Below are 1,153,433 nucleotides of genomic sequence, written 5' to 3'. Positions count from 1 at the left end.
CTAAACCTCCCCTGGCACAACTTGAGGCCATTTCCTCTTGTTGTATTGCTAGTTACTCAGGAAAAGAGACCAACACCCACCTGGCTACACCCTCCTTTCAGGTAGTTGTAGAGAGCCATAAGGTCTCCCCTCAGCCTCCTTTTCTCCAGGCTAAACAAATGCATTTCCCTGAGCCGCTCCTCATCAGACTTGCTTTCCAGACCCTTCATTAGCTTCATTGCCCTTCTCTGGACACACTCAGGTAACTCAGTGTCCTTCTTGTTGTGAGGGACCCAAAACTGAACACAGTATTTGAGGTGCAGCCTCACCAGTGCCAAGTACAGGGGCACATTCACTTCCCTAGTCCTGCTGGCCACACTGTTTCTGATACAAGCCAGGATGCTGTTGGCCTTCTTGGCTGTCAAAAAACATCCCCAGCTCCTTTTCTGCTGGGCAGCTTTCCAGCCACTCATCCCCAAGCCTGTAGCGTTGCATGGGGTTGTTGTGACCCAAATGCAGGAGCCTTGTGTCACAGGCAACTGAGCCTTGTTGAACCTCATACAGTTGGCCTTGGCACTCGATCCCCTCATCCATATCATTGATAAAGATAATTAAGAGAAGTGGCCCCAATACTGAGCCCTGGGGAACACCACTTGTGACTAGCTACCATCTGGATTTAACTCCATTCACCCCAACTCCTTGGGCCTGGCCATCCAGCCAGTGTTTTACTAGTGAAGCGTATGTCTGTCCAAGGCATGAGCAGCCAGTTTCTCCAGGAGAATACTGTGGGAAATAGTGTCAAAGGCTTTACTAAAGTCCAGGTAGACAACATCCACAGCCTTTCCCTCATCCACTAAGTGGGTCAGCTTGTCATACAAGATCAGGTTAGTCAAGCACGTGATCTTCTAACAAGATCAGAATTTATCAGTCATATCCAGTATGTCCTAGCCAGGCATTCAGGTTTTGCTACACTGAAAATACCCCACAGTATTATTTCCCACCTTTTGGCTTTTTATATGTCATATGCAGCTGATGACATTAAGCTATTAATGCTTTTGTGAGTCTTCATGTTCTTCCTTTGCAATGAAACAGGTGTCCCTGACCACAAGCATCACATAGTTCAATGGTCAAGTATTACAGTTGTTGATAAGCAAAACCAAGGAGGATTACAGAAAGCTGAGAATATGGTAGAGTGTGATTTTAATTTTAAATTAATACAAATATATGCAAAGTGAAGAGTACAATGACATTTAAACCTGAATTAACTTGTAAGCTTGACACAGTCTGATCTGAAACTTATTATTCAAGCACTTAAAGCTAAGATTTGTAACATAGTTGCTGTCAATATTTTAATGGTGTGTTTGGGGTTTTTTACTTGTATCTTTCTCCTGGTTCATTTACTTTGCAATGCACGAATGTTATCAACAAATAGATGCATAACCACGTGCTCTTTCAATATAATATTATAGTGAGTGGGCGATTACAAGTTTTCTGGCAATTAATTTTGGTAACTGGCTGTAGATATCACAATATGCATAGAACTCACGAGTTCCTTTGTTAAAAGGTTAACACTCAAAATGAGGGATTCTGTATATGTTTAACAAGGCATTTGACTTAGACTTGATCATTTCATATGTGCTAAATAAATGCTAGTTTATTTTTTATGAATTTGTAAAGATTCAGCAGGAATATAGAAGCAATGAGGAATATATTCATGGAGAGTATGAGTTTCCCCAGAATTAATCTCCTTTCAGAGAATTCCTTGTATTTTTTGTCCCTATAGATATCAACCATAAGATAAAAGGAAAGGCAAAAATCAGAAATGCTGCAAGGCAAAGATTTATTTTTATTTAAACTGTGATAATAGACTTTTTTGGGGGGAATGATATCTGCAGTCAGGTTCCTTGCTTAGATGTCAAGATCAGAGTTAACCTCACTATGTGGTATTTAAAAATCTGTCATCCGTAATCTTTGAGGATTTTGATTTAGCTTACTGGAGAAATTCTGACAGATTCAGCATGGCTACAACGGACTTCTCCAAGTACGTCTGATTTTTCCTGAATTTCACAGTGATTAATTTTTGGGCTTTTTTTCTAATTAAATTAATACATAAACTGTTTTGCTTCATTTTCGAGTTCCTAATTGCTGACTTGATTTATAGAAGTGTGGGAGACACATGGATACACTGACAAAGCTTAATCTAATTGCTTAGTGGTTGAGTGATCGACCAATTTGGGTTACCACTGTATAAATATAGTTTATCACTGAATCATAGAAGCAATGGTTTGGGTTGGAAGAGACCCATAAGGATCATCTAGGTCCCACCCCGCTGCCATGGGAAGGAACACCCTCCACTACACCAGGTTGCCCAAAGCCCCATCCAACCTGGCCTTGAACACTCCCAGGGAGGGGGCATCCACTTCTCTGGGCAACCTGTACCAGTGCCTCGCCACCCTCACAGTATCACAGAATCACAGAATCATAGAATATCCTGAGTTGGAAGGGACCCATAAGGATCATCGAGTCCAACTCCTGGCTCCACGCAGGAGCAGCCGAATCAGAGCATATGACTGAGAGTGTTGTCCAGACGCTTCCTGAACTCAGTCAAGCTCGGTGCTGTGATCACTTCCCTAGGGAGCCTGTTCCAGTGCCCGACCACCCTCTCAGTGAAGAACCCTTTCCTGATATCCAACCTAAACCTCCCCTGTTGCAGCTTCGTTCCATTCCCTTGGGTTCTATCGCTGGTCACCAGAGGGAGGAGATCAGCGCCTGCCCCCTCGCTGCCCCTCGTGAGGAAGCTGTAGGCCACGATGAGGTCTCCCTTCAGTCTCCTCTTCTCTAGACTGAACAAACCAAGGGACTTCAGCCTCTCCTCATACGTCTTCCCCTCTAGACCCTTCCCCATCTTTGTTGCCCTCCTTTGGACACTCTCCAATACTTTTATGTCCTTTTTGTACTGTGGTGCCCAAAACTGCACACAGTACTCAAGGTGAGGCCATACCAGTGCAGTGTAGAGTGGGACAATCACTTCCCTAGGCCGGCCAGCAATGCAGTAAAGAGTTTTTTTCCTTATATCTAATCTAAATCTACAGTTTAAAGCCATTACCCCTTGTTCTGTCACTCCATGCCCTTGTAACCAGCCCCTCTCCAGCCTTCCTGTAGGCCCTCTTTAGGTACTGGAAGGCTGCTATAAGGTCTCTCCAGAGCCTTCTCTAGGCTTTCATTAAGCTGTAAAATACTTTACGTTACTGTTATATAAGTTCCTTTGGATTTATATAGAACTTGCAGAATCACTAGGGATGATGTGCACTTTTGTTTGTATTTTTTTTTTCTTAAAGCTGTTGTTTGGTTGAATCTTAGTAAAATGCGCTTGACTTGTTAGATAAGTACTTATATATATTCAGACACCAGCTTTGATAAAGGTGACAATCTTTTAACTGATTCCTGTTATATTGGTTTACTTCTGTGTATCTATGAAGTAGATTTTTTTTTATAATAAAAAGCATTAATATGATTCTTCTGCCATGAAGTACTCTAGCAACATTCAAAATGCAATACATTGCCAGAAGTTGAAAAAATTGGAGATTAGGAACAAGATGGGATGTGTTTCTAAGTAGTATCATGTGTAAAAACATAATATGACTAAATAGTAGCTTGTATCATGGCAGAAGTTTAACAACATTTTGATTTATGTTTAGTTTGTTAATCAGGGACATGGGATAAACACTGAAAAAGCAAATTTTGCAGGTGATTGTAATGCAGGTTATTAAAGGTATAAGAAAATATAAGAAAGCTGAGGGAGTAAATTAAGTGAATGGGCACTATGATACTGAATGAAATTAGTGTTGATGACAACAGTCCTGTTGGAGGATGGGATGACACCCTGTAACTACGTAACTAGTATAGAATTCAAAATTAACTGCGTGCTCTCCTGAAAGTGATCTAGTTACTAAAGTGGAAAACTCCCTAAAGGTTGATCAATGAGCAATTGAGTTCAAAAGTAAGAACAAAATGCTTAATGAGAACCTTAAGTCTGTGACTGTATTACTTATAAGAAAAGCAATAATAGGGGATCTCATCTCAGAGGTCTCAGAAATTGCACTGACAGACTCACTATAAGTGTGATGTGAAGTGGATGAGATAGTGTTTATTTTTTTTAATCTGAGGAAGGAGATGTATAAGAAGCAGCATGATAAGAATGTAAAATCAGAAGCAGTTTAAAGAAGTTAAATTGGATAGGGAGGATAGAAGAGCAATAGGGTGGCAATCTACCATTCCGTTTGCAGGCTTCTTCCATTATTTATCTAAAAATACATCTTTAAAATCAGGGTGCTCATGCATTCATACAGATTTTAAATTTTGCAGGTGTTAAAATGTGAACTTCATTGGGCTGTAAAGGGGCACAGGGACCTAATCTGAGAGAGCTATGGAAGTATTTCAGGTGTGAACTATGCAGGTCTGAATTAAAACTCAAACTGCTGGAAGTAAAAAGCACAAGTTGATTTTGGTTGGATCAAGGTGTGAATACTTCTATTAACATACATATAGGTTTGGCCAGCAGGGCTCTCAATTTATGGGCATCATGCAGGTCTAAGCTCTTAACCAGGCACCCTTTTCAGACATCGTCTTACTTCATAGTACGCATTTGAGCTAACAGTCATGTTCCAGGCAAGCAGGCAGTGGCATAATTCAGCACAAAAATTTAGCGGACTGACTGGGAGATATACACGTCCAGTGAAGAGTTCTTTTAAAATATATAGCCAGTAGGCCTGGAAGTCACTTTAAATCTGCATGAATAGAGTACTTTCTCTCTGAAATAACCTGATCATTTGTCCATAATTTGTGTCCCATGTTAGTCTATATATTGCCTGACTACAAAATAAGTTCTCTGGAATGAAATCCAACATGTCTTAGAATGGTATTTGAGTTTAATGTGAAAATCAGTTGCTGATTAGCAGGCTTGTCTGCAGAAAACAGTACATTTCTGTTCCATTAATTCCAGAAGCTCTCCATCTGCTTTTGAGCAAAACTAGACTATTGTGTGTGATTTTTGGTTGAATCATCTTTAATTTCAAATTAGTAATTTCTAGTTTTCTTATTTTAACTATTTTGTGAAATTAGATTTAAGTTTGAACCTTGACATGAACATCATACAGAATTGAGGGATCTGGCTTTTCAGACCAGCTGAAACCATCCAGATCTCAACAGTCTTTCAAAATTACCTCAGCCGTTGTTCCTTTTTGTAGACAACAATAAAATATTCAATTGAAAAATGACATTTCACAAGGACATTTATAGCTGCTTCTTCATCTGAGATCTAAAATTTTGTGCCATAAGTGAATAGTAGTAATTAAAATCCATGGCTGAATTTGAAAGTTATGTCTTTCCTTGAAGCCTTCTCCAGTAGTAAACAAATTAAACAGAATATTCCTCCTCCTTTTTAACCATGTTTTAAAGTTTATTTTATCACAGATCATTGATACTGTTTGCCAGCCATGAACATTGGCCCATTACTTTCTTCTTGTTATGCACCATTGGTTTATATGCTATTTAAAATGCAAATCCAAATTAAGCACTGTTGAAACATCCCACAAAAAAGGAAATGTTTTATGAATAATGGAATAAAGGAAACGATTACTCAGCCTAGAATTTTAGAATCCTATTTCTATCTTGTAGCTCAACAGATCTAGCTATAATAAAGACAGATCTTTAATGCCTAGAAACACTTGTAACAGAGTCTGTTTTTCATATATTAGTAACAAACTGAAATGCTGCTTTAGAACCTAAGATCATGATATGACTGAAATGTGGAAAGAAACCCAGCCTCAGTTAAAGCAAAGCTGTCCTGTGGGCTGTACAATTGCCTGAAAAAAAGTTTAAAAGCAGTTGAAATAAGAAAAAGGTCTGATTAGATAATAGAAATGACCTTTGGATTGCTTGTTTATTTTATTATGAGACTTGCAGATAGGTGACTAATTTCACTTTTCAAAACAATATTTTACTATTTGGTGCTATGAAAGACTTCGTTGTTAATCTTGGGGGGGGGGTGGGTTGTTTTGGTTTGTTTGTTTGTTTTTCCTGTTGAAACTTCAGTGTGGCTTTTAGGAGTACAGCAAAAAAAATACATAAACCTACCATTTTTATCTTGGCTTACTCTCTTTTCATAAGGTCCTGATATGTATATGCATTTCTTTTTATTATGTGTAGACTCTTCTATTCTCTTTATGACATGAAAGATAACTTATGATCTGAGTCAAGCTTTGACATGCAACTCATTTTACATGTCATTATGACTACAAAGCTATAAAAACATTAGGAAAGGTCATTTAAAAAGCTTCAGATTAATCAAACTTTTGTAGTTAAAAGGTTAAGTATGCCTTTCTCACTTAGCAAAATGTGAGTCATCTTACTGGAATCAAGAGTTTCATTTTATGGATAGTATAAATTGGTGCAACTTCTGTGCTATTACTTCCCTACTATCAACTGTATTCTCCCTCTTTTTACATTTAAATTTCAGTGAAAATAGCTAAAATAAATAATGGAACTAGTTAAAAGAACAATGAAACAGTTATCAGCATTATCTTTTAAACAGTCGCCACATCAATGTTTCATGTGCCATACACCACTCTTCTGAAAGCTTCTCTTCAATATATAGAAAAAACTGTTGAAGATTACCTGCTGCTGCACACTCATAAAACTTACTTGTTGAAACAGATACTTTCATGTAATGCAGATTCACTAACATTTTCTTATGGATTTTAACAAAGATTTGATCCCTGTATTCTCCTCAATGCAAGGATTATTGCGTCCTAGGAGCGTTAACTGCTTCATAGACTATAAGGAAGAGACTCTTCATTTTCTTCCCTCAGCTGGGTGTCAAGATAAGGTTAAATGGCATCATTCTAAAAGGTGATGCAAAGCACTAATTAGTTTTTCAGAGAAAGCTTTCCTGTGAGTAGTCTGGCCGTTATCTTTCAGTTATAAGCTAGCCTTGAGCACATAAGTGCATAAATGACAGCAGAAAACTTCTATTTCCTTTTAGAGCTATTGGAATAAGTTAGTTTTTTTGGATTAGAAAGAGGACCCTTACAGATCAAAAGTAACTATCCATAGGAGGCAAACAGGCATAGGAGGAACAAATTCTTTTTGAATCCTTCAGAGCAACAAAGGTTTTGGTATAGATTTGTCAGATCATTTTGAATCTATTCAAGATATATTTGAAGAGGTAACAGCATGAAACTTGTCCTACCTGAAATAGCAGAAAAGTGAGGGGAAAAAAATACCTGTTAATGTATTTGTTCATACCAGATACTAACTTGTATGTTCTCCTAATAAAACCTAGTCAAGATAATTATGCTTTCCTCTCATTAGTTGCAATAATTCTGTTAATTTCTGCAGTTTGGGAATCAAAAGATTGTGTAAACATCTAACTACACCTTAATAATTACGTTTCTTCCTTACATACGGCAATATATACAGCAGTAAAGTCTATTCAAGCATTTTTAGGTTGCTTTTAAATTATTCTTCCATTTCTATGAACAGTGGGAAAACCTCCACATTAACATTAAATAATGAACAAGATGGTGGTTTTCTGGTTTATAGTTGGTTTTTGTTTGTTGTTAATGGCTGTAAGGAGAGCCTACATATTTATTTTACCATCGAATTCAATAAAGTATTTCCATGAATTTCACTTTCTTGCAGAATATCCAGCCTTAAATTCCACATCTCAAATTTACAATAAGACACTTCTGAAATACCTAAGACTCAAAATTCCATTGGCAGGAAAAAGTGAAGAAGCAGCTACTTTCAGAAATCAGTGATTCCTTAGCTGACTACTAAATGGTGTTTCAGCTGCCTTTGACATTGAGACAAGATGTATAATTACATGGAAATAGATTTAATCCAGTATGACAGTTCTTGGGTTTAACAAAAATCATACATGTTGCTTCAGATGACATTATTTTTCTAACATTTACATTAAATTACCCCAAATAGTATTTAAAGGTGTGATTTGAGATTAATAACTGTGCTGTATCCAGTAAGACATTCACATAGATCCTTGAGAAATGGCCTGATACTCATTTTCTCTTTAACTCTTAAAAGGATGCAAAGGCAAATGTTAATTCTAGGGGTACTACAGGCCAGCCAGTCTCACCTGGGTGCCCAGCAAGATCATGAAACAGATCCTCCTGGAAACTATGCTAAGGCACATGGAAAAGAGAGAGGTGATTGGTGACAGCCAACATGGCTTCACTAAGGGCAAATTGTGCCTGACAAATTTGGCGGCCTTCTACAACAGCGTTACAGCATTGGTCGATAAGGGAAGAGTGCCTGACGTCATCTGCCTGGACTTGTGCAAAGCATATGATACTGTCCTGAACAACATCCTCGTCTCTAAAATGCAGAGAAATTAATTTGATGGGTGGAGCACTCAGTGGAAAAGGAATGGATGGTCATATCCAAAAAGTTACAGTCAATGGCTCAATGTCCAGGTAAAGACCAGTGATAAATGGTGTCCCTCAGGGGTCCATATTGGGATCAGCATTATTTAAACATCTTTGTCAGGGACATGGACAGTGGGATTGAGTGCATTCTTAGCAAGTTTGTGGATGACATCAAGCTGAGTGGTGTGGTTGGCACATTGGAGGGAGGGGATGCAATCCAGAGGGACCTTGACAGGCTAGAGGTGGCCCATGTGAACCTCATGAAGTTCAACAAGTCCAAGTGCAAGGTCCTGCACCTGCATCAGGGCAATCCCAACCATGGATACAGGCTGGGCAATGAGTGGATTGAGAGCAGTCCCGAGTAAGAGCAGATCACCAAGGCACGGGAGAGCCATTCCTCAGCGACGCTCGATTCAGGCTCTCAGGGAGCGGTTTATATACCCTTCCTCCAGGGTCTCTGTGGTCACTGCCCAGTGGCATCATGTTGCTGCTGTCGGGCAAGCTCGGGCCTAGCACAACTAGAGGTCAGACCCCCAACCAAAGCACTGCTGCTTGGTGTGGATTGTATCCTCACAACCTGCTAGAGCGAGTCCAAAGGAGGCCACAAGGATGATCAGGGAGCCGGAGCCCCTCTCCTGTGGAGGCAGGCTGAGAGAATTGGGGTTGTTCAGCCCAGAGAAGAGAAGGCTCTGGGGAGACCTTACTGCAGCCTTTCAGCACCTAAATGGAGCCTACATGAAACACAGAATCATAGAATCATAGAATGGTTTGGGTTGCAAGGGACCTTAAAGATCATCTAGTTCCAACACCCCTGCCATGGGCAGGGACATCCTCCACTACACCAGGTTGCCCAAAGCCCCATCCAACCTGGTCTTGAACACTTCCAGGGAGGGGGCATCCACAACCTCTTTGAGCAACCTGTTCCAGTGCCTCACCACTCTCACAGGAAAGAATTTCTTTCTAACATCTAATCTAAATCAACCCTCCTTCAGCTTAAACCCATGGGGAGGGACTCTTATCAGGGACTGTAGTGATAGGACAAGGAGTAATGACTTTAAACTGAAAGAGTGTAAGAGTTTCTCCTAGCTAAAACTGATTATATGATACCTCTGACTCCTACTAAGTAGGAGATTTGGGGGCATGGAGAGGAGAGTTGGTGATTGTATCACTGTTGTGAATTATTGTCTTCTTTACTTAGTAAGTTAGTGCTTCCTAAAAAAAACCTTCTTATTTATGCTTTCAATCTTTTTTTTGACAGCACTGGAGCAAGAACTGGGCAGGCAGGGTCTTGTGCTTAGATTTGTGGTGACCTTGAATAGTAACATCTTTCTAAAATGGAAGCAATACAGTTGACCTAGGTGGGATAATGAAATTACACATAAAACACATTGATACATTGATACGATCCACAGGAAAGTGACAGAAAAAAATCAGTGTATTTAGTTCTCATTCCAGGGAAGAACAACGTCATCATCATCTTTATAGCCTATCTAGGCTCTTTTTTGCCTTGCACAGATCAGCATTACTTCAGTACACAGATGTTCATTTTATGCTACAAATTGAGTGGCAGTCAGTCAGGATTAGAGATAAACAAACAACCACTAGCAAAGAAAATGTTCTTTCACTGAGAACTCAACCGAAAACATACAACTAGTCTATACCCTAAAATTTGCAAATAGCACAAGTTTGTGTGCAGACAGGGCAATAGTATACAAGTGCAGATTTGCCTATGTAATGATATAGTCTTCATATCCAGTGGCTTCCTGTGCATAATTCACAAATGCTTTTTGTGTATACTTGATTATTGTTCCCAGCAGAATTACAAATACAACAAGAAAACTCCCCTGAGTCACATATATATAAGAAGCTTGTTACTTAAAGATCTCTAAGAATAAAACTTCATCTGAGGGCTTGAGGCCATCATATAATTCCCTGAGGATATTCCACCATGCATTCATTAACTATGTCTGCCTCCTCTTTCCATCTCAGTCCTGAGAGAAGTCAGTATGTGCCCAGGGTTGCAGGTAGGCGTGGTGGGTTGACCTTGGTTGATCAGGCACCCACTCAGCTAATCTTTCAAGCAAATGTTTTAATGAAGTGTTTACACTAACCTAAGTTCTATAAAATTGTGGTGGGTTGACTGTGGCCAGATGCCAGAGCCCCACCCAGGTGCTCTCTCAGTCCCCCTCCTCAGCAGGACAGGGGGGGAAATAAGATGGAAAAGCTCATGGGTTGAGATAAAAGACAGCGAGATCCCTTACCAACTACCATCATGGACAAAACAGACTCGACTTGGGGAAAATTAATTCAATTTACTGCCAATTAAAAATAGTTGGATGGAGAGAAAAAAAAGTCAAAAAACCAAAATATCTTCCCTCCATACCCCTTCTTCTCAGGCTCACCTTCACCCCTCCAGACTCAACTACTCCCCAAGGAGTGCAGGGGGATGGGCAATGGGGAGCTGCAGTCAGCCCATGACAGCTCCTCTCTGCTCCTCCTTCCTCCTCACGCTACCCCCTGCTCCAGCCTGGGGCCTTCCCACGGGCTGCAGGGAAACACCCGCCCCACCAGGGTCTCTCCTGGGGCCGCAGGGGCACCTCAGCAGGGGCGCCTGGAGCCCGTCCTGCCCTCCTCCCGCTCTCCCCTCGGGGCTCGCAGGGCTGTTTCTCACCCCGTTTCCCTCAGCCCTGGCTGCCGGGCAGCGCTTTGCCCTTTCTTACCCAGGCTTTCCCCGAGGCGCCCGCCCGTGGTTGAGGGGCTCAGCTGTGCCCTGCGGTGGGGCCCTTGGAGCCGGCTGGAACCGGCTGTGTCAGGCACCGGGCAGCCCCGGCTGCTCCACACAGGGGCCGCCCCTGGAGAGGCCCCGTTGCCGGCATCTGGGCACCTGTGCCCAGTACGGTGTTATGTAGCAAATTACCTTTGCTTATCTTCTTCAAAAAAATATTGAATAGTGTATAAACATTTTGCGTCTTCGTGTTGCGTATGTGTACCTTTCACTGTGGAATATTTTTCTAAACTGAAAAAGCTGACAAGTCTTTGGAGGACAGCTATACTCAGTGTCACTATGTCACAACTGGTTACTGAAACTGTTAACGGCCTTGCAAGTAAAAAGCTAGAAGCACAGAGCTAACCTCATTCTGCAGGATTCATGCTTAGTGATATAGTATAAATGAAACAAATGTTGAAGATTAAAAGAACTGTTTCTGGCCTCCATCTATGGGAAATTCCCTCTAGAGCTCACGATCAGTCCTGTAGGTTCGGTACAACGTGTGCCATAAAGTGATATGGAAGATATTAGAAAACGGTGTGAGATGAAGCGTAGTTTCTTGATCGTAATTATCAGAAAGATTTCAGGTCAGGAGCTTCCAGTAATTTCTGTTCATGTACCTCAAAAGGCATTATGAATTTTGATGTATTTATTTAAAAGCTGGATACAGTTATTAATGTACAGGGATGGTAGAATTAATGGACTCATAAAACATAAATGTTTTGCACAAGCTATTTATTTGTAAGTCTTCTGAAACTACACTCTTGTTCTTAGTGAAACTGAGAAAAAAATGAGTAGCATTATTGACAAATTCAATTAAGTAAAAAAAAAAAAAAAAAAAAGAAATTGCCTGTACAGAATACCAAATATGTCCTGGGTCTGTAGAACAAATATTACTTTCAATAAATGTTTGTTTAAGCAGCATAACATTTCAAGCTTTCATTACAGAAAGCCCACAGTCAGTAAACTTTAGAAAACATCGTCTGAACTTTAATAGAAACAAGTACGCTAGTGAAGTTTTAATAAATGAAGAGGTGCTGGAGGTTAAGAGGGTAGGAGTTTTTTGATTATGATCAGTGCGTCATTTTTTCAATTAAAAAAATACGATAAATGTTTTATGTAGTCTGTTACTGTATCAGTTTTTTGTCTTATCTCACATATTTTAAATGTCACTGAAACTAATACAAAAACCTGGACCTTACATTGTGGTTGAGGCTGAATGCTGAGGCTGAATGCTATGGCTGCATTCTGTTCCAAAGACATAAATAGCTTTATAATACACAGGCAGTGAATATTTGTTCTTTAAAATTTGTTTGATTCTATGCTTCTCTTGGGAATGACTCCGTAGCAAAAGGCATGATCTCTAATTTGAGTTCTTTGTGACTATTGCTGTCCTCTGGATTAAAGCTGTGTGGGGCAGTGTAGAGATACCCATGGTAACTCTAAAAAAAATTTTGTGTAGACAACTGTGTCTGGCTAAAGTAGATTTTTGCCCAGAGGAATTATCTCTATGAACAGCTGTAGTTTATACCATCAGAAGTCCATCAAGACCATTATCACTTCTCCACTGTAAAGCACTAGCTCCTGTGTAGCTAAGGTCTACCGAGAAGAGTTGGTTGCTGGATGAGTCTTCCTGTAATACCAGATGAATATTTTGTGGCTCCCTTCCATCTCTTCTGATCTCCTTTGGATCTGTATAGATACTTACAGTTTCCATGCCTAATACCTACTAAGTGTTAGAAGTAGAAGAGAGTGCCATGGTCTGCTGGTATTTGAGAAAGTTATGAGACATGTGTGGGATGGAGCACAAATACTTAATTTGGACCAGATTTTTTTTCTCTTCCTCTCAGTATTTCTGTTTGTGTCTCTATCAAGCACGCAAAGAGTATATGAGGGAGGGAAAGAAAATAATTTATGCTGGCACATCTCATGGCTGCACAAATGCTTGTATTGGCATAAGTAAACAGGTGGTGTAAAATGTGATTTTGTACTGGTTTTGACTGGGATAGAGTTAATTTTCTTTGTAGTAGCTGGTATAGCGCTATGGTTTGGATTTGTGCGGAAAACAGTGTTGGTAACACACCCATGTTTTAGTTACTACTGAGCAGTGCTTACACAGTGTCAAGACCTTTTTGCTTGTCACTGCCCTGCCAGTGAGTAGACTGGGGGTGCACAAAAAGTTGGGAGGGGACACAGCCAGGACAGCTGTTATTTTTTTTCCTCTTTTCCTTACTTTTTAAAAATTATTATTTCTTTTTAATTATTAAACTTTTTATTTCAACTTAGCAGTTTTCTCACTTGTACCCCTCTGATTCTCTCCCCCATCCCACTGCGGGAAGGGAGTGAGCAACCAGCTGCGTGGTGCTTAGTTGCCAGCTGGGGTTGTTAAACCACAGGTGGTTTAACATAGATATGAAACTTTGTCTTTCTTGCTGCCAGATGTATTTTCAAGGATGATTTCAATATCCTTGTACTTTAGTCTTCTTGAGTACAGAAATCTTTCAAGATTAAATTACAATTTCAAGAGTGTACTGTAGCCATGATCAGATTCTTTGCAACCAGATTGTTTGGGATTTTGAACAGGTACTGCTCATATAAACTCAGTTACCACAAGTAAGAACAAATTGTAAGTGTAATATGTACCTTGGTTACTGGTCTAGTCCCAAACAGGCAAAAGAACTCATTTTACTAATCCAGCTGTGGATATTTTACTGATTCCTATGTGGATATTTCAGTCAACTTCTGTTAATTCCAGGTGTTGCTCAGATTTGGTGTCAGTTTATCACCTGGACAGTATCAGTGGAGCTGGTTAAAATGTGTACAGCATTGTACTGTTAGAAGTAAAATACTTTAGCATAGGAAAAGGAAATTGATAAATTTTGCTGGGTGTTTTTTGAGATGCATGTAAGTGAAAAAATCAATTACTGAAAAGAAAAAGACAAAATTACTTTGGGGCAGACATCAAATAAGTATATGTATTGGGTTTGCATGGCAAGGTTTTTGTAGCAGGGGGTCTACAGGGGTGGCTTCTGTGAGAAGCTGCTAGAAGCTTCCCCTGTGTCTGACGGAGCCAATGCCAGCCGGCTCCAAGATGGACCCGCTGCTGGCCAAGGCCGAGCCCATCAGCGACAGTGGTAGCGCCCCTGGGGTAATATATTTAAGAAGGGAAAAAACAAGTTAGGGAGAGCTTTTGCAGCCGGAGAGAGGAGTGAGAAGATGTAAGAAACTCTGCAGACACCAAGGTCAGTGCAGAAGGAGGGGCAGGAGGTGCTCCAGGCGCTGGAGCAGATATTCCCGTGCAGGCAATCGTGGGGACCCCATGCTGGAGCAGAGGAAGAGTGTGAGGAGTCCTCCCTCTGAGGAGGAAGGAGCGGCAGAGACAATGTGTGATGAACTGACCACAACCCCCATTCCCCGTCCTCCTGTGCCGCTGAGGGGGAAGTAGGTAGAAACTGGGAGTGAAGTTGAGCCCAGGAAGAAGGGAGGGGTGGAGGGAGGTGTTTTAAGATTCGATTTTATTTCTCATTGCTCTACTCTGTTTTGCTTGGTAATAAATTAGATTAATTTTTCTATAACTTCAGTCTGTTTTTCCTGTGACAATAACTGGTGAGTGATATCTCCCTGTCCTTATCTCGACCCACAATCCTTTTGTTATACCTTTTCTCCCCTGTCTAGTTAAGGAGGGGGAGTGACAGAGCAGCTCTGGTGGGCACCTGGCCTCTAGCATATGTATATATATGTGTGTGTGTGTGTAACCACTGGGATTTTGAAAAGACACCTATCTGCCTCAGTGACGAAATATATTTTGTCTGTATACTTAGGACCAGATTTTATTGATGGCCATATTTCAAATGGAATATGTGATTATATACACTTTGGTGCCTCAGATGTATGTTCTTCTCATCATTAATATCACAGCTGCCATTCCTTTTTGACAAGATTAGTAGCAAAATTTAGAAAGAAGCTGAGCATGATCACATTTTTGGATTTGTTTCCTACAAATTTGTAGTTTGGTGAATACAATCAGGTTCACTGCTGCCCTCTAGGTCTTTCAAGATCTAGATGTCTCAATTCTACAATGCATTTTTCAGTTATAGATCATTACAAAAATCAAGTCTCTAATCTAAATAATAATGATAATTAAAAAAAAGAAGGCAATAATAAAGAAATGTTGAAAGTAATGAGTATCCTTGTGTAAATACATACTGTCTTTAAACTCTTCATTTTTGTTTTCACTTTAGTCTATGATCAAATAAATTTGATGGAGCAAATAATCAGGCTCAGAAGGTTGTGATAAGTGGCATAGACTCCAGCTGGAGGCCAGTCCCTAGTACTGTACCCAAAGGGTCAATACTGGGTCCCCATACTGTTTAACCTCTGTATATTGAACTGCATGATGGGACTGTGTGCACCCTCAGCATATGATACAAAATCGGGAGTGGCTGGTACACCAGATGGGTGTGCTGCCATTCAGAGGGACCTCAACAGGCTGGAGAAGTGGGCAGGCAGTGGCTTCATGGAGTTCAACAAATGGAAGTTTGGAGTCCTGCACCTGGGGAGGAACAACCCTATGCACCAGTACATGCTGGGTGCCAATCAGCTGGAAAGCAGATGTGCAGAGAAGGACCTGGAAGTCCTAGTGGACAACAGGTTGAGCATGAGCTAGCATTGTGCCCTTGTGGCAAAGGCAGCCAATGGCATCCTGGGCTGTCTCCTTTGTCTGACAGAAATATTCCATGTGAATCCAAAAATAGAAGGCAGGTTATATCAATCATATGAAATGCAAAATCAATTTGATAAGGCTGTTTTATTGAGGTCAAATTAAATAAAAATATAATTGTAGACTTCTTGCACTGTAAGCCAGATTTTTTTCTCTTATATTGCTGTACAAAACCCCATAATATTTCTCTTATAGAGGTCTTACTGCAGACTACTGCATCGTGTAAAGGCTGGGCTTCATGATACAGACGCAGGACTGTTTTCCAAGGTTTAGACCATTGCCTGATGTTTTCTTCCCATAGCTACTGTAAACTGCTAAGGACTGAGCTTTATTCTAACCCTGTTATTAGTTGCATTTTTTGGACAGACTGTGAATGCAGGCAAAGATTTGCTCAAGGATAATCAATTAGTATATCACAAATGAGTACTTTCTACATTGCATACACAAACTCTCAGTAGAAGGTAGGAAGAATCATGGTGAAATGGTCTTAGGAATTTATTATGATGGAGGACAGTGATATCAGTTCATCTCTCGCCTTGTTAATTTCAAATGTGGTTTTCTGGCAGTACAGAGTTTACTTGCAGGCAATATTCAAGTACAAGCAGAGTACTCTGTAGAGAGCCACAGAATTTTATTAACAGAAATTTTTATTAGCCAGTCTAAAAAAGGAGCTGAAAATAAACATCAATAAAACTCACAGAACACAGTATCAAACATAAAATAACAAATTCCTGCCTGAAAACTTTTCATTGTTAACTCTCTGGATTTCTGGGAAGTGTCTCATGATGGCAGATGTGACACAATAGGCACAGTAGCACTAACTACTTAGCTTCTTGCCCAGTACTTTTCATTACATTGCACCAAAGAGAATCTGAAGATGAAAGATGAATTAAGATTTTAAGTTGATTTTTTTTCCTCCCCAAAAAAGAAGTATATTCACGGAGTATTTCAGCAAAATGTTCCTAGTGGATCTTTAAACTTTGTGTCCTGGAATTGTCTGTCAGAGCCAAGTACTGTCGAGGCACAAACATAAAGTTTGACAAGGACAGGTAAACCCCTGGAGAGGAAAGTCCTGTGTTAGGTGTCAGTCATTCCATATTCATGAATCCTGTTCACTTGCATTTTGGGGCCCTTTTTCCATATTTATTTCCAATCACTTTCTCAGATCTCCACTTACTCATTTCCCTTGTTCCCCAAATAATTTTCTTCCACTGTATGCCTTACCCATACCTGAAATTGTTGGTAAGACTTTCTTTCCTACGCTGATAACAAAATATCCATTTCACCCAAGCTAGAAAGGTAAATGGAATCTGTATACAATACAGTTAGACTAGGACTGAAGTGTAATTCCACTAAAGAAAGCTGGTAGCACTAGATACAGCAAATAGATTTCTGCCAATAAAACTCTAATGTTAAATGCACTGTGCAAAGCCTGCAAACTGAGCTGTCTGAGCTTTACATTTTTCTCATATATGTGGGGCTGGGAGTAGCCTTTAACTGATTACATGAGCAGAGCTGCAAATTTCATAACAAAATTAAGTGTATTTATACTTGGGCCAGTCCTCTGTGAATTTAAAATACAGGGTATTCCAGTCACTGTGTAAAGTATTAATCAGCTGCTACCTAAGGTGATCTAGTGACAGAATTCAACAATTGCAAAACTTATGAGACTGCTCCACTACCTTGAAAATTAATTCCTTTTTACTTTATATACTCATCTTTTGTGTTTGCTTTATTTGAACACTGAATATTTTGTTTGCATAAATGCTCACAGAAAAAGCACTCCAAGTTAATATATGCAACTTCTCTGAATGCTTAGTGTGTATCCACAACAATCCATCAATAAAATTGTGAATAAAATGAAGTGTTAGTAAATAACTCTGTTTGAATCATCTTTGTTTGTTTGGCTATATGTTGTTACTTGCAGAGTATTTTTCAAATCATCTGCCTTCCTGGAGAACGGCAAGCAATCTAACTTCCTATGGGGATAGTTCAAAGGTTATTTTGTCATGGTAAGTACATTTTTCATTTGAAGGCTTAGAATAGTGGAATAAACTATGTATATGTTAGTTTATCTCATAAAAAGTCTCAAACTTTTTAAAAAAATTGATTTCTGAGAAGCACTGTGTACCCTAAGCCTGGTCTGGTAAAAGTAACAGCTCCTCACAGGATGAGGCACAAAAGCAATCCGTACGGAAGGATTGGATGCTGATACTCAGAAACAGATCAATATTTAATGCAACTTTCGGAACATTCACAGTATTCTGAGGAAAAAAATAATCATTAGACTTGACATATTTTCTCCTGCAATTGCTAATGCTGTTTGGGTTATCTTTTTACTTTCTAAATAATATGCCTGTATTATGGTTTAGTACAGAACGTCCTAGACCTGCTACAATTGCTGTATGTTGTAAGTCAGATTCTGTCATTGTTCTGCATAATATCTGCTTGAAAAATAGTCCCATTGCTGGTATGGGTGAAATTCTTTTTGTCCAATTTAAGACATCTAGTGTATGTGTCTGAATTATATGCCTCATTAGCATGTCTCTTTGAATGTACTTGGAATACAGGCTTGTACCTCTGTCACGCAGGTGTGTGCCTAAGGTTAGGCAGCGATGGATCTGTATGCATAACTGGAAAGTCTACTGATTTACTATTAAGGGCTTTGATCTGCAAAATTTGGATAGAAATAGGGATTTTGATTGTTTGAAAGAGAAACACTGCAACTAGAAACTGTATTTTTTTCAGTTTTAATAGAAGTTATGTGCCTGGAAACTTTTGATCCAGCCATGGGTTTGGATATCAAATACCTCTGAAGTTCATTGGTATTCAGATCTAGAAATATTTAACCTGTCTCTTGCCCTTAAGAGATTCTCTGTAAATGTTTTGCATCTTCAAATCTGATACATATTTTCAGTGCCCATTTGCATGATTTTCACTAGTAGTTTTTTACTATTGTAATAAAATATTATGTAATATCTTACATTATATCCCAAGTAACACATTTAACAGTTTCTCTGAAGCAATCCGAGCACCTGTGATACCTAAAAGATGTCAACAGACAATATATAATGGAATAGAGGAAGAGTGGGAAGGACACTGATACACAACATTGACCACAATAAATTCTTTGGCTTTTTCTGGTTTGATAGCTGGATTTTAAAGAATTTGGCTGGAGATAGGCCAGCACTGGAAACAAAGTAAACAAAAGAGATGAGAAAAATCATTTGAGAGATGAGAGATTATGCAGCTTAAAAGTTCAATGAAGCTGTCTTATTTGGGAAGTTAGAAGTTTGCAAAGGAAGCAGATACCTAGAAAATAATTTAAAAAAAAAAAGTCAGAGGCAAGTCTCAGTGTTAGGATTTTGAAATTGTTTGTTTTCAGAAGAAAAATCAGATTTGAGTTTGATGTAGGAATAAAAGGGAAAGCAGGAGAGAACTCAGGAATACAATAGAAGGGAACATTGTTTTATTAGTGAAACAAATTATCTACATACCTGTAATACAGTTATTGAAGTTTTTTGTCATGGACTTGGTACTCTTGGCAAGCGTGATGGTATTTTTTGTTTTGTTTTTCAGTAAAGGGCTCAGTTAAAAGAAGGTCTTCCAGATTGTTTGAGATATTGACTTTATTAGGGGACACATGCCAACCTCTACAGCATGTGATGAAGAATGATAGAATGCTTTTGAGTGGAACTGAGTGGACCAAGCTTCAAGGTATAGCTTCTACATAAAAGTAAATTATTTGAATAGAGAGTCACTAAATCAAACCTGAAAACACAGGATATAGAGACATATGTCTTGAACTATCTGGTTTCTGTAAAATTGACACAGACATTTTAAATGCTGTTTCAGTTTAGGAAATACTTCCATTTATGCTGGTTGTTTCCAGGTGACTTATACAGTAATTAATGGTGTATAAATAGCACTGTTAAAGATGTGCTTAGTACAATGTGAGGGGTTTGTAAATTCCAGAAATTTGCATCTCAAATAATCCCATATTACATAGATCCATTCTAAAAGTCTGCTCAGGCCAATTCTGCTGAGTTTGGGTAAGTCTTCTCAGTATTTGCATTCCAAAAGTACTAGTTATTTGTTACTCAAACAAAACAAAACAAAAAATCCTAAAAACCCAGCAGATGCATTTGTTTGCTTCTGGTGGAATAAGGATGTTCCTAAAAGCATTCAGAAAAGTTGCCTGTATGTGTAATATTCTTTGTCCTTTCTTCAGCATCGCTGTCAGTCAGTGGTCCAGTTCAGAGACACTTCATAGTTGATAGGTTCAATGAACATTGTATGAAGCAAGAAGATCTTTTAACATGAATGTACTTCTAAAGGTGTCAACATTTAGTGTGTTCCTTGACTAGGTATTAATGCTAGCTAATCCATCAAAATTGTACACTTAATATTCTCTCCTGATTTACAGCCTTTTCTAACAATAACAGTAAAGCTTTTATCCTCATGCTACTGGGCTTTAAAGACATCAGCATAAATCAGAAGATAAATGTTTGTGTGGTAGGTTCATAATTCCAGGTGATTATCTTAGCCTGTGATGGATGCAGATATATTGATTTTACAAGAATACATCTCTGTAAGCATAAATTAAATTACCCGATACAGTCATTGGAAAAAAAAAACCCGCTTCATTTTTTTTTCAAGTAAAAATGTAACTCCTCCTCTTCTTTGCAAAAACATTTGTCTTGAAACATCTGACTATTGTATTCAAACTTCTGCATTGTTCAATTTCCTTCAGTCAGACCAAAATAATGAATAGATCATACAGTCAAGATTTAATTTCCTTATTCACTGAATCTGTATAATACTTCTATTGTATAGCTGTATAAGCTAACATCAAGTGAGAATAAAGCTGCCACTCAGATGCACATTAGAATGCACATGAACATCTATAGAATGTTCATCATCAATCTATAGGCAAATAGCACTAGTTAAATAAAAAGGCCTGACCTTTATTAAGTGATTAGAACATTATTTCACTGCCAATATATATAACTTTCCCAAAGGATTCAATCTGACAGACTAATTTGGTAAGAGACAAAGCAGGTGCATTTGATTACAGAAAATATTTTGGTGTGTGTCAGCTGAACAGTTAGTGACTTTTACCTCTTTGAGAGGATAAATTAATCTGTCAACTGCTTCAAAAGCCCTTCATTATTACTGGTTTCTGACTTTTGCTTTTGCTTAAGTTTTCTAAATTTTGTTATGTATACTTCATAATCTGAAGTGCTGAAAGAGCAGATGGAAGAAATTAGGGCCGGAATCTCATACTCAGGCTGAGGACAACATTAGTCAAGGTGTGGTTTCATCAGTTTCAGTGGAATTACTCATAGAATAAAGAACTAATGTCATCTGAGTAAGAATACAAACATCCTGTAATAAATCTGACTGTGATTTGCAAAGAGTGATCTGTGACATTGTTGTGCCTTACAGAATAACTAAAAAAATTGCCGTCTCTTACTGAAGTAAAGGGTATACCATCAAATTCTGCTACTAGAATAGAATATGTCCCTCCTAACATTACTTCTTGGTATCAGTAAGCAGTAATGGATGGAGTGTGCAGAACAGATTAAATATCAGGTATTTGATGATTGTGATAGATGACACTTTTCAAATATATTCAGAAACATAGTACAATCTGAAAAGTTACCAAATGAGGTCTTATTTTTCATAATAACATAGAATCATAGCATTCGATTTGGTTGGAAAGACCTTTAAGATTATCAAGTCCAACCGTTGACCTAGCACTGCGAAGTCCACCACTAAACCATGTCCCCAAGCGCCACATTTACACATCTTCTAAATACCTCCAGGGATGGTGACTCAACCACTTCCCTGGGCAGCCTGTTCCACTGATTGATAGCCCTCTTGGTGAAGAAATTGTTCCTACTATCCAATCTAAATTCTCCTGCTGCAACTTGAGGCCATTTCCTTTTGTCCTATCACTTGTTACTTGGGAGAAGAGACCAACACCCACCTGGCTACAACCTCCTTTCATGACTTGCTCCAGGTGCAATTACAATATATATTTACATACTTTCTGACAAACTGGTCCTCACAGTGCTGAGACAGACATGAATTAGGAGATGTACATAAAAGGATCTCCTCTGATCGGATATTTGCTCTTCTGGTGCTCTGCTTGACTATGCTTTATCAGAGCCTGCATGGACCCTCATTCCACAGGATTTAAGTTTTCTTCTTCTGCTTCTCTAAAGTTTGTCCTTGGCAGACCAGGTAGTCTTGAACCCATAAGGCTTATTATGCTATTCAAGGTTAGGAAAATAATCATTGTAATATCAATTAATGAAATAAGAAGGAAGCCAGTTCTAATTTAGGCAGCTCAGAAAAAAAGATATGTTGATCGAACACAATTACTTAAAGGTGACTCAGAGAAGAAAATTGGGTCTGTGCCCTTTTTTTGCTTCATTATGAAATATAACCAAGGTCAGAAAGTTTGTTATTTGTCTTTAAATAAATGTTGCTTGTGTTCACATTAAAGATTCAAAAAAAAATTAAAATCTCTTTTTTGTGGAACAGTTTGTAGACAAACTGGTTAATACTGTTGAATAGCAGGCAGCTTATTTCAATGTCAAACATCATGTAACCAAGATTTAAAAATGTTCTCATATCACTGACGTGAGTCATGCATAGGTATGAGTATTGTACATTTATTACCTGATACTTTTGCCAACAAATCTCAACATTTTCTGTATCTCTTGATACTTTGGTTGTAGAATATTGTTAAGCAGAACCTGTCAAGCATATTGAACATGGCAATGAGACTGACACTGAATAAGGTGTATTTCATATGTGATCTTAATTTAGGGTAGTGTGCTAACTCAGTGACTCAGTCTGTTGGTCAAGTATAGTAAGCATAAGTTGATGTAGCATTTTTACTAACATCAGATTCTTTTTTATATTACAATGTAGTATCTATAGTAGAACTCAAAGTATAGAAAAAGCCTGGAAGTTCAGACCTGTTCAAGAATGCACATAGGATACACATAGCAACTCAAATTTGTAGCATGTCAATAAAATTTCATATGCCAGTCATTAAAAAAAAAAATAATCTAGTCTTATTTTCATAAGCAGTTGAAAAAAAACACTATATTATTAAGACATTTGTACAATTTTACAAAACCCTATACATAAAAGGTCTGAAGTTCTCCAAAAATCGAAGTGAGACTTCAAATCCAAACTTCTTGTTTGATCATACTGCTGAAAACATAATTCACTTACCAAGGACAAAGATAAAAACTCCAGGGATATAGGTGGATGGATGACCTGCTAGTGTTTGCAGCCAGCTTTGAAACTGGTCCGTAACTGGTCTAAAAATTTACATGCTTGCTTCTCAGCTAACCTGAAAGCATTTCCAATTGATTTTAGCGTGTTGAAATCTATGTCTTCATTATTCTCTCTGCTATCAACATCTACAGCATTTGTAGAGTAAGTGCAATAATGGTACCATTGCCATATTTTATGAGGCAATAATAATGATTACAGTGAAGTTAAAATGAAGGGATGTAATAAAAGTAAGGATATATGTCCAGGTGTGTAATCATGTCCATTTTTTTCCTTATCCTGACTGAAAGAATATCTCTTTGTGAGCAGACAGATTTAGAAACTGCTCTTATGAGAGGGGAAGGTAAAGAAAAGGGTAGTGTGTAGTAACAACTACTCTGTAACTGCAAAGGGAACATTCTCAGCTGGATGGAAAAAGATGAAGATTACCATGTCATAAATTCTTAAAGACTCTCATTTTCTCCAGCGTTGTCACAAAACTCTGTTTGTTGAAGAATAAGGAAATAACAACTTAAAGTAGCTGGAAGCTGTCACCATCAGCAAGGACGCCAGTTATGGTTTTTGGAACACCCTCTTACTACACCATCTGGATGCCTTTAGTACAAAGTCCAAATATGAAATCACATGAGACCACATTTCTAACAGGCACGCTTCTTTGAGAATAGGGAATATTTTGCAATATTTATGTAGTGCTTTTTTCCTCCATCCTTAATAATGTACAAATAAATTGGATTTATCATCTTTTGATAGCATACTTCTCCACATGCTTTTTCTTAAACATCTTTAATAGTACATGGGATGTACATGAATGCTGTACTGTGGTTTTAACACACACTGCAACATCATGAGAGGTGTGGAGAGAATAGACAGGGATCACTTCCTTGTTCTTTCCAGTGTTAGATCTGTACTCTGTACAATCTTACGTCTTGTTCATGTTTGCACAAATGTTAAATATTTTACTGTCTGGTATTAATTGTTTGCTTACATTTTCACAATACACCCTTTTCTCTTCCTTCTGGAGATATGTAATGGAAATACAATACATTTTCAAAGCTAATGCTCATTTCATTGGAATTTTTTGATCAAATCTTACCAATTCTTTTCAAAGTGTCAGCTATTGCTAATGACAAGTAAGAATCTGTGGCTTTGCAATATTGAAGACTGCAGTCTTCACAGTAATTGAATATTTGATGACTGAGGCTCATATCTGTCTGTTACAATCACATGTTGAAACAGCAGTTTTTGCAATAATTTACACCTTGTGCAACTTCCCTGCTTAGAGTCTCTTCTGAAATTAGGCTAAATAAGTGTAAAAGTGTTAATCCACTATGATGGAGTATTACTATTAAATTTTCAGTTATGCAAGCAGGATCACAGTTTTTCTCAATTCTGCCTTTCACCTCTAGTCCTTCCTTATGCAAAAGCAGAAATAATAAAACTATATACTTTGTTACTCTGCTTAATTTTATCTTCATTATAACTTCTAAATTGACTCTCACTTAGCTAAATAATTCCATTTTGAAGGTGTAAAATAGCATCAAACTTTGAACAAACTTCAGATTTTTCTGTGTGTTTCTATGTCACCTAACATATTTGGTGGTTAATACGAATGACTGCAATTTGGACTGTAAATAGAAATCACTTCTACCTGCTAGATATTTTCATTGCTGTAACTAGAATCAAAGCATTATGTATGTTTGTATTTTTTGCTTGTGAAATACAAACTTAAAAATATATGAGGTGAGATATAATTCACTAATAAGGCCTGGAAATAAAATCACATAAAGGCTATCTTAAACCAGAGACATTAGGCTTTCTGGAAAAGACTTATAAGCTCAGGGTAGTTTTCTGATTGTTTCAGTTTTTCTTGTTGTAAACAATCTAAAGTCAGTATACAGCATGGTGTGTAGTTATTTGTACACACTTAAACAGTACGTGCAATTGTGGTCCGAACCTGCATGTAGTGGGACAGAGTGTGTTCTTTTGTCAAGTCCTCAGTTAACAAAAGATAATGTCTCAATTTGTGCATTATCTTAGTTGTAGTTTCTTTGAAATCAATGTACTTGTATATTCATTTATACTTGTATATTCATTTATACTTGTATTCATTTATACTTGTATTCATTTAGACCACCTGAATACCTAAGTACTTACACAGTAGGTGCAGTACCAATAAAGCAAAAGGAGAAATTGCTGAGCTGCTTGTAGTCTAGTCTGACATCATGTGTTATGAAGCCATGGTATAAAGCAACATATTACTCATATATAGATATTTCTATGTAATTGTATTTTAGAATCAAAATCCTGAATTGCCAGTGCATCCTACTGTGCAAGTAGAATTTCAGTTTTACTGGAATTGCACTTATTGAAATAGAAATCTGAAGAGTCCTGTTTGTATGCTTTACAACATTACTTATGTATAGAAAAAAAGGAGCAGAGGATTTTTTGATACATTTCCTATACAGGTATTGAACTTTGAACTGAATATTTTGTGAAAGGAATGGAAAAGGTGGTCTTGGCTTTTTCTCCTGTAGCTTCTCGCATTGTCTTTCTTTTGCATTAAATTGCATATCATCTCAGTTCATGACAAACAATGGAGTAGTCTATCTTTGCCTCATTTATCAACTATATTATGGCAACTGAGCATCAGTAGAGTATCCAGAAATACCAGTTATCTAATAATAATCAGATTATGTGATCAAGGTGTTTAAAATAAATGCAATATACTGTGAAAATGAGGTTCATTTACAATGGCATCTGTAACTGATACTTTAGTTACGGGGTTGTCCTAGTTTCATTTGTTCTTATAATTTCTAAGCCCTATACTTCAGCCATAAGCATTGCTTGCTATACCATATGAAACATTTCTTCTTGGATAGGCAAGAAATCTTGTTTTTCCAAATTAAAAAAAAAAAAAAAAAAAAAAAGAGGAAGGAAACAATCCAGAGGCTTAAATATATTTTCATTTTTTACTTCCTGTTTCTGATGGCTTCAACAGCTATCAAGTTATCAGCTACCAGCTGGAAGTCAATAGATAAGATCTCTGGTACTTTCAATGTTTTCCATCTTCATACTTAGGCACAGTTAGCTTCCAAATTGTGTGTGGAAATTTATCTTAAGTCAGGAAGTTTCTTATAAATGGCACTTTCAAAGTCCTTAAGTTATAGGAGAAAAAATAATGACCTGTGGTTTGCAATGCCAAATGAAATGAATAGGTAGGAGAGTCAGATGCTAAGTGCCTCTGAAAAATCAGTCTATCGATCTCTGTGTGCATTGACTTCCAGAAATGTAAAACAGCAATAACAGAAACTCCCTACAAGTTGGTGCACTGAGACATAATTCAATGATGTTTCTGAGATGCTCAGATACTATGGTGATGAATACTCATAGATACAATGGTAAATAATAGAAGTAACGTGAGTTAATTATTAATTTCTGTGATGGTCTCTTCTCTTTTCACTTGTGTCTGTTGAAACAGACTAAAAATTAGATTATTTTAAACAATAAAATAACTGGTATTTTCCTTCTTGAAAAATGCAGTTATACAGAGTTTAAAAGCTGACTCTAAAATGTTCGTGGCTATGTCAAAAAACATTTCAAATTTGTCATCTTCATTAATGTGTAGACAACTTCAATTAATAGTACTGATAGCTGTGAATTTAAATTATCAGGCATACATTAACAAAACATGTGCACATTATTAATCTTTACTTTCCATTTTAGTCTCCAACTGTATGTTGTGTTAAAGGCAGACGTTGAAGAGATTTACTTCTAGTTTATTCTCTATTTAGTTGTTATGTGCAGCATCAAATCAAAATCTTCCTGTATTTTCTTGTCCAAGTGAACTCTATAGTGTTATTTGGAAGACAGCCTCTTGGTGGCTCCCCTTTTTTGCCTTCTTTTCATATTTACTTCTTCAGTGAAAATTGTTTTAGAAGAATTATAACATAGAAGAGTAGAGTTCCCCTCCCCACCAAAAAAAAAGGCAATGAAATAGCATGCCATCTCTGAATAGCAAGAAGATGGCTGGACATAAAAAGGAGATATGTCTGTAATATATAATGCATACCTAAAGAAAACATCCCAATCTTGGTGTAAACTAGTGAACATTTGAGTGAGAGATGTAGACCAGACACACGCACAGGAAGTTTCTGTCCTTCTTCACCTCTTCTACTTCAAATACCACTTCACATTTTGGACTAGTCAAGAAAGCAAGATCTTATCTTCCTGCATTTCTCTGTCTTCCTTTCTTGAGTATCCTTCATCCTTCCTATTGAATACTATGTAGGCATGTTGTCTCACAACCTCAGACAAATTAACTCAGCTTACCTGTAACAACATAGGTGATTTGCACTAGCTGGAAATGGAATTAATCAGATTTCTGGAGCAGTTCTAGTTGACTTTCACACCTTTCAGTTTATTCTCTCCTCTCAGAGTATGACTGGCTATTATCTGTTTCCTTTGGGACTAATAAGTTGATATTGACCCAAAAGTGCAGAATTCTCTGGCTGCATAGTCTGGCAACAGCTTAAATGTTTTAGTGCAAAAGGTCAGATATTCTTCATTTTGGAGTGTGGTGCACTTCTGTGATGTTGTATTTGGCATCAGTTACAGTTGGCTTACTTTTTTAGTTGTGGCAGATTATATCAAATTTATAGCACTTAAGTTGTTTTGTAACCACATTATCACTAATCATATAAATTTACTGTCACTATTTCTGTGAACAGTGAAGGAACAATGATCTCAGTAAATATGGTATTTAGTATAGTACCCATGATTCTGTAAGGCATGTCTGCAAGCCCATGTCATTTTAAAGCAAATATAATACGTGAAAAGACCTTAAATTTTACTTGTGGAAAAGACATCCAGATTTTTAATTCTGCTCATTATGAATCTCTAGTCTTCAGTCTGGATGTTTTCTATGTGGACAACATTTCTCTTGTAAGTCTACTTCTATCCATATCTCAGTAACAGAGTTCATGAAATCGTGGGTGGCCACTCAGCATTTGGTTTGATGGGTTGACCCCATCTAACAGCCAAACACTCACATAACCACTCAGTCACTCCCTTCCCTTGTGGTTGGGGAGAAAAAAAAAAAAAAAGAAGGTGATAAGATTCATGGATCAAGATAAAAACAGTTTAATAGGTGGGAAAAAAGCTACATCTGCAAACAAAGCAAAGAAGGAATTATTTACAGCCTCCCATCAGCAGGCAGATGTTTAGACACTTCCTGGAAAGTAGGGCCTCAGCTTGCATAATGGTTACTTGGGAAGAAAACGCTGTAACCATCAACATCCCTGCTTCTGTATCATTTCCTCAAGCTTTTGTTGCTGGACACAATGCCATATGGTATAGAACATCCCTTTGATCAGTTGAGGTCAGCTGTCCTGGCTGTGTCCCCCCCCAGATCTCTTGCTTACCCCCACCACACTTGCTGGGGGAGCAGAGTGGGAAAAAGAGAAAGTTTTGACTCTCTGCAAGCACTGCTCAGCAACAGCCAAAACACTGATGTGTTATCAACACAGTTTTAGTCACAAATCCATCCTGGCTGCTCTGAAGAAAGTTAACTCTATCTGAGCCAGAACCAGAAGAGTTGGTGATGTGCAGAAGGCCAGAAATCTCTCTGGATCTTTCCATATGACAGTTCTTTTGGTTTGATGCTTTGTTGCATTAAAAGGCTGATGGGACATGTATTTTCATCATACTTTTCTATTTCAGTGCCTGCTGTTAGGAAAAGAATTTTATTTCACCACAGGGCCTGCAGTATTGTGAATGGCAAAGGAGAAGTTTGTAAGACAGTATCTTCGCAAAGTACTGTGTGCTCTCTGAGGTTTGAAAGGACCGTTGCTGTAGCATAATGTCACTGAACATATGCAACTACTGTACAAGTAACAGAAGAACTTTCTTGTTTTCAATTCTCTGTGCATCATTAAATATACATACAAACTAGCAAAATTCGTTAAACAACAGAGACACTTCCCCCTCGTCCCAGCAGAGAGCCAGGGCTGCATTTCACAAGCACAAGAAGTGGGTGAGGGAGGTCGCTGGGCTGGGCTGGAGACTCCCAGACACCAGAGGAGTCAGTGGGGAAATTCTTCTATCACAGCAAGGTGTGTTTTACTTACTTGCGTCACTTTGCTAATGAGTATGCCTTGTCTACAGAATGACATAAAATATCAGAAATTTTAAATGCACTTCCTCTAGCACAATGGCTGCTGTGAATTTAAATTGAAGGAAAAAACCCACAAACCCACAAAAACCCCATGAAGTGGAAGACCTAGGTGAAAAGTAAAATGATAATTTTTACAAACCTTTTTGTTGTATCTGCATTAGAAACCTTTGAACTTTTAGTCTGTCTAGATATTCTGATAACAAATACAGTATTCGTCGCTCATGTTTAGTGTTAACTGTAAGACAGATTTCATTGTCACAGTTTATAAAGTTTAAACTTAGATTGGTCCCTAAACATACCATTCTTAAACATTTTCTTTTTGTGCCTGTCTTCCTCTGTTTGTCTGTCTCCAAAATCCATACCTTATTTTACTTCTTTCAAAAGAATTAACTGCTAACAAGAGCTCCTAGGTTTGTCAGTTAAACTTCCCAGACAGTTTAACAAGCTACTTATTACAAATCTTCTTAGAGAAAATCTTGTTTAAAATTACATATCTCACATTTGAATTCATAATGCTGAAGTAATGTCAGTGTACAGGTTTATAGGAATAATAATAATAAAAAATTAGAAATAAGCTGTGTAAGGAACATCTCTTCACTTTGTCTAAAGAAAAAGCTACAGTTTAGAGATCAGCTGTCTGCAGACACATGGTCTCTGATCAAACAGCTGGATGAAATCCTGAGTTAAAGGATGTCTTTTGCTAAGCATCTTATAAGAAATATCCATACACTTGCATAGCTAATCCAAATAACCAATCTTCAAAAAGGCATGACAATACAACACATGGGCTGTAACTTGTTAAAATGTCCATAAATCATTATGACATGAATAATAAACTTAGCTGAATGCATGGTTGTCAATTCTATAGGATTAGCAAGTTCATTTGAAGGGTTTAATTTAAAGGGTTCATATAAATATCCCTAAGGCCTGGCATTAATGCACATGTCACTCTGCAAATCTGCTTTTTAAATTGCCAATGACAGCAAAAATAAGATTTTTTTTTTCCTCTGGATAAAACCTTTACACAAATGACATAAAGCCTACATGAAACGAGGACTGAGACTAGATCTAATGAAGAACCTAAGCACCTACAATTTACGTGCCACAGTGTCTTTATGGTTAGCACCTCCTCACTAGAAAAACAAAATCCAGAAAGAGACACTGGGTTTGTTTCAAATAAATAGGGCATTCAGGTTCCACAGCATTGTCATTTGAAAATCTAGGTGCTCAGCAGGCAATTTTAGAGTTGTAGAAAAAAAGTGCCATTAGTTTTCATTCACTCTGAAATCATAGGATCATAGGAAAATTGCTCAGATGAAGTTGCTCAGGGCTTTATGCAGTCAAGTCTTGAAAATGTCCAAGGATGGAGACTGCATGGCCTTTCTGGGCTGCGTCTTCCACTGCTTGATTTTCCCCAAGGTGAAAAACATTCTCCTCACATCCAGCACTCTTTCTCCTTATGCTTGTTGTCTCTCATTTCCCCACTGTGCACCACTGCAAAGAGTCTGACTCCGTCTTGTCAATAAACTCTTCACAGGTACCAGCAGGATGCTGTTAGTTCCTCCCAGGGCCATTTATCCTTCAGGCTGAACAAGCCCTCGTCCCTCAGCCTCTCCTCACAGGGCAAGTGCTCCAGACCTCAGCCAGCTTGAGGGCTCTCCCTCTTTCCTGTGCTGGGGACCCAAAACTTGGACAGAGTATCCAGATGGAATCTAATGGGTGCTGAGCAGAGAGGGTTAGTCGCTCCCCTTTATATCCTGGCTGTGCTCCTGTGAATACCTCCCAGAATGCCGCTGGCCATCTCTGCAGGCAAGGCACACTGCTGGCTCATGCTCAGCTGGTGTCTGCCAAGGCCTACGGGTCCCTTCCACCAGCCTGTGCCCTTGCAGCAATGCTTCCTGTCCAAGGGCAGTGCTGACTTTGTCTTTATTGAATGTTGTAAAGTTCAAACGAGTATTTCTAGCATTATGAACTGCCTGAAAATATATACCTAGTGTTATCTCTCAAAAGACTGAGAATGAAAACCAGCTCATTTAAAAAGCAGATGAACCAGCAATCCATCATTGCTGCCTGTTCTAGAGTATTGAACTGTGGTCACATACTTTCTGCATTTTTAGTATGGTGCCTTAATTCTGTCTGAATCCCATTTTAGATTAATATATCTTTTACTAAATGGTGAATGATAGTTTCTAAACATAAGCTCTTATAGAAAAACATTTGAAAGACCCTATTGCATTCAAACCAATTCCAGCACTGCACTGCTCTTAGTTTAAGACTTTTAGAATGTTTTCTTTATTGTTTCTTTACAGTTTTATTTTGTCTAGCAATGTTTGTTTTCCTCAGACAGTTTCCCATAGATAGTGGCAAGGCATACCATTCTGGTCAGCCTCAGTTATCAATAAACTAGAATGAAGCATTTCTGCATCCACCCTAAAAGTGAAGTACGCTGTCAAAATTTAGCCTTAGACAGGAAACTTCCAGAGTTATCCAGAAATAAAGAGATAAATATGCTGCCACTGCTCAAAGTAATGAAAAAAGCAGAAATTCCATGAATTTTCAGAGCCAGTTTTAAAGTGAAGATGAGAAACAAGATAGCCTTTTCAAAGGAATCTCAAATGCTTCTCTGCTGGAATTAAAATCATCTGGCTGTCAATGTATGGTCAAAGAGTGTATAATGTTAGTTAAAATAAAATTCTCTAAATCCATAGCCAGCTGGCAGTAAACTTGTATTTCTGTACTTTAATGGCTAATAGAACATTGAACTGTGACTTTGCTATGAGTTTCAGTAAGGTTTACTCCAAGTTGTCTTTAGAGTTTGGGAGTTTTTTGACTTGAAAGCTCATTTGGGAGTCATAACAACAATCAATTAAGTTTTTTGGGTTTGGGTGGGGTTTTTTTGTTTTTTAAAAAGGTAGACCTTTAAAGCTCTTTTCTCAGAATGAAATACGGGAATGACAAAATGTCATAATGGAGTCTTCCTTTGTTTTTTTAGCACTTTCTTCTCTTTCTGCCTTCTGCTGAAAAATGCTGGATTTTTTAGGTTTTTTGTTTTACCTAATACTGAATAGCTCAGTATATTTTCTATAGAGAACTTTTTATTTTGTTTTATGTTATGGACTTTGCCGTTGAGCTTGGTACAAGATATTTCCCTGTAGTATTGCTCTTCTGGATGGTTCAAAATGCCTATGGAAACCCTAGATAAGCAGAAGTAACTAACTGTGTCTCTGTCACAGATCAGTCCCAAGAGTACTGAGGGAGCAGGCGGAGGAGCTTGCCAAGCCCCTCTCCATCATTTATCAACAGTCCTGGTTAACAGGGGAGGTTCCAGATGACTGGAGGCTTGCCAATGTGATGCCCATCAACAAGAAGGGCCGGAAGGAGGATCCGGGGAACTACAGGAAGATTATGGAGTAGTTCATCTTGAGTGCACTCACCAGGTATGTGCAGAACAACCAGGGGGTCTGGCCCAGCCACCATGGGTTCATGAAAGGCAGGTCCTGCTTGACCAACCTGATATCCTTCTATGACCAGGCGACCTGCCTAGTGGATGAGGGAAAGGCTGTGGACATTATCTACCTGGACTTTAGTAAAGCCTTTAATACTGTCTCCCACAGCATTCTCCTAGAGCAGCTGGCAGCTCATGGCTTAGACAGGTGCACTCTTCACTGGTTAAAAAACTGTCTGGAAGGCCGAGCCCAGAGAGTTGTGGTGAATAGAGTTAAATCCAGTTGGTGGCCGGTCACAAGTGGTGTTCCCCAGGGCTCAGTCTTGGAGTCAGTCTTGTTTAATATCTTTATTAATGAGATCTGGATGAGGGGATTGAGTGCGCCCTCAGTAAGTTTGCAGATGACACCAAACTGGGTGAGAGTGTCAATCTACTCAAGGGTAGGAAGGCTCTGCAGAGGCATCTGGACAGGCTGGATTGATGGGCCAAGGCCAACTGCATGAGGTTTAACAAGGCCAAGTGCCGGTGTGGTGGGTTGACCCTGGCTGGGGGCCAGGTGCCCACCAGAGCTGCTCTGTCACTCCCCTCCTTCACTAGATGGGAGAAAAGGTACAACGAAAACCTTATGGGTCGAGATAAGGACAGGGAGAGATCATTCACTAATTATCGTCACAAGCAAAACAGACCGAACTTAGAGAGGGAATTCATCTAATTTATTACCAGGCAAAACAGAGTAGAGCAATGAGAAGTAAAACCAAATCTTAAAACACCTCCCCCCACCCCTCCCATCTTCCTGGGCTCAACTTCATACCGCCTTCAACCTCCGCCCCCCTCAGCAGCACAGGGCAGGGGGAATGGGGGTTACGGTAACTTCATTGCACGGTGTTTCTGCCGCTTCCTCATCCTCAGGGGGAGGACTCCTCTCATCCTTCCCCTGCTCCAGCATGGGGTCCCTCTCATGGGAGACAGTCCTTCACGAACTTCTCCAACATGAGTCTCTCCCACGGGCTACAGTCCTTCATGAACTGCTCCAGCGTAGGTCTCTTCCATGGGGTGCAGACCTTCAGGAACAGACTGCTCCAGTGTGGGTCCCCCACGGGGTCACAAGTCCTGTCAGCAAACCTGCTCTGGCGTGGGCTCCTCTCCCCACGGGGCCACAGGTCCTGCCAGGAGCTTGCTCCAGCGTGGGCTTCCCACGGGGCCACAGCCTCCTTCAGGTGTCTCCACCTGCTCCGGCGTGGGGTCCTCCACAGGCTGCAGGTGGAATCGCTACACCCCCTCATCCTTCCTCCATGGGCTGCAGGGGGACAGCCTGCTTCACCATGGTCTTCACCACGGGCTGCAGGGGGATCTCTGCTCCGGCGCCTGGAGCACCTCCTGCGCCTCCTTCTGCACTGACCTGGGTGTCTGCAGATGTTCTTACATCTTCTCACTCCTCTCTCCGGCTGCAAAATCTCTCTCTAACTGTTTTTCTTAAATATGTTATCACAGAGGCGCTGATGGGGTTGGCCTTGGCCAGCAGTGGGTCCATCTTGGAGCCGGCTGACATTGGCTCTATCAGACACAGGGGAAGCTTCTAGCAGCTTCTCACCTGTAGCCCCCCCGCTACCAAAACCTTGCCACGCAAACCCAACACATCCGGGTCCTGCACTTGGGTCACAACAACCCCATGCAACACTACAGGATTGGGGATGAGTGGCTGGAAAGCTGCCTGGAGGAAAAGGACCTGGGGGTGCTGGTTGACAGCCATCTGAATATGAGCCAGCAGTGTGCCCAGGTGGCCAAGAAGGCCAACAGCATCCTGGCTTGTATCAGAAATAGTGTGGCTAGCAGGACCAGGGAAGTGATCGTGCCTCTTTACTCAGCTCTGCTGAGGCTGCACCTCGAGTGCTGTGTTCAGTTTTGGGTCCTTCAGAACAAGAAAGACATTTTGGTGCTGGAGCATGTCCAGAGAAGGGCAATGAAGCTGGCAAAAGCACTGAAACACAAGTCTTATGAGGAGCAGCTGAGGGAACTGGGGTTGTTTAGCCTGGAGAAGAGGAGGCTGAGGGGAGACCTTATCACTCTTTACAACTACCTCAAAGGAAGTTGTAGCCAGGTGGGTGTTGGTCTCTTCTCCCAAGTAACTAGCGATAGGACAAGAGGAAATGGTCTCAAGTTGCACCAGGGGATCTTTAAATTGGATATTAGGAAAAATTTCTTCACCGAAAGAGTGGTTAAGTATTGGAACAAGACTGCCTAGAGAGGTGGTGGAGTCACCATCCCTGGAGCTGTTCAAAAAATGTGTAGACGTGGCATTTTGGGACGTGGTTTAGTAGACATGATGGGTTGATGGTTAGACTTGATGATGTTAGAGATCTTTTCCAACCTTAAAGATTCTATGATTCTACTTTTTATAACAGACATCATACTAGAATCTTTGTGCTGAATTAGATCTGTACACTAATGTTCACAGATATCCACGGTACACTCTTCTGTGCTTATGGAGAGCTTTTTCTTTATAGGAGTGGACTTAGGTGTTCTTTTGCATACAAGCATCTGGAATGTACATGCAATATCTTTACCATTTCAGTTATAATGAGAAACTTTGCTCCTTAAGGAAAGACTTGGAGTATGCTTTAAGCATGATCTAACTTTGTAGTAGTATAGTATTTGTTAACTAATATGATAACTTACCAGAAGTAAGTATATATTTGTATGTATAGTATGAGTGTAGGGTTATTCCATCTATTGGAACACTCACTCTTCCATTGAATCCAGATTCTTGTATGTGTTTAAATGATCATAAAGTGTGCAGCTATATATCAAGGCACTACTTATTTCATAGCTTTGCTTGTTCTATATTTTCATAATAATCTTGCACTGCTTGCCAAGTTTAATAGTAATAATACAGAAATAATAAGTCACAAGATCCAAAATGATGAATGGCAGACTGGTCCAACAGTTTTCAAGCAAAATAGACATTTCAATACTTGCCTTTTTTGTGTTAAATGCCTTTTTTTTATTGATGGTATCTCACAGTTCTTAAAATCATGCTACTAAATGAAAGCAATTGAAATATTAGCAAAGTCTTTGGGGGATTTGTAGAAATATTATTAAGAGTGGCCAGCTTTTTTTTCCCTACTGTTTCTGTAATTAGATGTCGGTTACAGAACTGGAGTTTTAGAAATTAATAGAATGTGGAATACTCAAACATGCTAGTGTCATATGAAGAAAAATTGTAAAAAATGGAAGTGAACTTTAAATCTTCTAATGAAAGGAAAATAGTAAGTCATTAAGTGAATGGCATGGCACTGTTTAACATCTTTGTTGACAACAAAGTGGGGACAGTGGAGTTTGCATCCGCAGCAAGTTTGCTGATGACACCAAGCTGAGTGGTGCAGTCGACACACTAGAGAGAAGGGATGCCATCCAGAGGGACCTTGACAGGCTGGAGAGGTGGGCCTGTGAGAACCGCATGAAGTTCAACAAGGCGAAGTGCAAGGTCCTGCACATTGGTTGGTACAATCCCAAGCACAACTACAGGCTGGTCGGGGACTGGATTGAAAGCAGCCCTGAGGAGAAGGACTTGGGGGTGTTGGTGGATGAGAAGCTCAACATGAGCTGGCAGTGTGCGCTTGCAACCCAGAAAGCCAACTGTGTCCTGGGCTGCATCAAAAGAAGCGTGACCAGCAGGTTGAGGGAGGTGATCCTGCCCCTCTACTCCGCTCTTGTGAGACCCCACCTGGAGTACTGCATCCAGCTCTGGGGGCCCCAGTAGAGGACTGACATGGAGCTGTTGGAGTGAGTCCAGAGGAGGGCCGTGAAGCTGATCAGGGAGCTGGTGCACCTCTGAGGACAGGCTGAGAGAGTTGGGATTGTTCAGCCTGGAGAAGAGAAGGCTCCGGGGAGATCTAATTGCGGCCTTCCAGTACCTGAAGGGGCCTACAGGAAAGCTGGTGAGGGACTGTTTATCAGGGAGTGTAGTGACAGGACAAGGGTTAATGGGTTTAACCTGAAGGAGGGTCAATTTAGATTAGATGTTAGAAAGAAATTCTTTCCTGTGAGGGTGATGAGGCACTAGAACAGGTTGCCCAGAGCAGCTGTGGATGCCCCCTCCCTGGAAGTGTTCAAGGCCAGGTTGGATGGGGCTTTGGGCAACGTGGTCTAGTGGAGGGTGTCCCTGCCCATGGCAGGGGTGTTGGGACTAGGTGATCTTTAAGGTCCCTTCCAACCTATAACATTCTATGATTCTATGATATGCAGATCAAAAAGGAAATAAAGGATGAGAGAAAAAATATCTTCCAAGTTACAGGGGTCTAAATGCTTTTAAAAAGTAGGCCAAGAGAGTATTTTTACAGAAGTATTTAATACTATTGTAATCTAATACAATAAATATTGAGGAATTTATTCAGCTTCTGATACCAAGCCCATCAGGATCACATATGATTATTGTGCATAGGTTTTAAGTACAGTTATTTAAATAGGAAATTCAGTTTCTAAATCTCTTACATTCTTCCAATAGCTTCCTAGGCTGATAAACAAGTTTTTATTCACCTGTGTTTTGGATTTGATACATATTGTTGATATAAATGTTGCTTTTTTTAAAAAAAAAATTAGCCTGGTATAAATGCATGAAAAAGTACTTACATGTTTTTAATACACAAATTTTGTTACAGAAGTTCTAGCTACTAATTTGTGACTTTTTTATTTGCTTATCTGTGTTCATTCAAGCAAATCTAGCCAATGGTTTTGGGTTTTGTTTTGTTGGGGTTTTTTTCCTTAATTCAAATTCTTGTCACGTTACAATTTTATAATTGCATTAAAATATCCAAATATGGTATTCCCTGCTGTCCTACCAAATCTATTATTGAACTTTTATGCTTAAGATTGAAGCTGGTTTACTAAATTCTTTCAGAACTATTTTGCATAGAAATGCATTATTTACTCAATATGATTATTCATCATGAGAATTTGAAGGAATAATTTCCAACAGAAAAAAACACAACCAAAACAATTTAAAGATACAGCTCATTTAATAAATAAATAGAAGCAACATCATAGCTCTTATATCACCAGTTATACAATGGTACAGGCAAAAGTATTGTCCAATGTATTCAACATCATGTCCAGTATTTAGACCATAAGTTTTAGACATATTTAAAAGTTGCTTTTGCTTTGTTGTGTTAAAGCAACCTTTCAGTTCTATAGCAATTATTAGTAAAAAAACAATTTTCATTTAGTTTCTCACTGTGCTTCTGCAGGTTGGGATCCTCCAGAAATATAAATAATATACTGCGATATTACTATTTTTCAGAAGTAATGCTGCAAAGAAAAAGTATTCTTGTGGATGATATGTCGTTACTTTAGATGTGGCATTCTGCCATTGTTTTCTTGGAAACACTGATGTTGGCTTGAATATATGATGGGTAAAGAGACAGTCAACAGATTAATGTCAGGACTGTGGGTGATCAAGAGCATGAGAATGTAAGACAGTATATTCAAATTAAGAGCAATACATGGTACTCTTTTTATAGTCTCATTAAAGCTGCAAAAATAATTCTTATCGGGGTCTTCACAGATCACCAGCTGTTACTTTTCATCGACTCAACACTTCTGTGTATAGCTGCTGCATCTGCTTAATCTCATGAACTTGAAATCTGCAACTATATATGAACTGAGTTATTTGTTCTTGAATTTTATATTCACACTCTTTTTATCATGAGGACCTGTCATGACACCTATAAAAAGCATTTAATTCTTAATTTTTTTCAGTGTAGTCTCTGAGATATCCTTTTAATTTCATTGGATTTTAACAAGAATTTACATTGTTTCAAATTAATCCAAACCCTAAATTCTGTATAGATATTGTAAGCTCTTGAAATAATCTTTTTAAAATTTAATGGAGCTTAATGACAGTTTTTAATACAGAGTGGTTATCAAAAAGGTGTCTTTTTTTGATTAGTATAATGTTCTTGCCTTCATCAGTATAGATAGGATGGTCAGACAAATGATTAATTCTTCACTTAATACAGATAGTCTAGTATTTAAATGTCCTGCCATATAAGTAATCAATTATTTCAATTATGTATTGGCATAGTTGCATGTACAGTAACCTGCAGTGATATCACTGAATAGTTATATAACTAACAGAACATAAACACACTGAATGAGAATCAATCATTCTGATCACCTGAAGTCAACAAAATTTTATCCCTAGAAAGAAAATATAAACTATTTTCTTTGAGAAGCTTTTCAAATGGAAAATTTAATGAATTTTATAATTAAAGGGTGTTATAAAAACAAACAAACAAACAACCCCCACTAAATTAGTTTCCTTTGTAGGGTTTGCAAAAACTCCATTTAAGGTCCAACTTAGTAGATCAGACTTTCTCCTGAACCAGTAAATCACGTAACCATATACTTAAGCATATGGTTAGTCCTGCTGAATCACGAGATTTTTCAGGAAAAAAAGGATTATACAAATGAAGTTTAGCTGGCTACAGCTTTATTAGCTTTACTGTTATGTTAATTCTTCTTAAAAGTCTCATTCAGATTTTTTTCTGCAGTGTCAAACACTTTGAAAGGATCGCTATAAACCTTTGTCTCCTTTCCCTTTTACACAGTAGCAGAATCATTGTGGGATTTCCAGACATGCCTCCCTTGTATGATGAAAAAGGAAATAATTCTCCAGTGAATTACATATGAAAGGTCTGACATCCCCTGTGAAGGAATGCATTTTCCTAATTCCATTTCCTGTTCTGCACAGTTAAGGAGGGAAGACAAGCCCTTGTTTTAGATGAAGCAGATCATCCAAGTTGACAGTACAATTTATTCTAACAAATCGGTCTTTTCCTGCCACTCACCTCCAAAAGAAACACAGACAAACTCTTTTTTTAGTTCAGAGAAGAAAAACAGGTCACTATGTTTGTACATGACATTCAGGTGAAATGAGTATAAATATCATCATAGTCATACAGACTGACAGCACTAGGATGAGAAGTAGTCAATATCTGTATTTCCCTACGTGATGCATTCTTCTTCCTTTAGGATTCCAAGGATTTCTTGTTAGTGTAATTTTTCTGTCAACAGTCACCTTTCTTACTACCCTTTCTCTGTGCTCCAAACTATACATGTTGTTCTCATTACAGTTGGCCTTTATACTTGCTTCCTATAGTGTTTGCTTTTATTTGTCTAATATTAAATTAACCCATATGTGCCTATCATGCCAAATCAGTTTCATAATTTCAGAAATGATTTCTCTGTGTGAATGGTTGCATGAAGTGAACATGAGAAATGTGTAGAATTTCTGAAGATATGGAATGTTTCCCACATTTGATAAATGTCTTTATTTGCTCTGGTATTTTGTGTCACAGGGAGAGATACTAATTAAATCTTTTTTTTTTTTCACATGCTTTTATTCATGCAGACTATCTATATTCAAATCGCTCATTTTGCATGTTGTGTTGTCATTGCTGAGTCTATTAAATATGAATTTAGCAAGGAAGATGATTTTTTTTGGTGTACAAATTATTAGAATGCCTATAGTCAGTGCGTCTGGGAATGTTCGCAAAATAATTTTAAAAAAAGCCTACACTTTTATTTCTGCCAGTCTCTCACATTTCCATTTGTGGCACAGTGAACAGCTTATTCTTGATTCTGTTCTATAACTTGGAGGTTGAACTACAGATCAAACTATGTAGGCATTACTACAAAGAATGCATGCATCTCAAATACTCTAAGATATAGCATCCAGGTATAACTGAGAAAATATCACATTAGGGAAATATCATGTTAAGGAAGATGTGATTATTTTCAGAACTATCCCGACATTGTACCTAAATATTATTTTCCCCCTAAATTCAAGAGTAATTTATGAAGGAGAGCCAATGCTTTTCAATATCTACTAGGTTGCATAATGCTAACGTGTCAGAAAACTGCTCATGTTTCTATTCTTTGAAATGCTCAGGTTTTTCAGTGCTGCTAATTTATGGATCAAATGGATAATGACTTCCAGCTCAGCATTTTGTCAGCCAGGTTTCTACTCTCCTGTTCCCTGGCACCATGTCATTAGTAGCAGGGTTAGTGCTCCCTACAGTCTTTCAATCAACTACATCTCCAGAAGAGCTTTGCAAGTGTCCAAGTGACTTTAGTTAGTTAGATCACCTCTTTGGAGTGATATCGAACTGCAGAGAACTGAGAATTACAGTATTTTGCAGACACATTTCCATGTCCCTGTGTCCTTACTAGGAACGTACTAGTAAAAAGATTGTTTAAAAAAGTCTCATCTAAGAAATTACTCAAAATGCAATATCCAAGCTCATTAAAAAAATCCCTTCATCTGCTTCACTCTGAGCACAGTGTTTGTTGGCAAAGCTGAGATTTAACAGACACTATTCTGTCAAACGATCTGCACTGTAGAAGAGGAACAAGAAAGTTATCTGCAGCTGCAGGCTGACAGACTGCATAGACAGCCCTAGCTACCCTGGCATTTTAGTACAGCACTGTGTGCTGACATGACAGAAATGAGAAGAACTGATAAAAAACCCATAATATAAATGTGCTATTTTAAATCCAGTAATTTAAGTCTGTATACACTTCAGCACACTTGGTTTTATAGGAATTTGCTGTGTGAGCATTTATTATGCTCTAAGATGAGATCCCACACCAGCCAGACTGTTGAGGTAGAACTGTGTATTTTTCTTAAAGGACACCAAGAGACATCAGAAAGCTTTTCATATTTAATGATGTCATATTACATCATCATCTATATTGAAATTAATTTTGAATTAAAGAAAATTCAGTTTTGCTGGTAGATAGTAAGGGAGAAGTAGAAGTTATTTCCTCCCTCTGCCTCAGCCCTGCACACTGTAATCGGACAAATTATCACTTCCAGACTTGCTCTCATTTATCAAGTGTTAAGGGTATCCTAGGCTGGAAAAGCCTTCACACAGTTATCATTGGGTCTTAGGAAAGTCTGGGTTTATTCTTGTCACATCAAAGTTTGGCTCACAACTGCTCTGCTGCCACCATAGGAAATTGCTGCCTCTTATGGGCAGTGCTCTCCATGCCTGTCTGGGGTCTGGTGTGGTCCACTGCTCTCGAGGAAAGATGCAGTCTCCTTCCACCTCCTAATAGTTGTACCTTACCCAGCATGCAGCAGCAAGAACATAGTAGAGTCAGTTGTTCTCCCTGCTTTTAGTTAAATATAGCATGAGGTTAAGAGTCAGTCAGTCAAATTATTGTCTTGATTATAAGAAGCAAGCCCATGGTCCTGCTAGGCATACAGTTACCCACCTGCCAGCTAATGGTTGTGCACTCAGTTAAAAAAACCCAACAAAACCAAAAACAAAAACAAAAAAAAAGAGGAGATATGAGGACAGTTCATACAACACTTTGAACAACAGTCACTCCTCAGCCATGTCTTGGGCAGTCAGTATTATCAGGCAATCTAAAGAATTTCCTGTCAGGAAACTTCTAAACTTCATATTGGAACTGGAGCTTAATGTTGCAATGAGCTCACACAAAGGGCAACTTCTCCTAACTAAAGTGCACTCCTAGAAGTTATGATCAATTGAAATAGTTTAAAAATAAAAGTCCCCATACATGCACCATCATACTTTTGCTTCACATATCCATAACTAATTCAGTATTGATATTCATTATTCTCAGGTATTGTCCTGTTTTTTGGCTGGGATAGAGCTAATTTTCACAAGAAAAAGGGGCACAGCCAGGACAGGTGACTTAAATTAGCCAAAGGAGTATTCCATACCATATGATGACATGCTCCGTATATAGAGAGGGCTGGCCAGGAGGAGGAGCTGCTGCTCAGGGACGGGCTGAGCATCTGGCTCCAAAGGTAAAGAAATTGCATTACGTATCGCCTGCTTTGTATATTCTAAGTATTGTTGTTATTTTCCTCTTCCTTTGCTGTCCTAGTAAACTGCTTTTACTCCAAGCCATAAGTTTTACCTTTTTCTTCTGATTCTCCTCCCCATCCCACTAAGGCGGGGTGAGTGAGCGAGTGGCTACATGGTGCTCAGTTACTGGCTGGGCTCTGGCCAGTATCTACCAAACATTGCTCAATATTAGGCAGCACCCTCAGGGGGAAGAGAGGGAAAACAGAGCGACAGGCACTGTGGCTACTCCAACACCAGCGACAGGCACTGCGGCTACTCAAACCCCAACTACAGGCACTGCGGCTGAACCAAAAACAACAACCCATGTCAGTTGCCCCTATACAGAAGAAGAAACACACAAAAAAAATCAGCTCACTCAGTAAAGGGTAATGATGAACCAGGACCATCATGAGAACAGGAGGAAGAGCCAGAACAAGAAGTGATCACCTGATCCCTGTCCCTGACTGAGTTGCAAGATATGCGAAAAGATTTCAGCTGCCTTCCAGAGGAGCACATTATTACCTGGCTGCTCCCATGCTGGGATAATGGGGCCAGTAGCCTGGAATTAGAGGGTAGGGAAGCCAAGCAACTGGGATCCTTGTCTAGGGAAGGGGGCATTGGCAAGGCAATTGGGAAAAAGACACAAGAGAATGCATATTCCAAATTACAGACTGATTGTAAGCCCTCTCTATCTGGTCACCTGGAAGAAGAACAATTTCAGATGAGGCCCTGAGTAACAAGAGGACTTTGAACAAATTAAATGGGGCCAGTCCAGGCAGGACAAGGTGTTAAAAATGTGCTCTAGACCACAGCTGGGGAGAATGGCCCTATCTGGAGTCTCTGGCAGAAAGCACCACGGGAGGCTCGAGGCCAACCCCTGGGGTTTTGGAGTTGGGGATACAGAGGATCCACTACACTTCAACTGAAAAAGAGAGATTGGCAGCACATGAAGGGGTTCGAGCCACTTTGGAAGTGATTGGTACTGAAGCACAGCTCCTCCTGGCACCCCAAGTGCCGGTGCTGGGCTGGGTGTTCAAAGGGAGGGTGCCCTCTACACACCATGCAACTGATGCTGCGTGGAGTAAGTGGGTCACACTGATCACACAGCGGGCTCGAATAGGAAACCCCAGTCACCCAGGAATCTTGGACACGATCAAGGACTGGCCAGAAGGCAAAGATTTCAGAATGTCGCCAGAGGAGGAGGTGATGCATGCTGAAGAGGCCCCACTGTATAATAAACTGCCAGAAAATGAGAAACAATATGCCCTCTCATATTGTGGGAAAGCATTGGAGGTGGAAGGCTGCTGTATGGAGTCCTACATGATGAGTCACAGAAGCTGCTGAAGAAGGTGGTGAATAAAGCCAGTTTGTGGAAGTGAAAGCCATCTAACTAGCTTTAGACTTTGCTGCATGAGAAAAGTGGCCGGTGTTCTATCTCTGTTCTGACTCACAGATGGTGTCAAATGCCCTGTGGAGGTGGTTGCAGCAATGGAAGCGGAGCAACTGGCATCATTGTTACTCCCTCTGGGCTGCCCCATTGTGGCAGGATATTGCTGCCCAGCTAGAGAAGCTGGTTGTAAAAGTACATCACGTAGATGCCCACATACCAAAGAGTCGGGTCACTGAGGAACATCAAAACAACCAGCAGGTCGATCAGGCTGCTAAGATTGAAGTGGCTGTCCTGGTTTCAGCTGCGAGAGAGTTAATTTTTGTTTCTAGTAGCTGGTATAGTGCTGTGTTTTGGATTTAGTATGAGAATAATGTTGATAGCACACTGATGCTTTTAGTTGTTGCTGGGTTGTTGTGTCTACACTAAGTCAAGGACTTTTCAGCTTCCCACACACTGCCAGGTGCACAAGAAGATGGGAGAGCACAGCCAGGACAGCTGGCCCAGGCTGGCCAAAGGGATATTCCCTACCATAGAATGTCATGCTCCATATATAGCTGGGGAAGTGAGCCGGGAGGCAGATTTGCTGCTTGGAAACAGACTGGGCATCAAGATTGTTTCATTTTTCTTTCACATGTGGTCACCAATTGCATTCACGCATCACTCGTATTATTATTATTGTTATTGTTGTTATTGTTGCTATTGTTTCTATTATTATTATTATCCTCTTCCCTTGTTATCTTATTAAACTGTCTTTATCTCAACCCATAAGTTTGGGGTTTTTTCCATTCTCCTCCCCATCCTCTTGCAGTGGGAGGAGTGAGCGAGCGGCTGCGTGGTGCTCATTTACCAGCTGGGGTTAAACCATGACAGTGGCTCAGGTGGATTTGGACTGGTAACGTAAAGGTGAATTATTTATAGCTCAGTGGGCCCATGACACCTCAGGCCATCAAGGAAGAGATGCAACATACAGATGGGCTCGTTGTGATCAAGGCGTGGACTTGACTATGGACTCTATCTCACAGGTTATCCATGAATGTGAAACGTGCTGCAGCCAAGCAAGCCAAGCAGTTAAAGGAGGACAATGGCTGAAACCTAAATACGGGAAGGCCTGGCAGATTGATTATATCACTCTCCCACAAACCCACCAGGGCAAGCGCCATCTGCTTACAATGGTGGAAACAACCACCAGATAGCTGGAAACATATCCCATGCCCCATGCCACTGCACAGAACGCTATTCTGGGCCTTGAAAAGCAAGTCTTGTGGTGACATGGCACTCCAGAAAGAATTGAGTCAGACAACGGACTCATTTTCAGAACAACCTCATAGACACGTGGGCCAAAGAGCATGGCATTGAGTGGGTGTATCACATCCCCTGTCATGCACCAGCCTCCAGGAAAATTTAATGATACAATGGACTAAGAGCAATGGGTGGTGGGACCTTCCAACGTTGGGATACACATTTAGCAAAGGCCACCTGGTTAGTTAACACAAGGAGGTCTACCAATCGAGCTGGCCCTGCACAACCAAAACTTCCACGTACTGTAAAAGGAGATAAAGTCCCCATAGTGCGCATGAAGAATGTGTTGGGGCAGACAGTCTGCGTTAGCCCCGCATCAGGCAAAGGCAAATCCATCCATGGGATTGCTTTTGCTCAAGGATCTGGGGGCACTTGGTGGGTGATGTGGAAGGATAAGGAAGTCCAATGTGTACCTCAAGGTGATTTGATTTTAGGTGACAATAGCCAATAAATTAGATTGTATTATGTTAATTGCTAAATAACCCTGACATTATATGTCACCACTACTACAGTTGCTATATGCTCTATCAATGGTATTATAGTAGGAATCACCCAACTAAATGATGGATGAACTTTGATGAAATCGAGCAAAGTGCTCGATGATTGAACTAGAACTGACTTCGGCAACTTTCTGTGAGAGACACTCAGCTACTCTAAAGTATACTCTATACTAGATTAAAATAACAGAAGTTCTCTTCTGTATTCCTTTGCCCCCCTTTCCTTAAGTTAACAAAGACTAAATGCAGCACTTTCAAAGAGACAAATGGAAAACAGGCCCACAAATTACATTCATTCCCAACTCTGATTTCTGTCCTCAAAACTGTGATCACTTGTACAGGCTCTAGCTCAGTCTGGCCTCATACCTTTATTCGGGATGTCTACTTTAGCTCTTTAGCTCCTGCAGATGGTACAGGCTAGGCAGAATAATGTTGAAATTTACAATCTGCAAATGTTAGAACACACTATTGTATATTCCATAATTGAAACTGTTACTGTGTCCTGTATATCCTGCAACCTTTTTGTACACGCAGCCATTGTTATCCATTTTCTATAAAATATTATCCACAAAGGTTCAGAAAGTTTCATTAGGGTTGCCATAAAAGTCAGCTAAACCATGTTTTATGTCTTCTCTTAAGTTGAAGTATCTTGCAACTAATAGAAAACACTTTGTAGACCACTTGCTAAATGAGTGTATAACAGACATGCAGTATAGGTGATTCATTTTTATATGGAGTGATGATATTAGAAAAGTTAGAAGCTAATTCATCTTTAGCTAATGATTTTTCCTTTGTTTTCAGCACATGAAACATTATTTCATGCATATTTTTCTATCTCTGCAAAGCATCTCAACCTGCATTTGGACTGAAATTATTTTTATTCAGTAAGTGAAATGCAGAAGTGGGTTTTTTTTGAGAGACAATGGAGACAGATTGCAAATTAAAAATTTGGAGATAAGGAACACTTAGCTCACTGATTTTTCCCCTGTATATCAGGCAAAGGCCTTACAGGTAGGCTATGGTTTACAGAGGAGAAAAATAGTGCTGGATAATTGAGATTGGTCATTAGATGTACATGAGAGATATATCAACATGTTTTTCTTTTCTGGGGTAGATAGTGTGAGTCAATCAGATGTAAGAAGAGTCTGGCTCACTTTTGCGAGTTAAATTGAAATATAAATGACTTACGAAATGTCCCCATGAAGATTTTTCATCACAGGCAGGGCAAAAGCAGTAGGATTTTGATGCTGTAGTAATTCCTGCTTTGTGAGCACTGAAACCACTTAAACTTTCTCATGCCTTGCTCAGTGTCATTCTCCAGTATATTATATTAAATGAACTATAGCTATTTGGTTGATAAATTATAAAGTCATAGTCTTTCTAATAATTTTCTTTTATTTTTTAAAGCACTAATCAAAAATTTCATATATGACAAGTAGAAATGAGAAGGGAAGAAAGAGGAAACTGCACACAAGAAAAAGGTTTCAAAAACATAGGATAAAAAGTAGCACTAGACAGCCAGCTTGAAATTAGAGTTCATATGTTCATACAGGGACACTGACCCCTATATAGTACGATCTCCCTTTCAGCCACTATCCTTTTCTATTTCTTTGAAGTCTGTGGCAACACACTGACTGGTTTTACTACAGGAACAATACTGCATGCACTGATACTTGTTGAAAATCCCATCCTACTTAGTCAAATAGCTTTTTTATTTATTGTGGTTGCAGGACCAATAGATAAATAAATATGCTTCATTCTTGTGGAAATACAATGCTGAAATTTGTGATTCCCATTAAATAATAACTTCCATTTTACTAAAACATGCAAATGTGTCTTTTGATGGGATGGATATTTGAAAGAATATTGAAGGGAAGAAAGGAGTAAATTTCAAAAACTGTTTTATTTCACAAATGATACAAGGAGATGTTTGTGATGTTCCTTTTTTTTTCTAGTAACTTAATAGGTGGGACACTCATTATCATGGATACATGCAATTTCTTCTTGTGCTGGAATCTTACAGATCCAGGATTTAATGTCTTCATGCCTGTATATTCTGGTTCGGTAGGAGAGTTCACTGCCTCTTCCAGGGTTGCTCTTTCCACTTATGTAAAATAATTAGGATAGTCCCATAGAATAAATGAGAATACCTCCTAGCTTTATCCTAAGACACTCTCATGGGAAGCAGGCCTTTAGACTCTGCTACAGTTAATGTTTATTCATTCTTAGAGTATGGAGCTTCACTAATAAGAGATTAAAAAAAAAAAAAAAAAAGTCTTTCCTTTAGCCAAGATGCCTGGCAATCCTAGGACTATGGCTTCAAATATCACCAGGTGGATGAGGAAAGTGAATTTGGCTGTCCTGCAATAGAGCCCTAATCTTTTAGCTCTTAAACAAAAAGGAAATAATATTTTAATAATACCTGGGGGTTTTGGAACAGATAGAACTTTTTTAAACGAACTTTACATCTGTTTTCAAAATCAGCAATGCCAAGATATTTATCTTTAAATATTTTGTTTACTGATAAAAGTGCCCAGCTCTGATCTTAACGGAGTTATATTTTGTTAGCACAAAGTTTTCCAGCAAATCAGTTTAATCCTGTAAATCCTTAATATAGACAGGGCCTATTTCAGCACAAGTACATACAGCTGTGTTAGCACTATTGTGGTGAAGGCTACTTTAGGTAGAGCAAATAACCTCCCTAGGGCAGCAAGAAGGAAAGAAAGAAAACCTGAGTTGTAAAATAATTTTCCAAATATTCCTGAACAGAGGTTTGGAAACCCTTTCAAAGAGCTTTTCATTTCTCAGCAGCCACCCGGTGTCAAAAACTTTAATTTTGCTTAAGGGTAATATGTAATTTGGCACCAAATGACCTTATCAAATTTTATCAAAAGGAAAAGCAATACAACTGGATACCCTCGAGTAATTCCTTTGAAGCACTTTTAATATAATTTTCAACTAACGATTATTTTTTTTAGTCATTGTCTTTTAGCACAACTTTAGCTGGGACTATGTTAAATTGAACACTTTCATCTACCGTAGCTCAAACATCCACTTGTTCACTTAAACATGTCATGTTTTATTTTTAAAAATTCTGTAGAAACATATGTGTAGAACATTTCTGCTCTTTGTACAACTTCTTTGATTTGTATATAGAAGTAGCTGAAAACAGACTGAAGAATACATGAAGGTAGTAGGCTGCAACTTGTTACCTCAGCCTACAGAAATACAAGGACCGTATCTTGTTCAAAAGTTAGAAAACTACAAGCAAAACACCCCTAGCATGAATAAATTCTTCTTTCCTTACTCAAAGAGTTTAGTTCAGGCTCTGAATCTTTATTTCCGTTCTTCCTGCAAAGGATGCATAATGATTGAGATGGAAGAATTTAGTCTTTGAAGACTTCAGAAGCAGCCCTTCTGCCACTATCATGAAGAAAGGTCCAACATGAAATTTTGAGGCCTCTAATTCTGAAAGCTGACTTTTGACCTCACATTTGTGCTGAAGGTGGACAAAAACTCTGAAAAACTTGAGCATTCTGATAAGCTTGATGACTTATATCCTAATGATCTAAAATTTGATTATAACCAAATAACCATAGCTCTGTCATCTGTAATAAAAGTGGGAAAAAAGACAACTCCAGATTTGTGTGCACATGTATATGCAAATACATGTATATGTTACATATATTTGCATACATATATACATATATGTGTGCATGTATATTGACAGTCTGGTAGGGAAGACTTTCTTTTGGTCCTGAGATGGGCTCAGTCAGACTAGAGAGGGAAAGATGTCATAGAGAATATGAAGCTTCAAACACTTTCACAGCTTTAGAGTGTTAAGGAAGAAAGACTTCCAAATGCAAAACCAACATACAACCAACATGATTTGTGCAATACACCAACATGATTTATGCAATATTTAAAGAATGTGGCCTATCTGTATTTTTAAAACTGGAGACTATTACACATTTTTACTCTGTTGTCTTCTGTAAATTGTTCTGTGTATCTGTCTGGAGTTTAAGCTTCAGTGATGTTTACTGGATTACAAAGTAATAATTCATCACAGTTTTGGATCAAAGGAGCTAGCTGAAATGTTTATTTCCGTGAATAACCTGTTATATTTGGTAAGATCAGATATAGCATTGCATTCTGCATGGAGATCAGAAGCTACATATCAAAACAAATATAGGAGAAGTTATTACTGTATAAATTCTCTCATGTTTATGTACCCACACCCAAAAAGTGAGACACTCTTTAACAGCCAAGCATCCAGTCAAATCCCCTTTGCACTAGATAATGGAAGTAAAACTGAATTGCTTGTGCAGTCTTAGATAATATGGTCTCTTTCACAAGAACACTGTAGAAGAAGAGTGACTTAAACTGACAGCTGAGAAGAAATTCAAATGTAAGTAAAAATTAGCAGCTGACAAGCACAACACATTTTGAAATATTTTGGGGTGAAAAATTATCTCCATCAACCTAATTTGGGCTCAAAGTGTTTCAGTCTTAACCTCTTGGAAGTAAAAAAATAAGCAGAGCAGGAGAATAGAACAAACATGAGCTGGTGCTTACATTATGAATCTTTGTTAATGGCTGGAAGACAACATAAAAACATATTTCTTAATGTCATGTCTGGCTTATAGCCAAGAGAATGATTCTTGGGTGAAAAACTCCCAACTCATTGATATGTAATGCTAACATTTGCTATAGGCATTTCCTCTATTACTGCTGAAAAACAGTCTTCTGATTTTGAAAAGCTTTTGTAAAAAAAAAAATCAGATTAAAAATTGACATTTTGAACAAAGAAACATTAATATTTGAAATATTTTGTTTCATGGGCTTTTTTTTATTTTTTAGAAAGAATTTCTGAGGAAAATTATATATTAACTCACAGTTGGAGAATTCCTTAGCAATGTATATTATTACTGTGAGCCTGGCTTCATATGCAATAATACTTAGGTAAATGTCAAACTCTTTGACATTCCAGGTTGAGTATTTGGTGTTGGAATGTTTTCCTTTACAGTGTTTAATAATGTAAATCCCCTGTATATTGTAACTAAAAGGATCTTAAATTTGTAGATAAGAATAATTACCTTTCCAAGAAAGGCAGATTTAAAAAAGCTTTAAGGACTGGCTGAAACCAAGCAAACAAAATTAAAAACCTTTAATGACATTTCTCTTGGTCTGTTGAATCTGTAAATTCCAATTTTATTTTGTAAATGTATTGATATATGAATAGTTTTGTTCATGCTTAAACTTGAGTGTCAAGAAACAAGACATAAAAGCCCTGTTGCTCTCTAAAAATAAATGGAAAAAATAATCATAGTATTGTTGCAAAGAACACACAAAACCATGAACTGTACTTCTGTTACTTGCTGGAAGGTGATTTCAGACAGAACTTGAAGATCATACTTTCATCAACATTTATAAATCTACTCAATATAGAAACTAAGTTTGCATTCATTAATTTAAGTTATGTGTATGTTTATATTAGGAGAAAAGCCCACTTGCACTGAATATAGAACCAATAAAAAATTCTGGCAACAGAATGGATGCATCTTTTGGACACAGTTTATATACAAATACATATATATATGTATATATACACTTGTATTTACATATATATGCATGTAAATATATATGTAAATAGATATATGTACATATACATATAAGTCACGATCTTCAATGTCCTAGTAAACATGATGCTAAGTTCTAATAATATTTTAGGCACTTTTATTATCTTTATTTTGAGTATAGACTGTAATTTTAAAAACATGTTTTAAAAATATTAAACATATATCATTGTTTAAACTAAGTAAACTGATCTCAGATCACATGATCTAACTCGACTGCTTCCTTTTGTAAACATGGCCTCAGTGTGCTAGCTACAGGTTATAAGTCTAGGTCTGTGATTTTTGTCATAAATCTAGGCATGAATTAGCAGGAAGAGTATCAGCCACTGTCGGAGAAGATCAGGTTCAAGAATATCTAAGGAACCTGAAGGTGCACCTGAAGGGACCTGATGAGATGTATCCACAGGTCCTGAGGGAACGGGCAGATGAAGTTGCTAAGCCACTCTCCATCATATTTGAGAAGTCGTGGCAGTTTGGTGAAGTTCCCACTGACTGAAAAAGGGGAAACATAACCCCCATTTTTAAAAAGGGAAAAAAGGAAGACTCAGGGAACTACAGGCCAGTCAGTCTCACCTCCATGCCTGGCAAGATCATGGAGCAGACCCTCCTGGAAACTATGCTCAGGCACATGGAAAATAAGGAGGTGATTGGTGACAGCCAACATGGCTTCACTAAGGGCAAATCATGCCTGACAAATTTGGTGGCCTTCTGTGATGGGGTTACAGTGTCGGTGGATAAGGGAAGGGCAACTGACGTCATCTACCTGGGCTTGTGCGAAACATTTGACACTGTCCCGCACGACATCCTTGTCTCTAAATTGGAGAGACATGGATTCAATGGCTGGACCACTCAGTGGATAAGGAATTGGCTGGATGGTCATACTCAGAGCTGTCAATGGTTTGATTTCCAAGTGAAGATCAGTGACAAGTGGTGTTCCTCAGGGGTTGGTATTGGGACCAGTGCTGTTTAGCATGATTGTCGACGACTTGGACAGTGGAATTGAGTGCACCCTCAGCAAGTTTGCCGATGACACCAGGCTGTGTGGTCGACACACTGGAGGGAAAGGATGCCATCCAGAGGGACCTTGACAGGCTGGAGAGGTGGGCCTGTGCGAACCGCATGAAGTTCAACAAGGCCAAGTGCTAGGTCCTGCACGTGGGTCGGCACAATCCCAAGCACAACTATAGGCTGGGCGAGGAATGGATTGAAAGCAGCCCCGAGGAGAAGGACTTGGGGGTATTGATTGATGAGAAGCTCAACATGAGCCGGCAGTGTGCACTTGCAGCCCAGAAAGCCGACCGTGTCCTGGGCTGCATCAAGAGAGGTGTGACCAGCAGGTCGAGGGAGGTGATCCTGCCCCTCTACTCTGCTCTTGTGAGACCCCACCTGGAGTACTGCATCCAGCTCTGGGGGCCCCAGTAGAGGACTGACATGGAGCTGTTGGAGTGAGTCCAGAGGAGGGCCACGAAGCTGATCAGAGGGCTGGAGCACCTCTGCTATGAGGACAGGCTGAGAGAGTTGGGACTGTTCATTCTGAAGAAGGCTCCAGGGAGACCTTATTGCAGCCTTCCAGTACCTGAAGGAGGCCTACAGGAAAGATGGTGAGGGACTGTTTATCAGGGAGTGTAGTGACAGGCAAGGGGTAATGGCTTTAAACTGAAGGAAGGTCAATTTAGATTAGATTTTAGGAAGAAATTCTTCATTGTGAGGGTGGTGAGGCACTGGAACACCTTGCCCAGAGCAGCTGTGGATGCCCCCTCCCTGGAAGTGTTCAAGGCCAGGTTGGATGGGGCTTTGGGCAAGCTCATTCTGAAGCAATGAAGCTGATGTATTTCCTGGCATTTTCAGAACGGAAATATGGACAAATGTTTATATAGTCTTCCTGATAATTGATACATCCCAGAATCATTCAGTAACCACATTTCCTTGTAAGAATATGCCAATTGTTTAAAACTATGTAAAATTCTAAGCTGGCAGATATCTGTTTCCATCAGACATATTAAAAATAACATAAAGGACACAAATATTATTAATTGCTTTATCTGGTCAAGTTAAAATATTAAATAATTTTTTAAAAATTAAAAAATACATGGTATTTGATACATTTAGAAGCTATTGTTTGTACTTATTTTTTTCACCAGCAATTCCTTGAGTGGCAAGGATTTTGGACAGCATCACTTCAAAACCCTTTTGTCTAATCCTATGTCTAACCAAATGCACATTCAAAGTGTAGTAAAAAGTCAAAAATAAAATGACTGAGCAAAGAAAAATGAACACTATTATCAAAATTAAATTAATTTTACTAGACAATTTAGTTTAATTCCAACATAATTACATGTAGTGGTATGGGTAATTTTTACGGTCATTAGTCTGTACACATGCACTTACATTTCCAATAAATTTATATGCAAGAAAAAAAGTATATCTGTAAATCAAAGGAGAATTAAGAAAGTAAAACCACAAGTAAGTATACTAGAGATGGAAATCATGACAATCAAAATGTAAATGCCAGGAAGCATTGAAAGGAGAGGATTACATAGGAGAACTAGTGAGAGAAGTAAAAATGAGGCAATGAAGGAAGAAAATAAGTCTGGCATTTGCTGTAGTTTATATAATTTGATAAGCTTGTAAGGTAAAATCCTAGCTTGACTAGAATTAAGGCAAAGCTCCCTCTCTAACAGAATCAAAATTCCACCCCTTATGCCTGCATTCTTTAATCTATACTATGTCATTCAGACATGCCATGACAAAATTAACCCCTGATATAATTCAAATGAAGAAAAGGAACAATGTATGGGATGCATTTTCTTCTGGTTTGTGCTAGTTCCTTACAACACGAATGTAGGTATTTGATATTACAAATCTGTATTAAGATTGATCTCTTATTTATTGGCAAAATAGCCATGAAAGGCTTTTACAGGTTTTTCTTCCTTGAATGACTAACTTGTTTATACTTCAGATTTACAAAATATGAGTAGGATTATTAAATCAAGAAAACATTAACATTCATGTATTCTAACTTCCAAAAAAAAACCCCTCACCTAATAATTAATTAGATTATAAACCGAATACTGTTTGAGATTGATACTCAGGATGAAAGTGATCATGTTGCTGAAAAGAGAGATTGAGAATAAGTGGGAGCAAAAGTGTGACATATAAGAGAAAGGACTAAAACTGACTTTTAATGAGAGGAAAGTTAATAGCTCATTATGGAAACAATGCAGGAGGGACTAGGTTACAATGTAACTATTGTATGAGGCAAATAAATCCGAGCTGTCAGTAGGTGACTGTAACAGAATAGCACTTAGTATTACTAAGTAAAATTTAGGTTTAAATTCCTGTAGTAAAAAAATAGCAAGAGAAAATTACAATTATTTGGAAGATTAATCTTTGCCCATCTTAGCGAAACTTTATAGAAGGGAGTATCCATGCTCTCCAAAAGTACTGCTATTAACATCAAGGTATAGCTTTACTTTTTGTCATTTTGAATGGTTGATTATTATAAGTAGAGATCAAGTTTCCATTTGTTACTCTGTTTCACATACCGCTGTAGAAACTAATATTCTGAAAATATTAATTACTTTGGTACTCTAATAAGGAGGTTAACCCTGTGGCACATTCAAGTTGTAGTTAATCATCTGTATTTTGTTTGCTTGTTTGTTTTTTTAGAGTAATGAATGTAGCACTTTTTAAAAGCAATAATTATTACTCTGTACATGTGCGAACTTTTCCATGAAATGTTGCCTGAGACAGTCTCTATTCAAAAGTCAGCATTTGAGAGTTTACCCCACAATTGACTCAGAGATATTGTAAAGGGTGTTGGCCAGAAAGCTGACCAGAATTTTCTTTCAAAATTTTCCTTTGATGAAAAAATTCATTTTTCTTAAAGTATACTTTCTTTGTTTCTGATATGTGTTAAGAATTACTGTTGGGAGTCATTTGAGAGGGAGTCATTTGGTTTGCTGAACCAGATTTCTTAGTGCAATTTGTAGCACTTATAAAAATGAGGGCAATTTTGTTTACATTTTTTAAAAAAGATTTATAAAATAAATGCTAGTCATTTTCAAACCTGAGTATTGGCCTATTTCTGACAGAATTGTCTTTAAAAAATACCCGCACTTTACCCCTAAACTAACCCATTCATCTCTGCACTAATACAACTCCTTCCCTAAAATACAGAATAAAAGAGGAAATGAAACCAAAGTTCTTTTTTCTTTGAAGTAATTAAATTGCAAAACCTGATTGAAGTTTTTTTTAACTCTCCCCTCTCCCCCCCCTTTTTTTTTTTAATTGGTAAAAACTACAGAACTCCACAAAGATTATTAAAATAAGCATAACCCCTATATTGACTCATAATGTATGGTGTTGGATATATCATTGTGATTTTCTTATCCTCAAATATTTTCCTTTACCTCAATTGCCAGTTGTATTGTGGATTCATAGATATTTCTCTCACATTTTTTCAATGTGCAAATTAATTCAGTAATGTTAAAGTATTTCATGAAAAAAAATATCTTTTTACCTTAAATTCTTTTATTTTGATAGACGAGTGTTAGAATCAATTACATGTATGTCACTTCTTTTTCCAAACAAAATAAATAACACTTTGGAGTATCATGCAGAATAACTTGCTTCTAAAAATGCTACAAAAAGATCAGTGTCAGAACTATTAATAAGGTACAAATCTTATTTAATCTCTCAAAAGTAAGGGAGGTAATTGAAAAAATAAGTCATCATGGAATTTTTAATCAAATTTAATGTATTTACCTCTGCTAGTCTGTCAAAGTACTCATATTTTACTAGCAATTTATTCTGAGAAAAATGATTTCACTGAGCATTGTATTACATACAAATTCAACATGCTGTAGGTGAAGTAAGAAGTCTGGGCTGCTGTGGAGTTATTTTATTACCTTCCTGATTGTCTCAGGTTCCAGCATGTAATGTTCTCTGTAATAAGAATCCTGCCTATAGACAGAACATCCTTTATTATTCTCAGAGTTTATAGGGTCTTTTTTTTTTCCAGTTTTTAAAAAAAAAATCAGAAGCTTTTGAACATCTTTGAAACCACATCCTGTAACTGATGGCAGTATAAATATGCCTAACTGACGATATGCCTACATAATGTCACCAAATAAATATTGACTTTTTTTTTATTTTTAAAATGGAACAAAATGATGCTACAAAACTGGTGATGATAATGTCTCTAAAGCAAGGTCATATATTGGCTACTGGGGGATAGAACCCTCTGAATCTTTGAGAGGCTTAATGTGAAGAAATTACAGCTTAAAACACCTCTGATTAAGATAACGCTATTGAGATAAAAATTCAAGGCCTGGTTCACTCCAGTTTTTCATCAGTGTATCCCAGTGAGATCACTTGAGTAAAGTTGATACATGTAATCTCCCATAGTTTAGAAACATTTATTAAATTGTTTATTCCTTTTTTCCCAGTGCACAGAAAATCCAGTCATTTCTTCTATTTCTGCCAGTCTTATTAAAGCCCATTAGTATTTTGCCAATAACTTAATAGGGTTGCAAGTTTTAATCCAGTGTTTAAAATGAAGCGATCCTTGAATATTTTCTGACAACAGGTTTTAATTGTGCTGGTTTTGGCTGGGACAGAGTTAATTTTCTTCATAGTAGCTGGTATGGGGCTGTTTTGGATTTGTGCTGACAACTGTGTTGATAACACATCCATTTTGTAGTTACTGCTGAGCAGTGCTTACACAGAGCCAAGGCCTTCTCTGCTTCTCACACCACCCCACCAGTGAGGAGGCTGGAGGTGCACAAGGAGTTGGGGGGACACATAACTGGGACAGTTGACCCCAGCTGACAAAAGGGATATTCCATACCATGTGACTTCATGCTTAGCATATAAAGCTAGGGGAGGAAGAAGGAAGAGGGAGGCACATGTTCGGAGTGATGGCATTTGTCTTCTCAAGTCACCGTTACATGTGAAGGAGCCCTCCTGTCCTGGGGATGGCTGAACACCTGCCTGCCCATGGGAAGTGGTGAATGAATTCCTTGTCTTGTCTTGCTTGCACATGTGGCTTTTGCTATACCTATTGAACTGTCTTTATCTCAACTCAGGAGTTTTTTAACTTTTAGTCTTCTGCTTCTCTCCCCCATCCTGCTGGGGGGAGGGGAGTGAGTGAGCGGCTGCGTGGGGCTTAGTTGCTGGCCGAGGTAATACACGATATTAGGTTACAGCTTACAGAGGTACCTAAAGAGATGAGTGCAAGTAGTCCTACTCTTACTCTCATGCTATGAGCTAATTGTCTATGAACAGCATCAGTTCTCATAGCTATCTAGCCCAATTAGCACAGTAACGAAGCTGAAGAGGCATGTTTATAGTCTCAGATTTGGCACCACAGTAATGTAGTTTGACACCTACCAGACCACAGCTGACTGAGAGAAAGTCCCTTTCCAAATAACAGGCCTCTTTTCCTACAAGTTAATGTTTCAGTCTGAAGAGAATAATACCAAGTAAAACCACTTTCCTCTCAGTATTGCTTTTCCCTTTATTTTTTCTTTCCTTCATAGAGATATTTATGTATTTTATAATTACACATGAAAAATATTGTTGTTAGAGGAGTATTAGATTAAACATTTAAAAGCTAATTCTTCTTAATAATAAAAATAACTCAAAAGCTAATAACTTGCTATACATCTAGACCCATGATAGGTGCAGAAATAAGGCAAATTATGGGATAAACTACATTATCATACACTATTTTTTCTTTAATTGCGGCCATCCATCCAGCTTACTGAATGAAACGGAGGTTAAATAGAAAGAATAGGATTCATTACAGACTGTAACATTGTATGTAATACTTTTTGTAATAAATTAGCAAAAAAGAATTAAAGGGAGGTTGCACATTCTGGGACATAAGTACATAAGAGTAATCATATCAGTTCAGATGTCCAACAAGCCCTGAATCCATTTTTCAAGAGTGGACAATAACTAGATACTTAGGAAAGAGCACTAGGACAAAGAAATTGTATAATGACACTCTTCCAGCCACCAGTGATTTTCAGCTTAGAAACATCTTGAGCCAGAGCTGCCATCTATGTGCAAATAATCAGGTTTTTTATTTATTTTATTTTTTTATTATTATTAAATGGATTTATCTAATTGCTTTTCCAGTTCTTCAGTATTCATAATAACTTATGGTAGGGAGTTTCATGACTTAACTAGATCCTGTGTAAAGAATCACATCCTTTAGTGTGTCTTGAATGTCACTTCTTGGATTCATGTAATATCCTCTGGTATATTTATTAGAGGTGGAAAATAAGTCACCCAGAGTTCTCACACTTTTCTAGACTGCTGTCTCTTCCTACCTTAGTCATCCTTTGTTTTTCTAAATGGCAGAAGTCTAGCCTATCCGTTCCACAAACATCAGGTGTTTCACACCTGTGATCATCATTGTTATTTTCTTTGAGTATATCCCAGTTTTAGTACATCCCAGTTTCTGAGATGGAAGCACCAAAACTGCAAGAAGTGTTCAAGATGAAAGTTGATGCACAATTGTAGGATGGCAGTTTTCTTTTCTCCTGTGTTCCCTCTTCCTTCCTGGATGATGTCTAACATTCTTTCACCTTCTGCCCAGGGTTTCCTTTCAAGTAGCATTTACCAGCTCAGAGCCAATCTTGTCTTAGGTAAAATTAGGGTTCTCATTTTGGAGGCATGGCATTTCTCATCTATCTATGCTAAAATCATTTGCCATTTTGTGACAGAACTGTCTGTATTATGAAATCCCTTTGCAAATTCGTTATGTTTGGGTAACATCTTTCCCACCTTGAATTCAGTACTGTCAGCAAGCATTTTTATATCAGAAATTCTAATAGTTCCAAACTATTCCTACTGATGTGCTTAGTACAGACATTTGATTTAATGTCTTGGAGTCTCATAAAGCTGCCTAGACTCTTTTCTAATAATCGACAACCTATCAGCTGCCTTCCAGTAGAACAACACTGGGCAGTGTTGAGAGGAATTTCATATGAAGTCAGTTATTTTGTCCTTTGGGAGTTTTTGCTGATTATCTTCTGATCTTCATGACTTATTACAGTTCTCGCTAGCTTCCACTGAATATCCTTTATCAGCAAGTTTTTAATTTAAGACAGAACTTCCCATGGGCCACCTGTGTTCTGACACGAGTCCTTCCCTTTCTGCTCCTCTTGTACTGTAAAAAGTTTTCTTCTTATTTTTCAGACTTTTAGAAGTTGGTCTTCCATTAGTTTGTTCATGTTTATCTTTTCTGTATTCTTTATATTGACACAACTTAATCTTTAGGATGAGTGCTTAAAGTAACATAGAAACATTAAAGTACTATCTGTCAAATGTACTTGGTTATTCTTAATTCTCAGCTTTCCCTTTCCTCTTATCCCAAAATCTTCTGTAGCCAGCTGGCTTTCCTTACCCTCGCCATTTCTCACAATCCTGATCAGACTCCCAGGTCTAGCCTGCTTCTAGACACCTAGTCTTCTTCAGAAAGGCTCAGATCCTTTACTATAACTCTTGGTCACAGTTTTACTCCACCAAATTTTATTTGAAGACTTGTCCGCTGACCTGTGATTTAATTTCATCATCTGTGCATTCAAGTCTTACTCTTATACTGACACCCCCCCCCCAAAAAAAATGTTGAAGTGAGGTGAATTTGTAAGCAATTGGAAGTGAGATCATTTCATGGTATCTGTTGGCCAAAAACAGAAGGTGAAAACAACTTGCTTATAAAAAGGTAAATTAAATAACAAAATATCTCATTGATACTTATGAAAAGCTGTTAGATCCACTATGTAAGCACACCAATATGTGTTTTACAAGCTGGCTAGTTTCCTTAATTGTGAAATGGAGCTTTCAATGAAAGAGACACTGTTTCTCCCATCATGCAGGGCGGGAAAAAAAAAGAGAAAAAAAAAAAAGAAAAAACACAAAATAAATATTTTTATTATTTGAAACCGCATTGCAGTTTTCTGGATTGCTTGCAAACTTTGTAAGTCTAATGATCATACTGTGAAGTATGAGTGACTTAGATTAGAAATCCGATCATAATATGCATCTTTTTTATTACTGGCTAAACATAAATCTAGGGATTATCTTACTGGCAGTGATGTGTCTTTTGATTCTGAAATTCGTTTTACAGAAATATTTCACAATATTCCTATCAGTAAACATTCCTTACTAGAATAATTCCAGAAAGTGATCAAAATGAGGATCACACAGTTAAAATTAGGTTATTAGAAAAAAGATTACTGTTTGCCTAGCTGCAAGTAAGATATCTTTTGTTTACACTTCTTTCTTCATCCCTTAAGCCATACACAGCTACAAAGGAAAAAACAGCTGCCAGAATCAAAACCTGGACCCCTTATGACAGTGCCTTACCAGCAGACCTCAAAAAGCAAAGCCTAGTTCTGAGTAGTAAAATGCAAATTCAGAGACAATGATGGACAAATTAATATCTAATGTTAACCATAACTTTTGCCTTTAGGAATTTTTAGGAGTTTTGAGTTGCACTATCATGCTTACATGTTTATGTTGTTACTTTTATTTGAATTGTATACATGAAATATAAGTGAAGATACTGATTTATTTCTTACCTTCTTTGCCTGTTCATAGCATATTTGTCAAACTTTTCCTTTGGAAGAAGGCATCGCAAATCTCTTGAGGATTTCTTAATAGACGAAATGTATCTAACATTTTTACATCTTATTTTCTTAATCATTACAGTTTTACATTGAAGTTATTACTGTACCAGTTCTCAAAGACACAGAATTTTGTTGGTTATCTGTAAAGACCTCCTAGTAGAGTCTGCTTATGCATCAAAAAGAAGTGTTCCATTTATGGACTATTATTTATGTACAGAGTTGTCCTTCTGCAGCTACCTACAAGAGAAAAATCTGTATTACACATAGACCTAGAATAAACACAGAAAAACATTTAGGATACAGTACCTAGCACCTTTTATAGGAGGAACAGAAAGGAAGAAAGGATAATGGGTGGCTTTAAAGACAGCAGTGATAATTCTGGGTTTGACACATTTATCATCTTGATGTATTTGACTTGGCTAAGGAAAAGATTGTTTAAACTTTTATTTCAGTACTCAATCTCAGTTCTTTATAAATGAGATGAACATTATGTGAAATTAAGAAAGAAGCTGATACAGGGAGTTACATTCCTTCATTGCAATGAGAGGTGAGGACAAATGGAAATACAAGAGGACCTCCAGTGCACTATCTACCATCACTGATGGATTATCTCGTCTATTTTGGTAAAGATACACAGCCTCTCTGCAGTTAAGTAAATGAAGTATGATATTAGTTACTTGAGTCAATATCTACTTCTGTCACTGTCCATTAAACACATCAGCTGTTATACACGTAATATATATTTGTGTGTAGTTATTTTTTTAAATGCAGAACCATTTTTTTTTTTTCCATTGGAGCACATAATTCAACAGCCAGCATATCTTAACCTATTATCACTAATTTTTGTCTCTACTAGATTCTACATATATAGCATAATCAGATCTCTTTTTTAAAAAAATAGAAAAAAAAATTAATTAAGTGTTTGTATAGAGAGCAGCTCCTGTCCATTTTATCTAAGTTTACTTATTTAAAGGAAATCTGTAGCTTGGCACCTTTATTTAACACTTTACTGTGGTAAATTATTATTCAAATTATCTGCAGAGTACATGTTTTTGTTTATATCTTGGGGGTTTTTTGTTTTGTTGTTGTTGTTTTCTTTAAGCTATAAAGTTATTGTAAAATCTGCTTTGTGTGTTTTGTTCTTTTTAAAAATAAATATGTGCAATAGAAATTAGAAAATAGTATAAATCTGTAAAACTTAACTGATTTTTGAGTGACACATTAATACAGACAGATAATGAAAATACAGTAGAACAAATGCTTCTTGGTCATAGACTAGCTTTTTCATTTATAATGCCATTATTCCTTCTTTCATGTGTGCAGACAAATACTGAATAGCAGCCTTTGTCTTTCTGCTCATGTCAGTATAATTGTTGTGAACATCACTGCCTCCTTTCTCCCTAAACACGGCAAAAAAAGCAATGATACTGGTTCTGAGTTACATTGTTTTGGTAGCAATAATGACTGATTTGCTTGGGGGAAAACTGTCAAGTTTTTGTGTAAATTATTAACAAACACAATTCTGTATTATTAATAAGAAACTGCAAATATGGCTTAATGATAATTTAAAATTATGGCTTTAGAAAACAATTGTGTCTTTACAGTTCTTATTGACAAAAGCAATTTGCCATCTTTATATCAGGGAATATTTCACAGAGTATCAAAGAAAAGCACAATTTTAATAGCATCTTAACATGATTTTTGCATTTACCTCAACGTTTTCTACCTTTTTATAAAGCTAACTTTTATTGTAACAGACAGGAAAAGTCTGAGGAAAGAGAAGAGATTCACATAGGGTGAAATTAGCTTTTCTGTGAATGTAACTAAAATGTATTTTTCAGTGTTTGCAATTTAATCATATTATATTGTTCCTTCCTGATGAAAATCATGAGGAACATGCACATATGTGAATAGTATCTCTTAAGTTCAAAAACAATCTAGGGAGTACTACATTAACATTTAGGTGCTGCACAAGAGAGGGAATGTTAAACACACGCTGCTTTTCTGCTGAACATCATAGAGAAAGGATGGTTTTACATGTCAAGAACGGTCTCTTCCACAGATACCCCCTCTCAGCTTGGACAAGTAACTCACCCTCTCTGTGCCTCTGTGTTTCTGATTTTAAATTAGTGGTCTATACGTAAGGCGATGCCAACCTGTATTTACTAATTGTACGGCACTGTTTCCATATTAATAGGATCACTGAAATAGTATTTTAACTGAAGCACAGTCTGACTTTCCTCTGGGACAAGGACGTTTACATGAGCTTTTATAAGAAAATTGGCAATTCAATTGTGGTAAAGAGAATCAAAGATTATATCACTTATCTCAAAAACATTTTTTTCCTTTAATCAAGATTTGTAGCTTTACTTTGAATTTGTTTGAAACTGTAGTAACTCCTCAGATTTCTTTTCTTCTGTTTTTGTGCATGTGCCATATGCTGTCAAGGAGACTTCCTCAGTTAGTTGCAATTAAACTAGCAGCTCTGGTAAACTCTGATAGCAATCAGGTGAGATGTCTTAATTGTAAGGCATGAAAACAAGATGTTTAATGGTTTGTTGGACATGTGTAGGATGTAATTATTTAAAGGAAACAGGTTTTATGTTGATGTAATTATCTCTTTAGATACATCTTTGCTTATGAATCATCTTCTGTAGATTGAACTTTGTATTTAATAATACTTCAAAGGTATATATGGTGAAAAGCAATATTCAGTGGCATCTAGCTTTATTTTTAACAGTTGGTCTCTCTTGCATCTTTTTCTTCATTAATGGCCATTGGAAGGTGAAGAGAAAAACTTTCTTTGACAAGCAATAAAAATATGAAGTTCTGTTTTGTTAATCATCAATCTGTTTGGGTTTTTTTTTTTTTATTAGAGCCAAATTTGACTTTGCAGAAGGAATCTTTATGACTGTCTGGAGCAATATTACCTCTCTCCAAACTATTTGGTCTTAATCAGCAATCAGGAGCTGCTGTGAAGCCAACATAGGAAATTCTTTATTCACTTCAGCTGCATGAAGACAAAGTGTCCAGAGTCTTTGTATCATTATCCTTCTTTTGCTACTATAGCTGCAAAATTTCTAATGGAATTTTTTCAAATTAATGGGTAAGTATAGACAGCATTGACAGTGATACAAGAAGATAACATCCTTTAACCAGATTGTGTCTACTGAAGTTCTGGGCAGTGTAGACAAATGGTTTATAGCAGCCTTATTTCCATCCATCTGTCCATATTTTTTTCAGGGCTGACTTTGTACATGAAAGAATCTGGCCAGAGTCCAGAATTTTGTAACAATTTTCTGGCATGGAATTTTGAGAATCAGCGCATATTATGACATTCTTCTGGCTTTATGTCTTGCACTTGGAGCAGAGGTATAAAAATATTCTGAATATAAGCAGTGTTTTAACAGCACAATGCTATTTTGCTGCCTTATGTCATACTTCATTCTTCTTTCAAATGGAAGGACACAATACATGAAAGCCAGAACCATTAGTCAAATATTAGTAAGCATTTCTGCTGGGCTTCCCTTCCCTCCATTAGACAAGTTATTCAAAAGAGAGTTTGAGAAGAAAAAATCAACTTGTTCTCTAAAACAGAATTTCATACATTTTCACCTAGGACTGTATGAGAAGGTTTATAGGCAATTGAAAAAGATATATACAAATGATGATACTGACTTTTTTAATATTAATGAGGTGAATGCAGCTGTAAGAGAAGCTAATAAAAATATTTTTAATCCATTTGCTTGAAAGGTAATAAAAATCCTTGTTCCTTGGTGGAATAAAAGTGTAATACAGCTATTAAAGATATTGCAGGGAGAGGGAGATCTAAATAAAGCTGAGACGTCACATTTAGTAGAAGGCTTAATGGAATATAAGAGGCTCAAAAGGTTATAAGGCTGAGAGAAAGCATAATTATATTGGCATAAGTTTTATTCAAGTGTTAGATGATATACAGTGTCATCAAAACTGAGATGAAGAAAAGGTCTATCTACAACGCTAAGATAAGTAGAGAAGATAATTACATAAAAAATGTATTACTATGTGAAATTTAAACTGTGATCATATATAATGGAAGGCTTCGTTATAGAATGAATCCATGGCGCCTTTTGATGCATTAGGACAGGAGAAGGATAAGGAATGCTTTGAGCAGCCAAAGAAGACACTCTGCTAAGAAGCAGATACATCTCTATATTAAAAATAGCTGCTACATTTGGTTCATTAAAACTCACCACTTTGGAGGAGAATGATATATGGAACATTTCAGCTATAGACATCTTTGAGTCTGGCTTTATGAGAGTCAGAAGTTGAATCTAAATGTTTTCCTTTAAAGCTGATCCTTCCAGTAAGGAGAGATGTCCCTCAGCAGAGCAATGCAGGAAAACACACTCCTACTCACCATGGTCTGTCTGAAAACCACACTGCTTTTATTCCTTCCACTTTGAGCGCATCTGCATTAGCATTTTGGTTTAGATCAGGAGTCATCTTTTGCTGTGAATCTCCTGATTCACACCCACTTACATTATTTTGATTTTTAAATTGAGTGATCTTAGAGTTCATGAACTGTATTTCTCTTGAACGATGCTAAACCACAGATATGCTTCAGCACTCTTGGTACACTGCATCTGCTAATGGACCCTCAGGCCATGAGAACAAACCAGAGTCAGTATTATGCACTCTCTGCATGTGGATGTTGGTCTTCAATGTCAACTATTGTTCTTTATAAATTTGCTCTTATTGGTACAATCTAGTTACTAAGATAGACGTAGCCTTGGTGTTCAGTAAAGGTCATCTCATGATTTGAGGACTTGACAATAAAGAGGCTGTAAAGCATTGTCATTTAGTAAACAATTACACAGAATCACAGAATGGTAGGGGTTGGAAGGGACCTCTAGAGATCATCTAGTCCAGCCCCCTGCTAAAGCAGGATCACCTAGAGCAGGTTGCACAGGATCACATCCAGGCGGGTTTTGAAAATCTCCAGAGAAGGAGACTCCACAACCTCTCTGGGCAGCCTGTTCCAGGGCTCGGTCACCCTCACAGTGAAGAAGTTTTTCCTCACATTCAGGTGGAACTTTCTGTGTTCCAGTTCCATTGCCCCTTGTCCTCTCACTGGCCACCACTGAAGAGAGTCTGGCCTTTTCCTCTTGACAGCCACCCATTAGATATTTATAAGCATTGATGAGATCCCCTCTCAGTCTTCTCTTCTCCAGGCTAAACCAATCCAGCTCTCTCAGCCTTTCCTCCCACAAGATACTCCAGTCCCCTCATCATCCTCATAGCCCTCCACTGGACTCTCTCCAGTAGTTCCCTGTCTGTCTTGAACTGGGGAGCCCAGAACTGGACACAGAACTCCAGATGTGGCCTCACCAGGGCAGAGTAGAGGGGGAGGATAACCTCCCTCAACCTGCTGGCCACGCTCTTCTTAATGCACCCCAGGATACCATTGGCCTTCTTGGCCACATGGACACATTGCTGGCTCATGGAGAACTTGTTGTCCTCCAGGACTCCCAGGTCCTTCTCTGCAGCGCTGCTTCCCAGCAGGTCAACCCCTAACCAGTACTGGTGCTTGGGGTTATTCCTCCCTAGGTGCAGGACCCTACACTTGCCCTTGTTGAATTTCATTTGTTTCCTCTTTGCCCAACTCTCCAGCCTGTCCAGGTCTCACTGAATGGCAGTGCAGCCTTCTGGTGTGTCGGCCACTCCTCCTGGTTTTGTATCATCAGCAAACTTGCTGAGGGTACACTCTGTCCCTTTGTCCAGGTCATTGATGAATATGTTGAATAGGACTGGACCAAGCACTGACCCCTGGGGCACACTACAGGCCTCCAACTAGACTCTGCGTTGCTTATCACAACCCTCTGAGCTCTGCCATTCAGCCAGTTCTCAATCCACCTCACTGTCCACTCATCTAACCCACACTTCCTAAGCTTGCCTGTGGGGATGTTATGGGAGAAAGTGCCTAATTAACTATTAGGCATAGTTAATGGAAATGGCTATAAAATTTTTATGTTTATCATTAAATCTTACAGATTTTTTTGCTTTATTAAAATAATCTTCTCGTTCAAAGTTTTTTTCAGTTCACAACTGGGGAAAAAATTTGACATTGAGTATGTCCTGGAAAATTTTGACAAAAAAGGGTTTATTTCATTAATAAAACCCCATTTCTTTCCCTCCGTCTATTTATAACAAATAAGCAAACATTATCAAACATTACTGCAGCTGCAAACACTCTGTTTACCTAACAGAAGGAATGGCTGTGTAATTTATCGTACGCTTCTAGTAGTGATTTATTTGCTAAACCTGTTCAGTCATTTTGTTGTAAGTCTACTTTGAACATACAATACTGAACTAACAGTGAATAGATGTAATTTGTATTAGTTTAGTTCACTGGGGTAAACAGGACACGAAGACCCTAGTGAAAGCACTGTTTGTATATTGCATAACTGGTTAATCTGTAGTTGATGATAGAGCTTATTTTGGCTCAGCAGACAGTTCTGAAGGACAATTAAATACCAAGTCCAAAAGTGAAGTTTGAATGACTTCTTCATTTGACCTTTATATGTATTTTCTCGTTGAAGAAAAAATGAAGAGCAAAGACATCTTCTTATAAAAGCACAGGAAAATTCTCATGACCACTTAATTTTTTAATTTTTTTTTTTTCCTGAGGTAAATATTTTCTATTTATCCTGTTGAAGGAAATTAAGAGGCTATGAAGTTTTAAATTGGGTTAAACCATATGAGCCATATGGGAAGCAAAAATCTTCCTAGTTAAAGAAATGGTCTCAAAAAAAGTAATTAAATTGCAACTAAAGTATTTTCAGGGAACACAGATTAGTGAATCCCCCAAAGTAGAGAATATATAATTTTATACAATAGTAATACTAAATCTGATGATAAAAACATAATGTGGGCTCATAATATAAATCTCATTCATCATGAAAAAATTGCCCAAACAGTTCTCATCAGAATCTTCATATTGTCTCAAATTTCTTGATTTATGAAGACCTCTTTAAAATCCTGACTGTGATGCTGTATAAAGTAAAAGATGATCAAATAATTTAGCAAATGTTTTAATACAGTATTCATATTAACATGCATTCTAACAAATTGTGTTGGGTTGACCTTGGCCAGATGCCATACCCCCCACCCAGCCACTCTCTCACTCCCCCTCCTCACAGGACAGGGCACAAAATAAGATGGAAAAGCTCGTGGGTCGAGATAAAGACAGGGAGATCACTTACCCATTACTGTCGTGGGCAAAACTGACTTGACTTGGGGAAAAGTAGTTTCATTATTGCCAATTAAAATTTTAGTTGGATAGTAAGAAACAAAGACAAAAGTAAAAGTCATCTTCCCCCCCACTTTTGACCTTACCTTCCCCCTTCTCACTCCCTGTCCTTACCCTGCTGAGAGGGTGAAGGGACGACAGAAAACACAGCATTTTTCTCCTTCCCTACACATTACACTGTTATGTAGGAGGCTTACACAAAGCAGAGCTACAGATTGTCTTTCACCAGCTTTCCCACTAGCCAAAGAAAACCACTGAATTTTTAATTCGAGATGATGCGTACCTACCACAGTGAACTACTCTGAGATATGAAGTCAGAGCTAGAAGTGATAAGAATTTTCTGAGGGAAAGGTTTTTTCATTGATATATACTGTTATCAGAGTTTTTGACAAAAGCAAGTGGCCCAGTTCCTCCAGTGATAGATTTCTAACCAAAATAATGGAGGCCTCCATTCTGAATACACAATACTGTATTGTTTTTATCATTATGAATTGGGGTAATTTTGAATTCAGGAATATAATTTACCACATAGCAGTAGTAATAGTGACCACATATAAACTACCTTTTCAGGAATGACAGAGATGTGTTTTGGGACTGGGTATGTTCTCTTTGCAGAATGAAGTCAAAATAACCTGAGAACAGGTCTGTATTAGGAAGTCACCAAGCTATGTGCTGTGCACCAGTATTACATGACAATCCTTCAGTTCTTTCCATGCCAAATAGTAGAAATGCTTTTTAATCCATAGATCAAATAGAAAATTGGTCTAAATATATGTATACATACTCATGTAGGTGAATGCTTGCACGTTTGTGGTACAAGCTTGCAGAACAAGACTTTTACCTTAAAGTTCTGTCTTGAAGATGACCCAGTTATTGTATCCATTTCCATTCACATGTGCCAGCATTAGATTTTTTTCTATGTAAGTGATCATAGCTAGACATAAAAATGTTAGGAGAAACAAATCTAGCTGTATTTCTTAGTATCAGTTTTTACGGTGTTTATAGAGTTCTTGGCTCTTTACAGATATATTAGAAGACAACTTTTCTGCTGATTACTACTAAAGAAGCTATAGTTGACCTAACACTTCTGATGAAAACTTTTACAAGATATTGCTGAATCTTATTCACTACTAAAAAGGCTATATAAACTTTTTTCTAAGAGCTGAATGCACACTGTTCCTATTTGAGAGGCTCAAACTTTCATTATCTCTGTGCTTTTAGGTTCTCTTTCTCACTACCCTTATTTCATTTTAAGTAATCAGATTTAGCAGACTGCTACTACCCTTAGGTATTATGCTTTACTCCTCCACTCATTTTGCCTTCTGTATTTTATTATGCTAGTATTTCTGTTCATTGCCCTGGAGGATTTCTTTTTCATTATTTTGACCAGAATTTGCTTATTTGTCTGTATTAAAAATTTATGTATATAGTATTTGTAAATAAGAACAAACCATATAGCTCATCTCTGGAATCAGCACAGCGATGCTCTGCACAGACATAAAAATGAGCATTTAATGTGGTCACTGGTATAAAGGAATGCATGGGATTAATTGGCAAAATAACACCTGGGAACAGATTTAATAAAATGATATTTCAGATAGGAAGGAAAAGGCCCTAACACATCACAGCTGTTCTGGGAAGACTTACAGGATACAGAAGTCTGTCAGAACAATAACAGAGTATGCTAAATACCAAGCCAAACGGCCAGCAATTCCTAACCCAACATGACTTTTAAAAAGATTTTAAGCCCTGGATGAAAATATAGTACTCATATATACCTTTCAGAAGGTATATCACTCTACCCAGAAAGGCAGAAAATATCTATCCACACACAAAGTAGATACATATATGATAGTTTGGCTGTTGCTTATTCTCTTTTTATAGATATTCAATCGTCTGTTCAACATTTTACATATTAGTTAAGTTCCCTGCTTGGAGATTAGGAAAATAAATATGAAATCATGTTGCTTCTATATCCTGTATATTTATCATTCCATCTTTTATTTCAACCCATCTTTTATTTCAACCCATCTCCATTGTCAGTATTTTCCTTAAACATTTTCTTGCAGATGCCAGTCTGTTTTCTCATCTCTATTTTTCCTTAGGTCTTCATATCGATTTCTTCAACTATACGATGCTTAACAACCCTTGAGTTCTTGGAAACCATGCTGCTCAGGAGCCAGAAGAGGCCAGGCAAAAGTGCCCTTCTCATTAGATCTTTGATTGCAAGGTAAGCGCACCGCACAGAGTGCCAGCAGGCAAACAGCCCACAGCTAGACAACTGAACCCTGACTATAGGGCAGGCATTTGGCTTAAAGGGCTCCAAGACAATCAGAAAAGGTGGCTTCCTCCCATTTGGGAGCCACCCTTGTTGGGTCCCTACTAAGCATGTCTCCTCTGGAGCACAACACCACTGGTGTCTGCACCAGTTGCATCACACCCAGACCCATGTTACTGGGTGGTCTCATGGCTCCTACTTCAAAACGGCTCCTTCCTCCCCAGCAGAGGTTACTTCCACCCTGGTCACTCTGAGTGGGGTAGGATGTACCGAGGGGTAGGATGTAATGAGACCATGTGAGCAGAGAGCATGCCCATAGAGAGGCAGGGTCCAGGCTGCCCATGGGGATGGGGCACCAGGTTGCCTATGGTGACAGGAAGACAGGCAGCTTTGAAGAAGGAGGGGGCTCAAGAGCAACACTGAATGCTTATCTGCTGCCGAGCCTGGGGGAAAAAAAGTATCTGGATCCCTTTTGCTGCTTCTCACCATTCTGTGACCTGGCTCCTACTGACCTGCAGTTTCTTCAATAATTTATTTACTTCAAATTTGGGTTAAAAGCAAAAGAGAAACTGCACAGATTTCAGTAAAACTGCTATAATCCAGACCCCAATGTTAATAATGTCAGCAAGTGCCTAAGACTCCTGGGAAGCAGTCACTGAAAATTCATTTGTGTCAGCTCAGTACTGTGCAGGGGAGCACTGAGCTTCCTCAACAATAAGAAAAAATTCTGTATGGATCGTCTTACATAACTTAGATTGTAAAATAAGCTCATCCTTTCTCAGTTTATTCCCCTTTTTAGTCTGAGGTCCAGAGGAAGCCAGTGTGATGCCACTTACTATAGACCCTTTTTCTGTGCTGAATTTCTCTAAATCTATGATGACAACCCTGATTCCATTTTGGCAATCTCATCCCATGCTACTTTTTTACAGTCATTTAACATTACCAATATTTTAGAGGATGGCAACAGGCTCACAATGGTATTGTACCAAAAGTAAAAAATCCCAAGCTTGAAGAATAAATGCTTTCTGGTTGTTTGATGATTTCTGTTTCTTTGTTAATTTGTTTATGCTGTATTCAAACTAAACAATGGGCTGGGACTCACAGAGAGAAAACAAAAAAGGTGACAGGGCAGAGGGAAGGGTAGAAATGGTCACTTAAATACTGAAGAATTACTTTTTCTGATAAAGCTGTAAGAGTGCCAGAGATCATGGTTTTTATATGGGGTCCATCCTGCAGTGTGGTAATTACATTACTGAGAGCTTGAGACTCTTGTACATTATGGAAACAGAATACGAGCAAGTACCAGCAATCTCAAGTCTTGGTCCTTGTCGCCCCAATCTTCCCTTTCTCACCCTGTAGGAAGGGATGATAAGTCAGGACAGGGGAGGCCTTCAAAGGGAGGTCCATAGCATATATTGGATAGAGAAGGAAAGGTCACAAAGGCAAAATCATGTCTGTTCGCACAGCTGCCTGACTTGACACACGATTATCTCTGTTCCTTGCACCAGTAGGACTCTAAAGTTCATCAGCTGAAAGCAGCCTTTTGGGCTGGAGTAACCATGGTTCTACATCAGCAGGACATGTAAGAGTGGCATGATCATCACCATGATCATCCAAACACTGTATATTGACATAGAAAGATGCTATAGATGGAGCAAAAGCATGGCATCACGTGTGATTATGTAATTGTTAAAGAAGCATTGAGTTTATACAGATATTGAGGTTGCCTTGGGAGAACAGAGTGTCCCTGGCCAGGGAAAATGCCTGTGACAGCCAGCCCCTTCTCTCTCTCTCTGGGCACAGACACTGATTTATCCAGTTGATGCCCAGGTCCTTTATGTGGAGCAGATCACATTTCTTTTACTTGGTATCATCACAATGTATTGACACTTGGTCAGCAGTTACTGTAGAGCGGATTATGCATGGCAGCCTGTAACCCTGTAGTAAAGCAGGGCTTCATCACACATAACGGTCACTTGGGAAGACAAACGTCATAACTCCGAATGTGCCCCCTTCCTCCTTCTTCCCCACAGCTTTTACTGCTGAGCATGATGTCATATGGTATGGAATATCCCTTTTGTCAGCTGGGGTCAACTGTCCCAGTTGTATGTCCCCCCAACTCCTTGTGCACCCCCAACCTCCTCATTGGTGGGGTGGGGTGAGAAGCAGAGAAGGCCTTGGCTCTGTGTAAGCACTGCTCAGCAATGACTACAACATGGATGTGTTATCAACACAGTTGTCAGCACAAATCCAAAACATAGCCCCATACAAGCTACTATAAAAAAAATTAACTCTGTCCCAGCCAAACCCAGCACACTAGTGCATATGCAGACAGCCCAAGATGCTAGCAGGCCACACAGATTGCAAAATTTGTGGGCAATACTTGGCCTGTGGTATAGGACTGCAATATAAGTGCTAAATTTAAAATAACTTAATATCTGGCATAAATTAAGTGAATTATCAAATAGTAGGCAAAACCAATACCTCCATCCCAATTCACTGTGCATTAAGAATGTATTGTGCAAATTTAGAATGATTTATAAGACATCATCCTTAAAAAGAATGAGCATTTGAAGCACATTATAATTTTGCCATTAACTATATATTTGAAAGTCTGTGTGTCTTCCATTCAGCAACCTTTGCTCTCCCTTTTCAAATCGTCCTTCATTGCAATGTTACGTGACTCAGAAGACCTGGAAGATGGAGGCCAACCTTGCTATAAAAATCAGGCCTCACACACAATACAAGCTACTGAATGGATCTTTTATGGAAGAAAAATAATTGATGAAAGAGGAAAAGTTAACAGCTAACTGCTGGCTTTAGTAGTTTGAAGTAGCAAAGAGGAAGAAGATCTGTATTTCAAGATCACAGAAAATTGCATATCTTCAGAAAACAAGATTAAAAATACATGAAATATGTTGTGGTATAGCAGTTACTTTCATATAAGAAGAAAGCATAATCACTGTCAAGCTTCTCTCTTTTTTTACAGCTTTATTGGCTTTTTTCTCATTTGGTTAAAGACAGAACTGACCTCGTGGTTTGAGAAGTAAGTGATAGCATTAATGTATATGAATTTAATATGTATAATGTTTGAAATGTAAAGTGAGTAAAGATCGTGAACCTTCATTGCTTGATTTCATAAATTCTCATCAGAATACTATAATAATACTGAAAAAGATACACCTTGTGAATGCAAGTTTTTAATGGCCACACATTTTTCCTGCAATGATTGCATTTGAACAAGCTTTAGTGAAACATAAGAAATTGCTAAAGCTCTCACAGGCTTCAGACTTGTCAAAGTCCTTTTCATTCCATGTGAGTAAGAGCAAAAGATGAATGAGCTGTAAGCCATTTAAGTCCACACAGAAGGTAAAATGAAACCACCACTTTCAAAAACCCATCTACAAATAACTTTCTCACTAACTAAATTGCACCACATAGCAATATCAGAATTGCTGTCTTATAAAATCCAATAACAACCACACACAGAAGACCACCTACATTTTTCCACAATTCACACTGAGTCAATACACCTGTCTCAAACCTTATCTCAAAATCAGTAATTACAAAAGTACTTCACTTTTACACTAGCATCAGTCTTTAACAATAAACACAGACTTCTGTTTAATTTTCAAATTATACGTGAGCATCTGTAAATACACAAAATACACAGTCAATAGCCACTTAGATCAATGTCAGTTAGAAAACACTGACACAATAGATGCAGTCTTGCAGTGACCCTTTGGCACAATTTTGTTGGCATGGCAGTGAAAGGTGGGGCTTCAAAGGCGGGGATTAGGAGGATGCTTTATTCACTCATTTCCTGCCTGCTTTCTTCAAGTACCACAGGCAGCTTTATTACTTTGGGTGCTAAAAAACCCCGTGCAACCTCGAGTGGGTGCCTTTGCAAATAGGTATGTGTGCAGACATGCCTTTCTAAATACTAAGGTTCAAATCTTCAAAGCCTAACATCAAGCAGGTTATGAAGAAATGGCAAAGATCAAGTTTCAGAAATTAACCTTAAGACCCATTTCCTGCTCTTCCTACCAGTTACGTGAATGCATAACTAGTGAGGACTGATCCATAGACCATCTACAGAGACATCTATTCTTGGCAGGCCTTGTGGAGGGGCAGGTCCTGGGCACGGATGGCTGGGAAGAGTGTGGGCAAAGTCCTGGCAGAAAAGACCCGCTCCTTGCACAGAGCGCTTCCTGAGCAAGGCTGGCAAAATATCCCAAGCCCAAGGTGCTAAAGGAAACATGAAAGGAAAGAACAGTAGGAGAACGAACATCGCCATCAATATTTGTGGGGGTTTTGTGTTCCTACTTGAGGTAAGTTCTAACAGAGATTATGCTAGTTATTTGTTGATCTGGCTTAGAAATGACCCGAAACTTAGTATGGCAAATTTGTAGTAAACCCTGCTACACTGATCTGTAAAGCAAATGATAATTTGGGTAATCTGAATAAATACAGTTACATCTCATTAGTTCTCATCAAAAGCATGAGGTAAAAAAAAACAAAACACAAAACCTTAAAATAAACAACTCCAAAACAAAAAAAAACCCAAATCCCTAAACATTAAAACCAGTTACCCTTTAAAGGAATTGTTCTGAGATAGGCCCATCAATTAATAAAAGTCCTTCTAAGTGTAAACTGAAGCCTTCTATTCACCTTCTACACTGTAGGCTAGCTCATGAGTCCAGATATGCACAATTAAAACAATTTCCTGTTCAAAAATTGCTAACCTCTTTAATTCAAAGGGCATTTCATTACCCAGTAAAATAATAATAACAAACTAAATATAGACCCATGGTAGTGCTAATAGTTGTTTGTTGCCTGCCCACATTAAGTTCCTCATGAGAGTGAGATTTGTACTTAAGATTACTTCCCCTGACACTTAGCAACTTGGTTGCTTCTTCCAGTACTTATCACAGCTAATTTGCTTCTACAAGTAAGTTTAGAACAGGAGTAAAAAGAATGTGAGGGAAAGAGTGACTTATTTAATCAGTTTAGGAGGGTTTTATAATTCCTCCTTCCATAAACTAATGAGAAAGAAGAGTATGCTTTCTCAGGGTGCTATTTCATATTACAGCTGAATGGACAGCTTGCTTTCATCAAAAGATCTCATTTCCAAATTCTGGCTCACACATATGTTTCCTAGTCTGTCCTATACCAACTCTGATGCTTATCTGAACATATAGTAGTAAATTAAATTTGCTAAGTTGGCAAAGAAACAAACACCCACTCCTGAAAACAGAAAAGCACTTTTTCATGGGTTAGTTTTCTGCCATTTTAGTGACTTGATCAGATAAGCTTCAAGTCAGTATAAAATTAGCAAAAGAACAGAATAATCGGACATATGACTTTTGTCTTTCAGAAGCAAGCTGTTAATTTATTTCTAGCCATAAGAAGAAACTTCTGTTCCTTTCCAAAATAGCTAACTTCAGCTATCAAGCTGTCGTCAGGTTAATGACTATACAGTATATACCTACTTGCTGCTATTTTCAGTACCAATTTGTCAAATTTTCATAATATTTTGCTTTTTCATTTAGTGTGCTTGCTGAGAAATTTATTTTTCTTAACAGAAGTTGGAACTCCTCTCTCATTAATTCCAGAAAGACTCATTTACTAATCCATCTAAAAAATAGTGTGGGGATTGGTTTTTTTTCCTTATTTGATTTCTAAGAACTTAAAATGACAGAAATAAGATGTTTTCTTTTCTTTTGAAGAAATTTTCAAATTGACTATTTTGTTTTCTATGAGCTAGTTAAGGAAAATGATTAAGCACTGACACTTAAATAATTTCTTTAATTAGTAGCAGTATTTTTCCATGCTGAAATGTGTTCTATTAGTAGTAATCAGATTTAACCTTGCTGCATTAAATAGAAGCTTCTAATTTTCTAATAACTTACTAACCTAAGTAATTATTATTAGAAATATTTGCATTAAGGTATAGGATATCTATAATCACACACTTTAAGAGGTGTTTGTCATCTCTTACAACTCCTAGTATGCTCTTGGACATGTGTTTGACAGAATATCTTCCAAAATTTCTGCAATTATAAGTGTTTTGATTAAAATTTGAAGGTTTTTTGTAAATGTTTGTAGAAAAAAACCCTGGACACTTCATATTAGCCCTATTTCGCTACTCTCCTTGCAAGGAAAAAAAAAAGGCCCTTTTAGTGATATGGCTTATGACTCTGACAACGCATACTTCTCAAACAGAAAGTCTCTATTCAGGAGATTTGCAGTCTCTTTTAAAGGACTCTTTTAAAACCATGTTTGTCCTACAGTGACTGTTTTGTAGAGATAAAGATTACATCTGTGCTGAACTGCTTTGAGTTTCATTTACTTTATTCTTCTTCAAGGAGCCTTGTTCTTGAAGAAGATACACATATTGATTGCTAGTGTGTCAACCAAATACTTCCTTTACAGTCTTTTGGGTTTTTATTCATTCGTAATGTATATAGGTTAGTTTAAAAATTGTTAGATGTTTTACCCAAAGAACAAATGCAAAATTAAAAAAATTAGAAACTATGACAGTAGTTATAAAAGCTCCATAGCAGAGTGCTTATAACATGTTTGCTGTATTATAGTCATGGATGTTATTTCTGTTACTAACTGAGACTCATCCTAATGTTGCAGAAAGGAAAATTCTCACAGAATTCCTCTGAATACCTGGAACACATAATTTGATCAGACGACCAGTCAAAACATTAATATATGCTTTTCTTCAAATGTTTTGAGTACAAAGATAATTTTAAATGTCCCAAAATGAATGATTGGATATGTTTACCAATATGTTTAGCATTATTACAGTATAATAAATTTATCTGTTATTGTATCTACATTAGCAGCGAGGTTTGCCCTGGCACCATGTTAATTTTCAAGTTACTGTGCATGAATTCTGCTTGTCACAAAAAATACAAGCAAAGTCTGACTTTCAGTGATTCTGAGCATAAAAAATTCTATTTGTTTTAGTGGGACCAGAAATGCTCAACAATTCCCCCAACGTAAAAATCTGACTAAATTCACCACTGCTGAGGCATCCAAAAAGAATGATCCTGTGGAAATTGAGGCAACGAATTCCTTTTTGTCCTCTTTTATAATGGGTAACACAAGTATTTCCCAGGGAATTTACAAGGTCCTATTAATTAATGCTTATTAATTTATTTAAAATCCCTGAAGAAAAGCCATTATGGAATTGCAAAATATTATCATTCCTTCTTCAAAGTACGAGCTTCATTCCTCATTTTGCAAGTGGAGCATTCCATCTGCTTTTCTTCTGGCTAATTGCCAAAGTGGGAAGCCTTTTAATTACCTGCTAGAGTGACAAGGGCCATTAGGCAGCTTAGGGTGCAGCTTCTCTTTGAAAAAATGGTGCTTCCAGTCTACAGAGGATTATGTGTGCCATCTACTGCACGAGTCAATTAATAATTTGAAATTTCAACTAAAGAAGGGAAGGATGAGCTGTGATGACATTATGTTAATTGATTCCTGTAGTTGTAATGAAGTGAGTGATAGCACTATATTCCAGAATTAGTGCTTCAGATGGATTGAAAATATTAGATGAGTACCATTTCTTGTAAAGCTCATTTTGTATATCTAACCTCTGAATAATGATTTTTAAAGTGTTGCCATTTCCTGCCATGTATTGATTACGTTAATTGAAAAGCGCTCTAGTATCTCAGCGAGAGCACAGAAATTACACATTAATCTGAGCATGTTTCATGTGTAAACAGAAACCTTGTTCTCCATGATACTCATATTGACAGTTAATTTTAATATCTGTTAATATCCTCGAACATATGATTTCTATCCTACCATTTCCTACTATACCAAAACACTCCATATACATGTGATTCTCAACAGACATCTTATATATATGTATAATATATATACTGTTGGTCCATTTGATTTACTTGCTGTTTACTTAGTATTCACCAATACTGAAGAAAGGAGAGAAACATGGAGAGAAACCATTTCCTACCTTGATTTTTGGGTACCTTCTCTGTAATACTTTCACAGTGGTTCAAAAAATAGATTTACACATGCAGTATTATTAAAAAAAATTACAAATTCAGAAAATGTGATCTTCTAAAGGCTGAAGAATGTTTACTCTCTGGCCTGTGTGACGTTGAGTAGTAGGAACTGAGTGTATTATCGTATCTCATTAAATCTTCTTGTACCTATTTTACAAATAGCTGGGACCTTGACAGGCTGGAGAGGTAGGCCCATGCGAACCGCATGAAGTTCAACAAGGCCAAGTGCTAGGTCCTGCACGTGGGTTGGCGCAATCCTAAGCACAACTACAGGCTGGGCGAGGAATGGATTGAAAGCAGCCCCGAGGAGAAGGACTTGGGGGTATTGATTGATGAGAAGCTCAACATGAGCTGGCAGTGTGCGCTTGCAGCCCAGAAAGCCGACCGTGTCCTGGGCTGCATCAAAAGAGGTGTGACCAGCAGGTCGAGGGAGGTGATCCTGCCCCTCTACTCTGCTCTTGTGAGACCCCATCTGGAGTACTGCGTCCAGCTCTGGGGGCCCCAGTACAGGAGAGACACGGAGCTGTTGGAGCGAGTCCAGAGGAGAGCCATGAAGCTGATCAGAGGGCTGGAGCACCTCTCCTATGAGGACAGGCTGAGAGAGTTGGGATTGTTCAGCCTGAAGAAAAGGCGGCTCCAGGGAGATCTAATTGTGGCTTACCTGTATCTGAAGGGGGCCTACAGAAAAGATGGAGACGGACTGTTTATGAGGGAGTGTAGTGACAGGACAAGGGTTAATGGGTTTAACCTGAAGGAGGGTCGATTTAGATTAGATGTTAGAAAGAAATTCTTTACTGTGAGAGTGGTGAAGCACTGGAACAGGTTGCCCAGAGAGGTTGTGGAGGCCCCCCCCGGAAGTGTTTAAGATCGGGTTGGATGGGGCTTTGGGCAACGTGGTCTAGTGGAGGGTGTCCCTGCCCATGGCAGGGGGGTTGGGACTAGGTGATCTTTGAGGTTCCTTCCAACCCAAACCATTCTATGATATGATATGATATATGATTCTATGAGACTTCTGGTTCAACAGCAAGTCCCTTGATCACCTGCAATTCAGATATTCCCAGTACACACTGTTATGACTCAGTCAGATGGAAATGTTAATTATGAGTTAACTGAAATCAGGCATGCTTAGCCAATAGTAATATGAGTCATTTATATCTCATTGATTTATTTGGATCTTTCCAAATATTACTCACAGTTATGAAGGAGGGAGAATGGGATATGAATAGAATAAACAATCAATTGCTCTTGAATAAACAGTCAATTACAGAAATTATAGCAGTAAGTAGAGGCTGTCACAACTGCATTTATCAGATGCAGGTGCTAAGAAGGGATGTAGCTGGGAACCCCACAAACAACAAATCTAGCCTTTCTAAGCAATTCATCAGCTATTATTTATCATCAACTTTAGCATAGTCATGCCAGGCAAAAGTTGGGTACATGGTCGCTATTTACTAGCAAGTTAAAAATTTATATCCCACCCTTCTTAAGTGGGATAGTACTTGAGTTGTATTTTTACAATTGGTGAAGCAGTGGATATTCTTTAACAAATTTGAGAACAATACTGCCTGGAGTTCTGATCAGAACTGTGCTAGACTGTGGCTGCAATGGGAAGGTAAACTACAGAGCAGGGTGAGCCCATGACTACCAGAAAACACTGTCCTGAATTAATTATTCCTAGCTATTTTCTACTGTGGTCCTCCCTTTCTGGAGCCTGCACTAAAAGGTAGGAGCTTCCACCACCATGGATTCCTTCTGCAGGGTGAGCACTGCTTCTTTTTATTTTTCCCAAGCACAGCCTTCTTCATCCCCTGGTCCTGCCTCCATGGCCTCTGTTTGTGTGCATGTTCTGTTCCTCTCGGCTGATTGTTCATGTTCCCACTTTCTTTCAACCTTGGGATACTTCTCACTAGGCTGAATTTCCAGGAAAAGTAAAAGAGCTCTCCAATAGGAGAAAGGGGCTTTTCAGAGTGGTACAAGGTAGAGGCTTGGGAAAAAAAAACAAAAAACTTCTGACCTAGTTTCTCTGACCTAGCTATTTAAGAAAGAATATTGCTTGTCAGAGAAATATTGACACAGCATGATGTTAGTCTTTGATTGGAGCTTGTACCTATTAATAGGACACAAAATAAAATTTGTCACAGCTCAAGTTATATGATGCAGTCATTCTCTGATATGAGGAAGAAATAAAGCAAAGGCACCTTTTCTTTGTGTTCTCTTCTTTTTCCCCTTTTTTTCTTTCTTTTTTTTTTTTTTTTTTTTTTTTTTTAAAATTTGCTACACTGCTTCTTCGGGCTGTATAAGTAGTTCTGATATTTTCTTTCTGGTATAGCTGGAGGTGTCCACCCTTATACTTGAAGGATAGAACACTGCTGTTATAGATTAACATAACACACTCGGCCCAGTCATGCTTTCATTTCAATGGGACCTGGTAAGGTATGCAGTAAGAACATTCTTGTGGTTTTCGGAGGAAACTAACTTGGTTGATCATCACAATTGTTAGAAGGATCGTACACTGACTGGTTATGTTATTTCTTAAAATCCAGGGTATAAATTCTTATCTCCTGCTCCCCATTGAGAGATTGAAGAGTTATTTAAATTTCATCTCTTCCTCTGGTAACAGCTGGGAACACTCACGTTGCAGCTCACCTCCTTGGATTGGATTGTGCTTCATGGGCAGCCCACCAGTTGTAGCCATTTCCCCCTCAATCTATACAGGGTAGTGGGGGAAGAGATGCTCTAGCCATGCAACTGGAGATACAGAATAGGGTCATGTTTCATTCAGAGTCAATGAGTTTCAGCGTGCATCAGGAGCACAGGGTTTCTCAGAATAAGAGAGAACAGAACCAAGGAAAGGCTTCTGACTCTCAAGGGTAGGGAATGGGGACTGTGTTGGAAGAGAGGAGTCCTGCATTACAAACCACATCCTCTGTTATCTCCATGTCTTATATGACAACTCATAAATGAAAAATGTATAAACAGACTGTAAAATACTTTTTTCCAAGCAGAAAAAGGGTGTACTCATTGCTAAAATTGGGATCCTGATAACTCTTGCCTCTACTGTCTGCATGGCGTTAATCTTGCGTTCCAAGACTTAGATTGTAAAATAAGTTTGGATCTCATAAAATAACACTTCCCTTTGGTTTAATCTAACAATCCCGATTATTGAGTTAGTGGTGTGTCAGAAATTATTAAATGGGAACAATCTTGCCTGGTTCAGGTATATTCAACCCTTCACAAGTGATCTTCCTCTTCTGGATATGCTATCATATATAATTTCTAGATGGAAAGTATAGTGTTAGCATCCCATTGATCACCACACATGTCCTTAAGCCAGCCAACAGCAGGTAAAGGATAGAAGCAGGAGGCAGCTCCACAGGTAAGCTTTGTCTAATTTGTGCCGAGTTGGATGCAGTACGTGTATGTAGGGAAAGCTTCTGTTTGGTTGTATGCTTGGGGTTTGTTTTTGTTGTTTTTAACCTCAGGCAGCTGTTTGCCTTTGAAAGCACATTTGCAGGTCAATTTTGTCTACCTAGTTTCACTGTCACCAATCTCCACAGTCAGTGAGTCCCATCTGGATCTCAGTAGGAGATTGAAATGTTTTATTTTACATTGTTTTCTTGAATCACAAATGATCTTACTTCTGGGGTGACTCAATATTTGTATCACTGCCCTTTCCTGCCTCCCACGTCCCCAGAATATCCTTTATGAAATGTTTTAAATTCTGCTTTGCCTTTCATTCCATTATCCTAATTTTTCTGCTCACAGAGAATAGTGAGAAATTCTGCAACAAGTTGGCAAATGGTATCTAAATCATGGCAGGAATGAGATTTCAGTGGGTAGATAGATTTTTGTGAGATAGAAAAGAAATAAGAATGAGGGAACATTTTCTTTTTGTCTATTCCCATCTGTTTTGAAATAAAATACATGCAGCCTTTGTAAGTGCAGGAGAGAAGTGACTGTAAAGGACATATACAGTATTTTTGACCAAAAAAAAAAGGGTTAGGATTTTTTTTCTGCACAGGGACTATTAATGGTAATTGTTAGCACTTACATGGAATTCTATTTTTCTTATTTTCAGGGACTCTGAGCCACATTTCAACAGGAAATAAATAGCTTATTACTTTCTGGGTCAGGAAATAACTAATATAGAGATTGTTGACTGGAGAGATGAGACTTCTCTATATATGGAAAGAAATGACTTGTGTGTCATTATTCATTTCATTCTATCTGTATTAAATTATTTTAGAAGTGCTTAATTAAGAGAGAAGCTGCTTTTCTCCAGCCATTTCTAAATGATGGAAGGCCTTTCTTTTGCAATGGAATTAGTTTTGTACTCTTCTAAAGGAATCTTATTTTGCAAAAGTTAGCTAGCACCAAATCTGCCTCTTATTGCCAAGTCGATTATGTATAAATTAGGTGTGGAAAGGAGAACATAAACATTTTTGTTAAAAGGCCAGATAATGAAGCAAGTGATCCAGTTCCCTAATAGCTTAGCTCTTAAATTATCTCTACTAGCATAAGCAAGAACACAGGTTACATCCAGCTGGCCCTGTGAAACATGAAAGGAAAAGTGGGTGTCGTGGTTTAGGCCCAGCCGGAAGCTGAGCGCCACGCGGCCGCTCACTCACTCCTTCCCCAGCGGGACGGGGAGGAGAACGGGAAAGAAACCAATGGCAAAAGCCTCGAGGATTGGGATAAGGGCAGTTTACTGGGACAGCAAGGGAGAGGGAAGAAACAATCAACAACAGTGCTGATAACAAATATTAACAATGGGTGATAACAGAGAACAATTTACCAAACCAAGGACCGACCGACCAGACACTCAGCCCGTCCCGGAACCGCACCGAAACCGCGCCGCCCCTCCCCTACCCGACTAGCCCCCTTTTATGGTGAGCATGATGTCACATGGTATGGAATAGCCCCCCGGCCAGCTTGGGTCACCTGTCCTGGCTCCTTGGGAAATTAACTCTATCCTTGCCAGAACCAGGACATTATCCACCCCTTATTCCATACCATCTACATCATGCCCAGATTATTTCACTGACACCATTCTCTTACTCCATGGGCCATCGCTCTATAAAGTGTCCATTGAGTTCATTTAGTCCATGGCTTTGGGTTCCATCTGCCATTACAGTGTCTCAGAGCAGGAACAATGGTGCGTGCTGCTGGATTGTTGCACGCTGCATCCGGAGTATTTTTTTTTTTTTTTTTTTTTTTTTTTTTTTCATGGCTGGTGTATCTGGTATGGTCCATGCTCGCAGTCTGGAGGTCACAGATGTAATTTTTCGATGAAGTTCCTGGGCACAAGTTGAAGTCACTTCCAAAGTCCATCCTTCATTAGTTTTGGGTGATTCTTATGGTCATACCATTGATACAGTATATCGCTATTAATATCATGCAATTTAATTTATTGGCTATTTTCACCCAAAATCAGATCCCCCTGGGGTACACACCGGACTTCCCCATCCTTTCTCATCACCCACCAAGTGCACCCTGGTCCCTGAGCAAAAGCAATCCCGCAGATGGGCTTGCCTTTGCCTGAAGCAGGGATGACCCAAACTGTTTTACCCAACATATTCTTCATGCGCACTACAGGAACTTTATCTCCTTCTACTGGGCGTGGAAATTTTGATTGGGCAGGGCCAGCTCGATTGGCAGATCCCCGAGTGTTAACTAACCAGGTGGCCTTTGCTAAATGGGTGTCCCAGTGTTTGAGGGTCCCACCACCCATTGCTCTCAGGGTAGTTTTTAGCAGTCCATTGCACCTTTCAACTTTCCCAGAGGCTGGTGCATGATAGGGGATGTGATAGACCCACTCAATACCATGCTCTTTGGCCCAGGTGTCTATGAGGTTGTTCCGAAAATGAGTCCCATTGTCTGACTCAATTCTCTCTGGGGTGCCATGTCGCCACAGGACTTGCTTTTCAAGACCCAGAATAGTGTTCCGGGCAGTGGCATGGGGCACAGGGTATGTTTCCAGCCATCCTGTGGTTACTTCCACCATTGTAAGGACATAACGCTTGCCTTGGCGGCTTCGCGGGAGCGTGATGTAGTCGATTTGCCATGCTTCCCCATATTTATATTTCAACCACCGCCCTCCATACCACAGAGGCTTTACCCGCTTGGCTTGCTTGATTATGGCACATGTTTCACATTGATGGATGGCCTGTGAGATGGCGTCCATGCTCAAGTCCACCCCTCGATCACGGGCCCATCTATATGTCACATCTCTTCCTTGATGACCTGAGGTGTCATGGGCCCACCGAGCTAGAAATAATTCACCCTTACGCTGCCAGTCCAAATCCACCTGAGCCACTTCAATCTTGGCAGCCTGATCCACCTGCTGGTTGTTCTGGTGTTCCTCAGTGGCCCGACTCTTGGGTACGTGGGCATCTACATGACGTACCTTTACAACCAGCTTCTCTAGCCGGGCAGCAATATCTTGCCACAGTGGGGCAGCCCAGATGGGTTTGCCTCTACGCTGCCAGTTGCTCCGCTTCCACTGCTGTAACCACCCCCACAGGGCATTGGCCACCATCCATGAGTCGGTATAGAGGTACAGTGTTGGCCACTTTTCTCTTTCAGCAATATCTAAGGCCAGCTGGATGGCTTTCACCTCTGCAAACTGGCTCGATTCACCTTCTCCTTCAGCAGCTTCCGCAACTCGCCGTGTAGGACTCCATACAGCGGCCTTCCACCTTCGATGCTTTCCCACGATGCGACAGGACCCATCAGTGAAGAGGGCATATGGTTTCTCATCTTCTGTTAGTTTATTATAGGGTGGGGCTTCTTCAGCACGTGTCACCTTCTCCTCTGGCGACATTCCAAAATCTTTCCCTTCTGGCCAGTCTGTGATCACTTCCAGAATCCCTGGACGATTGGGGCTTCCTATTCGAGCCCGTTGCGTGATCAGTGCAACCCACTTATTCCATGTAGCATCGGTTGCGTGATGTGTAGAAGGAACCCTCTCTTTGAACATCCAACCCAGCACTGGCAGTCGGGGTGCCAAGAGGAGCTGTGCTTCGGTGCCAATCACCTCTGAAGCGGCTCGAACCCCTTCGAAGGCTGCCAATATCTCCTTTTCTGTTGGAGTGTAGCGGGCCTCGGATCCTCTGTATCCCCGACTCCAAAACCCCAGGGGTCGACCTCGAGTCTCCCCTGGTGCTTTCTGCCAGAGACTCCAGGTAGGGCCATTTTCCCCGGCTGCGGTGTACAGCACATTTTTTACATCTGGTCCTGCTCGGACTGGCCCAAGAGCTACGGCATGAACTATTTCTTGTTTAATTTGTTCAAAAGCTTGTTGTTGCTCAGGGCCCCATTTGAAATCATTCTTCTTCCGGGTTACATGGTAGAGAGGGCTTACTATCAGACTGTAATTCGGAATGTGCATTCGCCAGAAACCCACAACACCTAGGAAGGCCTGTGTTTCCTTTTTGGTGGTTGGTGGGGACATGGCTGCTATTTTGTTGATAATATCCATTGGGATCTGCCGCCACCCATCATGCCACCTTATTCCTAAAAATTGGATTTCCTGCGCAGGCCCCTTCACCTTACTTCGTTTTATGGCAAAGCCAGCCTGCAGCAGGATTTGAATTATTTTCTTCCCTTTCTCAGAAACTTCTTCTGCTGAGTTGCCCCATACAATGATGTCATCAATGTACTGCAGGTGCTCTGGGGCTTCACCCTTTTCCAGTGCAGTCTGGATCAGTCCATGGCAAATGGTGGGGCTGTGTTTCCACCCCTGGGGCAGTCGATTCCAGGTGTACTGGACACCCCTCCAAGTGAAGGCAAACTGCGGTCTGCACTCCGCTGCCAAAGGGATCGAGAAAAATGCATTAGCGATATCAATTGTGGCATACCATTTGGCTGCCTTTGACTCCAGTTCATACTGAAGTTCCAGCATATCTGGCACGGCAGCACTCATTGGCGGTGTGACTTCATTCAGGCCACGATAGTCTACTGTCAGCCTCCACTCTCCATTTGACTTCCGCACTGGCCATATGGGACTGTTAAAGGGTGAGCGGGTTCTGCTGATCACTCCCTGACCCTCCAGCTGACGAATTAGCTCGTGGATGGGAACCAGGGAGTCTCGGTTGGTGCGGTATTGCCGCCGGTGCACAGCTGTAGTAGCAATTGGCACCTGTTGCTCTTCAACCCTCAGCAACCCTACAACAGAAGGGTCCTCTGAGAGACCGGGCAAACTAGACAATGGTTCAATTTCCTCCGCTTCCAAGGCAGCTATTCCAAAAGCCCACCGGTAACCTTTTGGGTCTTTGAAATACCCTTTCCGGAGGTAGTCTATGCCCAGGATGCACGGAGCCTCTGGCCCAGTCACAATGGGGTGCTTTTGCCACTCATTCCCCGTTAGACTTCAGCCTCCAACAGAGTCAACTGTTGGGATCCCCCCGTCACACCAGAAATAGATATTGGTTCCACCCCTTCATAATTCGACGGCATTAGGGTACACTGTGCACCAGTGTCCACTAGGGCCTTGTACTCTTGTGGGTCTGATGTGCCAGGCCATCGGATCCACACAGTCCAATACACTCTGTTGTCCCTTTCCTCCACCTGGCTGGAGGCAGGGCCCCTCTAATCCTGCTCATCATATTCACTGCTCATCTCTTGCAGAAAGGACTTAGAAGTCCCTTCAAGAGGGTCGTAAGTGCGGTCAGGCCTTCCACTTGATCTGGGGGGCTGCCTGGTGGAAACTGGAGCAGCATCCTTTCTGGAAGAGTCCCTTCTTACAGCTGTCTTGCCTTGTAGCTCATGTACGCGTGCCTGCAGGGTTGAAGTAGGCTTCCCATCCCATTTCCTCATGTCTTCTCCATGGTCACGCAGGTAAAACCACAGGACACCTCGTGGTGTGTATGCTCTATATCCCCTCTCCGGAGCAGAAAAACGCTTACTCCTAACAGCTGAAATACGGGTCTGTACAGGTGGGGAGTACGATATATCCTCTTTGAGTTGCCGGACATCCTGGGACAGCTTCTCCACAGCCGAGACGAGGGAGGAAGAAAGGCTCTCTTCATATTGCCGGAGTCGGCCAGCCACTTCGTCCACCGTGGGTGCCTCTTCACTCTTCCAGTCAATTACTGCCAGTGAGTTGGCGTACGATGATGGTGCACTTCGCACAAATTTTCGCCACATGGGTCGGGTACACTGGACTTCATCAGGGTCTGTGGGCAACTGTGTGTTGTCTGGATCGTAATAAACCATCTCCCGCACAGCTAATTCCCTTAGATATTGGATACCTCTCTCCATGGTGGTCCACTTGCCCGCCCGACATACGACATCTTCGCTGAAAGGATACCTTTCCCTCACACTTGACAGGAGTCGCCTCCAGAGGCTGAGGGCCTGCGCCTTCTTCCCAATTGCCTTGTCAATGCCCCCTTCCCTAGACAAGGATCCTAGCTGCTTGGCCTCCCTGCCCTCCAGTTCCAGGCTACTGGCCCCATTATCCCAGCAGCGGAGCAGCCAGGTAATGATGTGCTCCCCTGGAAGGCGGCTGAAGTCTTTCCGCATATCTCGCAACTCACTCAGGGACAGAGATCGGGTGATCACTTCTGGTTCTGGCTCTTCTTCTTGTTCTCGTGATGGCCCCGGTTCATCATCATCTCTCACGATGCGAACCGATTTCTTCGTGTATTTCTTTCTGTGTATAGGGGCGACTGATATTGGTATGGGTTGATCTTTTGGCTCAGCTAAAGTGCCTATTGCAGGGGCCTGGGCAGCTGCAGTGCCTGTTGCGGGGGCCTGGGCAGCTGCAGTGCCTGTGGGTCCGCTCTCTCCCTCTGGGTGGTGCTGTCTACTGTCAAGCAGTGTTTGATAAACTGTGGCCAGGGCCCAGCACAGCGCAGTAAGTTGTGTCTCCTTAGAATCCCCACAGCATTTTCCTTTCAAATATTCTACCATCTTATCAGGGTCTTGCAATTGTTCAGGAGTGAAGCTCCAAAGCATTGGGGGTGAAAAGGTCTCTAGATACCCACCCTTACTCTCCCACATGCCATGCCAGCCCTGACCATTCAGTCTTGGGGAATATCCCTGGGTGATATTCTTGAAACAATTTTTGCTAACCCTGAACAGGAGTTGGAAAACATTCAGGAGACCTAACAATAGGAATATACTGACCTGAACATTCCAAGGGTATTCAAAATTCTCAAAAATTGTTGTAACCAACCAAAAGGGAAAAGAGGAGGTGAAAGAGTGGGAGAAGGTATCCCCCCCTGTTTTCCCCATAGATCTGGTGCAATTATTAATCAATTCTGAAAGATACTGACTGAGGTACAGGCCTGACCGAAATGCTACGTACAAGTACCAGCTCAGACTCATCACTGTCGATGATATCTTATCATAAGTCATTATCACACAATACAAGAACATGAGAACAGGAACCCCTCTCCCAGAGGTGATCAACAGCACCGCAGGGATTGCATAAAGTAAACACGGGTTTACAAACCAGAGCCATGTAATCAAACAGAACATCATTATGACCAGTGACTGTTTCAATAACATCATAAATTCTTATGACAATTTTCTTTAACACACTTGGGTCAGACTTGTCCTTATCACAACCCCTCGGGCTCCACGTTGGGCGCCAAAAAAGGACTGTCGTGGTTTAGGCCCAGCCGGAAGCTGAGCGCCACGCGGCCGCTCACTCACTCCTTCCCCAGCGGGACGGGGAGGAGAACGGGAAAGAAACCAATGGCAAAAGCCTCGAGGATTGGGATAAGGGCAGTTTACTGGGACAGCAAGGGAGAGGGAAGAAACAATCAACAACAGTGCTGATAACAAATATTAACAATGGGTGATAACAGAGAACAATTTACCGAACCAAGGACCGACCGACCAGACACTCAGCCCATCCCGGAACCGCACCGAAACCGCGCCGCCCCTCCCCTACCCGACTAGCCCCCTTTTATGGTGAGCATGATGTCACATGGTATGGAATAGCCCCCCGGCCAGCTTGGGTCACCTGTCCTGGCTCCTTGGGAAATTAACTCTATCCTTGCCAGAACCAGGACAGTGGGAAAGGGTAGTCTACCAAAGTTGTAAAGACTAGGTCAGAGATGGCTACTCAGACACAAAGCCTAAAAGTATTGTTGCGAGAGGATTACAGAGCTGGAAGGAATAGAAAATGAGTATTGGATTCAACAGGATGTGTCAAAAAATACAGGAAGGAGTAGATGGTGGCAGGAGAGACAAGATGGAAAGGAACAAGAGACACAGAGCCACAAAATGCACTGAACTCAGAGGCATGGAATTCAGTCATTTTTTGTTTGGTTGAAGTTGCTGAAGATACTGTTCCTTCCAATCACTGACTGAGAAATAAAGGCACAAGCCTAGCACATAAAATAGTCAAATCATGTTGCAGAAAACCTCCATTGTCAAGACAGTTTTCCACCAGGGCACTGCAAGATTAATAAGACATTTTGCCTTAGCAATTTATAATCTGTATCATTACTACACTACTGGTTATAAAACATTCTTTTCTGAAGTTAACAGAAGCCCCTTAATCACTGCAGAGAGCATGCTGTGATACTGCATTGGTATTTTCTAACATTACTACATATATGTCATAATAAAAGCAGAAAAAAGAAGAAAGATGATTTAAAAATATTTTTGCAGAGTCAATAAATTGCATCACTGCATTTTTAGCCAACTATGGAAATGCATTAAACAATCTGTCCTGAAAAGGAATATAATTTTTGCTATAGACAAAGAATACTCACTCTATTGTAAAACATAATGCTTGATATTTTTCTCATGTGATTTGCATGGAATTTATGTGTGTTAGGGCTCTCCTGATATGATAGAGTGGTCATGTTTGGGATTGGTGTAATTGGAACATTTGAGACCCCATTTTGATCTGGCATTTTCACACTCCGACTCATCATGTCAGCAAAAACTTAAGTGCTAGAGATGGACATAATGCAGCAGTGTATTTCAGTTTAGGCATACTGTATTTTGTTAACCCAGAGTTTTTTGCTGCCATTGATACATTTAAATATTTTTTCTGATCCACCCAACCCACACTCACTCATGCGTGCAAAAGCTATTAAAGATTTTCTTGCCCCATATTGTTTGCTGCCCTTGGCAAACACCTGTTTTGTCCATATGGTAAAATAGGCACTATCAGGATTAGTGTTTCCCACCAATCATTATTAATTAGACTTATTTAACACGCCCCCTCCCCAGACCAAAAAAACCCCACAGACTTAGTTAAATGATTACATTTGGGGTTAAAGTAATTTGGAGGCTTTACCTACTCTTTTCTTCTATAATTTTGTATAATATTTAGAGTCATTCTTTGCAGCAATTGATAAATCCATTTGCTTTTCCCAGAAGTGAGGTTTAAAAAGTCTGTCCTGAAAGATCTGATTTTTGCAGTGCTCCAATAGTAGCTCTTTCAATATTCTCCTACCTACCTATACGCCTGCTGAATTTTTAATTTCACTCCAAAGGTTACACGGGTTCTTAACTTTCATAGTTTCTTTTAATGTCGAAGCACATTTATATGACAAGTAAACATTTAAATGAGCTTAGAAAAGACCTTGCTTAACTTGCACTGGCTGATCTTTTTAGCTTTGCAGATCTTAGCTTAGGTAGCACGATGCTACCTGCACCACAGCCCTCTCCTGTAACGTGCTGGGACCTACAACTACTCCCTTAATTGCCCTACGTGCAGTAAGCCGATTGCTTCTTCCTCGCGTTTCCGGATTTACACAGCAAGGTCCGTGCGCAGGCTGCAGCACGGCTTGGTCTGAGAAATGCTTGGGAAAGACAACAGCTCAATGTGGGCTACTGCTGCCTGAGCACTTCAAGCAGACCACCGGAGCCAGACTTAAATGAGCAGTTCAGATAGGTGCTAAGGTCACAGCGATGTCTCCTTGAGGCTTACATGAACTTTGCTCTATCTAGAAGGCGTGTTTGGAGCGTCTGGGAAATGGAGGAAAGCTTGAACTAAATAGGTACTTTGTGTAAACGTCTTTACGTTAAATTAACTATCTCTTGTAATGATAAAACATTAACCGTATAGGCTATTTCCATTACAGGGTATAACAAAGAGGTACTAGCTTGTGTGCAGATATAAATGTAGCACCTGAGACAATTATCAAGATTACAAGGCAAGGTGGTGCCAGCCCTTTTTTTCCAGTGTAGACAAAAAAGCCAGTCAGTACCCAAGAGAATTCTTTTGAACTTTTCTTTTAGCACAAAAGGGCCATAAGATTGCCCTTGCTGGGTAGCTGTGGCTTCCTTATGCTTGGTCTTAATTCCTGCTCCCTCCAGTATGGGAATTTTATTGAGGCTGAATCTGAAAAATAGTGCTCAGGGGAGGAGGGGGAAGAAAAGTCAGGTCTTCTATGGAGGCCTTTGCCTAGTAAACCATTCCCAGGAGGCCAGGTAAACTGGGACAGGCCCCGGCAATCCTAATGACAGTGCAGAGCAAAAAAGGAGTACGTAAGGGCATCAGACTGCTCCATTGGAACACATATCTGTGACTCTTACACTTTGTTGAGCAGGGACAGAAAAAAAAGCTAGTAAGTTATAAATAACTCAGACTCTTGTGTGAGGCTGCTTTTAGGTGGTAATGTATTGATTGCAAAAAAAGATTCTAGTTGTAAAGCAGCAGACTTTAATGAAGGTTCTGTCTTAAATCACGGTATACTATGAAATTGCTTCATATACGTTGCTAAGAAACTTTCTATGGGTAGTTACCGAGTTCATTGCTATGAGATATATCATTTAGTACTATCCATAAATTACCTAGAGCCAAATGCGTAAAGAGGTAATGCTGGAATTATATTATTGGACTACTGCAGGCATTATTAGCACTAACCAGAGTAATAGAAACACTATCTCCGTCTCTGATTAACAACCCAACTTTATAGAGTCATAGGCATTTCTAGCAAAGCTCATCTATCACGCGAATTCAGAATGATAGTGGTCCTGTCGCTGCGGATAACTACAACACTGCCAATGCGCGGCAGTGCCCTAGCTATATCATTTATGAACACAACGGGGTTTAGAACATTTATTTACAGTTATGGTGATGTATCAGGGTCTCAGATGGCTTTAATCATTGGAAAACCAACTACAAGAGGTGTTCAGTGAAGAAGGCATGGCACATCTCTTTCATCTGATAGTCAGTTCTGAGAAAGCAGAGTTACAATTAGGAAGACTAAAGAATGAATTGTCTTTATTTGTGGAACTGCCATATACTGACAGTCTTCCCTTTGCCCATTTAACCTTGAAGAAGGAATGCAAAGAAAAACGAGCCAGTCTTTAACTGACAAAGCCCCTGACCCCACAGTGCTCTGGGGGCACAGCATCTGGGGCCTCTGGGGCCAGCCTGGCCCTGCTCCGGGTGGCTGCTGGCCACCCTGACTGCCTGGGTGTGAGGGACTCTCACCTCCCTGGGGTGACCTGGGGCCATGCGATCCCACCTGCCCCAAAGACATGAGCAGCCACGGTCATCACAGAGTGACAGACCCCAGCCCTGGGTGTCCCCGGGGTGGGGGACAGCCGGTGAGTGCTGGCCATGCTGCCCTGGCTGCCTGGAGACGGCAGTGCCGTGTGCTGAGGAATTATATAAAAAGTAAATCCAAGTAGACTCCAGTATTAAGGGGGAAGAAATTTCTACCATGAACATCAGATTCTTCTTGACAAAGACCTCAGGGTGCTGATGGTTGTCGCAAAAAGCCAGTGTCAATCAATAAATTCTTGCAATCAAAGTAACTGCGCAGAAATGCAGGCATAAGAGTATGAATAAAAGTTTCTTCTCTGATATTAATTTTGTCCAGTTGCTGCAGACTGAGGATTTTCGTAATTTTGGTGAACTCTGTATTCTGTCTCTGCTCATCAGTATACCTAACTCAGGCTTTTGTTTAATTGATTATTAATAACTAGTTCCCATATAAACGACACTTCTCATCAAAGCACTTTGCAATCGAGGTCAGTGTCATTAATTTTACTTTGCAGTCAGTGAAACTGAAGCACAGAAGGTGATTGCTGGGACCCTCATCTGCTGGGGTCACAACTTCGTGATTTAGCTACACGCTGGAGTTAAAAAATAAAAATGAAAAAAATCTTGGTGAAAAAAGAAAAAGCCATTTTAAAAAACATCAAAATGATTGACAACTTTGTTAGGAATCATGTGCTGTTTACTACCTAAACTTAGTAAATCAACTCTGAAACTAGAAAGGAATAATAAAATCCAGAAGCATTCTTAAGTACCACAAGTGATATTCAGCCGTAAAATTTGTATTTTGTTAACAACAACTCTTTGGGTAAAAAAATCACTATTTGATATCATGTTTGCTGTCAGTCATTCTGTGAGTGCTAGTTACTAAAAAATGAGGACTCAACATTGACTCAGCCTACAAAAAAAAGAACAATTATTTTTTAATCTGAATTGCATACACAAGCCAGAGCAGTTTTCTTCCTAATGTTATAGAATATATTACTGCATAGCTTGGCTTGCTGCTATAGCCAACCTTGCCTGTTGCATTTTGTTTAAAGAGAATTTGTTCATAGTATTGAAATCTTTATGATTTCTAGACTTAAGGAGGGGATTGTTTTTCTTATTGTTTATTCCAAATTTATTTAAGTCAGGGAAGAATGGGAGAGAGGGAATGACTGTGAATCTTAATGAAAATCTGAAAGCTTCAGATTTTTTGGAGGAAATTCCTTTATAAGAATGAAGAAAAAAAATTTCCATCTTCACAGCAGTTTCCCTGAGAAGTTTTTTGAGGTTTGTTGTTGTTTTTTTTTTCCAATTTCACTTTTGAGAGTGGGAAGTTAATTTGGCATATGCTTTAAAGGACAGGTAGCCAAATAATCATCACTGACTTTTAGACAGAATATTGCATTTTTCCCTTTTTTTTTTTTTTGTTTGTTTGTTTGGTTTTGGTTTTGGTTTTGTTCCCCAGGAATGACAGATTTATTTCAGCTTGAACATGCAGTTTGTCATGCCTTTGCAGGACTTAAGAATTTTTAGATTATGAAATAGCAGCTTCAGAAACTTGAGTCAAAAGGAATGACATGCACATGTGGAGGAAGCTGGAGATGCTACTAAGAGAGATGGAGTGTTTGAAAGAGGATGTTATCGCACTAGCTGACAAACTGAAGGTGCTCTGATTGCCGAACCTAAACTGCATGCACTAAAAGTCCTGCTTTTTTGGCCTTTTCCAGTTCACGGGTTTTTACATATTCTGCTGGAGGGTTTTTTCATGTTAGCTTAGATCAAGCTTTCTGGTTCCAAGCCTATACTTTAAAGTATTCTCAAATTGATATACAGACTTACTGTTGTGGTGGTAAAAATTTTTATTTAATTAAATATTAGCAGGAGTTCTCTCAGCTGCTCATGTAGGCCTGGTCTGTATGGATGGTGTCAGCTGGACACATTTTCTTCCATTCCTCAGTGGCAGAGACAGCTGATCAACTACTTATCTAGATAGAAAGATGAAAAAACAAAACTGTGGAAAAGTGACTGATTTATTTAATTGTATCTTCGGGTAAATAAAGAGAAAAGCCATTCAGTGATTAGGACTTTAGCTTGAGTCTTTACTTTCCCAACTTCATGGAAGACTCACTGTTTTATCTTGAGCATGGCATTTATTCACTTGTCCTTCAGTTCTGTTTTTAAAGTGGAAATACTAGCATTTGTCTACATCAGAAACTATTAGAGACATACATAACCATTTATATACTACTATTTATACCATGTTTATACCACTATTTTACTACATTTATATATTATTACATTTATATACCACTACTGATTCTCAATGAAGCATCAAAAGACATATAGGTATGTCTACATACGTAGAAACAAACACTGCACATTGCATATCTTCATTCTTACCAGAAGTGTACTGTTTACATATGCATAGAATTAATGGGAAGACTGTTAATTTAAAAATTTCTATGCTTTCATTCCCTTATCTTTTTTTTGCTTCCCTTGCTTTCACAGACATAAAGCTGACATACAAAGGCAATCACATTAGTGTTTAGAACATTAGCTTGTTGTGCGCGTGCACAAAAATTCATTAAATGGTATTCTGAACAAAGCTGCTAGGCATAATCACAGAAAAAAAAATTAATGCACCAGTTTATCTATAAATACGCATTTTTCCACACATAGATTAAGTTAAAGAACAAAAAACTATTTTGTGCTCAAATGTAGTTAAAATTATATGTTATAACTCTACACATTTCTGCCTCTGACATGTGTATCTGTAAATCCATCGGAAGTGTCTTTAAACTCAGACTATTTGTATGTATAACTAAGTGCTGGTTACAAAATTATATTACTCATCTTCTCTTTTCTCTTTTTACAACTTCCAGTGTTATTCAGAAGATAGAATTTTTATTTCACCCTCTTATTATCTTTTTTTTAAAAATTATTATTATTTTTTTAAAGCTAGTAATATATAAGTTGTGGGTTTTTCCTTCTTTCAAACAAGGGTAAGAGCAAAAGGGCAGTGTATAAACTGAGATCGATTTTTCTCAGCATGACCAATGAGTACTATGGCAGAGACTCTTAGAAAGTGGTGTCCTGCATTGAGATACCTTTTGGAAACATCAAGGTAATCTGTACCATTTCAGAGTAGCCTGCAGGGAAGAACATCATAAAACCAGTGAAGTGCATCACATGACAGTTATTTGTACTGTAGAGCAACAGAATAATCCCTGATAACATGCTTTAGATGCACATGCCATATTACTAAACCACCCGTAGAGAACAATCAGACAAGGTCAAAGAGATTCCAATAAAGTGGAAATAGTGAAAAAGTTAACAAGAGGTAAGTATTAAGCTAACTGCTGGCATCTGTTTGTTCCCTTATACTACAGCACCATTTCTGACTGAAGAAAAAGCTTGAAACACCACTGTGCTAATCCCAGCCTAAAATGAGAGTAATGTAGATATGGTGTCAAGAGCAAACCTGTTACATCCTTGCACTTCAGCATTTTTCCACAAACTTACATTACCTAATTTTTTATGTTTTCAAAGTTACATTAGGCATGGACTTACCAAAACTGCTGGAATGGATTTTTCACCTTCACCTTTCCGGACCAACCTGTAATCCTGCATTGTGTGCCATGGTCATGGCTACATACCTTCTCCCATTCAGGTAGGGGCTGTATCCATTGCTGTCTGCTGTATGGTACTGTGATGTGACAGTCAAAGTGTAAATTGTCAGTCTATGAATATATATGTGAAGGGAATAAAATTGAAGCACCAAATGCATAATATCTTGACAGGAGGAGTCCAGAAAATAAAGAGAAATATTTATCTCCATGCTGACATATTGCAAAAGATCTATGAAATAGAAGGTAAATGGAATCTTTCTCACCAGATTCTCTGTGGCTGTTGCTTTAATGGCATGAGGGTGTGTGGGAGGAAGTAGTCTATGCCAGTAATGAGGTGAAAAAAATATAGATGTTAATAAACTCCCATATTTTAATTTGACTCACAATCATTGGACTAGGTTTTGACCCATGGCTATTAGCTTTACTCTGGTGATCGAGGTCCTGAAGAAGACAGATTTTAATTTTTCCAGCAATAAAGCTGAGGAAAGAAAAGCAGTTGGAATAGAGGTGTGAAAGAAGTTCAAATAGTAAAAGCTGCTTCTGGCAGGAAGTCAAATCTTGGTTTATCAGGACTATGGCACAGGCAGAATCAGGAGCGAGCTAGCGCATGGGAGGTTTGTTTTGCCTCACAGTAAATCACAGTGTGATATACTCAAGGGTTTTTTTTTTTCACTGAGGCAAGGGATCATCTTCATCAAGTTTTGATTCATGTGTGGTCTTTATCTGAAACATAAATATTAAGAAACTTTATTTTAAAGTTTTGGTATCATTTTGGACTATAATTTGCTCAGCTGACAGAGTTTTGATGTAATGTAACCACTTTCCCCTTCTTTTTGATTCTTTTTTTGGATGGAGAACCTGTAAACCTACACCCAAATCTTCTTCTACCCATTTTCTGAATTACACATTGGTTTTTTTCTAAATAGTTTAATTTATTTTCACTGAATTAATACATACAAGAAATGTTGAAAATTATCTAAAAATAATTTTCATATCTGAATAGATAAGGAAAAACTAGAGATATTTCTTTTAGATCATGTCTTTGCATTGAAAATCTCTAACCATAAATATCAGAGGAAAGCTAATACTGTGGGTTTCGCTATTTATCCCTTTACCTGCAGTGTTCATCCTTTTGATTTGTGTTTCACTAGTCTAATTTCTTTACATTACTTTCAGCATTCAACCCCACTTCCCTGAACCTCAAACTGAAAGCTTCAATCCACCTTAAAGGAAGTTGCAATTACCTACTAGGTAATCTGATCCCAACACTTACTAAAAAAAGACCCCAAAACTGCTGGACTAATTGTACAAGACTTTCCACAGACAGTCTATGAAAACTTCCCAGAAGCACTGTTCTGTGACTTGTTTAATTTCCCTCCTGCCTCATCAAGTATTTAAAAATGAATGTGAATTTGAAGGAAGAAAAGATGACAGTGCAAAGATGCCCTGCAGCCATCTATGATCTCATCACCTGAATGAATTTAAGTGTGATCAGGGACTTCTAACGAAAGCCTCAATTCAATAATCCCTATTCTATATTGGGAAATTAATCTATTTGTCTAGGTAAAAGACACTACTTTCAAGAAATCTTTGACATAAAATGGAGCGTGACAGACACAGCTAAATGGCTTTCTCCATTCCATTCCATTCCATTCCATTCCATTCCATTCCATTCCATTCCATGCATTAGTTTATATGCTCTGGCTGTCATATCTACTACTTAAAAATGGCCGTAAAACTTCTTTTCAAAAGAAGGAAAAAGGAAATTGCAAAGTAATTTTTCCTGTATCTCAACTTTTTTATGCACTTGTTCAACTGTCTGTGTTTCTTCAATTTTACATCATGTTTCAATTCCCCTCATTACTTCAAAAGTCTTCTACATAAAAAAAGCTGAAAGACAGTGTTTTAAGCACACCTGATTTCATCTGGTTTGGTTTTGCTGTCTGCTAGTCTGCTGTTTGATTAAGGAGTTGATGCTGTAAGACATTTTTTCATGACCTATGATAGGGACTAGCCTTTTGCAAAGTGATTATGTGGATGGTATAGCATAAATTAGCTGGTTTTACAAGAGAGTCTGGATCAAACATGGAAGGATGATACAGGAAAGAGTTTTCTCATCAAAAATCTCATCATGATTTTTTATCAATTACTCCTGTACTAAGCAGTGATAATTGGTAAAGTAAAAAAAAAAAAAAAAAAAAAAAAAGAAAGAAAGAAAGAGTCACTCCTTGGAACTCCATAATCTGAAAACCAAGGAGGAGGAAACTGGATGTATTGGCAAGCCTGGAAGCCGGACTCTAAACTCATAGATTGTTATTCATTAGCAGCAACAAGGCAGTCTTTAGCAGAGAATTACACGTGAAGAAGTAGATGACTTAGAATTTCAGGACTAGAGGCAAGAATAAAAAGGATGCTTTTCCATTATAACTGAACAAAATATGTGCAGAAATAGCAAATGGAAGATACTAAGGTGCATCTATGCATGCCCTGATTTTTCATAGCTTTTTATAATTGACTACCATTGGTCACTGTCAGAGCCATCTTACTGGACTAGATGGATCTCTAGGCTGACCCATTTGTGTAGCCTAACTTGAGGCTGAGGTTGCGGATGTATATTTATTTCTAAGTGGCATATGCTGCAATTTCTAACATACACCTTTTAAGTACTCATATATGAAAAATGTAACCATAACTGTTAACTCTGCAGTTCTCTTAAAGAAAATTTCTAAATTATGGCAACAGGCAGACCCAGGTTTGTCTTCTGCATTAGGCAATGTACGGATCAAGAGGCATTGAAGGGATTGCTCTACATGCACAAAAGAATTTACATGTTGCAAAGACTTAGGATTCCACTATAAAAATGTTCTTTGGAGGGTAATCTACGATAGAAGGGAATACTCCATGCAAAAGAATAGTTATGGGAAAATTTCTTTTGACTTTTGTAGACAGTGCACTTGTCAGACAGTAGAAGGAGAGGCTGAGGCATGTAATTAGGTTATTGGTGTGGCAGAGGGTCACTCAGCAGAAGCTCTTTTAGGGGACAGCTGTGCAGTCATTTATAAGATTTCCTATCTGAAGTCAATAGGAGGTCTGAGTCCATCTGGGATTCAGAACAAGCTCATAGTAGGAATGAGAAGAGACAGGAAGTCAAGTGTCTGTTGTTTGCTCACTAGGAAAGACCTAAGGGCAAGGAAGATCAATACAACTGGAGAACTGGAGTTAAAAGGAGGATTTATGAATTATTTCTCAGAGTCTTCTCTGAATTAAGAGAGAAAAAGCAAGTGTCTCATTTTCTTGTCTCAAGGCTTTTTTTTTTTTTTCCCCCTTCTGGCAAATATCAAGCATGTAGGTAGGCATTTTATTGATGCATAAGTTAAGAACTGGAAGAATTTTCAGAATTATAGTTTCACTAAGTTCTTTAATCTCTCATTTATTTTTTTTCCAAACCAGCTCAAGGTCAAAAACCTAATCATATCTTCTTTTCCCCAGTCTAACTTAAACCTAGGCATTCTTTCAAGGATCATTAAACTTCCCTAAACACATCTTCAACACTTGAAGTGCAATAGGTAGGCATCCTGCATGTGTATATATATTTATCTGTCTCGTGTGTGTGTGTATTTAAAGAGATAAACATTTCTGATATCCTTTGGTTATTTGAGCTACCCTAGAGGTATAAGGTATTAGTAAATTTAACATATTTTTAAAACATGTCAACCATTTTAATTGAAAAAAAAAAGACTATTTTCAGTGAGTTTTAGACTTCCAAGCGGAGATTATTTTACTCTACCTTTGACATCTAGATATCCTTAGTAGTCAGTAGAAATAGGTAGATACAGACTCTGTAAATGCCTGTTTTTCTTTATTGTTTATAGGGGGAGCTTAGATGAATCGCTTAGACAAAACACTTAAGTTTTATAGGTGATATTAGTTCTTCTGCAATTGCATTCATCTTGAAAATGGGACTACACATTTTTAATATATGACATATTTATTTATAACATTAGTAGTGATATAGGCAATAAAACATGTTCTATTATGAGTTAAAAAATAATAACTTTCCTTTGTACATTGTTTTTGTTTACGCATTATCTCTACAATTGTAAACTCACGTTTTATGTTATGCACCACTTAAAACTTGAGAACACTTATCATCTTACTGTTTGTCATTTACGGAAAAGAGAAGAGGAAGAAAAATAAATCTTAGACAAAAGGAGAAATGCCAAAGAAAGGAGTGGTAGAAAAGTCCTTCAAAAATCTCTTCATATATGAAATACTGGAGTCTCATGATGACTTACAAAAAAGATCATTTAACCATAATGAATGTAATACATCTGTAGTACTCTAGCAGTAGAAGAAACAAAATAGAAATTAATATTGAACATACTTTTATTAATTTATAAATCAATAAGCAGAATTGGAGTAAAATAATTATTATAGAAGAAAGTTTAGTTATATTGTTAAGAGCAAGTAAGTCCCCTCCCCCATTAATAGAGGGGTTCCTTACAGTTAGTTTTATGCAGCTCAATGAAACTGCTGTCCTAAGCATGTTTTAAAGAAGGGCATGTTTTGCACTTATTTTATTGAATTGTACTATTTATAAGTAGAACAATACTTCACACAGTTTCAATGTACAGTTTATTCTATCTTTTTTACTTAAAACATTATTCCCGTCTTATTTATGTGTCATAAACTTGCATCCTTATGTATGTGCATTTATTTCCTTTATGAAAGTTCACCATATAAGAAAATATTCTGATAGCTATATGTAACACCCTAAACCAAATGTGAATCCAAGTTCGGCTCCCCTTGAAAACCAAGTTTACCTCCATTTTTTTTGCATGGCTAGATCTACCATTTTGTCCACACGCTAAGTAAAGGATTATCTGAAGCAATGTCTCTTTTGGGAAGCACCTATTGAAGAAGGTGTGTCTCAAACAACCTGAAGGCACAAATCCTGTCTTTTGTCTCTAGTTCCTTCTGTCAATGGTGCTAAGTTGATGTTGGCTTATAAATGCATTTTACCTGTGGTCCTCAAATTGTTGTGTCCCAACTCACAAACAGGATGTAGTAGGAAGAGTAAGATGACAAAAATTCAGTTGATATTGATATACTTCAACTGATTCAGTTGACTTCAGTTGAAGTATCTTGTAAACAGAAAACTGGGAAACTGCATTTGGTTGTTGCCTCTGTCTGATTTTTTTTGTTTATTTTTTTAAATTAAGCTGACTAAATTCTTCATGCCTAAGAAACTCTTCTTGTTTCTTCAACCCATGGTGAGTAGGAGTATTTGTAATTTGGATTATTTGTGATTATGATAATTTAAAATTAAGATATCAGGACAGAACAAAATCTTCCTCATTAGTACAACAGCTTCTCCATATCAGCCATCCCATTTTTAGTCAACTGAATTCCTAATACAATCAAGGACAGTCCAGTACCTATCTCCAAGTCAGGCCTGTAAGGATTAGCAGCAGGAAACAAGTGAAAATAAAATATACAATAGGAAAGTTTAAGTGATGTTAAGTGAGTTTTAGCTGTGTGCTAGCACACAAAATATTGTCCCAGTTAGTTAGTGCATTTTGCCATTTTTTCCCCTCAGTCTCTCTGTTTTCTTTCTGTGACTCATGTTAGTTTAGAGCTGTGGTGATATGAGAAAAAAGAAACCCAACAAAAATAAATCCTCCAAGCTGAAAGTGAGATGATAACATTGATTATTTCTTCTTGAATATTATCTCATGCTTTCAGATACTCATTTCAAGCGTTTCAAGCATTTGATCTTAAAGCAATTTGATTGTCTGTGGCAGGTTGATGAATTACGAAAGCTGACATTCTTCATTACAAGTCTAACAAGCAATGACCTTGAGTTTCAGAGGCCCTTCTTTTGCCTGAGATGAAGTATTTTAGTGATTCTATTTATTATAGGTTCAAACAAACATAATGTACCAATGTTGTGCTACTGTGTATTGGGAGAGGCTGTATGGACAAATGTAGAGTAGAAACCGATCATAGAATAGTTTTGGTTGCCAAAGACCTTTAAGATCATCGAGTCCAACTGTTAAAATAACACTGCGAAGTCCACCACTAAACCATGTCCCTAAGCACCACATTTATGCATCTTTTAAATACCTCCAGGGATGGTGACTCAACCACTTCCTTGGGCAGCCTGTTCCAGTGCTTAATAACCCTTTCGGTGAAGAAATTTTTCCAAATATCCAATCTAAACCTCCCCTGGCACAACTTGAGGCCATTTCCTCTTGTCCTTTTGCTTATTACTTGGGAGAAGAGACCAACACCCACCTGGCTACAACCTCCTTTCAGGTAGCTGTAGAGAGCCATAAGGTCTCCCCTCAGCCTCCTATTCCCCATGCTAAACAACCGAGTTCCCTCAGCCACTCCTCACAAGACTTGTGCTCTAGACCCTTCACCAGCTTCATTGCCCTTCTCTGGACATGCTCCAGCACCTCAATGTCCTTCTTGTAGTGAGGGGCCCAAAACTCAACACAGCACTCGAGGTGCAGCCTCACCAGTGCCAAGTACAGGGGGACAACCACTTCCCTGGTCCTGCTGGCCACACTATTCCTGGTACAAGCCAGGATGTTGTTGGCCTTCTTGGCCACCTGGGCACACTGCTGGCTCATATTCAGCTGGCCGTCAATGAACACCCCCAGGACCTTTTCTACCAGGCAGCTTTCCAGCCACTCATCCCCAAGCCTGTAGCGTTGCATGGGGTTGTTGTGGCCCAAGTGCAGGACCCAGCACTGAGCCTTGTTGAACCTCATACAGTTGGCCTTGGCCCATCAATCCAGCCTGTCCAGATCCCTCTGTAGAGCCTTCCTATCCTCAACACACCAGCCCAACCTGGTGTCATCTGCAAACTTAGTGAAGGTGCACTCGATTCCCTTGTTCAGATCATTGATAAAAATATTAAAGAGAACTGGCCCCAGTACTGAGCCCTGGGGAACACCACTTGTGACAAGCCACCAGCTGGATTTAACTCCATTCACCCCAACTCTTTGGGCCCAGCCATACAGCCAGTTTTTTCACCCAGCAAAGCTGGATAAAAATAGAAACTAACGGAGCAAGGACTGAGGAACAGCTAGAGCAGTTAGTGGGATTACTGTGGGAGTGTTGTGGGACCATCTAGTGAAATACAGCAGGAATAAAAAATTAAAATATTTTAAAAGTGGCATGAACCGTAATCATATATAACTTGATCTGGGCCTTCCTATCCAGTAAATCTCGAATATACCAAGGAGTAAGTGAAGAAGAGACTATGAAAAAGCAGGAAAGCCAGCAGCACTAGCAGTTTTATCATCAGAGTAGAAGTCCAAAAAACAGTTATGGCTTAGGAATCTTAGCCTCCTAATCCTCTTCCTTGTTTATGCTTTCTTCCTTTACTACAATTTGTTTGTGAGTAGGCAGAATTCATTCTATGAGTACAAGAAAGTTCAGTTTAATTTTGCCACGATGTGGAGGATCTAATTTGTTTTTTATTAGTGATTTCTTAAATTTGACCCTAACCTATATTCCTGTGAAACAGCTCTTGCTAGAAGTTTACAAATAAATATCTCTATATATGATGGTATAGATTTCTTCTGTAATTTTTTTTCTGAAAAATATGGTAGCTGACCATAAAGTATAGCAAAAGGAAAATAACTTTCAAATTTTATGTGATATATAACACAGCAAAGCTATTCTTGCATCTTCAAATTATCCATTACATTCTGGATGCAAATGCATGCATGTAGCTCTTTTCAATTTCACTGGAGCCTGACTCATTTAAGAAATGAGTATTATCCTGTGTATCAAATTTAGAGGCATTGGTGTAATGAACTGAATACTAAACATGCATTGAATCCTGGGAATTTCTGCATTCCAAGTGCCTGTGAAAATACTTTTTGTGTATCTGAAGATGGAAGGTAAATTTTTAAAAGAGGAAAATTATCTCCTGTCTAAAAATCCTATTCTAATAAAGGGATTAGTAGAATGTCTCAAATAATACAGTAAATCGTATATCAATCTTCAGAATTTCAACCAGCAAACCCTCCCTATGTTACTTAATCTGGACAGTTTGAGCTGCTTCCATTTCCCTACTTTTCTGCACTGCCATTAGCTCATTCTCCGATGGTCAAGACTTTTGGCCCAAGTCCATTACCCTGTTCATATTCCTTTTTATAATGCACCACTTTCAGAGGCAGCTATCTGCCAGCGTTGCTCACATTCACATTCAGTCTCCACAGCACTTTGGCTCACCATCAGCTGCAGATTAGATCCCGTGTGGCTGCTTGTCATTCCAGCTAAATCTTGATGTTTACCATTCAGTTGTTCTTCACAAAAGTCTGACTTTACTGAAGATTTGCACCTTTTCTGTGTTGCTTTCTTGTTATTGGTTTGTTGTTTTGTTGTGTTTGTTTTGTTTTGTTTTTTCCTCAGCGTTGTTACTCAAAGACTGCTTGAGTTTTTTTACTTTTTCACACAAATTCAGTTTCGTTACTCTGAGTTAGCACTTGGATTGTCATAATTTCCCTCCAACCTGAAATGTTTGATGTTGCTCTAAACTATTGTGGTGGGTTGACCCTGGCTGAGGGCCGGGTGCCCACCAGAGCTGCTCTATCACTCCCCTCCTTCTCTAGACAGAGGAGAAAAGGTATAACGAAAAGCTTGTGGGTCGAGATAAGGACAGGGAGAGATCACTCACTAATTATCGTCACGAGCAAAACAGACTGAACTTAGAGAGGGAATTCATCTAATTTTTACTAGGCAAAACAGAGTAGAGGAATGAGAAATAAAATCAACTCTTAAAACACCTCCCTCCAACCCTCCCATCTTCCCGGGCTCAACTTCACTCCCGGCTTCAAACCTCCACCCCCCTCAGTGGCACAGGGGGACGGGGAATGGGGGTTAGGGTCAGTTCGTCACGCGGTGTTTCTGCTGCTTCTTCATCCTCAGGGGGAGGACTCCTCTCATCGTTCCCCTGCTCCAGCGTGGGGTCCCTCTCACAGGAGACAGTCCTTCACGACCTTCTCCAACATGAGTCCTTCCCATGGGCTACAGTCCTTCACGGACTGCTCCAGCGTGGGTCTCTTCCATGGGGTGCAGACCTTCAGGAGCAGACTGCTCCAGCGTGGGTCCCCCACGGGGTCACAAGTCCTGCCAGCAAACCTGCTCTGGCGTGGGCTCCTCTCTCCACGGGGCCACAGGTCCTGCCAGGAGCTTACTCCAGCGTGGGCTTCCCACGGGGTCACAGCCTCCTTCAGGTGCCTCCACCTGCTCCGGCGTGGGGTCCTCCACGGGCTGCAGGTGGAATCTCTACACCCCCTCATCCTTCCTCCATGGGCTGCAGGGGGACAGCCTGCTTCACCATGGTCTTCACCATGGGCTGCAGGGGGATCTTGCTCCAGCGCCTGGAGCACCTCCTCCCCCTCCTTCTGCACTGACCTGGGTGTCTGCAAATGTTCTTACATCTTCTCACTCCTCTCTCTGGCTGCAAAAGCTCCCCCTAACTGTTTTTTCTCTTTCTTAAATATGTTATCACAGAGGTGCTGATTGGCTTGGCCTTGGCCAGTGGTGGGTCCATCTTGGAGCTGGCTGGCATTGGCTCTGTCAGACACAGGGGAAGCTTCTGGCAGCTTCTCACAGAAGCCACCCCTGTAGCCCCCCTGCTACCAAAACCTTGCCACGCAAAACCAACACAACTATCCACCTATCCACCCTTAGGAAATATAGCAGACCGGTTGGGTGATTTTTCCTGGTGATACAAATGACAACTATTCATTTTTATGTAAAGATAGGAAAAGATAGGCTTTGAAGTTGAGTGGAACTATTCTCATTTACTTCAAAAGATAACACTCAAATTTTATTCATTAATTAGCTTCTTTTTTAATATTGTTTCATCTGCTTCTTTGAGTCACCTGTGCATAAATACTCATGCATACCCATGCTCACATTTGCAATTTTTCCTCTCTAGTGCATCACATAAAAATGCATTCTGATCAGTAGTTTTTAATTGGTATTAAGAAAGATTTTGCTTGATTGATTGTTTGACTTACGTACTTTGGATGAATACATTTTTTGAGAGGTCACATCTGTACTTTTGAAGTAATAAATGCTGAGGGATGAAAATATATAGGACAATTAAACTTAAAACACAATATGCTGTTTTAAAAATGAAGGTTTGTGAGGGCTTCTTTGGCAATGAATGCGGTTTAAACATGGGGACAGTTCTGTATTTCCTTCTGGCACATTTCCTACAGTTCTCAATTCTAAAGACAGAAAAGTTTATTCAGATATTTCTGCAGAAATAAGAAGAATGACTACCATCAGCATTTTTGGAGAACATCACTACCCAAAGGACAGTGAAGTTTCTATATGAAAATCAGACCCCTACTGACATGTTCAGTAATGACTTAGTCCCAAATTATTTGATATCAGAACTGACTAAGCCTCTCAAAGCAAGGGGACACCAGAGGACTGGAAGAGGAAGAGAAGGAAATTAATCTCATTAATTTTTCATTTCTGAAGTGCCTGGGATGTTATTGGCAAATACAGCCACTGAAGAATCCAGTACACCTCTAGATATACAGTCCTCCAAATTTGTCTTCTGATGCAAAATGACTAAAAAAGGCCCTTGCACTAAGATTTGTTCATCTGTCATTACCATATAAATATAGTTTATATTATGTGACTAATATGATTATCAAGATCATTTTGATACTTAATTCTCATTGATTGCAGTGCGAAATAGATGAAATAGGCACAACACTACACTTCTAGTGCCACCAACGTCCATTTTTATTTATTTAAGTTTTAAACACAGTTAAAGTTCTGGTGCTTGTCTTCCACCCAGGTTCCATGGAAGATGAAACAATTGCAAGGTGTAAAATGAATGACAAACTATAGACAAATGCAACTCTCTACATCTACCACATTCAATTCAATATCAAATTGATTGAATAAAAGGCTGATGGTGCACATTTCAAATGTGTAGTCTCATCTTTTTCTTTTCAGTTAGTGCCATTTTTAGATTTAGGATGAAGTAGATTACTTGTTGCATTCTTTTGTCCAATCCTATTGTAGAATTACAATGAAATAAATAAGTGGTATTAACAAGAGCTAATCCTACAATTTGAGCTCTGCAATGCCATGTTTTTGTCTAGCAGCTTAGTAATCATATGCTTTCCATCATGCTTTATAGTTACAGCAATTGAATTGCAGCTACAGAGAATCAATCCATGGTCTTAGGAAGAAAGCCTGTTAGGAAAACAAAAGACGGTATGGAAACTGAAGAGTAGGGTGTGCACAATGAAACTTAATACAGTTTAATGGCTTTTAAACATGATACTGGCTGCATTCCGCAGTGTAAATAGAACATAGAATCTCTATGTAATTGTCTTGAAACCCAGACTGAAAACTGATTCCTTTAACTTCAGCAAAGACTGGCATATCAGAGGTGATGACTGTTCCTGAAATATTTTGACTAGCATGATGAACTTTAACTTTGGACCCATCTATGTGAGGACAAGAAGTGTTATCTAATAGTACATGTTTATTCCAAGTTTAATTGTTTGTGATTATTAACTTCCTTGTTCTGTGGATTTCTAAATATTAATCACACCAATGTCTGAATAATCTTCCTTTTTGCAACAGATTGCAAATTCCAAAATACATGACAATACAAATTCAATACATGACAAGACAGATTCCTCTTAAAAAAATAATATAAATGGATGCCAAAGGTCTTTGTAGCTTTTTAGCCCTCTTCCCACAGCCTCCATAAAAAAAGGAGAGGCGCTTCAGAATTAGGAAAAACTTTTTGTTTGATCTATTGTTATACTCAGAGATATGGAAAAATGCATTTCCATCAATCATGCTTGTTTGATAACCCTCATGAAAATCATGTTCATTTGCACTGAAGAGAGTGTTCCCAAAAGAGAACCCCACCTCACATTCTTCTCCACCTCAAAATAGAAAAAAAAATCACTGCATTAATTAATATCCTAAAAAGACACTAGCATTTTAATGAAGTCATCCTGATGCTACAGCCAGCTTTAGTGGTCTTGGTAGGATAGCTATATTTACACCAGTTTAAACTGCAACAGAATCTGACTCTGTGTTCATTGCTTGTAAAACTTTCCCTTTTGTGAAGATAAAGACTTTCCCATCCATAAAGATATGAAACAGTACTGAAATGCATTTTCATATTGGGCTTAAATTTCAGTATACATCAATTTTATATCAGGATTTGATTGGCTTATAAAAGTACACAATACTAAGGAATGAAAGAATAGCTGTGCTTCACTGGAGAAAAAAAAACACAAAAGAGCTTTTTTGGTAACTGCCAAAGCCTTTCTAGCAATGCTTGATACCATTAATATCCCTTAACGAAAATTGATTTTGTTTATGTAGTCATAATGGATATGGCCACATAATTACTATGTGCTGACTGCTAGTTATTAATTAATTATTATATTTTCTTCTATAATTTATTTACCAGAAAAAATCAAGTCTGAAGCAGCATCTGTTTTCAAGTGAAGTCCTGCTTTGACTTAATTTTACAGCTGAGCAGGAAGGCGAACAAAGAGCTTGAGTAACTTGCCCAAGGTCACCTAGACTGCAATCAGCCTTGATTAGAGCCAAGCACAAATTATTTTTCAGTCTCGTGTTGTAGTACTGAAGCTGATGTGTTCTTACTTTCCAACAGCTGTTGCTGAAGTTACCAAGACAGGACACAATCTTCAATCACATTGACTCCTTTCTATGCTTGGCAGCAGGGCAGGCAAAAATTATCAGAAGCTTTCCTTAGACCTCCCTGAAAACTTTAGCGTAAAAGGAGAATGGTTTGAATGTAAAGAGAAAAGGAACTTAACTTAAACTCCACATTTTTGCTGCCTTTTTTTTGGTTTGTTGGTTTTGGGGTTTTTTTGTTTTGGTTTTTTTGGGGGTTTTATGTGTATAAAGAGGCTTTGGATAACAGCAATGCCTGTAACAGAGCTGGCATGGTAGACTAAAATCAACCAGGTGGCTGCAGCTTTAGAGTTGGTACCATCCATTCTGCTTCTGTGATGCATGTCCCTGCCATTAAGGCAGACATAGTTCCTCTACTACTACTAGATCAGTTCCTGAAGCAGCATAGTTTTCAGCCAGGTATATTAAAATAAAGGAAAATAATATGGTTTGCCTTGATATGTCATGCTGAAGATCAGAGAGGTTTAGCAACCTATCCATGAGCTGATCAAATATCCTGGCTTTGGCTGTGACAATGCTCATCCAAGGGCAAAATCAAACAGAAGTAGTAATAGCTTCAGCTAGTTCATCTGAGTCAACCTTTAGGTATGAACCTTAATTTGCAAGATTGCCTGTGTGGTTTAAGTGGATCCTACAAGAAGACACCTCCTGACTCGTCTTGCCGATCAGATATTTGCCAGACTTTCTGTGCAGAATACCCTGCAAGTAGCACCTGTCTTTGCTTGTGGAAGCTGGAATACACGGATCGCTCTGTTCCCCTTCCCTGCTTCTGTAAAGGGGCAGGTATGCTGGCTGCACAGGACAGATCGCATTGTCTTCCTTACAGTACATTATTTAAATCCAGCGGTTATGTTTTAAACAGGGAGGTAGGTCTACATGACTTCCACATTCGCCTCCAGCCTATTTTTTTTTCTTTGATCCTCTCATCCCTCCTACTGAAGACTGTCAGTATGCAAAAAAAGAACAGAGGATTCTTGGGATGAGAAAAAGAATAATCATGAAATAGTCTGACACTCTAGTCCTATCCCTTCCCACCTGTTTGCTAAAGAGAGATTGCCTTTTTCTCTTATTGCTAAAGGAAAACATATTGTAGAACATGCTTTCTGGCTGCTGAAAGAACAGTCTGTCTCCCCTTTCCCTTCCTTTTGATGACTGGAAAGCTATAGCATATATCACTTCTATTGTTTGTTTTTCTAGTCTTTTCATAGCACCAGGCAAGCACATATATAGCAATTTGGATTCAGCTATGAAAGCTTTTTTTTTTTTTTTTTTTTTACAGGGTACTTTATTAATGGCAATTTAAAAAATGAAAAATGTTGCAACACAAATGGATTCTTAATGTTTCTCGGCACTGGTGAGGTTGTACCTTGAACACTGTGTTCAGTTTTGAGCACCTCACTGCTTGAAAGACATTGAGGTGCTGGAGCTTGAGAAGCTGAAAAGTCCTTGACTGCTTAGCAACAACTAAAACATCAGCATGTTATCAACACTGTTCTCATCCTAAATCCAAAACACAGCACTATACCAGCTGCTAAGAAGAAAATTATCCCTGCCAAAACTAGGACAGTTTCATAATACTAAAAACCGGCTGTCCAATATACTGGCTATGATGAAAAAGACAATGCAAACAGAAAGACCAGAAAAAACAGAAATTAAAATAGAATTGGTTCAGGATAGCGTAGCTCTCTGTGGTTGAAAAGAGCATGAATTATGCCGCAGGTATCACAGTTATTGGAATGACAGTGATTGGAACCAAAGATTGAGGAACAGAGAGATGTTCCTATGAACAACCTGAGCTGAAATTTGGCTGACCATTTAATAACATAGAGAGATAAAGCCAGTTATCTTTCATTTGATTCTTTCAAGTACTGTCTTCAAAGCATTAACAACCTCATATATAGGAGGCCTAAAACATAATTAGATACAGCTAGACCTTGAAAAATGCTAATGCCCAAAACATCCTAGTTGAAGAAGCACATGTAAAAGTTAAATATGTTTGTTGTATGGTACAGCAAAGAAAATAAGGTAATTTAAAAGCTAGTATCCATAAGTATCACACATTCTATAGGAATTATGACTGTTTATTGTTGGTGGAGGGTGAGGAAAAGTTACTATGAAAAAGTAGATGGAGCTTTTATAGACAGAGATTTTATATCCCTCTGAAATCTGGTTCTTCAGTTACCAGGGTTCCATTCTTGGCATGTAGGAGGATGCATTTAAAGTGCTTCTCTAAAATAAGTAAATCAACTTCCTAGGACTGCAGGATAGCTTCAAGGTCCATCATCTTTTGAACTCTATAGAATTTATCCAAATGTTGAATTGTGCACTCCAGGCAAGACTTTTTCCAAATTACATGCTTAACGTTATCCTCCTAAATCTGTATTTAAGGATCATAAGTAAGTGGCCTTTTTTTCTCACCAAAATTTAAGGAAAAAAAATCAGATCTTTTGATCCAAAGGCAGATGCTGTACTTCTGATAACCTTACTGTTACTTATTAAGCGTGAATTTAGAAGCCTGAAGTCAGGCATATGCAGCCCCATCCACAGCTCAACAGCTGTGGTGCAATGTTGCTGTAGTCACTGGAGCTGAGCCAGTTTGTACCAGCTGGGGACTCTGTCCCTTGCTACTGAAACTATTTCTTGGCAACTCTTCATTAGTATAAACCTTGGGGTTTTTATTGGTGGTTTGGGTTGGTTTTTTTTGTTTTTTTTTTTCTTTTTCTGGTAGCAAAACTGCCACTAGATGAATGCTAAATAAAGCAAGCCTCATATCCAAAGCAATTTATTTTTCCTTCACCTAACCTGATTGGTTACAGACTTCAGTATCCAAGGGTCAGATCACCCAATCTGTTGGGTATGTGTACAGAACGGACAGTGCAGTCCAATATCTGCGTTGTTTTTAAACTGCTACTGCCAAGCAGATTGTCATTTAAGTCCTGGCAGTCAGCTGCTGCTACTGACTACTGTCATTAACACCATAGCTTTGAGCACTATTTCACTGTTGCAAATGTTTCTTAAATTAGTTTTCCTCCCTTCTGCTGTGTTCCTTTAAAAACAATACCAGTGGGTTTTATTGGGAGTTTTGAAAGCAACTGGCCTCCATGGCATTGATTAGTGGCAGGAAGCAACAGACTTTCGTGGGCTCCTACAGAGAAGTTAAATAGCTTCAAACATTTTCTATCAGCTTAAAGCACTGTGCTTGATGGTGCAAGCACACTTTGCTTCCTTTGCGTTACAATCACCCTGGGATATCCATTCTGAAAATAGATTTGAATGAACTTGAAAATTCAAGATAGACTTGATTGCCAATCTGTCAACAGCCCCTAAAAATAATAATAAAAAGAAAAAAATAATCAAGTAACATCTCAGAAAAGCAAACTGTTTGGCACACTCCATGCCTCGCTCAGTGTTTTCTATCTTGTCAACTATCAATATTTATGTTCACTGGGGGAACCCTGGCCAAATTAGAGAACGTAAGAGGGCACTGCTGAAATCAAAACTCCGCCACAAGTCACAGTTGGGCTTGACTTTTGTTTCATTAAAAATTTAATTGGAACCAAACTGTGCAGTCACAAAGCTCATCAGTGCTTCCCGTTCACAATGTTAAAGAATCAGATGTTCAAACATACCAAATTAGTGAAGAGCATGTTTACATTCTGCTTCCTTATTACTGAAAATTATTATTTGATAAACAAAGAGGTGCAGCCAGGAAGAAACGCAAGCATTTGTTGACAGATTTAGTGTGCCGTGGTGACTGCACCTTATACCACTGGGTGGACCAGGAATGGTCCTTCCATGAGTACTCTTGAAGAACTGATAACTAAAAGAGAGCAGCCAGCTGCCTGTGAACTCTAAATCAACCTCAGAGCAGAAATGGTAAAGGACTCTGACTTCATGCAATAATGGCAGTGCTGCTCTAAACTAATGAGCTTACAAATGTGCATAAAAGGGAAGCTTGTTTGCAACATGCAGAAGGAGCTCAGAGGGCAATCCACCTTTGTAGATAGGATCTGTACTGTGATCAGGGTACGCTGTCTCCCACACTGAGGGAATGCATTACTCACAGGTAGACAGCAGATGTTCCTGCTTTCATTTCAGTGGAAGCTATATAATACCACTGGACTGCTAAAACTGTAACCTTCCCATTTCAAAGCTTACCCAGTCCAGCTATTCTGTGTGGCTGTCCAATGAAAATTAAACTGAGAAAAATAGTTTTCTTCTTTCTGAGGCTTTGAACGGTCAGGCTTTCCCCTGGGAATGAATGTATTGCTGCAAGTCAGAGGAGCTTCTACCTGGTTCAATTTCAAACAGCTTGCAGCTGGAAGACAAACAGAATAATAAAAGTCTCTTACAAAGGTAACAAAACCCAACAGTTCAAGAACAACTGAACGAATTTACATTTCTGTAAAATGGCTTCTTAGCTAAGATCAGGACCTATATGCAAAGTTGCAACTCAGTCAAAATGTAAACATACATGGGTAAATAAAATAAAGGAAGAATAACAGTAAAAGTTATAGTTGTCTGTGGAATTACTAACTGAGAATTCATTAGATTATGTATTTTTAATAAGAAAATATTAATTTAGTAATCAGAAGTGTTAAAATTAATTACTGACTCTGCTAGTTTTATTGCCAGTGGGACTGCCATGAAATTGTTGTACACTAAAAAATATGATTCTTAAAGGTACTTGGAAAGTCTTTCTGTATTTAATTGGGAAGTCCTTAAATCTCCTTAATTGGGTCTGCTGAAGCACAGAGGGAATAGATTTAAGCCCAGAGATAGTGGCAACAATTCCAATTTATGTGGCTTCTATTTCCTCTTAAATGCATTCAAATGATTTTAGTAATGCCTGTCTGTAGGTTGCACGGCAACTACCCATGCAGCAGAGCGCCCAGAGACCCGCTGGGTGCCCGGCTTGGCACCACAAGTGTCTCCTCCTGGCTGCTTGGCATAGATGTCTCCATATTGACGTGCTCCAGGCCTCCAGCTCTGGCCTCTTGCCCTCACTTCTTGAACCGAGCAGGCACCTCGTTACTCCTCAGCTCTCCTCTATTACTCTGCAAGTCTTTGGAATATCATACTACTAACCCATGATTTTTATTAATCACTTATTCATAATAATCCTATTAAAACATTTCATTAAGTCACCCCCCACTCGCCCAGCCAGCTTTTAACGATTGTATAGCTTTTATATTTTCCTGGTTTAGGAATCAGTGCTTTTATTGTCATTTAATTATTGATGAGTTCAATAACACCTGCATTGGCAAAAGTACTCTGTTGCTTGGTGCGTTGGCTAAAATGTTTACTTTTCTTTTATTTTAGAGATTCCAGAAGTATTTTGAGAGAAGTAACCTAAGACTAGCCATACAGGATACTTCTCTGTTAAAATAAACCAGAGATGCTCGACCTGCTTTTATCCTGATGCAAGTAAGAGATGACTATACTGAGAAAGTATCATGTCTATTTTCTCACTGTGAACCAGCTTCAGCTTTAGCCTCTTAACGTGCCTCCCAGCCCATCATGGTTGTATGTGTGAAATATATTCTAAAACATGGTTTAGAAGTATATATACATATCATTGCACAAGGTACAGTAGTCTAGATTTAGTCTAGAATTTTCTTGAATCCACAAAAAATTCTTGCGGTTGCACAACAAAACCTAAGGTCTATCTTCCCACCATACTATAAAACTAAAGCCTGGACCAACTATGTTATTTCCTAAAATACTAATTATATGTTTCACGCTTAGCTTGTCTGGATATATCTGTAACGTTATTGCTGGTGGGGCTAAATGGAAAGTGAAAAAAGATTAAATTACGGTGTACAGAGCTACAGAGTTGAAAAGCAAATATGGTTGTGTAACACTTTTATATTCTCCTGCTTCATAGTATAAATTATAGTTATGTGCATCACGGTGCGGGTGCCCAGGTGCTGGCAGAGGGGCCTCTGCACATGTGGGCCCTGTGTGGAGCGGCTGGGGCTGCCCGGTGCCGGACACAGCCGGTTCCAGCCGGCTCCAAGGGCCCCACCGCAGGGCACAGCTGAGCCCCTCAGCCACGGGCGGGCGCCTCGGGGAAAGCCTGGGTAAGAAAGGGCAAAGCGCTGCCCGGCAGCCAGGGCTGAGGGAAACGGGGTGAGAAAGAGCCCTGCGAGCCCCGAGGGGAGGGCGGGAGGAGGGCAGGAGGGGCTCCAGGCGCCCCCGCTGAGGTGCCCCTGCGGCCCGGGAGAGACCCTGGTGGGGCGGGTGTTTCCCTGAACCCCGTGGGAAGGCCCCAGGCTGGAGCAGGGAGAAGTGTGAGGAGGAAGGAGGAGCAGAGAGGAGCTGTCATGGGCTGACCGCAGCCCCCAATGCCCCTGCGTCCTCGGAGGGAAGGAGGTAGAGGAATTGGGCCTGAAGAGGTGAAGGTGAGCCTTGGAAGGAGGGTGTAAGGGGAAGGTGTTTTAGCTTTTGTCTTTTTTTTTTCTCACCATCCAACTCTATTTTAATGGTCAATAAATTAAATTAGTTTTCCCAAAACATGGTCTGTTTTGTCCATGATGGTAGTTGGTAAGGATCTCCCTTTTTCCCACCGTGCAAGCTTTTCCATCTGATTTTCTCCCCACATCCTGTCGAGGAGGGGGAGTGAGAGAGCGGCTGGGTGGGGTTACGGCAGCCAGCCTGGGTCCTCCCACCGTATTATGAAACTTTAACTTTAGAAAATTAATTCTATGTTTTTCTTTTACACTACTTACCAAACAACAAAAAAAGGCATGTTAATCTGCATCTTTTCATTACTATGCAGCATGCCAAACTTCAGGTAATGTCAGTTTGTGTAGCTCCACATCGGTTAAAAAGAAAAAAAGAGGTACAACTCTGCAGAGACTAAGGAACTGAAATTCAGGGGTGTTTTAACCAAATCTTTATCTTTGCCAGAGAAAAATATATAAAATGTATATCAGTGAATATTAAAGAAGTCGAATCCTGATTTTACATGTTTCTATTGGTGGTGTCAATGGCTGCAGAACTGAGAAGTTTCTACCCATACCAATGTACAAATGCATGATACGGTTATATGGAGATTGACTTCACTGATCTGTCACCTCATGTGGACGCCTACTAGCAGTAGCTCAAAAGGCCATTCCACTACAAAGGCTGATTCCCCAGCAAAGGCTGATTCCTCTGGGATATATAAACTTAAGGAAGAGGACAGTGAGAATGCCACCTTAGTGTTCTGAAGCCACATCCAGAGGCCTGCACAATGATTCAATTAGTAAAACACAACCCCAAATCACCCTCCTTGTCCATGTCAGAAGCAGGAGATACTAGAACTCTGTTAGACATAACTTTGAGGTAGATCTCCTGATCATACTATTGAGCGCAGTTCCTTGCAAGCACCCCACTGAGTTGCAAGGGATTTACATACTCTTTTTTTTTTTTTTTTTTTTTTTAGAAAACTTGCTGTACTGGAATTCACTAAATTTGAGTGAGATTTAGTTTATACGTGTAAGGCAGCTTGTGGAAGTGCTACTCAGCCATTTATCAGTTTAGATGCTCAGGAATTTCCCACCAATAGTTTATTTTGTTAGAAAATATGCTAATAAAATCTGTGGACTTTCTAAGAAGACCAACGTTGAAGTGAGTAAAAATCAGCATCTAAACAGTCTGTAATTAAGTCAGTTGTCTAAAGTCTACAGGAGCAAATGGCTTAGGTTTAGTTCTGACTGCTGTGGCCTTTTCCTATGTCTCTCGTGGAGAAAGGAAATGAAAAATGCAGATGAAATTAAAAACAAATAGTGGTAATTATTCTCCTTCTTTCCCTCTTCCATAGTGCTGTGCCTGGAGACAAAAGGAGGGAGGAAGCCAAATTCAGATTTTGTGAAAATGATAATTTTTTATTTCTTCTCTTAGTAAGTGGCACAATATTTTCTTTGAAATCACATTCTTCTTTGAAGAGCTGATTCCTTCCCTCAGTCTTCTCAAGTCTCTTTAAACGGAAGAAGGATAGAGTAAATCTGTCTTACTCTACCATGGGAATAGTCTAACTCTTAAAAATTAAGGGATTCCAGAACTCTAATATATAATGAGCTTAGCCTATCTAGAATTTGGATGTCTTAAAGGGCAGCATATTCACTATTAATCTATGAATGAAAGCTCTACATTATTTCTTCACTGACTTTACCCAGTTAGGTGACCTATCATCAGCTGACAACTCAACATAAGAATTTCTTCAGAGATAGTATGGTGCTAAAGTAGTGAAGTTATAATTTTACAGTTTTGTAACTTTCCACTCAGAAAACTGAATTAAGTCCAAGTTTACAGGGTTCACTTTTTTCCACACAGTTTTATAATGATCACACTCCTTGAATAACGGATGTTTTATTGCCATTTTAAATGAAAGGGGAATTATTCCCTGTTTTAGTTAATTACATTGCTATAGCAGAAACATGGCTTACTATTCTTTTACTCCCATCAGCTTAATAGAATATTAAATAGTTATTGACTTTGGAAGAGGTGAACCATCATGATTTATTGAGCTGAGAGGTAAATATTCAGCAAGCAGCTACAATTAAGCTTCTGCTTGTGTTCTTCATTTACAGCAAGTGTAGGTGGTAAAAAGAGGCTTATGAAATGTGATAATAACTACATCATTAAAGCCCAATTACAAACTGATCTAAAGAGGATCTGAAGAACTGTAGTTTATAAGTCAACACAACAAAGCTGACTTTTAACAAAAATAACAAAGCACAAAATAATGTTTTCCATCTTTCATATCTCTGATTGTATAATTTTAATTCCTGCCAGACATAAAGAACCCAAGGTAAATAACAAAAAGATGCACAGAATCTTCTCTTACAACATCAAACTACCGTTTAATGTTGTTTAGATGAAGCAATAAATTATTGCAAAGTTGACATCTTAAACTTAACAGTTTTGTTGGGTGTCATTTTTTAGTCACCCCTAATTCATTAAATGGGAAACTGCCAGCATCTGTTTCTGGTTTACAGCTCCAGGAAAGTACTTCAAGTATTAACTGCAGCATAGTAGTATTGTAATCTTCAGGCAATTCAATATACAGAAAGAATATACTGCATTGTGTTTTCCTCCTACCTGTGTATATATTCAGAAAAATACAGTGCTGTCGGAGACTTTGGATGCAAGAGAGATAATTTGTCTTCCTCAGGAGAGACTGTTAAAAGAATTTTACTATTTTAGGTTTAAACTAAAACTGAAATGTTACTGCAACCACCACCATTTCTGATGGCAAGGCATGATCTGTCAATGCACTTGCAGAGCTAATGTTAAGATGTTAAGTGTGATTTGAACGGAAATAGATGGATTCAAGTCTTGGTCTAAGTCACTTACATAACTATCAGCTTAATGAAAGGATCAGTGCAAAGGAAACAATGTCATTTACAAGAAGCTTGTAACTTTTTTCCCTGTTTGTCATATTGTTCCAGGCATGCAGAATATAATTTAACCTATACTAAAAAAAAAAAAAAAAGGTCGAAAATGGGACTGGTAGGGAATGACATTGTCTATACCAGAGGTCAGGTATGTCCCAATCTACGTCCTGTTCCTGCAGACTGAGATGGACTGGACAGCACCATAGCTTCCTCCCTGCCTATGCACCATTTTTCTCCAAAAGAATGGGAACTGCACTAGTGTAGCCCAATTACGATGTTCAGTTCAAACAAATCCAGGCGCTAGGAGGTACTTTTGAGTCCTTTTCTGAAGCAGCCAGTGTTTTCTTGGGCTAGAATGTTTTGTTGACTCACGAAAGAGTCACAACTACCTTTCCTTCCATAGTAATAATTATTGCTCCCATGGACAACTTTTGCCACCCAATGTGAGCTTGAAATCAGGTAAACCACCTACTGGTTTTCTTGCTGCTGAAATTTCATTGAATCACAGCTTTGAGTATTTTAGGCAGAAGCAAACAAGAAGCATTAATTTGTTAGCATAGTTCTCTGACATTTTATTTTAATCATCTGATTCTGTATGTTTCATTGAATGTGTAGAAATGTTGATGATATTCCATAGCAATAATGACTTTATGGGACATTAATGCTAGAGTGTAATACAATTCCTGGTACAGCAAATGTATATGTCAAGCACTCATGTACTAAAATGATTTCATTTTAAATATACTTAGAATGGACAGTCTTATAATACATAACTTAGAATTTTATAGTAATTGTGTGAATGCTCACTACCATGCATAGAGCTTCATTCATATTATGTGAAAAACCTTGCTTTAATGGAGAATAAACATTTCTAGAAGATTTTTTATCTAAATGAATAGAAAGGTATGCAAGTTATCCAAAGACTAGACTGCTTTCTTACTTCCGTTTGGAAAGAGCCAGAGGGGAAGGCAGTAAACTGATTTTTAGAGTGTTTTGTTTGAAGATGTAGTTAAATGACTAACCCTTTCCTAAAGATGTCCTTTTCTTCTTCTGGGAATGTTTTCTACTCCCAGTTGCATACAAAGTTCTAGGCCAGTGCAAATTTTTTTATCTTTTACTTAGGGACAAAAAAGAAAAAAAAAGGAAAAAGAAAAAAAAGTCCCTTGATGATGAATATTGATATTTTCTCTGCTCTGGCTACTGTACACACATGAGTCTCGTGTTAGTGCCCATGGGAGTTATCCACACAGGGGACACAGTGAAAAGCTTTCTATCTGCTCAGACGCCATTAGCTGTAGCTGCTTGAATACTCCACAGGAGTAATTAAACTTTAGTACTGTTCTACCTACACTGAACCTGTCATTCTCAGCAACTGCGGAAGAAATTAATTTATTTAGATAAATAAGGGAGATATTTATTTAGATAAAGGGGAAATAACTCCTCTTATATTCCTTTACTGCAGAGTTTATGCTGCTGTCAAAGATTAAGAAGAATCGTCTCTCCCTCTGTGTACTCTGACTTCTGTGTACTCAGACTTTATTGAAAGAAATGTGTGAGTGTAGTAAGAAGGTAGACACTTCTGCTGATCCATCACTACAGGTTTAAGATAGACACCTCTCCTCTGTTAGTTGGTACTCCAGACTGTGAAGGGACATCCAGGTATTTAATACTTGCAATTTCCACATGATTTAATAAATAACACCATCTGCCTCTAGGTCAAGTACAAAGCACCATTTAGTAGTGGAAGTAAGCAGTAAGCCTTTCACTGGAATTCTGCAAAATTTAGTACGATGTAAAGGAAGTTGTCCTCACTCCTCCTTAAGTAGCAGAGAACAGAACCCTTTGCATAGAAATTTCACTGCTGAAGCTTTTGCATAGTGAAAAAAATGAACCCGTTCAAGGCATGTTCAAAATATATAGTGTAGATGCCTAAATAAGCAGGCTGTATATGTAATTATATATACATATGATATGACATTTTACCTTGGGTAGTATGAAACAGAAAAATTTGTATCTCTAAATTTACTGTGATTTTTGTGACTCATGACTCATAGGTTTTTGATTTTTTTTTTAAAATGTACATTTCTTTTCAGAATCAAGATAGTGCCTGTGGTTACAGTCTTAGCATGGTAGTCTCTTTTCCATGTCCTGAATGATAGGACATGCTCTAGTAACCCTCATGCATTTATTAATCAGTGTTCTTTTGTGATGTGCCTTAGTTTAGCATGACTGAAAATATGATACTACTAAATTATAAGACATAAAAAATTAAAAGCACAAACCAGTGTTAGATACTGTAAGAAATCCACTGTAGATTTTATGAGAAAGTTGCAAGAATACATATTGAACGGGACAAATGTTGAAGGAGATTACATGATAAAAGAAAAAACCAAACACCTTTATTTAATCTATCTACCTTGGGTCAGATTGTTATCGAGGCTTTTTTTGATGAAAATTACTTTGAAATGTATATTGTTATTTTCATATTTTGCAAGGTATTTTTCCTTTTGTTGTTGTCATTGTTGTTGTAATAAACAGCATATGGGAGAGCTACTTTCTGCTCTATGTCTTTATCAATATTCTGGTGACTAAGACAAAATCAAGAAATCGTTATTTGGAAACTACCTACTTAAGTACCTTAATAGGCATAAAAACCATAACTATTAGATGCATACATATTAGATACCAAAGGTACATGACTATTTAGATTTGTAACTTTGTATCCGTGCTTCAAAATTGAGTGGGCACATTGTTCTGAAGCTGTAATCACCATGCATTCATAGACAGACTGGATACTTTAAGAAAAAATCATTAATAAGATGCTAAGAATTGGTAGGTGTTAAGCTGTCCACGGAAAGCTATTGAGACTCCTCGTGCTTTTTTCATCATATCTGTACATGTTCCTACATGCAGAACAGATACTGCCTTTTTTGCTTATCCTCTTCTTTTGCTGAGCAAAGCTGGGAATTATCTAAAAAAAAGAAAAGGTAGTGTTTATTAGAATTTGTGGTGCTACATGTTCTGTTTAATTAGGCTCTGGCTTGGTAGACATACCTTTCCTCCTTCAATCATGTATCTGAGATTCTTTATTACAGCTGCTGTGTTAGGATACCATCCACCGTATAAACACCGGTATAAAGACTGGCGAATTCTGATTGCTGCATCTTCCAGCATGCTGCAAGCACTGTCCTTCAAACTGTTCTTTTTTAAGACTCTGGGTTGGTTCTTCAGTTTTACATCTGTCAAAATCCTCTATCTTATTTTTTTGTGCATTTATGGGTTGAGTTGTTGTTGAGTTTTGGGTTTTTTTGTTATTCACTGAGAAATACTCCCTCCTGCGTTTCATTTCTTGTGTAATCTCAAATACTTGCTCTCATTTCTATCATACAGCTTCCTGGTTTGCTTGCCAAGCCATGGTTACTGAAAACTTGTACAGCTATTACAAGTTCAGGAGCTTTTCAGGGGTGCTGTTGGAAATGAAGCTATCATCTGAAAGTCTTCCTTTTTGCTGACACTTGCTACTGACAGGTACACAAGCACTTCTGTTTCAGAACCTGAGCAGCTTTCTTCTGTATTTCCAGAGAGCTTCAGCTCCAGTGATGTTTTTAGCTGTCCAGTTTTTTCCATGCAAGATATTTTGCTAGGTTTTTCCTGGTATGTGTGTTCCTTAGAAAATACCATCTGAAGCCAAGAAGTCCACCATCAATTTGTTCTGTTTAGTGCTCAAGTTCTAATGGCATAAAATCAGCCTTTTCCTTTTACCACTGTTCTCAAATAGCTCATGACAAATTCTTTCATGTGCTAGGGAATTGTTGTCATTAATACTCCCCTTTGTAACTTTCATGTTTTCCTCTTTTTTCTTAAAAAAGTCTAAGGAACTATGCTTCCTCTGTCCTCATATAGCTAAGCCAGTTGCTAGTCCTCTGGGAAGAAGGAAAAGGTTTGTTCAGTATTCAGTCTTGGTCTTTCTTCAGTTCTGGGTTTTTTTCTTATTTTTACCCAGCCCAGCTGTAATACCCTGTTTCTATGGCTCGGAGTCTCACTGCTATTGTGGAAGGAAGAGTAGCTGCATTTCCTTAGTGCAGATTGTGCTTCTGAGTGCATGTTTTGCACCTAAGAGTTTAGTTAAGTGAATAACTAAATAAATAGTCAGAGGCAGTGTTTGGTGAGAGAACCTGCTGCTTTTTAAAAGAGGTTGAAAACCTAAGGGATGTAGAGACCCTAATTAAAGCTCAGGAGAATTTTGAAGTCAGGAAGACACAGAGCAGCAATAAAAGGCTACTGTAAAGTTTGTGGTCTTAAAAGTCCAATATTAACTATATCATGCTGAAGTGGAGCATAAAATGAGAAATGTCAATGTCTGATTTTAACAATGCCTGATTCTCAGGAGAGAACTGAAGCAGAAGACACCAAGGCACCTAAGAAATCTTTCTTGTGTGGCAGTGACTGTTCATTTTAGTTATTTCTACTAATAAATTACAAAGCTTAAGCTTTGTAACTCTTCAGAGAACTTCAGTTTAACTGCTTAAAAGAGATGCTGAATCAATTTGTGAAACAGTTTTTTAAGTAACGTAGTGTCAAGAATAAGCACATAAATCAATTGCTCTGAAGCAGTATTCAAATACTCGAGGGTCGAGTGAAAAAGCCCAGAATGAGGCATTATTGATGGATCAGATATGCAGGATAGTTTTATTAGACCATGGCCCAGATTTGGATTTCTGGCACACTGCTTTTTATTGAGATAGCCCCAGGGGAGATTCAGAATGGCTGGTAGGGTGCCCTGTGTAAACCAGCTAACAAATACTTGCTCTGCAACGCTGTATGATTAGCTAATAGGATGTAAAAGCCATCATATGCACCTCTAAATAGCCTTAAAAGAAAGATCCCCAAACTAGAATTCTCATTACAGAAGAAACTGAAAGTAGGGATATCTGGAGCCAATTGGCATGGACTAGATAATCTGGATTTTTCTGTGATTGTTTAGTGGAATAATAGTGACATGTTAACTGTCCAGCAGTGGTAGGTAGACATCACACGTGGTTTCTTACTACAGTGTACCTATCAGGTTGGGTTTTATGTTACTGTCACATAAATAGATGCTAGCCCTCACATTCCTGCTCACGTTGTTTAACATTTCCTTTATACAATCTGTATTAAATTACAAGCATACTATTTCTCAAATAGAAAAATCTGTCTTTCTAGTTGATTGTAACATGTTAATGACACTGTCATTTGTTCAAAGTCTGCTTTTTAAATTAAATAGCAAGAGTCATACTGAGATGCTAAAATGAATATATTATAATAATTGAGCTTTCAGTTTACTTAAAGCAAACAGCATAAATGATGGCCAACAACTAGAACATCAGAAACTTTCTCTTTCTGCCTTATGTATCTGATTAGGTTTTTTACAGCTTTGGCAGAATTTTCTCTGCTCTGAACTGACTGGCTTATTGACTTCTGTCCTGTCCTTCCTCTACACTCAGTCTTTCCACTATAGCTTCATGCCTTCCTTTTTCATGCTGAGTTTTGGGGTTTTTTTAATTTTTTTTTCCTCCTTCTTACCTGGTTCCTCCCATTACATTTTTTTTTAGTTCATGACAAAGTTTATCAAAAAGTAATGATGTCATAAAGTCACAAGAAAATAGCTGCCTAAATGTGCACCCAATCAGGTACCATGTCTCTGACAAGCTTTTCCAAAAGGCACCATCAACAGGCTTCTTCAAAATATTTTGGAAACTGAAATTGTGAGTTCACTGATAGCTTGGTCTTTTAGACTCATGTTAGTAGTGACTCTTTTTCCCTCTTGCCTCCTTTCTAATCTCCTGCATTCACATGTCAGGTCATTAAGGGAAAATAATAATAAAGATGATAAAGATAAATGTGACTATAAAGGTTTACTAGAGTGAAACTTTAACAAAAAAAAATTAGGCACCTGTGTGTGAAAGCATTATGTGTAATGATCAATATCTAATTATAACATAATTATGGTTTTCAAATGAATGTAGATAGTTTTAACCTAAAATACAATCAGAGAAGTAGATGTGGAGATGTTTTTAACATGTCCCAGTACAGCCATTACTTTAGTATTACTTTTCCTGTAAATGGGACTGGCTTTGTGCCACACTTACACATGATAGACATATGGTTGTAATATTATAGTAGCAAGTGTTAAATTGCAATCAGAGGTAGTATTTTAATCTATTTGCTTTTTCATTTTCAAACTATTTCCTCCACATCTGTGATCATTATGTGTTTAACCTAATTTGTAGCATTATGTACACTTTATATCCTATTATTTCAAAAGCAGTGAACTCTGGCCTGGTGACAATATGGCCAATTTGTGTTAAAGAGAGAAACATACAACATAGACTGCTGTCTCTGTTCCCTTAATTAGACTGTAAGTACTGTGTTATTGATAATCTGTGACTAAAGATGCCAAATGATTTTCTACATTATTTGTGCCCCTCAATCCAGCATATTGATTAGAAGTCCTTAGGGAATCTTGAACTCCATTTTCTTAGAGTTTTGAATTCCACCCTCTAGATTTAGCATAATTGCAAAAGAGGTTAGGCACTTTGTGAACTGCCTAAGTTGGACAGCAACTAGATGTAGCTTCTCTTTACTGCCATAAGAAGATAGAGAGATAGAAGACAACAAAAACAGGTCAATCATTACACATGTAAACATGCAGAATGGAACTTTACCACATGAATGTTCACATGCTTGTGTATTTCATCTCTTGCAGATTACTTTTCCTGAAGTGTTTTTTTATTTGCTGTTAAGAGGTACAGGAAAAGGTCTATGCATTATCACTTACTTAACCTTTTGCATTTTACACCAAAGAGTAATGTGGAATTTTCCAGTTTTTATACCTTATGACTCTCACCATATAGCTAGGTGAAACCTGGAAGTAGTTTTGGGGGGGGGGTTTGGGGGGTTTGAGGGGGGGAGGACGAGACTTGAATAACTTAAGGACATGAAGGCAATTATTCTGTAGTTTTATACACCCATATATATTTCAGTTGTTTATTAAGATCAAAATGTGGAGTACCACTTTTCAGGAGGAGTAGAATTGCTTTGGTCTGATCACACAGTCACATTAGGAATAAAAACATCAGATACATTAAAACAACATATATGTGAAAAACCGCAAGACACTAGCATCCTATACACTGGGCTCATTACAGTGGAGTTGACCTTTTTGCCCTGATACGTTGAAGCTGTTTAAACCCAACTGGTGCTGTAATCCTTTCAAGCATTCTGTTCGCTCCACTGCTTGATTTACTGCTTGCAGAAACAAGAAGCTCAAGAGAGAATCCATTTAAAATAAACTGCAAAAATAAATAAAACAAATGGAGGAATGAACTCAAGCTTGTTTACTGCCAAACCTCTCTGCTTCTGTACATCAATGAGTAATAGACAAAAATGGTAATATTACTGCTATATTTTTATGAATAAAGGTCCTGTGCTACAGGTAGATGACACTAAAAGCTCCACAGTGAAAAAGGTCTTAGATAACAATAAAAGATTTTTTCAAAGCATTGGAAAGCACTTGGCACTATTTTCATAATACTTGATAAAACCTTGCTATTTGGGTCAGCCTGTTGTTTTCCAAAGGCACACACTCGGCTTTTTAGGAGTAGCTTTATAAGCCAAGAATAAAAATCACAGTTGGCATGGATAGCTTATCAGTGACCAGAGGTAGTGTTGTGCACTGCCAGAGGCAAGAAAGCCACTCTTCCTTCCTTGCTTGTTTCAAGTATTGCTTGTTAATATAGTTAAGCATTCCTTGTATACTATAAAACTGTTGAATTGAGAAGGATATTTAGCTCTTGTCTCTGGGAAAGATTAACTTCTTCATATTTATTTGGCTGTCTTTACAGAAATCAGATCACTACAATCTTTTTTCTGAATTACTGCTACTGTTCTTTTTTTCCACGAGACTGTGAAATAGGACTGGTATAAAACTCTGTTAACTCTGATGGAGCTGGTGCAAAACCTGGAAATAAATGCTAGCTGCTGCTTGGCAGTAGTGTCACAACAAACAGAATTTTTCTTAGCATGCAATCAAATATTCAGTCTTGGAAGTATTTACTGCATGTCTGCTACTATTCCTGGTTTTAAGTAGAGGCAGCAGCACTAGAAAATGGATCTGTACAGATATCTGGAGATTACTCTCCTCCATTTTGTTTAATATAAGATTCTTCTGTTCTGGAGACAGATCCCTGAGCAAGAGCAAATACTCTCAAGGGAGAGTATTGTTCTGAAACCTGTTAGAGGAGTGTGAACATCTACACGGACAAAAGCAAATTACACTGGGGAGATGGACTCTGCACACATTCTGCATTCTTACTCACCGATAAGGTGGCCTGCAAGACTTTTGCTGATTTCTGCTGTTTGATAAAGGTGTTAAAATAGTATGGCAGTGTTTTGTGACAAAGTGACAATATTTTTACTTGTAGGTATTATGTTTGAACTGGCTTTTAACACTGCACAAACATGCTATTTGAGCACTTGAGGAATCTGAAAACATACAGGACTTAACAGCATTTTCTGTTGGAGTATTTGTAAACTTCTAGAGTCTTTACATTTATATGAAAATAGCCTAATTTGGAAACTCACAGTACTTTCCTGTATTTTAATAGATTTTGACAAAGCACATGAAAGTGACTGGAAATGTTGAGATTGTCATAGTTTTTTTTACTGTCAAACCTCTGATTGTGCCACCAGTGTATTGATAACCCAGTTTATTAACGCAGGCATAAAATTACTGCTGTACTGCCTCAAGGGTAGTTTGCGTGAGGAGAAAGCATAGTCACACTCAAGCAGCATTCTGTTTAAGCTAAAAAGCTGAAGCAAAGGTGAGCTCATTCCATGAACAGTTAGTCTGTAAGTTCCTGTGCTGTGCCCCACAACAGAAAACATGGAGCACAGGTCAGGGACACTTGAGCTGGTTTTGCACAGAGCCATTCTTACCCTGTATTCCTCAGTGCTTTAAGCAGCCCTTGAGACTTAAATACTGTGCAAAATCATGTTAACTCAGGCCAGCAAGGCCCCATAAAATCCAGAGCACAGTGCAAAGACAACCAAATTAGGGCAAGAAGAAGCAGTTACCACACTGTCCAGATTGTTCCATGGTAGGCTAACCTTCATGACATCAAATAAGGGACTGTTGAGTTCTTTAAATACTGCAGAAGTCAAATTAGAAAGTTAGGCTGATACCAAACTTAAGCAACCTATTGGACTAAATGATAGGAATAGAAGAGATATATTGGACTTCGATTTCTTTGATGGTAGCTCTGAGACGCACAACTCTCCTTTATAGGCTAGTGCCACACTTGGCCTGCAGCCTGAAGGAATATAGTCTTAGGAAAAGGAATAGTCTGACACTAGTTCTTTGATAAGGCAGAGAAGAAAAGGAAAAACAGCAACTCATATTCTAGTGATAGTTTGCTAGGTTATTCCTGTTCATCAGAAAGTCTTGATAAGAAAACAGGAAAAACCTAAAATCTATATCTAAATGTGAAGTTTTAGGTATAGATGACTTGTCCAAGATCTTTCACGATGTGCAGTTCATCATAAGTATAGGTTTTATTTTACCCAAGCCTTCAATTTGACTGTGACACTCTTCTTACTCTCTGTATAACTTATTTGGCCAATTAAGCATGTTGATTTGGTGAGTTACTGCCTTAATAAAATTGATTAAAAAGCCTTAATGAAATACACACCTGGAAACATTTAATTTATCTGACACCGCTTATAAGTAATTGTGGCTAAATCAACACAGTTAGCTAAAAATACCCAGTAATAAAGAGCAGGCACTGGGATTTATCTTCCAGTATGCAGCAATGAAGCAGGCAAAGTGACCACTGAAACGATGTTGTTGATTTCACGAAAGCGCCAAGAGAGCAGATGATGAAAAATTGCAGGTATATAAAGCTGTTGCTATGGTGTTCAATTCTTGCACTACTGTGTCTGGATTTAGTGCCTTAGACTGAATTACAAAATCATATATTCCAAATGCTGCTTATCATTTCAACGGAGTCTAGTGATAAATGACAGGAAATGTATTACCCAGCCGAGATGTGTAAGAGTATATGAGCAAAGATTGAATTCAGGCTTTCTAAAATGCTCACTATTTTTTTAAAGTGCCATTTGTCCCTCCTAACATATATATCCAGTTTGTAATTCCAAAGCATGAGGTGGTGGTTGAAGAAAAAATTCAGTAGCTGTGAGCAGTTAGGGATAGTGAGAACACAAAGAGGAAAGGATATATAATGCATTTGTAGATCTAATCAAAGTCCATGCTTTAAAGAAGAGGAGGGAAAAAGAAAGCAATCAAAAATTTAAAGTTCAAATATCGCTGCAATATTGCAGGCTTAGTATGGCAGAGTCATATATGCAACGTGATACTACAGAAGACATTGCCAACTGATGAAACTGTCAAATGGACTTGTGAAGATAAGAGTCACAACAGCAGCCAATTTTGAGACAGTGAAATGGGACAGGCAGACCTTTCTGAAAGGGAACAAAGAATGATGGCAGCAATACCATTCCTTGACCTTCACTTCTTCTTTCCTATGCTACTTTTTAATTTCCTCAGTAGTGACACAGATATTTTACTCCTGGTCTTCCCTAACTTTGCCCTTTCTTACGTCTTCTGGTCTCTTGACCTTCCTCATTATTACTTTCATCCTCCCTTCCACCTTTGATTTCACTTACGTCCTTTTCCTTCTCTCTGGTTCTTTTCCCTCAATCTTCTCTGGCCTTTTTCTCATGAGCCTTTTCTCTTCTGAAACACAGAAAAACCCAGTGCAAGTTTCATTATCTTATGCTTTAACAACAGCTCCATCCTGCACAGTGGCCTTCACAAAAGCCATCTTGCCCTATCCATATAACTTGAGAGTACTTTTGCAGAGATGATGTTTATATGCTGTCATCTAGGTTAGCTCACTCTTTCTCTCGATCCCCTCTTCAGTGATTCCCCAGTTTCTGTTGCAGCAAGCCAACATGACATGCCTTTATATCAGCTCTCCCGGGCAGAGTTTCATGCAGTAGTGACTCCCTGTCCCAAAACTCACTGGGACACAGAGTCTTTCTGTGTGGACATCAAATGTGAAAACACTGAGGAGGTAAGCAGGAGAAGTCCTTTTTTCTTTCCATGCATACATGGTTCTCTCATCAAAATTCAGACATAATAAGTTTGGAGCTACGTAAAATGCAGGTTCATGACCCCAGTCCTCTTTTGGACAGTGTGGAAATGTTACCTTAATCTTTGAGTAAAACAAGAATAATTTCATTTCTTCTATCATGCACTTCTAATGGGCTCTCTCTCTTCTACTGAGTGGTTGCAATCAAGACAGCAGACAAAAAGAAAAAAATTAAAAATTGAATCACAGATAACAAAACTCTACTGAGATTTGAAATGACACTATGTAATTTGAAGATAAACTGATTTAGCAGAATAGATTAAACATTGGATTTTATCTGGCAAATTATGCTCGTAGCTAGGGACTTCTAAAGCAAAATAATCTAATATGATATACTAAGTTAATCAAGTTTAATACTATGGTAGTCTTAGCAGAAGCTTGTCTGAAGGTTTTGTGGAACTATGTTTTTTTTGTTTAAGTGTTAAAAAAAAAAAAAAAAGTTACATTAACTATGCCCTGACATCTGTACAGATCAGAGAAATTTCTCATTCTTTCTTCAAAAATCTAAAACTTGAGAGGCATATCAGTGCCTCTGCCTCAGCAAATGAAACCTACCTGTTTCATTGTAAAGTACTGAATTGTTAGTGTGATAAAGGAACAAGAGGGAAATAAAAATAAGAAAATAAAGAGGAAAGAGAATAAGAAATATGAAAAAAAGTGAAACATTGTAAATTACAGTGAATAGGAGAAAAGTAAATATTCTCATATATCAGAGTATACTCAACATTTTACTAAGGAGAATTAGAAGGGCCATAGAATTTGGTCTAATAATACACAGAAGTACAGATTAAGTGATTACTGTTTTCATAGCAATTTTCACAATATAATAAAAACATGTTAAAGCAATTGCATTAAGCAGAATAGTGACAAGATGCTTTCAATAATATTGGGAGATTTGTTTAATTTGCAGACTATATTGAGGTTCCAGTTTGCTAAGAGCAACACTAAGGCTTCCCAGTTTTACATGAAATTTTTCACCTAGTGCAATAACATGTAATATCTCAGCAAAAGAAAATTAATTTTTGCAAGACACTGACATTTGCACTTTCTCCTGTATGTTCATGTTTCAGGTGAGGAACAGTTAGCACAGGGTTGTTCCATGTGTGTCACGGATGAAAATATTTTGACATGCTTATAATTTAGAAGCAATTCAAAATTTATTAGTAGTGTGAGATAAATCAAAGGTTGAATTTTAGCAGCACTCAATGATTGACTAATTTAGAGATTTATGAGTAATTCAGTAAAATATGATCAAAACAGTGATTTAATTACAGATTCAAAGATAACAAGGTTCACAGTAACTTGCTATAAGGTATCTTAAATCAAAGTGTATCAGTACATATATATACACACATATATATATAAAACCACACAGCATGCAGATACATGCAGATAGAAATATTTGGGCCGAGTGATATATGACACTCATGAAGGCACATGTGTATATTTAAACACATAGGTAGGGAGGTGGATGAAGGAAGCTAGCTTATAGTTAAAATTTTCCTCTTCAAGTTTAGAGTAAATAGTCAGAACACATTGGCATTCCTGAACGGGCAATGGTTGAGACTCAAGGAGGCTGACTTCACCCTGGCCTTGCGTTGGCTTTGTTGGCAGACGGTCCTCGAGGAGTACCTGAGAGGCGACCCACCTCAGGGTAGATGCTGGTCACAGCCCGCTGTGATCCAGGAGAGCTCAAAGGGCCTTGGTTAGAATTACTTTTATGAGATCTGAGATAACTGACTTTTGTCAGGTACTTTTCTACTTCAGCCCAGCTCAGATGATGAAATATTCTGGTACTTTCCACCAGTTGTGTAGGACCAGAACTTACTAGATTTTGAAGTTCTGTTATCACCCTGCTTTGGGCCATGTACCCAGCCAGGTACAGATATATCAGGCTGTCAGGAGGTGACTGATTGTCATTACCATTCCCAAGCAATAGGGGAAGCAAGAGCCAGGCATGTCAAGGGATGCCCTAATGCTCTGGTTCGCTGCCTTTCACAATCCGCACCCAACTCGTCCCAGGCTGGCATGTGGCCCAGGAAAGGGTGGGCGAGGAAATCGCACCGAGTACCAAGTGGCTCAGCGTGTGTGTGTGGGGGGTGTGGGTGTGTTGCACCACCACAATGTGATTGTAGCAATATATGTTCAGCACTGATCCCAGAGTATGCATCTGAAAAAGATCTTCATGGGGGTGAACACGAAGCATCAGAGAAACTCTCATACCAGGTCCCATCAGACTGCCAGTTCAGAAATGAATTGTAATTGTGATCTGGGAGGCTGCAACAGTGCTGCAGGTACCTGCCTAACAAATTAAATATTTACAAGCAGTGAAAAGTGGTGCAGGAATCAACTTTGAGGCAAGTATTGATGCTATTTATTCAAAATAGATACTGCGGTTGTGTGTGAAGTCAGGAATTGCTTGAAAATGATACAGTAACTCTATTTGCCACTCATGAACTCATAAGCTAAACCCAAGGAGACAGTCAAATTATATTATTTTCTTGATCTTTCTTCAAGGCAAGTGGTGGTGCAACAGCAGTGCATCTTTGTCATATGAGCGGTGCCATGCATCTGAAGTGATCTGAGGTTTAATGGCTGAACAAGATATGATCTTATTCTTTTCATTATTTTACGACCTACTCTCCAGTGCTCTGACCTATAGAGACAAAATGTGAAATTAAGTCACCTCACAGAACAAATTTTAGTTGCAAAGTTTGCACTGGCAGGGTTGACAGGTTTTGGTACAGTAGTTTTGTGTAGAAGCTACCTACACAATTGTTTAGATGTCAGTGACTAATGCCATCCATGATATCACTGCAAGTTTTCCCTGCAAAATACCTGTAGGTGATACTTTTCCTCAGCAGAAACCAAGGAATTTCATCTGTCTTTTGCTCCTGTCAGAGCCCTGAGTGGGTTCTCCCCCTCTTGCCTCTCCTGGTATTGGGATGCCTGGGCTCAGGGACATATTGGAGCTGTCTGGCATTGAGACACCTCCCCCTGCACTCAGGAGCCACCTCGGAGCCATCAGGCCCTCCTCTGCCCTTGTCATGGGCATCACTGCCTCGATCCACTGCCCCAACCACCTGGCCTGCTGTGCAAAGAAAATTTGTGGTGCTATGTTAAGAGAATTTGAAGTGTTACAGAATATAGTGCTGTGCCGAGTTTGCCAACCCGAAAACTAAGTGGGAAGAGATTGCCTACTAAAGGCATATTAAACATAGATGTAATTGTAGCTCAGGAAATTCATTGATTTTTGAAAGCTGAGAGAGTATATTGAGAAAAAAAATCATTACAATGTTTGACCTGTTATTATACCTTTCTCTAAGCATCCTGTTTTTAAATTGTTACATATATAATGAGATGGATCTTTGAGTTTGACCCAGTGATGGCATTTCTGTGGTTACAGTAGTACAGATGGGAGTCCCAGTACACTGTTGCTGATCCTGTGGAAGTGCAGAGATCACCTGCCAGCATGTACTTCTCCTTTGGTTATCCAATGTCTCTTCTGGTAGACCGTGTCTCAGACATTCCTTGTTTTCATGAGGATTCCCCTCCCTGTGACTGGCTATCCACTGACAGCACAACAGAAATATAAAATGCTGAAAAATAAATACATCTTGTCTAAAATAATAAACAGTGAATAATGGCTGATGTTTTTAAACTTGTATTGGCTCAGTATTTATTTATTTTATGTTTAAGGTATGGATTCAGAGAGGTAAGAATTTCAGAAGAAAAAAGTAACCCCAGAACTCCTCTCCCACAAGTCATTATGAAGAGGATAAAGTGAGAAAGGGAAAAACATGACTTCTTAGCAAAAGTTCTTATAACATCAATTTGTATAAATCTTTCCTAGAATTAAATGATTTATCAGAAAACTGTGTAGAAAAAACAGCCTCCTCCTAAGGCAAATTTGAATCCTTTTTCGTAAGATGACTTTTTGTAATGCACTGGCTGATAGTCTATACCTTTATATTCAAGGAATAGAAAGGGTTTGTATGCTAAAGGGATTGTTTTTGAAAATTTTCTGCCTAAGAATGTCACTGTTACATAATAAAGTTCTTTTTTCTTTATGCTTGTCTCATTTCACAAGTAGGAAAGTTGGGGAAGAAAGATTTATAAGACAATTTCATATTGTCACACTACCTGACCTCAGTCAGTTCTAGCACTGTTTTCTGTTCTGCAATTTGGTCCTGTTCATCCACACCTTTCTCTCAGGATTCTATTTGTCTCTCTGTCTCCCCTCTTTTAGCTTTAGTTTCTAAAGCGAAAAACCCAACCATTTCTACTCAAAGGTTCTTGACCATTTTCTTATAATCTTTCACTGGCACATCTGTGCTAGCCAAGTATTGGTCTACCACCATGGAGTTAAAACGCTTCTCCCAAAACCATACTCTCTGTCATACATGAGAACATAACTAGAATCTGATGTAATTCTTTATTAACTCATGTTAAAATTACATATTTTAGACCTCTCTGGCTAAAGAGTCTAAGTTTGGTATCATAGAAGCAGGCTGCTGAAGAAAGGGTTAAATGAGAGAGAGTTGTATACTAAACAACAGGTTCCCCTATTTGGAAGGTAAGTGAGAAATGAGTATCTAGAATAGCTGGATGAAGCAAGAGGATTATCAAAGTTTGCAACCTACTCAAGTAAGCTTTTAAAACATCCTCACTGCAAAGTAATCTGCCTTTAAGAAAAAAAACCAAAACCCTGAATTCTCTTTGTGCGAACAAACATATGCTGTTTCAAAGCATGCAAGCATAAGACTAAGACTTCTTTTTCAAAAAAATGTGTGAAGCTGGGCTAAGAGCCAGGTTAAAACTGAAGGTAAATTTGTAGTGGTGACATGGTCTAAGTGACACATGGCTCTACATTTTATTTTCAGGACCAATTTCAGCATATTCTAATGTGTCTATGTCAAATTAAAATGAATGAGATTTAGACTTCTTCATTAAACAGCTGTAGAGGACTGCCAGAAACTCATTAAGCAATCTACTTCGTTAGTGCTCTGGCTATGTCTGCATGTAGTACAGTTTATTTCAACTTGTTAGTTCCTGCTGTCAGTAGCTGTGCATCTCAAGCATTCTGTGGACAGATAAAGATGATAGGTCAATGTGAGCACTAAATAAAAAGAAAGGACATAGATTTGTCCGAATCATAAATCATCATGTTTGCAAATGCTGAGAAAACCTGCGTATTCTGGAGATAATTCCAAATGCTTTTTATTCAGTCTGTGGGATGCACGCTGCTTTCCTCAGTGGTCTTGAAGTAAAGTCAGACTATTTGTGTTGAAGTAAACTAGGATCTGACTTCTTCTTCAACATATAAACGTAGTCATTATGTCATTTGTTTCTGGCAAATCGGGATTAGAGTGCATAAATTTCTGTGGTTAGCAACACTGTTAGCTCTGCAAAGGTTTTAGTAACACTCACCTGTTTCAATTCACTTTTCAATGGCAGTACTCCGGACCAGACATGGGACTTTACCATGATGAGCAATGGAGCATTTATAGATGCTAAAATTCCACAAGAAATGTTTGATTCCTACCCCCAAAATGCAATAGTTGAAACCAAAACTACTAAATAGCATCTATTTTAACTGATCTCTGGAGTCAACATGTTTTAATTTTTAAGCATCTTGAACTGAGAAAAACAAGCAGTTAAACAGTTTCAAACTGAAAGAATTTTTTTTTTTAATTACATTTTATTTTCCTGCTTGCTGTAATAACCTTTTTAAGACAATCAGAAGAAACTCCGATTTATCAAAAAGAAAATGCCCCAATTGACTCAACTCAAAGTTATAAGACAAAAAATTATCTTGGAAGTTCTGACTTTTGCTTTGATTCAGGAAAATATTTTCTTATCATGGACATATTAACTCGACTGGAAAACATCCAGCTTTTGCTAATGTGCAGAACCTAATTTCTTAGCTATTTGCTTTTTTTCTTATTTGGTCTTTAGTCTTTTAGTGGAAGCTGTGAGATTGCTGCTGGTCAATCAGCTTTTATTAATATCTGCTCACCAGGAAACATTTGGCAGATTCTTCTTTTGAGAGGTAAGTCAGATACTTCACTTTTCCTTCATGGCTATGATTGGTGGTGAAGAACTGCATCTGCTCATTAGGAAACTGGGAGAATGATAAGGAATATGGAATCTTCTGCACACATGGAAGACATCATATTTTTAGAACCTTGATGTGTGGTGAGCAAAACTTACTTGCAATCCATATTTGAACCAGCGCCTGTTACTTGAACTGTGTTTTACAGAGAGCTATAACCATGGCAAACCTCTCAAAATTCAGACTGGAGCAGCTTTAGTACTAATTAGACCTTCAGAAGTGTCTAGAATCTAAATAGAGTTTTAAATGGTGTGCAGACATATCATTGATCATTCTGCAGAGATTGCATTCAGTTCCACTACAACAGAGCAATATTCATACTCCAGCAGACTTGCTGTATATACATGCATATATATGTGAATGTCTCAGACAGCAAGTATCTACAAGGTCACCTCTGCTTAGTTATTGTGTGTTCTCTTGCTCTAAGTAATGTGAACTTTTTTGATATGCATTGTTAGCTTGTGTTCCTATTTACCTATGCTATTGTGCATCTTTGCTTGTTTGTTTTCTAATTTCCCCTGCAGGCATTCTCTTTTGCCTCTAGGTGTTTCCTTGATAAGTCCGTTTTACCACATTGGTGGCATATCTGATCTCTAGAGTCAACTATTCAGCTACATCTTTTACATCCTCAAGCACTTGGCATTCGTATTTGGAAGCATCAATCATTTTGTACATTTTTATGGGTGGATTCAGCAGCTGAGGGTCCTCAGCTTCCCCCTACTTTTGCTTTCTTACACAAAAAAATGAAGGTAGAAATAAGAACCATTTCCACTATCTCATTTGATAGTTCACAAAGAGCTTATCATTAAACACGCAACATTTACAGTGGTCAGTGAGACTCTTTAGGGCAACCATAAGTTGTGAACACACTTTTCTTTCTTCTTAGATCATATTAGAGTTATGTAGAAGTTGGGCACCAGGGAAAGGGCTGCCCCCAGACTTTCATGAAAACTTGTGAATGACAATTTTCGAAGTTTCCTTTTCTGAGGACACATTTTTCTCATTAAAAAGGCAAAATTGTCCTTTTCTTCCAAAACAAATGAAAAAACTTCAGAGTAACAAAATCCCTGTTTTGATACACTTTACTTCTGGGAGCCATCCCATAATTCTCAGTTTAGCCTACCATGGTGAGTTGTTTGCACTAAACATAGAGCTGAAACGCAGGTCATCTGATGCAAGGTCCTTAAGTAAAAATGTTTTGTAAGAAAATATTTGTATTAAAAAGGATCCCTAAGCAAAAAAAAAATACAAATAATTTTCAGGTACAATTTAAGTGATCCTATGCTTGTCCACTCACATAATGCATCCTCACATTTCATAATATAAGCACAGTTGTACTGTGTATAAAGTTCATCTAGTCCATTAAGCTATTTCCAGTGATGCTTATTAGCAGATTGTGAAAAATACTTCTGTGGTATTCTGTCCTAGCCTCCAGCAATCTGCAGCTCAAGGTTAAGTTGAACCAAAGGCAGTATTTTAATTTAATAATCTTTGTCAGATTATTTCTTTAAGAGCTTTCCTAATCGTTCTTATTTTGAAAAATAGTTCCTTGTTCTTGTACCTTTGTTAAGTCCCTCTTTGTCTAGTTAGGTCTTTAAAAATTAATGATAAAAAAATAAAGCAACCCCTCTGAAATGTGTAATTTTAAGAACATATAACTGTGCTGTCATTTTTTGAAAATTTAACTACTATATTCTTTTTACTTTTTTCCCCTGTTCTTTCCTCCATAAAATTGTAAGTAAGTAGCAGAAAGGCTGTTATGTTTGCTGAGTCCTAGCAAAAACCATTCATGTAAATTAAGCTTGATTAACAGTAATAAACAGCATAAGAACAATGATCGCAGTGAAACTGTGTTTGCCAAATTAAGATTATAGCATCAGACCTTCAGGGAAAATAGCCCAATAGTGAGTATCTTGAAACTTATTCTACAGTTTCCAAGTGCCTAGTTGATTTGTAACTACAGGTGCTAGAATTACATTTGTCCTGGAAAACAAAAGCCAAATCAATGTATTGTAATATGCAATATATGCATTCATTATGGACTCAGCTAATCCATCACACTCCCTGCTTTCTTTTTCCTTTTTCTAGGTCTCAAAAGCTTTTACACGCTTGGGTTTTGTTTTTACCTGAAGTTATAGTTCAGAGGTTAGCTTTCACTGCAGGTGAAACTGGTAATCTGTTTACTTTTCAACAAGATAGTATCGAACATAGGTGCCTTTATGTATTAGATGCAGCTAACAGATAACCAAGAGATGCAGCAGTTTGTGTGGCAGTTCACACAGACAGATGCACAGAACGAGCCAGCAACTGCACAGAACAGCATGTATGACATCGGCAAAGTGCCATGGGGCCTGGTCCCCAGCACAGACTTTCACTTTCTCTGTAACATAAGAGGCCTTGACCAACAGGGCGAGCTCCTGAGTTCTTGGGCTGCAGGTGTGCCTGGCACCTCTCACTGAGGCTAAGGCAGCAGGAGATGATCTAGTCTGAAGCTGATGTACAGGTTGAGGATGTGTGTCACTAGCTGAAAGAGATGTGGGAGGAGGTCAGCAGACTGTGCAGCATCAGAGATGATAAGAGCTTCACTGCGTATTCTCTGAGACCCTGCAGTTTCAAGAGGCCAAAGTCCCAACTGGAGGAGCAGGCAGAGTCTGTGCATATCAGGTTGGGAAATGGAGATTCCTGTGGTGGCAAAAGGCTGGAAGCCTGAGTTTCTGGCAGGAGGAGGAAGGCTCCTGCCCCATCTGAAGATTTGCAGGTGCAAAAGAGGTTCAGTGCCCTTCCAGGAGACGAGCTGCAGGGAGCTCCGTCAATTGAATCATCCAAGTTAGCTGAGCCTGAGCCGTGCACGAGCATCAGGAGGAAGCAGTGAGAGAGAGCAGAGAAAGAGTGTCTGCTGCAGAGAGATCTGTCAATCTAACTGTCATCTGGAGACATTTGCTGTTTGCTTGGAGGTCTGATGTAGGATGTTGTTGAAAGACTGCCAAGGCAATGTTATGCAAATGTCTGTTACAGACTCATCAGGAAGAAGTCACCAAAGTTGCAGAAGGCAAAGGTAGGGGTTGGAAGAATGAAGATCAGATTCGAGAGCATCTAAGGAACATGAGGGTGCACAAGTCCATGGGACCTGATGAGATGCATCCATGGGTCCTGAGGGAACAGGCAGATGAAGTTGCTAAGCCACTCTCCATCATATTTGAGAAGTCATGGCAGTTCGGTGAAGTTCCCACTGACTGAAAAAGGGGAAACATAACCCCCATTTTTAAAAAAGGGAAAAAAGGAAGACCCAGGGAACTACAGGCCAATCAGTCTCACCTCTGTGCCTGGCAAGATCATGGAGCAGATCCTCTTGGAAGCCATGCTCAGGCATATAGAAAATAAGGAGGTGATTGGTGACAGCCAACATGGCTTCACTAAGGGCAAATCATGCCTGAACAAATTTGGTGGTCTTCTATGATGGGGTTACAGCTTTGGTGAACAAGGGAAGGGCAACTGACATCATCTACCTGGACTTGTGCAAGGCATTTGACACTGTGCCACACAACATCCTTGTTTCTAAATTGGAGAGACATGGATTACATGGATGGACCACTCAGTAGATAAGGAATCGTCTGGATGGTCACACTCAAAGAGTTGTGGTCAATGGCCTGATTTCCAAGTGGAGACCAGTGATGAATGGCATTCCTCAGGGGTCAGTATTGGGACCAGAACTGTTTAACATCTTTGTTGGTGACATGAACAGTGGGATCGAGTGCACCCTCAGCAAGTTTGCTGATGACACGACACTGTGTGGTGCAGTCGACACGCTGGAGGGAAGGGATGCCATCCAGAGGGACCTTGACAGGCTTGAGAGGTAGGCCCTTGTGAACTTCATGAAGATCAACAAGGCCAGGTGCAAAGTCCTCCACATGGGTCAGGGCAATCCCAAGTACAACTACAGGCTAGGTGGAGAATGGATGGAGAGCACTCCTGAGGAGAAGGACTTGGGGGTGTTGGTGGACGAGAAACTCAACATAAGTCAGCAATGTGTGCTTGCAGCCCAGAAATCCAACCGTATCCTGAGCTGAATCAAAAGAAGCATGACCAGCAGATCAAGGGAGGTGACTCTGTCCCTCTACTCTGCTCTTGTGAGACTCCACCTGCAGTACTGTGTCCAGCTCTGGGGTCCCTAGTACAAGACATTGAGCTGCTGGAGCAAGTCCAGAGAAGGGCCATGAAGCTGATCAGAGGGCTGGAGCACCTCTCCTATGAAGACGGGTTGAGAGAGTTGGGGCTGTTCAGCCTGGAGAAGAGAAGGCTCCAGGGAGACCTTGCAGCAGCCTTCCAGTACCTAAAGGGGGCCTCCAAGAAAGCTGGAGAGGGACTATTTACAAGGGCATGGAGTGATAGGACAAGGGGTAATAGCTTTAAGCTGAAGGAGGGTAGATTTAGATTGGATATTCAGAAAAAACTCTTCTCTATGAGGGTGGTGAGGCACTGGAACAGGTTGCCTAGGGAAGTTGTGGATGCCCCCTCCCTGGAAGTGTTCAAGGCCAGGCTGGATGGGGCTTTGGGCAACGTGGTGTAGTGGAGGGTGTCCCTGCCCATGGCAGGGGGATTAGAACTAGATGATCTTTAAGGTCCCTTCCTACCCAAACTGTTCTATTTTTCTATGATTCTAAGTAGATGGTGTCTTTTTCAAACAACTAGAAGAAGCACCATGTTAATAGGCCCTGGTCCTCATGAGGGACTTCAGTGATCCTGACATCTGCTGAAGGGGCAGCACTGCAGAGCACATGCTGCCCAGGAGTTTTCTGGAGTGCTTTGATGACAACATGATTGAATTGCTGCTGAGAGAGTAGTGGTCTACCTAATACAAAAAGCAGTCTTGAAAGGGTATAATTACCTTCTGTGTTTGAGCCAAGCTTTGATGAGATTGTATCTCTTCCAGTAATATATATATATATATATATAAAATTTACTAAAATCATCCTAGGAAATCTGGCTAAAATATCAGTGTAGGGACTTTTCTTGCTTAGGCTAATTTAGCAGGGTCTAGGATTTGTTAACATTATCCATTTTCTCTTCCATTCAATTCTTCTCACAGTAGTTGTTGTAGTATATGAATACTTTCAGTCTTCACTACTACAGATTTGATACATTCATGCCTAAACTATCATCTACCCTTTGACGTACTTTGATTTTTGTGTGATTTTAACTTAAGAAAAATAACCTTTATAAATCTTGGAGCAGATATAACTGTTAACTTTTAAATTTTCTCTTGAACATTTCTGCTCATTTCTTGCACATTTCTAACTGAAAACATGACACAAATGAGATGGGTTTGTAGTATGTCCTGCATGACTTTATATTCTAGCAAGAATGGCCAGTTGGGAAACAAACTGGGCAGACTGAAAGGATTCAGAAATGGCAGTTGTATATATACTAACATACAATTTTTGACTGTCACAATTATTACACTTTTCTGATTATGAAAATGCCTTCTTCAAACTGAGTGAAAAATGCATGCCAAAAAAAAGGGACAAATGCACAGTGTTTCTCTTGATGAAGTTAAAGAGAACTTTCCATATTGAGAAAAGGAAAAAAATAAGATTAAATTTAAACAATTTTATGTTTTTATGTGTTGGCACTAATTGTGTTGAACTGAGAATGACTTAGTGAGGTTAAGTTACAAGACCACCATGACAACTAACTTTTCGATATCAATCTGAAGTTATTTATGAACATATCTATTTTTTTTAACATGCCAGACAATGACAGTTAAAATACTGTAGTATGGAAATACAAAATAATATATTTGAGGAAGACAGTGTATAAAATGTCATTTTGTAGATTACAATGATCATTAGCTGAATCCATGTCTCTCCTAGAAAGCAGACTGTGGTCTGATGCTTAGTCAACTGTGTCCAATTTTCCAACTACTTGCACTCCTAAATATCATTTGACATTGTAAAATCAAAGATAAATATGTCAAAAGAGGAAATTTGAATTTGAAAATAATAATTTAAGGCACAGCAGTGTCATGTTTATAGTTTTCAGTCCATAATCATTATCTTCTGATCACCAAACTGATATTTCCACTTATGTCAAATTTTGTCTCAAAAATTTTGTCTCATTTTCTTTTGCTTGCACTGGAAAAGAAAAAAAAAAAGATAGTTCATGATAAAGGTACGGCAATAAAAAAACCACTGAGAAACTCACTAATGTGCTAAGTTATGCTATTTTATTTTTCCTTCCTTAACACAATTGAAGTTAGTCTTCATAGCTAAATTCTGTACTAAGGTATATGTCATATTTAGGTAAATGGAAATATTGTGCATGAATCTAATGATAAATCTTGTCACCTCACAAATACTCAGAATCTCCTTCTTTGAAAGCAGTAAGACAGCTGTATGTCCTCCAGAGGAAAGACTGTTTTATTTTGCTTACTATAATAGAAACTTTTCTTTCCCAGATGCTAGAATTAAAGATTATAAATTAAAAAGAAGCAAAATACCAAAACCCTACATTCTTTATATAAATGTTAGAGTTCCTGAACTAAAGGTTTTTCTGTCTTTTATTTCTCTCTTGTAGGCAATATTAGAAACTTTTTTGCTTTCTTAACCTTGACACAGACTGAGTACTCCTTCAACTATTGCTTGAAATAGAAGGCACTTAACTTTTATAACATATGTGGCAGGATATATGGGATAACAGCTCCTCATATGATGGAACATGATCTAGTTTGACCTACCACGGCTGTCATGTTAGTGCAAATTGAAAGAAATACCACATTGGGGTTAAAAGCAGCTACAAGCAGATAATTGCCCGTGAAATGTGTTCACTTCCTATCTCCAGTGGATTGATGAGGAAAAAGAATCCCTTGAATCTGCCAGAACACCTCTATTATTAGACTGATGGGATAAAAAAAGACTTTATGGAGAAGAGGCCTATTCCAATATTTAGCACCAGTTGAAAGCAATTGTTTTCAAATGAATGAACTGATTATGTTAGGGGCCTCTACCAATTTTATTCTCTGCAGTCAAGAATTAACTTTCATGGCCATCGCTTCACTTTCAAAACAAATCATCCTTGATATCAAGGTCCTTGGCAGTATTACAGAAATTGTACTTTTAGGGAGAGAGATTGCTCTTGAAAAATTTCTTTGTTGTAATAGTTGTAATAAATATACTTAACAGCTTGCAGCAGTTTTCTTTTCCCTACAGTAATTCTCTTCATTTTTTTTTTCCTAGATAAGTACTTCTATGTCAAGTTAGTGAAAACCTTCACAAGAAAAAGTAGTGGTTTAATTTGTGGCAAAAATAATTACCATTTATCAGCAATATCCATTTGCATTTTTTGTTTAAGACTGATGCATGAAAATACTCCAGAGCAGTGATATAAATTCAAATATTCTATCTGCACCTGCACACAGAATCATCATGAAGGTGAGGGCTTTTTTTTTAATGATTGATCACATTGCCCTTGATGAAAACATTATTTTCTCCATTCTACTTCGTTTCCTTGCTTGATAAATTGATTAGTACATTAATTAGCACTGTCAGATTTAAAGTATTATTTTAGCATTGCAGAGCATTGCTGGAACCAAGTTGATGGAGGATCTAGTTCTGTTTCTGTTTTGCTAGTTATGATGGTAAAGTGAAATTAAATCTGATCTCCAGCTATGACCAGAACCTACTCAATTTGCAATACCCATTGTCTAAGTTAAAAATTAGATTCTGGCATAATCCTTCAAATTACACTAGCAGATAACCTATTTCTGCTTCTGTGAATGCTGTAAAATTTAGAATGGATAAAGGCACAGTACAGGAGGAAAAACAGCTGGAAATGGTGTTGGAAGTTCAGTTATCTCAAAACAGGATCAGCTATATGCTGTGTATCTACAGTATTCTTAAAAGCTTCTGATAAGATATATTCCAGATGTCTGTTGCAGCATATGCTAGTGCTTACTTCTCATTAGAAACAATTTTACAAATAATCATATTGATAAAGAGGTGTGAAGGATTTATACTGTTACTGGAGATGGGACAAGAGCAGTTAATTTACTCTCTTTGAAGCACCAGATATTTATGAATTATCATCTCTCTCATTGTGCCTTCTCTAGAAATGACTCCAGTTCTTTCAGTCTTTCCTCATAAGCAAAAGTCCCTAGATCCATGATCACTTACTGCTATATCTTTCAATTTCTCTGTAGACGATTTCTGACAAAGTCTCCACAGAAAGGTCTTACTCTTTTGTCTGGTATTTCAGATCTCTCTGCTTTTTCTTTTTCATTCTTCTTAAAGCTTTTAATATGTGGATAATTAGGCAACTTTTAGTTTTCTCCAAAAGTTATCCTTTTTGCTCCATGTGTCCTAGAGGTAAAGAGAGCAATTCAGTCCCTGAGAGAGAGCATCACATCTATTTAAAGAATGTGTGCAAGGCTGCAGATTAAAAAAATGTTAGGCATAGCAGAAAGCCAAGACTGGTTATTAAAAGAAATACAGGTTTCCCAGATGACAACCTCATAAAAGTAGAGAAACCAAACAAGAGTAGGGGCAACGTTTTGCTGGTAAAGAAGTAATCTTTTCATTCTGTTTAAGCTTGCTTCCTCAGAATATATGCTTTGACACATATGTAAATAAAGGATTTGCCAGCACCTAAGGAGTGGTTAGAGAGTTACTGGTTAAAAGATCCCTCTTTCATCCCCAAATGTGGCTGAAACTTCCTGTCCTCTTTGTAGCAATTTCTTCAGCATTTGATAAGGCAGTGTCTGTCCCCTGTCCTAGCCCTCGGGACTGGGTGCAGCTAGCTATAAAAGCAAGATCTCCCCATACTTTCACCAAGATAAAAGGTCAAAAGGACACATGGTAGTGTTGGAGACAAGGCTCATGACTGGAGCTACAGCTGCTCTTGCATCTCAGAGAGCATGGGGGCACAAGGGTTGAAGAAGGAACATTTGGAGGAAATTTAGGAGACAAAGATTAAAAAGCTAAGCAGAAGAAGCAGATTTAGAAATAAACCCGTCCCTTTTGAATTTAGACTGACTGGAAGATATCATGAGTTAATGGAGTCTCCGCTTGCATACCCACATCTCACTGAAACCTGCTGTAGCCTACTAAAAACCTGTTGATCCCAGCCAGCTCTCCCTGCCCTTCCTTTCTTTGTACCTAGTCTGATATCATTGCAAGGGTAAAGACTTATGTTGTAGGCTGGCAAAATTCAGTTTCATCTCCACTTTCAAAAAGTGCTAAGCCAGCTCTGTTTTTTTCAGTGGTGTTTTAAGACCATCTAATTAAGTGTGACAGATATCTGATGACAGTTGTTTTTCTCTTATGTTGACCTCTTGTTAAAGCTACATCATTTAAAACTCTCTTTGATCCTCTAGGTTTTGAGATGTGTCCAGCATTGTTCTTGACTCCCTCAACTTTCTATTGCAACCCACACAGACTATGATCAGCCATGTTGATTGCAGAGAATGTGTCAAATATATAAATGTCATACTACCGTGACATTGAGCTCTTAATACCTTAATTAGCAAGTCAGTTCCAAGCTCTGTACTTTTTACGAAAAAAAAATCTTCATTTTTAAGTTAACCTTTAAATGGAGAATTAATCTATGTTTTAATGACAATTGCAACAGTTTGCTTGCTTTTTATCCCCAAAGAAGTAATCCGTTCCATTGCAACTCCATTTCAGAGTCTTTAGTTTCCCAGATTTTAATCACCTTTACTGAGTTTTAGTGGTGACTATGAGGTGAATAATTTATCATACTCTAAACAGAGGAAAAGCAGCAGAGTAAATGATCCTTCACAATTAGATTTAGAAGGTGACTTTAAAATCTAGAGGGGATTGGCCAATATATTAAGAGTAGTTAATTTAAAAAATTAATTAGAGAGGTAGAGCCTGGTTTCATGTGTTATATGTGTACTTTAGGTTAACCCTGAAGGAGATTTCATTAACATTTGCTCATTTCTATGCATTTGTGTTTTTCAGATTTTCTTCTTTATAATGGGTCTGCTGCTTTCCTTTTTAGAGAGAGGTAAGACTAAATACACTCAGATAAAACAAATACAAAGCCATTAGTGAAAGGGCACATTTTTGGAGCAGTCAATTAGGATAGTCTGATCTATGTAAGTTCTAGCCAATTTCTTTTCCTTACACATTCATTAGGACAAGGTAGATAAGTCGAGGACTCTATCAAGATCTTCTGAGATCTTTTTCCTTACAGAGATCTTTTCTTTATCTTACCTTTTTTTGCTTACCTTTTCTGTGTAAATATTGCTCCTGAAAAAAAACTCTTTTTATTTTTTTCTTATTTTGTATTGCCAGCTTAAAATAAATCCACAACACTAAATGACCCTAAATCTTGCAGTGTGGTATACAAAAATACTTGTATTATATTTGAAGAAAAGCATGTAAGATTATTATACCTGGGTCTTGGCTGTTTGGTATTTTTTTCTCTCGTAGTATCATGTCTCTCTTCAACATAAAAAAAGACTAATGGTAAATCTTCCTTCACTGCAGGTTTTTTCGTATAAGAGATTGAAAGAATGATGGCAATTCAGAGCTGGTTTTTGATGGTAAATACTAAGTGCTTTAAAAAGAAGATGTTTATATAGCAAAGCTGTGCCCTTGCAGATAGAATCATAGAATAATCCATGAGAACCCTTAAGAACATCAAGTCCAACCATTAACCTAGCACTGCCAAGTCCACCACTAAACCATGTCCCTAAGCACCACATCTACACATTTTTTAAACCCCTCTAGGGACTGTGACTCAACCACTTCCCTGGGCAGCATATTCCAATGATTGATAACCCTTTCAGTGAAGAATTTTTTCCTAATATCCAATCTAGAGCTTCCCTGATGCAACTTCAGGCCATTTCCTCTCTTCCTATATCACTTGTTACAAGAGACCAACACCCACCTCACTACAGCCTCCTCTCAGGTAGTTGTTGAAAGCATTAAGATCTCCCCTGAGCTCCCTTTTTTCCAGACTAAACAACCCCAGTTCCCTCAGCCGCACATAAGTCTTGCTCTCTAGACCCTTCACCAGCTTCATTGCCCTTCTTTGGACACGCTCCAGCACCTCAATGTCTTTCTTGTAGTGAGGGGCCCAAAACTGAATACAATATTCAAGGTGCAGCCTCACCAGTGCCAAGTACAGGGGGACGACCACTTCCCTAGTCCTGCTGGCCACACTATTTCTGATACAAGCCAGGATGCTGTTGTCCATCTGGGTACACTGATGGCTGTTGACCAATCTTCCTATGCCCTTTTCTGCCAGCTTTCCAGCCCAAGCCTGTAGCATTGCATGGGATTGTTCTGACCCAAATGCAGGACCTGGCACTCAGCCTTGTTGAACCTCATACAATTGGCCTCCGCCCATCGATCCAGCCTGTCTACATCTCTCTGTAGACCCTTCCTACCCTCAAGCAGATCAATACTCCCGCCCAACCTGGTGTCATCTGCAAACTTACTGAGGGTGCACTCGATCCCCTCATCCAGATCATTGATAAAGATATTAAACAGAAATGACTCCAACACGGACCCCAGCCACCAACTGGATTTAACTCTATACACTACAACTCTCTGGGGCCGGCCATCCAGCCAGTTCTTTACCCAGCAAAGCACACGCCCGTCCAAGTCATGAGCAGCCAGTTTCTCCAGGAGAATACAGTGAGAAATGGTGTCAAAGGCTGTACTAAAGTCCAAGTAGACAACATCCACAGCCTTTCCCTCATCCACAAAGCAGGTTGCCCTGTCATAGAAGGAGATCAGGTTAGTCAAAACCCATGCTGACTGAGCCTGATCACCTGGTTGTTCTATACATGCCATGTGATGACACTCAAGATAATCTGCTGCATAACTTTCCCTGGCACTGAAGTCAGACTGACAGGCCTGCAGTTCCCCAGATCCTCCCTCTGGTCCTTCTTGTCAATTGATGTCATATTTGCTAACCTCCAGTCAACGGGGACCTCCCCAGTTAGCCAGGACTGCTGATAAATGATAGAAAGTGGCTTGGTGAGCACTTCTACCAGCTACCTCCATACCCATGGGTGGATCCCATCTGGCCCCATAGACTTGTGTGTGTCTAAGTGGTGTAGCAGGTTGCTAACTGTTTCCCCTTGGATTATGGGGGCTTCATTCTGCTCCTCATCTCTGTCTTCCAGCTCAGGGGGCTGGATACCCAGAGAACAATTGGTCTTCCCATTAAAGACTGAGGCAAAGAAGTCATTAGGTACCTCAGCCTTTTCCTCATCCTTTGTCACTATGTTTGCCCCGACATCCGATAAAAGATTCTTCTTAGCCCTCCTTTTGTTGCTAATGTATTCATAGAAGCATCTTTATTGTCTTTTACAGCAGTAGCCAGATTAATTTCTAGTTGGGCTTTGGCCCTTCTGATTTTCTCCCTGCATAACCTCACGACATCCTTGTAGTCCTCCTGAGTTGCCTGTCCCTTCTTCCAAAGGCCATAAACTCTCCTGTTTTTCCTGAGTTCCAGCCAAAGCTCTCTGTTCTGCCAGGCCGGTCTTTTTCCCCACTGGCTCATCTTTCAGCACATGGGGACGGCCTTCTCCTATGCCTTTATGATTTTCTTCTTGAAGAGTGTCCAGCCTTCCTGGCCTCCTTTGCCCTTCAGGACTGCCTCCCAAGGGACTCTGTCAACCAGTCTCCTAAACAGGCCAAAGTCTGTCCTCCAGAAGTAAGTCCAAGGTGGTAGTTCTGCTGCCCCTCCTCCTTACTTCTCTGAGAATCAAAAACTCTATCATTTCATGATCACCATGCCCAAGATGGCCTCCAACCATCACATCACCCACAAGTCCTTCTCTGTTTGCAAACAGCAGGTCCAGCAGGGCACCTTCCCTAGTTGTCTCACTCACCAACTGTGTCAGGAAGTTATCTTCCACACATCCAGGAACCTCCTGGACTGTTTCCTCTCTGCTGTGTTGTATTTCCAGCAGACATCTGGTAAGTTGAAGTTCCCCATGAGACCAAGGGCTAGCAATGGTGAGACTTCTCCCAGCTGCTTATAGAATATTTTGTCTGCTTCTTCATCCTGGTTAGGTGGTCTATAACAGACTCCCACCATGATATCTGCCTTACTGGCATTCCCTCTGATTCTTACCCATAAACACTCAAGGCTATTGTCACCATCATTAAGCTCTAGACAATCAAAACACTCCTTAACATACAGGGCCACCTCGCCGCCCCTCCTTCCTTGCCTATCTCTTCTGAAGAGTTTATAGCCAACCACTGCAGCACTCCCGTTGTGCAAGTCACCCCACTGTGTTTCTGTGATTGCAATTTTATCATAGTTTTCTCGCTACACAATGTCTTCCACCTCCTCCTGTTTGTTGCCCATGCTGCGTGCATTGGTGTAGATGCACTTCAGTTGGGCTATTAATCCCATCATCTCTTTTGCAGAGGAAGCCCTAAATCCTACATGACCATTTTCAGCCACTTCTGTAGTTTCTAACCCATCAATAACCCTTGCATCTTTGCTGGCACATGGATCTCCATCCCCTGCCTCCACTGAGATGGCAGACCGAAGGACCTTGCTAGAACACCATCCTTCAAACATTGGCATGCCACCCCCAGGCTTATCTCTTGTTAGCCTGGTTTTATCCCTTTCCTCCTTCAAATCTAGTTTAAAGCTCTTTCAATGAGCCCTGCTAACTCCTGTGCAAAGATCCTTTTCCATCTTTGAGACAGGTGTATCTGTCTGTCACCAGTAGGTCTGGTGTCATGTAGACTGACCCGTGATCAAAAAACCCCCAATCCTGCCTGTGACACCAGGTTCAGAGCCAGGTATCAATCTGCTGGTTCTTCCCATTTCTCCCCTCATCATTCCCCGCAACTGGAAGGATAGAGGAGAACACTGCTTGTGCCCCTGATCCCTTAAACAGTTATTCCAGGTTAGTCTTTCTTGATTGCCCTTGGACTTCTTTTTGCAACTCCATTGCTGCCCACATGAAAAAGCAATAATGGATAATAATCTGAGGGCTGTACCAGGAGAGGAAGTTTTCTCTTCACATCTTCAACCCGGGCCCAGGGAGGCAGCAGACTTCCCTAAGAAGTGGGTCCGGTCTACGTATTGGGCCTTCTGTTCCCCTCAGAAGAGAGTCTCCTGTGACAATAAGCCATCTTTATTTCTTTATGAACGCAGTTTTGATGCAGGTCATAGGCCAACTTAACCTTGGCGACACCTCCAACCCAGATGGACCATTGTCCTCATCATTGTCCGGTTCCATTTGCAGAGCCTCGTACCTGTTACACAAGGGCACCTGGGAGGGTGGGGAAGCCACAGGGTGACGCGCCTGCTGCTCTGGGCAGGAACTTGTCGCCATTCTGCCCTATCCCTTAAGTTGCTGTGTTCAGCCAGGTGGAGAGGGGACAGGGAATCCTCCGTGTCATGTGTCTGCCTGTGGGGCCTGTCCCAGGGAAGGTAGGGTGTGATTCCAGTATGTCTCTCTCTTGCATTCAACCTACTGACCTCCTCCTGGAGCTCTCTCACCGAGCAGAGTTCCCCTACCTGGGCACACCTCCCACAGGTGTGCTCACTGCTGCTGCCCCGTACTGGTGTAAGAGTAGGGCACAGCCTGCAGCCGGGCACCTGGGTGGCAGCGTGTTCCCACCAGAGCTCTGGCTGGGAAGCTGCATCAGTCGTGGTGGGTGCAGAGCTTAGAGTGCACATGGCCTTCTGTGGGGTGGATACCACTGCTCCCTGGTAGAGCTGGCAGAGCTACAGCGCCCTTCCTGCACACCCTTCCATGCGAACTGCCACACCATGCCCTGTTTGTTCATCATGGTCGCAGCACTCCTGGTCACTAGCGCTGCCCAGGGGCTTCTTTTACAGGTGTGGGAGGACTTGGCCACCATTGCTCCTGGCCCCACCCAGGTCTCATCATCCACCGTCACATGAGCTGTGGGCTCCTGGCAGGTCTCTCCGTTCACCTGAGCCTCCCCCAGTTCAGGAAACCTCCCTGTGCACCATGGTGGAGCGTTCCAGGGCAGCTTGCCTCAGCAAGATACTTCTGTGTCCTGATGACTTTTCTTTCTAATGATATCCAGGCCATCTGTGTGTTTGCAGAGGTTTGTTTTTTTTTTTTAATCTCAGCTTTTAGACTATTGTGTATCCATTTGCTCCTAAAGGTTGTGTTCATCAGAGCTATCAACACTACTAAATCACAGGAAAGGAATGCTGCTTGACATACTTCCCTCCCCTCTGATGGATTATCTGCCAGCCTGTGGTAGAATGAGATGTAACTTGGGCCTCTGAATGATTTTACTGCATTATTCTTTTTTCACTCTGTTAGTAGTCGTTCTCTAGTCAAGTGGATGTAGGGTAACTGCTCTTTTTCTTGAATCATTTTCCCCTTTTCTCACTGCAAAATGGTTACAGTTTAAAGAAAAGCCTGCCTAGGAGTAGAAATTCTGCTCTTAGGCAAGGGTGAGTTTTTGCGGCAGCCAGAAAGCTGAAAGAGGCATGGCTGGAAAAATCTTTCCTTAGAAATACATGTGAATGGCAAGAAGTGAGGGAATGCATGTGTTGTGACATTCCTGAACATTGCTTGGAAAGGAAGCAGTATCTTCTTCCCATTTTGTGAAAGACTAAATCTTCCAAATATGAGAGCTTAAGTTTCTAGTGTAATATTTCTGTGGAGAAATATTCCATGGCTTCACCTGGAATGTGATTTCGCAATCTGTTTTCAATCTGAATTAAAATATTTTTATCTTGAATAACATAGAAAGGGTCAATGTTTTCTTCCACAGCTGTAAATAGCCTTTGAATTTTACCTTTTGAAGAAGACATCAAACATTGGGGTTTTTTTTCATACTATCTTTAGAAATAGGAGAAGATTGAGTCCTTCAATGTTGGGCATTACACTTAGGTTGACAGTTCTGGTGAGTTGCAATATTCACTAGCATCTCTTTAGAAATAATGTGCACATCTTCACAGTGTTTTTAAAATTAGATTTCTTGCTTATTTAGAAGGAGTAAGTGAGACCCTTTATTCATTCTTCTCAGTATCGTTGCCAGTAAAGCTGACTTTTGAATGGGAGAAGACCTTAGTTTTAGAAGCTCAACTCCATCAAATTTATGTTTTATAAGTCAGCTTGCCCTAGAATTCAATAATAATTCAAATTAATAGTAACAATAATAATTTTACCAAGAATCTCTATGATTTTCTTTCAGGAAGAAAAACATAGTATCTGGGTTTTGAAAGAAATAATTGCAGTTCCACAGGAAAATATAGGCTTTTTAGCCCAAGACTGAAGGTTCCCTTTGAGGGGAAGGTGTGGTTCATTACCAATTATAAATACTGTTTATTACATCTTATTTGAATGAAACATGTAGCACTAAGAATGAGATACTGGACCTATTTGAAAATGATATAAATAGTTCCATTGACTTCTGCTAGATGTAAAATTTAATACATAGTCTAACCCAACTTTTTCTTCCCAGTTGAGTAAGTTATATTGAAACCTGTGATAGAAACTTTCCTACAGGAAGCCTATGGGAAGTTGTCCACATTCTGTGGAACCTTAATGAAATTCCATGAGGATCCACTGGTTCGTGTATTTTAGAATAGCTCTGTGATCCAAGAAAATAACATTGCCCCATAATTTGGAAGAAAAAAGAACATGTGGTTCTAAAACACTTAAAAACTCAAAATAGTTTATCAAAATGGCCTCAGATGTTTTCTCACATGACAAACTAGTCAAAAAAGAAAAAGTAAATGGAGTTACACCAGTATACGTCAAGTTTTAATGTTCTATATTCATTTCATTTTAAGACTATGAAAGGCTACACAAACACAACATTAATCGTAAACTCTGAGCAATTGAGAACAAAAAAGAAATAAATTTTTTAGAAGTTCAACTGACTTTCTAGAATAAAAACAATGCAATGCGTATTATAAAACTGGAAAAGAATTACCTGCCATGTGAATGCTGTAATGATTACTTTGTCTTCTAAAACTGTCTTCATCAGCAAGTGTGATGAATGTACGAGTCAGCATGTTAAAGCACCCAGACTCTTGTCAGCATTTCAGTGTTCTCCTTCTGAGATCTCAGTAGGCATAATGCAATGGCTTCTTTCCCTGACTTGTTGGGGGGGGGGGGGGGGGGGGGCGTTTAATGTGAAGGAGAGGAGATGCATGAAAGAAAAAATGCAGGCCAAAAGAAAGTATTAATTGCAGCAGCTGGAATAAATTACAACCAGTCAATATGGGTTGGAGGTTAGGGACACACGAAGGTCTAAGTTATTTCAAGGCTATGACAGATTTTGAGGACATAGCAGTTAGAGCCTTTCCCATTGTGGGTAATACTTTAATATATTTGGAATAGGTTTGGAATTTTCTGTATTCAGTGTAGTGAACAGATTAAATTTTCTTATCTGTGAAATTAAAACTTCGATAAAACCAGAGGAAAACAGAGGCAGTATCTGTATATTACGCAGGTAAATATTTTTTCCTTGATTTTTTTCTTGATTAGACAAGTAGTCCTGACCTATCCAGGACATCATAGAATTTTTGCATTAGAAGAGACTGTTTTTAATATGCCTGTTGTAGTGCTCAACTGAAACTGGTGGGCTTAGTTGTTATGGCAGTATTTTGATTTCAAAAATATACTGAGGGTGTATACCAGTTCTGTGCTACTTTACTATAACAAACAACCCTAAATAATACTCTGGTCATTGGCAATAGATGCAATGATTTCATCATCACTGAAGTCAACTGCAATTGTTGTTTATTAATGTAAACTACCAGTTTACTAATGGCTAGCTAGCAGACTATCCCTAAATTTACAAAATATTGCATGCTCATTATTAGAATAGGTTTACTTAATATCAGTGGAAACTATGTATCTGCAAACCTCTGTAACTCATAAAAGCATGCTACCTTCATTAACATGAAATAATGCTTCAGGAATGGCACTGAAAATTTTGCATTTTAATCTTTGCAAAACAGGGAAAAATATACTAATGCTCCTCAGGACACTAAGAAACAGAACAAGTATTTTCAGAGGCTAAAGTTATATTGGCATTTATAGTTCAGGTAAATAATATTTTATCAGTTCAAAGGCAAAGACTGCAGAGTTTAATATGAAGCTACCATAGCGACAAGGTAAAGATGCTTACAGCAAAATTAGATTGTAACGCAGACTGTGATTTAAACCTAGATCTGTGATCACTTTGGTGAAATTCAGTGACGCTAGAAGTCTGCATGGGGTCTGAAGTTGAAACCCCAGATATTGGCCTTGAGTATTTTATAATACAAACCATGCCCATAGCACCATGTAAGAGTGCAAATAACTTCTGCAGATATCCTACATTTCTTTATACCTGCTTGCTTAGAATATAATCTTACGGGACCAGTATTTTAGGTATTACTTTAGGGCTTTTTCTTTTCTTCTTTTTTTTTTTTTTTTAATGCTTGAACATACTTCAAAACAGAGGAAATTGAAGTGACTAAGAAGTTGTTTCTAAACCTTAACTTCAACTTTTTCTCATGCTTTAGAATTAAACTTTATGAATTTTATCTATAGAGAAGACTTAATATACTCTTCCTTGATAATTTTATTTCTAACACAATAAAGGCTTGCTTTAGGAATAAACCTGTGCATTCTGCTGAATAATGGCAAAATAGGGCTCTTTCACTTAAAAGGAAACAAGAGTAAGTCTTCTGCTATACTGTGACTGGAACTAGTATAACAGTTCTAATTTGAATACGATGATGTATTTCAGTATAAAGAAGTCCTGCGATGAACTGAGGAAAAGGTTACCAATTTTGTGAAATAAAGTGTATTTTTACTAAAATAAGTACATTATGAGAAGTTTTCTTGATTTTTTTCAGTCTTATTTTTGTAGTTGATGAAATAATGATGAATGTAGTAATTTAATATTGCACATCAATGCCAGAACTTAGCATCATGAATCCTGGTCCTTGGGGCAGCAAAACCTTAATTACATAACTGGACGTGTTACCCAAGGAATTTAAAACACACTTTTCCCCCTCAGACCATGCTAAGCAAGGGAAACATGCTATTATACATAAATCTAGATTAGTTAAATGGTTCACATATTTGTTAAAAGCCATTTATTTAAACTACTGCAATTTTAGTAAGGGCACCTACTGCCTCTTAGCTATTGCTTATTGACCAAACAACAGGCACTAAAAGGACTGAGTTGAGATAGATCACAATGCACCACCCCTCCTCAAAAGCACAACCCCCAAGCCACGAACAACACACAACCCTTCTTTTGTGCCTGTACATTTGTTTTGTCTGTTGAAATGGAGGTATTTTTTTCTTGAATGGGTTTATGTGAAAACATACACGTACAGCATAGAGTAAACCTTAGCAAAGAACAAGGTAAACATTCCTTGTTTTGATTTTTCACACGACAGCATCTCATTTATTTATTACCTTGTCTTTTGCTCTCTCTCACTAATTATAACAGTGCTTGTAAAAAGATCTTGAAATCCTTCATGTCAGGAAGCAGGCTTTTAACAAAATTTAATTTCAAAGCAGCAACATAATTGATCTGCCCAGCTGACAGTTTCTTGAAGATGTTGAAAACAATTGCAAATTATCTTGAAGGCAAGTGATTCTCTACTCAATAATCATTGTATGCTCATATTCTTAGGCAATGTTTGTTTCAAACTGAGCTGGCCAACTTCATAATCTCTTCATGCTAATATGCAGAGAGTGAGCAGAGTTTTCCTGCCAAGTAAAAGAAAAATTGATTTGACAGGGTCCTGAACATGGATTTTAGTAGAATAATCAATATTGCACTTGTATTTTCTTAAGGCAGTCCTAACTACATAACACTGGTTAGAACTGAAAACACAATGGCTTAAGTTCTCTAGAATATCTTTAGTAACTTGGTCATTCTCGCAAAGCTTCTAAGCCATTTTAATTTTAGTCTTCTTCCAATAGCTGACATTCAGGAGACCACAGGCATCATGACCTCCTGCCTCCATGCCTCTATGCAAAATTATGTTTTATCAGGTTCTTACTTATCTCATCTCCTTAGCCAGGAGTATTCAATAAAGGGATACATGGGAAGTCATGATGCTCTTTTCATCATAGAATCATGGAATCATGGAATCATAGAATGGTTTGGGTTGGAAGGGAACTTAAAGATCATCTAGTTCCAACCCCCCTGCCATGGCCAGGGACACCCTCCACTAGACCAGGTTGCCCAAAGCCCCATCCAACCTGGCCTTGAACACTTCCAGGGAGGGGGCATCTACAACCTCTCTGGGCAACCTGTTCCAGTGCCTCACCACCCTCACAGTAAAAAATTTCTTCCTAATATCTACTCTAAATCTACCCTCTTTTAGTTTAAAGCCATTACCCCTTGTCCTGTCACTACATGCCCTTGTAACCAGTCCCTCTCTAGCTTTCTTGTAGGTCCCCTTTAGGTAGTGGAAGGCTGCTATAAGGTCTCTCCAGAGCCTTCTTTTCCCTGTCTCCCAGACATTAAAGGTGAATGAAACTGTGAGAACTATCCCTGCCTCTTCCTCCATAAAAATGATGATTCAAAATACAGATGCCTTGGATGTACTGTTCCTGCATTAATGGGCATACTGTTCGAAAAATATTAACATAAATTGGTATAATTATCTCTTTAAAAATATTGACATTAAAATACCCTTCTCTAAATATGTCTGCTGTTTCTTCTGTACACTAACATGTGTCATGTTTGAGTTGAGGCCATACAATTTTATTTGCCATCGGTTTATATGTTTTCTAAATAAAAACAATAGTCAGAGGTCCGACATAAAAAAACATATCCCAACTTGCTTTGCTTTAGGAAAATAAAGTAAGAAACAAATTTACCTGACCAGCAATTGCAACTAAGGTAGTGATGGATGTCAATTGAACTAACAAAATTGAAGGGTATGCACTTGGAATAAACTAAGTACAAAATATTCCTCCCTTTCCCCCTCCCCCCCCCCCCCCGCCTCCAAAGAAATGAGTCCATGAAAAAGTACTAATAGTGAAGAGGTAGTCTGGAGTTCTCGCTTGTGTTGGTTATATAAAATATGCATATGTTAAATTATGTTATTTTTCTAGTTAAGTCATTGTGAATCTACCAAGGCTGTGTGTACCTTTAGCTTATTCTAAGTTGTGGTGGGTTAACCCTGGCTGGGGCCCGCGTGCCCACCAGAGCCGCTCTATCACTCCCCTCCTTCTCTAGACAGGGGAGAAAAAGTATAACGAAAGGCTTGTGGGTCGAGATAAGGACAGGGAGAGATCACTCACTAATTATCGTCACGAGCAAAACAGACTGAACTTAGAGAGGGAATTCATCTAATTTATTACCAAGCAAAACAGAGCAGAGCAATGAGAAATAAAATCAAATCTTAAAACACCTCCCCCACCCCTCCCATCTTCCCGGGCTCAACTTCACTCCCGGCTTCAACCTCCACCCCCCTCAGCGGCACAGGGGGACGGGGAATGGGGGTTACGGTCAGTTCATCACACGGTGTTTCTGCCGCTGCTTCATCCTCAGGGGGAGGACTCCTCTCATCGTTCCCCCGCTCCAGCGTGGGGTCCCTCTCACAGGAGACAGTCCTTCACGAACTTCTCCAGCGTGGGTCTCTTCCACGGGGTGCAGACCTTCAGGAACAGACTGCTCCAGCGTGGGTCCCCCACAGGGTCACAAGTCCTGCCAGCAAACCTGCTCTCGCGTGGGCTCCTCTCTCCACAGGTCCACAGGTCCTGCCAGGAGCCTGCTCCTGCGTGGGCTTCCCACGGGGTCACAGCCTCCTTCAGGTGCCTCCACCTGCTCCAGCGTGGGGTCCTCCACGGGCTGCAGGTGGATTTGCTACACCCCCTCATCCTTCCTCCATGGGCTGCAGGGGGACAGCCTGCTTCACCATGGTCTTCTCCATGGGCTGCAGGGGAATCTCTGTTCCGGCGCCTGGACCATCTTGTCCCTCTCCTTCTACACTGACCTTGGTGTCTGCAGAGTTTCCTACATCTTCTCACTCCTCTCTCCGGCTGCAAAAGCTCTCTTAAACTGTTTTTTTTCCCTTCTTAAATATGTTATCACAGAGGCACTGATTGGCTTGGCCTTGGCCAGCGGTGGGTCCATCTTGGAGCCGGCTGGCATTGGCTCTGTCAGACACAGCGGAAGATTCTGGCAGCTTCTCACAGAAGCCACCCCTGTATCCCCCCCGCCGCCGGTACCAAAACCCTGCCATGCAAACCCAATACATAAGTTTTAAGAAATTCTGTAGCCCATATCGTGCAGTAGGAATAAGGAACAAGCAATATGGGCTTCCTAGGTAACTAGTAGCTATGACTACTCTCATTTTAATGTTTCAGACTGAACTAGAACATATAATTTTATATTGAATCTACTGCTAGATGTAATGATTGCTGTATAGACATGTACGACATACCATTGTAGGGTATCAAAAGTCAGACAAAAGGTCTGTACATTCTTTTGTGAAAATTTCCAGTAACAAAGCAAAGCCCATAGTGAGTCAGGAATACAAATCTTCAAGCCTTAAGTGACTAATGACATATTAGAATATTTGTTTGGTATCTGATTTGTGATAAAACATCCAGTATTCAGGCAGAGATCAGTGACTTATTAATATTAGCTAATTGAATCTTGTAACAGATTGTTCTTTGTGTTGATATGTTTACTATTAGAACCTTTCATCTTCTTAAAATTTTTCACTGCTTTTTTTTTTTTTTGTGAGAACTAAAAAATAAACCTAGTTTAATTACAGTTTCTACTTCTTTGAATAAGCCAGAGTTTCTCCTTCTTGATTTCTGTTGCATGATTTAGTTACCAATCTAGATTTAACGAAATTCTAGTCTTTATTAGGCTGTAATCTGAATGTGTACAATTTACAAGCTAGCAGAATAAAAATCTTAGAAGTAACACAGTATCTTCTGTACTATAACTAGTTTGCCATTGTGAATTTATAGGACAAGGCATTATGGCAACAAGAGAGATTTCAGGACCATGGCAGATTGAGTACAAGAGCCAGACTTGCTTGAAATTGAAATACACCAGCTGAGAAATATTCTTTATAAAACAGTGTAAAATTTAGTTAGGACACTTTTATTGCACAGGAACTGTGAACACTAATAAGCCAGGATTTATGTGTTTGATATAATTGCCCATTAAAATAAGCACAAGACATAGTTTAGTATAAGTTACAAAAAATTATTCTCAATCCTAAGAGAATTTCTGCCAACATCATTTCCTATGGACTGAATAGATAAAGGCTATCTTACCAAGCAAAAAACTTAGTGTGGAACTACTGGCTTTTTGGCTAAAAATTTTCATATAATATTACTCCAGGGAGACCTTATAGCAGCCTTCCAGTACCTGAAGGGGCCTACAATAAAGCTGGAGAGGGACTGGTTACAAGGGCAAGTAGCGACAGGTCAAGGGGTAATGGCTTTAAACTAAAAGAGGATAGATTTAGAGTAGATATAAAGAAAAAACTTTCCTGTGAGGGTGGTAAGACACTGGAACAGGTTTCCCAGAGAAGTTGTGGATGCCCCATCCCTGGGAGTGTTTAAGGCCAGGTTGGATGAGGCTTTGGGCAACATGGTCTAGTGGAGGGTGTCCCTGCCCGTGGCAGGGGGGTTGGAACTAGATGATCTTTAAGGTCCCTTCCAACCCGAACTATTCTATGGCTCTATGATTCTATACTCTTTAGATTTCTGTGGAAAAATATGTATGTAATTAGAATACTGAAAAAGAAAATAATACTGATACAGTAAGAATGGGTATGAGTAAAGAAGAGCAGAAAGAGGAATTTTTAGATGTCCTGGTTCTGGCTAGGATAGAGTTAATTTTCACCAGGAGCCATGACAGGTGACCCAAGCTGACCAGGGGCTATTCCATACCATGTGACGTCATGCTCCCCATAAAAGGGGGCCAGTCAGGGAGGGGTGGATGTTGGCAGTGCCCCTCTGACAGGCCGAGCATTGGGTCAGTTGGGAGATCGGTAAATTGCTTTCTGTTATCACGCGTTGTGTATATTCCATTATCAGTACTGTTGTTGTTTCCCTCTCCTTTGCTGTCCCAGTAACCTGCCCTTATTCCAACCCCCGGGGTTTTGCTTTTGTCTTTCCCATTCTCCTTCCCATCCTGCTGGGGAGGGCTGAGCAAGCGGCCGCCTGGGGCTCGGCTGCAGCTGGGGCTGAACCATGTCATTAGCACATCAGCTCATTTTACTAGAAGCAAAGAATTGAGAAAGGCAAACCTTGCTAGTCATTGTCTCAATAAGAGCTCCCTCTATTTTAGCCAAGCGTTCTTTACAACATTTCGGAAATATGATAGTTAAAAACAAACAACATATTCCATTAGTAATTATATACTATTGACCTTTCCCTTTGCTTCCATAATAATACAAGTGACAGCAAACAAAGCCCAAGCCAAACAGCATCCAGTGGTAAGTAACTATTACTTCCAGTTTCCATTCAGTTTTATTTGAAAACTCTAGCGCCTGGTTTCACAATTCTGCCAAATGCTGACATGACAGTAAGTTCTGAAATATGAAGCTGCACACTGATCTGAGCCCTCATTTCACAAGATGGGAGTAAAATTATTTTTTTAGCTTTCTGTCTGACAAGGTCAGCTATTAGCTACCGTACTATTCTTTGTACTGTACTCAAATATTTTATATGATTAATTTGAATACTGTGAAAATCAAAAAGCAGTCTACAAATGGTGGCTAGTTTCTATCAAACCACATAGATTGCATAGGGTGCAACCCTTAAGGAGCTGATGAGATAATTACATAGATTATAGAAGGTTAAACAAAACAAATGAGGAGAAAATCAAAAGTCCCAGTCTGTAAATTCTTAATTTTGAGGTTGATTGCATGGCATGATAAATTCTAGAAAATCACAAGTATGTAAGTACCTATAGTAAAACTAATGAATTTCAGTCTATGAGTACTCCCGAGATAGACTTGTTGGACATTCTTAATAAATGTACTGGGTCTGGCTGGGATGGAGTTAACTGGAGTCCTGGAGTTTGGATTTGTGGCTAAAACAGTGTTGACAGCACACCAGTGTTTCAGCTGTTGCTGAACAGTGCTTGCACAGCATCAAGGCTTTCTCTTTTTCCCACTCCATGCTCCCAGTGAGTAGGTTTGGGGCAGGCTAGAGACTCAGAGGGGACACAGCCAGGGCAGGTGACCTGAATTGGCCAAAGGGATATTCCATACCGTACAACACCACGCTCAGTAATAAAAAAATGCAGTAGAAGAGGCAAGAAAGGGACAAGTTTTGGCTTCCAAAGTGGCTGTTTTTTTGGAGAATGTCTGGGCATTGGTCTGCTTGTGGGAGGTGGTGAGTGTTTTCCATTGCATTGTTGTTTTTGTGTTTTGTTTTTGGTTTTTTTCCCCCTCTCTTTACTTCACCTATTAAACTGTCTTTATCTTTACACGCAGGTTTTCTCACTTTTGGGCTTCCTATTCTCCCTCCTGTCCTTCTGGGCAGGGGGAGCAACTGCATGTATGTGTGCTTGGCTGTTGGCCATGGGCAACCCACCACAATAACAAAGCAAACTTGAAAAACATTTCCAGTATGGCCATTTATAATTTGTCAATCCCTATAAGTATTTTTGGACACATTGAACATAATTTTCTGTCAGGGAGTACACAAGACATATATGCTGAAAAGACCACTATCTAATCCTACATACAATAATGGAGACAGATCCAGAATACTGAAATAGCATGCTGAAATTGGAGTCCTAATTTCAGTACGAAGATTCATTGGAATCATCTGCATCAAAAGAAGCATGACCAGCAGGTTGAGGCAGCTGATTCTCCCCCTCTACTCCGCTCTCATGACACCCCACCTGGCCCCAGCTCTGGGGCCCCCAACGTAAGAAGGACATGGACCTGTTGGAGCAAGTCCAGAGGAGGGCCACAAAGATGATGACAGGGCTGGAGCACCCCTCCTATCAGGACAGGCTGAGAGGGTTGGGGTTGTTCAGCCTGGAGAAGAGGAGGCTCCTGGGAGACCTTCCAGCAGCCTTCCAGTACCTGAAGGGGCCTACAGGAAAGCTGGAGAGGGACTGGTTACAAGGGCATGTAGTGACAGGACAAGGGGTAATGGCTTTAAACTAAAAGAGGGTAGATTCAGATTAGATATTAGGAAGAAATTCTTTGCTCTGAGGGTGATAAGGCACTGGCACAGGTTGCCCAGAGAAGCTGTGGCTGCCCCCTCCCTGGAAGTGTTTAAGGCCAGGTTGGATGGGGCTTTGGGCAATCTGGTGCAGTGGAGGGTGTCCTTGCCCATGGCAGAGGGGTTGGAACTAGGTAGTCTTTAAGGTGCCTTCCAACCCAAACCATTGTATGATTCTAATTTATGAAATTTTTGGGGAGATCTTGTTGGAAACTCTAGCTTCTGAAAGCAGCAGTCAAATGAGAGGATTTGCTGCAAATGGTCTAGATTTATTTCCTACCATTTTCATTTAAAAATGTTAGTTTTCAGTTGGAATACAATGAATATTTCTGTATTTTTGTATTACAAGAACAGCTGTTCTTCTTTGGGTACATGCCCAATGTCAGTGTCCACAGTGAAGCCTTTGGGATTACCAGTAGCTGGACTCTACTCTAAAAAGAGTAAGTTCAAAGTAAGTGTCTTCATTGTGCAGTGTAAACCCTCACAGCAACAAGGTCAGGAAAGACAAAACTGAAACAATGAAAATAACTCAAAGGATTAGTGGCAGATGTCAAGGCTGCCCAAGAGTAGGATCTCCTCAGATATCCATAATGCAATTCACTGCAGCAGACCCCAAATTTAAGCTATTAAATGTAAATTATTTATTTATTTTTATTTTTATGCAATAGCAAAAGATCTACTAAGGAGACTTTTTATTGAAGAAAGAACTTTTCCCATGATTCTGTTAATCAATTAATTGGTTATAATGAAAAATAACACTTCACACTCCCACAGTGTGAAGCTACAAGAAAAAAGCTGGTGATCAACATTCATTTTACTAAAAATGAGGGAGGAGAAAGACAAACCCTAATGCTACAGTATGTAATTTCCATGCTAGGCACAGTGTGAGAGAGACATCCAAAGCTCATTTGGGTTGGATGGAATAATGAATTAGTTAATTATTAATAATTAATAATAATAATAATAACCACCAGTAACAATTGCAAGCAAATCCAGTAAAGCTACTCTACCATATATTCATTCTGCTAGAGAGACTTGCAATTGTCATAAAAGAGGTGGTCTTTAGGAAAGAAAATAATGAAAAAGGAGGTAGTAAATTCTTATTAAGATTCTTCTTCATTTATGTGAGTATTATCATTAAAGCTAGATGTGTGAAATCAGCTTCTCATTGATGAGACAGCTTATGTCAAGGGCAATCATATTAGGCTGTTTCTCTCTTAAATGTGCTGTTCTCTTAACTAAAATAGCACATTCAAGGTGAGAAGAGAAAACAAAGTCAAGTCTATTTTTAATTCTGATGTAAAAATGGTCTATGGTTTCAGGATGCACAGAAATAGAAGGTTATAAACCAAAACTTATTCTCTCTTTGAAGTGGTTTATATGCATGCATGTATACATATATATGTATTTTCAGACACCATACATCATTAAAACAGCAATATGTTTCCATGCCCAAGAAGAAAATATAAATTTAATATACTTTTTAAAGTTTTAAATGACTGAGACGAGGGAAATACACAAGAGCTTTATGGAGCCGGGTGGGTTTGCGTTGGTTTTTGCTCTAGACTGCAAACCCAAATAATAAGGTAGTTGCTCTTTTAAAGAAAAGAGTAGAAAGTACAAGATGAGTGCACATTGTTTGCATAGAGCTTTTGAGGTACAGATATTTCTGTTTATAGTCTGTAGCTATTTCAAAGCTTTCTAGGGCATAGATTAAGGTTTCCTGTGTAGCTGAATATTGCTCTGGTCTTCTAGGTACTGGTCAGTACCTCAAGCATGCAAAGCTCATATACTGGGCACGGCACAAGCAAAAATAATAAACAAATATAATGATTTTCAAACAAATTGTATTCATTTTCATTTGTCTTTTGGCCTCAGAGGTTTTAGAGAACATTTGAGTTACATTTGTCCTTCCTGTCTCAAAAGCTGTGAGAGCTAGAAACTTCTAAAATCAAGCACAGATTTTCTGCTAATTACATGGCTGGGGGAACTGGAGCTTAAAGTTCGTACAACGTGGGAATTGCAATAAAATTAGGAGTTGACAACTGTGTACTACATAGAAGAAATCTTCATCCAAAAATAACATCTTGACATGAGAAAACCTGGTAATTATTTTAAATGATCGGCCCATAGGCATGCAAGTAGAAAAGATGGAATGGTAGCATCCCTGCAGGGTCAGACATATTGAGAAATCTTTTTTCCACATATTTCCATTTCATCTGAATATAAAACTCTACATTTTTGCCCTCTCATGGTCTGTTTTGTTTAGCTTTCTCATATATTTTTTTTTTTTTTTTTTTTAGCATTATTCATCTTACTTTTCTAATGGAAGTATAAAGTATGTCTTACTCCTAGATTAAGGATTTCTCTGCAGAGGCTGCATTTAGCTGGTCAGAAAGGCCACTGCTTGCAGAATGTCACCGTACACCAGTACTGGTAGTGACTGTATGTGGTGATCAAGTGTCAGGTATGTTTACAGGCCTGACAGAGAATTGCAGCTTACATCATCTGCTCTGATGCAGATGGAGAATTCCATGTTTACAGAGCCTTCCACTAAAATGTCACGAGGACTGAGAAGTCTCGTAACATATAAAGAAGTCTTTTTAATGGTGATATACCCCTGTACAATACCGGATCAACCTACACTCAGCTTGTTAGTGAGATCTGGATGAACAGATTCAGATTAAAATGCCCTTGATAAACCTTTTCTTTTGACACTTTAGCTGTTACTTTACTGTGAAGCTGCTTTACTCAGTTTCTAGGAATGGGCTTTTTAATTTGTTTATGTGCTGAGAAAAATCTGTTAACGCCATCATGACGAAAAATACACACTGCTATGCTTACTGAAGGATTTTAGTACTGAATGTCTTTGTAGCCAGCAGATTCAGAGCAGTTTTGCACAGGTGGTAGTATTCCACTTATTTATTTCAGTCTGATGCTGAGGTGATTATCTTAATGATCAGTGGGATTAGAGCTATTTAATCAAGTGTTGCTACTATATAATGTACTAATAAATTGACACCTTGACCTTGCAACTTAGCTAACTTGTTTGTAATATTATCTATAAGGCTAATCTGAATTATCTAAGAATTTATTTCTTCTTCTGTCCATACTTTCAGGGATCCCAAAAGCACACCTTTTCACAAGCCTTACCACTATATCTTGCCATAAGATGCAGATAGAGCATTGTTGTAAATAATTTATTCTTCCCGCTAAATGAATATACATTTAAAGTCTCCAGAAATTATGGGATGCCCTCCCTCATTGCATACACCCTAGCACCTTTACATTCTAATCATCCCTACTGAAAGTCTTAGGACAAGGTTATGTAAGTTATATCTAACCTCTAAGGAGGTTTCCTTCCCTTTCCATTGGGAAAAAGATGCAGAAATAAACTTGCTAGTGTAACAGTAAGATATATTGCTGGTTTAAAAAAAAATATACTAACATGATTAAATATAAAGGTAATAGGAAAAAATAGCCAGGAAAGGAAACCTATCTTTCAGCTAGGTTTAGGAATTAATTCAGCACTTCCCATCAGCAGGCAGGTGTTCAGTTATCCCCAGGAAAGCAGGGCTCCATCATAACCTGCCTGGGCAGTACCAGCACCACCACTCCACCACCTGATGAAAAGTTATAGACGGTGGGAAGTGAGGGTACATAACAGCATTTATCCACTGGCTCTTGCCTTCTAATGCATTTGGAAACTCTTCACAGAAGCATTGCTTTTCACATCTTGTTTCTGTAGCACTCTACAAAACAGCGTCCTAAGATTAGTATTTTTTCGGTAGCACAGACAACTACTACTGCTGATTATTTTTCTTCTTTGGGATATGTATTGGAACTAAGTCTAGTAGGGATGTCTTAGTAATAACACATTGTATTTCACCTCTAAAAAATAAAACACCAAACAATGAAACACTCCATAGGCTGTATAAACTCTTGGCTTGTCAGGCAGAGAAATATGATTTAATGAAAACTTTTGTGTATGTTCTTTCCTTGCCATTTGGATATGATTGCTAAAACGTTATTTTCAAAAACAAGACATCAGGACTGTCTCAGAAATGGCATGTTGGTGGTGAGACAGCAGAATATTTCACTGAAGATGCATGAAAATCTGTTATATAGATACTATATGAAGCAAAACAGTCTCATATGTACTTGCAAAACAAGAGGAGACAGGAAGAAAGTACAATAACTGGTTCTAATATAAAACTGATGTGAAGACTGTATCAATAACTTTAAGATACTAAGTGGCACAAATAACTATAGATAGGAGCTTTAATAAGTCTGAAGTTGAATTCTACCTTAACTTAGCAGCTGGTCCTGAAGTTGCCTTAAACTACAAGGCTTTTAGCTTTATCATATGTACTAATTAGATCCATAACAATTGTATTCGTCTTTCATGGCATGTCTGAGACATTGTTTTGTTTCCTAATTCTGGATGCTTATAGGTTGGATTTGTCTTTTTCTTTTTCTTTTTTTTTTTTTTTAATTGGGGGGTAGGGGAGTATGTCAGCAAAAAAAGTAAACGTAATTTTAGTGTTTTCCAGCAGCTTTGTGAAGAGATGCAAAGGAACTAACAGAATTTAATTATTTAAACAGTTCTGCTGGTTTTGCATGCATGTTTACTTCAACCAATGTTATGTAGAATTTGACAGTGTTAGGCTTTACCAAGACACAGTGAGTAACTATCAGTGAGACAAAATGCATTTAACTAGGGAATGATGACAGACTAAAAGCACATGCAAAAATACATATGAAATAATAAAATATTTTTCTAAAATCAGAACTCATATGAAGAAAAGTTAAAAGATGCTGATAATGATCAACTTTTTAAAGTAGAGCATTCATTAGTTTGTGCAAACTGAATTCCAAAAGCAAATTTTTCATCTCAAAGTTTCAGTTGAGGATGAAACTGTCTTGTAGAGTTGATAGTGGTGGTAAAAATTTTGAAGCATCTTCCATTTGTAAAACTAAAATTGAAAGTGGCTGGTCTCTCTTCGTACACTTTCAAATTCTTTAGTGATCCAGTAACATAGAGATATTGGCTCTGAAGAGAGCTATAAATAATTTGAGCAATTCACTTTGCAGGAGGAACAACTTTACATATTGCTTTTTAAAAGTCTGTCTTCTATCATACTTCATAAGCACAGGTAAAAAAAATCTGAAGAGCAAGCAGACACTAGAACTATACTCATGATAAGGATGCTGACTGTCAAGCGTAGAAACCCAAGGGAAGTGTGTTGCTCTGTACTGATGCAGAGTCTTTGATCAACTGCATAACTACTGAGTTTCAAGATTACAGTGAATGTCTTGTATGCATTGGTTTTGGAATTTATTTAAAATTGTACTTAATGAGGAAGTGCAACTAGGCTTTTAATCTAACTGCTAGTATGCTGATTTTAAATTGGTATTAATTTCAAACAAGAATTTTGATGTCATTCAAAAGGAGGTGTTAAGAATTTCCTAATACTTTCTTCTTACCATACTTGCCAGTATTCAGGGCCAAAATCTTTATTCCCCTGCTTTTGTATCGCCACCTGAAAAGCTTCATGTCATGACAGTATCCTTTGCTTATAAAACACATTGTATTCTCAGGCTTTCTAATTTATCTGGACTTCAAAGTATGTAGGACCAGTGGTGATTAAGTGTCCAAACCATTGCAACTGAATTGGTTAATAATACACCTCCTTAAATTGTCCTTTAGCAACTCTCTGTAATAGTGCTTTATGAGCTTCTTAAACAGTCATCTTTGTGCATCATTATAGAAATTTCATGCTATTGAGGGGAGGGGGGACCGACAGCATATTTCATGGTGAAATTAAGCAATGTGCTGATCAGATAAGGGAGACTTGCTTTGGATAAATATACTACTTGCTGTAAGAGACCAATATAATTATTACCTTATACAGCCTTACTGCTATGCAAGTCCACAGTTTTCTTTTTCTAAATATATTGCTTCTCTTGGAGCACACAGATTGAGTTGTCATGACTTTTACTATTTCCCTACTCTCCCAAGAACACCTACAGGTCTCTTAAACATCAAGATACAGCACAGTTAGACTCAATTACTATGTCATATACATGCCATATCTCCCAGCCCAAAATGGTGGCTGTGGGTGCTATTTCAACTGCAAGATCACTGACAAGCACAAGAGATGGTCTGTCTTTGTCACTACTACCCTCTCAGCCTTTGGGCTCAAGTTTTCAAGCTTTCTTAGTTCTGTTTTTACCAAGTTATACTACAGTATCTAGTATATAACCTGAGTGCCAGAAGTAGTGACAGTGAGGTCTAGTATGAAACTATATTAGCTGACAAATACTGCAGCCAGAGAATCTGCCTTTCACTCAGGTAGTATATGTACCTATATGTCAACAGAAATAACAGGACAATTATTAGTGCAAGACTTGTAAAACCTAGAATTTGGAGAGACTGTGCTCAAAACAGTGCTAAACATAAACAGTGCTAAGCTTGGGCATCTGTTAAAGGCAACAGCAAACAGCTAGTTAAACTCATGCCAGAAAACCTTGAAGCCTCATATGCAGTTATCAGCAATAACCAGTTAGTACAGAGACAGGAATAAATCCTGCAGTAAGCAGTTATGGTACAACTTTCTCCAGAGGAGCTTCTGTCCTGAACCCTAATATTTTGTTCATCTACCATCTTTAAGTTGTTCCCTGTTGAACTATTTTCAGTAGACATATTTGTATTAAATACAGCAGTGTATCTAAGTCATAGCATGACTGAAGCAGAAGTGAAATATCTACATGTAGAAGCAGCTGTCAATCATCAAAGTACTAAAATGATTAATGCATTGCTCTTTAGAGCTAATATGTATTGATTTAAGACATCCCCCCCCCCCCCCCCCCAGTTCTTGAACAAATGAATACTGTATTAATGACAAGTGTAGAACACCATGCCCTGACTGCCCCCAGAGAGTTGCTACTGAGATTGTGTATTTTGCTTGGAAGTGGATGAGGAATGCCATGGCAAGAAGTATAGAAAGGAAGAAATTGTTCACAAGGGTATTGCAGAGCATCTGACCAGAGACAGTTACATGGTGGGTGAGGTAAGTGTTGCGGAAGGAAGCATTAAAGCTTTTAATTGTACCTAATTAGTATAGTTGGCTGCTTGATAACACAAGACGATAAGTAGAAAGAGAATACCTGATAATTATCTGGGGTGAAAACTTTAAATCTAGACTGACTTGTACAGCAAGAAAAAACACTGTATAGAAATAAAAGCATTTATTTCATTGGTATCTGGTGGCTTTCCTACAGGTATTGGAATATAGATTGCCTGTCTCACTGTGTGTGCTTTGCTGAAGATTTAATGTCAACAAATAAGCAGGATCCCATCTTTTTCAGAAGATGAGCTTGTTGGCTTCTTTAAAAATATCTTTTTATTGGTTATAAACAGCTTTCTCCTCCAGTTTACAAGCCAGGGGAACTAGGTCATATGTTGCTCGGAACAATACAGTGTTTTGAATGACTTGAGAGGCTTAGCTGCTCTTCGCTGCCAGAACCCGGGTAGAAGTTCCTGCCCTGGTTTAGAATCGGACAGACAATATGCACAATTGCACCTAGCTGGCTAAAGAATAATGCAGCTTTACAAATACCTTGGTGAAGACTCAAGGTGTTGGTAATTTCTTTCAGGAAAACACAAAGATAAGCTTGAGCTGTGTACTTTCCCAAAACAACCACTGAGAATTTAATGAGATCACTAGGATTTTCTGCCTCTACAGTACTCAAACCACGAAGAGTGAAGGCCAATTTAAATGTAAATGCAACACATACTGCGGTGATCAGTGCAGAAGCTCTGTGGGAATATAGATCCTTTATAGGTGTCAACTAAAAATACAGTAGGAATGTTGTTTCTTGAATGATAAATAATTCAAATATTAAATGGGACCTTACTATCAGTCTCTCTGAAATTGGGTGTCAGAGTTGTGCACTGTTGTTAACTACTTGAAAATACTGTCAAAGAAAAGTTTACCTATTCATTTTGGTATAATCTGTTAGCAAATTCTGGTGAGCTCTGACACTGCCTGTACTTACGATTTGTTCAGTGACAGCTGATAAAACAGGCATTACTGTCATGCATCTTGTGAAGAAAGTTTTCTGGTACCCACAAAGCCTAATGATCATTATGTAGCTACCTGCAAAGGACTACCTCCTATAAACCATCATTACTTGAACCACTGCACATAGTCCCTCGCCAGGTGATGCTGTTGCTAGTGTTTGACATCAGAGCTGCTGGGTTGGACCCAGATCCCTACAGCCAACCTCAGCTTTGGGATGGGAGGAAGCTGATTAACCACTGGGGAGTCACTGCTTTATTTTTCTAAATAAGGAGGAAGACTCTCTTCCCATGACTTTCTGATCTATGTTGTTTGCCTAGTATATCAAGTGATGACACTATTGCATTTTCAGTTGCTTTCTACGCTTTTGGTGAAGGGTCCTTCAGAAACAAGTAACAATTGTAACAGCTCGCATCTTTTTTGTGCATTTTATTGCATGCTCTTCTAATAGAAACCCCTCCCCAAGCATTCTTCTTCTTAAATATTAATGCTTTTTTCTTACATCTTTGTGTTCCTGGAATGTTTTTTTCAGGTGTAGCCTGTTGTAATCACATACCTTTGTAATGAGAATTATCATACATATAACAATGTGGCAGTTCTACTTATATTGCTAGAAATATTATTGGGTATATACTGTTCATTTAAAACATATTTATCTCGGGTATATACAGTTATGCAATTAGTCTATCATTGAAAACACTTAAAGAACTAGCTCGACATTTTACCAATTAAATAGCTAGGAAGTCTAAACTCAAACATCTTAAATGTACAGATTTTTCAAATAGCACGTTAATGGTGATAAAAGTCTGAGGTGACAGACTTATTTGAGGCTACAGGCTAATTAGTGAGGTTCTGGTTAGAACCACAGAACCTAATGATTTGATAAAGCTGTCTTGTGAGGAATCGATTTCTCTAACTTTTTCTTGAAACCCTACAAATAATTCTCATTAAGTGCTCGTAACATGCCTGAAGTTACACATCAGGATCCCTGGACTGCAGTCAGACCACCTACTACAAAAAAGAATTTTTGCTGAACACTGAAGTTGTTGGATAACTTGAAACAAAGGGGGAAATGATGTTTCGTTACATCCTCACACATCAAGAGTGTATGCAGTACTTTTCAAGAGAACAAAATTGTCTAGAACACTAGCTAGATGATAATTAAGGATGATTCACCAGTGTTACACTGCTATTGATTTATCATTGATCCTTTTCTGTGGTTTGTATTGAGATTCTTATCTTTCGTTTGTTCTTGTTACCTGTTTCGGAGATGAATAGTTGAATGTGAGGACAGAATTCTTTACTGCTTTCTACTATGCATTTATTTTTCTCTAGTTCCAGGAGCAAAACATAGTGATAGATATCTTGCCAAAAGTGTAAACACAGAATTATTCTGGGATGCAGTAAACACTCCTGCACATACGCAATTTTCTTAAAAGGCTCATTTAGTTCTTTTTATGGTATGTTTCAGTCTTCTGTCTGTATTTTGCTAAAAAATCAAACACTACCAAGTGAAGGCAAGGGATGCTGTCAATGCTAATGGATGGAAAGGGTGGGAGAATACTGGTTCAAAATGCTTTTTTTAATTTCTAAGGCATGGAATTGAATTTACATGATGTGGTCCCGTTAAGCAGGTGCATATCTTCCTTTTTACCGAACTCAGATTGGGGCTGACTGTATAGCTGGTGCATAACAGTACTGACAAATGCAACAACTTCTCTGAGGGCAGAAGACAAAAAAGGAGACTTCTAGCAGTCTGATCTTCAGTTCTTGCCACAATACCTATGGCAAGAGCCATTGTCTTCAGAATGAACTGAATGCATTTTGAATTGGCACCTTATTGTTTTATACTGGCGGCAAGGTATGTGAACATACAATTGGTCTGTGGTGCTGTTACCACTCAGTACAAATAAAAAAGGCACCAGCAATGTGTGCAGGAGTGTCTATGTTGCAGACCTTCTCTCTGCACCTCCTGTAGAGATACTTCAGCTAACTGCATCTAAGCCAATATATCTTTGTGGCATTATGCTGTCTAATACAGAAAAACTGATATGTGGGAAGCAGTATACCTGCATAGATATGCTCTGTGCCTGGGATATTTCCATCTGAGATTTATCCCCATAAAAATATTATATAGATGAAGCTGCATTCTGGAATTTGAACTAATTGGAAAACTCTTTGAAAAATCTGTACAAATTGCACAATACAGAGTGCTTAAGTAATCTGCATATACCGTGAGATATTTATGAGGCTTTGATATCTACATTATTTGTCCTTTAAGCCAAGAAAGATCATTCATCCATGAAAGAATCTAACCAAGCTTGTTTAAAAACAACATCCCACATCAAAGCAGTCATATCTTGTTTGCCAGTTTCAATCACATTTAATTGTCTATTCATTTATCTTAAGTATGTTCTTATAACAAAATGCCCACAATTGTTGACTTAGTTCACTGAACAGCATACACTGGTGGGTTGACCTTGGCTGGACACCAGGTGCCCACTAAGCTGCTCTATCATTCCCCTTCTCAGCAGGGTAGAGTAGAAAAGAAGATGGAAAAAACCCATGGGTCAAGATAAAGACAGTTTAATAAAGCAAAAGCTATTTGTAGAAGCACAGGAAAACAAAAGATTTATTCTCTACTTCCCATCAGGAGGCGATGGCCAGGCACTTCCTGGGAAGCAGGGCTTCAGTATGTGTAGTTGTTGCTCTGGAAGAGAAATGTCATAAATAACAAATGTCTCCCCTTCCTTCTCCTTTCCCTCAGCTTTTATTGCTGAGCAGATGCCATATGGTATGGAACATCCCTTTGGTCCATTTGGGTCAGCTGTCCTGGCCGTGTCCCCTCCCAAGCTCTTGCCCACCCCCAGGCTACTGGTGAGGGGGATGTTGGAGAGACAGCCCTGGTGCTGTGCCAGCCCTGCTCAGCAGGAGCCAAAACACCGGTGTGTTACCAACACCTTGCTGGCTGCCGAGACACAGCACAGCGCTGGGGGGGCTGCGCTGGGGAAAATTAACTCCAGCTCAGCCAGGCCCAGTGCATTTATCTTAAGCATGTTCTTATAACAAAATGCCCACAATTGTTGACTTACTTCACTGAACAGCATATGGTTTAAAGGAGAAAAAAAATATAATTCTGGTTTTCAAATGCCTAGATTCTTCAGGAAAAGTGTAAATGGATTCTTTGGGAGTAGTATTAAGAAAGTGTCAACACGCAAGAGGAAATACTAAGGAGTTTGAGGTTATTACTTGAAATACTAGATCTGGATGTGTAATTTCTCTTTAAATTTGTTGTACAATCAAAGCAAAGGGAAAACAGAAAGGATCAGAAACTCTAAGAAATTATATGCAATATATATTGAGGCAAAACCCAAATTGTTTAAGGAATAATTTTTAAAAAGCGCAAAGTGCAGTCATAAATCTTTTCCAAAGACCTCAGATTAAGAAGTGACGACAAAGTGCATAAAGTTAATTGATGAAGGCATAAAAAGAGGACTTAGAGGGTGAGACCACAGCAAAGGAATTATGTGAGGTTTTTTTGCATTGCTGGTCATCATTGAGGAGGTCAGGGACTTCCCACATTGAAATCCTGGTTTTAGTCTGCCAGAGAAATCTGTTAAATTGTTTAGTAGAAAAGCTTATGAAACCTGTAGAGAAAATGAAGAAGAAATTGCGATGACCAGATGATGTTCACCACAGGGTTCTAAAATAACTCAAATGAAATTGCTTACCACAATTCATAGTTCAGTTATCTCCAGCTTTAAGCTACAGTAATATTAGAGGCTGGGAAGTGGCTGATGTGGCACCAGGTTTGGGTTTGGTTTTTTTTAAAGGTTTCAAAGGCGATCTAGGTGACTATAAACTAGTGATTATGCTATCTGTGCAGGGCTAATTAATGGAAACTTTTCCAAAAAGTAAAATTAGTAAACACAGATGAATGACATATACCAGAGCAAATATGATTTTATAAAGAGAAACTTCCTGCCTCAGAAGTTCAAAAAATTATTAGGAAAATAAAGGGAACTCATGGATATCCCTTTGTTCCTTGAAATCTGAGACACAAATTACTGGACTCTATAAAGTATTCTGGGGAATTATTATTAAACTTGTGTATTGTTCTCATTGTTTACTAACCATCCCCTGTTGGATATGGTGAGAGGGAAAAGGTTGAACTGCACAAATATTTAATCAGATTTATTGCAGTCATGGTTTTTGTGGTGAAATCTGATGATAGGAAGGGGTCTTGTGTTGAGCTGGACTTTTTAATTTGGTCAGAACAGATGTCTACTGCTGGTTAGTATTCTGGTTTTTTTGCTGTAGCCCACACAAAACATGAATTTTTTCCAGAATGTGAAACAAGTTACAGATGTACAGATGGCATACAGAACAAATGTATGAAACTTTCACTGCCATTACATTAATCTGTTTTTAATATGCCAGAGAAGTCTGATTTCCGAGATAGTAGCAAGCATGATAGGTCAGAAATTATCACTTCTCTGTGGGCCTTGAGGAACCCATTTGTCTGTGATTTAGACTTTCTGTACTTCAAAGTAAACTAACTGATTGTATATTAATCTCAGTAACAACTAATGGCATGTCATCCATGAAACTCAAGAGTTATACAAACATTGCTACAAAAATAGATGACAGAAATTGGCAAATAGCTTGATACTGACTGTTAGAAATAAGCTACTGTGCAAGGTATTTTGTATGGGGAATCTAATCAGTAATTGCAGCAGTAATTGCTGGCTTTACACAAATAGGTCTGCAAAGATATAGACCATATAGTAAATATTTACCATGACTTGTAAAATGTAAATTGTAGCTCCTGAACTGCATTTGAGTAGTGTATTGCGAGTTATTTGGAAAGTTTTATCTGATATAAGTATATGCCTATATCTTCCAAATCTAATCAACTGAATTCTAAACAAATTTCCTAAAAGATTATTTTTTTGTCCTGGTCTCAGGGAAGGGGACTGTCCTGATAACAATACTTCTATGCATTCCTGCTTGTGGTGGGTTGACCCTGGCTGGGGGCCAGGTGCCCACCAGAGTCGCTCTGTCACTGCCCTTCTTCACTAGACAGGGGAGAAAAGGTATAACGAAAAGCTTGTGGGTCGAGATAAGGACAGGGAGAGATCACTCACTAATTATCGTCACGAGCAAAACAGACCGAACTTAGAGAGGAGATTCATCTAATTTATTACCAAGCAAAACAGAGCAGAGCAATGAGAAATAAAATCAAATCTTAAAACACCTCCCCCCACCCCTCCCATCTTCCTGGGCTCAACTTCACTCCCGGCTTCAACCTCCGCCCCCCTCAGCAGCAGAGGGGGATGGGGAATGGGGGTTACGGTCAGTTCATCACACGTTGTCTCTGCCACTTCTTCATCCTCAGGGGGAGGACTCCTCTCATCGTTCCCCTGCTCCAACATGGAGTCCCTCCCACGGGAGACAGTCCTTCACAAACTTCTCCAACATGAGTCTCTCCCATGGGCTACAGTCCTTCATGAACTGCTCCAGCGTGGGTCTCTTCCACGGGGTGCAGACCTTCAGGAACAAACTGCTCCAGCGTGGGTCCCCCACGGGGTCACAAGTCCTGCCAGCAAACCTGCTCTCGCGTGGGCTCCTCTCTCCACAGGTCCACAGGTCCTGCCAGGAGCCTGCTCCTGCGTGGGCTTCCCACGGGGTCACAGCCTCCTTCAGGTGCCTCCACCTGCTCCAGCATGGGGTCCTCCACGGGCTGCAGGTGGATTTGCTACACCCCCTCATCCTTCCTCCATGGGCTGCAGGGGGACAGCCTGCTTCACCATGGTCTTCTCCATGGGCTGCAGGGGAATCTCTGTTCCGGCGCCTGGACCATCTTGTCCCTCTCCTTCTACACTGACCTTGGTGTCTGCAGAGTTTCCTACATCTTCTCACTCCTCTCTCCGGCTGCAAAAGCTCTAACTGTTTTCCTCTTTCTTAAATATGTTATCACAGAGGCGCTGATGGGCTTGGCCTTGGCCAGCGGCGGGTCCATCTTGGAGCTGGCTGGCCTTGGCTCTATCAGACACAGGGGAAGCTTCCGGCAGCTTCTCACAGAAGCCACCCCTGTAGCCCCCCCTGCTACCAAAACCTTGCCATGCAAACCCAACACACTGCTCTAGTCAGACTTGTTTCTAGCTGTCCTTTACATTGCATGTGCGTGAAACGGGCATTTTAGACTGTCAGTATGAGAAATTGTCACCACCAAACTGTGTGACTTTATAGCTGGCAGTGTGGAAAAGTGATGTGAAAATGGAGCTCAGATAATGGGACTCCATCTGTGGAATTCAATCTAGAACTGCAACCTAATCTTTGTGCCTGAGAGCTCCTAACATGGGTATTGGTAAAGACATTTAGGATTTCTAGTTCAAGTCCTTTGTATTTGCTCAGGTTTTTATACTTTATATTTCAAACTGATTTAATTGAATAGCTCATCCAGAATGACAGTGAATATCCACTGTGACTTTGTTATTCTTGGTATCTGAGAACAAGGTATTTTCATACCAACATATATCTGGCATCAAGGCAGAATCAGCAATCTTGTAGTTAGGGCCATTCGACTGTTCTGTACAGCATCAGGCAATAGGATACAGGGCAGCCAGTGCATTGGAAGTAAAAGCTAATTCACATAGACTAAATCAAAGCAGAAAGGCAAATTTCTCCTTTGGATTAGTGGTAAATCTCACAGAAATGCTCTTCGGGAGCCATGCAATACAACACTTCTTGAATGCTACACAGAACACTAATTGTACTGATTACTCATCAGTTCCCAAAAACCTTTTCAAAAAGACTCTGCTGCAGAGAGCTCTGACCTCTGAAATTTGTATGACCTTACTCTCATCTCACGTGGCACTCATTTTGCTAGCTTATGCCCAATTTATCAAGCAGCCCAGATCACTTTGGATTACCAATCTATCCTCTTAATTAGATTAATTTCCCTAGTTCTTGTGTCATTCATAAATGTTATCAGGGATTAATTTGTATTTCCTTTCAGGTCTCTAATAAAATGTTAAGTAATAGTGGGTTTAGAACTGTTCTCTGAAATCCTGCTAGAAACAGGATTTGATTATTGCTCTTCACTACAGGAAGCTTAAGGAAATATTTATCAGCTTTTTAATCTACTTACTATGTGTCACATTTTTTTGCATGAGTCCTTTTAATTGAAATATTATGCAACAATAAGTTGGTAAGCAAGGCACTAAATAGCAGGAAATAGGTCCTGTTGAACTAGCCAGGTATATCTTTATCAAAAGTAATGTGGTTTTCTCTTGACTGACATTAATTATATTTTAATCCTTTAGTTCTTCAGCATTTTTATTAATTCTTTATTAATAGTCTTGTGTCAGACATTCACTATTTCACCTAGGATTAATATCAGGCTGACAAACTGTTACTGCACAGATTTCCTCATTTACCATTTAATATGTAGGCAAAATTTTAGCTCTCTTCCATTGGGCTTGGAACTTGGTTACCGTGCCAGGTGCTGTTGAACCTCAGCATTTCTGGTCCAGCCTCCCTCTGGAAGCAGGCTGTTTGGATGCAAGCAATCTGGAGCAACTTCTCAACATGTGAGTTGCAGTTGCATATCCATCCTGTGATATGACAATATCACCTCTCTTTCCAACTTGCAATAAAAAAATGAAAATGCATCTATCATTTGCTTGAAATGCATGTCATTTCTATCTAGAAAGGCATTTAAACTATGCTGATTACTTTTATTTCTAACTCTGCAAATAAACATGAGACACTAGCCCCCCCATCCTATTTATTAACTTTGACAATCATTTATTTCTACAGTGTCCTTTGCTTCCTTTACTGATCTCTCCCCCCACCCCCCACTGATTCATAATTTCTCTCATATTCACTGCACTCAGCCATTACATATGTTTTCTGAGATTTCATTAGAGTGCTTTCTTCCCTATGAGCAACATACTGATTTTTCTCTTAAATCCATGAAACCTTATTCAGTCATAGGATTGTGATTTCTAGAGCATCTAGTCAAGTAATGTTAAATAACTTCCAATTATTATTCAGTTTCATTAATATTTTATCAATTGTTTGACCCATTTGTGTTCAGGTTCATGAACATGGTTTGAATGTCTTTCAATTTGTGAATGAAAATAAAGAATGAGCTATTTGTAAAACATAAATGCATAGCTTTTCCAAAAAGTGAAAGAAGCTGGTCTTGTGGTTTTACCCCAGCCGGCAGCTGAGCCCCATGCAGCCTCTTGCTGACTCCCCACCATCGGGATGGGGGAGAGAACTGGGAGAGCAAAAGTAAAAAAACTCATGGGTTGAGATAAAGACAGTTCAATAGGTAAAGCAAAAGCCACATGCACAAGCAAAGCAAGACAAGGAATTCATTCACCACTTCCCATGGGCAGGCAGGTGTTCAGCCATCCCCAGGAAAGCAGGGCTCCGTCACACGTGATGGTTACTTGGGAAGACAAATGCCATCACTCCGAATGCTGCCATCACCCCCTCTTCCTCTTCCCCAAGCTCCTTATAAACTGAGCATGATGTCATGTGGTATGGAATATCCGTTTGGTCAGTTGGCGTCAGCTGTCCCAGCTGTGTCCCCTCCCAACTCCTTGTGCACCCCCAGACTCCTCGCTGGTGGGGTGGTGTGAGAAGCAGAGAAGGCCTTGGCTCTGTGTGAGCATTGCTCAGCAGTAACTAAAACATCCCTGTGTTATCAACACTGTTTCCAGCACAAATCCAAAACATAGCCCCATGCTACCTACTATGAAGAAAATTAACCCTCTCAGCTGAAACCAAGACACCTGGCTATGAAAATGTTAATTTATTTTTCATTATTTCTCTTCCTTAAGTAGAAACTGTAAGAATGGTGGATCCTTCTCTCATAAATTCTGAAGTATTTAGGCCTTCTGGGTTTAAGTTCATGCAAAAACTCCAAAGTATATATAAAGTTGTGGAGTCATCTAAAGGAAACCTTTTAGTTGAAGGCGACTCCTATTTGGCTTCTAAATCTTTGAATAAGAAAATACATAAAATTCTGCCTCACAGCTGCAAATGGTTAAGTACACAGAGTTGCCCAGTGAGATGGACACATATGCTGTGCCCCACTCCCCTCCTCCTTACTGTGGCTGCAGGAAAACAGACCCTGGGAGGAGGCTTTGTGTGAGTGAATTTGGAATAAAATGGAAGCTGCTGACGTAGTATTTGGTTAGTGTCTACTCTGTCTCACATACGTGTTGGCTCTTGAGTGAAAGATGTTAGCATGCAGTATGCAGAAATACTCTAGTTCAGAAGTTTCAATAGAATAAGCTGTTCCTGGGAAGTAACTGGATCTCCAGCATCATCACTGTAAGAGGCTGAGGCAACATAAAAGTTCCCAAGTACAAGGCACTGCTTGTGACAGCTGGTGTGCACAGGAGACGCAGCAGAAAACTGCATGGCACAGCATTTTCTCCAGAATAAAAAATGTGCCTATATTCCAAGAGAACCTGCAAGGCAATATGTAACAGCATCATATGCAATGTAATGAATTAGTCATGTGAAACTATTAATCATACTCCTTTCACCACTTGCTCCTCTATTAATCCATTCCTGCCAGTAATTTAACATTACAAATTCCTCAGACATTTCATACACCTACCACTGTTTAAATTAACCTCAGGCTTTCTCAAATCTCCTTTCCCTTCAAACTATCTCTTTTTCCCAAGGAGTGAAAGACAGCAAGTTTCCCATAGGAGGTTAGTAGTTCTAAATGTTGTGGGAGTCAGTTCGGGCATTATTATCCCAGAATTATTTCATGCTTAGCAATGCACAACTAAAATAGTTAAGCTTTGTAAATTTTTTTTACTAACTAAAAAAAAAAAAAAGGGCGGGGGGACAAATCAAGGTTTCTTTATTTTATGGATGAGTGGGTGCAGCACAAGACCGTGACATCCTCAGTACTTTGCAAGAATCTGAATATGAGTCAGGAGCTGGAAATAGGTATCTGTGTAAGAATAACACCTGGTGATATCTACAATAGCTTGCTGACTTTTGGAGAAATTGAATGTATACCTGGATGAGGTTGCTGCTGATATACTCTGTTGTAAAAATTCAGGACAACTTATTTTAGGAAAACATTTACATCTCAAGAGGATGGTATTGAAACACCAGCACAGCAGAAATGAGACTTTAGTGTCTGATGCCTCTGGAAGGTGATTTGGGTTTTACTGGTGTTACTGTGATGTTTTGGGTTTTTTTGGCCATGCTTGATATGGGAAAATATAAGCATTTTTATAAATTGAATATGGTATCAGAGTTGCAGGATTACAGGATATGGTCATATAAGATCATTCAGGTTGGAAGGGACCTCAGGAGGTCTCTAATCCAAGCTCCTGCTTAAAGCAGGGTCAGCTGTGTGGTTAGAACAGGCTGGTCAGCGTCTTATCCAGTCTGGTCTTGAACATCTCTGAGGCCAGCAACTGCACAGCCTCTCTGAGCAGCCTCCTCCACTGCTGTGCTGTCCTCAGGGTGAATTATTTTCTTTATATCCAGTCTGAACCTCCCAGATTCAATTCATCACTGTTGATCTCAGTATAGACCCTGCCTCTGTCTTTCCAGTAACTCCCTTGCAGGTACGGGCAGAGTGATAGTTAGGTCCCCCAAAGGTAGTGTCTTCTCCAGGTTGACCAAGCCCTGGTCCCTCACCTTCTGCTCACTGGGCAAGTGCTCCAGCCCTTGGCCAACCTTGGGGTCTTCCACTGAACTCCAGCTCATTGATGTCCTTCCTGTTCTGGGGGGGGCAAGACTGGATGCAGTATCTAGAATGAAGTGTACGTGCTGAGCGGAGGGGGTTAGTGCCCACACTGATGTCCTGGCCATGCCCCTGTGAATACTTCCCAGGATGACGCTGGCCATCTCTGCAGCCAGGGCACACTGCTGGCTCATGCTCAGCTGGTGTCTGCCAAGGCCCACGGGTCTCTTCTTTCAGAGCTGCCCTTAATCAGACATGCCCGGCCTGTGCCCTTGCACTGGTGCTTCCTGCCCTGGGGCAGCACTTGGCTTTGTCCTTGCTAAAATTCATGAGATTCCCGTTGGCCTGCTCCTCCGGCCTGTCCAGATGGATGTCCTGTCTGGATGACAGTCATGCCCTCAAGTTTATTGAATCACTTGCACCAACTTGTCACCTGCAGACATGACCAGCATGTCTGCTGTAACCTCCTCCAGGTCATTGATGAAGTTGTTAAACAGGACCAGTCCTAGGGTGGACCCTGTGGAGTATTGACTACTTGGTACTGGTGTATGGCCCATTTACCCCTCTGAAACTAGTAACTCCAACAGGTTTTTACCCATCTGCTTTTTTACTGATCTAGACTAAAATGTCCTAATTTGTTTCCAAGAATATTGTGAGGGACTGCTCAGCTGTGCTCAAGTTGAGGTAACTGACATCCACTGTTCTCTCCCTGTCCACAAATCCACTCATTTTATCATTTTTTTATATCTAATGAATTAAAGGGTATAAGTGAAAACTGAGGCCTTCCTATTTTGCAGAAATTTCTGGAAATACAAAAATAATTATCAGAGAAATCCTTTCCCTGTGTGCAAATCTTGAAGACAGCGAGTCAAACTGATGCATGGAAAACAAAGGAGAAATGTATTTAGATAGGAAAAAACCCAAAACACCACTGGTGCTGTCCTTGTATGTTGCTTTGGAGAAATAACAAAGTGGAAAACAGGGCCTATGAATTGGACAAAGTAGTCTACAGTGTTTTCATTAAAATAAATATTTTAGCTGAAGGCATTGGGATTAAATCTGATGCAAAAACAAGCAAGCAAAAGTCTTTGTTTCTTAAGATACAAATTACTGTCAGTGTATTTGACTCAGCTGGAAGTATCTACAGCTGCTAATTTTTCTGGGCTACCTTTTTATCTAATAGGCACAAAGGGGCATTTTTAGGACAGTTTCTGTCCTGTTTTAGACATCTGATCTATGATGAAATAACTTAGATACAACAGGCCAAACTGATCTCCAGGGTCTATAAAAGGAGTTTAGCGTAACTAGCTTAAAAGTAGTTATCATCTACATCATGGTCAGATGGGGGGATTTGTTTTGCTTTGAAACATCGCTCAATAGGGCACTCCAGTAAGTTCTGCAGCTGATGTTCAGATTGTCCATCAGAGGAAGATTTAGGTTTATGTGACTGCTACCATTTTACCACAGTTGTTCAGATTTTGGTTTGACTACTAATGCAAATTTAAAAGTTTTGATTTCATATGTTCCAGTATGCCACCAATCTGACTATTAGCAAAAGCTTTTGGTGCCACATGCTCTGAGCAGAGAGCATGAGAGACAGCTACCACAAACTGACAGACCATGTAACAGCAGTAAGAATAGATCGTCATGCTCAGGCAAACTCAGCAGTGATAAAATACTGTAAACATTGGAAAATACATTTTTTTAATGTCCTCTCACTCCACATTTGTTTAACTCGTGCCTTTAACATGTGGCTGTTTGGTACAGAAACATCCCAGGATGTGCACTATACTTTAAGGAAAAATAACTCCCCGCTGCAAGTGGTTTTTTGAACTGTAGTGTTGAATGAACACTAATCATCAATAGTGGGACATCATGCTAATGAGACCCAATTGTGCTTCCCCCTGCCCTGCCTCATCAACAGTTGATATCTATAAAGAACCATTACTTGTTATGCCATTGTTCATTGGGTGGATTCTAATGGTTTGAAGAGACTCAGAAAACCCCACCCAAACCCAGTGTAGCTGATCATTGTTTGCTTAATTCACTAAGTAAATTAGAAGTTGAATTTACTTCATAATGCATAACTGATTTATCTAAATAGCTAACTGAAAGCTGGAAGTAGCAAAATAAATGAAATGTTCTGCAGTAACTATGGCAGACTCATTCATCTCCAAAGTCCTCTCTTTAGTATAACTGCTTATTCCCTAAATATTCTTTATTTCTCTGCTAATGAAATATCCCTATACTTAAATCATATACTACAACTTTCCTTACTACTGCAAAATGATAATTGCAGTCAGTGGTTAAGCTGGAGATAGGGGAATACTGTATGTATCTATTACCATGAAAATTTTCATGCATATGGGTAACCCCTTATTTTATTTCAATTGTTTGTTCTGTGAAACTCTTCAGCGCAATATACTAAAAAATAATAGGCGTGACTGACATGTAGTGATGACTATTCTTTATTCCTTGTACTTTATGGTTTCTCTTCCATTCTTTATTTTTATTCAAGAATACAAATAATTCTAAAGTTTACTAATACTGAATAGTGACTTTTTAAATCTATTTAAGAGATTAATTCGAAAAGTCGGAAGATCCTGCCTCTACAGAGACCAGTTCTGAAAATTATGCTTCCGCTTTTTACAAATTCTTTTTATTTCTTATTCATGTGGGTTTTCACAATAGCTAGAATAATATGTTATCTTGTAGTCCTTAGACTGTACTGGAAAAAAAATAGTTTTCCATGAGCCATTCTCTGATATTGAAATCACTCCACTTGTGAAATGGCTGGACGTTTTATTTGCAAAGCATCTGGTAATATTACAAAATCCATACCAGAAGCAACATAAGTTTAAGTACAGAAGAGGTGGTTTGGTTTTGTTTTAGAATTATATGTTCACAGTAACAGCATTTCAATAGCTTTATGGTGGCTGAGAAATGGAAACTTAATAGACCTGAGACCTTATTTTAGGGTCCTTTGATTCCTCTACTGAGATGAGCATGCACTTACATTGTTCTCCTAACCTTACAGCTAAAGTCCATATCTATAAAATAGGACACTTTTGATGTATAATTATCCAAGAATATTTTATCTAGTCTTTATTGCCTGCTATGAACAGTGTCTATATATCTTGATGTTTTCTGTACATAATATATGACCTCATCTGCCATATCATTAGATGTGACTGTTAAACTAGATTGCAAAATGTAGAGTATAATGTTGGGTTTTACCCCATGGAAGTACAGGAGACATCCAGGTGGAACAGCTTGCACACTTTAGCACCATAAATAGTTGTTGACACACATAAAATGTATTGACAGCTTGAAAGAGTTGAGAAAGTGTTGTGTGGTTTTTTGGTTTTTTTTCCCCTCTGTATTTGAAATAACTTATGTTTACGGAAAAGTCATTTTCACTTAATTTTTTTGCATAATGTCTTCTTTTGGACTAAACTTTCAAAGATTTCTTTTTGTGCATATATCATCTCATACCAGAAAAGGTAGGGGAGATGGGACTTCTGCCTCAACCTATTTGGCTCTGAGTTGGCTATTTTCAAGTTCATTTTCTACAATCTTTACTGTAATGTTTGAGGCTTTTTTATATTTTGTAGGAGTTCCATTCTCTTACAATCTCTTGATGTAATTTTTTTTTCAAAATGTGAAATTGTGTTTCACTTTGAGATATAATTTTCTTCGACTTTCAATCTTCAGCTATAATTTTCTGTTTTTTATAGTCACTTTTTCTAACACTTAATTTTATACATTAATTTTAATCAAATGTTATAGATGTACATATTCTGTTTGGAAAAAAGTGAAATAAAGGGTGGAACAAAAAATAAATTAAATTAAAAAAATCAAACTGATCTGATGGATGAGAATTTGCTGATCTCAAATCAAATGCCTTCTACAGTGATAATTGCTGGTGCTTCATATAGAAATTAAATTGTCTGAAATTTCTTCAACCCCAAAGGCCAGATCATAATGCCATACATGCTGTAAAAAGTGTTCTCCCATCTGGATGGTCCCATTCCAGCCACAGAGCTGTCTCAACAGAAACAGTGTGAATTTTTGTGTCATAAGGGCTGCGATACATTTTACAATTTTAAGCAATGCTGGTGTATTTGGATATCAAATGCAGTTATAATCTGAAAGATATCTGAATAATGGATTAAATGTCAGGGTAGCATTTTCTGGCAATGACTCTCTACAATGTGCTCAGCTGACAAGCCAAGAGACCTGTGGTAAGGTTTGCTCTTCCCCCTGCCCCGCCTGTCATGCAAGCTCACGCATGGACTGGGAAACCCACCTACGTTCTTTCTCATTCGTCCACCATCAGCAGTTAGCATTTTTCTTCTTTCTTGCTGAAGAAGAGAGTTCACCTCATACCTCTAGTGTTATGTTTTTGAATGTATAGCAAGCAAAAAACCCCGAAAAAACAACCCCAAAAAACCCCAACCAAACCTACAATTCAAAAGAAGCTCATCTCTAGGGTTTTAAATTCAAACTTGGTACAGACCTAACAGTACCAGTAAACATTCACTTACATGGAGTACAGTCAAACTGACCAGATCTGTGAACTCTTGTTTGCTCTGCTATGAAAGCATTCCTGTATGGTGGATTCTATTGGCATAGATTTTTAGGGAAAGAATGTGCCTTAGTAAAACTGTAAATATAGGAACTAACAATAGTAACTCATTATAGCCATGTTGAAATTGCCTGACTATCTTATAAAGCTTGAGTAATTGAACGGGGAAGAAGAAACTATGTGGGACTCTGAGTCAACAACCACATTCAAGTAAGAAAAGGTCAAAATGAATAGTGATGCAAATGACACCTGGCTCAAAATTCATAGGCTAATTAGCTTTATCTGAAGGAATGCACATGCTGGACATTTTACAAGTTTGTAGTACAAGCTGCTCTTAGGATATAAGCCGTAATCACTGTTTGCATTTTCTTTCTTTCTCTGTGACATTACTTTCTTTAGGCCTGTGTGTCTGAAGACTTAAAACACATTATTTTACATGTAATCTTAAAGAGTTTAAGTTAAGTCTGTAGTCTTCATGTTTTATAAACTACTTCAAATAAATAAATAAAAAAAACCCCTTTTCATCTAAAGGTTTCTATTTCATAGGTCCAAGGTTATAAACAGGTTATTACAATACAAATGCATACGGAGGCCTGCAAATTAAAACTCCAAAGCCTATTTTAAAGCTTTCTGATCTTGTTTAATCAGCAGCATAAGAGCAGTAAATTCCCTTGTGTGCTCCAGTTAACTGAATGTTATTGCTTAGATAAACAGTATACCTGTTCTGATTAGGTTCATGTTTATTCATTGAGTCAAAGAAATTAGGGATGGAAAGACCTCTGAGGTCGTCTTGTCCAATACCTTGTAGGTGTAGGATTGTTCCCAACAGGATATTGTAATCTAGATGTTTTGTACACTCCAGCTTTAACCAATTCAAGTAATGGGGTTTCTGCCACTTCCTGTGAGAGTTATTAAGCAATTTAACAGACTTCAGTCTTAAAAATAAATAATAATAAAAAAAATTGATGATACTCAGTTTGCATTTGAGTTTCTGACTGTTATGTACCCTACAATACAAGCAATGATCAATCTTCCACACAGTGTTTTCAAGTAATGCTAGACCTTTATGAAACTTTTTTCTTATCTGATGAAAAAGGGGCTTTATACAGGTATCTCTTAGTGCTTTTGATATGTCAGTTTGTCTTGCTCTGTCATACATTCTTATCCTTCTGATTTTTTTGTTTTAATGAAGTTTCATCTTAAAATCAACTACTCTGTCTTGCTGAAAACTTTAATGGTAGCCTAGAGATTTTTCTGGGGGGTGTGTGGGCCTCTTGTAGAGGCCTATCTTGTTTACTTTGTGTTTTAAAATATCCACAAGGTTCTCCTTTTTGCTTCTTATCAAGCTTGTGATAAGAAGCCTTTCTGAAACTGCTCAAAACTTGTCCCTGGTTGACTGAGCTTTCATTGCTACAGAGCATATTTTTAAAAGGAGAAAAAAGCCTCCATAAACTTGTTTGACAAATCTGTGTACATTTTGAATAGGTCCCATTTGAAATACGGGTTTAAAAAACAAATACTCAAATCAACTTCAAATTTGTAGCTGAAAGTCTATGTATCAGTAGTTACAGATGGCTACTGGCTTTCTCAGGTGAAGAACAGTGCTTGAGGGACTGCTTAAAAATCCACTGCATCAGCAGTTTTCTGAGGCCTTATTCTACAGTAGCCTAGGTTTTGAACACATAATATTCTTAAGAACTGTATGCCTTCCTCTAGGCACAGAACTGTTTGCCATACTAGTCTTTCACATCAATTACCTACCAACCCCTCCATGACCTTTACTTGTTAAGCAATTAGGAGTGCTGCAGAAACTTAAAGCCTCACACAAACTCACAAGGCGAGGGAGAGGAAGAAAAATGAAGTCACCAAACAACATGCCATGCTTTTCAGCTTGTCCATATCCACAGATCTTACACTGTGTTTGTAAGTCCAGATATTCCTTCTACTACCTCATGATCCATAGTCCTGCCCATTTGCAGTTAATACTGGGAAGCCATCATTTAGTAAAATAGCAACATTAGAGACTAGTTCTGGCTTCTGTCTTGTTCATGTATAGGGCTTTGGGACAAGAACAGCAGAGAGTGCTTTAATATATTAACACTTGTGCTACTGTACAATAGTCAAATGCAGAGTCATACAAGTATTTGAGTCTCTTCTCAGCAATCATCTTGATAAATATTTATCAAAACACCAAATTGGGAGCAGCTGTTGATTCCACGGAGGGTGGAGAGGCCTTGCAGAGAGATCTGGGCAGATTGGAGAACTGGGCAATCACCAACCGCGTGAGGTTTAACAAGGGCAAGTGCCAGATTCTGCAACTGGGAAGGTGCAACCCTGGCTATACATACAGACTGGGCGATGAGATGCTGGAAACCAGCCATGCTGAAAGAGACTTGGGGGTCTTGGTCGACAGCAAGTTGAACGTGAGTCAACAGTGTGCCCAGGCTGCCAGGAAGGCCAACCGTGTCCTGGCGTGCATCCAGCATGGCATTGCTAGCTGGTCTAGGGAAGTGATTGTCCCACTCTACACTGTGCTGGTGCAGCCTCACCTCGAGTACTGCGTGCAGTTTTGGGCGCCACAGTACAAAAAGGACATAAAACTATTGGAGAGTGTCCAAACAAAGGCAACAAAGATGGGGAGGGGCCTAGAGGGGAAGACGTATGAGGCTGAAGTCCCTTGGTTTGTTCAGCCTAGAGGAGACTGAGGGGACACCTCATCGTGGCCTACAACTTCCTCACGAGGGGCAGCGAGGGGGCAGGCACTGATCTCCTCCCTCTGGTGACCAGTGATAGGACCCAAGGGAATGGAATGAAGCTGCGACAGGGGAGGTTTAGGTTGGATATCAGGAAAAGGTTCTTCACTGAGAGGGTGGTCGGGCACTGGAACAGGCTCCCTAGGGAAGTGGTCACAGCACCGAGCTTTACTGAGTTCAAGAAGCGTCTGGACAACGCTCTCAGTCATATGCTCTGATTTGGCTGGTCCTGTGTGGAGCAAGGAGTTGGACTCGATGATCCTTATGGGTCCCTTCCAACTCAGGACATTCTATGATTCTATGAAAACAAATGATTTTTTACTTTTGTTTTGTTACTTAGAAGTAACAAACGCCTTTTGTAACTTCTACATTACTTCTACATGTACTATGAATTCTAAAAACAACTCTCCCTTCTTACTGGGGTGGATCTGTATGTTAAAAATACATCTCAGCCTGTGCAGAGGTCTCTACAGCACTTTTAGCCATGTCTTTAAATGTTTCAATAGTGTGTAAGTGGTGTAAAGACAATGTGCTAGCTTTCAGTAACAGACAAGTTTAACTGCTGACCTGAAGCCTAACTAAAATATATACCTACCCTGCTTCAATGGCAGGGAGGAGGAGAGTAACATCCAAATCCACCACCTTTTGAGGAGTGCCACATCACAACTAATTACATTTTATGTAATCCATTACATTACTGTAAGTGGAATTTCAATCTTGTGCAACTGTCTGAAAGAACAGGGATAATGATTCAATAAATAAATCTATTAGCGTGGACTTTTATTGAGCTGGTAAGATTTTTATATCAAGTCTTTTAGTGAGCTGACTTAGCCAGTATGTATATTTAGCACTATATATTAAGTGCATAGATAGAAATGAAAAAAGATAAATTGAATTGTTTGCCTTTACAAGAATAACATAATCCCTTGCTCTTAAAATTCAACTTTTATTTTCACTTTGATACAATAAGGTCAGTTAGACATAATAATATTTAGCTTCTACCACCTTAGTATTCGCAACAGTGAAATAAAACCTGCAAACACCCATTTTATGCCAGAGGTGAAACTAAATTACCATAGTGGTCCCTTGAGGTCTAAATGCTTTGAGTTGTGCACAGAGAACCATATTGGTGGACCAACTGACAGGATATCATGGAAGTCCCTGTCCTTTATCGTAGAAACTTTTATATTTTCACATGGTCATGGGGGGAGCTGGCTGCTCTGTAGGGTGCAGCCAGCTTTCCACCAGTGTCCTCAAGCAAAGCTTGTGCAGTATGAGTGCAATTCAAGAACATATTCGCCAGGGCATTGGGGGAACACAGGTGGGAACAGGAGGGTCCTGCCTGAGCAGTCAACTGTGTTACTGTCTGAACATGTGCTTAACTAAGTGGTGGTTATTACCTAGAAGCTATTAACAGCTCTTAAATAGGTCTCCACTGGCAGCTAGTGGGGGGGTAAAAAGGTATGGGTGTTGTGTACAACCACTCCTGTTGGCATAGCTTGTGTACCGTGTGAGAGTGAATCTACGTCACAGACTGCAGTAAAAGCTAGATTTGTTGGAAGGAAGCATGGGCTATTATCAATGTCAGCCTTCCTTTCCCTTACCTCTTTCTCCTTGTTTTGGGATAACCCAAGCATGGTACCACATTATATAAGAACACACAGTTAAATAATGCACCCATTTCTCCTGTCTAATCAGAGTACCTGTGCTCCTGGTAGCCAGAGACAGAAAGACATCCTCACAGAGATTTTTCCATCAAAGGTTTGGCCCTGGTCCTTTAGCAGAGATACATAATGGCCCAGCAGCTCTTGGCCCTGACTACCCAATGACAGGTCCCACCTGGAAACAAGTGTCAAGTGGTAAAACATGGTTGGATGCTTCTAAAAAGCAAAATGCACTTCGATTTGCTATCACCTGAGCTTTGACACAATAGAGGGAAGGAAAAAAAAAAAAAAAAGCTGAAGTCCATGCTTAAAATACAGTTAAAAATAACTGGGGACAAAAGCTAAAGACTGAATCAATTACTCCCTGGCTGGGGTTGCATCACTCCCTTTTAGTTCCTTAGTGGCAGACATTTTGAAAGAATCTTGAATATGGAATCCATTTACTTTGCTTTCATAACTGCTTGTGTTCTTAGTTTTCTTACATTGGTTACATCAGTTGTACTCTATGTGCTTCAATAATGTGTAATCAAATAGAATAGGATCATATCCATCCATATTGAATTTCAGAGAAAAACAATTTTTGCATAATGCAGCCTACAAAAAAATCAAGTGGAAAAATTACAGTAAATTGTCAGAAGATAAGAAAAGCTGGAGAAACAATGACTAATCATGCGTAGACTCTGTAGCTTTTATTGAGCTCAGTAAATAGGTCCATAGCTTGTCATGTATGCATAGATCCTTCATTATGGATAAAAGATGCAAAACTAACACTAACATGAAGAAATAAAAATTAAATAATCCTATGAAATCCAGAGACTTCCCTTGAGAAAGGGAAACTAATAAAAAAAATACAGCAATGGAATGAATTAAAAAAAGCAAATACAGTTGTAAACAGGAAAAAGATTTTATGCAGTTATAAATAAGGCTGCTCAGGCACATGGAAAATAAGGAGGTGATTGGTGACAGTCAACATGGCTTCACTAAGGGCAAATTGCGCCTGAACACATTTAGTAGCCTTCTACGGTGGGGTTACAGTGCTGGTGGATAAGGGAAGAGCAAATTATGTCATCTAGCTGGACTTCTGCAAAGCATTTGATGCTGTCCCGCGTGACATCCTTGTCTCTAAATTGGAGAGACATGGATTTGACAGATGGACCACTCAGTGGAAAAGGAATTGGCTGGATGGTCAGACTCAAAAAGTTGCAGTCAACGGCTCGATGTCCAAGTGGACATCAGTGAAGAGTGGCGTTCCTCAGGGGTAAGTATTGGGACCAGCGCTGTTTAACATCTTTGTTGGTGACATGGACAGTGGGATCGAGCGCACCTTCAGCAAGTTTGCCGACGACACCAAGCTGTGTGGTGTGGTCAACATGCTGGAGGGAAGGGATGTGTCTGAAGGGACCTTGACAGGCTTGAGAGGTGGCCTGGGAGAACCTCGAGGTTCAACAAGGCCAGGTGCAAGGTTCTGCACGTGGGTCAGGGCAATCCAAAGCACAACTACAGGCTGAGCGAGGAATGGATTGAAAGAAGCATCTGAGGAGAAGGACTTGGGGGTATTAATTGATGAGAAGCTCAACATGAGCCAGCAATGTGCACTCGCAGCCCAGAAAGCCAACCGTGTCCTGGGCTGCATCAAAAGAGGTGTGACCAGCAGGTCGAGGGAGGTGATTCTGCCTCTCTACTCCGCTCTTGTGAGACCCCACCTGGAGTACCATGTTCAGCTCTGGGGACCCCAACATAAGAAGGACATGGAGCTGTTGGAGCGAGTCCAGAGGAGGGCCACAAAGATGATCAGGGAGCTGGAGCACCTCTCCTGTGAGGACAGGTTGAGACAGTTGGGGTTGTTCAGCCTGGAGAAGAGAAGGCTCTGGGGAGACCTTATTGCAGCCTTCCAGTACCTGAAGGGGCCTACAAGAAAGCTGCAGAGGGACTGTCACTTGGAGTGACAAGACAAGGGGTCATGGCTTTAAGCTGAAGGAGGGTCAATTAAGATTAGATATCAGGAAAAAATTCTTTCCTGTGCGGATGGTGAGGCAGTGGAACAGGCTGCCCAGAGAGGTTGTGAATGCCCCCTCCCTGGGAGTGTTCAAGGCCAGGTTGGATGGGGCTTTGGGAACGTGGTCTAGTTGAGGGTGTCCCTGCCCATGGCAGGGGGGTTGGGACTAGATGATCTCTAAGGTTCCTTCCAACCTATAACATTCTATGTTTCTATGAAATAACTGATAGACAAGAAGAAATGGGACACTCAGCAATATATAAGATAAGGCAAATTAACTTGCAGTAAATTTCCCCAAAATGTACAGCTTTCTTACAAATTTGAAAGCTTTACAAAGTCTTTTTAATAGATTTGAAAAGTCAAGAAAAAGCTAAAGAGAAAGGAAGAAAAATAATCAAGCAGGAATGATACCACATTGATAAAAATGGAGAGGCAACAAATTCATTTGGTCTTATATGCCATGAGGCAAGAACAAGACATCTCTGGATTAAATAGGCCAGTACGAATGCAGAAAATAAGGAAACCAACTAACTTAGAGTGGAATGTGCTGCCTCCAGTTTCCAAGAGAAAAAACAAGTTTCATGCTGTTTCTGTCAGCATTTGAGCATTTCATTACTTGAATACAGTGCAGAACTACTTTCAATAACAGTAAATTGGCAATGCAAATTAGAGGAAAAAATGAATATGCTGCTGTGCTATAAAAAGTTCCTTTTTATTTTTTCAAATATGAGGCGTCACAGACTTATGCATATAGGCTGACAATGAACTGAAAGGTAATAGATGAGTTAAGAGGGAGAGAAAAAGAAGAGAAAAAAGCCTAGCCTTGGACTGACAGGGAAATAAGTGGTTGTTTTAAGGCAGCTGTATGAGAGGCTATCAACACTTCACCTCAGCTAAGTTTTGCTGTATTCATGCACGAAGTAGAGCATGAACAGCAGACTATAACATTATAGCAGACTAATCAAATTATTGCTGGTGAAAGCAGATACTGGCACATTAAGTAATCTTTTTTTTTCTCTCTCATGATACTTGTCACTTCAGGGATTTTCTGATTAGTATAAGCAAACAACTAAGAAAATCCATTCTTATTCATGGTACTTCTTGATGCAATACTTCAAGAATTGGACAAATGGGGCAGTAATCTTCTGTAGATTACAATTTTCACTGCAGAAATGAAAAATACTGTTAACATAATGTAATTGACCTTGTTAAGGTCTGTATTGCTCATCCTGTGTAGGAATCAGGATTAACACTACATCTGAATACTCAATCCAAAATGTTATCTTCTTTATTTTGGCAGTACCTAGATTTACCAAGGTACCTACAATTTTTCTTCTATTCATATCCTACTAATTCCTGGTGCCAAGATCAGAGAACGATTGAACTGAGTTCCTAGATCACCAGTCATCTTAATATATAGGAATAATGACCCAGTTCATTACACAATACTGTTATAAGATGCTTTATGGTATATTGGGACTTGCAATATTGTTACTGTTCATGTACTGATTAAGCACTGAAACTCTGGTGATACCCTGTAACTGCCTACACCTAACCAGAAGTAATAATAGTCTCTACAGCTGAAATCCAACTGTGCTGAAATCCTCCAAAATGGGTATTTTTCCGATCATCTTTCCGAATTGCATAGTTGTCTTGAACTGTGCAGAGACTATAAACAGCAAATCTGTCCCAGTGGTAACAGGGGTCTGACTCGTGTTACTGAATTTAAATCAAAATGCTGAACAACTTCTAAATTTGGCCTCTTACGCCAATTTGAAGACTGGTATTTTATTTCAGTTACATTAACTTTTAAGCAGAGTAACACTGAAAATATCAAAGAAGTGCTCTTACTTTACACCAGTAGGAGGGAAGAGAGTACTACCATCTACTTTTGCTTTTTAGAGTATGTCATTTTCTTTTTTAAAACCATGTACTTAGTCTATATTCCTAACTATAATGTTTTATTCTTTACTAAGCAATTTGAAGTGTTAACAGTGGAAATACTCTTTAAACATAAAGGTACATTTAACAAAGCTCAGTATGATATTCCCCTGGCATGAAGTTAATTCTTCATCACTTGGGAGTATATCTTCTTACATAATAAAAGCAGTAATGCATTAATGTTTAAGGATATTCTTGAAGAGCTAGAATAGACTATTTTGATGTGCTTCATTGCTCTGAAATACCTCTGGTTTAATGATTTCCAAGGCATTTCAAAGCAAACAAGTAAGCAAAGTCTACTCCCCAATCATTGTCTGACACAAAGTTTTCTTTGAGAAATAAACAGTGATACTCATCTTAGTGGTTTACAGCAGTTGACTGAAATAGGCACCGTTTAGCACAGAACAGAGGAGGCAACTTGCTCAACCTGTGAGGTGGGACGATGCAAGAGAGTCCCACTCTGCGTTCGAGTTTTTGAATTTACGTCAGCTCTCGGACACCATGGAGTCCCACCTGTGCCCAGCTAGCTCCTTCCTCTGACCTGTTTGTTGTACTATTGATTATAAAAGAGGTGCAGACCCTACTTAACAAGTTACTCTGTCCTCCTAGATGATTCGGAGATCTGCTTATAAACTTAGAGCCATAACGCGAGATGCAGTCAGTATCAGCAGTCCCTGCGGCCAGCACCTGCCTGGGCCCTGGGCCCTGTGCTCATCCCAGCTGGGCACCACGGCGGGACCTGGGCTGCAGCTGCCAGGCGGGTGGTGAGCGAGGGGTACCTGGGAGATGCCCTCTCAGGAGCCTCCCCTCGTGCTCGGGAGCCACCACAGAGTCCTGGGCCTCCCTGCCCTGACCTCTCAGCCCACTCCAGTATCCACCCCAGGCCCTGTCCCCACTCCCTTACCAGGGAGGGAGGACACAACCCCACCAGCCTACGGGCACCTGCTAGCTTATGCTGGCCCCATCAGATGTTTTGGAACAGGTAGAAGAGTCCTATAACAACTTTAAGAGCTGCCTTGTGACATTCTCATATATAATACTGGCTTATAGAAGTTACAGCTTTCTTCCATGCATAAAGTAGTAAATAATCAAATGTCTTCAGTAGTGGAAAATTCTTTTCCCACAACAAGTGCTTTGACAAATTTATCAATTATTTTCTTCATAGTTTTTCATTTGCTTGTTGGGCCTGTGGAGCTGACTTATAATTTTGTTATAATTTAGTCCATAATTTCTTTGGTTTAAATGAGATGATACATATCTCAATATAAGCTACAATAGAGTCATTCAGCCTATCTATTTTCTTAGTTTGTTGAAGCATAGAATGACCTTTCCAAAGGTATCCTGGAATCCCAGAAATGCAACAATTCCGTGAAGGGAAAAATAGCTCACACATCTTGGTGATATGATCTCCTCCTAAGTCATGTAGGCCATTGGGATTACTCACTTTCTTATAATTAAGTTTATACTTAAATGCTTTGTGCATTTTGTGCACATGCAGAATATATTTTCCACATTCATTTATCTTGCTTACTTTTCTGTGGTAACTAATGATTCTTACTTCTACTAATAAACTCTTCCTTTGACGGTTTTTCAGAAAAACAAATCTTTTCTGTAGGAAATCCTTACCTTAGGACTTAGAGATCTTTTTAGTGATGTAAACAGTTTTTCTAACACCTTTCTGCCAGGAAAGAACATAATTATTTGTTTAAAAAGACTCAAGGGTGAAAGATTAAAGAGAAACGTAAGGGGAGCAAACATAGGTTTGCAGTTCCGGAGTGCAGGGTAATCCTGCTATATGAAATAGAAAGCAAATCTGATAAGCTTATGAAATCTGCAGGCATCATATTATTATGCCTGCTGCTCTTCAAATAGCAATCAAGGTATAGAAAACTGCCTTGCCGTTACTCAAGAATGCTTTCTATTGGAATGTATGATACCTTGCTGAGTAAATATCTCACAATTCGAAGACTGCAGATGGACAAAGGCTGAATGAAATAAAAACACTTAGATAATATTATTTTTAATAAAGATGTATTTGTGTACTTTTCTCTAAATTCAGACTTAACTGTGAGGTGTAACAATCTATCTTACTTTGTCTCTCAGTTCCACAATATGTTTGAATTTCTACTGGGTTTTGTCAACCTGTTCTTAAACATAGCACATACTTTGCTCGATGATTATGATGATAAATCCTTTGTAGTGGGAAACCGCAGGATGAGCCATAGTGTGAGAGCTTGCTTATGAATCTCCTGGTAAATAGGCAGGACTCTTGCCTGTTCCTCACAGACCTGTCAATGAAACCAGTAATGTATCAGTGTGATCTTACACTAGAACAATTCGGATGCTGCTGGCAATAACGATGTGCTCCAAGTCAGTAATTTTTTCTAAAGAGAGTGAGATACCAGATTGTAGCCAGTGAAATCAATAGCTTCTTATGCAAGGTCTGAAAGGCCATTTTCTTAAGTTCTCCCTCTTTTTATGGGGAATGGTCATCAGAGTAGCTGAAATATGTCTGTGATAAATGCCTTCACATCTGTAGTTTTGATATTGGGTAATCCCCTTATGCTTTGCTAGGAAAACAGCAGGTCTGTTTTTTCCATTCCTGTTCTACCTTACACTTACCTTGCATTAGGAAGTATAACCTCTCAGCAAACACGACTGATATATGGAAGCACATGAAACTTGGGAACCATTATAACTGATGTTCAAGGACAGAATAACCATACTGATCCTAACTGTTCATGACACCACTCCTGCATTCTGCATTCTAATGAGACAGCACTTCAAAACCTTTGAAGCAAACCCACACCATTGCTTCAATACCTAGAAGGAGAAAGGAAGGATGATTTTGTTGTGAAATTTAGTGATCAGACCGTGTAGTAAGTTTTTTTGTGCTCTCCAAAGTGTGTAAATTGTTAAAAATACTTTTAAATTTGAGAATTAAAATTAAAAATCAAATGCATGTGATATGGCAATTGCTGGTAGATTTAACATAATAAGTAGTTCCAAAGATATGATGCTTGATGAGAAATTTTGATGAACAGCTCTGGAGCCATTAACCCTGTGACCTCTGTCAGGTGACTGAGGATGTGTTGAGTAACTTAAGATATTGTAGCACTTTTTCTTGTCAAAATTATCTGCTTTCAAATATGACAATGTTAGAAATGCAGTCACAAAGCCTGAGAAACTGTGATGATTTGAAGTATCTTTGGAGATAGCTTGGGGGCTATCCTATAGTTATTTAGCACTGCTAGAACTAGAATTTTACTGATGCATTTGCTGATAACTAGGATTAATAGTCTGTCTTTTTTATATTATTCTGTGATATCAGAATACTGTGACCTTTACAGAATAAACCAAATCTCTAAATGGACTGATGTTACAAGACATGACAAGACAGGCACCAGAGGTCTTTGGGTTAATCCCTTGATGTCATAAATTAATCATGCTCTATGTCTAAATCCTCGCTAAATTAATTTTTATGTCTATATTCTTCTACTACTGTTCAGAATTTCTCAGTTTTGAATAGCAAGAGATTGCAAACTTCTTCTAAATACAATTCCAGTCCCAGAAATCTGCTTTTCTAAGACTACTGTTCAGTTCTAGCCCTCTTCTAGAATGGAATGAGACCTACGCAGTTTTGCTAACTACCTTTGTCTGTTAGTCACATTTTCCCCGCAGTAACTTTTGAATGCACTGGTTAATTTTGGACATGCTTTCAAAAGGATATCATTTTCAAAGTTTTATTTTCAAAGATTCCTACTTATTTTGCGAGAAGGATAGCCGAGTACAGCAGAGATGCAAATCAGTGACCTCTGCTGACAGGAAAAACAAATAGAAATTAGTTCCTGATATACCTGGAGAGTCTAATCAGTGTGTGAAGAGCTTTGGTCTGCTCACAGTGTTCATCCCTTTTTGCCTGCAGGAATTGTCTTGGAGAATGGACTTGGTTCAGTTATGAGGTATAGAGGGAAGTTGAAGTATTGAGTAGGACAACTAAGGACAGAAATACTTCTTGCTGTTCATAGAACAACAACAAAAAAAAATAAATAAATAGTTTCTATAAAAGCTTCAATTCAAGCATTAGCTTTCTCTTTCCCATGAAATCTTACTTAAATGGTCAGATAAAAGGATAGCACATCACTGGCAATGCTCACTTCTGTTGTTTTCTTTTTCATAATAAAGATGAGTTACAATGAGCAGTCTTCAATGTCTGCTGTTCCTGAAACTATGCTAGAGTAATTTATCTTCTGAGGCTTGTGACTAACTGCTTAAACATGACAACAATCAGAAGCGTTTATTTCCATTTTACAGGTTTATAAGGGAACTAAATCTGTTCTATGTAAACAAAGCAAGATGAAATCTTTGTTTATGATCTATGTATAAAAAAGTAAGGAGAAGAAAAAGGAAAGAAAGGTAATAAAATCGTCTTAGGGCCATAGCATTTTCACTTTGAAAACAAGCATACAGTCTGAAACTTAAAGCTTGCCTCAGGGCATAGCACAGAATATCATGAGGCGAATTCAGAAGTTGGAAGCCTTAATCCTTGGTCATTTTCTTATGTGGAGGCAGTCTAATATGGCAGTAGTGTCTTCTTTCCCAACCAAGAAAGTCGTATTGAACACAAGTTAACTCAGAATGGTGTCTTTTTTCATGCATCTTGAGGTTTCCTGAGAGACCAATGAAAGCTTAAATAAGGAAGGAAATTCAGCATAACAGCACTAGCAGAATGTCAGCAGAGTATGAACCGAGGAAAACCAGTTGCCGCTCATCACTGTTTCAGCTGTGTTTGTCATTAAGTCTAAAAAAGAATTAAATGAAAAAGAATGCTTTTGGAACAGTAACTGGGGTGCAGGTATTCCCAAATAATTTTGGAATAAGGATGAATATGTGATTTTTATACTGTAAGAAAATCATCCCAGCTTTAAAGTTCACATAAGTTATGACCTTTATGGTTTAGGCTTAGTTTAATAAAAACTAATTGCACAGTATAAAACATGCTATATCGCCACCTCCTTTTTCAGTTTTCCACCACTCTCTGAAGATTTTAGTTGGTGCCCTTTTTTATTGCTAAACTGTAATACAAATTAATAAAATTAGCTTTTACCTTGAATTTAAATTAATTTTGGTTATTTCTTAATTAAAAAAGAGAATAGCAAATATGCCTTATCTCTTCAAAAATACAAGCCAGCTAGCTCTTTTCCATAAAATGAGGGCCTCCCATTCCCCTCTATGAATACAAATTTTGGGCTGTATCCTATTAATGCATTGACAGTACAATTTGAAATTCATTTGTACTGTGCAAAGTAAGAGAACTTTTATTCTGAATGATAGGAGCAAGAAGTGCTCTGCCCTTGAATTAGCAAGTGCTAGTTATTGGAGTGCATGAAATCATAGATGGAAACACTGCAGGGTTTATTTGTTTTTTCTTCTGAACAGTCATTATATTGGAATCAAATAAATACATTAATTGACCATGTTGATTATAAGTAGATACTTGATCAATCTAGACTGAGTGATCTGCTGAAGTATGGAAGTAGTTCAAAGCAGAATATAGCCAAAGTTTAATTTCACAAAGCTAACACACAGTGTAGCTCCTTTAGTAATACATCCTGGGGACTTAACAAAATATTTGATCCATTTTCTTTATATTGCATCACAAACCTTATTCTAACAGTTCTTTAGCAGAATAATAATAACAGTGATTTAACCTTTATGTAAGTTGGGAAACTGAGTGATCAGGTAATGTATTTTCTGTCCTCCCCAGAGAAAACCTCTGCACAATAACTGTAGTTGTGACTTCTGTCCTAAAGCGTAATATAATTAATTTCACAACTGTCATCTTCATCATCCTATTAATAATGTGTGTTCTTGTTTTTAAAGACTAAAAGTGAATCTACTATTCTTATGAGAGAAATGCATTGTTATAACAAATGGATTGAAAATGAGGGCTGTGACAGCATCAGAAAATGGTGGAATTTTTAATTTTTTTTTCTTTTAATGTAGTGGGAGGAAATAATGACTCCTGTTATTGTTCTTGACTAAAGGCCTGGCAGTTAAAAGCATTTTGTGTTTGTTTGCTGTAGAATTCATGTATTGGAGCTTCACAATCTCAAATTAATTAATCTTCATAACCCTGCTGATAATTATTGTGGCAGTTTTGTGGGTGTCGACACAATGGGCAGAGCACTTGATCCAGCTTCCATGGTTGTCATGGTTGTCTCATTGTCTCTAGAATCCGAATCTGAGCATGTGAAAGTAAAAACTATGCATAATTGTATTTTAATGACAACACAAACCACCGATTCAGCTGAAGATACTGGGAGGAAGGGTTGCTGCTGTCTGTGCACCACTTTGCGTAGCACGTGCCAATGGAGGGCAGGCAGCTCCAGGGATGTGCCGCAGCAATTGCAGCACAACCTCTACATCCGTGCTGTGGCTGTATCTACTAATGCTTAAAAAAAACCCCAACAAAAAAGCCCCTATATGTGTTCCCTGATGAACACTGCTTCAAAAAGAGTTTGAAAGAAGAGTTCAATGGATACACCGGCATAACTGCAGCAGCAGTATTTACGTGTAGTTACTGGCTTTGAGTGAATAAATATCAATTTGCATGCCCATTATGAGGTTTTGCAAGCATAATGTGTGCAAAAGCATTTATGTCAGGCACAGTGAGTATGCCTATAAATCTTGAAAGTAAATGTTAAGAGCAAAGACATGTTTGAAGTTCTGAGTATATGGGGAAGTGGATTGCTTAATAAGCAGCACAGGGGTTGAATGCTTGCAACATTACTTTCTTCAGGTTTTTGTACTGCTGCTGTCACAGTGTTTGAACTTTTCAGATGGTATCCTAAGTGAAATAGTTGCCATTTTTAACATAAGGTCTGTTTTCCCTTTCTTTCATCTCCCTCTTGGAAGGAAGAAGGGAAATTAGCTGTGCATTTTAACATTTTAAAAACCAAGACGATTTTACCTGTTACTGCCTGTGAGCAAGCCAGTACCTCCACGATAGAAAGTGTTTGTGGATATTCAAGTAACCTTCCTTCCTGGCTGATCATTCTTGTCCCCATGCCACCCCCTCCACTGCCAAGGCAAAGCTATTTGTGGAGTTGTACTGTGATCTGGATTAAAGAAAAAATACTGTTTAAATGTAGATTAGTTCCCATATCGTATAATGGTGAGTTATTCTCCCACTATAGAGATACATGAATATAATTGAAGGGCAAGAAACTATGTGAAGAAATGCCTGTTGTTGTCAGAGTGTCACCCCTAAATGTTTTTTTTTCACTATGAAACTATCATCTTGCAGAAGGACTTACATGAGGGCTCTGCATATCCCAGGTCTCTGACTATTATGACTGTACACAAACAAGGGGATCTAGTTACCACTTTTTCAATAAATAGAATTCTGATAACAAGTATGAATGCAGAGAAAAATAATCTTATATTTACCTTAATGTTTGATAAGACTTGGCAGCCATTGAACCTATATGAAATAATGTATGAATGTAGCAATATATAACTACTATACAGCCATTTTTATAAAGCTGAATTTGGCAGACCATCCAAGAGGAAATTGCAATGACCAATAAGAATTATAATGAAAGCATGGGAGAGGATTATTGTAATATTCCAAATAAAAATATATGACAAAATTTCAACATTTCCAGAACAAAGGGCCACTGTAAAAGGGAAAACATGGCAAAATCTTTGGGCTAAGCATAGCAGAGTCTTTTAACAGATTTGCCCAGAGCATAATAGATGTGGTTTAATTAAATTAAATTCCCTAGCATATGTTTACCATAGCCATTCTAATCTGAGAAACAAAATTTCTGTATCATAAATCATTCAACTAGGCATGTTTAAAATGTGAAGCCACAGCATACTCCTAAAAAGAAAGAAATCCCATCATAATAGTTTTAGGTGAATAAATATTCACTAATTGGTAAGGAACTCTTGTAACTTAAATCAGAATTTTTAGTACTCTGAAAGAAATGAAAGTACTAAGTACTTAGAAAGTAATAAGCTTAAGACCAGGTAAGTATGCAAGGATCTTAAATACACTGTAATGTATTTCACAAATGAACAATGTAGCATTCATAATTTGGAACATTAAACCTCCTATAAATGTAAGAATGTATGAAAAAGTAAATGGTCATTGTTAAATTTTCTTACAAGCAGTATTTTTTTGGTGAAGAATTTTCAGGCTAAAGCAGTTAAAGATGTGCAGTCAGACATTGGTGTATCACAGTGGGTCCAGGAATTGTTTTACAGGGCAACAGTAAGCTTCTGAGAAATCCAGTATGGTCATTGGCCCATGTTTCTTTGTCTGGAGGGATACTATGGAGAAAAGGGATAGCTGATATGCAAACTATTTCAGCTTAATATGGCTAGATAATACACTTGGTTGGGTAATTCTCCATTGATTCATTATTCCTTTTTGTATATGTTTTCAGTCATCACAGAAAATGACAGACTGAATTCAGCATATTATCTTTCTTAACAAGTGGTCAAAGAAGTTAGCATTTCCTATTAAATACCATAGAACACACCTCAAGCATTTAATTTTTGTCAGGCCCTAGAGGTCAGCTTTAAATGATATTAGGTATTTTTAAGTTTTCGCCTTAACATTTCCCATCTCTCAGCTCTTTTTTTTTTTTTTTTTTTAACTCTTGTATCTGATGAACTGTGTAAAACACTGCAGAAAGCTACATGAAAAGCACAAGTGAGTATATGGCACTCGTCCCGAAGACCTGCAACTATTGTTGAAAAGTCATTGCTGTGATGTGGCTGTTCCGTTGTGTTTTCCACAGTTCCTTTGGCCTCGTGACATACTCAGAGGGAGCAAACACTTCCTAATGTGTCACTCTTACTCCCTTGAAATCTCCTGCAGCATAACTCATGCTAGTTACTATCTCCCTTCCCATCTGAGAAATAGATAGCAGGGGATATTTTTAGAGGTATGTAGGTTCTGAGAATAATATGAAAGATGGATCGTCCCAACATCAGGCCTCAGCCAGTCAGACAACTCAGGGTATGCCATAGAGGGGAGGAGATGGTTTTTTCCTGATAATGGGAAGCAGAATGAAGGCAGGTGGCTGGTTCATTCTCCCATGCCTTTCAAAACTTTTCAAGGCGCTGTAGGGGTGACTTGATGCTTTTGATGCTGTCCTGTCTCTTGCTACAATTAACCACTTTCCCAAGTTTATGTGAATCTCATGGACTTCCAATTTTGTGGATCAGAGAGGGCTTTTTTGGTTTTGGTTAGTTGGGTTTTTGTCCTATCGGAGCCGATTTTAACACTTGGTAGCAAAGGAATACTCTTACTGTTAGTTTCTGTGCTCTATTCACTTCAAGTAAATGATAAATAGGCCAGCCTCAGAGGTACCTGAGATGGAGATGGGGAACTATATATCTATCAGGAACAAAAAAAAAAAAAAAAAAGACTTGGAGGTTTGGTGGGTTTTTTTATGGTGTTCTCTCTCCTTTGCAAAAGCATACAGAACTCACCTGACCCCTGTGGAATAAGCCAGAGAGAACCTGCCGCACAGCACTGATTACATTACAAGAGCTCTATAGTTCCTCTCTGGATTCAGTAAATTGCCTGAAAAGACAAAGTGTGTGGCCAGTACTTCTCCCCATTGCTGAGTTAAGAAAACTGTGGCCTGCTGCTTAAATTCAGCCTTCCCTCTGTTCATTCTGGGTATCTGATCAATGGAAGCAGCCTGTGACATGAGAAAATCCATTTCTAGTATCCAGAGCTGCATGTGAGCTATTACTGATTTCATAATAGCCGTCTGTCATGCTGCCTACGCAGTCCCAGTCATTAGCAAGTCAACAGCTTTCAAAGCATCCCATGACTATCAAAGGAAGAACAGAATCTGGTTTTGTAATCTTCATTTCCTATAAAAGACAGTGTCGCTTTTACATGAAACTGAGACCCTTAGCACTTGGAATTATTAAAGATGTTCTGCTGCTTAATGCTGGATTAGAGATATTGGTTATAGATCTGGAGTTTGGCTAGATCCTATATAGTCTACCAAAAGTCTGAATTGATCTGTAATATCGCAGCACTCAGCTAAACAGTACATATTCATACAAATTTTTTCAGTGGACAATAAAATCATGTATACTTGGGAAACTATCATGTTAAAGGGCCTCAAGGAGTTTCAAGGGACCATACATGCTTTAAATGTGATCTCAAGTAATGCAGGTAGACACAGATTAAAACAAACCAAAAAAACCAAACAAACCCAACCAACCAAAACCAAAGCACCCCCTACACAAAATTTTACACATAGTTAAGCTTATAAATCTAACTAAAACCATGTTCCTTGTTTCTGATACACTATATTAATGCATCTTGTTAAATTGTTCTTAATGTTTCTTTGCTATGTTTATGTTTTGAACTTGAGTATAAATAGCAAAATCACTGTGTCTCTCTAAATGACTATTTGTAAATTTCCTCTCAATATCCCTCTCATTTTAAACATCAATATTTGTATTTCTAAGAGTGTGCATTGTTAAAAAGAAAACCATACTGCTTAGGGTAATGATAGGTTCCTGTTTTCCAAATTGCTTTTCCCATGACAAAAGCATTACTGTAGAATTTGTAATGCTGCTTTCTGTATAACAACAAATTGTACTCATGTGTCAGGAATATGCATAAGCGGCTTTTTTCTCTTTGTATACAAAATGAGTAGTTTTCTCATTTTCAATTTATCATCCTTAAAAGCAAAATAACTTTCATGTTAGTGCCTTGATGCAGCAAGATAATCAGTAGTGAACCTTACATACTCGGATTTTCCAAGTACTCTCCTAACTCAGGGCCTTTAGATCTGCAAAACCTTCTCCAACCAGAGATGAAAATTATCCTGTGGTTTCTACTAGTCTTACTGTTACAGTGTTTTGTTTTGTTTTGTTTTTATTTTTTTTGTTCAATCTCTATCCTGAGAAAAGAAAATGGAAATTAAGTATTAAACTCACATTGTAAATCAATGAGATATCCACATTTGACTTCTATTCATGCCTTTCAAAAATTGCACCCCAATCTTGCAAAGTACAAGGTGAGTCTTCACACTTGTTGGATTCCATAGGAATTTAACCTAAACTGTGATTTGACATCATAGTTACATAATTCATGTTTTCAGTGACTTTCTGGAATTAAATGTAACCTCAAAACTTGAGAAACAGTTCAGAGGTGTTGAATCATTAAGATCATACTTTTATAAGCCCTCTGAAAACCAAAGTAAATAAATTTCCGAAGCATAAACCACAGAGATGGCTTAAGCCATAGATGGCAGTTGTTGACTGACCTGAATTTTGAAAGAGAACGTAACTAATTTCTGCAAAATTCAGATTTTTGGTAGCTGCTTAGTAGTTTCCCATTGCATTAGGTTGGGAGATCTCAGTGGCAATCAATTTGCAAAGATCAGTGATGTTTCAGGTGGCTCTTGGTGGAGGTTTAAGGGACTTTTCTCTCCAGTTTCTCACACTCTCCAAGGAAATTAAACTTGATGGGCTCTGGGACTGTTTTTGTGGAATTCCAGATTGGATTATCTTGTCACTGAGATCTAGAAAAACACACCAGGGTGGTGAAACACTGGAACAAGTTGTCCAGAGAGGTGGCAGATGCCCCGTCCCTGGAAACATTCATGGTCAGGTTGGACAGGGCTCTGAGCAACCTGATCTAGTTGAAGATGTCCCCGCTTATTGCAGGGGGCTTGGACTAGATGAGCTTTAAAGCTCCTTCCAACCCAAACCAATCTATGATTCTGTGACTCTGATCTTTGTTAGAGTCCACAGGAAGGGGAAACCCAGTGAGCAGCTCTCTTCCTGCCTCTTTCTTGCCTATGCTGAACACCAGCTCTGAACATGCCTTTAAAATAAGGTAGTGTTTTCAGTGTTACTGGAGTTCATGTCTGAAGTCAGAAACAAATTTCATATCTGAAACTTTACTCTGATCACACCGAGTGAAAAGTTGGGCCAGTATGTTAACATTTTAGAAAATGGAGGTAAGGAAAGTCAGTATATCCAGACAAGTGAGGAATATGTCCAGCCATGCTTTCTTTGAAATCATGGTGTGATTTTATTTTCATGGCAAATTTATTTTCTACCTCCTATGCATACCCTACACTTTTTTTATATGGGAGTACTAATATAAGATGGGACTTATTGCCACTCTGAAAGGCTGAAAGGCTTTCCTGTGACAAGCTGTGCAATGACATGACAAGGTTAGAGGGACAGGGTGCCAGTGAGGGCCCTCAGCCTGTTGCTCGGAGACATGCTGAATACACTGCAGCACACTTGAAGCCTCATGGAGATGAGCCAGGGGCTTCTGAGGTAATAGAGGGAAACACCAGTGAAATACCTCAAAGCCAGTCAGTCAGCTTCATCAGGGGCTCAACTTAAGTGCCCCTGTGCAAACACACATAGCATGGGGAATAAACAAGAGGAGCTGGAGATGTGTGCATACCTGCAGGGCTATGATCTCATTGGCATCATGGAGAGGTGGTGGGATGGCTCCTGTGACTGGAATGTTGGAATGGAAGGATACAGGCTCTTTGGGAAGGACAGGCAGGGGAGATGAGGAGGGGGTGTCCCCCTCTATGTCAATGACCAGCCGGAGTTCATGGAGCTCCACCTGGGGATGGACGAGGAGCCGACCAAGAGCTTATGGGTCAGGATTAAAGGGAGGGCAAGGACAGGGGACATTATAGTTGGGGTCTGCTACAGGACACCCAACCAGGAAGCCTGAGTGGATGAGGCCCTCTGTAGTCAGATAGGAGCAGCATCACATTCACAAGCCCTGGTCCTTATGGGGGACTTCAATCATCCCAGTATCTGCTGGAGGGACAACACAGCAGGGCCTAAGCAAACCAGGAGGTTCCTGGCATGTGTAGATGATAACTTCCTCCTCCAAGTGACAGAAGAGCCAACGAGGAGAGCTGCCATGTTGGACCTTGTTCTCAGCAACAAGGACGGGCTGGTGGATACATGAAGCTGAAGGGCAGCCTTGGCTGCAGTGACCATGAAATGGTGGAGTTCAAGATCCTCAGGGCAGTGAGGAGGGTATATAAGAAGCTCGCTACCCTGGACTTCAGGAGAGTACACTTTGGCCTCTTCAGGGACCTGCTTGGTAGAGTACCATGAGATAAAGCCCTGGAGGGAGAAGGGGCCCATGAAACAGATTCACAGATTGGTAGGGGTTGGAAGGGACCTCTACAGATCATCTAGCCCAAACCCTCCTCCTAGAGCAGGATCACCTAGAGCTGGTTAGTATTCAAGGATCACCTCCTCCAAGCTCTGGAGCAATGCATCCCAACAAAGTCAGACCTGTCAGTCTCACCTCTGTGCCCAGCAAGATGATGGAGCAGATCCTCCTGGAAACTGCTCAGGCACATAGAAAATAAGGACGTGATTGGTGACAGCCAACATGGCTTCACTAAGGGCAAATTGTGCCTGACAAATTTGGTGGCCTTCTACGATGGGGTTACAGCATTGGTGGGTAAGGGAAGAGCAAATTATGTCATCTAGCTGGACTTCTGCAAAGCATTTGATGCTGTCCCGCGTGACATCCTTGTCTCTAAATTGGAGAGACATGGATTTGAAGGATGGACCACTTGGTGGATGGACCACTTGGTGGATAAGGAATTGGCTGGATGGTCGCAGAGTTGTGGTCAATGGCTCAATGTCCAAGTGGAGATCAGTGATGAGTGGTGTTCCTCAGGGGTAAGTATTGGGACCAGAACTGTTTAACATCTTTGTTGGCAACATGGACAGTGGGATCGAGTGCACCCTCAGCAAGTTTGCCGGCGACACCAAGCTATGTGGTGCAGTCAGCACACTGGAGGGAAGGGATGCCATCCAGAGGCACCTTGACAGGCTTGAGAGGTGGGCCCCTGTGAACTTCATGAAGATCAACAAGGCCAGGTGCAAGGTCCTGCACATGGGTCAGGGCAATCCCAAGCATACCTACAGGCTGGGTGGAGAATGGATTGAGAGCACCCCTGAGGAGAAGAATCCTATGGGCTTTCACGCAGGCCAGCCTGTGCTGGTTAAAATGCCCCAGACTGACAGTGGCAATGGTACTGACAACCACTAAGAACCTTTACTCTTGGGAAGTGAAAGATAGTTCCAGCAAACTCCATTGAATTATTACTAGATGGATAGTACCTACCTTTTAACTTAACATCTGTCATTCATATTACAACTAAGATTTTTTTCTTTTTGTATCTTACAGGAACGCTGATGCCAAGAAACTGTACATGGGATGACGAGCTATCCTACACTGAGCTGGAGTGTACTCAAGGGTTGTTAATATTTATGGCTGGAGTTACAGCATTATCGATATTGAAGATAATTTGGAAACCAAAATTTTAACGTGGGGACAGCCATGTGGATTATCTTGATCATGTTAATTAGAGCTTTGTTTGAAGAACCAGAGACCCCAAATCTCATATTGCAACTAATTCAAGCTTTCAGGCACATGCATAATGTTAGTCAAATCACAGCATGCCTATCCTTTCCTTAGTCTGCCTCTTCACCAGTGTAAGGTCCTGATAACAACTGAATGTCGCAAACACCCATCTTGACATGGACAGGGATGGGCTGATGATGACCAGGGAGAGCTGAACAAGAATGGGGCCTACGGTGGCAGGATAACGTCTTGTGAGACCACTCCTCTATTCCTGAAACATGTAAACAATGACCCTCTGTGCCCTGTGCACCATGTGCCTGTGACAGATCACCACTCACTTGGTCAGCCCTGAAGGGGGGGGCAGTGAGACACCCCCCCCAGGACCCCCCACAACCCACTGACTCATTTCTAGAACATTTCTGAACATTCCTGAGCACATACTGCGCCTGCTCAGTGATGACTGAGCCTATGGGGCGGGCCCATCAGGTTATAAAAAGGGGAAACATAAGTTTTCAGTGTGCGCCCACCACCTGAAGACTACAAGTACGAACAGAGAACATCGCTGGATCCAAGGGTGGTGATATCTTTTCTCTCTTTCTCTCTCTTTCTTTTCTTTCTTTCTTTTCCTCTCTATCACTCTCTTTGTCTCTAATTTAATTTTCGGCACATTAGGGTAATATCGTCACATGTTTTGCTAAACCCTTACCTTTCATAGTTCTGCTAAATTTTGAGCATTGTTATAACCTTTGCCAAGCCTCTATCTTTTGTAGCTCCACTGAGTTTTAAGTAAATTTATGATTGGTTTGAACCTCTAAAGTAATTGTCGTTACTTCTGATTGATTACCGCGCAGAGAATTAAAAAGTTAACCTCACCCTCACCCCCTGAGTGGGACGGGACAACCAGTAGCCTGAGGAATATTGACCATGGGTCTGACCCAGACTTGGGAGGCTATGTGGAAAACACAAAATCGTACCAATGGCACACTGAGGAAAGGAAATATGTCCTACAATGGACCCCTACGGAAAATGGAACCATGGATAACTGCAATATTACTAAGCCACCACTAATGTTTAAGACTGGTGGTGAAACAGCTGAGACAGTCTATTGTCCTTCTGGGAAACAATGCACCAACACACCATGGGGAACGCGTATACCCAGGGTATGGGGAGCACCCCAATGTGGTTATTGGGACTATATGCAGATTACTGACTGGTGTATTGATTGTAATGGGACCATTAGATTACCAGACAATCCCATACAGGTCGATGTCCAATATGCAAACTTTAATATTTACACACTTAGTCCAAAATGCTATAATTGGGATTGTACTAAAGTTTGTAATTGCAGCAGTTGAGATGTTAAAATTCAGTGACTGGGCCTGATAGCTCTAGCCCTCCGATTAGATTGTATTTGTCGTAACTATACCACTTGAGTTAATGATGCTTGGTCTTATTTGACTAACAATAATACCCAGTCTGATATAACTGGTTCAAAACTCTGTATACCTTCTACGGCATGCGTTGTGTGGGTTAGTAGTGATGCAACTTGGACCACAGACTTATCTGTGGAGGGCCAGTGATGCCAACACACGTTGGGACTGTTAACACTTTGTCCCCTCTGGAGGAAGCAACTTTTTGCACCAGCTCTGTGGTGATGAATCAAAAGAGAATCAGAAGACCCCTGGCAATACCCGACAACAGGAACTGTGGTCAGATGGGTTCTGGAATCAATTTTCATACAGAACAGACTGACCTTAGATTTGCTGTTGCATGAAAATGCAGTGTGCGGATACTTGAACTTGGCCAACAATGCTTGCTGTATCCACATACCAAATGTAACACAGAACTTTAATGAACAATTAGACCACATGAAGCATGTGGCAAAAGCAAGTAAGGACCTTAGAGAAAGCATGGAAGTAGGACGGTTAAATGAACTTTTACTTGGTTTAGGATTCCCACTATCAGGATGGCTTGCTGCTTTATTGCAATTTACATTGATAGTAATCATTGTGATTATTCTGTTTTGTATATTGCTAGCTTGCATCAAATCCATGCTAACCTGGGTGTTAATTTGTCAGCTATGCATGGTGTTCCAGTGGAACAAATTGGAGCCGCGTCCAGGTGAGGAGGAAGAAAATTCAAACATAAGAGATACCCCCAAGATTGACTTTATACAAACATGATTTGGATGTCAAATCAAGTGACTATAGTCACAGGGTGGATAATGTGAGAATTGCACATAAGAAGTTAAAAATGCTGGTGTCCACTTATCTCTTATACAAACATTGTGGATGAAGATCCGCAAGGTCGGCACGAGAAGCAGCTAAAGGAGGGAGTCTTATGGTGGCAAGACGACCCTGTTTTGGCTACAGAATGTGGAATAATCAGATAAATGGTTTCTACACAGAACCTTGAAGACGATGGTGCCTGGAGTGAGACCTTTTGCTTTATTATCTGTTAAATTAATATTAAAGTTGACACCCCTGAGTATGATAATGAGCTAAAAGGAGTACATTCTAAATATATATGACTATAGTACTCGACTCTCCACTCAGATCATGTTATACATCAACCCAGGGAAGGGAACAGCTAAGGTTGGGGTATAAAGGATATTGAGAAAAATACCCCTTGGGTGGAGAGAACACATTGAAGACCCTGGAGAGGCAGTTGGTGGACTGTGCTCCTTTTCCTCCACCTCTAAGACAGGGACGCCTTCTTGGTAGGCATTGCACCTTCACCTTTTGGTGAAGACTACCTGGGATACCACTTTGCTAGCACTATCATATATTAGCGCTACTGCAGTAAGTGTACTTATCAACAGCAGTTCTGAACTTTTGTATCTGTCATCTTAATGAATTATTTATCTTTTTCAACTTTGGGAAACTGACTCAGTGGAAGTCCTTTAGGGGCCTCTGACAGGCAAATGTTGACTCTGATATGTGGCTACACACATAATCCTTTAGACATAAACTGTTGACTAAGTCTCGGACTAAGACTGGACCTAGCTACACCTAGGTTCCTTCCTGAGAAGGAGTTTAGAAAGCAAGGGGGTCCTCTCTGAACCTTGTGACTCAACGGCAGGGCCTCCCTCAGCCACGCATTAGACTCATACCCTTTTATGTGATGGTGTTGGTTGATGAAAAGCTCAACATGAGCTGGCAATGTGTGCATGCAGCCCAGAAAGCCAACTGTATCCTGGGTCGCATCAGAAGAAGTGTGACCAGCAGGTCAAGGGAGGTGATTCTCCCCCTCTACTCTGCTCTTGTGAGAGCCTTCCTGGAGTACTGCGTCCAGCTCTGGGGTCCCCAACATAAGAAGTACATGGACCTGTTGGAACGAGTCCAGAGGAGGGCCATGGAGATGCTCAGAGGGCTGGACCACCTCTCCTATGAGGACAGGCTGAGAGGGTTGGGGTTGTTCAGCCTGGAGAAAAGAAGGCTCCAGGGAGACCTTACTGCAGCTTTCCAGTACTTAAGGGGGCTTACAGGAAAGATGGAGAGAGAGTATTTACGAGGTCATGGAGTGATAGGACAAGAGGTAATGGCTTTAAACTAAACAAGGGTAGATTTAGATTAGATATTAGGAAGAAATTCTTTACTGTGAGGGTGGAGAGACAATCGAACAGGTTGCCCAGAGAGGTTGTGGATGCCCCCTCCCTGGCAGTGTTCAAGGCCGGGTTCGATGGGGCTTTGGGCAACCTGGTCTAGTGGAGGGTGTCCCTGACCATGGCAGGGGGGGTGGAACTAGATGATCTTTAAGGTCCCTTCCAATTCAAACCATTCTATGATTCACAGGTTGTGAAGTGGCTTGATTCTGGCAATTAAAGGTTAAATGGGAACTCGCTGGACCAAGCATTGTCAGAAAGTTGGGAGCAAAATGACTGTTGGGCTTAACTGAAACAAAATTACTTTTTAAAAAACAAAATTCTTACCGTAAATAACAAACACTAAGGAGATACTACTTCTGAAATATTATCTCTTTCATGAATGAAGAGACTGAGAGGCAATGAGAATAAACCCACACACAGCTTTAGCAGTTGAATGAAAAAACACATTAGAAACAGTATTTTTTCTCATTATGATGTAGGGACCTAATTTCATGAAAAAATTATGATCTAATTGTGACCTCAAGGTCAAGTTCTGTAAGCATTAACTTCAAAGTACTGGCCAAGCAGTCAGCATTGTCACCAGAGACTACTATACACCATTGGTCTTTACTCCGAAGATATTTCTGCTGTCTAAAATGATTATGTATCTAGCTTATTCAGTACTATTATGTAGAGAGCTACTTTTTATTATATTATGAGGTTTTAAAACTTTATAGGCCTTTTTGTGTATCTGATGCCTTGTCACAATTTAGAGAGAACTGGTTTTGACAGAAAAATAAGTTTTTCACAAAGAATTTTCACTTTTTGTAAGAAAAGGTTACTTCTGGGAAAAAAAAATCCAAGTCTGAAAACAAATTTTCTTTTAATTTTCACATCCACAGATCCATAGATACCCATGGCAGAAAGACTTTACAGCTTAATAATGCCAACATGGGATGAAATTTCATTCCTCTGTAGGCCAAGTTTCTCAGTCACTGTAAAACATACATCTCCTTGTCTTGCACCATGAAATAACTGTCAGTGTGCTGTTGAAATGTCTGCCTACATGCATATACATATAAAAACCCACTATTATTGCCTTGTAAATATTACTGAAGAGGAAAAGAAAAAAGCATGTCTACCAATCCCCGTTAAAAAAAAAAAAATCATCTAAAATGTTATTTTTTTAGCCTTATGATGTAGAGAAAGTGAAAGGAAATGGAAGAAGAAACTTTGTCTTTATACAAACTGTATAACAAATACAGTGCAACAAATATCAAACCTCTAGAAATTTGAAGAAATGGTTGGGCTTATTTTCCTGGTGAAGGATATGTTTTTGCTTCAGCAATTACTCACATCTCATTGGTAAACCTGAGAGCAGATGAGTTTGACTTTTAGTCTACTGTCAGTTCAATGACTTTAGTAATACTTTAAAGGCTTTAATGTGACTGCACTGAACTGCACAGCCTTTAATAGCAGCTTTCAAAAGCAGTGATGGGTTTGGTCTCAAGCTTGAGTCGTCACTTAGGACTGGAGTTCTTGTAAACAAGTTTAGCAGATGTCTGTGTAACCACTTCATTCATGTAATCCACTCTGCAGAAGCACTTGTTTCTCCTCAGGAAGGCTGAGCACAGATTATTTGTTTCTGTGTAAGCATGCAATCATGTAGTACTCATCCATGGAAGACCACTACATTTGACACAGCATTTGAAACACTAATGGTATAATCTTGGTGATAAGAAGATAATAGGAAGTTTAAGATATAAATTGTGTTTCTAAAATTAATTACATACTTTCTCTCTTCCACACACTTCAGTACAGACACTTGGCAATTCATGGTATTTGTACCCATAAGTAATTATAACTTCACTAGCCTTGTCTTCATCAGCTGAGATCAGAGTGAAATTAGGATTTATAACAAATGTCTTCTGATCAGTTTTGTATTATACCAAAAGTCCTTTTAACTGTGGCAAAGTCAGTGGTCTGGAGAAAAGAAAACTAAACAATTAAAAGAAATAAGAACAACCTAATGTTGCAGTGATTTTAAGATCTTAACATGCCACATGTTCATCTTGATTAGTACTACATGTCCCTCCCAAGAAGAAAGTATTAAAGTAATATAATAAATCAGGATATTAGAGAGCTTAGGTTTTCTGCATGGCATTGACATAGCCTCACTTTTTTTTTTCCTTCTTCTCTATGCCTGCTTTTGAACTGTGGCGTGGTACATTCCTATGTCCAAGTGCATGCGTTGAAGCGTCATTGGCTATGAAATAGGTATTGCTCAAGGAAAAAGCTCCTTGAACTTTCATCTTCCATCGAAAATCGATGTAGTAGATGATACAGTAGCCATAATTCACCATTTAATACGCTGCCTCATTTCATTTCTTAAATCCACCGCACTGTCAGAGTGCCAGGCACCATGGGAGACACCCGGGCCAGCAGGGCAGAGGCCTCTCCAGCCAGGGTCCATCCCACTGCCCCCCTCGGCAAGGGACCAGGATCAGCCGAGCGAGGGTCCCCAGGGTCAGACACAGTCCATCCATCACTAAGTGATGTGGTTTAGGCCCAGCCGGCAGCTGAGCGCCACGCGGCCGCTCGCTCACTCCTTCCCCAGCGTGATGGGGAGGAGAAGTTAACAAAAGGCTCGGGTCCAGATAAGGACAGGGAGAGCTAATTATCATCACGAGCAAAACAAACTGAACTTAGAAAAAGGGATTCATCTAATTTATTACTAAACAGAATAGAGCAATAAAAAAACCAAATAACATCAAGCCTTAAAACACCTCCCCCCACCCCTCCCCCCTTCCCGGGCTCAACTTCACTCCCAGCTTCAAACCTCCTCCCCCCTCAGCGGCAAGGGGGGGGGGGATGGGGGGAGGGGGATGGGGGTTGCGGTCAGTGCAGCGCACGTTGTTACTGCCGCTTCGTTGTCCTCGGGGCGAGAACTTCTCTCATCGCTCCCCTGCTCCAAAATGGAGTCTCTCCCACGGGCTACAGTCCTTCCCGAACTGCTCCAGCGTGGTCTCTTCCATGGGGTGCAGACCTTTAGGAGAAAACTGTTCCAGCATGGGTCTCCCATGGGGTCACAAGTCCTGCCACCAAAACCTGCCCTGGCGTGGGCTCCCCTCTCCACGGGTCTACCGGTCTGGCCAGGGACTTGCTTCAGCCCGGGCTTCCCACGAGCCACAGCCTCCCTCGGGTGCCTCCACCTGCTCCAGCATGGGGTCCTCCACGGGCTGCAGGTGGAATCTCTACACCCCTCATCCTCCCTCCATGGGCTGCAGGGGGACAGCCTGCTTAACCATGGCTTCACCACGGGCTGCAGGGGGATCTCTGCTCCGGTGTCTGGAGCGCCTCCTCCTCCCCCCTCCTCCTGCACTGACCTTGATGTTACATCTTCGCACTCTTTCCCCCTCCAGCTGTAAAAAAAAAACAAAACTTCCCCCTTTCTTAAATATGTTATCACAGAGGCGCTGATTGGCTTGGCCTTGGCCAGGAGCGGGCCCATCTTGGAGCCGGCTGGCATTGGCCCTACCAGACACTGTGGAAGCTTCTAGAAGCTCCTCACAGGAGCCACCCCTATAGCCCATGCCCCCACCCGCTACCAAAACCTTGCCACGCAAACCCAACACACTAAGAAAGTCCAAAGTGGTGCGGCAGGGCTGCGGCCAGGCTGGGATGTCAGCCCATGCGTCAGGGTCCAGATCACCAGGGCCCATGGCCAGGCACAGGCAGAGCTGTGATATGGCTGGAGATATAGCTCAGGTGGGGGCCAAATGGCAGAGGCTCAGCCCGAAAGCTGCTCCTGTGGGCACCCCTGCTCGGGCTGGGGCGTCCCCTGCTTGGCTGATTGGGAGGCCTCTGTCCCAGGTCACTGCAGGAAGGTGATGGCCTGTGCTGGCTCTGAGCCCCAGCAGCCAAACCTCCAGGAGTGGGGGTGCACTTGAGGCCCTGACACCTGCAGTGCAGCTGGAGTGGTTTGAAGGCGTGTTGCACTCAGGTGCAGTTGAAAGTTCATACCCTTTCACCATTCTGTTCTTCTGAATGATAAAAGCCCCTCAGCTGAATTTATTTAGGATTTTCTTCAATTTATTATGGACACTTAGCACAAAGGTACATAAGTATAAAAATTAGTCTTCAGTATTGGGATTATCCTTCTCAGTAACACTGAAGTATTCAGGTACAGTTCAGTCTCTGGATATATTAACCCAAGTGGATTTATACGTGGTAGTCTGTGACCTTATCCTCAGTCTAGTATAGCATACATACAGTGTAGTCTGTATACATTAAGCTTAGTTCTGGCTTTAGCAAAAGTGTAATGAAGCAGAGTAATGTTATTTGCAGTTACTGTGGAACTTGAACCAGATCTTCCCCTGTGAGGGCTTGGCTTGGCAGTGTTCTGTGCAGCTGCGGCTGTCCAAATACCAGCATGTCCAACAGCACATGGCTCTCACTTACAGAAGAAGACTTCTTCTCTTGGTACTTGGGCAGACTGCTGCGCCGCTTTGTAGGACAACAGGAGAAAAAAAGACTTGCTGAGATTTAGGAGAAATGTATGGAGAAGCAGGAAATTGGGCATTCGAGCATCCAGAGGTCAGACAACGTCTGAAGAGAAAGAGCAGAAGCAGGTTTAAAATGATCACTGCTAACTGGGAACAGCAGAACCAGTGGATCATGTTCTCCAAAAAGGTTGCATCTTTTTTCTAATTAAATGTATTAAAAGTGAATGGAAACAATAAATACTATAGAAAATCAGAATAAGTCTTGGAAAAGTGCCGCACAGCGATATGGGCCTTAGGACAGTCCATTGACAAAAATCTAAGTGTTTTACTGACTGTGTCTTATAGTCATCAGAGCCTCCTGTTATTTCCCACTGGAAATAAAAGGTAAAGGCTCTAATTCTGCTGCTTGCTATGCTAATTAAAGTAGAGAAACATCAAAGCAGTCAATATAGTTGAAGTGGTGTGACCTGTCAAACCTAGAATTTGCCAAATAATTTATACAAACCGCTTGCTTTATGGGTAGTACTACTCTTAATTGACCATTGCTTACAAATATATAGAGTGGATTTTAATGTTCCTTATTTTCCAAATAAAATAACTTATGTGCCAGCATGGATTGTCAACTTGCTTTGCATAAAAATAGCTTGGGTCTTTGTAAATTTATCTTGGAATATTAAGTCTTCATGCCACTTTCCAGTGCTGTGAACGCCACTTTGTGATATTTTTCCCATGTATTTTCTAACTAACTGCTTTATTTATCTTCAGCTCCTACACATACTGGTCTGTCCATCAGCACTGGGGCATAAGTTTACACAGCAGGAGACAGTTACTCTAAGGTGCACAGGAAAATAGAAAGAATTGTCCTAACAGCTGCCTTGATGTACAGTACAGTACTCTGGGAATAATGTGCTCTTGAGAGGAGGAAGTAGGCAGTTAACAAAGGCCTCCAAAAATGGTTGGTTCTTCTGTTGCCTTGACTGCAGGAGATAGATGCTCCCTTCAGGAGCACCACCATCTCACTTGAGAGCCTACATCAACAGGATACTGCTTGTGCAGCTGGACTTCCAGGAATCAAAGTGTACCTGTTAAAGAGGCGAGAGAAGAGCCATGTGCACGAACAATGCATTGGCTGTGTGGTTGCAGCATTCTGTAATCCAGGCAGATCACCTTTGCAATGCAAATCATAATTTTACTGTTTCACTAGAGGAGAGAGAGGATAGTCAGAGAATGTCGTTAACATGCCTCTGCTCCAGATTGCGTACAGTCTTAGCTGCCCAGTTACAGCTGTTTTGCTTGGAGTAATTCTAGTGTAATTGTCTGGAGGTGAGTTGGGAAAGCAGCAATTTCGTATGATGAGAGGTGAGATGAAATTCCTATGTAAAAAAGACTTTTCCATATCATAGAGTACTTCCAGGAAATCTGAAACAAAAACATGTTTTGCCAATGAAGTGCTGGATGTAACACTGGAAGAGGCTTGTACTGGTTGATCCTATCTTATCCCAAGGGATAGACATTATTTACAATTCCTTCTGAAGCTCTCCTTCCTCATTTTAGAGAAGCTATGCATTTAATAGTGGGTAAAGAGGAATTCAACAACAGATTATGGCTTGGAAATTATAAGGTGGAACTTTTTTAGGGGGTGGGAGGGAGGGCAAGGGAGGGGGGGGGAAGAATTGTATGAAAACAAAATCCGCTTCATTAAAATGCCTGCAAGTTTTCAGGGATTTCATAGACTGTTTTGGCACCTGACAGGATGTTGAAGAAGATTCATATACACAAAGATGTACTAGTAGAGTCCATACTTGCCACAGCAACACTACTGGGCTTTGCAGATGCAAGGCATGAGACGTGCAGCACCACAAGAGCTACAGTAAGGGAAAATAATGCCGTGGGGGCTGTGGGAGGCACTGCCAGCGCAGGTCGGGTGGCAAGGTGCAGCGTTGCAAATAGCAGGCCCCTAGCACTGCTAAGGCTGAGGTATCAAAGCACCGCTCAACACAGACATCTAATGTCATTTCTGACATACAGACATTATTACTGGGTAACAGAGCATTTGGGGCAGGACAGATGTGGCCATGGCACTGACATCTCCTGCCACTTAGTGGCATTGGCCTTAAGCAAATGGAATACAGGTGGAGGATTCCTCAGAAAAGCTGTAAGACCAAGGAGACTTCATAATATCCATTTCCTTCAGTACTTTCTGAGGGTCATGTCCTATCTGATTCTGAGTTAGCATTGTTGTCTTGCCAACATCTATTTAATCAATGGAAAATTATTATTTGTGAAAACTTTATTTAAGAAGAAAATGATAATTGGCTGGATAAATCAATCTCCCTCCCTCTTTGGCTTGTATCCTATAGCTTCCAGAACTTACAAGACTCAGATGCCTCTGCAATAGTTTCTTGTTTATCCTATTCCCATTTGCACCGCATTTGAATCTGTCTAATCTGCGTTCCACATAAGTACTTTATGACAGTGCTCTGGGAGAGAGGGGTTCCTTTGAAGTACAGAACAAGAAAAAGAAACTTGTCTGAGAATTTCAGTGATGAGCCTACGTTGTTACCTCAACCTCTGCTGTAATGTGGAAAAGTGAACTTTTCACTGAAGGTGGCTCTATGTTGCAGGTACAGTCAGAGTAATACAAATGTGGACAACAAATTTGCATCTATAACAGCTGGATTAGACAGCCCTGTTTGTTTTCCATGTTTATAGATACATTTTTCACTCTCCTAGACTCGTCAGACATAATGAAGTGAATCATGCACACACACACACAAATCACACTTAAGTACTGCTGCTTTGGTAATTTGGGTGGGTTTTGTTTTGGAGGATTTTGAATTTTATTTTTTGGTCCTATAGTCTCATTCCCAGAATAGTCAACTAACTAAAAATGAAAGAAAGATTACAAGGAAAGCAAGCACTTTGAAAATAGGGTTGGGGGGGGGGGGGTGTTGGGTGGTGTTGTTCTCAGAATATGCTCTCACATCTCCTTTTTTTTTTTTAATCTTCATTCTGATGCCTAAAAGAAGAAGAAGTGTCTTGACAGTGCTCTTTTGGGGCTTCTCTCTTTTCTTGCTTCCTGTCAGTTGCTCTCATGCACATGTCTTGGATCACTCCTTAAAGCAAGGAAGAAAATCTCATTACAGAAAGTATAAAAGGGATACAGTGATCTGGTTATGATGGTTTCAGCAGTTTTCACTCTTACGGCAATGTTTTCATTATTATTTTTAATTCAGTCAAGGCTAGTGCTTGAGCCAGAATTTGCAAGGTGGTGTGACTGATGTGAGACTATGAAAGCTTTTGACTTCTGCCGAGGATATTCTGCTCTTAAGAAGGCAAGGACTCTCATTCATTCCCTGTGAAGAGCACAGCCCTTTCAGCTCTTGGAAAGTCATCTTTTTCACCTGAGAACAACATCACAGTGGCAAAGGCAGCACTGCATCCGTGTTTCACTCTCTAGCCAGCAGGGACCACTGCAGTATTCAGAAGTCCACACATCTCCCCATCTTCTCAGTCCTGCTGTCTGAAACAGCCATTTGTCATCGCTTCTGTTACAGCCCTTGGGGCCATACCCTGTAAAAGGCTGAATACTTTTAATTGCCTCCGAATTCACTCTGAAGCTCATGGGAGATATCCCTGGCTTGCTCATTCCTTTTCATCATCACCTGCTCCTTTTCCATGAACCATAAAGATTACCAGGTGATATCAGCTTTTACTCATTGAATCCAGTCCCTGTACATACTGTCAATATAAAGGTGAAAACTGTACCTTACAATCAATGGTCTTGAGCCTTTGAGTCCCCTGAGCTTTTCTGTGTTTAGACTGTTATGGGAAGAGTATCATAATTAAAATTGTGTGAATAAGCTATGATGAATAATTTATCATATAAATTCCTCTATTTTGTCTCTTAGGAATATCTCAAAGTAAATGGACTTCTGTTTGTTTTTGAGAGTAGTTCATTGTCCAAGGAAGTGTTTATCTTTCATGATTAATAGTCAATGCTACCTTTCATCTGCTTCTGTTTTGACTGTTGCTTAGTCTTATTAGCCAAACAAATCACATTGGGGTTTACCTTTCTGTTAGAATAAAGAAACAAAATTTTTGCCATAAATATTTTACAGTGCTGTTGCAAAATTTGTAAGAAAAACAATTAATACTTTTCACTTGTTCTAAGTGAGTGACTGAGGTATCCCTTTCCATAAAAAGAAAACCAAACACATACAAAACCACTAAAGGCACATGATGTAGCTGGTGGCATGGCTGGGTTTACCAGAATACAGATGTCAGTACCTAGACTGAGATCTCAGCTCTCCTGGTTGTTTAGAGGTGTCACTCATTGTCATGTTTTTACTCCAGCTGGCAGCCAAGCACCACGCAGCCACTTGCTCCCCTCTGGCAGGATAAGGGAGAGAATCAGAAGAAAGTGAGAAAACTCGTGGGTTGAGATAAAGACAGTTTAATAGGTAAAGCAAAAGTCGCGCGCACAAGCAAAGCAAAGCAAGGAATTCATTCCCCACTTCCCATGGGCAGGCAGGTGTTCAGCCATCCCCAAGAAAGCAGGGCTCCGTCACGCATAATGGTCACTTGGGAAAACAAACGCCATCACTCCAAATGCCACCACCCTTTCCTTCCTCTTCCCAAGTCCCTTATATGCTGAGCATGACATCATATGGTACGGGATCTCTCTTTGGTCAATTGGGGTCAGCTGTCCTGGCTGTGTCCCCTCCCAGCTTCTTGTGCACCCCCAGCCTACTCACTGGCAGGGCAGTGTAAGAAGCAGCAAAGGCCTTGACTATGTGTAAGCACTGCTCACAGCAGTAATGAAAACATCTCTATATAATAAAATATCTCTATACTATCAATACTGTTTCCAGCACAAATCCAAAACATAGCCCCATACCAGCTACTATGAAGAAAATTAACTCAATCTCAGCTGAAACCAGGACACTCATGCAAACATACACAGAGATTTTTGGACAAGCTTTAAGTAACATCTCAGCTTTAATTTTTAAAGAAATTATTAAAATGTTAATTTACAATATTTCAATCTTTTTTAAAAAAAAAGTTTCTAGTCCAGATCTTATTAACTTGTTGCTGTCACTTTGCTGTGATACAAACTATCATCTGGTATTTAGTCTAATTTTATATTACTTACCTGGTAAATCCGTTGTGTCGCCAGTGATCTTATCCTGCTTCTTTCTTTGAAATCAGTTCTTAAATTATAAAATCAATATACAACTACTAGTTGTAATGGAAGTATATGAGTTCATACAAACTGTACAGTGACAGTGGTAGGCAATTTATATGATCAACCTTCTTAAATTAGAAAATTATTTGCCTTGAGAGGATATATCCTGAATAAGTGTAGCAATATTGGGAGGGTTGCCTTTAAAAGATACCACGAAATCTGTTATATAGCACTATGATTACTGTGCTTCTCTCTTACCATGCCTGAAATAATGTAGCTGTCTTAAGTTCCTGATTCATCATTGTATATTAGGGTATAATGAGATCCACAGCTTTAACATCAGTTGTATAAAGTAGCACAGTTTAGTTGAAATCAAAGGATTTTCTGAGTTAGCTATGTTGCTTATAGCACTGTCTCTAATTGTTGGGATGCCTTTTTTCTTTTGCCACATTTTCTGCTTTGGATTATACAGTGTTCGTGTATAAAGAAGACCTCGTATCTTCACAGTTGCAGAATCCAATCTTTTAACCTTCCACACAAAACTAGTGCATTCTATCTATTAATTTCTAATAAAGAAATAATCCCCAAATGAGCCTGGAAATGTCTTCCAAATACCTTTAAAAACAATCATCTTTCCTCCCACCATCACAGACAGAGTCTAATATGTTATTATGGTAATTGAATATATTTTGTCAGAGAAAAAATACTTCAAAACACAACGCCAACATATAAGCACCTGACGGTGTGCCTTTTGTTTCATTTTTTTGTTCCTGTTGTTATTATTTAAGTCTCACTTTTATGTGAGTTCTCAGCAGGATCCTAAGAAATGCCTTCAGAGGGAGTGGAAAGTCTGAAATAGTTTTGAGTTGAGAGCAGAGATGCTATAAAGTAACTGCCTAAGTAGTAAACATTGCTATCTGTAGCATGTTTTAATTTCTATGGATGAGCCCGAAGATGTGTATGTCTGTCTCTTCCTCCTTCTCACTGCCTTGAAAACTTAGAAAACCTCTGTTTTTATATTGTTTTGAGTAATATGTGATAAGATGGAAGGAAATGATGAAAACACAGAAGAATTATAAATGCAGACTGGAGCAGATGTTTCAAATACGGCAAATGTTATTTTAGGATCATTATATCTTCCTTTTGTGCTTTTTGAGATGACGAGACCTGAAATGTCAAAAAAAGCTGTTTTTTTTCTGGTCTTTATGTAGGATTTTTATTGCTACAATTAAATTGATGAATTTGATAGTGTCTTCTATGTCTGTCTTATATTTGCAAGTATACAAAGATGTTTAAAATCATACTACAAGAAAATGTTTTATGGCATATGTTTTTTATATTTTTAAAAAGGCATATTGCTCGTGACCACTTGATGTTCTTCATACATGAGTTCATTCCCCAAATACAAACAACTTGACATGATTTTGTGCTACTATGTGGACCAGTCATTCATTGAAAGCTGATACTGCTCAATCCAAAGCCGTGGTTAAGGATATTTGCCTGGAGTACCTTGAAGCATGAAGGCCATATCTAAACTGGTCCTGGAGCTTTTTCCAAAGGGCACCCTGGGGAATTTCTTATGGACAGGATCAGTGGAATGGCCTGTCTCCATGCTAGTGTAGAGGTAATATAGATTTGTATTGTATAAGTAAGTTCTCAGAAAAGTTTCTATGTGTTGTAGAAGCCATACTTTGTATGTGAGTAAACTTACTGTAGTATTTACGGCAGTCAGCAATAAGACTTTACAGTAAGTTTACTATTATGCACAGCAATTTATATGGTTTGGTTGGACAGTATCAGTTTAGTTTATTGGTAGAAAAAAAAATGAGTTACACTTACAAAAAGCTATGCCTAATCTTTCATCACTGGTCTTTCACTAAGCACAGATTCAAACTGCCGTATCAAGATGGGAGAGAAAATAGGCTGCTTTTATCTTCTGGACATGAGTAGATGTGCCCGGTACTTGGATGCCTAGTCCCCTATGGGGGGCCACCTATGGGGCCATTCTAAAGCAGGTCTGGGAGCTCTGTTAGATGTATTTGAGCTTTACCCCATCAGTCATCCCTAAGCTATCTGAATTCAGCTGAGTCAAGGGAGAAAGGATGTAACATTCAGCTGCTTCTGGAGCTAAGATTTCTTAAGACAAAAAATTTCCTGCTCCCTCTAGTCATGCACACAGAAGACATAAGTCAGTGATGAATGGACAGAAGTGTGTCTGTCCGTCTTACCAGTGCAATAGCACAGTGATGTTGAATCTACAGGGTTCTGAAATAAGGAGTTCAACATAGTGATTCAAAACCAGTGACATTAAGAAACTACCTTAACTTCAACTCTTCAGGTATTTTAATTTCCTTGCACTGTAAAATCCGTAACAGTGATGCTCTGCAGACGTCAGGGATGCAGATCTGTTCGCAGTATACTCTGTGCGAGACAAACTCCCACCCATGATCCTCATAGACAGACCAGGTTCATTGCTGGGAAGGACATGTGTGCAGAATTGCCTGTAGTAGTTTACTATCCTCAAAAGAGAAGCTGCTAAATGAGTGTTTTCCAGAAGCAGGCAATGGATGGAGTGATTTAAGCAGCATTTACCAAATCACTAGATGGGATTCAGCCAAGCATTTTGGCTCCAACCATGCTGCAGAGTAGACAAAAATGTTCTCAGAGGCAGACACTGGAAGGCAACAAAGATTGCAATCTGCGTATGGTATATCTGATGACAAGGTTGTGTCTTCTGCTCCCGTACAGCAACCATGCCATCCCAGAATGACCCAGTTTACTCTGAACTGTGCTGAAGTGTGCTAACCAGCTGGAATGAAAATCCAGAAATATCCTTGCTCAGATCAGTCTTTCTAGCCCAGTATCTTCTCACCAAGAGTGGCCACAAACAGATGCCAATGGACAAATAAAAAGGAAAGTACAGTAACATTTCCTCTGCACACACTCCCAATTTCCCAATTTCTTTTCAGATCTGAGTGTGTCCTGAGTTTGTTGGGGTTTCTTTGATTTTCAAAGGCCTTTTCCAAATACTTGATTTCCCTTTGCACTTGTATGAACTTGTAGCCTCATCAGCATTAGCTGTTAAGGAGTTCACAGCTGCGCTATTAGGGTGAAAAACCCTGCCTTATTTTGACACTGGCTCTAAACAGCTTCATTTGCTGGCAGATCATTCCCATGTTGGAATAACTGATGAACAACAGAGCTACATCCCCACGAGACCTTTCCCTTATACTGGTTTTGTAGACCTCCCAGCTTAGTCTCTTCAAGTCAGTGAGTCCTAACCCACCCCATACTGTCTCTCAAACAGAGCCTTTTAATGTAATTATCATTTTTGCCTTTCTCTGAACATTTTCCAGTTCTATTTTGGTGTGGGTTGTGTTTTGGTTTTTTTTGTTGGTTTATGAGGGGTTTGGGGGTGGTGAGGGAGGTTTATTTGTTGCTTTATATGGTTTGGGTGTTTTTTGTGGGGTTTGTTTTTTTTTTTTTAAATGAAGGTACCAGAGTTCACTTAGTATTGAGATGTGCCCAAACCATAGATTTATACTGTAGCATAATTCACAGTAATGTCTTGCACTGGAGTAACTTTTTGACCTATGCTGAGGACTGAGCTGCTGTTTTCACAAAGCAGGCTATTATAACCTAAGGTTTTGCTCCGAAGTGGTTGCAGTCACCTCAAAAACGATGGTTTGCATTGGGTAGATGGCACCATGTGTAAGCTGGGCCTTCACCAGCTGCCTAGGGGCTGCCTCTTCCCTTGGGGAGAGCAGGTGAAGAACAGACTGGCTGCGCAAGGAATGCGTACACAGTTAACCACGCACATTGAGTCAGCTTTTCTCTTCAAGCGCCTAGGAGTTTCTGCCTTGCTGCCTGTTCAGAAGTAGCCAGAGGAGAGAACATATAGATTTGTAGTTTATAAGTAAGTCATAGGTAAGTTTATAAGTGGCCTGCTCAGACTGGCCTTGCCCAGGGAGCGACGGGCAGCGACGAACTGCACCTGCGGCCCAGACATCGTCGTTGCAACATGTCCGCCACCGCCCCAGCCGGCACGCTCCATCGAAACCGCGGTGATTGGCTGTTGGCGCAGGCTGTGTTGCTACTGGTTGCTAGGCGAGCTGGATTATCCTAGCAACGGCCGTACGGGCACTGCGGGGCCGGAGAGGCCGCGGGGCCGGCGCCCTCGCTCAGTCGCCGGCAGCGTTTCGGTTGGGGAGCGTCTCTGGAGAGCGGTGCGGGGTGCAGCGGTCGCTGGAGCATCGCGGGGGGCGGTGGTGCGCTGCGGCCGGCAGCTGAGACGTCTGCGGTGGAGCCGCAGTCGGAGCCGGGTGACCCTAGAGTTGTCGCTGCTGCGCCCGGCGTAGTACCCGACCTCCCCCGCTTTCCCCGGCCCCGACTGCTGTGTCGGGGTGTTGTGAACGCCTTGGCGTGCGAGGAGCGGCACGCCCGCAGTGCAGACAGCAGCGGAGCACGGGGGCACGGCCAGACATGGCGGAAACGTCCCGGCAGCGGTTGGGACACAGGGAGGGCAGAGCCAGGGGAAGGAATAAACGCGAAGGTTGCGGTGCCTCGGCGGTCCGGCCTCGAGTGTGCCCCCGGGGTGGAAAACAGCCGGGCGAGGACACGCAGGAGGGAACACGAACTGGGGGAGGCTGTGTTGGGACAGATGGGGTGCCCCGGTGCTGCGGGCCGGCGTACGAGCGGCTGCTGCAGGCTGTGAACCTGTGCTTTCTGAAAAAGACGGTGGGACAGAAAGAGGCCGTTCCGCAGCTGCTACTGTGATGCGTAAGCTGCACTTACAAAGGAGTTTTACTTGTTTGTATTGGCTAAAATACGGCCCAGTATAAACGTAAGAAATGGGTGAAGAACTGACAAATACCAAAGGCCCTGAGTCCTTCTGTGTTTTTAAAGGCACGACTGGCTGCATTTTCTAGTTTTTTCTGAAGTAGATGTACTGCTGTTGTTCTGCAGTGAGAGAAATGAGGCAAAGCTCTGTCCACAGAAGTTAGCACTGCAACTGCAGTAGTGCCGGAGGAATGAAGGCCAACACATTTCAAACGTACCTGCGTGCTTTCTAATCAGAAAGGGCTTCTGTGCAGTAAAATGATGCTACAATTTCTTATTGAGTTGGACTGAGTTGACTGTCCCTGGAACCAGTGGTATAAATAAAACCAATTCACCATAGTAAAACCATGGCAGCATGGCTGTTGCCCCTTGAAACATTAGCCCTTCCCATATGCCAGAAGAAAAGTCGTAATTTAGCTGCAGAGCATTTGAGCTACGCTGGCCGGCTCTCAGCACTGTGCTAGCGTAACTCCATAGCTGCTTGCCAGCAGGAAGCACAGGCAAGGCACATTCGCTTCCATATGGAATATACTGTTTAAACAAGTGCTACACCAGTGTCTCAATTTTTATGCCAGTCTGATTTACATCACTTTATGTATCATCTGGACTGCTGATTATACATACTCATGTTGGATTGGATAATTCTGTATGAGCACTATCTTGTTGATTCATTGTATTATTATGCTCTTTATCTAGAAGATAAGCCTTTAGTAACTGCAGACTTTCATCAGTTTGAAGTAGGTTTAGATTTTCTGCTTTTAATACAGCAAGTTGTTTATAGCTTTTTATAGTTTTTTTAATATATTTATTTATTTTTCTTGAGTTTATTATTGGTATGACTGTTATTTGGTGCAGGACAGCAGACTTCTCCTTCGACATACATAGCATCCGGTTGGAGAAAGTGATGGACCAGACTAGAGCTGCTTCATCTTGATGCTTCTGCTGTGCAGTCAACTTACCTGTATGCCTGTATGATATAGGCTTGGTATAAAGGGGTGTTAACAATTCCAACTATGCTGCACAGCTCCTTCATCCTTACAAGTATTGTGCTATTTCACAAGGTTTTATCTTCAAATATGAAATAACATTCATACCCAGCAAGGTGAAGGAGATTTGGGAGACTGGCAGAATTATAAGAAATACAGACCCACCTGCAAGAATTTGAGAGATCTTGGCAACATTTACTCTACATCTAGGTTAGAAATGGAGCCTGCACTACTATATTGGGTGCTCTATCACATTTATTTCTTTAAAACCTTCATGAATATTTTGTTTTCAGAAATAACTTTCCAGAAGGAGACTTGTAGGAACAGTTGATAAAACACTGTATTTTGAAGTTGAGACATGAATAAGAAAAGAAAATAAGAAAAAAGAGACAATAAACTTCAATTTTGCTTTGCAAATATCAGTTGTAGAAAAATGTAACTGAATCTCTGTGGCTCTCTGATGAAGACAACCAGGAAAGCAAAAATGGATTTTTACTTTGTTTGACACAGGCCAGCACCTAGCTTGGCTTCAATATTCTAGAAAGTAACCTGAAGTCTTCTAAATTGTATCTGACTTTCCCTTAAAGATCTAGAGCTACGGATTTTTGAATAATTATGGCAGCACGGCTTTCATTTCTTTCCTCCCAGCTGTCTGTTCTAAAAGGAATACAATATAGAGCCAAAGGCTTTATTCCCAAAGGCTAGCATTCCCTGATGCTGGAGAAATAGCCAGGTAGGTTGAAGAAGTTACTGCGGGTTTTTTTTTTTTTTTATAATCATAGGAAAACCTCTGCATTTAGTGGGATAGGTTTAGAGGTAGATAAATAACAATAGTTAATATGATATACACACCTACTTTGAAATTTTTCTTATGGCATTCAGCTCTTCAACAGTTTCTTCTGTGTATATAGTAGGTTGAAGAAATTAAGAGGTAGCTAGAGATCAAAACTTCACTGAACTCAAATTTTTAACCCTCCTCCTTCAGAAAATCTTACGGATCTTTTGTTGTTGGTTTTGCTCTCTTTATCCTTTGAAATTATTGCAGAAATTACATGTACAAATGTTTTTGGAATGTATGAGTTTTATATTGCTCCAGCAATTATGCCATATTGCAGCGTAGTTATGCTAATGCTGTATTACTTTTGCATGCAAATAGTTGAAATGAGAACACTGAAATGCAACTACTTACAACATAGATCTCCACTACTAGTTTTCCACTATACAGTGGGTCTGCATCTTTCTGTGTAAATGATTCTGCTTGTCTTGCATTTGTCTACCTCTATTTCATTTGCCTGCGTGCTTGCAATTATGATGTGAGTGTGTACATGTCTGTGAGCTTCTAAGTATGGAGGGGGTTTATGAGATTGTAAGGATTTACAGAAGCAGAAGCAAGCAATACGTTCAATAAATGTAGTTTATTTGGGGTTTTGTGCAAATTCCATAGATTACCTGAAAAATCCAGCATTTATGTTAAATGTATAAAGCAAAGGGAATCACCTGATACATGCTTGATAAGAACATAACCAAATATTGAGTACCGTGAAGAAATTTTTTAACTATAGTAAAAAAACCCAACAAAACCTTCCAAAAAGAATTAACCTCAGCCTCTACAAAGTCCTAATATGCAAAACACTTGATATGAATATTTTGTTGTTTAATGTTATATAATACACTGATTATGTTATTACCTTATCACAATACTATGCGTTATATTAGCAACTGTAATATTATAGTATTATATACATTATAGAATTATGTAATATTATATGCATGGCACTGGTGCTACAATGACTAAAGCTGCTTCCACTGTCCCCATATTTTCCTTGAATTTCAGGAATATACCACTAGTTTTTTGATTCATTACCTCCAGAGAAGTAAAAGCAGTCCAGTTTTTACTTATAACACTGGACAAGGTTAAAAACAGGCTTGCAGACAAAAATTTAACAGCAAAAAACCACAGCATGGGCAAGTATCTGGTATCACTCTCTTTAGTTATCAGTTAGGCTTTACATAAGGTAATCCTTAGCTGTGGGAACCAAACACCTACCTTAAAATTGTTCTACTCCTATAATTGCTTTTCAGAGTAGTGACTGGGTACAGAGGAAAATAATTTAGGGAAATGCATTGTATTTTGACTTTGATTAGTTCAGGGTGCTTTAGGAAAAGGAAATGAATCATCATCTAGGCTTGTCCAAGACTTCAGTTTCTGTTTGGTTGGATTTTTTCCAGTTCTACCTAGTTGGCTTGCAAAACCTTGGAATTCCCCCCCCCCCCCCCCCCCAAAAAAAAAAGTGTATTAACTTACAGAACTTGAAATGTCTCACATCCACTAATATTGAACACTTAATAATCTGCAGTATGTTAATAAGAGGCAAAAAAATCAGCATTAGAGGGATTTTTTCTTGATCAGATTTGCAGATTTTCTGGTACCCTGTGAATTACCTTCTTTCAATAATCAAATATAGTTATCTAATACTATATTCAAACATGTACCTGCATTGGAGTAGTCCTTTATTTAAGACAATTAGATTTGAGAAGAGGCTGGTAGTGTCCCACCACCCCATTTGTACCCTAGTCTGGTTGCAGCACTTAACAAGACGAACATGTTGGTTACAGAGTGATCTGTTCTTTATACAGCTAATATTTTGCAATTTTTTATTAAGAACTTGTCATATCATAGTCCAAAATGTAGGACTCCCCATCCCAGGCGAGTGATCTAGCCACCAAAAGTCGTTATCACTGTTCTTTTGTGTGGCCCAAATGATAATTATCTTTAAAAATAAACCAGCAGCAACAAGGTCATATGCCATCTCCCATAGCAGGTGTTAGGCTGGTTGGCTAAGCTATTACTGTAGAGCAGGTAAAACAGTGTTTCAAATCTTCTCTGGCAAAGGAGAGAAATGAATTGCATTCAGGGTGACTACACATGTACTGTTAGATGAAACTGTGCCAGCATCACCTCCTCCTTTGGCTGTCCTTTGATAGTAAAGACTAATCCTTTTATGTTTTTTCTAAAAGGTGCCGAACTCTGGGTGATTACTCAGAGCTGTGACTCCCAAGTGAAGGACAACCAGGGTAAAGTATCTAATTGTTCCTGAAAGGCAGAATGCTTAAAAGGTCTGTCACGGATGCTTTATGTTACTTTGGGTAGTTCTCTCTCTACACATAAGCTTTTGAAGATTGCATTCCTGTTTCTCTGCATTTTGTATGAGGCGCTAGGGAAGAAGCTGTTACTTATATTGTGTCTGAAGTTGTATCAATTTGGGATATAAATTGATATTATTTGAGAAATGAACTTACTCATATAAATTTTGTGATTTATAGATGTGGGTAATTCCAGTACTGTTAGGACGAATACATTAAAAGCCATAGCTTGCCTTCACTTCAAGGTCTGAAATGTATCACGGATTGAATCCGTGGAAAGTACATTTGTAAATTTTGAAGTTTACTTTTTCCTCTAGCTATGGTTGTCCTTTCTGTGCAGGCAGTGGAACGAGGGACATGTATCCTGGGAGAATATAGGGACACTGCCTGGATGTGTGGGGATGGGATTAGGAAAGCTAAGGCACAGCTGGAGTTGAATTTGGCAAGGGATGCAAAGAATAAGAGCTTTTACAGGTATACAGGGCTTATAAGAAAGACAGAGTTTTTACCAACACCTGTAGTGACAGAGGAAGGGGCAACATTTTTTAACCAAAAAAGAGTAGATTTAGATTGGACATAAGGAAGACATTTTTTACAGTGAGCGTGGTGAGACACTGGAACAGGTTGCCCAGAGGAGTTGTGGATGTCCCATCACTGGAAGTATTCAAAAGTTGGATGGGGCTTTGAGCAACCTGATCTAGTGAATTATGTCCCTGTCCATGGCGGGGGCGTGGAACCAGATGACCTTTAAGGGTCCCTTCCAACCCATACCATCCTTTGATTCTATGATTCTGACTCTATGATCCTAAACCACAATCAACAGAAGTTTTCTACAATAATATTATTCCTACAAACATCTGAAAGATGACTGTGTTCTCATTTACATTCACACTTAGTGGCAACTACTGATCATGCATTTCCACTGCATTTCTGAAGTTATTTGTGATACCATTTTGTTGATACCTATAGAGTCATTTGGGCATAAAAGGGAGGAAAGTGATGGTGAGAAATCTCTGTTGCCACAGGCCAGAGGATTAGTCTTATGATTTCCCAGTTATAGGTCATCTTTATGATAATTTGATACTTGGTTTGTAGGCTGTCATACTGCAATTTGTTCTGTCCTGCGCTCATGTGGATGTGCTCACAGACAGTTAAAGCCGCATCCACTGAAGACCTGGACTTGGTCCTCAAATGCAGAGGGGAAAAAAAAAAGCTGCTGCTGTTTAATACCTAAAATGAGTTCCTACCACAGAGGATTGCCAACTGTTTGCCTGCAAGAGTAGTGATTGAGTTAGGCATGCCACCTTTATGTCGTACAGTAACTAAACCTATGCAAAAAGGATTTTCACCTGTCTTCCCTGTGCCTTTTGTGCTGATGGATTTTGAAAAGACTGCTCTTGTAATTGGGAAACAAAATGGCAGATTTACACAATAGGGAAATGATAGCAGTATTTCAAAGACTAGATGATCTTGCCTATGAAAGAAATAGAAATTGTAATATTTTTGAAACATTGAAATTTGACTAGTTCACAGTGATCTCGGGTCTCTTGGTCTTTTTTGTATTTATATGTATGTACCATAAGTAATGAAAACACATTTCACAGCATATCCACAGTACTAAGATGAGGTTCTGCAGTATATTCAGCATGTGAATTTTCCCTGGTTTCTTTTACCTTTCGTGATTTAAGACTAAAATACAACCCCCAGTATCAATACAGGCTGGAGGATAAAGGGATTGAGAGCAGTCCTGTGGAGAAGGACTTGGGTCTGTTGGTAGATGAGAAGCTCAACATGAGCCAGCAATGTGCACTTGCAGCCCAGAAAGCCAACCGTGTCCTGGGCTGCATCAAAAGTACCGTGACCAGGTGGTCGAGGGAGGCGATTCTGCCCTTCTGCTCCACTCTGGTGAGACCCCACCTGGAATACTGTGTCCAGTTCGGGGGTCCCCAACATAAGAAAGACATGGACCTGTTGGAGCAGGTCCAGAGGAGGGCCACAAAGATGATCGGGGGCTGGAACAGCTCTCCGATGAGGAAAAGCTGAGACAGTTGGGGTTGTTCAGCCTGAAGAAAGAAGGCTCTGGGGATACTTTATTGCGGCCTTTCGGTACTTAAAGGAGCTTCTAAGAAAGATGGGGACAGACTTTTTAGTACGGCCTGTAGCGATAGAACAAGGGGTAATGGTTTTAAACTAAAAGAGGGAAGGTTCTGCCTACATTAGGGAAGAAATTTTTCATGACGAGGGTGGTGAAACACTGGAACAAGTTGCCCAGAGAAGTGGTAGATGTCCCATCCCTGGAAACATTCAAGGTCAGGTTGGACGGGGCTCTGAGCAACCTGATCTAGCTGAAGATGTCCCTGTTCATTGCAGGGGGTTTGGACTAGGTGACCTTTAAAGGTCCCTTCCAACCCAAACTATTCTATGATTCTATGATAATGGGGTCATAGTAACAATAAATACTATTCAAAATGCTCTCTATAGATGTGATCAAAGCACAGAACAAGGAATTGGAAACTCTCAAACTTTATTCCTCACCTCTCTGTTTAGGTAAGCAACTTCTGTTTCTCCTATGTATCACCTGGGGAGGATGACTCTTACAAGCCTCACCAGGTTGTTGTCAGGATTAATTATAATGTTTGCAAAGTGCTTTGAAGATAAAAACTGCTAGGTAAGTGCTAAGTAGTATTTTTATTCTGCTGGAGTCAGAGTAATGTCAAAGAGAATGTTGGCTTCAAAGACTTTGCTGTCAGATCTAGAGGGCTCACAGGATGGATGAAGGTCATTTAATTATATCTGCACATACTGAAATTATAATAGTCAATATAATCCTTTCTTTAATCCAAGTAATACTGAGATGCTTGTATTTTATATAGCTATTTAATAATAATTTTTTGGTTGTACGATTATTAGAAAATGGATGGATTTCCAAAATCTGCTAACTGGAGCCAGTATTAAATAGTACCCAAGACACATGCTCGAGGGAAAGCAACTGCTGCTTATGTGTTAAGAAAATCTACTTTTTTGGGGGGGGTGGCGGTGGGTGGGAGATCTCAAAGGACAAGTTGTTGTAACTATGTTTTGAAGAAAAGTTAAATACAGGTGAAGAAAGAAGTGAAAAGCAGCAGAGGAAATTCGAAATGGAGCTTGAACTAGGTCAAGATCCATGCTTTGTACAAACCCTAAAACAGGAAGTCAGAGACTATTAGTGTTTATGCTTTATATTAAACTCACAGCTGCAGTATGATCTAGTGAGGGATCTAATATGCTTCCCTTACAAATTTTAAAAATACATCTTTCAATTTGACTTGATTCAGTTTTGGCTTTCATTTTAGTTTCATTAGAGGTTTTTGTTTTAGTTTGATTTGCTTAAAATTCATAAAAGTTTTGCTAAAAGTAAACCTTCTCTTTAACATCTTGAAACTTACTCAGAACTGAGAAGATGTGGTTGAGGCTCATGGACTTTACATGCTTTGACATATCTACAAGCTTGAGCTTTCACATCTTGCTTCATGATCACTGGCAGGTTGAGAAGCAATTCTGAAATCTTGGCCCCCAAAATCATGATCCCTCAGATTTTAAAAGTACCTCTGCCTTTAAGGGCACTTGAGTTTGGATTTGAGACAAGTAATTGTGTATTTTAAGAACTGAAAAGGCACTTTTTTCTTCAATTCAGAAATGCAGCTTCACTGCTATTATATAACCCCATTCTGTATATTTTTTTATTTTCTCATATAATTGTTTTTCAGACAATAAAGCAGTAAAAGTATTGTATTTAGTATTTAAGCCTGAGTGGTACTGGGGATGGGAGGTCTCATCATTTCATGGGGTTCAATTATAAATATAAAAAGGAAACTATGTAATCAGTAATTGGGGCAAGGCACAGTTAATGAATAAAAACATCCTAGGGGACATACACCATCTATTGCTGGAGCAAGACACACCAGCTATGTTTTTACTGCCAGATTCAGGGGCATGACCTGTCTTTAAGATCTGTTTTGGAGACTGCATATTTACAAGTAGAGAGACTAACAGTATAGTGTAAAAGATAAAAATAGAGGAATTACTGTCATGAGTTGTAACTGGAGGTGATAAAAAGAAATGCTCATCTTTGTGAGAAACTTGAATTCAGAAGCATGGATGTAAGTGAATTATCCAGTCCATTGACTGTTGACAATGTGCAAACAGTTCAAGTCCACTTCCAATGGCACAGCTACTCATTTGATCCATGAGGTGGCTGTGCATCTGCAGGGGCTTTTGAATTACTCTTAGCCCATGGTTGTAGGAAGAAGTAAGACTGTAGATGCTGCTATGGCTGACCTTGCTTGGAGACCCAGATGCACAACCAACCTCAGCCTCTAGCAAGAACAGAGACCTCTTACTCACAGCGAGAAAATCCTCATTTTCAGAGTTCTACCTGTACTTGGCATTCAGTGCTGTATGGTACACGTAGAAGATTTTCTGGGTTCTCCAGTATGAAGATCTTGCTGCATGGCTCTTACGGTGGGAATACCTGTAGGGAGTGTAGGTATCTTTGTATTCAACTATAGTCCACATTCCTGATTACACAGTGAAATGGATTTACCTTCAACCCACTCTTAACTCAGAATATAGGTAGTTGTGTAGAGGGTTATCTTACCTGAAAAACACATTCACTCTGGTCCACCAAAGCTCGTTTTAACACTGTTGAATCACAGAATCATAGAATATCCTGAGTTGGAAGGGACCTATGAGGACCATTGAGTCCTCCTGATTCCACACAGGAATCCACAACCTGAAAGTTAAACCATATATATCTAAGACCATTGTCCAAACACTTCTTGAACACCAACAGGCTTGGGGCCATAACTGCTTCCCTGAGGAGCTTGTTCCAGTGTTTGAGCATCCTCTCAGTGAAGAACTTTTTCCTAATTGCCTCCTAACCTGTTGGAATAGGAGGAATTACATACTGTTTCTGAGTTAACCTCCTGATTATATATACTGTTAGGGTTATAAACTGAGCCTTATGTTTGGCTTGCTTTCATTTGTCTACCTCAAATGGAGACCCCAAGTTGGAAGCCTGGGTTCATGCACTTCACTGTTTGCATTTTGAAGCTTCCTGCAGCCCATGGACTGGGCTTTGAGTTATAATCCAAATGTTTTGTGAACTCAGAACATAATGGTGCAAGCAGATTTGGGGATTTTTGGTTAAGTGAATGTTGCCTCAGGCAAATGTGACCTTCTTTTCTGTGTGCCACATCTGGCAGGCACAACAATACTTATGCCATTTTCTTTTATCAACATGGGGCAGTTATGTTTGCAGTGTCGTGGAAGGATGGCATAACTGATGTAGTCATTGAAGACTGACGCAAGAAAATTTAGAAACTGTGTCTTGGATACAAATCTCCCCTTGCTTATATCTCCAACTTGCCTCATGAGTTACCTGCAGCATCTCTCCTGGATTTCCAGCTAACAGAAGCAGAAGGTCCTGCTCGCAGCACAGTCTCTTGTGTGTGTGTTTTCTGCAGGCACTGGCAGTCACTAGTAAATCTTGTCCACGCTCAGAGCAAATACCAGCTGTCCTTGCTTGCTCTCTGAACCAGCTGGATGCAAGCCAGCTCTAAACTGGAAGCCATGTAGCTGTGTTAGCACGGCGCTGAGCCTGAGTGCCACATGAGCCTGAAAGCTCTGTCTCCCAGCAAGGCTTATTAGCTCAAACTCAGTGCCATGTTAATTGTACCTCGGCATCTTCTGGTCTGCTGCTGGCTTACATCCAGCCAGCCTGCAGTGCAGACAAAGCTAGTTGCAACTGTCTGTAAAATACCATGTAGTTGCAACCCATGTTTGTTTCCACATCAGTCAGCCTGCCTTTGCCTAAACCGTCTTTAAAATGGGGCTGCAAATATGTAGTAGAAACTTTGTGCTTACAGGCTTATCCCTCTAAGGAAGTGGCTCTTAAAACGTCTGGAGTCAGGTAGGGGAGAATTCTTTGATAAATATATTGTTGATAAATGACTCCAGCTGTTTCTTCAAGAGCTCTTATCTACCATTACCTTTCTTGTTTGATGCTGTAACTGTTTTTCTCTAGTCATTTGGATTCAGATGAAAAAAATGTATCTTTAGTATCTATAACTTGAAAAATTCCTATTAAAAGTCAAACTCCAAACTATATTTAAGCTTCTGTGCATTCCAGAGATAAATTTTAATTAACTTCTGAGTTGCAGAAAACCTTATAACAGCATTTTTCAGGTATTGCATAGTTTATTGTAGCTATACTATTTATTATTGGCATATTAAAAGAAGGCAGGAAGCCTAATAGCTGCTTTAAGGGGATCTTTTAACTGTGATGTTACAAAGATTGTTCAAGTAAAAAGTCTGTTCAGAACTTGAACTGTAATTTGCTTTGAAAACTCTTCTGCACGCTGAGTGAACTCATAATTCTAAATGTTTGTTTCTGCATTTCAAACAGCATAGCTTACTATATTGATGAAGTAGCCACAAGGTAATTTTTACATTTCAGCAATGGAGATCTTATCATAATATCCAAAAGGCACATACTGAGCTGCCATCTGCTTATTTTTTTTTATTATTAAACTGAATGAGAGACCGAACTTTTAAAAAATATTTTTTTAAAAATATTTATCAACACTGCACATCTGTGAATGGTAAATATGGATTTATTTTTAGCTTCAAAAATGTTTTTCACAAAAAATATTTTTGATAATTATGTTTTATACCCATATTCTTAACCCTTAAAGTGATTTTAACACTTTTTTTACATTTTTTTGGTTTTTAAATTAGTTTATTTGCCAGAAACAAACACATACTGAAAAGTGGAAAAACCCCACCAAATGTCAAGGATAAAATAAATGAAGATTCATGAGAGAGGGGGAGAAAAAAAATGTACAACCTAGGATAGAGTTACACCTGCATTCATCATGAGACTTCTGCTAGTAAAAAAGATAGGGTTGAATATTTATAAATGTGATGACAGACAAAAAGACCAACAAACCTGACTGGTTTCAAATCACGTCTGTGGAAATCAATCTGTGGGAACGTCTCCAATGAACTGGAATTATGCTTTTCAAACCTTCTAGCAACATCTGAGGATTTTCTTAAGGACATGCTATTTTTATTTGGTGTTTAATGAATACCTCAAAAAACCACTCTTCTCCCTCACCCTCCAAATGGATAGTTTCTACTTCACCTCCTTTTTTCTTACTACACAAGGTTATTTAAATCCTTATGAAAAGACAAACATGATTTACTGTCTTGTCAACTCCTTGAACAAAAGATAGCTTTCTTTTGTCAGATAACTGGTGACTCAGTGTAAGATACAGAGAAGTATCTGTTCCTGAGAGTTTATTTTCTGACTTACTACTGGAAAACATACTTTGGATTCATTACACAGCTTTGCGGTTTGTTCTGCCTTTTGTATAGATGTCCCACAGTAAAAAGAAAAATAACCCCAACATTGGTAAGCTAGGCATCTGGCTGCACTTCAAAGTGAGACCAGGACTATTCATTTCTGAAAGAGGTTTGGTTTTGGTGCGCGTCCAAAAAAAAAAAAATCTGTAATGACATGGTGCAGTATGCACGTTTCGTTGATAAGACACACATAAAGCATTCATAGATTTACTTCAGATCTTCTCTTGTCTTCACCAATAGACTACCATTCCTAACCATCTACCATAGCGACATCGAGAATTATATTAATAACCTTAAAATGACTTCCAGAACGATAGAAGGTTCTTCTTATAGACAGCATATTGTTTCCAATTCAGTTGCAGTTCAGATATTTTCCCACATTTTACTATTTACATCTACTGCTGTATAGGATGTCCTAGAACTTCTGCTTAGGTCAAGCAGATAAGACTTAAGACTTAGAGGAGAGTATGAAAGAGCTGGTGGAGTCAGGAGCCATACTCTGGGGTTTCTTAAATGGCAGTCAGTGCCAATGCGTAGGCACCTGATTGGTCATCCTTGATGATCAAAAGCATGATAAATTCTTAGCTGCTAATAGGAATGGTCAAAGGTAATTGTGAGTGTTGATTTTCAGGAATTAACAAAGTAACCCTTACCACTTTCTTTGCCCTTTTGATCTCGGTTTAAAAAAAAACCAACACTTGAAGGTTTTCAAAAGCATCTGATTCTGGCCAAATTCTGCCCTGACTTTTCCAAAAAATTTAAAAAGTTTTTTTGCAGGGTAACTATTTATTTCTCATGTCATAGTTGTAGCAAAACTTTCCTGTAGTTTTATTGCTAATTACGTGCATCTTTCAGCTAAAAAGGTCTATACAAGGAAACAAGTTTATGTTGAGACCTTGAAAACTCACTTTCTTGTTAAGTACCAGCAAATAGTCTACCTTTGCATAGTGGAAACCAGGAGTGTAAGAAGTGCATGCTTCTCTGTTCTGCCAATGGTGGCTATTCAGACAGCTAAAACTGTCTCATTTCTGCTCTTTCCAAGTCTTCAATTTCCAAGTCTGATCTTGGAATCACAAGCTGTCATTACAAATTGCTATCGCTCAAATAGATACTTGGATTAAAATCATGCACCTGTTTAAAAATTACTCTCCAGTGATTTACAGTGCTGAAAACCTGATGTGATGTCCTTCATCACTGTCTTGATAAAGCAATTGGATTTTCTGTGTGGAAATATTTGTGTTTTCCCATTGCACAAACCCCAGAAATTGGTCTACAACTAGTAATTTTAGCGGAGATCAGACATTTTTAAAGCCAGGAAATAGAGACTATTCCTCCCTGTTTCTTCCCTCCCTCAGTTAAAGCAGCTCTACCTCGTCTTTCTTCCCTCCCTCAGTTAAGCAGCTTTACTACTAGTACTCTTACGCAGTCAGGGCTTTCTTACATAAATCTTGTCAAACTACAAGGCACTAATTTGGCTCCAATTAATGGTGATTATGATACTTGTTTTACACCTTTCACTTTCAAAAATTTTAACGCTACTTTCCTCATTTCATTAGTTCATTTTTAAGTGATAAGCAATTATGGCAGACACTTGGAAGAATTGCTAAGGTTCTCCACTCATTATGGTCTCCCATCATGGACCTGGATGATTTCTGGGCTGGGAGCAACGTCTTGGATAGTCTGCTCTAGAGATCTTCAGTCACAGAGGATATAATGACTTTTCCAAACCCCTGTGCTTTCCCTGAGATACTGTTTTTCAGAGGAAATAATACCCTAATTCTGTAGCAGATATACTGAGGGTCAAATCTTTTAGGGACCTAATACTTTCAAAGTATCTAAAAAGGCAAGAAATTTGTTTCCTTAGGCAGCCTTGAAGATGTCAACTATAATATCCTATTCACCAGTTAACAGTCATTTCATCCTGATTGTTTCTAATCAGTTCTTCCTCTAAATTCGCAAATTGTTTCAGCAGCTCTGTATCTATACCAGTAATGAAGCACTCCGTAATGAAAGCTCACAAAACATTTGTTTCCTATTTTGATTTTTTTTTTTTAATGAGATGACAACTTATGGCAACAAAAATTACTCATAAAACTCTTTGCTTAGTATAATCTTATGTGTCTGAAACTATAAAACCAAGAATTGCTTGCATTCTTATTAAATATTGTATAGATGTTTCTGTAGAAGCAATATCCTCGAATTTTTAGGAGGTAGGAAGGAGGTATTGTATCCGAATAAACTGTTGATGATGATAAAATGTTTTTACATTTATCGTTACATTAAATGCAAGTCTTGTGTATTCAGCTTCTCTCCTCCTTGTTCCCTGCATAAATGTACATGAATGCAATTTGTGAAAAGATGACTTTTCAACCCTTGCATTATTTTTTCCAGATCCCACCTTTATAAGCAAGTTTGAAAGAAACATGAACTGTAAGACCAAGACGGTCTTTGTCATAATTTAGAATAATCTTCTGCATGGAGGGAGTTTCTATGTACCAAAGCATCACTTAATTTTTTATGATTTATTGTCTATTGTTAAAAAATAACATCTCCAATAAGAAATATTTTATGACACCTCTAAAGAACTTCAATATTTTTGTACATCTTATAGTTAAAAGTTATTCTTAGTTTGTAAGTTAAGCTGACTTCCTCGTTTCCTTAAGGGGGAAGCTACCATTTGTTAATATTAATTGAACTTTGAATATGGCTTTGTTTCTAAGGACAGAACAGAGTTGAAAGGGATGACAGAGTTTACTGTGGTGTGTAGTTCTTGATGTATCAAATGGTGCTCTATAGTATAATTTCATGAAGTTTGGAGAAAATCCAAAGCTTTATCAAAAGCTCAAAATAACAAGTAAAATGGAAGAAAATGGTGCCATAAGAGGAAGATATTAAATGTAGCATTAGAAGGGGTGACAGAAGAACTGGAATGCCACTTTGATGATCTTTTCTGCATTATGACCACTGTTTTCACTGATTATCACCAGACAGCTGGCACCTCTGGAGATTTTCTAGTTCAACCCCTCTGGCTTCAAGCCTGAAGTTATCTGAGACGTCAAAATTAAAAATTTTCAACTCAAAAATCTGTATCATTTAGGACATGCAAAGTTACTCTTCAGCATCTAAGGAGGTTGTTAAACTTGTTTTATGCTGCTTTTTTTAATTCTTTGAATGTGATGAAATTTAGCAGAGGGGAGACTGCAAATAGGTGATGCAGGCAGTTTGGCTGATCTTTCGTGACATGAAGAATTCTATCAGCCTTTTGCCCCTTTAATGTTATCAAAGCATCCCCATTTTTCTTTTGATAAAAGGGGGAAAAAAGTATATATTCCTGAGCCATACGTCATTTCACTTGTGTATGGGAAGAAGGGAAAGGTGAAGTTCCTACTGCAGAGATGATGAAGTGGGATACTAGGTAAGTGAATGCCCCATGCTTAGCAGTGTTGTGGAAATAGGAGGGAATGAGTTTGGCCTTTTTTAGCAGTTCTCTAGCCTCTCTGCCAAAATCTCCCTACCATATTTTATTTAGCCATTAATCCTTTAAAAAGCCACTAGCACATGAGTAATCTTTCTGGAGCCTTAGAGTTTTGAGTTAAGATGGTTTTCATTGGGGTTTGCTGTTCTGGGCTTGTTAAGTGGTTTGTTTTGGGGTGGGTTTTTTGGGGGGAGGTGAGGGGGCGGAGCGGGCTGTATATTGTTTAATTGGTTTTGTGCTCTTCCTTGGTTATATAATCTGTGTGTTTAATTAGGTGCACTGTGACTCATCTAGCCAGTCAGGTCCAGCAGTGTTCTTACTTGCCACTTCATCTCAACTTCAGCAACCTCCTTCCCTCACACAGTGTGCAGTGGACTGATACACACCTTCTTTGTTTTCCTGAGTTCTCAGGGTTTTTTTAATGGCCTTTCTTCAAACCCTGATTCAACTTACACTGGAGTTCATATCTCTGGAAAGTCAACCGTGTGGGGGGAAAAGTAGTTAAGTCTACTCTTACACTCACCCTCCAAGAAGGCTAATGTTTTGCATCCCTCCAGATCCCACTAGCTTGAGTCAACAGTCTCACACACACTCTTCTTCCTGCTACTACAGTCTGTTCCTGTTTTCTTGCATAATCTGCCCACTCTTCTTTAAAGTTGGCCTTCACGATAAAACTATTTTTAAAAACAGTCCACATTTTCTAAGTCAAATCCTGATGCTTCTTTCCCCCCCTGTTATCCTAAAACAAAATAAAAGCAAACACTTCAGTCATTTGTGATAGTAGTAGTATGCCTATAGTTCATTCTTAGAATACTGGGAAAGATTTTCACTGAGAGGACAGGTTGAGTAACAAAAGCATATCCATACAAGCAAGTTGGATCATATGAAAATTGGAAATTTTTAGATAGCTTCTGTTTGTGTTTTGGAAACTAATGAATGAGAGTTTTAGCACTGGTTAATTTATGGAAACTAATAATTCTGGAAAGTATGATGAGATGCACAGCTACATCCACATATGAGGGATGTATATTTAGATTTTATAATGTGATTTTAAGTAGAGGTTATATTATGTGAACCCCTTGTTCAAAAGATTCATGTTCAGATCTCCAACCTACACAGCAAATTGTTAGCAACTTTAAGTTATTAGTGGAATCTAGATAATCAGGAGTTTGGCTCATGAGTGCTGGGCATCTGCTATTCTTTTAGTTTTGTTTCATTAGAAGTGGTTTATCCTGATGAAGTTAAAGGAAGGATAATCTGTGAAGGTGTATAGAGTTCCAAAATTACCATCTATGATTCAGGAATTTCCTGAGTCAGATCTTTAGAACTGGAGAGGCTATAACTGGAAGGTATTGCTATATGATTATTATTTTTTATATACCTTTTCCTGGACATTCACTTTTGTCCACTCTTATAGACACAACACTGGGCTAAATAAGCCTTTGTTCTAATCCAGTACAATAGGTCTTACTAAGCATGTGGTTTTTTTAAGAGTAGCTGATCTTTAAACAGTAAGGAATTAAGTAAGGACTTCATTCTAACAATACCGGCATTTTGTCATAACATTGTTTGCATTCTACTGAAATCCACAGGAAAGAAATTGCTTCACTGCTGTCCCCTACTTGGAATCCTAATAAATAAACGATACATCTGGCAGTGAGTGCTTTCTTAATCTCAGTGACTGGTGCTAAAATAAGAGGTGGCCTGCAATCAGGAAGATATTTTTAGTTAAAAGAACTGCTGCATGAAATGTGGTGTTCAGCACTATAGTGTCAGAAGCAAATCCTTATTGATTCTGACCTCTCTACTTTATACATCTTGCTGATCAACTCTCTGATAGTGCTGCTCTGTCAGACACTGGAGCATGGGATTCAGAGTAAATAGACCTGCCAGAGCAGGTTTCCACTCGGATTGGATCAAAGGCCGGGAGTCATTCTACAATTGCTTCACCGTAAAAATCCTCTCAGTGTCTGTTTGGCTTTTCAAAAAGACCTTAAGCATATCCTGCTATGCAGCAATACTTCAGATTTACTTATTGCTTGTTTTCACAGATGCTTTCTTCATCATCCTCTGGGCACAGCCATTAGTCATTTAAACCACCTGTTAAAATAACATACTTTTAAAGAAAAACATGATTTAGGTCCCATTCAGCTTCATTTACAAAGTGCACATTTGCAAGTTGTGTAGTATCTATGGTGGCTGCTCTGAAAGCCCCACCAATTAATGTTTGTGAATATTGAACAATTTGGTTCTTAAAAATTCTGTAGACATGAAATTAAGATTACATTCTTAAAACAGAGGTGGTGTCACTTTTTCTTTCAGCTTCAGAGAGATTCGGTATTCAAGCTTCAGGAGCATTTTGTGTTTAAAAGGCATGTATGGAGAAGTTATTCATAATGCCATCCCTCTCAAAAAACAGTCTGGATTAATTCATTTGGTTTTCTTAAGCCAAACATGTCTTCTAATTAGTATCATCTAGGTAGCTGCAGGCATCATTGCTGGTCTGTAGTCTTTTGTGCCTGATCTATCTCAAAATTGTCTGTGTTCTCTGAACAAAGGAAAGGTATGTCCATGGTGTGAAAGTAAGTGAACAGATGAAAATTAGAATAATTATAAAATTAAAACAATAAAATTATACTGTTGTGGGGTTTTTTTGTCCTCTCCATACTACTGTTCATAAAGTGAAAATGGATCCTTACCACTCCTGTCTATCAGTTGCTGTTCTTCTGTATTGTGCTGAATGACAATTATGTTCAATTTTCTGAGTTTTCCTTAGGGTTTTGAGGGAACCTCTGTTCCCTTGCTTAGCTGCTTCTGAAGGAGATTCAGTGTCAACATCTGGAGTGCATAACCAGAATATTTCCATTGTTTCCTTCACTGTGTGCGGCAGGCAAATTTATGGTTTTTTTTCCTTCTTTGATTGCTTTGTGGAACTTTGTAGAGAATGCCTAGAGGGTTTGGTGGGGTTTGTTTGTTTTGTAGCACACTTTGATTACCTGACAATGTCATTTAAACGTACTGCTTTCCCATCTCACTTGGATCAGCAAAGAAGTTTGGTGGTTTTTACTTGTTTGGAAGGTTTTTTTGCTATCAGTAGTTATTCTGTTAGTCTACAGTTAAGTTCACAGCAAAAGAAGATACTTATTCTGTTATGATATTATGATACCATGTTTGGATGGTGTAGGCACTCAGGAAGCAGATAATTTGGTGGAGTATGCTAGGGTGACCATGCAGCACTGCTGTAGTTTACAACCCTAAGTACTCTCACTCATTCTAGGTCATAGCAGTCCTGAATTGAGACTATTGGTTTGATCTCCCTTGAGTTATGTTTTCTGTGCTGTGACTCCCAGCTTAGACCAGTGTCATAAAGAAACATTTAGAGCCCTTTGGGAGATAGATATTTAGCAGCCCCAAAATGTACAGCTTATTTGGACAACTAACCTTTGAAGAAAAAAGGTGGGGGAGAAATGGCATATGGATGTCAGCAGCCCCACTCTTGGAGTAGAGGAACGAAGCTGAACAATTTCCTGATAAATTGATTAATCTCTTCCTCCACACAAATACAAAATTTGAAGACCACTTCAAAGCATAGTGATCATCATGCTTCTGGATGCCATAAAATCATTTGAGACTGGGGAGATGAAGGATGCAGCATAGCTCAGAATGTGATGGTAATTTGGCACAGCTGATAGCTTCCTAAGGCATAGGGAGGGTCGTGAGCTTTCACTTTTATTCACATATCTAGCGGAATGCAATGAATAGGCAGTTCGAAATAATATCCTATAGAGGCCATACAAAAGATCTCCTTGTTTACTCCTGTGAATGTGTATAAGCATGAAATTCTGTTAAAAATAGGTAAGAAAATACTAGAGTTAATTTCTATTTCTGATGGGTCCCTCTTCTATTTGTGCTTGCTTGCTTGTTTCTTTGTTTGGACAAAATAGCGGATTCTATTAGTTGAAGCTTTTAACTGCTCTCCACTCACCCCACTCGAGTGAAGCCATGCATTTCCATGCAGGAAGGTTTTGCCTCTTTATTACTTGCTCTGACGTGAGCAGCAGCCCATGGAAAAAACTAGAGTGAACCATATAACATCATTACTATTAATGGGCTCAGAAAGCACAGTCCATGAAAATACACTAGTTCAGCTTGGGGGAAAAAAAAAGTAGAAGTTTTACCACACCTCATTCAAATGATGAATGAAAATGCTGAACCATTTCTACAAGACAGATGAACACTTTGAGCTGAAGAAGGTTGTTCAGGCAGACTGCATCCGTGAAACCTATGGTTATGAAAGATGACTGCAGTATCTTTCTGTATCAGTATTAATGATGCTTAAAATACATTCCTGAACATACACATCTGCTTACAGATATAGATAGATTTGAAGGCATGTCATGCTTTGTGGCTTTTTTCTTTAACTAATAGATTAGTGGCAGTGGCTGCCATAGTTCAGCTTCATAACTTCACTAATGTAAATTGAAAAAGTTTGGTTATAGTTTGACAAATGTTCCTGTCTACATCAAATCCTCTGAACCATAATAATTTTTATCTAGAGATGTGCCAAAGTACTTGAGAATAATTTGGGCAGCTGGCGAACTGTTACCCACTAGTTCACAGACAGAACTTTCACCTCTTCCTTTCTTTCCACTTTGGTGAATTTGGCTAGAAAAATTGTTAGCACAATGGGGGAGACTTTACTTCTCTAAAATATTTTATTTACCTTTTAACATAGTGTTTACTGTAGTCACATGTGCACTGACATACTTATATGGTATGCTACGGAACTGCTGAGATAGATAGTAATATAATATCACAAAATAGACAGTATTACTTTTAACTGATTAAACTGGTAATGAACTGATGTATGTGAGCTGTGCTTTAGTATCCTCTTAGTAGACCAATTTTGAATGGTAGAGCATATTGACTAGCAGAAATACTATGAAAAATTGGCAGCTTGGGAAGCAAGCACAAGAGATGCAATGAAAAATTTCCCATTCCATGTCCTATTGGCAATCCCAGACCTCGACCCAAAAGAATTATTGCTGTTACCAATACATGCTAATTGAGTCTCAATTTAAAGTATTTTCCTAATTTCTAACGTGTCTTAGTGATTTGATGCTCATTGCAACTTGTAGAAAATCAGTAGCATCACCTGTTTCATTTTATAGTAGTAATACAGCATTAATCTGTGCAGATTGTCAAAATAGTTTAAAGACTTGTGGATAGGTACCTATATTAAAGAATTAAGAGCATGCATGAAAGAATACTTGTACATCTGCTTTACTTTAAAAGCAGGTAATTTTTAAAGGCTATTTTTAATGCAATTAAGAAATGTACCATTTTGTAGACATTAGTCTAATGCAAGAATGTTCTGCTGCACTGCACCCTCTGCAATGTGTGGGCTAAAGAACACTTTGTATTTAGTCTTGCCAGTGTAATCAAAGTACTACAAGCAGTTACTGTTATTCTGAATAAAATGATACTAACATATAATATTACAGCTCATTCCCAACAGTAATCCAGTTGATGCTGCTATAAACAAGATTTCTTGTTTCTACACACTGGGTGTTATGTTCACCCTTCCAGGGCGTTCTTATGGCAAGCTGTGAGCACTCAAGTCCTTTTTCTGGAAGGAGGAGAATATTGATGGTGGGGAGTTTTCTTCCTCCTCAGACTTGCTCCACTTGGAGTTGCTTTTCTCTGATTTCAGTCCATTGCTAACACTTCTTCTCTTACCAGTCCACAAGTTTAATTATGCAATGGTTGCTTAGTTTCATTATACCTTTACCACATGTAGTTTAATTTCTTTTAGAAGTAAATTATGCAATTTCAGAAAGCTAACCTAAAGCGAGTTAAGTTATGCTTACTGCACCACCAGGCAATATGCTGTCACAGCTAAAACAAGCGCAGGTGAAGACACAAGCATGACAAGTCCTGAGGCCTTGTGCTGTAATTGGTACAGAGCCTGTGGCATATTATGAGCAGCAGCAATATTGCATCACCTGGGCTTGCAAGGCTACCATTCTAAATAGATGGGAATGTAATACAAAGTCACTCAATCTGTGGCTGTTTTATCCAAAACTTCTGGTTTGCACTGTTGTAGTGAGTTGACTATATTACAGCTGTGGAACAGCTCCTTCATGAACCTTCCCATTCCCCACCTACTCTTTCTTCCAGGCTGGAGTGAAAGAATTCGGGAAATAGTGAGTATTTCCTCCTATCCTCCTGCTGTAAAAAGTTGCAGTTTTCAAATTGAAAATTTTAAGTAACAGCAGAAATTCAAAGGTGTGGTTCTGTGTGGCTTGAGAAGATGTTATTTGGGGATTTAAATGCCAATAAGATGAATTTCTTCCTTGCCCTCCTGTAAGTAGAGAGTAAGATGCATGTACTTCCTGATGGGGAGGCGGGGAGGCCTCCAAGCAGTGAGATTTGCATAGTAAACATTAAATTCACAATGTTCTCAACTCTCAGTCTCAAGTTCTCTGCCTGATAGTACTGCAACTTCTGATGTAGCAGGTTCTGGAGTACTGTTTCTTAGGCACAGGTATGTATGCAAGTGCATATATGCACCCTCTACCATCTATAATGTCCTGACCTAATAATGCCATTACCAGTTTAATGCACCTTTTTAATGCTGAAAGATAAAACACACATTTCCATGTTACTTAAAGCAAACATACAAAATATTTTAACTTTTAGAGTTCTATGAACAAAATTCCAAAGACCTTATGACTTCATAATGGCAAAAATGCTGAGTAAAGAATACATCCCTTTTTCAGATGGCATGAGATATAATAATAGCAAACATTTTTTTTCACTCTTGACATAACCAGACCTAAAGTTCTTTTATGAAGAAGGACATCCCAGCACAATTCAGGAACAGTGGCTCCTGCTTCACAACCATCTTTCCAGGCTTGAAAGGCCAAAGTCATACTAATTTTGAGTATAGGGAAAAAACCCACATTGATCTGAAAACATAAATGGAATAGCACAGAATGACTCTTATACAGGTATGCCAGAAAAAAGCTTCTTAATTGAAATTTACTCTTTCAGCTGAAATGTGGTAATTGACAGTATACATACTTCTAATTCATTGCAATATGAAATAAATTAGGTTTTCTTCAGTCACTTTAAGTTCAATTTTATTATTAATGGAGATTTTTAAAAAATTTTATTTCACTGTAAAAGAACAGAAATTTGAGCATGATCAGGTACCATTGGTTCACCCAAGATGTAGTAACTTAACACATTGGCAAATGGGAAAAGAGAAAAAATATCTAAATGGCAAGCTTGGGGAGTAAAAGTTAATTTACATGATCTGACAAACATTTAAAGGTCCCATAAGCATAAAAACCTTGAGAACTAAAGTTCCTGGAAAATATTTTTATGAAATACTATTTTTTAATTAAATTGGCCTCTTAAATTGGTATTAAAATTCCATTTTTTTTTTAAATTAAAGGATGAGAAGAAAGAGTTGGCATCAAAAGCTGTAAAATTGTACAAAAAAATAAAGGAAAATTAAAATTTCAAGTTCAGGGGCTTTTAATGAAAACTGTGACCTCTTGGCAAACTGTTGGTAATTGTTTTCCTCAGAAACAGAATTAATATTTCCTACTGAGCTTTGTTGAACATTTTCAGCAAGATTCACTAAACATTTGAACCCTTCTAGGATCATAGTATGTGAGTGTGATTAGGAAAAAGACACAAGCTACCCAAATGACAGAAAAAATATTTAAAAGATATATAAAGAACACCATAAAAATACATTGCATTGGATACTGTCTGATGAAGATTTCATACATACAAGTATTTATAGTAAATACAGCAATTAAAAAAGTCTTCTGTCCAATTAGTGCTTATTAGGCTAGAATAGCTACGTTGTGATTAGGATTTCCAGTTGAATTACAATATATTACAATAAGCAAGAAGGTATGTTCTAATTGACAGTGATTTCAAGCCCAAATAGTTGATGAACTCATTTGTGGTAAATTCTGACCAACACATCTTGTGGAAACAATTTTTGAAATGTCATAGCGGCATCAAACAATTAGCATTAAATTGAAGAATACTTATTAAATGAAGTTTATGCTTTCAAAGTAGCCTATAAATTAGGAAGGGAGTTGCATAAAGAAATATCTAGAGTAAATGATGCTAATACTGTCCACCTCTTCAGCAAAACATGTCAGGCTCAAACAAACAGGTAAAATGATCCAGCCTTACAACAGATTGAAAGTAATTCTTCATGGATGGCAAAAAGAAGCAGCACAGATTCTTCCAAGTATAAAATTATATTGTGACTACATAGATGAAATTGCTGCATATGATGGGATTCTTTACAAGGACATTGCTTCAAAATATCATATAACACAAAATATTGCTTTGCTGAAAAATGCTACATGCCAGCTGTAGTGACTGTCTATATATTGAGAGTAGTTTGAAATGTTTTTATGATGTCCAGGCATGAATAGTGCCAACAAATGCTAGGTCTCTAAGCAGAATCTGATGTACCCAGAAAGTAAAATGTAGACCAAGCAAAGTCCATGAATTTCCCTATTAAACTGGTAGCAAATCTTTCACAAACTGAGTTTATTCAACAGAAAATGAATAAACCCAGTAGGACAATAGAAATAGCTCCAAACTTGAAACATAAATATATGAGAATTAACAGTTGTCATTGAAAAGTTGCAATACAAAACATACTATAAAGAAAAAATTCCAGGTGAATTGGATAACAACCGCTCACCATTTAGCAAGAATTCATTCCATCTCTTTGGTATGTCATTCAAGTATCTCCTGTTAACTTCTTACTAAGTATAGATGAACGAAGAAAAGATTAAATACAGCAGTTGAAAATAAGTTAAAAATTAGTGAATTAAATGCAAACTTTTATACAAGAGAGTATCTTAGTCAGCTTTATCAAATTTGCCAGGCTTTATTGCAATCACCAGTTCATATAAGCATGTATTTTAGGGCTAGAATGAACAAATGCAAATCTAGTCTAAATTATATACTTGGGACTTCTTTTATTACATCTAGTCATTTGTGATCATATAAAGTTATAAATATATCCAGTCTCAACTTTAAAATGATGGCAAAGTCGCAATATTCCATAGCAATTTTTTTCCTTTAGTCAACTTATCTTCAAAATGTGTTTCTGATCCACTTCTGCTATTAAATTCTGGCTAAATGGATAGAAGGTCTTGTGTCAGTGTTTACAAACTGTGATCAGTACTTCTATTAACCTTTCACGTCTTTGATAAGATAAATACATTGATCTCCTTGTATCCCTCACTCTATGATGACAATGAGTGAATATAAAATGCAATTGGTAGCTAAAATATTGTTGATGAGGCTCAGCCTCAAAACTTTTCTGCCTGACATTGCTGAGAGCTTTAATTCTGTAAGAAATGAGAACAAGCTCGTTGAGTTCTTGATTCTTTGACTGACCAAGTTCTAACACCACGTTTTCTATGATGCACATATGCATCCTCTGCATCTCTTTATCAAAATCAAGATGCCACTTGGACACAGAATGTTGTTTGCAATTAATGTATTCAAATATATCTTGATTTTTTTAGTAAAATATTTATTCTGTTTTTGCAGTTGTCCAAACAAGCAGAAGATATTTAGCCACTCCAGTCTCTTATTTGTCTCTCCATCCACTTGTCCTTTCTTCTGATTAAGCGTCTCCAGTATAAGAAAATACAAAAGAAATAGCTTAATGTTCTTACCTAATGTATGCAAATTCATCTCATCCTAGGGATTGCTTGCTGTTTACTTTTAAACTCTAATAAAAATGACAATTTTTTGAGAGACATTTTCCAGGACTATGGCTTGCAGCTGCTTCATGATTAGCATCAAAATGAGCTCTGTGTGTGGAACAGCTTCAGGCCACAGCCTGAATTATATCTTAATTTCTCACGTACAAAGTGCTCATATTATTTCTCTGCATGTCACATTATGGGCCTGTATCACTGCTTTACAGATTTACAAAGGATCAAATCTCATTTCGGGTTGTCCTGTAAGTTTACTGGACTACTCAAGTATTAGGCAATGTTTTTTCTTAAGTATTTGACATTGACTGTCCACCAGACCACCCACCCAGCCACTCTCTCACTCTCCCTCCTCAACGGGACAGGGGCAGCAATAAGATGGAAGAGCTCATGGTTTGAGATAAGGACAGGGAGATCCCTGACAATTTTCATCACTGACAAAATGGACTCGACTTCAGGAAAACTGATTAAATTTACTGCCAATTAAAAATAGTTTAATAATGAGAAAAAAAGTAAAAAAAACATCTTCCCTCCATTCCCTCTTATTTCCAGGCTCACCTTCACCCCTTCAGACCCAACTACTCCCCAAGGAGTGCAGGGGGATGGGCAATGGGGAGCTGCAGTCAGCCCATGACAGCTCCTCTCTGCTCCTCCTTCCTCCTCAAGCTACCCCCTGCTCCAGCCTGGGGCCTTCCCACGGGCTGCAGGGAAACACCCGCCCCACCAGGGTCTCTCCTGGGGCCGCAGGGGCACCTCAGCGGGGGTGCCTGGAGCCCCTCCTGCCCTCCTCCCACTCTCTCCTCGGGGCTCGCAGGGCTGTTTCTCACCCCGTTTCCCTCAGCCCTGGCTGCCGGGCAGCGCTTTGCCCTTTCTTACCCAGGCTTTCCCCGAGGTGCCCGCCCGTGGCTGAGGGGCTCAGCTGTGCCCTGCGGTGGGGCCCTTGGAGCCGGCTGGAACCGGCTGTGTCCGGCACCGGGCAGCCCCGGCCGCTCCACACAGCGGGCGCCCCTGCAGGCTCCGCTGCTGCTAGCGCCTGGGTAGGTAAAACCGAGAACAGAGGCATGAAATCAAAACAGAATCCACCAGTTATTCTTTTTTCTTCAACTTTGTGCTGCGTTGTATAGCACACACAGATATGGATGGGAAATTGGAATGAGGTGTGGTTTTAGAGAAATTTTTTTGTGGCAAAAAGAGGAACTGTTAACAGTTTGGTGTGGACGAGTTTAATTCAAAGTGGAATAAAAGTAAGGTTGAGATACAGTGAGTTGCATAGTTAACTGTTGAAAAGTTTATAGGCTAGTGGTAATTTTTGGTCGATGTGTCCCTATCTTACCTTTATTGGTAAGACTTTTAATCTCCTGGGTCTGTCTGTTAAGGAGTTGACAACTGAAGAAATAGAATCATACAGTTTGACATTGTTGTTGTTTATGCTGATAAAATATTTAAATTGCCTAAAGACAAAATAAAAAAAATTGAGGCAGGAAGGAAAGGCAAAGAATATTAGCTCATGGAGACCTCGAGTTTAAGTTTGCTTCACAAAGAGTCAAGCTATTGCTCCAAGAAGGTGTAATGGGACAGTTACCTACTGTCGTGGCACCTCAGAGTGAGAGGCAGTGCTGGCAAGTCCAAGATTAAATTATCCTTGGTTGTTTTGCTCATTAGTGGTCCAAAGAAAATTTTGTAAAATATGAAAATAAAGGTTCGCAATTTTGCACTGATAAAAGCACATACTTTGAGAAAGCTGTTAATGAGACTGAAGGTTGAATGAGGGTTAAGGGTATATTATTTCTCAGGCATATTATTTGGGTAGGAGTATGTAATGCTTAAATAAAAAGTACCAGAGCGAGGCTCAATAAATGTCTGTGAGATTAATTCTGCTGTCCTAAACAAAAGAAATCATCTTGGAAATGCTTTTGGCACAACTAAGACTGATCAGGTTAACTAGTCTTATTTCTACATACCATACTTTTGTGAGGATGTGGTATCTGCTAAAAAGCTGTTAAAATGGGCTGTCATTTGTGGCTGCAAATATCTGTGGCTTGTCCTGGAAATGTCTCCATTTATTTTAAAAAGTACACTTGCTGCTTTTTGTAATATTTGTTATTTTGGTAGTTAGGTGATTTTTAAATGGAGGCAAAAATGTGAAGTAATTTGCTTTCTGTACAGATAACAAATGTGCTGCATGTTGCAACACATTTAATATGAGAATACACAGTACATGAATGAAAAACTTACTTAAATTTCATAGGTGAATTTTACATTGTGCCATCTCACCCATCTCTACATCTCATCTCTACAGAAGAGTTCTGCTCGAAGGAAACTTAGACTATATGACAAACCATGCTACTTTTAACCAAATGGCATATTGTTGTGACTAGATAACTTATGAAGGCTACAGACTACAATGCTCACATATACAGCATATAAGGTTTCGGTAATCTTATTGCCATTATTAATGTTGCATTACATATTGATTGTCATACATGTAGCATTCTTAAGTGATGCATAGCGAGAAGTGTTTGCCAAATTTTGTGAATGAATCCTTAATAGAATAGCAAGTAATCTTAAACCTTTAGATAAAAAGGGTGGAGGAGTAAAGAAAAAAAAGTTGCATATTTCTCAGTAATTTCTTTGCATATAACTGCTTTCTTGACTCGTATCACTCACTCTGGACTCACTGACATTACTGGACACTCTCTGGTAAACTGGAACATTCTGAGGATGCCATGTTTCAGCTCAAGACTTGCAAGTAGTTATTCATACATCTTGCACTTCCATGTGGAAAAATTTGAAGTTAACCACAATATTATTACACATCATCAGTTTACAATGCCTGTCTGTCTATATGCTGATAAACAGAAAGGACAAGAAGTGGTCCTTGATTCTAGAATTGAGTAGCCCAGACTGGCTCACATCCATGCTGCTTGGGGCTTGCTGTCCATAGAATAGACTGGCCATGTCCACACTGCACAGAACAGGGGTGTCAGGCAGTTCTCCTGTGGCCCTAAGATATAACTATTATTTTGGTATGTTCTTTTCAGTTAATTGTGTCTGGATGAATGTGAGACTTCTGTTACTGCCCACCACAGCACTTTCTACAAAATACGTTGGTGTTATGCTGTAAACCTAAGATGTTGTTGTTGCCAAGCGGACAAGGACTTTTCAGCTTCTCATACCAGCCTGCCAATGAGAAGGTGGGGGGTGCCCAGGAAGCTGGGAGGAAGCCAAGACAGCAGACCCAAACTGGCTAAAGGGATGTTCCGTACCATATGATGTCATGCTTGGTATATAAACTGGGGAAGTTGGCCAGCAGGTGGTGAGGAATTGCATTGTGCATCATTTATTTTGTATATTATTTTTTCATAATTATTGTTATTGTTATTACTTTCTCTTCCTTTGCTGTCCTATTAAACTGTTTTTATCTCAACCCACGAATTTTTACTTTTTTTTCTGGATTTTCTCCCCCATCCCACTGGGGGTGGGGAGTGAGCCAGTGGCTGCGTGTTTTGGCTGCCTGCTGTGTTAAACCATGATAGTATTAGCTTCAGTATTGTTTTGCACATTCGTTTCCACTTAAGTTTTTTCATTCTTTCCATTTAAGTCTTTGGAACTTAAAGTCTGACTATGTTTTTCTACCTCTCTTTCTTTAGAATAAGTGGAAGGCTGAAGACTTGCTCCTTAGTTATCACTCGTAAAACAAACCTCGAAAGAAACATCTGTCTTGGGTGCCTGCTTTCCAGTTATACCTGTGAACACTGTCTTATGGCTAGAAATGCTTTTGATCATTTGATGATCATAGGGTTGTTGGGTTTTGGGGTTTTATGTTTCTGGGGATTTTTTGTGGTTTTTTTGGTTTTGGTTTTTTATGAGGGATTTACAATAGCACTGGTTTAAACGTTATGGTTATTTAATCAAGTACTGGACTGACAGTGGTGTGTTTAAAATCATACATTTTGCAAAACATTTGAGATTTTAACAATCTAATTATGATCCACTGTCAACTGCAGCTCCTATGCTCTAGCAGTGCTGTTTCTGGATAGCAGATGTAATAATTAAGAATTAATGTATATTTTCCAATAACTATTTGATCCAAGGATCCAAACCGCCTGTGAATACCTCTGCAGGCTGTTTATATCTGAATTTTCTGATTTCATGTTCCCTGATCTTCTCTCTATTATAAGCTTTCAGCTGAAGTGAATAGAATGTAGTTCTTGGTATAATAAGTGCTCTAATGTATCTGCTTCACTAACCCTTGCTATAAAGTTTTAGGAATGGCCGGTCTGACTACCTTGAACCCACCTCAACTGAAGTGGTGGGGGTGTGAAAGTGTTTTCTTATATTTTTTTGGTGCATCAGAGCTGTATGAGTAATTCCACATTAAAATTACTAGAGATATTAATCAGTTCTATAATGTCTTCCATTGTCTTTTTTGTATCCTCTTTAATCAATCTAATTTTGTCATTAAGATTTTTATTGCCAACATTTTCTAGATGTCTTAATGACAAGACAGTTGAATTCTGTCAACTTAATTTTATATTCTGTTGACAGCTTCCCTGTGCTAGTAAAAAGATCTTGAAATCAATCTTTAACATTTCACTGCCTTTCTACATGGATGGTCCCAGAATCAGATTTAATATTTGATATGTTTTTGACCCATTGTAAGCAAGCCATTTCCTGCAAAAATTACAGATGTCAACATTTTGAGTTTTAGCTTCATCTTTGTATCTCTCACATACCCTGCAGTAGGAAAGATACCCATCAGGTGAGCTAAAGCTTTCCTGTGTATTTTGGGGCAAATACTGTAATGGAACTTCGGCTGTCATACTGACTTGTAGTGTCTAGTTTACAATTACCCAGAGCACAGTTCTGTTGAATATATTAAGCATGTACCGCTCTCTTGAAGATTTCTCATGAACATTTTTCTGTTTGTACACTGTGTGCTGTTTGAATGCTGTGTTTCTTTTTCAGCTCTTTCAGTGCTTTTCCATGTGCTTTCATAAAATTATCTTAACCTTTGCAAACTATGGCCCTATTTCCAAGGCAGAAAACCGCTCAAGTCTGTTGAATTCCATGTTATGTGCTTTTTTTTTTCCTGGCAAACATAGTTTTTCTGCTTTATGAAGACTCTGTGGAAGTGTTCATTAATTCCCTTGGCCCTTATGTATTACTATGTATCTTTGTATTTCCGTCTGATTCCAATTGACATTTTCTTGTCTTCCTACCCAGACTTGTAATATGATACAAAAGTGCTCTGCAGCTTGTAAAATTCTAGCTTCTTTACCTTATCTGGAGTGCTGTCATGGATAGCTATGTACTTTTTAGGAAAGAGAGGCCAGCAAGGCAAGGTGGTGGAGTTGCTCTTTATGTGAGAATGCAACTGGAATGTATTGAGCTCTGCCTAGAGGTGGGTGAAGAATGGGTCAAGAGCTTATGGGTAAGAATTAAGGGGCAGGCTAACATGGGTGACACTGTTGTGGGTGTTTACTACAGGCCACCTGATCAGGAAGAGGAAATTGATGAGGCCTTCTACAGACAGCTGGAAGTAGCCTCATAATCACAGGCCCTGGTTCTCAAGGGGGATTTCAACCACCCTATTTGCTGGAAAGGCAACACAGCCAGGCATACACAGTCCAGGAGGCTCCTGCAGTAACTTTTTAACACAGGTGGTGGAGGAGCCCACAAGGAGAGGGGTGCTGCTGGACCTTGTACTAACAAACAAAGAAGGACTGGATGGGGATATGAAGTTTGGGGGCAGCCTTGGCTGCAGTGATCATGAGATGATGGAGTTCAGGATCCTGGATGGAAGGAGCAGGGCAACAAGTCGGATTGCAGCCCTGGGCTTCAGGAGAGCTAACTTTGGCCTCTTCAAAGACCTGCTTGGGAGCATCCCATGGGTTAGGGCTGTAGAAGGTAGGGGGGGTCCAAGAGAGCTGGTCAGTATTCAAGCACCACTTCCTCCTAGCTCAAGATTGGTGCATCCCGAAGAGTAAGAAATCAAGCACAGGAGGCAAGAGACCTGCATGGATAAGCAAGGAGCTTCTGGGAAAACTCAAAGGGAAGAAGGAAGTTTAGAGCATGTGGAAAAAGGGACTGACCACTTTGGAGGAATGTTTTCAGAGTATGCAGGGATGCAACGAGGCAGGCTAAGGCCCACTTGGAATTAAATCTGGCAAGGGATGTCAAGGACAATAAGAAGGGCTTTTGCAAATGCATCAGCAGCAAAAGGGAGACTAGGGAAAATGGGGACATGCTGCTGAATGAGGATACAGAGAAGGTGGAGTTACTGAATGCCTTCTTAGCTTCAGTCTTGCCTGCTAAGGCTGGCCCTCAGGAATCCCGGACCCTGGAGGTAGGAGAGAAAGCCTGGAGAAAGGAAGACCTTCCTTGGTTGAGGAGGATAGGGTTAGAGATCATTTAGGCAAACTTGACACCCACAGATTCATGGGCCATGATGGGATGCACCCATGAGTACTGAGGAAGGTGGCAGATGTTATTGCTATGACACTCTCCGTCATCTTTGAATGGTCATGGAGAACAGGAGAGGTGCCTGAGGGCCAGAGGAAAGTTGATGTCACTCTGGTCTTCATACAGGGCAAGAAGGAGGACCCTGGAAACTATGCGCCAGTCAGCCTCACCTCCATGCCTGGAAAGGTGATAGAACAGCTTATTCTGGGGGTCATCTCTAAGCATATGGAGAGTGGTCAACATGGATTCACCATGGGGAAATCATGCCTGACCAATCTGATAGCCCTCTGTAATGGCATGACTGGCTGGGTGGATGAGGAGGGGGCAGTGGATGTTGTCTGCCTTGACTTCAGCAAGGCTTTTAACACTCTCTCCCATAACATCCCCACAGGCAAGCTTAGGAAGTGTGGACAGTGAGGTGGATTGAGAACTGGCTGAATGGCAGAGCTCAGAGGGTTGTGGTAAGCAGTGCAGAGTCTAGTCAGAGGCCTGTCATGTTTTAACCCCAGCTGGCAGCTAAAACAACCACACAGCTGTTCTCTGTCACACACACACACCCTGCCCCACAGTGGGATTGGGGGAGAGAATTGAAAATGAAGAAAGTAAGTAAAACTCATGGACTGAGATAAAGACAGTTTAGTAGAACAGAAAGGGAAGATAATAATAGTAATAATAACAACAACAACAACGACAACAATATTAATAAAAGAATATACAAAACAGGTGATGAACAGCACAATTTCTCACCACCCAAAGCCTATGCTCGGCCAAGTTCTCAAGCTGCCCCATCCCCAGGCCAACCCCTCAGTTATTTAACTCTATTATTATTTATTATTTATTTAACTATATCCCTGCCTAAACCAGAACAAGGCTTGTAGCTAGCAGTGTTCCCTGAGGCTCAGTACTGCGTCCAGTCTTGTTCAACATTGTCGTGGTTTTGCCCCAGCCAGCATCTAAGCACCACGCAGTCACTCGCTCACTCCCTTCCAGCAGGATGGGAGCAAGAATCAGAAGGGTAAAAGTGAGAAAACTCATGGATTGAGATAAAGACAGTTTAATAAGTAAAGCAAAAGCCGTGCGCGCAAGCAAAGCACAACAAGGAATTAATTCACTACTTCCCATCAGTGGGCAGGTTTTAGCCATCTCCAGGAAACCAGGGCTCCATCACACTTTGAGAAACAGAAAGGGAGCAAGAGCTATGTGTCTCATTAGGTGCTGACAGAACCATCTTAATAATGAAAATTACTATATGAGAAGTTTTCCATGACTTGCATTTTACCCTAATGCATACAGGACTCAGTATTTATATGACAGCCTTAGCTGACTCACAGGTAACTACTATTGTGATTCAGTGTAGACAGGATGAAGTCTAAGAACATAAAATTGCGACCTTTTGTTGTAGGTATGTAGAAAAGTAGTGTTTAGTTCTTGCTGAGAGCTATCATGGTCCCACAAAAAAGCACTAACAGCAAGAAGTGTTTTCATGAATCAGCCATTTATGTTAAAAAGGTATTCTAGCAGAATAGTGTTGACAAGATCCATTTCAGCTGGGTGAAGATATCAGGTTGCTTTTACTGAATCAACAGTGACATATCATGATACAATAAATCTGTGAGCAACAGGATGGCAATGGCTGACCCTACAGTATCTGTATGAAAATACACAATGTATTTTCTACATTATTAATTTGGTTTGGGAAGAGCATAAGGCATGACACCAGGTGGATCAGGAGTCCTTTCTCAGCATTTATCTGGAAATATAACTGGATGAATTTCTTGTGATAGGAGAGAGCGGGGAAAAGTGATGTATGAATTTCAAAAACAGGATCATAAGCTGTCAGGCAATGATAGCTGTGTGCAATATTAATATATGCATCTCACATGGGACAGTAATAAATGAGACAGCCCTGTGACAAATTGCATAGGCATGTAATAAATAAGTTTACCACATAACTCTGCAATTTATCAGATGCCTTTTTCCATTACCTGCCCACTAATCCATCTCTCAGGGATTTATTTTCACAATCCAGATTCCTCAGCAGCTTGAAACACCCTACTTCCTTTAAAGTTCAACCTGCTAAAAAAACTTTTCTCCTGTTCTCCCTACAGTAACTCTGCCAGAAGCACATAATGAGCTAACCTGGGCTGTTGAACATTAACAGCTTTGCTATGCATGAAGATGTCCTCACAATTCTAACATACATTAGTTCTCAGCACAGGAAATGGGCTACTGAAAATCAGTTTTGCCCACTTCGTAATGGGCCATATAACTCTTTCTTCTATTAAAATCGATTACATACATTTTTTGAAACTAGTTTACATTTCTAGGTGTTTTTCTTTCCTAGTGCAGGTAGCCATGTACTTCTTCAAGTGTGTTTTTGTAACTGTAAGAATAAGGGCAATAATCCAGTTCTTAAGAAATGGGACCAAGTAGCTTTGCCTGCTAAATTAATCTCCCCGAGTTTATTAACACCCCTTCCCGTCCCAGTAAGGCTGAAACACCAACTGCTTCTAATAATAAAATAGGCTTCCCTCTTTCACCTGGCTTTCTTTTCACTGTGGAATTCCTTCTGAAAAAGATCAAAGCCACAAGTCTGGATTACTGATTTCAAATGTGTACCTCACAATTATTACAAGTGAATGTCATTTAACAGGGAAGGACATATTTGAAAAGGATCTGATTTTAAAATTTTTAGGAAAATTATATTTTTTTTTCTTTTATAAATGATGTGATTTTGTGGATATAGCCTCTTTGTCAGAAAATTGTAGATCTTTTTCAAGGTAAGGTTTTGGGGATTTTTTTTTAGCATTTATGAAATTTCTCAAATTATGCATTTTTTTTCCATTGTTAATTTCTCCATTTTATTCTGAGATTTTTCCTCCCCCATTTTCTTTAAAGATTTCTAGGAAGTCTGTCATGGTGCCCTGCCTGGATACACAACAATTCTCTACTGTTTGTTTTTTGTTTGTTGTTTTTTTTTTTTTGTCCTGAATGATATTGTGAAAGTTGACTTCATTTCAGAAATTTGTGATAAGTGTTTCAGTGTCACATTTTAAGAACCAGTTACTCCAGTGTATTTTCTGATCAACTCCACTGTGTCTGAAATAAAACTTTTTTTTCTTCAGCTTGGATTCTGTGAAAATACTTGAGATCTTACATTGTTACGCTCATTCAAGATGAAATTGAAGCTCTAAAAACTGATAAATGTGTATGCTTGTATGTATGAGAGATATAAGTGAAATTTCCATCATTTTTCTAACCATTAAACTTGTTTCCCCAAAAATGTTAAAAAAACCCCATAGTACTTGAAAGTTCTTATGGCTTTGGACATTATTGTCCTGATTTCATAAGACAGACATATACAGAAAAAGTTATTGGAAGTAAATTATGAATATTTTGTGTCTGCTTTTGAACACTGTATGGTTGGATTAGTGGAATTCTAGTATTTTGATTTTATGCAAAAAATACGTTAAAGGAGAAAGTGAATAAAAGCATGTGAACAAAAATAAGTTTGGGTAAACCCATCTATATTTGTTTCTTTCACTGGTTTAGATTTTGTGAACCCTAGCCAAATTCATACTGATTTGTATATTCTGAAATTCTCTACTTGTATATTAAAGAAGTCATTTTTAGATTTGTTCACGTTTATCTATCTAGACAAGTATAGCAATGGTAAGATCTCTTTGAAGGAACTTGCCATCTCCTTGCAATATCATTTACAAATTATAACAGCTTTTCATTTACTTGCAGTTTTAGAAACCAGTTGCACTTGATTTTATGGGCAGCCATGAGTTGTCTTTCTGGATAACCAACAGTAGCTACCCAGAAACTGCATGTGTCTGTGTGTTTTATGTTCATAAACACCAAAAATTGTAATTATGTAAGGTAAACACTTCAAAAATCACTTATCCTGAAAGCATTTCACCCAAGCAGTCTTTAAAGCTTGCAGTTCAATGTATGTTTTGTTTCAGTAATAAATACTGTGTGTTATCGTTTGCTTAAAGATCTGCTGTGTCTAAATGATGGTCCATCACTGGGATAGGGAGGTCACTCTAACTCCTATTTGGCAGTGTTTACAATATATAGACATTTGGCCAGCGCAGTGTTAAAAGGTCATGAAATGCAGGAAGTTTTAGTATGGGACAGGGAGGGAATTAATGAGGTTTATGCAAGGGTGAGTTATTCCTGATCTCTTTGCAAGCCATAGAAAGACTAAACATTGACATGATTCTTGGCATACTGTTCCTCTTGTCTCCCATTTGGCTAGGCTGCTGTACTGTAGGCATTTTTCACTCATAGTGGCACCAAAATAGCTCCTTCTGGCCAGATATAAACTAAATACAGCATGGTGTGGTCTGAACTAAATCTTTCAGAGGTGGCTTTTTTGGTGCTTACATAGTTCTTTTTAATTTCTAATGTCTAGGTTCAGTATTCTAAATACAGTTAACTTTTGTGAGAGGTGGGCTCCAGCTAGCTTTTGAAACTCTGTAGGCATTCAAAGTCATAATTTATGAGATTTAGCTGTTGTAATAACATTCTGTTTTTAAAGGTTAGTGCACATTCATAGAGGCGTGTGCTGTGTATGATCTGCAGACTTTGTGAACTCGGACTGCTGGCTCCTCTCGTACCTCACACATGGATTTCCTACTTTGAAATCAATGTGTGGGAGAGGAGAGATGGATTTTATTGTAGTATAGCGTAGAAAACCAATGAGTTGTGTACTTAGGGAACACAGTTGCACTGTTGTGCCCCTGGTTTAGCTTAGCTGAAAGACCAAGTGAGTTGCCTGACTTTTAGAGGGAGTATTAGTATGGGGAGGATCAGAAAATCAAACCTAATCCTCTTGTGTCCTAGGCTGTAGTAGCTGTTATACCATCCTCCTCCTGTGTATTGTCAGTTGTAGATTGTGAAAGCTTTCTGTGTCCCACGGTACAGCTTGGGTTTCTGTCTGTTTAAGATTTTTACATATCAGAGTTGGTTTATATGTTGAGGGAGAATTTAAATAAGAAACATGATCTTGAAAATAACTTCTTATAGATTTCTGCTAGTGCTACTTGTGAGGGAGGAAAGTAATGTCTTTTTCTTAGTGTGCCATTTATCAGTGAGCACAGTGGCTCAGAGCAATTTTGTGCTCTTCTCTTGTCCCAGGCGTCCTCATATAGATTTTCGCTTCTGCTAGCAGGATGGAACCCTGAAATGCAACCTGATGCTTTGTCTTGGTGACCTGCTATTTATTGACTGCATAGGTATTTATTCTTACAGCACAGGTGTAAAGAGAAAGTCATGTCCTACAAAGCAATCCTTACACTTTTTTGTTTCTTTCAATATCCCATGAGCAGAAGTTAAAACTTTTTGATTAAGAACATTTCATTATTGATCACGAATCTATCTCAACAGGCTAAGCCTTAACTATGAATTTTGCTGAGCACTTGTGATTCCTGAGGACACTCAACAGTAGTAGAATTTTCTTGCACAGCCTGAAATCATTAGCAAAGTTAGAAGGAGAATGAGCTTCCGCAGTTGATTCCATATTAAATAAAATAATTTGTGTGGAGAAGAAAATATGAAGGGTATTTATATTCAGACCCATCAAATTTTAATATCTGTAGCAATCTGTAAAATCTTATTAGTGGCATTTCAAAAGATGTCAGAGGCCTCAGAACTTGTTCCTTTGTATTTATGTCATGAAAGATGGCACCAGGATGTTTTGGAGTTTTCATGAGATTTCAGAAATCTATAATTTGTCATGTACTTTTATTAGTTTTTCTGTTACTTGCAGATACTGGAAAGGGCATGACTTTGATGGGAGTGAAACGTTTTTAGTTTATTTAGCTGCTGTAAACATGAGGTATATTGAGAGAAAATCCAAGCGATGCCTTCTTGTATTTTACTCTTCTCTTTAAACTATGGTTATTTAAAGTGGCACAGAAAGAGCACTAAATATAGATGTTTCCTTCTTATTTTCTTATTATTTGTACTGTGTTGGCCAGGTTTCACCAATAGCAGTGGACTTCTGATGGAGGAAAAAAGAAGCAAAATTATTTTAACTGAGATAATTTCCACTTGTACATTTCATAGCCATGCAATCCCAAACAAAATACCTTACTTTGACCATTTTCATTCAAATTTTGTGTAGCTGTGTTTGTAATAAATCTTATTCTTGCAGTTTTATCTAAAAAAGTAGTGCACCTGATTCACTGGGTAATATGTGAACATCTGTAGTCTACAACTCATGTAATTTTTCTGATTTGGATTTTGGAGCATAAATTTGCACATATTACTTATTTTAAAGATTCTGTACTAATTTGTATCCATGGAGGATGTGGATCTTTATGCAGAAATATTTGAACCCTAATTTTTTTTTTTTTCTGTGTTGCCATCTTTTGCATTAGTTCTATCATGTGCCTTTAAAATTGATTGAGAAAGTGATGAATACTATTAATTTTTAAAAGTTTGAAATAAACTTGTTCAGATAGTGAAATGTACCAAAGTATGAAGGGATATTTTTGTGATGTTACTCCATTGCATTTTTAATATCCCCTTGGCTTTATATTTCATTTGGTATGTATATTTTAAATCAAATAGATAAAGATGTTAAGACCATATTTCTTGTTTTGTTACTTGTTTTGTTGGTGGTAATGTAAGAGATATGAAGGGAATAATTCTGATGAGTTCTGAAAGTAACTAAAGGTAAGGAAGAGTTCTGGAAAATACAAATCAATGTCTGAGTCGTTACCCACTTAAGTGCTATTTGTATGCAGTACATTTTGTTAATACTGTATTCATAATAACGTAAAGACATCTCATTTTGCTGCCAGGGAGCATGGAATCAGATTTAGCATTTATTTAAGCTACACTTCACTTTTATGACTTGGGGGAAAATAATGCATATGTGCATGAATACTTTTTTTTTGGGGGGGGGGGGCGGGGGGAAGGGCAGTAGAGGAGCAGATCGTTCAGTTCTACAGATGAATCATCAGTGTAGCTCTATAAAATGTTAATTTTTCCTGTTCAGTAGCATGTGTAGAAGTACCATTTGTAGTGGAGAACAGAAAAAGATGATAATTTGTGAAGGAACACACTGACATCTCCTTTCTTCTCCTACTAGTAAAATGGCTCTTTGTAGATGAGATCAGTGTGGTACTGAGGGCTTTCTTTGGCTGATATGGGATACAGTCACTGTAGTATCCTTTTTTAACTATTCATAGTGTAAAGTACTAATGGCTCAGTCACTGTCACTCCACATACATAACTAGAAAGAATTATTTTCACAAAAAGATTAATGGCAGCATATGCTGCTGGGAAGTTATGAAGATGATGTTGGCAGTGAGATCATGCCACTCTGAAAGTGAATCTGATCTTTATTGAGTATTGGCACATCCATTTGAATCTGTGAAACAGCAACGAGAAGCTAGCCATAAGGTTCCCAGTGAAAGAGTTGCAGCTGATTATTTACCTCATTCTCCCACAAGAAAAAAAAATATCAAAAAAAAGCAGTATGGTATCTCTATACAAAAAATGGTGTTAAGCATAGTTTAGATGAGAAGATAAGTGAATTTAAGTAACATATTTGTATTATGAAAATATGTCTTAATTGGAAGAAAAGAGTACATGGCAAGGTTTGCTGAATTTTTTTTTATCTCACTAGCTGGTGATGGAGAAAATACCTCTTAGAGCACTATAGCAATCCTTTTATATTTTTTCTGTACAAACAAAATATGATCTCTTCTCTCGTAAGAGAGAAGTACATTCCTCACTTTTGACTGAGAAATGTCATTTAAAGATAACAGTTGTGGTTAATACAGAAATTTGGCATAGGATGTAGCTGTAAGGAAGATAGCATTTCTTTTCTGATCAAAATTATTTTGACTATGACCTGTGTATGTGGATTGACAAAAGTATAGAGCCACTGTCACTTTCCATACTCATTTGAATTCTTTATAGATGTTCATCTGACCTCTCAGGGTCATCTGTATCAACCTCTACTCAAAGCAAGACTAACTTAAAACTGAAATCGGATAGCTCAGGATATTGTCATCAAATTTTAGTATGTTTAAGGGTGGAGATACCACAACGTCACTGAACAACATTTAGCAGTGTTTCACCAACCTCACCATGAAAAGTTTTATCATCTAATCAGAATTTCCTGCGCTGCAGTTTTTGAACATTGCTTCTTTTTCGTGATAGACCTCTAAGAAAAATCTGGCTTCATCTTTTGTGATTACCTCTTATGAATCTCAGGACAGTGATAAGATCTCTCCCTTAGCCGCCTTTTCTTGGCTGAACAAAGCCAGCTCACTCTGCCTTACCTCATGTCCTCCAGTCCCCTTACCACATTGCTAGCCCTCTTGTTGTAGTTACCTCATTTTTTCTTTTTTTTTTTTTTTTTTTTAATACCGTGGAGCCCAAAACTGGACATGGTACTCCAGATGTGGTCCTGTAGTGTCAAACAGAGGGAAAGAGTCACTTTCTTTGACCTGCTGGCTACACTTGTGCTGATACAGCCCAGTATGCAGTTCATCATTGCAAGATACTGTTCGGTACTTGCAAGAATCTAGAAGTATCTATATTTCTTAAATCAAAAGTTCTTAATTCAAAGTAGTACATTGCACTCATCATTCTGCAGGCACATGAGCCATACTTCAGGATAGTCCAACTTTTATTCTTTCAGTGATGTCTGGCCCATAGAGATGATGCCTTCTGACCCATTGCTGTTGTACCAGTGTGAGAAGCAAAACTGCTTCTTACTCTGTCTGCAACCAACCACATGTTTATAGCTGGAAAAGATCACATCCACATGAGAAGAAGAAATAAAGCACTGACACCTGCTATGCCTGAGGATGGCAGAGCACTAAGCAGCACTGACTTTTGTGTTTGCATGGGCTGGTAGGAGAGAAGTAGAAAATTACATTCACTATAGTAATTGCTGAACTAATTTGCATTAATGTAAGCCTGTATATAAAGTAGGACCTACTTGTGGACAGCTGCTATCACTTCTAAAGAAAAAAAAAATACATTTTTAAGTGAGAATATTTGTGGATATAGCTGATAATACCCTTCAGGTACTAATGGACTCACATAGTATTTTCTTTTGGCAACATTTCATACTGCTAGGAAATATTTTTTATAAGTGATATAACATCTTAGATTGATAAAAGTTGATTGTTGACATTTTCACAAGCTAAACACATTAATCCTTGACTGTAGAGGAGATCATGGTGTTAAAAAAATGAGCATGATACTTCTATTAGTGGGTGGTTTATAGTGTTAATTCTGAGAGCAAGCTTCAGTACGTGCTATAAGAGAACACCCAAGGATCCTCCTAATTAGTAGAGAGAGACATAATTCCAAATCTGTCAGAAAAACCTGCTACTCAGTCCTTTTGGTTAGTCTATGCTTTAAGGATACTATGTTGATGGGGGAGGGCAGGGAGAAAACATGGAAACATGTAAAAAATCTCTATGTGGGAAATAAATAATATAAAGTGTCTGTTTCACTGGAAGACTGTTTCTTTTCTTCTTTTCCTCCCAAAACCAAAAATTTTCAAGTTGCCTTTCAAGTTTCCAATAATCTTCTACTACAATGCAATTGTATTCTAACTCAGACCTATTCAAGAAATACACTGATGTCAGACAAGTATTCACTCATTGTTTGCATTATTTACTTAAGAGTTGCAAATATTTTGTGGTTAACTAGTTTCCGGAATGATGGATATCAGTTTTAAACACAACCAGTTCCTTTAAGAAATATTATATATATACTAGCTTTCCGTAACAGGAGAGATAGTAATTAATATCTTTGTCAATCTCATATATTGATCCATTGTTCTAGCTACCTTATAATATGAAATTCATGGTATAATTAGTGACTTCAGTGAACAATTTGTAAATTTAGCTTACTAAATTTAATTTAGTCACTAATTAATGAATTTAAAACCCTGGTAATCTGATGATCAACAGACACAACAAAAAGCCGAGTTTGTGACACCTTTGCTTAGTATTTGTCCAGATGTTTGTCAGTATGTCAAAAATATGTGCTCAGTTGTACAGTTTTGATGAATTTTGTGAGCACCTGTAGGCAGAGCCCTATTGACTTTTGTGATTACTGAAAAGTAATAGGGGAGAAAAGCAGCTAGTCCTTGATATCAAGAGGGGTGAAAAGATGGCATATAAATTGTTTGTAGGGAAGAATCAAGGAATTCTGGGTGTTCTTGTTGTGGGCTGTAGTCAGTTTACTCAGGGAGAAAAGTGCAACTTTTTCCATATGTTAAGTCATACTCCTTTGTTACGATAGAAGAAATGTTATTCTTGAAAATATGCTGGCTCCTGGAGCCAGAGCTGTAGAGAAATATCAGCATGGTATGAAGTCCTGGCTAATTAGGAAGGGGTTATAACAGTGCAGCTTACTTTGGAAGGAAGAGAGTGAAAATGGCTTGGGTTATATTTTATTAGGTAATAACAGAAGGTCATTGAATTTTTATGATTCTCTTTATACTTTCTTATACAAGATTTGGTTAAAATAGCAAAATCTGGAACCTCGGTTGTTTTGGAGGGTTTCCCCTTCTCTTACTTATTGCAGAAAGATGAGTTTATGTTCCCTAACAGTGTTGTGGGTTTTTTCCCCTGCTTTTTTATTGCCATGAATGTTATTTATTTGTTTGTTTGTGTCATTTGCTTAGGAAAAATCTGGTTATCAGGTTGTTTGTTTTGATTTTGGATATCACAGACTTGGAATGAAGAATTTCATCTGTAAAGACACGAGCAGATGATAGGGCTTTCTGTAATGTAGACAAGCTCTAAAGAATAGGCTGCTTTTAAAAACATAATCACTGAAGGTAGGGGGTTTAGTTTAGGTACAGGCATTTGGATGATGCTTTGACCTAGAGGGGTTTGGATTACTGTGTGCAGGAACTCTAGCCAATCTTAAGGAACAGTGCTATAAGAACACAGGCTGCTGCATTGTTAATGTGAGTGATGTTTTGCTGCAGTACTATTAGGCAAGTTGTAATAGTGCTGCAAACCTAGTGAGACAAGGAAAGAAAACCTGTAATTGCGCTAAGTCACGTTCCCACTCTGCTTTGGTAGAGTGGCCCTTTACTGGACTATCATTCTCCATTGCTTCAGAATATTGTCTTGTTCCACAGAGATTATAAATTTGGCACTGAATGAACACAAGTTTAGGACTAGACTTCTGTCTTCCTACCTTCAAGTCCATGATTGTGTCCTTATTATCTCCTGCATTGATTAATGAAATGTATTCCTCCCTAGATTGAGTCCTATGCAAATCACAGCCCTCCAGCTTCCTACACAATTTCGCTATTAGGATTACTTTGTGTACAGACTATTTTGTCTATTTTCTCTTAGCTTTTCCTTGGCCCTAAACAGGAAAAAAATCCATGCCTTAAAAGTTTGAAGCACAGATTAGATTCCTCCAGCATTTTTAAATGCATTACAACATATTCATCAGTGACCTGGATGAGGGGACAGGGTGTACCCTCAGCAAGTTTGATAACAATACTGAACTGGGAGGAGTGGCTGATACACTGGAAGGCTGCACTGCCATTCAGTGAGACCTGGACAGGCTTGAGAGTTGGGTGGAGAGGAACCAAATGAAATTCACCAAGGGCAAGTGTAGGGTCCTGCACCTAGGGAGGAATAACCCCATGCACCAGTACAGGTTAGGGGTTGACCTGCTGGGAAGCAGCGCTGCAGAGAAGGACCTGGGAGTCCTGGTAGACAACAAGCTCTCCATGAGCCAGCAATGTGTCCATGTGGCCAAGAAGGCCAATGGTATCCTGGGGTGCATTAAGAAGAGCATGGCCAGCAGGTCGAGGGATGTTATCCTCCCCTTCTGCTCTGTCCTGGTGAGGCCACATCTGGAGTTCTGTGTCTAGTTCTGGGCTCCCCAGTTCAAGACAGGGAACTACTGGAGAGAGTCCAGTGGAGGGCTACGAGGATGATGAGGGGACTGGAGCATCTCTCGTATGAGGAAAGGCTGAGAGAGCTGGATTGGTTTAGCCTGGAGAAGAGAAGACTGAGAGGGGATCTCATCAATGCTTATAAATATCTAATGGGTGGCTGTCAAGAGGAAAAGGCCAGACTCTCTTCAGTGGTGCCCAGTGACAGGACAAGGGTCAATGGGCACAAACTGGAACACAGGAAGTTCCACCTGAACGTGAGGAAAAAGCTTCTTCACTGTGAGGGTGACTGAGCACTGGACCGGGCTGCCCAGAGAGATTGTGGAGTCTCCTCTGGAGATATTCAAAACCCTCCTGGACACCATCCTGTGCAACCTGCTCTAGGTGAACCTGCTTTAGCAGGGGGGCTGGACTAGATGATCTCCAGAAGTCCCTTCCAACCCCTACCCTTCTGTGATTCTGTGATAGTCTTTTAGCATAATGAAAACAACTTAATCTAACCTAAATGGCCATGTAACATCTGCATTTCTGCCTGTTATAACCCCAAATGAACCAAATTGTGTCTGTTAGAGAAGTCATCTAGTCCATTTCTCTGACCCAAAATTTAAACAGCTGTACATAAACTATTTGACAGGTGTTTGTTTCCAAACCTATTTCCAAAATTCTTTATCATTTAATTACTTTACATTATGTGTGGATCTCTTTGGAGTTGTTTTCACTTCTGATAGCACACCTGGAAGGGCTTTCTTCCTTTTTCATTTAATTGCTTCTTTTTTCTATCATTAAAGACAAATTTGAATGTCCCTTAATGAAGAGCAACCAGTGGAGGAAATGTTAATTGTTTGATTTCTTTAGAAAAGATCCACTGAGAAAAAAATCACATAGTTCAAATTTTCTGAAAAAGAAGAAATTATATATAAATAGGAGGAAATGTCTCTTCAAAACACTATAAATTTACCTCTGTTTCAAAATGATTTATATAATTCCTAGCTTTAAACTGCAACAATTAAGTCAACCTTGCTCTTTCAAAATTTGTTTCAGACATGGTCTACCTCTTTTTTGTGTTTAAACCAAGGAAACTCATGCTATTTTTTCTTTTTATGTTTTACCTGCTTGGCAAACCCAGTTTTAATCTTTCCTTCATTTAAGCACATCCTTCTGCCTTTTAGTCATTTTGTTTTCAATGTGGGGAAAAGGGGGAAAAGTCCTTTATGCTGTGCCATCTCTCTCAGCCTTGAAGTCCTGCCAAACTTCTACTTCAAAGCTGTTTCAAGGCTTCAGTTTTGTCACAAAACCATCATGTACAAAGCTTTTAGCAACCCACACAACAGCTTGTGTTTTAAAGTATGCCCTTATTACTGAAGAAAGGTTAACTCTGGTGATTCCATAAATTATCTCTGCAAGTATAAACTTCTCTCAAATACATGGGAAATATCTTTAGACAATACTGTTGACTAGAAAATGTTTCATCAATAAGTTAAATTACAAAAAAAAAAAAAAGATGATGTTGTATCCTGAAAATTATTTTCACCACGTAGTTTTCTGTGTGACTAGTATTCTGTTTCTAAGCATCTGAAAGTGATTTTAAAGTAAAGTTCTCAATAAATACTCTAAAACTTTTGTGATGTTGATCCAAATTCCTAAAAATTTACCTGGATTTTTAAAGTCCTAACTATTATTTTATACTTAGATATATGTATATGTAAAAGGATCACATATATCAAGTTTAAGACTTTCAAATTCATTTTTATAAGCATATTAATAAGATTAATACAGAGAAAAAAGAATATATTCCTTCTGGTCCAGATACATGTATGTAGATAGATGGAATGTGATCAGTTCATCCTTACTAGAGTAGGAATTCTTCATGAAGGAAAATTTTACATTCACATAACTAGACTCTACATGCAGCAATAAACTGAGCAGGGTCTGACTTAGAGGTCTGAATGACTTACACTGTATACCCAGGTGATATAACCTGTAGTTTGACTCCAGCTTGGCTTTTTGAAGCTTTTCCTAGTAAAAAAGCCCAACTTGGTTTTGACTACAGACATACTCTCAACACTTAAAACAAAAGTAAATATGATAGTTTGTGGTCTGACTTGGTCAGAAAAAGAGCTGAGAATAAAGAAAATATATGATTCTTGATCATGAGCTTTATGGTTCTTTATTGGGTTGTTTGGTTATCTTTTTAGAAGTGGAATCTAATTTTTTTATATTTTTTATTCCTATTCCCAAAAATCAAGGTGATCTGTTTTATGGCTTTTTAAGCAACATAATGAAAAACAGAAAATAAAGAAATGGTGAAAACTACATCTTCTAGGATAGTATGGTATCAACTGCAAAAGTCTTACCCCTGTTTATGGTACTTGAAAGAAACTGTACTGGTCAGGTCCCTAAAGCTGTTTTCTCTACCACCAACTTAAGGCATTTTGGGTTACTACAGTGAGTCTGCTAACACCAAGTGAATGAATGCTACAAAAGATTTTCACAAAGCAGAATGACCACCTGTGCCTGATTAATTGGACAGATTATTGGGAAAGTAAATGGATAATTTTCACTTTGCAATTGCACTTAAGTGAGTTATAGTGTGTATTGAAGAGAGTTATGCACAAGTTAAAACACACACTAAATAGTCATCATCATTAACTGCTTTGATCTACTAACTGAACCCAAATTTAAGGATTATATCAAGTCTTTCATAAAAATGGAAAAATTGTGCAACCCAAGTGCTCTTGAGTTTCTTTTCTCTCTTTTTTTTTTCCTCCCCATGTGCATTACAGAATAAAATATTACTGGTTTTATCTTAATAAACTTGTAAAACATACTACAAACATTTAACTAATTCCTGAAATTTTATTTGTGAACACAGGTGCCAAAGCAATGAATATAGGAAGCTTTGTGACCAAATAAACTTAGTACAAGCTCTGCCAAAGTGAAATTAAATGTCATTGCAAATTCAGTGAAGCTAAATAACTGTCTAAATTGGGTGGTAAAGAAAATAATGAGGAATGCTTTTAGATCTATTAGCAGCTAATGGAAAAATCAAAAAACAGCTTCAGTCTATGTGCCTAATGTGGCAGGAATCAGTAAAACATGCTGACTACTGGATCAACACAAAATAGAAAGGACTGCTAACTAGAAAGGAGTAAAATCTGAGAAGTGTTCCAAATAACTCAGTTGCCAACTATTTCCATACAACAGGTTTAGCTGAACACTCAGGACAGAGATGCACCAAACCGTTATCTGGAGGTATACCTGTGTTCCACGAGTCAGTATTTCAAAAAGTAAAGCACTTCTACTTGATTTATAGCCTCAGGAATACTATCTACGTGTAATATCCATTTATTTATCCAGACTATTGTTAAACCGGAAGAGTACAAATTACACAGGCATGTCACTTTTGAATGAAGGCTGATTACAGTGAAGTACTAGCTGTTCTGATCCTCTGAGATAATGGAAATAATGGTCAATGGTAATAGCAAATCATTAAAAGTAGATAGAAAATAATTTCAACCTTTTCTTTTTTAATTTTTAACATTTTCTTTGCTGCAATTATCTTTAATACAACATTTGTATTTAAAAACAAAAAGTTGCTTTGAGCCAAAAAAATCCAGAACTGCCTGTATTTTCAAATTTATTTCTGAACAGATAAATTTGTCAAAAATAGGTCCTTTGTATGAAAAATCCATTTAAAATGCATCTTACTTTTTAACTAAAAAGGTCAAAAGCAATTTTCACCATTCATAGTATATTCCTAGGAAACTATTAATTCAAAGTACAGTTCAGAATGTAAACACAAGCATATTTCTGTGAGACTACTGTGACTTTTCACCCTTATTAGAGAACAACAAACTTTGAAATACAGTAATTTCCTTCGGGATACAAATATTTGTTCAACTGTAATAAAAAAAAGGATAGAATATATGTTTGCCTCCCTTGTGTGATGGGGGAGGCTGTTTAGAAGGGCTGTTCATACTTCAACCCTACGCTAGTTTCATAATGAGTGGGTCTCAGAATAATTGCGTTCTGCTAATGAACAAGATATATATCTCTTTACTTCAGCTCTGGTGCTTCTGTGGACCCAGCTATCTTCCTTTCTCTTCATATTTTTTACTTAATGTGAAACTTTGTGAGAAGTGTAGCACTTCATACAGGATGCATCACAACTTTAAACTTAATGCTGACACTTTAAGGCCTTGTTGCCCAAGAGCTACTAATTTAATTAGAGACTGCTATGCTGGAATTAGTAGAGAAATAAAATACCCCTTCAGAGAATTTTCATTGAAGAAGATTAAGAGAACAAGGGGAAAAAAGAAAATTACATCCACAAGCCTTTTTCTCTCCAATGACTACAAAAGGAGTGTAGGATGACCAGCGGAGTTGCACATGTCTAATTGTAGGTATCTGATGTTAGCTGAGATGATCTCCCCTTTGTAATTCGAAGACTAACTTTTGGTCTCCCTTGTGTGTAGTCATTGAATTTCAATTTAGATGCTTCCAAGTTTTTGTGATTTTTTTTTTTTTCAGTAAAACATGAAAATTACAAGGAATACAGGAAATACTTGTGTTCATTGGGGCACCTATTTTATTTTTAAGTGAGGCTTCTTTTTAAAAAATTAAGTTTTATGGTTAGTGGCTCCTGTATTTACATAACTTTTCATGGGATTTCGTTGTCATGATTTCTACCTCAATTTTTGTAACTTCTAAAGATCTCAGCTCTTAAAAAGCATCACTGGACTTTCTTGAAAAATGCAATCAAATATTTTCAGTGATCTTTGCCATTCTGTTTGAGGTCAGGGAGGAGTAAAATGAGGACAAGAAAAAAAAAAAGCAATTATTGTAATTGTATTCTAAATATATTTACTTCTTCCATCTTTCCCTGATTTTTTTCCATCAGCAGTGAGATATACCTACATGATATTTAATTGAAAGTAACTTTCAAAAGCACGTTTGTGAAAGTTAGCAGAACTCTGGCTTTATGCGTATGTATCAAAAAATTCACACAAGAAACTGTCATGCCCTTATCCAATTGTAGAACTAAATAACATATTCTGCAGCTCACCATTACTGTTCCAGTTCTGAAGAATTTGTACAACAATTTAAGTTTAGTGTTAAAAATAATTTTGGTATATAATACTGCATGATTAGTGTGAACAAATATAATTATGATGTTTGTTAAATCAGAATGAGGATAGTTGCTAAAAATAAAAAGCCTCTGGGACATCTAATAACTTGATTTTGATCTATTTTTTAATTTATTTAAAATACTGTGAATTTGGAGTAACCCCACTAAAGTATTGTACTAGGGCAAAAGGATGAGACTTGGTATCCCAGGTTTCATGTTCCAGGAGAACATGGGTTGAGACTTAGGCCACTTCTCCTGAAATTCTATCTGAACTCTGAAATATTACCGTCTTTCCTGCTTGTAAAGAAGAAACCTCCTTAACTTGATAACCAGATGCTGATTTAGATTATCATTTTTTTTTTCAGAAGAAGTAAATATCTAAAATAACTCTGTCAAAGATAAAAGCAAAACCAATTTAAGTAGCTGAAGCAGGTAAAGCCATGCTTCCATAGCCCTCACCAGATCCTTTATAATTGTCTTGATGAAATTAGTTTATGCTAATTAAACCCATCATATGTATCAAAGAATAATACTTTTAGTTATGCATATGCAGTAGCTAAATAAATTTTAATATATTTAACATTTTAATAACTAACCTTTTATTTCTCTAAATATGCAAATAAGATAGCTGAACTATCACAACCTCAATTCTCCAGCTACAGATGGTCTTAATGTTGCCAGATCAGTAGGTCAGGAACTTCTCCCCAACTCAACAATGACCTACAACTGACCTGCACTAAATTGCAAAATCGACGTGTATTTTATTGCAGGTTCACTGGAAATCCCTACCCTTAGGCAAAACCTTTACACATTATAAATAGATTCTGAGTACCTCTTTCTTCTTGTCTCTGAAGTGACTACAGCTGTAGGAGATAATGTATAGGCTAAAGAGAAGCCGTATTTAAACCCCTTTACAACTACTGGCATGTCAGGCATGGTAGCACGAAGCTCCCGATGGTGTTGCTAGTGAATTGTTGCAGTCTGTGCCAAATCCTCTGTTGCTGTAACTACACTGGCAACAGCATCTTACGTAGTTTAAATTTAACTGAAATACATGTACGTGAGGTGCATACATAGAACTAACTGCACTGTATGTATTCTTAAGACAGTCAAACCAATGGCAGCCCACCTGCAGGATAATTTTATATATCCTTCGCTAATGTTTTAGAAGAACTGCTGCTGTCAACATTTAAGTGATGTTTAATGGTGAAAGTGGAGGCACAGTGCCCGCTGTGTCTGTGCAGGGCTCCGTGCCAAAAGGCAGGAGCTACCCTGCTGCTTTACCATGGCTGGCGGGAGAGGTGGAGAGAGACCCTGCATTTGGCCACTGACACGAAGAAAACTATAAATCATTTATTCAGTCCCTGAAATAACCTATGTGGTACAACAGAAAAAGCATTTACTTGTTTTCTGTTCTTCTTACTTTATTTTTCCTTCTCCCCCCCCCCCCCCCGCCCCCCAGCTCTAATATGAGGGCTATTCACTGTCTCTTGGCAAAAAGAGCTTTCTATTAGCAAATACAGTTTCATCAGCTTCATATAGTTTTGTGAAAATATACTGAAAGTTTAGGGGGACACCTTTGCAGACGGAGAGGAATGGCACTGGTTTCTTTAAGTGCACTCTAGTGAGTTGGTTCTGTGTTTGAATGTGAACACACTGACGTCTTAGTATATGGGCCCCACTGACGGAGGAACTGTGTTGGCATGTCTTAGTATATCATTCCTTGGAGAGAGAAGGCAGTTAGTGAACAGAGACGGATGAGGCAAAGTTATTAAACTCAGCACTTAAATGTAGATGAGCATGTAGGATGCAAATGGATGGCTGTAGATAGCCATGCATTCACCAGGCCCGTTTTCCAGCCCAGGTGACTATGTGGTGTTACTCTCAAAAGGATGGCACCTTAGAGTGAAGCCAGGAATAAATTTTTGACATAATCAAAAGTTTTAACTGTTGCTAAAATATGATGAACTGTTATTTTTACTAGTCAGTTGCATAGTAACATTCAGTGGATACTAACACTCACAGTACGAGTCATCTACTTAATACAGACAAAATCTCTCTAACAATACTCAAGCTAAAAGTTGCCATACAAAAACACCCTTTCTGGCAAGTTCTCCCTTGTCTCTGGCATTATGCTGACCACTTCACTGTTCCTCTGGGTCCTCAGGTCAGTGATTTCAATGTATGGGGTGGGGTGCAATGTTAATTGAGATGAGCTGTGACCATCCTGAGATATTCACTGGGAAGTTGTTCAGGATAGAAGAGTTCACCTTTTGTGCCCATTGACCCTTGTCCTGTCACTGGGCACCACTGAAGAGAGTCTGGCCTTTTCCTCTTGACATCCACCCATTAGATATTTATAAGCATTGATGAGATCCCCTCTCAGTCTTCTCTTCTCCAGGCTAAACCAATCCAGCTCTCTCAGCCTTTCCTCATACGAGAGATGCTCCAGTCCCCTCATCATCCTCGTAGCCCTCCACTGGACTCTCTCCAGTAGTTCCCTGTCTGTCTTGAACTGGGGAGCCCAGAACTAGACACAGAACTCCAGATGTGGCCTCACCAGGGCAGAGCAGAAGGGGAGGATAATATCCCTTGACCTGCTGGCCATGCTCTTCTTAATGCACCCCAGGATACCATTGGCCTTCTTGGCCACATGGACACATTGCTGGCTCATGAAGAGCTTGTCTACCAGGACTCCCAGGTCCTTCTCTGCAGCGCTGCTTCCCAGCAGGTCAACCCCTAACCTGTATTGGTGCTTGGGGTTATTCCTCCCTAGGTGCAGGACCCTACACTTGCCCTTGTTGAATTTCATTTGGTTCCCCTCTGCCCAGGTCTCTAGTACCACTCACTGCTCTCACCTTCAGGGCCTTTGCTATCCCCCTTTGCCTGTAGGTCTTTATGCTTTATCATTATTCTGTGATCATAGACATTTCATTGTACACAGCATATCTACTTGTTATTCGTATCTATGCCAAAATTCTTAACAGTAGGCACTGCTCCACATATAAAGCTAAGCAAAACTAAAACAAATTAGGCAATAGCTGCCTGGTCATTAGGTGGTTGCTGCTGCAGCTAAACAAGCTGAACAATGTTTCGGGCAAGCCAAAACAAGACAAAGCATAGCAAATCCTGAAGTCCTTGGTAGCCTAGCCCAAAGCCTATGACCTGTTATTAGCAATCATAGTACTATGATTTACTGGTTTGCAGGATTCACATGGCAGTGTGTCTGAGCTGATTACCCCAGTGAAGGGCAGATACCCGGCTTCTCCGGTGAAGTTTATTCACACTTGGCCAGTCTTGAGTGCTAACAGCCTGGTCAGGTGTATGTCTGTGTCTCTGACTTGCTATGCATTGTCCTGAGTGCAGCATTGACCAATAACTATGAAACTATTTAAAAGAACTATTTAAAGAACTAGTTTATGATACTTTTTAGTCTGTGTGCATAGAAGTAACAAGGTGGTGTACCAAAATGTTATCAGAGATACGTACGGTGCTGCTGATTTTGCCAGCTTCCCTAAGCTCAAAGGTTCTGACTTCACTCCCAGGTTTTGCAGAAATCAGGGTTTATCTGCACAAAACCATTTGCTGGATTAGAGCTTGTATTTGGTTAGCACTTTTAAAATAAATTTAAAGAATATATTTTGTCAGCATCAAGAATTGACAATAGTATTTTTATTAGTAATTTCATAAAGCACCTATGCAGTCATGAGTAGTTATATCATGCTGGCATGGAGGTATTATACTGATTTACAGATTTTTTTCCAGAAACATTATTCATCAAACATAGGGAAGCTGACACAAAAAGTGATTATGATTGATCAGCTGACAGGCCCAGTGAAAAGCACAGCTAAGATACAGGTTTAGTGGTTTGTATTTTATTTTAGGAGAGTATGCTTTCCAGAGGACTGAAGAAGGGTCAGTCCTTGAACTCTAAAGTGTTTAGACAGATACATAGACCGGGAGTATGTGTAAGCTGCCTCTGAACTTCTTATAATGCTGTGCTTCCATGTATGGACTGGTTCCAACAAGGAACAAATCATAAAAATGTCTGAACAGTTGATAATGTTCTCTAGATGGGCTGTGCAAAGAAACGCTGTGTGCCTTTTCTGAGAAAATTCAGGGGCACTCTGCATAAATAATTGCAGAAGTGGAACAGTTGGCACCTGAAAGACACAGTTATTTATGTTTTAAGTGTAATGCAAACATTAGCTTATTAATCACAAGAAATTAAAAAAATTGTCCTTCTGTCAGCAAAGAATTTGAATGATGGATACAGAGATGAGAATTTTATTCCTGTTTGAAACAATGCAATATATACTATAAGACTGAAATGGACTAAAGCAGAGCAAGGTGGAGGAAAGGTGTTAGTCTACTAAAGGTGCAGAGAAATGAGAGGACAGAGAGAAGTAATTTACTGAGGGATAAGAAGACAGGGAATTTGTGATGGTGAAACAGAGTTCACAAGGATTTAGGACTCTCTTATACTTCTGTCTCTCACATCCCCATGCTGAATTTTCATAATTCTGATGCCTAATTGTCAGAAGGAACTTGAATGAAAAACTAATATGTTTCTAAGAGGACCAGCTAGGTTCATACTTGACTGTCTTTCCCTCCTCTGTAAATTTGACATGGACTGTGCTGGCAACTACAAAATCTCTAGAGAACCTGAACAGAAAATGTCCTTGGAGAACTTCAATTCAATTTATGTGGAATAGATTGGTTGGCACCAGCTACTGAAAACTGAGTTTAAGCACACTGTGAGAGACAGATAGTCTTCCAAAATTTTGTCTTTTGAAGCAGGGCCAGCGCTTATTATTGGAACTGCTATAATTCATGAGATGATCTCAAGCAGTTTCTTCTATATGGGAGAGATTTCAGAAAGACATCTGAGAATTCATGTCCTCTCCTCTCCAAATCACTGGTGAGAACAACAGTTAGAATTTCATCCAAAGACCATTGCCATCAATGGAACTCTATTATGTTCACTGGACACTATAAAGAGCTCTCAGTCTTGTATAATCTCTTGCAAAGAAATTAAAAATAGGTTGCTGAATAGTGATGCCAGAGTCTAGCCATAGTAGTCGTCTTAGGCTTATAAAAGATAAAAAATGTATATCTTTAATAAAATGTTCTTTGTTTTGTGTTAGGTATGAGAAAATAGCTAAACTATGTCTTGTATAAACCATCACTGACAATGTTAATGTAATTCAAAATTAAAAAAAATATTGCAGGAATGAAATTGTATAGAATGTTCAAATGTTTTGAAAAGAAATTAGGATGTTTCCATCTTTTAAAATTTTATTTTAAATGACAAATATTAAATATTTTGATATTTTATTTCAATTTAAGATTAAAACAAAACTGAATATTTCACATTCTAAAGGAGTATAAATCTCAAAATTCTTGTACTTTTCTACATCTATTTTTCTTAATGGCTATGAAGGTTATAAGTAAGCCAATTTAAATAAAAATATACATACAGGCAAAAAATCCCACAAAGAAACCACAACTTCATATATAAACTGTTAAATTGTTGAAGATTAATATAGTCTAACTAGAATAGCAATAATTAACATATCATGTAGTTTGCATTCTGATGAAGAGCAATTTGTTGCACATACAGAAGATTATTTAATAAATTATATGGAGTTTCTTGTAAATCTGCTGAATTAGGGCTTTTTGGTGGTTGTGGTGCTTGTGGGTTTTTTTCCTTAAGGGTCTAATTCAAGTTCATTGATACAAATGGAAAGCTCCTTTTGTTTTAAAAGGCTATTGGATTCAGCACTCTCTCCCCTAAATTACTTACTGTATATAAAATGAATTGTGAAAAATATCCAGTAAGGTGTTCAAGTTGTAGAATATATTAAAGTGCATGTTTCCTACTGAAATCTATGCTGATCGTTTAATGTGATATATGCGCCCTTATGTTCTATCCTGAAGCACGTAAATGTCTTCAGCTGCCAGACCTTTCTTCACTGCAAAGCTTAACTGGGCTTTTAATTGAGTCCTGTTCACGTATTGAAAATCTCATCTAAATTTATTATTGCCTTCATAGTGGTCTAGCCAGCTTATCTTGGACTAAGGGCAAACATATGAGTTCAACTTCTTCTCTGTCTGATAACGACATGCTTTGCAGGGAAATAATTGCAGTTTAAACCACTGTGATGCAGATGACGGTCCTTTAGTCCATCCTTACAAAGTTCCTAAAACAGATCCTCCAAAAATCCAATAGAAGAGGGATTTGAGGAGTAACTCAGTCTGATTAATCATACAGTGCGTTCGTGTGAGGCTTGAGAAAAAGCACAAGTGAATGCAATACAATAAAAGATGTGGAATGTGATTTGCCCTTTTTAGCATTTCACTTAGAAATGTGTCTTGTATATAGATTATAGGATCATTTTATTTATACCATTCGGTGCCATGTAGGCTATTGTCTGTTAGTCACAGTGTGGTCTGCGATCTTTTAAACTGTAAATATCTGGAGGGGCACATTACAATGAAAATGGAAAGGGCATGGAAAGGGCATGAAAAGATCATGCAAAATGTTATTTTTATTTTTTCCCCTTGATGTTGTTTATCAATAGTGTAAATGCATTGTTGAGCAGATGGCATCCATCCTATAGAAAGAGGGAATGAAAACTACTAAGCACTGCTTTCATCTCTAGTGACAGTGAACAGAAGCAGCAATAACATGCCTAGAACCTTTTCTCATATATCCACTCCACCTAATCCATATGAAAGTCCAGGGTGAAAAGTATAAAACAAGATTGGGCCTCATTCTTAGTAAAGAATGCGACTTTCTGATCAGATTTGGCTGTGATCTGATAAAATGTAGTCCTTGAGGATACTGGGTTAATGTAAAATTCATAGTTATTCTGTCTGACTTTACAGTCTGATGGGAAATCTGGTGAAGGATATGACAGTAAGGAACTGATGTGGAAATACTCTTCAGTAAGAACAAAAGTCTATATATTTATGCCGTATTTTCTGTGTTTGTTCTTGGTTCATTTTTGTTTCCCTGTAAAAAAAAAAGAGAGACAAAAAAAGCTACTTATATATCCAAAACAGTTCTTGAACGTTGCTTGTACACTCCTGCTTTCTTCTCAGAACATGCACCTTACATGCCCTCTGTATGGAACTGAGTAGTGCTGTTGAAGGTGGTTGTTTTGATATTTCTGAAGATGGGTTTTGATACACTATAACAATCAGATTAGGAAGAAATGGCAAAGTTGGATATCCTTGTTTTACAGTGCTCTTTGAAGAGACGTGCACAGAGTCAAAGTAACTATTTTAATACAGTCAAAAGCAGGCATCAGTTTCAACAGTCTAATACCCAATCATCTGATGGATGTGTTGTTCCTACTGATCACCCTAATCCATAATCAGTTTTGAATGTGCATCAATTCAAATGCTGCTTATTTAGGCTATTGGTTTTTGGAGAAGCTTTTTAGCCTGCATAGCTAATTATTCAGAAATCTATTGTGCACTGTGAGACTGTGAAGGAGCTGGTAGGCATTTGCAAATTCTGTATTCAAGGAAAGATGTAAAGGATCATCAAAGCAGAAAGCGCACAGTATGCTGATTTTCAGAAGAGGACAGACTATTAGAAATATCAGTCTCATCTTAAAGCAGCAAGAGTACTTTTTCTCCAAAGCTGAAGAAAGCATGGGGTACACCCACCCAAAATCAGACTGCTTAGAAATTGGGTTGGCAGATACTACCTTTTGAGACAGATGAAGCATTTTCTTTCAGAAATCCATATATAAACATTAAAATCATATCAATACAGGTCAAGAGTCTTTAAATTTATTACAGAAAGAGATGGGAAAAATTCTCTCAGAAAACATTTAAGCGGGTAGGAATTAAAGCAGCATTAAGCTGATGTCTATTCAAGAAATCCACCATCCAGCCCAGGGAGATAAATGTTTAATAGGTCTCTTCTGAGACAATAACCAAATCAGAAAACATGAGAAGAAACCCCTTTAAAGTGTTCCCAGGATGTGGTCATGATTTCTTTAACACAAGAATTGCAAAATTAGTATGAGATCTGGGGAGAGGGAGGAGGCTCGGCAGGGAGAAACAATAAGCATGCAAAAGGAGTCCCAGAGGGTTTTGTTCTGGACGCTTTGGCTGATTCATCTCTGCCTTGTCCTCACAACCAGTACAAGCATCTTCTAAATATTTTTTTATTTAGTTCTTGCAGCACTGCATTATAAATATTAGGAACCAGTGCCAATTTAAACTGACACTGTTACTTTGACTTTGAGGCTGTCTTTGTTGTGCATTGATGGAAAGAAACAATTTAGAAAAAAAATCTAAGAGAAGTTTAGATTGAAAGTTTCTCTCGTGCAAACTGCTCAAACAGATGTATAAAATGGAAGGGTACCAAGTTGGGGAAAATATGGCCAAACCTATCTGGCTGTTGCTTCAGCTGCTCCCGTTGCTCAGATAGAAGAGAAATAGAAGCTGGAAAGAGTTGTGGGAAGAAGGGAAGACCCAAGATATGTGCACAGGTGGGATGGGAGCTAGGAGGCCATGGCAGCATGTGCTGGTTCTTGGTTTGCCTTGTAGTGCCACCTAGAAGCTGACAATGATTGCAGCCTTTTGTTTGTAAAGGTGTCCCATGTCTGATTCGCCAGGACTCATTGTCCTTTGTCTCCCCATATAGGTGTCCTATGTCCCCTGTTCTGTTCTTTAACTTCCTTTTGTCATTTCTCACAGCTTAATCGTTGGTTTAACCTGAGTGTTGGCTTTTCCTTGTTTTAATTTGTCTTATGTTTCCCAAGCTGGGTGTCTCAAGGTGTGCTGGGATGCCGATCATGTGTCCATCTAGGTGCCATCAATACATGCCATTCTTATAGATCTACCTCTCCAGTTTGCTCCTTCTGGTTTTTCCAGATGCAGACATTCCCATTCCTTCTCCGTTCACACCAGTTTTAACATTTCTCTTGCCGTTCTCTACAATAATCCTTCAGAAGATTTTCTGTTGTTATTGTTAGGATATCATGCTTTAGAGTCAGATGTACAGCATGACCTCCAAGAAGTGGAAGTTAAGATCAAGAGGATCAACTTTAGGGATTATGCTATTCCTACATGTGAATGCATCCACTCTACCACAAACCAGTTACTATGCTGGCAGAAATCTGGAGCGCTAGAAATTTAGAAAATTTGAAACTTTATATCCTGATTAGACTGCACCTCATCTAACTCTCAAAAACATATTCTACCACAAATTCTTTGCCTGTTAGCCTCACATTTTAAATCAGAGATAGTATTTGAGGAATGAAATTATATTCAGCATGAATAAAATATCAGAATCTAGACCTCACTGGGAAAAAAAAAATTAATTTAAAAAGTATAGGTAATATCTTTGATTCTAAAATGGAGTAGGACTGTTGCATGTGAACTAAATATAAGAAGATATGATATTGGTACTGTAAAAGGCAGCAGTGATCGAGATCACATTTGAAATACGGTGAGCAGTTCTAATCAGCTCATTATAATAGAGGTATTAAGGAAATGAGGCAGCAAAGGAAAGGGTAGGAAAGGGCATTCAGAATTGAGACTGAAGGATTTTAGTTATTCAGAAGGTTAGAAAATCAAGGTTCAAGTTCTTTAGAAAGAGAAGATTAAGTAGAGACCTTAAGCAGCTATGCAGCAAAGAGACTGGGGAGGACAACTGATACAAGATTATTCAAGCTGGTGTCAAGTTGAAGAACCCGGCAGCAGAAGCTTAAGTCAAGGAATGCAAATTGCTTGAGGAATTCAAGATGAGCTCTTTTACAGCTAGAATAATTCATAAACAAAACAGCAGTAGGAGACACTTTTAAACAATGTGTGGTACTTTCATAGATACTCTGCTTAATGGAATCATTGATAGCACTTTCTTAAAATAAATAGAATCCAAACAAACAAAACACTTTCCAGAAAAAGGATGGTAATTCTTAGGAAGAAGATAATATAAAAGATAATGTTGCTTCTTAAGGTTACACACGTGCACTGCACACACACAAAAGTTTCATTGCTCTATGATTTCTCACTCTGACCCTTGTGCTGCTCTTATTAACCAGGACAAATATAATGGTTTTATCTTTCAGTTTTATCATAAATCTTGTTATATTTAATTTAACAAGATTTTATGCTGTAAAGTCTAGCAGTTAGTGTCTTTTAAAAACACAGTAAACCTCCTAAATGTTATGAAAATCAAAATATGATCTGTGCTATAAATTTTGGAGACTTCTTTAATTTCATCTTTTTCAAGCTACTGTTACAACTCAGAATTTCTATCCACTGAGGATTTGAAAGAATACAAAAGCTCTGTTATTTTTTGATTAGGAAATACAACTGAAATAATACTTAAATTATAATGATCTGTGCATGTGAAACCAGTTTACTCCCTTTATGTTCAGTGAGGTTCTTAGTTCCTTGTTCTTTGACTCCGAAGAGCTTCTGTTACTTCTGTCTCCCTGAGTTGTTCAGAGGTCATTCAGCACCAAGGAATCTGGTGGAGGGTTGCTTCCTTCAGTTCTGCATTCTTCCTGATGCACTGAGCGAGATAAGTCTCTGAACTTGAAGATCTTGCACAGAGCTGTCAGTCACAAGTATTTACATGTGCAGGTGATTCTTTTTAACTAGCTGTATGTGGAGATGATAGAACTAACAAAGAGAAAACACTTTCCTTGTCTGATACCTATGTAAGTTCTCCTTGTCTAGTGTGTATGCAAAAGTGCCCTAAAGTGATATGTGCACCAAATTCTGCTTGCATAGTGTTCAATACTTCTGTCAGGAATTTCTTAGGAACTACAGGTGCATTCAGTCTTGAGACATCTGGAACACTTCAGAAATCTTCATAGATGTACTTCATTTACGATGGGCATGTGTGGGAGTTCCATATGTCCTTCAGCCTAATCAGAGAAACTGTCTTCTGCCAAGCTGTATGTCATCCACACACTTCAGGAAAATATCTAAAATCCTTTTTTCTTTTTTTTTTTTTTTTTTTCTCCTCTCAGCCCAGAATCGTAGGAAAGAGAAGAATTGTTTGTGGAAAACTAGGATGTTTTGTAGCCCTGTCTTACATAAAGAACGTGTCAGTTAAGAATTCTTTGAAAATCAGATTTAAAATAATTTTTCCCACAGAAGTTGATTAGTACACAAGAAACTTTATGTAAGCTTTTTTTACGGTGTATTTCTATTAGGTATGCTATTGTAGACAGGTTTTCAGTTTTGTATTTAAATCAATGGTCACTTGAAAAAACAAGTATTTCAGACAGATTCCTTTCCCTTTTATCTACTACTCAGTCTCTATACACTGTTTTTTGGGACTGTATTCGATATTGATTGTACATCATGCACCATTAACTGATTTTGAAGGCATATAAAGAGGAAATATCTAGAGATGGTTTTGGTTTTCAGTTTTCTGTGTTTAGTAGTTTTTATCTTCCTGAAACTGTAAAGGGGGAAGTTTAGTTGGAACCACCTATATACAATCAAGCCTTTCCCCTTTATGTTTTTTTTATGCCTCATACTTTGTAAGATAGCTCTTATGGCCTAATTTACTTTAGTCTTCAAATACAGAAGGAAATAGCCATGGTTGTTGGATCGTAGACATTCATTTGGCATTAATAAAATTGTAAATCATATGTGTAAAACAACAGCTAGCCTACTATCTATGTTATATATGGATAATATAATATATAGAATCACCCCCCCAAAATTAAGTAAATGTCTTTATTATCTAAAGTTTCTTTCCTGTGTCACTGTATCGCATGGAAGTCTTGTGGGAGCTTTGTATTGTTATCTGGATTTCCATGTTGGATCCTGTGGTACTAAGCAACTATAAAATAAGATGTGGACCTCAACAATTTAGCAGCTTTAGCCTTTGTTCTTCATAGACAAGTCAGCCAAGAGATACTGTCTCAGTGCTGTTAAGAACTACTGCAACCCAGTTCATTCCTCTATTTTGCATTTTCCTATACTCACAGTAATGAAGTTCACTGAGATTTTTGTTTTACAGATGACTAACATACTTTAAAAAAAATTGAAAAGTTTTGATTCACTGCCTTACTCAACAAAACAACCTGTCAAAAATACTTGAGAAAATGAAATACACATTAAACCAATTGTTCTTGAATAATTAGATGTAATTAGAATTAATGCTGTGCAGTGCAAACCCTCTTGCAAGTGACTTTTATCTTCAGTAACGTTTAAAAGGATCTGCTAGAAGTACCTCTGCATAGTGCTAGCTTGTTCCTTCAATGAAGCAGTTAATAGGATTTTGGGGAAGGGGAGTTCCATCCTCATCTTTTAACTAAACTGTCAAATTGCAATGATCTATCACAGTGTTCTGTACATTTTTTAAAATTTATATTAGTAAATATAGGCTCTATGATGCTAATTGTTCGTGTGAACTTACATGGGAAGTCAGAGAAAGATCAGGTTGCAAAGATCTTCTGGAAGTCATGTAGTCCAACATTGTGCTCAAAGCAAATCATGATCTGATTGCTCAGGGCTTTCCTATTTTTGGGGCTTTTTTTCCATTATGTGTGTAAATAGAAGTAGTTGTCAAATTATTCAAGTTCACTATGTCTTTTATATTTATTAATTTGCTGGGTAAACTGCAGACTTCTTAGTATTAGTCCAGCTGAGCAGCTGAGTGTACTTCTTTCAAAGTTCTGATATATTGAATGATAATTTTTAAAGTAGTTACAGAATTCTTTATCTGCCGTCAGATAAAGAATTGAATTACTTCAGTAATTGCAAACGAATAGAAATACTTAGCAAGAAATGAGCCAGAGAGATACATTAAGAGGATTCCTTGATTCAAGCTCTTATACTAATTCCTGAAAATTGTTTTAAACTTTTTTAGTATCATGCTTCTGAATCTTAGTCATTTATTAAGATTAGATTTTATTGCTGGCAGTTTTAGAGCATCATATATATTTTTTTTTGTATTTACAGTATCATTAATCTATTTGAAATACTTAGTACTTAATACTTAGAATCAATGAAAGTAATCAGCCAGACATAATATGAACTCTGTACAGTGTGCATAAAAGCAGCTATTGTAAGAACAAAGGTAGTGTTATTATGATTGTGGATGTGAGAGAGCCTATTTGTCCTTGCAAAGCAAACCTTTCTTAGAGCATCTCTGGTGCCAGCAGGGATCTTCCAAAGCATTGGATCACCACAATATTTAACAAATAATTGTTAAAGAAAAATAGTCAAATTAATCCACCTATAAGTATGATTACCTGGCTGGTGGTATCCATCAACAAGAACAGTAATTTTGAGTTTGGCTTTGTCGTGTATCTAGTACACTGAGAGCTGTTAAGAACAACCGGGCTTTTTTTTTTTGTTTGACCTTTACATACTGAAGTGTTGTCTCTTCACCAAGGAGTTCAAAGCCATACCTGACCAAATGAAGAATCACCAGGTAAACCCATGTCCTTTTATAATTATTGAAACTACGCCAGCCAGATAGAATAGCTTTATAATCTCTTTTTCCATGGTGCAGAGTTGTAGAACAGATGTTCTCCTGCTGTTTCTTTTGATTCCAGGAGACATTAAACAACCTATTCAGTTTCTCTGTGAGATCTCATGGTAAACATAGTAAATACTCACTGCAATTCCTTTCACATGGTTGTACGCTGAGATGCTTGGAGAGTCTCCTTCTCTGGAGATACTCAAAACCCTCCTGGACGTGATCCTGTGCAACCTGCTCTAGGTGATCCTGCTTTAGCAGGGGGGTTGGACTAGATGATCTCCAGAGGTCCCTTCCAACCCCTACCATTCTGTGATTCTGAGAAAGAAAGGTCTAGTGATAATGTGGTTACATTTCTAATTTCTGGAAAGGCAGCTAGATGAAAAGAAATTCAGTGAAGTAGTAGAAGAGGTTTGACAGAAATAATGACCAATGGTTCCTGAAGAATATTATTTTGCCATAAAAAATGATGACAAACTTATCTTTAAAATAAAATAATTTGTATTAATCATATAATCAAATGTGATGATCAAAGCTGGCATAGTTGTAGCAGCTGGGACATTGGAGTGCCTAGATAAAAATATGAATTCCCAGACTGAAAATCAGCTGAGAATGACAATGGTAGGAAGTTGCATTCAGATCAAACATTACATTAAAGTTTTATCTGTCTGCCTGATTCAGGAGCTTGCAAAGGATGATAAAACTCTCACAACAAAGTTCACATAGAGTAGGAGTATATGGGTGGCGCTCTGAATGACATTTCTTTTCTGTTTTTTTTTTTTTTTTTACTCTCAGAAGTGGAATTATAGATTAATTGACACTAACACAAATGCTTGCTGCAGAACACAAAATAATGCTGAGCTCACAAAGGCATTTGCAATTGCCTTTCAGAAACATAATGCATTCCTGTAGAAAATGCTGTTTTAATGTAGCATAAAAATACAATTTAATCTCTAAGCAGGTGTGACTGTAAATGGGAAGAAAGTGTAGTTACTGTTCTTTCTTATCATCAATTCCTCTAATTATTTTGCTTCATTGTAAGAATTATAGTCTTTATAGCATCAGAGTTAATTCATGTACCTAAAATGGATGATGATATTTATCTTTTTATGCAGAAGTAATAATTACACATTTTACATTAACGAGAAACATTACTGGTTGGAATTTTCATTTCTGAAGTTAAATAGCTAAAATGTTAGATGTAGGATAGGACAGATGGTTAAGTGGGTAGAGCATTAAGTTGCTGGGCCATGATGTGGGTGATGCAATACTTAAACAGGAAATGTTCCCCAATCTGGTCACCTATGAGCATACGCATTCCTTCTTTTGCCTTTTTTTGGAAAGCAAAGACTAATTTTTGCAATGATATGCTTATAAACCATTTTATTTTTCTATATCTGCAATACCTTTATTTAAGCAAATTGAAGTTGGAAAATCAAAACCTGAAACTTGGGAAATACGAGAATTAAAATTTACTCATTAACCTTTATTTACCTTGATGTAAATTTATTAATTGCATGAATGCATACTGGTTTTATTCTTATAGAGAATTCATTCACTGTATCTCCTAAACTTTTATTTATATGTTATATTATTATCATTATATATAGGCCTTATGTAATTGATCTTATCCAGCCTTACAGCAATAACAAAATTGTTATTGCAGTGAATATACTACACAAACTATCAACAAGGATTATTGTCTCCTTTGCACTCAATAATTTGTGAATTTTCCTGGATATTTGAAAGATCAGTTTTTATTGGTAGTATTCCAAGTAACTGTTGGAAAACCAAGAAACAAATATTAAGATAAAAAATTGTTAGAAATAGTTGCGAGCTTGAGATAACAAATTTGACTTTTTCAAAATTCTCTCTATACTTTTAAACTAATTAGATGTGACACCAATTCGAGGAATGTTTATATTGACCACAGTTGCAATTACAAGTATATAATATTCTCTATGATGGGCAAATTAATGAGAAACATATAATTATTGACTTCCTGAAAATGTCTGGTTTATGACTTAGATCCTTATAGCTATTTAGATGTTTAAATCCCATTGATGAGAAACCAATGAGAATTAGACTTCTGACTAGAACTCAGGTTTTTACTTTTGAGGATCTAGCATAAGTAATAAATCTTGCATTACTCTGGGCATTGAGAAAGGGAGAGAGGCAAAATCTGCTTATTCAGGATCATATTCAACTTCCTTAATGTGTTTTTTCTGAAATTTTCTGCCTCATTCATTATAGACTTTCCAGTATCTACAACATATGAAGTACAAATCTTGCTGTGAACAGCCACTTTTCATGCATTTTTGAAGGAAAGCATTTCAATGAAGCAGCAGATACCACGGGGGAAAAAGATAGAATGAAATCTGGAAATATACCACTACATAATATAGTCACAAAGTGCTGGAAATAAATTTGCTTTAAGTTTGGTGAACATAACTTCATCTTCTTAATGCTGTTGTAACAACATATTTTAATATAATGTACATGTTAATGCTCTCTTATTCCTGTACTTACTATTTGGGCTACCATAGTACATTGAAACCTCACATAAAGCATGAGGCCTGCAATTGTTAAGATTTCTGAAGAGAGGTCCTTTACAAAGCTTAATATATGAAAACTGATTTTTTTCTGTCTGTTCTTTGCAGAGAATGAGTTAAAACTGATTCTTCTGGCCTAGTTGTTGAGAAATGCAATACTCCCATCTTTTGTCTTCAGTGTCCACTTTTACATTGTCTTTTCTCTGGAGAGATTAAAGTCTAAAGAGATGAAAGGCTCAAAGGGATGGAAATATTATACTGGTTTGGAAAAACTGGAATTTGTGACATGCAGAGATAAAGTGAATGGTTTAGATTTTTAGAAGAAATCTGTGATAAAGCCAGAAATAGGAAATAAGATCCATTGAGTTGCAAAATACAAGAATCCCTTTTAAATAGTACAACTATCATTATCATGCTTTCCATGGCATGCATTCTTAATTTTCTACAGAAACATTAGAATAATTTTCCCATTTATGCTGTGTTTCTTAAGAGAACCTAGGAGATGTTCTAGAAGTGTGAGGCTCTTCATCTTCTTAGTGAGAGACAGGATTAGATGTGAAATCTTCTGTGATATTGGCTCAAGCCCTATTACAACTCCAGTGAATTCACAGCAACTATAGTAGAAAATTAGTATGACGAGTACTTTATATTCATTGACAAGAAAAAATGCTTTTTCAAAGAGTTAATAAAAATCCCCAAAACAACCCAAACAACCCAAACCCACAAAAAAGCCCCAACCCAAAACCTGAAAATCTACCTGCATATGTTCCAGGTTTATGTACAGATTTGGAGCTCAAAATCTTCAAAATCTTCAAGCATCATTCTCCATTTCAAGCAAAACTAGTGGCAGTAGCAGATTGTTATTCTTAGAATGAGCAAAAGGCATTAAGAGAATGTGGTGCCCCTCTGAGCAAACAATCTCACGGTCATGAGGCAAGCAAGACATTCTGGGAAGCATGATCCCAACTTTGTTATTCCTTGTGCTGGAGAGGGAGAAACTGTGCTTATACACAATACAACAGCACCTGCTAGCCCATTCATCTTTGCTTAATTGTTCATAGGTAGCACAGACAAGCGCATAACTTGGTGCATTCAGCCTCAAAGTCAGTGGAGGTTTCTTCACATCTATGTTACCCATTCTAAAGAAGAAGATATGATATTACCATCTTCCAGGTACATCTCTGTGAAACTTTGTTGTGTAATATAGACAGCAAGGAGAATGATAGTGGAAAGCTTCCTCTGCTTCCCAGCCCTAGGTGTTATTATTTCTGTCTACCAATCTATTTCTGAGAATAGAAAAAATATTACATATCATTTTATAATCAAATTCCCATTGGCATCAGCTGCAACTAGTGATTTTTATTTTTTTTTCTCAGAGATTTGTACATGAATTTAATAAGCTTAGGTGTGTGTTTCTTCTCCTCAAGGAAATCTGATACCTACAGAATCATTACAGCTCTTTTCTGTTTGTCCTATGTTTGGAAATTTCATGTTCTATTTCTATTTCTATTCTATTCAGTTTCTGAACATTGTTTTTATGGAGAATGGCAGAACACAGCAGCCTTATGCAGTATGTAAGATTTCAAAAATTGTACTGGGAGAGGAGTAGGTAGGGAAAATACTTAGGGGTCAGAAAAGGAAGAATAAGAACATTATTTTCTAAAGATAATGTTGGGTTTGGATGAATTTTCATGTCATTCTTTCATACTGATTAATTCCATAATACACAAATGAGCATTTGGGACACACTTTTAAAATATCTGACTTCTGCTATCTAATGTGACACATATTAAGTCTCATTGAAAATTGATGGTTCCAAAAGAAATGCTTAAGTGCTTAATCTAAGTTCTGACAATGGAAACAGGTACATAAACTTGTTAAGCATTTTTGAAAATGTTATCCTTTTAGTAGAATTAAATTAATACAAACCCAATGATATTCAAATTTGTAAGATTACTATCCAGAGTGCTACTAGCATGGTAGGATATTAACAGAATTTTATGTTCATCATGGGATGAACCACAGAACAGAAATAAGAGGAACTGACTCTCTATGGAAATTATTTGGAATATACTTAAGTATTGGTTCCCTTCACCATATGAACAGCCCAGTTAGCTTCAATTATACTACTAATCAGAACAAAATGCCCGTGTGTGTGTCTTCGAGAAAATCTCATATAAAAAGATGGAGAAAAGGGCTGAAATGGTTGAAATTATTCATGGATGTTTATGAAAAATGTGAGAAAAAATGGGATCAGGAGAACTTTTTGACATATAGCCCTTTATATGTAGCAATGTGATAAATCTTTCTTAACATCTACCTGTGGAGCTGTCCCACTGAAGTGAATGAATTTGCACTGCTGTGAAATTACCAAAGACATAGAGAGAATAAAGCCGTATTCCTGTCATCAATATATCTGATAAGTATGCTATTCAGCATACTTGTTATTTGATTTGCCCAACCCTAATAAAAAGTCCCATCTGTTTTGTAAGGCCTATGAGTCATAATGCCTCTTGCATAAGTCATCTTTCTGAATGTCTCTCATGATTTTTATTTTTAACTATAAAAGAAGCCACCACAATAAAATGTAATAAATGTGTTTTGTGCTTCTTGTTTATTATAATTGCCTGAAAATACTTTTTATATCATAACTATGCAATAATTTCTCATGCTATTTTATTATATTGCAAGAGTAATCAGATAAAGTGCACAAATTGCCATTAGAGCTTCCGAGTCCCCCATCACTTTCTTTTTTGTATAAAATAGACTACATTAATGTCTCCTTAGCCTTTTCCATTATTCAGTCATGAATATAGTTGAGAAAAGAAAATCCGTGTTGCAGAAATACTGCTTCTTGGGGGTGATTGGGATGTTTATTTTAGTAGTATCCTCATTTCTACGCAGGTTATCATTTGTCAGATGTTTGTCATTCTGTGGTAACAAAACATAGTGACTCATCCAATACAGAAAATTTCAAGTTATTCCCAAACTCTTTTGCTGAAACTGAAAAGCCATTTAATTGAATGCATTTGAAATCCCAGCAAGGGACGCAGGTACTTACTTGCATATGCCGTTGCCCTTGAAATGATAGCGGTATGCCTAACTAAAGGCCACCTACGTAGCTGTATAACAAGGAGAGACAGGAAGAGGCAGATTATGTACATTAAAGCCACTTCGAGTAGATACAATTCCACCTGTAATGTTAATGGAGCAGAAAGAGCAAAGATTTCATTCAGAGATAGGGAAGCAGCTTGCCAAAGCACCAAAAGAGGCTGCATGATGGGGGGCGGGCAGAGCCAGTGCTGGCAATACACCAGCAGAAAGGGAAAGGCTCCTTCTTTTTCTCCTCTCTTTGCTCTGAAGCAAAACCTTCCATTTTCTCATATGCTAATAGGAAGAAGGATAAACAATATACCACTAATGTTTTTAATGTGATAATTTAAAAACTGCAAGAGCATAGTCGTAGGTTTTCAAAATGCCTATTTTAACTGGATTTTTTCACTTCAGGTTTAGTTGGTTTTTTTGAATGCAAGCATGTATGCAACTTAGGGCAGATATTACATGTTTGCAGTGTTAATGTGTGCTCATACATATGTTTTGTGTAGGCTCCTGTCTTTGCCACCACACACACCTATAATACAAAGAATGAGTAGGATCTAATTAATAGGATGACACTACATTTTTCAGCAAGGATGTCTGTTATGGGCAAAATTTGTTTACATCTTCCATATGTAAGAATGCTTTAGGAGAAAACAGATCCTATAGGTAGGGTTTTCTGAGTGCTTTCTTGCAGCCTGTAAAGCTTTCATCACTTGAGGTAAAATTCCTCAGATTTGAATTCTGCCAAAATTCAGGACTCATTTTACTTTTTGTCTTTTGAAGAAAAAAAATAAAGTCAGTATTTCTGCCATCTTTTGAGAGCTGTTATGGAGCCTCAGTGAGCTCAGCTTATATGTGGTCAAAGTCACAGAGAACATCATGATAAGCTGTAGATACTTTCTCTTGGAAGAAGTAGGGAGTGGTTGTTGAAGCTGCACCTGCCTTTGCATGCCTGGCTGAAAGCCCAAAGCTGCCTTTTCTCCCACCGAATTCGATTTCAAGAAAGAAGGGAGGGAAGAGATCTACTTCTTGCCTGTGTGCATGGACCTGCCATTGTAGGAGCTGTTGTATCTGATTGAGAAGAGAAAGAGGAAAGACTGCTGTGACTAAAGCATGTTTGCTTCTTTGTGTGTATTTATGTGCATACATGTGAGAAGAATTGGATAATGAGGGAAGGAAGAAGTTTTCTATTCATGCATAGTCTAATAGAGCCCAAACAAATGCTGCTGCTGCTGAGATTTACCAGTATAAAATTTCCTGTATAAATCATTATTACCATTTCCTGTATTAAAAGCATGTGGCTATTATATTTTCGTGTATTGCTGCATGGTTGTAATACTGGCTTTGGAATCAGAGGCTTAAATACAGACATACCCCTCATTTTACTTTTTACCAACGCCTGTGGTGACAGGACAAGGGTCAACAGTTTTAAACCGAAAGAGGGTAGATTTAGATTCGACATAAGGAAGACATTTTTTTATGATGGAGGTGGTGAGACACTGGAACAGGTTGTCCAGAGTTGTGGATGCCTCATCCTTGGAAGTGTTCAAGGTCAGGTTGGATGGGGCTTTAGGCAACTTGATACTGATAGATGGCCCTGCCTGTGGCAGCTGAGTACACTAGATGATCTTTAGAGGTCCCTTCCAACCCAAACCATGCTATAATCATAATTGTTATGGTTCGTCTTCTCCATAGACTGAGAAACATTGTGATGAGAAGGGAAGGAGTATGGAGAGCTTTAAAAATTTGGAAACCAAACTGCTTCCAGAGTCCACAAATATCTAAAGCATGGACTCCATAGCTCTCTTGGATAACCTTCATAGAGTATTTGTGAACTAGAAGCAAAACCAAGCATCAGTAAGATAACCAATGCATGTTACATCAAATAAGCTTCTCAGAGAAAGTACATTACATTGAATGAAATTACCTATGCCTTCCTGAAAATTAGTTTATGTGTTTACCTATCTTTTCATCACTCTATAAAGATTTTAATGTGGAAAAATATAACTAAGCCAATTCTGTATTTCAGAGTGCTGAAAAGCACAAGTCTTCGGTTCTGATCAAAAAGAAAATATTTCGTTCTCTTTAGCTGAATGTTTATTTATGCTATGCTTCTGGCCGAAATTAAAAAGTAAATTATAAAAGAACTTTTTTCAATATTTTCACTCTACATTTACTGTTCTCTGAATGCTGGCTGATAGCAGTCATATTATAAAGCCATTGCATATCTTATGGCTTTAAATAATCGGAGGAATAAATTATTGTGATTTAGCACATGCTCATGTCTATTGATGAGATATATTATCTCGTATCTTTAATTTCAAAATTGTTCATAATTTTTTTAGATGAGGATAATCCAATGAAATTTTTGAAACATACAAACCCATTTTTCATTAACTGATGATTTACAATGTTTATTTAGATTTCTACAATAATTACTGTAATGAAACTCAGAGGCATATCAAAAGCATTGTATCCAATAAAAAACTTTTGAAAATTTATTTATACACTGTAACATTGAATACAACAAATAACAAAGATCATTAGAGACAAAACTAACATCTGTTTAAGCTTAATTACATTTTTACTGACATTCAGTTTGCCAGTGCCCTCTCTGCTTGAGTTTTATACTTACATGTCACACATTTTATGTAAAGTAAATATAGCTCGAGACAGTTTTTATCATTGCTTATTGCAGAACATAGAAATGATTTAAGCCAAAAGGTTTGCATTTTAGATTTGCCTTTCAAACAGTCCTAATAGTCTGAATGCAGTCAGATGTGGAACCATCACTTTGGATTCATTTCTGCTTACATTCAGTGCCAAAATACAGGCTGTATGCTCAATAGTGAAAAGAATAGCTACAGTCCTTGAGGTATATATGACTCCCATTTTTGCACTCCCTGCCTGCCCACTCAACTATGTTTCTGAAATAATGGACCCTCTCTTCCTCTCCTCAGTTGTATCTTGTGCTGTCAGCCTTCAAGGCTGGACCAGCAAGGTAGGTAGGCATTCCTTCAGTTCTTGGCTTTGATGGCAAAGCCAGCTTCAGACGCTCCTTCCAGCTCCTCCTCTGGTCACTTGTCACTGCCATGACAGTTGCATTAATGTTACTCTTTATAGGCTGTTACACACCATATTACCCAAAGGGTCCATCTTAAATATAACCCCAAATGTTATTTTAATTGTTACAAGTTCCAATTTTTGTTTTACAGTGTGGCCTCAATAATGGCTGTACTGGTGCAAAGGACATTGCACATGAGGTGTAGAAATGATGGATTTGGTATAGGAAATTTTTAACTGGCTTTGAAACAATCTATACCGTGAGTCACAAGACTAACCTGTTCAGTCCATTATCAGGTTACATAAAGCTTTGCAGAGATTGTACCGATGCAATGTGCAATCTTTTCAGTACTCCTTAAACTGGACATTTTTACCTTCATTCAGATTTTTGGTTAAGAGCAAAGAATTGTGCTGGAAAACAAGGTACTAGAAGTGGCAGAATTTTGTATTTTGTTTGTGGATTTTCTTTTCTGTTTTTACTTTTCTTTTTCTCCTTTGATTATTTATATAGGTATTAGCCAGAAGTCACAGTTAAGCCTTCAGCTATAAAAGTCCAAGTCCAAGCATGGCTTTCTGATAGCATTTGTTACAGCATCATGCTAGTCTAAGTTAGGTTATCTTTTACAGATAGGGGAAAGAGTCCAAGTGGTGTTGGATGACTAGAGATTGTAGGGGACTGTATTTCCAGTCACTAATGCAAATCCCAAATAAGTTGCCAAATAAACCCTATTTTAGCCAATTACAAACTTTGAAAAGAATTGCAAGGATTTACACTAAAAATTATTTCAAAGGCAACATAGTATGCATAGATTTATTAATTGGGAAAAATACAATTTAAACAGTAATCCTTGAGAGCAGAATGCCATGACATTTCAGGATATCTAAGTATTTTCTTGGGAATTACCATTTAAAACCAGATTGGTTTCCTATGAGTAGTTCCCTCTGTTGGCAACAACTCATTTAGTGGGTAGCACTTTTGATCTGCCTGTTGGCTGACCAGCAGTGTGTTACAGCAAAGGTTTTTCAAGCAGGGTAAAAATCACTAACCGCTGAATTGTAACAGAGAAGCTGCTGAGAAAAAACAAGCGCCAAAAACTGCCACTAATGTGATTCCAGAGACATTACAAGTCTAAAGGAAGGGAAAATTGCCTTATAAAACCCAGAAAGATGAACACTCATTTTTATGGATAAAAAGAATGATAAGTACAGTAAATATTAATTACTCTTATGAACATATTATCATTCACTTCATAAATTAACTCCAGCCATATATTTATAACTTTAGCTTTGTAGCTACAAAAATATGCATCTTGACACTTTTCAGGTAATAACCATGCTTCCTGAGTATATGTTCACATATATGAATTTGCACAGTAAAACTAATAAATTTGCAAAGAAACTAAAAAATAAGTACATGGTTACAGAATAAAGCAATTTGGAAGAATTGAACAGTTTTACAAAACCCCCAACAAATAGAAACTATAATTGTTGGAAAAACTGAACAAAAACACTCTCTGAAAAAAAAATGATGAAAGTTAAACCATGAACCAATACACAGTTTAAATCACATGCACAAAAGTAGTCCTAGGTATCCTTTCAAAGCATGCATGGAACGAATTTATGTGTAGTATAAGCATTTATATTTTTCCTTTGAAGAATGACCTCTGAAGTAAGGAGTTTAAACACAGGAGGACATCCTTGCAAGAATAATTTAACTTTAATGAGAAAGTTTATTTGAAAGAACAGAAAAAAATATTGCAACTTGTCTTTATGCCTTTTGAGATGTTGCAAACTACATTCTTATGTCACTCATTCACTGCTATTTAACATAGCTTCTTTAGTATTACCCAGTAAAGGATCACAATCTCCATGTATTTCCACAACTACATGATTCATTAATATGAAGGTTAGTTTCTGAATAAGTCGGTAAATTCAAACCTGCACGCACCTATATTCTTTTGATATTGCACAAAACAATATTAGCTTTATGTTATATTTTTCTTACTTGTGTAACTGTGTTCAGAAGGCAGCAACAGGGGATCATCGGACTATTTTACTAGGCCCCTTTCCCAAACAGTGTAAGTTTTCTTTTCCTTTTAAACTGTTGACATACATTCTCTTTCCATAAAACCTGGGAACATGAGAATCTATAAGCTGAATATCCTTTTTACAACTGTAGGGTTTTCTCCCAGCTGCCTTCACTCATTTGACTCGATCTGTGAACAATATTTCTGCGCACCTCATATGCAGAAGTATATGTTGTATATAGATATGAGAGAGGATGGCATTAGGACCTCAATGCGCTCTCCATTTCTTTTCTTTCTTTGAAAAACAAACAATAAAAAGCTGTAATTTGGGTTCAAATCATCCTCAAATATGTAATCCAGTGGATGAGTGTAAAGAAAGTGGCAGAGCTAAGTTGTTGATGTCTAGAGGTTTTGTTTGCTTATATTATGTATTTATTCATGTTAGAAGATATTTTTGAAATGTGCTTCCTAGTGCTTTGCTGTCAACATGCTCATGAGCAGCAAGCACTAGGATTTTTGGATCTCAATAGCTCAGAAATCAGTAGTGGAAATATTCCAATGACTTTTTTGATTTTGTCACTCAATGTGAAGATCTGCTCTCTTCTGTGTAGCATAACTACTGTGACAGAATAGTATCAGTTTATAAGAGCTGTCACTTTAAGCAGTCAGGCCAGATAGATACTTTTTATTTTTATTCTAAGCCTGGCAAGTTGCAGAGCATCAAGTGAAAAACCAGGGAGGGAGTAAAAAGTACCCTATGATTCCGGAGAATACTGTCATTGTTATAGTAATCTATTCTAGTGCTTGATCTTCATAGAAACAGTTTACTTTAAACAAAGAAAAGTATTCACTATTAATCTGATGTAGGAGTAATCATTATGGTTATTAAGGAATATATTGATTAAACAGACAACGTGAGTTAAATAACATCACAGTTTTGACCTGTCTGCTTCCTGCCCCCAAAGTATAATGTTGCAATAACATGATCTTTATTATAAACCACCTCATTCCATGAGCCAGTTCAGCAATTATTTTATTATACAGGCTGTTATTCAGAAAAGGTCACATACCTTAGTTGGTAAATGTTATGCACATCCATCATTTTTAGATTCAGTGAAGTTTCTGGATGTGTACTTACTAATTAATAGAGAACCAATATTTCTGTCATTTTTAGTTTGCTGGCACTCATCACACTATCTGCAACAGCCACAGTCATAATGTATTTTTTGTCGCTGTAAACCCTGAAGGTGTTTTATCTCAGTTACAGTATTGTGGGAGTAGCAAAAGTTTTGCTGCAGTTCTGTTAGAAGGTAAAGTTATTATATAAATGCTTTGGTATTCCCTGCAGCCCATCCGTAGTGAATCTTACTTTAAAGTCTGCAGAAGTATCTCCATATTATATCTACAACAGAGAAGATTTTAAAATATTATTTCAGGAAAAGGCAGCATTAAGATTGAGCAGATTTGTGTTATGGATATTAGACTCTCTGAAAATTTTGTGATAATGGTTTTACCCCAATTATATCTGCTTATAATTGTGCCCATTCTGAGTAAGAGCTGGTGGTTAAAAAACTAACTAGCATTTAAGAAACCCTAACTCAGTTCCCTGCTACTACACAGACTTGCTGCATGACTTTGAGCAAGTACTTCAAACAACTGTGTGAAAGTGTTCAAGGCGGCTAGGGGAAGTTTCACAAATGCAAAGTTGCCCAAATTTTAATACTTAAAGACAGTACACTTTAACTCTGGCTGTTTTATTAGCACACAGTACCAGTAAGAGTGCATCTTTAAAAGTTTTTCTTTTACCGTGTATAAGTATTCTTACATTGCAGTTTGGGTATTAGCTGTTTGAAGGGTTCAAAGGATTCTAACATATACACACAGAATCTGGAATAACAGTTGGCTATTCCCCTCGGTGAATGGACTCTCTTCAAACCTTTTCTACTTAGCCTTTCTTTAGTGGTTATCAGTTTCTCTGGCTGGAATCTCTCTGAAGTCAACAGGTATCCCTTTTGGGCTCTTCACATAATGTATATTAGAGCTGTAAAAATCATAAAAGTTCACTTCAGTCCAAAGGGTAATTGAATAGCCCACTGACATCCATTGAGGGCTATCAAATACAGAGATACCACCTTTGTAGGAATGTCCCTCACCTATAATTTGTTGCAGGCAAAAAAAAAATCTATTTTTGTACAGTAGTAATTCATTTATATACCAATAACTCAGCATATAAGTCTTTCATTAGTCACTTCTCAAGGCATCCAGCCTGAACGTTAGGCAGAGCTCCAGCCTATGCAGTAATGACATGAGTGAGGAGCATGTTCAACTCCTTGGTATTTCAGGCAGCCAACTACAAGTGTTGCAAGTTATGGACCAACCAAAACTTTCCCTTTCCCTGGATTGTCGCTGCCTTTTTTCTACAATGAAGCACCACACAGCTTTTCCAAACATTATCGTTACAGATTTAATGAAAAGGGAAAAAAAAGAGAAAAAAAAAAAGGGGAAAAAAAAATGTCCCTTTGGTTTGACTCAGTATCCTTGTTTTTATGTTCTTATGTCAGTTTCAGCCTGTCTTCTTCTAGGATGATATTCAAATGTTGACAGCCATTTAAGAGTGTTGTAGTGTGGATATCTTATTGTTGTCCATAGTCCTGGATTGCCTTTTCTTTGATGTTTCTTTCTGTTAGAGGATAAGGTCATCGGCTATAATCTTGACTGTCTGAGATTCTTGTGTTTTCTTAGAATAACTTTACAAGTGAATTCATGTTCTGTAATACCTACTAAGAAGACATGAGGAAAATTGATACATCACGCATAAAATGTCAGAACACATTTAGTGTCGCAAGCACTGTGAATGATGTTGCCATTGATAAATCAGGAAGCATGTCTCAATGTAGATTCTAAGTTTACTTAAAGGTTGTCTTGCTATTACGAGTCTGCTGATGAGTACTGTGCTACTGTCAAGGGACGAAACATGCTTCTTCCTTACAGGCTTACTAACTTTTCTTCACTGGCTTTATCTTTGCATTTTTGTTGATGTATACAATGCAGCTTGCCCTCCATGTGAATTTACTGAGAGGATATATTCTCTCTATATTCTATTAGAAAGCTGAACAGAAACTACAGTGATGTCTTCCCTCTTCTAGCACCTCTGTGTGTCAGCTGTTATAAACTTAATGCAGTAACATGTCTTGTTCTGTGAGTTTTTACTGACAGCCTGAATTTATCCACCCACCACAGAAAGGTTTTATTGTGCAACCCCCTAACCTTTGGTCACAATCTTCCAGGCTGCAACAGCCTCGTATTGTTGGGATTACATTGCTGCTGGCTTTACAATGCAGCTGAAGAGAAATGGGTCATTGATCCAATAGCATGACTGTAAATATGGCAGCTGGATGGTTGGCAGCTTTTTTATTGCTTAGTGTACATATTGGAGATGTCTGTGTCTGCTAGAGTCCCACTGTAGATACTCTCCTCTGCTGCAGGTGTGTAGTCTCTATTTATTCTGTATGTTGCTTTGTTATAGAATCATAGAATCATAGAATGGTTTGGGTTGTTTTGGGGGGTGGGAGGTGTTATCTTGCTTAGTTGCTGGGCATTCTTCCTTTTATGTTTTGTGTTTCTTTCTATGCTCTTGACTGGGCTATCCATCCTACCTCCCATATTTTTAAATTTGACCTTTATACTAGTAGCTACAAATACTTATGCTTAGGCAGTAGTGTAGTGCAGATATATTTGAATTATCATTAAACTTGCCAGCAATGAAGCTGAATAGGATGGAGGTTATGCAGGCCTGAGCAGTTATCCGGATTCGCATGACATTTTTCGAGAGTGCATTGAGCTTTACGTTGTGTTGTCTTTACTGCTGTGTCTCTGACTTAAAAGTAACTTTACTGCATCTATTTTTTTGATCTTGGATGATTCAGTTGTGCTTGGTTTTTGGAGGAAGTTTGCTTGTTGTATCTAGCTGTCCTGCTAGATCTCTTTCTCAGAGCCATCACTCCTGTTAGATGATATTATGCGTCCTTCTCTAATTAAGGAAGCTGTACCATTCTAGAAGTTCTCTATGGAGGTCAGCTTTAACTAGTCTTTCACCTTTTGCTTCTTGGTTTCTAAGTGAAAAACTGCATCTCAGTTTTTTGAGGATTATAGCACTCATTAAACACCTTTACCATCTGTAAATATGTTTTTCAGGCTTATTTCTAGCATCAGTCTTACTCTTTTCTCCTTGCTTCTTCAGTGAAATAGAAAAGAATTTACCTTCATCAACTTATCTTTATCTTCCATGCTTAACTCTACATGCAGACTAATTTCTTGGCACTATTTACAATGTTTTCTTTTCCTTTCTTTCTTCATTTCGAAATCTGGTTTACAGTCTAGTCTGAGTTCTTCTGTTCCCTAGTCTGAGTTTCTAAGTGCTGCATAGTTTGACTGTTAATTATTTTTTTCTCGTAGTAGATCTCATTATTCATGGCTGTCAATACCACGCTTCATACATTGTGTGCTGGTTAATAACTGCACCAAACTAGGATTTTCCTTTTCTTCCCTTTCTGTTTCCCTTTCCCTTTCCTTTTCCCTTTCCCCTTCCCTTTCCCCTCTCCCTTCCCCTTTCCCTTTTCCTTAGCATTTCTTATCAAAATGTGGCTATTACAAGCGGAACTGTATATTCACTCAGCTTCACTCTCTAGCAGTCTCTGCTCTTCCATGCAAGTTCCGTGCCATTAGTCAATACTGATAAGAGAGGAAATGACTCTATGGAGTGAGGATGTATGGATTTTTACGTATTCCTTTGGACTCCTGGTACCAAAGTTCCAGAAAATGGGAATAGCAATCAGCCTTTCGCATTAAGGCGATGAGTGAAGTATTTGGATACATAAAGCAATGCTTCATATAAGCCCTCAAATCTGGAAAAGACTAAGAATTTATTTCATTAGAATCTGTTTGGTTTACAGACTAAAATTAAGTTCAGGAACATGGTAAATTTTTTCATAAGTTTCTAGCTCAGAATGTCTCTGTTTGAGGCTAATAGAAGTAGCCACTGTCTATATTTTTCTTCCTAAGATAAAATCAGAAAGAGAAATGTTAAGTGGAAATTCGGGGGGGGGGGGGGGGGGGGGGGGAGAACAAGATACAAAAACAAAATTAATGTGTCTCACTGCTGTACGGGTTTAGGCCGTAATTCAAGATTAAGACTCAGTTTCATTCCACTTTGTTCCATCTTATCTTTCCATTGACAGGGGAATTACTCTATTACAGAGACAAGGTGTATCTAGCACCCCACTTTTACAAAATATTTAATGATAGAAGGAGAGAATCAAAATAATTTGGAATGAAAACAGATACTGAAACTGGAAGACAGCCAATGTGTCTGGTCCTGCCATTTCCTGAATGAAAAGTGTTTGATGTGTATCTGTCTCTCATCATTGTTTTTCTTTTATTATTTTCTTGTCACTGCTTTTGATTCTTTCAGAATCAGTGCAGACATGGTTTCTGTAAATCCATCCAAAACCTCGGTTTTAGCCAGTGTAGAAAGAAATAAATAGTTTCTTTTTTCTCTCTCTAAACAGGAACTCATTGCAATATATTCATATTGAGTCTTCTTCATATTGAATTCTTATCAAATTGAATTTATATAGAATTGATTCTTTTTGTACTCAAAGGTATCTGCATAACATTAACTTCAAGAAACAGTTGTTATCTCCACCTGCAGTGGCCCTGTTGTGGAAGGTGTCGCAGTGCATGCTTCTTTTCAGTAGTTTTTTTCTGGTGGCACCTGCAGTATTTGGCACAACAAACAACAAAGAGAAAAGAGATAGAATATTTATTTTGATTGTCTTTCCTTTTGGGGGTATAAGCACTGTCTTTATATAGCATTTATAAGGAGCTATTTTGCTTTCATTTCATAAGATTTTTTGATGAATCAGTTCACAAAGAATGCAATGATAGACCTTTAAAATTGTGTTCATGTTTAGAATCCAAGTTTATGTTAAGCTCTTTTGAGGCTCTGACTGTTTATTTCATTCCTGCTTTACAGCTTGAATTGGAAATGCTGAAATACCATAAAACAGGCTTGGAAAATTTGATAGTTTCATATCCAGACCTAGAGCTTCAGTACATTCTTGACTGTAAACATGCTTCTCTCTCTCCCAAATTAGTGCCCTCCTGTTTATGTACTGAAAAGGAGGAGAATTCCTATTCTACAGCTCATTAAAGATGTCACGTTCTAGCTTTTCACTTTCCCCTGTTCCCTTTATTTTGCATCGTCATATTGTTTGACATCTGTCTTTTGTTACACTCTGCTGTCCCAGCGCTGATTGTTTCAACACCATCTTACTATGTCTCCTGTGTACAAAGGGCTTTGTACACAGCATGTTCTGGTCAGTATCTCTTGAAAGAAAAGCTGCCTCAGCACATTATTTACTGTTACATGAAAGGGATTGCAGAATTTTATATAGTGTATATACTACAAAATATTACAATGATGGAAGGCTGTTTGTTAGGAATGCCAGAGTTACCAGGATTTTTAATTGAAATAAAATTGGCAATGTTAAATGTAGAGTAAAAAGTTTAATGCAAATTTATTAGTAATTCATGTTTTACAGCATATTATAGGAAAGAAAACCAAATACTTTTCCCTGTTCTGAATCTTTAGAAGATTATCTATTCAGAGCTTTGTCAGAATTAATATATTTCCCTGCAACATGTCATTTCAATGAAGCAGCATTTTCTGATGGAATATGTTTGACTAAGGGAAAAAAAATTAACTTCCTCTAATTGTGACTGAATAGAAAACCCTACTAAATCTAGTTTATGTGCTAGCATTATACCAGTAAAGTGAGTCAAGAGCATAGGTCATGCAATCTGAAATGTATGTTGAATCAAGTTGGATTTTTATAACAATTTTCTTAGCTATAATTTTAATTGAAGTAGTAGACAAAACAGACTGAAAATCATTTTGCCTGATATCCTTGAGGTTGGAAGCTATTCTTTTAATGCTTCTACTAGAAGTGTTATGGGAAATATTAATAAGCTGAGGCTTATGTCCACTTGTTTATGAAAGGACATTTTTTATACAAAATGAATGTTACCTTTCCTACCTAGGTATGCACGTGTGCTTCTCTACCATGAAATACTCTGGTGGAATGCCACCTTTCTTCCAGTACTGCTTTACATTTTTCCCAAATGAAGCACTTCCTATACAATCTTTACTACTCTGGGGATCACATAAATACTGGATACCATCCCAAATAAGTATTGACAACTAAGCAAATTGTGCATTATTGAAATTGAAAATTATAGAGAAAAAGTGTTGGGGTTTTTTTAATCTGACCTGGACCATTTCTAAATATTCACAGAAAATTCTTAAGAAAAAGAAAATCATCATAATCATAATCCATGTGAAATTGTTAGTGACCTGCTACACGACTTAGACACACACAAGTCACAGAATTACAGAATCACAGAAGGGTAGGGGTTGGAAGGGACCTCTGGAGATCATCTAGTCCAACCCCCCTGGTAAAGCAGGATCACCTAAAGCAGGTTGCACAGGATGGTGTCCAGGTGGATTTTGAATATCTCCAGAGAAGGAGACTCTACAACCTCTCCGGGCAGCCTGTCCCAGGGCTTGGTCACCCTCACAGTGAAGAAGTTTTTTCCTCATATGCAGATGGAACTCCCTGTGTTCCAGTTTGTGCCCGTTGCCCCTCGTCCTGTCACTGGGCACCATCCTCTTGACATCCACCCTTTAGATATTGATAAGCATTGATGAGATCCTCTCTCAGTCTTCTCTTCTCCAGGCTAAACAGACCCATCTCAGCCTTTCCTCATACGAGAGATGCTCCAGTCCCCTAATCATCTTTGTAGCCCTAAAAAGTCTATGGGGTTGGATAGGATCCACCCCAATTGTGCTGAGGAAGCTGGCAGAAGTGCTCACCAGGCCACCTTCCATCATTTATTAGCAGTCCTTGCTAACCAGGGAGGTCCCAGTTGATTGGAGGTTAGCCAATGTGATGCCCATCTACAAGAAGGGCCAGAAAGAGAATGTGGGGAACCACAGGCCTGTCAGTCTGACCTCAGTGCTGGGGAAGGTTATGGAGCAGATCATCTTGAGTGATGTCACACAGCACATACAGGACAACCAAGTCATCAGGCCCAGTCAGCATGGGTTTATGAAAGGCAGGTCCTGCTTGACTAACCTGATCTCCTTCTATGACAGGGTGACTCCCTTAGAGAATGAGGGAAAGGCTGTGGATGCTGTCTACCTGGAATTTAGTAAAACTTTTGACACTATTTCCCACAACTTTCTCCTGGAGGAACTGGCTGCTCATGACTTGGATGGGCATATGCTTCACTGGGTGGGTGGCCAGGCCCAAAGTATTGTGATGAATGTAGTTAAATCCAGTTGGTGGCCAGCCCCAGGGCTCAGTATTGGGGCCAGTTCTCTTTAATATCTTTATCAATGATCTGGACGAGGGGATCGAGTGCACCCTCAGTAAGTTTGCAGATGACACCAAGTTGGACTGGTGTGTTGATCTGCTGGAGCGTAGGAAGGCTCTACAGAGGGATTTGGACAGGATGGATCCATGGGCTGAGGCCAACTGTATGAGGTTCAACAAGGCTCAGTGCCGGGTCCTGCATTTGGGTCACAACAACCCCATGCAACACTACAGGCTTGGGGAAGAGTGGCTGGAAAGCTGCCTGGTAGAAAAGGACCTGGGGGTGTTGGTCAACAACTGGCTGAGTATGAACCAGCAGTGTGCCCAGATGGCCAAGAAGGCCAACAGTATCCTGGCTTGTATCAGAAGTAGTGTGGCCAGCAGGACTAGGGAAGTGATCGTCTCCCTGTACTTGGCACCGGTGAGGCCACTGGTTCTAGAAAAATTAACAGGTAGCATTTGGGGTTTTTGAAAAATTATTTCTTCATTCTCTACTTGACAACCTAACGTCACATGCATAAAATGGTGACCACTGCCATCAGCTACCAATATCTGTCCTTTCTGTACTCTATCCTATCCTATTGGTTAAGGTAAAATGCTGTTAAATTTCTATATGTTTGACACTGTGCTTATTGTTTAAATATTTACCCTGCCTCTTCCCCTTCTTATCTTCCTTTCTTGCACAGCCCCTAACCATTTGGAAGAGGTGGGGTAGAAAAGGAGAAAGGGGAGAGGAAGGTATCTTAGAACAAAAATCTATTTATTGTAAACTGAAATTCAGTAGTTATACTCCAAAGGGCATACTGCGGTTTAGCAGTGTGGTGAATTAATATATGTAGTAAGTGGAAGTTTGGGTTTTTTACCACCTCATCAATAAAATATCATCATGCAGTAAAATAATTGTAAAGCTTTTTATATAAACACATTCTGGAAAGGCTTTTATGTCAATATTAATCATAGAAAGGTTTTAATATCAGCATAACTTTTAAAGTCTGTTAAAAGCTGTAAATCCTTTATCAATGTGGTTTCTAAATTTACTATGAGCCGTACAGCAGTGCTATCCAAGTAGAAGCAGCAGGCACATCTGAAAGGGTAAATCACAAAACACAAACAGAGTCACAGCTCAAAATAATTGAAAATTGACCCAATCAGCGATGAACGGCATATTAAAAACAGATAGTGTTCCAGTGCAACCAATCCATTGCAAGTTAGCCTGCTTCCCCTTTGTTTTCCAAACTGGTGGCTTTGCTCTTCCACTGCAGCATATAGTAAGGAAAAACCACTGGCTCAGCAGAACTGTGGGAATCTTTCATGATCCCCCTCTATTTTTACAAAAATTTAATTTCTTGGGTTTTTTGTTTTGTTTTGTTTTTCATTGTAGAATGTTTATTTTGTACATTCTTGAGATAAAGGGTGTTTGCAAAAGAACAAATGCACCAGAAGCTTGGACTCAGTAACACTCCTGTTCCCTCGTTTCTACAGCCTCAACTCCTGTTACACCTGCTCATGCTGTGAAATGATATTCAGTGTACTGATCTTCTTCCCTTTCCTCGGTCTTTCCAATAACAAAATTAATACAGTAACAAACCAAACCAGCATGACATCTGCAATGACAAAGTATTGTTTGTTGTTTCTCTTGCCTTACAGGATCTGAGAATATGAAATTCCTAGGTTTTCAGAGATTTCTACTTTAAAGACTGCTCAACATCTGGTGTAGCATAGAGCAGATAGGGTGCTGGATCAGGAGGAGGTAAGATAGCTTTAAGAATCCAAAAAAGGCTCCTGAGTAGGAGAAGCAATAAGAAAGGATGGAGAGGCCATAGTGGTACCATAGAAAAGGAATGAAAGAAAGGGGGTTGTGGTGCCTGAGCAGAATGCAATTCATGGAAATAAGAACAGGCAAGTTTTATTGTTGGATGATAGGTTTCAAAGCTGACACTCACCTTCTACCTCTCGTACATCCTAATACCCTTCTGCAAATACAGTATGCACAAGGTTTTGACAACTTCAGCATTACAGATATTTAACAAATGCTTTCCTAGGATCAGATAATTATTGTGTGAGTGTCTATTTGAGGCTCAGTATGAATAGGACCTCCTGTGGCAGTGCGGCTCCTTTGAACTCAAACACAGGGTTGCCATGACATCCTAGTGCCAAAGAGAAAAGATTGTTCAATGCAGCTCTGATCCTCTCCCTCTAAATTCTAAAGCTAAATTTGAATAATACCTTTGAGTTGGATAAGAAAGAATTTTTCTTTACTGATAAACTACATAAGTGTTTGTTAAATGTAGAACAGAGCTTAATTTACCTAGAGCTTAATTTACCAAAGAGGTAAATTAGAAAAACATTAAGTTCATTTAGGGGTGTCAAGAGGCAAAGAATATAGTTTTCTGACCATTTCCTTTAGTCCTGATCTGTTGCAAATAATATAGTGTCTTTTTAAAACTAGTTGAATTTCAAACATTAACTACAAATAGAACAGTATGTATTCATCTGTTCTGATTTTAATTTCTCTTGATGATTTTTTCTTTTGCCTTTGGCTACTAGATTCTAGAAGCTTACAGTGTCCAGCATGTCTTTCTCTGTGAAGGCAGTTATACATTGTAACCTAATTGCTTCTCAATTTTATCTATTTTCATTTTGTAATAAGCCACATGTACTGAGTTTTCCTACGCTATACTTTCCTTTGCAAAATATTTCTTGCCAACCCACAAAATGTGTTTTAAACTTTTATCTGCTGCCTTCTGAGTTTTCTGACATTTCAATTGGAAAAGTAAGCAACAAAATCATAGCCAGCATTGCCTTTACTGATACTGCATAGACGTAAAAATACCTCCTTACTTAACCTATTTACCTGCACTTTGGCAAGAACAGTATGACGTTTAAAAAAGACAAATGCAAAGTCCTGCATCTGGGATTAAATAACCAAAAAGCTCACTACAGGCTAGGATGTGTGTGCCTAGGGAGCAGCCTTGCTGAAAGGGACCTGGGGGTCCTGGTGGAGAACAAGCTGAACATGAGTCAGCAGTGCACCGCTGCAGCAACAAAGGCAAGTCAGATCCTGGGCTACACCTGCCCAGGAATTACATTCCCTTAAAAATGACTCCATATGCTCTATTTTGCTACTGTTTAATTTGCCCCCCCCCCCCTTTTTTTTTTTCTTTTCAGAGACATATACTTTTGTTGCATATATATACAAGAAATATTGTTAGGAAAATTTAAAATTAACATTCTTCATCTATACTACAATATGCTATTTGCAGAAGGAATATGGAACAGAGATGGCTATCCTAGATCAGGTTTAGTTGATCAGAATTTAAGATGAAAGTATTATTTTAAAATAACATACTTGATTTGATACTCTGCTCAGTACTTATGTAGGCACACTAGAGAAAGATCTTTATAATCATATGCACCTGCCAAATCAAAAAAAGAATTTGAAACAATTTTGGGCAATATTTACTTGTTCCTTAAGTATTATCTAACTACTTAAATTCCCAACAATAAACTTGTGGATGAAAAGGATGAAAAGCTTTTTTGCAGCTCTTTTCAGCATAGGCAATCTACCAAAAGAACACAGAAAAGATACAGATACACTCCAATACACTTTATGGAAGTGGCCCCCAGGGAGTCCTACTGATATTACAGAGACACTTACAAGTGCAAGGATCTGGCAGAATTAGTTCCAGGTTTTATAGATAATGACTTTGTAAAATATGTCTTAGTTATTTTATTGATATTTCTTTTAAGCAAATGGTAAAATCATGAGTTATAAAAAGATGATGAAATATTTATTTTTAAGTTAATATTAAACATGACAAGCAATAAGTGTTTGAAACCCTATCAGTTATCGTTATCCATTAATTTTGTGCCTTAGCACACCTCAGTAGGTATTATGCATACCTGCTGATCAGAGGGACTTTTTCTTCATATGATTTTGGGTGTTGTAAACAGCATGAACAAATGACAATCTTACCAGAATTTCTCATAAGGCAAACAAAAAAAATTGCAATGATTTACTTTTTTGTCAAGATTCACGAGTGTTTCCAAAATGCAACATGATTTCAGGGTTCACTGTCATTCCTGCCCGCCCCCGGTTCCTTACATTTAAGATTAGTAAGTACAGATTATCCATCAGCATGAGACAAGGAATTATAATGACATGATGTAAACTTTTCCATTAATAATCTTAGCATAAATAATGACTCTAATGGGTATTTTCCTTGAGTTTAGTACTATTGCTGTGATGCAGCCAAGGGGCAGCAGCTGTTAGGAATTCTGGGAACTGCAGAGATTTGACAGTGGAACTAAATAAATGCTTTCCCCCAGTGTAATTGCAAGGGAGCTGTACAAACCTTCTCACAGGGAAGCTGTACTATTTTTGCTCAGCACAGCACTCTGAAAATTTATAAGATGCAAGGCATCTCACACCATATATAAACTGTGAATTGCATTTGGAAATACTTCTTTTTCTGCAAAATTCAGCATTTTGAACATTTTCTTAGTAGCTACCACTGTATTCTTTTGTTGAACTGATTTTGACAGCCTTCCTGTGAATGAGTGTCTGAATAGTGGCATATATAAATGAGGGAAGAGACTGGAAAATGACAGAGTATTGCAGGTGTAAGAGCCATCATATTATGTACAGTGACTGATAGTCACACTAGTGGAGACTTGGATAGCCAGTATTGTCTTAATTTTCCATTAGTAATTTGCACTGTGTGTTTAGCAGCTCTTTCCAGCCTCTTGCTGGCCAATCCAAATGGAATGATGTAGCTGATATCTCACCTCTAGTAAGTCCTGAGTAGGGTCTAGGAAGTCTTCCCTCTTCAAATGATGTCTTGTATAGGTAAGGACTATGGATAAGTTAGAAAAAAAATAGACACAAAAAGTTGTGGACTGAGAGTTTTGTGGGACCCAGTAATTTATTTTAGAGATTGCATAATTAGGTCTGAGAATTGGGAGGGAAGATCTGAGAGGAGAAATAAATTGTGTGATAGGGACAATGTCAAGGATACTCAAGGTAAATATTCAGAGCTGGGAAGGGATCCAAGAATGCTTTGCTCAAGGGAAGATCTAGGGAGTAGAGCAGGTTGGTGTTCTGGGGAGGGATAGGAATCCAGACCAATGAGCATGAATTTCACCACAGATTAGTTACAGGCCTATGGTAAGTCCTGCAATTTGTGCTGAATTGCAGAAGTAAGGTGTTCAATGTTTTTTGAAAGATTCCTGCCTTTTCAGATGGAAATTATCTTCTAAGAAACACTGTAGGAAGGGTCTTAATGTTGTCTGGCAAACAGCATTCATTCACTGGATAGCAGAATTAATTGTCCTAAAGAAAAGAATGGATAGAAAAATTCAGGTAACTACTATTCCCCAGGAAAAAACAGAATAGCCAGCAGAGGGGCAGCAATAAGGACTGCCTGTTATGTGAAAAAGTCCTCTTACCCTCACAATCTCTTTTAATTTTTTATTTTTTTTTAGGATTCACAGTATATTTAGTGATAGTATAAAGTAGCGGAGAACACATTTAAAAAGAGATATCTTGGGAAAGAAGAGAGGGGGGAGTTGCACAAGTGGAAGAAGTAGTAGTGGTCTTGACAATGCACTAGTCCTTAAATGGCACAGAGAAAGCAAGCAGACTCTTGAGACAGTTTGGGATGGTAGTAAGATACTCTGCCTTCCAGGACCTCATTTACCAGCAGCACATCCTCTGTGATACTGAAACAAATGACTGGATGGAATATATGTAAAGCTCCAGAGTGAACCTCCTTACAGTCTTCCTGTAGGCTTGACTGTGCTCAACAGCATGATAGTCATAGATAATCCTCTGGGATGATTTGGGATTACGATACATGAACATGTGTCAATGCCTGACAATGATTTTCTAGAAACCAAAGCTAAGTCATGACTAAGATGGTAGTCTCAGGAAGGTACTTACTAAAACTCTGCATAATTCTTTGTCAAAAGAATAATAAAGGATCCCATATACTTTAATATCTCATGTTGATGAGGTAGCCTGGCATACTCAAATAATGATGCTGAGCGGGAAGGGCAGTGTACACAAGCCACCTCCATATTCTTAACACTGTAACCTTAAACCATGCTACTTGAATCTTGCTGGAATTCATTCCCTATTGAAGTTTCAAGATGCTCTTTTAACTTCTTTTTAAGGCTTGGTTTAAGGTATTTCTACTGAAGTAATCAACTCTGAATTTTATTTTACCCTACCACTTCCTTTGCATGTTACAGAGCTTAGCATTATGCATTTCTACTGAAGTCATCTCCCTCTCCTCCACACGCACCCCTCCCCCAGCCATTTGGCCTCTCATTCTCTAATTTCTCCTTTCTAGAATGTTTTGCCTACTGCCTTTGTGTGGCAGATTACTTGGTAGCCCAGGAGGCCTTTTAGTTATACCACAGGAAAAAACATTAAATTTGTAAAATGCCACACATACCACTGACTTATAGATTTCTAAACCTTACAGAAGAGTTCACCATATAGCATCTGTTAATGTCAGAGGAACTAAAGGAAATCAAATGTTTCACTGGCTTTGATTAACCTTTTTTTATATTTTAATTCAAGTTTGTTTGTGTGCATTTTGAATAGTTTTTCAAAGAGCCAAATTCAATAAAGAAAAATAACAGCTAAGGATCTTGCAGAATACTCTAAGGCTGTCACAGAAATACAGATACACTTAAGTTCTTTCAGTTTCACATCTGTGATAATACCAAATATTTGAATATCTGTGGTATTGACACTCATATTGATATGGGCATAGTTTTATCTACTGTGTAGTGTAGCTATTGCCATAAAGAGTGACACTAGTGAGAACAATGTCCTGGTTTGTCAAGGTACTTGTTACTTTTCATAAACATAGAATACTACAAATGCTGCAAGACAATGATTTAGGCAAAAAGTTATAACCCAAAATAGCACACAAATACATTTATTTGTCTAAATATTTTGCCCTACTCATGCAAACGGAATTGAGGAAACAACCCAGTTACATAATATTCAGATGTAGATTACTTAAAAATATTATTTTTAATGTGTACAAATATATATATCATCACCTCTTAATTTTACTTGCTCCACCACTTCCTTTGCATGTTACGGAGCTTAGCATTGTGTCACAAATACTGTAAAAATTGGGGTCATCAACTGTATTAGAGGTCAGAAGTGATACATTTAATACTTATGTCCAAGTTTTGCAGTACAATGCTTCCAAGTGGCATCTGTTTCTCCAGAGATATGATCTTTTAAATGATTTTGAAAAAAACACACCACCAAAAAAACCCACCCAGCCTACCCACCTTTCTAAGCGATTTAATTGACAAGTAATTAAGAGACAAGCAACTGCTTATCTAAAAAGAAGAAAACTTCAGGGCTCTTTCACCCTAATACAAAAAAGCAACTACTACTTTTTTGTGTTGTCATTGAGGTCAATGTATTAATTCTCTAGTGTTCTCAGTGTGCAAGGCAGTTTACAAGAAATCATAAGAAAAGGGCACAGTTCATCTCCATTGTTCTTCAAAGGCAATGAGAAAAAGAGAGCACAGTTTTGCCCTTTTTGTGAAGGTTATCCAGAGGTTGTCATGCCTAGAAATTCCTCAAAAGAACCCCAACCAACCAAAAAACCCCACAAAACCAGCAAAGCTCTGGACAGTGACTACTCACTGCCACTGTGACCCAATCTCAAATTGGCATATGTGAATATTTCAGACTTTGCTTAGACTTACCTTCACTCCTGAGAAACAGCATGAAGCCTATGCACAATTAATACCGTACTTGGAAAACAAAATAGAATTTTAGTGGATCACACACTAGTAATGGAGTCACTGTACAATCTCCAACTTTACTTACAGTTTGTTCTCAGGGATTATACTAAACATGGATGCTGATAGATAGAGTGTCTGTGGATTTGCTATAAATTAAACCAGCTGGTAAGTCTATCTGCAAAAGAAAAAGAAAGAGGGAATTAGCTGCCGGCATATTACACCAGGAAAAGTAATTTTCCTTTTAAAAAAATTACTGAAATGCCTGCTAGTTTTTGTGCTGTAGATGTCAAACATGCAGAAATAAACCTACTAAATTCCTATTGTGCACTATCCATCCTTAATATTTTTAAAACGTTGTGAATCAATCTTTTGTGATTAATAATATTGCCTGTTTCATTGCACATTTCATTTTGTTAGTGTCTGTCTGTTGTCTATTGTCTTATGCTTTAATTGTAACAGCTTTAGTGTAAAGATTCTTTTGAATTGTATAAGAGGTTGGCTTACAGATAGGGCTTCTATCTGCTACTTTTAAAACACTAACAGTTCTAATCATTTGAAGGAGAGGATGGCTCCTGAAGTCTGGCCCTTGCCACTCCGGTCAAATATTTTGGTCTGGAATATACCATATTGCTAAACATGCTTTGTCTCTTGGAAGCTCTTCTTTCACTCTTACTGAAATAACTACAGCAAAGAAATTAACATAACTGAAATTAAGCTCAAAAGTCCATGCTATGATAATTTATGACTATTCTTTTTTTTATTTCTCAAATAGATCAATTAATATTGCAAAAAGCAAAACCAAACCAAACAGAAAAAAACAAACCAAAAACGTAATACTGAGTTTAGAAAATATATATTATGGTGTATATACTAAAGAAAAATATTCAGGTAGAAATTCAGTACATATTCAGAAATTTTTTCCATACTTCAAATTCCAGAACATAAGGATCATCAGATGATGAATTACAAGCTCCTAATTATTCTATTTGCATATATATGCACACACACACACAAAAAAGGAAAGCTGAATTGCCAGACACGGATAAGTTGATTTTTCCTTTGTTACACTGGAATTATTAAATCATCACAGAACTAAAAGACTGTATTAATTTGAAGGGGTAAGGAGTCAGCTAAGGCATTTGATTTAATGCTTGTCAGTACAATTGTTCTTCTGACAGTACAAACTATTTTACTATATTAAGGTCATAATACCATACTTGGTTGGCATATCTATAAAAGATTTTCAGGAACCATAATGTAAGTTTTGTTTCTGCTATATCTATTGATATATTATGCCTTCTTTTTTTTGCCCCATCTGTACCTGAGTGTGACTACTGTGATTTTTCCTAATTCTCAAATCCCTCTTCTCGCCATGTATCTGATATATGATAAATCTTTGAATTCTTTTATAATTTCAAACTCTGAAGTATTTTTCCACCCACGTACATAAATACTGGGGAAGTTTTATTAAGTAAAACCATCTATGAAAAATGTCTTACAAGGATTATTTCTTACTTCTTCATAGTAGATGGACTTTCGTGATAAAAACATAGCCTCCAAGTCTGGAAAATCCTGGGCTTTGTGTAGGGGGGATTCACTAATAACAATGACTTATTTTCTCCTCAATTTATTTCTTCATTTCAAGCAATAGGAAGAGAACAATAATAGTGAATGCAGTAAATATAAGATTCAGATTACAAAGGCAAAGTTAGCAATTCATTCTCAGACCTACCTCACAGCATTAATGCCTGGAAAAGATGTCCTCCTTAGTAAGTTGTTTACATGTTCAAAATTGTATAATTACAAACATTCCTTGAAATGCATTTATTTTCTTTAGATTAATCCCTTTTAATAGCAACTGAGGATGCTTGCAGGTCTTCAGATGTAGTTCCTTCTGGATTGAGAATACCTCCCTGGAAGCTACATACTTATGGCTTCAATATGAAAAACATTCCTGCAAATAAATTCTGCTTCCTCTCCCTTTGTACCCATAGTTAATACAAATTTCAGTATTTGTTACAAAGCATCTGAGTATATGAATCAGTGAAATGAACAGGGCAAGCTTTATTCAAGACTTCCTGCATGTTTGTGGAGACATTCCTCTATCTGTTTTCTTCAGAACCATAACTGGTGTGAAGTAATTTAACAACACACACACCCCCCCAAATCCCTAAATTCTTAAGAACAGGATACCAGTCCCTGGAAGATGCGGAAAGATTGTATTGTTAAGTGCTAATCTAAGTCTGAGGTCATATCATTTATGTCAAAAGGTCCTTCTCTATTTTTCCACTTAAAACAGACCATTAAAATAGAGGAATTATACAGATTATTTACAGCAAAGTGTCAACAGTTTGACACTGAAAATAAGTTAGATTTAACCTCACAGCATTCAGCTTTGATTTGAGAGGTGCACCTTGAATCAGTTCAAGAAGTTAAAGAAGCTTTCTAATTTAGTCAGATTAAAAACTGTTAATGCTCAAAATCTTTTCATTATGGATGTCATGATTTAACCCCAGCTGGTAACTAAGCACCATGCAGCTGGTTGCTCAACCCTCCCCTTGCAAGGGGACAGGGAGGACAATGGAAAAAACCTCCTGGATTGAGATAAAGACAGTTTAATAGGATAAAAAAGGAAGAAAATAATAATAATAACAACAACAACAACAGTAGTAATAATAACAACAATAACAAAAACAGTAATAAAAACAATAATACAAGTGATGCACAAATGCAATTGCTCACCATATGTGAAAGGAAAATAAAACAACTCAATTCCCAGTCTGTTTCCGAGCAGCAATCCCACCTCCCAGCTCCCTTCCCCAGTTACATCTGGAGCATGACGTTCTATGGCAGGGACTGTCCCTCTGGCCAGCCTGGGCCAGCTGTCCTGGCTGTGCTCTCCCAGCTTCTTGTGCACCTGGCAGGGCGTGAGAAGCTGAAAAGTCCTTGACTTTGTGTAGGCACTACACCTACCTAGCAACAACTAAAAACATCAGTGTGTTATCAATATTATTCTCATACTAAATCCAAAATACAGCGCTATACTGGCTACTAGAAAGAAAATGAACTCTATCTTATCCTAAACCAGGAGAGTGGACAAAGACGAAACAAACTTTATAAAACTAATAATTTATTATTGGTATAATACTAATCTTAATGTTCTGAGCTGAGACTTGTTATTAGTCCAGATCTAAATATTTTGGAAAGAAAAAGAATACTTGTATGCAGAAAAATATTTAGTAATAGTTCAGTAAGAATTATTATACATATACTTCCTAATTGGTACCCTTTTTCCTGAATATATGCTCACCCTTCTATGATCCTTCTGGGTCACAAGATCGATTTCTTCATTCTGGTGTTGGTGGTGGTTTGTTACAGCAAGTCATCAGCATCTGGGGTCCTCATGGGGAGGAATCTAAAGGTGATACTTTCTTCTACTCTTCCTTGCTCCTCCCTCCTTTCTTACATGCCTTAAATTCACCTGGGTCCATTCTTACATGTTTTCTAACATCCTTTTTAAACTTTGCTTTCTTCACTGATCTGCAGCTCCACATTACATGTGCATTTAATATATATGGTGCATTTTGTGGGTGTTAGATGTTATTAGATACCTCAGTTCTCTTTGTTCCTCCTAAAACCAATATCAGTTTTGTATAGCTCTAATCTGCATTTCTTTAACTGACGTCTGGAGAGTTGCTTATAGCCGTGAGGTCTCCAGTGTCCAGCGTGTGTCTCAACTCTTTTCATCCCATGCCTGTATTCCCCTGTGCTGCATCCTGTGTCTCCACTTATCAAGCTCTCTGCTCTCATACCAGGCCTATATTTCTCTATACTGCATCATTATGTTAGTCATAAATACCTCATTCTAAAATAACTGCTCATTACTGTCATCTATATAAAACTATAGTAATTCCACACAAAGATAAACTGAAGTAAACAAATTAGCCATAGCTACTTGGTCAATTAGAAAGATGACGGTTACAGTTAAACTAAGTAAAACAAGTCCTGACAAGTCCTGAGACCTTGCAAAGTCAGTAAAAAGCCTGTGGCCTGTTGTTACCAATGGCAATACTATGCATTACAGGGCTACAGAGTAACAAAGCTCAAATTGAAGATACTTTAAAAAGTCTGCTTTTTTATAGATATTTGTAATTTGTCTACTGTATTGTCACCTAGTAGAACATACTGTAAAGTATATTGACCTTGTCTTTTATGTATCTATGACAACACCTATCTAATTAGACTTTAAAATAGAAAATATACATGTATATATGTCTTACCCTACTTTGGAGATATTCATGACTTGCTTTTATTCTGAATTAGGTACCTGTGGTCTAATTAATTCCATACTGAAAAGAAGATAAAGTAATATATGGTTTGCTGTTGTTTGGTTTTGGGGTTTTTTTTGTTTGTTCTTTGTTTGTTTGTGGGTTTGGGTTTTTTTTTAATTGTGATATCAGTAATTGTACTAGTGTATTTTCCATCCTGGTATATTCTATGGAAATATATTGAAGTAGCATGTTTATGGAAATTTATGTTACATTTATCTAATGTTTTGCCACATACTAACGATACTCATTTGGGATTATATTTGTTATTCTTTGACTGTCTTCTGAGAAGAAAGACTTCCAAGTATCCCAAAACATCATTTCGGTAGGTAAATACTAGTGTATTAGTGTCTTGGAGAAGAAAGACGGTTCTGCTCTGCAAGAGGAGGTAAGCAGGGGGTTAAGGTTGACAACAGAGCAGGCAGGGCAGTGGCCTTGCTGAAAGAGCCTGGTCCCACCTAGCAGGTCTAGTGACAGTAACCATGGCAGCTGTGTGGCCAGAAAACTGCTTAGCTGTGGTGGGGGAAAAGCACCCTTGAGAGACCCTGGCTTTTGCCCTTGGGCTCTGGGCATCCCCTTCCTGCAGGATGCCAGTGATAGGCTTGGTGCATCCACAAGCAGGGCAGGGTGAGGATGACTAGAAAGATGGGTCGTGCAGGATGGGGAGGGGAAAATAATCTCAAAGTGTCTCTCTCAAGGCGCCGTAGTTTCCCTGAGGGGAATGCTCTCACAGGTGATGGACCCTCCGTGGTTCTCCTCCCATCTATGCCAATGACTATGGTTGGGGTGTGGGCTGAGGCTGGGTGGAAATTCTGTCTCTCTTGGCAAACCAAAAGGCCACAAAACTATGGCACACCTCTCCAACCAGCAGAGCGATGGTTTACATGATGCGCTCACCTGGGATGATGAAGGAAGGTGTACTGTGAGGCAGGGGTCTAGTGCCCACGCCTCCAACTACACCCCTTTCTAGTGGTCACAGCAGGGTTTGTTGGGGCAGGTGGCCGTCTGATGGCTATTTATACCAGAATAAAAACATGCCTGTACTCTTGATATCCAGGTAGGGAGAAAGAGCAGCCCCTACCTAAGTGGCACCCTGTTATGAGTGGTGGGGAAGGTGGTATAGAGCTCATTCATGGGTTTGGGTACGCTCTCCTGATGCTCTGGCAGGCATCCTTCCAGGGTGACAGCCATGTCTGACAGCCACCCTATGTTCCTGCGCAGGCCTGCTCTGGGTATCCTCTGTCTGTGGGCCAGAGCCAGCCCAGGAAGGCAGCCATACAGACTGCAGCTCCCAAAGTGCAGCTCCAGAGCAGTGAAGAGGTCTGCAGCACAGGGGCACTGCAGGGCTGGCTCCATGAGGGCTAACCCGGAGAGTAGGGAGATGATGGCCACTGAGTAACTTCTATTGGGAAGGCCCCTGGGGGCTAGGCAAGGACATAGCGGGTGCCAGAGCAGGGCCGGGGCTCTGAGGCGGCTTCTGAGCGCAGAGGGAGGCCCCTGCCAAGGCCTCTCCTGGCTCCCTCTCATTTGGTGCCTCCTGGCAGCTGCAGCATCTGGGCTGGGGAGAGCATGGGGCACAGGCCCCGAGGTGCCGGCCCTGACACACGCTCAGCTTGCAGGGCCCTCTGGTGCACCCGGGGCTCTGGTGGTTCCTTAGGAGAGGAAAAAACAATGATCAGTTGGAAGGGGAGAAATACATAAAATAAATTCACATGATGAAAGTGTTTGCAGAGATCCTGATTTTGATGTAAGATGTTTACTTTGGTGGCAGGCAATTTGGAACATTAAGCTATGTAAACTTTTTATCTTCCAACAATAATTAACTTCTTCATTTTTTTCGTAGCACTTAATCATAGCTTACTCCCTTTTCCATGTTCATTTCAAACCTGAAAAATGTGTTTAGTTCTGTAACAACTCTGTTGAGTATGTTGTGTGAATCTTTATGATATATGAAATGATACAGTACTATAGTGACTGTATTTCTTTGCATTTAATTATTAAAAAGAAAACCATCTCCCAGTGTTATTTTTCTAATGGAAGCTCAGAAGCAACTTCTGCCATTAACCGGAAATTTTGAATAGATAGATTGGTGGTTGGGGTGATTGTTGTAATGAAACACAGTAGTTAAAAAAATGAATGTCTTATGTCTTCAACTGGACACTTTCAAATAGTAAGCAAAATTTAACCAATATTTAGCTTTCTTTTTTAATGTGAAAGAGATTTTGTGTTAATTCTTCTTCACCTTGCTCTTTATCCTATTTTTATTTCAAGGTTTTCACATTTTATTTCATATTGAGTGACATCTGAATCAAAGAGACTGAGTTGGAAAAAATTAATTCAAGTCATAGGCCAAATTTATTCAAACGTTTCCATTTAATTTTAAAAAATGTTTTAGATATATCCTTTCACATTAGATATTTTGCAGTCTTCATTTTGTAAGGTCTTGATCAAACCATTTAGGAATGTGCTTACTGTTTAAATCCCATTAAATTCTATATGTTTCCTTAAGTACTTAATAGCTAAACAAGTGCTGAACTATTACAATGAAGTGAGATTTAGCATTTTTCTACAATCGATTTCTATTTGAAAACAAAGGCTGTGAAGTAGATTATTTTTAATCAGTTTCCAAAGTATTCGTGAAAAGGATGGAATGCTTATTATTTAAATTTAGTGTATTTTTTGGGTGCTATTTGTAAGGGGAAAAAAGGTTAACCTAAATATTACTTGAAAAAGAAAAGCACTATCTCAGTTTTTCTTGCTATTAATATTTCTTTCTCCCTGTGATTCTAATACCCTTAGCTAGTTTGCTGAACATTGAAAAAATCCATTTCCAAGTTTCAAGGTGTTTTTTATTATTGGAATCAAGCAGTAGTATACAACAGGATTTGTATCTCATGTGAGACACAACGCCAGATCCAGTCTTCTGCATTGATGAATGGTGTCGTGTTTCATAATTTCAAGGAAACATATATATCTTATGAAATCATATCCATCACCTTGCAATCTTACTACTGCTGATAAAACTAGTTCAGATATTACTCAATTATCTCAGTGCATTCACCAGTTAAATTCCAGATGTGAGGTGTTAGGAGAGATCTAATGGTGTAAAAGGCTTTCAGTAACTGTGGCTTCAGCTGGAAAATGCAATTTATTTCATCATCTCTGTTACATGGAATGCAAGCTAATATGATGAATTTGCATTCACGTCCTTGAGCCTCTCTCATATAGAAGAAATAAGGAGAAAATTTCACCAATATCATTAGTTTTTACAACAGTTTTTCTGACTGTTATTTGGCCTCCATAATAGAGGTAGAGTTTTTTCCGTCTTTGCATATTCATTCATTTTCTCAATGAAATGGCATTGCTTTTAATTTACATTGGCTAATCAGAAGATTTTTGCAGTTTTGACTACCATGCATAATACAGCAGGCAAGATACTTACCATATCTCTACTAAAAAGCCTGTACCATGAGTTTAATCATGCTATTTAATTGCTAGGCTTAATTTGAAAATAATTGTTCACAGCAATTAAGTAAATGCCCCAATTTCATTAACAGACTTCCTAATTAGAAAGTACAACATAAAAGTGCTAATGTTGCTTCATTAGGCTTGAATTACTGTTTCTAATACTACTTTTTTACTATCTATACAATTTCTTTCTGCAGTAGAATATCAGCCTAATTACTGGTACTAGATTAGTAACAAATTTCCTGGTGTAATATGTTCATGTCCCAGCCAAGTGTGCAATGATTTATTAAAGGGGAGATTTAAATCTAGATTTTAAATTTTAAGTAGTATAGTCTGAACCTTAAGGAAATCTGAGATATAACAATATCTAATCCAAGTACATAGGAGTTAATTGCTTTGAAGAAGAATAAAACAGTTTCTCCAAAATTTAATGTCTCAACACATGTTGGCCACTTGCTATATGAGAAACTGGAATGAAAACTAAAAAGATAGTAAATGTGGCTACTAATAAGATATAGTGATGACAGAAGTAATTGTGGCAGTGTCAGAAGGATTATGAGATGTCATTAATAGCCTTTAACTGTCAGAGCTATTTTTTCTTTAGAACATTCAGGAATCATTTCACTTTTTTACCATATTAAAATAACTGTGTGCTAGAAGGAAGAAGGATATTTCTGTTTCAATCAAGATGTTCCAGTCTTTGATGTTAACACAATTGCTGGAAAGCTTAAGAGCGGTGAGAAAAAGTGATCGCATTAAGACAATTAAGAATAATGATGTTAATTAAACCTTTTTTTTTTTTTTTTTAATGTATAAGATACAAGTGATATATGAATCTTTGTGTATTTTTTTTGAAGAGGGTATTAAATAGTGCCTGCCTGTCCGGACTGTCATCCCTCACTTGACATCATTGCATTCCTTTCTGAATATAAAAATTTCAGTACTCAACAGCTTCATAATGCTATGAAGTGGATAAAGGAAAACGTAGAAGAAAAAGTTGCACATAAAAGCAATAAGGAGAAAATTAAAAGGATGTAGCAGTACCTAAAAGCAAGAAATGAAATAGCCCTTGCTTGTTTCTGAGTTAGCTTCAAGTTTTCTCTCAATTTCCTTTATTTTTTTCTGAGACAGTCTCTTGCTTAAAATATAAGGATGATTAAAAATAAGTTAGCAAGGAAAACATGTTGATGTATTTCTTGTGAAAAACCAGCCAGCTGTCTGATGTGCTGATCATTAGTAGATATATGTAGCATTGGCAAGTTTTATGTAATTATAGATTTTAATATTGGTAAAAATATGTACATAGTTAGGGTTTGGGTTTTTTTAGTTTCGGATTGCAACATTTTGTCTCATTCATGCACGCATATGTGTATAGAAATAGTAAAGCTCACTGATATGCAAAGAATAATTTTGATATACTCTCTATCCAAAAATACAAAATCCTGATTATATATATGGAATATGGCTATGGATAAAAACTTACAAATACATAGAAATGTTGCAAATAGACCATGGATGCGCATCTTATGGGTCAAGAGGAGATGTTCTGTATTGAATGACAGAATCAAACCCTTCTTGGTACTGAAAGACAATACAGCAAAAAATAAATGTCTCCAATTGCAATTTGGCTGGACACTAGGAAAATTATTTTCAGTAGCACAGTAGAGCAAGTTACCCAGGGAGGATCACACCCATCCTGGATGAGCTGGATGAGCTTCAAGGCTCATCAAGACAAAGCCACAGATATCTTGATTTTACAGGTTTAGTTTTATTTAATTTTAATATAGTTGTCTTTATCCATAGTTTGACATTCTCACATGTGAGCATGCTGATCCGTCTCATTCACATCAGGTTATATGACATAGTCCCACCTCAGGACACATCATGATACCTAAATGCAGGACTCTGGAAATACTGCTTATCTTCAGCTCTACCACACTGGAGCTACAACTTTTTTTTCTGAATCTGTGTAAGTTCACAGGACCTTCTGAGGTGCTACAAAGAAGATAAGGCACCAGTATAGGAATTTGTCAATTCCTAGTTCTGTGGTATGAGAGTTGCAAAAAAGATATCTTTAATGGAGAGCTAAGTTTCACAGAACACAAATCCATAGCTGTATTTTTCAACTGAGCCTCTAAGTACAGTATACAATACCCTTTTTGTACCAAAAGACCTATTTTCCATAAACCCGTCAATTTTGCTAATATTCTTTAATTCCTTTCTGAGAGTATCTGCCACAGTCAGACCTCTGCTGCAGTCTACCCCTTGAAGGAATGAGGTTCCCAGTCCAAGACACAAAGTGAGGTTTATTAGTATAAGGCATTTATTAAGTTGATGATAGCAATTACTCCACCCTGTGAGTGAGGGATATTCTGCTTCTATTCCAATTCCTTATAATCTACCTAATGGGTATCACTCACTTCCCAGGAAAGTATCTTGGGGAGATCACCAAGGCGCGGGCCAGCTGTTCCTCAGGAGCACTTGATTTGGGCTCTCAGGGAGCGGTTTATATACCTTTCCTCAGGGGTTCTGTGGTCACAGCCCAGTGGTGTCATGTCGTTGTTGCCAGGTAGGCTCAGGGTTTGCAACTGTCGAGCAAGCTTAGGACCTGCACAAGGCAAGGTCAGACCCCCCAACCAAAGCACTGCTTCTCAGTCTGGATCGTCTCCCCACAATCCACCCCTTGATCACAGAAATCACTATGGAAGACAGGACCCTAAGATCTGTGGAGTGCTGGTGGGAGCAGCTCTTGCCTCCATACATATAAACTCAGAATGTATTTTTTGCTGGCACAGCAATATTAATGCCCAAATGAGATAACAGTTGTGACATTAGACTGGTCTGGTGTAGATTCCACAAATCCTCAGAGTCTTGAGCAACTTTCCTCGTTTTTTCTGCTGAAGCAGAAGTGAGATATTTGGAAGGGAAATACAACAGCCTGATGTTGTGTTGATGAGTCTGCACACTCCAACTTGTTTGAGCAAGAGGGTGTCTAGTGCCAGTCTGTTTTGAAGTATCATCTTGGCAGTGTCTTGCAATTGTGTGCTGACAAACATGAAGGATGTTCTGGTGCTGTTGGCCAGACATTCCAGGTGAACAAGGGTATCTCCGATGATAGGGACTATTTGTAACCATAGTTTAATCAGATGTGATTCCAGCTTCCAGAAATGCCAAACAAACCTGGATTTGAATTAATTACCACACTGTACAATGATTCCATTCTTTATTGCTTTTTGTGCAGATAATCCTTCCTCCATTGTACTATATATATATATTTATATATATATATATAAAAGTTCATCTGCTATCTCGTCTACATCTGTCACCATCTTCCTTCAGATGCTTGACATTCCCTTTTCTTCAGTAGCTGGAACTTTTGCTATTTTATTTTATTTTAATTTAATTTATTTTTTTATTTCTCTTCAGTCTTTATTTACAAGTTATTAAGGCTTGTGCTATAAAGAAAGACAAAAAGCTGTTGCTGTACGGAACTTGGGTTAGGTCTATGGTGGGACCTATATACAACTTCATTTTCCTCTGGGTTTGAATTTCTGAGAACCATATGATAACTTAGGAATGTGTCAAAAAAACCTCAAACCGAAACAAACCTTATCAAGAAAAAAGAAAAAAAGTTCTCCATTTTGATAATTGTTTTTCTAGTTATGCTACTTCAACTCAACATATAATCAATGCAAAACAGTGGGCATAACATCTTTTAGAATCAAATAGAATATTTCAGTTGGAAGGCACCTAGAACAATCATCTAATCCAACTGCCTGACCAAACAGGGCTGACGAAGTTATTAAGGGCATTGTCCAAATGCTTCTTAAAGTGGGCTTGGGGCATCGACCACCCCTCTAGGAAGCCTGTTCCAGAGTTTCAGTAAATAAATGCTTCCTAATGTCCAGTCTAAACCTCCCCTGGTGCAGATTTGCACCATTCCCATGCATCCTGTCACTGGATCCCAGAGAGAAGAGATCCACACCTCCCTTTCCACTTTCCCTTCTCAAGAAGCTGTAGAGAACAATGAGATCACCCCTCAGCCTCCTCTCCAAACAAGACAAAAAGAATTATCAACTTGACTAATGTGACAACAGGAAACATTCTGAGGTTCATACTAACTAATATGAAGCATGTTGAGAATTCTGCTAATAGAAGCATATCCTGAATTTCATTAGGATACTGTCTCTGCTTCATAATACTTTAAGACTGAATTAGGACTAACCAAATTTGTCTCCATCTTCCTAATGAGTTTGACAATTTCTTCCTTGGTTATTATTTCGGGGGACTGTCTGGATTGAATATTTTCTTGATCATACAGTATTATGTTCTGAAGTTTGCATGCCATTTTAGTAGCCATAAATGGCTTAATCACTTATAAAGCCATAGAGTTTCTGCAGCGTATCTTCTGTGTAGCAAAAGAAACTTAGGTTCAGCACTACTGTTGCTATTTTAGAACTCATCCTTTCATTCTCAGAGGCTGCTGCTGCTGTAGATATAAATCCTACAAACATTTTCAGAGGCATGCTCTGCCAAAATTTGACTTCAGGTGGAATTGCGGTAAAAATGCACCTAAAATTATGAGTCTAATTCCTCAAAGGTGAAGAGTTACATTTACTTCAATATGTCATATAAACTCATCTCATCAGTCCCCTGAGAAAAAGGATGTTTTGGAAGCATTTAAACTCTTTAACTGTACACAGGGGTAGTCTACTTGCATGTAGATAGGTCATATACAATTACTATTGAACATCTGTATGAACATCTGTATCTTTCAGTTACTTAAGAATATTCACATGATTTTTTTCCTTATATTAATATGCCTTTTTGCACAGATACTTATGTAAAGTGTGTTTTGGTTTGATTTGGTTTGGTTTGCTCTAATAATTTATTCAGTTCTTGGCATAAGGTAATGATCATATAGGAAATCATATCTCTTGAATAGCATGGTCGAAAGTTGTCTGGATGGTGACCTGTTGTAAATGTCCTTCCATGAGTGTCATCAGCTGGACTGGGTGAGTTTCTCCAAACTGCTGTTCTGCGGAGTGCTTTTAATCCACAGTCCTATGTGAATGCTCCAACACATGTATAATCCATTGCTATTCATCATCTTAACTGCACACAAAACATATCTTAAATAGACTATTTACAAGTGTCTTATCTATTTGATCACTTCATCAGCAGGAATAGCCTGGGAATCTCTGGGTCACACTGCACAGGATGTTAATCAACACTTAGGCATATAGGTTGGACTAGGCACAGCAGGAGTTTCCTGACAAAATCTCCAGAACCATCCAAAATTCCTCTTTAAATTCTTCTATAACTGTCATTCAAATACTTATATTTCAACTTCGTGGAGGTGGCTTGGAGTTCAGCGAATCACCTACTTTCAGGTCATTGGCTGGATGGTCGCACTCAAAGAATTGTGATCAATGGCTCAATGTCCAAGTGGAGAACGGTGACGAGTGGTGTTCCTCAGGGGTTGGTACTGGGACTGGCACTGTTCAACATCTTTGTTGGCGACATGGACAATGGGATCGAGTGCACCCTCAGCAAGTTTGCCAATGACACCAAGCTGTGTGGTTGACATGCTGGAGGGAAGGGATGCCATCCAGAGGGACCCTGACAGGCTGGAGAGGTGGGCCCATGCGAACCGCATGAAGTTTAACAAGGCCAAGTGCAAGGTCCTGCACGTGGGTTGGCGCAATCCCAAGCATGACTATAGACTGGGCGAGGAATGGATTGACAGCAGCCCCGAGGAGAAGGACTTGGGGGTATTGATTGATGAGAAGCTCAACATGAGCCGGCAGTGTGCGCTTGCAGCCCAGAAAGCCAACCGTGTCCTGGGCTGCATCAAAAGAGGTGTGACCAGCAGGTCGAGGGAGGTGATCCTGCCCCTCCACTCCGCTCTTGTGAGACCCCACCTGGAGTACTGCATCCAGCTCTGGGGGCCCCAGTACAGGAGAGACATGGAGCTGTTGGAGCAAGTCCAGAGGAGGGCCATGAAGCTGATCAGAGGGCTGGAGCACCTCTGCTATGAGGACAGGCTGAGAGAGTTGGGATTGTTCAGCCTGGAAAAAAGGCAGCTCTGGGGAGATCTAATTGCAGCTTACCAGTACCTGAAGGGGCCTACAGGAAAGATGATGAGGGACTGTTTATGAGGGAGTGTAGTGACAGGACAAGGGGTAATGGGTTTAAGCTGAAGGAGGGTCGATTTAGATTAGATGTTAGAAAGAAATTCTTCACTGTGAGAGTGGTGAGGCACTGGAACAGGTTGCCCAGAGCAGCTGTGGATGCCCCCTCCCTGGAAGTGTTCAAGGCCAGGTTGGATGAGTCTTTGGCAACGTGGTCTAGTGGAGGGTGTCAGTGCCCGCAGCAGGGGGTTGGAACTAGATGATCTTTAAGGTCCCTTCCAACCCAAACCATGCTATGATTCTATGATTGTTTCAAAGGAGTCCATTATCTTGTCTATCCCGAAGATCAGCATCATCACCTAGGAAACTAATGACTTAAATCCTCTGGGCATACACACAAGCATAGCCCTGATATCCTGCTATGCGTATTAAGATCATAGAATAAAGTTGTTTTTCGTGCCTGTGACTCATTTATGACTTAAATTCCATGGCTCCACTTATAGTTGCCATAAATACTAGTGAAATTGAGTACAACAATTAGGTCCTAAGTGAAACTCATAAGATGCTACAAATTATATTAAAAATAGGTTCCTAATCTATTCTTAGATCATATGCCAACAGAGAGGATCAGACAGAGTAAAAGACTTTTGTAACTGCATTGCTTGGAAAGCTAAGAGTAAAGTGTATTGCACATCCTTTGAATGTCCTTATCAAAGCTAAGCAGAAGAACAGTGAGGAGGGATGGATCTAGCATCATGTCTGGTCTATCTTTGGTCCACCTAAATTAAGAAATGTCTAAGAGGAGCAGTAACATCAGTTGCTGAGGACCTGTGAAAATGAAAGCAAAAAAGGACTTAGGAGTTTTATAAAAGCTGGAGATATTTACCACTGGGTTGCTAATGGACAGCTGTAGGCTGGTTTGAGAGGTGTGGTGGTTGACGTCTGTTTTGTGCGTTCTCACTTTGTATATTATATTCATTAAAAACCCCCTAACTGACCGTGTAACAAAGAGAGGAGAAATTGTATCTTTCCTTGCATGTATTTGAGCATGCTCAAGAGAGAAAAGCTTTCAGATTGCTAGTTGGCTGAAAGAGAAGAGAAGAACATACAGAATAATAGGAAAACAAGAAATTGCAGAGACTAGCAGGGAGCAGCCACATTTTCAGGATTGTATAGTGATGGAAAGAGAAAATTTCTGTGGACCAACGGGAACTGAAGAGTTTCTCACAAACCAGAAGGCCATTATCCTGACTCAAGCCAACTCTGGAAGCAAAAATTTAAGATGGGACAATTTGTTCATAAGTCCTCTTTTCTCCATTTCCATTCTCCCTATTTATGGCTATTCTGCCTTACCTGGTGTATTGGGTCTGGCTGAGACAGAGTTAATTCTCCCCACAGCAGCCCTCATGGTGCTGTGCTGTGTATTGGTAGCTAGCAAACTGTTGATAACACACCAGTGTTTTGGCTACTACTGAGCAGTGCCAGCACACATCAAAGCTGTCTTTCCAACATTTCTTTTTCCCCAGCAGCAGGCTGGGGGTGGGCAAGATCTTGGGAGGGGACACAGCTAGGACAGCTGACCCAAACTGACCAAAGGGATATTCCATACCGTATGACGTCATGCTCAGCAGTAATAAACTGAGAACAGGGGGAGGAACAGGGCGGGAGCATTCATTGTTTTTTTTTAACAATGTTTGTCTTCCGGAGTAGGGGGCACGCATACTGAAGCCCTACTTCCCAGGAAGTGGCCGGACATCGCCTGCTGATGGGAAGTAGAGAATAATCTTTGCTTTTTGCTTTGCTTCCGCGCGCGGTTTTTTGCTTTAGCTACATTAAACTGCTTTTATCTCAACCCACGAGTTTGGGGTTGTTTTCTCCATCTTCCTTTCTTCCCTCCCTGCCTTGCTGAGGAGGCGAGTGATAGAGCGGCTCTGGTGGGCACCTGGCCCCCAGCCAGGGTCAACCCATCACACCTGGTCACATTTGAATAAATCATTTGAGTTTACATTTTAATAAAACAAGCTTTTTGCATTTAGAAATCCTTTCAATCTTCTTGAAGACGTCTAGACAGAGACACTCAAACTTTTGGCTAGTTTGGGTCTAACAACAAGAAGCATATCCTGCCCTGTGACAAAGCATATACAATTCCTATTGCCTTCCCTGCGTGTTAGGTACCCTACACCATGAAAAAATTAGGCCCGAGGATCTTCACCTTAAAAATATCTTCTCTGATAGTCTACCGCAGAAACAAAGACAATGTCATTCTGGCTCAGATTTTGTTCAGTTCATGTGACATCCCACTTTGGCAATATCTGTTTGAAATACAAGCCGTTTTTTTACTGGGATTAAAATTAGTATATACTTTCCATTACCTGCAAGGGTTTCTTACTAGCTAAATGTATTGTTTATATATTAAATTATTCCAATGTCTTCTGGGCTTGAGAGGAATGAGTAATTAAAAAAAAAATAAAATTGTTAATTCCCTTTAACCGTTGTTAATTAATACTATTTTATGCAAGACCAAATATCAACTGAGGTACCCACATTATTGCTTATATATGAGAAAGGAAGTTTATTTTTATCCTTTGCTTTTGGTGAAATGTTGCCTGCTCATCAGCAGCTGGTTTTGATAGTTGTTTGTAAATTACTAATTTGCACTAATAAAAATATAAAACATGGAGGGTTATTAAACCTATTTTTTTTCTCTTCCAGGCTAGATTAAGAAAATGTTTATATGCTTAAAAATGGTTTTGATGCTACAGTCCATCTTTTGTAACATACAAGAGTAAAACCAGAAAGCTGCACAATTTATTCTTCTCATGTTTCTGAGTTTTAACAGCCTTCAAGGTTTGACCTTTCTGGAGGTCCTAGAGTGTTGCTATTCTTTTGTTTCTGTTTGCTGTTACTCGTAACAGGAAAGGAATTTCTTTTAGAAGTCCAACAGCCGGAGTTTAGTTTTATTCATATATTTATTGAAATCTTTGTCATGACAGAAAACTTATGATAATTATCGTAGCTTAAAGTGTCCATCTTTCTGCCCCCATGTTTGTGCATTTTCGTTTACTTATTCATTATTTCCTTGTCTTGAAAGTTTTAAAATATGGGTCTTACTGTGTGTGTCTCTCTAGTTGGTCTGTGATTGCAACTAAGATTCCATATGAACAGACACCACTATTGTAACCCTTTCAGTGACCCCTACAGAACTAAAATTACAGCTTTTATCTTTCCTTTAGGCAGTTTACAATGTTGTTTTCTCCCTTCTTCTCTTAGGTCTGAGCCCGTAGGTTCTTTCTTACATGATTAACATTGTGTAGGGAGGGAGTTGCAGAATCAGGCCTTGTTTATGTGTACATGCACTCACACATTGAGTTTCAATTCCTTTGTTCTCTGTATTTGTTGACAATTCAATCAAGGTGAACAACATTACAAGACAAAGAAAGGGAAATAATAAAAATAAGCCAGATGTTACTTGAATGTTGAATGTGAAATGTAGAGTTTAATGTTTTTTTCTGTTCATGAATAAAAAAGAAAGAAAAGGAAAGAACCTTTCTTGTAAAAAACTGCGAGTAGAGTATTACATAATATTTAAACATACATTCATAGGAAATGGATCAGAATGTAATCAGCTTTTGCTGCTTTTCTTCTTATTTGCATTAAATTTCAATTTGGTTGCCAGAAAGATATTTTATGATTACCATTTTTTTATGGTACATGTTATTTGTCATCTGTGTTATAGAGTTCTTTCTTCAGTGTTTTTTTGCCTCCTTGAAATCCGATATTGTTAAATGAGAAATTTTGGAGGGGAGGAGAACATATTACTCTTTTGGCAAGTGACAAAGTTGTTCATTTAAAAGTTTGCTTTGGAACAGGAATGAAAACCAAATTAAAAATAATTTGTTTCTTCCCAGGGAAATCAGTCAAAAGCCATTGAACATGAAAATGTTTTCTCCAGCAGGAGGGACTTTGTGAAGTCACATGTGCTTATATGTTAAATTGAAAATCAGCCAATTCTCCTGGACCTCTCTTCTCTCTCATAACCATATCCTGTTAAATTCTTCCAAGCAGATCCCTGAACAGGCCAAAGTCTGCTCTCATGAAATCCAGTATTGTGATCCTTTTTGTCTTGTTCCCTTCTCTTGGGATCATATACTCCACCATCTCACAGTTACTCCTGTCAAGGCTGTCCCTGACCTTCACATCCCCAGCCAGTTCTTTCTTGTTTGTAAGTATCAGGTCCAGCAGACCATCTTCGCTTATCTCAGTCACCTATGTCAGAAAGTTATCATTGGTGCACACAGGAATCTCATGTACAGCTTGTGCCCTGCTGTGTTGTCCCTTCAACAGATATTGGAGCAACATAGCTAATTTGATTTCAGAATTATATGAGATACTTTGGCAGTCTGACAAAATTTGAGATTTTGTCATTTTCTTTCTTGTGGTGCACCATGGGAAGCATAATGGGAGCCAGACAGTTATGTGACTTTTCAGTCACATACTTCATCATCAGCTCAGCAGGCAGAAGGTGCCACTTGCAAATTATGACTATCTAACCTAAAGAAAAAGTACTCTATGCCACTAAATGGTCACGATACGAAGCAATTCAAGAAGACATTAATTATGTCATCTTCAGTTGGTTTCACATTGCAAATTACCATTGTGCTATCAAAGAATTTTTATACCAGTTTCAGTAGATGTTCTAGTAACTGACCTGTCAGTATCACTAGTAGCAGGATGTAAAGGACTTGCCCTTCTTGGGTCAAATTTGTTTATATTCAGTGCTGTTGCTGTGAGAAGACTCTGCTACAGACTTTGGTTATCTGGCAATTGCTATGGAGCATCAGAATGACATCAGAATTCCTTGAGAATTTATCTGATGCATCACCAGCAAACCAATATGAAAATTTCTATTGCCCCAGATTGCTACCATACAGAAACATCATTATTTGACTTTACTATACAGATTAATGGGCCTGTTACGATTAGAGAATCATCACTTTTTTAAAAAATGCCGTGGCATAGATTACATAATTTACCATGCTCAAGTTGTGCATTACTTTGCTGACATAGGCTTCCCAACTATACAGAAAGGAGGAAATTTAATTCCTGTCTTTCACCCTTTGCTTTGGCACTGTTTATAAACAGTGCTTTCTCTGATTAAGGATATCTTGTGGAACTCACATGCTTAAATTTATTTGTTCTTTTATTTAGTCCTGTAAACATTAATGATGTTGGTGCTTTTCTTGTTTTGGGAGATCAGTATACCCTCTGCAGCTTTGGCTAACAAAGTCTTTCCCAGAGCACTAAGCATTTCTGCAAATAGTTCTTTAATTGACACCCATGTATTGCAAGATAAAAATTGAAAGCATGTTTTTGGAAGATGGAAAACATTGTGGCATTGCCATGTACCAAGCCAGCAAGCATTGTCTGTGCAGTCTCTACCCGGAATTATAGTGGAATACTATGTTTTCCTCACTACCCTCAAGACTAAAGAGGTCAGCAGAAATCTGAGGTCTCTGAAGTTCTCTATATTCAGAACTTCAAGATAGGCAGCTGGATGTCACCTTCGAGATCTTACTTGCTCGAGTTGTGGGTGCTAGTATTCCTACTTTCAAGATAGGGTCTACTGTTGATATTTTTATCTTACATCTTATTGAACTTGCAAGGCATGGCATTTTGCATGTAGGAGGTTTGACTTTGTATAACTTTAAATAAACTTTTATTAATCACAATTATTTAAAATTTTAATGAATTCAATAAAAAATGTAAGTGCATCTTACAGGAAGAAATGTCAATTATTAAAAATATGATATTTTTAAAACAGAATTTGGTGAGAAACAGGTTACAGCATAAACTAAACAAATTTCGTTTGAAACTTGGCTTGCCTCTAAAGGTTTTGCCTATTTTTTATATAAATATGTAAGTGTGGCTTTCTGCATGGTTACTCTTCTAATGTGTAGCTTGATATACCAGTTTAGAAAGACTCCAGTTGGGAATTTGACGATGGACTTCTAGAAATAGTTGGTCTCACAGACCACTATCCTGGTACGTGGGGGAAAATAATGTTGTTCGTTCAGCACTATGATGTTATGCCACTTCCAATATGCTTTGTTATCTAATGTTAATTGTAAACATGACGTCTAGTGGCTTTTTTTTGTGCTTTAAAAGCTTTGTTGAGTTGGGTTTTTAAGTCATTTTTCCTGCTAAGTCATATCAAGCTTTTGTTCAGTCATAAGCTGCAGATCATGTCATTTCTCTACCCTTCTCCTTTTCAGACCAAAGAACCCCCTTCCAATCCTTCCTAGCCTCTCTTTAAATTCTCCAACCATAACTTCTTCGTCTTCCCTATTTCCTCTTCATATTTGGCAGGTGTTGGAAAACTGATAATTATTCTATTCTTCATGGTCACCCTGACAAATATGCTGGACCTGTAAGAAGTACAGAAAAACCCAGAAGTTATTGGGTTTTTTTTTTAGTTTCCATGGCAGCAAATAATAATAAAAAAAAATCTCAGTTTTGTGTTTCGTTCTAGCTTCTTCCCACTACTAGTGAAACTGTATATGTATGTTACTCCTTTTAATACTATTGTATTTTGGTACCCTACTTGTCTGTCTAATGCCTGAGTTAATTTTGTGGACTTTGTCTGGAGAGCTTGGCTGCAGAGAGTCATTGAATGTTGTAGGAGTGCACTGACAGCAGGGAGCTTAGATGAGTCAGGATAGGGACTGCACTTCTTCAGGAGTGTCTTATGTCAGAGGACTTGGAACTGATTTTTGAGAAGAGAAAGCAGAAAATATACCAGAAAAGAGCAGGATATAGAGCAATATTATGCTACAAGTACTACTGGACTGGAAAGACACCTGTGAGAAGGCAGCTCTATCTCGTAAGAACCAAAGCAGAAGAACTTTATGTCTGACATCCCATGTTACATTTCCCTGTATGAAAGATATACTGTACAGTAAGTTGTATTTTGCAATTATTTTCTTCAGAATAATAAGAGTTAACATTGTTCTTCACATCTTCTATCTCTGTTTCTGTGCATTTGTATTTTTAGGCAACTATGTGCCATGAAATGTGCCCTAAAAGTTTACTGCTAAAATGCTATTCATGCTATCTGGTAAAATGGCTACATAAAATGCTATCAAATATATCTTATAAAATGGTATGATAAAAAGCTGTGGAATATACCTCATATAGTGCTGATACAATGCTATGAAATGTACCTCATAAAATGTTATGAAACCTGTAACATCTAGGCTACTGATCAAACTGTGAAGCAAATTAATTTGAATCATACCTAGTTTTACAGTACTCAAATATATTTACTTAGAAAGTAGTGTAATTCTGATCTCCCAGGTGGAAGTGAAAGAGGAAGGACAGCTCAAAGTCATCATTTTGAGTACATTAAGAGAAGAAAAGGCATGATAGGGTGATTGCCTAGGAGTGAGCTTGACTAGCAATTATAAATAGATAGGCAGAGTCAGAGAACATTATGCAACACATTGTTCTTGTGACAATATAAATCAGTTCCTCAGGCTGACCTAAATGCTGTTTATCCTCTTCAGGCAGGAGAAGAATAACCTTAAAAATACCTGTGTGTATCCACACATCACGGATGTTTCATTTGGGAAAAAAAGCACAGTTTAGCCAATTATACTTTATTATTCATATTACACATAAACAGGAAAAGTTATGATTAACACAAAAGACACTATTTCAGACTTTCTTCACAAAACACGCTGCCTGTGTAGCTTCCTTAGAGTCTGTTTTTAGAATCTGAGGTTGAGAAAAAAATGATGACGTTTAAGAGAGATCTCATTGTCAGAATGATAATGGTATTCCTGCCTTTGGATTTTATTATTCCTGTGCGCACTGCTCACGGTAAAATATGACTTGGTGAGTGCATTCCAGGTCAAAATTTATCCTTGCTTCTTTTTATATAGACATGGTATATAAGCATTTCCCTGAGGTCCAGATTGTATTGTTGGCTTGTGAGGAGCTTTCTCTCCCTTGTTCTTGTTCCAGCATTGCCAGGTATCCTAGGTGTCACTCCTTTGTACCCTTCCATTGTAAACGTGGCTTCATTATTCCAGCAGTTACTTACAAAGGTTTCCGAAATATTTTTCTCTCCCCAGAAAGAAAGGCTATCTAGGACCTCTGCTGATCTCCAAGGAGTTGCATGATGCATGGCATAAAACTCAGTATTACTGCTGTCACAGGGAAAAACTGCTCAGTTCACACGATTTAAACTAAATCAGGGCTGAAGCATTTATTAGCAACAAGTAATTAATCAGTAATAAATGAACTATACCTTCAGGATCAGTGTCAGCAATACAGCATCTAGACCACAATAGTAGACATGTATGAGATGTTCAAAAAGACCTACAAATTTGTAAACATACTTCTATACCTAATTCCTCCCAAATTGTCGCATACACAGAGTGTTACAGACATACCCCTGTGTTGGGTAATTAGTATAAACTGGCCTCAATGTCAGCTGATCCCATGAGCCTGTGTACTACCACAGGAGTGCTGAACACCAGTTGAGGCACCACTTAAGTCAGTAGAGCTCCCCATCTTAGTCTTGTGTTATATGTTTATTATAATCCCATAAGAATATATGAACTGTAGTAAGCCTTAAGCCTGTTAGCCAAAGCAAATTTCAGTTAACTGTCTACATTAACCCAGTAATTAACCTTTAGCCACAAAACCCTTTAGCCTTAAAGCCTGTCCCACATAGCATTAGATTCCCTGAGCTTTGAAGATGCAGGAGGAGGTATGGCTTTGCAGTATTTTATAGTGGGGACAAAAAGACTATATCATATAGAGAGATATGAGAACTAGAAAGCTTACAGGCAATATCATGAAATACATCAAGTCAAATACCCAGAATGCATTTACATAATACTTAGATTTAATTTGATGATTGTCTGAGTTATCTTAGGAAGGCTTATACGTTTTGTTTTCTGTTCATTGAATTTACTATTTCAAAAGGAGCAGCTTTGGGAAAGCTGGAGAATGAAATCCCTTTATCTGTCCACTGAAATAGTTCAACTCTGGCAGCAGCTGTACTTATCTGTTGGGCTTTAACTGAGAGGAAAGAGCTATTCAAGAGAGAAGGTGGTTCTGTCTGCTGAGACCACTGACAAGAATGCCAACTGGGATGCAACTTTCTGAGCCAGTAACTTCAAAGAGAACTGTGCTTTCATTTCAGCACAAGTTAAGGATGTATAGCCAGCAATTTTGCAAAAGGTTTGTGCCTTGGCAGTACCCTAAACTATCTTCTGCCAAGTGTTGTCAGCAGCAAAAAGGTTCGAATGTGTAAGGAGTTTTTAAAACAATTAAGAGATGTTTCTGCCACAAGTTCCCACCCAGAAATCTGAAAAGGCTAGATGCTTCCCTTGAGGGCCCTTATTAGGTGAGGCTTCTAGACTCACAAGTGCTGAATCTATGTACGACACCAAAAAACAACTGTTTCTCAGAAGAGATACAGAATAGATGTGTGTAAGCTCATAAGATACATCAAACTGTCACCTGAAGATGAGAGAGCATATGATAACAAAGAAATCTGCACTTGATTTGTGGGAATATAGTGTGGAATTACAGTCCTTCTAAAAGAAAAGATGACATCATAGATTTAAGGCTGTCCAGTCTGAATGAAAGATCAGATGACACCAGGTAATGGAATGTATGTGTGCAGTTTATTTACTTACAGTGGATGAAGTTCTCTAAAATGCTACTGCCCCCAAACTCTGCCTGTTACTTATTTGTTGATTCTCTGATGATGGACTGTAGAAGGGCTTTTGTGCTTGAAATCTTGTGCTTTTTTTCCCCCAACTATATCAGTATGTCTGTCTAAAAGGTACTTGTCTCCCAAACAACCTTGTCCTTTGTATGACAGTAATATTTAAATAATCAATCAGCGATCAAGGCACCATTGTGCCAGACAAAAAGTGGAAGACAAACCATGCCCTGAGGAGCAATTCTCTGGATATGACAGTGATCTTATTCTGTGTCAGGACATAAAAAAGCATTATTCAGTACTGTAAATGTTACATACAGCAGTCACGGAAAAATCTGCTTTAAACATGGCCAAGTTTTTTAGCTTGTTGTCTTCTATCCTCAAAAGACATGAAACTTAGATCAGATGGTCCATACAGGCTCTGTGCCTATGGCCTTAGGAGATGATCTACAGATGTGAAAAATCCAAGAGAAGAGATGCAGAAGCAGGACAGCAACATTTTTGCTATATGTATAAATAAAATGTTTTAAAAGTGCTGAATAAATATGAAAAGATATGCTAAATGCTTAGGCATTAAAACACATTTTTAAGCTCTGAAACTACTATTTCAAGTGAAAAATATTCCAGAATATTATACTTGAGAAAAGTTCATAGCATATTGAAACACAGATGCAGTCATGCTGTTAGTTTTTGTGTGTTTCTACATGACAAAAGCTAGTTACATACCATAAATATTAATGTCTACCAAAATTATATTCTATTGATAAGTAGCGGAATATATTTGACACAATGAAGAATAAGAACAATAAGGAAAATATAACAATTAACATTGCTTAATGCATTACTAATCATCATTTATTCTTTTATTGTTAATAACTATAGCTTCAGAAATTCAGTATCAAATGACTTTACATTAATTAAATGAAAAATTCAAAAAAGACACATTTTTAGATTGATTCGTCAATTCTTGTATGAATAGGGAATGGCAAAGCGTAATTTTGTGGCCTGTTGTCCTATCTTAAGAAATTCCCCAAAGTCTGAAGGGCCTTCTCCTGAGGTGCAGTGTCAAGAGTGTAGGTATGATTCTGGAGCTCTTACACAAATCAGTAAGTGTAATGGAAGCAAATTTAAGAGAATATTGCCTAAAAATCTCTACTGTGGTAGACCAAATAGACAACCATAAGTACACTGTCAGTGGTTTCTATGGCAGAAGTTGAAAATTATTACAGAGATCATGAAGTATGAAGGAAATTAAAGCTACATAACATGATAAACGCAAAAGTATATGATAAAAGCCAGTTTGTCACCATCAAAGACAGCATTCAGATTTCTGGATAAATTTACTAGGTATTACTTAGATAAATTCATTTATATAAAATCTAATATCAAAGGGGAACGTAGCTTGTCCTACCTGAAAGTGAAGCCTATGTCTGGCCAATGGTTCACTTTATTCCCCAAAAGATTTGCGTATTAGGTAAACTGCATGCACTTTGCATTGACTCACATCACTGAGTCAAAACTCTGCAACACTTCAGTATAACAGGGAAAGCTAATGACTTTTCAAGTTGCTGTGGGACTCGGGCAGTAATGAGTAATAAAAAGAAGGCACATAAAAAATAGTTATGTTGATTTCAGGAAAAATACTGAAGTGTTATCTAGGAAATGTGGATCTTGTCTAAGGAGCTATGGCAAATCAATTTTACTCAAATAAGGTTGCAGAATGCAAACATAATAAACCCAGGAAAACTACTGTGAATACTACACTATTTAAAACTATATAGCGTGAAAACCATGATATTCCTTGGAGAACAAATTCTATTTCTTTCGCTACTACACCTGCTGTGGTAAATAGATTCCCGTGTTCTTCTTATGGGTGTTGGAAACTTAGGAGAGCTGATTCAATAAGAACTCTCCTCCACTCACCCATGCTGTGTCATCTCACACCCACCCACACAAGCTGGGAAGGCACATAACATCCGACATGAGGTATCTGCCTGACTCTGTTGTTACACGTCTTGAGCTTCAGCATCATGGAGACTCTAATGCGTTTGTGGCCTTGTGTACTCAAGCTAAGTCTGGAGTGAAGCAAAGGAGTGGCGTTTGACTCATCATGCAGGGAAAGGTGTTGGATAGACAAGACCAGAACCAAGGCATTAACAAACTGTAGCAGATTATGAAATAGTAAATGCTGAAGTAATTTTGAATGATGGCTTATATTGTGAGTAGCAATTAAGAAAAGCAAAACTGTTATCAATCCATTCTACTTAGTCACCTTTATATTAAATATACAACCACCTGTACACCATCAATGGAATAGTCTGTGAATCCTAATTGGGAATGGTAGAGACTAACAAAAAGACATAGAAACATTTGGCCAAGTAGCTGTGACCTGATCCAGCCCAGAATAGCTGAAAGCAATTAATCCTGGCATCAATGGAAGGTGGATCATGGCCTATCACAGACAGTCTACATTATGGGGGATCCATCCTGTTTTTCAGTACCCATATCCCAAGCATTATAGCCACACAAAGTTTCATCACTCTTTTGCTTCCTAAAGCCATGGCAAGACTGTCAGAATTAGAAGGAAACATTGAGTCTTAGCTCCCAGAAGGAAAAGAGATGTATTAGGAATGGGAAAGTGAGTACACAAGATGTTGTTAAACAGGAAGATTTCAGTGAATTGCGAAGAAAAGAATTTGAGACAAAAAAGACCATGTGCCTGAGATATATTGGAAGCTGAATGTTTCTGAAGCCAGTTAGTTTTGCTTGAGGCAAATTCTGATTTCTCATTTCAAGCAAATGAAATCTGGTCATCTAATATTTGAGCAAGGACTCCTGCTTAAAAGACTGCAAACTTCCTTAAAAGTCACTATAATTATAAATTTGAAGGCCTGAGACAAAGAAACACAGAATACACATATTTAGATACATGTTACCTATTTTAAAAGTAATAATAAATACACAAATTTTCATCAAACAGGAACATATGGCTAGGTCAAAACATGACATGGCCTCTGGGAAAAAAAAACATGCTCAGAGACGTAATAAAAGTGTTAGCATAGTCTCCAAAGCTGCAAACAATTGTCCCTGCATAGAGTCATTAATGGTATTATAATAATCCTGAATAATTTTTACCTTAACAGGGTTCACTCAAATAAATAGAAAACTAATGGATGTAGTGACTAAATTTTTGAAAGTACTGAACTCTAACATTAACTTTTAAAATCAAATATTAATCCTGGTTTTCACCTACCGTTTCAGATTATTTTGTTATGACAATTTATCCATTATTAAAACATTAAAGCATTATTAAAATGCTTTGTGTCCATCTTTTCTTTATCATTTTTGTTTGAATCTGGAACTCTTGCCCCTTTTTTTCACAGTCCAGTGTCTGTATAAATGGTCTAAATACTTTATTTCTTTTCTTTGTCTTTTCTTCAAAAGTGCCTCCTGTATTCTTTACTGTATTTCGTTGTCATACATCACCACTTGTCTCCACCTTTTTCCTCTGTGTTTCTTTGATCCCCTATTAACTTTACTGCCTTTTAGGTCTGAATCTTGATTATGGAGTGAATCAATACTTGCACATGTCAGAAATTGAGGCCACAGATATGTCTTCATTGCCAACTGTTTTTAAGGCACACCTGTTTTTGTAGGCAGTGCAAGCGGGAAGCAGCATACCCAGATTTATATCCACTGGCCTTAGGTACTCCAGTCTAATAATTGGGTACACTGCTGGATATGAATCAACTGAAGATAACTTTCAACACGTGCTCAGAGCAGAGATAGATGTGCTTTCTCATTACACTACTGTGGGAATTTGCACCATGGCTGCGGCTCCGGTAATGTACATGTTTTATTTTAATGGAAACAAGAGCTTTGTTAGAGGACTGAGGCCTCAGTTGCTGCATCCGCTGTAAAACACAGCAAATCACATACGTGTAACTTTGCAGTGAGGTGGAAGGTAGTTGAAGAATATGCCAAAGAAGGGTTTTCTGCTAGCCTAGAGGTACACAGCAGAGAAACAGCTAGGCCAGCTCCATTCTATTGTGTTTATTAGCTAATCCATCCCTGCATATAACTAACAGATTAACATAGTTCTGGAATAAACTAACACTGGAAACACCAGCCTATTAACTACATGTTGTTATGAAGCCATACCTCTCACTCCCTCAAATCCTCTCCCATTTCTATAGCAGCGTGCAAAGACTGACAAATATCAGCAATCAGGGCACCAGTTACTGCCTCAGCTTTCACACAGCTGTACAGGGTGAGGTAATGATGCACAGCTGTGCCCAGTCAGACATGCTTAGGAAAATCAGGCAACTCCATCAAATGTCCTCCCAGGAAATGCATAGGAGAGTAAAATATTTGTGCTTGAGGAGTGGGGATTCCTTCATTCTCTAGTGAGTTGATGTGGTTTTTTTTTTTTTTCCCCTTTTTAGTATTTGTTTGTTGGTATTGGGGGGGGGGGGGGGGGGGGGGTTGCCTGGTGATATTTCTTGTCTGGCTATTTCAATAAGGTAACCTGTAGTTTTATTTTCTTTCTAAAATTTGGTTCTGTTGGAGAAAGTAGTGAAGGACAATGCCTGTTTGTGGTGTTTTGGTTTTATTCATTATTCAACAAAGCAAGCTTATAATGATTATTTGGCTATAAAGGCCTTAAAACCTGTTTATAGTCTGATGTGAATAATTGAGTGTCATTAACTCTCCTGGTGAAGAAAGGATATCTCTTGCTAAGAAGACAATTACTTGCTTTAGAGAGCTGTGTAAATTAAGGCTTTTTCTGAAAAACAGATGAAAAGAAGGTGCTTTATATCTTAAGGTATCAAAGATCTTAGCTGTAAGATGTAGAGAAGGAAACTAGACCTTTGTACAAGGTTCAACTTGTACCTCTGGGTGTACCTGATCTCCTGAAAGACAAAACAGTGGGTGTCTGAATTTCCTTTTATAAACTACCAACTTTAACTTACTGCAAAGTCTAATCTTGCAAGAAATGGTTGTGTAAAATACAGACCTTGTTTCTAATATGTTAGGGTTGCTACAGTTTCTAAGGGAAAGGGTGATATGGTTATCATATGTGAATCAGACTGGCTTACAGACACTTTTTTTCTTAAGGTATTTAGATATCTAGAACCTAGCTTTTTAAAAAGTATCTGAATAGCTGCATGGACTTAAGCTTTCAGATGCTTTTCAGTATCTTTATATGCCTTGCTTGTATGTATAACTGGTCAAATCCTTCTTTTAGCTCTTTTTGTGCACTGAGGAGATTAACCTCCTTGGTAAAAGGAGATAAATCAGGGGCCCAAAGAGCAGGGAAGGTTGCTTATACTGCTGTAGTCATTTATTTAGTAAATGTATTTGAAATTAGACCTCAGTTATATAGCATAAGAGCTGTGTCTTTTTTTTTTTTTTTTTTTGTAATTGATCTTCTGGAGATGCATGAGGTATGTTCTCTTCTCATGTTGGTGTGGGCTCCAACTGTGGAGTACTAGCCTAAATACAGCTGTGGCCTAGAAACCCTATTATACCCAGGTAACATCAGAAATCCTAAATTATGTCTGACACTAGTGCTGTGAAGTCTGCCCTGTACATGCACATGAAAACTGAAAGTGCTTGAAGTATGTAATGTGTGTTATATTTGTACTGTCAGTGTATGTTTAATCACTGTGAGTAAATGCTAATAACCGTATGCTTAGTTTCTATGCATTTATGGTATCCTTGTAGAAATATCTTATTTCTGTCTTTGATTTGCATTATCTGTCATAGTAGTTTATTTGCCATTATAATTTTTATAAAGGAAGAAGTGTTATTGTTCACTTTCTTCATACACTTCAAGATGTTTATGCTTTCTGCTTTTTTCCCTTGAAGCAGAAAAGGCACAAAGTGTTATGCCTCTACATGGAGGAGGAGGTGGCTTGTGATCTTCTAGTTGGTTTGTACTTGGGTTATTTCTGATGAGGAAGAGTGCTCCTTTGCTACAGAACCCTGCCTAGAAACATTCATTATAGAATGACAGGATGCAATTATTATTTAACATCGTGTGTCTTGGCCTTTTTTTTTTTTTTAAATGATAAGTGTTTTACTGTTTCATAGGATCATGATGGAAAATATTTTGTATATAATGTTTTGTGTGTTCTTTAAACAAACTCCTTAGCATGCTCATTAAAGTGTAAAATTTGCTTTCTGATTGTCAATCCGCTTTTACATATTTAGTACTTAACAGAGCTTGGCAAGTCTGTACTCTTGGACAGCTTACTGTTTTGTGGGGTAGGCAACTAGTCACCTTAATGTAATGATGTTTCTTCACTGTTTAGTGGCTGAGATTCTCAAGAGAGAGGATTTAGCAGTAATTTTGCTGGTAGAATAGTAATGGTTATACACAGAAATAACAATAAGTGTGGAAAACAGACACTTAGGAAACATTTGACTGAAAATTCAATTGAAAGCAAACATGAATACTATGCCATAAGGATAGCTAGACTGAACAGCTTTCAGAACAGAATTTTTTGGAATGCAGCTTTTATGGTATTTTTAGCAACTCCAAAATTTTTACTGTTAAATGTAGAACACAGCCTGGACTATCTAGATTGCATTCCCTCTTGCTAGGTAAACACATGGTTTATTTTCTAAAAGTGTTAATTTGACTACGTAATGTATTGTGTTTTTTCCTATTTGCTAGACCTGTACAGAGTATAAGCAATATTAGAAAGACTGGCTTACACAAGAGGCGTACAAACTAAAGGGAAGGCACTGATTATTTTTTTTTCAGTTTGCCACTTTTCAGCTGCTGAAGTTGGGACAAAAGTATATTGGGACAAAAGTATATTGGGACAAAAGTATATTGGGACTTAGCATCCTATAATTAAACTTGAACTCCTATCTCAGTCATAACTGTTTATTGAAGTTGACTGGAGATGCTCTAGGTTCTGGCCTAAGTAATGCATTGCAGATGGAATTAAATGAGCTTAGCATATGAGTTTCTGGAGCAGTGTCTTCAACACTTACAAGTTAGACTTAAACACAGTATTGTGGATACCCTCTAGAGCTGTTGCAAAAGCTCTAAGAAACCTTTTGCTTTGTGGTATGAGTGCTAGAAATGCAGGAATAGTTTATTTTTTTCCAAAGAAACTTGATTCACCTTTTAAACAAGTCATTTATGTATAGAGTTGCTCCTTCAACACTTCAGTTCCTGTTTGCTTATTTCAGTAAATACAAGTTTGTGAAAAGCATTGTGATACTACTGGCTATGCTACTTTGCAGCCTAATTAGCAAGCTGCAGATTCCTTTTTTTTTTGTAGTGCTGAACTCTTCTGAAAACATGCCTTGATAGTAATACTGACCCCTTCAGAAAAAGTGGCTTTAGCAATTTCATCTGCAGCTTTGGCTGCCTTCATCACTGCTTTAATTTGGTTTGGGTCAAAATCTTTTTTTTTTTTTTCTCTCTTAAAATACTGCATTAGGGTTTTTCCTGAGAGTTCTTTTTATCTGTTTAAAGTGGCTCTTGCAGCAGGAGGGGAAAAACATCACTTTCAAGGCAGCCATATCAACACATCAAAAATAGCAGAAAAGGAAAGCACTAAGTGTTTTTTAGTGGGTTTTTTCCTCTGTATAGCCCATATGGCTATCAAGATGCATTGAAGTCAGTGATTTCATTTCTGGAAAGACATACATGTGCTATCCTATGGAAACTTTCTCTATTGACAAAGCTTTCCAGCTATATTTAATGCAAAAGCCTGACTATTTTGACACAGTGGTAACAACAATAACACTCTGTTTATTTGGAGGGTGGGCTGGAGGAATTTCCTCTTATATAAGAAAGTGATGTTAGACATAGCAGGTCCCTTGGTATTACTAAGGCTGAGGCTATTTACGAAAGCACACTGCAGCCTTTCCCTGAAGCTGTTGAGGTAGTGTTTTCCAGGGCCTCTGTGGCAGTATCTGTCTTTCATTTTTCTCGTGTTGTTATTCCCAGATTGTTGGTCTTGTGCTCGGCACCTGCAAACCCTGAGAGCATTGTTGTGGCAGGTTCATAAGGCAAGTGATGGCTACTGATACGAAATTCATCTTTCTCCTCTCTAGTCCTTTTTTCTTGTTTTGTAGCTTTGAGTTTGTACTACTTAGTGCCCAATAAAGTTAGATAGTCCTTTAAATAACCTATCATTGTGTAATATTTATTAAGTCCCTGTATGCATAGATTAACATGCTATACTTGCACCTGGTCAACATAGTCCAATCAGAGCTGATAGCAGCATTAAGCGGGGGCAGCCAGTAGGAAGTTTGCACAGGTCCTCAAGAAAAGTGTATAATAACATAGGGGAAAAGCATGGGAAAAACATGGTGAAATAATACTTTTTTATTAGTAGTGTACTAAGTACTAGATTCTGGCATCTGAGGCAGTGGGTGCAAATGCAGATATGCTCAGGATAAGCTAAGAATTAACTGTTTTCTTGTTCTTACTACTGCAACTTCCTCCTTGATTAGTTACATGAGCATCTAAAAGAAAAAGTTGTTATCTTGCTGTCAGTATCTGGACAGCTTCAGATGACCTGTAATACTAAAATCTTAGTAAAATAGTTATTTGCTTAGAATGGAGGGGGGTTTTTTTTGCTAATTATCACACATTGTACTTGGTGAAATTTATAAGCATTTTCTGCAGTGACCCTTTTAGGGGAAAGATGATCCCTTTTAGGGGGGGAGAGAGGAGACCTGCATAGCAATTTCTGTCTGAGCTTGCAATTTTCCACACACATTTAAGTCAGATGCCTGAATTTGTCACAGAATCTACTTCTTACTTCAAATAAAAAATGTGAACTTCAATGTGCAAGGCTTAATGCATCCTGTCAAAGTACATGCAGAGATTCAACAAGTAAGGTCCTTCTCTGCCGTTGCATATAAATGTTTCATGTTCTAAATATTTAATGGATAAGAAAAATTTTCTTTTCCAGGAAAGGGTGGGAGGAAATCACAAATTAAATCTTTTACTGGTACAGTCAGCCAGCCAAGCAAAAAGATTTTTTTTTTTTTTTTTACTTGAAGGGGGGGTAGGGGGGAAGGGAGGTGCAGGAAGGAAGAATTCATGTCACTATTCTGTCTGCAGGTTAAAATTCCTATGAGCTCTCAAGTTACTTGGCATTGAATTGGCATTGCTATGCCACCATGCTGCTGCAATGACATTCCACAAACAATGTCCCCACTGAATGTGGGATTTTCTGTTGCACAGACATGAAAGAAATACTGTCTTGGTCATAGTGTCTTACTTTCCCTGCACAGCAGCTGCTTCTGTGTCAGGTTGTAGATCTCTCATAAATGTGCTACAGGCTGTCTAGAGTTAAACTACCTCACAGGGCAGAACAGTCATTCTTCCACTGGCTGGATGAAGCATATATTGCAGTCTTATCATAGTTATTGCTGGAGTGCAACGTAAATGTAACACTTCTTTAGCCTTGAGTCCTCAACAAATAAATGTCAGTAAATGTTACTACACTTCCTTAAAAAATAAATATTAAGCTTTTCAAGACATTTTTTCTTCAGTATTCTTCTAACAGTACTGCAAGCCTGTTAGTAACAAATTCAAGGAAAAGTTCCATATTTAGAACAAGACTTTCCTTGCTGAAGTGTATCATGAGGTGTATAACCAAATGACTCTGATTACTTCTGTGACCTATGTCATCTTTACTGGAAGAGTTTCAATACTCTTAAAAGCCAGGCAGCTGACCAAAATCAATGATTACTGACCTAGATTTGAAAATATTGGTAAGACTTACCAAGTGTAAGGTTATCTGATAAAAAGGCTTGTCTCCACATAAAAGAAGAGCACAGAGGCCCAGTGCAAGTCAGGGTAACCCCAATAACTCCAGTAGAGAAAGGGAGCCCCTGTCCAACCCCTCCAAGGGCTGTCACTGGAGGACCATAAGCTGTATGGTCTGCAGGACATCAAGATGAGTCAATGGAATGGTTGTCCTTGTCAACCATTGTCAGCCCTTTGAGGCTGAGGGGGTCCTGCATAAAGGGGTATGGAACTGATGGTGGGATGCAGTTTTTGGGATTGCACAAGACTTACTATGAAATATTTAGAGGAAGGACAAAAGGTGGGGGAAGGGAAGGACTTAAGGTGGTTTTGGGAGGAACAAGCATGGGAAAAGAGGGAGAAGGGAATCAGAGGCCCATTGCTTGTTAAGCAGGCCACTGGTTAGTATTCTTGTCTGGCTACACACCACACAAAATAAGGTTTAAAATAGAGGACATGTGCTTATTTTAATTATTTGCCTGTGTGTGTGTTTGTCCAGGTTAGTATCATGGGAGCCATATATCAAAGCAGTTGCGAGTCTGGCCTGGACATGTATGTGTCCTGCAACTGTAGGAATTGTCTACCAGAGGGACTAGGAGCTCCAGGCCAGCTACTGAAGAGATCATAAGGCCTGGGGATTGATAGACCTGTGCATGAGTGTCTCTGCATGAGACTCCTGGAGACAAGAGGCTCAACAGACTGGCTACTGTGTAGACAGTGTCCAAGGCCAGTTATTGGAGGGATCCACTGTGTGTGTAAGGGGCAGACTCTGTATCGGCAGCTGGTGGGGTGTTGGGAGTCTCAGGGGCTCATATGTCCAAGTGACAGCAGATCATAGAATGGTGGGGGTTGGAAGGGACCTCTAGAGATCATATAGTCCAATCCCTCACTAGAGCAGGATCACCTAGAGCAAGTTGCACAGCATCGTGTCCAGGAGGGTTTTGAGTATCTCCAGAGAAGGAGACTCCACAACCTCTCCAGGCAGCCTGTTTCAGTGCTCAGTCACCCTCAAAGGGAAGAAGTTTTTCCCCATGTTGAGATGGAACTTCCTGTGTTCCAGTCTGTGCCCATTGCTGCTTGTCCTGTCACTGGGCACCACTGAAGAGAGTCTGGCCCCTTCCTCTTGACATCTGCCCTTTACTCATAAGCATTGATCAGATCTGCTCTCAGTCTTCTCCAGGCTAAACCAATCCAGCTCTCTCAGCCTTTCCTCATATGAGAGATGCATGAGTCCCCTCATCATCCTCGTAGCCCTCCACTGGACTCTCTCCAGTAGTTCCCTGTCTGTCTTGAACTGGGGAGCCCAGAACTGGACACAGAACTCCAGATGTGGCCTCACCAGGGCAGAGTAGAGGGGGAGGATAACCTCCCTTGACCTGCTGGCCACATTCTTCTCAATGCCCCCCAGGATACCATTGGTCTTCTTGGCCACAAGGGCACATTGCTGGCTCATGGAGAGCTTGTTGTCCACCAGGACTCCCAGGTCCTTCTCTGCAGCGCTGCTTCCCAGCAGGTCAACCCCTAACCAGTACTGGTGCTTGGGGTTGTTCCTCCCTAGGTGCAGGACCCCACACTTGCCCTTCTTGAATTTCATTTGTTTCCTCTTTGCCCAACTCTCCAGCCTGTCCAGGTCTCACTGAGTGGCAGTGCAGCCTTCTGGTGTATCGGTCACTCCTCCTGGTTTTGTATCATCAGCAAACTTGCTGAGCGTACGCTCTGTCCCTTTGTCCAGGTCATTGATGAATATGTTGAATAGGACCAGACCAAGCACTGACCCCTGGGGCACACTGCTAGCTACAGGCCTCCAGCTAGACTGTGCACTGCTTATCACAGCCCTCTGAACTCTGCCATTCATAATGCTCTAGACAGTTAAAGCACTCCATAACATAGAGGCCCACCTCACTGCCTGTCCTTCCTTGCCTATATTTTCTGAAGTGTTTGTAGTCATCCACTGCAGGACTCCAGCTGTGCAAGTCATCCCACTGTGTGTCTGTGATTGCATCTATATCATAGTTTTCCTGCTGCACAGGGGCTTCCAGCTGGTTGTAGATGGACTTCAGTTGGGCTATTAATTCTGCCACCTTTTTTTTGGTCACATAGGACTTAAAGCTTCTCCCCATTCTCAGGCGCTTCTGTGGTTTCTAACACATCAATAACCCTTGCATCTTTGCTGCTGCATGGCTTTCCATCCCCTACCTCCACTGAGATGGCAGACTGAAGGATCTCGCTAGCACACTGTCCCTCAAACATTGATGTGGGGCCCCCCAGGCTTCTCTAGGCAGCCTGCTTTTCCCACTTTCCCCCTTCATTAGTACTTACTTTCTTATGCTTCCCATCAGATGAGTTGGAACTATTTTTTCCCACAATTCACGTGCAAATAATAGAATATACCTGTAGGTGCTGTTGAAATGTAGTAAATATATAGTATTTTCCTGTAAGTCCTGTTTTACTTGGTAGTTCTATTTTTCTTACAGGATTTTTACTTGAAACTCTTCTTACTTAATATTCACCTGAAACTGTGGAGCAAAACATGTCTAGTGAAGGGAGACATCGTGCATTAAGCTATGACAGTTAGTCAGGGTTAGAGGATGGAGGCGGATACCTAGAAGAACAGAAAATTAATTCTTATCATGACTGTTTTGGCATCAAGAAATTTTATTGCTTTTACCTCTCAGTGGGGAGACATGAATGCCACTTTAACCTTGTTGTTATAAATAGTCTTTTAATACACTATCCTGCTTCAATTGGAGGATATTAGATAAAGGTGTAAATATTTTTAAATAGAGCATTAGAAAAGCACTATAAACCAATAAACAGTTGTTTCTTGGTTCTACTTTCAGAAGACTTATTTCCAAGACTTCTCAACTGTATTACTCCACAAGGGGAATAATACAGCTTCAAGTTACTCCAAAAAGGGGAGAGACTTACTATTAATCTATAGGTTGGTTGACATATGTTACTTACACAGTCTGTTTTTCTGAAAGTCTCAGCATTATGGGAGTAGTCGGTATTTGAAGATGCTTTAGGGTCTGGGATTTGTAATGTTTAGGTAGATTTCTCAGCTTCCTTAAAGCCTTTATGCAATGGTGTCCCTAAGCAGTTTGGTTCCTTCAAAATTTATTGTTTAGGAAAGCGGCTTTCTCTTATTCCATCTACTTCTATTATCTATCCTAAGATGCTGTCATTCTTTAGAATTAATCAGTATATATCTTATACAGTAGTAAGGGGGGCACCTTTTTTGCTAAGTAGTATGAAATATGACTCTTTCGAGCACTTACAGCTTTTTTTTCCCCATGCTGCAGATCGAAAAATAAGAATAAATCTAAAATTGAGGTTTTCTTCATGCAGTAAACCAGTCTGCAATTCTGGTCTCTGTCCTTCATTGATTAATCTTTTTATGAATAACCTTTGAAAACTTGGAAAATGCCTGATTCTTAGATTATATATATAATTCTGGTCATCTGAGTGATGCCAGACTTTTGGCATCTGAGTTTTGTGGTATTTGTACTTTGAGATGTATTGTTTTGGCTGTGCCTTGGGGTGTTGTGCATATTGCCTATATTGGGGAAATTAAACAAGTGTAAGACTGCCTCATGAATACAGCCATACTGTGTTAGCTAGCCTTAATGCCAGAACATTAAACTCCTAGCCTTTAAAAATAAAATTGCTGTGTCCAAATTGGCTTTTGGGAGTAGTTTCTGAATGTTGCCAACTCCTGAATTGTGCCCAGGAATAGTTTGGGAGAGCGCCGGTTAGTCTAGGCAAGAAACTATGCCAGGCAGGGCTTTTGTAACAATTAAAAGGATTGATAATTAAATTCCAATGCCGCGGAACACTTCCTAGCGCTTCTTAATTAAATAGTATAGAACTAGCCAATGTAATATGCTAAAAAGTTTGTTTTGGTACTAACACTAAACTTAAACTTCTCAGTTAACTTAAAAATTGACACTTAAGGTGACACACATACAAACTTTGCTTTAAAAAGGAAAAAATGTAATGAATTTGCCGTAGACTGTAGAAAGCATAATTAATTGATACAGCCTTGAACAGTTCAGCAAGTTTCTTCTGTTGCTAATTAACTACTTTTATAAAATAGCACGTTTCCTTTGTTTTCATTTGTCTCTTATTCTCTGTTGATACTCTGTTTCACTGCCTTGGCTGCTGGATGAGACTGTTCCAAATGTCAGAGTGCCAGGCTCAGCGTTGGATAAAAGTAGCTCTAGTCTCAGGATTAACCAATGGAGACTGTATTGCAGCTATAATCTTCCTATTCATTATTCTCCCCTCTTCTGCGCAGGCTGTAGGTATCTTGAGCATCTCGGTTAGGAGAAGGAACTGAAATCAAAACTTGTGGCTCTTGGCTACATACATCCAACGATATACATCTTTTCTAAATCAGTGATCAACCATGTTTCCCCACTTCTGTACAAATTTCAAGTTTTTATATAGCATGCATTCATGTTCAGTCTTTAAATGTTCACTGTTGTTTCTTGAGCACCTAAAATTTTTGCCATAATTGCACCATTTATAGCAAATAGTCTAGAAAAAGCGCTGTAGTAAAAACTTCACTGTACTATGAGATTATAGAGAAGAACTGGTGTAACTGATATACTGGTAGCATGCATACTTTGTGGAAAATCTGGAAAATATTATCCTCACTGTGGGACTTTGCTGTCTTCACCAGTTTGTACCACGGAAGTTTGTCATCCCTTGTCTGCTTATTATACAGACATTCAATTTTCTCTTTTCAAGGGGATAATGTGAGCTTATTGTGTTGCATTTTTCTGAATATCTGATATACCTTACAGTCGCAAAATTTCTGTGCAGAGTTTATAAACAAGAACGGTCTAAAAGCAGTGTGGACTGATAAATGTGTGGCTTTCAGTTAGGTCTTCAGCGGATCAACTATGACAAGCCGAGTATTTTGAGGGAGAGTAGGCTTACAATGCAATGAAAACCTCAGCCACTGATACTGTTTTCTGACAAAGGATTTCTGAAGTGATAAAGAACTACTTGAGGAGGGAGCTGTTTAATAAAAGCAGGAGAGAAGGGAAAGATTTGGGTATGGTTCTATGAATGATTTAAATATGCTGTTAGAAGAAGCAGTCAATGACATCTCTAGTGTCAGCACTAGCTCTCCTTGATCTGGCTGAAAGCTAGCTGTATAAAATAAAGCTTGAGCTATTTCTCCAGACCAAAATCAACTGTACAAGGGATAGTGTTATGAACCCCTTTTGCACAAGCAAGGAGATTAGAAAAATGAGACCAACAATGAGCTTGAGGGGAAAGGTGGGGCCTCTGTTTCTAACAGCAATCCTAATTGGCTTGTGAAACTGCACTTTTTTGACATTGCTTTGAAAAACATGGGATCTGCCAGAAACACACTGCTGCAAAGCTTTTCTTATAAAGCAAAGAAAAACAAACGCACGCTCAGGCACTTAAAGTTATTTTGAATGTACAGATAAAACCATGTATTTGCAATAGTTTTCTGTTATAGACTTATGTATGCGCTTGTCATCTATCAGCGCTTCACTGATTGATGTCAAAAATCTCTTTAAACTTATCCTGGATGCCTTGACCACAGAATTCTTGCCTTCTGCATTCCAAATGCATAGAAATCACCTAACCGCATCTGATCTCCTCCCCAGAGACTGACAGAAAGGTGAGGTAAGGGAGGGCATTCTTAGATAACAAGCAGATCTGTTTGACACCCAGGATTCACAGCTTACTACTGCATGAAAGCTACATCAGGGACTGGCTGGGCAGAGTATTCAAGGAGATATGCACAGCAAGGGTCTGGAGCAATAACTTTTTAACCTATCACCTTAAAGGAATTTTAGTCTTGCATTAACATCCTGTGGAGAGGTACGGGAACAGCCTAGAGAAATTACTTCAGGATTTCTGCATTTAAAATAGCTAATATGCAACTACAAGGGATAAACACATACTTATTTTACAGATGGTGGGTTTTTATTCAGCAGAATTTGATTGTCATTAGGATGCTTCAAATTCAAGAAGCAGGAAAGAGATGACAAAGGAAATGGTATTTTGCAGCATTGTTGTATTGGAACTTTAAAATGCATGGAGTACTAAAATAGAAAGTTGTTACACATCAGCAAGTAGTATCACAGTTTATTACTGTATATCCTGTTTAAAATGTGTTGGCAGTTTCCTAGTCAGACTTGTCAGCAAGATATTCAACACTTCATGTGAGGCCTTCATTTTATCAGAGTATAACATAATGATTTAAGGAGTAGTGGCATTCAGCATCACTGATCTTAGGATCACTTTAATAATTCTCTTTATGTCATGGTAGAAATTTGTTAACTTTATTAATATATATTAATCTTGCAGGTTCTTCCAGACAATCTGACATTTTGTGCGAAGTAATTCATTAGAATTGCCCATTTTCATTTTTGCCCCCCTTTGGGGTATATTATATTTAAATTATAAAATCATATTTTTAATGGTGAGAGAATTGTCTTTAAGAATGTATCCATTAGTGTCTTATTAGCATACTGTTTTTTCAGGTATCTCTATTTCTTATTCCAGTAGCCGGTAGATGGGGATAAATAGACTGAAAGCCCAACAGGATAAATGATGCTCAGATAAAATAATCCTGTGCAGAGAAGTGAAAGGTGACATCTTGAATCATAATGTGAACTCTTACTGTATGACAGTGTGACTTAATGTAAATGTGATATTTGATAAGTCAAGCTGTCTTTGATTTGTAATGGCTAGCGTTAGGGTGACTCAGACTTGTTCTCTAGTGTAGGAAGGTGTGATGGTTTGGGTTTTGGTTGTGTTTTTTTCCTATGGATGCAGTACCTAACAAACCTATGTGAAATAGGTCAGATAAATTCTAAAGAATATTTTATCATCAATTGGAAGTAACTGAAAAGCCTTTCACACTTCATTTTGAAGTAAAGAAGCATAGTTAGGGTGTTACTTCAATAACATAAATTTACAGGTGAACACTTGTTTGATTACAATTTGGGGTTATGTTAAGTAATAAAAGAGAACACTGAATAGTCTTCTGTGCACATCCATCCTGTTAAAATGCATCAGCCCTCCTTCAGCTTTCTGCTCTGGACATCTCCCCTGTGGGAGTGATGTGGATGGGGAGTTGGAGACACTTTCATACAGGATGGTGTTTGACTGAAAGCAAAAAATCAAAAATAGTTGATCCCAATTTAAGACTCTTACGTGGTTAGGCTGTTGTATATCGTGCCACTATACCTGCAGTAGTTTCTGGCTCTAAGAGCAGAGATCCTATGTTCTTTTGCAGGGGGCAAAGGGTAAACAGTGAATATGTCTTGCCAGTTACAACGGCTCTTAGAAGAGGAAAAAAGTGTCTCATCTTGCAGCCCCTAATAGTAATTTTTTTCTTGAATGCCAGACTTGTCACTTTTTCCCCTCTGCAGTAAGAAACGATCTTGGAGGAAATTGTCCTTGCTGTGGAGGCCAAAACAACAAGGATGTCTAAGGGGTAAAGAACTGAAGCAAAAAGGAAGTGTGACAGAAAAAACATCTCTTTTTAACTTAAAGTATCTTGGCCTTTCCCTCACGTTACAAATTACACTGCACGTGCAAGTGCTACAAGTCATGCTACAAGCATGACAAGCAATGCCACGCAAAACCTGACAATAAAGAAACTTGCTCTACAGTTGAAGGACCACGTGTGTTCTTAAAGAATGGAAGTTGCTCACAGTATTCAGAAAATGTACAGAGGTGAATCAAAGTAATTCTGGTCTTCTAGGGCTTTTTTGTTTAGTTTTTTTAAGAGGTTTCCCATGATAGCTGCATCTAGCTTGTTAATCTCTCCTTGCAGGAGAGAAGTCATGTGCTTTTTCTCTACCTGTAACAACTTTTTGCAACATTAGGAGAGCAAATTACATTTTTCAAAATAATTAGTTCTCATTCTGTACAAACCAGTGGGAGTAAAATTCCTACTGTTATTACTGAATGTTTGTAACTTGGGGGATGGAGAGGGGATGTCAAGAAAAAGCAAACTGTCTGCTACTGGAGGCTGGAGAGAATGCAGTAAGCCTGCCTTTAAGAAGCCTTCAGTAATTCTTCTTACAGTAACCAGCCCATACATTTAATTGCCAACTCAACAGCAGGAGGAGGGGGCTGCGAAGCCAGGAATTGGCTTTTTCGAGCAGTACACCTTGCTAGAACAGCTGGTTGCTGTCTCCTTTGATGTGGATAAAGGAGGCAGTCTGCAGCTCTAGCAGCTTTTTACTTTTTGTTTTAAACAAAAAGAAAAAAATCTAAATACACTGCAATCTGCAGGTTTATAAGATTTGTCATGTATGTCATTCCAACTTCTCTTCATACCACCATTGTGGAAGAGGTAACACCTGCATACAAATGGTTTGAAGTGTTAAGCTGCAAAGCCAGCATGAATTGAATTGGCTCAACACTGCTGAAATTATACCTAACACAGAATGATGTCCTTAGCCAGACTGGCCTCGCTTGTAATGTCAGGGAGTTATCTTAGCCCTTAAGGCAGCAGTGGAAATCTTCCTTAGGACATAATTTGCATGAAGTCTGCAAATACAGGAGTATATTCTGTTGCGTCCAGTAAATGTGCAATCTGTCTTACTAAAATTCTGCAGTTTAAGTAATCTGAAAGGTGTATTTCCATGTATAACAAGAATATGATCCTTACATTGCCATTCCATATCACTAGTAGCCGTACTGAGCATTGTTGCCCACCTGAGTTTGAAATGCTCAGTTCTAATTATGCAGTATTTCAAAGCAGGAAGAGCAGCAGCAACTAGAGTTCTCGGAACCTCAAAATCTGGTGTTTTTACCTGAGTCTCCTTCTGCTTTCTATGCCTCCTACTTTCTGTGAATACCACATTTTGGTAATTGCATAGTTAATATGGTCTTTATTTGAAAGAGTTTAGTGGAAACTTATAAACAGCTTCAGGTGAAGTGAATCTTATTTTGGTACATTTTTAGTGGCATACAATGAAAACATAGCTGAACTTCCTGTGCAATTAGCCCATCTGAAAGTTAGAACTAGCTGAGGCACCAAGAGAATAAAAATCCCTAAGGTTTACTTCCCAGACATATTCAAATTTCTGGTTTGTGTTTCTTGCGTATTCACTTTCTGCAGAATGCTAAACTAAAATCATGGTGTGGTGTTGGTGTTCTGGCCAGCTTCTGATGTCTTCAGCTCTATTGGAGATGACTCGGACTTTTTCCATTATTTTTGTTGAAATATACTTGGAATAAACTAATTTTGTCTCTAAGTCTTGCATGTCTTTTGCATTTTTATCTAGTAAAGCTGATAAAAGACAAAAAGCAAAAGGCAGTGTCAAAGCATGTAGTGGTGCCAGTCTGGTAAGATGATCAAAATAGATTTAGACAAATTGAACAAATTAATAGGAAAATAAAATATGCTAGCTGGCACTTCAGGGAAGCACTGAGGTCTGTGACATACAAAGGCAATCATACACTTGACTTAAAGTCATCGAGGAAGAGGTACACTTATCTGTCTCCTGGGATCAACTTTAAAAAGTCCTGAAATAGTTGACTAACTGGAGAAAACAATAGTAGCTTTGTAAAATTGTGTATAATGTACTGACTTTATAAATGCTGGGAAAACTGTATTGGTGATTGATTTTTATGGAGCGGCTTTTAGCACTTTAAAGTGAATGTAGATGTGAATTTACCACAACAAAAGGGGAAGAGGAGAAACTGAAGGGAGTGAAATACCGAATTGAGCAAAGTACTAAAATACCTCAATGCTGTCCACTTTTCCTAGTATGATGCGTGTAACGCACAAGCAACTTTATCATGTGTCCAGGACAGTCACATCCCTCCCCTACTCCCATTCATTGCATGGATGAATTTAACTCTAAATTTTATACTTGTTCTTTGTATCTTGTTTAAATGTAACCTTTGCTGGAAGGTGCTCTTTCTAACTGAATTTGCCTGATGCTGATCAGTCTAATAGATCTTCCTTTGGTAACTTTGTTTTATGGAATTGGGGGCTGGGGTGGGGAGAATATTTTTTTTTTAACTTAACCTAAGGAAAACTAAGAACTGAGGAAAATCAGAAATCTTCTGTAAATCAGATATAAGAACAGTTATTTGCTAGCTATGATGCATCAAGCAGAACTCTTGGAATGTATATTGCATTACAAAAGGGAGGAGAGAGACAAATTAAGTGCCAAAAGTATTAATTAGAATAATAGGAATGGGGAGAGTTAAGTTGCTACACTTAAACATTGGCTAAATGCAGAGCAAACACCCACTAAGAAAAACATTCTCATACGTATAAAACTTTATTGTTCCAATTCAAGTCATTTTTCCTGAAGGTCTTCCTAACAAGAATTTTCTTTGAAAAATAATTGTGTTGGTATGGAAGGTGTCTGTCTGTCATGCCTTTGGCCTTACCATACCTCTGCAGGGAAGTTCTCCTAGATATAGGAAGAGGAGTGCAATGGCTAAATTACAGCAATAACTTGGGAATAATTATAGCGAGGATCAATATGACACAGGTCAGCTTTTTCCTAAACTTCTTTCCTTGGGTTGCTGCTTGTCATGAGTTCTTTGATTTTATGCAGCTGACCCAGTCTGTAGTTGGGATCTCATGGTACCCCTCTCCTGTGGGAGTCCATGGGTTCTACAACTGTCTCCTTGTTTGCTAGAATCCTGAACTCTGGAGAAATCTTCTCCAGCTGTCTTGGGGAGCTGCCTTCTCAAATCCACTTCAGACTTTTCTGTCAGGTAACTAGGCATCTGTTACAAGGCGTAAGCAGTGCCACAGCCATGCTCAGGTAGTAATCATGGACACAGCAGTGCCTGAAAAAAAGATTATAGGCCATTTAGTGCATTTGGAATGAGTTTTGGAAATGTTAATATGTTCTTATCACTAGAAAGGTGATGCCTTTTTATACTTCTTGTCATTCCGATCACTGAGGGACAGGAACATGCTCCAAACAGCACACTCACCTCATTTTGACACTGCAGCTTTAAGATGCTATAACTTGAGATTTAGTCCCTGAAAATAAGTTGTTATTGGTATCCAATAGGAAAACAATTCTGGAGTCATTTAATTGAAAACTGATTGTGTGGTGCAGCATTTTGAGTATGACCTATACTTGCAGTAAAATTACAGATTTTCTCATAGAAAACTTTTGAGAAGATATTTACCACAAAATACACTTTTATACTATCAAAAACACATTACTACAGCAGATTTTTGTGACATGATTATGTAATGCATGAACAGTGCCCCCAATACCAGAGAACGTGGTGAAACTGGAGTATTTGACAATGGACTGTTTTTTCTAGTACAAATATTATGTAATGCCTTGTGACAGAAATGATTTTACTTTGAGTTATTTTAATTGCAATAGAGGCTTGTGAAAATGAGTTCTAGCCCTCCATTTTAGGTAGGTAGTGACCAAAACCTCACTACTTCTGTTTACCTGAACAGCTTTAAGCTCTCTGATTTACTCTGATAAGTTACTAATTATTTTATTTATTAAATATAAGAATTTAGATTTTTGCCTACTTTATATTCACAATTTTCCATGTCCTGAAATGAAGGTAAACTTATGAAGTATTTAGGCATTATAGTGACAAAAGCTACTTGAGTATGCAAACTGGAAGTGTTGGTTCTCAAGGAGATAAGAACCAGGTCACTGCTTCATATTGTTTAATCTAAGAAATACTACTTAACCTATAATCTCAGAGAAGGAAAAGGAAGAAAGGAAAACAACACATATTGAATAGTGAAGGAAAAATTTCTCTTCATGTTTTGTGGGAGGAATTTCTTAACTCTTGAAATTACCAACTTACCTTTCCAGCTGGTATCTTCCAAAGTTGTCATGTTCTCTCAGTGAAGAGAAGAAAAATGGAACCCTGTTGAACTGAGTAAGAAATAAAAAATATGGTAGTATAGAAGGAAAAAGATAAAAGAAGAAAAAGTTCTTGCCCAATGGTCGTGGATTTCATCTGATGCAGTGATTTCATTTGGCTTTGTATTAAGCTTGAAGATAATCTGTTTGCTGTACAGCTTAGGTATAGTAAGAAGTGAGTGAAATAGTTAAACAAAAGTGCAAGACCACAGTGAAAGGTAACCTTAATAGGCTTTGAAAGGGAGAAGAGATTATTTGGGTAATGGGAGAAAGTAATTTGTGTTTAAAAAAAAAAAACAAAAACCACAAACCAAAAAACTCCCAAACAACAATTAAAAAAGCCCAACAAAACAACACCCACCCTTCTACCCTCCTCACCCCCAACAGGAGAGACTGTTTCACAGAGAATAGCAAGATTAGGTGAGGTAGATGGTCAGTTTTGTGTGCTACCTCACAGCTGCATTTTTAATAATATTGTTCTAGATTTACTGCTATCTTTTGACTGAATTTGCAATGTGCTCAAAACATTAGCATCTAACAGTCAACTTTTCCAGTCAATGTATCAGCAGTAAACAGCTGAATATCTCTGTGCCATATAAGTGAGAAGAGGTATGTGGAATTTAGTCAAATGTGCTCAGTCAGATGCAAGTAGTTAACTGGCCTGTCCAGCACAGCTTATATGGGGTGTCTCAATACTGATAGCACTAGTTACACTAACTAGTTTGTTATACTCATGACACTGAATTGATGCCCATTCAACATGCTTTTATGCAATTCCAAGATGTTTTCTAGTTTGGGTCTTAGTTAAGTGGTGTCTGATTAATTTTTGTGTCCAGGTCTTTATGGTGGCTCTTGGAGCAATTATGCTTGATAGATCACTTATTCCTATAAGCTGTATAATATTGTTGTCTAAGATGAATTTATAAGGGGGGAAAAATAATACTCTAGGCTTAAGTGAGAAATACTTATTTGCATGTTTCACTATTACTGCTTATACAGAGCTCTTTAGATGAGCTCAGGCACACAAGTAAACTCTTGTGAGGGGACAATTAGCTCAGTTGTTATAGTGACCTGTGCTCCTGCTATGACAACATAAAAGTTGCAAGACCACCCAAGCTAACTTAGCACTCCATTTTCAGAACCTAAGCTAACTCAAATTTGTTTCAACAGAAATGTATATATTTAACATGAGAGGTAATTTTTGTTGACTAGTAGACTTGGGTTTTAAGCTGTTAACTTCACTTTCTCTATAGAAAGTCTTCTTGATTTGTCAAAAGGTGAACTGGCAGAGTGAAAACTGGATACTTGCACTGTTATTGAGACTGGAACTGCTGAAGAGTATGATGTAAGGAGACTATGAACACTGTCTCTCAACAACAAAAAAAAAATCACAGAAAAACTCCACAAATAAAAAAACAAACAACAGAATTTATCAGCATGTTGAGTCTTAACCCGACAATCTTAACTAACACTGAAAGATCAAATAAATAATGCATGACAGCTTAATATTGCCAAAGGAGAGAAATATAGATATTTTCATAACTTAGAGGTGTCATTGAAGCTATTCAGAACCATAGTCTAGAAGGTTTAAACATTAAGGTGTGACTACTTACACAACTTTTAATTATCTGATGCTTTTAAGTCTTCAATTCTTTGCTAGTGATCTGGGTGATGGAATGCAGAATAAAATGAAATGTCACTGATCCGAGAGAGACTATACACTTGAGAACTGAAATGTTGAAATTGCAGTATGGAAAATTTGGGAGGAAATATATTAAAGCAGGAATTAAAAAATTGCACAAGTGTAGGATGTCAAACAAACGTACAGGTGGCAGCTATTCAAAAAAGCTCAATAGTGGATCTCTAGCTGAGCTGTAACCTAGGAGAATTCTGCTGTTCTGGAAAAAAATAAGTACCATATTCTGGTATAAGAGAGCCTACAGTCTGTAAAGCCTTTTAAAGTAATCCTTTTCTACTGAGTACTGCCAAGATCTTGCTTTCTGTCCAGTTCTGAGCTTTGCACTGCACAATTGGAAAAAGCTTGAGAGAGGGTATTAAGAATGATCATACATCTGCTAAACATGACTTACAAGAAAAATATGACTTCATTCATCTTATCCTGTTTAAGAAGAGTCTTAAATATGTAAAACACTAGGGCAAAGAGGGCTGGAATAATCCTTTGCTATATCCATGATAAGACAAAAGATAATGAATTAATGAAATGGCAAGGAAGTCTAAGATCAGATATTTTAAAACTTAAAAATGCTTAAGTAGGAAAGCAATAAATTGATTGGATGTACCTTCTAACAGTGGAGGACAAGTAGATAAGCAGATCTCAGAAATGATGCAGGTAGAATGATGCCTTAAGGTAAGGGAGTAGAATTAAATGGTCATGCAATGTGTCTCTAAACCCTGTAATTCTGTGGTAATTGAATAAGTATGTAAGACCTTTAGTTTTAAATAATAAAGCCTTCACTTATCTTCCTCCTACACTTGTCCTGCACCTTTCCTTTTCTCTCACTCCCTAGTTGCTTATAACTTTCTCTGGCTGTTTCAGTCTCAAGCTCCTATATTCCTTGTCTGTAACAAGGCAGCAGTCACAATACTTAAGTCTTTCTCATGCTTTTCATCTTGGGATGCAGGCACTAAAGAGGCTATCCCTTGCTATCACAGTAGAGAATTTCCCTTGGAAATACCCACTGGTGAAGGTAAGGTTGTTGAGGGTTTTTGTTGTGTTTATTTGCTTTTCTCCCTGATATTTTTATTTCCTCCTTGGCCACGAGATTAAGACGAACTTTCATAAATTATAGTAATTCATTTGGTTAACCTGTCTCTGTCCTTCACACACTGTTAAATGTTTGTGACAAGGTTCAAGGATTTTTGTGGCCTTTAACTCTAGGCCCTCATAGCTTTTACCTGGAAATTGTTCTCTGCCAGTAATATAGAGTGTCCATCCTGCTGATCTGAGAAATTTAGCTAGAATGTGCAGAAATAAATAAGTTTCTAAAGCAGAAGATAGTGATTGTTACATGGTATATAGCGTTATCAGTCCAGATGATCTAATTGCTCTCTTTTTCTTCAAGAAAACTGATTGCGTTGACCAGGCTAAAGTTCACTTGACATAGGTATTGCTGCATTTGTTCTTTTAATTCAGTGCTACTTTGAACTGCATCCTGGTGTTATATCAGAAACGCACAAATCTTCCCAAGATCTATAGTCCATTAAAGGTTAAAAATGTATTTGCAATATAAGAGCTGAAGGAAGGTTCTGATCTGATAGCTCATATATCGACCAGTTAGAACATCTATTGTCTTTAAATGACAAAGGCTTTGATCCTGCCATTGATAGGTATTGAGTGGTGCCTTATTGTGCAAGGATTTCTGCTGACTTTCTTGCAATTCCTTTTGTTCTTAAGAGAATCTTTGCTTCTGTGAATTTTATGCCCTGTTGTCTTCCTCTACTTGTATAAAACTTCAGACTGCAAGTCCACCATCCTTATTTGCGGCAGTAATGCTTATATTCCAGGCAATGTGTGGCACCTGCCATTATCTGAAAATGGTTCTAATTAACTTATTCTTCAGCTTCAGGATCATATTAATCAGTTTTTGTTTACTTATAAGCCTGTTGTAACAGAATCGCATTCCTTTCCTTGAGTTACTCTGAAAGAGCACTTGTTGATTTGTTTTTTTTGTTGGGCTTTGTTGCCTGAAAAAAAAAAAATTCCAATAAAGATCTATCTCCTGAATCATTTTTTAAAATAATATATGATAAAACACCTTAGTAAATACATAATTCCATGAAAAAGACAACCTGAGCATTTCGTAGATATGGGCTGGTTTTGTTTCTAACTTCAGCTTCTTTTATTCCAAGATATTATTTACATTTAAACAAAATGTATGTCATAAATGTTGAGACATAATTTTGAGTTTTAATAGTTAGATTATCTGCATTGTGATGAATAACTGATATCTGGACTTTTGGTGGCATCTTACTGATTTTTTTCTGTGTGTAGAAATTATGTGTACAACATACCTACACACACCAAGCTGCAAAGACAAATATACTGACTTTGCTTTAGAAATGACTGTTTTCTGCCTTTCCATGAAGACTTTGCAGATGGCCACAAATTCAAACACACTTGTAATTTTGTAAGATATATATAATTTTCTCCAGACTGTGAGCATAGGGTGAATATATGCACTGAAAAATACCATCTTTATGGTGTTACTAAAATGGAACCATATTTCTGCCTTAGAATATTTTTAAAAATGGTTTTTAGATTTACCATTCATTCCTGGTCTGCAAATTGAGAAAGTTAGTTAAGTTAGAAGTGACTTTCCATTTACAAAGGAGGCATGGGTAGGCCGTTTCCTGAATGGCCTTACTAGTGTCTTGTAATGTAGACAATGAAACGTGACAGGAAAAGTACTTCTGTGTCTTCTAGTCTGTCAGCCCTAAGATTTACCACATTTCTTTCACTGTAGTGGCGTTTGAAGGTCAGCTTCAGAACCTGTTTTTTTTTCTTTCATCTCTAGCTCCCCTACATCAACTTCCTCATAGTGATGATCCCCAGGCTACAACCTCCTCTTTCCTTCCTCCTTCAGGAAGGACAGCAGGGAGACAAAGTAAGCTTTATCATCCTGCCTCTTGCCAGTGTGCAGTTGTGCAAAAAATAATAATAATAAAAAAATATTCTTGACATCTGCAGCTCTGAAGGATACTCTGGTTCTCCAGAGAGGATCTTTCTGTTGATATAGTGCTTGAAGAACTCTGCTGGCCTTGCACACTGTTGCAGATCATTGGGAAGTGGTTCGGAAAATTATTCTATTCTCAGGAAGTGGAAAAGCAATCACTCTGACATGAAGCGACTCCTTTCTCTGGACTAGCTTCCGTAGCTTTGCTCCAAAAGCATTTAATATCTGGATCTTCTCAAGGGAATGTATGAAATCATAACTTAACACTGATGTAATACTCTTCTTAATGGTGTAGGGCTTCAGAATGATTCTTCTGCTTTTATTGTTTATAACAATTCAACCATACTGAGGGTCACGGGTAGGGGGAAATCATTGTCAAAACTGCCTTTTTTTTTTTTTTTTGTAACCCCAAAAGTGTTGGAAAACCTGTATTGGAGACAGTGATTTCAGCTTTGCTTATAAAATTATATTTCTTAAATCTTGCTTATAAATATTCCTGTTCATCTGGTGGTATTCCTGGAATTTGTTATGTTTAGAAACTAATTGCTTGGTTAAGGAAGAGGAGATTTAGGATTACACAACTTATTTACCTGGAACAGCAAAGCAAGGACATAATCCTGCTTCTCTGGAAGTGTTTCAGTAACCTCTTCTTCCATCTTCCTCCCGAACTCCACTTCTGAAATTATGCAAGTGATTGAATGCAATACTGTCTCACAGCCGGATGTTTCATAAGGAGGATTGTATGAAATATAATCATTGGTTCACGTCAACTTTTCCATTTTGTTTCATTTACTTTGTTCTTACACCTGGGATATGTATACCCTACCTGCCTTGTTCTGTATATAACACTCAAATCATGTCCCTGTAAACTAATTGGCAGCTGTTGCTTCTCACTTTGTTTGTGGTTCTAGTTATCAGAATATTTTAGATGTGGGAAAGGTTCTTTGGTTTTTATTTTTGTAGTGGGGTTTTTTGTAGTTTTGTAGGTTGTTGGGTTTTTTTAATTTTCTCTTCCCCACTGACTTCACTTTCATTTATATTATAAATATGCCAACAGGGATAAAAATCAGTTTGTGAAATTCCAGAAACATGTAGTCAGGAATAGTTGCATCCCTAAAGGGCTTGTAATTAATAAACAAAAGTTTAGGAGGAAAGAGTGATGTTCATTATGAACTGGAGGATTGAAGCACAAGATTCCAGTATACATATTCATACATAGCAGTGACTGGCAGGGTAGGCATTTAAACCAAGATCTTCAGAGAATCAGACATCTCTCTCCTTTTACTCTAACAAGTCATTAAACTGCACCCAAAAATTAAAATACAAATTATAACATTTTTCCAAACTGACATGTACAAATTCATCATTATCTATGAGTGATTGGATGGATGATTGAAGCAGGGAACTTGGCATTTATTACAGGGGTTAAGAAGATTTGTGTTCAGAAAAGCTTACCTTTTAATGTCTGGCTAGTTAGAAAATAAGTTTGGAAATGGAAAATATAAAAATAGCACACTTTAAGGGTTATATTATTTTATCAGCATATACTAAACCAATGTTTCTTTGGGAATGTTAAAAATGCAAATAAGTAACAATTGCAGGTGAGAAGTTATCACTTGTTAGCACTGCCCTCTGGGTAGATATGAAATGTCAAGTATGCATATGTAGAAACCCTAGCTATATGTCTGAGATTTTATTAGGCACCTGATAAGAAGCTCTGATCTCCATAAATAAAACCAATGGTGACACTACCCTTTATTAGACAAAAAGCTGCTGCCTTGCTTACCAATGTATTTGTTGTGTATCAATGACTTGCAAGACAGTGTGAAAAATATGAAAGTATGGGTCATTATTAGCCTTTTCATTATCTGTTTTCTGATCAAGAGACTGTATCACATCCTTTTTCAACAAATGGCTTTTCAACTGACACTCATTTTGAGATGAAGTCCTAAGTACCACAGAATTAAATGTAATGCCAACCATGAAGGTGTCGTCTTGGTAATTCAACTTTCATACAACATGGATGAATTCCTTGAATATTCAGTGTTGTGTGCTGTATATCTTGGGCTATATTACAAATGCATAGCTCGTAAAATAGAGGCTATGAACTTTAATTCTTCATACTAAGCAATAAAAAGTAAGATTACTGATATAACTTGTTTAATGATCCTTCTATAAGTTCACCTCTTGTTCTGTTGGTCCGAAGCAGGGATGAGCACCTACTGCTTACTAGCAATTTTGCAACAGAGACTGTTTCTAGGCCTAAGTAGGGTCTGCATCAGCAGGCATCCTTTTCAGTTAGCAGTCCGAGGTTTTTTTCCAAAAGGATTGTGAACTAAGATATAATTTTAAACATGCAATTTTATTAGCATTTTGATGGAGTTTTAAGAACTGACATTCCAGCAAAGAATATTTTCAACTAAGTTTGAAAAACTCGCCTGGCCTGACAAAGGCATTTTAAGAATGGAAACGTTCAAGTGGTAGTAATAAAGCTTTTGATGTATGTTACTGCTATCTTGAAATAAACCCAATGTATAAACACTATTATACTTAACGCTTACTGTAGCAAATAAATTTATTCTTTTTCTAGTTCAGCTTTCTACTTGAAATTTATTTTCTGTGACAACTAATTGTCTGTGTTGTTTACTAGAAGAAAATAACGTACTGATATTCTAAGCCTAAAACAGAAGCTGAGGATCAGTTACCCCAATTTAATTTGCACACCACCTGGTTTTTACTGAACTAATAATAATTAATGAAGATGGTGGCATTTTTAATGCTTCAATTGATACAGAATATAAATTCCAGTGACATATGTATTCTCCATGAAGTATTCCAAGCAACCACCAAAAGGAGGAGAGTTTTTCCCTTCTTTAAAGTACAGATTTGCTAGTTTAATTCAGGAGGGGATTGCCAACCCTACGTAAGCCCTCTCTCTTTTTAATGAAGAGGGTGAGCAGACTATATTACAGGAGGAAGGGGAAAAATTGTAATCTGCAAGGAGCCGTAGGTAGAGGAATTCAAGGGAAAGCTCAGCTCTAGAACTAGCATTGCTGCTGTTGCCACCCCCAACCAAGAGATCTGAGAAGGGAGCTCCTTTGCACTTTCCTATGTGAATATCTTGAAGGTCTCTGAAAATGGTTTTCTAATTGGTTTGTTGCCTTATATAGTCTCCTAAATAAATATTATCTGTAGCATAAAGTAAGCCCAAAGCCCATAATCCTAATTCTGATCATGCACATTGGCTAAGGAAGGAAAAGGGATGGGAGTGAGGATGTTTAATGACATGTTAGTGAAAGGATGTGATGCGTAGACTCTTATTTATCTTTGATAAGTATTGATAATTGTTTTCTGTTTCTTGTTAAGCAACTTCTTTTTATTTGCTTTTTTCTTATTTTAGATTAAGCTGAATGTTTTTTGAAGTTACTTGATAAAACAAGACACTTCTGACATAAAGGTGTGCTGAGTTTATAAATTACAATCCTCAAACACTTTACAAGGTACCACATGTCACTAGAACACACCCCACCTATTGATGTATCCAAACACTAAATGGACCTCTGTTTGAGTGGGAGCAGTCTAGTGAAGGGCTGACTCAAAAGGATCTGAGAGGCAAGCTTAATATTGACTTCTAATAATGCTAAAGGCTTTGTGGCATGCAGTTAAATACTGGGCTATGTACTTGAACCTCAAAGTCACAAGGATAATATCATGTAAGGTAATTGATCAACAATTTTTTTAAAACCCCAATGAATTGAACTGTTAATTTACTAGTCACCTGTCTAAATATATTTACTTTTTATGAAGTACACAAACACAGGATTTGAAGTGTGGACTATATTTTTAGAACACAATCAGTACAATCCTATCTTATTTTTTCACTTTCATAAGTAGACCATTTCCCTTTTTCCTGACAATCATATTTCTTTTGTCTGGTGAAGTCTACTGCAATCATACCCAAAATGCTTAAAAACATAAGAACTGCATGTCTGAACTGAACTTGGTGTTCATTTGCCGATGACTGACTTCAGTAGTGCTCAACAAAGGACAAAAGAGTTTGTAATTGCAATTAGATAGGACGTGGTGAATGAAGCCTGAATCATCAGATATAACAGCTCTTCTAATCTGCTTTGAATTAATAAGAGTACTTTGTCCTCTTTCAATATCTAGTCACTTTTTTAGAGGTCTGTGACAATCACGGCTTTATTCTGCCATCCTGTGACAATGTGCAATGAGGTGGTGGTACATTGTGTAGGAGGAAATAGAAAAATACAGTCAGTTGTTCTAAATTTGCCAACCCTTGCTCTCAGAGGACAGAGAAGTTCTTGTTCGATCAGAACTTCTACCAATGCTATACTACTTGTGCATCCATTCTATTTGGGTTTTGCTGGTTACTTAAAACAAACAAACAAAAAATCTTTTCAAAACCATATTACTAGTGGACTATAGCGGAGTATTCTATATTCTATGTTTTTGAAATTTGTTAAATGATAAGTTTTTTTAACTAGCTGTACAATTGAACCATTATCCTTTTTTTTTCTTTTAATCATCATATAACATGCCTTTAATAATGTTTACTCTCATCCAGTGCTAGAATCAGCTTTTAGAAAGTACTTAAATAAGGAATCATGACTCAAAACAATGAAGGACAATAGTTTGTAGATATAGGTAAATTCATGTTATTGTCAACAAATAGCAAGACTATTCATAATAATCCTACCTTTTCTGAGAAACACATCCTCACTGTGTAATTTAAATAGTAAGATAAAGTTTTAAAAAGTTTATATCTCTCTTCAGCTGGCTGGGGAAGTCTTGAGAGTATATCACAATTACCTTTTTGATGAGCTTTCACTGATCATAGGACCTGACACCATGAATATGCTGAAATCAATGAAAATGTTGCTGATTGCAAATGCTATGCAGTTTGCACACTGCAGTCAGTACAATACAGGATTATATGTTCCTGTGGAGATTTATTTGCTTTCTGACATTAGAGAACACTGTTATTATCAAACTGTAGCAAGATGTGACTTCTGTAACAAGGCTGAAAGCTGAATCTCCAGTGCTTAATTAATTGGAAGATTAATATAAGCTAAGGTCCTGATAATTTCTTGGGAGATGATTTAAGAAATGGTAGGTGCTGATGCCTGCTGATTAACCCCAGATGGTTGATAATCCTTAGGGTAGTCCAACTTTGATATACATATATTTTTTTTTTGCTATTAATTACTTTTTAAAATTATTAACCACCTCATGTGAGTTTAAAAACACTTTCAGTCATTCCATGCCATGTTAAGGCTATGCCAGATCTTTTAAAATAAGTCACTAATTACTATTTTATCAGGCAAAGTAAATAAACACTTCTTAGGACTGGAGATGAGTTGCCCTTAAAAAAAAAAAAAAAATCCCCAAAAAACCCTAATGGCAGCTGATCTACCCAGCTATGTGCTTTTGAACACATTGGCGCACAATTTACTATCCTATTCAAGCTTCATACAGATCATAATGCATTAAACTCCTTTCTTCCACCTTACCAAAGAATCATAGAATCACAGAATGGTTTCAGTTGGAAGGGACCTCAAAGATCATCTAGTCCCAACCCCCTTGCCATGGGCAGGGACACCCTCCACTAGACCAGGTTGATCAAAGCCCCATCCAACCTGGCCTTGAACACTCCCAGGGAGGGGGCACTCACAGCTTCTATGGGCAACCTGTTCCACTGTCTCATCACCCTTGCAGTGAAGAATTTCTTCCTTATATCTAATCTAAATCTACCCTTGTTTAGTTTAAAGCCATTACCCCTTGTTCTGTCACTCCATGCCCTTGTAACCAGTCCCTCTCCAGCTTTCCTGTAGGCCCCTTCAGGTACTGGAAGGCTGCTATAAGGTCTCCCCAGAGCCTCCTCTTCTCCAAGCTCAACAACCCCAACTCCCTCAGCCTGTCCTGATAGGAGAGGTGCTCCAGCCCCCTGATGATCATCTTGTCCCTCCTCTGGACTCGCTCCAACAGCTCCAGCTCTGGGGCCCCCAACATAAGAACACATGAACATGGTACTCACAAGGTGGGGTCTCACAAGAGCGGAGTACAGGGGCAGAATCACCTCCCTCGACCTGCTGGTCATGCTTCTTTTGATGCAGCCCAGGACACAGCTGGCTTTCTGGGCTGCAAGTGCTGGCTCCTGTTGAGCTTCTCATCCACCAACACCCCCAAGTCCTTCTCCTCAGGGCTGCTTTCAATCCATTCTCTGCCCAGCCTGTATTGGGTCAGCACAGTTCCAAGCACCATGTGCAGGACCTTGCACTTGGCCTTGTTAATCTTCATGTGGTTCGCACAGGCCCACCTCTCCAGCCTGTCAAGGTCCCTCTGGATGGCATCCCTTCTCTCCAGTATGTTGACCACACCACACAGCTTGGTGTCATCAGCAAACTTGCTGAGGGTGCACTCGATCCCACTGTTCATGTCACCAACAAAGATGTTAAACAGTGCCGGTCCCAGTACTGACCCCTGAGGAATGCCACTCATCACTGATCTCCACTTGGACATTGAGCCGTTGACCACAACTCTTTGAGTGCGACCATCCAGCCATTTCCTTATCCACTGGGTGGTCCGTCCGTCAAATCCATGTCTCTCCAATTTAGAGACAAGGATGTCGTGCAGGACAGTGTCAACTGCCTTGCACAAGTCCAGGTAGATGATGTCAGTTGCCCTTCCCTTGTTCACCAAAGCTGTAACCCCATCATAGAAGGCCACCAAATTTGTTCAGGCATGATTTGCCCTTAGTGAAGTCATGTTGGCTGTCACCAATCACCTCCTTATTTTCCATGTGCCTGAGCATGGCTTCCAAGAGGATCTGCTCCATGATCTTGCCAGGCACAGAGGTGAGACTGATTGGCCTGTAGTTCCCCAGGTCTTCCTTTTTTCCCTTTTTTAAAAATGGGGGTTATGTTTCCCCTTTTTCAGTCAGTGGGAACTTCACCGAACTGCCATGACTTCTCAAATATGATGGAGAGTGGCTTAGCAACTTCATCTGCCTATTCCCTCAGGACCCATGGATGCATCTCATCAGGTCCCATGGACTTGTGCACCTTCATGTTCCTTAGCTGGTCACAAACCTATTCTTCTCTTACAGTGGGTGGTTCTTTAGTCTCCCAGTCCCTGCCTTTGTCTTCTGCAACTTGGGCAGTGCAGCTAGATCACTTGCTGATGAAGACTGAGACAAAAAAGTCATTGACTACCTCAGCCTTCCCTATATCTTGGGTAACCAGGTATCCCGTTTCATTCTGGAGAGGGCTCACTTTTTCCCTAGTCTTCCTGTTATTGCTGATGTACCTATAGAAGCTTTTCTTGTCCCTGGCTAGATTTACTTGTTATCAGGGCTTTGGTTTAACTTGGCAAGGATCCAAAATACAAGTAGACACCATACAGGTATGGAATACAATTATCAGAAGCAGGAACTGAACTTGTTACCCAGTTTCAGTTTGTATTATGAATTTTATTTGCTTCTTTACACGAGGATTGTGAAGACATTGCACTAATAGATCACTCTGAAATTGAGTTTTGTTATTAACTTTTAGCTTATTTCCAAGCATATATAGTTACAGCACCAATTGTAATATATAACTAACCTTTGCGAGGCCCTGGAGAGTTGAAACAATTTTAGGTTTATGTAAAACAGTGTATGGTAAGGGTGAACAGATAGTGTTGTTGGTAGAAAACTCTAAAGCTCATTTTGATAGAGTGCACTACATCACGCCAGTTTGCTGTTAAGAAAATTGTTACTGGTAACAACCTACCTTTAATTTCAGACTTACACAGTGATAATGAAGAAAAATATTTTTTCCTAGCTATTCTGACTTGAACATGAGTAAAAATTCAGTAAGATCTCAATTTCTAGGATCCTGAAACAATGGCAAAAAAATTGTTTCCATGTGTTACTCTTAAAATCATAGAATCGTTTTGGTTGGAAAAAACCTTTAAGATCATTGAGTCCAACCATAGTCTTCCTGAGTTGCCTGCCCCTTCTTCCAAAGGCTGTAAACTCTCCTCTCTTTTTTTTTTTTTTTTTTTTTTTTTTTTTCCTCTGGAGTTCCAGCCAAAGCTCTCTGTTCAGCCAGGCTGGTCTTTCTCCCCACTGGCTCGTCATTCAGTACATGGGGATGGCCTTCTCCTATGCCTTTGATTTCCTTCTTGAAGAGTGTCCAGCCTTCCTGGCCTCCTCTGCCCTTCAGGACTGCCTTCTGAGAGACTCTGTCAACCAGTCTCCTAAACAGGCCAAAGTCTGTCCTCCACAAGTCAAAGGTGGTAGTTCTGCTGACCCTTGTCCTTACTCTCAGAGAAGTGAACTCTTTCACTTCATGATCACAACGCCCAAATGAGCCTCCAACTCTCACATCACCCACAAGTCCTTCTCTGTTCCCAAACAACAGATCCAGAAGTGCCCCTTCCCTAGTTGTCTCACTCACCAGCTGTGTCGAGAAGTTATCCTCCACACACTCTAGGAACCTCCTGACCCATTTCCTCTCCCTGTGAGATCTGGTGAGTTGAAGTTTCCCACGAGAACAAGGACTAGTGATGGTGAGACTTCTCCCAGCTGCTTATAGAATATTTCAGCTGCCTCTTCATCCTGGTTGGGAACTTTTTGCCTTTGCCTGCTGTCCTTTAAGTCACCATGTTCAGCCAGGTGGAGAGAGCATAGGGAATTTTCTGTTATCATGTGTCCTGTCTGACTGTGGGGCCTGTCCCAGGGAAGGTAGGGTGTGATTCCAGTATGTGTCTGTCTGTCTCAGATTCCGTGATACTCCTCAACCTACTCACCTTCTCCCAGAGCTCTGCCACTAAGCAGAGGAGTTCATCTACCTGAAAGATTTTATTTTTTCTCTTCTCTAGAACTCAGCAGAAAGAAGAACTGGAGGGCGAGGAAGTTCAGATTTTTAACTTCTCATGTTTTTGGTTAAACTAGTAATGGTCAAACAGTAGGAAGTAATACATTAGTAAATGCAGAGCACTTAAATTTGGCACCAAATTAAGTTGGTCATTATAGTTCATCTCTCCCTGTGTTTCCATTGTAATCCTGGCAGATTTTTTTTTAATTATTCTGGGGGAGTCTTTCCATAGGAGAAGCATAGAAAACTAGTCAGCAAAATACAGTTCTAGTTTGACTGGCTACATTTTTACTTAATAGTGAGTGGCATAAATATTCCTAATGGTCGCAACTCCTTTGAAGGGGACGTGGGAGATATAACTCATTGGTTGGCAGACCCCTGTTCTGCACTTGAGGACTTACTTCAGACTTTGCCCCAGCTTTGAGAACTGATTTAAGTTCTCTTACAGACGTGGTAAGGAAGGAACATATGGCACCTAGCATACTGGGATTTCAGTTTTGAACAGGGCTTATACAACGTTACACTACTGCATGTAATAACTTAGTATTACTCTGATACCTAGCCTCTTTTCTTTCCCAGAAGTCCCAACAGTTGTGGATTATTTAATGCCAGCTATGCAGTTCTCAGCCATGTAAATTCATATTCCAGGAGTCCCTTGGAGAAGAACATAAGCATATACCTATGACAGTTTCTGATTTTTTTTATCATAATAATCCCCAGTTATAATTATCCTGAAAAAGGCCGGTGGAATGGATATAGATAAGCACAATCTCTATCCTATTCTTAAAAGTCAGGGAAGCAGTAAATGTGTTTTTGTAATAAATCGCTTCAATAATATTGTAGTCCTCAGCATAGTCAATTGTGGTTGGAAGTTGTGACAGAGGTTTCGAAAGAGTTATAGAATCAGAATTAATTGCTATAGTTTTTCAATGATTTGATTTCTTAAGAATGTTTAAAAGTCTGAGACTCAAAGATTTTGACTGCATTAAGAGTTGGTAGGGACAGGAAGTTCTCTGTCATCAATATCTAGTGTTTGCTTACATGCAGATATTAGAAATTCAGATTTAAATAATCAAACACTTAACTAACTGTAACAGCATAAGTAAACTATGAAGGTAGCACATGATTTAATCTCATTTTAATGAATTTTTTCCCTAGTGTCATCCTTATCTTTGTTTTTGAACTATGATAGTATTAATTATTTCATTTTTTTTAGTGTTCAGAAATGATTTGGCTGACTAAATGGCTTTCTTAGTTGGATAATTAGAGCTGTGACTGAATAAAGTTTAAATTTTGCTATTTACAGCTTTTGAGGTATAAGATGCAAATATTTATGTTTTTATTACTATATTCAGTATTCCTTCATAAAATAAGATTATTACTTAGGTTTCATTTCTGAGGTAAACAAGATCTCATCAAGACACAACAAATGATACTGGAAACCTGGTGCAGTGAAAGAAGTTATTCCCTGTTGAATTAGAGACTTAATGAAGTATGAAAATGATGACATTTAATATCTTAAATGAAAGCTGCTTCAGAGATTGCTTCAGCAGTTTAAACTGGTATCTCATAATTTGATCTCACCTGGCTAATCCAATATCACAGTATAGCTGCCAACTTTTAAAACTTTGTGTAAGTTTCTGGTACTGCTATCAGATTTGGAGGGAAAAAGATGATAGGACAATCTGCAACAATAAACATGACAATTATAGACATTTCTAATCAGGCCATTTCTATGAGCTCTAATATTTCTGCAGCTTAAAAAGCCATTCATTAAAGTATATAATAACATGAGTAGTTCTTCAGTTAGAGAAATTAACCTAGTTGCACCGCTTTTACATTTTCTGGCATTCATGAAATAGAGGGTGAGACCCTCAGGCTTCTGTACCTGGAAAAAGTGCCTTTCTGTTAGGAATTATATGGTGGAGATTTTGGGAGGATCACTAAACCCACAGGAACAATTTCAACAGAAATCAAAACATTGTTATAATTTAAAAGAAATAATTCTATAATGCATCTAGATCTAAGGGCAGTACTCTTTTCTATGTGAAATGTCCCATTATTGCTTGGTAGAATAAGACTAATCTGCTCTTCAAACTGTCACATGCATATTCTTATTGTTAGCTTTTACTACAATAACATATTGTTGGGGATGTCATGGTTTTACCCCAGCCAGCAGCTGAGCACCACGCAGCCACTTGTTCACTCCCCCCCATCGGGATGGGGGAGGGAATCAGAAGAGTGAAAGTGAGAGAACTCGTGGGTTGAGATAAAGATAGTGTAATAGGTAAAGCAAAAGCCGCGCGCACAAGCAAAGCAAGACAAGGAATTCATTCACCACTTCCCAGGGGCAGGCAGGTGTTCAGCCATCCCCAGGACAGCAGGGCTCCATCGTGCATAATGGTGACTTGGGAAGACGAATGCCATCACTCCGAACGCTGCCGCCCCCCCCTTCTCTTCCCCCAAGCTCCTTATAAACTGAGCATGACGTCATATGGTATGGAATATCCCTTTGGTCAGTTTGGGTCACCTGTCCTGTCTGTGTCCCCTCCCAACTCCTTGTGCACCCCCAGCCATCCCGCTGGCAGGGCAGTGTGAGAAGCAGAAAAGGCCTTGGCCCCGTGTAAACACTGCTCAACAACAGGTCCATAGAACAAAAACATCTCTATATTATCAGTGCTGTCTCCAGCACAAATCCAAAACACAGCCCCACACTAGCTACTATGAAGAAAATCAATCCTCTCAGCTGAAACCAGGACAGGGGAAAAAATCTTTTGTTGGGGTTTCTTTTGGTTGGTATTTATGCATGGAGATAGTGTTATGAATATTTATGAATAAAATCTAGCTGTTGCTTGGAAGCCCCTTTGTACTCACAAATGTGGGCAAGGTAAGCAGGTAATTCATGAGATCAGAGACTTTGAGTAGCTTTGCCTTTTAACTAGCGTGGATATGTACTTGGACATATGATGGTAACTTTTAGTATCAAATTTATTGTGAAATGTGTATCATGAGCTTTATTTCAAAAATAGGGGAAAACAGTAAATATATGCATTAAAATAGCTGGTTTTCTCTGTTTCTCAATGCTAGGATGAGGCAAATACCTCAAGCATGGATGGTAAGAGCTGTAGCATATTAGTGTAAGAATACGTAATGGTAATTTTGTGTCCCATTCTGCATTTTCATAAATGCAAAAATTTAGCTGAAACTCTTCCCAGAATATATGTTTCCGTACTAAACTAATGGAACATGCTTTATCTCAAAGAGGAAGAGAAGTATAGATATGGCAATGGAGCATAAAAGTAAGTTGCTGTCATGTTTGATTTGCTCTTAATATTTATAGTATTTCCTACTATTGAACTCATGAACTATTGAGATTTTACACTTTAACTTTCTTGTTCCTTATATTGAAGGCTTAACACTTTTTTGCAATGAAAAAAGAAATACTTAATCACATGAATCAAATGTTTAGGTAAAAATTAAGAAAGAAACATGGGTTACAAGAGTTGAAATGCCTAATGTCATAGGTATTGTACTAAAAGTCCTCAGGTTTAGCACACAGAAAGGTAACTATTAGAGGTAATTTTACCAAGGCAAGCTTTTCTCATTTACATACATAGTTTCAAATTGCAAATTGTTTCCTGTCTGAGGGGGATCATGCCTAAAAGTTTTTTATTTTCTTGCATAGTTACTTAACCAGAAGAAGTTTTTTAGATTTAAATGATTCATACTATAATATGAAATTAGCTAAAACCAAGATAGTTTTAGCAGCCTGTTTTATATCCAGTTTGTAAGCATAAAAACCAGTGTAGACTGTTGGGGAACACAATGAAGGAAAGCATCTTGTATGGCCAACTAAGTATCAATGTAAAGCTGTGAGTTTATACGTGGATGATGTACCTATCAAGTTGTCAAGCTGGAATAAAGAGGGAGAAAGCAGTAGATCTGAAAGAACATTGGTTATGATGCTGGCAATTAGTATGAACTCATCAGTGTACCAAGTGACACTTTTGATCTATATAAAGATATAATTTTTTTGAAAGGGCCTTTTAACTGTAAACTTTAGTCTAGCAGACCCTTATGGTGACCCCCCTGATATTAATGAATCAAATGTGCTTAATTTTGAAAATGGATTCATCTTTCTAACTGTTAATAGTCATCATGCTGGTTTTATAGTTGTAGACCATATTGTTGTTTATAAATAACGTTAAAAAGACTCCTAGGAGAAGGTTCAAGATTTTTTTTAAATAACTGTAAACTATTATAAATAAAGAGAAACGATGATAAGGAATTTGTTCCTGGATGGTGAAGAAGGGCTGGTAAAAACATTTCTTTGGTTTTCATGAAGACAGAAACTAACCATGTTTCATTGTTCCCCTTCCTCAGCTCTTGTTTACTGGAAATTCTGCTTATGATTAACAGGGAAAAAAAAAATGCACTGTGGCTTCAAATCACAACAAACTGCATGGAAGGATTTTGTGGATCACTTTCTACTTTCTTGATAACAAAGACTTCCAAACTTCTATTTGTACTTAATTGTTTGCTTGAATCTTCAAATTCAGTGCTTCTTCCTTGAAAAGTTACAATATGGAATGAAGCTGAATACAAATGTATTCTAACGTTGATTGCAGGCATCTCTTGAACACTTACCACTCCATGAAAAATTCTGCAGCCTGTCTTTATTTGGTAGTTTTCAGAACTGACCTAGGCTAGTACATGCGCTGACTGTAGAACGTTATATCCTGCTACAACTATCTCACTAATCAAATAGATAGACAATTGCAGGAGGGGAAAGGAATATTTTGTAACTCACACATGGATGACCAAGTGCTGAGAACGGGGTCCAGATTTTGACTTGCATTCTAGTCTTTCCTTGGAGTGCTCCCATTCATTTGTTATGGTGATAGTTATTAAAAGAATATATAACTTGACAATCCATGTGATCAGGGGTACTCTTGACAGCATTTCATAACACTTTTAACATAACGCTTTTGACTTGTCAGCTACATACACATCTCTAAACTTATTGATATAGTAAGTATATTAATGGCTTTTTGTTTTAATTCACTTCTAATGGGTGAGAGAAGTGCATGCAAAGTACAATCACAAGTCAAGAGACACCTGACACCCCATGACAGCGCAGCTAATCAATATAAAAGCAGCTGAGACAACACGGCTCTGGCACTGTAATAAAGTCTGTCCTTTAACTGTACAGATCCCTTGTAAACAGTGGAGGCCAAATTTTCAGTTCTAATTAACAATAAACTTCATGGCCTAATCATCTACATCTCAAATATTGACATTTCTTTCTCCAATAAAATATCTGTTTTGACTCTTTCTTCTAGATGTTTCTTCTTGCACAATTGGAAAGTTCACTATGGTATAGAAAAACAGACAAATCATCCTTTCTATTTTGAGCACCTGTATATACATATTAATAAAACTTTTGGATTAAACACTTTTGTTCTTGCAGTCATAAATTGGGTATGCAGGTATGCACTTATTTACATTTAAGAAACTAGGACTTAATAACTGGGATTAATAATTGAGCTCAGACTTTCTGTGTCAGTATTACGTTGATTCCTGTTGCAAGAACGTGAAATAGATAATAGAAGGCCTAAAAATATTTCAGTTTCTCCTTTTGGAGGAGAACTTGAATAAAAGCGAAGAAATTGCTAATGTTATCATACTACTAGAAAAGCACACTGTCTGTGTCATGAGAAGATTTACTTTATTCCTGCCATTTTTCTACTTTCAAGACTTGGTCATGTTTTCTTCAGACACTTTGAATGTGAAACTGAGCATGTGTGTAATGTCATACTTTGATTCTTGTAGTCGTAGCACTTGGCATTTGGTCAGGATCAGGGCAGAGACCAAAAGGGATGTCTTAAGGAGGAGGGGACATCCCATCCCACACAGCAGCCACTTAAAGCTATTTCTACCTTTGTAGAATTTCATATCCAGACAGAAATTGCTTCTAAAATGTCCCCACCAAAAAAAAAAAACAAACCCCCCCCCCCAAAAAAAAAACCCAAAAAAACCAAAAAACCTCTAAGCTTCTGGTCTAATGCTAAAATGTAAAAAATAACAAATCTGATAAAATATACTCAAAAGATATTTTTTATGAGGAAGTCATGACTTGTTTATCTTTCAGTCTGCCCTCACCTCCTTATAGCAATTATTCTATCTGCATATCTCTTCCTTCTCTAACTGTGATTTTGGTTGAAGTGGAGCTTTTGGATATCTTTTGGTGTAGCTTTTTAATTATAAGCACTTCAAAATGGTTGTAGGAGACCTAAATGAGGCTTTCATGTACTTTCTTCTTGTATTGCAATTTTGCAGTGATAGCTGTTTTCAGTAATGGGATAAAAGCTTGTTTTGAAAATAAGTCTGTGAACGTTTACTGCTTCTGCTATAAATGACTACTCAAAGCTATGTCCACAGCTATGTCCAACAGCATTTGGCTGCATCAGAGTAAACCTGGCCTGTGTGTTTAGATAGATCTGATAGACTTCAATTTGATCTAGATAGAACCAGAGGTCAGCCTGTTAGGCAGCTCAATTTCTTTACATGTTCCTTAGCAGAGCAAATGCATTATCTTCAGGAGCAGCATAAACAAGGCTTGATCTATATGCTGGAGTGCTTCCTAATGTTTAGACAGAATTCTGGAGATTAAACCTAGAGCACCATAACATTAGCTTGCAAATACTTGGGAATAGAGATTACAAGTAAGTTAAACAATTTCTATTTAATTTCAATAGTGCTTGGACTCCAGAGTGCCATAATGACATAATAGAGTTTTGTAAAATCATCTACATTTAAAAAAGGGTTGTGGAGGTGGCTGTGGATTCCTGTAATGTACAGAGTCACCTCTTCAGATAAAATTCTGCAGATTGCAGGACTGAAAAGAATGTCCTCTTTTGTTAAAGAGGCCCCTCTTGGGCAACAAACAGGAGGAGCTGGAAGCCATTGTGTGGCAGGGTAGCTATGACTTAGTCACCATCACAGAAATGTGGTGGGATGACTCTCATGACTGGAGTGCTGCAATGGATGGCTATAAGCTCTTCAGAAGGGATAGGCAGGGAAGGAGGGGCAGTGGGGTGGCTCTGTATGTTAGGAACTGTTTCAATTGTGTAGAGCTCAACGATTGTGATGACAAAGTCCAGTGTTTATGGGTAAGGATGAGGGAGAAGGCCCACAAGGCAGATATCCTGCTGGGGATCTGTTATAGACCACCCAACCAGGATGAAGAGGTAGATGAAATATTCTACAAGTGGCTGGCAGAAGTCACACAATCACTAGCTCTTGTTCTTGTGGGGGACTTCAACTTGCTGGACATCTGCTGGAAATAAAACATAGCAGAGAGGAAACAGTCTAGGAGGTTCCTAGAGTGTGTGGAAGATAACTTCCTGACACAGCAGGTAAGTGAGCCTACCATGGGAGGTGTCTCGCTTGACCTGCTGTTTACCAACAGAGAAAGACTGGTGGGAGATGTGGTGGTCGGAGGCCATCTTGGGCTTAGCGACCATGAAATGATAGAGTTTTCAATCCGTGGCAAAATAAGGAAGGGGGTCACCAAAACCGCTAGCATGGACTTGCGGGAGGGCAGACTTTGGCCTGCTCAGGACACTGGTTGAGAGAGTCCCTTGGGAGAAAGTGCTGAAGGGCAAAGGGGTCCAGGAAGGATGGGCACCCTTCAAGAAGCAAGTCTTAAAGGCACAGGAGCAGGCTGTCCCTGTGTGCCATAAGACAAACCAGCGGGGAAGATGACTTGCCTAGCTGAACAGGAAGCTTCTGCTGGGACTCAGGGGAGAAAAAAAAGGAGAGCTTATCACTCTTGGAAGAAGGGGCAGGCAACTCAAGAGTACAGGGACCTCGTTAGGTCATGCAGAGGGAAAATTAGAAAGGCAAAAGCCCAGCTAGACCTCAATCTGGCCACTGTTGTAAGGGATAATAAGAAATGTTTTTACAAATACATTAACAACAAAAAGAGTGCCAAGGGGAATCTCCATCCTTCATTAGATGCAGAGGGGAACATGGCTACCAAGGGTGAAGAAAAGGCTGAGGTACTTAATGCCTTCTTTGCCTCAGTCTTTAACAATCAGACCAGCTTCCCCCAGGGCACTTAGCCCCCTGAGCTGGAAGGCAGGGACAGAGGGCAGAACAAACCCCCCATGATCCAGGAGGAAGCAGTTCATGACCACCTGTGCCACCTGGACACTCCCAAATCTATGGGGCCAGATGGGATCCACCCGAGAGTGCTAAGGGAGCTGGCAGAGGAGCTTGCCAAGCTATTCTCCATCATTTATCAACAGTCCTGGTTAACGGGGAGGTCCTAGACAACTGGAGGCTTGCTAATGTGATGCCCATCAACAAGAAGGGCCCAAGAGAGGATCTGGGAAACTACAGGCCCGTCAGCCAGGGACTTCAGTGCCAGGGAAGGTTATGGAACAGTTCATCTTGGGTGTGCTTGCCAAGCATGTGCAAGACAACCAGGGCATCAGGCCCAGCCGGCATGGGTTGATGAAAGGCGGGTCCTGCCTGACCAACCTGATCTTCTATGACCAGGTGACCCACCTAGTGGATGAAGGAAAGGCTGTGGATGCTGTTTACCTGGACTTCAGTAAAGCCTTCAATATTGTTTCCCACAGCATTCTCCTAGAGAAGCTGGTGGCTCATGGCTTAGACAGGTGCACTCTTTGCTGGGTAAAAAACTAGCTGGAAGGCCAAGCCCAGAGAGTTGTGGTGAACAGAGTTAAATCCAGCTGGTGGCCAGTCACAAGTGGTGTTCCCCAGGACTCAGTCTTGGAGTCAGTCTTGTTTAATATCTTTATCAATGAGATCTGGATGAGGGGATCAAGTATGCCCTCACTAAGTTTGTGGATGACACTAAGTTGGGCAGGAGTGTTGAGGATAGGAAGGCTCTACAGAGGGATCTGGACAGGCTGGATTGATGGGCCGAGGCCAACTGTATGAGGTTTAACAAGGCCAAGTGCTGGGTCCTGCACTTGGGCCACAACAACCCCATGCAATGCTACAGGCTTGGATGTGAGTGGCTGGAAAGCTGCCTGGAGGACAAGGACCTGGGGGTGTTGGTTGACAGCTGGCTGAATGTGAGCCAGCAGTGTGCCCAGGTGGCCAAGAAGGCCAACAGCATCCTGGCTTGTATCAGGAATAGTGTGGCCAGCAGGACCAGGGAAGTGATCATCCCTTTGTACTTGGCACTGGTGAGGCCGCACCTCGAGTGCTGTGTTGAGTTTTGGGCCCCTCACTACAAGAAGGACATTGAGGTGCTGGAGCATGTCCAGAGAAGGGCAATGAAGCTGGTGAAGGGTCTAGAGCACAAGTCTTATGACGGAGGTCATAAGGGAACTGGGGTTTTTTATTCTGGAGAAAAGGAGGCTGAGGGGGAGGCCTTATCACTCTCTACAACTACCTGAGAGGAGGTTGTAGTGAGGTGGGTGTTGGTCTCTTCTCCCAAGTAGTAAGTAAAAGGACAAGAGGAAATGGCCTCAGATTGCTCCGAGGGAGGCTTAGGTTGGATATTAGGAAAAAATTCTTCACTGAAAGGGTGGTCAGACATTGGAACAGGCTCCCTAGAGAGGTTGTGGAGTCACCATCCCTGGAGGTGTTCAAAAAGTGTGTCAACATGGCACTTTGGGACATGGTTTAGTAGACATGGTGGTGTTGGGTTGATGGTTGGACTTGATGATCCTAGAGGTCTTTTCCAACCTTAAAGATTCTATGATTCTAAAAGAAAGATGAAGGAGAGAGGAGAGTAAGCCATGGGAATGCTTTCTTCCACTTGGACACAGTTAGTAGAGGTGAAATAAGTTAATAAAGGTTAACATCCTTAAACCTGACAAGTTGGTTTTGATGTCAGACTGTGGTAGTCTTCACTCATCAACTTCTAACAATCTAACTTCAGGAACTTAAAGCAAGACACCTATGCCCTTTCTAAAATGAATAGCTAGCAAAAAGCCCTTCAAATGGATGAATGATTAGGAGAAGGAATCTCACACAGGCAGGACACCTGTGTAATGCTGTGGAGTGTACATTTTTCTCTCCCTTATTTCAAGTGTTTAAAGCTCACTGTGTGCATATCCTTTCTTTCCAATATATGTGAAATTCTGAACTCATGTTCTGTATGTTGATCATATAACTTGAGCTGTGACTGTAATGAAATAATCCCTCCCCTGGGGAAAACACAGAACCTTCATCTCTTCTGTAGACATTAATCTTTGCTGCGTTATGCATGACCACACTTTCTTCAAAGTGCACTCTGTTAATGTACATCATTCAAAGCATTGTAAGGAATTAATGGTCCTATTAAGCAAAGCACTTAATTCATACACTTCATCTTACAGCTAGAGTAGTCCAAAAGAACATATACATTCAATTATAGCACTTCTACCTGCTTGTACCTATAAGTCACTTTAGAATTTTAAAATGTGTTTGTCTACCTTTACGATCATTGGCAGATGACTGGATGTAGAATTTTAAGTCAACTGAGTATTTCAAGTGTTAAATTATCTCTAAAACGTGTTACTTAAGATACCCTTACGACAGTATTAAAAGTAATGAGAAAGTGAAAAATTAAAGTTCACTACTTGTCTAAATATTGCATGGATCTGGTATATTGAATGGTAATAGTAATAATTAAAAGTACACACGAAGGCTGCTGTGAATAAGTCCAGCTACTCTGGGACAATAGTATGGGAACAAATATTTGGAAAAGTTACCTTAACATCTGAACAAGATTTCATGTGGAAATGGGTGTGTTGGAGATTTTCTGCATTTGGAATTTTGATTTTGCAAAACCAGAGTCCTTTAAAACTTCATTTTACACAAGATTTCTTCACAATATACAATAAAATAGGATAACAATATTTAAAATACAAAGATAACTTGTATATGAAATGTGGAAGGAGAGAAGTTATTTGACTAGATAGTGTATCCCCTCTCTTTCAGGCAGCTGCTTTCATCGTATTTTTTCATATTTAAAAATATGTGGGTTTTGCTTCAGATTTTTGAAAATTACTTTGGTATTCTCATACTACTACATCTAAATCTTGAGTAGATACTTTGACCTGTAAGTGCTGAAGTATTTAGATGTGTTCAGGTATCTTAGCAATATTTTAAGACATATTTGTCTCCAACCATTTGAATAAATGTGTATTTGAAAGTAAACAGCAAATGATTTTGTATAACAAATTAATTTCTCAAACACTGCTTGTATGCATTGCTCTAAAATTTTTTTCTGATGCAAAGATGAAAAGCTTTCAGGGACCTGTTTGCATTGCAGAATATCTAGAGAAAGAATTTTTAAAAATAACACTTTAGAACTTGCAAGTACTGATTTGTAACAGTTTGTATAGATAAAAATCTATGAAATGTTCCCCAGTAGATATATAAATAGAATGTGGCTTTTTTAGTGTTATGGTCTGGGTTTAATTTGTTTTTCTCCAGACTTAATTGTCTAGCAGGTAAAAAGTCTGTAGTTCATAAAATCCTGATAACATTAGAAGACTTTATTTTTTTTTTTTTAATATGAGGGAGGAAGTCAGTAGGACTATATAAAGGTTCTGGCCCAAAGGTGAGTTTGAATAGAAACAACCCACCTTTCGTCTTTATCGTCCGTGTCATCTGAGCAAAGAGAGTTGGTTTACGGATTGCCTAAGGTGATTACTACATTGTTGTAACTCTTTGTCTCAGCTTTGTAGAGCTGTGCTGCAGATCATGAAAATACAATCTGTAGTCTATATCGCTATAATATTTCTCTTCCCTTTTTCCTAGTTTTAGACTTCTGTCATCTAAATACCAGCCACTAAACAACATCCCAGTATGACCCTTCAGGACTATCAGCCCCCAGGATCGTGCTCTTTGCAATACAATTGCCCAAAGCCTTTCAGTGATGTTACTGGGCACTGGGCTACTTTGGACTAATCTACCACAACTGTAGCACTTGAGGGCAGAGAGCCCAGCACAAGTGGTAGGAAGAGTGGTGGTTTAGTTGCCTGTAATTTTGACTTTTCCTTTGACAATGGGGAAAACTTATTGTTAAGTTTTAAATGCAATAAAACTAGCTTCTGTTCCAGGCTGTAGATATGCTGTTCATCCAGCCTGCTAAGGAAAGACAGATATCCAATATTTTTTATTATTTTTTTTTTGTTAGAACCCGATAGAATCGCCCTGCTTGTTGGCTCAGAGATCGAACAAAACAGGCATTACTCCCACTTTGTGTTCCAAGACCTCATATGTTCAATCCACTTTTCCTTCTGGTTTATAGAAGCTTTTGGAGCAAGGCACTCTTCTTATTTCTCATGCCATAAACTTTTCATGTTATGGGATGGGATAGGCAGAAACTGAGTTGTTCAAATACTACTCAAGTCAGTAGAGGAATAAAAGATGGTCCCTGGAGTCCATCATCTTTTGGAGCAGTGTCTCTAGGTGAGCTTTAGTCTTTGGATCTCTCCAGAAAACATGAGCATATGTAACATGGGTTTGCTCTTTCACTTATTAAAATAAATGAGATCTCACAAAATTGTTTTTAACTGAAGAAACTTTGGTCTGCTTGGTTATGGTAATTAGTCTTCTGACATCAAACTAATTGTTGGAACCAATGCTGAGGAAGGTGAAGCAGTCACCAACAGGAAATGTTTAATTTACACACCAGTGTATGGAATAATATAAATCTTAAAACAAAACAAGTAAAAGGGAATGATTAATGTATAATCTATTAACTTTGTTATACAAAAATAAACAGTCCTGAGAAGAAAGCATGAAAGGGACAGAACACTATCTTCTGTGTGGGTTGTATATTACTTATTGCTACAAGACTTCTGTGACCATGAACAACTGCTTAATATTCCCCCCCCCCCCCCCCCCCAATGAAAAACTGGAAATAAAGGGTGGTTTGCCCTTATGTTATGATTTTCATCATTATATGAGATTATTTGTTTTCTGTTAATAGAATCTCTTCCACTGAAGTAAAAAAAAAAAGAAGATTATATTGAACACCTGACTAGTGATTACCCTCGTATCCATAGGAGAGAGCTAAAGGTGTTTGTAAGCTGCTTTGGCTGTAGAGCAAATGGGAATAAAAGTTGCTGTTGCAATTGAAACATGATGATGTAAAAATGCTATTGCCATGAAATCTGGTATAGAGATAAACTATCAAGCAATAATCTATAAGGGTTTTTAACTGGTTCTTAATAATTTATGCTAGTGCATATTTTGCAACTATTTATGGTGACAGTCTATAATAATGGCATTGAATGATGTAAGATAAGTGTTATCCATGTTTTCCATGTCAGGGAACATAGAAAATATTCTGGTTCTAAAAATTAGAGTAAACAGAAATTACCCTCTTCTATTTTTAAATCAAATTAGAGCATGGCATATTTAAGAACTCTTGTGCCTTTAAAATGTGAAAGAAGCAATCTAATCATCATGCTTGTCATGTTAGCGTTCTTTTTTACATTCTGGTAACTACCCTTTGAAAATGTTGAATAAAAAATGCAAACAATATGACTAGTATTGCAAGCTGTTATATTTTGTTCCATTGCTATAGAAAGCTGCTGCCTCACTTCAATATGGGTTGGTGGTTGTAAGGTACAGAATGGTTGTTGAAATAGCTGTGTCCTTGTATAGATAGCAATGAAAACCAAATGCCTTGCCTTTACTCAGCTCTGGAACTATCCTACAAAATTGCTTTAAACATTTGGACGGCTTTGTCAACACTTAATGAATTTTGGCCATCGTAAATCTCAGATGCCCTCACTGAGTAAAACCCAAAATTATCACAGTTTCGTAGCTGAAGCTGCCCTTGCCATATGGTGAGTGCAAATGTTTCTAAAGCAGCAAATGTTCTGTCAAGGGTTCCCAGTGATGTTTTGATTGGATTGCTCTATTATCTGAACAAGTCTGCCAAAAGAAAGCACCTGCACAATGAAAAGTATGCAGAAGCTGCCAGCCTGTAGCAAGGGAAGGAAAGTGAAGCATGTACTGACAAGTTACCTGTCATCAGAAGATATGCTGAGTAGGTTATGATAGATTCTACTGTGCACCTGATATCGCAGAATATCTCCTGCAAAAAAAAGGTGTGAAAGAACTAGCCTAGCTCCAGTAACCTTCTGCCCTTAAAGGTGCCAAGTCACAGCTTAGTGTGCTGTAACAGCTTCTTAGCCAGACCTTTTCAGAGAGGTTATGAAACAGTAACTGGCAGAGATGGTAGATATGCTTCCCTTCCATATTGAGTTTTGTTTCAGTTCTAGGATGCCAATGCTGTATGGAGATTTTCATTCTCTTGGATGATCTGGCCTGGAGCATATCATTCACTTATTATAATTGATAGCTGAATATGCAAATGCATTAAAGAACTGACAGAAGTAAAATTATTTTTTTTTCCTCTTCTGAGGAGGAATACTTAATGAGATCCCTTTGCTACATTCCTCTTTACTGGACTGTGTATCATCACGAAGTAGATTAAAATTGATTTGCACAGAAAAAAGTTTCACATGCACAACATGTGACAACTATTATCAGTTATGTATACAAGTTTACAGATCATTACCATTTTTGTCACTGAAAAGAACATAGTTATACTGCACCCATTTTTCTCAAGAAAATAATGAAAATCAATCTTACTAGTAGCTAGAAGTGTGTGAAGTGTTGCCAGAACATGGTATCTGTGCAAATCCCTTGACTCAACCTTTGTATTATAAATTCTACTGTGTACTTGTCATGGAACTGAGGAGAGGGAAGTGGTCCAGAGAGGTCCTCGTGTATCAGCTCAGGGAAACAGAAGTGATCCTCACCAGAAGGAAAAAGAATAATACCAACTGGATGGTAGGGTGGAGTGGGGGTAGGGAGAATGCGCTTTTGGTCAGGTAGATTAGACCTGAATGGGAGTAAATTAAATATCCAAGGAAAAAAACTTGGGGGGAGCTAGTACAGCTATTGGTATAAACAGTTTTACAAGAGCCTTTTGGGATAGATTTTTGGTTTTAGCTCCACTATAGAGAAGGATAAAATCTGTTAATGGATTTTAAAAGCTCCAATTTAAGTTCAATAAAATTTAACTGTCCTTCCAGACCTACCTTTGCATATCTCAACTCTAAATTTTTCCCATAGTAAATTTTCATGATAGATAAAAGAAAGAACTTGCGTATAATTCAGTGTCTTAAGTAAAACATTATCTCAGCATACCTGATTTCCTACCCATCACAGAGTAGCCGTTACACAGATGCCATATAAAAATGGTAGTTGCACACTGTCCAAATGCCAACTAGATGACTAAATGTTTTGAAAAACTTACGTTGTAGACTATGCCATAATAAACCTTGTTAAATGCTTCATCAGTCTCAGGACCTGGCTTGTTCTAGCCCTCAGTAAAGCATTTTTTTACATAAGCTAATTCAAAATTTCTAGAAGATATGTCTTGCTCTTGAACAGTACAATTCAGAATAAAAGCAAATGTGAGAAAAATTTGTGTTCTTTTTTGAGATCTGAGAGGCAGGGTGGGCTCTCCTACAAGAATTTCTATAATTCATAGACTGTAGAAGTGATATTCTCACTTTCTCCTGCCCAAAGTATTCGTTGGGTGCTTAAAGACTATCCATTTTGTCTTTTCTTTATTCAGCTCCGTGCATCCTTTCATAATTCACCTGAGTTTGAAGCTGACAAAATAGGAGGAGAAGCATGATGTTATTTTGCAAAACCTTCTTTTGGATGCTCATCCTAGCTTCAGTCCACACTTGCCTGATATTTTCCTTCTCTCCTCTGTTAGTGCACTACTAACCAAACCCAGTCATAATCTAATGTGGCAAATGCAAAGTTTTCATTCTCACATCAATGATGTATCCTGTGCATTATCATTATTTTTCATAAGTTTGCACCTTTACAACTGTAACTTGTTTTTCATGGATGCTAAGTATGATTCAGGTTTTCCAGAGTGCTTAAGGCAGTGGAACTGGATATTGTCTGGGTCTTAACCTCGTTTAATGTTGGAATTCATAACTGTTCCCTTCTTTTCAATTATTGCCTTCCTTAAAGTAAGATGTTTCATAAAACAGAAGGGCTCAGAAATAGGGGGGGAAATGTTCTGGGACCATAATGTCTTGAATGCTAAGGACATGCAAGCAGATCACTAAAGACTGTCCTGTACAAAGAGTAGCTCTCAGTTGTCACTGCTGTTTCATGCTAAGGATGTGAATGAGTGATAGGAATATGATGGGTAGGAATATTGATCCAAAAAAAGTACTAAGATTATCCTTTTTCCTGCAAGATCAATTTGAAAAGCAACGAAGTTGAAGCTGATTGAAGGAGATGCATTATTTTTTATTTTTTTTAAAATCTGCAGTAATTTAACTTTCACACATTGTCTAGGTTTTCTTTGGATATATATGATTTGGGGCAGTGGCCAGTGTGTATGCGTATGGATAACCTGCATGATAAGTAACGGAAAACATCTCTGACAGGGTGGATGAATTTCTTTAATTGATAGTCTTGACATTTCCATGAAGCAATAGAAGTTAGCTACTGGATTAATAAACCAGGTTATTTTTGTACGTGTGTCCAGAGATGAAAATGTCTTCTTTTGTTTACACATGCATATTATTTTAAGAACATAGAATTAATACTGAAACCAGTCTGGGTATGGAAGACTGTAGCTCTTCTAGGCCACTGTAGCATAGACATTTATTAAGGTGTGTTTTGAAGAGGAAAGCTGCTAAAGCACATATCTTATAAAGCAAAAGAAACATTTCACTTGCAGCTGTTGCTCAATCGCACAACTGGTACACCTGCGTGACAAGCATTATGTTGTGGTGATGCCTTAATAACGAAGCAGTCTAGGTGCCTGGTGACTGGCCATTTTGCTGTGACACTTAGACACATTAATAAACCAGCAGGTTTATATTAGATATATTAAGGAAAAAATTCAAAAATTTAGGCTGTTGTTCCTAAAAATCTCAGACAACTTTCTACGCTTGTTTTTGTGAGAACAATATGCAGAACAAGGAAAAGGTTATTTCATCCTCTGACTCTTTAATTCAATTATATCCTAGAAGTCATTGTGTACTTCAAAAATAAATTAACTCAAGATGTTATTCTGCTCTCCATCTGCTGCATTTCTTTAAATGTATTCCTTCCACTTCCAGATCAGTTTAAGTGCTATTTTTTTTTCATCAAAAGCCATAGGCATTTTTTCTTGTTTGCTTTTTTAATGCCTCTGTTTCAGAAATTGCCTCATAAACCATGTGACTCTTGTTTTCTCTTTTTTTTTTTTTCCTCTTGCATGAGAAAGGAGCCAGCAAAATGTAGCTGATGGCTGTTTTGTATCTATGTTGCTGTAGCTTGTGTTTCAGCATGCTTTTCATTCTTAATCTGTGGTCTGGCTTGCCTGTAGAAGATGATGTGTGATTGTAGAGCAGGTGACCAAAGTACAGTGGCATTGTTGCCCCTTGATACCGAGAGGCAGAAAATGGTAGAAGAAGGTACTTGAAAGAACCAGATCTTTGGTCTGAATTCAGCTGTTTTCTTCAGAAAACATTCCCTTCTAAAGCATTTCTTTCTTCAGTCTGATCAGCTGCTATTGGTACCCAAGATGTCAACAGTAATATTAGCCATGCTAAATAAAAAAAAAATAAAATGCCTTTATAGCACAGAATGTTTCCTGTCTGCTCTTCCTAATATAAGTACAGTTTTAAGGTCAGAGGAAGGAGTAGAATAAAGTTGCGCAGATTTCTCCCAAATCTTAAATGAATTCTGAATTAGTAGCACAGCTGAGCCTTTATGGTAAACTAATATATCACAATTACACCTGGTTGATAGCAGTTCAAGAAAAAATGTTAATAAATGTCACTAGTTATAAAATGGGGACTAAAAAGCTGCAGCAGTTTTGCTAAAGAACTTAAATACTCTAAGATATAATAGCACTGTCCAACTTTGAAATATATGAATATACATTTATATTCAAAGTATCGTACATGAAAGTCAGCCATGCTTTTCTTAGATTAAGGGTAGCCTGTCCAAGACTTTATCCAGGAAGTCTAAGAACTTGGTACAATTTCCTTAAATACAGTAAATGCAATTTTATTTTGTCAGGCTTAGAGGATTCTTTTTAACCAAGTGTGGTGGGTTAATCCTGGCTGGGGGACCAGGTGCCCACCAGAGCTGCTCTGTCACTCCCCTCATTCACTAGACAGGGGAGAAAAGGTATAACAAAAAGCTTGTGGGTCGAGAAAAGGACAGGGAGAGATCACTCACTAATTATCATCACGAGCAAAACAGACTGAACTTAGAGAGGGAATTAATCTAATTTATTACCAAGCAAAACAGAGTAGAGGAATGAGAAATAAAACCAAATCTTAAAAACACCTCCCCCCACCCCTCCCATCTTCCCAGGCTCAACTTTACTCCTGGCTTCAACCTCCACCCCCCTCAGTGGCACAGGGGGATGGGGAATGGGGGTTACGGTCAGTTCATCACACATTGTCTCTGCTGTTTCTTCATCCTCAGCGGGAGGACTCCTCTCATTGTTCCCCTGCTCCAGCATGGAGTCCCTCTCATGGGAGACAGTCCTTCACAAACTTCTCCAGCGTGGGTCTCTTCCACGGGGTGCAGACCTTCAGGAGCAAACTGCTCCAGCGTGGGTCCCCCACGGGGTCACAAGTCCTGTCAGCAAACCTGCTCTGGCATGGGCTCCTCTCTCCACAGGTCCACAGGTCCTGCCAGGAGCTTGCTCCAGCATGGGCTTCCCACAGGCCACAGCCTCCTTCAGGTGCCTCCACCTGCTCCGGCGTGGGGTCCTCCACGGGCTGCAGGTGGAATCTCTACACCCCCTCATCCTCCCTCCATGGGCTGCAGGGGGACAGCCTGCTTCACCATGGTCTTCACCACGGGCTGCAGGGGGATCTCTGCTCCGGCGCCTGGAGCACCTCCTGCCCCTCCTTCTGCACTGACCTTGGTGTCTGCAGAGTTTCTTACATCTTCTCACTCTTCTCTCCAGCTGCAAAAGCTCTCTCTAACTGTTTTTTTTCCCTTCTTAAATATGTTATCACAGAGGCGCTGATTGGCTTGGCCTTGGCCAGTGGCGGGTCCATCTTGGAGCCGGCTGGCATTGGCTCTGTCAGACACAGGGGAAGCTTCTAGCAGCTTCTTGCAGAACCCACCCCAATAGACCTCCCGCTACCAAAACCATGCAAACCCAATACACCAAGTCTAAATTGTGATTTGCGACATGAATCTTTGTCAAGAACAAAGTAATTTAACAGCAGTGATGAAAATATTGCTGATGCCAATTCCAATTATTTTTAAGAGACAGAAGCCTATTTTCATGACAGATTTAAATAGTTAAATTCCAACAACTCTGGCAGTCTCCTACCTTGCATCTAAAACTGAATGAAAACATCCAGACTTCTTAGGCCTGTGTTACAATTGGTTTATTATCTAACTTTAATTTAAATGTTTCAATATGCTATATGATATCCATTATTTCTCAAAGAATAAATATCTGGTTTACAAATCAGGAACCCTTAATACTAGTATGTCTATTTTTAAGTACAATCATAAAGGTTAAGCTTATTTAGTCAATTGCTTTTTTCACTTCATTGTCACTGACATTTGTCATGAGCAAATTAACTGGTTTTAATCAGAGATTATTTGGGGTTTATTTTAGTATAAGACTTCTATTCAAATCTGAATCTTTATTAAAAATATATTTTCTGTAAAGGAAATTACACAGTTCTATGGGTCATGTTTATGTAATTCCAATTTTGAACTGATATTTTCCTATAATTTCTGTGCCTACTTATCCTATTTCTAATATTTGTATTCAGTACATGAAAGATGGAAATGTTTTTCTAAAAAGCCCCACTTTCCCTCAACTATATCGATATATTTATACAAGTACATTTTAATGAATTTTATAAAACTTATATATCTCTAAAATGCAGGGTTTTAAGGAAGATTACTTAACCTAGTGACCTTACTTTCTTTCAAAATGTTCTTATATAGTAGCTGTACTTTAATAATGTTTTATAACTTTTTCTGAAATTAAACTGTGGAGGGAGCAGATAGAGGCGGTGTTGTCTCTAGTGGTTGGGGCAAATGATTCTGTGGGAAGTTTCCTCCCTGGGGATGGGGTCAGAAAGCAGCCACGGACTTCCCTGGGGCTAGCATCTCGGCTTGAGCAGTAGGACTGACTATAAACTGCTCACATGGGCTTTGCTTTTGATATATTCTTGGAGCCTGGGCAAACCACTTATTCTTGTCTCTGTTTTTCTTTATGAAATACGTGTAGCACTTGTATACCTTACAGAGTTTTTTATGTTCAAATTGCATTTTTTGAAGTGTTTGGCATCCTTAAATGAAGATTTATTTAGAAACACAAAAATTAGCAAATCTCCAAGATAGATGTATGTGCAGTTGAACAGATGTCTGTCTTGATACCTTTATGCTGCTCTAATACTGCCTTCACAGAGACAAAAATTGAACAGCTGTTTAGTTTTCAAATGAATATAGTGAAAATGAGCATTTGTGTCACTCTGATAGTCATCCTAACAACAAAGAAGGCCAGTTTTGTGCCATTGCTGTGGTATTTAGTACAATCGGTCTGAAGAAGTCATATGTAATCTATTTATCATACCTGTGTTTGGCTAAGGTTTTGAGCTTTGACTGCAGTTAATAAAATCTTACCTTCTTCTCAGAGAAGACCACTGCTTTTAAGTCTGATTCATACATTTCATTGCTTGTCAGTTTTTTATCATGCATGGCTTGTGAGATTCAGAGGCTTCTAGCTGAGTTACAGCTGAGAAATTCTAATTTTCATAGTAACGGAATTTGCTTGTAACAACATGGCAGCTGCTTTCAGTTTGTGTTAAAAACAGTTGAGGTTAAAAAAAAAAAAAGACTCTGAATAAGTTCAACACAAACATACTTTTTACATCTAGCTTTCCTCCTTGACGTACGATGGAAAGTTTTATACTGATGAGAGAATGTAGAACTTTTTTATACTTATGTATTACTGCTGGTTTCTTCACATCAGTTAAGATAATATGAATTAAAATATCTGAAGATTTTACCTGTTATGTTTTCATAGTACGCTGATAAAGTGTCCTACTAGCACAGGCTCCATGCAAATTATTTCTCTTTCTAAAAGTTACTTAGAAAGCTGTCTTAAGTTTCTAAGACAAAAATTGCCCACACAGAGGAAACTGGGACACAAAGATTCTATCAGGAACGCATACACTATTTAACTTTTCTGGAGTTTATATCTATGTTTTCCAAAGCAGAGTAAGAAAGACTGTGACTGTAAAGGTCAGAAATCTAATCTGATTTGAATTATATCTTGTTCTGCACAAACTGTACAGCCTAAGGGTGATTCACCCTTTTTTTTTTTTTTTATCAACCAGATTAATTTTCTGAGAAAGCCTGTTGCTATTGTGAGTTCCTACTCTGTTCTCACTTTGACAGAAATACTCTGCATCTCATTGATGATTTAATGCATCCCAAAGCATCCTCCTCAACAGAGGAAGTATTGTGAATTTTCAGGTTTTTTCTTTTGGGAAAGATGACACCTAGTTCAAACAGCAAATTAACTTAGTATAAATTTAAAAGTGACACTACTACCTCTAAAACCACTTACTTTCCTCAAGGCAAATGACTTCCAACATAGAAGGGGAATACTGTAGGTAAATGATGGAGATATTAAGAAATTATTACCATCTTAGCTTCTTAATTCTAAATATAGCTGTTTGTTTAGCTGTTAAACCTTTGTAAGTATTGAGCTATTGTGTATAAGGAGGAGGAAAGAAACTGATAGGTGTTAACCATCAGTGAGATGTAAGAAAGTAGAAACATAAAAACCTCTTCATCTTTAGTGACTAAATGATTCAGTTCACTGACCTATTAATTTAAGAGTAATGGTGACCTTCCATTATAGAGTTTTATTTAATTCTAGTCTGTTTTAGAAAACTATATTTTATTTTTTAGTAATACATTTGTGTATCCCTGAGTTAGAGAAGAATAATTGGATATTTTTGGTACCTTGTCAAGCCCATAGTAGAGTGGAAATAGAACCTGCATCTCCTGAGTCCTCTCTCTTGATCCAGTGACAGAAAATAGTTCTTATCCTACAATTTAAGAAGATTTGTTCCTTGAGTAAACTTACTGGTTCTACTAAAATCCAGAAATACTTCACATTAGTTGAGGCTCTGTTTCATACATTAAGTCACATTTCAGGTACCATGTGATTTACATTAACGTATCACCAATTAGCCTTGATTTTCATTGATCTATTTATACACATATTAAAACTAATATGAGAGGTTAATATTAGGTCATTAAGGCAAAAATTTTCCATCTCCAGCTTGACATTTAAAACCCAGATTTAGGAATTTAATGACTCAGTATAATAGATTTTGATACCTATGAAAAGCTCTGGTATCTGTGATGAGAAATCATGCAGGACCTTATTAGCAGTTTTTTAAATGCTCTCCTGAACCTAGATATCTGATATGAAAATAATTAGGAAGCAGAGGGAAAGCCAGTTTTCACTGCATATGTCTTTGGACTAGGCAGAAAATTAATCAGATCCTAATAGAATATAATGGGGAAAGTAAAATTCTGAATGCTGGGGCTAATCCAGAGTTTTTGCAGTACTAAAGAATCATTGAGAATGTCTTGCAATTTGCCTGTGTTTCTAACTCTAAGCACAATAGCAAATTATTTGGAAACAAAATAAGAATACTCGAGGACTATGTACTCAGCCAATTTCAAGTGTCCAGTCCTAAATTATCCCAAGAATCATCTGTGAAGGAGGATGAAAAATGTCTTGTGTCCAAATTATCATCTCCAAGAAGCTGTGGGATGAAATCCAGATGCAGGAAGTGGATGGCATCCTGCTGCAGTGAACAGCTAGCCATAGAAGGGAGCTGCAGAGGTAACGAAGGAAGGAAAAGGTGAATCCTTTAGGTTTCACCTGTAGGTGAACCTGAAAGGTTATTGAGATGCTTTCCAGATGTCATCTCATGGGCACTTCCACTGGAGCAGTGTGTGGAGGGGGTGGAAATGCAGTACCTGAGAAGAACAAACTTCTTTTGCTCAGTAATGGATTTCCTCCAGTCATTGCTCTTTCACTAACTTTGTGATTGTTTACTTTATTACACATTCATTTCCACAATGAATATTCAGTTATCTTTTTCTTAAGACACCACTAATGCTACCCTTAAGTGTCTACATATGTGAAGAGGAATATTTATTTACTTCAATCATAGTTTTCCTTTTATTGAGAAGAAACTTTGTCAAAGACTTCTACAGAGGAATCTAAACACAGTTTTCAGTCCTTTGTTGTTTGACATAGTTCACAAGGATCGTACTGGCAATGGGCATGTCAGATACTTTGGCAGCTCCTATTGCAAAGGGGTTTTCCTTTAACACCAGTGTTTCTCGGGTTTGTCTGCTTGAATTTATTTCTTCATGGGATGGGGCTTCCTGTCATACGTAATGATCTTTATGATTGCTTCATATCGGATTTCTTTGCTGAATTACTGTGTGACCTTTATATTTCATTTAAAGTGCTGCAATAAACTGCAAAATAACAAGAAAGGCAACTAAAATTTTCCTCACTGACACAAAGCCAACAACATTTTCATTTACCAATGGAAGAAAACAGATCAATGGAAGATTAAAACTTCAAATGGAGATATTACACACAAATGAAACACAAAACGGTTGTTGATGCGTGGACTTTACTTGCTGTCTTTTCCGTTGGTTGGGAAAAGATCTATATCTTGTTGGGAAAGTTGGGTTACAGAACTATGTGGAGAAAGTGCTAAAAACATTCAAAATCAATGGTGTCACTTATTAACTGTTACAGTATAGAAAGCAGTGTAATTGCTAAGACAAACAGTGCATTATTGGGAACTGCAGGACTATGCAAGAGATCTAAAATTCCTGCATCTGCCAACAATTACTGTTTATTTTACTGTTACAACAACTGTAAGTCCTGTTCATGGAAAATAGTCCATTTAAACACTTTTCAGGCTAACAGTAGAGAAATGATATTTTGTAGGACAGGTTGTTCATTTTGATGACTTATTTTAAAATAATTTCTTGACAATACAAGTTCCTCAACTTATGGATTACTACCTAGTTATTATTCTGTTTGACAGAATTTGAAAAGTGCTTTGCTTACATTCCATCTTCTCATCCTTCTATTAAATCAGTGTGTTAATCCCATCAGCTTCAGCTGCTTAATGTTTCTTAAACACAGGATTTTCTGATCACCTCTGCTACTAAGAATTTGATTCACCTAATGACAAATTTTCCTTTGCATGATTATTGCATGTTTCTTGCCATTTTAGGGCAAGATAGCCCTATTTTACAATGCTGGTTGTGCCTGGCTGCAAATTTATTGTCTGGGGGATGGTGAAAGAGGGCCTACAGTACTTAAAAGTTGACACATTGTTTTAGTCATGTAGGAAAATGGTGTATAAGATATGCCAGATCTTGCCTTATGAAAAATGTTAATTGTGCTAATGGACCATCCCAGCTACCTACTACATTTAATGGAATGCATCACTCCATTTCCTTCCTAGTTTAATAGCCATGGCTAATGGTGGTGGCTCCATTTTTTCTTCTAAGGCATTTTCCTGGAAGAGAACAAATACATAACAGAAAGATCTATACATAAAGAATTTAACAAATACATAATGAGACTGGATTGATAAATATAGCTCTATCACTAGAAACATGTATTAAAATTACAATTTAATTTGTTTCATAGTTAATTAAAACATCTGTTCTGATTCGGAGAGAATCTATGAATAAATAATTGGTAATATAAAATTTGTTTCTATAAATTTTCTTGTGTTATGCATTTCATGTGATTATATTTGCATGTGTTAAAATTAAAGTGAATCTTTATGGAAGTAGGATGTTAAAGGGCATAAGTGAAAAACTATTTACAATAAATGTAATAATTTATGTTTTTATAATCTATGCAATGAAGATATAGCCTTGGGTACAAATTTCTTTTACATAAAGAAATCAAAAGTTTGGTTTTGAGGGGCACAGCATTGTTTTTTGGTTCAGACAGTATACTGGGAATCAGAAGATTATGATTTCTATTCCACTCCTTTGTTCCCTAATGTCACAAACAACTCTGTAACCTAGTAAGCAAACCTGCTAGTGAGTCAGTTCACTTCTCAAAATGGGCATACCACCATCTTTCTTCAATCTGTCTTGTTTGTTTAAATTAAAACATATTTATTTTACTGGTTGCCTTTTGTTGTATCGTTGTACAATACATAAATTGTTACTCTAGTTTAGGTGGGAACTTTTAGATGCTATTGGAATACAGAATATAGGGGGTTTTTCCTGATATGTATTCCACAATTTTTGTGAAATGTGTTTTTGATTTTGAAGAAGTCTCTCCCTAGAGAAGTAACTACGGAGGTGCCTGTAAAAGAAAAGTGAGTGATATCATGGTCGAGACTTGCTAATAGAAATATGTGAGTTTAACTGTTGTTCGGATGTTTAGCCATTCCTGACATTCTATCCTAAAACCACAAGACTTACTGAGCCACAGTGCAGTTTACCTGAAGGCACTGGAAACCTAATCCACTAAATCCTAATCCGAAATGATTAACTTGTGTGTCAACTTTATGGCAGATCCAGTATTAACTTTGTTCTGCTTTACAACACCAAATAGTGCAGGTTGAGTAGATTATAGTCATCAGCTAAACTGCATTCACAGCTATTTTGTTTTGCCAGAATAGTATTATAGTAGCTGAAGTACACTCTCCAATATCTCTCTACCTCTTTCCAGTCAGCCCCTCATTTTTCTTCCACAACCACGCCATTCCTCACAAAGACACTGCGTATTCCTTTTCCTTATTGTTATCATATAAGTTACTGCCTCTGACCTTCTAGCTCATCTGTTCTTATTTAACGCTCTAACAGCAGTCCTGAAAAAGAAAGAAGAAAACACATTTTGAAGTCATCCTTCCAAGGACTGGGAATGGCAAAAGGTCTTTAATGGCTGCAGATGCGCACTGGTACGCGTATGCAGGGAGGGAGTTGATGCTGGCCTGGACATGTGAGGGAGATGGTTCAAGGAAATAATTCTTCTCATACTGAAGGTGCCAAGCAAATATAGGAACCAAGTGACAAAATAATATAATGCAGGTGTGAAGTAGCCAAACCCTATTTCTATATGCACATTGTTATGTGTTCAAGTTGTATGCGTGCATACTTGGCAGTGTTTCTAAGTGTTAGACTATCTGCGTAGGGGGAAGAAAAAAGTGTTCAGTAGAGTTGGGTGCAATGGAAAATTACTGAAAATAAATATTTTTACTTATATGGTCATATTGGGCTGCTAGAAATTTGCAACTTAATTTATCCATCTCTAGAGAAATTACCTGAAGCTTCTATTCCAAGAAATGTGCAACAGTTTCCTTCCAAAATGGCTGCTGCACCTCATTGTGCTGAATAGCACTGAAATAAACTGACACCTTCCAAAAAAATCCTCTGCCTTTTGTTATTTCCCCTGAACAAAAAAAGCTAGGAGACACTCCGGTGTCTTGTGCAGCCAGGAGTCAGAGTCGCATTGAGAAGAGTGTGAGGTAGCAGCCATTTTGCAACTGGATAGTCCTTTATGGAGTTTCCCTTTTGGAAAACTTCCTCTGTGAGTCTCTGGTGTTGAACCTTCAAAACCCAGGGAATAAGACAGTAATTAAAGAAAAATTAAGAAAACTATTAATTAAAATTGCCAAAAACAATTGAACAAACCCTTGAAATATCTCAGAATTTAAAGTACAGAGTTTTTCGCTTTGCTCATTAGGGGGAAGAGTTAAGGGAATTGCATGTAGCACTGCTTTTCCTATAGGCTTTGTGTCCTACTTAAAGGATTTATTTGTAAATGGGTACAACTTTCAGTCAACATCATTTTGAATGGAAATAGGTATATCATGAAATCTCCCCAGACCTTCACAAAAGAGGGACAGAGAGCCAGCGGTTCTCTCTCTTATACATCATTAGTATATCTACATATTTGTTATATGGGATATATTCTGGCTGCTTGCCAACTAGAAAGGTGTGCACTGTAGCAACCTCTGCTGTTTTACTTGTGGTTTTGGTTTACCTGAACACCTACTTTGGTAGGAAACTGTGTTCACAGGCATTTAATTTGGACAGGAGTGTGCGTGCCTGTGTGTGTTCAAGAGGGGCTATGTGGCCAAGGTGACCAAGGCCTTTTGGGGTATTATAGACTCATGCATCTTCTCAAGAAGCAATTTGCTCGTTGTTTTTTGTGTGCTTCTTTGAAGGCTGCTTTTAGAGGTTTTTCTTTTTGCTGTTCTGTATTGGAAAATTATGAAAAACCTTTTTTAAGACTGAACAACTTTCCATTTTCAGAATAGGAAAAATATTTTTTTCAAATTCATCTGAGTATTGTCATTTATTTCAAATAACATTTTGCCCTGTGGAGTGACAAATGACTTGTCATAATTCAGGAAACTGTAGTGTATTGGCAGGTGACGGTGTGGGTGGAAAAGAATAAAATACCATTTTGATAGACAATAGTGAAAATTAACATTAAAGATATAGTTGGTGATATTTGGTGAAACACTAATGATGACATGTTGGTTTATGTAATTTTGCATTATATATTCACTTTTGTATAGTTTTCTATTTATTTAATGATCAAGATGGGATATTTTCTATATAGGTGCTCTTTTGTACTATGGCTGAATATTTCATGCCATTTTTTTATTACCAGAACTCCTTATACTTCTTGCTTTTAATTAGGAAAAAAATATTTCACATCTGCACATAAGTGAAAAATTTCATAATCTGTAATGCATAAAGTCATTAGATGAGGTTAAAGCCTGATTGACTTGATACACATTCACAAATCTTGCATCTGCGCTATTTTCTTGTGTCCTTAGTGTTCTCAGGATAGGTATTTATAACTTGATTATTTTCAGATGATCTGAAGTACCATGAAGTGAAATGTTGATACGCAATTGCTATCGAAATTGATATCGAAATATGATAACACAGCATAATGTGACTTTAGACTCAGATTTTGTCAGAAAAAAACAGTAGTGACATCAGACCTGATGTGGCACTGACCAAAGGAAACACACCCCAAAGCTAAGAACTCAGTATCTGAGATTGCACCGTTGCTTCTTGTGCCAGAAGGTCTGTGCTGATTAGTCAGCACTAATGGGCCATTGCTTGTGAACTTCTGCCTGGGGTGAGACTGCTGTACCAAACAAAAAATCCTTTTTGTAAGCTAGAGGCCACCTTAGATGGCAGCTCTTTCAAAACTACTTAAATGATAAGCTCAGTATTACCATTCTTTAACAAAGGGAACACAAAATCTTTTGCATTGTCAGTAGTAAGGAACAGCCGAGGTAAAGTTTCTTATAGATGCGGGAGACAAGTAAAAGGCTTTTTTCCATAATGGAATCAGAGATGAGAATAGTCTTAAAGTGTGAGGACTCTCTTATAATTGAACCTTATTTTGGATGTATGACACAAGGTATTAAACGAGTTCTACATGCCAAAGGAAGGTGTTTCTGATTTACTACCTCTAGCGGTCAAATGACATGGTTTTCTTCTTAAAATTCTCTTTAGAAGGACTTTGTCTTTTCCACATTATAAAAAGCAATTAGATTATGCTGTTGCTCTGGTGATCCTGTCTAATGAAAGTTTTATGTTCCCCTGGCCAATTGGCCCTGCGCAGCTAACATCCAGAGCTGGCTGTTTCTAAAGCAGACTGACTGAATCCTTGCTGAATAGCACTAGTGGGACAACTCTGGATGAGGAATACATCTCAAACACCTTTGTTCTTACTGTCCCATAAACCTTTCTAGCATGGGTAACATATACAACATTTCTCTAGTTTGTGCATGTATCATGCATTAAAATTGAGCTGAGCCCTAGGTGCCACCAGCAATCTGTTACCACTCATGTGATAGTTGTGACAACATACCATCGTTTCCTGCTCCTGCTGCGACCTCTGCTCCAGCTGCTTTCGTTAACCGTGTTCCTGATGGAGGAGACATTCTCACTGTTTCAAGTTGAGAAACCTAACTTTTCATGATGATGCTAGACAAGCTGCTCTAAGATGGGTATAACCTGTAGGAATGGTACCTCCAGGCCTACCACAGATAGAGAAGACAAACAATATATATGTGATGACCCATCACTCACTGTATGTTAGTAGTGAAGCAGTCTGAGTCATCTCCAACAGACAACTTTTTTCTTCTGCTTGGAAGCTGCTGATCAGGGACACAATACCCGCTGGTGGGGCTGGGCAGCAGTCTGCACCTGAGATGGTAGTTATCATTTAGGAGATAAAATATACATATGTGGGGGTCTCCCTAAAAATGCCTTGTTCTTGCTACAGAGCACAAGCTCACTTTCTTTGAACTAATGTATCAGTAAAGAGGTTTCATCAGAAGCCTTTCAATATTTGTGCTCTTTTTTTAAAAAAAGGCAAAATAGAACTGTCTTAATTCCTCCTTTTATCTCACAGATGGGATCCACTTCCAGCTCCCACACTAGCTGTGGCACTAACTAGGAGACTGACAAAGCAACCTCTGTGCCTGGTGATGTGTCCTGAACTGACAGAATATATTTTAATATGTTAACTGAAAAAATGATGTTACTTTTATAACATTTCACATCATTTTGTGTATGAAGTGATGAGTGTAGTGTGATGTATTCTCCTAAGGAGATGTGCTGCTGCACCAGGATGGAGATTCAGCTATGTGTCATGTAATGCTGGTGTAATTGCTGCACACCAGAGGAGCATAGCCTTGTAACCCTCGCACCTGGTACAGCAGGGTCATTTGGTTAAGCTCAGAAACACATGAGAAACTCATTGAGGCGTGAATCAACACATGGAGTAAAGATATGTGAAATAAGAAAAATTTAAATAGGTAAATAACAGGAAGTCGGCAAAGACTCACAGGACATCATTAGTGGAGGCCACCATACTAATGCTTAGCCTAACTCATTAATCCTAGCTCTCTTTATGTGAACTAGCCAAAAAAGGATTGCTTTCTGCTCCTTAAATGGTGTTTATTGTTCTCTCAGAATCTCTTCACACATGGGAAAATTTGCCTGAGCAAAAGTGATACCCCCCCATCCCCCTAAGGGGGATTACAGTAGCCCTGTGGTCTTCTCTGGTCTGCTTGGCTTGTGCTCAGAGGACGCACCACACCTTGTGCATGCTTGTAGGTTGTAGAGATAGCTTAGTGATCTGATTTTTTATGCACAGACAAGCATTTTGTTCAGAAACTTTTTTCAGGAGATTTTTATATATTTATTACATATTTAATATTTATTATATAATTTAATTCTGTTCTTTTCATATTAGAAGAAATATAACTGTTACTGTGATCTGGACACCTGATCTAGAAAAGCTGGACAACCTATTAGTTCTGTATAGACCAGAAACTGACCTTCTGTGGCAGTCATATCCTGCTAAAATTGGCTTATGCTGTCACTGATTTAGAAGCTTTAGAATTGAAAATGGCTTTAAATACTGTATCTTTCTCTACTTTTTCTCCTCAGTTGTAAATTCTGAAACATTTCAGTAGGATTCACCCTAATTATAAAGTATCCTGTCTTTTAAAGTATTTGGGGATTCTTAAATAAATGCATTAAGTTAGCTGAATTGTAAAATATTGTTTTGACTAGATTATAACCATAGGAAAAAAAAAAAATCAAAAGCTGTCAGTAGGTTACTTTGTGTAAACACTATTTGCAAATAAGCCTGTTTGCTGTGTGGAAAGCAAGCAGGTTTCTGTTCAGTTTCCAAGGTCTTGCTGCCAAACTATGCAAGACCAGCTTTTCAGTCCATCCTGTAAATCTACCAACAAACTATAAACACCCTTCAAAGGTAAACTTCTGTAAACTGTTTCCTGTTTTATAAGGGAAACAGCGTTGCTTAGAGGATAATGGAGGATACAGGGCAATGAGAGGAGCCAATATTTCACATTCAGTTGACTGTTTGCTGTGGTAAATAAACTATTACCTATTTGTATATGTAAGTAGATTGTAAGACTTTTATCAAAAGTAAACTCAACTCATGTGAGAAAAAGTGGAATGAGAGACAACTCATTTCTTTAAAAATAAGCAAAATAACCATAGCTCTTTTTTTCATCTATTAATAACAAAGGCACACAGCCTCCAAACTCCTTTCTCTGCAGTAGAGGGATAGGTAATTCATTTATTGATAACTGCATAACAGTTACTGTACTGCGTAATATGTGCGGAAATGTGTAATATCTCTAAATTATTTCTACTGGAGATTAATTGATGAAGTTATGCAAAGGTATGTTAATATACAGGAGCTGAATGGAGAAGTTCAAGCATATAAATGACTGACTGGACAACAAAACCAATGCATTTCAGGTTTATTCCTTGCCTTTTGCTTTAAACCAGACTTGAAGGTTTCTGAGAACAGAACATGCAAACTTGAGCTATGCATAGAACCGTCCATATAATATGATGATTTTATGGCAGTGCAACTCAACTGGAGAGAAAAATCCCTCCTGGAAAGAATGCAAGTGACTCGATCATAAACTCTGTATCCAAAGTTACCTTCCTTACGGCTACACCTTCAACAGCTTAGCATCTAGTAGAAATTATAGGACATTACTTGGGAGTCTTAGCTTCCTCAGAAGAGATGGTTAGCATTTCCAAAAACAGGTGATTAATATCATAAATTGAGACAAATTTTGTGTAGTCAATTAAATGCAGTTAAATGATGGGAAAATAATTTTAAGGTTAAATAGATTTTTAGTGATAGTTCTGATGTTATTTATTGTTTCAGATAAGCACATCCTTCCATCTTTCAGCCTCTGCTTTCTGTATACATTGGATTTTAGTTCCAGATCTTTAGTAAACTTGATAGACCTCTTAACCCTCCAATTTACTTTTAAATGTGCTTTCTCCTTTCATACTCATCACAAAAGCCATCTTTACTGTTAATCTTGTTGTTGATGATGATTTTAAGCAGGCAGGTGCACTTTATTTAAAGATTGAATCAAAGCATAGTCAGATGAAGACAGGCTTTTTAAAGGCTTAGCTTCATAAAGCTGCCAGCCAGCCAGTCAGTACTATGACATTGTTCCCTCAAAAGCCTCCTCCTGTCTTTATTTGAACTTTGTTTCAGTATTACATAAATCAAAAGATGGACTTTTAGCAGGTGAAAACTTTTTTCCACAGGCGACTTTTTTTTGGTTTTTTTGTTTCGTGTGGGAAGTTTTTGGTTTTCTCTGCTGTTTGGACCTGAGGGATGCTGAACAGGCAGGATTCCTGCCGGACATACGCTCCGGTGCGAGTAGCTCCGTGACGGCGTGCGTGGGGAGGAGCGTGATGCGCGGCAGTGGCTCCAAGCTGGGCACCCCGCACCTCGTGCCACCATGCCGGAAGGAGAGCTCCTCGGGAAACTCTCGCCCAGGCTTATGCAGGGCAGTGGAAATGATTCATGGAAATGAATCATTACCTAATTATTCTCTGGTTTAGAACAGACTTGCTGCTTCTTGTGTCTTCAACTACTGTTTACACCTGAACCAGTGTTATATGTCACTGGTCTGATACGGTGACATTTTAAGCATTTTCTGGACAGTCACGCATGATTCCACAAAGGAAGGGGTAAATCAAGCTGTAATTCTGCAAGCCTGATGTTGTTCTTTGAGCCTGATTTTCTTCTAATCCTGTTGCAGTTGATGTAAGAGAAGAAAAAAATTGACTTTGTTAATTTTTGCCTTCAGAGGTTCTCCCATTTTCACTGGATTAACAGGTCAATCACTGTATTTGGCTTGCTTATTGTGCCACTATAAGAACACTTTGTTAGACAATTCGATACTGCAGTCTTATAGTAGGAGCAATTTATGCACTACATTTGAAGTTTAAAATGAGTAATTTTTGAATATTCTGAGTGTTCTGTGAAGGAGGATGGTCAGAACTTTTCCATAGACAAGGGAAAATGATGACCTTATTAAAGTATTTGGCTTTAGACTTTAAAATGTTGTTTCAAGAATGACCTATACAGCTTTTTTTACTGAAAAAGTGAATATTTGTGGAAAATAAATGTAGATCAAAACAAGGAACTTAAAAATGAAACCCTTTTGAAGGTCTACTGCAGTTGCTGGTAGCATAAACAGTTTTGCTTACACCTGCATATTTATTAGTTTCATCTCCTGAAGCCCAGCACGAAACAGACACATTCTTTTTATCTGGTATCAGTGAAAGTGATAACGCTTACTGGTTTCATTGTGTTTTCTAAATGCAGTATTTCCTCTCTATCCTTGTCTAAGGAAATGGTAACCAATATATGGATATAAAAATAATTTCTGATTCTCATTTTTTTTAATTTATTTGTAAGTGTGAGTCTATAGCTGTGTATATGTGAACACATACCCACTATATATATGGTCTATACAAATATAGAAAATGCAAAGGGAAGTTAATTTTTAAAGCTGTTTTGACATTTCCAAATCATATAGCTATGTTAACTTGGCTAATGTTCTTAGCAGATTCTGTGAAGAAATTCACACAATTTATATAGTGTTTTGCATGCAGAAACTCTGTAAAATTATGTAAGCATCTTTCTGCAAATGGTTTTGGAGACACAGATCGAGCACTCAGATTGAATGCATTTACAGTATGCACATGCTAAAAATTATGGACATGTTAAATCCAGATAAGAGCTAAAAATTGATTCTTTATTTGTTTTCTAAGACCCATATATACATAGAAAACATATAGTATTTAGTGACTGCTGGTTTTGAGACAATAAACTAACATTTTTTCCATTCCTGTTACTGAATATTGGGCTGCTGAGTTTTCCTTCTTGCATGTATGAAAATAGAACATACAACAAAATGCTCCAGAATTAAAATATCTGCCCCTTTTTCCAGCTGCAGGTAGCTAGGAGCCCATCCAATACCAGGTATTTTTTAAACAGTAAAGAACCCCAATCTCTGCTGCTTTTTCAATTCTCAAAACAAGGTTGGATTTCAGGCAGATGGGACAGACAATATCTAGCTATCCTTTTTGTCAAACTCATGAATCTTGTTGAAAACACAATCAGAAGTTTAAACTATTGATTGACTACTGTGTTTTTTGGAACATTTTAAGATATATATTTGATATGTATCTCACCTGTACAATCACAAGCCAGTGCTATACCAGATTAAAAACATGGAAAGAAAATTAGAAGTTAAAAGTATAGGCATTGATTCAACATGTGGAAATATTGTGCAGCTGGTTAAAAAAAATAAATCCAAAGGGTGAAAAGAAATGTAGAAAGAAATAATACTGAAAGGCATAAAGTTGAAGTCAGATAGTATGTTGACCTGTACTGAAAAAGGCAATTGTGATTTTTAGCTGCTTTCACCATTGCTTTGAATTAGAGAAGCAACAAAACTTTTTTAACCTCAAAACTTCTATTGCAACTGGGTTGTCGCCTTTTTTTTTTTTTTTTTTTTACAGTATCCTACCAGAATTCTATTCATAAAATGGATTTAGTTCAGAAAAGGGCAATGAAAGTTGTTAGGAAGACAAATGAATAATATCTAGAAGGAGAAAAACAAAAACCCGTCCAACAGGGGGGATATTTCATGTAACTCTACCAAGCTCATACATACATAAATTACCAAGTATTAGCATATATAATTCAAATATTCAGATATTTTAGCAGATCAAAAATTGTTTCAGGTAATCTGGCTCTTATCATAGGAATGTATGTGTAGAGGAATCTACAGTACCATTTTTTTCTACAGGAATCATTACTTGGTAGAAAGAACAATGTTCTAAGAGGTATTTGGAACTCAATTTAATTTTATGTCATCATTCATTCTGTACTGCTAAGCCACATTTTATTTTACACCGTCTCTATATTGAACTGCCTATGGAATAACAGGTGGGCTTTTCTTCACAAACCTTTATTCATCTTGAAAATTTCTCTCCGGGAGAGGTAAGAAATATTATCTCCTTTTGACAGATGGAGAAATGGCACAAGACAAGGTAAAAATTATTCAAAACATCCAATGATTTTGAATCTTAATCTGAAATGACAAAAACTTTTTTTTTCCAAGTAATTTACCATTTTGAATAGCATTTAATAACTTTGAGCTACTTTAGGGATAGCCATGGGTACTTACCAAGCTCTGTCAATAAATTCTATATTTAGCTTATTTAAAGAAATGCAACATCAAAATGATGGCCAGTTATGTCAAGTATTACTGGGGAAAAAAGTTGTTTACTACTGCCCAGAAATTTTGAAAGAAAAGACAGCATCTACTTCTCCAGGACAAAGTGCAGCTGTCCATACTGTAAAGCACTTCCTCTATTTTGTGGGAAGGTTTTTTCAGCATCTTCCTACTCTAAATAAATATCTCCAGCATGCAGTCATTGTTTTGGTCCTTGAAGGTGGCCCATTCTATGTATGGAGATGTGAAAAATCTGCAGAGAATTGACTGTCGAATCCTAAGAAAAATGCCCATTAGAATCGGACAGGCAATTTTAATTCCAGATTTTGTAATCCTTGGTTTTATGACCTTTTTCATATGTGTTCTAAAAAGGGTCAGAAAATGACACCTTTGAAAACTTAGGCCAATGTAAGAATTGTGAGAGACTTACGAGTTGACAGCTACTGGCTTAGGGTGGGGAATGCCAGACCTTACAGATCACAGTTTCTAGTTTAGGGTCAGATCTTTTGGTGTTTAGGAGTACTAATTATTGTAGCCTGTTTCCACTACCTCTTACATTCATTTTTGCTTCCCCCTTTCAATCCTGGTGTAGTTGGTTTTCAAGAGGCAGAAGCACAAGGAGCATGGGAAGAGAGCGCGCAGTCCCATGGCAGCTCTAAGCCGGCGCCCTCCTCTCTTCCCGCTGTGTCTGAACGTGCGTGCTCAGAACGTTTCTACGTGTGCTGGCACAGGTGTTCGTGGGGTTGCTGAAAACAAATACTGCTAAAAAGCTTTTGGCTGGCTGTGCTGCACCCGGGGTTAAGGTGAGAAGGCAGGCAAGAACGCAGGGCCTGGGAGGGAGGGAGGGAGAGACCATGAGGGCCTCAGCTTCGGCTCGTACTGCCATGCAATGACGACATGCACTTTCCTAGTGCCTGCCTGCTGGCTGGCACAACCAAGGCTGTCAGCTGTCAGAGCAGTGATTCCTGAAACGTATCTCATTTTCGGTATGTGCAGAGAAGCAAGGTGAGTGAAACAAGCTTTATGTAGCCAGTCTGCAGAGGCAGAGCCTTAGCACAGGTCTAGTGCAGAAAAGCCCTGCTTGGATACTGTTTTCTAGGGGAACGGCAAAGGGTACATCCCTGACAAACTCACAACTGTGCACTAAATTTCAAGCCACTAGAGCTTCAATGAAGCAACTGTGAAAAAACAGAACAACAAACAGTGTAAGTACTGTTTCTTTATTGTAATTATAGCAATAGCTTCTTTTTGTTGCTACTTAAAAAACAAACTCCCCAAAACCAACCAACCCAAACCAAAACACTTAAGTATTAATACAGTGAGGTAAATGTCTACCATGGAAAGTTTCAGCCTGTATGTATGAAGTTTAACAAAATTATAATAATCTGAAAATGGATCAAAATATTGGAAAATGACATGTAGGATTAAGTACAGGTGAGCTAATACTTATCCTGTGAGTTGAACAATGATCCAGAGAAAATATATAAATTCTGCAGATGAAGGCAAACCTTAAATATTAAAGAAGGTGATGTATCCACATCTTTGCAAGAAAAGAAAGAATATTAGGATAATTTATTTAATATCAAGGCATATGACACTATTTTGACCTGACAGGTGAGTCTATGATGCAATTCTTATGACTTTATTTTGAAATAAAACTGTACTACATAAGGCCTTACAAAGAGTATATAGAGAAATTCAGCATTATTCAGTTTTGCCTTTCATACATTTCTAATGCTGCCAGGTATACTGTTATTCTAAGTGACATTATGGTGTGAGTCTATTGCTGCTTTTGGGGCATGGTATGATATATGCACTACCTCTCCAGCACTGTCTATGCCTGGAACTGCTTTGGGAATGGTTGTTATAATCATATTCATGGTGCATCAGAAAGGTATTTAAAAGATTAATCTTGATATTAGTCAGAATTTCATCCTGGGAGACCTTGAATGATTAAATTAGTAGTTATCTGAAACATTCACAACTCTCTTGGCTTCTGATTTCTAATACAAAAACTTGTTTGTTACGGACAAAGTGTTCTTTGTTAACCTATATTCATGGAAGTCTAGGAAGACTAGAAGACATTAAGGAAATAGGAAGAATTGTCTTCTGAGTTGCATCAATATGAAAATGAGTTTCAGAAGTACTGGGCTAGTTTAAGAGTTGTTCAACTTTTTTTTTTTTTAAACAATGTCACTGAAGCCTTTAATTGTGTATGCTTTATGCCTACACCTGCAATTATCTTAGTTCATTAGCATGAAACTTTGTTAATGTAGAGTATCTCATCCTGTCATGTTCTGAACATCACCCAGTGAGGGAGAGTTCCTGGAGAAGAACCTGAAGCCTTGAAGTTTGGTTTGTCAGAGGCAATATGGCAATTTTTCACCTGAAGGTTTGATTCTGTTTGTAGTGTGAGGATATGACTGTCAAGAGGATTTCTACAAAATGAAACTTTGCCTTTTTCCAGGTGTCTGTTGAGGTAAAGAAAGATCAACCTGAGCATATTTATATCTCCACATAAGAACATCTTTGGCCATCACTGTTGACATATGTAAAACTTGCTGGGCACAACATGAAAGGGCTGTAAAAAAGAAGAAATAGGCCTACTGTAGACACAGCAACTTATTCCAGTTCTTATTAACAAGAACCCTTAGTACACGGAGCTACTAGGTGGTCTTCATTATGTATCTCTTAAAAATTCTGAGATTATGTTGAACTGTGATGACCATCCTATTGAAATACTAGTATTCCTTGCATGGCTAGATGGGTTTTTACAGGAAAAAAAAACCTGTTGAAATTTTGTACCCTATATGCTCAGAGATTATTATTTTTTACAAGGCTTACTCTTTGAATTGGTAGGAATTTCAGAGAACTGATAAAAATATATGATCTTTGGCCCATGGACCACATAAGATATAGCTTAGCCACATGTGCCAGAGATAATTGCATACATTTTACATGAAATGGTCAGTGATCATAAATACTAAAACAGTATTCTCTGGCAGCATATACAAGTACTTGTGCAATAGAACAATACTCACTGATTTCTTGTTTCTCCCACACTGAGTAGTTTCAGTCCTCCTAAACCAGAGTTGTCTTATTTCATCTGCTAATCATACCATTTGTCTTCTGAAATTTGGTATGATTTGATGACAGTTGAAATCACTGTGTGACATTTTCCTTCCTCAGATTAATATGCTAAGTAGAGTGATTGCAATGGATTTTCTCTAAAAATTCATCAAGGTGGGATGAGGAAGATAATTCTTGATTGTGTGACTACAAGAGATTTCTTTGTTTTTCAACTGTTAATTTTCCATGCAATTGAATTAAGACATTTACAACAACTAGCAAAATTGCACACACAGTACATTGACTTTGTATTGCCTAGAAGCAATGCAAAGATCATTATCTGATTAAGTAATAGCTAACTTATTGATCACATCAATATCCTTCTGTGAAAGTTGTGTAAAAATCATCGTCTCAGAGAAGTAACCTATTAAATATGGAAATTATTGGTATGCTAGCTCCTGGCTGCCAGAATCAGACCATACCCAAGTTAGGAAGATTTTATTTTATTCAAGTTTGTTCTCCTTTGTACTGTCAGAAAGTTCAAATAAGATACAGTGTCTGAAGGATCTGGTGAAAAGTGTCTTCTATAAATTTGAATTGCCCTCTTGATCACATTGAAGAGCATCTGACAGGCATAATAGAGATGCAACTTGCAGTGTCACTTGTGGTTATTTAAAATTTAAATTGGCTTCTTGAAATACACTGTGAATGGTTGTGGATACCCAGTAGAAATTTCTATAGTAGTTTTGGAAGTTTCAATTTAGCATGCTCCTTTTAATATCTTTTCTAATTTAAGCTTCATAATATTATTTTAAAAGAACTTTTTCTAGGTGTAGAATTTCTAAATAATCATGCAGATGCATATAGAACACCATTCCTAAGTACTGTTATTCTCAGAATCTTGACTGTCAAGTGTCTTACATGACAAGTGAATACTGCAAAATCCTAGAATACGACTTTGAGAGGAATCAGTGGGGAATACTTAAATAGGTGTTCTGTAATCTTTGCAGATAGTGAACTTGTCACCTCAGAGTAGAAATCATATTTCAGAGCAATGGTGCATGGATCAGAGGATGCTGAGCTGTCACTTAGAGGCATAAATATTCACAAAAAATAAAAGCATAACAACAGCTTTGTCCTTTCTGCTTACTTAGAAATGCATACTTTAGAACTTTCACAATTACTAAGAAAAAAAAAAAACTATTAAAGAAACAAAAGGATTTATTTTTCATGCTTGAAGTAAAAACTACATAAACTTCAGTAATTAATCAAATTCATTCCACAAACCATATATCACATAGCCCGTATTGCAAACAAAATATAATACTTCTGGGCAGTGAACTAAAAAAAAAATTAATAATCTTTATATAACTAAACCAGAAATTTTAAAAGTATTTAATGAATGATAATTATTCTTTTGCCGGGTGAGGTTCCTTCCTTAAAAACAAACAAAACCAGCAAAAAACCCCAAACCTTACACTTTAAGTAGGTAAGTCAGATGTACAGTGAGACAGCAGACTCACAGCAGATACTGCAATGATTCTATCACCATGGGTTTTTTTTTACTTTTACTTGGAAGACTACGATGGTAAGGCAGGGAATACGACAGAAGAGTAGGAGGGTGAAGCAGCAGTGTGGGAAGTGTGAGGGAGGAGAGTTTGTCAGCAGACAGAATTGTGGTTTTATAGATTCACCTCTTTTTAAAAGTTCTTTCTACGTCTTATAAAATCAGTGTTTCCTGCTTTGGCAGAGCTTTCTTCTTAGAATATGCATCTGGATCCTGTTGTCTTGTTTCCCTCGATGACATATGATGATACAGGGACATACAACAGCTAGGTCCTTCCCTTAGCAACTCTCAGTGTAGCAGTAGCATTATGACTATTTTCTGATACCTTTTCAATGCAATAAGCTTTTCTCTACTTCATCTTTATCTGTAGACTGTTCTGTGATACCCCGAGAGAAACTCATAGGTCATACTTTCTCATTCCTATGTTTGTCAATATTCATCATCGTATGATCAATAATTTACCAGCTGCTTTCCTATAGCAACACAAACTAGTGACACAAAACCAGCCCAAGAATGTCTGTGTCAGTCATGGCTCCCTCAGTTGCGTGCTGTTACTGTGACTTCTCAGCAGGGGCTTTATCTACGCAGTTATCATGCTGCTGTCATGGAGCTTTGACCCAAAGCTATGCTTTCATTTGGGTAAGTCACCAGTGCCCATTTTGCACAATCCATTTTACTAAGTGGATACACTACGTGCTGGGAGAAGTGCATTACAGTGATGTATAACAGGGCAGAATCTTAGAGGACAAATTTTTTTTTTTTTTTTTCTTTTTTGTTGTAAATACTTACTAGCTCTGAAACTTGTGCATCATTTATTGTTGACCACATTCTGGTGCTTTTATAGCAGGTGTTACCTTGCTGTATGAATGGTCTGAATCTAGATAGGATAAGAGTATTATCAGCGTAGAACAGCCACACTAACACTCCTTTGTGTAGGAGGAATTGCTGCTCTGGGAGAGGAATGTACTCCCACAGGAGTTAAAGACTATTGTAAGCATTATCTGTTTCATCTAAACAGATAACATGATTTAGAGATGCGGACACATCTTTGGTTGTGCTTTCTCTAGCATAAGCACACAACAACATAGATTGCATATTAAAAAGAAAAGAAAAAAGTCAGCAGTATACCCTTGCAGCGAAGAAATGCAACTGCATCTTGGGCTATATTAGCAAGTATTCAGAAAGTCAAGGGAAGTTATTCTTCCCCTCTGGCATTTATAAGACTATATCTGGAGTACCCTGTCTACTTTTGGGCTCCACAGTACAAGACAGTCAGTGACATACTGTCAGAGAGGGCCACCATGATAAGAGGGCTGAAGCACAATGGGAGAGGCAGAAAGAACAGGATTTCTTCAGTCTGAAGAAGGGAAGACTGAGGGGAGACCATATTGCCGTATAGAGGTACCTGATAGGAGGGTACAGAGAACACAGAGCCAGACTCCTCTAGAAGGTGCACAGTGGTAGGACAAGAGGCAACAAAACCAAGCTGGTCCTTAATAAGGTTTGGTTAGATATTAAGGGGGAAAAAAAAAAAAAAAGTAAATTACTCTGAGTGTGGTCTGACACTGGCACAGATTGCCCATAGAGGTTGTTGGATCTCTATCACGGAGACATTCAAAACAGGACAAGGCTTTAAGCAACCTGGCCTAACTGGATCTGCTTAGAGCAGGAGGCTGGTCTAGATGACCTTCACAAGTAGTTTTCAACATATAAGGCTTAGACATCAATGATTCTATGGAAAAAAGCAAACTCCAGTGTAAATAAAATACTCCAGTAAATGAAAAGAAGGTGAGAAAGAGAATGCTACAGAATTTGGCACCCAAGTTGTCTAAACTGTGTAGCAGATGTCAGTATTTGGATCACAAAGGGAAATATGCAACCATTAAAATATATGAAAATATAACAGTAGATATGTCTACCAAATTTCTTATTTTCATAGTAGCTGAGCAAACAATATCGCTTATTTGGTGTATCCTAGATGTTTTCATTGTAATTGTGCTTGTCATTGCAGTACATTTACATTGCAATTGATGCTCTCAGGTTAAGGTGCTCTGTGGCTGCTGTACAGGCGTAATATTTTATTTTATTTGTCAGCCACAGCATGTGATATGTTATGACATGACATAAAGCCGTGCAACATAAAAACGAAAATAGAAAAGCAAGTCATCCACTCTGACATAATTTCTGTAGTGCAAAACAATTTTTTGCTTCTAATTCAAGCCTCAGAACCAAATACAACATATCAGTTGTCAATCATGACTTGTGTTAATGCAAATATATTACTTCCTAAAAGAAACATAAGGATCCAGAAATACTGTTTTTATTTTCTTATAAACAAAATTATTTGTTTATAAATAACAAAGTTATTTCCTTTGGGTTTATGATATAAGGCTATTAGACTTCCTACATAAAACATATTAAAAGTGCACTTTCAAAATTGTCTTTGTTTTAGCAGCACACTTTTCAAATATTACATGAGTTTCTTTTCTATCATGATGGCTACTGTGGCAGTAGAATATAATCCTATACATTAAATCCTAAAAATAGCAGATCAAGTCAGACTATTTTGAATCAAAACAGAGCCTGAAAAGATAGTGGAATTGGAAGCAGATTCTCTGAAAACAACAAATACCCTTTGAAGAAATTATTTTAATACTTTTCCTCTTAGATAATGTGTATGATCACAGTGTCCAAGTATCTCACATATGTCAATGTGTTTGTCCTCACACACACATTTTCAGAAAGAATTGTAATGTTGTTTGTTTTCTTACTTTTTGATTGACTATTCACAATCTACTGCAGTTCTTAAGTTCATAGTTACGGTAGCTACAGTATTTGGAATTTCTCTGGAAAGGTTGCATATTTATGAAAGCAGCATATTTGAGAGCAGCCCTGAGGAGGAGGACTTGGGGGTGTTAGTGGACAAGAAGCTCAACATGAGCCAGCAGTGTGTGCTCGCAGCCCAGAAAGCCAACTGTGTCCTGGGCTGCATCAAAAGAGGTGTGACCAGCAAGGTCGAGAGAGGTGATTCTCCCCTTTTACTCTGTTCTCATGAGACCCCACCTGGAGTACTGTGTTCACCTCTGGGGCCCCCAACATAAGAAGGACATGGAGCTGTTGGAGCAAGTCCAGAGGAGGGCCACATAGACGATGAGAGGGCTGGAGCACCTCTCCTATGAAGACAGGCTGGGAGAGTTGGGGTTGTTCAGCCTGGAGAAGAGAAGGCTCCAGGGAGACCTAATTTTGGCCTTTCAGGCCCCACCTTCAGGGGGGACATACAAGAAATCTGGAGGGGGACTGTTTACAAGGGCATGTAGTGACAGGACAAGGGGCAATGGCTTTAAACTGAAAGAGGGTAGATATAGATTAGATATTAGGAAGAAATTCTTTACTGTAAGAGTGGTGAGGCACTGGAACAGGTTGCCCAGAGAAGCTGTGGAGGCCCCATCCCTGGGAGTGTTCCAGGCCAGGTTGGATGGGGCTTTGGGCAACCTGGTCTAGGGGAAGGCATCCCTGACCTTGGGGGTTGGAACTAGATGATCTTTAAGGTCCCTTGTAACCCAAACCATTCTATGATTCTATAATTTATATGCTTACACACAGAATATGTACCACTTGTAATGATTTATTGAATATACTGTATTTTAAGGACTTTATTGACAAAAACTTTGTGATTGCCATTGTGATTGTTGTGCTGATAGATGTATAGCACTTTCATAGAAACTAGCTCTTATATTTAAAAGGTAATGCTTCTGGTGATATAAGAATGATTGGCTCTGTAACCTTTCCACTGACCGAAGTTTTGTGAGCAGTAGTGTGTCTTTACACTTCCTGAAAACTTGAAATGTGAGAACCTATGCAAATTTTTTGAAGTTACTAAGAATTGTCAAGACTATAAAGTACTGATACTTCCTTAAATACTTATTGTGTACAATCAGTTGGTGTTTTGCATACCCAGTTTCAGATGTTTAGATTTCTGTCTTCGAATATAATTGCAGCTGTAGGCTAAAGGGAGAACCGAATGCTTGTATTAGGCACAGACAATCTTCAACCAGAATGACAAAGAGTATCAGAGAGAGGAAGAAATTGTCAAATATCTTCTCTGGATAACTTAATGCATGCAACCTAAGGTTACATGTATGAGAGTTTAAATAGCTCTTCTATCCAAAAATCAAGTATGGGCATAATAAAAGACTGGCATCACTGTATATAGGATTTTAAATTTAAGGATTTTTTTTTTCTTAAATTAAGACACAAACCAGTTCTATCAAATAACCCAGGTGACTAAGTAGTGAAGGATTACTACCCTGTATTGTTCTAAGATTTGTCTTGAATAGGTTTAAAGAATTATAATTTGTGTTACACTGTCTCATATACTGTCTCACAGTCCTTATTCTCTGTTGAACTTGCATATATACTTTTATAAGGAATAGACGAGAAAATGCATCCTTTTATGATGATTCACCAGTGTAATCTAATCTTTGCCAGTCATGTTTTCCACAATGAAATTATGGACTTTGCTTTTTAAGTGTAAGTTCAATGAGATTATTTTGGGTGCTACAACATGACAATTAATGAATTGCCCCGATATATTTGTAGTATGTACTGTACTCCTGTTTCAAATGCACCATATGAAATATGCCAGGTTCTAATAAGCCTGGTATAACCAGTTTTTAGTTTTGTATTTTTGAAATTAATTACTTTCGTATGAAACAGACTGGAAAATCTACCCTGTGTATATTTTCTAACATGAATTTGCTTTTCTGTAATAAATATATTTCATTACCTTACTACGGCAAAACTGCACCTTAAAGGCAGGAAAATCTTCCTCTGATTTTTCAACTTCCAACATTCTCTTTTTGTCTTGGAAATTTATGTGAAACTAGCAGTCTTCCTCTGTCATTTCTTTCTCTGACTTTTGAATGATTCATAATCATAGATTAAAAGACAGTGAAGGACAGAATTATATATAAATTTTTATTCGCTGAAGGTTTTCTCATCTAATTTATGTTCTGTGTTTTCCAGCTGAAACTTCAGCATTTAGACTTGAATTTAGTGAACTCTGTTTCCTACAATCCTGTGTCTCCTTACCTGGTCGAGTTTGGGAGATCTGCCTCATTCCTAGTCATGTTTGAGTCATCTGTGGGACCTGTTGACCCAGGAGATGTTCCGTTTTCTAATTTAAGAATGCTAAGCCAGGTAGACCAAACAATTCCTTGGATAGCTTTTACGGAAAGAGCTCTATGTTGTTCTGCTCTTCTACAGGGCTTTCTAATTACTTGCAGTGACACAGCTAGAGTAGCACTTCCTCCTCTTTTAAAATTTGATCTTCAAAGAATCATCATTCCAGAATGATCCCATTAGGTGATCCAAGAAGGAGAATTAAGCTGCTTGTGAAGATGCTAGTAGGGAAAAAACTGAGACATCCCTACAAAAACTGTCAGAGATGAGAGGAATTTTGAAGTCCAATTCTTAAAGCTGTCATTGTTGATGTTGGACTTTTTTTTCTCAAGAAATAATAATGAAATAAGAAAACAGAGCAATGAAAATGTGGTGGATTGACCTCAGCTGGCTGCCAGGTGCCCACTCAGCTGGTCTCTCACTCCCCCTCCTCAGTGGGATGGGGGCAGAAAATAAGATGAAAAACTCATGGACCAACATAAAGGCAGTTTAATTGAAGGAAAGCAAAGGCTGCATGTGGAAGCAAAATGAAGCAAAGCAGAGCAAAAAGATTTATTCTCTATTTCCCATCAGCAGGCGATGTCCAGCCCCTTCCTGGGAAGCAGGGCTCCAATATGTAGAACAGTTGCTTTGGAATACAAATGCCTCTATAACAAATGCTCCCCTCCCCCTTCCTCCTTTCTCTTAGCATTTATTGCCAATCATGACATCATATGGTATGGAATATCCCTTCAGCAGTTTGGGTCAGTTCTCCTGGCTATGTCCCCACTCAACCTCTTGCTGATCCGCAGCCTACTGGCATCTAAGGAGGGGTTGGAGAGACAACTGTGATGCTGTGTGAGCACTGCTTAGCAGTACCAAAACAGTGGCGTCATCAGCACCATTCTAGCTACAAAGCACAGCCCTATGAGGGCTGCTGTGGGAAAGTTAACTCCATTCTAGCCATACTCATACAGAAAGTTTGGAATTTTGGTGGTTATTCATTGTTTATAAAGTGAGAGTGAGCCTAATATACTAGAATGTTAGCTTATGTATCAATCACTTTTACAAATTAATCTCTTACCTAGACAAATATGATGTTGCTTCATGTCTATCCATTGAGTGCTGATACTATATGATTTTATAAGCATTTAAATTTCATCACATTACTTTTCTCTGTCCATCCATTCACTGGCTCCCTTTCTTTTTATGACAAAGTACTACAAGCCTCTCACCTTCACGCTGAGGCTGGATAGTCCATATTCCACCTGTCCTGTCATCTGTAATTCAGTATCAAGAAGAATATTGCTGCAGACCACGAGCCCATGCTGACAGCTTCCATCATGCTCCTCAGATAAGTACAACCAGACTTTTTCTACTGCTGCCTATCAGCCTACCTTACAAATATATGAGCAGTTTTTAAATTGTTTCCCTTCAAATGTGTCCTTAAGTTTTTCTTGTTATGGGCTGCCTACGTGAAGTTGCTAATTGTCTAAATAGTTTTTTGCCTACCACAGTGGTTCCTGTAGTTTCATTGCTTCCTTGAATATCAGATTTCATGAGTTATTCAATTTCAAATTTCTTTTAACACTATTTTCTATGTCTCCTTGTACAGCATCAAGCTCAATGGAGTAGCGGTCTCTGAATGGGACTGTGTGCTATCCTGATAGTTTACTGAAACCCCCCATGATTCACAACTGAAGGGTGGTGTTGTTTGGGGTTTTTTCCTGTTCAAGTAGCTGCAACTATTTGTTAAAAACTTTAGACAGTTTTAAAATTAATGGATATATAAATAGAATAAAAGGCTGCTTTTATTATAAAAGTGAATAATGTTTACTACAGATTTTTATTAGAAGTTAATGAAGAAAATAATAAAGACAGATTTAAGTTAGAGCTATCATCCATAATTCATCTGAGAACCTCTTTTTTCTTATCAGAACTTAGTATTCTTGTATACAAAAGCAGCACACGGTTTTCAATGGAAATCAGAAGTAGGGAAAATTTTTTAAGTGAGAAAACATTCAGTGTGCTTAGTTTGGTAGAGTCTGGTTCTTCTGCCATTCTGGGTTGCTTATAAGGACCATATTATTATTTTGCAGTGTGGTGTCTGAGCAAGTAAGGAGGGGAAGTTTGAAGTAATTGTTTGGAATATTTATTTTTGTTAGTCAAGTCCTGCAAATTATCTTTGTGTTAATAGCAGTTTTTGAATGGTGACAACTGTATTGTTTCCACTGCGTGTGTAATAAGGGAATGTAGTTAGTTTGCATATTTTATAAACTGAAGAAAAAGAAATTAAAGGAAAAAAATGGAATCAGGAAGCAGTCTATATTTCTAAAGGCATTGCCAAAGGATTTCCAGCCTGAAGATTGATAAAAAAAAGAAAACAACTTTTGAGACATTTTAATCTCAGTATAACATGACCATTATTAGCCTGAGGAATGCTGAGTGAGAGATTAAGTATGTTTACTAACTTGAGATCTAATTAAAAAGCTGTATGATGAAAGAAGTGGAGAACATGTCTTATAATAGAATTCTCTAAACTAAATCTTAGATGTTGACAGAACTTGGACTAAGAATAAAGCTGAGAAGTTATACTTTCTTTGAATACAATGTTTCTGTTAGATATCTAACAACTTTCCAGTCTGCAGCAGACTTCAGGAGGTATTTTTCTTCTCTTAGATACGTTTTCAAAGGACAGTAGTGGAGATTTTAGACTCTATACCTAGATAGTACTGCAATATTGCTGAAAGAGTGGTGAGAATACTATTTTTAACAAATAAGTTTGCCAGCTGTTATATATTGATTTTAATGTGTCATTTTAAATGTCACAATATTATTATATGATTTTATGTTTACTTTTCATTTCCATAAAATAATTATGGAAGAACCTATCTACCTTAGGTCTAGATGGGAACACAATTTTAGGCTAATTACATAGATTAATGTCTTTATTATGTATGAAGTCAGTTTCAAAGCACCTATATTTCTCAAAAAAATTAATAGTGGGGAAAAAAAGTTGGAGTATAGAAATCTAGTGTTCTGGAAAGAAATAGAAAGATAATAGCAAGAAGAACAAGGCAGATGCCAGTAACATTTTTCAGAACTTCAGCTTATCTCAAAAGAAAGAGGAATAAAATTATTAATGGTGAAACCACTTAAAGTTGGTCAGAAAGAGCATTCATTATTTTGGAGATGGGAAAGATCAGTATTGGATAGGTTTTATCGGTATTCATTGTGTCTTCCTCTGAGTCTTACTTTGAGGTACGCAGACATTTAGATTGTATACACAGGCTTCTTTAATGACTTGGAAGAGAGGAGAAAGACCATCTGGTGTTACTGCATCCCAAACATTTTATAGCTTAGGGAGGCTATTTAGTGGTTGCCAGGAGTGTCAAGGATTTTTTTTTTTTCCTTCTAATTTCCTTGATTGAAAAGTAGATTCAATCAAACTATTTACTTAAATTTTACATTTTATCAATCAGTATCTACTTTCTAAAACATCTCAACCCTCTAGCACTAAGAACTGTTCACTCAAAGATTTAATCATTTCAGACAGAAAACTGTTGCTGACTTCAGAACTTTGTAAACTGGCATGTAATCCGCATTGCTATTATTTTCCCTATTAGTGGATGATAGCTGATGTTGAGGCTGAACTAGTAAGAATTAATAGGTCTTTAATGCATTTGATAATTCACAGATATTCAACATGAATCAGCATCATAGTGCCTCTTAATTTTCTACTGGCACAGTATTCAGGTGTTTGAAGAGCAAGTGTAGGTTGGAAACCTGTCCAGAAGTGAGAAAGATAGAAAGTGTTAATATTCAATGGCAGAAATCAAACTTTTTCTCCCCTGCTTAAATATTGCCACTTAACATTTTATGAAATGTAATAGCCTATGTTGCCCAGGTGGCTTTCTCCCCTGGTATCTTGATTAAATATTTACTTTGTTTAAGAGTCAACAGAGGACAGAAAAATCTCTGAAAATACATTTTTAAACATTCTCTAAAGGTTCATATTGAAAAGGAATTTTAAACAGAACTCTAATGCATTTTATTTGCATGAAAAAGTATTTCATATCATGTTTCTTGAAAGTTTAGATGGTCGCACAAGTTTAGGTTTTGAATTATTCACATACAGATATTTGCCATGTACAAATATGGAGAGAAAAAACCCACCAACCAAATAAAAAAGGAAAAACCTAGACCCTGCTTCAGACAGCCTAAATGCTAATTATGAATTACAAATAAATTATATTAAACATGGTTACATGAGTTCATCTGCAATTTGTTAAACAAAATGTCAGACAAGTTTTTTTGGAAGGAATTTGTGTGAGAGAAACCTACAAAAGAGTAATGTTACTGCAACATTACAGTAGTATCTAGACTCATCTACAATAGTTTAGGTTCCTTTTTGCTACATTATTCAGAAAGTGGACGTTTCAAAATTTTAAGGAATTTCAAAGAATGGAAAAAATGAAGTATCTACATTTATTTAGATGGGAAACACAGGCATAAATAAGACTTGTCAAAAGAGAGGCAAGTTGTCTGTAGGTAAGCTGTAAGAGAAAGCCTGCTCTTTCTCTGAAGGATTTGCTCAATAACTACTATCAAAACACTAGATTTCTTAGTACTGTGGCAAAATAAAGCACCAGCTCTAATCTGAAGGCATCATTTATTAGAGGTTATAGTGTGGCTTGACCTCTTTTCTGAAATGACCAGATGGCAAGATTTTTCTTTGCATTGACTTTGTACTGTTGTGATAAACACAGTAGTCCGGTAGGAATCACACTGAAATAACCAGGTTTTTTTTCCACAAACCACAGAAGGATGGTTTGATAGTAACATATATTTCCAACATTGCGCCATTGTCAGTCCTAACCAAAAATTTTTAGTTTCCAAAGAATGTATGAACTAACCTAAAACTCATGGGGTTACACATACAATATTGTTAGCCTTAATATTTTGTGTTTCTAGCAGAAGTTCTTGTTCCATATTACAATTGTAAGAATTGGCAAACTACTGTTTGACAGAATTGTTTGACTATAGGAACTACATCTATAAGAATCTGATTCATTACAGATAGTAAAAAAACATGATACAAAGGAGAAGAGGAGATTAAAATATCCATAAGTGGCAAATGTGCAAATCTAATTCCCACAATTTGTGCGCATTCTATCCTTGTAAAAAAAATAGTAATAAAAAAATTTTAAAATCATGTATTAGGTACAGTAGCTACTATGTTCTGTTCCTTTATTTTTCTTGTGGGGCATGATATTGTTTTAATATTTTCCATCTTTTCAGACAATTAAATTTTGTAAGACCTTTTATGTCATTCATCTATACTTATTATGTAGGAGTGAGTTATGTGGTTATTATATAGGACTACATTATGTAAATAAAATGAAAAGGAAACTGCAAAATAACTTTCTTTTAGGAAACTGGAAGTCTGAAATGTAGTAAACAAAAATACTGACTTGAATATGGTGGGCAATGCTGGGAGCAAACTGTATTTACTATCACTTTGATCATTGTTCTACAGTAGTCTTTAGGTGTTGGTCTCTCAGTGGTTTAGTTTGGACATGGGATGCACATCTTCAGCGAAACTTCTAATGGTCACCACTTTACTGTGCTTTTGTTTATACTCTAGGACAGCCTCTTGTGAGCCCGTGCCTTTTCATGTGAAAGAAACAGAAGATAAATCTTGGAAACATGCCTCGGGTACTCTATTCACAAGCAGGGATTCCTTCCTTGAGACCAGATGAGACACCCTTAAATTAGTATATTGAGGACCACTAAGTCATCAGCACAGACTGTTTTGCCCATAGTGGAGCAAAAAATTGCTTATTTAACTTCTTAGCTATATCACACTTCTATCAATTTAAAAAGAAAAAAAAGAACAAAAACAAAACACAAAAAAAAACCAAAATAAAAATTAACTCTTAAAGTAACATTCATAGTCAATGTATGTATCCTTTCTCAGAAGTTAAGGTGAATCAAACCAATATTCAGCCTCCAAGAATGATAGTTCTTAGAAGTTTGCTTACACAGCAAAAAATATGATTAATAAAATGCAGTTCCTCTCTGAGCAGTTGTTAATGTCTGAAAATTGGTAAAATTGCTGAGTTTAAGAAAGAAGAAATTAATGTATTTTTGACAAGTTAACATGAACTCTTGCAGTCCAATTGTATGCTTTGATATATATTTGCCAGCAAGTCACTGTCACTTATTTCTCTTGCTGTTCTGAAGGTCCTACTTTTAAAGTGTGATTTGTAGTGTAATTTATACTTATTCAGGTCTGTTATATATATATGTACAAAGTGCTGAGGGAAGAATGTGTCTTTTAAAAAAGACCCAGAATCACACTTTCCAGAACATCAACAAAGACTTGATTAGCAATAACAAAGCTATCCAGAAAAGTATGCAAGATTTTTAACTATATACCTGATGTACTTATAACCAGGTTTCTGCTTCTTTTGTTTCTTCCTAGGTAATAACGCATAGATATTTGTTCCATTTTCTTGTCTCTTCTTGTACTTGAGGTGATAGTACTTCTGAAATTTGCACAGATAGTCCTGTTACTTGTGAATTGCTTGAGAATTTAAAAATGTCTACTTTAAAATTATGTTGCAATTTACATTTTTAATTTCTGCGTATTTTTTCAGAAGACAGGTTATCTCCCTCCCACTTCTGCCTTTCAATAATATATAGGTTCAGAAGGCTTTCTTAAGGAATACTTAGCATGTATTAAAGTGCATAACTAGATTTCATAGTTCTGGAAGTGTCTGGTTTAATACTTTGGCACCATTTCTTTGATGGACTTTGCAAACCAATGTTGTAGATGATTTTCATGAAAGAGTTCCCTTAGTTGTGAAGTAGCTGATATTTCAGAGTCACAGTTGTCTTTCTGTAGATGTAAATTTGAAAAAAATCTAAGAAGGGGAAGAAATAATGGCAGAAAAGTTTGAAGATGACTTTATAATCAAATAGAAGCTCAATTAGTGTTGCTCTAGTGCACAAACTTTTTTTTTTGGTAGGGATGCAGAAACTGAAATTGTCATTAGCACAAAGGTGGTTACAGGGTTAATCCTGTGTGTTAAAGTGAGAGTGAGCGTAAAATAAGGTAGTATTTTTATATGAGAAAGAGCTAGTTCTAAGAATCATCATGCAGTATGAAGGATGGGATATCCAGATTGTTTTTCCTCTTCTATCAGATAGTAAAAGAAAAAAAGAAAACAGGATCAAAAGTGGGGCAACCTCCAGAGTTGCAACAGGCAAACAAGCACAAAGAGAATTTGGTAAATGAAATCATCTATACTAAGAATCCATGCTGAGGAGTTGGTTACTACTGAGATTTAATTAGCAAGTCAGTACTGGGAGAAGAACCAATTATTCAAGCACGGGGAGTTAACTAGGGAGGCTGAATCCTGACCTGCATCTTTTTAAAAGGTTCTTGTTTATACGTAGAAAGTGGTTTTGCTTTTCTTGTTTGTTTTCAAACAGTAGCCAGAATACTGAAAATTATTCCTGGAAATTTTGGAGGGGAATTTTATTTTGAGTTGCCGTTCAAATTTTAGAGGGGCTTCCAAATGTATTTTAACATAGGGGTTTTTTTCCTAGAAAATAAGCTAAAAACCTTAAGAAAGCATGTTTTTCTCTCCTCCGTGCACTCCCCTCCCTGCCTTTTCCTCTTCATCTCATGGCTCATTGCTATTGGAAAAATAGTAACATATACTGATCTCTCTCTATCTATAGACCTAAGTATAGAGCCAAGGAAACCAGAAAACATGAAAGCTCATCCAGAGTAAAACCATAAATAAATTTTCCTTGGTTTTTAACATGTATCCTGACCTTTAAATCTTCCAGAAATATATTTCTTTTCCTTTTGTAATGTTAGGTGATGCTTATTATTAAAATATTTTCTTTTTTTTTTTTTACTAAAGTACTTGATCAAGGAAAAATAGATTATTGGTAGATTGCTTTGTATTTTGTATTTTGATCAGTAAAGCTAATCAAAATTCTTAATTTACAAGCATTCGATAAATTTCTGAAATGCACATGATTTTAAATACATACGAAGCTCATTTGTAGCTCAAATACCTACTTAAGCTACTACATTAATTTCATCCTCAAATCTCTACATTGATTGTCTGTAGATATACTGAATTAAAGACTGGTCCTTAGTCATCAAATCCTTTAGTCATAAAGATCAAGTTTATCTCTTAGACCTACTGCTACCATGCAATACAGTTCTCTAAGCTGTTCCCTAAGACTAGCAAGTACCAATATATCTAGGACATAGACTGAAGTTCTTGAGAATCTGAAATTTCAGAAGATTTCCATCTGTGAAGTCAACATCCAACTGAGTTCTGAGTGCTATAGGTTACATTGTGTTTTATACCCAAATGACCTGCTTTAGTCTCTTTGTCACATTGCTATAACCAGGTACATAGAAAAAGCAAGCTAAATTAAAACATAGCCATACAAAATTAGCAAAAGAAAAAGGCTCAGAACTCTTAATATCCATTAAATATTCTTTGGACTCACCTTTTGAATGTGACAATGAGCCAATTTTGTATGCAGTTTATGGCAGCAGCCATGTTCGGGACTCGATGGAGCTGCTATTTAGATAGGGAAGATTCTGGACTGGGGAAAGGTGAAGACTCATCTGTGTGTTCCCTCATCATGTGCTCTAGAAAAAATATGTCTTTTTATGCATTTTGCTGGTGACCTGATGACTCCAGCCCTATTAGTCTGCTCATTTCCTCAGAAAAGCTGTCCCTAGCTGTACTTAATAATTTAAACCAGATATAGGTAAAAATCTTAACCATTAGCATGTCTGCTTAAATCACATTTGGGTCTGACTTGTTGACTGGAAGCAGAACGTTGTTGTTCCATATTAATCTCCAGATATCTTAGATTTTATAGTGCTTCATCGAAGCTGCATTAGTTTCTTGCCTGTGTTCCCAGAGTTCTAACTTCTTAGCCAGTGTGTATCTTTCAGACTGTCATTATGTGTATTTATACTGAATTAAAATTACTATCGTAATCATACAAGACAGTGATACTACTGAAACAGATATTTTGAATACCTGTATCTAGACAATTCTGTTTCTGACCAGATCTATATGAATAATATAATTTGGTTTGGTATCTGCACTATAGAAATACAATATTATTTGTGATTAATAGAAGTATTATTTCAATATCAAACAAGATGCTGTGTTTCATTGTGAAATTATCTAAAAAAACCCCAACGCAGTAATTAATTGAAAAAGCATATTTTCTGAGTTGAAATCTGAAAGATTTTGTTCTAAACATCTGAAACAATAATATTTGATATTATTATCATTTATCCCCATTTTATTCAGTAAAAAATATTTGCTAAGTTCTATGTGGATTCCCTCTGATTAATTCTGACTTAATTGTTGTTTCAGTTTATGTTCATGTCTGATTCGCAGCTGTCATTTCTAAATTATGAGAAAAGATTCAAACTTAAAACTATTGTATGGCTGGTCCCTCCACAGGTTCTACAATTCTATTTGGTTGCAAAGTTCAGGAAGTTCTCTAGTGCAGCCCTCAGTTTCCAGGAAGAAAACATCTGGATGCTTAGAACAGGAGGCAATAAAAATTAGCAGTTTCCTAACAAGCAGATTTTAAAATATGCATAGTAATAAATATAATTCCACAAAATATACACTAACAAAGCACTAGGTAATAAATTGCTACTTTGAGATTTGTGTGCTTTATTCCCTGGAAACTATTGTCTGTCTGTATTTAGAGCTAAAAATGGCTGTTCACCTTGTAAGGTTTCATAAAAGTCCCTACTGCTTCTCTAAGTAAATTATTTTTCTGTAGCCTGAAGCAACTAACAGTACTTGAAGAATTAATAATGGTGTTGGCACAGGTCAGTTCGGATCCTGCCAATTCTCTCTCACACTCAGCACACGCACTGAGAGCACGGGACTTGCAGCTCCAGTGGGGTTTATTACATTTGCTGATAGTGATGATGGTAGTAATCTTAAGTGACTAGCAAAACAGGAGGGCACTAAGAAAGATATAGCTAAAATACAGTGATAATCAACAAAAGAAATCCATCCTTAAGTAGAAATTTTCAGGACTCCAGTAAAAAGCCCTTGGAAGAATTTAGGTTATCAGGTAATCCATCAGTGCTTCACTGAGGGAGTTTAATTTCATCCTGTGAGAGCCTGGCAAAATTAACAGATTTTTACCTACCTGAAATTTTATATAGAAGCTTGAAAAAAAAAGACAAGAATGAAATCTGGTGTTAATTCAGAGATGTTACTTGGCTAGTTTCTGGTTTATCAGTGTATTTTCCAGTCTTGTTCAACTTATTCATCAATGACATCAAAGGGACAGAGTGTACCCTCAGCAAGTTTGCTGATGATACAAAACTGGGAGGAGTGGCCGACACACCAGAAGGCTGCGCTGTCATTCAGTGAGACCTGGACAGGCTGGAGAGTTGGGCAAAGAGGAACCAAATGAAATTCAACAAGGGCAAGTGTAGGGTCCTGCACCTAGGGAGGAATAACCCCAAGCACCAGTACAGGTTAGGGGTTGACCTGCTGGGAAGCAGCGCTGCAGAGAAGGACCTGGGAGTCCTGGTGGACAACAAGCTCTTCATGAGCCAGCAATGTGTCCATGTGGCCAAGAAGGCCAATGGTATCCTGGGGGGCATTGAGAAGAGCATGGTCAGAAGGTCGAGGGAGGTTGTCCTCCCCCTCTACTCTGCCCTGGTGAGGCCACGTCTGGAGTTCTGTGTCCAGTTCTGGGCTCCCCAGTTCAAGACAGACAGGGAACTACTGGTGAGAGTCCAGTGGAGGGCTACGAGGATGATGAAGGGACTGGAGCGTCTCTTGTAGGAGGAAAGGCTGAGAGAGCTGGGTCTGTTTAGCCTGGAGAAGAGAAGACTGAGAGGGGATCTCATCAATGCTTATAAATATCTAAAGGGCAGGTGTCAAGAGGAATGGGCCAGACTCTTCTCACTGATGCCCAGTGACAGGACAAGGGTCAATGGGCACAAACTGGAACACAGGAAGTTCCATCTCAACATGGGGAAAAACTTCTTCACTGTGAGGGTGAGCGAGCCCTGGGACAGGCTGCCCAGAGATGCTGTGGAGTCTCCTTCTCTGGAGATATTCAAAACCCGCCTGGACACCATCCTGTGCAACCTGCTCTAGGTGATCCTGCTTTAGCAGGGGGGTTGGACTAGATGATCTCCAGAGGTTCCTTCCAACTCCTACCATTCTGTGAGGGGTTTGAAAAGTTAAATGATATTCCAGTACACTTAATGGGGGTGGGAAGTTTGTGTTTTCTTTAGGTTTACTTGTCAGGGTTTACGAAACTGATCTGGAGACTGGATTTAGAAGTTTTAGGAAAGTTTGATTAATGGGCTCAACACTTTTTGATCATTATTGGTTTTACTTTCTTTTCCTGGTGTGAAACTGAGGCCAGCCCAGGGTCCATTATATAAGTCACTAAACGAACATATAATTAAAGGATAATCCCTGTTGTGTAGAGCTCACAACCCAAATAATAGCCTGACATTTCAACAATGCTAACTTAAAGTATATCAGTGAAATTTTCTTCCTATTGCATAATAGGTATTTAAGCATTAATAAATGTGTATAAATATGAATTTGCATCAGAAATTATTATATTTTAAGTTACAATTTTAATTGTGGTATACTTTTGAAGTGATGACATTGTGTTATACTAAGATGTCGCATTTATTAATTTTTTGCATTAATTTTTTAATGTTTACAAACATTATTTTTAGTGAATATAAGACAAACTTCCCTAGAGACATTCAACTACTTTCCATATGAAAACATGTTGAAAATTCTCCTTTTGGTGAGATCTTATCTTAACTTGGAACTGTTGTGGTTTTTTTTATTCATCAGGCAAATTACACTATTGCTAATCATTCTCAAGATTAAATTAAATCTCATACGCATATTAACAAGAGTTTGTTCACTGCCTTCATTTCTGTCCTATCTAAATGGAAATAATGAATTTTGTTTGGCAAAAAGTATTCTGGCTCAATTTAGATATGTCATCCTAACCTTAGTTACACCGCCAGAATACCTGTAGACAGTACAAGCTTCCAAAAAAGATCAGCTGAAATGGACTAGAATATATGAAAGCAGTGTTTACATATAATGATATATGCTAACAGCAGGTGGTGCTGTACCTTTAAATTAAAGACAAACTGCAGTTTCCCCCCCACCCAGTGCATGGATTATTATTGGTATGAAGGCAGATGAAGCTTGAACCATATTTTAATTTTTTTTACATCTGCATGGATTCACATAAATACGTTTGTGTATATATATACGCATGGTATATGCTATTTCTGGTTTAAAAGATCTTGAGAGAGTTGTCCTCTTGCATTCATGAGGCTTTACAGTGGTAGCAGTCAGGGGGCTTGTGTGTTACTTGCTGCAGTCAGAATTAGTCATCTCAAATGTGACACTTCTCTTCTGGAAGAGAAACCTTCTGGTTATTTTTGTTATGCTCTGAAGCCTGAGGTAGATAAGGCATATAGAACTACCTACAGTAGAACAACTCACATCTATGACAGGCTTTTCTTTGGTGATCTCTCTGTTGTAATAAGTGCCTTGAACATATGTATCTTTTCTTTTTTTTTTTTTTTTTTTTTTTTTTTATTTTTAATGTCAGCTCTACTGAAGGGGCAGAAAAGCAGAGACACGTTACTTAATTTTCCTGGGAAGATTTTGAGCTTCCCTACTCAAACAAGTTTAACCTATGCTCTAGCTGTACAATTTAGTTATGGAATAGCCCTTCTCAGGCTGCTCCCTGATACAGATATCTCTGCAGGTGCTGGTAAGAGCTCTGTATGTAGAGCTGAAGCTGAATTTTAGTGTCTCTGACAGGATTAGACTGTGTAAGCAGTAAATTACAACAAATGACCACGTTCCTAGAGGATCTTGTGAAGATATGCCAGTGAACAGTGAATCATATGAAGTATAAAACATTTCATTTAACCCACCTAAAGGAAGGGCTAACAGTCATGCTAATCAAAAGCACAGGTTATTATAAAGCTTTTAGGATTTCTCCCTCCATAATAATTTCTATTATGAAGTTTTCTTTCTGTATATGTGTAAAATATGTGTATATATGTCCACTACCAAACAAAAGGTTCAACCAGAATATCATACATGGGAAAAAATGTCTACATGCAGTGTATGAAAAAATGTGTATTTATGAGACTTAATAGGCAAATTCTGTGACCTACTGAGTTAAAACATATGAACTCAATCTATGAATTTCCTGCTTGTATATTATTATGAATGATGAGTCAGAGACTGGTATTTTGTTCAAAAATATATCTGCTAATTCAAATCTGCCTTAAGTGATTCTATGTCAAGCTGAACACTACAAAAATATCACTACTGTTGCATTGACTACATCTGTGGAGAGTCCTTTTCTATTTCTATGAGGGGAAAAAAAAAAAAAAAGAGGTTTTTCTTAAAATCTGATGATACCTAAACCAATTACCAAAGTACCTCTTTGAATACCTATTTAAATACTTGCCTACTAAAGCTAAATGAAACACACAGTATTTATTGGATTCAGTTTAGAGTCAAATGGACATAAGGAAGGATGTTATTGACAACCTAATTATCATTAGGAGCTGGATGTGTGATACACTTATTCTGGAAATTTAGAGAGCTTTTAGTTTTATTGATAGAGAAACAAAGAATGATGAATTCTTTCAATAAAAAGAAGCTGCTGTTACATATTGGGCTTAAATTGTGCAATGAATGTTTATTGTTTTGTAGTTCGAACAAAATAAATGCATGTTAATAAGAGACTGATCAAACAAGTTACTTTTTAACATAGATGAAGAAAATAAATGAGAATTCCTAACATTTCTGTAGCTTTCTAATGTATGTTAGTTATAAAAGCTGTTTTGATTTTATAACTATATTCAGGACTGCAGCTAATATTTTTTTTTTTTCTTTAGGTAGGGTTAAAAATTAGGAGAAACCAAAATAAAGACAACTTTTTTTTTTGCCTTGCTGCATATATCTGAGATTTAATTTGGCGTTTTTATATGAGTAGATTAAGACCCTCGTGTTTATCATCCTGTGCCTATATGGTAGGTACTAACAGATAAGCATGGGTTAGAATATCACAAAGGATTTCATTGCTTTTATATGGCTTCTCTTAAGCATATATAGATAAACATGTATTGAAATTGTCACTTAATCTTTGGATAAAAAATACTTACTTTTTTTTTAACAGTGGGTATTACCTGAATAGGCATTATGTTAGTTCCAAAGTGGATGTTACTATAAAAATATATATACTAGAAGGAAACATCCTGGGTTTGCTGGTGCTAAATTCGTAACTCTGCAAAAGACTCATTTTTAAAAAAGCCCCACATAATATGCAAGCTTTATTTTGCCTCCTTTTAGCAATGTTCTTTTCATCATATGCTAGACCTTGTTTAAAGTTAAACATTTTCCTAACTGTCTTTTTGTTACTGATGTTTTATTAATCATCTTACAGATGATCAATAAAATATTATTCTATTAAAATGTCAGAAAATGTTTGGAATGATGTCATGCTTGCAATAAATGTCGCTAAAGTTTACTGCAGCTCTTTTGGAACAAAGTTGATACAGTCATTAGCAGGGAAACCCAGAAACAGCTTGTACAGTTTTAAAAGTATGCCTGTCTAGACAGCAGATGAATGGAGAAGAATTTCTTCCTGCATTGGCCTTGAGCAAACTCTGTACAAAATTGCAAGTACTTATATAAGCCAAGACTGCAGTGACCAGAGAGGAGAGCTTAAAATCCTCAATCTAGATTATATTTCATGTAATCATGACTTTTTTACATATTGTAAATGAACATACATTTCATGTGTTGTGTACTCTGCAATGATATAAGGTATGGCTCACGGAATCTCAATAATAAAAATATATACGTAGAAAGAAATATCCTTACAGCAGGAATAACAATAGCATTCTTCCATCTCTCATTGTATGCCATTCCTGGCAGAAAAAATAAGCTGCAGGATAGAGTCATAAATCAGAGCTCCAGTAGACTCAGCAACATTTGTGGTGGGGCCGCGGGGTGACAAGAACTGTGACGTGGCTCTTCCCCAGTATTCCTTGTACTTGCTTCCCCAGCGTAGACCAAAATGCTCAGTTCCTTTATAGGGAGGTCTCCCTCTTGCTCCAGGGAATTTCAGTCATCCTAAAGAGACTTTGAAACATGGTGAGCAAGGAGATAGGCAAACCCCTAACACAGGGTTCTGTCCAGCAGTCACCAAGAAACATAGCAGAGTTGGTAATGGCTTTCTCTTTCTCAGGGCAAGGGAGCTCTTGCTCAAATATTCCCTCCTCTTGCCCTTCACTAATGTGGTGGCAAATATTTACTCTGTTAGACGTTCACATGTGCAGTCAAAATATGGTATGAACCGAACTAAGGGCATATATCTGCATACTTAATTAATATGTAGTATAGCGTAACCCCTGGTAAAAGAGTTCAGATAAACCATGTTACTTCACAGTTGTTGCAAGCTGAGAACATACAGTGTATATGAAAGATAGCTCAGCTGATGCTTGGTAAGCCACAGTAACTGGATTCATTATCAGATCCCTGGGAAGCTAGGCCACAAAGCATATAAGGTTGCATAGGTTAAAATCTCAAAAGGTTTTAACACATTTCTGATATAATGTACTCAATGTATGACTGTCAACATATTGACATTTGTGAGTTTTAGCTGAACTCTGTTTAAAACAGCTTCAAAAGAGAAATTAACAGTTATGAATGATAAAAGGGTAGAGCAGATATTGGGAGCATCAGAATACGGGGACAAACCTCAGGAATCAAGCAAGGAAGGTATAAGCAACATAGTCTGTAAGTCTTGGCATGGACTTGATAGAAACCTCAGGGGAAAGGAGTGAAAGATTTGAACAGCCGTTTCCACACTGTGCCAACATAACCTCAATGGGAAGTCAAAACTGGACAGAGCGGATCATGTGCAGCCAGCACTCAACCTGGAAAAGTTCCCTTATGTTCACACACACAGACTCTGGTGCCATGCCAAGCAGTATTCTGTATGAGCTACGAGGATAAGCAAGTAAGAATAATTATAAGGAGCTCAGAGCAGCAGCAATCTCACCGTGCCATCTCTGCCACTCAGCTCTAAGCAGAGGATCAAAGATTGCATAGCGACATGCATTAACTAGAGGAAGCTTAATACAAAACATGCATGTATTCAACCCCACTAAGGCAGCCTCTCAACCTGAAGACAATGGCAGGAAAAAGGCATTTTAAAGCATAACATACTGCATGTTTTACTGGGGCCTGTGCTCGTGTCGCTGTCCATTTGCATTGTTAATATCAGAAGTCCAATATACAGAAGTCGTTAGTGACCTGAAAAATCGAATAGGGTCCAGCACACTGGGATGAGCCAAGTGGAGCTGCCACTTTCCAGATTTTATCTGAGGGCTAAATGACTGGTTTCTTCATTCATCCCAGCAGTGACTTAAGCTGCTGACTGCCAACACTTTCTTTAATCCATTCTCAATTGAAAAAGTACTAACCTTTCCACATTCGCCATGTCAGACGCTGTATTTCTTTACACTCGATCTGCTCTGCCCCTAGGAGCTTTTCCACATCTCACTGATTGGAAATCAGAAGAGTAAGCAAAACTTGGTCAGCGAGCAACCATATCCTAAAGTTTCCATTTGCTTCTTGTGCATTTGTTAACTTCATTAAGTCAGTCGGAACAACAACCCAAAAGTTACTTTAGGGAGTCATATTGGCAAAAGGGAAAGCAAGCCACATGTGATAGCTATCTTTATTGCTAAAACAAATAAAAGTTCTGACAAATTAATGGTTACAGCCCTGACACGATAGGCACAAAATGAGGAAGTATTAAGATATAACTTTAGGGGGAATAGTTAAAAAAAAAAGCATTGTTCTTTTTTTCAAATCAGAAAATATTCATGTTTATTAATTCTCTGTATATAATATATGGGACCTGGCAGTAAATTCAGGATAATAGACTTGGTTAATTTATCATGCTAATTTGAATCCATATCAAAATATCATGAAATGCTTTTTTATTCACCATAACAAGTATATTTTCCTCTTTCTAAGGAAGTAAATCTACATACCATTTTTCTCTGAAGTCATTAATGAGCCTCAGACACCTTTAAACCAGTTGGATTTTCTTCTACCAGACCCTGTCTTCTCTTGCTAATTTTAATAAACTTCCCATTTTTTTGAAATTTATTTTTAACTGACAGGTAAAAAGTGAATGGGAGGTCTTGGTCTCAACCCTCTGCCCAAGTTTTCTGTATTCCCAGCTTCCCCAGAAGAGACAGAGGCAAGCTGGCAGTCAGCCTGGAGGAAGAAGAGAAGGGGCTGACAGTCAGGGCACTCAGGCTCCAATAACTTGCCAGAGAAGCCCGTGCCAATTTCACTTTCCCCCTGCAGCGAGAAAATTAGTTGGATAAAAGCCTTTCAGGCAGGCAACAGGCAAACTACTTTTTTTCCCATTTGTATACTCACTCTGGGATTTTTCTAGAAATCTTCCTCTGTCTCCCTTCTCCTCTCTCTAATTTAAAAAAAAATATCTTTATCCCAATTTGCGCCATCAAAAATGCCAACAAAAAGCATGGAAGGAGAAACAGATGGAGGCAGATAGTGTTGGAGAGAAGATAGAAGGCTGAATAGCTTTGTATGGTTAATTGGGCGGTTAATAGCTCATATCACTTTATAGTATTACACAATAGCTTCACCAGATAGACTGACAGCTGGAAGGTTCTTATTGAGGTGGAGATGGTTGGAGGAAGTGCAGCACAGGGTTTCAGCGGTCCTGTGGACTTAGAGAAAAAAACGCTGAGTAGTAAAAAATAAAGAATGTTTAGAAGGACAGCCAAATCATGTAATATTTGGTCTTCTTGATCTAACCTGATTATTTGCTGAAACATGTAATATTAATGGATTCAGTTAAACTTTTATTTGTAGGTCACGAATATAGTCCTGTGAATGCAAATAGTATTTTTGAAGAGTAACGAATGGGGTGTAGGAAGGAAAAAAGCATTCAGCAACTGGGTGCCTAAATAGTATGGAGGAAGGCACTCCATTTTATTTTCTGTAATTGCTGGTTAGAGAGTTTGTTGAATTAATAGACCACAATACTCTACTGTGGTTTCTTACAAAGCAAGGCTCTGAAGAGGTCTTAAATAAATGTTTACAGTTCATCATAAACTTGGAACATGTAGTGCAGTTGCAGATACTCAGTTTGTCACAGTGAAACAACATTTTAAGTTCATATTCCTTGAAGAACAGAATGAGGACTCAGAGCTACTTCAATAGAAGTAGGCAAAATTTGGGTGTCCTCCTATGCTTCTTCACGTGAGTGGTTGACCAGGCGATTTCTGTAACTTCCATTATCAACTGTAAAAAGTGATTGTAGACATGAAGATGATAAACATTGCAAAAAATAGCATTGATATATTTCCAGGGTAATATTGTCAGTCTTTCAATATTTTCTTTAAAAAGCACCCACCGTCCTGGAATCATGATTCTGGGAAATTTTTGGGTTTTGAGATTGCTTAGTTTCTGGGAAAATATGTTGCTAGTTTTTAAATTACTTTTGGGCACCAAAGTGTCAGATGATCAATTGAAAATATAACTAAAATGTTTCCTGTGTTTTCGTTTGGGTTTGTTGAGGTTTTTTTCATTTTAAGAACAAAATCTGCAGAACCTCAAAGCCATGCTTTTTTTCATTACTTTTAAGACAGTCTTGAGATTTTGGGAGGAAAGCTGATACTGAATGCTTGTGACTGCTTATACTATGATAACAAATATGCATTAGTAAAGAGAAAAATTCAAGCAATGTGTCACGTTATTTTGTTTGATTGTGGATGAAGGAATTTAAAATTTGATTCTTGACTCTTGTGGAAGTATGTTGGACTCTGTGCTAATCACAGCCGGGAGGCTCAGACGACAGACAGGAGAGGTTTGTACCTACAAAATTATGAGATGTCTCACAGGCATACCCAGCCCAGCTGCGCTTGCCGAGAATTGGTTTGCATGGGCGCTAGTCAGTGAATTGCAGGGGTACCAGCACTACAGTGGGCTAACAGAGGATTCACCACATCCTGTATCTTTGCTGTCAAAAATGTGATGTTTTTAACTTGAGCTAAGTAGTAGACTAGGTACAATGTTAATGAGGAAAAGATAATTGCTCCAGGAGTGTCAGGGACCAGCCTGGGCCACAGGCCGGCAGGTGCCTGCACGGCCATGCCCTCCTCTCCCCGCCCTGGCAGTTACAGGCTGCAGAGAGTCAAGTGTGGCCGTGGCTGGGGGCCGTGGCCCGGTGACATCCAGGCGAGGCAGTGGTGGCGGCGATGAGGTGAGTACCAGGAAGAGACGGGCAGTCAGGGCAGGGAGACCTGTGGCCGGTGCTGAGGGCTGGAGCTCCAGGGCAGCTCCCAAACGTGGAGAGAGGTGCCTGCCAGGGGCTGTCCTGGCTCCCTCTCACCCAGCGCTGGGCTGGGCTGGGCTGGGCTGAGGGGGCTGTGCAGGCCACCAGACACCAACGAGGCCACTGACATGGACCTTCAAAGTAAAGGTCAATGTGCTTCCTCCATTGCATAGCCTGTATCGATCTCCATGGCATGCAATAGGGCAAGCTGAGCAGTTTTTGCTAGATTTTTACCTCATGTAAACTCCTGTTAAAACTCTGCTGTTTTCTAAGTATAGATACATTTTCATCCAGTCCAAGTGTGAAATATTATACAAGAGGTTGTGAAAGGGCATTGCCATTAGCATTGGGCACAAATTATGCTGGCAGAAGCCAGTGAAGATTTCAGCAGGAGGAAACCAATATGGCACTGCTGTTGTTCTTCGTCAGGCTTCAACTTTGACTGTATATTGCATTTAGTTGTGAACCTGATGGCAGTTTGAGCAACTTGAGGACCTTGTGACGGTTTGGGCAATCAGCACAGTGATGGTGAACGCTGTCATTATGTCTTTCATTTGGATTGTAAGGCCGATCTCTGCCCTTTCACCAATTTTTAGCCTTCATTTTGGGCTAAAAGTGGTATAGACCTGTGAAATACTGACACAGATGATTATTTTTGGTGTTAGATCACTGAAATAGCTAGCTTCTCCAGAACACCTTACATAAAACAATGCACTGGATGGGCTTTGTGCTAGTACAGGTAATAACTTTATTTCTTCTGTAGCTATGCTAATATATATAAATCAAAGATCTTGATGAGGAAATACAGAAATACATAAACCCAAACTTTAGCCTCTAAGCGACCTTATGAGATCTTTCTGGTTATTTATCTGTTTTCTCCTCAGGTCTGTGGTTTATCACTTACATGGTATTTCTGCTTCTTAACTGGACAAGTGACATTCTTTAAGGAGAATAGCTGTGTAAGAGGGAAAAATAAATAACAACACTGTCTTGATTTATGGACATAATATTAAACTTTCTCCCAATTTTATCAGATAGTAATATTTTTAATTCTCAGACTAGCAGTTATGCACATCGTTCGAGTGTACTGTACAGTCAAGAGGTCAGCTGGGCACAGTTGTGTGGTTAAGTCTTAAGGATTACCCCTTGTGGGTGGTTGGTGCTCATTAAAGAGGGACTGAAAAGTGTTCTTGAGGAAGGAGCAGATTCATGAACAACTTCATAATTTCTGGCATCTGAAACCAAAAGACAGTTGTCTTTATTAGACAGTGAAGCTGTTGTAAACTTTTCATTTCTAAAACAGATCGAAGTCCATCCTAAAGGTGTGAGGAGAATTAAATGGAAGTGAACTTCAGAAGAGATTTATTTTGTTGCCATACTAATGATCTACTAAGAAAATAATAATGGTGCGCATGAATGAGTGCGGGTGTGTGTGCGTGCACTAGGGCATGAGAAGCAGACCAGGGCTGATGTAGCAGGTAGAGGATGTCCCCTCACACCCTCAGCAGTTTGCCCAGGTCTCCATTGGCCCAGGGCTGCCATGGGGATCGCATTGCAGGTACTGGGGCCTGATTACAACAGTTTGGTGAAAGAACATTTATTCATGTTTTGTTACATCACAGACCAAATTAGCAGCTGTGTATCTCTCCCTACATCTACTTTTTTCATTCCACTCCTAAAATGCACACTTCTCTGGAGAGAACTGGAATTTGGAAGATCATTAGGGAAAGGTCTTGGAAATGTACTTGAATTGTAGTAGCAAGTTGTTTCAACAAAATGGAGATTTTAAGTGAGGCCATTACACAAGCTATGTGACATGTAATTTAATTTATCCTCAGTGTACAGTTGTTTAGAAACCAAAGATCTGCATGTATCTTTCTTCTCTATCTGAAATTATTCCTCTTCTGTTTGACTGAGAAATTCACCTGATTTGGAAGCTGTAGCAATAAATCTATAGTACTGGCAGAAACCTATTCATAAAATGTGGAGATTTTGCTATAAGTTCTGGAGGGAAGTCAATGTTGCAAAGTGAAGTGTAAAATTATTCCTGTCTCAATGTTATTTTTGAGTCATATATCTCTGCCTTTTATGAACAGCAGGCATATTTGGAAGAATTATGTCTGAGTCATAAATCCCTATTTGCCTGGGACATGACTAATAGGTGTCTTTAACACAGTAAGATGATATTACTGTCTTAGCTTGCAATTTTTTTAACCTCTGAAGCACATAGAACAGATGAAGTTTTAACAGCACGATGACATTAATCTATGGTCTGCCAGAGTATTGTTACCTCCCTCCTTTTCTGGTCCATTGGTTCCAGCCAGTAAATACTGTAATTTATATGAGTCCCCAAATTTATTATTTCAATATTAAGTGAGCAGAATTGACGTGGTGCTTTCAGAACCCGCCAGTTGTTGTGATCCATGGGAGAAAGGGAACAAGCGAATCAAGGGAGGGGAGGAGGGAGGAGATCGTCATTCGGGCACTCCCTCATGCTGTGTCTGCTGGGGCTGCGACCGGGGAAAGCAAAAGTCTATTTAAGTGAATAATGCTGCAAGATCTTTCTGCTGTAGCTACCAGTGGGGGCATGTCTGTTGTCTGCATGCAGTTACCAACCCCTCATGTTTTGAATAGCTATACATCTTGAGTGTAACAAAAAAAAATCTTCATGAGCGGGTTTCTGTCATCCTCATTGTCTTGTGGAAAAGACAGAGACCAATTCTAACAACACATGTAAAATATTAATATTTAATATTTGTGAATATCTATGCTAGTCGAAAGGCTGCCAAGCATTGCTTATGAATAGGTTCTGAATAATAAGATCTTCTGAAGAAACAGAAGATCTTATTATTATAATGGCAAGAACACCATCTTCTCTGCATACCTTTACTAGCTGCCTACTTGTCATTGTCACTATTATTAGCTATGTATTTATCTGTTGTATGTCAGACTGTGCACTCCTGTACAGCACTGTGCACAGTTACACTAGTTGGTGCAGAACTTATGCCTCCCAAAAGCCAAAGCCTCTTCGTGTATGTATATATGTATAATGCGTTACATGATACACTGATAAATGTTATTATATGTAACAGGAATGAACAATACTTGGAGTCTCCTGAACAGCCTCAATTGTTCCGGACAATGTGTTACCTGCAACAGTAATTTATCTTGGCTGTGCAATGTGAAAATACCATCCAGAAGTTTCTTTGTGAAATTTTGATGCAGTTATGTCTTTAATTGTTTGCTCTTCAATATTCCTGGTATGTGATTTGTCCCTTAAATCACATGGCATTGTATTTGCTCAGTCATTAAACGGCCTAAATTCTTAGAAGAAAAATAATTGCTGAGGAATAATGAATGAGGAATAATATATAATACATCATTGATATGGAAATTAATCAAAATTTATGCAGAAATTCACAAGCCCCTCAGCAGTCATCAGCATTTTTTATAAATAAAATGGTAGCTGTCCAAGTATTTACAAACAAATAACAAGTCCTACCACTATTATGGAGCTAACTGATAAGATATATTTGCTAAAGCATCAACAAATTACAGTTTGTGCTGTTCGATCAGTTCTAATTAATTCTAGATGTTCCTCAGGGGAGATTCAGTTCAAATGAACTGATTATTAGCAGTGATGAGAGCTGGATGGTGAAAACTGTATCCTTTCTTACAGCCTTCAGGAATATGAAAGCAATTGCTTGGACATGAAATACAGAAGTGATCTGTGTATTCAAATATGACACATAAAAGAGATTTTCTGCTTCTGGTAGAAAAGATAATCAGAGGCCTTGTGTATTTGAAACTTTTTTTTTCAATGTTTGTTTGCTTTTTTAGCTAGAAACTGATAATGCAAGATAACACTGCAGCACCCTAAAACGTAGAAAGTGACTGGCTGTGGTTTAAACTCAACACATTAGCATCTACCTCCAGATGAAGCATGCTGGTGGTTATTTAGTTTAGCATCAGTTAGGAATTTATATTATTTACATTGGAGGATGACTTTGTGAGCTTTGGGCTCTGCTTGAAGAAGAAATGGCATCTTGAGGTACCAAAAAGTACACGTTTAAAGACAAACAGCTGAAATGACAGCAGCTGTTGCCCCCAGGCTTATCAAGAAGAGCAGCGAAAAGGATGATTTTATCCCTGTGCTGTGGAGACTGTCACTTTCTGATGTAAACAACTAACATGTAACACTTTTTAAGCAGTAATAATTGTAGGCAACATGCCACAAATGAAAGAGAAACTGTGCTACTACATCTGCCAGCCCTTGAAGGCTACAAGTGGTGACACTGGCTGCAAAATTTAGACAATTCTTTTTAATTCGTTTTAATTTAATTATGCTAAACTGTTTTCATGGAAGAATATGAAAAAAATAGCAGCTGTGAGAAAACTGCAAGGAAGAAGTTGATCTTTTTTGTTTTGTCTCCAAAGTAACAACTTCTCTGTTATTGTGCTTAATTTTAAATACATATTTAGACATGTTCAGAGTGTGGATTTCTAGCTCCAGAGCTCTAGCTTCCTCAGACACCATTACTTAATAAGTGGTACTATCAAATATGCATTACAATTTCTTTGAATATTTGCCTTCACTACTGTAATTTCATACAGCTTTTCTACATCAGTTGTATCTTTTGTAATCATTCTGTGTTCTTAATACAATATGTTTTTTTCACAGAATCCCACATTTTACACATTTTTTCACATTTTCATAGGGCATATCACTATTTTATGTCACTTGTAATCAGGAATGGAATTTGGCTGACAAGAATTATTCAGTGCTTGAAATATACCTTCTTTGGAAAGCTAATTTCCTATTTTAAGAGAAATTAAACTCCTGGAGTGACTGCAGATGTTGCTTTATGCTAGTTTTAATCAAGGATATTTGTTAAAGATTAAAAATATCTTTAGGATAGATATTATTTGTCAATTATTTGTTTTTAATTAAACAGGTTATTTTTGTTTCAGAAAGGTAACATCTCTGATCTCATCTCTGAAAATAGATTGCACTTTATTTACCAAAGAACTGTCAGATTGTAATCTCTGGTCATAACCAAACTGAGTTACAAGTGAGCTGTGTTACTGAGTGCCTAGATCAGAAAGTTCACCACCAGGCTCCTAGGTTGCTGAAACCCACCTTCAGGAAGTCTGTTATTTTTATTGTACGTGTAATCACAAAGAAAAGCAGTAAACAAGCCTGTGGAAATTCAGCTTGCAGACAATTTCCAGATTCTTAATAGAAATGTGCTTCAAGAGTGGTCTAAAGCAATATCTCATGAAAGGTTTCTGAAGAACCACTGAAAAATTCAAAGTGTGCTTTTCAAAAGTTTAAGATATGAGATTATACTACTGAGGTAACAAGGGACAAGTATTTAAATTCAAATGTTTGAGTTCTAGTGGAGAGAGAGAGTAAATAACTGCAGAATATTTGAAAAAAAAAAAAAAGTCTTTTCATTTTGACATATGCTGTATATACTATTGTGTCAGTGACCACTAAGGGAGAGAAAAAAAGAGGAAAAATCTCCACCTTAGTTGAAATGTTTTTATATATATACTACAGAGTAGGTGAAATACCATAATCTTGCCAAAAGCAGCTGATTGTTGGCAGTATTATTCCCTATGTGTTTTTTTGACAAAAGTTTATATAGGACCAATATGCTATAGAAAGTACGAAGTTGTCTGCCTTATGTGTTATTAAAGATCTTTATAAAGGCAAGGTCACATGGTAGTAATGTGGGAAGCAGAATACAAATGCAACTTTGTTGTCAGATTTTTGTTTTGGCTGGCATATAAAATTATCATCTTGAAACCCATAAATAATATGTCAGACCAGTAAAGGAGAAAAGGTCTGAGTTGCCATAAGGTTACGTTACAGCATTTTTACTGATTCGAGCTGATTTTTAAAGTCAGAGCAGAATTAGAGAACTTACCTTTTGTTTGTTTTTTAAAATTCTTTGAAGCTATGTGAATATACTGAACTATGTGCATTTTTCCATACCTTTCTGTCTGGATCTTCCCTAAAATCTGAACATAGCTTTCACAGTTTTAATTTTTGAGCTGGTTTTGTTATATGGTAAAAATTGAATAGATGATTTTGCATGTTACTTCCCGTTGCCTAATGAGCTGAAATTAACTCTGGAGCCTAGGAAGAACAGGAAATCCCATCATCATTTATTGTCACAATAGAAGAAATCAAATGTATTGGTTTAGTGAGGATTCAATTCTGAAACCAGTTCCTATGGAGGTTAATAGTCTGATGTAAGAGTACTCTTCTTCTGTAGTAATTCCAGTGGAATACCAACAGACATACATTCCATACAGCTTAAGTACTATATTATTCATTGACGGTCTGGCCTACTGAAATCACTATTGTTTTCTCACTATAGGTTTTCTTCATATTCAGTCAAATATTGTAAGAATGTGTCTGCCTTGCATCTCTAGCCACCAATGGTTATTTCTAAATGATTATTTCTAAAATATTTCTGCCATTTCTAGGATAGAAAAGCTCAGTGCCACAATACTCCCTTTTATTCTTTCTTTGTGACAAATGGGTATCTTTCTGCATTTCTAAGAAAGTGGCAGTGAGTACAGAGGAAGAGATTTTGTTAGGAGCTGAATATTTTTCTGGCAATGGATAGTTTTGATAGTTTGAAGAGGCATTGCTGCTTACCCAAACAAAAAGCTTTTGAAATTCTCCTTCATTAGATTTATGTTTAATTTTACTGTTTGTATATCCATTTATGCCTGCTTAATACATGCTTGCAGTGGTGTGTCTGGCTTATTTGTACCGATAATAGCTTCTTTGTGCTTCCATTTTCCAAAGTTAAAGATACATTTCTACTGAGAGTAATAAAACAAAACCAAAAAGCTGCTCAAGAGCTACTGTATTTCCTCTGTCTTAGATTGATATATAGTCCCTGGAGAGCCTTTACTTGGACTAGACGTTTAGCAGAATCTAACCTCTTTCTGTAGAGAGACATAAGTCTTGCTTCTTTAACTGCCGCTGGCAAGAAGGACATCCTCCATTATCATCAGCGTATTTTTGAAAAAAATTATTTGCCTTTCTGGAAATTATGGTGGTCATCCAAATCTTAGTAGGCTTTTGTACTTTACTGTGTTTCTCTCCAGATTCAGTAAAGTGTGCAGTGAAGTCCCCAAATCAGCATGATTTCACTGATTAAACACATATTTTACTAGAAGGATGTAGGTAAGAATTACTGTCAACCATTTTCTCCAGATTTTTCTCAGCTTCAAATTTCATTAAAACACTAAGAACATCATGACAGTAGAATTTTATCTTAGACATCTAATTTAATAATTTTTTTTCCTCACATACTTATTTAGAAAAAGTAGAGAACATGAAAATTGTGAGGTCAGGCTTGAAGACAGAAAATTGTGCTTTGGATGCAGCAGCAACTTATATACTGTTTTAAGAAAAGTAGTTCATTAGAAGATGTCACTTACGTACTATGGTATATTGTAGTTGGTGGGCTCATGTATATATAAAATATGATTTAAAAGTAAATTGCCTTTAAAAGATCAAATCAGTGTACTCTATTCAGCTCCATACACTTGACTTAGTTGAGTTATTCTTAATGTTTTGCAGTCGCAGTGCAATCAAAATCAAAGCTTTCTAAATGAAACAACTGATAAATATTCCTGTATTTTAAATGGTATTGCTTTCTGTTTCTTTTATTTTCTTTTTATTTTCTTTGCCCTGGAGGTTAATTTTTTGTCCTGAATACAGTCTCTCTGATATGTATGTGAATAGGTAACGTGCTAAAACATATGAGAAATTCCAAATAAAACATCTTTTTCACCCAGAAAATTTCCACACTCCCTCCATGCTTCCGAGTTGCATGCTGTTTTCAGTTTTTCAGGTATTACTTATTCAATATTATCATTATCTGGAATTAGTAAATTAATACTTTATAGTAGCGTCTGTCTCTACCATCTGCTCACTTGTTCTCCTTGCTTAAAGGCTATGTTTTGGAGAAAAGTAGAATAAAACAAAAAGGGAGTAGAAGGAAACAAACACTGAGATAGTCTACCTGTGCAGTTGGGGAAAGAAAGAAAACAAATGGTTCACAGACTCACAAATCACACATTCTGTAATTTTCTCTGTATAGTAACAACCTTCCCAGAAATAAAGACATGCAGTAGCAGTTCCTTGTAAAAAGAAAATATGGATTGCCACCCACCAAGATACTGTTCAGCCCAATCAAATGCTATGAGGTCTCAGCTTTCACTCGAGAAGTGACCGAGTAATGTCCATGCATAAGGGGGATTTGAAAATGAGTTGCACATAGATTTTTCTTCATCTTTGTAGAATCCGGTATTAGATTTTCTTGACTTATTCACTTAAAAACAACATAAGGATTTTTCCTGTGGTCCTCCTTGTTTGTGCTCTTGACATAAAAGGAAGGAGTGGTTAGGTTTCTTTCAGTAGCAGCAGTACTACATGTTGCTGGCTCAATGTTCTTTTGAAAGTACAGTATGGAAGAAATGACAAATATTTCAAGATTTTTAAACCTAATTTTTAGACCATTTTTTCCAATATTCTCTTGGAAAAACAAATTGTTCAAGATTACTTTCAATTAAAAAATGGTATGAGAAAATTAATAATTTTCTAATGTTTGAGACAGATAACAGCTTGTTTCTTCTATTTCTGTAGTGTGTGTGGAGAAAGAAAGAGCAAGGGAGGGAAGGACAGCATTTCAGAAACAAATACAAATCCCACGTGTTTCTTTGATTTCTTACTTATATGTAAAATAAACAGAAAGTGTAGGAGTTTCCTATCTGTAGCTACTAATAGTACTTTAAATGATCTTCTATAGACAGCTGTGTTTTTAATGCTGCAACAGTCATCTAGACCATGTCTGTACAAGCCACTAGCAGAATTTTTGCTCCATCTTATTTTTCAGTGCTCTCTCTTCTAATGCAGTTGGAATCTGGATTAAGCAGTCAGTGTAAATATACAAAATTTGTGTGGACAGTATTGAAAGGATCTTGAAACAAATTCCATAAAGCATTTTTTAAAATATTTAAGTTTAGATATAACAATTTGCACATGCTAAGACACTATAAGCATAATGTTTAAGCTGAAAAATAGATAATTGTTTCCTTTCTTGTTTTCAATAATATTAATTTGAGTCTGTTCTAAGCCTTATAAATGCTCATTATTTTTGGCAGGGATTGTGAAGGATCGCTTGTGAATTTCCTTTTTATTTTCTTTTTCATCTAGCAGTAGTAGCCTATTTTCAGCAAGATAGATGGATGCACTAGCCTATGTACATCAGTAGTAAACAAGGTAAAGAATCAAAGAAATAATTCCCAACTAATAGATGTTTTGTGGACTGTGAACACGTTTCGTGAACATAGGGGTTGGAGGTCCCTTGGTGTTTCTCAGGCATCTTTGTGGAAAATACTGAATGAAATACTACTATGCTATATACTGTATTCACTTATCCAGTACCTGATAAATCTTCTACTTCCAAAAGCCTTAGGAGGAGAGGGTAATGAATTTCAGGGTGATGTAGAGGTATACCATGGAAGAAAAAGGAGGGGCACTCTGTTGTTCAGGCTGACTGATGCTAGAACACAAACTGGATGTGAATAGACTAGAGGAAGCAGGAACTCAGTTGAAATTGCTGCCCCTCAGTGAGAATGCCAGAATAAACACTGAGGCAATACTTCATCCCAGTGTACATATGCTCAGGCTTGACGGGTTTTTACTAAATTGACTGCTAGGAAAAAAACTTTCATTGGTTCATATTATGTGGCACCTTTCAGTGCCCCAGTACCTAACACTTAACTATGAAACATAGCTAATCTTCTCTCAGAATAGCTTCTATTTTGATGAAAGTGTCTGTATTCACATTTCACACATTACTGTACTGTGGTGGCTCGACCCTGGCTGTGGAGCAGGTGCCCCCCAAAGCCGCTCTGTCACTGCCCTCCTCAGCTGGACAGAGGAGAGAAAATGTAACAAAAGGCTCGTGGGTCGAGATAAGGACAGGGGGAGATCACTCACTAATTACCGTCATGGGCAAAACAGACTCAAGAAATTAGTTTAATTTATTACTGATGAAATCAGAGTAGGGTGATGAGAATTAAAACCAAATCTTAAAACACCTCTCCCCACCCCATCCTTCTTCCCAGGCTCAACTTCACTCCCAATTGTCTCTACCTCCACCCGCTGAGCGGCACAGGAGTACAGGGAATGGGGGTTGTGGTCAGTTCATCACACGTTGTCTCTGCTGCTCCTTTCTCCTCAGGGGGAGGACTCCTCACACTCTGCCCCTGCTCCAGCGTGGGGTCCCTCCCATGGGAGACAGTCCTCCACAAACTTCTCTAGTGTGAGTCCTTCCCACAGGCTGCAGTACTTGACGAACTTCTCCAGCGTGGGTCCCTTCCATGGGGTGCAGACCTTCAGGAACAGACTGCTCCAGTGTGGGTCCCCCAGGGGCCCACAAGTCCTGCCAGCAAACCTGTGGGCTCCTCTCTCCATGAGGCCACAGGTCCTGCCAGAAGCCTGCTCCAGCATGGGCTTGCCATGGGGTCACAGCCTCCTTTGGGCATCTGCCTGCTCCAGCGTGGGGTCCTCCATGGGCTGCAGGTGGATATCTGCTCCATCATTAACCTCCAAGGGCTGCAGGGGGACAGCCTGCCTCACCATGGTCTTCTCCACAGGCTGCTGGATCACCTCCTCCGCCGTCTTCTGCACTGACCTTGGTGTCTGTAGAGTTGTTCCTCTCACATATTCTCACTCCTCTCTCCGACTGCAATTGCTTCTGGTGTTTTTTCCACCCTTAATTATGTTATCCCAGAGGCGCTACCACTGTCGCTGATGGGCTCGGCCTTGGCCAGCGGCGGGTCCATCTTGGAGCCAGCTGGCATTGGCTCTGTTGGACATAGGGGAAGCTTCTAGCAGCTTCTCACAGAAGCCACCCCTGTAGACCCCTCGCTACCAAAACCTTGCCGCACAAACGCAATACATGTACCGAGATACACAAATGAGGGGACCCGTTAAAAGCTGCAAGAAACTTCTAAAATAGAGTGTTTATTTTTGAGGTGCTAGTAATTGCATCCAGTTTCATCAGTAGATATTAAATCACTTTAAATAGGTACATATGAAATTTATGCTGCTCTTTTTAGAGGGCTTGCGAACAAGTATGTTCTATGACTTTTTAAAGATCTAGACAGTGATAAATCTGAGGGTTGGTTGCTGTCTCACTGTTCCAGTTCAGTGCTTTAACACTTATCTATACTTTGTCTATAGAAAATAAGTATTTCCTCAGTATTTTTCCTCTGTTAGTTCCTTGTGAAAATAGTGCTGCTACTGCTATGAAAACTAATTTGAGATCTACATGTTTAAAATTGTTATCTGAGTGTGAAGTACTAATATTAAACACATGATGGGGATGAGGGCTCTTAAGTACATAGTTGCAAAGCCTAGGCAGACTCATACTTTTAGCAAGTGTAAAGAACTGCTGTTTATTTGGAAACAATTAAGTTTATTGTGTTCCTTGAGAGAAAAATAGTTGTCAGTCTTTGCCTGTATATATAATCTAGGTAAGTATATGAATTCCATGGCAAGATGTTTTAAATAGTTGCCTTAGAAATTAAAATAACAACAACAAAATGTAACAATGTTTTAAAGATAATGTCTATTGTTTAGAGAAGGTATTGTACTGGGATTTATAAAGAGTTTCTGAGTTGCAGGAAAATAAATTTATCTCTCTGAAATAAATTCACTGTCTTGTTAGAGATGCAGTAAAATAAGAAATGACTAAAAATGGATGACATTAATATGTATGTATTTATAATTGCACTCCTGTGAAAAAGCTTGCAAGATTCTAAAGTTAGTGATAACAATTTACGGAGATGTACTTATTCCTAGAAGAAAACAATGATAACTTGCTGGAGCACAACAGTTTCAATAATAGTATCAAAATACATGATGTGGAAAACTTACCATTTAGGAAGTGTAAGTCAATATAATACATTATTTAAAAGCAAAGTTTGTACAGATATTAAAAATTTCTTAAATATTTTATGAAATACTGCCTATGTATCATAGGGTTGATTTCCATTCTGTGATAACGACATAGTTCTCATCTGTGCTACTGACATAACTTTGTTAATATTTCTTAAAAACTACAGTAGTCTTTGCAGTCCCTCTCATGTTGATAATCTATTTGGTGCTGTTTATGCTAATTAACAGCCAGCTCTGGTGGATGGACTTTAGCTGACATCAATTTGACAGACATCATAACTGTATGATTTAGATACATGATTTTTGTCTGGTTTATTGCTTCCATGAATGCAACAACACATGACTGTTTTACTGGAAAGTAAGATGAGTAATCGTTTGTGTGTGTTGACAATAGCGGTAAGGAGCAAAACTAACTGAATTAGTGGACAGGTGTTAAATGAAGTTAAGCCTCAATAGAAGGATTCGAGAAGAGTGTCCTGATGCTTTGATTCACATTTTCAGCAGTAGGCTGGGCAAAGTGGGACTCAGTGCTGGAATCACTAGCAAAGAAAACTATTCAACTTGTGAAATCTACTCTCCCGTTCTTACCAGTACTTATGTCATTGTCTAAAATATAAGATAAAAAAATAAACAAATCCACAGAACAACTAATATTATAGATTGCAAAGTTAAAAAAAAAAAAAAGGTAAATAGGTATTTTAAATTAAATAGTTCACAAATTAATTGTGGTGCAGGTTAGGTTTTATGTCTTAAAGATTAATCTTCCAATGAGTAGATGGATAAAAACCTCTACAATTTGTGGACATATAGACATTATGGAAAGTAGGCAGTTTGGATGAGACAAAGGTAGTGACAATGACATTGGCAAACTGAAAGCTTTGAGGAAGGATGTAATAAGAAATATGAGAACTTCAAAATGCCTTGTGCAAACACTATTGCATCCTGTTTTATCTGTCATTTCCTGTGTCACGGATGACTATTAAACAGTCAGTCATGCCTAGACTGTTATGTTCATAGTGTGCTGCTGCACTGATTACATCTGAGAGTTCTCTCATTTTTTATTTAAAATGCAAGTTCTTTAGAGAAGGGACTGATTATTAGTATAATAGCACAACAGAGAGAAGAATGGCATTGACCCTGCATAAAGCCAGCGCTCAAATTCGGAAGCATTACATTTCTAATAATCCTCAGGATGTGCCTTACCAGCACTGAGCACAGCAGTCGTACTGTATCCAATATTAGGCATTTAATATTAGGAAACAGGATATCTATTGAATAGAAAGCAGAGCAAAAAGAATTATCAGAATCTAGAAAGCAAAAAGTCCTGTGAAGAGAGGTGGAAGGAATGGGGATTGTTAGAGATGATATATCTGTATTTCATATCTGCATGGTATGAAATATCATAGCAAAAAGGAAGAGAATAATCCACATTATACTAAACCATAGTATATGTAGAGCAAAACCCAGAGGACTTAAATTTTAACCAAACAGTTTTAAGTTAAACACCTGGAAAATCTTTCACTTGTAAACCTAGCTAAAATGTGAAGGAGGCTAGTTGAGAGACTGATTTCCCTGTCCTCAGAGGTTTCTGGGGACAGAATAGACATCAGCTGGAAGTGACACCTCTGTTGCTGACTTTGCCTGTGTTCTTAGGGAGGGACTTCAAATCAGTAATGCTGGATCTCTAGTTGGTTTCTCTAGGTGTCACCATAACAATGTGTAATAACAACTCCAGTAAAATCAGAAGTCTGGTGGTTACATGGATAACTGATGAACAAGGTAGGGCACCACTTAAGAGGTAGGTTAGGTAATGTACTGGTTTAAGTTTAAGTAGGTCTAACTGCTGAAGTTTCAGAAATTATACAAGTCACGATAGGTTGCTAGGAAGTGTACCAATAAAATTAAGCTTTCTCTTGGAATCTTGTCTAGAATAAGGTTGCCCAAACAAAAGCAAATTCTCAGTAAAAGACTGCTTTCTTCATCTTATATATACACATGTGTAAATATTTATTGATTTAGAAGGTCCACAAGTGAAATCTCAGATCCCTTTTGCCTATGATACGCAGCATTTCAGCACTTGGGCTTTTAATCCTAGTTTGACACTGTAGGTGAGTGAATTCTCTATAGAAATTGCTAAACCTTAATTTCTGCCACCTACAAGTCAGTAAGTATCTGCATAAATAAATTCAGTTATTCACATAAATGTGTTTCCATGAGGCTGCAAGGCTAAAAGACTCAGACTTTATTTTGGCTAGAGTGGGAAATCTCTCTTTTAGACTCCATAAAGGGTGTTTGTCCAGCCTGCATCTTCTTAACACAGATCTTTGAAGGACCCTAAGAGGACTCTGAGCATCTAGCCAGAGAAAGCAAGAGGCTTGAGTTATCTGGACAAATACTTAAACAATTTACAGGGGAGTTAGGGGCAGGATTCATTTATGTTTACTTCTACTGGCATGCAAGGACCTTTTCAAAAAGGAGGAATTCCAGTTCCTCTGGAGGCATTCTCCTCCGTCCTACATATTGTGGACCATTTGCAACTTTAATAAGCATTATCTCATAGGTAGCCCTATCTCCACTTTAAAGTGAGACTAAGAAATGAGCTGTTCATAGTTCAGTGGGTTTTTTAAAAATGTTTTTAAAAACAAATGGAATTTTAGACCACACACATACTTCTTTATGACAGACAAATAGAACAAAATTGGAGATTAAAATTAGCAATTTAACTTTGTGGCTTTGCAAAGAGTCGTATGTCTCTATGTAAATGATACTGGTCCATTTTTTTAGGATTTCTTTTGAACTTTCAATTGCCAAACTTTAAATAAAACTGTAAAGCTGAAAAAAGATCATTTAAAGCAAGCTTTTAAATGTTGTAGTGGTTTTGCAGATAGTGTGAGCTTTATTACTGGTATTTTCCATTTTAAGGAAACTTTTTAAAGCTACCTTTATGTTATCTTGAAAGGAAATGCAATAACAAAGTTTTCCTTGTCACCAATTAATAGGATTGACTACAATGAAAATTATATTTGCTGATGATCTCCTAGCTTAAATTATGGAATATCATAAACTCTTCTTCAGTCACTACACTTCTAAAGTACAATGACTTGAGGGCGCTTTCATGGCTTATTCACATGATGGACAGGAAATGACATTGTTTGATTTGTTGAGTCTCTAAGAGTTATTTGAATCTGTCATGACACTCAGCCTTCTCCACACCAAAGGTAAGACTCCATTAGTTGTCTTTCTGAAGAACACTGCAAGAGAACTTAATGGCTTTGGTGATCTGTATAAACAGCTCTTAGGGCATGTGTTTTTTTCTGGTTAACTACCAGCATTTTCACGTACTACACAGTAACTGACTTTTTTGAGGAAGCTTGACTTTGATCAATATCTCACATATTGATTTTGAGCACACGTTGTCTTCTTTACTTTAGCATATGTATCTGTAAGGTATGAGAAAGAGCTACAGGACAGGACAGTGCCTGGACTCAGAGGGCTGACCACCTCTTGTGAAGACCATTGCCCTACCACTGGTATTAGAGTCTTTCTTCTTGATGGGCTTGGGACTTGCTGGGAGGAGAATGTTTTGCTTTTGTCAGGCTCCTTTAGCTACATGATAGCTCCCGAGCTATTAACTCTGGGAGAAGGGATGCCCTATTTCCACGTCGTCTTAGAAATTTCGTTTTAGTTAAATGTAAAGTCAGCAAGTATCAGAGCTACATGCAGTTGGACTCCAATAGTAAAATAGTGTCTAGCATGGGCAAAGATAGAGAATCTTAGTTTGTCGTAGCTTAGCATGGCTTTCCAGCATGCTGGAAAGCCTACCTATCTCCTGCAACTGGAGAGCAATATAAGGTCTTTTCTGCAATATAGCCAGTTGTGTGTGTGTATATATATGGATAGTATAATCAATCTGGCAATGGGTCTTGTGCTTCTGGACTTGATGATGTTGGTATGCTTCAGATACTCTGCACGCTTTTTACTTCTTGCAGCATATATCCTGCATACTTACTGCTTTCTGCAGCACGCTCTCTGACTTGATCTGAGAAGTACACATGAGCAGACTGATACAGACTTTTCCAGGCTTCTCCAATGACGAAGTTTGGACCAGACAGATTTTTCTGTTGGAGGTACCATGCTCAGAACTGGCATCACATTGAGGAAGTAATTTCCTGAGAGTCAGGGAGCTCAAAACTCTGTTGCAGCCACTACCAGAACAGCTCAGTATATCGTACACTCTTGCACAAGTTACTTTTGGAAAAGAGGGCTGCTGACACTGAGCCTACAGGTCATATGGATTATCCTAACAGGCTGCAAATGGCCTGTGAGTCAGAAACCAAACCTTTCTGAACTATGTCTTTGTAATACAGGAGGAGGTATTTATTTTCAGCTTTGGCCATGGAAAGATGAGTGAACTGAGAGGAAGGCCTTAACTACCTCGTGATAGCTGCTTTGTGTTTTACAGTGCAGTTAGCCCCATTTCCCCATTTGACTAAAATTAATGATGTTGCTGCCTGCCACTTTAAAATCCATGCGTGTATCTGTAATTCATTTGCCTGTCTCTGTCAAGTGAGTATTATGTTATATATAGCACTGCACTCTTATCAGCTAAATAGAGGAAACCTAAGCGTGTTTTTACTAGTCAGGCTATCTAATTTGCAAGTGCCAACTTTAGGCTATTGAAATGTTATGAAGATTGCATTGTCCATGTAGAGGAGGCAGAGTTAAGGTTATATGGCTGACTTGCCTCCATGTTTATGTATTTTATCCAGGGTGTGTGTGTGTGTGTGTGTGTTAAAAATTTAATGTAAATCCATTTAAAATGTTTTATCTTGCAGTAATCCATGTAGCATACCTTTGGCTTTTATGTTAGAAAAACAAGCTCTCAGACCTAACATATTTTACAGCAGTACTTCCCTGGAAATAAATGCCAATAAACAAATGAGAAGGTGTCATATTTACTTTGAGGGTCTAAAAGCGAAGTTATTTCTTCAAATGTAAAGCATTCAACATCCTGGATGAAATGAAAAAGTCTTATCCATTAAATAAATTTCAGCACTAGCCAAAAGAAAAATCCCTCTTCTCTAGGCATGTTATTGTGCTTGTGTATGCCACGCTTTAAGTTCTTCTTTCTCGTTTGATTGTAGTTCAGACATGTTTTGTGGTCAGAAATATAGGAAGGCTGCGGGGAAAAATGTGATGATATCTGGATGATAGATTGTAATGTAGTTTCTTTGGGTTTTTCTGTTTGTTTTTGTCATGTGCTATATCTACTAGATTGCAAACACATCATCCTCACAGTAAGCTGATTGCAGTTTGAGATATTTTAGTTTTCTCACTGAATGTTACCCAGCGTTAAAGAGTCCAGGTGGGGATATTTTGGTCAGTCAGAGCTTTTCTTAATGCAAAAAGAAAATGAGAGGTTCTGTAGAGCTCCAAAAGCATAGGGTGGCTTTCAAGCAAGGGGTTAAAACTACTTTTCACAACTAATAAAATTTCAAATGCACGCTGTGTATTTTGGTGGGAGGGGGTTACAGAAAGGGAATCCTCAATACCAATTGGCTAGTCTCTATCAGCTGCAGTTGAGCTGAAGCTGCTGCTGAAGAGCAGTATTGATCTGAAGGGTAAATGTGTAGGGAACCACAGAGAGGGATTCAGTCGCTTCTGAGAAGGGAGCCAACCTCTTCCAGTAAGAAAGTGGTTTCTACCTGTCTTTCCTGCCTGTGAGATCCTTTGTGAATGAAGGGGAACACGAGAAAGGGCAGTTTGTTGCTACAGTGATTCAGAGAAAGAGGTACCGCTGCTGTGCATACCGCTGCTGCTGATCTCGCTGGTGCTGCTGCAGCTTCACGTAGCAGGTAAGGCTGCTTTTTCTGGGGAGGGGGAGGAGGGAAAATTGGGATTGCATCCCTGTGGCTGGGGCCGCGGCGTGGGGGGGTCCCGAAACACTGCACAAAAGGACGCCGGCTCCACGGAGGAGCTGCAGGGGCACACGCGAGAAATCTGGCCGTGTGGATTAGCAGGCAGTATTTTCTGCTCATCCCGGTTTGGAATCACAAAACTTCAATAAGTTCTAAACAAAGTGTGCAAGTCCGCAGTGCCTCAAGGAAGAGGAAGGAGCTGCACCTTTCCCTTCCCGCTTTGCAGGCGTCCAGCCCTCCACCAGGTCGGGCAGTGGCTCTGAAATACATGGGCATGAGTGCAAATAATTTGGTTGTGATGGGTGGTAAGATCAGTGCTGATAAAAAGGAAAATACGTCGTGCCAAATTTGAGACTTGTTTCAGTAGAAAGGGAAAATAAATAAGTGACAGTGTGAAACTTGTGGGACTGAAAATGTATTTGCCATATTTTTAGTCTTTTTTTTTTTGAGCACTCAGTCTTTTATGTGTGTGTGTGAGAGAAGGCAGGAATATGGGGGGGTAGTGGGGGGAGAATTTCTGCAGCATTGGCCTTTAAAGTGATAAAATTCAATTAAAAGAAAGAAGGTAAGGAATGCGAATTCAACTTGAAGCAACTTTGAAAACACCTGAGCAGCTTCATCCCTAAAAAAAAAAAAAAAAAAGCACTGCAGAAATAATTTAATGGTGAGAAATAAAATTTAACCCTGACACACAAGATTTTCGAATGCAAGCCAGGATTTGTTATTGTAATGTTTCAAATTGATCTTCTACAAATTAGTCATGTGATGAGCAGTAGAACATACATAATCTTTATGCAAACATTTTAATGGCAAGTTTAATCCTGAATTACAAATCATGCGCAAGTGCGCCTATAACAGAGATGTGTGAAGGTACTTATGTTGATAAATATTTCATATAATTTTTTACTGGGAATGGCTTTGTGGCTTTGGCATTTCAACTCTAAATATTTAGTCTAGATTAAGAAGGATATGTTTCTTGTATTTTAAATATTCCTTTCAAAGCACACTATGGTGGTGATGGACTTTGTGTTAATTTCTGTGTGTACTGAGTGATGGTGAACGGTGGGTTTTTTCTGTATCTGCAAACATCTATACAGAGCTAAATAGGAAGGCAGACTATTGCTGAATAGCATCCACGAACAGTTGAGGTTATTGGTATTTTTTCCCTATTTTCAAGTTAAAATATAAATCACAAAAAACCTAACTATTCACAAATACTAAATAGGTCTTATGATAATGTACCCTTTGCTGTGTATGTGATTGCATTTGAGATACAAAATAAATTGGGATTAAAATGTTTCCATGAAACCATGCTTTTAGGAAATTCACAGATTGGTCAGGAGGTCTTTATTTCAGTTCTCTGAACATCTTGTTAGACCTTTCATTGATCACAGCGTGTTTTTAAGAGGTTTCAAGGCTTCTTACAAAATATTTCCCCAGATCTGAAAGCCAGATGGTTACATTGCAGAAGTCATAAGCAGTTAATTGCTGAACTGATTTGAGTGCTCCGGAACATATCAGCATGCAGACCAAAGGCTTCCATCTCAGCTGATCAAACTAGTTACCTGACGTTGCTTTTTGCTGAAATTGGGGTCCCTGTTAGAGATGTTAGGAAAAACAGAGTCTCTTTTTTGGGCAGCAAGAAACAAAATGCTTTAGTTTGAAAAGACTTCTTTGAAAAGTGATTTGTTTGTCTTTCTCACATCTATCACATCTGTCATGTTTTTCCTCAAGATTACTTTATTTAGATTAATTTGCTGCTTCCCCCCCCCCCCCAGGGTCTATGATATCTGTTTACCTACTGTGTTGAATGATATACCAGATAAGATATTGTAAGATCTCCCACAATTTCCTTTCTATTCAGGATATGTAGACAGAATTCTCTCACAATGTTCGATACTTTGTATTTTTCCCCAAATATGTAAGAAATACTATTTCAGTTGCAATATAGTTGCACATAGAATAGATAACAGAATGGCAAATATAAATGTTATGGTTGTCTTACTATATGCAGTTTCTCATTTTGTACCCATCAGTTGGAGTTTTGTTCTGAAGAAAAAGATGACATGTAATCAGTATTCAGAAGGAAAGCAAATGCTTATTTTGCTTGCTTTCAATCTTAAATAACCCATTAGTTCAATAGTAGTGCTTGAGATGATTTAAAAATTTTATAGGCTAGCAAATTCCCAAATTGCTTTTTCTTAAATAATTTTTAGGCTAACAGCTTTTTCAGTATTCAAATTATTTTAAATACTTTCCTATATAAGAATGTTTTAGTTATTGTTGACACCTGTGTAATATGAAAATAACATGTTTATAACATGATATGGTTATAAATGCTTTATAAAAGGTTAAGAAGTTGTGTTTAAGTATTTAAACGGTTATCACAGAATTAGAGAAATCGCTAAGTTACATGCAACTGTGCAAAGCATCATTATAAAATTTTTCAAATATTTTCATAATCATCCAGAGCTCAGGTAAACTGTCTTTAACATGCTCATAGGACCTATTAGTGCCTTATTAATCTTTCTAAACTACTCAGACATGCACATTGCAATGTAAAACGTTGCAGTAAAACAGAGAGGGTAAAGTCAGGGTAAAAACTTGCACTGCCTTCTTGTACTGAAGCACACAGGCAAGGGGGTGGGTGCACAGACTTGTATCTGCTGTGCGTGCAGCTCTCATTGGGAGGGAGTGGGGCTTGTCTTCCCACATGCGCCCTACTGTGAAACTGATCCCACCACTCATAGTTTCCTGTGCCTTAACTGACTCTTATAATATGAAAACAAAGACTATTTGGAACACATTTTTCTCGGTAGCCATAACTGATCGTAAATGTCAACTTTCTTGAGGAGGGTGTATAAAAAGAATTTCTGCACATACGTCATTCTGAAGATGACAGTATCTGCCCAGGGGGACATCATACCTTTTGCTCTTGAATATATCGCTTATGCTTATCTTTCTACTTTTAAAGACCATAAGATAGTTCACGTAATCTTTACATCTGTATTCTTATTTTCTAGATAGAATATAATTACTAGAAACTGTTACAGCAAAGAAACAGAATGTGTTTTAAGTTTGGATATATTTACTTTAAAAGCGGTATTTTGGTCATGCATTCTATTACTGATTCTAACAACATATATTAATTTTTATATAACAGTATTCAAAGTTTGATAAAAGTTTTGCCTCTATTGCTTATACTTTAATATCACACAACATAGTTAATAGTATAGATGTGAGAATAGCGTGAAATAATTTTGTGATGACAACTTACATTTTGATTAAGCTACCACAGTTGTCCAATTCACAGTCATGAGTTTCTGAAAAATAATTACTTATATGTTTTTCTATTAGATGATTCTATTGTGTTCTTTTAGGAATACTAAACTCTTTTCTGAATATTTTTCGTAAGTGTGTATATGTACTGATCTATAAACTACAAATAAAAAAAGTAAAGATAAACAAATTGTTGAATAACTCCAGCAGAAGTGTCATCATTTTGTGAAAGTCTGGAAAGGAAACATGGTCAGTTAAGTTATAGTGTAAATACATAGAGAAAAATATTTCTACAAGATCTAAGTTGTGCCATTTTAAACAATAAAATATACTGGTATTTTTTCAGTATGCTACTGAGTAAAATGGCCACATTTTAATCTCTTTTCCACATTGTCATTCATTTCTGACAGCTAATATGTTTGAACCTGTAAATTAAAGAATGTTAATAGAGAGAGGCAGGTAAGAAACACAGAACAAGAAAAAATTAATGCTGATTGCACAGTGTCTTTGATTTTTCTTAATTTGACAGTGGCTTTTCTATTCATGTGTTAAGAGAAGAAACTGTAATACCTCTGCATTTATCTGCTCCACTTGAAATCATGTGTATTTACCTACAGCATCAGTATATTGGTTGGTTTCCAGGCTATTCATTTGCAAAGCACTTGAGGGATCTTGAATTTGAAAATTCTTACATGAAGCCAAATACTATTCTGCTTTTAAATAACTCATAAAAATGCCTTCACTTAAAGCATTTGTATGTATACACAAGTTTGGGTGTGTTTATACGTACCCTTTAAACAGAGACATTTTTATGAGACATTTTAAAAGGTGAGCAGAATGTAAGTTTATATAGCACTTATCGAGTTTAAGGTATCACAAAGAAATGAATTATGGTGCATGGTGGCAATAGAGACTTAATAGACAAATGCTACTAAGAAGGGATGTGTTTGGTTTATTATGTGTTATAACACTGCATTATGAAAAATACTATGTGATTTTTGCTTTTTCTTAGGCTTCTGACGGTTCACTAAAGGAACTGAAATATAACATCTTATATGAAAGATGGCCCCTCTTCTTTTCCACTCTAGATTTCACTTTCCTAAAAGTCCTTGATGGGGAGGGAGGGCTGGGCTCTGCTGTGGGACATTCATTTGTCTCAGTATATTCACTCCTACTGGCCTACAGTTAGGAGCTGTATGATATTTGTAAGTGGTCGTGCCGTAGTAGTAGGAGTAATGTTGGGGTATATTGTCACATGTGTGTTATTTGTATTCTGATACCATCAGATTCCACAGAGTAAACCTGACAGCGTATTTTTTAAGGCAAAAACTAGAGTAAAGGAGTACAGATTCCATCATGCCATGTTAATACAAGTTGCTGTTCAGAGACCTCAATTTAAGAAAGACGGTTAAGTCCATCTCTGTTCAGAATGCCAGTTAAGAGTCTACCTAATATTAATTTTATTGATTTTTGATGATTGATTTGGATTAATTTGATGATTTCCATATATGGCAGCATGGTTTTAAGAAGCTGTCTGCTAAAGAAAGTACTCTTTTTTCCCTGAGATGTACTACAAGAAATTAATCATCTCTCATTACTGAAAAGCCTACATTATCGAATAAAACAGGAGTAAAACGTAGTGTCTTGGGCACTTTGTTTTATTGGATCCTCTTTTCTAATTTCATTGTTCTTTATTGTTTTACCTTGACTGATTTGTTTTCTTTTATCCAGTGAAACCCATTGTAAGGGCCTCTGAAATAATTGCTTTGCTAAACACTGTTTCCGAGTTGCATTTCCCTGACAGATCAGGTGAACTTTATATCATAGCTTATTATAGCTATATACTTTTAAAAAATCTTGCTTCATTTTTTGCTTTGCATTATGTTTCTTATCTGCTTTATCTCAGTATGTAGATTATTACTATCTAGAGCCAAATTTAGTTATAAACTGAGTTTTGAGGTGTTCTGACCACAGGTTCAAAGTAGACTCTCCTGTTGCACTTATTGTCGTTTAGTTACCATTGTCACTTACCAAATGACAGATATTCTCCAAACATCTGTCCTCTGGTAGCGGAGTCAGAGGTGGCAGACTGTACAGCGCTTTCACCCACACAAGTAGTCTCTTTCTCAGTTCTATTTTGTACGTTATGTCTTATCAACCACTGAAAACATTGATAACGGCATGAAGTATGATGTGACTTGTGTGGAATTAAGAGCTGCACCTTGAAAAGGTGCAAAAGCACTTCAAAATAACAAAATGAGTCTCACAGGCAATGTGTTAATGATCTGATGGATTGAACTGCATATTAAAAAATAATGATAGGGAAATGATAGTACTGAAATCCATTCTTGGTTTAAAATACTTAGCAAGAAAAAGAGAAATTCAACCTAGCTAAAGTTAAATAAAACCTCTTTGCTTCAGCTTTCCTGGCATTGATGGAAATACCCTTGGTTCTGGTCTTTGTCAGAGAAAACAAGCTGCATGATTCACTGAAGAGACAGCTCAATGAACAGGCATGACAGGCTTGATTCATCAGCATCCTTCATGTTGCATTCCAGTAGTAATTATTTATTCCTGTAGAAATTGGTTTCAATTTTGGTTGAGCCTAGCCTCTTCGGGAGCACAGAGCAGGAATAAAGCTGGCTTAACCTTGGTTGGAGACTCTCTCAGTTGCAAAGATAATACCGTTCTGTTGTTGGCAAATAGTGGGCATTTGGCCAGGCAGAGAGTACGGCTGCCATGTTGCTGCCCTGCTCATTACTTACCTGCTGGTAAAGCTCCTTGTGGGAGCTGCGGTTAGTACGATTTAGGGAAGACATGAAACTGCACTGTGGATTTCTTTGGAAATGGACCAACAGTCAGCAGAATAGCTTGGGTCTAACCCTCTTCCTGCAGGTGGCAGACTTTGTCAGGACAGATTCTTCTATGAAATTTTTGCTGTCTGACATCTGCACTCGGTTGGGCTGATATAAGAAAATGAGGAATTAATTAAGCACTAGTTAATAGTAACACATAAACTTAATGAAGATTCACCTAAAGTGTAAGGCATGGCTTTGGGTGATTTGTTTCATACCAGTTGCCACTTTCTTACCACCTGTCTTTCCTCTTTTGTAATTTATAAGCTATATTTTAGATCAAAGATTTGGCCTCCCTATCATGTATTTTCTGTCTCTAACCACTGACAAACATTAGGTAAGGTAATTCAGGCCTAAAGCCGTGCTTTTGGTCCACTGTCGGAAGAAGAATACAGATGAATGAGAAAGCAAGTCTGTGAGTGCGTCTAAAGAAGGCTGCTGTGTGACTCAAAAGCACATGATGTTTCAAGCACTTCATTTAATATGTACATTCACGGAAAGGGATATCTCAATCCAGTGCGTAAGACCTACAGTAGCCACTTAAACTAGGCAGAAAGAAATAGGTAGGCGACTGCCTATATTTTTCCAGTTGCTGTTTCTGGAAGCTGTGTCAAGTATCTTTCCATGTTAAAATACAGACACTTTTCACCACATACCACTTAATGAGGAGGCATTTTACCATTTGAAACTTCAGAAGTCTTTCAGATTGTGTCCGTGTCCTGAAACCTAGGTTTTTACCTATTGAACTAATTGAACTCTGATAACTTAAGAAAACCAGCTACTCTCACCAGCCGCAAAGTTGGCCAAAGGCTGTCCTTGACTGCACATACAGATGAATTTCTGATGTATATGGATGTTTATAAAGAGGAATAAGGTCTATAGAAAATGTATTATATAAAAAATATTGCTGTTTATTCTCTATTTTTTATGATAGCATGGCATCTGTTCTCAGTGATAGGAGCAGATACTAATTCTATCCATTTAAAAACTAGTATCAGTAATAGAGAAAAAAACCCAAACATATATATATAAATTTTGCTAATGTTGGGTTCTAAGAACTCATCCAGATAGTTAGGAGACAAGAATGAACTTTTTGGGTCGATGTAACTATTATTTCTACAGTGTGTAACTTGAAAGAAGAAGAAATTATCAGTGTCGTTTTTTTGGCTGTGACAGAGAGAGAAGGTGATCAAAGAATAGATTGCAACTTTTTTGTCCTATATTTCTAAGTTTTGTCATAAGCACTTATGTTGATTTCTATGTGCTCTTCTCTAATTTATCAATTGCCCCCTTACACTGAGAAAATGCATTTTTATTCAATTACTAGATCAAATAGAAATCAGGAAGAAGAACTCATCAGTGGCCTGCATACAGTCCTAACTGTTTAAGGTTAAACAATTTCTACCTATAAAACTTGGTATGCTATTTAAATTTTATAGACAATCATATTAGATCATCAGGTAGATTCCAGAAATACAAGTGTAAGACAGACTTCAAAGTTAGAGAAGCATCTGATACAGTAGCTTACTCAAGTGTCTAACATTCAGCAAAAGCTGTGTGTGGTTCATGGGGACTTCATTATTATGCACAAGAAAGGTATTTCACTGGATTTGGTTCCCAAGGCTGTAGAGTGAATTGAGTTGTTTCAACATGAATATGAATGTCCTTCTTGAAGCCGTGACTGGAGGAAAAAAAATTGACTACCCTTATACTCAGGCTCTTGTCAGTAAAAGCAGTATGCCGTAGTGAATTTCAATCCAGCAGGTAAAAGTCTCAGAGAGTCTGGAGGAGGTATGAAGGAGATGAGTATATAATTTGAGTATATCAAAAGTGAAGTATGCCCCAACAAAGAAATTAGCAAAACAACGTGTATAGTAATATTTAGTAGCTTATTCCGGTACACCTTTAGAAATGTAATCAAAGTTATTCTGTGTGGATGCCCTGGAATTCACAAAAAGGGCAAGACAGACTCCCTTAAAACACCTTAACTGTACTCAGAACAGCTATATAACAGTGTCATATGGGAAGTAGTCACAGATATTTTTTAATTTTTCAAGGTGAAAGTGAAGAAAGTGGAAGCAAATAATCCGTCCTTTCTAGAAGCAAATAAAAGGGCTTTCAGGTGTTAGGATTACTGATTTCTCCTCTATTTAGCATGTTCTGCTGCATATGCTGCTCCTGAATTACCCATGCAGTTCCTGGAGATGTCCTCCTCTCAACTGCTAAAGCTCATTACTACTTTTGTCAGGCAAAACTGGTTTGCTAGGGTATAACAATTTGCTTAATAGACTCATTTATTTACTCCCCTTTTTGCAAAGAATTGCTATAGGTTTTATAGCTGTAAAGATAAAAAGAAAACTTTTTTTTTTCAAGAAAAAAATTATTCTTGATTTAAACTTTATTTCAGGAAAATTTAGGAGGAAAATTATTTCTTCTTCATTTATGATTCAGCAGTCTCAAAGGATGGTATCCATAATTCCTTATTGCATCCACAATTAAATAAAGCTGCCAGGTTGCAGCAAAAAGGTGGAGGGAAATCTTTGAAAGGTTTGTCTTAACTGGTTCTGAAGCTAAGTCCTGTTATCTAAACGGAACAGTGAAGGACTGGTATTAACACCTGGACTTATATCTATACAAAGTCCAGAATTCCTAAAGTAGCAATTAAATGGTTTAATGTTGAAAACCTCCTAAGCTGAATTCTGAAGCTCTTTTCTGAAGGGCAATGTTAATTTGTTATGTAGTGCTGATTCAGATTAACTGGAAGTGCATTAATTTTCACACAGTCCCAGTCTTAACTCGTTGTGCTACAACAGTTTGTGAGGAATAAAACATTTTGAAATAAGTGATTATTGTCTCCCTTCTTTAAGACAAAAGTTAAATTGAGACACATATAAAAATACCTTTCTATATATGTGTAAATAAGTATGTTTCAATGGAACATTCTAAAATTATTCTTGTCTAAATCTTAGGTTTTCCCTTCTTTCTTGCCTATCCTTTAAGAGCATACTTACAATCTCAGTTATACTCAAGCTGTAAGTTCTAATAGAATATAAGTCCTTGGAGCATTAACAAATCTCTCGGCTTTTAAATAGACTGTGACCTATTCATTTACAGGGCTACTTCAATAAAGGAATAGCTCACTTAGGTTAATGATGGATCATGGTGTGATTCGATTTGCAGAGTGCAGACTTGCCCATTATCCCCTAATGTTTGTATGGGTCATGTTATCACATCCAAATAATGATTCATGCCACCCCTTGTTCCTGGAGATATCGCAGTGATTACAGGAAAGCTCGGCATGCTAGTACACAAAGTCTTTAGGGTTCTCTTGGCTGCTGTTGAATTATTATTTTTGGCTAAAGTATGATAAAACAGGAAAGACTCAGGTTTCTCGGTGACTGTGACACCTTCCTCTTGTGATTCAGTTGGCCATCTGGCTGAGCAGACGGGCTGGACATTAGCAGAAATCAGATCTGCCTCTCTGTCTTTTGCTACTTGCTTTTTTCTTTTTTTTTTTTGGTGAGGAAAGTTAGCTGCCCCTGACCTGCTGTGAGAGATTATTTGCAAGTCGAGTGCCTTGTGATGTTTTTTTTTTTTCCTCTCAGCTTGAGTATCTAACATGAAGATGGAGCAATTTCCAACAAGAAGAAAACATATCGATACTTCTGTACTGACTGTAGATATCACACAGGAGAGACTCAGGCTGATAGCCACATTGAGAAGGGGAAAAAAAGAATATGTTTTCTAGTTGTGAATACACTGCAAGTATCAACATCATAATTTCTTTTTCCAGTGCTGCCACACTGTCATTTACTCTGAAGGATTGTCCTCACATAGGCACAGCAATTCAAACAGTCTAAGTGATAGGATAAGAAGTGAAATTTTGAATATGCTTGTAAATGTTTGTAAAATACTCTTATAGTTTATTTTTACTTCTCATTTTTGGGGATGATCTGGGATTTCTTGCCTACCACTGCATTTATACTCAGTGACCATCAGGCTGCTCACTGGTCCAGCTGCTGACAAACACTAAATCTTCTTAAATGCTTCCAATAAAGCTGTCATAAACCTCACTAGCACTGAACCCTCCTAAACATAAACCACTCCTAGTTAATATATAATGCAGCTAAAACATGAATGGGCAGAGGAATAGTTTTCTATATTTTCTTATACAAAAATATAAGACCTAGGGAAATAGAAAAAAATAACTACTTTGCTACCAACTGCACGTGAAACCTAGATAGAGAAAAAATTGCTGTAAGAAATAGTGCTGTTCAAGTGAATTAGTTTTGTTATAGCTGAATTTAAAGATTCTCCAACAGCTTCTGTCATTAGAGAGAGAGAATAGTTGTACATGGTTCAAGAACACTTCCCTAAGGAAAGCCACTGGTAGTGAAAAATCCAAATAGAAAGCACCTGTTAACATTGGTTTTTTCCACTTTCTCTGCTTCTAGACAATGACAAATACAACCACAGTCAACAGTGTCAAGTAGCGATTAACTATTTTAAAATATCCTTTTTTTAACCCTTTCAACTTCTTTTCTCACCCACTCACATATGAAAATTACATTTCCTGAATAGTTTGAATACTATAGAAGGGGCTGGTAGCTTAAATCAGACATCAGAAATAGAATTGTATTTCTGCTGGGCATGGAGTAAGGGAAAAGTTGGGCACTTACAATAAATGAGTAAAGCCATTTCATTACCTTACAATAGATTTGGCTCTCATTATACAACATTTTTATTCTGTTCTAAAAGCATTATACAAGGACCTCCCCAGAAATAGTGCCAAGGATCTCAAAACTGTAAGCAGATTTCAAACCTAAATTAGATTTCCCAGCTGCTTAGTGGTATATACTCACAGTGAAATAGTGAAAAATGGCTTTTGAAATGTTTACTACATTAAAACTCTGAAATGTTTTGCATATTTTAATTTGCTGAGAGTTGCAGCAAATTTAAGACTCGGAAGTCCCTTGTGATAGCTGTCTGAAGCATTAATAGAAAGAGGTTTTCTTCCTTTTCGCTCCCCTCACATCAACAGTATAATGATTTTTGAGGATCAATATTATATGCCTGTGTTTGGAAGCTTAAAGCCATGCAATCTTATTTCTCTCAAGTGTTTTTCTTCCTTAAGCATATAAAGCTTACTGAAATTTGAAAGGGTATTCAAACTCACCATTTGCGAAGACCAAAATCCAGGGTCTTGCTCCCTCCTTCCCAGCTCCTATTTCCAGTGATAAATGTTTCAAAAAAAAAAAAAAAAAAAAAAAAATCTGTTGTTTTGATCATATCTAAGAAACGTTCAGAAGTAGTTCATCTTCTGAATACAATGACCCATCTTTCAAACTCTGCAGACTAATATCAGGGAACATGTGAACTATGGGCACTTTTTACAAGCAAAGTAAAGATTGACATTCAAACCATAACCATAGTTGTAACTATTGCCTAGTAATTTTACAGCAGAGTAATCTTTGTAATGAAACATAAAGGCTTAACATTTCAAGATTTCAAAGTGTGTGTTAATGCTGATAATTGTAGATTAAGTTGTCTGCCAGGTATAATGGAAAAGCATGGGATTTTTCCATTTTGTTTTTATTTTTATCTTCATCTTCAATATATAAATATAATGTGGCATTTCTGTACCATTATGTCCTTATTTTCTTTGTACTGAAAACAATGCAATGAAAAAGATGGCCTGAAAGAAATTGTTGGTTCTGTTGTTATTTTTCATAGAGACTAGTGGAATCCATCCCTAGAAAGAAGAAATTGTAAATGTCACCATGACAAAATATCTACACAGAAATTTGTGAACTATTTTATTTATTTGCTATGTGAAGATATGTGGTGAGAATACATACTTAAGTCATTATTCTTTTTATCATCTTTACTTAAGTCATTATTCTTTTTGTCATCTTTGAGATGATAGTTAGCGTTCTTGTTCATATCTTGATATTTTAAATGGAAAAAGAAGATCCTCAGAGGAATTTAGGGCCATAACTTCCTTCTGCTGAATTCTAATTCTCAAGTAGGAGCTAAGTGCTCAGATTTCCTTAAAGATTTAATTTAAAGCCTTATATAGAGACTGACCCTAGATGAGAAGCAATGCAAGCAAGAAATGATGTTTTTTTATGTCAAATGCAAAGCTTTTTTATTTCTAAGCTATCAAACATCACTTATCTATGTCTTACCTAAATACCCATAGACATGTAAACTTATCCCTGTCATGAGTATTAAGAAGCTCATTAGATCTCCTGTACAACAGAAACACCTGACAGAAAAAAAAAAATAATCTTCCTCTCACAGCTTCTCCTGGAGTTTGCTTTATATCATATACTTTTTCCTCTATGAAGAGAAGACTTTTCAAACTTTTGTGAACTTAGTTTAGAATTATAACGTGGAGCTTTCTTGTCCAATTAATTTCAAATTACAAGGGCAATGTTTATTTCTGCTTCAGTTATAGTTTAACAATTCCAAGAAAAACTTGATACCGTGGTATCTTGGTAAAGGGAGTGGATAAGAGAGAAGAAATTTACTTAATTTCAGTAGCAGTAGTGGTTTTCTGAATACTGCTGTCACTATATCATTTCACTTCAATTTGCTTATTTATTTAAGTAATATAGGAGACTTGTCAGCAGCTAATGCTGTAGGTAATATAAATTATGCGAATCAGTTTATTTTTGACACTAGGCAGCTAGTCCTGATGCCCTTTGCATCCATGTTGTATGTGACAATTTCTACATTTGAAATTTTTATTGTTATTTTTTTATCCCCCTGTTAAAGTTAAGTCACCTAACTGCAGCAGTAACTATTGGCATGATGAGATAATTATTCAAAAGAATAAACCCATGAAATTATAAAACCAGGAAGTTTGAATATTACCTAATAATACTAAGTAAATGTACAAATGTGATTACGCACCTTTCATAGATGGGAAACTGCAAAGAGAGGTGCTGTGAATTACTGAGAATGAGGCAGTTCTGTCAGCCTCAGGATGAGCTGTAGAAGCCCTGGTCAAAACCTTCCAGATGGAAATATTTCTCTAGTGAGAATTTGATTTTCAGCTGGAGAAAACTTTTTGCAAACAGAATTTGCTTTTATGAAGGAAAATTTAAAATAAATAAATAAATTGTTGAAACAAAATATTCCCCAGATAAATGCATGAAAACGGAAAGCATTTAAGTCAGAAAGATTGCATGATGTTGAACTTGGAGTTGTTGCCTCATTTGCTCCTTCTCACTGAAAGACAGAAACACTGTTTGCATTTCTCCCCACATAATGCTTCATGGCCTGGACAGCCTTATTCACTAAGGGAAGTGTTGGTCTGTGTAACAGCATGGGGAATACAGTGGTGAACAGGAGCAGAGAGAAGTGCCATTAAAACAAGAGGAAGACTCTAGAAATCTTGAACTCCATCTATCAGGTGGCATGAAGGAAATATTCCAACTGAGCGTTTTGGCTAAAATTATATTTTGTATTTTGGCCCTTTTTTCTCTGAAAAGCTGAAAGTTTTCAACAGCAAATCCCTATATTTTCAACATCCCTAAACTGTCTTATTTACTACTTTACTCCTAACTCCACATTTTCTGCATAAGATTTAAGCCCCCAAAGTATGTTTCATCTGTTGCTTGTGAACTTAATAATGTGGAAAGCTGTGTTTATCCATCTTCTTTATAGAGGTTTTCACCTCTAATTTATTCAGCACTCTGTTTATTCTATCACTTCTTCACTCCAGATCAAGACTTACAGAAGGACAAATGACACCAGAGACTAAATTGTAGAAGTTTAAGAGCTTGGGAGAATTATTAGGCCTTAGTTGTTGTCTGACAACCTAAATAATTATCTTAACATCAAACTCTGACTCTCTTCTACACTTAGCAGAAACACTGCACACTGTTCCAGCATTCTTGTAACAGCTATGGCTGGTTATTTTCCATCTTTCCTTGAGGACATTTATCAGATAGATAGCTTAATGTTGGTACCTTATGATTTCTTGACAGCTGGCCATAAAACCTGATAAATGCTCCTGCCAACAAAGCAACACGTGGGTTCCAAAAAAAGTTTGCAAATTCTAATAATGTAGATTATTTGATTGATGCGCAGTATGCAATTTAATTACAAAAATAAATGAGGAAGAGGAAATTTGTCACTTCCCCATTCATTATTGCTTAATTAGACTACAACTAATCAGGGTTTATGATTGGCTAAAATAACCTCAGATATAATTTACTGCACTGCCATTACAGTCAGATAAAAAGAAAAGCATGAATTATCCCTCACTGCCAAAACAGCACAAAAGAACAGGGAAACAAGATGAACCTTAAACTATTGTAAACATTACTCTGTCTGCAATCTGTCAGATTAGTAATTTATTGCAACAAATGAAATGCTTCTATTGTGAAATGACAGAGTACATTTTTTTCAGTATGCACCATTTAGGTATATTCAATTTCTGAGTACCAGAGTAGATCAATACTGCACCTGAGACCAATGCATTTATTTTGGTTTTGGCTTGTGTAAATGCATTCTGCATACTTTGCTTAACATCAAAACACAGCAAATGGGCCAAATGGATGGTGATAATAACACAGCTCTGTGATTGTTATAGCTTCATTGCCAAGTCTAAATGTGGAGCACAAAATTCAATTTAGGTGGGGGTTTTTCCTGAGCCAATTATATTTTACCAGTCTGGTTATGCCATGATGTCTGTTGTGTGCTTCTACTACCTGTGTTGCTGGTTTATGTTTTAATGCACGTGTATTAGGGGAAGAAGACAGGATAGAGAGAGAAAGTAAACTTTCCTTATTACGTACTCATACATGCTATTTTCTTGCAAGGGTGACATCAAGTTTACTTATATCCCCATGATACATTCATGCCCATATGAAAAGAGTATATAATTTGTTTATGGGAATCTGATAACTATGCAGGAAAACAGATCAGGTGCGTGTGGTGCAGGGGATGGAAAATTCTGATTAGTCAAAGTTTGTTCTTCTGAGATACTGTCATTGCTTCAAGATGTTTTGTATGTCTGGGATGGAGGAAAAGAGAGATAGGAAGAAAGATGTCACAGCAGAAGTTGGCACAGTGGTTAAGGAATACTTTTGGGATGTAAGAAAAAAGTTTAAATCCCTATTTGCCTTACCCACGCTTTCAGAGGCAGGTGGGGTTTCTGTTTCTGGGCCAAGCAGGGACTTCAAACCTTGGTCTCCCTAAATCTTGGATGAGTTAACTTCTGCGATATTAGCTGGTCTAAAATTTATCTTCAGACTCTTTACAGATGATTCAATATTGTCTGTGAGGAGTGGGAACACTCGAAGTCTGAAAAAGTGTAATGGACAAAAGGTACATTTAACCATCTCTTCATACAAATTTTTTTTTCTTTCTTTTTTTTTTTTTTTCTTTTCACAAGTTCTAATCTAGGGGATGCGTTTTGGCTGAATTTATTTCCTCCTCTATTAGTGTAGACCCAAAATGGTTCAAGAAAAAAGGCAGACAATGGGAAACAAGTATCTATGAAGAAAGATCTGTAATCTTGAATCTCTCTCACAGTGCAAAAACTCTTGAGGTTATGGCTAAAAAATAAGTAATTCATTGAAAAGTGCTTATCTCCTTGTAATACAGCTGCACACAAGAGCAGCTTATGTGCCTTGCTGAGGGCTCAAGCAACAAGCCACAGAGTCATTTTTATTTCCTTTGATGCTATGGCTTGTAATTAAGCAGGTGCAATGTGTAAGGCTGAGTCATGTACAGCCACCTTTGATTATTACTGCTTCAAATAGCGCATAAAAAATGACCAATTCACTATTCTGTCATTGGCAAGGAATCACTGAAAATGGCAGAAAACTGTATACTTGCCTCTGTTTATTTCTGCAGTAAGATTGTTTCTTGTGTTCTTTGTTTTAGGGAGAGCTTGTCCATGATGTGCAGGGCATCTTCTCTATGTGTGTGTGCATGTGTGTGGTCTCAGCATCCTGATAGTGTCCTTATCTTTTCTTTTTTCTCCTAAGCTTCTGATTATTTTTTTTAATTGTGCTTTTTCTTTCTTTTGCACATTTTTTTTTTCTTCTAATAATTTCTGCCTCTTTTGGTCTTTCTGTATCTTCCCTTCTCTCATTCAAAAGAGGTAATGTAGCTCAGTGATGCTACCGTATTAGATATAAGGAGCCTTCTGCTTCATTCCAAGAAAGCTGGGTCACATCTGCAGCAAACAATAGTTCTCAAATGCATCAGATACAGAGAAAGAACCCTGAGGATTTATATAGCGCAAAAAAAAGCTGTAATATTTTTGTAGTTATCTGCATTTGCATCATATCTGTACCTTAGTAGACATCTCTGCCATTTTATTGCACCTCTATTTTTACTTCTCTATTTTGTAGAAATACAGATTGCACCATGGAACTGAGGATGTGAAGACACATCCAATATCTCTGCATCTTTGTCTGTAAATACAAGAAAATCTCCATATCGTATGGTCTGATCTATAATAAAATTATTTAAAGGAGCAAGGTGGAAACTCTTAGGTATATATAATCAATATAACTGGATTTCTGCAAAGATTCTGATAGGATTTTATTGTGCAAAGTGGAATCTTGATACAGATAAATATTAAAGCATTACATATTATGATGTCTCCTTCACTACATAAGCAATACTTCACTAAGAATTTATTTTTTTTCTGTAGAGGCATTTGAATAATTAAGCAACCAGAATAGGTGAAATAAGACAGACTGTGATCTAGACTTTTGATATGCTTTTTAAAAAGGTGCAAAATTATTTTTATTACAATTGTTCACCCTCAGGCACCTCCTGTCTGACCTTGGCAAGACTTGCAGCAAGGGCTTTTACAAAATGTTTCTAAGGAAAACTCATGTGTGTGAAATTTCCACACAGATTCAGACATCTCAACAATCTTTAAAAAATGTGCAATATTTTATTCGTTGAAGTACTTCTGTCAAACATACAGGCTCTGCGTTTATCCTCTTTGATGGTAACTTTTGAATGCTCTCCAGGTGCTGCTCTGCCTCATGACAAACTAAAACAATAGCTTTGCAAGTGATGCCATCTGCCTGCATCCTTTGAAATATGTTAACTGAAAACCAGTAGCCTCGGAAAAGGATGAACTGTTTCAGACCCAAATGTATTAGCTTCAATTGTACTCCTAATACTGTGAAAACCCTAGCTATAACTGGGGCTAGAGAGTCACGCAGGATCTAATGTGTCACTTGGCTGAGACCATGACTGTCACAGCAGGTGGATTCCACCAAGGTCTGCGGCCTTCTCAGCCAAGTAAATCACACAGAATCACAGAAGGGTAGGGGTTAGAAGAGACCTTTGGAGATCATCTAGTCCAACCCCACTGCTAAAGCAGGTTCACCTAGAGCACGTTGCATAGGATTGTGCAGGCGGGTTTTGAATATCTCCAGAGAAGGAGATTCCACAGCCTCTCTGGGCAGCCTGTCCCAGTGCTCGGTCACCCTCAAAGCGAAGAAGTTTTTCCTCATGTTGAGATGGAACTCCCTGTGTTCCAGTTTGTGCCCATTGCCCATTGTCCTGTCACTGGGCACCACTGAGAAGAGTCTGGCCCATTCCTGTAGACATCCGTCAATCTGGACCAAATAGTGTGTAGCTAACAAGTGGTGCCAGTACATTGGCCATTTCATTGTTTCTTAGTTTAGGGAGGCTTTGTATAGGTGAACAAACAAATGCTGCTTCCTGTATTGCTAAATAGGATGGGGCAAGAAGACTTTAAATATGGAAGATGGAGAAGGAGAATCTGGTTTTGAACACTTGGCTATGTGAATAGAGGCTGTGCAGAAGTAATTTGCAAGTTTAAAATTTCTGACTGAGCATCCCAGCAGATATTTCAATGAAAGTTTCTCCCCAAGAAAAACTATCATCACTCTATTTCTCCCCAAATCCTAGTTTTCTGAATGAAGCTTGATCATTATATAGAATATGTTTATATTTTGACGTTTATAATATTTTATTTGCTTATATGGATACAATCTCTGTACAGTAACTTCAAATGTAAGGTGTTGGTCAGAGCAAGGAGCATATTTTATTGGTGATAACTGAAAAAAAAGATGGAATATATTTTTGAAAATATATTTGATTCTGTATTGAATTAAATGAATTGTATAAAACTGCATCTAATAGTTCCATCTGGCATAATTACTCTTAACATAATTACTCTTACTATTTTTCCATATGCTGAAAATCAGATTTTGTCCAGTTTCAGTTTAATCGGAAGACTGCAGCTGCTTAACTTCCTTGTGTTTATGAGTTCTTCCATAGTGGAGTCCCCGTGACATCAAACAAAAAATATCTAGTTGAGCCATCCGCCACTTACCATGTCTTCCTGTGAAGTGGGTTATTCTGAAAATGCTGCTCCATAGCCTGAGGCAGAAGCCTGAGACATGTAAGCAGTTAGGCGTAATAAAGCTGCGGGGCAAGGTGCTGAGGCCATATAGGTGTGGATAGTGTCACAGAAAGTAGGTCCCCTGTGTTCTTTATGTGACTTGATTTTATTTAAAATCTTACTTGCACAATGCAGGGAGTAAGTAAAGAGGAAAGCAATACAGATAAGATGTCATGAACATGGATGGATACAGATGATATTACTTACAGAGTATATATAATAGAAAGCTGAAAGGATAGAAACCCATAGCATTGATAACATTAGCAAATGATTTGCTTACTAGGGATTAAATATAATGTCATATATATACGTTTCCTAGATCATGTTCTTCCTGAAAATTGGTGTAGTCATCAGGATCCGTGACATCTGTGTACCTGCAGGTGACAGCCTATGTGGAACCTGTGAGTTCGAGGAAGGCAGAATGTTGTCTCAGAAGACTATTTCATTACTTTTCATTAATAGAGAATTATCCTGTACTAAATAGAGCAAGCAGATAAGTCTATTTTATTATTTATTGTTACATAATCTGTGCTTCTGGAAATACAGCAAATTTTTTGTTTCAAGGTGTCGTCTTTCTGTGTGTTTTATATGATTATTTGTTCATCTCCAAACATCCAATGTCCCTTAAATTATATTTTACTTAATTTGCTGCCTTATATAAGACTGAAATGACAAAGATCATAGGCCTTGTCTACAGATGAATCAGATCAGTCCTTTTATCTAATTCCCCGTGCATCTGTGTGCAGGTGAAAACTATTAATTCCACCTAGATGGAAGGCCCAGGAGAAGAATACAGACTGATGTGAAGAGAAAGAAGAGATGCCACATAGGTTGCACAGTGTCCTAAAAGCTAAAGAATGTATTAATAGTAAATCCAACATGTAGAGCAGTAGCCTCAAACAATTTGCCCTTTCTAGTTCCCAAAATAATTTCCCTGTTAGCCTAGGCTTTTAATGCAACTTCAGTTCAGCCCAGTGTCTTTGAACAGTAAAATAATGCATCACAATCTTTAAGATACCTCCATGGTGGCTCTATCTGGTCTTGATACGTTGAAAGAGCATTGGTTTTGTCCTCTGAGACCCAAACATTGTGTTGATCTAAGTATTCTTTCAGAAGTGAATGTCTTCCACCACCTCTCGGGAGACCTAACTTAGTGACTTCAAACTTTTGAGAACACGCTGTCCTATGAAGCAAAAGATTTGGTTTGGAAGTAGAAATGTGGTACATGAAAAGGAAATATAATGTGTGTTCTGCAGAACAAAACTAACCATCCAGTAATCTTTTTACTGTTGAAATAACTGAGACATTAATGATTTAAAGAATTTAAGCAACATTAATATGCTATTTCTCAATCACAAACTCCGTATAATTTTTATGCCTTTACCTTTTTCCCTAAAGAATTCAAATTCCTACGATGAAATCAGCATTGTTCCTTGAAAAGCTATGCTTGGACTCCTTAGAAAATGAGATTTATTTTTGTCTTTGTATATCCATCTATGTATTTCACTATTACGTTTGAGCTTACCTAGCATCTTCAACATGATTTAACAGAGAGGTAGGAATAAAAAAAAATTCTTACAATGGGGAAAAAAAAATTATCTAGAGGCAGCATGCAGCCTCCAAGTCCAGTCACTAGGCCTTCCAACAGCTAGGAGCTTGTTCTTTTTGGCTTCTCCAAAAGCTGAGACCAGCCAGCCGACTGCTCAGTTTACACTGAGTCTGCGGCAACCGCAGTTCGTGCTGTTTCCTGCCTGTCTGAGTAAGAGGCCAAGCAAAAGTGGGTTAGGTCACAGAGAGGGCTCAAAAAGGTGATGGGAATATGCCACAGGGGGTGTTACGTACTAGAAAGTGAACTCATAAATCAGTCACACTGACAAATCCACTGAGCATCAAACTTTGTAAATTCCAAAATTCAAGGAAAAACATAGAAGCAGTACTGTGATATTTCCTTACACCTTTCTGTTCCTATAATTATCATAGTTATTACCACCTTCTCTTGGTTACTAGAACATTTAATTCCCACAAAACCACTTTTTCTGTACTAACAGATTTCTGTTTTCATTTTACATTGACTTCATTCATTACATGTTGAATTTAATTAGATCTTCCCAACTTCTAAAAAAGCATTATCCGTTTCTTCTGTAAGGAATACATTTAAGGTCACCTTTCTTATTCCATTCTACTTGACTTGTTCATTTTATAGATGATAGAGTTATCCTCTGTACAACAGTATAAGGCTTTTATTGGTAATTCAGTATGTGTTGCCATGCAAATGTTCAGGTAGTTAAAATAACTTTCTTAGTATGCTTTTTATTAGCAGTAGACAAACGGAAGATCTATCTTTGGTACTTGTTATCGTATTTGGTATGATATCCTTCTTTCTATGGCGGGCCAAGTGCTGAGAAAAAGAGAAGTAGCCGTGAAACAGAGCAGATGGTATGGCAGCTAGAGAGTAACTGGGAGGGTGCTTTTGCAGGCATAATATCTCAGTTAGCAAATACTGTACCACAGCTATCCTCAAAACAGTATTTGACTGTGTGCCCCTTGAAGCTTTACATCTGAAAGGGCAGCAGTGGAATAAAGACAGGCCGAGATGATAATAAACCAACAGCAAAAGTGCTGCTTCTTACAAAAGTTCCTGTTCCCTTAACTCACGTAGGGATGCAAGCCTCAATGAGCAGAATAAATGGAAAGCAGAGAAAATTGTCAGTATTTTATTATCTTTCTCAATCTTTAATTTGTGTTCAAGCCATCCTAATGGTTAAATTATCTTGCTAGTGGGTTTTGGGGGTTTTTTTGTTGTTGTTTGTTTGTTTGTTTTGGGTTTTTTTAAGCTGCAATGTTAACTATTTGGATTTTAATTATCAGTTATTATGAAACTTGTTATAGGGAGGCCTAAGATGTATTTTGCTCCCGTGAACAGTAACTTCTGCACACATTCAGTCAGTACATTTATGCAGTATTGTCTCTGGTTAAAATGACCAGTTTTAGAAAGAAATAACAGTAGAGCAATTAGCATAAAAACATTTTAAGGCAATTTACCATACAATTATTAACAATTTCTCCCATTTCTGGAGCAACGCTTTCTAAAAAGCATCAGGTCAGAAAGCAAAGCCACGTAAAAGAAACTGGTAGCTTCTGTACATCTACTGGGCATAATAGATAAAATCCTTTTCTTACACTGTTTAATAAGCTACTACATATCTTCACAAGCAGATTAAATTTATTGTATGGATTTACATGTCTTAACATTGTCTTCTTCACTCATTTAAGAGTGCTTAAAATGCAGTTAATTTGCAGGTTAAATACCTAGTTGTTGTCAGGCCCTGCATTGATGATATGTGCTTACCCTGTTATTTAGCATTTCAGGGTTTAGAATTTGTGGATTGCTAAGCTGAAGTAATAGAACTAGTACTCAATTTGCCATATAACTCCATGTATTTTATGTTGTTACTTGGGAAGAGAAGAATTAAAATATATCTGGCACTGCACTGGGCAGATAAATGTGACCACTGCTCAGTGGTATTACAAAATCAGAAAAAAAAAAAAAAGGCTAAAAAAAAAAAGGCTAAAAGCCTTTTTTTCCCTTTTCTTTAGTATTCCATGGTATTTTTAAATTCATTAGATCACCTTACTAGAATTTCGGTTACCTTGAAATAACTGCTGCTAAATGACCACTTGAGCTTAGCATTATTAGAAGTCATGGCTTCGAAAGCTTTTGGATGACTGAAAATATGGAGTTTGATTCTGTGTTTATTTGCATTAGTTTTTCAGTAGTGTCACTTGATGGTTTTAAGAAAGTAAGGTTTCAGTTTTGGGCAGTGCAAATGACAGCAAACCAAATCTGAGGTCATTCTTACTTTGAATATGACTGGTTAAAAAAAATGAAAAATAAACATTTTCATGAGACAGGCAATCTGGGCTGTGTTTTACTGTGCTTTTATATTGCAGTTCCTAGCATAAGGAGTTCTCTCTCTTGTTATGGTAGGTCATCCACTAGCCCTACGGTAAAGCCCTAATAAATAAGTGAATCCACAATGCAGGGCAGCTTTCTTGGAAGAGAGACTATAAAGAGTTTTTTGAGCTCAGTTTACATCTGTCTTTCCTGCAGAGATAACAAAGGTGAGATAGAGTGTCTATGTACACTTTCATTAAGATCTTAAAACACCTGAATGTCCCTGCCTCTCAGAGTTACACATCTCACTTCCCTAGGTTCTCCTTAGCAAGATGCCAAAGAGGAAGGATAATTACCCTACAAAACTGTCTAAAACAGTTGGCATACAATTTTTCATACAGCAATACATGTCACTTTATTCACTGGTACCCGCACACTTATTGCTAAGATGCGAAGGAATTTCAAGTGGCAGCTAGTACATGATTTGTCCATTGATCAATCTTGGTCCACTGGGCTTTGGTGTATTAGATGTGTGACATTGTTGGAATCAGCTACTGGAAACTCTGCTACTGGTTTTGTATCCACATCTCCGAATTGCACTTTTTTCTGTGTTCACTTTGCTCTTTTGTGACACCCAAACTCTGAGAACTCACTTAATATAAATGCTAATTGTTCAGTAGTATTTTCAATTTCTTATAGTTTCCCCTTTTGACCAATTCTGTAGAACTTTCCCTCAGCTTTTTCTTTAACATAAGCGATCTTTCTCCTCCTTTCCCAAAGATCTCTATCAGTTTCTCCACTACATATAGCAGCGCTTCCTAGTTTTTGATGTGGTGTATATTATTCAAGATGTATTCATACATAGGACAGGGACCAAGTGACCTGGTAGACCTCAGGGAAAGAGAAACTAAGGAGGGCTTATCCAGTAATGAGTAAGAAAATGAGCAAGGAAAGCAGAACAAATTGTTTCCTCAACTGAAGAAATTACTAAAGACTGTTTTGGGGCAACTACACTAAGTTTTCATTGTCACAGATTCTTGGCAGTAGCTGTCCTAGTTTCAAGCAGCATGAAGTGTCTGAATTTATAGCTGGTGTGAAATTATGTTCTGGTATCAGCAAACAAAAATATTGAGTTCATATCATTCCTAAGTGCTTCAAAATCTAGAGCTTTGAAATAGATGTTTAAGTACCTAATTTTAGGCAGTCTGATTTGAAACCGGACCTGTTATTTGTATATGTTTTGAAGACCAGCTGACAGTTTATCACGCCACTTTAAAGCTCCAACATTTCAGACAGTTTCACAGGGCTAGAAGGTATGATATTTGAAAGACACTTTACTGTGTAAGAAAAGCATTCGTTCTTATTTCAATGAAAGCTGCAATAAATTTGATAGAAGTAAACAGATTTGAAATGTAATAAACTGACAGTTCACTAGTTAGATCTGAAATATCTGACCATGAGCAATCTAAATTACAAAATGGACACAGTTTTTCAGTGTCAGAGAAAGTATTCATTTCTTAGCTGAAGGGCAACTAAAGGGTTCTCCCTCCTGCTCAGGCCAAGCTGTATTATTTTCTGATACAGTAAGGACCAGCATAAAAGTCAGTACTAACTCAATTTTCAGATAAACAACAAGAACAACACTATTGAATGTTATTGATTGTTATATTAAAAATTAATAAAAATTGTCTCCTCAACTGGAGCATTCAAAAGCAGCAACAGTAAAAATAGGTGGTTTCAGTTTTAATAAGTATGCCAACGTTGAAGCTACCACATCATGAATGAACTTGGAGCATTTTGGGAAACAGAACTTGCAGTGTACAGTAGTTCACACAGTTTCAGCACACTGCAAATGACTGAAGAATTCATGCAACACACAAGAATTTCAAAGACTTTTTTTTCTTGAATAATAAAGATAAATTCAGCTTTAAATTTTAAAAATATAGTGAACTATTTACAATTTGTCCAAATTAAAACTTCCCCCAAAAAAATATTTCAAAATTGTTTCAAAGAAGGAATCAAGTTGATGGGATTTTCTTTTTCTTTAACTCCACAATGAATTGCAGAGTTGAGGTTGATGTAACATTAAAAGAAAACCATTTAGCAGGGTGGTGTTTGCCTTATGTTGTAACTCTTTAATAGCATGTATAAATATTTGTTTAAAAGGAGTCATCTTATTAAGAAAAAACAATGACCTTTAAAAAGAATCCTATAAATGTCAAGGCAGAGGCAGTCTTGGGGAAAACAATAATTTCTTGTTAACTGGTACAATCACAAATAAAATAAAATTATTAGAATGGAAAATAATTAAAACAAGCTGATTTGTTTTATGGATGTTTAAAGTGTGAATAGTATCAGAACTTTTGGCAGAATGGCCAAACTGAGAAGATGATAGTTTTTTATTAGAACAATATAATAGCATGGTCAAAATCCTTTTCTTCTCTGCTTAATAAGCTCTTCTTTCCCATACTTGCATAACAGAATCTTTCTTGTGGTAGAAAATGTTTACAATAAGAGAATACGGCTAGTCTGGAAATGCTGGCTTGGTTTGTGGTTTTTTTAAATAGCTTTTTTCCTCAAAACTGTTATATTTCAACAAGGAATTTCTCAGGAAGCGTTGTCAGCTGTAGGATAGCCTCTGAGTGTTACAGTACAGGCTGTGTGTGGATGTCTGTGGATATGCAGGAACCAAAATGTTCACCTCTGATATACAAGTCACAGGCTGAAATCTCAGTTCCATTTGACAGAGCAGGGATTTCCATTTGCATCAAAGTCTCCTGAAATAGGACACTTGTACGGGACAGTCATAAACAGTAGAAAACATAAAATATTTCTTTACAAGAGGTAGTATTTAATTGTTTTTAAAAGGCAGAATAACATAAAATATTAAAGAAGGCATTTACTTTCAAGCTCTGTGGTCACAGGCCTTATAGTATATTAAATCAACAGATTAAATTCTCTAATTGAATAAGGCAGACATTCACCTGTGTCTTCTGTGGCCCAGGTGAGCATTCTAACCACTGTGCGCTTAGCTGTACAGGGACAAGGCAGCACTTTGTCAACAGGAAACATTGCATTGTATTGTTGGGAGAAACCAAGAATGACTGCAGAAGGTACTGACTGTTATCTGTTGAGCAATGGAAGGAAACAAGTTGCAGAGTTACACATAGTCAAACCTGTTTGTAGATCCATTGTGGTTCTGAAGCAACATCTTTTGAATAAAAGTTCCTTGGATCCAATGTTTTTTATCCTTCTTCACTATTCAAAAGATCTGTTTCATTCCAAAATCTCACAATTCCCATGAAGCATCTTGTATTTTGGTCCGTTATACTCAATAGTTTCTATTTTTCTCCTCCAAGTATAGATGTGGAACAGTTCCAGACTGAAATTATTTTTCTGTATTCTAAAAAAAAAAAAATCCCCCTCCTTTTTTTTTTTTAAAAAAAAAAAAGATTCTGCAAGTGCTTTTTGTCTGATCTTACTCATCAGTGGGTTGCAGCTCTGTGCCAACTTCAATAAGGTGTTCTGCTTAGAGATGCAGCTATGACATACTAGGACATAAATTAGTAACGCAGAAGAAAACTTACCCAGATATCTAAGTACATGTGTTAATACACTATATTAATGTATCCAAATAAAAAAAAACTTTTATAATTGGTAAGATAATTTAACCTTAATAACTACTATATGTACAATATCACTCATCCAATAAACCTTGCTTAATTACTACATTGCCAATAAAGCTACATTCAGCTTTAATTTTTTACTCTGTGTATTATTCATGGGACAGTCATGAATTCTACAAGTGTATTAACTATACTTGTGAGAATACAAGCACCTATGGAGTACTTGGACAAAAAACAGTGTTTGTCATTTGGTTGATCTGTGGAAGATTCAATCCGTTTTTTCCCTTTTGCTATTTACTACTTGTGATGTTTGGCTGCATAAGTGACACTGTTTCAGCTTCCAGATTAGGGAGCTGAAATTTTTTTTAGAAAAAAGAAAAATGAACAATAAATTCTTTAGTTTGTATGCATATGTACTCATTACTCAGAGGTTTTTGGTACGAATGACTCTCAGTCCTCATGCATTTCATATATGATCCTTTGTAGATAAAAGTATAGAGAAAGGAAAACAAATCCTGTCCTGACCAGTGGAGCAAGTTTTTTAAGCAGGAATTTTCCAAATGCTTTTTTTTTTTTTTGTGGCAGAAAAAAATCTTGAGGTTTAGTAACAGCAAAACCTCACATCAGACTCAGGGAAGGCCTGATGCACAAATTGTTGAAGGATGGGAGGTGGGAGGATATTCTCGGGAAAAATCACTAGATGCTTGCCATATTCTTCCACTCTTTCCCCAGGCACACTTTGTTGATCACTAGAGGACACAGGATACTGACCTAGGTGAATATTTTATTTGACGCAACTATGTTTTCCAAAGTAACTACTCCCACAATTTCCCAGTCCTCCTATAATAAGGAAACTGCTGACCTATATTATTCCAACCACCCATCCTCTATACACATGTCAACCTGACAGTGACCTTCTTCAAAACTTTTAACACTTGCATGTTTTCATGAGATGATTGATTTAAAAATTTCTCATGAATGAGACATGCTATAAAATTACAAGAACCTGGAGAGTCAGAACTGGGAGTACGCAGACCTTTTAGAATAAAGTATGAATAAAATTAAAATTGACCTATATCTTTATAAAAAAAACAGAGTCACTTGAAAATTAGAAATATTTAAGGGAAAAATATAATTAAAACATCTGTGCTTTCTGGTTGTAGATAAAATTTTGAATTGCTACTCAGTTTCTCTTACTGTAATTAGCATTATTCTCACTGACTTGAATGAAGGTAGAAAACTCTGCAAACTTCTAGGCAGCTTGTTTCTCAAGCCTTCTAAAGTAATTTGTCATCCAGTAAGTATTTTGGCAATTTTGACCTTGGGGCTTTATGTTCAACCTGTCCAAATCAACATACCCATCCTATGTGTACTGATAATAGCTTAAACATTGTTGGAGTTTGAAGATACCTGAATTTCACTTACATTCTTCCAGGAAAACACTGTTGCATGTTTATCAGGATTACTACAAGAAGGATTTGGAAGTATTTTACCCTGTTAGGTTTGCTGCTTCTCTGTCTTCATCTTTATATTGACTATTTCTTCACTGTACAACATCATAAATCAACTGGAAACATTTGTTTGAAGTAGGTTTGTTAAGTTCTTTTATTTTGGAATAATATATCAGAAATTTTACTGTTGCTACTGATGATCTCATGGTTAAACAGAATTGGAGATGGAATGCATTGAAATGTTTCAATGTTAATGAAGTTCAGAGTATGTTATTTGTAATAAAAAATTAATTATCAGGTTTTGTCCAACTTCTCAGATATATGCACTGATAATGCCAGTGGATTAAGTTGACTGTACTCCTAAATCATCCTTAGATGTGCACTGTGCAATGTAAGTTTACACCTTTTCAAATGCTGCAAATCTGTCCTATTGAAATAAAAGCAATGTTCGCAAAACTAACAGCAGCCACTAAAGGTAACAAAAATGTTGAAGAATTGAAAAGAAATACTATAGAACTCCTTTTTTTTCTAATTAGAGTAAGGGCATTTTGACTTTTAAAACCCAAGAAAGACATTTTTAAAGTTAGGATTAACTTGTACATAGTTGTTTCAATGGGTTTCATTGGCAATACAATAGAAAATGAGTTAAACTTTGAAATATTTATTACTTTAATTTTGTTTGGTTCCTTGTTTACAAACATATGTCCGTTTGCTCTCTCTCTTCTGTCTAATGACATCTGGATCACAGGTAGTCCACAGATCATGGGTGAGGTACAGTGCCCTGTAAGAGGGTTATAGGATTATTTTGAGCTAGACAAAAAAACTATTAATAAGATATACATTGTTAGTTCTAGCTATATATGAAGCATGCGTGTCGTGTCACGGAAAGACCTGAAACCTGCATGAAAGAAGCATGTGTTCTATGGTCTTACTATTCACTGTATTTTCTTACTCTAGTAGCATTTAAAAAAAAATTTTGACATTCATTTGAGAGACTTCACCTTATTAAATTATTCTGCAATTTGAATGTATCTTCATGCAAAGTGTAACAAATGTAGATTATACTTAAAATGTAGTGTCAGGCTTTATAAATGAAAGTTTTTCTGCAACTGTGTTGAACTAAAGATCAACAAAGATCTTTACAGACATCTAGACAGGGAAAAACTGAGAGGAACAGTAACTTTTTTCTTTATAGAATCATGGAATCGTAGAATGCATTGGGTTGGAAGGGAACTTAAAGATCATCTAGTTCCAACCCCCCTGCCATGGGCAGGGACACCCTCCACTAGACCATGTTGCCCAAACCCCATCCAGCCTGGCCTTGAACACTTCCAGGGAGGGGGCATCCACAGCTTCTCTGGGCAACCTGTTCCAGTGCCTCACCAACCTCACAGTGAAGAATTTCTTCCTAATATCTACTCTAAATCTCCCCTCTTTTAGTTTAAGGCCATTATCCCTTGTTCTGTTGCTACTTGCCCTTGTAAACAGTCCCTCTCCAGCTTTCCTGTAGGCCCCCTTGAGGTACTGGAAGGCTGCAATTATGTCTCCCCAGAGCCTTCTTTTCTCCAGGCTGAACAACCCCAACTCTCTCAGCCTGTTCTCACAGGAGAGGTGCTCCAGCCCTTTCATCATCTTTGTGGCCCTTCTCTGGACTTGCTCCAACAGCTCCATCTCCTTATGTTGGGGACCCCAGAGCTAAACACAGTACTCCAGGTGGGGTCTCATGAGAGTGGAGTTGAGCGGGAGAATCACCTCCCTCGACCTGCTGGTCACACCTCTTTTGATGCAGCCCAGGACACGGTTGGCTTTCTGGGCTGCAAGCCCATATTGCCAGCTCATGTTGAGGTTTTTGTCCACCATCACCCCCAAGTCCTTTTCCTCAGGACTACTCTCAATCCATTCTCCACCCAGCCTGTAGTTGTGCTTGGGATTGCCCTGACCCATGTGCAGGACCTTGCATTTGGCCTTGTTGAACTTCATGAGGTTTGCACTGGCCCTGTCAAGGTCCCTCTGGATGGCATCCCTTCCCTCCTGCACGTCGACCACACTGCTTGGTGTCATTGGCAAACTTGCTGAGGGTGCACTCGACCCCACTGTCCATGTCACCAACAAAGATGTTAAACAGTGCTGGTCCCAGTACCGACCCCTGAGGAACGCCAGTCATCACTGATCTTCACTTATCTTTTTCAACATTAAAATGAAAGCAAAATCTAATCAGATCCCCTTAATACTAGATTATGCACTGAACATTTATAATAGTTTTAAAAGAAATTATACATAATGTGAACTTTCCAACCATTAAAGGACCAAAAAATAAAGTATATGCTGTATTATTCCCTTAAAACTATATCGTGGAAGAGTTGCTAGAAATTAACATGTTATGTATAAGTCTGCCAATATATCCATAAACAAAACTGATTCCAATTGACTATATGAAGAAATATCAAAGGCGTCTGATGTAATAAAATATTATATGTTAAACAAGGTCTGTTAGGAAGGGATTTCTTTGTAGCACAATAAAGTGGATCTAATTTACTCTTGATTAACAGGAGGAGATAAGCCCCACTTTACCATTGTTTACAAAGATAATAAATTGCATAACTTCCTCCAAGGCAAAGATCTGTCTGAATCATAGTCTGTCTTGGTTTATAACATGTCACTATGTTATCTGATTTTTTGTTTTGTTTTATCTTTATCTTCTCTTTTCTGCATCGCTTACATTTGTGATACACTACTAAACTTATTTATCCCTTTTGTAATCTAAATTCCATCTCCATTTGTATCTTCTTCCTTACAAGATCAAGCTTAACAGTGTATGCTGTGATTAATGTGCCAATTGTGCTTGTTCTTTTACAGCATGTAGTTGCACCAGGGCATATGGCATGAAAGGTCAGTGATACCTGAACTGAAACATTGATTAAAGTGCTGAAAATCATCTCTGGACAGAGATGTTTCCTCTTAAAATCAAGAGAACAGGCTGTCATTAAGCTGTCCTTTTCCATTCTTGTAACTGAATTATTTGTTAACCCCCTAACACTTAAACCTAGGTTACATTAGATTGAAATTTAAATTTAAAGAAACAAATACAGAGAGTTAATTCCTTAAGATCTTGTCTGGTCCATAATCTATTTCATATATTGCAGTAAGACAGAATTATGTGAAGGTGGTCTCTTCAGCCAAAAGAACTATCTGGACTAATATTGTTATACTCTGTTGTATAGCATGTTAGCACATTTACATGTTACAGAAATTGAAATTGTGTCCTTTACAATAATTATAAATGCAATCGCTTTCCCAAGAATTCTGGGAAAAGTATCATAAGATCCCTGAGAGTAATATTTGTTTACTGCTTTCAGATGACGATTTATTAGATTCAAAAGTTCATTAAAGATTAAGGTATGACCAAAAATTAGGGCTATGTGGGTAATAAGAGAATCAAAGTAGTACTTTTTTTTTTTTCCTCTGGGATGAAAACTATTGGGTGGAAAAATTATTTTGCCATCTTCCTAATTCTTTCCCAGCTGAACTGTGGAAAGCCAATAAGTGGACAGTCATTTTCTACCTTAGACCTACATTTACCAGTTTGATTTAGAACATAATAATATTTTTTTTTATGAAATCTCCTGAGAAACGGTATACCTTTTTATTATTGGACATAGTAGTGTTTCATTATTGGACATTTTAGTAATGTTATAGAAATTCACACCTTATATTAACTTCCTTGGGTTTCTTAGGACTACTTGGTTAGATCTCTATATTTTTCACTGACTTTTTTTCACTAACATTTACTGTGGTTGTATGTTCTTGGTAATTTTTCTGTCTAGACGCCCTGATTTTCAGCTGGGTTAGAGTTAATTTTCACAAGAAGCTGGGAGGGGACACAGCCAGGACAGGTGACCCAAACTAGCCAAAGGGATATTCAATACCATGACATCATGCTCAGTTTATAAGGGTGGAGCTGGCCAAGGAGGAGAGATCACTGCTCAAGGACTGGCTGGGCATTGGGCCCTGGGGGTGAGCAAATTGCATTGTGTATCACCTGCTTTGTATATTCTTTTATTAGTATTGTTGTTGTTATTTTTCCTCTTCATTTGCTGTCCTAGTAAACCCGCAAGTTTTAGTGTTTTCTTCAGATTGTCCTCCCCATCCCACTGGGATGGGGCAGGGGAGGGGTGGCGGGAGTGACCGAGCAGCCACGTGGTGCTCAGCTGCCGGCTGGGGCTAAACCACAACACTCCCTTTTGGCACCCATCATGGGGCTCAAAGGGTTGAGATAATGACAGATCTGACCAGAGCATGTTAAAACAAATGCTGTTATATGCATTTATTATATGAGTTAAATAGTCACTGGTCACAATGGTGCTTTGTTTGTTCATGTGGTTGTGTTATGTAAAGCCTTATTTGCTGTATGCATTCCCTGTGGCACTGGTTATCACCTCTGTGAGAGAAGTCAGGATTCTCATTTTGCTGTACTGTGTAATATCAACTTATGATATGATAACATCACTGGTCGTGAGGTTAAGCTGATGTTTGTACATGGCATTGCTGTCATGTCCATACATCAGATGACATCTCTCGGAATTGATTAATAATCACACCTAATCTATAGAGAAGACAGAGGGGGACGCTTTTTCCCCGCCCTTTCACCTTCCCTTTGTCCTTCAGGCTGGTTACAACAGCTTTTCAGAATTTTGAATATCCTTGTGATGTTCAGGCCAGCATGTTCCTATTGCTAGGTCTCCTGAATGTGTTTCGAGTCCTGTTCAGGTCCTGTTCAGGGTTACAAAAAAATTGTTGTAAAAATACCACTCAGAGATCTTCCTCAAGGCTGGATAGTCATGGGTGGCATGGCACGTGGGAGAATATGGGGAGGTATCTAGAGACCTTCTTACCCCCAATGGTTTGGAACTTCACTCCCGAACAACTACAGTACCCTGATAAAGTGATAGAATATTTGAAAGGAAAATGCTGTGGCTATTCCAAAGGGGCACAACTTACCCCACTGTGCTGGGCCCTGGCCAGTATCTACCAAACACTGCTCAGTAGTAAGCAGAACCCTCAGGGGGAAGAGAGGGAAAACAGACCAACAGGCACTGTGGCTACTGCAACACCAGTGACAGGCACTGTAGCTGAACCAAAAAGCCAATCCATACAGGTATCAGTCATCCCTATATAGAAGAAGAAATACACAAAAAAATCAGCTCACTTAGTAAGGGATGGCGATGAACCAGGACCATCACCAGAACAGGAGGAAGAGGCAGAAGTAGAGGTAATCACCTGATCCCTGTCCCTGAGTGAGCTGCAAGATATGTGAAAAGATTTCAGTTGCCATCCAGCTGAACACATTGTTACCTTGCTGCTCCAATGCTGGGATAATGGTGCCAGTAGCCTGGAGTTAGAGGGTAGGGAAGCCAAGCAGCTGGGATCCTTGTCTAGGGAAGGGGGCATTGGCAAGGCAATTGGAAAGAATACACAAGCCCTCTGGAGGCAACTTCTGTCAGGCATGAGCAAAGATGTTGTATGCCATCCAGGCAAGTGGACCACCACGGAGAGAGGTATCCAGTACCTGAGGGAATTAGTCATGCAGAAGATGGTTTATTATGACCTAGACGACATGCCGTTACCCACAGATCCAGATGAAGTCCAATGTCCCTGACTCATGTGCCGGAGGTTTGTATGGAGCATATCATCGTTGTACACCAACTCATTGGCAGAAATGGACTGGAAAGGCAAAGAGGCACCAATGGTGGATGGAGTGGCTGGCCTACTCCAGCAATACAAAGAAAGTCTCTCTTCTTCCCTCATCTCGATTGTGGAGAAACTGTCCTGGAAGGTCCAGCAACTCAAAGACAATATGTCCTATTCCCCACATGCATGGACCAGTATCTCAGCCATCAGGAGTAAGTCTCCTCAAGAGAGAGGATATAGAGGGTACACACCACGAGGCACCTTGTAGTTTTACCTGCATGGCCATGGAGAGGACATGAGGAAGTGGTATGGAAAACCCACCTTGACCCTAAAGGCATGAGTACATGAGTTGCAAGGAAAAACAATCACAAAAGGGGATTCTTCCAGGAAAAATGCCATTCCAGTTTCCAGCAGACAGTTCCCCAGACAGAGTGGAAGGCCCGATTGTACTTATGATCCTCTTGAAGGAACTTCTAAGTCATTATACAATGACCAGGCTTAGAGGGCCCCTGCCTCCAGCCAGGTGGAGGAAAGGGATGACCAGGTTTATTGGACTGTGTGTATGCGATGGCCTGGCACATCAGACCCCCAGGAGTACAAGGCTCTAGTGAACACTGGTGCACAGCGTACCCTGATGCTATCAAGCTATAAAGGGGCAGAACCCATATGTATTTCTGACAGGGGGATCCCAACAGTTTACCTTAGGCTGAAGTGAGTCTAACTGGGAATAAGTGGCAAAAGCACCCCGTTGTGACTGGCCCAGGAGCTCTGTGCTTCCTGGCCATAGACTACTTCAAGGTATTTCAAGGGTATTTCAGGGACCCAAAAGGGTACCAGTGGGCTTTTGGCATAGCTGGCTTGGAGACGGAGGAAATTAAAAACTGTCTACTTTGCCCAGTCTCTTGGAGGACCCTTCTGTTGTGGGGGTGCTGAAAGCTGAAGAACAACAGGTGCCAAACTGCTGCCACAATGACGCACCGGTGGCAATACTGCACCAACCAAGACTCCCTGGTTCCCATCCATAAGCTGATTTGTCAACTGGAGAGCCAAGGAGTGATCAGCAGAACGCGCTCACCTTTTAACAATCCCATATGCCTAGTGTGAAAGTCCAATGGAGAGTGGAGCTGACAGTTGATATTGTGGCCTGAATGTAGTCATGCTGCTGATGAGTGCTTCAGTGCCAGACATGCTAGAACTTCAATGTGAACTGGAGTCAAAGGCAGCCAGATGGTATGCCACAACTGGTATAGCTAATGCATTTTTCTCAATTCCTTCAGCAGCAGAGTGCAGGCCACAGTTTGCCTTCACTTGGAGGGGAGTCCAGTACACCTGGAATCAACTGCCCCAGGGGTGGAAACACAGCCCCACCATCTGCCATGGACTGATCCAGACTGCACTGGAAAAGGGTGAAGCACCAGAGCACCTGCAGTACATTGATGACATCATTGTATGGGGCAACTCAGCAGAGGAAGTTTCTGAGAAAGGGAAGAAAATAATCCAAATCCTTCTGAAAACATAATTACTATTTCCAGTCAAACACCATTCTTGATTTACAAATTCCTTGGTTTGGATGGTTCTCTGCAATGCTTGGCCAATGGATCCAATGGCTAATTACTGCCATTAAGAAAATGAGTGTGTGCTACATTCAGCTAATATTAGCTTCCAGACATTGGTTGTTTTGTCTTTTTTAATAACTTTATCTGCTAGAACAAATATTCTTATATTTGGAGAATGGAGAATGGAAAGTTAAATGGTATCAGAGATCCATGTCAACAGTAAAATAAAACAGTAAATAAAATAATAAAATCTGGTCCATTAGAATATTAAAACCCATGTGTGGTAACATTGTTTTAAGATTATTTCCTCTCTGAATCTCCTTATTTCTATGCACATTTTAACACTGCAGCTATAAATACACCAATATGAAGCTAAGTGTTTAAAATATTTTAATGAGAAGGACAAAGAAGTGTTAAATGACTGTATAAAATGACTGAAAATCAAATGTAAAATGGAAAACCAAAATAGATTGTGTTTTGAATTAGGGGCATATAATTTCCATTGCATCTTATCCTTAACTGCCATTGTCTAGATCAGTCAAAATTAACATGTAAAAGTGACATTTTTTAAAAAGCTAAACCAATAGAGAAACTTTAGACTTGTAGCATAGCTTTCCGCTTCCCCTTCTCCAGAAACATAGGCTTGAGTGTCTTAATATTGGCTGATACTTATGAATATAACCAACATTCATATTGTTCAATGAAACCACTAGGTTGTGAAGTTATGCCTCACACAAAAATCTTCTTATAGCATGTAAAATATTAGCAATGTTTTGTTTTCTTATCAGATGTGACTTATAGTCTTACATAAATCAGGGATATTATAAAATCAAACCCATGAATTGTTGTGTCAACCATGAAATTAATGTTTTGGAATCTCTTTTAGCTCAAAAATATTTTCTGCAACAGAATACTAGGTAGTTTCCACAGAGATGTCTATATTTTTTCATTAATTTTCTTTTACCAAATATAAAATTCATGCTTTTTTCTGAAGTTGAACTTAACTGCACAGTAGTCTTTTCCCATATAGGTCATCAGCACTTTGTGTTGTTACATTATTCCTTTAGTCTTCCCTCCCCTATCTCTCCCATTAGTTACAGAATCATTTTTCTGACTATGAAGTCACATGTAAACTCTCTGTGGTACTGCCCTCCTGTCTAAGCTTTCTGTAATCTTAAATTCATAAAGTCCTCAGTTACAGTGCTTTGCTTTGCAACTGGAGCGTCTGGCATATCCAAGTGGCCTCATGCATGAGCCAGGAACAGGGTGTGTTCACTCTGGTCTCCCTCTCTCTCTCAGGCTCTGGTAATCATAGAGCCCTGGTTCTTAGAGTTTCATCTGTTTTCACTCTTTAATGAATTCATACAACATTCTTTTGAGGTACCAGGGAAGTACTGCTGTTCACATTTTATAGGTGGGTGTTGAAGCATCGTAAAAGAAGTGATATATTTTGAAAGATAATTTTTTTTCTCTTTTGCTTTATGTGAGTTTCAACACTTATATCTCTGAAGTCAAGATTCAAATAAAACCCTCTTAATTCTCTGTGCCTGTTCTTCCATAATGACTGGCTGGGAAGTGGAGTAACACAAAAGCTGATGTGGCTGATGGCCTCAGCTGGTTTGGTAAAAGCTTGCAGTCCTGATTAGTTCAGCTCTTTCCTCATCAGTTGGCCACAGTCACTTCCTGCCTGGGAGGAAACGTAAGTCATCAGTAGACAGAACTTCCAACTGCACACCAATATCAGGCTTAGGCTGCCTTGACTTTAATAGCTTTTTGTGCCATGTATTTCCTTATAGACTCATCTTTTGTATTTAGACCTTTGTCTTCTTGATAGACTGAGATCTTCCAGCTCTTTAATGGTGCAGTGGACCTTAGCCAGATTCTCTTTTCCTGATTTCCATTTTTAAATTTATACCTAACCAATAAAAATATTCGAATTTGAGTGAAATTCTGCTCATTAGTGCACAGGTGACTGCTAAGGAGATGTTTTACACTGTTAAGGAGATATTTTACTAAATCTCTTAGACCTTGCAAAGTTGAGCATTCAAATACTTTAAACAATCTGGAAGCAAGTATCTTTCCCAAGATCAACTTGGAGTGTGGTGTTATGTTTCAAATTGGTCACCTTCGGGACCTTATCTTTCTCCCTTTTTATGCATCCATATCTGGAATGCTTTGTATGGATTCACAAATACCAGTGTATTCATCTTTTATTGTAAGAAAAGAACTGTTACAAGATGAGGTATTGAAAATAAATTCTCTCTTCCACTAAATCCAGGTGTTCTGAGAGCCAGATGAGTTTCTCAAATGTTAAGTCTATATTTTCTCCTTAGTTTCACACCCTAGTTTTCCTAACTCTACCTAATAAGAGTGAATGAAGGTGAATTACAAACATTTTCTTAAAAATAAGTGTGTAAATGGAAAAATATACATATAGGTGTCTTTAAAAATACTTCTGCTGTGGGAATCTGATTCTCTAGCACCATTTACATATCCTCTTTGATGTAAAAAAGAAAAATGAAAGAAAATTTGAAGTTGGATGAGAATGAATATCAAATCTTATGTTTCTGATATGACTTATTTTGAAGAAGGAACCAAAATGTACACCCAGCATTTGTAATATATTAAATAATTGTCTTATTTAGTTAAATTATAATTGGTTAGTTTTTAATTAATACAATGAATTAATATAATGAAATTGCATTAGTCTTAACACTAAGAAAATATTTTTTTGGGGAAAATTTTTCAGAAAGGGATTTGCATTATAGACATCTTTTTATATGTTCAGTTCATCCTTGCACAGTACTAAGAACTCACTTTTTATTTCAATTTGCAACATCCAACTTTCATTCTGACTATAGTTAATTTTCTAACAAGAATAAGAGGGGGTAAAAAACATTTGCCACCCTGAAACGCAATTTGAGTGCCTTAGGGAAAGCTGGATATCCGTCTGATACAGGCAGAACCCAGAGTGAAATGATTGCTAGAGAGTTACATGGCTAAATGGGGAGAGGTGAGAGTCCTGTAGGTGCTGCAGGGAAAGCATGCAGGCTACTGTGACTGGTTTATGAGCTATAGATCACTTCCCACTAAGTCTGAGGATCATGTTTTTGTTTCCAGTAATAACAAGGGTTCAAAAAAATTCAGTTTCTCTATATGACTCTTACTGCACATGTGTGAGGATTGTCAAAATCGGATTTTGAATGTTCTAGCCCAATCCTTGTATTTAAGCTGAAACTCTTCTTAAATTATCAAAGAATGTAAAGAGATGATCAGATTCTTACATAACTTATGGAGTATATCATTAGTTTAACCAGGCATGTGTGTTTCTCCATAGAAGTTAATCTATCCTTTATATTAATTAAATGTTATTGTATATGAGGAATGTTTTTTGTTGCTACATAGGGGCCTATTTATGCGATGTAAAGGCAATTGTCAGGGTTATTGAAGGGCTTATTTGGTATGTTTAGGAAAAGAGAACATTATCAATGTCAATGCCTTGCATTTGATAGAGTTAATATAAATGAAATATTGTGGTGGGTTTTTTCATAGTTAAGTACCATCTCCTTCTTGCATTTTCAGTGGTATGCCCTTTTTCAAGCCACTGCATGAGAACCCAAACTCTGCTGGAGGTCAGCCTGGTGCAGATGGATATATCTTACCTGAAATAATCTTTCATGTTCGTGTCTGTATGCATTTCCACAGACATGATAGCTACTGGTAGCAACACTGAATCTATTCAGAGAAATCAGTTATTCAAGAAACAAAAAGAGAGAGAGGTGAGGAAAACCAGTGTCACTAAGCATAGCAATCTGCTTCTATAGTTCATGTCAGCAAAGCACTTATCTTTGGGCATTTAAGTATCTGCTAATTTAAAGCAAGCACTGAAGAGTTTTGATGAATTTAGACTTCAGAAAGTAGGGTAAAATGACTATCTTACCTATTGCCTTTGACTCAGATAGAATCACCTCCCAGTGTTAAAAAAAATCCATTTTTTACCACTAGGAATAATTTCTGGCAGAATTGTGGGCTTTCAGAATTTAAAAAAAAAAAAAAAAACAAAAAAAAAAAACACAAACCAAACCCAAAACCCTTATATGTATGCAAGAGCACAGGAGAGAGAACACTACCAGATGTAATATTGAGAAATGAGATTTGCATAAGGTCTTGGTTCACAGTGTTTGCAGATGTTGTGACAAGGGCAAAATAAATTATTTAGACATGCCAAGGTGAGGAAAGGACCCATATTTATATTAGAATATTAACACAGAGGATGGAAAACCCAACCAGGGAAAAGAAGAAGGTGCCCTTTCAGGGCAAGAGAGTCTAAACATGAAAAAAAAACAATAATGGCTAAGGAGGACAAAGGCACTGAAAAGAAGGAAATTCTTCTGGGTGAGTGAGGAACAGCTATAAAAATGCAGAATCTAAAAAGAATAAATGATTTCTAAATTTATTAGTGCAAATTAAAATAGTAGAAGAAACAGGAAGCTAAGATGAAGACATTGGATTCAGTGGCAAAGACTAAAAATAGGTAGAAAAAATATATATAAGCAAATTCTGTAAAGATTAAAATATTGCACAAATAATAATAATTTTAAAAGTAAATTAATAATAAAATTACTCAAAATGACAGCTGTCTCTTAATGATTTTGGAAACAAGACATTTGAAATACCAGGAGACCGTAAATGGAATAGCCTTTAAAATGGGAATTGGTCAGAGAATGATGAAACTAATTCAGGGTGGTAACATTGCTCTGTTAGCAGTGATCAAGAGAGTGTTATCTGTTGAGATTTCACTCATTTAATGCTTTGTGCTTTCTCAGGGATACAATAGTGTTACAATTTCAGGATCTCAGAGTGCTGATTACTAGACTGAATGAAAATTAGCCAGCTTGGTCACAGCCAGGAGTTGTACTTGTTTAGGCCCGTATTGAGAACCCATAAGGCCTGATGATCCAGGAGGAACTGAACTCTGTCCCTGTGTGGTGCAGAATTCTTAAAGCATTTATGATGAGCTCAGGATGCAGCTGGCAAGCTGGTGCCTGCTTTCAAACTCAAGGCTTGGGTTATAGGCTTGATAAGCCTCTACCTAAATTAAATAGAAGTGAATTGTATCTTTCTGATCACATCAACAGTTGCTTCAGAACGACACTAAACATTTGAATGCAAGACTGCATCCATATAATCTGAGACAGTTAAAAGGGTGTTCTTCTATATCCACACATAATGTGATTTTTTTAATTGACATAGGAGGGATCATTTTACAGGTGAAATATTTGTCCCATTGAAAAGAATGGACAGAATGAAGGAGAAGGAATTTTAACAAAAGAAAGGGAAGTAAAAAAAGTATTAAAATCCTCTCTCCAAGAACCGCACAATATTTCAGATGTATCTCAGTGTTCTATGCCTTTTAACTAAGAAGAAATATAAATTGGCAGAAAAAAGGTTCATAGGTGAGCCTGGAGCAAAATGTTCTTATTCTTCTGGATCTTCCACTGCATTGGAGAAGACGGCCAGTAGTACCGTTCCTATTTATCTGACAGCTCTGCTTTTCTGCCTAAAGCGAAACAAAAGTGTAGGCAAGAAGGAACTGTAGAATTCTCCACTAATCTTTCAAGAAATGCTGGAAGCTTGCTGCTTCTCAAACTGGAATATTTCAAAGGACAATTAATAGTTTCTGACTCCAGACTAAAATCTTAGTTAAATCTGAATCAAGATTTAACCTAGAAGTTTTGGCTCTTGTCTTATCAGTGTGGGAGAGCTATATTTAGTGGCGTGGAAACAGACTTCCACTTCTTTAAAATATAGGAGTGTCATATAGATAAAAGTACCCACATCAGTTCCTGTATAAACAAGTCTGTTATACAATATTATTGACACATTAAAGAATTCAGAAGTGCACTGAAAATCCTTACATCATGATTCACAGAAGAATTTCAAATCATTACTTTTACTTCACAGACTAGCTGTATTCATTCTTTGAAAAGATGCCAAATACTTCACACGATCTATGTGGATAAAGCAGATATACTGAGTGGATACTAAAGAGTACTACAACCAGGAAACAACAGCCAATAAAAATTAAATGACATCTAGTTGTTAATTATTGTGTTTAGGAGTTTAAATTTCTGGCATTTTGGACTTGTGTTGAAATGGATTTCAAGGTTTACAAGGATGGGCATGGGGAAAATACATCTAGTTTCCAAATGAGATAAAAATCTCTGTGCATACAAAAAAACCCAAAACAACAAACTTGTTTAACAGAACCAACAATAATACAATCTTGTGTTGAATTTTCTTCTTTCCAACCAAAGAATTTTAGAGTTTCACAAATTGCACTATAAGCCCATTCAATCAACTAACGTGAACTCCATCTAGAGGGAAATTATATGATTTTCCAGCACTTAAAATAGCCTGTCAAAAATAATTTACCTATAAAAACTATAAAAGGTATTTGAGGTTAAATTAAGAGAAATATAATTATTACAAGTGGAATTTTGTTTGGGGCATTCTGGTTTATGTAATCAGGAGAAGTGCCCTGCAAGCTTTTCTGTACAGAACTGGTAAAAATTTATCTAAAGGATGTTATTTGCTTCAGCGTGGTGCTTCCCCACACTCAGCTGTGGGAAGTATGGTACAGTTTACAAGATGTTCTTTTGGCTGAATTACCAGCACAATTTGCTGGATGTTCCAGGGATATTTCCCTCATTCAAATATTCATCAGGACTTCCTCATCATTCAACTAGTGTGAAAGGATACGGCTGCAAGCCAAGACAAGAAGAAATACTGAAACATACAGATCCAGGAAGCACTGGATTTAAACTCAAGACTATAGGTATACATATGCAGTGAAAATACCAACACCTGAGATACAGCAGTAATTTCAATATATACTTTATTAGGACACTTAGGACACTAAGTGACAATACTCAGTATATTCAACTTAAGTGAATAGCAGGCATAATTTATCAATTTCTTATAAACTGAATATACAAATAATTTTGCTGTAGTACTGATGTTTATCATTTGTTTACTATGATCTGTTTCAGGAACTGGATGTAGTTCATTTATTTTATTTGTTTTCAAAATGAAGATATTTCACAAGACTATTATCTGGCTGCATAAAGGAAATGAAAATGCTTGATAGAACTAGTATTAATCAGCCTACATCTTATCTAAGTGTGTACACGTATACATGTAGGCATAATTTACATGTGTAAATCTGTATATATAGAATTCATATTTGTGTATAGTGTGCAAATTTGAACACATATGTATCCATGTATTTATATAGATTGCATATATATCTTCAAGTGCAATAACTGTAGATGAGTAATATGAGCAATTACGGCTATGAATTTGTCTACAAAGCATTGGCATTCAGACATTCAAGTAGCTTCCTGGTAGTTAAATTATTCTAATATTCCAAACTTGCAAATAATATCTGTCCTTTTTTTCCCAGTGATGTGCCAGTTTCCTGACTTAGGTAAAATTTATAGCCAAGAGTGGTAACTTTTCAGTTCAGTTTATGCATAAATTTAGTTGACCTAAGCTTGAATGTCAAATTTCTCAGTTATCTCTTTAATTCTCTACAACCTGAGAGCTTCATCCATCTTGATGATCTTCTATTATCCACTGGGAGGTAAGAGGGAAATGTTAGGGAGTCTGGGTTACTTCAGCTTTGTCAGTACTAACCAGTTATTTCTTCTAACCTATAAGCTGCATATTGAGGTTTTTGTAATACCAAGATATACTTCATACCATGTAGTCAGGCAGAAAAGAAATATGGAAATATTTCAGAGAAAGGAGGTAACTATGGTTTCCCAGGGCTTCCTCTACTCTGCTGAAGAATGAGACATGGTGGGATTGCTCCAGACATTAAGTGCAAATGTTTAGCCTACAGCCAGGGCAGTAGGCAGTTTGGCTATCAGCAGCCATTGCTGGCTCATTTCTCTCAGCTGGATGACCCAGTTCCCTTTTGCCCGTACACCACTTTCCTTGTCTGATGTTGTAGCCTCGGCACACAACTGAGCTGCTTGAGCTGCTTGCAGCTAACAGCCACCGGATAGTCACCTCTGACCTAATGTTACATAGATTAAAGAGACAGAGCTTCTTTTCAGAGCAGTCGTACCTGGGAAGACTAAACATTGATCCAACATGGTATATCATCTCTAGCAATGACCAAAAGCTGAAGCCTAAAATAGTATAAACTAGGCAAACACATAGAATCAAACAGAATGATTGAGGTTGGAGGGCACCTCTGGAGATCATACAGTCCAATCTCCCTGCTCAGAGCAGGGTCAGCTAAAGCAGGTTGCCCAGGATTGTATCTCATTGGGTTTTGAATGTTTCCAAGGATGGAGACTCCACAGCCTCTCTGGAAAACCTGTTCCAGTGTTTGACCACCTTCACAGTAAAAGTGTGGGGTTTTGTTTTGGTTTTGTGTTCTTTTTAAGGTTTGAATGGGCTTTCTTACCCTTCTTTTTATGCCAGTTGCCTCTTGTCCTGTCACTGGATACTACTGAGAAGAGTCTAGCTCTTTCTTCTTGACTCTTCCTATCAGGTATAGACATTGATAAGATCCCCCTGAGCCTTCTCTTCTCCAGGCTGAACAGTCTCAGCTCTCTCAGCATCTCCTTCTATGTCACATGCCCCAGTCCCTTAATCATCTCTGTGGCTCTTTGCTGGACTTGCTCCAGAAAATCCCTATCTGTCTTGTACTGGGGAGCCCAGACCTAGACACAATACTGTAGATGTGTCTCAGCAGGGCTGAGCAGGAGGAAAGGATCACCTCCCTTGACCTGCTGGCAGTGCTCTTCCAGATGCTGTTTATCTTTGTCTCAAGCACACAATTGCTGACTCATGGTCAACTGGTTGTCCACCAGAACCCCCAGGTCTGCCAGGAAACACTGCTTTCCAGACAGTTGTCCTCCAGTGTGTACTGATGCAGGGTCTTATTCCCCCCAGGTGCAGGACTCGGCAATTTCCATTATTGAACTTCATGAGCTTCCTGTCAGCCCGTGTCTCCAGCCTGTCGAGGTCCCTCTGAATGGCAGCATGACCCTCGGGTGTATCAACCACTCCTCCCAGTTTTGTATCTTCTTCAAACCTCCACCCATTGCCCAGGTCACTGATGAAGATCATCAACAGTGTTGGTCCTGGTATCAGCCCCTGGGGCGCATGCTGCTCCATCCTCACATTTCAGCTCACTACTTGCTGAGGCATATGTGCTTCCTACAAATTTAGTAGTTCTGTGTGCGTGAGTGTCTCTGTTGTGAACTTTTCTTCACCTCTTTTAAGCAAGGCACTTACTAGCAGAGTTAACTTGCCAAGATGTCAGTGATGCTCAGGATTTTAGACCTGTCAACATAAAAATACAGGAGGGTCAGTAGGGTGCTTTCAATGCCCAACAGTGACGTTATCTTTTCTAAGAACCACTTGGTTACTGAATTTTTGTAACATATTTAGTGCCAGACATCACGTAGTCACAGTTGGTAGATCTATTAAAGTTTCTATTTATAAGGTTAAAATGTGATAGCTTGGATATTGTGGGATATCTTTTGACAAATACTGTCACAAATAGCATCTACTGTATTAGTTCATGAGAGTCTCACTTAATTGTTAGCTTTTTTAAAAATGATTGCACCAAGTTTAAATAAGATTTACATTTTTAATATACCACTTATGAAGAAAATTGCCTCTGGGAACCAGAAAAAAATTATAATAATTCCCTAATTATAAAATAACTTGGTTTGTGTTTCACTGATGCTTTTTCCAAGAGACTGACAAAACAATAGACATCAAAATCAGTTTTGTTGGCTGAATAATTTTGAAGCTCAAATTTCAACTAAATGGTCTAAGTGGAATTAAGTTTATCAGATTTTTTTTAAAACTGATTGAAGTGCTTGTTTGACTGTTATTTCCCCATTTAGAATCTGGGAATTTACTTCCCTTTCTCACTTGAGTTTTGGGAGGAAAAATACATTACTGTAGTACAGGAACACTTTGCAATGTGTAGGAAGCATATAATTATCTATGATAAATACAGATGACTGTGATGGCTTGTGGGACTTCCTTATTAAAATTTTGCCAATGACATCAAAACCGAAGTGATAGAAATTACAGCTCTAAACATACAATTATAGAATGGTCAGCATTTTTCTAGAAAATAAAATAAAAATTATGTGAAAAAAGTACTCTATGCCCCATTATTTTTCTACATTTTCATCGGCTTTTTTTTAATCAGTGACCATTTTTCAGAAACACAGTAATATTATACTTTTTTTATAGAATCTGTCTCTTTCATTGACTCCTGTTTAAAAATTGTTTATACAGTTGTCACTCTGTGGACTTGATACTGTATTACTGAAATATTTGATTTGACGTCAGGGATTTGAAATCATACTGTATCAGAGAAAACACTCCTGTTGGGACTTTTGATGGGTAGAGACAAGGGAAAGTGACAGGGAAAGTCTAACTTATTAAGAGCCCTTTAAAAAATATTTACAGAAAGCCATTAATTTCCTAAATACTTTCACACATTTGTTCTTATTGATATATGATATGATGTGATATGATATGATATGATCTGATAGTGGTGATTTGGAATGCGTTTCCCATGGCAGTGATACATGGCACGCAACAATGACACAAATCACAGTTAGTCTGTGATATCTCTTAACCTGCACCTTTTTTTGAAATATGGTAAATTTTATGGTTAAATCATAACATTCTGTGTCCTAGAATCCGAGGCTGATCTGAGTTCATCATCAAGTAAAGAAACATTCTTTACCTTGAACCCTTTTAGAAAAAAAATTACTGCAGCAGATTCAGTGGCCCATAATCTTTAATAGTTGTGATTAAATAGCAACCATTACAGAAGTCCTTAAGGCTCTGCTAGTACAGTATTTAGAGACTACTGTTATACAGATAAAACTAGCAGGCATACCAATCCTTGAAAGACAAAAAAAAAAAAAAAAAAAGGCAAAAATTTTAAGAATTTAGAAATATATACAGTTTGGGAACCAGTCAGTACCTTTGTACATTTACATTATGTAATGTCTTGTTTTACTGTTTTTCTTAGAATTTCTTTCATAGATATAGCTGGATATAAGCAAGTTTTATTTGCTTTGTTTTGCTGTAAGTTTAAAAGCAAGATCACACCTTTTAGGTGTGCTATGTTAGCAATATTTCTACATAGGCTGTGGACTAACCAATGCAGGAGAGAACTATGGCTTTCATGAGTATTTGAAAATGAATGGCAAGACTTATGGCCCATTTAATATTTTGGAAAGAATGTATCATATTCATATATGTAATCTAACAGACATAGACATTTCTACCTCTGCCCAGATTTCTACTCCAGCTCCCTTGCCTCTCACTCCAGTCCCCCCACCCCACTCTGCACCACACTGGTACTGCCAGGTCCTGTCTCCAGTGCTGATATGTTGTGGTTGCTCACTAGACTACTTGGTTCAGGGCAAAGGGTACTTGGTCACTCGGCCACAGTTCCTGATACTCAGCTTCTGTGCTTCCCCTTCTGGCCCACCAGTTAGGAGCAACCACACTGCTCCTGCCATCCAGTTTTTAGACCTTGCCATTCCTTATTTTAAGGAAAAGCAATTCTTCCCAGAACCTTCCCAGTCCATCATCTGAAAAATATACAAAGACCAAGAATATTTTGAAGACCTACCCTTGCCCATGCCTTTGAGACCAAATAAGATATGAAGTGATTTTACTGGTTTTTTTTAACTAGTTCCTGAGAACCTGAGATAGATAGATAGATAGATAGATAGATAGATAGATAGATAGATAGATAGATGAAAAACTCTACATATCCTGATTTCTGGAAGAGGAAACAGTGTTTTAGCTAATACTTTGCCTGTTGTTGAGCAACGTTGCTGTAGTGTTTAAAGGTGCTTTGTAAACAAAATTGTGCTTGTACACTTAGCTGCATGTACTTGCAACAACAGTAAAGTGCTGAAACTCAGCAGAGTGTGTTTTATTTGTCAATTAATGTACAATTCAGGTGCATTGTATGGCCGAGTGCTTTTAACACCTGAAGTTTGTATTAATAGACTAATAAAACATGCCCTGGAGTGTCTTAATACTATTACCATATGGCTCTTTAAGCATCGATTAATTTGTTTAAACTATCTTTTTAAAACAATTTTTCTCTTTAGATTACTTTTTACTAATAAAATGAAAATCATCTTAGTAGTAAAAGGATAGAATAGGAAAAACACTATTTTACTGCTATAGTGGGGTTTTTTTCTTTTTCATTCATTATATATTATTTTAAAAATCTTCTCATTTGTATTCTCTGTTCTGTATTGTATTACTTACTTTTTCCTTTTCTGCAGCTTAGGTCTGCTTTCTCCTTTCATTGCTTTTCCAGTTCTTCACATACTTTTCTTTACATTAAAGCAAATGTATCTAATGCACAATTTTCCCTGTTTTGATTTTTTACCAGTAACTGCAATTACCCCCATCTATCTTTTAAGCCAATGAATTGCTTTGATGGCTGGGTTTTCAATGTTTTTCTTTCTCCCCCCCCCCCCCGCCCTTTTTTGTCTAAACTCCATTTTTCCCCCCCTCTTTTTTGTCTAGACTCCATCCTTGCAAATATTTGTAAGAGGTAGATTGAAGTTAGCGTATATATGTGACATATGGACATATATCTTGTGCCAAGCTGTTAGTTTATAAGATTACAGTTCTGGTAATTTGAGGGATGGAAGTCTCAGTCAGCAAGATGAGATGTCCAAACTAGTCATTCATTCATTGAATTTCTGAACATTTCACTCAATTCTCCAGAGCTCTTTTCTTAAAGATGTCCTCTAAGAGATATCTTAAGCTTTCCAGAACCTATAGGGCATGTTTGAGAGACACTTCATAAAAATGCCCTAAATGAAAATGGTAGTTACAGAAAGATGAAAACTCAGTACTGAATCCTATATCGACAACTTTTTACTTTGTGGATTGCCCGCCCCCTCATAGGTTGAAGAGATATGCTGGTTATTTCAAGCCCCTGTAGACCATATGAGCTGTGCCCTTTAAATTCTGTGAAAGTCAGTTGTAAAAATGTATAATGTATCTAGGAAAAATATTCCACTTAGGAAGTTGTTATGCAGCAGAATTCTAGTATGTCTGACCTTTTCCTTAGTTGTGTAGATGTCACCATACAGATACAATGAAGTGCAAACTGCCAGCTGCTTTAAACAAAGTACCGATACTGGGCAAATTTTAATCCTTATATACTTCAAAGAAGCATTGCATTTTTTTCATCATCTCTGTAGAATCAGTGTTATCAGGATTAAGACCCTCAACTTCTTACAAATAGTTTCTGTCCACTTCTGTTAGACAGATATTGATGTTGTCACTTGTGGATGGCAATCCAGGCATTGCAGAAATGCAAAAATTGAGTGCCTCTACCATGCATGTCAAAAAACTTCATGATGCCGTCTAAGAATCTTAAAGCCTTTTAAAGTCCAGCTACAACTTTAAGAGCTAAGTTGGGAACTTCCGTTTAGCTTTCTACATGAAATCAAAATGGAAAGTAAATCATTTCAACATGTCTGAAATGCTAAAGAGATGAGCAGCTAAACTTCAAAGAAAATTTTCACCTAGTTCCAGAGTCCACCAGCTACATCATTTTTTAGGCAGCTCGGCTGCTGAGAGACCTGCCTTTCACCAGAGAGGTAAATTAGCTCTCTCTGAAGTGCTACAGCCAGGTAGGAAGGGCAGTTTCTCTTTGAAGTTTGGCCACTAGCACTTCTTTCTCAAGGAACTGAACTTCAAAGAGAAACACTGTTTCTCTTCCTGTTGGATGTTGTATTCAGTAGCATATGAGACACAGCTGCTCTGTGTAGTGGGGGGAAAAACATTATTTTAAACAACATTTCTGTATACATATTAAATTGAAAATTCCAATTAGTTTCTCTATGATAGGATAAGCTGAATAGTGATTAGGAAGAGCTACTAAAGACTTTTAACTGTATACTTTATAGGATTCTGAAAAGAAGCTCAAAGAATGAGTAAGAAAGAGAGAAAAGATCAAGATGCTGATTTTCCGTGCTAACTTTCCATTTTATTGACATGAGGGATAAACCCCCTATCAAAGGAACCCCAAAATCCAATGATTAGGCATCTGGTCTAACTTTTATATGTTTTACTCCATACTGTTTTGGAGTTTGTGATAGAAATGTGGCTAGAAGCACCTCTGGAGGCCATCCAAACTCCTGCTCTCAGCAGGACTATCACTAATAAATCACATCAGCTGTGACTTTCATAGAATCATAGAATCACAGAATGGTTTGGGTTGGAAGGGACCTTAGAGATCATCTAGTTCCAACCCCCCTGCCATGGGCAGGGACACCCTCCACTAGACCAGGTTTCCCAAAGCCCCATCCAACCTGGCCTTGAACACTCCCAGGGGTGGGTCCTCCACTTTGTCTAACAGTCTTGGAAGTTGCCAATGATGGAGATTGTGCTGCCTCCCTAGGTGACATGTTCTAGGGCTGCAGTATCCTCTTTTTTTTTTTTTTTTTTTAAGTTTTTATTTCAAAATATCTCATCTGAACCTCTCAGGCTGCTATTTAGCCACTTTCCCTCTAACTTGGTTGTCTGCCATTGCTGGGAAGAGTTAGGGTCAGTCATCTTTGTCACTTCCTTTCATGTACTTGTAGTTTGTTCTTAGAATGCCCCTTTACCTTGACTTCTCCAGATTAAAAAAGTCCAGCTTCCCTCAACCTCACTTGGAGGTCACGAGCTGACCATCTTGGTGACCTTCCACCTTTTTCAACTGTGGGGCCTGAAACTGGTCACAGTATTCCGGATGTGGCTTCATTTTTACTAGGTAGAGTGGGATAAACGATCTGCTAGCCATAGTCCTCATAATGTCATTTAATGTGCTGGTTGCTTTATCTGTGATGGGAGAACACTGTTGTATTATACTCAGTTTTGTGTCAACTATAACATCCACTTTCTCTTCAGCTGGTTTCCATGAAGCAGTAAAACTATCATAACTGCAGCTGGTCTGATTCATACCAAGCAACCCCAATACCATATACCACTGCAGCTGGGGAAAGAGTTTGTCAATAATACAGTAAGCTGGAACATGGCAGCGTGCCCTTGCAGCCCAGAAAGCCAACCGTGTCCTGGGCTGCATCAAAAGAGGTGTGACCAGCAGGTCGAGGGAGGTGATCCTGCCCCTCCACTCTGCTCTTGTGAGACCCCACCTGGAGTACTGCATCCAGCTCTGGGGGCCCCAGTACAGGAGAGACATGGAGCTGTTGGAGCGAGTCCAGAGGAGGGCCACGAAGATGATCAGAGCGCTGGAGCACCTCTCCTGTGAGGACAGGCTGAGAGAGTTGGGATTGTTCAGCCTGGAGAAAAGGCAGCTCCAGGGAGATCTAATTACAGCCTTCCAGTACCTGAAGGGGCCTACAGGAAAGCTGGTGAGGGACTGTTTATGAGGGAGTGTAGTGACAGGACAAGGGGTAATGGGTTTAAGCTGAAGGAGGGTCGATTTAGATTAGATGTTAGGATGAAATTCTTTCCTGTTAGAGTGGTGAGGCACTGGAACAGGTTGCCCAGAGAGGTTGTGGATGCCCCCTCCCTGGAAGTGTTTAAGACCAGGTTGGATGGGGCTTTGGGCAACGTGATCTAGTGGAGGGTGTTCCTGCCTGAGCAGGGGGGCTGGAACTAGATGATCTTTGAGGTCCCTTCCAACTCTAAACATTCTATGATTCTATGATTCTATGTCAATTTAGGCAAAGCTTAAGTAATGCTCATAAGATTCACATTTTTCCTTTGTGTGGAGGTGTTTCTTACCCATTAATAAAAACCTGAAATTCAGAAGAATGAACACCAATTGTGATGATGGAGAGAGCACTAGTGTCTTGAAGACCTCGTGAATTATCTTTAGAACATTTTTCTCTCATGATTAAGCAGTTATAATCTACACTCACAAGGAGCAGACTTACATCCCTGAAATATTTAAGGGTTTTGTGTAGAGTAGATGATCTGTAAAATTACATAAAATCTTTCACAATTGACCATTTTCAATTAACTTCATGGAGAGATGTTAGGAGTAACTTGAAATTTTAGTACTTGCTGTAGCACTTAGGAACATCAATAGGAAACTCTCTTTGAATTCAATATGTCTGGAGAGAAAGCTAAAATATGGATATATACAATTGCAAATGAAGATGAAGAATGGTGCAGCCCCATGTCCTATCGCTTCTTTCAAGACTAATGTGATACAAAACCAAAACAATAGTAGCACATTTCAAATACTGAAATAAAATATAACTAATTTGGTTCCAAATAATATCCCAGAGAGTTTCTTTTTGTTGTGCTGTTTATTGTTTTGATTGTTTTCTACACTGATGATGAGAGACTTATAGCTGTGTCCTATTTTTGCAACAAAATCTCTCCGACATTAGTTAAGAGTCCCTTTCATCTCTATTATTCTTGTTCCTCTTTTCCTGCCTGGGTGGTTCAGATTGATTTATCAGAGCTCAGTGTTATCAAGAGCCCCTGTGCTCTTCAGAGGCCACTATGGGTCTCCTGGATTTGAGGGCACTTCAGGAAATTCCAACAGTAAAAAAGGCTGCAGTCACGTTCATTGCAGATGTGAAGATGGTAATTGGAATGGGTGCATCTGTGCCAGTAAAATGAAAAAAATATAGGACTGCTCTGTACTGAACAGCCCACATCCACGTTGTTAAGTTTTCTTAGTCACCAAAATAGAGTGGCCGCAGGCAAACTGCTGTTGGTAATGGTCCTTAGTCTGTGTTAACTTCTGTTCCATGTCTTCTATTCCACCTCAAGGAATTGCTTGAGAAAGTGTTGCTTAGCCTATGCAAAAACTTGGATGGGAACCATTATAATGATTCAGCAGGATAGATAAATGCATGGGAATACTCCTTGGCATTGTTTAATTTAGTAGAATAGATATGCCTAATATTTTCAAGTACATAAATGTTTTCTTTGTTTTTACTTAATTGTGTTAATCCTAATTTACACAAACATTTTGATCTTAGGCTAGGTGCTTTTGAATGGTACTCGTTATGTGTAGGACAGACAGAAGCTGCATTGTCTAGCTTCAGAATTACTCTGAAATCTTGTAAAGCAAAAGAATGCAATTAGATATTCTGATAGGAATCTTCTCACTTTTTTTTTTTTTTAATTGTATTTTATTATTTGGGAGTGTGTGGGTTTTGTTTTGTTTTTATTTTACTTCTGAATATGCCAGTGTTGTAGCTAAAGGAACCTAGACAAAAGAAGAAAAAATGTTCTGCAAGGCTGACCATTTGATTACAGCAGTCAAATATGGTACTTTGTTTTCTTCCAGTGTTTAGGTTTCGTATACAGTGTTTCATGACAGATGAGAGTTCTGGCTTACTACTTCTCTTATGGACATACACATTGTTCACTGAGGTAATTGCTGATATAGGAACAGGTTCTTGTGGCAGTCTCCAAGGTTTTCTGTACATCATCCCTGTAAGCAGAACTGTAGAATTTCCTGGGGAACTGAAAAGATTGTGAATTCATATTTTCACCCACTGGAGTTAAAAGTTTAAATGAAAGAGCTGAACAATCTAGCAACACAGTAGTTTGTTTAAAATAATAATAGTAAAAAAAAATTTCTTCAAATTAAAATGTTGTTGTCCCACCAGTGTGTAAGAAAAAGGAAATGAAAACAGTAGAGCTGGCTTTTCTGTCAGATGCAGCTGTAAAGATAAATGTAGGGAGATATATATGAAGTTTATCCAGTTCTTGTAAAAATGTGGTGGGTTAGCCTTGGCTAACAGCCAAATGCCCACTCAGCTGCTCATTCACTCTCATTCCTTTGCGGGACAGAGGGAGAGAATAAAATGAGAAAGCTCATGGGTTGAGATAAAGATAAGGAGATTGCCTACCAGTTACTCTTACAGGCACAACAGACTCTATTTTGGGGAAATTAATTCAATTTCTTGCCAATTGAAATAGATTAAAGCAGTTGGAAACCAAAAGCAAACATTAAACCAATACCTTTCATCCCCCCCTTCTCATGCCCAACTTTGCTCCTTCCGTTGCAAGCCCTTCCCAAGCAGCACTGGGAGGGATGGGGGAGGGAAGAGTGTTACTGTCAGTGCAAAGCAGTTTTCTCTCTGCTTCTCCTTCATTCTCACACTTTTCCCCTGTTCCCGAGTGGGTACTGTCCACAGGCTGCAGTCTTTCTAGATAAATCTACTCCAGCAGGTTGGAACCAGCTGTTTCCAGCAAAGGACGGCCCTGGTCTCTTCCCACAGGAGCCACCCATGCCGTCCCTCCCCCTGCCAAAACCTTGACACCTAGTATGTAAAGAGATTCTGATTTAGCAAAGTAAACCACATTATCTGTTTCAGTCTAAATGGCACTATTTGTATGTCAAAGCACTTGTAACATTTTGCAAGAGATGTGAATGAAGGCACTTGAAATCGAATGTAATACTTTATTGTTATTTAAGTGGAAATAACAATGCCATCATTGTTGCAAAGAGTCTGTGTTCTAACACCCTGGTTTTGTATGACCACTAACTGTGCACACAGTGAACTAGCAGTAGAGATTTGACCATGAACATGGAGTCACATTTCTCTTAAATTAACCAGAATAGAAATTGCAATTTTTATTTAATTTAGCTTTTCATGTCATCTGTAGAGAGGATGCCTTCTTTGACAATTTTTTTTTCAAAATTATTTAAATTGCACATTGAATTTGTAAAAAATAAATGCTTTGTATGATATGATCCACATCATCTATTTTAACCTGAATCTAAATCTGATTCTTCCAGAACCTATGCCAGTTTATCCCTCAATTATCATGAAAAGATACTGAAAAAGACAGACTTTATATATATACACCAGATTGGTAATCTAATTTTTAATGACAATTTTAGACGATATTTTTAAGTTCTTGTTAATTATTTTGCATTTGATTGCTCTACCATTTCTGAATGGCAGTAGCTTGAGATAGTTGCCCTTAAAAATACTCAAAGTATCAGTTTACTCTTAGTATGTTGTACCATTCTATCAAGTGCCTTACTAGGAAATGAGGCAATGTAATGTAACAGAGATATTGTTTCTGAAAAGTATAAGTATTCTAAAGTAGGTGGCTTGAAATGTGTGCCAAGTAGCATGAAAAACAAACCAGAACAAAACAATGCTTCATAAGCTTATGCTTCCTAGGCTGAACTTTATAGCTCTGACACACTGGGTTTTCATTGTCAGTAACCTTACGTTGAAACAGTCTCTGCCTCGTAACACTGAAGTTGTTTTTCAGAAGTCCTCTCTCATTAATTCTTGCTTGAAGCCATATAATTAAAACCTCACAAGGTGTTCCTTGGTAAAAGATGAGTATTTTTTACATGAAGATAGAACACAAATCCCACTCCTAATACAATGGACCTTCTAACCTGGCACTCATAAAACCAAGATGTTGCCAAGTAAATTGGCTGCTAGGCTATCAGCGCCCTGTAGTGCTTTTGTTAATTATCTTACCATAGTGCCTGATGCAGATAGCAATCTTTCCAAAAAGAGCAGGCAGATTTAAAGAGGCAGAATTAATTAAAATTGATTTGTGCAGTCTGTCATGTTGAGCTCTGCTGGGAGAATTTTCTTTCCCCTCCTCTCTCTAATTCATGCTGTAGTAGTACATGAAATAGGTAGTCACCTCACCTTCGAGTACTAATTATGGTGAATGAATAGGATTTGTCCGCCATGATAGGTAATTCACAGGATGAGAAGACATCAAAATTTAGTTCATTTGAGTACCACCCAGAGGGAATACATCTTTCTTCCAACTCTCCGGGTTCATAAGAAAGGGAACTAGAAAGCAAACTTCAAGGTCATAATTTTGCAACTGAGGATGTACTCTGATTTACTAAGTCCAAAGATATAGGGCTGTAAACCTTTGTTGCGGATAGGATAGAAAATGGTGATGCAAGACTAGTGCAAGAATGAAAATACTCCAAGATCATACAGAGGAATCCCAATGTGAACAGTGAATTTATTTTCTATGTATGAGCTTAATTAGCAAGAAATACTACTCAGGAATTACTGAGCTCCTTTATCCAGCTCAAATTTTATGTAAGATTCTTTTTGTATTTATAGAACTCAAAATGTTAAGTGTTATAAATAACCTTGAAGAAGATGACAACTGTTTCTTTTATAGAAATTTGCCTATCATACTGGCAAATGTGGGCAGAATTAATGATTTTTAGGTATTTAAATCAAGTCAGTCCAAGCTGAATTTTCAAGAACTTGCTTTTTGAAAAATCCATATCTTTAAATGTTTTAGATTTAGTATATGGTTTGCAGTCAGATTTTTAAACTTTGATTTATGTGTGTGAAAGTAATTTTATTATTGGGCAAGGTGAGATAGAGCTATTATGAAGGCATAATCCACAGAAACAAGTTTCTCCTTATATTAAACATCTTTTTCCAAAGTTATGTAAGAAAAAGAAATATTTATTTAAAATAAGAACCAGTTTGTTTATTAATGATGAGGTTATTGAGCAGGAATCGGTACTTTTCGTAGATTTTTTTTTTTAAATCCTTTTCTGGATTTTTTTTAACTTCAGAAAGCTACGCCTGGGTTTCTGGTGCTGAAGCTGCTACTTGGAAAGATATCTTGATCTAATTTTGAAGAAGGATTATAATTTGTATTTAATGTGAGAATTTGAATAGAGTATTTTAAGCAAAAAATTGCTTTCATGCAGCAACTCGTTACTGAATCAGAAGTTGAAAAATGTATTTCAGGTGCCCACAACAGTCAAAAACTGAGACAGTAACAGCTGAAATACTAGATGGCGAAAGAAATACATCAGGCAAAAGGCTTACCTTGACAATGATGTATTGGATACATTTGCATAGTGAACTTGCTATCCAGCATCTTCTCAGCACTTTATTCACTATTGAGGCTGCCTCTTTTCCTTATTCTAGTTTCCTCCTCTGCCCTTTTTCCCTAGCATAATTTGTATAAATGCAATTCAACATGAGGCAAATTCTGTTCTTGAATAGCTGTGATTTCAATGGAAACAGTGTGCTTGTTAGACTTAAATATGGAAATAGAAATAATAATTGAAGCATATTGGGCCTGATTCTTCTCTGATTTTCATCCACTCAGAGGACTATAAGAATTCATGAAGGTACAAGACAAATTAGAATGTTATTACTTTACATCTGTTTGTATCTTTCAAGTATGAATTTTTATACAAGGTGCAAAGCAATAAAAACATGTCACTTGCCTTAAGAAATAAATATTCATTAAAATAACACATTTTCCTAAGTAGTAAAATAATATATGTAGTAAATTTTATGAACATAGAAAGTGGAATTGTGCTACTGTATGAATTTATCTCTATTTTCCAAGTATACTTAACGAGGTTTTCCTAGTTATTCTGCTTCAGAAGTTAATACATTCATTACAGAAGCTCTCAGTGGAAAAGCCTCTGTAGTCCATTGAATGCATGCAGTCAATGTTTGACTCTAAAAAAAGCTAGGATGACACAGAACAAGAATTAGACCTAACCAATAGTGTTCTACTACATATATTTTTAATAACTCTGAAATCATATTGTACTGTAAACCCATTATACATTGTTTGATAATTCACTTAAACTCAGTTTCGCTATTTCTAAAGTAGGAGTTTTATAAATATGGATCATTATTTGCTATGGGAGATGCAGTACAAATCTTATCATGAGATATTTGGGATTTAGCAAAAAAATACCTTATATGTTTTTGAACCTAGTAAACTTGGCTTTAGCCTGTTCTGGATCTCTGTCTTCAGCATATGTGCAGAAGGGGAATGCAATGAATAGTTAAAAACAAAACTCTGCTTACTTATAGTTAATCTGGTGTCTAGTCATTTACATAATGTCTCCATCTTTTCTTTTTCCCTCTCTCAAACTTGCTGCTTTTCTTGAAAAAATAATGCTTTGATTGCAAAAAACCCCGAAGTGCTCATCAAAATCCTCATGAAAAAAAGTGCTTACAGCTACTCCAAAGATATTTGATGTTAATTTCATTTTTTTGCTCTCTCTCAATGTCATAAATTATCTGAGAATTTCACTTTCCTTTTTTTTTAGCTGTAGCCATGAACAATTTGAAAATACAAAACCTTTCAGATATCATGTAAAAAAAAAAAAAAAAAATTTTAAACATAATCTCCTGAGAGTACTTCTGAAATAACACTCACATTTCAGACCCAAATTTGCTCCCAACTCAGAGAATGCATGACAATATGCTTTACTACTTGTATCTGTTCCCATAACAATAATAACAGGAATGATACCCAGCTATTCTGTGATGGATTTCTTTAGCAGATATCTAAGCAATTTACAAAGATAGTCAGTAAAAAGCTGCAAAAATTATTTGTATTCTGGGAAACATGTCAGATAGGGAAAAAACCTCCTCATTTATTTAGCATTTTTTCCAAGAAGAGGTCATGTACAACTTTCACACACTCTATGACTATCTAAACATAGGAAAGAGGGATTTGAAATATGGTTTTCCTTTGTTTCTATTGAGAAAAGTGTTGTGGTTTAACCCCAGCTGGTAACTAAGCACCATGCAGTCACTTGCTCACTCATGGGCTGAGAGGAAGACAGTTTAATAGGAGAAATAGAATAACAATAATAACAGTAATAACAGCAGTAACAATAATAACAATAATACAAGTGATGCACAAGTGCAATTGCTCACCATATGAAAAAGGTAAAAAAAACAAACTGATGCCCAGTCTGTTTCCAAGCAGTGATTCCACCTCCCGGCTAGCATCCCCAGTTATATCATAGAATCATGGAATGGTTTGGGTTGGAAGGGACCTCAAAGATCATCTAGTTCCAACCCCCCTGCCATGGGCAGGGACACCTTCCACTAGACCACGTTGCCCAAAGCCTCATCCAACCTGGCCTTGAACACTCCCAGGGATGGGGCATCCACAACTTCTCTGGGAAACCTGTTCCAGTGTCTTACCACCCTCACAGGAGAGAGTTTTTTCTTTATATCTACTCTAAGTCTACCCTCTTTTAGTTTAAAGCCATTACCCCTTGACCTGTCGCTACTTGCCCTTGTAACCAGTCCCTCTCCAGCTTTCCTGTAGGCCCCCTTCAAGTACTGGAAGGTCGCAATTAGATCTCCCTGGAGCCTTCTCTTCTCCAGGCTGAACAACCCCAACTCTCTCAGCCTGTCCTCACAGGAGAGGTGCTCCAGCCCTCTGGTCATCTTTGTGGCCCTTCTCAGGACTCGCTCCAACAGCTCCACATCCTTCTTACATTGGGGGCCCCAGAGCTGAGCACAGTTCTCCAAGTGGGGTCTGAAGAGAGCAAAGTAGAAGGGGAGAATCACCTCCCTCGACCTGCTGGCCATGCTTCTTCTTGCAGCCCAGGATACAGTTGGCTTTCTGGGCTGCAAGCCCACATTGCTGGCTCACGTCGAGCTTTTCATCAACCAACACCCCCAAGTCATTTTCCTCAGGACTGCCCTCAATCCATTCTCCACCCAGCATGTAGTTGTGTTTGGGATTGCGCTGACCCACATGCAGGACCTTGCACTTGGTCTTCTTGAACTTCATGTGGTTTGCACGAGCCCACCTCTCAAGCCTGTCAAGGTCCCTCTGGCATCCCTTCCCTCCAGCGTGTAGACTGTACCACACAGCTTGCTGTCGTCAGCAAACTTGCTGAGGGTGCACTTGATCCCACTGTCCATGTCGCCAACAAAGATGTTGAACAATGCTGGTCCTAATACTGACCCCTGAGGAATGCCACTCGACACTGTTCTCCACTTGGACATTGAGCCGTTGACCACAACTCTTTGAGTGTGACCATCCAGCCAATTCCTTATCCACCGAGTGGTCCATTGATCGAATCCATGTTTCTCCAATTTAGAGACAAGGATGTCATGCAGAACAGTCTCAAGTGCTTTGCACAAGTCCAGGTAGATGATGTCAGTTGCTCTTCCTTATCCACCAACACTGTAACCCCATCATAGAAGGCCACCAAATTTGTTAGGCATGATTTGCCCTTAGTGAAGCCATGTTGGCTGTCACCAATCACCTCCTTATTTTCCATGTGCCCGAGCATAGTTTCCAGGATCTGCTCCATGATCTTGCCAGGCACGGAGGTGAGACTGACTGGCCTGTAGTTCCCTGGGTCTTCCTTTTTTCCCTTCTTAAAGATGGGGGTTATGTTTCCCCTTTTTCAGTCAGTGGGAACTTCACCGAACTGCCATGACTTCTCAAATATGATGGAGAGTGGCTTAGCAACTTCATCTGCCCATTCCCTCCGGACCCATGGATGCATCTCATCAGGTCCCATGGACTTGTGCACCTTCAGGTTCCTTAGCTGGTCATGAACCTGATCTTCTGCTATAGTAGGCGGTTCTTCATTCTCCCAGTCCCTACCTTTCCCTTCTGTGGTTTGGATGGTGTGGCTAGGGCACTTGCTGGTGAAGACTGAGGCAAAAAAGTCATTGAGTACTTCATCCTTCTCCATATCCTGTGTAACCAGGTCTTCCATTTCATTCTGGAGGGGGCCCACATTTTCCCTAGTCTTCTTTTTATCGCTGATGTACCTATAGAAGCTTTCCTTGTTGCCCGTAACATCCCTGGCCAGATTTAATTCTGTCAGGGCCTTAGCTTTCCTAACTTGATCCCTGGCTGCTTGAACAATTTCTCTGTATTCCTCCCAGGCTACCTGCACTTCCTTCCACTTTCTGTAGGCTTCCTTTTTGTGGTTGAGTTTGTCCAGGAGCTCCTTGTTCATCCATGCAGGCCTCTTGGTGGTTTTGCCTGACTTTTTCTTTGCTGGGATGCATCGCTCCTGAGCTTGGAGGAAGTGATCCTTGAATACTAACCAGTGGTCTTGGGCCCCTCTTCTTCCAGGGCTTTGTCCCATGGCGTTCTACCAAGCGAGTCCCTGAAGAGGCCAAAGTCTGCTCTCCTGAAGTCCAGGGTAGCGAGCCTGCTATGAGTCCTCACTACTTTACTACCCTAAGGATCGTGAACTCCACCATTTCATGGTCACTGCAGCCAAGGCTGCCCTTGAGCTTCACATTTCCCACCAGCCCCTCCTTGTTGCTGAGAACAAGGTCCAGCATGGCACCTCTCCTCATTGGCTCCTCTATCACTTGGAAGAGGAAGTTATCATCAACCCATTTCAGGAACCTCCTGGATTGCTTATGCCCTGCTGTATTGTCCCTCCAACAGATATTGGGGTGATTGAAGTCCCCTGTAAGGACCAGGGCTTGCAAATGCAAGGCTGCTCCTGTCTACAGAGGGCCTCATCTGCTCGATCTTCCTGGTTGAGTGGCCTGTAGCTGACACCAACTGTAGTGTCCCCTGTCCCTGCCCTCCCTTTAATCCTGACCCATAAACTCCTGGTTGGCTCCTCATCCATCCCCAGGCAGAACTCCATGCATTCCAGATGGTCATTGACACAAAGGGGGACACCCCCTCCTCGTCTCCCCTGCCTGTCCTTCCTAAAGCGCCTGTATCCTTCTATTCCAACACTCCAATCATAGGAGCCATTCCACCACATCTCTGTGATGCTGATGAGGCGTGTGCACATCTCCAACTCTTTTGTTTATTCCCCATGGTACGTGCGTTTGCATAGAGACATTTAAGTTGGTCCCCCTATGAAGCTGACCGGCTGGCTGGAGTGGCTGGAATTCCTTTGAGGTATTTCCCCGGTGTTTCCCTGTTGGCTTCTGTTGCCTCAGAAGCCCCTGGCTCATCCCCATAAGACTTCAAGTGTGTTGCAGTGTATCCAGCACATCTCCGAGCAGCAGGCTGAGGGCCCTCACTAGCACCCTGTCCTTCTAACCTTGGTGTGTTATCCCACAGCTTGTTGCAGGCAAGCCCGATATTATTCCCCTCACCCTTCAAGCCTAGTTTAAAGCTCTCTCAATGGGCCCCACAAGTTCCTGGGCAAAGACTCTTTATTACCTTTGAGAAAGGGGAATCCCATCTGATGCCAGCAAACCTGGTGCTTCATAGGCCATCCCATTATCAAAAAACCCAAAATTGTGGCGGTGACACCAGCCACGGAGACATGTATTAATAGACTGGGTCATCTGTTTCTCCCACTGTCACTGCCTGCAACTGGAAGACGACAGAAAAAATAACCTGTGCACCAGATTCCCTCAGCAACTGTCCCAAGGCCCTGAAGTCTCTTTTGATCACTCTTGGACTATGCATTGGGGCTTCATCGCCACCCACATGGAAGACGAGTAGTGGGTAATAGTCTGAGGGCCATATCAGGCTGGGACGTTTCCTAGTAATGTCCTTAGCCCAGGCCCCAGGGAGGCAGCAGACTTCCCTAAGAGGAGGGTCTGTCCAGCATATCAGACCATCCGTACCTCTCAGAAGGGAGTTGCCAATAACTATAACTCGCCTTTTCTTCCTCGTGGAGGTGGTCTTGATGTGGGAAACTGGGCCTTTCTGACCTTGGCGATACATCTGGTGTAGATGGGCTGTCATCCATGTCATCCGTTCACTGGCCTTCCACATCCAGAGCCTCATACCTGTTGTACAGAGGCACCTGTGAGGGTGAGGTGGGCAAGAAGGAGGTTCGCCTGCCACCCTAAGCATGGACTTGCTTCCATTCACTCCTTTCCTTTAAGCTACTGCCTTCATCATGGCAGGGAGATGATACAAGGTCTCCTTGATCTTGGGTTCTGTCTGGTGGCTGTCCCTGTTTCTGTCTCAGGGAGGGCAGAGCTTGGCTCCACCAGTCTGTCTCTTTCTCAGCCTCCCTGATGCTCCTTCTCTTTCTACTGCCTCTTGTAGCTCTGCCACCAGGCTGAGCAGATCACCCACCTGGTCACACCTCACACAGCTGTTCTCACTACTGCCATCCATTCCCAGTGACAGGCTCTGGCACTCCCTGCAGCCTGAGACCTGGGGGGCTGCAGGTTTTCGTGGGAGCTCTGTTGGGGTTGCCACATCCATTCTGGCAAGTGCAGAGGACACAGCTTTCTGCTGGGTGGATACTATAGCTAAGCTCCTTCTGAGAGGGTGATGACCACCAATGGAACACACCTCTTGAGCTGGTAGGGGGACTAGGCCCTCCCACACCAGCTGCCATGCACTGGGTCACTCATGCTCCCTAGGCAGCTTTTGGTTGGCGTGGGGCTAGCCATAGTTGCTCTGGCAGTGCCAAGGCCTGGCCAGCAGCTCCTGCAAGAGCTGCCATCTCCTGGCAGGTCTTTCCACTCCTCTGGCCTTTCCCTGCCTCAGGAAAACCTCCCATGTGCTGAGATCTGCCACTCTGTTGTGGGTCAGGCCAGCACTGGAGCAGCTCCTCTCGGCGACTGACTATAAGGAGCATGACGTTCTATGGCAGGGACTGTCCCTCTGGCCAGCCTGGGCCAGCTGTCCTGGCTGTGCTCTCCCAGCTTCTTGTGCACCTGGCAAGGCGTGAGAAGCTCAAAAGTCCTTGGCTTAGTGTAGACACTACAACTGCCCAGCAACAACTAAATACATGAATGCATTATCAACATTATTCTCATCCTAAATTCAAACCACAGCATTGTATCAGCTACGAGGTAGAAAATTAACTCTAGCTGAGCCAAAACCAGGACAATAAGTCAGAATGTATATTAATAGCTGGAATACAACTTTTTAAAAATCAAATTATACTTAAATTAAGGTGCAAAGTACTAAAATGAAGTTATTTTTCTATTGCAACAATTTGCTCAGGGTGGCGGTGGTTTCTTTCTCACTTCTGTTGAACCTAGGTGTTCTTCCTAATAATATTACAACTCATATAGAAATTATAGCCTTAGTGCAGAAATTGCTGTGTGAGGTTCTCATCAGGAATGCTTTAATTTAATCTCAGAATCATAGAAAAATTTTGGCTGACAGTGACCTCAGAAGTTCATCTTATCCAATTTCCTGCTGAAAGCAGAACCAAGTGTGAAGGTAAACAGGTTGAATATCTCCAGCAATGAAGACTGAACGAGCTCCCCGTGCATGCTGATCCAGTGTTACCAACCCATAATCCTACATACTTTTATGTTTCTTGTTGCTTATTTATTAAATATCTATGTGAAATTTCTTCCTTGATACGACACAACTCAGTGGTCAAAAAAGGTACAAATTTATTCAGAAGGTACATTATTTCAAAATTACATCCTCAAACAATAGAAAGCTATTTTTTTAATAAAATAAAATATTTTTTTTAATAAAATGGTTTGGTAGATAGAATTTTTTTCTTGAGAAGATATAAAGTTTTCAGAATACATTTTAAGAAAAAAACCCAAACAAGTGTGTGCTTTGGATTTTTAAAAAATGCTTAACTCAAACCAGAATAGATGTGTGGTAAGCTCTTGTTGGTAATTGCTTTTTTTTTTTTTTTTTTTAACCAGTCCTTTACAAAAGTGAATAACTGTGTACTTTGAAGTCTTCTCATTTTATAAAAAGCATTGATGACTGACAAAATGATTCGGAGAAGTTGCTGATTATTCTGACAAGATATTGTTTCCTTTCAGGATAATAGGTAGTAGCAATAATTGAGATGCTTAGTATGGATAATTTTTTATGAAATGAAAAGTTGATAATATAATAAATTTAATGACATTTATGTATAGACTGAATGAGGTTGAAAGGGGCCTCTAGACATTATTTAGTCTGATCCCAGTACTCCGAGTAGGGTCAGCTGAAGCAAGTTGCCAAGGATGGTGTCCAGTCAGGGTTTGAATATCTCCAAGATATTTAAATTCTCCTATTTGTATCTCCATTTGTATCCATTGCCTGTTGTTCTGTCACCGGATACCACTGAGAAGTCTGGCTGCTTCTTCTTGACTCTCTCCCATCAGGTGTATATACACATTGATCTCCTAAGCCTTCTCTTCTCCAGGCTGAACAGACCGATCACTCTCAGCCTCTCGTGATGTGACAGATGCACCAGTCCCTTAATCTTCTTTGCGGTCCTTTGCTGGATTTGCTCCAGTAAGCCCATGTCTGTCTTTGACTGGGGTGGACGTAGCACTCCAGATGTATCTTACCATGACTGAGCAGAGGAGAAAGATCACCTCTTTTGACCTGCTAGCAACACTTTTTACTTCTGCAGATGAGTTATGTTGTTAGCTGCAAGGGCACACAGCTGACTCATGGTCAACTAGTTGTCCACCAAAACCCTGAAGTCTTTTTCTGCCAAGCAGTTTTACAACCATTTGGTCCCTAGCATCTGCTGGTGCGTGGGTTGTTCCTCCCCAGGTGCCGGACTTGGCAGTTTGTTATTGAACTTCATGAGGTTCCCGTCAGCACAATTTTTCCAGCATGACCCTCTGGCATATCAGCACTCTCTTCCATCATTCAGGTCGTTAATGAAGACATTGAACAGTATTGGCCCCACTATTGACCCTTGGGGTACTCCACTAGTGACTGGCCTTCATCTGGAGGCTGATCATACTTTATGCCATTGAACACAGTCCTTTGAGGTTGGCAGTTTAGCCAGCTCTTAGTCCACTTCACTGTCCATTTATCTAGTCTGTACTTCATCAGTTTGTCTATGAGGATGTTACCAGAGACAATGCTGAAAGTATTGCTAAGGTCTAGATAAGCAACATCCACTGCTTTCCCCTGAATAGTATCTTGACATAGTAGTTTTCTATTACTCCTTTTCAGTAAATGGTGAGATGTATCAAGATTGTTTAAGACAACTTTTAATCTGAAAAATCCATGAAATTGGTTGGTAATCCAAGAAAATATGACTGTGTTTAATAATGATAATTGGAGAGCTTAGAAGTTATCTTGTATTGCCAAAGCAACAGTTTAACTGATCTTAGCTAATCTCTGACAATTTTTAAGTATTTTCAAAATCTTCTCAAGGTTCATAAACTTTCTTCAAAAATTAAGTTTAAAAAGTCTTTTTTGAAGCTAAAAAAATCTTTCAGTAGTATAGATAAGCTTTTGAAAGTGTCTGAAACACAATTTCAGTTCCTGTTAGAGCCCAATGTAACCAAAAAGAAACCTCAAAGAGTTAACTTCATGGAAGAATTAATTCAACCTTAAAAGAAGATAGAAGTACTTCTTACAAGCTGAGAAGAAATCACAGCACCAGTACATTTATAGTAGATTTCCTGTTCCAATTTCTAAAAACTTAACCAATGGCAATACTGAGATAATACAGATCTCATTTTATTCAGATCAAGCCTATAAGAAGAGGGGATTTTTATTTTCATCAACCATCTTCCAGTGATAGAAGGAATTATAACAAACCTTCTAACTGAATAATTTAATTGATATTAAGGTAGAACTCAGCAGATGTAAATATCTTGATGGCGAATAACTTTAAACTACAGATCTATTTAAATTGATTGTCTTGAACTGTATTTGCTTAAAATATTTCTATTCTGATGATTTAAAATACTTTTAAGTGTGGGAGATGATTGTTTAAATAGGGATGAGAAAAAGAGGTTTCACAGCAAGCCTACTAGTGAGTAGGTGTTGCTATGTGTTACTTGTATGTAATACATGAAGTGTTTCCAGGTGAAGGTGATTTCCAGGTTTCTGAATAGTCCTTTAATTATTTCTGAGTTAGAGCAAGCATATACAAGGTTAAAACAGTGAAAAAGAAATGGCATTTTAATTATTTCAACAAGAAGCTGCAAGCTACTCAAAGAGAAGGGATTAAGTTAAAAAATGAAAACTGTGTTATCTACACAGTAATAGAGTATTAGAAACAACCATCAACCAGATTTTTCAGATGATATAAATCAGTATTGACCCTTTAAAATCAGTGAAGTTACACTGACCTACATCAGCTGATAATTAGGATTTCTTTATTTTTAGGAAAGTAACACTGAAATGTTCCTATGAAATGTATGGTACTTTCATAGATCCCAGGTTAGCAGCAGTTTTTCAACCAACCTTGACAAGATTAGTTTTGGGAAACCTGTGCTGTATATCTTTGCTGGCACTTAGGAAAAAGTTAAGAATCAAAAAGGAAAGGAATGGTGTCTTTAGAGTTTCAAGTATGAGAAACTATACTGGAGTTTTTTCTTTCCTAGCAGTGCTAGAAGCTGAATCCAAATCTAGTGAGTGGCTTTGGATAAATTAACTCTACCAGGAAGGCACAACCAAGCAGTGAGCAATTGTTCCACACTGAAATCTCTTAATCATAGCTTTATATGAACAGCTTTTAACTGAGGTTAGAATTGTGACTGGGACTTACCTATGTAAAGTAAATACGAAGTATATTATTCCATATGTCAATAACTAAATTAAGGTAATATACCTACATTTATAATTCATCTTCTGGACAAGATGATCACCTCCAGAGGTCCCTTCCAACCTAAACCATTTTGTGATTGTGTGATTCTCTGAAATAGCCAAGAATATTTAAAAATTATCAGGAGAGTTCCCTTTAAGGATTAAAAGGAATGGTGAATACTATTTAGTCCTCTATGTTACCTTGCAACATAGCTACTTTAACTTAACTACATCTTGTGAAAACTAATTCAAAAATCTGTCAATTCACTTTAAAACACTATCTTTAACAACATCAACTACAAAATTAAAAAAAACCAAAAAATTAGTAAGTTTTAGGCTTTCTGCATTCCAGAAAAAGTCTCATTGTTTCTTTTAGCTAACTAAGTTTGAGTTTATAACACCTCTTCATGAATGTATATAACCATAACAATCTGATGCTTAACAGAAGAAGCTGTTAAATGGTTAAATTGTAAGTTGTTAAATATGCAACGGCTTTCAGATTTCTTACAGGAAAAATTCAAGCTTAGTCTTTGGCAATGCTTTTACTTACATCCTCTACTTAGTCATGTCAGTTTGTGCATAAAATGTGCCAAAGTAGAAGGTTAATGATTCTTGAGTTATCAATAATGCTGACAAATTTTAAATTATCTGTTATTAATGTTGATGTTGGTATGTTAACAAAGTTTTCAACTAGTGCAAGTATTGAGAGAATCATTAATGATAAAAGGATCATTGACAGCACTCTGGGTCATTTGGAAGAAGGACTGTAAGAAATACGCAAAACATTGTCAGATTTTTTTCATAGATTTGAAGAATGTATCATTTTCTTTTCCTATATTGGTCTTCCTGGTCTTTGAGAATACGCTCCTGTGACTGTTTCTTTTACAGACGGTACCCAAAATTGCAAAGGGCAACACTCTGAAGCCCAGTTCACAATTATAGTTCTGTGCAATCAAGAAATCTCAAACCCCACAAAAAGTAACTTAACTTTTAGATACACTTTTATAACATCAAATAAAAATATATGAACCATTAAAGCAGAATAGAAATCTAAAAGCTGAACTTCCAAGTCCGTGCACTGGACCTCAAGATGATACGTGCAAGTTTATGACCCAGCAAGGGGTATTTATCTGGAAGCTTTTCATGCCTGTATCTACTGAAGAAGAACTGAGATTTACCTTAAAGCAGAGCCTTATTTAATTAGCCTGAACTCTTTATTTAATAAAACTAGTAACCAAAGACATGAACTTGTGAATTATTATGTTCTTCCAGCATCATGTCTGAGGAGTAAATGTGTCTCCTACATATCAGTAAGGGCAAAGGCCATTTTATAATACCTAATATACTTTTTTTTTTTGCCTCTGTGTTAAAGTTTATTACACCAAATTACACCTAATTGTTCTACTGTAGGCTTTGGTATCAGACCTGTGCTGATAAATCCCCTCTTCTGCAGATTTTTTGTGTTTTACTAATACTGGGCATTAAGATAGACATTTGTACTTTTAGATTCAGGCAGTTTCAATTAATTCCTTTTGTTGAATATCTAAAAGTATAATGATGTAAATAGTCATCTGATGAAAACTTACACTCAGGACCTCTTTTTACAAGCTTTTGTCTGAGCTACATAACCAGCTCTGTTAGTACACACCCTGAAGCGGATTTAACATCCCACAATCAAATTGTCTTATGGGAAAAAAGATCCACAGAAATGAAGCGTGGATTCTTTGGTCCTTGTTCACCTTTATCCAAGGAGATTTGCCAGGAGCTTCTGAGAGTCTCCTGCCTGAATTCCATCTAAAATACTCATTTAGACCATTGGTCATTCACACTAAGGTTTAAACATGGAACTGCTGAAGTCCTTGTGTAGCTAATGAGTGCAGTGCTCTTCAAAGACATTACGTGAAGTCCCAAAAAGCGTTACCACTGCACTGATGTGCTGTCCCAATATGCATGAACTACAACTCTCATGGTAGTTAACATGGTTATTTTACTTATTGCTCAGCATTTAACTCTTCACATTTTCTGCAGATTGCTTCATTCCGTAACATAGACATGCATTATGCTGTTTAAACATTTAAAGGAGAAAGAAAACTACCCTAAGCAGCACTGTTTACATTAGTAGTCTGTCCTTCTGTCCTCATCCATTTCATCAAATATGTAAAATGGTTTGACTGACCAGCTAAATGTGAGGTACTTCTGCTGTCCTTAGCAGTATTCTACTAAGGAACTGCTATTGCGCACAATGCTTTACATGCCTTGCATGCTTAAGGGTTTGCAGGATAGCACTCTTACTACTCACCAGATTCTTGCATTAATGAATAAAGAGAAGGTTGGTTAGAAGAGAGTAATCTCTCATTAATTGTATACTCTGAATATTCTTCCTGGTAAAAATTACTATTTTTTTCCCCTAATAACAAGGAAAATTTGTAAAAACAGCTTGACTTTTAAGACAAAGCCAATTGTAGGCTCATGTTCCTATGAAGTGAAGTATCCTGATTCTAAATACAAGGGGAACTGTATATGAGATTGTATTATTAACAACACTTTTATTCTGAAGAGATGAAAATTAAAATTGTGTATGTAAACACATTTCATTTTGTAAGAATTCCTATTGGCTATACAGAGAGAGTGTGGAATTTTTTACTTTTTTCTTAAAATAAGTATTTATACTATTATGATAGGACAATTTCTACTAATTTTTAAAAATGTAAAATCATGTCAGATTGAATGTGTTATTTAAGTTCTTTTTCTATGATCTAAGGAAAGATTTAGTGTTTAATGAATAGTGGCTGTTAGTTCACAAGTGGTGTTTTGAACGGTAAAATATATTACTACATATGACAAAGATTTTTGATTCTCGTGTCTTAAATTTGGAATGATTGCTAAACATTTTCGTTTCCCTTTTCCAAGTTTAAATAATTCGTGGCAGAAAATATAGCTGATTGCTTGTACTGAAAAATGTTTCTAATTAGCTCTTAAAGTCATCTTCTCTGAAGGGGGTTAGGACTCACACAGATCACTTGTTGCTTTATTTCTCTCATCCATCTTCTTCAGGCATCTTGACATTTTACAGTGCATTATTTTTTACACACCCTAAATTGAGGCTCTTAACTTGATCCTAGAAAGAATATTTCTCGCTGAAGAGGGAAAAAAATGACTTTTGGTTTCGATCAGACAATCTTTAGGCCACCTGCCTTAGTGTACATGAACAACTGCTGTGCCATACTTCTGTTCAAGTCTGTGTCCAAAGACAATGCCACATAGTCTTCCATTTTTTAAAAAACTGACACTTTTTTCTTGGTGCTTATTAATGAAAAGACACGGTGACCTTATTATTTTCTCTTTTTAAAAATTTTTTCTTGTTTCGGGACTGGGGCTAGAGATAATTGGCATACTTCTTAACAGTCTCTAAAGACCAATTAACAACAGGGAGCCATGTACTCTGCCAGTCTGAGTTTGAATTAAATGTCTGCTCCAGGAGGAGCTAAACTAACACAACTCTTGAACAGCAGTTACACTGTTGATATAGCTGAGTCCACTGCTGAGGACAAAGACTCTTGCTTCATGACAGATGGCCTAATGCTCTGGCAATTAATACATTTTTATGACTTTTAAATCTTTCTGACCTTTTGCTTTTCTCTGCCTGAATTAGTAGGGCACAGTTTTATTAGTGGAATGGAAGTTTAAGGACATATTTATGTGACATCTTTTCAGGTACTCCCTTCTTTTTAAAAAAATGTTAAATGTATTCTGTTGACAAGAATTAACAGCCCCATTTTAATCACTCAGGACTTCAATGTACTAATTCTGACTGTAGGGAAGGTGATGATTTCTGGTGAGATCCTGTTGTTACTATAGCTGGTCTGCCAAGGTAGTTAGAGATTAGAGAATAGTAATAATTAATAAGTATTAATAAGAACTCAGTGACCAGGACACACGTAATGGAATTCAATAATACTTTTATCCTAACTCATCACGTCCTAGAGTTGTATATTTAAAACATAATTTTCCAAAAACAGAAATTCAAGAATCAAATCAATATGGCATAGATTGCCATGTAAAAATTGTCTTTCAAATTACAGAAGTATCTTTAAATTTTGGTTATCTAATAAAATAACTTGGAATCTAAGAAAATGCAGTCAACCTAACATTATCTTAAATCTTTCAAGTATTAAAAATATACCAGAGTTTCCCTAATTTATTTCTTTCTTCCCCCAAAATATAATCAATATAAAGTTAAAATCATCATCATCATCATCGTAGTAGTAGTAGTAGTAGTAGTAGTAGTAGTAGTAGTAAAGTAGAGTAATATATCTCCTCAAGCATACTTCATCCTGAGTCAGTTTTTCAAACATGGCTAGATAAATTCAGATATCTCACCATTTTTTTTTTCCTTTAATAGAAGCACAATGAGTTTCTGAAATAATAATCACTCATAAATCTAGTAAAAAAATAATAGAAATTGTAAGTGTTCAGTATTCATGAAAAAACAACTTGCATCTAAAATCATGGAAAAAGGATTAAAGATGCAAAATATTAAGTGCCTAGCACACACTGACAATGTTTTCAAGCATTACTTATTTACTTAATCTTGTCATTTTTTTGATAGAATAAGGATTGGACTATTTGTGTATGCATTTCCTTTTTGCATAGAATACAATATTTCAATGAGTCATAATATTACCTTTTTTCCCTATTTCTATCCAAGGTACATCATCCAAACAACGAATTCACTGGAAAGAAAACAAAGAACACTCAAAGTTATACATTGACTTTATAGATTACAGAAATGTTATTAGTCTGCTTAAACCTATATTTGTATTCTAAGAACATAAATGATGAAGGCAAAGCCTTTTCATTTAAAATCCATCTATTGTTTGTGGTTTTCCCCTAATATCTGAATATTAACATGATCTGAAATGAATGTTTCATTAATACATAAAAAGGTTTTGATATTATCTTGACTACAGATAACTCCAATGATAAAAATTTATTAATGATAACAGTTAAGTGACACTCAGAAAATCTAGAATATATTTTTTGTTCCATAAAATACGAATTAAAGTTAAAAAATTAACATACTTTAAAAAAACCCACATCCTTAAAAATGGAGATATTATTTCTCCCAAAATTTGTGAAAAATCTTAAAAAAATAGCAACATTGAAGTGTGAAATTAAACCTCTGTCATGCATATCAGTCTCTTGAGGATGTCTTTTATATATATGTTTCAGACATCAATAGATAATTAGACAACTCAATCAAGCTCCTAGTTAAAACAGCCATAAACCTTGGTAGTTATTCAGCTGACCAAACTTACACATGCTCTCTGAAATCCTAACTTTATTGATTACGTCTTTATTTGCCAATGAAAGCTTCTGCAGCTAAATGACATGCAAAGACTTTAATGCCTAACTGTGTGTGTCCAAAAATGGATCTGCTTTCCATCTGTAATTGTATCTAGAAGTAAGATTCTGCTCCTCTCATGGAAAATTTTGAAACAGCTAATTATATTCTAATTTTTAAATACTGAAATATTACATGTAATAGAACCATTCTTTTCTTGGTGGATCAAAGTTGGGGTCTCAATTTTGTATTCATATTTGTTAATCTTGTTCTTTTTGCTATTACTTGTAACTATTTTACTGTGCAAAAGAATTTTAAAAATACACTAAATGGTATGTGGAGAATTAGATGCCTTGACATGTCTAGGCAGGCACAAATTCTGTTTTACCAAGTTTTAACATAAAATCAATCTGAAAAATTGTCTATATGTAATGCAAATGTAAAGACATTCTAAAAAGTTGAAATATATCTTACAGTAAAATTTAGTAAAATAAATAGTCTGTTTTTACTATAAACTCACTTTACAGTCCTGCAGTCTAATTGTCCTTGCTTGGGAATTCTCCCAGCTGTTTTAAAAAATGAAATTTCTGGACTCTAGTTCTGAGAAATATTCATAATTTTGATACTTCCTAGGTATCTTCCCTGATGTATTTGTCTTCCAAGGTCTTTCTGGTAACAACTTTTCGGTGTGCAGGCAAGAATTTAGTGAGATTTTGTCAAAGGAAAATAAAACATAAAAAAGAATAGGACTGAAGACTCCATTCTCCATCTTTGTAAGACTGAGAGTCTAGGTTTTTTTTTTTCTGTTGAAGGTCAGACTATTCAGTGCCAAGGAATTGATACTTCCACATTGTCTGTGCTGAACATGGACACCGCTTATTTTTTGTAGGTGATCAAAAAAAAAAAAATCTAAATGATTGGCTAAAGTGACTATATTGTTCTATTTGTTTTTTGCTGGGTATACATTAGGTCCCTCCGTTCCCAAGCAGGCCTTTTCTAAGCTAATTCACAGTAAGGGAAAGAGGAAAACCAGATGAAGGATATTGGGACCCTTTTTCAGTATAGGAACAGATAAAGTGTGGGTGAATATTTGACCATGTAGAGATAAATGGAAGATTCACCAAGCAAACAGCACCTTAGAATTATGCCTGCAGTTAGGGAAATGGGATGTATTTGGAAGTGATTGAGGTTGGTTCATTGTCTTCAGAAATTTCAGGTACACTATAAAACCTATAATTATTCCCTCTTTGTTAAAAATGGAGGGTTTTTTAGCGCACAGCTTTACAAGTTAATGTAGAATTTTTAATATCTCATCCCATGTGAATAAGCTTTTCATTTATTTGGAAAAGTTTACTTTGCTCTTATGTCTGTGCAAATGTGTGGGTCTTGTTGTGGTTGAATTTCTATTTTATTTTTTTTTCCATCAGTAGTCTTAGATAAGGAACCTGTAAATGGGTAGCAACTTTTAAGTTTTGTCTTTCAAATAGAGTTTGTCTATAGTTTCCTTTAGTCTGTAGAGATAACTTTGTTCATATGTAAGTCTGTTATCTGGTTTTTACAAAGTTACTTCTAATCTTGGCTTTTATCTTTCATAGACTTATGGTTTGGGGGATTTATGGGCATATGAGAAACCAAGAAATATGCATTTTACTTTCCATTTAGGTCTTTACTCTTCCTAGCAAGTGATTATTGAACTGAAGAAATCAGTTTTTATTAATAGCTTGGTTATAATTTTATTGCTCACAAAGCACACCAAGCTGACAGCACTCTAGACTGATACCCTTTGTTTATCCAGGTATAAGTACAGGATCATTAAATCCATGCTTTTCATTAGCCCTATTCAGTGAAACTCCAGCTCCATTTAGGTGTACGATACCTTTGGGACAGAAAGTGTATAACCATCCTGAAAGCTACTTCAGGGTATGTGAAGTTCTAGCTCTATAGTGCATGGTTGGTATGGTTTTATGGAATTTTATCTTCTTTCTGCCTTTCTTTCTTGCTTCCTCCCTTCTCCTTCCATCTTTCCCCCTTTCCTTCCCCTTCCCTTCCCTCCTAAAATAAATCCCATCCCACACAGAACTTTGCACCATTCTCTGCTACCTTAATGAAACAAAATCCATGTTATTCCAATCTACAAAAAGGGCATGAGGGAAGACCCAGGAAACTACGGACCTGTTAGTCTAACTGCAGCTCCTGGAAAAATTATGGAGATTATACTGCATACTATTGAAAGGCATTTAAAGAATAATCCAATCATCAGCCACAGTCAACATGGGGTCACAAAGGGAAAGTCCGGCTTGACTAATTTGATATCCTCCTATGATAAGGCCACCCACCTAGTGGATGAAGGGAAGGCAGTGGATGTAGTTTTTCTGGATTTTAGTAAGGCTTTGGATATTATCTCTCACAGTATCCTTCTGGACAAGTTGTCTAACTGCGGGATGAGCGGGTTCATGGTGCACTGGGTGAAGAACTCGCTGAAGGGTAGAGCTCAAAGGGTTGTAGTGAATGAGGCTACATCTGGCTGATGACCAGTCACCAGCAGTGTTCCGCAGGGTTCAATTCTAGGGCCAGTTCTGTTCAATACGTTTATCAACGATCTGGATGCAGGAGTTGAATGCACCATCAGCATGTTTGCTGATGATACCAAACTGGGAGGTGCTGTTGCCTCTCTTGAGGGACAGGAGGCCTTACAGAGGAATCTAGCTAGATTGGAGCATTGGGCAGTGATTAATGGGATGAAATTTAACAAGTCAAGATGCCAGACTCTGCACCTAGGATGGAGTAACACTGGGCACAAGTACAAATTGGGCGAGGAGTGGCTGGAGAGCAGCCCTGCAGAAAGGGATCTGGGGGTGCTGGTCAACAGCAGGCTCAACATGAGTTACAGTGTGCCCTGGCAGCCAAGGGGGCAAACCCCATCCTGGGGTGCATCAAACACAGTGTAACCAGCTGGTCAAAAGAGGGGATTATCTCACTGTATTTAGCATTGGTTGGGCCTCACCTTGAATATTGTGTGAAATTCTGGGCCCCACAACTTAAGAACGATGTGAAGGTCCTTGAATGCATCCAGAGGACAGCAATGCTGGTGGAAGGAATGTCCTATGAGGAGTTACTAAGGACTTTGGGCTTGTCTAGTTTGGAGAGAAGGAGGCTGAGGGGTGACCTCATTGCTCTCTACAGCTTCCTGAGGAGGCGGAGCAGAGAGGGAGGTGCTGGTCTCTTCTCCCTGGTATCCAGTGACAGGACACATGGGAATGGTTCAAATCTGCACCAGGGGAAGTTTATACTGGACATTAGGAAGTATTTCTTTACTGAGAGGGTGGTCAAACACTGGAACAGGCTTCCTAGAGGGGTGGTTGATGCCCCAAGTCTGTCAGTGTTTAAGAGGCATTTGGCCAATGCCCTTAACAACATGCCTTAACTTTTGGTCAGCCCTGAAGAGTTCAGGCAGTTGGATTAGATGATCACTGTAGGTTGCTTCCAACTGAAATAGTATATATTCTATTTTATCTCAGCCAGGTTTTACGTTTGTAGGGCATTTCATTTGCAAAAAAAAAAATAAATATTGGCAGGTAATTAATTATGTATGGAAAAACCTTTTTCCTTAAAACACAAGGTAATGATGCAAATACATGCTTTTAAATAACAGTGAGCAAAATATCAACTTCAGAGGATTCTGAATATCCCAGTCTTGAATTTTTTCCTACTCCAGTATTGTTTTTAAAGCTGCACTTGTTTTTAGCTTTAAAAATGTTAAGACCAAGATAAGCTCAAGTATTCAAAGGCTACATCTGTTCAAAGCTTACAGATGGTCTTTTGTGTTATCTCTGGGCTCTGTATAATTATATGTGACACTGCTTCTCAGGGAGGTGTTGCAGTGTACAGATAGATTACAATTGAAATGTTCCAAGGGGTTTTCCTTAATACTTATTATTATCTAGTCCTCAGTGTATGCACCATAACCTCAAGAGCAAAGATTAAGTTCTTGGGCATTGATTTGTACTTGTTGCAGAATCCCTGCAGTTGAAAAAGTCTATCTTGTTAGGTTAAAAAATACTGAAAAGCTTTCCTTCTCTTCCTGCGTATTTTAATAAAGAAACGAGATGTGCTTTAAGTTTTTCAAACCACACTACAGGAAATTATCTTTCTGATATTTGCATAAAATGCATAAGATAAATATTAAAAACATGCTTGCTAGTAACATCAACACAAACCTTTTGGTTCATGTTAGCTTCTTTGGTATTCTTTGACTTTTAAGTTGATCTCTTCAGTGAGCATTCCTTCTTTCTGCCTTCTCAAATAAGCTAGCAGTCTTAGAAATGCTTATTCTATTGGACCACAGAATTTCCCTGGTTAAATTTGAAAGGGTTAAATACAGCAATGTGAATGTGAAGTGGGTTGAAGAAGTGTGTGGAATTTCTTATGGATGAAACATATACACCTGAGTATTGAAACAAAAAGGAAGAGAACTATCTTGAATTATTTATTCTCCCAGATTCCAACAGCTCTTTTCTCAAAAAAACACTTTTCTGTTGAATAAATAACCAATTCCCAAAGGTATCCTTGCTACAGTTGAATCTTATTAATCCTAATATGAAGGACAGGGAAACTTTCTTTTAAGCAACCAAAACACCAGGCAGTATATGAGGGAAGAGAAAAGTGGCAATATTGTAGACAATTTTTATAGGAAAAAAAAAGAAAAGCTGTAGTTTATTGCTTAAAGTGTATTAGACTATTTTAAACTTTCAAATCTCTAGATGCATAACTTGAATATTGCTAGTTTTTCAATTTTTTAATAAATCTTTGTACTACAAAGTATATGAAATCACTGTTGTATCAATGCAATTCCATGGTAACTAGTAAACATTCGTATTGTTAATTACAAGAATAAGTAATAACAGGACAATTAGATAACTACTTCTGCTTTCTAAAACAGAGCCTTACAAATAAATGTATAATCTGCTAGAGGTCTATTCTTTTCATCCAACATATTCTCAGTACCTCTTGACACTAATAAGAGTTATCTGCATGCATCAGGACAAGAACTGAGCGGGTTTTATGGTCATTATTTATAAATCTCGCTGCAACTTCATCTGTAACTACTAAACAGACTTTTGCCCACTTAAAAGTATAGAAAGGCAAATATTGGTGAAACCGTGATGTTCTTGCTGTTTTCTGCTGAGTTTTTATTTAGTTCTAACTTATAAATCTTAACTTTTATAAATTCTGATTTCCTAGTCATATTTTAGAGCAGTTCAGCTCTATTGGAGCTATGCATAGTATTCATGGAAGCAGAACTGGAATCATGAGCTCACTAATTAAAACTGCTGTTTTTCAGAAAAAAATTGTCTTTTAATTATATTTTTAAATGTAAAACTTTTTTCAACAGTCTGTATTCAGCAAAATCATCATTAGCATAGCTTTTCTTAATTCTAGTGACTTTGGTGATATCCTGGATATTTTAAAACCAAAAGAATAATTGAGCCTTCCAGTTCATCCCATTCTGTGGAAGTATTTTGAATTTAATACATGCTTTCTTTTCGTTCTATCGTTAAAATCATTACAGTTTAATGGAAGGAAAGAAAAAAAAAAAAAACAAACCAGAATTTGCTGCTATTTTTGAGTTGACCTTTAACTTCATTTACCTTTCAGAATGTGAATCACCACAAATATCTTTTTTACATTAAGCAACTGATGGTATTAAACAGAACCCCTCCATGTATACCTACTAAGTGTATTTATTTTTCATATAGCCATGAAACTGTGCAGTTAACAGGCGCAATGCTGACTTAGGTAAAATGACTTGTACAGTATGAACTTCATTCTGGTAAAAAGCCCAATTTTTCAAAGATTAAGTTTTTTAAAGAATCACACAGCATTTTGACTCAAAGTATATAGTGCTTTTGAGCTTAGTGGTTTATCCATTTCTGTTTAACATGCATTTCTGTAGACCTGCATAATTTTTTGCAGGATTGGGACCTAAAAATGGTATTGGCTTTTGGAACTGGGCTGTGTGAATATTTCGGTTGTTCTTCTTTACTTAAAATAAGCAAACTTTTATAACAAAAAGCAGTGTTAGTAACTGATGAATTACTAATAAATGGAGAGAGAAAATATAGTAACTTAAAATGTCATCCAGGCAGTTTGAAAGTATGTTCCAAGAAGATAAAACAAACAAACAAACAAGTAAATAACAGAGAGAAAAACAAATAAATAAAGCATAATCTTAGCAAACATTGACTTTTGAAAACTATTTCTGACATTTATTGAATATGGAAACTCAATTGTCAATAAAAGTCAAAGCAGCAAGCGAAAGCATTTTACATTTTATCCCATTTCCCTTGAGAAGAGAGTATTTTCAATGGAAAACGGTAGAATCAGATCAGATTTTTAGGAGCACTGATGGCATGTGGACATAATTGTTTTTCTCTTGCTTGCATTACTATCGACTGAGCTAGAAGCTTAAACTTTGTAGGCAGACCTCATGGTAGCAATTTATTCAGTTGTCATCTTTTAACCTATTATCGTAATATGTTTTAAATGGTATTACGCAAAAAGATAAATAGAAAATCTTAATAAACCCAAATGCTATTGTCTGATTTCCTATAGATACATTGTACCAATTCTCTTAGAATGTAGTTTGTTTTGAAAATACTGATTTCCAGATAAATGTCCCTAAGTGTGTTGAGTTTCCACTTTAAGAAGCATTTGTCTTCCCATAAGAGATCAACAGAAGAATGCCGTTTCCAAATGATATTCAATTTATGTCGGACAACCTTGTATCCCCTTGAGTATTCTTGTAAACAAGCAAAAAAGGGAAAGCTATAGTGTTAAAATTGAGGAACTGACGGTCATCCTGATTAGTCCGTTAAAGCAGAACCTTTTCAACAGTTTGATAATTTAAGCAAATATCGGATGCTCATATCACATATTAGAATAAACAAAATTAGATTACTCCATATCTTACCTGAAAACATTTTGACCAAATTCACAATCTTGTGGAAAAAGAAGACCATTTTCTGCAGAAATACCTAAAAAAAAGAATAAAATACCAGCAACGCTCTGCAGAAATACCTTTATAGAAATATCTCATGCCTTTATAGATTATCTGGAACAGAGAATAAACAGTTTATCAATGAAATTGCATATTAAACTTACTAGGGTGGAATTGTCAGCATTAGTCAAAAAAGAGGAATAGGAAACTAAAGGGTATTCAAACATGGAGAAAACCAAGATGAAAGTCATCCTGGGGAAAGAAGCAGTTAATATAACCAAGGAAAACAAACTAGCATGCTCATTGTCAGCTGGAAGGCAGTAACACTGGAAAGAACAAGGCTCACTGTCATCCCAGGGGACAGCTACATTTCCATGAGCACATCAGGAAAAAGCAGCAGAAAGACTAATGTAATCTTGGGCTTTTTGCACAGCAGCAACATTAGTAATGACAATAATAGACCCTTAGAAATGTGGTCCAAGTGTGACCACATCCTGCTATGTTACTTGGATTGATTAGAATTATTCATGCAGTTCTTATAACGCAGTTCAATGAAATAATAGGGAAAGAAACAAATAAAGGTAAAAGATAGGCATTTAATTGCAAACATAATTGTTAATCAGTTTAAATACAAGTCTTTTTTCCCCTATGTGTATAGTGTAAAGACTGCAAACCTTAAAATATCTGTGGAGATCAACCTCTCTCAGCCTCCCTGAGAAGAGGGACTATTTAGTGGGTGTTTTCCATTTTGAATTTGGATGTTCCTAAAAAGAAGAAATAGTTACTTTTGTAATACACACTTAAAGTGTGTCTTCATTCTGTATGCCCATATCTATGGAACAGCTAGGTTTCCAGCACTGGAAGTAGTTTTCCTATATTGCTATGCCACCACATCTACCATGGAAATCACCTGGCCTGCCAAGCAGGATGTCGTTCTAGACAAAGATGAGAGACGGGCACAGTGACATATGGCCGCAGGTAGGGGTTATCTGGTTATTCTATGATTGATGCTGCACACGAAGAAGAATTTATAAAACCTGAAATACTAAAAAAGTTTTCCATTTCTGCCAGCCCTTGTTCTTGGCTTTGTGTCAGCATTTTTGTAAAAGCATTTGTCTAAACTACACTATTATAAGCTGCTTTCAAGTATGAATATTGAATTTTAACATTTCCATTTTGCTTCAAGCAATTTTATGTGCCTCATACAACTCACATTCAGACTAAAGACACGTATCATGCAAGCCGAGTTTTAAATCCCCTCTCCAGAACTTGTCATATCCCAAAGGCAGCTCCAGACTTCAATCTCTGCACCTAGCCAGTTATAACAAAAGAGAAAATACAGCCACTTGGAGTGCTCTGCTAAAAGAGCCACTGAATGCTTAGGTATTTCTCTCACCAAGAGAGAAGCTTTGAAATAAGCAACAACAACAAAAAAAAAAAAATAGTTTGTGGCACAGGTAACTTGTCTCATAGATCCAGTTCTTCTAAAACAAGACCCAAAAGTGGTTTCCCAGCACTTGCTTCTTTGCATAAAAAAAACCAGTGCAGTCTTTGCACCTTCTGAAAGAGGTACTTCTGGTGGTAGGGGTAAGCAGCAGCCAATCATGACCTTCAAGAAAACTAACCCATTAAGATTAAACGCAGATTATTTGTTATCAGTAGAAAAGAGAACAGAGGAACCAGAGAAACACTTTCAGCTTCTTGGCATTAATAAAGGAAGTTGGAGGAGGTGAAAACATAAATCTCAAGGGTCAATGATGTTAACTGTTAACTGTTGTCTAGTTATCTCAGGTGGAGGGTAAAGAGCCAAACATTACAGTTCTGTAAATCTAACTACTATGAAGTATACTTAACACGTACCTTGCAATGGTAAGAAAATTTTCTAATCTATATTTGACTTGTGTATGTATGAGGCGCCTCTGGTGTACCCCTGTGCTGGAAGGACAGGCAGTACAGGAATGTTTTTATTGACACTGCTCTGTACCAACTAACAAAACCTGAGCCCTCCGCCAGGGTGTCCGTGCCACACGTCCTGACCCCTGGCTTGGCGCAGGGGGTGAAGGCAGCGACAAGCCGGTCCCTGGCCCGGAGCCACCGGCTGGTCCCTGCAGGTCGGGCAGCCCCAGCATGAAATCTGCCCTTGGAACAAGCCAGCAGCAAGAGATGAAGCTTCTGCAGAATCAGAGAGAAACTGTTTGTACGAGTCCTCAGTTACTACTTTTCCCCTTGTTTGGAGCAGTGCCTGCAGACTATGCAAAAAAAGTCTTTATCTATTAATGGCTATGAATACCTTAATACAAAAAAATACTGCCGTGACATTAAAGCATTAATGGTATGACTGATTTTTATAGAAATATGCAGTTACTGTAATGTCTGAGCAAATGACTAAAGCTGATCTTGTAAAATGTAGTTAGTTGGTGAAGTTCCCTAAGACTTCCTCTTTTAATGTTTGTTTTTATTAATTTCAATTCAGCAATCAAACCTGCTAAATAATCTTGTGAAACACAAAATGCTGCTTTGGCCAGCCCTACAGAGTGCTAAAGAAATCACAGTTGTACTGTTTTGATATTATAGATGAAAACTATAAAGATACTTCCCTCTACAAAAGTTACTTGTACTCTGTTCCAGTCTTATAGCTGTTAAAATAGTTTAAAAAACAAATCACATAAATCAATACATAGCTTGAATATTTTTTTATATACTTCTATATATGTGAATGACCACACTTAGGTAAGGCATAATTTGAACAACATAATCCAGAGAGATCAAATGTTCAGTCACTGTAAGAATGAAAACACAGGATTAGAATAGCAAAATGTAAGCAAGTTTAACTCTTGTGGCTACTAGTGGTCCTTCTGTAATACTGTTTTCCTGTTAACTTTTAAACTTTTCCATGAAAAAGACTCTTCTACCTGGAACAATTTTGTAGTGAAAGCATAATATAGTTACAAGTAGTGCCCTACGGCTATCACTTTAAGACCTGCTGATTGCCTCAAGCATTAGAAAATGAATATAGAAAGAAGTTTTTCTTATTTGTTTACTTTCAGTGTGCTTTTCTGCCTTTGAGATAATTTGAAATAATTTTAAACAATTATTTTTCTGGGAGTGATCAATCATTAATAAATGGTTCTTGGTATGAACAATTTAGAAAGAATCATTCCTCAGAAATATAAAAGCATCTTTTGCATTTAGCTACAGTATGTGGCACAGTGACTACTACCTGTGACCCTGAACTGGCATCCAGGAATACAGGAAGGACAATGCCAGAGGCATTTTCGTAGCTTGGAGAATGACTACATCTTATTTTGGTCAGTTAGGCTTATTGTGTTGAATGAAAAGCTCCATGAAGTAACACAGTTTTTTAGCAGAGCATTCTTTGATCTGATCCTTTTCAAAATATCATCACTACCACCATTTAAAATACATCATGGATTTATGTAGATATATTTAAAAATTAAAAGTGCAATTTATATGTATTTATATTTAATACAAGAAAATCCAAAGCATTTTTCCCGAAGTGGATTGCAATGATCAGCAGTACTACACACAATCCAAGCAGTGAAAGCATATGGTCTCCCAACTACAGCAATACAGGTTGCTAAAGCCAGTAAAAATGTTAAAAAAAATAATCAGTGTAACCATTCATCAAGCATGAAGAAATTTAGGGGCAGAATAACACATAGTTATCTGTTTAATTGCAGGAGACAGAAGCCTTAAACTTAAATAAAACAATCCAAGGTTCTCATATGCGTATCGTGCTCCCTCCCTCTTTACAGACCTCAAGAAAATTTCTGAATGCAAAAGAAGATATATTGCACTATTACCTAATTGTCATCTCACTGTACTGGTAAAACATCCTACTCTGAATCATGAAGTTCCCATAGTACTGCTATTCCTTTTAGCTCAGGATGAAACTACTGAAAAAAATCATAAAGCCTGTGAGCCTTCAACTTCATTCAGTCTTTGTGTTCTTCACATTTCATGTGTATGGTTTCTTTAGGCTTTTGGGATATCAAGAAACCACTTTCTCAAAAAACTATGAAACCAGAGGACATCTTCATTAGAAGGAAATGGTACAAGGTTTTGAAGAAAATGGCAGATGGTTATCTATGAAAAGACATCTCTCGCGATCTAGTGAAATACATCTTTATCAGTCTCCTCCTGTGCCAGACCTTCCCTGTATTCCCAGGGAATATATATATTCCCAGGATTCAGCTGATTTATCAGAAAAAGCCAGACTAGAGCCACAGTCCAAAGCAACCTGGAGCATTGCAAGGTGTGGGGCGGGTAAGGGCAAATTCAAGACCTAAGTTAACATAGATAGAAAACATAGCCTGGGACCATCAAGATCCCCTGACTTTCAATGAAACCCAAGTTCCAAACTGTTCAAGAGTGCCTATAAAAAATGGCAGTACTTTTTACCAATATTGGCTTATATGGTAAGCTGAAAGTGACTACAACAGAAAACATGCACGATGTCTTAAGCTAATAAATAGCTAAATCAAAATTAGCTTTCCGGCCTCAGAAAGACCAAAAAATATAATTTTTGATTCTAAATCATCATTTATCATATGTTTACCTTTTGCAGTAGGATGTGGTCTTCATCTTTAGGTTCTAGTAAAATGAAAGTGTTAAGTAGTCATATTTACAATAAAGGTGAACAGTTGTACAAACATTTCATAATATTGTTGTCTGTGCCTTCTGACAAATATAGAAGAATTTTAAAAAACAATGGGGATTTTCTAAAGAATATATTTCAATTATTCTTAAAAAAAAAAGTCCCAAATTATAAAAATTTCTTTAAAACTTTACCACATGGAAAACCTAAAACATTCATTCTAATGAGAAAAGAGTACATCCATGTCCTTTTTTTTTTTTTTTAGCACATCTCTAAGAACTTTAGATATTTAGAAGGGCAATACAAGTAATTTTTCCAGCAAAGGCAATTGATTTTTATGTATATTTTACATATTTTTGTGCAGTTGAGAATCTCAAGTCTTAATTTATGGTCATAATCTCTAGAGAAACAAACTGGTATTTCTTCTTTAGATCTAATATGCAGTAAGAAAATAATACATTTTCCTGGCTTTCTATTTCATTTGTTGCTTAACTCTCATTTTCTTATCATACCAAAATGAGGTAGAGATTACAGCAGTGATGAGCGCATGTAAAAGAAAACTCTGCTTGCTGAAGTTAATGGTTCTGAGTGGTTTGCAAGTTACATTAGACTGATTCTGTTTACTTCATGTAAGTTTGGGTAAAATTAATATGTAGAACTGGGTAAAATGTTTTGTTCATTGTCATATATGGCATTAAACCAATTGATTTATTTCAACCATGTCAGAAGTGGAAGCGTGGGCTTACAAAGCCCAGCAGCAGTGACCGTACGTGGAATTGCATGCACATACGTCCCACAATATTCAATTTCCGTTCTTTGGGCAGTTAAATGAGAAGCAGTTATAATAATGCCTCCCGTGAACATAGGGAATACCATCCACGTGAGCTCGTCACAACCAGTTCCTGTTTTATGTGGCTGAGAGGATCAGCTTGTCAAACGGATGTGAGTTCCGGATAACTTCTACTTTTATTGTACAACAAACAGCCTGGGCTATTTTTCTGAATATTTTTATGAGTGTTTTGGTTTTGGTTTTGTTTGGGGTTTTTTTGTGTTTTGTTTTGGTTTGTTTTTTTTTTCCCCCTGGATTATAGCGAAACGCTTTACTATCTCAAATTTGTTATGTTTCTTTATTTTCGGCCTGTAGGGTTTTGCATGGAAATAAGCTGCATGGATTAACCTTAAACTGGAATGACTATAATTAAAAATAAAGTCTTTCCTGTTGAGAGAATCAGTTTGGAACATCCCCATATATTTTAAATTCTAAATTTTCTTTTAAAAATCAGTTAATTAATTTTGGCCTAAAGAATTATGCAAAATAAAGCCAAGATTTCTTAAACTTAATATTAAACTGAATGTTAGGACCTGTGCAATTTTGTGCTCAGAGTAGATAAAAAGTATGGCTGCTTATAATTAGTAAGCCCTTGGGAATAATTCCTGGTCAAGTCAATAATTCATTTATTAATATTCCTGGTGTTTTCTCTTTTGATATAAGTAGCATAGTTTTTCAGACCATGGAGTCAATCGCAAAATTCCTAGTCATACATTACTCAGGGAAAAACCTCCTACTGAAATATCTAGGAATTCTGAGTAAAGGTTGAATACAGATATTAGATTTGTTCCTACAGAAAGCAGAATTACCTACACAAATAAACTTGAATAAGTTCTCTAGATTTCATGTAAAGTAGAAATTCAGACCGCAGTGGACGTATTCCAGGAAATACAGCACATTCCCCAACTAACTTTGCATTCTTCCTGGCAAGAAACAGTTAAGTTTTCCCTAACATGTTAGATGTGCTTTAATCTTTTGCTTGATTGCTAGGGTGTAATCTATGAGCAAGGACTTTTATTTGGCATCTGGAATTACTGCCTCTCCCCATGCCATATTTATATGTAATTATTTTTATCTTTCGCTTCTAAAGAAAGAGTTGCCCTAAAGATATTTTGCCAATGTCTAGCAACAGATATGGTAAAACAGGTATGAAAGAATTTGTTGACATTTAAATACTTTGCATACTTACCACATCTCCAGCTGTTACAACAAACAATTTTCCCAAAGAGAAAATTTAATAGAGAAACATCATTGCATGACATGATTATATTGTTTTAGCTACAGCTTTTACAGTGAGATAAAAACCTTTAAAAATAAAAGCTGAAAACATGAAAAAGATCTTACAACACAACTTTTCCTATACCTCATCCATTTATAAGATCCAGTTCTTGAATGCACTTTCAACATTTTCAAGATTTTTAAGAAAGCCTAAGTAAAAACTTAGGGATAACTGATGAAAAATACTCAGCTTGGCAGAGACTATATATTCTGAAACCATTCAGAAGTCCTTCAGAAATTAGTTTTTCTGGAATGTTAATATTAAACCACAGTATTTCTTTTATTGCAAGCATTATCTCCCAATCATTTTAACTGATGGAAACAGAAATGGAGTACGTATGGTGAGTAATTACAGGAAACTAATAGAGCTATTTCTGAAAAGTAAGCATATTTACCTGCTGAAAAATAAACAGTGACAATAAGACACTGCACAAATGAGTGATGATAATAATCTCAATCTTGTCTCTGATCTTTGTGTAAACTCAGTAACAAAATAACAATGAGTGACAGGGTACAATTAGTTCAAAACAAATACCGTAGATCCATTATTAGAAAAAGAACTTGTTGTTATCTGCTAAACTGTCTTTCTGACCAATTAACCTTATCAAAATATCTTTTTGAAAGATCCAGAACTTTCTCTATTTACAATGCTTTTTCTTCTGTAATTAACAACACTCCCCCCCAAAAAAACCCCAAAAACCTCAAGCTATTTGGAAGATCTTGAAATATTTCAGTAAAATATTTATATTTCCATAAATACCATAACACAATAGTATAAAGAAGTGGAGGATGAAACAGCTTTTCACTGTCTTCCACCACGCAAGAATAAGGGAACATGCAGTGACAGTTTTTGGCAGGCATAAAGCAAACAAAACAATTTCCATTATTTAAAGGTGTGAGATTAAAAGTAGCTCTGATTGCCCCAGAATGTTAAGGCGGCTAAAAGGATGTTTAGTAGCCATACAGCAGTGACTAATAACAAATGTCACCCAGGCATAATCTCATTTTCAGGCATATTCTTAAATATTTAATTATTTATGTCAAAGAATTAGCATTTCCTATGCTGTTTTTCTGCTCCTTCTCGCAGTGGCGGTTACTCACCCTTCTCCGGATTTCAGGCTACACAGACCTTTCATATGGGCCATTACAGCCATTTTTATGTTCACATTATTCCTACTCTGCTCTCTGTCTGGTCTCATTTAGCTCTTTTCCTCTACTTAGGAACTCCATTACAGCCTGAACATCTGTAACTTCCTTTCCTGCGGTTAGACTCAGCGTCTTCCTTCCCAATGAGTCTCATTTCTTTTTTTGCCTCTTAACCTTTTCTCCTAGCAAGAGGAGAGCGCAGTTGCATCCCTGCCCGTTTGCAGCTTTAGCATGGTATTACATGTCCTGGAAGTGCTTTCGGTTGAGCTCGTCCTCATCTCCTTCAGTTTGGGGTTAAGCCGTGAAAAGCCTGTACAGCTGCGTAGCATGTGGGAATTATAACAAGGGTTTCCAAAGATGCCAGCTTAGTGAAATGGAATTGGAGGAGCTGCTAAAATACTGAAGTATTTTCAGGTTTGGTTAGGCCCAGCAGTCCTTTGCTGTCACAGGCACTGTCTTGGGACAGAACAGTCAAAGTCATTTCAGAGTGTTCTCTGATTTCTGCTCTGCAGCGGGACGGGGCGCAGGGACGAACGGCTGCCACCTCCAGACTACCAACCCAGACAGCTGAGGCCAACTGAAGCAGAAAGTGCAACTCCAGTGCAACAGAAAATATAAGAAAAGGTTCTGCATACCTGAGAATTTGTGTATTATCAGCGAAACCTGAGAAAAGATACTAAAGAAATTTCATGTGAAATACAAGACTACTTTTTTTGGATTTAACAGGTTGTTCTTGTCCTCGATAAGTTATCTTAGCTCTTGTGTGATGGGAAATGTGTACACATGGAGAAATTAATCTGCAACCTTTACAGAAAAGAACGATATTGTTTTCTGTGTATCTATTTATGAACCTTGAAAGAGTTCTGGAGGCCAGGAAGTGTCATGTTTTTCTTTTTCAACAGACAGTAATTAAAACAATGGAATATAACAAGTTTTCTTATATGAGTCATTTCTGAGGGGATTTAGCAAGCCTAAGGGGTAGGACTTTTTGTTTCCTACTAAATTCCACGTTGCTTTCTCTATTCTACTTTCTTTCATTGTTTTAAGATGTCAGTTTTTCAAACAAAAGCTTTGGCAATGTTCAAATTTCCATGACCAGCAGTTCTTTTTATGAATTTTGGTCATGATCGCTTTTATTTCCAAGATCTAGTGTATGTGTAAACAAATTAGGGAAATAAGCCCACACAGACACACAGAGAATTACTCATGCATATATTCTGTATGTAAAGCAGGTAAGCCCTTGTGTATCATCTTTTTTATAGAATTTAAGAAGAATTACATCAAATAATAGTCTATGCAAGTTCACTAGAATTCTGTAGTAATGCATTCAAAACCTAGGGGATTTAATGAAGGATTGTAATCATTTCTTTAAAGTTTTAAACCACCTTTAGACTACAATATGAAGTTACAAAATGTAGACAGTCGGTTTAAAAACCCTGTAGCAAGGCCATTCTCCATTAAGTTCTGGGTTTTTTTTTTCTGTGTTTGCCTTTCCAATGTGAGTGCTGTTAGCTGAAGTAACCCACGGCCTAGAGGTTCAGCTGTCTGTGATCCTCAGCCTAGTTTTGGAGTGGCACAGCTGCATGACCTTAGTCCAATTTCAGAGAAAAAATTGTGATTGCCCTTTAATTTTCTCTTTTTTGTCATCTGAATCCCCTACAGATGGATTTTTGGAAAACGCAGATAGTGTCCAGACTTCAGAAATTCCAACCAGGACAAACATAAGAAGTTAATTAGCTTTGGCTGGAGGTGGCGATAGAAGAAAGGGTTAGGGCAGAAGACAAAATGAAGAGCTCTGGGGTGGGGCTGAAGGGAAATGACAGTCCGCAGTGGGAAGAGGTGCAAAACTTCCATGAATGTCACAGACTTCTGGGAAAGTTTTTCTTGGTTGGTATCTCAGGGAAGAGGGTCATGGTCAGCATTCCCTTCCCTCTCGCTAGGGCCTATGAGAGAAGGGGTGTGTACACAGGACTCCTGTCCTCTGTCCTCTCTCCCACTGTCTCCTGTTATAAATTAAAGAAATTTAGTACCCATTATGTCTTGATTATTATGGTTTATTTTCTATTCCTTTTCTCCCCTTATGTTTTCCTCTCTTATTTTGATTTACCTCTCCTGCCTCTGGATCCTTTTGTCTTTCTACTGGCATTCTCTTAAATGCTTTTTCTTACATATTTTATATTACAGTGACCTAGAAGGTTTAGTTTAGCCATGTAATCCATTTGCAGGCAAAAAGTTTTGTTGTGGTTTGTTTTTTTTCCCTTTCCCAGAAGTTGACAATGAATATGATTATGATGCAGGTCTTCTAAACAACCAAATTTGTTCTGAGCCAAATAAAGTACTTTCCAAAATCAGCCTGCAGATCACTTCTCAGCCTGTCATTACTTTCACATCTGCTGCTGATGATAGAATCTTCTGCATTGAAAATGCATGCTTGAAACGAGAGCTGCACACAAATGGCAAGACATAAAGTAATATAATGAATGTAAACGAACAATAAAAAGCACTTTCAAATGCCATTTATGGGCTCAATCCTACAAGCTGCTTGGACTTTTCAGGGAATAAAGGGCAATCTGTACCTCTGAGGAAGTGGTCAGCATCTTACCAGACCAAGACCTGTAAAATGATGACCTTTCCTCCAAAAGCACTGGTAAGAAAAATCTTTCTTTTGCCAAGAGAGAGATCTGACAGAAGACAGAAAATAGCATGCAGGCTTATTCTGATTTGAAAATACAGCTCTATCTTACAAAAACTCAGTAATTAATTGGAAAGATTAGCCACCTTCATTCTGAATCTCTTTTTTAATTTCTAAAATGTAAAAAGGGGGACTTTGATTCTCAAACTGATTTATGAAGAAAATACAGATCAGTGGGCAAGTCTGCCACTGAAACCAAGGCCGAAGTATCTCTGCTCATTTGCTTCCCATGCTGTATCTTTCTGAACTGTGATGTCAAACCACAAACAGTACTTATTTATCTCTTTTCTGTCATAGTACTAGCTGGTTTGTAAATCACAGTAATAACAGGGTGTCAATATTTAATTCTGCATTATCTTTTCTATCATAAGTCTTTGCTTTCATTTGTGTTTAGTATTGCCAAAATTTAACTGATGGGGATAATATACTCCATGTTTGCTATCTGCTTCAGACTTACTTTTTGTGCAACAAAAGACAAATTTTTTCAAGACAAAAATTTTACTAATACACTAAGAAAAAAAATCTGAGTATTATTTATCCCCCCAAAATTCCATTGCTTCTGGGTGTTGGCAAGTTATTTTTAAATCAGGCCAATTCCAGTGTCTTCCAACATGAAGGTCCATCAAGACCACAATCTTTTTGTCCAAAAGATAATACTTATCTCTGAAAATAATAATTTTAATATTTTTATTAACTCCATTATAAGGTAATTCTGTGTACTCCATACACAGTAGGGTACAGTTAAGATTTCTGGCAGGAGTTAAATGTTGAGTGGTCTTGTAATTTGTTAGGCTTTGTTACTCCACAAAAAACTGTGTATGAAGAAATGCATTAATGAGACTATATGTTTTAGTGCAGATTCCTCCATTGACTGTTGAGTGTAGAAAGTTCTATATAGATTAGATGCTTTTGAATTCTCAGTTTAGGAAGCTCTGAGTATTGTTTCACTTGATGATACTGATTATCATCTCAATTTTTCCGATGTTGGAGTTCTACTGATCATTTCTTGCAGAGATCTCTAATGCACACTCCCTACCCCTCCAAATTTTAATTAGCCTGACCGAAGTCTAGTTTATTCAGTGACAAAGTTTTTCACTGTGTTTTGATAAGTCTATAAATATGTCTGCATTGTCAATAACTCTAGGTCATGTTTTCAAAGGACAGGAAAAATATTTAGAAGTTCTGAGGATCAGAAGTTCTCTGCCCATATTGCAAGCAGTTATTTATACTAGAGTAAAGGTCTGGCACGTTTCGTCTACTGGCTGGCTGACAGAGCTTTTCAGTATAGTGTTGCTACCACACAGTATTAATCCAAATGATAGAGATACATGCACAGGCTCCCTAAAAAGTCTATTGGGTAGAAGATGTATATCAGGAGAACAGTATTTTGAACCATGGAAATATGTGAAAGGGTGATATGGGACAAAAATATTTTTCTGTGAGTAGCACTCTACTTTGTGCCAAAGGCAAAGCTCCGTCCTTGTCTCTCTTCCTGAGCTACCAGTGTGACACAGACAAGAAGGAATAGTCTATATACAAAGGGACAAGGCTGCAGAAACAATCTTAAGACTGGTATTTTCGTATTTCTGTACTTCAGTTGTATCATTTGCACTCTTTTAATGTATCGTTGAGTCTGTTTGGATGACTTGAAATGAAAGACTAGACTTCCATTTTTATTAACAATAGAAGGCCTCATTTAGGAGAGGCGATACCTTGTTATTAAATTGTAAACAAAATAATGTGATTGAGTGGTCAATATCCCCTATCCTGTCCTTCTGTGTTACCGAAAATTTAGAGGTACATTTAAAAGCAAAGCCAGTAGGAGCCAGACTGAGTTTATGCGGACTTTAAATTACAGCAAGCAAGTGTAAAGAGAACAAAAAAGAAAAAAATCTTTGGAAAAAGAACGAAATCTCTCCAGAGGCAGTGATGGTATCTATAATTAGTAATATTGGTGATGGCACTTATTCTCAGGGAAGGGCAGATGCCGCTTGTATCTCCGTTCAGCATAATAAAAGATAAGAAACCTGGGGTTTTATTAGTCACTTATTTATTGTTCAAAACGATATATGGACACTATCCATTTGATGAGTGGAGGGGTATCAATAGAAGGAAAAGGTATCAGCGTGTAGCTGCCAGGGAACATCCTCCTTTTAGACCTCTTTATAAAGAACTATACACGTGCACGAAAAACATGTGCAAGCAGCAGAAGACTGCACTCAAAAGTTCCCAACAACAAAAGGTTAGGCAAATTTCTAAAATTGCTACTCTATACTTTCTCCTTCATGCCTCGTAATTGCCTGAGATTTCCGATGCAAATTTGGCTTTCAAAAGTAGGCACATTTGTTTCCCACAGACTGTTTCACTATGTTTATGCACAAGATGGCTGAATTCAGGCTGCACAGAGCATCTTACTTCTGGGATTCCCTACCTTCTCTATGCCAAATTTAAAAATCTTTGAAGTCCCAGTGTATCGTTGTACATTAGTTCGTATACAGAAAACGAGAAAGCAAAAGAATACTCAAAACCCTAATCAATCAGTAAATCTTTTTGAGATTTAAGCTGATTCGCATTTAGAGTCACCAAAGCGTTCAAACCATCAGATGTACAAAATAAGCTTTCCTTCCTGCATTCGTCTGTCAGGCTATTACATAGACCCCTGAATAGGTCGGCTATCAGGTAGCCAAGAGGGAATTTAGCTAACAGTGTTTGCAGTTTAGGATTACAGACTCTCAGGCTTTATGGATTTCTGCAAGAAAATATGTGCCGTTGATTATATATGCCATTTCTTGCCCTTTCCCCTGACTCTTTACTTAATCTTTTGCTCCCCAAACCTCTAACTCCCTCCTTTCTTCATCTTTACTCCGTACTATTGCATTTACATTTCTTACCGAGTTCTGCATCCACGTCTGGCTTCCTGGTCCTTGCTTCACAACATTGGGAGTACTGAGAAAAATACCACGGTGCAACAGGCCAACATCTAGTTATTGTCAATACTTATTTATCAGATGGACTTAAATGTAAACAGTGCCTGGAAAGGTTTTTCTTTGTAGCTTCACAGATAGACAGGAGGTGCTACTGCTGAAATATCACAAAATTGCCTTTTATTATTAGCTTTTTTTGCTAGTTACATTTATGTTATGAACCCTGTATTGCTAAATATTGCCTAGTCATATAATAAAACAGATTTGCCCCAGAAAGTTTATTGTCTAAGATATGTGTTACTCAGCTTTTCAGACTTTAAAGCTTTGAAGATCATTAAAGAAAACATTCAAAATCTAGGATATCTAAATAAGGTACTGAACTTTCTGGCTTTGAACCTCACAAATTTGCAAATAGATGACCTGTAATGTTGTGCTGTCTTCCCATGTCGAGGTATATATTTTATTCATCTTTTTAAATACGCTTCCTCCTGCTAAGGCCATGGCAACACCATACTCTTGCCTGGGTCATTAGCAGTAGGCATAGCCTTTCATTTCTAAAACCAAAAATCAGAAGTGTTTCTGAGCTTATACAAGGCATCACAAAAGGGAACAAACCACCATACCACATGGGTTTGAGTCTGCTTACCTGTAGTCCTTATAACTTTACTGCTTTTCCTGTCACATATTTTCCAATTGAAACTACCTTTCATCTTGCTTTCATTTACAACCTCAATTCAACCTCCGTTACAACTGCAATGTTCCTGCTGCCATCTATTCCAACAAAAGCATTTTCATATATTTCCAGTGAGAACAATGTGACACTATTTTTTTTAATTTTTTTTTTTTTCAGAAAAGGAAATGCTTTACTGACTGAAGTAAGATGCACAGGTTGATGTGCATATCAAACTGATACAGAATAAATTCTAATAGACAGAGGTTTTACACTGACTAAAATATTTTGTTCTTCCCCAGTGAATGCTGCCTTCTAAACTGATACTGGCCATTTAATCAGAAACAACCAAAGCAAATTGTAATGTTACTCTATGATTCTTTGTTTAGCTGATTTGGTAACAAATAGATACCTCCCACAGATTTGAAAGTCAAGTTGGAAGAATAGTCATCTGTATTACACCTCTTAGCATTTGACAGTCTGTCTGAGCTACTTAAGAATGAATTACAAAGCCCTTTAAAAACATAAAGATTGAAAAATAAACGAGTCATCTTCTTTGTCTTTTGCTTCGTATCTCTTTCCTACTCCCATTAACAAGCAGATAATAATCCTGACAGTATAGCAACGTGTTCTGCGTAGATTTTCCAGTTGGGGCTACACCAGTGTATTTCAGCAAGGATCACATCCAATATCCCTGCTGTTGACATGCATCCATTTTGAATTTCTCTCCTTTAGTTTAGCTTAGTTTGGCATAATTTAGTTCAGTGTTGTTATGTTTACTTGAGTTTCATTTTGGTTTGATCTGGTTTGGTTTAATCTGGGGCTTGTTTTCATTACAAGAGGAACAAACATATAGGTAATTTCAGATGAATAGCGCTCTCTAAAGATATTAGGATTAAGCCAACAGTGGAAAAAGGGACTCATTAGAAAGGGAAAAAGGAAATGAAGTTGCTGGTTTAAAGTAGGAACTGCCAAAAGTCAAGTTTGCAGAGGAATTAAAGTGAAAAGCATGGTTTCTCCAGCTATATGCATAAAATAAGAAAAAAATGAAAGAAGTAGTAGGACTGCTATGTAATGGGAATTAAGCAGAAATTAAAGAAAATTCTTGATTGCCTTGATTTTCAGTAAAGATAATAATGGAGAGCATGGAACCAAACCAAAATGGTCTGTAAAGCAGTGCAAAGAAAGGCAAAAATGGAGACATAAGGCAAAACTAAAAATGGATAAATGTAGTCAAGGTGGTGTGGGGTGGATGGATCATAAAAAAATCAGTTCTGAAAGAGGAGAAGCTGAGGGATCAGGGCTTGTTCAGCCTGGAGAATAAATGGCTTCAGGGGAACCTAAGAGCAACCTGCCTGTACCTGTGGGGGTTATTGAGGAGACAGAAGCAGGCGCTTTATGGCAGTGCACAGCCAGAGGAGGAGAGGTAATGGTCATAGATAGAAACAAAAGAGATTCTCATTTCTAATCACTGTGGGGACACTTAACTCATGGAAGATGCTGCCCAGAAAGGCTCTGCAATCTCTGTCCATGGAGACTTTTCAAGACCTGACCAGATAAAGCCCTGAGCAACCTGGTCTGACCTCATGGCTGATCCTGCTCTGAGCAGGAGGTTAGGGGAGGGACCTCCTGGGGTCCCTTCCGGCCTGAATGCATCTGTGAAATGGTGAACAGGGAACATATTGTGCCAAAAGTAAATAAGGCCTGGGAGAAAAACATAGTCACTATCTCTACTTATATCACGTGATGGGAGTGAATAGAAGGAAGAAATGTAAAAAGCATTACTGGCCCAACAACAAATAAATACAGACTCAGAGTATATTCAGCCTGGAATTGGAAGATTTCTAACTGTTAGAGTCACAAAAGTTTTGGAACCACCTTCCAAATGACAGGAGTGAGGCCCAAGACTAAACTAGTTTTGTCTTGGAGTTTGATTCCTATATGGAAAGGACTGTAGTACGGGTCTGCCTGCTACAGAATGTCATTCCAGTTCTGCAGCTAGGCAGATCTTCACAACACACATTTTGTTCCTAAGTAAATTCCTTTGTTGTGACCTAATCTTTACTTCCCAGGGGTTTCTACAGTTACTCTGTAAAAAACTTGACACAACAGGCTTGTAACATCCTCTCCCTGTAGTCAGTCAATTGCAAATGTTATTAGGAGGTAAGCAGAAGAAACCCATACATATATCGAACAGAAAGGTAAATCTTGCTTCTGACGCTCATCCTCAGTTCGTTCTCGTCATGCTCAGTTGAGTAGTACTTTGAGATGCAGGCTGCAGAGGCTACTGCTGCATTGTAGTTAGTGTTCAAGGGTTCAATCCTGTTTTGTTGATATTAAACAGATTTGTTTTAATGTCCTTCCCTTATAATTGAAAGTGAATATGGTAATTTTCAGCATTTTGAGAGTTCTTTAATAAAATTCTGCCGTGTTTTCTTCCTACTGATAAATCTACTTTCTAGGCTTTCCAGTTCTGCAAAAAAAAGTTGTATTTAAACGCTTCTAAAGAATAAAGTTACAGACCCTTTAAAGCAAGTCCTTTCAAAACTTGAGATAAATGCAATCAAAAGCTAAGTAAAGAGAGAGCTGTAGAATTCTGTAATTCTGTAGAATTATTCCTTTCAGATTTCTGTGCTGTACTTATATGTGCAATAATTTTTTAAAAGAACAAACCTAAACCATCTGGTAGCATAATACTTGGTTAGTGCTTCGTGTCTATGTACTCGGTACACAGAAAAGCTTTGATTTACACAATGTCTTTCTGAAGCAAATGAGATACACAATGCATAATTCATGATAGTATGTCTTGGCAATGGATGGCAGTCTCGATTCTGATGTTAGAACCATTTTGCTTTTTCAAAAGATTGTGACTCTGTAGGAGCGTGATTACAGTTAAGTGCACAAATGAGTGTCAGATACAATGAGAGGTTGTATCTCTGTCTTACATCTCTGTTCTGAGCATGTTGTTTTAGAACAGCCATAAGCTGCAGGCCCTCATGCCAGGTAATGAACCATGGATGACTGGCATTACCAGTGTGACTGGAGAAAATTAAATTCGAGAGGAGTTTGTTCTGATGCTTACACATTAAAAAAAAAAAAAAAAAAAAAAAAAGTTTTAATTGAGTTAAAAAAATCATAGCTTTAGAAACTTTAGAAGATCATAGCTTTTGAGTGTGAGCCATGTTACTTCACAAATGGGTTATGTATGCACCTGGTTCATGACACTTGCTAACCCTTACATTCCCTTTAGTCTGAGGAGCATATGGGACTTGGAATGGTTGGAGAGATGCATTTTAGTGCAAGTGTGCTTTGCACTTGAACTGCCTCTTGGCTGGCAGATCAGTACAGGGAATTATTCCCACCGGTATACTTTTGGGTTGATCCTAAGACTAACTTCAGCGACTGTTGACATAAGTATAACACTGAAGTGGCACTTGTGAGCGTTGTCCCATCTGTTCAAAAAGCGCAATGCCTTTCACTGTGGAGAGAAGGAAATGCTTTCCCCACACACATTTCTAGGACTACGTATTTTCTCAGTGAATCCCACTGTATTTCCTTTCTCAATCGCTCTCCTCTCCAGATTCTTTTTTGTAATGTGTCTGTTCACTCTGGTGATGGGAACACCTCCTATAACAAATGTGCTGTTTATGCCTTCTCTTGGATTATTAATGGAGTTGTTACATAAAATAAATCCAACCTCTGAAAAATGCAGTAGTCTAGGAGATTAACATCCAGACTCAATATATGGCAATGCCCTTCAATATCCTTTGTCATCAGCTGCAATGACGTGATCTTCATTACTTTCTAATTGTCCATAACATTTCCCTGTATTTTTCTTATTAAAGATAGCTTTAAAAAGCAGCCCAATAACTAAGATAGTTCAAAATCATCAGTAATGTAACCTTCTTCTTCATGGAGGGTTGCACAATGACAACCCTTTAAATCCTTTATTTAAATTAAGTGAAGTATTGCACAAGCAGCAGTGAACGTGTTTTTTTCCTAGCCCCTCCCCAAGATATGAACAACCTTGAGGGGCAATTCCCCAGGCCTATTTAGTCTTTGGCTTCTCTCATGAAATTGCTTACAAGACTGCAAATTAGCTTGCTAATAATAGTGAGGCAGACAGCCTGTACATGAATTCATGAATATCTTTCCCACTTGTTAATAAAAACCTTTGAAGTCATCAAAGTTAGCTAATATAGGTAACCTTGTGCTTCTACCACTAACATTTTGGTATTAGCTATCTCCATCTTAATGCTTTACTCAAATACCGTTACGTATCCTGCTTATTTTCCCTTTGTATTTGGGGAAATCTTTGGGACATGGCTGTTTCCTATTTCTACAGCATCTAGAAAAATTATTCTCAGGACGTTGACTGGGGTTTCTCTTCTAATAGATTAATACAGATTTCTCAGCATGCAACATGTAATTACTTTCCTAAGATGCATCAGAGAAAAAAATAATCTTACATTATATGGCAAATATGAAAGAATAATCCCAAAAGGGACCATCTTCATCCTCTTGCCCCAACTGTTCCTGACAGAGTTATTTCAAATCCTGGTAAAAACCTCCAATGATGGAAATCTCACAGCCTCAATCTAATTTAGTGCTTAACTGTCTTTACAGTTAAACGTTTTACTAATGTCTAATCAAACTTAAGGCTTCAGTTTAAGCCTCTTACTTCATGTTCTATCCCTGGTGGACCTTAAGAACAATTTATTCATTCCTTGTGCAGAACATCTATGTAAATGTACAAGGCGGTGCATCTTGCTCTTATTCTAAGTCATCCAAAGTGTCCTTTCTCTTCATATATTGCTTTGTATCTTTCCCATCAAATGTTTATACATTTTGGACTCTGAAGACATTGTCTCCTAAATTCTCCATATATGGCATTTCTACATTTGACCACTGAATTAACTTCTTACTCCAGAATTCTTAAATTTTAATATGAATTTCTAAATCCTGAATTTATAAATAGTGTTTAGTAAACGCTAAATATTCTTGTTTCTTGCACCTTTCAAAATATGATTGCTTTCAATGAGATGAAATTGTCTTGAGAGGAGATTCTAGCTGTGCAGTTCTAGAAGTTAAGCACACTGAAATTATTTGGATTAGCAAATTGATCTTTTAGCTACACTTGTGTACATCCCATTCCACTAGTAGATTTATATTTTTTTAACTCAGATCAGAATCTGGAATAGAATTTTACAAAAAACAATTTTTTAAATCTATTAATATAAGTAAGTCAGCCATTATAACGTGAAGTGAGTGTTTGTCAATAAATCTATAATCAGTGCAGTATGTTATAGAACATTAATCTCTTGGTAAAACAGCTTCTTAATTTTGGTATTAAAACATGCTACTTATATTGACTCTTCTTGTCCCTTGTTACCCTGGTAACACCAACTAATCTCAGGGTATCGGACGCTCAACTCAAAAATATATACTTGTTTAATAGAGCATTAATAGATCTGCTTACATCCCACAAAATCTATACATTTGAAATGTTTTTCTTACTTGGGACATTAATGAGGTACATGGAATAAGTAGATTAATCTATTTTTTTATGCAAAGAGCAGGCCCAATTATTTTACTCACTCAAAGTTTAGAAAAATCTATATTAAACCAGTATTTACCAAGGGTAATATTTACCAAGTTTAATGCTTCCCCAGCCTGATTGTTTTTTTGATAAAATGACAGATTTGTGGATGTTACTCATAATTCCTGAGAGCACATCTGGATACTGAGTCCAGTTTTAGAATCATAGAACCATAGAACGGTTTGGGTTGGAAGGGACCTTAAAGATCATCTAGTTCCAGCGCCTCATGAGCAGGAACTGCCAACACGGGGACGACACTGGTGAACTGGAGTGAGCTCAGCAGAGGGACCCCCATGCTGGCTGGGGTCTGAAGCACTTGTCCTGTGAGGAGAGGCTGAGGGACCAGGGCTTGTTCTGCCTGGAGGGATGGCTTCAGGGGGACCCAACAGCAGCGCAGCTCCCACTCCAACAGCAGTGAGGGCGTTACTGAGGAACGGAGCTGGGCTCTTCACAGCAGTGCCTGGTGGGAGTACAAGGGTCAACACACGTGAGGTGAAACAAGAGAGGATCAGACTGGCTATAAGAGGGGGGGGAGAAGTCACCCTGAGGACATTTCAGCAGCAGAGCACGTTTCCCAGAGACGTTGTTCAGTCTTCGTCCTTGGAGGTTTTCAAGACACAACTGGATAAATCCCTGAGAAACCTGATGTGACCCAACATCTGACCCTGCTCTGATAGCCCTTCCAGCCTGAATCATTCTGTGAATACAAACTACGGAAAATTTAGTCGTCATAATTTTTTAACTTCTTGGAAAATATTATGGAAATGCAGTTGCTCAGTTGCTTCTGTGTCTGTTTTGTGCATTTACTTCAGATTAAGTTTAAATATTCCTTATTATTGAGATTTTTTTTTATTTTGCAATTAATTTTACAGCTTTCTTTAGAGATTAGTCAGATTCATGGAATAGGTTGAGGACTTTATTGTGGCACTTTAGTATGTTTGCCTGAGATGGTGAAAGATGAATCGTTAAGGACCTACAGGGTATCATAACCTGTATTTTCTCTCTGCCTCAGTCACTGATTTCTTGTGTCATTCTGAAAAACTCACTTGAATGGGACTTTTAAAAACTGGGTATAATTCATTTCTGAATACTTAAAATGACTGATTTACAGAAGCACTGACACATAAAACCTGAAGTTAACCAGAGCTGTGTTTTAAACATTTAAAGTTATTATAAGAAGTGTTCTGAAAAATCACACAGTTGATGATACTTACTAGATACTTCTGACAATCTTGTCCTTATTTTCACAGTTGTAAAATGAAACTCTATTTCCATGTCACATTACAGAAGTGTTGATATCAGCGTTTCATTATCTCGTGAAACTTTGAAGAAATTGTAAAGAAAAAAGATGTATGGAGTAAGTACCCCATTCACTGGATGAGACAGGGAGTTTGTGGAAAACAGCTATATGTGATAGTGTCATAGTGTGTGCAAAGTGGAAAATAATAAATGGAACAGTTCAGCTCTTCATATTTCTTAGTTTTGCAGTCTATATATTATTATGAAGTAAGTTAGAATTATTTGTTATTTAAAAAATATTTGAGGCTATATTTCATCGTTTTGAGTAAAGAATACCTTCTTTAATCAAATAATGGGAAACCTTATGCCAGTTTAAGAAACTGGTATTTGGTTTGTGCAAGAGAGGCTTGCTCCATTGTCTCAGCACTGAAAGAAAGTTTCTCAATAACCACATTGAAACCTTCTTTTTTCTTTACTTTCTATTTTGGTTTCTTTTATACAAGGGGAGATTCAGGTGTTCACACTTCGTTCATATCCGCATCACTACTTCGCAAGTCAATTCACTCTATTATCTTTCACTTCAATGCACATCTCATCTATTTCTCCAGCAGTATACACAACTCTCTCTCAAGGAGAAGAGCATATCAAAGAAAAAACAAACACCACAAACAACAGAGGCCATCACTAGCCACACATCACAGGTCATTAGTATTGCTGCTTTGCTATCATCCTGTTTTTCTCTCTGTCTTGTCTCTCCTCCTGGGTGGAGAGAGCACATCTGGCCATAAAAATGGGAGGTTTTGTTTACTGAGAAAAACATTTCTATGTCAGAAATTCTTATGACTTTTTCCCCACTGTCATCAACCAACTACCATCTGTCCAACAGTGGTGAAAGTTATGCTTGAAGCAGCATTGTGGAGGACAGATAATTTGCAGAAAGTTTTCTCTAGACACGACAAGCTAAGTAAGAGATACTGAAGTGCATACGTGTAACCTGCTACCCATCCATTCTCTCATATCTAAATCCAAACTTTTAAAATGATTAGTGTAATTGAGCTATCCCTTGTTGCTTCATTCTTCTGGTCAGACCAGTTTTAATACTGGAAATGAAGGCTTTCAAATTCTGCAGCAAAATAATTGAATATTTTTGTAAGTATGTTGTTTATTTAAGGGAACAGAAATCAAACCCAATGTCTCTTAGCCTAGAATTTCATATAAGTAAATGTGTATTGAGACTGTGCTACTAGATAAACATAGTGATACTTTAATTTCAAAGGAGTGTTGCCACCTAATGTAGCATTCAAAACTTGTTTTCTATCAAAACTTGCTTCCTGTACATTTACAAAATCTAGCTTTAAACCAACCAGAAACAGTATGCACTTGGTCCATTTGCATTATGTCACCTTGAATCTTTTCTTCCTGACAATGTAATATAATCTGCTTTTCAGTTTCATGTGGAAAGGAGTGCCATACACAAATGTATCATCACTGTGACAGGTTTCACTGCAATGTTTACCCAGTAGTAATATTCTCTCCACAGTGCTATGCTAGTTTAACCTCTCTCCATTACTGAATTCACCAATTACCTGGGAAGCAATTCAGGGCTAACATAAGGTATTAGCTCTAATCTTATTAATTTGAGTTTATGTAGATATGAGCCAGGCACCTGACCCTACATCGTTATTGAGAATAAACCATAGAAGTGTCAGACAAATTGCAGCTCATTAGTTTTCCTCGGCTGTGAAATTATCCCTTCTCAGTAGTTTTTTGGGCATAACCACTCCCAAGGAGGATGAGTAGAGGTGGAATTGCTAGCCTTGCTCCTTACTGTGCTGGGCTGAAGTAAAGGCTGACGCACAATGTGGAAACATTCATCTGCTGTCACCAGGAGAAAGAAAAACAAAACAAAAAGCAAAAAAACCTAACACTCTATGGCAGTCCCTGAGGAAGAGATGGTCTTTCTTTAAGGTACATGCTCTTCTGTGGTTGGTTTTCAGATGAGTTAAGAGAAGATGTCAGCTCATACCCTGACGTTCTTCAGTTTTCATACCATCTTTCTAATGCTGTGCCCATTCAGAGCTATTCAGTAGTTGGCAGCAAGCAGCTGAAAGTAATTTGTTACAGAGATAGTGGAAGTGGAAGATATAAACCAGATTACAATACATTCTTCAACTGGTTTTGTTAAAAGTTTTTTTTTAAATAGGTAATTTAAAAAATATCTTTCAAAATATTTAACACTGTAGGACAGTGTCCAGTAAAGAAATGAAGCACAAAGGATTTTGTTTGTGATGATACATTTATATTGTCCTTCAGGACTTCTCAGTTGTCTGCAACGTCACTGAGATAATTCTAGTGCTTTCTCATTCAATCAACGTCCAATTACAGAGTTGCCTTCTTTGTTTCTAAAATACATTACAAACTCGTAAAAAACTTTTTCTGCTGATACCTTCTCCTCTTCATTCTTCTTCACTATCTCACTCCCATTATTTAAAGATCTTTTATAATGAAATACATTATTTCATAAGAATGGATTATTCCATAATCTTAGAAAAAATATTTCTACTGTATTGTTTCATCGGTTTTCTATTTTCTTTCAAATGTTGCTTAAAATTATTTTCTTTCACCTATACTTTCTCATCTATACATGATCTAATTTCTGCTTAACTACTAATTATTTTAAAAGCTTTATAACTTTGTATAACTATTATCATCGATATTGAAGCCTTCTTAACCACACTGAAGAGAAAACACTATTATGATCAGCCAGGCCAGTATGATGCATAGAAGGTTCACAATTTGTTCTTATAGGAACAACCACTTATTTTATTTACTCATATTAAACATTAATATATGTATATATTTATCAACTAGGGAATCAGAGATCACTGTAATGGGAATATCTAGAAGACTGATGTTATGGGCTAATTTTAAACCTTAAAAAAAAATTTTACTAAGTTCATTAACAGCAAACTTGCTAATGGTTAATTCATACTCATTATTAATCATCATTGCATATACAGTACAATTAACACTTATATTAGCTGTAAGCATTTAATAGTTTGAGCTGATGCAGTGCGGTAAGCATTGATGTCTGTGGTCCTTGGTGGCAAGGTCACCGAGGTCCAGGTGGTCAAGCTTGAGAGTTCATCAGCTGTTGTCATACAATTGTCCCATTCCCCAAAAGGGGAGTCTCCGCTGCTCCTGATTCTGCTTATCTTGTTTTCTTTCATTTTGCCACCTTTCTTGTGTACTCAGGAGGATGTTGTGCCCATTTGTAGTCCCTTGTGCTTATCCTGTCCTCTCTCTAGCAAATTTGTGTTACTTGGATGCCTCCTATAAGCAACTACACCTGCCTTGCCCCGTTGGTGATCACATTGCATCTGAAATTACTGTACATGGTATGTTCTGCATATGTCGGATGTTTCTTCTTTGCTCCCTCTGTTGCCCTTAAAGCTGATTTTGCCCTCTCCCAAGGCTGCATCTGATTATGACCTGTAATGCTCATTGATGAGCCCTTCATAGCTTCTGGGTCCGCCCTGTGCTCACACCTGCAAGGCTTCTGCTATCACTGCGTGCCTCTACTCCACCGTACCGTTATTCTAACGTGACAGCTCATTCTACAGAGAGTTAATTGCACACTGTCACTGCTTACTGCCTACCAAAATATAAAAAAATTATGACAACAGGCATAACATGCAGTTGTTCAAAGCTAAGCAAAAGTGAAATAAATTAGGCAATAATCATCTGATTGCTCGGATAGCTCATACAGCAAAACAAGCTAAACCAAAGCTCCTGGGAAACCTGAGGAAGCCCAGACAAACCCAGACAGACAGGCCCTGGTCCTCATGCCTTGCAGAGCCCTTACAGCATTAGTATACCGTTACTAGTGATGGCAATATTTTATTTACTGACGTGTAGGGCTACATGTTTCTTAAAAGATGGATTTAATTTCATGCTTATAGTAGCTGAACTACATAATCAATAAGGAAAAGAGTTTGGACAATATATTTAACACTAAATAGCTGTATATAACAGCAGAGATTTTAGTGAAAATAGGACACTTTTTTAGAAAGGAGGAAGAAAAGAGATGATGGATATTCAAAACGTTCACTTTTTTGCTGGTTTTATCCAAGTATATGATATAAAAACTGAAACTTTATTTTACTTACCAATAATTAAGAGGCTGGGTCCAGCTCTACGTGCAAACAGAACTCTGGGAAAGGAATTTATTCGTTTCTCTTGTGTGATCCCAGACGTACAACAAACACTACTGCTACAAATGCTTGTAAGAAAATTACCAGAGAAGGTAACTAAGAAGGAAGAAAAATGACATAACTGGGAGTGGTGCAAACTGAGCTTTTTGTTCATCTGAATATATATAACAGAAAGCCACATACTGGCATTCTCAGGAAATTCTTGTATCTTCCAGCTATTAGCCTCTGCCAAGGCACTTTAACACTATTTCACAGTTAATTGTATTTATGTATTTTCTTTTTAGTTCATCTTATTAAAAACTACTAAATTTAATTTCTTCTACTATATATTCACATAATAATAGCTAAGAACTCACTGCTTGAGACATATGTCTGGCAAGTCTCTGTATATGTAAGTATAAGACACTTCCATATACAGAAAGTGTCATTTGGCTAGCAAAGATGATTTATTACGACAGACACCAGAAGATTTATGTGTTATTGTAACAGTGTTTTGTGGTCTTACAAGCTGATTGATTTAGTACACTATGTTTGAATTTCAAAAGTAAAATTATTTAGGTTTCTAAGAAATGTGAGCAAGTTAAAAGAATTCTAACAAAATAGCTAAAAAATAAAAGCCAGAATGTGAGCCAAGAACTGAATCTGTCTTTGGAGAGCCAAGAACTGTGTCTATCTTTAGATCTTTAAGAATAAATCTGTAGCTTTCATTGAATCTAAAGTACAGGAACCAAGCTTTAAGGTAAGAAAGGTTGTCTCAGCAAAGAAAATACAGCTGTTTGCTACTGTTGATAGTATCTGTTCCCCAGATTTCATAAACAGTTCTTCCCAGCGAAGTATTTATATATTAAAATTTACTGACTATGTGACAATCTGTGACCCTCAAATGCTACAAGGTTTGGGGCTGATCATTTTACAGGTGGGCTGTGTAACAAATAAGACTTTCCACTAACATGTCACTGCCTCTGCAGTGTCTCTGTGCTTTGGTGCAGCTGCCTAATTGAAGATTTTCATTCATAATAATACTCGCCCTTAACACAACCTGGCATTTTCTGCCAATACAATTGCTCAGGTACTGAAATGATCCAAGTTAATTTTTCATATGGATGAACTGCACAGAATTGTCCCCAAGAACATTCTTTTGCTTGAGAGGAGGGTTTGAGAAAATAGGGAAAGACAATTTTATCTATTATTTTAAAACGGGCTCACTTGGTAAAGTTGATAAATCTTCAGAAACACCACAGGGCAGCTGTGGGCCAGACCGGAGGCTGAAGCGTAGGGCTGGGCGTTGAAGGGAGAAGTGGAAAAGGGAACTGGACAGAGGGGCAGGTGGCTGCTCTTGGGTGCTCAGCAGGGCTGGGCTCCCCACTGCCCTGGGACTGGGCGGGAGCTCCCCTGGCACCTAGGCGTAGGCAGAAAAAGAAAAAAAGAAAATCATGCAGGCAGTGATTCCTCAGAGAAGTCAGTTGGAGCTTTCATCAAATTAAGATTGAGATTTTATCTGTTGCAGTGGTGTTTGCCCTGATGGACTGACACTTCATCACCTGTTATCCATCTCATTATGGTAATATCAGTCTATAAGGGAATGTGCTTAAATGATGTTCAGAAAATTTTCCTGCAGACTAAAAGTAAGAACAGAAAAAAATATATATATGTATATTTAAAAAGAATCTGAGAACATTTCTTTTCAGACACATTTTCAATTTTCTATAGCATTGTCTGAAATTAATAATATTTTTAATACATCTATTGCCTTCCAACAGATGGAAGCTAGAAAACTGTGGAAGGGAGCCCCACTTCACCTTTCCTTCTCATTATTCTTCTTTGTCTGCTCTCTCAAGAAAAAGAAATAGACTTAAAATGAGGGGGCCTGGAAAATAAACTAATAAATCCAAAATTACAATTTGAAATATTTGGGTTTTCTAATATGAAAGTGCTATTAGTTGAAGTAAAATGCAACTTTTCATTTTAATTCAGAGTACAAAATAATAATTTTAAGGTTATTATAGATAGTAACTAAACAAAAGTAATCAATGTATTTCAAGCTTTCAAATTAATCTTCTCATCTTTTTTTCTCAGAAAAAAAGTTTTTCAAGAAGTTGTATTACAATTAAATATATGGAACTGTAAATGAAAATAATGTCTTCAAAAACTTGCGACTGGAGGTGACCATAATTTCTTTTTCTCTTATCTTTATATCCATGGGATCTAACTATAGTTAATTCACATCATGGTATAGTAATATAAACATTTGTATTCTGAAATATGGAGAATTTACAAGGGTGATCCAATGAGCTCAAAACATCAATGTTCTGCTTCTGTTTTGCTTAGATTTTAACCCCTCACTGAACTTATCCTTCATCTTCATGTTTATGTCCATAAAGGAAGAAGAAATACCAATTTCTTTTATCCATACTGCTCAATTTCTTTTTTACATTTGTTTAGGGAATAGCAATTCAGCGAAGTAGTACCACAGGTTTTGATTTTTGTGCAGTGAACACTGGAATGTTGGGTTGTGGGTTTTTTTCCATTTGTTTTTGCAATTTGTTCCATGTACAAATGAAATGCCTGAATGGCAGAAGTTCCCTTATTTACTTCAGTTTATTGCCTCTCTCACACCTTACTAGATTCCATTTGTGCTAACCAAAGTCACTGTTTACACTTATTTAACAGTATTGACTGAAGTAACAGTGAATCTCTTCCAGTGAGGGCTGATTTAGCTACAAATCACTGTTCCAGGGCCAAGATCATTAATCAGCCTCAGGCTAGATCCATTATGTGGATATTCAGCATAGAAGAAATATTAACGGCTCCACAGAAGAAACGTTACCATCAGATTAGCTCTGACTCCCTGCTGGAGCAGCAAATTACTCTGAAGTAATAATTATAATACATTAGTAGAGGTTTAATTTCCAATAAGTGCTGTCTGTTTAAGGGATGGCAATCTCACCATAGCTCAGAGAACAATAGATCATGTTATCAGCAAGAACAAACCTACATGGAATTAAAAAAAAGATAATAAAAAATTCATTACAGTCTCCAAATTGAAACAAAAAGTCCCTAGAAGTTTCCTAGCTAGAGTTTTGTGGAAAAAATCCTGTTTATTCTGTTTGCTAAACCTTGCCCTTAATCAGTAAGCAAGGAAACATGTTTTACCTGCAAATAAGGCCTGATTATGCAAACTCCAGCCTTCTTTTCAACAGTCATTTCTGGAACATGCTCACCTCTGGTTTAGGGTATATAAAAAGCAAGAAGAAAGGAAGGTGTGCTGTGCCTGAATTATTTAGTTTGAGTAAGGATAGCACATTGATTTTGGTGGAGTTACACCAGTTTACCATAGCTGAGGGTCTGGACTTCTATGTATGTTCTTAAACCTGGATATGAAACGATTTGATTAGTCTACACACTACAACATGGAGTTTTCATTGAGAATCAGCTACAGCTAAAAAAAATTTCTTTTCTTTCTTGTACCTCTGTGCTGATATTCATCAATTTAAAAATTTTCAAATCAGAAAGTCTAGGCTTAAAAATGTGTCAAGTCCTCATGATGGCATTCTGCGGAAGTAATATGAACTTTTTACACCGCATGGTGGCTTTGCAATATTCAGTACAGCTCTGATCCATGTTATTGTTTGAAATGAGTTACTAGAAACTTTTGAAAAAACTCAATATCTGATAACTGCAGAAGTGTTCCAGCAATGAGTCAGTGTAATGTACTAATTTTCTCCACTTTATGCTTCTTTGCTTGTGAGGTTTGGAGGAGAAAGTAGTAATGGGAGAAACAAAGATTGTAGACTCCAAGGAAAGAGGGGCAAAAAGCCTTTTTTACTGTGAAGATTAAAATATTTAGCTACTAGATATTTATTACTGTGACTTCAGCTGCAACTGTTGGATTATGTCTTTCCATTTTAATCATCAATTCAGTTCCTTTACACAATCAGAAAAACATGATGAAGTTCCAGGAACCTGGGGCTGAGGAAAGCCGATAAGAGTAAATATTATCAAATTAAGTTAAATAACCTCAACCAGCCATTGCATGGCCGCCATCTTTGCCTCAGATGAGACCAGAAATGGCAATAGAGACAGCATGTCTCCTCTTCCTCTGAAGAACAGCTTGGTAACTAGAGTCAGATTTGCTGCCTCAGCAGAAGGAGCCATCTGCTTCGCTGCACATCAAGAAACTGTCAAAAAATGTGGCCCAAGATATGTTTCCAGACAGGGAGCCAAGGTAGATCAGCATGGAAAAAGCCATTGTAGATGAGCTCCCACACTGTCATTCTAAAACAAGAATGACCGTTGTGATTTATCTCACTCTACTTTGGAATGAGAAAATTTAAAAAAAGAATAATCACTGGTTGTTCTGTAGCAAAAATATCTGTAAGGATACTTGTTCAATAATACATAATCTACTTTAAATTCAAATCCTGTTTCACTCAGGCATAATTTTTCCTGTAGAGAGGCTGGTTTTGAAGGTAAATCTGATGAATTCAAGGTTAGTGAGTTCAAGAGCTGCTTCTTCTCTTTCTGTGTATCATACTGACATTTAAACTTTTTTTTTTCCCCATTATTACCTATATCCCATAATGTATTCTGAGAATTGTTCTCCAGTTTCACTCAATCCTTGATTTATGTAATTCTTTCTGGTTCCATTATAACAGTAAAGAGATTAATATCTTTTAATCCTGTAGATTTCTGATTTGATTTATATCTCAAGAATATATACACCTGAAGGTTTTTACTGTTTGGGTTGTGGGGTTTTGTTTTTTTTTTATTTTGGGGAAAAAAAAAAAGCCATACTGTCAAATACAGAATAAATAAAAGCTGAGATGTCTAGATTTATGACACAATTATAAATACTGTGTTAAGAGCAGTTTGGGTCCAGATCACTAAGCCCTGCAGAGTTTGCATTACAGAATTGAATTCATTTAGTTCAAAAAGGAATAGGCTTCTCAGTTCCACCAAAACTGACCTTTCTGAGATATAAAAAAAGTTGAGAGTTCTTATTTCTTTGTGTACTGGCACAGTTTCAAACTAGGCAATAAACCGGAAGAGACTATGACAACACTTCAAGAAATGCTGCTTCCTTTGTATATGTGGTCAAATCAGAATTATTCTTTGGACAGCTTATGGTCAGATTAATTCTTATTAGTTTAATAGCCCTATTACGTTGGGAGAAATCCTTCAGCTTTAAAATGTTTATGTGAGACTCCACTCTGGAGATTTTGGCTTAAATCGTCAAAACTGTATTCACATTTCCATCTATCATACCATCCCATCCAGGGGCAAGTATAATTACACATAAATAAGAGTTTCTGTGAATAGCTGAAATAGTAGAATAAACAGAACATTCTATGAGCTGAAGAGAGACATGGACAATCCTAGAAAATATTTCTTAAAATCCAGTACCTGTGTAGCAATTTGACGTATTTCTGCACTTACCTCATCCAGCATGAATTCATCACTGCTGATTTTCTATGTAGATATGATTTTGACATTCATTAGACCAAAAAAATTATACATTTACAGCTTCATTTTCGCTAGATTAGAAAGAGCACAAATTTAAAGTAAGCTTTACTTCCTCTCCTGCAATAGCGGACAGCAGTCAAATACTGAATAATATAAAATACACTTCAAATACTTGTGCAAAGAATTCTATTTAACTCCTTGTAAATCTCGCCATATTTTAATACAAAATGATAAACCTGTACAATCATAGAAATGCATCTTATCACAAATGTGGTAGCAGATAACTATATTTCAGAAATGCATAATGTACAGCATATATAAAATTAGCAAAATCATAGTTATTACCAAGTGTGAAACTTTGAATTCCTGTACATGTGTAGACTGCAAATAGTTTACTCCCTAACTTCAGGAAAACTGTATTTTATTTCTTTTATTAGTATGTTTTTTCTACGTGAATTGTATTGACTGAAGTTAGTTAGGTCCTGTTTACCTGACTAGCTATTCTGTTGAATCCATGCACATAGTAATTTTCATGAAAAGTGGTCATAAATAATCAAGTACAGATGGGTCTTGGTGTCTTCTTTACTGAATCACCCACAGCTGGCACAGGATGAATGACTATAGCTCAAGAAGAATATGCTGTAAAATAAAGTATTGGAAACGTTTGGCAAGATATGGCTCTTATAATATATTGAACATTATTTTGGAAATTGCATATTTTTATGGCTTTCCTCTTTTCTCCTGGCCATCACTTTAGTGAGAAAGGAAGAAAAAGAAAAACAAAGAGAAGGAGAAAAGAAACTCTCTCTGCCCACGCCCCTTCAAAGACTAGAGAAAACAACCTTTTTGGTATCAAGGAATTGTTTTGTAGACTTCCTTTGCACGTGAGTTAAAACATTTCTGTGTGAGAAAAGGTGATTTTTTTACTATCCCTGAACTTTAACATATCATAGAATCAATCAGAATCATAGAATACCACGCTGGAAGGGACTCAAGGATCATCTGGTCCAACCTTTCTTGGCAAAAGCTCTGTCTAGACAAAAGCACCATCTAGACAAGGTGGCCCAGTGCCCCATCCAGCCAAATCTTAAAAGTGTCCAATGTTGGGGAATCCACCACTTCTGTGAGGAAATTATTCCAATGGCTGATTGTTCTCATTGTGAAAAATTCCTCGTGTCCAACTGGAATCTCCCCAGGAGTAACTTACACCTGTTATCCCTTTTCTTTTCCATGTGACTCCTTGTAACAAGGGAGTCTCCATCTGCTTTGTAGCCACCCTTTAAGTACTGAACATGGTGATGAGGGCACCCCGAAGCTTTCTTTTCTCAAGGCTGAACAAACCCAGTTTGCTCAGCCTTTCCTCACATGACAGGCTTCCCAGTCCTTTGATCATCCTGGTGGCCCGTCTCTGGACCCTCTCCAGCCTGTCCACATCTTTTTTGTATAGTTTTATATATGTTAATGTTGAATTTCATATCCCCATCACAAATAGAATTTCTTTTCAGAAATCTATACAGTTCTGTGCAGGGGAGTGGAAGAAAGTTTAAAAAATCAGTTACAACTCATAGGACCTGAAGCCTTAGATTCCAAAACTACTGATCTGGTCTCATGGTATATGCATCAGAATTGTCTCTGTCAACTATATAGAAGACTACAAACTGAATTTGATAGTTTATTGCACACTTGCCCTGATTTAAGACACATTGGTAAAACTGAGTAGGAAAACTGTTATGCTCACTTTCTATGCTGTCCTCAAGGTGAACACAGAGGATTCTGGTTTCCTCAGCTTGGTAGCATTATCTAAAAGATAATTCCAGGTTTATAGAACACCAATCTGCTCTTTCCTTCAAATATCTGCAATTGCCTCATCCTCTCCTTTCCCTCCTACAACCTCTGACAAATGATACTAATTAGCTGCCAGTCTGAGCAATATGCAGCCACATTTTTCAGTATTTCATCTGCAGGCCCCATAAAAATTTGTTTCTGTAGATTTCAGAAGTAGTTCTTCATACAAATCCAATTCAATATTCATTCTCATTTTGCTAGAGAGGGAATACATTCCATAAGTTTTAGATGAGCATTGCTGAAGGTTAAACTGCAAAAGTAATTTCCATACTTTCACATTCTAACAGTTTTTATTCCTGCTTAAAGATCACTGGTAAAGATATGAAATAAGGTACAGCTTACCAAGAATTAGAATAAAGCACAGATATCTTCGTCCACATCTTCTGAAACAGTGATTTATTCTTCATCTACTGAAAACTAAAGGATGGCAGACTTTCTACTTCTACTTTTGTATTTAAAAAGTTAGGATGATGTTCAAATTTGAAGTATGTTTGTTTTTTCTCTAGAAATTTTCATTCTCTCAAAAGCGACCTTTTTGCTGTACAAAAAACTTAGAGAAAACCTTCAGATGTCTCTATTGATATCTGCTTAAGAAACTGGCATAGGTATGAACATACGTCACAAAATAATGAAAGATCTGATTTCAACTACCTCCAGTTCCATGATCAGGAGCTGTAATTTCATGTTTTAGAACAGTCCTACATTACGATCACAAGCAGAATGTTTCAAAAGACCTTGAGAAAACACTTCAGAACAATCAAAATATTTAGAATTCAAAATTAATTTTTAAAACTTTCAAAACAAAAATGTTTCAAGATGTTTGCTATTATAAAAATAACATAGTTCACACATGCACTGGTTTATTCAACTTTTAGAGAAGTTGCAATCCATTCTCATCTCTACTAGTCCTTAGGTAAGGACTCATTTCTCTGTCCTCGGGTGAAAACCATCAGCTGAACCATTTCAGCAATTTTTATCCTTTTAAACCTTTAGAAATACGAGTCTCTGATTCCTCTTCAAGGTGTTGATATGAGAACAGACTTGCTACCTGAACTGTTTCAGCCACTGGGAATTGTCATTCATTTTATTATTTTCTCTACTGAACAGGGAAAACAAATACTTATGGGCCCCAAGAGAGACACAGGCATGGATTTAGCTCACTAAGACCTGAATGCTCCTCTAGACGTATCTTTTTCTGTCCATTGACTACAGACTGGACCAGCAGTGATTACAATCCTATATTAGACATCTTAATTAAGAACCCAAAGTTAGTCTCATTCAGTGCCTTTTGCAGTGCTGCCCACATTGTTCATGTTTCATAGAGAGCCCCCCCCCCAAAAAAAAGAAAATACAAGAGGAAATAAAACCATTGGTAACTGACATTACAGATTTGTATTTATATGCCACAAGCCTCAAGCATGTCGATGATCTTCCACATCAACCCAAGCCAATTTAGCTGCTGGCTGCAGAACTCCTGCCTTCACCCATGGCTCTGCCTTCCAGCCCCATTGTTCACTGGACATTGAATTAAATCTTTTCAGGAAAATCAACAAAATCTGCCATTCCCCTCCCAAGAACAAACAAAAGCGACATAAAGAATTTAGTATTTTTACATACTCATATTAAAAAAGCTGCAGCTGCAGCCCTAGATATCACAAAAGGAATCGTAAGTGGTTTGTATTTCCTTTTCCTATGCGCTTCTCTTTTTTCTCATTTAAGTGATGAATGTATGTTTTCTTTAATTTGCCAATGATCACAAAAACTGAGCAATTCAGGATCACTTGATGACTACGCTTTGGAGCTCAGCCACTTTCCATATGCATTTTAGATTTAGCTGGATTTAGCATACTAGCTCCACTATTTCCAGGAGTTAATCCAAATTAGACTGTGTGGTCCTGTGCTGAAGGCTGAGCTTCAAACCTCCGAATCTGGCAGAGTTATGAAATCCTCCCTTGATCTATTAGAGTTTCTGCCTTTCAAGGTGGGTGAGTTATGCTGGTGATTGGACTATAAAAATGTGCCTGTACAGGTGAATATTCCTCTCTAAAGGGGCTGGCGGGTTTTGTTATGTGCTCTAAGATTTAAATACCTTTCTCTGAAATGTGTGCTCCTTCTCTCAAAAGACAGACTTGAAAGGTTTTTTTCTGTCCCACTATTTAGTTAGTTTCCCTTTGCATTTTGGCAGAAGTAGAGCATTTCTCCTCTTAAGGTAGAGTCTAGTGGGGATTTTTAATTCCATCCTGTGCCATGATCCATGCTGCAGCGCTCCCTGAATCTGCTCCAAGCAACAGTCCCATTTCAGAGCTCTAGGAAGGGTGCCCTTGTCCAGGATCCCCCAGGCTGTCTGAGGATGTTTTTTCCTCAATAAATAGAAAAGACAATAAGGTTGGAAGTATCATTTTCTGGTGCCATTTTGACATTTTATTTTTCTGTGATTTTGGTACCTCCAATGCATTTTCTTGGAAAACACTACCACAAACAAGCAAGATGTAAAATAGGAAATAAAAATATATTAATCATAAAATAATTATACAAAAATGTCAAGGGCAGTGAAAGAAAAATTATTCCATTTACAGTTTTCAGACTGCAGTCTAGTTACAAGCCTTTCAGGCTTTCTTGTCTTTGAATGCTGCAATTACTTTATACATATTGATATGCCTTGAGAATGTGACACAAAATTAGAAATATAACATCTTTTTTGATAAAATGTCTTGGTTTTTGACTGGAATAGAGTTAATTTTTACAAGAAGCTGGGAGGGGACACAGCCAGGACAGCTAACCCAAACTAGCCAAGGGATATTCCATACCATATGACGTCATGCTCAGTATTTAACTGGGGCTGGGGGGGGCGGGTGCTGGCTGGGGAGGAGGGATCGCTGCTCAGAGACGGGCTGGGCATCGGGTTCTGGGCAGTGAGCAAATTGTATGGTGTATCACCTGCTTTGTATATTCTGTTACAAGTACTGTTGTTATTTTCCTCTCGCTTTGCTGTCCCAGTAAACTGTCCTTATCCCAACCCACGAGTTTTACCTTTTTCTTCCGATTCTCCTCCCCATCCCACTGGGGCTGGAAGGAGTGAGTGGCCGCATGGTGCTGAGCTGCTGGCTGGGGCTAAACCATGACATAAAGGAAAAGAAGAGGGGAAATATGTTTGAAGTATGCAGTTAGTTCTACTTTAATCTAGTTCTACTTTCATCAGATTTAGTCCTTGAGAAAAATCACACTTAACTTTCTTTTAAAGTGACCAATAGTTTATTATAGCATATTCTGACTGCTTGGCCAGGAATTAGTACAGCACATCATGAAGAGAGAGACCTTTTAAAATTTCAATTACTACTAAGCATCCTAATAAGAGATCCAACCACCACACCACCAGGTAGACAATTCAACGCTGTCAACAGGAAAAATATGACTAAGCATAGAGCTATGTATGTTCTGTCTCACTGACTTTGATTTGGTCATCTATTTGCAAAGTACACCACTTTTTGCTTATAATTTCTTTATTGCATTTTCTTATTTTATTAGTTGTGACATTCCTTCACTTATATTGCAAACCAGAGAAGATGATAACATCAATTGTTAAAGTACAAGTCTAAATTTTATAGTCTACATTTTTTATTCAAGTACCAAAAAAAAAATAAATTTCCTTGGTAAGTTACTGGTGAGCCAATTAACCACACAGAAGTCAGATAAAACTACTCCTTGTGTACGGTGGGTGTTGCCACACATAAGCTGTATAAGTGCTCTGAGGGCCTCTACCGTGGCCTCAGGACTGACTCTAATTTCCACCAAGTTGACAGTAGCCCCAAGCAGCCTTTCTGTTCATTTGCTAATGGTCAGAGTAAAATGCTGATCACCTCTCTTTCAGTGAGAATTACTGTAGGCTGTAAACTTTGAGACAGTGGGGCAGGGTGCTGTTATAGGCTTTCTATTACCCAACCAATCGATTCAATCAAATTCATTTCTTGGGAACCAGAATTATTTGGTGTGGCTTGGCATCAGCACGGAGGAGAGAAGATAATGTGAGGTGAATATTTGCAGGAGCATAGGACATGAGAATCACACCTACATCCCTACTAAAACCCTAATGGAGATGGACTATTGTCAGAGGGTATTTTCAGCTATTTGAAGTACAGCTGATGTATTTTTTTCCGTATCTGGAATCACGTAAATATTTATCATGAATTGGAACAGGAACACTGAGCTACTTATGGTTCCAATTTGCTTATAGATCAGACATTCTACTACATAGGACTACTTAGGACCTTTTCTTAGGCTGATTCTAGGAGACATTGACGTACTTCATCAGAGAGAACTGCCAGCCTCACAGGAGTTCACAGGGCCCTAAAATATGCATGGAATCAGTAGTCAGATGCCAAATACATCTTAATTGGCACTGAGTAGAATTATACCTAATGAGTATATTGTTCTTCAGAAAACAACTGGTTTTTTGGTTGGTATTCAGGGAAGTCTGCTCTAAGCTCCAAGCTGTGTGGTCTAACCCCAGCTGGCAACTAAGCACCATGCAGTTGCTTGATCGCTCCCCCTGCAGTGGGATGGGGGAGAGAATCATAAGGGTAAAAGTGAGAAAACTCATGGGTTGAGATAGAGATGGTTTAATAGGTAAAGCAAAAGCCACACACGCAAGCAAAGCGAAACAAAGAATTCATTCACCACTTCCCACAGGCAGGCAGGTGTTCAGCCATCTCCAGGAAAGCAGGGCTCTGTCACGCGTAGCAGGAAGACAAATGCCATCACTCCAAATATACCCCCTCTTCCTTCTTCCCCAGCCCCTTAAATGCTAAGCATGACATCATATGATATGGAATATCCCTTTGGTCAGCTGGGGTCAGCTGTCCTGGCTGTGTCCCCTCCCAGCTTCTTGCACACCCCCAGCCTACTGGCTGGTGGGGTGGTGTGAGAAGCAGAGGAGGCCTTGGCTCTGTGTAAGCACTGCTCAGCAGTAATGAAAACATTTCTGCATTATCAACACCGTTTTCAGCACAAATCCAAGATGTAGCCCCATACTAGCTACCATGGAGAAAATTAACTCTATCCCAACCAAAACCAGCACACAAGGACAGTCTTTGTTTCTTGACTTATCTCTTGGTTCATCCCCTTGAACGGCCACAAATAAAGTTAGAGATATTATAATGGAGTACATTTAAGTAAAACAGACTTGATAGGTCTTCACTGCAACATATGACTGTATTTAAAATTTAATACTCTCTTTCTACACATATATACATATACAAAGTTTGTTATAAGGTTGCTGTCATTATTAGAAGAATCAAAGTCCATTTTATCAGTGGTAGGTATTATATCTACAACTCAAGCACAACACATATGGTAAACAATAAACAAGATGCAAAGCAATCTTGAGTGACAGCTTTCCTTTCTTACCCCTGTTATCCTGGTTTACTCTGTATTCATTACACATGTAGTGTAGCTATAACCCATAGAAAGTATTAATATTGTATTTTATTAGACATTATACCTTCATTCATACAAGCATCATAGTGACATTAGGTATTATTTAAGCTTTCTCTGATTTTTTCTTGGGGGGGGGATTAAACTATTTCAAACAGATGTGGACCTATCTAATTTATATTTTCACACTATCTTATCTAAACTACATACTTGTCTTCCATCTTACTACAAATACTGCTTTCCTTTATTTAGCCAAAAGAAATTCTGATTTGGACTTCATCCAAAATCAGTTTTTCCTTAGGATAGTCTCCAGTCTAAACAAGGCAATTTTTCCCATTTGACTAAGTTTTTGTTCCTCATGTCCCTTCACCCCCCAAAAAAGCTTTCTTTTACTTTCCCAACACTTTGTCACTGTTTTTTCATCTTACCTAGAATTCTTATAAACAAATATCATCACAGAGAACAAGGGCAAACAGTTATACTTCCAGGGACAATTTAAAGTATAACTCCTTCTCGAATACCTTCATTTTACTGAAAAACAGGTTAAGTGTAGGAGAAAGCTTTCATTATAGAGACTACTGAATTAAAGCAAGACACCTGATGTGCTAGATCAGAGAAAAACAATTACTTCTTGTCTGTTCTTTTAACGTGAAGAAGGGGAAACAGCTGGGAGCAATATGAGAGGTAAGGCCACATAAGGACGTGGCAGGTAGGTGGTTTGGTGGTGTTTAAATTGTTGGAGATAGTTGTGGATGGTCCTGGGATTTTCTGTACACTGCTAAATGCTTTTATGGTGAGTTAGGGTCATGGAGGGAAGTTCTGTGTAATTGTTTCTAAAGCCCTTTGCCTTGTGTGGTGGGAGCAGTTGGGCTGCTAGGAGAAGTTGGAGTTGCCTGGTTTCTGTGTGTCTGAGGTTTTGGGGTGAGGGTTTGTTAACAGAGAACTACCTCAGAGCAGCCAAAATGGTACTGGGCAGCTGGAATGTAGCTGGTTTTGTTTGGCAGGCTTGCAAGAGAGCTTAGGAAGGATTTCCTTGAGGATTTGATTCTTTAAGCTTTTGGTTGAAGGCTATGAGCAAAGAAGATTCAAAAAAACCTGTATAGTTCATGTGAGGTGGTTGTTAGTTGTGTTTATAGCATTGATTCTATTGAGAAGTTTTTCTGCTAGCAGCAGGTTTTCTTATGTGCTTTTATTTAATTCTCAGATACAAAAATGAAGAAAAAGGTAGGGGGGTGGGTCTCAGACAATTACTATAACTTTCAGTGTACACTATTTCACTGGCTTCCATTTCTCTTTTTCTATTAATATTAGTAGGACTGAATGTAGCTCTATAGACTTTAGATCTGTTTAGCTTTATTCCTTTCATGGAGACTGTACACCACATATAGCATCAGTCCTAAAGGCTACTACTGTTCAGTGCCTAAGCAGTTGTTTGGTATTTGACTAGTTGTGTTTGGTGTTTGTTTTTATTTTTAAATCATAGTGGTTAAAAAAAAAAACACAACCTTTTCTTTTATTACAATACTGATCAAACCCCTAAAGGTTTAATGCAAGGAGTCTGACTTGTGTCTCTAAAGAGCCTGTGTGGAATTCTTGTTATGAAGGAATGATAATTCAACCAAATATTTGTGTGTGATTAAATAATCAATTACTCATGATTTCAAAAATAAATATACACCTAAGTAGCTTGATTACTAAAGCTTTTCCTGAAAGTCTATATGATGTTAGTAGTTTCACAACATTAATATGAGGGTACTTTGAAAATCAAGCTTGTACCTGTGTGGTTGTCTGGATCCCTAAGAATAGCTTTTTGCATGCATGAGGTATTTGCTCACTTTCTTGCACTCTTCTGGCTTAATTCTGTGAAACTTTTTCATGTCAGCCTAGTGGATATTTTGGAAAAAAACTTTAGTCCCACCTGAAAATTCAGGCTCCTGTTGTATGTATAGTTTTAGACTTAATTGATTCCAAAAAGGTGGTTCACAAAGAAAAACTGGTGTTTAAAATATCTGATATGCTGAGTGAGAAATACATTAGGGATTCTTTTAAGTAATTTCATATTTGTTTGTTTTGGTGTGCCTTCAGTACCTGTCAGAACATATCAAAATCAGTAATACTTTGATTTTTTTTCTACTATTCTTTTTGTTAAAAAAATATTCAAACCCATAATGTTGGACATAATATAGATATGCTATGTTCTAAATTTTTATATTTAACTTCAACTGATGAAAATGCAGCCAAGTTATGTTGTTCTCATTTTTATTTCTTCTCTATGTTCACATATCACTGAATTCATAAATGCATATCCAGCTCACACCAACAGTGGCACATTATGGAGCTTTTTTCTGTCTGCATGCTGTCCCTTGTGAAACTGTCAGAATTTCATCTTGGGTCAAAACTTCTTAAACTTGGATGGTAATTAAAGAAATGAACATGACTTTGCTTTGTGATTGTAACATGTGCAACTTGTTAACTAATTATTTGGGTTTTAATGTTTATTCTCTTTCATATTATAGAGTTATGAAACAAAAAACCCACAGTCCAGTTTCTGATGCTAGTCATGTAACTGAATTGTGTCAATCTGGGATGCTACTGGAAGAGAACAGGCCCTCTTACAAGTGTGTTAGATATCATTAATTAATTAATGACAGCTTAGTCCTGCAGGGTATTAAGATCTGCTCACATGAGAGTCTTTGACTTAATTGGATTTTTTTCCCCAGCCAAAGACTTGAGCTGTAGATAAGAATTTGTAGGATAAACAGAATCTAAAAGATGTAATCTATCATACATACTTTCTAAAATCAAAATTAAGTGGGCATATATGAAATGTCTAAAGCTGTATAAAAATTTTAGGAAGTCAGATGGTAATTATCATCATTGCTCTCTTTCTCGTTTGGGAAGGAAAGAAGAGAAACTTAGTGGCAAGTACATGAACACCTTGGAAAAGAAAGTTTAATTAATCAAAAGGATGCAAAATTATTGCTTTGTTTCCAAACAATTGTTCAGGCAGATATAGTCAAATATGACTGGGTTTCTTCTAATCATTGCTGGGTTTTCTCCCTCCTCTGCCCCCTTCTTCTTTGTGTTTCAGAAGCAACATGCTTTCTGGGTAATCAAGGATGATTAGCAGGTCAATAATTTTGTTGCTTGTGCCTAATAAACTTTTTTAAGTTCTTATGCCAGGATTTAGTTTTGTTACTGAATTTGTTATCCTTGGAGTGTCTGATCCAATTATACAGCCAAGTGGGCTTTGATACAGACAGCTAAATTATTACAGTGGTAGGTACCAAGCTTTAGAATTGTCCATAAACAGAAATGGTTAAGTGTTTTGTTAAACCTTTATTATATTCCACCCCTGCTGAGTAATATCTGTAAAATAATAATCATAAAGGAGTAATTAGGAAGGAAAAGGGACATAATTTCATTTAGATAGCCTAAGGTTTTTTATCTTCTTAACAAACACACCCGCTGTTTGTATGTAAAAGAGAAATCCAGAGGATAGGTACAGAATTTTCTTGTGTTTTGTGGAATTTAGAGATGTAGATATAAATAGGTACCAAGTCCAACTTTCAAATATTTTGCAAATGCAGAGGGAAGCAGACATGTATGTGAGTGGTTAAGTATTAACTAATCTGGCCACTCTGCTGGCTAACCTACATTTGAGGCAACATCTATTTGTCTTCATTATCTGTAAGCTTTATGGCATTTCCTGCTGATTGACTTTTATGTTCAAGACCTGGCTCTTTCAGAAGGAGAGCCATTAAAAAGCTTCTCCTGAGCGCCTTGTAGTGCAGTTCCAATACATGTTCCAACATTAATCTACTGTGCTTTAACATTACAGGAAGCTATATGTTTAGACCATACAAAATTTTTCACAGGCTGGTCTGAAATAGAATACATAGTGTTTGGCTTAAATTTCTAGACAATTTAGTTATTGAGAGTGTTTGTTTGTCTGTCTCAACTCTTCTGTAAACACCGGAGCCTTAGCAGGTGGTATGTGTTGTTATACCTGTGCTTTTTAAGGCTTTCAATTTTTTTTTAAGGGAATATATTCCAGAGAAATGTAAGGGATGGAGGAACAACTATTTTTCCATGTTTCACCTGTAATCAAACTCCTTGGGATGCTTTTGACGCATAGCACGCGGTGATAGAATAGTAACACTTCCAAAATAAGAGATATTAGATCCTGCTGATGCTTATATATCTTCAGTGTCCCAGCATGTAGTTAAATCCGCTGCACCCTTAACTACTGTTGTACTGTGTGGTGTTGCATAATCAGAATATGATGCTGCTACAGCTATAGGCCTTTCATTATGGTTGCTGCTGAATGACTGCATTCAATATTCTGTATTCCACTCCAGGGAGTACTGCAGACGTGCTTTCTACAGATTCTGCAGCCCCATTAAAAACACTTGAATCTTCCTTCCATTCAATGTGGGCTTTAACTGCTTGCATATATGAAGTGATAACTGCACTGAACAAAGAAAAGCATATATGAAGTGATAAGCACTACATTGAACAAAGAAAATTTATAGAGCTTCTGTCCTATTACCATGAATATGAACTATTTTGAAGAGGATATAGAATGTATCAAGAGTAACAAAGTAATATTGAATTTTTTAACATGCTTATTTACCCGGCTCAGGATCAGACAAGGGGAATGAGAGATGTAAGAAAGCAGTTCTCTCTCCATTTCTATTCAATCAATAGTTTGGGTGAAGCTGCCAACCTCATAGAAGCCTTCAGGATCAGTCTAGCAAGGACTGTGTCATGTTAGTGACAGGTATTCTCCTCACCTCTATAGAGCTGGGATTCCCAGCATAACGGAAGGAAGGTTTCCCTGACCTTGTCTGTTTGTTTTTTGTCAGATTAGTGCTGTGATATGATGGACTTGTTTTGGGGGATGGGAATTAAACTTTATTGTCCTTATGCAGACTTATCTTTTTTTCCCAGAATTATCTAGAGATTTAAAAACTGAAGCAACTTCATAATTTTAAAGAGACCATTGTATTCAACCCCTTATGTTGTGGGGGATCTGAAGCCATCATTCTTGCATGCCTTCAGCAAGTGCTGGAGGTCTTTAGGTCTGTTCTTTTTAGTTCCCCTATCTGGTTACCTCATTCATAATTTTGTAAATTTTCGATACATGCTTCTCTTCCCCCCTCATCTCTTTTTTCCCAGTTTTTCTGCAGTAAATGTTTTTTGGGTTTATGTACTCTGTGAAGGCACACCCCCCAGTCACTCTACTCTATTTCAAATACAAGACTAACAGGCCTTTGGAAGTGCAGAATTGACTATTGTAATAAAAAACAATCAAATTTTAATATTAAGTAAAGCAAAATAGCTTGGTTTGGCTGATACTGCAGATGTTTTGGATCATTGAGTTAGGTACTCTGGTTTATACAAAAAAATGCAGATGTTACTAAATTATATATATTATTTCCCAGACAAATCAGTGTGGCTTTATAAGAAGAAAAAACAATCTGGTCATATACACAGAAGAAAAAAACCCACTAAACTTTTTAATTGACTTTTTATATGAAATAGTGGGAAATAGAGCTGACTACTGGTTTCAGCTCAGCTGAGGTTTGTTGTGGTATAGGTCAATTCAGTTCATCTTTCATTAGTGCATAAATCTTCTTACTAAGAAGACTTTCCATCTGGAAGTTACCTAATCTATATGGTAAACTGCAGACTGTGTTTGCAATCATACTGTTTATATATAAAGCATGGTTGTTATATAGTTAAAGTGGATTTACTCAGTGACATTATTAATGTGTTTCCCAAAGCCTCTTTTAAACATTTTGATAAAATGTTTAAAATAAAAGTATAGCTACTGTGATCCTTTAACTGTTAAGAGTTTTCAGAACAACAGAATAATTTGCTTTCTGGAACATGTTTGCACTGCAAAATAATGTGCTGTTAACTCACATTGGATAACTTGAGTTAGCTGTTTGGTTGAGAACGTCAGCTTGTGTCTAACTGGAGTTTAAACCTACTTTTCTCCCTCCTGCAAGAAAAAGAAATAACAAGTTGATGTTTGCGAATCAAGTTCATCATGCAATCCCTTAGCTACTGATCATAACAGCAATGATAATCAGAGGTTTTTCAATGACTTCAGTATGAGGAAAGATTAACTAAATCTTTAACTTTGGGGGGAGGGGGGGAGACAAATGTTTTAATGGCTTATAAAATTATGAATAACCATGAATTAATCACTTTATATTCATTTTTCATGTCTCATGATACAAGAATGAAGGATATAAAAAAATATAATCAAACAGCAGGTACAGAACAAAGAAGTATCTGTCATGTAAAATACAATTAAACTGTGGGATCTTCTTGCCAGCAGTCACTATGGAAAAGCAAAGTATAACGGCAGAGAACGATTAGACAAATTCATAAAGTAAGTTCTTCAAGAGCTATCAAACACCAAGATGAAGCACTAACTCTAGTTTAAAAGGTCCAGTGACTGTAGGTTAACATAGCTCAAAGAAGGGTGTGCCCAAGTCTTTTTTTTTTTCTTAAGCACAGAGTACTCTTTGGTATGCCTGCTGGGTTCCTCAGCCAGACAGGATGGATCCTACTAAGTAAAGAAAATGAAAATTCCCTCTGAGATTATGGAAACCCAAGAAACCAATATGCAGAAGAAAAACTGGGAGTAAAAAGGGGTTGAGGGGAGAGAGAAGAGTCTGCCCAAAGCTTAAAAAAAACCCAACCAGATACCACTGAAAGAGGTAACCAGGTGTCCTGTCCCACTCGGGGTGAGGTCAACTTTTTAATTCTCTGCATGGTAATCAGAAGTAATGACAATTACTTTAGAGGTTCAAACCAATTGTAAATTTACTTAAAATTCAGTGGAACTACAAAAGATAGAGGCTTGGCAAAGGTCATAACAATGCTCAAAACTTAGCAGAACTACGACAGGTAAGGGTTTAGCAAAATGTGATATTACCCAAATGTGCCGAAAATTAAGTTAGAGACAAAGAGTGATAAAGAGGAAAAGAAAGAGAGAGAAAGAGAAAAAAGATATCACCACCCTTGGATCCAGCAATGTTCTCTGCTCATAGTTGTAGTCTTCAGGTGGTGGGTGTGCACTGAAAGTTGTTTCCCCTTTTTATAACCCGATGTGCCTGCCCCATAAGTGGGGCTCTGTCATCACTGAGCAGGTGCAGTATGTGCTCAGGAATGTTCAGAAATGTTCTAGAAATGAGTCGGTGGGTTGTGGGGGTCCTGGGGACTCACTGCCCCCCCCTTCAGGGCTGACCGAGTGAGTGGTGATCTGTCACAGGCACACGGTGCACAGGGCACAGAGGGTCATTGTTTACGTGTTTCAGGAATAGAGGAGTGGTCTCACAAGACGTTATCCTGCCTCCACAGGCTCCATTCTTGTTCAACACTCCCTGGTCATCATCAGCCCATCCCTGTCCGTGTCAAGATGGGTATTTGTGACATTTGCTTGTTATCAAGGCCTTATACCAGGTAGGGAAAACAAAAAAACCCCCCACCCACCACACCCAAAAAAACCCCTAGACCTAAAAACCTCCAGTACTTGCTGAAGGCATCCAAGAAGCCAATATGCTCTGCCCAGAGGCACAAACATGCAGGGAAAAGTAGATCTGTGAATATTTGGGAACTCCCTGACAACCTTCAGGCAACTGGTAATGAAGATCCAATTCCCTAATTATTCTATTTTGGTATTGCATTTTTATGTGTGTTCTCATGCTAATTGTTGACACAGACAGCTTGTTTAATCTTAATTCTGTTCCAAGCTTGTTTGAACATACAACATTTCCAGCATGGGCTATTTTAGCTTTCCTGGGAACTTGTTTATCCTGGGTTTTTTGTCTTCATTTCATCATGATTCTGATGTGCCTTATAGAGCAAGTCCTTCTTTGGAACTACATATGCCAGCTTCTTTGTCTTATTTCTTAGATTTTCACTGTTTACTTGCTCATCCTTCTGTATCTGTTTGTGGCTAGTGCTTTTCTGGCTTCCCAGGTGGCTTGAACCTCTACCCCCCTCGGAGGCCTTCCTTTTAAATAAATTAAAAATAAAAACTGAGAGACAAAGAAGGATGGGGGTGAGTCCCAAAATACCAAAAACTTGGAATAAGTAGAGCTTCCCCAGCAGTACCCTGTGATCCCAGAAGTATCCAGAGAAATGCTGCCCTAGGGATCTGTGAACAGGAGCAGATTCCATCCTGCCTCTCTCTTGCTTAAGCTCCCTGTGACTGTCTGGGCTGGGGAGGGGTTTGAGGAGGAGCTCCTGTGACTTGATAAGATTTTGGAGAGTGGCAGCTTAGGAATTACAATCCCTTGGGAAAGGGGATCTTGCTGAGGTCTGAAAGAAGGGCTGCATCCCAGTGAGTGCTGTGTGGATGCAACAATTCAAATAGCACTGCAGAGGTGCTTGCACCCACTGCTGGAGTGCAGTGGGGCACCACAGCCAAGCCTGACCCGCTGGCTGCTCGGCATTGCCCAATGGTTTGCGAGCTGTCACCTATGTTTGGCTGGAGACACTGGGAATCCTTATGTGTTGAATGTGTTTGTGGTTCCCCCCATGTTCCTCTGCCTGTAAGGATATTCTGCCTAACCTTAGCTGATGTTTCTACTTGTTGGCTGGTTATTTCTTAAAACTTGGTTAGTCTTGTGGCTCTTTTAAAGGGTTGTGCTTCCTGTTCCCTCACTGCCCCCAAAAACTAATCAGCTAGAGTCTCTGCTGCTTTCCTGCTTTGTGGTGGATGTAGAGGAGAGGAATTACTCTGATAGCCTCATCACTTGGTTCACAGTGGCAACATCTCCAGATTATTTGGAGCTGTTACCCAGTACTTTGTTCCCTTTGTTTTACCTCACCAATCTCTGCAGAAGTTTTGGAAGAATAATCTTTATTCCAGTTTCACTGTCTGTAAGCTTTAGGTTTAAAATGTAGCCATATGTGCAGCTGAAATGTTTCTTTCCCAGAAATAATAAACATTTTAAGACCAACAAATGACTCTTTCTTTTCTCCAGACCTTTCCTCTATCCTCCTACAGTCATGATAATACAGTTTACACATATCTGAGCTAGATAAAAGTTTGGCAAACTGCCAGAGTTAGCAATGCTAAACTGTTCTGCTGTGTCCTCCAATATGCTGCATTTCTGACCATGTTAAAAAAATGACTTAGATAATACAGGAAGGAGGAGAGTTGAGATAATAAATTCCAGTAATTGTGTGGAACAGATGAAATATCAAGGCAAAGACTACACAGATTTCAGTTCTTTGGATGCTTTACTAGTTTAAAAATATTAAACAGTTGTTCTGACACTTTCCTTTGCTTATGTTTGCCTATTTCTTCTAAGCTAACTCTGTAAAACTCTGCAATGTACCCAAGCATACTGTTCACATTCCATATATCCAACAACTAACCTCATCAAGTTCTCTATGGTGAACTCCAAGTCTCATGTTTGTTGGGTTTTTTTAAAAATATAATACTCTTGTGAAGAAATCACGAATGAGTTTAGGGGTTTCTAATCCTCTGTTCTGAAGACTGGGAGCGTCTTCACACATTTAATAGACAAATTCCATTTTATCTGCCACAGTCTTGCTTAGTCACCAGGTATAACTACAGGCCAGTGTCTTGCCTCCATACCTGGAAAGGTGATAGAATAGCTCATTCTGGGGGTCATCTCTAAGTACATGGGGGGAAAAAGAAAGCTACTGGGAGCAGTCAACATGGATTCACATAGGAGGAATCATGCCTGACCAATCTGACAGACTTCTGTGATGGCATGACTGGCTGGGTGGATGGAGAGCAGTAGATGTCTACCTTGACTTCAGCAAGGCTTTTGATACTTTCTCCCATAACGTCCCCACAGGCAAGCTTAGGAAGTGTGGACAGAGAGGGGGATTGAGAACTGGCTGAATGGCAGAGCTCAGAGGGTTGTGATAAACAATGCAGAGTCTAGCTGGAGGCCTGTAGCTAGCAGTGTGCCCCAGGGGTCAATACTTGGTCCAGTCTTAGTCAAGATATTCATCAATGACCTGGACAAAGGGACAGAGTGTACCCTCAGCAAGTTTGCTGACAATACTAAACTGGGAGGCGTGGCTGATACACCAGAAGGCTGCACTGCCATTCAGTGAGACCTGGACAGGCTCGAGAGTTGGGCAAAGAGGAACCAAATGAAATTCACCAAGGGCAAGTGTAGGGTCCTGCACCTAGGGAGGAATAACCCCAAGCACCAGTACAGGTTAGGGGTTGACCTGCTGGGAAGCAGCTCTGTGGAGAAGGACCTGGGAGTCCCGATGGACAACAAGCTCTCCATGAGCCAGCAATGTGCCCTTGTGGCCAAGAAGGCCAATGGTATCCTGGAGTGCATGAAGAAGAGTGTGGCCAGCAGGTCAAGGGAGGTTATCCTCCCCCTCTACTCTGCCCTGGTGAGGCCACATCTGGAGTTCTGTGTCCAGTTCTGGGCTCCCCAGTTCAAGACAGACAGGGAACTACTGGAGAGAGTCTAGTGGAGGGCTGTGAGGATGATGAGGGGACTGGAGCATCTCTCGTATGAGGAAAGGCTGAGAGAGCTGGGTCTGTTTAGCCTGGAGAAGAGAAGACTGAGAGGGGATCTCATCAATGCTTATAAATATCTAAAGGGCAGGTGTCAAGAGGATGGGGCCAAACTCTTCTCACTGGTGCCCAGTGCCAGGACAAGGGGCAATGAGGCACAAACTGGAACATGGGGAGTTCCATCTGCATATGAGGAAAAACTCCTTTACTCTGAGGTTGAATGAGCACTGGGACAGGCTGCCCAGAGATGCTGTGGAGTCTCCTTCTCTGGAGACATTCAAAACCCACCTGGACACGATCCTGTGCAACCTGCTCTAGGTGAACCTGCTTTAGCAGGGGGGTTGGACTAGATGATCTCCAGAGGTCCCTTCCAATCCCTACCATTCTGTGATAAGCATGCAATTCCATCTTGGGTTTCTTGTTTTGTAACAGAAACAGTGTGGTATCACTGAGAAATGTCATCCATTTGCTAGCTATTTCCTTTTCCAAATCCTCAACTGCATAGACTCATGAGATTTTTCTACTTAGAAATATCTGTTGTTGTCTTGAGGAATAACTTTTAAACTTTATTTCCTATTGCTTAATTAGTTTCTAAATCAAGATATTTGCCCCTTAGAAAACTACCTAGTACACAGCTGGTGACATAAAGCTAAATAACTAATATCCTTATGTGTAATTAAAAAAAATTAATACTCCTTTAGGAAAGATGTAATTATATTATTTTTGAAAACTGAAGTTAATTAAGCCCACCTTCGTCTACTCTTGCTCCCTTGTTTGTGTGTGTTTGCAAAGAGTAGTTCTATTGAGTTAAAGGAGTGAGATTTATTTCCCCTGTCCCCCTCCTTCCCTTAGTGGAGCCATGCTGGCTTGAGTCTATCAAGTTATATTTATCCAACTGTTCTGCCATCCTATCTTTAATTAGATTCTCTATCAGTTTACTCAGTAATGGGACAAATCTCACCAGGCTGTAAATTCTAGGGTTTTTTTTAGCAGCATTATTTAAAAATAGGTACTGCATTATTATTTCCCCCCTATTTACCAGGAGGTTAAGTGTTTCTGTAAGGACATTCTGCAGATTTCTTTTCAGTAGTCTTCTTTTAATGTTTCATACTGCAATTTCTTCTCAACCTTTTCCTGAGTATCACCCAATCATTAACTCTCACTTCCTGTAGATCAAACTTTTTGTCTGAAATCAAGTAATTGGTTTTAAACTATGATTTGAAGACTATCATGTGTGTCCATAAGGGATACTCAAGACAAGTAGTCTTATCAGCCAGCATCTGAAATTCACAATGGTAGGCTGTTATGTTGTAGAAACATTGTGAGTCTACACTCCTGAAAAGTTGTTTAAAATAACTGTCTTCAGCAGTTTTTCTCTCTTTGTGGTCTTTGCACTTTATAGGTAACTGTGCACTTAGAGTATGCATCCATTTGGAAAACTAAATGCAATGTGAATACAGTCAAATAAAGATGAAATGGCGGTTAATTAAGTGCAAGGCCAAAATTTTAACATTTTAATATAAAAGGAGCAATGTAAATAATTTGATTTACTTAACTTGAGTCCTATATAGCTTCATTCATGTGCATAGTAGGAAAAAAAAAAATCACATTGACTCAAAAGCACTTCTACACTAGCTACTTATTAAAATTTTATTTGCAAAGTAATTTTGGCAAATTTATCTTGAAGCAATATTTTTTCATTATTTTTTTAAACAAATGGAGGTGTGTTTTGGTAGAGTTAGTATTTCAGCTTGGCTTCAACTGAAGTGGTTCACATTGTTCTACCACAAGTACCTTTTCACTGCTGTTTGCATTTTAAAAGTTTACACACTTATATAATACACAGGTTTTTGCTGGAAATAAATACCTTTTTAACTTAATGGTTTTGGTTAAGATCTTACACTTTGTCTCAATCATACTTAATCTGATTTGCATATGTACACATAAACATATTAACACTGCCTTAATATTGAGTACATGAATACTGTGAAAAAGGAAACTAACTGCAACCAAATGCAAATAATTGAGGGAGGATGACTTGTTTTACCTGTATACAGATGAGAACTCTTGAATTTTAGGATTCCTAGCTATGCCCAAGGCATGACAGTAAATCAGAATATCTTTAATCTGTCCTGCAGTTCTGGAGGAAAAAACATGTTTTGGATTTTAACAGTGACCTGCATAGGAATGTCCTGTTGAGGTGGTTAGATATTGACCGACTGTTAGATGTCCACCCAGCTCTCCTCCCCTCTGGGAGGAGAGAGTACGATGGAAAATCTTATGGGTTGAGATAGAGGAAAGAATCCCTTATGAGTTACCATCATGGGCATAACAGACTTGACTTGGAGAAAAGTAATGTATTGACAATTAAAATAGATTTGAGTAGTAAGAAACAAAGACAAACTTTAAAACAACGCTTTTCCTCCCTTGCCCTTTCCTGGGCTCAACTTCTCTCCAGGTGGTACTGTGGGGGATTGTGTTCAACCCATGATAGCTACTCTCTGCTGCTCCTCCCTCCTCGCATTTTTCCCTGCTCCAGGGTGGTTCCTCTCCACAGGCAGGGCAAGGCATGTCCACATGCTCCACTGTGGTGTCTCCACAGGCTGCAGGGAAACACCTGCCCCACTGGGGTCTCTCCTGGGGCTGCAGAGGCACCTCAGCGGGGGCGCCTGGAGCCCCTCCTGCCCTCCTCCCGCTCTCCCCTCGGGGCTCGCAGGGCTCTTTCTCACCCCGTTTCCCTCAGCCCTGGCTGCCGGGCAGCGCTTTGCCCTTTCTTACCCAGGCTTTCCCCGAGGTGCCCGCCCGTGGCTGAGGGGCTCAGCTGTGCCCTGCGGTGGGGCCCTTGGAGCCGGCTGGAACCGGCTGTGTTCCGCACCGGGCAGCCCCGGCTGCTCCACACAGGGGCCACACCTGCAGGCCTCACACCAGCGCCTGGGCACCAGTTGATGTTGTTCCCTCTCCCATGTACTTTGTGTAAACTGGGTCATGTGTCCTAATAATTTTTTTTTTAGGGAAAATAACCAAATCTCTGAAAGAGGGAAATGTTATCTTTTTATTATGTTGGAGAGCTTTTACTTTAGTGAAGGAGAAAGCAGTTGAATTCTTTACCTGTATTACCACTTTGTAATGCCAGTTCTGCTGGCTCCAAGCAACTAAAGAGGATGATTTGGGTTGCTGTGCATAACTTCTGCCCACTATGAGTGGTGGCTTTTTTTTTCTTGGTTTGTTTGTTTTGGTCAGGTTTTTTTATGAACTGTTCGTCTGTTTTAAAAACAACTCACACTGCAATTATGCAGCTTTAAGGTCTCTTCAATGAAAACAATATTTTTACTCGGTAGGTGATAAAGCCCTTTCCTTTCTTTAAAAAAAAAAAAAAAGCAAACACATTTTAGAACTAAAGAGCTTGTATCAAATTGCAATTAGAGAAGTAAAAACCTAGATGTAACGTAATGAGTAAATGAAGAGCTGGATAATGGTGATCCCTTGTAAGAGGTTTTAATGAGGAAAATGCTCTTTAATCATCTGATGATTATGGAAGAAGAGCAGTAATCTGTGCCACTTTGATGTCCTGGCAAGGTAATTTACTGTATTTTATTTTCTTGCTGTGAATCTGAATAGCTTCACTCTGTGCCCACGCAACAATCTGGAAACATCTGGAGTCTGCTGTATTCAGAAGTCCTTTTTTTTTAAAGTGTTCATCCTAAATTGAGTGAATGGAGAGCGTACGCTTTCTACTGCTGATGCACAGAAACATATGAGGGGCTACAGACATGGTTAGAGATAGGATTACTGCAAGGTACGTTTTTGTAAGGATTTTCCTTTTCAGAGATTCTTTATACTTATATCTGAAAGCTGTGTTTTCTCGCGAGTGATCTAAAAGCTGTAACTGGCTGTCTCAAAAAAAAAAAAAAAAAAAGGCAACTCCCCACACCAAATGCTTATCTGTTGCCACAGTGCATGAACATGCCTTTAAAACTACAGGTTCTGAAGTTTTGTGGCCAATTTTTTTTTTTCACAAATGGAAATACTTTTCAAGGCTACAATGTTTGTGTACTTATGAAGGAGTGGTGTCCCATTCTCACAAGGAAAGGCTATAGGTACATGCAAAGCAGCATTCTGACAATGATTTTCTTTTTATTCAGTACTGATCTCTGTAACCATGCTGATACAGTTGTGATTGACTGCTAGCACTGTTCATTAAAAGCTCCAAAAGCAGGACTCCTTTCCTACCGGAGGACTTGGCTGTTTGTGGCACTTTCTTCACATAGTAATATGCGTAAGGTGTGAAGCCTGTGGACTCTCCCTTCCACATCTAAGTCAGAAACTGTAACTTACAAACAAAATCTGGTTGTCAGAACTTAACTGGTAATTTAAATTCAAAGTTTTTCAGCTGAGTTACAATTGCACCATAATGGGTTTCATGGGTTCAGTTTTTGCAGTTGCCCTTCCGGGCTTCAGTTTATGTGTTGCCAAAATGCTTGGTTACACACTTTTAGTGAAAGGGTATCAGTGTCATATGTTGGTAGCACCTATTTCTGATGGTATTTGTTGATATTCAGTGGCATGGTGATTGCACAAAGATAGGCAAAGCACCAATCACACCACGGTGTGATCAACACCTTGTTTGTTACAGAGAGAGGGGGTTTATCTCCTTTGCTTTAGCATTTTTATGGATTCTGGTCCACACAGTTTGAGGTGGAAGCAGCTTCCAGGACTATTCCTGAGAGCAGACTGCTGCTAAAACTAATAACTTCCAAAACTTGCTTTGGACCAATTCTGTACCCTTTGGTGTTTACATTTCTAAGAACATGTATTCAGATTCATAGAATGTAATGTTTATGATGGCAATAATTTAGAAACATTAAAAAAATTAAAATTCACATTAATCTCTCTAAAGTATTTTTCATTGGTTCTGTTACTTTTAAGTTTTCTTGGTGTAAAGCCCCTTTTTATGACTCTTTAGTGACTGGTATAAGCAAAACTCTGAACATGAATGATAGTCTGCCAGTACTACTGCCACATAAATGGTTATTTTGTGTATATAGTATTATACTCTCCTGGCTTTTGATTGTTACTGTTGAATTGTTCTAATTCTAGTAGAACCTAGTACAAAACTCAAAACACCTCATCCTTTAAGAATATTAGACATCAGGCTACCTGAAAACCGAAGTAGACAGTAACATGTGAGCAGTTACGTATGCTGAGTCAAAAGAAGTGCTCTGATGTATTGACTATGGCTAAAGAGAGCATGGAAGCTGCAACAGGAAAAATATCTAATACTCCAGCTTTATTCATGATTTCACTATCAGGACTGCTTCTAGGGCAGTATTTAAATGGTGGATTTGCTGAAGCACTCCTCCTTTTAAAAATAGAAAAAGAGGAAAAAAACTTAAAACGGAGAGACTACACAAAGCCATGGATTCAAACACCTGGGATTTTGTGGGAGGGGTTGTGTTTTTTGTGGGTGTGTGGGTTTTCGTGGATTTTTTTCCCCCTACGTGCTTTGAGAGAAAGAAAACAATGGCTGTGCAGAGCTTGGGTTGAAAAAGCAAAAGCTGTGTAATGAGATTACTACAGCTATCACAGTGTGATTCCATTGTACTGCTATGTCCATGTCCCACTCTTCCAATAAATCATAATAACCAGCTGACAATGCAAATATCACAGCATGTTGTCTGGGAATTATTCTGATTAGTTTGTAACTTGCAAAGGCTCCACTCACTCTCGAGCAATGAGTCCTCCCATAGCTGTTATTTTTCTCTGATACTCTGTGTCATAAGAGATACTGAGATTGCAGTGGCCATAATTCTGGTTCAAAGGTGCTTGTAATAGCTTGTCTTGTTACCTTTCAGGGCTTTTGGGAGCATGCTATTAATACAATAGTATGTTTTTACAATCTTCTCTTGCGGAATATCTATAACTAGGTTTTTAAATCCTCATATAAAGCTTTGGTCTTCAATCTTGCCCAAAGATAAAAAATGTATATTAAACCAGTATAGGAGCATACAGTCTGCATATGTTGTCAGTAACATGTTTGCAATATGATGATATTTGTAGAGGCAGAAGACATTCTTAAATTGTTATCCTTATATATGTATGGTGGTTTTGTTTGTTCTGCTTTTTTCTTACAGAAATAGCAAGTTTCCTGTTCTGGAAACTATAGATTTTTTTAAAAAACCTTTAATATATTTTTGTCTTACTGCAATAATGATTTCTGTGTAATAAATCATGGTGTTCTTTTCAAGCTATTTATTTTTCTACCGTCTGCTGAAGGTCTGTATTATCTGGTGTGGTAAAAGTATGAGACATTGACTCCAATGTAAGTCTTGGAAATATGTGCTAGGCTTGTGGAAAAATTAAAGAGAAAAAAGATTAAAGCATGCAAATGTTTACACTGACACTGTTTTCTCTTGAGGTCTAGTTTAAAGTTTAACAAGAGTTAGTATGTTTAAAGTCATCATAGCATTGTCCTATAGGGTTACCAGGGTGAAGAATCTACCAAAACTAATAGCATTCTTTTCTATTACGAAATAGTTCATCTGTTTAACCTTGTACCGTTTGGGGTCTTGTGTGCTTCATTAATATTCATTATATAATATATTACCTGGGAACCCAGGTTAAGCACCTAGACTCAATTCCTTGCTCTGCCACAAATTTCCCAAGTGATCCTGAGCAAGTAATTTAGCTTTCCTGTATCTCGATTTCCAATCTATTTAATAGAAAGAATATTATTCTTCCCATTGTGAGAGAATACTATCACTGTGGAAATAAATTTATAATGGATTCTGAAATGCATAGGAAGTGCGGGGTGGATCTATACGCCAGAGATGGATGTAGAAAGCCTCAGTTGCATCCCTCAGTCTGGCAAATGAGGGCAATCTAACAGCTTGTCTCAGCTCTACAGAGACTTACACTAGCTTCATATTGATTGCAGGACCCTTGCAGAATTAATAGAGTAAGCTTAGTGTTTCAGTAAAAAGCAAACTGGTCTTTTTTAATGAATTATAGTATTGTCTTCTGCTTGTCATAAATGGCGTTTTTAGCTATGAGCATGTACTTTGTAGTGGAGAGCAAACAAAAGTTTCTTAAAACCATGAAAGTGAAATAATAGGAAATGGCTCAAATCAGTCACTGTATTGCAAGTCAAAAAATCATAGAATGGTTTGGGTTGGAAGGGACCTTTAAAGCTCATCTAGTCCAAGTCCCCTGCAATGAGCAGGGACATCCTCAACTAGATCAGGTTGCTCAGAGCCCCATCCAACCTGATCTTGAATGTTTACAGGGATGGGGCTTCTACTACTTCTCTGGGCAACCTGTTCCACCACCATTCCAGTTTCACCACCCTCATTGTAAAAAATAAAAATTTTTTTTTTAATCTACTCTGAATCTACCCTCTTAGTTTAAAACCGTTACCCCTTGTCCTACTGCAACAGGCCCTACTAAAAAGTCTGTCCACGATGATGTTTTCCACTGGAAATGTATGTGGTTTGTTAACATGGGAAAGGGGAAATTATTGCTTCATTTATTAGAGCATATGTAAAAAAATATATTTACCAGAGAAAAAGATTTTTCTCTCTCCTGCTTTTCTCAAGATACATTCCTGCCAACATACAGATAAAGTTATATGAAAAATCTAAAAAGAGCAAATGCTTCTCTATCAAAATATACAAAGAAGCTCAGTAGAACAAGCAATTTAATTGAGAGAAAGCTAGTGGGAAAATAACTTGTATGAAGCCCCCCTGCTTCAAGATGTCTCTGAAGGACTGCATATAAAAAAAAAAGCCCTATTTTTTCAGAAAGTGTAATGGGCACATCTGAAACCTTTCAGATAAATGTTTTATTGGATGAATCCCATTTCAGTGGTGCACGCTGGCAGCAGGGGTTATGACTGAACTACAGCAAATGCCAAGATTCAGTTAACTATGTTTCAGAATCACTGGGCTGGACTGTAATTACCTACTGTAAAAATAGGAAATTGTCATGCCTGGTAACACTGGAAGCAGCATCAGCAGGAATTTGTGCTTTGAACACAGCAGAAAATCCAAGAGCCTCATGTATAGACAGCCGCTGCTGCTGCTCACTGATAACATAGTGTGCAACTTCTTTTAAGAGTAGGACTTCATTCTAAAATAGGTCAATAGGAGCAGGGAAATATATTGCTACTTAATGTGTAGGTAGTCATCACTGACTATTAGAAGGCCTTTTGTGTGTGCAGACATTATCTTATGCATCTATAAATTTGAGGGTTTTAATTTTTTTATATATTTTTCTTCTGCTTTATTGATAGACTTGTTGAGACTAATGTTCTACTTGATACCTGTATTGTATTTCATCTCTGGTCAGAACACTTTCATCCATCTGTATCTATTAATAGTTAAATGCTAGAGTGAGGGATGGGGAGAGTACTCATCTCCCAAAGTGTTGAATTCTCACTGTTTGTGAGTCCATAGAGCTGGGCAGGAATCTTAAGGGTTTTTTTTTTTCCTGTAGCTTCCCCATCCTGAAGACAACTATGTATTTCTTATCCTAAAAGTCATCCCAAAGAAATACCTGCTGTTGCTGTAACCTAAAAGCAGTTGAAGAGAGTCAATCCTTCCCTTTTGGTTGGTGTTTAGCTTAACACTGAGATGGCTACACTGGTAGCTTATAACAGTGCCTGGGAAACTTCCTGAGTTGTGGAACAAAATTACCTCTATTGGGGGGGGGGGGGGGGGGGGGGGCGGGGCACAGAAAGGACACACATCACTTCTTTACAGCAGTTTGAGTGTTTGAGAATATTCCCAGGTCTACTTAAATTTGTTATTATAGATGTAACATGGGAGTCCTTATTCCCCATACTGTTGAACAGAGATGGAAGCAAAGGTGCCCTAGGTACTGCTCTGAAGGTTAGAGTAGCTTAGTCCTTGATTCATGAGTAGAAAGCTTTTGTCCTGGTTTTGGCAGGGATAGAGTTAAGTTTCTTTCTGGCAGCTGGTGTAGTGCTGTGTTTTGGATTTAAGATGAGAACAATGTTGATACATACATTCTTTGGTAAATGATATTTTAATTTGACAGGTGCAGAAGGATCCCTGAAAATATCTAATTTTTTTCAGTTTAGATAATTTTGGAAATCAAAGTAGAAAAGTTGGAAGTAGCAATAGGTAGCTGAAACTTCAGATCTTCAAGACTATTAGTGGTGTCAGTTTTACTGTAATGTCTTCAAGCCACAACCAGCATCTCACTTTCTTCATGCCAGATACTATTGTACATGTACACAGTAAAAGGTTTCTTCTGTTATGTAGAACTTTTGGTTTTAATTGGCAAACAAAAAACAAATTAAGGTTAGAAGGTCTTTCTTCTAAGCCCTTTTGTACGGAGCTACCCGCTGTTATGCTTTCTTAAATGAGAACATACATACAAAACCTAGGAAATCAAGTTGACATGTCATATTATCTTAGTGAGGATGTTATGTACTCTTACGGAGTACTGCTATCTTAATTGGCTCTTCAGAGCAGAAGTGTTTTGCCTTTTCACTCTGGACAAAATTTTAGAATAAATCTCTGACTTCTGGATAGTATGGCTTCCTTTTCTTGTTACTTGCCAATCACATTAGGATAGATTTCATCTTGTAAATACTGCTGTAGTCTAGGATGCTAGATAAGACAAACTTCCCCAAGCTGCTTGTGCTTTCAGATATAATTTTTTTACCTAATGAAAACCTGTTTGGTGTTGTATTAAATAATGAAAACTTTATTTTACTAGAAATTACTACCTTTACACTGAGCTTTAAGTAATCTTCAGACTAACTGAAAACAGGTGTCTGTATACTCCAGTATTGCAAGTATTAGAGTGTGGGAGTAGGCTATTTTGTTAAAGAAGTGATGCCTGTGCTCTACAGTAGCTGAAAAAAGAGTGAACCAAAAGTAACTCAGCATGTTACCAGCCAAACTTACACCTTCAGTATGACTTGTACTGAACAGTGTTTTTAAGAATAGATCTTCAAGGAACAATGACTGCAGTGTGTTCCTTTTGGTGGCAGGATCACATCATTTAACAATTCTTGGACTTTAATACAAGTGCTGTACAATGATATAGTCTGAGTATTTTCCTTCTGATTTCTAGTTGGGATGGACTTTGGCAGAGCACCCTAATTTTTATTGTTAAGTTAATGAAGTGTGTAGTAATCCCAAAGAGATCAATGGAGAACTGTTAGAGGAAAATATTTCATGCAGGATCCAACAGCCTGAGAGGTGAGGTGAGGCTGCTGCAGCTCTATCTCCCCAGGTTCAGCTAGGAGTCAGGCTAAAGGTGAATTTCCACAGGCACACACACACTTACACATCCCTGGCTGGCCACACAGGTCAGACAGATGCTCAGAGCACCGATGGACTCCTCCTGCTTCCCTCTCTGGCTGGACAGGGTGGAAGCCCATTGATGGGAACATGTATATATATGTACAAGGTGGATTCCTCTAGCAGCTGGGCTCACTGAATTTTTCCAGTAGCTGTCCCTGGATTCCAGCCTCACAGGTTGCTGCTACCTGGATGTGCAAGCCCCCTGAGGCTGCAGCACTGTTCAGTTTCTGGTACAGACTGTGGACGTGTGTACACATGTGCGTATGTACCACCTGCCCACCCCAAGCTGCCCAGGATTCCCCTGGTTCCACAGCTGACCCTTGCTCTGCTCTTGCCACTAGAGACACACAAGTGCTCTTGTACCCAGAGCTGCCCTCGCCTCCTTGGTCCCAAGTCGCTTCACCTACTCACCAACTCATCTGGGTTGATCTTTGATCACATGCCCACTTGCACACCTGTACTTGCTCCAGTCACTGCCACCACAGACACATGGGCTCTCCAACCTCAGTTGCTGCACTCGCACCCCTGTATTCACGTGTGCACACAGCTAGGAAAGAGGTAGAAAGAAGTTTAATAAGACAGGACAGGCTGTGCTCATCGGGCACAGGGCATGGCCAGGTAAGTGTCCTGATCAGCCACCTATTTACATATGACCAGGCCTTTACATCCCCTTACCCCTCTATTTTCCCATTCTTGTTCCTACCCAAATCAGCTAAACTCCCTTTTCCCACCTTTGGTTCGTCCCCTAAACGTCCCATAAGTCCTGCGACCCTGAACTGCTTTTCCCCTGTGTCCTACCATGTGTCCCTTGGGCAGCAACCCTCTTAGCCCGAAAGGTGGTCTCCAGAGCTGCTCCTGATGACTCCTTGTGATGAGTTTCACATCTGGACAATGAGGCTAAGGCTCTGCTGGAACAGCCCTGGGGGGTCCCAGACAGGGTGTTTGTTCCTTGGGAGACCTCCATTTGGGTTCCCATCTGCATTTGTGCATCCTTGTGTTCTTCCGGGCTTGTGGAGTTGGGCTGATGGGTCTGGGAGTAGCTTGGGCAGGGTATTATTTGGGCTCCCCCATCCTGCCATGGTTGCTCTGAGCTCCCTTGTGGGTCTGCGGATTAACTTTATCACATAACCTAGCAATAACAAACACAATATAATGAATAATAGGCTGTGTTTGCTAGTTCTTAGTTATAATGGAGAATTTCTGTTATCCACTTGTAATGTGTGCAAGTCTCCAGAGATGAAGATGTTCCAAGTTGAATTAATTGTAAGTTACTTCTAGATTGTTTTGCTGAGAATATTATGTTATTTGCCTTTGCTTTGTCCTTAAAATACTCTTCATAATTGATCCTTTTGACTTCTGTTTTTTAAGGATTGCTTTTCAGAAGACTCAAACTGTAGCAGGCTCATATGAAACAGCTGACTTGTTCCTGTCTTTCACAGATCGGTATGGAAAAGAGGAATTAAATTTACTTTGTTCTCTCTACTCTTCCCTAGCTGTCTGTCATGTTAGTTATTTACAAGGTCATGCTGTGTTTCCCTAATTGTTGAGTTATTCTGGCATGTCAGTATTGTTTTATGGAGAAGTTTTGCCTGGGATAATGTCATCAGGAAAACGAGTTTAGACAGCCTGTGATACAGAGCTTACAAGGGATCAGTCTCTAGTGCACGAAACTGCCTGTCACTGTCTGAGCAAGATGAAGCTGAATGGGCCATGAGAGAGGGATAGATGTTCTTTAGCAGGGAATTTAGACCTTTCTGAAAGGTGTCAACCAATAGGGGAAATGTAGCATGAGGATGTATGCCCTGCAGACAGAACTTGTCTTGCTGTGTTGTGTTTAGTTTCTGAGGTCAGAGACAAGGTGATAACTACTGGAAAAGGAGCTCATTAGTTAAATGCTCTTTTGGCTAATGCAATACTTAAAATGATGCTTCTAGATTCAGAAAAGCAAAAACAGTAGGCTGGTGTACTGTCACACTATTTTAACTGTAATCATTGAACTGTCTTCTCATTTTCTCTTGTCTGTTTGGGATGGGCATAAGAATTTACCTACAGGTTGGGAATGGTTGGCTCCTCATTGGTTTATCCACAAGGAAGCCTGTAATTTTATAAGAAGGTAGGTGTAAGCCAAAGGAAGTACTTAAAAGTACTTGCTGGAAGCATTTTACATGCTGAGCTTGAGTAATTGGATTTAGCTGATTGGGGTGAAGTAGAGATGCAAAGCTTTCACTGGTGGGTGCCAGGTCTCTGGGATATGTGCTTCAGTAACTTTAAGGGTGCATGGAACTGCCTCTGTTCAAATTGTATCTATATATCACTATTGGTGTGAGAAGCCATGATGAAAGTCTTGAGGAAAACCAGCCTGTATCTGAATTAAATCCCTTTATAACTGTGCTTTCCAGGTCTTCTCTCCTAGGAGGTATTTTGGAATTTTTACAGAATGAGGAAAAAGAGTTGTTAGAATAGCTACTTGTTATCCTATTTAAATTTTCACAGATGATAAAATTTAGTACCCTTTTGATGTTTTACAGTCTCATGTCAACAAAAGTTGGAGTCTTGGTATAACTTTTAATATTCATGTATTCTGGTAGCTGCTTATTAATGAGTTTCTTTTCAACTGTCTTATAACAAATTGTCAATAAGCAGGGATGTGAGGTAGTGATGAGTGTTGCAAAATGATAATATGAGCAGAGAGCTCAATGTTCAGATCCAATGTTTTAATGGCCATTTCTTTTTCTACAACTTTATGGAAGCAAAATGTATCTTTTTCAGGCTTAACTGACTGCAAATTAGCTGTTATTCCATCACCTTTATAAGTCGTCTTATTAGCTTTTTAGATTGTAAATAGGCAGTCTGTGACTACACATATGGTATACAGGCAGTTACTTTTCCTCAACTTGATGGTTATATTACAGTTGTCATCTTTTAAAAAAAGAAGTTGTCAGATTGTCTTTTGAAGTTAGGTTTAATTAACTGAGTTTAGCTTCACCAAAGTGTCTTTCAGTGTTGGGTTACAAAGCTGTTTCTATATCACTAGAGAACCAGTCCACCCAACAGAAAACAGTATTTGAGTGAGTTAGTGTACTAAAACCAGATCTGACAAAGTTTTGCGATATAATAGATGTATCTATGGGTATAGATGTACCTGCTATTAGCAGTTTCATGTGCAGACGCAGCATTTTCAGGAACTCGGCTTATAGGAAGGCAGTGCTGCAATTTTCCAACTTTTATAAAACCACTAGTGGCTGAAATATTTTCAGAAGGCACCATTTCAGCCTTTCTAACTGATATTCTCAAAGGTGAAACTTATTCTTATTTAATATTTGGAAGTTGTAAAATTCTTATACTTAATTTTATAGAGAATATTATAATATTTAGATGTTTTGTTAGATTTTTCTGGAGATTATGTTTAAATAAAAACACACTTTCTGCAACTTAATATTGTACCTCTTAACTCTTTTTTCCTTCTCATATTTCATTAAATACTTTGAAAACATTTTCAGAAACTTATTTAAAGATGATATCATACCTATAATGAAAAGCAAGTGAGTGCTGTAGAAAGAGATGTCTTGAAGAAATCTTAAAGGGCCATATTGTTAATCTCCCTGCTCAATCATTCAAATCCAAGATGCATTGCACTTGGAATATTCAAACCTCCACTTGCAGGCTATATGTGTTTTTTCAGTTGAAATCTTGGATAAGAGTTGTGTGCTATAGCACACAAATTCCAATAACTAGTGTTAATAGACTTCAGAGATAACAGCATAGGAAAACATGTAGTACAAATGTAATTACAAGTTTTAATGATAGTTTATAAAAATATGTGCTTTATGTTGTTTTCTGTTTTCATTCTTGTATGGAGGCCATAAATTAAATGGTCTCCAGAGATTCTTCTCTCTCTCTGAGAGCACATCTAATAGCTAGTATGTAGCTTTCTAATGCTCCATTGTTTGCCTTCCCTTGGGTATGAGCTTTTATCCTGTAAAAATGGGGTTTTAACATTCTGAGTTGAAACAGTTCTCACTATTACCTTTTTCTCCTCTCTATTTTATGCACTGAGTAGCTTGTAACTCAGTACAGCTCATGTTTCCAGCACTAGCACTTGCTTTCAGAAACAAGCTATGCTCTGACTATGAGGGACAGCTGCAGTTGTGCTAGTGGTTGCTACTTAAAATGAGCGCTGGGGAAACAGAAATATTCCTGCCTTCCCAGAGGTAAACAAAAAGACTGACAAAGCAATGTTGCATCTGGATATGAAGTAGTCATACAAGGCAGTCCTCTCAACATAAGATTCACGTTATCAGTCCATGGAAAAACTCTTGTATTTAGGTTAGCAAAATTGATGTATGCGGGATACATAAATCTTCTTCAGTGCTAGGGAATGTACAGAATTGGACAGGATCATCTCTTATGACTTGTCCAGCCTTTCATAGCTGTAATTATAAAGATAACTTCTCCCTGCCATCACTATTGATGCATTTGTTTAAAAAGTGTTTTTATTCCAGAACATGAATTAGAATAGGTTTTTCTGTTTCCCTATGCAATTATTTAAGATTTCTTGTACCTGAGGCAAGAATGAATACTACTTGGAGATTTATCTTTTTTTTTTTTTTTACATAGCATATCTGGTTAGATTTGGTTGGTTTGGTCTTATGTCCTTATTTTCGCGAAAGGAACAATTTTATGTAGATAAGATGCAGCTGGCCATGCCATTAGATATGTTGATGAGTGGCAAATGATATTCAAATCAAGGACAAAGTTATTCTTTCTCATAACCATGTTATCAGTTACACATCATAATGGGTTAGCCCATTTAGGATGTGCTTAATGCATTGCTCTTTGGTGTGTGTGAAACCAGAAACTTATTTTCCAAGGCTTTTTGACTAGAAAGTGGTTGTGTGTGTACTGGTATCACTCTCTAGCTGTACAATGAAAATGCCATCACCATTAACTGAAGGACATCAGGAAATACTCAGGTTCATGCTGTGGAGTACAGAAATATTGCTCAAAGTCCTGCCTAACCTGACCTTGAACACTTGCAGTGATGAGGCATCCACAACTTCTCTGGGCAACCTGTTTCAGAGTCTCACTGCCCTTATGTAAAACAACAACAACAAACCAAAATAATATTAAAAAGTACCCCAAACAAACAATTTCTTCCTTGTATCCAATCTAAATCTTTCAGTTTAAAACTGTTGCCCCTTGTCCTGTTATTATAGGCCTTGGTAAAAAGTCTCTTTCAGCCTGTCATATAAGTGCCCCTTATATACTGGAAGGCCGTGATAAGGTCTCCCTGGAGCCTTCTCTTCTCCAAGCTGAACAACCCCAACTCTCTCAGCCTGTCTTCATAGTGTGGGGGTTTCAACCCTCTGACGGTTATTAGATTTACAGATGTGTTAAGTATTAAGAGATAGTTAATGAAGAATTGTCAAATTATTGCATTGGATGTATAACAAAGACTATAACTATGCTTCATTATTATCAAAGTTATCAGGTGAGTCAATGGATCCCAAAGAATATCTTTATTATTTGGACACATGTACCTGTAGTGCATTGTAAAAGAGAAGAGCCTTTTTTGCCTGTTTCTTTGAAGTCTTTCCCAATAGCACAAAATCTTTCTGAATTAAATTATGTTAATGGTATTTTTTAATGATTTGAAAAATAGATAAATAATCATGATAAAGTTTAATTGGTAAGCAATAGAGACTCATCTGCTGAGAAGGTTGGTGTTTAAGTGGCACAAAGTACAAATATATACAAGTTCTTATAGCTTTGGGTTGGATTTAGAAACCAGGCAAGCATATTAAAATAATACAAGTAGTTAAAATGTGAATTTTTTTAAGTACAGTTCCTTCAGCAACATTATTCCATTTCAAGGTTGTGGAGGATGCCAGCAGGAGAAATGACGCTTTCCCTAAGGTACTGGGCTAAAAATTGGAAAATCTTTCTAATGCTGTTCAGGCAACAATTATTTTCCTAATAACTCTTCAACAAAACACAGTGCTTTTATCTTTTGTGGTCTAAACCTTACTGGAGACTTAAGAAGCTACCTATTTCTTACGTAGTTTTCCTGTAACACTATAGAATTTTCAGTAAAAACCTAGGGTTTGGGAAGTCCATTGATACTGTTGATTGCCCAGTTCCGAAGTTACTACTTGTCCAATGGTGTCCAGGAGGTACCATGAACAACCAGCAATTTTCATAATAATCTGTAAAATTTCTACCACATTGGTAGGGTTTGGAAGGGACCTCTGGAGATCATCTAGTTCAAACCCCTCTGCTAGAGCAGGATCACCTAGAGCCGGTTGCACAGGATCACATCCAGGAGGGTTTTGAGTATCTCCAGAGAAGGAGACTCCACAGCCTCTCTGGGCAGCCTGTCCCCGTGCTCGGTCACCCTCAAAGGGAAGTAGTTTTTCCTCATATGCAGATGGAACTCCCTGTGTTCCAGTTTGTGCCCATTGCCCCTTGTCCTGGCACTGGGCACCAGTGGCCTCATCCTTTTGACATCTGCCCTTTGGATATTTATAAGCATTGATGAGATCCCCTCTCAGTCTTCTCTTCTCCAGGCTAAACAGACCCAGCTCTCTCAGCCTTTCCTCATATGAGAGATGCTCCAGTCCCCTCATCATTTCTGCAGCCCTCCTCTGGACTCTCTCCAGCCTCAGGGCACACTGCTGGCTCATGGAGAGCTTGTTTTTTTCTAAGTGAAGCATTAGTATAAGCTAATTTTCACATGTATTGCATAAATCTGTTTGTAATGGTGGTTTTCAGTTTGCGCTATTAACATGGCAGCACATTATAATGGTCTAATCACTTTCTGTCTGTATTGCACTTCTGGACTATTCAGCTATATTTTTAGAAAATTGATAGCAAATTCCTGAGAACCATTACTTAGTCAATGCATTCTTCCAACAAACCAGTTGATATGGCATGCAACAGCAAAACATGATTTTTCCAGTGGTTTGGTTTTAGGATTGCTTGTGTTTTGCAAGTTCTTGTAATGTTTTTATTAGAAACAAATAATGTAAGAATCAGTTTTCAGCTTTGCTGATATGTCTCTTAAGGCTTGTGTTGGGTTTGCGTGGCAAGGTTTTGGTAGCGGGGGGGGAGGAGGGGCTACAGGGGTGGCTTCTGTGAGAAGCTGCTAGAAGCTTCCCCTGTGTCTGACAGAGCCAATGCCAGCCGGCTCCAAGACGGACCCACTGCTGGCCAAGGCCAAGCCCATCAGCGCCTCTGTGATAACATATTGAAGAAGGGGAAGAAAACTAGTTGGGAAGAGCTTTTGCAGCTGGAGAGAGGAGTGAGAAGGTGTAAGAAACTCTGCAGACACCCAGGTCAGTGCAGAAGGAGGGGGAGGAGGTGCTCCAGGCGCCGGAGCAGAGATCCCCCTGCAGCCCCTGGTGAAGACCATGGTGAAGCAGGCTGTCCCCCTGCAGCCCATGGAGGGAGGATGAGGGGGTGTAGAGATTCCACCTGCAGCCCGTGGAGGACCCCACACTGGAGCAGGAGGAGGCACCTGAAGGAGGCTGTGGCCTGTGGGAACCCCACACTGGAGCAAGCTCCTGGCAGGACCTGTGGCCCCGTGGAGAGAGGAGCCCACGCCAGAGCAGGTTTGCTGGCAGGACTTGTGACCCCATGCTGGAGCAGTCTGTTCCTGAAGGTCTGCACCCCATGGAAGGGACCCACGCTGGAGCAGTTTGTGAAGGACTGCAGCCCGTGGGAGAGACTCATGTTGGAGAAGTTTGTGAAGGACTGTCTCCTGTGAGAGGGGCTCCATGCTGGAGCAGGGGAACGATTCAGAGGAGTCCTCCCCCTGAAGACAAAGAAGCAGCAGAAACAACGTGTGATGAACTGACCGTAACCCCCATTCCCCATCCCCCTGTGCTGCTGAGGGGGGCGGAGGTTGAAGCCGGGAGTGAAGTTGAGCCCGGGAAGATGGGAGGGGTGGGGGGAGGTTTTTTAAGATTTGATTTTACTTCTCATTCCTCTACTCTGTTTTGCTTAGTAATAAATTAGATGAATTTCCTCTCTAAGTTCGGTCTGTTTTGCTCGTGATGATAATTAGTGAGTGATCTCTCCCTGTACTTATCTCAACCCATAAGCTTTTTGTTATACTTTTTCTCCCCTGTCTAATGAAGGAGGGGAGTGATAGAGCAGCTCTGGTGGGCACCTGTCCCTCAGGTGCTAATCCCAAAATGAAAAGATTTTTTGGAACATGTAGATGTTCCCCCCACACACACACTTCCTCTGTGTTTCAATGCAGCAATCTATGGTCTGTAAACTTAATGAACAGCAAATGAATGAAACTAGTGTGTGATAGGCTCTGAAGCAGCCCTACCTGGAAAGAGGAAATCAACAAACTGTTAGGTGTTGGAATTCTTTTCCTATGTTTTCCATAAGCATAGTTGTAACAGTGCATTAAGAAAACACTCATAAGTTTCCAAGCAGAGGAGATAATTAGAATAACAATTACATGCAGCTAAGAAAAAACTCATGTTTGTCAAAGGGAAAGAAACAGGCATATGATAATGAAGAACTTATTCCAAGCATATATGATAAACTATGTGAGATGAGAAGAGGGCGTTCTGTGGAAATAAATGAGGATTATGAGCACAATAAGTAGTGGATGTGTACACAGATAAGTACGGAACTACACTGAAGACAGAGTACAAAGCTGAGTTTTATGCTAAAAAAGAGCATCCTTTAAAGAAAGTGGCAATTATCTCACACTTGCTTTCTGCCTGATGTGATATTAAGATTTTTCATTTTTTCTTTTAAAATATTAATTTGGATTTTTTTTTGTTTGCTGTCATCACTAGTAAGGCAGGATAGATGAGTCTGACTTCCTGACAAATCAGTGCTTCTTCTCACAAATCTATTTTGTTGTTTAGTTGCTGGAATCTATGACATCTCTGTCTAGTTAGCATCAGAATGAGGTGGTAGCTACAGCTTTAGGGAGATTTACTGTCAGCTGCTTTCTTGACATATAACTTGCTCTCAATATTTTATTTTGACTGTAAATGAGAATAAGGTAACTCCTCAGTTTCAACCCACGCGATAGAAAATGGAAGAAATCAGATTTGGGCTTTCGTATTTTGGTAGACTTAGATAAATCTGGCACTGATCCCTCATGCTGCAGAAAAATCTTATGCTGTAAAATGAAACAATATAATGTCTTTCATCTGATAGTAATTGTTTTTTATCAATGAAGCATGCATGATTAGACAATTTGACTTATTCAGTGTCCTCCTTACAGACCTTCCCAGTCATAAAGGCTTTTTCCCCCAGTTACCTTCTTGGATTGGTTTATTTCACATCAGAGCTTTTGTAGCCCATAACTTGCTGCTTCACAACCAGGATGCCAAGCCTTCTTGATTGCCTGCTGAGAGGGTCCCATCCTTGTTATTGATAAGGCAAGGATGCTTATATGAAACTATAACTCAACATAAGTGATTCTATTCTTGCCACTACTCATACCTGCATATAGGCTAATTCTATGCAGAATTAAATATCTTCTTTTACCAGAAGTCTGAAGGGAGTTAGATGAGCTAATCTGGTCTTGTAGCTGAACTAATATGCTTCTGTTGAACTCCAGTCTAAGTGAATGTCTACTTATTTCAACTAAAAAACATTGCCTATAACTTCTCATGATTCTGTCACCGAAATTCGGGAATGAAAGAAAACTCCTTAACACTAATTTAGCATTAAGAAGCAGGCATTTCCTTTATTGCAGCGCTGGGTGTCAGGAGGATAGTTCCTCAAATCAGGCACACCTAATGCTGGTTCTCTTGTCATATTTATACACAAATGTTACAAAGATTACAAAGTGGTACACTCCCCGTTCCAATAATTGGTTCATATTTCTTCGCTTAGTATGCAAACTAGAACGCATGCTCAGTTCTGTTCTCCGCCTCTATCTTTTGAGTAGGTGGTATAATTTGGGTAGGGGGCTTATGGGTCGGTGGTCGTGGGGACCCTGGCCCAAATTACCTTTCCCCTAGTTTCTCAGTATTTCAGTGTTGGTAATTGTTTGCTATACGCCTCAGAAAGATAAGGATGTTGCTGGAGGCAATTAATGTCCTCCCTTTCTGCAAAGTATGTACATAAGGACCTTGAAGTGTCTTGTAGCTCCTCCTTTTTCTCATGATGTGTAGCAGATGCTCATTCTAAGAATTGTTAGCCTTCTACCTAAAGTAATAATGAATAGTTTCTTCTTATTATGTATAATATAAGCAGGCCTTCGTTACAGGCCTATCTTTTTGGCTACAATTCCAGAGTTGAAAAAGAACACCTAAATTAGTATTTATGCTTTATGATGCTTAAATTATGTTTAATTTCTAGAAAAGCGTGTGTCTCAGGTTCACAGCGTACTCTGAAATTTGGAACTGGAATAGATTATGAAGATTGAACTGTTGATCCAAATTGAAGTTGCCTTTTGTTTTTACAATGAATTGACTCAGTATCCTAGGCCTAAAATTCAGGGCTTCGTATCACCCTTCTTTATATGAACTTAATTCACCATCTTGCTTTAATGACAGTACTGTAAACAGCCTGATGAATTGTTTGGTGGTTCAGCACATTCATCCCCTTCAATAATGGAGAAATAAGGTGACTTCTGCTGTGTTATTGAGTCCTGTTGCTGGTGAGAATAGACTTGAATACATGGAACGGGGGGGGAAACATAAAAGAGAATTAAGCCTGAAGTAAAAAACATAGTGTGTAGTGACATACCTGGATCTCTTGCAAAATAGGACCTGGCTAGTAATACATGTGTGTATAACTGCTTGTGTCACTTCATTTCAAACACTAGTGGACATGCGTGTGCATGTGCATAGGTTTAAAGGAACCAGCTGAACTAAGAAACTGCTTGTAGTTTAGCAGTGCTGCACTGGGAGTTAGCTGAGACTTCAGTCACATGTGCTCTTTGCCCTGAAGTTTTTCTTCTATTTTCTGCACTTCTTGAGTGGAGGTAGTTTGTAACTGGAGACTTTACATATGCCTCTTTTGTCTGTTAAAATGAATGTTCAGATTGGTTAAGATAATTACTAAAATCAAAGGCTCTATTTCTGCCAAAATACATGTATATAATTTTGCATTACAATTGTAGAATACTTCAGGCTCAAAGGGGCCTCAGAGGTCACCTAGTCCAACTTCTTGCTCAAAGCAGGATCAACACAGAATTGAGATGAGCTCTTGAAAACCTGCAAGGATGGAAACTGCACAACTTCTTTGGGGAACTTATTCCACTACTTAATTATCCCTATAGTGGTTTGTTTTTGTCTTTTCATCCTTATATCGAACTACAATCTCTTTTTCTTTTGTTTGTTTTTGTTTCTTGTCTCATCTTCCAGCTGCTGCTTCTGCATAGCTCCTTCCCTCAGGGCAAGAGCTTGGTTTAGTCTCCTCCCAGTGAACTTGACCCAGTTGTTCAACATCTGCCTTGTACTGGGGGTCCAAATCTGGGCACAGTATTCTAATTGTTCTCTTGCTAGCAGAGGAGGGGGAACCTACTGGCTGTGCTCCTCTTAACACAGGCCACAATGCTGCTGGCGTTCCTTGCTGCCAGGTCACGCTGCTGACTGAAGCTGAAGTATAAACATGCTTCCTTCTTAGTCTCTTGGGAATATGAAGTTTGCTGTTCTGGCTCAGGCAGTAAGGTCGGAATCAATTCTTTGGAAATAACCAGCATGCAGTATTTCAGATGAAAATAGGAAGATCCATGATAATCTAAATTGGAGCACAATAAATTCTCTGATCAACTTGCTGCTGATGCATGGGTGTTCTGGCCAATCTGTACATTGTTCTAAAAATAAAAAAAATAGCTCTTTTTGTCTATATAAATATTGTAATTGATTTTCACAGCTCCTTTATTAAGGAAAAAAATTATACTGGCTTGCATAAACTGAATCTTTAACTTTTTTTATTACTACCAAAACAATATACTTTGCATTTCTTTGTACCTCAGATGTTAAATACAGTAAAAACATATTCTGATATTTTTTTTTTCACTTCAAGAAAAAAGTAGCTTTTGGGCAAGTATCTAACTGCTAGGGTTGAATTATATCTTTAGGGATATGATGCATCAGCTTTTGAAGTTATATTCCTAGCTGGAAATATTTATTTATTTGAAATTGCTTCAAGCCAATGGAAAACTCCTCTAAGATTTAATCAGAGGTAAATTAAAGTTCTTTGCTTTAGGAATCTAACAGAAAATGAGATTATTCCTGATTTTTTTTTTTTCAATTGCTCAGCCTAAGTATATAGAAAAGTACTCTCCAGTAACATTCTGTAGAATATGCTACAAACAAAGTCCTACTTAAAGACCTTGTTCATAATAGATATGATCAGCAAGAAAGCTCTTTTTGCTACTTTTGAGGCTGCTTGGCCCCTTTCACATTGCTACTTGTAATACATTTCATCTGTTACCATAAAAGAAACTCAGCCAAAGGCAGAAATAATTGTTTAGGAGGAAGACTTTTATCTATTGTTTTGGGGGTTTTGTCTTATCAGCTCAGCCAACAAATATGTCAATAGCATTTCTCTCTGAAACTTCTTGAGCCCAAAACACCAAGGGCAATTATAATGTGGAATTTATAAGATACTATCTTTGAAATTAAAAGGACAGTTTTACTCTAGCAATTTTCTAAAGAATAAAATTTCATATGCAAAACAATTGTTTAATCTGAATTGCAGTTCACTAGTGATTGTTGAGTCGGATATTCTGTTCATGGTTTTCAGTGATAAAATCATCATCTGCTAAATCTACTTGTAAAACTGTTTTCATTTTGCATTTAATTTCTCTTCATAAATCCCTACATTCATATTGGCTTCTTTTGACATTTGAATTTATGTTAGTGTGAGTTGAATTTATGCTAGTATGCCTCGTTCTTCTTATTAATTATATTTCATTTTGAACTTCTGATGGTTCTTTTTTTTTCCCCACCAGTACTTATAAATCATGAAGTTGTGGAAAAATTATTTGTAAAACTTGTTATCCTCTATCAGGGAGCCAACTAATTTTTATATAATCATGTTTAAATGACAAATCTTGACTACTCTGGACTCCTGAAAGAGCCAAAAACTAGTCACAACAGACTTTCATAATTTACCTTGAATCTTTAACTTCTCATTTAGCCCAGAAAGAAGAAAATGTAGGTGTCTGTTAGAACTGGAGAGAGAGAAAAAAATAAGATTTTTAATCCCACAGGGTCTCTTCTAATATTTTGCCTTTCATACAGGCCTGATTTTTTAAATCCTGCTGTAATTTTACTGTAGCTCGTCTAAAACTTTCAGTGTAGATGACCTGAAATTAAATTTTAAGGGAAAGGAAGCAAAAACAAGAAGCAATATTGGTTTTATTTGCCTTCTACTGTATCTCTGTAGCCTCTTATTTTGCATATTTTTAGTGATCTTGTGATCTGCTTACATTTTTCTGTCTTGCTTTTTTTATCCTTAAGGCTTAGTTTCCTCCAGAATATCTGGCTACATTTACCTGTTGTTAAGAGGCAAATATAAGAGGAACTACAAGAGGAACTTGTAATAAAACATAGCATAAATAGTTGAATTTCTGTGTTTAACCATGCTCTCATATAAAGAAACATTGTTCATTGTATCAGATTCTCTTCCTCACACCTTTGCTTGCTGCTCACATAAATCAATATTTAAATACCCTGCAACTTTCATAAAGATGCAACTACCCATTACCAACTCTGATCTGTGAGGCAAGAAAATGCTTAAGTATGTAGAGCATGGTGGTAAAGGTCAAGCTTAAATGGAGTGGGGGGAACCTAATACTCAAAATTACAGAGCTAGTTTACGAATATTTATATTGAAACAAAGTTGGTGCAACAACTTAAGCTACTTTCTGGCTTTCAAGGCTCTAGGAAACTATTCAAGGGTTTGGATTTTGAGAGGCTTTTAGTGTTGTGATTTGTTTGGGTTTTATTTTTTTGTGTTGGGTTTTTTTTCCCCTAACAAAAGACTTCGAAACTCTTCTTTTTTTGTTTGTAAGTTTATGGTTGTTTTGTTTGAGATATTCTTACTACTGGCAGCCAGGCTGGATTGTGCTTCCTTACAAAGTGCTAAGTTTTATTCAAGTCTTAATGTTAGTTTTTAAACTAACTGTTCAAGTACTATTTATATTCCGTACGGTTGCTAATTAAATTGAAAGGAAAAAAAAATCAACACTTGATGACTGCTTCAGGGAGTGCATTCGTAAAACACATAAGGTGTTTTTATGTGACTCCAAAATACAGATTATGGTAGTTCAAATACAGCCAAATTCTAAAAAGTTTCCCTAAGTCCAGGAACAACATCTAATGATGACATAATAACTGGAAATACCATGTCAGTGCTATATCAGGTGCTCATAGTCTTATATTTCTATAACTTTATTTAGTTTCTTGTATAACTGATGTCTTCTCTTTTATCTGCAGTGACGTATGGGGTTTTTTACTTACAATCCTAGGCTGCATATGTTTTTCTTGCATGTTCCCTTGGCAAAAGCTGCTTTATATTCAGCCTTGCTGTGGTGGTTGCTATTGTTAGGGCCCCAGTCTGGTCAAATGTCACTGAGAGCTGACTAAAATGATTGAAAAGACTGTGAGCAGTTTTGATGCCCATCCCTATGGGAGTCAGTGATCAATGCTACAACACTCTGACCAGCACTACCTCTCTATTTGCTAGTGCACTGCTTACTGGCAGGTGTAAACGATTAGTGAGTTGGCAAGATATTGTCTTTCTCTAGTATTAAACTACCAGAATAACACATTCTTGTTACGATTACATGGTAAAGTTTTAAAATAAATGAGTGAATTCAAATCAACAAATGTCTGCATGGTATGATTCAAGAAACTCTGTAGTATTAGATTACTCCTGTATTTTGGACTTGAGGAAGCTACAGTATTTTCACTTATTTTTGCTTTTGACGTAAGGAGAAGTTTTTTGAAAACCCAATGTGAAATTTACAAAAACAAAAAATACTGACTCATTTATTTTGCCAACTGTTTCTTTTAATAACTTGTTCTCTTAACGTATAAGCTAATTAATACAGTTGATGTCTGATGTGGGAAACTTTATACAATGGATAAAATTAAAGAGGAATTTTTCAGCAAATTTAGTTATGTAGGCAATATTACATGTTGAACTATGCAGGTCATAGTTCAAGCCATGGATATGTATTATCTGAAAAAAAAGTCACAAAATAAAGGAATTAAACTGATTACTATTCACTGAAGTTGTTATGTAACTACTGTCAAACTAATAATTATGCAGAGGCAAAAGCATTGCCTCTTGTAGTATAACAGTGAGAACAAGTAATATTTCATCATCACAATACTAATTGATACAAATATATTGAATTTCCTGTTTATGTAGTAATTGAGTTACATGGGGTAAACTGATAGCTGCTGAAATGAACACAAATAACCGGAAAACAATTAATCTTTTTGTAGACAGAATTTAAATACTCCTGTTCCTGCATAACAATAGGAATTAAGATTAATCTTAATGTAGAAAGGAAATTCTGCTCATTTGCATGGTTATCACCATGCCTGGCTTATCCACCTACAGGTGCTGGTAATATGCACAAGAACATAAACCTTACTAAAAATAGTGTCTTTATACTTGCATTATAATGTGCACATATACTAAAGAATTTATATGCTTGTTTCAAGATGTGCACTAGTTAAAATTAAATGCCATATGTTTCATTTCAGAAGGAAAAAAATCACCTTCCTTGACATTTTCAGTGTGTGCCTACATGCTTCATGACAACCTTGCAAAATTGTTGTGAAATACAAAGCTCAAGAACAAAATTTTATCATCATCAATTTACCACGGTTATAAATATGAAGAAAACAAATTCTGCCCTGTCTTACCATTTAAAAAGATTGCTTTAAAGTGGGTGGAATTTTTCAGACCTGTCAGTGAGGAAAACGTTTCACAGTAAGTTGTGTAACTGTCTTTGCAGGCTTGGCAGAAATCAAGCTGGAAGTAACTGCCAATCTTCAAAATCATGTGGTCAATGTTCACTCAATACACTTAGTTGTTCTTTTTGTTAATTTTATGCAGAGCAGACCCTTAAGACTCCCCCCCCCCCCCCCCCCCCCCCCCCCCCCCGAAGATACTAGCTTTTTCCTGTGAATGGCTTCCTAGGATATGTGGATTTATGCTCAAAACTGCCAATGAATGCTAGTTTAAAAGCATCACCTTAGTTTCCTTTATTTCCCTTAAACTTATGCTAGGAAGTAGCTTTGGTAAGTCATTTTTTACTATATAGAAATGAGAAGATAAACTAATTTTACTTTTTTAATAGTTTTCAGGGAGGACCTAATTGATTACAGGATACTGAAAGATACTGTGATAGAGCAGCGATAAGCACCTCATAAGTGCAGGGGGAAAAAAGCTACTTCATGCTGGTATTTGTACTATGAACCTGGCCCACAATTCATAGACTTAAAATACAAAAAAAAAAAACAACCCACAGATTATGTCACTTCTGCTCACAGATCAAATATTAAGACCCATCCAAAGTCTGTCTTGATGTACTTAAAGTATATACCTTAATATACCTATTGTATAGTAATATAACTAGGGTGTATTAAAGTATATGGCTGTCATGTGTGTGAGCATATTCCTATGGATGACAACCTTCGTCACTCACTCATTGTGCTTGTTTTTCCAATAAGCACTTTTACATATTTTTCCATGCTATGCTTCAATAGAAAAGATCATCTTTCATCAAAAATCTCTGACTTGATATATGACCTAGCCCCACTAGTTCCTTGATTCATGAAAAGAAAACCTGGTCTCAATCTTGATATATTTAGCATATGAATGTTATTAAATATATGCATATTATATAGCTAGTAGTTCAGAGTGGTTGGTTATACTGTGGTGAAGGTACAGAACGATACCGTTTGAACAGGGTGTCATGTAGCCTGAGTGTCTGTAACCAGCTCTGCTCTTGTGCTTCTTGATGGTCGAAGGATAAGAAAGGCCTATCTGCACTGACAACACCACAGAACTATGTGTTGCCACAATAACCGCACATCTTCGTTTGTTGTAATAGTGGTATTGGCGCTTTTTTTATGCATTGGTAATACTGCTGAATAATTGGAGCCTGAGTAACTGATGTGAAAAGGATTTGTTGCCTGTCAGGTTTCCTAACTGGGTGCTTACATGCGCACATGTTTGTATACACATATCTCTTTAAATGTGAGAATATATATGTATTAACTATATATTAAACCCCCTCCTCATTTGTTGCGTATAAAATACCATATGTGTGTTATTGTGCTAGTTGGCATTGCAGAAATCAAACTTTCAGTAGAGAATAACTGCATCTTGCTGAATTTACAAGCTGAGGAGGCAGGCAATTTCATACCTACAGATAGCGCATCTATGCTGTTACCCATAGGATTAAATATTTGGCCAGTTGTGATGGATGATTTGTTAAAGGCTAAGGAAGAGCTCTGAGCAAAAGGGAAAATTCCTCTGTAGGAAAGTACATAACAAAGTGAAAGGATTGAGTACCTAGTAAAGGACTGCTAAATCTAGCTTTGCTTTCCCTCATAAGCACCCTCATCACTTTCTCAAGTAGTTCAGTGTGATTGTGTTCCCTCTTCACTCTTGACCAGAGTGCACTGTGGTTGTATACAGGGGTTCAGCAGGCTCTGTCACTGTTTTCAGTGTCACATAAATCTAATCTTTCTGAGAATGAGCTTATATGCCTGAGCAACGTGGGAGTGCTGATCTCTGAGCAGAACAGGACAATGCAGTGGCTGCCTGTTCTATGTGTGCCAAGTGCATGCCAGAATATGTGACTCTTGGCTATGGCATGTCACATTATTGTCTTGTGCTATGTTACCGCCGTAAAGCAAGTGTCCAACGCTTCTTTAGGCCAATGTGCTAGCTATGTTCATACATATGTGTGCATGTAAACGTACATGTGCACACATACACTTTCCCTCTGACTCTCTCATGTCATGATGAAGAGTCCTGTGTCCTTTTATTTGGGTAAAAAAGGTTAAAAATCTTTTTTTTTAAGGTATAATATTTCAAAGAGGAGAATTGATGATTACACTTCTTTATTTCTTGCTTATTACTTGATATCAGTCATTATTAAAAATAGAAGACAATTGAAATCTGTGTTATGTGGTTTAGAGCATTGTTGAGATTAACAGTTTAAAAAGCATAACTAGAGCCATCTCCCCATCTGCCTACTAATTTACCTGTAGCCTTTCAGTGCTTGAAATCTGTATTACTGTGGTGTGGACTATCTGATCTGAGAAGTTTAAGGAAAGTTATGCAGTTGAGTTACCAGGCTGGGTTAAAGTTTCTGGGGATAAGGGTGAACAGCCTATGCCTGTAAAAAAACATCCTGAGTTGAACTGTGCTTCTTCCTTCTCACCTTGTTCCTGTTTACCCAGCGTGGCTGGTTGGCTGCTGATCCGTGGGGAGATGTGGATAACAAAACTCTAGGCTTCCTAAGGGAAGTCATCTTATCTTGTTCTTGCCATTTATGTGGGATTCCCCTCTCACCTGATGGTACCCTAAATATTCACATGTAATTGAAGTTTTGTATCTAAGCCTCCTCTCAAATCATATGTGTTGTGATAAGGACTGTCCCATCAGCCTTGCAGTAGGAAGACTCGCCCTTTTGGCTGTGCTTCTCTTCCTCCAGGCTAAAGACCTCTGGGTTCAGTTAAGATGGAAAGCTGAGGTGGTACAAGCCAGCTCTTACAGCCCTGCTAACTTCAGCTTATTGTGTAGGTAAGGCCTAGATGCATTTATGTCAGTGGTTGGATTTCTTGTCTCTGATGTAAAAGACTGATCCGCTGCATGAAGAAACTTGTAAATTAAGTCATTGTGATGCTCTTGCTAAACCAGAGGGAGCAATTAGCTAGCTTCTTACTTCCTTTCCTTGTAGTACCTTATACTAAGCAGACACTGCATGGAGGTAGAAGTATGAGTAATGCTTTCAAAGCTGCTTAACTTTTCAGTTCTTCATTTAAAATTGTATTTACCTGCTTTACCAGCTGCTGTCAGGCCTTAACCTACAAGCAGCCACTTTAGGGTAACTTAGCTTGCCCCACATTTCATCAGTTACCTATAGGTGCTTTGACCTGTTGTTTTGCAGCAGTTAGCAAGACCAGAGTCTAGGGGGGGAAGGCTGAAAGGAAAAAATGTTCTCAAGTGATGCTGCTTCTCTTGTATTCCGTGAACAGCTTTCGTTAGTACCAGACACTTCTTCAGAAGATATTTCTCTCTGCCTTGTGGCATTAGACACAAAACTGGCAAAGAATTAATGATCAGTGTCATGATCTTTCCTGACTTTTGTGTTTCTTTTTAGTTTGTGCTGTCTCAGCCCAAGCCAAAGTGGTGACTGTGTCCATTATTTTTTCTTTGCTTTCTCTTGCTACAGTTGATTGACTCCACTTTGCTATGAACCAGGGGTTTATAATGAGTGATAAGATTTTGTGAAAATAATATAGGCTCTGAAAAAAGTTGTGACAAATTAAAATGACTAAATGTCTTTAGTTTTCTGAAGATGTTCTGTATTGCTGCTGAAATCTCCTGCAAATGCAACCTTTCGGTCTAAGAAATCAGTGGTAGTGCAGGTAATCACAAATTGGCTAAATAAGACCAATTAAAAAAGCTAAATATATATATCCCAGTCACAAAATAGAAATGTATGTTTAATTCCATGCAATACATACGACGACTTTGAGCCTAAGAAATGTTAGGCGATATCTTTTTGAAAACTCTTTCAGTAATGTTAGTATTGGTGACACTAGACACATCTCCAAGATAAAAAATAAATTATTCTATCATTAGATAAAGATTTTTTTTATCATTAGATTACTGTAATTGCCGTTAAAGGTAGAATTAAGACTATATAGAAAAAAATGTTTGTGTTTGAAGGAGAGATATAAAATTGTATTTTAGGAGACAGTTTGGAGACTACTTCTGATTGTGTGGTAAGCAACTCCTATGATATAGTCTCATTTATCCTTATAAGTAAAACAGATGCAAGTTGGGGAGATGAACGTTAAAATGTAAAATCTCCTTAATGTGGTTGTCATTCCTATGTCAATTGTAGTACTGTAAATGTTGTAGAAGTACTTGACATACTTCTAAGGAAAAAGGAAAAAAGTTAGCATAGTTTAACATCAAATGGAGAGTATTTCATATGTAACTAGTTTATTTTTTCTGAAGGTTTATTTTCCTCTGTTTTTTGTCTACGTTTTAATGTTGTCTTTAAATTCTTTTTCAAATTAAAATTAACTAGATTTATTTTTTAATGTTTTGAGTTTATTGCTTTTGGTGACTGCATCTTACTCTGAGTTGTGTAAATCTGTCCACTCTGTAAGAAGTTACAATTCAAAAGAGAATGGGAAATGACAAAGTACATAAACTTTGTATAGTGAACCAGGTTAGCACTTCTATATTTTTGTTTTATAATTACATCAGCATATTTAAATGTGTATTTTGAAGATGCATTGCCAGCCAATGAAATGACTTAGAATTCTATTGTGATCTGAACACAAGGGAACAGCAGCTGCAACAGAATAGATGGACTATACCAGTATGAAAACAATATATTTTTTTGTGGTTGCTTAGCCATAGCCTGAAGCTGGAGAGGGACGATTATTTCTGACACTACTACATTTGTTAAACTAGTTTTCTTAGAACTTAGGATGCACTCATTGCACTGAGGTTAGGAGAAAAGCATTCAAGGCAGTTTTGGCTGAAGTGTTACTTATCCAGTATCTGTTAATTCCCTGAATCATTCTCTGACTTTAATGATAACATAACCCTGGAATTAATTTAGTAATTGAGCCATATAACCTTAATTACAGTACAAAGTAATGGAACTCTAATTGTACATGAGCTAGGCTATAATGTGACGCGTGCACCCAAGAAGAAAAATCCTGTCAGAGGTGAATGATCTTTGCGGGCTGTGGATATTTAAAAGTACAAGTTGACAAAAAAAAACCCCAAAGAAATAACCAATGCTGCCATTTCTGTAACTAGTGGAAATTCAGTTTAAGAGAATTTGTGTGTGTGTATATATATATAAGGAAAATCTGTTTCAGCATAATTTTAAATGATTTACTGGATTCTTGATATATATTCACAGTGCATGTGTCTGTCAGTTATCTGTGATAGCATTTAATCTATTGGCCAGTTCCTCCTAAATTTGTCAGGCAGTAGAAGCCTGAAGGCAATGAAGGAATTCCTGACAGTCCTGTGAAATTCAGTAGTAGGAGATGAGTCTACGTCTCTGTCGGCACCGAGGGAAGGCAGGCAGAGCGCAGCCTGCCTTTCGCTTCTAGAGAAGATGTAGCTGGGTGGCCGTGCCCCTGTGGGTATGCCAGGCAGGCAGCTACTACCTGCTGGGGCTTCGACACAGATGTGGTTCCTACTTTAAGCTGTCTAGCCAAAAGAGAAGGTAAGGAGTGGGAGGAAGGAAAATGAAAGGCTTCAGATTGTACAGAGGGAAAGGGGAAAAAGTAAGAATGCTGTGGGAAAGATGAATGAGGGGAGGTGAGGCACGCGCTTGTAGTAATTGAAGCTTCGTGGACAGAGGACCATGTTTACTGAAGTGTCCACTGCAAGTCTGCAATTTTGAAAGAAGTCTTAAATACATTTATTGCTGATCTACTGCTGCATATAGAGAAGTGAGGAAGCTGTATCACTGATTGTGTACAGAGATTGGACGACCAGTCTTGAGCTACATACATCAGATGTCCATTCTTCCTAATGCAAATTCATACAAAAAAAAAAAAAAAAGTGTTTCCAGGGGTTCATATGTTTAAAAAAAAAAACAAAAACAAACAAAAAACCAAACTTGAATTGTTTGCTAAAGGGAAAGAAGTTTGTGGAAGATAGATAACTGCTGACAGTATGGTAGATAGAAATGTTGTTTTACCTGTTGTAGCTCTAGGAGATAAATGGGTAAGGCATTTAGACCTGCCCTGCTTCTGACCTCCTCAACTACTCATTTGAATAACCTACAGGGTAAAAAGCATCTGTGTCTGTCCTTTCTCTCTGTAGCTCTAGGAAATATATGTGAAATGTGAACTACGTGTGCTGGGGTAGTGTGAAACGGTCTCCATATATATGTTAAAGTGCTCAGACCATTTTAGAGAACGAAAAGCAGTGTAACAATATGTTAATCTCAATCCCACAAAAAAAAATCAGTATTGTTGAATACTACTTAATAGAACTCATTAAAGACTTTTTTGTTAACCTATTTGGTCCCAATAAAATTAATGTCCAGAGAAAAGGAATTGCATAGAAAAAGAAATCTGTTCACAGAAAAGTTACTTTCTGCTGTCTGATTGCACAGTAAGTATGAAATCTGCATATGATGTGTATATTCAAGAATAATGTATATTTTCAAGGAATAGATAATATGCTGTATTTTTGAAGATTGGCAGTAACAACCTTGACAGGAGAGGTTACAATGTGACAGTGGTGTTGTGTTGCTAGGAGCAACATATGTGTTAAATGTGCTTTAATTAAGGCCGAGTTTTTTTTGAAGTTTACTGCTCTCTCAGTATTGTGCTGACATTTTGCAAAAATGGGCTGGGATTATTAACACAAGCAGCCAGCTAGTCTCTGCCGTGCCCCCCCCCCCCCAGCCCCGATCCCAAAGACCTCTTCTCCAACTCGATACCTCTTGTCCTCTGTGATGAGGAGAGGGGTGACACCCTGCTGAAAGACAGCTAGCGGGGAGGGGTAGGAAGCTCTGGGCTCAGTTAATCCTGTCTTCAAACACATGAGGCAGGTTCACTTAAATACCTTTATGAATTAACTCCAGTGCTTAATTCATGAGCTGCTTTGAAGATGGAAGCCCAGTGAATTCATATGGCTCTGTCTTTTCCAACTGCATTTACGAACTTATACATTGTTTTAATTGTCGTCTTACTATAGAGTTCAGTCTGAGTCACTGTTTGAGACTCTCTCCTGGTTTCTAGAACCTTGACTGGAAAAAGGTTTTGTAAATCCTCAGTACTACCAAATAGAGGTCCTATTTTTAGCTGAAATCCATACTACTCATCACTTCTGCAAGAAAGCCTAGAATTAAGATGTTAGGTTAGGCTATTTTATGGTGACCTGTTTCTAGGGGAAAAAACATGTTGGTAAACTCAAGCTAGTGTGGTGTAGTGCGTAGTTTGTGAGATTTAATCTTTAAACTTTCATCTGTTTAGTGTGCAGGTGTCAGCAATGTTGAATGCATGAATGTGCTTAATGAAATGCAAGGTTGAAACTTTGGACTCCTGTTCCATTCTCTGCACTGTACATATAAAAGTTGGAATACCTGTGTGTTTTGTATATTTTGTGCATCTAAAATGTGCTGGGATTGGTGAGGAAACAGTAACATCTTTCAGTTTGAGGTCTGTCTTAGCTGAAGCCTGCAAAGGGCATTGTTTGACTGCAGACCCCAAGCCTTGCAAATCAGATGCATATCCAAAACTCCCTTGTTATAAATTAGTTGCAAACCAATGAAGTGGAATATCTTGCATCTTATAGCCCCGTGCATAGTCTGAATGTTATTTGTAAGCTTCCACAATTCTACTTCTGCTTGGAAACCCAAGTGCTGGAGGGCCTAAATCCAGCCTCATTCTATTCCCTTCTCTGGCTGAGCAGGATGGAGGCCTGTTACTGGGAATACAGTGCAAATCAAATATGTCTCCCTCATAGCAGCTGGGCTCAGTCTGCCCCGTATCTGCCCCTTTCTTCCCAGTTCCTGGCACCTGGGCACGTGAGCCCTGAGGCCCACAGCCCAGGTGCCAGCAGCATGCATGGACCCCTTTGCACACACCATCACGCACACACATATGCACACCTTGTTGGTCCCTACAACAGCTTTGTACACACAGGCCAGTAGCTGGTCCTGGATCGTTGCTCTTTGCTGGTGCCCTAACCAAAAGAGAGGAAAATGCACATAGATGTATGTGCACACAAATACATGTATGTCCACACAAATATGGGCACACATCCACAAATGGGTCTCACTCCTACAGACCTCCAGACTCCATGGTCTCTCCAGCAGCTGTCCAGGACTTCCCTGGAGTCCCCCGTACCCATGGCCTCACCCTTAGAGGCAGGCACACCACATACCACCCTCCCACCCCTCCCGAAGATGATCTTCAGAGCTGCCGCATTGACTCACGGTGATGGGTTTCTCACCTGAAGAATGGGGATGAGGCTCTGCTGAGATGGCCCTGGGAGGGGCCCAGACAGGGCAGGGGGTGTGTTCCTTGGGAGTCCTCCATTTGGGTTCATGTCTCCATCTGTGCATCCTTGTGTTCCTCTGGGCTTGTAGAGTTGGGCCTTTGATGGGCTGATGGCTCCTGGGAGCAGCTTGGGCAGGGTATTATTTGGGCTCCTCATCCTGCCATTGTTGCTCTGAGCTCCTTTGCATGTGTGGAAATGATCTATTTTTATCATGATGATAATCTATCAAGTCTACCCTAAATGATAGCCAAATAATATCAGAAAAACAAAGCTTCTAACTATCATTTGGAAACCAATCTGCAGCGTGAATACTGGCATGCATCTGGAATTTTCAATTAACTTTAAATATTTATTGGGCTACTAAAATTAAATGATACTGTGTATCAGTTCCCTCCATGCTGGATGTATTTTGATGCCTAACTTGAGACATCTTAAAATTGCTTGATCGTTTTGGAATTTTTTTTCTCATTCTGTAGTCTTCCCACCCCCCACTATAACATTCATGTAGTCAAAATGATGAATTAAAATTACCTAGAAGAGTTCTTTTAGCAGTGTAAAATAGGCATTCAGTATATCAAAATACATTTTTAAATTGGCTATGTTTTTTTTTGTAAGGAATGGAAAATCTTACAAAACAATTGTAAATGGGGGCACCATCTGTTGCAATTTCTGCTGTCAAAGCCTGATAAACATTTTGTATGTCTTGACTTTTAGAGATGAGATTTATCAACTGAATCATTCCCTGATACTATTTTTTAATAAAATGTTATTATTTCTAATGTATTTGTAATACTTTAGCAGTAATTTTGGTCTTGGTGAACTTCTATTTGCAGCAGGTAGCAAATAGCTTCTGCATTTCAGAAATGAGTCTGTTTCACCTTCTGTGTAGCAGTTAAAATATTGGATATACTAGCTTATTTGGTTTTTTAGGTGCATTGGATGAGTAGGATTAATAGGTTTTCTTCTTGTAAAACTGCAAAAATAGTAATAAAAATAGTGGAAATTATAACTAGGAACTGGAGAAGTAAATTTACATAGACTATGTAAAGGACTTTCAATTTCTGTTTAATCTGTGTAATGGGGATGTAGAGTACCCTGTCACTTTTCTACATGGTATAGTACTGTTCACTAAAGGTAACAGGGGATGTTGAGGTTACAGAATATTACTCTAATTGTTATTATTTATGTGGTTGTTGGCAGTTAAGACTTGTAGTATAAGGATGAGGTTGATTCACATGACTGAAAAGTTCACAGATGTGTTTGCAGTTTTGTTCTTTTCTGATACAAGTTGGGTGAATATGGATATGTGGGATGGAGCGTATTAATGAAGAATACTGTAAGTTCACATGCTTTTCAAATGTCAGAAACTATTACTAGATATATTTTTTTTGCTAATTCTTGTGTTCTTTTACCACAGCTTTTTTCATTTACAACTTCTATTCATTAAGGTAGATTTAAACCTAAATTTTTTTGCACCCAATATATAACCAGTTAGCCTCCCACACCACCACTACGAAACCAAATGCAGGTACTACTAGAAAAGGATCATGCACGAATGCACCAATATTGTTCAGCAATACAATTCTTTAATGCCTATTGCCGTTATTTTCTAATAAATCCATTTTCTGCATATGAAATGCAGGACCAATTCTTTTATTTTTAGTGTAAAAAATAGCAGTTGTTAGAAAGCAGTCCAAATTTTTAATTAAAAATTAGATGTTGCAAATTTTCTCTGTTCTGGAGGGTAAAGCTTAATTTCCCTGTTAATGTTTTTGTTGCTATATGACTTCAATGAGCAGAGATACAAAAGCCTGTGTATAGTTCTTGCAGGTATAACTGATAATAAAAAAAACCCCACATGTGGGGAAACAATTCTAAATGAACTTGAAAACTTAGTATCACTCTGAAAAAGGCAATTCATTACTAGACTGTTGAAATGTCAGCTTTCTTTTAATAGAAATTGTGGTCATGGTCCGTAATTGAGAAGAGCTATTTGAAACAGAGTAGGTACTTTTGTTTTAAAGCTGCCAAAATTATAGTAGATATAGTGAGTCATTAGTTTAATGGCTGCAATACCAGCATCGAGTCTGTGAAAGGTGATGTGAGTTCCCTTTGCCATATATATCACCAGTTGGAGCTGTGGCAGAACAAAACAGATTTCTTGCAGGTACCTGAAGCTGGAGTGTTTGTATAGGTGCTCTTGGGAGTGTTGTGCAATGGCCAGGTCAGTAACTCGGTCTTTCAATTTACCGCACTTCTGAGCAGCTGTTACTCATAAGTGAAAAGCATTTACAAGACTCCCTGCATCCACTTGTTTACCCGCAGGGTTCTGTGTGAAGTGTGTGTGATCGGCAATTATGTTACTGTGATTATATAATAGTAGGTTATCAATGAAATGAAAGCGAACCAGGTCAATAATCTATAAAAGGCAAACTTATTGCAATCACTTTAAGAGCTGGATAATCGGTTTAAAGAAAGAAAAAATCAAGTTCTTGTTTTATGAAGAGCCTCAGTAACTGTTCTCTTTGGAGTTTTTATTGTCTGTTTGATAAACAACAAATATTGAATAGGGCAAGTTATGCATCTATGAGACACCCTAACGAAAAAAGTATTTAAGTGAAGCTAAATACTATAGAAATACCATGTAAGAATAAATTGACAGGAGAGGATAAATAGCTCAGAATTGTGTTTTATTGCTTGTGCATGTTAAGAGAAGACCAGTGGACTCTGCGAGTTCTCTTTCCTGCTTTGCTAGAATCAGACGGGGGTCCCCCCCATCCCTTCTAAATGCCAGGCTGCTGCTTTTTCCATTACCATTATTCCTAATTCACTACTGTATAGATCCTCACACACACACACTGTGAGCATGGCTGGCCATAAGCAGATCAATATATGCAGGAGAACATCACCTCTAGCTGCTCAGGCACCACATATCAACAAACAACATTCACATAAGCATGAGCTGTACATGGCCCAATCCTGTTCTTACTGGCTAAAGAGAGGTAAACTCACACACAGAGGTCTCTCTGGTAGCTCTCCTTCGTCCTATGTTCACATCTGTATCCAGTTGTGGACCTATAATCTCTCCAGTCTTCATTTCATTGCTGGCTAGTCAAGCTTGAAACTTGCTAGTGTCTTACATCTGTGCACATACACACAGAGTAGATGACACACTCATGAGGAAAGATAATTTGGAATAGAGTTTAATAAGAAGGTAGGATGAACTGCTATATTCAGGCCCTGGACTTGCATCTGCTTGCATACAACCAGCTGCTTATATCCCCCCCTTCTCTTTTCTTTGCTGTGCATGCTACTTCTGATCCACCTTGATTCCTCCTTTTATCATCCTTGTCTCCTTGCAGGTAAACAACTTGCCCCCAATTTCTTTTTTCCCTTTACAGCCACTGTTGGTACATCCATTCTCCATTTTGCTGTTTCTGGTGTTACCTAAAGTAATCCCAGATTTGTCATAGTCTTGAGATGTTTACCAAAGTTTTGTTGGCTCAGTAAGCCTCTGCTCCCAAAAAGATTTCCAATGCTCCTCATTCAGTTGTCAATGAAGTGTCTGTTTCTCCCGTTACTCCCCCTTGAACCGTTTGTGAAACCCACAGCACTAAGTGTAATTTTTAATAATTTCGTGCTATGGTCTCTCCTGTGTCCAGCAGATTATCACATGATATTCAGGAGTTTCTCTTGCCTTCCTCAATTTAACCTCACTTCAGGACCCAGTTACCTGCCCATATGCCTCAACATTGCACTTGTTCTCTTTTGTTCCAGAAAATATTGAGCTGTAGCCTCCTTTGCCTGAGTTTCACCTAGTTCTCAGTCCAGTTAGCTGGAGCAGCCTGTGCTTAGGTTCAGGGAGATGCTCAGGCTCTCACTGAACCAAGCAATTTTAAATTTCTTTTAATATTTTTTTTTTATTTAGTGGCTATAATATCAAGCACCTTTGTACAAAAATGTCTCACTTCTGCTTAACTGCTGCACATGAATGCATGTGAACTAGAAGTCTGATTTACTTCAAGGTGGGGTAGGAGGTCCACCTGTCTAGAAATAAAGAATCAAGAAAACATAGGTGCAGTGGGCAATTTCTATGAATGCACAGGAGACTGATCCCTTCTCCTCTTTGCAAGCAGGCATGAACTTAAACTTCCCTTTTTAAGGCATCATCCTTGTTGTCAGTGCTCGTGAATTCCTCAGTAATAACAGAAAATTGATTAATGTTAGAGGAGACCAGCAATGCTACTAAGTGTTCCGGATATTTCTGTAATTTTAACTTTGTATGGGAAAAATGTTGTCAGACTTCACTTGCCTACTTCTTGATTTTGATAAATTCAAATTAAATTATTGCAAAACAGCTACCTGGTAGGCCTTCAGCAACTTTACAGTGCATTGCTAGGAAACAAAGGAAAAAAATAGAAAATCTAGAAAGTTGTAACAGACTATTCCTGTTCTCTCTTCATGCAACATCAGCCAGAATTGGGGAATTTCTGAAGAAATACTTGAGACTGGCCTCTGTAGATTTTACATCAGGCAGTAACTGGCAAATAATGTGACACTATTAAGAAAGATTTGAGCTGCTTAATTTTGTCACGAAATAGTGCCACCAATATAATCAAGACAGAATAGCTCCTTCTATGCCATAACCCAGACCACTCTTAACGAGTACCTAGCCTTTCTGGTATATGATGATTAGCATTGTCATACAGGTAGAAACACTGAAAACTTAAATAAGAGTTATCTCATTCTTTCACATAACCCCCTGCTAATCCTCTCAAGTAATGATTGTTGCCAGTTGCCTAGGCTGTATTTGATTTGATGCTTTTTAAGTAAATGTGATCTTTTCCCAGCGTTCCTCGAGCTTTTTATTCTCTTGTACATTCTCATTCAGTTCTATAGCCATTTGTCTCCTTCCTCAGTAGACATATCCATACTTCATTTATAAATTCACTTAACTATTGGATGAATGACACAACTAACTTTATATTTCCTAGTTACTTCACTTGTGGTGGTGGATATATTCTTGATATTTTATTCTCTAACTTGTACTGGTTTATATCTTACTAATTTTTCTTGTTTCCATGTTTTAATCTTACATAATTTATCACTAAATGAAAAGGAAGTATACTGTAGTTGAAGAATATGACTGGCAGAACAATATACTATTAATTTAGTACAATGTTTCCTGCACTGTAGTTCATAGAAAATTGGTAAGTTACTGAGTTCACAAGGCAGCTAGTCAACCATGATATGCAAAACTTATTATGAAGTTCATTATTAGAGCTATGAACCCAGAACAGTAGCACAGTATTTAACAGTGGGATTCTCATTCAAACTGAAGCTAATGATTTGTATAGCTCAGTATTAATTGTCCTCAGCAATGATCCACCAGCCAGGAACCTCCCCCTTGGGAGGAGTAACAACTGCAGTCTTCCATGTTCATAGTGTTGTAAGTTTTTAAAATTAAATAGAAAACTTTAATATTGATAACTGACAAACATAACATGGAAAAGTGAATACACCACAGATAGATACACTTAGAGCCAAGAAATTTTACTACTAGCTTAATTACAATCATATTGAAATCTACATACAAACCCCAGCTATTATTAGTCTATTTGTAATAATACTTGTAGTCCAAAATAATACAGAAAAGTCTCATTAATACTACCTTTGAAATGGTTACACAAGAACTTACTAGCACCTACCCCTGTTCCCCAGCATTATGCCCACTCTACCCATGTCTCTGTGCCCTGACGTGGAGAGTTGCAGGCTTCCTGAAGCAGAGCGGTGGTGAGGCGCTGCAGCCCGTTGTCGGCACCTGGGAAATATTTGATGCTGGTTGTAAGAGCCACTTGTACCCTAGTCTGAGAGCCTATGAGGGGTTATTTTTGTAATAATCTGGTTTTCCACTGGGATAGAGTTATTTTGTACAAGAAGCTGGGAGCGGACATGGCCAGGACAGCTGACCCAAACTAGCCAAAGGGATACTTGATACCATATGATGTCATGCTCAGTTTATAAAGGTGGAGCTGGCCAGGGAGAAGGAGTTGCTGTTCAGCGACAGGCTAGGCATTGGGTCCCAGGTGGTGACCAAACTGCATTATGTATCACCCACTTTATATGTTCTTTTATAAGTATTGTTGTTTTCCTCTTCCTTTGTCCTATTAAACTGTCGTTATCCCAGCCCCTGAGTTTTACCTTTTTCTTCAGATTATCCTCTCTATCCCACGTGGGGTGGGGTGGCAAGTGAGTGGCCACGTGGTGCTTACCTACTGCCTGGCGATAAACCATGACATGGAGGGATGACATTTGAATCTCCTAAAAGGTTTCTGAATGATCTGTTTTGAAAAAGTCTGTGTCCATGTAAAAGTAAAAACATTAAAGTCTGGAAGACTGAGATGGTAACACCTGTGGCACTCACAGGTTGTGCATATATTCCCTGGTATTTAAAAGCTTATGTTGTCATTAAGCATTTGTTTCCGTCATACTTGCTGACAGGGAGTACCTTTGTTGAAACTAATTATTTGAGGTCGGCCCTACAAAACCCACCTTTCATATTTAGTGCCAATGTTGGCTTTTATTTATGAGATAACTTCATATGTTTAATTATAGAATAGTGAAAATGAACTCTCAAATCATTGTGTAACATCTTAATTAGGAGTTTGAAAAGTTTTCATAATTATGAGATTTCTAGGACCTTAAACCTGAACCCGCTCTTTTTCAATCTCTTCATGCAATTTGAGCTAATCTAAGCACCAGAGTTATAAGAACTCTGAAAATGTGATTCAAAGAAGAGAACAGCTTTCTCTTCCCCCTCGCCCCCCATGTTTATTCTTCAAGTTAAAACTGTTCTCTTTAGTCCTGTGGTAGTTTGTTGAAAATTAGAAAGTAGGACACAGAGATGCATCTTACACTTTTGTTCTTAAAAGTAGCTTCTTTGGGTCTTGGGTATTGCAGGGGTCATGATACCTGATGTTTTAATTGTGAAGTTGGCCATACACTGTAAATTTAGCTTTTTTTCTAAAAATCCTGGCTTCTGAAATAAAGGAACAGATGAAACTTAGGTTTCATTTTAAAAGAGCATTCTTCTGATGTCTGTAGTTGAAGAGGAAAGTTTGAAAATATGTTCTGTGCTGGAGAACTGTAAAGACAGTCTGAGAAGAAAAAAGCCTTCATTCTTTCCCTTTCTTAAAAACATGGTCTCTGAACAAGCAGGCTGTACAACATTCCTGGTTTGAAATTTCCTTACAGTGGTATCTGTGGAAGCTTATACTGCTGATATGCCTCTTATATAACTAGTAGGTGAAACCTCTTGGAAATTATTAGCTTTCTACAGTGTGTATTTTAATATACTTGTAGTCCTAAAATGAAAGAAAATATTTAAAACAAACCTACCTTTCAAAATATTCCTGTTTCCTTTTTTATTGGCAATGAATTTTACTGCTTTCTGTATTCCTGTTTGTAAGTAATTCTATGTCGGCTTTAAATATCTAATTTAATACAGATGAAGACCAGGTGAATTTACCTTGCAACTCCTGCATTTGTAGCAGTATCCATGGAGTTGGATTATGCCATGCTGTTGTAGGATAAAAATGAAAAGTTCACTTTTCTATGCCCATGACTTTTTATAAAATGTTAATTACTACTCTACATATATTTTTTGACAAGGTCCAAGTCAGTCAGAATCTTGGAGTATATATACCTGTACCTTTTCTTTAAAATAAATGCAATGAAAATACCAAAAAGCTTCTAGCTGAGGTTTAATAAAACACCAACTAGAGCAATGTGTAGCTTTTCAAACAAATTAAAAGTCAACTTGTGACAGCTGGAAACAGAAGGAACTAGAATCAGTATGTCTCTGCTCATTCTGCCCTTGTAGAGCAGAGGTGTTTGGGATTATTTTTCCCCCATGGCCTTGCTTTCCAAGTGATTTCCAGTTACATCTTCAGTTGCAGCAAACTTCACACATCCACCTCTAGGAGAATGACTATGCCACCTATGAAAACTTGGCCACACATCTCCTCCCTATATCTTCTCAGGACTCTCCCAATGTGCACCCCTTCTGCAAGTTCCTTCTGTGCTGTGTTGCTGTTTCTGCCTGTCTTACCTGGCACTCCAGAAAGCTTTCCCCAGCTGACCACCCTCACTTGTTCTCAAGGCCATCTCTCCACCCATCCAGCAGGTCCCTCCTAACACATCACACAAGCTCAGCAATTCTTGTTGTGCCATGCATCCTTTCAAGAAAAATTGAATGTGCACTAGATTAGTATCTTTTTTTCCTGGTTGTTCATATCCTTCACAATGTGTAAAATACCCCACAGAGACAAACAAGTCCAAAGGCTTGTTCGTTATCACTCCCGGAAGTTCCTGAAATGTTTTATATTGGTTTACACTGTAACAGTATTCAAGTGATTTGATGTAGCTTACCCTTTGTGGCAATTCTCATACAGGAAGTGGGGAGTTATATCCCACACTAGCATCCTTTTCGACAAGGTGAAATACTGAGGGAAACATCAGGCAATACTCTTACAGGAGAAAGTGTTTAGGTTAACATTTTTGTAAGTGTTTTAGGCCATTTTTTTTTTTCCTGAAATGAAGATGTTAAATGTTTTGGCCTCATAGGATACTATATATATTTTGTTCAACAAAACTAATTTTACTGATACAACTACATCTTCCATTTCATATATATTAAGAGCACTTGGAAACAGGGTCTAATTATGCCTGCTGGCAGGCATTGGCAAATGTCTGAAAATGTGTGCATGTTTGTTGTGCTCAGTTTTAACAATAAGTACGCACTATCTTCTGATGTTTTATGGCCTGCTGTTATTTTTTCACTGCAGATTGAGTGTCTGTGTCATAACTCACTGAAACTATGCTACACAGAATATAAATACTGAAGGTAGAACATGTTTTAACAATAGTTTCATTGTAAAAACCTGCATGTCCTATGAAAATAGTTATGGTCCTAGGCCACGATCAGAGTTCAGTCCTTTCCTTCAGAAGAGAACATGGTAACTGGCAAGATTTTCCAGTCTGTCTGCATTAAGGTTTCTTATTTGTTTCTGAATTTCCATATATCTCACCCACATGTTGGAAGCGGGAAAATATATTTACAAGTTGTTAGGCTCTCAACTTGAGATGCATTTAGATACTCTGCATCTTGTATGTATTTGAAACACACAGTTGTGGTCTCCAGGACAACTTATGCTATTCCATTACTAAGGTTTTATGCCTGCGCTAATTAGCTTGGGCGGAAGGCAGTGTTGGAAAAGGCAGTGAGGACAGTTGTGCAGGGCCTCTCCAGGTGCCCTCGTACTGTCTCTGCCAGTTGCAACACTGCTGTTGAGCATCAGTACAGCTGGGCCACAGGAGATTAACCTACTCCTTGTGTAGGGGCGTTGCTATAAGCAAAGCTAGTTAGTGTGGTCATATAACGTAAGCGCCACCATCCATATGAATGCTCTGATTTTGCTACTGCCATTGCAACATTAGCAAAGCAAAAATGAGATGTTTGTGTATACAGACTGACCCAGCCAGTGAGACAAAGACCCAGGATACCACATGCAAAATGGTGACTCTTCAGTGATTAGCACTAAAGCCAAACTCCCCAGCTTTCCTGTAGGCCCCTTCAGGTACTGGAAGGCTGCTAGAAGGTCTCCCCGGAGCCTTCTCTTCTCCAGGCTGAACAACCCCAACTCTTTCAGCCTGTCCTCATAGGAGAGGTGCTCCAGCCCCCTGGTGATCTTCATGGCCCTCCTCTGGACTTGCTCCAGCAGCTCCATGTCTTTCCTCAGAGCTGGATGTAGTATGCCAGCTACTACAGGAAAGAAAAAGACATCCCCCATGCCTGCCCCCCCCAAAACTGAGATTCAATTAGATTCAATAATTGATATAGATGGTTTGGTTTATGTTCTTTATGCTTAACAACATAAACCTTCAGATGCAGTTTCTTATTGCTTAGCTCAGCTCCAAATCCAGTAGACTAAATAAAAACTCTGGTGAAATGTGATTGTATTAAATAAGCTTTGAAGTTCTGCTGCTGCGTATTGTTTGTAATGTTTAGACATATTTGCAAAAATGCATGGAGAGAAGAGAACAACTTGAAAATCCAGTCAAGCATGTGATTGCATGAGAAAAATGAGTGCATAATTGTACATTAATTTGTGCAAAATTCTATTATGCATTAACATTGTGTGTTCCTATTTTCTAGATGGCTAGCTGGAGTTATGCTGTAGTACTTGCATGCTCAGATATCCTGACTGTCATTATTGCATGGAGATTGTATAATAAATTAACTATATAGGTGTACATATAATTGAGAGCCTGAATGTCAAGCTATACAGAGCTAAATAGATCTTAGGCCATAACAGAATGGGGGTTTCTTAAGTTTCAAAGACTTGAAACTAAATTCCCTTGCTAGGTAAAGTACTTCTCCTGGAAGTAATGATTTTTCCTTCATGAACACATGAATGATAACTAGAAAGTTAACTGGGTCTTATTACTATGGAAATACTACCCTTCAGGATGCTCCTAATCAAGTTACATAGAGAATTGTTGATAAACGTTGTCAGGAGCAGAACCAAATCAGCACAGTGATATGGCATTAAAGGAGTACCACCAGTTGGATGCATACGTAGGTTTTTGTGAACAGTAACATCTTGCAAAATAGAAGATTAAAAGCTTGGTGTTTTTTACAAATTCTGATAGGAGCTACTGTCTTCTAAACTGTCTAATTTTTCAATCTTAATTTGCACTTTCAAATCCAGTTTATGAAAGGAAAAATATTCCAAGACTATGTTAAATGCTGATATTGTACACTAACAGGAAAGTGTAGAAAGGCATGAAATTAATGAAACTTTGTGAGCCTCTTGTAAACGCATGGTATACATATTACAGCTGTCCACCCTTGGGGAACTCTAGTAATGGATTATTTTTATTTTAGGGTTCAGTGATAGAAAACTAGTAAACTTTTATTTTAAATGATCCTTCTTTATCAGAACAACTTTTGAGTTACTCAACATAACTAATGCAATGTTTATTTTAGATGAATGCTAAGAATTTGTAGGATTATGACTTCAGAAGCACTGTAAAGCTAGTATAAAACACCATGTCGGTTCCATATGTGGGCTACAGTGACTTTGTCTCCTTCCTGAGTCCAGAGGGGCTCTGTTTGGGCAGGGCCAGGTCATAGAGAAGATCCTCCAGTGTTAACAAGCAGAGTGGCTCCTGCTAAATTTGCTGAGGATACAATCTACTTCAAACACGGTTAACTTGGGCATAATTTTGCTGTGCTCCTTTGAATCTGGAGACAGATCAGGTGGTGGTTTACAGTGCTTGTCTCTGTTTAGCTGCATCTTCCTTGTGGCTCCTCCTGGGTATTGCAATTCTCAGATTAATCTTGCAACAGTTCCAAGAAGAACAAACTTTTAACTGCTTAATAAAAAACCCAAAAAAGCTCTTTATTGGATGCTGATGTAGATTTGAAGGCTGAGTGAAGTGAATGGGAACACACACAGCCCAGAGCACGTATGTTTTACTGTTTGACTATGGTCTTCTAAATCACTCTGACAAACCTCAACTTTTAATTTACCATTTTTAAAACTAAAATTTTAAAATATTTGGGTTTTTTTAAAATGAAAGTTTTTGGGCAGTCATCTTTGATTGTGATAAACTTTTTGTAATAGTTCTGGGGAAACATCCAGGTGGTTCTTTAACTGGAGGGAGTTTCTCCAGACAGGGGACTCAACAATGAAATTTCATTCATGTATTTTGACCACAAAAATTTAATCTTGATATTGCTGCTCTGCAAATGTGATAGATTCTTTGCATACACCCAATACAAGTTGGATTCTTTGGTTTACTAATTTCAGCAAAACTTGTCCCAAGAATCTGACCCAGGTAGAATGGAGAAATTGTTCAACGCAGCTTGATATGTTTTCTTGCAAGCCTTCAAGCAGAGGAAGAGCTATGGTTGTGGATGTAGCAGTTTCTGGGAACATGAACACCCAGTTCTACTATTACATATCAGTTTTTAATTTATCAGGGAGTATGTAGAGACTGATTTCTGCTGGAATTCTGCCAGGAAATTGAATGTACTTTTAATTTCTAATTTCTGTCATCTTTCAGCAATATCCAGTAGGTGGCACAAGTACACAAGGAATTTGTACAATCCTTTTCTTATCGGAGTTCTTTTATGTTTGATTAACTTCAAGGATTATAATTCAAATTTAGTCTAGATCATTAAAGTGCTCTCACTCCATTTATGCATACGTATCTCAAAACTTTATCTTAATTAGGTGTGTGTATCTCTGTTAGTTTTCTTTTTATGCTCCTGTGCTTTTCCTTCCATACCAGTTGGATTCTGTGATAGACAGTAGAGAGAAAACAAAATATTTTTTGCCTGTATTCATAAGGGACTTCTCAGTACATCCCTTGGGAACAGTGGCAGGAAATCCTCTCACACTGCAGTGTACTAGGATCATAAAGTAAACAAATGTTTTTAGTCTAAAGAGATAATTGTTGTTCATGAGAAGTCAGAAGTTTTATCTTAACTCTCCATTCAGCATCCTTTTTTTTTTTTTTTTTTACTAGATCACTTGGTAACTTATTTTAAAAATATTCAGCTTTTCACTTTCTTTACTACGTTATGAAACTTACTACTCCAATTTTCAGGTTACAGTTCCTATTTTGTATGATAGCTGGAAGTTATTCCTTTTGAACACATAACAAACTGCTGTCCTTAATCAGAGCAAAAGCCCTAGAGGTTTCATCCATGTGTAAATCACGTGAGGCTGATTTGAAGCTCTAAGAATGGTGCGGAAGCTTTCACTTCCACTTTCATTGTCATTTGATCTTTTGTAGAGAAATATCTACATGTTGAATATCTACTTCTTCTCATTGTTTTCCTTACTAGTTTCCCTGACAAAGCCATTTAGTTTTCTACTGAAGCACAAGGAAGAATTTGGCTTATAATTTTATTTTCCATGGAGCTAAGCACAGACACAACACATTAATTACAAGAAACAGAGAAAAAGCTGTAGTGTCTTACTGCAGATATACAGTCAAGGCATATTGGCTGTCTACTGATTTCATATTTATTTGTTATTTGTAAAATTATCTTCATTTTCTCTGATTACCAATATAAGAAAAAAAATTTATGGTAGTATGTAACTGTTGAAGCTTGAGACACACACTTTTAAATTAGCGTGTCTCTGCAGTGTAAACCCATTGTATTTATACTGCCCATGTCCACTTGCTTCAGAAGCTTCTTTTGTCTCAGAGTATATTATTGGATATTATTCTTTACGCCAAGAGACACTTAGATATGGTAGCCATAGCTCATCATTTTAGGTACAGAAAGAGAGCTAATCTAGTTTTAAGGAAGTTAGTCATTATGAGAGAAATAAATGGAAGAAGATCACTGAAGAGCTAGCCTTTAATCATTTCAGCAAAAACTTTTTATCATATGGGTAAACTTCATGGGCTCCTGTTGTAATTTGAAAGCTTCAGGGACAAAGCTGTATATGTGATTTGCACTGCCCCCCTTGAGTAGCAAAGGCGTGAGGACTACTCGGTTGAATCGCAGCATCAGGCTTGTAAAAATGTGTTGCCAAAACAGAACCCAATCTCAAGTATCGTGTTGCTTGGCTTGTAAAAATGTGAAGACAGCTATCATACTGTTTTTAATTTACTCCCTTGGCCTGTAACTATGATAGTTCCTGTAACATTGTGTCAGTAATGCTTCCCTTCAGAATACCAATGAGAGATACCGCTGTGGCAGCGGCAGCTACTGCTGCATTTTTCCTTTTGTTTCTTTACTTGCACCTGAACGTCAAGTGTTGGTTCCTTGGACAAGCATGTCTGAAAACCTTATCTGTGTTTTATCTTACATTACTCCTTTAATAATTAAAAAACACGGGGTGAGGGGAGTCTGAACATAAGTTTCAGAAATGAATCCAATGCTGCTTTTTTTTGTAAGCAATATTGTGCTTTGAGTAAGAAGAAACTACCTCCAGGTGATCTACGTACCACATTAACAGAGCCTAACCTTCAACTTTGTTTCTTTGTTACTTTTGCCTTTAAATAAGAAAATAGTCATACAGTTGGTAATTCTGTATAATTTGTATTTGCCTTAAACTTGTAACAAAATCTCCATTAAAATAAGACGATATTCAGGTGATCTGTGCATTAGCAGTTATAAACCTCAGTTTCACAAAAATTAACTAATAGTATCTAATTATTTTAATTTCTTCCATGATGCTTGCTAGAATCATTAAATCAGTTCATAACTTCTTTACTAAAATAATACCAAAAATGAAGCACCTCTATACCTAGAAACTTACTTTTTTTTTTTTTTTTTGAGTCTAAAATACACTTATTTGAAAAAGAAAAAATTCAGAACCTAAGATGTGGAACAACATAAATCAATGTTTGGATTTAATGTTTGGACATTAGATGAGTTCTTTAATACATCTTATGTATGGAAAGGCTTGTTAATACAGAAAGATTTCTTACTACTATGAAAAGCTTTAATTCAAAACTACATTTAAAATGGCAATTTTGTAATTTCAGTATTTTCTACACTCAAAGATAAAAACCCAACTAGAGAAAAGTTCAGTAAACTAAACCTTGTTATATTGATCACTTTCATAACCTAGAAATTTTACACACATTTGTTATTTAAATATATTTCAAACTCATTTTTCATGCACTTTTTGTGATGGCTCCCAAAATTACTTAGTGTTTGCAAAAGAATGTGAAAAACACATCCGTTATCCATCTGCATCAATCTTCCAGGAATTAGGTGGGTTTGGTTTTTGTTTGGGGTTTTTTTTTGGGGGGGTGGGGTGGTGGTTTTGTTTGTTTTTAGAGACTCCAAGAAACTCAAACAAAAAAGAAACAAAAAAGATGTAAATATTAAGAAATGCTGATGAAATTTTTACAGATAGTAGCATTTGACCTTAATCTAATGTGTACCTGAACTGTGTGTTGTATGTAAACAGAGGATTTTGAAGGTGAAATGTTTAATAATCAGTAGGACAATCTGATTTACTAGTTTCATTTCTATCTGAGGAAATGCTGTCAAATAGAATATTTTGTAGTAAGTATTTTTGGTGTGTGTTCTGAATTTTCTCAACTACCTTTTCAAAGCAATAATGAATAAAATGAGTGAATTCTCTCATGAATTATGTTGTCAGCATGCTGACAAAAGTAACATTAGTATTTCCATTTTTATTAATTTATGTTGTTCTCGTCACTGTACAGACAAATAGGTCAGGTCAGTGTTAAGCAATGATTGCAGAGTGCAGAAGTCCTTGCCCTTTCCTTTCATCAATGCCCAACAGTAGGAATGGCCCCAGGAGCGGTCTCGTGGCTGAGGATCCTCCTGTAGTGCCTGAATGCTGCTGGCCAGGCGTGACAGCAGAATGGTGGAAGCACCATCCTTTCCCACCTTTGTGGCTCTCATTGGCCACTCTGGTATATCAGTTTCCTTCAAGACAATAGTAGAGGCTTCATCCAGTCTCAAGTTTTTACTAGTGTCCTGACTCTGAACTAAAATAGGAGAAGAAATTGGTTCAAAATAGTTGTTAGATGGTAAATATTTATTGTAGCCAAATCAAATCCTTACTAATGTAAAATAGTCTTCTAGCAAATGAAGCATTGGCTCTCACTTTCTTATTAAATGTGAACTTAGTAAATATGCCAAGAAAAACTCACTGTATAATGTGGCAATGCCATAATGCACTTCTAAAAATCCTTTCCATAAATAAGACTGAGAGGATTAAAAAAAAAAAACAAAATCCAGATGATTTATCTAAGTTTTGTGGGTTTTGGAGTAGGCTTTCATTCCTTCAAGTGATGATAAAATGAAGCTGGGTGTTTTCCTCAAAGCTGACCTCATATAGCATGTTATCATAGACATCAGTGACTTTCCATCTCTTCCTATCAGTCATAACAGGAAATTATGATACACTAATAATACACTGAGGCAAAATTACCATGTCATGTTGAAATCCACTCCACTAATTTTGTTTGGTCTGATTGTGAAGTGGCTGAAACTTGTATTTAGCAGACATTAGTTCTAGGACTTTTTAGTGAGTTTATCAATAGGATGCTCTATAGAATAAGCAGAATCAATGGGCAACTGCCACAGGAGGACATGAGTACATAAATGTGGCTCCTTAGGACCAAACTGTGGCCATGCTGATAGATTAATGGACACGATAGACCCCTAAATGCTGAGGTTTTGTAGTGAAATACACATAAATAAAATGAGCAGATATTGCTTTTTCTGGTAGCAGATGAAGCAGAAGGGGGTGTGCATATGTTCTGCAGTTACATTACTACAAAAGCTGCCTATTGATATACTAAGAACAAGATTAAAAGACTGTGACAGGTAGGTTAACTCAAGAAAAATGGAACTTACACTCACTCTGCAGTAAAAGTTATTAGTAAAGAAGTACAGGCTAATATATTTGAAATCACCTGAATGCATAGAGAAGGAGCCTACAGGTCAAGTGCTTGAGGATTCCCGGTCACCAAGGGTGGAGCAGCTGCCCTGCAGGTCAGGCATTTGGTTACCTGTAGTATAAGTTGTGTAGGGTTCTCACGTGTTCTGTTAGACATCCCTTTGATGTGAAAGGGTCACACCTAGCTCCTAGCTGGGAATAATAGCTAGAAACTTAAATGGAGTTTCTAGATGACTAACAGTTGCCTACCCGCAGCTGGCCAGAATGCATCTGTTCTTGGCTCGTGATGTGGTCATCGTTAGTGAGTGATGGAGTTAGTTGCCAGTCTCTGTGTCAAAGGTGCATTGCTGTTGCTGCCAATCTGGGGGAGAAGTTTGATTTGACAAAACAAAATATCATTGCACAGAGAAGAGAAAGGAATCAGAAATAGGGTTATTCTCCAGCTGTCTGTTCTGTCTCAGATCCATACTCCTGAAGATAAAAACATTAAAGGACCATCACCTCCTCCCCCTATCATGGATGCTGTGAGCATTGCTAATGGGTGCATTGCTCAGAACCGAGAGGAAACTTGGGTCGGTAGCTACATTTTAATAGAACTGCAAGACATGCCTGGTGTCTCATTAAACACTTCAGTTTGACTTCCTAGCCTCAGACAATGCTATTACTGGCAGGGATGCTTGCTTCAGTGAACTAGGAAAACAGAGACGAGCGTGATTTGCTTTGTTTGTTTGTTCTACTGTTCCAGCTGGATTAAGCTAAATTATTCTCATCTCAGTAACTTGCTGCAGACATAAAAGGACTGTGATTCGTACTCTGTTGAGAAACAAGAACATTACCTCTGCTCCAGAATTTTTCTTCCCCCCCCCCCATACATAGTGTATTCCTCCAATGTTTGGTAGTTAAGTGAATCATAAAGTTTTCATGCTCTGCAGTGGGTATACTCATATGTAAAACTACTACTATGCTTGTCATGAAATTGTAATAGGACACAGCACTTACCACAGCTGTAGACTTTTTCCCAACCATCTGAAACTCCAGGTGTGCCATTGAATCAACAATAACAAGATGATGTGCTACTGTTATACCTTTACTGTATTTTATAATTTTGCTGTCTGGGAAAATTGTTTCACAGGAAGGAGTTAATATAGATACCTGTTCCTAATTTTTCTCAACATTTACATACTTTTACATGTTAGGAAATTAATGTGAAAACATAAAGCATAGAAATCTAGACGACATCTAAAGTTCCATTAACTTTATGGATTAAAATGGTAAATTTCAAGCAAGTAATAAGATCTTTTATAGTTCAGATGAATAAAAATATTCTATAAAATTTGAAGCAAAGCTTTTATATCGTTGAACATAGTTTCTGGCTGCTTAGTTATTTCTATGTCAGTGTAAATAATAGTAGCCTGTAATTAGAACACTTGAATTCCACTTTATTTGCAAGAAAGTAAAGAATGAGAAATATAACTTTTCTGCCTTATGGAAAACTCACATACATGTGGGGTTTTGGGTTTTTTTTTCCAAGCCTCAACCCCCCCCGCCCCCAACCAACCAACTTGGAATGCCATTATCTTTGTTAATACATTTCAAAGCAAAATAGTCCTACAGGGTGAAATTCACCTTATACAGAAGATCATCAGGAGAAAGCCCTTCATTGCCACTACATTTCTAACATAGTTGGAGGAGGAAGGCAGACAAAAGGAACCTTGGGTTGCATTTAGGACCTTACCTATTCCCTCTCTGCTACATCTGTGTAGTTGTGGCTGTTGGCATCACAGTTAAATGGACTTCTGCCACTTTTTCAGATCCTCCAGAGGACATTTGGGCTACTCCACTTTATGCCACTGCTCAATGACTTCCAAATCCCATTATCTTGCAGGGATAGTTGTACAGGATTTTATCTTCACAGGTGGGTTTTTTAGTGATGTTATATTTAATAAACTCTCAAACAGAAGAAACTAATTTAAAAGAAATGAGCAGATTTTGGGGTGTACTTTTTTGCTTGATTTCTATTAGTCTGCTTAGGCACCTGACATTTTGGGAAGGTTTTTAGGGTTTTTCTTTCTATTGATAACTAATAGTGTAGGTGATACAGTGAACTTGTTTTTTTAACAATTCAAATTGCATGTCTACTGTTGCCACATCACATCTGCATAAATTCTGCATATTTTTTTTAATTTCTTAAGGAAATTAATCCTAAGAGATTTTTTTGTTTGTTTGTTTATAATATAGATATCTTGGGGGAGAACACTTTCTAGTGATATGCTATTTTCTGATGGTAGGGGGGGAAGAATCAGTATTTTCTCTCCTCTTTTCTTTTTCTTACACGTATACATATTCATCCACAATTCACCAAAAATGGAGTATTGGAAACATGTTGTTAGTTTGTAAACTACTGTCCTTCCTGTAGTTGGCTTTCCTTTCCTCAAGGTTAAGAATAGCTTGCATTTTTGAGACCAGATTTAGGTATTGAGTCTGCAGAATTTTGGTGGATGTAAGGAAGGAAGGAACCAGTTTTTGGAAAGATTTAGACTTAACCACAGAACTTTAGTGCACAGCCTCTTTAAAGTAAAATCTCCTCATAGTTGCACATGATACTATGTGTAAAAAACCAACCAAACAAAAAAAGTGTATTGTATAGGTATCTTGGGCTTAGCTTTTTTTTTTTGCAGATCGCAGCATTTTTACTTTACCTTAAATTACCACAATACTTACCTGTAAAGTAGCTAGTGCCTAAATCATATAAGACCTGAATTTCATAGACCACATTGTGAATTGCTGATACTCAGTGAAGTGGATTTTGCTTGTGAATGTGGGATTTGAATCTATGAAAGTTAGTGATGCATTTTTTTTCTTGTAAATGACGAAATTTCAAGACTACAGAACTGCCAATATTAGTTGTCAAAATGGAAAATATTTTGAGATACCCTTTCTTATATTTATGGTTTCATAAATTTTTAGCAGAAAACTTGGTCTCTTAAAACTTACAAATCACAGTCATTAGGTATTTAGGTCTGCAATTGTTTACTTGCTCTGGTAAGCTCAGTATTTTCTTCATACTTTGCTGTTATGATGTTAGAAAACCTGCTTTTCCTGAGCTGCTCTAACCAAGCAGTAGACTGATTCTTTTGAGAATCTTTTACTGGAAAAATTGAGCTTTAACTACAGTATAATTTTGAAAAATTAGATGTAGGCTAGAAATTGTTAAAACCACGTACTAATCATCTTTTGATCAGAGGTAACATCACAATATAGTTACTGAGGAATACTGCAATCAATATACAGGGAGGAACACCAGAAAGTCACCAGCTAGATTCTGGTCACTTAGTTATAGGATCTCTAGAAATAGCTTCAGAAATAAACTTACCAAAATATGTTACTCTGTTTGAAATTCTATTTGCCAAGAGCAACCACATAAAAATTTTAAGGCAGACCATCTATTGGGGAAAGTCTTACAAAACAAAAATGAGGCCTAGCACCCCCAGGAACAGTCATAGCCAAAGAAACTGTGCATGTAATGGCGGAATAAAACACTATTAACACTGCCATTATGTTTAGTAGAAGTGCTAGAACAGTTCTCACCGCAGAGGTGAAAGAAAAAATTTAGCTTACTTATAAGACATCACTGTTCAAAGTATTTGGTTGTCAGTTATTTCATTTTATTTTTCCAACTTTAAAATAAAATTTCTGGCATTTTTGTGTCCCAGTAATACCAAAGTGTTTAGTATCTATGTGTCATTGAGAAATGAAACTGTGACGTTTGAAAACCTATTGCAAAATGTTATAAACAAATGAAAATATCTGGTAGTATTTGCAAATTATTTGCAAAGCCATTGCATGGGATCCATCAGGTTATTAGAAGAGTTTCTTATTTATAGGATAGGGCAAAAAAGTTATGAAATGAATGATGATTTTTCATGACAAGCACTGTGTCAACATTGTATTATAGTCAGTCTCATTCTGTCCATGGACATACCAAGTGTTTACAGCCATACTCAACAGTTTACATATGACTAATTTCAAGGATTGTATTTGCATTATTTACCTTAGCTATCTACTTCATTCCTCCTATCTGTTAGTATCATAGCAACAGTGACTTACTGTAGCTATGATCAATATAATCAGGGTTTTTTTGTTGATTTGTTCAGTTTGGTGTGTGTCCTGTATCCGTCCCCCTACCCCCCCCCCAAAAAAAAAAGCACATGCTGTTCTTTTGTACCACTGTCCCTGCCTACAGCTTTGTAGCATGTTGCACTGTTAACTTAAATTTCAGCGCTGGAGTCTAATCTAAGATTTGTAAATGGACAGACTATATGCATACTTTGGAACATTTGGAAAGGTTCGAGTGTGTTGCTGGGGGAAATCCCTGGACTTTGATAACATCAAAGAAATTCTGTGTCTTTCAAGACAAAATGAAATGCAATGCCCTGAAAATCTTACTATGTTTGGCAGAGGTTTTTAGAAGAAAGCAAGCAATTTTGGTTATTTCAAGCTACAGAGTGAGAATACAAACGATTTCAAATCCCAACAAGTTTGCAAAACACAACACAAAGTCGCCGTTGTGCAGGTGGTGTTTAACTCTCGTTCAGAGAGCTTGTTCCTCTACGTGAGCAAACGCGTATCCTGGCTGCGGCTGCCCCACTGAAACTGAAGCAGACTGCTTGTTCATTCAAACTTCTGTTGAATGGTTCTGAGGATGGTACAGAATTACATTGTCACCCTGTTTTCAAAATGGTGTTTGCTACTGTTAATATAAAAATAAATTTTGGGCTGGAAAGTATATTTGAATGTGTGAGATAACGGCCACTTATGAATTCAGCTTGAATCTGTTATACTGCAGTAATAAGACTAACAAAAGCATAGTGATGTCCTATATCAAATGAGAACATATGGCTTTAGTATATTGCATTTCTTTTAATACTATTCAATCTGTACATAGCCCATGTGCTCAATGGAAATACTGTTCAAGTGAAAACAGAGGCAACGTTGCTTTTTTACTGACTTTCAGACTTTTAATATTTTTATCAAGTAAATCAATTAAAATTACAAAAATGGCAAGGAAAGAAAAAATAGCAATAAGTGCTAAATTTAAAGGAAAACGTAATAAAAATCTGTTATCTAGTAGAAAGAAATTAGCTATTTGTACGTGCACTTATGAGTGTGTATGAGTAGGTGTGTACAGAGGGAATGGTGAGAGACTAAGGAAATACCACTTGTTTTGCCACTTAGACAAATTATGTTCCTACAGCCATTAACCAAGTAGACATATGGCATCATTTCGCAGAGGAATTTATGTATAGTAAATTCTTCATCAGTTCCCTGTTGTTCCTGAAAAATGCATTCCGCACAAGTGCTCTGTGAACTATTCCAAAAGCAAGATACTTCAAAATATTTTGAGAGGCCGTGATGATTTATTCTGAGAAGTAAGCTACAAATCTTTAGAAATAATCTCAAAATTCTTCTTTGCTCCCCCCCGCCAAGCAGAACTTTAAAAGGAGCCTCACATTTCTCATGAGGCATATATGTGATGCGAAAGGGGATGAGGAAGACCAAAAACCATCTGAGGAAATCATGATATTCTGGAGATAGCAATAAACTGCTGGCTAGTATTGCAGCCAGTCCAGAATGATCCTAGGTAATCCTGTCATCCTTATCCTTGTACTAAGTGACATCTTTATGGGGCAGGGAGATTAAGGCAGACAAGCTGTAGTCCAGATGATGATATTCAGGAGGCCAGCTATAGATTCTTTATATGTATTCCAATGATTCTTTGAAAATATTGAATGTCTAATCAATAAGACTAAACGCTTTTATATGCCAGATTGGGCTCTGGATGTTTGAAGCCACATGAATTCCTATCTGAAAATTCAGACAAAATTCAGATGTTTAAGAGACCATAAAACAATACTCAGTGTAGCGACAGAGTTCTTTGTCTTAATTCCCAAATAAATCTTGAACAGTCAATATTTAATTTTCAAGCGATATTTATAGTAGTAATTTTATTATGGTTTTCTTGACTCATCTCTGTGAAGAAGCAGCTGTAGGATGGAAGTAAATGTCAGAGCCAAAGGCTTATTTGATTAAACTATGGCAACAGCATTAATCTTCAAAAGGAAATCAAGATAATAGAGGGGGCTGGATGGACCAGGAGATTGATAATTGGTTAGAAAGCTTTTGACCTTTGAGCCGGTAGTTCAGATTCAAGCCAAGTCAGTAGTGACTGAAAATCATTATTCTCTGATAGCAGTGCAATTGCCATGTGAAATGGGTGATTGGTTTCATTCCAGTTCCTAGTGAACTGGTACTCTCATTGCAAAAATAGCTACTCCCGTTGTCAGGGGTTTAAGGAAGGAAAGGACAAGAAAATTTCTTTACTTTCTCATCCTCGGAAGTATTTGGTGGGGGAGAAACTGCAGTCCACTGGCATATTGAAAGCATCCTCAGGCTCTTGTTAAGGAATTAAAGACTGGATTCTGGTTTTGTCCACGTGACACACCTCATTGACAGTAGTAACAGTGGAAGCTTTATACGTAACACAACTCTAAACACATTTATAATGGTATTTCTCATTTATAATAAATTGAATTGTTTTCAATACTTTCTGTAGGAAAAAATGTGTGGCAGTTGACTTTTTTGGATAATTTGCAATTCACAGAAAACTGTTAAAGCAAGTAGTTTATCTGAATGTTTGACCTTGGAATTGTGCTTGACCTGTTTTGAGTCAATGGATGATTCATACCTCAATTGAGCTACTAAAGGTTTACAACTGCTTGTCTATGTCACATTGTGTTTTTCTCTCCTTAATTGGATGACCTGATGTTAATAATTAATGCCACCTGAAACCAATATAATTTAATCCTGTAAGAAATCATTTAGCTTGCTGGCAATCTTAAGAACCACAGAGAGTCATATTAAAATGATGGAGGATTACATTTGTCCTGCTCTCACTCCTCTGAATAAAACTTGGTTACATTTCCCATCTCCTTCACCGTCCGTTTCCTTTCATTCTTTTTACCTGTGAAGAATGTGGCTATGTTGCTTACGTAGGCATGCTTCCTGACGTTTGTTTGTTTCTTCAATCTGTTCCAAGTCCTCTGCAAACCGGGAGGATGTTCTGTTGCCTTGTATTGCCATGTCTTTCGTATGGCTTATGCTTAAATTAATAGTGTTTCTTCTATTCTTGCCTATTTCACTATCTTCCTTTCTTTTAAATCACTTTAAATGTAAAGAGTTTGACTTTTTCCTATGCATTGTCACTGTAAGGTATTAAGTTCCTTTGCTTTAAAAAACACCCACCCTGCCCCATGTGAACTCCCCCAAATCCCCAGTATATAACCTCTGTCTCATTTTACTGTATAGTTAGTCCAAATAGTAGAGTTCACTAGTAGAGATTTTTCGTGTTCTTTTTAGTTCTATGGAAGTCAAAATGTAGGAGACAATAAAAATAACATTGGATCATTTAATACTCAAGTAATGGTCATACTATTGGTAGTTTTTCCCACTAAAAAGACACTGATTCAGAGATTGCTGCATTTTTTTTCTCCATGGGGAGAAAACTGCTTTAGAAACCCATTGGATTTGTATAGGGTCTTTCTGAATCCTTTCAGATGTGTCTTTGTAAAATACAAAGTGCTAAAAAGGTGAACGAATAGGATCATTTTATGATGTACGCTGTTGGTGGTTTTTAGCATAAGCGGTGCATCTCCCTTAAACTGCCAGCAATGGCAGAAAACAGCCTCCACCTACTGCGAGCAGAAGAAATAGCAAAATGCAGGGGTGGATGCAAGGGCTTACCCTGCAGTGCTGTAGTCCGTGGAAGCTTTATTACTGGGTTCTACCACAGGAATTTCAGGCTTCAGCAAAGGAGTTAGTGCTGCTTGTTTTAATATTGATTTGTGAACGAGTAAACATGAAAGCGTTATTAGCTGTACATTGTTGCATAATAGTGTTTGAGAGCATATTTATCAAATAAGCCCAGATGGAAATGTTCTTCTTTACAAAATTGGATATTATGGTTTTGAAGAGAGGTTAAAAATTACATGGCGTTATTGTTTTTCCACTGTGTGTTTGCCAAATTTCTGTAAACACACTAGTGAAGTAAAATGTAAAAAAATAAGAACGTTGAAAAGTACAGGGAGGAGTGAGTGATAGAAAAGCCTTCCAGGCTGTGATCAAGTTCTTTCTAAATGACCTTGCATGTGTGTGGCAGGCCCAAATTTGTATCTTGCATGAAAACCTTTTGTTTATGAAGAATAAATGTTGGTGAAAAGAAAAGTAGGCCTGGATGCCAGCTTCATAGATGTCTCCAAGATCGCAACTGTCATCTTCACCCACAGCTGTGATCCACCTCCCCCCCGGCGGGGGCAAGGGGGCACAGACAGAAAAGCACTATGAAATTTGGTCCATGTACAAAACCAAAAGAGAGTAAGGAACCATAATTTCCTGTGGTACAAGTTAGACAACTACCAGTTACATTTTGAAAAATGTCTGTAAATCAAAGTGAATGGTATTTCACCAAACATACACGTTCTGTATCACTTGGTACTTCCTGCCATTTCATGCATTATAACAATCCCGGCAGCTTTAACTTTCTTTTGTATAACGTGTTCAAAAACTTCTGTGTGAACGCGAGTATATTCCAGCATACTCAAATGGCACCGTAGTTCCTAGTCAGTCTCCTCAGGTGAAATGATTAATCCAAACTGTGTATTATAGTTCTTATGCTGTACTTTTCCTCCAGCTAAGTAAACTGGGTATTTGCAGAAAAGATTTTTTTTTCAAATTTAATTAATGCAACTGAGAAAAAAATCGATAAGGTTTACAAAACCACTCCAGTCCTTATTTGCAATAAGAATCATTGTGATCTCTTCCTCGTTGCCAATGTTTTTGATAAGAAGTACCAAGCAATAAATAACTAGGGCTGTACTCCGCATGTTAACAATATTTTTAAGGAAATGAGAACTTGCAGTGCTAACACCAAAAAAAAGCTGGATTCTTTATTTTTCTTGCCTTTCTGAACTTCCTAATTTATATCTACACTAGCAGACTACAGACTCCTGCGATGTGTGTGGGTCTAGATGCATGCTTCAGCTGCTGTTTTTAACTGATATCGTGTTATTGATCCATGAAGTTAATATTGTTGGTATCAAATCCAATTCAATAACATGAAGAACTAACACTGAGAAAGAACAGGTTGTTTTGTTTTAGTTTGGATTTTTTCTTTTCTATTAGAAAGTAGTTTCCAAGACACAAAAAGCTTGTACAGTGTTGGGACTCTTCTCTCCTTGGACTGTTTTTTTGTTAGTTTGTTTTTTCAGTAGGTATACTCATATTTCAATGTAAGGAGTACAGGTAAATTCTTAAAAGGAAAAAAAAAATAAAAAAGCAAACGTGATTGGTTTGGTAAGTTTGGAGTAAAGCATGCGATTCAAATCTTGCTGGCCTTACCAAGAAAGTCAAAAGGAATTTTCCTAAGTGCGTAGGTTTGGTTCTGGTGCTGCCTCCCTCCCAAATATTGTGAATTTAAAGGGTAGAAGAGATCACCATGTCTTTCTGGTCTGAGTATTTGAATAGCACCAGCTATTGGAATAGGAGTCAATCACTCCTACAGTAAATTGACTCTCAGCAAATAAAATGACTTGGGCATAACAAATTTGTGGTTGTATGATACCAATAATTTCAAAATTAAATACAAATAATTATTGAATAAATATTCCTTCCTCTGAAGTTAAAGGAAATGCTGTGATTTTTTTTATTTATTTTTTTTCTCCCAAATAAGATATTGTAGCTTCCTAAGGTACTGGAAGTGGCTATGTACGAACCCAGTGGAGGAGGGGAGTGGAAGTACTGCAAAACAAGTTATACATCTATAAATAAACAATTTATGTTGTACTGTGCTATTAACTTTTCTTTTAATGTTTACTTAGAGTATGGAGATTTGAGTTATTAATGTCTGTATAAATGGCATATTCCCCTTTGTGTGCAAAATTCATCTGCAACTTCTGTGTCTGTCTGTAAATTTCTAAAAGCCTTAATTTAATATAATCTAATGTTTTGGCACAGAGTGGGTATTATGTCTCTCTCTAGTAGCCCCTTCTCTTGGATAAAAACACTGCCTGGGGTGTGAAAGAATGCAAATAGGTACTCACCAGCTTAGCTGTTTGTCTTCCCTTGAGTTTGCTCTGCTTTTATAGTTTTAGATTTAGATGGCATCTCTCTTTTAATATCCCTTCAGCCTTAGGTTTGGACTCCCTTGTCTTTTAATTTCCTTTTTCTCTTCCCTCATATTCATTTCTCTTTCTATCCATCTGCATTCAGAAATTCCAGCATACAAACAACTGAACAAAAAATAAAAGCACCAAAGAATCCTCCAAGTTTTAGTCCTATTGAAGTAATAGAAACCATTTTCTAGCATTTTCTTGTTTGTTTTTGTTTTCCTAATGATTTAAACATCAGATCAAGGTTCAGATAAGAATGTGTCTGAGCTGTAATAGGAACCAGTTCAGGATGGGGCTGGTTATGGATGTTGCTTCTGTGAGTGATAGGCTTTGCACTTAGAAGTAAAATTACCATCCCACCATATATGATACTGATTTATACCATTACGGTAGTGACAAAATTGGCTGCAAAACTATTGTGAAAAGAACAAAACATTATATGCAATGTCCCTAGCTCATATTATCACTCCTCTATCCTTTTCAAAGAAATCTTTGTATGTTTATTTTCACGCTGTGATGAATGATAGCTGACACAAAGGAAACCCAGCCAAGGCAATGCATACAAATCAGAGCCGTAATATGATGTTCTGCAGTAATGCCTACTGGCAGTAAAAATCCCGCAAGTTTTAGACAGCTATAAGGAACATGAGCAGTTTAATTCGAAATGTTTGCTCAGCGGGGTCCCTCAGCTTCAAGGGGTATATGTGTCCTGCTCCTCACCTTGCCATAGTCATACATGAGGCACAGAAAAAGTGCTGTGTTACCATCTAATTTTTTTTAACGCTAGATTGAGTTCCCTAATAACACACTCCCTGGTTTTTTGCTGTTGTTTTTTTTTCATTCTCATGAGAAACAACGGTTGACAATGACAATTTAACTTTTGCATGTTTTTTACAGACTACAGTGACCCAGTCAGTTGAAGGTTGTGGTGAATGAGGCCAGCTAAAGTCTGAACTCCATTTACGGAACGTCTTGGAAGATGTGGCATCATATTCAAAGGTAGACTTTTTAAAAACTCTGTAGATGTGTCTGTCATCTCCAAGAAAGTTGTAATAATTGTGATCAAATCATCAAGTTTAAACCTAATGGATTCAGTTCTCACCTCTCAGCTATTTTTAATTATTATTTATATATTAAACACAAATTAGTTTTAGGCCCATGAAACTGAGCTGGAGAAATCCAGGAATCCAGTATCTTTGCTGCATGTTTCTGTAAAAATACTTGATGCAATCTAGAGATTGCACTACTGCTGACCAATTGGCTATTTACAAAGGTCTGTGCTGTATGTTACCTTTTTCAGGTTATTTCAATTTACATGTAGATTGGAGAAAATAAAAGTACCTTTACAGTCTGTTCTGCATCTCTTAAAAGAGAGAAACTAATTTTCTCTCTGAGCTTTATTTTTATGATGCTTTTGTCTTGTAATTGCAGGGTGTTATTTTTGTCAAATGGTATTTGTCTCATTTCAAAGGCATACCTTAGCAGAACCTCTTTCACAAGAGTAAAAAACAATGTCATAGGCTTCCTCATGTTTATGAATACACCATTGTCTACTACAGGTATTGCTTATGGAATCCACTGTAAACTGGTTTTACTATGTTCTTGGCAAGAATCTAATGCTGGGAATGACAAAAAAAAAAAATCAGTTAGAGGCAGGTATGAACTTTATAACTTTGAAGTTATCGTAATTCTGTTTTGAGATAAAAGCCTAAATGAGTTTGAAGTACAGTCTCAGAAGATGGCAAAGATAGGTGAGGTTTTTTGGTGTTTGGGGGGTTTTTTGGGGTGTGTGTTTGGTTTTTTTTTTTTTTAGCAGTTTGGTCTATGAAGCATTGTATGCTGGAGAAAAAAGTACAGATGACATAGACTGATTAAATTCAGTAATACTCCATGTATTACAGCTTTGTTGAATGCTTGCTATGAACACTCATTTGCAGGCAGATGTAGAGCAAGATATGAATCCCAATTGTCCTCTGAAGTCATATGGAAAAGGCAAAAGCTGTGGAGAATTATTTAAGGCTGGTCATGGTTTAATTTCAGTGGAAAATAAAATCAAAGCCTCTATATCTTGTGCTTATTTAAAAAAATATTGTTACTTTATATTAAGACATTGTTCTGCCCAAATTCCATTTTATGTAATCCTTTATTTCAATGGATACTGTATTTTTATGCAGCCCAGTGCAGTTTTGTAGCTGATACAAAAGACAGGTTCTTTTACATGTGGCTGCATTTTGGTAGTTGTGTGATCTACCTTATGTAAATGCTTAAAAATACATCTCAAATGCTTTGAGATGTATTTTTGCCATAATATTCTGATGAAAACTTCAGATACAAAATTAGAAGGGTCTGAAATGCTAGGTTTTTTGCTCAAGCCTGTCTTTACTGGTTGATCTTTGGGACAAGTAGCACAATACAATTTTCAGTTACATCCTCTCTTACCAAACTCTGGGCTTCTGACACAGTCAAAAGGAATTAGGAAATGGAGATTATATCTCAGTGACTCTGCCAAATATATAAAAAGAACTTTTCTGATGTCAGTGCTATCAGCACGTTATCTTGACTAGGCTTACTGGCATTTTGCCAAAGGAGCTTGGCATGCGACTATCACTTCTGCTTTGTAAAATAGTTTTGGGATGATATATTGCCATGCACTTTGCCTTTAAAATTGTTACTTTTTGACACCTGGATTGTATTCAAAATTGCGTATTGTTTCAGGGCATTCAGGCAGACAGTATGAAACCATAATGAGAGGGATAATAGAGAGCATGTAATGTGGAATGATTTTATTAAATTTTATCTGAAATGCGACAAGATCGGCACTTAGTAGAATACCTTCTGAGAACACCTGTGTGTGGACAAAGGTGAACCTTGGCATGCTTTGTTGTGACCTGAGAACATACCTGTTGGTGGGAACGGTGATTCAAAGTCCACAAAGGTGGACAAGCACAGAGGATGAATGGAGAGAGACTGAGAGGAAGACACATACTGTAGTAAAAAGGTAGCTGCATCTGTGCTTGGCTGACTGGTTTTTTTCTGGAGAATTGAAATCTTGGACTAGTTACCTTAAACTATGATGACATTGATAATGAGTTTATATTCTCACTGCATATATTATGAAATATAGTTTTAAAATGCAAGATTATAAAATTAGGCATGTAGTTAAAAATCTGGTTTACAATTTTAAACAGGGTAAGTGATCTAATTCTCAGGGTTACGGTACAAATGCCACAGGTTACACTATTTTAGATGCACAAATGTACATCTATACTGCATATGAGCTCAGCTTTTCATATGGGTTAGATAAGCCTATATGAGTTTAATATGTTTATATTGATGTATATGCATATAAGTAGAGATGTGGAAATCAGCATATTAACGAACACGTAATTGAAAGGTATTAGAGCGACAAAAAACTATATATTCACCTCATTCAGAATAAGTTTATGTGCTCAAATGTTTGTTTTAGTCACATGAATTTCTGTGAAGATGCGGAAAATAAACTCTAGATTCTGAAGAGCTTAACGCACAGAACAAACATTATGTAGCTGCCTGCCCTCTCCCTCACAGCCCACTCCCTCCCCTCCTTTTCACTGTGGGTTTTTACAGCTGAACATGTTGTTTGAAAGTGTGCATAGCAGGCAGTAATCCAGGTCATCATAGTATCACCCAGTCTGGCAAAACAGGAGTGATAAACAAGGGAAAAAAAAAATCCTTTTGTTGTTATCAAAGAAATACTACGGGAGAGATGAAGAGGCAGCTTGGTTGTGGGACAACAATCCATAATTTACTTTGCAGATGTCTCTGTAATTTAAGCAGCAGGCAGAACAACCGCACGGTTGTAGAAGCTCTGGGGAAAGGATACCCAGAGCCTCGTAAATCATGGTAAGGATTAAGAGCAATGAACATTCATCTTCTTAACCTCGTAAAGCAATATTGCAAAGCCAAGGATTACAACTTACTCTGCATGTAATCTTTGTTCAGGGATAAAGGGTGTCAACTTTTAAAAAGCTGCTCTCAATTAACAGTAGCACCTACCGTTTTAGAAGGAACACAAAACCTGTTTTAAAACTGAATTTAAAAGAATTCCTACTATTAAAGGAATATTTAACATTTCCCACAAAATAAGGAAAAGAAAAATAGATTCTTGGCTGGTCCCATTGATTCTAAGCCAAACAATAGTTTGTTTTTAAGCCCTGATCTGTTTTTAAGGTTAGTATTTATGAATATGTTTTAAAACTTTGCTTAATAGACACAACACAAAAAAGCAGCTTGCTTTTTCCATTGTAAAATGGTGGAACCCTAAACAGCCCTTTTGCCTTGCTTGACTTCAGATTTTTTTCAAGTGCTAACTATTTGACTCAATTCCTCATTGTGATTAAAGAACGTCGTAATGAAAAACCATACCACGTATTCAGTCTGCTAAATAAGTACTGTAAAGCCTATCTACTTTCAAAATATTGCTAGTATACCTGTAAATAAGTGCTAAATTACCCACCAATGTATTGAAAAGATTTTGAAAAGATTGATCCATACTCAGAATGCCATTGTAGACAGACTGAAAATATTTGAAAGGGAAAAAATTTGAAAGTGCAAAGAGGAGGTCCTTTCATAATCCCTCAAACTAAGAAAATCAGGGAAGCAAGACTTTTTTTTAATGATATGCAACTCCAAATCGTAGACATTTCTATCAGGGTAAAGGAATACAGGAAAATACTGTTGAGTAGAGTCCTGTACCACATCAGTGATGATGATGGTGAACTTCCGATATGTTCTACAAAGAAAACAAAAGGGTGTAAGGTCCTTGTAGGTTTGATTCAAACTAATGGAGAGGATCTGAAGAAGAGCATGGAAACAGAGAGTGAGGCTGTTTATGAAGCAAGAGTTCAGGAGGAGGAAAACAGCAAAATTAAAATAATGTACTTCCTGGAAGCAGATTTCAGTAAGCTCAGATAATTTGTAAGATCATAAGGAATGTAAATCTAAGGAGTTAGAAGGATTGGTAGTTCTTTAAATAAATCCTTTTTAATAGAAGAAAGTGATGAAGAGAAGAAAACCTGTCATGTTTACTGATCAGTGCTTTTATTATTTCATTCAGTCTTTTTCCTATCTGTGATTAGATGGGCATCAGTTAATACCACTGACAATGGTACGAGATCTCAGATTATACAGACCATTTGGTTAAGTAGTTTATTTTCATGCTGTTAGAATGTGATTAAACCTATCCCAGGTTACTGTCATGGTTTAGGCCCAGCCGGCAGCAAGGTACCACGCGGCCTCTCGCTCACCCCTCCCCCAGCACGATGGGGAGGAGAAGTGTAACAAAAGGCTTGGGTCGAGATAAGGAGAGATCACTCACTAATTATTGTCATGAGCAAAACAGACTGAACTCAGAAAAGAGATTCATCTAACTTATTACCAAACGAAACAGAATAGAGCAATGAGAAAAGAACATCTAGTCTTAAAACCCCTCCCCCCCACCCCTCCCATCTTCCCGGGCTCAACTTCACTCCTGGCTTCAACCTCCTCCCCCCTCAGCAGCACAGGGGGACGGGGAATGGGGGTTACGGTCAGTTCATCACATGTTGTCTCTGCCACTTCTTCATCCTCAGGGGGAGGACTCCTCTCATCGTTCCCCTGCTCCAGCATGGAGTCTCTCTCACGGGAGACAGTCCTTCACAAACTTCTCCAACATGAGTCTCTCCCACGGGCTGCAGTCCTTCACGAACTGCTCCAGCGTGGGTCTGTCCCACGGGGTGCAGACCTTCAGGAGCAGACTGCTCCAGCATGGGTCCCCCATGGGGTCACAAGTCCTGCCAGCAAACCTGCTCTGGCGTGGGCTTCTCTCTCCATGGGTCTACTGGTCCGGCCAGGAGCTTGCTCCAGCATGGGCTTCCCACGGGGTCACAGCCTCCTTCAGGTGCCTCCACCTGCTCCGGCGTGGGGTCCTCCACGGGCTGCAGGTGGAATCTGTACACCCCCTCATCCTTCCTTCATGGGCTGCAGGGGGACAGCCTGCTTCACCATGGTCTTCACCACGGGCTGCAGGGGGATCTCTGCTCCGGCACCTGGAGCACCTCCTGCCCCTCCTTCTGCACTGACCTGGGTGTTACATCTTCGCACTTATCTCTCCAGCTGCAAAAACTTCCCCCAACTGGTTTTCTTTTTTTTCCCTTCTTCAATATGTTATCACAGAGGCGCTGATTGGCTTGGCCTTGGCCGGGGCGGGCCCATCTTGGAGCCGGCTGGCATTGGCTCTGTCAGATACAGTGGAAGCTTCTAGAAGCTCCTCACAGGAGCTGCCGCTATAGCCCCCACCTGCTACCAAAACCTTGCCATGCAAACCCAACACAGTTACTTAACAGAGCTAACTAAATCTTTCTCAGACATATTATCTCCAATGTATCTCAGATGTTTCACAGAACATGAACAAGATGGATGAAGTACCAGAAATTCTGAGTAATAAACATACTAAGTACAGAATGCAAAGAGAGGAGACTGAGACTTATAAATTAATCATCTTATCAGTAATTCCTGGGGAAAATAAGCTATTTGTAATCTAGGTGGCATGAAAGAGTAACGTTAAATATGAATTTGCCAGGAACAAAGTGTATCCTTTTGCAACAGGATATTTGGACTTGTGGCTATAGTAAAATAGCAGATATCATCTACCACATGGCTTGTAAGATTTCTCGTAAGGTCTCACATAATACAGTCTAAACAAAACTATACAGAGTATATGGAAAGGCAGTAGGAAAACACCACATGGAGAGCAGTTATCAATTCTGAGCCGTGTGGAAGGATTTTTTTTGAGCACCAATTTTCAGTAACTTGTTAAGAATAAGTATGATTACTAAATTTGCATATGATATTTGGCTAGTAGGCTTAAGAGACAAAGTGTAACATCATCTGCTGGTACCTTTTCAATTTCTTTATTTCCTTTAGACCAAGTCATGCTATCATTATCCTTAGCATGACTGTGTTTCTGTAGGCTTCAGCTTTTCTTCTAAGTGTCCTTATGAGGTGTCCTCTCAGTTACAAATAACAGATACATTTTTGTGACCATTGCTCCTTCTTCTCTTTTGGATGTTTTTAAGAAAGCCTTTAATAAGCCTGTAGTCTCTGGAGTTGTCTATTTCTTTCTTTTGATTCCAAGTATTTATTCTGAGAGTTAGTCCCAGGCTCTGACATGTATTTAGGCAGGGTCGCATATGTATGTATGCAATATTAAGTTAATTTAGAAAACTAATTATTTATTCACAGGCCCATTCTGTCATTAGTATTGCAGAATACAACTGCTTAAAGACCTTTGCATAAATTCTGATCCTTCTGAAATCTGCACTGGAACTGCAAGATTTGGATCATCTACTTTTTAATGCTGGAATTGGAAAGAGGTGTCTAAGTATTATTCCTTTGGGACCTATGAGTAATAACTTTAAAGAAAGCAAGGCTACTTTGAAAGCAAGCGTACTAAATGTTTGAAAGCAGCTATGGAAAACCTTATTTCATTTTTCTTGTTTAAGAAAAGAAAAAAAAATTAAAATCTCTAAAAATTTATTCCATTGCGTAGATCAGCACTATAAACCAACTTATTCTGTGGTCTAGCTTCCTAGTCTTCAATGGTATTGTGAAATGATTCAGTGCTTTGACTATCTGGCTTCAACACTGGTCAAACTTTTGAAAATTATGAGATTTTTGTATCTATTGGTTTTTTTAAAAAAGCAAAAGTATGTATATATGACAAAGTAGGTAGGCTTGAAGACTGCTCTGAGAATTGGAATATAAATACTGACATTTTCTTTGGTAGTTAGCATGATTAATTTAGTGGGAATTTTCTTTCCTTTTTTTTAATTGTTGATTTTCAGATCTTAATAAGTTCTGTTGTATTAATGCTCTACTTATTTCATTCTTACTCACTTCATTACCTGTCCTTTTGTAATTTGACAAAACATTTCTAAAGACATCAGATAAGTGGATGAAAAGACCACAGACCTGGGAAGGACTGTGCTGCTGAAACTGCTCTTCTGTTATAATTTGGGAGACACTGGTCTTCTAGGTCCTCTGTTTACTGCTAAAAAAAATCAATCCACAGAATAGCTTAATATTTATTAATCAGCTTTAAAATTAAATTGTTTCTGAATATAAGTGCTCTAATGTTGAAAAATTATGTTCCAGAGATGTCCTTCAAAATATATTTTTTCCCTTTTATCTTCTTTAGGCATGTAATCATTGCTATCATACAGAATACAACTGTCATACAGCATCTTTAAGCGCAAGATAAAATTGGCCCACATCGTGATTGCCATATTTCTGTCTTAGAATTTTAAATCTTTAAAAATAAATAGAAGAGCTGTCTGTCTAGGTTGAGGCTTCTGGGTAATTCAAACCTTTGGATGTTCTACAGATGCAGACAGACATCCCATTATAATCTTTATATTCAGTCTTTACAAAGAGTCTTTTCTAGAGGGTTTCCTGAGTACTGACAGAAGATCACAATCACAAGAATATTGGTTTGTCAACTGCTTCAGGCCAAACTGTTTAATAGTTGCTTATGAGCAATGCTGTAAAGTTTTACAGGCCTCAGGCAAGACTTTGTCATCTCTTCAGGACAGATCTATCTTCTGATTGTGTCATGAAGATTGTACTGGAAATGTCTTCCCGGGCAGCTTTTCTGTGGTGATTTTTCCTGTAATCTATTTTCCTTTCTCTGCTTTTTTTTTTCTTACATTGAATATATGAAAGTTCATTTCATTTCTAATATTTCCTTGAGATGTTGATTACTCTAGAAATCTAGCTGATAAAACAGATGATGCAGCAAGACAGAACTTGCTTATACATCTACCATGCTAGTCAAGAATGATGCAGTTGCTATAAAACTAAATACTGGGCTTGGATACTATTTGTACATAGACCTTTTTTCTTTCTTTGATTTCATGTAAATTTGAAGATAACTTCTTTCCCATCAGTATTCTTTTTTCATACAATAAATGTGAGCTACATGCACATTTTTCATTTTCATAAAAGCCATCATAATGCATTCATGAATCCTGGAATGGATCACTGGTTAAAGGTCCATGATTCATGAAAAATCATTAAAGTAACACAGTGAAGGAAACACCTGGCTATTTAGTGAACTAGCAAAAACTGTTCTTTGTTAATTTGGCCTAGTGTAAAAGTCTTTATTTTTAATAAAGCCTTCTATAAATTGTACTACGTATGATGGACATAGAACATGCTATTTTAAGAAAGCAGGATGATCAGGTGCTGGTTACAACTGCATAGCTGAGACAGATTTTTGTAATTTTCTCATGCACAAACACATGTACCTTTCAAAACTAGTTATTGATTTGTGATTCTTTAGTTTTTAGTGCCAACTTGAGACAATTTAAAAAGACATTAATTTTCTGAGCATGGGTCATTTTTTATCCTTTTTAACAAGCTGTGATTGAACAAATATTCCAGTTTGAAAGACTATACCTGATTGAATTATGGCTTCCAAAAATGGAGTCTAAAACTAATCCAAGGTAATCAATTTCTTAAGAAAACTCCAAATTTGCTTCACATGGCTGAAATTAAAGAGTTAAGTTAAACTAGACATATACAATATTTTTATTCACCTGAAACAATAGAAAATAGGAAATTGTTGTTGCAATGCCATGGAAGTAGCTGCTTAAAGAAATTGCTTATAAAAGTTTGCAAGGAAAATAGAATGTTCTGGAGCTGTTAAGTTTGGTGGGTTGGTTTTTTTAGGAGTAAAACTTAAGTTACGAAAAAGAGGATGATAAGAGTTTTATTTGGTTTTGGTTTTTAGCAATGAAGAATTACATGGAAGTATTCATGCTACTACTGTATCTTGGTATTTTGAATATGTTGGAAAAGTGCTGGTATCTTTAAACCCCAGGATGAATGAGTAGATTCTAGCAAAAAAATCCAACCCCAGAATCTATTGATTTAGGTAAAAGTAGGACTAGTAGAAAATTAACATCTATCTAAGTCTTAACTATTTCAGAAAGTGGTCTATGATACTGGAGAGTCATGGGCTGCTGCACTTGGAAGCAATTTATACTGCTATCTTACCAATACAGCACCATGCCAAAACTAATTAGTTTTGATGAAAAAGACTTATTAGCAATGGGGTTAGCACTGGGCTGTCAAAACAATTAGTCTTCAACTTCTTACTGGGTGTCCTTATATGGTACTCTATTGTATTATGTGAGCATCTGCTTGCATTCCACTCACTGCAGCGAGCGTGCCTTCAGAAACAAGGGAGTGTGAAAGAACAGCGAGATTTACAGGATCAAAATATGAGATCTGTACAGCGATAAGAGCCAAAATATCAAGCTTGCGATCTCGAGAAGGTGTTCAAAGAGTAGACGGAATTAACTTAAACAGAATCTAATCTGTTTGCAACATGAAGCATTTGCTTTACTCAGTGCTTGGCGCAGTCAAAATTAGCAGAGTCTTCCCAGTGTTAATCCCATATTCAAACGAATGCTATCAAGAATAAAGTAGGAGCTCAATGTACGTTTTGCACATTTTTTGCCTCTCCAAGGAGACTGTCATTAATCAGAAGCTGTACTGATGCAGTTTTCTTCATCCTTGCTATTGAAATGTCCTTTTTAGCTAGGTGGCAAAGGAATAATGTGTCTGGTGATATTGCTTTGCTACGCTGGTTGTGTATGCTCTGAACATGGAATTCACATTAAATCATGCAATTCAATCAAGATGGGTTTAAATATTTCCTCCTACTCTTCTGCGCTGTCAGCTTATAGGTTCAGAACCTATGTGTCCATGAAGGGCCGGTAGGGAGTTCTGTATTTTCCATACAACCCCTGTAGGATTTACAAGGGTAATATGGCTATTTCAATATCCTGTTATTTTTGGGTGTATGGGAGTCTCTAAAGGTGTTGAAAGGTGTTTCCAGAATTTTTTTGCTGCAAACTTGTTTCTTACCTAGGGAGTATGTATGGTAATGGATGCCAAGACTGCATTTATTTATGTGACGGACATCAGTAGCAAGCATATGGGAGCCTCTACAGAGCTAGGTTCTACAAACCCCTGTTTGTATTGGTAAGCTTGGCACTCATCTCACAGTGCTTAGTGGTATTACATAAGTATGAGCTTTGGAAGGAATAGAGCAGAGCTTTTCAATTATATCACATTATATCCTTTTAAGAGTTAGGTAAATATGTATTTCCAGGATGTGATATTACAGACATTTAGATTGTTACAGTCCACTGGGTACATACAACATAAAAATGCTATAAAAATTTCAGTCAAACTTCATGGAGGAAAAACAGTTGTTTACAAAATGCTGTAAAATATTCAAGTGCTTGTTGTGCAAGATTAGGAATATCTGTCACCTCTAATACGAAATACAATCTATTAAAATGTTTTACTATATGGGGAAATTAAGCACATAGACTATAACCATTTAATACACTATGCATGACTCATTCCTAAAACCAAGGAATTTTGATCAATGTTGATTAAAAATCAATGGCAACAGTGTAGGATTTTTTTACTTTCACTACACCTAGGGGAAACTTATTTTTCTGATGTAAATCTGAGGTTTAGCTGAAGTAAAAAACAAAATAAAGTATTTGACTATGAAAATGCAGCCAAAGTGTGGCTGAGTTGCCTTAAACAATTTTGGACTTTTTTAGATTAAAATATTTTATCGTATAATGGAATGACTCAAAATGGTATTCTTTTTTTATATCAAGTATATTTTGCTTAAATTAAAAAAAACCCAAAACCCAAAACAAAATCAAAACCCACAATGCAAAATTGAAGTAAGTGTTATGGACAAGTAACTTGTAAGTAATTATTCTGCCTCTATTTTTGACTGCCCATCTTGGGACATCATGCTTCCACCCATATCTGAAAAAGATTGTTCGGTTAACTGCTGTTGCAACATAGGCCTATTGACTTTGTTTCACAATGACCACATCTAAATTCAGGCTATCTAAATTCACTAATGAGGTAAAACAAACCAAAAAGTCCTCAGTTCCTTTCTTATAACCGTCATTCACTTGACCTCCCCCAAAATCTTTCTATGTTAAGACTGCTGTTGTAAAAGCTATAGATGGAATCAATGTGATCTGTTACGTAGTTTCAATATTAACACATAATGCTTCTGGTTTGCTGATGAGTGTCCTGGTTCTGGCTAGGATCGAGTTGATTTTCACCAGAAGCCAGGACAGGTGAGCCAAGCTGGCCAGGGGGCTATTGCATACCACGTGACGTCATGCTCACCATAAAAGGGGGTCAGGCGGGCGAGGGGTGGCTCCAGGATGGTCTGAGCACGGGCTGAGTAAATTGCCTTGCGTATCACCCGTTGTGTATATTCCAAGTACTGTTGTTGTTTCCCTCTCCTCTTACCCCAACCCCAGGGGCTTTGCCTTTGGTTTTCCCCATTCTCCTCCCCATCCTGCTGGGAAGGGGTGAGCCAGCGGCCTCCTGGGGCTCGGCTGGGACTGAGCCACTGCATGAGTGACCTAATTTATAACAATTTGAGTTCTAAAAATCAGAAAGGAAAACTAAAAAATAAAATGCATGGTAGAAGTATACAGATTATGAATAAATTATGTTAAAGGTCTCAACTCATATAGTCTTATGGATAGAGGAGAAACAGTAGGTGTCATGAATCCTGATTAAGTAAGGATTTCAGTACTGTTTCACATTCTATTTTAATCTGCATTTGATCTAGATAGATCAAGAAAGAGAAAACCTAAAGCTGTTTGCAGAAATGTTCTTCATTATGACCAAGTGGCTTACAGAGTGGAAATGTGCATCATATGGATTTTGTTCTGGTCTTAGACCTGGCTTTATTCAATATCGTCATTAACCTGATGGGTGATGAAATAGAAATATGTATTGCTTATCAATTTAGTAGATAAATTTGACATCTACAAAACTGATGAGAATTAAGAGTATTTAGAGGCTAGGCTTAGTATTCAAAATAACTTAAAGTGGAGAAGTAATCACCAAAAGGTGTAGTGAAACTTAAACAAGTGAAACATCCTTGTACAGAAATCAGAAGAGACAAAATACAGACTGAGGAACAACTGGTGTTAGGTAACTGCTCAGGGGAGTGAGGGAGGAGGGATTCCAAACTGAAGATGACTCTGTAAAATCATGTCAGGATGGAGGATGCAAAATTTGGGACGTAATTTGATGATTGGAGAAAGGCAAATTTTGCACACATCTTCAAAAAAAAAAAAAACAAACCCCGAAAGATAATACAGGGAACTACAGTATGGACATCTCATGTTAGCTTCTGGGGAAATCATGAAATCCTCCTAAAGCCCATGACTGGGCCTGTAAAGAAGATAAGGAACAGTCAGCATGGATTTACCAAGAAGAATTCATGGCTAACGAATCTGACTGCTTTCTGTGATGAAATGACTAGATTTGTGAACATGCAGAAAACCATGAGTGTTATTTACCTTGACTTTAATAAGGCTTTCAACACTAAGTGTTGAACATTACACTCTGTATGGGTGGAAAACTAGATGGATAAAAAGCTGGTTGAACCAGAGAGTATTGGTTAATGGGTTATGTGCTACTTGAAGACCTGTGACATAGTAAGTACCTCAGGAGCCTGGGGGCAACAGAGGTGGCATCTGGACTGTACTTATAGGAACACAGACAGGAGGCTGAGGGAAAAGGATTATCACCTTTCTGTTCAGAACTTGAGACCTCATCAGGATACTGCATCCAGTTTTGGGCCACCCAATAGAAGAAAAATATCATCTAACTGAAGTGTGCTCCAGCTCCTAACCAGCTTGGGGATCCTCTGCTGATCTCATGTCCTGTGAGGAGAGGCTGAGGAAGCAGGGCTTGTTCAGCCTGGAGAAGAGACTGCTTTGGGAGGGTGTAACAGCAGCTTGCCCGTACCAACAAGTGGGTTAGCAGGATGATGGAGCTGGGCTCTTCATGGGTGTGCATGGGGGAGAATAAAGGTGACAGGTGTAAATTGAAACAAGCGGGGTTCAGACTGGATATAAGGAAAACCTTTTAACTCTGAGGACAGGCAAACTGTGGAACAGACCTCAGAGAGGCTGTTTAGTCTCTAGTCTTGATGATACTCAAGACCAGACTGGTTAAAGCCCTGAGCGTGCTGATCTGACCTCACAGCTTACCCTGCTCTGAGCTGAAGATTGGACAAAAGATGTCCTGACGTCCCTTCAGCCGGAATTATTCTGTGTTTCTATATATAGTTTGGGAGACAATTTTTTTCACCTCTGTTCACCTTCAGTAATGCTTTTATAGTGTTTTGGTCCTTATACTTTGAGAAAAACATGAAGTGTTTCCCAAAAGAGCAACCTATCTGGTTAAAAAATAACCAAACACATCACATGACAGAACCTTCGAATAAGTATGGCTTTAAAGTCAGAAGAAAATGTCATAAATGGGAAATCTTCATTTGACATGATAAGCTCTTAAAAAAGGGGAGAATAACCTGTTGTCCAGATTCAGGACAAGCAGGGCAAGAATTAAGTGCTTTCTTTATAGCAAGAAAGACTTGGATTACACATAATTAAAAATCTTATGATGGCAAAAATACCACTGAAATAGGCTGTACAGGAGAAGCATGAAGTCTTCATTATTAGAGACATTTAAGAAAAGAAGCATCTGTCAGAAGCACAGTGATTTCTGAGAGTGGAAAAGAGAATATTTGAATCTATTTCATACCATGTATGCATAGACTACACTAAAATGATTTAAAGCTTTCCTGACTTCAAGCCCCTATTGTTTGCAGTATAACTGGGAGGTAATTTTTTTAAAAAGCCTTCAGACAGTGAGTGTGTCAGGATTTGTTCAAAGAGTGACTTAGCTGTCAGTTTCACTACTTTTCTCTGTAAGATTTATGTCGAATCATGTTAAAATATAACAGTACGTTTTTACACATGACTTTGTACAAAACACACAATCTTCTTAAAATTACAGGAGCCTAAATTCTAACATTCACAGTGCATATCTTTAAGTGTTTCTACTAAAACACTGATATGATGCTAATTTTTTGCAGCTCATTAAAAGTGAAGGGCAAGCCATTATAATTTTTCAAAGTTTGGCTATCTGAAATAGAAATAACAGCTGTAGTTGTAAGAGTTCATCCTCTGTTTTCTTCATAAAGAGCAATTTTTTTCTGTTACCTATGTGTGAAAGTGGCAGTAGTCTACTCTGAAGTGTATGCATGTACAGCCCGAGGAACAGAGTCAGCATAAGGAATGCGGTCTCTTCTCTTCACATGCTGCATCAGATGTCCCTCCTAGTGCAGGATGCTCCTTTGTCTTCTCTGCTGTGTTGCCTGGTACGCTGAGAGCAAAGTTACCTGAGACAAAACCATACTTTTTTCATTGCGATTTGTGCTTTAAGTTGTAGTGTGACATGAGTTATTCTTTCTCTGGAAAACCTTGTATTATCCTGAGAATTTAATGCAGAAATTGAGTCTACTCCTTTGTGTAGACTGAGAAGTCAACTCATGACTGACCCAGGAATAGGTGGTCCTCTTCATTTCACGTGTTTCAGAATCATAACCATTCGGTTTCCACCGTGCAGGCAGGGTAACACAGCACTGTCTGAAGTAGGGGGGTTCTGATGCTGCTTTCCCAGAGCCTTTTGACTGTTTTTTGCTGGAATGCAGACAAGCTAGAGAGATGAGATTTAGGGTAGACTGCTAGTCAGCCTATATGGAGATGAAACTGAAGGCTCTAATTCTTGCAAGAGTAAAGGCTTTAAATGAAATGAATTATAAAGGGAATTAATCTCTCCTATATTTTCAGGTTGAACCTCAGTTTTAGTCTGAGCGGTCCCTGAAGCAGATATATCATCTGTATGTAGACTGAATCATGTAAACCAAGTAATTTTAGAGCAGAATAAGCAAATGAATTGAATTTTATTACAATATGCCCTCTACACTCTGGGGTTTTTTTAGTGTGCTACTTTGCTCCACAGTCCTCTTGCATCTTTTTCTTTCAGTCATACCTCACAGACCCTATTATGAACTGATTAGTCTGCAATTAAAAAGAGTTTTTATTGCTTCTCTGTGAGTTACAGTGATATTTCACTCATTTGATCAGGTGACAGAGGGACAACAGCAAAAAAGCTAAAATACTATTTTAATTTGTTTTAATCTTCCATTGGATGGCTGTTATCGCGCATAATTGATGTGTGCCTGAAACAAGATGTCTCAGAAGGTTTCTCTGTGAAAATACAAGTTTGTACTAAGAAAACACCTGAATATTTGCATGCTAATGGACAGCTGCCACTTTTCTTACATCTATGCATTGCTGTACTTGCCTGTGGGATGACACCATGGGCTTAATGTCTGATGACACAGGAATAGAAATGTGTTTTGATTGACTTGCTTATTCTTCAAAGTTTCAATAATTGTATTTAAAGCTGTGACTTATATGAGATCTCATATATCTGAGGTTTTGCCCTCACTGTTGACAGTATTACGTGATGTTGTGGTTTAACCCAGCTGGCAGCTAAAACAACTAAAACAATCACACAACTGTTTACTCACTCCCCCCTCCTTCGTGGGGTTGGGGAGAGAATTGGGAAAAAAAAAAAAAAAAAACAAACCAAAAACCAGTAAAACTTGTGGGTTGAGATAAAGACAGTTTGATAGGACAGAGAAGGAAGATAATAATGATGATAAAATAATATGCAAAACAAGTGATGCACAGCACAATTGCTCACCACCCAGACACAATGCTCAGCAAGACCCTGAGTCATGCCACCTCCCAGCCAACTCCTGCGGTTATATATGGAGCATGATGTCATATGGTATGGAATATCCCTTTGATCGGTTTGGGTCAGCTGTCCTGGCTGTGTCCCCTCCCAGCTTCTTGGGCACACCCTCTTTCTCGTTGGCAGGGCAGTGCGAGAAGCTGAAAAGTCTCTGACTGCTTGGCAACAACTAGAACTATCAGTGTGTTATCAGCATCATTCTCATCCTAAATCCAAAACACCAGCACTATACCAGCTAAGAAAATTAACTCTATCCCAGACAAAACTAGGACATATGAATACAATGAGTAAGGAGAGCTTCACAGACCCTTTCTATTCTAATTGCCTGATCTAATTACCATGAAGGACATCCTTATTAGACCAAACTAGAGAATTTCTGTTTTTTAGTAAAGTCTCTTGTACTCTCGTCCAGCCTATATTGTTAGATGTGGAGTTTTTGCTACAAATCACAGTTAGACATTTTTATTGCTCATTTGATTTAGTAGCATTTTACATTGATTGATTTCTATTAATAAACATGGTAACGGCTTTCTAAATTTAACTGCATTATATATTATTATATAAAATACTATGTTATGATATTATGCAATTTGTGAACTTTGCAACTAAGGTAATTGATACTGTGGTAACAAGTAAGTTACAGGAAATTTAAAAGATTAACAAGCCCCTGGGGATGTTAGCTTGGATTGATTCTGGTTGTAACCTCACCTACCAAGAACTTTGAAATCTGCAGTTCATTTTGTATCCCATAACTTATGATATCAAGATCAGATGGGCTTGTTGACTTTGAGCTAGACAAGTGGAGTACAGTGAAATATTATTAGCTGAAGCTCACTTAGCTTCACCTGACATATGGTGGTTTCCATAAGCTCTTCTACACTGAACTGGGCACTTTTGTAGTTAAATGTTTCCTCATTGTTCGCTGGGGTTTTTTTGTTGTTTGTTTCGTTTTTTTTTTCATTACTGAGGGTGTGTTTTTTCTTTCAGAAAGCTGAAATATCTGTATCATGCTGAGTGAAGTGTGTGCTTGCAACTGCTACAAATCTTTGAGAGGAGGGTGAAGAATAATCTCTCAGTGAGGTTTTTGGGTATTGCTAGTGAGAAGAATTCTCTGATACTTCTCCTTGGCTCTACCTCTCATTTCAAATGGAAAGCTCAAACTGACCAACTCAAAAGCTTTTTATTCCTTACTTTAAAAAAAAAAAAAAAGAGAAGGAACATTGAAACTGTAATATCTTCGGTGGAAATACCTTGTACAAAATGTCAACTTAGAATTCATGTCTTGAATTTGGAAGAGGGGTAAAATGTTGTTTAGATTCAGAAGTCATATAAAATTTCAGTATTGCAGATCAGACAGGGAGGGGAAATCTTGAGTAAATCAAAATTGTCACAGTAGAAAAATTTATCTTTTTGGAGTCTGTATTGAGTTATATGTTCTTCCACAGTGCTATGATCTTTCTGGGGCACTCAAAATAATGTAATGACTGATTATGAAATAAATGAAAGATGATGAAATTTTAAATTAGACTGTAGAAGTGCTACAATAGCATTCAATTATCCCAGGACTTCCTTAGCTGGAAACAAGGAGTGGACTAGTGAGGCACTAGGAACAAGTAGCAAGATATAAAGCACCTTTCTGCCACAGTCATTTTCTATGAGGTATGAAAGAGTTCTTCTCTGGCTGAGGCAAGGAAGGAGGGGGCTAGAAAAGGTAAATACTGAGTTACGTGAAAGCGCTAACACGCTGAGGAAGTTCTATGCAGAAATCTAAAGGAAAAAGCACACATTAAATGAGCGATGCAATAGATGCCAGCTCTGTCTGTGTCTGGATCCCACCAGGTGGACCAGTAAGAAGCTTAAAATGTTTTGGAAGCAAATATACAAGCTTTAGAAAAAGTTGTGTGTACTTACACGATCGGCTGTTGGTATGAGTAAGAGTAACAGGCCTCTGTGGATGAAAATGGGATATTGAACAAGTGAAAATGAGGCAATAAGATAGCCTGCAATAGCAGTGTTTTGTAAGCTTTAGAGAAGGGGTCCTCCTACAGTACTATGCATTTTTCTCTCTAATGTGTATTCCTGCTGTCCCCCCATACATATGCAGATCGATTATAAGATGCTTCAATGTATCGCTTACAGTTGAGTTTATGATAAATGTTGATATATTTCTATATACTTTTTTATAAATTTATTATATTTTATATTTTTTTTTGTACAGCGTTCAACTGTTCATGGAAAGAAGGTGGTTTTGTTGCTGATTTGTGTTGGCAATGGAGATAATAAATTTGCACAAGTCTTAAGAAATTGAGATGGCTAGTATTTGAGGATAGGTGTTACATGCTTTCATAATACTGGACTTCTGAAGCATGTGTGCATGTTTCTCTGAATCTCTCACAATGCTTTTACAAATTATCTGTATAAAACCATTTTATGAATTCGAGCTTTAAAGACAGTGTCTAGTTTCTTTGAATGCTTTCTTTTAAAGAAAGTTATTAATCAAATTAAGGTTATCTTGTTCCTTCGAATCGAAACATGAGGTACAGTTTTCACAGCTTATAGGGCTACTGTGTGAAATCTCTTTCCCATCTCATGTGTCTTTTTGCTGTGACGTATTTTAAACAAGGAGCATTTCTGATCAGTTTATCAATTCTTTGATATAGTTGGTCCTTCGTAAAAGTATGATGCCAAATTTTCCCATGCATCTGGTAGTGTTATTCTACTTTTAAGACTTTGATACATAAATTGTTGACATTTATCTTTTCATACGTAAGGGCACTGCAGGGACCTGTGGCTGCCTGGGCACTGGGGTTGTGTGTGTCACGACAGGGCCAATGTTTTTATATATGTGTATATATATATTTTCAAGACTGATAAACTGAAATATTTCCTCTCATTTAGAGATATCTTTTGGCAGTTGATTATAAAAAGAGTTGAAAAGTTTTCCTGCACAGGTTTCAAGATCTCGTATATTGGCCATGTGTGGGATATTTTGTTCAACCTTGAAGCATTATTTGGTGCCAGAAAGTTAAGTAATGATCTATGTAGTGAACTGTGGATATTATTATATTATTATGCTGGAATTCCACAGATTTTTGCAGCAGCAAGTTTGTTTTCTATAGTTGCACATTTTAATAATAAGAATTTTCAAGTGTTCTTTTAAGCTAAAGTGGAAGTTTTTATGATCTGTTGTGTTTACATGACTTTTTACACTTGTCAGCCCATTATGAGGAGTTGAAAAGCTACTACTACACCAAGTATGATAAGCTTCGTTACAATTACTCTAATAATAGAGCAAAACAATCTCTAGTCAACCTATAATTATAAAATTATTTTTCTTTTCAATGGCTTTCTTACCATCATAGTTATTGTCATGACCCATGTAAGGAGCGAAGTTGATGTACTAAAATTGCATAAATAATACTTAGATCTTGATCACTGTATTTTTTCCTCAGTATGTACTGACAATAGGTTCCAGAATATGCAGTCAGTATTTAGCACCTGCTAAAATTATAGGATAAAATAATCTTGAATCATAGGTAGAATTAAATACCATGAAGCTACCTATAGAAAGTACTTCCATAAGGACTTTTGGAAATACAGTTAAGATTTCCTTTTTGTATCTAAGTAACAGCTGAAGTATACATGTGGCATCACGTGGGTTTAATTTACATCTGCATAAAATGTAAATTTACTTTTGTTTGACATTGTAGGCTCTGGAGGTCGCTAGTTCAATCTCCTGCTTACAACATGGATAACTTCAAAAGATGCTATGACACGACAGCAAGGCAAATGATGTGACTACTTTTCTGTTCCTCTGCAAAGATAGTAATTTTGTTGTGAAAGGCAATTACCTTGATCAAGTACAATTCACCTCGATACTAGCCAGCATTCATTTCTGGAAATGTCATAGAATGGTTTGTGTTAGAAGGGACCTCAAAGACCATCTAGTCCCAACCCCCCTGCCGTGGGCAGGGACACCCTCCACTAGACCACGTTGCCCAAAGCCCCATCCAACCTGGCCTTAAACACTTCCAGGGATGGGGCCTCCACAACCTCTCTGGGCAACCTGTTCCAGTGCCTCACCACTCTCACAGTGAAAAATGTTTTCCTAATATCTAAATCTACTCTTGTTTAGTTTAAAGCCATTACCCCTCATCCTATCACTACATGCCCTTGTAACCAGTCCCTCTCTAGCTTTCTTCTAGGCCCCCTTTAGATACTGGAAGGCCACCATAAGGTTTCCCCAGAGCCTTCTCTTCTCCAGGCTGATCAACCCCAACTCTCTCAGCCTGTCCTCATAGGAGAGGTGCTCCAGCCCCTTGATCATCTTCATGGCCCTCCTCTGGACTTGCTCCAACAGCTCCACGTCTTTCTTATGCTGACAACCCCAGAGGTGGATGCAGTACTCCAGGTGGGGTCTCATGAGAGCAGAGTAGAGGGGGAGAATCACCTACCTTGACCTGCTGCCTGTGCTTCTTTTGATGCAGCCCAGGACATGGTTGGCTTTCTGGGCTGCAAGCACATGTTGCTGGCTCATGGGGGTGCTGCTGGATGAAAAGCTCAACAAGTCCTTCTCCTCAGGACTGCTCTCAATCCATTCTCTGCCCAGCCTGTAGTTGTGCTTAGTTTTCGTGAGTACTACTCCTTAATTTTCCAAAGAGACTGAGGGGAGCCCAAGAAGCCAGAAGCTCCTAAGATCATTCCTTACCTTGCTTCAGTCACTGGGGAGCTCCTGTTATGTCATGACAACTTTTGAAGGATGGTAGAGTGCAGCCTTGCTATGACATGATTTTCCTTCCTCAGTGTCCTTGAAAGTCTCTCATGTATCCAGTCCCAGGAATTTATCTACGTCCAGCTTAGGTAAGTAGTCTCTAACTTGATCCTCCTCTGCTGAGGACAATAATTCTCTCCCCCATGACTCTACCATTTGATGCAGGGATCTACGAGACATGAGATTTGCCAGTAAAGTTTGAAGCAAAGAAAGCACCTTGTCCTTCTCTACGTCCTTTCTCACAGGATCATCTGTGCCATTCTGCAGAAGGTCCACAGTTTCCTTGTCTTTTTCTACTGATGCACCTGTAGAACTCCATCTTGTTGCTTTTTCTATTCCTTGCCAATTTGAACTCCAGAGAGTTTTGACTCTCTTAATACATATTTAATATTGCCTGGCAATGCTTTGGTATTCCCCCTCATTTGTCTATCTGCTTCCACTTTGTATATGTTTCCTTTTGTGTTTTAACTTTGGTCAGGAGTTCAGGCAAGCTGATTTCTTGTCGTGCCAGCTCATTTTCTTGAGTATTCTTGTGCTTTGAAAAGTAATCGGCTCTTCTGTGTTCCTCCACCCTTCAGAGTGGTCTCCATTTGGATCCTGATTACAGTTTACTAATCAAGCTGAAGTTTTCTCTTCTGAAGTCTTGGGCTGTGTTTCTACATTTACCTTGCTCACTTCTCTCAGGATCTAAAACTCCTCCATCTCATGGTTGCTGCTGTCAAGTCTTCAGTGACTTTCACATCTGTAATCAGGTATTATTTGTGAGTAATGGGTCCAACAGATTGTTTCTCCTAGCTGTCCCATCCAGCATCTACATAAACCACGGTCCTCAACGCTCTCCAGAAACCTCTGTGATTGTCAGGGGCCTGTCACACTGCACTCCCAGCAGATGCCAGTGATCAAAATCCCCTAGGATCTACATTTGTGAGGTTTCTTCTAGTTGTCTAAGGAAAGCTTTGTCCACCCGCTCCTCTTAATCAAACTGTCTGAACTATGTACCCACCACAATGTCTCCTTTGTTGTCCCTTTCTTCTGATCCTGGCACACTAGGGCTCCCTGGACCTGCCACCTTCCCCTAGAGCAGTTTCCTGCATATGTTTTAATTTACTTTTTTTTCAGCTACCTCCCTCCACCCCTACCTTTAAGCACAGTGCAGCCCTCTCCTCTTTCTTCCTCCTTGCCTTTCCTAAAGAGCCTTTCTCCATTATCATGTCTTTACAGTTCTGTGGGTCTGTCCCACAGTGTGAGTTGTCACTTCAGTGAGGGCATAGCTCTGTAACTACTTCCAGTTTCTCCTGTTTGTTTCACAGGCTGTGCAAATTAGTGTACAGGTGCTTCATATGGGCACTTCAACAGGCACTCCAGATTAACATATGTTTTCATGGGCAGTGAGAGAGCAACTTTCATTGCCACATATGCCCTTACCTCTGTATGTCAATTTACCTGCAGGTTTTGGTCTGTATCCCCTGGAAAATCTAGATAAAAAAAACTTCATCACAGTTAGCAAGCTTGCTAGCAAAGATGCTCTTGCTCTGTTCCAGTATGTGGCTCCCATCTCTCCCTAGCAGCCCTTGCTCCTTGAGGAAGATCCTGTGATTCTATAATTTGAAATCCTGAAAGCAGCACCAGCCATCCAGTCAAGTGTCAGTCTGTAGGGTATGTCCCACTCTACCCAGGTTGCAAGTACACTCAAGTGTCTAAACTCAGAAAATAAAGGTGGCTCAGAAAAATTAAACTATTTAGCAAAACTGACTTAAATTCTGTCAGTGATTTCTATGTTTTTTGTGGTTTTGTCTTTTTTTTTCATCCCCCTTGTTCTGACCAAGTTTAGATTACAAGTAGTATTTTCTGTTATATCCAAATGAGACCCCCCATATCATTTTCTGGATGATCTGCTTTTCTCTGAAACCCTCATCCTATAACGAGTCCCAAGGGAAACTTTTTCTTTTCTGTCTTCCATTGCCTGACTCTGAAAATACCCTCTACAGTTTCTTCAGTAGCTTAGAAAACACCAAGCAGCACAGCACAGAAAAAGCAAGAGCTGAAATCCTGCTTTACCTGGTGCTCACTGAGCCTGGATGAAAATTTCAAGAAAGGGCTAGTAATGCTTCCATGCATGAACTTCTAGACTCTACCAGAAGGAACTCGGTTGGTATATGTCTCAAAGCCATGATCTACACATAATACTCATAGAACCTTTTCATAAAAATATAACTTTTGCCTTTGTACAACAAGCATTTTCTGTCAGTGTTATTGTTTTTCTTATGCTAGTTTCCATATGTGGATACAACTATAAAACAGACATCTAGGTTGTACAGGAATGATAAAATCATAAATATAATCTCAAATTTTTTGTTTGTTTTAGTGCATCCTCAGATAAATCTATTCTCTTGCTTTGTTTTGGGGTTTTTATGATGACTACATTTCTTCAGGTGTTCTATACCAAATAAAAATTTAACTAACAATTATACTGCTTTGTGTTGTTCAGTAGTAGTTTACTTTTTTCCGTATTTACGTGACAAGAGAATTATGAGACTTTCTTAAAGAGTTTTGGGGTCCTCCCTACAACACTGTGGGTAGCTGTGTCTTGTAAGCAGAAGGAAGAGAGGGATAGATTTTAAAAACCCCTGTGATTCTCAAGCCATAATTTGACAATCAGTTCATTAAGAAGGCATTGCAGTGAAAGCCTTTTAGGGAGAAGGAAATTCTTTTTCATTTATTTTAATGTGAGCAAAAAGGGGGAGTGCAGAATGTGGTTTTTGGAGAGAGCGGGACTGTAATAAACCCTATATGTTGATACTGAAAGAAATGTTTGTCACTGTCATTTTATTTTGTCCTGAAGTTCAGTATGGAGCATGACCTGGTTATGTGTTCTGGATTGAGATGAAAGAAGTCCCACTGTTAAATGATTAAATACTTATTAAATTATAAGTGCACATATGCTGGAGAGGAGAAAAGCTAGGGGAGTAAAAGGAAAATATAAAAGTCTGTCTCTACTTTTGAAATCTGTGTGTCATGTTATACACTAATAATAATAAAAAATTGGCAAAAAGTTGGTGCTATTTAGCAAAACCTTATGTGGAAGATGTGGAATGGCTGTTAAAGTGGTGATGTCTGCTGTGTGTCTATTGATACCTTTTATGAGACTAGCTCTTTAGTTGTCAGAATCTGGTATCAAAGAAAATAATTCTGCAGCTCACTGAGCCAGCCTAGGTATAAAGAGACTTCATTGAGTTGTGAAAGTCTGGAAATAAAATTATACGCAAGTAATTGATAATAGAATTTTAAATTGAATTTTTATTTGGTACAGTTGTTGCATGAAAGTGTTTTCAGAAAAGATATTTAAAAAGTAGATAACTGGTACTGCTTACTATCTACAATTGCACAAACTGATATTTTTTTCCTTTCTGAGATTTTTTTGCTAATTCTCACAGAAGCTTAGAGAAATACGGAGTAGATATAAATTCCACTTGTGCTCAAGTTCAGATATTTTACCAAATATTTTACATTGTTTACCTTATAGTCCTTAGAGTAGAGTTTGGAAGACAGATCTCCATTCCTGTAAGTGCTTTGCTAGGTCTTGCTTGTTCTATATTCCTCTGTTAATGGATAAATAAAATTGTTATTTTGTAGAATATAAAATTCAACAATAAGTAAAAGGTACCCTTGTGGTATATCCTATAGCCTGCATATGAGATACTCATTAACATGATATATAGAGGGGGCAGCACTACTGTTCTTTCATGTGACGATGAATCTGAATGGTAGTTGGCATCACTGCTACAGTTTTGTGGAGCTCATTCTCTAAACGTGAGTACATCTCCTCATCTCAAGGAGTCTTTGAATGAAGGTAGACATTAAGTGGTCCAGAGAAGCTGAGGCAATTGTGTATGAGTGCATAGACACTCAGGAAATGTAACCATTAAAAATGTACATACTTCCTGACTTTGGATATTTATGAACTTATGCTTGGATTTGAGGGTAAGACTGCTTAACTTGAGAATTCTTTCTAAATGCTGTCTTATTTCTTAATTTTTTAAAATTTCTTCTTGTGAATCTTGTTAGTTCTGTATTTCTAAAAGGGAAAGGGTAGCCTCATTCACAATGAGTCTATGCAGTTAAGGTTCATAGCACTGATGTTTGTAACAGGAAATCCCCTCGCCTCCTCCCTGGAAATGTTCAAGACCAGGTTGGATGGGGCTTTGGGCAACGTGGTCTAGTGGAGGGTGTCCCTGCCCATGGCAGGGGGGTTGGAACTAGATGGTCTTTGAGGTCCTTTCCAACCCAAACCAGTCTATGCTTCTATGAAATCAAAACTTGAGTATGTGGCTATAAGAAGCACCTTTATGAACTTTGTTAGTCACTTCATTTGGGGTGTAGTTTAGCATCTGCCACTGACACATCCTGTATTTTACATATTTTTTTCTTACTCAGTTCCAAGATGCTTTTGCTTCCTGCAGTGATTCTCAGCTGCTTATTTGTTGGCTAGTACGCTGTTCTTAGTCAAATATAGCTTTAAGCTGTTCTTGGAACCCCCTTTCTATCTTGCTATAGGAACATGTGTATTTGTACAACACCTGTTTTGTCTGTTGTAGCTGGCTTTTATTATTGCCTCAAAGAAAGAAGTATGCATAAGATGCGTTAGACAAGGAAAGAGAAAGCAAGGTAGAACAGAAGGGAAGTGTCAGGAGCAAAAGAGAAAGTGAAGAACAAGATGGAATAAGCAATGAAAGCATTAGATTTAGATTTTTTGTTTTTGAGGGGGTAGGGAGGAAAGGTCACAGAGGAAGGAAGGGGCACCCAGCAGTTACCAAAGTGTTAGTTTTGACTTTCATATTTGGAAACATTCTACTTAACTAACCTCCAGCATGAAATCCCACCTTAATGAATGCTGTACATGGAATTTACTGGGTGAAATCATCATCCTGTTGCAATCTGTGAATCAGACAGGGACTTTTACTTATTGGTGAAGAGAATGTTTATTTCTCCATGTCTTCATACCATGAAGTTGTTATCCAAGGTAAAAACCCCAAACAAGTATAGGGGAAGTAAAACAACATTTTCCATCTCTCTTTCCTTTATTTGGAGGTACTTGAAAAACACAGTCTTGATTCTGTGGGTGGGAATGGGGATGGGTGTTCCATATATGACTTCAAAAGCAAGTAAATTTTTTAAGTTTACTATATTAGGGTTCTCTTGATTTGGCAAACATGAGGGGTTTTTTTTTGTTTGTTGGGTTTTTTTTAGAAAAGACAACAAAGTGAAAGAATTAAAATAGTAGATTAACTGATCCTTACATGCTGATGATGGCATTTTACTCTTTTTTTTTAAATTGTAACATTAGAGAAAACGTGCATTAAAACAGTTACATTCAGTGCATGTGTTTAGATATTTTTCTGCTTCTTTTGCAATTATTGAAGCTATTTGCTTCCCAAGTCACTGCTGTCTGCTAGAAAACATAAACCATGCAGTTTTATTGTGATTTGCTGCAAAAACAGTTGTGAAGTCACAGAGTCCACACTGAGACATCAGATCAGGGAACAAATTTATTCAAATAACAATTGATAAATATATGCACTGGAATTGTATATCAGACTGTGAATTGGACCCGATTCCACTTCTGGTCCATAAATGAGCATTAAAGAAACAAATTTTCTCTTATATTTCTAATGATTTCACCATATGTAAACATAAAGTCATATTGTATTTCTAGTAAATGTAAAATTTTCCTTATCTCTGTTATTGTAACTAATGTCTTGGGTGTTTTTTTTTGTTAGAAGTGTTTAGTTCTCATTTTATTATTACTATCTCTGGTTTATATCTGTCACCAAATAATTATCTGGAAATCATGCTTAACCACCCTGATAGCCTCCTACAGTGAGGTCACTAGCTTGGTGGATGAAGGGAAAGCAGTAGATATTTTTACCTCAACTTTAGTAAAGTCTTTCATGCTATTTCTCATAACTTTCTCAGAAAAAGTAAAAAAATACACATTAAATAAGTGGACGGTGAGGTGGATTGAAAACTGACTGAATGGTCAGGGCCAGAGAATGGTGATCAGTGGCACAAAGTCCTGTTAGAGGCAAGTCACTAGTGAGGTACCCCAGGGGTCAAGAGTGGAGCCGATACTGTTTAAGACTATCAATGAGCTGGATGATGGGGGCACAATGTATGTTCAGCAAGTTTGTAGATGATATAAAGCTATGAGGAGTGGCTGATACACCAGATAGATGTGCTGCTATCAGAGGGACTTCGGTGGGCTGGAGAAACAGGAAGAGAGGAATCTCATAAAATTCAACAAAGGGAAATTCCAAGTCCTGTATCTGGGGAGGAGTAACCCCAGGCACCAGTGCACACTAGAGCTGACCAGCTTGAAAGCAGCTCTGCAGAGAAGCACCTCAGGATCATGGTGGACACCAAGCTGATCATGAACCAGCCGGCGTGCCCTCGTGGCAGAGGCGGCCAACAGCTTCTCAGATGGCATGTGGAAGAATGTTGCCAGCAGGTAGAGGGAGGTGGTCCTTCCCCTTCTGCCCAGCATGGTTCAGACCACTCTGGGAGTGCTGTGTCCAGTTGTGGACTCTTCAGCGCAAGAAAGATATGGACTTAACTGGAATGACTTCATTGAAGGGCGAAAAAGATGTATAAGCAATTATAGCATCTGACATACAAGGAGTGGCTGAGAGAGCTGGGACTGTTCAGCATGAAGCAGAGAAGGCTCAGGGGGATCTTACCAACTTGTATAAACATCTGATAGGAAGGAATGAAGGAGAAGGAAAAAAGCTTATGTCAGTGGTACCAAGTGACAGGACAAGGGGCACTGGACGCAAATTTAAAAATGTGAAAATACATCTGAACACAAGAAATTCTATGATTCTGTAAAAAGTCATACAGCCCCAGAAAAGGAATAGAAAAACCTTCCTATGCCTGCAGGTGCTTCCTCATCATACAATTATGACTTCAATTTAGTATAAAACAGAGGTCTTCTATACAGTCCAGTTGTGACACACAGTGAGTAAGAACTCAGTGAGCTCTGATACAGTGTAAGACTAAAAGTCATTGATGTAAAGAACTACCACAATCTATGTTTCTTCATTTATTACTATAATAAATGGATGTTTTATTACAGCAATAAAAGACGGTGCCATCGCTCTATCCACACTTTGAAGAAAGAGGAAAAGCTGAAATATGAATGACCCTATTTATGGTTTATAGTGTTCTTGCCACAGAAACCTGGCCAAAGCTTCAATCAGTCCTGTACATAAGAACAAATCAACCAAAGGGTTATCCCTCCCTAGTCTTGTTAAGGTAAAGACTCTGTTGTCAGGAGCACACTAAAATGAAGGATGGCAAGAGCAGTTCATGTGTGTCTAGCGGAACTTTAAGTGAAACACGCTGGTGTAGTATACAGATATCATTAAATTCATTGTAAGGCTGTTCTGCCTCGTGCATCTTTATTGCATAGAAAACTAAAAATGCCAGTGTTAGTTGTGTAATATGGGATTTATATTTTTCCTTGTCTTTTTCATGAAATGTACACACCAAGCCCTAGATGTGAAAGAGGTTAGGCTTTTTACGTGGCAAGTAAGTCTGGAATTCCTTTACAACATTGTTCTTTCCACAGACTTAAATGAAAATTGTAGCTTGTTGCTTCATTGAAATAAAAAAAAACCAAACAAACAAATCCTTTTGATTTCTAATGTTCAGTATGTAGGATTTAGACAATTTCCAAAGGATCTGAAGATCTAATGTAATCTTCAGCATGTTACAAGCAAAGAATAAAAAAATGAAAAAAAACCTGCAAGATGAGAGCTCGAAAATAAATCAGAATTAATTACGTGAACAAATGAATGAATTGACTAAATTTAAAGACACAATTATATGACAAATTATGCTGCAAATGAAATTGCTCACTGAAATAGGTGGCCTCCAGGGAGCTGCTTCTATGTTGTGCAATACTATCATGAAAAGCACCGATTTAAAATGTCTTTGTTTTATTCAATAGATATATGCATATGGAGAACAAGTTTGATTACTTTGAACTTTTCGTAATTTTTGTGGCTTGTCTCTTAGCACTGAAGTGCCAACACACAACTTTGGGAAAGTAGGGTGGATCATTAGCAGGATTCTTGACTAAATTCAGATTCATTTGGTGAAACTCACTGTTAGAAGTGATCAACATAGATGCTAAATGATGCCATTTTAACAACTTCTTCTAGGGCTCAGCTAAGCATACACACTTCACATTACATAGTGCTTTTAAGAAAACAAAAACCTGCCAATGAAGCTGGCAAATATTCTGAAATATAAACTATTTATCTACTCTGTTAGATTTAGTAGTATAGTCCTAATGTTACCATCTCTGCTTAAAATAGATCTTTTTAGATTAAGCGAGTCTTTTGGAGTAGCTTTACATACTTGCATATGTAGAGAGATCCAGAACTTTCTGATGAAACTTGTTTATAGCCAAATTGAAAAAGTAATTGAAGAACAAATACATCAGAAGCTGTGTCCCTGAGTTGCATGGTTGCTTCTGTCTATGGCTATATTTTTTTGTTTTCTCCTTAATATATGTTAGCATGCATAACTGCGTAGTGTTTATCTATATGTGTATCTGCATCTGTGTATCTTGTTGCGTAAAAATGAAAGAATCTAAAGACCACTAGATAGTGTTGATCTGTTAATAAACATATAAATTGAAAACAAACCCAAAGTCTGTATTTAGTGACTTTGAGGCAATAATAAGAATATAAATGAAGCAAAGTCTTGCTGACTGTCTTTATAAGAAACATGAGAAGAAAAATCAATAATGGTGAAATAACATTAAGATGAAACCTCAAGGAAAGCAAAATCTGTTTTTGAGCCTCTGAAGGAGTATATTGTAAATAGCTGTGAACAACAAAATTTGAAGCTGTTAAGCGGTAGCTGAATTTTCCACTAACCCTTAGTTACCTGGTTATTTTTAGGTATTTTATATCTTATAATGCTGTGTCTCAGAGATTGGAGATCAGCAGAATAAAGGGAAGAAGGGTTCACATTCCCAAAGACAGAGTTCAGGTTTCTATGGAATAGGATTCATCCCTTTGGTGTGTTCTGAATTGTCTTCCTATTCTAGCCTAACATTTCTTTTGCTCTGGATATCAGATTCCAGCTGTCCTTTCAGATCAGATAATAGAAAAGAAGGAAATAAAGCACGAGAAAGGCAAGCAGAAGGAAGACCTTCAGGAAGAAGGTCTGCTGCTGTTATAAGGAGTGTCTGATGCTATAATGAAGGATCGAAGGAGAGGTTGCCAAACTGTCTTTTGGCGCTTTCAGGCGATGCGGTTTGGCAAAGGAGACAAGAAGATAGAGCCCCATGCAAGAGTTCTTTTTCTCATGTCAAGGCTCTGGAGGAAAGAAGTTCATGATAGATTAAACAAAATGGTCAAAAGATTAAAATGATGCAGAAATTTAGATATTGTCATAGGGAAGAATTGTAGTGTTTGGGGAATCATTGTGTATTTTTTTTAATTAATAGCGAGCACAGCTCAGTTAGTAACTTGTCCTGTGCTTGAAGACTAATAGAATTACAACTGTAAAAGCTAAAAGTTACTCTTGCTTCAAGCCACATATACAGACAATTATTTAGCAAAGCAGTTTTGTTCCAAGTCTTGTGTAATTGGCAAAAGGAAGCAACTATAATCTCTAATGTCCTTTAAACAATCTTGCGACTGAGCTACCCCTACCAGAGGCATTAAAGTAGGCATTATTAGTAAGAGTGTTGTGTATCCCTACTGATTGAAGCATGATCCTTGGCAGTTTTTCTACTCTGCTCTCTGGTTCTTCTTAGCCTAGCTCAGCTTGCTCATGTCAGATATGAGTCACTTTGAGGAATGATTCAGAATTCAAATTTAAAATACATGGACGCCATTGCAGGGGTAAGAAATTTATATCTGAAAATTCATAGTAAGGACTCTTTATGGCACCTAGGTAGGGAGAATTCTTTGACCTTACTCAGAAACTGAAGTTTAGATGCTTCTGATTATACCTGAGGAGGAATAAATTGAGATGAGATAATGGTGAGGAAGAAAAGCACCTAGTCCCAATTAACATAGTTCGTTCTTTAGTAACTCAATGCCTTGAAATATGCAAGATTTGCAAGTTTCAGTTCACTGATATAAGAATGAGAAAAACCTTTGTTATTCCTTAGCCCTTTAACCTTGCTAATGGCTTCTGTTTCTTTCAGACCAACACAGATTTGTAGCAAAACATGGTAGAGCCAAAAACATTTATTAAATTCCATGAACAAACTTTCTCTTCCTTTGTTTTTTGAGCAGTTTCAGATCACGCTGGAAGTAAGGTTTGTTTCTGTCGTAGGAAACTGTTCTTTACAATTGATTGTACAGCCTATGTGAAACAAAATACTATGTAATAGTATAACTATATGTAGTGACAGCAGCCATGGATTTGTAATGAATCAGCCATTTTAATAAGATAATTCTGTGTGGATTAAGTGCCTTGTAATTCTGAAAAACTTCTGATAATGCAAGCAAACACATCAGTTTCTTGGGCCATAATCAAAGGAATCATAAATAAGAGGAGCACATAGTGCAACTTATGGCTGAGCAAGGGATTGCTGTCTGAGTTTCTTCCTATTCATATGCAATCTGTAAAAAGGGAGTCATAGCAAAGATTATGGTCCTGCTCAAGTTTCTCTTTGATCAATGTACAGCTGGCCAGCTGTAGTTGTGAAAACAAGTTATGCCACTTAAAATTGTATTCTAGTGAACACAGGGTATTATCTTTACATGAAGTACCACACATGAGGAAGGATTCTGTTGCCTGGCACTTGATTCTGTTGCAAACTTCTCCCTGGGAGTTTTAGAGTGCTTTAACGTCACAGTTTGGGCTTACATTCAAAATATTCACCTTTAAGTTTGTGGTCTGGTAAAATGATCAGTTGTTTCACTAGGTTGAATGCTCATGTTGACATTTCATTGAATACTTAATTGGGTACGTTGAATGTTAGAGAGAATGCTAAGTGGTATTTTCTGTATCAGAAATTGTTCTGAAACTGAAAATGAAGCCACGTAATGGAAATGAGCTTATACACGTGCAAGGTATTTTTTGTACTGGATGAATACACAGGGCACAACTTCTCTGAGTGTAGAGTTGTACAGATGTCTTTCTGGTCTGTCCTGGTTCTGGCAAGGATAGAGTTAATTTCCCAAGGAGCCAGGACAGGTGAGCCAAGCTGGCTGGGGGCTATTCCATACCATGTGATGTCACGCTCACCATAAAAGGGGGCTAGTCGGGCAGGGGTGGGTTCGGCGTGTCGGCGTGGCTCTGGGACGGGTCGAGCGTCCGGTGGGTCGGTCGTCGGATCGGTAAAATCGTTCTCTGTTATCACCCATTGTTACTATCTGTTATCAGCACTGTTGTTGATTGTTTCCCTCTCCCTTGGTGTCCCAGTAAACTGCCCTTATCCCAACCCTTGAGGCTTTGCCGTTGTTTTTCCGTTCTCCTCCACATCCCGCTGGGGGAGGAGTGAGCGAGCGGCGCGTGGCACTCAGCTACCGGCTGGGGCTAAACCACGTCATGGTCACATACCAAAAAAACTCATGAAATTATTCTTGTCTTCCTGCAGCAGTTTGATTTGTGGATGTAGAAACAGAAGGTCCTGTATTCTCACACATGAGAAACAAGCATGGGTTTCTGGAAAGTTTTAATTATTTAACTTTCACCTATGTCAATATTTCTCAGGAAGAATAGTGTCCAGAATAGCCACATGAGGTACTGGGGCTGGATATGTTTGCAATAAATGATGGGGCATGTGCACACCATCTTGAAGCAGCTAAATTACAATATTGCTATCTGTTTATTCTGATTCTTACCTGACAATAAATCTACATCTGATATTGTTCTGTGTCCCATCAATATGAATCTGTGAACAGGCTCACAGACTACTTTCAAATAGAGCAGCCTGTGAAGTGTGCTAATCCATGAGCTATGTCTGAGTAACTAAAAGCCTGTTGTGGTCACACCAGACACCCTTTATATGACTGCTTGTCATACCACAGTTAGGACTGTTCTTGAGGGTAGTCTTTTGCAACAAGCAGGGTAGACAACCATCAGTTCTCTTACATACTCTTGCCATTACTGTATCCAGAATGAAGGGTTATGGAATGTTTTGGGAATTGAATATACTCCATATATTAAATCAGGAATGTACATTAGCTAGTTGGAAACCTTTTCAGGCTATTATAGATGTTTTATAACATGAATGTAGGGAGAAGACACAAAAGAGCAAAGCTCAATTAGAGTTGAAACTGGCAATTGTTGTGTCAGACACCAAGAAGGAGTATATTAAGGATGTTAACAGTGAGGATGTCTAAAGAAAACATTGGACTGACACCTGTTGAGGATGGTCATGTAACAGGGATGAAGAAAAAGTAGATACATGCAAATCTTTTGCTTCAGTCTTTAATAATACACATAGACCTTGGGCCATCCAGCCCTCTGAGTCAGAGGACCATGAGTGTGGGAACAGTGACTTTCCATTTGTGGACACTGCAATTCTAAGGGACCAGCTGTATCAGCTGAATGTTCATAAGTCCATGGAGCCTGATGAGATTCATCCCAGAGTAGTGAAGGAGCTAGCGGATGTTATCGCAGGGCCCCTCTTGATCATCTGCCAAAAGTCTTGGGAGTCTGGGGAGGTTCCTGCTGACTGGAAGCTGGCCAATGTTATCCCATTTACAAGGAGGGTGTTAGGGAAGACCCAGGAAACTTACAGCCCTGTTAGTCTAACCTTAGTTCCTGGAAAAAATGCGGAGAAAATTATACAGCATACTATTGAAAGGCATTTAAAGAATAATCCAATCATCAGCCACAGTCAACATGGGGTCACAAAGGGAAAGTCCGGCTTGACTAATTTGATACCCTCCTATGATAAGGCCACCCACCTAGTGGGTAAAGGGAAAGTGGTGGATGTATTTTTTCTGGATTTTAGTAAGGCTTTGGATGCTGTCCCTCACAGCATCCTTCTGGACAAGTTGTCCAACTGCAGGATGAGTACATTCATGGTGTGTTGGATGAAGAACTTGCTGAAGGGTAGAGCTCAAAGGGTTGTAGTGAATGAGGCTACATCTGGCTGATGACCAGTCACTAGCAGTGTTCCGCAGGGTTCAATTCTAGGGCCAGTTCTGTTCAATATATTTATCAACGATCTGGATGCAGGAGTTGAATGCACCATCAGCATGTTTGCTGATGATACCAAACTGGGAGGTGCTGTTGCCTCTCCTGAGGGACAGGAGGCCTTGCAGAGGTATTTGGCTAGATTGGAGCATTGGGCAGTGATTAATGGGATGAAATTTAACAAGTCAAGATGCCAGACTCTGCACCTAGGATGGAGTAACACTGGGCACAAGTACAAATTGGGCGAGGAGTGGCTGGAGAGCAGCCCTGCAGAAAGGGATCTGGGGGTGCTGGTCAACAGCAGGCTCAACATGAGTTACAGTGTGCCCTGGCAGCCAAGGGGGCAAACCCCATCCTGGGGTGCATCAAACACAGTGTAACCAGCTGGTCAAAAGAGGGGATTATCCCGCTGCGTTCAGCACTGGTGCGGCCAGACCTTGAATACTGTGTGAAGTGCTAGGCCCCACGATTTAAGAACGATGTGAAGGTGCTTGAAGGCATCCAGAGGAGGGCAACAATGCTGGTGGAAGGGCAGGAAGGAATGTCCTATGAGGAGTGACTAAGGACTTTGGGCTTGTCTAGTTTGGAGGGAAGGAGGCTGAAGGGCGATCTTATTGGTCTCTACATCATCCTGAGGAGGGGAAGTGGAGAGAGGTGCTGATCTTTTCTCCTTGGTATCCAGTGACAGGACATATGGCAATGATTCCAATCTGCACCAGGGGAAGTTTAGACTGGACATTAGGAAGCATTTCTTTACTGAGAGGGTGTTCAAACACTGGAACAGGCTTCCTAGTGAGGTGGTTGATGCCCCAAGTCTGTCAGTATTTAAGAGGCATTTGGGAAAATGCCCTTAGCAACCTGCTTTAACTTTTGGTTAGCTCTGAATTGGTCAGGGCAGTTGGACTAGATCATTGTTGTAGGTCCCTTCCAACTGACATGTTCTATTATCTAAGAAACACTGATGTATTAGAAAAAGCATTGGAATATCATCTTCCATGCAACTAAGCTGTGTGGTCCAACACAGAAGCTGAGTAGCCCTTTTATCATAGAATCATAGAATAGTTTGGATTGGAAGGGATCTTTAAAGGTCATCTAGTCCAAACCTCCTACAATCAGTAGGGACATCTGCAACTAGATGAGGTTGCTTCAGAGCCCTGACCAACCTGACCTTGAATGTTTCCATGGGTTTTCTGGGAAACCCGTTCCAGTGGTTCAGCAGCCTCATCATAAAATATTTCTTCCTTATATCTAGTCTGAATCTACTCTCTTTTCAGAGAGGAGGGATTGCTTCTGGGGGATGGGCTGGGCATTGGGTTCCAGGCAGTAAGCAAATTGCATTGTGTATCACCCTGTTTGTATATTCTTTTATTAGCATTGTTGTTATTTTCCTCTCCCTTTGCTGTCCCATTAAACTATCCTTATCCCAACCCACAAGTTTTACCTTTTTCCTTCTGATTCTCCTCCCTATCCAGCTGGGGAGGGGAGGAGTGAGTGAGTGGCCATGCAGTACTTAGTTGCTGACTGGGGCTAAACCACAACAGACCTGCTGGCCATGCTTCTTTCGATGCAGCCCAGGATATGGTTGGCTTTCTGGGCTGTGAGCACACATTGCCGGCTCATGTCCAGCTTTTCATCCACCAGTACCTCCAAGTCCTTCTCCACAGGGCTGCTCTCAATCCCTTCATCCCCCAGCCTGTATTGATATCAAGGGTTTCCCTGACCCATGTGCAGGACCTTGCACTTGGCCTTGTTGAACCTCATGAGGTCACATAGGCCCACTTTTTGAGCTTGTACAGGTCCCTCAGGCCTGTCAACCACAGACCCTCAATATTTTGAGGAGGAAAGTTAGTATGTCTTTGAAGCATCCTATTGAAGCTTTCTGAATCATACCCATATTTCTCACATAACTTCAACATTACTTACACCCCTTTTCTTTTTTCAAGAAATGCTATGTGGACATGAAATTCAAACCATAGGCAGCACATGAGTGAAATGAGAAGACCTATACTAGTTACAGTGGCTGATGGACCACTGTTCCAAAAAGCTCTTCTCTTGTTATTTCCAGTTTTTAGAAGGCATGAAGACGTTGATTATAATATATGCTTGAATAGGCGAACCTATAATAAACAACATCTATCTATATGACTTATGCAGAAATCATGTAGACAATTCATTGGAAAAACTAGAACTGGGGGCTGTTGGACCTATACATTATTCAAGTTAGATCATGTGGGGAAAATTACATTTTGTCGCAGAAATAAATGTACAAGCTGCAGAAAGGTAGTTATATGACTGTAGATTTTGTTAACTAAGCACAAGCAAAATGATAAAGTACAATATAATCATGAACATTTGTATTTTTTGAAACATGAAATATGCATTGCTTTGGCATAAAAAGATGCACTGTGATTCAAAGATGGTTTATAAGGAAGTCTGGTTTTCATTACCTGATTTTGATGATCTTCAGAGACAGGAAGATGCTAGGTTCATTTATAGTAAATGTCTTACCCAGTAACTAAAAAAAAAAAAAAAAAAAGAATCTAGAAATTTCTCAAAACTAACAACTTAATGCAAGTTCTGAAGGTATCAAGTATAGAATAACAAATTTCTCTAATTGGTGTTTTTATATCATGATATTAGACATGAAAGATTCAAGAATGTTTTATTCTTACAAAGTCTACACCTGTGTTTTTGGGGGTTTTTTTGAGGAGAAAACTCAAACCTATCAACATTTCAACATATCAGTCTTGATGTATTTTTGCTGAAACAAGGGACTGTGTGTTCTGTTCTGATAATAACAGGGGAATCAAACAATGAACAACCCTAATGTAAAGCAAATCCTCAAGAAAATCTCAGTACAGCAAGACCAACATTGTATTTGTTGTTTCAGGCTCCCATCTCAAATTTTACTGAATCACTTCTGCTGTATGATATCAAAGGAGTGGCATTCCCTTGAAGTTGTCTGATAAAAGTCTGCCTGGTGCAGGCTGGGAAAGATACCTTGCATGGAGTTTCTTAGTGCCTTTACAAAGTGGCATGGTCTCATTGCTAAAAAGTGATTTTACACTATTGAGAAGATAAGTCAGCAAAAGGAACTAAATTACAGGGAACACTTCAATCTTTAGTTGACAGAACTATTTTCCACTGGGGACTTTCCACTTTCTCAGATGCAGTACCTGGAACAGATAAGAATTTAATTCTACTGCTAAGGGTTCGGTTAATAATACAGGTAATAATTACAGCAGTGAAGTTAATGATCTCATTTTGTGCAGGTCTAGATACTGTAAAACGCGGCTGACTATTACCTGGATGCATCAGATATTCAGTAATGGAATTTCTTTAAGCTTGTCTCTGGTGGAGAGAAAGTGGAAACACTGGAGATAAACATGTTTTTTGTACAAGAATTGTATTTTCACCATGAAAGCAAAGTCACATGGACAATAATGTTTTTCCTTTAAAGGTGTAATTTCAGGCTAATTATCTTCATAAATACTGGTCTCAGTCCTATTTTGGGAAAAAATAGAGAGATCAGATGAGTTATGATAGTGTTTAAAAAATAGTGTCTTAATTTGATTATCTTCATTTTAGAACTTGCCACCTGTTAAAAACCTGTGGCTTATCCAGAACTGAAGGGTAATTCTGGCCATATTCATACCTCTGCATTTTTTATTATTTTTTTATCTGATTCTTATCTTCAGGCATTCCCCCAGAGGTTCTCAAGCTATGTTCAAGGATTATCGATGCTGATATTAGAAGCATATGCAATAATACATTATTTAGTTGTCTTTAGTTTTAAAAGATAGATGTTGAGGTCCAAGAGAAATGCCTGTCCTAACATGCATCAAAACTTTTAGATGTGATTCTTCTAGGAAAAAGAAGTAATTTGGAATACTGTAATTTCTGTATGGATAAACAAGACCAGAATCCTACCTAGCTCTATATACTACTGCCAAAATCAAGCGCTCAGAACTGTGCATCTGGCTTAGAAAGGCATGAGATTAAATTAAAAATCACAAGACAGAAAGTGGAAGTAATCAAATAGACATTGCACATGCATATATATTTTACAGGTATACATTATTAAAGTTACACATGCTCTAAAATACATTTTAGAGGTTGTTACTAGTAGCCTTTGGTTTTGGAAATAAAATTTAGATTTCAAACAATTTTTTTGCAATTGATTCTTCAGAAACTGTCCAAAAAAATGTAAGAAAATTTTGTTGACAAAAGTCATCAGATGCCGTAATACTCTTTCAAACAATATTCTTATGCAACCATTTTGTTATAGTAAGTAGGAAAAATGTTCTGCATTTCATGAGACAGAAAACAAATCTGAAGAATTGTTATTGCTACCTCACACATTTATGTTATCTATAGTAAAAAAATTTCTGTCCAAGTGAGCTTATGCTATAGGCTCTCAGTTCAGTAAAGTATTTTTGTACAGGTAAACTATTATCATCCTTGTTCAAGTCCTACTAAAATAAATATACACTTTGTTAAACTGTTCCTTCTGAATTGATCCTATATAAACAGAGGCACCAGGCATGAGGAGAAGCAGCAGAAAGTTGAAGTGATCTGGTCAAGGGTAAACAGCTGGGCAGAAGTGGGAAAAAAACCCCTATAATCTTAAAATTTTATTCTGTGCTGTGGTTTGAACTATATGCCTATTCCTTCTAAAGTGAAAGGTTGAGGAGCAAATCAGTGTCTTCACCTGCAACTAACATGATAAAAAAAAAAAGACAGGAAGGAAGATGTTTGGTCTTAAGTGTTGAAGAAGAAATATCTATTTTTAGCAGTCGTGCCTAGATTTCTATTGAAAGCTTATATAATTTTTCCTTAAGATTTTTTTAAATTACATTCTACATTGTATTGACAAAAATTATCACAATAACCATAAATGCCAGATGCATGACGTACATTCTATGTGCTTTCAGTGTATCTATAAAAGACTAATACCTTTATTCCTAATAGTGATTTTCTGAGAGAATACCAGTGAATCTGAGGTGGTATTGGTGTGTGGGCCTTGGGGGAATTCATCATTTTCTCTTCAGAATCCTAAAGGTGATAATTTTTGGTGCTCGATGTTTTTCAGTTGTCTAAAGGATTATTATGGCATAGATGTATTAATTTCAGAAGACTTATTGGAAATGTCTTTCCGAGACAGGCAATACCAGCACAGCCAGCCAAGAACCACGTCCTCCCTCACTTAAGCTTTTTCAAGCCAAAGCTGCTCTCTTTACCAGACATAGCCAGAAGAAAGCATTCAACAGATCTTTTGAACAAAGGTTCAACAAACCATTTTATTTACTTGTGTGTATCTGTGTGTGATATACCTGTGCGTATATATAGGATATATATCAGCTATGTGTATATGTATAGGATATAATTATCCTGTTGTGCCAGGTGCGGGTGCCCAGGTGCTGGCAGCAGCAGTGAGGGCCTGCAGGTGCAGACCCTGTGAGGAGCGGCCGGGGCTGCCCGGTGCCGGACACAGCCGGTTCCAAGGGAAGGCCCCAGGCTGGAGCAGGGAGAAGTGTGAGGGGTAAGGAGCAGCAGAGAGGAGCTGTCATGGGCTGACCACAGCTCCCCGTTCCCCTGTGCCACTTGGTCGGGAGTAGGTAGAGGAGTCAGGAGTGAAGGTGAGCCTGGGAAGAAGTTAGGATGGGAAGAAGGTGTTTTAGCTTCTGTCTTTGTTTGTCACCATCCAACTCTATTTTAATGGGCAAGAAATTATTTTTCCTGAAGTCAGGACTGTTTTGCATATAATGGTAAATTGGTCAGGGATCTCCCTGTCTTTATCTCGACCCATGAGCCCTTCCATCTTACTTTCTCTCCTGTGCTGTTGAGGAGGGGGAGTGAGAGAGCAGCTGGGTGGGCATCTGGCAACAGACCAAAGTTAACCCACTATACCAATGCAATGAAAACTAGTAATGGAATATAGATATCAACCTGACAAATGTTTTAAGGGATCATTTTAAAGGACTAATTTCAATAGTACATTTAATATACATGCTTTAAGTGGTGATCCTAGGTCATCTATTTGCTGACCACTATCTTCTGTTTCAACCCTGAAACTAGTATGGTAAAGTAGGTGTGGTATGGTATAGTAAACATACGTGTGCTGTGTTCTAAAATTTGAAATTGAGACAACAGAATGAAACTGTAAAGTAGCATAATTTTCATTTGCAACACATCTTAATCTTCTGGTTGTCTCTGCGTACAAGGAAATACAACAGAACTTACCATAGAGGTGTTACAGCAGAATTAGGACCCATCTAGAATGACTGTCTTATCAGGACCTATAACTTTGGATAGTAGTTTTCATGGTGATAGTAGACTTATTTGAGAGCTGAGGGTAGTCTTGTTGAGAAAAGCTGTGTTGTAGTTGAGGCACCTTCAAATTAAGTACTCATTTTGTCTTCCATCAGCTCTGTTGTTGAATATGTTGTTGAATAAGCAGTAACTAAGTTGTATATACAATTCCAACAAGGCTGTAGGTGATGGGGGAATAGAAACCACAAAATTATGGGAGGAAAAGGGAAATTATCTAGGCACTTGTTCATACTGGGTAGTTTATACATTTGTGCTGTTTCTTATGGTATATTACCAAAAACTCTGCAAAGAATCTTCCAAGTTATTACTGATGAACTCTTAAATATTTAAATATTGTACATCTATTCAAGTGCATAACTATTTTCTTTCTGAAAAAATAAACCTTTCCAAATACTAGAGGGACCAGTAAGTTATTGAATAAAGTATTCCATGCTTTTTATAATTATTAAGAACATAATTAATGCATTAATTATATGACATTTGAATCAAAATTAGTGCTGTGTAGTGTGACAGTTCACATTTTAACAAAAAAAAGTCCCCAGGAGTAAACCCAGAGCTACAGTAAGAAATTAAACCAGCCCTCTTGACCTGCTGATCTCTTGAAAGTTATTGTTTATAAAATATCTCCTTTATACAAATCAAGAGTCTAATCTATAAACCTGCACGTTACAGATAAGACAAGTTTTTCCTTTTGTCTTTTTAATTCATGAGTAAACTTGCCAGTAGACATCCAAGGGCCACTCCTGCCCACTGTTGTTATTGAATAAAGCCTTACAGCTAGAAATAGATATACGGAAAACGTGGTACTGGTCATAGCTCAGCCTTGCCTACAGCGACTTGCAACCAGAATAAAGACTGCATTGAATGATTCAGGAGAGCATGTTGAATGATGGTATAACAGGTTTCTGTGTTTGTTCAGCACCTAATTAACATAATGGTGCTGATCCATAACTAGGGCACCTAAGCAATACAGTAATAATAATAGTGGTGATGATGGCTAGCACAGAAAATGCAGAAACCTCAGAAACAGTAAATTAATGAGTGCAAAACTTACTAGAAAATTTGTCTGGAGGAAAGAGTAATTCAATATTTTAATTTAAAAAAGCGTGAATATTTGTAAACACGTCACACGTTTTTCACTTGCAGAATCTTAGCATGGTACGTGTACATCATATACATGTCTTTTTTTCTGTTATAGATAGGCTCACTGGATTAAATTCTTCTCAGATTAGCATACCAAGTACTGCCCTGTTAATCTGTTAACACCAAAAAACTTTTGCTGTTTATAGAAGTAATCAGAAAATGCTTTGTTTTCACACAAAAAAAAAAAAAAAAGGAAAAGAAAAAAAGATTTGTTTGATTTTAATGAAAACCAAGTAATATCTTACAAATACTGATATTCAAAGAGCTTTGTGGCGAAAAAAAAACCTATCTAGAAACCATTTAGCAGAAACATTGTCACTATTGTTAGATACAAGCTGGATGGTTACTTTGCATGGTCTCTAAATCAAAGTGAATTGTGCAAAGCAATTGAATATTTTATTAACATGTAGTGATAAAGTTTGACATTTGCAATTCAACAATATATCAAGGTAAAAAATAAAAAGTTGTTCTGAGTTTTATAGAATTGCATTTTCCTACCATAATTCTGGTAGGAATTCTGGTAGTCTACTTTTATAGCAGGTGATACTGTTACAGGATTTGTAATGCAGTGATGCAAAGACATTCATGTTTTGAAACGTAGTTTGTAGCCCAGGTTGAAAGTATAATTAATAAAATACCAGATACAAAGACTGAAGGAGATTGTTAATAATGTATTTTACTGAAATCATATGAATACTAAATATATGCTTAGTGTTGGGTGGGTTGTTTTTTTTCCCCTTTCCTTTGTGTTAAAAATCCCTAGAACTAATTAACCTCAGTGCACAACATGTCAGATGTGCACTTTGTTGTTGTTGTTTGAGGAACCCTGACATTACAGACCCCGGACAGGAGAAATTACTGTCTGTGCATTATGTTAAAGCTTATGCACCACCTGGTGGTGTTAGGAGGTGGTTATTTTGCCACACCAGTTCCATCCGAATAGCTGGTGCATCAGATCAGTGACAGTCCAGCTCTGAACAGCCACACCAGCCCTGTATAATGTGGCTTTATGTCTGGCATTGCTTGGTGGAGAGGAAAGATGATGACAGCTCCCGATGAGCTCTGAATTCACAGAGGGGTCTTAAGTCTAGCGCTTTTGCAGATAATTTGCTTTATTTCCACAGTTGCTGCTATTTACAGAGACACGCGCATTCACTAACTTTTCCTCCTCTTCAGTCTCCTTTCCACAATTGCACATGTCCAAGATAATAATCTCAAACAGGGTTATTCCACTAGTTTCCAACCTGTGAACCATTGCGTAGAGCTGTATTTTTTAGCCAAAGCTACTATTTATTCTCATTTATTCTCTCTAGTTTTGATTCAGTGTCTGGCTATATATTTTTAAAGACATGCCCTATTTCCTTTTTTAATTATCTGGGAAGCAAGTAGGAGGACATGGGCATGGAGTCATAACAGTCTTACCATGTAACATGATCGCGTAGAGCTGTGTACTTACTTTTAAAAGAAGTGCTAAGAAATCAGCAAAAAGCAACGTGCAGTATCATCCTCAGTCAAATACACAGTTAGAGAATTGTTGTTTTCCATTCTCTAAGACTACACCAGTGATGTCTTTGTGTACTGGCAACATCAATCTGTTTACTCCTCAAAATAAAGCTCATTTTTCTCCCTCCCGTTATCTTCCAGCCCCACTTTCAGTATTGCATGATAGAATCCTCTTACCCAATTTCCCTTCCACAACTCCAGACATTTGAAACTTTCCAAAGCCTGTTTGGGTTTTTATTTTATTTTTATTTTTTGAAACTGAAGTTAGGCATTTAAAAAAAAAAAAAAATCCACAAAATTAGCTATTTTTCTTCCCTAAGCATTCAAAAAAAATCTAAACAAAAAATTGGAAAAACAGTAGGGTGAAATCTTTAAAAATTCACTCTGAGTGAACATGCTGAACTACAAGCAGAAAGGTAAAGAGAAATAGAACATGTTTGAAATAGGTCTATATAAATCAGAAAATACCAGAATATATTTGCAGGCTAGTTATGTGGCTAATGTTAAAGCAAGAAAAAACCTCAAAATATCCTGCACATAGTCTTCAGGAAAATGTATTGAAAATTAATTCAGAGAAGTGTAGAACCCAATCAAAAAATACTCAATAATTTCAAAGCCTTGCTTTCTTTTATTCTCTTGTTCTGGATTGTAATGTTTTTTAAGGTCTCTTCATCCAGAGACTTATATTTCAGCTTACTTGTGCTTTGCATTCAGAACTGAAACATTATTCCTTTTACTTTTATGTGTGATTTTTTTTCAGAATGGAAAAAGTGAAGTTGGAACTGCAAAGTATTCATAGTTGTTACCTTCATATACTCTATGCACAGTTCGTTGACTGTTAAAATCTCAGGAAACATGGAAATGTATGAAAGAGTATCTTCTAAGCAAAATCATAATGCTGTATAATATTCTAACAGTTTCTTTTTGGTGCAACATACCATTTCAAAATAAGGCTATTAAACTGTTTTATAACTTCCTTGCAATTTATTTCAAGATTGAAAGAAGATACATGATGAATTATGTGTCGTGTTGGTTGTTTATATTCCATATAAATGAAAAAAAAAATTTTTTTAAGAAAGTCTGGGCTTGTATATAACAAATCTCCTATGTTACATTTTTTTTAAAAAAATTATAAATCAAGTCCATTCTAGCAACAAACTTCTGTTTCTTCTCAACATTTGCAGTATTAGTGTAATTATTACTTTCCTGTGTCTGCGTTCCAGATACCACAAGTCTCAACAAATGGGAAAAAGGCAGATGGTAAATAGAGGAGCAATGCTCAGATGATGCAGTTTACATAAGCTGTAGTGCCTCATTAAGGGTCTGTCTAACAATCATATGTCTTTAAGACTGGATCTAAGCAGATAGTAAGGCCACAGTGAGAAGAAAGAAAGTGGGTACTTTTCCATTCTCCAAATATTTTTGGACACAAGGAGATATTGTTAAGTGATTTGTCTGCCTAGTAACCTTTGAAGAAAAAAAAAAAATATATATATACCTTTTCCCATTCACAGTTATCATAGAACTGTTTGGGTTGGAAGGGACCTTAAAGATCCTTCTGGATCCCTCTGGATGGCATCCCTTCCGTCCAGCGTGTTGACCACACCACACAGCTTGGTGTTGTCAGCAAACTTGCTGAGGGTGCACTTGATCCCACTGTCCAAGTTGTCAACAAAGATGTTAAACAGTGCTGATTCCAATACCAACTCCTGAGGAACGCCACTCGTCAGTGGTCTCCACTTTGACATCAAACTGTTGACCACAATGCTTTGAGTGTGACCATCCTGCAAATTCCTTATCCACCGAGTGGTCCATCTGTCAAATCCCTGTCTCTCCAGTTTATAGACAAGGATGTCATGCGAGAGTGTCAAATGCTTTGCACAAGTCCAGGTAGATGATGTCAGTCACTCCTCCCTTATCCACCAATGCTGTAACCCCATCAGAGAAGGTCACCAAGTTTGTTGGGCACAATTTGCCCTTAGTGAAGCTGTGTTGGCTGTCACCAATCACCTCCTTATTTTCCATGTGCCTGAGCAGTTTCCAGGAGGGTCTGCTACATGATCTTACCGGGCACAGAGGTGAGACTGACCGGCCTGTAGTTCCCTGGGTCTTCCTTTTTTCCCTTCTTAAAGATGGGGGTTATGTTTCCCCTTTTTCAGTCAGTGGGAACTTCACTGGAGTACCAGGACTTCTCAAATATGTTGTCTTTAGCAAGGAGTTCTACTGAAGAATGACTTGTTATTGTTGGCTCCTACTACCTTTACTGATGATCACTAGTCTTTTTCTTTTTTTTTTATCCATAAGATGTGGGAGAATATAGGTTTATACAATAGCAGAATGATGTTCTCTCTTAGTTCTTTATTCTTTTGCTCCCAATTCCTAGCAGGGATTTGCTTTTTTGCTACAAAACACCTATGTCTTCTGAGGAAACTCTCCTAACATCAGCCTGTTCCTTCTAATGTTAAACTAGAATTCATTGTTTTATTTGTAGAAGTAGATTTATTTTTCCCCATGTGCAACTTTATATTAATCTATAATGACTTTTACATCTAATTTTGTCGTTCTGTTATTTGGGCCCCTCAGATCCTTCAACAATTCTTTGCAGTTGTCCTTACTCTCTTTAACAGATGCCCCATCCCTGGCAGTGTTCAAGGCCAGGTTGGATGGGGCTTTGGGCAACGTGGTCTAGTGGAGGGTGTCCCTGCCCATGGCAAGGGGGTTGGAACTAGATGATCTTTAAGGTCCCTTCCAACGCAAACCATTCCATGATTCTATGTTTCTATGAAATAATTTCATCAGTAAACTAGTTCACCTCACTGCTTGCCTCTTGTCCAGGCTGTTTATGAGTATGTCAGAGACAACACAGGTGCCAGAACTGGTTCAAGCACAGGTGCTGGAGGAATTCCATTGGTGACTGCCTTCCATTGTGCAAAATAGCTCTTCACTCCTACACTCTTAATTCATATCTTTAAATAGTCTATTCAGTGGCTGCTTAGTTTTCTTAAAAGCCTGAGGGAAGGAACTTTATCAAAAGCCCTTTGAAAATCCAAGGAAGACACAAGAGCTCAGGCACTCTTGTCCAAATGTGTGGCAAAGTCAGGTGACTCCAAAAGTCTTGCAACGTTGGCTTCTGTAAAAAGAAGGACTGTTGTCCCTTCCCAAGTAGATAGTATTTACCCAAATGTCCACAATTATTTTTTTCTTTTTTCTTCTTTTTCCTTTTTTTGTTTATCCTTTATAATACTATTAATAAGGCTGAAGTTTCTTAATCCTTTCAGAACCTTTTTATAAAACTAGTATCCACATTTGCCTCCCTTCAGTCTACAGGTATCAAGTGATTTTCAGTGAGAAGTTATACATCATTTTAATTTCATATTCATTTTTTCTTTCCTCGAGTTCTGCTTAAACTCCTAAGTGAATATCATCTGACTCTGGCAGTATGGTTATTATGTGAGTATCATATGTTATTAAATGTTAATATTACATTCCTTTAAAAGTTGAGCATATATGTGTTACATCCATTTACCTATAGGCCAAGGACTCAGATCCTTTTTAGCTTATATAGCATTGTATGGGATTCCAGGGCTAAGTTATGCCCACTCAGGAAGGTAGAGAATGATGTGGAGAAAAAGTCAAGTCAGCCCCCCCCGATACTCAAACCTAGAGAGAGAAAAAAATATGATGCAATGCTCTCCTCACTCATGTTGTTTATTGTAACTCTTTAATGCGTATACTAGATACTTTCAGTTACTTTTAATGATATACAAATAGATACAGTAGAAAACTAGTTTGAGGGTGTAGCTATAGCTGAGAGAGTCTATGTTGACGTGTGGGGATAAGTTCTCTTTCCGTGCATTAGTCCATTCTTTGATGGAGTCATTTATTGTGTTCTGGTGTAATTTTCTGCCTTCAGGTGTAATTTAGGCAGTGAATTTGTTTCTTTATACACACACCCACACAGAAATAAATATATATGCATTTTTTTTAGTTAAAGAGATGAGAAGTAGAGAATTAAGTGAAATGGTAGCATTGGATCCAACATATTCTGCATTTAAATGTAAAAGAGAAATGAAATTGCTCTATCTTATTGTAAGTGGATTGTCTTCACAGTCTCATGAAGATGAATTCACTATTTTATTTGTACTTTGTGCAGCAAAGCATGAAAAGCTTCAAGTGAAATCTGGGTCACGATGAAAAAATGAGTAAAAATCTAGTTTATGCAATATTTAACTAAAACATTAATTTGCAAAATACAAAAATATAAAATGTCTTGGGTTTGTTCATAGAAATAATTGTGGGAGGGGGAGAAAAAATAAGTTTTGATTTACAGTAACTGAAAGCAAGTTCGCAACACTGACTAGCTATCAATATACTTCCTACTGTGCCTCACTAGCGTATCAGACAATGAGTTTTCTAACCAGTCATGTTTTCCTAAAAAAAGCCTCATTTAGAAATATAAAAATTTCATACAGTGCTGGATGATTTATAATCACATATATTTGTTCTGAATTACAACTTTGCAATTGTATTCCATGACTTTAAGAATCAGTTTGTTAGGATTCACTTTAGAAGCAGGCTTTTGCTCATTCAGCACAGAATGTTCAAATCTGGTAGCTGATTTCAGGTTTAAAGTACTCCATTTTGCAAAGTAAGTAGAGAGTGAATAGGTAAATCTCTCAGTAATCCTGAAGGCCAAGTTTGACACATTAATTATATAACAATTGATGTAAAACTGTTGCAGGTGGCAGTTCTGAAAGAAAACTTAGATAAAGGCAAATTTAGAGCTGTAAATCCCTTGAAGCAATGCTTATTTTTTCATAAGAAACCTTTTCACAGCACAAAACTGCTATGACTTCTATATCCATGTGTGTGTATATATATATATACACAATGTATGTTTGGATTTTTAAAATTGGATACATATAGTAAACTCAATGTTAAAGAATAAGGTTGGAAGGTAGAAAAAATATATGGACAATTCTTAATCATATTCATACTGTATTAAGCACATATATGTTTCTGTAGTTATACCAGTTGAGCATCATATCCAAAGAAAGAAGCGCGTTAGTGCTTACTTTATTTCAATGTTTTATGTAAACACATGGCAGTTGTAAATGAGCTGTAAACAGAGTGAGTTTACTAACCTTCACTGCATGAACATATCATCACTTTCAAGACTAGCTAATGTTTCTAATAAAATAAGTAAAGCTAAATATGAAGTTCCATGGCAATACAAAGATTGATAACATCTTTTAAAAGGCAGCAAGAATCTTGAATAATTTAAAAGCCTTAACCTATAATACTGTATTTTTAACTATTAATTTTTTGTGTTGGGAGCTGTCATTTTCTCCATATTTGTAGAGTGCCAAACAAAATGAAATTTGGCTAGAATATCACTATTAGAGAAATAGCATTAGTGCCATATATATCCTTGATCAACTGAAAAAGATGTGTATGTGCTTCTTGTGTGCATGTACTTGCTTGTAACTGTACTTAAGATATATTTGTTCATTCTTCATGAAAGATTTTATACAATACAATGACTTCTGTCTCAAATCCATTTATTAGCATTAAAAAGAGATCATTTGTAACATAATAGTTTATCCTTTTTATGTTTGTCAGTGTTCAGTGACAGAAAAATAAAAAAGATTTTTTTGCTTACAGTTTTCTCAAGGAAAATTCTTAAATATGCATAAGTATTTTTGAAGAAAATGGAATAGATAAGACCCAATACAGTGCTTTGGACTTGCCAAAACCCTATGGAAAATTAAGTTTTGAGGATCAGTTCATGGGCAGGGCTAACACAAATAACAGTGGTTCAGATTCAGAAATGTTGTCCTCTGCATTAACATTTGAGACATTTGTGTCTGTCTACATCTACTAAAAATCTAGCATAGAGTTTTATACATAAAGATGAGAAAGAAAAGTTCTGTTATGCTTTGCAGCTGCTGAAAAGAAACACAAAAATAGCTGACTATTCATACTTTGGTCTGAAACATTCTCCCATATGTATAAGACAAAGATCAATACAAAGTATATGAAACAGCTGATTAATATCTGTTGTCTCCCTTTTCTGAGACAACTGTTATGTCCCTAAATTCTTGGTTATCTTTAAAGCTATGGGGTTTTTTACATTCACAAGAGGACAGAAAATAAAATGTGTTTTTAAATTGTCCAGGTACCCCTTGTTCCTTCTGAAGTGTTTTCTCCTCCACCATCTATCAGGACACTCATAAAACAAATTGGATTTTAGGATTAAAGAGAAATGAAGGGTCAGAAATAATGCTGTGTGCATAATCTGACCGCTTATGTAGTCCCAGCTGTGTAAACAAATCAGCAAATTCCAAGTCTTTGAAGAAAAGAACACACCAAACACTGCCTGAATATATTCTGTATCTACTTGGCCAACTCAACTATAAAAACGATTATGTGTCCAGCAAATACCTAAGAACAAAAAGGAAAATTAAATTCAGTACTCTTTGGGTAGGTTGGTTTGTTTATGAACAGGACAGGTAGCTCAGGGTGAGACTATCCTTGACGATAGACCACTGACTGGGGAGTGAGGTAAGACATACCAATGCTAACGATAGGAGATAAGACAGCAAATTGATAGTGAGCACCGTGCTCAAGCGCGTAGAAAGAGGCAGTTTCCTCCCCCAAACCTAGGAGGCAAGTGGGGAGACACCACGAGACAGCAGAACTAGTAGGGGTGCAGAGAGGAGGAGAAGATGGCAACAGTGAATTAATTAAATGACAATCTTGGGAAAACAGGCATCACAGCAACACTTTATCTCAGACCAAGAGATTTGATTCAGAAATAGTACCATAGCAGAAAAATTGAACAGTTAGTCTGGAGTTAATTTAGTAGCTGCAGTTCAGATTTAGTGTTTCCACCATGCAAATACCGATAAGCTAGAGCCTCTGCTAAAACATTGTGTGACAAATATGTTATTAGAGGTTTAAAAAAACCCAATCGGTTTCTAGAAAAAAAAGACTCATCTTCAAATAGTTGATAGTCTAGTTTAGCTATTACAAGTGGCAAAAACTCATGTGCTACAGCCACTTAAATGCAAGAGACAAATTAATGTTTATTTCTTTATCAAAAATAAATGTGATTGGACTTTTTCTTGTTCTCACCAATGTATCACATCTGCTTCCTTTATTTTATTAATTGGTGCTATCTGTGGTTTTTTTCTTCTGTTTTCACAAAAGATACCAAGTGGTTATTTTTCGTGATCAGTGATATCACCCCATAATTCATTTCTGTGTTCTCAGTTAGTGAGTTGTTGGTTTATTTTCTGTTTAAAATTCAAGGAGGCTGAGACCTAATGAAAATTTTGGTACTCAATCACGGGTTTATGTATTCATGCTGTCTTTATTTAAAGACAAATTCTTCAACCCTGTATTAGGTATAACTCTTCTACCAGGTATTCAACTTTTCTGCATGCTGTGTAACATGAGTTTGCTTCACAGGACAAACCTGGTTTTCCCTTTGCAGTTCCATAGCGGTTCTTTGGCAGCTATTACAATCTCTTACATGGAAAAATAATATTTAAAATGTACTTATGCAGTTGTAGCAGGTTGATTTTGGGTGAAGTTTTTTTGTGAGATATGACATAAATAAGGAAATCTTGAATCCTTTTCTGCATATGCCACAGCAAATCACCTATAAACTGCAGTCTGAGACCTGTCTAGCTCCCTTTAAAGGCATTACCCGCCACAGAATGTCAGAGCTCACACTGATGTGGAAGACTGCTCTTTCTGTACCATATCTAGTTTTATTTCCAAGTTACTTAAAGGTTGTACGTTCATCATTGATTTCTTCACACATCTCTGCCTGTATTTCTTCAAGCCTTCTCAGCAGTTTTTCAAGAAATCTGTGCAATAGACGCTTTTAACTCTTTCTTCTTTCAAATTTTTCTTTCAGTAACTTGATCTTTTTCATAGATGTTACTAGTTATTAACTAAAATTAAAACCAAAATCAACAAGGCTCAAGCACCAGTATATTACCACTTGTGAACGAACCTTTAAATAACTCTTAAAGCAATCTCTGTACTAGGAAATTAATGAGGCCTAATTTGTCCTATAGGGAGGATTTTGAAGTGTTATTATCTCATAAATTAGGCTGGTGAACCTGTTCACCACGAGAGACAGGATTTGCAGAATTCAGACTTGATCACGAAAGCTATTGTAAGCTATGAACTGGCATCATGCATCGTGAAATGCGGAAGAAGTAATAGCAACCATAAAAATAAATAATACTAATGACAAGAGAGATTAAATACGTAGGTAGGGTGCACTTCTGCACATTTTTCAAGCTTTAAAATGTGTTACATTAGGAAACATGATACTTTTTTAAAGTAAGGGCTTACTCAGTTTTTCACTGACTAGAGCAGTGCAAAAGATAGAGATTTCAAGTAAAGCTTAAATAATAAATAAAGTAACATCAGCAAAGTAATTTAGGAGAAACCATTTTGTTGTCTTTTGGTACATGTGAACAAAAGGATATGGAGAGAGTTCTCCCAAATACATACTTTTTTATTAGCCAAATTAGGAAATAGCAATGATTTAGCCACATCTATAGTTCTTTAGCATTACATTTAAGAAAAAAAGGGAAAAAAATTAAAATATGTTAACATCATGATTTCATGGCACAGCTCATGACCTGCAAAATTATTATTCCTGAGTTCTAAAAGTGAGGAGGTGACTGTTTACATTGGAAATGGTCTGAGAAATAGGGAAGGGATTTAGAGTACACCATAAAAAAATGGGTTATTTTGGTTTTCCTAGAGGCAACAGCCAGAAGAGTGTTAAGATAAGTGAAACAAGCATTGTTCTGCCATTTTTCTGTCTTCAAGTACTATACCTGTTTCTGAAATTTACTATCAGTTCTGGAGACATATAGTGATAGAATGGCATAAGTGAATATCACCAGCGATACAGGTGGAGATAGGTCAAGGACTCGCTGCCCAAACATTGCTCCTTTATTTTTACCTTGAAATCTTTGAAGCAGTTATATTAAGCAGGTAGATAATCTTGTTCAAAGTGAATATGAAGAAAATGACTATTTATGTGACAGAGCTTCGTTACAACACTGCATGCTCTACCATCCTGTAGACAACTGTTTTCACTTTCAAATGAAGGACTCATTTACTTTCTCCATTTTTCCCACAAGTTGGGGGGGAGGGTGTTTGTTATTTTGGGTTGGGTTTGTTGTGGGGTTTTTTATTTTAGTTTAGTTTATTTTTTTATTTTGCAGGGGAAATTACTTTGGAAGGAATATCCATGTAGAGTACTTTATTGCTAACTTAAACATTGCATTCTGTCTTCGCAGTTTTTTATGGATCACACAAAAAGTCATTCCAGGCCTTTACAAATCCTACCAGAAAAATTATCTTTCAAATTTTGCTGTTGAAATAGTGCACAGTAAACTGTTGTACATGTTAGTGTTGTTCTTGCTATTAGCCTAATAGCAAAACCTATCCTACTGTCGTTACTGTGTAGCGAGACATCAATTCATTGAACAGATTGCATCAGAAGCCGATCCTGATCATCAGAGAAGAAAGTCAAACATGGTCATCACTTTTTTAACAAAAAGTAGTTACATTTTAAGACACTGTATAATATTCTATAGAGTTGTGTGTTTGGATGGGAGTAACCGTGATTGTTCCCAACATGTGGAGTTTCACAAAATGATAATACATTTAAAATTTCAAATCCTTTCTGGTTAGAAATCAGTGTTTAGTTTAGGTATATGTTACATGCTTGACAAACACCACTGGAGAGTATTTAATATCAACCATTTTATAAATGATCCATTAGGGTCAGACTTCATGATGAGTCCTGGGAGAAGTATGCATTTATATCTTTGCTATTTACTCACTCGGCTTTTTATTCTGTTGGGAATTAAGAGCTGTAAATTCTCCAGATAGCTGTTTGTAGTCAATGAGAACCTGAGAAGACTGTGGTAGGATGTTGGCTGCTGTGCTCTCCAACCTGCCCACTGCAGAAGGACCCAACTCTCTCAGAATTTTATCAGCTGTGCTCATGGACTGACAGCTTTGGCGAGAAAACTGTGAAGAACTGTACTAAACCATGTTCATCCTTGTTATGAGACCAGACCGTCTCTAAAGTTTGTATTGTATGTAAATAGCATTTCCCTCTTCCAGAATACCTTACGTCCCATACCACAGCCATCTTCTGTCATCTTTATTGATAATCTGCTAGCTCCAGAGTGATATTTTTGCTAATGATGAATTAAACCACATCATCTTCCAAACAATTCTCAGCTGCAGAAAAGTTCATACTGAGATCCAAATTTTAAGTCTGACATCTGTGGCTATTTCTTGAAGGGCCTGGCATTTTCTGCAGGACCAGCTGCTCTTTACAGCCTAGGTGATAAATGTGATATCAGTCAATTAAAGAAAAAATGAGAGAGAGATGTTTAATCACAGAAATTACAAGCTAATGATGCTTAACTCATTCAAAGTATGCTAGATGAGAAAAATATTAACTATTAAAATCTAAATTACATTCTGTGACAGAAACAATCCAGTATAATATTGGATGCATAACTGTATAAGTAATTATAATCCTTTCAAATATGTAACAAATAATGAATAGGAAAAAAAGCGAGGAGAAACCCATTAACACTTTTCAGAGATTTTGGAAGAAATCAATCAAATGGAGATCAAAACTCACTGATGCTGAAGTCAAAAGGGGGTGAAATTATCTATGGCAAAATAAGAATGACATTTTTAGCTCCAGTTTTCCCATTTTCAGCTTATACTTATTTGCTTATATGAACTTATCACCTGGCTTAAAGGATCTTTTTTTCTTAGTAATATTTGTACCAAACCATGTACCTGCAGACCAAAATCTCTCTGAGTTTCTCATTAGAGGAAGTAAGAGGAGTTTTCTTAGTATTTCACTATGTAACAAGTTTCCCATACTTCAAGTCATCCCCATCACTTCTATAAGTGATCTTGCAAATAGCTTTATACGGGTCATATTTCCTCTGGAATTTTAGCAGATCTTCCCTTTACTCATGTACACCTGAGATCAAGTTGGTTTTTCAATTGCTTCATTACACTGTAAGCAACAATCATCTGGTTGTCCACCCTTAAATCCTTTCTAAACAGTTTTAGAGCACTCTTTTTCTCCACTGGTATGACATGTATTCCTAATTTATATGTATGGGATATACCAAATGATATATGCATGTATGTGTCTTAAATGTACCCAGTTTACCTAACAATCTTAATTTCTTTGTAAAATGGCCTCCTCTTAGAATTAACATGCCACTGACTTTGTGCCATCTGCAGTTTCAAAAATTCTTTATTTCCTTATAGCTCATGTAAATAGGCACATATGTATGGACAGAATACTGTGGGGGTTTTGTTTTTTTTTCAGGGCCGTAATAAAATATTTCAGGTTGATTATTCCATCTTTACAAATACATTTTGAGGTCTATCATTGAGAACATATCAATCTTGTCATGGGTTAAAATAGTGCAGAGACAGTAAACACTGCCAATGCTATTATTTTTATTTTGGTATTTAACACAAATGGCTCTAGATACTTCAGGGAAGCTGAAAAGAGGAAAAATTGGTTTATATTTTCCTGTCCATTAGAGAATGAAAGCATCAGCAATCTACATATCCTGCAACCAGGAAATCTAAGAGACAAAGACGCCATAGACAGGCTGCTGTTGCTTTTATGAGAACTGTACTAATATTCATATGAACTATCCCTTAATAATTAAAATATAGTAAGTAAGTCTGCCTTTTCCCATCAGGGAATTGAGATGAGCCATCAAGTTTCTTTATTTTTTAAGATAAAATAATTGTTGATGAAGATCAGCAAAGAAACTTGGATAGAGAGATTATAATTGATTCAGATCTACAGGTCAGCTGTTGTGGATGTTATTTTCAGACTAGAGCTATGACAATGTCGCTGTTTTAAAGATCTTATAATCTGCATTAGAATGCAAGTTTCTAGCCTGGCATGGACTTAGCCTGAGCAATTTCATTGATTGCTGGTGGTCATTTAAAATGCAGTTCTAAGATAAAAAAGTAATGATTTCTTTTGTCCTTACAAAGACTTGTAAAGCCAGGAAAAAAAAATAAATCTCTAATCTGTTTATGCCATTTTTAGATGTATGATTTTTTTTTTCTGCTTCCCCTTCACAACTAAAACTGTAAAAGATTGCTTTGCTTTGCTATACCTTTATTAGTTGATATACACAGGTCAAACATAAACAGGCTAATTATTGATCTCCATGAAAACTTTCCATTACATATCTAAGCCTAAAATAGATTATAAAAGTAAGTAATCTCAGTAGGGTTTTTTGCCTACATGATCCAATAACTGGGCTACATAACAAGAAAGAATATAACAATCCTATTATTAGCTTACTGACAGGAATATAAGTGTGAAACTGAATGCATTTACAGCAGATGAAAAAACTTTTATTTACCAGTGTGTCTAATCAACTGTGGTTGATTACATGAAGAAAGAATTCCTTACTCATCTAAAGAAAGATAAAGGAGAAATGAAGTGCAGAGTCTGTACATTGATCTCTTTCTATGACGTGAGGTTTTTTTGGTCAACTCTGTAGATGGTACATTGAAAAGTTCATCAAATGCATTTCACTGTCAACAAGATGATCTTCCAGTGGACACAGGGGAAAATTTTTAAGGAAGTGTAAACATTTGACCATTTCCTTAAATAAGAAAATTTTCATTTGAAATGTCCTTTTTTATGTTTCAGTGAATATGAAATTTCAAAATTACATACTGTAATGTGGTAAACATTTGACTCCATCCCAAACCGGGATGTGTCTCCCTAGATTTGCCAGAATTACATTGTTTTCCTGAATTATTTTGACTTTATTAAAACTACTGATGTACCCAAAATATAATAAGCAGCACTATGTTTAAGCTGACATTTGATAAAAAGGTGCTATGCTAAAACAGTGACGTTGAAAAGAAATGCATTCTGTGGGGATGGCTGCCAAATAGGTAAGAGTTTGCATTTTGCAATGTGACATTGCATAATGCTTTCTACTTACTCTGCTAGATGCTGATATAATAAATTCAGTGAACCTCAGCTACAGTTTGATCCAGTGACTTTGCTTAGCCTGAGAGCACTACACAGAACTTTTTTTTTTAAAAATATTTTTACTGTACCTATTTTTTCACAGAAGTATGCAGGAGATTTAATTGTCTTTTTCACTGTTCTAATAGCCTTTAGCGAACTAGACGAGCTAACGCATGTTGCAAATGAGAACACCTTGAATGGCTTCCTTTACTGTTAAAGTTTACAGCGCATGCACAAAAGATCCACTGAGAACACTGGCAGTGTTCTTCCAAAAATGAATCCAGTAAATATTGCTCACTACTACTAGTCTGAAACATTTTTAATTAAAAACAAAACAAAAACCAAGGAAGGAGAAAGGGAAAAAAAAAAAAAAAAAAAAGTAGAGCCACACAGACTTGTACATAATGGAATATGCAAGCCTAGGAGGTGTTATTGATCATAATACTGCTTGCATCAAATTGTTTTGGCTCAGCCTGCCTCTAAAAGCAGTTGTCACACTGAGTTCTCATCTGTCTCTGTCAGTTCTCTTCTTTTCATTAAGGTACTGCCTGCCAGCTAAGGATAGGGGAAGAATGCTGCACTGCAGTTTGATTCCTTTACAACCAGCATCACTAGCTCTTTGATAGTGGGCTCCTACTGGACTGTCATGCCCTGATATTAGCAGTGAACCTTCCCTGATGGAGGTAAATGGATCACAGGAAGGATCAAAATACACTGTGAGTATTACAAGTTCCAATGATGAACACAGGGGAAAAAAACCCACCCCAAACTGCAATTTGCCATCTTCTATTTGCAACAACTATTGCTTGAAAATATATTTAAACTTAGAGGGATTTTTTTATCTACTTGAATAGACAGTTATTTAGGAATAGCTGGTTTTCAATAAGTCAGCTATTTCTTCACAAGTAATAATGACTGGGAAAGACTTTTCAATTAATACTCAATTGTCAGTCACAGTTTCACAAATTTTGGCCTCTTGCCCACAAGTCTATTAACAAATGCAGGTTTTCATTCCAGTATAAGCCTTGTGAGGCACACAATTGTGCAATTAAGGAAAAAACGTGTAATGGAAAACATAGCAGTCATTTCCTAACAAAGTGTCTTGAATGTATAGTTTAGCAAGACTCAGAATACTTGTATATTACTGGCCATCAAATACGTCCAGACTGCTGTCTTTCTATTCAGACCAGACTAACCATTTTGTTCCACTGCCTTACATAAAAAATTCACTTTTACTGTTAATTATGCAAATAAGACTTTCATTTCATTAGAGATTAGGCACATATAAAGAACTTCAGATAAGTACGATACATGTCAATAAATATGTTGTAACATTACACCTACAAAGACAGGAAGGGTTGTCAATGTCCAATACATGTCAAGAGGTAGAAATATCTATCTTTTTACCTATTTCCACATTGAAAAATGCTATAAAGTCCAATCTTCATAGTTCCTTATTTCTTGTGGCAAAATACAAAACTGATTTGCTGTCAAGGGTCCTTTCATTGCCTCTCTTGTTATGACCTTTCTCATACTCCTTATCTGAACTGTTGCTCGCCTTTGATTCTGATCCAGCTCATTTGCTACCTGTGACTCTCTTCCACTTAGAATAATGCATGACAAAGATGTTGAACATTTAAGCCATACAAACGATCGTATAAACCATCTGCTATTGCTTGCTGAGGCTACCAGGATTTGATCTACTGGATTTTTGTCAATGATATAGAAAGATGAAAGAACTGAGCCTGGTTGGTTATTATCTGACAAATATTAACAAAAAGTTATCACTTTATTACCATTTTATGCAATTTCAATTGACCTTTAAGCAAGCAAAGCTCTTTCCAAATCAACAAACATGAAAGAGTATAAATTTATATCAAGCTTAGAGTTAATAAGTACCTAATATAAATAATATTCTTAATGAATATACTGTTTTTCACTGTAATAACTCAATTATTTTAAAATCATAAGCCAATATTACCTCCACCACTGAAACACTGAATGATACATGACAACTGTTATAATAAGCACAGTAACAATGATATGTAAAGGTATTACTGTATCTGAGTCAAAGAGTAGGAAGAAATAGGAAGACTTGGTGGGGAATACTTAGGGTGGAAAAGTATAATATTTTGTTATTGAACTTGAGCCAGATCATACTTGTTATTAAGTCGTGTTCATATCTTCCTATGTGTGAGAACAGCAACATTTGATCTGTTTTCTGTATGTGACATCCCTTGAAAAATCAGATGGATCTGGCATATAGTCCATTCTCTTAGCCCAAATAAGCTATTTTTAAAAGCTAAGCATAAATGCTGTTTTCTGATCCTAAATAAGCCAGAATGAGAAGAGGACCCTTCTTCCATAAGCTTCTAAGAGTGATCTTGCCATTATCTGTAGTTTTCTGACCACTTCAGCCTATTTCCTGAATTTCCTTACAAAAGAATGATGGCCATGATTCCCTCTTGTTGTACTACAATGTTTGAAAATAGAGAGAAGAGATATTTTTTCTTTTTTGCTCCTCTGTGTTCCCCATGCATTTTTATTTTTTTTTATAATAAAAAGCTTAGGTGAAACAGTTAATGATAAGAGAATTCATTCAAGCCCCAATTTTTAGTGGTGTGTATTTGATGTCCAATCAAATACAGCTATTAAACTAGAATAAACAGTGATATTTACGACTTGCCTGTAACTTTGCTGGAGTTTAATGTACACATCCTGAGCTTTGGGTGGTGGTACTGCGGGCAACATGGTCCACTTTATACTGTGAGGAAAATTCCTAATGGCTCAGCAAAGCGCTGACATAAAAATCTGTGTGTCAGCATCTAACCTGGTTTGCAGCTAATCTCCCTGTGCAACTCTAACCGTCAGTATGGACACTTAAGAGTTTTAATGATTTGTGTCTTGGTTCTGTTTATGCTCTCTCACTAGAAGGAAGGACCCTCAGGTTACTGCCTGCTTGTATCTTTGAAGGTCCTGTTCCTGGAATGGCCATGACTACATCACATACAACTTAAAGATAGCCTGAGTGAACTGAAGCACTGAGTAGAAATCATCTCTTTGTGTGACCTGCAAATATGTCCTTGCAGGCAGACGTAGAGCTGAGCTCTGCGTGCAGTGTGGGCGCGTTCCCATCAGCCCGGTCCCGTGCTGTTTGCAGCTGGCCTCTCCGTTCTGCTTGTCTCTGTGAGTGGAGCACCTGCATCAAGATGCTCTCGCAGGAGTTGTTAACCTCTGGTTTTTAGCGAGGGAGAAAAGCAGGAGTCTTTTGAAGGGTGGTTCTTGGCTGTGGAACTTTCTTGTTTGGAGGTTTTTTCTCAACTAGAAGGGATTTGAGTCTGTTGATTTTCAAAATAAGTTTCAAAACAAACCATCTCTCTTCATCTGTGAGACAGGACCGGGCTGAAAGCAGTAAGGTCATTGACAGAAAGACTAAGCATCCCGTTGGGTCAATTTGACAATTAAGAGTATAGCCTTTGATGCCTTAGATAATTATTACATGTGCCTAAAATGTAGTATTAGATATATGTTTTACCAAGGATTTTCTTTAAAAAAATCAAAAAATCAAATGAGTTATCTGTTGATTTATCAGTGGAAAAATATTATAGTCTTCTAAGTACCTTGTCTAATAGTTAGTCCTCTAATTACGTGTCTGATGAGTAAGATTGCTTAACAACATTTCAGAGAGACATAAGCAGAACTATTGCTAACCCTGGTTTGTTGTTTGGGGTTTTTTTAATAACGACAGTAAATTAGGTTTTAGAGAGAATGTCAAGCAGATCCTAACCCTACAAACTCTTATTGGGAAGGAGTTCTAATAGTCCCTGTGATATCTTACATTTAGTAACATAACTTAATCATACATTATTTGTATTATAATGTCACTAAAATGCACACCTCTCTTAGTATTTCTAAATCTGGTGTATTTCTAAGAACTGGACATTTATTTACTAAAAAGCTTGAATAAATGCTATCTGACTATGCATTTCCACTGTTTTTCAACAAAGATGAGCTAAAAGCAGTTATATTTCTACCAGAACAGCACCCTTTGATAAATTACCTTCTTAATCTTGGTTACACTAGAAACAGAAGAAAAAATGGGGAGGAAAAGGCGTAGCATCTGCATTTCTTTTATCCATCTGCTCAGCCCCTAACACTGTTTCTAGCAACCCGGAGAATATGTAAGTTCCTTCAAATTACAACATGTTAAACATTTTCTGCCTTACTGATTTCCACAAGTATAAAATCCCCGTTCATCGTGGAGACTATTCTGAAAGTAATCAAAACCCTGTCATTGTCAAGGTTCATGGCTAGAGGACAGAGACTGTGGTATGGAGATATGTAATGCAGTATCTTCCAGTGTAAACAGGAATTAATCTTTGATGTATTGAGCATATTAATCATTATCCAAATAGCAATTCCACAGTAATGCAGCTGGAAGAGGCCTGAAGAAAGGAGTCCATCTACCATTAAAGTGGTTATTGATTGAAGGTTAATGTTGTGTGTCTGGGAGATCACTCTGCATCCTTCTGGTAATCAAATAAGTGCAGAACTGAATGACTGACTAAACTGCTTGGCTAGCTGTCCATTTTACTCAATATGGGATATCAGCATTGATTGTTTAAAGTAATCCAGGGCCTAAAAAGGTTTTATGCCCAGAAAACCACAGCTCTATGTCGACTGGAAATTGTCATATATTCACACGTACCTACCTGAAGATAATTGATATTTTTTTACCTTGTTCAAATTCAAGCTGTGAACCTCTATTGCTTATTGTATTTTAAAGAAGGTTTCACCCCGTTTTCTTCCTGTGAACAGAATGATTTATATACTGTTATACGGTACTGTACATTTCTATGTGATATTCATACAAAAGAGAATGACAAGGTTGGATAAATGCTCCTGAGGGATGGGGAGATGGAGGTGGCCCAGGGAGCAGCTAGAAGGAGGGGAAGGCTCAAGTCTTTGGGGGCTGCAGGCAGCAGCTATAGAGAGCACCGGGGTAAGAGCCAAGCCAAGCAGCAAGCACACAGCACAGAAAGGCTGCTAAAAACAGGCAGCAAACGTGGAGCCAGGTTCCCAGTGCAGAAAAAATGAGAAAATTTTCTTAGAAACACAGAAGGACTGTGCATAGATAGCTGCAGCCTGGGAAAACCACTGAATTGCTGAAATGAAGGTGAGGCTGGGGATGAGAACTTACACTGCTATGGCACAGCGGGAAAGTTTTTCCATTTATTTCTCTTCTGTCCTGCTAGCCAGTCAGAGTTTTCTATGCTTCAAAAGTAGAAAGGGAAAAGGAAAATCTATAATCTAAGCACATAAATTAAAAGACTGTGGTCCCTAACTGCTCAAGGATAATACAGAAGTTAACACAGCATTTGAGAGCACATCCATGAGAAGCCCAATTAAAATTTGCGTGAAGTAGATTGTGTAAATATCATACTAGTCTAGGAGCTGACTGTGTCAACTTGTCAGCTGATATTTCCTCTGCTCTGGTACATTCTCAGTGGATTGACGATTCATTTCTCTGTTTTTCTAGCTTAGGCTGACCTTTATTCCTCAAGGGCCAAATGAATTTGTGCTCCAATCTTCTAGAAACATCACTAGTGAATGCGTTGTGTGCTACTGTTAGCAGAATGTGAAATGAATTCTTCCACAGAAAGAAACGCATGCAAACAAGTGATTCCAAATGAATAGTTTTGTGCTTTTTGTTGTGTGGCCTGAATTTGAGCTTTTAAGCTATATTACACTAAAACCAGTGGCAACTTAGAGAAGGTAGCAAACATTTTTTCCCTTTATCCTTTGTGGCAATAATATCTAGTCCGTACGATATGCATTTCATTTGTTGTGTACCTTTTGATGAGTTTAATTGTTGCATGACATAATTCATAACACTAAATATTAGTCTGTCTGAAAAAAGAAGCTATTTCTATTTGCATGGTAAAGAAACCTTCTCTCAAAAATGCTGAGGATAATCTACACGCTAATGAGACTTTCTGAATGACCTAGCACTATATGTTGGTGGTTCTTGTAATTTAGATCAAACGCTGCTGATAAATATAGGAGAAAATCCTTAATTGAATGTAAACATTCAAACAAGAAAAGAGAGAAGAAATTAGTATAAACCAGAAATGAAAGAAGTTCTGAATGGAAGTTACTGCAGCCAAGATAATTGTATAGGAGGCAGAAATGCATTGCATTAATGTCTATTGATTCACACAACAAAGTTTCTCCCTGATTGTTTACTGAGCTATGTAAAGGCTTTCCAATGGACAAAGTAGCTAGATTTATCCCTAAAAAAAGTGTCTGCATTAAACATCATCTCTTCTTTTGTGTAGTTTCTTGGTCAAATATCTGGTGTCATATACCAATTTATACAAACTCACTCAGAGATTCCTTTGCTTTCAGATCTCCTGTAAAACAAGCTATTCAGCTTTCTCCATAAGGGAACAACATTGTAAAGATCAGAAAAGATTCCAAGGAACATTTTTGATATCTGAGCATATTCACTAAGATAGATGTAAAGTTATGTGTTTATGCTTCTTTTTTATGTACATCTATAATGCGGCATGAGTACATTTTTTAAAGCAACGATACCTCAACTGTCGTTTTAAAAGTAGCTTGTGTTTCTGAGTCTCTAACTTTTGATTTCTTAGGCAGAATAGTTAAACAAAACAAAACAAAAAAAATACTTTTGAAAATATTGATACTAATCCTGAACTTGGCCACTCGCTTCTCCTTGCTGCCTCTAGTGACTGGCTGCCAGGGCTTCACGCTTCCTGACATGGCCTATATTTTCACACATTTCCTTTCCCCTTTCATCATTGCCAGTTGCCCCCTCTTCTCCCTCCTACTCAGGGTAATTATGGATTGTGCTGCCTGTCCTACTTTTGTGTGAGCACATTCAAAGTGGAGAAAAGAGTTTCCTCTCCAAGTGGTTGGTTGGTTCTGCAGCTGAACACAGAAGAGAAAACAGTAGAAACTGAAGAGAAAGTGGTTGTGATGATACCTAGAAACTCCAAAGACCATTCTCATATAGGTAATATTAACATACAAAAGAAGTTATCCTTATTTAAATGACTTTTTAATTTCTTTACCAATATGATGGCATTTGGTAATATAGGAATGCTTCATAAACATCTCTTGGCAAAATAGCATATTAATTTGTAGAAGATATAGGAGAAAAGTCTGTTGGTTGATTATTTTAATTTTTAAGGAGGAGATAGTTATTAACATAAATTTGTCAGTGTTCTATTTTCTTTTCTGGAGTAAATTTCCCACATATACAGCTTTAAAACTAAGTTTCTTGAATTTTATGCATGCAAGCTTCTGCCTGCTACATGTATATTGTTTACACAATGATGTGTTACTCATTTCTCAAGATACTGTAGCATATTATATATCAACCTAAGGGTTTGGTCATTACCTTGATACATGAGATTCATTTTGGTGGCTGTGAATGGTGTGGTTGCTACAGCAGTGTGAATCAAGAGCAAATTTTAGACAAGAACATAAAAGGTTTTTTTGTTTTGTTTTTTTAATAGAATGATGTTATCCTGATGGTAATTTTTCTGTTCTTGAGCAGTCTTTTTAAATGTGCAATGCATGATACTCAGTTGAACGAAAATGTGATTAACTTTCCTCAGCAAGTGGTAGAAGTCTCTGGTAGGGTACACTCAGTACAGGGAAGACATGGAGCTGTTGGAGACAGTCCAGAGGAGGGCCACAAAGATGATCAGAAGGCTGGAGCACCTCTCCTATAAGGACAGGCTGAGGGCGTTGAGGTTGTTCAGCCTGGAGAAGAGAAGGCTCCGGGGAGACCTAATTGTGGCCTTCCAGTACCTGAAGGGGGTTTGTAAGAAAGATGGGGACAAACTTCTTAGTAGGGCCTGTAGTGGTAGGACAAGGGATAATGGTTTTAAACTATAAGAGGGCAGATTTAGACTAGATATAAGGAAGAATTGTTTTACAATAAGGGTGGTGAAACAGTGGAACAGGCTGCCCAGAGAGGTGGTAGATACCCCATCCATGAAACATTTCAAGATCAAGTTGGACGGAGCTCTGAGCTACCTGATCTAGTTGAAGATGTCCCTGCTCATTGCAGGGAGGTTGGAGTAGATGACCTTTAAAGGTCCCTTCCAACCCAAACTATAATTCTATAAGAACATTGTCCTGGTTTCAGCTGAGAGGCTTAATTTTCTTCATAGTAGCTAGTATGGGGCTATGTTTTGGATTTGTGCTGGAAACAGTGTTGATAATACAGAGATGCTTTTGTTCTGTGGACCCGTTGTTGAGCAGTGTTTACACGGGGCCAAGGCCTTTTCTGCTTCTCACACTGCCCTGCCAGCGGGATGGCTGGGGGTGGACAAGGAGTTGGGAGGGGACACAGACAGGACAGGTGACCCAAACTGACCAAAGGGATATTCCATACCATATGACGACATGCTCAGTTTATAAGGAGCTTGGGGGGGGGGGGGGGGGGGGCGGTGTGCAGCAGCATTTGGAGTGATGGCATTTGTCTTCCCAAGTCACCGTTACGCGTGATGGAGCCCCGCTGTCCTGGAGATGGCTGAACACCTGCCTGCCCATGGGAAGTGGTGAATGAATTCTTTGTCTTGCTTTCTTGTGTGTGTGTCTTTTGCTTTACCTATTAAACTGTCTTTATCTCAACCCATGAGTTTTCTCACTTTAACTTTTCCAGTTCTCTCCCCCATCCCGATGGGTGGGAGTGAGCGAGCGGCTGCATGGGGCTCAGCTGCTGGCTGGGGTAAAACCACAACAAACATCTTTCCAGCCGATAAAATTCTTTTCTCCAACTAGCACTTTTCTTGCACCTTGTCCTTGTGTGAGGATAGAGCTCTGGGCTGAGTGAAGTGTAATTTCCAGACACAGGATGAATGGAGAGCAAACACCCTGAGACCCCTGAGTCAACACAAGAGAGAGTGTTTGGCCTGTGAATCATTTTGCCAAATTTGAAACTGTCAAATTTTAACCTCTCTTACTATGAGAATAAACTCCTCCTGCTGCAAAGCCCGTTTTGAAAATAATCAGTTGTTATGTGGAAAGAGCTTTCTCATCTGTGGCACTCCTACATCTTCTGTATCATACAACGGCATTGGTCAATCTCAATAGCTGAGAGAGCTGTTGCCAAGGGGAAAATTATGAGTAGATAATGAGTCAGTGTACCATAGCTCACATACTGCCTTTACTGTCTTAGGAGAAAATGGCTCTAAGACTAAACAAGGAATTAGACTCGATGTGATTAATACTATTTGTGTTCTGGCTTGGCTTAGACAGTGGAAGATGTCCTGTTAGTAAGATCAAAAGTACTACAGAAATACCCATAGATAATTTTATTTATGTATTTATTTATTGTATGAAAGTCATTAGGCAGGAAAAGAGAAGGGGAACAAAATAAATGGAAAACCAAAAAATGAAAAAGGGCTGGGTTTTTTCATATATTTTGTGTTTATTTCCTCCTTCTCTTTCAATTTTCAATGTTAAACATTCTTTACTTTCACTTGTGATTCTCACCTACATAATCACTAATTTTATTGTTGCTATGGTCTTCTTCACATTTTGTTTTTGAAAAAAAAAGAAAAGCTTTTGGTAGTTCACGCATGTAATGCACCAAGTCCACGTACCACATTATTAAAGAATTTTGTCTGAGGAGACAAAGAGATGTTATAATGTATGTTGTGCTACAGGGGTGTTTATCAAGAAAATTGGTAGAACATACAAGGGCCTGAGCAACTTTATTTCCCTTTGAAGTTAGCTGTGCTTCAGCAGGAGGTTGGAGAGATGGTTTCTTTTCCAACCTATATTTTTCTGTGGAAAAGCCTAAATGATGTTTATGGGGATCATATTTATGTATTTATGATGGTTTACACCAGGAAGTAAAAAGTTCCTTTTGCTACATCTGCCTTTGTTTTATAGATATGTTCTGTCCTTAAACAATATTAATAACCTCTGTGCCATAAGTTCCCTAATGGGTAGAGTGATATTTAGCTCTTAGAATCCTCAAGTGAATATTCTCTTCCAAAACCTAAATCTACAAGACTTCTGAAGACACAAGTGAGTAAACATGTAAGTCTTAACAGGATTCCTGATTTTGCATAAAGAAAGAGGATATTTAGAGGCCAGATTTAAAATCCGTTGAAGTTGCTGGGAGTCATTCAGCTAATTTGGAATCTGCAGTCAGTAAATATTTTGCTGGAATTATAATATGTTGTCTATCTCTGTATGAATTCCTTCAGGAGTCTTATGGTTCCTACTACTTTCGCTCTTCTCAACTGGTTAGAAAGGAAAAGGAAACCTTGAATCCTGTGGAGGGTGTTCAGTTTCTTAAAAGAGTACCTGTTCAGGTACATGTCTGTTCCACAAATGGATTTCTCTCTAGGTGATTTTAGAGGCCTAATGAAACACAGTAAGAAATGTACTGACAAATGAGATTCAAAATTACCTGTATTTTGGAGGAGGAAAAAAACCACAAATTATATTTTGTTTTGAAAATACTTAGAGAAGCAGCATTTGAAATGTAACTGTAGGATGCAGGCACAAGAGAATAATAGTACTGAATGAATATGAATTGCTGGAAAGCCACCTGTAAACGTTAACACTAAACTTGTTCTTGCCTTAGTTAGGTTTTTCTTATTTACTACTGTGCTTGGAATTGCCCTCACTGCTGAACATTAGTTTGTCTCTACTATATTGTTTTCTATTAAGAGTACCACAGAATTAATAGCGTAGAGACCTTTGGTGAAACTACGTCTTAGAATCCCAAAACGTGAGTAACATCTCACAGCCCATCACTTGCAATTTCTGTCTTGCCATATTAATGAGTCTCAGACAACGTTAATGCACCTGGAGGACACGGGTCTCAAAAGCCCAAGTGCAGCATAAAGGAAATGGACGTTCGTTTGAGTCTTAGAGCCTCACGGGGCCTTTACGGGTATAAACTTGGCTATAAATTGACATGCAACCTTGTTTGCCCTCAGGCTGTCTGAAACCTATGAGAAGAGAAGTTTGTAATGTTTTTGGGGAAAAAAGTGCTTTAATGGATTGCCATTGTTTAAAATCCAGCTGTGGTACTGTGTTCTGTGTACATAGTCTGTCTTGTTATGGTATGCAAGGTGAATTTAAGCCCACTGGCTAGAGATTTTCATAGCAAGTCAACCATGCTTCTACATTGCTCAGTATTGACCAATTTACATTAAACAGTTACCAGTGTGTCTTGTTTTAAAGGAAGGCTAATAAATAACTACGCAAAACCTTTGCCAAAAGTAACAAAACTTGAAATACTAATGTCTGTCTTTAATGTGAATTTCTGTCAGTCTGTCCTGCTTCTCCGCACTCTGAGGCAGGTTTCTAAAGTTGTTTAGGTATGCAGAATAAGCTTGAATTAAGATCCTCTAGTTGTTTGGTTATATTGCAGAATACAAGGAATCTCAAATAGTCTATTATCATTGTCTCTTTTGGAAAACAGGAAAAAAAAATGTAGAAAGCAGACTGAGGGATTTGTGTTGTGTGCTCGGATAAATACTCTCTTATAATCCTCAAGTAGCCTGCAAGTGTTGACAAGCTTCTTCCTTAGGATTTAACCATTGTTTAGTAGTCAGGTAGAACTGAATTAACAAGGACCATCCAGACAGAAAAGAGTCTTTTCAATGCTGATGCTTTCATGTATTAGCTTCTTTTTTTTTTTTTTTTTTTTCCCCTCTGAGAACTTTCTGCACTTTTGTCCTCTGCCAGAAGCAAATCAGAAATGATTTCAATTGGCACTAAGTCTGATGGCATATCAATAAAGAAGAACAAAAGCACTAGAAGTTTCAAGTAAAAGTAGTTTTTCCCCATTCAGATAATTATCACTCATCCATCAGAACAAATGTTATCCTATTTTTATAGGATAGGGCATTAGAGTGGGATACTCTTCCATTGGTTTTCTCCTGGGCTTTGGACAAGCCACTTCCTCATTATTCTGAATTACAGATATAATTACACTTCCTTTTTTGAGATCAGTAAATAGAAAGTGCTACGTAGTTGTTTAGTGTTATTTTTAGATTGTAACCTTAAACCTCCTTGAAAATAATGTCATATTGTACGTATCATGTTACAAAGTCTGGAAACAGTTTTTTGGAAACTGTTTTGGAAAGTTTTGGAAACAGTTACAGCATTTTATTTAGAATTTTAATAAAGTGGGTAGATAGAATGATTGCAGATATAAGCAGATTATTGTTTTGATTTTTCTGTCTTTCTTTTCCCTGAAAAAATCTAGTTTATACAATAGACATCCTGTGCATTACAGCTGGAACACTAACAATGACACTTTTGAAAGTTCTCTTTCATATTATATTTAAGGCACTGGCTTGTAACTTGATTGGCTTGGTTTTGGCTCTACCAGAGACGTTCTGTATGAGTTTGGTTAACCAAACAAATTGTTTGGTTAATCTTTGCATTACGCATTTACATCACGCATTTACATCTGTAAAAACACAATAAAGATGATTATTTTTTCTATTTGGTTTGGAAGCCTTGTACTGCAGCACACAGTGCTTATAAATAAAAGATGTGCTTGTGAAAGACACTTTTCTGAACTGGAATAGTGCAAGTAAAAATAATCGTGAAATTTCAGGAACCTGGTCTTTACCAGATCACAAGGCAGGGGTAATTGTAAAAGACTTGTCCCTGAAAAGACCAGTCATAACAGCAATAAACCATAAAATATATTTTACAGGTTTCAAAAAACTTTTCCTCTTTAGAGAGATTTTTGTGAAAAGTTTCACATATTGTATTTCATCTATACAGCTTATCTGTCACTAATTGAGATGCAGAAACGTAGAATATCAGGCTGTTCTATAACTAATTCCAGGTTTCTGTGCATTTTGCTCAAGGAAAATTTCTCCATAACCATGAGTTCTTGAACAATTTACATGGAAAAACAAGAATTGTTTGTAGAACAAACATAAATAATTCTCGTGGTGAATGTCCTTTAGGCTACTACTAAAGAAGCTTCAAAACCAATTGTCCCTGAATCTTTGCTGCTGGCCCTAATGTAGTCATAGAAGATCAGTATAAATGAGAACTATAAATATTTTCTAGGCCAGAATGAAGAAAATCAATACAAAATTAATCTAAACTGTTGTCCTTACCCTCAAAATGCTCCAATGGCTAGGAAAAAACCCAGATTTGTTCACTCTGATGTGCTGGATTCCTGGGCAAGACATACTGAAAACTAACAACAAAGTAGAAATATAGATGCAGGATAATCTCCATATCTCCACATTAATTCTCAGTAATACGGTTGACTAAGTAACAACAAGGGGGGGTTCACTTGCAGTGGCTAATACAATGTTTATGCAAATGAACATGTGCAATATTTTGTATGCACTCCATAATATGAAATGCAGAAGAGGTTCATGTGTTGTTCCTTCTGTATCTTTCATCCTCTTCATAGTTTCTTTGGCCTTGGTACACAATTTTCCTTTTAAATGACTGTCATTTGCCTTCTAATATACACTAAGGGTTTGATTTCCTATTGCATTAGACAGTTTTAAGTTGGTGTAACTCTGGTGAAACCAGTGGTGGTGTTGCCTCTGAGAAAATGGCGCAACTCTGTAGTAACTCAGACTCCTAGTTTTAGAAGTTTTACTTCAAACTTTTGTCTAGCTTGGACTGTGGGTGGTAGGAGTGTAAAGGTAGAACAGGCCATCAAAATACAACAAGGATAGATGTGGTAGGAGCCACCTCCCACACTTTGCATTCTAGTAATGAGATTGATGGCTTTTTTCCAATTCAAATGAGCACAGTCACAATTAGTCTTTATTATCCAGAGAAAAAACAAATGGTGAATCATAGCTTCATATCCTAGAGTGTTTGTTATATAATACCTATTGAATTTAATTTACATGCTTTATGAATATATTTATTATGCTGAAAGCTGATTACCCAATTTCTTCTAAAGTCTTTGAAGGCACTGTGCCAGCCCTTCATAAAGTTTGCAAGCATATTGTTTTTGACAGTTAGGAGAGTTTGAGATTTCTGTATTAATTACTCTGTTTACATAAAAATGAGCTTTATATCATTTGTGTATTCCTATTATACGTGTTTTAGAAATTACAGAGTAATTACAGCAATTGCTTAAGCTGCATGTGGTATCTAATTTAATTTAATAAGATGCAGATACATCATTTTTCACATATCATAAAACTACATGTATAAGACAGTGAAGTCATAACGAACTGTTATAACAGTATACATAGAGTTCTAAAAACATTATTTAATTACTTAATGATAATTATTTATATAGTTAAGAAACATTGGTATGTTTGTTCATAATGTACAAAGTATGTGAACGATTGCTACTTCTCACTTCATTACTTTATACAAAGAAGTGCATGTTACCTTTTGCTTCTGCGTAGGTCATAGCCTTTACCGGTTTTAGTCCGGTAACATTAGCTATAGTCTGTGGTAACGCATTTTAGTAAGCCAAAAGGGATGGCCATTTATCAGACTTGACAAGTGGTGGCTGAATAATAACTTTCCTTTAATGCAGACGCTTTCCTGAATGTTTAAGTGCTGATGGTTTGAACATTACAGCTCACCAAATTTTAATTGATTTGAGGTTCACTGCTTTACTGACCTCTAAGTAAGTGCCAGAACACACCGTGGTTTTATTTTCTTTTAGTTGTCTATCCAGATGGATTTACAGTCAAGTATTTGATCCTTTAATGTCCTATAGGTACCCCAGAAATGTACATCCTGCTCAAATATGCAAAGTCATTCCCTGAGTTAGACACACGTGATCTATACATCCAAGAATGCTGGTTTTAGCTGTGTGTGAGATACGTGAAGTGTAAATATGGCTTAGGGAGGGAAGTACTTGAATAATGAGACGTAACTTTTCTCAAGGCTTGATTGCATGGGTTAAGAACGTAGGTTTTACAGTTAGACAGTTGCAGAACAAGGATGAGATTCCAGACTCTGATGCGTGGTTGAGCTAAGGCAGCCTGACTCTGCCTAACTATTGTTGAAAGTTTGACCTGCAGTTTGAGCAATGGTTCCATTTTCCACTCATCCCTCATAGCCCTAATTCTGGAGTTTAAGAAGGGATCATAGCAACTTGTAGCTATGTCCTTTGGTTCCTGCACCAGGAAGTTTAATTTTTGGTTCTTTTTTTCAAAAGTTTTCTGGTTTTAATGCTCACAAATCCCCCAAATATTTTATTTTTTCAGCTGCTTGAGTTTTGTCTCACCTTAACTTCAAGTCATATAGACATTCCTTCCTTTTTAACTTCAAGGAGAAATGAGAATAAAAGCAGTTTTGTGCTCTGTGACCAAATAGGAAGCATTGTAGCGGCAAATACTTCCTGGTGATCAAAAATGTGAACTAAAAAGACATATTTTTTTTTCTGTTTTGGAGCAATTAGTCAAAAATGCTGTGCTTTCTTTAACACCATTAATAAATTTATGGCTTTTTTTTTTTTTTTTTAATCTCAAGGCTTTCCTTGTATGCCATCACTTATGTTTGGAAAAAGCATTTTATGTAAAATTCTCTGTTTCAATTGCAATAATCTATAAAGTTTTTTCTGAAGGTTTCTAGAACTTGTTCCTCCCATGAGACACCTCAGAGTCAATAACAGACATGTGGGCAATAAGTGAGGGGACTATAGACTGTCATTTCTTTCATCTAGACTGTCAGGAGACTGACTTTGTTGTAAAAGAAACCAGGTAATGGAAGTATGAACAAATAGTTTCAGTTTTGCTTTGTATCCTTATAGAAGAGGTGATATAAAAGGTTTAGAAATTGGTAGAAGAAACAAATTCAAATAAGTGTAGATAAGAAGTACTCATTATATTACCGCTTTTCATAGCTACTTTTTGGAGAACAGTGCAATCTTGTCTTCCTCTCTAGATATTCAAATGATGACATACGCAAAAAGATCAGCCATTTACACAGAAAACTCTTAAACTGATAAGAAAAAATGGCTAAAATGGTGAGTACCCAATGTTAAATAAAACTGTAATTTAGACATTTAATTATTCCTACAATGTAGGAAACTTTTTCCAGCTGCATAAAAACATTGCTTTACTTAACAAAACTGCTTTAGCTATTTCTGTCTGCAGCTAAACAATACAGCGCATATATATATATATATATATAAAAAAATAGAACAGGCAAGCTGTAATAAGTTTGCTGCTTCTCTGCAAGTTGAAATATGTACATTTCAGATAGGAGAAAAGGCCCTTCATAGTCTTCCTTTCCTGTGTATTAACATACTTTGTCTTGGGCTTTAGTGTTTTCAACACCAGCATACTGAGTGCAAGTGTGCTGAGTTAAACATCGTGTACTAACCTGCTCTAGGTGATCCTGCTTTAGCAGGGGGGCTGGACTAGATGATCTCCAGAGGTCCCTTCCAACCCCTACCCTTCTGTGGTTCTGTGATACTAAAATTCACACAGTACTGGAGGGATTAAATAGTGAACTTCATGACACAATAAGTCTTAATTAAAGCATATTTGATGTATATCTGCCACTGGAGAGGGGGCCAGGACAGGCAGTTTCAGCATTCCTGGTCCTTCAGCAAGTAGCTCAGGGGTGAGTTGAATCTCTGTAATGTGGAGCTGTCTCACAACTGGAAGCTCAGATAGTAGAATTATTAATATGATACTGTTTCTTATTAAATTGGTGTGGTTTTCACATTTTTTTTATACATAAAACATACCAAAGAGAGGAAGAAATAAATGATGGAAAGAAAAACACGATTTATTACAGCTAAAGAATTTTACTGATTTTCCAAAGTGTATGGTGTACAAATAGGGTGAAAAAGTTTAAATATATAAATAAATATATGTTTAAAGATCTGTTTCCAGTTCTCTCTTTTTAAGCTACTTGATCTGGCCCAATCCTTAAGACCATTCATTTTAGGTACGTAAATAAAATATGTTCAAAAATAGAATGAGATTCAGTGATGTAAACATGGGTATTTTACAATTACTCAGTTTCAGGAGAAAAAAAAACTTGTAATAACCAATATTGTTTCTGTATACTATATGGATTCTAAACTCCAATGGGAAGGAGTTTCTGATAAAGTCTTCTTTACCTTTATATTCATTACTTGCTCTAGGCTCTAAATGGCATGGAGGCTGGTTGAGCTACAAAATTATTTCATATCTATGGGTTTTGCTATTATATGCTGTAGTTTAACCTTATCTTAGACAGTTGTCACAGTAACACTGGTCTAGCTTAGTAATGGGTTTATGCATGTCTTTTGCTAACCTAGTCGTGATTTTCTACTACATATAATATTAACTTGTAGATATTCTGTTCTGCTTCAAACTTATATATATGTGCATATGTGTGTACTATGTTTATTATATGTACATGTGTGTAATATACAGATAAGTACTGTTTATATTTTTTATGTAGATATCTACGTACCTATACACACACAGAGAGTTAACAGTTTTCATTCTTACCATGGAGATGCATTGTTATTCATAGTGGGGCAAATTATCAGTTCCTCACTCAGGCAAATTTTTACTGAGTGAAGACTGACTTACTGGGACTTGACTCGGAAGATTGTCATATGTATTCAGACAAATGTTATTGCACTTTTTAAAGATTCTTTAAAAAATGTAAAAGCAACCAAATGATGGAGTGAGAAAAATGTTAAGGTTGCTGTCTACGTTTTATTCCTTTTTATATATTTTAAATTATTTTCTTTGGTTCTTGAGAAAACAGATTGTCTAAGTTCGTTTCATATGCTAGAAGTTCATAAGAGGAATCATTAACACTTTATTTTGAGAAAGATGATGACACCAAATTCAGATTTTCCAACAGGGATGCTATCCTGCTATATTACTCAAGCTGATTTAATGAGCTCCAACACTATTTTTCATGCCAAGACTTGAGTTCAGATTCTGTTTCATCTGTGAGAGCTGGTAATGTGTGTAACAAATAAAGCACTGTAAATAAATTTCATACTCCAGCTTTTCTTTTTGGTGATAACAATATCAAATATTGCACCAAGATGAATGCCAAGTCAGGTCTTAGCAGCCTGGATGAAAGCTCCCCAACAAGCTTCCTTTTGCATGACCTTTCAGAAGCTGGTAGATTGCTTTTAGCTTTTTATATACTTATATTCTGTAAGTCAAACTGTTAAGATGTATGGAAAAAACAAGACAGAATTTAGTCTACTCTCTTAAAAAGAAGTTGGAAGGCTAAAATTTCTTTTCTTCCAAACTTCAAAAAATATTGTGCTTTGCCCTTAGGGAATTTAGGGGCGGGGGGAAATCACTAAAGCCAAAAGGAACTACAGTCTCATGCAAATAAAATTTGCCAAAGTTTTATGTGTGATGATAACTCCTAGCATTTCTTCCTTCATAAATAAATGTTATTCCCTGAATCATGCATCATATGGGATTTAAAAAGCAGCAGTGAATTCTCTTCCCTCACCAGACTGTGAAATGCCTCGGGAAGTCGATGCACATTCTTACATGCACTTCCCGCTCTCTCCCTGACGTGCCCTCCTGGTAGGACAAGGAGATCCTTATTACACAACCTTTTTATTCAACTATTTAATTCTGAGCTCCTTTTGAGGATTTCTTTCTTTGTTTGCAGTCTCATATACACAGCCTGAGCTGTACTATTCCTCCCTCAGTGTGTCTTTTAGGGGTCAGGCTGTTCCTGTCTGTGACACTGCTAAGAGATTTTTCACAGGAAAACTGGCTGCATTATCTCTGCAGTATTATCAAAGATTAGGACATCATGCAAAAAAAAGGTGTGATTTGTGCTTGATGACTTTAGCTTTGTCTTGAGATCTCACTGAATTGTTTAGATGCTGTTCAGTTAGCTGGGAAACCTTTTTTGAGTTCCTGTTTGGAGACTAGATATTTCTACAGAACTACACATGATCTGGTAACAGTTGTGCTGCTTGTTTAGTAAACTCCACCTGCTTGATAATACAAGCAGAAAAGCTTGTGTTGTTTGACTGACTTGAACACAGACTCAGAGTGATGTTCTAAAAAAAATAATTACTGACACAAAGCCTCTTTGATTAGATAATTATGTCCCCTCTTGGAGCCAACTTCATCCTGTGTTGTTTGGTACTGAGAAGAGGAGGACCTCAGGGAGGCTGGCAAAGTTCCCCTCAGAGCTCTTTTTTTGCATCTACAGCCTAATTCCCTGGTACAAACCAGAAATTTCCTGTGTATTTAGCAATAGAAAGCTGGAGAAAAAGATCTAGTCGCACCACCGACTGGTAAGACCCTTCACCAGGCTGTCCGTCCAAGACGCCACTTGGATTGTACAAGACAAGAGTTCTAGTGATGCTACAGAAGCATCACCAGAAGATAATTGACTGGCACTTTCCCTTAACATTTTTTTTTCAAATATGAAGATGTCTCTGTGAAATATGGTACATACAGGCCTGAGACATCTGTGCAGGAAGTAGGAGGGGAGCAGAATTTGCTAGCTGTATAGTATATCCCAGAACATTTAGATTCCCAGATGTAGTTGCTACTCTCTCCACACCAAATGAGTAGTGTAAAAAGGCCAATTTATCGGCAAATCTACACTTTGATTCTTCTTAAATACTGGAATGAGGTCCTCTGTGACACAGATATAATTTCCATTGATTCCACTCTGAGCTTGGTTTTAGCATCGATCTTGCATTTTATCTTTGATGTACAATGAGCCCCTACATCATGCTACCAAGAAAAGGAATATTTTTTAGGTTTTTTTAGCTACTGCGGTTTGATAGACTTTCCATTAGAAATTAGTGACAAAGAGTCCATTCCAATCTCTGCGTGAGTTCAATATTTTTTTCTTTCAAGCAGTTGTCAAAGCAGAGGAAGGTTTGCACACTCTGGGGAGTTTCCTGAGGTCAGCTTGTGCTAGGTCTAACTTTCTGTTAAGAAAGTAACAGGTTAGTTTAGCTAACTTCACTCAAGCAGGCTTCTTAGCCATTCTCCATTTGTAAGTGGAATGCCCAAGTTCTCTGAACCTCAAACCATCCATCCCTAGTCCCTGGTTTTATAGTTTTATAAATAATACTTACAGTGCTGGGATTTAAAATGCTATTTAGTAAGGTGGGAATTAACACAGACAAGATGAAGAAGCAGTTGCAGATAACTAAGGTATAATAGATAAATATAATAGATTTAAAAAAAAAAATCAAGACATTACTAAGAAAGGTTTGTTTAAGCAAAAGTCTGGAAAGAGTGAAAATCTTATTTTCAAAAGAAGAATAGAAGTAGTCCCCGCGTCTAGGATGAAGCAGTTCCACTGACGGTATTCCTATTAGGCAGCAGTCTCATTCTATCTTTAGCTGAATGCAACATTGAATGTCAGCATCCCCAGCTGAGATGACAGCTTGACTTTGGGTGGGTAGACACTTTATGTTTCTACCACAATTTTTTTTTCTCACTGTTTAGCTACACCCCCAGAGACAATTTTTTGAAAAGCAATGAACAAAACATAAGGATTTTTGACTATAGAGGTTAGGTTTGTTTTTATACTCTCAAGAAAATGCTAGGAAGATGCATATGCTTGCAAAAATAATTAACGATTGGTAGAAAACATGCACTTCTCTTTGTGTGAGCTACCTTTTTTGTTTTGAGATGCTCTATATTTCAGAGAAATGTGAGACGAATAGAGAGCAGGGTAAGGTCAGGCACGGGTATTAAGGGACACTTGTTAAAAGTTAGCAGATCAGAAGAGCTAGAATTATGACTACACAAGAATGTAACAACTTTGTTGCATTCTTTCACCCTTTACCTAAACTAATCACAGAATCAGTCTTCCTTATTCTAATATATATATATATATAAAAGGATAAGTATAAGGATCAGTACAGGCAGTAAAAGCTTGGGGCTTAGCTTGTCAATTTGACAATTTTCAGCTGTAGATATACATGAAAAAGTGAACTATAACTACCATGAAAAATCTGTATTAATTGGGAGTAGTTTCAAGAGAACATAACCAAGGTTGGTTCTCTGGTGAGTACCAGATATGTACATTGATTAATCCTGGGGGTTAGTTGGGGTTTTTTTGATTTTTTATTTTTTTTTACTTCATACGTTTGTATTAATATTTCTATTTATATAACTATTAAATTTTTGTACTATTTTCTTTTTCATGTCCTCCTTATTTTTATAGGAGAAGAGCTGATAGCATTTTAAAAGTGTGCCAAAGGAAATAATTACAAGAAAAGTAATTTCTTGTAGATAATTTCCTTTTTGTTGTGTTGTCATTGTTTACATAGAGAGACTGGAAGAAATAACATTATTCTGCATAAATATAATGGAGCTGATAAGTATATGCCATTTAATACAGCACTTGGTGGTTCAGAACAAGCAGTTATACAATACCAGGCACGTGTAATGCAGCATCATTTCAGAATTAGATCAGGAGATTGGAAATCAGAATTTCTATGCTGTGATTCTTGTCTTTGTAGGAGATACAGGACAAATCACTTAAACTTGCTTAATTCTGCAAGTTAAATGTGATGTGTTATCAAAACAATACTTTGCTAGTTTGCTGACTATTGAGAGATAATTGAGATCGTAAGATTAAATCTTCCCTCCCACCTCCCCCAAGTTTAAGAGGAGAATCATTCTCTCTCAGAAACGGTTACTGATTATTCTTGTGCTCTTTTTTTACATGATTTAAAGAAGTCGGGTTTTCATGAAAACTTGCACTTTTGAGGAATCTTATTTTGTACGAATTTAGCACACCCTCCTGGCTGAACAAGGGTGCCTTGGCCTAATGGTCAGTTACAGGAAACACTATTTGTCTCCTGTGCCTCTGCCTTTCACACACTGTAAAACTGCGGTTGCACAGTTTGCACTTTTGTGCACTGATGGATGGATCAGCCAACCTTGTGTGGATTAGACCTGTAGGATGGCATGCATAATTTGGGAGGCCAAACCAGCCTCCAATTAACAAATAAGCTATTAAAAGCATGAAAGCTGGCCTGAAAGTAGATGTTACTATTGGAAGACAGTGGGAAAAACACATGCATGTTTCAGTGTGTTTCTTTTGTCTAAATTACAGTGTGTGATGTGCTCTTCGACCTCTTCTATTAGTGCAGTTGGGTAGAATGGCTGCCTTCTCTTTACTGCATTCAACAATAAGGTAATCTGCAAAGGTCAGGAAGATGAATATTATATATCTCATTCCTAGCACTGGCATCAGATGAAGGAAAATGGATGCAGACTTTACAGCTTCAGACAAGGAAGGAACTTTGCATTATCCTTGCGGATAATTAGGTAGAAGGCTGCTCTTACTTAGACTGTCTTTTGGTGCTTGGTGATGGTAATGATCACTGGTTAAAAATAGTGAAAGTATTTTGCAGTGATAGTTTACATTCTTGGTCTTATTGTTTCATAAGTGGAAATTGTGAAAAATTGTTGCTCTTGTAGGAATAATTTGAACTTGAAAAATGAGAGCAGCTCTGAAAAAGTCTGTCTGCAAGTTGTAGCCTATTGGAGATAGGGTGGATGATCAGGTTGCATCGCAAAAATCATGTTCATGCTGGATATATTCAAAAGAGTGAAGGAAACTTTTACTGTATCTGGGACTTTGGAAGGGGAAAAAATCTAAACATTTACAAAGTTGATATTAGCTAAAATCTTGAAATCTTTATTTAGTGGTTCGGAATTTACTCAAAATTTACTTGGAATTTTTCCCAAATGCAAACTAGAGACAAGAACCTCACCTGATATAAACTGGCATAGCTCCACTGAAGTCACACAGACATGGTGTTTGAAGCACCTAAGGAGATAATTGCTGCTTTCAGAATGCAGGCTGGTCCTTATTCTTATCACTTCTCTATTTTATTTTTTATTTTTTAATTTATTTTTTTTTCATCTTCAAAGCATTTCCAAGCATTAAATAAAGTTTCTCCTTTAGGTATTTTGGAGTGTATTGGTGAGAAGTATGCAGATATATCACCCTGTGTATTGGAACCAGAATGCCTAACTCATTTATTACCTAAAGTATTTTGTGGTCAAAGGGGAGAGAGGGCTGCAATTTTCTGTGCAGATGGCAGAAGTACTGTACAGAGGAGTCTAGTGTATCTATTAATCTCATCCTTAGAAGCAGAAAGTGAAGAGGTTCAATTCTGTGACAGCCTAACCATTAACAGCATCCCAAACTTGATTTTATTTCTTCACTTTTTCGGGCTGAAAACACTGTGGCTAAGATTTATTATGTCATTGTCGTCTCTGCCTTTCCTCTGTCTCATCTGTATTCTTTACAGAGCCTATAAACATGGGCTGTCAGCAAGCTAAACCTGTCAGATTTCCACTTCCCCCCTCCTCCGTCTGCTACTATGCTGCCCGAGAAACAGCCCTGCACGCTGCACCCTCACTATGATTCTCATCATCACATCTCATTCATCACCGTGACTCCAAACTCAGCTCAACACATTAGAAAAAAGGTCAGGGATATGAAAGGAAAAGAGAAATAAACAACTACCCAGCGGAAGCGGTTGAGCTACAAGAGACGTGGGAGGTAAGATCGGAGCCAATTTCTTTGCCAGCAGCTGTACTGGGCATAAAGTACTTGCTATACAAGTTCTAAGTGTTTTAAGCTGGAGGGTTGTGTAGGGGTTTCCTGCAGGTCCTGGTTTATTTCCCAGCACAGAAGCATAGTGAAAGGATAGAAAACCTTAGTTAAAGATGGAAAGGTTATAAAACTTTTTATAACTGGAGTAAAGATGACGGATTGGTTGCTGAGCGACTAGAAACCTGATAGCATGCAAGATTTGGACTCGAGAGTTCAATAAACATCCTTACAGTGATGAAAGAACAAGTCCTATGTTGACTTTATGAGCAAAACTTGGAGGAAAAAAATTATTTTATATGAAGCAGTAATATTCCTTTAAGTGGGATCTGCTTCTTCCGATGTGCTGTACTGTCAGTGTAGTTAGGTAGAATTTATTTTAAAAATTGTTCTGGCTTAGTGATATCCCTTCTCCATTCTCCTCACTGCTACTTTGGCCATTTATCACTGAGCAGGTTTGTTTTCTTGATCAGGAATTGCAGTTTTTTGTCTTCATGCCATTTATTTTCAAGCTCTTGGCACTTTTCCCCATAAATAGAAAATAGCTATTAACTCTTTCCTTACTTGCATTTTGAAAATCTGTATTTAAAGTATTGATGTGATCTCTTGCCAGTAATTTTTTTCTCTCAGCAAATAAGGGAAATAAGAGAAAATGCTGAGCCTACAATAGATAACTGGCAAAACTCTGTTCAGAAGAGTTTGAAACAAAGAAATTAGCTAGTGCAACCACAATGTTTTTTCTCACAAATGCTAGTCAGCTTGTAAGGACTTTAGTTTGCAGTTTTATTTATGTATGCAATAATTGGTTAAGGATTTTATATGACCTCTGATTATAACATGTTGCCCAGCAAGCATGATGACTTTGGTCAAATAGTGAATATAAATATATTTATCAACTACTAATCTTTAAAAAAAGTAATTTTGACTCTGCTTTATGTGAGCACAGATTGTTTATGTTCTAACCTTTTTTAATATGTTTCTGTCCAGCTCATGCTAAAAGCTTGTTTTTATGCTTTATGTGTTATTTAAGCTAAATAGAGAAGATAAATAAACTCATTATTTGATACTTTTCATTAAACAAAAAAAGTAAAAGGCCCCTAGTGAAATTATCAGTCAAATGATAAAACCAAAAGCATACAGTGATTTAGAAGGGAAAAGGCAATTTCATGGAGAATGGTTCCCATGATGTCCATTAAATGCAATACTTTGGATGCAACCTCTGAATCTGATAATCCTTGTGCCACTGGCTGTTGAAAGGTGAGAAGGAATACTACCCTACATTTTCAATCTATTTCTCATTCTTTCCTAAGCATTTGCTATCTTGCTGAAGCTCAAGACAAAATACAGAAGTTCTTAGTCCAAAACACTATAGCACATCTTACAGACTCACCTGTGAGAAGAATCTGGCAGAATTTGGGGAGAAACTTCTTATAACTCAGAAAAGGAACTTTTGCACATGAAAATAAAAGAGAGGATTGCTATAGCCCTCTACTTCTGTACAAGTGTTTGTGTTTTCCTCAGTAAATGTCACAGCTTTCAGCGGCATTAGGAAGGTCTTTTCTCTATGATCATCATAGCCCGTGGAATGATAGTACAGAAATTCATCAGTTTCGAATATACTGAATATCCTAGCTTTAGGAGGTAGGGGAAGTTAAGATCCCTGAACCAGGCAACTGCATTAACACATTGTATGCATAATAATATAACAGCTGAAAGAGGCAAAAAAGCACATGGAGTTAGGACATTCAGACAACAGACAGTTCAAAGTTGAGCTGAGAATGGAGAAGTTCTAGATTAATGTGAACTGTGGCGAGTAAAATAAATTCTGGAGAATAAGAACCAGGAAAGAAAACATATTAGAACAGAGAGGCACATTTAAGTTCCTACAACTTACTGTATGCTATCGAGTATAAATGCAGCGTCGTGATACAGCAGAGCTCAGTACTGACATGACTAGTCTGGCCCTAATGTGAAAGGACCCATACTCCAAAATAAGGAAACAAAGCATACTAGAAATTTCAAACTTGTGAAGAAAGAGGTTTGAAAGACACGTTGCAGTATACCTATAAAAGAGGCTATAGCTGTAAAACAATTAGGAAATAAATGTGAGTGGCTCTTCAGGAACAACATTGAACTGTAGAAATAGCAACAGCAGTGGCAGTACAAAAATGATGATCCTGCTGCTGAAGGAAAACACAATAGAGGGTAAGATCAGAATAGTAAAGTAAATTGTGGTAAGAAAATGGGAATATTTGAGAAAATAAAGAGGTAAGAGAGTTAGAGTTTAACTTGTAAAATAATATAAACAGTGTTGTTATCTACCGCATCACTGCATATATTATATAGATTGGGTGGAGGATGAAAGGAGGAAGAAGAAAAGTCCAGAATCCAGTACTTGCCTCTTTATTGATGTACTAGGAAGAAGCAAACTCCTAGCCAGTTTATCTGCTGGCATCAAATGAGATTGCTTCAGTTATCTTGATCAATACCAGATGAAAATGAGGTACAAAGGAAAGATTACTTTGCACTGAGATATCAAGTACTCTTTTATGTTTCTCTACCAGAGTAAACTAGTATATTGAACTTGGCAGGCTGAATCTGATAAATACTTCAAATTTAAAGTCAGGTATTGGAAAAATAAATGGGTATCTCACTTTTCCCTCTTGCATATATAGTAGAGTTTGTATTACATGATGCACTGCTGTCTGCATAGCTACTGGCTGTTAGCTAGTAAACGTTGTTTAGAGGGCTACATTAAACTATGAAAAATTGGCTTTAACTGAAATATGAAAGGCAGCCTTTTTAAAGTTGAGGACTGAAAGGCAATTCGGAAGGTGATCTCTTTTAAATGACTAATTCATCTCACCAAGCAAAAATTTGTGTTAGCGTTCACCATCTAATACATATCATGAATGTTATATGACAGAACTTGCCTACTCTTAGTTTCCCTCAACCATCAAAACTAGATTTGCCAGGTTGTAAATCAGATTCCTGTAATGCAGATATGTAGGGATTGGGATTTTTACTCCTATACTTCTTAAGTAGGATTATTTTAGGTGCACAGACTTCACTATCCATGCTTCACAGCTCAGCTGACTGAAATCAATAGTGTGTAGGCTAAGATAGATTTGCAAAATGAACAAAAACATTCCTTCATTACAGATCATTGAAATAAAAATCCACCGTTAAGGTAGCTGAATACATAATTTTATGATATACTCAGAGATTTCTTGCATTTGTGTAAAGAGTCACAATGACTTCATTGCACTGGTAGAGTTCAGGTTTGTGTATTGGGTATGACAGTTATAATGCTTAGAGTGCACTCAAGTCAATGTTTGCAACATAAAAGGATGTGTCACTCTAATGATTGACATGACCATTGACCCGTCTTTATTTTCTGGCAATGTTTACTTCTCATTTGACACAGTCTTAAAAAAACCAATTACTTACCATATGGAATTAGGATAAACATTGAAACACATTCAGATTTCTCTTCAGGAACAATTAGTACTCTTATTTTTCAGATAGAAACCTCTTTCTGGGAGTTCTAACTAGTCTGTTCTTCTATTCCAAACTCTGTAGGTTTTATTAAGACTTCTTCAAAATGTGAAAAGAAGGGGATCCAAATGTTTGCATGTTTAAGAAGTGTTTAGTCTTGATTAATGTTGCATAGCAAATTAAGTAGGGTCTTATTTTTACCACAATTAATTAATTTGATGCTATCTATAATGCTATTTACTCAATAGACATGGTGCTAGTCCAACCACTGAGTATAATCGGTATATTTGGATATTGAATTTTATTTTTCCTTTCAGTTTTCCCTACCAGATTGCCATGGTTCAAAAAGAGTTCTGAGTTCTCTTGCATGTCTCTGGAATGAAAATAACTGTCTAACATCATCAGTGCATACATACTTTGATTGTGCTGCTGATTTCCTCTTCCCCCCCCCCTCCAGCTGAGGCAAACCAAACATTCAAACAAGATTAGCCCATTTCAAACTTCTTGCATGAATATAAACAAAGTTATAATTCAGGAAAGACTGGGTTCTTTTTTATAGTTATATTACTTTGTTTTTTAAATGTCAATGTATGAAATAGTTTAAAGTCATTCATGAGTGACCAGAATAAAGTATTAAATGTATTCTGTTTCCACTTTATTTCATATGCTGCCATGTGAAGATGTATAACAGTCCTTGCCATTTTATTTTCTTCAGGTCATAGCCTGTAATATTTTTAAAGCAGCCCAGTCCTAGATGTATTTAAAGATTTGAACGTCACCCCCTCAAAATACTACTTTTTAAAAAACTATGTCATTATTTCATAATAAACTCGGGAATTAATTAGAATTACAAAATTATACTGAAAAGAGAGAGTGAATAAGTAAAACAATTTTCTTAAAGTACAGCCAGATTATTTTATGGTTAGTCTTACAAGAATTATGCAAAGAAGTTGAAATGCAAACTACTCACTACGTTATGCTTTATATTCATTATTGGTACTGTAGTTAATATGTTCTTGGCATTCTATTGCCCATTACAATAATGGGATATAATGAGATCTTTTTTTTTAAATGCTCCATGTGTACAAAGTATATTATTCAGGATTTCTCAGGCAGCCACCGGAATCTAGTCAACGCTGAGATATGCTTGCTAATAATCGGAGATACTCGGCACCATGGTGTGTAACTTACAAGAGTCTTATACCAGATGGGAAACCTTCTATCACGTGCACTGGAAAAAATCATACAATTAAGGTGAATTGTTCACTCTCCCAAGGAGAACATCCCACCTCCTGTATGTCTTGGCTTGAAGTTTTTAGCAGCAAATATCCTTAAGACAGCATGGGCATGATCTTTGGAGGGACTTAGTGTCCTTCCCTGTCCCTTTGTAAGGGCTTTAAATGTGCAGATGATACCTGTATGCCCAGCAATGGACAAAATATTCTTGTTAGCTCTCCTTCTCCTTCTGCTGTATTTCATAGGTGAGATAAGGAAGAGAGAGCTCTGTTTCAATACAGTTGGTACACTGTCAGTTGCGATTTGGACAAGAAAGATTGTCCTTTAACTTTTTAAAAAAATCTGTCAGGTGCAAAGTAATACAACTTTTATTTTAATTGGACAGAACAGAAATCTATTCTTGACGTACCATGTTGATATGGCACTCGTTAACATTTCAAGAAATACTACAGTGAACTTACTGCTACCCTCTCCAAGGCATGTGGAGTGACAAAACAACTTCACTGAGTGTAACACAGTTGTCATGTACCAACCATTTTCCTGATTAGTAAATTTCTGTCAAGCAAGTTCTTTGTTTAAGATACCCTTATTCCCTTAAGGTTTCGCAGACATATAGTTATTATTTATGATGTAAGGATTGTAAAATGCAACAATTTTGAAACATCAGCTTATTCAAGATACTTTTTTCAATCTTTTAGTTTAAGAACTATACCCCTTTTCTAAGCATTACTTTAATATTACTGAACAGTACATTTTTTATTTTTATTTTGTGATACTATTGCAACCCTAGATTAGCACATTAAAAATACAGGGGATAATACTAAAAATAATTTTAAAAAGGCCTCCTTATAGTATCTTAGAGTATTGCTTCTCCAGAGACATTCTGAAAGAATAGATAAAAATAAAATCTACCGTTGTCCAAAGTCTATTTCTTTGTATATATCCAGAGTGTTTCATTAGTGATAATTTGTTTCTGAGATGGCTTTTTACTACCTTTTTATCTGGATATCCAAGGTAACTGCAATAAAAATGAGCTGGACTCAAATATTGCAGTATCAGTAGAAGTATTTTCTGATTTCAGTTTCATTTTACTTTTTACTCAGAGTAGTTTGTGAATTAGAGGAGGAAATTTCCTACAAGAAATTTCTTCAAATTTACTTTTTTATTTGTCAGCTGATAATGAAAGGAAAGTCTAAGACAGCAAACATAAAAATGTGTAATATTTACATTTTAAGATTCTGTAACGTATTGGAACTACCTAAAAAATAATGATATGAGAAGCTGAAAGAAAATGAATAAACTTCTCAATTTGCTGCTTTTTAGCTTATTTTGAAGAATTTCAGGGGGAGGAAATAGAAATTGATGCATTCCATTGAAATATTTAGATAGTATTAAACCTATTGCATTTTTGATGGGAAAAAAGTGCCACTACTGTTTTATTTTAAAGTGTTTCTCTTAATGGAATATCTGTTCACAATGTTTTAGGCATGTCTGCTTGAGGGACTGACATGACTTGCAGAATCTTTTGCTAAAGAATACATGAACAGAAGAAATTCAGTTGGATTCCAGAGTTTAGAGTAAGCTTCCGCAGTTGGAAAAATCACTCTTTTGTAATGTTAAAAAAAAAAAAATAAAATCTTACAAATATAAAGACAATAACAGGATGGATTTTTTATAATTTCACTGTCAGAGACCGTAACTGTAACAAAAAGTCTAGAAATAAAAATTTTAAGTATTAAATATTTTGTTAAAATCCTTTGGAAATAAAAAAAGCTACCCATTAACATAAAAATTGCTATATTTGTATGTGTTTGGATTTTAGAAATGTGTATTCCTATTCACTAGATTGATTTTCATTTTAATTGGCCTACAGAACAGTAGTAATTTAAATACCCACTTTTTTCCCCTGTGCTTTTCCAAATCTCAAAGGTTAGAAATGTTTCATTTCCTACAACACCATACTAATGAATGTTTTTTCACTGAAGAACATAATCTTATTTAAGAATTTCACTTTACTTTTTTGTTTTCTGGTTAACATCCTTTAATACTCTTTACACTTGGAGTCTGAATTTTCCCCTCTTTAGACCACGACAAATCCAAATGAAAGCATTAGCTATAGCCGTTTTTACTCACTATCAGTGTCCAAATTAAAATTCTGACTATGAGGTTCAGTCATGCTGCTGTTTCTTATTGCTGCTCCCAAGTAGATGAATTTTTTGTTTCTCTTTATTTTTATTTCTTCTTTTGTCCTTTGCCATCCTATACCAATCTTATGTTAATTAACCCCAGCACAGATACCAAGGTATACCTGTTTGCTTATTATTTGCATTGCAATCAGAAGCCTGGTTTTTGTTTTAGATTTTTGTTGCAGAAAATTGTCCTACAATATATGTGTTCATAAAATATTGTTGGGTTACTCTGGTGGATTCAGATGAAAGCACCTATCCATTTCTCAGCTATTTTAACAATTAACCAGAAACAAGACTTAGTCTGCGATTAAAAATATACGGGTTCAACTCTCCAATCCACCAGAAACACGTAGTTATTCTATATCCTATGGGTGAAAGGGGGATTTTATTTCTAGCCTCACAAAGATACTGAGAGCATTAATTCCCTCCAGGTTACAAGGCATTTAAATGCTATGAGAAAAGGAGGAACGGACAGATAAATATATATTGATAGAACTAGATAATGTGCCTATGATTCTTAAAAACACCAAGATGGTGAAATAGCCTATATTCACTGGAAGTCAAACAAAAGCATACACATTTTTATTCAAGAAGGATATCTTGAACTTTGGTCTCATGCTCTATTGTAATATAATGGAGAAATAATACTATTGTCCTAGTTTAAAAACGATGGTAGATGTGTAATGCCATAAATGGTTGATGTGAAGAGGAGCACACTGAGCATCGTGGAAGGAGACAGACAGATGTATCTGCCAGACAGCGGTCTCATATTTCTACTGTCCTTCTGCACTTAAGCCACACATACAGCAACTTAAGGATCTGCATGACTAAGGTAATGCAGACTCTGAAAATCAGCGATTGGTTTATTTCTACCCCTAGCTGCAATACCAGAAAATAATTTTCTTCAGCAGACTTCAATGCCTTTATATAAATGAGCATATGGGACTTGCACCTTTATGTCATACACTTGAAGGCCTGGGGTCCTCTACTGCTGCTACAACCCACAGCTTTCTAATTATGTCACAAAGAACATGAAATGATTATGGATGAGCAACAGAGTAGTTGCTAAGAGATGTCCTGTGCAAGGAGCTAGGTAGGAATTGCTGAGTAAAACTGTTCAACAGGCACCTCTCAACTTTTCACAGGACTAATAAGGAGAATTCTGGGTTAAGGAGCTGCTGATGTAAATATTTTTGAATGGACAATATATTTGATTTCTTTCTTTCTCTCAATGAGCTCAAATCAATAAACAAACAGGGGAAAAGGCTTAGGTCTTCACAGCTTTTTTAGCCTATGAGCAGTCTGTTAGATTCATAAGTTTATGAACATGTTTTGCAAAATACTTGAGTTTGTTAATGCTAATTTTTTTACATTGTGAAAAAGGCAGACTTTTAATTAAGTGTTAATATTTAATATCACTGGTCCTTCTACCAGAAGCAGAATGTAATGAACTGCATCTTACAGCAGTGGTTTCTATTTAGGAATCTTGTTGGTGAAGAAACGCTTGATCTAGCAGTATAGTCTAATACTTCTTTATAAAGTTGAGTATATTTATCTGTATGAAATTTTATGAAGAAGGTGGTGTGAACTTTGATCAAGTCAGTCATTTTGACAAATGGCTAACTCTTCAGCTTATCTCCAAATTTACTAAAAGCTTTGCTTAATTAAACATACCATACTCCATCTATAAATGCCTAACTTCTGAAGCAGTATTGACAGAAAAAGAAAGTAATTCTTCTGTCGTATGGATAATCTGTTCATAAACACTGTGATATCATCTGAACTTTAACAGCATAACCATACCAAATGAGGAATCTATAAATATATCGGCCTAATGTATCTGTATTGAGAACTTTATAATTATAAGGGAAATAATGAATAATATTTCAAAATCAATCCACTTTTCTACTTTCTAACTCTGTGGAAAGACCTCTAATGATCTCACGGTGCTTTCAGACAGTCCCATTCTGACTGAATGGATAAGTAATCATACAGACTCTATTATAAAATGTTTCTTATCTTTTTCTCTAAATGTTTCTGTCTGTCTTCCCATTTTTGCTTACTAGAATACAGACCTATTTAAAATTTGAGATCTCTGTAATTTTGAAATTTAATGCTTCTCCATATATTTGTCATTTTCTAGTATAGTACACATATCATTAATGTAATAAATCATCATGCCATTGCTGATCCATTCTAAATGCTCTCTGCATTGCCACAAACATTGTCTGCCATACAGAACTGATGACTAAAACTGCCTGACAAGTTGCACTGCAATTTCTGGAGAGGCTAGAGTAGCAAATATATAATGCGGGTTGTGCTAATGTTCTTGAAATGATTGATAAGTTTTTAATTATAAATCAAATTTTAATTTAGTTACTCTGTTCACCCAAGTATATCTTATGAAATTTAATTTATGAAATATTAATACATTATATAATTGAGTTTCCAGTGCTGGTAGATTTGGTTGCTTGAGAACACAGAGTAGAACCTTTCATCAGGAATTTAATCCCATAAAAATGTATGCAGGAAACTTCCCCTTTTAACGGTATTACTTGTACTGGAATGGTGTCGTGAAGAAAAGTTACTATGTTTGGGGTCTTGCTGCAGAAAATCTTCCCATCTGTGTCCTAGCCTTGATAGCACTGAAATACAGCATTTTTTTTTATAAGCATTGTGATCCTGTTTCTCCTCTTTGGCACTGTCAATCATAAGTAACTAGATGGAAGGGTAAGAGCAAAGGCAGTTAATATCAGCCAATCTAGGCAAGCTCCATGTTATTTAATTTTCCTTACTAAATATAGACAGTACATCATGTTTTCCCTGATACACCTTTTAGGCTCAATTTGCACACCACTTTGCCTGCATTCAGCTTGATTACTGTGGTCAGTCCTCGCTGGGTTTAAGAACATGCATGTGTTTGCATGGTTGGTAGATGGCTTTATGGCCATTTAATGACATTTATTCCTGACTTTCTCTGGAAGAATGGAAAATAGCAAGCCTCCGTCATACGTTGTTGCTAATGTTTAACTTTCTCCTCTTTTCTAAAATTTCTCTAGTATTTAGCTTCAAAAATCCCCAGAAAGCTCATGAGTCTGCTAGATCTTCATGTCTTTGGTAGTTTAGCCTATGGTATAAATACATTTTTAATGGACTATGTACCCTGTTGGCCAAAGTAACTGTAGGCAAGTCATTTTACTAAATATAATATTTTGAATAGTATATGCTTCATAAAAAATGAACAGCTTTCTTGGAATGATTCTTATGTGTCACAAAATATTGCCAAATATTCGTGATTTTCATAAGTTGAATATGCTGTCTGGAGGTTTCAATGCTTAATTAGAAACTGGTTTTAAAGAAAAGTGAGTATACAAATAGCACTGTGGCTTTTCTTTGTGTTTGTTACTTCACAATTAATTCATGATCTCATTTTTTAAATCACTTTTCATCCTAAACTTGGAAAATTCAGGGCCAAACTTTGTTGACCGTAAGTGAACATCCAATATTCCATACTTTACTACAAGTGATAAATTCACCATTGAAGAGAGAATAACAGTTTATAATCTAGGTAATTAAATGGTGTTACCTTTGCAGTAGAACAGGCACTGAAAGAAAACTTAGATTTCTTCACATCAGTTTTTGAATAGTAAGGGAATTCTCAGCAGAATGGGATATGTTGAACTGGGGGTTTTGATTTAGTTTGGCTAAAGATTGACTTCTGATCTTCTGTGTCCTGGTGTCAGCTGGGATAGAGTTCATTTTCTTTCTAGTGGCTGGTATAGTGCTGTGATTTGGATTTAGGTTGACAATAATGTTGATAACACACTGATGTTTTTAGTTGTTGCTGAGCAGTTGTAGTGTCTGCACTAAGTCCAGGACTGTTCAGCTTCCCCCACCCTGCCAGGCGCACAAGAAGCTGGGAGAGCACAGCCAGGACAGCTGGCCCAGGCTGGCCAGAGGGACAGTCCCTACAACAGAACATCATGCTCCGGATGTAACTGGGGAAGCGAGCTGGGAGGTGGGATCGTTGCTCAGAAACAGGCTGGGCATTGGATCGTTTTATTTTCCCTCTGCATGTGGTCAGCAATTGCATTTGTACATCATTTGTTTAATAATAATAATAATTATCATCATAATCTCTTCCCTTGTTATCCTATTAAACTGTCTTTATCTGAACCCACGAGGTTTTGGTTTTTTTTTTTCCCCATTCTCCTCCCCATCTCCTGGGGGCAAAGGGTTGAGCAACCAGCTGCGTGGTGCTCAGTTACTGGCTGGGGTTAATCCAATCTGCTAGAGATAGGGTTTTGGTGGTTTTTTTTGTTTGTTTGTTTCCTTGCAGATTTTTCTTATTGCAGCCTAATAGTATTGAGATGCCAATGCAGATTTAATATTTAGACTTTTAAAGAGACTAATTCAATGTCTGTTTTTCCTCATTATATTAAGTAACTTTGTGAATAATTACTTGGGTTCTGTATACCTGGGACTTTTTTTCATAATGCATGCATTTTAGTTTAATACTAATGAATATCTCTTCATCAGTGATGAACTAGTTATTTCTTGTTTGGGAACTAAAGATGTGTGTCCTTGAGTTTTCTACTTACATTTGCTTACAATCATTCAAGGTAATGATTACAGAGTCAGCCTTTCAGTCACCAGTTCCAGTAATATTAGAAAAATTCCACATATGTATTTTTCATAGGAAACTGTAGAGTCAAACATGACATATACATGTTTTGGGGCTGGATGAAAGTTATGGTTCTCAATGTTGCTTATAGGAATGCAGATTCTCCATGGACAGGAGATTAATAGTATGTCTTCCAACATTCACAATAAATTAATTTTATATCAAATTAAATTAGCACCATGGAATCCTAATAATCTTAAATACTTCTTGGGACGCTATTATTGGACAAAATGTACAACTCATAATAGTTAATGTACCAGTGATGATAAAGATGTAGCTGTAATTGGAAAAATCCTTCAGCTCTCCTTCCTCACACTATCTTCTACCCTTTTATTCCCTGATGTTTACATTGGTATTTGTAAAAATAATGTTATCACCATGATTCTGTGAAGTTCCTAAAAATCCTACTGTTCAAGTCTCTGTTCAGAGAGTTAAATATCAGAATTCTAAAAGGTTAAATACCTTTAGTTCTCTTATTTTGGGAGTCCTAGCAGATGTAAATTTATAGGAGAATTTTTAGAAAATAAGAATTTATATCATAATGGTTTTGGAGTAGAACTTTAAGGAGGAAATATGCACCTCTGCTTTCTAAGGAAAACAAATGTACAAACTGATTTCCTGTTCTTAGCTGTTCTTATTTCTACTTACTTTTTAGCTCCTGTTTCTACTTATTTTATCAGTCATGCTCAATGCTGAACTCTATGACAGGCATGTTGGGAAAGTGTACCACAGAAAACATGTAGCATGAAATACTGCAACAAAGTAATTTTTCAAAGCTGCTTCCAGGCAGGGAAGAGTCTCTCTTCTTTCCAGAAGATTCCTCCTGGTCCATATTTTCCTTATCCTTTTGTGTCTTTTATGATACTAACTGGTAATATATACAGAGAGATGGAAAAAATGTTTTCTAGCAGGTGGGAAATTTTCACCTTGTAGCTAGCGGGCGGCAGGAGGTTTGTGTGTGCATGCATTTGTGTATGTGTGCACGTGTTTAAGGGTTGTTCCTCCTTTTAAAAAAACCCACTTTTTAGAATTTTTATTCACTAAGTATTACCTGTAGATTTCAAAAGAAAAAGAAATGCAACTTAAACTAGTCAGTACTGTTTCTTTCAACAAAGCAACTCTAACTGTGTCTCAGGAATATCTTTTGCAAAAACTTCCTCTTTATGAGGGTCTCATTGCAGTGCCTGTCAGCCCTAACTGAGTCTCACAGGGGTAGCACTGCTCACAGGATTTCCAGACTTCCATTTTTAGTGCCAGTTTGAAAGCAGGAGACTCTGGGCCATATTTTGAAATATCATTTAGTACCCGTTTGATGGGACTGGAGTCAGTCTTGAATTTATCATCCCCTAAACACTGAATACTAATGCTGGTTTTATTAGAAGAGACTAGAAGCATAAACTTTCTAAAGCAGAGAGCTCAGAACATGACAGAAAGATAAGAGGGTTTGCAAACAGAAATTTCTCTCGCCTTCTTTGTCTTTGCAGAGTTCTCTTCTCCTCCAGGCTTGCTGTTAGTCCAAGGTCTGAGACTGGATTAGTGCAAGTGAATCTTGTTGCTCCCTAGAAAGAGACCAACTCCCATTCTGGATGCCTGGATGTTTGAAAATCCCCTTGTGGTGGGTTGACCCTGGCTGAGGGCCAGGTGCCCACCAGAGCCGCTCTATCACTCCCCTCTTTCATTAGACAGGGGAGAAAAAGTATAACGAAAAGCTTGTGGGTCGAGATAAGGACAGGGAGAGATCACTCACTAATTATCGGCACGAGCAAAACAGACCGAACTTAGAGAGGGAATTCATCTTATTTATTACTAAGCAAAACAGAGTAGAGCAATGAGAAATAAAACCAAATCATAAAACACCTCCCCCCACCCCTCCCATCTTCCCGGGCTCAACTTCACTCCCGGCTTCAAACCTCCGCCCCCCCCAGCGGCACAGGGGGACGGGGAATGGGGGTTACGGTCAGTTCATCACACGTTGTTTGTGCTGCTTCTTCCTCCTCAGGGGGAGGACTCCTCTCATTCTTCCCCCGCTCCAGCGTGGGGTCCCTTTCACGGGAGACAGTCCTTCATGACCTTCTCCAACATGAGTCCTTCCCACGGGCTACAGTCCTTCATGAACTGCTCCAGTGTGGTCTCTCCCACGGGGTCACAAGTCCTGTCAGCAAACCTGCTCTGGCGTGGGCTCCTCTCTCCACAGATCCACAGGTCCTGCCAGGAGCTTGCTCCAGCGCGGGCTTCCCATGGGGCCACAGCCTCCTTCAGGTGTCTCCACCTGCTCCAGTGTGGTGTCCTCCACGGGCTGCAGGTGGAATCGCTACACGCCCTCATCCTCCCTCCATGGGCTGCAGGGGGACAGCCTGCCTCACCATGGTCTTCACCACAGGCTGCAGAGGGATCTCTGCTCCGGTGCCTGGAGCACCTCCTGCCCCTCCTTCTGCACTGACCTTGGTGTCTGCAGAGTTTCTTACATCTTCTCACTCCTCTCTCCGGCTGCAAAAAAATGCTCTCTAACTGTTTTTCTTAAATATGTTATCACAGAGGCGCTGATTGGCTTGGCCTTGGCCAGCAGCGGGTCCGTCTTGGAGCCAGCTGGCATTGGCTCTATCAGACACAGGGGAAACTTCCAGCAGCTGCTCACAGAAGCCCTGTAGCCCCCGCCCCCCCCCCCCCACCAAAACCTTGCCACGCAAAACCAACACACCCCTTTTCTTCTCCACTGTATCCTCTCCCAAGGCAACATTTTTACTGTCCCATGAGCCCCTCACTCACTTGCACACCAGAGAACTTCTCTGGCACCAGGCACCCATGCTGCTTGCAGGAAGGAGTGGTCTCCCCTTCCTCCCAAAGCTCCTCCTGATCCAAGACACACATCCTCCTCCTGCCCGGATCTGGGCTTTTAAAGGAATGGAACACTGTAGTTCACTGTGACGAAATTAAGCAGATTCCACTCTCGGCACCTTCTGAAATCAAAGGCCAGAGGTGCTGAGAGACAGGTTTGCTCAGAAACAGGTTTGTATTGTAACATGAATGGATAGGGAGAGGAGAGAACATAAATGTTTTTCAGTTACAGGTTGTTCATTTTGTGAAGTGACATAGTTTATGTTGCTACCTATGTCTTTCTGATAGGAAAAAACTGTCTACCTTTGTGATTTCTAAATAGTATTTGATGATGTTTGTCAAAGAAGTGATATTTGGTTGCTGCTGCTCATGCTGCAAATATACATAGTGCCTACACTAATGTCCTAGGTAGAGAACAATACCTCAGAAAAGAGGGCTAGCAGCAGGTAGCTACCATTTGTGCTGTGATTTGAGATGTATTCACTGGTGTCTGGGAGGCAAGACTGAACAAAGTTTTCTAGGCTTCCTAAAGTCTAACCAACTGCATAGACAGAAAGCAGCATTCACACAGCCTGTGCTTTTCCACCCTTCAGATGCCTTGTTTTGTTCTCCTGGACCCCTGCCATGATGTAGCCTTGGGTATTAATTCCAAATGCAAAGCGCTTGGTCTGACTTTCTTAGCATTTTCCAGAATGACTGCTAATTACATTGGATGTGGGCTGCTATTGCTGTGCTGCTGCTATGTTTCAGTTTCTGTCTCTTGTGCTCTCGTTTGCTCCCCTTCTTATTTGCCCGAAATAAAAGGACTCATTTAGTGGAAGGCATTTACCTGAAGAATTATGGTTTGGTTCCTTGTCCATAAGCCTGGTTGGAGGCATTTGGCACCGAATCAGTTTCAGTGGATTGCGGCTGCCTGTTCTTGTTGTATAAGGTTGCCAGTTGTAGTTTATAGTCTGCGTGGAGCAACTAATCTCTCTCTGGTGTAAAGGACAGAGCTGGGTTGTTGTATACTATACATTACATCTTACGCCAGCTGGAAAGATTGCTAGGCACTCTGGAAGCTTTTTTCCCCAAAGTAAGGACTTTTACTTAGTTTCTATATGTAGTATTTTCTTCTCTTGATTACCTCTCAGCAACAGGCTTGAGAAGTGTTAAGAAGATTAAATGAATAAATGAAAAAGGACACCAACGGGAATTCTTTTAATTCACTCCAGAATAGGACAAAACAAATGCAAAGAGATGCAGCATTGATCTACAGCTGAGCATCATTCCATCCCACAACTAACCCTTAAAGGATGGAACAATTGCAGATGTATATTATTGACATTTATCAATAATAAATTGTTTAGAAAGACATGGGGGGGGGGGGGTACCTCTCTGGGTCTTTTTCTTAGATGATTATTTATTAATTCAAAAGAAAAATCATAACTGTATTAAAAGTTGTAAGAGGAGTAAAGTGCACTTTAGATTTAATCTATTAGTTTTATTTGAAGTCAAACATGAAAAATAGGCAGTTAGTGCAATTCTTTTTTGGTAGATTGACATTACCCCACCCATAACAAAAAAATAACAATTAAATACATACACTGAAAGTTAGCGATTTTTCATGTTTCTTCTTTCCATGCAATATTTGGAATAGATGCAAAGTAGAGAATTGATAGTTTCGGTTCATGGGCACTTGCAGTAAAGCATAAGGATGGCTATATTGAGTCAGATCTCACATCCATGTAACCTAATATTGCATCCATGTAACCTAATATTCTGTCTCAGAGAGTGATCAAATGTGAAGGCCTAGAAAAGAGTATAGGAAGTGATTGTCCCCCTGTACTTGGCACTGGTGAGGCTGCACCTCGAGTGCTGTGTTCAGTTTTGGGCTCTTCACTACAAGAAGGACATTGAGGTGCTGGAGCGTGTCCAAAGAAGGGCAACAAAGATGGTGAAGGGTCTAGAGAGAAAGTCATATAAGGAGTGGCTGAGGGAACTGGGGCTGTTTAGCCTGGAGCAAAGGAGGCTGAGGGGAGACCTTATTGCTCTCTACAGCTACCTGAAAGGAGGTTGTAGCCAGGTGGGTGTTGGTCTCTTCTCCCAAGTAACAAGCGATAGAACGAGAGGAAATGGCCTCAAGTTGTGCCAGGGGAGCTTTAGGTTGGATATTAGGAACACTTTCTTCACCCGAAAGGGTTGCCAATCACTGGACCAGGCTGCCCAGGGAAGTGGTGGAGTCACCATCCCTGGAGGTATTTAAAAGATGTGTAGATGTGGCGCCTAGGGACATGGTTTAGTGGTGGACTTGGCAGTGCTAGGTGAACGGTCGGACTTGATGATCTTAAAGGTCTTGTTCAACCTAAACGGTTCTATGATTCTAACTGCAAACTCATCTTCCATTAAAAGATTGTCTATGAAGGAAGATGTGATGAGTGGCAAAGGTGGCCTACGTTCAGCGTAGACATGAGCCCTGCTGTGCCTGGACTGCTACAAGAACTCATATACTTTTTTCATTTCATGTAAGATTGGAGACTGTGAAAAGTGTTTCTTTGTGGAGTTTCAGATGTTCTATGTTATTTTTTTCAGCATATAAATGTAATTTTCAGGGAACTTCTGATCCTACATTTCTCTTGAAAAAGGATCATCTTGAATAGCCAGGCTGCCCTTAGTTTCCACCTATGATAGAGCAACATATCTAAGCTAGTGTTAAATTAGCTAGCCAGAATACTGTAAGCAAAGTAGGCAATATGGAAACCAAAACGAGGAATCAGACTTGCCCAAAACACTAAGCTTAGTTTATTATCCCTAGTTCTTCTTTTGAAAGAGAGCACTTAATCAAACCCTATCTACCTTTTCTTCCTTGTTACTTAATTATATATAATTTTACCACAACTCTCAACCTTTTTCTTTCCAGGCTTCAGAGATTGAACTCACTCAGGAATTTAGTGTAGTGAAGACACTCCATCTCTTTGCTCATCTCCAAGCCCTTGAGATGTAGAAAGAGGGGAGGGCCAGAACTGCACATAGTATTGAAGATGCAGATAGACCACAGATTTATACAGTTGCATGGTGAAATTGAAGCAGAGTGTATATTCTGGATTCCTGTATATTTCAGAGAACTCCCAATAGGTTTGTGAGTTGATGCAGGTACAATTTCTCCTCTAGAGATAGATTTAGAGAAGGATCCAACACCACTTGCCAACTAGGTGATTCTGCTACATGCCCTGTATTGTGGAATGGTCCAAAGAAATTAGCCTTGGAGTACCAAAGACGAGCCTAAAATCAAACAAGTAATTTTGCCTGTGTGTGCATTTGTGGCTTCATTACAGTTAAACCAGGTCTATATACACATGAAATAATATAAAATCAGTTATGCATAACCCATCTGCAAGCTTAATTATTGTTCCCTCATTTTGAGTATCACATTTTCATTAGGCTCAAAGAAAAAAAGAAAAAAAAAAAAAAAAAAAGGGCAGTCTGCCCCCATGACAGAGAAGTGATTCAATAGCAAAAATATTATAGGTAAAATACCAGAAGAGTTTTTCATTATTTTTAGAGATGACAATAACTTGGATAATTTTACTGGGGTTTAAGATCTTTTCAATTGTTTGAAGATCTGGGTCAATAAATTCAAGTTAAGTTAAATTTTAGCAGTAAAATTACCATCTTCTCTCTGCTTGTTACAATGAAACGCTTGCTTTACTTTAGGTATGGATGTAAGTTATTTCTAAATCCAGTAGTATATTTTGAGCTGATCTTAAGTATGCAGCACAGACTTAAATGTTTTTCTTAGTTGATTGGAACAAGAGAACAATAAAATAAAAAAGCATAGAGAAAGAATTATGGTAATGATAATTAACCAAAGGACCTGTCTTTACAGGCTAAATGTTATGCTGCTAACTTATGAAGAGTTAACTTAGCAGCAGACATTACTAAAACAGAACATTCAGCAGATAAATATGCTTCAAGCACATTTTTTTTTTAAAAATAGTCTGTTGAAATCCTTAAAGTCCTTAAAACAAATTCACTTTCTAGCCAGAGATTAAGACCATAATGTTATTTGTATTGTTACACTTCTTAAGCAGCACACAATGAGTTTACACAGGCACTAAACAATCTCTTCTTAAAAAGGTTTTATGAAACAATTTGTAAACATCCACAGCAAAGTAAAGCTCAGTGGATCCATCAGCATAGTATTAGCTCTATTTGCATGTCATAAAAATACAGGTACTCATTTAGTGGAACCTGATAATTTTCATAAAAAGAGAACAGGGCTGGTATAATTAGAAAAGAAAGGACAACCAGACCATTGGGGATTTATCAGCACTGTAAAGTTAGTATGACTGGTTACTAAAAGAAGCTTTAATTAACCATTGATCACACTGAACGTTTTATAGATTGCATACATATTGTGATGTATAACATGCAGAACTTCTTGAGGCATCACAAAAAATGTATAGAAACTAGAGTGTCAAGTGTCCCATTAGTTATATTAACTGCTCTTCATCTACATTTATTATTTAATGTAGGGATATGGAATTTATGAAGCCAACGGAGATTAAAATGTGAAGTACTTTGCAGATTCTGGGAATGCTGCAATGACTTTAAACCTTCAGTCTAAAATGATAACTTTTAGTGCTGGAAAACATATGAGCAAAACCTGGGAAATAAAACAGTAATACTTTTTTTTTTTCTTCAAAATAATCTTATTATTACTACTTCTTATTGCCTAAAAGAAGGTGACATATTCGCAAAAGAGCCTAGCCAAGAAGGTACTGTTCTGAAAGAAGGCATTGACCTATTCACCCTTCATATAAAGATTTAGCTCATTGGCTTGGAGTGTCTTATCTTGAAATGAAGGTAAGTATGTTTCTCTGTTAGCTTAACATTCCACATGGCCTATGATTATAAATAATTTCCACCACTAATTCAATATTTTAGCTGTAGGAGGATTTGAGATCCTAATACAGACCAATGGTATAATGTGTATGTATAGTGGCCTAGATTTAAAAATCTGGTTTAAGAAGCCAATTGGGTCTCGCTTAATAGATTCCTAAAACTAATGGATAGAGAAAGAGAGGTACTCTGAATTACTCTCCAATAAATACTGAAGGCTTTTACATCTCTCAAACTTCACTAGGAGATTAGCTGGTTGAATTAGCCAGCAATTTCAGGTGTCTGAGATGCAGTGAAATCAATAGTCCCTTTAATGTTAGAGTGGTGAGGCACTGGAACAGGTTGCCCAGAGAGGTTGTGGATGCCCCATCCCTGGAAGTGTTTAAGACCAGGTTGGATGGGGCTTTGGGCAACCTGGTCTAGTGGAGGGTGTCCCTGCCTGCAGCAGGGGGGTTGGAACTTAGATGATCTTTAGGTCCCTTCCAACCCAAACCATTCTATGATTCTATGATTATGTAGCCTCCTATTTGTGCTGCTATACTGTAGTCTGGCCATCACAAAATTGGTTCTTCATACTCTCAGTTTTCTTAGAGTGTTTCAAGCCTTTACCTAAGGGATAATAAATAAGGGACCCTGATAAATTTTTACTCCTTATCCACAGAGGAGTCAATGATACCAAGTTCTTAATTACTGTAGTGTGAAAGAGCTCATAAAATACCTAAAATGTTTATAATACATCAGATGTCCTACAGATCATTCTTTGTGTTTCTGTAGCAATTCTAGTAATGTATTGTATTATTCTGTGTGTTCTTCATTGTTACCATTGTACAAATGTAATCTAAGACAGTAGAACCCTACACAATTCTGTCACCTTCTGCTATAATAACGTTTTGACGACAGAAGATTAGGTTGCTACTAATCTGCTATCAACCATACTTTTATATAATCTGATGTTATCTGTATTGTGAGATGGCAGTCTTAGATAAAATACTACCGCTTAGTGACCTGTCTGTAAGATGATTGAAATATGTTATACTATAGTACACTATTTTTGTTATTGTTACATGTAAAATAAACCTGTATTTAGGCCTTCTAAATTCTTTAGTCTATCTGTTAAAATTTAACTATACACAAGAAAGCTCTGAAATTTTCCTGCCATCCAGAATACAAAAATTCCACAGAGATAAACTTTTTCTTGAGTATTGTACAGTGTTTATCCTGTTTGTAACTTGAAGTTATTTTCCAGACTTGTAAGTTATACACTTAACAGTGTATCAAACTACATTTTTTTTCAGATGTTGTGAAGGTGAAGGATGAGAAAATATGAGTTTCAACTCTGTGCTCCAAAGACTTGGCATAGTCATCCTTAAATTGTAACCCAGAACTTGTGAATTCCCCCCTAAATCATAATTAATATAATAAAATTTAAGTTTAAATCCTATAGAATTTTGCAGTCTCTATCTAAAAGCCTTGCTTATTTTGACTCTTACATCAACTTTGATTGTGGTGTTTCACTGTGTACTTTTTCCTCCTTTAGTCTCTTCAAATGTGTTTTGTCTAGTCTTGACACCAAATAAAATGGATGGCCTGCCTAGAAAAACACGTTTACTTCTGCTCCATTGAAAGTCTGATTTACTGGATATAGGAAAACTTTATAAAAATTTAGCATATTTATTAAGTGTAATTTGTGTGCCAGTACCCTGTGAATTTGATATTCAATAGCAAAAGATTATGAAATTTATAGATATGACATCATACATTTTCTCAATTTAAGAAGACTGGAGCACTGATATTTTGAAAAGTGGTGGAGTTGTACAGGGAGATTGGTGAATGGGTTCCAATGAAAAATAGGAAAGAAAGCCAGCATTTAACATAGACAGTTAAAATGATGAAGTAGTGAACAGTTTATTTGATTCTTGGAAGCCAAATGGTAATTGGCAGAATTTATTATTATCCAAAAAGACAATAGTCTCTCATTTTTGCTGTTGTGCCAGGTGCTCCTGGGCTAGGAGTACAGAAAGGGTCAGAGGAAGCAGAGATGACTGCTCTATCTTGAGGTTACTTTCCTTCAGGAAATTCTCAGTAGGTATCTTAGGTCATCCATAAATTTCATATAAAAGTTATATATTTCTTCCTGAATCTTTTCAGATAGTTGTGAGTATTAGTGTCTCATATTAAAAAGGCTGCAGCAGATCTGACATTCAGACTATATGGCATTAACAGACAGTTTCTTGCATTAAAATAATTAAAAAAAAATGTTAACTCACACATCCACTACAAAGCTGTTCTTCACTGGGATTTTAGCTAGTTTAGTTGCAAAGTGAGCAACACATCTTTTCTCCTCACAGGAGAAATAAGACTACTAAGCATGAATGCTTCATATCCTGCCTCCTCTGTGTTGGTTCTATGTGATAATTTCAGAATGATCTTGCCTGACCCACAAAGACTATAGGTGTTACATGTCATACTCTGAGTGTAATTCTACTTCTCCATGGATAATAGGTGTGAATCTATCCATGGTAGTTAACTTCTGGGTGCCTGGTTATTTTTAGAATTGAGGATCGTTCAAATACTTTGAAGAATTAACAGATTTCCTATATTCCACCCATATGATAAAATAGATTATTTCTGGTTGCAGATGATCAGATTTTTTTTCATTTAGTCCTGTTTTTATGGATTAGGATATGCCTTTTCTGATTTTTTTTAAAAATTTTATTTTTTTAATACACAGTTTTCCAGGTCAGTGAACTATCTGGGGCAATAGAACTGCCCTAGTAGTGGTTGCCATGTTGACTGCTCTGGCCATTCATCTCCTAAAAGAACATGCTTTTCAAGTGGTGAGGCAGTTTGGAGTATTGCTCCTGCTGGAGGATGGGTTTGGAATAGAAAGGATGGAGGACAGTTACTGCTGAGGGAAGGAGGAGAAGTCTTTCTACTACCACTAATGAGCAGTAATGAGAGTTGCTGCTCCCATCATCTAGAAGCAGCATACTCCTTCCCACCTAAATTTTCCATCACAGACCTTTCCCATTTCTCTCCTTCCGAGAAGTGTGGTTTCAGACCCCTCTTCCCTGTATGCAAGTGTAGATTTGCTCAGGAGATTTTGTGGGAGAATAGGAGAGTTAGCTTCAGAACAAAACATCCAGTACTCCACAAGTGAGCAAACACCTTCACTTTGGTCTCCAGAAAACCTAACTGGAAATTTTTCATGGACAGCCTGTGTCTTCTCTTTCTTGCTAGTTAAAGCTGGCAGTTGAGCAATTAAGCTTTCTGTGGATGGGGTGATGAATCTCCAGGAGCCAAAGACTGACATTTAAACCAAGCCAGATCATAATGCAATGATATCACCACTGTCTTCCTAATTCTTCTCCGTGTGTCATATAACTGTCAGTGATGCCTTCTGTTAGTTTTGGATGGGAGGACACAGACTGTGAGCGTCTTTGTATTTTTCAGAGGATAACTTCCTAAACTAATGTATGCTGAAATTAAAATTTTCAATCCAAAGTCTTGTTAAGAAGTTGTACTTGTACATGATTTGCAGCTGTTTTTTATACGACAAGCATTTGTAAGACAGTTACTTATACAGCAATTGCTAATTAAATATTCCCATAAATCAGAGCAAGAAATTTTTTACAGTACACAGGACAGGATAAATTGGAATGTGCAATTGAATATTGATCTATGGCCAAATAAAAATCTTTTAAATGTAAAGCCTTCACTTAATTTAGGCAGAATCAAAAATAGCATCAATGGACTTGTTACAATTCTCCCAAGACCTTGTCCGGAAACATAATACAATTTTCATGCTGTCCGGTGATGGATCCAGTTAATGGAATAACCCCATAACCTTTAGTGTTCTTATTCATATTCAGGGGTAATATAAATATCATCTGTCCTTCCCTTGGGCTGTAGAACATTAGGCTAATCTCTTTCTTCAAGGCCCAACTTGCTGCGGTTGCTCTATCTGTCTGATGCATTGATTATTTTAAAATAACCAGTGTTATTTTAGGCATAGAAGACTTCTTTACTTGACCTGCAATGTATTAGGGACTGAAAATTGCACTGAAACTTACAAAATTGAATCTGTACCAGAGATGTATCAGACCCAGAGAAAAAATACTATTTATTTATTCAAGGAATTCTCCCTAGCATATTTGTTACCTCTAGTGTTTCCTCATGTGGGTATTTCTGAATTAGAGTTCAAGTAATCATGGTCTTTATTTTCATTTAATGAGCACTCTAGCTTTTCCGTAAAACTTCCTTGTACTGTATTCTCTATAAGTCTAATTTATAACATCTATGAAGAATAAATATAAAATATGAATCTGCATAGCTTTTGATTTAATGGCTTCAGCTTTCACACGATTCACATTTTACAAGTTTAATAGCAAGTTAAACTCCAAATTAGATTATCCTCCGGATGGAGGTCTGAGGTGTACTTGGCTTCTTGGGAAATCTAGAGGGTTCAGCTCTTGTGTGCTATAGTTCCTAGCTGCAGTCTATGAGCAGAAGGGCTACTAAATACCCGGAGCCTATCTAGTAAAGGGAGCATTCAGTCAGGCCTTCTCACTAAAGGCTGTGGTAAACATCTGAGGAAATGAACCCCAGACACTTTTTTTATTAAATAGTCGTCCATCACTACATTATCCTTCCAGCAATGCCAAGGCAAGTATACCCAACTCAGGTTTAATGGAGCTAAGCAGATCTGTCATTCCATACACACAGCTGCCAGTCTGCCTTATGTGTATTCCTACAGCTGTAACGCAGCAGGAAGAGACAGGCATGGGAAATGAGCAGAGCGATGCACTTGAGTTAAGTCAAGGGAAAACTCTGAGCCATCATACCTTGTTTGGGAAGAAAAGTAAATAAGTCAGTAAAGACATTAATTTCAAGGAGGAATTTTAAAATAAGAGGGCTGAACTCAAGGAAGAAATGCAGAGAGCAATGAAATGATAAAATGTAGGATATGGGCAATGAAAAGCTGCAAAAAGGAGACAAGATACAAGATACATAGTGCATTTGTATGGTGATTAAGATGAAGCAAGTGTCAGTCTTATAGCAATGGTAAGTCTTCCTTGGAATGTCCTATTCTATATGAGCTTAAAAAACAGTGCTGGTGGTGGATGAAAAGATATCAGTGTTTTTTCCTTCACCCAGGCTTGTCACACCACCTGGTGGGTAGGTCAAACCAGAAAATTCTAAATACCCTAAGGAAACTGTTGCCACTGAAGGGAGGGAAAAGAGGAAGAGGATGATGTGATGCTTGCTGATAAAGGGGAGGGTTTTTTGGATACAAGGATGGCTAAGTAGTCATTTATTTTCCTAAGATCTTTGAAATTTATGGCAAACTTCCAGCTTCCTGCAGATAAAATGTTTACTTATATGTATCTGTACCTGAGGATGATTGTATATTAATTTATAATTTTTTCCCACCTTATTCAAAGAAGCTTTCTGAGAAGCATTCTAAGAAAAGATTAACTTGCATGAATCTTCACTTGGGCTGATTCTTTGTTCCAGTTCACATATAAAAACATTGAGTTTGAAGCAGGACTCCTCTATGTTTCTTCTGGAATGAGTCAGTATATAGCAGCCAAACAGTCATACCGGGTTGCAGTGATGAGTGCATTACTAGATATATAATGTTCACAGCACCATCAGGTTTTAATAGTTGTTGGTGCATGTAGTGTGTAAAATAAAGTGTACGGCTATGGTTCTGTGCACGTCTCAAATACATGCCTGCTGCCTTTATGCACAGTAAAATAGAGAGGAGAAAGGGGAGGTAATGAACTGGCAAGCTCTCTTTTGGGTGGCTAACAGAGAGAGCACGATCTAAAAGAAGTTTAGAATTAGATGCCAGAACAATCTGTGTCTTCGTCCTCAGCTGTGTATTCACAGTCGATGTCATCCTGAAAATGCTTGTTGTGTCCCCAGACCTGTAAAGCATCTGTGGTTGTGCTTAAGCTTCTAAGCTCAAGTCAGTAGGAACACTCACAGGCTTGAAAAAATTAGACTACTTGTGAGATTTACTGGATTGAAAACCAAGGGTTCATTGCTCTGCAAGACTTAACCATCCCTTGTTTTTCAGATGTGCCATGTAAAATCAACTTGCTGTTGATGTCAGCAAAAATAATCTTTCTGACATTGGACAGTAACATGTTAACTAGCCTGCTGTAGCTCTAGGGGTAAAGCTGGGACTGTTGGGCTCATTTACAGTCAGGATTGAATTTGTGTCTCCATAGCCCTCTAAACAGAATTAAAGGACTATGAGAATTAATTAGCTGATGCCTGTCACATCCTTTGAAGACGAAAAATACTAAGTGCTACTGTGGTCACCATAACAGTCCTTAGCTTTGCAAATGATTACTTGTAACCAAAATGTTAGGACCATTCACAGCACCATTATAACTGTGTTGTATTGCAGAGAAAACACAAGGTTGTACGACGACGAGAGTTATTGCAATGTTCTTTGCCATCCCTTCTGAATTCAGTGTCAGTAGCAAAACGTATTAAGCACAGGAATAGTTATCTTTCGCTCTGAATTCCTAACAAAAAATATTAGATGACTGAGATGGGAAGGGAAGGCTAGTACTCAGTGTGCTCTGGAGTTTTCTTACATTGAGCACTTCAGGAGTGAGCCTTGGGGTCCTGGGAAAATGACCACAATCTAGAAAGACAGATTATGCTGTTACATATTATCCTCTTTATTTTAACTTTTCCCAAGACAAACTGTATTTACCATCCCATATTAACAGAGTTAGATTCTCCGGGACTGTAAAGTGATTTATGGAGGCTTTGTTCTGATATCCTGGCTCTGTTAGTTTTTTCTTTGTGCAACTTCAGCTGCATAACTCAAACAATGCACAGAAATATTTAAAGAAAACAAACTGAGGAAAAATGTGAGAGTCCTTTCCAGCATCAAGATTGTGGGGAAATGACCTTCACACCTCTTGCTGAAACTTTAAAAACATACCCATGGTACAGTATCAGGCAAAATTCTGTAAAGGGAAAGATGGACACAGTATACCTCTGTCTTGGAGTCCTCTTGTTGCCAATTTACTAAAAGTAGTAGTAAGCAAAAGAGAAAAGACATCATGTTGAATGCAAAGGAGTGCTAGGTCACAGTTTAAAGTGGTTCTTCAGCCCCTGTAGGACTAGGAGATGGGAGCGTGCCTTTGTCATATTCTGAGCAGGGCTGGAATTCACATTTATATTTAATTTCCCATCCATTTCTCATTCCACCTATCTGACACTAAGGAGTGGAAAGAGATTTCACTTCCTTTAAAATAATAATTTAAATATATTTAGAGTGAAAAAAGAGTGGAGTTTTTGTCTTATAATACTGTGCATCTATACAAGATCCATACATGAGGAAATCCTACAGACAAACTCTGCAGGGCGGTTTGTAGGTGTAGACTAAGCTGGCAGTTGCCTGGGATGATAAAAATATGGGACACTGATTCTAGGCCACAGCAGCACTACCCAATTTGCTCTTGCTAGAGTTGCAGAAAGCCGTTACTTCCATCCATACCGTGCAAGAGGAGAGGAGGGCTGGGGCAGTCTGATGGTCAATCCAGATTGACTTCTTTCTGGCTTTTGTAGTTTCACCAGTCCAAAACTGACTCCATAAGATTCTTTTTGTGTTGAGTAACTTCTCTTTACTGTGACTCTACTGCTTGCCTCTTTTGTTTTTTGTTGTTTTTTGGGGGGGTTTTTTGGTAGTAGATGCTGTAAAAATCAGTTTTGCTTAAACTGGTGAAAATTCTTGAACCAGGTGTGAAAGCACCTATTTTTTCCTTTTGCCTTCATAACAGAAGAAGAATGTAAAGCCAAGATTGGTTAATGTCATTGGTTTTATTTCCAAACAATATATGCTAGTGTTACGTTTGTGTATTAGACTCTAATCTCAATAGGATTAAGGTTTAGAAAAATCTGCTGTTACAGTGTGTCTAGCTAAGGCACATATTAAATGTTAGCTTCCTGTCTGCGTTGACTCCATGCTTCTCTTACTCTCTAGACTGGCAGGGGCTTGAATTTCAAAAAAACCAAGTGGAGCAAATGAAGCATTGTTAGAAAATAATGTTCTGAGAAAATGTATTTCCTCAGTCTTCCAACTTTTTCAATAAATTCTGGAGCTCTTTTGTGTATTTATTAACTGTATAATAAACAAACGACCTCCACACACACACAAAATAAAAATAAATCCTGTTGTTTCAGTAGACCATGTAGTCCCTTTAAAAATTGTCAGTACATTCATAATTTTTTGTGTGTGTGTTTAATAGGTGTTATTTTCAAAGCTCTGAAATATAGAATTCATGAAAGAATGTTCTTTAAAATCTACTCTTTTAATATTTTGTTAGTTTCTGTTATTGTATGTGCTGTTTCTTTTTGATGGGTTTAGGCAAATATTAAACCAATTTCATCTGTTCATCCAAAATGAGCTTAATGGGCATGTTGTAAAAATTTACCTCACAGGAGCTGTATCAGTTACAGAAATTCTATCAAAGCCACACTGATTATTAGACCTGAAATTGACTTCACACATGAAGTTGAAATAAATAATTTCTATTGTTTACAATAGAGATTTTCAGACATGACTGAAATTTTTAAGGAATGCTACTAAAATATAATTCTAAGTTCAGATACAACCTGCACTGAGTTTCAGATGAGTTTTCAGATGAGTTTTCAGATGAGTTTTCAGATGTTTTCCATTCAAGTGCTAGACAGATCTTGTTGTTATTATTATTATGTTATTATTATTATGTTGAAAGACTGAGTTATTTCTGTTCTTAAGTATATAAAGTTGTTTTTTTAATGAAAACTGTTGTTAACTGTCAAAGAGTAAAACAATTAAAGGATGCTATTCAATTATCTTGTAACTGCAAGTGCTATAGTATGCATTTCTGTCCTGTTGTCATTGCTGTGGCAATGCTATAGTGTAAAATTAGATTGAGTAGGTATATTTAAAGTAATAAGCTTGTGTACTGGTTGCATGGGCAGACAGTGGGATAAACAACAGAAAATTTTTTAGTGTTTTGGGCAAGTCTGATTCCTCGTTTTGGTTTCCATATTGCCTACTTTGCTTACAGTATTCTGGCTAGCTAATTTAACACTAGCTTAGATATGTTGCTCTATCATAGGTGGAAACTAAGGGCAGCCTGGCTATTCAAGATGATCCTTTTTCAAGAGAAATGTAGGATCAGAAGTTCCCTGAAAATTACATTTATATGCTGAAAAAAATAACATAGAACATCTGAAACTCCACAAAGAAACACTTTTCACAGTCTCCAATCTTACATGAAATGAAAAAAGTATATGAGTTCTTGTAGCAGTCCAGGCACAGCAGGGCTCATGTCTACGCTGAACGTAGGCCACCTTTGCCACTCATCACATCTTCCTTCATAGACAATCTTTTAATGGAAGATGAGTTTGCAGTTAGAATCATAGAACCGTTTAGGTTGAACAAGACCTTTAAGATCATCAAGTCCGACCGTTCACCTAGCACTGCCAAGTCCACCACTAAACCATGTCCCTAGGCGCCACATCTACACATCTTTTAAATACCTCCAGGGATGGTGACTCCACCACTTCCCTGGGCAGCCTGGTCCAGTGATTGGCAACCCTTTCGGGTGAAGAAAGTGTTCCTAATATCCAACCTAAAGCTCCCCTGGCACAACTTGAGGCCATTTCCTCTCGTTCTATCGCTTGTTACTTGGGAGAAGAGACCAACACCCACCTGGCTACAACCTCCTTTCAGGTAGCTGTAGAGAGCAATAAGGTCTCCCCTCAGCCTCCTTTGCTCCAGGCTAAACAGCCCCAGTTCCCTCAGCCACTCCTTATATGACTTTCTCTCTAGACCCTTCACCATCTTTGTTGCCCTTCTTTGGACACGCTCCAGCACCTCAATGTCCTTCTTGTAGTGAAGAGCCCAAAACTGAACACAGCACTCGAGGTGCAGCTTCACCAGTGCCGAGTACAGAGGGACAATCGCTTTCCTAGTCCTGCTGGCCACACTGATTCTGATACAAGCCAGGATGCTGTTGGCCTTCTTGGCCACCTGGGCACACTGCTGGCTCATATTCAGCCAGCTGTCAACCAACACCTCCAGGTCCTTGTGCTCCAGGCAGTTTTCCAGGCACTCTTCCCGAATCCTGTATTGTTGCATGGGGTGGTGGTGACCCAAGTGCAGTATCCAGCACTGAGCTTTGTTGAACCTCATAGAGCTGGCCTTGGTTCATCGATCCAGCCTGTCCAAATCATTCTGTAGAGCGTACCTACTCTCCAGCAGATCAACACTCCTACCCAGCTTGGTGTCTTCTGCAAACTTACTGAAGGTGCACTTGATCCAGATCATTGGTAAAGATATTGAAGAGAACTGGCCCCAATACTGATCCCTGAGGAACACCACTTGTGATCGGCTGCCAATTGGATTTAACTCCATTCACCACAACCCTTTGGGCCCAGCCATCCAGTTAGTGAAGTGTATGCCTGTCCAAGCCAAGAGCAGCCAGTTTCTCCAGGAGAGTGCTGTGGGAAATGGCATCAAAGGCTTTACTAAAGTCCAGGTAGACAACATACACAGCCTTTCCCTCATCCACTAAGCAGGTCATCTTGTCATAGAAGGAGATCAGGTTAGTCAAGCAGGACCTGTCTTTCATGACCCCATGCTGACTGGGCATGATCACCTGATTGTCCTGTATGTGCTGGATGATGTTACTCAAGATGATCTGCTCCATACTCTTCCCCAGCACCAAGGTCAGACTGACAGGCCCGTAGTTCCCCAGATTCTCTTTCTGGACCTTCTTGTAGATGAGCATCACATTTCCTAATTTCCAGTCAATGGGGACCTCCCCAGTTAGCCAGGACTGCTGATAAATGATGGAAAGTGGCTTGGTGAGCACTTCCACCAGCTACCTCCATACCTATGGGTGGATCCCATCTGGCCCCATAGACTTGTGTGTGTCTAAGTGGTGTAGCAGGTTGCTGTTTCCCCTTGGGTTATGGGGGCTTCATTCTTCTCCCCATCCCTGTCTTCCAGCTCAGGGGGGATGGGTACCCAGAGAACAACTGGTCTTGCTATTAAAGACTGAGGCGAAGAAGGCATTAAGTACCTCAGCCTTTTCCTCATCCTTTGTCACTGTGTTTCCCCTTGCATTCAATAAAGGATGGAGATTCTCCTTAGCTCTCCTTTTGTTGTTAATGTATTTATAGAAACATTTTTATTGTTTTTTGTGGCAGTAGCCAGATTAATTTCTAGTTGGGCTTTGGCCTTTCTAATTTTCTTGCTGCATAACCTCATGACATCCTTGTAGTCCTTCTGAGTTGCCTGTCCCTTCTTTTAGAGGTCATAAACTCTCCTTTTTTTCCTGAGTTCCAGCCAAAGCTTCCTGTTCTGCCAGGACAGTCTTCTTCCCCCCACCCCCCTCGGCTCATCTTTTGGCATGTGGAGACAGCCTGTTCCTGCACCTTTAAGATTTCCTTCTTGAAGAGTGTCCAGTCTTCCTGGACTCCTTTGCCCTTCAGGACTGCCTCCCAAGGGACTCTTGTCAACCAGGCTCCTAAACAGGTCAAAGTCTGCCCTTCAGAAGTCCAAGGTGGCAGTTCTGCTGACCCCTTCCTTACTTCTCCAAGAATCAAAAACTCTAGCATTGCATGATTGCTGTGCCCAAGATGGCCTCCAAATATCACATCATCCACAAGTCTCTGTTCACAAACAGGTCCAGTAGGATGTCTTCCCTAGGTGGCTCCCTCACCAGCTATGTCAGGATGTTGTCTTCAACACATCCAGGAACCTCCTGTTTCCTCTCTTCTGTATTTTTATTTCCAGCAGACTTCTGGTAAATTGAAATCTCCTGTGAAAACAAGAGCTAGCAATAGTGAGACTTTTCCTAGCTGCTTATAGAATATTTTTTCTGCCTCTTCATCCTGGTTAGGTGGTCTATAACAGTCTGTCACCATGATATCTGCCTTGTTGGCCTTCCTGCTAATTCTTACCCATAACCATTCAATCCTATTGTCACCATCATCAAGCTCCCAAGGTCAAAACACTCCCTGACATACACGGTCCCCCCCCTCACTTTTCCTTCCTTGCCTGTCCCTCCTGACAAGTTTGTAGTCATCCATTGCAGCACTCCTGTTGTGCGATTGATCCCACCATGTTTCTGTGATGGCAACTATATCATAGTTTTCTCACTGCACAATGGCTTCCAGCTCCTCTTGTGTCGTGCATTGGTGTAGATGCGCTTCAGTTGAGCTATTAATCCCGCCACCTCTTTTGCGGGGGAAGCCCTAATTCCTACAGGACCATTTTCAGGCACTTCCATGGTTTTCTAACACATCAATAACCCTTGCGTCTTCGCTGGAGCATGGCTCTCCATCCCGTACCTCCACTGAGATGGCAGACCGAAGAACCTTGCTAGAACACCGTCCCTCAAACACTGGTGTGCCACCCCCAGGCTTATCTCTTGTTAGCCTGGTTTTATCCCTTTTCCCCTTCAAATCGAGTTTAAAGCTCTTTCAATGAGCCCTGCTAACTCCTGTGCAAAGATCCTTTTCTCTCTTTGAGAAAGGTGTACTCCATCTGTCACCAGCAGGCCTAGTGTTGTGTAGACTGACCTATGATCAAAAATCCCAAATTTCTATTGGTGACACTGGGCTCGGAGCCAGGAATCAATCTGCTGGCTCTGTTTCTCCCCTCACCATTCCCTGCAACTGGAAGGATAGAGGAGAACACTGCTTGTGCTCCTGATCCCTTAACCAGTTGTCCCAAGGCCTTGAAGTCTTGCTTGATTGCTCTCGGGCTTCTTGTTGCAACTCCATTGATGCCTACCTGAAAAATCAACAATGGATAATTATCTGAGGGCTGTACCAGGGGAGGAAGTTTTCTCTTCACATCTTCAACCTAAGCCCCAGGGAGACAGCAGACTTCCCTAAAAAGTGGGACCGGTCCACATATTGGGTCTTCTGTTCCCCTCAGAAAAGAGTCTCCTGTGACAATGACATGTCTTTTTTTGTTTACAGAAGCAGTTTTGACACAGGGCGTAGGCTGTCTTAACCTTGGTGACACCTCCAAGCTAGATGAACCATCATCCTCATCATTGTTCTGTTCTACTTACAAAACCTCATACCTGTTATGTAAGGGCACCTCAGAAGGTGGGGTAGTCGAAGAGGAGACTTGCCTGCTGGTCTGGGCAGGAACTTGTCGCCATTCTGCCCTATCCCTTAAGTCACTGTGTTGAGCCAGGTGGAGAGAGGATGGGGAATCCTCCATGTCATGTGTTCTGTCTGCCTGTGTGGCCTGTCCCAGGGAACGTAGGGTGTGGTTCCAGTATGTCTCTCTCTTGCATTCAACCTACTGACCTCCTCCCGGAGCTCTCTCACCGAGCAGAGTTCCCCTACCTGGGCACACCTCCCACAGGTGTGCTCACTGCTGCTGCCCTGTACTGGTGTAAGAGTAGGGCACAGCCTGCAGCCGGGCACCCGGGTGGCAGCGTGTTCCCACCAGAACTCTGTCTGGGAAGCTGCATCAGTCATGGTGGGTGCAGAGCTTAGAGCGGCCATGGCTTTCTACTTCATTGCTCCCTGGTCAAGCCAGCAGAGCTACAGTGCCCTTCCTGCACAAAACTGCCATGCCACCCCCCGTTTGCCCACCGTGTTCATGATGCTCCTGGTTGCTTGCGCCCCATAAGGGCTTCTTTTATAGGTGTGGATGGGGCTTGGCTGCATGACTGCTGGCCTCTCCCAGCTCTCATCAGCCACTGTCGTGTGAGCTGCAGGTTCCTAGCGGCTCTCAGCTTCCGTTGAGGTTCCCTTGGTTGGGGAAACCCCCCTGTGCACGGCGCTGGAGCACTCCATCATGGATTGTGCCAGCAAGGAACTGCTCACCTCAATGACTGACTGACAGTTATATGATTATGAGGCCACAGCTGAAATATCTCAAAGCTATCACAGAATCATGGAACAGCCCAGGTTGGAAGGGACCCTGAAAGATCATCTGGTCCAACCTTTCATGGGCAAAAGAGCCTAGGTGAGATTATATAGCACCCTGTCCAATTGCATCTTGAAATCCTCCAGTGATGGGGCATCTACCATGTCCCTGGTGAGTTTGTTCCAGTGAATGATTGTTCTTACTGTAAAAAAAATTCTTTCTTATGTTGAGATAAAACCTCTTCTGGTATAACTTGTACCAATTGCCCCTTGTCTTCTCCATGTGGCTCCTTGTGCAGCAAGAGCTTCTGTCCTCTTTGTAGCTACCCTGTATGTACTGGAATACTGTGATGAGGTTCCCTTGAGCCTTCTCTTCTCCAAGGAGAAAAGACTTAACTCCTTCAGCCGTTCCTTATAGGGCAGGTTCTTTAGCCCTTTGATCATCAGCTTTGACAATCAGACCCTTTCTCTCAGGTCTGATACTATGTGTGTTTTTATCACTGTGACAGGTCAGATAAGGTTATAGGTCTGTCCCTTCAAGCGTAGCAGGGTCATAAATAAATGTCCAAATATGTTTATCAAAGTGTTTTCCTCTGTCCCTTTTCTGCCATTTTTGTATTATTTGTATATCATGTGTTTAATGTGTGCATGTGTTTTGAGGTGTTCTCCAATTTCTTCTCAAGCCCTTCTTAGTAGCCTTTTCTCTATTGCAGAGCTATGGTGTCATCATAGAAAGTTTTTATGTTTGTATTCCAGGTAGGAGTGTAAATGGTAAATCTGTTGACATCCATGGTTTAAGATAGTGGACACAGTGGTGCGCAGTGACAGGACCAGAGGCAACAGGCATAAACTGAAACACAGAAGCTTCTACCTGAACATCAGGAAACACTTTTTTACTATGGTGATGACCAAGTGCTGGCACAGGTTGCCCAGAGAGGTTGTGGACTTTCCATCCTTGGAGATACTCAAAAGCCATCTGCACATGGTCCTGGGCAACCGGCTATAGGTGTCCCTGCTTGAGCAGGAGGTTTGGACCAAACAACCTTCAGAGGTCCCTGCCATCCTCAACCCTTCTGTGATCCTGAAACTCTGTGATATGGTGGTGAGAAGATTCCGATTAAAATACAAGCACCACATCCTAATGTAACATGAGTGAAAACTTAGCTGCCCAAAAGTTTACTCTGCTGTAAATTATTTTGTGATTGATTTTTACACCTTTTTCAGTCACTGGTCTCCACACAATTGATATAATACTTTTGATCTCTAATACTCACTGTTCACCTAAGGGAAGAAAGGAAGGTATTCACAATACATTCTGTTTGAAAGCTAAGGAGGAAGAAAACAGAGGGAAGAAATATGGTTCTGTAGTAACACAAATTCAGGTATTTCAGTCACCATGTCTGGAGTTTGGCTTTGATTGTGTTTAAGCAGAAAAGCAGATACTTGACTTGTACCCTACTGCATATCAAGAAAACGTTCCTGTAGCAGAGTCTAAGGGTAACGTCAGGTGTACTATGGATAGAGGTTCTGCTCAGCTGCCTGAGTACTGCTTCTCAGGCCTGGGAAGGACTTGTCATAGTGTGAAATGTTTATGGAAGTATAATGTGGAGAAAGAGTCATTCTCTCCCTTAGCCAAATGAGTAAATTTGCCCTGATAATGACTACTGAAACTATATATAAAAGAATAGTGAGTGGCATGTGAATAAAGTATTCTTTTAGATGAGACATTCACTGGTGGTAGCATGATCAGTAAAAATGTGCACTAAATGCTATACTAAATGTTCAAACTTAATTGCTTTTCAGTCTCACCTAAGGTTTTAAATTCTGTAGTTACATGCATAATTATAATATCCCCATCCAGGAAATGGGGATGTAATAAACATTGCAGCATTGACAATTTAGCACAAAAGCATAATTTCAAATCTCAAACTATATAGCTCTTTTCAGCCATTTGCCAGTCTGTGCAAGATTAGCTCAATCATTTTATTACACAGAATATCTGTCATCTCATTTTATCCAAAATGAAAGTACATCATGCATGATTTTTAGACTTTTCCTCTTCATTCTGTGACTCAAGTTCATAATCTTGGTAGTATGCGAGAAAGATTTGGGACAGTTGTTGTTGTTATTATTATTATTATTATTATTATTTACATTATTAAAGGATATCCCCCACCTAGCAAGCAAGAAGACTCAAGTCATTAGACATTTTGCAATTTTTAAAAGAAATGAAAGCTGAAAGTGCTACATATTAATTTACATATCACGAATCATAAGCAATAGCTAGCTTAGGTGTTGTCTTATGTATGCAGTTAAACCTATTTCTAAGCATGAATGAACTTTGCATCCAAATCTGAGGTCAAATATCACCTTTCCATCATGTCAGGTTTAGTTAAGAGATATGTAGATGAGATAATACAGAAGTAATATTATTAGATGCTTACTGAATTACAGTTTATTTTGGTGGGGTTATGAACAGATAAGCAAATTGAAGTAAAATCCAACAAAATCTACTAAGGATGGTATTTTTTGTGAACAGAAGTGGTATGTTATAGGAAACATTGATAAAGAATACAAGCAAAAGATATAATTATTTTATCTGGGACACTTATCTAAATATGACCAGTGAAAGCTGTACAAATAACTGATCTTCTAATTTTTATTGTTTTCTCATCACCAGAAAAATACAAAGAAACCTAGATAGTATAAAGAAGTCACGATTCTACATAAATTGAAATATCAAACAACTATATGACAAATAAACCATCTTTTTACTCAAATTCAAATATTTTCTCTTGAGTTAATCTATTCTTTTTTAAAACATATGAAAATATTTTTTCATTAAAAAAATAAAGATCTTATTTAGAAAAGGCTTTTTATTACTGAGTTGATTTTGTTTTCCAGGACAAATCATACTCGGAATAACGAAAAGTGGTGACAAAATTTTGGCATTGCTTAAACTGCGTGACTTTTTTTTGAAGAATAATAATACCAGATTCACCTATTAAAAATACAGAATAAAAATCAAGTTTGATAGTATATTTACATGTAGTGGTATTTTAGAGTAAAGTGAGCCAATGCAAATGTCACAGTACTTATTAGGGAGCTGCTCAAAAGCCAGTACTACAGTCATAACCATAGCAGTTAGGCACTATCCGCTGTTTTGTTGCAGAATATGGGTTTAACCCAATGCCATAGTACAGTACTAGAAAGCGCAATTTATATGCAGTTCTGTGTCACTTCTTGGAAAAAACACTGTTAGCTTTGAACTGATCAAATTAGTTGGCAGGTTATCTTCAATTTAATTTCCTTAGTTACTGTTTTATGATGTCCAGATGGTTACAGAACATATCCTGAATATTGTCAATATTTGGAGTTGCCAAGGAAATGCATGGAGATCTGTCGCTGCTTCGCTGTACATGTTTGCGACTGCAGCCAGGGTGATGGAGAAATACATATGTAGGAGAATGCACTAACCCTACTATTTAAATACAGTCCTTTTCCAACAGCTCAACACAGTGCTACTACACCAGTATATTCTGTCATGTCTACTCAGATAGATTTTGGCAATCCTGAGCAAGTTTCTGAGCTGTTGGGTCACAGGGCAGAAGTGGTCTGGATGTAGTAATCCCTGTTAGGCCATGCAGTGCTGTATTAATGCAGGACTTACACCTCCAGAGCTCTGCTAATTTCACATCAGATGAAGGAGAGAGCTTGTGTGTGCTTTGCCTAGGCAAAACATTTGTCACTTCAGTATTATCTGTGTTAAGCGATTAGTGTGCTAGTGCTTTAACTATACTTGATTTTATTAAATCTCATTGTAACCAAAATACATTGAGAGAAGCAATTATTTGTGTTTGTCCTTGTCAGCAGCATTAGATCTGCTTCTTGAATTTGTGTTCCCCGCGCTTATAACCACAGTGCTGTCTGAAAACTATAATAGTATTTTTTCCTTGCAAATGATTGGCCCCTTGCAGTTCTGTCTCTGGAAATATTTCTGGTCACGCTGCTACATGATTGGGCACTTTTCTTGCATTAAAGAACGCACCAAAACTGTTTGCTTAGAGTTTTAGCCATAGTTGTGGATAGTCTTCACTGTCAGGATTTGGGGACTAAGACATTTAAGTGCTTCCATTTCCCAAAACTGCTAATTTTATTTTACTGGAATCTGAATGAGGCCCAATGAACAGTTCTATTACAGCTGCTTTTCTTTAGGTGATCATTGGCTTCATTAAAGCCTACACACTTCTCACCAAGAAACATAAGACAAGAGTGGGGATTAAAACAGTATTTTTTTTAAATTTTTTTTTTAAATACAGAAACAGAACCTTGTTAGTAATGTCCAGAGGTTTTCAAAAACTGTATTCCTTTACAGTTCTTCAAGTGAAAATGACTTTCATTTTTAAAGACTTCAAATATCAGCCATTCCCAGGAACGTCCAGTGTGCCAGAGCACTTCTAAGTGTAGTAAGACTAAGTAAAAACTGGACTTGAAGCAATCGTATGATTCACTGTAATAAAAACCTTGGGTAGTCAGGCAAGTTTACAACCTTGGGTAGTCATGCAAGCGAACAAGGGGTGGAATCTCATAAGGGTCCCCTCAACATATTTTTTTCATTTTCAACCTTTTTTATAACCAAATAGGTAGATATTTTTGTTTGGCGAATCAAACATAGATTCCCATGAAATAATTAGTGCTAACTTTTTATTTTTCAATAGCCACTTCTAATTCTTCCTGATGTCAGTCCTTAATTGAGATATAAAGTAATTAGAGATTTTTATTTTTACAGCTTTTTCTAGGTATCCTTAAGATATACTGGTAACTTATTGTGGTTAATGTTGTGATTAATATTAAGTGTTCACGAAGTAGTAAAAAGTCTTAATAATGCATGCACTTGGATAATGCTGTGGGATATGTACTGACCTCTGTTGGTTGCTGACATACATTTGAACATGGGAGGATTAATAATGCAACTCCCTCTGCTCCATTGACATGTCTGCTCTGAATCTGAGAGGAGACTGCTTTTTCTGTAATAAGTAGGATTATTCATAACCCAGTTATACTGAACAGCCATGTATTCTCAACCTGAACGGAAGCTTATTAACCAACCATACAGTCCAGGAATTTTAACTAAAATATTAATATAATATGCTATTCGCTCAGGGCAATTCACATCACCACAATTGAACAGGTTCAATTGCTATATCATAAATTCTGTTTTTTCATCGATTATTGCATACCACATCAAGCTGACTATTGTCATGTAGGATGTTGTCATCTTGTCAATGATTTTTTTTTTTTTCCTGATTAATAGGCTCAAAGTTTCAAAGCATAATATTTTAGAGATTGGTTTGCTTCTATACCTTTACATCCTTAACTTATTTTAATTAATTTAATCATATACTTATTCAAATAATACTACTATAGTGCATAGTACAATGGAGCAATAGTCAATGGAGTGTGAAAAGACTGGTTTCTTTAATGACCCTCATTGTCATATTGCAGTGTGTTGCAATAATCTAGACCATAAGTACAGAACATAAAGACTCAAGAGATCAGAGATTAAGTAAACGGATAGTTCATCTGAGTCTATAAACAATTCCTTCTACTCCTATGGAAAAGCCCAAGAAAAATATTGAAAAAATATTATCTCTTGGGTTGTAGACATTGTATTGATTCCCCAGTCACAAACAGAGTAGCTACAGTGTGTGACTCAGGTACTGTTGCCTATGTGATATTATAAATAGGGATAATTCTTGCACGCACTAAAACCTTAGGATGAACTAAGGAAGGGAAATGTCAGTATAGATATTCTAGTACATCAGATGATTTTATTTTGACACATTGCTTACTTATTTTGAAGAATTATTATCTTGTATTTTTCAGAATTGATTTCTCCTCCTAAATATACTGTCAATGATCTGCATAGCAATATGCTGCAGTCTTACTGAGATTTTTAGCTCTACTCTGAGATGTAAAATTAGGCCTTGAGCACTTTTCATCATAAAAGACTCCTTGGCACTTCTTATAAGGAAGGAAAAGGGTAACCTGCTGAAGAGTGGCTCGCTCTGCTAGCCACTTTCTAGTCTGGGTAATTGATTGCATTTTTCTTATCTAGAAAGAAAAAAGAATTGTCAGATTGTCTGTCCTGATAATGCCATAAAAAGAGTGGTCATCTCTGTTACAAACACCATGTTTTCCCCAAATATAACTAATTTGGTGATTAGTAAGGAAACTATCTGTCCCTATAAGCTATTAATAAAAAATGTCATATGCTGTAATGACTGCAATTTTAAGTTATAAAACAATATGTGTATTACACAGAATCACAGAAGGGTAGGGGTTGGAAGGGGCCTCTGGAGATCATCTAGTCCAAACCCCTCTGCTAAAGCAGGATCACCTAGAGCAGGTTGCACAGGATCATGTCCAGGAGGGTTTTGAATATCTCCAGAGAAGGAGACTCCACAACCTCTCTGGGCAGCCTGTTCCAGGGCTCGTTCAACCTCAAAGAATTTTTTTTCTCGTATTCAGGTGGAACTTCCTGTGTTCCAGTTTATACCCTTGTGCTGTTGCTGAGCACCATTGAGAAGAGTCTGGCCCCTTCTTCTTAACACCTGCCCTTTAGATATTTCTAAGTGTTGATCAGGTCCCCTCTCAGTCTTCTCTTCTCCAGGCTAAACAGACCCAGCTCTCTCAGCCTTTCCTCACACAAGATACTCCAGTCCCCTCATCATCCTCATAGCCTTCCCCTGGACTCTCTCCAGTAGTTCCCTGTCTGTCTTGAACTGGGGAGCCCAGAACTGGACACAGAACTCCAGATGTGGCCTCACCAGGGCAGAGTAGAGGAGTAGGATAACCTCCCTTGACCTGCTGGCCACACTCTTCTTCATGCACTCCAGGATACCATTGGCCTTCTTGGCCACAAGGGCACATTGCTGGCTCATGAAGAGCTTGTTGCCCACCAGGACTCCCAGGTCCTTCTCCACAGAGCTGCTTCCCAGCAGGTCAACCCCTAACCTGTACTGGTGCTTGGTGTTATTCCTCCCTAGGTGCAGGACCCTACACTTGCCCTTGTTGAATTTCATTAGGTTCCTCTCCACCCAACTGATACAAACAGATTAAGGGGAACTGTTCTGGACCTTTCTTGTAACTCTGATTGGGGAATCTGGACCAAAAATTGGCATTGATATTTGGAAGGTGAAGTGTTGCTGTAGGATTTGATATATTGGGGGTGAGGGTAGAGAGAAGGGTTGATATTCAAGTAATTGTATTGAAATATACTGAAAGTATTTCTGAGTTAGAGTTTATTCAAAGATTAACCCTAAATTGTAAATAATGTATGCTTTGTTTTGTTTGTTTTGGGTTTTTTGTCAGTTATGAACGTAGTTCAAGCTATACTTGAGCCTCCACATTATGTAATAGATCCTGCACTGATAAGAGACAGCTGTGACAAAATATGGACTTCCCCAGAGTATTTTGGTGTTAATAGGCTGAAGGGATTAGGATTTTTAATTATCTGTTGGAAACAGAAGTGTCACCATCATATCAGCATGCCGACTCTTACAAATATTTTGTTTTCCATGGTACCTAAATTTGGTTTCAAGATCAAGAGCAAGCCAGCAGGGCATCAGTATGGTTTGGACTGTGTTAAAACAATCAAGAAGTTTGCTCCCAAAGAGAAACTCCTGCATTTGTGATCACTTTTATAGGATTGATTGGTTTCTTTGTATATCCCTTGGGGTCTGCCAGTTCTTGGGGAAATGGAGCTCCTCTCTGTCAAGTTTGCCTGTGTCACTCTTTTCTTTATTATTTGTGTACTTTAATTTTTTTTTATTATGTCAAGGACTCTAGATCTAGAAACTTGCCATGAATTCCCTTAGGGGAGATGTTATTCAAAGGTTGTTTTTTTTCCCCTATTTTCCTTGCAAAGGGATCTAAAAGGTGTTAGAAGAGGGAAAGAACTAGCAAATGGTATAGCTAGATCAATTTACCTTATCACTCTCTGTAGTTCCAGAGCAATATTATGAAACCCCAATTACTATCCTGGAAGCTGCAACATATTTAGTTCGCAAGCACATGGTCCTTTTTTCATTTGTTTTAAAAGTAGGCATTTAAAAATTTGTAGCCTCTTTATGTCATTAATCCTGCCCTGTGCAGACTGACTAGGCCTGGGGAATATACTGCCAGTAGACAAGTCTACTGCCTGGGCATAATTCCCAGCAGTAAACCTGGCATTTGGCCTGCAGGAGTAGATTACTATGGATTGTTTCCCAGGAGCAGCTTTATGAATTATGTCATTTGGCATCAGAACCATATCTTTAGGAATACCCTCTTCATGACTTTCAAAATTCAGTCTGGATATTCACTCTGGACTTAACTTTCAGCATAGTGCTTATAATTCACCCCAAATCATTCCATGTCAGACCCATTTACTATAGTTGCAAACTCATGCAAAACTATCAATCCATGAAGAGTTGGGACCTGGTGATTGAGTGTTTTGGCCTTGGAGTTGAGGAAGCATGCTAGTTAACACTTTAAGGATTCTTCCTTATTGTCCCCATCACTCATCTGAAATGAGTCTCTGCCTATACTATATTATAAAACCAATTACACATCTGTGCTTGGCATTTGTAATTAAAGCCTTTCTTTTTTTCTTTTTTTTCTCTCTCTCTCTCCCCCCCCCCCAGTTAAGACTTGTGTTATAAATTTGTTGAATGTTTGTAGGGAAATGGATCATTATGTTTTCGGGTATGTGAGTATTCTGTCAGAATTTTGCTGCAATTTAGAGAAGCATTTGAGCTGTCCCATCATTCAGCCAAATCTTTAAGCACATGACTGAATTTCATTCATTTAAGAATGCATTAAGGTAAAGAATTTTTTCAAGTGCTTTGGTGAATTAATATTTTAATTTTAAAGTGCAGGCTTAGCTCCTGGTAGAGGACTTCAGTTATTAATAGTAATAATAATAGTGTTAAATTTTGAAACCCAAAGCGATCGTGGTTTGATAGGGCTAACTGCTTCTAAAAAGAAGAAAAGAGTTTCTGCCCCACTCTGGGCATCTCTAATAGGACAAATAAAAAGCAGGAGGAAAAATAGTATTATCTGTACAGTATTATTGGGAAACTGCCATTCAACGAATTTCAGCAACCTGTACAAATGACAAAGGAAGCATACTTAGCAATAGAAATGACCCCTCGCCTTCACAATCTTCAGCCCCCCAAGCATCCATTCATTTTCCCTCACTGCTATCACATCCCTAGAAGCCAGTATGTTCCTTTTTCTTTAATTAAGAGTCAGCTAAAAGATACAAGTCCCTTTTAGAAAGAAGAGACTTGTCTTTGACATCCTTTTTCAGATTTTCTGTAATTGGAAAATCTGGAATGGCTCTGCTCATGGGAGCTAAATGTTAAAATCCAAATTCAGTCTTTAGCCTATTAAAAACCATCTCATCTTCTGTTCCCTCAAGCAGCATTGTCAAAATTTGCTCCCCAGGTGTCTGGATAGATGGAAGTTACAGCTGGTGTCTGTCCCGCTCTTTACATTGATGTTTGTATTTGTCCATCTGACTGAATGCCACCTGCTGCAAGGGCAAGAGGGTGGGTTCACCCATTTCTGAACAATGTCTTTCTGCCAACAGAAGGTTATTCAATTAGGCAATCATTTCTGCTTAATGCCGGATGGGATGATGTCAACCACCTGCACTCTTTCTCTTCCTCACTTTCCACTTCTTGGGGACACTAGCCTTTTCTGTCCCTGGAGAGGAGGGGAAGGTTTTCAGTCTGTTCTCTTTTTATATTAGCTTCACACTGCAGTTACTAGAGTCTGACATTTGTTTTGCTTCCTGACTGGGGCTATATTCAGTACAGACACTTTGTAGAAATATGAATAAGCATTTGGTAATAGATTAATGTTTTAGCACCCCTCCCTGCTCTAGTGGGCTGAATTTTTCTCTTGGTTCCCTCAACATGGGGTTAAAAAATTTCATATGCTTTAGGGCATTACACTAGGATTGGTAAAGGAAGAGTCAGAATTCTTAAGTGCAATGGCACTTATGAGACTCTCCCTGCAATATTGTATGCATTTATATGTTTGGGGTTTTTTTTTAAAAAAAAGGTTTGTTTGTATGGTTGATTGTACTAGAGTTACTCCAGTTTAGAGAAATAGAATCAGTGCTTATCACTGTGGTTACTCTAGCTTCACAAGCAGATACCTTTTGTAGAAGAGTGTTCTCTTTATTTTTAATTAACTGTGGCTTTTCAGGATGTTCTCTGCACCTTACACAGTGGATCTCATTTTGTGAAAAAAAGAAAAAACAAAAACCAAAAAAACCCCATCATCTGTTTCTTATAAACAAATAGATAAGCTCCTTTGTACCCTTTCTTAAACTTTGCAAATTTGTCGATAGCATGTCCAGCAACCATCTACTCCAAAGTTTATTTTAATAAAAGTATAATGACAACTCTTATATCTATATCAGATTAGATAATAATTTCCTGAAATATATAATATTTACGACACCTTGAAATCTTTACATGAATCTGGAAAATTGTCCTCTAAGCATGGTTATCAGAACAAAATTGAGTTTCATTCAACCCTCATATGTCCCTGAGACCCTATTGAACCCAAGTGCCATACTGTTGAATTTGAATTCCATTTGGGTTTAAGTGCACTGAAGACAAGATTGAGTCTGTCAGATCTTATTTTAGGTGAAGGGCATAACTCAAATTATTTTCCTACTCTGGTAATGCTTAACTATTTATTTGTTTGTTTGTTTGTTTATATTTCTCTTGATATAGCCTTCTATTCTGTCAAATATTTCATTTATGTAGACCCTGTTGTGAATGGAAAAGTCCAGTCATTCTGCTAAGTAAACTTTATTAATGTTTTGCTGGTTTTAAAAACTAGTTTTTCCAGTAGAAACACACATTTTACCAACCTGCATTAAAGCAGTGTTCACTGCTTTCAGACTCTGCTGTCTCCAAAGTATTTAACGATCTTATCTCAAATGACTGTTTAAACAGTTTTGCAAACAATACAGAGTTTTCTGAAATTATAGACAATGTAGTTCCCGAAAGAAAGAGGTCATTTAAATTTGCTCCCCTCTCTTGTAAAAGACGGAGAGTCCACAAGATTTGTTTCCTAATTGTCTTTACAATTTTCAATAAATATGTCCTTATATATTTAATTAATGATTAATTGTAAAATTCATTCATTTTTCAGACCTCTCAATAGTCAGTAAAAGTTTTACACTGAGTCTGCGTCTTCTGCCTAGAATACAATAAAAACAGAGATCACAAGGGTTTGTTATTTCTGAATATGCTATGATGAAATTCCAGGACTGTATCCCCATTAGGGGAGTATGTTGCCTCTCACTCAGAGCCTTACTATAGCTTAGTGTTTTGGAATCAAACAGTCTGTTGAGCAATTAATGTGTAATTGCTGCAGAATTTGGGATTCTTATATTAAAAAGGATACACCAGCTTAGAAGGCTGGGCAAAGCCCGATTCCTGTTGACCTATCATGCTTGAAAAAGCATCTAAACTTCTGTAAATAGTTTCCCATTGGTGATTAGATATGTAGTCTGTCTGCTTGCTTACCATAAAAATAATAATACTGCTTCTAACATTGTTATATCCAGTGTACTTAATAAACATGGTAAACCCGTTTTTCATGTAGATAAGTTGAGGCAGAAAAGAAGATATTCAAACAGGTTATTCAATAAGCCAGTTACAGACTACAGGAATAGAATATCTCTACACTGGAGAAGAGGAATGTGTTGGTTTTGCGTGGCAAGGTTTTGGTAGTGGGGGGGCTACAGGGGTGGCTTCTGTGAGAAGCTGCCAGAAGCTTCCCCTGTGTCTGATAGAGCCAATGCCAGCCGGCTCCAAGACGGACCCGCCGCTGGCCAAGGCCAAGCCAATCAGCACCTCTGTGATAACATATTTAAGAAAAACAGTTAGAGAGCGCTTTTGCAGCCAGAGAGAGGAGTGAGAAGATGTAAGAAACTCTGCAGACACCAAGGTCAGTGCAGAAGGAGGGGGAGGAGGTGCTCCAGGCGCCGGAGCAAGATCCCCCTGCAGCCCGTGGTGAAGACCATGGTGAAGCAGGCTGTCCCCCTGCAGCCCATGGAGGGAGGATGAGGGGGTGTAAAGATTCCACCTGCAGCCCGTGGAGGACCCCACGCCGGAGCAGGTGGAGGCACCTGAAGGAGGCTGTGACCCCGTGGGAAGCCCGCGCTGGAGCAAGCTCCTGGCAGAACCTGTGGACCTGTGGAGAGAGGAGCCCACGCCAGGGCAGGTTTGCTGACAGGACTTGTGACCCCGTGGGGGACCCACGCTGGAGCAGTTTGCTCCTGAAGGTCTGCACCCCGTGGAGGAGACTCATGTTGGAGAAGGTCGTGAAGGACTGTCTCCCGTGAGAGGGACCCCACGCTGGAGCGGGGGAATGATGAGAGGAGTCCTCCCCCTGAGGATGAAGAAGCGGCAGAAACACCGCGTGATGAACTGACCGTAACCCCCACTCCCCGTCCCCCTGTGCCGCTGAGGGGGGCGGAGGTTGAAGCCGGGAGTGAAGTTGAGCCCGGGAAGATGGGAGGGGTGGGGGGAGGTGTTTTTAAGATTTGGTTTTATTTCTCATTCCTCTACTCTGTTTTGCTTAGTAATAAATAAGATGAATTCCCTCTCTAAGTTCGGTCTGTTTTGCTCGTGATGATAATTAGAGAATAATCTCTCCCTGTCCTTATCTCGACCCGTAAGTTTTCTTTCATTGTTCCTTTTCTCCCCTGTCTAATGAAAGAGGGGAGTGATAGAGCGGCTCTGGTGGGCACCTGGCCCTCAGCCAGGGTCAACCCACCACAAGGAAGAAGGACCAGGATATTATAAAGTGTTCTCAACTTGATTTGAAACTTCCTTTGGCTCTCTGGGCATACCAAAGTTAAGTATTCTTGTTATCATTACTTAAAATGGTAATAAATGGCAAAAATATACAGAAAGCAAAGCACAACCATTTCTCTAAGTGAAGAATGGTGATCTAAAAAGACTTGGACAAATTCAAAGACAGAAGATGAAAAAAAATGATGTAAAGGCTCGAAAGCTGAAAATCAGTGAATTCCCACAAGTACAAATACATTCACATGTTTCATCATTCAAGACCATCATACACATATCTTTCCACTGTTGACTTTTCGTAGGTTTTTCTCTCAGTCTTCCAGAATACCACGAGATCAGCAGTTCTGCTAAACTGTTTCAGTAGTCATTGCAATGCTTCAATACACTGCTGTATAGAGAGAAAAATATGCAAAGAAGTGGCTGAAGAGCAGGATAGAGAAAAGTGTGATTAGAAGAAGAGCAAGAGGGGACATACTGTTAAGGTAGTGCTAATCGGAAAGCCCTAGAAGTTAGTAAAATGATAAAAAGCCAGAATCAAGGTTAGAATCTCTAATATGTTATAAAAGTTTGTGTGGCTTTCCCCCTCTTGATCACAGTTTTCATCACAATGTAGTAGCTTTACAATTCACCAAACTGACAGAGGCCAAGACAGGTGATAATTCAGCCACTTTATCAGCCAGTATCGTTCAGTTTTTTGGCGTTGCGATGAAGGGAAATGTGCTGTTTCTACAGGATCAAGTCCACTGATCTTTCTTTAACTCAGTGAGATTAGTTTCCAAGCAAGTTTTAAAAAAGGAAGTGAAATAAAGATTTTAATAAATAGGAAAAGAGGGAGGAAATAAATCTTCTCCAAACCAAATAAAACTTCTCCAAACTAGATGACATCACTAGCACTTTGTCTTAAAAATTATGAACGTAAAAAGAGATTAGGGGGGAAAGGAATTGCAGAATCATATAAAAAGTGAAGAAGAAGGAGAAACTTAATTCCAGATGGATAAGTAGAAGGTAGCTTGGAGATGAAAATAACTATATGCAACTATGGAGTTGAAACAGGGCTGAAAAAATATCATAGTAAAATAGAGCAATAAAATCACTGTGGAATTAGCCACTATAACACTCGTCTTGTCTTGCTTCCAAGACAGAGTATGACTTGAAGAAGATGTTTCCAGACCACATTACTTAGTACACGTTACATTTTCAGCTGGACTGGTGCACTTTGTGTCAGATGACTTGACACCATAATTACATCTCTGAGGTAACAGAGAGGTGATTTTTACTTCTTAAATGGTATTGTAGAAGAAGGTGGTTGCACTGTCTTAAGGAGGAGCTTAAGATGCCATTTCATTCTCAGTCTGATGCACAACTTTCTCCAAAGGCATGCAGTTACTGGCAAACCATCCTATGCAAATTTCTGCTAGAAGGAAAGTTGACCCTTTGAAGGACTCTTGACAAATATTTCTTCAAAGCTAGAAATTAATAATATGGCTCAACTCTGTTTTCAAGACAAGAATTTTCTCAGTTGAAATAAAGATAAGAAACCGAGTTAGCCTTGCTGTCAATGGCAATTGCTGAATTAGGTCAAAGATATTATTAAACCCATTGCAGTAGTACAAGGGCTCATCTTCCTAGCACTTATGGAATATTAATATGTATCAGTTTAGAAAATGAGAAATTATATTTGGAACAAGCATTTATTTGACATTTACATTTGTACAACTTAATGCTGTGTGTTGACAGAAGTAAACTAGACTGATTATAAATATCTGCTTTTAGTTTTTCAAATGTGTCCAAGATAAGTAGGAGTCCTCATGGAGATCGTAATGGGCCTGCTGTGCACGCAGAGTCTGTAAGTACAGCCTAAAGGATAAGCCCGTTTACAGTTTCCTGAGCACACAAAGCCCAGCAAGCCCAGAGATTTTTCAGCCAGGTAGCATGCTGACACTCAAGGGCAAACTGGCCACAGCTGGCCACAGCTCTGTGATTGGAACAAAGGTGGTGGAGCATTTTGCACTTCAGCTTCCTTTGGAAAATTGCACCTTCACAGCAGGACAGACATAAAATATAGGTCACGTCTGTAATTCATATAAGCCCGTGTGCATCAGTGGAGATGTTCTATAATGGAATTAGCCTTCAAAGGGAGATGTCAGCTGTAGGGATCACAGAGCCTTCTATTATGCATGTGAATATATAAATATGTATCATATATTTATATATAAAAATCAGTAATATGCAATTTAAGTTGAAGGTTAAGTTTGTCCCTAATGAAAGATGATAGAAATCTTGATGCTGCCACAGATAAGAATATGGCCAACAGTGTTGAGCTTTAAACAGGTAAATCTCTGTTTTGATTTACACTTGCAGCACTGGAAATGGCAGAATCAATTTGTTTGAAAATTGGTAAAACAAATCTGTTGTGGGCTATGACCTTATATGCTGAGCTTCATGCCAGAAGTATTTTTTCTTTATGTTTGAATTATAAATCTCAGAAAAGCAGTTTTTATTGCAGAATTGTTGACATAGCTTTAACTATAATGGTGTGGCAATAACTTTGTTAAACAGTAGGTATGTGTACTGCTAGCTGTTAACTAATATTTCTCAAATAGTAGCGGTTGAACAGAGAAGCCAAAGAAAAAACTGCAGTCGCAAAAACCAGTAATAGATGTGAAGAATTAATAAAAGGGCAAAAAAGTTACTATAGGAATGACCCAGGATGAAAATTATTTGGACAGCTGAAAAAAAAAAAAAAAAAATACAGCCCCCCCCCCCCCCCCCCCCCCCCCCAAGATGTCTGAACCTGAATTATTTGCTTAGGGCAAATACTTGTTTTCACCTGTAGCGCACTCTCTTAAGATTCATAGATTTTATTGTGTCATTTAGTTCAGATTTAAACACAGTGAGAACAGCTGAGATTTGTGTTGCATTCATGTTTTCACTTAATAACTTTCTTTGCTTGTAATCTTAATTAATTAAAAATAATTTAGGGTAAAGTTTCTAGCAAGTCCACATAATTGCTTAATGAAGATGTACCTTTGTGATACTCCGATGAATTCTCTACAAACATTCATAAGAGCTGATGTCAGTAAGATCTTATGCTGAAATAAAAAGAGCCCAGTTAAATTATATCTTCCTTCAGTGGGCCTACATTTTAAATGAAATATGAAAGGATGGGTTTCTTTAAAAACCTAGGAAAGAAACAAGCATATGCACTAAGATTGTTCTCTTTATTAATGTCAAATTGTAAGTTGATAAGCATTCCAATGTCATGATTTATTGAGTGATATTTTTACCTGACAATACAAGGACAACATTTTAGAGGCTGGAAATCTAAGACCAAATAAATTAAAATATTTTGAGATTTTTCTCCTCTTCAAAAGTACTAGAAGATTATGAAGGGTAAGGGACAAGCAGCAGATGTGGCTATGGTGACAGCTTTCTGCATTAGCCACACCCTTATTTAATGTGTAATCACTGGCTTGTCTTGAGGACAGGCTCCATAGTTTTTTCTAGAGATACAGTACTTAATATGAAAAACCAGTAAAACTGGTTTGTGTTTCAACCTGGGTCCAGGGTTTTTCTAAACCATCTTTATCCAAGGCGGGTTAACTTTTATATCTAAATCTAGTGGTCTGGCATCCCTGTACATTTGAAGTATATGGACTTCTGAGGGAGTATATAAACAAGCATACTGGATTAACTGTTCTGTGAATAGCCACAACATACTAACATTTACAAGACACCCTCTTAATTGCTGATTTTCTGCTCTTTCCCTGTATATGCACTTTCCTGATGGTAGTCAGGAGTGAAATTGAAGGGTTTGCCATAGTGAGAATCTCTCTGTCTTTACATTGCAGGAAATTCTGGCCTGTTTAGCCCTTAGACCATGTAAAATTCTACTGTAACATCTTACCCTTCTTTTTGTGGTGTTTCATAGCAACTCATCAAAACTGTTTTCATAGCCTCCCTGACACCTTTTCATCAGTGTGCCTTCCTTCTCTTTAATAATTTCCTTTATTTTCTTTTCTGTTTCCATGATCTTCTGGCCTTGTCTCGTGGTTTAACCCAACAGGCAGCTAAACCAACCACACAGCCCTTCACTCACTGCCCCCGGGATGGGGGAAGAATCAGAAGAGTGAAAGTGAGAAAACTCGTGGGTTGACATAGAGACAGTTTAATAGGGAAAGCAAAAGCCACGCACACAAGCAAAGCAAGACAAGGAATTCATTCACCACTTCCCATGGGCAGGCAGGTGTTCAGCCATCTCTAGGACAGCAGGGCTCCATCACATGTAACGGTGACTTGGGAAGACAAATGCTATGACTCCGACTGTGTCCCCCCACCCCCCTTCCATCTTCTTCCCCCCAGCTTTATATGCTGAGCATGACATCATATGGTGTGGAATATCCCTTTGGTCATTTGGGGTGAACTGTCCTGTGTCCCCTCCCAGCTCCTTGTGCACCCCCAGGCTACTGGCTGGTGGGGTGGTGTGAGAAGCAGCAAAGGCCTTGGCTCTGTGTAAGCGCTGCTCAGCAGTAACGAAAACATCCCTGTGTTATCAACACTTTTTTCATCACAAATCCAAAACACAGCCCCATACCAGCTACTATGAAGAAAATAAACTCTGTCCCAGCTAAAACCAGCACACCTTGCTGACCTTGTACAGCAGAACACAAGGGAAATTCTTGAGCTTTTCCTGTCCTTAGTGACCACTGAATGTTAAAGACAGAACTGCTCTTACTTCCTAAGACCCTGTGTTGATAACACAGCAAGCTAATAAATCTTTTAAATCACAGCTTTAAGGTTCCATTGGTCTGGGAAGTGAGCATCCTACAACATTTAAGTACAATCTTATAGTATCATCAGCTCCACTGAATTTTCAGCTTGAGGCAGTTCGATATGTTCTGTCAGCTCAGGAGCATATTGTTTGACTTGCTCTTCAGTGCAAATCTAATGGGGATTAATGGCAGCGAAGCCAAGAGCTCTCAGGGCCCTGTTCACCCGACTTTGACTCCGAGCAGCTCCCTACAACGCTGAGGAAAGTGCTCCAGCTTAGGTTTGTCGTAACATCTCAGTCAATTCACTAAGAAGTGCCTAATTTAGGGAACCCAGTATTACAGGACAAAAAAGGCCTTGCTAAGTGTGAAGACACTTTTTATGTATTTCTAGTAGCTAGTGCACTTAGAAATTCTCTCAAAATTTTGTCCCTCTGATGCCACAGTGCAATCATTCACTCTATCAAACTGTCCCTCTTTTCTGCAGGTCCGTAAGTTGCATGGCTATGACCAGTTAGAAAACTTTGAAGTTTTATTTCTTATCATTTTCACAGGGGTATAAAGTCAAGAAATAGATTTTACTGAAAAATGGCTTGAGGGAATGTTTCATTGGGGAAAATGAAATTAAAATAATTTTGTTTCCATTTGAGTCAAATGACAAGCTTATTCTTCCAATCCAGAATGCATCAAGGTGCCTTCTTTGACTTCCATAGGAACTCTTACTAGGAATGTAATTCCAGACTCCTTATTTTTAGCTCAAGTGGACAGCAAATGCTGCATCCCAGAACACAGTGTTCTTCTCCTCCGCCTCCTCCAGTATAGACTGTACTACTTTAGTTTAGTTTAGTTTAGCTGGAATTCAGTTTTAACTCTCAAGTTTAGTTGTTACTACTTGTGTAGATGCTCTGCACTAATTGTGTTGGTGCAGAAGAATCTCCCCAAAGTAACTGAAATCACACATGACATAGTACGCAAAAGACCCCCTTGTGTATCCAAGTCTGATATCTGAATACAGGAAGGTTTAAATGTTTAGGTAAAACAAAACCAACCTTCTCTAGAAGCCATTTCTTTTCTCATAAAAACATTGGGAGTATTGTTTTGCAATGAAAGAAATTATTGCAGTCCAATCTATTTCTCGGTTAGAAGATTTTAGTTAATTCATGTTCTTTGCCACACTGATGTTTCACAAATCATCCTAAAAAGTTCATCACAGATCATAATATGTTTAAGTGATATCAAAACCCTGTAGAAATGGAAGTTTTTTCAATGTAGAAGATAAGTCTGTGCTTTTTATCTAGTTTAATGCTTGCTCAAGTGGACTTTATTTTATGAAGTCGTTTATAGTATTTATTTTTCCTTTACCTATGACAAATTATTTTAAAAGTGTCTACTCTGGAAATCTTGAGGAAGAAGATGGATAGACACAAATTAGTTCAGAGTGAATGCCTTTTAGACAGGTTATATTAAAATACTACTACCATGTTTATCCATCACATTCAATTGTGTAATGTGAAGTATTGCCAATTTTTAAGACAATATCAAACACTGTAACTCTTTTTCTGAAGCATAGGTTCCTAATTTTATGTGCTGAAACATCTAACATAGCAGTTTATAAATATTCATTGAATCAGTTAAACAGCTGGTCTGTCTCACCCTCTCTTTTTTTTTTTAATAAATATACATTTGTGAATTTTGCATGCTTTTTCTTCTTGGAAAATGTGCTTTTCATCAAAGCAAAATCTTTTTAATACCAGCATGCCTATTTTGAGAATTTTTCTGAAATCCAGGTTGTAGTGTTTTGATCAAAATGAGAACAGCTTCACTCTCCTACTATGTGAGAAATGCAAGATCAGATTCTCTTTTCAATTGTTATTAAATATAATGATTTACTTTTTAAAAGAGCCATTTTTATAATGATTCATCAAATTTTAAATGACTCAAAAATGGTTTGCTATATGAATAGAATGATCTGAACAGCTTCAGTGAGGGCAACTGAGAGATACTGACCTCAAAATATTCCAGAGCGGCTGTAAGGGAGGTCTCACTTAGGATGCGAAAGACCAATAGATGACGTCGACATTTGCCACATAATAAGTGAGTATTCTCACTTTATCTGTGGTGAAAATCTCTCTGTCTTTCTGTTTCATTCTTTTTTTCTCTGTCTTTTTCTTTCTTTTTCCAGAAAGTCATATAAAAGGCTTTTGGTTTCATTTCAGCGAATATTTCCTATTCTTGATACCTCAGGAATTGGTGTGTTACAAAGATTTCAAGCACTTTAAAATGAAGTATCATCTTTAAATGTAATTTAAAATATTAATATTAGCAGATATTAAATACATTTTACAGAATGCCTTTGGAAATTAGGTACAATTTTCATGTCTCATCTGTTCAAACTCCAAAGTTATATGCAAATATACAAACTGAATTCTGGTAAAACTTCATCTTGCAAGGGGAGCTACCTCTGAGGCAAACAAAGACTAAAGTTTACTTTGTCATGAGAAGTGAAATGGAACAATTGTCTGAACTACGTTTTAGTTCTTCAGTCAATGGTAGATTATATTTATATAAGAGACCAGGATTATATTTATATAAGAGACCAGGATCATCTACTTTTTGTTTCTCTGCTGTATGACACAGCTTGGCCAGGTCATTGATGAGTTAAGGCACCATCTTGGATGGTCAAAGATAAATTATGTTTAGATATATTCTGGAGAAATATAAAGCACGTGAAGGATATGAATCTACTCTCTAATCTCGGTCTAGGTGATCTGAGAGAAGACTGTGAATGGTGCAAATTGTTCTGAGTGCATTTACATCTTACTATCATCACTGTTCTTTGTGAAGTTCCATTTTGTTGAATTGCTTGATTTCCATGATTTACTGATTTTGTTTAAGCTTAAGAAAGCAAGGAGATGTGTATGCTTAAAAAGAGATGGAAAAGAGATGTAAGAATAATATTGTCTACAGTGTCTGCCTAGATTATCTGATCAGTGTTCCTAATTTGGGGTAGCTATTCAGTTGCTGAGAGAGGTTGACTTGAAGGACTTTTCAGAGTAAAGTTTTATGGACATGGGTTGATCTATGGGAAAGGACAGGAAGCAGTTCAGCCCTTTTACTGATTCTTGACATTTCTTAGGAGCAGCCTAAGAAAGCATCTGATAATTTGGTGCTACGTGTATCTGGACCTAATAATTATTTCATAAAATCATAGACCGGTTTGAGTTGAAAGGGATCTCAAAGATCATCTAGTTCCACCCCACCTGCCATGGGCAGGGACACCCTCCACTAGACCAATTTAACCTAATCTCTCACTGGTAAATGAGTTTTACTTGAATTGATGTGGTGTGGATGCCTGTGCTGAATGTCTTGGGAACAATCTCCAGTGAAAATCATGTGGGAGAGACAGTAGGATTCAGTGGAAACCAGGAAGGTCTGAGGTTCTGCTAGGAATATAGTTTGTGTGTGTGAGCGTGGGGATTATTCCTTACTTTTTGACTGCTGCTCAGAAATGCAGACCTTATCAGGGTATGATTCTCAGAGAATGGAGAAAGCAAAAGTCACACCTACGTGCAAAGAGTAGTATGAAATTAGTGTTAATAAAGATTCCAGTATTTAATTTAGTAGAAAATAATTAAAATTAAGCCTGTTTGAAACAAGGATATGAATCAAATACGATATTGTGTTTGAACAAAAATATAAAAGTATCAGAAAAAATTAAAATAAGCTGATTTAACTACATCATTCAAAGCCTATTTCTTACCAGATTTCTAAGAAAGCCCATTTTAGCATCAGTTTTACGTTTCAGTTTAATGTGAAGTATTTTCTGTCAGTTGTCAGAGTAGATGATAGGATGTTTACATGTTACTACAAAAGAATTCAAGGTTCATAAGTACTTTAAGTTTGATATTTCTGGTTGAAGAGGCCTGACTGGCTATAGAGTGAATTGCATTTTATATCCATCTGGTTGGTGTATGGAGCTGGAATGAAACATGAAGAATTAAAAAATGAACAATTAAACTAGGCTTTTTAAATATAGTAGTAAAGAGATAAATCTTGTTTGAAGTGTGCAAATAATGTAATTTATCTTGCAAGACTGACACGTGAATAATTGCAGCTACCCATTTCCCTGGTGAAATAAATTCCACTTACATATCACACCATTGTGCTCTGCAACTCAGTTTTTTTCCACTCTTTCACCATCTAACACTAACCAGCACACATCAATGTGCAGAAAAAATTTCTCTTCAAAGCAAGTCATCCACACGAACAGCCTTATTTGAAAGGCTTAGAGGACGATTAGTTCCTCAGGCTATATTATTATTTTAAAAGGTACAGAAAAGAATATATGATAGTCAGCAGCATGTATGAAATTTAAAACTAGTGAATTTAATTTAATCTTGATACACAAATTAAGCATTCTGTAAAAAATATATATTAAGTTTATTAATTTATAAACATAAATTTACACTTTGAATTTATGTTATTTAAAAACTGTATTTTTCCATTTAAGCCAGAAACTATGTGCAAACCTCTCAAAGACACATTTTCTTCTTAGTGATATATCTTTATTGATTAACCAAAAGCAAAAAAAGCAAAAAGAAAAAACGTTTGAAACTCTCTTTGAACCCTAAGGGGCAGTTATGGTCAGAAAATTGATTGACTGTAAAAGGGTTGTTTTTATGATAGTTTGAATAGACTCTATTTACCTTGTTAGCTAAAAAAGATTTGTATTATTTGCACATATTCATATTGCACTCAGCAGAAAGGATGCTTCTGGGTTTTTGCTCTGGTTTTTGTACTTATCTTGAGGGTGGTGAGGCACTGGAACAGGTTGCCCAGAGAAGCTGTGGATGCCCCATCCCTGGCAGTGTTCAAGGCCAGGTTGGATGGGGCGTTGGGCAATGTGGTCTAGTGGAGGGTGTCCCTGCCCATGGCAGGGGGGTTGGAACTAGATGATCTTTGAGGTCCCTTCCAACCCAAACAATTCTGTGATTCTATGATTCTTAGACTGTTTCATGAAGTAAGATGGAGAGCGGTCACGTAAATCAAACCAGCAGAACAGAAACAGTAGTACCAACCAGTGGGATAGCAACCACTAAACTAGGATCAGCAACATCTGATGTAGTCAGTTTGATCATGCTTTAATATGCTGTATTCTCTATGTGCCAATTACCGAGGCCATGTAAAGCACTACAGCAGATTGCAGTACTCAATGGCTTTTTATTTTATTTAAATTTCTAACTCATTTTTCAGGCTTTATTTCCATATATAGTTTGTTTCTGATCACACTAAGTCTTACTCAACCCACGGTACTATTTCCTGTATAAAAGTAAACTATAAAGTAATAACATTGCTTATCCTAATGTTCACTGACTCTGAAACAGGGATAATTGTATTTCTGATTTGAAATGAGTTTCCTATTTCTTTAAGTAAGCTGTATATTAACTGGAACCATTTGAACATGTCTTCTTGCCGAAGTCCAGAAACACAAAAGTTAGTTAAAAATTTATTCTAAAATAGAAAACGTTCAATACCATACAGTAAAATAATTTCTGGTTTAACTGGTCTATTTGCTAAAAAAAAAAAAAAAAAAAAAAAAAAAAATTAATACGCACTTGAGTTAGATTAACTTATACCTTAAAAAAAAAAAAAACCAAACCCAAAAACAACCAACACCCCCCCCCCCCCCCCCCTACAATTTATCAGTTTGTTTTTTAAACCTGGGGTCAGTTCAGTAAAAACTTGAAATCTTCCACTGACTTTTCTCCTTCCTATTTTTTACTGATAGTTGTGCGGATTTTCTTTGAAGTGTTTTGATGAGCATTAAGGTCCTTTGGAAAAAAAAGGTTTCAGTACAAAAGTAAATTTTCAGCTCAGTTTCTTTCATTAATCTGTTAAAGGGGTTTTGTGTGAAATTATAGTTCTGTGATATATCTGAGGTAGTTCTGACTTTATTAACTGAAATAATTTGGACTGCTTTTGTATAGCATAGCAGAATATTCATAATTCAGTAATCAAACCTGAGCTATCTAACAGCAACAAAATTCTAGGATGTGAAAACACATAGATTAAACTTAAAATGGATTCAGATGTCCTTGTTCAACTTTTGCAATAGCTTATTTCTTGATCTCCTTGCTCAATAGCATTCCTTGAAGTGACCAAAAGAGTCAGAAATTCAGAGCAAAAAACCACTAATAATTGTAATATTTCATTCAACATTAAAGTTCCTTCTCAGATAATTAAAGTGTTTTATTCTTTTTAATTGAGGAAAAGGAAGAACATAATTATTTATTGTTGTTTGTATATTGTCAGAATAAATTGAGACTGAGGAAATAGATATATTCTTTGAAATTTCGTACATGTTGCTAATTCTCAGAATGAGAACTTTTAAAAGAGCTTTTTTTAAAAGAGAGACAGCTTTTTAAAAGTTCATTGTGACAGAAATTAACATGGATCAGAAGAAGCAATTAAAAACTGATCAAGAAATGGATTTAGGTGGCAGTCTATAACTGTTCTGAGAGTCGGGGGGGAATCACTTAACCTCAGAAAAGACAAATGATTGGTGCAAGAGCAAGATTCTATGTCATGTACAGATATCTATTTATTAAATTATCTTTACCTTTTTATGTAGGACCCTGTTCTATTTCAATTCTTTGGTCCTCCTCCTTGAAGAGGATAAAAAGATATAAAATACACATCAGTGGTAGAAGCTTATGATTCCTCTTTATCCATGTTGACCTGGGGGTTAATCAGTCTCTTCCTGGGTCTTTACTCGTTATGTGCACTGACCATCAGGCAGACTTTATGAGAATGCATCCCTGTATTTTGTGCAGTAATAAGTTTCTAGACATAACATACTATGTTTCCACAATGCTGAGAAGGAAATGAAAGCTTTAGACTTATGTTAGTCCAGCAGAGAAAAAAAAAAAAAAATCCATCTCTCCCCATCTTCTCCAAAAAACCTGGGTGGGAAAGTTAGAAAAATAAGGACTATAGGATATCGGCCACCTTTCACATCATGGGACTGTTTCTCCACAGGATTTCCATACACAAAATGATGCAATGGTTTGTTGTCATTAAAAACATTCTGAGATGAGGAATGCTGGGACTGTAATGCAATATAGCGATTATCAATTCCAGTGTATTTCATATTACATTACCAAATTTTCAGTGTATTAATATATCCAAAGAAAGACAGTAGTGTTACAATAAGAAAAATGCGCCTGCTGGCATTTAGCAAAGATTTTTTTTTGTTCATTCTTTGTACTCCAACCCTACAATTACCGTCATTGTTCTCTCTTTTTTCCCTCTCTGCACCTTACTGACTGCTAGCCAACAGAGAGAGACCCTGAAGCCCAGTAAATGTGATTTTGCCGTTACTAGCAGAAGACTCATGGGGCGGAAGACACCCCCTTCATGAACATGGCATGCTCCCTGCTGAAGGGCTGAGCGTGGCAATTTGCTGTGAGTCCCCCTGCTGCCCCCACCTCCGGAGGAAGCCGGACACAGCCCGTGTTCAGGCCCCCAGGAGCCCTGGAAGGGTGGGCATAACCTAGAACCAAGGGTGGAGGATAGGAGGAGGTACGAAGGGTGTGATTTTTACAACAGTTTCAACTGCATGGTTATTGCGGGGGTTTTGTATTTGAGAATGTGGACTGTAAAAGACTGTGAGCACATCAGCTGCACCAGCGGCACTTTGTTAGTACCACAGGCACAACAAGGTCGTTTTGCCTATGACAGGCTTTTGAGGGTAACCAGTCATGGAAAAGGTGAGCAAACCCCTGTGATGCCAGGTACAGTGACATGGTGAGCTACCCTCTGCAAATGCATCTCTGCAGGTGGCCAGGGGTGATGGCAGAAGACTAGAAAGGCAGAGCTTGTGTCAAGTCTGTCAGCTGATTATTTTTATTTCTTTTCTTTTCTTTTCTTTTCTTTTCTTTTCTTTTCTTTTCTTTTCTTTTCTTTTCTTTTCTTTTCTTTTCTTTTCTTTTCTTTTCTTTTCTTTTCTTTTCTTTTCTTTTCTTTTCTTTTCTTCTTTTCTTTTCTTTTCTTTTCTTTTCTTTTCTTTTCTTTTCTTTTCTTTTCTTTTCTTTTCTTTTCTTTTCTTTTCTTTTCTTTTCTTTTCTTTTCTTTTCTTTTCTTTTCTTTTCTTTTCTTTTCTTTTCTTTTCTTATTTTTATTTTATTTTAACCAGTTTGGGTAATGGAGGCTCACCAAAAACCTGAGGAAAGGGGAGAGTTTTTGCCTTAATCTTGCTGTCAGGCTGCAACTCCAGTTGGGCAAACTCTGGTATGGAGCGGAGGCAGGAGGGGCGCTGGTGGCTCACACTGTTAGCCCAAAACCTGAGAGGGAGAAAGAAAAGAGGCAGCATCTGAAACAGTCTGAGAACAGGTGGTACCCAGGTTAAAATCTCAGGGTTGCTGCAATGTGGTTTCTATCTCTGGTCTGAGTTGATCAGAGGTCTCTGTTTTCTGTTCTTTTTTGTGACCTGGTTGAGTCCAGATGTTTGGTCTTTTTCGTAGGTTTTTCTGTGAACTGAGGGAAAGGGCAGAAAGCCAGGCACACCTGTAGGGCAGACAAGAGGAGAAGAGCAAATTCTGGAAGTGTTCAAGGCCAGGCTGGATGAGGCTTTGGGCAACGTGGTCTAGTGGAGGGTGTCCCTGCCCATGGCAGGGGGGTTGGAACTAGATGATCTTTGATGTCCCTTCCAACGCAAACCATTCTGTGATTCCATGATTCTATGAAATTCCCCCACTGTCCTGACCCCATCCTAGATGCCCGCTCTGCTGCTAGATGAGCTCTCAGGGCTGAGCTGAGTAAGGGGGTTATGCGTGGGGAGCCAAAGCCCTGGGGCTGGGCTTATGGCACAGGGCATCCTGCAGTTTAACTGCCCAGAGCTTCCTCTGGGAAAAGTGACATCCAAAGGAGAGAGAGGAGTATAACACAGTAAAAAGGAGGGGAAAAAAATGAGAGGAAAAAACCTTTAAAACACCGGATCATTGATTAAGTGCTCTCTGTACTTAAGTAGCTCTAAGTAACCCTGAAGTGAGGTAGGGCTAACTGTATAAGCCAGCATGTAAACTGTTAAGGGATGATTGTAATTGATACATTCAAATAGGCATTTATTTTTAAAGGAAAGAAGAAAAAGAGGAAGGCAAAAGTTTAGGTACAAGTGCTTGATTTTTTTTCTGTTAAAATATCAAGTTTTATGTGTTTGTTCTAAAAAAAGTGATGAAACCCAGGGGTAAGAAGCAAGGCTATTGGATCAGTGAACAGTTCCTTAAACACACCAAGTAAAATATTCTTACCTAGTAGTAAAGTCATTCATAAAAGATAAGGTAAAATGTATTGAGAAAGCAACAATGCTGCTAATTAGCTGGAATATCACCAGAAACTCCTCCAGAAAGAGGTACTTTGGTTGGGTTGACAAAGATAGCTATTCATAGCAGTCTTGGCTGCAGGTTTTTTGTGGCTGGGTTGTTTTTTTTTTTCATAGGTAGAACAGAAGGATGAACAATCTATTTCAGTCCTATGGGTATTGTTAGCTGTGTAATGCATAGCTTTGCTCTGTTTGGATTTTGCTTTGGTTTGGTTTTTTATTATCATATCCCAATATGGGAAAAACAAAAACTAGGATACTTTTCTCTTGAGGTCAGTTGCCATGGCTGAAGTTAAAAACATAAGAAAAATATGTACCTAGATAAAGAGACAGCACAGGCACAGTTTGAAGTGTGTTTTTCTGTATTAATTTGGATTAGAAGATGTGTAAGCTGAAAATTGTGCTCTCTTACACTCCCTTATATTCATTGAGTTTTTCAGAACTGTTTGCCTACCTGAACTTAAATGATAAGGTCTCAAAGTTGATGCAAATAACAAACTAAGGTGGTAGAGTAGAATATAGATAAATACATTAAATATCATATTTTGTGATAATACTTCTTTGTATCTTTCACCTAATTGTTTTTCATGTGACATCCTAGAGGAATGCACAGACTGGTGATTTGCAGACACAGGTTAAATCTAAGGCATGTACAGGCTTGAACGGATTTACTAGAGAGAGAATGTAGCTTTGCTTGGCCTGCTTGCACTGTGAGGGCTGGCATACATCTTGTATTGTATGATCAATGTGATCTTTGTTTGGCTTCAGAGTATTCTCTTAGCTGGGGCTCTGTTAATATTACTCTGATACAGTCTGTGAGTTGGGAGAAAGCAAAGAGTGCCATTTATGTGAACTTTACATCTATTTGAATTTCTACAAATCTCTGAATTTTGCTGTTTTCTTATCATGGATGGATCCATCTCCTCAATCACTATTATGCACTGAATGCAGTTGTTTTCTCCTTTTATCCAGATACACAACATAACATTGAATTCCATGAACTTTGTGTATAATGAGTTCACTTTTGTTAGATATCCATACTCTATATTCCACAGCTAGACTTTTGATCGTCTTCCATGAGTGAGCTCTCCCATGGGCAGGTAGAGGGTTTTTTTAAAAGATAAAAAGACGTAATACAAGTCAGTGAGCAACCTGCAAGACCAGGGAGGGAAACAGATACTTGCACAGGATGTATAGACTCATTTCTTCTGTTATCAGATGTGAATCTCAAAAAACCCCACAGCTGAATACATTATCTGCATGTCAATATCCCAGTTCACTATTTGAACTTGGACTGTTTGTATATCTACATATTTTTTCCCCCTTTTTGGGTGTTTTGAAGTAGTTTTCATTTGATTTTTGTTCACAGCAAATATCCAGGACTGAATCCTTTTTAGGGCTGCACACCTTTAACTTAGCATTTAGAGCTGAGTTTGCTCAAGGGCTGATATTCTGAGTCTTCAGACTTGCACATTTTCTTCTTATCGATGCTTCAGTACAGTGACCATGTACTTCATGCTCTAGACTTTGCAAATACTTTTAGGATAAAAGCCTATAAAATCAAAAAGAGTTACTGTGTTTATTTAGGGTTTTGCTTTTATCCTCTGCTTTTCCATAGCTCTGTTAGCCTAATATGTCTTTCTATTGAATCCTTTTAAGATGCTCTGAACTATCAAAAATAATCCTACATCTTGTGTTTTGTCAAATCCAATTGATCATAGTGCTAATACTTTCATCTCTCCACACCAACATCCTCCTAAAGCTTTCCTTATGCTGTTGTAGGTTTGTTTCAAAGGCATGATGGGTAGGAGTTTGAATGGTTACTTTGAAACTTTTATGAATTTACAATAAGAGTAAAAATAAGACTGTACTTCATTGAGGAGGTTAGGTTAACATGATCCCATAATTTTCATAAGATGAATAGTCAGGCTGACTGACATCTGGGATAAAATTAAATAATCCACTTCCTTTTATTGGATGTTTTGTTTTCAGTGTGACACTCAGACTTGTCGTTGCATCCCAAAGGGAAAGCTTTTATATACATGGACATGTTTAAGACTTCACTGCTTATGTTTTTGGTTGGTTTTTTAATTTACTTTTTCTGATTTTGGATTTAATGTAATTAAGTCCTTTCCTGAATCACAGGTCTGTAAGTCTCTGAGAACAGAAATGTCTGTCTTCTATTTGGAGTAGTGAATGTGCAAAGTATGAGTAAAATTCAATGTTCACATTTATTTCGAGACAGAGTTTTGCCAAGAGCAGAAGGATAAGAAATATCCATGTGGAGAAATCTACACTGTATGTTCCTTGTTTAGTTTCTAAGTATTATTTTTACCTTTCCTTTCAGAGCAGAAAGGGTTCGAGTGATCTGTAGCAGGTAGCACTCAGAACTACCACAGTCCTCATGACTCCACATCAGCTCCAGACTCTCCTTGTCTTGCTTCAAGGCAGACACAGTACAAATGAATTTTAAAACCTTTTGGAAAAGACTTTAGTTAGGAATCTTTCTCTGAATAAGTTATGTGCCTGCGTAGGTTGGAAATATTCCTCTTTCATTTAACCTTTTTCCATATCTGCTCCATATAAGATACATTAATTCAAGAAATATATATCTAAGTTGGTTTATAATTATATATAGGTTTTTGCAGTTGTATTATTTTTGTGTTGTGTGTAATTGTTGATTCTGTGAAGCTGTGCAGTTGAAAATGGTGTTGCAGGAAAATTTGTGACATTGGCCATTGAGATAAAAGTAGAATAAACTTGTAGTCATGTAACTGAGGGCAGCATATTTTTAAAGTTTGCATTTTGTACAATCTTATTATTATTTCTTTTACACTGAAAATGTTGGTTGTTATTTTTTTTTTTTTTTTCATATCTTGGTAAATATTTTAAACTAAGTTATCAGTTGGGAGGGAAATATCATCAAAGAAAAGGATTTCAGAAAGCTTAGTGGACCAATTTTCCTGACAATATGGGGATGTTGTGGTTTGGAAATAAAGCTGCTGTTGTGAAACTACTACTCTAAACATATATCCCTAGGGGCATACAAGGAGGAATTTTTTTCTATAAACTGTTAGTGTGATGCTCTCATGAATTTCCTGAAAATAATCAACAGGCTGTTGATAGCGTTTCCCACAGAAGATTGGCTATTTTCATAGGCAGTGAACCTGAACAGGGAGTCAGCTGTTCAAAGTGCAGCCTGACTCCAAAGCAGCGGTCTGCAGTTAGAGATGTTACTTTCAGACTGATAGGGAGGATAATACTTGGAGTATAGAAGCCAAAGGGTGATAGCAGTCACTCATACTAGTATTTCTATTTTTTTAAGCGATCTTTTCTGTTATTTGGAAGATTCTTGTCAATTGTTAAACAAAACTGCTTGAAGTAAATGGGGGGTTTTTTAATATTCTCACAAGCAACAGTCTATTATTAATAAGAAGTAAAAATTAATAAAGACCATAATACAAAACTATTTCTATATATCAAATAGACCTAACTAGATAACACCATCTCAATTTTAGCACAATTATTTTACTTTTAAAATTATATGTAATTTAGCATCACAGGAATTGAAAAAAAAATTCCCTTTTTGCAGAGCAAATTTTCCATTGGAATAAATTTGCCACTGGCGATTTTCCACATAAACGCTGCTTTTCATTTTGACACAAGGATATATCAGAAAAATCTACATGAAATATTGCATTCTAAGCAGTTAATTTAAACAAGATTATTTGATTCTGTTCTCTCTCTTTATGTGTGCTCCTGGTCATTTGATCTTTGTTACATTTTAAAAAGGTAAGGGCATTAAACTCCTAAACTTTATTTCCTTTGGAAAAAAACCCCAAACAAAACAAACAAACAAACAAAACACCCAAAAAACAAGAGAGATTAACTTCACTAATGTACAGATTCAAAATTATATATTTTGGGTATTCTTGAATCAGACTGAAGTTTTTAAATTTAAAGAACTTCAGAATATTGTAGTTTGTGATTTTTTAAAATTTTTTTTTATGTTTTTACAAAATGGAACTTTCAGTTTCTTTCTCTGTCTTGGTAGAAAAGATAAATGTTGAAATGTCATATTTCCTATGCAACAGAAATAATGAGGTTTGCTTAACTCTAATTCTAGTATGTCTATTACTCTAGAAGGTAAAAAGGCTTTTGTGAAAAGAATCAATATTTATCCCACCATGAACAAGCAATTTCTAGAGTGAGGTGAAAGTGTGTATTAAAAAACATTTTCATAATGAAATGAGAGTCCCTCAAATTGCTTGGCATTGAAATGTTTTCAATATAGATGATGGAAAATATCAGTTTTACCAGCAATTTTCCAGCATTAATCTAGTACTTAGTTAAGTACTTATATCAAGGACATGGCTGTAATCCACAAATTATAAGTAATGTCTTTTTTACAGAAAGTGATGTTCTGAAATAATTAAGATGAGAAAATAACATTGGAACTCTTTTTAGTGCAAACCCAGAAGTTAATCAAAAGTTCTGTGATAGCTATTGTTTCAATGTGTCCAGTTATTTCCCATCTCAGAGTAGTTAGCAAATAGCGAACACAGCTTGGCTGTTGACACTCCATTGTATTCTTAACTTGTTTTGGATAAGATCCAAAATCAATTGCTATCAATGGCAGTTTTCTGACATATGTTAAGGAGAGTTGGATCTGGCTCTTACTCATCTAAAAATGTTTTATCATTTTCATAATACTGTCTGCTACACTGAAACACTAAACAGTTGCAGGGTTTTGTGCCTTTCTCTGTTTCTTTAGGAGACACAGCATCTCTCTTGACTAATGGGATGGAAATTAGTAATAATAGCAGTTAGCAAGTAAGTAGCATTCTTTGAAGATGTCAAAACCACCACCACCAACAACAGCAACAAAAAAAACTTCAGGGAGAGAATTGGTCTTTTTAGTAATTTTCCCCTAAATGACTAACAGACACAGGGCTTGCCATCTATAAAATAGATTTTTCTTGAATCAGGAGGAAAACAAAACAAAATACATAAACGCCCCCACACACAGAGCCCTCATTCCACTGTGGAAATGAGAAATCCTGGGAACTGAACTTAAGACTAAATGGTACCTCTGCCCTTGTCTATGTGGAAGACAAATGCAGGATTTGGCAGCCCTGAGCCACCATATTTTGGGGATGTTTACTTCCAGAAAGACCAGTCAGAACTGGAGATCATTAACGCAAAAAGTGCCTGAACAGCGTAAAGCACTCTTCAGCAGCCTCAGAATACATGCGAGACATATGAATGTTACAAACTGCTTGTTTCTCCTTTGTATTATAAATGTCAGTCTTCCATTGTCTGGTGGATTTCTTATATTAAACAGGATGCAAATTTGCTACTTACTACAACGATTAGTTTTTCAATCATGATCTCTTGCATCTGTGTCTAGTGGTGATTGCTTATATATTGAGAATTGCTGAGAATTTCTTTTGATTGTGTCTCTCTGTCTTCATGAGCAATACTAGAGCTTTAGATATGTGCCTGACTGTGAGACCTGAAAGGCAGATGTTTTTTGCATTTTCTTCTAAGTTTATATAACATGAATAATGCATTCTCTGTAATAGCTTCCTTTTGCCTAACTTGAAATTCTGATAGGACATCCTTAGGAGAAGTCTTCCTTGCAGATCTTGGTCACTTTGGCTATGTCTGTATCAACAAATGAAACACACCAGGATCATTACGATGAGGGTGATGAAACACTGGAACAAGTTGCCCAGAGAAGTGGTAGATGTCCCACCCCTGGAAACATTCAAGGTCAGGTTGGACGGGGCTCTGAGCAACCCGATCTAGTTGAAGATGTCCCTGTTCATTACAGGGGGTTTGGACTCGATGACCTTTAAAGGTCCCTTCCAACCCAAACTGTTCTATGATTCTATGATTCTCCGGCACTGAGGCTAAAAAGGAGAGAATAGTCTAATAATCTAAGTAAACTCCCTTAGCTTCCAAAACAAGATGATTTCGTGCATACTGCCTGTTGTTCTTTGCTACCTCCTAAGCCATGCATGGGAATAACTTGCAAGGAAACACTGAGACCGCAAGTGTGACAGAAATTATTCAAATAATTTTGTGGTATAAATGATTGAGTTCAGTGCCCAGGAACATTCACAGACTCTGGTTCATTTAATAAAATAAATATATCTTTTGAGGCTGCTAAAAGGTTTGAAGTCAATTTCAAGTGCTTGCTATATTTTTAAATTATAAGATTTTATTTAATGTACAGGTTGGAAGACAGTGTCAGGACACTGGATTATCAGTGGACCTCAACTTCAGGTGTATCAAGATAGAGCGATCACCTGTCCCCTCATCTAGAAGTAGCTTAAAGATGCCAGACTGAAACCAACTGTAATGTTAATACAGGGGTAGCATCAAGTTGGTTGAATCCACCACAGGTGAAGTATAAGACAATTAAAATGATGTCTCGTAAAGAAAAGCTGCCGCTTGCTCCTGAGGCCACCGAAGTGGGATATAGAAAATGATGCGCGTCTTTGTATGAAAAGCCAGGCCATAGTACCTTTTCAGCTTAGATATGCAAATACAGCTCTTCACAAATAAACCAAAGCTACCTCTGAACTCACTGTCTGGGATACTGATAGTGATGTAACTGCAGAACTACAGAGCTCAGTTTGGCCAGCTCCCCTCTTTAGGTGCCCTGTGGATTTCCATTAAGTGCAAAAAGCAAAAGCAAGGCTTAATGCTGATTATTTCACAGATTATGGAGTATTGTAGCAAATAAAGACTGTATTGAATCAAATAACTTTGTATTATATATGGGTAGAGTTTGTACGTTACACACGCATTTTTTGGGTTTTGATTGCTGCACAGCATTTTTTTAAAACATCAAATACCAAAATGACATAGTAAAACTGCAGGAGACTGCACAGTCATCCTATTCGCTTTAAGAAATAATGGTTTTGGAGTACATTGAATATGTGTTCAAACAGCATCTTGTCCTTGTTTTTATTTATGCTGCTGCCTCAAGACCTAAACCATTCCTGTATTTGAATGCTTTATGCTTACCACTTTTGCAGTGTTATTAAAAAATGTCATGTTGTCATCTCTTGCTGCTGCAGAAAGTCACAAAACTGGATGATGTAATGCAAGTATTGTTCCTGGGACACAAGTGGGAGGATCTTCAAATTTCGATTAATCTTCATCCAGCCCTTAGTATTTTAACCCTTCTGTATTTTAATGCTGTATGAAATCCCTGCTTTAAGAGATCCCTGCTTTATGGATGTATAAACAACAAATTCTTTAGTTATATAGTATTACGTATAACTCTCTATAAATGTACGTTTTGTGTATGCTTTTTGGCAATTTTCCCTGCAGTATTATTTTTGGTAACAAGCTGTATCGCTTCATTGGAACTGACTGTATTGGTATGAAATGCTCATGTTAAATGTCAGTCTTTATAGAACCAAAACCTGAAGTCCTTCATTCTGTCAAAATCAACATTAAATGAAGCGAACAGAACGTAATTTTGTTACATTGCATTTGTGATTGGTGTGTGTCAGCAAAATGGAAGCATTTTGGCATTCTGATCCTCAATTTTCTTAGGTCACACCTATGGAGACATTGTCATCAATACCTAAAATTCATAAAACTGTAGAATGGTTGAGGGTGGAAGGAATGTCTGGAGGTCATCTAGTCCAACCCCCTGCTCAGGCAGTGCTCTGTATTGGCTTTCCGTGGCAAGGTTTTGGTAGTGGGGAGGGTATGAGGGTGGCTTCTGTAAGAAGCTGCTAGAAGCTTCCCCTATGTCTGATAGAAAAAATACCAGCCAGCTCCAAGATGGACCTGCCACTGGCCAAGGCCGAGCCCATAAGTGACAGTGGTAGCACCTCTAGGGTAACGTAGTTAAGAAGGGCAGAAAAAAAACCACCAGGAACAATTGCAGCCAGAGAGAGGAGTGAGAAAATGTGAGAGGAACAACTCTGCACACACCAAGGCCAATGAAGAAAGAGGAGGAGAAGGTGCTCCAGGCACCAGAGCAGAGATTCCCCTGCAGCCCATGGTGAAGACCATGAGGGAGGCTGTCCCCCTGCAGACCATGGAGGTTAATGGTGGAGCAGATACCCACCTGCAGCCTATAGAGGACCCCACACCAGAGCAGGTGGAGGTGCCTGAAAGAGGCTGTGACCCCATGGGAAGCCCACGCTGGAGCAAGTTCCTGGCAGGACCTGTGGCCCTATGGAGAGAGGAGCCCAAGCTGGAGCAGGTTTGCTGGCAGGACTTGTCACCCCATGGGGGACCCACGCTGGAGCAGTCTGCTCCTGAAGGTCTGCACCCCATGGGAGACACCACACTGGAGCAGTTGATGAAGAACTGCAGCCCATGGGAAGGACTCACGTTGGAGAAGTTGGTGGAGGACTGTCTCCCATGGGAGGGCCCCCAGGCTGGAGCAGGGGCAGAGTGTGAGGAGTCCTCCCCCTGAGGAGGAAGGAGCAGCAGAGGCAACATGTGATGAACTGACCACAACCCCCATTCCCTGTACCCCTGTGCCGCTCAGGGGGAGGAGGTAGAAAAAATTGGGAGTAAAGTTGAGCCCAGGAAGAAGGGAGGGGTGTGGGGGACGTGTTTTTAAGATTTCAGTTTATTTCTGATTACCCTACTCTGATTTGCTTGGTTTTAAATTAATTTCCCCATGTTGAGTCTGTTTTGCCTGTGATGGTAATTGCTGGGTGATCTCTCCCTGTCCTTACCTCGACCCATGAGCCTTTTGTCATATTTTCTCTTCCCTGTCCAGCTGAGAAAGGGAGTGATAGAGTGGCTTTGGTGCACACCTGGCCTCCAGCCAGGGTCGGCCCACCACAACCACCTAGAGCTGGTTGTCCAGGACAATGTCCAGATGCTTTTGGATATATCCAGGTATGGAGACTCCACAACCTCTCTGCACAGCCTATGCCAGTGCTGTCATTCTCACAGTGAAAAAGTTTTTCTTATGTTCAGGGGGAACCTCCTGTGTTTCTGTTTGTGCCCATTGGCTCTGATCTTGTCACTTGGCACCACTGAAAGGAGCCTGGCTCCATCTTATTTACACCCTGCCTTCAGATAGTTATACACATTGATAAGATCCCCCTGAGCCTTCAATTCCAGTTCTCTCAGCCTCTCCTCATATGAAAGATGCTCCAGTCTGTTAATCGTCTTTGTGGCCTCTCATGAACTCTCTCCAATAGCTCCATATTTCTTTTGTGCTGGGGCACACCCAGATCTGGACATAGCACTCCAGGTGTGGCCTTACCAGTGCTGACTAGAGGGGAAGGATCACCTCCCTCTACCTGCTAGCAATACTTTGTCTAATGCATCCCAAGATACCATTATTCTTCTTGGATGCAAAGGGCACATGGCTGATTTATGTTTCACTTGGTGTCCACCAGGACCCCCAGGTCCTTTTCGGCAAAGCTGCTTTCCCCAGCTGTTCTTTCTGCAAAGCTGTTTGGTCACCAGCATATACTGGTGCATGGGGTTGTCCCTCCCCAGGTGCAGAGCTTCCACTTCCTTTCATTGAACTTTGTGAGGTTCCTACCTGCACATTTCTCCAGCCTGTTGAGGTCCCTCTGGACGGTAGCATGACTCTCTGGAGTATCAGTCACTCCTCCCAGTTTTATGCCATCAGAAACTTGCTGAGAGTATACTCTGCCCAATCATGAATGAAGGTGTTGATCAGGATTGGACCCAGTATTGACCCCTGGGGTACATCACTAGTTACTGGCCTCCAACTAGACTTCACGCCACTGATCACCACCCTTTGGGCCTGGTTGTTCTGCAAGTTTTTGATCCACCTCGCCTACTGCTCATCCAGCCCTTAGTTCAAGAGCTTCTCTATGAGGATCTTATGGGATCTTTACTGAAGTCAAGGTAGACAATATCCACTGCTCTCCTCTCGTCTCTCAAGCCAGTCATTTCACCACAGATGTTTATCAAGTTGATCAAGCATGACTTCCACATGTTGAATCCCTGCTGACTATTCCTCATCACCTTTTTGTCCTTCATGTACTTGGAAATGGAACATCAGGAACTGGGAATGGAGTTATCGGTATCGAGCTGGGATTATATACAGAGGAAGTATTTTATATCTGTTACTTCACACATTACACAGTGACGGGAAGATTAGAGATAGTGATTGGTGTGAGGTGTTTTCTCTTTGTTTTTAATTTACACATAATATGTGAATTTATTTATTACAGTAAGAAGAAAAGTAAATTACAACTGGAAATGGACATACAATTAAATTCTTTAAACTGTTATGGGGTGGGTTGTGTTTGCACAATATCCCATTAACATTACAATCGCTGTTACCAGAATGAATTCATGTTATTCCATACTCTGTTCTCATTATAACCTTTTTTATTTCCACATAACCATAGTGTATTGTTGGGGTAAACAATAGCAAACCGTGTTAATGCTCTGTTTAATTCTGCTGACTGAATTTGCCCAGTGCCTAGTGCTTACAGTGAAGGGCGTAAAAAGGTAAAACAGCATCAGCATCAGAAGGTGAAAGCCTGACCTTATTTAAGTGAATGGGAATTTAGCCATGGGTGTCTTTGTAGGTGAAATGGCTTCTGTTATTTCAAGACAATGCAGATACGAAGTAAAAAATCTTGACTGAAATCAAGCTGAAAACTGTTTTGAATTTGTATTATGCCTACTTAGAAATGAATTAATCAGCCAAACTTTGAAATTATTTTTAAAAGAAACTCAAAAAAATCCCCAAACCCTAAACCCATTTTATTTTTTAGTTTCCTAAATTGATTATAATTGCAATAAAAATACAATACTGAACAAAAGATCAAATATATGTAAACGATATCAAGATGGGAATATTGGAGGTTCATGTACACTTTTAACTTCTCAGAACAAATTATAAGAAAATAAAATTTCAAAGCATTTTAATTTAGGCATGTTTTCTGAAAGAAAAGCTCTTATTAATGTATTTATTAAAAATTTGCATATAACCTGAATTCCCTGGGATGACAATATTTACTTTATGAAATAACATAAAAATTTTATTAGTTTCAGAAAACGTAACAGCTGACATAATGACAAGCCAGGTATGCCACTTATTTTCTGTAGCTTTTTTTTTCACATAGCTGGCATGGATAATTTGTTCAGAAAATAAGATATTGACAAGATATTGTTTAAAAAGTTCTTCCCCTGTCTTTGCTACCTTGCCTTGCCCATCTTTCTCAGCTCTTGAGTAATGAAGAAATATGCCATGTGCCTCAGTTATTGTACACAGAGGTTCTGCATTGCTTCTTTGCTGAGTGTTTGTGAAATATTCAAGGGGAGTTATCTGCCTTTTAAAAACAAAAAAATATCAAAACTGTGATATTTCTTTCCCCTATTTATATATCCTATATTGGAAACAGAAAACACTACAGTTATAGAACAGATTTTTTTCCTTCTGACTATATAAAGTTAAGATCTATAGTCTACACCTAAAAGTGGCTTCAATTCAAATGTTTTAGATCAATTTATAGATGCTCAGAAACTCTGTGTGTCAAATAATTTTCATTTGGGTAGCTACTTGATATTTGTTTGACAATCAAATTTTGGGGATTGATTGATTAATTGATTTTAATTGGCGGTAAATTGGGATGCAAGACAAAGTTTTATTTCAAGGTTTCAAGATTTCAAAATTAGGTTTTGTTTCAATCTGAAAATGTCTCATCTGCATCAGCTTGTGATCTATTCGAAAAAAAAGAAAAATATTTTAAAATAATTTACTTCAGAATTTTCAGGGCATTTTTTCAGTTTTGTCTGAAGAAAAAAAATCATTAAATTCAAACTATTTATAATTTTGGCAGAATTGACAGCTTTTGACAGAATTACACCTTTGCATGCAAGGTGCGATATCAAAGGTTCATATCACAGTACATGGCTTTCCGCGTTGTTGTTTAAGGGAAGTTTTCTGTTCACGGATTCCTCCGTAATATCTTTGGGAAGAAATCTCCTTGTACGTTGATAGGGAAGTATGCATAAAGTCAAGGCTAGCTGTAGAGACTGTATTAGTTGTGGAAAATGTACAATGTATGAATGTGGACACGTGTGTCTGTGTGTATTGTAGTGAAGATACCTTTCAATTTTTAATTGGTTAATCACTGTTATTTGGAAAATTTCCGAGTCCCATGTGCAAAGGTGTTGTAGTTAATGGAAGTATTTGCTTTGTAGGAGGCCTCTGTGCTTCACTAAGTCACAGCTGTTATTGTGATAGGGAATAGATCTCAATTTTTTCAGCAGGAACAGGCATTTTGCTCAGTGGAAAGGTCTGGTTTCTTTGTTTAGTCAGTAAGAGAATGTTATCTAACAACATTTAACCACTATTTCCTTGGAAGTGGAATACACAAATACCATGATCTTGGAAGGAAATTGCTTGTTGCATAACAGCCACGTTAAATTATAAATTATGGGAATTGCGCTGCATACAGAATTGAGGATAAAGTGTTTACAGTGTGATTTAAAAAATGAACGTGGAATACCCATATTGTTTACAGAAACAGCTATCATACATCTACATCTGACTGACGTGAACTTTTAGCTGCGAAATTACAATAGCTATCTTTCACAGCTCTTCTCTCATTTATGAAAGGAACAGATTTATCCCGTGACGGTAGTGCAGCATAAGCCTCTTTTTGTTAAGGAACACAGCAACTCAGCCAGGCTGTCTCTGTTCTCTTCTCACTGGTATCAGTCCTACCTTGTGGTTTACCTCATGTATAGCAGGGCTTCATGGCTATTTAGAGGCAGAAATAGTAGGGACTGAACGGATAACTTCTTACATTGAAAATTTACTCTCTAACAAAAGCATACCTATGAGAAAAGACATAATGACTACTAAGATAACATAGCTCAGATATGAAAGTAAATTTATGCAATTTTATGCCTCATCTTCTTCTACTCCTTCTCCCAGATTGGATCAAAGAGGAAAAATATTTTCAAAATTATCAGAATCTGGATAAAACTGCTTTGATATAAACACAGAAATTCTTTAAAGAGTAAATAGTAGAAGGAGATGGTTTACTTGTTTGACTATATAGCATTAACTAAGTTAAGAAACTTAATGCTGTTCCACTCTGTAAAAGATTTATATCCGTCTAACTAAATGGACTTAGTTGAGTATGTTGATAGCTTGCAATGTGCATTTGGAATCTTAAAGAAGAATACTTATGTTCTGAATTTCTTAAAATTTATTTGCCAGATATTCTTTTGGTTAGCTGAAGTTAGTTTGCTCTGTAGATGTATTACCTGATCATTATTGTAGTAAAGTGATATGGCATAATATTAGTTCATAAAACTCTGTGAGAATGTCTATTTGACAAGCTAGGGAATGTAGCTGTATAACTTGACAGACAAAGAGAAAGCACTTGACAAGAGCATCTTTTCAAAAAACAAGTATCTTTTTCTGTACACTTCTACTAAAGGAAGCTTGTGGCACATAGTGGTGGGATTCAGCTCGCCTAATATTAACTGTCTAAAATTTTGGCAGATGATCTTAGCAAATCGTCTATGATCTTTTCATAATTGAAGGGGGAAGAGCTAGATTCCAGCCAAGAATGATAAATCTCAATTAGAGAAAGATGTCTGTGTTCAGGTGGAAGAAAACTTACTGATGTTCTTCTCTAATAATGGACTATCAGTAGTAAATGACTAACTGAAAATAGATGATTAATTATGATTGTGCAAACAATGAAATAAATCACTCATGAGAGCCTTGTGCAGTTTTAATGATGTTGCAAGGCATACAGGAATGTTGCACTGAATGTGAGACTCTTAGTAGTGAAAATTAATACATTTGCACCAAAGCAGACCTTCTGAAAACTTCTGAATACTTTGGGTTTGGTTAGGATGTTGTACACTCCCTTTTCTTCTTATGAATAATTCCATCTATCTGTACATATGTATATCACATATTTTAGCAATGAGTTGTTAGGAAGTTTCTCATTTGAATTACATGTGTGTGTATATGTATAACCAATGCCTTTTTCGCTCATTCAAGAGTTATGATTCATGAATAATTTGAGTAAACTATGTTTATGAACATGATTATGACATTAGAAGTCAGTCTTGGAAACATTAAAATGCAATTTAATGAGTTTTTTAGGTTTGGGGTTTGTTTGTGTTTTGTTTTGTTGTTTGTTTTGTTGTTGTTGTTGTTTGGTTTTTTGCCTCTTATCTGCACAAATAAGGATAGTGTCTTGAAGAAACGTATGCAAGTTCTGGCCCAGAATCTATTGGCATACAAATTTCACGTGAATAATCTCACTTGACTCACTGGAACAACATTCTTTGAGACCATAATGAAACAAGTTGAAGCATGGGGTGGATTTTTTGGATGGGATGTGAGGGATATGTCCTGCAGTGCTCCTTTGGTCTCAAACTTATTGTTTGCTGGGTGTGATATTGTAAATGCATTTGGGCAGCTAGCTTGCAGTTAGCTCCTTGTGCCCTGCTATGCTGTTACCAGTATTTGAGCTAATTAGGACTAACTCAGAAATGTCTGTGAGAGCTGCAACCATTCCCAGTCTGCTTGCTGCTGAGGATAAAATCACTCGTAAGTTCTGGAACATGAATACATTTGTGTCTGATGTTTTACAAAATGTGATACTCTTGAGCTTTGTGGTATGGGACCTGCGTGAAAAGATTGCTAATGTATATAATGCCAAGTGGAAGTGACTGGAAATATGCCTATTAGTACTGAGAATGAGGCATAGAAACAGACAGCATTGTACTAAAAATTAAAGGGTACAGATGTCATCACTGTTGCCATAGGTTTCCTGTATACTCCAAAAAACAGTTTGGAAAAAAATGCGCCCAAAAAGGAAGATAAATACCATCTGAGCAAGTTTAGATATAAAGGATGAAAAGTTGAGGTGAAGATAGACATAAACCATGGGAAAGCCCCAAACACTTGCAAAGCAACACAACTGGTTAGAAAGGCCACTTTCATAAAGATTTTCCTTACTGGGAGACTGAAACAAGGTAAAAGCCTGTTGGAAGAACAAGAACATACACTTACTTTTAGAAATTGTCCATTTGCGGCCGACATTGCCTGTTGTTTGAGATCCGAAGTTATACTCGGATACAGAACTATTTTTCTGACCCATCCTAGCCATTATTTCATCGTTCTTTGTTTCTCTGTTTTGAAGATTCAGGGTTTGAAGAAGTGATGTGTGTGGATTTCTTGTTCATCTCGCACGTATGTTTTCCCAAATTAGAAAATAAATGACGCAAACTACAGACGCTTTCTTCTATTTTATTTTCAGGTGTTGGTTTTGAATTCTAGACTCTGCATGTCTTTTATTTATACAGAACTTTTTCTCTGAAGAAATAGCACTTTCAGAATTAATGCTCAATGATGCAGCACAGTAAATTAATCCATTATTACAACACACTTCTTATGCAGGTGCTTACTTAGAGATTGTTCCAAGACAGTATTTGACCGCTGTTTATGAGGCATTAGAGTTATTTTCCATGAGTGTAAGTCTGTATTTAATTATTTTCTAAACCAAATTAAAGCAATTTCATCTTGGTATCATATTCATGGAGATCAGGATTATTTATTATTAATACAGTGTTTTCTTCAACAAATTAATATTTTATTATTAATATAATCATAAATAAATAATTTGTATCTTTTATATCATTAATGACATAGGACAAATATGTTTTCAGTTGATTGCAAATGTGCTGCTGTGTAAATGTCAGTGTGATAGAGAGAGTTTACTTTATGCCATTTTCTATAGTTTTAATTAAGCAATAAAAGAAGACATCCAAAATAATTACATACTGTTTCCTGGTTGAAGAATACAAAGCTAAAGCCTATGCAAACATAAAGAGTGCTAGAAAAAGAAAACTAACACTTTCCTGCTTAGCCTAGAATAACCTTAAGTACTTCAAAATATTAGCATCAGCAACATTCAGATTGTATTAACAAATTTTAATTAAAGATGAGCTGATATGTAAAGCTAGTTTACTTGTAGGTCCCAACATCTAAGAACCAGTGTATGCCTTACCTTGATAACCACTCGTTTAACTTACAGCATTGAACTGCATGGCACTGCCTAGTTTTTGACACAGATTTAGATTTAATAAATAAATAAATAAATAAATAATCATTGTTTAAAAGAAGTTGGTTCCTAAACCAGTAATTAAGTTTCTATAACTAGCCCTTCTGAGCTCCGTCCTTGCTCGGCAGCCTCCAAATATATTTCTGAAGACATGTAAATAAAATTTGTATCTTCCTTTTAGAGTTGAAATATGTTTAAGAAAGGGAAAACAAGATGCACCTGCAGCAGCTTATATGTAACCTGGCAGCTGTAACACCCACCTAGGAAGAAACTCAGGGCTTCTGGTCCATATCCTTGCCTTTCTTATGCCTGTTGCATAAACCAGGTTTTTCTCCTCCATGCTAAGCCACATACAGCTGAGCCAGGCTCTTTGTTTTCTTTGCTGCTTTTCCCATCTGCTAAAGTCGTTTCTGTACAGTGCTCCGAATTTCAGCAAGAGTGGTCTGTGGCCTTACACAGACCTCCAATGGGCTGGTCTAAGCAAAGCAAACCTAACCAAACGTCACAGACAAAATGTAATGTTTCTGGCATGATACCCTCATGTCATTCTCAGGAATCCTTCTCATCAGTCCTGTACCTGTGTATGTGATCGGTTACCAAAGTTTTGTGATCATTACTTTTTTGTAATAACATAAAAACCATTGTATCACAGGGGCTAAATAAAAAATTAATCGCTGAATGAAATCACAAGTTTAATAGTGTCATCCTGATCACAGCATGCTGCAGAAGCTCTTCCCAGTCAGTTTTTTTCTCACTGCTGCAAAAGTTGCGATCATAAGTATTAAGTTGCTCACTGTTGTCAGTGATTGGATTGGTAAGCATGTGTAGTGGCTGCAAAGCTTACAAATGCCGAAGCCATGATAAAGTTGTGTTAGTAACATCAAAATAGTGCTGATAAAGGCTTTATCCCACCTTGTCATTTATAGGCAAACTTTTCCTGAATACATGTCTTAAATAAATTTTATAGGGAGAACTGATTTTAAGAGGATGTAGAACTCAGAGAGAAAACTATGATCTTTACTTTCAAAATCTTACAGAAGCAAAGAAAGATATATTTGGATTATTCTTTTTTGGAATAATATTTTTGTCTCAGGTTCTTAGAGCTTGGGAAGCAGATAATTTTCCAAGATATATAACAGGTGTATCTATTCTGTAGGTAAATATATTTCATTCTAAGGGCATGTCCAGACAAGGGAGTAACTTGAGAGAGAAATGCACAGGGTACAGGAGTGGGAGCTCCCCTGTTAGCACTGAACCTTGCAGCACATATCTTACCATAGTGGCTGAAATTAACAGGGGCTTTTTTGGATTCCTCCTCTCTCCTCTTCGTTCTTATTGGGGCTTTCTGTACTCTTGGATATCAGTGTAGCGTGAGAAATTTGAATATGAGAGTATTTAGATTGTTCACTACCTTGCTTCTATCATCACTGATGAGCCCAATACAGTATTATATACAAAATGTCAATATCTGCATAAAGTGCAACTGGAACAAACATTTACCATATCAATGGAGCAGAAAGCAAAACTTCTCAAAGAGGGGCAAAAGTGATCTCAACTTGACCCAATTGTTTGTACAACTGGTATATTTTGTACTGGTCTTAATGTGGGGTGTGGGATTTTTTGGGGTTTTTTTTTTGTCGTTTATTCCCAGTCTGCATGGAGCATAAAGTACTTTGAATATTTTTGCAATCATTTGGAGCTTTTTGATTTGTGTAGGTATGTGTAGTATACTTGTTGGGATTCTACCGCAATCCAAAACCAATCCCCAAGTTCCTATCAGCTGCTACATAGAGAACAGTTTTTGCTCTGAAATCAGTCATTCAGTTCATGGATTTAGCTAGGATATCTCACATCCCCAGTCACTGTCCTAAATTCTGGGCAATGATGTATCTCTTACAGCCTTAATGAAAATGTCTTCCTGTCAGCAGTGCCATGCGATAATATTACCCCATGTTCTCCTGTAGTCCAAATGCAGAAGTGTCTCCTTTGGGAGATTTGGATTAAAAGGAAATTTTTATTGTAAAACTGAAAAGAAAAAGAAAAAAAAGTGAGATACTTAGAAGATTAAGCATAAGTTATTTGGAAACTAGAAAGCCAAGGTTTAAGAGACAAGTCTATTTTGTTACATATAGTTTGAACTAAATCTGAGATCTAGATCTAGTCTTATAGACAGTATGCTTTCCATTAGCCTCCCTAGATGCAAAATGAACCAGGCATAAAAATCCTAACTGAATTTATGCCACTAGTATTGGGCAGTCTTTGCATTTAGTTGATCCAATTTTGAGTAGAGATAGCCCTATGTCAAATGAGATGCCCAGTAATTTAGAATTTTCTAGTTTCGTGACCTCGGTTTGTGCTCATGGTTACTTTAAGATTTTGCCAGTATCTAAGAACAGACTGTGTTTGTTCTAAAAAAAAAAAAAAAAGTGAAAGTGCACAATATGTTTTATTTTTCAGTTCAATTTTTTTATTTGTGGATCCTTTGGCATACTGAGTGACTGTATAATACACGGTAGGGCTAGCACTGCCTGCCCTCCGGTGGTATGTTAAATTCTTCACTGGAATCTTACGATTATTTGCTGAACCATCACCATAATTGTCCCATCTGCCTCCATTTCTCTCTAGTTATAAGCATCTTTCTCCTTAGTCCTCTCCCCTTTCTCTACTCTCCATGGCCTCAGGCAGGTCACTTGCCCTCTCTGCTAATGCTTCTCCATCTGTAAAATGGGAGTAATCTGGGTTGTTGGGAAGATTAATTAGTGAATTAATATTTGTGAAGCACTTGAAAGATGAGAAGCACTAGATAAAGGCTAAGTAGTGTAATTATTATTCTCAGAAGTGCCTTCATGAATGGGGGGGTGGGGGAAGAGATACAGGGTTTCTGCAAACTCTGATTAATAATCAGTATAGATGGTTCAGGAGATAGCTGAACACGGGCTAGTTGGCTATGCTTGTAAAGAGACAAATTAACATGAATGAATATGTAGCGTTTACATTTCTTACCCATCATTTTTAGCAGACAATGTTAATATTACACATTTTCACCTCAATCATGAATCACAACTTGCAACCATGAGAGAAAATGCAACTCCGTGCAGTTTGGAAGCAACGCCTGTACCTTCCAGCTTCCAAATTCTTCTACTTTCATTCCATATACGTGAGTGTCTTTTAAACATGCTACTTATTACAGATGCAAATGGAACTGAGACAGTAACTGATAATAAATATTTTAAGGTAATATCCTACAGTCTCAACTTTGTATTGTGATTATAAGACCATCTTCTCCACCCCCCAAAAGGGAGGTAATTTCCTAGTGCTATAATTAAGCCATCTTTCATTTTTCCATATTCAGAAAAAGGGGAAAGAGAGGCTAATGGCCCCAAATGGATATGATCACATAATGATACTTCCTGTCCAGAAAAGATATAATTATTAACCTGTACACTTTTTTTTTTAATGTAGCATATGTCTTCTGTGTCTAGAGAATTCTTTTCAGTTTAACCACTGGAGGCCAACTTTTATTACTTAGCCAGCTGTCTCAAACCAGGTAATCTTAAAAAGAGATAAAGGGTGGCTGTGCTTTGCGAAGCACGTTCTCTTCCAACATGTTTCCACAGCAAGACGGTATTAAAGAAACTATGTTCCAGTATGCTCTGTGCTGGTTTTTGGCATCAAGCTGCACCGAAGCAGAATTTACGATGCTCCGTCTTTACTCCCTCTGCGGGATACGATGTCTAAGTTTATGTTGCTGGACCATTGCCTCTGCTTCCCTGAGTGAAGGGGCTGCAGCTGAGGCATGGCTTTTGCTTGGGCTGCCTGAGCTAAGGGGGCTGGGTTTTTGCTCTGTTTTCCTCCTGCCCCTTTCAACTTCCTGCTGGCTAGAACTGAGTGTCACATTTCGTATCATGATCTGATTCTGTGTCTTCTGAGCTTTTAAAATGTTTGCATTGCTAGATCCCGTTGGAAATAATGACTATGAGATGGAACAATTAAGAAGACAGTTTTATATATTATTGCTTTTTCATTCTTCTATCTCTGCTGATCATCTAAGGGAAATCTTAGGAAACCTGATAATCTCAAAGGCCCACGAGACCGATGTTTTTGAAGTGCCGGATAGAATCAAAAACAGGCAGATGAGGAATAACATGCAGCTCTGCAGAAGGAAGCAGTAGTTTTGTTCAGAATTTTGTTACGGGCTATAGATAAGCAAACGAATGGGATAGTAATATGTAGCGTGTTGTCTGTAATAGGAGGGCATTGGAAGGGTTAATGATGTGAGTGGTAAAAACAAGAAGAAAACTCTACAGCATTAGGCCCTGCTAATCAGGGTCAGTGTGTGTGCACTAGATGGAAATCTTGGTGTACCTTCGTGTCCAAAAATAAGATCTATATACATTACACAGTTCAGCTTCTTTACGTCATGAAAGCCACTTAACTTATTAGACACTTGGATGCAGTACAGTGCTTTAGGGAGTAATGGTCTTGCCATTAGGCACGTGGAAGGAACTGAAGTACTTACATTCCTGAAAGGCTCCAAAAGTTCTGCTCTGCTCAGAAGACTGGGATGAGGGACTGCCTTACCCTCCTGTCCACCACCAGCTTAGTGCGGTACAGCTTGAGTATTCCCACAGCAGAGTCCAGCCTAAGTGCTAGCCAGCATGGTCACACATGAAGGGAGAGTGCTGACCCCCAATGAGAGCTTGTCTGACTGGCTACTGTTCCCATCAGCCCACTCTTTCAGGGCTTGGCATCAAAATAATGTCAGGGGTACTCTCTATGGTACAATCCAGCCTTCTTCCATGTTTTCTGTGCAGAAGGAAGTTGTCCTTTGGAGCCAAGGGGCTGGTGTCTGTCATCTGAGAGAAAACTTGCTTCAGACCATGAAGAACGAGAGGGAACTAGGAATTAAAAACTCCCCAGTCATGCTCCTTTACAGCATCTCCATCTCCTCCTGAACAGTAGTTGAGGGAATGTGATGCTAAAAGCCATTTTGTCAGCACTTCATTCCTTTTCCTACATAAGAATTATTTGTATGCATATGGAAAAAATGCAGCTGTTATTCTCCCTCTGTTTTCTCCTTTTATACCTATCTATTCTAACACTGCCAGAAAAGGCGGAAGAATACCTTTCCTTTTAAGAGTAACAAGAGAGCAAGAAAACAAGGAAGGAGGACCATTAAGAAAGATGGGGAAAATAATCCTTGGAGAAGAAAGATAGGAAGTTCTTGTGGTGCTGGAGTTGTGTAGGAAGAAACATTAGTAAGGGATGAGCAAGTGAAAAGAGAGCAGGTTAAGGTAAGAAACAGGATGTTTCACATGCCCAGAGGACAAGTATATTAAAATAACTTGAACAGAAAAAGGACATTTTTCTAAGAATTCAGAAAACAGATTAAAAGATGACTCTGAAATGGACAAATTGAAAAAGAAAAGAGCGGCATCATGTAAGGAAAAACTGTCAAGGGTAAAATTAAAAAAACAAAACAACAAAGAACAAATAAAAATAGAAACAAAACAAAATTCCCCAATGTTAGAAGACTGAAAACTAGTCAGAGACATACAAATTAGGATGGAAAGTTTGGTTTAATTAATGTTTACATTTAGTTTATATTTTTCTGAGCTTTTCCAGAAACCAATAATATCTAAACAATCGCAGGCAGAGATGTTGTCATCTCCTAAGATCTGATTTTCTCTAGGTATTATAAAAACCCTGTGGTTCCCCTGAAAAATGGACAGATATGATGGTTTATGACGCTGAAAATGTGGCCCTTAAAGTGTGTTAGATTTATAGTATTAGTCTGAGTAAGTAGCAGTGCAGGGTTCAGCTATAAAAATGCCAGGGAGAATCCCAAGACTAAATTGCAGTTCAGTTTTGTCCCCTTCAAGGGGACAAGCAACCCCTCCTTATTCAGACAGATGGGAACATGGAGGCTAATGGATAGGTATAAGATATTTATGTGGTTACAAGCAGTATATTGCATCCCTGCGCACTACTTTCTGCCTTATTCTCTCTCTCGTATCCCTGCATGCTAAAGCAAGTGGATGGCAAAAGGGAGTGAGTAGACAGAGATTTTACTGGGAAGTTGTTGTAAATTTCTGCTGAGACAGGTCATACCACAAATCACACTGTTCCCTTCACCTGAACAAGAAGGATGTGAGGGAGGAATTGTACTTTAGAAAGGATGTCCCTGAGTCATTCTGTCTCCCACAGTGCTCCTGTGGTGCAACCTGCAGGGCACTCCGTCTTTTTGCTGTTATGCCTAAAGGATGTCTATAGCCCCCAGCAAAAAGGAGACCCAGACCAGAAATTACATGTCACTTTGGTACAAAACCTTGCCCTTGGTTACAGCTGTGCAACTTGTTTTCAGTTGAACCGTATAGGTGTATTGCTGACAGAAATTTTCAGCAGAGAGAAACTAACTTCAGATATAAAATTTCCTCTGTCCTGTAGAGTACATTCTAGTAGTCCTGAGGTTCTCAATTCATACAGACAGACATACCAAACAGACTGAACAGAATTCGGATTCCATGTTTTCCCAAAACTGCCTTTATAATACATATCTGTAACTAAATAGTATTGCAGGCACATATCATATTCAAATAATTGTCCATTCTCTTCTTTTTTTTTATAATTATGGACGATCATAATTCATGTGGTGCTTGAATGTGATCTATATTCCTCTGTGATATATCGTTCTGAGATGGTAGTAAAACTCAAGAGGCATAATCAAAGCAGTGGTGGGCTGTTTCCATTTCATGTCTTTTTTCTACCTTTTTTTTCCCTTTTCTCTTTACCAGATCTGAATACATCCTTAAAAAATTGTGCTTCCATGTGTCCTTTAACTCCCCAGGCTCTGTACCTTTTCTACCCATAAGTTCCCTACTCTTGGGAAGAACAATGTTCTTTAATACCTCCCAGAACTGAACTGAGGAGTACTTAGTCACCACCAGCCTTCCCACTGTCACTATGTTTCTGGAACTGTTCTACTGTCTTATTAGGATGCTCCAGAACTTGCATTGTTTCTTTATGCATTTTATAGACCTTTACTTAAAGCCAGGGTTACGTGTGCCTCCTAAATATCTCCAGCATTGTGGGGATGCCTCCGAGGAAATAGAAAGCACTAACACTGAAATGTCTCAGTCTACCACCCTTGCTTAAATAAAAGTGTACAATGAAGCTCAAACTGTACACTGCAAAACATAATCAGAAATGTCTTAAAGCAATATGCTGTACTACTTTCCTTGGCTTTGGAAGTTTGACCTAAGTAAAAAGAATGGTGCTAATTATTATTGCTAAAGCAAGAGTGAGAACAGTGGTCAGATAAGAGCAAGAGCATGTTGGATTTGTCTGAGCCCCTAGAGCTACCAGAAGGAGAAGCCTGATGAAGTGAGTCATTTTCCACTGAGTATGGCTAGAGTTCAGCTGTTTCCTTCCATCCAGATCACATCTTTACCTTAACATTAAGATCCTGTTGAACAAGGCGTTGAACTAGAGCACTGAATAGTCAAGATTACAGTTTTTGCTGGATGCAAACAAGTTTCCTGTGTTGTCTGTACACACTGTGGCCAGAAAGTTTGGGAAAAAATGATCCATATCAAAAATAAAACTTTGAATGATGTTGCAGGAGGGTGGATCTTTGAAATCTGTTGAAATATTCATTGATGACAAATTCTGTTGCTTTGACATGAGATCTCACTAATTTATAAATCTGCTGGACAGTTCCGCTTAAATCAATGCAGCTATGCTGATGTAAGCCAGATGAGAATTTGGAGTTGAATCTGCTCGGCTTGTGCTTTTGAAATTAATGAAGATAAGAGTAAAAGTTCAGTGCTAAAATGCATGGCAATTGTCAGGTACTACTGAGAGCTATCTAGTCTGGTTGTCCCTGGCTGCCATTGGGAAAAAATGGTTGCCAAAATGCAGAAAATCTGATGGTTGTGAAAGTTCAAATGGTTTTCCTTTTCTTCAAAACATTTTTAATGTGTTTAATTGGTATATTATTTATATGTTTTTCTCTGGAGAGATGAAGGATAAAGATGGTTTTACTTAGTCTCTTCTATAAACTCTTTTATTCTGCTGGTTTTGCTGCTATCCTAGAGTATTCCCACACCAGATTTCTAGCTACTGTTTTCCCAGCCAAAATGAAGCAGACAATACCTCTTCTTATTTATTACTTATTAAAAAATAAATTACTGACCAAATTGACACTCTCGGTAGATCTTGTATAGTATATTTTTTTGATAGCAAAGAATCTTTTTACTGTGGAAAAAGCATAATTCTGTATGTTGAAGCTATGGGTATAGACACAACTCACTTCTATTTCATTGAGTTCCTCAGCATCAGCAGAGCTGAGGCAACCAACTGTATGTGTGATTTGGGCCAGCAGAAAAGTTGTGAGTATATTAACATATAGATGATTCCGTCACTTTTTGTACTGTTCTTCTATGGACTTTTATTCTGTATTGAATTTACATTGATGCATGGTGAAGTGTTGTGCTGCAGTAGTTCATGCCTCTGAAGTGAAGATCTTTACATGAATATTAAAAAACTTACACTAGTATAGTTTTCTGTATTTATTTTGGCATTCAGTCTATTCAAATGACCAATTTGGGAAATACAGCTCTTTTAAAAAATGTTATTCATCTGTTAAAATATACCCCAAAACAACTGAATTATTCTTGTAATGAAGCATGAGTATCTAATGACCTTTAACAGTAAAAATACCATGGCTTATGCAATGATACTGTAAAGGTCTTGTAAATTTTACTACTAAATGATATTAGTTGGTAGAAGATTTTTTCCCCATGATTAGTATCTTGTCTTGCCCATGAGGTAATATTTTTATTTCTTATTGAGGAACAAGGACATTTTTTTGTGTATATATTTTAAATTATTATATATTTTAAATCCTATCATGACTTTAAAATTTTCTCACACATGTATACTTTAATTCTTTGTCATGGCTTGTGGCAGTGAATTCAAAAGATGAATTATGGATTGCATAGAAAATTATTACTTTTTCTTCCTTTTTTTTTTTTTACTGGTTTGATGTAATGTCCCCTTTGTATAAGAATGATGAGCCTAGAAGGGTTTTTTTTGAATTTTAGAAAAAAAAAAAATGTGTATAAGTGATTATATTATCTCCTATTGAAGACATTACTTTTCTGAGATCCTTTTTCTGAACAACCTCTGCCCATTTATTTAGATGACTGATAGGAACTGAATTCAAAATTTTAAGTTATATTTAGGATTGGGAATAGGACCCAAGACAGTTGACTTTGCTTCTGTTATTTAGACTGCAGCAAGATTTATGAGTGATTCAAATTATTGTTTCCTTTTCTTAACACTGAATTTAAAATGCCAGTTTCTTTACCCAATTGTCCAAGTCAACGGTAAGTCCCAATTGTTTCTGCACAAACTTAAATCATGTTGTCACTTTAAATTTTGTCACTTCATGCTTCAGTCCCTTTTCTGGACCCGCTGTTTTCTTTTTCAGACCTTTACTTGCAGTAAAAAACAATTAAAATAATTCAATTACGGACTATTAACTTCTGATGAATGTTGACTTTTAAACCTTAAAAAGACAATCAGAACATTTAGTGAGAAGGATTAAAATTTATATTGTATGAGTAGAATTTTTAGTATAAACCTACCAAAAGAGATTTGAAAAGGGGCTGGTAACAGGAAAAGTGTTCCTAACATGGAGGTCTCTCAGGTCGTGGAACAGAGAAGTGTTGAAAATTCCACGGCTGGTGAGAGTTAGGACTCAACTAAACAAAACAAGAAGAAACCTGAAATTTGAAATTTTCAGGAATGGCAAAGAAATTGTCTTAATACAGTCTTTTTCATATTTAATTTCTTTCATTGTATTTGAAATCATAAATAATACAGTGTTTGTCTGTGGATTACCTGTTTCATGAGGGATGCCGTGTCAGAACAGATAAGATCATAAGTGATGGGATGACTTGCTGCCTGTTCTGTGTACAATACTATGGGTAAAGAAAGAAACCTCTTTTTCAGTGGGGGTTGTAGCAGCAAATCACCTTAGTCTTGACACATTAAACCCATTTAGTGAAGCTCCAGATTGTGTTTATGTTTCATATTAATGTGTGTAAAAGCCTTCTTATTTGATTAATTATTATTTTGTTACCATTAGTCCCAGGTGAAACGGGAAACCCTGGGTGATAGGCATTCTGTAAATCATATTAAAAGATAACCTATGTTCTAAAAAATTTGCTGTCTGAATATGAAATATTGCCAAAGACAGTCTTATATATCAAGATTTTGCACACAGAGGAGATTTTGATCGGTGGGAAGAGAGAGGCACTTCCAGGGGAGGATCATGAAAATTATATAGCTATCACTGTTATGGTAGAAAAGTTGGTCTCTTCCTACTTTCTGTGTAGTGGGAACATGGGATTTATTGCCTGTTTCTCAGGCACTATAGTTAGGGTGGCTGCAGTTAGGGTGAGAAATCATTGCCTTCTGTGTCTTGCTAAATAAATTGGAGATTCAAACTTTTCTGGCTACTGCTGAGTGATCTAAGTCACATGATACTGTTTCCACTGTAATAATAAGATTTCTGATGTGAATGCCTGCAGAAAGTAAATATGTAATCCATTTCCCCTGCCACTTGCTGAAAACTTAAAAATTGCTGTCTTAACTGCTTATCCTACTAAAATACAATTATATTAATTTACCTGAAAAATGGATAGACCAGACCCAAAGTAAATAAATGTGATTAAGATTTAAAGTATATGTTTATGATTATATTTGTTTCAGTATTCATAGAGTGACTTAGGATAACTACATATGAACTAACATTGCTACTACAGGTTCCAAATCTTCTTCTTTAGCTGCTATCAAAATAAAATTTTATCCATTTTATATCACTGCATCAGACCACCATTACTAAACATGTTATTCTGTGAACTCCTCTCTTAGTTACAAACTGCTATTTCCATGGATAAATCTGAATGGAAAATTGAGTCAACTGGCCAGTGCCATAATTGTTGTCCAAGAAGCAGGAAAATAGCAGATGAGGGTAGTTGCTGAAGTTGATATACTTTGGCTGACTTTTGACCCCATAAGCCTGAATACTTGATACACAAAAAATCTAGTTTCCGTAATATCCTAGAACGAAAACTGGGTAACAAATACACCTCATTCTTCTTTCACACTGCTTTCCCCCCCCCCCCCCCATCTAAATTTAAACTGTCATCTTTAATAGATTTATTCGTATCAGTGTAAGTGAAAGGCAAATTAGGTCCTTTAAATGCATTCCTTGTTGGTTTCTTCCCTCTAGTGCAAGCGTGGAAGAGAACTTGTATTGTTGTGCTTTGCTACTGATTTTATCTCTATGTTGAAGAGTCCTTTCTGTAGTAATTTGGCATTCTTTCTCTACATTTTATTTAAATTGCCACATACACTTGTTAATCTGTTGGCTTTAGTTGGTCTTTCCTTTTTCTTTCCCTGGTGATTGATTGCCATCTGGGGGCTAACATGAGCCCACCATGCTAATTCCACTCATTCTACCCCCTAACTGCTATTGTCTCCAGGGTCAGAGACAAATGTATGAATCCACTTTATCTCTCAGCTGACAGAATATCTCATACAGTGAGCCTTGTATTACGAAACGGCTACATCAGCCTCTAATTACTCAGCTCTACCCCTGTGTTGAATGCTGGTGCACCTTGAGAAACAGCACGCAAAAGCACATTTGTTTAAGTCCTCAGATGGTTAACATTGTGCATAACCTCCTCGCAAATTACAGCCTCAGCTGCAGCACATCCATTAGTCTGGAAGAATGAAGATTCCCAAGCGGCCCTGGTGCCTTTCCCAATTCCCTTGCGACCCACCAATCCTCTCAGTGCTTTCCCTGCATGTAGGGAGTGTTCAGAGCTAATCAGGTCAATGATCATCTCACGGCTCAGGGGACATGACAGGAGCCTATCACAGCAGTTACACGATCTTCCAGACCTGAAGCACGCTTGCTGAGGAGCTCATGTTAAGAAACATTGCTTTGGTGCCTCTTCTCTCACTCCCTAGGAGCCTCTGAGGATTTCAGCTTATCTTTCTCTCTCTCTCCTTTAGACAGTGAAGAGTTCAACATCAACGAAAAAAAGGCAGAGCACTATGCAGCTACCCAGAGGGTGTTGATTGAAACTTAGATTACCCCCAAATCACTGTTGATTTGACATGCTCCAGCTTTACCAGAGAAAAGATTTCAATTAAGGTAAGTGCTGCTTTATCTGGCTGACTGCATCGCGCCGAATTTCTGCATGGAAAGTTCAAACCGAGCGAAGTGACAGGCTGCACTGCAGCAAGGGAGAGGGCTGGGGCCAGGGGCGAGCGTCCCAGCCTGGAACTCCTCTCTGGAGGGATTTGGGTTTTAAGCAGCTTCTTGTGAACGGCTGCAGTTATTTCCGATTTGGTGGTTCTCCGAAGCCGGGGGTGGGGGGTGGGGGGGGTGGGGGGAAATATGTTAGAAACGTGCAGGGGTGTGAGAAGGCAGGAGGAAAGGCAAGCACACTTTTCCCCCTTTGTGCTGAGTGCGTTTATTTGGGGAAGCACAGCAGCTGGAAAGCAAAAGTTACCTTATGGTAAAACTTCATTCTCAATAAGGAGCGTCGTTCCTTCGCAAGCAGGAACTCATAGACGCAAGGCTTCAAAGTCCCGTGGCATTTAGACGAGACAGAAAGGGATATTTGAAATGTGAGTCAGGAATATGCATGCAGCTTTCCAGGCTGCCGTCAGACTGAGGGCTGTGACTGGCTTGCGTGGTGTTACACTCGGGGGCCGGTGGGGTTTGGATAGTTGCTTTCGCAGGATTAGCGGTTCTGGGGGGGGGGATAAGGGTGAGTGGGGGTGCTGCTTCAATACGAGTGGCCAGAAAATTAAATTTGTAGTTGCTGGGGGGCGGGGAGGGCAGGGAGTAGTGTTTGATTGAAGAGGGAGAGGACGTATTTTTCATGGGGTGATAGAAAGTGTGGCATATCAAAAGAAATAGACTGATGATTGAAGATCTTTACATAGAAAGAAAAAGAGAGTAGATGAGGGAGGCTGTCTTGAAAGATTGAATGATTAATAAGAAAAAGTCAGAGATGCTTACGCAGCCTGGAGTTAGTTAGATGACCCAGTGTACCTATGGCATATCCACCCTAAAATGTCTAAAGTGAACTGAATTTGATAGTCCGAGTCAACTCCACACTTAATAGCTGTGCTGTCAGGTGACGTAATTAAGGAGCTAGTAAACAGCCCAAACTTTTTAATACTGTAAGGGACCAAATTAAGATCTGTTGTATTAAACAACAGATTTTTTTTTCCATGTTCTTTCTGTTGTCCACAAAAATTAAGACATTGTGTTTAAAAATCTGTCATAATAGGGAGAAAAGATCAATGGAAAGTTAACTGATTTCAAATCCGTCTGTCTTAAACAGATGTATAACTCCTAGGCAGTTTGTAAAAGTATGAATTAATTGCACTGCTTTTTTTCAGCCAATACTGTTATTAAATATCTGTATCATTTATCATCTAATGTTGTTAATACAATTCATAGCACTTTGTCTTGCATTAAAAGCTCAGCTACTCAATACGGAGATATATTTTTTCATCCAAAAATACCTCCCAAGCCCCTGCCCCACTCCTCCCCTCCACCCCTCAAAAAAAAAAAATTAAAAAAAAATAAATTAAACAATTCAGGGAAATGTTGGTTACCTGCAGGTTTGTTACTTATTCCATTAGATTTTTCAGTGAGAAATACCAAGTTCTTTTTCTCACAAAAACATAAGCATATGGGAAAATGACCTGAGGTTTTGGGGCAATGTACTAAGAATGCTGACAGATTTAACTATAAGTACATTCTCCTTCTTGAAAATGATCTCTGAAAGTAATGTCTTTTATAGTGGTGACTCAATATGTCCAGTGTTTTCTTGGAAAGGAAGTTGGTTTTGGAAGTCGTTACAGGCACTGACCCTCATTTTGGTGTAGCATATGGCTCACTTCTTTTTTCATGCTACATTTATATGACATTTACTAAGTTTTGTGCTTCTTCCACCCAGAGATGCAAGTCTTGACCAGGGTAGAAATATTTGAATGCACAAATCAGCTGCCATTATACCTTGTCTTCCCTTTTTTTTTCCTTTCATGAATAATCAATGGTTTCTCAGCATAATTAGTATTCATTAATATACATCAGAGTATTCATTAAAAAAAATCAAAAGACAATAACTTAATGTGCTGCATGGAAAAATTTCTAGTGAAAACAATTCCTATGCAGTCGCAAACATCCAGGTTACATATAAATAGCAGGAACTTCTGTTCCAGTCTTTGACAAGGACTGACTACAAACATTGTTTGACATGATGGCTCTGTTCCCCTTTTGTCTCACAAAGCTGTTGCTGTAAGTAAAAAATAAATAAATCACACTTTCATGGCAGTGTATCTGTGGGTTTCTAAACAAGTCTTACAAATGCACTTACATCTCTATTATTATTTTACAAGATCAGATGTTCTCTCTGCTTCTAAGTGAAGAGCACTCACTTTCCGGTATGCTAGCCTCAGAGATTGTATGAGATGACAGTTCACCAAACACAGGGAAATGCTGGTTTTTCTCTTTTTTTGATAAAAGTAGACAATAATGCTATAATTATTTTCTGATCTTTTCCATTGGTGGATTGTGAGCTTCTTCATATGTAGTGATGGTCCAAAACTGACCTCAGCAATATGGGAAATATCATTCCTCGTTAAACAAGTAATTTGGGGCATCTGACTCACTGAAGCTTTTCAGACTTGGTAGACGTAGGAACACAGGTTACACAGGAAGGCAGTGGAAGATGTGTTAGTATAGCCTAGTTCCCTCTTTTGGACCTTTTTTTCTTACTCTAAGATCATATCAAATAGTATTAAATATATAACTATATGCAGAGTTCAGCTGGTTTTCAGATATTTCAAGTTCTTTGAATGAGGCCAGTGTTAAATTTTTTTGCCTCAAGCTATGTCTCCTTATTACTGACAGAAAAGTACGATTGCTATCTGGCCCAACTCCATTGAAAATTAGCATTTGATGCTAATGCTTTAATCTTTTAAGAGCTTTTTAAGGAAATTTATTAAATTGAGGTCTGGAAAGGGGTAAAGCAAAGGGAGCTATCTGAAAGCTGACATAAACCCAACCATAGAGCAGCAAGGAACAGTCCTGCTAAAACAGTGATAGTGACATGTGAAAAAGAAAACAACTGTTAATGACTATAGTTAATAATCCAGATATTGTAAGGTAAAGAGATATATTATGTCATTTCAAGAGGATGGAGTGAGAGTGAGATAGAATAAGCTTCAGGGGTTAATGAGTTGCCCCAGTTTCCTTTCTTAAGGATATATGGGAATTTGCTTTACCGGAAAGGGAAACTTTCCAAGCCCTGTGTGAACATGTGTCAGAGAACTAACATCAGCTTTCCTAGCAAGACCATTGTGGCCCACAAGACTCTTGTTATCCCTACTCCTTCAGTTATTTTCACAGTCCGTTTCCTGGACACTTATTCTTGGACTTCTGGGTAGCACCTTCCTCTTCCTCTAGCTTCTTTTTCTTCCTAATGATTTGTGTTTCTTTTCATTCTGCTGTTCTTAGCATTCTCCCTCGTTCTTTCCTTTTCTTCATCTACCACGATTTAATGCTTCATCACTCTCACATCCATTCTCTTCCTTCCTTTGATGCTGCTAGGACATTGCTTTTCTCACTTAGTTCACCTGTGTAAATTTTTCTTTTTCATTGAAACAGAAAACCCCTCTGAAAACACTCCAATACTCACATGAATGGGATATATGTGCTCCAACACTTTACCATCTTTTTATCCCCTTTTTTTAATTGTTTTCAACTGTATGCTCTTTGTGTCAGGGGCTGTTTTTCGGTGTAGAGAAGTAGCTAGCTCAGTAAGAGCCAGTTCTGTTTCCAGCTTTGGAGTCTATGTGCGTGTCTACACTGCAGAAATCACGTGCTCCTACCTGGTGCACGGAAACAAAGCTCTGCAAGGTTTGTCTCAGATACCTCAGCATATCATTGCTCTTGCAAAAGCATACCTTACAAATAAAACAGAAACATATATTGCAGTGTATATATTTATATATATGCTTGCAAATATGTACGTTTTCTGCATACTTTCAGGGGTTGTTACTTTCAAGCCCCTGTGAAAGTTGCACCCTCTGAATGACTTCTCGAACTCATAATTAGTTGATTTAGAGGCAAATGTAGTGTTTGCTACTACTTTTTCTTGGCTTCTCTTTTTACTGCTCTTTGTCATAGATGCACCATATTAAAGAATGAGTTTCAAACCTTATCTTCCTTTGTTTGAATAGAAACTTTCACTAAGGTCCACTTGTTTTGCAGAGACATAGCTCACTGAAGGGGTTGGGTTTGGCATCTGTCACTAGATGAATATTTGTTGAGACAATAATGTTGTAGCAAATCTTTGAAGCTGCAGTGGTGTTTTGAGAGGGAGTCTGCTTTCTTGTTGAACCTTCAAGCCTGGTAGTTTGAGGGGAAAAAAACCAAATCTTTCCTGTAGATAATTTCTATATCAAAGTAAAATACAAACCTACATTGCTGTGTTTATTACCAGTCTTGGTATACAGCAGAAGTCAAAGACATATGTTTTACAATGCTAATATTGCAATGGATCATTTAAAGAGGCTTCTTTTTCTCTCAGCCAGATGGGAGCTAAGATATTGCATCATGAGACTTGGTCAGATTACTTTAGGAGCAGCTGTGGTTCAGTTTCTGTCAAATGTATTACTTCAGTTTTGATGGTGAAGAGAGTCTTCCTGTAAAGATCAGACTTGCTGATGTACACCAGACAGTTCTGAGGCTGGAGGGGCATCTTTCTGCTGCAGATGTCTCAGCTGTCAATATTTTTTAAGGCAATGACTGCATTGGTTGACATATGTGTAATGTAAGCTACTTTTACTGTCCTGTGACCCAGCAGAGTGTGATTTGGGGTCTGAGGGTGCTGAAGTCCATCTCTGTGCTGTTGTGCTGAATGGCCCAGACCTGCAATCACAGCTTAGACTGCAAAACTTTACAGAGACAGTCACAAGAAACGTATAAGTCTGAGATTCAAAATAAGAAAGTATCTAAGCACCTAACTCACAGTAAAGTGCTGACTCCCACTTATGTTTAGAAGTTGTATATTTAGGTACCAGAATTATGTTGTCCTCCAACTTTCAGAATACAGTGTATTCAGAACAGTCTCCAAAGCAGATGATAAATACTCAGTTAAATGACCTGGATGAGTAGGTTTTGTTTCCTAATTTAGATCAGATTTATTATTCTTTTCATGCATGCATTTACTCATTGACCGCATCAATACTATGTCCAGCACACCAAATATACTTACAATATACAGTTGTGGCTGACTTGGTTAGAAAAACGTTTTCAATTCTTTTTTTCTTTTCCAGTGAAGGTACATAAGGATGCAAACCCACTCCTTTTCCAGAAAACAGATGAGACTTTTGTCCTTTCTTAACCAACAATGTGCTTCAGCACCGATCCCAAAATCCACCTTTTTGACCTGGGTCATTTAGAGTCTATAAGCATTAGGTAGGCTCTTGGCTGCTGCTCTCTGAAGGCTGCCAGCAAGTGCTAAATGTAATTGTAAATGCAGACACACATTTGCTCAACACTTGTCTGTGGCCATTTATTCATTTCACAAAGATTCTGGGTTGTTTATGCAGTTCAACAACTACCCACAGGGCTTTGTTTGAACTGGTGACCTAGGTTCTGAGTTTCCTTACCGCTCCCTTACGTTCTTCACTCCCCTCGGACCCTTTACATATATGTAGTACAGTGTTTCTGTGTATGGAGTTGAGATGGCAGTTTAAGCAACCCTCTTAAGAGCCTGTACAAAGATCACAAAGTACATGTATTAAGAATAACCTTCTTGGCATTCTGACCTCAGGCGCATTGACTCTGTGTGTGCATGTTACACACTTTTGTATATCTGTTTTATATTTAGTTCAATATATATGTTCCAAAAGGGGAAGAAATAAAAAAAAGCTCCATCCCATGGTTCATTTTTCCTATTTAAGAAAATATTGCAAATAAACCCAATATTGTTAAGTGGAACAAATATACTAGATAGTACGATTTAATGACAGTTTTCTAAGAATATTTGTAGCATGAAGAAAAATTAAAACCTAGTATTTCTTGACTTGATTTCCATTGTCTTGAATAGTCCGAGCAGACTTTTACTCAGTACTTTTGCTAGAGATTTGGTGATGAAGCCATTCTGCCAAATCTGAGCTCACTCAAAATCAGCTTCAACAAGCTTTCTGTGAAAACTCTTCAGGTTCAAGTAATATCTCAGTCATTAAACTGGAGTATCAATTATACAACAAAATGAAAAGCCATTTCATTTCCATTTAGGAAACTTGTATCTTTGTTTGTCAACTATCTTTTCATTTCTCCCTAAAATATTAATAGTAATCTTGGTACTTGTTTACCATCATTTTAAATATTTAACTATATCTCTTGAAAATGGTAAATGGAATATAAATTAATTGCATTCCCTGTCACAAGTAACATTTCTTATTCCTTTTCTGGGTAAATAGCAGTAATTTAGGATGTAAGTATACCTATCTAATGTAGATATACCCTACTGTAACTCTAAACAGATGCTACAGAAGTCCTGATTTACACTGGTAGAAGAAAGAGAAGAAGAAAAACCCCCAAAACCAAACCTATGTGCCTGTCAATAAAGATCCCCTTTTTACAACCCTCTCAGGATACTGCTGTGTTTCATAGTCTTATCTTTAAACAGCTTTTTTTTTTTTTTTTTTTTTTTTTTTTATCTCACCTCCTAGACAGTGGGACTCAGGTTTTCTATAAAACAGATATTTTGGTAATTTGGCCCTTCTACCTCTGAACTGCTACTTGAAGGAGCACATATGTCAAATAAATAAAGAAAATGTGATATTACTGGCTTCTGCTTGAAAGAGTGGTATGTCAGAATAAATACAGAGATTAAGAGGTGATGTTGAGAAGGTAGGTGCTGATAAGGAAAACACTCAGATGAACTTGCTAACTAAAATGGTTTTTGAAGAGTATCACTTCTCTGATGGCTTTGTGATTCAGTGTTAAGACTTCTATCCCATTTTTTGGTCCTCACTGCATATAAATCGATTGAAATTTTCAAGCACCATCACTTTCTTCTGCATTTGTCCTCGTGTCTCCTCATTTCCTCCTCCCTCTCCCCTCTTTTATTATTATTTGGAATGGAAATGTCCTTTGTCTGGTGCGCAGAACATATAAGCAACTAAATTCAAGTCCATCAATGGACTTCAATCCCACTCTGAATTACCTATCAGATGCAGCACATAGCAATTACCTGTCACTCTTTCTCACCCAGAGAGCCAAAATGTATTAGTCAAGGACATATTTGAGTTCCAGCAGCCAAGAACGTGAGTAATCCTAGGCTGAGTGTAGAGGAGATACTATGTATGGCAGAATAGAGCAGAACCATCAGGGTAAGCATCTGGACCTTTTAAATAGGTAAAGTTAAAAAAACCCTATCAACCAACCAACCAACCAACCAAAAACAACCACCAACACCCCCCCCCCCCAAAAAAAAAAACAAACCAAAAAAACAAACCAACACAAATCCACAGGAAGTATTAGAAACTTCCCCCCCCCCCCCCCCCCCCCCCCCCCCCCCCCCATTTTGAACCATTTTTCTCTAAGCTAGTTATTTAAACTGGGTGGGTTGGTTTGGTTATTTGATTAGATTAATTTTTTTACTCTGCCTGGAAATCCCTGGGGCATTATCTTGCAATAAACAATGGGCAATTTTTGCAAATGTTTTCTAAAGGTCACTCTTTTTTAATCAACTCACTTTTTCCGTAACAACTGTATGTCATTTTTTTTTTTGCCCTATTTGTGATCAATGAGCATGAATATTTTAAATAGAAAACTCACACGCTTAACTATCTTTCTAAATGTTGCTGTTACAGTTTTGTGGAGGGTTTGGAAGGGCAATGTTGAACATCCAGAAATACCATTCATTTCTCATTGCCTGGTGGCTGTACAGCCCTTTCTGTGATACATGCCTAGGGATGCTAGTTCAGGTGAAAATGGCAAGATGCTATGTTTTAATTTTCTCTTGAATGGAAGTTCTGTCAACTACTTCTAAATATATACATGTCTTCTGCCTAGTCTAGATAAGAACTGGGTTCATGTTGTTCAGATACCTAGTGACAGATGATGATTTTAACTAAGATATAATCTTACTTATTTGAAAAAGAACAAGTGGAGCTGGTTACCATGCAGCCTACCTCAGTTGTTTTTATCAGCGCAGGCTGTACCAGGCAAAACACAAACTGATCTACCTAAAAATTTTGAATGCAATGTTTAGGTGCATCAGGCATTTCTTTTTCTACCAGCTGTTTTTTAGGTTTTTTTTGGACTGATGACATGATAGAGAAATAGTTTATTATCATTTCAAAGCATACTTTAGCATATATCATTCTTTGACTCTGACTTTGTGTATGTTTTGTGCAAAAATTATTAACTAAGGAAACAAAACTAGATGTCTTGTCCCATCTAAAAGTGCTGAAGGTTATATCTATTGGTGTTGTATGATTTTCCTGCCCTTCTTGGTTTCAGATTTCAATTTTGAAGAATAATGGTCTGATATTACTGATGTCCATAGTTAAACTAGCCATTTTCGGAGTTATTGTTCTAAATGTTCTGATAGGCTATTTTCCCCTTCCCTAGTAAAAGTAGACAATAGCCTTTGTATTGGAAAATGTCTCCTTCATACCTCTTTAGCGATAATGTCCCCAAATAGAAATTGCACTTCTGGCAAAGAAACAAACTTGGGTCAGATGGGTCTAGGTTTCATGGGATATATGGATATATTTTTTAAAGTGCAATTCATAACGCATAAATGTGATGTTTTAAATAGCTTGTCAGAAAAAAGAAGTGATTTTTAATGCAGATCTACCAAATATAATGTTCTTTAGTAGCATCAATATCCCTGAGGGCAAACATTTGAAAAGGCAGAGAGCGCCATAACGCCAAGATAAATGTTGTGAGTAGGATATAAGCCAAAACATAATACAAAGAAATAGAGAAATATCTCCTGTCAAAAAAGAAAGTATTAGTAATCAAAATTATTATTTTAGCTTTCAGTTTCTTTGCAAATATGTAATAAGGCATTGGGCTTTTACAATATTAAGTTTTTTCCCTGTAATTACTTTTAAAACATTGTTAATACAAATGAAAATATCAATACTTATTTTCTTTATTATGCAAAAATGTATATAGCTTAGATACTGAAGCAAAACACAGACACAGGGAGGGACAGTAATTCTAAGTAATCATTTGAAGTATGACTTTGTAATTCTATATGAGAATATAATCACATGTATGTTGGAATTTGATATTCTAAAATTGTAAGAATTCTCAAGCTCTCTGGAGAACCGAATGTTATTTGATAATCATTGATGAGAGATTTATAATCAGATAATCTTATTCATCCCTCTTTGAGACAATACGCTATGTTTTATGGAAGGTATTGTGAAAGCAGCCCTACTGCAGTAAAGCTATAACCTAGCTTTAATTTCATTAAAATGGATTTCATGTTTACCAACCACACAATGGAAAGAAGTTGTGGAGTCTGCTCAGTATATTGCCTCACAGTTAAAAAACCTACAGCAGCAGAAATAACTGGCAACATTTCTTTCACAGAAAAGGCAAAAAATAATTGAGATCAGTCAAACTTGGATGAAGAATCAATTTAACCTTCTCTGACTTCAACAGGACATGAGGGTATGGCTGTGAGGTGCAGTGGATATGATTGATAGGATTAGAAAATCTAACTGAGCAGGTAGGTTTGATAAGCACTCATGAGACTTTTGAAGTTTCACAGACTGTCTAAACAAAGCCAAAGTCTCAGAGCTATTACATCTTGATTTCTACTTTACTGTTATATCTGGGGTTGAAGTGTCATTCAGTGGCCAGGATGTTGAGTAATGGACAAGTTCCTTCTTTGAGTGGTCAGTAAGCCAAAGAAGTGCCATGTGCTGGACAGTACAGCAGCTCTGACCATTTGAGACTAGGTGAGGATGTGATTTACTTGTGTGATGCCATCAGCACTTGTTGAGCTTTTTGTCTCGGACAAATCAAAGTTTATCAGTACTGAAATGATTTTTCTTTGCCGATATTCCTTTGCTATTTAATATTTAACTTGATTTGTCTCCCTTTTCCCCTACGTTGCCCTCAGAGAGGTTTCTCTTCCCAACATTTGGAAAGTGCTCCATCTGCCCAATATAAAGGTCAAGAGATTGTTTCCTTCTTTCATTTTGCCCCCATTTAGCAAACCAAGGGTAGCGGGTTACTATAACTGCTTTCTGGGAGTCATGTTTCACTCCACATCATGTTCCTTTTTCTGTGCCTAAGGAAATAATGAGTCACTGTTTCGACAACACCTAACTCAAACTTTTACAAGAGATTGGCTTGTGCTCACAAATTGCCGTAATGTCAGATATTAACCCTGGGGATTATCATAGCCATAAGCAGAAGCATTTGTAGTTTGGATTAAGGAATTGGTGGGGGAAGAGGGATTGAGGCTATATTTCCTCTTGAATAGGGAAGCAGCATATTTATTTTCACTAACAATGGTAGCCAGTAATTACAGCCTTTTCTCATTCTCCTGCCTCAGGGGAACTGAACTGTTGCTATCTCAGGGGACCTGCTACTGGCTGCTGCCATTTAACACTTACTATTCCCCTTCGAACCTGTTTGTCAACCACTTCTCCTTCCCTGATCGTGTTTCTTTGCTTTCCCTGATAAATATGTTCCTGAAATGCCCTTTAAAGCAGGTTTAGATATCTGTGCAAATAATATGGTTTAAACACCTGGAGGAAACTAGCAAACAAAAATCTTTAGTTCAAGAGAGTCTATATCTGCAACAAATCTCCCCTTCTCCCCATAACTGGATGCACTTTATTACAACTGCAAATAATATGTATGTATTTTTTCCTTGTTTTTTTTTTTTTTTTCTAACACATAATTGAGATTATAGTTGTCTATTTCTTAAATATATCATATGAAACAATATTCTTACTTTTAAGAGTGATCTCTAACTCAAAAATACCAGGCTTCCTGCACTGTTCCAAGAACTGTGTAGATTATCTACAATGCTCAAGAAAAAAAAAAAAAAAGAAGAAAGATTTAGCTTTTACTTTCTAAAAACAGAATAAACATTTTCTAAATTATGCTTATTAATATTCCTGTACAGCTATGTGTCTTCTCTATTATTCTCAGTCTTTCTAATGCCAAAGAAAGAAAATTTAACTAGTTATGGTTTTTACTGACAGATAAGAGTTCCTATTGTGTGTATATGTTAGTAAATGCTTTTGAGAAAAAAAGTGGCATTTCTGTAAGCACACACATACAGAAACACCATAATTTTGCATATTACTGGCAGATTAATCTTTGGTTGAAATTAGTTTAATACCCAAAGTATGAGATGTTTACATGTTCATCCAGTCCTTACATACTTTGGATGACAGAAGTGATACACCCCTCATGGTTTGAATGGACATTTCCTAGTCATTTTTAATTGTTTATTTATTTCCTACTATTTCTTCTCTTGATTATGTCCTCTCTAAAATCAGACTATCTGCTATTCTTTGCAAGTGCTACAGTTGCCATTTCCCCAGGACAGACTCCCCACTTAAAAGAGACTCTTCCTTTCCCCTCAGCTGTGTTCCTCTGCTTAACAGTTACTCCCCAGCACCCATCATTTTAAAACAGACACCAAGTCAAAGGAATAAAGCATGATGTCAGATCAGTTTGTCTTAAAGATCTTTTATATTACACTGGATCCACATATGTTCACATACTGTTTTTAAAAATCTTTGTTCATTCTTGTGTACAGTTTTTCTTCCTGTGTGGTTATTGTAAAGGAATTCACATAATGGGTAAATGGAATGAAAGCAAATATCAATTGAATCATGCATTGTAACTCTTTAAAATCAGAGTGAAACTGGCCCTTTAAAATGTCATTAAATATTATCTGCAAAATATATTTTTATTCCACTGTTTAGAAGGCTGATGCATTTACAGGACCCAAAGAAATGAGAGCTATGCAGGATAGTCCAAAAGAGACTGTAATGGTACAATATAAGGATTAATTGGGAAAGTAATCATGTTAGTTTTCTAATTATTCAAATCTTAATTACAACTGTGTTGGCCCAATTAGTTCAAAACACAAGGCTAATGTTAGGGTTGGGTGGATACTCAGCATCTGTGCGTAAGTAAGAGGCATCTGTTGCCAAGTGGTGGAGTGATGGAAAGTGTCAACTCACCAGCTGTGAAGTCAACAAAGCTCTTAAAAAACAAATTTGAGCCAACACAATGATTTAGTGCACTTGGGGGAGTGTAAAGCTTATTGCACGTGTATACTTTAGCTAGCTGTTGTCACCTAGTGGGACTGAAATCTAGAGCAACTATGCACATTTAAGTCTTTGCCTGCTTCCTTAACAGTGCCCTGCCTGACGGGAGTCTGCAGTGGGGAATCTGGCAGTGACGTTTCTGCCCGTCAGGGCTGCAGAGGGTTGGTGTTTGGTTTTTTTCTTGAGCAAAGCAGAGAACAAAATATTACTGAGCTGTTCAGAATATGCAATGTCTTGAGGTGGTTGCAGCATTTTATAAGTATTACATATGGACGAAAGGATAGAAAACAGTGAACTATTAAGAGGAATGTCTTATTCTTTCCTAACACCAGTTTCCCCATTCTCTACAGTTCTGTAGGGAGAGATGGCTGTATAAAATATCAGTTGTACCTTGTCCATTGTTTGTTGCTATCTGACTAATGATACTGATCTTAGTAATTTCTAGTATCACCTACAGAGATTGAGGATATTAATAGTGTTGCTAACTTTACAATGGTGTGTTTAATATTTATGCAATATTAACATTTAATGGTAATGTGTAAACTTTACTGAAAGATAATCAATTGGCAGCAAGAACAAAAGAAAAAGATGAACATTAAAACCTACGACGGAATTATATTGAACACTAATGCATTCACTTTTGACCTAGTTCTGAATTTTATGGATCTTTTGTCAGTGACTTCATTTGCATTACTTTCAAGTTTTTATTTATTCACATTTCACAAAGTACAGATGGAGGAGTGTTTAGATTCATTGTAGTCTGATAATGTTGTTAATTTACATGAAATGCATAGTTTGGTACTGTACTGCAGTGTAATAGAAAATGAGCTCAACTTTCAACATTGCCTTCACAAGATTTTTCAATTACATTAAAATAAAATTAAACAGAGTTACGGGGCATTTCTAACATTCTGGATCCTGGTTTCCTTATTTGTAAATTACAAGAAGAGAAAGTCTTTGATTTCCTTGCTCTTTGAGCAAATAGCCCTTTTTAGGTATGGTTTGCACTTTAATACAGAGCTTGTGCTTTAAAAAAATGTGTCTATGCCTGTATGGCGATACTTGATGTATCCTATTAAAGCACCACCCTGACTGGACTGAAGAAGCTAAGCAACTCAACCCACCTCTGTAAAAATATCTATAAATAAACACAACTACTTCTAAGCAGATGTAATGAAGTGTAAACTAATGGTTGTAAACTGGGGTCTTTGGTGACTTGGAAAGCACCTTTTTATGGTCACAATTTATTTAGGTGTTTCAACATCTGCACATTCCATAGTCACAAGGCAAATTCAGCATTTCTCTACATTATATTGCAGTCTGTGTATAAGTCTGTGTGCAGTGACGTAATGATACAGACAGTAGTACTACATTAGGTTTAGCTAAGATTATCTGACCAATTTTACTTATGATTGTGAGACTTCAGCAGGAGCTCCTGGAAGATCTAAAGCTGCCACCTCCACCGCTGAGTCACCAGTGTCATGAGCCTGACTATAGTATTTCTGTAAATGGGGAAGAGAAGGAGCATAGTGAGACACATAGCAACTAGTTACATGTGCTTTAGTGTTCTGGATTTCAGCTTCTTGTCTCAGTTGTGGCTGTATTTCACCTGCAAAATGTTCTTTCCTCTTAAATCATCTTGACAATGTGAATAGCACGTGTATACTTTAACTAAACAACTTACCAATTCAAGTGGGTTGCCTCAGCTGTAAGATATGAACTCAGAAGTGATAAAGCATGGCAGTGTTTCAGTAAAATGGAATAAGAAATCATTTTGACAGAGCTTAGATCTTGGTCTGGACTGTTGAATGGGTTTGGTTGTGGGATTTATTATTCTCCCCCCCCCCCCCCCCCCCCCCCCCCCCCTTCCTTTCAAGGTCGATGTTCCTTATTTTTTGTAGAGTACATCTTACATGACAGTACAGGAAGAAATGCAAGCTGGCTGGGTTAATGCTTTTGGAGTCAAAATGGACTCCTGAATGCAGGGAAACAGCACCTCAGAAATGGTGTTCACATGCAGTCACCCCATAAAGGCAAACATTGACTGAACGTCAGATGATCAGACTGCAAGTCTTTACTAGGGGCTTGTTATGAATGATTTTGAAAGTAAGTATTTCAGTCTATCAGTAACTAAAGGAAATACTTCCCCTTTCTTTTGTTTAACTCCCTTAACTGCATGGAATTAAAGGTGAATGGAAGTTGTTGTTGTGATGTTAGAGTAATGATTATAAGTTATGTCTGAGAACTGATTCTCCTTTATTAGGTCTGCAGACACTTTTAAAATAGCAGAAGTATGCAGGCAATTAGCACTAGAAATAATACAATTTTTTTGTTCATTTCCTTTGCTAATGCAGAAAACACGATTAAGGTGAGTAGCAATGATTTTTTTGAAGATGACTTGACATTTGGCTGTGATAAGAACAAATTTTTAAAATGCCTAATCCACAGTCATGCAGATGACTGGCTATAGAGTATCTATAAGACTAGTTCATCTTTTCTGAAGCTCTCTCGGGGCCTGAAAGAAGCAAATCTGTGCTCCTCTGATCACAAAGGGAGATAAAGTTTCCTTTGCTGCTATTCAATCCTACACGCTAGAGCAATGGTAAAGCCTCAGTCGCATGTAAACCAGGCTAGAATAACTCTTTATCTAACACCTGCCCTGTACAACTTGCTGTGACATATACATGTACATAAATAATGCTGCCACATTTGTGGGTAAAAATTGTGCCGAGTTAGAGCTTGTCTCAAAATCAAACATCTTATGATCAATGTGTATCAACTGTTCTACATTTTGCTTTGCAATAAAAGACTGATGTTCACCTAAAACTAATGAGGTAAACTAGAGTAGACAGAACATTTAATTTGACTGCCTCATGTAAGTAAGATGGTATTTCTTTAAATTGTTTGTTTCCAAACCAAAGGCTTGCTCTCTCATCATACTACTCTATCATGTTTAAGTTGTCATTTCTTCCAAGACTTTCTCTATGAAGACCTAGTTCAAATTAGCAGTTGCAGTTTGAAAGTGCATGTTGAAACTGCATACAGCATGTAAACTCTTCTCTCAAGTGAATACAGTCTATCATGTCTCAAACATGCCAACTAAATCAAGTGACCTCGGTGAGGTTATTCCAAAATGTAATTAGTTTCCATAAGAACAGGTACTGGCAGAATCTGTCTGATTGATAGAATCACATCGGCATTTTCTGCTACTTCAGGTTGAATTGGTATTGTCATGTAAATGAAAGAAATTATAAAAGGTCGTATGCCTAGGTGTCTAGACATTTGTTTATATCTCATCTCTAAAAGCTATTCACGCTGAGGTCAATGACACATTTGCTGGGACAATTCCTTAAATAAGTTTTATCAACTGTACTGGCTTTAGAGCAACTATTCAATTTTATTATTTCAATTATACCCGGGGGGGGGGCGGGCAAAGAATATCAGATCTTGATCCAGTGAAACATCTGTCATATAGATTTCAGTGATACTGGATCAAGATCCGATACTCTATTTTTCGAAAGGGAAAGAAAACAGAATCAAGTCTTAAGAACACAGGAGAAGCTGTCTTTGTTGTATTTCTTGACAGCGTCTCACTCAATATTATGTTCATCAATGTCAAAATCACTCCTTCAAAGCAAAAGCAGTCAGAAGAAAACAGCTATGGATACTTGAAAATGTAAAGGTATCAGGAGGCTGTGTGCATTCTTTGTTTATGACAATTGTCTTCTTGTATTGCTCTGTAGTTGAATTTTTCCACTAATAACCTTGAGTCATCAGCAAAGCATAGAGTGTTAAAGACAGCATGAAGCCTTTAATGTAAAATATCATTTTCCAGGGAAAAATAAAATTATGTTAACCATGGCAAAGCAATATGCTGCTATGTTAATCAGTGTAGACTCTTTTATGTCAATTAATTTGAACTTCTACAACGTGTGATCACTAAGAAGGTACTGATTTTATAATGCCCTGCAGTAAAGTTCAGTAGCCATGTAATTCTCATGTAACTTGTATTAAAAGATAGAAGGTGAACAGAAAACTTAGAGGTCAGGTAATGATTTACCCAGTAGGCCAGGATGAAGACAGTACAGACCAGTTATCCTGCATGCCACCCCAGCAAAGATTCTCTTTGGAGTTTTGCTTTGGTGAGTTGAATTTTTTCTGTAGTCTCCTTCAGGACAGGAACAAGTCAGACATGAGATAGCATCAATTCAGTTTCTTAGAGGAAGAAAGAAAATTATGGTGCTTATTCTCTCTGAGACACATTATATTCCAAAAGACATGAGGAAGCAGGCACTATTCTTGCAGGTACAGAATCAAGGAGAACAGTTGTTCTGAACATAGTATGAAGGACACTGATGGTTCTTTTTATACTGCTACAACTTTCTATACATGAACTCAGGACTCTCCCTCCTACCTGCACTACTATATCTGTACGAAATTTAATAACTTGATTTGATTTCATTATGTGAAGCTGTTATGGCAAGAGACCTTTTTTACCTTCTTTCAAGGAGTCTTATAAAACCAACGTATTGGACATAGATCTTCTTATCCCACAGTTCCTATAAACATTCATTTTTGTAACAATTTAAAGAAATAATTTACTGATCTTGCAAATCAAGTGGTGTATATAATGCTTGTGGTAATAGCTGGCCATAACTTTCTCTGTGTTGTTATTAATAAAAGTCCTCATTATTCATAGCATCTCTTCAGTTTCTACCTTCTCCTCCTACTTGCTTAGAGTAACTTTAACTTTATTACAGATAATTCATATTGGTAGTTCTAACTTGCCCATGCTCGTAAGGATTGTTTGAATTGTAAACTGAACATAAGAAGTATACTACCAGCTGGATTTTCTTCTGTGTATTTAGGACTAATTCAAGTCTCAGTGATGTGAATCAGAGTTTTCTTATTGACTTCCCTGTGAGGTAGATAGAGCCCTTAGGCAGTCCTTCTAACCCTCGTTCTCTATCTGCTAATGCAGCAACTAGGAAGAACTAAAGCGTATCTCAGTCATTAACCACTTTTTAACAACACAGAGTAAGAGTAACTGCAAATGTATCATTGAAGAGGGAGGAGACAGTAATTACAGATCATGGTTCCCACTTTCATAATGAAAAAGAAACAGATTTTGTGTTAATAAAACTGGCAAAATAATCTAGCATTATTTCTCCACTAATTTTATATGAAATTCTATAAATAAAATTAGCAGTCATCATAATAGATAAACTGAAGTAGTCAAGGTACAAATCCATAGTCCTTTATACCACTCACCTGTAAGTCTTGGAATTTTAGACATGCTAAACTTGAAATTCCACAATGTCCCCTTATTTTGATGTAACAGAAACTTTCTGTCATACTAGTAATTCCTGTCAGTAGTAATGTTCTTTCTTCTTGAATAGACTGAGAAAGAAAGAGATAGATGGGTAAGGTTCTTAATGAAATGACTGCGTATGTCACTTCCACACACACTGCTCAAACCCTGTCTTGCAGATAGCCTGAAAATGATTCCAGCTTGGTGCATTTTAACTTACCAAGAACAGAATGCTGTGAGAAATACAGAGTTGCAAAGAAACAAATCAGAAGAGTAAGATAATATGCTGGATGTCTTTTTTAACAGTAGAATCATAGAATAATATGGGTTAGAAGAGACCTTTAAAGCTTATCTAGTCCAACCCCAGTGCAATGGGCAGGGACATCTTCAACTAGATCAGGTTGCTCAGAGCCCCGTCCAACCTGACCTTGAATGTTTCCAGGGATGGGGCATCTACCACCTCTCTGGGCAACCTGTTCCAGTGTTTCAACACTCTCATCATAAAGAATTTCTTCCTTATATCTAGTCTAAATCTACTCTCTTTTAGTTTAAAACTATTACATCTTGTCCTATTGCAACAAGCCCTACTAAAAAGTTTGTCCCTGTCTTTCTTATAAGACCCGTTTAAGGAATGAAAGGCTGCAATAAGGTTTCCCCGGAGCCTTCTCTTCTCCAGGCTGAACAACCCCAACTCTTTCAGCCTTTCCTCACAGGAGAGGTATTCCATCCCTGTGATCATTGTTGTAGCCCTTCTCTGGACCCACTCCAACAGGTCCATGTCTTTCCTGTGCTGAGGACTCCAGAGCTGGATGCAGTACTCTAGGTGGGGTCTCATGAGAGCAGAATAAAGGGGGAGAATCACCTCCCTCAGCCTGCTGGCCACACTTCTTTTGATGCAGCCCAGGACACAGTTGGGTTTCTGGGCTGTGAGCATACACTGCTGGCTCATGTCCAGCTTTTCATCCACCAGTACTGCCAAGTCCTTTTCTGCAGGACTGCTCTCAATCCCTTCATCCTCCAGCCTGTATTGGTAACAGGGCTTGTAACCCATGTGCAGGACCTTGCACTTGGCCTTGTTGAACCTCATGAAGTCACATAGGCCCACTTCTCAAGCCTGTTCAGGCTCCTCTGAATGGCATCTTGTCTCTCAGTCATGTCAACTGCACCACTCAGCTTGGCGTCATCTGCAAACTTGCTGAAGGTGCACTCGATCCCACTGTCTATGTCATTGATGAAGATCTTAAACATCACTGGTCCCAGTAGAGACCCTGGAGGGGCACCACTCATCGCTGATCTCCATCTGGACATTGAGATGTTGATCACTACCCTCTGGATGCGACCATCCAACCAATTCCTCATCCACCAAACAGTCCATCCATCAAATCCATATCTCTCCAGTTGAGAGTGAAGGATGTTGTGGGGGACCATGTCAAAGGCCTTACAGAAGTCCAGACAGATAACGTCTGTAACTCTTCCTTTGTCCACTGATGTAGTCATTCCATACACCCATGTCCAATAAGCAAATGTGAGTTTTCTTAGTGCATTTTAACTTTAAAAATTCAAATCTAAGTCATCCTTAAAGAATATAAAATAAAAGACTGTATGAAGCAACTAGTTTAGTAGCTGCCTCTTTCAGACAATAATGATGGAGTTTAAGTGATCTTTGTATATATTGAAGAGGTGGATTTGAAGTGCAGCATGACAGTAGTTTGGGGGGGAAGCCCAAGTGTCTCAGTCTGATAACAGAATTCACTACATATCTTGCACTTACTTACATTTGCAAAGTCATCACCAAAATTGAGACTACTGAAAGCTGAAGCTTATCCTGTGAAAGTGGTGATGATTCAGTTCATATTTAGAAAGGCAAACAAAAAAGTTCTATAAGCTGTATGTCCCCAATACCACTGTGACTTTACTCAAGGCATCTACTGTACTCCCATATCTTCCTTCTTCCAAAGGAAGCAAAAGAAAATATTTTTTTTTTCTTTTATTCACCAGTTAAGTGTTATGCTAAGCCAGGTGCCTAATCAGCTCCCCACATGATCTCAATAGAGCAGAAGGAGGATCAGTCCCACAACCCAAAATTTGTTCGGGGAATTATAGGTTTTCATAAGTGAAAAGTTGAGAGACAAAATTAGGACTCTCTCTTTCTGAAACTTATTACCAATTGCCCATATAGTTTTGGAACACTTAATCTGAAAAAGACAATAGAAGGAAAGAAAAAGTTTGTCCTGCATGAGAAATTCCATATTATTTCTTTCAACTGCCTTTTGGATTGAGAATGCAGGAAGTAAGAGTTTTCCAGAGCTTAATAGGGAGTTTCTGTTAGAGGTATCTCAAAACGGGAAAGGCAGGACAGCTGAGATGTCAAGAGAGGATGTGCTGCTGTGAAAAGTATGGACTGCACTGCTACCTCTCCCTGAAGATAATGTTGAGCATTTGGAGTTCAAGCAGGATATCTGAGACTAACTGTGAATAGAAGCCAAATTTTTAGGCTGACCAAATGTTTCAGAATTTTCTGTTTGACATTTCTGATTCCTGAATTTGGAAAATTATTTTTATATAGAAGTGAAGCAGCATAAAAGAGCTAGCCAAGAACGTATCCATCCCTTTCTAAAGCAAGACAAAACGCATGAGCTTGTAAGAAAAGGAACATTTACATACGGATCCTTCATGAGAGTTCATATTTCTTCTTTCAAGCATGCAAGGAAATTCACGGAATACAGGGATTTCTGAAATAAGTGCACACAACTAACAAACAAAAAGTATGCTGATATTACAGTTAGTTTTGTGAGCTTTTCAATATCTATAGATTGTCAGCAGATCATCAACTCTGTAATGTAATTTTAAAATTCTGATTGTCCAAGGTATTTTGTCTAAAGAAAGGTTTATGTCAAGGAACAAAATATAATCAAGTAGACAAAATGTTGAATGAAAGCATTCATAAAGAAGACTAACAGTTGTTTCATTTGCCTGAAATATTTCCTCTGAGTTCCATTTTGCATTTAATTTGCATTTCAGGCTTTAAAAAAACATTAAAATATCATGGTGAAAGCTACAGAATTGAGACTTTTAAAGAGATTTTTTCCAAAACTCTGGTGAAGATAAGTAGCAGAACTCTAATGCTATCCATCATCTGGTAGGCAACAAGAACTGAAGCCACTGGAAATCATAGAACCATAGAATCATTTAGGTCCAACCGTAAACCTAGCACTGCCAAGTCCACCAATAAACCATGTCCCTAGGCACCACATCCACACATCTTTTAAACACCTCCAGGGATGGGCAGCCTGTTCGAGTGCTTGACAGCCCTTTCAGTAAAGAAATTGTTCCTAATATCCAATCTAAACCTCCCCTGGTGCAACTTGATGCCATTTCCTCTCATTCTATCGCTTGTTACTTGGGAGAAGAGACCAACACCCAGCTGGCTACAACCTCATTTCAGGTAGCTGTAGAGAGCAATAAGGACTCCCCTCAGCCTCCTTTTCTCCAGGCTAAACAACCCCAGTTCCCTCAGCTCCTCATGCATCTTTGTGGTCTAGACTTTCTCTCTAGACCCTTCAAGACCTTTGTTACACTTTTTTGGACACACTCCAGCACCTCAAAGTCTTTCTTGTAGCGAGGGGCCCAAAACAGAACACAGTATTCGAGATGCAGCCTCATCAGTGCCAAGTACAGGGGGACGATCACTTCCCTGGTCCTGCTGGCCACACTATTTCTGATACAAGCCAGGATGCTGTTGGCCTTCTTGGCCACCTGGGCACACTGCTGGCTCATATTCAGCTAGTTGTCAACCAACACCCCCATGTCTTTTTCTACCAGGCAGCTTTCCAGCCACTCTTCCCCAAGCCTGTAGCATTGCATGGGGTTGTTGTGGCCCAAGTGCAGGACCCAGCACTGAGCCTTGTTGAACCTCATACAGTTGGCCTCGGCCCGTTGATCAAACCTGTCCAGATCCCTCTGTAGAGCCTTCCTACCCTCCACCAGATCAACACTCCTGCCCAACTTGGTGTCGTCTGCAAACTTACTGAGGGTGCACTCGATCCCCTTGTCCAGATCATTGATGAAGATACTAAACAGAACTGGCCTCAGTACTGATCCCTGGGGAACACCACTTGTGATCGGCTGCCAACTGGATTTAACTCCATTCACCACAACCCTTTGGGCCCAGCCATCCAGCCAGTTTTTCAGCCTGTCCAAGCCATGAGCAGCCAGTTTTTCCAGGAGAGTGCTGTAGGACATGGTCAAAGATTTTACTGAAGTCTAGGTAGACAACATCCACAGCCTTTCCCTCATCCACTAAGCAGGTCATCTTGTCATAGAAGGAGATCAGTTCAGTCAAGCAGGACCTGCCTTTCATAAACCCATGCTGACTTCGCATGATCACCTGGTTGTCCTGTACGTGCTGCGTGATGTCACTCAAGATGACTCTGCTCCATACCCTTCCCCAGCACCAAGGTCAGACAGGTAGTTCCCCAGATCATCTTTCTACCCCTTCTTGTAGATGAGCATCACATTGGCTAACTTCCAGTCAACAAGAACCTCCCCAGTTAGCCAGGACTGCTGATAAATGATGGAAAGTGGCTTGGTGAGGACTTCCACCAGCTCCCTCACTACCCTTGGGTGGATCCTATCCAGCCCCATGGACTTGTTTGTGTCTAAGTGGTGTAGTAGGTCGCTAGTCATTTCCCCTTGGATTATGGGGGGGCTTCATTCTTCTCCCCATCCCTGTCTTCCAGCTCAGGGGGGCTGGGTACCCAGAGAACAACTGGTCTTGCTATTAAAGACTGAGGCGAAGAAGGCATTAAGTACCTCAGCCTTTTCCTCATCCTTTGTCACTGTGTTTCTCCTTGCATTCAATAAAGGATGGAGATTCTCCTTAGCTCTCCTTTTGTTGTTAATGTATTTATAGAAACATTTTTATTGTTTTTTGTGGCAGTAGCCAGATTAATTTCTAATTGGGCTTTGACCCTTCTAATTTTCTTGCTGCATAACCTCATCACATCCTTGTAGTCCTCTTGAGTTGCCCACCCCTTCTTCCAAAGGTCATAATCCTAGAAATTCTATGCATGCATGCACAGTTAATCAAGAGCCATGGTAAGCAGTTACCTAGTAATCAGCAGTTTCTGTCAGAGGTATGATAGGCATTGGTAGCAATTAAATTACAGTTCACTACCAAGCTTTATTATGTTGTGATGGAAGATTTGTTTGGGTACACTTTGTGTGTAACTGTGCTTGAATAGCAAATGCAATTCAGAAGATCTAGTGGTGTGTAGATTAGATGGTAGTAATGTGTAAGAATTGAGAAATAGTAGATCACTTACACATAAAGCTGTGTTCAAATGTAAATTTAGAAAGTTATTTGCATCTGGAATTGTTTTATTACATTATTTTATCCTTAATGCCTTTAATGGAAATTGGTGCAGAATTTTTCATATCTGAAGTTCATGTTTTTAATTTTCATGATTAATAGGTATATAATTGTTCAGAAACTACTACTTCTGCTGTTGGTGTGAGATAGTTAAGATCTTTAACCAAAAAATTTCCAGACCTATTTAAGCATGTGACTAATGGTGATGAGTAATGTAAGAGTACTGACATGCCTAATTTAAAGCCACACATAAGTGATATACTGGTAAAAAGTCACAAGAAGGTATGGAACTGGATAGTTTTCTGGTTCACTATTTTGAATTGAAGCAGCTCTCCAAAAGCATGTCCTCTGCTGATAAAGAGAGAAAACGTCTAAACAGAATTCCTTTTCTGTCTTGTACCATCACAGTGTGACACCAATAGGTGGTGAGCAGCTGCATCTTTCTCTAAAGTCTGTTTCATAACTCTGAACACTAAATACCTCTTTGCATCAGCACTTTTCTATTTGCTACTTTTGTGTTTTTCTTCACAAAAGTTATAATGAAATTAGCCTGTGTAAAAAAGCTGTAAAATTCAAGACAAAAATGACCAAAGCTGTAAAATTAAAGGGCTCTCTGATTTCTCATATTTTACATTATTGCTATAGAAAGGAACAGCTGGGAAAGACAACAAATATGCAGAATATCAAAGCAAAATTTTTACTAAGAATTCAGACATTTTTTGCCATTTGACTGAATTTAACTCAGTTTAGTTAAGACCATTGTAAATCTATGTACCCAGTTGCATTTCTGGTCTGTGTGAGAAGTTGTGATTTTCACTGTACACTGGTGGCGTGAATTCATATGTCTAGAATTTTTGAGGGGCATATTAGTTACTGAGTAGTAGGTTTCTGGAGAGGGTGGAAAAGGATCCAGAACTCAGAAGGTTTTAACTTCTTTTTTTCTATTAGCACTGGCAGGTGCTAATGTGTCTCTGTGCCATGTGATAGCGGCTCTGTGACCCCCAAAGTCTTTCCCATGCCCTCATGCCCTCCTTTAAACTTCATTAGACATTGATTTTTTAGAGGTGCTTCCAGCTTCCTGAAGGCAAAGTCCTTAATTTTAACTTATTTTACAAATACAGATAAAATTTCTCAAATGGTGATAGATCAATATCTATTGGAAGGAGGAAGGAAGGAAGGAAGGAAGGAAGGAAGGAAGGAAGGAAGGAAGGAAGGAAGGAAGGAAGGAAGGAAGGAAGGAAGGAAGGAAGGAAGGAAGGAAGGAAGGAAGGAAGGAAGGAAGGAGGGAAGGAAGGAAGGAAGAAGAGAGAGAGAAAGAAAGAAAGAGTTAGTTGTGTGGGACATGTTTCCTTTGCATCAAGTATGAGAGCTGCTCAGTCGATTCTTTCTGTGTGTGAGAATATTTGATTGATCTACTTAAGCCATGGTGATTAAGGCATTTACAGAAGTTGTTGGGAAAGGACTAAGTCTCTTCACAGAATTTACAGAAATATAATCATTACTTTTGCCCCGATGTGAATTCTCTGTGGAGAGGCTACAACAGTTATGAACTTTTTTGGTGTTCTATGTTTTCCACTCAGTGAATAGTTTTTTCTCATTAAGCTTCCACCATTAGATTGTTTGCTAATTTTAAAATATATCTATACACTTGCATTGTAACCAAAATAACTTTTTTCACTTTTTTTTATTTTTTTAATTTTTATTTTCATCAGGTAACTGTGCTACTTTTATTGTCTTAATTTTTATGCTGTCTAAATTAAAGTACAGAGCGATGGTCACAACACTAAATCATTTACTGAGTAGTGTAAATAAAACATATGGAAACAAAACTCAAAGTAAAATTCCATGAATTATTACCCACATGTATTTTTGTAAAAATATATATATTTAAAGTCTTTTCTACAATAGGAATTCACAAAAAAGTGAATGCACCCTGAAAAGGTTCTTAAAGATTTAGAAAAAATAATTTACTGACCAGACAAAGACCTTCATGACAGTAACTTTCTAAAGGAAAAATACTTTGTACTTTATGTGAAGCAATAGAACACAATCCAAACCAACTTGCTCAGGAAGGGACAAAAATTCTATTTTATTTTATTTTATTTTATTTTATTTTATTTTATTTTATTTTATTTTATTTTATTTTATTTATTTTATTGTATTGTATTGTATTGTATTTTTTTTTTTTTTTTATTTAGCAATGACTATTGGATTCCATTTCAATTGCTCCCTCTACAATAGAGGACCTTCTTTTAGATTTAGTATATAGCAAATACACAACGCTGGGGGAGGGAGTTTTAGCAACATCTCTCTCTCCTAACAGTTCTATATAATACAGGAGTATTCTGGAAAGAAAATACACAGTTCTGTGTTTAGAATTTTTTGCTTAATACATCTGTGATTACACATCTGGTCAGTAAACATTGAAAGTGCTTTTGGTTGTTTTTATCTGCCTCTATTTTTGCAGAACAGATTAGGAACCTAGTTTTTACCTTTCAGTATTGCTAAATTTTCCAATAACTCAGCTGAGTCCAGCCCTGTGAATTACTGAGATACTAGAAAGATTAGGTTATTTAATTTAGGAGTTGCTGCTGGCAGTGAGCTATTTAGTCCAAATAAGTTTAATTTTGATATGGCTATCTGCTTTATTGTTTTATTTGAGATCTGTTTTAATTGTCTGGAGATCTAACCATGATGAAATTCCTCTCACTGAGTCCAGAGGTACTATGTAAATAGATAAAATTTGACGATACATCCTGGATACAACAGTATATATCTTGGATACTACACTTCTAGCTTGGGAAGGTTGCTGGAATGTTTGCACAGATGTGCGGAATTGGATCAGGAACACAGATTGGCATTGGGAACGGAGTAAAACTGTACTAGAAATTACTTTGAGATCATGAGATTAATTTATTTGTGCATAGATTTTATTTGGGGATTGTCAGAGATGGAGTTTATTTAACTTCCCAACTATCATAGAATCACAGAATGGTTTGGGTTGGAAGGGACTTCAAAGACCATCTAGTTCCAACCCCCCTGCCATGGGCAGGGACACCCTCCACTACAACAGGTTGCCCAAAGTCCCATCCAACCTGGCCTTGAACACTTCCAGGGATGGAGCATCTGTATTTAAGCTTTAATGTGAATTTCAGTACTGACTTTACAAAAAATATTTTCACATGAAGAAATCAGTGGTGCAATGTGTTGTCTGCCTTAAAAAATATTCAGTCTTTACTAGGATGAAAAAGACACCTCAATACAGTACTTCTCTTTCTCCTCTCACTGATTATGATTTTGGTGGAATAAATAAATAAGTAAATAAAGATATGTATATATAAGAAGAAAATGCACCCTCCTGTGAAATCCATGTGTTAATTGCCTTTATAATGTGCATTTTGCCACATGCTCGTGATTCCTTTCATAAATTCTCCCAAGATGGCATCTTAAATTGCAAAACTCCAAGTGTGTGGGATTTTATATGTACACAGCTGTGGTGGGTTGACCTTGGCTGGGTACCAGGTGCCCACCAAGCCACTCTATCGCTCCCCTCCTCTGCAGGACAGGGACTTGTGGGTCACGGCAAAGGCGGTTTAATAAAGCAAAAGCAAAAGGCTGTGCATGGAAGCAAAGGAAAAACAAAAGATCTATTCTCTACTTCCCATCAGGAGGCGATGTCCAGCCACTTTCCAGGAAGCAGGGCTTCAGTATGTGTAGCTGTTGCTCCAGAAGGCAAACGTCATAAATAACAAATGTCTCCCCTTCCCCCTCCTTTCTTTCAGCTTTTTTTGCTGAGCAGATGCCATATGGCATGGAACATCCCTTTGGTCCATTGGGGTCAGCTGTCCTGGCCGTGTCCCCTCCCAAGCTCTTGCCCACCCCCAGGCTACTGGTGAGGGGGATGTTGGAGAGACAGCCCTGGTGCTGTGCCAGCCCTGCTCAGCAGGAGCCAAAACACCGGTGTGTTACCAACACCTTGCTGGCTGCCGAGACACAGCACAGCGCTGGGGGGGCTGCGCTGGGGAAAACTAACTCCAGCTCAGCCAGGCCCAGTACAAGAGCATAGAGCGTGTGCCTACATGCGTGTTTATACCATTTCTCTCTCTCCCCTTCCCCAGTGAGATACTGAGAGTGATGCAACATAATGGAAGAATGGAAGAATCCAGCTTACTGGGTGGACAGCTCACTTTTCCATCACTCCATGGGCTAAAAATATCATCTCTTGAAACTGAAGCATTGTGTGTCTGTGTCAGTGACTGGTTAGATCCTGCTGGGCTTGTGCAGAATTCAGTAGGAAAAGCTCTTTTTTCTTTGTGGGAATGAGGCAGGAAAAACTGTAACACGAGGATATTTTTAGAACTCTTCAAACTTTTTATACGTTTTCAGTCACCTGTATATGTTTCAGACTGGCTAATTGTGGGGTATAGTACAAGGTTACACAAACCTTTATTTAAGATGATGTGTAGAAGTTACTCATGGCTTCACACAGAACCTCGGAAAATACAAGAGAATAGCCGAAAACTGATTTAAAAACTAAAAATTACATTTGTCAAATAGATGGTTTGAACAGCCAATAAAGTGAAACTGTGAAGGAAAGATTAAGAAAAAGGCCTAATCACAGCTGTGAATCATCATCATCTTCCAAATGGGTCTGCACTACTGATCTCTTTTATAGGTACATTTTTACAGGTGCAAATTCTTGTCCATTACCCACAGATATATGTCTTCAATTTTGGAACATGTTTTGACGGTTGGACTTGATGATCTTAGAGGTCTTTTCCAACCTTAAAGATTCTATGATTCTATGACTCTATGAATATTTTCTCTAGGGAAAAAAGGTTTCTACATGTATCAGTCTGTACATTCTTTTTAGTTGTGGAAACAGGCATTGTCTTCACAGTTATGCATCTCAAAACCTAGTCTGGTATCTGTGGACCAGGACTGATGGAAGTGAGTCAGGCAAATGATTACCAGTAAAAAAATGAAGTAGTGGGAAGGTAGTGTATCTGACATAATAGTGGGGATTTGTTTTTGAGATTGAAACTCATTTTCAAATGGAGGTCAGAGTATCATAAGTTTTTCCCTGAGCACATCTTTGGTCTCACCTTGTACGGTGTGTTTTGGTTTTATTTGTGTAATACATTTAAATAATTTTTTTTGATGCTTGTTTTGTTTGAATAAACATGTTTACTGAGCTTAGTGTGAGGTTGCTGTGAGGTTAGGAGGTAATGCAAATTTTGAAGCTTCACCAGGAATATAAGCGTACTGACCTGTGTTTAATAAACAAGAGCAATGATTTATTACAACAGACCTTGGTGACAGCTGTAGGACTTTTTTTAATGATAGGGATGCAATGCGAAATCATGCGCCTGGCATTCAACAGTCGCTCTCTGTCCTGGTTTGCTTTTGCAAGGTCACTCAATGTCACTATGGCTCCTCTTCTCCTCACCAGCGGACATGTACCCTGAGAATAATATTCCTGACTAATACTTTGACATTATTCTGCTTCAAAATTCTCAGCCTACACAGGCACTCCTGGAATGTAAAGTGAAAACCTCAAACGTGTTGACTCACCAACCGCACAAGTGTGCTACAAAATTATGCATTAGCTCACACTGATTAAAATTGGTCTCATCTAAACAAATTAAGGGGTCTGATCTCTCATCCATATGCATGGCTAATTCTCATTAATGCTAATAGAGGATATGTGCATACATGGATGGGAGAACAGACCTCTGAGGCGGACTGTTCAGTTTTGGTTTGGTTTGTTTTCTACAACGGCAACAACACATTCAGTGGTAAGTGTTTCAATAATTTAGAGAAAGATCAAAGGGGAGAAAGGTCAATAATGTACCTTTCCTTGTACTTTACTGTGGTAAATAGAGAAAACAATATATCCTATCTCTTGTAAGCTGGAAGGCAAGTACTATTTTTTACCTGCTACTGGTTTTTTATAGTATCTACTAACAAATTCAGATTTATATGCCTGTGTTTTCAGACAGAAATAAGGAAAACAGCAAAAGGAATAATGCTACAAAGTTTCATTCTCCCCAAACAGTGAAACATTGATTTATATTGAATCTCTTAATGTCATCTTAATTTTACCAACTATAAATACCATTTACTGTATTTGAGCATGTGCCTGTGCTACATACAGCATATCAGCTGTAATGTCATCTAAAGAACTCCTGTGATTTAGTCATTTGATATTCAGTTAAGTGTTCTCAGAACACATTCTGTCAAAACATTTTAAATATTTGTATAATACTGTAAAAATAGTGTCGTGCATATGTTATCAGACAGTAGGAGCTTAATTAGCATTCTTAACAGCCTGAGCTACACTGGGATAGAGAAAGAGGTGCACAGTATAAGGACTGATGCCTCAAGGGAGTTTGTTCTCTGGGTACCAGGTCTTTAAAACAAGCACCACTGCAAGTGTGCGTGAATTGTTTGGATTGTCTGGATTGTAAGAATTGCGAAGTAAGAATTGATTGATTCGTGAGTACTGAAACACACCAATTACAGATTTTTGGCAATGCTGGTACCTAGGTGGCTGCTCTAGGGGCAGTGGAAACCTTGGAAAGTTCAGGATCCCTTCTGGGCTAGACATTCCTTTATGGAAGGCTGCAAAACATTACCATTTGCATCTCTGTTCTTCTCCTAGGCACAATGTGGAGGATCTCTGGTGTGCTGCTGGCCACCTAAGTTTAGGATCCTAGTGGGAAACTAAACCACAGCATACGGTTGGGGCTTACTCCTTAGTGGCATATAATGTAAAACGTATCTATAAGTAGAACGGGATCTCTGTGTAAGGATGTGCTCCATGAGGGGCTATTGTTTTCACGGTTTATTGATTTCTAACATAGCTGGCTGGTAAAAGCCACCAATGGCTTCATTGGTCACATCACCCCAGGCCAATTTCTTTTACTTTCTCCATAGCTAAAGCCAGCTGGACATTGTTACTTGGGTTACTATCACCTCCTGGCTTCCTGCTCCAAATGTGTTACAAGAGTACAAATTTATTATGAGTTCATCTGTGCTTCTCTGTTTCTTTTCTGTGCATACCTAATCATTAGAGCAGGTCAAGTATAGCCCAGGGCTTTGGGTTAAGCCCCTCCATAACAATTATCTGTGCTTGGTTTGTTTTCACAGCACATGCCACAGTCGTGTAACAGTTCAGGCTGAGCACGGGGCAAGTGCAGTCAAGGTCTCAATTACTGTAGCGGTGCTTTTAGGTAGGCTTTACCCTTTTGCGATTGCCATATTTTGAGAACATACTCTGAACTTGCCAATGAGGGACTGAGGCCTTTCATGTTTTTCTGATTAGAAAGATGTATGATGAAGTGATACTTCTTCACTTCCCTGCTTCTTTAACGTAGCCCAGTCTGTAACTTGAAAAGACAGAATTTGTTATATAGCATCACCAGAGTCATCTAGAAAATTTTTGAAAGGTTTGAGATCTTGAGCTCTTCATTAAGGTTAAGGACAGAGCTATTTTTTTTTTTTGTCTTGCATTAGTCTACAAAGGCGCCATGAATTAACCAAAGTAGTAACAATGCGTTTGGGTGGCAACGGGGCCTTTGAAACAAGAGTTCTGTTCTGTATGGTGCTTAAAAAACTCAAGTTAACACCTTTGTGCAGTTAAGAGGTGAATAATATGGATTTGAAACATAGTCAATAATTGTTTCAATAGTGCATGACCCAAAAATGAATCAGTTACTTTTCTACAGCAGTTTAGAACGTGTTCTGCCAGAGGAAAGACAAAAAAAAAAAGAGGAAACCTTGTTTGAAATAGGCTTAAAATAGAAGATGACTAGACTGTGGCAAAAGCAAGTGGTTTTTTATTATTTTTTTTTAAATCAGACCTATGTAGTAAAGCATCAGAAAAGTTAAAATGATATCGCACTATGCAAATACATACAACAGTAAATATTAACAAATAAAGTCCCATATAGATATTACTTTTCATTTGGATAATTATTATTTAAACACAGACATAACAGAAAATATTCTTCCTGCTAACTAAAGTGAATAATCTTTTAGCCAGTTACTTCTAGTGGTGTATTGGAAGACAGTTCTATAGGAACAAACATAACAAGAGTGGAGCTTCTTAAAAAGTTCAGTGCTTCGGAAAGTGCTCACGTGATGGGATGTGAATACTATGTTGGGGAATTTATCTTTAGTTAGAAGAAACCCACTGATTAAAATTGCAGGTTTTGTAGTGTATATTTCCCGCAAATTGTCAGACCTGGTTGTGGCTTAGAGCATAGATCTTTGAAGAAATCCAGGTTTACCAAGAACTACAATCACACAGAGAAAGAGGAATGACAGAGTTTTGCTGTACAAGGACAACCAGTCCTTGACTTTTGGGGCAGAGGAAGGAGGTTGACAAAGGAATTAAGGCATAAAAATTAAAAAGAAGAGGAATTATTTAAGAATGAAGAAGACATATGAGGTACTTCCATTTGCTTTGTGAATGAGACATGTTCTGTGCTGCTGAGCCCCCAGGCATGGGACAGACACGTCCTGCCCCAGGGACATCTGAGGAGCATTTCCTCTGACTAAACGTGCATGCTGGGCTGGTGGGCTATCAACATCTTCTCTCACTTCCTACTTTAGGGTTGGTTTTAGGTAGTTCCAACTCTGTGCTATTGTATTCCTGAAGGCTGCCTGTAGCCAGCTTCTGCAGATTTCCATTTATGATTACAGAAAGGCTATGATGGAGCTGGTTTTGTCTGGGTCTTACAGGGCAGAAGAAAGTTAAAGCCAAGTTAGACTGTAAAGACACATATAAGTCCTTTTTCTGCTGCCTTACTGAAAAAAAGAGAAAAAAAAAAAAAAAAAGAAAGAGTAAAAAACCCCAAACCACTCTCCATATATTTAGAGTGTAACATTTTATTTTTCCTTTTGATTATATAGTCTGTTTCTCATATTCTAATTCTCTTCTCAAACAATTGTCTATATATTGTGGAAACCTGTCTTCTTCCAGGAATTTAAATCAGGCAGAACTGCGAACGTGCTGTAGATTCTAGAGAAATATAATTCTTGTCCAACTACTCATATAATTTATTAAAACTACATCCCTTCATCTTATCTCTTAAAACAAATATGCATGCTTCATTAATTGACCAAAATAAATCAGTGGCAAAAAAATAGCTTTTGCAATTTTCCTTTAATAAGGAGAAAACAAGGACAAACAAAAACAGAATGAGAGAGGTTCATGTGGGAGATTGTACATTGATTTTTTTTGAGATAGAACATGAGGGTTGCATTTCTGTTCAATGCTGGCTCATTGGAGTATTTGTGCTGGTACAAGAACAACATGCTGCTAACAAGATGAGTTACAGAGTGTTTTGTAGTCATTCTTATGCATCCATAATAATGTGAGATGTCATTGAAGAATATGAAAAATTCAAGAATACAATATTTATGGTTTGTTGTGTTAAAATGAAGATGGTTATTTAGATCAATATGAAGACTTGTGACAAGCTTAATTTGTTACACTTTTAAATGAGAGTAAGCCCTTAGAAAGGCAGGAGAGAGAGGTTTTGGAATTTTTATTTTTTTTTCCTGGAGTATATGGTATATACTGGTTTATATTCAATGGAAATTTTATCATTTCCTAATCTTACACTAATACTTTAATTACCATTCTTCAATCAGATCCATGAATCCCTTCTGCTCACATAGAAGCAGACAAGCCTTAGTTGTCTTATAGGTAGCATAAAAATTATATTCATACAAACTTCTTTTGTGGAATTAGATCATTTGGTTATAATATTTTTGAAGATAACATTTTTCTTACACTGTAAGCCTGCTTTTTCCTCTGTTATACTTAGGCAAAGCAAATTTTTTCATAGATGTAGTTAAGGTTAGAGGTGTTCATTAGCAGCTGAATTTCCTGCTGCTTCAGTGATGGCAATAGGATGAGCTTTTTAAATGGCAGGGTTATTTTTCATTCAGCATTATTCCGTTAGCTCTTTATATATTAAAAAAAATTCCCACAAAAATAGCACTGAACAGGATAATTCGGCTTGTGATTGGCACACAGTCTAGGAACCAATTTATCTTTCTGTTCCTGAGTCTCAAAGGTATTTCATTGTAAGGATATGATTTTTAATATCCAATTCGTTTTAAGTGATAGAATTTGGACTGCGTACATTTAGGTACTTAAGTATTTATAAATGAGGTACTTAATAATTTTATTCTTTGGTATGCCGTTTGAAAAAGGTGGACAAGACAACTTTTGTATACCAGAATGTTATAGAAAGTTTGAAAGGAAATGTGAAGTCTTCAGACAAAGTTCAAAGCTATATTAGGATATAATGGACACGAATTTATGAAAGAAGTAATACAGAACCTTCACAATAATATATTGGGTGATTTCTTAACTTGAAACTAGGTTTATCATTGACTCCATGGTTCAAATGACTAAATTCTTGCACTGATTTCACTTACTTAGATAAGTGATCAGAAAAACGGAGCAATTGGTGCCAATGTCTGAAAATTTCTGCTTACACAGGAATTTTCTTGAGTATTTTCCCTAGTTTCAGAAAGAGAGAGAAAATAAGATGGTTGTAGTTCTTACCAAGTATTCTGTTGGATTGCTTTGGTTTCTGAGAAAAAGCAAAAACTTGCACTTTAGCTTTTTTAAATTCTTGATGTTTAGATATAATAGATTTCATGGCTTATTTGAAGTACTGTGATGCTTGAAGGGCATTTTTTTGCAATGATTCTTCATGGCCAAGCTGAATTATTTTGCTCTATGAGAAGTCAGGAGTCTCCCAGTGGTACAGTGAGTTATGGTCTTACATATAACAGGCAGGGAGGATACCAGACATTTGAAAAGAAATGAAAAATAAATTAAAGCAGGCTGCTTTATTCTAAAACAATATTAGGTTGGAAGCAGTGGAAGTCTAGTATTTTGCAAAGACTTCGCAGGGCTTTTTTGAAAGACTAGGAATACATAAAATTCTCTCAAAGTCTTGCTGTAGGCCTTAGTTGAGGGAGATAGCTGGAATTTTCATGAAGTCAGTGGTTTTGCTGGCAAGCTGAGTGCCACCCTTTGGACTGGAGTCGGCAAAAGCCCTGTCTTGTCACAACTTCTAGTCCAAGACCAGGCTTGTAGTCAGGGTAGTAGAAATTCTAGGTTCAGTCTTTGTAGGTCTGGTCTTCCCAACCATGAGACAAAATGGCATTTCCTGGTCTGCTGAGAGCTTCAAACTCCATTGCATCTGGGGAGGGTCTTTCTTCCTTCACTTCCTCCCTTCTTTGCCTCTCTTTCTTTTGCTCTCTTCCTCTTTCTCCCCCTCTTTCTCCCACTTTTTTTTCCATTTTTGTAATATAATTCCCTATACCCCACTTCCTTATTCAGATGCTAAGGCTTAATTTTGATTCCGTATTTTGCTGCATCTTTTCTAATTTTTGAATATCTAAAATACAGGAGCCTTGCTTTCAATGCCCCGGAATTGGATATTACCACATAAAACTTTTGTTTCTTTGTTTTCTCTTTTATAACTCCAGCTACCCTATTGACTTGTTCGGGACAGGGAGATTCCATAGTCTTTGTAGAATTTAATATATAAGCAAATATGAGCTGAGCAGCAGATCTGTTAGCTATGCATGCGATGCACTCATCAGCGTAGCTGTGCAGATGTGAATAACCCTGTCAGATTTGAATAGGGAAGAGTGGGGAGGGAGGGCGGCCATTTGACTCCGCAGGATGTTCACAAGGACAAGGTCTTTGCGGGTTTGAAAGCACCAGGAAACCCGGTCATCACCCCTGCAAGCCCCCACTCTCCAGGCCAGCTGATCCCTGTTCGTTTGCTGCTGCTGCTGCCACCGCAACCATCTGACTTGTCCCTAATGGGAACCAAGCTGTGGCTGGCTTGTGCTTTCGGAGCAGCGCCCTGCTCCCCCAGTGCACCCCGCTGTGCCAGCTCTGAGGCTGGCTCCGATCGACGGGACTGCTCACACACTTGAAGCTAGGGCTGGGATAGAAGCACTTGGCTGAATCAGGGGCTTAGCATGCTGATTGATGTCTGTTCATCATACCTGCATTCTTCAAAGCATTGTCTGTCACTTTCAGTTTATTAATTCATTATTGTAGTTCTGTACCAGTGATCCAAATATCCCTTATCCCTTATCCAGTGATGGAAGCTTGTGTCTGAAGCGTGATAACATTAAGAATGGCCAGTTTGTTGGGGCATAGATGCCATAGATCAAAGCTGAGCTTTCACTGTAAATCTAGGGGAAATTAAATTTTGAATGACTTATGGCTTTGTTTTCAACTCCAAATACTCCAGCAGGATTTCAAGTTAGACTGTTTCAACATTCATACAGTCAAATGGTTGCATAATACAAAAGCATAAAGCTAATCCCTGGAAAAGGGTTTTATTTATTTATTTATTTATTTTTTATTCATTTAAATTTCAGAAGTTTAAGACAGAAGGTTTTTATTTGGTTTTGTAATGAAACAACAGAAAAAGGCACACAAGCCTTCGGTTAAAAGCAAGGTCTGTTTCACCAACAAAGCTTAGTAACAAGGGGAGATAGGGTATTTGAATGGCAAATTCTGTTACAGAAAAAAAAAACCCCTAATTTCCTGAAACCTTTTAAAATGAGTATCGGTAATTAATTAACCCTAGATAGTAGTGTTGGACTACTCCAATGTACACAATAAAATTGATCTTGAAAGTTAAAATATCATGAAAATGTCAAGGTAACAATAGTTATGAAACATAATTACAGAAGGGACTGCGATTTGTTTGACACAACAATGTATAAAGAAAATCAGCTGTAAAGGAACAACAAAACACCATGGAGCAAAAAAAAAATTAGAAAACTATCAAAATGGTTTTGCATTTAACTTTTTCAGGGAGAGACTATTGTAGTATGTGTGATTTGAAGGTAAATAGGCAGTCTCATTAATTTAAACCAATTTTTATGGATGCTAAGGTGATAAATTTAAATTCTTAACACTAATTTGCTCTATTGGTTATTGCTGGATGAATTATTTTGTGTGTTGAGTCTTTTTCTGTCTCTGATAATGGAGTCTTTTTCTCTTAATCAGAAGGTTCTTTTATGATATGCTGAAGAGTGGGTGTTCCACCAGGGCAATATTTTCTTATGAAAGAAAAAGTTATCAGCACTTTTCTTATCAATAATGACAGCCTTGATACAGAAATATGTGTCAGATGCAATCCAGAGATCCATGGCTCTGGGAGGAATGAATGACAGTTGACTTTAGGTTTTAAGACTGGCTAGACAGTTCTCTATAGTTCTTCTGAGAGAGCTGTATACAGCCAGAAAGAGCAGTAGTGATGACATGAACTGAAGTGAAGCCTAATTAAAGCCACTGCTGTCAACAATTCAACTCCACCAGGACATTTTCTCTTTACTTCTCTTGAAGTTACAGGTCTCACCTGAGTGATGCTAATCATTAGTCTACATATGTTAGGTGCATTTGGTTTTCATTATTACTGAATGTATTTATATAATATAACTGTACATATGGTATATATGTATACATCATCAAATACATACACTGTCTTCAAAATGAGGTTTAGATTGTGGTTTTGGTGAACTAGAAAGCATTACAAAATAAGGTACCCCACAGATGTGAAGCAGAGCAGTTACACTGCAGCAGATCCAGGCATCTCTGAAGTGCTCTGATTGTGCCTCCACCCCCTGCCCCTCCAAAATGCAACCAGGTTAATGGAGGCTTGCTATGTTTCAAGAGCTGAGTGTAAATTTTTGAAGCTTCTTGTAGAAGAGGTGAAGCAAACTGTGTAAACTGTGATTCCCTTCTCAGTCACTATAATGTTCAATCCCATAGTTTGGTTATTTTCTATTGTCCATCTCATTTATCAACAAAGGAAGTGTGTTGAGAGAACATCAGAAGCCACTAGTACTCCTTTTCGAAAAAACAAAAGGTGGAATAGGACATGATTCTGGCAATTACAGCTGAGTAAGCAAAAAATCCTGGAAGGCGATTTTTTTTCATTTCAATGGTGTTTTTATGAGATCTTGTAATATAAACACAGATTCACAAACAATTTAAATAGATATTTAAATAATTTTCATATGCTTCCTAATCTGAGATCAGTTTCCATCACACAGTCAGGACCCAAAGTGTAGAAGGTTAGAGATGCAGAGCACTGTGATGGCTGATTAACAGTGGAAATATTGTAATGCTGACTAAATGAAGTACTGCTTATTTTTAGATTTAATTTAATAAGCTTTGTCTCTGAAAGTAAAAGGAATAAACCACCATGAATATATAAAAAATGCATAGGTCCAGGCTCAGCTATTCAGTAGCTTTCTGTCTTTCTCATCTCATCAATGCTGCCTTTTTGTTTTATTCACTTTGGAGGGGAAATTTCAGGTCTTAAGGAGGTGTGCAGTTCAGAGGATAAGAGTTTTATGCACTGTATTAACTACTTGCTGCATATTTAATTAACTAGAAATTAGCTACCTACTGTGACTTGATGATATCAGAAGTGGACTGCTAGAGTTTTATCTTTGGTGTCTTAACAGGACAGTTGTGCTGTACATACATATGTACAATCATTTAGCATTGCTGTTAAAAGAGATTATTTGTTAGAACAGATTTTACATCCTTTTGTGAGCATGAGAGGAAACAGTGAAAACTGAGCTGTTGATGTACACCAATTGGTGGCAAACAGTTATCTTTTTAAGTAACACTGGGCACGATTTAGAATTTATAGCCTACAGCCCCAATTATTTTTCTTAACAATTGTTTGAGCTTCAAAATTTAACTAAAAATCTCTGGAAAAACATATAGACCACTTCCTAGCTACTTCTGATATTAGCACTCTCATTCACATATATATTTTAATGTCCTTACCACTTACGTACTCTACAAAACATAACATTTTTCTTTCAGTGAGTACATTCTGAGTTGTTTATGCTTTATGCTTACCTCTCCTTCTTGCTAGCTTTTCTCTACATTATCATATATAAATGGGAAGTCCCATATATTTATTAAGACTATAAAGCAAAGCAGTAATACCCCCTGTATGGCCCGATATGTGCAACAGCTGTTGTGCATCACCCTCTTCACTCAGTGGCCCCTTAGATCTGAGCACTGTTGATGTCACTGTCATGGTGGTCTGCTCCTTACGGCCTTTTCTCCTATGTCTTGTTTTGCTTTCTTTTGCCTCTTGCCTTTCATATGATTAGCAGCACATCTGTCATGCGACAGGTTCACATTTGGTTGTGCGAGGGCATCACATAGATGTAATTACATCATGTCTTATTGTGTAATTTCTGCTCATCCAGTCACATAAGCATGATCTGTATATCCATCATGTGAGGCACAGGGCAACCTAATTTTTGGTGTTATGAACTTGCTTCTTCCGGTCAAGTAACAGATCAGGAAATATTCCCTTAGCATAAATTAGCATAAGAGGCTGTGTGGCTTCCTGAGCCATATGAAGGCCTGTGTATGAAGAATTTTGCAGATGAATCTAACATGGATGATGGGGAAAACATCAGCAGACATGAAAAAAAAAAGGCTGAAAGAATAATCCAGCTCATGACTGTACAGTTCAGTGCTGTATAGCAAAGAAATCGTACACCTTAATTTGAAATTTGAACCTTATTTCATCCATGTGTAGTTAAATTCAGAGCTGCTTCTTTTTGTTTTAATGCCACCTTCCTATCGACATGCATTCACAAACATTTTCAGGCATAGTCTAGCTAGTCATAAATCATCTGATTTATGATCTGCAACTTTGTGGACTGATATAAAACTAGGTCATTTTTCAATATGTATAGTATTGTATGCAAAACTGAAAGAGTAAGAGTTTGAGAGAGATGCCTTGTTATGATACTCACTGCTCAAAAACCACAAAGTAGATTCTTACTACAGAGAAATGAGATAAAGAAGAAACGTGGAAATCTGTGTTCTGCTCCATCTGCATTTAACTTTGGGCTGGTAGCTTTAACTAGAAATTTAAAACCGAATGAAAAGTAGAAAATACTTAAGATCAGTCCTTTGAATTTGTGTTATTGCTACATCTCAGTACACTAAAGGTAGCTAGAAACTTTAATGGCTTGAGCTTTTCTGAGGTATAAAAGCACTCTTACCTGAAGTTGCTTTTAACTGTCCTTGTGTCGGTCTGATGTGACCAGACCTATGCAGAACTTGAAAAACGCCGTGTTCAGTTCTGTCCTCAGATATGTGACTTCAAGTCGTCCCAAGGAGTTGGAAGGGATTAATGCCCATTTAAATGGATCCAGAAGTGTATGGAAGAGATACAAAACAATAAATCAGACACTTGGACACGCTATCTAGACTTACTAAGTACATGTGCCAGAGTGCTCTGCTTGGATTTCAAAAACTTTCCTATCACTTGTTCCTTGCTTGTTCCTATAGGCTATTTTGCACATAATCTCACTATATGCACCTGGCCATGAGATTTGTTATATTTTTCTCAAAAGGTGAAAACACTGGCTAGGAAACCAGCAAACAGAATTCAGAACATTACCAACAACTCCAGACAAAATACTTGAGGCAGAAGTGCGCACACAGATCAGAATGAACCTAACATTTAGACTACAGCCATGAGTAAATACAAGCCTATCTGGAAGAAGATGGAAGCACTGTAATGGACTACTGCTTTGCAAGGGGTAGTGGTGTTTAGAGACTGGAAAAAGGGAAATACTTCAACAAGAGAAAAATTCTGAGCTGCAACTGATCAATGTTGCAGCTAAAAAGGAATAGATAATCTGCATAGGGAAAACACTTATTAGTTTCAGATTAGGCACTTCTACATCAGAAAGAGTGAAATAGTTGCCAAGCAGGTGACAAGGGAGTAAGAAGGTAAAATTCATGGTTATAGTGGCAATTTTACACATATTGTTAAAGTATCTGAACTACATGTGTAAGTTAATAAACTGGAGGAAGAGTGACAGCTTGTAATAATGTCTTGGTAAAAGACCTGGAATTGTCAAGAGACTGTTTTTATTACATTTCATTACACGATTAATGTAACTAGGGAGTTCCCCTTTCCTTGGGGAAAAGTGAAATTCCATAATTAAGATTTTTGAATAATGAGCAGATGACATGTAGTAAGTATATATTTTTAACCTGTTCTAAAAAAACCCAAAAACAAACAAACAAAAAATCCCCAAAAAACCCAACAAACCCAGCAAACAAAACCAACCACCAAATTGCCTGTACCTCCAAAACAAAATTATGATGGAATTCTTCTCATATATAGTGAGCCAAATGATTAAAGAAATGTGAAAAAGGAAGATTTTTTGCTACTAAGAAAGAAGAAAATCTAGGAGATATGCTTTTTCAATGCTTCTATTTAAAGAAAAAAAAAGAAATCTTCAGATTACTTTTTGGGTTGCTTTTGGCATCTAAAATATCTTCTGGGATAATATACTTTTTTGATATAACAGAGAACATATTGAACATTTAATCTGAGGGGAAGAAACAAATGGAGGAGGATGACCAGAGATTCTGAAAAGCACTGGGAAGAGCTAAAAATTTAGACCATATGAAACACAAATAGGGAAATGGTAAGTAGGGAAAGTAGAGGGAAAAGTAATGAGGAAAATGGTAAATAAAACAAAATGTACAAGTATATCATCAAGATACTTAAGTCCATCTCTGGAATGCTTTAGCAGTGTGTGGGTACAACATATCCATGGATTGGTAAATACAAGAATAAAAAACATTATTTTGATTCTGGAAGATACACGGGACATAAAATGAAACTTTCAGTAAGGATGTTAAGAAACTGAAGGAGTTTCTATTAGAGAGGTCAAGTCCTTCCTATTTTTATAGAAAGCAAACATTGAAGTTGTCTGCTGATTCTTCCAAGTAGGCGATTGGCACAGATATTGTGTCTGGTATTTTTGCAGTAATAACATCAAAGAGAAGCCTTGACTTTGGTAATTAAAATGTGAACAAAAGCTGAAGAGAAACATTTTCAAAATGAGAAAGGGATTTCAGCCATGATCCATGAGAATGTATATATTTTTATAAGAGGATATTAAGGATTGCTGAAGCTGACTGTTATTGATCTAGCAGCTTGGTGAACAGCTCTTTCAGAGTATGAGATTTTACACGAATCATAGAGACCACTCTTTACAACATTTTAGATGCTCAAGGACCAAAGACAGGAGCTTGATTACAGACCTGTCATTCAGTACAGTGCAGTCCAGCTGCAACTGAACATTAGACACTGCGGGTTGTAGTTAAGTCATTAGAGCCTGGGACTTTATAAATACTCCTTTCAGAGTTACCCCATATGTCGCTGTTACTACAAACTAGGATTTTAAACAAAGACAGCAGACTTGTGACTGTGTCACTGCAGAAAAACATATTTTCATAACAGTGGATGGAGTTTATCTGAATTACAGAAAAAAAAAAAAAAAAGTTTGACCTATTTATATGAACCTCAGGTGCACAAGGAAATAGAACAAGCTGTAAAAGTCCATTGCATAGGCCAACAGTGCAAGCTGTAGATTACTGGGCCTAAACCGGTGGTTAGTAAACCAAATAATACCTCTTACTCAGCAATTGTAACACTCCTTGCTTCCAAAGGAACAGTGACTCTCTTAAATTAGTACAAACCATTCCTTGCCAGCTTGCTAGAGACCTTTTCACTTTTGTTCAGAGTATATAAAAGAATCACTCTGAAATGAGATCTCGTAAAAGATGCAGTTTTTTGCTTTACCCCATTCACCACAGAGGTGTAAAAAGAAATCCAGCAACCGGTAAGGAAGGGGAGTCATGCATAGTTTTCAGCTGCTGTCCTGTACTGTCATATACTGAATTAGCAAAATGACAGATTGCCAATAAAACTGAAATAATCACATTCTAGGACAGCATGAGCAATATGAGCAAAGATGTAATCCATTTGTTGGGCTGTGTCTTCTGCTGGTAATGGAAAGTGTATAGCTAGCTGACTCCTAATTAAAACAAAAAAACAAACAAACAAACAAAGACAAGCTAGCTAGTTACATTTTATGATAATAAGACCTTAATTTAGCATCTGTGCTGGGCATGTCCAGTTAGCTAAGAATACATTATACAAACCTGAGTCTTTTGAAAGGCTGGTGGAAAGCAGGCAAGAAAAGTAATGCTCAGAAAGTAGGATTTTAATTACCACCTTCTTCATCTAAAAAATTACTTTCACACTCCTATATTGATATGGTCTTTTCTATTTAGCAATACAAGAGTGGAAAAATTATTTTGACACTTCAGTTTGAGATTTCATGCAGTAAAGTACTGAAGGTCTTGTGTAAAAATGTAAAAATTGACTGTAGACTTCTGTGGGAGTCAATAATCCACATCATAATTCATGCAAAAAATAAAGTGACAATGATCTTCAGCATGCACTAGTGAAAGTGAAAGATTACCTGCTCAGCATTGTACAGGTAAAAGCTAGGTTGAGTCATGAGAAGAAGTTGGACAGTGGCTTAGAAGAAGACATTGAAGATCAGTCATCTAAGAATGACTAATTACTAACATATTTTATCTTAATAATAATAATGAGCTACATATCTGTATAACATTGAAATATTTGTCAAGTATGTTTGTTACTATAGAAGAAAAAAGATACAAAATCCAGTAGCATTTATTGATTGTACGTCACAATGAAATATATCAGTGGTTCACCAAAGGAAGAGAGGGGATGAAATTTCCCTCTGACCAAATAAAAAGTTGTTAACTGGTGAGTCAAGCAGAGGATATAAACCACACATATCTAAGGAAGCAGAAAAGTATTTTATTCAAAAAGCACAGTCAGCTGATTTCCAGTTTAGGTAGCAAATATAGTAATTTTCCAGAAGAAAGACTGAATCTGCCTGGGTGCTTTGGGAGAATTGATGAGGGAGCATGGCTATAGGAATGTAACATTTCACCAGAAGGTAATGATTTTTGATGGAGGCAGTAAAGCAGAGGTTCTCTCCGAGAGTGCTGTCTGGGGTATAGAGTAAGGAAAAGATTGTGAATACCTTAATGCCATCTTCCCTGTGAGATCATAGCAGCTATATCTGGTTTTAAGAGGTAGAGAAAGAGCATTCTGGTTTAACCTTAGCTGAACAGACCAAGTCTCTTGTTTGAACGCATTTGTAAGTAGTAGAGATGAAGAGAGAAAAAAAAAAGTGTTATTTTGAAAGATGGGGGGGAATATGCCTTTAACTTTCCATTAGTGATTTTTAAATATGTTGGTAACTGCTTAGCACTAAGATATTATGAACATAAGGACAGGATGAACCTTAACCTTATCTCTGCAACACAGTGTTTGGGGCATCCAGAAAATAGAGCAAGTCCCCATTTCACACGCATAGATCAAGCACCATAAAGATCAGAAGAGCCAGAAAGGTTTTCCAATTATTCATTTGCCTGCAACAAACTTTGACACACTACTGGGACGCATGTGTGAATGCTGGGGATTCTCAGGGACCATGTCATTTTTGCAAAGTAAATAGGATATGTGTCTATTCTCCTATGAAATAAATCATGGTTTATCCATCATACCGGTCACATGGAATGTTCTAAGTTTGGTTTGTTCTGTTTGTTCTAGAAATTTAAATTAGGGACACTGAAAATACAAGTCTGGTAATAACAGAGAGTCTCTCGGGTAAGCAGTGAGGCTTTAGAATATGCATGTGAACTGCAGTGGTCCCCATGGAGTGTGATGCAACTAAGTATAAGTGAGTGCATGGTAGGGCAGATAGATTTTCATAGTCAGTGTAAGTCCTTATCTGAATTGTGAAAATTGCATACATTTTTTTTATAAAAAAAGTCATCCTTATTTTAATTACAGTGTAATTATTACAAAATAACAATTCCCTAAATTGCTACAATACTTCTTCTGGTTACCAAAACCACTCAATGAGTTGATTTAATCGATATGCCAGTAATGTTTATAGAAATTGCTGTCCTAAGGGGAAGAGAAATACGCTATATAAGACATTGTTTAAAATCACTGTTTTACGACAGTTTCAATTTTTTTAGTCCCCTAACATGTGCCACACAGAAAGCTTCATTAATTCATCTTTGTTTCTTCTTGATTAGCTGTCAAAAGCAGACATTTGTATATCATTGAAGGCCAGTTATGATTATTCTAGGGTGAAACAGGCTTTAAATACACTAGTTGTGAGATTAATTGTGAAGTATGACGTAGTTTTTGTATTTTATAAATCAAACAACCACATCATGCCAAGGTACTTGAGAGCAGAAACCATGGCAAATAAGCATTTATCATCTTACATGAAATCATTAACACTCAATTTGGGAGGTTGGTTTGGATGAGTACACTTATCTTTGTATGGATATGTGGAAGTTTTCTGATCTTCTGCAAGGTTTTGAGAATGAGAAATACCTAAAGAGCTGGTTTTCTCTTTGAGAGTTCCAGGAGGTAGTTTCTGCAACGGCTTCTTGAGCTACAGGTCAGGAGAGTTGAAGTCAAATTCTGGCCCTTTGTTCTTGATTCTGTCTAAGCTTTTGAGCTCTGACACGAGTACAACAGTTACACTCTGCGAAGATTAATACAATCACTTCTTTGGTTATATGGACAATTGAAAACTGAATAGGTAGAGAAAGGTGGAGATGCACTGAGTTCTAGAAAAAATGTATCTGTGATTGCTCTTTAAATACTCTTTGATAGCTTAAAAAGACAACCTGAATTTGTAGTACAGAAAGAAAAACAGAAATATCACAGGGTTTGGAGTGCAAACAATGTAATACGTTCCCTCTCACCAGTGGACTTTGGTTCCTATGTGATTTAACTGTCAATTTACTTTACCTGCTTCAGTCCCTGAATCAATATTTATCAGGGAGTGTAGTGTTAGGACAAGGGGTAATGGGTTTAAACTAAAAGAGGGTAGGTTTAGATTAGATATTAGGAAGAAATTTTTTACTGTGAGAGTGGTGAGGCACTGGAACAGGTTGCCCAGAGAGGGTGTGGATGCCCCATCCCTGGAAGTGTTCAAGACCAGGTTGGATGGGGCTGTGGGCACCGTGGTCTAGTGGAGGGTGTCCCTGCCCATGGCAGGGGGGGGTGGAACTAGATGATCTTTGAGGTCCCTTCCAACCCAAACCATTCTATGATTCTATGAATCCGTTTGTTTTCCTTCAAGCACATTTGATGAAGATAGATGTAAAATAGTTGATGAGATATTTGCTGCTTTTAAAATTTAGTGGAATTTTGGGCTTGCAAAAGCTAAAAAATACCATCTAAGTTATTCAGAGTCCTAATACAGTCTTCTGTAATGCATGTTACCACCGCAATGAGAAATATAGAGTAATAAATCACCTACATTTTTGGTAACCACTTGTTTCCATTTTTCTGCTGCTGATGTGATACAAGCAGCTTTGATTGTTGGGACTACAGAAACATTTTTATTTCTGTATTTTATTAAAGGAGAAAAAAATCTTTTTACTCCATGAGTTGGGGGAAGGGGGAAGTGATAAAGGGTCACATAATCAGATCGTTTACTATCAGCAGGAAGCTGGCTGGAGTGGGAACATAAAGTGGAAGGAAAACAGCCACTTTCACTCATCATGGTAAAAAGGTCAAGCAAGGCCTGTTCGATAAGGAGAGCTTATTGTGAAAGAGAAGCATGGAATGATGTTTCATCTGAGGCATTTTTTTGGTCTTTCTGAGATTTTCATCAGGTGTGAAATTCTTATACGAGAAATTTACTGTGATGTTGACAAACCATTTGTTTATTCTTTCAGTTGTATATACTTCCTAGTGACCATCATGTTATTAGTAGCTAAAATATGCAGAGTTTAAGATCAGCTTAAGCACCTTAAATTTGTAGATAGTATGTGAATTGAATAAGAAAACCAATTTTTGATCAATGTGTAGAAATCAAATTCAAGATAATGCTGTACTATCATGAATAAGTAATACTAAAAATATATAATCAATTTACCTTGAAAATAATGGTGCATTTCAGCAAGCTTCTGTGCGATACAAAAGAATAGCATATATTAAACAAAAGCAGTGAATTACACACAGTGCTATTAAAATGTAATTGTTATAAAAAGAAGTTTTATAGAGGATAATCATCCACTCTCTGTAGGAGGGATAAGAGTTCAATAGTATTCATGACATAGTGCACCTGAAAAATCAAGTTTATTATTCTTTTCTACACAGAATAACTTCCCTTTGAACACTACACAATTTAGAATAGCCACAAATTATAACTCAACAAATAACTTGCTATGTATTTTCTATAGATTGTAATCAGCCTCTAAAATTGAAATGAAGTGTAGCTTTTCTTTTTTTTTCTTTTTTTTCCTTTTTTTTTTCTTTTTTTTTTTTCTTTCTTTTTTCCCCCCCCTTTTTTGTCCCCTGGATGGCTTTTCTTCACCAAAACCTCGTTGGTTTGTGTTTTCATGGAGCTTCTAAGCTGTTAAAGAAACTAGTGGTCTTTCAAATGCTTTGGTTTTTTATTAGGAGTGAGCATTTCAAGGTTACATGTGCGATAGATCATAAAACCAAATGCAAGTTGCATGCTCTGTGCACGTGACTTACTGCAGCATCAACAAGACAATCTTAGAAGTGAAATCTCAGAAGCTGAGGAAAGCATTTGCTGTGCCATGTAGTTTTAAGTCACACTGTCGACTATTAATCCAATTTTGTTTTCTCAGGATGCAGTTTTTAAAAATGACATAACCTTTTAGATATGAACCTTTTGGTTTTTTCATCTACCACTTAAAGCCAAGAAGGAACAAGTAAATGTTGAAGATACAGGGTTGGATTTATTTCAGATCCTAGCTCTGGTATATTCTGTTGCTTGCCTCAGTGGACTTTTTTCAGATCACACCTCTCTACCTTCGATTCTCTCTTTGTGAAATATAGTTGCTGTTATTCATATTCTGTGAGGATCTGTCAAGATGTTTTATTCATTAATGCTTAGAAAGTCATATATGCTACACTCTGAAGTGTGCATACACTGCTTAGTATTATTTGTGTCACTGCTAAGTTTTTTGGTCTTTGGAAGATTAGAAAGCAACTTTTTATGTAGTGAATATATATTTTCTTTAATCTTTAAAAGTTTGATGTGCTTCATGTTCACCACCATCAAATGTGCTGTAAATAACCATGCTGCTATATTATAAACCTCTTTCATTTATGTTTTCTATATATTAGTTATTACTTCCACAAAAATGTTTGTTGTTGTTGTTTGTAGGGTTGGTTATTTTTTTCTTCCTGAACAGGACAGAAAAAATTGAAAAGCAATTTTTGTTTTGTTGTAATGTATATTTTCTTGGTTTGCCTACATAATAGTTATCATGCTGTGTTAGATTTTTTTCTCCCTGAAAAGTTCAGGAATAGAGTTCAGGATAACAGCAGTAAGGTATCTATCAACGTTTTAGCTGTAAAAATTACAGTAGAATTTCACTCGTGTCAGTATTTTCAGAAGGCGCATACTAAGTGTGTTAGATGCAGGGGCCACAAACACTGTTTCCTTTATAATGGAAGGTCTGCCAAAAGCTTATATGGTAAATATTATGAACCTGCTCTTAAAGAACAGTGTATTGAGAAGGTCCATGGAAGGACATTATACCACACAGAAAAGAAAGTTTAAACACCTCTGTAAGTAGAACGTGAAAAAATTCTACCTACATCTTATTCCAATGCAAAACTGAATGGAGGATTATCCATTTTTATTTCCTCAACAGAAAATATAGCAGAAACATTCTCCTCTAACGTATTGTTATTTGTAGTGAATGCAAAAGACTGTAGTATGAAGGTCAAAGAATGATGTTTTAACTGCCTTGTGATTTACAGATTTTTAAAAGAAGAATATTTTTATCATTTTTTTCGCTCTTCCCATTTTTACCAGTCTTTCCCCTGGTTGACTCTGGAAAAGTGTTTCAGTTTCTGAGTTGAGAAATGAGTTTGTGGAATGAGTGAGCGTGTACTTTTGAGCAGAGAAATGAGCGGCACCAGAAGCACCATCAGGCAAAACAGTCCACGTGACCGAAGGAACGTGATACTGTTTACCCAGGGCACCGTGTGCTCACATCCCACCGTGCTTTGCAGCTCTTCTGAACTGAAGAAGTACTGGATGTCCTAGAACGTGTTATCTGCAGTGACCATATGCAGAAAAAAGGAGCTGTAGGAAATTTAGAGGCTTTGTAAGAAGCATTCACAGAATTCCAATTGCACTACATCCTTGAAGCAAATTTGTCCCGAATCCTTGATTAAATTACTGAAATTTGCAGCACTGAGTGTGTATAATGTTTTTCAATCTTTCTAGTATAAGAATGATAGAGCTCAAGTATCAGGTTTTCAGGATATTAGGGACTTGAGGAGTTCATTTAAGGTGACACTGATGTATACTGATTCTTTTTTTCCCTCTGCGAGCTCCTTTTTCTTCTTCTGAAATGCCATTTCAAAATGTCTCCAGATCCTGTGATCACAAAGGTTTGTTTTGTCATTCATATCATTGCTCTAAAATGCATTTGACAAAAGTGGAAAGAAAAGTGGTAAAATATTTGTTGGGCTTTTTTCAGTGTCATTTTCACAAATATTTCCCCTCTTCTCCTTTTCCTTTTTCCTGATCAACTTTAGCAAAACAAAAGGGAGCTAATTAACTCACAGAGATGAATTATAAATGACTGATATGCCATTGACTTCATGACTTATGTAGATGCAAAAGAGTACTCACTAGTACTCAGTCCTCTCTGTGCTTCTTTTTCCTGATGTTTGTCCATCTTGTTTCTTTGCTCTGCATAGGAAAAAATGGGGGTGAAAGGTGGGGTTACAGATCGGTCTGTGATTCTTATTCTTCTTCTTTCTTTCCCCCCCCCCTCCTTTTTTCTATTGTTCTTGCAGGCTGTGTGAATGCTATACTTTTACAACTGTATGTTTCTAGCCTCTTTAATAAGCCTAAGCAGATTTTTGTGTCAGTGACATTGATAAAAATCTGTAACAATACTTTGCTTGTCCTTGGTGTTTGTGTGGAACTCTGTACCTGAAATCCATAAAATCTTTTGGTTTTTATTTTTAGGGTCTGATCACTGACTGATCAGGAGAAAATCCCTTGTGAACTCCTGCAGGCAAGTTTGCTAGATCCCAAATTCAGTTTGATTAGAGTCCAATTAACAATGAAGTGTCAGGTCTGTTGCTGTTTATTGAGTTAAATGATGTTACAAGAAAAAAAAAGGGAGGAAAAAAAAAGCAGCAAAAAACGTCCCCACATCATTGACTTTTAAGTGGCTAGAAATTTAGTAACAAAATAAATTCACAAATTCAGAGAAAAAGTTCCATATTGACAAAAATACCCAGTAGTTTACTGAGATGTATTTACTGGAGAAGGTGGGACTATGACAAAGTGATTTGAGATCAGAAACATTTTCTGTCAGTTTGTCCCATTCCCCACATTTTGTTTTCCTCTGAGCTCCAAAGTGCCGTGCAAAGACAAAAAGCACATCTGCTTCCTTGAGAGGATTCTGTTTCAAGCAATGCCATAACCCACCCAGGCTCTCAAAGTGACATGCTAGACTTTCCCTACCCTTCTCCCTCCTCTATGAAATATTTCACGATGAAAGAGAAGTGTTTGGTTCCTCTGAGTGATTTCTGCTCAGCCAAACTAATTCCATTATCCGTTAGTCATGTTTACATCAGGCTAACAGCTAATAACTCATGTGGAACTCTGTAACCATCTTTAATCTTGTTCTTCATCCAAGTCAGTGCTCCAGGAGCCCGGCTTTCTCTCATTATTGATGGTGATGGGTAAGTGTCCTGTCAGGCTTCTGCTCACAGCATCAGAGAGAGGCACAAGGTCAGCCCGTTCAGATCAGCTCTCTGGAGTGACATATGGTAATGGCAGGTACCCCTCCTCCTAAGGGAAAGAGCTGGCTATCTCATACGGAGTCTCGAAATAGTAATATGGAGCTTGTTCTCTCACACAACCCATTAAGTAGTCGAATTTTCACTTCTGAAAAAGTTGGAGGTAGATGTAGAGAGAATTGTGACTGATGAAAATTCTGCTGTCAGCTCAGTGGCAGGCTGTTTATATCCGAGTGAGTCTTTTTTGTAGTAAAATGATCTTACAGAAGATTATTGAATCCCAGTAGGCACACAGATGCCAAAGGATGCTCTCAGAATGAAATAAAGCAAGGATGACACATCGTGAAAAAATGTCTTTTTAATACTTTTCTGTCAGACTTAAATGATTCAGAGTACCAACAGTATTACAGAGCAATAATTATTTTATAGTAAATTTGTAAAATGTTTATCTAAGAGTACTTGAAGGTATGAATACGTACTATAATTTTCATGCATGTTTATGTGGACAGCAAAGAAATATTAGTCTCAATACAATAATGTCAAATCACAGCTTTAACCTTAGACACTATTGGATATGAGAGACTGAAGTAGGGGGAAGAACTTATTTGAGTAGTTTCTATTCAACGGGGCAAATCTGCTCTCTTGTTACAATCAGAATGAATGGAGCGTAAGTGACTGCAGGGTAAGGGATCACGCTTTTCATCCTAGACAGTGCTCAAGAAGCCTGCCTTTCACTACTGAATAAAGATGATGTGCAAGTATCCTGCCAAGCTTCAGTTGGTGGAACCTGAACGAGGCCAAGAGCAGACCTTGCTAAGGAATCTGTAATTTATGCAGCTCTGAAATGCTGAACCTACTTATAGGGATGTGACTACTTTTCTGATTTATTTATTTATTGTTTAAAAACCCTCAAACTATGAAAAAAAACTTCCACCACAATTATTTGATCATGTGTGTTTGTCAGGAACAAAAAATAAAGGAATCCAAATCATGCCTATCCTATGTGCATGTACTGTGTTCTCCAACAGTCTCTTTTATCCATTCCAATGTAAAATCTTTAAGTCTGAAATAGGCAACCAGATCCTTATCTTAAGAGATATCATATCTGAAAACAGATAATGATTAATTGAATAAAAAGGAAAACATAGGGATATAGTGGGATCTGTGAACTTGTGGATTGTTTCTTGATGGAAGTGGAAAGCAATCTGCTAACTCAGTTAATGTTTAAAACTTGACCACATCACCATATTGTAAAAAGCAATTACAAAAATATAGGAATAGGCTTAATGGATTTCAAAATCTTTTCAGCCATTTGAGTTGATAATTTAAATGTAAAATCTCTTTTCTTCCCTTTTTTCTTTCAAAACATTGATAATTTTCTTCACAAGAATCTAGTTCATTATAAAATTGATACCTGGTAAATAAATAATTTTGGGGACAAGTTCAGAATTCTTTTAACATTATAAAAAGCTAAAATAATTTTGTACAACTCCACAAGTAGTTGAACTAAATGTTTTTGGTATATGATATTGGCATTTTATTCATTATTTTTCCAAGTTGTTGGTTAGTAGCTGTGGGACTGTGGAGGTATTATTTAGGCTTCAAAAATTTTGTGAATGACTACAGAATATAATTAAAATATAGAATAAGAATATAGAACCAGATTCTGATCTCCACTAAGGTTATATTAAATGCAGAATAACATGCCTGATTTTCCTTGCAGCACAAAACTGATATTGGCAATTGAAGCTTTTCAAGTTCTTGATATTTTTTAATTAATGTAATCACTTATTACCTTAGTGGATAAAGAATGAAATATAGAATGATATTCCTAATTCAGACAATGGAAAAAAAATAAAGCATATGGGTAAAATTTATTTTTTTTTTAAAAAAACAAGTTCAAATGCAATAAAGATTAAATTTTATTAAGCATTTTCCACTATTTTTTTTTGGTATAGAATGAAGTCTAATCCGTTTAACCCAATTATCTTTATTGTTTCCCTTTCTTAAGTCAGAAGCACCAGGTTTTGGGTGGCAGTGATTTTGTAAGACAGAAATCTTATTTGACTTAGTGGCGTTTGACTCAAAGCAAGAGCTTTCTGTTACTGTATGTAATGGGAAAAGATGAGAGGAGAACCCAAGTGACAAAAGTGGATGAAGAAAGCAAAGCCAGGCTTATGGGCCCCATGGAGGTTGGTTTGCTAGTCTCAATAGCTAGAGCAGGTGCAAGCATACAGGTTTGCCAGGAAACTTTGTGTTGACACCATGATGGAAATTCATGCAAATAAGTGTTTCCTGTCACAACTCAACATTTGGTACATGAAAATTATGCTGATTTTATAAAATTAAACTGTCATTTTATGGAGAGAAATATTTAGAGCTTCTGTGTTCTAGTGTTCAATCATGTGAACATAAGTATGGGCAGGCTTCATAATCTTTCCCTCCGAGTCCTTGCTCTTCCTGCTGAGTTCCAGGAATGCTGTGGGCTCCTTTGCGTAACTCTTTCTGCTGCTGAGTCTTCTGTGCATGTAGCTGCTGAATTTATGGAGTCTCCAGTTCATAAGGCCATTGCCCATCATGGGGAAAAAGATTTTACCTCTGCTCATATGATGTGTTAAACCATCTGGGCAGACTTCTGGCTTGTGTTCTATATTGAAAATTACTTTTACAGTTTTTTGCCTTTGCTTTGTTGGATGGCATCTCGTAATCGTCTCTCTTCTTTTGCTTTTACTTCAAATGCTTTATTGTATTAAAAACAGGGTTTTTTTTCTCTTTTCTGTTAAAAAATCCCTTTGGAAACAAACCTTGTTTTACAGATGTTCTTGATTTCAACTTAGGGTTGATCTAAAAAGCTGATAATCTTAAAAGAGATTTTTTTTTTTTTAGATAAAGGACAGTTTGCAAAGAAAATATGAAATTTCAAAATGCTATATGAAATGAACATGTAATTATTTTTTTTTTTAGTTTTTGAGTTTTGAGGTCAATGGACATATCTTTTCAATGTTGACTATTTTAATTTCAAAATGGTTTGATTTTAAAAGGTATTTTATGTCTGAAAAAAATCTATTTTGAAAAACTCTGAAAGATAACAGCATTTTTAAAAATACTTCCTCATTTTGTTTCTAAAATAATTTTTCTTTAGTTCTCTGTGGACTAAGTTAGTTTAACTAACTATGCTATTTCTGATAGGAAGATTTCACGTAAATTGTCAGTCATATTTACTTTTCGACAAACAATTGCAGGACAGTTCAGATCTAGAAGGTCAAAAAGAGCTTTCCACCTTACAAAATTTCCTACTTCATATAATCCTAGAAGAGTATATTTTACATTAAATCTAATTTAATCATTTTTGCTGCTGTATGCTGCCTCTCTTCTTTCTTTCCCTCTATTTTCTACAAACTAAAAAGGAAGAACTTAAAAAAGTTACAGTTGGAGATTTTCCTGAGAAGACCTGCCAGATTAAGTCTTCCAGTGAGTCCCAGAATCCCACAGTATAGACATCGCCTCTCCACCCTACACTATCAATAAGCTGCAGCGTTGTGTGGGAGGTATCTTCCCCCCACTCCCTGAAATCCAGATGCTAGTGATTAAATTTTACATGTAAGAGGATTTCCATTAAGTTGAGAGTCCACCACAGTGGTTAGCCTTAAGTTTCTCTGCTGTGACCAGAAATCAAAGCAGTAATTCTACTGCTAGAATTTCCCTGGGAATAACCATCTTCTGAAATCTAAGCTAAAAAAAAAGTCTTCTGAAAACCAGCTGCTAATGGGTTGTTTTCAGGGCTGAGATTTTTTTATGGGTGGAAAGTTTCTGACTCCAGGAGGCACATCAGCTTGTTACAGCTCTTGGGCTTTCTGGCCAGCTCCTTTTTGTGGAAACAGCAGACGTGCATCTCCTGGCATGCAGCAGCAGTAGCTATCTAACACATCCATACAGCTAACAGAAATAATATTCTTTACTGCCCCACCATTGAATGCTACATCATCACTTGAACGTTAAAAGATAAATTTCATCTCATTCTTGCACAATGAAGGACATACCAAGTTTACCTTTAAATAAGGTAGATTTTTAAAATTTTATTTCTCATTGCGGCAATATAATAATCTTACTAAATGTTGTGGTTTAGCCTCAGCCAGTAACTAAGCACCACACAGTCAAAACAGTCAAAAAAATAGAAAGTGCATGTGAGTTTTGTACAAGGAGTTGTTGGGATAATGCATTATATTCAGGGGTTTTTTCAGTGGAAGAATACACTTCATGTTCTTATTTCCACATCTAGGCACTGGAGAACTGCACTTTGTGGAAAGTAGAGGATGTACTAAGTGGCTGCTTTGGGTTTTTTTTGTCACTGGAGAACACCAGATCTATTGTTGAGTCTTTTTTTGTAGTGTATATGGTATGGGAAGGGAAACTTGCACCTGAAAAACTCTGAGGAAGTCATATAATTGGTGGTGTCCTTCAGAAATGATTACTCTTTATATAAATTTTGAAGTAGAAAGGAAATTACAGTGTATTGGGAAGGTTAATTTATGTTAGTCAGCAGTCAATATATTTGGTGTTTTTTCTGACAATTTACCACTCTTAGGCATGCCTGTAAGGGATAAACTTTCATTTTTCTTATGAGGCATATATATATATATAAAAAAATATTTGTATGTATGTATGTGTGAGGAAAATTTGTTGTCCTGAAATTTCTGGCCTAAAGACCAAATCAAATGTAGTTGTCATGAAATCTTTGTCCCGCTTAATGAAGAGATTGAATCATATGAATGACTGAGAATTATTTGGTTTTTGAAATAAGTTGAAGAAAATTAGAGACCTGAGGGTTTTGCCTTGATTTCCTAGGACTATATGAAAAAAAGATAAAAATCAATAAGATCTTGGTAAGAGACTTTGTAATACATGGCTTTGGCTTTTTTTTTTTTTTCTTTTTTTCTTTGGGAGATGGAATGCTTATTCTTTGCAGAACAAAAGGGACATCTAGGAGGTGAAACTTTGCTACCTCCCTTCGGCTGAAAGGGACAACTCTGAAAGTCAATTAAAAAAAAAAAAAAAGTCTTAGTTTTGCTGCAAATACTTGAAAAGATTCTAGTGTTCTTCAGAATCAGATTGGTCACAGTTTGGTCTCTCTGTTTCAAAGATCCCTTCAGACAGTAAGGATGTGAACTAAAGCTTCATTGAGGATGCTGTAATTTTTTTCCAATACTCACACAAGCAGACAAACCCTAAGTTTTAACATGGCATATAGTCCAGCCTCCTATACAAACTGATCATGAAAAGATATATTGTGCCCTATGCTAATATGTATCTAAAAACTTGTCCTGATTTTCCAAAGTACTCTGCACACATAGTCTCCAACTGAGAGCATCTTTGAGAAGCGGACCTCTTTAACTGAGGTGTCCAAGTGTAAACTTAATATTTTATGTTAGCTGTTGCATTTTAATAAACAAGTGTCTCATTTTCTATCTCTTTCCTTTGCTCTCCTCCCAGTACTAGTTCTAAAATTTGCTACAGCAGATAAGAGAGGCAGATAGGAAAGGCGATTAATAAGTCAGCGGTAAAGGGGCGAGTTGATTAATGTGTTGACAAACTGGGATGTTGGTGCTGTATTTTGTTCTTAATTAATGTAACTTGAGCCAGTCAGACAACTGGGATGCTGCACAGTTGCTGGCACTCATCTGTGTATTTATGGGGCAATTAGCAATTCCTTGCACCTTGTCTGCAGGTTCACTTACATAATTGTGGTGTGGTTATTTCTCAGTAATAATAAAATATGAAAGTCTCTGTAATCCGGCTGAAAGGTCTTCTTTGCATAACTATTATTCTTTTTTTTTTTTCTGAACAAGGGCTGAGTAGGTAAGTCTTTTTCATTGATTAGCTGAGAGCCATTTTAGCCACCTCATTAAGAAATAGCCACAATAATTCTTTCTGCTCTGATTGTCTGCTGCTCACAGGAGCTGCTGCCCAGCTGGGCTGCCAACTATTGCCTCAGATGCTAACTAGTTAAATATTTAATTATCATTAGTGATGCTTGAATACCATAATGATGGCTAACACAGGTAATAGAGAAGTAGAGCCTTTTTTACTGAGCTGGGAAGGGCCTTCAGAAGCCATAGTACTTTCTGTATTTGGAGGGGTAGCACCCTAGAGGATGAATTCCTTATTTCATGCTAATGACAAACCTGGATCTTGGAACCTTGTTTTTTTCTTTTTGTTTCCTTGGTGACAATAGATTTGTTTCTGAGCTTTTCATCATTACGCAAACAAGTATAGCAGAATCATCGTGATAAATACTTATACATAAACACCATTCTGAGGTGGGACACGGAACTTCCCAAATGTTTGGCGAAACAGAGAGGAAAAATACAGGGATAGTCCCCTTCCCCAGTAATATCAAAATATAGTTAGGGCTCTCAAGTGGGTGACCTTAGTGCCAGTCCAGGTTTTGAACTGCTCAGCAGAGATTCTGTCTCGCACGTGTCAGGTGAGAGGTGTGTCTGCTGGGCTCCTGTCTGGTCTCTCTCTTGCTTTGGTCCTCGCCAGAAATGCCTTTCTGTCTCTGTGTCTGAATGAAGCTAGCAGGTAAATAGGTGGAAACACATCTGACAGTTTAGTAGATGTTGAGGTATACGGGGTTGCAAGTAGTGAATCAATGAAAAATTCTCATTGATCACATGAGTTTGTTGCATTATGTTTTGTCTGCAGAACCAAAGGAGTAGTAAAGCCAATAATGGTCGACATTGTCTCAAAAGTAAAACTTTATTCAATTTCTAAGTTGCAAGGTTTGGGTTTTAATGCTCTTTACTGCCACAAACCATATAAAAATGTGTCTGTGTATCAAAAGGGGTAAAAACAAAGAATTGTTTCAGTTCTTTTTGAAATGGAAAATAAGACTCTTCCTGGGGATAAAACCCTCCCAGGAATTTCAAAAGCTCTAACATCAGAGAAAATTTTAGCTAAAGTGAGGCAAAGTCATAAAAGCAGTTCAGCTGGAATTTCTCTAAGCGATAAGCTTTTACTGTCTTACATATCATAAATTGCTTTTAACACCTTACTAACACCCAGCAAAGTAAGTACTTGATTTTATGGTGAATTAATTGTTCACTTTATATTTCTGAATAATCTGTCACAAAATTATGAGAAATAATTTTACCATGTCTGTTAGAGAAAAGTAGGAAGCTGAGTACCTTTTTAAAGAATATTAGAGATATAAATGAATTAATTTACAGATATATTTTATAAAACTTACTGTGCAAACTGAGCTTTCTTTACTTGCATATGAAGATTATCCACATAACAATTGTGTCACTAAATAAAGTTTGATTATTGCATTTATGATAAAGTATGGACCAAAAGCATTAAAATATAGAGCTTTATATGGAAAAAATATTTTCATATAAATATTTTAGGTATCATAGGTGAGGTAATCTTTTTGTTTACTAGATTAAAATGCTATCTTCCCACTCTATTTTGTGCATTTAATATCTATTAAGTATCTGCATGTTTATTACTATTCATTTGTAAGTCTTTCAAGTACAGAGCATATTTTCTTCCTTGAAAGGATTCTAAGGATTTCACCAGGCACTTGAAGTCTGTAGTGACTCTGAAAAATCAAACTACTGTTATTTAGAAGCATACACCTATATTTTGAGCTCCCATGTTAACAAATGCAATTACTAGTAACAATAAATAGAGACTAATGCATCTATAAAGAAGAAATTGGGAAATTAATCGAAAAGTGAACTATAACCATCTCTAAAATTTCTTGGGACATTCAGAGACTCCTTTCTAGGAGGAAGAGAAGAGAGTTTGACAAATGAGAGAGTTTATTTTGGCTCACCTACTGGCTTGACGTGAATGACAAAAGCCGTCTTCATGAAGAGACTTGGTCATAGTGCTTGTGGGTGAGGCTTTGAAACTCCAGAAAACCAGGAAGTACTTGCTGCTAATGCAAGGTAGCAAGGGAGATTTCTCCTCAGTGGAGGAGGACTGGGTTGGGAGCACTTTAACAGTCTAGACACACATAAATCCATGGGATCTGATGGGTTGCATCTATGAATGCTGTGGGAGCTGGCTGATGTCATTGCAAGGCCATTCTCAGTCATCTTTGAAAGGTCATGACAATCAGGAGAGGTTCCCAAGGACTGGAAGACAGCAAATGTCACCCTTATCTTCAAGAAGGGCAAGAAGGAAGATCTGGGGCACTAGAGGCCAGTCAGCCTCACCTAAGTCCCTAGGAAAGTAATGGAGCCCTGGAAACCATTTCCAAACAGATGAAGGACAATACTCTCATACTAAGAGTAGTTAGTATGGATTTACAAAGGAGAAATCACGCTTAAGTAACCTGATAGTCTTCTATAATGAGGTGACTAGCTTGGCGGATGAGGGGAGAGTAATGGATGTTGTTTACCTTGACTTTGAAATGGCTTTTCACACTGTCTGGCAAACATCCTCATAGTTTGAGGAACACAGTACATGAAGTACTGAATAGATATGCAGGCAGTGAAGTAGATCAAAAACTTGCAGAATGGACAGGCTACTGGAATAGATTGTCCAGAGAGGTTGTGGAGTCTCCATCTGTGGAGAAATTCAAAATCTGGCTGGGTTGTCCTGGACAATCTGTTGTAGTTGATCCTGCTTGAACTGAGGGGTTAGACTAGATGGACATAAGAACTCCCTTCCAATCTCAGCCATTCTGTGATTCTGTGACTCGGTGATGAGCAGAGCCACACAGTGGGTCACACTTGACCACACATCAGAAGTCACACGGAGGAAAATACATGTTTATTTACACCAAAGCAATAGCTCCCTCTGTGGTTTTTCAGTGCAGAGTATTAGCCTTGCTTCTAGCTTAGTCTTTGGCCCAGGACTCCATTTCTACCTGGACAAATGCATGCATCTCTTTGGGCTGTGTCCTCTAGTAAGGTTAATTCACTCATTTTAGGGAAGTATTTGATTTAGGTTGCTCCACACTAAATGTGTCAATCTTTCTACCTTGAGGCCTGAAGGTATTTTTTTTAGTACAATAGGACTGTGCCCTTAGCGATTACAATATATCTGATTGATTGGCTGCAATCTATAATACTGCAGGTATGACATTATCCTCTCTCCACAATGCTGTTCTTTGTGAGTTCAGCTGAGGTGCAATTTCATCAGGGACTATTTCAGCACTTTGTTTCACTGAGCTTAACCTTAAAAAGGCATTATTGATTTCCTATCTAAACCACAGTTTTGCAAACTGCAGTAACTAGACAAATTTACGCTTATTATAAAAAATAAAAAATATATGCAATAAACAAGCTGCTCATTACATGTCTTGAACTAAGTTATGTAAATCATAAACCACCTATCCATTATACAGTTGCATTTTTACTGTAACATGGAGGGAGCTGAGACAAAAGTAAGGGAAAAACTTTGCTTAAATTACAAACACAAAAGAAAAACAAACCAGTGCCTTTTATGAATACTGAGCATATTGGATGTAATAGTTTTTTTGAAAATGCATGCTTTATTTTAATTAATACTGTTTTATCTAACTTTAAAATAATTCAAAGCAGGATGTTAGGGGAAAAGCATAATAATGTTATATTTTTTTGATTCTAAGTTAAACCAATGCTAACTGAGAATGCCTTATGACTCTTTATGGACATTTTTATTAATAAAAAAAAAAGAGGTGGGGTTTGAAATTGTAAATAAGCTTTCAAAGATTGATGAGATTTTGCATTTCACATTTAAAGTTGTCTATTTCCTGTATTTTTTGTAATTCTGGGAGATGGGGCATTTATGCATGAACCACAAAACAGAGACAAAAGATTACTTGCCTTTAATTTGTTAAATTAAAAGATACTTGCATGACTGAAATTATGAAAATATATTCACCCCAGTTAATAGAGGCCCACTTGTGTAACATACGAGGAAAAAAGGGGTCAGTGAGAGGAAGCCTCCAATAATTTGTTATTGAGTGTGAGTGTTATATACATGAGAAAACCTGTCTCTCCTCTAATATATTATTTTCTTGTCCTTTTAATTTAAAATTTAGAAGGGTAGGAAAGAATCTGCAAGGAAAATTATTTTCACAAATAAGATTTGTGTTTATTTCTCTGGACAAGACAGATAAGGCTGCAGCAGTAGGTGCCACCAAAATGAGCCCTTTACTTCCTCCTGCACCACCTCATCTATTGTCTGCATTGGACCTTAACTGCTGAAATTCACAGCAAGCATCTGTTATAAAATTACTCTAATTCATTAGACTTGAATTTGGGAAATGCACAGTCACACATGAGAGACAGGAGGATTTATAAAGATGAAAGTCAGGCAAGGATATTGTTTTATCTTTTCTAGAGACTGTACACAAAATGCTTCATGGTTGCTTTTAACATTGCTGAGTTTAATCGCTGGCTTACTTTGGGAACACTTCCACATTGACTGGAGAGTGGAAGGTTTTACTTCAGTGAAAGGTTTTAGAAGAGACTAGCTATTCACAGACAGCTGTGATATTTGGTGAGTTTTCATGAAACACATCTCGTTCTGAACAGAAAAAAAAGAAGATTACTTTGGCTGAATTTATTTATAGATAGCTGTACTCTCTAGTTAGAATAGCTGTTGTCAGTCTAACTAGAGCCTGTCTCAGTTGCTGTGATGACCTTATATTCCCATGCTGTAACGGTGGGCAAAACAAAGAAAACTGTTTTAAAGAATAAAAATAGAAGCCCTAGAGTTACTATTTATGATGCTTTAAAACCCATGAAGGATTTTTTTGTTAGTTCATCGAAGATCAGAAAAGAGTCATAGGCTCATTGAAACTGCTGGTCCTAACAGAGCATGTGTAGGTAGGGTGAGAACAAGTCAGAATGAGTTGTGCAAAGAGATACAGTACTAAGCATAGAAGTTATTTATTACTGAGCATTGGAGTAAGTCCAGTGTAAGCTAGAAGATTCCAGAATGTTGAGAGGCCTGAGCTGAATGTTCTCACAGTTAAGAAAATTGATGGGTTATCTCTCAGTCCTGTTGAATCTGGGACTACTTGTTAATATTCACAAGATTAATGGCTTGAAACTTGTTGGGCAAAACTGTTGTTTGTCATTTTTTCCTAAGGAGGGTACCATCCTCTGAAATTACATAATTAAGTATTGTTAGCAGAAACCTATTTAACCTTTCAGAAGACCAAAAATGTAAGAGTTGGGCTGAAAGTACAAGTCAAGCTATGGATTTCCATAATCTATTATGGAAAAGAATATTAAGGATTAAATACTTCTTAATACTATGGTGAGAGACACAGAGACATTTAAAACTATTTTATCGAAATCACAATAATTAGGAATAGGGGGCCCATATTTTCAATTTTAATTGTCTAAGGTTATACACCAAGTTTACATTAGGCAATAATTGTGCCATTATATGTACAATAGACAATCAAATGCCTACAAGGACTCATTTTAAAATATCTATCCTTGAGTTACTTAGGTAATTTAGTATATTTATGTCATCCTTCTAACACAAGAAACTGGAATGGATTGTATCAAATTTATTATAATCAGTCTGACCAATAGCACAAAGTCTATTAATAATGGGACATTAACGAAAGTATGTTTGTAATCTGAAGTAATTGATAGAATGCCTTACAGGTTGGGAAAAATAGAAATACCATAAGGAATAACAAAATGGTATGTTACAGACCACATTGAACCATGCTCACATTCATTCCAGTATCCCATATTACTTACAAAATTATAAATATATTTGAGTTGCAGCCTGAGAGTTGTCAATTCTTCCCTTACATATATTCCTAATGTGTTGAAAGGTTTTTGATTTGTTTGCCTTTCTCTCCTCTCCCCCATCTCATGTATTCATTCAAAAAAACATAGGACAGTTGAATGAAGGGTGATTTCCTGATTGTCTGTGCTTTGACATTGACAGATTCCTACCAGAAATGGAAATGTTTGTAATTTATCAAAAATAAAGATTCTAGATCATTGCAAAGTATGTATAAATTCACCATAGTACTTTCCTGAGACAAGACCAACATAACATGATACAAGATAGAATAAAAATAAAATTGACTATATTACTTCTTCATCTGGCCATCTTCCTGAAGTAAAGGAAACCTTGTACTGTTCTGAGGCATTTTGTTTCTTAATTTTAACTGATGATTAAACTATAGAGCTGCATTATATATTTATTGAGTAGTACTGGCCTGGATTTGAATGTCACCAAAATAAACATTCATTTTTAACCTGTAGTGAAAATTTCATTTTACCTGAGTTAACTTTCAAGAGTTCAATGAACCATGGAGCCTTGTGCATTGACTGATGTATTTTCATTTTTATAATGAAAGTTGCAGTCTTTTTTTTTTTTTTTTGTAGCGATTGTCTCCCTGATGTTCTTATACATGTTTGTGAGTTAGCCATGATAAATTCCCATGTACAGGATGATGGCTCAGTGGCTTATATTTAAGTCATAAGTGATGAAGAAGGCAAAGGCACGGACTGAGAGAATGAAGAACTGCCCACTGTAGGAGAAGATCAGGTTCGAGACTATCTAAGGATCCTGAAGGTGCACAAGTCCATGGGACCTGATGAGATGCATCCACAGGTCCTGAGGAAACTGGCGGATGAAGTTGCTAAGCCACTCTCCATCCTATTTGAGAAGTCATGGCAGTCTGGTGAAGTTCTCACTGATTGGAAAAGGGGAAACGTAACCCCCATTTTTAAAAAGGGAAAAAAGAGAGACCCGGGGAACTACAGGCCAATCAGTCTCACCTCTGTGCCTGGCAAGATCATGGAGCAGATCCACCTGGAAACTATGTTCAGACAGATGGAAAATAAGGAGGTGATCATCCAGGTCATCTACCTGGACTTGTGTAAAGCATTTGACAGTGTCCCTCACAACATCCTTGTCTCTAAATTAGAGAGACCTGGATTTGATGGATAGACCACTCAGTGGATAAGGAATCGTCTGGATGGTCGCACTCAAAGAGTTGTGGTCAACAACTCGACGTCCAAGTGGAGAACAGTGATGAGTGGCATTCCTCAGGGGTCGGTATTGGGACTGGCACTGTTTAACATCTTTGTCGGTGACATGGACAGTGGAATCGAGTGCAGCAAGTTTGCCAACCACACCAAGCTGTGTGGTGTGGTTGACACACTGGAGGGAAGGGATGCCATCCAGAGGGACTTTAACAGGCTTGAGAGGTGGGCCCGTGCGAACCGCATGAAGTTCAAGAAGACCAAGTGCAAGGTCCTGCACATGGGTCAGCGCAATCCCAAGCACAAAAACAGGCTGGGCAGAGAATGGCTTGAGAGCAGCCCTGCAGAGAAGGACTTGGGGATGTTGGTGGATGAGAAGCTCGACATGAGCCAGCAATGTGTGCTTGCAGCCCAGAAAACCAACCATATCCTGGGCTGCATCAACAGAAGGGAGGTCAAGGGAAGTGATTCTTTCTCTCTACTCCACTGTCGTGAGACCCTACTTGGAGAACTGTGTTCAGCTCTGTGGCCCACAACATAAGAAGGACATGGAGCTGTCGGACAGAGTTCAGAGAAGGGCCACAAAGATGGTCAGAGGGCTGGAGCACCTCTCCTATGAAGACAGGCTGAGAGAGTTGAAAGTGTTCAGCCTGGAGAAGAGAAGGCTTTGGGGAGACTTTACAGCAGTTTTCCAGTACCTGAAGGGGCCTACAGGAAAGCTGGAGAGGGACTGGTTACGAGGGCATGTAGTAATAGGACAAGGGAAAAAATTCTTCACTGTGAGGGTGGTGACGCACTGGAACAGGTTGCCCAGAGAGATTATGGATGCCCCATCCCTGGAAGTGTTCAAGGCCAGGCTGGATGGGGCTTTGGGCAACGTGGTGTAGTGGAGGGTGTCCCTGCCCATGGCAGGGTGACTGGAACGAGATGATCTTTGAGGTCCCTTCCAACCCAAACCATTTGTGATTTTATGGTTCTAATGATGACAAAGCTGACACAATATGTATAAATAGCTGTATATAGAACCAGTTTATTGTTTTGCACTTACACAGAATATTTTTATATTGCTTTTTTTTTCATTACATTTTCTATAACCCTTAGCATTGTACAGCTACACATTTTTTGGAAGTATGTATCATCTGATTTTGTTATGTTACCAAACTCTCTTAAGTAATCACTTTTTTATATGCTAGAAAGCCAGTTATTAAGGCATGTCTGTGGAGCTATACCGCTTTTATTATTGTAGTGCTTAGAAATGCCAACCATAATTAGACTCCTCTCCAATGTTAGGCAGTTCATAAATATGTTTATTGGATACTGGTATAGTATATCACATGCTTTTTGTGCTGTAATATATCTTTGTGGCAAACTTCCTATGAATGTGCTACAAGGACAGTCATACTCGAAGATCAGGGACATCATTCTCATCTCACTTTGGTTTTATGCCAGTAAAAACTCAATGGAGTATTCCAGATTCATATTAGTATCACTCCTCATATCTATAGGCATAACTGACATTAGAATTGAACTCTTAACTCAGTATAGAAAATACAACTTTGCAAATAACCATTGAATAGACAGAAAGGGTGGCTTTGGCAGTCAAATCCAAAAATCATAGCCTTAATCAAACTCTTATTTTTCTTGCCAAGTTCAATAATTAATAACTTTATATCAAGGAAAACATCTGACATAAAATATTAGAATTTGGGGGCTTTTTAAATAGAATTTAACAAAAGGAGAGCTAAAGTCACATTATTTCAGGAGAAAGGCCATTATCTGCTTGTTGTCCAGTAGTTCAATCAGTACAGTTCTCCTCCAGATGATGACATATATCTTCCAGAAATATCAAGATTCATCTTCCATTTGTGCGTTTTCTACCCATATTTCTCACATTTTATCAGAGTGTTCTTTTTGCTAAGCTACAGAATATTTGGGGTTGGCATAAGGTACTGGTTTTCTGTTCTTCCTGTTCATCATCAGGTTCATATAAACAACCACTGAAGTAGGGACTGACATTCAGGTGTTCAACTTCATGAAGGGTCAATCTATATAGCTAGAGAGCCATTCTAGGTTTCTATGGCTTATTGTGTCCCACACAAAGGAAGATAAAGGAGTAAATGTTTTGGATCATGTTAAGACCCCAGTAAGTTGAGTGTTTTCTTAGCAGGTAGAACCACTGACAGTTACCTGGCATGGATTCCAGATGTTACACTTACCAAATGGGTTTTGTGGCTGCAGAGGTGGGACTTGCTCAATCACTCTGTTGAAACTTTTCCAACTTGTATGATGGAGAGATTGATAATTACTGTCCTTGGTAGTTTGAGGTTTCTAATCTGTTCACTTGTAATGTCCTTAACTCCCATCTTGGTAACATCAAGTAGTTCCTACCCTAACTAAAAAAGACAAGGTGGAAAATAGGTGGAAAAAATGAAGAATGACTGTTATTTCCAAGGTGTCTAGACAGGTTGTGAAGTTCAAGAAAGTCAAATTCACAAAGATATATGGACATCTGGAGTCTAATCAAATGGGAATTCTTTAACTAAATACCTTTAAGAATACTAGCCTAACTGATTTGCCTAAGGTCAGAGAAAGAAAACATCAAGGTGAGAGAGGAATTGAGGTTTTCCATATCCTTCTACAGTTCCTTTAACCGCAATATATATCATCTCAAATGCTTTAGCAGTTAATTTTAATATACACTGACAGCATAGACTTTTTTTCCATGTTGTTGTATTTTCTTATTTCAAAGTATCGAAGAGAAGCGAGGTTAGATGATAAGCTATTACAGCATATCCACAGTTAGAGATCTTAGCTGTTTTTCCCTCTGGCATGGATCAACCATTTTACAGTACTGCCAAGTTTTTTCATACCTCTTTACGGGTAGGAAGATGGTTGCTCTACATTAGCTTTTGTTTCACATAAGCAAAAGCTTTCTCTATGCTGATAGATTTACGATTGAGGTGGCTGCAGAAATGTTCCCACCGTCAGTGCATAATGGATACTTTGTCAGTAAGCAATTTGCCTCCATTCATGGAGGCACAATTATCAGCTTTGCTGGACTGAAGACAGTTCTAAGTGCTTCATGAAGCTTTAGTGTTTCTTGCTTGTCTGCATGTGACAGTAGCACATCTGCTGTGTGATTGAAGTAGATACTTCATACAGATCTGCACTGGTTTTAGCTGGGATAGAGTTAATTTACTTCATAGTAGCTTGTAGGGTGCTATGTTTTGGATTTGTGATGGAAACAGTGTTAACGCACTGATGTTTTAGTTGTTGCTGAGCAGTTCTTACACAGAGCCAAGGACTTTTCTGCTTCTCACACCACCCCACCAGCCAGTAGGCTGGGGGTGCACAAGGAGCTGGGAGGGGACATGGCTGGGACAGCTGACTCGTACCCACGAAAGGAATATCACATACCATATGATGTCATGCTCAGCAATAAAACTGGGCAGATAGAAGGAGGAAAGAGAGTACGTTTGGAGTTATAGCATTTGTCTTCCCAAGTAATGGTTATGTGTGATGGAGCCCTGCTTTCCCAGAGATGGCTGAACACCTGCCTGCCCATGGGAAGTAGTGAATTAATTCCTTGCTTTGCTTTGCTTGCACATGTGGCTTTTGCTTTACCTGTCAAACTGTCTTTGTCTCAAACCATGAGTTTTCTCACTTTTAGCCTTATGATTCTCTTCCCCATCCCACTCCAAGAGGGAGTGAGGGAGTGGCTGCATGGGGCTGAGCTGCCTGCTGGGCTTAAACCACAACAAGATCAAAGACCATTTAGAGTTTGCTTCCAAAGACTTCTCTAAATCAGGCCTTTTGTGCATACTAGTGACTGCAGAGGATGTATGGCTGTCCACTCTAGACGGGATAACCTTTGCCAAGCTTGGTAAGGTGATTTGTGTCTGTAGTGCATTGGCTGTCTTTGATTAAGAGTTATTGCAGCAGTAATGGCATGTATCAGTTTTGCTATTCCAAAAACATACCTTTGCTCAGGCTATTTAGACTAATGGCAGTACAATTCAGGTCAGTATCAAAATTCTTGCAGGAACACCTTTTATACTGTATTTTGTTATTCTCAATAAATAATTTTAGTAGTGACATTTAATTCATCATTTGAATTTCATGAGTTTCTAAGCCTGCAGTTTTGAGGACAGAATAAATAAGATTAAGATTTCTTAATTGTGGTGTTTTAACAGATTCTCCATGCTTGCTACTGGGTCACTTCACTTTTTCAAACTAGGGAAAAGAGTAAATGTAATCTCAGTGTATAAAAGTGTGTATGGGGGTAAGCTCATGCAGGTTCTCCCTCTGTAGCTCTCTTCATGGGTTAATTAAGTCACGCATAATGGTATGTAAATCTATATAAGATAGTTTGAAGAAATGACTAGCAACAGCTAATCTTGAAGAAAAGCAAGATCTAAGAAAAATCTGGCCTTCTGTATTTTCATATTGTATGGGAAAGAGATGCATTGAGAGTGCATGTCTGTGCACAACTCTTACTAGGTAAATATCTCTTTATGGGCATCAGAGGAAATAATTCCTTAAAAAATTTAGGAAATACAGTACCTTCCTTATGGCTAAATGTTCTGATTGGATTTCTAAATCCTTATCTCCTAGCCCTCGTAACAGTTTTCCAGGCAGGGATATATGAGGGTGCTAGATTTAAATGTTTAATGAGCATATGACAACATAAAAACTCCAAGACACGTTTAGGCATCTTGGCTGGAAGACTAAGACATAACTTAAAAAGAAAATGCAAAAGAATAAACACAGACTAAAATAAATATCAGCCTTAGCCTTTGAATTGCTGTACAAGTTCCAGCTGTGTTATTAAATATATTCTGCCAGGCCACTTCCACCAGGCTTCCTCCAAAGCCAGCACTGAAATACTGGGGAAGAAAAGGCAGCAGGGGGAAACCCTTTGCCTCAGTTTCCTACTGCTCGAGGGTTACCCAGCAGCAAGCTGGAGTGGTTCTCTCAAGTGCCCAAGTACTGGATTCTCAATTATTGGCCCTCTAACTGCTGAGCTATAAATTAAAAAAAAAAAAAAAAAAAAAAGAGAGAAAGAAAATTCTTCATGGTGAACTCTTTTGCGCCTGATGAGGGCATCTGTGCTGCAGTCCTGTACTGCAACACCTATTAGCCTCCCATTTTTCTCTGACCCTCCCGTTCATCAGCTTTTTGAAGCTGTAGGGAAGGAAGCAAGCAGTGGCGTTGCTCTTTCCTGACTCTGCAGCACGCGTTCTGGAAGGCAGTCTGGGAGACCGACAGAGAAGGGGTTAAAGTGCTCTGTGTTTTGCACTTGGTTACTAACCTTCCAGCCAAGGGGGAATTGTTCTCCTTTCATTGAAGTCCTTCAATCTCTTTGCATTACTTTTGGTGCCATATAACATTTTAAAAGCTCCCTGACTGACAGACATGGCCAGAGGCAGAGCTCTGCTGGGAGAACTGTAATGTACAGAGCCTCCTCAGCAAAGAGCAGTGGTATAGCAGTTAAATTGAATACAGCGTGATTTTGGGGTTTGTGAAGCAGTGCAGCCTATCCCACCACTTTTTTATGTTGTTTATTTCCAGCTCCTATCTGTGCCTGGGCAATTCAAAAGGATACTTTGAGTTCTTTGGTTTTATTTTTTTTGCTATGTTTCATTGTTACTATGATTTTGCCATAAAAACTAGGCATGCACCCTGCAACCATGAATTAGGAGAGGCACAGGAGTTGGGAAATCTTGGAACTGAATTATGGATGAACACAGTCTGAACCTGATGTTATATACCATTGAATGCATTGAAGAGAGAAGCACACAAAGTCATGTGAACCATTAAATAAAAAAGCTGCTAATAGAAATACGTAAGAAATACGTTGAGTGCAGTTCTCTGGTGTGATAGGGTCCTGTGTTAAAGTTTCTTTGCTGGAATAAAATCCATAGAATACAAATGGTAATGCAAGTGGGAAGTTTGTACCCATTGTACCTTAGAATATTTTGTTCTAGATGAAAAAAAATAAGAAATGTCTTGAGAGAAAAAAACCCAACAAAAAAAAAAATCTTAGAAAAGCTTTTTTTATTTAAAGGTTCATGAGCAGGTAGGAGTACTTCCCTCATTTTTAATCCTTTCTGAAGGTAGAATTAAAACGTTCATTTAAACTAGATACCATTTCACCAAATTTTTTACTTTCTTTCTTATGAAAACCTAAAAGATAGCCTTTCTAATCAGAACAGAAAATCTTGCCCTAAATTTAGAATAGGAAGTGAAGTTATTTTTCTAGGCTGTTGTTTGGGGGTGTTTTTTCTTCAAAATTTGATAGGTTTTCCAGGCTCCCAGTTATAAATCCTTTGTATTTAGATACTTCATCATGTACCTAACAAATAAGAATTTCTATGTTATTTATTGTTATGGATAGTAATAATATTATTCATAAGGAAAATATAACCTTTGGCAGTGTTTGAAAATGAAAAATATATATGGTTAGGTACTTTACTGTTTCTTCTCTGAGGTCCATATTATGCCATTGATTTTTAAGCAGAACTCTTTATTGATTTAGTAGAAACTTCTACTTAAAAATCAATGACACAATATGGCCCTAACAAAGTGCTGAATTCCATAGTGATATAAATTGTATTTTGGGGGTTTTTTTTACATGTAAATGCATCCATTCTAAATCCTACAAGCTGTGTTTCTTGTACCTGACAACCAGCAGACCGTAGAGTAGGCTGGCACTTCATACCTAGGTTGTAGGTCTCAATGAGACAAGGTTATTAATTCATTCTTAAATCTTGAATCCACAGTGGGATTTAAAATTTGTTAGTATAGAACTGTGGTTTATGGAAAGAAGTTGTCAGAAAACAACTTCGATCCCCTTCTATTCAAGTTAGTGCAACAGGCAGCCTGCCAGTCATCCACCCCTATTGATGAAGAACCACGGAAGAGAAAGTGTATTTGTTAAACAGATGTCCTGGGCCTTATGGAAGTGTGAAGGTTCAGTTTTAACACCTGCATCAGGGCCAGCATAGGCAAGCTTCGTGAAAGCCATTAAGTCATTTTCTCTATTAAAAGAAAGATCAATAGCTTGGAAGAGTGGGGAAAAATAAACACTAAAGTCTTCATGTTGCCTCAGTACTTACTGCTGCCCACCTGAAAATGAATGTAGATGTTGTGTTATTGGTTGTTGTCTAATTCTAGAATAGCCCCATTTATTTCAGCATGGATTCTGTAGATTTAGCAGTCTTCATGGTGTCTTTATTGGAGGCTGGGTCACAGCATTTTTAGATAGTGTGGGTGCTCATTTTCACCAGTATATTGCTGCTGAATTTGGCACAAAGTTGCAAATGACAGCTAGAGCTACATTTTATTGATCTTGTTTCATATTCCATAATATTTAAATATTTACATCCCTAATATTTAAATATTTACATCTTTTAGCACTGTCATTTTATTAATTGCAGGCAATGAATCAGAACGTTTCATAAATACAAAAAGAAAGCACCTCTCTTAATTATACTGTGGCTAGAAAACACAGTATATTTTCCTATCTGTCTTTCTGTTAAAATGGTCTGTGCTGGTATAAACAGAGCAATGTGAGAGCATAACAATTCCTTTAGGGTTTGGGGTTTTTTTCTTCTTTGCTGATGGCATTTGGCTGCTACAAGGATCACCACAGTTTTAATTGTCACCTTGACGTGATAGTTCTGTCTCAGCCCTGTAGTTAGTTAGCACTGATTTATTTTTAATCTCTGTACCTGGCATTTGTCGGTATAAATAAGTATCACTGTCTTATCTTGCTGGCTTCTGTGTTGTTTCATTTTCTACGCTTACTGCAGTTCTACCATTTTCTCCATATATCAGGACTGCATTTTTTAATGTACTTTAGCGTGGTCCTGAAGAACACAGCTATCATTTTGATACAAGGCTTGTCACGGGAAGAGAATGCCACTCATTGACTTCATATTGTGTGTTGGCAGCTTTATGGCATTTAGCTGTATGGGCACTATTTCCCATTTTTTATTTCCCATAGAATTCATACAAATCTATCCTCCAGAGTCCAAGATTCACTATAAACTTTGTCCAAGTCCACCCACAGACAGAAGGGGATGCTTCCAAGATGCTTTTCTGGCAGGGACAACAAGCAAAGCATTCCTGCTCTGGACAGTAGGATGGAAGAGTGGGTCCCTTCTTCCCCAATACGTTCTGTATAAATCCAGAGTAAACTATTTTTTACATCACTGATGGGTGACAGCTTTGTCTGATAAGTGGGTGATAAAGCAAAAGCTACGGGCCTGTCCTCAGACAGACACAAAGGTAATGCTAAGCAGAGCAAGAATGAGCTATTCCTGTAATAACTTTACAATGTTCTAGAGCAGCTCGGTGCTACAATCAAAATAGCAATCTCTTTTAAAACTGTGATTCCTAATCTTTTTCTCTGTCTCTAGAAACTAACTAGGTGTGAGAATTTTGATGAACGCTTCAATGTAATTTTATGTAATTTGATGTTGCCATGTAAATCTCTTTTATAGGTCCCTTTAGATGGAATTTAATGCGGCAAAAACCTTGTCATCAGAAGGATTAATGCCTGCATTAGCATTTCCGCAATAAAATCAGAAGCTAAGTGGTGGAGGCCACAGACACCTCAAACCTGGATTCCTCTGCTCTGCATTAAGTGCTGGAGTTTTTATTACTTGCTGTAGGGAAGCCGTTGCCAATGCTTACAAGGAACTGCTTATCTCTGCTTCTCTGGGTCCTGTTTGATGGAGGTCTCCTAACGCCACTGCATCCACAACCACAACAGACTTTAGAAGCAGAGCCAAGAGAAAATGTTGTCCCAGTGCCAGGGAGGAGGTCATCTGCCCAGCGAGTCAAACGAGGCTGGGTCTGGAATCAATTTTTTGTGCTGGAGGAGTACATGGGCTCCGAACCTCAGTATGTGGGAAAGGTAATTTTTTACTCTTTCTTTAAAAGTTGAAATGACACAGAGAAATAGTAAAATGTGTTATAAATGATTACCTGTTTCTGATGGGGCAAATCTTCTTCAACTGATAGTAGTTCCCTCTGCTCATCCCCTTCACCATTCAGCCTCTCATATAGCCACTATAGAGGCTATTATTATTTTTAGTGCACAGTTTTATAACATTTACTTTCCACCATTGTATGTTTGTCTTATTTCCTTATACTTGGTTTTGGAATAAAACAAAAAAAAAAAAAAAAAAAAAAAAAGGAGTTCTGAGATAAGTTTGTGGTGCACAACTAACTTTAATCGAGTCTACTGTAATAGCATACTTGATTTTTAGCAATGAATATGTCAGACTGATATTAGAGATAAGAGTTAAGCCAGAAATCTCTAGCCCAGAATGCAGAGTCATTTCTGTGATTGGTATGGTTACTCCAAGTCAGTTTTCAGCTAATGAAGATACCTGCTTTTTCCTCTGTTATCTTATGCCTCAGTATAATTTGTTTTTATTTCTGATGGTTCAGATTGTTTTCAAGTATTTCGAATATGTTTTATTGCTTCATAATTCAAACTCTTGCATTATAGCTTTTATACTCTATGTGCAGACATGCACACTCACACATGCAGAGAATTTATGCAATTCTCTCTCTCATTATATGACCACTATTTCTATAATAGGGCATGAGTAATTTGATAGCCAGCTGTTCTAAGGGATGTGGGGGGTGAATTTGGATAACAGAGTTTTCAGAAAGGAAAGGTGAAAGTGAGACCTAAAAAAAAATAGTTAGCACAGTATATAATTGGATGCTATGTATAATTTTCAGTTGAAGGAAAGGTCCTTATTCAATGAAAATAAGAGGTCAGAGATTAATTTCCTGGGTCCCCAAATGCCAGTTCCCTAGACAGTGAGGTTCAAATTTGCCTACCATAAATATGAGGCATCATGCTTCAGTTTCTACTTCAATACCATGTTTTAACTTTTTTTAATGTAAAAACTGGGAATGTGGGTTTTTTTTCTAAATATGAATAAAATTCACAGAAAATTAATTTTCCCTCCTACCCTTCCAGGAGACTATTCTAAGTAGAGAATGTATAAATAAAACAGCCAAAGACTACATGTGGTTCACTAGTTGATTTGACAAACCAGCCAAAAATGTACTCAGATATTACACATGTAGACGTTAGTGTTAAGTACTAAAACATATTAGTCAAAACAATTTACAAAGCAGTATGTTTATATCATAAAGATGATGCAATGAGTTTCCTTTACAGTCTGAAGAGAGGGGGATCACATAATGAAAAGTTGCATCTTTGTGACACCCGTTTCATGCAAATTACACTTTCTCTAACACATATCTTTGTTCTGGCCACTCACTAAAGATGCAAACGAGGACTCTAATCACATTCGATGCTGTAGCGCAGGCAACGTGATTGCTGTGCTTTTTGCCTCAGAAGACAGAGATGTTATTGCTGCACCACTGTAAATCATTAGTCTTTATTCCTTTATGTAAGATACTCTGGGTGGTAATTTAGGGTCAGTTCTAAGCTGCCAAAATAATATTAATTTGCACAAAATTGACTCTAATCGATTCATTTGAATATGAGTTTATACGTAATTTCAGAACTAATGGGATATTTTCATTAAGAGTAACACTTATCACATCACAGGTTTACCTGGCATGTTTTTAACTCTTAGGACTTTTTTGAACTGTTACAAGTTGTGGAAAAGACACTTTTCAAAAATGAGGAAGGATCTAATTGCAGTGTAGTACATGCAATAGTGCTGTTTCATGACAGGATATCATATACCACTGTTACCTAATAAATAAAATAAAGTATGGAAGGATCTTGGTGGTGAAACACAAAATAAATTAGGATGATTAATTAGTACATCAGTAACATTAAGTCAAAAAATCTGCTTCCAGAATAATGCAATTTATTCCAGATGATAATTTTTTTTTAACAATATTTATTACCTGGTTAGCATCCTTTTGATGTTTATTACAATATTTTATCTATATTTAACTACTTGCTTCAATATACCTGAAAAAAGAACTTGCCAGTTTTTAGAAAAGTCTTCTTTGCCTGATCTCTTAAAACAAACAAACAAAAACCCCCAAGATGTAAATGTTAGTGTTTTCCCCTTATTTTCCACAAAGCTCTCAAAGAAAGTAGAGCACTGAATGGGAGAAGTTCTTTAGAGAAATTGTGCTTTGAAATCCAGATAGTGAAAGCCATGCTTAATATATATATTCAGACTATTGTTAACATACTGAAATGCACTCAACAGTGGCAAATCAAGATCTTTAGATCTTATGTAACTTTAAAAATCACAGAAATTTTTTAAGGTACAAAATACAATTGAGTTCTTGATTGATTGCAGAAATAAATTTGGTTTATATTTACCATAATTTAGCTTTATTCCAAAATAATATCTTGTCAAAGTAATTATCTTTAGAATACTGTTGTGCTGTATTTTCATAGAATCATGGAATAGTAGAATTGTTTTGGTTGGAAAAGACCTTTAAGATCATCAAGTCCAACCGTTAACCTAGCACTGCCAAGTCCACCACTAAACCATGTCCCTAAGCACCACATCTACGCGTCTTTTAAATACCTCCAGGGATGGTGACTCTACCACTTCCCTGGGCAGCACATTCCAGTTCTTGATAACCCTTTCAGTGAAGAATTTTTCCCTAATATCCAGTCTAAACCTCCCCTGGTGCAACTTGAGGCCATTTCCTCTTCTCCTATCACTTATTCCTTGGGAGAAGAGACCAACACCCAGCTGGCTACAACCTCCTTTCAGGTAGTTGTAGAGAGCAATAAGGTCTCCCCTCAGCCTCCTCTTCTCCAGGCTAAACAGCCCCAGTTCCCTCAACCACTCCTTATAAGACCTGTTCTCTAGACCCTTCACCATCTTTGTTGCCCTTCTTTGGACACACTCCAGCACCTCAATGTCCTTCTTGTAGTGAGGGGCCCAAAACTCAACACAGCACTTGAGGTGCAGCCTCACCAGTGCTGAGTACAGGGGGACGATCGCTTCCCTGGTCCTGCTGGCCGTGCTATTCCTGATACAAGCCAGGATGCTGTTGGCCTTCTTGGCCACTCGGGCACACTGCTGGCTCATATTCAGCTGGGTGTCAACCAACACCCCCAGGTCCTTTTCCTCTAGGCCGCTTTCCAGCCACTCTTCCCCAAGCCTGTAGCGTTGCATGGGGTTGTTGTGGCCCAAGCACAGGACCCAGCACTGAGCCTTGTTGAACCTCATACAGTTGGCCTCGGCCCATTGATCCAACCTGTCCAGATCCCTCTGTAGAGTCTTTCATCCCTCCAGCAGATCAACACTCCCACCCAGCTTGGTGTCATCTGCAAACTTACTGAGGGTCCAGATCATTGATAAAGATATTAAAGAGAACTGGCCTCAATACTGAGCCCTGGGATCTCCCTGATTAGGCAGGATTGCTGATAAATGATGGAAAGTGGCTTTGTGAGCACTTCCACCAGCTCCCTGAGTACTCATGTGTTTCTAAGTGGTGTAGGAGGTCTCTAACCATTTCCCCTTGGATTATGGGGCCTTCATCCTTCTCCCCATCCCTGTCTTCCAGCTCAGGGGGCTGGGTATCTGGAGATATGGTAAAGTGCAGGATATTTCACATGACCTGAAATCGCAGGGTTTTTATCTTCTTCTTCCAGTCATGATAGCCAGACAAAATATAGTGACATGTGCATTGGTGTTTATATTATTATATAACTGCTACACTAATAATGTCACAGTAATTTATAAATAGGAGTTTAATGTGTCTATTAAATCAGCTGGCAATTTCACTAAACAGTTATGGGTGAGTAGTTAATTTTGGAAGCCACCTGTAAGAGAACACAGATTTACAGCAATAATGTCAGCTCTTATTGGCCAATGCACTTAATTCCTTTTATGTCTGTTTTTAGAAGACTATCTCAAGAAGTGTCAGGTTGCAAATCAAAATATAGCTTAGAAACTGATGGGGATTAGTCTAATTCACAGTTAGAGATCTTGCAATAGTGCTTCATGTTGACTTATTAAATCATTTAACCTGAATATTAAATCAAAGTTTGGAAATCCTCTGCTTGTATAATATGGAAGATCCATAAAAATCCATCAGATTTCAAACAAAAGATAGCCCCCTTTAGTAGACATCCATGTAAGAAGACCCAGGCTAAAAAGCAAAATTGATATATAGTGTTGCCATGTGACCCACAAAAATTGAAAGGATGCTGGAAGGCTTGCTGTAAAATAAGGCTTGCTTATATACTTCCTTTGCTGTGCTTTATGTGTTTTCCTGGTCCTGTGAAGCTCCAGAAGGCCGGGCAAAACAGCATATGTATGAATTAAGATAAAAAAGTTCATGATTCTTTTTTTGTGCCAAAGCTCAGTCTTCACTGAATGGTGACAGAAGCCATCGGAGTATCAGATCTTCAAGCATGGCCACGTCCCAACACAGTTTAGAACCATTAACAAGGTAGCAGTTTTAATTGCCCTTATGCAGGGGTAGCTCAGGGGTGTGCAACCCCATCAGAACTTATAAATCTTGCTGTAACCTTTCTTTATTGTTGTGTTTCAATAGTGTCATGTGGAGGCAGCGTAATAAAATGAAAGTTCAAGAGAACAAAATAGACGAGAACAGTATAGGTTCTTCATTATCAAGATAATACTAATAAAAGTTTTATTTTTTATACATGTAGCATACTTCCATTTATGTATGTGTGCCTTTGCGTTCCTAGTGTGTAAATGCATTATGTCTTTCTTGTGTTGTACATCTGCGCCATTGCTGTTAGCAAGGAGCTGTCTTGCTGGCTGTCCTCAAGCTTGCAGAGACAGGCATTTGGCAATGTGTACTGCACATAGCATAGAAAAAGATTGCAAAGTCCTCTTTGAGGTAACGGCCATTTTTCCTCTGTTTTTCACTGTATAAAAACTAAATATTCTCAGCTTGCCAGATATTATCTTACAAATAAATAACCTATATGTTTTGCAACATTTTGTTCTTTAAACCTCTGTTACATTATACATGCTCACATACAAACTACTACAGATATTTTTTGTTATGATACCCACCAGCTGAAAAATATAATACTCACGACTACCCTATGGCAGTACAGGGTGCACGTAACAGTATGGTATTTTTCATCTGACTCAGTCTTGAGAAAGCCTCATCATCTTCAGGGGTTTCCCCATGTATCAAGACAGAAACAGTGCTGATTTGGAGGAAGCAGAGCTCTGTATCTGTGACCAGAACGAGTGCTTTTCTGAAACCTAATAATTTATCCTCTGCATCTGAAATATGAGCATAGAACTCATTTATGCATTTTATAGTGGGTAGTTCTTAATATAATTAAATTAATGTTGACATCTTCCATCAGTCTTAAATGAACACCTCTTTCTGAATGCACACTCACATTTTACAGTTATTTTCCCTCTTGAGGGAGTGTCTGGATGACAGGTCAGTCGGTGAAGGAAATTTTGCACTGCTTGTGCAGAACCTGTTCTCAGACAAACAAATTTACAGTGCTGTGGGTAGCAGTTTGGTGTTATTCCAACCCCTACGATTCTGTGATTCTGTGATTCAAAAGCACTGAGTTAACTTGAAAGAAAAAATAAAATTAAAGGAAAAGAAATACATTCAGTGAATTTGAAAGCTACTTCTCTTTGAAGGGGAAAAAGAAGATTAAATCTCTGTTCATAACTGTACCCTGATTAATCTGATTTTTTTAAAAAAATATATTTCTGCTAGATTTCTGCTAAGAGGGTGACAATAATATTTATTTAAAGCTGTTGTAAGCATTTTTTCCTAGCTTATCAGATTCTATGCCCACAACTGAAGTGACAATACTAGAGAGAAACCTGTAGATCATTTCCATTAGACATTTGCACAGTGCCATCTTCAAGGAGATGAGAGTTGTTTCAGCGACTGCTGCTAGTAATGTGTTAATTGACTCCCATGATGCAGGACATCACAGTTACTCATTTCTGGATGATTTTAATATGAAAGATCTTCCAAATACTATTTATAAGAATGAGCTTGTTCAGTACATCTTTAACCCGCAGGAATTCACATACACACCTCTGTCTGCAGACATCACAGTGAAATTCTTGTTAGGCCTTAGTGGTCCTTAGATGATAATTTAAAGCATGATCAGGCATGATCATGTTAGCCTGGCTTACTAAACTGACTGACTGAGTTTATACCATGCAGATTTTCAACTGAAAGCATTGTCACAATTTATTACAGATAAGAAAATTGATGAGGAGAAATGAAACAGTAAAAAAAGTGTAAGAAGAATCAGAATGAGGGCAGAAGTCCAGCCTTCTTATCTTGCTGTGTTGAGCTGAGACCTTTGTCTCTCTCACTTATGTCTGGCTGGTGAAAAAAGTGATGACTTTAAAAGCTTTGCATCCTGTATATTGCATAAAGTATGTGAGACACAAAGTAATTTTGACAGCTGCACGTGAAAGTGTGAGAAGGAAGTGGAACCATGGAAATGCAAAACTCCCATAAGCAAGTCAGACTTGCATTTAATGTTTACTTTTGCAAGCTTATCTTTTTACAAGATGTATAAAGACCTAGTTTTATTGTCATGTGTAGTAGAGATGAGCAACTGAAAACATTTCTCATTGATCTAGTGGCTTCACTTATTTATTGATTTACTTAGGGAGCTCAGAGTGGGAAAATTTGAAGCAAAGACCTGATAGTAGCAACAACTTTTGCCCGTGGTCCTTGCATTAATGAAAATTATATGAGGTATTTGGAGATGAAACAAAGATGATAGAAATCATAGAATACCAAATTGGAAGGGGCCTCAAGGATCATCTGGTCCAACCTTTCTTGGCAAAAGCTCCATCTAGACAAAAGCACCGTCTAGACAAGATGGCCCAGCACCCCATCCAGCCAAATCTTAGAAGTGTCCAATGTTGGGGAATCCACTGCTTCCTTGGGGAGATTATTCCAATGGCTGATTGTTTTCATTGTGAAAAATTTTCCTCTTGTGTCCATTTGGAATCTCTCCAGGAGTAACTTGTACCTGTTACTCCTCATCTTTTCCATGTGACTTCCTGTAAAAAGGGAGTCTCCATCTGCTTTGTAGCCACCCTGAAGCCTTCTTTTCTCAAGGCTCAACAAACCCAATTCTCTCAGCCTTTCCTCACTTGGCAGCCTTCCCAGTCCTTTGATGGTCCTGGTGCCCCTCTTCTGGACCCTCTCCAGCCTGTCCACATCTCTTTTGTATAGTAGGGACCAAAACTGAACACAGTATTCCAGGTGTGACCTGACAAGTGCTGAGTAGAGTGGGATAATAACTTCTTTATCTCTGCTGGTGATGCCATTGTTGATACAACTCAGCATCCTGTTGGATTTCTTTGCCATGGGAGCATGCTGCTCACTCATATTGAGCTTGTTGTCGACCAGGACCCCTAGGTCCCTCTCCACAGAGTTCTCTCCAGCCAGGTGGATCCCACCCTGGATTATGTTTTCCCAGGTGCAAGACCTTACACTTGTCCTTGTTGAACTTCATAAGGTTCTTGTTAGCCCACTCTTCCAGCCTATCCAGGTCTTCCTGCAGGGTGGCTCTCCCTTCCAAAGTGTCTACTTCCTTTCTCAGTTTGGTATCATCTGCAAACTTCACCAGGGTGTGCTTGATCCTATCATCCAGATCACTTATGAAGATATTAATCAATGTTGGGCCAAGTATTGATCCCTGGGGAACCAGCCTGTGACATGTTGCAAGTTCAGAAAAGAGCTATTTACCACTACCCTCTGGGTGCGGCCTCCCAGCCAATTCCCCACCCACCACATGGACACTTATCTAGACCATAACACATCAGTTTCTCTAGGAGGAGGCTGTGGGGAACAGTATCAAAAGCGTTGGAGAAATCCAGGCAGACAATGTCCACATCAACCAAGCAGGTTACTTTGTCATAGAAGGTGATCAGGTTTGTCAAGTACGATTTGCCCTTGGTGAATCTGTGCTGGCTTTTCCCAATCACGCGCTTCATTTGACTTGTGATAGCCTCTAAGAGGATTCCTTCCATAACTTTCCAGGGACTGAAGTAAGACTGATAGGCCTATAATTTCCTGGATCCTCCTTTAAGCCCTTCTTGTAGATGGGGGTGACATTAGCCTTCTTCCAGCCTTCTGGGACATCCCCCGATCTCCATGACTTCTCAAAGATTATGGAGAGTGTCCTCGCAACGACGTCAGCCAGATCTCTTAACATCCTCAGGTGGATATTGTCAGGGCCCATCGATTTGTAGGGATCAAGCTACTGTGATAGTTTGCATACCAACTCTTCCTTCGCTGACGGCAGGTCTGTGTTTGCATCAACCTGGATTTTTGTTCCCAAGGCCTGGGGCCCAACAGTGCTGGTAAACACAGAAGTGAAGAAAGTGTTGAGAACATCTGCCTTTTCAGCATCGTTGATGAATAATTCACCTCTCCTGTTTAGAAGTGGGCCAATATTATCCTTTTCTTTCTGCTTGTGGTTTACATACCTGAAGAATCCTTTTTAGGGATTTACGGATGTCAAATCTACAAAGGATTTGACATCCCTGGCCAATTTCAATTCGAGTTGAACTTTTACTTTTCTAATTGCATCTCTTCATGCCCTGGCAATGCCCTTATAGTTGTCAATGGGTATTTGTCTGCTTTTCCATCTCTGGTACGCTTCCCTTTTGGTTTTGAGCAGACTCAGAAGCTCGCAGTTGAGCCAAGGAGGTCTTTTGCTCCATCTGCTTCCCTTTCCTTTAAAGGGGATGAACTGGTTTTGTGCTTCCAGGAAAGCACTCTTGAAAAACTCCCAGCACTCGCTAGCTCCTAGATGAGAACTGTGTTTTAATTAATTGCGTGAGAGGGGAGAAAGAGTCAGTTCAGGACTAAGAGGACCAAAATAAAAAGGATGAATCAACTTCTTGAGCTGTAAGCCATATTTTAGGGGATGTTAAAGCTTGTGATCGTTGTTCTGGATTGCTAAGGAGGTCACAAATAGAAACAGTTAAAACTCTGAAACTCAGCAGGCTGCATTGGCTGAGAATTCAGTGTTCAGTCTAGGAGACTGAAAGCCTGTGGAGATGGTCCTGTCACCAGCTCTCACAAGACCTCTGAACACAGCTGAGCAGATGGTACTAATGGTGCTAGCATGTGCCTGAAGTTTATGTTGTCAACATAGATGGAGAAATACAAATAATGTTGTAGAAATTAAACTGCTAAGGAAATCCTTTCTATCTATCTATTGTATTTTTATTTGAAATATTTTTTGTATAAACGGCTTCATCTGGACAGGAATATCATTTGAACCAGGAAATATGTGAAAGGATAGTTTAAAAAGATTTACAAAATATTTTGGGGGGTTTGGGGGGATGGACAAACCAAAGCATAGTCTCTCTTTTAATCCAAGTGAAATTGAAAATTTAAAATTTGTTTAATATAAATCTGTAATTTGGCTGAGAATTGCTGACTGACCCGGCAGCCGTGAACATAATGTTTCCAACACTCAGATCAGACACAGGCATGTATTAAATATGTCAGCAACTCAAAACTGAATTTAGAACTAGTGAAACATTAGATCATCAATTACAAGTGAACTGAAGTTCAACACGGCCAAGTACAAGGTCCTGTACCTGGGTCAGAGCCATCCCAAATATGAATACAGGCTGGACAATGAGTGGATTGATAGCAGCCCTGAGGAGAAGAACTTGGGGGTATTGATTGATGAGAAGCTCAACATGAGCTGGCAACGTGCTCTTGCAGCCCAGAAAGCCAACCTTATCCTGGGCTGCATCAAAAGAAGCGTGGCCAGCAGGTCAAGGGAGGTGATTCTGTCCATCTACTCTGCTCTCATGAGACCCCACCTGGAGCACTGCATCCAGCTCTAGGACACCTAGCATAAGAAAGACATGGACCTGCTCGAGCAGGTCCAGAGGAGGGCCACAAAGATGATCAGAGGGCTGGAGCATCTGTCCTATGAGGACAGGCTGGGGGAGTTGGGGTTGTTCAGCCTGGAGAAAAGGCGGCTCTGGGGAGACCTTATAACCTACAGGAAAGCTGGAGAGGAATTCTTTATCAGGGCCTGTAGTGACAGGACAAGGGGTAATGGGTTTAAGCTGAAGGAGGGTCAATTCAGATTAGATGTTAGAAAGAAATTCTTTACTGTGAGGGTGGTGAGGCACTGGAACAGGATGCCCAGAGAGGTTGTGGAGGCCCCATCCCTGGAAGTGTTCAAGGCCAGGTTGGATGGGGCTTTGGGCAATGTAGTCTAGTGGAGGGTGTCCCTGCCCATAGCAGTGGGCTTGGAACTAGGTGAGCTTTAAGGTCCCTTCCAAGCCAAACATTTTTATGATTCTGTGAAGGAGAAACTAGTTGAGATCATGAGTTCTCCTTTCTGGAAGAATATCAGAATGCCAAGCAAGAAATTAAATAGGATTAGCCAAACAGCAAAATATGGAAAAGTATTAAATACTTTCCTGTATCTGGACATTCCTGTACCTGGATAATAATGTTTAAACCAAAGTAACAAGGAGGTTCAGAAATGGAATAAAATTTATGATTGCTGCAATGTGTGAGTTTTAAAAAACAAGAGGATAGCATAATACAAAATATACTACAAAAATACAAATTCTGAATTGGAAAATTCAAATTATAGAAATGTTAATGAAATAAATGCTAGATGATACAAGACTAGTTTAAAGCTCAGGATTTCATATCTATGAGAGGCTGTTTTTTTCAAAATGTGGACTTTTTTCTTTCTTTTGCTCATTTCAGGAGATGCTGTCTTGGTATAAAAACACTATTTGCAAAAAAAATTAGAACAGCAAGCTTCAGAAATTTAAATTTATAAATTTTGCTTCATAATTCCACTTAAAATTTAAAAAAATAGATGTTAAAATGTGAATATTTACATCATTTAAATTCACTGTTTTATACACATAATTATTTACATTTTATGAAAAAATAGCATGAAAAATCACCACTGAAATTCAAAAATAATGTATGAGTCTAAAATAAAATACACTAACAAAATTAAAAGTTAAATTCTTTTTTTTTTCAGATCAAATGCCAAATTTCCTGAAACAGAAACATTTTCCCAGCAAGAATAAATCAATTATTTATTAAGCATGCTTTTCAAAAAAAGAAAGAAAAAATTCCAATTAAGTGCCCAGCACCAACCTATAGGACAAGATAAAGAGTTAGATTACTCGTCTTCAGCCACTGCATTTAATATCCTTCTATGTAAGTTACAAGCAGAAATGAAGATCATTGGGACTAGCAGTCTTGTCAGGTGCTGCAGTTACATCTAGCATGGTTTGTGAGTCAGGGCCTTGAGACTCTTTTTACAGCATAAATTCTAAGGTGCGAAACCCTCTGTGCTTCTGAAGTACGTATATCAAACTGCAATTTGTAACTCTATCTGATATGGAAAGCAATGGACTTGGAGCAGGTATTGGGTTTATGGCACGTACCGTTTCGCTCGCTCTCATTCACCTCCATGTCCCACAGACTGTAAATGACCTGTCGTTCTTCTCCCTTTAGAGATAACCATCCTCTAATTCTTCTTTCTGTCTCCAGTACCTAACATCCACTCTGCTGCAAAAGCCACAATCACTTTACTCCTTACAGAGGGTCTGTTACATATCCAATTAAATTCTGAGCAAGGAACCTAACATAGTTAAGTTTGAACTCTGCAGCTTCTGTTATGATTTGAAGTATGCCTTGTGTACCCAAAAGCTTGCTTACATTTTCCATGTACGTTGGTGGAAGCCTGATGAAAGGAACTGCTTTCGTAAATGATCCTTGTATTTGCTAAATATATATATATACACACACACACATGTAAAAAGAGTTTAGATCACATTTTTTCCACCTGGAAAAAAAGCTGCAAAAAACCCAACACGAATCAAAGTCAAAAAATGTGTTATCTAAGAAGAAAAGTGGAATGTGACAAAACTGAGGAAAGAATATTACATTAAAATAAACATATTATTCAGGTGTCCCAGAAGTGGAAAATATTTTTTGGTATAGGAACACTCTTACATAGTTCTGTCTCTATTGCCACTTGTTCCTGAACATTTACTCAATCTAAATATAAATTATAAAATTCCAAATACTCCAGTAATGTTGTAGAGTGTTTTACAAACCAGAGATTATGCAGTTTCTAAGGTTAGAAGATGAACTCAAGCATAAGAACAATCTGGTTGAAAATTGCCCTTCTCTTTTCTTTCCCGGATTATTTTAAAACTCTGATAAATTCCTCGGTATCATTCACTATGTGGTACCAGAAGCATGTGTACTATAACCACTGCAGCGATATATAGGCAAGAGAGCATGACTAAGAAGAAAGGAAGGCACAAACAGAAGTTGACACTGCTGGATAGCATTTCCCTCCCCTACCCAGCGTAGGGTCTGATATCTCATGAAAGGTGAAAAAGGGAGGAGAAAAGCTGAAAGGCAGAATAATGAGTGAAGAAAATATCCATCAGCATTGACACAGGCTGAAAGTAAACCTAATATAGTTTTAGTCACTAGTTGCTAGCTTAAATTTAATTTTCTTCTGGGGAAAGTCATGTTTCAGAAACACACGTAAGAAAGTTTTGTTTCATAATACATGTAAGAAAAAAACCCACCCTGTTGATTCTTGCTACATGACAAAATATCAAAAGGTTAAACTAGAACAGATGAAATAAGATTTAAAGAAACACTCAAGAAGTAAGATGGAAAGAGAGAGCAGTTTTATACAAATTCAGAAATTGTAGCAATAAAGGTGTAGATAGACAGTAAAGGAGGCAGTCAAAATCCTGGCCCTTTTAGAGCTGGTGGGACTCCTGCCGCTACAGCAGGAAAGCAGGATTGCAAAGGACGCCTTGTACATGACATCACAGTATGCAAGCTGTTCTCTTGCTGCACTAACATTTTCCATCAGCTAATTAAACAATGACATTTTTCTTCCTCCAGGCTCACATACCTGTACGTACTGTACTCTGAAATTATTGGCTCCAGTGACGGTAGCCAAAATATTACGAATTGATGCTGTGGTTTAGCCCCAGTTGGCAACTACGTGCTGCACGGCCACTCGCTCACTCCTCCCGACACCCTGGTGGGATGGGGAGGACAATCTGCAGAAAAAGATAAAACTCATGGGTTGGGATAAGGACAGTTTAATAGGACAGCAAAGGAAGAGGAAAAATAACAATAACAATCCTAATAAAAGAATATACAAAGTGGGTGATACACAATGCAATTTGCTCACCACCTGGAAACTAATGCCCAGCCCGTCCCCAAGCAGCAATCCCTCCTCCCTGGCCAGGTCCTCCCCATATATACTGAGCATGAGGTCATATATTATCAAATATCCCTTTGGCTAGTTTGGGTCGGCTGTCCTGGCTGTGTCCTCTCCAAGCTTCTTGTGAAAATTAACTCTATCCCAGCCAAAAACCAGGACAATTGAGCCATAGCAGTGTTTAATAGTAAAAAAATGCTTCAGAAGTACAATGGGCTTTGTCTAAACAGCTGCGTGCAGTAGTTGTTCCTGTATTTACAATATAAAAAAGTATGTAGAGAAAAAAGCCGAGCTTGGAAAAAAACTCCTGTCTTCTAGAACTAGATTTAATTACAGAGATTATTTTCTTGTGTACATTGTATTTATTTTAATTGTCAGTCCCTGAACATGTAAGCTGGAGTTATTATTGATATTGTTGAACTAATGCCATTATGACCTCGCTACTGCTTGCTAAACCCAAAGATGGATTATTCACTCCTAATATAATGAAAATACTTAACTGATCACTGACAAAAAAATATTACTGTGTTTCATCCTGGACATTCTTGTGCTATCTTCAGTAGCAGTAAGGATTTAGGCTGGGGTCTATGTTATTTAACATGATCATAAATGGCCTGGGAAAGGGTGTGAGTATCCAGGTGATAGTGTTTGCTCTTCCTATTAAGCTATTTGAGTTAGTAAAGACAAAGGCTGAATGGGAAGAATGGGAAAAGGACCTTATGAAACGGGATTAAAATAATAGATGAAATTTTACATAAAATGGTACATATCAGGGGAGAAGATGGGATAATTCTAACTTTATTAATAAAATGTTGTGCTCTGAGGCAACCATAATCTCTCTCAAATGAGATCTTGTTTTGTAATAGCTTTATCCACATTTGCTCAGTGTGTTGTGAGTACCAAAAAAGCAAATGGGATGTTAAACATTCTTAGCAGTGGCAGAAGAAAATGAATGTCATTAATACAGCTTTGTATCTAGATTGCTCATGAGCCTGTATCTTCAACACTGTGAGAATTATTTATCTCTGGTCTCAAAGAGGACATGTGTCCCAAAGAACTGGGAAAAGTACAGAGAAGGATAAAAAGGGAATCAGTGCCTTTGGACTGACTCTTTGGTAAGGAATGAGTGAGCAAGATGGGATTCCTTAGCCTGGAAAAGAGACAAAGAGAAGATATGATCGGTCTCCATAACATCTAGAACGGAGTGGTGAGGCTAAAGGGCAAGGAATCTCTCCTTCACCAATGCAAGATGGGGTCATCAAATGAAGCCAACAGGTGGCACATTCAGAGCAAAGAAAAGGAAGTGATTCTTCACAAAATGTATAAATCCAAAATAGGCAGCTCACTGCCACAGGGTGATGTGGATATTAGAATTTTTCATAGAATCATAGAATCATAGAATCATAGAATGGTTTGGGTTGGAAGGGACCTAAAAGATCACCTAGTTCCAAGCCCCATGCTGCGGGCTGGGACACCCTCCACTAGACCAGGTTGCCCAAAGCCCCATCCAACCTGGCCTTGAACACTTCCAGGGATGGGGCCTCCACAACCTCTCTGGGCAACCTGTTCCAGTGCCTCACCACTCCCACAGGAAAGAATTTCTTTCTAACATCTAATCTAAATTGACCCTCCCTCAGCTTAAACCCATTACCCCTTGTCCTGTCACTACACTCCCTGATAAACAGTCCCTCACCAGCTTTCCTGTAGGCCCCTTCAGGTACTGGAAGGTTGCAATTAGATATCCGTGGAGCCACGTTTTCTCCAGGCTGAACAATCCCAACTCAGCCTGTGTTAGAGAAGACCATGAAGAAGTTCATGAAAAATCAATCTGCTGAAGGCCAATAACTACAGAGTCACCACTAATGTCTCCACAGATTACTGGGGGCTTGGAAGTTACACGCTGAAATGTGCTTTCTCTAACCTTATGCTTCTCTCCAGGTATCCGTTTTTGGCCTTTGCCAGAGACAGAGTTCAGGGTTGAAGGCCACTTGCACACAGCACAGCATACCATTCCTCTGCGGGGGTCATTGGTAATAACAGACATTCTCCTCCACCCAGGAGAAAATGTGAATGAGAGACCTTAAATGAGAAGTGTTTATTTTGGTCTTGTTCCCAAAAGTGACTCATTTAACTTTGTTGAAAATCACTTGGACTTTTTGATGGGCAGGAATACAATCAAAGAACAATTCATTCCTAAATAGAAAAAATATACTTACTTAAATATTTTTTTTCCTAGTGAAAACATAAACATTACTCCTTATATCCTTATATAAAATGCAAATATCTGCAGTACTTCACATAGCAAGTACTAATTCTTTAGTGAATGTGGCTATATTAGTAATCACATTAGTTTAGAAAGCTTTAAGACAGTGCAGATCAGCATACTAATGTGACGTTGAGAAAAACGTCCAGCTAGCAAGAGTTTTGTGAAATTGTTGCAAATATTCACACCTTCCAAGCTCTCTTACTACCTACCATTTCACACTAACTGTTTCACTAGCTTTCTAGTCCATGTAGCTGACAGAGTATCTTCCTTTAAGAGGTCCTTAAGAGGAGCTGATCCTGCTCGGCCCCTCCGAGGATCTCTTTCGCTCTAAATCTGGCCTCAGCACTGAGCACCGATGCGAGGCATGGCTGCAGCCGTGTTTTCTGCCCTGTTAACCGAGGGGCTGAGCTGGTGCTGGAGCCTGCACACCCAGTTCTCCCTGCTGCCTCTGGGATTTTCTCTCTCTCTCTCTCTCTCTCCCTCCCTTCTGAAAGGAAGCTTGGCCTATACCTTCTGCTTTACTTCTGTGGAAGAAGTTCTTGTTTATCTTGCAAATTCAAAAACCTTCAAAGTTCTTGATATGCTTGCATACAGTCTATGTACAAAATGAATACCACATACATTGAAGGAGAGTAGCTGTTTTGTGTGCAGGTTGAATTTAGGCCTGTCTGGAGTGTGTACACCAGCATTCTGATTTTAATTTACTTCTCTGGGTCTTTGAAAGTGGTTTTCTGGTGCTCAGTTCTACTTGCCCTTTAAAGAAGCCTAAGGTGAAGCAAGATGGGAGAATTTTCTGTTCCAATATCTTAGAGAATAATGTCAATAAATGTATTTTAATTAGTAAAACCTTTTCTTCCTGTGACTATGGCAGTGAGTAAACCATAGTCCCTGGCAATGACACTGTGCCATTCAGCAGAGGTTGTTCTATTCAATTTTTTGTGGTGTCATTATTTTCAGCAGTGATGTCTTGAGTAAGCTGTTGATCACAGTTGATTAAGAGTCCTTTTATTATTGTGAGAAGTGAAGCATAAACTGTCAAGGAGCTAGCCAAGAAAAAAAAATATCGTTGAAGTTATTACTGCAATGTGTATCTTCTAGAATCTGAGACCACTTTTATCACTTTTTCAGCACTATCATATGAGCCAGTTAATAGGTCCTGCTTGTCAAATCCAGCTGTATCAGCCCAACAGCAGGTAACTCCTTCTAGTGTAACCCTAATTGATGCCAGTAGTAGAGTCCAAGAAAGAAATCGATGAGTGCGGGATCAGGAGGTTCCCACGTAAGCCTAATGAATTCTGGCAGACAACATTTGTGCAGTTTAAGAACTGTAATAAAGATGCTGAAAACTTGAAACACTAACCAGTTTTACTCAGAATTTCTTTTCAGTAAGGGTATGTGTTACTGTGGCATTTTAAAAAATGTACAGTACTTCTTTTGAGTAATTTCTGTGCTGATAGACTAATTTGGTATTATCAAAAAGTTAAAGGGCAATAACACACTTGTTATCTATGTTAGAAACAATAATTCTGGCTTTTTTGTATAGCAAAACACAAAACCAAAAATAATTTCTTCTTTCATGTAAGATACAAACAAGATTGGTTTGCTTTATTTACCATTTTGACATGTTCATTGCAATGCTTCATTTGCCATGTCTGAAAGCTATTGTAAGGCCTCGTTCTGAATTGCACCTACTACATCATTCCTTCTTCAGCGAGCTGAGTGTAGAATTCTGCCAGATGAGCCTGGTAGCAACTACAGCATAATTTTATTACCTAGGGTAGTAAAATTAGATATATTGTCAATTAAAAAATAATGTGTAACCTATTCTTTTGTTTTGGAGGAACTTTTTTTTTTAAGAAATTGTAATTGATCCTACACAAAATGAATTGTTCTGTCCTCTACACTTATTACATCTCTATAAAGTACTGTGATTCAGAGATGTGCTTTTATGGGCCTCATCACTAAGGCATCTGAACATTGCAATGATTATCCTTGCAGTGGCTCTGTGAGGCAAGAAAGCACTAGTTCTCTTCTGTAAGTAAGTAGGGCGTTGAAGCACAGGAAAAATTGAATTATTTTTCAGAGTAATTATGAAAATTATATTGAAACTCTAGAGACTAGAAAGTCCATCCTTCTGATTTTTTTATTATCTTTACATGTGGGGGTTTTTATATAAATAGTGGTCTACAGTTTGATATTGTCTGAATTGATAAGTAGGGAGTTCTGTCTACTCTGAACAGCACAGTAACTGAGGGAGCTGGGCAGATCGGCCTACCTGGAAATGAAATAAAGGATTACTGATTAAATTTCTCTACATCCAGCCACTGCGATGCTCTTTAGATTAAATAGTTAGCTTCCAAGTCCATTCCTAGTCTTGACATTAATAATGTCAAATTTGTAACTGCAAGGTGAAGTAAACTCAAGGGAAAGAGGGAAGAGGAGAAAAGGGCAATGCTGTCAATTCCTTGCTAGCCTACTGTATTCATGGATCATCAGACTAGATGACAAAATTCTTAAAATAACAGACAAAACAGGCAATCAAAAGTATTGGGCTGTTAAACTTATAATAATCTGTCTATCTGCATTTTGCTTTATGCTTATTCACTTGTGTTCCTTGGAATACATTGTTAACTTGTTTCTTTGGGGAGTACAGCCCCAGAGACTGATTCTGAAGTAATGGCTTCCTCAATGTATTAAATAATTCTGACAGGCTGCTCAATTTCCTTAATTATCTCCAAGTATCAGCAGTTAAAAACTTGTAAAAAATTATAGTATAAATAGTTAGCCTATTGACATTGCTTTTCCTATAGGCTATACAGGATAAGAAATGTGTACCTAATTTGATCACATTTTATGCATTATACAGATAATTTTGCATTTTTGGGGAAAATATAAAATGGTATTATTTGGGAGGAAAAAAGTCTGCAGCCCCTCTGACCAATATCCACAAGACAGGAACCAAAGATTCTTTCATTATGCATGTTTGTGTGGGCTCTATTGCCGTGTTTGTTAATGATGGACTGCTGGTATGCTCTGAATTGGATAAATATGCAGAAGTCATTTGCTTCACTAGTTTACCTCCAGTGTTTCTTTCCAGTAGTATAGCTCGAACTACAGGAAAAAAGTAAGTTACAAAAATAAATTTAGGTAAAATTTTGCAAGGACTTTGCAAAGCCATTGACGTTGTATCATGATCATGTATTTAAATAGCTGAAACTCATTTATGGTCTTAATATTCATGGGTGTTATACACCAAAGGACAAGATAAACAGGGGCCTAAAACAATGCCTACAAAGAAAGATAATGGTGACATTTGTCCAAATGCTGCCAATACCCCACACATTTTGACAGACTTCATTAAAACAAATCCTTTTCAGAAAACTGATCTTCAGATTCAGGGATTTTAAAGTAAATTCTCACTTTTCCCTGTTAAATTCCAGTTCACATTATACCACTGCTAATTTTATAACCAGCTGATGAGAGCTGTATATTTTTACTTCAAGAGAAAACACCTTTGCTTACAGTACAAACATAAACTAAAGCCCACTTCCATTTTGAGCAGTGTCCAAAAAATAAATTGGACCTTTCCTAAAAAATTCTTTTTGATTCTCTCAAAATAAAGAAGTGGATATTATCCTACTTAAATACTGAAGTCCTGACCACATTTCAGAACCATGGCATTTGTGCGTTACCTGATAGCTGGTAAATCTCCATGAGGGTTTTCTTGCCAATCTAAAGTGCACTTTTAAGGCAAATCTCTTGATCATTCAGATTTACTGTACTTTTGTTCACATCAGGAGAGGTCACTAGATCACTTCTAGATAAAAATAAGCCGAGAGGATGCACTACATGAATTGGCACTTAGTTCATCGAACCAGATGAGAGCTTGTCCACAGCAAAAAAGACCCTGAGATGCATTTATTGTGGGCATCATTCCTCAGCATCAGCTGCTTCATTCTACAGATCCGCTCTTACTGGTTCATGTTACTTGCTAACACAGCTCGTGTCTAATAATCAATAGATATGGAGAAACTACCCAAGGCTAGGTGAGTGCTGGCATGTTTAGTCAGCCACCTTTCCCTAAAATTCAGCTGAATTTTCCAGTCCTTTTAAGAGCTACCGAGCAGAAGGAATTTGTACAGTCAAGTGTCCGAAAGTGCGGAAGAAATTATGCAGAATAGTGGTATAAAGTAGGAGAGTATGATCACAGTTTTGAAGTAGTTCTTTGTAATATTTATATAAATTTTTATACTTATACAATTTATATACATAAATATGTCATATTTTAATGCTTGTAATGTATACCTCTCATAGTCCACAATCCTTGAAAAGTCTAGGCACTAGAAAATAAGTCTTTATAAAGTTTGCACAAAATCACAGCAGAGACAGGGTACCGAGTTAGAAGAAATGAGCTTCCAAGGTACAGAGGTAAGAGAGGTGTCTGAGCAAAATATTCTATTGCTTGCTCATGTGTATATCCTGCTGTGCTGTTGAATCACTTTTTAAACAAATAACCCCCAAATTATATTCGTGGCATCTAGTGTGTGTGTGTGTGTGTGTATGTATATGTATATATATGCACACATATATATACACATATATACATACATGTGTGTGTGTTTATACATAAACATGTATATATTGACAAAAATGTCTGTGACTTGCATGTGAGGTCTACAGGTGGACTACAAGTAGAAAATAAAACCTCAATAAAAGTTATATTTGCCCATAAGCCTTCTTTTTTTTTTGTTAACTTTGTCGTCTTTGTATTAGAACACAGCTATTACTTTTTGCAATGTGAAAAAACATACAAACCACAATAAAAATGATGAGACAGATCAAATTTATGTTGAAGTCACTAAGAGATTTTCATTTTAATAAATCTTGATTTGATCCTAATTGATTGATAAGACAAAGCATGAAACAGGCAATGCAAAGTTATAAGAATCATGAAAAATTATTTGTTCATGTATTTCGTTTAGGAAATATGGTCTATTTAAATAGATTTTTAATTTTTTTACTGCAATAACAAAAGATATCATGAAGTCTAGGTTTTGTTTTTTTTTTTAAATTGAAAGAAAATTAGAATAGTCCAACTCAAAAATGAGTTTTTCAAGAGGAAATTTTTGGTGTGAAAAAAAGGATAAAAGGAGTTATGAAGAACAGAAATAATTTTCTAAATATTGTTTTATGCTCTTAACAGTATATTTAGTCCTGTACCAGTACTTTCTCCTCATGAAATTATTTGCTGTAATTTTTTCTAAACTACAAAATTAATATTTCAAAACTTTTTATATATGAAAGAGATGAGAAAGTATGCATACATTATTCACAATCTGTGATAGAGAAATCTTGTATGTAGAATCCAGTCTAAAATGCCATCTGTTTTTTCCTTTAAGATTCTCATGAAGTGCGTATTTTTAAAATACTTGGCTATGTAAAATTCATTTGCCCTTTCTCTTGGAAACATTTGCTAGCTGTTTTGCAATATCCATTAGTAATGCATATGATTTACACATGTTTGATCATATTCTTTCTTCTTCTTCTTTTCTCTTTTTTTTCTTTTTCCCCTCCCATGTGTCACCAGGAAAAGAACTACTCTAAAATAAGTATAGGGAAAACATGTGGGTGTATGTGTGTGTAAAACCAGCAGCTGGGGAAACTTCATTTGATTATTTACTTTTGTGCTGATAAATAATACAAATTTTCTTCTCATAGACCTTCTGGTTCTACTGTCTTGACCTTTAGTGTTTTCATCCTTAAATCTTCATTGAACTGTCCCAGCTTCATATGGAAGGAGGACAAGTTTGCTTTAGTTGGTGTTCTTGTTCTCTGTCGAGATTATCATCTCTGCTTTTCTTAAGAATCAGCTGGAGTTACTGGGATTGATCATTTTTCAGATGTTCCCAGCTGAAGTTGTGTAAAGTTTGATTATTCTGCTTCACTTCTCTGTTTAAGGTTCTGTGGCTGGAATGAAAAGCGAACTTAATGCTCATGTACAGCTTCTATTGTGCTGGAAGGCAGCTAAAAGATGGAGTACTGCCATTAAAGTCCTGTATTTTCACTGAATTCTGTTTACAAATTGTACCACTGAGCTACTTTGTACCCTTTTATTTCTTTGTCTGTTTCCCTTCCTCTAAGTAGGGTTGATAATGCCCTCTGTAAATTGATTTACAGTTGTCATCAGTAGCTCTTATATGAACGTGGGTTTGTAGAACCTGAACATCATTAACTTTCCTGTGTCAAAGTCCATAATACCTCCCGGACTTTGACAGTGTGTTGCTACTCAAATTCTACGTACACCCTGCAGCGTTGATATGTGCTGCTAATTTGCTCTTGCCATAACTAGTTTATTACGTTGCCTGTCCATAGGGAAAAGTGCTTTTCCATCCTTCTCACAGCAGGCAGTACTACTGATCAGCAAGGAACTGTAGGAGTTCTTGTGGGCAAAGTAGAGAAAGAGCCCGTGTCTGCTGCCCTGGTGCAGCACAACAGAGGTACTTCTCCTGTGGGAGAGGGGTAGGTGTAGCAGCAGGATCAGCCCACAAAACGTAGTCAGTAATACTGGGAGAGCAAAGGTGTATTCGCATGTTGGGGAAGTCATCTGGAAGCACCTTACAACCTTCCCTCGGTGGCTCTGGTGTGCCTGCGTTGCTGTGCTGAGGAGGGATGTATGTTAGAACGCTGCGCTGCAGCCATGGGCAGAAATATCCTCCAGCTGAGATACGAAACCACTCCTTTACAACCTCTTTATAGATAGTCATGTATCTCTTCTTAGCCGTGCTTTGTCAGACCAGCCTGGCTGAAACTCCTCTTCATCTGCCGATCAAAGTCATGATGTGCACAGATCATGGGCAAGTTGGAGAGCCACTCTGTATAATTTTTTTCTGTATTCCAAAAATGTTTCTTGTTGCTCTTTCTTAAAAATAAAAACAGTGCCTTTCGAGGGCAAACTTGCTTTGGTAGAGAGGGCATGAATCAGAATTTTTTTTTGGGACAGGGGGGTTAATCAGCATTTCTGAGGTTCTTTCATGTGTATGAACAAAATATTTTTTTATTTGTGGAATGAAGGGAGTTCTTCAGATTCTCCCATTGTTTTGTCTTCTAAAATACGGATTCTATTTCACACTCATCTCACACTTAAGAATGAATTTATATAGGTTTATCTTTACCAGGGTAAATATTAGAGTTTTTACTTAAAAAAAGAAAAATCCCAAGGAATCCCATATTCCATGGTCAGTTCCACGATGCTGATAATAAAGGAGTCCCACATGCCTCAAAAGTGTCACCAGGGGTCCACAGTACTGACACAATTGACTACAAAATAGGTGCTTCAGGAAGTCAGAAATGCTACACTGCTGCTAGCTGCAGCTGGTATATCAAATTAGGAAGAAAGTAAATTACTGTTGCTCCAGGTAACAGCTGTTCCAGTAGTGAAAGCTCCACTACTTAGAAGTACAGTTTAAACCAAACTAATTTTAAGATTATTTTTATCTTATGGAAGATTGGTGTTATAATGCCTTGTTAATCATGCTGGCTAAACGCAGTCTAAATAGGTCATTAAGTTAATGAAGAAATTAGCAAAGAAATCTTAATGTATTTATGAATTTCAAAATCTTTAGCAGGGGTGTCTCACTAATTTTATCCATTTTAAAAGAATATTTATAGAACATTTACTATTCAGTTGAATTCTTAGAGAAGAATATCATCCTGATAAGTCTGTAAGTGTGCTGGGACATAGTTTATTCATGATTTCCTAGCATGAAATTTCATTGTGACAGGTGTTTGGCATCCCACAACACCAATTCATGCTTCCTGTAAATGTATCGTTAAAATGAAAAATATGCACTTTTAAGGCACACATATAGTAAATCAAAAGCTCGTTTTTGCTTAAATATTTTCTTTCGCCTGTGCTAGATGATTTTTCAAAGCATATCTTGCAGCACTCAAAACAAGGCCAGCTGGATGCCAGTGAGGGATGAATCTATTCTGAAAGCTTAAAAAGGCACACTACGAGTGAATGCTGTATTCTTTTCATACCGCTAAGCCGGCCTCTCAAAAGACTTAGTTTTAGAGTAAAGGACGTAGCTCTAAATTGGATCTCATAGTAGCTCAACAAGAATGGCTATTTCCCCGTGCAGGTGTGGAAGGTGAGGGTAGGAGAGGGAAGCTCTGTGCATAAAGCCTTTTTCTTCTTCTGTTCTTATTGAGTCAAACTCCCCATTGTTCCTTTAATAGAACAAGCTCTATGGGGCATGTGGCTGGTACAAATAGACCTGTGCCCTGCTGTGGATATGGGGTTTGGTAGTTACGTGTTATCCCCTATACGTAAATAAAGTGCAATACTACAGAGTACAGCCTTGCACGTCTTTCCACGGGTGGCTTGCACACTGTGCTTTCAGAGGCTGCACCTGCTATGTTCTCATTGGCACATCCCACGATCGGTGTCCAGGAGGTAGATCTTGCCCCCTGAATGAGATAGGAAAATATAGCTTGCCTCAGTGCTCGAGAGCAATACTCTTCGGTTACTGCAAGCAATGCTTACAAGAGAATTCTCTGGTAAGGCAGTTTTCACTGCATTGAATCTATACAATACAGTTCTGCAGAAGATAAGTCACCATCAGAGATCTTTGAAAGAAATGAGATTTTCTAACAAATAACTTTGCACTGTAAAGAAATATTTTAGTAATCAATTTGTTAATAGAATTAGAAGCACTAGCTTCACAGACTCAGTAATTTGCATATCTAGAGTATTTTCCCCTAAAAAAGGTGAGCAACAGAAATCACTGCTGTTTTCTGGCTTACTCATTTTTGGCAAATTCTTTAGTCAATAAGTGTAATTACCTGTTCATTCTTTGATTTCATTTAAGCAAAAGCGCTCTGTTTATGTATTACCTTCCTGAATGAATTGGATTCTTGCAGTAATTGACTTATTGTCCTAAGCTAATTAGTCTGCATTATCTTTTATTGTTAAATTCAGTTCAATTTATGGTGCAAATATTGCTAGAGTAAGACTTTCATTAACAAACAATTGCTAATTAGTTTAGGATTAACTGATCTAATTCTAAATAGGTACCAGTGTTCTGTGATCTCATTAACAAATACATACTTTCTATACATATGTCTTTCAGGTATAGTTAAAATTCATCTGTCTCTAGATGATTGTATGTTTTCTTAAAGTGCCTTATTCACAAAAGACATTCTCTATTATTCAGGGAGTAAAAATATTTGTCAGAACAAAGTAGAAATTTGTTCTTTATCATGTCGTGTTTACATTGTCTTTTTAGAGAGGCACAAACATGTTTCTTAATCCTGGTTTCTATATTTGGAGCAAGTGTCGTAAGATGATGAACTTGAGAAATGTGTTGCAAATTCATGAAAACTTAAAGGCATACAGCAAAGGAAATAGATGATGTTTGATGCGTAGGAGGTCTCCAACCAATGAATTTATTACTATTTAATAGCTAAGTCTGTTCTCACATTTGAAAAGGGCATATGCAAATCATCTATCACACCAAAGGAATATTTTTTTAGGAAAATTGCTAAAAACTGCTTGCCTTGGTGAATATGACTTCCTTGATCATAATTAGCAGCTACTGCAAATCCAGGTGAATTTAGCTATCAATAGCTGCAACATTTGTCAGTGAAAGAAGCCTTACTTCAGTGAACATTAATAAACAGATAAACACCCTGTCACATAGCAAGTAACTCCTGCATCAGTGGAAGGGTTTCAGAGTAATTTCTGTCTAACTGAAGGTTTATTGTTAAAATTGCAAAAAGCATTATTCCATCAAGTTTATCCCATCTCTTGAATCTTGAAGCAATCAAATACTATTACTTGAGGTTCTGGAAAAAGAGAGAGAGAGAGTGGATTATTTCCACACAAGAAAAGACTTTTGTTGTTTCCATTTTGAGATCTTCAGTTTGATAAAACTTAAAAGTGGAAACAAAATTTACCTCAATGTGTGAATTGAAACCAAAGAAAAATGTTTCCTCTCACTCTTCAGGAGAGTACCTTGCTAGTAGTCTGCAGGAGAGTACTCTGCAAGTACTTGCAAGCCCCTAATTATTATTGAATAAAATTGGAGACAATGGGAGTTTTGCCATTGACTTTCTCGAGGCCAAGATTTAAGCTTTATGAACACAACTGGGCTTCCCTGGAGCCTGGAGAGATTTTGCCCTCGTAAATTTTTTTCCCTAGGACTTCTGGAAGAACCATATGCAGAAGGATTAGGAACAAATTAACACCTCTGTTGTTTCATTGAGCAGCTCTATTAGAAAAGGGATGGAATATAAACTCTCCCAGACACAGCTCTTCTATGTCGCTTCCTGCTTATTCCCTCTTCCAAGATCTCTGTGGCAATAACCTTGCCACCCTCTGTCTCTGGGGTAAAATGACTCTACGCTCTTCACTTCCTTCTCCATCCCCAACAGCAGCAGCAGAGTTGACTGTTCTCTCATCTCGTCAGTATGAAACATAAGTACAGCCACAGCTATAGAAAACAGAGATCTTACCACAGTCAGTTTCTGTTCCAAATTATAAAGCTCTTTAATGTCTTTATCTATTATACTGTATTCTCTGCTGATTCTTAAGAACATTTTTAAAAACATGAGTAAATCTTGTAAGTAAATGCTATAGCTAGAATATAACTTCATGTAAACACAACACATTTTTTAAAAAATTGTATTGGGACAATCCAGCAGCGACAATCACCATTCAGATTTATAATTAAACTGCTCCATTTGAGCAGGAATGATTTAGGCTGGAGCTGTGGAAGATATTTTTCTTTTGCTTGTTAGTACCTAAGTGTGATTTTTTTATTAAAAAGAAGGCATGCCAATATTCTTACACAGTGCAGCTTAATGATATGTGAAATATGAATATGTCCATAACTTACAATATATACAGGATTTCTGTGATTTTATTCAGTTCTGCATAGTGCCATAAAAATGCTGCTTGTTTTGAATAATACAAACCTGAAGAACAAATTCTGACACTTTACCTGTGTCTTAAGAACATACTTTTATCCCATCCAAAGGTCTATTAATTAAAAGACCCCACTGAAAGAGAAATTTTCTTATTTTTGCAAAACTGCCAAAAAAATTTTCTGTAAGTCAAGCTAGAAGAAAACGCAAACTATACAGCGTGTTACTTATATTTATTGTACCAATTTTGTTGTTTATTATATTCTCTAACTTACTAAGTTTTCATACCATGAATACCACCTCATATACATTCTGTTGAAATGACTGAAGACTGTAATTATATCCAGTTGAGTAAAATAAATGTAGTTATGACCCCTTTGTTATTATTTCTAAGATTCTGAAATTGGACATAAAGTTCATATCCCTGCCGGCTATATCGATAAATTTTTTCGGTTTCTAAGGGAATATGAAAGGAATGCAACCTTTTTCTCAAGTAGGCCTTCTCCCTCTGCCGGTATGCCCTGGCTTCTCCCGCTGATTTCTGTTGTCATTCTCAGTATGAAATGGTGTGATGTTGCATTTCACACATGATGATGCGGGAGGTGACGCACAAGCAGGCCTGCAAGGCGTATGCTCCTTAAGCACTTTCATTCCTCTTCCTCCAGAGTGACCACATTAACTCAGTCACCTCAAAAACATGTTTCTGCTCCTCTTTCTGTAGTAGCTCTTCATTAATCTCATTCTCTTTTTAACTTGTTGAACCTACTTACATTGAGGTCACAAAATTTCATAAGTTGCTACTCTGCTGTTAAGTAATCACTGCTTGTATTTTACCAATTTCTTGTTGGTCCTTGAGAGAAAGAATATAAGATGATCAGACCAGAAAACAGCTTCAACAAGTAATTTTAAAAAGTGGAGGGACTGCTGTTTATTGCATTATTGTTTGAATTATACCTAGACCTCAGTCAATGTTGCAAGAATTTTGTCTCAACACTATAGCAAATGCACAGCATGTTACAGTTTCATGCCCAAAGAATATTAAACCTGAAACCATTTTAAATGTTTTAAATGAGATATAGGAATGGAAGGTACTGAAAGACTTCTGTGCCCGTATGTCTTGATTCCAAGAAAGTGCAATCACAGGAATCATGTTTGAGTTGCAAGATTTCCTCAGAACAATACTTTTAAAGGCTGTATGAATGAAATCGCCTTTTCACACAACAACTGTTGATTTTCCTCAGATTTCAGAAGTATAGGACAGAGTTATGTTGTAACTTTTTTTCTTTTTCTTTTTTTTTTTTTTTTTTTTTTTTTTGTGTGTGTGTGTTGTGGTGTACTTGTTTGCCTGGGTTTTTTTGGCCAACTTAAGACAAGATTAAAAATTCAAAAGATATTCTGTTTTGCGCATAAAATTCTGTGCCTGTAAATGCCTTAAAATTATCCCTCTAATATATGTGTTAAAATTAATATTTTTCACCTCTGTGATAACAACTAAGATTTTTTTTTTTCCTCTTTAGAAAAGAGAAGTGGTCAAATAGTTTATAAGAGTATGCCTTGTCACAGTGATAGACAGGTTGAGGCAGAATCTTTCTACTCTGTCATTCCCTTCCTGTTTTAGCGTGTCATTATCAAACAAAAAGAGACACCTTAACTGACAGGGCTTTACAGCAAGTGTGATTTACAGAACAAGTTTTTTGTATTTAACATAACATTAAATTTAAATATATAGGAAGAGAGTTTTTATATTCATTTGCAATACAGTCACTGAAGAAAAATATTTGAAATAATAAAAAAAAAATGTATAGGGAAAGATCGAAAAGAAGAAAGTTTAATCAGCACCAACAGAATTTAATGGGCCTTTGCTCTAAAATGCCCCGAGATCAAACTGGAATTGAAGAGCATACTGATATAAATAAAAAATGAAACAGCAGAAGATTTATTTGCTACTTAAAGTTCCAATCAATGTCAAATTAAGCATAAGCTTTTGTAATCGGTTTAGAATCCTTGACCCCTCCAAATGCAATGGTCTTAAACTGATACTCTTTCAGCATATGTTCTAACAGTGTGTTTAACCTACAGCTCCAGTCTTTCCTTTCATGCTCTGACTACAGGAACCTGGGGTTTTTTTTTTTTTTATTTGTGACAGAGGTCTTGTTAAAAGTAGTTAAAAGTTGTATATTTATCAGTGATTATTTTTTATTATTATCATCATCATCATCATCATCTCTGGGATATACACACAGAAAAGATTTCAGCATAGATAGAGCACTGGTTGACTCAGCAAGAGTCTGTATGGTGATCTGTGTCCTTTCATGTCTCTGCATGTCGGAGAACTGTGGCATCCTAAAATAGGGTAAACTTAGTTTAGGGAGCCTTACGGAGGGTATGCTGCTAGGAACCGTACTGAGCCTTTCACTTTCCAGAGAAGCTATATCTGGATATTTTGCAGAGCTGAGTCAGGGAGCCAGACTGAGGAGTGGGATTCACTTTATGTGTGGTCAGGTGCACCATGTCTAAGACTATGGAGGTCAGCTAACCCCTTACCACAGTTTTCTGTGTTAGGGACTGATTAACAGTAGCAGATAACTGACTTCATGACTGCTATGCCTTTATATGTTTATGGCTACATAGTAGGAGATATATTTCTTCTCCTGCTTGCAGCTGTAATGTGGAAATGTACGCTGCTCCACAACTACTGTCCCTCATACCAGTTGCTGCCTTCTCAGAAGAGCAACTCCAGCAGGAAGTTTGAGTTTTCCGTAATTAATTTCAGAAGAGCCAGGCTTACAAAGGCCAGCTATTCAACTGCTCTAACCAGATGGGACAGTATGATATAAAGACTTCAAAGGAATTCAGTTAGCTCTGGACATTTGGGGTGGAGAAGTGAATGCCACCAAGGGAAGGAGTGGGAAGCTGCTCAGAGCCATGATCTCCTCCAGCACTGGATGTCATTCCATAGCGCCTATTCGCCATGGCGCCTGTCAGCAGGTAGCTGTCTTTTTGTCTGTCACTTCAGAAGCAGAATGGCATACAGTACGCTGTCTTCCCTATGACATATTCATAGCTAATAATACAACCTACACAAAGGTATTCCCGCTGGCATCAGTAGGGCAATTCCTATGAGAGAAAAAGAGGTCATGCAACTGAGCAGCTGTAGCTATAGCTTCTGTGAGAAATTAAGTCTCAAGAAAAAAGAAAAGTCCATAATGTCATGACCCATTATTAGATGAGATGAGGAATAAATATTAGGAATATATATATTAGGAATATAGGTATATGAGGAATCTCATATATTTATCATGTTCGATTTGGTATTCAAGGATGTGTCCTCTTATGCTAATGGTATTTTCCACGTAAAGCCCAAGCAGTTAACATATGAGGAATATGGAAAATTAACCATGATTTTATGGCTTGTAGCTTAAGACATCTATAGAGTATAATTCTACAGAAAATGGATCGCATTCACACACCCTTGAAAGAAAATAGATTTTGTCACTTCACAAGCATAAACACCTAATTTTAGACTGAAAACATCTAACCTTGCCAACAGCTTAATTTCAGTGACACTTTTCAATATAAAATTCCTGCTTGTTCTCAACTTTTTGAACAGTGGTTATCCAGTGATCTTCAGAGAGACTATTTTCGTAAATATAATTAGGCAGTCATTAGAAATTGTGAACTCTCCTCTAATAGGTGTCTTACAAATTTTATTATAGATATAGTGTGTTTCATGTAAAGGCTTCCTAAGTCTCTAGCATCTATTTTTATTATATTTATTCATACATCATAATTCATATTTTCATGCATTGATCTTTTATATATGTTGCAGAAGGGATACGACAGGGAACATAATGCAAAATAATATATTACTGTCAGTATGTGGCATCCAGAGAGATGCAGGTCTTTTTGACATTCTTACAGTGGTTCATCTTTCAATAAGGAAATACTACCTAAAAAGAGCAGCACCGCTCTACACTTACCATTTTCGTTAATTACAGCAATGCCATTGGGTGTTTTGCAGATCTTGCACGATTAAATAGCAGGAATGTAGAATGTCATTGTAATGCTGTCTTTTGTTCATTTCATTTTCAGAATTAAAAAATAACTATTACCTTGAAAAGGAATGCAAGAATCTGCTGCTGAAAGCTGTAATGATTTTTCCCCAGACCCCTGTTTGTGGCCAATGCCCTTCCCTCATTTCTCATTTCCAGGCATCAGCATTATGCTCCCGCTTAGCCACTGGGACTCCAGCGAGGCACTGGTACAGAGGGAGCGCCAGTGCTTTCATAGGTGTAAATCAAACCAGCTCCACTGGTGCCAGCTGAAATGTATTAATTTGTAACAGGTGATGTCTTGCACAGACTCCTATGAACCAGAAGATAGTTTACCGTAGATTTCAAGCGCACAGTGGTGAAAAGAAAGGAAAAGGCCGCATCCGTGTATGAGGATACAGGGCACAACCTCACCTTTCCCATCTGATGCAATAAGGTCTTTGGACTGTGAGGGTTTCAGATTCAATCTGTTGCTCCATTCCTGTTAAATACTTTGAAAAATTCTGAAATTATAAAAATTTAATGAGATGGTGAAATCGTTTTCCACTGAGCTGTCAGCTGCAGCTGCACACTTCATTGTAGCTGATATTACTTCAGCAGGATGTATAAAATTGCATTGGAGAAAGAAGAAATTGGAAGTTGATAAATTTCCTCATATTTTGTCTTCTGTTGTTGTCTAATGGCCAATACTGGAATTTGTTGTTGGAAGGTGTGATTACGTTGTTACTTTACCATGGTAATACCTAGAGGCCTCAGCAGGTTCATGGTCCCATCAGCTGTTACCATTCTGCAGAACGTTTCTCTCAGGTGGAATTCAACGTAACCGCAGCCTTAAACCTATCAACATACATACACAGAGCAAATTGTAACATGGAAGTATATGAGTTCAGTAAGAATAATTCAATAAAAAAATTACCTCCGATGCTGATTCTTACGTTACAGTTTACTAGAGAGGACCAGGACATGATGTTTCTATCTGCATCAACTCCAGCTGAAAAGGTGATGTAAACTTCATCACCAGAAATATATGTGACTTGTAACTTATATATATAATTACTTGTATAATCAGGTTATAATGAGATATTATTGACAGACTTTTATTCTTTCAATATTTTACTAGTGCATAATTTTTTTTATTTTAGTAATATCTTTTTCTGTCTATGGGCAATCGCATTTCATGAAAAAAGAATATTCATTTTGGAATGTGCTTTTGCAAGTGTTATTACTGAATTCCGCATAATGCAACAAAAATATTCTTCTAGAGTAGAGTAGAATCAAAAAAATAACAATCCTTGACCCCTCAAGTCAGTGATGTTGATAGGGATGAGGATTCATTTGAACTGACCAGGTCAGGTACTGTTTTTTATTCCTTGCTAATGACTTATCTGCCATCATATTACTAACTGGCAGCCACACTCATTATTGGAAAAGTCTGATCTGACTTAGTATGCTTAAACTAAATCCCCATGACAGAAGGAGATAATGTTTTATTTAATTGGATAATCGGTGTTTTAATTTAAATAAAGCTCAGCTTTATTTGCCAAACAGGAATCATTAGAAAAAGAGTAGAATACCTTTTTATTTAATTCCTCTTGAATAAGAAAGTATTCTAATCTAATTTGGACAGTGTACGAAAGATATTTCAAAATATGGAACCATATTGTCTATTACCATTTTCATAAAAATTAGACAGAAGAATGCCAATTCTTGGAAGTAGATATTTTACTAAACATAGGAAAAGAAGTTATAGCAATACATCCCTAAGAAAATTAGTCATGGTGATGGAATATGCACAGCTTGCTAGTTCAAATAATTATTTTCTTATCCTTGGTATATTTTTTTATATATATGTATATATTTATATATTTTAATATTTTAATATATATACACATCCTTTAATTGACATTTTTAATTATTGTTTAAAAATCTCATAGCACTAAGAAAGCCTAGTCAGGGACGTGGATCTCTTGTAAAAGCCCTGTACAAAGCTAGTACAAAGACAGCACTTCCTATTGCAAATAATATTCAGTCTTAAAAGGAAACAAAACCACGTTTTCCAAATGACCTTTAAAAAACATCATTCTTTTCTTTTTTTGTTCATCTGTCTTTAGCCTCATCATTTTGCAGTTGGACGTGGTGATCTTCTATGATTCTATGCTTTCAGTTGCTCTTTGTTTTAATATGCCTGTTTCGCAGATTGTTGTCCATCTGACCCATTTTGTAGTAGTGTCCTAACTCCTCCCAGCACAAGCTTTAGTCTGCAGTTTTGCCTCATCGATGTGTGTTAACTGAATATTCAGAAGATGCCCTAGATAATCTAAATTTTTAGGATCAAGAAACATTTGTACTGTATTGTGAGCAGGTTTTGTCTTGTCCTTAAACATCCTCTGGAGGGAGGTGTGGGCCTAGGGGTATGTGTGGTAGAGAGGGGAGGAAAAAAAAATATTTGATAGGATGTGATGAGCAACAATTGTGTTGTTGTTTTTATTACTCCATTTCTTGAATCTAACACCCTACCCTCCCTTTTACCTCTGGAAAATTTTCAACTTTTATGTATTTTTAAAGGGAAGAAAAAAAATGTGTTTGTATAAAAGCAGTACACTAGAATCTAATTATCAGTTTTTAGAAATAACTATGAAATCTGTGTAGACCATAGAGTTCTTGCCAATAGAAAACACGTGAAGAATCATTATCTTTTAAAAGTGCAATAGTCCAAATAGAAAGTCTTCTCAGGTGGTTACTATCAAAAGTTTCTCTAGGCTTATTTACACCCTCCTGTAGCGGGCATTTACACCGCTTTCCTGTAGTGGGCACCCCTGTTCCAACCCACAGACTTTTGCAGTGGAGGATTGCCAAAATAGCTCTGCTTGCACCTATGTTTTCCATACAACAATGAACTTTTTTTCCTTTCCTCAGTTCAGGGCGTCATTCTGTGCTTGCAGTCTTAGGTAATACTGGAGGTGACTGACTATTTTGATTTCTTGAATAGTTCTCATTGCACATCTTACCCAAGAAAGGGCAGGGGGAGGACCTGGTGGCTACAAAGCAAATGGAGATACTTGGAAGTAGATACAGGCAGAGGAAATAATGGAATAAGGTCCTAAAATATGTTGAATAATGAAAAATGAATGTGAAGATACAGATATGGGATGGATAGCTAGTACTGTTGTGCTTGCAAGGAAGGGTTAATATGTTGGAACATTTAGCAATGTTTTCAGTCCAGATATGCACTGCAATATAGCATTTAAATTGATCTGCTAGCAATAAATAAATGGAACAGTGAAACTTTTTTCAGCCTATGAAATTGGCGATGGAATAAGACTTAGAATCTCAGACTATATCACAGGGTGAATATGTCATTTTAGGGATGATAAACATTTCTTGACATTTAAAACTTTTTTACTTCCTGCTCTTTTCTTTACCTTTATTATTATTATTGTATATGGATGGGAAATTGAGAAAGGGAACCAGTCAATTCATAATACAATTTTTCAATGTCTGTATTGCTATGAAATTAAGATCACAGCAATCCTAGTGAATGCCATAGCCCTTGTTCTTGCATCCTTCGTGAGGGTATAGTGATTACTTCATTTTAAGGCTAGACTATCTTGCAATTCTTTTGCTTCTGATTTCTTTACCTATGTCTGTGAATTCACAGATTTGACTTTCCAATCATTGTAAATTTATTAATACAAGTCATTGAAGTGTTTAAGAAAAGAGAATATGAACAGCTGAGGATCAGATGTATAGGATACTGAAGAGCAAATCAGCACCAAGGAACAAATACTTCTGATCCAAACTACTGCCATGTTGAATTTAGCTAGGAGTATACAGCAGCTCTTGAATTACACTACCTAATACATTTCTTGATCTTTCATGTGGTTTCATATGTAATATCAAATAATTTGTGCAGGTGTATGAATTTTTGAAGTGACACAGAGTTTATAACACTGAGTTATTGAAGCAGTAAGGTCTTAATTTATCACTAAAATATGAATAATCATACTGTTTGTTAGGAATTGAACATAAGTGCCCGAAGAACTGAATAAATAATGTCTCCTAGATGTGCTTGTAGCAAGTTGTTACCAACTTTTTCATCCTCTCTGAAGCAAACTAGCTTTCAGCTAGTTGTAGGCTGAAGCAGATTGCTAGATCACATGGACTTGTAGACTGACTCAGTCTGGCATGTGGTATTGGATATGATTGAAGAACACTGTCATAGTTTTTGCATAGATTTATGCAATGTATTTCACAATAGTCTCCATCTTATTATTCATACTTGATTTTTTTTAATCAGTTATTTGCTTTGCCATATGTGTTATTGTTTGCACACATTAGCAAGAATTATGGGAAGATATGTCTTTATCTGCTGTCACAGAAAAATATTCATGATTTTCTGCACTAACAGAGTTTGCTGCAAGAAATCATTAATTTTATACTTGGGGCAGATTTGCCTAAAGATCTGACGCTAAACTCTGTGTTACTTAGGTAGTGAGAATAACAGCACAGATTTGAGCAAAAGTAGAAATGAATCCCTTGCATTTCCAAACCTTTGTGATATTTTTAATATTCAGAATTTACAGAGAAAACATAACAGTAAGAAAAATCCATGTGAATACAATCATCTGGACAACTACGTTGCGGTAAATTCAAGTAATTCTGAAATGTAAACACCTTGCGGGGGGAGTTGTTAGGTAAGATTTGAGGACTTGTTCCCTTGCCCTATTTTGTTCAAATAGCAGAAGAGCAAGAATTAGAATATAAAGACAAGCATAAGGAGAAATGAGATACAAACCCAAAACTACTGCTGGACACAGTGTAAGAAAAATCAGTCTCTCACAAATCTTCTGTATTTTTTTCAGTACAAAAAAAGAAATGTCTTTTTTTTCCAGTGCAATACAGCTTGGAACACATAAATCAGAGACCCACTAACATATGCTTATTCTACAGTCTAAACTGCTTTCTGGAAAATTTCAGGCATTGAAAGTCATTATTATTTTCTAGTGTTGTGCAAGTCCAACCAATGCTTGTTCCTCTCTCTCCGTCCTTGCATCTGAATCTCAGTATTGCGTGCCTTTTGTTGTTGGAGAATTTAGTTCATTTTAAATTAAATCAATCAGCTATTCCCCTACAGTAATTAGACACTGTGTAATGTTTAATTGCGCCACAAATTGCATAGCTCAATGTGGGTTACAAATAAGCATGCATTAGCCCATTGTGCAGCAATGGCATCTAAGAAGCCTATATCGAAATCAGCAGATTTGCATGACTTGATGAATAAGTACAATGTGACAGAGCCCAGCTAATGCAAAGCAATAGAAGTCTGCTTAAATCAATGGAATGGTTCCTAGGTTAGACTGACTGAGTGATATTTGTGAAGCACAGTAAACACATCTATAACTCTAGAATTGCTAATGCTGCCAGTTATAAGGCTTTTTTGCTCCAATACATTTGAAAAAAAAGCTATGCTTGTGCTCGCCATTGTATTTCACTTTCCTATCTCTTAGGAGGCCTTGTTTTGCTTTTTTCTTGTTACACTTATTACCTTTTCCCCCAACTAGGGGAAGCAACTATAATTATTTCTCTGTAGTACAATCCAAGCACTCAGATAATGCATGCAATGCAGCCTGATTTGTTACTGGTTGAACATAAACCCTTCAGCTGGCAATCAGAAAGACACTCAACCATCTCAGCTTTAGTGCCAAATCTGATGACAGGAGATGGGAGTAGAGACAATATTCTTGGCATGCTTCCCTGTTTACAAATTCTTGCTTCGAAACCATGTTCTTTTGCTCTGTGGTGTTCTTACTGTATGGAACAAGGTAGACTTCACAGTAAAGCCCAGACATATTTTAATACAGGGATACAAGTAAGAAAATAGTGTGGTTCCCTCTATAAAGTTCTAACATTTTTTCTTTGAGCTTTCTCATCGTGGGTTTTGGGTTTTTTTTTCCTTCCCCCCACTCCATGTGTGTTTGTAAGCCTCCACATGATAATGGAAGGAAAATACTGAGTTTTAACTGAGCAAGGTATAATGGAACAGCAGGAAGCTTGTGAGGCACTTAAATTAAAATGATGAGGAAGAAATAGACATTAATTATCTCGGGCTGAATTATCTTTTCATTTTGCAAGCAAGGAAATATTTAACACCCCAGGAGGAAAGGAATTAACTTCCTTTGAATCTTTCCACAGTGAACCAGTGCTCAAGAAGCAAAATGCTTTACTTCGCACTAGAGAGATAATTTAAAATCGCATGCAGGGAGCAGCTAGATGAAAGATCAGAATCTAGTATATTCACTGAGCAGGAATGATGAGATGAAAAAGTAGACAAAGAAGACACGATGCTTGTGTTCGCTCTGTCCCACAAACCATGACCTCTTCCACAGTCACAAGGACCTATTTTCAATTTCAAGGCAATAGCTATAAATGTTAATAATTGCCTTTACCTCTTTCTCTGTAGCTTAGCTTCTTGCCCCATTACCAAAACCATTTAGTTTCTCAGTAATTCATTTTCTACATAATCTCCTTTCATGTCCCATGTTTCCTCTATTGTGTTTCACCTTGGGCAGTACATCATGTAAATAAAGCCTATATCCATAATCACTTTACTATACTGCTTAAGGGAATTCACTCTTGAAAACTCCATTCCAACCTGTGACCATTATAGTAGATCTCTTTAGTCCTCATTAGATGGGACAAGCGGGTGAATATTTTAAAAGCTGTTTCAGCATCAGTGATGTAACCTTGAGTATCTATTCAAAACTTTTAGAGGTATTTAAAGGATGAGCATGAAACAGATAAAGGCATCTGAGAAAGAAGTTCATCATACTGTATTTTGAATTAAAAATTTCCTGCATTTGAAATAGTGGTTAAGGCCACATTATAGTACTATAAAAGCTGATCAAATGGACAAAAACATCCAAGAATTTGTATTCAAGTATTTTTTTTCAAATTAGAAATGAAAATTTAACATGCTAATAGCCTGGAAAATGTGTATGTTGGTATTCAAGGAAGAAATAATTGAGTTAAGGTAGAAATTATTGAGTTTTGTATTCTTCCAATGAGTAAGAGAACTCCTACCTTCACACTGCCCGCAATGTGACTGCCTCAGAAAGGACAGAAACAAATTATCAAATATTTGTGCAGAAAGTAGGGGTTTTTTTAGTTCTGTTTAACGTTTACTGTAATTAAGAGGTGTATATTGTCTTTATTAGACCAGATTTGAGTTTGGGTGTAGGGTTCCATCCAGCTCTTGTGTGTGAATTGAAAATTTGATACTTCCCTTCTACTCCTCTGAAAGCCAAATGCCTGTGAAAGCTTTTGACACTCTTTCATGTCATCTCATGTTTGTTTGATGTGGCTATTGGTGGTTTTCCATCTTTGGTCTTAAATTTCAGTTTATAACAATTCTGAAGCCCTGCTTCATTGCACTTTTAATAGTGAACAGTATTCATGGGAGAAAGGAGATAGAATTTTGAAATGCTTTCTGTGCTGGGTACTAGATGGGGTAAAAAGATTACATGCTACCCACATTTTTTCCATGCACTTAGAGGCAGTTGAGGACTTAGGAAATTGGTTCCTCTAATGCCTTTTATTACACAAGAGAAGAAAAAAAACAACAAACCAAAAATAACAATTGCCTTCCAACCTAGAAAAAAGCCATTAATGTTCTTTTCCTCCTCTTTTTTTTTTTTTTTTTTTTTTTTTTTTTTAATTTTTGTTCTCAAGCTTCATTCTGACTTGGACAAAGGAGTTGGCACTGTTAAATATACCCTTTCAGGAGATGGTGCCGGCACGGTGTTTACCATTGATGAGACCACAGGAGACATTCATGCCATAAGGAGCCTAGATCGAGAAGAAAAACCTTTCTACACTCTCCGGGCTCAGGCTGTGGATGTTGACACCAAGAAACCACTAGAGCCTGAATCAGAGTTCATCATCAAAGTGCAGGACATTAATGATAATGAGCCAAAGTTCCTGGATGGGCCTTATGTTGCCAGTGTCCCAGAAATGTCTCCAGTGGGTGAGTAAGAAGCTTTAAACACTTGATAACTAATTGCATATTACTTAATTGTCTCAACATGCATTTCCTGCTGAGGAAAGAAGGAGATGGCTGAAATGAAAATATAACTTCTAAAACTTATTATTAGAAATGTCTCACTCTGTGCTTAGAAATATACAGATTACAGTTTTGTTTTATCTTTATTTGCCTATTTAAAAACTCATTTTCCTGCAAAATTGGTGCCTGTGACTTTAAGTCTCTAAGGAATGTAGGAGAAAAAAAAAAAAGATATTCAAGGCAGGTATGCTAAGGTCCAGGGGTTCTGCGTACCCCCAACCTGTTATTTCACATGATGAAGTGTGTTCTCCTCTCTTCCTAGTTTATGTTGACTGTTTGCTGTTCAGAATTAAATGGTACAACAGCATCTTGCCATTTACTGTTCTTGTCTTTGTGGCTGTTAAAGTCCAACAGCACTTGCATGATCCCCTGATTATGAATCAGGGAACAATTCTTTATCCAAGTCCTGCTCACTGTGGGTGCTGAAAGTAATGATTGCCCTCACCTGGCTCTCCACAAAGCAAGAGCGGGAGTCAGAGAATCTCAGCAAGACTGTCTCAAGGTCTCATAAACATAATGTCCAAGAAAATATTGAATACATTGTATTCTTTAGTCAAAAAAAAAAAGGACTGACTGGAAGCATGGTAAGTTTTCAAAAAGCTAGTGTACAGGGGAGAGAATAATTTCCTTTCCAAAGAAAGGTGGACTGTAGTAAGGATACCGAAGCATTGGAACAGGTTGGGTTTTTTGGTTTTTTTTTTGAAGAATTTTCACAGCACGATAGACATTTGCTGGGAAAGACATAAAGAGCATTGATCCTGCTTTGGAGCAGGAGAGTAGACTAAACGGGTCCTTCGGGTCTCTGCCTGATGGCTGATTCTGCAGCGGTCCTGAGCAGTTTGTTTGCAACACAAGCACAGTACTTGTGTCCTGCTGCCAGATGGCACTGCGGGCTTCCCGGCGGGCACCAGAAATTAATTCGTTCTGGGCTGTGAGGCCTTTAACTTCCCAGTGCTAGTTTCAGTTTATTGCCATTTTCTCTCCTAAGCTGTCTTTTCCCAGTACTTCACAAGCCAGTACTAGTCATTTAATACTCCCTGTAGTTGCTAACAGTTTGGGAAGTTTTCTGTCTCTGAAATGTGCAGAGGCATCCTGTTGTCCCTTCAGCTGTGCAGCTCAGATGACAATGTTTTGAAAGACAACCAGGAGGCAACTAGCTATCTCCACAAGTTGCTATATGGAATTAATGAGGTAGTATTTTAAATTTTGTGATAAAGAGTGGTAGAATGTGATAAAATGTGATACTAGTAGACTTGTAGAGATTATTGTGTTAATTTCATACAAGTGTAGAGATGAGTTCACTATAGTCACCCACAGAGGTGCATCTATAGATTCACTATATATGCACACTATTGTTGTTACCCCTGCAGAGATGCCTAGTAATATTACTTACGGTTATATTATTTATAGATGGAAAAACATCTGCTGTATTTTCATTTCTGTGGCAAGTTCAGAATAAAATTTTCTCACCAGTGAATGTATGGTTAGTTGTTAAATTGTATTCAAGACTTGATCAGAGAGAAATGAGCAAAATAATAATGAATAATGCTATTTACACAGTGGAATGCAGCATATGCATTCATTCTCTCACTTCGTTGCTCTCCGTTCGTCTTCCATTCTTATTTTCTTCAATATGCATGTGCAGTAGCAGACACAATGCTAACAATGGTTTTATTTCACGGGAAACTCTCTTCAAGGTGTGCCATGCATTATGGCTTTTACATTGAGTGGGAGTTGCATGACTAAATGAGATGCAACTGAGTATGTTGTGTCATACATACAGTATTTTAAAAGAAATGCTTTTCAATTTATTCTCTTTTGGAAAAACATCGGTAGATGCCATGTCAAAAATACATCCTCTTGATCTTCACTTTATTCAGTCATATTCACCACCTCTAGAAGATTTATTAATAACAGTTTTTATTTTCCTCTATAAGAAAAATAAAAGATGGATGAAAATCAATCAGAAAAGTCCAGGCAAGGAAATAGTGCCCTGAATGGAGGCCTAAACTCCAATTAGTGGTTACTAAAGCAGATAGCAATTTTTGCTGTTGGGTTGTCTTGCAGCAAAAATATCCAGAAATGCCTTCTGTTGCCTGTGATGTGCCAGGAGATTGTGCCTTCTCCAGTGTAGGTCTCTCCACTCTCTTGCTCTCTCTTACCCATGCTTTTGCTGCCTTATGCAAGCACAGATTTCTCAGAGGATCTAAAACTACTGCTTCCTATCATCAGTACCATTTAGTTGCACCTATAGAGGTGCCTAGACCTACCACTGCCTGAGGCTGACATTGAAAATCACTTTGATTTTTTAGCTGGTGCAGCATACGGTTGTCTTGGCTTAGGCAAAAACCCTGATAAAGTCTTCTTCTCATCTATTTTTTTTTTTTTTACATTTTCATTTTCTAGTTGCCAGTTTTCAATTCCCAAATGTCCTAAACTTCACTTACTATATTTTTGCAACAGTATTTATTATGAACTGCACTCATGCACACGGTTTCTGTTGTGGGAAGTGCACTACAACATAACTTTTTTTCCCCCTTACTAGTCATTTCTATGAGCCTGGCAAGCTTTTGTGACTAGTGACTTGCTGTCTTTTATTGTTGCATGACACTCACATGCAAAGGTTTAGTCAGTTTGGTAGTTTATCTTAAGGTTTTTTGGTAATAAGGAGCAAAATATGGATGCCAGAGTTCATGTTGAAAGGGGAACAGAGGAGCAGAGAAGTAACTGATAAAATCCTCAAGGCTTAACACCCAGTGTAAACTCACAGCATATATTCCATTTGGACAGTGAAATAAAGTATATTGTATAAAACATACTTGAGGTACCACAGTCTGCAGCCGTAAAAGAGGATTGCATGGGGCTGGGAAGTCTTGGGGAGAAAAGTGTCCTTCAGACCGCTTACATGTATTTTAGAAATTTTCACGGCTGCACTTTTCTCAGTGCTGCTGAGCTGCTTTGGTGGCTGAAAAAATGGCATAGCATTCATCCCTGGATTCAGAGTTCCACTTACAGAGTTATGATAAAATTGTGCATCAACTTTATGCTAGACCTAGGTGATTTTTTACTGAAAAGGTACAAAAAGATGGAAATTCGCAGGATCTTCAATATCTGGTTTTCTGCACATAGATATGATTTAAACTTATCTGTCATATCCAAGTTTTTCATGGTAGATTTTCTAAGAAGTGTTGTGTTATTTTCCATGCCTGTTTTAGGTGCAAAGATATTTTTTTCCTTCAAATTCACTTTGAGGTTATGTTAACGTTTCTTCTACAGTTTCTGTGGACTGTTTTTTTTGTTTGTTTTTCCCTGTCATCAGTACCACTCCTTAAAAAAAGATCATGGTAATGCATATCTTTTAGCTTTTTCTGAAGAAGAGATAATTTTAGGATTGCTGGTTTTACTTAGTGGTGAATTCCTTACTGGGAGCCAAATAACTTCATATGCTTTTTACTATGACAAAAATGTTAGCAGGATGTTTTCTGTATTCTAAAACTCTACTTTAAGCCCATTAAAAACTAGGACGCCTACCTGTTTTAGCCAAAGGCTTGAATGGCCACCTAGTCTCTCTCTTTCCATACGTGCCCTCTTATCTGCTCAGGTATGATGGAGAGGACAGTCAATCACAGATATAAAAAAAAAAAAAAAAAAGACTTCTCTTGAAAAGCCCCTTGGTTGCCAACTGGTGTAACACGCAGGCTACTGTACCCATCTGTGACTTCCATTATTTCTGATGCTTTCTAAGTGCGCATAGTTTCTGTATGGTTGCGGAAGGATATCGGTACTTCCAAAGCTGACAGTGTATTGCTCACATAATAAATGAGGTGCAGAATACTTGATGGTAAAGAATTTATTTTGGAAGGGACAATGATGTGAAATTCCCTGCAGAGAAACTCAGCAGATGGAGTCAGATGACAATGCAGAACTAATATTTTAAGAACAGAGATTGCTATATTCTATGCCTAATAAGAGATTTATAAAAGCTTAAGGGCCAGACTTCTAATATATTTTTTCTGATATTGGATTATTTTATTAACGTCTTTATTTGAAAATATTGTCTTGATTTAATAAGAGTTCCAAAATGTAGAACAAACCAGAAATGGAAATTTATGTGTGAGGACTGAAAAGGGGGCTGTAATTTCCCCATTTGTAAGTTACTATTAGCAAAATATGTTGTCCTTAAGTATAGTTTAATCAACTTTGTTGTTGCTTCTGGCAGCTGTGCCAGCTTCTGTTGCAATATAGTTCATGTAAGCATGCAAATATATGGTGAGTTTAAACCAAGGTTATCCCCTTATTAAAGCTATCGGTCCAGATGACTGAGAGCAGGGGCATGCCAGCCTTAAACACATATTCAAGGAAAGATACTATTATATATCTTTATATATTTAAACATAAAAATGTGCACAGAAATGCATCTGCATTTCTCATGCATTTCTTTCATTGAATATGCTGATTTTAATTGATCCTATGTATACATGTGACAAATTTATAACTTCTACTGTCACAGTCTCCTAATTATTTTCTACGGTCTTTCCATTATTCCTCTATGCTTACACACAGACCAGCTAGGGCTGTACTAAACCCATCAATTCCATAACATATAGATTCCATATGTTCTTTCCTAGGCAATTTCATCTCATACCTTTCCACTAGATTAACTCTTTATTGCTTAGGGGGGCTCTACAAACTCCAGATCACCATGGAAATTATTCTACCTTTTTGGTTATTAATTAATGAGTAATAGAATATGTTCACATTAAATAGCTGTATTACTGATTAGGCTTGAATATTCTATTTGAAACTGCCTCAATTGTAACACCACGTTGTAACACTAAAATAGTCAATGATACTAGGAAGTTAATATCATGTTATTTTTACTAGGTAACCTCCTTGGTGCAAGGCAGCTACTTGAAGAGTGTTATGGATTTGCTTCCCATGGTACTGACAGCCTAAAAATAGTCTCTATAAATTTTCTGGCAGTTTTCCTTCTGAAGTGAATACTTAATTGGCTTATATTTAAACATTGACTTATATTTAAACATTGACAAAAAGGCTTACATATATACGTTCATAAATGGAACATATGTTCAATATAGCCATCTATGTAGTTTCATATGAAAGGATTACAACGTGTAGAAAACTAACCTGATGGACTGGTGGGTAGGAAGCTGCGTTCTGGTTGGGCATAGCTTAGCACCGCGTGCCTGAGTTTAGCCTGAAGCTTACATTGAGCAGTGGCTGGGGAAGGAAGGACTATAAAGCAAATACTGAGCAATCCTTCCCTTGATATAGTTTCCTAGCTTCTGGTGATATGTTTTTAAGGACTTCCAAAAGCGTACCCAGGCTGTTGCGGAAGATATTACTTTGGGAACCTGTGGAGGCCAGAGAGATCTTCGAATGGTATTACACACAGTCATGGAGAGATAACTGGCCGTATAATCTGTCAGGCCCTGCCTGCAGCCCCTCCAGCTCCACCCTGATCTCCATGATTTTTTTCTGGTGTTGTCGAGACCTTAGAGACAATGACGGGAATTGGGTGTCATATTCAAGATATAAAAATCTTGAATATTCTTGTTTATTCTCTTTTCCTTGTCTCATAATTCCCATCAATCATTTTCCCTTTTTTGTCCGCTGTTGATCATTGAGATGAAAACTTTGCAGGATTTTCCACAGTGATCCCGAGATCAAGAGGTAGTAGGTAACTGAGCTACAACCCACCTCTGTGAAAGTACTGATAAGAGGGTTTTTTTCCCATGCCTCTTACTTTGTATTTCTCACTATGAAATCCCTTATCCCCAGTAACTTGTTACGTTAAGATTCCCCTGTAACACTTTGCAGTCAAGCTTTCATTTTGTCGAGCTGTCACCTGCTTATGTATTCTCTTTTACTGGCAACCTATGAGTTCAGATCCAAGTGAGATGCCAGTGGCAACCCCTCTCTCATATAAAGACTGGCAATTTTTTCCTACCATTCGATTTCTATTTGTATTTGGTTGTTATCTTAGAAAAGGCTGTTCTCTCTTAATATATCTTTTAAATTTTTTTCAAGAGCCTTTGCTTAGGAACCTTGCTGAAAACCTTTTGGAAATTTAAACACTGTTTTATCTTTGCAAGTAACCTAGAGCTATATAATCACTGATTCACCCAATAGTTTTAACACAGTTTGTGAAGAGCAGCTTCCCTTCACAAAACTGTACTGACTCCCCCCTTACAGGATCATATCAACATGTCCTCTAATTTGGTACTTTATCACAGAGTGTACAAATTTGTCCATCGCCTGGGTCAGACCTGCTGGCCTAGGTCATGCAGACCACTTTTTAGAAAAATTCATGTCCCATCACCATCTTTAAGTTCTCCATCCTGGTGCTATGTCAGATGGCAGTTGACCCATCACAGTTGACGTTTCAGTGGTTTCTCACTTAGAAGTACTTTGTTAATTACAGATCTTGGGGGGGGTGGGGGGGGGTGGGGGGGGTGGTGGTTATTAATTATTTTAATTGTGAAAAGAAATAGCTGCTGCACTGATCGTCAGACTGGTTTATAGCCACTGTAGAGAAAGGTGAGTTTTAAGGAAGGAGAAAAAGGAAAGGCAGGTTATGGCTGCTTAGCCTTTTGTCAAAGAGTTTTTTCCCATGTATAAGGGACATTGCACAAAAATACAAACCAAAAAATAATTGGAAAAAAAAACCAACATTGAGATGGTGAGAGAAAATTACAAGTAGGCAGTAAATGCTTTTGAAACAAAAGTGTTTCTTGACATTATGATAGATCACTAGGCAACCTAGGCAGCTTCAACTACTGTGAAAACCCTTACAGACAAAACCCTTTTAGATCAAAAGGGAGGAAGAAAACAATGCAGAGAACCAAGGCTTGCTTGGCTAAAGGATTGTGGCTATTGTCATACTCACTGTGAGTTTCTTTTCATACAGCCTGATTGTTGGAAATTGTCAGCAAAACAAAGAAATTTGACAAATACTATTAGGTGGGAGAATCTATGTAAAATGAAAGCTGTGACAGACAGGACCCTACAAACATGCACACAGCAAAATGTCTGAGAAGCTTTTGCTGTTAAAAAGGTGAGATGCTGAATAAATGTTTTCTGCTAAGCTGGTTTCACAGTCCCGAAATGTCAGTGTCAGTGCCAAATTCATGCAGAGCATTTGAGTCTTACTTCATGTATATCCAGGCCTACTTTATTGTGTTTAACTGGAAGCGGGCAAAGTTTAAAACTCATGTCACAGGAGAGAAAGCTATTATGTTCCTATGCACACACTGACTTTAGTCCAGCTTCATAGCATAAATCAAAAAATATTTTATATTTCATCACACCCAAGTCTTTTGATGCGGACCCCTCTGTTAGGTTAACCAACCAATTTTTTCATTATTAAAATTAAGCTATTTGGTTTTGCTCTAAATGTATAAATTGGTCATTTTAATGGTGCTGACTGTTAATTCTTTTGGTATATAAGGAGAAGCTGTGTAATTATTGGTACTGTCTCATGGTTTCCATAATCATCTTTAGGTTCAAGATATATTACATTAAAGTTGTTGGGATTATGTGTTGCCTTTTTTTGTCAATGATACTATTGCTGAGGGGAAGGTATTGGCATGTTTTAGTGTAGTATTGAGAGATGTAGGAATTGTTTTTATACAGGCACATAGCATCTCTAAACATAAAACATGTTGTATTGTTAGTTGTTTTAGTAGCCACTGATCAGCTGTAAATGTTAAAAATTAACAAGAAGTAGCTTTTTCCTTACCACAAAATGACTCTGAACATTAAATATCTTTTCAGCAAGAGCTGTTCTTTCGGCCACCAAGTGGTTTTAAACATTAAACATATTTTAAAAGTATTACTGTTCTCAGCCACTGAGTGACTGTAAACATTAAATATGTCTTATAAAAGCTGCTTTTCAAGCTACTGCCTGCGTTGCTATGAACATCATTTTTCTTTAAAGTTGCTTTCCAGCCACTGAGCCATTTTTTTCTGATAAGCTCAGTTCTATTTATAATTTTTTACAGAAGAAACAAGTGCAAGGTTTCACTGGCGCAAGGCAGCTCTTCATTTATGGCAAGTAATCATGTCCTAGCCATCTTCTCATAAAGACGCTGCAGGTAACGAGAACAGGCCAAAATTAAGTGGATTTTTATGGATATTTTGCATGGACAGTATGTGCATCTCTAGTGTTCTTCTCCCCTCTTTTTGTGTATAACTCTGCAGTAAACCAAAATAATGAAAGCAGACATGAGTGATATTTTGTACTAAGATGACTGGTCTAAGGAATCAGTCACTGATGAATTATGTGGAATCAATCAAGTCATCATCAGCCCTAGAGGAGTACAAAGCAGAAGGCAAAATAGTCTCAAGATTGCTAAGCAAATGGGAGTCACTAAACCAAATATGATTAAGGGCTTTAATTCTGTGTGCAGAAATAACTCCATGTGGCAAATTAGATGTAATCCTAGGAAGGCCTGGAGTGATAAGAAAAGTGTTTGTGAGAATCTGGCTTAACAAGAGCTAAGAGAAAAAAATCACTGATCACAAATACTCTGTTAAGGACAAATTATTCTCTGTTTAGAGAATCCCATAAGGCTTAAAGTCTACAGCAAAGACACTGCAGATAAAAATAATACCTTAGCAAAAAAAAAAAAAAAAAATCTACATTAAACAGAAGTCTAAAAATATCTGCAGAATGAGGAACAGCACATGCTAGAGTATCTTTAAATGGTATGTCAGCCAATTACTAAGTGTACCTGTCTGTTGACCTTGGATTTAATGAATCCTCGCTACTTGTCATTTCTCCTTATTTGCGGCAAGGAACAGCATAGATGGGCAGTCCAGCCCAAAGTCTATCCCATACGCAGTAGATTTTTCCTCACTAAGGAACCATTAAAGATCTTACAGGAACGTGAGCCCGATGTCCCTCCAGCCTTTGATCAACGAGGGTCCCAACGGAGCTGGTTGAAACCTTTCCACAAGAGCCATTTTTGCTAAGTTTTTATAGAACTGAAAGATGCAAACATGTAATTCTGTCAAACCTTTTTATGAAAAAACAGATGGCTGCCTGGTGAGTCATCCCCCAGGTTAGCTGGTGACTGGCAAATTAAACAGGTGGTTCCCAAATTAGTAGAGAAGCATTCTTTATATCAACCTGACAAGCCAAGCACTGGCTGGCTGGGAACCCATAGGCCAGGCAGTCTTCTCTGGAGCTGGGAACCTGGCGGGTTTGTCTGTTCCCTGATTTCACTGCCGCACAGTTGATGACCAGGCAGGTTGCCATGCTTCCCAGACGAGCTAGTCAGTCTGCAAGCTAAACAGGTCATAACTATGTAGGAAGAAGATCAATGGAAATGAAACAAACTGTCCTCTCTGCTAAAAACTCAGCAGTGCCAATATTGTTTTCTGGAGTGTGCAAATAATTTTTTTCTGGACTGAAGTAGGACAAAGTGAAAGGCCAAAACTAAATTATCCCGGTAAATCAATATTCAACTGTCCCGACGTCCTTACTTGCCAGTTATGTCTGGGGACCTTTTGTGCAGAAGCCAGCAGTAAAAGTGAAATCATTGAGGGTTAGAGAGGAGAAGACTGGAAATAGAGATGGGTGCTGATTTCAGGCAAGTGTGAGAGTAAAGAATGGTAGCAGGGAAGAGGAAAAGCTTTACAAATTGTACAGATCTAATTTCAGGAGCTACTGGAGAGAAATGTAACAATTTTAATTCTGCCTTGGACTTGATTCAGACTGGCACTTCTAAAGAGACTGCTATGTTTTCTGTTAACAGACCTCAGGATCATCCTTTTATTTTCATAAGAAGCTTAAAGGATATTAATTCATAAATAAATGACACTGAAGATATCAGTGACACTATTGAACAGTCTTGAGGGAGCAGGGAAACAGCATGAAGCAGGCCAGGTTCCTCCAGCAAGGACTGTCTGACACACCAGTCTGCAGCAGTCATCGATGGAGAATGTTGCAGATGCCCTCAGAGGTGTGATTCCAACCAGCCGTTTGCATCTGGGTACACAATTGTTCGCAGCTGATGATCCTCACTGGAAATAATTGGTTGACTGCCAGTCATTCCGCTGAGGCTGGCATGATGTTTTGGGAATAGAGATTCTAATTGGTAAAGAGTAATATGAATCCCAACAGTCAATCCAATAATAACCAGGTCAGGATATCTACAGCTGGAGAGTATCTCCTCAATCATATCCTTCATCTTCCATCTGTGTTTATTGCTGTTAGTACAGCAAGCATCAATTTTACCACTTGTTCTGATCCAAAGGAGTATCCTAGCTTATTTGAAACGTTAAGGTAATTACATAGCTAGGTTTCCCATATTGTAGGAACATCACCTTAGAGGTCTATCTATCCTCCTCTCTCTGTAAATGGCCAGAAGTAGAGGCTAGGAGAAAGTTAAATGCACTTTTAACGTAAAACGGTAGGTTTTATCCAAGCACACCTTACTTATTTATTGTTTGAAGTCTGTTAAAAAGGGTTGTTGTTAGAGTTCACAAGCATGTCAAATACTTCTCTAATCCCCATTTTGTTAGGTCTAGTGACTGTACATTCTCTAAATCGATCATGTCGTTCTACAAAGCATTTCCTTTTCCTATTTTTGACATTTTTTGACTTTCAATCTGGAAGATAAGATGAATAGGAACATATAATTTAGCTTTGGCATAGTCCTAAGTACTGCATACATCTCTATCATGCCCTGTCTGTTTGTCTCATTTCTAAATTAAAGAGATGACATCTTTAAAGTTCTATGTGGAAAACTTTTCATGTCTCAATCACTTTCACTGCTTGCCTCTGAGCCCCCTTTATTTCTGCTATCTTTTTAACGATAGGGCAACAGTAATCAATATTTTCAACAGTCTGGAGAGAATTCAGATGAGAAAGATGCCTGAAGGGCAGGTTCAAGTGCTCAAGCCTGCAATTTATGGTCTTGCAAGAGATGATACAGACACAGATGCTCAAATTATCAGCCCCACTTGCTACTTCTCTGGTTCAGTAGCTCCAAATTCATCCATTTTTTCTTGCTGCTTTCACTCCATATCACCTCATGCCTGAACACAAACCAAACCCTGTCAGACAGTTTTCAGCAGATGCTTGATAGTCCTGGGATTCTTTCATGGCTCTTGCATGTGATTCTGAATGAATCCTCTGTTCACAGATTTTAAGTCCTAAACCAATATTAATCACTGAGCATAATCCAGTGAGACATAGCACCTTGCTGTTCAAACAGCAGATGATCCTGTGTGCCTTCAAAAGATCATCCAGTTGCTAGTACAGCAGGGAGGGGGAAAAAAATCTTCCTCTGGTTGAGTAGAAACAAGTAGCTTTACTATGATATATTAAAGAACTGTGTTTGGTAGTTTTATTTGCAATACTTGTGGGCGAATAAGGAGGGGAACTGTTAACATTTGTGGAGGGGAGGCAGTGGCTGCACATATGTAAACTGCTGCTTTTATTTGCCACAACCCAGATTCAAACACTGGTGTACCAGGAATTGCTCCAACATAAAATAAGGGGTAATCAGTTCCTACACCAGCTTGTCTTTGTAACAAATAAAATAAAATTCTAGCCTTTCTTTCTGAAGAAAATCTTTCATAAATGACCTGAAAGGTGCCAAGATGTCGGACTGCCTGCCTGGATCAAAAGATGGCAGCCAGGCATCAGCTCCTTAGATTCCAAGTTCCATACGACGCTGATAATTGAACTGGCAAGTTGTAAAGAAGGAATCCTTTCTTTGGGCAACTGCACAGCAGCAAGAGATCTCTGAACTGCTGATTTAAAGGAAAGATCCGGGATAAGAACTGCACCAGCGCGTCCTACTGATTTACTGAAGAGCTGAAGTTGCGGCAGTTCACTAATACCTATGTTGCAGTCTGGACGCTTCATATCTTGAGCCACCTTTATCAATTTGCTTTTGGTAGCACAAGGGGACAGTAACAGTGACGGCAGGATAGGTTTTATGGCAGCATAGTATAAGGGACTTTGGGATACTAACTGACCAGCTACCTTGCAGGGCTGTCCCACCAGTTCATTGCCAGTGCTACTGTTACCCAGACTGCCCACAGCAAAGCCCACCTGAGCCCACGTTGCAAATGTGTTTTATGATTTGAGCGTTGACTTACTTGTGGACACCGTGTGCATCATGTCAGTACTGCTGTCATCAACAACAGAGGTTTTAGACTTGCTAGTAAGATCTTGTTAGTGAATATTTTTCATCAGCATATTCTCAGGCCAGATTTGTAAAGGTAACTTGGTGCCGAAGGAGTTTTATACGCATCTTGTGGGTTTGGGTTTTTTCTTGGTATCGCTAAGTGCAGGGCATGTGAATGGTTTTGAAAACCCTAGTCAGGCTTTTGACTCCCAAATAGCTTTTAATAGCTTGAGCTGTATCACTCAGTTCCTCAAGCAATGCTGAGCATCCCTAATGTATAGGTACCTAAATTTTGCCAGCATATATTATAAAATTGAACCAAAATCTTTTGGAAATTTAGCCAGGTAATGCGAGCAATACCTCTGGATCCCAACCAGATCGGACACAGATCAAATTCAGCACTACGACAGTAGACAATTTGGGGTATTCCATGCAGGGTTAGATGTCCACATGGATTTATTTGTCTAATTCCAACGGAAGTATCTTAGTAGCTGCCTGAACCTGGAAAAAAGTAAGTTTCTATAAATTTGTTTCATGGGTGCCTAAAATGTCACGTAAGCCTGTCCCCAATCTGCTTGTGCACGGAACCATCTGAACTTGACACTGCTGAGCAGCTAGATGCCAATTAATGCCTAAGCACTGTCAGAAATCATAAAGTAGATATACTAAATTCTTTTTCGGAAGCCAGTCAGTGACATTTTCAGGGTTCAGAGTTACATCCCATGCAAAATGTGGCTGGAGGAGAGGTTACATGGTTTTGATTTTGCAGTGAGGTAGGTAGAAAACTCACACAAGGTGCTGCAGATGCAGCTTTAATCCTTCCCTTTTCTGAAACCCCCCTCCTTATGTTTTAGCCACCCGGCCAGAGAGCCTTTCTTAGCCTTTCTCCTTTGTCCTTTTTTTTTTGGGCAGATGAATATTTAATGATCCTATATAAAACAGATCAGCTTCCTCCTTCTTCATGAGAATGATGGTCTGAGCATTCACTTAGAGGCAGGAGATAAGCATTCAACCACCATATAACAGAAGAGTGACTTAATTTGTATCATCTCATGCATCCACTGGGCATTCAGGAGAGACCATTATCTGCTGCTGCATTTTGTCAGAATAAGGTTTGTTTAAGCTGTTAACACAGAAAAGGGTTTAAAATTGCTTTTCCCCAGTAAATTTCTGAGAAAGAAAGTATCTAGGATGCAACTTTTCTCATTGGTGTTTCTTACAGGCTACAGCACCGTTTCACTAATAAGCTCACTTGTATGTATCTTATTGTTAGGCATCTAAATAAGACCAGGTAGTAAAAAACTGCATCTGGGCTTATTGCTTTTTTGCAGTGGCTCTTTTTATGATTCATGCCCTCAGTATCTCTGCACTGTAGTTGTTGTGTATAAAAGCACCGTGTAATGTTGCTTCTCTTTTATAAGTGTAGCCTTGAAGATGGCGAAAACTGAGAATGAATATTCATTGCAGAGCTTGTTTCATAATGCATATAAGTTACCAGGACTGAGTAACCACGGGCAAGCGTGTATGTGCAAGGGAACTGGGGGGAAATTCACCTTCAAAAATAGTGTATCTTTCTTAACATGTTTGTGAAGGAGTCACAGGAAAAAAAAAATAAGTTGAGGAGTAGAAAAAATATGGAATAAAAAGCTAGGAAGTAGCTCATAGGTGAACAACAGGATAAGAGTTTAATGCTCATTAAAAAATTTGAGCATGATTAGTTTAGTGAGTTAAGATGATAACCATATTGTCTGTCTTTATATATATGAGGACTGTGCGTGGATAGCTTTTTTAATAAACCTTTGTAGTTGTGTGGATGTTCACTGTCATGACTCTCAGACCTATATTCCAATGCCCAAAAAGTGCCTCATCGTCAGCTTGTAAATAGTGATCAGTATCCAGCCTCCAACTGATGTAGTGCTGAAAGTCTGATGGGCTCTGATAGTTGGAAAATCTCCTCCTGCTGTCAAGTATGTGTATGGGTGTCAAAAGAAGTGCCATTTAAGCTCTTGGGGGGGGGGGGGGGGGGTTGTGGTTGTTATTGTTTTTATTATTATTATTATTACTATTGCTATTATTATTTTCTTATTGACATTTTGCAGGAAGAGTGACACATTTCCTTTAGCTTTATTCTGAGCAACCAGTCAGGAAACATTCAAGTTATAGAAAGTCAGCAACATAATATATTCCAGTATTTTGTTTTATTTTAATTTTGAAGCGGTGTTGAAAATGGAATAGTTTGAGCAACTATAGGTAGAATTCTAGTTGTGTGATTCAACTTCAAGCTATAAAAATAGTCCAGTTCATTTCAATGATTAAAATTAAGGTTCATCTGTCTGATAATGAATTATAGCCCACTTTTTTTTTTTTTTTTTTTAATGTTATTTTATTTGGGATTGGATAGAATTTTGTTTTGCAGATCTTACCACTCTTGATCTTTGGGCAAAATCAATACCTTAGATTGTAAATTATTTAGAAATTTCAGGGGGAAGAGAAGAGTCCCTGTAGACTGAATGCACTCAACTTTTAGGCAGTTGATATGCAGGCCTGGCTTTGGATTTTAACAGACATAGATTCATCTGTAAAACAATTTCACAACAAATGTTAAGGAAATATTTTCCAAAGAAATGTAAACTTCCCTTTTTTATGAGCTAAGCCATAAGTTGCAAGATATCTAGGCCATATTTAGTTGCATTTAATTTTAGCTTCAGTATTTCACAAGTTCATAATTTTATGTATATCAAGGCTTGCTTATCTCACAGGTTTTAGAATTTATGAATAAACATAAAGAAGTTGGGAAGAGCTGGCATAGAAAGGCAAATTTCTAGAACAGAATCCTCACTACAGTCACAGAAGGGTGAAACTGCACTTCAGCCTGGACAACAGACAAATATGGGCTATCTTTACCATTTCAGTTTTTTCTTTCCTTAGTCTGTTTTTTGTTGTCCTTTTTTTATTTCTTTATTTTTTTTTTAATTTTTGGCCAGTGGTGCCAACTTAAGCATTGCTTTTTATCTGGTCTCCAGAGACAAGTGATTTTGATCATCAAAATAGAGAGAGAAATGCAAAGCAGGGGAAAAAAAAATCCCACAGCAGGTTCAGAATAACTCTAACAAATAAATGATTCAAACCCCTGCCTGGTAAGAATGGTGGAGTTTCTACCTTGATCATTTCAACAGTATGAAGTACAGAGTTAGGCATTTGTATCATCCTTAACTAGAATTTTCTATATCATGGCTGTGCCATACAAATATTGAAATACCTGCATGCATGTACAGTCACAATTCATTTTCTTGTTGTACTGGTCTTTTTTTGTCTTCTGTCTTGTTTAAAGAACATAATTTGTTACAATAAAATTGAAGTATTAAAGAAGCCCTCAAATAAGCTACAAGACCTTAAAATTAAAATTTTAAAAAGGAATTCTGTAGCCTTGCTAGAGAAAGAGCATGCTGAGGCAGCAGCAGCTTATTCCTTTAGATTTTGAAAACAACTGAATTTGGTGTCAGTGTCTGATTTTACTCTCTTTTTTTTTTTCAAAATTCAGGTCTTTGAATTAAGGAAATATTAATTTTTCAACTTGTTTCTTTATAAAAAACAAATTACAAGTGAAATATTTGAAAAATGTGTGTCTATATATATATATATACATATATAGCCGTGTACGCCTTGACTGACATCAGGAGAAAGCTATGTTGTAGTCACCGGTGTTTGCAAGGTGTTAACTTACTAAGTGGAGTAATGCCACAGAATTCTCAAATAAGAGAAATCTACTCAACAAAGAATTGTTTTAAATGCTATAGTAAGGATTTGTCTGTCCATAGTGCAGTGATAGTAAGAGAAGACAAATAAATGTCTTCACCTTATATTTCATAGCTGGGAAAATGAGCAGGTAAGGAAAGTTACTGTGTTACAGCTTGTATTTTTCCTCAGAGCTTTCTGGCTACCAGTTATGCCCCTAAATTTTTGGCTACTGATAAGGAGCAGAAGAACATGATGAAGGCATGACCATGCATTAAGGGAATGAATATATTACCACTAGTACTATATTACCATATATCCTTCAGTCACTCCAGTAATAAATCCCAGTTACCATTTTTTGTATATAATTATTTGGTCTCATTAGCTTCAGTACTTTTAAAAGGGTACTTTAAATTAACCATATGCCTAAGTGATTTCCTGAAGAGTTATGTTCTTAAAAGTTTTTCTTGAAGCCAGGCTTGCTTGCTTGCTTGCTTGCTTGCTTTCAGTCAGTCAGTCAGTCATATTTTACATGGCTCCAAGGAGGTTCTTACCTAAAATATTTGGGCCGTGGAGTCACGTGATAGGATCCATGAGTGGAAACGCTGACCTGGCCTGTCGTTCATCATTTTACCCAGGGATAACTCTCCATGAAGAGAGAATAACTCCTACCGCTGCTGTTTGATGAGTGTGAGCTTTTGGCTGCGCTCGAGCAGCAGGAAAGGGAGGAGGGAGAGCCACCCGGGGTGGCTGGAGGAACTCAGGAAGGAAGAAGCTGGAAGGAAGTCCCAGAAAAAGACACCCTGAAGCCCTCATGCAGGCGAGGTTCCGTGCAGAGCTCCTGCTGAAACTGCTCAGGAGTCCTCGGAGAAAACGCCTGGGGAAATGAGATGTTTTGGATATATATAATTACTGTACCAGAATGGCTGGGATACTGCACTCATGAAGACCATGTAGATGTGAAGTGAGAATATCACATGGGCTTCTGAGAAGTGTTTTTCAACATTAGCTTTCAAATACTTGGATAACAGGCAGAAATTCACAAATGTCGGTGTTATCCTTGGCATAACCTAGAGCTGATGTGCCCCTATGTTTCTGATATTGAGAACACGCCTGTCTCGGCACATTTCAGCTGTCTCAAGTGGTAACAGGCAGATGTACGTACAGGAGCGTGGCAACCCTCCTTGTGACTGGCATAAGTTTCACAGGCCACGCAAAATTGTTTTTTCCCTTCAGGTTGTGCTAGCAAATATTTAATCCCTGTCAGAAAGTTTATCTGATAGAGAATAACAAATACTGTTTTCACTGTTAGAAATATCTTCATTTTTATCATCAGGAAGATAAACCACAGGCATGCCTTTAAAATCCAATCTGTACTATATGCTCATCTATACTGTACTCTGTCTCATCCAAACTAGACACATAAAATGCCATATTAAATTATTTCTCTTGATACCAATATTTAATCTTAACTGTTTGATACCTGGATATGTGTTTGCTTTCTAACATCTGGGGAAAAAAATGGGGGTCCTGGCTTTTTAATTTTTTTTACTTTTTCATTGGTAGCTGAGATGATGCACTGTATTTTTACAGTTTAGCAGATGAAGGGTCTGACGCTGTATTCCAATTTGCAGAACTTAAAATATTATCTACTGAAAGTCAATTGTGATGAACTAATATTTTCCATGGCAATTTCCAAATTTTTCATTCAAACCAGAATCTGACAGGATTTCAGTTTTAAGGTAAAACAATGTCAGAGTTATAGAACTGCAACTGTATTCCCACATGCAGAAATAGATAAACTCAAGCTCTTGGATAGATTTATGAATCTGGGAAACTCAGAACCTCATTTTCTCCTTGGCTGTTTTTCCCCCTAATCTCCTGTCCACATTTAGGGACTCCCTTCTGACAATGAAGTAGTACTGCAATATGAGAAATGGAGTCTAGCCAGAACTCCCAGGCCCATATTAATTTTGTTTATTTATTTTGATTGCTGTTCCATATTTTGTTTCTCCAATTCCACATGAGACATATGATCTTATGTGTGTACATTAGCAACTATGCTTTTTTTGTTTGTTATTTACTTATGGGAAACAAAAAAAAAAATCACATTTTCTGAAAAAGCTCACCGTATTTTTAGAAGGAACAGGTTTCTTCCAATGCAGACAATTTTATGAGACTAGCTGTTGTAAAACCAAGAGGAGTACTGCATGTAGCAGTATATTCTGAAAATACAATTGGAAAAGTTACCAAGAGCATATCTTCTGCTAGGCTGATGAATTCCCATGAACTTTTATTTTTACAGATGTTCACATCAGTTCTGAATATTTTTCCACTGTCTTTGTAAATTAGTTCTACATTTCAGCGTATTCCCAAGTATTCCTACAGATCTTATGCCCCAATTCTGCAAAGCAATGTATCGTCTAATCTTAGCATTAATTTCAAGCGTATTGAAATACTTCTTTAAAATCAATTTAAAGCATGCATCTTTTAATTTTAAACCACTGTTTGTCTAAAATATCCATACTATATGTAAAATAGCAGATGACCCACACTGATTACATGCTTTTTAACCTAAGAATACTGAGGAAAATTCTGCTAGTAGTGTTTAAGATGAGAGGGAAATAATATAACCATGTCAAGCATTTGCTGTCAGAGCTCTTTCTCTTAAGGGATATTTTCTCACCTGTATTTTAGTACAATGCAATTTTAAATTACGCATTATGGTGATGTACAACATTCAGTGTTGGTTTTTTTGGCCACGGGCCATATGAAAGGCTGATGACCTTTAAAGATACTTTTTTTTCATACACTTGCTTTTTTAAGAAGATGCTCACTGTGCCTTTCTTTTACATTTGTACAATAAGAAATGGCATGTCGGGCCTTGGTAATGTACAACATATTCACTTTTACCACTAGTCCCTTTCCTAAAGCAGATCTTTAACTTGTGAACAGAAATTTCATTTTCCTTTCTTGTCCATTTTTCATCTGGAGACCACACTCTGACATTGTATTTTTGTGTTTCACAAATCTATGTTTATGTTTTGAAATACATATGCTGTTGCCCTGGAGACTCATCAAGACATAATCTTATTGGGAAGCCAGAGATGTATGTAAAAAATATTTATCTTTCTTTTAATATTTCTTTTTGTGACATGCAAATAAAAAGAGTTATGACATACAAGCAGGTCTGTACAAGTAACTGTTTTTTCTTAGTTCACTGACCTGGAAGATTAGGGTGACCTAAAAAAAATTACTTATTTTGGAATCAAAGCATGAAAGTTTCAGAACAAAATGCTTTCACCTTTCTAAGTATTATTTCAGAGAAGTTTGTGGTGAAGCAGTTCAGCACAAATTTGGAAATATCTTTGACCTCAGTTTTTCAGTGATTTTTCTACCCTTCAAAATTCAAATAGTGCTTAGGATTGTGTTCCCAAGGTCAAAAAACTTTGCAAAGCCTTGGAAAGACTTTTTACCATTTGAATTTTTTATAACGAAAATGTTAGCTGAAGACCGAGTCTCTTTTGCAACATGGCTATTGCAAACTTCTGTGTAGACTCAGTTGAGCGCTAAGAACTAGATCTGAGATCTGCGTGGAGACTGCATGATGTCTGTTGTGTGTATCAAGATTTTTTAGCAGCAGAGTTCCCAGCAGAAGTGTAAACAGCCTTTTATCCCAGATGTCAGCGTGCAAGAGGTATGTAATTGAAGATCTGTAAACATAGTTAAAATGTTCATAAATATTAAATATTTCTAAGGTTTGGAGGGGGTGTGCATAGACATCTCCCACATTTATAGCCTTTCTCATGTGACAAGTATCAGCAGAGAAAGTAGGGTTTCTTTTCCTCTGGAAGAGGCTTAGAATCACACCCTTTTTTTCCACGTGCCTTGAGTATTTTAAAAGTACAAGCATAACTAAGTGGTTTGCAAGCCACTCACTATTTGGTCTACGTGCCTCTGGTCCCAACCGGCTTACTGCGATCCTGTGTTTGTCATTAGACTGCTGAGCTCCGATCACCCTCGCGACATTGGGTGGATGCACTGTACAGTCAAAGCTGAGGCTAGTGATCTCCAACTGTCTTCAAATTTACTCACTACAGTGGCTTTCACTAATTCACAGTTTTATTAAGCTACCAGTAAGAACCTGACAAATCACCTTTCTATGCCTGAAAACCCCACCGAGCCTGTAAAAGGCAGGTGATAATGCTGAGAAGCTGCATTGAATTCTAATTGAAATAGCGTAACCTGAAGGAGGAATGCATTTTTCTTCCTAAGAATATAGTTAATATTGCCATTGCTGTAGGTAAAAACATCATTAATATTCACAATTCCGTAATGGATTATGTTACACCGTATTCAGATCACCTCTTGTGCAGGAAAATTATAATGCTCGAATGCAAAATATTCAAGTAAAATGAAGTGAGCGATTCTCTGGCCAGGGGGACTGCAACTGGCCACAGCCCCTCCAGAAGTTTACAGAGGACCCATCTGGTGTCAGCCCAGAAGGTGGGTATCTGGAGGTGTCTGTTCACGGCCAGCTCCAGGCGCTGGACAGGCGCTTGCGGAGGCCGAAGAGGAGCGTTCGGAGCCAGGCTGGGCAGCACCTCGTGGCCAGCTCCCTCCCAGCGCTGCTCCCTCTGCTCTGCAAAGCGGAGGCAGGCCAGAGTGAGGAACCTCAGGCACATGACAGAGCAACGGCAGGGGTTTTGAAAGCGAAACATAGCCAAAATCGCTCAGAGAGCAGGTATAAACTCTGTGGCAATATGTTATACCCACTGTGGTTTGTGTTTTTAAAGGCATGGCTGTACTTTAACAAGATGACAGGGCTGGTGGTGACTCTCCTGAGGACAGCAGTGAAGGTGATGAACGAGCTCTGCGGTTGGCGCAGAGGTGAGCCGTCAGTCCATGCCATGTGCACGGCTGGCCCAGACGGGGTTCTACCAGACCCCAGCTCTTCCTTCTTGCAGACTGAAGGAGGTTTAGGATCAATATCAACAGAAAAATGGAATCAAGTTCTCTGACAGGCAGCGGATTTACATCACTTCATCTCCAATAAAACTCAAGTTGCATCTGGTTTTCACCAGTATGAGTTATCTAAAGATGCTGAGTGTTGTCTTTCAGTCTGTGGAAAACGCTAAGTGTTATGCTAGGTGTTTGTGGGAAAGAAACACTGGGAAAAGAGAAAAATAACATTTTTTTTCCCCTGATGCTGTACTGTAATATGTTTAACCTCTGAAAATTAACTTTAAGAGGATTTTTTGGCCAGAGTGTGGGAAACTAAACAGATAAGTTCTGTGTTAAATTTCAGCTGAATAAGATTTGAAATAGAGGTGATATTAAAACCTGAAAATAATAGTTTAAAAATGAAAAAAACCACCTCCCCTCCAGAAAAAGCGGAGGGGGGGGGGAAATCCATACCGTATCAGTCTAAACTGCGCTGCATCAGAAGTATCAGTATGGGACTGCATGTGTTTATTACGTCTCAGTGTGTTGTTTCGCTCTCTTTGTACTTGCTGGTCTGTGTAATCATCGCTCCCTGTTGGATTTCATGTAAATTCCAAATGCAAGCAATACTTAGCTCTTCTGGAAGCATTTTGCTGTACGGAACTACCACACGAGGCGATAGGATATTCCCATTGCTCAGTGGTCCCCTTGTTCTTGCAGCCTTATCTTTCAGCCCTTAGGGACTGAAGCTGCATCTGCTGCGGAGCTGTTTCTGTAATAGCTCTCTGAGAGCCTGTTCCAGGTAGTCTCTAATTAGACACACCCAGATGGTGGGCACTGAGCAGATGTACTGCCAGCTTGGGATGGATATGGAGGAAGGTTTTCTTTTGGCTCCCCATAGTTTGTCTTTCTAATGTTTCTTCTCAATTTTTCTTTACAGTGAGCATTTGAAATGTTTTTTCACAATTTCTAAAATATGAAGCAAACTCAAGCAGTCTAATTTTTATTGCAGCTCTAATCTAAGGTACTAAGCATTCACAATGCTTGGTGTAGTCTGAAGCCTAGACATATCAAACTCATGCTACCCAAATGCTGTCATGAACAAAACTGCTCACTTGTGCTTTGATACAGAATCTTTATCAGCAATTAAGATTTTGTTCTTGGAAACTAATTAACAATTATGTTTATGCTGCCAGAGACATAAGTAAGCACACTCAATCATGTCTATGTAGCCAGCCTTGCAGATCAAATGAATGTAACTAGCTGGAATAGCGTCTGATGTTTTCAGTCACATGAGTAAACACAAGAAGCAGATCTCCAGAGTGCGAAACAGTTATTTTCTGACAGATTCTTTTCACAGTAGAACCATACTTTAAGTGTTTAGCCACATCGACATAATTGAAAAGATTTTGAGGCAGAATACTTACCCAGCAATTCGACCGTCGTGTTCTCTGCACTGTGTTCCATGCTTCGTTTGCCATAAATATTGATGTATTTTTCACAGCATTTGAGACAATGACCATTTTAATTAAAAATTCTGGTATTATTCCTCCATCTTTCTAAGCATGATCTCACACAGAATAATAATGATATAAAAATATAATCACAGCTTATGTGAAACCTCTTGGATTTGCAGTACAGTGTCCTGTAATCACCTATGTTTCAACAGTTTTAACAAAGTCAATCTTCGGGTATCATCTTTCTACTGTATTGTCATTTTTTTAATCCAATGATTTAATTTATTTGAAAGCAATGTTCACAAAATGGCTATGCACCATACTTAGTAGTGTATGATGTAAGAATTTGTACAGTATATAACTTGGGAACTGAAGGTAAACTTGAAATCCTGAAGGCAGCCTTTGTGAATCAGATTTTTTTTTTTTTTTTGAAGAGTTTTTGAATACATCTTTACAACCTGTCAAGAAACATAACTAAAATGTGATTGAGTCATTATTTGTGTGATGCTTGAATGATAAGAGATTTTCACAATCCTTGTGAGGCTTACTGTGTTCCTTCTTGTATATTACTCTCTATTTTGGCATTCCTTGGAAGGAAGTCTTTCAGGCTGTGTTATCTTTGAATATCTTGTATGAGAGAGAATTACAGTGATTGTTAGTTGCTGAATATGTAGGATGGCCACTAAGCTGCTGCTCAGTCATGCTACAGTCAGCTGAAAAGCAAGGAAATATGGTAGGGAAGTGCTATTTATATCTCATGTTTTAAAGAAGAAAGAAGAAAACAACAACAAAACCAAGCCCCATAAAATCATTTGCAAGTATTGGATTTTAGAAGCTAAACTAGGAGAATCTTTTCCACTTTTTCATCATGTGTCCATTATGGAGATGTTGAGACCATCTGACAAGATACATGCAGCGACTTTAAAAGCAATTTCATCAGTAACTATGCTGTATTTAGATATTCTTTAAAAATAGGTAAAGACAGACCTATTCAGTGAAGAGTAAGCATTCTTCTAAAACATTTCTAGAATCAATTCAATTTTGAAAATTCAAAAATACTCTGTAATTAATCTTTATTTCCTATTATTTGATCATTTTCATATGTATCTTCACCTTATTTTCTAATGGAGAGTGGTGTCCAAAATCCTGATAAATCATAAGGAAAAGTGTTTTGCAGTTGTTCCTGGCCAATTGCATGCAGAGTATTAGAAACCTACTTGAAAGAGTCTCCTCTCATGGGTTTTCAAATTCAATCTTAAAGACTCAAAAGATCTAGAAAAAAATTTTTGATTAGCTTTCAGATTCCCAAGTCTTTATCTGATTGAAATCAGAACTCTGAAATTCTTGAAATTCACCCATGACTAGTGAAAATGTGTTATTACACACAGTTACTGTATGTATGGCAAAAAGCTTTTCAAGTTTTTAATCTTAATGTCCACTGAAGCCAGGCTCATGATGCTAACCACTGAAAATACAGCTTAGTAAACTTTGTGAAAATTGCCAGTGTTTTAATAGATTCTGGTTAACCAATGCAGTTGTGCTTCTGATAGAATTTTTTTACTGTTTGTTTTAAGGTCTTAATCAGGCAGTTGCTGCAAAAATAATTATGATGATTTACAATGTTACTGTGCCTCAGAAGTACCATCCTCCCATCTGAGCAAGCAGAAAGAATGACATGAACGCTCCTCATCTGCTTTAGGGGCAAATCATCTGTCTTGGCTTGAGCTGCTCCTGAAGGCTGCTTGAGCTAGGCTGGAGAACATGGCACTGGGCTCAGGTGCAGAGAGCTCCCAGCCAGTGTTCTGGCAACTCAGCTGGGCAAGGTCTGACCTAGAGACGGTGATGAATGCAGGTATGGAAGTACATGGGTGGGAGCAGCTAAAGGCGCTACATCTCCTTGATTACAGGGTGCAGGAGCAGATACGCGGCTGCGCAGCCCATGCCCTTCACGTTGTACCTGCTGTTAACCCTGCCAGCGAGCAGCTGCAGGGCGCTGCGGTGGTTGTTTGGCTGTGGTGGAAGACAACGTTAAGAAAATGGCATGGACATTAAAAGTAGTTTAACCGAAGAGGTAGTTTTGGGGTAGTTTATGTTGCTGTTGTGGTGTTTCTGCTTATACAACTGAACCAAGCTCTCGTGCATCTCAACACAGCATGAAATTAAATTGTGTAGACCTAACCAGGTAATTTTAGATAGCTTAGCTCAGGGGTAGAGGAGGTCGTGGTAGCAATGCATGTAATCCGTCTGCATCACTGCATCCACTGTTACTTCTACGGCTGGTGGGGATTGTACTCCTAGGGTTTGGGGTTTTGGTCTTTTTAGTGTTTTAACTGACCTTCCATCCCTCTGCTCTAAGGGTATTTAGTACCTTCCACAAAGACTGAAAACTTGGAAGCCAAAATGGTCTTTATAAATGTAATTATAACTGAACACAATTTTCCCTTTGTCTTTTAAATGAAACTGACAAAAAATGTACATGTCACTGATCTTAAGTGAATGTTAACTCACAAAATCAGATGAAGAGGAAAAGAATATTCACATTCAGCCTCAGTTATGTCTGTATTATTAAATTATGTCTGCTAGTCTGCCTATTGTTTTGTGCTCTGAGTCCTTTCTTTTCCTGCCCTTGCTCTAATTCTTATCTTCTTCCCCTAAGAATAAGTTATTTATCTGATTAAATGGTAATTAGTGACTTCAGTGGGGTTGCATGTGTGTAACTGAGAACAGAATTTTGCCTAAAGAATTTTTAAAATCAAATGTGTAATAATAAAAGGAAAGTGAAGTGGCACATGGGTTTTAATATAATGACCTAAAAATCCAAGGAATTAAAAACAAGCTTTCTGGAACAAAATCCTTTTTCAGTATGCGAAGTAAGCAGACAAAAGGGCACAGCACAAGTCACATTTGGTAGATTGTCCTTTCATATTTACTTTTAATTTGATAAAATTTAGATGTGCACAGACTAAAGAGAAAGTAAAAATAAAGTCAAGTGCAGGAGTGAAGAGAAGTATGTTTAAATTTATTATAAAATTTGACTCATACCCTATAATTGCTTTGTTCTTTTTAAATTAAAACACGTTAATCATATAACTATTTTTAACACAATGTTTGAGTTGTACAGTACTTATTTTATTGGTTAGTGACTGCAGAGGGCTGGAAAAAAAAAAAAAAAGACCTGCCCATTTGGTTCCTGGATAACATCTGAGGAGGCTTTATTTAGTTAGCTGTTTTACAGGTCGCCAGCTGCTTTATACTTCCTGCAAGCTGAATTCCTGTGTTGCTCGGGAGGCCATCGTGAGTGTCGCCTGAAAAAGCCCACACAGGAGCAGCAGAACCCGAAAAAGCCCACACAGGAGCCGCAGAGGACAGAAAGTGCAGGGAAGCGGGCAGCGGGCGCAGCAGGTTGTGGGCCATGGCTCTTTGCCGCTCCTCGTGCTCTCTTGTCCTGAGCAGCTGCCTGGTTTTCTGTCCCCAGAGCGGCTCTGTAATAAGGTGCTAACAGCCACCTGTCAGCAGCCCCCGAACTTTATCCCTGGGAAGTGAATGGGAGTAATTGGGAATTACTAGGTACATACTGAAAAGGAGGGACAAGAGGTTTCCCAGCCTTTTCTGCAGTCCTAATATCTCTTACAGAGGCTTTTCTTTTTCCTGTGGTAAAAAGAGATGGAAGTGAGTCATTAAATATGCTTACATGAAGGTGTGATTTGGTAAGTCTTTCTCCAACGCCATATCGTGGCATACCAGTAGCTTGTCAAAGATAAATCAACAGCTTTCTCTTCCGTGCACCAAGCAAAAGAAAGCAAATGTGCCAACAATCAATTGTGGAGATAACTGCACGAGCTTTGGCTTTATCAATCCCTGAGCCCAGAGACACCACGATAAATTATCTAGAGCAGAACGTCTGACTTCATGTTTGGTGAAGAGGGATGCTTCTGTAGGAAAATGTTAATTGTATCAAAAGGAAGAAATCTTTAAGTTGCTTGTTTTAGTAACATACAATTAGCTTTGTGCAAGTATGGATGGAGTGCACTGCATTCACAAAGGTGACGGTGTGCTTTACAGAATTTATGCTGGTGCAAGAACTTGTTTCCTTAGTGCTGCTGCCTCTGAGCAGTGGTATTTGTAATTTTTTATCTTGCAAAAAACTAATGGTGAACAGTCCTATGTGGTTTAATAAATATCAGTACAGTGTGTTCAATTCCGGTTTTTCCCTGTCCCTATATAATATATATATATATATATATATAAGGGACCAGGGATTTTGAAAGCTCATCATTTCATGTTCTGTTTTCAAACTAAGGCTCAGTTCTGATTAGAAGTTCCTTTTCAGTGAGCATATGACTTACACAGTAATAATGAGAACACACCTGTAGTTTTCAGTTCTTTCCTTTCATGAGCTTGCACATAAGGAAGTCTGTCCTCCTGTGTGACATCATAGCTTTCTTGCTTGCTATACCAAAAAAGGGATAATTTAATCTATTCCATAGCTTCTTATACAGGAGGGCACAAATTTCTTATTACAAGAGGATGAGAGAACAAAGAGGAGAAATTATTCTATACTTTTTTCAGTATTTCCTTGTAATGATGGGAATAGAAATGTTTCTTTTAGTGTCTTGTAATCAGGAAGTGAAAGGGATGAAAAATGAAACATCATTAGAATAATGTCGTTCTAATGGCCACACCTTGTTGAAGCCAAGTAAGAACATAAAGAGTAGAAATACTGGGAAAAAAGACATTAAATAAACATGTAATTTCAAATAGCTACTTGAAATGCTGTTGAAGAATGTATCCCTTTAAGTGTGTCCTGCCCCAGTTCATCAGTAAGGTCCGTATGGAGTCCTTTGTGTGTGTGGCATGCTGTCAGAAGAATTCCTTGGTGGTTCGTGCCACAATCCCTATAAACATCATTCATTAATCATAGCCAATAACAGTCACACATTCGAAAAAAATGCAAAAAAGAGGTAACTTTAATGGCTTTAGTTTGGGCTAAACCACAGAATTTTCTTTTGCTTATTTAAGGAACTCTGAATAAAGAGCTGGTTATCTTGACACAAGGGCATCAGTATACATAAAACAAAGGATTTCCCAAAGTTAGAGTCTGGTTCAGAATATCGTAATGACCATAATGTTTTAGGTCAAGATATCTGACATCTTTCATTCCTTCTATGTTGACAAAGGACCTACTTCAAGGGTGCTCCTGCTTAACCTTTCTTGCATTGCCACTGTTCTTTAATTAAATGCATTCCCCCAGTGAAAAAAAGGAATAATGAATGCATAAGTCAGCCCCTGCATCACAGTCTAGGAGCAGCAACCAATTTCATTGAAGGCAAATTTAAAAAAAAATATATTCTTTGAATGCATTCATACTTCCCACAATCTGAGGTATGGAAAAGAGCCACAGTCTATAATAACAAATGTGCTGGAGGTAGAAGTCAGATTCTGTCAAATTTTGGATTAGTGCCATGGTACCTGTATTAATTTTTAAACACCATTGTGGCTCCTGTCATTTTAGTTCGATTTCAGAAGACAAGAGCTGTTCTAGAAGTGTACTAATACAATCCATTGTAGAAACCAGCACTGGGCTGAAAAAAAATTTGTCAGGTTCTGCAGATTTGGCTTGCTCCCCATATACCTAGGAACTAGCATGACTTATCTTTCTTACTAGTTTTACTTTTTAAAATTTAAAATTTAAAATTATTATCAATCTTCCTTTTCTCTGATTAGGGAATCATTAGCCTAAACAAAGCTGAAAAACTGTTACAGAATGCTTTTCTAGCAATTGTGTAATTCACCATATACAGTCTTGATACTATGTAGTTTGCATGTGAAAGCCTGTTACTACCACCATGAGTTTAAAAAAACAAAGAAATGAACAAAAACCAAAACAACAACAACAAAACCCAAAACCCCAGGAAACTTGGTACAGTATAAAACCCTATAAATTATAAAAGTGACAAGATTTAGCTTTCTCAAGTCAGTAACAGAATACATATATATACACACACACATATATATACACACTGTATTCGTATCACAAACCCAATTTGTATGCATTTATGTATGCAAAAGTAGAATGTCTGAGTCTGGAAACAAGTTTGACTACAAGTGTCTGTAGAAAGGATATTTAGTTTAGGAAAAATCTGTAGAAAAACAAATAAATTGAGAACCAGTTGTGAGAAAGTAAAAGCTAAGGTGTTCTGAGAATACACCAGGCAGAGAGCACGCTCAGAAAGATGGGAGTCCTGCCAAAATCCATTAGCGTTGTCCTGAGTAAAGCGTGAGAGACTCCAAGTTTAAGTGGGAAAGTCATTTTGAGAAAGGAGGCACTTCGGTTCTTTGGAGGACTCTGCGTTCCAGAGTTGTGAAGAAACTGAAACCAGGCATTATATAAAGGCATTTTGTTGTTTGGGGTTTTTTTATCTCAATGTATTAATTTATTGCATTAGGTAGATAAATGTTTGGTTTGGATCAGTTCAGAGTTTGTGTGCATATGGTAACAGTGCAAAGTCACCACCCCTCACTGCGCGTGCAGCGTGCGAGGCAGCTTTGCTCCCAAGGCTGTTTGTGCTCATTAGCACGCGTTTGTGCAGAGACTGACATGTCCCGTATCTCAGGTGGATAGATTATGCCTGTGTGGGCTTTAGCCCTGTGTTGGCTCATAGCCGTGTAGGAGAGTGTCCAGAATTAGCACCAAACCATTTAGTCTAGGTTTTCTGTTTAATCTGTTTTGCCTGAGCTTTCTCGGTAAGCGCGGTGTTGATGCCTAGATATGTGCCTCGTCCCTCAGGCACCTCAAACCTTCCTGCTGTCAGCTCCAGGTGCGTGAGGTCCGCTGACACTCCTGGGCTGGGAACGGTAAGGACAGGCGGTGGGTTGTGGGAGTCTCTTCTGGGGAACAGAGGAAGACAAAGATCCCCTCTCTGACAAATGCTACATTAAGGCTGAGGAAAGAAATCACGTGCTTTCATTAAGCCAAAAGGAGGTGAGAGTGTAGGACCCTGTGCAATGGTCTTCTGGTGTATTCAAAAGAAGGATCAGGCAAAACTGTGGATACTACTTCAAGTCACATTAAGATGTTATATGAAGATAAATAGAGGATAAAATTCTTGCTAAAATGAGAATCTGGACTTTTATTCGTTATTTCAGTCCTAAGGGACTGGTAAAGCAACAGTAGATGTAGAATGATTCTTCTCTGAGAAGAAGTATAACTAATTTGAAGCTATTATTTAAAGTAAATCAGAATAAGCCTGTGATTTTTTTTATTATTATTATTTAATGGGTAGATCCAGCTCAAGGTTGTGTCAAATCTGAGATCAAATTTTTAAAAAAATTATAAGTATACAATCCAATGATAAGACATTCCGAGCAATTATGTAAGACAAACTTAAGTAGTGATACTGAGGGAAAAAGTAGGGGACTGAGGTATAAGGTTTTGCTTTTCTTTTTACTATTTTTTTCCTTGCTTGCATGCAGGTTTTACATGAGAACATGAGAGCTTTTCCTCAGCAAATGAAAGGTAGGAAGTCTTGAGCAAATGATGACAGCAGACAACTCTACTCCTGAGCAACACACTGAGTCATCTCTGCCCATTTACCCTTCCTTGAGAAACAGGTGCTCTGACAAGTTTAGGTCTTTAAATAAAAGTCACCATAGCATTCATAAATGCATAGGACATAGATAAAATGGTGAACAAGCAAATATTGGTTATTAAACAATATCTATAAATAAGAATTCGAGAGCTTTCATGGACCAAATTCTGTATCCTGCTAGGATAATGGCACCATCTGGTGGATCTTCTCTTTGGAAAATTTCTAATGGAAATTGCAATCATAATTTAGAGGCTGTTCCTCTACCATAAAACTGAATATTTTGTAAAAAGTGCAAAAAATTAAATAAGAGGAGGGAAAAAAGTAGTAGTGTCTAACAACATAATTGTCACAATTGTCCATTGTGGAAGCTTACAGTTATTTCTTGCACAATAAATGCCATTTGAATATTTAAAAGAATAAAAAAATATACTCAGAAACTAAACCAGTTTATTGTTTACTTGAACTCTCGTTCAGAGCTATGAACTGCTAGTAAAGAAATGATTCTGTAATTCTCTGAATTACAGTTTTCTGAACATGGTAATGGAGTACAGGAAATCAAAATAATATATGAATTTGAAGGGGTTTTTTGGATACAAGTGCCCTCATTTACTCTTTCGTTACAGCACAACTCAGCTGATTTTGGGACTTCTGTAGAAGTAATTTTTGATTTTCAAATATGATGACAGTCATTGCTAAATATGCATTCTGTAGGTTACCAGTGGCATGGAAGTCTCGATTAATCGGTCAGTAGCTCCCCTGCAGATAACACAGGTGACCTGAAGGGGTCTCTGAAGACAGCCTATCCTGGCACCTTCTGCCCATCATACTTGCCCTGCTGCATTGCAGCACCTGTAACTAATCAGGTAACTGGGTGAACTGGATATACTCCCAAAGCTCATTTCTGCCTAATCAGCATGCAGTTCATATGATACATTGCTACTGCATGGCGGTCCATGAGAAGAAAGTTTGGGAACCATTACTTTATGAAAATTAACATCCATATCATCTTCATTATACTCTAGAGGAACATGTTCCAGAAGACTTTTCAAAAAATTTGTGTTCATCCTAAATACACAAATGGTATTCTAGGCAATGTAGGTATAGCCAAGCAGGATTTTTCTTTGTATGACCACAACCAGCAACGGATGTGTGCTTATGAGTTTTCAGTGAGAAAATGCTTAAAATTACTTAAGGACAGTGATTTGCAGCTGCAAAATTCAGTCACCGTTGGGAACCCCAATAGTCCCAAGCATGTAATAGAAACATATTGAAAGTGACAAAGGAAAATTAATTAGACATTTTTACACAGTGGTCAAAGAGTACATTCCCTCATTCAATGCAGCCTTTGCATGCCTACTGAATTTTAAGAAAACCAGACTGTATTCTGTATTATATTTTGCTGCAATAACAAAGAAATGAATGAGCCTGTTTTCTCCCCTGTCTTCCTATAAATTTTTCCTCAACTAGCCTTCATTCACATGAATTCACATTTATCTTGGGGTTTTCTACTTTTGATGATAAAAAAAGCATAGAGCACCATAGAGAAAGTGAAATGAATAAATTAAAAACCAGACAATTAGAAGTTGCCTGACACTGCTTAGATTTCTCATTAAAATTTCATATTTTTTAGCTATTTGTGATGCACGCTCATTTTTGCCAGCCTTTTAACATGAAGCCTGTTGTTGGCACTGGATGCCATGGAGCCAGGAAAAAACCTAGTTGTGGTGTCAGTCATTTAGTATGCAGTGCATTTCCAGAAAACACAATCTCACTTTTATTCATCCCACAATTGATTAAAAAGATTAAAATATGTCAAAGAGTTATTTTGAATATCACTATAAAATGAGATTTTAAAAAAGATTAAAACCAGAGAAGTAGGCTGGTTAGAGTCAAAAGATGAAAAAACAGCTGAGCAGCTGAATGTCAGCTGCACCCAGAAGCATTGCTTTCTGGGAAGGAGACAAGACTATAAAAGAGGGGTGTTTTTCTTCTGTAGAGAGAAATCTAGAGAAAGCAGGAGCTGCTTCAGGGACATTTTATTAAGCAGGGCTTGGGCAAGGTTTGAGAATAGAAGACTCAGAGGAGAAAGAGGCAGGTGGAAAAGGGAGATGGTTGCAGAAGAACAGGCACAGTAGGGCACGTAGCAGGAGAAACGAGGAGGAGAAGTGAACGCAGTAAATAAACACGGGAGAGTGCAGATTAGATTGGCTGAATTTGGAGCATACACCCACTTTGTGTGACTCGCCAGCTGGAGTCAATGGGAATGGGAATATGGCAGTGGAAGATTTAGGCCTCTGGAAATTGCAAAAGGTATGAGTCTTCTCAGCAGTCAAGAAGAAGACCTGCAATCAGTCTAGTTAAACTATCACTGTTCTTTAAAGAGGAGAGACTCTTAGCAGCTGCATGGAAGACTTGGCATTTTTATTGTTTTGGTTTTGCAATTAGACAGTAACTTGGCCTCTGACCAGAAGCCTTAATATTTTGTGAGGAAAATTGAGAACTTACTGATGCTGGAAGTTTTAACACCTCTTCCTGCAGCTGCAACATGCACTTGCAAATGCATGTGCTCCACTTCATCTAAAGGGTTCCAGAGTTGTAAAGGAAAAAAAAACCACAAACAAACCCAAACCAAAAAAACCACCACCAAAGTTATTCTGCTGCAGGAATAAGGAACTGTTCAGCTGAACTACAGTATGATCCTGTGCAATATTCAGAATGATGTCAATCGCCATAGGTCTCTAGTAGTTAATAATAGAAAAACAAATGCTAAAAACAGCTGCTGTCTTTTGTCTGAGGATTGTTACTAATTTTCTCACACTGTTGAATAATTTGGATCTCATTTCAGGGATCCGTTAAACTGACAAATGCGATTATGGCTCTTGGGAAGAAAATGATGTTAAAAATATTTAGATTTAGGACACAAATAATAATTTATTAAAGTTACTATTTTTTTGTCTCCTCCATCATCTATGATATTCTTACAGATTGGAGTACATTTCTAAAAACTTTAACAGTGGTCTGAGTCAGTTTCAACTGAATTTGGTAAAAGAACCCTAACTACCACATTTTTCAAAGTGCTAAAAATCTACAAGCTGATCTAGTAATTTAGAGAAATGATTCCTGCAAAAAGAAAACACACATAAAATCTTCTTAAATTCTGCAGAATCTAAATGGGTATTTTTAAAAAGATGCTTAATGTTTAATGTTACTTCTCAAAGGCATACCGCTTTGCAAAAGGGACCAAAATATTTTGAAATTGGATTTCTTGTATGCATTAATAACGAGATGCATACGTGACAGGTGACAAGATGGTTTATATTTTAAGAGTTCCCGTGGAGTTCAATCACATATTTTGGATAGGAATGCATTGTCTCCATAGTTAACGATTTGAAGAAAAGGATTGCAGAATCATGCAAGTAATGTTTCAAGTCAATATTTCCGTGAGAAAGGCTGCTCAAAATCAGTCATTAGCTCACAAAATCAAGTTTGAAAATTTTAATTTTAATCCCATTTCTCTGGTTAGTTATCAGCATGACAAGAAATATCTGGTTTTATCTACAGTGATAGAGCTAGATGGATTTCAAATTTCAAAGCAACAGGGATATCTAAATGTATGGTCCTTCACTATCCAAGGTAACGAGAGCTTTGCTGCTAACTTTAGGATGAACAGGATCTCCCCCTTCCCAAACAAGGCTTTACAATGGGAAGTGCAGAATAACATGAGATGAAATATTCTTAATTCGGAAAAAGATATGGAGCATAATTACATTTTGCCAGAAGATAGACTCTTCGACTAGCTAAGAGAACAGTTTTGTTTGCCAGTCACTGCTAAAAGAAGGAGTTTTGAGAGTGGAGCTCTGGGCTTTTGATTTACCTCTGACACACAAGGAAGAGTGGCACATATGTGAATACAGCCTTTAATATCACCTAAAATAACACCCAGACAGCTGGCTAACTCATCTGGTGTAATTCCAATTTGAAGTTTTGCAGCCACAACCCACTCAGTCAATAACATGGATTATCCCATGAGAATTCAGATATTTATTTTTAGATACAGGATGAGTGAAGATTTAGTTGATAAACAAACACTGTCTACATTTTGGAGTGGGCAGGTACATTAACTTTTAGAGTTTTGAGATTGAAATCTTGAGTGCCTGAAGTTAAATCGTAAAACTTCAGCACACGCAATTGAGACACAGTGATGAAAACAATACTAATTTTAAAATAGAGTAATCTTAGGGTAATAGTCTTCTCTAAGCAGAGGAGGAGAGGGTTTTGCCCAGTACTTCTAACCCCCCTCCCCCATATCCTCCATTACTTTTCTTACTTGCCACGGTCATAGTTTATGCTGGAATCACAGCACTGCCTTTAATCGCTCTTAGGAGATTAAAACTGAGTCACAAAGGACAAAAGTATTACTAAAGGCTTTTTGGTGTTAGTTCTTGCTCTTTCTCTGCTAGCAGTGGTCTTATTCCACCTGTTGTAGGTAAATGGCTGTCTTTCAGTCTCACTTGTTAATATTGTTTCATGTTGCTGAATACACTCAGATTTTCATTGATCAGGAGTGCTCGTACAGAAGAAACTGAGAAGGAGAAAATGAAAGAGAAAGTGCCATTGCATGAGAGTCAGGAAGCTGTCTTAGAATAAAGACATGTAACCTCTGCTGTTGTGAATAATTAAATACATGAAATGTAAAAGTTTATAAGCAGTCACACGTATGAAAGGTAGGCAGCACAAATTTGAACTTCCTCAGATCAAAAATGGCAGCTGAATTGAGAATTCCCATGGCATATGTGAGTGTCTCTTCCACTCCTCGTGCCATACTGGAAACAAGGCTTTCTTGCTCATGCTCAGCATTGAAATGTTTTGCTTGTATTGGAATGCTTGAAATTAACTTAAAATCATGTTTTTGCTCAAGTTTTTTTGTTAAAGCCACACTTTCTTTCTGCTTTCAACAAGGCAAACAAAACAAAACAAAAAAACAAAACAAACAAACAAAACCCCAAAAAAGGAAAGAAGGTATTTGCACAGTCATAAGTTACAAGATGCCTTCTAAAGTATCATAAAGTATTGCCCCAAATAAGCAATATTTTGTAATTCTGCCAGCTCTCAAGATTGTCATTTGACTGCTTCTTGACTGTAGCCCACAATGCTTTCAAAGGTATGAGTTTCAGGAATTTGAAGAATGTGATATACTGCTCTATGTGTCTTAGATTGAGATAGTCTGGTGTTCTGCCCAATGCTACATTTCCAAATTATGTATATTATCATGTCACGACCAGTGATGTAATAGAAGACCTCTCTATTATCACTACACTACGGAACACCAAAAATCACCACACATTGAACTGTTTTAGAACAGCACCTACCGCACTGCAAGTGTGAAGGCTCCTGTTTCCATTTTAGCATGGAGAATCTAAGAAATAGTGAAATACCTTGTTGACCAACAGTCTGCTATAGAAGTAAGAACAGGACAAGATCTCCCTGTTACAGTCTTACGCTTCAGTCACTGTCTTTGCTGATGCTGAGAAAAACTCTGCATCTTGAAACAGAGACGTACTTAGTGAGGCAGAAAAGAGTGAAAAGCATGTTTTTGTGACCTTTTGGCAAAGAACGTCCTCCTAGTTATGCCTGGGAAATATATTCCTCCAGTGAAACACTGACATTTTCTTCGGCTCACTGGGCTTTTCTTAAGAAAACTGGTTCTAAGTCCCTAGTCTGGCAGCACACAGTCCAGAAATTTGCCTGCTGTGAAGGATGCTTGAGGTTTTGTTTAATAATACTGTATTGTCAAAGCATTATACTGATCCAAATTGTGAAGTAAATACAAAATTGGATTTACCGGTCAGATCAATAACAAATCAGACTGGTACACTAGAGGGTTGTAATATGATTTTAGAAAAAAACCAAAACCCAAAATGCAGACACATGAAAAGAAGTGAGTTGTCACACTGATATGTTTGAGTCAGGAGAGTCACGCTCACAGCTAATTTTAAGTGGGTATATTTAAAACTTCCATATGTTCAATGTGACTTTGTGGTTTGAATTTCTTCTCTCTCCTAATCATGAAAATATTCTGTTTTCAATGCTATGAAATTGGCTAAATATGTATAATAGTATTACCATAACACTTTCCATCTTCAGTTAAAACTTTATAGATTTTTGCTAATTAATTTGCAACTGTTCCTTATGTGAAATAATAATGATACCTATGTATTGTTATGGTAATATCTAAAGGCTTTGAAAAGGATTGGAGAAATGTTACTCCTGATGCTGTACAAAGAAAGAGTGCTACCTATGTCACACTAGACAGTAGTATGATGCAATAGATACAGATTTATGTGATGAAACAATGAGTGCTGAGAACTTGGCATCCACAGTATATCTACTATTATAGTTTCAAACAAACTCTCATCTGGCCCCTTGGACTGAACACCTACTTATTAACAACGACGTTGCATCAAGTTCACGCGTACAGCATACCTTCCAGCTTAGCTTCACCCCAAAATAATCCAGTTTGCACACTTTTAAGAGTGCTTCAGATACTAATCAGAACATAGTAAGTGGGGACAAAGGAAAGATTTGCTTCAATGTTCAATCCTGAACCGAATTAAAATGCTAACACAGCACTTCGATCATAGCCACAAGGGCAAGGACATAGCAATACTCCAAGGGGAGGGATGCCTGTTTGTACAGTGCACGGAATCACAAAGCTAGGGTTAGAAGCAATCTGAAATTCACTTAATGCATTTCCATGAGGATCAACCACATATATGTCATTCCTAATGAATGTCTAATCTGTTCTCAAGAACTTCCAAAGTAAAATAATAAAATAAAATTAAATATGTGCTTACCATTACCACTAGGGATCTGTTTAAAATCTAACCACTCTCAACCTGCCTGCACTGTTCTCCGTTGCCAGCTGTTTGGTCCAGCTCTCTCTCAGGAGTTTCTGCTGCAAGGATGATTCAGCTGCTCATGCAAAGTCCACTAAACCGTGAATTATTAAGGAAATCTGAAGTTAACCTCGGTTTGTACCTTTATAAGTGGCTAGGTCATTCCTACAACAGGGATGGGAGTTCTGAGGGGGAACAGAGAGCCCAGCTGAGGAGGAGTCACCACAACCAGCCCTGTGCAAGCTGTCTCTGTTCGTGCGTCAGAAACCTCTGTCTCCCTCGCTGTATGTTCAGTTCATTACTCCTTACCCGGTTCCTTTAGAAAGGAAAATTAGTTCATTAGCTTTGTTTTAGGAAGGCCCAACTATTGTGGTAAAAGAGAAGAGATATTTGGAAGGTATATGATGGCCTGTGTTTCAGGGATTAAACCAATCACTGCTACGAATCAGAGAAGGACTTACATAGAGCCATGTTATATTGAGTGTTTTCAAATAAGGGATTTCTTCCCCCTTTTTTCTGAAATACCATTTGTGATGGAGGCCGAGCCTGATGTCCCTTGGAGTAGCAATGTCTCTTTTACCATTTTTCTTAGTCTTGCAAATGAGTTTGCATGAGGGGAACCTTTTGCAGGGCCTGAGGACATCCATGCTGTTCCAAGTTCTGATGCTCCTTTAGTCAGATTCCTGTCATTAGTGTGTGGGGTTACTGTCCCCTAGCACCGTTGAAGGTGAGTGTAGTTTAATATTGATGTAGGAAGCTATGTAGAATAGTATATAAATTATTACTTAAGTCACTGAATGGATCAGATGACATTTTAAATTTTCATGCAAATAAATGTATAGAGTAAAATTCTATGGATTCTTCAGTGCTTTCATCTTGAAGTAGCAGGAAAGTCTTCAAAGCAATATTCTGATTACATAAATTAAAGAAAAATCAGCACCTTTCACAGAATATCACATTACATACTAGATTGTGTAGAAGTCACTGTTGTGTTCTGAGGTTATTTTTGCAAGTTATCATGTCTCTGCCTAACCCAAGTTTGCCCTTAGGAGATATTTGTAAATTTTAAATAAGAGAAAAGATCTAAAGGTAAATACAAAAAACCATGAAGATAAAAGATGTTCATGAAGACTGCTCTGCATCCTTCTTGAGAGATTTTGCCGCAACACTTTAAGTAGATAGGAAGAGATATGATGCAGGCTAAACAAACTTTAAAAGTGCTCAGTCATCAACCTCTTCAAATCTCTTTTCTTTGAAATATCACCAGATTAGTATGAAATTTGATCCTAAAATTGGATCCTATGTGCATGACTCTTAAAATATAACTGGCCAAAAGAGCCTGATAAACTTCTTTCTGTCATTCAAAACTAGAAAGATTTTTTCACCAAATCCAGGTGTAGAAATAAACTCTATATAATGATGATGATGATGATATAAAGATACCCAGGTGAATATTGAATTAAATTTTTTCTAACCAGGTCCAACATCTGATAAAAATAATTGAAACAAACTAGCCTCCATATACCATCCAAACATCTACTGAAAATCAAACCGTAGTCTCTTTAACTGACATTCAATATGAATGACATTTATTTCACACTAATTTTTAATTCTGTCCTGTGTAAAGCTCAAGTTTTCTTATTACTACATTCTGAATAAATCATTTGACATTTGAAGAATTGATGTGTGAAACTCCTGTAAAATAATGGAAGTACACTATGACATGCTTTCTCCTGAATTCTTTGTGTGATGTTCACCATTTTTGGCATAGTATTGGGGGCGGGGGGGGGGGGGGGGGGGGGGGGTGTCGGGTCACAATTTCAAGACCTTTGCCACGCCTTATGAATCTCCAGGAGCATTTCCATGAGAAAAGTGAATGTCATTTCCTGGATTGCTTAAAAATGCTTCTTTTCCTGGTACTCTTTCATCTGGCAGTAGAAGGATGGTATGTTGTTGAAAGCTACGCAGCTAGTTTAATAGGCGTTGTACAGCTAAACATCATGACTACCATCAAGTTGCATTAGCATTCAAAAGCTAAGAATCAATTCCAATATATCACTTTCCTCACTCAAACTGAGCATAATACTTAGCTTTTCTTTGAATGTTTGCATCTGAAAATATTTTGATCACCGAAACCACTTTACAGATTAATAAGTGAATAGCAAATCTTTCTGCTATTATTCTGGGGTTGACTCTTTTTTTCCTCAAACCCTTAAGATTTCAGTGCATCAGGTATGGATAACATCTATTATTTCACAATTCCATTGAAGAAAACATTTACTTCCCAGGACACATCTAATTTCTTACTGAGTTTTTGGCAAAGTCCTCTAGTTCAGGCAGAGCATTTGATATCAGAAAGGCTCTTTCTTCTAACACAGCTTACACCACCTCCTTGCAAAACATAAACTAAAGCAAAAAATGCTTTTATCAGCACAGAGACATCTACAGTAGGGGTTTCGCCAGCATAGCTATCATGGTTAGAGGGTGTACTGGTTATTTTTATCTCCCACATCCTAGTCATGATGGGTATACTGGCAAAATTAAGTCCCTGTTGAGTCATGGCCTAAAAAGTTATCAAGCTGTCAAGATGATAAAAGCAAAAGTCAAAGCTAAGTTTTTCTATTTGCTGAATTTTATATATGTGAGAGGAACTTCTGTCATATTGGTAAGAGGAAAACAATCCACAGACTTGAAAACAGAAAGGAAAAATCACTCTCAAGAGATGTATTTCTCGAACGGATGGAAATTAAGCTTAGTATTTGCCAATTGGTTCCCGTGCTGCTCTCCTTGCACATTATTTCCAGCAGTTACTTTCCCAGGCTACTCCTTTTTGTGCGTATTTGGTATAGACTATTAGCTGTTATTTCAAGCTCCTCGTTTTCTTCAGAAGTGCAACCTCTGTAAATATTATCACAGCTTTGGGACTGTGTAAGCAGCTGGATGCCTTTATAAATAAATAAATAGCCTAAATTAATAAAAATAAATAAATTAAATAAATATTAAATGCTAACAGAGTCATTATTAGCTTAGCCAGATTGTGTGCCCTTAGTGGCTTAACTCTGGCTGACCCCAACAGATGAGGGTAGGGAAAAAAAAACAGAAAAGAAAATAATTGCTTTGCTAATTTCCAAGCTAAATAATTATCTAAAAAACCCCTCAGCTGTAGGTTTCCTGTGTTTACCCTCCTCATCCATGAGGGAGACAGGGTTGGCCAGGAAAAAGGGCCCTATTAATTAATTTGCAAGAAAGACTTCGAGAGACAAAAACATTGTGGGCAATAAAATATGCTGACTCCTTCTAAAACTTTAGTTCTACTTTATAAAGCATTTACAACATAAGGAAGAAGAAACAAAAAAACTTTCTTCTTCACAATGCCACATCTTCCAATCTGACAGGAAAGAAACCTCACACTTGAAGCACGGTTTTCCAGATGAAATCGGAGTGTTTATGTGTTCAGCTTAACAAAGGCAGCTTCCATACTCCCTGGATTGCTGGCACTGTAAATCAAATGTTATTCTAGAGATACTAGAAATATGTTTGATTATGCGCTAAATGCTGAGACTTGCAACAGCTGCTTTTAGCTACCAGCACAGCAAAAGTAGTAGCAAAAAGCTTCCATTCTTCATCAATTACCACAGGGAATGGCAGTATCGCTTTTGTGGACATGGCTGCTTCTGACAGCTGAGAGAAATATATATATATATGTTCAGCGTGATGTCTGGAATGCAAAATAGGAGAAAAGTGTGCTTCCCTGATTGTGTCTAGTATCCAAGATATTGATGTAGCCAGCAAGTTTGTGTTATTATCAAGGCTGCGCAGCCATGAATATATAAACTGGAAACTGGGTTTTCCAAGTAAAGTATTCCTTCCTCACATTACTTTTGTGGGAGTCAGCCTCAGGAGTATATCTTCAAAACATATTATTGGTAATTTCTCCTATAAAAGATAAGCCCCGAAAGGGCAATGTCAGCATCTCTCTTTACAGATGCACGTGTTCAACCAGTACTGGAGCTTTGCTAAAACTGCTAGTGGCAGGTCAGGGGAATATTTATGGAGACAGAGGATCTCCTGATCTGAATTGCAAGGCAGTGCTGCACTGAGTCATAAATTCACTTTTCCTTTTTTTTTTTTTCTTTTCCCTAAAAAAAGGAAAACACAAGAAAGGTAGATGTTGACTAGGTTTTTACTTGAATTCTGAAAAGAGGATAGACATTGTTCGGGTTGCTAAGGTGCTATTCTTGGCATTGTTTAGGAAGAATATTGTGCAAAATAGTGAGTTTCTGTGCCAGCAGCTATGCCCCTCCTTCCTCCTGCCCAGATGAAAAAATGTTTGCACAGTCATCTGATTTCTTTCAAAAGTACTAGGCACCAACAACTCCCAGCAGAGTGACAAAAAAACAACATGTGGTAGGGGAGAGGTTGTACAGCAGGATGATGACAGCTCTTCTAACTCTACAAGAAAAAAAAAAAAAAAAAAAAAAGAAAAGAAAGCTTATGGCAGAAGTTCCGCTTTCGATCTTTACTCACCATGAGTAGATGCAACTACCATGATAGCCCATTACAAAAAGTAAAAAGTAACTTCTATGAAAATTCACATAAAATGTCTCATACTCATTTCCTACTCACAAAAGACAGGGGAAAAGTGAGTAAGACAAATGGTAAAATCACAGCCCTGGGCTTCAAAAGAGGAGATTTGAGCTTGTTCAGGAATCTGCTTGGCAGGATCCTATAGGAGAATCCAGAGAGGTTGTAGAATCTCTTTCGTAGGAGATATTCAAAATTTGGCTGGACAAGGGCCTGAACAACCTGCTCTGACTGAACCTCTGATCTACATGGAGTGGAGAGAGGCTCCAGCCAGAGCCTGTGGAACACTTACAACGTGCTGAAGTCCTGCTCTCACTTGCAGTCTCCTTTACCTTCTCAATTACCCCCAAACCTTACTGCTCCCGCCCAGCCCTCTCCTGCCTCTTCAAAGCCTCTGAGCGGGTCCCACTAACGTTCGGTGGAAAATAATGAACTACCACTACTTAACTGAATTTTGGCATTTATTACCAAACTTAATGGGATTTGCAAGCCTAGTGAAAGCTGATCTTAATGAGAAAAGACTTGACATATCACCACTTCCTTTCTTCTTCGTCTTTGCAATTCTATTGACTATACATTATTTTTGCAGGAATTGTGTCTAAATAAGTTTGTTGCCTTATCTCCTAGCCTTGAATCTTCTACAGTGAAATAACCAATTTGTCTAGTCGCAGTTGAATTTTGTGAATTCTTGGTCATGCCCTTCAGTTCAACAAACTAAACATAAATTAAGATTTCCTGCTTGGGTTTTTTTGGAAGCCAACAATAGCTCCACAGCCAGACAGATACCCCACCTACACTTTCGTGATGGTAAAACTTATTTCCAAGTTGAAAGAGTACCAAAAGTCAATGTTTTAGTATTTTGTAAGAAGGAAAAAAAAGAAAGAAAGAAAGAAAGAAAGAAAGAAAGAAAGAAAGAAAGAAAGAAAGAAAGAAAGAAAGAAAGAAAGAAAGAAAGAAAGAAAGAAAGAAAGAAAGAAAGAAAGAAAGAAAGAAAGAAAGAAAGAAAGAAAGAAAGAAAGAAAGAAAGAAAGAAAGAAAGAAAGAAAGAAAGAAAGAAAGAAAGAACCCAAGGGTAAAAATAAAATTAAATGTTCTGGTTTGAAATCAGTGATCATCTGAATTTTTGAGTAATATTTTTAACAAATTTTGACTGGTCATTCTTAAGAAATTTGAAACTATCAAACTAGGTGTATTAGAAAATTTTGAAATTTCTTTCTAGTACTTCTTGGATGGGAAGAGATTTAACGAATACTGCTCTTCTTTGAGAGATTCTGTTGCTTTTGGTAAAATAGCATTTTTACTAATGAAAGACTGTCAGAAAAAAATGGTATTAAGTCTAGAAGTCAGATCCTTATTTCAGAAACATTCTCATTATGGTATAAATTCAGTCTTCCTATAGTTCCCCCCAGTCATTCTAATATAAACTACTGGGCTTTCTTAGTGCTATTTTAGTCAGTTTGGCCAACAAGTTAGAGATCTTGGGCCCCATTCTATTTGCAATTGCTGCTGCATTACCTTTGGACTTCACCCAGAGTAAAATTCAGGCCAGTATGCTTGTGATTAAAACAACCATTTACAGTATGTAATATTGTCTGTATTATTTTAAAGAAAATATAATCTTCATTAAAATTCCATACCATTTCCTTGAGCCATGTAAATAGTTTAACATTATTTTTTCTTTTCTTTCTAAAACATAAAAAAATGCTTAAGCACATCATTCCATTGTTCTGCATTTTATAATGCATTACATCAAATAATTGTTGATTGCACATAAAAAAAATTAAAATATAGGTCTTTTAAAATGCTAACATATAAGATATTTCCAAACAACAAAAAATACAGTATTTTTTGTTCATTTGATTACTCCACGTAGTAATGTAATATTTTAATTAAAATGTCATGAGCTATAGTAAATGTGATCCTCCATCACTACCTTTGTGCATTAAAGATTTACAGCTGTAGCGCCATGTATTATTGCCTGGAAGAAACATAATTAGATTTTAGAGTCTACTTTTAAAAGTATATTGGTTTTATGCTTTGCAATAAAATAGAAAGCTTGTTAGATACAATAGACAAATCTTGATAATACTGAAAGGATGAGAAACCAATTTCAGAAAACTCGTTTAGAACATTAGGTGTATATTTAAGTTAGTAAATGACTGGAGGCACATTAATAAAATATGTCTGACCTCTCATAAAAATACGAGTTACATATTATCTGTTTGTTGTAAAAGATCTGACAGATGAATTAATACAGTTGAAACTGCTATCACTGTGAAATGGTGCAGGTTTTTTTTTTTCATATTCAGTGCCTGCTATTTATCAGGCTAAAATATGACTTTGAATGTCTGCCTTAATAAAGCTTAGTTTATAAATCACCATTTTGTCTTTCTTTTGTGTAATAAGGTTGAATTACCTGGAGCATGTACCTAAGAATATGTAAACTAATATTTTTAGACATATAAGAATTGATCTGTGCAGGGATCATCAGGCACCTGAGTCGACAGCAGAATTTTCAGGCAGGCTGATGGTTGCTCTCTGCTTCTTTCACCTTGCAAAGTCACATTTTTGCATGAGAACTTAGACATAGATATGAATTTGGCTGCAGTGTTTCACATGCCTACCTGTGCATCACTGGTACATGCAGAGCAGTGCTACCGAGCTCCCCGTGCCCAGCTGCAGAGGAAGCTGCAGGTGCCTGGCATGAGTGTATGTGGTAGGCTTCTGCATGGTTGAAATCTAGCAACAGGTGACATGAACTCCACTGTAGGTATTGCCATGAAAGCACTCGTTCTAGCTCACAGTCTTTCAGCAAATCTTTGCCTTGGTAAATTCTCTCTGGTGTGGAGGAAGCTGCTGGTGGTGGTGTAGCCTGAGCCACCTGCTGGTCATAGTGGTTTTGGAAAGAAGGGGGGCAGGTCACTGCTCTGTAGAAAGAATAATAATTGGTTGTAAGCTGCTGTTGCTAGAGCTTAGCAAATGATGGAATAGAGGATAAACTCCAAAATTTGTTCTCAGCCACAGCAACTTTAGTACTTAAGAGCACAATGCTTTCTTCTTCAATAACTTCCTTAAAATCAAATCACATTTATGATTTATTTTGTCTCATTGCAGCTTTAATGTATGACTTAATATTGATTTCAGATCTCAAGATTAGTACAATATTAGGTTTAAGAATTCTTTTTTAAAAGAGCTGGCATATAGACTTATGTGGTGTTCTCCATTTGCAAGACGGGTGCAGCGATGCAAAGCACAGGTGTTTGAGTAGGCACTGCTTCCACAACTGTCGTACTGAACCTGGACTTTGGTCTTCTCTAACTCATATCATTCCTCACCCTTCACACCCAGAAAATCAAGAGACTAACTTCAGGCTTTTAGTTAACTGAATCCATCTCAGTGGTTTATTTTCATTCATTTATTCATTGCTAATCTTTTCTTTCTTTTAGAAGTTAATTTTAGTGAAACTTGCCCTCAGCTTAAAAGCGTGATCAGCCCATTGACTTTAAAAAGTGATTGTTAGTTAAATAGCACTTATATTTCTGTGTCTTCTTCAGGAGATAGAAAGAATATCTCTATTGTTCAATAAACAACTGTAACAGGAGCAATCTTGTATGACCAGCCATCATGCAGCAAGTATTTTTATAATGTTAATTCCAAACCCTTCTGCATCACTGTTAATCTGGATGGAGAGATGGAGGGTGGGGAAACTGAAAAAAAAGAGTTCTCCAAACAGCTACCTTTGCTATGAGTTACTTTCCTGTCTAAGTTGTAGGACCTTTCACATGGAGCATCTCTCAGTGAGGCACTCTTAGAAATAAACTTTGACAAGTTCGTTAAGGTTAATTTTAGATTGTGAACTTCCTTTGAAACTTGCCAGTTTTCATTACAGAAAAGTAGCCGCCTTAAAGCGCTTGCAGTATTCCACAGATACTCTTGAAAAAAAAAGTCAGATGACCTCCAAATACAGAATATTTCTTAAAACGAAAGCGCTGGGGATAACCCTCCTCCCTGTGCTCTTTCTCATATAGGTTGCCTTAACCCTCATTCACTCCAAATCAGCATTGCAAATTCCGACATTCATTTGCACAGAAGATCACAGGAAACTATTAATTCTTCACAGATGATGGGAAAGCTTAAATATGTGGCCATTTGTTTTGCTGAAAGCTATAGTTTAAACACTATTTTCATTATGGGGCAGTGGGGAAATGGAGGCAAATGGCTTAGTGACCAGCAGGAGGGACAAGACATTTCTGCAAGACTATTGCAATTAACAGTGAGTTTTCTGTCTTCATGTGCATATCTTTTGCTCCGTGGCATGGGTCCCCTTTAAGTCAGAATACAAAGCAAACTACACTAGGTTTGGTCTATAACCATGGCTGAAAACAGAATATCAAAGGGAGGTTCTTCCTCCATGGTACTTTTGTTTTCTACTGAGCTGTATTGGAAAGGGAAGAAGACTCAAGTCTGGATTTTAAAGTCAACTGACTGAACCAAACACCTAATTTCATTCTACAGTGGGAATGTGAATTCCACCTTTAGGAAACTTGAGGCATAGTTTTTTAAGGTACTTAGACATTGGTTCTCTGTCAGATTCAGGAGCTGCTTGACCAAATACTTGTTTTAAAGGCAACTCACATACTTTACTTCCACAGTTGTCAACCTTTTCACAAAACTGTGGGGCATACTTCTTTTTCAAAATCCAGTATTGCCCTTCCCTGGGCCTCCATTCTATACGTGTTGGGTAAAAAAACTTCTGTAAAAAATGCATGCATCATAAACTGTTTATAAATATCTTCTGATGGTGGGCTGCTTCCCCTTACCTTCCCATTATGCCTCAGCTTTTACCTAGATGGTTGCTAGCATGGAGCTGAAGAATTGACTGTTTATTCTCCTCTTGTTTCCCATGGAACAAGAATTACAACAGAATCCACTAGCAACAGGACTAATGTGTCCAAAATATCCCTGATCACTGCTTAATGTGATTAACTGTGTTTCTTTGCAGGTGCATATGTGCTTCAAGTAAAGGCGACAGATGCTGATGATCCCACTTACGGAAACAGTGCTCGAGTGGTTTACAGCATTCTTCAGGGGCAACCGTATTTCTCCATTGATCCGAAGACAGGTAAATAGTTTATCAGCAACAGTGGAAGATTCAAACTTTGTATTTGGATTCACGTGGACAGTATTAATGAATAAATATGGACTGGGCTGATATGGCCAAAAGTCAGTAGACTAACTTTGCACATGATTCAGTTTTGAGTATTGACTAGTTTTTGTATAATTTACAATCTGTTGTAGAAACAAAAGAAACATGTGCCTCCAATCAGTCCTGAAATATCTAAAATATGTGTACATCGAACATTTCTTTTTTTTATGCTTTACCATTTTTCTATAGCTAAAGCTTTATCTGCTACATGCATTCTATTTTTTTTCTTCTTTCCTGATGATTCAGTTTTGTATCTTGGGTCTACAATCTTTTTTCTCAGCACTTTTACTTGCTGAACTTAACAGTCATAAATTCTCTAACAATGATTGTTTTGCTATATAGAGCTAATTTGAGACTGTGGACCAGCTAATCATCTCCTGCCCTCCTTTTTTCCTGGGGCATAGTATGTTTGTCTGGGGTTACTGGCTGTGTGAGCAGAAAAGGATGATATGTTTAAAGAGACTGAAGTATTTGGGAGGTTGGTAGACATGTTAATTAGGTATCTCGTCCTATATTTCTAAATGTCATTCTTGTTTCTGTATTTAGTAATTCAGTTAAGGAGCCAATAACCTACACAGTGAAAGCCATGCATTGTGTCGTCCTGAATGTGTTACAGGGATAGTTGTCCATATGCTCCTTTCAGCAAATAGTTTCTCCTTCCAATGAAGCTGTTCTTGAATGTCAGATTGTGTGTTAAAGAGCCATTATCCCTGATAACAGTTTGGGGGTGAGAGCCTCATAAGGCTGTTATTGCACAATGTCCAATGGACACTTCCTTTGTCACATGCTCCATTTAGCAGGAGATTGTATTGCAATTTGCAGTGAACAACTTTACTTTTCAAACCGAAATGGGACTTCTTCAAGTGAATTGGAGAAAAAAAAAAAGCGTACTTACCTTTATACTTATTTATTTAATTTCAGTCTTGTAAAGAATGAGGAGGAATTCAATGGCAAGAAAAACCTTTACTGTAACCACAATTGGAGTTCCAGTACAAGTTTCCCAAGAAAAAATTAGTAGTTATTAGTACTTGAATAAGAACATTTTTTCCTGCAGCACTTTGAGTTGCTGTGTCATATGCTCTCATCTATTCCTCATTAGTGAGTAGTGAGTTGACCACAGGTGATGGCGTGCACCCTACTAGCCCTGGAACATCATACAAACCCAGTGTTTCCACATCTGTCTATTAATATCTTTAATGAGTTACTCAGGTGGACTTTGGTGGGGGGACACACACACGACACAGTAAATAATGTACACAGCTGTAAAGGAAGATTCATTAAACAGCTAGCCCAGTATAGCTTAAAATCCCATACCAGGAGAAAAGCATATAGATTAATGCTTCTATGAGCAACAACAACGTGCTGTAACTTGTCTTACATCGGAAAGGTCACAATATGAGAGTTACCTGTGGGTCTAACAATGACTGTAGAGATAACCAGTATGTGAATAACAATGCACAGGATGCTCTAAAATCCAGAAGTCTTGGGCAGCTCTACAGATCTTCTGGCATTTCAAATTCTTTATTTTACAACTGAGGAGATAATACAGTAGTCTTTCATTGTGGAGTTTTACCGCCATATACCTGCCTCAGGTGTCTCTGACAGGAAAGGAGAGGAAAGCCATTTTGGTACAAAATGACAGAGAAACTCAGAACTGCTGGCAGACGGATAATCATTTTTTGAGTTGCTCCTGTTGGGGTTTTTTGCTGCCTCTTGCATTCTAGTGAGAATTTTGAGGCATTCCCTTGTCATTATTTAAAGAACTTAAGAACATCCATACTAGGTCAGACCACAGGTCCATGCTGCCCTGTATCATGTTTCCAAAAGTGATGGCCTGCTCAGCTCTAGAGAAGGATAAAAGAAGTGTTTAGTGATACACCCCCCGAACACTCTTCTAGACTTCAACAACTTGTTCTTACAAAGTTCCTGGGTGATTAGCAGTGTCCATGTAATTAAAACTCTAAAAGAGTTTCTCCTCCATACCTTGTTCACTTCCCAGTAGGGTTAAATTGTCCAGTATCACAGTATCTGCACACCTAGCGACTAGAAATTCCACAGCAAAAGTTTTTTTGAATGAAGAACCAGTTCCTCTTGCTTCTTTGAAACGTGACACCTCTTATTTCATACCTCACACTTACATTGCACGAGACAATGAACATTTAATTCCTATTTATTAGTTCCCCATGACCTTATAGACCTCTGTTCTCCCTCAGTCACCTCTTTTCTAGATTGAAGACTTCTTTAAACAGAAGCCATTCCATAACACCAATAATCCTTCTCCTCCTTCTCGGGATGAGAAAGTGCTCACAGTATTCAAGAAGGAAGCTCATATGGATGTATAAAATGGTTTAATCATAGCACTTTTGGGTTTTATACCTTTCCAAACAGTTCCAAATATTCTGTTTACTTTTTAGCTTCTACCATACAGAAGCTGATATGTTTGTGGAAATTTCTATTACTACCTCAGGATCTCATTGCAAAGCGGTAATGGTGAAACCACTGACCATAACTTTATATGTGAAATAAGAATTGTGTTTGGCACACACATGACTTTACACATACTCCTTTCTCAAATCTTTCCTGATAGACAATAAACATTTACTCTGATATGAATCAGAGTAAATAGTTTTTACCTTTATGGGTGTGAATGTCACAGCTGCCCCTTTTCTCGTCTTCTTTACTGACTTCCTAATTTTTTACAGTGCTTTGCTGGAGGTAAGCAAACTATATGGAAGTGGGAGAATTAGCTTTTATTGCTCTTGCAGGAAAGTTAAATGCGTTACAGTCCCTGCTGGAGAGCAGCTGTTGGACTGGCACATTTTAAGGCCTCAAATCTTATACATGGGGGTTACTTTTTGGTGCTATGAAATTGCTCTTCTGATTTTAATGCAAGTTTTCTTTAACATAGAGCACTTCTCTTAAGACAGATAACCTCCCTTATCTTTTCTCTGTACGTTCTGTTCTGTTACTAAAATGTCCTCTTAACAAACTTCTCTCCACCCAATTTTCTGATGTGTTTATGAGGTCAGTATTCTTATTTATGGATAAATGTCTCCAATTTTTTCTTAGACTCAGTATTCTAGTCCATATTCTGACTTCATTTATATTCTTGAAATCCAAGTTGGTGTCAGCAAGAGTATTGATGTTTATATTTATTCAGGAGCTTTTTCACAGAACCTGGATTTTCTCTTCCACATAAGTGGATGATCTCCTGTTGAATTATGGCTCAATAACTTTGCAGAGTATATCTTCTGGCCCAAGTCCCATACATACTATTTCAATTTTAAGCAGCCTCAATGAGACCATACTTTTATGCACATTTGATATTGATGACATTTGCAAAGAAAAAAAAAAATCAAAATTATTCAGTTCTGGAGCTGAACAATCTTTACTGTAAAATTTCAAAGTAGGAAGACTTAAAAACACTCAGAACACCATTATATGCACATAAGGCCTCTATATTATAATAAGCCTTTTATTTAAAGTTTGGGTATCCTTTGTGAAGCTGAAGCTGGAATGCCAAAATTTGTAGTCCTTTCTTTCCCATGGATTTTTACCTCCATTTTATTTTTATGTTTTGCTGGTTAGATAACTTTAAATCACCTTCATCCTGTCAATATGAACTGCTGATTTTGGTAGAAATGGTATTTTTCAGGGGTTTTTCTATGCTTTTGAAATAGAGTAGGTAGAAAAGTGGAAATTGCCTATGAACTGCTAGACTTGAAGATTATTCTCATTGATTTTTTTTTGCTGGAGACAAAGGGTTTTTTACAGATAAATGTACAGAATGTCCCTATACTTCCAGACAGGAATAAATGATGGGTGACTGGGTACCTTACTGCTGGAGTGATAGCCAATCTTTCATTTTCTGAAGACCATCTGGAATATTTCTAACTGAGAAAGCCAGTCAGTTGTACCTAAAACAGGTGTAACAATCAGAGGAACTGCATGTCCTGCTCACAACCTATCTGTGCATTTTCAGTTTTTCTACTTACTGTTATTTTGTTTTGCTAGTAAAACAAGGGAAGTCTTTCATTCTCGTAGCTCTTTTCTTCTTACAATGAGCATAGCAAGGATATTGTAAAATATTTTGGAACTTACAGTCTTTACAATGGAAAAGTGTTGATTAAGAGATTCAAGAAGAAACCTAGTAATGTTCATCCTATTTACAAAAAGATTCTTTCATTAATATCACACAAATATGAACAAATTTTATATTTTTACAATTCAGGATTTCTGTCTGGAACCAACAAAACATTTAACAGCACTGATTGTTTTCAAAAGCTGAAAAGGATAGTGTTGCAGTATCTAAATGTTTTTAAGTATTTTCTAGTCATATTCCAGATCTATGCAGTACAGTATATGCCATGCTGAGGTAGAAAATAGCAGTTATTATTAATGTTGTTGTTATCATCATCAGTGGTGCAAGTGGAGAGAAAGGAAATTGTTATACAATTCAATTCAACAGGACTATTTAATAGGTTCCAGAAATAGCAGATTTAGGTCAAAGTTATTTCTAGACTCTGAACAAGTAGTATAAGCTAACGGTTTCTATTCTTACTTGTTAACACAGCAGTGGTAAGTTGCTAAAAATATAAGAATGACCCTTAAATTTTGTTTCTTATCATTCCAGACCTATTATAACACCAGGGGGAAAAGACTGCTTTTAAATCCAAATGGTTTAATACTAGAAAATAATATTTTCTAAAAAAATACTAACTTAGAGGAGAAGCATGCTTCCAATTGGTTTATTTTTCAATTGTGCATGTTATGTGCACCAATCTGCACCTAGCCATTTTCTGAAAACTATTGCTGAATATATATCATTTTGCAATTTAATATGCCCTTTAAAAATTTGACAAGGAAATGCATTTTCTCCTCTACGTTTGGTTTCAAGAGAAAGGCTTGAGTGCCCAAAACCTTATAGCTTTTTACAACCTCATCAGCTATTCCTATGATCAGTAGTACCTCTCTCTCTCCACAAGTCTTCCTTCTATCATATACATTCTTAACATATGAGAAGGGACATTATGGCATACCTATTTAGATATCAGCTATCTAAAAATCACAAAAGATTGAGTCATTTGGGTAATGTCTTACCATGATATTTTAATTACATTTATTTAAGAAAACTCCTGAAGTTTTCACTGCATCTATGTGCTATATCAAGAAAACTTTCTCAAGCAAAGGAGAGTCTTCTAATAAGGACCTTCTTTTGTACAGAAGGAATATTGTCTTGGCCTACAATAACTTGTGATGGCAAGTGACTGGTTGGAAGCAACTGAAGATGCAGGCTCTAAAATGCATCACCACCTCTTCCTACATTGCCCTACTCTGCACAATGCAGCGGCTTTTGGTCCTGATGTGGCAAACCTATGCTCATGCTATTCACATCCCTAGTGAAAATGCACCATTCTCTTTCAGCCATTCATGCCCTGATTGAAAAGACACAGCAGTCATTTTGAATGGTTGAATAGTTGAGAAGCACACTTTTGAAAAGCCCAAGTGATTTGCATGTTTCTGTGTGAACTTCTCTCTTATCAACCCTTTAGGAAGATTCCATTCCTGGTCCAAGAGATCCAGTATTAAAACGTAATACTAGATAATCACAGCCCTTTGCTTACTTGTTCTTTCTCTTTCCCCTTTCTTCTTGTAGGTGTAATAAGAACGGCTTTGCCAAATATGGACAGAGAAGTGAAAGAACAATATCAGGTTCTAATCCAAGCCAAGGACATGGGAGGACAGCTGGGAGGACTAGCTGGTACTACCACTGTAAACATTACTCTCACGGATGTCAATGACAACCCACCCAGATTTCCTAAGAGTATGTTGTATTCCAAATGCACTAATTTTCAAATAAGCATGAGTGAAAGTACTAATGTGAAAAATCCTTTAGTTAATGAATTGAGATCCAGGAAGAACAGCATATGATGAAAAAATTTAGAACATACTGTTGGGGTTTTTTTAAATAATATAAAGTTCAATTTGAAAGTATGAATTTTGAATGTTTAAGAGGAAATATATCATCATTCCACAGGACCAGCCTGAGCCGGACAGTTCATTTCATTTACACTTCAAAAATTATTTGGGAAATACTATTTTGTCAAGGGAAACTGGATGATCCCCTTCAAATGACAAAAAAGTTTATAATGTAAGACTTCCAGGTACCAAAGACAAACTGGCTCATGCTAAGCATTGTTCTTAGGATAATCAGGAACAGATTTTTTTAAACATCTTGGCCCAGAAGATTATGTCTGTCCTGTAAACACTTATAACCTCAAAATAATGATCATCCACTGACAATTTATAACATCTCATATCAATTAGTTTAAATGGGGCTTTTCAGAAATATGCTAATTTAAAGAGTTTCATAGTCTGTATATGATTAGCAGGATTGTCACTTACTGCTCTCCTTAAATGTACTGAGGTTTTGTATATTCCATATCTTTGAAATGAAGACACTAATCAAGCATAAACCTTGATAACTATGCCAAAACAATTACCTACTAAAAGTTTTTAGTAAGGCAAATTCATATTAGAACATTCATGTGAATTTGCAGTAAGATCATGGCAGCTTTTTACTTTGTATCTCTTTTCATGCACATGAATTGTAATCCCACTTTATGTATTATAGGTGCTCCTTAGGCACCAAACCACACCTGAAACTTCACAGTTTTGTCTCATATAAAAAATCTTCTTCTTCTTTTCCTCAGTATGAAAATACATTGCATTTCTGCAGGCATGTAAGAATGACAATGTTAAGACAAAGATCCATCTTGCCCTGTCTTCTGTTTGTTACGCTGATGTCTATACAGAGGGTATACATAAGAACGGACCAAACAATACTCGTGAACATTTCCTCAGTTTCTAATGATTTTTAGCCCAGGTGGTGTCTTTGTATTTAACAATCCTCAATGAATTTTTCTTACAACAAGTTGTTCCCATTGCTTTGAAACTTATGTAAAATTTCAGAGTCCACAACATCCTATGTTAGTGAGGTGCGCAGATTAATCATATATTGCACAACAAACAGCTTCCCCTCATTTGTTTTGAATACATTCCTACCTATCTACCTGCATGTTGACTTCCAGAGAATTCAGAAAACATTGCAAAATATGACCTTTAATTGGTAATACTGTGTTGAATTTTTTTTTACCTTATGAGATATTCTCCATGAGTCCATTAATCCTGCTTCTACCATTTTTGCCCTATACATGTCAGTCATATCCATTATTAGCTCCCTGGAAATCTTTGGGGGAAAAAATCGGTGTTACATTAGCACCTCCAAGCCTTCATGTACCACAGTGGTTTGAAGCAAAATATTACTGATCATAATAGTTCACTTATTTCACACTTCAGTCTCTTGGGTATGTAAAAGCTAATCCACATGATGGGTTACTGTTGTGTGTGTTCATTCCACAACTGCTTCTATGAATCCCCCATAAAGAAGGGTTCCAGCATAGAAAAAGTTCCTGAGCTGTTCTACACTGAACACAGAGAAAAAAAATGTATTACGTTTTACATTTGTGATCTTATCTTCTCTGAGCACTTCTATATCTCAATTTTGGGTTGGCTTTACACAGTTCCTCTCAGGCTTTTGCCTCCAGATGTCTTTAAAAGACAATTATTATTAGCTTGTTTGCCAGAGATTTATTCAAACTCATTTTTTGTCTTCTTTATTATGGTTTTATAGATAAAGCAGATTTTATAGTTCTTTCTATTGTCCTCCCTGAGACACAACTTCATTTTTTTGAAAGATGTGTTCTTCTTTTATTAGCTATGTTGTTTACCCTTACTGACTTGCTTTTTAATGGATGCTGTACATTTGCTGTGGGTCTTCAAAATAGTGTCCCTAGATGGCATCCACACTGCCTACAGTGATTTAACTGTCTCAGCTATCCCATTCAGATTTTTTATAGCATTATCCCTCAGTTTTATTTATTTCCACTTTTTTTTTTTTTTTTAAATTTATTTAACTGAGTACAACCACCATGTAATTTTGGCTCTTATTACTCTTGCACGGATATTACATTTCAACTCATTATGGTTGCTGTAAAATTTAGAACTAAAGAACTTTTCCTGACTAGCTAGTGTTAATACTGTTCTCTTCTTTAAGTCTTACTTGACTTAGAGCTTCCTTTAACAACTATCGTTATTCCTCCACTGATAAGGTCTACTTTACCTTTCCTGTGTATTTTTTTCCTTGGTACTGCGCTGTGTGACTGATTTTCTTCTTTTCCATAGATTTTGAACATGCCTATTATGCTGATATTCTTGTTTAGTGTTAGGTATTAAAGCTACCCATACTAGTTCCCATTTTAACCCTCGGCTTTATATTGTGGCTTTCTTTCTCCTCTTTACTGTACCCTAGTTCGATTCTGTGTGCTCTACCGTTCCTGCATTTCCTACTGGATTACCATCACCTTTTGTAGCATTCTTTGGTGAAGAATGCAGAATACTGGTGACTGCACCCTTTATCTGAATGGTATACTTTTGCATTTTTTTGAATTGTGTGCTTTCCAACACCTGCAAAATTTCCTGAACTTTTCAGCTAGAAGCACAATGGTCATAGGAAAGTTTTTAAACTCTCTAAAGCCTGTTTTTCCTATGGTCAAAATGAATTTTGCATCTTCTCTAAGGACACCCATTCTTTAGCAAGTACCCCTACTTTCCAGTAACGTGAATCCCTTCTCTTTACACCTTTTTCTCCGCCAGGCATTTAAAGTCTTGCCTTTCCATCTTCCTCTCCCTGATCATACATAGCGAGACAATTTCAGACTATGCTACTATGAATGTCCTTAACTTTGGCTTTCACTTGCAGCCTAAATTTCACCCCTGAGACCTCTGTCCAGTCTTACCCTATTTTGTCAGAGCTCACATGGACTACAGCCACTGGTGCCTCCTGGTGTTTCCTGACATCCTATCAAAGCACTTGTGGGATGCTCCAAATCTGTTCAACAAGCGAATCATCCCAGAGAGTCGCTTTGACCCAGCATTCCCACAGTCCTCGTCCTCGATGCTTGTTGAACCACCCACCACAGCAGGCTGCTCCTTGCCTTCAGCTGGAACCCCTGCAGCTGGGAGGGTACCACAGGTGCAAGGGGAAATAATGTAACTGCCTGGAAACTGAAAAACTTGGTGCATTGGCCGAGTTCCTTGGGCCCGACGCTCTTTCCCATGTCTGATTTTCAGTTGTATATTTTACTTTCTTTGCTGCTCAGGGCCTTAGCAATTTTGTTTTACTGTATGACTTCATCTGCTGCAGTGTTGCAAAAATACACAAGTCTCACAATGTCGGACAGTTTTCATGACACAGAGAAATCATGGAATATATCATCCTCTTTGAAGAAGATAGCCTTCAGGTCTCCTTTAATGCATGCTCTCTAGTTATGACATCTTTGCCCAATTGTTGCTATGAAGGAGCAAAAAAAAATCACAGGAGACCAGGCTTGTCCTGTGCTTTGCATGCTAATAGGGTTGAAAACCTTTTCTTTCTATTATATCAAATGTCACAGAAGCTGAATTGTAGCACTGACTCTCAGCAAAACAGAAGAGAATAATATTGGAGGTTCATGTTGATATTGAAAATAATAAACATTTAGCATGGCTTACAAAGCTAAAATGTCAGTATGGGGACTCCAGTGTATTGCAACAACCTTGATCAAGGCAGACAGTTACCTGAAATGTTCTGGGGTTTTGGGGATGTTTTACAGGCAACATATTTGTATTCTTGTAAACTAAGGTCTTCTGCATAATCAAAATAGTAAGAGCAAAAATCCTGATCAATGGGGATTTACTTAGTCAGTCCCATTTGGTTAAGTGTATATGAGAAGATGTATAGTGTGCCTGAAATTCACAGAGACACAAAGGTAATTACAGCTAAACAAAAATAATTGACAGGGAAACAAAAAAAATTATTTCTAATATAGTAACTGTATTTTTCAGTTTTGCTCTTTCAAAATGTTGCAATGATTCAGAGTAACTACCTGCCAGGAAATGGAGTTTATCATTTTCTTGACTACCATAGCTAAAAGGATACTTGTGCAGAATTTTAGTTTCTGTGAAAAATAAGCCTTTAAAATCAGGTCTGGGTAGGTGCCAAGTTGGTGGCAAGACCTGAAGAGCCCTTGCTGTTGCTGGGAGTGGAGACCTCCACTATCACACATCACTCAGCGCTGGTCAACAAAGCCAGGAAGTCCAAGTGCAGACTGAAAAAAAAAGGTTGAAGGTCCTTTAACACTAACTGCTGCAGGGTAAATATTTTTGCATCACATCATCAGGACCACAGCTTGCCAAAGTGCTTACACCAAAGATGCTATGTTATAGGTTACCTTATCAAATAAGAAGATATTACTTATCGCAGAATAAAACTTAAATTTATTTTCTTAACTCAGTCAAGATGAAAAAAAAAAAAAAGATTTCACAGCAGAAGTGCGAGAACATATATTATTAATACTGGGAAGAAGCTACATTGATAAATAATACATTACAAACTTGCCAAAAAATGTATCACAGAACACCTTCATCTCATCGAGGGTCCTTTAAGGAGACAGGCAGGTTCAGATGGGATATCAGCATCCAGTGATGAAAAACCACTGACTATCCTGCTGAACATGGAAATTTTTATTTAGAACCTGTGCTTTTACATATATTCAGTGGGGAACTCCCACCTTGCATGTCTCACAGTAATGAGGAGTGTAACAAGGGAAACCTCTAAACATCATATATTTCTGTCGGAGTTGTTTGACCTGCAGGTATCTGTTGGCCCACATTTCAGAAAACTGAGACACTTCAGAAAACTGATATTTTCTTTATAACTGGAAGGGAAAATGAATCTGAATGATATTATTAGTAGAACTTTATTTCCAAAAGTGTTTTATATATGGCTTGCCTGATTCTTCATTAGTACACTGACTTTCTGCATTGCTGTGCATGTTTCATTGTTAAAGATAGAGCTTTTTCATAAATATTAAAAAATGTTTCATACCAAAGTGTGATTCTTGCCAAAACCAGAAAAAGTAAGGCAAAGACTGAAAGAGAAAGTACTTTTCCTATCATAGCAACGATGTTCAATCAATTAAATGAAAATTTATATAACACAACATTACCCTTGAATAGAGAAGAGTGGATAAAAGCTGTTTATCTGTCAGCATGCATCCTGGTCCAGAAGGGAACTGACGGCCTTTCTCTCTCAGCTACTGACGTACACGGTGGCTGGTTAAGTAAAAAGGCAGTTCAGCACATCCTTCCTAGAAGCTAATGGGCTAACCCTTAATGCATCAAGCGTTAGACCAGTCTGAGCTGGCTGCAAGGACAGCTGTGGCTTGTTTCCAACTCTTGAAACAAGCTTCAAGAAAGGATGGATGGGTTATATTTACTTCAACAGTTAAATGACAAAAACTGTATAATTAGTTGGTATAAATTATACTTTATGGAATCAAACCAATTAAGTGAAGTGGTTGATTCATATTTTGTAAGGTTATTGTGCTTCAGTTTTCCTGTCTCTTTCTTTTGTTCCCTGATGACAGAGTGACTATGAAAGCAATTTAGAGAACTAAACCCTTATATGCCGAGCAATAAAAGCACATGCGAATCATTTTAGTCAAAGGAATAGTATGTCTTTTTATTTTAATATGACATAAATATACTTTTAGAGGATAAGGTCCTGATACAGAAGAAATGCAATTGAATTTTAAAATTTATACAGTTTTTATTCTGATATTAGCAAATTAAAGACCATTCTCAAATGTCTTATGAAGTCAGCAATAAGTTGGGTTTATTTTTAAGGTGCCTATTTTTAAAGTCACACTCCCTTAATTTACTTTGTTTTTTATTTATTCAGAAGAGCTATTTGGCCAAAGCTATGTTTTATCCTATCATTTCCAACTCACAGGATAATTCAATAATGTAGGGGAATGATTGAAAACTGTTTTTAACACAAGAAAAATGAATTAAGGTTTGAACTCAATACTTGAATTTTGTCTACTTTTGCACGTCTTGGCTTTAAAAAAAGCAACGCTCTGATGATCAGAAACCATTATCTCAGAGCTTTTTGGCAACCACATTTAAAATGTTCAGCCAGCTATAGATCAACGCCTAGATATCACAAGGGCTGGGGTTTTTTTGCTGTCATTGGTCTTTCCAGAAGCATCCCAGTGAATTCCATCAAGTTAGTTTGCATAAAAGAGCATGGCAAATTTCCAGAAATGCTAACATGCTTGGAAACAGAAATGCAGCTATTCATCTTTCTCGTAACGACACCTTAAATAAGGCAAGGTCGAAGGATCATTCCCAGGACCTTGCACATCATCTGCCTGTCCATACTGTAGAAGTTTGCAGCTAATTGGATTTGAACTTCAAGAGCGGCCAGTACGGCGCATTTCACAGAATGTATTAAAGCCTCCACTGGAGACAGCAGAGGAAACAACAATCTTAAATAGAAAAGTCAACAAATCAGACAATTCAGAAAGTGGGAAAAAATATCTTTCATTGATGCAATTTCAGGAATTTCAGTGCAAGTAAAAAAGACCTTTACAAAAAGAGAAATAGCCTTTCTTCCCTTAGTTATATAACCTTTGCATGCTACTTGAATGATCTTTTATCTGAATGATCTATTAGATAGGTCTATTATCTATTTCACAATTATGATGTTAGGAATAGAGTTTGCATATTATTACCCTTTAGATAGCATCTATTTTCAGTGATTATTTATTGGTTCATAGCATGTTTCAACAGGTTTACTTTCAAGTGGTAAAATCTGTAGAAATATTTTGAAAGAAAAGACCAAGTGCTGAACTTGGAATAGCCTGTCTATACGTCCCTATGCATATACACTCCATGGATTAAAAACTCTTTTTGTAGTTATTTAGTAATATATTCTATGAAGCTTAGTAGATCACAGACATTGCACATACACTATTTAGCAAAGGTTTTACTGTATAAAAGCAGGTCAATTTTATTCACTCAGTAAACTAAATGTCGCTGATTCCATTCATGTGACTTTGAACCAGTCTTGCTCACATTTTATTGCAAAATTAGGTTCAGATGCAGAGTGCAAGTAAAGGGTCTTCTGGTCCACATGAGACAGAAAGAAAAATCTTTTAACCCACTGCTTTGGATGAGTGGCCTATGAGACAGAAGTTCCTCAGATAGTGGTATCTCCCTTTAAAGATTTCAGAAGAATACAACACAGATCCCACCCAGTAGTAAATTAGACATTTACAGAAAAGGACTGTGTGATTAAGAAATTATTCTGTTCACTAACATAAAAAAATAAAATTATGAAAACAGAGGTTTTGATTAAAAAAAAAAAAAAGAGAGAAAGATTTATTTCCTCCCTTCTTGGACAATTTGCTGGAAAACTTACTTGGGGTTAAGGTTCAGAGCTTCCATCTGCCTAATTAAGTATTTTAACAAGTCTGCCCAACTTTCTGGGAAGTTACTCTAGTCACTGCGATTCAGATAGGGAAGTATGGCTTCTGTAGGTACTCCTGTTAAAAGTTGTTGTGCTTTGTATACAGCACTTGCATCTTCATTGGCTCTCAGAATGAAAATGAGCCTATCTTCTATCGATTAAAGAATTTGCCTGCAGACAAGATGCCCTAATTCGGTTCCAGCAACTAATTTCTTATTTTATACCAAATGGGAGATACTTACAGAGGACAGGTGGACAGATTCATTGCAGACTAGCCTGCAGGTAGTAATTAGGTGGGAGACTGAGTCAGAGCTTGCTTTGGATCAGAAAGGGAGGGAAGGCTGAATCCTGGTCTACTCCATCTTTGTAACTTTTATCACCACTATGCCATAAGACATAAAGCAAAAAAACCACCAGCTTGGTTTTGTAAACCAAGCTTAAGTCTTTCCATGTCAGAAAATTTTAAGCAAGTTGGATTTCCATTTACTTGTGAGTTTTGGGTAAACTAAAACTGTGTTTCTGAGTTGAACATATATTTTAAGCAACCATTTCAAGGAGTGATGGAAGACAGGAATGCAAAGACTAGAGAAATGGGCCCAAGCAATTGCAAGCCAATCATGAAACCAGCAGCCATGCAGAGGTCATTATAATTTTGGATTGTAAGACCAGTGAGTCACTTAACTGCAGCTTTAACACTAGCAAAAAATAGTCAAATCAGTACATGAATGAATACTAGCAGACCAGTATTTGCACAGTGCTCTTCCAGGAGTCAGAGAAGAACTTAGGGTAACTCCTCTTTAATCCAGGTTCCTTCCAAGTCTCACACCACAGTACTATCTGTGTCTCCATCTCCCTTCCTCTGGCCTTCTTTTTCCTCCTCACCTTGTCTATCCTTACATTCAACATGCACCCTTCTCCTAAAAGAGACACAATTTTTCCTTGATCTCATTTTCATCTTATAACTACAGCATGGACATCTCCTACTTCTCTTCCCCAAGTGTTTTGGGGTTTTTTTTCTCCCCAATAATAAACACTGCTAAAATAATTTATCTGTTATTAATTCACTTCTGGCTCTGAGTCTGTCCACATTTTGCTATACTGAGATCATGAGTCTTCACCATCCCAGAGAAGCTCTTTACAGCTCCATCTTGCTTGGTTTGGCCACTATACTGTCAGCTCAGTGACCCTTGCCTGCTGTTTCTATTTGACCCACCTGAGTTAGCTACATGTTTGACAGCTGGTCATAAAAAAGCCTCTGTACTTTTTTTTTTCCTACACCGCCACTTAATCAGTGCAATTATAGACATTTTTACATAGACTAATAGAAGGCATACAAAGGCTCATTTTATTTTCCTTTGAAGACTAAAAGAATGACATGAGAGCACTGGGGGAAGTTCCTGGACATTTAAATCATCCGTACTGTTAGCCTTAGCAGAGTCACCGGGCACAGTTTTGACCAAGTAAAGCTTTTTCAGACAAATTCAGGGCATTTGGGGAAATTAGTACAGATCAGGAACTACTCTCTGCAGTCACTTTCCATGAAGCTGACCTATTTTGGTGGGGGTAAAAGAATTTAATAACATGGAAATAGGCCATTCTATACTGGCTAGCTTCCGGGCCGCAGAGTACAGCTGGTACATGAAATTCTTTGTACAGTTGTAGCTTTTTTGAGCCTATGCTTTGCAATGCAGACCATGCAGCCCACCTTGGGTCACAGCACCTGACAGTTCAGCAGGCTTCTGTTACTATTTGTGTGCGTGCAACGTAAAGGAGTTAACATAAAATTCAACATCTATACAGATTTCTGTTTACACTTATGCCAACTTTCTCTTACTTTTTTCTTATATCTTTCCGCATCAGGACTCTTCAAGCATTTTCAGTAAGAGCTGATTTGCCCCCAAAGTGGATGTAGTCTTAGTAAAAGCTCCCTAGAAACCTTTTTTTTTTTTTTTTTTGGTAGCTGTCACTGTTGCATGATCTTGATCATAAAATATCTTGAAGAGTGACACATTTGATTCAGACTGAACAATGACACAAAACCCAGCTAAAGCATAATATTTTGAAAAAAGCCTGAGAAATAAACTGGAGGTAGAAATATTCAGGAGGGAGAAACATTCAGTTACCATATATTCTCAAACCACTAAATATTTAGTAAATTTTACCTGTGCTTCACTTTTTTCGTTTTTTTTTAACTTCCTCAAGAATGCATAACTAGCAAAATTCTCTATTCTTAGAGGACTGTTTGGAGTATTGATTGAATGAAACAAAAGCATCTTTAAAGGTCTAAATTGAGAGAGACAGAACCCTCAGCTGCAAAGCAGAGCATGAAAACAAATATAGCTATTTCTTGTTACTATTCCAAAACCAATGAAAAATATGGGTAATTTGTCACTAGGTAAAATGTAATGCTCTGATTGCACAGTAAGCAGTAGTCTAAGAAATACAAATGAGCACAATAGTGGCTAGAAGTTAAATATTATCTATATTTGTCATAAAAATCTGTTGTTAGTCTGCACTTATCCAATTAATTTCCTCCCATCATCAGGGTTAAGTGGTAATTGATCATTAACAGCAAGATTTATAGGTCAATTATTTTTAAACATGTCATTATCATTGTAGTAGATTATTATCATTAATAATTGTATTTTACATCTGCTACCTTCTGTATAAAAGGTGTAAACAAATATGGTTCATAGAAATTCAACAACCTTTGGCTAGAATCGTGACATTCATTCCACCCCAATGTGTTATCTGTGGGGAGTGGTGAAGAAATTACTCATTCAAAACACAGAGAGTATTTAGATTGGATGCATGAAATTATCCATGATAACCTTGGGATGGCTTAAAAGCACCATGCATCACCTACTCTCTGATACTGAAGAGCAGCTAGGGCTCCAGATTTAACAGCATGGGGTTGCCTTGCAATGCCTCGAGAATTGGTTGCAAAGTGACTCACAGGCTACAGTGTCACTTGTTGCATCACTGTCATTTCTGTAAGAATGTAAGAAATCAACACAGACTTTCTGCTTCTGACTGTGGTGGGCTTGCGTTCTGAAAATTAGGAGGCTACAGTGCAACATGAAGTGAAACAGAACAGACCATTTGTAATTATCAAATTATAAACACAATAGTTTAGACTTGTGATTTTTCAGAAATACCTAACAACCACAATTGTAGTCAGCTTTTCAGGCGTGCTCTGCTCCTTGTAAAAGTATTAAATAGGATGCCCCAGAAGTGCTTGCAACAATCCAGAGGTTGCTACTGACAGCAATAGGAGCTGCAGATACCAAGCAGTTTTGAAACTGTCTTCCTTAAGTCCAAAATACATGTTTAGTTCAATTTTTACATAAAGCAAGGCATTTAAAAAAAAAAAAAAAAAAAAAGAAGAAGAAGAAAATAACAGAAATATTCTAGGGGAAGTCTTTCAAGTTTTCTCTCAAAATCATGACAATGGTTTTTTTCTCAGTGACTTCCACAGCAAAGTTGTTGATCTTATAAATGTGATTGCCAGTGCTCTCAAGAAAAGGATCTATAGTTAAGCACTCAATACCCACAGATTTCATTGCAAAAGGAGCCCCATTTACACAGAGATCTCACCTTTAAACACTTAAATTGGAAAACATAAATATCACTTTTGATAAGTTGATTGTACTCACTGTAAAGTATAAGAGACTGCAAATGTGAGGCCAATTGCTATGCTATTGTATCATTATTTTTTGGTCTGTATCACACACTAAATCTCAGGTATTTTAAGGAAACTGCATGCAGAAACCCAAAACAAATCAAAAAACAGTAAACTATTATGCACTTGTACATGATGATTTCACATTTTTGTCTTTAAAAATAATAATTTTCTGCTTCATACTGTGCCATCATAGTGAAGAAAACTAATACGTAATTTAGGGAAAACCATTTACATAAAATGTACCCAATGAGCATGTGAAAAATCAAAGATTCACAGGGAGTCTTCTGAGTAACACAGATGTTGAGCATGTTTTGTTTAGGTGATTCCAGGCATGCAACTTAGTTGTGAGTCAGAGGACTAAAGACAGGGACCTAATTTCCTTAGTCGATGGAGAGAAAAATGATTCTTCCAATACAGATGATTTAGAGCACTTGGCTTAGATCCTAAAATACATGCTTTGACCACATTCTTAAGAGTGAGTGAATTGTAGTAAAATTGTGTTATTATATTTTGTGCCAGAGTAACAAAGAAAATACAAAAAAGCTCCCACAAGATATTTAAGAAGCAGAGATGTTAAGCAGAGCATTACAAACTCTGTGTCCCATCCTCAGCAATATACTTTTTATCATGTTAATGTTTCCATATATCATGCAATTTAAATTTTATAGAGGGAGTAAGTGTATTGATTTATTTCATGGTGATGGCGTGATCACCAGAATATTACCAGCAGACCTACCTGATAAATGCCAGTTACGTGCTGCCTGACATACTGAAAAAGAAAAGGCATTTTCTCCTCAAAACTATCTTTTTCTATCCTATCTAGCATGTAAGGCATGCTACCCCTTGATTATTCCTTATAATCACTATATAACTTACATAAAAACATTTGATTCAAGCTTTTAGACTATACAAAAATAATTCTTTTTCTCATTGTATTTTGGACTCTTTTTACTGACTTTTTTTGTTTGGTAATAATTTTTTAATCAGTAGACTGGATATTAGCAGAAGAGTTCTTTATTTGTCATGATACATAATGAAGCCGATCATAGAGAACTGGTTTTCCACATAAGCCCTCAGAGATCCATGAGGCACGTTGTCTAACACATGAACTCATTGACAAAGTTAGACTTTGCACAGATGGCCATTTAGCCACCACTTTTCCATATAGCAAGACCAATGGAAGGGGAGGTGATAATGGTGGAATCTTTACTATACGGTAATAACAGCATGATTAAAGTAGTTACTCAGGAATTTGATTTGGTCTCCTCAGCTTGTCAGAGTTCAACTCCATATCGTCTAAGAGAAACTCTTAATTATAAACGTGAGAAAGTTCTAGAAATGAGCATTTTCTTCCCCTCCTAGTAAAACTGTGCCACTACACAAAGAAAATTCAAGATTCTTCAAAGCTTATTATTCTTGCCTAGGTATTAGGACATATGTATATGAGTGTTTGTGGCTCCATACAACTGCTTCTAGAATTATTTCTACCTTATGGTGTTAAACAGAATATTCTCTATTGTCTTTGCTACACCTAGCACTCTTTGGAGACAGAAGCTGTGGGTCTGAATATCTTCAGCTGAGAAAATGAACTGGCATTTCCCCTTTCCTGAACCCTTGCTCCAACAAGGGGGATATTATGCTCTGTGGAATTAGTCTCTGACACGCGATGGGGAGTTTTATTTTTAGAAAGCTTTCTGAAAACAGCTTATCAGTGGAATAAATAGCATCTCTGCAGCCTGGGTAGATGTAGCTCTTGCTAGGTGTGGTCTTTGGGATCCATAGCAGAAAACCAGGAATTTTTAAGAATGGTTATGCTGTATCAAATGAGGCCATAAACCCTAACTTAGAGCAGTGGGTTTGAGGATGGAAGAAGCCTTCCCATAGATGAAGTTTTACCAGCCTATGCCAAGTTACGCGTGACCTGCATCCGAGCGCACGGTGACAAATCACGGCCTTTCTCTTCCCTACGCGAGGTCCCAGCTCCCTGCAGGGCGCAGAGCCGCAGCCAGGAGAGGCGTGGATGTATCTGGCTGCTCTGCTGAATCACGTCTTCCCAGCTTTAGGAGCATGTATGTCAGATGCTGTTAATCATTGGCCTGATTAGCTGTAGCTGGTGTAACAGGTTTAGTATACTGAGTATCTGCTTGTATTTACAGTATCCTTTCTTTTGTCTAGTACACTATTGTTAAAACCCCAGCAGATAAATATGGACTGTTGTCTTTGGATTCTTCCTAAACAGACAGAAATCAGTGCCCTTATAACCTGGGCAAGATAAAAACTGAAATGCTTTGATAATTTAAGATAACAAGAATACAATAATATACATAATCTGAATTATTTTTTTCCTGAGAAAACATTAAAGATTTAGATCAAAGAGAAAGAAATTATTTTCTTTCACTGTTGTTGCCTAGAAGATTCATGCTATCATAATTAACTGCAATGCAATACTTTGGCATCTGCCCAAAAGAACTGAAAAAAATATAGACAAAGAAAAAGCAGGAGAGGATAAGCTTACATATACGCAGTACATGTATGTTGACAGATTAGAAACAAGCTCAAACAGCATTTACAGCTGTTTGGTTGAAGGCCATTATGCATTTAACCTAAGTCCTTAGATCTTAACCTGAGTTATTTCTTAATGGTTGTTTTGCTGATGAGATGCAATGATGGTTTTCATTTCTCATTCTCAGCAGAACTGAAAATCTTTTTGGTAAATGATGGCATACCCATAAATTGCAGGTGTGGAGAAACAAAAAAAAAAGCAACAAAAAACCCACCTTTGTAAGTAAAAATCAAACCCCAGAACAGCTTTTGAGCCTTAAAAACTAAAACTAATCTAATCATGCCAAAAGAACTGTAACTGTGTGCTGAATTTCAGTCAATATGACTGATTACCTGTCACTTACTCAGCTCTGATTTCTTCCCGCTATGCGCTTTCGAACCGTCTTTGTTTTAGAAACTCAGAGGCAGCGTGTATGAGTTGTTAGCTCACCTCCGCCTCGGTTTCCTGAATGCTTTTGGGGCTGAGTAATAAGCCCTATCAGTCATTTCAGCCTAAAAGCTTCAGCAGCAGCATCACTCACTTTTACTTATTTTTATCATCCTCATTGATGCTGCTCAGCCTGAAACTCTGAGGAAGTTTCACACCTTGGGTCACATAGAGACTACACAGACGTTATAAGGGAATGCCTGAATGCTTATGCTAAGATACATAATCATTGGGCTTTCTCTAGTTTTGGATTCTAGGTTGAATTTTAAGTGTAATTTAAGCATGAACTGTTGCATAAGTTAAGCATGTCAACTGGCACATGACTTTTGGCCTTAAAAATAACTTTTTTTTTTTTTTTTTTAAATTACATTTACAACAGAGTGAGAAATCTTGACCAGGCAATATGCATTGCTACTAGCTTTCCTATATGTGAAAATACTCCAACTTGCATGCAATACACACGACTGAAATCAGCAAAAGGGTAACCAGTTGCAGAGTCCAGTTTCGTAGTGCAGTCTGAGGGAAGTAAGGGCTTGCTCCTTTGGGACATCCCATATCACTAATCCTTTACAAAAGCCAGCAGCAAACTTAGAAAACAGATTTAAAAGAGATTTATGCAAGTAGAAGAATAGAATTTTATAGGCAGAGAAGTCACGTGAGACAATCTGCAATATTTGGCAGAACTGTTTGAGCAGCGTAACCAGCTGCTGCATAAGTTTGTCTGCCCCGTTTGTTCCATCATTCCTAGAAGCTGCAGAGAACAAGGTTTTCAGGACCTTCGGGAGTAAAAGGCTGTTACTCAGGCCTCTTCAATATACTCTATAGCAAATGGAGGTAGTAGTATATACAGGCAAAATGGACAATAAAAACTGAATAAAGCTAAACTGTCACAGCAAGTCCACAGCAAGAAGTAATGTCTTCCAGAAACAGAAAAGTAACTCTAAAACTCTACAAAACTGTCTTTCTGTTACATTTTGTGTGCAGCATGTATCTATCATTTCAGATGTCCTCTGTACAAAGGCTGTTTTCGGGGTGTGTGTGGGGGGTGTGTGTGTGTGTGTGTGTGTGTGTGTGTTCATGTTATACATTATATTCTCTTGAAGTTTTTTCCCTGAGCTGGCAACAATATACGTTATTTGTTTCCATTTATTTTATTCTGAAAGTAAGTTGTCACAGTAGCACCATTAACAGCTTCCATATGCTGTGAAGATACTATTACAGGAGGACGATGGCAGTGTAATTACATACTACATCTTCAGAGATCTGACTCTGGCAGAGTTGAAGATTACTTCAGAGTTTCAAATTAATCTGAATGACCCCATCTTTATTGCTGTTGAATTTCTGGAAGTGATGAAATGCCAAGTCATTGAAAATAACTGATAAAAGCCTAAACAATCTGAAATGAGTAATGTAGTGTTTCTTTGACTCCATCCCATGTGCTTTACAGCCAGGTACAATATTTTATAGAGAAATGTTTGTTTTAATGAATCTGAGTGCTCTTCACTTCACTAAGAATAGATCAACTAGGCAAAGAAGGAAAAAATCCATTATCATATGCTCTTACACTTTACGTTCACCAAAATTGTGGCTGTAAAGAGCGAACAGTGAAGCAATGATTTCTGTCATCCAGTGTAAGTGTCTGTAAAAGACCTGGGCATCAGGGCCAGAACTGTGTTGTGGAAACATAATAGAAGATTCAAGTACAGGCAAAGCCCTTTTGGATCCCTTTTCTTCCACCTCTTCTGAATAACTTGCATAGCAGAGACTAATACACGTATTTGTAAGTGACATTAGATAATAGGAGGATTTTGTGATTGTCTCCTGCATAACATCTTAAAATTTTATTCTTTACTCAGAGTCATTGAAGTACGACTAAGAAATAGCTGAGGCTACCCTTGTCTTGATAATATTTTGCATCATACTTCTCCTTTCCAGCTGTTCAAACAAGAAGACGAAGAAGAAGAAGAAGAAAAAGTAAAGCTTCCTTTAGTACATTCCCTTTGAAAAAGAAAGAAAGCTTCCTTTAATATGTTCCCTTAGAAAAAAATTAGGGAAATGATAATTGCACAACCTTTAGTAGCTCAATCAATAAGTACTACAAGGCTACACGTGGTAATGTCCAGATGTGGATGCTGACACAAGCAGACTTTACTTACAGGGATTTTTACAAACAAACAAAGCATGTTTTACCTTCAGATATACTTTGCATGCTGATGGAGAGAGGGAGGAAGCAGACAAACCACATTTTTTCAGAGGCAATCAAACAGACAATTACATAGGTACCATAGCCCAAACTACAAGCTTACAAAAGAGTAGGTTTGCTCCTGATCCAGTAGTGTTAATGTCTTTTTTTTTTTCCTCACCTGGAAATATGATGAAGCTGAAAAAGCTGACACAGCATGCATTGTAAGGAGATAACAACAGGGAATAGCGTCTGCTGTTTAATTCAGCGGCTGGATGCGAAAGTCATCTATCCTGCTGTTCCATGATCTACAACTTCTCAGACCCTTATTTTGTGAAGTGTAACTGAACCACTACCAGGCGGAAATCTCTGAGACATCCCCCAAACATGCCTCCCACTAGTCACAGATGTCTGTCCTGCTATACTGTTGAAAAAGAGGTGTAAATTTTCTCCTACATGTTCACATTTAGAGGAACAGAGAAGGCCATTGCCAATGTTTTCCTGCACCGAAGGGGCTGCTCTGCGAGAGCTGTTGGAAGACGACCCAGGAAAATGGAATGATGGGGCAAGCAAATGCTAGCTTTGTTGAGAGCCAAGAGGAAGCGAATCAAACATCCCGGGCTCGCTGAAATCAGCTCCAAAAGCTGCTGGCAGTTTTGACAGCAGAGGCTGCTGGGTGAAGAGAGGCGAGCGGTACCTGCCCGCTGGAAATACTCGTCGCGGTGATGCTCACTGGCAGCTCTGCCGAGTAACAGCTCCAGCCAGAGGCGCGGCCGAGCAGGAAAGGCAGGTGCTTCAGCAGCGGTGTAATAACCCGGGGCACGGCATCATAAACTGAAGGCCTGCGGCTACTGACGTCGTTGAAGTCAAGGCTGACTCAAAGCACTTGGGACTTTTTCTTTTAGCTGTTTTAACTGTTATGTCCAGCATTTTTTTTTCGAGATAGCTGTTCCCCTCACATATAGATAGTAATGCTTATTTTAAAAGTGTGTAAGTTTCTTGTGCTTTGGTTTTGGTTTGGTTTTCAACTGTTATTACCACTAATAGTAAATAAACTGACAAGAAAAGTGGGCAGAGCTCAGAATTTATGTTTAGCGTTGACATTTTAATAGGAGAACCCTCTGGCGGCCAATGTGTAAACTACAGCTCCCCCCCCCCCCCCCCCCCCCGAGTTGTACGTGTAATTATAATACTGAATATTACAGAAATAGGTGGAAATCCTTTTTCCACTGAATTTTCCCTTTCCACTGTTGTGAAATGCATAGAGATATTTTTTTCTCAAACAAAATAAAAATTCAGACACTATCAGACACTAAAACCTGTTAAACATAGAAGGAGGAAAATGCTTATAAACATGTACTATCTAAAAGTAGAATTCAATTCAAAAGAGTAAATCATGTAGGTAAAATTAAAGATACAAATATAGACAGATAACCCAAGAGATAGAGATGCTAAGAGTCTTACAGTTTCACTGGACCAAATCTAGAAACCAGGGGAAATTAATATGTTCAGTGGGTAAAACATGCATATCTCTTTCTAATCCTTTGTTGTTTTGTTCTCATCATTTTAATTGGATGATTTAAGTCTGTTTATTTTGCACAGGCTCCGGGGTTTTAATCAGGCATACTATGTTAATTATCAAGAAATCCCAAGAATGACTGTCTACCACTTTGTCACAGGTATCTTCCATTTAAAAGTACCTGAATCCTCTCACGTTGGTTCTGCTATTGGAAGGATCAGAGCTGTCGACCCTGATTTTGGGAAAAATGCAGAAATTGAGTACAACATAGTTCCAGGAGATGGAGGAAACTTATTTGACATCACAACAGATGAGAACACCCAGGAAGGAGTCATCAAGCTGAAAAAGGTATGTGGCACCGATGGGGTGTATGTACCTATGGCTCAAGTGAGAAACTAGGTAAGCGAATTAAATATTGTGCAATTATGCCTCATAAGTAACACACAGTAGTTTGTATCTTCATTACAATCTGTGGTTGTCGTCTTAGTCTTAAACAAAATTGGAGTTTAGCGTTTCACTTCATAGCAGGTATGACTTTTCACAAATAATATCAGTTTTTAATGGTAGAAAAGCAATTCTTATTTCTGTCTAGAAAGTATAATTTCTCTTTTATGTGACATTTTCCACCTAAAACCATAGGAAAAATGCTCCAGTTCGGAGCATGGAACGAAAGAGTTATATTTTATGTTCAAGATAATATATTTCATTTTCACTCGTAAGCATTTTATTTTGAAAATTTTGATTTCATGTTTGTTATTTTGATAATGAAGCTGTTGTACAGTACTGTGGTGAACAGAGTTTTTACTCAGGGTAGAAGAGTCCCAAATGGTTGCAAATCAACATGTCCTACTTCCAGTCTCCTAATAGTGTCCCAAATAGCTAGTTAGCAGATATTCAGGCAAGGGAGCGCACTGCATCTCAGCTGTTGATGTTGCTTTAGCGTACTAGAATAAATTCAAGATTACTGAATTTATGAATTTTGAAGATGGAAAGGTTAAGTGTTATTTGGAGTTTAGTGATTAAAGGATTAGGTAGGAGAGATGCAAAACAGGGACAGTCACATTTTAACCAATGGTTGCCTTCTGAACCAGGGCACGTACATGTACACCAATGATCAGCTGGTTTTGCAGAAAGAAATCTGAACCACCAGCTCATTTTGAAAGGCCAGGGTATATTCTATAGGTAGCTCGTGCTTGTAGGTGTAATTTTGTAACATAAACACATCTATGAGCTGATAGGATCTGGGAAGGAAAGATTTCTGGACATGTGTATTAAGACAAGATTTAGGCAAAGAGAAGCTTTAGGTCAAATAAAATTTAGAATGTAGGTACTTAAATTTCCGCCGGCTCTGACCATGGATCTATATTTGCATTATACTCATTCTAACAATGAAATTCCTGGCTTCAGCCTCTTGACCTGCAAAATAGTAAATTATCCATGGGTGCATTAAAGGACCAGATGATGTCAAATCACTTACTTTTCTGCTAGTTTTAGTGACATAAAATGGAAGCTACGATACCCACACAAAGTACTTTGTCAAAGAGACACAAACTCTTTACACCGTTCACACACCCCCTTCTTTTCTGACTAAAAAATTGAACGCATTGCTTCCTCCTTATGTGAACTTGTAAAATTTGTTTAATTTTTAAAAATCATTCTGGTCACCTTTTTCCCTCTATGCAGATCACTCAAAAATAGCTCTCTCTGGAGCTGTCGGGCTGAGCAGCTGCACGCCCCTCCGTACGCACTGCCAGTCGCAAATGGCAATGAGTGGGAACCATTGAAAAAACGAATGTTTGAGTATCAAGAGCAGTGTTTTGATAGGATTCAGTTCTCCCTGGATTAGTCCTAAGCCTCAGCTGTGCTGCTTGTATTTTACACAGCAATGGAATTTTTCCATACTTACGGTTAAGTACGTATATATTTGACTGTATAGGCAAACCATTCAAATTGGCAATGCTGATTCAAATAGCATGCATATAATATTTCTTACTGATGAAGAGCATCCATATATGAATTTGCCTAATACATTTATCTCAGAACCAGCAAAAGCAAAATGCCTGGCCACTTTTGAGACTGCTATATGAGGAATTATATAATATGCAATTTAACCTCTAATAAAAAAAAAAGGGAGGGGACACAATTAATTCCTTATCCAGATACTTTAGAGTTGATCATTGTATTTCATGTCATTTATTTAGCCTTCTCAGTAACAGGATACGGCATATCTGAAATTTTAGGGCACTTCAACAGAACATCGGTTGATGCTGCCTAATGTAAATGATAGATCTCTGTCACTGAACAGGAGGGCAAAAAATATAATCCTAATCCCTTCTTAATCTTCTTCATCACAGTGAGCCTGGGGACAGTGGCAGGCTGTGAAGGTCAGGGAATGCCAATTTTGTTGTATGCAGGAGCGTGGAAAGAAGATAAACCCAAAACACAGGTCCTCCAGCAAAGAATGCCTTTGTACAGACCCTGCCCATTGCCCTTCAGAAAACTTTCCTCGGTGGGAAGGACCCATTCACTAGGCTTTAAATGATGCAAGTGCTTTCAGACATTTTGGAATCATGCAAACCCTATCTGCTTAAGTTCCTTGCTGGATCCCAGGTTAAACAAGAGCAATCTGGATTCTTAAAGATGCTGTTAACTCGGTTGTCTTTTCAGATCCACTACACTTATAATAATATAAATGTGTTTTTATGAGTTACTGTTTTCAGATTTTCAGAAGTTCTGGACATTCACAATTCTGTAGACACCTATTAAAAAGCATGCTACCTGTACAAGCCTGCAACGGCACTATTCATTTGCCTGCACAGAAGCAATTTCACATTGCATGGTATTCAAAACACTGATTTGTTCTTGTGGGATTACTCAAATATTTAAGTTATATATGTATATCAGTCCTCCTTTAAATCAAAGCTAGAGAATGAATAGGACCAAACTTTCAATTATGAATTATAAATAATAAACAAAGCCACGACTAAAAAGTGCCATGTGCTCCAAAACACGTTTGCACTTTTTCCTGTATCATAGCTGTACGTGCTGCCGTAATTCTGCGCTGAGCCATTTCAAAACCAGTTATAAAATTTGCTTTTATTTTTCCTGAAAAAATTCTTGCAACCAAAAACTGTCAGTCACTGCAGAGATGCTTTTTTTTGCTCTGTTGTTATGCAAAAACACATGGAGACATTTCTGTATCAAAACTGAGAAAAAAATGAAGCCTTCTTAGACTACGTTTATTTTTTGTGGAAAATACCTTTGATGATAAAACATTGCACAAGCCAAACTGTTCTTTTCAGCATGCTAAGTGCATTGGCAGAGGCAAAAGGTCATTCTCTGCTTCTCAGACACTACATGCGCACAAACAGCTACAGTTGGACAAGGTGTTCATCTTAAATCATCTGTTTTGGTTGATAATTTATTTTTGTTCTATGATCCAATATAAGCTTGATGACTACTACTCTTGTGCTGTTTACATATATTAAAAATGGAATAGCTTTTCTTATACTTTGCTAAAGAAATGATCCAAATGCCATTTAGCACCACTGTGTGGTTAGTACTGTAATAGCTTCCTCTCTCTCTCACAAAAAAAAAAAAAAAAAAAGGAAACCAGTATCAGTAAAAAGAGGGGAAAATGGCTGGCTTTAGGATAGTGCTGCATACAGTTGTCTATAAGAGTAAGAAGTATTACTATATTAGGAATAGAATGACCATTTTCTTCCCTTGTTTGGTGCTATTTAATACAGTGTTTGTTGGGTTGTATATTTATATAGCATCCGTCATCCTACCTGAATGCTTCAGCAAACTACAGTGAGTGTCAGCTACAAGAAGCAGGGTGACAGAAGGGACCATCTCCTTCGTACCAGAGTGTAGTGGCCTCAGGTGGGGCACAGAGTAGTGCTCCAGGTATGGAGGGAAAATGTGTCAGCCCCAGGCAAGCTCCTGATTTTATTGAAACTGATATGAAATCTTTAATGACCACACCCAACAAAAAAGGAAAACAGAAGGGTCTAAGCTTCACTGAACAGCTGGCACTAAATTTATTAAGCTAAGGATGAGTTTATAGGATAAGCCCATTGTGTGTGCAGAAGCCTCTTGATTGGCTCGGCACGAGCTAATCCAGAAATTGAGGAGGGTTCAAGCACTGAGTCTGGCTCGGACACTGTTTTACTAATTTGTGCAGAGCGTCATTAAAATCCAGGAAAAAACTGTTTCCAGGTTTCACCTGGTATGATCCTACACTGCTGCACTGCACTGGGCGAGCTTCTCCGCGTGGGTGAGTGAGAGCTCAGGGAACATCTGCATCGTATTTTCTATAAGCCATGTACCACTGCTAACTGATGAGGTGACAAAGCTGTATCCATGAAATCACGGCATGTCAGGGAGCACACAGCACTGCAGGATGAGAAGCAGTAACTGTAGTGATGATAAAATGACAGAAACTGGGGGCGGGGGGGATGAACAGACCTGGCAGCTGCAGGGAGTTATTTGGAGAGTACGCTTCCTTGTAACCTCAGGGGCCACTTTTAAAAAGCCTTTAATTGGAGTCAGCAAGTAGAAGTTTGACTGCTGAATAAGCTGAGTTGCCTTGCTCATGGGACAGCCCATGCATGTAGTGCTGGGACATTGCTGTAATGTAAGAGCAGCCTGATGGCATCTGTACGCCGCAACAGCGAGCCTGAGGCAGGCTCCTGACGTGCCTCAGCCAGAATGGCAGCGCTGCTGCTGCTTGCTGTGCTAGCAAGACCGCACCGACTGCTCACTCCACCCCCTCCTTCTCCAGGGGCAGGGAATACCCTCTGCAGGTGTGTGCATTGGCACTGTCTATAACCATAACTCAGGGGTTTGCGGGGGGGGGGGGGGGGGGGAATGTGATGGATCATTTTACATCTTCAAGAGGAAGAGCAGGCGATACTAAGTCCTTCAGTGCAGGCAGAAAGTGGTGAGCCGGGTGTAGATGCAATCATAAAGACCATGGCAGCCACAGAGAAGAATGACAGGAAGAGTGAGGAAGGGGAGAACTTCGGTCTCTGCAGTTTGCAGACACAGCTGTTGGGTTTGTTTTTTCCTGGAAAAGTGAAAGGCACCTGCAGAAATGGGTAAGACGTTTGAGAGCAGCAAGCAGCTGAACCTCTGGCACTGGTCAGCTTCTCCCCTTCTCCAGATACAGAACATACATATATTTTGCCCACTTCCCATCAAATCTTGAAACACTCACTTCAGATTGGGTCAAATCTACAGCACTTGCCTACAGATCTCCTTTTTTACTATGCATTCTCAACTCTGTAATTAATGAATGTTCCTTGTTGATTCAGAGCTTGCTTAAATAAATCAACCTGCTCTATAATATCAATTACTTCCTTGTTATTTAAAATCCACTGCATAAGTGCAGTTACTGAAACCTGTCAATGCACAGTGAATAGTCTGATGGCAGTATTTCACAAAAAATAAAGATGTTCAACCCGTCTTCAAGGGAACAGTGTTGACAGGTTTTGAGACAGGCAGACGTGACACCATTGCGCAACACTAGTATGAAGACAAGCCTAAGTGAATGTGCACTTCCTCTCAACCCAGTGCTACTGTCCGTAACTATCTATATGTCCTGGAGCTTACAGTCTCATCCCAAAATACATCTTTTCCGTCATTGTAGGTGTGGATCATGAAAGCCTCTATCACAAACAAAACTGTTGTATCTGTTATGTGTGGCTAAAAAGCAGAAGATTCTGGAGTTTCTGGTCCTGCTTCTTTGTGAAGAAGAGTAAAGTGACAGGATAGTTCTTTTCCCACCTTTGCCATGCTTCTCCTCAGAATTCATTATACCTTTCAGCCCATTTTTTTTCCTTTCAGTTCTTTAATTCTATATCTATCTATCTATCTATCTAATGCATAAATTTAGATACAGACATATCTATACAGTAGCATTTCTTCTACCTTGAAAATGGGAAACAGTAATATTTCAAAATATATTTATTTCTAACACAGAGTTGTTTATGTGTTTTCCTAGTCTTACTAAATAAGTCTGTTCATGGTACTTCCAGAGTTGCAAGATAAAGTGATTTGTCAGTATGTATTATTTGATTTTGGGATTTGCAGAATGCCCTTGCTGCACATGGCTGTGTATATGCTAATAGTGCTTTACTATGCAACTATGTAGAGTAGCTTGTAACCGCAACACAGGAAAAGGCAGATAAGAACCAGTAGGGGGGCCAAATACATCTATTCTGTCACTGGTACTTAGAGTATCAACTAGAAATACTCCTCTAATTGTTGAATAGTCCACAGTTAATAAGACATTGCCTTAATATTAGCAAAAATGCTGTTTACTGTGGAAAAACTTGTAAATGTGTAAAATAAAAGACATTCAAACTTAGCTTTCTGAATAAAGTTTTTATAGAAGGAATAAATATTTCTACTGGTTATTTAAAAAAACACTTCTATGAAGCCATTCCATTAAAATCTGATTAACTGAAAGCGGTTTTGATAATCTTACAGTTTTTTTCTCTAAGATTCAAACATTCTTCTATGTTTGTACCCTTACCAGTATTCCAGATTTTAAATGAAAATAAGACTGTGCACTGTCAGACATCTATTATGTAACAGCAAAATTGTTTAAAAAAGAAAAAAAAAAAAGACAGGCAGCTAAACTGTTGTGTGGACCACTCATTTCCTTCACCGATTTTAGTGGTATATGCTAAAAAAAATAAATACAAAGAAATGCTATTTTAACATCTTTAAAAGTAAAAATCAAAAAGGTTTTGCCTTTTGCCTGAGAGTTAGGCAGGCATTCAATTCTTCTGTTTTCAGGCAAACTCTGGGCATATAAGACAAATGCCAATATTTGAGACTGTCAATAGCTATTTATATGGCTCAACTGTTCAAAACTGGGAAGACCAGAACTGATCGGGAGACTGTAGCATAGACTCCCCATAAACACGATATACATTAAAACCATACTCTTTTGCTACATGATATATGTTGACAAAATCTTTTTGGTTTTGAAATTAAATCCTGGTTTACCATTTGCAACATTTCCCATCTTTCCACAGATGGTTCAGGTGCAGTTTAGCCTTACTTATATTAAAGGGCTAAATGCTGGCATTTTATGGCAGTCTGCCACTGATTTCTTTCCCTGATGATGGCTCAGCACTTTCAGCCTGCCTCTTCTTAGTTTGAGTGCCATCTGTGCTTTGCATTGGTTGCATATTGTTTAACATCTAACTATTTATCGTCAGACCCATAGAAGGACAAAGAGAATGGGTTGCTCTGAGGTTACAATGGGAAAACATTTTCCTTTCTTGGCGTCAAACTGTCTTTTCAAAAATATACCATAGCATCGCCCCATAATGCTGGGGCAGGGGAGAAGTAATGCAGCCATTTTATCTGACTTCTGGCTAGCTAAGCTGTAAAATATGCCAGCCTGAGCACACCAATACACAGAATTGCTTTCTATGTATTAATGTGTTATCTGTGTATTATCGCTTTCTGTCCATCCCCAAACAAGGACTCTGTTCCCCTTGCATCATGAAAACTGTGACTGGGCACTGGCCAAGGACCATGATCTGCTACTGGTGCCTTGAAGAAGAACTCAGTGAAAGGCAATCTGCAAGGACCGCATGAACTATGGCTCTTGCCATTAGCATATCTATCTGCAAATATACTCATGCATCACAGGAGCCAGTCCAAAAAGTTTTAATGTAATTTTTGGGGTATGAAAGATACATACAAGATGTATGTATTACTACTTAATTGAGAGCTTAGATTTCTTGCTTTCTCTTAGTCATTTATCGCTAGCTTAACCCCTCATACTTAGACTTTTTCTGCTCATGACCAGTTTTTTAAACTCCAGGTCTTCTCCCCTTCATATATTTTTTGAAAATGCATTAACACTTTATATAATCACCTGGAGAAGAGTTGGGGGGGGGGGGGTTGTTAGTTGGTTGTTTGGGATTTTTTTGGTAATGCATAACAGTGAACATGAATAGTATAGGAACTGAAAAGAAAGTGTGACAACAATTTGGATAATGAAGCAGCATGTCCCTTCCTGGAGGGAAGGGATGCCATCCAGAGGGACCTTAACAGGCTGGAGAGGTGGGCCCGTGTGAACCGCATGAAGTTCAACAAGGCCAAGTGCAAGGTCCTGCACGTGGGTCGGGGCAATCCCAAGCATGACTATAGGCTGGGCAAGGAATGGATTGAGAGCAGCCCCGAGGAGAAGGACTTGGGGGTGTTGGTGTATAAGCTCAACATGAGCCAGCAGTGTGCACTTGCAGCCCAGAAAGCCAACCGTGTCCTGGGCTGCATCAAAAGAAGCATGGCCAGCAGGCCCAGGGAGGTGATTCTCCCCATCTACTCTGCTCTCATGAATGTGTCCAGCTCTGAGGTCCCCAGAACAAGACATAGATCTGTTGGAGTGAGTCCAGAGGAGGGCTGGAAGCTGGAGCGCCTCTCCTATGAGGACAGGCTGAGACAGTTGGGGTTGTTCAGCCTGGAGAAGAGAAGGCTCTGAGACCTTATAGCAGCCTTCCAGTACCTAAAGGGGCCTACAGGAAAGATGGAGAGGGACTGGTTACAAGGGCACGTAGTGATAGGACAAGGGAAAAAATTCTTTACTGTGAGGGTGGTGAGGCACTGGAACAGGTTGCCCAGAGAGATTATGGATGCCCCATCCCTGGCAGTGTTCAAGGCCAGGTTGGATGGGGCTTTGGGCAACGTGGTCTAGTGGAGGGTGTCCCTGCCCATGGCAGGGGGGTTGGAACTAGATGATCTTTAAGGTCCCTTCCAACCCAAACCATTCTATGATTCTATAAACCAGATTTTCTTTAAGGTGCCTTCCAGTCCAGGCCATTCTGTGATTCTATGATTTGTAGTGAAGGTCACAGCTTACGGTTTCACTACTGGGGCACAGGATCTGCCACACTTGATTTTGTCTGTTTCTTCTTAGCATTAGTTTCTTCTTAGCCTTAGTTTCTTCTTCTTTCTCTCACTCCAGTCATGAAGATGCAATTCATAATGGCTTTTACTGAGAGTTTTGTCTGTAGGGGGATGGTTGCATGTGGTAGTAGATTGGTTAGTAGTGCTTGGCTTTAAAGTCTGATTATTTCTATGGCATATAGACTTGGATGGCTGATTTTAAATTCCCAGCTCAGAAAAGACTGACCATCTAGTCTATTGAAATTATAAAGTCTTTCAGAAGGATTTAAAATCATTATGCTAGCTGTTCAGCTAATGTAAGTCAAGGTAACTCAATTTTAATGGAGCTACTTCAATTTACCCCAGCCAGTCATATGGCCAATTATGTCCTGTTGTGATAAGGACAGAAAATGGCAGAATTTAAATCTATCCTAGCTGTGACAAATGACTGGAAACACTGTGGTAATGATGGCTGGGGGAAAAAAATTACAGACATTGAAATATTCTTGCTCATACACTTGTGATCCTGCTCTCTTTTCCAGATAGCATATCCTTTCCCGTTAGAAAATTTCCAACTTAACAATTACAGGCAAAACCCACTAGGTGCCAGTGTTACCCAGACATCAGGAAAAGACTGACAGTAACATTAAAAACATGAAGGACAACGCAGTTAAATCCTTTAACTGAAAATAAAGCTTCTGTGTCTTAACAACTAAAAAAGACTGCATTAAGGTTTTTGAGATTATTACTTTTCTAAAACCAAAGGCACTACATTGATGTACATTGACAGAAACCCACGCCAAAACAACCTGATTGCAGGATGCAAAAACCCAGATAGGTAGACAAAAGCTGCTGTGCTGCCTTCAAGACCCTATGGATTACACCTAAGGTCATAAGGCAGAATCAAAGTCTGCATTTTTCAACATACATGCAGCTCAAATATATGGTGCAAATAGCAATCCACTGCTAAGACAGATGTTTTACAGGAAAAACTTAGTTCAGATCAACTTTGAATTCACATTCCAAGCCATAGCTGAAGTTTGGTTTGACCCATTGGTATATATCAGAGTTTTCATTTGGGCTCATTTCCATCATTGTCATGGTCCTCTGAAAGCTTTCCCTGCTAAAAGAAATGGAAATCTTCTGTTTAAGGCACTGGATCAGCTGGAGGCAGCTTATTGCCTGTGCATGGGAGCTGTTAATGCAGATCTCTGGCTAACCTGCCCACAGCTCATTTGCAAGAGGTAAATCTCACTCATTTAACTTCAGACATCTCCAGTGTAACTGTTTGCATCCATGCCAGTCATCTTGATTTTTCTGACGGGGAAAAACAGTCACTTCCTGTGTGACTATTTCAGAAACTATTTCACTTAGCATGAGATGAGCTGCAAAACAAGCTTAGATGATTAGGTCAGGAGCTGCAGTTTGCACTGAAGGTGTCTTAAATTATGCCAGATTAATCCTACCAAAATTATTTTGCAATGTTTAATTTTTAGTCAAATCTGATGTTTTGCTTATGTTCTTTCTACAGCCATTAGACTTTGAAACAAAAAAGGCATACACCTTTAAAGTTGAGGCCTCCAATCTCCATCTTGACCATCGATTTCACTCGGTGGGTCCATTCAAAGATACTGCCACTGTGAAGATAAATGTGTTGGACATGGATGAACCTCCAGTTTTCAGCAAGCCTGTGTACACAATGGAGGTTTATGAGGATACGCCTGTGGGGACCATCATAGGTGCGGTCACAGCACAAGACCTCGATGCTGGCAGCAGCTCGGTTAGGTAAGAAAGCTTTTCCTCCTTCAATAACTCTGACAACCCAAAGTACTGCTGACAGTGAGATTCAGTGGCAAAGAGCTTAGTAAGAAGATACAAAATGTGGCACTGTAACAGATAACTGCTGCTCTGAAATATGTTGAAGAGATGCTAGTTTGGTGGGTTATATGGAAAAATGCATTAAATATCGACAGTTTCTTAACATACAGAGCATATAAGTTACCATGCATTGATATGACTTCAGAGATGGCGTGCTCAGACTTAGGAAGTAAAAACATTGTTTTGGCTGGTGTCTGGGGCTTCCACATAAGCGGCTCTGAAGTACAGTAGTGAAAAAGGAGGTTGTATATGCTCCGTCTGTGGCATACGTCAACGGGTGACAGCGAGCACTGCCCCTCTCACAAGAACCACTCATGCTCTACATCTGGCAAAGAACAAACACTTTGATAAATAATAGCTACATCTGTCTTGGCTAAGGCTGTGGGGCCATGATTGCTGACCAGCATGGCTGTGTTCAGCAGACTTCAGCACAAGTAAACCCCTGCAAAAAAACCCTCTCGTTTACTGGTATGGCTTATTTTCCTGAAATAAAAGGGAGAAAGGAGCTGTTGTACAAAGGTAATATATTGATTTTGCTGATGTATTTCCAGCCACATTAGAAACTATAAAGTGAACCAGACTCACGGGAAGCTCCCGTGCAGACATGGTCTAAGATGTAAGCATTACACATAGTTCCAGTACCAATTCATGCTGGACCTACTTGACTTTAGGAAATATTTTTATTCCTAGAATTTCTTGAGCAATATTGCAGACATAATGAAAGTCATCAATCTTTAAGTATTCATGTTTATTAAATGGGACTACGATGGAACAGGAAAATGTCACTAGTGTCTACCAAGTGCATACACGTTCATGCATATTTGACTACAAATTTAATTTGGACTTTCTAATCCATGTATATTAACTATGTGTATTTTGACTCAGTACTTATATTCTTAAAATGTACAATAAACATGCTAGATGATAGGTTGTAATCATATGCAAAAATTTAACATGCAACAGTGTTTATCTCCTGCTTCATCAATTCACTGTTAATTATTGCTTAAAACTATTACTAATGTTGTTTGTTTCACTACTTTAAAAAAAAAAAGAAATCTTCAATCTTTTCTAATACAGAAATGAATTTGTTCATGAATCTGTGACACATTCCTTCCCTGACAAAGGATCAAAACCTTCACTAACAAAGACTGAAGTGGGAACATTTTTCCCTGGTGGTAGCCTATGAAAATAGCCCCACTGAAGTCAATATTCTGTTGAAAACCATACTTTATTGCAACCGGATAGCAAGCCTTTAATCATACTGTTGAGCAGTTTTTCATATGACAGCAGAATCATTTGAATGTATAACCACTCCTCAGTGAGAGTTTCTTATTTCACATACTCTCCTAGGATACTCAAGTGCTTTAGTTACTGATCCTAAATTTGCAACTGCACAGAAAAAATCATCATCTCACAATGGTTTCTCCATACACTGCGGTCACTGTAATATTGAATCCTAAGCCATTTCAAAATGTCCACATCTACCTTTTTTAACCCTGAAATCATTACTTGTGTGTCCAAATGCCCATCTACAGTTAGAAGATCAGGAATACTATAAAATACCCTTGCATTTTAGTCTCACTGCTCTACTTGCTGACCCCTTACACTGACAAACTACTGAGGTGCTCTCAAGATCATGTTTTATGAACCGATTCAGTTGGTTCGTGCCCAAGGAAAAACATGAACCATGTCCCAGTATTACCAGTTTCTCAGAGGGACCTACCAGAAGCAAGCCACACATTGAATTTGGTGGACTTTGCTTTAAGGATGACTTCCAGTAAGCCAGCTGACATGCTGAGGAGATTAAGCTGGAAACCTCTCCATGCAGCTTCTTTCCAACATTGTAAGATCACTTATTTCTATCAATTTTCATGTTTCAGTCCTGAAATCTCTTCCTTGGCTGTCATTTACCTGAGGATATATTTGATTCGCTGTATTCAGCTTGATGTCCACCTCTTTGAATTTCATTGTAAGATTCTTACTAATTTATTGGAGATCTGACCATGTTCTTATGCTCTGAAAAAAACTACCTGTATCAAACCGCTGACTAGTCCAAGCAGAAAAAGAAATTATATGCAATTGTTAGTTACTGATATATTACTGTTCAATATTCCGTAAGTTTTATATCCTCTAACTGAAAAAAAAAGTACCCGACCAGAAGTTAGAAAAGCATAAATTAGTTTGAAAGAGTTGCATGTGATTACAACTTAACGTATCTTAACCAATTATGCTCTTTCAGCTGTTTGAAATCTAGATCGTCTCATAGATCTAAAGAATGGCTCCATCAATTTAATCATATTTTAAAGGAGTCCAAGCATCTTCTGAATAAATATGCCCTCTAACCAAACATGGAAAAGCAAGTAATGTTCTTTGAGGCAACAGCCCATACAATTTGCTGGGTGGCACAGTTTCTTTACAAATTCATTCATTTTCTCTGAAACGTTTTCCTAGAGCAGTTTGGCCATTAAGATCTCCATTACAACAACAACAAAATCAACAATCGGCCAAACAGAGACTGGGATAAAAGACCAGCCTGCACTGTGTGCAACAGAAGGCAAAACTCTGGAGAACAAAGCAGGCTAGAACAGCTTGCACGAAAGGAAGCAGCACTAGTCACAGCAACTAAATCCGTGTTATCAGACAAAAACTTTAGCTCTGTTATGCTAGACACATCAGGAAGGGGGAGATAACAGCTAAGAATGAAGACAGGATTCAGCTGGTAGAAAAAGAAAAATATTCTGCTGGAAGCCATTGAAAATGTTGAGGTTTATATGATTTTTCTCTCTTCTCCTGTTACTGGAATCAAGTTTTTGCACATCAGGAAATTTAAAAGGTTTGTTTTGTGGGATGATGTTTTTTCGAGATGTTGAAATGAAATGGCACAGAGCACACATTCAGTAAGAAACAGGAAATTAAACACAAGGAGAAAAGGGGCCACAGGTATTCAACACCTGCAAGGGTGACTGGCTTTGAAGCTGTTTTGGAACATTACCTTAGTGCACCTGATTTTCAAACTGTGTTAAATCTGGAGTTTATGTGTCTCAGGAGAGCTATTTTGTCTATTCCCATTTTATCCATAATGTTCCAAGAAATGCTCAGCATAAATGTTAAGATGAAGTCCTATGTACTTTGTGGCCATTAAAAATCCTAAAGTACTTCTGAAAAGAACAATGATCATGTTCTTCTCAGACTCCTCTAGTTTATGATGGTTACAAGCTGTCTGGAAGAAAAAAACCCAACAAAACCCCACCTGCGTTGTAGTGTATTACAATGTATGCAGTTTGTAAATATGCAAATGTTTCTAGTAAAGATCCTTGTACCTCTCGTACAAGGGATTTTTAGGACTTCCTAAGAATCACTTTTATATCTGTCCATACAGCATGAATGTTATAGACAGAGCTGTCTAAATAACAAGAGAGTGCGAATGAATGGCAAGACTGAGTTACCTGCAGTACTTTCTAGAATATGTGAGCTTTATGTGAGCTTCACAGTGTGTGTGAAGTTCAACAACTTTGCACTAACACCTTTGAAGCTGTCAGATTTCCTTGGAGATGATATTCTGGCATAAAGCATTAAAGGATTTTTGCCCCTGATGTGAACCCCAGGTATGACTCCAATTACAATGAGTTTCATATTCCGTGCCACAGCACTGCCCTTCAGATCTCTGATTGACTCTGGAGTTTTGCCTTATGAACCGCAAGAACCACTCAAAGCTGTGGGGACTGTGCATTTTCCTGTCCAGGTCTAGAGCCATGAAACCATGATATTAAAGAAAGAAAAAAATAAGTCTTGTGTGCTAGTCACAGGTCAATCCTGCCCTCAGTATCTGGGGGACAAGACTGTATTCCCTGCATGTGCTTCGAAAGCAAAAGCCTTGTTTATTTTCTGAGCTAGTTTACAGTGGTCCAGAAACTTTTATGGATAGGTTGTTTTCCCAGTGCAATACTTTGTCATGTAAAGATCAAGAAAATATAAATAGTAGATTTCTTCCTGAATCCTTAAACACTTAATGTACAAGCACAAACAAGATGAATTAAAGTTATGTATGTAATGGGAAAGTGCTTGACCTTCCAATCTCATAATTCTTCTTCAAATCCCTGCACCTGTACCTCTCAGTTCCTCCTGCAGATCCCTTGCTATCTTTTTCAGTCCTCCTACTAGCCCACTGTTTTCTTCTATCTCCTATGCCTTGGCAGTCTAATACCAGTCTCCTATTTCACGGTTCACCTTTCTTTCTCCCACAGCTGATTTCTGCCTTTTTCCTCCTGAATCATATCCCGTTAGGTTCATTAGTGTCCCACTCTACTGCCTTCCTTTCTTCTGTTGATGACGGACGTCTTTTTTGATCTCATTGGCTTGATGTATTTTCTTCTCTTTGTTCCAGTTACTTTGATCTTCTTTCTAGAACTATAGAAAATGGGTTTCTATCCCAACATTTTCTCTAAATCCCAAGGGGTATATTTGGCTGACACATCTGTTCTTTCCCCTCCAGCCTCCCTAATTTCCAGTCTCATTTGGCTCAGTAAGTACTCAGCTACCATATACACAACAACATCCCCATCTACCTACCTTCCAGCAAAGCGGGAAATTATACAGGGCAACAAACTCCTACTTCCTCCTTGTATTTCTCCCCAGCTTTCTGACTCTTCCTCTGTTTTCTTCTCTGGCTTCTAGACTTTGTCTTCATGACCTCAGGCAATCACATCCTCCACTCCATCGTCGTCTTCCTGTAAGTTTCTCCCCATACGATCCCATGTACTGCTCTGCCGTTCTCTAAGTTTGCATGAACTGGCTTCCTTGTCAGCAACTGGGTGGTTCTAAGGGACTGAACAGAAAGGTGACTTCTCTTGAAACACAAGGCAGAAAAATCTTCCTCTTCTGTGTATAAACCGTCTTTCAAAAGGAACTCTTTTCTTGAAGCTTAATAAATTCCTGCTCTTCAGCAGAGTCATGGCAACTGACTGTATCTCTCTGCTTTACCTTTACCATGAAGTAAGATGTGTATTACAAATTGTTATGGTAATCTCATTCATGCTAGTTTAAATTAATATGTTTTATTTCACATTTGCAATGGATTAGGTGCACACAAGCAGACAGTTACCCCAGCTCAGTTGACAAGTGACTCAGCTGTGTTAATTCAAGGACTGCGGTACCTCGGTTCCAGTGATCAGCTTGGAGCTACTACAAGTAGCCACTGGGGGAAAAAAAAAAAAAAAAAAAACCCACAAAAAAACCCAAACAAAAAACCCCCCAAACCTGCAGATTTGTTTTAACCTTAACTTTAAATTTATAGACTTAAGGCTGAAGGGATCACATGCCATTCTTCGGAGGGGAAGGTAAACATACTGTCACTCATTAGCCCTCCCTGATGCTGCAGCATGTTCACTGGGAACAGCCAGAGACCTGAGCTAAAAAAACCCTTCTTTGTTATTTTGTAGTACATGTAGACTGACTTTTTGATCCGTGAGGGTTTTCACAGGACTGGCAGGAACATGGAGCAAAGGTGAGTACTTTCTGGCACAAGTCAGAAAGCCTGCGGTAGAGGAAAGTCAGACCTTCCCAAATAAAAGATTGCTAGGATTCACTTGACATGCATAAATCTTCCTAGACTGACTCCTGGAAAGACTTGCAGCATGAAATATTATTTCCTAAGTCCAGCAAGTCAAAAGCAACTGAAAACAAAATTTAAAACTGAGAGAGGCCAGTAACCTTTATTTACAGTCAGTAATTCATCAACTTACTGAAGCTTGTGAAAAACAGCAAGTGATCTTCAGTTGGCATATGCAATCATATTAAGCTATAAAATGTCAGTCAGGAGTATGTGTAGATCCAAGAAGTTTACAGACTACCACTTTCAGTGAATGACCTGTTTGTGAGGGAAGTGGATGCTGAAAATCAAGAAGTGTGCATTCAGCTCTAAGGCAGAAAAGAACAACTTGGCAGGGAAAGCTTTTAAATTAATTGAGAATAGCTAAGAAGCCAGGGTGAGGGAAAAGGAACAATATGACCATAATAGTTCTGGTTTACTTCACAGCACTTCTAACACCTGGTGATGTGATTTTACAAAGCTAGTTCACATCCCAGAGGCACATACTGTAATTTTACTTTAGCTCAAATAATAGTCTTCCTGATTTTTGATCAAGGGCTCTTATTCCAAATTTCTCCAGCAATGGATTTCTCAAGCGTTCTAGAAAGCAATCGTGAGATTAAAACAGAGGTTTAATGGCTGCAGCCGTATCACCTCAAGCTGTGAACCTCTCAGGGCTTGACACTAAGAGAATTACAAAGGGTCAGGACTTAAATCAACATCTAAGAAAAACCTATGTGCTACAGGGAAGCATGTTAGTTGGTTATTCTGCACAGCGGTACATGAAGTCAAACCTGAAACTATCTTCCTAGTATAAAATCAAGCTTCCCAACATTTTTTTAATTAAAGGTCTTTCGTCCCTTTCCAAAAGAATAACTATTTTAATCATTGCAACCTAGTCAGATTCCAAGTCCTTTCAATCTGAATTTCTCCTTTATGTCTGTTTGTAAACATTGGCTTTACTTTCCTGTCCTAAAATGCTCAAGTTTATTATTATGTTTAAACAACTATTGCATATAGAGTTTCTTAGATATTTGTTTGGGTTTTTTTTTGGTTTTTTTGCCTGCAGTCTTCTCGATGAAGTTTAAACTGAAGTTTAAACAACAGCGGTTTTGAGAGTTACATACTTTTTGGTCTATGTGTTTGGAAGTTTCAGTCACATCCTGACTGTAGATGCAGACAGATCTACTTTTACTGCATCCAGTTCTGGGCTCCTTAGTACAAAAGAAACATGGACATACCGGAGAAGGTCAAGCAAAAAGCCATGAAGATGATGAAGGGACTGGAGTATCTCTTCTATGAGGAAAGGCTGAGAGAGCTGGGACTGTTCAGCCTGGAGAAGGGAAGGTTCAGGGAGGTCTTTACGATGCCCCCACCCTGAAGGGAGGATGCAAAGAGGGCTGAGCCAGACTCCTTTCAGTGGTGCTCCATGGCAGGACCAGAGACAATGGGCATAAACTGAAACACAGGAGGTTCCCTCTGAACACCAGGAAACACGTTGTTACTGTGAGGGTGACCGAGCACTGGCACAGGTTGCCAGTGGAAGTGGTGGAGTCTCCCTCCATGGAGACATTAAAAAAACATTTAGACATGGTCCTGAGCAACTGGCTCTAGGTGGCCCTGCTCGAGCAGGGAGGTTGGACCAGATGAGCCTCAGAGGTTCCTTCCAAGCTCAACCCTTCCATGATTCTGTGACACAGGCACAGGATCATCTAAGATGGCTGGGCGTGAAAAAGGAGCAAAGAAAATCTAAATATAATGCTGAGATTCAATATGTTCAAACACTAAAGAAAATAATTAAAAAGACTGCTGTCAGCATTGATGTAAGCAATAAATCTATGGATTATAATAACAGATTAATTTAGGCAGTAAATCTGAAAACAATATGGAGGAAACACCGCACAGAAGTTCCAGCTCAGGTAGGAGGAGAGAAGAACCTGTTTTAGAGGGAAATGATGGGACCTGACTTGTCTCAGGTCAGACCATCAGCATGCAAGGGGAGGCAAGGAGGTTCTTATCCAGCAACTTTTGCCTGGGGCCCTCACGAAATTTGTAAAACTTTTGAAAAGGTGGCCCCATGCTTACATTGATCTTTGCAGATTCTGGCTTCCTTTATAGATGCAGAGGATTGGGGAGGAGAAATTAAAAAAAAGGAAAATGCAGCAGCTCCTGCAGTGTCAGAGCTGTCCTGAATAATCTCTTAATTTATGAGCGCTTCGCCAAACCAGCCTCAAAGCAACAATGCAGCCTCCAATTCCTGACTTCACTGAGCGTTGCCTCTTGCAGATCCAGCTGACAGTCCAAGTGAGTCCCAGCTGAGGACCTGAGAAAGTGATAAATCCTCTATTGTGTGCTGCAGTGTTCTCTAGAGTCAGCATGATTGCTGCTATTTGCTTTTTCTTCGATTGTCTCAGTATCAGCATTTTACTTCAGCTTTTTTCTAGGGAAAAATATGAGAGATTTGTTCAGATTTTAGCATCCAAAAGATATACAACAGAGCTAATATTTACACACTGCAAAAGTAAAGCAATCAAAGATTATTCCTGTTGAATTTATGCCACTATACCTGCTTTCCTCTATAGCAGCTATGCTGCTTATTGTCTTAGCACATTATCAGAAGAAAAAGCATTTGCCAGGCCAGGCATGGGAACAGAGGCCCAGGAAGCATCTCTGTCTTATCCCAAGTAAAAAATAAAGTTTCAGCTTCCACGGAGTTGAATATTTGACAGAGTTATTGCATCTGTTTTCCCCCTCTCAGCTTTGTAAGGGTTGGGGGAGTCCACCCAGATTCATTTGTTCCCTGTTTTTCTATACTCACTCTGCCCATTGGTAGAGATACTGATACACATCCAGACGCCCATCCCAATATACCCTCTCCCCACGTAAAACCAGCAAACAGGGGCTCTGCTCTCCTCTTCCCCAAATGCGAGATGCACCCTCCAGTGCCTGGGTGCCCCTGTGAATGCGGGTGGCGAGTCCTTCGTGCTACGGGCAGGACGAAGGTGGAAAGCACAGACCACGGGCAGCAGTGCACAGAGCAAATGTACAGGGTGAAATGGTGTTTAGGGCCTGTAATTTGCGGTGCTGGTAGAGAAAGTGCTCTGCCGCTTTCCCACTGCAGCAATATTGACTGCTAAGCCTGGAGTGAGGGGGTTAAGTCCAACATGCCTTCTACTGCTGCTCACAGTCCGAACAACTGAGACTTAATTAAACTACAGGATAAAACTTTCCCTCTGCCTGGCTGTCTTGCAGTTCTGCCTGCTCAATGAGGCAAGAAAAACGATGTTAAAACTGAAGAAAAACAATGCGTTTTCCAAATGACAACAGCTTTTGATAAGATACTCAGCTGGTAATGAGAAATGCAGAGCAGACAATAGAGCTGACTGAAGGGTTTGATAAGCAAATGAACAAAACCTTTAAAGGGGGGGGTGTGGGGGGGGAAGCACAGGAATTTGTAGACAGGCGGAAGTGGCAGTTTGGAAGGGCTGATAACTGAACTGCAGCATATTTTATTTCCTATATTGCCTAGAGTGTTTTACTAAAGTTCTTATGTAAGATTTATGAGGCTTATGAAAAGTTTAACAGCTTCCCTCGCTTGACTCTGACCCATCGTTAGAGTCTGGCTGTCTGCAGCCACTGCTTCCCTGTCAATTCTGCATAATGGTCGATTTTCTCCGAAGGAGCAAAGTATAATTTGTTTGCACTGATATTACTCATTCCAGATCAGGTAAGCTACTGACTGCTAAAATCACTAATCCTTCACGCTCCTGATTAAAAATACAGAAGTATGCAGCCATGCATGAAGGACTGTGAACCCAGTCATGTAGTATGCAGAAGACTAAAACTGTGTTATTTTTTCATGTGGAAGATCTTGTGTTATATGAAAGGCATGAAGATGACAGGCGTGGCTTCTTCTCCCAAAGTGTAGCAATTCCATTTGTCCTTCTTTAAGGCATCACTACCTGATGTGCAGTATAGACAAGATTCATTCTGGGAAGACTGGAGTACAGCTCACAGGACACTGTGAGAAATTAGATTGCTGAACTCCTACGGAAAAGGGGACAGAGGAGTACAACAACTTATTTGGGATTCTACCAAAATAATAATAAAAAAATCTCTGCTTTTTAAGCCAAATACAAAGCTATCCTTCCACTAAAAGACTAGATAGATTACTTCAGTGTGATGTTCAAAAACACTCAGCTTGGACTACTGCCATTGCTTTGCATCAGTGCTAAGTACCTTTGAAAATCTCTACAAAATCATAAAAAAATATGGCATTCTGAGTAGGGTGATCAAAGAAAAGTCATGGTAAAACTGACAGAAATATTCTAATATATCAGTAAATTGGGGAGTGTATTTATTTTTAAGTGTGGCAAGTGTGATGTGGTGTAATATGAATGACAATTCTGCCACTTACATAGCATCGCCCACACAGGCAGCTCTAGTTTTTGCTAACTATGAACAAAGCAATGCCACTAAGACCTTTCTACCTACGCTTAACTTGTTTTTCTGTTACTATATGGCAGTAAAGGCACTTAGAGCAACTTAGACCAACTACATTGGCTGCTCATTGGTTCGTTGCATCTGAATATGAAACCTTGAGACTCTCATTTCAAAGCATCACCCAAGAGAGGGTTATCGGCATCAGTTCTGCAAGTTCAACTGCCCATTAACCCAATTTGTGAAACAGGTTAGCTTAGAAAACAGCTGACACCAAAGTACTTCTTTACAAACTGGCCCATTTCATTTTAAAAGGCAATGGCATTTGGGAGGACTGTAGGACTAATACTGGTTGGAAGCAGGGAGCAAGGAGAGGGTGGGAGATAAATCACTTAACCTGGAACAGCAGCAGAAGCCCTTCTGTGATTGTGCCTGACTGGGCAGTTAGGAGAGATGTTAAGATTTAATGGCAATAGTTAGATAGTACTGAATGGTGGTGCTGGTTCCTTTCCACATTTCAGCTAGGTTTTGGGTTTTATTTGTTGGGATTTTTGTTTGTTTGCTACTTTTTCTTTTTTTTTTTTTTTTTTTTCCATGCCTAGTACACCCCCTGCAGGAAAAAAAAAAAAAGTTAAGCACTGAGATTATGTATCTGCATGGGTAGGGCTCTTCTGGGATCCAGCTGGTATCCACGGGATTACCCAAAGGATGAGATCTGACAGCAAACCAGTCAAGGTTTCCTTTGGTTTGACCTTTAACACCTCAGTAGTGTTCTGAAGATATTCAGCAAAGGTACAGAAAGCTTCTGCTCCCATTAAGGGAGATGGCTTAATAAATTATTTAAACATATAAACAAAAAAAAGGCAACCTAGCAGAACAGCATCTGCCTCTCTGGAACATTACCATGTCCTTTACATGTTTTTGGTTAATGACAGGAAAATTTTGCAGCAAAACTTCAAATGTTATTTTGCTGTTATTAGCACTAGATTTTTCTAATAACTCTTACTATTAATATATCAGATCATGTTTTTATGTGACAGTAGGTAAATTTGACTGGATTTACTTCCTCTAAGCAGAATATCACAATATTAAAACCAGTGTATCAAAAGTAGGAGTTCTGCACAAGAGAAGTCCTATTTCTTTTCATTATATTAAGAAATTTCTTTTTTATATTAACAGACTTTTATTCAAGTATTTTTATTTTATTACATATATCTAATGTTATACATATATATAAAAAAAATAGATTGTATGCATGCAGCACAAAAGTTACTGGGTTGTACAGTGTAAAGGGCACTTGAAGAAATATGAGAAGGAACCCTGTGATTGTATTACCACAGGACGACACTAAAGATATGCAAAGACTATTGTCTGCTACTGTTAGGCAAGTAGTACACTGCACCTTATTTTGTATTATCATGCTGCACAGAAGAGAAAAGAGGATATTTACTATTGGTGCTTTTGTAAAACTGTGTGAGACAGCATTTTTAAGTTAATAGAAAATCACAGGACTCAGAATCAAAGGTAATCTTTAAATCAAACGAAGATATGACAAAGAAACTAAAGTAACTGATTCAAGTGTTGCAGCCCCAAGGAAGACTTTGGAAATCTAACTATCCTGTTTAGCCCTAACAGCAGGTAACTCAGATAACCGTATCATCTAGCACAGGAAATAAAATTGTATGTTACATCTAGTTATACTTGTCTGAACTTCATGGCTTCTATAAGTACACGCAGCCTACAGAGGATTTGCTTTTAAAATTCTTGATTTCACCTTTAGCAAAATCATGGCAATCACTCCTCAGTCGTAACTGGAATGGAAGATACTTCCAGTAATCAGTGGAAGAGTTCAGCACTTACATTTGAGAAAAGCAATGAAGAACTGACTTAGTGTTTCAAATATAGATGTATGTACATACGATGATACAAATTTTTTTGGTTTTTACACAACAATAACTCAGTGAATGGATAATTTTAGGAATTGCAGGAAAGAAATCTCAGTGGCAGGATGGGATTTTGGAAGACACAAAGTGGTTTGCATGCTTTAACACATTACATTCTCTAACATTTTAATCTCTTTCAGGCTTACTTGAAGTCTGAATTTCTTGTTTCTCATTGTAGTAGTGATTTTTCTGTTTCTTTACTTTTTAATAACTGCAATCCTAAAAAAAACCCCAAAAAACCAAAACAAACAAAAAAACCCTTTTATGGTTATATTTTAAAATTTTTGGAATTGCACCATGGAGCAGATTTGTAACTGAGTATGATTAGCATGAAGATACTGTTCCCTGTACCAGAGTTTAGCATTACAGGGACTAATAGGATTATTCTGTCCATCTTTCTAGAAATTTCCCTTACTGCACAGTCTCCATTACTTTACCAAGCTTAGCTTTGTGGTGCCAAGTGACAGAACTTGTATAATTCCTCTTGTGTGCAGCATACTCTGCATCACTGCCAGAAAGATTTTGCTGCATAACATAAATTTTTCCTTTCTTAATTTTGCCCCTCTGCTTCTCTGTGCTGAACAAAATACTACTTTTCCTTTCTCGGTGGTTGAGCCCTACAGCTCTCTGTAGACTATTATCATGTCTCCCTTTTATCATCTCTTATCCAAGCTAAACATATTTTAGTTCTTTTAATCTTTCTTTTTAACTCATGATGCCTAGACCCAAGACAGTTTTCCCTTCTCTTCTATAAACTCCCTCCAATTTGTTGATATCTATCCAGTGGTGTTATGCCCAGAACAAAATTCTGCTGTAGAGGTGTGATTTTCTCAACACCTGGTTATATGTAGTAATCTATCAATTTCCAGACACAACACATGATTATTCTACTCATGAAAATTCCTTTGGACTTTCAGGTACTCAAATCACACCCAAAGTCTCATTTGTATTCTTCTAGTCCCTCATCCCTTTTGCCACTCCTGGTTTAGATGTTTCTTTTTTCATCAACTTAATTATATATGTGTTGAAATTACAAAAAATCCTAACTGATCACAATTCCCAAATGAATCTTATTATCTTTCATTTGTGGTTCTAATTTTCCCTTCTACTGTTTCTGATATGATGAGTGGTATTTAACTGCCCCAAGTTGGCATAAACTCTGAATTTCATTTACCTGCAGTTCAATATTTAAATAAATATTTATTTAAATAAATCTAAAAGTGAACACAGTTTAAACAATTTAAGGTCACGTACACAAATAGTGATCTATCACGTTACAGCAAATTGTTATTTCGTCACTCACCTCACCTAGTGAGATAGTGTTCCATCTCACTAGATACCAAACTAACGAATGTGCTTTACATCAGTGAAGTGTGAGTTGAGACAAGTTGAGGTATTTCTATAAAGCACCTCTATCAATCAGGTCATTTGTCTCTCTCAAACTAAAAAATTCAATAGGAATTTTTAAGGAAATATCTATTCTGCACAAAGGCACAATGATCAGAAGCCATTAAAAATCAAATGCCTAATTTCCGGTTATGCTGAGCTCATATTGCCACTGCCTTTTTTTAACTCAAGGATATTCCTTGCAATGACGCACCAAGTAATTTAATAATAAGAAGAGGAATCACTTAAGGCCCTATCTTCTGAAGTCAGTCACTTAGCTATCTCTGAGGATCTTGGCCTACAGATCTAATATTTTACATGATATAAAATGTAGTTACAGGAAAGAAATTACCCGGACAGTTACCCTTTCCGCCTTTGAAGATGAGAGCTAACTGTCTTATTGTTGTTGTTATTCCCATTTCTTCCCATGATCCCTCAAAGCAGAAAAAGTCTGTGTTTCTGTAAATTCTTTCATTCCCTTAATCATTTAAGAGTCATATTCCAGAGTGGCTAATTTGCATATATTAACATTTCATACATATTCCTCATTTGCTTCTTATCAGCAGAACTACTTTCAGTAGCAGCTCTCCCAAAGCATTGGAACTGAAACCTCTCAAGTGGGTAATACCAAACAAACCAGTTCCAAGCACCGAAATACACCAACGATTCAGCCTGGCCTCGGTCGCCCTTACCTCAGTTGACTGAGTTGCCTAAATGGAGACCTCAGGCGTCTGCAGGGTGACACGAGCACCCCCAGAGGTGCCTTAGCCCACCTCAGGGCTGCAGGCACCTCCTCCTCCCACCACTGACGGCCACAGAACCTTTCCAGGGTGGCTGGGCAAGGATGCAGTGCTTGGGGAAGATCAGAAGGGACTGGTGATCCAACAGAAGAGCACCTTCAGTGAAATTAAGTGTAAACAGAGCCCAGCCAGTAAAGAAGCTACAGAAAGAGAAAGGAAGGATCTTTCCTCTTTCCATATGGTTCCCTTACAGGGAAAGGCATTAAGTACATACCTGAAGTTGGAAAAAAATGTGGGCTGGAAAAGTATAGTTGAAACCACAGTTTCTCTTTAGAAATGATACTTCATTTTATCCCATTGCATCAGGAATTTTCTTATATCTAAAATGCTTCATTCCAGTGCTTGGGTTTGACAAGCTGTAGCTGGAGTAGTAAGATGCTTTCTAAGCTGGTGTTGGCAGCTAAATTATTTGGAGTTTGGGTTTTCTTGGATTCACCATCAGGGTCTGCTTAAGGCACAACTTCACAATAGAAACTGAAATACAGACAAGAATATTTATGCTGATGAGTGGCACAGATGATGAAGGACAATTCTGTATCAAATATAAAAGTTAAAGGAATGTATCCCCCTCACCTTTGGTTTTTTTCTTTATTTTTTTCTTTTCTTCTTTTAGAAGGCTGTTTGCAATTACTGTACCGTATTTGTGGAAGAGTAAAATAAAAGGGAAAGCCAGTAATTAAATGTTAAATATGTTACTGCTCACTGAATTGGATGACTCCTTTCCATTTTCATGCCAATTCCAATTGAATAATGTACTTTACTCCATTAGATGATTTTCTGTATGCATGCTGTTGCAGCAGGAGCAAGTTTGGTCTTCAGTTTAACAGCATCTCTAGGGGCATGATCTGTTCTTCCTTTCCCTGCTTACCATGCAAACAACGAAAAAGGGTGTAGACAGCATCTTTTCTTCACTGTTCCTTTCAGCAGCTTGGGCAGGGCAGAGCTCTTCTCCTCATGTTCACCATCGCTGCACCATACCTATCGTAGGTGTTTTAGCACTATGTAACTAAAAGTCCTTTGGAGTTTTACTTCTGTGTAAATCCTTAATCCTTAATCCTTCCAGTCTAGATTTAAAGCAATCTTCTCTTCTTCTAGGATACACACACATACATATGTCTTACCTTGCTCACTTCCTGGCTTGAATTACATGTCTGTAATATCATAAACAAGTTTTAAGAACTGCATATTGCATTTCAGATGGTCAGAGTTTATCCATATTACCAGGTGCTCCATCTATTCATCTTTCAGGTTCAGTATCAGAAAGACAATTTTATGGAAACAAATATTTTTTCTCCAGATTTATAAGTAAGTCCCTTCATACCTCTCATATGCAGTGATATGGCAGAACTACACAAGACTCTTCCTGCTTGTGTTCTTACTTTTTAGGAGGTATGGGAGTATATGGGCAAGATATTGCAACTCTGCTCTTTTAACCAGTCTCTCAGACCTTCCAGTCTAAAATGATGTCAAAGCAGCTTGTCTGAGACCTGGATGCTGCTTTTCAGTATGGATAGACGTAGCTGTCAGCTACATGTGAGCACAAGCAAGGATAAATACACCAGGGTGCCTCTGGGATAGGAATGCATGATAGAGAACCTAGACCTTGATATGACCCAGCTTTCACTGTGCCAACATTGTGCACCTGGTAAATTTTTCTGGTACCTCTTGACTGTCTGTTACTTTTAATTTCTCTACATTTATGACATCCTCTTCAAAAGAAGACTTGAGAATATTTCCGTCACTAGAACAATCCCAGCAACCACAACCAGCTCGTAAGAAGGTGTCCCTATGTTCTTGAAAAGCACAGAACAAAATACTTAGGCCAGTACTTTGTGACTGTCCTTCTTTGGAGGCAATAAAGCCCTGTCAAAAGAGAGCTGAGAAGAGAAAATGATCCTGAACACCAATGGTGGTTGTAACATTTTTTATCTGGCTGAAATATCAACAGAAAATTTTATATATATGTGTGTGTATATGGAATGTAAAGGAGATTTGAGTATGAAACCATAACAGTATAGGTTATTTATTATCAAGGTAATACTAGCAAGACTAGAATATGCAGCTGAATTTTGGAAAACAGAAAAAAATGGCTATTACCCTGTAAAGGACCTTGTAACTTTCTCCTAAGCTCCCCTTGTTGAACTTAGTCCAAGTTGCAATATGCTTTCCTCTACAAATTTGGGAACAGCTGGTGAAAACTCCACTAAGGGCCAATTCATGAGCACAAATATGTATACTCTGTATTGTGTTTAAGCATCAACTAAAAAAAAAAAAATAGTAATATGTTGTAAGTTGTTGCATGCTGTAACTTGTTATATGATTCCTCTGTTGCATTCTGCAACCTCTGCTGTCACGATCAAGATGGAACAACAAAGCAAGACATTGGCAAGGTTTACAAACTTGTGGTGAGGATGGACCTCACTGTTCCCAAGGCTGTCCCTGCTAGGCAGGAGAAGTCTTCCCCTCCACACTTTTAAGACCAAAAAACACAACTCAAGTCCTGAGCTTCACAGACTCCTTAGCTTCCTGCCACCTCCCATCCCTCCTGAGCATGTTGTCACACATGTTTCCACAGCAGCAGCAGGACAGCTGTCCAGTTCTTTTATTCATGGTACAACAGTCTGAGGCAACTACACGTGTCTGCTTGACGGCTCAGAGTTCCTGTTATCCTCACAAGTGTGATTTGCTGTCACTCATGTATTCAACAGCGCTCCATCAAGCACTCTGCTATCTTCTGTGCTGCAGCTAGAGTCAACACAGTCTTCCCCATTGTCCTCTGCTCTTCAAAAGAAGATGAGCTCTCTTTCGGGGGAGTACACTGTGAGACTCCATGAGCTACACATAGCTCCATCATTTAGCCAAGATGAATGCAAATGATTCTCGGAGCTCCTAAGAGGGCACTGTGTGTCTTTGTGTACACTCTGGATGAGAGTCCTTCATGCTTGACTTTTATTATGTTATAAACCAAATATTTCCATTCTGTTTCTTGTATCCTATTTGATGTACAAATACAGCTATTATTGGGAAGATCCAAAGTTAGCAAAAGTATATCCTTCCACGCTTATCCTCCCTCCACTTCAATAATATAACCTGAAATACAATCTTCTGCTGGGAAGTATATTCAGGGAGACATATAGTTCAAAGTTTCTTCCCCATCAGTGAATATGAACAATATATCAATGTCCTGGTACTCAGAGCTGCCAGGCAGGCCTGTTCAGGTGCTTCTGAACAATAATACTGCTGTGTCCTATGTCAACAAGTAAGGCTGCGCCAGTTGTCCCCAACTTTTCAAGGAGACACCTGCCTCTTGGGATTAGTGCAGTTGTCCATGATCTGTCTTGCAGGGACTCTGAGCAGTCAGACAAACCAACTTCAGTTGCTTCAAACTGCTAGACCGTGACTAGAAGATCTAGACAGCTGTCCTAATACCAGTATTTCAACAGTGTTCCTCTTTGTGTCACAATATAACAACAAATGTCAGGCTTTATGTCCCAGCTACCTGGGTTTATCTCTGGAAAGTTACTGATTTTTCTGGTTGGAGACTCTTTTCCCATTTCTTCTCTTCTTGAAAGCATTTTTTTCTGAATAAAAGACAGAGCTTAGGCAATACTGTTGGCCTTAGAAAGAGACTAACTCGTACTGTGCTGCTTACGAAGAATCTCACGTTGAGCATCAGACTGTATGAAAGAGTGCTTTGGGGCTATAAAAGGAACCTACATTTCTTTTAGGGCTTGCCCCAAAAGTTACCTCCCTTTGGGATGTTCCAAAAATTCCCATTTGAAAAGTGGCCAGATGGGGTCCCATTCACTCTTTTAGTAAGCCTTACAGACTTACGGAAGTATCTGGGAGCAGATATTCTGGGAGTCCAGAAGCGCTGTCTGTAAGAGGATCTTCTGCCAGATATGTTTTCATGGGTGCTGCACATGGACAACAAATGACAGGAGGAAGAATGGCTACTTGTTTGCAGTTTTTTCTGTAAATATATATTTATTTTAGGCAACACATCTCCAATACTTCCTCCTACTCTTCTTCCCTCTGTAGTCTAATTGAATATATAGCTTCTCAGGATGAGAGGAGCTGAAATGACTGGCTGTTCCACCTCTAAATTTACCATATATGCAGCACATGGAGACAGAGGGAAGGGATGTCTTTAAAGATAATGCCAAAGCAAAAAAAAAACCAAACCAAACCAAAACCAAAACCAAACCAAACCAAAACAAAAAATCCCCAACAATTCTAACAATGCTGGCATAATAGTTTCCACAGAGCTAATGCAGGCAAAGACAATGAAGTTGGAAGAACTGTTACAGTTCTGTTTTTATGAAGCTGTTCAATTCCCACAGATCCCACTTCCACTGAAGCCGAGAGGAATGCTGCCATTAGTTTCAGCAGGAGCAGTGCTAGTCTTGCAGTGCTTATTGCAGACTTTGATACGCTGATGCTTGTGTTTAGCAGTAGGCATACTGGGCTTGTGCATGAAGTTAATCACCTCTGTGAATGCTTTCAGATAGGCTACCAGATTCTGATCCTACAAATATTCATGCTTGAACTCAACTTCAAACACAACAGTGTTCAAATTGAATATGTTTTCTGTAGTTTCAAAGCCTCCTGGTGAAGGAGGATATCACCTATACTGTTTTTTGAATTAGGTGCTGTACTTTTTTCACTGGCTCATACTGTGGTGTGTAGGGTATTTAGAAAAAGCTCATCTTCCTAAGGGGAAATATAAGCAGTTACTTTCTCTTGCTTCGATCCCATTTATTTGTGTGTGGTTGCATATTTAATTTTGGAAGAAATTATAATCTATTAAACATGGAAATCCTGAAAGAGTAATTTCATTGTTTCTGAAACAGTATCTCTGTGTAATGATAATCTAATACATGGCTTATATATTTTTCATAATTTTTATGTCAACCAAATTTTGAACAATGAGATTGAAATTACAAATGTGGCTAGACAATATTATCATATTCAAGAAAATGTGCCTGCTCAGCTGTGTAAAAGGATACATGCTACCTGTATATAACTTCTGAGGCTTTTGAAATAAAGCAGTGAACTGGTAATGACGCCTGTCAATTGATGAAATAAACTATTTCATGTACAGCTAGGATTTTTTTGTGATTTTTATTAATCAAAATGTCTCCAAAGGAGCATGGTACCTTATTTGTTGGTTTTTTTAGTATTCAGGTCTTCCTGAGCTATTGGTATTCTTAAGTCCCAATCTGAGATGTTTTCTTCAGGAATATGCCTTATACCCCTTTCTACCATTGCTTCCTTCTACAGCAATAAACATAGTGTTTATCATTACATTCCCTATATATTCTTACCATAAACCACACTAATCAGAGAAGGAAATACTAGCTTTGATGCTTATTATATTGGTTTCATGGCAAGGTTTTGGTAGCAGGGGGGCTACAGGGGTTGTTTCTGTGAGAAGCTGCTAGAAGCTTCCCTTGTGTCTGACAGAGGCAGTGCCAGCCAGGTCCAAGACGGACCCACCACTGGCCAAGGCTGATCCCATCAGTGATGGTGGTAGCACCTCTGGGATAACATTGTAAAGAAGGGTGGAAAAAAACCCACCTGCTGCAGAACAGCAGTTGGGAGAGAGGAGTGAGAGTGTGTGAGAGGAACAGCTCTGCAGACACCAAGGTCAGTGCAGAAGGAGGGGCAGGAGGTGCTCCAGGCACAGGAGCAGAGGTTCCCCTGCAGCCCCTGGAGAAGACCACAGTGAAGCACACTGTCCCCTGCAGCCCATGGAGAGGGTTAACAGTGGAGCAGATATCCACCTGCAGCCCGTGGAGGACCCCACACTGGAGCAGGTGGAGGCACCCGAAGGAGGCTGTGACCCCGTGGGAAGCCCACGCTGGAGCAAGCTCCTGGCAGGACCTGTGGCCCCAAGGAGAGAGGAACCCACGCCAGAGCAGGTTTGCTGGCAGGGCTTGTGATCCCCGTGGGAGACCCACGCTGGAGCAGTCTGTTCCTGAAGGTCTGCACCCCGTGGAGGAGACTCACGTTGGAGAAGTTCGTGAAGGACTGCAGCCCATGGGAAGGACTCATGTTGGAGAAGTTCATGGAGGACTGTGTCCCGTGGGAGGGACCCCATGCTGTGGAGCAGGGGCAGAGTGTGAGGAGTCCTCCCCCTGAGGAGGAAGGAGCGGCAGAGACAACGTGTGATGAACTGACCGTATCCCCCATTCCCTGTACTCCTGTGCTGCTCAGCGGGAGGAGGTAGAGACAATTGGGAGTGAAGTTGAGCCTGGGAAGAAGGGAGGGGTGGGGAGAGATGTTTTAATATTTGTTTTTGATTCTCATTACCCTATTCTGATTTCATTGGTAAAAAGCTAAATTAATTTCCCCAAGCAGAGTCTGTTTTGCCCATGACGGTAATTGGTGAGTGATCTCTCCCTGTCCCTATCTCGACCCACGAGCCTTTCGTTATATTTTCTCTCCCCTGTCCAGCTGAGGAGGGCAGTGACAGAGTGGTTTTGGGGGGCACCTGGCCTCCAGCCTGGGTCAAGCCACCACACTTATTCTCACTGTTTTACATGCAATGAGGTGTCATAGGCATAGTCCTCTGGTCTTTATGATCGTCTAAATGTACTTCCTGTTGAGTGCCATTTTGTTCTTATCGCCTACTACTCACAAATGGCTTTCTCAATTTCATCCTGCCTAGTTTTTGAGAAACATCATGAAGGTATGAAGATACTAACAATGAAAAGGAAATTGGTAGCTGGTGGCACTGCATCAGAAAAATTATTATTCTGTTATGACTACAAACAGTAGCATCAAATGTGAAAAGAGACTTTCAAATTAATTAGCATTTAAGGGAAATGGGTTTGGAATAATTATCAGATTGCTTTTAAGCAGCTACATTTACAAGTGCATCTTTGCTTTCTATTAAATCCTTGCTAGGGAAATATAACAAAAAATAACAAATAGGTACACATTTTGAGTTTTGAATCTGTTCTATGTTCATACTTTTTTTACAAAGGCTCAGGAGAATGAAAAAACAATGGTATTTCCCTGTTCCTCACAGCTCCAGTGAAAGTGAAAGTTGCCTATTGTTCCCAAAGGCAAAGAGGCTTTTATTGCTCCTGTATATATAGGGGAATAAGCACGCTCTTCTCCAGCTCCCATACTGTGACTTTTCCAACATCCCTTAGGTGAGGGATCTTTGAGTAGACTGTGCCAACAGCTTGTATATGTCCAGCAGGACACCTCTTTGCAAGCCCAGTGAGGTACCTCCAGCCTACTGCAGCTACAAATGGATGTAAAGAGACCAGATCAGATCCACTCTTCATCGCTATTCATACCTCAAGCACTATTTCAAATATCTTTTCTCTTTTTCCCTCTAAGCCTAGCTACTGCTTTTCAAAGTGACTGGTACAAGTGATCAGGGTCAGAGAAGCTGTGCATCAACTTCTTGGGAGCTCAAAGGTTTCAAATAATCTGAACACCAGAAGTACTAAATCTTTTATTATATCCCATTTTCCCTTGAGCATTCCATCTCTGCAAAAAATAAATAAACAAATCACTCTTTATGGTCTTCTTTCTGCAAGCATCGTAATAGCTGGTAAGAGAAAAATAACAAAACTTGAGCTAGATAGGCTGCTGTTATGATAAATGAGTAATCTTTGCACATTTGCATCTACTTTGTTTAATATTTTTCACACACAGATATTTCATCGATTGGAAGAATGATGTGGACAGCTACTTTACAATAGATGCTACTGAAGGAACCATTGCTACTAATGAATTACTGGACAGAGAAAGCACAGCACAGTACAATTTCTCTATAATTGCAAGTAAAGTTAGTAAGTATGACACAAACTGAATTAATATGCTAATGTGGTATTTTTTCAGAATGTAGTGCTCAGGCATAAATATACTGTGAAGAATGCATGTATTGCCAAGAGGCCTAATAAATATCATTTTGCCAGACTCACTGTGAGGCTAAGTGTGATGTTCTAACAGCCCTGTATAGTAAGGTTTTTCTAGTAGTCCTCATGAAGGCACAATTCCCTCAGAAGCTGAAAAACATTTTGTCAGCATGAAGAGTATGAGGAGCTGCATGGAGACTTTCCAATTCTTATTTCTGATTTTGTAATTCACTCCATATGAAATTAGGTTAGTCAAATAACAGGTCTGTCAATCTGCTTTTTGAAGGCAGAAAAATGTAAAGACTCATTTGATTCTCAGACAAAAAGTACACTGAGTCAAGATTTAAATGAATCAATGTATGTGCTGCATCTTTGCTCTTGTGTTTTCTCTCTGCCTAAGACTTTATGCCTAACCACTTGTCTTCTTTTCCTATATGATTTGTGGTGGTTTGTTTTTCATTTCTTGTCTTTGTCTCTTCTCCTACATAGCTTTTTTTCTTTTTTTTTAATAAGAATTCCCTACTTCTGCTGCATTATGTAACTGCAGCTTTCTTCATTGTCATCCTTCTGTGTAGCACTCTTCCTTCATGATCCTGTCAAACTGAAACTCTCATAGTCATATACCACCCTTTGAATACAAGTCTTTTGGTCACTTACTGGTTGTGTAAAGGCCACACAAGTCTTTCTTTTGACACCAATAGGCTGTAGAAGAGGACCCCTGCTGTACTTCCTATTCATTCTGTATTGTTTATGTGTCCGAAAATGCAAGTTTCTAAGCAAAGAACATGTTTTCCTCAATGTATTGCTTGGCACTGAGTCTTCAAAAATAATACATGCTACTAACAGGAAGAGGGAGATTTTGGAAGCAGAGAAGGTATACATTATTTAAAATAAAAAAATAAACTCTTAGTTGTAGTTATCTCAAAAAGAACCATAGGCTCACTCCCTGGAGCCTGAAAATCTAACGCAGGCACCAGTCAACTGAAAACCTGAATTTTACCCGTAGCTTGGAAAAGAAATACACTAACAGAGGAAACTAATCTAACACAAGTGATTGAGTAGATGGATATACATGTGCATGTGTACATTGACAGAAAGTCCAGCAGAACTGTAATGTGTTTCCAGAGAAACTGAAAGGCAGGTAGATGCAGAGGGGAGGTCTCATAATGGTCTATGCTTTAGTAAAGCTTAACTATTTAGATTAATTGGTGGACAAAGAACATTTGAGATTTGTAATTTTTTTCTGCAGTAAGGCACCAGCTTTAGTAAACTTGCTATGAATCTGTCTATTATTCCTAAGAGTAATTAAAGCTAGCTAAAACCTCAAAGTCTGCTTATCTGTGCACATTCTTGGCACACATATAGTAATATCATGTTTATGTAGAGCTGTAGCAGGTAGGCTGTATTATGAAATTCCCAATTTTAGCAATTGCCTAGTTAAGAATCTACACCTAAGACATATTTGTGATTCATTTCAGCATACCTCAAAATATTTATACATTGACCATTATCTATAGCATTAAAAACAATTGCCATACTGGTACTACACCAGTAGCTGGCAATATTTTGGAGGATTTGAGGTATATTAACCATCAAAACTTTATATGCAGTTTTCTGACTAAGAGCTAGCACAGAAATAAAGGCTGTGTCATTTCACAGAAAGAAATGACACACTGCACACAACCAAAAAAAAGTTAGAAGAGAAGAAAACATCTGAAGAAAAAGAGGACGGGGAAATTACTATACTTGAAGAATTTCTGCTATTAAAAAAAAATGCCACTTGTTCAATGCTGACATAGAAACAGTGAAACTGCCATCTCTTATTAGTGAAAAAAGTGCACTGAACAATGCCTTGACACATACATGGTTACCTAAGGAAAGTGGCCAGGTATTGCAATCATTTGCATAAACTTCTCTCAGGAATGGACACTATAGTTACCTAACTATATATATATAGTTAGGTATATATATTTTCAGTTCTCCATGACCTCATCTCTAAAATAAACAGACTTCAAACTAATAATAGGCATATTAAGTTCTGTTACTTAAAAAACTTTATTGCTAAAATACATATTTTGCCTTCTCACTGTGAGAGAACAACAACCCCCCCCACACCTTTTAGACACATCTTAATGGTCATGGTCATTCTATAAATTATCTTTTCCTGAACAGGCCAGTTGTAAACAAAGACCACCAGATTTATCCCCATCAAGTCACAGACAAAAATAAAGTAAACCACCTTTGCCATCATTCCCCTATACGTGGAAAATGATGCCAAGGTCATGAGCAGGCTTACATGGACTCCCTGCCTGAGCCTTAGCCCTGCTGCTTTCTAAATGATTGTTCCCCTTTGCTCTTCTGTAGCTTCAGAATGAAACCCCTGCACAAATCACAGACGATGATTGCGTTACATTTTTGTCTCACAGACAGTAAAATCTTGAAGTAATATTATGACTTTTGAGCAATCGAGTTACCTTTCAAACAATGGCATAAATGGCATACAGTTTAGATAGCTAAACATAGCAGCAGGCAACTGATAAATATAAATGTAGATATGGAGGCACCATTTAGACTTTTCTTACAAGCTGATAAATCTGGCTATTATTAGCACTAAAGCAACAGAAGTCATAATTTTTAAAGGAATACATTTCAAAAATAAGGCAGAAAAGAAATACCTTGGTTTTATTACAGTAACCTTTGCGACATTGCTTGTTGCGGAGGAAAAAAAATTGTTCAAAAGCCTGGTTGTTTGGGAATTTGCAAATGGTTTCATGTCCAGTGTCCTCATTCTGCATTTATTTGACGTATATCTTCATATATATACTCTGAGTTTATTCTTCCCAAAACTCCAGGTCCTGCCCCTTCATCCCTGCCTACACCAAACATGGTGCAGGTTGGCAGCTTAAAGAGAGGTAGAACTTGGATGCTTAGCAAACAATTAATTATGAAATCTGGTTGTCCTAGGCTTGCTTGTGTCAACTTGCACACTCACAGCCAGGGAAGTCCTGGTTACCCAGCAATAACACAGTATACCTTGCTGGTTCCACAAGGGGAACTGGATTAAGGGAAGTTATTCTGCCCAAGTTATGCAGTGACCAGCTCTGACCATGTATCATTATACTGTGATCTTTATTTCTAACCCTGAAAAAATTCCAAACATCTGATCTAAACACTGTCTGAGAATCTGTCTCCAAATAGCAGTACAACCTTGAGAACATCTCAGAGGTGTACCCAGTGTGGAGTGATGGATAGCCTGCTGTCATGTTTGACATGACATGTTTGTAACTTTATTCTCACCCTTGTTAAAGGAGCCAGTCCCAAAGTAGAGATCTTTTAAAAAGGGAGATGGATGATTGTTCTGCTGACATGCAGATGATGACACAGACCTGAAGACAGCTCAATGCAGAAGATCCCTTACTCATCTGTAGAAATAAAAATTCAGCCTTTGTATAGAACAAAGTGCATGGACAGGGAGAGGATGTTTCAGACTCACATTTTTTTCCCCCATTTCACTTTCCAATTTCTCTCTACTTCTTTTGACTTCCTGACTATATTTCATTGTAGTTTTTTTTCTTCTTAGAGTAAATCAACACCCTAGTAGCCTTCATGGTTGCTGCTTCTGAACATTTTTGATCCCACAGGCTCTGTCCAAACTAATAAATTAAACATGGCTTGCATTTGTTCCAAGCACAAAGGCCAGCTGGCACTGAGTAGCCTATTTCTATGCCATTAAACGCTCTTACCTTCCAAACAGAGTGCCCACATGTAAATCGATTCTTTGAGTGGTCCCTCACCCATACTAACTCACAGCACATGCATGTGAATTGTCTGCAAGACCACTAGTTGCCCCAGGCCAAAACTGTGCCATGGGCTGCTGTAAGAATGTAACGGTATAAAAAAATCACAGTCCAGTGCTCAAAAAGTTCCCCAGCATGCTGCTTAATTACCTAGTTTGGAAATGACTTTTGCATCTTACAAAAGAGGAAATAGATAAGATGCATAAGATCTTATTCCTGCTTTCCCATCCTCAAAGCGCTAGTTAAGGTTGAAAAATAAATATAAAGTAACCATAATCCTTCCTGTCCAAACCATCTTTCCATCTTCTCTAACTCTAGGTCCAAATTTTGTGACTGATAAAGAAACCTCAGTTTAAATCTCAAGATGGGTTTTATCTTCTGCATGCCATAACTGGGATTAAGGAATCACCAGTTCTCAATGGTCACTGTCTATTTTCTCAGATATCTTGGATTTTCGCAAGTTCATTAGTCAAAGTATTTTACATATTTTCTACTACTGCAATATCCTTGAACCATAAAGATGTTAACAGATGATGGTACTTGAGCAAAAGAAGGAAGCAGGGTTGTCACTGTCTTACAGACAGGGAAACTGAGGAGGGAAGAAGCTAATTAATTTGTCTGTATCTTACAGGCAGAATTGGAACCTGAAATCAGTTTCTTAATTCCTAGGCTAATGATTGAACCAATTTATATTCTTACCTGTGTAATCTGGGTTTAAAAGGCATGAGCAGATGTTTTCAGTGACTCACACACTGGTACCAGCAGGCACGTCACTGCCGTGCTCACAGGGCTCAAAAAGATTTGATTTTGAGACAAACAGCAAACAAAACAAAAACAGAGAAAATGGGGGTCAAGTCTGCAAAGTGGTATTTGAAATGCAATTCTTCAGCCTCGTTCACATCAAGTATTACAGATCTTTGTAATTATAGATGAATTCAAAGTTGTACATAATCTAATTGCAGTCTTCTTTATATATATGAGTAATTAAATTGATAACACTGCAAACTAGAAACAAAATTAATCACATAAATAAAGTGAAACCCGGAAGCAGGTCCATCTTATGCTGTAGTAATTCTGTTTACTTTCATGTTTGGGTTTTGCTGACCATTTATGCAAGGCAGAATTCTACATTGCTAAAATACTTAGCAAGTAAAGATTTTAGCCTCTAATATATCTTTCAAAGAATCACACAAAATAAATCACAGACCATCAGTGAGAAATAAATGTAAAAGTATACTCATATTCATGTCTATTTCCAAAGCATGCTATCTGATCATGATATTGAAGGCAGGTAAAATGTCAAATCCCTTTGATAACTTTAAAAATATACAGTCCCATAATACGTACACTGTTCCAAAAGGCTGAAAAAAATATTTAAGTACGATACTTATAAAAAAAAAAGCCTAAAAAGACATAGAAACTGATATGTTTAATAGAAATTATCAAAATCAGCTAATATCTCCTACATACACGATGCATAAATTTTGAATACATTCATTCTTTTACTGGAAAGGCATTACTAACATATTTCTAAGAGGAAACGAACATCCATGCCTGTACTTTCATGGCAATGCATTAATCTCTCATGTGTTTGAAGAATATGTTCTGAACTCCTGTTGTTTAGTGTTGTACCTTACAATAAACACACAAAAAGTAAAGGCAAACCTGAGCTACTCTGTGTGAGTTGCTGTGTTCTTTGCAATGGGTAATGCTAGGAGGGAAGTTTTAAGTTAGGTTGTTTCTGCCAGTAACTGCGTGAACTTGACCTATTCAGGGCTTTTCTGATCTCTGTGTATATTCAGTCAGGGTCCCGATCTCTACTGACTAAAATAACTTCTTAACACTTTTTTGTTTTCTATTATACAAAGGAACCAATTCAACTGTGAGTGAGCAATCTAAATTTCTTCTGGTTCTTCTGGCATGTAAAGAACCACTGCCTAATTCCCAGCTGTTAGACCAAACTCTCTTCGTTCATACTGCCCAGTGCCTTTCTCCACATAGACATTCTGCAAGTAAGGATGATGCTGAATTGGAAATGAATGAGAATTAAAGGAGATGTTATTAGATATGGCCACTATTAATAAGACATGTTCATAGGAAGGAACTACAAATATTGTGTGATTTGGGTAGTGGGTTTTTGATTATTTATTTTTTTTTTAGATTCCAAGCTTAGTTTGTAGGATGGTCAGTTTATCCACTACTTGTAAACAGGTGAAACACACTTCTACTTGCAGCTGGTCCTCATTTAGGAAATCATTGAGGAATACCTTTTGGCTTTGGCAGAGGCCTCTTGAAAACACTTTATTTATTAATTCCTAGGAACAAGAAAGAAATCATGTAAAATTTCTACAGTGCCACCATGAAGAGATTTTGCCCCTTGCTGTGTTAGTTATAAACAACAGAAATGCAAAGGTTTATACAAACTATGAAGCAGCTAATGCAAATAATTTGAAGGGTCTATTTATGACTGATGATTCAAGAAAACTGTGCTTGTACTTAACCATGACCCCATGCTGTCACTCCTACACCACCCTGATTCATAGCACAGATTTCTTGAATAGTTAACTGTGTCTCTATAGTGGCTGCCACTCTTCTGATATGCAAAAGGATAAATTAACTATTCTTTTGACTCACCAGCTAAACTGTTTTTTTTTATGTATCTGCTATCTTGCAAGGGGTCTCAGCATAAAGTAAAAGAGAATATTGTCTGCTTTGTATTGAATTTGTGTGTCCTTTCTGTCAGACATTGCATTTGAAGGTAAACTTGTTTATATAGTGCATGTAGTGACTGATGGAAGATTATCTGCATTGGTAGGACAATGGAAAGAAGCATCATGTATACTGGGTTTTAGCATTTCTTGTGCACAAAAATATTTGCTGCTTGCAAATACTTATGCAGTTAAAGAAATAACTGTTACAACTTAGCCCAGTGGCTTAACCACAAATTGAATGCTAGCTCTACATGTTTCACTGTTAAATTTACCACTGACTCTGTCTGGCTTTCAGCAAGAAGTTTCTTTATATCTTTCTCTCTTACTTTTCTCCATCTTCTAAATGGGTATGGTCCACTTACATCCTTAATATCCTGAAGATGTAAACAGTGGCTAAGTAATAAATACTGATTTTCTGCATTTCATTGTGGAAAACAGAATTCAGGTTTAATCATTGGAAGTGTTTTCCACAGACTCCATGAAAAGTGATCTGAGAAAGTCTGCATCTTTAATTACAGGTACAACTTCACATTACAGGTACAATTTCAAATTCCTTAATTTATGCTCTGATAAACATAATCATGTTGACTGATTCCTTACTCTATGAAAAGTAATGGATCCAAGTTTGATTTCTCCTTAGTACAAATCTGAAATAAACAGAAGTCGAGGGCTTTTAGAAATCACAATACTGGGATCAAAACAGTTTATGACAGCTCATGTGCACTGGTGATGACAACAAACATAAAGAGTATTCCTTAACATTTTTCTCCTAAAAATCATTTATAGGTAACCCACTACTAACCAGCAAAGTCAACGTTATAATAAATGTCCTAGATGTCAACGAGTTTCCTCCTGAAATTTCAGTTCCATATGAGACATCTGTATGTGAAAATGCCAAACCAGGACAGGTATTTCAAATTTGTAATGCTTACTATTTTGGTTTTTCTTTCCTTATTACTCATAGCAATAGAAATTTCTGGGTTTGAAAATGACATCATGATTAGAATTCTTTTACAAATAAAATGTCTGTGTTGGAAATACTCACCTTTTGAAATTCTGTTTGTTGACCTTTATGGTCTATTTATGGTCTATTTATTTTTATTATCCCTGATTATATGGGCCTGAGCCACTCTTTACTTTGCATTTAATAGCTATGACAGGAGAAATAATCCCTTCCTTAAAGACACTTAAATATAAGGGTAAAACTGCAGTGAGTAAATGGAGTAGGATGGATTACACCCATTTCTGTGTCCTATTCTGAGAAAAAGAACCCACAACCCCAAAGACAGTCCTCCTGAAAGCATGTTTTTATAAGCAGTTTCAAATATATACATAGCATGCAAAACCTATTTCAGATTCAGGATATCACCTTATATCATGAGTGATGCCAGTATTATTAGAGCTGGCCCCAGAAGCTGTTGGCACATGCTCCTTCTGCACAGAATTTGTGCAATTAAACACAGTTCCGCAAAGCACCAAGGCTGACCATCGAACATATTAACAGCTAATACTGTTTCTAAGACTTCACTTGTAACTTCAACTATTCAACTTTGAAAGTTACTGCCAGCTGTGGAAGGAATGTATTCAGCCTGCTGTGTAATTAGTGACTTCTCTTTATATGTATGTTATACATAATCAGTCCATGTGATTTTTATTGCCTTTATTACAGATTTGTCCATGACTTCATATGATATTCCTATCTCATCTTTTTTTTTTTTTTTTAAATGTGTTTCAACTAAATACCATACAACACAATTTAACTTCTAGTTTATTGGATACCTTTAGTTAGTACCTTATCCAGGCACTAACAGTAGAAATAGCAACCTTTTACAGGGAAGACCGAGATAAGCACTGAGCTGTCAAAAATTTTAAATATTTAGACCTTCGTTACATAAAAAAAAAATGCCTTCCTTTTTAAAAGATCAGTGGCAATTCTACTAGGAAACATTTTATCTGCGCTATGCTTACCTGAAATCTAGTAGACAGGACTCTGGGAGCCAAAAGTTCCTTCACACCTAGATGGTGCAGATCTTTCAACCCTCTCTACTTCATTTCAAGCTGTAAAATTAAGGTGCAGTTTTGTGAAGTACTACAACATGTACCACTCATAACAGTGATAGTAAAAGTAGCAGACAAAGTAAACTGTCTTTAAGTAATCACTCACCTGAAAACAATCACTAGTATTTTAATACCAAAAAAAAAAAAAAAAAATTAAATACTTCTGCTATGAATATACGGTAAATCTTTCTGATTTCCTTCAGATATGTCAAAGCAAGAACTTCTGAGACATCATGAGTCCTCTGGAGGCTATAGTATTCAGACTTCTTGCGTCCACTGTCCAATATATTAGAGGAATGAGTAATGCAGCAGGATTTCACTTTTGTTGTTTCACTTGATGTTCACTTTGCACTTCTACAAAACTGCTTCTTTTAGAAGAATGAACTGACTTCAGAATTAATCTTAATCTGGTTTCAGGTGATACAGACTGTCACTGCAGCAGACAAAGATTTGTCACCAGCTGGGCAAAGGTTTTCCTTCAGACTGTCAGCTGAAGCGTCCAACAAACCAAATTTCACAGTCCATGACTACAGAAGTAAGTTGCTTACCCGTATCTCTCTTTCAGAGCAGCAGGCTGTGATTGTAATGACAAATATGATTACTTTGTTTTACAGTCGTGTCTACAGACTAACTTTTTTATTTGACATTTCTAATTGTTAAACCATCTAGGACATATATTAATAAAAATTGAGGTCTTGCAACTTTTCTTATTTTTAGGGGACAGGAATTGTCAGAACACCAAAGGCTGAGATTTCCCTACAGGCCTGCAAAAACACTGCTACCTGTTTTATTTTCTTCCTTTTATCATTCAGTATCTCAGGAAGAACTCATATGCCAATGCAGGTATACCTTTAAACAAGGCACTGTTGCTGCCTTGTTTAAACACTATAACTTTGCTAACTGTTTTCAAAGTACTCAGCTATTGTGCTTTCTGGAGGATGCATAGTCCTGCAGAAGAATTAGTTCTAAATATGGACAGTGTTGCTGCAGTATAACATCCCACAACATCCTTAATAATTTGTAGATTTATATAATTAACATTTCTGATTTTTTCCTGCAATTTTTGTCATAACTGATCATCTCTTTTATTTTTTTTTTTCACTCGAATGCTTTTGATAAGGGGCAAAGAATAACCCAAGGTGAAAAAACATCTTTTTTTCTATTGTAAACATCTTCAAGCATGTAGTCTTGTGAACAGACACAGGTAAAACACCATAATAAACTGCAGTAAATTTTCACCACTAATTACTTTAATCAAATCAGGAAAAATATTTAACAATGAGTTTATCAGCTATTAGGTGATCTTTAAAGAACTGTGATATGATAAGCTTTTCATAAAAAAGGGTTTACTCTGCAAAGAAAGAACACCTAAAGCCATCCAATAAAGTTCAGTAGCATTCCTTTCCATATTTAACTATGCAGGTTATAAGTATTACTTTTAAGTATATAATTCCTATTTTTTTAAGAAAATATTAATTATATTCATAATTTTTAATTTAAATTTGAGATGATATTGAGTATGATGTAAAGGTTCCTTACTTGAGAATTAAGTAACCCAAGACCCCAAAAAGGCTAGAAATGGATAATACACAGAATGAAAATAATTGCAGAGGCCGCTTATTTAGCCTTTTTTAAAACCATTTAAGTATATGACTCACATTACTTTTTAAAGCCATACACTTTTGTCAATGTTAGGTGATACAAAATTAAAGCCAACAAAATAAGCACAACTATTAATCATGAAGACATTTATCATAAAGAAAGTTCAGGAAGAAATAAATTTCAAACAGCAGAAAAATAAACTGTGCTTATTTTCTCTTCTTACATAGCTCCTCTGTGAAGATGCCTAGACAAAAATTATTTATTCCCAAACTTATTGTGACTTTTATCTTAGTATGTCATACATAGCTAAAAACATTTTACAGATGAGCGAGGTATTTCACTGAATGATTTGTAAATAAAGCAGCGGAGTGGCAGATCTCGGTGCACAGAGGGTTTTCCTGAGAGAAGGAAAGGCCAGGGCAGCGGAGAGACCTGCCAGGAGCCGGCAGCTCTCGCAGGAGCTGCTGACAAGGCCTGGGCATTCCCAGAGCAATGGCGGCCGGGCCAACGCCTATAAAAAGCACCGTAGGGAGCACAAACACCTGGAGCACCGCGAACAGAGCGTGGAGCATCAGCCAGGGTGTGGCATGGCAGTTGGTGCGGGAAGGTGTGCAGGGAGGGCCTAGTCCCCATACCAGCTCAAGAGGTGACTTCCATTGGTACTTATAACCCTCTGGGAAGGAGGTTAGCTATAGTATCCACCCAGCAGAAAGCTGTGTCCTCTGCACTCGCCAGAATGGATGTGGCAACCCCGACAGAGCTCCCACGAAAACCTGCAGCCCCCCAGGTCTCAGGCTGCAGGGAGTGCCAGAGCCTGTCACAACTACAGGCTCGGTGGAGAATGGCTCGAAAGCAGCCCCGAGGAGGAGGAGTTGGGGGTGTTGGTGGATGAGAAGCTCAACACAAGCCAGCAGTGTGTGCCTGCAGCCCAGAAAGCCAACCGTGTCCTGGGCTGCATCAAAAGAGGTGTGACCAGCAGGTCGAGGGAGGTGATCCTGCCCCTCTACTCCGCTCTTGTGAGACCCCACCTGGAGTACTGCGTCCAGCTCTGGGGCCCCCAACATAAGGACATGGAGCTGTTGGAGCAAGTCCAGAGGAGGGCCACAAAGATAATCAGAAGGCTGGAGCACCTCTCCTATGAGGACAGGCTGAGAGAGTTGGGGTTGTTCAGCCTGGAGAAGAGAAGGCTCTGGGGAGACCTTCTAGCAGCCTTCCAGTACCTGAAGGGGCCTACAGGAAAGCTGGAGAGGGACTGTTTACAGGGGCATGTAGTGATAGAACAAGGGGTAATGGCTTTAAACTTGAAGAGGGTAGATTTAGATTAGATATAAGGGTAAAAATCTTCATTATGAGGGTGGTGAGGCACTGGAACAGGTTGCCCAGAGAGGTTGTGGATGCCCCCTCCCTGGAAGTGTTCAAGGCCAGGTTGGATGGGGCTTTGGGCAATGTGGTCTAGTGGAGGGTGTCCCTGCCCATGGCAGGGAGGTTGGAACTAGATGATTTTTACTACACTTAGTAAAAAAGAAGAAAAAAGAACACTATTTACATAAGGAAGACAGAAAAAAAAAAGCTTTTGTGGAATATATTCGAACTATAAAAGACTTTTTAATTTTTTATGATGTTACAGAACCATTAGAAAAATCTGTCCAAACAGAAACTCTGTACAATATTTTCTGTATCTTCTGCCTTTTGTTTGCCAAAAAGGTGGAAGGTCTGCTCTGTGCATAATTTAGAGGTATAATAACATAACCTTATGTTCACTACAGAAAACTTTTAAAACATAAATACCATTATCTTTTGAGTTATCAATTATGTTAGTACGAAGCAGGTACTTTGTGAAAGGAATTTGATTTTTTTTTTTTTTTGAGGAAACAATCTTGTTCACTGTGTTACAACTAACACTTTTAAATGTAAAGTCATTGTTTCACATTCACCCCGCAGCAGGGTTGTTGGAACTAGATGATCTTTAAGGTCCCTTCCAACCCAAACCATTCTATGATTCTATGATTTTTAAACACACCACTGCTGTTCTATACAGCTATAAGCCATGGGTGGTGTGATATTGCAGCAGGTGTAATACGTTTGTAGTGGACTCAAGAGAATAAACTTTTCCAAGTTCCATAATTCCTCAGAATATAGCTTAATGAGGACAATAGTAACACAGAAGTTCAAGGTTGCCATTTGGAGTCTTTATAAAAATAAATACAGGGAAATGTTATGTTTCTAGACTATGCCTTCAGCAACGCTGAGACCGATCCACCAACTTTGAATAGAAGTGAGAGGCCTTGGTAGAGCTGGAGTGCTTCCAGCTGAACCGCCCACCTTCCTCTTTGCACTTTGCTGGCCCCTGCTCCCTAGAGGGCTGCTTCCCTGTTGAGCACACTCAGTTGCTCATGTAAGAGTGAGAATTTTCCTTCTCTCCAGACTGTCACGCACATCCTGAAAATAAATTTATTGCCAACAGACTGAAGAACCAGAAGCTGTCTCAGCCTCAGACTGCAGCTCCAAGCTGCTCTGTGCAGAGTTCAAACACATGCCTGTGTCCATATTTTCAAAAGGACCTTGAACAATTGAAAGGGGTCGTAGAAGAGCAACAAAAATTGTTCAAAGTCAAAGGCATAAGAGATCGATCTGTTTGATTCTTCTCAAAGGAGAATGGAAAGTCATTTCGTTGCATTATAACATGTATTAAAGTGATCTTCAACATTGCAATTAGAAGAAGAAAAAAGAATAGAAATAATTCTATTAATAAGAATAGAAACAAGATTAAGCTGGATGACTTCAAATTAGATATAAAACTCTTTATACAGTGCAGATGATTAATCATAGAAAGAATAAGCTGAATATGGAAGTTGGTTTGATTCAAACAATTTTGAGACATTTTTCTTTTTCAAAACTAAATGTCACTGAACTTGATGTATCCATGTGCCATGTTTGAGTTTGATAAAAATAGGACTTCTGAAATAAACATTTTATCAGTCAAGTGCATTCTCAATGGTGGCTGATCATAATATATCTGATTTTGGATATTTAGGGTTCCTTCTTATTGTCCTTAATCAGAACTCCACACAAGTATTTGACTGTTGAATTCACAGCTCTTAATCCTTCTACCTAGTGACAAAATGCCAAGAAGGGATGAAAGTCATAACGCAGACAGCAAGTGGCCTCTTCTAAAGATATAGTAAAACACGTGAGAGAGATGGCAAAAGAGTGACTGCTGCAGGCTACCTTCATTCAGATCTGTCAGCTAATTAATTCCCTGTTAATTTCATTTTGGTTTTGCTTTCAATGTAATTCCTTTAATCTGCACATCATTTTCTTGCTACTCTGATTCACGAAAAGCAGCGATAACTGAATATCTACGGGGAAGAAATGATAAAATGTAACTTTTAGGAGTTCTGAATACATTCATGACTACTTGATGGCAAATGTGCTGATTATAAAGTACTCAGTTCATTTCTGTACTTATTTTTAATGGGACAGGAAAATTGAAGGGGTTTTGCATTTTGTCTAGGTGTATTACATTCAGTTCTAAAGGGAAATTAATTAATTAATTGAGACTTGATTCTAAATCCATGTGCAATCAAAGTCCTTTGGATAACACGCTTGGAATATAAGGAGATAAGGAGAAAATAAAAATTGAAAAGCCTTCCTAATCTTATACCTGTAATGCTGTTTTTAATTATTATTTATGTCTTTGAAATTTTAGATGTCATGTTAACAAGTTTACAAGAAATGGAATATTATTTAATGTTCTGCAAGTAATAGCTGTACCAGTCGGAATACAATACCTTCTGTAATGAAAAAAACAAGGCAATTACATAAAGCGTGTCATTCACTGAGTTTCAAAAATGGAATAGCTGCCTATTAGTAAAGGTGATACAAACTACAATGGTGAATTGAAGTACACAATAAAAATCCTGTAATGACTGTGTCATGTTTTACAGACAACACAGCTGGGATTGAAACCAGGAGAAATGGTTACAGCAGAAGGCAGCAAGAGCTGTACTTTCTTCCACTAGTAATAGAAGATAGCAGCTACCCTGTCCAGAGCAGCACAAACACAATGACTATCCGTGTTTGCAGATGTGATTCTGATGGTACCATCCTGTCCTGCAATGTGGAAGCAATCTTCTTACCAGTTGGCCTCAGCACAGGAGCCCTGATTGCAATCTTGTTGTGTATTGTTATACTTCTAGGTTAGTTCTCATGAAATCGTGTGAAGTGTATTACTCTGAATTAATTTGTGTTGTTACTAGCTTCATCTATTGTTTAACGAAAGCCATTGAAAATGTGTGGCAGTTTATAAGAACTTTTATGCTTCTATGGTTCTAGAAAAGCATCCTAAAGCCCTGACCATGACTGTGAATCTGCTAACACCTACATATTTCTTATTGCATGAAGAGAACCAGCTTTCAGTGGAATCCAAACCATATTTTTTTCTCTGAACCAGTTTTGTTCAAATACTTTTCTGAAGAATTAATATTTTTAGATTATTACTAAGGTAGACAAGTCCTACTGACAGTAACAGCAGTAAGGACTTAGTAAGGGCCTTTATTTAATTATTGACACCACCCCGAGCAAAAGGAAAATGAAGAAATGAGAGAGCAGAAAATTACTGTAATGTAGACTATGACTGGTGAGATCCATGTAAAACTTTACAGGAACATTTTAATTTCAGGCAGACATGGATTCTATAAGGTAGCAGTCAGTTGATCTACATAATATTTAAATATTGCCTTATTTATAACATGCCCAAAGCAGTCAATGCTCATATGCATCCTACTTATAATATAGCCTTAATGAACTGATAACAAAATAAAACCAACTTTGTAGCTTACACAGGCACAATGTGGGCTGCAGAATGCAGACTGATTCTTATAGATGCTGGCCTAAGCCTCTTCTTGATACTAGTGGGCTTCCTAGACCTCACCTTATGTAGGTCTAACGCATAGGCAAAAATAGCTGCAGACACAGAATATAACATATGGATACCTCTTTGCATTTGGATGATATAGTAATTTACCACTTAAGTAAATTAGTACAGGCTTACCTTCTGAGTAGCAGTGAGTAAAAGCCAGAATTTCTGTCCTGTGTAAAAAATTTATGTTGTGAGAAGAATGTTGTTTCAAATCAGAACGAGAATGGCAAATGGTCATACTTCCATGGAACAGGAATTGATAACAAATACATCAATTCTGAAGAATTTAAACCAAAACAAAACAACCTTAGGTCAGTTTTTCGGAAGCAAGAAGAATAGTGTCTCCTTTACCGCAATTCCTTTGGACTTCTTTTTTACTTTTAGGGGTTTCCTGGGTAAAAACAGCCAGGTGTGAACCTCAGCATAAAGAAATTCTATTATGAAAAAAGCTTTAACTTATATTCACAAGGAGAGATAAGTCAATTAGAGCTCTGTCTTAAGGCAAGACTCCCAGGATATCTAACCTCTCTGTTACAGAGCAAAGTGCCTAGAAGCACTAAACACCTACCTATAGCAAAGCCTTTCAAGTTTCCACCTTTGTGTCCAGTTACCTGGACAGTGTGAACTACTCTGCAGAGAGCTTGGTGCTCTTGGTACAGAGATCGTTTACAATGGCAGAGTATCTGGGGAAGTGGAAATACGTGAAATCTGAATTTCCCCCAAATTTGCTAGGTTATCATGGAGGCCTTCAACAGAACTATGTTTATGTTTCCCTAATGGTTTGTTGAAATAACTATAATTTTTATTTAAAAAAACCCAGCATATTCAATCAAAAATAATTATACCAAAGAACTCCTTACCAGATCTGCTTCTGATTGACGCTCTTGCATTATACAAAACTAATGAAGATATCTTAATTCCCACTTTGCACTGAACACCAGATTGAATTACTAAGATCATGTTTGGAAAAGAGGTTTTGGTCCTTTAATAACTCCCTTCATTCCAATCAGCCTGGCAATATTACTGAGAAAAACTAATGTATAAATAATGAGATCTCCAGTGCTGTGTGTAACCTAAGAGAATGGCATTTATCTTGCATCCAGACTTTCTCCCTACTATTCCATTGATCAATTTAAAAACTGCTTTTGGATTTTCATTTTTTGCTGTGAACCTGGCCTGACACAGAGTCATTAAAATTGTAGTTGAAGTCATTCTTGTCAAACTCATTTCTACACAAAAGACGGTCAAACATATTACCAGAATCAGGAGTTATTTTAGGCCACACAAGCCTGACCATGAATTTATAATGCTTGCAACTTTTGTACTCATTATTGTGTTACTTCAACAACAGCACATAGAACACTGTCATTTCTACCAAAGGCAGTTAAGGAATTAAAAATAACAAAAAGGCTAGTTTACTAGAAGCAGATTTTGCACTCAATGAAATATATCACCAAAGACAAACTAGTGAAAAAACCCCACAAGCTGATTACCATTGAGTTGCCATTTGGAATAAAACTAGTTTGTAACATCTTGTATTACATAGAATTGCAAAATCACAGTTGGAAGGCACGTCTGAAGATCATCTAGTCCAACCTCCCTGCTTACAGCAGGGTCAGTTAGGGCAGGTTGCTTAGGGACAAATCCAGTTGGGTTTTGACTATCTCCAAGGATGGATATACCACATCTTCTCTGGGCAACATGATCCAATGACTTGAGCACTCTGACAGTAAAGAAGCTTTTTTCTTTCATTTTAATGGAATTTTCTGCATTTCAATTTGTGCCCATTGCTTCTTGTCCTGTCACTGGACACCAGTGAGAAAAACCTGGCTCCATCTTCTTTACTTCCATCCATCAGGTATTTCTACACATTGATAAGATCCCCCCTGAGACTTCTCTTCTCCAGGCTGAAGAGTCCCAGCTCTCTCAGCCTCTCTTCATATGGCAGATGCACCAATCCCTTAGTCATCCTTGTGGCTCTGCACTGGACTCACTCCAGAAAGTCCATGTCTGTCTTGTACTGAGGAGCCCAAAACTGAACCCAGAAATCCAAGTGTGTCTGACCAGGGCTGAACAGAGGGGAATGATCACATCCCTAGCCCTGCTGACAACACTCTTCCGAGTGCAGCCCCAAATGCTGTTGACCTTCTTTGCCATAAGGGCACATTGCTGGCTCATGGTGAACTTGCTGTCCACCAGGACCCTAGGTCCTTCTCTATCAAGCTGCTTTCTGGCCAGTCAGCCAACAGCATTTATGGTATGTGGTTATTCCTCTCTATGTGCGGGACTTGGCATTTCCCTTTGTTGAACTTCATGGGGTTAGTGTTGGCCCATTCCCCCAGCCTGGTGAGGTCCCTTTGAATGATGGCACAACCCCTGTTGTGCACCTGCAAATTTGTTGAGGGTGCACTCAATACCATGATCCAGGCCATTTATGAAGATGTTAAACAAAACTTGTCCCAGTATCGACCCCTGGGGTACATTATTAGTGACTGTCCTCCTTCTGGTCTTTGGGCTGTTGATCACCATCTGTATTACAGCCTGGCAGTTTGGCCGCTTTTGCAACACTCCTCACTGTCTACTTGTCTAGTCCACGCTTTCTCAGTTTTTCTGAGAAGATCATTATGGGACACAGCATCAAAAACTTTGCTAAAGTTAGGATAAAAAATAATGCACTTTTCTCCCTTCATCCACCAGTCACCTCATTGTAGAAGGCTATCAGGTGAGTTAAGCAATTCACCTTTGTAAATCCATGCTGACTACTTCCTGTTCTTGATAGGTTTCAAAATGGTTTCCAGAACTATTTGCTCCGTCACTTTCCTCAGGATCAAGGTGAGGCTGACTGGCCCGTAGCTCCCTAGCTCATTCCTCTTGCCTTTCTTGAAGACAGGAGTGACACTCCTGTCACTCCCAGTCCCCATGACCTTTCAAAAAATATGGCAAGTGGCTTCACAATTACATCATCTCCCTCACCATTTGTATGTGCATCCTGCAAGTTCCCATGTCCTTGTGGGTGCCCAGTTTGTTTCAAGTGCTCCCTAAACTGACCCTCTTACACCAAAGATAAGTCTTTCTTGTTCCAGACTTTTCCTCTGGTCTCAGGGACCTGGGATTCCTGAAGGACAACCTTACCAATAAAGACAGAGGCAAAGAAGCCATTGAGTAGGTTGGCCTTCTCTGTGTCCTTTGTCAACAGGTCCCCTGCCCCATTCAGCAGTGGGCCAACATTTTCCTTACTTTTTCTTTTGCTGCTGTTGCACTTGTACAAGCCCTTCTTGTTGCCAGTCATGTCCTTTGTGAGATTCAACACCAGCTGGGCTTTGACTTTCCTAATTGCATCCCTGCATGTTCAGACGGTCCCTGTATATTCCTCCTGGCTCACCTGTCTCTGTTTTCATCTCTTATATGCCTCTTTTGTTATCTCTGCATTTAGTCAGGAGCTCCATATTCATCCATGCAGGCCTCCTGCTCTCTTTGCTTGATTTCCTGTTCATCAGGATGGACCACTGTTGACCTTGGAGGAGGTGACACTTGAAAATCAACCAGCTCTCCTGGATCCCTTTTCTCTCCAGAATTATATCACATGGGATGTTTCAAAGCAGATCCCTGAAGAGACCAAAATGTGGTCAGCTGAAGTAGTATTATTTTTTCTCAATTTCAAAGATTCCAATTTTTTTTTTCCTCTTTAATACTGTGGTGTGATGTTTTTTTTTTTTTCTCTGCAATGTGGAAATTTGGGGATTTTTCTCTATTTTGCTATGAAGACTTTTTTTAAAAAATCCCATCTCTTTGTCTCCCTGAACTAAAAAGCTGAAGTCCTGTCCAATTCTATTTGTTCGCAAAGCAGACCAGTAGGAAAATTATTTGTTACTTCCTTCAGCCACAGAGCAAGCACTAAGGAGTTAGACTCATACATCAAACAGCAAAAGATTTCTTATTGGTTAAAGCACTGCTATTTTTAAAAGAATATTAGGAGCACATCTTCTAAGGAAAAAAGTCCTTTTGATTGCGTGCCACTTGCAAAGGAAGATATAATGATATATCATCAGAGTACAAAATTATTTCTGTGCGTGTCTTAACTTCAGTTTTCTCTCGTTACAGTCATTGTGGTACTGTATGTAGCACTACGGAGGCAGAAGAAAAAGGACACCCTAATGACCTCTAAAGAAGACATCAGAGATAATGTTATCCATTATGATGATGAAGGAGGTGGAGAAGAGGACACCCAGGCTTTCGACATAGGTGCCCTGAGGAATCCCAAAGTGATTGAAGATAACAAAATACGCAGGGACATAAAACCAGACACCTTGCGTTTTCCACGTCAGAGACCACCAGTTGAAGATAACGCAGACATAAGAGATTTCATTAATCAAAGGCTGCAGGAAAATGATGTAGATCCAACTGCACCTCCTTATGACTCGTTGGCAACCTATGTTTATGAAGGAAATGGATCTGTTGCAGAGTCTCTCAGCTCTATAGACTCCCTTACTACAGAGGCAGACCAGGATTATGACTATCTGAGTGACTGGGGACCTCGCTTTAAGATCTTGGCAGACATGTTCGGAGAAGAAGAAAGTTATAACCCTGACAAAGTCACTTAAGTACAACTACAACAGTGAAATAAAAAGAAAAGTAAACCAACAACAAATTTAAAAGATAAACCTAAGCTTTACAATAGGACAGGATTCCTTTGATTATAAAAGACAGCAACTGTTTCTAGCAAGTTACTACATGTATCATACTGTCAGTTTTGGTTTGATCGGCGAAGGAAAGATAAATCCTGTAATATACACAGTTTTTTGTTGTTGTTATTTTGTTACTCTGGAATTACACTGAGACAAGCTCAGGCCTACAAGGTACAGTTTACTGACCTGACTTAGAAAGAAGATAGCTTTCTGGCATCACGGTGGAAGAGTGGTAGCTTTTTCGTAATTCCACTAAAGTGCCTATTGAAACTTTAATCATTTAAGTGGTAAAGCGTCTGCTGTGATGGTGTTACAAAACTGAATGGTAAATCGGTCAAGAACTTTAAGACAAGAAGCAATAGCAACATGCTGACTTCTTTTAGAACAAAAATGGAGATCACTTCCTGAAGTATATCTAATGACAAAAACTAAGTGGGGGTGTACGTTGTCTTTGGGGGTTGTTTGGTTTTTTTAAAAGAAGAAAACAATATGTCAAGATGTCATAGGTCTTCTTCCAAAATTTCACCGGAATTTTAAATTTAAAATGCTATTGCTCACTCTGAAGATGTAAAGCCCAAATTAAAAAGGAAAAGATCTTAGCATACATCAATGAATATTTAAAATGCTCATGCAAATATTACATTTTTCCAAAATAATAAAAAGATGAAAGCAGCTATTCCTTTATGTGAAGGAAATTTCCCTTGGCTCTCCCTCTTCTTTTAAAATGAGACTATTATTAGAACGTAAAATGGAAAGGGTTTTTTAAGAGTATTATTGTATTTTTAGTACCAAGACATTTTTTCCCTTGTAAGTATCACTAAAGTATATGTAAAGAACTCCATATCACTTTTCTTTGCAATTAGATTGTTACTCTGTAGGTACTATAGGCATACATATTATAGAGGTAGTTATTTTTCAACTGACCATCTGCTACAGTTCAGCATTATCATTGTATTTCGCTGTCAGACCCACATGAGACATTTTAGAGAATGGAAAGCTTATTAATTTGTTCTTGCCAAAATATTAACAGAGGCAGAATAAAAATATAAAACAGGATGTTTGTCCACACTTTATGTACATACACATGCATAAATGTAGCTGTGCGGGTAACAGAAGTATGGATATGTGCAAGGCATTATGCCACGGAAGATCTCCCGTAATACTCCTCCGACTTTTTCTGATGACCTAAGGCATAGGCATTTTGTATAGACAATGGTTTATGGCCCCTGAAGTGCATATATCCTTATATTCTCCTTCTAAAATCTCTGCAGTGCTATACAATCTGCTTGAGCTCTACTCATGATGAATGGCACCGGCAAGGTCAGCCTGAGTCTTTCACGAATCAGTCTTTCATTCTCCTCAGGTCTACAACTTTTTTTTGTACTGTTGAAGAATTAATAACTATCAGGTATACTTAGCTCACAAGTCTGATATTAACATACACAAAGTTCCCTTCACTCTGTTGGGGAAATGTAAAGGTATTTCAAAGTTGCATAAATTAATCTCCTAATGAAACTTCAAAAGGTGTATAGTTTAAATAAGTTTTGGATTGTTCGTTAAAATAGGACAGGGCTACGTTAAAAGCACCATTGGCATAGCTTCTACCAGCAGAGTGCTGAGGAAGAGACATAGCATATGGTAACAAGAAAAGTTTGTGATTTTTTTTCCTTATCAGCAAAGGTATCCTATGTTCCCTGAAAGACAAACTAAGCCAAAAAAAAGCTCTCTTCTCACAGGGCAGGGAAGCAGATGTAGTGGCGGGGCCCATTTGCCAGCATAGCAATTTTCATGTGGAAGGTATTGGGTTTAGTTTTTGCACAACTTGATACTACAGACTGGGCCTAAAACAGAGCTCTGGGGAAAAAAAAAGAAAATGCTACTTGTTACAACACAGGTTTGATTCATGCAAAATTCACACTTGTGAGGTACTTAGCAATGCTTCCTCATGTGGCACATGCATAGCAATGCTTCCTACCCTGCTGCCATAGCTAAAATAAACATCTGACACTGCTCGTTTACAGATGCGCAAATTCTGCTGTAGCCAAATTCTGCTCTTAGTAACTGTGTTAGTCCTTTACATGTATTCTACTAGTAAAGCCAACATAAGTGAGAGCAGGGTTTTGCTTTTTGACGTCACGTGGCATGCTTGCTCCTGGGAAAGCTGCATTTGTAATGGATACTGGGTGAACATTAGGTCTCCTGAATAGGGTGGCATTTGCTCTAAGCAGGACCATCTGTATGGAAGCCTGACTTCCAAAATGGGTAGACAGAAAATGTGGTCTTAAACATGCTGCTACACACAATCCATATTTGAGAGTGAATTGTTGTATTTTCAATTAATACCAAATTGAATATTAAATGCATATTTTTTACATTTAAGAGGTTTGTAACTGAGATGTTTCTATCACATAATTAATAAAACTCCAGGAAGATTTAAAAAAAAAAAAAAAGGTATGTAATTACTAATGGAATTGTCCTATAAAATCATTATTAAAAATTTTTAAGACCTTTTTTTAAAGAGTGATCAAACAATTTTAACTTAACAGGGATATTTTTTGTAAACAGCTCTATAGAACTAAGGAAAATAATTCCTTTTCATTTATGCATAACCTGGGATCCAGGAAAATTGTGTTTAATTCTGCATTCCCTCATTCTCTTTCTAAAAGGTGCTTGTCAGATTTGTAACACTTTATTTTTTAAAAAGGTAATTAGACAAATATGAAATTTACCAGATTTAAAATATATCAGAGCATCTCAGATGACATGAAGTCAATGGGATTAAGGAACCTCAGTGCATTTGTAAATTGTATCAGGTAACTACTTCAGTTTTTAAGCACTATATTTAAAAAAAATCTTCTACAAACCCCTGCACAAACAAGATGTTAAAGTGGATATCTGTCTTTCTCTCAACTGTGGAAAGAGCCATAAACCTCAAATGCTACGAAAGTGACAGGAAGCTAAGATAATGCTTAAAAAGCACAGAAGGGATAGAATCGAGAGAAATACTTCTGGTTAAATTTCCAAATGTAAGATACTGGTGTACAAACATCTAGCACAATCTTAAACGTCTCAACAGTCCTCCCCCTGCAAATCACAAGACATTCTGTAAAATGCCTTCTCCACATGAAGGCATTGAGACACTTCACTGGCACAAAGAAATCCACATTTTAAGTTGAATAGTTATGACATGGACTAGTGATGCTGAAATAAAAGTCTAAATGTAAAGCATTCAGCTAAGAAGGGAAGTATCTAAGGAAATCTAGCTGATAAGCTTACATCGTGGACATACAGAACTGAAGACAAGTTTATAACAGAACACTTGAGAGGAATTTCGGCTAAGAAGGAAAAAGTCTTCCCTGCCCTCCCAAGAAAGCTGAAAATGCCACTACTTAGGAAAGTTCAGATAATTTCTTTGTTGGATCAGAACATAAACGATTGCTAATATTTGGATTTAAGAATGCTACCACATAAATCTGTTATTCTTGAAACACAGATTTGCAATATTGTTAGTGAGTCAAATAGCAAGAATTTGGAAAACAGTGACAGTGGATGATGTCTCTTGCACAAAGATATGTTTGAATATTTTATACTTTCATGATTTTTATTTTATAAATTTGCTCTAAATTTTGCTGTTCAAACTAAAATAACAGTTACTGAGGATTTACTCTAGGTTATGGAAGCAGAGTTCATTGTGGAGCAAAGAGCAATAAATGACTCAGTATATTACTCACAATATTATTCTAGAGACTACCTTGAAAATATTCTTGCCTTAAGATGTCCATATCCACATAAACACAATGGATCCTTCACAAGAGTAAAAAATGTGGTTCTGCAGATGCTATATTCATTTCAGATTTACCTCCATTATTGTTACGAAAGAGTTCTTAAGGCTGTGTTACTATGAAATAACAAATCTCTATTAAATGAATACAGGAAGAAAATATAATAATCCACTAGGTTACAGGCCTTTCATATGACAGTGAGTGGATTTTAATTGCTGAGATTTGGGTTTGTAAATTCTTTGCAGTTATTTTATTAATTTTATTATTATTATTATTAACATAGACATTCAAATCCTGTGTGTATAGAAATATTTTTAAGCTTTATAAACCTTAATGAAAACAAATAATGAAATGGCCCCTAATAATAACCCTATTGAGGCGACATTTAAGTGTGAATGAAAATCAAAGTTTATATTACACCCCTTCACAACCTTCTTTTAATGGCAAATCTATAATAATCTGATTCGTTTTCTCTTCTTATTTAAATCAAGAACCAGATAAGTTGTCAGAACATGAGCAACAGTTCCTATTTTGAGCAAAACTAAGATAAGTTCCTGTTTGGGTTTTGTTTTGATTTTTTTTTGTTGTGGGGTTTTTTTGTTTGTTTGTTTGTTTTTTTGTTAGATTGTTTGTTTTTTTAATAATGTTCTATTTAGTTAATGGATAAACGTCCTTTATTCAACTTTCGTTTGCAACTAAAATCCCCACATAATTTTTTCAACCTGCCCTAACTGACCCTGCTGTAAAGCAGGGAGGTTGGACTAGCTAATCTCCGGAGGTGTCTTCCATCCTCAGCTATTCTGTGATTTATGCTAAAACCATCCTGTGTACTTAGGCTCCTAACCTCTACTAAACTTAATGGCATTAGGGACCTAACTACATATGCATAGTACTGTGACATGTTTTAGAGGGACAGCTCAGGTAGGAGCAGAGGAATAGGACAGCAATCTATAAAATTGCTAGCAATGTGGATAGACTGGAGAGGGATAAATTATTTACTGTCACTTCCAGTACAAGAAGTAAGGGGATCACATGAAACTAGCAGGAGTAAGGATGAAAATAAAAAAACCAGAGGTGATTCTTCACATGATGAGTAGCTGAGATAGTTGTGGAGGTTCAGAGTTTACATCATTTGAAAAAGATGCTGGAGAAATTAAGAAAAAACTAACAATTTGTGGGTTGCTTAATACAGATGAATCACATCTGGCTCAGGGAGTCACTGAATAGTGCTTGATTAACATCAAGGGGAGTCACATAACCTGGTCTGTTCCTACATGTTTTCCTGGGATATCAGCTTATGCCAATGCTGGAAAAGTTTACTACCCCAGTTTGACCAATCTTACTTTCTAATTATGATTTTATTGTAAATTTGATTGATCCTCATGATTCCCTCAGTTCTAATTTTCCAAATTGCATAGATAAAGCCAATTCTTTCTTTTTTATTACGTCACATGCATATATGCATTCATATTTTATCATTTCCCTCAGATTTTAACTATTGTAATTGCCATATTTCCTTCAATTCTGCACACCTTTATACAGTACTTACACACTTTTGTCTTTAACAGGGACACTAACACTGATTGCTGTCAGTGATGATGACACAGTTTGGCTTAGTCTGTTTTTTAAAGAAAAAAAGATTTCATTACTGCGTGAAGATGATAACCTCTGCAATACATGTCACCTTTTGCATGCATTTCACTTCATTAGCTGTCCAGGTTAGTTCCCTGTGTCCTGAGAACACATGAAGAAAGAGAAGGGGGAATGTAGTGACTGCCTGGCTGGACAAGTGGTCAGTGTTAATGTTAAGTGCAGCCTACTGCCCTCCTGCTATGTGTTGTAATGTTAGAGGTGATTTATTGTTCTCACATGTTGAAAATTGTGCATTTACTAGTCAAATGCATGCTCTTCTACTATATGCCTCTGTCAGAAAGGATAATTCAAGAAGCATAAATTAATGCCCTTCTTTCTCTGAAGCTATCAAGGTATATGAGGAGGAAATGGAATCATATTAGGAGAGATCAAAAATAAATATGCCTTAACAGAATGTCATGTATTATTTGGTCACATGCCTGCAGTAAATAGTTACATTTTTAATTTTGTCCTTGGAGTTATTTTTCTCTCTGTAGTCAGTGAAGTCAGGGAAATACATTTAATATTATTCAGAATGCTCCCATTGCCTTCTACCCCTGCTGCTTTAGCCTCTTCAGATTACTTTGAAGTTTGATCATTACCCCCCCCAAGCGTTCATTCCTCTTCCAGTTATGGGTCTTGCTACATATCTGATTACAGATGAACTTCCACAGTAGAAACATCTGACCAAAAAATACATGACACAGCAGTACAGGCACAGAATTGTAGTTTGGGTTTACATAAGATGTGTCAGAATGAACAAACATCAACTTAATGTTCCACAAACTGACATCAGCAGAAACCAGACTATGAACTTAATAAGGAAAAAACTAATCACAATATAAAAACTTTTAGTATATTTTCTTCCATTCTTCTACAGTATGTAACTCACATACCTGCTTTATGTGAAGAGAAGAAGATATAAAGAGAAGGAGGTGAAGGACTCTGGAGTTGTTATGTCCTTTTTTTTCCTGCTATTTGTATTTAGCATTTCTTTGTATATATAATTATCAATCTAACATTTCTTAGCTCAATTCTTTTTTCTTAGTGTTAAATTATGAAATATATATTCTAACTAAGGGAGATTTGGCAATGACAAATGAAATACACACAAATGTTTCAAATGCAATGCAGCAAGATATTACTTTTCAATTCTTAAAAGGAGAAATTTGAGGACAGAAGTTCAGGTTATCTTTTTTTCAGGTTTGCTGAATTTACCTCAACAATGAAAGATTATTGCTCTTAGTAATGCTGTTCCACCATTGGTAAGTGCTTTATTTTACTTTCTAGGACTAAGTATTATAATTGCAATTGTATTGACTTAAATTAAATGATTTCAGATCACATACTTTAGTTGTTGAGCTTGGTCCAGATGATGTGACTGAAAGTACCTAATATCATACCTAGTCAAGAGAGCATGGTGAGCAAACTCAGAAAGTGATTTAATGAAACTATACACTGACCAGAGATATTCAAAAAGACAGATACTGAGCACAGGGATTTGTCTGAATTGTTGCCTATTTGGAAGACAGTATACTGCAGCCCAAGCTGACAGAGGTGCTTGAGGTCTCTCTTGATGGTTATGGAGAGGAGAAAGCCCTGCCAGGGCTCAGATTTTACGAAACAGTAAACTGATTTGACACCTCATCTAGGTAACAGCTCTAGAAAACTATTGTCATGAGCAGAGTGAAACCCCCATTTCAAACACTAAGCAGCAAAGGAAACTTAAGTACATGGAAAAAATGAAATGGGACCATTCTTCCCATTGAAATGGTCTGTAAAGGACTGTAGGGCAGAATGACCTCCCCAGAATCAGACCACTTCTGATCTCTACTTCAGAGACCATTTATGCATTTGCACTAATGCACTGCAGGATTAAATGAAACAGCATAACATGAAACAGATAAAATGTTGTGAGTCATGACTGATCTCTCCATTTGTTAGAATTCTCTGAGCTGAATTAGGGTCCACCATGCTTATTTTCTCTATATTCAGGAATTCAGAAATCTGCCTTCCTTTCTGCATGTGACAGAGCCTCTGTGGTTGGCCCCAGCCAGCAGCTAAGCATTGCACAGCCACTTGCTCACTCCTCACCCCCATGGGGATGGGGGACAGAATAGAAAGAGTGAAAGTCAGATAACTCATGGGTCAAGATAAAGACAGTTTAATAAGTGAAGGAAAGAGAAAGGGGGAAAAGACAAAAACCAAAAGCAAGTGATGGACTCACCACCTCCTACAAGTAGAATGATGCTCAACCAGTCTCCAAGCAATGACTACCTCCGAATAAAAACCCTCCCCCCAGTTTTTTTTTGCTGAGCATGACACCATATGGTGTGGGATATCTCTTTGGTCAGCTGGAGTCAGTGGTCCTGGCTGTGTCCCCTCCCAATGTCCTGTGCAACCCCAGTCTACTAGCTGGAGTGACAGAGGCAAAAATAAAGTCTTGACTGCTCAGCAATTGCCAAAACATTGGTATGTTATCAATGCTGGTTTAGTTACAAATGCAAAGGGCTGCAATGAAGAAAGCTAACTCTATCCCAGCCAGACCCAGTACAGCCTCCAAAGGTGTGATGAAGAACAAGTAACCCAAAACCTCCTCACAGACACCTATATACCATGCACGGCCTCATTTATGCACAACTGAAAATGTGCTCTGAAGAGTACTGTTCCTCCCAAGACAGTGTGCCAGGTTCTTGGAGGAGTTGTCCATACATTTTCTTCACTAACCAAGATAACTTTTCTGTGGAGAATTTTTGGTTAAGGTAGAAAGCCAGTAGCAGAAAAAATCAGAATTTAGTGTAATCCTGAAAATCCTCTCCCACTTCCATGCCTCTTCCTGTTTACATTTGCTGAACTGCCTGTTTCACCAGTGCTCTGTAACACATCTACATCCTGCTGAACTGCAGAAGGAAATCATCCCTCTTCTCAATTGTCAATAGAAATCCCATGTATAACAGGCCTACCATATCACGCAGGCTGCAAAATTCACTTGCAGAAATCAATCAAAACAAAAGAACAAACCAACCTTGCCAAATGACAGAAACTCACTCCTTCCTAAGTAATTGCTCAGCAGTTAAAGCATGCACACAAAGTTTAAAAGCCCCAGTTTTAATAACCCACCAAAGGTTACAGCAAATAAGCCTCTTGCTTCTTCCCAGAGTGTATTGAGGCCACTGTTGTGTTCCTCACACAACTTGCTGAAGCTGTATAAAAATTGTGTGCAAAAGAGTACATGATTTATTAAGCCAAATGCAGAAAACATTATCAACATGCTCCGTAGGAAAGGTTAGGCTCACAAGCAAGGCACTCTGCTGTCTGGTTTCTTTTCCCACTGCTAATCCTGTGCCTTTTACAGGCTCTGAAAAGTCCCTGGCAAACCTCCTCTTCCCTGCCTCAAGAAGGAAGGAACTTTCATTCATGTGTTCCTTCCAGGAACTTCTCTTCCTTCAACAGAAAGATTGAAATACCTATTTTACAAGTTTGGTCTTGATCAATCAAGAATAAATGCAAGCTGGTCTTTAAATTCTTCTTAGGACTGGGACTGAAGATGGTCCAGCTAGATCTAGTCAGGTACTTCCTGATTCCCTCTCAGTGTATGGCTAATAAATTGGCTGCTCTGACTCACCTTTCTGAAGCGTACAGAAAACCTAGGTATCTAATCTAGTCCAACAGCTAACCCTGAAGTACCTCTTTGACTTTTTTTCTGGCCTAAAGTTGCTTTCTGTAACCATCCATTAAAAGAAAAGTTGAAAAGTTTTATTCTAAGTGCTCAATAGCTGTTCATTTTGTCTGTGCTTGCACATGCTGAATCAGCAATATTTAACATAACTGAAGAATTTTGTCCTATTTTCTATTTATAGCATGAGAAGCACTTATAAAAGAGCCTACTGCAGGTAATAATTTTAAAAAATATGCAGAGTAAACTGTTTTATGCATTCCTCCTGCAATGCTCAGACACCAAGAGCTTGAGAAGTAAAATTTAGGAGAAAAAAATCTATCTTTAATAAAAAAATCCATGGGGAAACAGCACGCAATTTTTAAGGAGATACCAGATCACGGTTTTAACTGTATGTGACAGGTCATCTGGATACGCTAGCTAACTACTTAACAGATGATACAAGTATTTTTGAACAATAAAACTTAACAGTCTTTTTTTTACCTACATTGTTTTGCCATATGATATTTTTGAATGCCATGCATGTTTTACAGTAATGTAACACCATGAACTCCAGTAGAGACACTCCTGATTTACACTGACACAAGCCTTGTATATGCAAATAATAGTTATTTTGAGTTGCAAAGTCTGTTCTGGGGTGCAGAACAAGTTTTCACTGAAAACAAGTATATTTTATTATATTAATTATTATTTATGAGATTACATTTAAAAATGATACAAAAGTACAGCAGTCTGGCGTCTCTAGGCACTGGAACAGGGAATATATTTTCAACTGGAAATATGATTAGCACAAATGAACTTACTCAAGCATGGCTTTAAAGCATTTCAGAAAGTTTTAGTATGATTCACAGGACAAACAGAAGTAAAGAGAAGCCACTGAAATCAATGAGGTACAGCATACTAAGAAAAATTGACAGTGACAACATCTTTCAAATTAAATTCCATTGAAAACAGAAAAAACTAATGAAAATTTTAAAGAATAGTACCTATCTAGATGTCACAGTTTAGCCCCAGCCAGTAACTGAGCACCACGCAGCTGCTCACTCACCCTGCCCCCCACAAGGGGATGGGAAGGAGAATGGGAAAAAAATTGTGGATTGAGATAAAGGTATTTTAACCTAATGTTATTAGGATAACAAAGGAAGAGGATAATGACAATTATACAATAACTATAACCATAACAATAACAATCACAATTGATGCACAAACGCAATTGCTCACCACATGAAGAAGGGGGAAAAAAAAAAAAACAACCCAATGCCCAGCCTGTTTCCAAGCAGTGATCCAGCCTCCCGGCTCGCTTCCCCAGTTACATCCGGAGCATGATGTTCTGTTGTAGGGACTGTCCCTCTGGCCAGCCTGGGCCAGCTGTCCTGGCTGTGCTCTCCCAGCTTCTTGTGCGCCTGGCAGGGTGGGGGAAGCTGAACAGTCCTGGACTTAGTGCAGACACTACAACTGCCCAGCAACAACTGAAATCATCAGTGTGTTATCAACAATATTCTCATCCTAAACCCAAAGCACAGCACTATACCAGCTACTAGAAAGAAACTTAACTCTATCTCAGCCGAAACCAGGACACTAGACAAAAAAATTCCTTTTTCTAATCCCAATAAAACTAGGAGTTTTTCGCTTTGCAGTCAGGCTAGTACATTTAGAAATACACAGGAAATAACTTTACTCATCTGGATGTGGTGGTGTCTAATTTCCTTTCTCACACTGTATTTTAAAAGTTTATTGATTTTTCTTTCCCCCAGTCATCAGGAAGTTATTTTTAAGATGTGTTTAATTCTAAATTATTACGTTTTAAACCCAAATGCTCAGTACTTTTAATAAATATTGAAAATTGGCTGAAGTTATTTTTTAATAGTCAATACATTTCAATATATTTATTTCTAAGCATTTGAAGGAACTTAAGGAAATTATTTCATCATTAATCTGGCAATTTTATTAAGATGAATCATTCCAGTATAAAGACTCAGACTGAGATTTCTTAGTTTGGTAAAATGGTTCAAAATCAATGATTCTGTTGTGGAGACAACTTCTGTCCAAAGCATAAATATGTTGCCCTGTCAAAATGAGGTGGGAGGGAATAAGAAGGAATTTGGCAAGGCTTCAAAGCCTTTGCTGCTTTAAAGCCTCTGTTAGCACCACAAAGAAATCTTATCACTGTGTATTTTCACACAAGTCAGGTTCTTACCTTACGATGCCTGACTGGCTAAGTCAGCATGACTGACTGAAAAATGTTATGCTGCTAAGAAATTATGGTAATGGCATGCAAATGGATTGGAAAATAAACACAAATCCAGGACTAATGTATAGCTAGAGTTAGTTTCATCTTCCAGACCTAAGGTTCAGTCTATTTCACTAACCTATTTAAAGTGTCCTCTCTAGAATGATTTCCACTTTTATAGCAAATCGGACAATGGATATTTTTGGTACCAAAGCTTCTTTTGATCTATGGGCAGTGATATGTCACCATTTCTATAGGAGATGTCCACTGATATCCTGAATTACTATTATATTGCTCTGTTCTTAAGCATACATAGGATTACTGATGTGCTGGTACTCTTGATTACTTAAAGGGGATCATGAAATCATTCTGTCTTGGATATAGCCTCTACACTCCAAAATATGTGATTAATTTCTTGTCTGTCCACTAACTCAGATTTTTTGCAACAGTCTGCTGAAGCGCTCACAATAGACCTGCAATCATTACAAATCTTGATGCACTATCGATATGCTCCGTATCATATCTGTTGTGTGGTGCAGTACACTCATGCTTCTACTCACGGGCATTGAAATATTCTTTTGCTGTAACTGTATCAGGTATGCTCTAGCCCTTGCCTCCCTCCTCTTGCTTGATATGTTCTATATTAGAAGAAGAATGTTTGCAGCTATTATTTCATTCGTTCTGAGAAACAGCTGAAGATGACTGCCAGAGGGAAGAAAGGCGAGCAGAACACAAATAACATATGGACTACATATCTCCAAAACAACAGCTGCTGATAAAAGCAATCTATTGTTTGTCTTTGAGCCAGGTCGTATATATGCTTGTGCCTCAAGTGAGGTATGACAGGCATGCAGCCCTCTCCCACACAAAAAAGCGTGGAATGCAGTTTGGGACAAAGTACGTGGCACTTATATAAACACAAAAGGAGTTCTTTGCTGCAAGGACTTGATTCCCTCACTCAACAGAACAGCTAAGGAGAACTCATAGTCTCCCAGCATGTGTAAGGCAACACTAGCGTAAGCAAAAACCCACATTGTTATCTGCTTGAAACACTGAGTTCTAATTATGATTACTGGGGGCTGGGAGTTAATGGATAGGACAAGGGAACTGTGGAAGAGAGATGTCTGCCATTCATCTCTGCTTGCTCTATCTGAGCATTAGCATTACAGTCACACAGTAAAAAAGTTTATATCAGCATTAATAAGAATAATAAATGTAATGATGGCCAGCTTCTCGTCTCTACCAGGATGATGACAGAAGACTAAGAACGTGACCACCATGATCAGTTTCTTGCTCTATGTGATACATGACCAAGTTTCATTCCTGGAAAAGCTCAGATTCTCCTACTACAAATATTTAATGGCTCAGGTAATGTTCATATTTGTCAGCAATATGGTTTCAGAAAATGGCACTATACTGGTTGACAACTACTGAGTGAAGAAGCTTGAAGAACAGGAATTTCATCAACTTTCTAACAACAGCTGCATAGCACCAGCGACATATCAAACCATACAGCTTGCACATTTTAGAATTCTAATTTATAACAAAAGCTTTACATTTCAGAGGAACTTGACTCAATTTTGACATAAATTTTAATGCATTTCATTGTGTTTAGTTGTAAAATTTTCTGTTTAGTACAAGCCAAGGGGGCTGCAGGTCATTCATGCTTATTCATCTAACTTTTATGCATTTCTATTTCTTTTTAAGTTTATTCTCTGATAAGTATGAACACTAGAAAGTAAATATGTAGAAACCTGAAATGTATGCTCTTGCCGTTTAAGGTAAGTTTGTACTGAAAAGGCATTAGACAGTTGGGGGTTCTCTTGGCTCAGATGATAACATAAAGTTTCCATTTGTGGAATGTATAGAGAATTGAAACTTAATAATAAAGATCACGCTATTCAGATGCTTTGTAATCGACGTGACGGAAAAAGCAGGTGTGAATGCAAACAGCAAAGTGTACTACTTGAAAGAACAAATACTACTAAACCAGTACATCACAGGAAAACTCTCCATATTCTGATCCTTAGGAACAAAGGATAAAAGCTTTGGGGTTTATGCCATGATTCAGTTCCTCTCATACACAGTGTGGAGAAAATAGGTTTTACCAATCTGTTTTGGGATTACAAATTAACGTTGGAAATGCCTATCGAAAGCCATTTAACCTTCCTCATGGCAAGAGATTGCCATCAAGTATGTACCATCAGAGGCTTGTCCAGTTATTTCTAACAGACTGCAGTGACGGACTTTCCACAGTGACTGACATAACCTTCCTAAAATTTACCTGGGAAAAGAAAAAGAGGAGTGGAAGGATCACAAAGCCACTCTGGCACGTTTAGCTTTGTCAATGGCTCACGCAACCCTCTCTTAGCGGTTGGGTCTTTGCTGCCCTCATGTGGCTGGTAGATTCAAGAGTCCTCTCCAGGTAGAAAAGGGGCCTTGGTGTGTTCAAACACTGGACAGGTATGCTTTTGTTACAGTCCATTCAAATTTCCCAGTATCCGATGGGGTTTAATTACACTTAGAAGTGGAAAGTATTCCTTAAGAAACAAATCATAGTAGGTAGTATTAGGGATTTCTGTTTGACTTATTTTTATTTTTTAAGGTGAGTATTTCGTTGATATAACAGGCATGCCTGCTTATTTGTTCACGTCTTTTCATCATAAAAATAATCTTGGACGTTGTCAATTAATCCTGAAGTAGTAAGGTTAATAGCTACTACCAGTAAGAAAGATGCCTCATGCAATTAAGAAATGAGATCTAAACACAGCGATGTAACTACAACAATTTTTCTTTTTTTTTTTTAAATCTGTTACTAGATCACAGAAAAAAGGCAGAAATCCAGATTACTTTACTGTCAACGGTGAAATTCCCATGAACTCTAGAAAAGTCAAGTTGACATTTTAATTCAGATTGAAATTTAAAAAGAATGAATACAACCAATGCTAAATTTCTTATAAGTAGTTTCTTAACCTGTTCATTCTGCAGCCCACTCATATTTCATTAACTACTTCCTATGCAGTCTGCAACAACAATCCACCAACTCACACCAGTTACTCTCTCTGTTCATATTAACAAAGCAAAAGTTTGCCAGCATTAGTTCTTGTAGTCATTTACTTACTTGCTTTAAGCTTTTCAAATACTGTTATGAAAAAGAACTATTATTCAGAAAATCTGTAAATATTTTTAAAAGCATGATGTCAGGGTGTATGGGGTTAAGCCTCGTTGTATAATCTACAGTGATATACTAGTATCAGAGATAATGGTTCTTTGTATAATAAAGTCACTTCAGCCTGCCCAAGACTTGAGAGAAACTAGAATAAAATGTTTGGCAATCAAATGCTAGCTAACGAGAAATCAACAGGCTCTCAGCTCTTTCCAGCAGTACCACTGACTGCAAAGAGAACCTTGAATCCTACCAAAACAATGCTGTGTAATGCATATTAACACTGTGGAGGGCTCTGTGCGCTTCACAAACACAAATTAATAACAAGTACCCAACCATGGCTCTCCACAGTTCCTGTATTTAGTGTAATGCTTCTCCTGCTAAGCGTGCACAACTTTATTAAGAGCAATGGACCAAATTCGGCTATGACAAAAGTGCTGATCACTCCAAGTCTGCAAGAGTTGTGATAGCTTTCTTATGAGCTGAATTGAACTGTCTGATTGTCAGAGAGGGCTCAACGAGGAAGGAATTTATTAATCATGATAAAAGCATAATCCTCTGCAGCACCGCAGGAGGCAGCGTATGGATCCTGCAAGCCTGTTGCACATCAGGCAACAGTTGCACATCATCTTAGAGAAGTGTCAAATTTCAAAACTTGCCTCTAGTACTGACTTCTTGTTAGGGTAAAACATCATGCTCACAGTGGGACCAGTCTTAGAAAAGTCCTACGCAATTGTGCGCATAAATGAAGCAGGCAAGAGGCCCCTCAACTCCAAACAGCAACGCTTCTCGCTTCCCGCGTGACACCCTCCGGACCAGAACTTGCTGCACCTGGATCTCAGTATGGTTGGAATCAGGCAGCCCAAAGGATCCAGGAATTTAGAAGTTTCTGGTATCCTTCGGTACATATTCATTTTTTTGAAACAGAGCACACAATGATATTTTCAGACTAGTTGCATGTTTTTGTTTCATAAAATGAAATCAGACAGTCAAATATAAACATTTTTCACGGAACAGAAATTGAAAGCTTTGACTAGCTCTTATTTATGCCAAACGTGCTTTTCACAATGTTGAGACCACCCTGTCTGACATCAGTCTATTATTTCAGTAATGATACACAGAAATATTTTTAGGTTTGTGATTTTTAATTGAACATGATGCATTATTATTCAACAATGATAGAAAATACAATTGGTTATGTGTCTGGCTTTTTTCTTTTACTACTCATGACACATGATCTAATTTAGAGTTCCAATGACAACAGCACTTTGAGTTAGGATAGATTTTCTATTCAGACATAGAGAACACAGACTATCATAAACCATAATGCAATTGATGGACAGCCCTAATACTACTTTATTCTGAGTAGAAGGAGCTTTCCAGAGTTCTAAGGAGTCCTAAGGGAAACTTTTATTGATTTGGAAAAGGGCAAAACATTTGATTTCATAGGAATGGGAGGAAAAAAAAAGAGCAAGAGGGGATTTTACAGAGATATCCTCTATACAGCAAATTCAAACACAGCCTGTCTCCCAACCCCCCTCTCACTTTTTTTGTTGTTTTGAGGGGTTTTTTTGGTGGCAGTTTCCTCAAAAATATTTCATAAGATTAATGAATCAATATGTGAAGACATTTAAAATGTCCTTAAATCATTATTTTGTTATGCTGAAATAATGGCATTTATTGAGTTCTGTGGAATGGACACAGATACTGTTAAAACTCAGTGTGTTCTTCAGCGTGTAAACACAGGAAAATTGAATTGCATCATAACTTCTACTAAAATAATATGAAGACATTCAAAGAGAAATAATTAAAATATTTACATTAGTAATATTGCCAGTATATGATAATATTTTTAAATAAGCAATTTTATGTCATTTAGCTTGCATCTTAAAGCTTTGTATTTTACAAAAGAATCTAAAACAGCAGTGTGCCACTGCATATTTTTTCACTGATGCTTGAAAAGCAACAAGGGAAAGCTATGTCATAGAATGGTTTGGGTTGGAAGGGACCTCAAAGATCATCTGGTTCCAACCCCCCTGCCATGGGCAGGGACACCCTCCACTAGACCAGGTTGCCCAAAGCCCCATCCAACCTGGCCTTGAACACTCCCAGGGATGGGGCCTCCACAACCTCTCTGGGCAACCTGTTCCAGTGCCTCACCACCCTCACAGTAAAGAATTTCTTCCTAATATCTAATCTAAATCGACCCTCTTTTAGGGTAGACCCATGTGCAGGACCTTGCACTTGGCCTTGTTGAACCTCACGAACTCATTCATACTATGTAATTGTCAAGTAAGCAAAAGGATTACATAGTTCCATTCCTGTCTTTTAAAGATTTTTTTTCTCTCTTTTTTTTTTTTTTTTTTTAGGTCTGTGCTATCCATTAGGAATACAGGAAAATAAACAAAAACAGCTAAGTAAAACAGAACTCAAGGAAACACCACACTAAGAGACACAACCTATTTCCACAAAACTTTCTGAGAAACCCCACCAGATGCAGACATGCTAGTTCCACATTTGCTAAGTTCAATCACACAGTCCCTGAAGGTTACTTACTATGTAACATATTCTCCATGCTCGACATTAAAAAACCCATTCATTCTCTGGAACCCTCATTTGGCAAAAGTAACTGCAGAGTACTAGATTTTGAAAGTCAGGATGATAACTCCTGTAACTTGCCCTGGTATTGTTCTTACTTTGAACAGAAGAATGATCTAGCCTAAGCAGTTTTGATGCATTTAAAACTGTCTAGAATAAAACCCGACAATTATTATCCAACAATTTTTGTAAATGTAACAAATCACATCAGCATGGCATCTGCCGTCCATATGGGATTTTGTAGACGTGCATGAGGTTGGTTTGAGTGTTCTCTGCACTGGCCAAAAGCCATGAGAATGTAATTTGTTTTGGCTCATTACGGATCTGAGCCTAAAATGCTGCCTCAGAATTTATCTGGAAACCAATGAGAAGTCAGTGTAGGTATCAGTGCACAGGGTTTATGTACTTTCTAAAAAAGGAACTCAAGTTACTAAGCAAGTATGTCCTTCTCCAGCTCCGATTTCCAGCTGGGTTGTTTTATGTAGGTGCCAGTAATATGGATCAGTAGCATGCAGTGACAAAGGCAGACACGGCTGTTGGTGGTCCCTGCTACTGTAATAGTATTTGTAAAAAATGATTTGTGAGAGCAAAGAAGAAGAAAAGCTTTTGTAAAACTTTCATTTTGGCTTGATTTTGGCTTTCACATGAACATTTTGGGCACATCAATAATCTGTTCAGTTTTCCAGGCCAAAATCATGTTGTTAAAGGTAGGAATTTGTCCATACTGAACTGAGGCCATGGATGGATGGGAAACACCAGATGAAAATGAGCTTTCTCAGACTGTCATAAAATTTAACTGTTTTCCATCTACTCTATTGATAAGTTTGTTCACAAAACTACTCCATTTTAGAAGTCTCACTGGCTACTGTACGACTATGCACAATGGACCGACAGTCACTGGCTACATATGGGGAAGACAAGCTTTTGACATATTTCAGTATGTGAGAAAATCTCTGCTGCTGCCTATTTTAACATGAAGGACAGGGAACTACAAGGATTAACAGTCTGAATTGAAATACAGAGATTTTTTTGAGCACTCTAGGCAGAAAGAATCCAGTTATATAAACCAGCTGGAGTTATAACTATTGTACAAGCAATTATAAATGAGTCTACACATTCTGCATCAGAAATGACTGTGTGTGAAGAAACAAGAATATTTTATTTGCTGCACCACAGTAGATACTTAAAAATTATAATGGAACTGTTGCAGATATGTTATAAAACTATATTCATATAAGTATTGCTAACTTTTTCTCCTTCTTTAACAACAACAGTTTCATTCTCGGCCTCAGAAATTAATGAATCCCTGAGAAAGCTGTTTCTCAGTGGAAAACAAGCTCATCAATATGCCAGAATGATTGTCTAAAAGAATAATGACCTGCAGACTTTAAAAGCATACAAGAGAAGCTGTTTAAAAAAAATTTAAAAAGGGGGGGTATTTAATTACACATACTACTTGCCAGTTTGGTTCTAGTTTCTCAGGATGACTAATCCTCCTTTTCTGAAATAAGATGGGATCCTCCAGTAAGTAAATCAGCTTCATCTTAGGACAGCTGTCTTCATTGATTATAGAGGGAATCTGGAGTAGGCAGCTAGCTTAGGTGTCACAGTTCAGTGTTGCAAGATATACAGAATAATTCTAGATTTCTGGGGATATTTTCAAATGTTCATTAGCAGCTACTTAACACCACCCAAAATAAATGCCCAACTGCATTAATCCCTCTAAAAATTCTCTATATCTGTTGCAATTCCCCCATCAGTATAACAGAAATAATCCCACTATTTTACCTCTGAGTTTTCTCTGTTTTTATTTTTTATTTCCTACTACGAGTATCTATAGAGCCCCCTACCATGTGTATCAATCTGCCAGCCGTGGTTCTACAGCAGTAACCACGAAATTCAGACAATCCATTCCTTTGTTAGTTGTTCAGTAGCACAAATCTCTCTGAGACTGCTTCCCATTTCAAGCTGAGAAAAATAATACCTTCCTACCTCAGAAGAAGGAGGAAAAAATGTATTAATTTTTAGGAAGTACTTAACTTATGAAGTGAGTCAGAATATAAAAGAACATAAACAAAGTGAAACTGTGTTACTCATCAGTGGAAGCATACTTTTCAAATTTATTTTTCTTTAGTTTTTCCTGATCAGCAATCCCATTTTTTACTGTGAATTATAGATTCAATTCTGCAAACATTGAACTGAAAACAAGTCTTGTCCAGTTTCAGAGGAATAGTACAGTTGTTCAAATTATTTGTTAGGAATTGTTTAATTACAAATGTAATTACTCTCTGCTCTTCCCGCCCACTCCCATGATTCATATAAACAAGCTTTTCTATTTTAAGAACTAAAACTTTTAGGCAAACAAGCACAAAATTCCATTATAAAGTAACTGAAATACTTTTATTTTTTAAAGTAGGGTTCCTACAACATACACAGACTGTTTGTGCATGAAAGCAAAATGTACATGTGTATACATGCAAAAACCATACAATACTTTTTTGATGAACCCAGGAAAATATCACACAAGTCTTATGAACTTAAACTAGGCTGGCATAAGTTAATGTACAGCTATACCAAAATACATCAGTCTAGAACAAATTTCACCATCTGACATTTCAGCCTACTGCCAAAAAACTTAAACTTATTTTTGATAGCAGTTTACAAAGTGATTTTAAATGTTCTCCTGAAGAAAGAGGCAAGACCACAATTACAAAATGTTCTTCTTACGCTGCAGTTTCTCTAAGAAAGAGCACTTCAGCTTCTATTATTTCTACAAGAATGAGAAAGAGGATATGGCTCTGCTTGCACTTTGCATTTCATTTCTCTAAGCTCTCTAATTAGACAAACTTGTTTTCTCTTCACTAAGAGTTAATTCAATCATGTTTCTCTATACTATGATTCACTTAAATGTGTACATCTTTAATAGGAAAATGTCACCATTGATAAACAAATAGCAAAATCTTGCATCTACATTATTGTCAACTCCTTTAACATGCTTTTAATAAGGTTTACGGTTTTAAAGTGTGAAGATCAATAGAGTATAAGGTGAAAAAGTTTCAAATTTCAGAAACTATTCAGCAGCAGGTCCTCACAGTCACAATATCTTTGAGGAGAAATATTTAAGGTATATGTGGAAGGTAAACAATTCCTTTAACTGAGTTTAATGATTATTTGTTAGTTTAAGCTGTATGTGGAAATTCCTTGTATATTTTAGATATAAATCCTTTTCTTCCCGGAAGTGGTGAAGACTGGGCTATGTACATTCTATAGTACAGTTTCATTCAGGTACTTCCATTTCTGCCCAGCAAATACTGATGAGTCTACCTTAGGGGACTCTAAGCCACACATACTGACATCAGTGGCAAGTATCCATGCAATGTTAATAATGTAGGACCGTGGTCTTAATCAAGCAAATCAGTAACACTCAGAATAAATGAAATAATCTTTGTGCATTACTCTTATGGAGCATTCAGCTATCTAACCTAAGGATTCATTCACACAGTTATCTTCAATGGCCTGAATGCATATCTACTACTTAGGGAACACACTTTTCCAAGTTGTTAGATAAAGCATTACAAATTAATAGATACCTTTACATGAAATTCTGTGCACCAAACATTAAGAGTCCAGAGTTTCTACATTGCCAGAATTATACTCCACAAATATAGCCTGCCTGACAAAGGCTTTCCTTGTATTCTACTATGTCCGTCACTATCCATCATACTTAAGTCCCATGTCTCCCCTTTTTATTCATTCCTTTCCCCTTAAGTGTTTGCTCTCCATTTCAAAGTCTAGCATATTCTACTTTTTCTGTCTTCAATGCAGTGACATATTTTATCCATGTTTTTTCTCAAACTGCTGTCCCATCTCTCTTAATCAACAGCAATAGATTCATTCACCAAACTAGTTAAAGGCAATACACTCATGCTCTTTTTTGCTCCTCCAGCTATGTGAAAAACAGCTCCAGTGAAAAATGTCCTTTTTCGTTCCTGTGTCAAATTATCTTCTAGGATCACTAAGAATTTCTTCCATTTTGACAAAAACAACTCAATAGCTTTAAAAAAAGTATGTAAGCAGCAGCAGGACTGAGGTGGGGTGCGGTGTTGAGGGGATACACAAAACAAACTACAACAATGCTCTCTGCTTCTGAGTTAGGGGAAAAAAAAAAAAAGTGGATGGATGTTTACTTAAAATTTTCCCTTTCCTGAAAATTTTCTTAGTTAATAAGATACATTCACTGGAACATAATCAGCCTCTGAGACAAAGTAGCCATTCCCTCATCTTTGGTATCTTAAACACTCAGGCTTTTATGATACTTTTCTAACTTAACTTTTTTTATATCTCTCATCACTTTCAGTCTTCTTTCTCCATTCTGGCACTATTATACTGTAGTATACTATTGGTATTATATTATCGTATCATTGCTATTTCATCTTACTATACTGTAATTTATAAAAATTATAACTACTTATAAATTTATAACTATTTATAAATTACTATACTGTAATTTATAAAAGTGATTAAGTGTAAAATACTGTATCTCATTTCTTCTATACCTCTTCTTTAGGTAGCTTGGTCTTGTCTCAGTGCCCAGTCCCACTACAATATTCAGATCCTATAGGTTAGTTATTTCATTGTACCCAGTCTCACATCTATGATCTCATGCTTTGATTGTTTTGTTATAGTTCATTATATCAGGTTTAGGCTGCCAAAAGGTGTAGTACTTTTTTATGAACTGGTTTATGTTCAATACTGATAGAAATTTACCAAGAAACTACCATACACTTTGAAAGAGGCATTTTGTCTCAATTTTCATTATCTAGCTTGCACACAGGACAAATAGTATTTATGGGTATGGTTGGGCTAATCAAGTGTAGCACAACTTTAGATGTATCCAACCATAACTCTGAACATTAAAATAAAATGCTGTGATTAAGTTGCTATAAAAATAAACAGTTCAGTAAATATCAACTTTGTTTTTGCTTGAACTGATTTCCCATTTAGCAAAACTAACTCCAGCAGTCTTCAGAAGGTGCCATGTTCTGTGGAATTAGACATAAATCACCATAGTGGGTTCTTTCAAACATGAAAGGAGCAATCAGACAGAAGTATTTATTAAAAATGTCCAGAGGTGCATAAACATCTATTACACCAATGACTTTTTTTTTTTTTTAGAGGAAGCTATCACATTTAAAATTGTGGGTCATGTTCTGTTCTCATACATAGAGAATCATAGAATCATAGAATATCCTGAGTTGGAAGGGACCCATAAGGATCATCGAGTCCAACTCCTGGCTCCATGCAGGACCAGCCAAATCAGAGCATATGACTGAGAGCGTTGTCCAGACGCTTCTTGAACTCAGTCAAGCTCAGTGCTGTGACCACTTCCCTTGGGAGCCTGTTCCAGTGCCCAACCACCCTCTCAGTGAAGAGCCTTTTTTCCTGATACCCAACTTAAACCTCCCCCATCGCAGCTTCATTCCGTTCCCTTGGGTTCTATCACTGGTCACCAGAGGGAGGAGATCAGCACCTGCCCCCTCGCTCCCCCTCGTGAGGAAGTTGTAGGCCGCGATGAGGTGTCCCCTCAGTCTCCTCTTCTCTAGGCTGAACAAACCAAGGGACTTCAGCCTCTCTTCATACGTCTTCCTCTCTAGACCCTTCACCATCTTTGTTGCCCTCTTTTGGACACTCTCCAATAGTTTTATGTCCTTCTTGTACTGTGGCGCCCAAAACTGCACACAGTACTTGAGGTGAGGCCACACCAGCGCAGTGTAGAGTGGGACAATCACTTCCTTAGAGCAGCTGGCAATGCCGTGCTGGATGCACCCCAGGATATGGTTGGCCTTTCTGGCAGCCTGGGCACACTGTTGACTCACGTTCAACTTGCTGTCGACCAAGACTCCCAAGTACCTTTCAGCATGGCTGGTTTCCAGCATCCCATCGCCCAGTCTGTATGTATAGCCAGGGTTGCACCTTCCCAGGTGCAGAATCCGGCACTTGCCCTTGTTAAACCTCACGCGGTTCGTGATTTCCCAGTTCTCCAATCTGTCCAGATCTCTCTGCAAGGCCTCTCCACCATCGACGGAATCAACAGCTCCTCCCAATTTGGTGTCATCTGCAAACCTGCTCACAACACCTTCTAGTCCTACATCCAAGTCATTTACGAAAACATTAAAGAGAACCGGCCCTAAAATTGAGCCCTGGGGAACCCCACTAGTGACTGGCCAGCCTGATGTAACCCTGTTTACCATAACTCTTTGGGCCCGACCCACCAGCCAGTTGCTCACCCATCGCACTATGTTTTTGTCAAACTGTATGCTGGACATTTTGTCCAGAAGGATACTGTGAGAGACAGTATTGAAAGCTTTACTGAAATCTAAAAAAATGACATCAACTGGCTTGCCTTGGTCAACTAGATGGGTGACCTTGTTGTGAAAGGAAACTAAGTGTGTTAAACAGGCCCTTCCTCTCACAAACCCATGTTGGCTGTGACCAATGACTGCGTTGTCCTTTGTTTTATTTTAAATCTATACCTGCATTAACATTGAGATTCAGAACATTAGAATTACATCAATTTTTGAAGAGTTATTTCTTTTTCAATAGTTGCAGAGGATCATTTCCTTTTCTATTTTGCTAATTGAAAAAAAGGGATCAATTTCGGGTGCTGTTAATTGTATTAGTTCTTACAAACTGGAGTAATAATGTCAAAGATGTAATACTGCTTCCAAACCTTGCTCATCATGCAGGCCTCAGGCAGGCATTAATAATCAATAATAATGTTGCCATGTTAGGTCTCTAAACTCTTATATGGTGATTCTAAATCCCATCCTGTATTTTATTTTCTGATCTCAGTGACAGCAGGTCTTGAATAAAGCATCATGTATTGTAGTTTTTTTAACACTGATTTTTCACAAGCCAGGATTGTAAATAATTAATTCAAGAAATTCCATCAATGTTTCTACCAGCTTATTAAACAGGTATGTATCTATTAGTTGTCTTCTTCTCCAGTTAGTATTACTGTTACATGCATGTTATAGATGCAATAGTAGTCTTCAGAGTGTAAAACCTCTCTAACCACAGCATAATTAGATTTTCCTCTGTCTGTTTCTTTTTTCGGTGTGGGTTCTTGGTTTAGTTTTTTTTTTTGGCGGGGGGGGTGGGGGGGGTGGGGGGGGGGGGAAGGAGTGGAGTTTTGCTATTATGTGGTGCTTCCCTAAAAGGCAAACTGAAGAAGCTGGCTAGAAAACATGCCCAGGAGGAGATTCTGTATACATCCCTGTATTAAAACCTTTGTCAGTATTAGATCACCATGAGAAGACTGATGTGGCTTATGAGCTCAACCAAATAGTTGCCTATATGCAGATGCAGGCATGAAGTAATTTTTTGGATGGTTTCGTTCTGTTTTAAATAGTTCCTCTTCCTCCTGGCATGTTAAGTCCTAAAAGCAACAGAGATAAATATGTGCATTTACTTGTGGTCACTAATCAATATGAAATATTTGTTTGGAAATCACAATACTGAACACTTGTGCTGAGAATTTACTTAGCATTTTTCTAGCAAATAGCAGGCTGATAGTTATGGTTCAAAAGATGCTTGGTGGAAATGTTATCGCATCCTTAGCTAACGTACAGTTATGAAACATCAGAAGGGGTCAAATTAATTTCTCCACCACATAACATTGTATGGCATATAGACAGCTCTAGCAATATTAACTGTTTGCTGATGTCATAAAATAACCATCATGATCAAAATAATAGTAAAAATCATCAAGCCTGGAATCTTTGGGTTTAGAACAGTCATCTAGTGGTTTATTTACTCTGTCCCTCAGCAGGCTGGAAAAATCTTTTAAAGATCTTAAAGTAATTCTATTGCTAAACTTTTTTTTTTTCTTTTTCTTTTTTCCTTTTTTTAAAAGGTTATTGAAGAAAGTAATGTGGATTTGGAGTGTTCCTACCATGATTAACATATATGCTTTATCATTTGTTTATTTGATAATTATAGACAAACAAATTAAGCCAACACATTTTTAACTGTATTACTTTCTAGCATGATTCTTCATGTCAACTTTTCTTGTGAGCCAGCTGCCAGTCTAGACTCAGGACCATCTTTTGAAGATCTCTCATTCTCAATGACATTCTTGGTGAGTTTTCTGAAGCAATACCTTTCCCCAGTGTGTCTGAGGATTATAATTAAAGTAAAGAATAAGCAGGTAGGTCTCTCCCACATTTCACCAATCTGTTTAAAGAGCCTGTGGAGATATCCAGCAGCTGATAAAGCTTGCCTTTGGGGATATTCTAAGTTATAATAGCATCCTGTTTTTCGGCTGGGATAGAGTTAATTTTCACAAGAAGCTGGGAGAGGACACAGACAAGACAGATGACACAAACTACCCAAAGGGATATTCAATACCATATGACATCATGTGTAGTACACAAGGGGTGGAGAACTGGCTGGGGAGGAGGGATTGCTGCTTGGGCATGAGCTGGGCACTGGATTCCAGGTGGTGAGCAAATTACATTGTGTATCACCCACTCTGTATAATCTTCTATTACTATTATTGTTATTTCCCTCTCCCTTTGCTGTCCTATTAAACTGTCCTTATCTCAACCCATGAGTTTTACTTTTTTTCCAATTCTCCTCCCCATCCTACTTGGGAGGTGGGGAGGAGAGAGTGAGCAGCCGTGTTGTACTCAGCCGCTGGCTGGGGCTGAACCACAACAGCTCTTTTTGGCACCCGACATGAGGCCCAAAGGTTGAGGTAACAACAGATTTGATCAGAGCATATTAAAACAAAGTTATTATACACGTTTATTATATCAGTTAAATAGTCATTGATCACAATGGTGTTTTGTTTGTTCACATGCCTTTGGTATGTAAACCTTTGCTTGCTTTATGTATTCCCTGTGGCACTGTTTGTTACCTCTGGGAGAAGGATCAGGATTCTCAATTTGCTGTACTGTGTATTATCAACTTATGATATGATAACATCAATGGTCATGAGGTTAACCTGGTATTTGTATGTGGTATTGCTATCATGCCTGTACCTCGGACAACATCTCTCGGAGTTTATTAATAATCATACCCAATCTATGAGGAAAACGGAGGGAAATACTTAAGGCAAGATATTGCTGCCCAGCTAGAGAAGTTGGTTGTAAAAGTACATCGTGTAGATGCCCACGTACCCAAGAGTCGGGCCACTGAGGAACATCAAAACAACCAGCAGGTGGATCAGGCTGCCAAGACTGAAGTGGGTCAGGTAGATCTGGACTGGCAACATAAGGGTGAACTATTTATAGCTCGGTGGGCCCATGACACCTCAGGCCATCAAGGATGAGATGCAACATACAGATGGGCTCGTGATTGAGGGCTGGACTTGACCATGGATGCTATTGCACAGGTTATCCATGAATGTGAAACATGTGCTGCAATCAAGCAAGCCAAATGGTTAAAGCCTCTCCGATATGGAGGACAATGGCTGAAATATCAATATGGGGAGGCCTGGCAGATTGATTACATCACACTCCCAGAAACTCTCCAAGACAAGCGATACATCCTTACAATGGTGGAAGCGACCACCGGATGGCTAGAAACATATCCTGTTCCCCATGCCACTGCACAGAACACTATCCTGGGCCTTGGAAAGCAAGTCCTGTGGTCACATGGCACCCTAGAAAGAATTGAATCACACAACAGGACTCATTTCCTAAACAATCTCATCGACACCTGGGACAAACAGCATGGCATTGAGTAGGTGTATCACATCCCTTGTCATGCACCAGCCTCTGGGAAAATTGAACGATACAATGGACTGCTAAAGACTACACTGAGAGCAATGGGTGGTGGGACCTTCAAACATTGGGATACACATTTAGCAAAGCCCACCTGGTTAGTTTAACACTAGGGGATCTGCTAATTGAGCTGGCCCTGCCCAATCAAAATTTCCACGTACTGTAGAGGGGGATAAAGTTCCTGTAGTGCGCATGAAGAATATATTGGGGCAGACAGTCTGGGTTATTCCTGCTTCAGGCAAAGGCAAACCCATCCGTGGGATTGCTTTTGCTTAAGGACCTGAGGGCACTTGGTGGGTGATGCAGAAGGATGGGGAAGTCCGATGTTTACCTCAAGGGGATTTGATTTTGGGTGAGAATAGCCAATAAATTAAATTGTATGATTTTAATTGCTAAATAACCCTGCCATTGTATTTCATCACTACTACAATTGCTATATGCCATATCAATGGTATTACATTAAGAATCACCCAAATTAATAAAGGATGAACTTTGACGAAACAGAGCTATCTACAGCAATGATGGAACTAGAACTGGCTTCAGCAGCCTGCTTGCAGCAACCTCCTCAAACCTGACATCTTCAACTCACAGACCGTGGGCATGGGCCGCACCAGATACACCAGCCGCGAGCTCCGGATGCAGCATGCAATAATCCACCAGCACACAGCATCTCTCCTGCCCTGAGAGACTGTTAAGACAGATGGAGCCCAAAGTCATGGATTAAATTAACTCAACAGACATTTTAGAGGGATGGCTCATAGAATGATATCTGTGTGTATATATGTGTGTGTGTATATATATATATATATGCACGTATATATCTCAAAGACACGAAAAGTGGTGGTGATTAATTGCAAAGTGCAGGATCCGGACATGACGTAGGTGGTAAAGAATAAGGGGTGGATAATGTCCTGGGTTTTGGCTGGATAGAGTTAATTTTCACAAGAAGCTGGGAGGGGACACAAACAAAAGAGCTGACACAAACTACCCAAAGGGATATTCAATACCATATGACATCATGTGTAGTACACAAGGGAGGAGGGAACTGGCTGGGGAGGAGGGATTGCTGCTTGGGGCCGGGCCAGGCCACGGGTTCCGTGTGGTGAGCCAATTACATTGTGTATCACCCACTTTGTATATTCTTTAATTAGTATGGTTGTTATTTATTTCCCTCTCCTTTTGCTGTTCGATTAAACTGTCCTTATCTCAACCCACGAGTTTTACCTTTTTTTCCAATTCTGCTCCTCATCCCACTGCGAGGTGGGGAAGAGTCAGTGAGGAGTTGTGTGGTACTTAGCTGCCGGCTGGGGCTAAACCATGGTAAAGAGGCACCGTGCCACTTGAAGGTAAGCCTGAAGAATGACAGCCATTTTTTTCTCCCTTATCCCCAGATTCCTATTAGCATTTCTCATACATATTATTGAGGGAAGCACGATATCATAGAAGGGTATAAGGTTGTAAGTGAATACAGTATACTGCTTATAATAAAGAACTGTGAGAGGTGATAGTTCCATGTAAACTATCCCATTATTTCAAATAATTGACCTTTAAGCAAGAACTGTAGTTATTTGACAAAGATAAAAATATTGGTATTTGCCTTCTGTAGATGGAAGCTTGTATCCACAAAGAAAGTTTTCATGTAGTTCTAACTGACATTTAAACCAATCATTATTCATTTTACTATTAACACTTTAAATGAACCTAATTGGATGTTTGCTTAACTAATACCCCAGGGCCACACACTTAAGCTGAAGAATGTAGCACTCAATTGTTCTTGACAGAAGAAGCAGGACTCATTCCCCCTCTGTTAGAATGAATAGGTTTTCTAAGGGAAAGCTGCTGAGAAAACTAACATCTTAGAGGTGTGTAGATCTACAGCCCCATAACAGACGACCTAATCCCATTTACCAGCTAACCTTCAGCCTGTGGTTATTGATTTGACTGCTGGGATGCACTGTGTTGTTGCTTCAGAGATTAATCAGCCTTGTCCCAGCAATAACCTGGTCAGCTCTACTTGAAAAGGTGCTGAATAATGAAGATCACAGTACGACATTCAGCAAACCTGGAGAGAAAAAAATGTAAACTCAACATGACTTTCACATTTACAGAATGTTAACCTAAACAAACAATTAATTTAAAAAGGGAAAAAAATTTGTTACAAGTTAGTTATCTTAGAATTTACTATTTGGTTTAGTTTTCATCATTTCACATGATTTATTCCAAAGATAGGACTTGGCACTGATTTTTAATGGAGTGTAAAAAAAAAAAAAAAAAGAGGAAAGAAAATTTCCCCATTCTGTGACAATTTTAAAATTATTCTCATCTTAAATTGGTGGGAGAAGTTAAAAAATTTTCCAAGTGTTCCTTGATATTAACATTCATTAATTCAGGAAAGAAACCTGAAAAGTTTCCTATGCTTTGTTTAGATTACTGAAATTAGTGTCAACAAGATATTACAGATAAATTATATTTTCTAAACAATAATTTTTTTTTTTAACAAAAAATATTTTTTAGATGTTAAAAGGCAACTTTTGCAACCATACGAAAACACTGTTTTCCAATAAAAAACTGAATTGGTAATTTTGCTCAACAACTTGGTTTCAGTCAATATATTTCCAAGAAAACCAAAAAAAAAATATGGACACGGTGGTGGTGGAGGGTAGAGGGACCCTCTCCCCGAATATCTCAAATAGATCCAACTGGGAGTTAGTAAACAGATAAATGTGTCAAAGTTATCTAAACCATTGTGAAACAGGAACTTAGCTGCATAGCAAATTGCTTCTTCAGGACAGTGTGGGAAATGTGGAGGAGAACAAGCATTCCGACTGGAGTCTCAGAGTGAGCAGTGGGGTTTGCACCAGCTACTGTGGGAAATGACACCCTGCGTGCATTTCCTTTTGTAAACCAGGGAAATGAAAAAGACTGTATGATCACTGGATGGAACAGGACATTCTGTTTTCTACTCTCCTTTACAGGAAATTTCCTTAACTACAATATTCACGAGGCACGTCATGAGAACTAATCACAGTACCTGTTTTAATGTCATTAAAAACCACCAAACAAAACCTCAGTTTTGACAATACTTCAGTGCAGCGGGTGTTACCTTAGGGCTTCTGTCATCATTTTGCTGTGAAGACAGATGGTGTCTGGAAAGGGGTATTTAGAATTAGAAAACTGCAGGAAAGAAACCTGGTTCTTCCTGTTCTCTCAGGACACCGAGAGGGCTGTCAAGCACTGGAACAGGCTGCCCAGGGAAGTGGTTGAGTCACCATCCCTGGAGGTGTTTAAAAGACGCAAAAATGTGGTGGTTAGGGACATGGTTTAGTGTTGGACTTGGCAGTACTAGGTTAACGGTAGGACTTGATCTTAAAGGTCTTTTCCAACCAAAACGATTCTATGACACAACAGCAAATACAGGAGAAAGGGAAGGGCTGGGTCACTGCCTCATTCCCTTTGGGGCATTATTCCAATTGCTTGAGAGAGCACATGTGTGGGGAGGCAGCAGTAGGCAAGCCATCTCTGGATACCTGGACAGGTCCAGACTCAGCTGGTTTGGGAAAACCAGAGCCAGCTATTCCTCACTGCTGCTAATTCAGCACTAGGCTGGACTACTTGCAATGGTCCAACTAAGGAACTATGCAGTCACATCAACCATCAACAGTATAAGCTGCCTTCTAGATTCCCTCTGTGAAAATGATTATTTTTTTTACCCCCATCCAAAAACATTAAAGCAGTAGGAGTTAGCATGCTGAGGTGACTCTATGCAGAAATTGTCTTAAGGCAACAATCTTCAATAGCATTTCTCAGGCGGGTAAAACTGCCAGATTAAAATTCCTAGGGTCTGTGTCCGCATTAATTTATGTAGTTTCATACAAATTTATAGTTTCAACAATTACAGTGATAGCCTGAAGCCAAGCAAGGCTTTCCCTTATGCGTCAGACTTCAACTCGAATATTTCATTTATGTAGACATAACTTGCTATGAAAACTACTGTTCTGGCACTACAAACAAAATCACCTTTAACATTGTTTTATACATAATTTAGCAGGAAAGAGTTTATGGCACACCCTCATTCTGAATTAATTTTGTCACCACAACAATGATAAATACAGCTAGCTGGCTAGCTTTGTGCCGTATTTCATAACCAAAGAATACTCCATATCCTTAATTATATAATGGACTCGATCAAGCTGAATTCCAGATACCACCTTTTATTTTTAACAGTGCTACCCAGACTGGTTTTGTGTTCTACAGTCTTATTAAGGATAATGTAATAAAATGCTGCTTCTGATCAAAACCCAGGACCTTTGCATCTCACACTCTCTGCATGTCATCCGAAGGCCACAGTACTCAAGATGGTTTCACCAGATGATATCTTTAATTGCAGTAAATTTCTGCAAGACTAAGCAGTGTAGCTACATTAATTTACATCTACAGTAAATTATACAGTTTACTAAGAATAACTAAACTGTACTATTTAGGGAAGAAAGAAGGTTTTAGCAGTAGGATTACAAAATTAATTTTGCAGGTGGAGCTGTGCAAATAACCGATTATGTTGATCTGTCTGCTGCACCAAAATACAATGGAAAAATGTTAGTATTTAGGGCAGATATAAAGAATTTCTGTTTACTTACAGAAATGGCATTCTCCCTATCCCCTCAAAACATAATTCTCAGTCAAAGTAAACATTCTCTACTGCAGCTAAAAAATGAAAGGTTTTATGTTTTGTTTTCTGTTTGTTGGCTGGGTTGGGTTTTTTTTTGTTTTGTCTTTTAATTTAACCAAATTTAGGTTTTGAAACAGCAAGTTGAAATGTCAAAATGAAGCATTTTGGATTTTCACACACACACACACACACACTGTTCTCTGCCTCCTTCCCACCCTTCTTCTCCCACTCCTCACCATAGACTGCTCAATGAACCTGGCCAGAACTCAAGGGATGACCCTTGTCCCAAACCAAATTCTCAGGCTGTAAAGGCAAGTAAAACAAATCAAGTCCACAGTCTTCCTCCTTTTTTAGGCTGAGCACTGGTGTGTTACTCCACAATCACTCCCATTAAAATTGCCACATAAATATGTACCACAGATATGCAGTCAAAGCAGCTCACCCTTCCTCAGCCATCCTATTAAAGGATAATATCAACTTTCTGAAAAGTTATTATATCACTGCACAAAATCCGCAGCCAGAAAGACAATGAAGAAGGTCTGTACACAGTATGTATATGGCAATGGAAAGCCCTAAAGACAAAGGATTCTGGAAGAAAGAGGAAAAAATAGGATAATTTGCTTATAAAATAAGAGCAGGGAAGCAAAATTCTAGATGAATATTATACTGTGAAATTATGCCATATATATTCTCTCTCAAATTCAGCCAGTTTACAACTTCCTCTGTTTTCTTTCACAAGCTCCCAACCCTTCTTCTCTTTCCCCAGCCACATTTGTGTGTGCAACAATTTAAGTGCCCTGAGAACAAGAGTTTAATATAGCAATTAATGTTTGTTGCACACTAGGAATGCAACATTAACAACTGTTGCATCATTAAAGTGTTTCTATGAAGTATACAGAGCAAAAGGAAAACATGGCTTGGAAATGCTTAAAGGTATTCTTCTCATTGGGCTAAACTGAGTACTGAGAACTGAAGGGGTAACAAGCACTATCTAGGATCTTTCCTATTAAGTTATCGGAAATTCTATTTTAAAAAGTCCCTAATGTATTTGTACTCTAGCTACTGGTCTGTACTGAATCCTGAACCCTGTTCACATAATTGGCTATGAAACCAAGGTAAAACGTAGACGGCTACTTTTGCCTGCGCTGCAGTGAAACGCTCATCTTGCTGTGTATGTATTTAAAGCGTAAGATAAAGGGCAGTGTAGACATCACACCTCAGCAAGAAACACTTTGGAGGTCTTAGCACTTTGCCTTGTAAAACATACACCAATATTTGCAGGGGTTTCATCTGCAATGCTGACTTTGAAAGTGTAACATGGGAGTTGCTATCCAGCAAGTTAGAAAGCTCAGGCTCTTCGTGGGCTGTGCATACCCCATCCACTCGGCCCTTCCAGGAAGCAAGGAGCAGCAGCGCTTGTGGTTCCCTGCCCGTCTTGTCCTTCTTTCAAGCTGTAGCAGGCAAATTTGGGGAAACTGCCTACCTCTGTCTGCACAAGAGGCAAGGCAGAAAGTAACCCACAGCTCTAAGTCAGGCCAAACGATACAGAGAACAAAGTGAAAGAGACTTTTCTTCCCCAATATGCCCAGTTGTTTTTACGCTATTGCTTTACTGGTGTGACACTGAAGCCACTGTTGCTTTGAACCATTAAAGGTTTGGGGGTTATTTTAATTTTTTCTGTAAGTGTTCTCTGTCTCAAGCCTTCTATGCACACAATATATTTGTTTTCTCTCTTTAGGTTAACCAAATATGTCTTCAGTCATCTTTCCTCGTCCTCGTTACTGCACATTGCAGTGAGAGCTTATTGCCTTGTGAATCTTTTCCATAAATCACTGAGAAGACAATTTCCTGTCCTGACACTTTAACATTTCTCCTATGTTTAAAATTGCCACCAAGTTATTCAATACTACATACTATTATCTAATGTTACTTATGTTTGCCATTCTGTACCTCTGAGTGAAGGTATTTGAGCATTGTCCTCTAGCACAGTGCTGAGTTTGATACACCTGGTGAAAATTGCAGGCATCAGTTTTTCAGAAGAACTAGAGGACTTGCAAATTTACATTTTTCTCCATATCACAGTAGGAAAGCTGTCTGAACAGGCCCCCAGATCCAAAACATTAAAAACTCCCATGCATTTCTAGACACGCAGTTTTGAAAAACAATGATACACTCTGATCTCAAGCATGGCTGTAATGAGTTTCATAAGGAATCTTAGGTGAATAATTCTGCTATTAATTCAGTGCATCTTTGAAAAACAATCAAACCACAGGAGGACAGCAAAAAACCACAGCTCTCCCTTTAACCTAAAGATATACTCACTCCCCATGCAAATGTTTTAAAGACATTTGAATTTTTCTGTTTACTTCTATACTGATAGTTGAGAAATCTAGTTTCAGCCTCTCCCATTATGTCAGGATTTGAACTTCTGATTTAAATGGATAGGCATCATCCTCAACTTAGCCCTTCCAAACATGATACGGGTGAAATGCATGGCTAGCTAGGATCTAAGAGCACACTTTAATATTGACCCAATTACCCGGCCAAACTCTCTGCTCAGATATTTAGACTAAATTGTTCTTATCCCCCAACTGGCCTGAAAAGAATCTCTCCCAGCCTTATTTTCAATAAATGACACCATTGCACAAACAATCCTTTCCCAGGTTGCCCAGTAATTCCAAAATTATGTGCCAGCAGGATACTGGGGCGCAGAGTCTACCTCCTCTCTGTGAATTGACTACTAACACTGGTGAGATGCTAAACTAATCCCTGCTGTGTAGTAGATGTTGGCAGCCATGAAGTCTTTTCTGCTCCATAAGAGACAATGTGATTCTGCATAGCCCTTAGTATACACTATCCTGAAGTGACACTGCTGAGCCATTTGCGCACAGCAAGAAGGATGAATCTGTCTAAATGATTGTTAAAGTACAATGTCGTTTCATGACAACAGTAGTTTCACTCCACATGAAAACAACTCCCAACAACAGGAATAAATATAAAAGGAATGGGGAATACTAATGGGGTGAAAACCACTCAAATCCTTTTCTTCTTAGCTATGTAAAGCCAAATTATCCTATCACAATAAAAATATGATGCTATTTACAATAAGCATGCAACTTCAAAATTACACCTGTAGACTAGGTTAACATCAGAATTAAGACTACACAGTTTCACCCTTCTTTTATCATGTAGCATTAGTTTATATATTAAAAAACCACCAAACCCTCTTGTATTTAAAAAAGACAGTTATCAATCTTTACCTTTGTTTTCTCATACAAAATGCAATTTTTGATTACACTATCCCACATAATAAATGCTCTAATTTAGTCCTGCCAAGAGAACAATTGTTTTACCTGGCACCATACAGGATTTGTGTAGGCAGGAATTCACTTCTACACATACTCCTCACTCTGATCATTAAAACTGCCCTATTAAATTTTTGCAACCTGCATTTCCTTCTTGCCAGGAATTCAATTCCCATCTTTCTGTTGTCAGTCACCACATAAACATAATCCTGCCAGCAACCAGGCATCCAATAATTGTTGTTCTAGAATGAAGTTTCCTTAAATTAACTTTATAGAACTGCACCTGGAACTTACTCTTTGCCAGAAATGCATTGTCTGTCTTTGCTCAGAAGTAAATACAAACTATAGAAAGGAAGTTTCTCTTAGCAGTGTTCTGCTCGTGTAACTAGAGAATGTCTTTGTAAGATTTATCTTAATATAAATATACTTGGAATATGAAAAAAAACCCTTACCATTTCCAGAATATAATACAATAAAACTAAAGCATAAAACACGTATGTTCTGCAGTGTACACTATACTTGTGATTCAGCTTATTTTCCGTGGTAGTGGACTCAGAATGCAGTGAGCAATACCTATAGCTTAATTGTTCCCAGTATCCATGTGTTGGTTTTGTGTGGCAAGGTTTTGGTAGCGGGGGGGCTACAGGGGTGGCTTCTGTGAGAAGCTGCCAGAAGCTTCCCCTGTGTCTGACAGAGCCAATGCCAGCCGGCTCCAGGATGGACCCACCGCTGGCCAAGGCCGAGCCAATCAGCGCCTCTGTGATAACATATTTAAGACAGAGAAAAAACAGTTAGAGAGCGCTTTTGCAGCTGGAGAGAGGAGTGAGAAGGTGTAAGAAACTCTGCAGACACCCAGGTCAGTGCAGAAGGAGGGGCAGGAGGTGCTCCAGGCGCCGGAGCAAGATTCCCCTGCAGCCCGTGGTGAAGACCATGGTGAAGCAGGCTGTCCCCCTGCAGCCCATGGAGGAAGGATGAGGGGTGTAGAGATTCCACCTGCAGCCCGTGGAGGACCCCACGCCGGAGCAGGTGGAGACACCTGAAGGAGGCTGTGGCCCCGTGGGAAGCCCGCGCTGGAGCAAGCTCCTGGTAGGACCTGTGGACCCGTGGAGAGAGGAGCCCACGCCAGAGCAGGTTTGCTGACAGGACTTGTGACCCTGTGGGGGACCCACGATGGAGCAGTTTGCTCCTGAAGGTCTGCACTCCGTGGAGGAGACTCACGTTGGAGAAGGTAATGAAGGACTGTCTCCCGTGAGAGGGACCCCACGCTGGAGCGGGGGAACGATGAGTCCTCCTCCTGAGGGTGAAGAAGCGGCAGAAACACCGCGTGAGGAACTGACCGTAACCCCCACTCCCCGTCCCCCTGTGCCGCTGGGGGGGGCGGAGGTTGAAGCCGGGAGTGAAGTTGAGCCTGCGAAGATGGGAGGGGTGGGGGGAGGTGTTTTTAAGATTTGGTTTTATTTCTCATTCCTCTACTCTGTTTTGCTTAGTAATAAATAAGATGAATTCCCTGTCTAAGTTCAGTCTGTTTTGCTCGTGATGATAATTAGAGAATGATCTCTCCCTGTCCTTATCTCGACCCGTAAGTTTTTTTTCATTGTACCTTTTCTCCCCTGTCTAATGAAAGAGGGGAGTGACAGAGCGGCTCTGGTGGGCACCTGGCCCTCAGCCAGGGTCAACCCACCACAATCCATCTCCCAATATTTGTCGTAGTAGGAATATCAGTACTGTGAAAGGAAAAGAAAAAAACAAGTGTGTTCCATTCTAAGGGTAGAGCTGTCAACATAGTTTCTTGCTAAATAATATGGATAGCATGTTCAAGCATGCCACATAAACAAGACTTCTGGAGGAAAACTACAGATTTTTTTTTTTGGTAGTGAAATGACTTCATTTTTCTAGATGGTAGCAAATGCCCAACTATGCAATGAGTATCCGAGTATGCAACTATCAGGAGAAAAAAAAGGTCAGTGTTACCAGAACTGTGTAACACCACAGCATAAGACTCTGCAGGAAAAATATATAAGCAGAACTGATGATGGGAAATATCACAGTTTGATCAATCATGTGTGACTGTGGCCAAAGATTGTTTGATAACACCGTAAAAAGGTCTTGCTCCACAGAATAAAGTAGACTATGCCAATGACGATAAAAGATTATATGGTTACAAATCTCTAATAACAAAAATCTAGTAGTACACTGTTAAACAGAGACGGAGAAGACATCTTTTTGGAATACTTTTGCTGCAGACAGCTGTGTTAAATGATTTAATATCTTTCAATTATTTCTGGCAGGGACTTTTTTTCTATTTATTTTTTAAAAGGACTGCTTAGAGTTCTTACAGTACAAACCAATGCTGTACTTTATACAACAAATTTATAAAATTAATTAATACATATTTGTATCCTGTATTTATTTATACGAAATCACAGAAGCATTTAGGGTGGAAGGGACTGCTTGAGGTAACCTAGCCAAACCCTGCTGTTCAAGCAGGGTCAGCTACAGCAGGCTGTCCAGGTCTGTGTCCAGTCAGGTTTCCAATGTCTCCACAGATGGAGACCCCACAACCGCCCTGGGCAACACGATCCAGTGATATCTGCCACTTTGACCTATTTCTCATACCCAGCTATGTACATCTTGTTTTCTTGCTGCCTTTCCAGACTCAACATACCTATCAATCTTTATTTAACTTTGTTCCACTATTAATATGCACAAAAACATAATGCTTGTACCATCAATGAATATCACTAATAGGGTTGTAGTCTACATTGTTTTATCCATACTGCAAAAAATTCTCACAGTTTGAAAGAATCTAGCCACACCATGAGCAAATTGTGACTGAACTGTATATATATATATTTTTTTTTATGGTATTTCCTACTGCATTATTTGTAAAAAGGTACAGAAAATGGGAGGGGAGAAAACCATTACAGCTTTAATTGTGCTCATGCCAATTTTATATTTTTTCTTGTAGGTCAGAACAAGCTCTGCCCGTCACTGCAATTCTCCACACACAGACTTTCTGAAGAGAAGTTGCTCCTGAAGGCATGCAGCTTGTGAAAGCTACCCCTGAGTAGTAAATTCCCTCTTTATCTAATTATCAGTAAAAATGTATTTTTTCTCTTCCAACCCTTTGTTTCTTCCATTAAACAGAACTTTTTTTTTTTTACTTATTATGATTTATTATTGTTGATTTTTATTATTGCTAGAGATTCTGTGGAAGAATAGAAAAATGAAATCAAAAGAGGCTGACGCACAAGTTGTATTCTGTAGTGCAGGCAGCTGTATAATTGTTATCTTTAAGTAAGTGTAACAATTTCAAATATCTAAGCTGGCAATTCTGAACGCTATGGCTGCTGTTCCGTCAGGTAATTGTTACAGCATGGTATGAAGGCACTCAGTGCTTTCTCATCAAGGTATTATATGTGATTTTCCATTTGCTTTGTGCTTCCTTTTGTTTAAATTTGAATTCTTGTCCAGTGAAAACACAAGAGTAAACGGAAACAATACTGCACAACAAGAAAGAAAAAAGAGGCAGGAAGAGGATAATATGCTGAGACGCAAGTCTCTTCTGCTTTCTGAAGAACACAAAAACAAGATCAAGAGGCAATGCTTCCAGCATTAAGAAAAGCCATTACAAACTTACCCATTCTTTGTAAGGCATAGAAGGAGGAAATGATGCAAGCAAATTTTTCAGTAATTTACTATTAAAGGGATGCCTTCCAGTGCAATTGTGGCCAGTGACATTGGTTTTCATTAGGCAGTCTTTTTCAAGGCAAGAGAATGTGCTTATTTTGTGCAGTGTTCAAACTGGTGTAAAACCTTTGATGAGCTACTTTGAAAGAAAGTGCTGATGTTGCAGAGCCTTACATTAACAACGGAGCTCTCCAGGTGTTCCATCCAGCCATTTTTCACACTATTTTCTCATATCTAATCCAGGAAGAATCCTTGAATGCTTTTAACCACAGCACTAAACTCACACTTGTCCTCTCATCTATATGTCTTCCTTTGTTTCTGGGTTTACGATTTCTCTCTCCCCTCCCCTGGTCTACAAAGATGACTAGCAAGAAGGATGCTGTGTCTCTGATTATTTTCTGGTTATTTTTTTCTGAGGCCTCTAATTCTAGCTGGGATTTTTGTATGAATATAGTCCTGTGGGTTAGAGTGTGAAAGGAAGACAGCTTTTATAGATTTTACTGGGTTGTTTATAGTTGCTACACAGGTTGCTAGCATTGTTAATATAATAAAAAAAAATTAAAAGAGCACAATTTTTGAGATTATGATGGATGAGTTGTGGATCACAACCAAGAGATGTGACTCTCTAGAGGAATTCTAGGACATGTCAGTAGACATTTCTGGATCCCACCAGGAAACGTTCATAAATTGTGAGTGTAAAAGATTTGAACTAGTTAATGCTCATTCTACCACTTAAACACGAGGATTATGAAAATGTTGGACATTTTAAAAATAGTTTACATTTATATATACTATAAATGTTAATCCATTACTCAATCCAGTTTTCTTCAGTTGTATCTCAACTGTGATTTCTTACTTTTCATTTTTGCCAGAAAGCTGCCAGGTGAAATTCACCGAAGAAACAAACATCATAGTACTGAATTGCAAAGACTCCATTTTTAGAAATGTAATTATAGGTTCCTTAAACATGCACAGTACATGCTGAGCCAAAGGCTCTTATCAGAGCGTTTTAGAAAATCTTGTTGTCAAGGACACATAATAATGAAGGAACCCAGAGTCAGATCCAGCTGACAGTACTGACAGAGTAAATCTGGAATTTATCTGTTTAAATAGCTGGAGTCGTTCTGCATCCACACCTTCTTATTCCACAGCAGCATCTAGCACTGTAATATACCATTAGGCTGGGTTCTGTTTGTTGTCAACTCCATTGTACTTTTCCATCTATGAAGAGCTACCTCATAGTACTTATCCTGCATTTAAACCTGAACCAGCCTTGACTTCTCAAACTTAAATGGAATATTTCCCTAACTTTGAAGAAGCCACCATTTTCTCAGTCTGTGAAATTACTAAGTAGAAATTATTGTTGGGAAGATAATGAATCATAACTGAAGATACCATTTAGATTTTTTTTTTAAGAGTAAATAATCTTTCATGCTCAATAACCTGTAATAAAGTGTAAATAGTTGCAATGGACAAGGAACATAAAATACAGATACTCTTTCGTGGATGACAAGGTCCTTGTTTGTCTCTGTCATTGTATACGGAAGCATGCTGTGCACTGCTAATTAGCAACTTGAGACTTCAAAAGCAAATGAGAACAAGCTGGCAATAAAACCCAACTTGTCTCCACCCTTTAACTGATGACATAAGGAGTCTCCTGATGAAAGAAGTATGGTATAGTTAATACAGCAGGTTTTTTGTATTATTCAGAGGAGTATAATTTCAATATATTTACAAATTCAAAGTTAAACTGACATTCTTTTGCAAAAGCACATTTTAAAGTCTGGTCAAAGTTCAGAAAAGGTTCTACTAGAAACCCTTTATTTGGACCTTCCAAAAACTACCATGCCCCCCCCCCCTTTTTTTTTAACATTGGTATTTGTAACAACTAGGCATAGCAAATTAAGAAAGACCTAACATCTTGTTTCTCACTGTAAGATTTTACAAAAATAATTTATTAGTTTGTGGTGGGTTGACTCTGGCTGGAGGCCAGGTGCCCACTAGAGCTGCTCTATCACTCCCCTCGTTCACTAGAAAGGGGAGAACAAAAAGTACAATGAAAAGCTGATGGGTCGAGAAAAGGACAGCGAGGGATCACTCACTAATTATCATCGCGAGCAAAACAGACTGAACTTAGAGAGGGAATTCATCTAATTTATTACTAAGCAAAACAGAGTAGAGGAATGAGAAATAAAACCAAATCTTAAAACATCTCCCCCCACCCCTCCCACCTTCCCGGGCTCAACTTCACTCCCAGCTTCAACCTCCGCCCCCCACAGCGGCACAGGGGGACGGGGAATGGGGGTTACGGTCAGTTCATCACACGGTGTTTCTGCTGCTTCTTCATCCTCAGGGGGAGGACTCCTCTCATCGTTCCCCTGCTCCAGCATGGAGTCCCTCTCATGGGAGACAGTCCTTCACGACCTTCTCCAACATGAGTCTCCTCCATGGGGTGCAGACCTTCAGGAGCAAACTGCTCCAGCGTGGGTCCCCCACGGGGTCACAAGTCCTGTCAGCAAACCTGCTCCGGCGTGGGCTCCTCTCTCCACAGGTCCACAGGTCCTGCCAGGAGCCTGCTCCAGCGTGGGCTTCCCATGGGCCACAGCCTCCTTCAGGTGCCTCCAACTGCTCCAGCGTGGGGTCCTCCACAGGCTGCAGGTGGAATCTTTACACCCCCTCATCCTCCCTCTATGGGCTGCAGGGGGACAGCCTGCTTCACCATGGTCTTCACCACGGGCTGCAGGGGGATCTCTGCTCCGGCGCCTGGAGCACCTCCTGCCCCTCCTTCTGCACTGACCTGGGTGTCTGCAGAGTTTCTTACATCTTCTCACTCCTCTCTCTGGCTGCAAAAGCTCTCTCTAACTGTTTTTTCTCTTTCTTAAATATGTTATCACAGAGGCACTGATTGGCTCGGCCTTGGCCAGCAGTGGGTCCATCCTGGAGCCGGCTGGCATTGGCTCTGTCAGACACAGAGGAAGCTTCTGGCAGCTTCTCACAGAAGCCGCCCCTGTAGCCCCCCCTGCTACCAAAACCTTGCTATGCAAACCCAACACATAGTTACAAAAAAAATTTATTTCTTCTTGTCTCAGGATTTAGGCACCAAGAGTGAAATGAAGTAGTATCTTGGATGTGGTATATGAGTGTCCCTCTCTGGTAACACAAAGGTTCCCCCCATAAGAGACACAGGGCACAGTACAGAGTTGCCCCTTCAAATACAGGTAGGAGAATTTTCCTAACCAGAAATTCAGCATGAAAAGGAAAACATTCCTCTTATATAAACATATGCACATACATGTAAAGACACACACTCCCCCCCATCAAAAACTGGATCGCAAATTGGGCACATTTCTATTAATTACTCCATGTAGCTGTAAAGTTAAAATATTCCTCTGTAAATATTTTACGTTTGTATTATGCTCTTCATATAGCTAAAAATCTCAAATAGACAATTTTTAATTCTCTCCTCTTCATTAGACACTACTAAAAAGACTGCTTTCTTAGATTACCCTGGTTCTGTTCATACTACATACATGATTTTTTTTTTCTTCCATAATTTCACAGCATGTGATAAAAGATTCTCTTGATAAGTATTCTGTGTCTTCCACAACTACTTCTTTTTCTTGTCTTAGAAATGGGTAAAATTAAAAGCTGACAAAAGTCCAAACCTTCAGTTCTCCACTTTTCTCATGAGAATTTTTTTCTGTCATTTCCCATGAAGAAAAGCACTGGGGGCAATGAGACTTTGGTGGGTTTTGAGGGCAGCATGGAAAAGAGAACCTGATCCCTTAAAGGCTTACTTAAATCATCCCTGTCAATTAGAATAGGTGGCTTTGTGGCTGACTGGTGAAAGAGAAATGTATGGTTTATATATGCAGTTAAGAAAAGAGACACACAGGCCTTGCAGACTCATTATGAGAATGATTTTCTCATAAAAAAGGGGGGGAAGAAGTTTAGGAATGGGTTTTGTAAGAGAAAAACATTGTGCCTTTCCCTAGGTAAATGACAATAAATGGGAAATGAAGGTAGGATTATTATTAGTCCCTGCTGTGCAGAGGTTTTTTTTCTTGGAAATACCAGGGCGAACTCCAAAGCTATAGCTATAGCTTCTAAACATAAGGGAATATAGGGAAGGCCCTACACAAGCTTCAGGCCTTGCAAGTTGTCTCTTTCCCCTTTACACCTTGTTGGAGCTGGCGAGGGAAGGACTGCCTTACTGCCAGCAGTAGAGTGCAAGATTACAGACTAACATACTCTCTGAAGGTTCAGGCTTCCTACTTACGGAGACTGGCAACTCTGGGGCATCTCAGTGCTAACTGTGATACGCCACTTACATTCACAAAATTAGGGAAGTAGCCACCATCAGAAAGTGGCTCTTTTGAGGAAACCTCTGCCAGAAAGTATCAGAAGTGATACCTGATTCTCTGACAGGAAGAAAAACAGAGGAAAGGAAGCAAACATAAAGTTCAACTTCATGCTGGAAGAGCAAGTGCACTTCAAACAGGGTATGCGTATGCCCATCACCTGGCAGACACCGGGAGGAGAAGGGACATTACCCACTAACAGCAAACCAGCTGCACTGGGTTTGTGCTAGGGAGCAGCAAGAGTGGGGCTGCTCCGCAATGGAGAGGCTAGGGGCGGTGGTGGGACCTGTGACAGTCCCAGGTGGGGAAAGAGGACGAGTCAGAGCCAGGGTCCATCCAGCAGGAGAGAGGCCTGCAGAGCACGCTACCTACAGCCTGCGTCCAAGGCCCATGCAGGAGACACGGCTAGAAACGGGGTGGAGAGAGGTGCTGGCGCTGCTGATACTGAACTTGGCGATACTGAACTGTACCGAGAAGAGGCTGCTGTGATTCATCTGACACCATCCTCTGTAGAGGCTCCACAGCTATCAGGTCAGATCCATAACGTCGACTGACACTGGCTGTTTTGCAGCACAAATAGAAAAATTTAAAAATGCACCAGAAGACAGCTCTCATGGGACCTAACTTCTTTCCAGTCTCAACAAGAAAAAATGTAAATTCAGAAATTACTACTAATTTTTTTTAATATGTTCACACATTTGATTTACAAAATGAGGCAAAGTTTTCGCATTGTTAAGTATATGGCTACATAATAGGATCCTGTTACTCTTGTTGTATCTTTGTTATTCAGGTTGTGGACTTTTCAGAGCAGAGACTGGCTCACTTCATGTTATTTATGCAGTGACCAGCAAAATCAAAATTCTCATTAGTCTAGCCAAGCATAACAGTTCTTTAAACAATAATACATCATAATAATGGATGCTGGTGTAGTTCATCCTTTGTATATGTGACACTCCCTATCACATAAAGAAATGTGCATAAATATGAATTTTCAAGCATTGCATGACATAAAATACACTGCATTTGAAATGGCATCATTATATCATCCCAAAATGCATACTGCCATTTCAGAATTGAGAACTTCTACATTTGTGGGAAGAACTGTAAGGATAAAATCTGTAGGAAAATGAACAAAGAATGGCGATAAAGCAGTATTTCTGAAATGAGATTTTCCTCTTGTAAAAAGAAATTCTGGCTAAATCTCAGAAGAAATGCATACTGAAGCCCATCTTTATTCACGTGGACGTCTGATGGGAACTAGTTTTCAAGTACCCTACAATATTTTTTTATAAATTCACAGAAATATGTAGTGATAGAGGGAACTAACACTTAAGGGAAATAGCAGGACCATTAACTAGCTTAAGCCACATATCTAGTAATCTTAACCCTTACGTAAGATGTTTTAACAAGAACTAGCATAAGGAAGGGTCAAGATGACCCTTCATTCTGCTTGCATTTTTGTAACCAATCACAAGATAAGGAGGTAGTAAATCAGAATGGAATGAACATGGAGGATTCTCTGCTAATTAGGAACCGGTCTGAGTAAGTTTTGTGGTGAAGGTGAAAAGTGCACAGTGAGGAAGACATACGGCCTTCATCCCTAAGACCCCGGCCCACGACCACCAAAAGGCACTGTGCGTGCGCAGCTGAGAGGAGTTAAAGGCGGAGACAATGGAAATGAACTCATTGTAATAAGACCGCCTTTCCATGGAAAGATCATGAATATGTATAGGTGCTTTTTGAATATGTAACATTTTGTTGTATAAAATTCAAAGGGAATTGCCGCAAGGTACGCACGATTTTGGTGGGATGACCCCCCGTGCTGCCCAGCGCTGAATAAACATACCTACTTTACAACTTTCCCAGTTGTGGAGTCCGATTTTCCGCACATCAGTAGTATACAGTATTAAATTAAAAGTAAATTGCTTGAGCGCATACAGCAATGTTCAACTCAGCATAAAATATAAGGGTAAAAATTTTTTCCTCCTTGTTCCATGTATAATCTTGAGCAACTCACAGAAATAAATGGAATGACTCCTAATTTAGAGGATACAAGTACAAAACTGAATTTTCACACAAACCATTTCAAATTGTTTAAGCTTTTTGGAAAGCAAAACAGCTTTATACTCCTGCAACAACTATGGTACCTAATTTGAGTCACAATCTCTGAAGGTATTTAATGTAGACCTGGCACTTAGGTTTAGTGGTGGACTTGTGAGTGTTAGGTTTACGGTTGAACTCAATGATCTTAAAGATCTTAAAGAAGCTAAATGATTCTATGATCCTATAATTCTGTAATTTGGTGCTTTCCTGAGTGTTTATTTTTGTTTTCTATTTTAACTTGTAATGATGCAGTTCCTCTGCATAAAGCTATACTAATTCACTCTGGCTAGAAATGTGGTTCATGATTAACTTTCAGAAGAAACATTTTCTATAATGATAGACCACAAGGTTATTTGTTCTCTCTTAGTAGTAACAACACTAAGAATATGCCATTAAAACTAACTTCTTACCAAAAGCAGAGGATCCAAACCCCTTCTAGTAAGTAAAGGTGCATTAACTGTAGTATATCAATTTACAAGAACAGTAAGGAAACTGAAGTATCCTCCGCTAAAGGGCTTGCTCCTCATCACATGACAGTTCAGAAAACAGCACATAGTGTACCCTATTTTAGAAAGAAAATCAGTCTAGTTTGCAGTTAAGCTTGCTCTGGGACTCAAAGCAGTAGTGCCATACAATTTTTGACTTTGTGACAGGCCCAATGAAGTGAGAGGGCACTATTAGACCTTTGGTCTGCTGGGACTCTGGAACCCAAAGCAGTAGATCTGTGCAGAACTACACCGCACTGTTTTGTGCAGGCATTAACAGCTTGTCTGAAGCTAGGTTGAGCGTCAGTGTACCATGCAAGTATGACCTAGGACTCTGCCTATATCAGTTTATCAGTTCTCCAGCATACACTTAACAACATATTAAAAGTATAGTCAGCTACTTATGGAAAACTGAGTAGTTTTCCCACAACAGTGTATATTTGAGCTGTGTTTAATTAATATCTATATTTTAATCTTCATAACTTGGACACAATCATGTAAAAAGTAATGTGAGCTCCTAATGGAATAAAACCAGACACATGTATTTGATGAGCATTGCTGGCTCTGCAATAAAGAGTTACTAATTTGGAGGTCTTCGAATTTATCTGACAATGTATCGGTTTCTAACTGCTAATAATTCAAGACTGTAATTGACTTTTCCCTGCCACACAAATCTGTAGGACTACTTCAAAGTGCTTCAGCTAGATGATAAAGCTCAAAAATGAGAAAGCTGTGCCCATCTAATAACTTCTCAAAGGCTCATAAGGTTTATCTAAAGGTTTCTAGAAAATACAAGTTCAATTTCTGTGGAAACGATTTTTCACTTCCATTCCCCAAGGTCAGTAAAAGTCTCTTTTCAGAATGCAATTGCAGAGTATAAATGCACTACTTTGAGCAACTTGCCATTATGCTGATGCGTATTTCAACATTTGCATTCCACCCTCCCAGCAAAAGAAGTGACAGGAAATACCAGAGGTTAAGCATGAAGTTAACTACAAAATGGCAATTATGGTTATGAAAAGGAAGGCATGAATCTGATTTGTAAGGGTCAAGTCATGATTTGTGTGGGCATTTCAAGTGGCAGCGAAGGCTCTACACCGCTCCCATGGGAATACACTCTGCCGCCCCATTTTTAGAGCTTCTGACAAGTCTGCAACCTAATGTGGATGCCTTTTATACATTTAAAACTGCTGCTTCCAATTTAATTTTAAAGAATATTATTATTTACTAACTGATTTAAAAAAATCTGCAGAGGAAATGTCAGCATTAATGAACCTTCTTCAAATGCTGACTGGAAAAATTCCCTTAAAAATTATAAGGATCACAAAGTTCGATGAGAAAGTATCTTCATTTTCCAAGTTATTGCCTTATTAGAAGAGTTCATCATTATACAAATTTGGCTTTCATTCTTCAATTCATACAATTTGTAATTGAGTTGATGTATGGTGCAGTATCAGAATGTGTTAAACTCCAAACTAGCCTCAGCAAAATCCTCCCACTTGAAGCAAGAAAATTCCCCAGTTTCCAAGAGAAGCTGCAAGTAAATATCAGGTAGTCAAACTGGTTAGTATAATATGAATAGGTTGATATTTCAATATAAGTGTGCTTCAACAAGTGGTGAATAGTCACCAAGGAAATTGGAAAGCATTTAAATCTAATCCCCCTGACTACACTGGCTTTGGCTATTCTACCAGACACTTCTGCTACTTGTCAGCAGTGAACTGTTGCTGAGTATGCAATAATATTGAAAAGAATGATGCAATTTATACAGAAAATCTGTAAGTCATGGAAGATACCAATGCCATGCTAATCTGTATCCGCCATTTAAAGACATAAAACACAAAATGCAAAACAAAACCTACTAGTTAACCAAGTAGTTCAGAGTCCTAGACAATGAAGCATGGAATTTTCCTTTTGTACCTCAGCTGCTTTCAGTTATTCTCTCCACTACTCCACGAAGTTTTTCTAACCACATCATCATGGTTATGATGTTTGGTTCTGTCTCTTCAATCTTCATCATGTGTTTTTTTTTCCTGTCATTCTGTAGTCTTCCCATGACTGCATCACCAAACTTAATAATAATTTAAATAGTATGCAAAGCAATCACTAGGGCAATGAACTTAATAACCTGTCTTTGTAATTAAAATCAGACAAAAAATGCACTTGGAGCAAAATTGCAGTACAGCTCAAAACCATACTGAATTATACCTTTAAAAACTCCTGTCCTCTGAGCAAGATTAATCTCAATCTTAAAATCCTAATCTTAAAATCTTCAAAAAGTAAATGACTAAAAATTGCCACTCTAGCATCATCACGCTGGTTTCCCTAAGGAGAGGCAATGAATTACTAAATAGTTATGTTCAAGCCTAGGAATCATGGAAATCTTAACACTTCATCAAGTTACAATGATCTGCCCACTGAACAGAAAGTAAAGAGAAATCAACAATATGATCCTGCAACAGTGAGATTTAAAGAGACTTCAAAAGTTTAATAGTTGCAAATCAAATTAAAGGATTAAAGGTATTAGAGGAACTTAAATGTCTTTATTGTTGTGCCCAAAATTATCACTCTGGGGGTCTCCATAAGAATCACTTCAGCATAAATGCCTATGTTTTAGTAATAGTTGTAAAATATGACCTTTTAAAAACACTGAAACAGCTTCTTATTTTTAATTATCCACGTCAAAGGAGGCATTAGACCTTTCCCACTTTTTATTTCTCTTCGAGCACCTCTTAACAAGGTTTTACGAAGAACAAATTATAATGCAGTCTTAGCAGGATATTAGACTCAACGTTTCTTTTTAAGAGCAATGCAATTATCCATATATCCTTATCTTCTGATTTCCTTTCATCAAAGTAAGTAAAAATGTTTCAATTTAAAGAAAAAAAAAAAAAACACAACAGTTCTCCATTTAATTTTTTTTCTTCCCCCCCCCCCCAAGAAATTGCTTGGGTTACATGGGAAATGCATACTTAGAAATTACTGAATGGGCAGCAGTGTGTTTTGTTTTATATTTTTTTCTTCAGGGAAACAACACATTGGTGTTATGAACCATAAAAGACTTTGCTTTGCATGGATCATTTGCATATGGAAGACCAGGCAAATGCCAATGTGCCATTACCTCTATGAATAAAGCTCAGTTTGCATTAACATCTATAAACCTCCTAGACTCTTAAGACACAAGAACCGACTGCCAATTCTCATACAACGGTCTTACAAGGGCCTCCTGAGAAAAGCTGAATGCTAAAATACCTCATATAGATTTGGTTCTGTCTCTTCAAAATCCACCCCCATAGTACAACCAATAGTGAAAAAGACTGGGGCAACAGATTGCTGGCACAAGCTAGCAGCAAGTAACTAATGTTTGGAAGAAAAATAATTATGCCCATCCCAATCCTACACAGCATATCACAGCTATTAAATGAAATTTCTGACATAACTACATCATCTTAATTTAATGTGGAAATTTTCTTTTTGAAAGAAGAATAAGAGAGGAATGCACACTATTGCTTAGAAAAGCAGTAGAGAGTTGGACAGTTTTAGCTGGTGGAAAAGGGAGAGAAGAGAAAGACCAAAATGTTTTGTCTCCCCCAAATATTACTGATATTATGAATATATTGATTCCTGATCATTTAGGCTCCAGGATGAATTGTTTTCCTTGCAGCTACTGGATGGGGATAGAAGATCAACTCTCGGTGCCTGGTACTGGAACAAGTTCCCTGTATGACCTTTAGCACATTTACAGATTGATCATGAGGTCATCTGATTTCTATAGAGAATAAATTATGCTCAGTTTTTAGATCAAGTACTTAATTTCTGTGAAGTTGTTTTCCTACTTTTCAGATCTCTGGGATTTCACTTTTCCCATGTTTTATCCAGTTTTATCTCATCTAAGGTAGGAACTGGTTCTTAGTATAACGCAGAAGGACGAAGTACTGCAAAAGGTGAGCAATAATTGTTCAAACTCTCTATTGTAATACAGGTGAGAAGAGATATTACATTCTAATATTTCTGCCCCTAATTCCTTGCTAAAAATCTGAAAGGGTTTTAATCCTATCATTTCTGTGCACAGCACAAGAGAATTAAGTAAGAACAGACATGAAAAACCAAACCAGATAAGGCATCACTAATTTTTCCCTCAGATTTTGCTTCCTCTATACTTATGACATTAAAACAGAAACAGTGATTATGCCAAGAAACTGATTAGAACCAAGAAAGCTGGTGGAAAAAATGAAAAGAAAGAAACCTGTTATGGAATTCAGAATGTCATATTTTTTTCCCTCTCCAGTTCCAAATGCCTCAAAATCAACTTTTGGATTTTTGCTTTTTGATGTACTCTTTATAATAGCCTCCCCATATTTTCAAGAGAAAGTAACAAAACTATTATTTTTCTGTGCTGCTAATTTTTTCTACTCTCTTTCAGAACTTCTCCAATGCTAAAAGGAAGAAAAGATGGAAGTATAATCATGATAAAAGGCCCTCATACATAAAAAGTAAAACCTCTAATTTTTAAAGCTCTCATTTGCTTTCTGATTAAGGAAAAAAAAAAAATAAGAACAGTTTCCAATAGTTTTCAGATCATCAGATTTTATTATTGAAAGACAATATATGGTGAATAATTTAGCAATTATTCAGGTCAAGGAGAGTCATTCAAGTAATTCAAAGAATTCTATTTGGACTGCTATAGAGTTGTTAGGACACCTTATTTAAGTGATTAGAAGGCATTTGTTTGATGAACATTGGCTATATTTATCTAATATGGAATGGATCAACATTCCATTTAATTTCTAAGTATCATCAGATTTGGTTAAATTTTATTCTTTGGCATTTCAGAGTAAAAACAAGATAACTTCCATTCTTTGTGCAGTACATTTGGTTTATGAGAATAAATGAAGGTGGAACATACTGAACTGTGATGCACTATAAGGCTTTCTCTGTATTTTCAGAGAACAAAATAGGGTTAGAGCATTTCTGTTGGTTTTTTGTTGTGGGTTTGTGGGGTTTTTTTCCTCCCTGGGAGAGGGTGTGTGGGTGTGTGTGCAAGGAAATAAATAAAAAACCAAAATTGTACCTGTTAATGAAACAATTTACCAAGATCTAAAATACATGTAATTCACTTTCTAATTTACTGCACAACCAGTTAAAGTAGTCAGAAACAGCCATCTGCATTTTCCTCCAAATACTGCCCTGCAGAATAAGTGTTGAAGTCAATGGATTTCACCACAGATCTGTCTGATACATAGTTTTGGAATAAAAAGACAGTTGAATACTGAAACACAAATACAAACAAACAAACAAACAAACTGTCACGTTTTTAATGTGATTTTTGGCATTTCTAATTTGTTCTCTGTCTTTGCTGATCTGGCTTGGACACTTCAGAAAAACACCTTGGTTACAGAAAAAAAATTAAATATTACACAAAAACTCCCTGGTCAGCTAAATTCTGGCAATAGAAAGAAGTTCATAAGCTGAAACAAAAATCACAATGCATCTATCCACTCTGAATGACAAAGAATGTCTAAATTCCCATTTGGTGATAAACACATGCTTACATAACTAGGTAAGTATGACTAGAAATATGCTATTTTAAGTTGGAAAACTGTGCTGTTTAAGTTAGAAAATAAAAAAAATAGATAAAAACCACAACAACTTTGTGGGTCAGTATCCTACTGACATCTAGATAACTGTTTCTAAGCAAACGTGGACAACTAGGTATCAATGAAATGAAACTCATGCTGTAAAACACTGACAAAAAAGTAGCAGGTTCTAGCATAAACTGATGTACACTTCATATTCCTAGAGAGGAAAAGAACCTGACAGCTTCTCAAAACTGTTGGGTTTACTACTCAGCTGTCTTTGCTGCTCTTGAGTTTAATCTCAAGAGTGTTCACAGATCTACTGCTTCTAGAAATGCAAACAATGCTGGTGTCAGGAAGTGGCTTCATTTATCGTATGATACTTAAGATACAATACACATTTTAGGACTGTTCAATAACCAGAATTATTTCCATATTTATTTCCAAATCATGTCTCCTCAAGATTGACTATGGACCCATATCTATATGGACCACTGAAGCATACCACAAGAAGCCTCAAGTTACATCTGAAAGGACTAGTATGTTCACATAGCACAAAAGAGCACAATACTGCTTTGAACCCAGAATGCAGAACATACACATTAGCCTAGCACAGGGCCTGGGGTAGTAAGTATGTCTCAAGGGTAATTAGTTCAGGCTCAGCACCATGTAGACATGGCATCTTCGTAATGCTTTGTAAACACTAGAATTTCTCTTTTCAGCACAGAGAAAGTAACTGTGACATCAGAAAGACCAAAGAGAACCAATTGTTTATAGACCAGCACCTATATCACCTGTTAGTGCCCTGGGTTTACATGAAAGAACGTCTTACCAAAAAAAGCCCAAATATCCTCATACCTGAATAGGACCCCCATAAAATTGTGAAGCATCAATAATGCAGAAAAGGACTGGAACACTGGAAAACATTGGCAGACTGGTATGTCTCAGAAATGAGATGTTTAACAGGCGAAATATATTAAGTACTAATGTGAATATTGACTCTTCACTGGGAACTTGTGCGCTAAGGTGCACAAGTCCATGGGACTTGATGAGATGCATCTGTGGGTCTTGAGGGAACTGGCTGATGAAGTGGCCAGGCCACTCGCCATCCTATTTGAGAAGTCCTGGCAGTCTGGTGAAGTTCCCGCCGACTGGAAGAGGGGGAACATAACCCCCATCTTTAAGAAGGGAAAAAAGGAAGACCCAGGGAACTACAGGCCAACCAGTCTCACTTGCGTGCCTGGCAAGATTATGGAGCAGACCCTCCTGGAAACTATGCTCAGGCACATGGAAAATAAGGAGGTGATTGGTGACAGCCAACACAGCTTCACTAAGGGCAAATCATGCCTGACAAACTTGGTGGCCTTCTATGACGGGGTTACAGCATCGGTGGATAAGGGAAGACATCATCTACCTGGACTCGTGCAAGGCATTTGACACTGTCCCGCATGACATCCTTGTCTCTAAATTGGAGAGACATGGATTCGATGGATGGACCACTCGGTGGATAAGGAAATGGCTGGATGGTCGCACTCAAAGAGTTGGGGTCAATGGCTCAATGTCCAAGTGGAGAATGGTGACGAGTGGCGTTCCTCAGGGGTCAGTACTGGGACCGGCACTGTTCAATATCTTTGTCAGCAACACGGACAGTGGGATCGAGTGCACCCTCAGCAAGTTTGCCGACAACACCAAGCTGTGTGGTGTGGTTGACACACTGGAGGGAAGGGATGCCATCCAGAGGGACCTTGACAGGCTGGAGAGGTGGGCCCGTGCGAACCACATGAAGTTCAACAAGGCCAAGTGCAAGGTCCTGCACGTGGGTTGGCGCAATCCCAAGCACAAACACAGGCTGGGTGAGGAATGGATTGAGATCAGCCCTGAGGAGAAGGACTTGGGGGGATTGATTGATGAGAAGCTCAACACGAGCCAGCAGTGTGGGCTTGCAGCCCAGAAAGCCAACCGTGTCCTGGGCTGCATCAAAAGAGGCGTGACCAGCAGGTCGAGGGAGGTGATCCTGCCCCTCCACTCCGCTCTTGTGAGACCCCACCTGGAGTACTGCATCCAGCTCTGGGGGCCCCAGTACAGGAGAGACATGGAGCTGTTGGAGCGAGTCCAGAGGAGGCCACGAAGCTGGTTGGAGGGCTGGAGCACCTCTCCTATGAGGACAGGCTGAGAGAGTTGGGATTGTTCAGCCTGGAGAAAAGAAGGCTCTGGGGAGACCTTATAGCAGCCTTCCAGTACCTGAAGGGGCCTACAGGAAAGCTGGTGAGGGACTGTTTATCAGGGAGTGTAGTGACAGGACAAGGGGTAATGGGTTTAAGCTGAAGGAGGGTCGATTTAGATTAGATGTTAGAAAGAAATTCTTTACTGTTAGAGTGATGAGGCACTGGAACAGGTTGCCCAGAGAGGCTGTGGATGCCCCATCCCTGGAAGTGTTTAAGACCAGACTGGATGAGTCTTTGGGCAGTGTGTTCTAGTGGAGGGTGTCCCTGCCCACAGCAGGGGGGTTGGAACTAGATGATCTTTAAGGTCTCTTCCAACCCAAACCATTCTATGATTCTATGATTCGTGATAACTTCAGTAGTCAGAAATACTGAGGGAAAGGACACTAAGTGACAGACAATTGCCACTGAAATGGACCTGTGAAAAAAGTAACTTGATCCCTAAGATCTATGAATCAATACATTTACAGTACAGAAAGAAAGGTGATAAAAATATTTTAAAAATACACTAGTGACACCTCATCTAAATTGCGCAGGCACTCATGGTCAAAACAAAAGAATCCCAACTAGAGCAGTGGAGTGAAAAGCCATTTAGATAATCTAAGTGATTATCTACGGGAGGGTGTCCCTGCCCGCAGCAGGGGGGTTGGAACTAGATGATCTTTAAGGTCTCTTCCAACCCAAACTGTTCTATGATTCTATGATTGTAAGTGCAGAGCCTCTACTGAGACAAGAGCACAGAAGAGCAAAAGGAAGGCCCAGCTGGGATATGAATTTCATGATGGAGATGGAAAGAAATATTGAAGGACCCAAGACCATTACCAGCTATTATGTCCACTATACCTCCGTAGTGGGTCTGGTTGGGATGGAGTTAACTTTCTTCATAACAGCCCATATTGCGCTTGTTTTTGGATTTGTGACTAAAATGATGTTGATAAGACAGCAGTGTGCTGGCTATTGCTGAGCAGTGCTTGCACAGAAGAGTCAAGACTTTCTCTTTTTGCAACTGTGCCCCCAAGTGAGTAGGCTGTGGGTGGGAAGGAGGTTGGGAGGGGATACAACCTAGACAGCTGACCCCAAGTGACAAAAGGGATATTCCATACTATATAATGTCATGCTCAGCAATAAAAACAGAGAGGAGGGGGTTTGTTTTGGAAGGTGGCCATCGCTCAGAGACTGGCTGGACATCCATCTGCATGTGGGAGGTTGTGAGTCATTGCCTTTGCATTGCTTGTTTTGTGGGTTCTGAAGGGGGTCCTTCTTTTTCCTCTTTAATTGATTATTAAACTACCTTTATTTTGATTCACAATTTGTCTTGCTTTTGCTCTTCCTGTTCTCTCTCCTGTCCCGGGGGGGGATAGGGGAGAGAGCGAGCAAGCGGCTCTGTGGTACTTAGCTGCCAACTGGGCTTAACAAAAACAACCACCACCTCCCGGCTATACCCTGACTCAATCTGCAAATCATATGTTGGCACTTACTTACCACTCTGTCTCTCTTTCTTCTCTGGTTTTCAGAGGAAGGGAAAAAGCACATGGCCAGAAGAATGCCACAATATATTTCAGCCATGTCCTGGATATGGATGACTAAGAATACAGAACTGCCAGGTACCTGTTTACAGAGTAAATATAATCCTCTGAAAACCCAAAGAATGAATGCATACACGTAATTTTCCTATTTTTTATTCCAATACCTCAGCTGGTCTAGTAAAAATCATTCCTTCTCTCTGGAAACGTTGACCATCTGTTGTGAATACACAAATGATGGGACAAAGGGAGGTAGGGGTGGCACAGGCACAATGCATACAAACTCTCAATATATACCTTTAGCTCAGAAACCCGAAGTGAGAGATTCCAAAAGATTCTCCCTGTGGAATTATGGGCTGAGGACTGGGATGGAATTTGTAAGATGCAGACTGATAAACTTGTGAATTGGTATATAACTGCTTTCCACTTGTGTACCTTAGATAGATCACTCAACTCACACATTTCTCTGCCTTCAGGAAAAGGCACTGAATCTAAATTTCCATTAAAGTCTTTCAGTATAAAAGATGGCAGAATACCAACCTGTCATCATTTTTTATGGATAACAACCAGCATACAGACAGAAATCTCTGTAAAGCAATTTGAACCAATTATAGAGAAAATAGTTTTACTTCTTCTAAACAAAGGGAATATGAACATTTTATGGTGTATTCACTATGACTAGACAACCTCCTTTAATGAATCCACAGGACTGCATTCTTTTTACTGGATTCCAGGGAAAGAGCCTGTCACATTTCAGTCACATCTTCTTCAAAGTGTATTGTGTTCTAATTTATTGCCTGCAGTGAGCCACATATTACTCACCAGAAGACTAGTCCAGTCTGATCTTAGTTCATCTTCCTCCTACTAGCCTAGAAGAGACAGAATGAACCCAAGGAGCCTTCTTCCCTTCCAAATGTAGCATAAATGGTAGTAAGAAATTTGCCCTTGCATAACAGTACAGGACTGGCAACAATTTTAGCCCCAAACGCTACAGAAGTAAACGTAGCAATCTTGTTCACTTTGAAAAAAACCCTAAACTTCCAAGAATCATATGTTATAGTATCCCCCAAGATGAAACTCCTGTTAGAACAGCACTTTGGATACACTTCCTCTAAGGGTTGATCGTTCTTATGTTATACAGCAGGCAATTTATTTTGGCATTAGCTTGGGTTTTACATGACTGTGGTTACACCATAAATCTACTGTCCAGATTGCAGTGTTATGAATGCATGTCAGTAAATTGTTATTACTGTACCACTGATCTGTTAATACTGACTGCCAGAATCTATAGTTCTATTATAAAAGCAGTAACAACAATGTATTTTATCATAAAAGATAATCCACATAAACTTGGCTGCATTGCACCACATGACAGAGGGCCAAAGGCTAAGCCTTGTATGCTGGAGAAATAAAGGAATTTGTGCAAAAAATTTTTTAGAGTGTTACTACTTTTGGAGGTGTCTAATTGCTGTAGATGTTTTCTGTTGCTCATGAAACACTGGATCAGTCAGATTCTACCTCTTATTAAGAATAACTATTTATTGGAAGGCTGGTTTACATGCACAAAATACTACATTAGCATCCTTCTCAACTAAGATAGAAGGTCAGATTCTAGCCCCATGGTAGTGTTACTATAGCATAAGAATTGTGGAAAAACCCTGGAGAGTCCTCTCAGCTGAAATGGGAGAGTATAAGTCAGGAAAAAACAGTGAAAGCACACTAGTGAATAGCATGGCACGGCCATGCATCTCTGCACTGATGCCACCTTCATGTCTCGTTGAGAGTCATCACTCTGCTCTAAGTGACTGTAGAAAGATTCCTGCCTACTACTTACTCCACAATTCTTAAAGACATTTCTGGTATAAATAAAGTATGTTTGCACCATATGAAAGGAGAATTATTGAGTATAGAACAGGATCTTCACCATACATTACAGTAGGAAAGGGCAAAATATTTTATTACTAAACACAAGCCTGGGATTTTAGAGGTTACATTCCTGACTCAGGAGTTGTAAAAATCAGCAGCAGAACTTCCACAGCGTTGCAGAACCATGCACACAGAGCATGCAGAGATGTAAGCTTCATTTCCACCTCTGCCATGGGTTTGCTCATACTATTCTTGGTAAATTATGTGTCTTCACTGTCTCCCTGATAAAGTGCATTATGTGGAAAATAATGCACTGCTGTCCACATCTCTCTTATACTTGCATGAAATGGACAGGACACTACTGATGTTAAATAATGTATTAGTTTCTAGAATTTTGAAGCAGACAATAGGTCTAATCATGCTGTTTTAAAATATCTATCTATTATAAAAGTCTTTTTAATGTCAGCTTTAGAAAAATGAAAGGACTTGATTTTTTTTCCATGAATCTGTGATTTTGTCTATAAACAAGAGAAATATTTCAATACTCAAGTATCTAAAGTTACAATTATTGTTCTTTTCCACAAAAAAGGTCATTCATATATGACACTATGATTTGCAGTATGCCACGCTTTACTGAGTTTGTTACAATTGAGTAAAATAACGCATATTCCTCTGTGTGAGTGCTGCTTCCTTTCATCTACTGAAGAATGGGCATAAATTTAACATATAGTTTAATTTTGCTCTGATCAGAAATGATGAAACAGATCATTGATTTTTTTTCCCCACCCTTCAGATTAGGTGATGGTTCATCAACCCTTATACTACCCCTGTACAGTGGCTGTAATTATGAATGTGAATATGATATAAAGATTGACTGGAAGAAGAGAAAATAGAGATTTCAAGTCAGGTAACCCAATGAGTAAATTTAAATTATTATGACACTGAAAAATATTAAGAATATTTTGACTTCATATCTGTCACCCAGAGCAGGTCAGTACTCTTCATAAGTCATAGGTATAATGATTATTTCACAGAGTTGTCATATAGCTTATGTAATCTTTTCATAAAATGATAAACCATAATGAAAATTAAAATCTGAAAAATTTTCAAACTACAATGGTAGCAATCTAAAACTGACCTACTGTAATCTCTGAGAAATTCTTTATCATAAAGTAATCCTATGGTATAACCCAGCCACTGACTGCTGCACTGCAGGTATAACCGGAGTAACTTGGAGTCAACTTAAATATGTTTGTTTAAGAACTGGTATGGCTAAGAGCTAAATTTCAAAAGTATCAAAGGAGAAAATTCCCAGCTATGCCTACAACTCACTTCTAATAAGCCAAACACCACTTTACAAATTATCACTTCAGTCAGAAAATGGATCAAATTTACCGGGTAACAAACATACACATGTATATATGTAGGTACAAGTACACGTACACGTAAAACCAGAAAGCTTATCTATTGCCTACTTCTAAGTGTGTGACTTAAGAAGTCACTTAATTTGCTCATGATGCCTCATCACTCAAAGTAGAAAGCAGTAGAAGGCAGGCAAATAGGTATACATTTCTGACAAATGGTTAACCTGACATCAAACCTATTGTATGAGCACAGATAGTAATTTCAGTTTAAGAGCTCCTAACAGATTGCCCATGATGCCATAAGTTAGTAAATGTAACTGCCGCTTATGAGTTACTGGGATAATATATCACAAACATCAACAAGCTTTAAGGTGGGAGCTGAGTCTTCATTCACACATTTCTCATATGTCATCTAACTCTTTCCAGAGAATACTTGGGTATGTTGAATACACATGGTGAAACCTGAAAATGAAGGTGCACAAGTCCATGGGACCTGATGAGATGCATCCGTGGGTCCTGAGGGAACTGGCTGATGAAGTTGCTAAACCACTCTCCATCATATTTGAGAAGCAATGGCAGTCCAGTGAAGTTCCCACTGACTGGCAAAGAGGAATCATAACCCCCACTTTTAAAAAGGGAAAAAAGGAAGACCCAGGGAACTACAGGCCAACCAGTCTCACCTCTGTGCCCGGTAAGATCATGGAGCAGACCCTCCTGGAGACTATGCTCAGGCACATGGAAAATAAGGAGGTGATTGGTGACAGCCAACACGGCTTCACTAAGGGCAAATCGTGCCTGACAAATTTGGTGGCCTTCTATGATGGGGTTACAGCATCGGTGGATAAGTGAAGAGCAACTGGCATCACCTACCTGGACTTGTGCAAAGCATTTGACACTGTCCTGTACAACATCCTTGTCTCTAAACTGGAGATTTGATGGATGGAGCACTACTTGGTGGATAAGGAATTGGCTGGATGTCGTACTCTATATGTTGCGGTCAATGGCTTGATGTCCAAGTGGAGATGAGTGACAAGTGGTGTTCCTCAGGGGTATTGGGACTGGCACTGTTTAGCATGTTTGTCAATGACATGGACAGTGTGATTGAGTGCACTCAGCAATTTGCCAACGACACCAAACTGTGTGGTACAGTCGACACGCTGGAGGGAAGGGATGCCATCCAGAGGGACCTTGACAGGCTGGAGAGGTGGGCCCGTGCGAACCACATGAAGTTCAACAAGGCCAAGTGCAAGGTCCTGCACATGGGTCAGCGCAATCCCAAGCACAAACACAGGCTGGGTGAGGAATGGATTGAGATCAGCCCTGAGGAGAAGGACTTGGGGGTGTTGGTGGATGAGAAGCTCAACAGGAGCCGGCAGTGTGTGCTTGTAGCCCAGAAAGCCAACCGTGTCCTGGGCTGCATCAAAAGAGGCGTGACCAGCAGGTCAAGGGAGGTGATCCTGCCCCTCTACTCTGCTCTTGTGAGACCCCACCTGGAGTACTACGTTGAGGTCAGGCCCCCAGCATAAAAAGGACATGCAGAGTCCAGAGGAGGGCCACGAAGCTGATCAGAGGGCTGGAGCACCTCTCCTATGAGGACAGGCTGAGAGAGTTGGGATTGTTCAGCCTGGAGAAGAGAAGGCTTCAGGGAGATCTTATGGCAGCCTTCCGGTACTTAAAGGGGGCCTACAAGAAAGTTGGAGAGGGACTGTTTACGAGGGCATAGAGTGACAGGATGAGGGGTAATGGTTTCAAACTGAAGGATGGTAGATTTAAATTAGATATTAGGAAAAAATCCTTTACTGTGAGGGTGGTGAGGCACTGGAACAGGTTGCCCAGAGAAGCTGTGGATGTCCCATCCCTGGAAGTGTTCAAGGCCAGGCTGGATGGGCTTTGAGCAACCTGGTCTAGGGGAGGGTGTCCCTGCCCATGGCAGGGGGTTGGGACTAGATGATCTTTAAGATCCCTTCCAGTCAAAACCTTTCTGTGATTCTATGAAACTATTCTGCAAATAAGCTGGGTTTGTTACTGAATACAGTACTTTCCAGCCTAATTTTATTTTTATCTAGTGTTTAATCCTGTACATAGGTTATCTTTTTTACATACAGCAAAAGAATTATTGAAATCATTGACCCCTAAATAGTTGAGATTCGTGTGAGTATAACCTCTTATACTATGGAACATACTTTAGTTGTACTGCTTGTTGTTTCTAAGCTGACAATAACACATTTCTCAGGACTTTTAAAAATTTCCCATGAAAACAGTGAATAAAATGTATGAAGTAGAGATGTAGATTATTGATTCCTTTACATGAGAGGTGCAAAAATGATTTGCAATCTAGCTGACACTGCAGTCAGCAAGCTAAACAATTCAATCAGTTTAGTTCATTCAAGTAAAGGTTAAGAAAAGACCTAATAGTAATACCTAACTTGTTTCCAAACTAGAAACAGAGGCAAAAACATCTCATTGCTGAAATATCTTGATAGTGTGTGCATCACTTCAAATAATTGCCAAAATGAAACAACGCTTTCTGGGAGTTATGGATGTGATGTAAAAATTACTTTTTTATTGGGGACCATCTCCTGTGGATTATAAAGGAGACATAGGTAAATTTTTTTCTGATCTTAAAAGCTGTACAACAGAATGTCATAGCAAATGCAACCCAAACAATCAAATAACCTGCCATAAACCAAAGACAACCTTAGTTTTCTTAGTGATTTGATCTACTTTTTTTTTTTTTTTTTATTTGCAGAAGGAAACCTATTCTGAAAAAAGTATAGGTCACTCAGACTCAAAATAGCTAAAGTATCAAATTATTACTATTTATCTTTTATAATGTTTGATGTATAAACTCAATGGTCTGACAGTTATAACCAATTAGCATTCATTCAGTTGAAATCTTGCAGGTCTTGCTAAGATTTTAGAATGATTCATAATAAAGTGAACTGAATGAATATACAGCTATCATTCTTTCTTTTATGCAGGATATTAACTGTGGTCCAAGATTATTTAGGGCACAGTTACTAGACTATGTATGTATTCAACAGAAAGTATAGAAAAATGTGCTTTCATAGCCTAGTAGATATGTAATAGCTGCAAAGAGATAATTGTGGGAAACCTTAAATGATTCCTATAAAAGCTTTTTGAAAGAGTCACACAGAGTCAGGATGTTCAACCAGGCCTTAAATCATCCTACTATCTGCTGGAAAGACATTAGGGTTGTGCACATACATCCAGGAGATATATGGAGTGTCCTGAAGATGGTTTCCTGACATATGTGATCTATAAACCAAGGACAGGAGATGATGCTCTTCTGGACTGGATAATCCCAAAAGAAGAAGAACTGGTCAAAGATGTGAAAGCCAGTAGCAAATGCCAACAGCAGTGATGAAGAACTTAAAGCTCTGAAAGAAGGGAGCAAGACAAATGGTAGAACTGCATCCCTCAGAATGATCCAACTGCAGAACTGAAGCTTTCCAGAAAATTATACTCTCAACAGTGGTTTGGGCCTTTTGGCATTTCAGGGTTTTTCATCCTCCCGCTAGCATTTTCTTATTTATGTATTAAGGATAGATAAGAAATAGCTTGTACCTCCTCTAAATAAGAGAGATGTGAACTCGGACAAAGGTTTTTCAACTTTGTGGAGAGAAAGAAAAAAAAAAAAGAGAAAGCATTTGTACATTTTCTCATACTCCAAAACCTGATGTTCCAGTAGTTAGAATGCTCATCTAAGGTATAAAAGGGCCCATTAACTTACATAACTGCTCTGTCATACAGAAAGCCAGGCTTTGAAATGCAAGCTCTCATGCCCACTTGAGTATCCAGGTGGAATTTCTAGATTAATAGCTTAGTGTCTCCCAGATATGTTTCTACTTTATATTAAAATTATTCACTGAATCCAACAGAGATGACAGAGATGGCTGAAGAACCTAATGTTAAAGTAATGATAAAATACCAGAACAGGGACTTAAGTATCTGAAGTATAAACTTCAGTACTTAACTATCCCTTGACTATTCTACAAAAGGGCTTTGTGTCTTTTGTGGTTCTGATTAAATATTCTCCATTGAATCCCAGGAATCTCTCTCAGGTTAAATTCTTTTCAAAGCAGTACAACCATGTTAAAAGCCTTCCTTAGCCCAATTAAGTGAATTTGGTATCTAACTCTACTCAGGACTGGAGTTCACAGCATAACTGAAAAGAAGATTCTAGGGTTTGGGACAGGGCATTGTTTGGCTGTTTCTTTTTAATTAAAATGTTAAGAAAACACCATTTTAATCCCACAAGGTGATCCCTCTAATCTTGACGCAGAATAGCATTTAAAACACTGGCTTCATTTCACGCCTAAGGATGTTTCATTATAGTATCCATATACTTAAAGTTAAGAAAGTGCTTTTTGGTTGATCAAATTCAAAGTAGTTAAAGTTCACACTTTCAAAAGGATGTAGAGTGGTAGCTAATAAGTAATAACTGCCATGCTGTAAATGTGACATAGGAGTTCTTGGTGAAGTTAAGTTTTCTTAGAACATAGAGAAAAATTAACATAAAGTGCCAAATGACACAGGCAAGACAAAAGATTAAGGAACGATTCATGAAGCAAAAATTACTAGTATTTTCACTGAAACTCTAATATAAAAATATAAAGCCTATGTACAGCTTCAGTATAATGGCCAACTGTTTTCAGAACTTTTTTAGGAATATCAGAGCAGTTTTCAGCTCGTAATGTCTATTTACAGCTCACATAAGACAAACATATGCTTGGGTTTGGAAATAGATATCAAGGGGAAATATACCGCCAGAATAATGTCTCATTTCAACACAATAAATAGTATATATGTCAGCTTACTTATCCATTATAACAATTCAGGCTTTTACAGCACAAAGACTTTAAGAAAGTGTAGCATTTCACATTTAACACATTATTGTGCACAGCTATAAACTTTATTTCCAGTTGACCCAATTTAAAATACTTCTAAAGAAAGCTTTTATTTGTAAAGATATATTAGACATCAAAATTTCCCATAAGAGACACATACAGGGCAGTTTTTTAATTATCTATATAAGCTTTAAAAGTTTGTAATGTCTTACGATTGTTTCACCAAAACTATAAATATTTATATTTATATATATTTATGTTACACATATTTAAGGCCCAATAGTGTTTTGGCAAGACTCCTCTAGTTCAATGTGTGGAATTTCAATTTCTCTGGGGAACTAAAAAAAACCCAAACAAAAAAAAAAAAAAGGAAAATGATGACCAACAATCTCTGAAACAAATTCTTCTGTGGAAAAGGAGAGAAGAAATAACTTTGTAAAACATTCTTCCACTTTTTAAAGATCTCCCCAGAATCATGTTGCTTATCCAAAAACATCTGACTTCTCAGAAACATTCATAGGTTCCCCATTACAAAAATAATTTAAGATAATATGCTTTAGCTGCTATTAAAAGGAAACACTCTTCACAATGATAAATCATATGCTACTTCATGTTTTGATATGGAAAATGGATCATTCAAATTATTTCCGAAGGATGTCAGTGTTATAGGGGTTAATGTATCACTATCTACATTTTCACTGACTAAATAAATGGTAATTATTTGTCTACAGCTTTCATTCTCTTTTGAGTATAAATTAATGCAGTTTTCAAGTTGCTGTTACTTATATCAAATGGATGATTCAAATGATGTACAGTATTTTCATTTTCTAGAACACAAGGGTAAGAACATTCTTTACAGTGTGTGTTTTAAAGCATGTTTGGAAATCACACAGGTCCATAAGGATGCCTGCAGAGGAAGGCAGAAGTACATATATAATTCTAGAATATTTTAAGAAAAAAAAATAGCAGTACGTGTTCACATGGATACTACTTTAAGTAAGTGCTCTTCATAGCTAGAACTAGTATGAAAGTATTTTTAGTTTGATTTCCAAACAAATATAACTTTAAAAAAAAAAAGACTATTACTAATGTAAACTGAGTGCTTGTGGGCTTATGATTTCTCCTAAGTTAATAAAGCTGTACTTAATAAAGGTTTTTTTTAATACTTAGATACTTTTAAACTCAGACAACAATAAAACCCCAGCTATTAAAAAGTAACCCAGACATTATGTTAATATTTATTTGATATATTGCTTATTATGAAATTCATTCTGCTAATAGAAAATAAATGGTGTTTCTGTACTCCAGAAGAAATAAATCTGTTCAACAATAAAGTCTAAAATATAGGATAATTAAAATAGAAAGAATAGCCTATGTTTAAATACACAGAAATACTCAATCTACGCATCCCAATTTATTTTCAAAAGGAAAAAAAATGCCGTCTTTTCTTTATGGCCTCAGCTATGATATAAATGTATGATATGATGTAAATGCACGTATTGTATTTGCTTTCAGATAGGCCACCAACAGTTCATCAAAATGATGATACCAGTTTCTGCATAGATTTAATTTGATTCATTTTGTGTGGTCCTTGAACCTTAATCTAAAATGATTACAAGAAGATGCTGTCCTCCACAGGACTTATTTATGCACAATGCAGAGTCAGCTAGCTAATAAAATGAGTGATGTTAGGAGTTCACAGTATAGCAACAAATAAATATTCCTGCTTGCTTTTTTGATTCTCTAAAAGACTGCACTCTAGAAGATGGAACAGGATGGTTTGATTTAGTGAAAGCCAGCAAAATCAAGCCTTTTCATTGTATGAATCATTGGTCTGCAAGAAACCAGAACTCTTATTTATAAAGCTGAAAGACATTTTATGTGAGCTTTAATTAGGAAGTATACCACTGAAAAAGTTCATTCTCCTTTCAAATTCTGACTTGTTTGAAAAGAATGAATGGGAAGCCCTTAAAATCCTAATAATGACAAAATATTTCAAAACAACCTTGTTGATACATATGTCACACAGAGAAATTAACATATTCACCTGCGCTGTACACACTGTTTTAGGTTGCAGACCATTAAATACATAACTTTTGCACCTTTTCATCAATTCTGGGTTCCTTATGTCTCTTCTTTAAATAATATTATGTTAACAAAGACAGTAAATGCAGGAGCATGACTTCAGGTGTAATGACCAATATTATGCCTCACTGACACCATGGTGTTTTTGTTCTCCATTCTATTTCTAATATTCCAAATGCTGTGGCGAACTCCATTACTACCACTTCTTTGAATGATAAATGGTTCATAGCCCTCAAAAGTCATTTGAAGAAAAAAAAAAAATTGTATGTCTTCTTCCCCTAGTTTCTCCATGCCTACCTTGTAGTAAATAAAATCAAGTGGATTTTTCTCTTTAAAGTCGTAAGTGAAGCAAGGAGGTAGCTGCTGGTGTCACCGAACTGTACAGCACAGATACAGTTGCTGAGTATAAGATCAAAAGTAGTATTCCCAAGAATATGGTTGCATTGTTTTGATCCACTTCTGGCTATAAGTGACTCATAAAAGATGTCAGAATTTATGTTTTAGTAGTCCATTACGGTTCAGGAAGGAAAATGCAAGTAGACAGTAAATTCTTTTTTTTTTTTTTTTTGTTAACTGTCCAAACTTCATGAAAGATCACTTTACTTCAAATGGGAAAGTACTTGTCTAGAAGTTGTAAGGCCACATCTGTCATGAAGAAAATATGAACAATTATAAGATTATGAACTCAGATGAGCAGGAGCACAATCTGGGCTTAGACCTTTATGAAAGTTGAGGAAGCAGAGCAGGGAAATAAAGTGGAATAGAGACTTGTTAATCAGCAAAACATAAGATCAAAGAAAATATCCCAAATTCCAGAACAGACTTTTTGTTTGCTCAGCATCTACTTTTCCTTCTACATATGAAAAACCAGAAAAAAATCCAATAAGCATATTAAAATTCTCTTTCAAAGTGACTTTTCCTATAAATATTAGTCTGTTTGTAAGCACCTTTCAAATCAATGCATTTTTAAGAACCTCTTCCTCTTTTCCCAGTTGTTCATGAAGCTCAGAGAAGCTATTTTTCATTTTTGCTCAATTTAATTGAGTCATGCAACACAAATTCAACTTTGCTCACCTCCCAGATATTTCCTTTCAGTATGATTAGTTCAGACAAGCAGAGCTGAGTCTATGAATACAATACTGTTGGGCCAAATACAGCATTTCAGTCTCCTTAAGCTTCCTACAAACTGGGATCACATTCAGTCTAACTTTTGTGTTCAACTTTACTGCTATAAAACTTCATGGATATTCAGAACTACGTTCTGATGCCATCGCAGCTCTAGAATTCAGTTCAACTCCTCTCAGGCAAAGAAGGAAATTCTTGGTGAGTGGTCAAACTACTGAGTGATTAAGTAAATGGGAAAGGCTGACCTGTTTTGTTTCACAACATCACTTCAAGGAAAGAGCAAATGACAGAGGGTTAAAATATGCTTTTGGCTTGAACATTTGCTTTAGATACTTTAACTGTTCTCTACTTTTGCAAATTCTAGCACTAGATGCCTAAACAAATAGGTAGTGCCAAATCTCAAACCAAACATGTATCATGTCCAATTTCAGTAAGAAGATTTTAGTGCCATGTCCCTGTTGCAAATAATTCCTAAATTACGCTAATGCTATCAACAACAAATTCTTTTAATTTGTCATTGAATCTGCGGTTTTGCATTGCAACATCGTGCAATGTGATATGGAAATTGACACAAAATTTCAATACATGTAGAAATTACATCAGATGTAAACAAGTAAGCTACAGGCAAAAGAACTAGATTTTAAAAAATAACAATGAGCTAAGCTGTGCATGTTTTAATTTTGTGTATGCTTATTCAGAGATGTTGGCACATTCAAAATTTAAAATCCAGTTGTCATGGTTTTTGCTGGGATAGAGTTAATTTTCTTCCTAGTAGCTAGTATAGTGCTGTGTTTTGGATTTATTATGAGAATAATGTCAATAACACACTAATAGTTGTTGCTAAGTAGTGCTTATACTCAGTCAAGGACTTTTCAGCTTCTCATACTGCCCTGCCAGCGAGAAGGCTGGAGATGCACAAGACGCTGGGAGGGGACACAGCCAGGACAGGTGACCCAAACTGGCCAAAGGGATATTCCATACCATATGACATCATGCTCAGCATGTAACTTGGGGGAGTTGGCTGGGCGGGGGATCATTGCTTGGGGATGGGCTAGGCATTTGTCAGCAGGTGGTGGGCAACTGCATTGTGCATCACGTGTTTTGAATATTATTATTATTATCTCTTCCTTTGTTGTCCTATTAAACTGTCTTTATCTCAACCCATGAATTTTACTTTTTTTTTTTTTTCCCCTCGATTCTCTCCCCCATCCCACTGAGAGGGAGGTGGGGGGGAGTGAACAGTTGCGTGGTGTTTAGCTGCCAGCTGTGAAGACTTTTCATTACAGTGCCCTAGCTTACAGAATTTCTAGCTACACATTTCCATCAAATAGACTCTGTTGCAGAAATAAGCTTATGCAGAATGAAATTCAAATCATGTAAGCAACAGCAATAGTTCTTGATTTCATTATGCAATATTCAAATATTCCTAGAATAAATACACAAATCCATAGTTTAGCCTCATAAACAATCCCTCCATTACATTAAAAAAAAAAAAAAATCATAACAGCCACAAGTTTAATGGTAAAATTTTTTAAGTAAAGTGTTGGCATTGCACAACACAGTATAACATCCCTGCTAGCACACAAGAAATGAGAACATATTATTAGAAACAACAATTCAGCATAATGGAAATGCTGCATTGGAGGAGTAAGTTATGTGATCATGGAAAGAGAAAAATCACGTCACTTTTTGCTTGTCTTGTGAAGACAGAAGGAAGGCAAGAACAAGAAATCAGTAACAACACATTCATTAAGTATATAAAAAAGCTATATACCCCAGTTTTGCAACTAAGGTGAGTGGTGCAAGGATGGAGTATTTAGACAAAAAACTCCAGCATTGTATTTCTCTTTAAGACACAAATGGTTGATGGAGTTTCAGGTGACTAATGCAAGGACTCATAAACACTATCCTGAAAGCTCCATGTATAAAATAGATTACATACTGTATTATGGAAGTGCATTATCAGTTCCACAGCTGCAGTTGCAGTAAGCTTTTTTTCCCAGCTACTACAGGTATTTTATCACATGAAGTAACTTCTAATGAGTGCTTCCTAAGAGCTAAAAACACTTTTGGAATATGGCTGCAATAAAAAGTGCTTAACTGTTAGGACAACCTAAAGATCAAGAAAAAGGATCACTTACTAGGAAGGTGAATAAAAGATGAGATAAGAGGTTTCATGTTCTAAGTATTTCAAGGATTAACATAGCTATCCTTGACCACTGCTAAAACATAACCTTCTCTATTAATTCTAAGGCCTGAATGACCCTTTTTTTTTCCTGCTTACATCCCACCAAACCATTAAACTTTATTGAATCTATCTGAGAAACTGTGAGCCCTCCAATGCATGTGAATATCCTTCAAACCATTTTCCACCCTCACACAAATATCTACAAGCTATGTAGAGTTTTGAATGACTATTTCACTGCCTTTTTGAAAAGTAGCAAGTCAACAGTGAGACACAGATAAGCTTTAGGTGAACTAGTTTTAGATACTCATCTTATGAATCTCACTGCCAGCTCTCCAAGTGATATGTATTTATTTATATACATATCCAAAAACAATGATTAAACTGATCTTGTGTGTTAGAAGACTGTTATTCACTACCTCTCCCTAAAACACAACCATGAAAAATTAGCAGAGCTATACAGGCTATCAGTCCCATTCATCCATATCCGAACATGCAGTTAACTGAACACAACATGTTATATCTGAAGAAAGTATCAGATCTAATGAAAACATTCAGCTAAATAGCCATCACACTCTGTTGCCATTCCTAACATATGGCACAGACTCAAACTTCCACTGGAAAAGATGAGTTCCATCATGTGAATAAGACTTTAGAGCTGCCCAGTTGCGTTTCTCCACAGAATTATAACAGATGGGAATCTCAGTGGAGAATGCCTCAGTTTTAAGAGAAACTTTTGCAAACGCTGACTGTGCAAACAGCAATTTGATTGCTGCCAGAACTTTACACTGAAGAAAAAATGTTTGAAGTACAGAAAAATAAAAGTAGAAATAAGCCAGAGAGAACATGTTTCCAACACAGATTAAAATGTCTAGAAAAGTTAATTTTAGTCAAAACATTTTGTTTTAAATGTTGGCAAAGAAAATAGACCAACTCTAGTTTCATATAGAATATATTTCATACAGATTTTTCCTACAATTAGACAAGTCATTCAGCAAAACACCTCTTTTTTGCACTAGGATTGCACCAGCAAGACAATGAAAACAAATGTCTATAGTAGATCTTGATATAACTTTAGAAGAACAGATATATTAAAAATTCAGAGTCTCCATGCTGCAAGACTGCAGTTATCTTCTCTTTGGTTTACGAAGCTGCTAAATTTGCTGCATCCAAAATGCAGCTTTTTGTAGCCCTAAGAATCCAAAGTAAACAGAAATGAAGCTCTAAGCTCTGCACCCACCACGACTGATGCAGCTTCCCAGCCAGAGCTCTGGTGGGAACACGCTGCCACCCAGGTGCCCGGCTGCAGGCTGTGCCCTACTCTTACACCAGTACGGGGCAGCAGCAGTGAGCACACCTGTGGGAGGTGTGCCCAGGTAGGGGAACTCTGCTCGGTGAGAGAGCTCCGGGAGGAGGTCAGTAGGTTGAATGCAAGAGAGAGACATACTGGAACCACACCCTACCTTCCCTGGGACAGGCCCCACAGGCAGACAGGACACATGACACGGAGGATTCCCTGTCCTCTCTCCACCTGGCTGAACACAGCGACTTAAGGGATAGGGCAGAATGGCGACAAGTTCCTGCCCAGAGCAGCAGGCGCGTCACCCTGTGGCTTCCCCACCCTCCCAGGTGCCCTTGTGTAACAGGTACGAGGCTCTGCAAATGGAACCAAACAATATGGGGAATGACGGGTCATCTAACTTGGACGTGTTGCCAAGGTTAAGTTGGCCTATGCCCTGCATCAAAACCGCTTCCATAAAGAAAAAAAGACATGTCATTGTCATAGGAGACTGCCGTCTGAAGGGAAGAGAAGGCCCAATATGTAGACTAGGCCCACTTCTTAGGGAAGTCTGCTGCCTCCCTGGGGCTGTAAGAGAAAGCTTCCTATCCTGGTACAGTCCTTAGATTATTATCCATTGTTGATTTTTCTGGTAGGCAGCAATGAAGTTGCAACACGAAGTCCGAGGGCAATCAAGAGAGGCTTTAGGGCCTTGGGACAACTGTTTAAGTGATCAAGGGCACAAGCAGTGTTCTCCTCTATCCCTTCAGTTGCAGGGCATGGCGAGGGGAGAAAGAGCCAACAGATCAATACCTGGCTGCGAGCCTGGTGTCGTGGGCAGGATTTTGGGTTTTTTGATCATGGGTCGGTCTACACAACACCAGGACTGCTGGTGACAGATGGGGTACTCCTGTCTCAAAGAGAGAAAAGGATTTTTGCACAGGAGTTAGCAGGGTTCATCAAAAGAGCTTTAAACTAGATTTGAAGGGGGAAGGCAATAAAAGCAGGCTCACTAGAGATAAGCCTGGGAGTGTCAGGCCAATGTTTGAGGGATGGTGTAATAGCGAGGTCCTTTCGTCTCCCATCTCAGTGAAAGTAGGAGATGGAGAGCCGTGCAACAGCAAAGACGCAAGGGTTATTGATGGGTTAGAAACCACGGAAGGTCAGGTAGGAATGTGGGCTTCTGCCCTCAAAAAGGTGATGGAATCAGTACCCCAGCTGAAGTGCATCTACACCAATGCACGCAGCATGCGCAACAAACAGGAGGAGCTGGAAGCCATTATGCAGCGGGTGGGACTCGCACAAGTAGAGTGCTGCAATGGATGGCTACAAACTATATATTTATAAATACATTAACAACAAAAGGAGGACAAAGGACAATCTCCATCCTTTGTTGGATGTGGGGAGAAACATAGTGACAAATGATGAGGAAAAGGCTGAGGTGCTTAATGCCTTCTCTGCCTCAGTCTTTAGCAGTAAGACCGGTTGTCTCAGTAACCAGCCCCCTGAACTGGAACAATGAAGCCCTCATAATCCAAGGGGAATTTAGCAGGTTAGTGACCTGCTACACCACTTAGACACACACAAGTCTATAGGGCTGGATAGGATCCAGCCAAGGGTACTGAGGGAGCTGGTGGAAGTGCTCACCAAGCCACTTTCCACAATTTATCAGCAGTCCTGGCTAACCAAGGCGGTCCCAGTGGACTGGAGGGTAGCCAATGTGACGCCCATCCACAAGAAGGGCCAGAAAGAGGATCTGGGGAACTACAGGCCTGTCAGTCTGACCTCAGTGCTAGGGAAGGTTATGGAGCAGAGTCATCTTGAGTGTCATCACATGGCATGTACAGGTCAACCAGGTGATCAGGTCCAGTCAGCATGGGTTCATGGTCCTGCTTGACCAACCTGATCTCCTTCTATGACAAGGTGACCTGCTTAGTGGATGAGGGAAAGGCTGTGGATGTTGTCTACCTGGACATTAGTAAAGCCTTTGACACCGTTTCCCACAGCATTCTCCTGGAGAAACTGGCTGCTCATGGCTTGGACGGGCATGCTCTTTGCTGGGTAAAAGACTGGCTGGATGGCCAGGCCCAACGGGTTGTGGTGAATGGCGTTCAATCCAGTTGGTGGCCGGTCACAAGTGGTGTTCCCGAGGGCTCAGTACTGGGGCTGGTTCTCTTTAATATCTTTATCAATGATCTGGACGAGGGGATCGAGTGCACCCTCAGTAAGTTTGCAGACACCACCAAGTTGGGCGGGAGTGTTGATCTGCTGCAGGGTAGGAAGACTCTACAGAAGGATCTGGACAGGATGGATCAATGGACTGCGGCCAAGGGTATGAGGTTCAACAAGGCTCAGTGCTTGGTCCTGTGCTTGGGCCACAACAACCCCATGCAATACTACAGGCTTGGGGAAGAGTGGCTGGAAAGCTGCCTGGTAGAAAAGGACCTGGGGGTGTTTGTTGACAGCTGGCTGAATATGAGCCAGCTGTGTGCCCAGGTGGCCAACAAGGCCAACAGCATCCTGGCTTGTATCAGAAATATCGTGGCCAGCACGACTAGGGAAGTGATTGTCCCTCTGTACTTGGCACTGGTGAGGCCGCACCTCGAGTGCTGTGTTCAGTTTTGGACCCCTCACTACAAGAAGGACATTGAGGTCATGAAGCGTGTCCAAAGAAGGGCAACACAGCTGGTGAAGGGTCTGGAGCACAAGTCTTATGAGGAGCGGCTGAGGGAACTGGGGTTGTTTAGCATGGGGAAAAGGAAGCTCAGGGGAGACAAGAGGTTCTAGCCAGGTGGGTGTTTGTCTCTTCTCCCAAGTAACAAGCAATAGGACAAGAGGAAATGGCCTCAAGTTGTGCCAGGGGAGGTTTAGATTGGATATTAGGAAAAATTTCTTCACCAAAAGGGTTATCAATCACTGGCACAGGTTGCCCAGGGAAGTGTTTGAATCACCATCCCTGGAGGTATTTAAAAGGCACGTAGATGTGGTGCTTAGGGATATGATTTAGTGGTTGGACTCAGCAGTACTAGGTTAACAGTTGGACTTGATGATCTTAAAGGTCTCTTCCAACCTAAATGATCCTATGATTCTATGATTTAGCCAGCTTCCCCTGCCCCAGCTTTCAAGAATGCTGATAGGTAATCCCGGAAGAGACCCAATAAAACCAAGAATACAGGGGAGAAATGCTAATGCCATTTGTCAAATCAAGTACCTGTTCCCAGAGTCGCTATCCATGCTATTATATTCAGTCTTTACGTAACAAAAGATGATTTATTTTTAAGATAGGAAAAAGACACAGAACTAAGTATTTATCTCCAAGTTTATCTTCAGATTGCTCTAATTGTTATGAGAATGTTGAAGATAGGAATGTGTTAATTAATGTATACTATAAAAGTGGTAATGAAAGAACCTTGGGGAGGAAGAGGGATGCGAAATACTTGATTATGGCTGAAAAATTCAGCCTTCCAAAGCCTAAATAAACCTGATTAGGAAGTGCAGTTTGGGACTGCAAAGAACAATTTAAAAAAAAATATTTTCTGTTTAAATCTTCATTAGTGATACAACCAATTCCTGCTAAGCTCACTCACCTCGACTGTGGGTGAATTCTAAATAAATAAAACAGACTAGACTGGGCGAAAATTAATTTGTTTTGCCCATGACGGTAATTTCTGAGTCATGTCCCTGTCCTTATCTTGACCCACAAGCCCTTCATCATATTTTTCTCCCCCCCCTACATAGTTGAGGAGGAGAGTGATAGAGGGGCTTGGAGGGCACCTGGCATCCAGCCGAGGTCAACCCACCCCCATCTAAATACCCTACACTGAAAAGCTTCAACAAACACAGATATTCCCCATCACATTATTTCAACATATCTAAAGGTTAATTAACAGGGTGTGCTGCCTTAGATGATGTATGTGAGCTGAATTAAGAGTTGATATCACAGGGGTCAGAAGAGGTGAAAGATACCTTTTGATTGCCACTGATTACTAGAAAAAACATTTTTGCATGCACTGAGTTAGTGGGGAGCTCACCTAGGGCCTCAGGAAGTACTGCAGTTCTGTATCAGTGAATGATAGTAAAAATTCCTTGCAGTACTGTATCAATTATCCTCACTCTAGTAATAAACAATATAGAAAATAGTCATTAATTGTATCTCTTCGTCTGAGAAAGTATTGCTTTTATTAACACAGACACTGTCCTAATAATCACTTCTGTCATAGCCCACAACCCTTCTGTTCATATCTAGACATTGTCAATAAATCTGCTGGTTAAGGGTGCTCACCTTGTTTTTCTTCATCCTCCAATATATCCAAAAAAGAAAGTGAAAACACCCTGAAATATGAGGGTCACTGGAACTACTGAAAAGTTTGCTACTGTTATGAGTTCAGGAGCCCTAAAAAAAGTTACATTTTTTATTTCTAAGAACATACTGCATTGTGTGGAGTTTTTAGAATCACTTAAGGATAGTCAGCAATTAGTACAAAGACTTGTACAGACACACTTTAAGTGTGTAAAAGTGGAAAAATAAAAGTAATCACTGAGCAAGCTACTCATTTTTAATCCATGGAAACAGAATTATAGTAATACTTCATTATTTATAATGTTTACTAATACCCCAGAAACCACAACATTGAATTATATTCTGTAAAAGCACCAGCAGTCAGCAATAAAATCTAGGCGTCCTGAATCCTAACCTAGTATGTTATCAATTGGAACATACTGATTCTCATTTTGTGTTGAAATGGTGCATAGCAGTTTAATACTCTGAAAAAGAAAGGAAACAAGTACTTTTCTAATGTAATGTCAATTATGACAGAGACATAGTGACATTGTCCATACTCTTAGCAAAACAATCATCCAAAGTAATTCAGTGGCAGATAGATTCTCAAACACTGCATTATTTTCACACCCTTCAGGCCAAGCTGCATCTCTAACAATGTGGACCCAAACTAGCCAAAGGGGTATTACATACCATATGACATCATGCTCAGTATACAAATGGGCTGGCAGGGGAGGAGGGGTTGCTGCTCAGGGATGGGCTGGGAGTGGGTCCCAGGTGATGAGCAAACTGCATTGGGTATCACCACTTTGTATATTCTTAGCATTGTTGTTTCCCTCTCCCTTTGCTGTCTCAATAAACTGTTCTTATCCCAACTGACGCGTTTTACATCATTCTTCCGATTCTCCTCTTCATCTCACTGGGGAGGGGTGTGTGTGAATGAGTGGCTGTGTGATGCTGAGGTGCTGGCTGGGGCTAAACCATGGCAACAACAGAATTGTATGTTCAGCTAAGCTCTTGCAGAAGTCCTTCTACTGAAAATAAAATGTTACAACTTTTTGTATGAGAATGTACAGATCTTATATTCTGATAACAATCATTTTTAAACAAAAATAACTAATAATTTGATATTTGCATAATTTGATTTTTAGCTATACTAACATGTTCTTATTTTTCCTTATCCTGAGCTGGCAGACAGATCTTAGTCTTGGTTCAATCAGTTTTCCTCTTAATCCAGCTAGTACCCTTACTAAATGGCTCCATGTAAAAGCCATCAGTTTTAGCTTAATTTTTTTTTTTTAAGTATTTTCAGCTGATTTTTGCTTGAAGCTAATAGAAAGTGCTTGTAGGCAGAAGAGAGCAAGGGCAGCCCACCTAGGCAGCGCTCATATAGAAACAGAGCCAAATCCAAAAGGTGTTTTCTCATGAACTTCTGAAACAATAATGAGCTGCTTATCTTCATTCATTATATGTATGACTATATTTTCAATTACTCCCTTGAAAACTTCTCCCTGAAACCTGACTCCACTCCTCCCTATAATAATGTCACGGTAGTAGCTTCCCTCTTTGTAAGTTTTATTAAAATAAAAACATGTGATAAGTATGAAGTGGTCAGATGCAGTGATGATGAGGGTAATGTTAATAAATAAATAAAAGGGATGAATTGTACAGCCTGTATTTGAGATAATGCATACTTGCTAACAAAAGCCATTCACATTTTCATAAAACAGACCTTTTATCCACCCCTGTTATACACAGCAGCAGCAGTAAAACCCCTTAGTATGGACCTGCTGAACTACACAAACCACAGACTACAGTTAAGGAACTTAAGTGGAGATCTCAAAAGGCAGAGGAAAAACAGAAATTTGAAATTCTATATCAGTTTTCACTTTAACTGACCCCTTCTGACTAGAGAAAAATTAGAAAAGCGTTGTACCAAAAGATTCTCAAGAGAGGACTGTGCCTCAGAGAGACAAAGAGTTGGGCTTTATTATTCATCACTGAATCCTGTTTTGAATATTAGACAAGCACAAAAATGAAACAGTTTTATTAGCTAAGTCAATTGAGTTCAATTAAATTTTGTTGCATGCAAGATTCCCAAGTGCTGATTTCTGGGATGACTGATTTAGAAATGTTTTACCTTCTCAAAACAACGGAGAATATTTTTAGTACAAGCAGCAAAATTTTAAAAAGACATTTTACTCTACACACATTAAAATGACGTATTAATGTGACAGCTGTCACCAAATAAAATGCTGAAATGAAATGCAATGTGCTGAATGGGGACTTATAAATACTTTTTTTTGCCATTAGTAAGGTGTTACCAATTTATTATTCAATGCTATGAAGGGTACTGGGCAGCATCTCTGACATGGTGAACACTCAGAATCTAAACAAGGAGAGGTAAGCACTTGACAACCCCTTTACCTTGTAACAGGAGACAGTTACAAAAGAGGGAACTGAAAATCAAAGAGCTATTTAAAATAATCCTGATGGAATAAAACAAGATTTCTGTCGCACTGTAGATGGAGCCTGGGAACGAAATGTCAGATGAAGATTTTAAAAAATTTATATATATTTCTAAATACAGGAGAGGCCTGTAACTAGAGACTGATACTAGAAACTCTAAGCCTTTCACGCTTTCCCGGTGAAATCTGATAAAGTGTCACAATAGGTAAGGTTTCATAATCCAGAATCAAGAGGGGAAGATAAGCAACCAAACAATTGGAGCTTCAGATGTCTCCCTGTAAATAAGACTGGGCCTGGCTGGGATGGAGTTATGGAGTTAACTTTCCTCATAGCAGCACGCTTGCACAGTGTCAAGGCTTTCTCTCCCTCTTCCCCATCTCCTCAAAGTGAGGAGGCTGGGACCATACAGGAGATTGGGAGGGGACACCACCTAGATGGCTAACGCCAGCTCACCAAAGGGACAGGCCACACAGTGCAACATTATGCTCTGCCCCACACCGGACACAGCTGATTCCAGCCGGCTCCAAGGGCCCCACCGCAGGGCACAGCTGAGCCCCTCAGCCACAGGCGGGCGCCTCGGGGAAAGCCTGGGTAAGAAAGGGCAAAGCGCTGCCCGGCAGCCAGGGCCGAGGGAAATGGGGTGAGAAAGAGCCCTGCGAGCCCCGAGGGGAGAGCGGGAGGAGGGCAGGAGGGGCTCCAGGCACCCCCGCTGAGGTGCCCCTGCGGCCCCGGGAGAGACCCTGGTGGGGCGGGTGTTTCCCTGCAGCCTGTGGGAAGGCCCCAGGCTGGAGCAGGGAGAAGTGTCAGGAGGAAGGAGCTGCAGAGAGGAGCTGTCATGGGCTGACCACAGCCCCCCCATTCCCCATGCCCCTGCACCACTTGGAGGGGAAGAGGTAGAGGAGTTAGGGATGAAGAAGTGAAGGTGAGCCTGGGAAGAATAGTAGACAGATGGAGGAAACGTGTTTTAAGTTTTTTGTCTTTCTTTCTCACCATTGTACTCTATTTTCAGTAGGCAATAAATTTAAATTAATTTTACCCAAGTTGGGTCTGTTTTGCTTGTGACGGGAACTGATCAGTGATCTGCCTGTCTTTGTTTTGACCCACAAGCTTTTTCATTTTATTTTCTCCCCCCGTTCTGTTAAGAAGGGGGAGTGATGGGGTGGCTGGCTGGGTGTTTGACAACCAGCCGTGTGCAACCCACCACACACACAGAGCTGTAGATTATGAAATCTGAGAACAAAGTAGGCCTGAATATCCTGTTACATGTTTGGCTGATGGTATGTCACAAGTTTAATGTATAACCAGCACTCTGAGAATAAAACACAGAAAAAGTGAGAATTATGATGCTGATCCCCCTGACAAAGATAGCAGAAGCCCAATACAGAAAACAATAATAAAAAAATAAGATCCAGTCTGCTGCTTCTATCAGGTTGCTATTCAGATGCTTTCCTTTCATTCCCATCAATGTAATTTCACTGGTTCATGTCCTATTGCACCAGTGTAACTTGCAATCTAATCTGAGCACAGTATGCTCTTTGCATAACATATCTGTTGATATTCTCCTTAAATCAATTCCCAAAAGTATGTTATTTAGTTGCATGTATCCCTCCAATCAACTGATTTTTGCTTTTTATGGAAAACAGGAGCACATATTTTCACATGCAGAATGCTATAAAGACAGCAATCCTGTATATATGTTTTTCTTCAACACAATAGTGAAGACGGGAAGACAGTTACCTTAACTTAGGCTATGTCCAAGCATCATTTCAATTTAAGCAATTTCACTGTACCTTACCTACAGAATACAGCATTGCTACAATAATTTTGTGGTTTAACCCCAGCTGGCAGCTAAGCCCCACACAGCTGCTCACTCACTCCCCCCACATCGGGATGGAGGGAGAGAATCAGAAGAGTGAAAGTGAGAAAACTCATGTGTTGAGGTAAAGACAATGAATAGGAAAAGCAAAAGCCACGTGCGCAAGCTAAGCAAAACAAGGAATTCATTCAGCACTTCCCATGTTCAACCATCTCCAGTAAAGCAGGGCTCCATCACGTGTAACGGTTACTTGGGAAGACAAACGCCATCATTACAAACATCCTCTTCCTCCTTCTTCCCTCAGCTTTATATGCTGAGCATGACGTCATATGGTATGGAATATCCCTTTGGTCAGTTGGAATCAGCTACTGTAACAAAAATTTGAGAATCAAAGAAAACTCCTTAACACCAATTTAGCATTAAGAAGCAGGCATTTCCTTTTATTGCAGCGCTGGGTGTCAGGAGGATAGTTCTTCTAATCAGGCACACCTAACGCTGGTTCTCTTGTCATATTTATGCACAAATGTTACAAAGATTACAAAGTGGTACACTCCCCATTACAATAATTGGTTCATATTTCTTCGCCTAGTACGCAAACTAGAACGCATGCTCAGTTCCCTTCTCCGCCTCGATCTTTTGAGTAGGTGGTATAATTTGGGTAGGGGGCTTATGGGTTGGTGGTCGTCGGGACCCTGGCCCAAATTACCTTTCCCCTAGTTTCTCAATACTTCAGCATTGGTAATTATTTGCTATATGCCTTAGGAAGATAAGGATGCTCCAGGCCCCCCCTCCCCCTGCTTGCTCCTGGAGGCAATTAGGGTCCTCCCTTTCTGAAAAGTATGTACATAAGGACCTTGAAGTGTCTTGTAGCTCCTCCTTTTTATCATGATGTGTAGCAGGTGCTCATTCTAAGAATCATTAGCCTTCTACCTAAAGTAATAATAGTTTCTTATCACATATAAGTAGGCCTTCATTACAGGCCTATCTTTTTTGCTAAACTACTATGAAGAAAATTAACTCTATCGCAGCCAAAACCAGCACAAATGAACTACCCAAAATTCTCAAAAGTGTAATCTTCAGAGGTTGCTAATTGATCTTAACAAGTATAAATTTATAACCGTAACCATATATGACTCAAATACCTTGAATATGCCTCCCTATGTAAAACAGTGGTGCGGTTTAAAAGAAGGATTTGATGTTTAACTTTTTTGTCATTTGGTTGAACCGAAATAGCTTCTTTCATACTATGGATTTTCTCTTATCTCATGATTCTTACATTAATTTAACCCTAATGCAAACATATTAGCTTCTTTCTCTCATCAGCTGAAAATGTCATCACTGAAATAAACATTTTTTTACCATTAGCTCGTTTACAGCATTTGATCTTGGCTCTTCTTTTAAACACCATCCAAAGGGATGACTCATCTCTTAATGGCTCTTCAACAGCAGGGGGAGCTTTCAGCATGTTTAGAACTCCACAGTGGTTTTAATTTATCATTCAGGAAAGTGTAACTGAGCTGTATTACATTACAAAATAGATTTTAGAAAGATTAAACGATTTGAGATTGTATTCCCAGGGCCAACACTATACCTCAACTATAACTAAATAAGAAAATTTAAAAAAACCCCACACCACCACCACACACGAAAAAAAAAAAAAAGAAATAAAAGCCAAACTGCAGTTTGGTCGTCTAGGAAAGAGGCAAGAGTTTGTGTCCCTTGACTGGCACTTTATAATGGCACTTGTCTCATAGCTGGATACATTCCGCATGTCACAAAGACATGTCATGTCATAAAGCATTCCAGTATCAGACTGAAACATGTAAAACTGATTATGTTTAGGTGCATACCAGCCTGACATAGATAGGGTCATGACTATATTAATGAGTCTGAAAAACTGGTACAGATTTCTTTTTTCTAAAAAAGCTGTTTCTGATTCCGAGTATAGTAACAATGATTTTCCAGGCAGTTTCCATGGAAATCCACAAATGGAAACATACATTTGTTTTCTTTGTGAACAAGGTATTTATATATTTATTAATTATTCTCAACTGGCCTCTTCCAGTATTGGTATATAACAATGTACTTTTTATTACCATGCATTTTTTTTCTTGTCTCATTAGTATGAGGACACAATATTGCATACAGAAAAGAACAGAGAAGAAAAATGTGAAACCTCAACATTCATCGATTATTTGTAATTTGCACTTACAGTTGAGTGCACCATCCATCACACAAGCTAGTCAACTCAAACCCACAGAAGTTGCACTTAACTACGTTTATTCATTTGTATCTTGACTTGCACGTAAAGTTGGGCACATACAGCCACACTACTAGTTCCTGACCTTAGAAACTTTCAGCAAGATATAATTTTTTAAAATTCTTTCCCCTATACTTGAGTATTTTAATTTACTTCTTCCAGGTAATTTCTACTTATTTCATGCAGACTTCTCAAAAAAATCCTGACTTTATCAGTTTTCTATTTATTTGTATTTCGTCTTTGAACAGTAATATTTTCATGCAGCTGCAGCCAACATTTTCCTAGTATCCTATAATTTTGGATTCTTGACTTTATTCATTTTTAGTATGTTGAAGAATAACATCGGAGTCCATTCTGAAGAGTTTCAGGAATGATACTTAAAATTACCAATTCAGAAAGCCCAGTCTGTTTCTTTACATCCTCAGTTAATGCAACCACTCATAACTTCATGACTGCAAAACAGCTAAATCAAATCTCTGAGCAAACCGCAAAAACCTCTCCCTTTAATCAGAAAAGCAAAGACAAACTCTATGTTCCTAAATTTATCAAATTTTAGTTCATATTGCATTTTCATATCTTGCTTATATAACACATTGCAGAAATACCATCCAGTATTTCAAGTACTCTGCATAGCTAACTCAAGTTCTGTCCTTACATGTATGGATTTACACTTGGCCCTGTGACGGCAAGCTTCTTACCTCTTAGAGCCATTTTTTTCCAGATACATCTCACATACACTAAACCATTTGACTGTATCACCTCGCTTTGTGTGCTGTACTTTGTAACATCTATTAAAAGACTTCTGCCTTGCACGTGCTTTGATCTCCACTTTATTTGTCACTAAATCCCATTCCTCCTCCAACTCTGGCTTTCAATTTCAACATTTCATCTTCTTCATCCAGCCTTCCTTCCATGTTTATTTCCAATTATAAGTTTTAATTAAGTGTGTATCACTTAATTACCAATGGAGGAAAGACTGAATTCCATAGTATATACATCTATCTTTATTATTATTGTACTGGAATATATCAGTGCTCATATATTACTACAAAGATGGGCAAAGTGATCCTGACAAAGAGCTATGATCTAAGTATTTTTTAATCACTTCATGATATTAACTTCCATGGTCACTAACACATGAAGAATTTTAGACTCCCAGACCCTCACTGATCAGCTGATCTTCTATTAAAATAGCTGACATAGTGTGAACAGACAGCTGGAAATACACAGTTAGGATTAACTTTGTTAACTGAAAGCTGGTTTGCTCTGACATCATTCTAAGTCATGTCAGGATGTATATCCCAGAAAACCCTTGCCTTGTTTATTCTTTTATGTCATCTATTCTGTCTGTAACCTTTGCTAACATGATTAAGACTAATGCTAAAAATCCACATTCTCACATATTACGAAAGCCAAGCCCTTTGATTTCCACTGGAAGCACTCACAGTGATTAGAGAATGACAGTAAGTCAAGGAAGAAGTACGCAAAATAAGTTTTCATTACACTTTGTAAATATGAGCAAATTATTTAAATTCTTTGGTCTCCCAGTGACTCATCTCTAGTAAATGCAATCTTCTCCTTTTAAGGATTTGCAGTTGTCTAAATTATAAAACATGTAGGAGAAGGAAAGGATACAGAGGAAAGTTACTAAACATAATGTGGGGCAAAGATCTTCAGTATATGCAAGTCTGTAATTCCACTGGATAAAAAGAAATTTAATGATTTATACAGTTATAATGATCAGTGTCTTAGACTTCTTGACTTTAGCCAGGACTTTTGAAGTGACTCACTGAAATAAAGATTTTCATTAAACTACAAGCATAAATCAGTTTGTTAATATACTGTTACAAAATCAGAGAAAGCACAGAGTGAGCAAATACTTGCCATTTGGAAAAAATTAAATGACACTTTTTTGTTTGTTCTATATGATATTTAGCACATTCCAATGTTCTGAAAAAAAAGATAATACTTACTAGATGAGAATGTGTGGGGCTCGAGATCTGTCTGTTTATATCATATAGCAGGGAAGACTTTCACCATACTAACAAGATTACTGTTGACCATTTAGGAGGCCACATATCTAAATTAGATACAACCAGACTGACACACATCCAATACCTTTTTCCAAGGACAGTGAAGAAGTATATAAAAATTCACTCATCAACTGGTATATGTAACAAATATAAAAAGGGAAGGGGGACTGTAATACAACCAGACATGTACAAATGCACCAGTCTACACTTCAAAAATACCCATCAAGGCCTCCAAGCACAATAAAGTAAGAAGAACCAATACACAAAAGGCTTGTCTAACCACAAGGCATGTAAAAAGAATAAGCTAAACTTTGACGCAGGTCAAGCAAACCAGGGACATGATGTTAGGCTTTCATATCTTACACAAATGCTGTATTGAGTAAGCTATTACTCTACTTCTGAAGAAATTCACACTGAAGATTAGGCAAGTTATTTGTATTTTATCTAGGATTTAGGAAATTAAGAGCTGCAGGGGAAAGAAATTTTTATTTTTATTTTTATTTTATTTAAAAAGCATTCTTCCATACTCTGTTAATAGTTTAATGGAACCACTGTTCTCAAGAAGTATTCATAAAGCCAACAGTCACTGCTCTACTTGTCTCCTTTCATGCCTGTAAAATGTATACACTGAAGAGCACTGTCCCTTTACAAAAAGAAAGCAATAGCTTTTGCACTTACAGAAGAGGGCTTGTTCTAGGACTTAAAATAGAATTTAACCAGAACACATTATTGCCTTTACAGAGAAGTCAAGTACTTAACAACAACAAAGAACGGGGAGAACAATGTGTGGTTGGACTTACAACTTGCCAAATTAATTAATCTGCCATTCTTTAAATGGATAAATAGAAAATGCAGGGTATGACAAAGCTGTCCTCAACATGAAGATACCAAGAGCACAGATGTGTACTAAACCTAGTCAATGAGACAGGTTCAATGCCCAACTACACTTTGGCCCACCTTTCCTTGTAATACTGAGGGCATAGGCATGTAGACTAAGTTGCCCTTTCTTCCCACAGGAAGAAAAAAAAAATATAACCACATGAATTTTCTATTTGTAAATCCTTTAGAGACTCTGCTATAGTAAGGACCAGATAAGCAGAAGCCTCCTTGTCTTTTTGTGACTAGAACTTCAGCGGTTAAGGCTATAAATTACCTTCTTACAGTCAAAATGAACAGATATCACTTATAATTAATAAAGAAATTGTAATACAAAAGCAGCTAAAGCAGAAGTGAGAGCAGGCAAATGGGCTGTTTTCATTTAAAAAAAAAATCTTAATTATTTCTGTCCAAGTCTTACACAGTTTGTACACATTCAGCAGCCCAGGCCATTAATACAAGTTCAAGCAGCCCAACAGCAGCTGGCACCTCTCCAAGTTTCTAGTGGGTTTCCAAATACCTTCAGTTTGGAGGTACTCCACATTTTTGAACCAGTCTGGCTTAGTACTAATCTACAATAAAAAGAAAATCTCTTACAACCACATAATCCATTTGATCCCTCGGGTTTCTCTCAATGCAAAATGTAGTTTAGTGAATTAATTCCATGGCCCCATGGAAGGCTATACTCCAGCCTGACACATGGTTGATAAAAAACAGAGTTTATCTTTATTGGAGTGACTGCCAGGATTTTACTCAAGGGCATACATATTTTGACAAAATCTTGCTTAAGAGTACCAGACACTTCTGCATTAAGAATGACACTATTTATTCTACTCCGAGATTAAGACAAGGTACAACATTTTGTAACAGGTAATGGTTCGTATTGGGCCTGGCTGAGCTGGAGTTAGTTTTCCCCAGCGCAGCCCCCCCAGCGCTGTGCTGTGTCTCGGCAGCCAGCAAGGTGTTGGTAACACACCGGTGTTTTGGCTCCTGCTGAGCAGGGCTGGCACAGCACCAGGGCTGTCTCTCCAACATCCCCCTCACCAGTAGCCTGGGGGTGGGCAAGAGCTTGGGAGGGGACACAGCCAGGACAGCTGACCCAAAAGTGATCAAAGGGATGTTCCATACCATATGGCATTTGCTCAGCAATAAAAGCTGAGAGAAAGGAGAAGGAAGTGGGGGGCATTTGTTACGATGTTTGTCTTCCAGAGCAACCGCTATGCATACTAAAGCCCTGCTTCCCGGGAAGTGGCTGGACATTGCATGCTGATGGGAAGTAGAGAATAAATCTTTTGGGTTTTGTCCCCTTGCTTCTGTGCGCAGCCTTTTGCTTTATTAAACAATCTTTACCTTGACTCACAAGGGTTTTTTTCCATCTTATTTTTCCTCCCTCCCTGTCCTGCTGAGAAGGGGGGGTGATAGAGTGGCTTGGCGGGCTCCTGGCATCCAGCCATGGTCAACCCACCACATGGTTACAGACTAATTTGGGATGGGGATGTAGAGGGGTGTAGATTTTCTTTCTTAAAAAGCTCTACAGAAAAAGGTATTTTCGTAGCTTAGCATTCAGTACCTTGTCACTTGCATAAATGGTACTCTTCTGCAATTTCATAAATATACCACTTTTTTTTTTTTAAAAATCCTTATTTTTTGTCACTTTAAATTCAGCAGAATTCAAGGGAGTTGAAATTAAAAGGAAGGAAATGTTACAATGCACAAAACCTGAAACTATTTTCTCTAGGTCCATACATTAAGCAACATTATCACAAAATAAAAAAAAAAAAAAAAAGAGAGAAAACATTTGATTACAGCTACTGAACCCAATACTCAAACATTTTCCCTAAGGCAATAAACCTAATCACAAGGCAATGTTGGCATGCACAAAGAGTTCCAAAAGTATATAAAAAAACTTGTTTACTAGACATAGATGAGAACAAAATCTAACAGCTTAAGAATTTCTACAGGTTGTACCCTTTTCTAACATAAATTTTAAAATTAAATTTCTTGGGTTTTGAACAGTTATTGTGATTAAATAAATTAATTCTCAACTTTTGAATATTATTCTCATATCAAAAGTCAAATATTCCATTTTAAATGTATATCTTAGAAGAGCAATATGTAATCAAAATTGACATGTTTTCACTTCAGTAGGAACATGACTTTTTGCTAAATGATTCTTATTTTTCTCTAGTTATGCATGAAGTATATATATTCTAGCTAAAAGGTGTGCGCATTTTATCACATTTAGCCATCCACAGAAATGGACATCTTAATACCATGTTTGAATGTTAAAGAACTGGAGCTTAGATGGAGTATATTAAATGTAGATGATTGTCTTCTCTGAGAATTTCTCTCCAAGGGCTGCCAAAATATCAACTGAAAAACACTGTTGTGGTTTAACCCAGCAGGCAGCTAAAACAACCACACAGCCATTCGCTCACTTCTGCACCCCCTCAGTGGGATGGGGGAGAGAACAAACAAAAAAAAAAGTTAAAACTTGTGGGTTGAGATAAAGACAGTTTAATAGGACAGAAAAGGAAGATGAAAATAACAATAATAGTATTAACAATAATAACAGTAATATAATATAAAATAATATGCAAAGTGATGCACAGCACAAATGCTTAGCACCCGAAGCCGATACTTAGCTAGTTCTCAAGCCAGCCTGCCTCCTGGCCCACTGCCCAGTTATACACAGAGCATGATGTCATATGGTACAGAATATCCCTCTGGCCAGTTTGGGTCAGCTGTCCTGGCTGTGTCCCCTCCCAGCTTCTTCGCCCCCTGCCCAGCCCTCTTATTGGCAGGGCAGTATGTGAAGCTGGAAAGTGCTTGACTGCTGAGCAACAACTAAAACATCAGTGTGTTATCAACATTATTCTCACACTAAATCCAAAATACAGCACTACACCAGCTGCTAGGAAGAAAATTAACTCCTATTTTAGCTGAAACCAGGACAACATGCATAAGAAGCATTAAGCAGTTATCAGGAACTGCTATCAAAAAAAGACTTAAAAGCTACCACTTTTTTCATGGTCAAAAGTTTTCAGAGACTAGGCAAAAGAGGACCTGGTTCATACTAAAAAATTTGCTCCTACAGGCAGTAAATCAATCTACCACAGTAAATTGATAAAACTAACTCTTCAGTACTTTAAAGACTTATGACTTATGAAAGGTGAATAGAGAAGTCATTTAGAAAATGTGTAAATAAGTAACCAAATCTGTTTTCTATAAGATTGGTATGTTATGTAATCTTCAGGAGACACATACTTATTTCCATAATGCATGAAATTTGTGTATTGGAACAGTCTTTAATATGTTGTGACCAACAGGAAAGCCACTTACGGTAAAAGGCAGCTTCTTATTAAAGTGCAAGAGTTAGTCCAAGGGTACTATCACATAATTCAGCCCACTCCTGTTACTACAAATGTGGCAGTACAGACACTGCTTGGGACATCTTGGAACAAACTGGAATAACATTACAATCATACAACAGACAGCAAGAACCACACATTTGTAAGTCACCAGAAAGTAAAGGTGTACCCCAGGGGTCAATACTGGGTCCAATTCTGTTTAACACTTTCATTCATGATCTAAATGATGAGACAGTGCATACATTCAGCAAGTTTGCAGATGACACAACTGGGAGGAGTGGTTGACATACCACAGGGTTGTGCTGCCATTCAGGGGGACCCTGAAGCTGGAGAAATGGGCTCACAGGAACCTAATGAAGTTCAGCAAGGGGAAGAGCTAAGTCTTGCATCTGGAAAAGAATAACCCCATACACCAGCATACGCCACAGGCTGACTGGCTGGAAAGCAAATGCGCAAAAAATGATTTAGTGGTCCTGGTGGACACCAAGTTGAACATGAGCCAGCAGTGCACCCTTAAAGCAAAAAAGGTCAACAGTATCCTTTGCTGAATTAGGAAGAGTATTGCACCAGGTCAAGGGAGGTGATCCTTCCTCTCTGCTCAGCACTGGCAAGGCCACATCTAGAGAACCGGGTCCAGTTCTGGAGTATTCTTCCTATGAGGAAAGGCTTAAACAGCTGGGACTGTTTAGCTTACAGAACAGAATGCTGGAGATGGATCTTGTGAATGTCTATAAATATCTGACAGGAGGAAGTAAAGAAGATGGAGCCAGGCTCTTTCAAGTGGTGCCCAGTGACAGGACCGGAGGCAATGGGAGGTTCTGCCTGAGTATCAGGAAAAACTTTTTCACTGTGAGGGTGACCAAGCACTGGCACAGGTTGCCCAGAGAGGTTGAAGATTCTCCATCCTTGGAAATATTCGAAAGCCATCTGGACATGGTCCTGGGTAACTGGCTGTAAGTGGACCAATGACTGCCTTACCCTTGGTGTGATTCAGTTTTTTATGCCATTCTTCATAACCTTTCTATCAGGTAGGAAAACCAAAACAAAACCTACTGGTCTTCTTATTCGTACCAAGGACTGATAACTAATATGACTTGCATTTTTCACTGTGTCCTAACACGGGAGTTTATAAACCAGAAGACGATGATTCCTAATAAATTAAGTAACAAAAATATGGGAAGGTTTCTGTTGTGCATCCTGTGTTCTGAGGGACTGCAAAGGCAAATGTATATGGAAAAAAATGGAATATTTAAAAGGCAGATAACATAATGAGACTTACTAGCATGTGCATGGCAGGAAGAAGAGTTTGTTAACAAGATTTTGGAAATTGTTAAAGATATGGATGGAATGGCACACAATATCAACATCTAAAGTAAGTTTTTATATCCTGTATCACAGGATAAGCAAAATAAAGGTCTCATTTTTATCTCAATTTATTAATGAAACTAATTAGTGGTGAACTGGGACACCGATGACACTACATTTAAAAGAGCAAGCAACGTCTTTATCATAAGAAACAATATGAAAACTTTTACAGTACTCTACATATTCTCCATGCATTTTGTGCAACTTGCTTCTCGATTCCTAAATTCAAGTACTTGAACTTGGGGAACTTATATGGATTTTCAAAATGAAAATTTCCTGTCTCATCTCATTCTCCTGAAGAAACTGGCTGCTCATGGCTTGGACGGGCATGCTCTTTGCTGGGTAAAAGACTGGCTGGATGGCCAGGCCCAACGGGTTGTGGTGAATGGCGTTCAATCCAGTTGGTGGCCGGTCACAAGTGGTGTTCCCCAGGGCTCAGTACTGGGGCTGGTTCTCTTTAATATCTTTATCAATGATCTGGACGAGGGGATCAAGTGCACCCTCGGTAAGTTTGCAGACACCACCAAGTTGGGTGGGAGTGTTGATCTGCTGGAGGGTAGGAAGGCTCTACAGAGGGATCTGGACAGGATGGATCAATGGACTGCAGCCAAGGGTACGAGGTTCAACAAGGCTCAGTGTCAGGTCCTGCACTTGGGCCACAACAACCCCATGCAATACTACAGGCTTGGGGAAGAGTGGCTGGAAAGCTGCCTAGAAGAAGAGGACATGAAGGTGTTGGTCAACAGCCAGTGGAATATGAGCGAGCTGTGTGCCCAGGTGGCCAAGAAGGCCAACAGCATCCTGGCTTGTATCAGAAATTGTGTGGCCAGCAGGACCAGGGAAGTGATTGTCCCTCTGTACTTGGCACTGGTGAGGCCGCACCTCGAGTGCTGTGTTCTGTTTTGGACCCCTCACTACAAGAAGGACATTGAGGTCATGAAGCGTGTCCAAAGAAGGGCAACACAGCTGGTGAAGGGTCTGGAGCACAAGTCTTATGAGAAGCGGCTGAGGAAACTGGGGTTGTTTATTCTGGAGAAAAGGAGGCTGAGGGGAGACCTTATTGCTCTCTATAACTACCTGAAAGGAAACTGTAGCCAGGTGGGGGTTGGTCTCTTCTCCCAAGTAACCAGCAATAAGACAAGAGGAAATGGCCTCAAGTTGTGCCAGGGGAGGTTTAGATTGGATATTAGGAAAAATTTCTTCACTGAAGGGGTTGTCAAGCACTGGAACACGCTGCCCAGGGAAGTGGTTGAGTCACCATCCCTGGAGGTATTTCACAGACATGTAGATGTAGTACTTAGGGACATGGTTTAGTGGTTGGACTTGGCAGTATTAGGTTAACGGTTGGACTCAATGATCTTAAGGGTCTTTTCCAAACTAAATGATTCTATGACTCCATCTGGGCTAAGGTTTCATCAGCAATGTAAGACGCTTAACATCAGTTTGTATGAAACTTTGCTTCAGTCAAACAGCACACAGATAGTGCTAGGGACATATGTTTGAAAAGGATAAACTATTCAGAGGTATATGAAAGGAATATAGGAAAAAAATATATATGGATGGCAATAAAAGAATAATAAAAAAATAATACCCAAATGCTGCCATGTGGTAGCTCCCTGATATAATGGGACATAATCAGAACTAACAAAAATTTCCTTCATTTATCACAGAATCCAGATGTTGCAACAACTCAGTCAACCTTAAAGAGAGAAAATTGGCATAAATGCATCCATTTAAGAGTAATCATCATAAAAGTCAATTGTGCATCACTTAACAAATCGAAGTTCCTTGAGCATTATGATTTATTCTAAATTAATCTTATAGACTGAACACTAGCAGATCTTCTTCATTAAAATCCTAACAGGCCAGCTTAGTTGAGAACACCAGCATATTATTCTTCTTCACATGGTAAGATATTTCACAGAGAAGTAATAAATAGTTTCTCCCACCATTGTGAACTATTAAAGGAAAATATATCGTCTTTACTTTAGGATCTGGGCCCTCTTTTGGCACTCCTACACACTATGCTTGTGGAGGAAAGCTCCGTTAGCAAGACTATGAAGGTGAAATTGTCTCCAACTTTTCCTTAAAGTAGGCAAACCAGGACGATTTCCAGCTACTAAAGCAGCACAACATTAAAATGCTATTAGAACAAGATTAGTTTTCTGTAGAGAAAAACTCCAATTTCTTGGGAAAGATTAAAACCGAAAGATCTAGAAACAACTCTCACCTCTGCTTACTGTGTCCTTCCAAGGCAGGGTAGGAAGTTAACAGAGGCTTCCTTGGACTGAATAGGCCTCCCAAGGTGGCTGCACTTCTTTCCTCCAAATGGTTCTACATGGCTTTAGACATTGTAGGAAACAGGAAATCTCCCTTTTGACCCACAACAGGTTTAAACAAATCACATGGTTTGCAGCGGAGGAAGGAAGTGGAGCGGGGGGGGGGGGGAAACACCATAAACAAAAACTAAAAAAAGACCCTATCTGCCATAATACTCATCTGACACATTTATTTCACTTCAATACAGCCCACTCACAAGCATTCAACTGAATCTGTGGACATTCCAAACTCATCAACAGCCCCTAACGACTTTAATAGTAGCAACACTCATGTGTTTTCAAGTTGCAGAATTACATAATAGGTGAGGTCGGAAGGGACCTCTTGAAATCACTTACTCCAACTGAACTGCTCAAGCACAGTCAGCTAGAGGAGTTTGCCCAGGACCATGCCCAGTCAGGTTCTGAATACCTCTAACGATGGAGACTCCCCAACTCTCTGGGCATCCTAGGCCAGTGTTCAACCACTCCCACAGAATAGGAGATAAGCATGCTAGATTTAGCAAGAGAATATTGATAACACCATTACACTATGGTGTCTCCCTAACCTAAAAAATACCTAAAATCAGTGAAAAAAATAAAATTATCAAGTTCTCAACTGTGGCATTCAAATACACTTTTTTTCATTCCCTTTTGCTTTACTTTCACTCCAGAATTAATCTACTGCTTGTCCTTATCCTTGTGTCATAAGGATTAATCCAAATAGAAATCTTAAAATGGTTCCCCCTCAAAAAAATCATTATTTAAAACATTTGTATGATTCTTTATGTCCTTACACATGGATTACTTGTAAAAATAACAACTTCATTTTGTTAGGAACTCTTGTTGACCAAACTTCCGTTATGTCTCCTCTCTACTGCAACTTACGTTGCAGCAAAATGTTCCTTTATCAAAGGGATAGAAAATGGAAATCATAAAGAGGTAGAGAGATATAGACCACAATACGTATGCAAGAACAAGTTTCTCTTATAACAAGAACATGTCAACAAATATCCACAGTGCCATACACCCCCAGAGGTCAATTTAATGATGCATAAAAGATATAGTAACTGTTTTGATTTTCTTCAGTTGGAGAAAATAAACTCACTTCCAGTTAATGATTGCTGGCACTTCCATGCCTTGTAATCCCTAGTTTCAAGAAGCCATCTCATTACCTGTTTGAGAATACAAATGCTTGAAAAAAAACAACTTTCATTCTTGCAGCAGTTCATGCGCAGAATAATTCAATCATCTTAGATTCTTTAACCACTCCAGCATCATTTTAAGGAAGAGCTATTATTAGTAATCCCAAGCAAGAGATGGAGTTTATCCCATGATTAACTCAGATTTATTGGACAGAAGGTATGTGACATTATAGCTTAAGAGTTGAAATTTAAGTAATGTCTTTATTGAAAACTTCTGAACATAAGATAAGCCCAAGGGCATAACATAAGGGGAATAATAAAGCACATATTCACAGCAACACATACGATTGTATTTCATACTATATTGCATTATTGGTTCACTGTAGTTGAAACACTGCAACAAATTTATTTAAGAGGAGCGTTCATTGATGTATTTTATTTGCCTTTGATGTGATACACAAATGTAATCTAGGCTTTCTGTTGACCTGAAATGTTTCTGAAGTAAAAAATGATTCCTGCCTCCAGTTGATGCTGAAGTTGTCATTCCCTGATGACGGGCATTTCACAGATATCACAGTTGTCGATAGTAAAAACTAGAATACTTTGGGGACACTTGAGTAGAAAACTATTTCTTCACAAAGATCTGACATACTGTTTAAGGCTCAAGAAAGTAACTACTGGGCCCAGCCTAATGCTTACAGAGGTAAGTGACCATCTTTTCACTGGCCTCAGTAGACTCTGTGAATGAGGTCCATGATTAGTCTGACATGCTTGCTTTGGAGTGTTCAACACAAATAAAAATTTAGAGCATGAAGGGGAAAGAGTCATTTAACATGCTTAACACCGTAAGGGTTAGTGGGGCCCCAGCACCCAGTGCTATGCAGTGAACATCTGATTCTCTGACTATAAAAGCTTTTTTTATTTACAGTCACAACAGGGACTTTGGTGGATTTTTTTGTTTTTCTTTTGTGGTTTTTTTTTTCCCCAGGAAATGCTGTGAGGGAGGCAAAAATCAAATCCTTTATGTGTTGAGGTTTGGTAGGGTTATATAAACTTGTCCTGATAACCCAGTTCAGGGTTCTCAGGTCCAGGGTTTCAGCAGAAAATACAGAGTCAGGAAACGCAGAACGTTTCCTATAGCAATAGTAACTGTGCTACACATCTTTTAGTGAATGCCTGCCTTTTTTATTTTCCTTTTAAATGCCACATACTTGCACAGCATTCAGTCTACAGTCAATGACATACATGAGTGCCAGGATTTTCCACCGGGTGAGGGCCTCCATGGGCTTACAGATCAAAGCTGCTCTAAGAATAGCTTCCACTAGGAGAAAAAAAAAAAATGACAGGGGGAAGGGAGCTGGATTTACGTATAGAAACATAAAATAGTTTGGGTTGGAAGAGACCTTTAAAGATCATCCAGTCCAACCACCCTACAATGGGCAGGGACATCTTCAACTACATTAGGTTGCTCAGAGCCCTTTCGAACCTGACCTTGGATGTTTCCAGGGATAAGGCATCTACCACCTCTCTGAGCAACCTGTTCCAGTGTTTCAACACTATCATCATAAAAAAAAAAATTCTTCCTTATATCTAGCCTAAATTTACTTTCTTTTAATTTAAGACCATTACCCCTTGTCCTGTTGCAACAAGCCCTACTGAAAAGTCTGTCCCTGTCTTTCTTATAAGCCCCCTTTAAGGACTGAGAGGCCGCAATAAGGTCTCCCTGGAGCCTTCTCTTCTCCAGGCTGAACAACCCCAACTCTCTCAGCCTGTCTTCATAGCAGAAGTGCTCCAGCCCCCTGATCATCTTCATGGCCCTCCTCTGGACCTGCTCCAACAGCTCCATGTCTTTCTTGTACTGGGGACCCCAAAGCTGAATGCAGTACTCCAGGCTGGGTTTCACCAGAGCAGAGTAGAGGGGCAGAATCACCTCCCTCAACTTGCTGGTGACACCTCTTTCGATGCAGCCCAGGATACGGTTGACTTTCTGGGTTGCGAGCACACATTGCCAGCTCATATCCAGTGTTTCATCCACCACTACCGCCAAGTCCTTGTCTGCAGGGCTGCTCTCAATTCGCTTATCCCCCAGCCTGTACTGATACCAGGGATTGCCCCAACCCAGATGCGCTTCGCCTTGCTGGACTTCATGAGGTTCATGTGGGCCCACTTCTTAAGCTTGTCCAAGTCTCTCTGGATGGCATCCCTTCTCTCAGGCGTGCCAACTGCACCACTCAGCTTGGTGTCATCAGCAAACTTGCTGAGAGTGCATTTGATTCCACTGTCTGTATCATTGATGAAGATATTAAACAACACCAGTCCCAATACAGACCCCGGAGGGACACCACTCATCGCTGATCTTCATCTGGACATTGAGCCTTTGACCATTACCCACAGGATGTGACCGTCCAACCCATTTCTCATCCACCAAACAGTCCATCCATCAAATCCCTATCTCCCTAATTCAGAGAGAAGGATGTTGTGGGGAACCACACAAAGGCCTTACAGAAGTCCAGGTAGATGACATCATAGCTCTTCCCTTCTCCACTGATGTAGTCTCTCCATCATAGGAGGACACTAGGTTGGTCAAGCAAGACCTGCCCTTGGTGAAGTTATGCTGGCTGTCTCGAATCACCTCCCTGTCCTCCATTAGCATAGCTTCTACAAGGATCTGTTCCATGATCTTCCCAGGCACAGAGATGAGGCTGACAGGTTGGTAGTTCCCAGGGTCCTCCTTTCTACCCTTTTTAACAATGAGTGCAATGTTTCCCTTTTTTCAGTCACCAGGGACTTCACCTGACTGCCATGACTTTTCAAATATCATGGAGAGTGGCTTGGCAACTACATCAGCCAGTTCTCTCAGGACTCTGGGATACATCATGTCAGATCCCATAGACGTAGGTACGCTCAGGTTCCTTGGGTAGACTTGAACCTGATCTTCTCGTATAGTGGGAGGGACTTTGCTTCCTCCATCCCTGTCCTGTGGTCCCACCATTTGAGAGGTGTGGGAAGAGAGGTTGCCAGTGAAGACTGAGGCAAAAAAATTGTTGAGTACTGAACAGAGATCTAGTCTAACTGTTAAAACATGAATCAAAAACACTGAAGATACATGCCATAGATGAGCTAATATTAATTATATGGCAAGCTGCTTCTGTCACCCTTGAAGATAACTAAGCACAATTAAAAATTCCATTTGAAGGAGGGTTATATTACATATTACACCCATTTTGCTAGATCTTAAAACTTGTCATGACAGTAAAAATGTATTGAATGGAATAGAAAAGAAGCAAATTCATCCCACCTATTCTAGCACTTCCATTCAGAAACATTTAAAAACAAACTTAATTCATCCATGCAGACTATACTGCTTTTCTAAATGTGAAGTTTTTGCCAGACGTGGCACAAAATTTACACAGAACTTTTATAACTTCTCATACAGCAAAACATCAAAACATTCACCTAAAATTACATGATAGGATACAAGAGTCACAGCCACCAGGATAGTTATAGCACCTTTCTTTCTCAAGTTCTGACCAAATGAACACCTTGACTGTTGTATTCAGGCTTTGCTTTCTTCCAAAGGGAAATTCCACACTTCCCCCCACTCTCAGGCCAGCACCGGGATAGGACCTTCAGCAAATCAGCCCTAACTCAGTAGCTCCAAAAATGACCTAAAGGTACAGTAGGTCTCCATAATGAGACCCTAAACACCTATTGATATGTGGGTTGTGGGTTTTTTCCCCTCCAAAAAGACACAAGAACAACGCAAGACAAGATAGAAGATAGACAGAATTTATAGGAGCAGGTTTAGACTCTTGTGTGCATATTTCCTAAGTATGCATTCTTTATCTTTAGACACATATGATTTATCCCCTACCTCTGATACAGGGACAAACAAGACTGCACTATTTTAAATATATTCCTCGTAAGTGTAACTACCTAGTCTGTCAGCACTTTTTCCAGTGATGGCATTTCCTTACTCAGCATTACCTTTTCACTTTTGTTATACTTCTACACATTTTTTTTTTTCTGATATCCAGCTGAAGAGAGGTAACTCTTCCAACCAATTCCTGACCTATCTATTTGTATTTTAAGTTCTTCTTAAGCCTTAATTTAATTCTATGCATTGCTGTCTGCTTTAATGCAGAATTGAAGGCAGAAACAATCACATTCTTAGAATTATTCCCAGATAGTTTCCAACCTTGTTCCAAACAGATTTATATACTTTTCAAAGAGTAATTGTTTTCTCTTGTTAGGAGTAGGAATAGATAGCATTTCATAACATAAAATGGAAGTTATAAAAGTTAAATTAGGTAGTACTGTGGTAGGGAGAGGAGCTACCAATAAAGGAGCTACGTTTAGGAGCTACCTGAAGTCCCAATGCTACAATAGCAAGCACTGAATTAAATGTAAAGTAAGTATTAGTTGTTTCAGTAGGACAGGAATGACAGGCTATAGGGAGACAAGTAAAAACCCACAAGTGGTGTATATCTCCTCGATAGGAAAAAGTCTGGTCTCTGGTCCAAGAAAAATACAAAATTTGTATAAGGAGTTTTGAACTTGAATATGTTGAATGAGAAATACCAGAAGCTCAAAAGAAAGATTTGCCTGGAACATACTTGGGGGAGAATAATCTGCATCACAAATAAGTGGAGAAAAACATATCTGAACAGGCTAGTGTAAAGGATATGTATTTTCACACGTGTTCACTTAAGATGGCAGAGAAACAGACCCAATATGCACATTCATAAATATCTGATATAAACATCCTTTAAAAAACCAAAGCAAAACAGTTGTTGTTTCCTGTCCTACCCCTCCTGTTTCCTGTCCACCTCAAGGTCTCAGAAGCAAAAAATTACAGTTTGCTAGCAAAATGTAGATGTGGTTACTTGTCAGACTTGTATAACAACTGCTATATAACAACAACAACAACAAAAGATGTCAGCAGCTTTTTATATAATATCAAAGCACAATGTAAATACAGGACTCCTGCAGGTTGTATACCCTGACAAACAACACAGACAGCAGATGCAGGAGGCTAGCAACAGTAAAGTCTACAGTATTCCAGGCTAGAGTGGCAAGTGACAGTAATTAACATTGTTACTGAAAGACCAAGAGATGGGATTCAACAGTCCTTTTTAGATGTAGAACATTGTTCTCACTGAAATCAGCTGACTGGTCTAATGAGGGACTTCAACACATACATTCCCCTTTTAAGGCACCCTGATTCCTTCCATCCGTGGCACTTGCATGCGGTATAGAAAAAAAAAAAAATCGATGGTACTGGCATGAGTAGTTACCACAAAAAAGGAGGGGGAAAACAGCTTACCAACCAACTACTCACAAAACCACAGAAACAGAGAGGCAAGATAAAATTTAAACCAGGGAGAAGCCTAAACAATGCAATCAGAATTAGTTTCAAGGAAACAGACCTATGAAGTGCTCAGCTTTTTGACAAAAGCTGTCTGGTTTTGGTTTTTTTGTTTGGTTGATTTGGGTTTGTTTATTTTTTTTATTTAACAAAGAAGAGTCAGGAAAGCCTGAAGCTCTAAAGCTGTAAGGAAAGAGGCTATAGAATCAGTCCGCAGTGAAAAAAACTTTGTGAAAACTTTCCAGGGAACAACCTCTGTTAACTGTATTAATACTAACTATAATACTACTCTGAATATAACAGAAATCCATATCTCTTTTGAACTGCAAGCCAGTGTGACATCTGAACTTACAATAAAGGGCATGAAAATAAAAAAATCTAATCATACTGAACACAGCTATGACCATATCAGACAGTGTTTAATAACAGCAGGAATGAGAAAGATGGAAATGGAAAACAAGGTAATTCCATAACTGCTGAAGAAAAATAAGTCTGTTATCTAATATTCTATAATAAGAATAATTAGTTACATATCTAGTTTGACACAGATTTTATTGAAAAATGTTTTACTGTCAGTAGGAGTCCATGAAGACAGAAAATAAGTAGCAAATAAAAATAATATAAAAATAATATAAAAATATAAAAAATAAAAAATATAAACAAGCAATAACTTGTCTTCTCCTTTGCAAGTAGGCAAACTTCAGAAATAAAATAAGAAATAATGTTGGCCAGTAGTAGAACAACCACCACAATTTTGTGTTATGACTCTGAAGATGCTCAGAGAAACACTAAATCAATAGCCTAAAATTAGTACAAAACTATGTGGGAAAAAGTTACACGCTAGCTCTTAATTATTGTTCTACTTTAATGGATATACTGTTATTAGTGAACATAAAGGTGGACAATAGAGGAAAAATTACAAAGGACATGAATCATAGTAATTACGGATAATGAAACAACTCAGAACTACTTCAAATTGGAATGTTTTGCAGAAAAATTAACTTATATCTACAGCCAAATAGATCTGTGGAAAAAGATACTAAGAGTGTCAACGGAATATTCCAAAAGGGAGAAAGAAGTAACAAACCTGGATCCTTTTGGGGACCTACTAAGTTATAGGACAGGATTCTTAAAATGTCATCTCAAACACTAACAGGAAACTTAAATTTTAAGGTAAGACTATTTCATCACCACTGTTAATGAGTATAGTTATCCTACTTTTATAAATATTGTGGGGAAAATTCTAAACAAGAAACCATAGGACAGGAGCTTTGACAAAAGTTGGAACTCAGCTACAAGGCAACATACATGTACACATGACATAATATGGGAACGACGCAATTCTTTTCCATTAAGATGCTCCTTGTTACTTTTTGTTATTATTGAATACAGTAGACCCACAGCAAAGACCCAGCTTCTTCAAAGGAGAAAAGAACTGCTTGCATCTAAATATTGCAAAACAGAGCAAGAAGGAACCAGAAATCCACACAAATTCAAAATACCTGAGCAGAACCAATAAAAAGACAATGTCTTGGAAAACTAAAAAACAGACAGAGTTCTGTCAGCACATACATTATTTATTTTTTTTAGTAAGAGATTTTGTAAGGTTAATAAGACCACACAGATAAGCATTAAAACTAGAAAAGTCCAATCAGAAAAAAAAGTTGCTACTCTATTCTTCAGACACAACTAACCTGAATGATGCTTTGAATAGTTATGGTTGTTTTAACATTGGAAGAAGAGGCACCACACTTTGAAAGGTCTAGAAAGCTTCGCGTATAAATGTAAGCATGAGGAAACATAAAAAATTTATGCAGTGAGGCCTTTCCTGAGAAGTTTTACATTTTCAGGTTGGTAGTCATTGATATCTCCGTGTCCTTAAACTCCTGTATCTTGGTCCTCCAATAACAAAGAATTCCCTATAAACAATTTTATAATTTATATTTTTAAACTTCTTTTGAGCATTGTGGGCAAGGCACTCAGATTTACCAAGTTCCATCAGACCCAAGTGAATAGCCTGTGAGCACATGCCTAAGGATCCTCAGCCAGATGAAACCTCCTGACCTCATAGTTTTCTAGCCCCTCTCCAATAAAGTGATAAGGTGGGTTCTGATGCAATAAACAAAGTGGGAAAAATTAGTGTCATTATGACTTCCTAATGATGAACTCACACAACTAGTCTTCCAGCTGTCCAACTAGTGTTGAGATATGAATTGTGGTACTGATCTGCATCAATTAGATCTACAACTCAATAGATAATACCTGGTAAGACTTGGCCTATTTATCAGGATGCTCGAAACTCTAGTTCCTAAATGTTACAAATTAGAAACAATTAAAAATTCCTCTAAAATTTTGAGAGATCACTAGGTCAGTGATTCAATGATTCCCTGAACCAAAAATACTTCTTTCAGCAAAAGTGATAATTTATCAGGTACTGCAGAGAGAAGAGATGTACAGAGTAGATATCCAATGGTAAGTTTATAAAGTAAGTTGAGACTTGTCATACGCTTGACTACCAGAGCTAAAATTTGCAAACGGAAGCTGAAAGAGGTGCTTTTGAAATGTTATGTTCGGTATCTTAACTTTCTTTCAGTAATGCAAAGTAATTCGTCCTTCACTGATCATTTTCACATATGGGAATTTATCCTTGCCATAACTACAAAGCTTTTAGTACTTCATGCATGAGTTCACAGCACTATTGACATAGGTTTCGCAATGAATTATCTAAAAGCAGTCCTCGCAAAGTGCTCTTGGATAACTATTAATATTGCATATCCTACATCGCCCATTTTCTCCAGGCACATTCTATCTGTTTCCTCCAAATAGTCCACATTTATACCCATACACAAAAACATCACAAAAACTTTTCTCAGCTCTTTAAAAGAAGCTATATTTTATCCTTTCCTTCCAAAGCTTTTAAACTGCTTGGTTTTGTCTCTTATAGGTGCCACTTGTAAGTGCTAATTTTATAATTCTTCAGGGACATTGCTGTAAATTTTATTCAGTAAATGTCCCATTTAAGGAGTAAGCTTTGCAGTACACAGGAGATCATAGCACATTGAGCTGGAAAACAGAAAAGGCAGAGGTATGTCCTACTGAACCCAGGAGGGGAAAAAACCAAAACCCTCTGTTTAATCTGGACAGTACATAGCATATCATTAGGACCTCCTTTTGCTTTAAAAAAGATTATTGAGTTTACCTGCATAGATAAAACAGGTGTCAGCTGCTTTTTCTTCTAAATGCCTTATCATGTTGTGGATTAACCCCAACCAGCAACTAAGCACCACACAGTCACTCACTCACTCCCACCCTGGTGGGATGAGGGAGAGAATCGGAAGGGAAAAGAGAAAACTCATGGGTTGAGATAGGAACAGTTGAAATATAACAATAACATAATAATAAATTGTAATGAAAAGGAAAATAACAAAGAGAGAAATAAAAGAAACACAACAGATGCAAAAGAAAAATAATTGCTCACCACCCATCGACCAATGCCAAGCCAGTCCCCAAGCAGTGATCACCATGCCCCAGACAACTCCCCCCAGTTACATGCTGAGCATGATGTCATATGATGTGGAATACCCCTTTGGCCAGTTTGCATCAGCTGTCCTGGCTGTGTCCCCTCCCAGCTTCTTGTGCACCTCCAGCCTTCTCGCTGGCAGGGCAGTATGAGAAGCTGGAAAGTCCCTGACTGAGTATAAGCACTACTTAGCAACAACTAAAATATGACTGCGTTATTGACATCATTCTCATAGTAAATCCAAAACACAGCACTATACTAGCTACTAGGAAGAAAACTACCTCTATCCCAGCAAAAACCAGGATACACATGCATATATATGAACACTGCCACCAACACTTCTGTTTAGGGACCAGAAGGCTACCATCCCAAATCGTTGTGCATCATAGCAATAGACAAATCAGACTCGTTTAGTAGGGGCTTATTTCTAATAGTGGTGGAAACTGGCTGGTAAACCCCAGGCAGAGCAGCCTATTACTCCACTGATCATGAGATAGGCTGTAAGCGGTGATGCATTCAGCATAATGTCACAATTCTGCTGGAGTTAACTGCAACTGGCCAATCAGTTGTCACACAAGGTTGAGATCAAAATCAAAGTTCCAAACAGATAAAGACTCTATTAAAAAGAAATCTGCATCCAGATTATATAGTGTGTTTCCTGTGGAATTGCTCACTAATCTTCAGGCTTTTTGGAATTCTCCTCAATCACAAGTAGCTCACTCTCTCCTATCCCATCACGCACCTGAGAAATATTCCCAGGAGAGAGTCAGTGAATTTTAAAAGGATTTTTGTTCCTAAAAAGTTACATCCAGTTCCGTCTAATAGTACTGTCATGCAGAACCCTTTTAAAATCATGACTTTCCATAATAACCGTTTAAGTGTTTACCAGTTCAATTATTAAAAATTTCAAGGGATATGTGAAAAATGAAATCTAAATTATTTGAATGTATAGTATGATCAATAATTGTCATATGAAAGTACTTGAATATAAGGTCAATATTTTGAAATGCTATGAACATCTTATAGGAACCAATATATTATAACTCCTCATAAACATAAAAGAGTATTCCACAGTTAACACCTATTAATAATACCACAAAACTTGAAAACATGTAAATATACTAAAAAAAATTCAAAAGAAACATTTTGTTCCCAACCACTCTAATCCTCCAAAACCTACAAGGAAAAAAATGGAGAAAGGGAAGAGGTACTCAAAAAATTGATTTAGACTTTATTCCATCCTAGGGAAGTAGCAATTAAGACCTAGGTCTCTGTTCAAATATTTAATTTTCAAATGACTTCTTCTTTCAAGTTTATAAAACAGAACACCTTTATGAGTGCCATAGTATCATGCAATATTGGTTTGGAACATTTCAGCTTCAAAGACTGGAATTTGTTCATGAATACTGCTGCAGAACAGCACAGAATTTGGCTTGGATTTTTAAACATAGTTGTTCACAGTGCATACTGTTCTAACAGTATATATATCTGAGACTGTATTTGAAAAACATTCATTAAAGCAACAGCTGAATTCATGAAGACACAAAGAATACTTAAATCATTAAATAGAATTTACTTCAAGAAAATTCAGTAAGAAAATCTCATGGTCATCCACATACCACATTGACATGACTATGGATACTAGTCTGATCTTCTGGGAGTTAAATGATTTATTGGTATTTATTCAAGAACTGAAGGGATCTGGCTATTAGTTACAGCTACAGTATAGCACAGATTCACATTAGGAGGTAGATTCAATGCTGCTTCATTCATGCACTGAAATTGGGTAAAAATCCATGCGTGTTAACTAAACAGTGAATAGTAATGAAATTTGGGAATTAAGTATGCAGCCTCATTACAAGAATTGTATGTTGAAAAAAAAATATGGTTGGTATATCCTGTGAATGAATTCCCTGCAAGTTCACCCACCATGCATTAGCAATATACATTGTCAGTATTAACCCTAAAGAAAAATACCTAATTTGTCTAATAGAAGTAAATGATAAACAAGACCACAGCATGGCAGGAAGGAAACATGTAATAATTTTTTTAGTTTATATTTCCATGGGAATTAGAATTTAATTTAGGGGCCTAAGGGGGGGGGGGGGGGGGGGGAGAAAACAAAAAAATCCCCCTGCCTCCCTGCAACATCAGGGGTGGTGACTGCAATCTCACCTGCATACAACCACAGCAAACAGCATGCAGTTCATTACATATATATTCCCCTGACCATTTTCCACATACAGTTTTATAGAAATACAATAAGCATGTAAGTCTATCAGGATATGACAGGCTGCATTTGTGACTTCTTGCTGCTTACCTTAATCATGAATTTTATGAATATTATTTCTCTTAGAAAACTCTAGCGCCATTTAGGTGTGGAGAAGAGTCTAATACCCTATGGTAACAGTTTGTAACTAACAAAGCAGTGGGTAAGCTGAGCCTAGCAAACACTTCTCATTCAAAGTTTCACTATTTAAATGGATGCTTTAACATAAAATACCTTAGTCCAAATTCCCAAATAATAATGCTATGCCTTAAAGTTGTATTCTTTAGTATTTAAATACAAATTGAAGGCTGGGAGTTCAAACTGGAACAATGTAAGGACAGAGCGCTAGCTCAGCTTTTTACTAAAGCCCAAACTAATTAAAAATGAAAAAACCAAAGGAACCAAATTTTCTAACATAGACCAAGAAATTCTCAAAGCTTTCACTAAAATTTCACACAGACTTTGAACAGATAATGGTACAGACTTTGTGACACTGAACAATCTTGCTCATCTCAATGTATTAATGCAAACAACCAATCACGTAACTACATAATAAAGCACCTGCTTATGGGGCCATCTTAATGCTGCCAGAAGCCCTACACCTGTGAAGTCATACAGGTTCCCACAGAAGAGTCACATACCATGGACCCCCTCCTTAAAACATGACATTCTCTGCTCACAGAAAATAGAAGTTTCTGAAGGTATGCCTATAAAACCTTTTGCCGACATACCTGTAAGCCATTCTAACACAGTGTAAACCTGAATTAACATATACTTCTACTTTGCTCTTCACAGCTTATGGGGAGTATGTGCATACAGCCTTAACAATAGTTAGGAATGCATTTGAATCATCTGGGGAATTTCAAATAACTGACCACCAATTGTGTAAAATTCAGGGTTAATTCTGTGAAAGTGATAGGATCTGTATAAAAAATTATGCTGAAATAAGTACTTTAGATTCCAAACATTACAAATCCAAATATTTACAAATGTAAAAATCAAGTGACCCTTTGTTATTCAAACTATTTTTATTTTAATAAACTACTTTTTGTGCTAGCAATGGATGATATGTCTGGATTTTTTGCCCATTAACCATAGATCATGAAATAAATTAGAACAGCACTGTGAAAATCTGCAGTCTATTTCAAGTGGTATTTACTTCTAGTGGTTCAAGGAGGCAGAAGTTACTGCACAAGTAAAACTTGAAAAAGCAACAGTATTTTTTCCCTTCCCTCATGCGATTTTACTATCCAGTCCTTCATACCCAGTATTGTCTTTCCATAGAACGCTGTGTGCTGATAGGACACCTAAAAGAAAAAGAAAGATCATGAATGTTCTAGGATAACAACTGGGGCTTTTTAACTTAGCTTCTGCAGTACAAAACAACATCCTACCTTATGTGCAAGGCTCAACTGTTCTTACTAATTTATTGCATCCAAATTACTCACCGGTTTCTTTGAATTCCTGTCAGTTTGTAACACTCAGCATTTCAAAGGGCAAGTCCTTCTGCAACAGCAGCAGCATGTTGATGGTTTCTTCTTTGTCACTTCAGTACATTTTGTGTCATTTTAAATAGATTTGCTAACGTGCTCTACCTTGCTGGTTTTTTTCCTCCATGTTGCACCCAGATTTACTAAGGTGTGCGATGCTTAGGTTGGACATTTGCTCTTTGTTCCCATTGTTATCCCTGAAACTGGTTTTGCCTAGCTTCCAAGGCAACATTCCCCTTCTGAACAATAACTGGGCATTGACGAGTTGTTTTTAGCCTTGGGGCTATCACCCTTACCTGTACATTATAGGCCGCTGCAGTCATCCCACAGCTGTATCCCTCTGTTCTGCATTCTATTCTAAGGCTATACGTGGCTCATTTTACACAGAATAATGGCTTGTTTTTATTGCCTATTATTTACAAACATATAACAGCAATTACTGTTCCTCCACACAACAGTACAAAGCTAAAGAAAAACTAAACCAAGAGCGTTAATAGTTACTTGGTCATTACATACTTGCTGTTACAGCTAAACAAGCTAAAACAAATCTGTAAGCAGGCCAAGTCCAGACAAAGCCTGACTGGCCCAGAGGCCCGTGCAGTTAGCCTAACTGGCACTAAACCTGTGGCCTCTTAGAAGCAATGGCAACAAATTCCTAGGCTGGAAGGGGCTCCACCACTGCACTGTGAATAAACAAAACCTGGGAGCAGAGAGAATTCAAGTCTATGGAATTCATTCTTCCACTAACAAAGAACTACACGGCTGTTATTGCAAATGCAAGACATTTCTCTTTGATTCACTATCTCTATTAGAAAAAGAGCACTATACTCATACCTATATGTAAATATGCCAATGCAAAAATTCCTGAAGAATCATGGGGGCAGAAGGGGGGGGTTGATAAATATGAAGAGTGAGATGTTGTGTCTGTAGATTCCTCAGATAATAGGTGGTGTTTTATAAGGCACGGGATGCTCTGTGACGATGGCCTGAAACCTACCAAAGTCCCTACACGTTGTCAGTGGAGTACAAGCAGTAGCTCTTGAAGGCTGCCAAACAGTGATTAGAGTGCCCAAATAAAATGCTCATGAAGACTTTTCTCTTTTGTCCTCTGAATAACTTTTCAAGAACGTTTGGTCCTCTGTATTGACAGTGGATTCAAGGCTAAGAAATGTGCTTAGAATAGACCTAACTTGCTGAAGTACACAACTCAAGTAACTGTTTGTAAGATTTGATTACATATGACTGTCAGTAACGTGTTTTAGCCACAGTATGGAATGAAAGATCTAGTGACTTCTTCCCCGCCCCATACACTGGAGAATAGCACTTCAGAGGTTAGCATGCATTTGTATTGAGAGAAAAACAAAATATTAAAAAAAAATTCTAATCCATTATTTACATAACAAGACTGTTACAAAGTTGTTAAACCATCATTTTTAGTGAAATTACATATCAGCACCCGAAACTCACAGATGCTCCGTGGCTGCTTAGTATCTGCTTACTAGGGTACCTTTTTCGATTAATTTCCTCAGTGCATTTATCTGCTTGACTAATCCATCCCTGGAAACCTCTGTGAAAATCGGCATCACTTTTTCTACTGTTCAGTCTTCTAGACATAAACTAGTTTCAAGGGAGATGTTATATATATATCATAGACAGCAATTCAGCTGTTTTGTTGCTTTTTTTCTTTTTTTTAAATACCTTGATCAAAGTGTTTTAAAGCACTTTTTGTCCTGTGATGCATCCAGCTTGCACCTACAGGTGGAGTTACCATATCAAACAACCCATTCAATCTACATGGGATAAAGCAACACACCTTACATGCAAAGCCTCAAATGTATTGATACTCTAATTAAACTATCAACAATCTGTTCAAAGGGTTACTTATTATTCTCTTTACAAGAAATTCTCCAAACTCTCCAAGTATTGTTAGTGCTTAACAATAAGACTAGAAAGCGGAGTGGCAGATCTCGGCACACAAGGGGTTCTCCTGAGGCAGGGAAAGGCCCAGGGGAACCGAGAGACCCACCAGGAGCCGGCAGCTCTCGCAG

General features: G+C 38.1%; 1 protein-coding gene across 2 annotated transcripts; it reads left to right on the top strand.

The window, feature by feature from the left end:
* The first annotated feature begins 456,576 nt into the window (after positions 1–456,576).
* On the top strand, positions 456,577–1,047,893 carry CDH12 (cadherin 12). 2 transcript variants are annotated; one of them, XM_075744849.1, is made up of 14 exons: positions 456,577–456,857; positions 645,946–646,047; positions 813,859–814,000; positions 885,168–885,583; positions 923,873–924,167; positions 970,638–970,757; positions 976,498–976,665; positions 994,791–994,978; positions 1,005,075–1,005,328; positions 1,027,255–1,027,391; positions 1,034,752–1,034,873; positions 1,036,441–1,036,558; positions 1,041,573–1,041,824; positions 1,046,648–1,047,893. In XM_075744849.1, the coding sequence occupies exons 4-14, from the start codon at positions 885,353–885,355 to the stop codon at positions 1,047,145–1,047,147; spliced, it is 2,385 nt and encodes a 794-aa protein (XP_075600964.1). In that variant the 5' UTR covers positions 456,577–456,857; positions 645,946–646,047; positions 813,859–814,000; positions 885,168–885,352; the 3' UTR covers positions 1,047,148–1,047,893. The 2 variants fall into 2 exon arrangements, with proteins under 2 accessions (XP_075600964.1, XP_075600965.1); XM_075744850.1 differs by lacking the exons at positions 456,577–456,857; positions 645,946–646,047 and having other exon boundaries at positions 813,784–814,000.
* The last annotated feature ends 105,540 nt before the right edge of the window (positions 1,047,894–1,153,433 follow it).

The sequence above is a fragment of the Balearica regulorum genome, chromosome 2 (assembly GCF_011004875.1).
Source record: "Balearica regulorum gibbericeps isolate bBalReg1 chromosome 2, bBalReg1.pri, whole genome shotgun sequence".
In the NCBI taxonomy this organism is placed as follows: domain Eukaryota; kingdom Metazoa; phylum Chordata; class Aves; order Gruiformes; family Gruidae; genus Balearica; species Balearica regulorum.
The sequence above is the reverse complement of the archived record's forward strand: the minus strand, read 5'-3'. Positions and strand labels throughout refer to the sequence as shown.

Excerpts from the sequence above, each read along its gene's own strand:
- CDH12 (XM_075744849.1), top strand. The coding sequence starts at position 885,353 with ATGCTTACAAGGAACTGCTTATCTCTGCTTCTCTGGGTCCTGTTTGAT. Across the intron at positions 924,168-970,637 it reads CCCAGAAATGTCTCCAGTGG|GTGCATATGTGCTTCAAGTA; the intron begins GTGAGTAAGAAG and ends GTTTCTTTGCAG. Across the intron at positions 994,979-1,005,074 it reads GAGTCATCAAGCTGAAAAAG|CCATTAGACTTTGAAACAAA; the intron begins GTATGTGGCACC and ends TTCTTTCTACAG.